At 43.1% G+C, this 1,153,433-nt stretch overlaps 3 protein-coding genes, 1 non-coding gene and 1 pseudogene across 8 annotated transcripts; 2 read left to right on the plus strand and 3 right to left on the minus strand.

The window, feature by feature from the left end:
* Positions 1-101,067: 101,067 nt before the first annotated feature.
* Positions 101,068-635,074, minus strand: SEMA5A (semaphorin 5A). Of its 5 annotated transcripts, XM_065905242.1 has the most exons (23): positions 634,570-635,073; positions 511,578-511,672; positions 446,741-446,935; positions 394,402-394,501; positions 377,223-377,268; positions 301,473-301,535; positions 292,634-292,732; positions 290,592-290,805; positions 268,331-268,616; positions 262,870-263,005; positions 253,847-254,051; positions 218,501-218,708; positions 198,552-198,669; positions 188,409-188,590; positions 181,800-181,943; positions 171,737-171,884; positions 127,613-127,838; positions 124,235-124,453; positions 119,768-119,938; positions 117,264-117,419; positions 115,438-115,485; positions 108,026-108,237; positions 101,068-105,512 (listed from the first exon to the last, which is right to left on the minus strand). In XM_065905242.1, the coding sequence occupies exons 3-23, from the start codon at positions 446,859-446,861 to the stop codon at positions 105,393-105,395; spliced, it is 3,222 nt and encodes a 1,073-aa protein (XP_065761314.1). In that variant the 5' UTR covers positions 446,862-446,935; positions 511,578-511,672; positions 634,570-635,073; the 3' UTR covers positions 101,068-105,392. The 5 variants fall into 5 exon arrangements, with proteins under 5 accessions (XP_065761314.1, XP_065761316.1, XP_065761315.1 ...); XM_065905244.1 differs by lacking the exon at positions 511,578-511,672 and having other exon boundaries at positions 634,570-635,074; XM_065905243.1 differs by lacking the exons at positions 511,578-511,672; positions 634,570-635,073 and adding an exon at positions 511,524-511,541.
* A 2,905-nt stretch (positions 635,075-637,979) lies between these two features.
* Positions 637,980-638,049, plus strand: LOC136146791 (small nucleolar RNA SNORD123). The gene has a single exon (XR_010659077.1). It is a non-coding gene; the product is annotated as a small nucleolar RNA SNORD123 (small nucleolar RNA).
* An 88,853-nt stretch (positions 638,050-726,902) lies between these two features.
* TAS2R1 (taste 2 receptor member 1) lies at positions 726,903-727,802 on the minus strand. The gene has a single exon (XM_065905691.1). The coding sequence runs from the start codon at positions 727,800-727,802 to the stop codon at positions 726,903-726,905; it is 900 nt and encodes a 299-aa protein (XP_065761763.1).
* A 64,561-nt stretch (positions 727,803-792,363) lies between these two features.
* LOC136146743 (non-histone chromosomal protein HMG-14 pseudogene) lies at positions 792,364-792,783 on the minus strand (annotated as a pseudogene).
* Positions 792,784-895,887: 103,104 nt separating this feature from the next.
* LOC136146395 (FACT complex subunit SSRP1-like) lies at positions 895,888-898,852 on the plus strand. Its single transcript, XM_065905295.1, has 3 exons — positions 895,888-897,142; positions 897,561-897,699; positions 898,626-898,852. The coding sequence occupies exons 1-3, from the start codon at positions 896,012-896,014 to the stop codon at positions 898,850-898,852; spliced, it is 1,497 nt and encodes a 498-aa protein (XP_065761367.1). The 5' UTR covers positions 895,888-896,011.
* The last annotated feature ends 254,581 nt before the right edge of the window (positions 898,853-1,153,433 follow it).

The following is a 1,153,433-nucleotide window of genomic DNA, read 5'->3' on the forward strand; positions in this document are numbered from 1 at the left end:
AACTATATATCCCTGATGATCATGCCAGGTGGGGACTGGGTCTCAGGCAACATTGTTCTAAAGATTCTTTTTCTCTTCTGAGTCTTGGTCTGAAGGCTGATTAAAAAAATAATAATAGTAAGGCAACTCTGTTCACAGATACTGTCCAGGCTTCCAATTAGCTATCAATAAGCACAAAGTTGTCTGGGCTTGATGGGATGTTAAATATAGAGTCCTAAGGCCCTTCCTGTTTCCAGGAGGTACCTTACTTTATGTTACAGACCCAAGAATGAATGACTTCACCAGGAACCTTGAGGCCAGCTGAGGGCTGACACCTAAAGTCAGCCTCCACCAATCATGGTTCTTCAACTTGTGAACTGAAGGGGTTAAACTGTGTTACCAAGATGTTCCCTCTCAACCTGCATCTCTACCAGAAGTTTAACTGTCTCTCAGGCATTAGAGATGTTTACAAACAGGTGTCTTTTCCACCTTCTTTTGCACATGTCAAGCCTGAACTTCACTTCTCTGTTTAAAAGTGAGCTGGCATTTGAGTTGTCTTGGCCATTGAAGAGTGAATGGAAACAAAATATATGACTGCAGAGTAAAAACTTTAACAACCAAGGCATGATTTATCAAGCTCCCACTCATGATGGCAACTCGAGCAGAGAGGAAGCTTTGTTAGTGTGACTATGGAATAATGATCCTGGGGCAAAGCATCTTTTCCAGTCCACAATGCAAAAACCAGAGACAGACCTTAACTACTTAGACCACTGATATGTTTGAGATATTTGTTACTGCAGCGCATTTATTTTTTTCTAACTGATACAATATATCTCAACTTCTGAAAGCTTCATGAGGACTTTTTAAATTCTTGCTGCCCGCTGAGAATGACTTAGTCAAATGGGTAATGATCACGTTGATCCTGATAGAGTAACCTCTCTAACTAACCAAAAAAGAGACCATTTTCATGCATGGTAACTAGGTGTGTGCTAAGTCTCTTGGGTCATGTCTAATTCTGTGACCGTATGGACTGTAGCCTGCCAGGCTCTTCTATCCGTGGGATTATCCAGGCAAGAATACTGGAAAGGGTTGCTGTGCCCTCCTCCAGGAGATTTTCCCGACCCAGGGATCAAACCCGAGTATCTTATGACTCCTGCAGTGGCAGGAGGATTCTTTACCACTAGTACCACCTGGGAAGCCCTATAAAACATGTTTATTACTTCATTTGTCAATTTCTTGGACTTGGCCAGGGTAACTTGGAGAGGTTAGTGTGATCCAGAGATTTCTGATTCTGAAACTGAAAATTTAAGAATTTTGACTCTAAGTGACAGCCACCAGTGAAGCAGCAGGAGCTTCTTTGCAATTTAATACTTGATGATTTGGACATCAAATGCTACAGAATTTCTAAGAGAAGCTTCAGAGGAAGTAAATTTCCCTTATTGAGATAAAATCTGAATGTGTTTAATATTTCATACCTGAAATATTATTAGCTTACACTTGTGGCAATGAACTGGGTAGATGGCATTCAGCTGAGATCATATGCACAAAATTACATGAAAAATTGAAATATCAAGGTTCATTTAGCACAGCTGCTTGCTAATGAAGACATATTACTAATGAAGAAGTTTGTTCTCTGAAAGGAACTTGCACCTGAGGCTGTGAAAATACAAAAGAGATGAGTAAACTAAGATGGAGAAAGAAGGAATTATTCCTAATTAAATATCAGTGAATTATTTGCCAAATCTCAGATATTGCCAAGAATAAATCACTAGTCGTGAAGGTGAAATTCAGGCTCTCCTCCTGACTGATACTGTGATGAACTCACTTGAGTTTGAAGTCTCCAGTGTACTTTGCCCTGTGCTCCTGTCCCTATAAAACATATTTCCTTGTATCTTTGTTCTCGATTCCTGCATTCCAACATAGGGCAATGAAATAGAAAACAGCTCTTGAATTTTAGAATAACAACAGCAGCACAAAACTGTACAGGAAAACTGTTCTCCTTCTTGAGCTGAAGATGCTAAAATACTGTTACCTGCCGGAGTCAAAGCAGGGCCATAACTTGTCTGATAGTTGGAAGCGCATCTCTCTTTTTTCAACACACTCAGCAGTGTGTACTTGCTCTGTGGAAATACATGGCATAGCTTAAGAAAAAGCCATCTATGTTGGATATTCCCAAAGCTTCCAGGAATGAGTACAACATAAAATAACAGAATGGCAAGCACTGAGGCTATTAAGTTTGAGGCAATAATGTGCAATACAGAGGGGCTGGTGGAGCCAACGAGGGGATACTGGCCAGACATGGAAGGCTGAAGTGCCAAGGCTAGATCTCACCTCAAGAATGGCTGATTGTGGCGTCTCACCTCTGTGGTGGATGACCTGATGACCCCATCCACTGAGTGGTTATTCAGACGGGAATGTGTTGGAACATTCTGATGAAAGCTTATGTCAGAGATTTCTTGCAGACCTCAAATGACAGCTCATGTGCTGTTTTGTATGCAGAGATCTCTTCTCCAGAGAATGTAGCAGCAGAATGTAATGACTTTCATACCCACCAGTTCATCATGGTATTTATTGTGTGCATCAGTGCTGGAATTGAGGATATAAAAATGAACAAGATCAACACTTGGCTTTCAAGGTGGCAAATCTGGGTGGCCCTTGAGGTTTATGTTCTCATTTCTTTGGGGGCCTGGGTAAAGAGTAAAGAATCTGCCTGCAGTGCAATGCAATGCAATGCAATGCAGGAGACTTGTGTTCCATCCCTGGGTTGGGAAGATCCCTTGGAGAAGGGAATGGCTACCCACTCCAGTATTCTTGCCTGGAGAATTCCATGGACAGAGGAGCCTGGGGCGGCTACAGTCCTTGGGGTCACAAAGAGTTGGACACAACTGAGAAAGTAACACTTTCACTTCTTTGGGGGTTCAGCAGAGAGGAAACTCACCAGGTCAGTGTTATTTCAACAGATAAGTAGGCTGATACCAGCCACTGCTCACCCTTCCTAGAAAGGAAGTTCTCAAACGAGAGACTGTCCATTGGTGACCATCACACAGGTGTTCCTTTCTCCCAGACGCTAAAGGTGGATCAACGGAAGACAGGGACGCTCTACCCTGGCAGTCTGGTCACAGGTTGGGGCAGACAAGGTATGAAATAGTGAGAATTCGGGGGTCCATGTGCTCTTCTACTTCTCAGCTCTTAAGTTTTCCTAGGAAATCCAACTTTCTACCTGTACCAAGAACTAGTGGGATTGAAACCATGTCCGATAGAGTTATCAGAAGCTGATAACTAGTTGAAACTTTTTAAACCTGTCTTAACAACAGAAGTGTGAACAGCTTGTTAAAAATCCTTTGCTCGTATACTACCTTCATTGATTAAGCTTCTTTTTTCTTTTTTTCTCTTTAATTGCATACCTTCCCAGCTTCATGCAGTCCAATTGTTCTACAGGAATTGGAGTCAGCTTCTGCCCCGCGTCAGATGGCTAGGTCTGGTTGGGACCACCAACCCTAAAACACGGCCTGTGCAGGTGTCTGATGAATGGCTTCTTGATATCAGAGGACTCGAAAACTCTACCCTCAGGTCATGCTATGCATTTCCATTTTGAACATGCATACGCATGTAACTGACATGCACCTGTGCAAAACTCTGGTTACCTCCCCTTTTCCCCACCTCCAATAACCTTAAGACCAACCTGCTTACCCCATAAGCGTCCCAGCCCCTTCACCTCTGGGGAGGCAGATCTGAGACTTGTCCCTCCCGTGTCCTCACTTCGTGGCCTTGTAAATAAGCTCTTCCTTAGCTGTGAACCTCTGTGTTCTCTGTCTTGCTGCACATCGGGCAGAGAGACTTGGTTCATTAGCAGAATCTGAAAGCAAACCCTTGGCACAGTTCAGGACGAGCACAAACAAGTCAACCACCAACTAAAATGCTGCTAAACTGACTTAAAAGTATCCTTGTGATACAGAGAAAAGAGTGTTGATTCCCTGAGTCTACTGGAAGGTTTCACAGAGGATGAGGACTTTAGGTTGAGCCCTAAAGACTGAGTAGGTTTTAGATAAAGGCAGGGAGAAGGCCTAGGGGTGAAGGCAGGAGTTCAAGGTGAAGATTCCTGAATGGCGAGAAGCCCTGTAGGACTGGGATGTCTGGGCACTCAGTGAATTGCATCTGTCCAGAGAGCATAGCCTGCAGTCAGTTTCCTTCCAGGTCAGTCTCAGCCTATGAAAATGACACTTTCTACTAGGAATGACTGAGCACCCACTTGGGTACATTCTATCTGTGGCTGTCTCCACAATGTCATGGCTGGACCAGCCCTTGTGCATCTTGCTATTACTGTAAGTTGCTCCTCAGCAACAAGCACCAGGAAACCTTCAAATAGCAAACTTATTACTCACAAGTCCTGCAGGGTACACAGCACACCCACGGCCACACAGTGAGGTGGGGATGGGGAGACCTTGGCTTCTGCCTTTGTTGGAGTCAAGGATGGGGTGACTTAAGATTTTACAGGTTCAGTCTTCATTGGTGGATTTTAAACCTAAGAGTAGAAATTAAAGCACAGAGAAGGTAAATAAAACAAGCAAGCGGGTCACACAGGGCTTCCTAAAAGGAGAACATCATAGGTGGAACATCATAGTTGGCTCCTCATTTAGTTGAATAGCAGGGAAATCAGTCCTAAATATTCATTGGAAGGACTGATGCTGAAGCTGAAACTCCAATACTTTGGCCACCCTATGCGAAGAGCTGACTCATTGGAAAAGACTCTGATGCTGGGAAAGATTGAGGGCAGGAGGAGAAGGGGACGACAGAGGATGAGATGGTTGGATGGCATCACCGACTCAATGGACATGGGTTTGGGTGGTCTCCAGGAGTTGGTGATGGACAGGGAGGCCTGTCATGCTGCAATCCACAGGGTTGCAAAGTGTTAGACTGAGCAACTGAACTGAGGTAATGTCTTTATTCAACATGAGTGCCTTGAAGTGGATGCCTCAGCAATCAAAAGTTTAATGTGGAGACTTCCCTGGCACTTCAGTGCTTAAGACTCTATTCTTCCAATGCAGGGGGCTCAGGTTCAATCCTTGGTCAGGAAAATAAGACCCCACTAAGAAAGAAAGAAAAAAAAGAAGTTTAACATCAGGCATTTACATTACAAGCAATAATTGATTTGTACCAAAGCACTCCTAGGAATACTCATGCCAGTAGAAGATAGTCATTACCGGGAAGTCACGGAACAGACAACAGAAATGGAGCTGAGATCTGTTAGAAAATTTTTCTATTGATACTGATGTTCCACCTCTCCTTCAAAGTGTTGCTTCCTCTAATAGTAGTGTTGCAGGAAGGGGGACCCCTTCCAGGGCCTGAAACCAGACTCTTGTCTAACACTCAGAACTGACTTGTCCAAGGAGACACATGTGCTGACAAAGCAAGAGATTTTATTTGGAAAGGGCACCAGGGTGGAGAGCAGGAGGGGAAGGGAAACCAGGAGAACTGCTCTGCCATGTGGCTTGCAGTCTCGGGATTTATGGTGATGGGATTGGTTTCCGGGTTGTCTTTAGCTAATCATTCTGACTCAGAGTCCTTCCTGTGGTGCACGCCTTGTTCAGCCAAGATGGACACTAGAGTGAAGGATTCTGGGAGGTGGTCAGACAGGTGGTGTCTCCTTTTGACCTTTCCCGAACTCTTCTGGTTGGCGGTGGCTTATTAGTTCCCTGTTCCTTACCAGGACCTCCTGTCATAAAACAACTCATGCAAATGGTTACTAGGGTGCCTGGCCAGGGTGGGCGGTTTCAATCAGCATGCTTCCACTAACAGTAGAGTCTTAAGCTCCTACATACAGTGCATGTATAAATTTTATTATTTTAAATTTTTTTTTTTAAAGGCTTTTATTCATTGTTCCTCAAAATCTGGGACTGGTATTTGATCATAATCGACTGGTGCCATTCCTTCTCTTCTGACACATGGATTTGTGCTTTTTTTCTTCTGAACGTTCTGGAGTTTGCATTGAATAGGGCCAAAGTTGTAAGTATCAAAGGAGAAAAGATCAGTCTCTTTTAAAGTTTTAAAGAAAATACCTGTGTTCAAATGCCAACTATATAATAATAATGTGACATTCTGTAAAGAGCTGTCATTTTCTAGGAAGGCTTTCTGATATCACTTTAGCAGAAAAAGTGCTGAGGATGGTGGAGGGGGGTGACTGGAAAGGTCATCCAACTGCTTCTTTATGTTTTTCTCAAAAACGTATGATACCATTGACCAAAGGTAAAAATTTTAATTCAACTGAAAAATACCTTTGAATTTTTGAGCAAAGATTTTAAAGATTTGAGGTTAGATGAAAATTATAAACTTCGTAATGCAACTCAATATGAAATAATTTAGCTTTTCATGATGGAACATGAATGGGTAAAAAGGGCAGTTTTAACACTGAATTAAATGCAGAATTAATACTTTTGTCAATCTTCTTATTCTAACTGCCTTATTTTCTTAACTTGCAATTCATTTTAACCCTCTCAAGTAACCTTTCCTTGCAGTTTGAAGAGAACTAGGGGAGCATGACACAATGAATACCATGAATTATTAGAGGTGAGATGACCGTCTACAAACATACCTAGCTAAATTTTCCTCCTAAAAGCAAAATGAAGCTTTGCTTAATCAAACAAAAATAGATACAACATTTTTTGTTTTTGTTTTTTTGCAAACAAACCTTGTCTATAAACTCTGTTAAAGAAATGTCTTCAACTTGAAATATAGTAATACTCCATGGAAACATGTATCTACGTTAAGTAATGAAGAGCACTGGAAATAATAAATACGTCAGCAAATAAGAGATTTTTAAATATTTATTTTAAAGGGAATCTGTGTTCCTGAACTCAGATTTGACTGCTCACCACTTGAAAGCCAGTACTTGAGAGAAGACTGTTCGTAGGAATGGAAAGATTGCTTTATTCAGGAGGCTGGAAACCTGGGGAGAAGGTGGACTCATGGGCAAGAACCAACTCCCAAAGGTTCTGCTGAACCATGAGAATTTTCAAAAGGGGAAATTAATTGTAGTTAATCATTTCAGGAGGCATCAGAGTCTTTGTTATTTTCCACTGTTTGCAGAGTTTCTTATGATTGGTTGGTGGTGAGGTTATAGGAAGTTGCTCCAGGACTCTTGTGCTCAGCCTGAAAAAGAACCTGCCTGCCAACACAGGTTAGACATGAGAGATGCAGGTTCAATCCGTGGATTTAGAAGATCTCCTGGAGGAGAGCGTGGCAATCCACTTCAGTATTCTTGCCTGGAGAATGCCATAGACAGATGAGCCTGGCAGGTGCTCTGTTGTGTCTAACTCTTTGTGATCCCATGGACTGTAGCCCACCAGGCTCCTCTGTCCATGGGGATTCTCCAGGCAAGAATACTGGAGTGGGTTGCATTCCCTGCTCCAGGAGATCTTTCCAACCCAGTTATCAAACCCAAGTCTCCTGCATTGCAAAAAGATTCTTTACCATCTGAGACACTGGGGGTCACCAGGGAAGCCCTTAGCTGCAGCTAAAAAAAAAAAAAAAACACCTCTAAGGTATTGTTATGTTTACTCCTTGAGGAGGAATCAAAACTCTGCATTATTGGTTTACCATTGCTTCTGCTTTGCATTCCCTAACTTTTCTAATCAGAAACTGTTTGAGTCTGCCCTTTGATATTCAGGGAAGTTCTAGGAGGCTGAAGCTTTTTTCCTAGAAACAAGAAATGAGGACATTAAAAGGATTTGTACTTTGAAGGCTGTGGAAAATTCTGAAAGAGATGGGAGTACCAGACCACCTGACCTGCCTCTTGAGAAACCTGTATGCAGGTCAGGAAGCAATAATTAGAACTGGACATGGGACAACAGACTGGTTCCCAATAGGAAAAGGAGTACGTCAAGGCTGTATATTGTCACCCTGCTTATTTAACTTATATGCAGAGGACATCATGAGAAACACTGGGCTGGAAGAAGCACAAGCTGGAATCAAGATTGCCAGGAGAAATAACCTCAGATATGCAGATGACACGACCCTTATGGCAGAAAGTGAAGAGGAACTAAAAAGCCTCTTGATGAAAGTGAAAGAGGAGAGTGAAAAAGTTGGCTTAAAGATCAACATTCAGAAAACTAAGATCATGGCACCTGGTCCCATCACCTCATGGGAACTAGATGGGGAGACAGTGGAAACAGTGTCAGACTTTATTTTTCTGGGCTCCAAAATCACTGCAGACGGTGATTGCAGCCATGAAATTAAAAGACACTTACTCCTTGAAAGGAAAATTATGACCAACCTAGATAGCACATTAAAAAGCAGAGACATTACTTTGCCAACAAAGGTCTGTCTGGTCAAGGCTATGGTTTTTCCAGTGGTCATGTATGGATGTGAGAGCTGGACTGGGAAGAAAGCTGAGCACCGAAAAATTAATGCTTTTGAACTATGGTGTTGGAAAAGACTCTTGAGGGTCCCTTGGACTGCAAGGAGATCCAACCAGTCCATCCTAAAGGAGATCAGTCCTGGGTGTTCATTGGAAGGACTGATGCTGAGGCTGAAACTCCAATACTTTGGCCACCTCATGTGAAGAGTTGACTCACTGGAAAAGACTCTGATGCTGGGATGAATTGGGGGCAGGAGGAGAAGGGGACGACAGAGGATGAGATGTTTGGATGGCATCACCGACTCAATGGACATGGATATGAATAAACTCTTGGAGTTGGTGATGGACAGGGAGGCCTGGGGTGCTGCAATTCATGGGGTCGCAAAGAGTCGGACACGACTGAGCGACTGAACTGAACTGAACTGAACCTTGGAGGCTCCCATAGGGCCCTTTTTAGTTTCAATAGTCAATTCTGAAAAGTTTTAAGGAACCAATTCTGAGATAAAATTTTTTATTTCAGATGAACTTTACAGTCTTAAAAATTATTGAGGACCACAGAGAATATTGTAATATCCACCAATACTTTGTCATGTAAGAAACTAAAATAAGAACATATCTTCATTAATAAATATTTTAAATATTTGTTTATAAACTTGCTTTAAAGAATTAATAATAAACCATGCAAAATACATGTTTATATATAACTGAATCACTGTGTTGTATACCTGAAACTAACACAGCATTGGTAATCAAATATGTTCGACTATAAAATAAGTTTTTTAATTTAAAAAATAAAGATTGAAGGCAGAAGGGGATGACAGAGGACGAGATGGTTGGATGGCATCACCAACTCAACAGACACAAGTTTGAGCAAGTTCCTGGAGATGGTGAAGGACAGGGAAGCATGGTGTGCTGCAGTTCATGGGGCTGCAAAGAGTCAGACAGGAGTGAGTGACTGAACAACAACAAATAAGAAAAAATAACTATATTTTCCAAAAGAGAAAACAATGAACAGGATGACATCATTTTTTATCTTTTCAAATCTCTTTTATACTTAAATAAAGACAGCTAAAGTGTAATGTCTGCTTTTTCATTCATTTTGTTGTAATATAACACGTAATACAGCAATTGGAAAATTCTTTTTTATGAAAGACTAAAAATTTAGAAAGCAAACACTGTTTCATCATCATGAAAATGATTTTAAACTCATGGGTGTTCTGAAAGGATCCTATGGACCACAGGAGACCTTAGGCTGTTCTTCGAAAACCACTTGTTTAAATGAAAAATAATAACAATATGTTTTGAAGTTAATAACATATGTAGAGGTAAAATGTGTAAAACCACTAGCATTTAGACTGGAATGAAAGAAATGAACATAAGTACTGTATAGCTTTCACACTCTACTTGAAATGGCATAATTTAGAAGTAGTCCATGACAATATATGTAAATTGTAAATCTTAGAGCAATTGTTAAAAAATGAACCAGATTCAGTAAATATTCCAAAATTGAAGACAAAAATCAAGTATTAAAAATCACTCAAAAAAGTAAGGAAAAGCAAAAAAATGAAACATTAATATGCAATAGGTCAAGTTCTAAAATACATGCAATGTGAGAGTTACAAGTAATGTTTTATTTGGGGCAAAATGAAGACTGTAGCCTGGGAGATTGCACCAAAGAGGCGGGGGGAAAGGTCAGTATACATGTGATTTCAGTGAAGGGAGAAAATATGCAAGCAAGCACATATTTTTCCAGAAGGTTTCTACTAGTCTCATGAACCTTGGCTAGTCACAAGGAACAGTTGTCACCATAAAGGATTTTAGTGCTTTTCTAGATATGGGGAAATACAAGAATCAGGGCTCATAAAATCAGCTCCTGAAAATATCTAAGTCTCTGAAAACACGTCCTGTCAAATACTCCCCAAGCACAGAGTGCCTCATTTCTGCTCTCCACCCTAAACTGCTTCCAGGGGGTTTTGAAGGCCAGCAGCTGCTGCAGCACATGATTTAATCCTTGTAGAGGTAGGTGGCAAGTGCCAATTTATAGTTGACAGATACAAATAGGAAGTACATTAATACACACAAGCCTAACAATATCAGAAGGTACATTAAAAGTAAAACGTTGACAATCAATGACACCTTCAATTATTAAGATTTCACCTTAAGAAGACAGAAAAAGAGCAAACTGAACCAAAATAAGTATGAAAAAAGTGAAAGTGGAAATCGCTCAGTATGTCTGACTCTTTGTGACCCCATGGATTGTATGGTTCATGGGATTCTCCAGGCCAGAATACTGGAGTGGGTAGCTATTCCCTGCTCCAGGGGATCTTCCCAACCTGGGGATCGAACCCAAGTCTCCCACATTGCAGGTGGATTCTTTACCAGCTGAGCCACAAGGGAAGCCCAGGAGTACTGGAGTGGGTAGCCTATCCCTTCTCCAGAAGATCTTCCTGACCCAGAAACTGAAGTGAGGTCTCCTGCATTGCAGGTGGATTCTTTACCAGCTGAGCTACCAGGGGAGCACAAAACACTGAAGCAAAAAATAAAGAGTGGAAACAATGAAACGGAAAACAGAACCAGTAGACAAAAACAGTAAAATCAAAAGCTAGATTTTAGAATTTAGTTAAATCAACTCTACTTAAAAATGAAACAAAAAAAAAAGGAAAGCAAAACCAAATATTACCACTGTGCTAATCTGCTCAGGCAGCCATAAAATACCACTGACTGCTTGGTTTGAATGGAAATGTGCTTCCTCACAGTTCTGGAGGCAACAAGTCCAAGATCAAGGTGACTCCCAAGGGGGTTTCTGGTGAGGCTTCTCCTCCTGACTTGCAGGCAGTCACCTTCTCACTGTGTCTTCACACGGTCCTTCCTCTGTGTGTGTGCGGGGACTGAGATCTCTGGTTTCTGTTTCTCTGCTAGTAAGGACACCAGTTCTTTGGGATTGGGATCCCACTCTTAAGACTTTACTTAACCCTAATTACCTGATCCCTGGGTTGGGAAGATCGCCTAGAGGAAGGCGTGGCAACCCACTCCAGTATTCTTGCCTGGAGGACTCCATGGACAGAGGAGCCTTGCAGGATGCAGTCCATAGGGTTGCACAGAGTCGGACACGACTAAGCAACTTAGCGTGCATGCAATACTCACGCAACTACATATAGGGCCCCATTTCCAAACACAGTTACATTGAGGATTAGGGCTCCAACATATGAATTTTGAAAGTCAAAGTGTTAGCTGCAATTGTGTCTGATTCTTTGAGACCCCGTGGACTGCAGCCCGCCAGGCTCCTCTGTCCATGGAATTCTTCAGGCAAGAATACTGGTGTGGGGAGCCAGTCCCCTCTCCAAAGGATTTTCCTGACCCAGGGATTGAAACCAAGTCTCCTACATTGCAGGCAGATTTTTTTTTTTTTTCTTTCTTTCCTTTCCCCCCAATTATTTTTATTATTTGGAGGCTAATTACTTTACAATATTGTAGTGGTTTTTGCCATACATTGACATGAATCAGCCACGGATTTACATGTATTCCCCATCCTGAACCCCCTTCCCACCTCCCTCCCCATCCCATCCCTCTGGGTCATCCCAGTGCACCAGGCCCGAGCATATGTCTCATGCATCCAACCTGGACTGGAGATCTGTTTCACGTTTGATAATACACATGTTTTGATGCTGTTCTCTCAGATCATCCCACCCTCGCCTTGTCCCATAGAGTCCAAAAGTCTGTTCTATACATCTGTGTCTCTTTTCCTGTCTTGCATATATATAGGGTTATCATTACTGTCTTTCTAAATTCCATATATATACGTTAGTATACTGTATTGGTGTTTTTCTTTCTGTCTTACTTCACTCTGTATAATGGGCTCCAGTTTCATCCATCTCATTAGAACTGATTCAAATGAATTCTTTTTAATGGCTGAGTAATATTCCATGGTGTATATGTACCACAGCCTCCTTTTCCATTCGTCTGCTGTTGGGCATCTAGGTTGCTTCCATGTCCTGGCTATTATAAACAGTGCTGCGATGAATATTGGGGTGCACGTGTCTCTTTCAGATCTGGTTTCTCGGTGTGTATGCCCAGGAGTGGGATTGCTGGGTCATATGGCAGTTCTATTTCCAGTTTTTAAAGGAATCTTCACACTGTTCTGCATAGCAACTGTACTAGTTTACATTCCCACCAACAGTGTAAGAGGGTTCCCTTTTCTTCACACCCTCTCCAGCATTTATTGCTTGTAGACTTTTGGATAGCAGCCATTCTGACTGGTGTGTAATGGTACCTCATTGAGGTTTTGATTTGCATTTCTCTGATAATGAGTGATGTTGAGCATCTTTTCATGTGTTTGTTAGCCATCTGTAGGTCTTCTTTGGAGAAATATCTGTTTAGATCTTTGTGCAGGCAGATTCTTTACTGTCTGAGCCCGAAAGCGTTTTGGGGAGATATAATTTAATCCATGGCAATCACCTTCAGAAATAAGAGAATGAACATCACTAGAGATCCTGTGGACATTAAAAGAATATGTGGTAATAGTATGAACAAATTTATTCCCCCAAAATAGACAACTTAAATAAGTAGGTAAATAAATGTTAGTCATGCTGTCGTGTCCAATTCTTTGAGACCCCATGGACTGTAGCCTGCCAGGCTTCTCTGTCCATGGAATTCTCCAGGCAAGAATATTGGAGTTGGCTGACGTTTCCTTCTCCAGGGGATATTTCCAACCCAAGGCTTGAACCTGATCTCCCGCATTGCAGGCAGATTCTTTACTGTCGGAGCCACCAGGGAAGCCAGAAAAAGAGATAAATTTCTCCAAAGACATAAATCAAACTGACCAAAAAAATAAGCAGAATATTTGAATAGTCTTATACCAACTAAAGAGACAGAATTTGAAACTAAAAGCCTTTATAAAATGACACAAGAATCCAGATAGACTTACTAGTGAATTCTATCAAATATTTAAGGGAAAAAATAATACCAGTATTACCCAATATATTTAATAAAAGGACAAAATATTTTTCAAATATTTTAATAAGGCCAGCATTGCTCTGATTCCAAAACCACACAAAGACAATGTAAGGTTAATCTTGGCTATCAAGAACATGTATTCAAAATCCATTTTAAAATATTGCTATTTATTTAAAAAAATGCCTAAATATATAAAAAAGCTTAATTCATTATGGCCAAATAAAGTTATTCCCAGGAATGAAGTTGATTTACAAGGCCCTGACTCGAGTCAGTAATAAACTTCCCCTTTTGCAAATTGCATTGTCTTAGAAGCCTTCTCTCTTCCCGCTCGGGGATTCAGACATCGGGCATAACATGCAAGTTTTATAGGCTCTTCAGGCTTGACAGGCCCAGAACTGAACCTGTTTCTCCTTCCCCACCCCAGATCTATTCCACTCACTCTGCTTCTTGTCCACCATCCACTTACATACCTGTAGGTCCCCCAGGAACCCCCATGACCCCAGAGTCATCAATTCCACCATAGTTGTGGCTTCCTCATTCTGAGCATCTCTCATCTCCATCCCCTCTTATTTATCAGCATCACTGCCTAGTTTGAATTTCTTTCATCTCTCACCTGAATCTCCCTGTTATGTCTGCTTTCTGACCACTCTCTTTATAAATCAGAGGTCTCCAGAGAAACAGAACAAACAGGAAATATAGATATGTAAGAGGAGATTTTTTATGAGAATTGGCTTATGTGATTGCAGAGGATGAGATGTGCCAAAATATGCCACAGACAACCTGAAAAACCAGGGGTATAATTCAGTCTGAGACCAAAGGCTTGAGAAGTGTGGGTGTGAGTTTGTGAGTGTGTGTGTGTGTGTGTGTGTGTGTGTGTGTGTGTGTGTGTAACCAAGAGTTCTGCTGACTCCAAGGGCAGGGCAAAATCTCATCCTAACTCAAGAGGAAAGAGAAGATTAATCCTTCCTCCACCATTTTTGTTTTCTATTCAGTTAGGTCTTTGTTGGTTATCTATTTTAATGCTGTTTGTTTGACTGCATCTAGTCTTAACTGCAGCACATCTGACCTTCCCTGTGTCACGGAGGATCTTTTTGATGCAGTGCCTGGACTGTCTACTTGCAGCGTATTGGCTCAGTAGTGCTCCGCAGACAGTCACTCCACGGTATGGATCCATGGGATCTTAGTTCCTTGACCAGGGATCTAACACACATCACTTGCTTTGCAAGGCAGATTCTTTACCACTGGACCACTAGAGGAAGTCCCTCCTCCACCTTTTTGTTCTATTTGAGTCCTTCAAGGGATTGGATGAGACCCACCCACTCTGTTGAGAACTGATCTCATTTATTCAGTCTATTAATTCGTCTCTTCCTCTTCTCTTCCAGCTCTCTGCGCATCCCTAAGCACTGTCAGGTTAACACACAAAATTCACTGTCACACTGTCAGAATATCCTTCTTATAATAAAAATCATAAAAAAAAAACTTCAAAGTCCCTCAATGGTCCTTACTTTTTCTAAAAGCCAAATATCGAAGGCATTTTAGGATCTATGATTACCGTCCAAGCTCATCGGACACTTTCTCCAGCCACTCCACTATGAATGCACCCAATGCCTGACCACAGGCCCTGTCCTGTGACCACCTGTGCTAAAGGACTTCCTCTGACATGTCAGAATAGGCATGGCCTGGAGGCTTTCCTTATTCTGTGTCCTCTGCCTGACACCCCCAGCACTCTTTTATGAATTCCTGGGGGATCTGTCTACTCAGATCTATCTATTACCATGATCTCCCTGGCTTAGAGGGGAGCCAGCGTTATTAAAATCGCCTGTTTCCTATATCAAAAGTAATTTTCTCTTGATCTCTCTCCACACTATTTTCCTTGGTCTGTCTACTTTTCTAAGCATTTCTGATCCTGGATTCCCATCCAGCTTCACATCCCTTTGCATTCACAGCCAAGCCATTTAAGCCACTGTTCCAAAGGGGAGGCTTCATCATCCTCCATGAACAACTCATCCCACAGCCACCTGGTTTCCATGTCTCCTCCATGCTCAGCTATTTCCTTTGATCTCTGAGAAAAGTGAAGTCACTCAGTCATGTCCGACTCTTTGAGACCCAATGGACTGTAGCCTACCAGACTCCTCTGTCTATGGAATTTTCGAGGCAAGAATACTGGAGTGGGCTGCCATTTCCTTCTCCAGGGGATCTTCCCGACCCAGGGATAGAACCCGGGTCTCCCACATTGCAGGCAGACACTTTACCATCTGAGCCACCTGGGAAGTTCTAACATAACTTAAAAAAAATTCTTTCAGTCCTCACGATTCCCCATGTCCTTCAGCCATGACATCAAAACCTTTAATTTCATCATGAACTCACTTCCCTCCTAGTTTGAGCCCTCTCTGGATTTGTTCGGGACTCTCGTTGAAGTTTCACTGTTGTGGCTGGCCCCTCACTCAAAGGCCCTCTCACAAACCCTGCCCCTGACTCTCCAGGTTCCTGGTTTAACACTTTCCTGGACATCCTCAGTCAGCTTCGGGTGGTGTCTATAGCACCTGGTGATAAGGATGGACAATTGGTACCCCAGTTCACATCTGGACTTTGAATTTCCTCCGGAATCTAAAGGTTATCATATACCAAAGACACCCACTTTCCTTACCTGCAAATATCCTCCCTTACTTACCACTCAGCTTTTCAACTCTGAAGTCTTCTTCAATCTTTCTTCCCGCCACCCTGCTGCCAATCCCCCTACCTCTGAAACCTCTCTTGTGTCTTTCCGTCATCACTCCTCCCCAGGTGAGCTTTGAACCTGATCACCTCTCTTCCATGCCACTGTGTATGCTTCCCTTCCACTTCCAAACAGCTGCCAGATATTTATCTCCAAAGCGAAGTTGGAGACTTTGTCATTCTGCCTAAAATGCTCACGTGGCTTTTTATCAAATGCAGAGTATAAAACGGGGAATCTTTAAATGATTTTGGAGCTTCCAACCAAGCAATATTACCAGTAGCTGAACCCTGTATTCATAGGCTTTCTTGCCCTGGTCTCCCCACGTGTCCTCTCCTGGATGCCCTCACAGTATCTTACCTTCATCTGAGCACAACACGCACGTCTGCATCCACCCTTCTGTCCAAGAAACCTTTAGGTAATATCCTCTGATGTTCCTTTAAATCTTTAGCTATTTTTAGAGACCCAACCCAAGTATCTCTGGTGAAGTCTTTTTATCCATCATTTCTCCATATATCCATTTTATCCACATATTTCTTTGTATAAATGCAGCACTTTATTAACATTCCTACTATACATTTTCTTAAAATTTTTGATGATGCTTATTTGCTAAGCCATGTCCAACTTCTTTGCAACCCCAAGGACTATAGCCGACCAGGCTCTTCTTGCCATGGGATTTCCCAGGTAAGAATACTAGAGTGGGTAGCCGTTTCCTTCTCCAAGCAACCTTCCCGACCCAAAGATTGAATCTGAGTCTCCTGCATTGGCAGGCAGATTCTTGATCAGTGAGCCACCAGGGAAACCCTTTTTTATCATAAGTGAATGCAAAATACATATGCATTTTTCCTTCTAGAATATGATCTCTTCAAAATCAAGGTCAGGATGATATTCATCATTGCATTTCCAAGACCTAGCAAAATGCCTAGAATATGATAAATGATTGGAAACATTTGTTTTTTGTCCCTATTGAAACCGAGCAGGAGCTTGCAGGGCTACTGGTCAGAGAAGCATTTCTGTGTCCCCCATTTCTTGCTTGTAGGGCACAAACTCTAGCCTCCATGACCTTCCTTAAGTTCCAAAGGGTAGATCTGAGCAGCTGTTAATCAGAGAAGGGAGAGGATGCAGACAAGGGAGGAGGAGCCGGGAAGCAACAGCTCCATCTCAAGGGAACACATGGCAATATCTCTGAGCTCGTTACAGAAACAAAACCCCAACAAATGGAGTTAAAACTCTTCATTCCAGAGAAGACAACCTGAGGCCAGATTAAAGGGACCAGAGAGGTTCATCAAGAGAATACCTGAGATCAGATTAAAAGAGTGCAGGTCTTGCAATCACCCTATATATTTTCAGCAAACTTGACCTTGAACTGTCGTTATAAAACCTGGCAAAGTAACAAAGCTACTCTTTTCTACTTTACCCAAAACTCTTTCTCCAAGATTTGATTCAGCACCTGTGCACAGAGGTCAAGTTTTTGACATCATTATCAGGCACTTATATTCTATTTCATGTTACACATCCATGTTGGAATCTGAGATACTACTAAAACAAAGCCAGGAAAATTTGCATGATGTCATTATTAACTTGGAGAAAATGTTAATTTTATTTGCATTATTATTTTTTTCAGGACCTTCTTTTTTTCACAGAAGCTTTTAAAGGTTACATTCAGCACAGCATGCCTAACTACTGTGAACTTTGAGCTAATGGACTCTGAATGATATTTTAGGACATAAAGTGCTTTCTGTCCTAGAACAACATGATTGACATATTAATAGCATACACACAGCTTTTGAAGTTGAGGACTTAAGAAAAGTCAGTTGTGTTAAATACCCAGTTACTTTAACTTATAAACAAGCAATGACATTGGTAATAGGGATCCTAAATACAATTTCTTGTACTTTAAATCCTTAGATATTGTCTTTAACAAGCTGAGGGGAACACATAACAAATACATTGGTAGGGAAGACTGAAAAAAGTGAAAAAGTGAAAGTGAAGCCACTTAGCCGTGTCCAACTCTTTGTGACCCCATGGACTGTAGCCCACCAGGCTCCTCTGTCCATGGGATTCACTCTCCAGTCAAGAATACTGGAGTGGGTTGCCATTTCCTTCTCCAGGGGATCTTCCCAACCCAGGGATTGAACCCAGGTCTCCCACATTGCAGGCAGATGCTTTAACCACTGAGCCACCAGAGAAGTAAGCCAAACTTCCTGTGAAGTCTTTAGGGAAGACTAAATAGCAATAAAATGGAACAAAAACATGGATGGCTAGTTATATCAGACTAATGAGAAAACCAAGGACTTCCCTTATGGCTCAGACCATAAAGCGTCGGCCTACAATGCGGGAGACCTGGGTTCGATTCCAGGGTTGGGAAGATCCTATGGAGAAGGAAATGGCAACTCACTCCAGTACTCTTGCCTGGAAAATCCCATGGATGGAGGAGCGTGGTAGGCTACAGTTCATGGGGTCGTAAAGAGTTGGACACGACTGAGTGACTTCACTCCACTTCAATGAGAAAACCAGCTGGATAGTATTTCCATGACTTAAAAATCTGGAGATAATGTAATGTATATAAGAGTAAGCAATATTTACATGCATCTCAGGCCATTTACAAAAACAGAAACTCTTAACCGTAGGAGAACTCAGATGCAGTTCCTATACCAGCCACAAGAAGAGCAAGGAAACCAAAATGGGGTCACAAGATGTAATCCTTGAAAAGCTATCAAGGGAGGATCTGAATGTCACTTCCCTGGAAGACTTCAGCACTTATTCTGCACTATGTACACAGAAAACTGGGATTCTTCCAAGTACTTCCTGCACTGGAGATATCAAACATTCAGCTTCTGGACTTGCTATTCTTGTTGCTCAGTCTCTAAGTCAAGTCCAACTCTTTGCAACTTCATAGACTGCATCATGACAGGCTCCTGCATCCTCCACTGTCTCTCAGAGTTTTCTCAGACTCATGTCCATTGAGCCTGTGATGCTATCTAATTATCTCATTCTCTGCCACTCCCTTCTCCTTTTGCCTTCAATCTTTCCCATCATGAAGGTCTTTTCCAATGAGTCAGCTCTTTGTATCAGGCAGCCAAAGTATTGGAGCTTCAGTTTCAGCATCAGTCCTTCCAATGAATATTTAGGACTGACTTCCTTTAGAATAGACTGGTTTGATTTCCTTGCAGTCCAAGGGACTCTCAAGAGTCTTCTCTAGCACCACAGTTTGAAGGCATCAGTTCTTCAGTGCTCAGGTTTCTTTGTGGTCCAACTGTCACATCTCTACATGACTACTGGAAAAATCACAGCTTTGACTATACAGACCTTTGTCAGTAAAGTGATGCCTCTGGGTTTTAATATGCTGTCTAGGTTTTTCACAGCTTTCCTTCCAAGGAGTAAGCGTCTTTTAATTTCATGGCTGCAGTCACCATCTGCAGTGATTTTGGAGCCCAAGAAAATAAAATCTGTTTCTGTTTCTACTTTTCCCCCTTCTGTTTGCCATGAAGTGATGTGGCCAGATGCCATAACTAGTTTTTCGAATGTTGAATTTCAAGCCAGCTTTTTCACTCTCCTCCTTCACCTTCACTAAGAGAGTCTTGACTTCCTCTTCTTGATAGCCTGCATTACAAAGGACAGAACTCAACTACATCACTTCTCCAATAAAATCATAACCCTTTGAAAAGAAGAAAGAATAGAAATTCTCTATGTTGAGTTTCTCTACGCTGAGTTTCTCTACATTTTTTCTTTGTCTCCCTGTATATTTTTCCAAGTTTAGTCTTTGTAAAATCATATTTGTTTCCTAGCCTGGTGCTTGGGTTTGACCAGGATAATTGTTGATGGTGTTGTGATGCTGCTGATTCTCTGAATTAGGAGGATATTGAGATGAAGCTTTTCTACCTTCTGTGATCTGGTGATGAAGGGCAGGTTCTGCCTGAGAAGCCTATGCAAGGAGATGAGCATTTCATGCTTAATTGCACTGCAGTCCTCTGATCCATAACAGTCCTTCTCCCCTGAAGGAGAACCAACCCTCTCTGTAAGTGTCCCCAGGTTACACGAGTTGCCAGCACCAGTGACAACACAGAAGGAAAGAACCAGTTCTGCATCCTGAAGGGAGTATAGCTTTCCTTCCCTCCGTTCACAAATATACTGTTTTTATCTTAATAGTTGAATTTATTTGAATAATTAGCTTTCAAAGAAGATTTACTTTATCTCACTTTTTCATTGATGTGGAGATTTTTGGTTTCTTTCTTTTCAAGACTGCAGAGTATTCTACATCATTTTCATTAATGAGTTGCTATGATTTTCTGCAACAAATGTTCACAACAGTTTTGTTCCAGGAGCAGGTGGCTCAGAATCTTTATCATTCTGTTGCATTGCTTCCTTTTCTTCAGTTCATTCCTACAGCTTCTTAGGGGAATTCCTGATGACTGATTGACTGAGAATGTAAAGTTTCAACCCTGGTTTACAAATGAATCTGTGCAGTAAATTAGTAGCAATTGAAAAACTGATAGCTAGAGTATTACTGTCCCACTTGGAGAACTTTCTCTCTCCACTGTCCCTCAAGGTCCCCTCTGGGTGCTAGGGCAAATCCTCCCCCCTCTTAGCCTCTGTCCAGCACAACCTGCCTAGATGTCTGGATGCTCGGAGACCTGCTGTGGGTGTTCAGTGTTCTCATGAAGCTGGGGCAGCAAGAAGGTCCTCCAGGGGCTTTGCTGTCAGAACTCGTGAACCCGTGAGAACTTCCCTAGAGAGGAGGACAGAGGGGCAGCCTTGTGTGTTTGTGGGGACATGTAGGGCAGCCTCTAAGAATTTCCAGAAATAACTGGAGGACTCAAGGGGTTAAGATCAGTACTTCATCACCAACACAGAAAGAATTTATCAGTGCAATTGCCACAGACCACATCATCATTTCTCATAGCCGTGTCACTGTTCCCAGGAACAGTTCCCATGATCTCTTGGCTGATGTGGTTTATACCATTTACACAGCAGGCTTCACTTTCTTTAAGTACATTAAATGAATTAAATACATTCATGTTCTTAGCACTCCTCATAATTCCAGAAGGATTCCACCCCCAAAACTGACTAAAATTGGGGGGAAGAAATGATTCCCCTAGCACTAGTGAAGGTACCTGAAAATAAGGTGGAAATATGTATCAGGATAACCTTTCCAGACAGCAATTTAACAATCAAATAAAAATCCTCAGATAAATGCCTAACTTCAGTCTAGTAACTTCTTTTATAGGAAATGTCTTGAGAAATTAACTGTTTCCTGGCATATCAGTAAACAAAGATTGTCACAGTCATCAGGGGTTGCAGTCACCTCTTGCTGAGCTGATGAACTCTGGGGGAACGCAGGAAGGAAAGAATACCTGCGATCTAGCAGCCGTCAGACTGTGGCCCCTTCCCGCTGTGAACCCCGAGGAAACTCAGGATGAGAAACGACTGGCCCCAAACAGCCGAGGTGCATTTGGAAAGGATAGTTTCAGTGATCCCAGACTCTTGCATCTTCCCATACATAGAAAAAGAAAAGAGAGCTAAATTTCTTAACTTGAGATACCTGTTTGTTTGTTTTTCAATTATCAAGGATCTTTTGATGTCCAGACCACCTGTCCTTTATTGCAAAACTCTTATGTATCCTGGCTCCCTCCACCCCTGCTCATCAAACCAGTTTTCTCAGGATTACTTGACATGCTACCTGTCTAAAAATTTGAAGACCTCAAAGTTGCCCCTAATAAAACATAACTCTCAACTTTTAGGTTGGGCTTTTTTTTTTTTCAGTCAGTAGTCTTAAGGCATACTTGTGAAAATTGTCGCCTCAGTCTTGTTTGTAATAGTGACTCTTGGAAAGGACCTAACTTCATACAAATAGGGACTTTACATTCATGACATGGAAGCTGTGGAGTCACTTAGCATGATGGAGAGGAATACCTAGCAGATTGTTCCACGGAAGATATTCATGAGCAATGTTAAGGGGGAAAATAGGTTGAAGAGTATTTATCTCTATATTTATAAAAATTATGTTTAAATGGCTAGTTTAAACATCTCACTGGAATAGACACGTTCTGGATGTGAATTTGCCTTGCCTGCACCACCATCCGTATGCTCCTAATATCTATTACCATGGTTTCCACACAGCAATGCTTTTGACCAAGAACTCCCTTCATGGCAGCAAGCACTGCAAGGAGCTTCTCTCCAAGGGAAGGACAGTCATTATCACATTTCCCCCCACCGGAAGCAGTGGTCAGACCAAAGGGTAGAAGCGCTTACTGAGAACTCAGTTATAGCAGTAGTAAAACAATACCCAGATGCAGACTGGTGTTCTGTATTATAGGTACCCTTTCACTCTTTGAGTCAGAGATCACTGTATGCTGCTTTCTCCCCCAGAGCTAGAAAGCATGAGCCTGAGGATCAAGGGCTAAAAGTTGGCCCATCTCCTCTTAATATTATCCCTAACAAGCAACTCGGGAGAAGGAAATGACAATCCACTCCAGTATTCTTGCCTAGAGGATCCCGTGGACAGAGGAGCTTGGTGGGCTGCTGTCCATGGAGTCGCACAGAGTCAGACACGACTGAAGCGACTTAGCATGCATGCATGCCTTGGAGAAGGAAATGACAACCCAGTCCAGTATTCTTGCCTGGAGAATCCCAGGGACAGAGGAGCCTGGTGGGCTGCTGTCCATGGAGTCGCACAGAGTCGGACACAACTGAAGCGACTTAGCATGCATGCATGCCTTGGAGAAGGAAATGGCAACCCACTCCAGTATTCTTGCCTGGAGAATCCCAGGGACAGAGGAGCCTGGTGGGCTGCCATCTGTGGGGTTGCATAGAGCCAGACCCGACTGAAGTGACTTAGCTGCAGCAGCAGCAACAACAAGCAACTCACAAAAGTTCTGCTTTCTGTTCCAGACGCACTGAGCTCTCCTGGTTGTGGGTCTTATTTCCCAAAGGGTGATGTCTGCATGAAGGGACACAGCAGTAGATCACTAAAATGGAAAATGCGATACCCAACCCAGAACGTTTGGCCTTCTTATGCCACTGAGCCAACAGAAAGAAAAGGGGTTGCTCCCCTGAGCAGAATGACTGATCTTTACTATCATCAGGATAATCATTTGATATCATCAAGATAGCATCTTGAGCCCTGCACAAGGAAGGGCACAACAGGGAAGACTCTCTCTAGAACCCATAGGGATGCTCTGGGCTGACGCTTAACAGTCCATGCCCCAGAGTAAAACTTAATGGAAAAGTACAGAAATCAAAATAACAGAACTCCTAAGTATCAATGCTACACAGGAACGAAAGCTTGAATCACTCTACCAGCTGAGGAGTCCTGGCCTGTTTGTGTGAAAGTGAAAGTCACTCAGTCGTGTCCAACTCTTTTTTTTTTTTTTTCCATGTCCAACTCTTTGTGACCCCATGGACTATACAGTCCATGGAATTTTCCAGGCCAGAATACTGGAGTGGGTAGCCTTTCCCTTCTCCAGGGGATGGCTGAGGAGAAATGTGAAATGTTTGTGGAAGGAAAAAGGCAGAGATGATCAACTACAGTCCTGTGACCAATTTTTTAAATGAGGATTATTATATATTTGCATATTTCCCATTTTGTTCAGTCCCTGAGTTGTGTCTGACTCTTTGCAACCCCGTGGATGGCAGCACACCAGGCTTCCCTGTCCTCCACTATCTCCTGGAGTTTGCTCAGATTCATGCGTATTGAGTCCATGGTGCTATCTAACCCTCACATCCTCTGACGCCACCTTCCCCTTTTGCCTTCAATCTTTCCCAGCCTTAGGGAAATATTTCCTCACATTTGATATATATCTATACTATTTGTAGATATTAGTTTGGCTTTTCCCTTCTTTCCATTTTTATTTTATGGGCAAGTTATTGGCAAAAGGGGAGAGTGGGTGATGGACGCATCCTTTCCAACAAGGTCTGAGTCTCGGCCCTGGATGTTGGGTAGGTGGGTTCTTCCAACTAAATGAGTCCCTTAGATACTTTCCTTAGTCCTAGATTTAGTGGTTACTATTTACATCTCTCATTCTTGTGTTCCTTAAAATTCTCTTTACCCCTTTTACTAGTTAGTTCAACTTCACTATTCCTTTTGGATGGATACAAGAGCATGGCATGTGTGAAGAAACAGAGGCACAAAATTAGAGGCGGTCATGTCTGCAAAAGTGGCAGGGTGGAAGACTTCCTAACACCTGCCTCTCCATAAAAGCAATGAGAAAACTGGCAACTGTTGTCAAAATCAGCTTCTTCAGATCTCTGAAACTCAACTAATAGCTGGCAGCAAACTGGCGTGCATTTAGTCAAGAAAAAGAGCTAAAGAACAGCGAGCTTTGCAGCATTTCAACTCATCTAGTCACATCTCCTGCTGCCCAGCTCCACAGCAACCTTGGAAAATAACAGCCCAACTTCCCCGAGCAGAGGGAGTCAAGCAGGACCGGAAACCGCTCACAGCCTCATTCCCAAATAGGCATCATTATCAGATTTGATTGGTATTCCTTGGAAGAACCAGAGGTCTTAGGCAATTAGAGAAATCTCTTTACAATCTCTGGCTGATCACTAACTAATCAAGTAGATATATCAAAGATACAGACTTTACAGAAATACAGACTTTACAGACTTTACAGAAATCGATTTTAAAAAATCACTAAACAAACTGCTACATACATAGCAACAAAAAAACCTTGGAGTGGGGTGAGAAATGGATTTCTAGAGTGGCAAAATATTTTAAATGTCTTACTTTTAACTAAAAAAAAGTTATAGAATATTGCCCATACACACAGAGAAGCAGCAGTCAATAGAAGCCATCCTTTGGGAAACTCAGATATTGAAAAACATTTTAAATCAACTATTATGCATATTTTGAAAATCTAAGGAAATCAAGCTTAAAGAAATAAAACAAAGTGTGAAAATATTTCTCACTAAATACAGCTCCTTCCATTGCCCTGATTTTGTTCCAGATATCTAAAAAATATTAATTCAATCTCTCACCCCCACTTGCAGATGCAATCCTGAATAATCCATGTCAATCAATCCATTGCAGTCAATCCATCTTTATCACCAATATTTGGATTGGGAGTGGAAAGCTGGCACCCTCTGGACCAATGAAGTACAAACAGGTTTGCCACCAGTTTCAGAAGACACTCCTGTCAGTCTTCTGGGGGAATGCCCAGGAGAAGCCTTTTCCATCTCCAGATATAAATGAGGAAATCTTGGAGCCCAGGTCCTAGAGATCCCACTGTCAGGAAACGGGTCCTGGTGGAAGCTGTGCCATGTAGCAGAGTCCGGTGGGGCAGAAATCCAGGGGCCCCGAAGCTCTACTGAGTCAGGGCGCCATCAGCACCACGGCCAGCGACACCCCAGCCTTCCAGGGAGGGATTCCCCAGAGCTTTCCCACTTCCTTACTAAGCAGTTAGGACAGGGTTTCTCCTTCAGAGCATCCAAGCCCAGAGACTCAGGTTGTATCTGAGTATGTGTACAATGATAAAGAGAACGGTCCAGCGGTTTAAGTCTGGGAAGTTTAAGTTAGAGAACTTTTCCCAGAGACCAGCTTGCCTTGTAATTATCCATGTCTCTGTCCTTCCTGTCTTCACACTCAAGCAGGTAAGAAAAATTATTCCATGGGACTTGACGAATATGAGAATGAATGGCAATGCTCACACAAAGTCAATTATAGCTAAATTTATCATGCTTTCATCTTGATCTGATTCATTACAAGAAGGTAAGTTTTCAGTCAATTTTGGATTAATTCTAGAATAAAATTTTGGTCTCCAGTTCCTTCCCTTGAATCACTATTAACAGTCAGCCAGTAGCTGTGATTTAAATGCATTCCATTTGGAAACTGGCCAGAAGAACTCCCCTAGAGAAGTAAGAGGAAATGAAATAACTTGGCATTTATATAGGCCTGTTTCAGATTGCATACCAGCAAAATTCACTGGAAAATGTGTTTAAAATTCTGCTTCCCGATCTGTCGATTCTCATTTGGTCAAATTTCTAATGAAGTTATTGAACTAATACACAACTTCACAAAGTCACAGATGAAATCTCTAAACTTCCAGCAGTGCAGGGAGTCAAACAACAAAGCGGCTCAAAATACACCACATTCCTAGCCTCGGTTTTCTGTTCTGTAAAGTGGAGATCAACTTACCAATGTTAAGATTTATGGGATTTAAATGAGATATTAGGATACCTAGTACCATGGCCATCTCACAGCAGGTACGCAATTTCTATGTGTGTTCACCTATTTCTCTACTCACAAACTTCAAAAACTAACAACTGCTCGGTCTAGGGCTCCAATGTATTTTCTATTTGCCTTCAGTTTGACTTCTACCTTGCCTTCAGTTTTTCACCTATCAATCATCTGCTGTTTCCAGCGGAGAAGCCTATATCACCCCACTCCAGTACTCTTGCGGAAAATCCCATGGACGGAGGAGCCTGGCAGGCTGCGGTCCTTGGGGTCGCTAAGAGTCGGACACGACTGAGCGACTTCACTTTCACTTTTCACTTTCATGCATTGGAGAAGGAAATGGCACCCCACTCCAGTGTTCTTGCCTGGAGAATCCCAGGGACGGGGGAGCCTGGTGGGCTGCCGTCTATGGGGTCGCACAGAGTCGGACAGGGCTGAAGCGACTTAGCAGCAGCAGCAGCTTCTTCCAGAATCAGCTCTGTCACCTTCCAATCACTGTGGGTTACCGCCTGCAGCCTAGATTCTGTCCTGGCCACTCTCCCTCGGTCGCACGCTCTCGGCTCGCTTGTCCTCGCCGCATCTCAGCAAGCCCAGTTTTCCGCCTGCTCTCTCCCGAGGTCCTCTCCCGCCCACTGCAGCCACCCTCTGGGTCCGCCTCCAGCGCCTAGTGTCCATCCCATTGTGAAGGCAAGTCCAGGTGGCACTAAAATTAAAAGGCTGGCTGGGGTCTGGAACACTTGATTTAAAACTGCTTCCCTTACTACTCTTGCGACGTGTAAGTTCCGCAGTTAATCTTTAGGAGTCTCATAGCCCTGTCTCGAAAAATGAAATGACAGAATCCTTGGGTCACGGGTGTGTGGTGAGAAGCAAGGATGAGCACCCCTCAAGCACTTCGGACCGACTCCTGCAGGGGGCGTGTGTGCTCACCACCTCGTGCAATGACAAGGACTGTCCACTAGGGGCGCGCGCCGTCAGATGACTCGTTCCAAGGCTCTCGGGGAAGCAGGAGGCAGAGCCCAGAGTTTTTGGCACAAGCGAAATCCCTTAGCTGTCCGCCGCCGACAGCAAATAGGCTTCCAAAAACAATGGAAGCTGGAAAACGCTGCATTATCCTTTCTATAGTCCATGAACTTGGTTTCTTTTGGTTTATATTTGAATTAGTGACATGATTCCTCTAGGGAACTAAGAAACATAATAATTAAAAAGCAAACAGCTTGCTCTTAATTTTAATTACGTTACCTAGTCTATACATCATACTTTAGTAGAGAAAAAAAAAATTAACCGGTACTTTAAATCCAGCTTGAAAAATTATTGGCCGCATGACCCTAGAAAAAGACATTTCCTTTCAAGAGCCTTATTGTCTTTTCTTAATGCAACACAAATGAAACAGCTGCCCTTGCAATCTAGTGTATTTACTGAGAGTTCAGATTGAATAATTTACATGAAAAATGCGTGAGAGCTTTGACCTACTGCAGAAGCACAAAGGTCTATCAGGAAGCTGAACTTCCCACAATGTTTTTAAATTAAAAATTGCCTGGGAGGGGTAGCATTTCAGGGTGTCAACTGCGCAAAGTTGCACAGAGCAAGGGGTTGTTACGTTAGTCCAGTTATGGCTTTTTGGAATTCACATTTAAATCAAACGGGATAGTGGGATGAAGTGTGGCTTTTTCTTTTCCAGCCTCCTTAAATCAATCATTAACGAATCAAGTGTGATCTGTGTGGTTTGGGGTAGGAATAAGGCACAGAGCCATATACATTAATATCTAGACTCTCAGGGAAACTGTTGAGAAATGACAGAGGCTTCCAGAACAGAGTGATTCAACGGTTGTTTACAACTAAAAAGAACACACATGATTCCAGATTTTTAACTCTTCTTACTGGGTCCAGCTCCCTGTGTTCAGCCTTCCCTCCGCGCCCTGCTAGAATGACAGGAGTGCCATAATTATGCGCTTCTGTTGGTTTACCTGCTTTGACAGTGGTCATGAGGCAGGAGATGGGAGGACCACGGAGAAGCAGCGCTGCTCGTGTTTCTCTGCTGCTCAGATGCCGTCTGTCTTCCCTGAAGTAGAGTGAAGTTACTGCAGAGATTGAGAGCCATTTAACTCCCCACACTTATGTGGCTTCATCTATGGCATAGGGATCACAGTACCATTCTTCATAGCATGCCTGTTGTTCAGTCCCTCAGTCGTGTCTGACTCTCTGTGACCCCATGGACTGCAGCACGCCAGGCTTCCCTGTCCTTTACCTTCTCCCAGAGTTTACTCAAACTCATGTCCATTGAGTCGGTGATGCCATTCAACCATCTCATCCCCTGTTGTCCCCTTCTCCTCCTGCCCTCAATCTTTCCCAGCATCAGGGTCTTTTCCAATGAGCTGGCTCTTCACATCAGGTGGCCAACGTACTGAAGCTTCAGCTTCAGCATCAGTCCTTCCGATGAATATTCAGGATGGAGTTCCTTTAGGATGGACTGGTTTTGATCTCCTTGCAGTCATAGCATGGTCGTAAGGATTAAATGAGAGTTCACTGGCAGTGTCTTGCGGATCCTAGATCTGGGTTTTCTTTCCTCTGTGCCTTCCTCTCCCTGAACTGCAGGCAGCTGTGCTGCACAGAATCCTCTATCCTAGCAGAGAAGGCATCAAAAGGTGAAGGAAAGTAAAGTGAAGTCACTCAGTCACATCCGACTCTTAGCAACCCCATGGACTGTAGCCTGCCAGGCTGAATCTGCCATGAAAAAGCTTCCAATTCCCATGTTTTGGCTGAATGCCGCTTTCTTCTGAGTAGGACACAGTACATGGAGCCCCATTAGAGATGCCCTTCCCTGGGTTTGCTGAGAGTGTGAAAGACAGGAGGCTTCCACCGCTCCCGAAGGAGGCAGCAGAAAAATGCGGCAGAGGATCAAGGAAGGAAATGGAAAGAGCTGAAATCACCAGGCATTCCCATGCTCTCGTTAAACCTTCCCAACAAGACTGAGTGAGCTGATCCTTCCTCCCAAGACGAAGTTAGTCATCACAGAGCCCCGAGCTGGGCTCCCTGTGCTACAAGGCAGTTTCTCACTAGTGATCTGTTGCTCAAACAGTGGGGTATATGTCAGCCTACACTCCCAGTTCATCCCACCCTCCCCAGGTTCCCCTGTGTCTGTGTGTCTGTCCTCTATGTCTGTGTCTCTATTCTCGCCCTGAAAATAGGTTCACCTCTACCATATTTTTTTCTAGACTCCACATATATGCATTAATGTACAGAATTTGTTATTCCGTCTCTGACCCCCTTCAATTTGTGTGATACACTCCAGGTCCATCCACATCACTACACATGGGAGGGAGGCCCAAGAGGGAGGGTATATATATATATTCTTAGAGCTGATGGCACCCCACTCCCGTGCTCTTGCCTGGAAAATCCCATGGACGGAGGAGCCTGGCAGGCTGCAGTTTATGGGGTTGCTAAGAGTCGGACACGACTGAGCGACTTCACTTTCACGCATTGGAGAAGGAAATGGCAACCCACTCCAGTGTTCTTGCCTGGAGAATCCCAGGGACGGGGGAGCCTGGTGGGCTGCCATCTATGGGGTCGCACAGAGTCGGACACGACTTAGCAGCAGCAGCAGTAGAGTTGATATACTTTGTTGAACAGAAAAACTAATGCAGCATTGTAAACCATTTACGGTCCAATAAAAAAATAATGTTTTTTTAAGCCTAAAAAAAAAAAGAAGAAGTCGGGAGGGGTAAGTAACACGCACTTAGAGGCACACAGACAGTGCACGCTGTTTCTGGTTGCCTAGAAACAAACTAGATCTTTTGGAAGACCTTGTATCTCCCTGGCTAAGGAGGGGACCCATCCACTTCCAGGCACCCAGTCCTTTGGATGTGAGATGCAGGAGGGCAGGGGAGGCAGGAAAATTGCTCTGTAGATTCACAAAGCCTGTGCTTGGAGATAATATCTCTTTTGTAGATTTAAAAAAAAAAAAAATCTTCCTTTCTTCCTGTCAAGGAATCTATCATTTTTCTCCTCAGTAACTTGGAGCCAACCACGGGTTCAGAACCACCTGGGGAATATCCCTCCCCTGAGACTCAGAATGAACTGACAGGTGGCCCATTGGAGGGGAAGGTTTGATGAAATGCCTCTCAATCAAACCACTCACCTAGTAAAATGCTGCCTCCTCCACATATGGCTGTCTTAGCCTTTGCCAAAACATCTCTTGGCCAGTATGAGGGTAGATCTTTACTGCACACATTCTTATGCATTGTTGGAAAGAAACAAAAGAAATACTCATTTAGTGAATCTGAAACTACAGAAAATGGAACAGAAAATTGGTCAATTTAATGATATTCATTTCAACATGCTTCATAAAACCCCTAAATATATTTTGGGTGTTACAAAAGAGGATACTATTAGAGGAAAATTATTTTCAAGTTGAAATTTTCTTCTACAGAGCATGCATTTGTTAGCAGCAATGAAAGTCTTTTAGACCAAGAATATAATGATTTGTAACTTAGCCAATTCCGAAGTCCTGGTTTAGTAAGATGCAATCAGAATCTGGACTGAGGTTGATACTCTGCCTCAGAATGGTTTACAGATCAAAATTGGCAAGTAATTATCTCATCCATATATTATTATTAAACATTTATAATTGAATTCTTAATTTAAATGCATTTCAATTGCTTTCTTTGGGAACATTTCTCATAAATGTATAAAAAAGAACTAGACAATGTGGATAATATGACAAATGTTTTAAAAATATCCTTTGAGTGAGTTCATACTGTGATTTTGGAGATGTAACACTTACTTCTAACTTAGTATAAACTTAGAACACAGTGTAGTAAGATGTGTGACGTTTAAGTTGATATACTTAAGTAGTGTTAATAATCTAAGGTGTCTGATACCAGGTAACAAAGATCAGATACAGGTAATTCAGGGCAGCAGACATAACACACAACCAATGAAGTGTCTTCTGTAGGAAACATGAAGACATTGTGCTGACTCCCTGGCAATATGAGGGCAGTAAACTTTGCATTAGCAGAAAAAAGAGGTCATAATTGTGCATTAAAAGTGCATTTCTGTCATGTTCCAGGTATCGTGCTGAGGCTTTTATATGAATGTTTCATTTAATCTTCAGGATTTACCAATGAAAGAATAGCAAGACTCAGCAACAAGGAAGAGCAGTGAGCTTGAGATTTGACTTAATAAAAAGGGATCAAAAATCACAGTGATGATTGGCAGGACATCCCCTGCCAGCTAGGAAGAATTTTCTGCAAAGTGAGCATTTCTTGGTAGACACTGTATGCATGTTAAAGAGTCTCAGTTATTCCAAGCAACCTGTAAAGTGATATAGTGTAAATTTAATGAATAAATAGAGAAAATGCACTCAGGAGGAGAAGAAATTAAATGGGACTAGATCTTCAAACTAAGTTGAGGGCTTCCTCAGCCGCACCCCACCAGATCGCAGAGTCAGACCAACATGCGATGCCCTCGGCTCAGCTTAGCAAACTTAGTCACTCAGTTGTGTCCAACTCTTAACGACCCCATGGACTGTGGCCTGCCAGTCACAAGATGCCCTGTCTTACTCATATTGCATCATACTTTCAGCAGGGTCAATGGTTATTGAAGCAGAAGCTTGTAAATTTTTTTTAGTGTAGGTCATGCAGTGCTCCTGTGTGAGGCAGATGAGTATTGAATGGGAAGGTAAATTAAATGCAGTTACAAATTAAACATAGTCCTTGTATATGTACAATAATACATGACAGGTTTGAATCATGAATGTTATTTTCAAACATTCTTTTAGTACCATAAATCATAAAACCTGGACAAAAAATGAAACTGAGTCATCCATCTCACTTCCTGACCCATCTAGCTATGACTTTGGGATGCTCAGTTTTGGGGGGGTTCTCATTATCCTTATCTGTAAAATGTTGGCAATTGATTCCTTTGTCCCTTTAAGGAAGAAGATTCCATGGTTCTGAAGCATGTATGCCTTGCCAGGGAGTTTAATAATAGTGCCACACAGAAAAGTCAAAACATCCAATTTTCCTGCCCAAGAGATGAATTTTCTTTTCATTTTGGAAACCAAAGTTCCCATAAAAAAGAAGGGAAGGGAGCTTCCCTAGTTCCCATAAAAAGAAGACTGAGGGATTCCCTGGTGATCCAGTGGCTAAGACTCCAAATTCACAATGCAGGGGGGCCCAGGTTCTATCCTTGGTCAGGGAACTAGCTCCTGCATGCAACAGCTAAGAGTTCGCAGACTGCAACAAGGATCCCACATGATACAATGAAGATGGAAGATCCAGCATGCTGCAACTAAGACCTGTCACAGTCAAATAAATAAATATTTTTAAAAATTGTTAAGCTTATTTTTAAAAGGAGGTTGACACATTTACCCCGAAATAGAAGCAGTCAGGAATAGTAGTAAATGATAGGTTCTCCAAATGTGGCCTGAGGACCCTAGTGAGCATTTGAGTCCCCATTTGGCAAAATACTATGACATGATTTGCCTTTTTTACTGTCATTCTCTCATTCAGGTAGAGTTTGAGTTATCTAGTAGCTACATGCATGATGTCATTAGTTGTCATTCTGATAACTAATAGAATGTATGTTTATATATTCTTATATTTTCTAGAGTTTTCTAACATGATCTATTTAGTACAGCCTTCCTTGGTGGCTCAGTGGTAAAGAATATGCCTGCAATGCAGGAGACCCAGGTTCAATCCTTGGGTCAGGAAGATCCCCTGGAGAAGGGAATGGCAATCCACTTCAGTATTCTTGCCTGGGAAATCTCATGGACAGGTCCTGGCTGGCTGCAGTCTATGGAGTCACAAAGAGTCAGACACAACTGAGTGACTAACATTTTTTTTTTTGTATTTAGTATACAAATATAAATATGTGCATTTGCAAAAATTAACTCACTTGTTCTCAATACTCTTACATCCAGTTATATCTCCTGCTAAATTTTCAAGCTCAGTATTAATCAATAGATAATCATTTTATAGTTGAAAATTTCCCTTAATCGTAAGCAGAAACACTAATAAGAGGCAAATGCAATATTTTGCTTCTTTTGCAATACATTTTCATATTTTATAGGAAATATTTCTAAATTTAAAATTTTTATTTATATTGTTTATTTTAGAATTTGACAATGTACAATTTTAAAATATGAGATTATTTATATTACATACTTCTTATTTTGAGCTTTTATCATTGGCCTATGAATGTATTATAATACTTTTTCAAACTATAATGGCACTGTCTATATTTTAAAAGGCTTCAGAAATCAGACTGCCATGTCAGAGTTCTCTGATTCATGAGAGAAAAGACTCTACTCCAAAGAAACTGGGTAAAACTATATATGAAAATTGAAATATGATGAGGACAATTTTTCCTGTCTTCATCGATGTTAACAATTAACTATGTTGAATCTTACATAATAGGACATTTTGAAAAACATTAGGGTGACAGGCATCATTTTGAGACTAATCATTCAAAGATTAAAGAAAAAGGAACTGACTATATAAAGCATAGCTCTTTAAGACAAGCTGTTAGAGAGTTTCACACCGGAAATGAGGCGCTCAGGAAGCATCCTCCACGGCAAGTCGCTGCCTTGTGTTGTCTGGGGGCCGCAGAGCAGCTGAGACTCCCCCGGCTGAATGCCTGCTGGGTGCAAATGCAGCTTATGAACCCGTGTTGCTTTCCCAGGATTCAGTAACTTGATTCACAAGTTTTCCTACAAACACAAAGACTGAGTCAATATCTCAGGCACAGAACTGCACTTTGCCTTACACAGGGCTAAATTTCTAGATGTGAGAGGACTTGCTATTTTGCTCACATTGGTCCAATAGGAACACCAAATAGTTGCATTAAAAAAGATTTCCCAGGACCTGGATTTTTTTCTCAAAATTTTATTTTTGAAGTTTTAAAAAATTATTTCTTATCACTGTGGACAGTGACTGAAACCATGAAATTGAAAGACACTTGCTCCTTGAAAGAAAAACTATGAAAAACCTAGACAATGTATTAACAAGCAGAGACACTACTTTGCTGACAAAGGTCCATCTAGTCCAAGCTGTGGTATTTCCAGTAGTCGAATACGGAAGTGAGAGTTGGACCATAAAGAAGGCTGAGCGCCAAAGAATTGATGCTTTCATATTGCGGTGCTGGAGAAGACTCTTGAGAGTCCCTTGGATAGCAAGGAGATCAAACCAGTCCATCCTAAAGGAAATCAGTCCTGAATATTCATTAGAAGGACTGATGCTGAAGCTGAAGCTCCAATCCTTTGGCCACCTGATGTGAAGAGCTGACTCACTGGAAAAGACCCTGATGCTGGGAAAGATTGAAGGCAGGAGGAGAAGGAGATGACAGAGGATGAGATGGTTGGATGACATCACGAACTCATTGGACATGAATCTGAGCAAACCTGGGAAATAGTGAAGAACAGGGAAGCCTGGAGTGCTGCAGTCCATGGGATCACAAAGAGTCAGACACGACTGAGCAACTGAACGATGACAACATAGTTGCTTTACCCAAAAGGGAGGGAATATATGTATTTATATGGGTGATCCATTTTGCTGTAGAGTAGAAGCCTGTGCATGAATATTTAACACAAACTTTAAGTGGTATTGAAATATTTGAACTATTGAATAACTTTTTTAAACTCTTGTTTTATTTCAGAAAAGAAGTGTTGATATTTTCGCTATTGATGCAGAAGCAGTGGTGGTTAAAACTTCTGGCATGTGAATCAAATTCATGGCAGGAAACTGTACTAGCAGGCATTGTGGTCCTCCCTACTACACACTCCCATAAAACAAAACCAATGCATTTTATTTCAGAAAGGGTTATACTTAAGAATGTCCTAGATGAAGCAGTAAAAATTATTATTATTAAATCTCAACCCTTTAGTATACATCCTTTTAAAAAATATTTTGGGTGTTAAAGTGGGATGTAATGGTTATCTCAAGAAAAATTGATTGTGTGATTATTTCAGTTACAAACAGCACTAGCTATTTTCCCACAGAACACCTTTTATATTTGAAAAAATAACTGACAGACCAACCATGGCTTTTCAAACATAGATATTTGGCAGATACTCTCTTAAATAAAGTGAGGCATTTTCTTCAAAGAAAACAGCTGACAAAACCTGTTTCCAATGACAAAATTTGAGCTTTCAAGTGAAAATTAGAATTTTGGAAAACTTATGTCAGCTACTGAGAACTAGACAGCTTCCTGATACTTTAAAAACATTTATCTTATGATTTTGGTAGTCATATTAAAAACTCTGATTTGTGTTCTATACCAACAGATGGAAAACTCATAAACAAACACTCCTTTGGAACACTCCTTAATTCTTTGAGAGTAAAAAGTGGTTCTGGAACAACAATAAGAAGGGAAAATAATTGGAAATCTAAGTAATGAACTGTTTCAGGCAAACAGAAGAGGATCAGTGGGAAATGAATCGTGATCAGACCTACCAGAATAGAAACAATTTTCCTACTTCAATCCAGTGCTTTAGTGAGGAGGTAAAAACAGTACTTTTATCGGTAATATGGAGCCCCTTCAACACAAATGTGGCTGAAGCAGTGCAGTGTACACTCTGGCTGAAGAAAACCAGTTCTCACCGAATCATGTGGGGTCTCAGTGAGACACAGGCATCGCGGCAGATGAAAGCTCTGATGCTGTGATAACAGGTACCTACATCTGGGTCCTGGCTCTGCCCAAAGCCATTCTGTGACTCGAACACGTGGGGCCAACTGCCAGTTTCCTTGTTTTTAGTGTTAGAACGCACCAGTCCCTAACTTACAGGGCTGTTAGAGCAACGCACGTACATGCCGAGTCCTGACGAGAGTGCCCTGGATGGAGTGAAGCTTAGGAAACAGCCTCCTGTGCCCTGGGATGAGAGGTGGGAAGGCTGGACCCGGGGAAGCAAAGGAGGTGGGTGGAGTCGGGCTGTATCTCGTGGTCAGGGTGGCCAGGTGGGTTTGCTTAGGTTTTAAGAGCCAGGCTGCCTTGTCATCTCCCATGTGGAGAAAGGCAGCGGTCTGAGTAGGAGGAGATAGCATGAATCTTCCAGAAAGATAGCTTTGTTTGACTCGTGGCCTTGGAAAATTATTTGCAAATATGATTTAAGATGTTACACAACTCATATTTTTCTCATAGAAAAAAAGGCGATATTCAAAAAGCCAGTAAAGTAGTGGGTGATGCTGAGTGATACTTGGCAATTATTTTAGTCATATCCTTGTTTCATCTATTCCAAAACTGAATGTTTACTATCATAATTCTATAGTAATGATTTTTACCATTATAAGTTTCCATGTGATTATACTTCAGAAGCATTGCCATACATGTTCATTGGCCACTTCCATTTTTTTCTCAAGTTTCCCAACTTATATTTTTATAGAGACATAGTTCCGTTAAGTTTTTCAATATATTAAGCATTCAGTAACTAGATTACTCACACTTCTATTTGTATTTTTATCTTATTGTCTTTTTTAAAAATTTGCTTTTATGGCAAGAGCATTACAGGATATGGCAGGTTTTCCTAACCATTTTAAAAATAGATATACTTAGGGTGCTATTTCTATGTAATTTTGATACAATAATAACAGCATTATGACTAGTTTGCCAAGGAATGGAGTGAGGAAAAGGAACGTTTCACTATAGATACATAAATCACACTCATAAATCACATGCAATTTTACAATCATCTGGCCAGCCAGCTAGCATCGGAGATAAACGTCTTCAGGTTTTAGTCATCACCACATTTAAGCTTATGATCTCTGCGTTATTCACGAGGACTCAGTGGTCCCCCTCCGGCTCTGTCTGCACCCTTGGCTCTGCCTTCTGGGGAGCGGGTCAGCGCAGGAAGAGGCAAGTTCTTTCACACGAGGTGCTTAAGCTGTCTGAAACTCTTCACCCTTTTGGCGATTTTCTCAGAGCAAATGTTTCAATATATTCCTTCCTTTTTCATCGTATCTAGTGATTGATTCTTTCTGTAATGCATCTTTCATTCAGCCAGGCACTCATAAAAGTAATGCACAGTTTGCTCTTCAGCATCAATAACAGGAGAACAACACCTGCTATTTGCCACCACTGAAGATGCTGCCTATCCGCCAGTTCATATGAAATACTGATATGTCGATGGTAGCAGCAACAGGGGTCAAGTTTTACACCAGCTTCATAAGTCATGAGATTTTGCGTTGGGCCCAAGGCAGTAAATAATTAAGGATCAGTCAACTTCATGGAGACTGCTGGGTTTTGACACAGCAGGAATCTCAGGAAGCCCCCCGATGGCAAAGTGAGGACAATTTCTAAATTCCCAAGAGCTTCGGTTCATGACTTGGTTGCGACACCTAGCCCTCCAGGAGCTGCAATTTTGGCAAAGAAAGAACTGGAGAATGAATTATCTTTGCTTCTCTTAGATGTTTCAGTTTAGTCATGCATGCGTGTGTCCTAAATGTCTTCAGTCATGTCCAGCCCTTTGCAATTCCCGGACCGTAGTCTGCCAGGCTCCTCTGTCCATGGGATTTTCCAGGCAAGAGCACTGGAGTGGGCGCCATGCCCTCCTCCGGGGAACCTTCTTTGCCCAGAGAGAGAATCCGTGTCCCTTACCAGCCTCCTGCATCGGCAAATGGGTCCTTTATCACGAGCACCACCTGGGAAGCACTACCAGTGAACTTTAAGCCACCTGTTTAGAATCGGTGATGCCAAAAACATTTATGTTCCCTCTGAGCCCTTACATTCCATGCAATTTCAAATACTAGGGCATGCTGAGTTGGCTTGGTTCCATAGATAATATTAAATTACCCAGGAAATAAATCTAATTTTGTTTCTCTTCAGAGTTCTGCCCTCTCTGTGGAACAACATTATTATAAAGAGACAGTATGTGTAGTTTGTCTTCTCCTAAAGAGAAAAATCTGTTAAAAATACAAATGAAAGTTACAAACCCTCTTTGCATAGTTCTAGAAAGTTGATATAGACTTCTGCAAAGACAGACTGGTTTTTGGCTCTATTTCACAGATGAAAAATAACAGACAGGAACGTTGTGCAATTTCCCAAAGACCTTGAAGCTTGAACATGGTGAAGAGAGATTCAAGCCAAGATGGTCTAGCCTGTCTAGAAACCTGACTCTCATTGCTGCTCCTTACTGTCCATTGGCTCACAGTGCTTTGGGACAGGGGGTTTATGTAAATTTTATTGGTTTAAGGATAAAGGTACATGAAAATCAAAAATTTATCTGAGTAATATTATTAGTGCCTAATTTCATTATATTACTTTGTGTTGGCTTAGCTAGATTTCTAACAAGTTATCAGTGGATTTGCATTCTTCTGATATTTGTAGATTAATTTGTTGCACTCCAAGCCTCCCACCAAGAACTGCTAGGAACCTTGAAACAATAAAAGGGAATTATCTGTTTGAAGGCTTTGAAGAACTACCAAGAGAGGAGAAGCCAGGATCCCAGAGATAAAAGAAGTGCAGAGAAGCATATTCACCATGAAACACAATTTTTTTCCCTGGAACTATTTGTAAATTAGAAGGGTAATTCCCACTGGTTCAGAAACCAATTGGACAGAGCTGAGAGGTGAAGAAGCTGAGCAGAATTTCCAGAAATCTCATTGCATTTGAGAAACCGAAAAGGGAGTTCAGGTCTCAGCAAGAAGAGAATGCCTGGTGTTTAACCCAGGAAATCCTGAAGGTCTACATGCTATGAGTAAGAACAAAGTGAAATGCACCAACTCTTTGAGAATAATAATAAAGGTATTTAAGAATAATAAAGTTGAGCCTCTTATTAGTTAATCTCTGATCAGTTTCAATTTATGATTTGCTCTGAGCTACTGGTTCTGAACTTTTAGCTCACAAAACCTCAAGGGGAATCTGGTGCTTAGTGTTGAACAATCGGCTTGTCAGAGTGAAAATAAAGCTCTAAGGATGATAACAAACTTTATCATTTGTTGTAACAAATGATCATTACAAATTTTGAAGCATACATTTTGACATTAAATTTGAAAATCACTCAACATACCAGGAGATAAGACCAAGTGATAGGGAAAAAAAAAAAAAAAAGACCCATGGGGAATTCAGATATTTTAGTTAATGTTATCAGACATACAAACTTTTTTTTTTTTTTTAGTTGGAGACTAATTACTTTACAATATTGTAGTGGTTTTTGCCATACATTGACATGAATCAGCCATGGATTTACATGTATTCCCCATCCCGATCCCCACTCCCACCTCCTTCTCTACCCAATCCCTCTGGGTCTTCCCAGTGCACCAGGCCCGAGCACTTGTCTCACAGACATAAAAACTTTTAAGTACAAAGTTTGTACTTTAAAGTACAAACTTTAAATTGTACACACACGTACAAATATGATCGCAAAATTAGATGATGAATGGAGATCGTCAATAAGGAAATTGAAGCAATAAAAGTAAATCTAATGGAAAATATAAAATTAAGTATGATATAAGTGTAGTTAAGATTGTTTGATAACAGGATATTGAGAGCTGAAGAAAGGATAATTAAGCTGAAAGACAAGTCAAAAGCAAATAGACTAAAATTGAAGGAAAATATGATTAAGGCCATCTCATCCTCTGCCGCCGCCTTCCCCTCCTGCCCTCAATCTTTCCTAGCATTAGGATCTTCTCCAATGAGTCAGCTCTTCGCATCAGGTGGCCAAAGCATATAAAGTTAACTTTTCTTTATTCTTTTGAATATCTTTCTCTCCTCTACTTTCTAGTATGGAATGATGTGGAATAACCCATTATACAGAGTGAAGTAAGCCAGAAAGATAAAGAACATTACAGCATACTAACACATATATACGGAATTTAGAAAGATGGTAACGATGGCCCCATATGCAGGGCAGAAGAAGAGACGCAGAAGTACAGAACAGACTTTTGGACTCTGTGGGAGAAGGGGAGGGTGGGATGTTTCGAAAGAACAGCATGTATATTATCTGTGGTGAAACAGATCACCAGCCCAGGTGGGAAGCATGAGTCAAGTGTTCGGGCCTGGTGGGCTGGGAAGACCCAGAGGAATCGGGTGGAGAGGGAGGTGGGATGGGAGACCGGGATGGGGAATTCGTGTAACTCTATGGCTGATTCACATCAATGTATGACAAAACCCACTGAAAAATTAAAAAAAAAAAAAATGGCTGAAAAGCTTTTCCTTCAAATCAAAATTAGGCCCTGAATAATATGACTGTGCATCTCTGTCATCTGTTCATTTTGTGATCTCCTTCCAATTTGTCTTATGAAATCCCTGGCTTTATGAGTCAGGATAGAAATCAGACTCTACCAGATCCTTACAGAAATAGTATGTGGGAAAAGGCATAATCAATAGACACAGAAGCTATATCACATTCTGAGCAGATTTGCTTTCTATCTTCAAAGTCATTACTCAAACTCTGTGAACTTAAATAAATAGTTTGTTTTACAGTGTAGATGGCAAATGTATTGAAGAAGGTATCTTTAGATTAAAATAAACATCACAGAATGGAATAAGAATTTATTTTTATCCAAACCACTTGAGTCTTTAAACTTTAACTAATTCAGTTTCCCATTCTCTGTGGTTTATTTCTAATCTTTTCCCTTCTTCTGAATCTCACTTATACAAGAACTCTTCTTTCTAACATCTTTGGGATTTAAACCATTGCCTGGTCTATGTCAGATTTTTAGCACTAATCCCACACAATTGCTTTCACTTGTGTTCAACATTTCTTTCTCCCCTTGTGTCCTCAGGAGAAGGTGCTCCTGGATTTAGCCTGCTCTTGCACCAGATACCTTATGGACTCATCCACACAGCCCTGTCCTCAATTCTCAGCAGCCCCAATCTAGCAGTTATCTTCTTTCTGCTCTTTATTCAACCTCTCCTTTTAATCTCCTCATCAGTATTTTGAAATGCTCAAGAACACAGCGTTATAAATCAACTATATTCCAGTTTTAAAGAAGTAATGATGTCTCAACCAGGGATTGAAACTTTCCCTGGTTGCAACAGCATTACTGATGATTAAGTTATAAATAACTGTTAACTTTTACTTCGTATCTGCTATATTCTCAAGACACATAGTGTGTTAAATACAGTACAGTCATGGAGAAGGAGGTTAGGACTGGCTGATGTCAGCTATTAAAATACAGCAAGGACAAAGAGCAAGATCCTACTGTTTAGCGCAGAAGACTATACTCAATATCCCACGTTAAACAACATGATGAAAAAGAGTATTTCAAAAGAGTATATACACACATGTCCAACTGAATCACAACTGAATAACTTTGCTGAACAGCGGAAATTGGCACCATATTGCAAATCAACTATCCTTCAATATAAATAAATAAAATGATCAAGAACCTCCTATCTTTAAAAAATGCCCTTGGCCCTATATGTTCCTCCAGTTACCCCCATAGCCCTCATTGTCCACCAAAAACTTCTTGAAGATTTGCCTTATCCATTCTCTCCCCTTCTTCACCACTACCCTCCAGCTCCCTCAGAGCTCTTATTTCTCCCAGTATGGAGCTCAGGCTGCTGTATATAAAGGCCCTAGTGGCTGTGTGGCTGGACCAGTGAATGCTTCCTCCCTCCCCCTGCCCCACACTTGGTTCTCCTTTCCCCGTGACCCCATGTTCTACACAGTTGTTGGAGCCAGCAGCCTAGCAAGGAACACCACTGGGATGGGAAGACACACCGCCTTTCCGGTTCACCAGCTACTCCCCATGGAATCCTGCCGTGTTTCACAGATGAAACAAATGCCAAGCACGTTTCTAAGGCTTTTGAAATACTTTGGCGATTATTTCTGAGAATGTTGCATCCGTTTATAATTCTACCGGAAGTGCATGAGAAAGCTGGATTTGACAACATTGGAATATTTTCTTTCTTTTTGTCTTGGCCAATGTGGTGAGTGAGAAGTGGTATTTCATGTTTTTGAGTTTCAATAAGACTAGAATCTTTATTCGCATAGCTCTTGACTCTTGTATATTGACCCTTTGAGAGGTTTGCATTTTATCTGATTTCCTTTTACTATCTATTTCTTATTGGTTTGCAAACACCCTAAAACTTGATATAATTCTTTTGAATATGTTTTTCACCTATAGGATATACCCAAACTATACTTTGTCTGCTATATTATATATATATATATACATGTGTGTGTATATATATGTATATTTAATACAATCAGATTAAGTTAGCTCCTGATCTGGTAGAAAATCGCAAATCACAAACTGTCATTAATAAAATATCAGGACCATGGTAGACCCAACTTTGGGGCTGAGTAGACAGTAATAGGGCCAATGAATTATGTCTTTCTCAGATTGAAGAAGAACCTTGAGTGTATTACTAGTTCATTCTAGAACAAACACTATATTGCTTTTTAATGAAGCACAGAGTTATTGATTTTAGCGAGTCTTCAAGCCAAGAAGATTGTAGTCTGACTGTATAGTGAACTGAGAGGAGCTTCTAATCTTGCCCCTTGGGTGTATCTGTCACTTTGATGAATGTCTCTCAGCTCTTGCTCCTGGGCTGAGTCGTGGGCAATAATAGACGGTGGGGGCTGGGGTGCACTCTTCTCCAGTAGCAGACTGGGCACCTAACCACCCGGGGAGTTCATCTTTCAGTGTCCTGTCCTATTTTTTTTTTTTTTTTTTTTTTTTTTGCCTTTTCATACTGCTCTTAGGGTTCTCAGTGCAAGAATACTGAAGTGGTCTGCCATTCCCTTCTGCAGCGGACCACATGTTGTCAGAATTCTCCATCCGTCTTGGGTGGCCCTACACAGCATGGCTCATGGTTTCACTGATTTAGACAAGGCTATAGTATGTGATCAGTTTGATTAGCTTTCTATGATTGTGGTTTTCATTCTGTCTACCCTTTGATAGATAAGGGTAAGAGGCTGATGGAAGTTTCCTGATGGTAGAGACTGACTGTGGGGGAAACTGGGTCTTGTTCTGGTGGGCGGGCCCATGCTCAGTAAATCTTTAATCCAATTTTCTGTTGATGGGCAGGGCTGTGTTCCCTCCTGGTGTTTTACCTGACTGCAGACTATGGTGGAGGTGATGAAGGTAATTGTGCCCTCCTTCAAAAGGTCCCATACATGCAAACACTGCCACACTCGGGGCCCCCGACCCTGCAGCAGGCTACCGCTGACCCACGCCTCTGCTGGAGACTCCTGGACACTCGCAGGCAAGTCTGGCTCTGTCTCTTGTGAGGTCACGGCTCCTTTCTCCTGGGTCCTGGTGCACAAGGTTTTGTTTGAGCCCTCCGAGTGTCTGGTGGGTATGGGATTTGATTCTAATTGTGATTTTGCCCCTCCTACCATTTCACTAGGGCTTCCTCTTTGTCCTTGGACGTGGGGTATCTTTTTTGCTTGCATCCAAAAAAGGGGGCTTCCCTAATAGCTCAGTTGGTAAAGAATCTACCTGCAGTGCAGGAGACCCCAATTCAATTCCTGGGTTGGGAAGATCCCCTGGAGAAGGAATAGGCTACCTACACCAGTGTTCTTGGCTTCCCTGCTGGCTCAGCTGGGAAAGAATCCGCCTGCAGTGTGGGAGACCTGGGTTTGATCCCTGGGTTGGGAGGATCCCCTGGAGAAGGGAAAGGCCACCCACTTCTGTATTCTGGCCTGGAGAATTCTAACCATGGACTTTAGTCCATGGGTTCACAAAGAGTCAGATAAGCCTGAGCAATTTTCACTCTTTCTTTACAAGTATATAATCTAAGTCCTAAAAAAACAATAATATGCAGAAATGTGGATTAAGCGAGAGATGGTTTTTGGCTCTTCTCAGGTTGATACCATGCGGTTCCCTGGGCTGCTCTTATCTCAGCTCTCTCCACCCTTTGCTGGAAGATGCATCTGACCTTCCCAGACTTGGTACCTGCAGATTCCCCCAACCCCAGTTACACAGAGTGAGCAGGTAAGTCTCCCCAGACCTTGACTTTGGCACTATCATTCTATATAGACTCAAAAGAATAAGAGTAGGTTTAGGATACCTAGCTCAATATCTGGAAGTTATTCCATGTAGGAAGTATTCATTCCTTTCCAAACTTTGAAAGATGATAATAATTCTTTTTTTGTTTGTTTTATTCACTAGTTTGTTATTTTATTTTTTTAGATTCCATATATAAGTGAAACCACAGAGTATGTCTTTGCCTGATTTATTTCACTTAGCATAGTGCCCTCCAAGTCCATCCATACTGCAGCAAGTGACAAAACTTCATTCTTTTTTAAGGCTGAGTGGTATTCCAATATATATGTATATATACCACGCTGTTATCCATTCATCTGTTGATGGACACTTAGGTTGCCACCAGACTCACAGATTTAGAAAGCAATTTGGGTGGCTCAGACAGTAAAGAATCTGCCTGCAATGTGGGAGACCTGGGTTTGATCCCTGAGTTGGGAAGAACCTTTCAGAGAAGGGACTGGCAACCCACTCCAGTATTCTTGCCTGGAGAATTCCATGGACAGAGGCAGGCTATAGTCCATGGGGTCACAAAGAATCAGACATGACAGCACATAGGCAGTCTTTAGTGTTTATCAATGGGGAGAAATAAGGGGAAGGAGCAATATAGAGGTAGGAAAAAGGCATTATTATGGGACTATATGAAATTGCGTGTATGAAAGTTTTGAAAATTGTAAAGCACTGTAGAATTTAAAGGATCTTTCATTATATATATAAAAAAAAATAAAGATACTAAAATTCAGTGACTCCACCCTGGAAAGATGGAATGTAAGCACCTCAGTACCTGGTTGAAATCCCTCCATCCCCAGATGGGTCTCTTTTCAAACAAGATCTTTTCCCCTCCTAGTCCTCCCCTAAAGGATCTACAGACCCAATTCACTCTGACTTGCCATCTGATTTTCCTAGAAGTCCTGGCTCCACCCCCACTCAACTCAGGCTGAGAAAACTCTGTCTTTCGTCTGACATTCCAGCCCAAATGTCCCAGAGGACATCATATTTCCATCATATTCCCATATTGAACTGAGCAACACAGCATCCCAGAGCCTCAGAAAATACTTCTGCTCCATGCACCTCTGATTCCAGGGTCAGAATTTTGATGATAGCTAAGAAGCCAGCCAGTGATCCTTAGAGTCTAAAAGCACCGATGTGACCACTTTCCACATATGACTGCCCACTGCACTCACTGCATGTTTTATTAGCAGGCTGGAGGCAGGCCTCAGCCTGGCCTTGCCTTTGTCCCAGGCTCTCCAGGCATTTGTGATCAGAAATCCACCAGGCCTAACCCCAGCCCCTCAGGCTCCTGGCTGACAGATCTCACCTGGAGCTCTGCTAAGGCAGGGTTGGACCTGCCTGCTGGTACCCGATTCCCTCACGTCCCACCTGGGGCCAAGGCTCCCCACCCCCACAGCCCGTGGCTCAGTCCCTGCTCACTGGCACGTGGCCCTGACCTGACATACACCAGGGCTCGCAGCTCTCCCGACGACAAGTAAATGCTCCCATCCTCCGGGTCTGCCCCTGATGCAGTGCCCATACACAGGGCTTCTGAGACTCCCCGAGAGGAAGGGATTTCCTTCCACTGATTGGGCACTGGGTGTTTGGAGGAAGAAAGCATCTTGGAGAATCAGAAATCATGTAAGTACCTGAGACTCCTTTCTGTACCAGGTGATGGAAAGAGAAAACCCAGTAGGAGCGATCAAGACATCTAAGCTTATGTTTGCAATTATGATCTGCCCAAGAGAGCTTGTTTTAGAGAGGCAAATGCCACCTGCAATTTGTGGGGAGGGGGATGAAATATTTGTTTCAAATCCCCAGAACATTGGTTTGCGATTGCAACTCCAAGAGTAAAACGGAGAGAAACAAATTCCGCCACTATTGCAGCTCTGCATTCTACCCTCTCAAGCCCCGCACGTAATTCTTAGAATTAAAAAGGAAAGGCCAAACTGGCAAAAGAGCATCCATGTCTGATTCGTGTTGTCTTTGGGATGGTAAAACCTGCTCAGCTCTTTCGCATACAGAAGCCACTCTGATTAGTTCCTAGGAGATTGTAGCACACAGAACAGTGATGAAGGATTTGGTTGACGAGTTAAGCTATTAAACATTTGTAACAGTGTATATTCATACAGATCAATTCATATTTCTTCTCATGAAGTCTGATTATCTAAGATCAAATCAGGAAGAAATTTTGTCATCATGAAGTGACTGTCAAAGATGATAATTGCCAAAATAGATAATTCAGGTAAAAATGGCCTTCATTTCATGCCTCAATTATGAATGTTCACTGATTCTTGCAATTTTCTGTTAAGAGGACAAAATAGAAAGTCATGCAGTCTAACCATGTGACAATAAAGATAATGACTAAGAATGCTCAGTCTTCCCAATTTTGGCACATCATTCCTTCTTAGATTTTGAAGAAAATTTTACTATTTTCCCCCAGCATCTCTTTCCTTTTTACCAATCTTGTAACCAAAATGCCCAATAAAACATGTTGAGACTATTTTGGAGATTTAAAATAAGATGACTATATGTATGAATATGTGTGTGAAATGTCAAAGTATGAAAAGTTAAATGCAATTGGGGTGAGTTAGAGGGTAAATGAGTAGGTAATGACTATATTTATCAAGTTCTGTGTTTCTTCCTGTTTTATCTTCTAATAAGTGCTTGTGGTCACATTTAGTTGTCGTTTTCCATGATGATTGTTAAGATGTCTGACATTCTACTTTTCCTCATCCTATGTAACTTATACAGACTTTCCTTCAACTGCAAGTAATATAAAATTGATTAATTCAGTTTTTTCATAGGCACCAGAAAGCTAGAGGTAAGCATTCTGAATGGAAAGAGCATCTCCAAACTGAACCTCTAAACCAAGTTCCTCCTCCCTTCTTGTTCTGAGACTCTTAATAAATGACTTTCATCCTCATGTTCACAAACTGGTTGCTGTGCCTCTAGGCATCACATTTTTATTCCAGGCAGCAAAAGAGAAGGGGGAAAAGGGCAAAAAGAATGTGCCAGCTGAGTCTGATACTTTTTATTAAGAAAAGAGCAGCTTCTCCAGAAGCCCCACCCACAATTTCTTATTGAGCAGAACTATGTCACATGGTCACCACTAGCTAGAAGGCAGCCTGGAAAATTGAGATTTTCAGCTGGACACATGGCTGCTCAACCAGCATAAAGGGTTTCCTTAGGGGGCTTCCCTGGTGGTCCAGTGGCTAAGACTGTGCTCCCAATGCAGGGAGCCTGGATTTGATCCCTGGTCTGGGAACTAGATCCCACATGATACAACTAAGACCCAGGGCAGCCAAATAAATCAATAAATATATTTAAAAAAAAACTATTTCCTTAGAAATGGAAGAAGAGTGGTAATAAGTGTGGGTGGACTAATTATAGAATCTTCTACAGTCCCTGCTATGGTTAGGGTATAACTATACAGTTATATTGTTATGACTTAGAGATACGTAGACTCATGATATTTGTGGTCTGAGAAGAGGGAGCTGTGATCCAGTAGGGAGTCATCAAACCCTGTCTGGCGGTGCTCACGGGATGGTCAGATGAGGCCCTGGAGGAGGCCTGCGGCTCCTAGTGTGTCTTCTCTGGGTGTCCTGGGAGGAGAGTGGGTGGGAGAAAGGCAGGGGGTGACCCTGGAGAGCAGGGTTTCTCTCCAGGAGAGGGAGAACGATGTACATAACCATAATGAAGGCCCACTCCTGCATGGGGCTTCAGATACCACATCACTATTCCCCTTGAAACCGTGTTCATCGGAACAGAGTGTACTTTCCTGAAGCTCTGAAGTCAGAACAGTGTCTAACTCTTCCACAGGACACTGACGACCCCAGGGATGCCAGTGATGGTTATATAAATGCAAGAATTTCTCTGAATGTGCTGGGAACTGAGTTAGATTTTTTTTTACTAATCCTGCAGCAGGTGCTGTGTTGGGGGTCTTCATCTGTAGGGTCTCACCTGAGCCTTGTGGAAACCCTGTAAAGCAGTAATTGCTAACCCCACTGCACACATATGTACCAAGGATGAGGCGGATCTCCTGTTGGTCCACACCCGCTTGTCTATAGCTCTCTATATATATTATTCACGGTTCTTCAGAGAAACAGAACCAATAGAATGCATAAAAATTCCTTTGTGTGTGGGGTGTGTGTGTGTGTGTGTGCACATGTGCACGCATATGTGTGTACATGTCCATCCAAAAGGCAGGGGAGAGAAGAAATGAAGAAATGGAGGTGCCTGCTGATCAAGTTGGAACCTCTTGATCCAGCCATGCCTGAACTGGATCTCTGCTCCGGAAGCCATTAAACTCTCAGTTTACATTAGGCTAGTGTGAGTTGGGTTTCTGTTGGGGTAGAGTCTTTTCATCTACACTTAGTAAGCATCTCTTCTTCCCCAGTTGCCAAATAGTAACCACTACACACATTTCCTTCTGAGCGCTTCTCCCTTCAGCATGCACGAGGCATACCCTGTCGGGAGTGGTGGTGGGGAGGACAGTTCAAGTGCAGCTATCACAAACACAAAAAAATGTGCAAATACACGGACACGCGGTTTCTGGTCATGAGAGGGCTGTTCCTGCAAGGGCCTGCATGTGTAATTTTGAAGTCATGGTTTAGAAAAATGGACTTGTACTCTTTTTATATAGAATATGAGTCTTCTCACTTTCTCTTCATACCCCTTCATTTTGGGGTTCTCTGCCAAAGCAAGAAAATTGAGGTTCTCAGTAGAGTAGTCGATGTGCTCAGATCACGTTAAGCTGTTTTGCATCAGGGGAATAAGGCAAGTTTCAATCTGTGATGATTCCCATCACCTTCCTCCCTATGGTGGTCCTCAGATGAGGGTCAGAGGTCATCTATGTTCTCTTCAACCACTACCATGACAACGGAATCCTGAAGGAAGCACGTTCCTTCTCACTCACCCCACCGCGAAACCCTCTGCCTCATTTCTATCCCTCTGTGAAAACAAACTCTCCTTTCTCAGTATGCTTTTTTCATGCAGTCACATTAAAATACAACCAGTTTATTCTCTCTTTAAAATACTCATTTTTAACTCTTTATAATTTCTGGAACTCATTGGCCATGTTTCATGCTGACAAGAAAACTATCTGATTATATGATATATATTGAGCATATTCCATATGCACAAAGCCAGATTTATTCTTCAGAAAGTAATTTAGTAGCATTAATTGGGGACAAGTGAATTTACACATCTAGAAATAAATGTGGAGTTCTTTATTCCTCAACTATTTTCCAAAATGATTGTCCTTGCATCCCAGAATTTTAAATCTGGCTAAATAAGGGAAAGTTTAAATTGTTCTTAATCATCTCAAATGTGTCACCATGTCCCATAACTTCTCTTTCTGAGCAGGGCATTTTCCCCCACTGACCAGCCTCTGTTAGCACTTAGCACCTCCCAAATCCAAAAGTAACAGCTAATTTACAGGCTGTTTTGCTTCCACTTCTGCCTTGTTCTGCAGCAGATTGTTAAGAACCATTTAAATTACTGGTGAAAATGATCAATTTTAAATTGACATTATTAGAACCAATTACCAATTATTAAAAGCATGTTTAATAATTTGTTTCATTATCTTTTGCTTTCCTTTGGGCTCCAAGAAGGAGAAAAGGTTTACGTACTAGACTACATGATAAGCACCTTGGTCTCTGACCTTCTTTCCCAAGGTGGGGAGTCACATGGCTAATCAGGGGTCACACAGATTGCTTTTGAGTTGGAAGATGGCTTTGATAAAGATGAAAATAGCCACATTCAGAATGGACAGAGTCACGTGTAGGCATCGTCTCAAGTGTGTGAATGGGGGTTTCCTTTACACATGACACTTGAGGAACCTCAGTGAGCCCCCAGTGAATTTTTATTTGTGAGTCTGTCAACAACTGTGGCTATAAAGACATCGTTGTAGAGTCTCCAGTGATTATCTTTGGAAAAGCACATAGGATCCGAGAGATTACTAAAGCATAAAAAAAGGATACTCTTTTTTTTTTTTTTTTTTTTCATGAAAAGAAAATTGGCTAAGAGGAAAACCAGCCAAAAACCTAGGCATAGACAGTAAAATTTAACACAAACAAGTACTGGAATGAATTGCACAAGAATCCATTTATACCCACTTTCACAATCAAAAGGGACTCAGTTCAGACATCTTCGTAGCTTTGTAAGGAATTTATTCAAGAAGATGGAACCAATTTACTCCAGCTATTATCGCAAGCCTGAAAGATCAGAGGGGAGGCGCAGATAGGGCCCGTCTGCTGCAAAAGTCAGTTTTCCCTCCTGCGGCCCCCTCTCAGACAGCAGCTTAGCAAGTCTGACCCTGAGGTCTTAGAAGAGAAACACAAATCCACTGGAAAGTTAGCCAGCACTGCAAGCCAGTAAGCTGAAGATGTAACCAGACCTAAGTCCCATCAACAATTGACTAAGACAATCATCTCTGGACCAAAAAAAAGAAAATAGTTTTGGAAGAGGCTTTCAGTACGATCATAATAAAATTAAGCAAAATAGAAAACATAAATTGCACTGTAGTAATATAACTCTATTTGGAACTTTGCTTTCTGGGACCTTAATTACTTAGTCATCTTAATTCTTCTTATATTTTATCTAATAAACCAGTAATATGGTTATTTTTACTATTATTGGTAATATCGAGGGAATACTACTATGTATAAGCAATTTCACCTGTGACTGAACCCAGTAATAATGCCATCACAATTTCTGATTTTGCAGAAAAAGGATCTGAGTTTTCAACAGTTCATGTAAAGAGTCCAAAATGCACAGAGTGAGTGGTGAGGGCAGTGATCAGAGTCAGGTTGAGTCCAGAGCCAAGATCTGCACTTCTGTGCACCCCTGCCTCCCAGATTTCTTAAATCCCTCCTGGGATTTAAACTAAGAAGAATCTTGAAACTAAGGTCACTAATTCTACCTCTGCTGGAGGCATGAGTTGTGTAGTTGCAGAAAATCCTCCCACTGAGTGGGGGTCTTTCCTCCAAGATGTTTCAATCTACTATTGTAGCAGGCGCTTAAACTCAATGTCCACAGGGCCAGGCAGGTAACCTGAATGTGTAATTTCTCTGAGTGTACGAGGACACACTTGCACACATCTTCACCCATCTGGTAGGCTGTCTTTTTGTTCTGCTGATGGTTTCCCTCACTGTGCAGAAGCTTTGTAGTTTGACGTAATCCCATTTGTTTAGTTTTTGTTTTTCTTTTCCTTGCCTGAGGAGACAGATCTAGAAAGATATTGCTAAGATTCACGTCAGCGTGCACTGCCTATGCTGTCTTCCAGGAGTTTTATGGCTTCTTATGTTCAAGTCAAATCCATTTTAAGTCAGTTTTGTTGTATCCTCTGAGATAATGATCTAGTTTTTTTTTTTTTGCATGTGGCTGTCCAGTTTTCCCAACGCCATTTGTTGATTGAAGAGGCTGGTGTTTCTCCATTGACTGTTCATTTGGCTCTTTTATCATAAATTATCTATATGTGCATGGATTTATTTCTGGGATAAAGAAGATGCAGAGTATATATAAAACAGGATGCTACTCAGCCAGGAACCATGAAATTTTGCTATTTGCAGCAACACGGGTGGGCCTCGAGTGCATTGTGCTAAGTGAAATAAGTCAGTGGGAGAGACAAAGGCCGTGTGATTTCACTCATGTATGGACTAGAAAAAAAACCAATAAACAAACACATGAAAACACAAAATAGATGAACAAACCAAACAAAAAAAAAGCACATAGATAGAATAGGGAGATGGAGGAGGAAAGGGGGAAAGAGTAAAGCTGGTCAGACATATGGTGACAGACGGAAAATGAAGTGGTGGTGGTGAGCACCCCGTAGGATGTGCAAAGTTAGAGATAAAATGTTGAATGTGTGGAGTTTGTGGTATAAATCAATGTGTTGCTGTTTAGTCACCAAGTCATGTCCAACTTTTGTGACCCCATGGACTGTAGCCCACCAGGCTCCTCTGTCCATGGGAATTCCCAGGCAAGAATACTGGAGTGGGTTGCCATTTTCTTCTCCAAGGATCTTCCTGAATCGGAGATTGAACCTGTGTCTCCTGCATTTCAGGTGGCTCCTTTACCACTGAGCCACTGAGGAAGCCCTAAGTCAATGCTACATCAAATAAACAAATAAAAATATGAGATGAAGAGGGCTGTATCTACACACACACACACACACACACACAGAGGCATTCAAATCCACTTTTGTGACTCAGCATAGGCTGACCTAAGGAAAGCACTCCGCAATCGAGATTGCCCTAGTGGACAAGGGTTTATGACCCTGTGTTTGAGGTCAGCAATAACATCAAGTGAGAGGAGTGCTTATTTAACACTTGGCTAAAAGCACAAACAGTGAAGAAGATTCAGACTTGGAGGTACAATTGTGAATGTACCGAATAAGTAGGTTGTAAATGGATATTCTTTCACAAGATTGAAAAGGCAAACTAGGAGAATGAAGTAATAACACTATACTTTTATACTGAGGACTATGACACTGAGCCGGAGAAGGCAATGGCAGCCCACTCCAGTGTTCTTGCCTGGAGAATCCCAGGGACGGGGGGCCTGGCGGGCTGCCGTCTATGGGGTCGCACAGGGTCGGACACGACTGAAGCGACTGGGCAGCAGCAGCGGCGGCATTACGCTGAGCAGTGTGAGTGTGTTCGTTGCTTAGTCATGTCCAACCCCACAGGCGGCAGCGCACCAGGCTCCTCCATCCATGGGATTCTCCAGTTGAGAACGCTGGAGTGGGCTGCCATTCCCGGCTCCAAAAGGAACTATAGAAGGAGACAAAGTGAAGCCGCTCAGTCCTGTCCGACTCCGTGCGACCCCGTGGACTGTAGCCCACCAGGCTCCTCCATCCATGGGATTTTCCAGGCAAGAGTACCGGAGTGGGGTGCTGTTTCCTTCTCCACACTGAGCAGTAGTGGAATAAAAATTGGGCCATATTAATACTCTAAATAGATGCGCTAGTGAATGCTGTTGTTCGTATAGACGTCTCAGTTTTCCAGAGATTAAAGCCTTTTGTTCTTAACTGATGTCAACAATCTGCAATCATTGTAAATGAAAAACTAGGGATGCCAAAATGAAAGGTCCACTCAGGCAAGCTACTTGACCATTTGAATCTATTCTGTAGCATGTTTACTGAGAAAGATAAGGTTCGGAGCTTCTGTAATTCATCTTTCTTTAAACTGTAAAATATCCTGGTAATGAATTAAAAATGACCAGGAAATGTATTTACCAGCGTTGGAGTCTATTAAGGTAAAATATAAATGTAAGCTGGCAATTAGGATTTATCATGATCACCGGGGCACTTTAATGATAATAAAGTGGCTACCTTTCAGAATCCTATTTTGAAAGGAGTAATTTTTAGTTTTTCATTTTTATTATTGTTGCTTTGACTTAGCAGTGTTAGACTTTATACTTTTCTGCTATGGAGATAGGGGTTTGGTTCTTAGACTTCCAGCATACATGATTCTTCTCCTCTCTCCTCGAATAACTTTTATGCCACAACTGTTGGTGACATCAGATTCTTGTATTATTATGAACAGTAACTATTGTTTTCTGCTTCGCTAAGTGGTGTCCTTTGATTAGGCTCCCTTTGCTTCTTTAACTACTTTTAAAAGTTTTTAATTAGAGGATAATTGCCTTACAATGCTGTATTGGCTTCTCCCATACAATCACATGAATCAGCCATAGTATACATGTGCCTCTCCCATGCAAACCTCACTCCCACCCCGACCCTGAGCCACACCTCCAGGTTGTTACAGCATGGGGCTGTTTGAACTCCCTATATTACACAGCAACTCCCCACTGGCTATTTTACATATGCGTAATGTGTCTGTTTCAATGCTCCTCTCTGTTCATCCCACCATCTCTGTCCCCCGCTGTGTACACTGTCTGTTCCCTACCTTTGCATCTTTATTCCTGCCCTGGAAACAGGTTCACCAGTACCATGTTTCTAGACTCCATATATATGCATTAATATATGATATTTCCTTTTCTCTTTTTGACATGTTTCACCCTGTATGACAGGCTCCAGGTTCATCTGCCTCACTAGAACTGATTAAAGTCTGTTCCTTTATCTGGCTGAGAAATATTGCATTGTATATATGTACCACAACTTCTTTATCCATTCATCCGATGGGCATCTAGGTTGCTTCCATGTCCTGACTATTGTAAATAGTGTTGCAATGAGTTCTGGGTATATGTGTCTAGTTCCCCTTGCTTTAAATATAAGTAACTATTTTTCCTATAATTAATAGCTGTTCTACCCTTTCATTTCCATAGATTTCTGTGTAACCCTCGCCAGTTCTTCCCACTCTCTTCAAATACTTCTCACTGGTGTTTTCCACCTGGTCCAGTGATCCCATGCTTCTGTTGGTTCCATCTTGTTTCCAACTGCATCTCTGCGGGTCCTGTCCTCTGGGGAGGGTACACTGCTCTCTGGGGTGAATGCCTAGTTGTCATCCTAAGAATGCTGGACTTTTACTTTAGCTGCATTTGGTTGTCTGTTCCTTACAGCAGCAAAACCTTATGTTGACATTGAATTTACATCAATTTTCTATTGTAAATGGAAAAAGGAGACATAAAAAGAGATAGGATTGTATCAGAAGGTGTCCATGTGAAGGCTGGGATGCAGGGACAATGTCCTGTGAAGCTGGAGGATTGGGTTGTGGCATTACAAGCCAAGGAGTGCCAGAATCCCAGAAAACCCCCAAATGTGGGAAGAGGCAAAGGAGGATCACCCTACACTTTTCAGAGAGAACGTGTCCCTGCCAGCACCTTAAATTCAGACTTCTAGCCTCCAAAACTTTAAGACAATAAATTTATGTTGTTTTCAAGCCACTCAGGTTGTGGTCTGCCCTTGGTTGCGGCAACTGTGGAAACTAATGCAGTGGAGAACTCGAAATAAGCCTCATCAATACAATTATCAAAGACGTTGCCATTTACATTGGTTATCTTTTAATAACTTTCCTTAATTCTCAGAAGTGACCCAGTGTGGATGAAAAACATCAGAGGCTCTTTCTATACCTTGTGTCTAGCCAGCTTCAACTCACCTTTAATTCCAAGTGTTCCTCTTGTTAAGCATGTGAGTGAGGGGTATAAAGAGTTACGAGATAAAGTGAACAGCATTCTAGTATGAGGTGCTAATTATTTAAAAAATCACTGAGATTGAAAAAGTGTAGGCAACGTGTACTTAGTTGACATACAGGAAAACTGGTTGCTTCAGTTTTCAGTTTAGCTAATTGGCTTGTGAATGGTCAAAAGACCCAGGGACCCTTAGTAGAAACATCAATAAGAGAATCTGCTGATGCTGCTAAGTCGCTTCAGTCACGTCTGACTCTGTGCGACCCCATAGACGGCAGCCCACCAGGCTCCCCTGTCCCTGGGATTCTCCAGGCAAGAACACTGGAGTGGGTTTCCATTTCCTTCTCCAATGCATGAAAGTGAAAAGTGAAAGTGAAGTCGTTCAGTCGTGTCCAACTCTTAGAGACCCCATGGACTGCAGCCTACCAGGATCCCCCGTCCATGGGATTTTCCAGGCAAGGGTACTGGAGTGAGGTGCCATTGCCTTCTCCATAATAAGAGAAGAGGACTCTATGAGTTCCCATTCTTCCAGCTTGTAGCTGAGCCAGGCTTCAAGCGGGGCCATGCTGGATGTCTAAGACCCAGATAGAAACACCAGGTCTTACTGGCTTGAGAAATGAAATGACAAGAGTTCAAAGTGAATATGGAAGCTAGAAAGAGAGAAAGGAAATCCCGATATTGGGGCTTCCCTGGTGGCTCAGATGGTAAAGAATCTGCCTGCCAAGTAAGAGACCAGGGTTTGATCCCTGGGTTGGGAAGATCCCCTGGAGAAAGAAATGGCAACCCACTCCAGTATTCTTGCCTGGAGAATCCCATGGACAGAGGAGCAAAGGTGGCTACCGTCCAGGGGGTCACAAAGAGTCAGACGTGATATCGACTAACACAACACAGGGCAAGACCCCAATCCTGTGTACCAGCCACCCATGTCTCTGACTGACGGTAGCCCCACGTGTAGTCCTACTACGTGTACGCAGTCCTACGTGTAAACTAAGCTAAGTTCATCGAAGGAGAAAGGAACGGCACTGAGATTTTAGCTACTGCCATTTCTATGGAGACAGGGTAGGGAATTCGAGTTTAATAAAACAAAGAAACTAAGTCAGGACTTTTGAGAGGAACATGTCAAGATTCTGAATTCTGAACATTCAGAACATCAGAATTTTATGATGTCTCGGCCACACCCAAGATACAATCCAAAATTACCAGACATACAAAGGGAAAGACAATGTGAATGCATACTCAAGAGAGAAAAGGCAATAAATGGAGACCTCCTTCTCTGCAAGTTCTGCCAAAAATATTAATAAATTAAAAGGAAAAATGAAAAGTAATGAAGCACACAGCTGTAACTACTGGGCTTTCTGGCACATAGCAACTAGGCAGAGCCTTCTGCCACGAAGTACTCCCAAAATGCTGTTTTCATTTTCACAGTTCCACTGTTCAATGGTCCATACTTCAAGCCCTCATCAGTTAACTTTATCCTTTATTATTAGAGGGATGGACAAGGATAGCCTGAGAGTGAAACAATAGGAAAGAGGAGGGGAAACAGTTTTGTTTTCCGAGTTCTGTGAGTTTGCTTTAACTTTGAGGTTACAAGACATCTAGGGAGGTGCTGATGGGTAATTTTTCCGAGCTTTGGTGACTCTGCTGCTCATTTGCCACGCTGTGTCAGAGTGGGCAGAGGCAGTAACCTATCCCTACCAAAGATTGTATCATGGCTCCATTTACCTCTAGGCCAGATTTTCTAGTTGCTTCATTAATTTTACTCCATAAAAGCTTAAAAGTGCCTGGGGATCATCTCTTCTCATCTATTGAGAACTAGTCCCAGAAAACTCAATAAGTTTACAAAGTTAAACATCATGTTAGTATCAGTTCAGTTCAATTCAGTTGCTGAGTTATGTCTGACTCTGCAACCCCATGGGCTGCAGCACGCCAGGCTTCCCTGTCCATCATCAACTCCCAGAGCTTGCTCAAACTCATGTTCATCGAGTTGGTGATGCCATCCAACCATTTCATCCTCTGCCGTCCCATTCTTCTACCCCCAATCCCTCCCAGCATCAGGGTCTTTTCCAATGAGTCAGCTCTTTGCATCAGGTGGCCAAAGTACTGGAGTTTCAGCTTCAGCATCAGTCCTTCCAATGAACACCCAGGACTGATCTCCTTTAGGGTGGACTGGTTGGATCTCCTTGCAGTCCAAGGGACTCTCAAGAGTCTTCTCCAACACCACAGTTCAAATGCGTCAATTCTTTGGCACTCAGCTTTCTTTATAGCCCAACTTTCACATCCATACATGACTACTGGAAAAACCATAACTTTAGCTAGATGGAACTTTGTTGGCAAAGTAACATCTCTTCTTTTGAATATGCTGTCTAGGTTTGTGGTAGCTTTTGTTCCAAGGTACTGATAGTACTTCCAAGGTACTGTTAGTATCAGTTTTGGGCTACAACATCACATCTTAATCCCCAGTGCCTGTGTTTTTGCATTTCAGCATCTTTCCACAAATCAATTGATTAGCACATTAAATGTAATTTCTTAACATGACTATTAGGTACCAAGAATCATCCTGGGAGATGGAAGTACATTAGTGAACATGATAGAGAAGTTCTCTGCCCTCAATCTATACTTACCAATTCTGTCTTGGAAGTTATTTATCACTTGGCTTGGAGTTTTAATCAACTGATAAATACATTATTATTATTATCACTTCTGATAAAAGAATTCCTTTGGTTGATTTTCCTGACATGTTATTCCTCTACCCCTCATTATAAGAAGTAAAGCAAAACTAAACATTGAAGAAAACAAAATGATACCTACTTAACTTTTGCAATAACTAGGCTGGCTTCTGGGCATTACTCCCCCTCATTCCTGCTGTATCTATTAATCATTCATTCAAGTGACGGCGAGGCAATTAAAGATCACTTGAAACTATAGAAGTTACACTCCATGGAATACACTCTATTCCAGAGTCGTTTAGACATTTTCCCTTGCTCTCCTCCTGCTGCTTTGTTCACTGCTGAGAACAAAGGAAACAACGGAACAGAATGGGTCATTACTTTTTACTTACTTCTTTTGGTAAAATTCATTGCGATCTAGTAGAAATTAATCTCCCCAAAATTAAAAACAAACACTTTGCCTATTAACATGAGATTCTTGCTGCTTCTCAGTTTGTCTTCTCTTTCTTGAAACTTGACCCATGATATTTCACCTTCACTCATTGGCTGTAACTATTAAAATGAAATTCAACTAGACTACAAATGCAGTGTAGACACTAAAATAACGTGGCTCTTCATTTGCTCTAAAGAGACTGAATATGTAACTGTGAGTGTCTGTATGTGTATGTGTGGCTATTTTATTAACCTATGCATCAAAATGAAAAGAACATAAATTTTTAGAATGAACATGTGGATTAATATTTATGATAGAGTGGACTATTATTACTCCTCATTTACGTGCTGCAAAGAAGCCCAGATCTTTAATCTGCACTGTTCTGCTATTAAATATCCAATATCCAAAACCTAAAAATCAACTGGGTGTGTGTGAGTTCAGTCTCTCAGCTGTGTCTCACTCTTTGTGACTCCCATGGACATAGCCCACAGGGCTCCTCTGTCCATGGACTATTTCAGGCAAGAATACTGGGGTGGGTTGCCATTTCCTACTCCAGGGGATCTTCCAAAAAAAGGAAACAAACACTTGTCTCTTGTGTTTCCTACATTAGCAGGCAGATTCTTTACCACTGTGCCACCTGAAAAGTCCCAAACATGAATTGGTCAGCACTTTAAAACATTAACTATGCCATTCTTCAATTTACTCAATAAAAGAGTTTTGCTAATAGAGTATTACTGAATCTTCTAGTTCTTTAATCTGTACATATATTCATATAACAAGAGGAGGAAGAAATTACCTTGATGATTTAATCAACCCTTGAGGATATTTTTTCAGGTTCTCTTCAAACTTTCCTTGCCTCTCCATTCCAAAAGTGAATCATTATTTCTAATAAGATTAGGTTTCTAGTCAAAAGAGCAGAATATGCCCAAAGAACTCTGCCCTCCACTAATAAAGAAAAAGAAAAAGTAGAAGCACACACACACACTCACTCCACTATAGGTTAAAATTTTTTTCAATTAAGGTAATGTATCATTGGATATATCTACACAGAGAAGCCAAATATTTAGACCTCTAAATATTCTAGAATTAGAAGCAAGCAGTGAAGACTCAAATATGCAGATTATACCACTCTAATGGCAGAAAGTGATGAGGAACTAAAGAATCTTTGGATGAGGATGAAAGAACAGAGTGAAAAAACTAGCTTAAAACTCAATATTCCAAAAACTAAGATCATGGCATCCACTCCCATCACCATGGTAAATAGATGGGGAAAAAGTGGAGGCAGTGACAGATTTTATTTCCTTGGGCTCCAAATTCACTGTGGGCTGTGACTGCAGCCATGAAATTAAAAGATACTTGTTCCTTGAAAGGAAAGCTATGGCAAACCTAGACAGTATACTGAAAAGCATATTAACTTTTCTGACAAAGGTTCATATAGTCAAAGCTATGGTTTTTCAAATAGTCATGTATAGATGTGAGAGTTGGACCATAAAGAAGCCTGAGTGCTAATTGATGCTTTTGAACTGTGGTGTTGGAGAAGGCTCTTGAGAGTCTCTTGGACTGCAAGGAGATCAAACCAGTCAATCCTAAAGAAAAACAATTCAGAATATTCATTGGAAGGACTGATGCTGAAGCTCTAATACTTTGGCCATGTGATGTGAAGACCCTGATGCTGGGAAAGATTGAAGGCAAAAAGAGAAGAGGGTGGCAGAGCATCAAATGGTTAGATAGTATCACCAACTCAATGGATATGAATCTGAGCGAAGTCTGGGAGATAGTGATGGACAGGGAAGCCTGGCGTGCTGCAACCCATGGGGTCGCAAAGAGCAGCACACGACTGAGTGACAACAAGTGGAGGCTCACATTTAATTTGCTCAGAGAATCAGCAGTTGAGCTCAGCCCCCTTGTTGCAGACTATAAAATGACTCCCTACATGAAGTGAGGTCTGAGGTTTTTTCTAATAAGCAGAAGTTGAAAATGCCCTGTGAACCCAACTGCCATATTGTAAGGAAGTCCAAGCTGTCTCACACAGAGAATCTTACCTCCAGTCAAATTCCAGGCCCCCGGCTCAAAGCCAGCATCATGCAGCCAACATTGAGAGAATGAATCCTCAGATGACTCTAACTTCTGGGAGTTCCACATGAGGACCTGGATGTTGTGGTGTAGAGACCATTGGTCTTTGAGGTTCCCTGTTTAAGTTGCAGACCCACAGAATCTCTGATCATAAAGAATGTTTGCTTTACCCTGCTCAGTTTTAGGGTATCTGTTATGTAGCTTTAGTAACCATTCATAATTAAGCTGTTTATATATAATTTCAGTTCAGTTCAGTCGCTCAGTCGTGTCTGACTCTTTGCAACCCCATGAACCGCAGCACGCCAGGCCTCCCTGTCCATCATCAACTACCGGAGTTCATCCAAATCCATGTCCAATGAGTGGGTGATGCCATCCAACCATCTCATCCTCTGCCGTCCCCTTCTCCTCCTGCCCTCAATCTTCCCCAGACTTCAGGACAAGATTATGATTTATTTTCTCCCAATATTTTCTTTTCATTAGAGAAAAATGCAAGTAGATATACACCATGCTGGCTCTGCTGATCTTTTTCTTTGCTTTTATCAATACTCATTTGCTATTTAAATTTATGTAGATAAATTGTGTCTACTTTTCACATCCAATTTTTCTCAGGATACTTTTTTCCTTAAGATTCATTATATCTGTGAGGTCAAGAGAGTGTTTCTCACACCTGTGCCCGTATTCTCTCTCCAAGCCCAAGGTTTAATTAGGTTCTATTTTCTACTAATTAGGTTCTACTTTCTGTATAAGTGCTTGATACAGCACTTATTTTCCACCTCCATCCACACATACAATTTTGTCTTCAAAATAAGTAGAGTTTTAAGACCAAGTCTAAATCATTTCCACGTGAACCAGAAATTAGAAGGTATGTGGAAAGTGAACTCAAGTCTGAATACAAAATCTTCTCTTTTTATTTATTTGAAAGTTAACTTTATATAAACTCTACAGTCCTGTAAAGACATTTGATAGACTGTTCTTTGTCTAGCTTTATTTCTCTGAATAAATGATTATTTTTGGAGTCATTTAGCAATTTTTCCCAAAGTCAATATTGTCAATGCAGTCATCTAAATAGCAACACAAACAGCGATTACTGTGATGACTTGTCAGCCGCTATTTATGGCTGGATCTTTTAGTATTTTCTTTAGATTTCTCTCAAATCCACTGACTTCACATATCATGAGGATGTGATGCTGTCACTCACACCAATTATGCCTTTCCATAGACTATAACATGAGACACAGACTCTTTCAGAGTAGACTTCAGTGCATAAATTCCAGTGCTGTGCTGAAATTACTGTTCACATGGGTTCTGCTGTAGACAATTGAATTTCACTGTGTCTTAATTTACTAGAGATGGTGATATAAAATAAGATCTGGCTGAGCACCTGGGGTGTATAATCAGGGTGATGAAGATGGAGTGAGAGTCAAGATGCCCTTGGTGTTAATGAAACCTGGACGTTTAATTCCCCCAAATAAGTTTTCTCTAATACCTAACAGTGTCCTTCCTACTGTGAATGATTATATTTTCCATGTGGACACAAGTGTTCTTCCCATCAGTTACCCAGTTCATAGTTATGAAGTTCTACCCTCCTGAGATGTGAACTCAACTTTTCTCCCACCTTTTATATTTTTAGATTTGTTTTCTGCTCTCCTTTTTCTTTTTATTCAACTATAGGAAAAATCTAGATGCTTAAACTATCATGATGACCTGCCACCTTATTTACAAAAAGGCAGGACAGTGTCCATTACTCAGCATATCATGGGCCATTCAGTTCCCCGTGCCTGCCATGAGCTGAGTTAGAGCAGTTGTAACGAATCCTTCACCTATGAGTTCAGTAAAGCTAAAATATGTGGAGTTAGGAATCCTTATAACAGGATTTCAACACATTGAGTGATCTATTATTAAAGTGGAAATAGATATTCTATTAACTGATTTAGTCACACACTTATTTTTTTTATCAATTTTAAATCTAGCTTTTAGAGAAGACCTGCTGTGTCTTACATTAGACACCTTAGATGAGAAGGACATGATAAGATGAAAATACTTGCATTCATAAAAATACAGAGTATAAAAGAGAAAAAACAGATACAAAAGAGAGAAAATAATCTGAAGGCTAAAGCGGCCTTGTGCCTGTACTTCAGTTAATCCTCCCATTTTCTAAATTCTCTAGCCATGTTAGTCTTTGCATCTAACACGATGGGCATCTATAATGCAAATGGGGTGGAAACGGGCAAAGCTCGGGGGAAAGATTGCTACAGTTAGTGATGAAAGAAGCCAAATTCAGGACGTTGTTTTTTTAAAATCCAGTATAAGCTTTAAAAATCTTAAAATCTCTTCAATCTATGAAACCATACTGCCTAATTTTAAGAATTCAGTATTTGCTTATTTCAAAGTATTCTAATTCACAGTCTCACACAAGATTTCTTTTGAGATTCTCATTTTCCGGTGAGGAGTGGCTACATTTGAGTGAAGCAATGGCTTTCTAGGCATGAGATGACCTCATGTTTGAAACTGGAATGCACAGTCGAAACTTTCTTCCCTCCTTGAGTTAAAGCACACGGTTAGCCCCTTCTAATAAGCTACTCATACTAAATACTTTGGCAAAGTCAAAAGACATGAAGAAATGATCTCTCTTCTTTCCTTCTACACATCCCAGTGGGAAGCTGGCTACCCCTCCTCTGAATTAAGCTATCACTTTTTAACCACTCTTTTGGAACTTATCGATGTCTCCCTGGTGTTATTACATAAAGAATAAAGTGTGAGCCTCTGGAGGGCAGAGTCTGCGATCACCTTGGATCCCAAATACCTCCCTGTCACTGCTTCCCCTGAGGTTGCTTCTCCACAGGGGCTTCTTGAATATGGAGGAATTAGTTCCAGGATCCTCACGGATGCTTTAATCCACATCTCCATCCTCAACTGGACAGTCGCAGCCTAGGAACAGCTCCGTTGTGTTTAAGATATATATATACTTTTTTTCCCCAGAACATGAAAAAAAATGCTGCTATTTTTACTTGTCACAATACACAATTGTGCTCCGCAGATTTGCTCTCTGCTTTTTTGATAAAATACACTTGGCTCAGTCTACTGGCCTTTATTAATGGCATCTCTGCTTCAGCACTCCTGGTTCTGTCTATTATCCCAAACCCACACGAAGTGCAGCAAATCTCCACGAATTTGCGCACAACCTAAGAAGACAGGTGTATTGATACATCTCTGCAATCCAGCTGGAAGATCAGTCTCGTCTGCAGGCAGCTAGATAGGAGTGAGGACCGTGCGGCGCACAGATCTGATAAACGGGGGTCTGCTGCTTCATGAGTCTCAGAGCGCTGCACGACCTCTGCCTGGCTGAACTCCCTCTGCCTGGCTGAACTGGGGTGCGGGGCTGAGGGGTCCTGATAGGAGGGAGGCAGTTTGCGTTAGACCCTCCCACACAGACTGCTGCAACGTGTGTTCGGACGGACGCACACGCAGGAGACACCATGAGGATACTGTATGTGAGATGAGCTGGGCCCAGCCCTGACTCTGCCCCCAGTGAAACCTGGGACCGGGAAAGTCACGGTTTCCTCCTGCCTCAGTTTCCTCGGGGGTGGGGTGATGGGGCTGTGGCCAGACTATCTCCAAATCCAGTGCAAGCTGCGGCACTTTGTTCGTTAAAAAGCTTAGACACAAGCTCAGGTCCTCTTGAGTCCTATCAGATGCCCGGGAGTCGTGTGACTGTAAAGGATGCGCCTCTGTCTAGGAAGAGCGTTAAAACAAGACGTGTGCAGCTGCGGTTTCCTGTGATGGAGAAGCTTGTGGATGGCCGTAAATGATCCCACGCCTGTGAGGAAACAAAGGCAAACAACACCAAGGACTTCTATTTTTCCCCAGGTAATTTACCGATGCCAAGGCCGTTAGATATATTCTTACATCATGCAAACGAGAGGACTGTGTCCCAAAGCAGCACAAGCTGAGGGATCAAGTCGTTTCTGGAATACACCTGTGAATGCATTTTTTGACAGTTTTGTGTGTGTGTGTGTGTGTGTGTGTGTGATATGAGGTGAAAGGTTTTTATTTCATTTAAATTAAATGTGAACAAGTTATCTATCTGTACATATCCATGCATGCATGCATCCATCTGTTCTTTCTGATGTCCTACCCATTGTGATAAATGGTAAAAAATAATTTTTATATACATTACTATGTGTAAAATAGCCAGCTAGTGGGAAGCTGCTTATAGCACAGGGAGCTTAGCTTGGTGCTCTGTGATGACCTAAGGGGTGGGATGGGACGGTGGGAAGGAGGGAGGCTCAACAGGGAGCGGATACACACACACACACACACACACACACACACACACACACACACACACACACGGCCGATTGACAATGTTGCAAAGTAGAAACTAACACATTGCATTTCAACAAAATACAATAAAAATGTTTAAATGGTAAATGTATGCCCTCACAGTCATATGCTTTTGGAATAGTTCTTGATTCCAGGATGCTATAGAAAAAAGAGTGTTCTTAAATTCCCGAGGCACCCCTGTGAACTTGGTCCAAAATATAAGAATGACTTGATATCTAGATACTATTCCCCAAACCTACCATCTTAAGGGTAGAGGCCCACGGTGAAAAGGAAAAAAAGTAAGCTAGAGGGGAAAATTTGGCAGACCTTCATACCAGGCTCTCTGTCCTGACTAAAGGACTTCTACAGAACAGAAAGATAAATTCATAGGGAAACTGTAAACACAGAACACTGATTAAATCATAATTTAAAAAGATCTTTTGAGCTTTTCCAAGTGGATGTTAGATAAGTGTCTTCTGCTATGGGCTGTGGATATGGACTAGTCACAATAAATTTATTTTCTTGAAGATGTTGAAATAATCCTCCCTTTTATTTTAAAGCCTTAGTACACACAGTGGATTTTAAAAAAAGTATTATTTTGTGTTTACTAGTTAGAGAGTTATAACATCCTACAATGATGAAAAAAATATTTTATTGGGAAACTGACTCGTGATTTAGTTAAGGCTTTCTCAACTGCAAAATCCTCTGTCCTCTGCCATCATAACCTGCAAGCCTCCATGCTCAATGGCGTCTGACTCTTTGACCCCGTGGACTGTAGCCCACTAGGCTCCTCTGTCCATGGAATTCTCCAGGCAGGAATATTGGAGTGGATAGCCATTCCTTTCTCCAAGGGATCTTCCCAACCCAGGGGTGGAACCCAGGTCTCAGGCATTGCAAGCAGATTCTTTACTGTCTGAGCCACCATGGAAGCCCTGGAAGTATAATAGAATATTGAAACTAAAATGATTTAAACTAGCAGACACCTTTGAAATCTCAGGGCCTAAGATCCTAACTTCAGTTTTCACAGCTCACAGGAATGCATATATTTTCCTTCTCTAGGGTGGTCACTGGCAGGCCTCAGTTACAGAAAAATACATCACCGATGCTCACTTCCTACACTTTACAGCTGATACAGTTCAATATTGCAAAAGAAGAACTCAGTATCCTCAGTCTGATCATGAAATTGCACAGGATGGTTTTCTTCACCAATCATCAGCCCCTAAGTGACGAAAACTAGATGGTTTGAGGTTATAAAACAGACACCAGAGAAAGCCTGTCTTCCCATATCACTGGAAATGACTGTACCCTATCTCATGATCACCGTGATAGCGATGAAATTGTAAGGAAACAATGTTTAAATGCTTCTTCACCCCTTTTCAAATGACTAAAAATGGAAAAAAATCACGGCAATTGGAAATCTCAAACTATCATTCTCCAAGGAATTCTGGAAGCAGATGGTCCACGGACGTGATGATATATGATTCTCATAGCAAGCAGACACTTTATGAAATCAGCAGCTTCTGCACAAGACCATCAGGGCAAGATTTCTGGACATCCTTGGAGCCACTGATCATCACATTTCCCTTTGTATGGTGTTGGTCGCTCAGTCATGCCCAACTCTTTGCAACCCCATGGACTGTAGTCTGCCAGGCTCCTCTGTCCATGGAACTCTCCAGGCAAGAATACTGGAGTGGGATGTCATTTCCTTCCCTTTTTGCATACTTTTGGTCATACTTTTGGTCATCCTTCTTTTGGCAATATTTTTACCAGTTCATAATTTAAATTTCTGACTTTAATAATAGTAAAAAATTGCCTAAGTCTATGCCGTATTATAGACAACCTCCACCCCACACTTTAAAATTCAGATTTCACAATCTATTGCTAACATAAACAATTTTAAAAATTGTCAGACATATTATCCCTTGCCAGTTCTTAGAAAAACTCAAAAATTGCCATAACTACAATTAATGCTGCTAAAATATATCTTTATCAAGGATATTCTAGTCATTAATTAACCTTAACAAGCGGTAGACTGATAAAGATCCAAGACAGTATGGTTATGATTTTACTTATATGAAAACCATAATTCACTATGATCATGTGATTTGATCTGTTCCTCAACATACTTTCTCTTTAATGATTGTTCACAATGTTTCTCTTGTAATAATACTACAAATCAAATCCTCAAAGAGACTCCAAGTTTTGAAATCATATATATTATTGTAAAATGACAGAAGATCAAAGCATTTAGGAATATAAAAATAGAGAATAAGAAATGCCATGTTACATCAAATTATCCAAAAAAGACTCAGACATATACAGAATGAAATATTGACTCACAACTATAAATCAGATCTCAGACTCTAAATCAGACACACAAACTATAAATCAAACTATATGTGAAAATTCAACATTGAAGACAGTCACCACTTTGAGCTGCAACTTTGGATAAAGGATGATCAAAAAAGCAGATTTTGAAAAAGAATCCCCTGACTTTCAGGAAAACGTGGGTGGTTCTGTGACCATGACAAGAAACAACTAAGAACCAACATTAATCATGTCTAACGGATAAAATAAAAATTATGCTCCATGACATCCCTTTTAAAACCAGCCAGTTAGTGACAGGTGAGCTTCCCAGGTGGCTCAGAGGTAAAGAATCCACCTGCCAATGAAGGAAATGTGGGTTTGATCCCTGGGTCAGGAAGATCCCTTGGAAGAGGAAATGGCTATCAATTCCCTTCTTGCCTGGGAAATCCAATGGACAAAGGTGTCTAATGGGCTGCAGTCTACAGAAACACAAAGAGTCTGACACAACTGAGTGATTGAGCACAACTACACACCAGGGACAGCCACACGCCTAAAAGGGCACCTGCTGGCAGCGTAAACGTGTTAGCGACCACTGGTTGGAAAGCGAGCCAGTCACCAGCACATGCAGGCTACACTAGCGTTTACATATGGATCACCCAGGTAATAAAGCAAATGCTTGCACATTTCCACCTGTCAAAGCCCACCAGTCTCTTAATTACCCACTTCTCAGAAACCTACATGAAATCAATTCCCTGACCTGCTCCTGCTTGGACAGATTGTTCCTACAAGCATAGCTTTCTTTGACTTTGGCATGTAAAACAGTTCAACTTCCTTGAGTGATAGTCTTCTTCTTTGAAAATCTGAAAAAAAAAATCACATTGATAATGGTAGCTTTTAATAGTAAAATAGTTGTTTTTTCAAATATGTAGAAAATTAATACAAGGAGTTATAATATACATAAGGAATTTGATTTAGGTTGTTCTTGAAAGGCCTAGTGGTTCTCCCTACCTTCTACCCTAACAGAAGCAAAAGGTCTTAAGAAGAGGTGGCAAGAATACACAGAAGAAATATACAAAAAATGTCTTAATGACCCAGATATCCATGATGGTGTTATCACTCACCTAGTGCCAGACATCCTAAAATCTGAAGTCAAGTGGGCCTTAGGAAGCATCACTATGAACAAAGCTAGCAGAGGTGATGGAATTCCAGTTGAGCTATTTCAAATCCTAAAAGATGATGCTGTGAAAGTGCTGCACTCAATATGCCTGCAAATTTGGAAAACTCAGCAGTGGCCACAGGACTGGAAAAGGTCAGTTTTCATTCCAATCCTAAAGAAAGGCAATGCTAAAGGATACGCAAGCTACTGCACAACTGCACTCATTGCACACACTAGCAAAGTGATGCTCAAAATTCTCTAATCCAGTCTTCAACAAAACGCGAACCACAAACTTCCAGATTTTCAAGCTGGATTTAGAAAAGGCAGAGGAACCAGAGATCAAATTGTCAACATCTATTGGATCATAGAAAAAGCAAGAGAGTTCCAGAAAAACATCTACTTCTGTTTCATTGACTAAGCTATAGCCTTTGTAGTGTGAGTCACAACAAAATGTGGAAAATTCTTAACGAGATGGGAATACCAGGCCACCTGAGCTGCCTGCCGAGAAATCTGTATTCAGGTCAAGAAGCAATAGTTTAGAATCAGACATGGAACAATGGACTAGTTCAAAATAGGGAAAGGAATATGTCCAGGCAGTATATTGTCACCCTACTTAACTTATATGCAGAGTACGTCATGCGAAATGCCAGGCTGATTGAAGATCAAGCTGGAATCAAGATTGCTGGGAGAAATATCAATAACCTCAGATATGCAGATATCACCACCTTAATGGGAGAAGGTGAAGAGGAACCAGAGAGCCTATTGATGAGGTGAAAGAGGAAAGTGAAAAAGTTGGCTTAAAACTCAACATTCAGAAAACTAAGATCATGGCACCTGGTCCCATCACTTTATGGCAAATAGATGGGGAAGCAATGGAAACAGTGGCAGACTTTATTTTTTTGGACTCCAAAATCACTGCAGACCGTGACTTCAGTCATGAAATTAAAAGACGATTGTTCCTTGGAAGAAAAGCTATGAAAAATCTAGATAGCATATTCAAAATCAGAGACATCACTTTGCCAAGAAAGGTCCATCTACTCAAAGCTATGGTTTTTCCAGTAATCATGTATGGATGTAAGAGTTGAACTAGAAAGAGAGCTGAGCACTAAAGAATTGATGCTTTTGAACTGTCGTGTTGGAGAAGACTCTTGAGAGTCCTTTAGACAATAAGGAGATCAAACCAGTTAGTCATAAAGGAAATCAACCATGAATATGCATTGGAATGACTGATGCTGAAGCTGAAACTCCAAAACTTTGGCCACCTGATGCAAAGAACTGACTCATTAGAAAAGACCTTGATGGTGGGAAAGACTGAGGGCAGAAGGAGAAGGGGACGACAGAGGATGAGATGGTTGGATGGCATCACCGACTTAGTAATCATGAGTTTGAGCAAACTCTGGGAGATAGTTTTGGACAGGGAAGCCTGGCGAGCTGCAGTCCATAGGGTCACAGTTGGACACATCTGAGCAATTGAACAGCCACATAAAGTACATATCTGCACACTGGTGGATGAAAGTGAAGTGTTAGTCACTCAGTCATGTCCGACTCTTTGTGACCCAATGGACTGTAACCTGTCAGGCTCCTCTGTCCATGGAATTCTCAAGGCATGGCCACTGGAGGGGTAGCCATTCCCTTCACCAGGGGATCTTCCCAATCCAGGGATAAAACCCAGCTTTTCCTGCATTTCAGACAGATTCTTTACCACCGTGCCACCAGGGAAGCCTGAACAAATGGAATGGTGGGTTCATTCCATCATTTGATGGTGGATACATTCCATCAAGGGCTTCCCAGGTAGCTCAGTTGGTAAAGAATCTGCCTGTGATACAGGAGACCCTGGTTCGCTTCCTGGGTGGGGAAGACTCCAGAAATTCACTCCAGTATTCTTGCCTGGAGAGTTCCATGGACAGAGGAGCCTGATGGGCTACAGTCTACGGGCTGGCCAAGAGTCAGATATGACAGAGCGACTAACACTACTGCTACTACATTCTATCAAATCTTTCAAACTTCTACAAAGGAAACGCCTTGGTTATTTAAAAGAAAAAATAAAAGATATCAATTTTATTACAGAAGTTCAGAAGCATTTGCCTGTTTCTCTTAAGAGAAATAGGAAAATAGATGTTCGTCAGAACAGTCCTACCTTCAGCAAATGTTCAGGTTAGTGGCCTGTCAACCCGCAGTCCCTTTTGACGTCTTGTCTTGCTCTGAAGTCTGCATCTTACTTTGTGAGTTCAGAACTTATCTAACCTCTACACTTGTGTAGACACCTTCGTCTGAATTTATATGAACGAGAGGAAACAATCAAACTTACATACAAGATAATGATTGCACATGGGGTTTCCCAGGTCACGCTGGTGGTAAAGAATCTGCCTGCCAATTTAGGAGACACGGGTTCAATCCCTGTGTCAGAAAGATCTTCTGAAGAAGGAAATGGCAACCCACTCCAGGGTTGTTGCAAGGAAATGTCAAAAAGAGTTTGACAGGACTGTCAAAACTACAAAAAATGTAATAGGTCCCAGACATTTTCCTAGAATAACTATCTCTCTTTTTGAATCTGATGAGAATATTCAACACCCAGACATTCCCTTCTTATTCTCCCAATACACGCAAATTATAGATGGATAACTTATTCAAAGAACTTCCCTGGTGACTGAGTGGTAAAGCATCCACCTGCCAAACAGGAGACCAGGGTTCGATCCCTGGGTCTGGAAGACGCCCTGGAGAAGGAAATGGCAACCCACTCCAGTATTCTTGCCTGGGAAATCCCATGGGCAGAGAAGCCTGGTGGGCTACAGTCCATGGGGTCACAAAAGAGTCAGATAAAACTTAGTGACTAAACAACAGCTTATTCAAACTTTTGCAGATCAGAAAACTATATTTTACAAAGAAAGGAAGCAAGAAGTCAAAGGAGAATCATCCAAAAATTTGGTTTAAGCACTCCTTGATTTTAACCCATGTACTGTTTCCAGAGTCATGGCTGCTTCCATAATATAAAAATGCAGAAGTCAAAAGAGATGATCTCACAATAGAAAGCACATAAAATTTGATTTCTCCCGTAGTGTGGAAGGATTAAGAATCATCCATATGGTGTACAAACTAAAACCTACTAATGTAGTATTTCTTGTCAGTAAAAGCAATATGATCATTAACGTAAAGCATTTCCTCAAATGTTACTCAAAGTTAATTTCAATTTTAATAATGATCACTTTCCCCTGATCTTTACATGATTCATAATAACTGATTATGTGATATAGGAACCACTGCATTGGCTCTTCTATATTGGCATAATTTAAGAGATAGTAAAATCACTTAATAATTTCAAATGTTCCTTTAATATCCTAGTTAACATTCTTGTAGCTAATGAGCTGTTTTTAAATTGCATTACTCCTTAGAGAATATGCTTAAATATAGTCTTCCTTCAAACTCTATCACAACAGTTTGGCTAATTAAAAAATGAGGATAAGTTATTCTTAAAGCTGTAGACAGAATAGAAAATGCAGAGTTTGAATAGAAATAAAAAGACGTTACATTAAAGAATCCCTAGTTTATTCCAGGTTTACTTTTTTCAGATCCAAATTATGCTTGATATCAAGTGCAAAAGTAAGCATGATTGGGACTTTATGATTAATGCCATCACAGGTCATGCCTTTCTGAGAAAACCAACAACCTCTACTATGTGTCAATTGTACATTTCAGTGACATGATATGTATTGGGTTGGTCAAAATGTTCATTCAGGTTTTTCCATAATATCTCATGGAAAAAAATTCGAACTAAAGAGTGAACTTTTTGGCCAACCCAATGCTTGCTGTATCTGTAGGTTTCCCAGGAAGAACAAAGGCACTCAAATAGGATGTTGTTAATGATGTGAACAAGGTTGTAGCAAACCAAAATGACTTTCTACCACCCCAAATTTAGAAACTGTAAGACTGTGACCAGGGACTTCCCAGATGGCTCAATGGTAAGGAATTCGCTTGCTAATGCAGGAGACTTGGGTTCGATCCCTGGGTCGGGAAGATCCCCTGGAGGAGGAAATGGCAACCCACTCCAATCTTCTTGCTTTAAAAATACCTTGGAGGAGCCTGGCGAGCCACAGCAGACTGTGAGGTTGCAAGAATCGGACAGGACTGAGTGACTGAACATGCACACGCACAAGGCTATGAGCAACCTTAGGTGCGTGTCAAGGGGAGAGAGCTGTTTCCAGAATCCAAAGAGAGCTGTAGCTACAGAAAAGGGTCACCCATAGGAAGCAGTGCCCTTCAGTGAAACACCACAGTTACTGACCACTCCTGGTCCAGTAGGCGGGGAGCCAGGGGTAAATATCCAAGCTTTCTTCTCCTCCCAAGCTGTGATCTGCTCCTAGGACCACTTATTGCACAAGTTCAGTTGGGAGCTGGAGGACAAAGGAACCAATTGAAGCAGGAAGCGAAAGCACAGAACAGTGGAGGTGGGAGGAGAACGGGTCTGCAGGAGTCAGCGGAGAGTATCCGGCATGCTAGTTGTGCCCCTCTTCACTTCTGGCAGAATCCGTCTCTCCTTCCAAGGGCAACACGAACATCACCTTTCCATGGAGGCTGTCCCCTGAGACGCCAGCTGCTCTCCAAGCCCTGCATACTGACCGCGTTGCATTGCTTCTCCCCGGCAGAGATGCTCAGTGCGACCTCAGGGTAAATAGAGGCTCTGTCAATTAATCAGGGTCTTCCCAGCACTTGACAGGATACCTGGCGTAAAGTGTGTGTAAGAGAGGTTTGGTGATTGAATAAATGTACAATCTATTGGCACAACAAAACTGTTTGATATTATTTAACATTAGGAAGAGATTTTTTGTTTGGTGGGGGAATTATAACTGCAGAGGAACCCGGTTCTTCCAGACGTGCAGCTAGGGTTGTGTTTCGTTCTGTAACAACCTTTTTTTTTCCTAAGGCTTATTTCACAGAGCTCTCAGAAGACTGCATCCATGACTCCCATGTGCGCTCAGTCAGAGACAGCATCCTAATGAAATCTATCTGTCACGGAGAAACCCAGGCTTCCTATTTTCCCCTAAATCCTGTCTCTACTCTCTTTGCCCTTTGATCCTGGGCTGGCAAAGGGCTCCGTTGACTCATCGCCAAACCCAAAACATTCACTGGTCACCAAATACATTTTGACCAGTGTCTCTGAATCAAACTAAGACTGAAGCAGTGGTTTTCTAGTAGATTCCTTGAACAGTTTAAGAATGCAAGTCCCTTCCCCTCACATTCAGCTCCAGAAGATTTTCCCAGCTGAGCTCTGCTCTCATCCACTGGTCTCAGGCTCCCCTCTCCCTTCCTGCATTTCTCCCAGAGAATTCCAAACCCCTCTCTCTGAGTGTGTCTCTGGAGTCCTTCTCACGCACGAGCTGAAGCGGCTTTCTTACCAAAACACTTCATCCAAACAAACACAGCACAGAACTCAGTCCATTGTAACCATCAGTGAGTGTTCATTTGCAGAAGAAGTAATAGCCAACATCTAGGAAAGCCAGGTCTCTTTTTAAATGAACTCATTTAATCCTCACTAGCAATCTTCTGTAATGGTTGTGATTATTAACCCCATTTTATGGGATGAGACACTGAATGTAGTCAATTAATTCCTCCCATTGCAATGGCCCACTTTGGCTTGGTCCAGCCTGAATAAATCACCAGCAAGAGGGGCGGATGACCACATGTGGCTTGTCCTAATCAAGACCATTCCAGGTGCCCAGTCAGAAATATCCAAGTTGCACTGGTGGAGGGCAATTCATGCTGAGGAATAAGCAGGAGCATCTCATCTGCAGGGATGACAGCACAGTGGCCAGGAGCGCTGACTGTGGGGCTCGCCTTCCTGGGTACCGGTCCTGGACTTCCCCCTCATTAACCATGTGACTGCAGAAAAGTGACTTAACCTCTTGGAGCTTCAGCTTTCTCATCTGACAGGTAGGGTAATGATGGGACCTATCTCAGAAGGCATGGTTTAAGGATGAAATTAGCTTAGGTGGGTTTGTGTGGCAAAACAACGTACAGGCTGTTCCACTGTTAGACCAGTTAGATTTTATGTCAACAACATTTACTGCCTCTGTGTTGTCTGTCTGTTTGTTTTTAATGAGAACCATTTTTTTAAAGGGCTTCCCAGGTGACTCAGTGATAAAGAATCTGCTTGCCAATTCAGGGGACGCAAGAGACTTGGATTCAACCTCTGGGTCGGGAAGATCCCCTGGAGTAGGCAATGGTAACGTACTTCAGTATTCTTGCCTGGAAAATTCCATGGACAGAGAAGCCTGATGGTCTATACAGTACATGGGGTTGCAGAGAGTCGGACATGACTGAGCACACACACATATATTTTTTAATCTTTATTGATTTGCTACAATATTGCTTCTCTTTTTTGTTTTGTTGTTGTTGTTGTTTGGCCATGTAGCTCCCCAAGCCGCATCCTCTGTATTGGAAGTGAAGTCTTAACCTCTGTACCACCCAAGAGGTCCCTGTCTCTGTTTGTTAAATGCCAAAGTTAAATGCTATAGCTTCAGACTAATAATACCATCTCTCAATGTTCATCTTTTAGGATTCTATAGTATTTATAATGGAGAGGAGAAAATTGGGGCTGGCTGGCAGGTATTGGAGGATACAAGGAGGTTATAAAGGAATGGTTTTAAGATCCATAATGGAGCATGTGAGGCCTGAGACAAATGGACCAGGAAGCAAGAGGAGTGAGAAAACTGGAAGTTTATTACTTTTTGTCATAGAAAGAGAGCAGACATAATAATTTCTAAAGGCAACAGAACATTCCTAGGAGCCAAACCATGTGCTTGGATATTTATAGGTATAAACCTCATGTAACCCTGCTAATGACAGTATGTTGGCTGGTTTCATCACCAAGGAGTGTTGGAATCTTTTGTGACCCAGTGGACTGTAACCCTCCAGGCTCCTCTCTCCATGGGATCCTCCAGACAAGAACACTGGATGGGTCGCCATTTCTTTTCTCCAGGGGATCTTCCCGACCTAGGATGGAACACGAGTCACCTGCATTGAAGGCAGAAAATGCTGTGCCCCCAGGGAAGTCCGTGCCATTATGACTCAAGCTATACTTTTATCCTCGTCTTCTAGGATAGGGAAACGGAGACTCACAGATGTTAAGTAAAATTAACAGATGTTAAGTAAAATTGTCAAAATCACAATGCTAGTAAAAAGAAGAAAAGAAGAAGGGGAAGGGGAGGGAACTCCATCTCTTAACCTTTCTGCTGCACTTCTCATCTCACCACTGCTCCTTGCTCCTCACTGGGATTTATCACACCTCCAGATAGCTCCAAAGTGAAATAGCAACCCCGGCCACCTCCCTTCTTTTATTTAAAATCAACTCCATCCATTGCAAGTTCACCATGTTTAACTTTGCATCTTTGCCAAGCAAACTCATTGGCCTGAGTCCTTGCCCAGGGCGTCTAAGGAGTTCATGGAGGCATAAAAGCCAATGCACCTGAAGTCAAGGCCCCTCTCAGCCCCTTGGTAGGGTTATTTCATTTTATTCACATCCAAAGTGGTTGATTTTGAAAATGGGAGGAGAGAGGGGACATTTTGAGGAGGAGAGACTAAAATGAGAAGAAGAAAAATTTCTAGGGTGAAGGGCACCAGCTCGCTGAAGTCCCTGGAGCAGGTTTAAGACTCCCAACCAGAGAGGATTCAGACGCTCCAGACCACTGATCAGCCTGAAGAACCTGGTCACTTGGGATGTTGAGATGCTGACCTTGTATCTAGAGCCACAAAGTAAAGCACCTATTTGCGGGAGACACTCCTTCCTCCCAGCCTCTGCCCCCCATCAGCCTGCAGCCTGAAGGCCCAGCAGCTTCAAGACCTGCCCGGAGTGTTTAGTGTCCTTGGAAGATTGAGACAACGGAGGGGCTTTTCGGGCAGAGTTTGTGGGACAGTGGGGGGCAGGGGTTGCCGAGAGAAGAGGAAGAGGGTATAGGATTATGTGTGAGGGTACGTGGGGAAACTGTGAACCCTTCAAGGTCTTCCAGAAATCACTAGGGGGGAAGGAGTGCTTGGGGCAAAAAACTTGATGCTCCATCACTAACATAGTAGGCAGTTGGCAACCTGAAAACTGCAAGCTACATAATTATTTTATGCAACACTCCACCGTCCCAGGTAGTTTCTGTCATCTTCCAGTTGAGATGGTTTGAAGCTCCAATCCTTTGGCCAGCCTGATGTGAAGAGCTGACTCATTGGAAAATCCCCTGGTGCTGGGAAAGATTGAAGGCAGGAGGAGAAGGGGATGACAGAGGACGAGATGGTTGGACAGCATCACCGACTCAATAGACATGGGTCTGAGCAAACTCCGGAAGATAGTGAAGGAGAGGGGAGCCTGGCGTGCTGCGGTCCATGGGGTCGCAAACTCGGACATAACTGAGCGACTGAGCAACAATATGCCTTTCATACAAACGGACCTCAGCTTCTCCTAATTAAGGTTCTGCCTCTTCTTAGCACCCCTCACAATTTCAACAAGATGTCACCAAAGACTATTTTAAAATATAACCCCCTTATACCTAACAAAAGTACTTGGAAACAAGGTAGAAATATAAATTGGGATAGCTTTTCTAAAGGGCAATTTCGTAATCAAATCAAAAGCCTCAAACACTTGCCTAACTTTGATTCAGTAATTTCATTTACAAGAAATATCTCAAGATAATAATTACAAAGATAGTCACCATAGCCTTGTTCATAGGACACTTGGAAACCACCTAACATCCCTCAAACAGAGGTTGTACATTCCTGACAGGGGGATGAATGAAGGAGCCATTGAATATGATTGAGAAGCAAACAGCTTGTTTCCTGGAATATATTAATGCACAATGTTAAGACAGGAAAAATTGGTTGAATAATATTTGTCTGTATGCATATAAATATTCATGTGCGTGCATGCTCAGTCATGCAGTCATGTCCAACTCTTTGTGACCCCACGGGCTCTGGCCCACCAGGCTTCTCTGCCCATGGGGTTTCCCAGGCAAGAAGACTGGAACGGGTCACCATGCTCTCCTCCAGGGGATCTTTCTGGAGTGGAACCCACATCTCTTGTATCTCCTGCATTCACAGGAGGATTCTTTCTCACTCTGCTTCTAATAAAAGGAACATTAAGTGATAGCAGTCATCTCTAGATGACAGGTGTATACGGTAGATACTGCTTTTTAACCCACACATTCACAATCCTGCCTTTCTTCTCAAGAGAATCTTTCCTTTGTTTAGAATTGCGGTGCGCCAGGTAAAGAAGGACATTTTCCAACCTCTCCTGCCCCTGATGGCTTAGCCGAATGAGATGGCACGGCCATCTGCCCGCAGTTCTTAGGGACGTTGTGCTGCTCCTCAGCAGGACCTCTCTCTTACTTCTTCCTGTCTGGGGTACAGATAACACTGGGAGTTCCTGGAAAGCAAAGACCCCTTGATAAGAAGAGTAGAAACACTTTGAATAGAGGTACTATAAACATTCCCACGCCAGTGGCACAGTGCTAAAGAAGCTGCCTGCCAATCCAGGAGACATGGGTTTGATCCCTAGGTTGGGAAGATCCCCTGGAGGGGGAAATGGTAACCCATTCCAGTATTCTTGCCTCAAAAATCCCGTGGACAGAGAAGTCTGGCGGGCTACAGTCCATGGGGTCGCAGAGTCAGACATGACTGAGCTTGCATGCAGTCCAAACATTCACGCACAAGTATTTGTGTGAATATACAGTTAACCTCTGGAGGAGTGCAATCTCTAGGTCATATATGTAACACACATACACACACACACACACACACACACACGCATATAAAAGTTATGAGACAATGATCAGTTTTTCTCCAGAGAAGCTATACTGTTTGGCATGCATATATCACAATAATTGATCAAGGAATGAGGATGAATCGGATTGCAAGTATGAAGATCTTTCTTCAAAATTTGCTGTTGTCATTGTTCAGTTGCTCAGTCATGTCTGACTCTGAGACCCCATGGACTGCAGCATGCCCGTTTCCCCTGTCCTTCACTATCTCTCAGAGTTTGTGCAAATTGAAATCCACTGAGTTGGTGGTGCTTTTTAACTAACTCATCATCTGTTGTCCTCTTCTCCTGCCTTCAATCTTTCCCAGCAACAGGGTCTTTTCTAAATAGTCAGTTCTTTGCATCAAATGACCAAAGTAGTGGAGCTTTAGCTTCAGCATCAGTCCTTCCAAAGAACATTGACTTGATTTCCTTTATGACTGACTGGTTTGATTTCCTTGCAGTCCAGCCCTCTGTCAAATGTACTTCTCAATATGTTCCTATTTATTCAGGCGCATTTTAGTATGTCTGCTGAATGAATGTCATAAATGTTGCTATTATTGCCTTAACATTGTTATTTTAGTATGCTTCTATTATGCATATTGGTGTCAGCACCTTATCCTCCCTTAGATCTGTGACTTAGAATCATTTGTATCTTTCTAGGTTGAAGCGCAATGAGATATACAAATAGGTGCCATGATGCCTTCATAGGCAATTGCAAGTGGCGATATGATGAGATGTATTAGCCTCTGTTAAGGTTGGTGATTAAAGTTTCTGAAACCTCAAATCATGGCTCCCATCTTCAGAAGATTTTTCTCCTTCAAAGTACCTAATGTATCTTATCTTCTTAGAGAATACTTGGACCTTATGCTTTCCATTTATCATCAATGCATACTTTCCATGAACCCAACAGTGGCTTTTCAAAGAGGCTTGACATTAAATGTACTGAAATTCTTTCTAGGCTCTATGACCTTGAGTATTTCAAAAACATAACACACAGTCTCTGTCTTTTTAAGAAATAATATGTATTTTCTAGTGAATTTTTTGGTTATTTTGGGAAAATGCAGGAAAAACATACAAGGTATTAGTTTAAGATTTTCTTGGGAAAAAGAGCCATTTTTACATCATTTATCTCTAATGATACAGTAGAAGGAACAGATTGAACAAAAAGTCTTGAGACATATTACAATTATCTCTGTAAAATATCAAAGAGATGAAATGCCTGAAAGAAAAAGCTTATTTGTATAGAATGATAGAAACCTGTTACATGATGTTAAAGAGGAAAAGTTAAAATTTTACATAACCTCCTGCTTGTCCTGCCTCTGTAACTCAGCTTGCTCCTTGCAAAGTCTGGATCACGTAGGTCCGGTAGTCTCAGAAAGTGGGGACTTGCAATACTAGGGTCTGGAGTTTGTCTCACTCACCCTTGTCCTGATCTTTGCAATCGCTCGGCTCCTGCAAGCCTGCTTAATCATGCCTGTCCGTGTTAAGGTCGGGCGTCCCCCTCCCCGTCTTGACCATTGTTCCCGCATGCCTGCGAAACCCCTTAGTTTAAACCAGCCTATTAGCAACTAGTGTTGCCCACTATAGTTGGTCTATAAAAACTGCAACCCTATTGTTTGGGGCTCAGAGCTTAACTCCTCTGGGCCCGCCGGCGCAATAAACCTGAGTTCTTCAACTCTCCGAGCATGGCGCTTGGTTTCTCGAGTACTGGTTCCTGCAACAGTGTCTTGGTGACATTTAGTGTAAGCTAACAGATCAAAGGGAAAGATTTCAAATGGGAAAATGGCTCAGACACTGTAAGAGCTTGGTTCTTGTGCAGATGGTCACCATGTCAGGTCTTGTGACCATGTGCACGTTGTACACCTTGTCTCCACGTCATGAGGCTGAGAGGGAGGTGGTGGTGGGGTGGGGCGGGGGTCGGGTGTTGGCAAGGAATGAATATTGATATAGCAGCAATATGAAAGAATCTCAATTAGCCTGACTCTTTTGGGGGTCCCCAGCGGCAGTGCCAGTGCATTATCCAGCACACAGCTTCCAAGGCCTGGGGGCACCTCCAGTCAGAACAGAGTCCGGAAATCATGGGTACCCTTTTCTTGGACTCACAGCCCATTGGCCAGAATCCTCACCTGATCACCTAAAGACCCCGGGATGGGGAAACACATCCCCGCTGTGCATGGCCACCTCCAAGGACCAGCTCTAACCTACAATGAGGGAACACTGATCTTTTGTGGACAGTAAGCCCTCTGACCAGCTGTTGTCCCAGAATATGTCATTTGTTTTGTTGATTTATAGAACGCTGGGACATTGAGATGTGTCTTGGATATTTTCCCTGGAATCTTTTCCTCTTTTCTTTCCCTGAGTGGCTAGTACTTTTACTTCAGTCCACTGCACTAAGTCTAAGCCAGATTCCCAACAGTGCTTCCTACTGTGTTTTTTGGGGCTTCCCAGGTGGTGCTAGTGGTAAAGAACCCACCTGCCAATGCAGAGACATAAGAGACCTGGGTTCAATCCCTGGGTCAGGAAGATCCCCTGGAGGAGGGCATGGCAACCCACTCCAGTATTCTTTCCTGGCGAATCCCCTGGACAGAGGAGCCTGGTGGGCTACAGTCCACGGGGTCACAAAGAGCCAGACACAACTGACGCACCTTACCACGTACATACTTCTCTCTTCTCTATTTCAGTTTTAGGTGAAATCTAAAGCTTGTTTTAAATTAAATCTTCTCATTGTTTTTGTCTTGACTTTTAACTTCTATTTTGTACTTCATATCTGTGGATCATTTTGTCTTAATTCTTGAGTTTTATCTTCCAATTACGGTCTTTCCATCTGTAACATCTAATTCACCATTTATCCTTCTTCTGAGATATTTTTCAATGGTTATAGGTTGTTTTTTTTTTTTCAGGATTTTGATGGATTTTCTAAATCTCCATTTTCTTTGTGAATCATGCCTGATTCTTGCCTCACAAATCCTACTCTTTCTCTTATTTTTTCCAACATCTTAAGCATATTTGTTTTCAAAACCTTTTTTAAGATTTAAAGTAGCCCCAAACTAGAAATACCCTGAATGGTCATCATCTGATGGCAGTGTCTGAATCTCTCTCAGGGATCTGCTCCTATGTGGTCATGTTCTTTCCTTACCTAATGTGGGATATATTTTAGGGAAACACATTGCTCCCAGATGTGGAGAATTCACAATGAGACTTCACATTTAGGTTCACAAAACTTTATCATTTTCTAGACTAATTTTTTTTCAGCAGCATTACTAAAATATATAAAATACACAAGATAAAAGTTAGGGGTAAACTTTGATCATTGTTGACAAATATATACATTCTTCTAGCCATGTTGTTGCTGTTTAGTTGCTAAGTTGTATCTTTAAGACTCCTGGGCTGTAGCCTGCCAGGCTCCTCTGTCCATGGGATTTTCCAGGGAAGAATGTTGGAGTAGGTTGCCATTTCCCCCTCCAGGGGATCTTCCCGACCCAGGGACTGAAGCCCCAGTCTCCTGCATTGGCAGGCAGATTCTTTGCCATCTGAGTCCCCTGTGAAGCTCTTCCAGCCATAATGGTCATTTTTATCACCCCTAAAACGTCCTTCAGGCTCCCTGGCAGAGAACGTACTCCTTTCCCACTCCTGCCCCAGACAACCCCAAATCTGTTTTCTGAAGCAACAGGGATACATTGTACCGCACAGGAAATTATAGCCATGATTTTGTCATAACTTTTAATGGAGCATGATCTGTAAAAATATTGAATCATTATGCTATACACCTGGAACAAATATAATATTGTAAATCAACTATACTTCAATAAAAGTAAAATCTGTTTTCTGTTACTATGATCTTTGCCTTTACTAGAATTTCACATCAATGGACTCATAGCTCACGTAATGTTTTTGTGCGTATGGCTTGTTCCACTTAATATCATGCTTTTGAGGTTCACTTATGTTGGTGTGTATCAGCAGCTTATTCCATTTCATTACTAAGCAGAATTCCATTTTATGAATATACCACAATTTATCATTCACCAGTTGCTGGACACTTGGGCTGTTTTTACCATTTTGCAGCCGTGAACAAAGCTGCTATGGATTTTGCGCACAAATATTTGTGTCATATTTTCTTCTTTGCATGCTTGGTATTTGGTTAATGGATGCTGAAAATTGCAAATTTGTGTATATTAATGTTGAACTTTATTTTATTTCTGTATAGTGTTGGGACGTGTTCTGGTGATCAATTATATTATTTTGATTGCCTTGGCCTTTTCAAGATTTGCTTCTAAGTTTGTTAGAGTGTGGATGAGCAGAAATTTTATCATTATAGGCTACTTTTCAACATTTATTTCTATAGAAGATTTTTGCACATCACACAGGCTGTGGTTTTTTCATAGTCATGGGCTACTCTTTCCCAATAATAGCTCAGAATCCCAGTTCGACATAGACCTGGGATTTCTCAGTAGTGAGCACAGGGTATTCATCCTTAACCTCCTGGATGGAACTGACTTCCCAGTTTCTGACCCCATGATTCTTTTTCAGTCTTTGTGAGCCCATGGATTGCAGCACACCAGGCTTCCCTGTCCTTCACTATTATCTCCTAGAATTTGCTCACACTCATGACTGATGCCATCCAACCATCTCAACCTCTGTTATCCCCTTCTCCTCCTGCCCTCAGTCTTTCCCAGTATCAGGGTCTTTGCCAGTGAGTCTGCTCTTAACATCTGGTAGCCAAAGTATTGGAGCTTCACGACTTAGCACTCATGCATGCGTGTATGTGTGTGTGTGTGTGTGTGTAAATGACAGAAGAAGCAAGTAGTTACTTGCTTCGCTGAGGTTTGTGTGGGGAGGTGGAGGGATTAGGGACTGAACAGTTTGTAGAGAGGAGTATAAGGGAATTTTTCACTAGTCTTTCTTAAATTTTTAATTTTTTCAAACGCTGTGATTGTGAATTTATTTCTGATTTAAACAACAAACATTTGAAACAGCAAAAAAGAAAAAAAAATGAAAAACTATTGGAGCTTCAGGTTCAACATCAGTCCTTCCAAAGAATATTCAGGGTTGATTTTCTTTAGGATTGACTGGTTTGATCTCCTTGCTGTCAAGAAACTCTCAAGAGTCTTCTTCAATAGTGATGATTTATAACAGTGTGAAGGCATCAATTCTTTGGTGCTCAGCCTTCTCGCATCTGTACATAACTACTGGAAAAACCATACTTTTGACTATAGAGATATTTGTAGGCAGAGAGATATCTTTGCTTTTAAACACACTGTCCAGGTTTCTCATAGCTATTCTTCCAAGAAGCAAGTATCTTTTAATTCCATGGCTGCAGTCACTGTCTGCAGTGATTTTGGAGCCCAAGAAAATAAAATGTCACTGTTTCCATTTTTTTCTCATCTGTTTGCCGTGAACTGATGGGACTGGATGCCCTTTAACATGACTTGGTTCCATTGTGGCCCTGCGTCTCTTACAAGCAGGCCTATCACCTCCAGCCTACTTTGCACAGTCTTCTGTTTTACCAAAACGTTTACTTTAAGGGATGCTAGGCATTTATGATCGAGTTTTTCTGGATGGGAAACCCTTAAGTATCGCTGCTGTTTCTGTAAATGTGTTTTATTTCCTTAGAACACACTCTTTGAATATGTGCAGAGCAGGCAGCTTAGAAATAGGGGACTTGGTGAACACTGGTCACAGTCATTTACAAGTGATACAAGAGCAGTACAGACCAGACCAACTTTTCTAGGAGAAATTACTTCCCTCTTCAAAACATATAGAATCATTAAAGAGAGGATCCTATGTAATGGAGCAAATACAATGACCGTCTTCTCAAAATGAGGCCGACATTGGACATATTCTCTCTAGTGAATCCATTTGTGATTTACATGTGTTAACTCACTTTTGTTTCAGGCTGTGAACATTTTGTAAATAACAATGCCCAATTTTGGCAGTAGAGATGTAGGATTGAGACATGCCCAGATATTTTCTCTAATCCCTTCCTGCCCCTTATTTCTGAGCATCTAATCCTTTTCTTTCCATTAGCCACATTAAACTGGGCAAAGTGAAGGAGATGCCACCCCTCAGGTACTAGAGACAGATTCAAAGGGCATTTTCACCTGGGCTAGCTAACATCTTATTGTCTCACAAAGGGTCCAAACTTAGACTGCTCAACAATAGGATCGGTTGTTACCTAGGCCCCAGTTTAATTTTATTACACTGTTGAAACTTGTTTTCTGAAAAGCTTCCAGAAAAGAACCTGACTACACTGTCAAGTTCACAGCGGTGCATTTTCAGATAAAGAGGACAGTTGGCTATTTTCTAAGCACGGAGCACTCACCCTGCATCCTGGTCTCAGGTCTGGCAATGTGACCTTTGGTGACTGCCAAGGACAGAGGGCCTCTTCTCAACAAAAGCCCAGTCTCTGCCCTACGGGCCTTTCCTGATGCCAACACACCCATCATTTCTCCTTCTTTCTCTTAATCTAGATAATATAACTCTTTTCATCTTGCTGTGCTGCATTTATTTCCTCGGGGTCTATGGAAGGACCATCTTCCCAGTGATGACTTCTGGGAAGTCATGACTTCTGCTCTTTCCAGAGCAGCCTTGTGATTGGGGGTTTGGATGGTACCAGCTGCCCCGGGCATGGGGAATAGCCTGGGAGTAGCAAGTGTCTCCAGGCCTCAGCCATGCCAGCTCCACTGTTAACTGTTCTATGCAATTGTGTTTTGCACACATTTTATTTTAAAAATAAAGAACTTAAATAGAAAAGAAATTAAGGCCACTCCTCCAAGGGAGTAAGAGCCGCTTGTCTTTGATGGTTTCCAGAGCCCTCTGTGGGGGCTCCTCCAAATCTAGCTTCTTCCCCCTCCTTTCACCTTGCTCCACAGAAACGCTCCGTCCTGTCCAACTCTTCTTCTTCCTCCAGGCCTCACTGCACCCTGCCCCGAGCGTCCTCACCTCCCTTCACGACCAGGATTCTGTGCTCTGCAGGTCATCACACCTGCCCATCCTATGCTCCGTCCCCGCCTTTGGGGAAAGTGCCACGTGGCCAGGCTCTGAGGAGTCTCCCTCCCTCCTTCCTGGTCCAGACAACTTCCCCGCAGAGCCCGAGGCCTCTCCCCCTTCCAGGCCCCCCGGGTGGTGCACGGCAGACTCATCTCCTCCACTCCCGACAGCTCCTCACCTGGTGCTGCCCCAAGAACACCCGCAGAGTGAGCTGGCTAACCAGGAACCGACAGAGTTGTCTCAGCTTCACAGACTCCCATTTTCTGTAATTTTAGACAACGATTTGCCTTTTCAAGAAGGCAGCTTCCTATGAGATTGCATCTATGAAGGAGTAGGTTTGTGTTTAGATTCAGCTGCTATAAGTGACATTTGCTTGGACAGCAAAGAGATCAAACCAGTCAATCCTGAAGGAAATCAACCCTGAATACTCACTGGAAGGACAGCTGCTGAAACTGAAGCTCCAGTACTTTGGCCACCTGATGCAGAGAGCCTGTAAGGTATAGTTCGGGCCGAGACAGAAAAGGAGAGACGACCTCAGTGGAGGTAGGTGACATTTATTCAGGCAAGGAGGGGCGACAGTCAGCCTAAGGCCAAGCTAAGCACCAAGGGGATCAGGGAGGCTTCATATTTAAAGGGAGGTTGGTGGGAGCAATAAGGGAAATGTTAGTCAGGTGGGACATTTTGGGTAATCTTTAGTTGAGATGGCATTTGTAGTTGAACAGTGGGTGGGAGGTTTTGGGCAGGGGGTGATAAGTCCCAGGTAGATGCAACTGGCCCGGAGCATCAAGGTGGGGCTTAAAGTTCGGTTTTGTCTTCCTTGAAGTCAGATGATTCAGCAAGGGCCTTTGAGGCTGTTGTTTTCTTTTCTAGGTCCAAAGACTCCATCAGAGCTGACTCATTGGAAAAGACCCCGATGCTGGGAAAGATTGAAGGCAGGAGGGGAAGGGGACAACAGAGGATGAGATGGTTGGATGGCATCACCGACTCAATGGACATGAGTTTGAGAAAACTCAGGGAGATGGTGAAGGACAGGGAGGCCTGGCGTGCTGCAGTCCGTGGGGTCGCAAAGAGAAGGACACGACTGAGCGACTGAACAACATTTCTCACCACAGCAGGTCCGGGTCCCTCAGTTCTCCATCTACATCAGGAGAGAGTGCAGGGACTTCTGTGTCCCCGGTCACAGTGGGCGTAAGGAGGACTTGACTGCTTCTGGTCACTTGCTGCTCATTCACACCTTGGCTGGAACAGCAGGAACCGTGGCCCAGCCTCAGTTCGAAAGGCACAGGAGACTAGGAAAAGAAACCAACAGGGTGACTGGGAGAAGAATGCAAATTAAGACATTTCAAAAAGGCTATTCTGTTCCAATCAATGCAACCGCTCAGCCCTGTATTTCACACAGGATTAGGATTTTACCCTTTTTCCTACACTGATCTCCTGCAACCAGCTGTGGTGGGTTCTCCTTTCAAAGAATCTCAGGTCCTGGTCCTCACATAACAAGGCCCTTCCATCAGATGCCTTGGCCGGATTGGACAAGGGCTCTGTCACTCAAAGCTGGTGCTGCACTAGGTCATCAAACCAGGTCTGAATCTGGCTCTGTCCTTGGGGACGAGGTGGTCAGGGCAGTGAGCGGCCACGTGCTCACACATGTCTGGACTTTCAGTTCCTTTGTAGGTGTCCCTACTGTTGGACTGAATCACCACAGCTAAAAAGACATGTTCACATTTGCTTTCTACAAACTTTTCTTTTTCCACTGCTCTCAAACACCAGAATTTGCCCAAGGCTACTTGATTATTTATGTGAGTGTGTGCAAGTAAGACCCAGCAAATAGCTTCAGAATCCTGCTGTGGATGCAACTTGCAAGGTTCCATTCCAGACAACTTTCTTGTTGTTTAGTCACCAAGTTGTGTCTGACTCTTGGCAACCCCATAGACTATACCCCAACAGGCTCCTCTGTCCATAGGGTTTCCCAGGCAAGAATATTGGAGTGGGTTGCCACCCCCTTCTCCCGGGGATCTTCCTGACCCAGGAATCAAATCCGTGTTCTACTATTTTGCAGGCAGATTATTTACCACTGAGCCACCTGGCAAGCCCCCCCAGCTGACTTGCCTTGCTCATATATTTCTTCTCACCTGCAGCCCCCTGCACCCAGGGAAATGCTTCGGGGAAATTTCAGGACCCACGCTGTCTGAATTTTGGCATGTTTTACAACTTTTCCAAATCCCAATTTCCACAAAACTTTTGAAAAATATGGAGCAGTGAAAAATCAAACCCAAAGATCAGAAGAGAGAACGTTAAATATCCAGGTCATAAAACATGTTTCCACCAGCAGGTTTCTCTCCACTTCTCAAGCGGGCCCTTGTGGAGTCATGATGACACTGGTCTCCATTTTCGGAAGGAAAGTTCAGAGGTTGGATTTTTCTTGTGTTCACCCCTCAGGGTTTCCCAATCATCCTCCCTCTCGACAAAAATAAAAATAGGTTAAAAACAATGAAAACAGGCACAACCACCTACCTTTTAAAAACTCGTTGCTTTCTCTGGTTATCTCAAGGTCAAGGAGCTGAAGGTACCTAGCAACCTCGACTACCAACCACAGAAAATCTATCTTTTCCATAACTTTTTTTATAGTTTTATTTGCTCATTGACTATGCTGGGTTTTTGTCTGTGCGGGCTTTTCTCTAGTTGCAGTGCGCAGGCTTCTCGTAGTTGTGGCCTCTCACTGTGGAGCACAGGCTCCAGGGTGCTCAGACTTCAGTACTTGCAGCATGTGGACTCAGCAGTTGCAGCTCTCGGGCTCTGGAACACAGACACCATAGGCGTGGTGCACGGGCTTAACCGCTCCACAGCATGTGGGATCTTCCTGGACCAGGGATCGAACTCGTGTTTCCTGCACTGGCAGAAGGATTCTTCCCCACAGAGCCACCAGGGAAGCCCAATCTTTGCCATATAACTCTTGAACAAACTCAAGTACCTCACACTCTCTGTTTACATGATCCATACTAATTATGAGAATGTTGCCATAAACGCACAGAAAGCCTTCATTCCTGAGAGCTGTGAGAATATCGCGTGTCTGAGCCAGTCCTTCCATCAGAAGGTAAGGAGAGATCCAGGCTGCTCTACAGAACAGAGCCATCAAGGATCTGAGTGTTCCTCCCCATCAGCACCTCTGTCGTGGAGAATCATAACTTGCCTCTGTTGCAGGCCCTGGAATAATCCCCGAAATACACATCTGACCAGCTTGACTCGGTTTCCCTGCGATGGACGCATAGCTGTCTTCTTGGTTTTTAAATTTTTATGGGCGTATAGTTACTTTACAGTGTTGTGTTGGTTCCTACTTACAGCAGTGTGAATCAGCTACATGTGTACATAGATCCCCTCTTTTTTGGATTTCCCTCCTGTTTAGGTCAACACAGAGCAGAGCAGAGCTCTCCAGGCTATACACTAGGTTCTCATTAGTTATCCATTTTATGCATAGTATCAATGACATATATATATATATATACATGCCAGTCCCACTCTCCCAATTCCTCCCGCCATTCCTTTTTTCCTCTTGGTGTTCATATGTTTGTCTACTACATATGTGTCTGCATTTCTAAAGAAGATGAAATACATGTATTATGCAGCCATAAAAAGGAATGAAATTGGGTCATTTTGAGAGAGGTAGATGGACCCAGAGGCTGTCATACAGAGTGAAGTGAGTCACAAAGAGAAAAACAAATATTGTATATTAAGTGGAACCTGGAAAAACTTGGTTTATACATATCTGTTCTGATAATCACTTGGCCTGAAAGCACATTTCCTCTCTTAAAATGTTGTGGAGTTTTTTTTTTTTTTCTTTTTAATTGAATAACATCCCAGTTTTCACAAGGAGTGTTCAAGAAAGGATCACTCATTTAAATATCACTCACATTGCTCTTCCATTCACAATAGAAGGAATAATAGCAAAGGCATACTTATTCTGCACTTTGTATGGGGCCAGGCCCTTTGCTATGAGTTAAGTTAACTGGATGAATCATATAAAGGACCCTTCAGTATAGGCAGACCTTGGAGATATTGTGGATTCGATTCCAGACCACTGGATTAAGGTGACTATTGAAATAAAGCCAGTCATGTAATTTTTTTTTTCTGATTTCTCAGTGCATGTAAAAGTTATGTGTCTACTACACCACAGTCTATTAAGTGTGTGAGAGCATTATGTCTAAAAAAATATCTACCTTAATTAAAAAAACAGTTCAGCTCAGTCACTCAGGTGTGTCTGACTCTTTGCCACCCCATAGACTGCAGCACGTCAGGCCTTCCTGCCTATCACCAACTCCTGGAGCTTACTCAAACTCATGTTCATTGCTTCAGTGATGCCATCCAACCATCTTATCCTCTGTTGTCCCCTTCTCCTGCCTTCAATCTTTTCCACTATCAGGGCCTTTTCTAATGAGTCAGTTCTTTGCATCAGATGGCCAAAGTATTGGAGTTTCATCCTCAGCATCAGTCCTTCCAAAGAACATTCAGGACTGATTTCTTTAGGATTGACTGGTTCAAAATCTTTGCATTCCAAGGGACTCTCAAGGCTCTTCTCCAGCACCAGTTTGAAAGCACCAATTCTTTGGCACCCAGCTTTCTTCATGGTTCAACTCTTACATCCATACACAACTAGTGGAAAAATCATAGCTTTGACTGGATGGACCTTTGACAGCAAAGTAATATCTCTGCTTTTTAATATGCTGCCTAGGTTTGTCATAGCTTTTCTTCCAAGGAGCAAGCGTCTTTTAATTTCATGGCTGCAGTCACCATCCGCAGTGATTTTGGAGTCCAATAAAACAAAATTTTTCACTGTTTCCCCATCTATTTGGCCATGAAGTGATGGGACCAGGTGCTATGATCTTTGTTTTTTGAATATTCAGTTTTAAGCCAGCTTTTTCACTTTCCTCTTTCACTTTCATCAAGAGGCACTTTAGTTGCTCTTCACTTTTTGCCATAAGGATGATATCATCTGCATGTCTAAGGTTATTGATATTTCTCCTGGAAGTATTGATTCCAGCTTGTGCTTCATCCAGCCCATCATTTCACATGACGTACTCTGTATATAAGTTAAATAAACAGGGTGACAGTATACAACATTGACATACCCCTTTCCCAATTTGGAACCAGTCTATTGTTCCATGTCCAGTTCTAAATTGTTGCTTCTTGACCTGCATACAGATTTCTCAGGAGGCAGGAAAGGTGGTCTGCTATTCCCATCTCTTTAAGATTTCTCCACAATTTGTTGTGATCCACACAGTCAAAGATTTTGGCATATTCAATAAAGCAAAGTAGATGTTTTTCTGGAAATCTCTTGCTTTTTCTATGATCCAGCAGATGTTGGCAACTTGATCTCTGGTTCCTTTGCCTTTTCTAAATCCAGCTTGAACATCTGGAAGTTCTCGGTTCAGATACTGTTGAAGCTTAGCTTGGAGAATTTTGAGCATTATTTTGCTAGCGTGTGAGATGAGTACAATCATGTGGTAGTTTGCACAATCTTTGGCATTGCCTTTCTTTGGGACTGGAAGGAAAACTGACCTTTTCCAGTCCTGCAGACACTGCCGAGTTTCCCAAATTAGCTGGTATATTGAGTGCAGCATTTTCACAGCATCATATTTTAGGATTTGAAGTAACTCAGCTGGAATTCCATCACCTCCACTAGCTTTGTTCATAGTGATTCTTCCTAAGGTCCACTTGACTTCAAACTCCAGGATGTCTGGCTCTAGGTGAGTGATCACACCATAGTGGTTATTTGGTTCACGAAGATCTTTTTTGTACAGTTCTTCTGTGTATTCTTGCCACCTCTTCTTAATATCTTCTGCTTCTGTTAGGTCCATACCATTTCTGTTCTTTATTGTGCCCATCTTTGCATGAAATGTTCCCTTGGTATCTCTAATTTTCTTGAAGAGATCTCTAGTCTTTCCCATTCTGTTGTTTTCCTCTATTTTCTTTGCACTGATCACTTAGGAAGGCTCTCTTGTCTCTCCTTGCTATTCTTTGGAACTCTGCGTTCAGAAGGATATATCTTTCCTTTTCTCCTTCGCTTTTTGCTTCTCTTCTTTTCACAGCTATTTGTAAGGCCTCCTCAGACAGCCATTTTGCTTTTCTGCATTTCTTTTTCTTAGGGATGGTTTTGATCAGCCTCCTGTACAATGTCATGAACCTCTGTCTATGGTTCTTCAGGTACTCTATCAGATTTAATCCCTTGAATCTATTTGTCTCTTCCACTCTATGATCATAAAGGATTTGATTTAGGTCATACCTGAATAGTTTAGTGATTTTCCCTACTTTCTTCAATTTAAGTCTGAATTTGGCAATAAGGGGTTCATGATCTGAGCCACAGTCAGCTCCCAGTCTTGTTTTTGCTGACTGTGCAGAATTTCTCCCTCTTTGGCTGCAAAGAAAATAATCCATCTGATTTCGATGTTGAGCATCCAGTAATGTCCATGTATAGAGTCTTCTCTTGTGCTGTTGGAAGAGGATGTTTGCTATGACCAGTGCATTCTCTTGGCAAAACTCTGTTAGCCTTTGCCCTGCTTCATTTTGTACTCCAAGGTCAAACTTACCTGTTACTCCAGGTATCTCTTGACTTCCTACTTTTGCATTCCAGTCCCTTATAATGAAAAGGACATCATTTTTGGTGTTAGTTCTAGACGGTCTTGTAGGTCATCATAGAACCATTCAACTTCAGCTTCTTTGGAATAAGTGGTTGGGGCATAGAGTTGGATTACCATGATATTGAATCAAAAAATACTTTATAGCTAAAACATATTAACCATCACCCATGCTTTCAGTGAATTGTAATCTTTTTGCTGGTGGTGTGATTTAGTTGCTCAGTTGTGTCCGACTCTTCGCGACCCCATGGACTGTAACTGTGGACTGTAGACTCCTCCATCCATAGAATTTTCCAGGCAAGAATATTGGAGTGAGTTGCCACTTCCTTCTCCAGGGGATCTTCCTGACCCAGGAATTGAATCCAGGTCTCCTGCATTACAAGCAGACTCTTTACTGTTTGAGACACCAAGGAAGCCTTTGAAATGTTGTTGAGAAATGCCAAACGTGACACAGAGGCGCCAAGTGAACACATGCTTGGAAATGTGACACCAACAGACTTGCTGCATGCAGGGCTGCTGCACACCTGCAGTTTGCAATAAAACGCGATATCTGTGAAATGTGATAAGACGAGGTATATTTAGTTGGATGCTCTTGTTATCTCCATTTACAGATGAGAAACTGAGACACAGACCAGTGATCAGCCCCAAGGTCACAGTCATAAGCGTAGAGTCTCTGTTGGAACCCAGCCCAGCACCAGCTCCCTGTCATCAGAGAGCCAAAGACACAGCCGTGTGAGTCAACACCTTTTGCCGTCTTCCCACCCAGACTGGTGTTCAGTGGCCTAGAGACGGAGTCCCGTGGAGGTGCTGGAGCGCACGCTTCAGCCCCTACCTGTGTGTGTCACGTGATTCTTCAAAATCTGAGTGATGTTCTCAACTGTGATCGGGGAGAATTCAACCACAGGTCAGATTCCTTTCAATTTTTTATTTTTTTAAAATTTATTTATTTATTTATTTTTACTTTTAAAAATATATTTTTTCGTTTATTTTTATTAACCTTCCAATTTTTTAATGTTTTTTAAAAAGTCCTTATTGAATTTGACACAATATTGCTTCTGTTTTATGTTTTCATTTTATAACAACCAGGCAAGTGGGATTCTTGGCTCCTCATTCAGGGATTGAACCTGAATCCTCTGCACTGGGAGGTGAAGTCCTAACCACTGGACCTCCAGGGAAGTCCCGGACTCTTTTCTATTTCCATTCTGATTCCCCTCCCCACGTATCACATTTCCCCTTCTACTGGGTAGGGTTGGAATGGCTGTAGGCAATTCTGGGAGGTTCCAGGGGAAACTGAGATGGGGGTACATTCAGCTGGGCTTCAGGAAGTGTGGGTAAGGGGTGTGTGGTCATGTGTGCATAAAGTGACGTTACTGTAGGCATCTTCTCAGTACAGCAGCACTGAACCTGTCTGTCACATCACCCAAGTGTTGACACAGAGATGCGGCATCAGAGGTTCTGTCCTGCAGCGCACACGTCTGGGAACGGTGGAGGGGAAAGAAGTTTTGGAAATACAAGGCCATCAGCTGCTCTGCATAGGCGATCATCCTTGTCTCTTAGCTTATATGAGAAGAAATGTTGAAAGAAGTGTTCCAAATTTTGACAAAAACTCTAAAATTTTACATGAGGCTACACACAACACAGTGCTATTGATAAAGATAAATCAGCCTGGTTTAATAATTATTTTCTATTTTTGCAATACCATAGTTTTTGACTGGTAGTTAACACACACATTCTGTTATTTTTTAAATTATTACATATATCGTTCCTCCCATAATTTAAGAAAATTTTTAGTTTGTAGAGATTTATTTTATAAGTCTGAATGAACATTGATTTTTATACTTCACAGTGTGAATCACGTATTCCTCTCCTCTCAGACACCCAGATTACATGAGCTTCAGGTGCTTTAGTGTGGGGTATGTGCTACAAAATGCATGTCTCACAAAGGGTTAGGTTAGGATGACTGCGAGCCGATGGGAAGTGTTTCTCCAAGTCCAGAAGGGACCCGCTGCAGCCGTCACGTGCACTTGTGTCAGGAAATGCGAGCGCCTCCTGATTCGGGACGGGGACTTGCCAGCAGCCCTGCGGATCTGGGAGTGAATGCACCCCCTGGCAGCTCCCCGCCTCTCCTCCCTGATGCGCGTGTCCTGGCGCCTTGCTGCAGCCCACCAGGCTCCTCTCGGGGACCGCGGGGCCTGGCTACCGGGGGCGCCAGCCTCAGAAGGGGCACGGGTGTAACTCCTGTGACAGGCACCTGCTATCAGGAAACAGGGCTCCCCTGGTGGCGCAGATGGTGAAGAATCTGCCTGCGATGCAGGAGACCTGGGCCCCATCCCCGGGTCGGGAAGACCCCCTGGAGAAGGAAATGGCAACCCACTCCAGTGTTCTTGCCTGGAGAATCCCGCGGACAGAGGAGCTTCGTGGGGTCGCAAAGAGTTGGACACGACTGAGCAACTAACACTTTCACAGCGGGAAACAGGAAGTGACCGCAGGGCTGAGGCTGCAGAGGGGAGGACCTGCGCGGCACCCGAGTGTGGGGGTGGCTGGCTTCAGGAAAGAAGACCCATGAACCTGTAACCGAACCCAGGTCAGTCACCGGCTGAACCCTGCTCGCTGCTCACTGGCCAACCATTTGAGAGGTCAGTGTCATTAGAAAGGAAAGGTGCTTTCATCAGGATCGCCAGTCCAGGTTTGATGCATCAGACAGGGTGCTCAGGGCTGGTGCACTGGGATGACCCAGAGGGATGGGATGGGGAGGGAGGTGGGAGGGGGGTTCAGGATGGGGAACACACCTACACCCACGGCTGATTCAAGTCAGTGTATGGCAAAAACCACCACAATATTGTAAAGTAATTAGCCTCCAATTAAAATAAATTTTAAAAATAATAAAAGGAAAACAAAAAGAAAGTTACAGGTAGCAAGTAGCTATGATACAATAAATAAGAAATACAAAAAAAAAAAAAAGAAAGAAAAGAAAAGAAAAGCAGGCAATCTGGGGGGAAGGTGAACTTGTATCCAGAGACCGGCTCCAAAGATTCTGCTTGGCCATGACAGTTTTCAAAGGAAAAAAATGGGAGAAGAGGGGCAGAACTCCGTGAGTCACTGAGGAAGGATGGTAGGATCTGTTTCTATTGTGGGGAGACCAACTGACTTTCTCTACAGATATTATCCTGTCCATGTGATCTGCCTGCAGGATTGCTCAGAGGGGCTATGGGAAAGAGAGCTAGTCTTTTTAATTTAGGAAAAGGATCAGCAGGTTAGATAAGGCATGGTGTGCATGCAGGAGAGCATAAACCAGGAGTTAGTTTTAATTGCTTAGTGATCTCATTCCCATGGTTAGATTCTTTTAAGATTAGAGGGGAGCAAAAGGGCAAACAGGGAAGGGAAGAAACAACTGCTTTCAGAACCACCCCTGGGATGAACAGTTGACCCTTTGGCAAAGGTCATGGCAGGGACCTGGCAGATATCACGGAGCTCACAGACGTGACGAGTGGAAAGTCTGAGTTCAGCAAAGTTTTCTCTGTATTCTATGGTGAGACTCATTTTCAAAACATTAATGGTGGTTTTCCACACCAAAAATGAACTTTTGCAGTTTTGGTGTGTTATACGAGGGATCACTTCACCAAGGGTTACCTTTTGAGTTTGTTTCCTCTGTTATTTTTTCAGTAGCTGGTCTTCAGAGCTCTGCACTACCCAGCACTACCAGATGTTTATCAAATGTATTCTTGTTGCTTTCAGCTCTGTTTCTGACTGTGATTGCAGGGATGAGGTGAGAGTTTTGGATACTCTGAAGAAAAATGTATGCCAAGTCGATTAATGAGAGAAAAGCCATTTCTGACATTCCTGTTTGATTTTATAAGCAAACTCCTTTAAAGCAGTAAACCAAGTATAAACAAGTATAATTCCAGAAAATAATATAGTTTCAGATGTTATTTTAAGGACAGTTTCTTCTTACATTAATTTCCTACAGTTGTGCAGTCAATACATTCAATCATTCCTGTCATTTTTCATAAGCTGGGCTCAAGGATACACTTTAAATTGAAATTTACATTGTGTATTTCAAATACATCCAAAGAAGGATTTTAAATCATATGTTAATTTATTTTTTAGGAATAAATGAAGTAGGTTCAAAAAAGAGGAAGTGGATACATCAGCATTAGATGAGAATGCTTAAACATTAGAATGAGTGTGTGTGCGTAGAATGAGTGTGTGTGCGTGTGTGTGTTCGGTTGTGTTTGACTCTGCAACCCCATGGACTGTAGCCCGCCAGGCTCCTCTGTCCATGGGATTCTCCAAGCAAGAATATTGGAGTGGTTTGCCATTTCCTTCTCCAGAGCATCTTCCTGACACAGGGATTTAACCCGCATCTCTTGTGTCTCCTGTATTGGCAGGCAGGTTCTTTATTATAAGCTGAGCCACCAGAGAAACCCCCTATTATAATACATCACTGTAAATACAAAGATTCAGAAAAAAATTCTCAAAGAAGAAAATTGGTGCCACATTTATTCCACTCATTTTCTAACAGTGTAGGTTCTTTTGCAGTGTTTTAAGATTTTGTTTCATATAATACAGATACATAGGAAGTATCCAAACTCAAATGGTTTAGGATGGGGTCTGGGTAATGTTTAAAAAACAGCTCCCCAGATAATATCAATATGCAGCCAGAGTTGATAATCTCTTGGACTGTCAACCTGCTCAATCATGGAAGAACAAATCTCCCCAAGAAGCTGCAGGAAATTCTTCTGTGCTTTTAGCATTAAAAGATCCCCAACTTTCGAATAGGAGAGAAGTCTTTCCACAGTGCAAGTCAGCCTGGACCCTCTGGGTAAAGACAGATTTATATTTCATTAGTTGGAGTTAAAGTTAGTTTAATCATTATAGCATGCTTCATTAGTTTATTTTTTTGTATATTTTGTTATTTTTTGGCTTCCATATTAAATGAGCTTTCTGGTAAATTGAAAATTATATATGGGGAATTATACATATATATGTTTATATATATGAGTGTGCATCAGTTCAATTCAGTCACTCAGTTGTGTCCAATTCTTTGCGACCCCATCACTGCAGCACGCCAGGCTTCCTTGTCCATCCCGGAACTTGCTCAAACTCACGTTCATCGAATCGGTGATGCCATCTAACCGTTTCATCCTCTGTCGTCCCCTTCTCCTCCTGCCTTCAACCTTTCCCAGCATCAGGGTCTTTTCCAGTGAGTCAGTACTTCCCATCAGGGGGCCAAAGTATTGGAGCTTCAGCTCTAGCACCAGTCCTTCCAATGAACACCCAGGACTGATCTCCTTTTGGATGGACTGGTTGGATCTCCTTGCAGTCCAAGGGACTCTCAAGAGTCTTCTCCAATACCACAGTTCAAGGGCATCAGTTCTTCAGTGCTCAGTTTTCTTTATAGTCCAACTCACATCCATACATGGCTACTGGAAAGACCATAGCTTTGACTAACTGAACCTTTGTTGCCAAAGTAATGTCTCTGCTTTTTAGTATGCTTTGTAGTTTGGTCATAGCTTTGCTTCAAAGGAGCAAGCGTCTTTTAATTTCAAGGCTTCAGTCACCATCTGCAGTGATTTTGAAGCTCCCCAAAATAAAGTCTCTCACTGCTTCCATTGTTTCCCCATCTATTTGCCATGAAGTGATGGGACTGGATGCCATGATCTTAGTTTTCTGAATGTTGAATAGGTTTTCTGATCTTAGTTTTCTTAGTTGAATGAGTTTCCGATCTTAGTTTTCTGAATGTCAAATGAATGAGTGTGCATATTCTCTCTCTCTCTCTCTCTCTCTCTCTCTCTCTCTCTCTCTCTCTCTCTATATATATATATATATATATATATATATATATATATCTCAGTCAGGACAAAATCTGCCTGTGATCCAAGAGACTTGGATTCCATCCCTGGGTCAGGAAGATCCCTTGGAGAAGGGAATGGTAACCCACTCCAGTACTATTGGTGGGGAAATCCCATGGACAGAGGAGCCTAGAAGGCTATAGTCCATGGGGTTGCAAAGAGTCTGACATGACTTAGTAACTAAACCAACCGACAACATATATATGTGTGTATATATATATACACAGAGAGCTGTTCAGTCGCCAACTCCTGTCTGACTCTGCAACCCCATGGACTGCATCATCCCAGGCTTCCCCGTCCCTCGCAATCTCGGGGAGTTTGCCCAATTTCATGTTCCTTGAATCAGTGATCCTATCCAACCATCTCATCCTATGGAGAGAGAGAGAGAGATTTAATGGGATCATGAATACTGAAATATGGGTTCTAGCACCTGACAATTTGCCAGGAGCAGTAGTGAGCAGGACACTTGCACTTCTGGGGTACCAGCTCATTTTACCTTGTAGATATGCTTGTTTTCCTCGATGTTGAGGCTGGGAGCTGGCGGGAGTTGGTTTCTGCTGACTGGCTGTGTGACCCCTGTCCGCCTCGCTCATGAACATCCATCACTAATCCAGGGCAGCGGGCAATGGGCTCCCTGCCTGTGCTGCACAACCGGTATTTTAAGCTGATTTTGAAAACAGTGTATCTATCTGGTGTCATTAGACAACTTTCTTAGATTTAGACCTGAACAGCTCTCCAGCCGGCAGTTAAGACCAGTGAATCATGTGCATGTGTTAAGTTGCCTCAGTCATGTCTGACTCTTTGCGACCCTATGGACGGTAGCCCACCAGGTTCCTCTGACTCCCAAGGTGAGAATACTGGGGTGGTTTGCCATTTCCTTTTCCTAACATTGTATGCATGCTGAGTCACTTCAGTCATGCTGGACTCTTTTAAGACCAGTGAACCGATGAACAGAAGATGAAAGTGAAGATCACTGGAAATCTGGATTGCACATTTCTAGCAACCAGGTTTCCAACAGAACCTTGAAAGTTAAATGTGAGGAATGAAAAGCAGTGTGTTATGTAGACCCAATGGTCGTGAGGGGGAATACCCAGAAATCCACAAGCATTCCATAAGACAACTGAAGTTCCATTTTTCTCACTCCAGTGAAGGGCAGACAATGCTACCTCATTCTAAAAAAGTTCCATTATGATGAATATATACTGTCTCTGACACGTTAATTTCAAGATCGGTAGCTTTCTGTAAGTTTATCAAAGGCTCAAGATGACTTCCAAGAAATTTCAATTAAAAAAAAAAGAGAGAAACAATCCCAAATAAGTTTATTTTGTATCACAAAAACGGCAACAGCAAATTAACAAGGAATGAGGCATTTAACATTTCATAACATATTCAAAAGTTGCGAGTGGCATAACACAATTTCAATTACATACTTTTGAAGAATCTTACATTGGACCAAGCTTGTGCACTTTCTTTGCAAACAATGTAGAATTTTGGTGGTGAATGTCGGGGCTTGTGTTGAAGATTCCTACTGTGCTTTCTTTCAAAGTGCCGAAGTTCAAGTTTGATTTTGGTCAACAGTCACAGTATGGGTTGAGGGGAGAGAAGGAATCAAATTTAACAGAGAAAAAACACTGTAAGTTTTCTTGATTCAAATTAAGGAAGAAAACTTTGTGAATCTATGAAGCAATTTTGACATTGACTTCAAACCAACAGTAGGCAATATTCTATGTGGTTGTCACTCCACTCACTATATCTGCCAGGCATCATGAGCCTCCATCTGATTTTCCATCTGATCTATAGAGACTTGCCTGAAGAGGGACAGTGACAAGATCCTTTAATTTCTACAGGCATCCCATTGATACTCCTTCTACAGAACAAGCTCTCAAGTGTTCTTGGAAGATGTAAAATTAAAGTGATGTCAGTTTCTGGATGGCTGGGTTCACCTCAATTCTGAACACACCGTGGTACCCCACTCTGACACCACAGCCCCAGTGGGGGCAGAAATCACACCTGACAATGCTGTGCTTCTTGCTCTTTTCCTGAGATCAAAGAGGCATAGGATGATTTTCTTTAAAGTACAACCCATCAGTCCTCTGCTTTGAACAAATATCCAGATAAAATGATAAATCATCATCTGAAATAAGGCACTGGCAACACTCTACAGGAAATTAAACTCCCTGCACTTACTAACAAGGCTCGTTCTTCCTGATGATAGTTTGGATCTTCTGGAATCCAGATTTTGCTTTCCAGCTTGTTTTTATATAACGTGGGGACCATTTTAAACAGCTAACATTTGGGCCATTTTTGGCATTCAGTTGCCAAAAAGCTGAGAAAGAACAGGATCATCTTTGAATGGCTGGCCTCAGATTTCTGACTGATATGGGTGGACTGAATTTTGTTGCCCGTCCAACATGTTTGTTTAAGAAATGCCATAGAGTGATTTTCTATTTCAATTTTTCTCCTTTCAGGTGTTATGATGTCTTTGACTAGCTACTGTTGCCATGTCAGCAAAGTGAAACAAGTTTGGTTGAATGAGAAGTGGTATTGGGTAACGGGTAACAAGGGGCTTCCCAGGTGGCGCAGCGGGAAAGAATCCGCCGGCTAATGCAGGAGATGAGACACAAGAGATATAGGTTCGACCCCTGTGTCGGGAAGATCCGCTGGAGAAGGAAATGGCAACCCACTCCAATATTCTCGCCTAGGAAATTCCAAGGACAGAGGAACCTGGTGGGCTACAGTCCATGGAGTCATGAAGAGTCAGACACGGCTAAGCAACGAAGTGTGCACACACACACGATGGGTAATAAGCTTGAATGTTTTGTTTCTCTATGGCAGGACTAATAAAATCTTTTAAAAATACTATATGAGACAGGTTTCATTGGGAATAGTACATTCATGTCAGGCTCTGATTTTGGTTTTGATAATGCTATTAGACATTTTGCAATGTGAACATATATTTTCAAAAGAGAAAAGGTCTCCATTCCTAATGCTTCTGAAACATGTGCTAAATTTTTGATGATGCAATATATGACCATTAAAAAACTCCCACTTTGATCCATCTGCTCCAAAAATATCTATAATGCAACTTTAGCATAAATCCATAAAAAAGAGAATGGAGTAGTCATTTTGATAAAAATCTCTGCCAATAGTCCAATTTTATATCTTGCTCATTACTTTTCAATTTCCAAAGAAAAAATAAGCAAGAATGAAAGCAATATATTATTCTGTGTTTTATCAGGTTATCAAAATATAGAAAGAGAATGCATTGGTTCTGTATTTGTAGAGTTATGGAAATATATTTAAATCAATTACTATTAATGACTTCAATAGGAGAGAATAACAGAAATAAATTCCACTATGGCCACTGGTCTCCATATATTTATCTTACACAGCAATTTACTGCGGAATATTTGGCATTCCCCTTTGTACATTTATCAGGCCAAAATGAATGTTACCGTGTTCTCCCATTTCACACCCATTGATCAGAGAAGCAGGGGGCTCAAAACGGCTTTCTAGTGTCTGACAATAGTTAAAAAGATAGGTAATCAGAGGTGCTCAATCTTGGTAAAGTCATGTCAACATGCATCACCATGCCAACATAAATTACCATGAAATAAGAGATGTTAGAAGAAATGAATACGCTGGGCATAGCCAATGAAATCTGTATCATTTCAAAAATAAGAGCAGAGAAACAGTCTGCATATGAATAGATTTAATATTTTTTTTAAATAAGGTTGTTCTTTAATTCCCTCCTTCACAATGATTATTGGAGTTGTGGGATTTAAGTGCAGCCCTGCCACGTGGAGAACAGATCCCTAGAGGCAGACTTGGTGCGTGGCACTCACCAGTGATACCTGTTGCCTCTGAATAGACGCCCCAGAGTCACCTTTTGAAAACAGAAAGACTGAATTCAGTGTAGTTGTCACCAAATGCCACACACAAGAAAATTCCACTGAAATATAAAAGACATCCTGGGGCTAAAGAAAGTTGATGACCTTGGGGCAAAGTCAATGCTGAGAGTGGTTTGACAGTGTTGGGGAAATATTCATGATTGATTCTGAAAGTGAGGAATATGTCAAAAAGGAACATCAGGATATTTGCAAATGCAAACACCATCGCAGCTGCACCTCCAGTGTGCATTAAGGGAGTGTTTACACAAAATGACTAGCTGCGCGCAGACTTCGTGCACGAAAAAAAAAAAACCCTTTGATCTGCAGTTACACTAACACATCCTTTCAGGAAGCCCCTGGGCTGAAAACTTGTCCATAACTCTGAAGACATCTCACTCACTAACTCTGCCAAGGACTCCTGCGTGAACTCTGACCACACAGGCGTTGATGCCCATGAACTTCACCCTTTTGCAGATAAATGAGGAAAGAGAGGCACCTTGGCCTGCTCTCTGGGCAGTTGATCCCGGAAAATCCAGGGATCAGACACAGGACTGTGTGAGATGATCACAGTCTCCACCTGGGATCGTCCACAGCCCTGGGCTGGGAGGCACCAGAGTCCCTTCTTTACAAGGCCACTTTCTCCCGAATTCACCTCCTTTCTCTTTGACATCACTCGTGAGTCAGGGGGCCAGAGCCCCGATTCTTCTTGACCCCGCAGGCTGACCGTTCCTGGGCACAGAGGCTTCTCCACGTCGCAGCCCTCACATTCGCTCACCGCTTACCCCTCTCAGTTCCTTTAGACTCTCTGTCCACCCTCCACACACACACGGAGCCATCTTTCTTCCCAGGATTACTGCCAGTTCTAGTCGGAATTGACAGGCTTAGTGACAAGTTCCTGAAAGAGCAGGAAGGTTCAGATCCCCCGTAAGTTCCAGGGGCACCAACACAGAAGCAGGCAATCGGGGCAGAAAACACCCGAGTCTGGGGACCCTGGGTCTTCATGCAGCACAGCCTGATTCTGCGTCCCCAGAATCCACAGAGTCGAGGTCGTCCAGGGAGACAAATCCCTCAGTGTCATCAGAGCCGTCACCTGCAGAGCTGCTCTGAGAGGCCGCCTGCTATGCCGAGAGCAGGGACCCCGGGGCAGTGCGGGTTGGTGTTAGGCAGTGACTGGTCTGGTCTACAGAAAGCACCCAACACTGGGAATCAGATTCCAAAGAATTTCAGTGTGAGACTGAAGCCCGTTTCCTAATGAGAACCAGTCAAACTTCAACTGTATCTAGAAGCAACCCTAGAAATTAAACTGTGATTAATGTCATTTGATATTAGACTCAGAGAAATACAATTTAAAAATATTAGATTTTATTTGTGCTGCCTGAACCAGAAAGAGAAAAAAAACACACACACACAAAAGGAAGAATGAAAAAAAGAGAGAAAGGAAGGAAGGAAAAGGTTGGATAATGAAGTTACACAGAAATTTAAAATGTGACAAGTGCTGGCAGGAATCTCTACCACCCACCTTACGAAGAGCGGCTGTTTGAAGAATCCAGCAGAAGTGGGAGGCTTTACCACGAAAGCCCACCTCACGGGGGCTTAACGAAGGATGCAGAGGGGAGGCAGACACATGAGCAATAGCCCTTCGGTGACGGGAAAACGAAAGCTACTCCATGGCTGGTTAAAATTCTTAGATTATAGCTAAAACTATTCTAAAGCCAATTCATATTCTGTTAAGAGGAAGGGATGGGAGGGAAGGGGAGAGAGAGAGCACGAGAGAGCAGAACAATTTTATTTCTAATAGAATGCCAGGGAACAAAAACGCATGAATTTCTTTGCGGTGATAATCATAAAGGTGTATGGAATCAACAACATGAAAAGTCTGTTGTGGGGGAGGGTGCTCTCCCTAGTCAGTGGGTAAGAATGACTGATGACCAACTTTGAAGTCATTTAGAACACATTTCCCATCAAGTCCAGTGATACTTTTTTTGAAATGTCAGTATCGTCTGTTCTGCGGGAAAGAGAATGATCTTTTAAGCTTAGAAAACATTGTGGGGGTTGGAATTCATAAAACCGCTAAATGTGCTACGCAATGTGGACACCTGTCTTACAGGACAGTGATGAGACAGGGTGAAGCAATCAAGGAAAACACAACCCAAGGACAATCAGAAAACTATCTGGGTAAACTTCCCTTCCCAAGTGTGGACTTTAGACAGAGCAATCTCACGCAGCATTCAAGGGAATACGGGAGATACAGCAAGAACTCCCCACTGGAAAGACCCCAAACATCATTCATTTGAAATCTATCAGACCTCCCAGAGTCCGACTGCAATTTAGATTTTATTTTAGTAGAGCCATTTCAGAAAATTTGGGTACATGAGAATGTTTTGAACTCAACAACATTCAGTAATGAATAGTAATGCTTAGTAATAAGCATAAAAATTTCCAATTTCTTTAGATAGGACAGAGTGAAAACATGTATGCTAAAACATACATGTGTCCCTTGATGCCCATACTGTAGATTTTCACAGGTCTGAAGGTTCATTTATCAATAAGAACATGTTTTAATATCCACCAGGCCTTTATCATGACACCCAGAGGCATCCAATGAAGAGTTTCAATCTTCTTGTTACTTTCAAAAATTATTCAACCAACTGCCATATATTATGTATCAGTTTTTTGTGAGTAATTTATTCTGTTTTTTTTTTTTCTGGGGACCACACTGAACAGTATCATAACTCAGAAATGCTTGTGAATGATTGAAGCTCAGAACCACAGGGATCACTGAAGGCTTTAACATCCAAATACCCTGATTTCTCAGGGTACTTCTTTCGAAATGTTTTTGCCCCTATGCAGGGAGAAATGGGACTAGGTGGGTGGGAAGGCAGCACTGAGATAAAAAACAAAAGGCACCCAAGCTAAACATCACCTCCTGACCTGACCTGAAGGCAGCAAATGACAGCTTGGAACTTGGGGAGCACTTCAATATGCACAGCAGCAAGCTGCAGAAAACCAGCTTCACACATCATTAATGCTCTTAGTAGGGGCTGATGGCCTCACGTTAGTTCTATCAGGGAGATGGAAAATAGAAAGTTGCTTTTCAGTAAATGTCAGTTCATCCAATACCTTCTGTAGCATGGAAAATTTTTAAAAAAGTTGTTTTCAATTATATTTCAGTTCTTCCAATACTTTCTTCATTGGCATCACGAATGTTCGAAATTTTTCTTTGCAGAGAGAGGGCAGGTGCAGTATCTATTATACAAATGCTAAACAAGTGGTTATTTTACAGAGTGGTTCTTCAGAATGTTACTACGGCCCAGACAGGCAGGCTCCCTTGACCCCACGTGGCAAAGAGCTCCCTGAACTGCCATGAAAACCACAAGTCAGAATAAGGCGAGCTTCACGGCGAGTTGCAGGGTACATTCCCCCTTCATCCCGTCTGTCCCTCTGTTCTTTACACTCAGTTCCCCCGGGAACAACACAGCTAGCACAGCAAGGCTGAGGGTGGAGACCTCCCATCGCAACCCGCACCTCCGCAGATGCAAGCCAGGCTGAATCCCCGGGCGTCCTCAGGCGAGAAGCGTTCCAAGTCCAAACACACACAGGACCATCCAGAATGAGAAGATGGCGATCACCACAATGGGGAGTCCTTGTATGGCCACATTCATAGTCTCCATTTTATCAACACTCTAAAGCATGTGGAGGTGGGGAGGCTCTCATATGAAGTGCCTGCTTTCCTGAATTAAATCACCATTAAGATTTATGCGCAGGGTCAAGAAGATGTTCATATTTCTAAAGACTCCTTCCAATGTGGGTGGTACAGTTATGAAAAAAGCTCCAAAAAAAGCAACCAACTTATTCGAAAAATTGACTGAACATTAAAAAAAAAAAAAAAGCTGCACACCAAGGCTCATTAAACACGATCATCAAGAATTGCAGACCAGATTTTCACGGTCATGTTTAGATTTTTGTTGCTTTTGAAAACGTTTCTCTTCGGCAACAATGGGACACTAGTGGCTTAAAATGCACTTGAGATGTATCCTCACTCCATCTCTGAAGGCTTGGAGACATGGGCAGTCATGGGGCACAGGCCTTAAGGAACTGGGGGAATTACAAGAAGCCAAAAATAGAAGAGCTCTTAGTACTCATCATAGTTATTGAGATCTGTAAAGTAGGCGTTAGAATAGGTCTTCCCAGTGAGATGTGGGTTGAAGTATTTGTTTCTTTCCTCCAGGATCAAGTTGTTTTTGTTAAATGCCTGTAGAATAGAAGATAGAAGATTTACGAGCACTCAGTAAGCAGTGTTTCAGAAAGAGAATATAATAGGAGACAATTATAGTTGACCCTTGAACAACATGGGTGTCAGGGGCACTGACCCTCCTCGAAGCTGAAAATCTGAATTTAACTTATAGTCAGCCCTCCATACACGTGGGTCTTCCGTATCTGAGGTCTGCCTGGACCCACAGTGCTGCACCCTGGATTCAGCCAACCTCCTATCGTGGAGTTTGGTAGTATTGAAAAAACTCTGCAATAAGTGGACCCGTGCAATGCAGTATTGTTCAAAAACCTGCTGTATGTGGAATTTGAGCTCTCCCCTAGGTCTTCATTATTTTAAAATGTCTTTTCTCACTTACATGCTTCCGCACATCATTTTCCTTGTTGAGGACTTGCCTCATAAGTAGAATGAGGTTGGTAGGTTTTCAATCCAGATTATTTTTGAGCTTTACTCAGAAAGTCTACTTTTGAACTTTAGCCTGAAAACTTCCAAGAGTTAGAAGACCTAAATGGAAACCTCCAGGAAACCTAAGACTCTAGTGATTTCAAATTCATGAGCGCTTTGAGTATTACCACTTATAACTGAGCAGCTTTTGGATCGTCACGGTACATTGATAAAAGAGTTTGAAGGAACACATTTACATAAATGCATGAGATTCTTAATTTCTCATTTTCTACACTTGTGGGAAGGTGACTGTGGTGGTGGTGGTCTGTATTGCAGCCACTTCTGACACAAAAGTGCTTTCTCACTAAGAGAATAGTTACCCATACTTTGGGGCTTCCCTGGTGGTTCAGATGGTAAAGAATCTGCCTGCAATGCAGGAGACCCAGGTTCGATCCCTGGGACAGGAATATGCCCTGGAGAAGGGAAAGGCAATCCACTCTAGTATTCTTTCCTGGAAAATCCCATGGACAGAGGGGCCTGGTGGGCTGCAGTCCATGGAGTTGCAAAGAGTCAGACATGACTGAGCAATTTTCACTTCACTTCACATACCCGTACTTTTAAAGAGCTGAACTACCCCAGGTAGAGGGTAAATTATGAGAGGACCAAAGTAAAGATGTTAGGTAGGTGGCACAGCCCAAATGTTCGGAATTTATCTGGCCAAGGGTCAGAAGAAAGTTCTAGAAAGACTCATTAGAGACTTGACAGCAGTACTTTGCCTTCAGAGCAGCAAGATTTCAGACTAAGTGGCTCCTGGATCTTCAGTGAGAACAGGAGACCAGCTAAGTGATCCTGAGATGCTCGAAGCAAGTGATCACAGGTGAGCTGATGGGCTGGGATCACACTGAGAAGGGCCCCCTTCTTGGGGACTGGAGGTTTCTCCTTGAAGACTCTTGCTCATGGGAACTCACGTTCCTCCTCATTCTCTGGGGGCCTGGTTCTGAGAAGGTGTGTGGGGTGTGTTATTAATTCTTGGGGCTTCATTTCCTGCCTCTAGCACGGATCAGTATAACATGCTGATGGCTGGGGACCCGGCTCTGTCTCTATGCACGTGGGGGCCCCATGGTGGTGAGAGGAACCAGCGAGGACCCTGCGGATCCTGGCATAAGAGCTTCCAAATAGCTGAAGCTGTCAGGGCTGAAGACGCTGCATTTCCCACGTGGGAAGGAAACTGGATTTTGAAAGAAGCCATCATAGCAGGAATATTAGGAGGGACCATGGACTTAACAGGAATATCAAAATTCAGAAGACTGAATGAAATGATGGCATTTGCAGCAAGACGGATGGACCTAGACATGATCATACGGAGTGAGGTAAGCCCAGCAAAGACAAACATCATATGGTATCAATTATATGTGGAATCTAAAAAATAATACAAATGAACTTATTTACAAAACAGAAACATAGAAAATAAACTTACAGTAACCACAGGGGAAAGGTGGGCATGGGATAAATTAGGAGTATGGGATTAATAGATATACACCATTATATACAAACTAAACAACAAGGATTTACTGTGTAGCACAGGGAAATATATTCAATATCTTGTGAAAGCAAAGTGAAAAGCGAAAGCAAAGTCTCTTAGTCGTGTCTGTCTCTTTGCAACCCCATGGACTGTAGCCTATGAGGTTCTTCCATCCATGGAATTTTCCAGGCAAGGGTACTGGAGTGGGCTGCTGTTTCCTTCTCCAGGGGATCTTCCCGACCCAGGGATTGAACCCAGGTCTCCAGCATTGCAAGCAGACGATTTTACCATCTGAGCCACCAGGGAAGCAGCCCAGTGGAAACATATCCAATATCGTGTAATAACCTATCGTGGGAAAGAGTCAGAAACCTTATATACATATAACAGAATCACTCTGCCGTACACCTGGAATTAACACAACATTGTTAATCAACTGTCTTTCAGTATATAAAGGAAACACTGATAGGAAAAATAAGAGACGTCATTCACCTTGCCCCCACCCCGTGACCTGCATCACCACCACTGGGCTTTGCCGGCAGCCCCCAGGACAACACCTGCCTCCTTGGCACACCTGGCTGCCGGCCCCTACCTTGATGGCCTCCACCGAGTCGTACTTGTCCAGTTTGTTAATGTGGTTGGTTATGCTGGTGTTGAGAGGGGCGGGCGCGACGGGGTGGATGACGGTGGCGTCGTGGGATTGTTGCTGGTACCGCTGGCAGTACGTGTAGACGAGCAGTGTGAGCAGGCAGCCTAGGATGGAGCTGCTGAGCCCCACGGCAATCATGTGGAACAGGTTGAACTCTGCGGAGACAAGATCCACAGTCAGGTCACCGGGAAAGGGACACGCTCCTCCCCAGCGCAGTGAGCTCAGAGGAAAAGAGAAGGACGCCAGGGGAAAGCACCAGATGCCTTCCAAAACTCAGGAAATCACCGGGCCCTCCTTAAAGGGTCCCAGGGACGTCCTCGGTGGTTCAGCAGTTGAGACTCTGCCTTCTAAGGGAGGCGGCGTGGGTTTGATCCCTGGTCAGGGAGCTAAGATCCTACATGCCTTGTTGCCAAAAAAAAAAACCAGAAACAAGAAAGAAATAGTATCATAACAAATTCAATAAAGTCTTTTTTCATGTGGACCATGAAAAAAAATCTTTAAAAGTATAAAATGTCACTGCCGCCAAAACGCTTCTCTGCGCTGAGCACACGGTAGTTTATGTCAGTGCTTTTATGCATTATAACCAGCCTTTTGGACGCCCCCACGTACACTAGCAGAGACATTTTTTTTTTCTTTAAAGGCTTGAATGAGACAGTCCTGTCTCAAGTGCAGCATGATCTGTGCTCTCTGGGGTTCCTAGGGATCATGTTTTCCATGTTCCTGAAGGGACTGAGGGCCCCTGCACGCAGGTTGTCTGTGTCCTGGGAACAGAGCGAGGATGCATCTCACTGCTTCCCACTCCCGCTCACCTGCAAGCCTGACTACTTCCCCTATCCTTTATCACTTCATATTATTTAACAATGTGCTCTGATTGCATCATTGCTATGTTTCCATTACATTTTTGGGATATGAATATGCCCGTATTGTATAACATTAGAAAGTGCAAAAGGGTATACAAGAATAAATCTTTTTATTATTATTATTATTTACAAGAGGAAACGACTGTCACCATCTTCTGTACTGTGTTTTGCAGACACGAGGCACACTCACATGCTGTGTGTGCATGTTGTAAATGTCACCCGGGGTACCATTTTTTTTCACTCACATTGTATCTCAGAGACCTTATAAGTAAAATGCTTCACTCTAAAGAAACAAATGATTGGTGTCAAAGAAATATGATTTTTTAATGGTCATGAAATGACCCTCTTTTATACAGTGCTTTTTTCTACTTAATAGCATCTTTAAGTTATTTTGAGTTTTAAATACAAAATATTGAAAAAAAGAACTGATAGAGCCTTATGTCTCTAATATAGGATTGGTTTGAGTGGTATCAAAGTGGCATAGCAAGACCTGCTTAATGTCTGAGAAAGAATGACCAAAGAAAAAATAAGATATTCATTGTGTGTTGGCAAAGCATCTGACAATCAAAATTTTAAGCCTTCCAGGAAATAAAGACAACATCTGAGCTGTGCCCGGGAAGCTGAAATTACTGAAATTCAGGTAAAGCAAAGAGTAACCTCAATGCTTTTCCGCTGTCTTGGCAATGTATAGCTAACCACGGCCTGAGAGTGACTGGCCTTATGTCTCCACTGCACAGGGCACATCTGAGGATCTGGCTTTTCTCCCAGGTGTCCCCTCCACGCACCACCAGATGCCAAGCGCCACCCTTGCTCTCTCTCACTCAGATGGGACCTGTTGTCCATTCTGCACTCAAATGGGACCCCTGAAGCTGCCTGCTGGGTACCACTGTGGATGCCGGACGAGAAGGCTGGGCCACATGGGGAGGTCCCCGGGGAGAGAGGATCTGTGAGTCTGTTTCCTGCACCCAGCAGGTCCTGGCATATATGTTCCTTAGTCACCTGGGCTCCTTCCAGGGACTCCGAGAGCTGCCTTTGCCTCACCTGGAACCCAGAGCACAGGCGGAGCATCCCTCACCCACCTCTAAGCCCTCTCAGCTTCTCCCTCTAAGCTGCGCCCCTTTGCTGCTCCTGGACACCAGGTCCGGGGCTCTGCAGCCCTGGGAGTCGGATTTGCACCCCGAGGTGGATGAAGATGGTGTAGAGGGGCAGCCTCCTCCTCTGTCCTCCGTGAGCCATGACCAGTGTACTCCCACTCCCACTGAAACGCTAAACTGATGACTCTGAACACAGGCCTCCGGTGTCCTCAGCATCTGGGAGTGGATAATCCAGGAGGATGTTACTAGCATACTCCACAGTACCACCCATTCCCTGACATCTACCTCAACTTTTCACTTCTTGATTATTTGGTCACTGGTTTAACAATGAGAAAGGAACCAATAAGCCTGTGGCTTTTCCTGAGTTTTGTCTAAAGCCTCTAAGGCTGAATCTGGGACAGTTGGATAAACATGCAAGGGCCATTCTACTAGCAACCACTAGAAGCTTCTACTCTAACCCTTAAGCCGCCCTCAAGGTAAGCAAGCGTGTATTTCACACTTGTTGTCATTTCTCAATGCTTTAGCCATTTGGACCCTCCAGGGTCAAGGCCACGTGGGGATAAAAGTACTTCTGCCGCCTATATTTTCCTCTAATAGCTTTATAGTGTCCAGTCTTACACTTAGGTCTTCAATCCATTTTGAGTTCGTTTTTGTGCAGGTGTTAGGGAGTGTTCTAATTTCATTCTTTTATGCGTGGCTGTCCAGTTTTCCCAGCACCACTCATTGAAGAGACTGTCTTTTCTCCATTGTATATCCTTGTCTCCTCTGTCACAGATTAGGTTACCGTAGGAGCATGTGTTTCTCTCTGGGTTTTCTATCCTAATCCATTCATCCATAGTTTTGTTTTTGTGCCAGTACCATACTGTACTGATTACTATAGCTTTGTAATATAGCCTGAAGTCAGGGCGCCTGATTCCCCCAGCTCTGTTTTTCTTTCTCAAACTTGCTTTGGCTATTTGGGGTCTTTTGTGTTTCTCTACAAATTGTAAAAGAATTTGGTAATAATTCTGTGAAAAATGCCATTAGTAATTTGATAGGGATTTCACTGAATCCATAGTTTCCTTTAGGTAACAACAATCATTTTCACAATATTGATTCTTCCAATTCAAGAACACGGGACATCTCTCCATCTGGTCGTGTCGTCTTTGTGTCTTTCACCAGTGTCATACAGTTTTCTGAGTACAGATCTTTTGCCTCCTTATATACATTTATTCCCAGGTATTTTATTCTTTATATCGAGCAAAACTGACTTTCAAGTATAAGGAGAATAAGCTGTTGTCTCATTGTCTCAACTCAAGAGAACATTGTTCACAAGAGCCCTTCCTGTGTTGGAATAATCAGAGAACAAGACCAAAACAACAGGCAAGACTTGGACAACGGGCTGGCGGTGAACCTTAAATATGTAGCTACTTGCAAACAAAGATGAATGAGGGTGAAAGGGGAGCATGCACGGTTCTGATGGTGCAGACAGAGCACAGTGGCAGATACTGCACTTTTCACACATGGAAGGTTGGTGGGGACCCTCTGTCTGTCTGGCAAGTCCATTGGCACCATTTTTCCAGCAGCATTTGCTCACTACATGTCTCTGTGTCACATTTTACCAATTCTTGCAATAGTTCAAACTTTTTTACTGTTATAATCTGCTACAGTAATCTGTGATCAGTGATCTTTGATGTCACTACTGCAAAAAAATTATGACTTGCCGAAGGCTCAGATGATGGTTAGCTTTTTTTTTTTTTTTTTGGCAATAAAGTACTTTTAAATTTATAAAAGTACTTCTGCTGTAGTAGTAACATATTATATTATAACACAGGGAAGATGTATGACTCTCTCCATATGCAGATACTTTGTCATTAGTCAAGTGAATCATTCCTGCAGGTGCCTGGGGAAGGCTAGGGCAGCTGACATCTCTGGGATGATTGTATAGTCTCTGTGTCTCATGCAACTAAAAATAGCTCTCAAAGTCAGAACCTTTCTAGAAGCATACATTTTTTTCTGCATAAGTGAAAAATCGTTCCTATTAAATCTCTCGACTCTGCTTAGTGTGGCACTTTGCTTTGAATATGCTTTTTGCTGTTGTTTTTATTCAGTAAATCTAGAATAGAGGCCAACTACCCAGTGGGTCCAACTAGCCAATTTTCTGTGTAAAGTTTGACTGATTTTTCAATGAGCTGAAAAAAGTTATCTGTGAAGTCCCCTCAATGTCCTCAAACCTCCTTACTAGGTAATCCTTTTTACTTGTCACCCGACAATAAGCCCAATCTGACCTCATACCCAGGGCTTCTCTGGGGGCTCAGACCGTAAAGAATTGGCCTGCAATGCAGTAAACAGATTCAATCCCTGGGTCAGGAAGATCCCTTGGAGAAGGGAATGGTAACCTCCCCCAGTGTTCTTGCCTGGGAAACCCCATGGATGGAGGAGCCTGGAGGACTACAGTCCACAGAGTCTCAAAGAGTCAGACAGGACTAGTGACTGAGCACCCCCGCACACATGACCACCTACCCACCTGCTCTGCTGTGGCAGCAGCTTCAGACGAAAACGATGAGTTCCGAAGCCTGTGATTAAAGTTTCTATGACTGAATCAATAGCACCCCGAGGCTTGATTTGGTGCAGCATATGGCAGAACTGGCTCAAACACACAAAAACGCTGAATCTTATGGAATGAAGTGGAAGGACGGAAGTGGGCTTTCTGTCCCTCATAGCTCATATGGTAAAGAATCTGCCTGCAATGCAGGAGACCTGGGTTCGATTCCTGGGTTGGGAAGATCTCCTGGAGAAGGAAATGGCAACCCAGTCCAATATTCTTGCCTGGAGAATCCCATGGACACAGGAGCCTGGCAGGCTACAGTCTATGGGGTCGCAAGAGTCAGACACGACTTAGTGACTAAAGAGAGAGACAGAGAGAGAAAAGGGCCTTCTGTATCATGTCCTCCTGGATGGTCAAGGTCCTGGCAGGACTCCTGTATCTTACCCTGTGAAGGTCAGCTGAGGAAAGTGGTTTGTGAATTTGTGTTACACCTGGAGGGTCAGTCACGCTGCAGAAGCATCAGCTGGCTGCCCCCAGGTTCTGCCTTGAAATCCCTCTGGATGGGGACACTCTCTATAAACTCTGCGGCTCTGTGGACCCTGGGTGTTATCTAAGACTGCTGCCTGGATAGGGCTGCTGTGGCTGCAGACACCCTCCACTGGGACACTCAGCACCCGGACTCTTTTCTCGTTGTGATTGCTGTTTAGTTGCTAAGTCGTGTCCGACTCTGTGACCCCATAGACTGTAGCCCACCAAGCTCCTCTGCTCATGAGATTTCTCAGGCAAGGATATTGGAGTGGGTTGCCAATTCCTTCTCTAGGGGATCTTCTTGACCCAGGGACTGGACTTACATCTCCCGCATTGGCAGGCAGATTCTCTACCACTGAGCCATCTCGGAAACCCATGGTGCTTCGGGCTTAACACTCACACTGGGATCCCACTGCCTGGATCCAAACCCAGCTCCACATCGACTTCCCGTGAACCTCTTCTCTCTGACCTTCTCTCTGTTTATAAAATGCAGATAAAGGCTGTGGCTGCTATCCCTTCTCCACATTCCCAAAACCACAGTGTCTGAACACTGATTTTTCACCACGCATCTGGCAGCGAAGCCCGACCTGACCTGACCGTTTGTTGCAGACCGGTCAGAAATGCCAGGAGGAGCATTCCTTAGCTGCTTTTCTTCACCCACATTCCACGGCAAGGTCTTTAAAGAGACCAGTCACTATGAAGCGTGGTCCCCATATCCTCAGCGGTGTGATACTGTATATGCCCAGTATCACCCGTCTACACCCTGAAAAATGCTGACTTCCGAATCCTTCTCTACCGCCAAGGGTTTTACAAAAAGAACTGTGGGCTGCGGCACCCACAGGAACAAACTTTGTGGAGATGAAATAGGGTACCTCCTGTCATCTGATACAGTGTTGAGCACATAGTGACTGATGCAAAAACACAAAACCGCCAGTTGTTTCTCTGTGAACCAACCCACATTCATCTTGCAGGTGGATCCCAGGTGTGTGCCTGCTCAGTAGCTTCAGCCATGTTTGACTCTTTGCAACTCTATGGATCATAGCCCGCCAGGCTCCTCTCTCCATGGGATTCTCCTGGCCAGAGTATGGGGGTGGGTTGCCATGCCCTCCTCCAGGGGATCTTCCCCACCCAGAGACTGAACCCCGACCTCCTGTGTCTTCTGCGTTACAAGAGGATGTTTTACCGCTGAGCCACCGGGGAAGCCTAGATCCTGAGGCAGTGGTCGCTAGCCTGTGAACTCAGTGAATTGACCCATGTCAGAAACCTGACATCACCCGTCTCAGGCCCAGAGCTCTCCTGGGACATGTCATTTCTTTCCAGACAAGTTGGAGCTATTAGAGTCCCCACTGTACGCACCCCTCACAAAACTGGAATGGTGTGGGTGCTCAGTAAACACGACTGAACAAATGCATTAACAGATGGCTGAGTAAGCAGAGTGTAGCTCTTTAGAGACAGTGAACTCTTTATCAGTGTAGTTAATAACTAAGTACATCCCCAAACACACCTCTGAAAATCCAGCGTCTTTCTGAGTGTGAGAGACCAGAGACCTTTGACCTGAGCTGTCTGGGACTCCCAGCTGGATCAAATTATGCTAGGAATGGTCAACACCTACACACAGGAAGACACTGGTCTTGTGTCTGGATACTGGCCCCTCACAAGCTGGACAGCGGCTGGGCTCTGATCGATGGTCAGCCAGCCCCTCCCGTCCAGACAGGATAGAACTAGACAGGAAAGTCCAAAAGCATCATGAATTTGACCCGGGGAATGCGATTTCTCTCATTCAGGGTTGCCGGAAGTCTGAAAAATATCTCTAGAGATATAAGTCTAACCTTTTGCCCAAAATAAAACTGTATCATTTTATTGCTTCAGCCCTTTGGAGATTTGAGACTGGCTGCCATGGATTTACACTATAAATATAAACAAAATGGTTGAATTCTGTTTTACTCATTTGAAATCTAACTGTAGCTAATACCAAGATCACTGGATCATAAAGCTTACATCCACCAGAAACACCTGAGGGGCTGATTGAACCACAGAGCCAGACCCCTCTCAGTGAGGTTCTGATTCTGTAGATTGAGGGGGGCCTGAGGACCTGCATTTCTATCAAGTTCCCACATGATACTGATGCTGCTGATCTAAGGAGCCAGTGTAAGAATCACTGATGCAGACATCAAATACGGACTCCTTTGCATTTTTATTGCCAAAATAAAATGTGCTTAGATCGAGGAGTTTCTCTAATCTGTTCTTCTTGGCCAATAACAGAAACATCACATGAAACATATGAGATTAGAAACAACTGGAAAATACCAGAAATGCACTAGGAATTAATTAAAGAGCAGAACTCACCCCCACACCTTTTCTCTTCTATGCTGCTGGATCTGGCCACAGACACTTCTGGAAAAAAAAAGATTCAATCACAATGTTTGAAGGGAAGGAAGATCACATTAATGATTCATTTACAAAGTGTCTCATGATTTTGAGTTTTATGTGAGTCAATGTTTCCAAAAGCGTAATCAATTGTTTTTTAAAAACACATTTATTTGTTTGTTTTAGCCAACCTGAGATGCATCTGGTCAGGGTCATCTTGATTGGAAAGGGGTGAGATTCATTACAGCAATGAGAAAATACTATGGTCTCCCAGACGGAATCCAGGGCACTTGTTTCAAAAAAACAAGGGTGGAGTTTGTGCAGATTTTCTGTTACAATGTATTCTGCTCGCTGTGGAACGCAGCAGTGTTTGCCTTCAGGGTTTCTGCCTCAGACTTTTTGTCTTATCAAAACCAGTGTTGTCACATTCCCTGGGGAGGGAGACCATTCCACTAGACCTCAAAGGAAACTGACTCAACAAATACTTTTCCTACTCAGAGCTCATCCAGGCTGTTTTCCATGATTATGTGAAACCCACAGGTAGGATGCCAATAAAAGGAGATCCACCTAAATGTTTAACTCCCAAGGATACACACCATTTCAGGAATCCAGAAATGCTCCTAATTTTTCATTCAATAGCAAGAATTAAAAATATGTCTATGGTTGAAAATGAAATAATAATAAACATTCCTGCAGGTCTAGACAACAGAAGATTGAGGCGTCTTAGGAGGCCTAAACTAACTTTCTCTAAAATATGACTATCTTTTCCTTTAGTGGAGGAGAACAAGGTATTCTCTATTGCAACCTTTTAAGAGGTTAATCTCTGCTTTTGGTCCATGTCAGAGTCCTAAGCCACATGGTAGGAATATGTGAAATATTTTGTAAGTATCTAGCGCATGCCTTTTGGTTGGATGTTTAGATGGCATCACGGACTCAATGGACATGAACTTGGGTGGACTCTGGGAGATGGTGGAGGATAGGGGGCCCGGTGTACTGCAGTCCATGGGGTCACAAAGAATCAGACACAATTTATCGACTGAACAATAGCAGGTGCCTGTCTGAGCATGTGATGGGTGATAAGTTATCACTATTAACCAAACATTGACTTCACAAGGAAAGGACTGCAGCCGAAGGGCCAGCCAACCTCTTCTCTAAGACGAGAACAAGGATGGGTTTCCATTTTCCCAAATATACTAAGGTTACATGAAAAGAATGGTCCTCTTTTCTTTGTGCAAACCAATAAGCACAGCACTGCCAACACATTTAATCTAATATTTAAAGAAAACAATCTATGTTTTGAACAAACTATCTGACTGTGAATATAGTCAATAAATTGTAGAAGATATTGTGCTTAAAAAAATCTTAAAACTCATAGCCTAAATTCAAGTCTCCACCCACATACCTACAAATCCATGCATGTGTGCATGCCTGCTAAGCTGCTTCAGTTTTGTCTCTTTTCGACCCTAAGGACTGTAGCCCATCATGCGTCTCTGTCCATGAGATTCTCCAGGCGAGAATAGTGGAGTGGGTTGCCATGCCCTCCTCCAGGGGATCTTCTTGACCCAGGGATGGAACCTGCGTCTCTTATATCTCTTGCATTGCCAGGTGGGCTCTTTACCACTAGCACCAGCTGGGAACTCCCACAAATTCATAACCACCTTGAAACCTTAAGAACTGATTGAATGACCTCTTGTTTTACCAAACAGAACCTCAAAGAGCAGTTAAAACTCCCACCCATGAATCACTTCCTCTTGAAACATTAGAAGTGATTTTGTTCACACTAACAAGCATCTCTGCCCCCTTACCTGGAATGAAGTTGGAATCAAAAACGCAGGGCCGGCTCTCCGTGGTGTTTCCCGAACACTGGCTGCCCACGGGGAACAGAAGGACGCACTGGCGGACACGGACCTGGACTCCAGCCACGTCACACTCAGACCAGTCTGACCACTCCGACCAGCTCTCTGCAGGGGCCCAAGGAGACGAGATGCGGCAACAAGAGCATTAAAATCTACCAACCTGGAAGACTGGCAACTTACCGACATTGAGTTTGCATGTGATATTTACAGTTTATAAATAAGATAGACTCATATCTCATGACCAAGTCCAGTAAATAAAACACACAGGAGCATGAATCACAGAACTCGCATACCTTTGATTAGAAATAATGTGCTTAAAATACACCTTCTAAAACGCACATTATTTTAACGCTCTAAAGTAATGGTGTTAGATACCTTTATATAGGATCATTCATGCTCACATACTTCCCTGGAAAATTTCTACAGTTCTCAGCACCCAGGCAAGAGAAATGACAATGAGAAAGCCTTGGCTGCTGAAGGGGGGTTCAAGCTACTACACATATTAATACTTTCTCTCCTGTTAGGAAAACAGCCCTGCAGAGTCAGTATGCCACAGGCAGGCTGTACTTGATGTAGAATTCATCCCATGTTTACTGTGCCTGAAGCACCAAAGATCCACGAAGAAGTCTGGGTCAAGGTCAAAAGATGAGCCAGCTAAGGTCACGTTAGCCCAGAGGAGGAGATTCACTAGGATTTGTTAAATTCACCTGGGTACACAGATGTGTGAAAAGATAAGATTAATACACATTTTAAGTGAGGAGTTTATCCGTGGGAGAAGGTGAGGGTGGGATGTTTCAAAAGAACAGCATGTATATTATCTATGGTGAATCAGATCACTAGCCCAGGTGGGATGCATGAGACGAGTGCTCGGGCCTGGTGCACTGGGAGGACCCAGAGGAGTCGGGTGGAGAGGGAGGTGGGAGGGGGGATTGGGATGGGGAATACGTGTAACTCAATGGCTGATTCGTGTCAATGTATGACAAAACCCACTGAAATGTTGTGAAGTAATTGGCCTCCAACTAATAAAATAAAATTAAAAAAAAAAATAAAATAAAATAAAAAAATAAAAATTAAAAAAAAAAAAGTGAGGAGTTTAAAAAAATGAACTCTCGATAATATTTCTGAAATATTAATGATACAAAAATAGTGTTAGTACACACTTTGTTTTTTTCTTCCTTTTTTCCACACACTTTGCTTTTATCTTCCTTTTTAGAAGTAAGCATCCTCTTTGCAGTTCAGGGAAAATTTGGAAACCAAACTTGTGTTTTGATCGATTGTAAAGGGTACAGTATTTCCTGAGAAATGTGTTAAGGTAGCAGTTTTTGGAGTGACTGAGAATATGGTTTCTAAACACTTCTCAATATACAAGAAACCTGCAAGGAAAATCTTCAGGAGCTAGTTAAAACACACACACACACACGTTAGTGTGTTTCAAAGTTTAAACCAGATTCAGAAGAGAGTGTCTCATTTGCACTCCAAGTGGTCCCTATACATCGGAAAACTAAACTATTCTTGGATGGCGAAGGCTGCTACAGGGTATCCACTGGGCCTGGGGCCACCCAGCCGTGGAGCCTGGAACCCCACGCCCACGGTCCTGGGGGATTTCTGTGAAGCCAGTCCATAAAGGCTCTCTGATTCCCACCCTGATTCTCAGCAACAAAACGTCAGCTCCCATTCCCTGCCTGCCTGCTCATCACTTAGTCATGTACGACTCTTTGTGACCTTAGGGGCTGTAGCCTGCCAGGCTCCTCTGTCCATGGGATTCTCCAGGCAAGAATATTTGAGTGGGTTGCCATTTCCTTCTCTAGGGGATCTTCCCAACCCAGGGATTGAACCCACATCGCCTGCATTGGCAGGTGGATTCTTTACCACTGAGCCAGAGGGGAAGCCCCTCAGTCCCCATTTCTAGCTTAAATATTACAAGAATGCTTGGTCATCACCAGTTTCTGTTGCTGGTTCTGCAACAGTGGCATGGTGGGAATGACTCCATTGTATTAACAGAACAGCGTGTTATGAAGTCACTTCACCGGCAACACAGGTGCTGTGTTCCCCTTCTAGTCTCACTGAGATATGCTTTTGTCAATTTCCTCCGTCAAAGCGAAAAGTGAAAGTGAAAGTCGCTCAGTCGTGTCCGACTCTTTGTGACCCCAGGGACTGTATAGTCCATGGAATTCTCCAGGCCAGAATCCTGGAGTGGGTAGCCTTTCCCTTCTCCAGGGGATCTTCCCAACCTAGGGATCGAACCCAGGTCTCCCACATTGCAAGCAGATTCTTTACCAGCTGAGTCACAAGGGAGGCCCAAGAATACTGGAGTGGAGAGCCTATCCCTTCTCCAGGGGATCTTCCCAACCCAGGAATTGAACCGGGATCTCCTGCATTGCAGGCCTATTCTTTACCAAGGGGAAGGCCGAAACCGCCCTGTCCTCGGCGCTGGGCCGGGAAGGGCCGCTTACCCGGGCAGGGCTGCGTGTTGCAGAGCGCCTCCTCCGTGTGCAGTCCCAGGCAGATGTCACCTCCGTAGGCGGGGGCTGGGTTTGTGCACGAGCGGGTCCTCATGTAGTGTCCGCCTCCGCACGTCGCCGAGCACGTGGACCAGGAGGACCAGCAAGACCACATGCCGTCCACTGGGAAGGGGCACAAGATCACAGCAGCTCTGAAACCCACATCTGACCGAGCCGGTGGGGCTACCAGGGTCTGCACCGCAGGCGCGCGCCGGGCACACCACGGGCCATCACAGGAGGGCAGGCGGGTCTTCCACACTCCTCCCCATGTTTCCTCAGCTCCTCTCAGTTTTTCCAGGAAATATTGCTAAGCGTGTAACATGCAAGCATGAGGGTGGCCGAGGAACGCAGGTGTGTCTGTGGAGCAAAATCCAGCCCCCGGGGCTGACCGTGAACCTGGTTCTGTAGCTGTTCAGGTGAAGCTCCAGCTACTGTCCCTTGCTGCCAACCACACAGGACGGAACCGGAGTCTCAGGCTCCCTCTGTGTTCCGTGCACTTTACTGAACAAAGTGTGGACTTCAGGACAGGGACGCAATGTGTTCTTAGCACGCCACAGGTGCCTAATAGATCTATATATAGAACACTGTCGTTATTTAGTCCTTAAGTCATGTCTGACTCCATAGACTGTAGCCCGCCAGGCTCCTCTGTCCATGGGATTTCCCAGGCAAGAATACTGGAGTGGGTTGTCATTTCTTTCTCCGGGGGATCTTCTCAACCCAGGGGTCAAAGCCACATCTGCACTAGCAGATGGATTACCACTGAGCCACCAGGGAAGCCCATAATGAGAAAACTCACTTTAAAATAAAGTATAGTGCCCCTTTGTGGACCCATGAGGATGAAGGAGTAAATTCAAACAGAGGGAAGAGCCCTGGATGAGGCAAAAATAGTCCATCACTGGCTGAGCAGCTCAGCATGCAAAGCTCCGAGCTCTTCCAATCCCTCCGTGTTGCGTTAGGACTTTTCTCGGATGTGGGAGAGAAAATTAGCATTTGCCCACTCAGCCCCTGGACTTGTACCCTCCCAAGTGGAAAGTGAAGAGGGCCACTCTGAATGTTTTCACAGCCCTCTAGGGAATCTCAGCTTTCAAAACAGCTATTGAAATACAATAAGGTTATGTACACATGGTGCTGGCTCGACCAGCAGATCCACAAAAATAAAAGCAGCCACTAGGTCACGCTGATGAGATGTGTCTGGGATGGACCCCAGTCTAGCACCCGAGGGCCAGGGCAGCACCCAAGAATCTGTAGGAGTCTGCACATTCTGCCCGCGGCAGCGAGGGCTCCTGTCTGGAGCCTGGGGAGGCGGCGTGGGCGAGGGGTCCTGACTTTCTCATGTTGCCTCCCAGCCCCTCTTTACAGCACAGATGCTAATCTAATCATGTGGCCCCATGGGTTCCCTCTTGGCCCCCTGGGGGAGGAAGAGTCCTTCCACTCTCCACACTGGGGCTGTGGGAAAGACATGACCTTTCCCAGCCCCTCAGCATGGCTCAGTCAAGAAAGCTGGGTAGTTTGGAGGGAAGAGTCTCCGGAGGCTGGAGAAATTTAGGCAGAGATGGTCTAGGAAGCGCAGAGTAGCGGGAGGAGCGGGAACATGACTGGGAGTCCCCGCTACAAAGCTGAGGACTGTATATTAAGTTTAATGTACATGTTTATTCACCCACCCAACTATCCACCCACCATCCTCTCATCATCCATCCATCATCCGCCCACAATTCGCTCATCATCCATCCATCTGTCCACCTAACACAGGCTCTCTAAGTACTGCTGCAAGCCAGTTCCTTGCTTAAGGAATTCAGAAAATTGTTTTTTTTTTTAACCAACTGAAAAAGATGCTACAGATGCAAGCTTCTGGGCCTTTAAAAACCCTGTGCACCGTACTTAGGATGACCCCTTATTCCCCACCCCTGCTTGTCTACACGGCCAGCTCGCATCTGGCCCTGAGGACAGCCCAGGGGCAGCCTGCTCGGTACAGCCGCCCTGATCCCAGCTCAGTGGGTCCCCAGCTGATATCGCCACTGCATCTTGTCATCAACCAAACAGCTGGTGACCCTAAGAGGTTGCCCTTGTTCACAGGACGCCTCCTCACGAAATTCTTAGTTCCTTTCCAACCTGGAGCAGGTCACTGAGTCTTTCTCTATGTTGTTCTGGACTTAGTCACACAGTCGTGTCTGACTCTTTGGGACTCCACGGGCTGTAGTCCGCCAGGCTCCTCTGTCCATGGGCATTTTCCAGGCAAGAATACTGGACCGGGTTGCCATGCCCTCCTCCAGGGGATCTTCCCAACCCAGGGATGGAACTGATGTCTCCTGCATTGCAGATGGATTCTTTCCTGTCTGAGCACCCAGGGAAGCCCAAGAAGACTGGAGTGGGCAGCCTACCCCTCCTCCAAGGGATCTTCCTGACGCAGGGTTTGAACCCAGGTCTCCTCATTGCAGGCAGATTCTTTACCAGCTGAGCTATCAGGGAAGCCCAAGTCTCTTTATAGTCAGTAAATAATGCACAGTGGGTCATCAAAAATGTTTGCTGAAGAACTGAATGAACTTAAAAATAAAAAGGCAGATCAGCTAACAAACTGCTTATTTTCTCATCCTTCACCAACCATCACTGGAGCTATTTGGAGCGTGTGCCAGGCTCACTGGGAGCTGAGGGCGTGGTCAGTAGTGAGAGGGTCCTGGCCTCCTTGGGTGGTCACTGTGACGAAGTCAAAGGCAGGATCCAACACCAGAGCTTAGCTCGCAGGATGGCCACGCAGCGTGGGGTTAAATGAAAGCTGCTCTGACGTGGGAAGGTCAGAGGGAGCGATCAAGGTGACAGAGCTGCACTCAGAGCCGGGGCAGGAAGAAGGCAGAGGTGGTCAGAGCGTCAAGGACCACAGAGGAGCCTTCTGAGCTGCGTCAGTACTCACCACCCTGCAGGGGGGCCCCTGAGGCTCACCTATGGACCCTGCGCTTGTGCGGGAATTCGTGCAATACAAAGCCAGGGTTCAGGAAGGAGACTGACAGCGCAGCTCCGCTGGGCCTGCAGGAAGGCGCTGCGCGTTTAGAGGACTGAACTCAGGAGGAAGGGGACGCCTGTCAGCTGAGGGCACCTGGGACAGGCTTGATCGGCCCTTCGGGGCCAGCCCTGTTAACTGTCACTCCAGTGAAGGCTCTGGGGTATAAAGGGAGGCCAGTCCTGGGGGGCTGGAGCCATCACGGGCTGGGAGGGGCCAGCCTCCCGCGTCAAGGACAGGACACATCTTTCCAGATGACAAAGCCCAGCCCGCTTCTCCTGAGGGGCGGTGCCTGGGCCCACCATCCCTCAGAGGGGCTCTGAGTATGATCCGGTTTCTTTTACAGCAGCAGAAACAGATGAACATAATCTGGTCTAGATTATATTTGTCTTTATAGCAAGGCAGTTGGAAGATTATCTTTATATCTATATATCTAAACCTATATCTATAGCTACATCTCTGCCTATGTCTACATCTACATCGTCTACACCTACATCTATATATCTAAACCTGTATCTATGCTGTGCTAAGCCACCTCAGTCCTGTCTGACTCTTTGCATCTCCGTGGACTGCAGCAGGCCTCGCTCCTCTGTCCATGGGATTCTCAGGCAAGAATACTAGAGTGGGTTGCCATGCCCTCCTCCAGGGAAACCTGTATTTATATCTACACCTATATCTCTACCTACATCTGTATCTGTGTCTACATCTGTGTTTACATCTGCATCTCTGTCTATATATCTATGCCATGTCCTCCTCCAGAGGATCTTCCAGACCAAGGGATTAATCAGTATCTCTTATGTCTCCTGCTTTGGCAGGAAGGTTCTTTACCACCAGCACCACCTGGGAAGTCCCATCTATGTCTACACCCTATATCTATACATACATCTGTATCTTACATCCTACTCTCACATCTATATCTATGTCTACATCTATATCTATGTGTACCTCTAAATCTATGTCTACTCCATATGTATGTCTATATCTGCATCTACACCTGTATCCACATCTACATCTACACCTTCATCTATATCTACACCTATATCTATGTGTGTGGGCAGGCTATGTCACTAAGATTGTGTCCTACTCTTTGCAACCCTACGGACTGTAGCCAGCAGACCCCTCTGTCTACAGGGTTCTCCAGGCAGGAATACTGGAGGGGGTTGCCATGCCCTCCTCCAGGGGATCTTGCTGGCCCAGGGATTAATCAGCAGTCTCCTGCATTGGCAGGCGGGTTCTTTACCACTAGAGCTACCTGGGAGGTCCACATATATCTGTGTATATGTATGTATCTACAGCTCCATGCACACCTGTCTGTATCTACCTATCTATCCCAAGTTATACCTCAAACATAAAGCCCCGGAAGCTGGGTGAGAAGCTCTCCCAAGCCCTTGATGTTTCAGTTTTTCCCGACTTCGGGGCCTGCTCACCTGGGCAGGGCAAGATGTTGCATTCCTGGTATTCCAGGGACGGGCCCAGGCAAGGCATGCCCCCGAACTTGGGCTCCGGGTTGTTGCAGACCCGCTTCCGGTTCCGGATGCCCCGGCTGCAGTCTCGGCTGCACTGCGACCACGACGTCCAGGCCGACCACGCCCCGTTGACGGTGTGGGCGGAGTATCTCCCCGCCCGCAGGAAATCGCCAGACAGGCCTGCCGAGGAAATGCCCACGTGTGATATTGTCAGCAGCTCTTAGAGTAACCACAGTCCAAGCTAGCCCTCATTCTGCAGCCCCTGTCTGCAACTACATTCTCAAATATCCGTGGAACAATGTTTACACAGCAGAAGCGAAAAACGAAATAAAAATAACATTGCACTTTGCCTGATAATCTCCTATAATTCAAGTCTTCTATCTCCACAGTTGCTATTAAATAATGGGGCAACTAAGACCTCAATTTGTGAATGTGGCAAAGTCCTTGTACAAGGAACAGAGGTTTTTTTTTGTTTGGTTTTGTTTTTTCCCTTTGGTAATAGATCACTTACTGTTCTGAGAAATTTCTTTCAAAGAAAATACACCCTTCTCACTTGCATTGGGAATTCTGCAACAAATTGCCCTTGTGCAATTTGTGATTATTTTGATGAACATGTCTACTGCCTTAAAATATTAAGAAGTACTCAGTCATTTTCTCAAATGGAAGCAGGGTGGCATGGGTTTTAACAAAAAACTCTCAAAGTATGCCATGAGGTTCTGGGTGTGAGGAGGCAGGCGTATGGATGGTTCTAGGCTCCTTGTTTGCTTACTTAAAACTTGTGGCTCAGAAACCTATGCGGGGTGCTCTTCAGAGAAAATAGATGAGAAACCTATTTCTCTGATGAGACAGTCCTTTGTGGTTAATCAATATAGAACACACAATTTAGCCTTGTTTTGTGTGATAGGAGCCAAACAAGTCCAATTCTGTATTCTCAGGATATCAATACCAAGATGGGTGGCTGGTCATTAGAACTTGAAGCCATTAAGATACAAGAAGGATGAAGTATTTTTCAAACCATGCCCACAATATACTTTCAGAGGAAATATAAGATGTCTTTTATAAACGTGTATCAATTTTTCTTTAGCTTATATTACTGTCATTAAAAATGAATGTTAATGTTGGTTTCATATATGTCTGAGAAAGGAAGGATTAAAAAAAATATATGTTCAGAAAAGAGAATAAAGTTAAAGAAACAATGTCATTCATTTTCTCTTTCTTATCTTTGATGTCATAAGAAGTAAGTTCATAACCTGCTCTGAAATACGGGAAAAAGTGACTGAATTGAAGACAGGGTTGCCAGATTTAGCGAATAAAATACAGGAAACCAAGTTAAATTTTAGTTTCAGAAAAATAACAAATAATACTTTAGTATAAATATGTACATAAGTGCATGGGATATACCTATCCTAAAAAAAGACACAAGGAACATGTGTGTGTTAGTCCCGCAGTTGTGTCCAACTCTTTGCAATCCCATGGACTGCAGCTCACCAGGCTCCTCGTCCATGGACTTCTCCAGGCAAGAATACTAGAGTGGGTTGTCATTCCTTTCTCCAGGGGATCTTCCCAACCCACGGATCAAACCCAGGTCTTCTGCATGGCAGGCAGATTCTTTACCATCTGAGCCACCAGGGAAGCACATGAAACATATTTATACTAAAATAATTTTTGAAAAATATCGGAAATTCATATTAAACTGCGCACTTTGTATTTTATCTCAGAACCCTAACTTGAGATCAAAGGCCATCCCTTGTGGTACGTAGATCTTTAAAACGGGTCTTCAGTTACCTATTTCTTGGTATTCCATCACCTGTCTTTCTTTCTCTCTAAAGCAGGATTTTATAATGAGTCAGAATGAATATCATGTTGCTTTATTTCCTAGGTAGGTAGTGTTTATTCCTTTGATTTAAAGTGTATACTTATTCAAATAAAATACTTCACTCTAGTAGACTTCCTGCTCCCTTCCCCACCAAGAAACAATGAACAACTTGTATAGTTGCTGAACTACAGGGAACAAAATGGTTTGAGATCAGGAGACAGTTAATGTCAATGGGAATATGACTGGGAGTGGCTCTTGAGGGCAACTGTTGAGCTGCTGAGCATCCAGGCTGGCAGCTCCAGGAGGAGGAATGGAGATCTGAGTCCTACGTGGAGCTGGCGACCCTCACTCAGAGCCACTCCTTGTGAGTGAAGCCCTGCGACAAAGCAGGAGCAGACTCACGGCGCCTCCATAAGCTTATCCCACCCACAGCAAGCCCAACGTGGCGACTCATCAGCTCTGCGATCCATCAAAGCCAATCACTCTGAACCTAAAATGATGCTGATGGTGACTGTGTACTCTCTATCACAGTCACACTGGGAGAACAACAGAGAATCATAAACCCAAAAGTGTAGGACACGTTCAAGCTGGTCCCGTGTAAGATATCACTACTACTGTTCTCATCATCTTGCTCCAAGTGCCATTTTATTTTCTTTCTAGGATTGCACTGGTTTTCTTAAAACAGATGAGCGTTATAGGAGAGATAAAGACAGAAGCAGAAATGAGTCTCTTTGGGATGGCCAACCTCATTCCCTTTTCTGTAGCTGAGACACCTGAGCCCCAGAGGGAGCTAGTGAGTTGCCTGGTGGGTGCAGATGGGAGAGGCGTTAGTGGAGGAAGGTGACCATTCAGTGGCAAGACCAGGCAGAGAGTGGATCATCCCATCTACCTTAGTGCTCTCCCTACATAAGTCAAATGGCATTGAAGGGATTTATACAATTATAAGGGGCAAAGCAGTTTCAAAGAGTATTAAAGGATTCTCACATACTGCCTTTTTTAGCAGAAAGATTCTTTCACAGATATAAACACAGCTATGCACTTCCTTTGTCTTTGTCCCATTTGGGGAGTAAAAAAAGGAAAAGCTTATTTGCAGGTTACGTTTCAGTACCAGCTGCAAAGGGATCTGTATAGTCTCTGACATCAACAATGATAAATATATATAATTGTATGTGAGTAACAGTGGTGACGGAAGAATGCAGAGGTTTCCTCAGTATATATCCTGATACTAAATAAATCTCCCACAAACTTTTCTGGACCCATTATAAATATGGTGCCATTTTGAGGGATGGAGTCAGGGAACCACCCCAACATGTAACTGAATATTTATAGTAAGGGTCTTCCCCACCAGTTTGCTATAAAGCCAGTTCTGATATAGAGAGATCATCGTTATAAACATGGCTAAGCCGTAACGAACAGGAAAAATTCCCCCCGCCCCCACCGCCCCAGCTATTCTGTGAACTTGGAGCTGAGACGGAATGCCTGGCCCTGGAAGCAGGTCAGTCCCTACGGAGTTGCTGACTCACCGTCGGTGGAGCAGCCACTGGTCCCATCACTAGAGCAGTACCGCATCTCAATTCTCTGTCTTCCCACCTCCAGCAAGTTTGGATCAGGCAGGCGGGCTTTGCAGGTGTACCGAAATCGCTGCTCGTAGTGACCCCCATTGTCAGAGATGTTGACGGGTGTCCAGGGAGTCCAGGGCGTGGTCTTTTTCAGCTCAGGGCACGGGTTGGTGTTACAAGGCTGGTACTCCTGGGAGAGAAAATGCATGACATGTGCTTATCATACTGCAGAAGCAGTGTCTGGTGCATCCTTCCCGGGGTGAAAAAACGCATGACGTGTGCTTGTCATGGGCAGAAGCAGAGCCTGGTGCCTCGTTCCTGGGGTGAAAGACAGCATTCTTTCAAACTTCAGGTCCTGACACCCACCAGCCACTGTACAAGGTTAAAAGCACAGTTTTTGGTCAAATTAGGCATTTAAGAGGAAGTTAGGGTTCAAGTTAACTGCAAAGGAGTATGCAGTTTCTGCATCAACAATGAGAATGAGACAATAAGTGTGATTGTATGTGAATAAAACTGGTGCATGTAATTACATTTATTGAATGTGAATAAAGATGGTGAAAGGGCTTCCCAGGCAGGGCTCATTATAGAGAACTTGCCTGCCAATGCATGAGACATAAGAGGTGTGCGTTCGATCCCTGGGTCAGGAAGATCCTCTGCAGAAGGAAACAGCAACCCACTCCAGTCTTCTTGCCTGGAGAATGCCATGGACAGAGAGGTCTGGCAGGCTACAGTCCACGGGGTCGCACTGGGTCAGACAGGGCTGAGGCGACTGAGCATGCAACAAAAAGGTGATCCCCCGAATGGTCTTCCTTTCACTTAATAATGCCTGAAAATGCTGTTTATTCTGATAGGGTTAGCTGTTTTTTTTTCTCTAAGATTATAGTTATTTAAAATGATGGAACCAATATTTGTTTTTAGGATGATAATGTGTTTGATTTGAGATTTACGAATAGCTTAAGCTCTGGATCAGATTCAGAGTGTTAGGAAGGGAGCTGTCCAGTTGATAACACAACGGGTGATAACTTTTAGTCTATAAGGAATTTCCGCAAGATAACGCGATGGTTTTTCTCAGTCTCAGCGCCCTTTCCTCACTGCCGGGTGCCTCCCCAACAAGCAAAGGTGGGAGGATCCAGGCAAGTGGGCCATGCAGTTGTGGGTGATGCACTTTAGGACCATACACCTGGGTCTAACTACTTGACAAGGATTTTAAGCAGTGTCTCCAGAAACAAGACCAAACCTAAGGGGTGCAGAGTTTGACCTTGGATCCCAGGTCCTCCTTTTGACAGCAAAGGATGCTTCATTAGAGGGAAAACCCACAAAACGTAATACAAACAATGATGGCCATACTTCTAAAACAATTTTATTAATGTTAAATATACATATCAAATAAGAGTTAAGAGTTTTCTAACATTTATTATGAGAAACAGTAAGTTTTTCATAATAAATCATAGATCATGGCATCCAGTCCCATCATGTCATAGCAAATAGATAGGGAAACAATGGAAACAGTGACAAATTTAATTTTCTTAGGCTCCAAAATCACTGCAGATGGTGACTGCAGCCATGAAATTAAAAGACATTTGATCCTTGGAAGAAAAGCTATGACCAACCTAGACAGTGTATTAAAAAGCAAAGACATTACTTTGCCAACAAAGATCCATCTAGTCAAAGCTGTGGTTTTTCCAGTAGTCATATGTGGATGTGAGAGTTGAACTATAAAGAAAGCTGAGCGCTGAAGAATTGATGCTTTTAAACTGTGGTGTTGGAGAAGACTCTTCAGAGTCCCTTGGACTGCAAGGAGATCCAACTAGTCCATCCTAAAGGAAATCAGTCCTGAATATTTACTGGAAGGACTGATGCTGAAGTTGAATTTCCAATACTTTGTGAAGAGCTGACTCATTGGAAAAGACCCTGATGTGGGAAAGATTGAAGGCAGAAGGAGAAGGGGATGATAGAGGATGATAGGGTTGGATGGCATCACTGACTCAATGGATATGAGTTTGAGCAAGCTCTGGGAGATAGTAAAGAACAGTAAAGAACAGGGAGGCCTGGCGTGCTGCAGTCCATGGGGTCACAAAAAGTCAGACACAACTTAGCGACTGAAGAACAACAAAAATTCTGTCCTTCCACCCCCCGCCCCCGCCCCGTCTCTTTCAGTTGAATATCTAGATATTTATCCCTTAGAGCTAACAATGAGAATTTTCCAGTAACAGGCATCATCTATTAACTGTGTACCATAGGAAAAGGATTTCAATTTTTATTCTTTGCCCTCACTCTGCATTGGAGAAGAAAATGGCAACCCACTCTAGTACTCTCCCCTGGAAAATCCCGTGGATGCAAGAGGAGCCTGGTAGGCTACAGTCCATGGCGTCTCAAAGACTCAGACATGACTGAGCGCCTTCAGTTTCTTTCTTTCTCACTCTGTGTCCCCAGCATTGACACAGCGTCCCAACATCCTGTCATCTTAATGCAGTCATGCTGCACTTTTGGTTAGATCAAAACCCAGTGTTTGCACTCACTGCTAGATGACCACTATCCATAGGTGACCGCCATGGAAAACTGATTAATGTCTCTCTTGTGTCCAGTTCTTTCCCGGCCCGAGTCAAGGGCTCTCCTGTTTTGTGGGGATGGTTTTCTAGTCTCTGTGAACTTGTCATGCATTTGTACCCCCTCCTCATCAGATATTTGGACACAGTAAGAACCGCATTGTCTGGTGTATGCTTTGAAAATAAAGTATTGGTAATACTGGATAAATGAATTCTGGTAGGAGAGAAGGTAGCCACGTGCATCCACACCAGAAGCCTTAATTGGAGGCCTATTTAAATATTTGTTTTGCCACAATTCTAATTATTTAATAGCTTTCTCTACTCAGGGTCCCTTTTAAAAATTTTTTTACAAGGAACCATAATCAAAGGTTCTTCATCTTTGGGACTTCATAGGCTTTTAACAGAAAATATGCAATCACTGCTTTCCTACTTTAATATTGCATCCCTTCCCCATCCCACGTGGATGACCCCCATCTCCACAGCAACACACACTGGCAGAGAGGTGATTTCATTTCCTTTGTTTATAGGATCTTTTATTATGGCATCTTTCAGATGCTGCTTTTTAAATGAAAGAAAAAAAAAAAGCCCTAATGGGTGCCATAAACCTAATCGTGTGAAGCACTAGACAGAACACACGTGCGCTTTTTTCACTTGAAATGGAGACCACGTGATAGGAATGCCTTCGACCTTGTGTCTCCGACCATCCAGGCTCATGGTGTGGAACACTGCCAGCCCCAGACTGAAATTCCACGCGCGTTCCCTTCCTCACTCTGTGCCAGCCTGGCTGGGCAAGCGCCCAGGGGCTCCTTGCCAAAATGGACTTAAAGCACATGCTGCTTATGGACCCGTGCTCTTAGCATTATAACATGGTTGGTATCACCTGCAAATGAGTAAGATCCCATGTCTCAAGGAAAAAAACGTAAAAAGTCCAATAATTCTGAGTTTCCTTGCACCAGAAATCTTACCTCTTCTATGGAGTTGAAGTTTTCTTTTTGAAGCAGATGAGTAGAGAACACATTTTAAAACCGGAGTTTGCCTCCGTGTATTGCTAACAGGCTCAGCAGGGAGTGGGGGGTGAAATCGTCCCAGAGGTGGGCACAACTCAAAGGTGAAGAAGAACAGTTCAGAGCCATTAGACCTAAACCTCTGAAAACAAACTCTGTCTCCTTGTGTCCCATTAACTCATCACTGTTCAAAATCCAACAGGAGTTTCAGGACTTCTTTTTTCAACTGCTTTTTAAGATTTGATGATGATGCATTCATTTAAAATATCAATTTTATTAAATCCTCAGAAATGGTATGATTGCCCTATTTTATATTAATAACCAAAATTATAAAGTGACTCAATTCAATGGTGAGTAGTTGTATGGCTTCACTGAGCCTGTGAGCTCCAATTTTCTGAGGAATTGATGCTATAAGTGAAATAGAGAGACCGTGACAATCCAAGCAAGTCCAAATTTGAATGGGCCTGGAACAGCATTACATTTAATGTTAGAGAAAGAATTTGTTTTAAAAGTGATTTCAGGGAACTAATTGTTATTACCTGCCACATAGGGTTCTTAATATTCTCGTGGAAAAACTAAGATAATAATTGCGACTAAATCAATCTCACCGCTGCTATATATCCAGAGGAATTAAAGTCAGGATCTCATAGAGATACCTACACTCCCGTGTTCACTGCAGCATTATTCACATTAGCCAAGATATGGAAATGTAGGTGTTTAATAACAAATTAATGGATAAAGAAGATGTCACACACACACACATGAATATTATTCAGTCATGAGAAAGAAGGAAATCCTCCCATTTGAATAACTTGATTGGACCTTGAGGGCATTATGCTAAGTGAAATAAGACAGGTAGAGAAAGACATTCTGTATGATCTCACTTATATGTGGAATCTAAAAATGACAAACACAATGTAGAGTGGAAGTTAACCAGGGAACTTCCTGGTTGGGGGAAATGGGGACATACTGGTCAAAGGGTACAAACTTCCAGTTATAAGATTAACACGTTTGGGGATCTAACATTATAGCTTAGTGATTATAGCTAATAATACTGTATCAGGCACTTGAATGATGCTATAGAGTAGACCTTCAGTGCTCTCAGCGTAGCAAAGAAAATAGTGATTACATGGCAGGATGGAGGTGCAGACTAACTAATGCTATGCTGGTCATTATTTTGCAATTTATAAATGTATCAAATCAACACACTGTGCACTTTAAATATATACACATACACCTCACACAAAGTTATGTGTCAGTTAAGTCTCAATAAAGCTGGATAAAATAAAAATAAAGACAAAAAGAACAAAGGGAAAAGCCGCATGATTACTACAGCACTTTTCAGCAGTTCTTCCAGCATGTTGCCCATGTTCTCTCTGTCCCAGGCAACAGAAACACAACAACCAGGCATTTAAAGTTTGATCCAGAAACCTGGGAGGTACTTCCTGTTCTCCCTCACCTCTAGGCCAAGTCCTACATATATATACAGACACACACACATATATAGCCTCTCGGGTTCATTCTCTCTTAATCCTCTTTTTTTCTAATTTAGACCATGTTACCTCAGGCCTGTCTCATGGAATTAAAGCATGTATTTCACTGACATTTAATTGTGTATTTATAATTCAGCCTCCATTAACAGACTGAAAACTTGTCAAGACCAAGAACTTTGTCATATTTATTTTATACTATCAATCTTAAGGCCAACAATATTATTTTTGGTGAATGGACAAATCATACTGATCAATTCACAAGTAAGTCCGTTCTGGTGGAATTTGCATAAATTTGGGAAAAAATGAGATGGTCAAGTGGGGCGCTCTATTTTGTTATTAACTTTTCCACTGAGAAAATGAAGATATCTTATATTCCACAGGTTGAAAGTAAAATAGAGAGATGGTGACAGTCTAAGAAAAAAATCTGATACCATATGTTTGGCACAAAATAAAATTACCTTTAAAGTGATTTCATCAATAGCTGAATATATAAATATATTCTCATCATGGAACACTCATGCTTTCTATATGCATTTATCAAGTTTTCTTTCAGCAACTTAGCAAGTCACACGCGGAAATAGAAAGCCCTTCTGCAGAAGAGAAACAAGAAAGGAATGAGCTTGTGCTTTCAAAGGTCCAGAGCACCAAAGCACGTGCACAGAAGCATACCTGTGACCCCAGGAGCTTGTGGAAACAGAGCCAGGAGTGACAGGGAACCCTGGAAATTAGTTTAGAGGTCCCAGCAAGGAAGAGAAGAAAAGGGAGACAGTTCAGTCAAAATTTTAATGCTGCAGAAAGACGTCTGTGTCCAACCAAGATGAGGTAACAGAAATGGGATTAACTCTTTCACCAAAAATAACTTAAAATACATAAAACAACAGGTCTTAAGACATTGGACATCAAGCAAAGAAGAATACTGACTGCCAAGTTTGGGAAACACGAAGTGAGTCCCACAGCTGACCAAGCCTACAACCCTGAGAAGGTTTCCAGGTGGTGGTGGAGGAAGGAAAAACCCAGGCCAGGCACAGGCCAGTGATTAGGGAGACAGAGCTGGAAACTGGAGGAAGCGAAAGACGCTGGAGTTCTCCGAAGGAGAGGGCTACAAGGCAAGAAAATCCCAGTAATGCACAGCTTCTATGCACAGCTTCTGCTCAAGTATTTAGAATAGTGGCAACCCATGAACATGTATGAAGAAACCACACATTGCTGGGGAAAGACCCATCTGAAAAGATGAGAGAGAGCAGTACTTGTCGCTGACATGAGGTTGGGAATAGGGCTTGGTCCTAAGAGCCAGACTGAAAAACTCCTTAACTCTCCTAGCATCACTTAGGGTACCAAGAAGGGTCTTATCTCCACACTGCGGAAAAAATCACCCCAGAATGAACTCTGCTCTGATCTCAACTAACAAAGCTTACAAGCAAAATCCAAAAAGATGAAACTAATTTCATATAACTTGAACTTGTCCCAAAGGAGAGCTCTAGCATATTTGGGGGATTCAGTATTATCCAATGAACAAGGAAAAGGTCACAATATCTTACATCTAATCTAAAACTACCAGATATGCAAGGAAGCTTCTGAAAAAATAAAAAAAAGCAAATAACAGAACCTATTATGAGAAGGAACGTAAGTCAACTGAAATTGGCACAGAAATGACATCCATGACAGAATTTGTGGTTGATATTTAAAACTGTTATTATAACTGTATTGCATATGTTCTAGGAGCTAGAAGAAACTAAGATATTAAGTAGAAACATGGAAGATATACAGAAGAGATATAAAGTCAACTGTATACAACATCAACTCTAATTAGATATAAAAACCAGATAAAGACATTAGAGGGAAAGAAATTTACATGTGAATGTTCCCCATTAACTGAGATACAGACGTGCTTAACAGGCTTTAGTAAACAAAATCCCCAAGTAGACACAAAGGCTAGTATTTCATAGGTAGGGATTATGTCAGGGGTGTAAGGTTGCACCAACATTTAAAATTGGAGCAATGTAATTCACCATATCAGCAGTCTAAAAATTAAATCGAAGCTGTGGGAAGCTGTTGTCTCGCACAGGGAGCTCAGGTGTGCGCTCTGTGCTGACCTAGAGGGGTGGGATAGGAGGTGGAAGGGAGGTCCCAGTGGGAGCAGACACACGTATACATATAGCTAATTCACACTGTTGGACAGCAGAAGCTAACACAACATTGCGAGTCAACTGCACTCTAACGAAAAAAAGCAAATCTATATGAACATCACAGAAATATCTTTTGATCCAAAAATCCATTCCTAACAGAAACTATCAATCAACTGGGAATAGAAATAAATTTCCTAAATCTGACGAAGGACATTTATTTTAAAACATATAAGCAAGAGCTTAAAGGTTAAAGCCTGCATGCTTAAGAATATAAGATATATATAAATAATAATTTTGTTCCTATGTACTATCAAAGATAATGAAATACTTAGAAATGAGTCTCAAAATATGTGCATGACTTACACAATTAAAAGAAACTGAAATCTTCTAAATGATCTATAGAATCAAAGCAATTTTAGTCACAATTCCAGAGGTCTTTTAAAAATATAAATTTGACAAGTTAATTCTAAAATTCATATAGAGATACAGAGTTTCTAGGACAGCAAACACATTCTGAAAAAAAAAGGACATCATTGGAGGAGTTACACAATCTGACTTCAGGATTCATTATAAAACTACAATAATGAATTCATTAAGATTGAAAGATTGAGCAAAGGAACAAAATGAAAAGCCCAGAAATAGATCCACAAACATAGGATCTACTGATTCTTTGAAAAGGTACAAAGACAATTTAGTGGAGAAAGTAGTCTTTTCAACAAATGGCGCTGGAACAATTAGATATCCAAATGCAAATATATGAACTTTGATTAATATCTATCTCTACCTGTGATAATAAACTTAAATGAATCATTGAGCAATATCTAAAACCATAAAACTTCTAGAAGAAAACCTAGGAGAATATTTTCAGGACCTTAGGTAAAGCAAAGATTTCCTAGATACTATGCCAAAAGCATCGCTCAAAAAAGAAGTAAAAATAAGTTGTATGAATCAAATCAGAAAACTCTGCTCTTGAGAGACACTTACTGTTAAGAGAATGAAAGACTAGTTACACACCGGAGAAAATATCTTCACATCAGATACCTGATAAGAAGACTCATACCCACCGCAAATTTAAAAAATTAAAATTCAACAACAAAAAACATGGAGAATGCACACATGTATGTGCATGTCTTAGTCCCTTTGCAGATCACCTGAAACACAGATGGCAAAAAGCATATGTAGGGATACTCAGCATCGTTTTTTAGAAACAAACAAGCAAATTAAACCCACAAGAAACCACCACATATCCTTCAGAAGGGTTAGCATGTAACCAACAGGAGAAACCCCGAACCTGACAATCTCAAATGCTGGTGAGCCTGCAGAGCAACAGGAACGCTCTCTCCCTCACACCCTGCTGGTAGGAATGCAAAATGACACAGTTGATTTCAGAGCTTTTTGACACTTGGCTAAAAATGTAAACATATACTTACTGCATAACCTAGACTTTTCCCTGCTAGATACTTACCCAAGAGAAAAGGAAGGACACAAATATTTGGACATGAATGCTCACAACAGCTTCATTTGAATTAGCCAAAAAAAAAAAAAGGAAACAATGCATATATCCACCAGCAGGTAGATATCTTAGCAAATCATCTTATATTCAAATGAGACTACTCAATAATGAAAAAAATGAACTGCTATTATGTTCAACATAGAAGAATCTGTAAAGAACTGTGTTGAGTGAAAGAAGCTTCTAAAAAATGAGTGATGAAGTATGATGCTGTTCACATAAAATCATGAAACATGGAGCTAATGTAGAACCAAAAAGCCGAGCAGTTATCTGGGATTAGAGAGGGCAGGGATGTGTATGAGGGAGGGTCACACAAGGAAACAAGGAACCTTTGGAGTTGATGAACACAGTTATCCTCTTGCATTGATGGTTGCATGGATGTACATATTTGTTAATTTATTACATGTTAAGCATGTGCAGTATATTGTATAACAATTACACCCAATGAAAATGTTAAATCATATGCTCACAGAAAATGTCTTCTTAAAGAATGATGGTCAGTTTGCTAATTTAGAAATGATATCCAAAACAGTAGTTTGCACATACCTGCACACAAACTAAATTTACAGTTCTTTTATGGCAGGCATTCATGTTGGAATATTTGCATCTGGATGCAAACTACTAAGAATTTGTAGATAAGTGTTTCATAAATACAAAATGTGCATCATCAAGCCCAATTTTACCTGTCATCACTTATGCCTGAAAAACATTATTTTCTATCATACAATCAGCCAGGGTAGCAACGGCTTGTTACAGCCACTATGTACACATGAATGAACTGCACTCTTTTACAGTCTTATTTCTCTTACAATCAGTTTCCTTAGCTGCAGTGCATTCCATGCTGATGGGGGTCTTTGAACACGAAGGAGTTATTATCTTCCTTGGGGTCTGGAGAAGTTTGTGTGCCGCAGGGTTGGTCGGAGGAGAACTGAGCCCAAAGGCCACTTTCTAACTTCCGTGTGTGCTCACGCTCAGTCGTGTCTGACTCTTTGCAGCCCCATGGACTGTGGCCCGCCAGGCTCCTCTGTCCATGGAATTTCCCAGGCAAGAATACTGGCGTGGGTTGCCATTTCCTTCTCCAGGGGATCTTCCTGATTCAGGGATTCAGGGTTCGAACCCACGTCTCCTGCATCTCCTGCATTGGCAGGCAGTTTCTTTACCACCAGCGCCACCTGGGATGCCCACCTTTTAACTTACTGCTAGGATAATCTTACGATAGGACAATCCTCTGCAAATCCTAGAACATGTCTTGATCCGTTCAGGGTGCTATAACAAAATGCCACAGACTGGGTGGTTTGTAAACCACAGGAATTTATTTCCCACCATTCTGGAAGCTAGAAGTCCAAGACCAGGGTGCCTTTCTGCATGGCCAGGTGAGGGTCCTATTCTGAGTTACAGATATCCCTGTGTATCCTCGCATGGTGAAAGAGGCCAGCTAACTCTTTGGGGCCTCTTTCATACGGACACAAATCCCACTCATGGGGGCTCCAACCGCATAGTCTAATCATGCCCTGAAGGCTCCATCTCCTAACATCATCATCTTTAGCATTAGGTCTTCAATACATGGACTGGGGGTGGGGGAGGGCAGAGGCAGAGCACCAGCATTCAGCCAATAGCGGAACACATCCAAAAATGCCAAGTGAGAGGCCATACAAGATGATCTCAAAGCACTTAACAAACACATTTTGGAAATCCACCGTCTTGCTTTTGATTTAGCCTACTGACCCAAAATAAATACTCAGTACATACACTTGAGGGCTTCCCAGGTGGCTCAGTGGTGTCCACCTGCCAATGCAGGAGAGGCAGGAGATTCAGATTTGATCCCTGGGTTGGGAGGTCCCCTGGAGAAGGAAATAGAAACCCACCCCAGTATTCTTGCCTGGGAAATCCCATGGACAGAGGAGCTGGGAGGGCTACAGTCCATAGCACTGCAAAAGAGTGGGACACGACTTGCCAGCTAAACAACAACACACATTTGAATCTGGTTCATAGAAAGGAAAAGACATGATATTGAACACGACTGAGTGAACAGCAGCAACGTGACAGCTGGTCTGAAGAGAGGATGATGATTTAGAGACTTTGAAGAATATTCCTGATTCATTTCCATTACTATTATCAGTCATTAATGGCCCCCTGACATAACATAGAAATGTTCTTCCAATGTAAAAGCAATATGGGAACAAAAAGAGTGACTATTTTAAAGTATAAAACTCCTTGATAGAGCCACTATGGAGAAGAGTTTGGAGGTCCCTTAAAAAACTAAAGATAGAACTACCATATGACCAGCAAGCGGCAAATCATAATGAAAATAGACAACATGGGTGCCCCAATGTTCATTGCCAGGACATGTTTTTCTATTTACAGTTTATTATAGTAAAATTATTTACAATAGCCAGGACATGTAAGCAACATAGATGTCCACTGACAGATAAATAGGTAAAGAAGATGTGGTATATATACAAAATGGAAAACTGCTCAGCCATAAAAAGAGATGAAATTAGGTCCTTTGTAGTTGTGACTGGACCTAGAGACTGCCATACAGAGTGAAGTAAGTCAGAAAGGGGGAAAAAAAAACCCAAAAGTGTATTATTAATGCATAGTATATATTATGCATTAATATATAAAAGTATATATTAATGCATAGATGTGGAATCTAGAAAAATGGTACTCGTGAACCTATTTACAGGGCAGGAATAGAGATGAAGAGGCAGAGAATGGACTTGTAGGCACAGAGGAGAAGGGGAGGGCTGGAAGAACTGGAAGAGCAGGTTCAACATATAGACACTTCACACATGTGTAAAGTAGATCGCTAGTGAGAACCTGCTCTGTCGCACAAGGACCTCAGCTTGGTACTCACTGATGACAGAGAGGCGTGGGATGGTGAGGGGAGGGAGGCATGAGAGGAAGGGGATATATGGATGCCTGCAGCTGATTTACTTTGTTGTATAGCAGAAACTAGCACGACACTGCAAAGCAATTATACTCCATTAAAAAAGTATCATTAAAATGTTAAAAAAAAAATCCCCACCCCAGAGGAGGGAGGTGGGAAGGGGGTTGAGGATGGGGGACACGAGTACACCTGTGGCTGATTCGCGTCGATGTATGGTGAAAGCCACTACAATATTGGAATGTAATTAGCCTCCAATTAAAATAAATAAATAAATTTTAAAAAGATCCCGCTGATCTATTGCAACAACTGCCTGCATTTCACCAGACCTCCTCTGAGCAGCCACACTCCCCTCTTACGCCACGTTCATAAGTCTTTACTGATCATTTGTTTACCTAGGGGTCCCCCATGCCTGCAAGCTTTTTGAGGGTAAAACCTGGGGTTGAAGCAGCTTCCTCCCATTTGAGTGAAGCACTGGCAGTACCGCTGGCTCCAAAGAGGGAACACATTGAGATAAACATCTCAGGGGCTTTCAAATGGGTGCATTTACTTTCAGCAAGCAGTCAACCTGCATGCTTCCAGGTGCAGAAAAGCAGCGAAATATTCCTGTGCGTTTGCACCAAAAAAGAGATGTGAGTGCCTGTGTGTTTTGTTAGATTATATACGTGTATATATCTATAAAAAGGTAGCTGGCTTTCTTCCTCACACATAATTTTAGGCATTCCTTTTTATAACACTGTAGAAAGCCCAAGAAAATAAGAAAATCAGTGCTGTTGCTGGAAATCTTTTTTATTATGAAGGCTGTGATTTGTGGTCCACTATAAACTTACATCTCAAATGAGAAGATCCATTTATTTGCTTTATTCTTTCACTATCAAGCCCTTAAATTCTTAGTCTCTGAGAGTGAACATCAAGAATTCAGACATCTCTCTTTTTTTTGGCGAATGCTTTGCAATGAGAGGAGAAACTACTTTTAGTTAGGAGTGAAAGCCTGTCATTAGGAAAAATGTTTCCTTCTCAGATGAATGATGGGAATGGGTGACCTTGAGCAAAATTTCCCACCCATTACTGCCATTCCTCCATTTTAAAAGGAAAAAAAAATGCTTCACTGTAATATAGTTGCTTTAGAATATTTGTACATATTTTAAGAGTTCTTAGAGGAATTTTGGAAGAACCAGAGTAAATAACACAAACCAAAATGAGGCTCTGTTATTTAAGTTTATGGTGAACTCATGGGGCCTTGCTTTTACAGTAATGCATGATGGTAGTTGCCCTGGATTCTTTTAAGTAAGAAAAGCAAATCATCTGCTTTCTTACTAGAATATGACCGTGTGTGTGTGTGTGTGAATCTCATCATACATATACAATAGAAAAACATGATTAAAGGAAAGAAATCGCCCCTATAAACATAAGATATGGATGTTACAGATATATTCATAGAGTCACAGTTGTGTGCACTGAAGTGGCTCCACTTCTTGGCAAGAAAATGCAGAAAAAACAAAAAATGGAGTAAGGGGATGGTTATGTCATGAAAGTGAAAGTTGCTTAGTCGTGTCTGACTCTCTACGAGCCCATGTACTATACCGTCCACGGAATTCTTCAGGCAAGAATACTGGACTGGGTAGCCTTTTCCTTCTCCAAGGGATCTTCTCAAACCCAGGGATCGAACCCAGGTCTCCTGCATTGCAGGCAAATTCTTTACCAACTGAGCTATCAGGGAAGCCCGTAAGTCATGAAGACACAGGTTAAAACCATACTCATGGTTTGGGTAAACCCTAGTTTAAAACAATAAGTGTATTGTATTAATATTAAAAGCTGTTACTTAGCAGCCTAGGCAACCGTTAGTATTTTACCAACATGTGGTTATTATTCTTGTTGTAAGTAAACACTATATATATATATATATATATATATATATATACACACACACACATATAAATCCCTAAAACAAATTGTTCTGAGCTTTTGAAAAATGTACTAAAAGTAAATGGGAGTCAGATGCTGCTGATAAATATATGCAACTGTTTTCTCCCTGCCCATTGACTGCAAAATAATTTAATACCATTGTCTCCTTTTAGATAATTTGGATACTTTTGTTTTTTTCTTTATTCTGCTTTTGCAGCTAAAGGAACTTAGATCCAATCAGAGTTGTAATATCCTCTATGTGTTTATTCAGTTGGCAAAATTCCGAAAGACATCTTAAAAAGATAGGTTCTTCTGCCTTTCGTCAGGCGTGGAGGGCTGAGCAGTCCTGTTTGGAGTCCGGGCAGCAGCTGGTCTCTTTGCCATCAGTCACCTGTCCCCTAATTCCCTGCTTACGGCACAGCTGTGATCTTAAGGGAGCTCTGACATTAAGGCCTCGCTCGCAGACTGTGGTGCGCAGAATTCTCAGACCCTCTCAAAAGCCCACCACCCGGATATCACCCTGTGCATGGGGGTGGGCTCCTGAAGCTGACAGCACAGTGAGGCTCCCCCTTATCTGAGACCTCCCCGCAGTGGACAGAGGAGAGTGTCTCCTGTTGGTTTTGCGAAGGTTAGCTGCCCTGCTGTGAGTGGACCACGTGGCCTGGACCACGTGGCCTGGACCTGGGGGCGGCCCACGGGAACGGACGGCATCCTCCTACCCACAGTCAGAAGAAAACGAGACCCTCAGTCCCCAGACTTCAAGGACCTGAGTTCTGCCAACAGCCACAGGGTTGGAAAGAGGATCATGAGCCTCAGAGAAGTTTGCAGCTCTGCTCAACACCTTGATGCCAGCTTGTGAAACACTGATCAGAAGAACTGCTTCCACTGGGTCTAGACGTCTGAATCATGCATCTGGGAAACCATAAATGCACGATGCTTTAAGCCACTAAGTTTGTACTAATTATGGTTTTCCCAGTGGTCATGGATGGATGTGAGAGTTGGACTATAAAGAAAGCTGAACGCCAAAGAATTGATGCTTCTGAACTGTGGTGTTCGAGAAGACTCTTGAGAGTCCCTTGGACTGAAAGGAGATCCAATCAGTCCATCCTAAAGGAAATCCTGAATATTCATTGGAAGGACTGATGCTGAAGCTGAAACTTCAATAATTTGGCCACCTGATGTGAACTGACTCATTGGAAAAGACCCTGATGCTGGGAAAGACTGAAGGCGGGAGGAGAAGGGGACGACAGAGGATGAGATGGTTGGATGGCATCACCGACGCGATGGACATGAGTTTGAATAAACTCCAGGATTGGTGATGGACAGAGAAGCCTGGCATGCTGCAGCCATGGGGCTGCAAAGAGTCGGGGACGACTGAACAACTGAACTGAATGACTGATTACACAGCAATAGAAACTAATATGTGTGCTCAGACACTCAGTTGTGTCCGACTCTTTGTGACCCCATGGACTGTAGCCTGCCAGGCTCCTCTATCCATGGTATCTTCCAGGCAAGAATATTGGAGTGGGTTACCATTTCCTACTCAAGGTAATCGTTTCAACCCAAAGATCAAATGTACATCTCTTGGCTCTCCTGTATTGGCAGACAGATTCTTTGTCACTGAGCCACCCAGGAAGCCCAAGAAAATGAATATATTCCTATGTAAATATTTATTTATTTGGTATTTATATACAAAAAGGAATCTATTCTGATCCTGATTTCCTTTCAATAGTCCAGGGGTTCAATTGAGTAGATGATTCAAATTAAGCTGAATTGTCTCATCTGCTGCCTTCTTTACCTCTTATTCTGGTTGCCCAGTAGCAATGAATTTTCCTTTATGGAAACCTCACTGTCCCTGCTACAATAGTCCTCCAATATTCTCTTATAAGAAAGTTTTAGTTAAAAGTTAAAAAAAAATCAGTAAAATCACTCCTCTGTCAATGGATATTTAGGTTGTTTCTGTGCCTTGGTTATTGTAAATAGAGCTGTTAATACAAGGGTGCGTGTATCTTTTCAAATAGATTTTTCTCCAGATATATGCTCAGGAAGGGATTGCTAGATCATATGGCATGAATGATATAGATGAATGGATAAAGAGTGTGGTATGTATATATGCATGTATATACACACACATACACATCAATATTCATACACATCAATATGCATACATACAGTGGAATACTACTTAGCAATAAAAAGTATAATGCCATTTGTAGCAACCTAGAGTTTATCATATAAGTTGGACCTAGGGATTATCATATAAGTGAAGTAAATTGGAAAGAGAAAGACAAATAGCACACGGTATTACTTGCACATGGACATATCACTTGCATGATACAAATTAACTCACTTACAAAACAGAAACAGACTCACATACATAGAAAACCAATTTATGGTTACCAAACGGGAAAGGGGTGAGGGGAGGGATAAATTAGGAATTTCAAAGAAAATAAATGACTATCACTTGTCATTAACATTACCTAGGAAATTCAAGGTGTTAATGAGAATCTGCATTTTATCTATCAAGTTGAGGTTGTTTGTTATAATTTGTTTTATTAAAAGTGCCTGATACCATCCAGAGTTAATTTTTTTGAATTCAGTTTCATAGAATAATGACAGAATAGACATGTGCTGGTCATCAAATTATATTTCAACCTCATCAGTTCCATTAAAGCTGTAGATTTCAGTTCACTGTGTTCACATAAACATGATAGGTAAATGCCTTTGCTTTTAAGGGCTTGAACAGAATTTAAGATGAAGCTCCATTCGGTCCATGAGAGAGCTTTTCCTAAAATGCGTCTCTGTGGGATTACCGGGAAAAGCATCTGCTGTTAGTTGGTCTGAAAAGCCCCAGGTTCAGCAAAGCTAAATGGGCTTCATTAAGCCAGGACTGATCAGAGCTGGACGGGAAGCTTTTTCTCTCAGAAGTATTCGGGAAGCAGAACTGGGTAGAGGGCGTCTGAGCACATGCGGTCAGAGAGGATGCTACCTGCAACCAAAGGAGATCTCGAAAGGTGAGGGCAGACTTCTCCTTGAATGACTGATTCTATAATCAACTTCACTGATTCAAAACTGGAGGGAGCGGTGCATCTCCAGAGTTTTGAAGTTATGTAGAAGTCACCTGTCTTCCGCCAAAATTAACCAGGATTTAAAAGACTGAAGATAGTCTTTTTTTTTTTTTAAAGTATAGTTGGTTTACAACATGCTGTTAGTTTCTGATATAGAGCAAGGGAAATTCACACACACACACACACACACACACACACACACACACACACACACACACACACATGGCTTCCCCAGTTGGTCAGTGGTAAAGAATCCGCCTGCCATGCAGGAGCGTCTTCATTCACTTCCAAGTTCGTGGCCCCATACAATAACCAGGTATTCCCACATGGTCTTAACCTTAACCTAGTGCCTCAGACTTCTCATCTGTAAAACGGGCATATAAAGGAATACATCATAATGACTGAGGAGTGTTAACAAGATAAGCTGTTCACAGAGATGAGCAAAGCTCCTGGTACATGGAGCATCTCTGGTCTGCAAAGAAGCCTGGAAATGAAGATGGGATGCAGAACACAAAAATATTAGGGTTTCTTCAAAGTTGGTCACTAGCAATCTCGAGAAATCACCCTCTGTCCAAGAAACTGCTGATGGTCACAACAACCCATAAAGATCCCAGCAGAGTTACATACAGGGGAATGGATTTACCTAACTGGCAAAATATGTTTGAATTTAACTTGCATCCAAGTTTACACATATTATTTCATTCCTTCCGTAATGTGATCATTCAGTAGATAATTATCTCTGAAATTTGTTATCTGAGTTTATATGAAACTAGTTTTTAATAAGTTCACATTCCTTAAACAGTTAGTTAAGATGTCATGTCCTAAAAGATAGTAGTAGGAACATTTATTTAACCGAAAATTCCTACAACATGAATGATGCATTTGGAACTTTCACTACTAAGGTCCAAGTTCTTCAGTCATTTCCTTTCACCAATGTGGAAATATTTTGAACTTTGGGTAATTTTTTTTTGGTTCTCTAAGCTCAGATTCTATCATTTAACAGGTCTGGGAAATGAAAAACATGTATATTTTATCAATACCTTTGCTTATAATTTAAAGCACAAGGAACCAACATTTTTTGCTCTTTTTTTGGTCAATTTATTTTCAGAAATTATGGTCCTCAAGTAAGGTTCTTTAAATGACTTTCTTCTTATAATTCAGATTAACTAGGTCCCTATTACCTCATGAGTATTTCCTGTCAGACATTATGAATAATGTCCTAAATACCTAAATTTAAACAACCGTATTTTTGAAATTAAATGTCAAAGTAATATTGTCCAAATGGCATTTTCAATGATAAACATAGTCATGGAAATAGAAGTATCACGTTACCTATCAACCCATCTGCTCCTCCATTCATACTTATCCCAGTAGTCATAACTATTTGTTATGCAAGATGCATAACATGAAAGAGTTAATTCTTAGGTAGATTGATAAGGAGACCAGGGACCTCGAGGAGAAAAGGACAAACTTTTTTTCCCCTACATTCCTGCATCTTAGTCACATAAAACACTTTTTTCTTTAAGCCCAGAGCTAATGATTACACGACAAAAAAACTCATCTTGCTAAGGATATGTTTTTCCTTAGGCTCTGCACCAGTGATTATACTGTTGTACAAAGTCACTGCTAATACAAAGCAAAAGAAAACCCCAGTGCACTCTTACCCACCTTAAAAAAGTTTAATTACAGAAAATAAATGGCCAACAGGTTAAAATGCTGCTGTTTTGCTGTGAAGTCATGTCTGACTCTCTGAGACTCCATGGACTGTAGCCTGCCAGGCTTCTCTGTCCATGGGATTTGCCAGGAAAGAATACTGAAGTGGGTTGCCATCCCCTTCTCAGGGGGTCTTCCCAACGCAGGGATCAAAGTCGGATCTCCTGCTTTGCAGGTGGACTCTACCACTGAGCCACCGGGGAAGCCCGCAGGTTAAAATATAAGCTGCCAAAAGTGCTGGGTGTGTGTTCCTATTTTTTCTTAAAGATAAAATTCTTTGTGCCCCAGTTTTATAAATGTATGCACAGGGTCCCAGCAGTAGGTCTGGTGAAAAGAGGAAAAGTGAGAGAGTAGCTTGCCCAGAACTATGGTCACAACTGACGGCCAAGGGTCATTCCAAGACCTGGGTGGTACCCTGGGAACATCATTATTCTACTTACTTTCCTCTCAAAGCCGGGAGCTACAGCAACAAGAGACCACCAATCTCGCAGCAAAGGAGACGCATTTCAACTCTAGGAAAAATGCATTGCTCTTTCCTGGTAGAATCACAATCTCAGCACAGTAATATAAGCAAATAATGGTTTCCCTATTATTTTTCTCAAATAAACGATCACAATAGTCAATATTCATTTTGTCTAAATGAATTGACAAACATCATAACACAATCATTTAAGACTGCTCTTGATGGATTTATTCCTAAGATTTATAACTGTCTCTACCAGAAAGGTTTAATGGTTTATTGATGTCTTGGGTTATAATTAAATTTACTTATTGCTGACAATACTATTCATGTTGTGGTGGTTGTTTTGTCATAGCCTAAACATATTTCTCACATCTGCTTATATTTTTCTCTATAAACTGAGTTTTTGGCCACAGCAGGGGCTTCCCAGGTGTCTCGGCAGTAAAGAATCCATCTGCCAATGCCGGAGACACAGGAGACTTGGGTTTGATCCCTGGGTGGGGAGGATCCCCTGGCATAGAAAATGACAACCCAGTCCACCATTCTTGCCTGGGAACGCCTATGGATGGAGGAGCCTGGTAAGTCATCGTCCAGGAGGGGCCAAAAGTCAGACACAGCTGAGCAACGGCACGTGTGCACACACTGCTGTGTGTGGTACGTGCGGCAGGTCCTACACACCCACTTCTCACGGTCCTCGTTCTCCCCTCCTCAGCGTGATATTCTGGACAATGGATCACTCAACTGTTTGGAGCACATACCAAAGAGAACAGCCCGACCTTGTGAGGACCTGGAGTTTGTGCCACAAGGCTGGACAGAAAAACCTTTGAACTGAACTGCTTCCTAAACCCAGCCTGACACCGGCCCTCAGCATTGACGTGGTTCTTTTCCTATCAGGGAGGACTGTGGCAGGATTAGGATAGTCAAGAGGTTAACCTCAAACCTGTAAGCTAAACAATTCTGGCCTTTAATATACTTAACATATGACTGTAGAAGTTTGTGATAATAAATAATTGTCCAAATGAACTTTTGAAGACTGAACAACATTATGGATTTTCACCTAGTGAAATATAATTTGAAAATCTATACATCTTTAATATACAATATGGTGATTAAATTATTAAGTTGATAAACTTGCACCAAATCTATATTTTTGTCAAAGATATTTATTTATCACGACATGACTGAGCGTCTGAACTAATGCTATGTATGGGCTTCCCAGGTTTCACTAGTGGTAAAGAACCTGCCTGCCAACACAGGAGACATAAGGAATGAGGGTTTGATACCTGGGTCAGGAAGATCCCCGGGTCAGGAAGATCCCCTGGAGAAGGGAATGGCAACCCACTCCAGCATTCTTGCCTGGAGAATCCCATGGACAGAGGAGCCTGGCAGGCTACAGTTCATAGGGTTGAAAGAGTCAGACAGGACTGAAGCGACTTAGCACATGTGCTACACATTCCTTAGGTTTTGTAAAACTGTTAGTCACTCAGTCCTGTCTGACTCTTTGTGACCCATGGACTGCCTGCAAGGCTACTTTGTCCATGGAATTCTCCAGGCAGAAATACTGGAGTGGGTAGCCTTTCCCTTCTCCAGGGCATCTTCCCAACTCCAGTATTGGCAAGGGATTCTTTACCACTGAGCCACCTGGGAAACCCCCATATGAAGATTACTGAACTAACAAATGTGGCTACAAATCTCTTGTTCCAGAATGTTCCTTTAATAAAGGAGGAGTGTTTCTTGTGTTCCTCATGGAAAGCTATCTTTTAGGACAATAGAAAATGTTCCATTAAAATATTTAGAATTCTGTACTAAATTTTGTAGAAGTCACAGTTGCTCTGTGAATGATTTTGAAATTCATTTTTTTTTCTTTTCTAGGAAATGTAAAATTTAAGCAAGACTATTAGCTGCTTCCTGCTTCAATTTCTACTAATTTGAGCAAAAAAAGAAAAAAATCATAAGGTGGCTGAATTAAAAGGCCTGCCCTACCAAAATACAACTGAAGTAGCTCTAAATTGCTTAATTTTCCTACAAATATAAGTATATGCAATAAGAAAAATAAAGGATGAAGCGACTTAGTGCACACGCACATAGCAACTAAACAACCTCAACAACATGGGGTCACGGAAATGCAATTAACACTAATTAGCCGAGGTTTTTAGAGGCTGCCATCCCACCATTCAAACTCTCTTCCTGTGGAGCTGCCTTGAAAATGACTTTTACAATAATTTTGTGAAATTATATGTATATATTTATATGTAATTGTATATTGTATATATTAATATATAATTAGGCTTCTAGCTGCTGGTATCATTCCTGCCTGCCTGTGTAAACTCTTTTTTGAAAAATAACCTCACATCTCACTCTCCTGACTGCTATATTCTGTCTGAATATGTGTTGGGACCTTTCGTGGTATAATAAAGACAAACACCCTCTAACACCAAGGAATAATCTAGAAGAAGAAAACTAAATTTTCTTCTGCCACGTTATAAGGGAAAATCTGGATGTCTGCAGCATCCCGCGTGCATATGTGCTAAAACGCTTCAGGGGTGTCTGACTCTTTGTGACCTCTATGGACTGTGGCCCACCAGGCTCCTCTGTCCGTGGGATTTCCCAGGCAAGAATACTGGAGTGGGTTGCCATGCTGTCCTCCAGATGATCTGCCTGACCCAGGAATCGAACCCACGTGTCCTGTATTGGCAGGTGCATTCTTTACCACTGAGCGATCAGGGAAGCTGGGGTGCCCAGTAGGACAAAATCCAAAGTGCTCAACTTTCCAGATTCAGAAAATGAGACCCGCTGCACTGGCTCCACCCCTCCCATCCCGCGCCCTGTGTTCAAACCACGTGACACTGTCTTAGGGACCCGTGAAGGCATGCCATGGCTGCAGGCCTCTCTTGTCTTTTTTGCCACTGCCTTTCCTGTAATATGGGATTCTCCTGCATTTACCTGCAAATACCCCTCCCTCCTTCACGCCACCATAGCACCCAGAAGACAACAGACAAAGGATGCGTTGCGAAAGGACCTGTCTGCACGGGAGTGTCTCCTTTGATTTTGAAGACACTGCTACCTGGTTTTCGTGCTCCGTTTCCAGCTCGGCACTGGACACTTGCTCCTGTCACAGAACAGAAGAATCTTCAGCCCCTCACTGGACACTTGCTACCTGTCAAAGAGCAGAAGACCTCCCAGTCCTTCTTCTGATAAACATGTCACTAACGCGGTCCATGCATCAGAAAACCAGCCTACGCACCTGTGTTTTCACAGCTTTTCCACAATGGTCCTCAAAATCTTTTAAAGCACTGAATAGCCTTTCAGTCGGTAAAGAATACACAAAGACCAAGTGGCCACAGTTCAAGTGGGTTGGGGCCAGAAGTGGTCCAGCTGGGTACCTGCTATGACCCCAATGCCACCTGCCCAGGCTCAACATGGGGCCATCAGCCAAAGACACAATAAATGAATGCTACCTTACAGCCATTGACTGGTTACTAACTAGTAAGGCATGGTAAGTGAGCTGACAGCGATTCTTGGGAAAAATCACTCCCATTCTTGACCCAACAACTATTATTTCTTTGCCGTGTTGTGTTGAATTGACCATGGGGTCCAGAACAATACTGAACATTAGCAGTGCTGGCAGGAATCCATGGCTTGCCTTTGAATTCAATTGAAAAGCATCTAACCTTTCACTACTACGTATGATGGTGTTTGCTGTATCATTTTAGAAGGTATCCTCATAAGGTTAAAACGGCTCCCATCTATGCTTTGTTTGTTGACTTTTTAAAAAACTATTACGAATGTTAAATTTTATCAAACATTTGTTCTGCATTGGGATAACTCTAACATTGTTTTCCTTTTCAAATCTTACTAATGTCAAATTTATTATTTACAAGGTTCTCTACTTGATCATTATAAATGTCATAAATATGAACATATAAGTGAAATGCAATTATTTATCTATGTATAATTTATATTTATACATAAAAGCCTGATGAATTAACATTGTATAAGGTTGCACAATATGTACACTGCACAGAAGACCCTGGCGGAGGCAATTGTGACAGCTGAGATTCAGCCTCCCTATTTTCCTAAACCATGAGTGCTGGTAGAAGGGCTGTCTGTCCTCGGAGGAGAGGGCATAAAAACATGCTGGCTGCCTGCCGAGCCCCGAGCCTTGGTGTTGGGACCCTCAGGAGGGGAAACAGGTACTACTTCACAAAAGGTGCCTTACAGGTGAGCGGTGATTCTGGGGCTCACCCATTCCTAACCCTCAAGGCCAAAGGCATTTACCAAGCAACTCAATGGTTAGGGGTAACACGCTGACTGAAATCGCCCACCCTGTCCAGTCCAGGCACCACAGTAACATTTGTGTGAGTTGTTTTATGACAGGAGGTCCTGGGGAGGAACACGGGATTAATAAGCCACCACCAACCAGAAGTCTGAAAAACATCTAAAGGAGATGCTACGTGTTGGACCACGTCCCAGAATCCTCCTCGCTGGCATCCATCTTGGCCGAGTGATGCGTGCGCCACCAGGAAGGATCCTGAGTCAGAATGCTTGGCCAGAGACAACCCGGAAACTAGTCCCATCACCATAAAACCCGAGACTGTGAGCCCCGTGGCAGAGCAGTCCCCCTGGGTTCCCTCACCCTCCTGCTCTCCGCCCGGGCGCCCCTTCCCAGTGAAGTTCTTTCCTTTGACAGCACATGTGTCTCCTTGGACAGTTCATTCCCAAATGTTAGACAAGAGCCCACTCTCAGGCCCTGGAAGGGGTTCCCCCTTCTTGCAACTCAACCGCTGGATACCTTATCTTGGGAGAACTTGCTGGAAGAGCTTCTCACTTTGAACAAAGGGTCCCAATTTGTCAACTGCCCAGAATCCCTGCTGCCATCTCTACGAGCTAGCAACACTAGCTCTGATTTCTCATACGCTCCCCTTCTCAGTGATGCTGCCACGAGAAAAGGCATGCAGATATTTAAGTAAGGGAGAAAGATATAAATGCAACTTAAAATGGTGAAGACCCAACTCTCCTTGAAAAATAAGGATTGTTTGGGGACTTCATGAGAGAATGTGTGATCTCTGCTGCTGGTTTAAATTTGTGATGATTCTTGCTTCATTTGAGTTTTGTCAGGAACTTTCACACAGTTCACTGAGCAGCTACTTTGCTCCAGATATCCAGAAGGGGCTGAGGATATAGGGCTGAGCCCCAGAGACAGGGCATCGGCACTTGGGGGCTTGGAATCTCATGGTGTTCACAGCAAGGTGTCCCCAAGCCTCCTGGGACACCTCCCCTCTCTAGCAGAGTGCACCATAAAAAAAGCATCACTCAGCTTTCTGGAAATTCAGGTTCACCCATGATTTCAGCCTGGTACAGTTACAAGGACATGATTGACAACCTAAAACCCAGACAAGCACAGTTCTGTCTTCCACTGATATGTAAATAAAACACCTGCAAAGTGCCAACTTGTAAACGTGTCTTTTATAACACTAGTCCTTCATCTTTTTTTAACTCGGGGACGAATGCTGAAAGTTAATTCAGCTTCATTTTAAATGAGTCAAAACCCGATAAATCTGTAATAAACTCACAGCTGCTTCTACTCATAGCTGCTTCTACTTGGAGGCCTCCCCTACACAAATATCAACCTAAAATCAACAAAGGGAAACTGCAACTTTTGTTAAAGAATAAGAAGCAATGACTTCTGGGGAAAAAGTTACAATTTCCATTGAATATTTTTTGACAAGATTCAGGTAAAAGTACAGTCGTAATTCTAATAATTGACAGTTTGTATCAGGATGAAGTAGGATGTCCTCGGCGCAGGTTCCTCTTCTGCTGTGAGTCCTGGGTCTCCTCTAAGACTATTACTATCTGTGAGGGCCAAGGGTGACAGGCAAGACAGAGAGCACGAGAGATACGAGATCATTTAAGGCACGTGCTCCCAAGAAAAAGGGTGTCAAACCCTCACGAAAAACATGCACATGGAATGACACCTCAACAGTACAAGGAATGGGATTTTACAAAATATAAAATCAGTTCCAATGGGCCAGAAGTATTTGTGTTTCCAGTTTAATGACCGTGCAGGCTAAATGACCCATTTGTTTCAGTGAGATTTGCAGTGCACGGAAAAACATGATAAATGCACTGGAAGTGCACAGGCCAATCTCTGTTCATCGGGATAATTAGCAGGAGTTCTTCAGAAAGCCCCGGGAGGGTGCTAGAGGCAAGCCACCCCACCCCACACACGCCCAGGGAAACGTCAGCACCTCAGTCAACCTCTGACAGTGGTTTGTTAGAGAAAAGAACCGGGGGACACCATCTGTATGTTTTATTGGAGGATGACTGCTTTACACTGTTGCATTCCTTTCTGCTGTGCAACAGTGCGAGTCAGCTATGTGTACACGTGTCCCCACCTTCTTGGATCTCCCTCCCTCCCCCCCGGCCATCCCATCCCTCTAGGTCATCACAGAGCCCCCAGCTGAGGCCCCTGTGCTGGCCAGCAGCTTCCCACTAGCCGTCTGTTTCACGTTTGAAGTCTCACTGAGCACTGGTCTTCCTAACTCTCAGTAACTCTAAAACAAAAGGAGTACGTCAAGGCTATATATTGTCATCCTGCTTATTCAACTTATATGCAGAGTACATCATGAGAAATGCTGGGCTGGATGAAGCACAAGCTGGAATCAAGATTGCCGGGAGAAATATCAATAACCTCAGATATGCAGATGACACCACCCTTATGGCAGAAAGTGAAGAAGAACTAAAGAGCCTCTTGATGAAAGTGAAAGAGGAGAGTGAAAAAGTTGGCTTAAAGCTCAACACTCAGAAAACTAAGATCATGGCATCTGGTCCCATCACTTCATGGCAAATAGATGGGGAAACAGTGGAAGCAGTGGCTGACTACTTTTGGGGGCTCCAAAATCACTGCAGATGGTGACTGCAGCCATGAAATTAAAAGATACTTGCTCCTTGGAAGGAAAGTTATGATCAACCTAGACAGCATATTAAAAAGCAGAGACATTACTTTACCAAAAAAGGTCTATCTCATCAAGGCTATAGTTTTTCCAGTGGTCATTATGGATGTGAGAGTTGGACTATAAAGAAAAATGTGTGCCAGAGAATTGATGCTTTTGAACTGTGGTATTGGAGAAGACTCTTGAGAGTCCCTTGGACTGCAAGGAGATCCAACCAGTCCATCCGAAAGGAAATCAGTTCTGGGTGTTCATTATAAGGACTGACATTGAAGCTGAAACTCCAATACTTTGGCCACCTGATGCAAAGAGCTGACTCATTTGAAAAGATCCTGATGCTGGGCAAGATTGAAGGCAGGAGGAGAAGGGGACGACAAAGGGTGAGAAGGGTGGATGGCATCACCGATTCAATGGAGATGAGTTTGAGTAGACTCTGGGAGTTGGTGATGGACAGGGAGGCCTGGCATGCTGTGGTCCATGGGGTCACGAAGAGTCAGACACAACTGAGCAACTGAGCTAAACTGATTTCTGCTAAAATAGTGAGGTGGGGCTTGTCCAGAAAAACTCATCCCATATAGAGGGGGCTTAAAACTAACAGCCTGAATCCTCCCAACTTCTGGACACACGTAGCTTATCTCCAATATAGCACTATCTACCTGAAGCTGATGTTATGGGGTCATTAGTATTAGTATCTCTCCTCCTAGGATGAGAGCTCTTCAAGGTTAAGGACAGCCACCTACCCAGACTCACATTGCACCCAACCCGCAGCCCTGACTGTGGTTCATACTCATGGCTCTTCAAGACTCACTGTTGAGGGAACACAGCTAGACTCCACATTGGCTGTGCTCATGAAATGCACCAAGGGAGATAAGACAATGTTTGACTAACAGGCAGGCTGATGGTCTGCAAAGGGCTCAGGGCCATTACATTTCTTATTTACAAAGGAGAGCTCAAATACTGGAATCCATGCAGCTTTAAAATATTAAATTCACATCTTCTTTTCTAATTGGGAGCTCTGCATTAGTTATATGTACTCAAGTCTTGCCTATGGGGGTCTGATAAGGCCTTGGAAGGTCACTGCCAAGTATAATCTAATATCAAAACAAATTTTAATGAACTCTATATGCTACTACTGCAGGCACGCTGGTTTTCAGTGCTGAATTTGATTCGTTTGGAGCAGCCTTATGAAGTCAATTAGAAAGAATTTGAAATACTTTAAGAATATGAACAAGAAATGAAAAGTTCAGAAGCTAATACCATGGAAAGAAAAATTAAATGTGAACAAAAACCAGCTCTATTGGGGTATGAAGAGTCTGGGTGAAGGAGAATGATTACAAAATACGTTCCTTTATAAGAAACTGTAAGAAAGAACCAAAGACTAGACAAAACCAATATAATGCACAAGTATAATCACTTCATTTGCAAAGATGTCGATAACATTTCCCCAAACTGCCATCATCTTTTACAAGTTAACACATAAAATTAGTAACTAGTTTCATTTATTCACTGCTATGCATTCTGCTAGGTACAGAGGATACAATCCCAAATAAAACAGATATTGTCCTAGACTTTGTGCTAAGTTACTTTAGTCGTGTCTCACTCTGTGACCCTATGGACTGTAGCTTGCAAGGCTCCTCTGTCCATGGGATTCTCCAGGCAATTGGAGAGGGTTGCCATTTCCTAAAAATCTTAAAATATCATCTTTTTTGGGTATTAATAAGTTTAAAAGAAACTTCCCTGGTGGTTCAGTGGTTAATAATCCACGTTGCAATGCAAGGGACAGGGCTTCGACCTTGGTTGAAGAACTAAGACCCCACATGTCTCAGAGTAACTAAGCCCATGTATTGTACCTACTGAGCTCAAGAGCCACAATGAGAATCCATTTGGCACAAAAAAATATTCTGCATGATGGAACGAAGATCCCGCATGCCACAACTAAGGCCTGATGAAGAAAATTAAATACATAGAAATAGAAATAAAAACATCACCTAAGGGGATTTAAACCATGTTTAAAAAGAAATTAATTTTATCTCATATTAATGTGATGGAACTTTCCCCTTTCAAATAGGACTAAACTCAAGTTTACATGACATATTTGGGGGCAACATGGACTTTATGTTTCTTTTTTTTTTTTTTTTTGGTTTAGAAACACCTATGAAAGTTGAAATAATGATGGTGGGGAAATAGCAAATTTTAGAATAAGGACTCTGCATCTATACAGATCTGCTTTCACAATGTCATGTATGTGTTGACAATTCGTTTCTTTTAGGTAGTACAATCAGGATGATTTTGGCTGGGAGTGGGGTGGTCTATCAAGAAAAATAACTGAAACCAGGATGTAGCTTATATGTTTGAAATCACTCATGGAGGTATAGTGTGGAAGTATTAACACAAGAAAATTATCCTAGGGCTGTGAGGTGTGGCCACAAAGTTTTTTACAAAAAGTTATAGTAGCCCCAGTTATATAGCTGCAATAGTGAGTGAGAGTCAGACGGCTACATCCCATCTCAGTCTGATATTCCAGACCTTTCAGGAATGAAACATCTTGCTTTCCATATTGCATCTTGCCATATTCCTTGACGACTTCCCTGGTGGCTCAGATAGTAAAGCGTCTGCCTACAATGTGGGAGACCTGGGTTTGATCCCTGGGTCAGGAAGATTCCCCGAAGGAGGAAATGGCAACCCACTCCAGTATTCTTGCCTGGAGAATCCCATGGATGAAGGAGCCTGGTACAGTTACAAGGACTGGTACAGTTACAAGGCTCCAGCCCACAGGATCGCAGAGCCGGACAGGACTGAGCGGCTTCACTTCACTCTCCTTGACGACAGCCTCGGGCTACACAGACGACACTGCGGGACAGGGAGGCCTGGCAGGCTGCCGTCCGTGGGTGGCAGGGAGTCGGACACGACTTGGTGAAATGAACAACAACGGCTCCCAGGGCGTTCCCTGCCCCTGCGACCCACAGCCTTCCTTTATGCTACTTCTACAGGGAAGTTCTCATTCCCACTTCAACTTGGCCAAATCCTGGCCACACCTCTGGGGCCACGGACCCATCCAGCCCGAGGCAACCGTGCCCTCCTCTGACCTCACTGCTTTCTGGCACATCTGACTTCTCCCTGGTATTCTGCCCATTAGATTGATATGTTTTCTCCCATGGTTAGTTTTCTTGCATGCACTGCGTATCTTCATCGTACATAGTACCTCCTACTGTTCTTTCCACACAACACATGTCTGACACTTTTGGTTGACTAGATATACAGATGAAAAGATCTGAAAAGTCTACGGAGGATAGAATGGAAGGCATGGATCCATAACTCAAGTCACTGAGAGCCTTCTTCTCTTTTGCATGTGAAACTGTTTAGAAATTAACAATTACACGTGAGATCACACCAGGCGTTAGAGAAATTAATTATCAAAGATGACTCATGTAACAGGCCGAGCTCCCCTCCACCCTCTGCTTTCGGATGTCAGAGCTTATCCCTAAAAGCTATTAGCCATGACAAGAAGATAAGAGAAGGAAATCAATTGCATCAGCTTCGTAACCGCCGGGCTAACATCAGAGGGCTCCTCCTAAGATCTGGATTCCATCTGTTTGCCCCTGCTATTTTCGTCTCTCTCTTTGAGAGGCGGCGGCTCATATGCTTTGAGGGAGCCTGAATGATTTTATAAGGTAGATTCCACAGCTTCCTTTTCTTCAGCCACTGCCATTTCTTTCTCCCAGCACAATGACACTTGGGTTCTTTGGCAGACTGCTTTTTTAATAGCTGCAAACTGGGCAATTTCACGGGACTAGGACAGACTGGAACAGATGTGGAAAACCTTCCCCATCATGACAGAAGCAAGATGCCAAATACTAGTGTGCAGGACGCCGCTTTCTCACGCAGCTTGGCTAACATAATAACGCAAGAATGTGACACGGTACGAGCCAACTCCATCTTCAACACTCTTTCCTGCAACTACTTCTTTCAAACCAGAACCTTGTGAGATTCTGCAAGTCAAACAGATCTTGAAAAAAAACATTCCGAGTAGTAAAATGAACAGACAATTGTTCTGAGAATGCGTGCGATTTTGCACATCCTCAGACCACGGAGCAAAACAGTTCAGCTTTAAAAAAATTTTTTTCTGCCCAACGTTAAAGGCTTCTATATGGAATCCTGTATTTCTACTTAGAAATATTAACCAAAAAAATCAAAACGTAGCAGCAGCCTCTTTCTTGTATTCACACTGAAGAGTTCTGAGCTAGGCTCTTGTTCTTTGAAAATTCAAGGATTAATAAAGGGATAACACTTGGGAAGAAAGAAACCATGGCATCTGTGAAAAATATTCAATGTTTTAAAACCTTTTTTTTTCATGTTCCAACATCTGTTAGTTCCTTCTTTACTTAATTACAAGTTGCTTTGAAAATTATTATGTATGCACATTGTTTTAACAACTGAAATTATACATGTTCAATAATTCCACTGGAGGCACTCAGATGAAATAATAATAAAAAAATGGAAAATGAAAATCTTAGGCAAAACACCAATTAAAACATACTGTTGATATAATTAAACACTTATGTTACTTCCCCCAAAAGGAAAAACTGTCTTCCACCAGTAAAGCCAAATGATAAGTATCAATATAACATGACCAAAAGTTGTTAACACTCTTTGGTTGCCCTAGTATACATGTGAACTATTTCTATAACACACCGCTCGTGCTAAATCAACACTGGTACTAAAGTACATTGTGAACACAGAGAGAGGGAAGTACCCAAACGCAGTAGTGCATCCTTGAAGTGCTCTGTATGAGATCCTCTCCAAATGAGAGCATCATTTAAAGGCCAATTTGATGGGACAGCTAAATTGCCTTTTAAAAACTAGGAACAAGCAAAGCCTGTTCAGACTCCAAGAGACCATTCTCTTTAATTGCAGTGGCAAGTGCCTGGTGCAACTACAAGGAAACAAGGTGAGCTACAGTAATTGACTAAAAATAACTGCCCAGTCTGGCAGAGACATCAAGTCGAATAAACGACCCCACGAGCAACCTCTATGGATAATCCACGATTAACGCAAAGTGTCAGCAGGGCAATGATCAAAGACTGAAGATGCATTTGGAAAAGAATATTCCCTGACTGTTGTTACAGGAACTTCTACTAAGGCTTTAAATTTAAAAAGTCACATTTCATTACTCATTTTGCAGCAGTTAAAACTCTAGCATCATTTGAAACAGAAGCCTGGGGGACGTGCTTGGTGGTCCAGTGGTTTAGACTCCACGATTCCATTGCTGGGGCAGGGGTTCGATTCATCCAGTTGAGTATTTATTAACATCTTTAGAAAATCTGTTTATCTGTGTACTATGTATTTGCATAGGTCTACAAAAGCTTTTTAAACTCATGGTCATTGAGTGGCAATTGTTATGGCTAAGAATACTGTTTCTGTGTTTCCATAAGTTAATTTTAGGTAATTTAAAACCAGGTATTAGAAAATCTTTATCATGGAATGGATTAGTAATCTTTAAAAAAAGAGTCTGTGTGTGTGTGTGTGTGTGTGTGTGTGTCATAAAGCCACTTTTACAACAGAAAATCCTCTTCATGAAAGTGTCTCTTTTTAATTAACATTGCAATCACTCTATTTGAATTGTTACAGGCAGAAACAACCCCAGTTTTCTGTAAAGCCAAAGAAATCTGGGCAATAGCTTCTTCCGACACTGTAACGAAAACATTTTTGTGAACTAGTCCAGATCTCCATACCAATTACAATTTGCAGAGATCGTAGCATAATTCATATGTTCTAGAGGCAGGCTTTTGATGGATTAACTCCTGATATCCATCATTTTCTTTTATTTCCATCTTTATCATACATCATTCTTAGACTTGATGGCCAAACTTCCAGTTCTAAATTTCAGAATGCTTACATATTTTCAGCTATCCACTGTACCACTTGATTGTGTGTACTGATAATAACTTTTTAACAATATTCAAGCCTCTTTTAACAAATTGTGGCATTCTTAAGCTGAGAATCTTTCATATATACCAGCTTTTCACTGAGACCTCAAATAACAAAACAAAGCCAATTTTGCATTCCCAAGCTTAGGAAGGTGTAGTATCTAGTTTCAACTAGGGAGACCCATCATTCCCCTCACAGAATAATATGTGGAAGAACAAGTGAAAGAATTTTATAAGCACAGTGCAATGGGTGAATGATGGTGATGAAATATACACAAATTATTTTTATTTATAAAAAATTTTCATTGTTTCCATTGAGTAAGAATCAACTACTTGATTTTTATTTAATTTTATTTATTAAATTCTATTTCAGAGAACAGCCTTTTTAGAATTATGAAGTGGTATTTTTATAAACAATGTTAAAGCTAGCTGTATTTAACCCAGCAGGGCCACTGACTGACTTATTAAAGTAAGTAGAGCTTTTAGGCTTCCCTGGCGGCTCAGCGGTAAAGAATCTGCCTGACAGTGCAGGAGACTCGGGTTCGATCCCTGGGTTGGGAAGATCTCCTGGAGGAGGACATGGCAACCCACTCCAGCATTCTTGCCTGGGAAATCCAGTGGACAGAAGAGCCTGGAGGACTACAGTCCACAGGGTCGCAGATGAATCAGACAAGGCTGGGAGACTCAACAGGAGCTTCCTGCAGCTCAGTGAGAAGCCCAAGGAAGGAGCCCAGATGGGGGGCCAGTGTTCGTGACCGAGCCTTCAAGGTATTGCTGGGGAAACAGAAAAACGTGCAGAAGTGGATTTGGGTAGAAGTGAAATAATAGCCCTTTGAACAACACAGCTTAGTGTGAACTGGCAATGTGCAAGTGCCTCTGTCTAGCATATGCTGGGGGTACACCGTCCAAACATTCACAAAAGCAAACAAAAATAACAGGACCAAGAGAAAACGTGCTGGCCCCTCCATAGAGAAGAGTCTGGTTCTCCATGGCAGGTCCACGGAGCCCCAGAATTTCACCTTTCAAAGTGAGGAAATGTGAAACAGGGGTGGAAGGGAAACTAGCCCACACACACCAGGAGGCAGACTACTTTGCAGGTTTAGAAACTTCAGTCTCTCCCAGCTAAGGTTTCCTTTCTATTTTCTGCAGAAAGGTACCAGCTGCCCCACCTGAGGAGAAGTAGGTGCCCCTGCAAGGAGGTTGTTATTCCTTTGAAGGCATGTGTAGTAGGATGTGTGTGTGTGATCAGTCGTGTCTGACTCCTTTTGACCCCATGCACTGTAGCCCGCCAGGCTCCTCTGTCCGTGGGATTCTCCAGGCAAGAATACTGGAGTGAGTTGCCATTTCCTTCTCCAGAGGATCTTCCCAACCCAGGAACTGAACCCGTGTCTCTTGCATCTCCTGCAATGGGAGGCAAATTCTTTATCACTAGCGCCATCTCTTAAAGATATTTTGAAAGCAGTACAAGTTGCTCAGTCTCAGTCATGTCTGACTCTTTGCGACCCCTGAACTGTAGCCCGCCAGGCTGCTCTGTCCATGGAATTCTCCAGGCCAGGATAATGGAGTGGGTAGCCTTTCCCTTCTCCAGGGGATCTTCCCAACCCAGGGAAGGAACCCAGGTCTCCAACACTGCAAGTAGATTCTTTATCTTCTGAGCCACCAGGAAAGGTATTTTAGTACTAAAAAAATGGTGGTGGGGGGGCACTAAAAATAACTTTATCAATATAGAAGGAAAGGAAACTAATCCAGCTTTGTGGGCAGGGTTATTACTTTGTGGATGGAGTTATTAACTTGTGGGCATGGTTGTTAATTTGTGGGTGGGGTTACTACCTCCTGTAGAATGATTGATTCTTACCCTAGTATCTTCTGAGGAGGCCACAGCATCCTGGACTTTCCAGCATTTTAAGGCCAGAAGACCTGGACCCAGGGTCTTGCTCTGTCAACTTCAGGGTTTTGCATACACAAATGATTTTCCCTGAGCCATGATTTTCTTATTTGGAAAATCAGGAACATATGAGATAACCTTTCCCAAAGTATTTTGTGAAATCCAAAGTGCTACACAAGACCCAGCTATTTTGTAATATTGTTATTATTTTCATACATTGCAATCTATTTAAACTGCCAATTTCTGGTCTTACTCGTTTCTAAATGTATCCATGATGACATCTGTCGTTATTCGGTCACTAAGTTGGTCCGACTCTGTGTGACTCCATGTACTACAGAACACCAAGCGTCTCTGTCTTTCATCATCCTGAAGTTTGTTTAGACTAATGTCCACTGGATCAGTGATACTATCTAACCATCTCATCCTCTGTCACCCACTTCTATTCTTGCCCTCAATCTTCCCCAGCATCAGGGTCTTTCTCAATGAGCCAGATCTTTGCATCAGACAGCCAAAGTATTGAAGCTTCACTTTCAGTATCAGTCTGCCCAGTGAATATTCAGGATTGATCTCCTTTAGGGTTGGTTTGACCTCCTTGCAGTCCAAGGGACTTGCAAGCGTCTTCTCCACCACTGCTATTCGAAAGGACTGATTCTTCAGCGCTCAGTCTTCTTTGTGGTCCGACTCACACTCGTGCACGACTAGTGGTGGCATTCTTGAGTCAAACAATTTCCAATGTGTTATATCAACTCTGATTAAGCTGATATAAAGGCTTCCCAGAAGCCCTGTTGACAGCTTGTATTGATTCTGATTGATTTTGATGTCTTTATTCCTGACCTTTCAGGGCCTTCTGTGGTCCAGTTCTTTTGTATCTAGGAAATAGATCTCTCTCTTCTGCTCCCTGCTGATATCTGAAATCATGGCTTTTGTCAACTGCCTTACAGCGGGTGTGATATTTCAGTAATAAATGTAGTGCTGGCAGGACTAAGACTGTTTTTGCTTTTGAATTATCTAGCCCTATGTGACACTGTCTTTAGCTTTATTCTTCTGCTAAACCTTTGAGGGAATTCAGAATTACACTAATTTAAGAAGCAAGTCCATATACACTGTAACATTTTATATCTTCCTTCCTTTTTAAAAAAAACTACATATTGATTGTTGCCTCTGCTGGGTCCCTGCGGCTGCCCTCAGGCTTTCTTGAGTTGCAAGGAGTAGAGGCTACTTTTTGTTGCAATGTGTGGGCTCCCCATTGCAGTAGCTTCTCTTGTTGCAGAGCACAGGTCCAAGGTGCTTGGGCTTCGGTAGTTGCAGCTGGTGGGTTCTAGAGCTCAGGTTCTGTAGTGATGCCACACGAACTTAGGTGTTTCCCAACAGGTGGGATGATCCTGGACCAGGGATCAAACCTATGTCTCCTGCATTGGTAGGCAGATTCTTATTCACTGTACCACCAAGGAAGTCCTGTCTTTCTTCCTTTTGTGTATTGCATTTGTCAGCCAAAACAAGATTTGGGTTATGAGTTCACCTTCAATTCATTTCCATGCTCATGAGAATCTCTAAGTGGAACTCTCATGGTGGGGGCTCGCAAAAGGATATGACTGCAATATTATGGACATCAAGGAAGTTAATGAACTAGGGGAGGGTTATGGAAAGACAGAAAAAAAAAAGCTTTTCTTTCTTTTAAGATACAATTTATACTTCATAAGAGTAAAGAAAAATAAGGTCTTATCATTTATTATTGAACATTAAGCAAAAAAAGGTGCAAATGCAGTTGCGTGAGTGTATTCTATTTGCACCCAAAGAACCAGCTCTCAAATGCTGGCCCAGTTACCCACTACAACAGGGTACTGGCCAAGGTCATTAATCTTTCTCAAGTTGAGTTTCCCCATCTCCACATGGAGGTACTAAAGAAAACTGCCTAGAAGTGACACAATGAGAATAGAATGATGCATGGCACACAGTAGGAGCTCAATAAAACTGAATTATTTGATTAGGAAACACAGAATTTCAGTCTATCATAACACACCTAAATAATAATACCAGGTTACTTGGTTATAGTTTCAACATTTCATTTGATATTAGGCAGTAACTTATGATTTGTAAAACTTAATATAATGATTACCATCATGGTTATTGGTGTGATCACTCACCTAGAGCCAAATACCTTGGAGCGCAAAGTCAAGTGGGCCTTAGGAAGCATCACTATAAACAAAGCTAGAGGAAGTGATGGAATTCTAATTGAGCTATTTCAAATTCTAAAAGATGATGCTGTGAAAGTGCTGCACTCAATATGCCAGCAAATCTGGAAAACTCAGCAGTGGCCACAGGACTGGAAAAGGTCAGTTTTCATTCCAATCCCAAAGAAAGGCAATGCCAAAGAATGTGCAAACTGCAGCACAATCGCACTCATCTCACACGCTAGCACAGTGACGCTCAAAATTCTCCAAGTTATGCTTCAACAGTACGTGAACTGAGAACTTCCAGATGTTCAAGCTGGATTTAGGAAAGGCAAAGGATCCAGACATCAAGGTGTCAACATCTGCTGGATCATAGAAAAAGCAAGAAAATTCTAGAAAAAACATATACTTCTGCTTCACTGACTACACTAAAGACTTTGACTTTGTGGATCGCAACAAACAGTGGAAAGTTCTGAAAGAGATGGGAATACCAGAGCACCTGACCTGCCTCCTGAGAAACCTGTATGCAGGTCAATAAGCAAGTTAGAACCGAACATGGAGAAGAGACTGGTTCCAAATTGGGGAAGGAGTACGACAAGGCTGTATATTGTCACCCTGCTTAAGTAACTTCTATGCAGAGTTCAGTTCAGTTCAGTTGCTCAGTCGTGTCCAACTCTTTGCGACCCCATGAATTGCAGCAAGCCAGGCCTCCCTGTCCATCACAAACTCCCGGAGTTTACTCAACCTCATGCCCATTGAGTCGGTGATGCCATCCAGCCATCTCATCCTCTGTCATTCCCTTCTCCTCCTGCCCCCAATCCCTCCTAGCATCAGGGTCTTTTCCAATGAGTCAACTCTTCGCATGAGGTGGCCAGAGTACTGGAGTTTCAGCTTCAGCATCAGTCCTTCCAATGAACACCCAAGACTTATCTCCTTTAGGATGGACTGGTTTGATCTCCTTGCAGTCCAAGGGACTCTCAAGAGTCTTCTCCAACACTACACTTCAAAAATATCAACTTTTCGGTGCTCAGCTTTCTTCACAGTCCAACTCTCACATCCATATATGACCACTGGAAAAACCATAGCCTTGACCAGACAGACCTTTGTTAGCAAAGTAATGTCTCTGCTTTTTAACATGCTATCTAGGTTGGTCATAACTTTCCTTTCAAGGAGTAAGCGTCTTTTAATTTCATGGCTGCAGTCACCATCTGCAGTGATTTTGGAGCCCCCCAAAATAAAGTCCGACACTGTTTCCACTGTCTCCCCATCTATTTCCCATGAGGTGATGGGACCAGATGCCATGATCTTAGTTTTCTGAATGTTGAGCTTTAAGCCAACTTTTTAACTCTCCTCTTTCACTTTCATCAATAGGCTCTTTAGCAGACTACAGCATGTGAAATGATGGGTTGGCTGAAGCATAAGCTGGAATCAAGATTGCTGGGAGACATATCAATAACCTCAGATATGCAGATAATACCACCCTTATGGCAGAAAGTGAAGAACTAAAGAGCCTCTTGATGAAAGTGAAAGAGGAGAGTGAAATAGCTGGCTTATAACTCAACATTCAAAAAATGAAGATTATGGCATCATTTCATGGCAAATAAATGGGGAAACAATGGAAACAGTGACAGGCTTTATTTTCTAGGTCTCCAAAATCACTGCTGATGATGACTGCAGCCATGAAATTAAAAGATGCTTGCTCCTTGGAAGAAAAGCTATAACCAAACCAGACAGCATATTAAAAAGCAGAGGCATTACTCTGCCAAAGGTCCATATAATCAAAGCTATGGTTTTTCCAGTAGTCATGTATGGATGTGAGAGTTGGATCATAAAGAAGGTTGAGTGCTGCAGAACTGATGCTTTTGAACTGTGGTGTTGGAGAAGACTCTTGAGAGTCCCTTGGACTGCAAGGAGATCAAACCAGTCAATCCTAAAGGAAATCAGTCTTTAATATTCATTGGAATGACTGATGCTGAAGCTGAAGCTCCAATACTTTGATCACCTATTGTGAAGAGATGACTTGTTAGAAAATACCGTGATGCTAGGAAAGACCGAAGGCAGGAGAAGAAGGGGATGACAGAAGACAGGATGGTTGGCTGGCATCACTGACTCAATGGACATGAGTTTGAGCAAGTTCTGGGCAATGGTGAAGCACAGGGAAGCCTGGCGAGCTGCAGTCCATTGTGTCTCAAAGAGAGGACATGACTGAGCGGCTGAGCAACAAAAACAAAGTTATAAATGATGTAAAAATATGCAAATATAATTGAGCTCAAAGGGCCTATTCTAAAATGATCTAATTATTTTAAGTAAAATAAGTATATCCTCACAGTTCCAAATCACTGCTGTGAAGTAGGCTTAAATCCTAGCAGGAGACCTGGAACAGACACTGACTCTCTCAGCCCATCTTCCCACAAGTAGAAGAGGAGTAGACACTTCTGGAAAGGAGACTCTTCTGTCTTCCTCCTCTAGGGACAGGCACAGACCCTCGGGCAGTTTACCCCTGTGCTGTCTCATTAGGCTTCATCCATAAGTACCTGTGCAGTTGAGTCATATTTGCAGAGGGTTGCATAGAACAAGAGGCCGAGAGACAGCATCCAGCTCTCAGCAGGTGCTCAGTAGAGCATCATTTCCCCTGGTTTCTACTGCTCTCTCCTGGGGGCTTCCCCTGTGGCTCAGCTGCTAAAGAATCTGCCTGCAACTCAGGAGACCTGGGTTCAATCCCTGGCTTGGGAAGATCCTCTGGAGAAGGGAAAGGCTACCCACTCCAGTATTCTGGCCTGGAGAATTCATGGACTGTATAGTCTTTGGGGTAACAAAGAGTTAGACACAACTGAGCGATTTTCACTTTTACTACTGCTATCCAGGTCCACTATGAGCGCTTTGCTATATGACACGGGATTTCCACCTTTCATAACCTGATTAAGTAACAACTCAAGTGTGTCTAATCATCACCTCATTTCAATAATTTGTGTGACATTATGCAGTAAGTTAGGATTTGTAAGACTTGATCTAACAAGCATCATTATGGTTATCAGCTATTATTAAAAGAGGTTAAAAGTGAAACACGTATGCCAACCCCAGGCTCCCCTGGTAGCTCGGTTGGTAAACAATCCACCTGCAATGCAGGAGACCAGGATTCAATTCAGTTGGGAAGATCTCCTGGAGAAGGAAATGGCAACCCACTCCAGTACTCTTGCCTAGAAAATACTATGGATAGAGGAGTCTGGTGGGCTACAGTCCCTGTGGTCACAAAGAGTCGGACATGACTGAGTAACTGAACACATGTGCCAACCTCAGGTAACATTAAACAACTTACATTTAATATAAATTTATATAATTACATAAATACAAATTATAAATTATACAAATATGAACATAAAGGTAATTTTAAATAGAAAAACATAAAATGCAAGTTGTTAATGGTTTATTATTTAAGAATAGAAGATTTTTCCCCAAGACTATGACTTGATGCCAATAATGATGGTGGTGGGTGGATGCTCAGTCATGTTTGACTCTGCGGCCCAATGGACTGTAGCCCACCAGGCTCCACTGTCCATGGAATTCTCCAGGCAAGAATACTGGAGTGGGTTGCCATTTCCTCCTCCAGTGATTGACCCAGGGATTGAACCATGGTCTCCTGCATTGTAGGTAGATTCTTTACCACTAGAGTCACTTGCGAAGCTCCAATAATGATGGTAACATTTCCTATTTCTATTTGCCTTGTTGGGTTTGCCACTGAGCAATGATATACAAACATATGTCTCATACATTCTGTGCATCCTCCCAGACAGCCAGGGATTGCATTCAAGGATGCTGACTGGAGACGTGGAACAGGGCCCCAAGCATCCTGGGGACTCAGAGCCAGAGCTGGGGTGTGACACCAGCTTCTCACCTGTCACCCATGCTTTCCCCACACGCTCTTGGAGGCCACAGGTGTGAAGGGAGCTGGGGAGAAGCAGCTGGGACCAGAGAAACCCAGCACTCATACCGGTTCTAGAGCAGCTTACTCAGAAGTGGGACCCAGTGCTCATATGGGTTCTAGAGCAGCTACTCAGTAGTGGGACCCAGGACTCATATGGATTCTAGAGCAGATTACTCAGAAGTGGGACCCAGCACTCATACAGGTTCTAGAGCAGCTTACTCAGAAGCAGGACCCATGGCTCATATGGGTTCTAGAGTAGCTTACTTAGAAGTGGGACCCAGGGCTCATATGGGTTCTAGAGCAGCTACTCAGAAGTGGGACCCAATGCTCATATGGATTCTAGAGCAGATTACTCAGAAGTGGGATCCAGTGCTCATACAGGTTCTAGAGCAGCTTACTCAGAAGCGGGACCCAGGGCTCATATGGGTTCTAGAGTAGCTTTATTAGAAGTGGGACCCAGGGCTCATATGGGTTCTACAGCAGCTTACTTAGAAGTGGGAGGAGTTTGTCCATTAAGTGTCCTATTGTATCTCATTCCAAACTCATCAGAGGACTCAGCCACCAGAGAAGGACACATGGGTCCCCAGGGTCCAGGAAAGGGGTAGCAGGATCAGAGCACCAGTGATTTCGGGGCCAGGGAATGTGGCCTCAAGCTGGCTTTGAGACAGAGGCCCAGAGGACAGTGGGTAGACCTCAGGGTCACACAATTAACAATTGGCTGCAAAAGATCCAGGCCTTCCCTCTGTGTGTGTCAGTGAGCTCCCCAAACAACCCAAGGCACGGGGCCCCCAAGCCTTTGACATCTGGAACTTACTTTTGTTTAGCTTTGTTTTTTATTACTTTGTTTTATCATGGTAAACATGATAAACATTTAACATGAGATCGACCCTCTTAAATTTTTAAGTGTTCAGTACTGTATTGTTGACCATAGGCAGTGTTGTAGCATACCTCTAGAACTTGTCCATCTTCTGAACTAAAACTTTATCTCTCCATCTCCCTCTCCACCCAGCCCCTGGCAAACACCGCTGCAGTCTTTGATCCTAAGTATCTGACTATTTTCAGATACCTCCTTATAAGTGGAATCACATGCTATTTGTCTTCCTGTGAATGGCTAATTTTACTTAGCATAATATCCTCAAGGTCCACGTTGTTAAATATGGCGGAATTTCCTCCTTTTTCAAGGCTAAGTGGCATTCCATTTTATGTATATACTGCCTGTTCTTTATCCTTTCATTTGTAGATGGACATTTAGGTTGCTTCCATATCCTACCTACCGTGATTAGTGCTTCAGTGAACATGGGCATATGAGAACATTTCAAGATTTTGGTTTCAATTCTTTTGGATATAGAGAAATTGAAACCCTTGCATCTTATAGATGGGGATGCAAAATGGTGCAACCACTATAGGAAACAGCACAGAGATTGCTCAAACAGTAAAAAATAAAACTACCACACGATCCCAGCAAGCCCACTTCTACATATTTAACAACAACAATAAACATCTAAAATCAGGACTGTGAAGAGATACCAACATTTGGAACTTTTAAGAGCAGAGATTCACAGAAAAAAATCTAATGGCTCTCAATGAGGATCCTTGACTGACCAACTCTTACTGAGACTTAAATAAAAGTCTGGAGATTTATTCAAAGACAAGGGTATATGAACATCATAGGTGAAACATGGGAAAGATTTTTTGGGAAATTTCAAGTTAAAAATAGCAGAGCAAGAAAAGATTCTCAAGTTTTTTATATCCTATTCATTCTTGAACTTGAATTCAACACTTTTTCTATTAGCTGCTGTTGTGCTTATGAAATTTAAGTTCTTATACTTTTCACGGGTCTGTCCTTTACTGTGTGAATAACATTTCATTAGTATAAATCATTTTTAACAAGATTGAACTCAAAGGAGCAGCTGAAGACCAGGAATAACAAAGAAGTGAAAGTGGGGAAGAGAATTCACCAGGAAGCTGAGACTTTCTGGCAGGAGGTCACGGGCATCACCACACTTGATACTCACCGTGGCTCTGGGAGGGGTGAAAGATCGCCCTCTTCTCAGAAGAGGAGCCAGAGATTCAGAAATATTACCTGAGGTCATCCAGACAGACACGGGCATGCAGATAACGAAATGCGTGATGCCAAAATCAACAAATTACCTATACTTACAGCCACATCTTTTTTTTTTTTTTTTTTTTACCAATTTAAATTGTCCTTTTAAAATTGTCCTTATTAAAAATTCTGTTTTAATATTTAAACTTTTATTTTATATTAGAGTATAGTCAATTTACAATGCTGTGTGTCACCATCTTGATAAAAGAATAAACATCAAAAGCAAATGTACATTGTGGCCAAAAATGTCTAAACTGCAGCTAGAATATGATCAACACATCACTTTACCTAAATAGCTATTATTTTTAAATAAGCATCTTAGGAATTGAACTGATAGGATACGTTTTCTAAGCAAGCCAGATAAATCAAGCCTCTCCTTCATTCCGCTTATGTTCTTCAGTTGGCATTCCTGCCTTGGAAGAGACAGAAATTGGAATAAACAGAAGAAAAAAGAATTGTGGGAAAAAAATAAAAGCTGTGCTTCTACTATAAAAGAACAGAATGCTCCAGTGTGCCGTAAAAACAGCTTTCTGGAATTACATGGCCAGTAGTTTAACTATGGAGGGGAAGAAAAAGAAAACTAAGCTAAAATACCTAAAAATTTATACTAAACTCCTTAGAGATGCTCCTGATATTCCTCTGAATTTGAAAACTGATGTTACAGTTTTCATAAACCAAACAAAACAAACATATTAACATTTTAGGAAGACATTCAATTTTTACATTTATAATCATCTGTATCGCACACACACACACACACACACACACACACACACGAGTCCAGCAACTGCACAGGAGATAGGCTACACTTTTCTCTCATTAAACTTTTTGTATGTAATAATTGAAGTAAGTTTGCAAAAAGAAAATAAATGACTTGAAATGTTTTCTGAGTTGTTTGTAGTGTAAAGTTTACAAATTAAAGTGCAATTCCACACAGGTCATCCATCCCTATGAAACGTTTACCAGCAGAGGAGACAAATTTTGACATGGGAGTGGAGATCCCAGTGCTAGATGCCAGACCAGCTGGAACAAGACTGATATATTTTAGAAAGAACAAACTTACCACATTTGAATGGTTCCCTAGACCTTCTAAATGATCACAGATTTACCTATCACATTTTCATAAATAATTTTAGATCTCAGCATCTGAATTATAAATAATTACATCATCCTAAACTGGACGCTAAGATATTCCATGGTTGAAAGTTAGTTCAGGCTGACCTGCAAAGAAGTGCCTCTATAATCAGTAATAGATTCTGCTAAAGCTACTGCAATATCTTTTGCCAGTGCAAAGGGGAACAAATCTAATTGCAAATCCCAATAACAAAATCTCCTTGGGTTGGGTGTAATATCTGACAAAGCGTCTCATAACCCTCTTCCTCTCTGCAAATTTCCCAAGACTATCTGAACTGTGTGGTTTTGGGGTCTCACAAAAACAAACTTTACAGCAGCACAAAAACCTTCTAAGCCTCATGAGCCAAGGTTACAAAATTACTGCAAAGACCAACTGGAAGATCAGCAAGGAAGCATGCCCAACCAGACCTTCTCATGCTGAACCTCCCCACCAAAGCATCCCTACTGTCTCATCCCTACTGTCTCTGCAGTCACTCGGCAATGTTTGCAGTGGGGGCAAGCAAATGAAGCCAAAGTCCCGCAGACTTAAATGCTCAATCATTCTGACAGATGGCAGAGGAAGAGTAACATCAGGCCTTCACACAAGTGGAATTTGGACAGACCAAAGTGTTAGGAGAAACAGGACCCACTAAGGCAAAAGAGAAAGAAAACCATAAGTTGTCTTTGACACCCTTAAAATTGGCACCAAATGTGTTCTAATAATGGCCCCATAAAGTTGGTGAATCTTCCGTGTCTAAGGTTTGTCCACATGTTACATTAATAACTTAGTGTGGGCTCAGTTTAATGACCTTATCCCATTTCCCAAACCAAATATAGCACCCAGAGTTAAGCAGGCTGAAGTTTCTGTACTAGCTCAGAGACAAGAACTGGAAAACTCCTGGGGCAACTTATCCCATATCGGAAGATTTCCTCCAATCAGTCTTCAGGATACACTTACGTCTAATATTTCCTCCAGACATGCTCATTAGCCAGAGAGACTTGTGGTTCACAGCATCTAGTACCTGAATAGGCACTAGATTCATAGTATCAAGTTTCCAGTGCATCAAGTTTCCAGAGCATTTTAGGTTTGCAAAACATCTTGTGTCTGCTGAGAAGCTCCTGTTTGCAGTGTATCTAGTCGGCGAGCGCACCTAGTCTCTGCAGAGCATCTGTGTTTGCAAAATATCTGTTGTGGGTGCAGCATTCAGGGTTTGCAGAGCACCTAACGTTTGCAGAGCACCCAGTGTTTGATGACTCTGGTCTCTCAGCTCGAGACTGCGGGCTGGGGATGAGGAATTACTCACCACGTTACAGCCAGCACAGTCAGGGCCATTCTCGCAGGTTCTGCGGCGAGCTTGAATGCCACCCCCGCACTGGGCGGTGCACCGTTCCCAGGGCCCCCATCCTGTCCAGAACACGTGTGGCGGGCACAGCAGGTGCTCGTTGCAGTATCTGTAACGGGGAAACCAAGAGGGGGGAAGGCAACCGTTCAGTGCAACGTGAGGCCGCAGGGCTGTCCGCTCTGCGTCCCTGCACCGGATGTCGAGCCCATGCGCATGCTCCGCGTGGAGGGGCGCTCCGGGTTCCCAGCGGTCGCACGGGGGAGGAGGCGGATGCGGCGCTGGCCATGCTGCGTGTGCACGAACAGTGGGATGCGCGGGAGACAACGCAAGATGCTAGACTCACAATGCAGGGTGGAGCTTCCTGCGCAGCCAGTTAGAGGAGAAACAAACAAACAGAGCCCTTCAAACAGACGCTCGGGAAAATGAGAACACACACAAAATACCTAAGTAGGGCATTTATCTTCGAAACATAAACACTGAAAGATAAAGTAGGTTATGAATATAAAGTCAGCGAATTGCATTTGGGATTCATTTCTCATCCTTGAATCAAGGAAGGCCTGTAATCCTAGTAACATACCTTAGAGAAAATTAGTCTAATTTTGGTATGAAGCTTCCAGCCACACACTGCCTAGGTTATTTTATTTTTAAATTTATTTGTGGACTCCCAGAATGATGCCCAACAACCTTAATTTTGATGAGCACCTGTTATTCAAAAAGAGGTGAGTTACTGTTGACGACTAGTCCTATTTGTTTTAGTCACTGACTATATGTCTATGTATATGTTCATATTACCAATTCTTAGCCAAATATACAAAGGCATCCTTAGCCTTAGATATATCAAGTATCTCCTCAGTCTTTCAAACTACAAGTGAGGTAAAATGAAGTGAGAGAACAATAAGAAGGAAACAACCTGGCAATGCACGGGTTTATGCTCACAGGTAAGAAGATGCTATTCTTCTTCATCAAGGGAGCTTCCCTATCTCAGGAGTGCCCAACCTGAGTTGCACTCAGGGAAACAGACACAATCCCAGGGTGTGCAGGACAGAACGCACTTTTTTTAAAACTGAAATACAGTTAATTTACAATGTTATGTTAGTTTCTGGTGTATAGCAGTGTTTCAGTTTATATATATTCTTTTAAGATTCTTTCCCATTATACTTTATTACAAAGTATTGCATTTAATTCTCTGTGCTATATGATAGGTCCTTGCTGTTTACCTATTTTTAAGGGACCTCCATACTAATCTCCATAGTAAGAAATACACTATCTTAATGAGCAAAAAACAGAGGTAAGGAGCTGTTGCTAGAAAGTAAGAAAGGTAGTTTGGGCAGCATAGTTTCCTGACAGCAAATGCTGATATGGCTCAACTGTTTTCCCATCAAATGAAGGACATTCAATGAATATGGTAGATGCAGGAATATATGCAACCACGAAAAGCAAAAAGTCAGGCGAAGCTGAAGGGAGTCAACAGGATGAAGCACAGAGAGCATCACTGGGCATTCTGGGAAAGAATGAAAAGCAGGAGTGGGTCTTCCCAGTAGTCATGTAAGTATATGAGAGCTGGACCATAAAGAAGGATGAGCGCTGAAGAATTGAGGTTCTTGAATTGTGGTGCTGGAGAAGACTGTTAAGAGTCCCTTGGACAACAAGGAGATCAAACCAGTCCATCCTAAAGGAAATTGACCCTGGGTATTCATTGGAAGGACTGATGCTGTAGCTGAAGCTCTAATACTTTTGGTCACCTGATGCAAAGAGCTGACTCATTGGATAAGATCCTGATGTTGGGAAAGACTGAAGGCAAAAGGAGAAGGAGGCTAGAGAGGATGAGATGGTTAGATAGCAGCACCGACTCAATGGACATGAATCTGAGCAAACTTCGGGAGATAGTGAAGGACAGGCGAACCAGGCATGGTGCCCTCCGTGGGGTCACAAAGAGTTGGATACAACCTAGCAACTGAACAACAGGAATGGGAAGATTGTGGTTAAATAGTGCTTAAAGAGAAGTGAATAGAAAAAGTCAACAAGAGTGGAATGACTTGTCATTATACAGACAGAGCAGAGGAACTTGAGCTTTATTTACAAGGACCCAAGGGAATCTCAAGCTCCGGAGAAAAAACGAGTACTGTCAGAGTTGGAGTGAAGACTTGGCTGCGGCAGTTGGTGTCTCATCCTGCTGGTACTGGAGCCCTTGAGAGGACCAGAGTTCTCCATGCTTGCATGGAGGTGGTGCTGAGTTCCCAAAGGTGGATTAGGAGCTGATGGAGCGGATGCCAGCGAAGAAGGCGTGTTTGCAACAATCCGAGGCAGAGACAGCCCAAGTTGCACAAATACAATGGTGATGGCAAGAGACAGGAAGGGACATCCATGGGACATCCATGGTAGAGGGGGAATAAGATGGCAGCTGGTTGACATCAAGTTGAGTAAATAAATAAACTGTGGAGTCTAATGTCAGCCTCTCCAGTGAAAGTGGGTGGCATGCTTACTTCTAGGGAAAGAGGGCTGATATTTGACAGCAGAGGGAGAGTCAGGGACTAATTGGGAAAATGGTTTCACCTCTCAATCTTTGCATGAAAGAGTAGCCAGTGAAACTAAAGAGTTCTCACTCTTCTTCATAAGACAGTTTTCCAGGGTCATGAGTCTCACAGCTTGGGACTCTATAGACAGTCTTACATGTGGGAGGGAAGGGGAAGGAAGCTTCTAATTCAGAGAGTATGACCTTGAAACAAAAACAAAACTGATGATATAATAGACGAAAAGCACTAGACCTTTGCAAATGTGCAGAGTTATAAGACGAAAAGCAAAGCATCCTGACTCCTCAGTGACTATTAACATCCATATTGGTGTGATGATTGTTCTACGAGGAAACTGCCATTTGTTTTAAGAAGGCATTTGGAAGAAGTCAGTCAAGAAAACTCAAAACATCAGAATTCTTAGCAGTTAATTAAAAATATCCACGAGGAGCCTTTCTCAATGTGAACAGAAGACCATCTCCAGTTTCCAAAGTGATGTTGCCGACATTTAAAGGGTCTGGAATTCCTCGACTCCTTCATGCTAACTTTGGCTTTCTAAATTAAAAACAAATCCACATTAAGAGTAGAGTGGACAAGGGAAAATCTTATTCATAGTACTCACAAAACCCTTGACTTTTTAATAAAAAGTATAGCAATGGAGCTACCACTCACCAAAAGGAAAGTAAATCATAATGCACATATCCTTTCTCATCTCTGGCTACATCATGCTCCCCTCTGAACACACTCAGTGTATTATTACAGTTGAAAATCTGCCACAGGAGAACCTGATACTGGGTGTAGCCTAGAACTTTCTATCCATGTTATAAATTATGTCCCTGGCTGCATTTTAAGGTGGTCAACAATGTGCTTCTCTTTCTCCTCTTTCTTCTTCTATAGTAGTTCCATGACAAAAGGCACACCAGATATTTTCACTGGTGTCCTCTGCAAGGGAGGTCAGAGAGAACTAGAAATTTCCAGGCTAGTCTGTCATTTATGTCTAGGTTTCACTCAAAAATTCACCCTGGGGGACTCTGCTCAGAGGCTGAGCCCTTACAAGCTCCTAGCTCTGGATTCTCTGCAATGTCAAGAGAGCACTGGCCCCCTGTCCTTCTTAATCTGTCACCCAACAAACACGTGCCAGAGAGATGTACCTCTTGTTAAATTACAGACTGGGCCTCTGATATCTTTCTTGGTCACAAACAACAATGGGCATCTAACCCACTCCAGTACTCTTGCCTGGACAATCCCATGGACAGAGGAGCCTGGTGGCTTGCAGTCGCGGGGTCGCAAAGAGTCAGATACGAGTGAGCGACTGAGCACACACCAAATTAGTTACCTTGGTGACTCTGGGTGTGCAAGGGTTTTTACTAATTTACGGATAAAATAGATACACAATATATCAGTCATTTGCTCTTCATTACTGAGCCCTTTATACATGGCTGGCTGTTACCAAAGGACAAGCTAAATAGTTTTGAAATCTTATTGGCTCTCCCAGACTGCCAGCCTCTTAGAGCACTGATGGTCACAGATGCATTTCACGATGCATTAAAAATTAAGATTTTCATTTTGCCCATGACTGCTCATTCTCATTTTGCATTTCAAAATGAATTAATAGCCTGGTGCTATTTCTCCATAAATTATCCATTTTTCCACAGACCTAGTCCCTGTGAAGAGAATTGTCTATCATAATCTTGCATGGACCAGATTTTCAATACCATATCATGTTCCCTTGTCCTATTTCTTCACGCTACAAATTGTGTTCTGTTCTGGTTCCACTCATGTTGGTTTCTCATGAAACCTGTTAGCCTGAACCAATCAGAGTCCTGTGAGAACTGTTTTCTCCTTGATTTACTTTTAAGTGATTGTTGCTTTTCTGGGCCACACTGGGAGAATGGAATCTTCTGTGGCACCAGAGAAACTCTACAAGTATTGAGTTCTTCACAATATTATTTTTTTCCCCAAGAAGAAACTAAGGGAACCATTAGGAAAGAGTAGTGATAATGCCTTGCAAAGAGCATCACTTTGGCTCATCACGGGATTAAGCAAACTTGCCTGTGCAGACAGAAAAATCGTATCATAAACCCCAATTAGTGGCTGGGTCTCTACTTTGATAATACAACTGAAAGACTCTAGCATGGTCTTCATGAGCCTCACTTCTTGGAATTGACATCTTGTGTAATTCCTTCCCACTCAGTGTGGGGGGACCTGTGACTTGCCTCTAAATCAACAGAACATGGCAAAGACGACAGATTGTCATTTCCATGATATGTTACCTAACCCTGTAACGTCCTTCTTTTAAGAAGTTCATTTTCTTGCTGGCTCTGAAGAAGTAAGCAGTCAGATGGGAAAGTCCCAGAGGAAATGAACTGAGAGCAGTTTCTGGAAAACAGCTTCAGTCCAACAACACAGGAGGAGTCTAGGAAGCAGACCCCTCCCCTCGCCAAAGGACTCTCAATGAGACCAAGGCCACAGTCTATACCTTGGTGCACCCTTGAGTGACGCTGAAGCAAAGGGTCCAGCTAAGCTCGGTCCAGGCCACGACCCCAGAGACACTGTGAGTCAATAAAGCGTGTGGTGTTTTAGGCAGCTAAGTCTGAGGCAATATTTTTATGAATGACAACTAGAACAGATCTTGATACTTAGACACATGGTGCTACTTTAAGAAATATCTAAAAAATATCAAACAGGCTTCAGGACTAGAAACTGAGTAGAAGCAAGTAGAATTTTGAGAATCATGGTAGAGAAAATTAATTCCTTTGAATAAACTGTTAGTATAATATTACAGAAGAATATTACTCAGCCTGAAAAGCAATGAAGTTCTGATACATGCTACAAGATGAACTTTGTAAATGATATGCTAAGTGAAATAAGTGAGGTACAAACTAGAAAAGATTATATGATTCTACTTACTCAGTACTTACTTAAATCTTCTAATAGGCAGATTTATCAACTATTGGTTCCAGAGTTCTTGTTTCGGGGAATGCAGAAGTTTTGGAAATGGTGTTATGGTTGCACAATACTTAAATGTAATAATGCTACTAAGTCAAACTCTTAAAAATGGTTAAATGGCAATTTTATGTCATTGACTTCCCTGGTGGCTCTGACAGTAAAGCGTCTGCCTGCAATGTGGGAGACCCAAGTTTGATCCCTGGGTAGGGAAGATCCCCTGAAGATGGAGGAAATGGCAACCCACTCCAGTATTCTTGCCTGGAAAATTCTATGGATGGAGGAGCCTGGTAGGCTACAGCCCATGTGGTTGCAAAGAGTCAGACATGACTGGGTGACTTCCCTTCCCTTTATGTTATATATGTTTGTGTGTGTACATATACATGTGCATGCATGTTCAGTCTCTTTATGACCCCACAGACTGTAGCTGCCAGGCTCCTCTGTCCATGGGATTCTCCAGACAAGAATACTGGAGTGGGTTGTCGATTCCCTCTCCAGGAATTCTTTCTGACTCAGGGATCAAACCCGCATCTTCTATGTCTCCTGCACTGCAAGTGGATTCTTTACTACTGAGCCACTGGGGCAGAAGAAAAAAGAAAAACTGAGGGAAATAATATTAAACAGAAAGGAAATTCTTGGCCTCTCCTGATGGCAAAAGAAACTAACATGAAGAGTCAGCTTCTGAGCACCACCAGGAAAGGCTGGCAAAGAGTAAAAAACTGAAGTCGTGACTGAACAACCTTTTGTTAAAACCTCAGGAGTGTCAAAAGATCAGAGCAGTGTTCAGTCCCATAAGGAGTCCTTTTAGAAGTTCAAGAGCAAGAGTCGCAGATCCTCTCAATCACAAGAAAGCTGGAGGGTGTTGTCCCTCAGCTGTCTTAGCGGGAGCCCCAGGTAGAGAAGGGCTGTCTCAGAAAGATCTGTGGGTGTAGACTGTTTAGTGGAGCAAAGCCCAAGGAAATTCATGGCAGACTTCTGAAGTTGACTTCAGCAAAATGATCACCAGCTGAGACTGAATATATGGAGAAAGTACAAATGAAATGAGGCTGTTGGAAACCCAAACTTCCACTGGCAGGAAGCAGGCTCATTAAACTAACCAGCTGCAGGCACATGCTACCTTTCATGGAAAAGGAAGGATCAAGCAGGAAACAGGCATGAGAGCAGAGCTAAGAACCGTGGAGAATTACACTCAAGCTTTGCAACTTCATCAAGCAACTCCGTGCACTTGTCTGCGTAGATCTCAGAATTTTTATGGAAATTTCTTTGTACCATCCATTTCCCCCTTTTTGAACAGAAGTAACTGTAGCTGTTATCTTCTGCTGCCCCTCCATGTGTCCACCGAGCATGTTGGTGTTCAGATAACTTGTCTCACACTTTAAGATGGGCAGGCTCAAATGAACTACACCCAAGGAGACTCATTCACTTTGGGTCTGGTTTGAATAAGGTTCCAGATTTGGCGAGATGACTGAATGGTATAAAACTGGGAGGAAACTGGAGATGGGGTGAATTGCATGTTGTATGTGATAGGGACAGTTCATCATTGAGGGCAGATAAACTCTACAGTGAGCCCAACGATTCCTGCCTCTTGATGTGTACATCCTGTGCAATGCATACGTTTATGTATGATGTACATATCTTTCCTCTTGATTGAGCACTAGGTCTGTGACTTTCTTCTAACCAATAAAATATGGCAAGGTGTAGATATATCACCTTTGTGATGACATTACATAAGACAGTAATGTTCATTTTGCAAAGAGATTCTCTTCCTTGCCGGATTTGAGGACGCAAGTGACCACGTTGGGAAGGCTTGTTTGTCAAAAAACTGGGGACAGTTTCAGACTGACAATGAGTGAGCAACCCAGGTCCCCAGTCTGATGGAAATGAATGCCAATAACAACCACATGAACTTGGAAGTAAATCCTTCCGCAGGTGAGCCTCAGATGAGACCACCGCTCTGGCCGAGCAGAGAACCCAGGTGGATCACACCAGAACTCCTGGTCCGCTGAGACTGGAGGTGATAAACGTATGTTGTTTTAAGTCAGTAAGTTTGTAGAACTGTTGTTACACAGCAGGAGAAAGTGAATACAGACAAGGATATTCACATTTCAGTAATATTTACAGAGGGGTCCATTGCTTCATCCTTGTGGGTAGCCTCCCTGGGAATCAATACTTCTATTCAGTTTCTGCTACTCAAGAAAATAATTTTCCAGGAAATTTTGGAACCGAGAAACAAATGCCCAGGCCTTTTAAAGTACATCTAGAATAGAAATTGGATATTTTCTTTATCCATTATTTAGACAAAAATCGATGTGAACGTTTTTGAGATTTCTGTTGCAATAATGTTCTCACTGAATTTTTCACATATTGGAAATTTTGTCACAAATAAAAACTCACTCACTAAAATCCTAGCATTAATTTAGGGACCTTACCGGGAGAGTCAGTTTATTCATTTGTGACCACTCAGGAGTTTTTTAGGTTTATTGTTTTTCAGTTACCAAGTTGGTGTCTGACTCTTTGTGACCCTATGGACTGCAGGATGCCAGGCTTCCCTGTTCCTCACCGTCTCCCAGAGCTTGCCCAAGTTCATGTCCATTGCATCGGTGATTCTATGCAACCATCTCATCTCATCGTATCTCATTTTTAGGTTTGATGGTGTTTAAATAAGCATGATGTGACTTTATTAATGAGTATGTATGTCTAGCCCTTGTTCTTTTGTACCTTACCATGAAGATCAGGGTCTCTAATCTTGAGTTTAGTTCTCAAATATCTCTTTTGTCAAAATCAGGATGGTATTTCTTTGTATTACTTAGGTAGAGAAACTTCCCACATAACATGACAAAGACCCTAAGAACTCTTTGCTAGTGAAGGCCAAGAAAGAGATGAAATGCATTTGTTTTTTCTAGCTTTCATTAACTTCTCAATTGCTCTGTAAGAAAGGCTGTTTCAAAGGGAGATTCCCTGGGGATACAGGCCCTGTTCTTATCATCCACATGTCTATTACTTAGTCCAAGTTCCCTCCTCAAATGACTATTCATCTAGTCCAAAAGTGTTTCTTCTGTAAAATAAGAACACTTTAAGTGAAAGTCCCCCAAATACATTAACCATCCTGATCTTTTTCTGAAAATGAAGCTTTAGGAACACTTGTAAATGGATCCAGAACATATATAGATGTTAACCACATAATTAACCAGCTTCTTCCTTCCTGTGTGTTCAGCTTGGGAAAGGTGATAACAGGTGTGAGGTTTGTGGAGGTGCTGTGATTCTAGGGGTGGATAGAGGTCACTTTACCTGAATGGGCTCTATTAGGTGATAATATACAGCATTTAAAACTTCTAGCTAATTTAAAACCTTCTAATGCTGGAAGACATCTTTCCCATAATCGACTTTCCCACTTATCAACTGGTGTCAGATTGGAAATGACAGGCTGAGTTAGACTGTCACAGGGTACTACTTCAAAAACAACCAACTTTGCCTTGTAAAAATCATCATTCATTTTTCTCTGAGTCAAAAGAATGCAGTCTTAACCGGTGATTTAGGAACACAGTGAAGAGAGAAAAAAATGATTCTCCCAAGTTAATTTCAGGTTGCAATAAATACCTGGTGGAGAATTACCTACCCACTAAGCCTGTTGGCTTTGTCTATATAAATATTAATCACATAAGCCAATAACTGCATAGGTATTTTCACGAGGCTCCCACTGAAGTCATTTCACAGGATACAAGTCTTACTACAATTTAATTAAAAAGTACTGAAAGCCAATTTGCTTCTCATGGACCAAGAACATAAACTGATGTGAGTATGGAGAGTTAAGACTCACAAAAGTGATGTGAAATTCACCTACCTGGATTTTCTCCCAATAACCATAAACGAGGATGTACTTTAAATATGGAAGGAAGAGCCAGTGATCACAACTGCAGATTTATAAGGCTGAAACCAAATGTTTGAGTCTACAAAGAGCAACAAGTCGTTAAACGAGAGACTGGACTGAAATGTCCCAGGGAGGTGCTAAAAGCTTAAAATGCACTTGGAAAGGAACCCCCACTCTGGGTTGTCTGCAGGTTCACTGAGAGGTCCTGTTAATAGACAGGGGTGTAGCTGTAATTATAATCAAAATGCTGACTATGGCTCTCACCTGGAGAACTTACCTCTTCTGATCAACACCATCTGGACCCAGGACCAGCTCAGGCCCTATTTGGAATTGGAGGTGTGAGACCAGTCTAGCGGAATTTTAATAAGAGCAGTCATTCCCCAGCAGACTCACTTGCCTCGTCTCTGGGGAGCCCAGCGCAGAGATGCCTGCTGTCCCTGGATCTCACATCCCTCAAGAGCCGCTGGGCTGAGCGAACCCTGCAGGCTCCACGACGCCCCCACCAGTGATGCTGTCCACCCCAAGCTTTGGTCGAAATTAAAGGATGAAAGAAAAGAGGAGGGTCATTCGGCTCAACAGAAAGGGATGCCACAGACAAGCTGAGCTGGATCCAGAAACTGAAACCGCGGGGAAACCGACCGCACCGGAATGACAGGAAGCGGGAGGGTGGCGACCGGAGGCACAGAGGGTAGGTACCCACCTCTCCTCGCGGTTCTGCCCCACGCACACCCGGCCCCCGTGCCGCGGGGTGGGGTTGCTGCAGGACCGCTGCCGCACCTGGAAGCCGATGCCGCACGTGGTGCTGCAGGGGGACCACGAGGTCCAGGGGGTCCAGCCTCCGTTCCTGGGGGAAGAAGCGACAGGGTCACTGGGGCCAACCCGCGCGAGGCCCAACCTCCACTGCACCCGCCCCCAAGTTCACCCGGGGTTCCCCCACGGGGACCGCTGACCGCGGGCTGCGAAGGCCACGGGAGCAAGGAGCCCTGGGAATCAACGAAGTGCGCTGTCTCGGAACCAGTTACCAGCAAGTCCGTCCCTGCCCCCCGAATCTGATTTCCGAGTCAAAAGAGAAAACCTGAGACTCAAGTTTTACATGTACTTGCAGATAACTTTAAAAACGGGCTAATTAGAACCAAGAAAGCTTAGTGGTGAAAATGTTAAGCTAATGAAAAATAATGCTATCTTTGTTTTTTGAAAAGCAATTAGAGATGCATCCCTGAACCTTTGGCCTTTATGATTTTATTTGATTTGTACTGTATCAGTTATAATCTATGAAAAGGGCACATTGAATCAAATAATCATCTAAATGTTTCCTTTAAAATCTATTAATATCAGTGAAAATCAGTAACTCTCTTGATGGCATTCGTATTGATAAAGGGTACCAAAATGTCCAAAGCCATAAAACAAGCTTTATTGAAAATGAAGAATATTTTAAATTCAGATTACTGGTTATTCTCTAATAATCTGACAAAGATATAGAGTATAAATAGGGATGGGGAATTTGTGTGGCTCTATGGCTGATTCATGTCAATGTATGACAAAACCCACTGAAAAATAAAAAAATAAATTAAAAAAAAAAAGTATAAATAGGAAGTGTCAATTGTGTATACCTTTATTTATGTTATTTTATACATGTATAAAATATGGCAGATATATTAAAATATAAAATAAAAAACTTTTATAAAAGTGGGTTGTACAATAAACTGCTACTAACAGCTAGAGAAAAATTTTTGTTTAATATTGTATTTTTTTCCTTAAAATGTCTGCTTGTAGAATATTTATAATTTAAATATCTCTTTAGCAGTTTGTCCCCACTATTTAAAAATAAACTATAGGAATTAAAAAAAAAATTTAAGTAGCATTAATAACATATATGTTAAAACCAGAGTCCAAACTCCCATATAGATGGTTAACTGCATGTAGAATTTTTTCTCTATTTCTCTATTCATATATGCATTTCTAAATAGCTGTTACTCTCATCTATAATATTTATATTTCCAGTGAAATAATTCTTATTTTACTTGATATATTCCTTTAAAAGCACGGAGGTGCACAGCTATACCACTGAAGCTCAAGGTATAAATAGCACACTGTATATGTAATTTCTAACACAATTTCAAGTGAAAGCTCCTCTGAGAAACTTCTTAGCATGTTTCATATTTCCCTACTTTATTTTCTGAAACTTAATCAAAATCAAAATAAAGTGATACTTCGAGGTATGATATAACAAAGCTGCTTCATAATAATTTAACCAAAATAACACAAAATAAGACAGATTTCTGAAGCTGTTTCTACAAGTAATTAGTACCTTACATATCATTCCTCACACTATTTTAAAAAGTATCCAAGTAATGTAATTTCAACATAAATAAAATGAAAATATAAATAAAACATATATAAATAGACATAAACATAAATAAAATAAATTTCAACATAAAAAGAAATTTTTAAAGTTTCTTTTATATGAAAAAAGTTTAGATAATGCAAGAGACACTGCTCCCAAAATCGCTTGGAAATTCCTAACTTCCTAAACCTTTTAAGAAATGTGACACCTTATGATGTAATCTACTTGCAATCTATGGAACCTGTTGTATACAGGGAAGTAGGTATTTTAAATATTAGGAGTATAGTACGTTAGGGGATTAATGAGTGCACTGTCCACGTATGTGACTCTTCTATGGAGCGGGGTTTGCACAGCTCAGAGCGCTGCTTAGAGGAGCTGTAGCAGCCGGCAACCAAAGCAGCAGCACCGAAAGTCAAAGTGAAGTCGCTCAGTCGTGTCTGACTCTGTGTGACCCCGTGGACTGTAGCCCACCAGGCTCCTCTGTCCATGGAATTCTCCAGGCAAGCATACTGGAGTGGGTTGCCATGCCCTTTGCCAGCGGATCTTCCTGACCCAGGGATTGAACCTGGGTCTCCTGCACTGCAGGGAGATTCTTTACCAACTGAGCCACAAGGAAGCCCAGAGTAGCATTAAGTCACCGTATATCAGCAGATGGATCATTTTCTTGATTAAGTTAGTTGAAAACAATCCACTTAGTGCATTTAAAACATCACTGAAACAGGTTTGTTTACTAATATTTGCTTTTTAGTCTTAAAATAACCACTAATTGTATCACAGCTCCTTTTAGTGAAAGGCATTCCAAAACTAGAGCCAGAGCTGAGCAGGCATCAATAAAGTCACAAGAAGGTCTGCGATAGTCCTTTTTTTCCTTTAAACAATATAAAATAGAGTACTACTCGTTGACTGTAGCCTTCCAACAATAACAGTTCTATAGCTTTTATGAAATCTTTGCCAGGCATCAGTGGAAACCATCTTAGTTTTATAGAAATGATGCAACACATAATGCAGTGTTGATATGCTCTTGTTTTCTGAAATAACACAAATAATCTGATGCCTGTAGCCTTAATGGGCTCCTTTTTGACTGTGTGGAGTGTCTGAGCTGGCCTACAGAGACGGTGAGCAGAGGGAAAAATCTGCCCTTGCACCCTGCCTCTCCTTATCTGACCGCCCTTCCCTTCTTGGGCAGGCAGGGTCCTCACGCCCTGGGGTGCCATAGAGTGTGGTCCCCCGACATGATTGTCAGTGTGAGTGATGTCACAGACAACTTGCCCAGAGGCCTCTGCATTCTAAATTGGCTCTTGGAAAGAGGACAACAAATCCTACAATAAGTGAGGAGGGTGAGTGTGGACACTGATTTGAGAAGCTTTCCTGCTACTTCTTTCTTTATAAATTTTTTACATGTTTGTATTGCAGTATGGCTGATTCACAATATTGTGTTAGTTTCAGGTGTCCTTGTGTTTGTTTTAAATGTGACATATTGATTGGGAGACTGGGATTGACGTGTGCACACTGCTGATCTTGTGTGTGTATGTGTGATGCCCAATCACGTCTGACTCTTTACCAACCCTGTGATTATAACCCACTAGGCTCTTCTGTCCAGGGGATTTTCCAGGCAAGCATACTTGAGTGGGTTGCCGTTTCCTACTCCAGGGGATATTCTTGACTCAGGGATCAAAGCCAGTGATACTATGTATAAAACAGATAACCAATGAGGACCTACTCTATAGCACAGGGGACTCGGTGCTGTGGCAACCTAGATGGGAAGGAAATCTGAAAAAGAGAAGACATCTGTATATGTGTAACTCATGCACTTTGCTGTGCAATAGAAACTAATATAACACTGGAAAGCAACTATACTCCAGTTAAAAAAAAAAAAGGAACATATTACTGTGGCCACAGCACTATACATGGTGCAGGGAAGGGAGGAGCATGGTTGTAAAAAAAAAATAATAATAAGCCAACAACAAAATAATACACAGACAGCAGAAAGCCTCCTCGTGGCTCACACTATGTCAGCCATCCTCCAGGTTATTCAGCAGCGGATATTAGCTGTGTCGGGGTGTTCTGAGCCCTCCTGCAAAGCTATTTCAGTCCTCTCTGACTCTTTGTGACCTCATAGACTGTAGCCCGCCAGGCTCTTCTGTCCACGGGATTCTCCAGGCAAGAACACTGGAGTGGGTTGCCGTGCCCTCCTCCAGGGCATGTTTCTGACCCAGGGATTCAACCTGTGTCTCTCCCGTCTCCAGTATTGGCAGGCGGGTTCTTTACCCCTGGCGCCATCTGGGAAGCCCGTTTGGAACGCAGCACAGAGCTTTTGGATTAAAGACTTGGCTTCTGTCTCCCGGCTACTGTCAGAGAGGACAGTTATAGATGCTGTGATCTGTCTGCCTTGGCAGTGATAACTCTCAGGTGAGCGAATCTAACACCATCGAGGGGTCCTGCAGCTACAGAGCTCCCCTTGTGACCAGCTGCAGTCTTTATGGGGCCTACAGTACAGCTCACCCAGCTTCCTGCCTTCTGCTCATCCCACCTGGAGATGCGCAGAACCCTCCCCATACGTCCTGCACACAACCTCGCTGTCAGAGTGGTCCTCCTGACCAACCAGGACGGACGCAGGTCTTGCTCCTAGAAAAAAGTCCCATAAAAGAAGGTATACATAGCCATCGTTGGAAGCTGCAGACTTATTTAGATGACAAAAGCTCTGGCAAAGCTCCAAGCCTTCCTTGACATTCTACCTTTCTATTGAGCTAGCTCGAGGTTTGTCTCCCTCCATTCCTTTCTCCTTCCCAAAGAATTAGAATTCAAAAGGGGTGTAGACATTCATGTGTTCACTTTAATTATAAAATTAAACCAGATTTTCTTGATTGATAGGGAGTCTGACTTGGCCCCAGTTTGATAATAGAGTCTGGCTTAGCTAATTACCTTATACTGTGGATTTATTTCCATAAATTGAATGCCCATAATCTGTAGCTCCAAGATAATGACAAATTTAAATGATGTGATATATGAGCATTTAATCAAAGATATTATATTTGCCAAATGTATTGAATTAGCAATATTTTGAATTCCCCAACACTTTCTGAGTATATTAAGTTAAACAATAACAATGAAAAATGAAGAATGGATTTAACTTAGAGTCATTAGATCAGTCTTTGTAAAGGCTTTCTGACATACTTTGCACAAATTGAGGAAGTACTTGACATTACTGACTGAGCCAAAAAAAAAAATCAGTTTGCAAGTTAGGTGGTTTCCACTTTTCTGTTTCCAACAAAACTGAGGCCAACAAAAACAAGTTATCAACTGATAAAGGGCACTAAAAACAATCTCTCATGTCAGATTACCATAGTTTTGGCAGATAACTTCAAAGGAATATGTAAACTAATAAGCCCTTGCTGCTACAAAAGCAAATATTAGCTGCGAACGGGCCTTGTTCACTTGGCTTCTCACGACTATCTCTTTCCTTTGACAGCACCAGGGGCTCCCAGTGGATAGAAGCAAGTGAGTGCTATGGTTCCTCCCTGCCGACCCTGCAGGGAGGTGGTTCATAAGGAAGAAAATCAAATCTGGTGACACCCATAAAACCACACATGGCCTGTTTTTGCCAGTGATGGAGTCCTAGCTTCCTATCCCTCAGGCATGCTGAGATGTGCACCCATGGGAGATTTCCATCAAGCAGATGGGATGCTCCTGGCAGCTGAGCATCCTCTTCGGTTACCATGACAGACATGATCCCTGAGTCAGGCAAGGACAGAGATGCAGGCAGTGTATCAACTCATGCGTTCTTAGATCCCCCTTAAGTTGTCAACCAAAAATTATCGCTAATAGCTTATATACCAGTAAGTGACACTCTCATGTGGATTTGGAAAGCCATATGCACTTTTAGAGGGGCTTCCCAGACGGCACAGTGGGGAAGAATCTGTCTGCCAAAGCAGGATATGTGGGTTTGATCCCTGAGTCAGGAAGATCCCCTGGAGAAGGAAATGGTTACCCACTCCATTATTCTTGCCTGGAAAATCCCATGGACAGAGGAGCCTGGTGGGCTACAGTCCATGAGGTCACAAAGAGTCAGACACGATAGAGTGTTAAGATATTGAAATATGCACTTTAAGAAGCAGGGTCCTCTGAGTGTAAGCACCGGTGTAGGATAGCTTTGGTGGTTTCAGAAGTGGGCCCCAGAGTTGATATTCCCGAATCTGTAAAGGACCAGTCTGGGGTGACAACTAAAGCTCCCATATCCACACAGGTCCCTGCACTTGGCCAGCTGTTGTCCACAATGTTTATACTTGGACAGTGTGGTTTCTGGACGCTGTGTCTCCACAGCAAGCTACTCACGTGCTTTCTAAAAGAATGATGATAAACTAGATACCCTTCATATACTTGTAAGTTGTCATTGAATTCTCTTTTCACCGAAAGCTTCAAATGTTGCAAAGACATTTCTGTTACATCACTATTTGAATGCATGAAGGGAATTTAAATACCACAGAGATTTGATAGTCACCTTCACATTTAAAAAATTGATGAGCAGAGTCTAATTTAACATTCAGAAACTGTATGCTTTTCCTTCTTCTAACATTTTGGATGCTCGAAACACTTTTCCCAATCTAACAATGAACACATGGATAGGTTTAGATTTACCTAAACATATAAAGAGGCTTACAATCCAATTTGTAATTTTTTAAATTGAGTTATAGTTGATTTACAATATTGTGTTAGTTTTAGTTATATAGCACAGCAATTCAGTTATACAAATATATGTATAGGATGCATACGCATATAAGTGTATTGCAAATTAGATTTTTAATTTAAAATCTCCTCCTATAGATCATGTCATTTTTAAGTGGTCAATGTCTCTTTTTGTGACCTTTCTCTTGAATAGGGGAGGCATGTATTGGAAGTGATTTCCCAAATGCCTGGACAAGCTGGGTTTACACCTGCGTTTAAGCCCAGTCATCAGGAGGAACGCACCTGGAGCAGTTCACGATCTCCATGTGGGGGCCCTGGCACTGCCAGCCGCCACACTGGGGGGCCGGGCTGTCGCAGGAGCGGGTGCGACAGAGGCAGGATCCCACGGCGCTGCCGTCCGTGTGCGTGCAGGTTGTCCACGGTGACCACGCGCCAAAGTGCCCGTCCACGGTGAGATTCCTTGTCTAGGAAGCAGATATACGCAAGGATGTCAGAAAGGGTTAAGGCTGCAAACATAATAAGAGAAAAAAATGAGGTCTCCCATGAGACCATCAGAGCTTCTTTGCAATATCTCATATTGCAATCAAAAGGAGGAAAGGGAAGTAGTTCGAAGGAAAGCAGCAGAGGCCACGGGTGGAGACAGGGATGGAGTGGAGGAGAGGAGGGGGAGGAAGGAGGCGGAGGGGAGGAGGAAACAGAGGAAAAGGAGTAGGGGGAGGGGAGGGTGCTAATGACCTGTCAATCAAACCATGGCAGGGTGGTCTACTCTAGTTTTTTTTTTTAATTTATTTAATTGGAGGCTAATTACTTTACAATGTTGTAGTGGTTTTTGCCATACATTGACATGAACCAGCAGTGGGTGCACATGTGTTCCCCATCCCACCCCTCAGCCCTGAGTACCCTGTCTCATGCATGGAACGTGAACTGGTGATCTATTTCACATATGATAACATATGTGTTTCAATGCTATTCTCTCAAATCATCCCACCCTCGCCTTCTCCCACAGAGTCCAAAAGTCTAGTTCTTCTTGTTGCTGTTGTTGTTTTTCATAACAAAACATCCTTTATTTGTGAGGAAGCCATATAAAACTTATTATGAGTAGGTATAAATTTAAGTATAATTTTAGGAATCAAATTTAGGACTTCCCTGGTGGCTCAGATGGTAAAGTGTCTGCCTACAATGTGGGAGACGCAGGTTCGATCCTTGGGTCAGGAAGATCCCCTGGAGAAGGAAATGGCAAACCATTCCAGTACTCTTGCCTGGAAAATCCTATGGACGGAGGAGCCTAGTAGGCTACAGTCCATGGGGTCACAAAGAGTCAGATTCGACTGAGTGACTTCACTTTCACTTTTAGGAATCAAGAATAAAGGACAGCCTCTCCTCTTCTAACATGCCAGAACAGAATGAAGCAGAATAAGCTGTAACTGTTGAAGCTAAAGCTAAATGGTAAAAGGAAAGATATACCCATCTGAATGCAGAGTTCCAAAAAATAGCAAGGAGAGATAAGAAAGCAATGCAAAGAAATAGAGGAAAACAATAGAATGGGAAAGACTAGAGATCTCTTCAAGAAAATTAGAGATACCAAGGGAACATTTCATGCAAAGATGAGCACAATAAAGGACAGAAATGGTATGGACCTAACAGAAGCAGAAGATATTAAAAAGAGGTGGCAAGAATACACAGAAGGACAGTACAAAAAAGATCTTCATGACCCAGATAATCATGATGGTGTGATCGCTCACCTAAAGCCAGACATCCTGGAATGTGAACTCAAGTGGTCCTTAGGAAGCATCACTACAAGCAAAGCTAGTGGAGGTGATGGAATTCCAGCTGAGCTATTTCAAATCCTAAAAGATGATGCTGTGAAAGTGCTGCACTCTATATGCCAGCAAATTTGGAAAACTCAGCAGTGACCACAGGACTGGAAAAGGTCAGTTTTCATTCCAACCCCAAGGAAAGGCAATCCCAAAGAATGCTCAAACTACCGCACAATTGCCCTCATCTCACGCGCTAGTAAAGTAATGCTCAAAATTCTGCAAGCCAGGCTTCACTGCAGGTTCACTGCAAGCCAGTGAACCATGAACTTCTAGATGTTCAAGCTGGTTTTAGGAAAGCAGAGGAACCAGAGATCAAATTGCCCACATCCACTGGATCATCAAAAAAGCAAGAGAGTTCCAGAAAAACATCTACTTCTGCTTTATTGACTATGCCAAAGCATTTGATTGAGGATCACAACAAACTGGAAAATTCTGAAAGAGATGACACTACTAGGGCACCTGACCTGCTTCCTGAGAAACCTGTATGCAGGTCAGGAAGCAACAGTTAGCACTGGACCTGGAAAAATAGACTGGTTCCAGATTGGGAAAGGGGTATGTCAAGGCTGCACATTGTCACCCTGTTTATTGAATTTATATGCAGAGTACATCACGTGAAACGCTGGGCTGGATGAAGCACAAGCTGGAATCAAGATTGCCAGGAGAAATATCAATAACCTCAGATACGCAGATGACACCACCCTTATGGCACAAAGCAAAGAAGAACTACAGAACCTCTTGATGAAAGAGGAGAGTGAAAAAGTTGCCTTAAAACTCAGCATTCAGAAAACTAAGATCATGGTATCTGGTCCCACCACTTCATGGCAAATAGGTGAGGAAACAATGGCAACAGTGGTAGACTTTTTATTTTTGGTGGCTCTAAAATCACTGCAGATGGTAACTGCAGCCATGAAATTAAAAGATGCTTGCTTCTTGGAAGAAAAGCTATGACCAACCTAGATAACATATTAAAAAGGAGAGACACTACTTTACCAACAAAAGCCCATCTAGTGAAAGCTGTGGTTTTTCCAGTCGTCATGTATGGATGTGAGAGTTGGACTATAAAGAAAGCTGAGCACCAAAGAATTGATGCCTTTGAACTGTGATGTTGGAGAAGACTATTGAAGAGTCCCCCGGACTGCAAGGAGATCCAACCAGTCAATCCTGAAGGAAATCAGTCCTGAATATTCATTGGAAGGACCGATGCTGAAGCTGAAACTCCAGTACTTTAGTCACCTGATGAGAAGAACTGACTCACTGGAAAAGACCCTGATGCTGGGAAAAATTGAAGGTGGGAGGACAAGGGGACAACAGAGGATGAGATGGTTGGATGGCATCACTGACTCTACAGACATGAGTTTGGGTAGGCTCCAGGAGTTGGTGATGGACAGGGAGGCCTGGCGTGCTGCAGTCCATGGGGTCGCAGAGTCGGACACGACTGAGCGACTGAACTGACTGACTGAATATCCAATTCTTCGTGTTCTCTGGCTTTCTCACGTGAGAGGAAGGTCTTGCCATCCCTTGACTGACATTAGCATTAGTACAGTCCCCTTTCCTTTCTTCTCCTCTTTCTTTTCTTCTGCCCCTTTCTTGTGATGTCACTTATATGTGGAATCTTTTTTAAAAAATGGCACATATGAACCTATTTATAAAACAGAAATAGAGTCACAGATGCAGGAAGCATACTTATGGTTAGAGGAGGAGGGGAACGTGTGGGGAGGGATAAATTGGGAGATTGGGCTTGACATATACACACTACCAATATAGAATCAATAACTGATAAGGACCTATTGTATAGCACATCGAATTCCACTCAATAGTCTGTAATGATCTATATGGGAAAAGAATCTAAAAAAGAGTGCATATATGTATATGCATAACTGATTCACTTCATTGTACACCTGAAACTAACACTATACTCCAATAAAAATTAATTGAGAAAAGAAAACATAAAATGAAAAAAAGAATTGAAGCTAAAACTCACAGATGTACAACTCTTGCATTTTTATGTTCCTTAAAAAGTTGAAAGATCGGTCAACTAGTTTTATCTAAGATCTGGCTTGGTCTAAAAAGTCGAACTGACTGAAAAAGTCATTTCAGACTGACATTTAGTTTCCGTATTAAAAGAGTGCCTGTTAAGCAGCCAGATGTCCTAGCTGTTAGGCACATCGCAGTCAAATCCATACTGTGTCCACCCTCCCAGAGTTTATGAGCTGGCACGGAGGAGCTGGACCCCTAATTATTACTGCAAATAAATCCAATGATGGAGCTCAGAGTAGGGGGTGTGGACGAGGAGATGGGGGGCTTCCAGCAAACTGGTGGGATCTGGGATCCGGAGGGATGGTGATGATGGAGGGTCCCGGGCGAAGGGGTCTGCTGGGGCTGTGGAGGCAGAGGGCAGCCTGAGTGATGACAAAGGGGAAGGATACTGCCACATGTGTGGGGGCACCAGGCTTCTGTTCCTGGGATGGAAGGCGGTGGCCCAGAGGAAGCCAAGCTGAGAGCTGAGCTGGAAGCATCAGCAGGGTCCGAGCCAGGGGTGGGAGGGGTGTGTGGATGCCCTGTGACGTGGACGCTGAGAGCCCTACGGGAGGGGCCTCGACACTCCCTTGACCCGTGGAGACTGGTCCAGGGCAGGTGGAACCACACCATGTCAGCTCAAATCTGACAAGCAGATCTTCCCAGGAGCTAGTGAGTCCCAAGATTCGAGACTTATGGGGCCCAGACTTCAGATCACCCAGCCCTCAGAAGGAATCTCTCCTCTGCAAATGGACAGAAGGCATAGAGTCCAAACCTCCTGAATTTAACATGGGGATCTATGCATTTCTTAGAAAATATGATAAACAAAGAGATGAAGTTACATGTAAATTACACGCTTCGCTTTACCCTCTGCTGCCTGCTGCTCCCACCATCTCACCCACAAGTTCCTGCCCTGGTTGATTCTGGGGGATTCAAGATTCCTCATCCACATGGGAGGGGACTCCATGGAGGAGAGAATTAATCCCTTTGGAGCAAACAAACTGTGACATGACCGAGCAAAGAGTCAGACACGACTCAGTGACTAACATTTGTAACTTGTAAAACAAACTGTACTTGCTTGTCACAGTTTCAGAACAAAGGTAAAACCATATTTCGTGAAAATCCAGGTGACTTCCCTGGTGGTCTGGTGGCTAAGAATCCGAGCTCCCAATGCAGGGGCCTGGGTTCCATCCCTGGTCAGAGAACTACATCCCACAACCTGCAACTAAGATCCAGCATAGCCAAATAAATAATAAATATTAAAAACATATAGATATCCAAGTGGGTTTTATCTCTGGACTGTCAAGTCTCCAAGTACAACAGGCATGAGTAACCACTGCTGGTGGTTTAGTTGCTCAGTCGTGTCCGACTCTTTGCGACCCCATGGACTGTAGCCCACCAGGCTCCTCTGTCCATGGGCTTCTCCAGGCAAGAACACTGGAGTGGGTTGCCATTTCCTTCTCCAGGGGATCTTCCCGACCCAGGGACTGAACCCAGGTCTGCTACATTGCTGGCAGATTCTTTACTGACTGAGCCACCAGGGAAGCTTAGCATTCACTGTGTCCATTTCCTCTGACCTGGCTGGTTGCTCATCTCCAGCTGCCACAATGATGACTCTGTCCTTCTTTCTTATCCACACTCCAAGGCTTTATACCCACTCGCCACACCTGGCTCTTTCCATAAGATGCGGTCAAAAGGGAGAGGAGAAACCTGCCTGATCTTCTGGATTCTGAGTGATTCATGGGATCCTACACAAATGAGTGAAGGTACAAAGGCAGTATTTCCTGAGAGGAAAACATCCCCATTTCTAAGGTCCCTGTAACCTACTGTCCCACCAGGATAAAAAAAAAACAAAATGCCGCTCCTATTCTGACAATGCTTCAAACTGTGGTGTTGGAGAAGACTCTTGAGCCTCCCTTGGACTGGAGGAGATCGAACCAGTACATCCTAAAGGAAATCAACCCTGAATATTCTTTGGAAGGACTGAGGACTGATGCTGAAGCTGAAGCTCCAAAACTTTGGCCACCTGATGCTGGGACAGACTGAGGGCAGGAGGGGAAGGGGGCGGCAGAGGGTGAGATGGTTGGACAGCATCACCAAGCCAATGAATATGAGTTTGAGCAAGCTCCGGGAGATAGTGAAGGACAGGGAAGTCTAGTGTGCTGAGGTCCCTGGGATCACAAAGAGTCGGACAACTTAGAGACTGAATAACAACAAACTCTGACCGTAAGGACACTTCAGCGTTTTCTTGGAAACAGAGTCCTGTGTAACCTTCATTCCCTCTTCCTTCTTTCACAGTGGATTTCGGTAATACCTCTCTGGCTATCTGAACATAACATATGCATGAGAAGTGGGTCACCAATCACTTATCCACCAGTCAGCCACTGCTTTGGGAGATGTTGCCGGGTGGGAATGGCACTGATCTGCAGACAAGCGAGAATCTCAGAAGTGCTGGAATTCAGTCCAGATATACTTCCCAATGTAGTTTCAGAATCTTGTGTAAAACCTTTAGTCTGCGGTCTATGGTACTGATGTCTAAATAAAGAACTCTAGGCTTAATCATTGCTAAAGTCTCATTTAACTCAAATACGATAATTACACAGTAGCTTGGGAATATCCAGTTATATTTTAACACATTTAGGTGCTCATTTGGTCTACTTATTTTGTTAATCACTGCAGCACGTATTTTGGAACAGAGACTCATTGTATGACATAGCGTGCTGATAACCATGTGTCCACACAGTATTGTTGCCTGGAGAACCCAATGGACAGAAGAGACTGGCAGGCTACAGTCCATAGGGTTGCAAAGAGTCAGATACAACTGAAGTGCATGCATGTACACACCACACAGAGTGTGGATGACATTCACACATAAATCAAGTCCAGGTGGATTTCCTTGGTAGCTCAGAGGGTAAAGAATCTGCCTGTCAATGCAGGAGACTCGAGTTTGATCCCTGGATCAGGACGATCCCCTGGAGAAGGGAATGGCTACCCACTCCAGTGTTCTTGCCTGGAGAATTCCATGGACAGAGGAACCTGGAAGGCTGCAATTCATGCAGTTCATAAAGATTCAGACACAACTGAGTGACTAACACTTTCACTTTCACGCTTGTTAGCAACATTGCAAGTCAAGACATATATATTATTTGAATCACTCTAGGTATATAAATTTAGATCTAACTTTAGTACTTGAAATCTCTTATAGTGGGTAAAATGCTTACATTACAATAATATAAGCAAAAAGAACATTAATCAGTATGTCAATTAACTAGTGTCTGTCTCCTGGATAAGAGAAATGCATAAACAATTTTAAATAGGGACCTTTTAGTGGAAAATAGGCCTCTGTCTTTACTCTGGTCCATAAAGTCAAGCCTCTTTTCCATTTTGGTCAAAAATTAAAAATAATAATATAAATTACATTTTAATTGCTTTAAAAAGTACTTCTCTATGCCTGTTCTATGTCAATGCTAATCATTTAATCTAGCTCATTTCTTTCTAAGAGATTTTTTGAAAGAGATGTATAATTAATTAAAACAAGAGTTGGGTAATATAGGATTTCCCACATTCTGCCTGGCAACTTACACAAATCAGAAAAATACACGTTTGGCTTTCCTTAGCTTTGCTCAAAGTGATACAATTTATTATTGTCTGTTGTTGGATGCTTTGCATATTCTTATCAAATGTGTATCTTGGCAAATAACCAATTACATTGGATGAGATGGTAGAGATGGTTGTGTGAATGAAATCACCTCAAATCAGGGGGAAAAAACAAAAAAAAAAACCCAAAAACCTTCAGTGAATCAGAGATCACATCTCAGCCACATTTTCCAAAAAGAGCTGGTGGAGGGGCAGCTCTGAAACCGGGGTAGGTCCACATCCTCCTCTGACCTTTCCTGAGTTTGTATCAGAAGTTGTCCTCTCAGCAGAAAGAAGCAACTTCAGTGATAACCCTCCGGTCACTTCTTAAATATCAGGTCACCTTCATTTTCCGACCATAGAAACATACAAGACGTACTTGTTACAGACCAAGCCGGTGAGTGTGTATTTCCCGCTTTGTAATTAAGCGTGTCCCAGATAGCCACTGAAACGCCCTTGAGCCCTGGACCAATAACTTTATTGCTTAAGAAGAACCGCTGTTATCTTCTGCCCCTTTTTAACCATTAAAACAGTAAGGTCAAACTTTTGCAAGAAGATGTGCTGATTCTTCTAAAGTGCATGCCTGAGCTTTTAAAGCTACATGTCACAGAGCGCTCTTTGTGTTTTTAGCTGCGAAGAGTTTAAAGGGAACACCTCTGTGCTTGTACAATGTGGTTCAGACAGAAGAAAGGACTTCACACAGACAGTGGCATGTGTGAACCAGTTTCACAAGACACCGCAGATGAGTTGGCTCCTAAATTCAGAGATCCGGAGCTAAAGAACAAAAAGGACTGGCAGCCCAGCCCACCCCCTCCAAGGCTTTGCTGAGAGCCTGGGTGCAGCGATGCACCCTCCTTTAGAGGGAAAAGTCTGCTCTTTGTGCCAACAACTGGGGACTGACACCGATTTAATCGCCTTAGCCTTCCTCCGGTCACTCTGCCTGCTTGTCTCACTTACAAACTGAAGGACAGCCTTTGTGACATGAGGCTTAGATGATGCAAAGAGCAGGTTCCTTGATAGGAAACAGGCAGACTGTTCCAATGCCTCAGGCTGTTTGGAACAGAAGGACCAACACGGATTTAACATAAGGGACGGTGTCCCTGCTTTCTCACCTCTGTCATGCAGGGTGAGGCCAGGGCTGATAAGGATGCCAAGGGACTTAGCTAAATTCTAAATGTGTTGAAGTTAATACTTGTTGCTCATATTCTCCAACAGAAAAATAGAACTTAGGATGACTTGACTGACGGCTCTGAAGACAAAGGAGAAGAAAGGCCGGATTGTGCAAGTGAGGACCCAGTTAAATATACCGGCAAAGGCAAGAGTGGAATCTGGGTTCTTGGGTTCAGAGTCTGACTGTAAACAGCGGAGTTTCTCCACATTGCACAGGGTTCCCCGGGGGAATGTACTTTAGGCTGTTTCTCCCAGGAATCCTCTGACCCTGAGCGGTAGTGAAGACACATGGGGTTCCATCATACTATCCTTTAGTTTGTTTAAAAGCTCTGTTTCCCTGCTTCTGGAATTACAGCTCCCAGGAGATATAGATGGGTGTGGAAGTTGCTATTTTATTATTATTAATGCTACAAAGGGCAAAATCATCCACACCAAACTCTGGAGACAAAAACCCAAGAATTAACAGAGATGTTACATCCCACTTGCAAACCAGCACTATTTCCTGCTAAGATCCTGCATGTGTCTGTGTGTGCTCAGTCATGTCTGACTCTGCAAATCATGGACTGTAGCCTACCAGGTCCTCTGTCGGTGGGATTTTCCAGGCAAGAATACTGGAGTGGGTTGCCATTTCCTGCTCCAGGGATTCTTCCCCACCCAGGGATCAAACTCTCATCTCCTATGTCTCCTGCATTAGCAGGGGATTCTTTTCTCCGTTTTTTCTAAAATATATGTATTTTTAATTGGAGGATCATTGCTTTACAATGTTGTGTTGGTTTCTGCACACATCCCCGTGAATCAGCCACAGGTACACATATGTCCCGTCCCTCTTGAGCCTCCCTCCCACTTCCCAGCCCATCTCACCCCTCTAGGTGGTCCAAGAGCACCGCGTTTGAGCTCCCCGAGCCGTACAGCAGATTCCCACTGGGTAACTATTTTCCATGTGGAAATGTATGTGTCCATGCTACTCTGTCAATTCGCCGCACCCTCCCCTTCCCCTGACTATGTCCACAACTCTGTTCCCTATGACTGCATCTTCACTGCTTCCCTGCAAATAGGTTTATCAGTGCCATCTTTCTAGATTTCATAATAGTACTGCTATTCACTCAGTCTTGTCTGACTCTTCGCGACCCCATAGACTGTAGCCCACCAGGCTCCTCTGTCTGTGGACTTCTCCAGGCAAGAATACGGGAGAGGATTGCCGTTCCCTTCTCTAGAGGATCTTCCCGACGCAGAGATTGAACCCGGGTCTCTGGCGTTGCAGACATATTCTTTACTGTTTGAGCTACAGGGAAGTCCTCTAGATTTCTTATGTATGTGTTAATATATGATATTTGTTTTTCTCGTTTTGACTTACTTCACTCTGTATAATAAGCTCTAAGTTCATTCACCTCATTAGAACTGACTCAAATGCATTCCTTTTTAAGGCTGAGTAATATTCCATGATATATATGTACCACAGCTTCTTTATCCATTCATCTGTCGATGGACATCTAGATTGCTTCCACAACCTAGCTATTGTAAATAGTGCTGGCAGGCGGATTCTTGAGCCACCAGCAAAGCCCCTTCTCTTAAGATATTTCTTTTTAAAATGGACAGCAAGCGATGGCAGCATCCTGTGTGGCTTGGTGCAGGAAGAGCTGAATGAGTTAAGAAGCACAGACCAGCTTTATGAGGAAGGTTCTCATAGGAAAATGAATGGCGGCCACAGAAGGGTGGATTAGGGCTGCGGGTTAGGACCGCTGGGGTCCCAGGGATGGTGCTTCCAGAGCCGAGGACTGACACTCACAGGACAGGAGGCGATGCTCTGCTCCCACTGCGTCATGCTCAGACTCTCCTCCAGGGTCGTGCATTTCTTCATCACCACGTCCCAGCCACAGTACGGGTCCTGGGCCCCAATGCAGGCACTGAAAATACACACCAAAGGGTCAACAGAAAGGCAGGTGAATCTAGAACAAAAGAGGTAAGCTAAGAGTGGACCCTCAGGACTTGATGTAGGAACTAGTTATGTGAAACAAAAGCCTCGGTCTGCACATTAGAGAACACAGCTAACTGCATACACCACTAAGTATCCAATTAAAATTAAATAAATTAATTTTAGCTGGAATGTCTATTTTTTCTAAGATACAGAAAATGATTATCGGTGCTAACATGGTGACTTTGGTGTTATGAATGATCTAAAGTCACACTTTTGCTCAAGAATACTAGCTATTACCTCCACCACCACCACAACCAATATCATCCCATGAATAATAGGCATTATTTGTGACAAATAAAATGATTACATCATTGATACATTAACAGCTTTTAAGGAAGGTATTAATATTTTCACTTTGTTTATCATCATAATCATTATCACTACCACCACCATCATCATTACTACATCATCCTCACCCACTTAATAATAGGTATTATTGGTTAAACAGACTGTGATATATAAGATTATTGCATCATTTGACCATTTAAACAACTGTAATGAGGGAGGTATTATTATTTCAACTTTACTGATGAGAAAAAGGAGACACTGAAAATTTCTAAAATTTGCCCAAGGAAAAACAAATGCACCCCCAAACGTGTAACATGACTGGTTCAAATATAATATGAGAAGTCTTCCTTTTGAGTAGCAGACGTTAAAAATGTATTAAAAATTTCCATATACTACTGGTTTAGTATAGACTTGTCTACAATATTCAATATGTTATATCATAAATACTATAGATGGTAGATACTTTATTCTAGCTGTGTCTAAATGAGAGTTCATATACAACATGGGCATGATTAGATGAAGATTTCTGGCCAACGACAACAGCAACAGATACAATAGAAGGCTGGGAATTCCCTGGCAGCCCTGTGGTTAGGGTTCTGTGCTTCCAGAGCAGGAGGCACAGGATTGATCCTGGCAGAGGAACTAAGATCCTACAAGGCATGGAGTGTGGCCAAAAATAAAAAATCCAGTAGATGTGTGGATGGAGGAAGCAGAGAGGACAGTGACAGGGCCAGAATGGTACAGAAGATGCTCCCACAGACCAGCAGGCCCATTGGACACTTTCTCTTAAGAGTCAGGAGGTCAAGGATGCAGGGCATGGCAGTGGGCAAAGGCAGTGAATCCAACCTGGGAGTGACAAAGTCTACCAAGTTAGGATGGAGCTTACAAGAGACTGTGGCCACCTCCAACATTTCAGCCACCTGATGTGAAGAGCTGACTCATTAGAGAAGACCCTGATGCTGGGACAGATTGAAGGCAGGAGGAGAAGGGGATGACAGAGGATGAGATGGATGGATGGCGTCACCGACTTAATGGACATGAGTTTGAGCAGGCTCCAGGAGACAGTGAAGGACCGGGAAGCCTGGCGTGCTGCGGTCCCTGGGGTCACAAAGAGTCAGACACGACTGAGTGGCTGAAGGGCAACAACAATAAGAGACTGAAGATGCTATAGAGTTACCAGTCCTCTGAGAGTAGGGCTACAGGTTCTAGCCTAATCATCAAGCATGGGCCAGGGAGGTAGTCTAAACAATAATATCATTAATATTAGTGATATTAAAAACCCCTTATTAACAAATCAAATAGCCTAACCTTGTATAGAGTGCTGTTCTAAGAACTTGACCTCTATCTCCTCATTTAAACCTCATAAAAGCTTTAAATACAGTACCCCCATTAGACTCCATTTAGTCTCATTTTAAAAGGAAAAAAAAGAATCAAAGAATAGAATGGAGACAAAGGAGAAGTCCAAGTTCCACAGTTGGGGATGATAATACAATGATAATAAATCAAGCAACAGAGAAAACTATGGCTGATTAAGTTACTATGCAATTACTGTTTACTAACCAGCCAAAGTTCGAAGGGTTAAAACTGGTGCTTCTCACTGCAGGACCAGGCTGGGGTGGAAAGGAGTGTCAAACAGTTACCTTCACCATAACCTCACTGGAACTTTTTGATAAGGACCCCGAACCTGTTAAAAGGTAAACTGAGGCCTATTAAACTGTTCAGTGGGACTTCCCTGGTGGCTCAAGTGATAAACAACATGCCTGCCTATGCAGGAGACACAGGTTCAATCTCCGTGTTGGGAAGATTCCCTAGAATAGGAAATGGCAACCCGCTCCAGTATTCTTGCCTGGGAGACCCCATGGACAGAAGAGCCTGGCGGGCTACAGTCCGTGGGTTGCAAGCAGTAGGACACAACTGAGTGACAACAGCAGAGACACAATTAAACCATTCAAGAGTTTATTTGAGCAAAGGAGCTAAGAAGGGGTTTTATAGGGAAGATTCCCTGGTGGCTCAGAGGAAAAGAGTCTGCCCATAATTCGGGAGACCTGGGTTTGCTCCCTGAGTCAGAAGATCCCCTGGAGAAGGGAATGGCTACCCACTCCAGTGTCCTTGCCTGGAGAATCCCATGGACAGAGGAGCCTGGCGGGCTACAGTTCATGGGGTCGCAAAGAGTCAGACACAACTGAACGACTAACACTTTCACTTGAGAAGCAAAGCAAGAAAGTTATTTGATTGCCTGCAGCTTAAAAGGTACCTTACTTGGGAAAGCCTGGTTGGCTGCTGCCCTCTTGTTCTTAAGTTCCACCTTCTCTGATCCCAGTGCACTGACTGGGTCAGGCAGGACCGATGCCCATTCCTACTGAGACATCCCTGCCGGATGCTCAGTGTACATCACACAGTGGGATCCACTACGTGTTTGATCCTGCTTTCTTGTCGGTGGGCAAATAGGGCTTCGAGAATTATTCAAGAAGTCTGGATTCGATTTCATGTTTATTTTTAAATTAAGGCAAAATGACCATGAGACACACTTCACCTTCCAAAAAAGAAGGAAATTTCACCAAGCCCCTAATTTTGCCTGAGACTTCCCCTTGCAAAGTTGCCTATAGAGCTGAAGCAATGTCACAGGGTTACAGGGAATAGTTAGGCTGCTTTATATGAAAAGTGGCTTGCAATAACATCTCTTTCTTCTGATACTACTGATGGTTCTGCAGTTTCTTAAAATTACACTTAAAACACTAAAACTTCTCTATAATCATAAGAGCCCATTCATTAAAAATACCATTTATATATAAACATGTTTACCTCACTGTAAGCATTTCATACCACAAGGAACATTCCAATAATCTCTACCTATATTCTAAATTACACCTTAAGGAAAATTAGCAATAACTTCTTAGTTTTGGAAAGTGGGTCTCTGAAGGAAGTCGTGTCAAAAGTCACAGACTCCCTATTAATGCAGCCATTGTGAAAGTGGCTTTTCTTTATTCCACCATGAAAATGTTTTTCTTTCTCTGATGAGTCTTTTCAATAATATTTTTTTCTTATTTTGTTAAGAACTTTATATTATTTTCAGCTGACATATTGCTATGGCATCTGAAAGTATCTGAATTCAGAAAAAAATGCTGGTCAGAATCAGAGGTTCAATTTGAAAACACATTTATTGAGAAGAGTATTTTAGAACAAACATATATTGAGAGGTAGGCCTTAATTCTGGAAGGATAAACTACTTTCCTTTTTACAGGAAATTTATCTGATGACATTAAAATTTATATAAACTCTTCCTTTACTTTGTAAAGTTTGCAGTTATGCTACTTGTTAAATTGAGTAACAGAAAAAAGAAATGCATATTCATCAAAATCTTTCCACTGTATCTCTGGAAAGTTGGAGCTAATTACTGAATATCATCCTCTTGAGTATTAGACTAAGTATCGATGACTTCATCTGGCTTGTTTCTATCACACTAACTGCCACTATGTCAACTTATTTTTGATATTAAGAATTTTTGCTGTGTCAACGAAATTTATTCATGAAACATGGAACATCAAAAGTGTTCCCATCATTCATTTCTTCATCACATGCTTAGCACCAGCTGTGAACTGACCTTGAAAGTGATGGGTGGACCAGGCAAACAAAAGAGACACAGTCAGTGTACCAAAGAACTCACCTCTTAGTGAAGGAAATAAGCATAAAACAACTACAACAGCCAGTTGCAAAGGAAAAAGAAAAGAAATGAAAAAGGGATGAGGAAGTATGCAGAGAGAGGCATTTAAGCTGCGACCAATAAGATGACTAGAGTGATCGACATGATACTTTTCAGGGAAAATAGAACATTTTAGCAGGAAGATCAGAATGAGGCATCAAGACCAGGTGGGAGAGAACTTGAGAGTCTAAAGAAACACCCAGTAAATGGAGGTGGGGTTTTGGAAGAAGCTTGGTGTGTAGAATCTGCTGAGCACTCCAGCATCCCTCCCTAAGGACTTAGGATTCCTTGTAAATGCTGCATGCACCTTTAAAGTGTTTCCCAAATTCTGTGCAAGAATAATCACATGTCAAACATCAGTATTTACTTGTATTATGATGATGACAGCGAGAGAGAGAATAATTTATCTGTTCATGAATGATAGTGCCTTAATTTCTAAGACAATCTCGGGTGCCTTATTCTTAACCATTAAGTCACTATATACTTCAGAATCTGCTTTTACTTTGAGCTTCTAAAAGCATTATACTACTAAAAATAAGATGGAGACTTCCAACTAGACAGGAACCTTCCTGAAGAAGGGCTTCCCTAGTGGCTCAGATGGTAAAGAAAGTGCCTGCAATGCAGGAGAGCCAGGTTCCATCCCTGGGTTGGGAAGACCACGTGGAGAAGGAAGTGGCACCCACTCCAGTATTCTTGCCTGAATCCCATGGACAGAGGAGCCTAGTGGCTTATAATCTATAGGGTCCTAAAGAGGTGGACACAACTGAGCAATTAACACTTTCACTTCCTGAAAAATGCTTCCTAAGACACCCACAAACCCCTCAACTGGTAAATCTACTGGAACATATTTTTTCCCCAGTTTCCTCTTCTATAAAACTGGAATGATAATGCTCACCTCACTGGGCTGTTCTGAAGATTAAATTACATCATGTAGTTAAGAAAAAAAAGCAGCCAAACAGAACAAGCGTTTTGAGATGGGATGTACATAGCTGTTCTACTTAAAACACGCATGTGTCCTCAGCCGTGTCCAGCACTTTGCAACCCCATGGACCATAGAGCCCGGCAGGCTCCTCTGTCCGTAGCATTTTCCAGGCAAGAATAGAGGAGTGGATTGCCATTGCCTATTCCAGGGGATCATCCTGACCCAGGGATCAAAATTGTGTCTCCTGCATTGGCAGGAGGATTCTTTACCACTGGAGTCACCTGGGAAGCCCTTTATCCTTAACCTCTAAACATAATTACAAATTAATATATGCAGTTGATTTTTGAGAGTGTCTGAAAACACTGTATTCCAAAAATACTAACTCTGTGAATACCTTGGGGTCTTTATTTAATAAGGGGATGTATCACACCAGGATGTGTTCCTTTAGGTATTTCAGCTACACGTTTGGGTTGATTTATAATGATTTTTTAACTACTTGCATATGCGTGCACAGTGCCGTGGTTTGAAGGCACAAGAACCAGGAATGAACTTGCAGCCCAGTGAGGGAGGAAGACCTTGGTCATGATCATTGCTCGACAACACCAGAGTTGATGACTGTTAAGTAAGAAGCCCAGACAACCGGTGCTACAGAAGTCAGAGGAGAGAGCCGTGGCCCAGACGAGTTCCAGGAAGTTGGCCTTTGAATGAAGCTGGGGATTAGTTGAGTAAGAAGAACATCCCTGGTCATTATGGCTCTGGGAAGGACAACACGAAGTCACCTGCCCATGGCATGATCAGGGAGGTAAACCAAGCAGCTTGTCTGGGCTGAAGTTTCCTCAAGATTCCAGAGAAGTGTAGCGATGCAAATAAAATGGTGCTTTGCTTAAGCATGGAGAATTTGTCTGCGGTGTATAGGATGTATATGACATCTACTAGAAGATTAATTCATAATTCCCAAGAAGAACTGAGATACAAGTACATTTGAAACAGGATTTTTTAAAGTTAGGACACATTCCAAGTAAACAAAAGACATAATTACCAATAAAAATATGTGTCCACACTCATGATGCACAGCATTTTAAAGGCACTTAATAATCATTCATGTTACAGGCTATGATTTGTAGAGAAAGTTAACGAACTAGAATTTAAATTAGTCACTAGCATTCAATATATTACTATTCATTATTGGCTTATCATTAAATTACATTGATTAAATAAAATGAGGATTTTTCACATTTCAATTTGCTTTTATCATCAAGTTCAAATAACTGATTTGCACTGCTGGTAATATTAAGCAAGTGGTTTTTAGTTAAAGTCTTAGTAGGGAGATAGAACACTCAGGTTTTCCTGAAAAATCTGTTTTAAAACTGAACTAAATTGATATAAGTTTTGCAGTGAGTCATTATGGGAAAATTGATAGTTTAAGCAAATAGTGAAAGAAGTGATGGTGTTTGAAACAAGCAAAACAAAAATGCTTCCTGGAAATTGAGCATTTGCAATCAATTTTGGTTTCTGATGTGACAGAGAGCCCCACTTTACCCGGTTTTCCCACAGAGACTACTGAGCTGTTTATCTTGGCCTCTGGGTGGACCTCAGTCATTGGGGACTTTTCTCTTGTCCAAACACAAAGATTTTCCGGAAAGGCCATTCTGCCCTTTGAAAGTGAAGCTCTCCAGGGAAGGCAGGCTGTCCAGTTTGGTACTTAGGGACAAAGGGGGCCCAGAGGGCAAACACGAGTCTTTCCCAGCTCAGGGCTGTTGAAGGAATTCCCAAGTGACTGGAAAATGCTGCACCCTGCGCCAGGAGAAAATGAAGAGCATCACTGGAGTCTTCATTCAGGGAAAAGTCTACACTTCGGTATCCGCTCTTCTCTACTTTGTGCAAGAGAGGTAACTACAGGTTCCAGTCCCTTCTCCTCCCTGGCCAATCAAGGAAAACAATGAAGACACAATTACTTCTTGTCCCCCTCATGTTTAATCAAGAGAAACCCTTCTGTGCATGAGGGTTTAGTGGGCAGAGTCAGAGGACACAGGAGAGGTCAAAGGGTCAACAGTCACACCTGAAGAATGGACAAGGTGTCAAGGAACACATTTTAATTTTTACACAAACTCCTATAGGAAAGTAAGTCCAGAGGGAAGGAAAAATATTACGATGTTGTCTTCCTACAATTCACTCAACAGTTTGCCCATGACTGAATGAGGCTTGAGCCACGGTGTTAGCATAGTCCATCCCAGGAAGGACATCCACCAATCTCAGCAGGACAGAGGAGGCAAGTGTGGTGCCTGCTTTGCCTCTGGATTCTCTGTTGCCCTCCCCAGCCACTGGGAAGGGCCTGGTGAAAGCAGCAAGGATAAGCGCTTGGCTTTCCTCACACCTGGCACTGGTCAGCCTCCACTGGGGTCTGAACCTCAGCCCCTCTTGTAAGGATAGGTACCCGCTCACGTGAGACAGGGATTGCTGAATTTCCAGGTGACAGATGCACCTGCTTGTTGGCTGGGACCACGCTGACATCACTCACCTACACACAGAGCATGGTCATGGTAGGAAATCTCCTTGCCCAAACAGACTAGAGCTAGGTAAATAACTCAATGCAAGGAGCAGAATCGAGTCTGATGGGTCTCATACATCTCAGACAATGTGAAGCTGTTTAAAGGCAGAAGAGCAAATTCTTGATGGGTCCGTGTGCCCTCTGGTCCAAAGGCAAGTGAAGCATATCTGGACAAAGAAGGCAAAGCACGTGTGTAACAGCAGCCCTGACTCTGGAGGACCTATGTGAGCTGAATATAGTTCTCAGGCAGGAAAGGAGAGGAGCATCTCATAGTGAATCTTTTTACTTCTCAGACCCATTATATGGTCTCTGTCTTTTCGTTTACCTGGTGGCTCAGATGGTAAAGAATCTGCCTGCAATGCAAGAGACCTGAGTTTGATCCCTGGATCGGGAAGATTCCCTGCAGAGGGGAAGAGCACCCACTCCTGTAGTCTTGCCTGGAGAATTCCATGGACAGAGGCAGCTGGTGGGTTACAGTCCACGGGGTCGCAAGAGTCAGACACGACTCAGTGACTAACAACACAGTGAGTCACTTGTTTACAGCCACACACCAAGCTAAAGGCTTATCCAGATCCACCTGAATCCAGAGCTCATAATCTTTCCATATGCAAGCTGTTTTGTGTTGCCAGAGGAATGATGACTTCCTTAAGAATCACTAATTCATTGGACCAGGCTGCAAATACAATCTTAGGGGGACTCAGGGAATAAAAGCCAAGGTGTTTCTGCTAAGAATAACTCAGATGCAAAAATCTGGTGCTGCACATTAGCTACCTGCAGCCCGAACTTTCCCGTAGAGTTCACTGTTGTTCAGTCACCCGGTCATGTCCGACTCTTTGTGACCCCATAGACTGCAGCATGCCAGGCCTCCCTGCCCCTTACCCTCTCCCGAAGTTTGCCCAAGTTCATGCCCATTGCATCAGTGATGCCATCCAGCCTTCTCATCCTCTGATGCCCTCTTCTCCTTCTTCCCTCAATCTTTCCCAGCAACAGGGACTTTTCCAATGAGTCAGCTCTTCGCACCAGACGACCAAAATACTGGAGCTTCAGCTTCAGCATCAGTCCTTCCAATGAATATTCAGGGTTTATTTCCCTTAAGATTGACTGGTTTGATCTCCCTGCTGTCCAAGGGACTTTCAGGAGTCTTCTCCAGCACCCCAGTTTGAAGGAGTGGTGGAATAGAGTTCATTACATAGTTTTCAATCTGGAAGTTCAAAAACAGGAGGCAGTAGAGTAGACCTTAAATAATGAAACCTTGCAGTGTGAATCTTTTGGTTGTGCCTCTCAATACAAATGAGGTATAAAAGGTTGGTAATTACACTGATTTTAAAACTCTATCCAAGATGACTATTTGGAATTCAGAATGCCATTTAGAAGACAGTAACATGCTCGTTTAGGAAACCAACCAGAGGGTAAAACCCAAAAACTATTGGGTGACTAAGGGAAGTTAAGAACCTATACTAGTGGATTTGACCTGTGGAAAATTCTTTGCATAGTTTCTTGTTCTTAGAAACTTATTTTCTATTGTAATAACAATATGGTTACATTAACACATTTGGCAAAAGAAGAGAAGGAAAAAAGTGTACTCATAATTCTAAGGTTGTGGGGGCAGCCCACAGCATCTCTACAAGATGACACTCATATGTTTTCTTTGCTTTCATTTTCTACCTGGATCAAATATATGTCTACGTCATTGTCAAAGGTGGATTTACCATGATCCTAATGTAGCCTGAACTTCCTCACTTCATGAGACCTTCTAAGATTCTGTGATTAACTCGAGAATATTTTTTTGTTAGTATTTTATTTTCTTTTCCTTAGAATAGAGAATTACTTTTAGAATAGAGAATTCCTCCCAAATTGTAAGCATCCTACTTCACATAATCCACACTTTCCCCGAATATTACTGAAGAGTAATATGACATATTTCTTAATTTACTAGTCTACTTCATGCACGTTCATGTTCTATGCATCACATTTTGTCTGTTCTTTATCCACCCTACCCAGGACTTGGATGGGTGACTTGACTCTGCTGGAAGACATTGTGTTCCAGTTCAAGCCCACCTCTAACCCACTCTTACAGGGTTGTAATCAGCGTGTTGGCATGTATTTTACAGTTGTAAATATCATGTGGGCATGTATACTTTTCCTTTTATTTTCTAAACAGTGTTAATGACGGCAAACACATAATGTCAGGTTTTTTTTTCAGTTAAGATCGTATCATATATATGTCTTCATTGTCATCATTTAATGATTTAAGAATAATCCACTGAGGGAATGCTCCATTGAGTCAGTATACTATAACTTCGTAATTAATTCCCTTACCATTGGAAATTTAAGATTAGAGTACTGGTTGTGATTCAGACATAGCTTAAAAAATAACTGGAAAGGAACAGCAGGCTTGGAGATTAGGTCCTAGTGGAGTCTAGGATCAGACTTCAATGATAAATCAATTTGGGGATAAAGTTTAAAGTAACTCCAAGGCTCTCTGCTTGAACCCACAAGAGATATTTGGGAGATCTTATTTACGTCAGAATTTCTCATTGGATTCTGAGCCCAAGAAGACAGGGTAGGGATGTGTCATCCGTCATCATACACTCAGAACCTGGCTTGCTGCTTGGTACCTCGAGGTTCAACAAATATACTACGAGTGAATTAACTAAGGAAAGCCCACAGTGTTTAAAGGCTACACCAAAGTCAGTGCAAACAAAAGCTCAAGACACTGAGATTTAGAAGACTCTTGAGAGTCCCTTGGACAGGAAGGAGATCAAACCAGTCAATCCTAAAGGAAATCAGTCCTGAATATTCATTGGAAGGATTGATGCTGAAGCTGAAGCTCCAATCCTTTAGCCACCTGATGCAAAGAGCCAATTCATTGGAAAAGACCCTGATGTTGGGAAAGATGGAAGGCAGGAGGAGAAGGGGATGACAGAGGACGAGGTGGTTGGATGGCATCATCGACTCGATGGACATGAGCTTGAGCAAGCTCCAGGAGACAGTGAAGGACAGGGAAGCCTGGCGTGCTGCAGTCCACGGGGTCACAAAAAGTCGGACATGACTTAGCAGCTGAACAACAGCAAATTCGTTTTGAATGGAGAATATTTACTTTGTAAAATGGGTACATGTCTAAACATCCTTTTGATGTTTATATGATTCATAACTGAGTGGTTAAGGTTGTCTTGCTGGGGGACATTTTGGGGATTCTGCAATTTCTCTCTATGCACTGTGTTTGCCTTATCAGGCAAATGCTTTTTTTTTAGAGAATATTTCATTAATAAAGGTGCCAATTATTAACTCCACCTCTTAAAACTTTGTTCTTTCAAATAATATACATCCTACAGTAACCTAATTTTGATATTAATTGTCTTCATGAGGTATTAATTTTTTTTAATTACAGGCTAACTAGAATTTGAATTCTAGTTATTTGAATGGAATAACTAGACATCCATTCAAAAAGGGAGTTAAAGTTTTTTTCTTAATGGTTTCCTCTTTCCCTCCAGTTATATAAACAAAATTTAAAAGATATGTCTCTTAGGTTATATATAGGCTGAGGTTCTTCCAGTTCTCAGCTTTTCTTCTCTCTCCAAATATTTTTTTATAACGAAGCAAAAATAAAACAAATATCTAAGGACTAGGGGCTTCCAATCCTTTGGGTAATGTTTTATATCACTACTACACTTTTCTGTGGGCTTTCCAGGTGGTGCTAGTGGTAAAGAACCTGTCTGACAATGCAGGAGATGGAAGATGTGGATTTGATCCCACGGGTCAGGATAATCCCATGGATAGCAAGTCCATAGGGTGGCACAGAGTCAGACATGACTGAAGCAACTTATCACTCATGCATGCATACTTTTCTTTAAAGATAACTTTACAGTTTCTCAAGAATTGAGGTTTTTTTTTGTTGTTGTTGTTGTTTGTTTTTTAGGTCATGAAGAAAAAATAGTAGAAAGCAGAGAAGCATAGTATCCATTTGTTAATTTGATAAGTATTTACCGAGCCTGTCTCTGGCCAGGCACATGCTGAAGGCTACAGGGAGCCTAGAAGGACAACACCCAGCCTTTGGAGTTCATGTACTCAAGGGCAGAAGGAAGCCTGCCCTGGCAGCCCACACTCAGAATTCTAGTTTCTGCTCTGTGACTAATGAGTCTTTGTATAATCTCTCTCTGATTCTGATCCAATTCCTCATCTGTGAAATGTTGACTCTACAACCTAACAGGTTTATCTTAGCTCATAATTGTGGTGGGTGTCAAGTAAAAAATAAAAACTTGATGAGTGTCTGAAGAGTAGAAAACTATTAATTTAACTGGGTTTAGAGTTAAATTATGTAATTTAATACTTAATGGATGTGATTTAACACCCAATTTTAAATGTTAGTGTATATAATGATGCAAAGCACGCTTGTTCATTCAATAGGCATATAAGACAATAATCTAATTCAGGAATCAGCAAATGACAGCCCGTGGTCCTAATCCAGCCTACTCCCTGAAGTTTCACTGAAACACAGGGTAGGCAGCTTCTTGGCTCCGGTATCCTGGTGACTGTCATGTCTCCGTGTAGGGCAAAGCTTATCCAAAGCTGCCCTAAGCTTTGGTGGAGGGCCCTGGGACCCTTCTGATCATGCACACGGGAGGGTTATGAGCACCTGCTAGAAAGCTGCTTTCCTTCCACCTCCTTCCAGGGAGGGTTTCATGAGAGTTTCTCATTGCCTCCTGAATTCTAATGAGGTATAAGGCTTTCTGCCCCCTACTCTCGCCCCTACTAGGGTACAGCTGGAGGCATAGAACTGCAGCACATAATCAGCTCCTCAGCCACGTGGGCCCTGAGTCTGTCTGTGGGTTGTCATCTGTGAGATGAGGAGCCTAGGTGGTTTTGTTGTGGTGTCACCTGTGGGATTAGGGACCTGGATTGTTGCTGCCCAGCTGCTCAGTTGCTAAGTTGTGTCCGACTCTGTGACCCCATGGACTATAGCCCACCAGGCTCCTCTGTCCATGGGATTTCCCAGGCAAAATACTAGAGTGGGTTGCCATTTCCTTCTTCACGGAATCTTCCTGACCCAGGGATTGGACCCGTGTCTCTATGTCTCTTGCACTGGCAGGTGGCTTTTTTTACCTGCTGAGACACCAGGGAAGCCCAAGGAACTTGGGTAGCTGATACATTTTCTGTTCTCACTTTCATTGTCTATGTAAGTAATGAACTGTCTGACTCTAAAAGTAAACTGTTTCTTTTCCTGATGAATCTGTATGCCTTGCTGACAAACAACCACACCCACTCATTATGGTCTGAGGCTGCTTCCATGCTGCAAGGCTGGAGTAGAGAAGTTGCAAGAGACCATACAGCCTGGGAAGCCTGAAGCATCTTCTGTCTGGTTCTTTACAGAGGACTTTTGCCAACCCACTGATCTAATGAATGCACAATCCTTAAAATGACTTTAAAGTCTAAATCAAAAGCCCTACCACCCCACTTCCCCAGGGTTTCCTTTCCTTAGACCTTGGGAATTTCAATCAGCTGAATTAACTGGAAGGTCACATAATTTCCTTGGAGGTGGGAGGCGGGGATAACAGCTTGATTCCTGGATGTGATGGTTATAATCTGAGTCCTGTGGTCATTCCTTTCTTCCTAAAGCAGGAAGATAAGAACTCTATCAATCCTTGGCCAGTGTTTACTTTTCCAAGTGGCTGGTTATGACTTTACATTGGTATTTATATCAGCAGGTATTAAGTTAATGGCTATTCTTGGCTGCTTCATCCTGTGCATCCGTATGAAGACCCTGTACAACTTTCCTGCTGGGAGCTCCTGACTGTGCACCAGTCTCATGTAAAGATGACATCAGCTTACCTACACTCCATTTCACAGGCTGTGCGTATGCACTAAGCTGCTTCAGTCCTGTCTGACTCTTTGAGACCCTATGGGCCATAGCTCACCAGGCTCCTCTGTTCATGGCATTCTTGAGGCAAGAACACTGGAGTGGGTTGCCGTGCCCTCCTCCAGGGGGTCTTCCTGACTCACAGGTTGAACCCTCATCTCTTAAGTTTCCTGCATTGGCAGGCAGGCTGTTTACCACTAGCACCACTGGGGAAGCCCTTCACAGGCTGTACCCCAATCCAGCTCTTCCTAAACACCCATGTTCCTTAGAATTCAGCAAATACTAATTCATCTCATGAAACTAACACATGTGTGTGGTAAATAAGTCTTGGAGTACAAAGGGCACACAGGAAAAGTAAGCTTTCTCTCCTAGTCTACATCCTCAGAAGTCACCACCCATTCTGATCAGCTGCTTTATTATTTGCATCATTTTTCCATGCTATTTCTTAAATGGGTTGTGCAAAAAAAAAAAAAAAAAAAAAAAAAAGACTAAAATTAAAACAAGATCTCTGCTCATTTTTTTGAGGTCAAACTCGACCGAAATATATTTTTAAGATATTGTTCTTTCAAAATAGCTTTTCGAGGAAAACAGCTACGGGAAGTTAAAAACATCATGCTGTTGGCCCCAAGTTACAATGTGTGCACAGCATGGATGGCACTGGCGTGCACATCTTTCTGGCCTCCCCTGGGTTCAGGGTCACCTCTAGAACAGCTGGAGGATAAAGACTCATTTTATAGTAGCCCAGAGGTATAAAACCTCCTTTTGGTCTCCCTAACCCAGCCTGGTGGCAGTCATAATAAAGAAAGGACTAATGGGAGGAAGCTGGGGGTACTTGTCAATAGACTGAGCTCAGCCTGTCCTGGTACTAATTCTAGTTCTCAGCAACTCCATGGAAAATGCCATTAAATGCTTCATCCCTGCTGAAATCGGATGACTGAGCTTGACATATTCTTTGTACCAGGGGGAGCAGAGAGAACCAAAAATAAAGTCTGGGCCTTGGAGGCAAGAGAGTTCAGCTCCGAACCTGGGTTTCAAATGCAAGAGCTATGTGACCTTGGGCAGGACACCAGAAATCACAGCTACCATTTCTTCATCTGAAAATTGGAGATGTTGTTTGACTTTACTGTCAGGGTGCTATGATTAAAGAAAGTAGGGATAAGATCCAGCATAGTGGCAGATATAGAAGAATCTTGGAAAATTGTATCAGGTGCTATCATTTCTAAGCATTCTATCAGATATCAAACTGCCTTGTCTCTGAAAAACAGATATTAACAAAATGAACAATGTGAGTATGATTCTGAAGGAGGTAAGTAATTTAGTTAAGCTCAATTTCTGTTCTTAAACACTTCAAAATTTATTCATAAAATTGATTTTCTGATAACAAAATTACTTACATTCTATTATAAAAAGCATAATTAATATTGTTAGTGTATAGAAAAATGCAACATATTTCTGTTTATTAAGTTTGTATCCTGCAACGAAAGATCGGAAAGACAAAGAAATCCCATTTACCTTAACATCAAAAAGGATAAAAGACCTAGCCTAGGAATAAAACTACCAAAGGAGACAAAAACCTCCAAAAGCCATAAGACAAGATGAAAGAAATGGAACATGACACAAACAGATGGAAAGATATACCATATTCTTAGATTGGAAGAGTCAATATTGTCAAATTACCCAAGGCAATCTACAGATTCAACGTGTGCTAAGTCACTGCAGTCTTGTATGTCTCTTTGCACCGCTAGAGACTGTAGCTTCCCAGGATCCTCTGTCCATGGGATTCTCCTGGCAAGGATACTGGAGAGGGTTGCCATGTCCTCCTCCAGGGGATCTTCTTGACCCAGGGACTGAGACCCATGTCTCCTATGTCCTGCATTGGCAGGCTGGTTCTCCACCACTAGCACCACCTGGGAAACTGCTGCTGCTAAGTTGCTTCAGTCGTGTCTGACTCTGTGCTACCCCATAGACTGCAGCCTACCAGACTCCTCCATCCATGGGATTTTCCTGGCAAGAGTACTGGAGTGGGTTGCCATTGCCTTCACCTGGGAAGCAATCCCTATCAAATTACCAATGGCATTTGTTACAGAACTAGAACAAACTATTTAAAAATTTGTACAGAGACAAATAATCAAAGCAATATTGAGGAAGAGAAACAGAGCTGCAGGAATCAGGCTCCCTGACATCAGGCTATAATACAAAGTTATGGTCATCAAAAGAGTATGGCACTGGTGCAAACAATGTTTAAATATAGATCAGTGGAACAAGTCAGAAAGCCCAGAAATGAGCCCACACACCTGTGGACAATTAATCTATAACAAAGGAGGCAAGACTATACAATGGAGAAAAGACAGTCTCTTCAATAAGCGGGGCTGGGAAAACTGGACAGCTACATGTAAAAGAATGAAATTAGAACATTCTCTAACACAGGAGTCCCCAACCTCCAGGATCTAATACCTGATGACCTGAGGTATAGTTGATGTAATAATAATAGAAATAAAGTGCAACATAAATGTAATGTGCTTGAATTATCCTGAAATCATCTGCATTCTCATCTGTGGAAAAATCGTCTCCCACCAAACCGGTCTCTGGTGCCAAAAAAGTTGGGGACACCTGTTCTAATGTTATACACAAGTATGAACTCAAAATAGATGAAAGACCCAAATGTAAGACTAAACTATAAAACTCTTAGAGGAAAACATAGGCAGAACATTCTGATATAAATTGCAGCACTATTTTTTTTTGATCCACCTCCTAGAAAAATGGATATAAAAAAGAAAAATAAACAAATGGGACCTAATTAAACTCAAAACCTTTTGCACAGCCAAGGAAACCACAAACAAAATGAAAAGACAACCCTCAGAATGGGAGAGAATGTTTGGCAAACAAAATAACCCACAGAGGAATAATCTCCACAATTTACAAACAGTTCATGAAACTCAATATAAAGAAAACACAAACAACCCAATCAAAAAATGGGCAAAAGACCTAAATATATATTTACCCAAAGAAGACATACAGATGGCCAAGAGGCACATGAAAAATGCTCAACACTGCTAACTATTAGAGAAATAAAAATAAAAACTAAAATATCACCTCACAATAGTCAGAAAGATCATCATCAAAAAGTCTATAAACAATAAACGCTGGAGAGGGTGTGGAGGAAAGGGAATTCTCCTATACTGGTTGTGGGAATGTAAATTGGTACAGCCACTGTGGAAAACAGTATGGAGCTTCCTTAAAACTAAAAATAGAGCTCCATATGATCCAGCAATACCAGTCCTGGGCATATTTCCAGAGAAAATCATGCCTCAAAAATATGCATGCATCCCAATGTTCACTGCAGTGCTGTTTACAACAGCCATGTCAGAGAAGCAATCTAAATGTCCATTGACAGAAAAATAGACAAGGAACATGTGGAACATATATACAATGGAATATTACTCAACCATTAAAACAAATGAAACTGTGGCTCAGATGGTAAAGAATCTGCCTGCAATGCGGGCGACCTGGGTTTGATCTCCTAGGAAGATCCTCTGGAGAAGGAAATGGCTATCCACTCCAGTATACTTGCCAGGAGAATCCCATGGACAGAGGAGCCTGGTGGGCTACAGTTCATGGGGTCACAAAGGATTCGACGTGACTGCGTGACTTTTACTTTCACATTAACACAAATGAAATGACACTTGCAACAAGATGGATGAAGAGATTACCATACTAAGTGAAATGTCAGACAGAGAAAGACAAATGTCATTATAAAATTGCTTATATTGTGGAATTCAAAAAATTATACAAATGAACTTATTTACAAAACAGAAACAGACTTACAGACTTAGAAAGCAAACTATGGCTACCAAAGGGGAAGGTGGTTGAGGGGATAAATCGGGAGTTTGGGACTGACGTATACACACTATTATCTTTAAAATAGGTAACCAACAAGGACAAACTATATAGCACAGGGAGCTCTGCTCAATATTCTGTAATAACCTAAAGAGGAAAAAACTTGAAAAAAAAACATGCATAGCTGAATTGCTTTGTTGTACACCTGAAGCTAACATAAAGTTGTCAAAAAATTATAGTCCAATGTAAAATAAAAATTGAAAAAAGAAAAAATAAGAGGGAGGGGACATAGATATAACTATGACTAATTCATCTGATGTTTGGCCGTAACCAACACAAGATTGCAAAGCAATTATTCTTCATTAAAAATAAATACTTTTATTTAAAAATTATATATTTAACAACTATTAACAATGTGCTTCTTTAGGCATATTTCTTGAAAATTAAAATTGCTTTTGTCTAGGAAAAAACACACTGTTTCTCCATAAATTATAAAAATCTGGTCATGTAGATATCAGTTTCTTAAAAATTGATTCTCTTTTTTTTCTCCAGGGAATGTTAAGAGAGGTTTTCTTGTCTTTCTACGAGAGGAAGATGACAGAAAAACATTGGAAGAAATTCAGAGAAACTCTTGGGTTGAAATCTTTAGATTCTCTGTCCTCAAATGGAGCATTTCAGGGTCAAATACAAACTAACCCAGTCTGGGTGAGCAGACAGAGGATCACAGTCTATCAGTTTACAATAAATATCATCTCTCACTGCTTTTCCCTGAGCAAGTGGACAAGAAAACAGCAGGCAGATTCAGCTCTGGGTAGAACTGTAAAATCCTGTCCTCCCAGAAGCCTGATACAGACAGACAAGGGGCTTATTCTCCTGAAAGGAACAGGGGAGACTGTTAGCGCCTCCTGGGCAGCTGTGCCTGGAGGCCACTGGTGCCTGTGGTTCATGACTGAGCTGCAAGTGTGGTTGCCTGGGGGATGAGAGGCGGGCAGATGATGCCTGCCGTGTTTGACCTGATTCAGGATCTAGTTGTGTAAGTTGCAGCTACAAGTTGCTGAGCTAGCAGAGTGCCTGGAAAAGGGAAATTGCCTCCTGCTCTGCCTGCAATGCAGGAGACCTGGGTTCGATCCCTGGGTTGGGAAGATCCCCTGCAGAAGGAAATGGCAACTCACTCCAGTATTCTTGCCTGAAGAATTCTATGGACAGAGGAGCCTGGAGGGCTACAGTCCGTTGGTCACAAAGAGTCAGACACAACTGAACAGCTAAAACCTTTTGCAAGACACTAACATCCATCCTGGCACCAGAAACACCTGTGTATGGCTCAGGTCTGACTTCTTGCGTGATGTCCTATGTCACATCCTCAGCACTTGCTGGCCTGGAACCGGAAGATTGGTGACCGACCTTTCAGGTTCATTGAACTTGTGACACTCCCACTGAGAAGACCCCAGCCTTCCCTGTCAACCACTGAGCCATGAAGACCTGGGCCAGAATAATTTCTGTCCTGGGCTAGTGCTGCAGGAAACATAAAGCAGAACAAACTACAAGCAGCCATTGGTTACATTTAGGGAAAAGCAGTTACATACAAGATAGTCCTTAATTAATATCACTATTTGTTATCAGCAATCACAAGAGCATTATTAGTTGGGAAGGCCCTAATGTTATTTGTTTCTCAAAACTCTGATACCAAAAGAGGAATTTTATTATATACTGTGCTGTCTAAAACCATCTAGAAAGGAATACGGTAATGATTTTTATTAAATACAAGAACCTTCTTCTGCATAAGAATACCTACTTTGCAGAGTGCCTTAAATCTTGCATAATACATATTATTCCATTAGGTTAGTATGATTAGTATGTGTTAGATAAGAAAGTGGGGCTTGCTAGGTGGTTCAGTGATAAAGAATCCACCTGAGCCACGGGAGATGTGGGTTTTGATCCCTGGGTTGGGAAGATCCCTTGTAGGAGGGAATGGCAACCCATTCCAAGTGTTCTTGCTGAAATAATCCCATGGACAGAGGAACCTGGTGCGCTACAGTCCATGGGGTGGCAAAGAGTCGGAGACAAGGGGGCAACTGGACATACAATACACACAGATAAGAAAGAGAGCTTTAAAATACTTTAGTGACCAGGTCAATATATACATATAATTTGTGCCAGATTAATCCAGGAACACCAAATATCAGCATTATCACTCAATGCTGAGTGCGTGCTCAGTCACTGCAGTTGTGTCTGACTCTGTGACCCTTTGGACTGCAGCCCTCCAGGCTCCTCTGTTCATGGGATTCTCCAGGCAAGAATATTGGAGTGGGTTGCCATGTCCTTCTCCAAACTCACTGAACAATTCACTTCAATCCTGACACACTGCTTACAGATGTCATAAGCAGTTCTTCCTCCAGGGAGACTGATGTATTATTGTCGTCATAGCAAGCTGGTGTGTATCAGAAGCCTCTGCATCCAGGGATGCAGGACACACAAGGATGCTCTGGTTCCCAGCCCTCTCAGACACAGGAAATCTGAACATCCTCGGGGCTCCTGAACCTTCTCCCTGGGTGGGGTGTCTACAAGGAGCGCCAGCACGTGGGACGGACCACCCTTGGGGCTGCCCTACCTGCGCGAGCGGTAGAACTGGCACCTCTTCAGCGGGATCTTGGCCACATGCTCCCGCAGGCCCACAAACAGGACGCTCTGGCTGTGGAGGATCCGCAGGCTTCTAACAGGCTCAGGGCGCCTCTCGGTGAAGAGTTCCATCTCTTCCAGCACACATCCACCCGAGGTCTGGGTCAGGGGCGCCCGCACCTTCTTAATGGTGCCGTAATCTGCGAAGGCAACAGGGAACATAGAAAAGTAAGGTCTGCGGTCTCACCGTCACTCACCAGCTAAACCACCAGGCTTCTCCAGGCAGGCTGCACATAGGGCCATCTGAGGAGCTTGGACAAATGCCGGAGACCCACTCTGGACGTGTTTGGTCAGCCATGCTGGATGTAAGGCCAGGCACCAGTATTTTGACAGTTCTCAGCACAGCCGACATAGAACTGGGATGAGGGCCACTTGGCTACCAGCTGCCTGGTCCCCACACAGGTCCCGAGACCCAGAGCACAGAAGAGCTTGAAAGAAAAAAAGAAAGTGAAGTCACTCAGTCGTGTCGGACTCTGCGACCCAGTGAACTGTAGCCCACCAGGCTCCTCCATCCGTGGGATTTTCCAGGCAAGAGTACTGGAGTGGGTTGTCATTCCCTTCTCCAGGGGATATTCCAAACCCAGAGATTGAACCAGGGTCTCCTGCATTGTAGACAGACGCTTTACCATCTGAGCCACCAGGAAAGCCCACAGCGGAGCTTACCATGGTCCAAAGCAGCCGGCTTTGCACCATCCCATGGAGAACATCAGGTGAGAGGGGCTGGATTCTCGGTGTCAGACAGAGGAGCTGACCCTGCTGCCCAACACAGCGGACCCCACCTGACAGATGGCCGCAGATACGCAGGCGGCAAAGGAGGCTCCTGCATCCTTCCTGCCCGGAAAGTATATCCGTCTGTGTGTCTGCATCTAGACATCCTCTCTCTCTCTCTCTCTCTCTCTCTCTCTGTCTGTCTGGTTTTCTGGAATGCTTTCCTGGGTCTCAGCTCCATGGATTCTTCTTACCCATCCTACTGAACATCCATTTTGACCCAAACTCCCTCCTTCCTCCACATTTTCTGCTCATCACGTGTTTACACTCATTTTGGCCTTAAGTGCTGCCCCAGGACAAGAGGGCCAGGGTCACCTGAACCACACAGATTCCCCCAGAGTGGCTGTGATGGACATGAAGGAGGGTCCTTACAGCCAATAAGGGGCACGGCACAGTCAACCCCTCAGGGTTGGGACACAGACTTGAAACATAGGATGTTGTATGTGGTGCATGGAAGTGAAACCCCACCCCCTCCAGCCAATCTGCCAATCCAGGGCATGGATCCTACCCTCTAGAAGCACCTCTGAGAGCTGCTGGCAAGCTCCTCAGATCACCCTGGCTGAATAAATCCCACGGGAACCTGAGTTTCAAAACATCATAATTCTCACTCTATCAACACAGACAGTGGGGCTAGGAAGTCTTCTCAAAGGGGAAGTGGAATCCAGAACCTTTGGCTTCAAGGCCTCTGATTGATCTGCTAATCTCTGAAGGTCTGGACAGAAGTTACCTTTCCAGTTTTCCATTCCTAGGGGAGGCTTTAGAGATAGAGGATGTTTACCGAAGTGGATATATGGTATCCTGAGTTCATTAAGGAATATGTATCTGAAACATCTCCAGTGATTATTCATTGATTATGCTGCTGCTGCTGCTGCTGCTAAGTTGCTTCAGTCGTGTCCGACTCTGTGAGACCCCATAGACGGCAGCCTACCAGGCTCCTCTGTCCATGGGATTTTCCAGGCAAGAGTACTGGAGTGGGTTGCCATTGCCTTCTACACATTGATTATGAACTGACTGTTAATTTTGCATATAATGATATATTCAATATCACTAAATCATTGCTCAATTTTATTTTAGGCTAGTTGGTTAAACATGTCACTTTTTTTTTCATTTATTTTTATTAGTTGGAGGCTAATTACTTCACAGCATTGCAGTGGGTTTTGTCATACATTGACATGAATCAGCCATGGAGTTACATGTGTTCCCCATCCCTATCCCCCCTCCCACCTCCCTCTCCACCCGATTCCTCTGGTTAAACATGTAACTTTTAAGAAAGTTCAAGCACAAACAAAATTGCAATGGATGCTGGGAAGATTAAAAATAAGGAGAATCCCACGGACAGAGGAGCCTGGTGGGCTACAGGCCATAGGGTTGCAAAGAGTCAGACACGACTGAAGTGACTTAGCACGCATACACGCACCTGTCTTTAAGAATGTGTTTGTGAACACACATCAAAGTAGGGGGATGGACAGAACAGGGGGGCAGACTGTGCAGCAAGGCAACATTTTAGTAAATAATCACACTTCAGTGTGCAAGAAAATTTGTATGTATTTATTATATGAGTCAATCTAATTTTGACTTGGAGACCTCAGTTCCTAGCTGGTGGGAAGTTCAACCCAGTGATGTTCAGGTCTTCCTGCCTGTATGATGCAAAGGAACAAAGATGAGCAGGGCATCAAGAGAGTGGTGCAAACCAAGTGGGAACTTCACGGAAGGTGACTTCAGCATCCACCGGCAGACAGAACGGCCAGGCTTCCTGGGGGCCAGTGAAAGGCAGGGAGCCCCTGTGGCCCTTTGGGAAATCCTGACAATCAAACAAGGTCTGAGACTGAAGTTAGGAGCCAGGCCTGCCACTATCCAGTGAGGACCAAGGCTCTGATGAGGCTTAAGGAAGACTCTTGGGAATACAGAGTGCCCATGTGCGTGCATGCATGTGTGAGTGCTAGGTTGCTTTAGTTGCGTCCAACTCTTTAGGACTCTATGGACTGTAGCCCACTGGGCTTCTCTGTTCATGGGATTCTCCAGGCAAGAATAATAGAATGGGTTGCCATGTCCTTCTTCAGGGGATCTTCCTGACTCAGAGATTGAACCTGCATTTCTTACATCTCCTGCATTGGCAGACGGGTTCTTTATCCCTAGCACCACCTGGGAATATACACACTACTATGGATAAAATAGATAACTAATAAGAATCTGCTATTTAGCACAGGGAACTCTCCTCAATACTCTGTAATGGTCCACATAGGGAAAGAATCTGAGAAAGAGTGGATACATGCGTATGTACAACTGATTCACTTTGCTGTATAGCTGAAGCTAACGCAACACTGCAAATCAACTATACTCCAATAAACATTAAAAAAAAAGACTCTTTGGATAAAATAGAACATTTTAGAGCAATGCAGGAGTCTAGGTGTGGAGCAGCAGAATAGGCGGGAGTCCAACTGAATAACTGTCATGTTTTGACTGTTACCAGCACTGAAGAATTGATGCTTTCAAACTGTGGTGCTGGAGAAGACTCTTCAGAGTCCCTTGGACAGCAAGGAGATCAACCCAGTAAATCCTAAAGGAAATCAGCCATGCATATTCATTGGAAGAACTGATGCTGAAGCTCCAATACTTTGCCCACCTGATGTGAGGAGCCGATTCATTGGAAAAGACCCTGATGCTGAGAAAGACTAAAGACAGGAGAAGAAGGGGACGAGAGAGGATGAGATAGTTGAAAGACATCAGTGACTCAATGGACATAAGTTTGAGCAAACTCTGGGAGACAGTGAAGGACAGGGAAGCCTGGCGTGCTGCGGGTCCACGGGGTCACAAAGAGTCGGACGTGACTTAGTGACTGAACAGCAACACACTGTCTTCACAGGAACCATGGGTGAGAGAACTAAATCCTATCCAACAGGTGAACAAAGACAACTGCCTGATGATTATTTCTTTTGCTCATGGATTATTACTCTGTGAAACCAAATCAATAACGATGCAAACATCCATATGCTCATATATGCACTTTGGATTCTTAAGCAACTGTGTGGGAAAAACAAATTTTAAAAGATCTTTAAAAATTTGATTTAAAAGTACTGACCATCATTGACCAAAATTTCTCGGTGTATATTTCTGCACACCTTGTATCTACTTTCCAGCTGACTAAAAAATCCAGGGATTTGTTCGATCCAGGGATCTAGCAAAACTGTAGGACTTAGCACTTCAGAGAATGGTGCGGTAGTGTCAATTTAGGTGCTTGTCCATTGAGACATGGAATATTTCTTGCCGTATCAGTAAACAAGGATGTCACGGTCATCAGTGATTGCAGCCCTGAGGGAACTCCAGAAGCAGAAGAAAACCCGCCGTCTAGACTGCAGCCACTCCCCACGGTGAGCTGGGAGGAAAGGAAGCTGAGGAAGTGAAAACGCTGGACACTGGTCCCAGACAGCTGAGGTGCATGTCAAAGGGATGATTTCAGTGAGCCCAGACTCTGACTTCCCATACATAGAAAAGTGCTAAATTCCTTAATGTGGGATACCTGGTTTTCTTTAATTTACAAAAAAAATACATTTGACATTCAGACTATCTGCCTTTGTTTGCAAAACTTGTATATAACATGGCTCACCCCCTCACCTCCTCTGAGCAGTTCTCTCAGGGTTATTTGAGATGCTGGCTCCCAGGCCTGAAGTCCAAAAAATTCCCACTGAATAAGACATAACTCTCAATTTTTATGTAGTGAGTATTTTTTTTAACACTCACCACCCTCTGTGCCTCTGCTGGGTCGTCTTCACCATGAAGCATCAGTCACAAGAGGCGATTCATAAAGCTCCCTGTTCTTTTGGCACTAGGGTGACTGTGGGAGGGCCTTCAGAGTGTTTTTATTTTTGTGTGTGTGTGTGTTATATTTGTGTTATAATATTTTCCAGGGTTTAATTACTGATTTACTTGTTTTGCAGCTTCTACACTTGACATGATGAAGCTCCAAGAGGGCAGACGCTGTCAGCATCATTCTCTGATGTCCACAGAGTGGCCATCTCTGTGGCCTGTGGAGGTTACTGAATACGTGCCAGATGAGAGGTTGAAGAGATGAGTGAGGGAAGGAAGGAAAGTAGAAAGACAGAAAGGCAGGGAAAGAAGGCAAATGTTACAGGAATGTCTTGTCACTTGCACATTTGCCAAAAAGACTCCTGATTAATGCTTTTGAATTGCAACTTTTAGTAAGAAATATGATATCAGTCAATGTGAAGGTGAAACAAGAAATAATCCTCCACCAATTCCAAAATATTTCCTCTAAAAGCATCATAAACTAAACAGGAGTGAAGAAAACCATTTTAATTGGTTTCAGCTGAGAAAATATCAGCTCTAAAAATTTGCTGCAGAAAAATAAAACCATACACACCTTCCATACTCCTGAAATTCAATACTCTAACTGAAGTCAGTTGAAGTTAAAAAAATGCTAGAAATACAGAAAAGCTTCTCAATCAGTCTTTACCATTTTGAGATTAGAAAGAAAGGAGAAAGTTGGCACTTCCTGTCAATCACAGATCACTTCCCCAGAGAGACAAGGAGGAGAAAGTGGTTTAGGAAGTGAAGAATCGGTGCTGAGAGCAGGACAATAGGGCGACACTGTTTTGGCCCAAATTCTCATAATATTCACCTTTTTGTGAAAATACGAACTGCTAATTATGTTATGGAAACAAATTTCAGAGTCATATATTTAAAGTTTCACGCTCAAATTGAAAAACCACAGCTACTCATTATGAAAGAGATAGAGCTGCTGCAAGATTTTTAAGACTGATGAAAGCTAATTGTATGGTTGTTATTTGAAAGACATGAATAGCTGTAATTACACAAAAATGTACATAATGTATTGCAGAACTTATATTTGCCTAATTTCAGCAGAACAGGAAGCATGCTTATGTTCTCAGGAGTGGGCAGATTAAAGAAAGGGTACCCACTTAAATTTGAATTTTAGCTAAACCATTAACATTTTTTTAGTATTAGTATGTCCAATTCAATATAATTCATGGTTTATCTGAAGTTCAAATTAAAGTATGCATCTTGTATTTTATTATATAAATAAAAACTCATTATATCCACATCTCATTTGATTATCTCAGCAAGCTGGTGAGAATGTAACAAATATGTGAATGAGTATTTCCACTTGATAGATGAGAAAACTGAGTTTCCAGGAATAGAAGATCTGATATATATTTCCTATGAACTGGTCTTTCAAAGCCCCATAAAGAAGTCAGACATAAAATGGAGGTTCAAGTCAATGCTAATGAACAAGATAAATCCAACAAAGGGCCCCAAAGTAGCATTAAATAAAAAGCCAGTGGGAGTGACACCTAAGGAACGGCAGTTTCGTCAAGATTGTTTGCAAAACTCCTTATTCCATGAAGTCTCCCACAAGTTGCGAAACATAACCAGCTGGGAGGCAGCAAGAAGGCAGGCAACCTCCTGATCCACCGGAAGCTGCCCACGTGGATGACACGCAGAGGCAGCATCTGCTTCAGAAAGCTCCGGACTCTCCTGGCCATCAGGACGACATCCCTTCTCTGGGTACCACGACCCAGGCATAGACAGGCAAACACAGTGACTGACAGCCCAGCCATGCGCCCTTATACCATCTATTTAAAGAGGGAGGCACACTGAGCCAGAATAAACACCAGTCTGTGGATGAACAGAAGCTGCAGGCACATTGAAAGGGCAGTAATTCTGGGCATAAGAGAAAATGACCACTGCTCCCCCCCCAAACAAGCACCATGCAAGGAAGGTACCCGCACCAGACCAGACCTTGGACAAATGAAGGGCTTCACTGAAGTGCTTGCCGGTGACATGAGAACTCTCCCGGGCACTCAGCATCAGACTGCAGGTCCCAATAATTCCTAATATTGATTTTTACTGGTGACTAACAAAGTCATGGAAGACCAGAGGCACTGCTGATGGCAGGTGGAAAACACAGGCAAAATTGGATTATCGCAATAAGAGAGGCATGCGTTTCAACCTCAATATTCTGAGCCATTAGGAAAATGACCGAAGGAAAAAGCAAAAATCGTAAATAAGATGGTTTTCTAAGTTAAAGTTGGAACCCTGACACGTGACATAGCAAGAAATCCGTTTTAAAAATGACTGCTGGGGAATATTTACATAATACTTATCAGAAGACTGGAGTGCTCCTTGAAAACGACGAGAAATCCTTGCCCATCCCCACCCCTCGCCCAATTCCAACCACAAGAAATGATCCACGAGACACAGAAGCTTGGTCCACAACCTCCAACCCACAGGAAAATCTGTGCAGGTCCTACAGCTAATGAGCTGCCAAATAACCTTAGAGGAATAATATGAGAAATGAGAACAAAACCAAGTAAACAAAAATGCATGTGTTTCTCTGCAGAAAAAAATAAAAAATAAAAAACTGATTTCAGTGAGAGCAGAATGTGGTAGTCACGAAAGCTGCCAGGACACATTCCTCACACATTTCATGGGAACAAAGTGACTGGCATGTGGGACCTGAGGAATAAATGATGACTAGAATCCTCAAGAAACTATCGAGCATGGATGCCTGGAGGCGGGAGCTCACAGAGTGAGTCTAAACCAGCATCATCCAATGGAAATATACAGCAATCCATGTAATCAATATTTTTTTTAGTAGCCACATTTAAAAAAGATTAACAGGTGAATTGAATTGATTTACTAATTTTTATTTACTCCAATGTATACTTTGGCCATCTGATGCGAAGAGCTGACTCATTTGAAAAGACCCTGATGCTGGGAAAGATTGAGGGCAGGAGGAGAAGGGGATGGCAGAGGATGAGATGGTTGGATGGCATTACTGACTTGATGGACATGAGCTTGAGTAAGCTCTGGGAGTTGGTGATGGACAGGGAGACCTGGCATGCTGCAGTCCATGGGATCACAAAGAGTTGGACACGATAGTGACTGAACTGAACTGAAAGAGGATTGACTCTGTTTTGGCTTGTGTGTTTTATAGAGTTTTCCTTCAGTTAGAGGTTAGTCTTATGCCTGGGCTTCCTCAGTAGCTCAGCAATAAAGAATCCACCTGCAATGCAGGAACTGCAGGAGACATGAGTTGGATCCCTGGGTCGGGAAGATCCCCTGGAGGAGGGCATGGCAACCCACTCCAGTATTCTTGCCTGGAGAATCCCATGGACAGAGGAGCCTGGTGGGCTACAGTCCACAGGGTTGCAGAGAGTCAGACACGACTTAAGTAATTTAGCACACACCCACAAGCTTGCCCCCACTCTTGTGGAGTGAATCTTTTGTATCATCTTTCTGAGAAAACCAGTGACCCTTACAGCACTCCCAAATAGAAATGGTGACAGCGATATGACTTTTCATCACCCACAGCCTGAGTAATCAACATATTAAAGCTAGTGTAAACAAGAAAAAGCCACTGATATATTTATACCAAAATATATGCTAACAAAGAAAGAAGTGCAGATGTAAAACTTGATGGACAAACAGAAAACTATAGAACCCCTTGTTTCCTTATTCAGTCAGTTTTGTAAATCCAAGGGAAGTCCTTGAGGGAGAATAAAAGAGATCCCGTTGGTGTGGGCACCCTAAAGGCAAATCATCTACCATCACTATGTTTTCTAAACTAAAATTTCAGATAGTCATAGGGTATTAGAGTTGGAAAGAACCTACAACAATAGTTTGAATTTTGTAGGTAAGAAAAGCAAAACCCAGAAAAACTGAGTCCCTCAGGTCAGATTCTGGAATCTAAATGTAGGTCCTCTGTGTATCAATCAAGTGCTTGTTTTTAAATTTCTGATGGTCTTTTCATTTTGAAAGTATGGAGACTATAATATGCAATCCTTACAATGGTGCATCCAGAATAGTATAGCTGACAACTTTCTCAAAAGGTTCGGTTCAGTTCAGCTCAGTCCCTCAGTTGTGTCTGACTATGTGTGACCCCAAGAACTGCGGCACGCCAGGCCTCCCTGTTAAAAGATCAGGCAGTCTGATACTAAGGGTATTAAGCAGCAGTTATTATTCAAGACAATGATTAAGCTGTGATTCGTGGACATGCTTATCACAGAATTCCCTACACAAACAACCAATGTATAAATGGTGCCAAGCCCAGGATAGGTCTAACTTCTCTACCAGCCTAGGGACTCTCATTTCCACGAGCTCAGGAAGCAAACAAGAGAATAAACTGACGGAAAAATTGCCTAAGGACTTCCCTGGTGGCTCAGAGGTTAAGACTCAGTGCTTCCACAGCAGGGGGTATGGGTTTAATTCCTGGTCGGGGAACTAAGACCCTGCATGCAGTGTGGCTAAAGGGAAAAAAAAAAAAGAAAAATAACTAGCGTATTCTATTTCAGTTATTTTTTTGAAGAAGGTTTAAGGTGATAAAAGATTGGTTTAAACAAAAAATTTTATAATAAAAATATGATTTTTAAACCACTAATTTCTTTATGTAATGTAACCTCTGTGTAATATAAACTTTAATACACATAATTCAGTTATAAGTGGTTGAAAATTAACTATATTTTTTACCTCAGGAGAAAATAGCAGGTCTTTTTCTAAATTTCAAAGTTCAGCTTGCTAATTAACATCAATTCAATAGTTTAAACAATATCTTATTCTGCGTCTTGATAGGGATGGTCAAATACAGAAATCTCTCATTTGCTGTGAAGTATACCATATAATATGCAGATGACAATACCCTAATGGCAGAAAGCAAAGAGGAACTAAAGAGATTCTTGATGAAAGTGAAAGAGGAGAGTGAAAAAGCTGGCTTAAAACTCAACATTCAAAAAACGAAGATTGTGGCATCCGGTCCCATCACTTTATGGCAAATAGAGGAGGAAACAATAGAAAAATAGAAACAGTGACAGACTTTATTTCCTGGGCCCCAAAATCACTGCAGCTATTAAATTACAGGACACTTGGTCCTTGGAAGAAAAGTTATGACAAACCCAGTGCAAGTCGCTCAGTCATGTTGAACGCTTTGCAACCCCAAGGACTATACAGTCCATGGAATTCTCCAGGCCAGAATACTGGCGTGAGAAATGTTTCCCTTCCCCAGGGGATCTTCCCAACCCAGGGACTGAACCCAGGTCTCCCACATTGTAGGCGGATTCTTTACCAGCTGAGTCACAACCCAAGCAGCATATTAAAAAGCAGAGACATTACTTTGCCAACAAAAGTCCATCTAGTCATGGCTATGATTTTCCCAGTAATCATGTATGGATGTGAGAGTTGGACTATAAACAAAGCTGAGCACCGAAGAATTGACGCTTTTGAACTGTGCTGTTGGAGAAGACTCTTGAGAGTCCGTTGGACTGCAAGGAGATACAACCAGTTCAGCCTAAAGGAAATCAGTCCTGAACATTCATTGGAAGGACTGATGCTGAAGCTGAAGCTCCAACACTTTGGCCACCTGATGCGAAGAACTGACTCATTGGAAAAGACCCTGATGCTGGGAAAGATTGAAGGCAGGAGGAGGAGACAACAGAGGATGAGATGGTTGGATGGCATGATCGACTCAATGGACATGAGTTTGAGCAAGCTGCAGGAGTTGGTGATGGGCAAGGAAACCTGGCTTGCTGCAGTCCATGGGGTTGCAAAGAGTTGGACATGAAGTGAGTGATTGAACTGATACCATATAATAAAATATGGATTATTTTGGGCTGGATTGTACTCCTTGAATATTCTTATGTTTGTCTTAATTCCTAATACTTCAGAATATTTGGAAAAACGGCTTTTGTTTAAAAAAAAAAAGTATGTATTTCACTGTATCGGGTCTTAGTTGCCTCATGTAGGATCTTTGTTGTATCCTGTGGGATCTTTCATTGTTACACACAAACTCTCTAGTTGTGGTATGAGGGCTTAGCTACGTCAAGAATGTAGGATCTTAGTTCCCCAACCAGGGATCAAACTGTGACCCCTGCCTTGCAAGGCAGATTCTTAACCATCAGACCACCAGTTGAAGTCCTAAGAAAGGGCTCTTAAAGAGGTTATTAACGTAAAATGAATCATATGGGTGATTCCTAAATCTAAAGTGCGTGCTGCGTGCGTGCTAATTCGCTCAGTCGTGTCCGATTCTTTGTGACCCCATGGACTATAGCCCGCCAGGCTCCTCTGTCCATGGGATTCTTCATGCAAGAATACTGGAGTGGGTGGCCATGTCCTCCTCCAGATGGAACCAGCTTTTCTTACGTCTCCTGCATTGGCAAGTGGGTTCTTAACCACTAGAGATACCTGGAAGCCCAATCTCAGGGGCCTGGTGTTCTTTAAGAAGAGGAATTAAGATGCAGACTTCTGCGTCCACATGGGAGGATACATCTGGAAGATACTTGACTATAAGCCAAGGGGAGAGGTCTCAGAAGAAATAAACCCTGCCAACACCTTGATCTCGAACTTCTAGCCTCCAGAGCCATGAGAACAGACTTCTGTGGTTATATCCACCCAATCTGCAGTACTCCATTTCTTTGCTAAGGTAGCTTGAGAAGATTAGCAGATGGACTGCATGCCAAGAGCAGGAAGAGTTTGTCACCCAAACAATTTGCTGAAAGCAAATTCAAAACTAGACTGCAAATTATTTTTCCATATTTCTCTAAGCTATTATGACTCAAATTCTAATTCAAAGGCATTACAAACTACGTTAGACAATTTTCTTTTTACCTTGTGTGGTTTATAACATGACTCATATTAGTAATAGTATGGTGTTATCAAATATTGTCATATATTTCATTTAATCCCCTTTACATATGATCCTGGGCTAGAAAAGCAGCAGGAAATGACACAGAACATGTAGCATTGTGAAAAACTGATGCACTTTGATAAACATTATAAAATAATTCAAATAGCTGAAGCCATGTGCTCAACCTTTATGCTAATGACCCTGGTGATCTTTGGGGGACAATTAGAACTAAATGAATCCTCAGGAAAAAGCTTTGCCATTATTTAAGGAAAAGGTCATTGACTATAATGAATTTTTTTTCAGAGGATTATCACCAAAATTTCAAAAGTTCATGAATTTTTTTTTTTTTTAAAGAGGGAAGGCAGAAAGGAAGGAGGGAGAAATAGGAAAGGAAAATAAACATGATCAGCTGAGTATAACATTTACTACTGCTATAAATAAAAAATATTTGTTTATTTCTTATAGTTATATGTGATCAGACAGCCTCCTGCAATTCATTAAAGCTTCAACAATGAAACAATACTTAAAGGGAAAGTCATGTCTTATGTTTTGGGCTTACCAGGAGGCTCAATGGTAAAGAATCTGCCTGTCAATGCAGGAGACACAGGAAATGTAGGTTCATTTCCTGGGTCAGGCACAACCCCTGGAGAAAGAAATGGCAACCCACTCCAGTATTCTTGCCTGGAAAATCCCACGGACAGAAGAGCCTGGTGGGCTACAGTCCATTGCGTCACAGAGTCGGACATGACTTAATAACTAAACAACTGTTTATAGCAGCTTCAAGTCTAATGAACTTGAAAACCCTAAACAATGAAGAAAGGTTCAGAGAAATTAAAAATTCTTTTTGAGTATAGCAGCCAGAAGCGCTTGCAAAAAACAGGAAAAATATGTATCTCCTCTAAGTTTCAATAAAACACTTAGGAGGGTGGAGCTGTAACATACTCTACACATATAAAATTTTTGTTTTAAGAAAGCAAAGAAGTCCCACCACGAAACAAAGAGACAAATATTCCAGGGAAATGTGTTATAAAAATGCAGCATGATTGCAAAGCCTTGGACGATGAAATCTTTTAAATCTTGATTCCATTCTCCTTTAACTACTTTTCTCAGTTCTGCTGTATTTTAAAGGGACATTCAACTTGCCATGTGCTGAAGCCAGTACAGAAATTCAACCTGTGAACCAGACAGGTGGCCATGCTGATGATGGCTGGCTGTGATGGGGCTGGAGAGTCAGTGCAAACACCAAGGCCACTAATCAGGGAAGCGAAATTGCTTTATTTCCAATTGTGCATTTGACTCTGATTCTCCGCTGCTGTATCCAAGAGACATTTTTAGTGTTTATCTCATCGACCCAGAGGGACTGCAGACTAAAAGGAAGCCCTTTGTACTTGCATCTGTTGCTGTTCGAAGCTCTATCTGTGAGGTAATGACAAAGTGCCCTCTTCCACTCACTGGGCAGCATGTTGCCATAGCAACAGATCATTATACAAAGTTCATCAATTCAGCTGGTTGTTAGTCCCAAGTAGCAGGCAGCTAATATGTTTCCAAAGTTCTTTCTTTTAACCCATAATTGAGCAAATGAATTAAATTGGTCTTGGCACTGGGAACTCAGTATCACATTTATATAGTGAAGGGGAATTAAGAGAAAAAAAACAGGCTTTCTTGGCTGGTGTATGCCTGAAAAGGAGATTTTAATTAACTCAGTTTATCAGATTCAACTAATGGCTTATTTATTTCTCAAAAAAAAAAAAAAAAAAAAAAAAAACGGACATGTAAGTCAGCTTAGACATCCCAGTCATAAGTTATATGTAACATTCTCTTATCGCAAAGTATTATTTTAAACCGTATTGAGGGAGTTTCCTGGCCATCCAGTGGTTAGGACTTGGCACTTTTGCTGCTGTGGTCTGAGTTTCATCCCTCGTCACGGAACTAAAATCCTGCAAGCCACATGGTCTGGCAAAATATATATATATATATATATTTTTTTTTTTTAAATATTGTCACCCTCAGCATGTAAATTCGAGGGAGTCAGTGTTGGCGACACAGTCTGTCTCATTCATTGGGGTCTCACCAGTGTCTGTGCCTGACACACAGTAGGTGCTCAAGCAGAGCATGTGGTCCAGCGTGCGGACCCTGGAGCCTGAGGGCCTGGGTTAGACTCCTGTCTCCAGCTCACTCACCTCTGTGTCTCCTACACCCTGGGACCCCGCTCACAGACCAGGGGCCAGGCAGGGAGCTTATCCACACAGAAGTCTTGGACAGTGCCTGGCAGGCAGGCTACGTTACGTAAGAATTCACTGTTATTACTTTATTGCTATTTTTAGCTTACAGAATATAAGCCCTCCTCAAGTTTTGTCTAAAATGAGCAAGCTCCCTACATCTGTCACTACTGGCCGCACATAAAAGAGAGGAGTAGATGATGGCTTTATTTCAACAACCTCTACTGTCTTTCTGGAAACCAAAATGAAACAAAACACTCCTCTAAGTACTCTACATCATAAGCTGATGGCTTACATGCTTACAGGAAATTTAGCACTGGAGCATCCTGTAAACAAAAACCATATTCCATTGGAAATGAAAGTGCAATTAATGGAGTCCTCTGGGTATCTTTTCTAAGCTCCCATCTAACCCCACAGCTTCATTCTCCCATCATTCTGCTAAGGTGGCGATTCAAGTTTCTAGAAGGTAATTACTTGCCTTAGATTTATTGTATCTAAATTACCAAACAGCGACCCAGTTGGCCAGGTTGGCAGCTCTTCATTGACAGGCACCAGGCAGGAACGCGGGGTCTAAACGACCCTCTCACCCCCAGTGGTAAAATTTGTACTGCCTCTAATTCCATTAGGTATGAACTGAGATGGCTGAAAAGATCTATGCAAAGCACTCTTGTACTTGTGCAACATTAATTTAGAGGGGGAAAAAAAAGAGCTGTCTATTCAACGGAGTAAGAAAATTATTTTGTCGTTTTTCTGAATCACTGCATTGCACTAATTACGAACTAGTGGCTGATAGTCCCAGCTGTTGGGTAGCTGGACTTTTCAAATGCTTTTTTCAGGCATGATCTCACCCATTCCTATGGCATCAAAACCGATCTGAGCCCTCCGTTACTGACCCAAACCTTTCTCTTTAAAAAAGGGTTTCTAACTGACCATCAGATCTACCCCCAGGAAACTGGAACTCAGCGTATCCCCAAACTGCACTGTTATCTCCCCTTTGGTGTAAATCTGCTCATGCATCTAAATCTCTTTCCATTCATTAGGATAAATTTTTCAATTATTCTATGTTTTCGTTTGATCTTTTCTCTCAGGTCTTTCCTGGTGGCTTGGACGATAAAGAATCTGTCTGCAAGGCAGGAGACCCAGGTTTGATCCCTGGGTCAGAAAGATCCCTTGGAGGAGGGCATGGCAATCCACTCCAGTAACCTTGCCTGGAGAACCCCAAGAATGGAGGAGTCTGGCGGGCTACAGTCCATGGGGTCGCAAAGAGTCAGACACAACTGAGCAACTAATATTTTCTATCACTTTTCTGTCTCTCTACCTAAAACGCCAGCTAAGGCAACTTTTTTCACCTTCACAACACTCCATGCCTTTCTACATCTGCAGGTTTTCTATATCCGGTGTCTTCTTCCAGGAAGATTTTTCCAAACCTTCTTCACTAGAAAAGCATCCCCCTGTCTTTCAAGAGCCAGCTTCCACCCTCTTTCTGACCCTCCCAAGCCAGACCATTTTTCCCAAGTCTCTGTGCCTCTGGACCTACAGGAAGAAATCCTTAACCAGTCTTTGAGGGGAGGGTGGAGAAGAGGAAGCCTACATTCTTCAGCTGGACCTTGAAAGATGAGCGAGCATTCACCAGGCAGAGAAGGATAGGAGGGCAAGTTGGGGAGGGGTGTCCAAGCAAAGTGGGGAGGAGTGGGGACCCTGGCTCATAGGCATGTAGAATGAACTGTTCCTTACAAGGGTGACACTTTGGAAAAACCCAAACAAACCTTTTGGCCAAACGAAGAGCAGCGCCATTTACAACAGCAGAAGACTGGAAGTCACCTGAATATCAATCCCCAAGATTACCTTAAGTTTAGGCAAACAGTGGAAGACTGCAGAGTGGCAAAGACGAAGGGATTTTAGTTATGTGCACGGGCATGAATGAATCATTAATTTAAAAAATGTTGAACAAAATTTTAAAAAAATAGTCCCAGGAGAAAACACATAAACCCACTTACTGAAAGTTCTAGCCATATAAAACTAAGCAATGCCATCTCGGGAATAAAATATAGTGAACTTATTAAAGAAAGGAAGGGAATAATAAAAACAAAATTCAGGACAGTGGATACTGAGGGAAAAGGGCATGGGTTTGAAGTGGGGTAAAGAGGGAGGCCCCCAGAATACCAGTGCAGCTCGCTGTGTGACTTGGCTGGTGGGTAAACTGATTTGAAAGTGAAAGTCAAAGAAAGTGAAAGTGAAAGTTGCTCAATCGAGTCCAACTCTTTGTGACCCCATGGACTATACCATCTGTGGAATTCTCCAGGCCAGAACACTGGAGTGGATAGCCTTTCCCTTCTCCAGGGGATCTTCCCAACCCAGGGATTGAACCCAGATCTCCCACATTGTGGGTGGATTCTTTACCAGCTGAGCCACAAAGGAAGCCCAAGAATACTGAAGTGGGTAGCCTATCCCTTCTCCAGCAGATCTTCCCGACCCAGGCATCAAACTGGGATCTCCTGGATTGCAGGCATATTCTTTACCAACTGAGCCACCAGAGACATTGATTTGACCATGTTATTATTCTTTACACCTAAAATATCTATCTAAAATAGTAGTCTACAATTTGCCCTTCCCCCAAAAAAACTTCTTAAAAATGGAAAACTACTATATAGAATGCAATTCTTGACCTTGGTAAATTTACCACTTTAGGCAGATGGGCAGACCTATCTCTTATACCACATGTGTGTGTGCGTGCTGAGTTGCTTCAGCTCTGTCTGACTCTTTGTGACCCCATGAACTGTAGCCTGCCAGGCTCCTCTGTCCATGGGATTCTCCAGGTTAGAGTACTGGAGTGGGTTGCCATGCCCTCCTCCAGGGGATCTTCCCGACCCAGGGATCGAACTGGTGTCTCTTATGTTTCTCACATTGGCAGCTGGGTTCTTTACCACTTGTGCCGCCAGGAAACACCACCTGCACCCCAACCCAATACACACATGCACTTGCACAATAGGAAGCTGATTTAGATGCAAATATATTACATTAGAAGTGAGTATTAAGAACAAAAGGCATCATAAATATGTAGTAAGTAATAATCATGTAGTAATAAGTATGTAGTAAGTAAGTCATTAATACATGTACTTCTATTCCCTAAACGTTCCTCTGGGACAGAACCGGTTATTCTTGTTGGAGATTGTCTTGGACTGAGCTTGAGATGGGAGCTTACACACTTTCCTGTTACCCACCCTCTAGACCTGGATGTGGGTTGGGGGCAGGGGGGCAGTCAAGGGAAAAATGTTCCACAGGAGGTAAGGGCTGGACTTCTGTAGACCTTGTAGAGGAAGAGTGAAAGATAAAGGGTGGGAGAGAGAAGGCTGGGGGATGGCCAGAAACTGCCAATAGAACTTCTCCATGACCATCAAACCTTTCTCAGTGTCATCTAAGCCCACACAAGGCTTGCTGGGCCTTGTTCTTTTTAAACACAATCTGGCGAGGGAGCTGAGTGTGTGTCTGACAGTGTGAGAAACACAGTCTGCCTGAGAGTACACAGGACTTCACGAGCATAAACTCAGAATTCATTAACAGAAATTGTGGAGAGAGCTGAGGACTTCCAAGGCCATGAAATTGCGAGTCTGAAATCAGAACCAAAGGCTCAAGGGGCAGGAAAGCCCCAACCGGTTTCCACTGTGCAGGTGTGATACGTGTTATTAAATGTCTGTGTGCACAAAACACGTCTACATCATGACTCGTTACTGAGATGAAGAGCTGGGATGTTCAGCCACTAAACAGGCCCCACACTAAGGATGCAGAATCCAGGGCCCTTGACCTGCTGGCCTCAATGCTCATTTCCTGTGTGTCCCTAGAACTTTTTATGGATGCCAGTGAATCCTAACAAAATTCACTGTTTTTCCCTAACTAGGATTTAAATGGCTAAGGGGCAGCCGGGTCTCAATACTAGCTGTACATCTTCCAACCATGAAGGCCAAAGTGAGGGTCCCCATCAGACAGCAGGAGATTGAACGGAGGAGGCAAGAGGAGGGTGTCTAGAGATGGCCAGGAGGGAGTGGGCACCAACCACAGGGCTCAGGATTGGCCCTGATTCCCGGGATAGGGATATGCCAGAGAGGACGGGACACAACCCGGACCCTGGAGAGAAGACTGGGTCACAAGTCACGGGGCAAGATGCCAAGTCACGAACTGGGTGATAAGTCAGAGCCGAGCCAGGGAAAGATGAGCTTCACTGGGCCAGTGGCCTCCGGTTCCTGGCACACCTGGAGCTCAAGGCAGGGAGGCTCCAGAACCTGAGGAACCCAGAGGTGCAGGTTAAGGAACCCTAACCTTGAAAGTCAGAAGGTCCTGAAGACAAGTTGCAGGTGACTCATCCCAAGTCAGCAAGTCAGTAAAGACTAAGGCAACTGACCCTTATCCCGTCTGTGCGGCAAGAAATTAATGCTGCCCACAATTTAAACAGAAAATGCCTGATTTAAACAGATTTTGTAAGCAATATTATATATATGTATATATATATATATAAATTACAAATTATATACATATAGTTTAACTGAGAGCAATAGTGTGTTGTGAAGACAGCCTTTGAAATAGCCAGTTTACCAAGGACAAGTCAACATCTCTGCAGATAGGGCTTTCACTTGAACCAGTGGTCTTTTGCTATGGTCAAGGTCAGATTTTTCAAATTAATTGAGTATATCAATGAGGATCTACATGAAATGCCTGCATTGATAATTAGACTTTAATATCACTCTAAATACTATAAGTGAGGATCTCTTTTTTTTACATTTTGAATAGTTAGACAATTACTGATATTTTTTATCATTAATACCGTCGACAAAAATCGTCACAATCTAAAAGTTGAGAGTTATGCTTTATTTGGTGGGAATTTTTAGGACTTCAAGCCTGGGAGACAGCATCTCAATAACACTGAGAGAACTGCTCCAAGAATGCTGGGGATGGAGGGGAGGAGTCAGGTTATATAGAAATTTGCAACAAAGGGCAGGCAGTCTGAACATCAAAAGCATTTTGTGAATTAAAGAAAACCGCAAGGACATGGAAGCAACCTAGATGCCCATCAGCAGACGAATGGATAAGGAAGCTGTGGTACATACACACCATGGAATATTACTCAGCCGTTAAAAAGAATCCATTTGAATCAGTTTTAATGAGATGGATGAAACTGGAGCCCATTATACAGAGTGAAGTAAGCCAGAAAGATAAAGAACATTACAGCATACTAACACATATATATGGAATTTAGAAAGATGGTAACGATAACCCTATATGCAAAACAGAAAAAGAGACACAGATGTACAGAACAGACTTTTAGACTCTGTGGGAGAAGGCAAGGGTGGGATGTTTCGAGAGAACAGTATGTATATTATCTATAGTGAAACAGATCACCAGCCCAGGTTGGATGCATGAGACAAGTGCTCGGGCCTGGTGGGCTGGGGAGACCCAGAGGAATCAGGTGGAGAGGAAGGTGGGAGGGGGGATCGGGATGGGGAATACGTGTAACTCCATGGCTGATTCTTGTCAATGTATGACAAAACCCACTACAATACTGTAAAATAGTTAGCCTCCAACTAATAAAACTAAATGAAAAAAAAATAAAGAAAACCGGAGATTTCAAGGTAAGGAATTTAGTTCTTTGCTACATGTGGGAAGATGCAAGAGTCTGAGCTCACTGAATCATTGCTTTCATGTGCATCTCAGCTATCGGGACCAGCATCCTGAGTTTTCCGCATCCTGAGTTCCTCAGTGCTCACTGTAGGGCGTGCCTGCAGCCTGACGGCTCCTGGGTGGGGAGTATTCCTCTCCTCCCTGGGCGTCCTCACAGCTCAGAACTTCACACAAGGCTGAATCATTGATGATTGTGACATCCTTGTTTACTGACGTGGCAGGAAATGTGATAGCTCAGCTGGTGAATAGTCCACCTGCAATGCAGGAGAACCTGGTTCAATTCCTGGGTCGGGAAGATCCGCTGGAGGAGGAATAGGCTACCCACTCCAGTATTCTTGGGCTTCCCTTGTGGCTCACCTGGTAAAGAATCTGCCTGCAATGTGGGAGACCTGGGTTCGATCCCTGGGTTGGGAAGATCCCCTGGAGAAAGGAATGGCTACCCACTCCAGTATTCTGGCCTGGAGAATTCCATGAACTCTATAGGCTGTGGGGGTCGCAAAGATTCGGACAGGACTGAGTGACTTTCACATTCCATTCCTCAACTCAAATACATGGAAATTAAGGGTCATAAAACCTCATATTATTCTCAGTGTAAAAACCAACTTCTACTGTTCTTGACTCAAGATCATAGTAAGGAACTTGTAGTAATTTTAGATAATTCTTAATATTTTAGCCTCACATGATAACAATGCTTAACACATATTTTCTTGTTAAAGAAATAAATCATCTATCTTGAGCAAATTTTCTTGTCCTTTCTCTCTACTCAAGTTTAATTCTTCAAATAAAAAATTACATATTTAATCAGCTTCATTGTACTCAGTTGGAGTGCAAGATTAGACTAAAAATAGATAACAAGAACTGCCCTCTGAACATTGTTTTAATCTCAAAATGCTTTAATAGCTTCATACAGAGTTAAGCTTTTGTAGCCTTCAGAAATCCAAAAAGTGATGATAATTATTCACTTGGTCAAAAAGTGAATTAATTTGCATTGAATGCTCTTAAATGGTGAAAAAACTCAGAGATTTTTTTCTTCTTTCTTTCACATTTGGGTTTAGTTAACATAATGACAATGGGTTGGATGACTGCAAGGATGGCTGGCTGGACAGATAGACAGATGGCTCCTTGGTTTCATCTATCCATTTATTCAGCACTGGTTTTGCTTTTACTATCAGTCAATGCACAACTGGGATCAACTTCACTGTTCATTTCTTTTTCATCTATGGGAGCAACTTCGTACATATATAATTATAATTTCAGATATTCTTGACTTTAGAAGGTAAGTTTGGGCTGCCTTGATTCTTCATATACTACAAAATCTCATCAGCAAAAGTCATGTCTTCAGCTTCTCGGAGGTAATACTTATTTATCCAACATGTAAGTCAGATAGGACGAAGAAGGAACAGCATTTGCTCTGAGGGGCATTGTCTTAAAACATTATCTTATTCTTAATACTATGAGAATAGTATGGTTCCTAAATAAGAACCTCTGCAGCATCTTTTTGGAAAGAGAATTCTGTTTAAAGACCATAAAATATTCTGTTTAGGAAACATCGATTTGACTATTTCAATATTTCAGTAAGGAGAGGTAGGTGAAAATATCATAAACCAATAAATAATTGGATTGGGTTTTTAATCACACTGCAGGATTAGGCAATTTTTTTGCAAGATGTAAGTTAAAAGAAATTTTGATGTTGACATTTCTGCAAAAGACAAATACGGTTTCCCACACCCACGCAGGTTTGTAGATGTGCCCTGTCGATAATCACACTACCATCAAGCTGTTTACACCAATTACAACTTTCTGCAGGCATCCTGGCAGAAGGATTAATTCCTCCCACCTGGGTTAATTCACCACGTCCTCTAATGGGCTCCAGGTGGGAACTACAGTATTAATAGGTGCACGTCACCCACTACACCTTGGCACTCTCTTATCAGGTCTGTCAAACTTCTTCCTTTTGTGCTAAGGGATTTCTCTACCCTCATCTCCTTTGCAAAGGTTTATTTGCAAAGAAATGATAGGTTTTTTTTTTTTTCCTCCAGTCACTCTGCTGTGTAACGACTTCTGGAAGAAAAGGCCGCATGTAATGTCATTGCTAATGATATTCCATCATGCAGTGAAGACTGCACTTCTACCTTCCCGGTCCTTCTGCGTGCACTGCTGTCAACTTTAGAATTTAATTACCGGGAGGTCATGGCCTAAATCGGCTCAGTCACGGCTGGTCATTATTGTTAGGCAAGGATCATATATACAAGCCAGCAAGGATGGTAGAAGGTGCTTAGACAAGGAGTGAAAAAGGCAGATGGTCAAAGCCAAGATGTAAACAATCCTACAAGTCATTTGCTGCTGGACATCAGATGCGGGTCCACTGTGGCCCAAGCAACCCGACACTTTGCAAAGCCCCTGTTACCACGTCCTGTGTTGAGATGAAATCATTTTAGAAACATTTGCTCCAGGGACAACATTCCTTTCACAGGGCAAGGGTGAAATCTGAGTTTTTCTAGTGCAAAGATTCAATTTGTTAACACATCATAAACAGAATCAAATTATTCCAGATTTTATGGTGCTAAGAAGAATCTTGCTTTCTGATTTAATGGGTTATAGCATGATGACGGTGGGCTCGTTGACAGCAATTTCACAATTATTTTAATGCCCATCAGCAGTGTGGAGGGTGAGGGAGTCCTGGGTCTCTCCCTTGCACTCCCTTGCTGTTGTTTAGTCAGTAAGTCGTGTCTGACTCTTTGCAACCCCGTGGACCGTAGCCCACCAGGCTCCTTTGTCCCTGGGATTTCCCAGTCAAGAATACTGGAGTGGGTTGCCATGTCCTTCTTCAGGGGATCTTTCTGACCCAGGGATGGAACCTGGATGGAACCATTGGCAGGCAGATTCTTGCATTCCCTAATGAATGACAAAACCTCATTCTGATTCTGTGTGTTCACGGAGGTCAATGCCAACTGAGTATCAGACAAGTTCTTACTGTGGGAATCCAGACAGTTCCCCAGTGGTCCTGGAATACCTGGGTGTCAGAGGAAGTACCCCTGGGAGATTTGTGCAGTTCCCTCCATGCCTGTAGGGTGATGTCAGAAAAATGTTCCTGACAGGTTATGTGTTCATGCCCATAGTCAGGAAAGTACCACACCTCAAGGTCACAGTCCAAAGAAAGGAAGGAGAGAAAGCAGACATGGGGACGGCCCTTACATTTTTAATGTCGTAAGATATTTATTTGTTTTTGGCTTGTGAGGGAATTATCTGTGAAATGCCATAAATACAAGGCATTTTCCCCCAGCCTTCCACTTCTACATTATTGATTTTTTTTCCCAGTGCAGACATTAGCTCATGGAGCATCGGAGCCAATGAAAAATGACTTCATTCTGCCATGAGCACTCCAGTCTGGGCTAGATAACCAGGTGGAGAACAAATAATCGATGCAACCGGGCAGCCCAGACTAGAGCAACAGGTTTTTGCCCTTTAAATATGAATGGCCCTAATAATTGCAGGGCTGGAAACATTTGGTACTTAGTTTTAAACTTTCAAAATTGAAACTTACTTTGAGAGGGTTTTTTGTCTGTTTGTTTGGTAGGAGTGGGTAGCAGGTGTGGGTGGAGGCTTCAAGAGGCTTTCTAGGGTGGAAAATCTTTAAGTGCTTGTCACTTAGTCGTGTCCGACTCTTTGTGACCCCACGGACTGTAGCCCACCAGGTTCTTCTGCCCATGGGGATTCTCCAGGCAGGAATACTGGAGTGGGTAGCCTATCCCTTCTCCAGGGGATCTTTCTGACCAGGAATCGAACTGGGGTCTCCTGCCCTGCAGATGGATTCCTTACCAGCTGAGCCATCAGGGAAGTCCCAAAATTTCCAAGGTGGCCCCACAATTACACATATTATATATATGTACCTCTTCTTGAGTGGCCCAAACTTTGATGATGATGTATCACTCCTGTGATTACCTGACCTTCTATGGCAACAGCAAAAGGATTCTGCAGATGTGATTAAGATCCCAACTAAGTTGATTTTGGGTTAGAATGGGATTATCTTTTGTGGGCCTGATCTGATCAGGTGAAAACCCTTAAAAGACAGACAGGACCTTTCCTGAGAAGAATGGCTCTTTGCAGGTGTATGGAGAAGACTGGATGGGAAGCAGCTGCAGGCCGCCTGTAGGACATGAAATGGCCTCTGCTAAGAGCCATCAAAACCTGGGAACCCCAGTCACACAGCCACAAGGATGTGACTCTGCCAACAAACTGAATGAATCCACATGTGGATTCTTCACCAGTCCAGCCTTCAGAGGAGACGACAGCCCTACCTGACATCTTGCCACAGCCTGGTGATCCAGGACAATCGCCAGACAATCCAGCCAAGCCCAGTCTCCTGACCCACGGAAGCTATAGGATAATACATGTGTTTCGTATTAAACTGCTAAGGTTATATGTATGTATATATAGAATATATTAATATGCATATATAAGATATTCTATATGTATGTGATTGCACAGTTGCTTTAGTCGTGTCCAACTCTTTGCAACCCTGTAGACTGTAGCTGGCCAGGCTCCTCTGTCCATGGGATTCTCCAAGCAAGAATACTGGGCTGGGTTGGTGCCGTCCTCCAAGGGATCTTCCCGACCCAGGGATGGAACCCATGTCCCCTGCACTGCAGGCAGATTCTTCACTGCTGAACCACCAGGGAAGCCCCATATCCATTTGTTGTTGTCCAGTCGTTAAGTAGTGTCTGACTCTTCGTGATTCCATGTATAGGATTTAGACAAAACCCCTTGTCACAATATATATCTCGAACAAATTCCTTTTGACCAAGTTTCTGTAAAGAGGAGCCATTAACAAGTGTTGGTAATAACTGTACAATGTATTTAATGTATTTTGCCCCAGGTGAAAAAATCAATGAGGATGGAGTGGCCATTTAATTGCCAAGTCTTGTTACCTATGGGAGTGTTTGTTTTTAAGATCAACTACAGAAATCCTTTTATTTAAAACTTGTAGGTTCATGATCAAATTAGCAGAGGAGTGGGTCTTCTCATAATGGAATTTCCAGGATAAAAGTATCTACAAAAATCATACCTTAAATTATGCATTCCAATAACTGGTGATCTACATTAGACTTGCCTTATGAAGTTTGGCTAGCAAGTGGTTTGAATGTTTCTCTGCCAAAGTGGAGCTCTCCGATTCACAGAACAAGGAAACCTGGGATATTTGGTGGCTATTACTAAAATCTCTTTGGAGTCATGATGTCATTTCACACAGAAACAATAATAGGCTTCAAGAGTTTTGTATAAATAGGAGAACAGCAAGACAGGGAATGGGAGAACTATCATTGTTAACCTCCAGTATCTGTCATGATTTCTAAAGGAGTTACACCAAAAATGTGCACCAAAGAGGATCTATATGAAAAGATGAGGTAAAGAGAAACAGTTTGTCTTGTCCACAGACTGTAACATTTTACCCCCTGGGGCAACTTTCAATCAAAACTGAGCTGGTGAAATATGAAAAAGAAAGAATGAAAGAATTACATGGGTCGGAAACAAAGAAAGACAGGAGAGAGAAAGCAGAGAAGAAAACTAAAATTGGGTCTTCCATAAAGACAGAAGTGGATTGCATCAATTTGGACTAAATTGTGATATTTACTAATTAGCATATAATTCAGATTATTCTGTGGCTGGGGAACTAGGCCTAAAGTACAAAAATTATTCAGAAAACATGTTTAAAAACAAAACACATTAAAAAGCAAGTAGTAATGTTCCTATAATTAGTAAAGTTGTTCTTATACCATTTTAAGTGGTTTGGCATACATTAAATTGTATTCAAAAGTAGACTTTTCATTTTAATTGGGCCCGACATAAAGTAATACTAAAACACTAATTTTGTTCGTTGTGTTCAGGACATTTGAGGAATATCAGGGGAGCAGGCTAGCACTTTAAATTAGGCTGCAACATCACGTGCAAAGAGGAAAAGTATACCCAGATGAATTAGTGTCCTGGGGCAGCTACAATAGAGTATCACATTCTAAATTCTTAAAGCAGCAGAAATCTCCCATCCCACTGCTCTGGAGCCCAGAAGTCTGAAATCGAGGTATTGGCAGGACCACGCTCCCTGGAGACTGGGAATAAACTCCTTCCTGGTATCTCCCCAGCCTCTGGTGCTGGCTGTCCATCACTGGTGTTCCCTGGCTCAGCCGCATCCCTCCGATCTCTGCTGAGGTGTCACACGCCATTCTCCTGTGTGTGTCTTTCTCTTCTTCTTATAATAATGCCAGTCACGTTGGATTAAGAGTCCACCCTACTCCCGCATATGACTTCCCAGGTGGCTCAGTGGTAGGATCTGCCTGCAGTGCAGGAGACCCAGGTTGGATCCCTGGGTGGGGAAGATCCCCTGGAGAAGGGAATGGCAACCCACCCCAGCATTCTTGCCTGGAGAATCCCATGGACAGAGGAGCCAGGTGGGCACAGACTATGGGGCTGCAAAGAGTTGGACACAACTGAGCGCAGCACGCAGGACAGCGCCATGACATCTGCAAAGACTCTCTCCAGGTAAGCTCCCGTTCCGAGCCAGCTTTGCAGGGAACACAGCGGAACCCGTGACACCAGGACACTGGCATTTTCCTACACTGTTGCTATTCACTACAGGTATTTTATCATTAAACCGAAATTCATTAAATTTTATCAAACATTCAAAGGCCATAACGCTCCCTTTCAGCCTAGGGAAACCCCTTACATAAATGGGCACATACAGAGCAAACCAGGATGAGGTTTGGATTTCCAGCTTCCACCAAGAGGGAGAGAATTTGGAGTGACTGTAAAAAATTTTTTCAACATAGGATTTTCACAGAATGATGCTTGCCTCTATCTCTTCAGTTCAGTTCAATTCAGTCGCTCAGTTGTGTCCGACTTTGCGACCCCATGAACCGCATCACGCCAGGCCTCCCTGTCCATCACCAACTCCCAGAGTTCACCCAAACCCATGTCCATCGAGTCGGTGATGCCATCCAACCATCTCATCCTCTGTTGTCCCCTTCTCCTCCTGCCCTCAATCTTTCCCAGCATCAGGGTCTTTTCAAATGAGTCAGCTCTTCACAATCAGGTGGCCAAAGTATTGGAGTTTCAGCTGTGACACTTAAGTAGTTGCAAATTCCTTATAAATATTAAGGGAGATAATTGTTAGTAATGGCAACATTAAATGTATTACTTAAATATTGGTGCTTGAAAAGATCTGCCTGGGGTCTTAAGTCCTGTGTACTTTAGTCCCAGAGCATATTGAGGCCCCTCCTTCACTAGCAGTCTTGTCTTCCTTTCTTTAGAAAGGGAGCTGAAAAACTGGATAATTAGGTCCTGGAAGAAACTATACTCAGGGAAATAAGTCGAGTGGGGTTGAACTAGGTGATGATAGTTACTCTTACAGAAGTTTCTGGAACATTTTTTATTTCTTTGTTTTTTCTCCGTGAACTCATTTTGGAAATAATGCTGATTTCTGGATTTTAGGCATTATTAATAGCAACTGACAATTAAAAAAAAAATGCCTGTTCTGTATTAAAAATCTCTTTGGAAAAGAAAAGAGGGAAAACAGGATAGAATCATTGGTGGTATTTTCTCCGTGGTCCTTGTGGAAAAGCCACATGGAATCATGAGTCTGGCTTCCCATCTGCACTGAGGAATCTCCTTTCTCTTCCCTGGTTAGCTTGACTCTAACCCCACGTGAGCATCAGAATGTCACCCATTTAGTGACTCCTTCTGTAGCTCAATTTTCCTTCTCAGTGAGATGATTCCCAGCAGGTTATCAACTTTATAAGAGCCGGATTCAAGGGGTCTAGTCTCTACTGAAAATATTCAAAGTCATTTATTTCCCCAAACTGGAGTTCTAGAAAGTAGAATTCCAGTTTTTTTTTTCCTCTTGGAAATCATTATACACGATGGATCTCACACATTACCCTTAGAAGGGACACTGAAACCTTCCCCTCCTCCATTCCTTCTTCTTGCTTTATTTTTTTCCCCATCTAACACTTAATGTAACTATTTATTTTATTGTTTGTATATCTTTCTGAAAGATAAGCTTCTTGAGGACAGGAAGTCCCTTTTGTTTACCCAGGGAGTTTGACACCAAAACTTCAGTTTTTTCCCTTCTCGGAAAACGCTGTCAAAAGATTGTCAGCTTTAACTGCCCCCTCGCGAGAAAATTAAGACACTCTTTGATATGACCGCTTACCTCACCCACACATACCTCCAGAACATAACATACACTGAATCTATTTACTTCTGTTCTCTCCATGAAAATACTCAACAGCAATGTGTCTCAAACTTTTTAAAATTATCACTCTGATAAGGAGACTGTCATTTCTTTTTCTGTAACTGTCCTCAGGCCCATGAAAGTTTAAAACTAAAGATAGCATATTTGTTTATGTAGTGCATGTATCATCAGTTTAGTTCAGTCACTCAGTCACGTCTGACTCTTTGTGACCCCATGGACCACAGCACGCCAGGCCTCCCTGTCCATCACCAACTCCCGGAGCTTATTCAAACTCATGCCCATCAAGTCAGTGATGCCCTCCAACCATCTCATCCTCTGTCGTCCCCTTCTCCTCTTATCTGTTCCTTACACATCAAAATAAGTGGTTTTTCTCTTAAGAACTGATTTTTGCCTCCTTGGGGGCTGTATAGCCTGGCTGAGAGCATGTACTTCAGTCTACACCACCACTGCCTGTCTGCCAGCCTAGGCCACCACACCCATCCCCTCCTGGATCTTGTTTATGATTGAAACAGCCTTGACCACAGACTAGTCTTCATTACATAGTTTCATTGAATGGCATGTCACTACACTGCCTGTTTATTTTTATATAACCGGCAGGTCGTGCAGCAAAATCATACTGATGTTGTAAAAAATAAGTTTTATCCTGTTTCTGCCCTTGCTGCTACTCTCCAAAACATTCTTCAGGTACTATGGACACTAGTCTGTTTCTTTTTTTTTTTTTTTTCCAACTTACTCAATGATTTTGAAAACATCTATGATGCATATAATTTCCTCTTTTTACAAAGTTTTGTTGTATTATTATCGTTGTACTCAGATTAAAGTCTTAATCTGGTCTACAGAGCCTATATCATCTATCCCTGCCTTTGTTTACAGTCAGGCAACTCTACATGGTTGGGTGAATTCTTCCTCAGTGTGATTGCCTAGAAAGTCGAACATGAAGCAAGAATTAGGAGCTGATGCATTATTAGGGGTACACCCCCAGGACGTGTGAGTGAGGGACAAGTTTGAGCAGGAAAGGTGGCCGGTAATGCCAAGTGAGGGGTCACTGAGGGCCACCCCTGTATGCTGAGACATCTGCTTGGTTATGTGAAGAACCCACTGGGTTCCTGAACAGCCACTGGAGGAAAAAAAGAGAAAGGAAATTTATTAGGTGGTTCCTTCCCATATCTTGCCTCTTCTCCGTCAACCTTTTCCTTACTAGAAGTTCATTCCCCTGAACTTCCAGGTTGTGTCTCCCAGATCATTTAGCATCTGCTTGAGAATCCATATTCCAGGCAAGCAGTGTGATGTCTCATCTATATCCAGAAGTGGTGGGAGGGCCTGGCCACTAGCTGATCAGCATCAGTGGGAACAAAACACATCGTCTTGCCCAGGCATCGATCAGCCCCGGTGGTACCTGGGATGGAGTGAATGACTGAGGGTCCAGGGAAAGGAAGCCCAGGAAAATCTGAGGAGGGGCTCAGTTCAGGTCAGTTGCTCAGTCGTGTCCAACTCTTTGTGACCCCATGGAATGCAGCATGCCAGGCTTCCCTGTCTATCACCAACTCCCAGAGTTTACTCAAACTCATGTCCATTGAGTCAGTGATGCCATCCAACCATCTCATCCTCTGTTGTCCCCTTCTCCTCCCACCTTCAATCTTTCCCAGCATCAGGGTCTTTTCCAAGCAGTCAGCTCTTCACATCATGTGGCCAAAGTATTGGAGTTTCAGCTTCAGCATCAGTCCTTCCAATGAACACCCAGGACTGATCTCCTTTAGGATGGACTGGTGGGATCTCCTTGTAGTCCAAGGGACTCTAAAGAGTCGTCTCCAACACCACAGTTCAAAAGCATCAATTCTTTGGTGCTCGGCTTTCGTTATAGTCCAACTCTCACATCCATACATGACCACTGGAACAACCATAGCCTTGACTAGATGGACCTTTGTCAGCAAAGTAATGTCTCTGCTTTTTAATATGCTGTCTAGGTTGGTCATAGCTTCTCGTCCAAGGAGCAAGCGTTTTTTAATTTCATGGCTGCAATCACCACCTGCAGTGATGGACCCTCACGGACCTTCTCTAAGTTTTCTGTACACAGGGTGTTCCATCAACGCTCAGAGTCCTTCATGTTCTGTTGTTGTTCAGTTGTTAAATGGTGTCTGACTCTGTGACCCCATGGACTGTAGCCCACCAGGCTTCTCTGTTTATGGGATTTCCCAGGCAACAGTACTGGAGTGAGTTCCCCAATGGTTGGGATGATCCTCCCACTCATTAGCATATGAATTCACTCCCAAAACCTATCCAGACCACATTCCATGGCCTGAGCCCTTGCCCTCGGCAATAGCCCACACCCTGAAGCACGGCTTCTCTCTGAATCCTAGCAAATCCACCTCTTACTTTTTGGTGGGGCTCGAGTCCTGGGATAGAGCTGAAGGACAGGAGGAAAGAGCAGTGGGAAAAACGTGCCAAGGAATCCCCTTCATAGCCTGCCGGAAAATTTGCTAAATATCTGACCAGTGCTCACAGTTTCCATTGGCCTGATCCTTGGCACAGAGAAGAGCAAGGACAGAAGCACCCCCACCGGCTTGGGTAACAGCTACTGGGGCCCAGCAGATAGCGCCTTGGGGACATACTGAAGAGTAACCTCTCCAGAGACCCTCAATTGCACCCACTGCCGCCCGCCTGTTCGCGTGAGGTTCAAGGAAACAAGAAATGAGAGACTGTAAAGGAGTTAAGATTTCGTTAGGCATATGTCCCTCCAGCCATAGCAGCGAGGACCTCCTACCTTAACCGGAGGTCTTCTGGAATCTGAGGCTGAGCCGCGTGGGCTTTCTGCTGAGTTCGTTTTTCTCTGCCCCAGTTTCCAGCACGACGGGCCTTCCCCTGCGCTGGGTTTTCTTCGCCCTGCTTCTACCGCGGGAGCTTCGCCGAGTTGGGTGGGCTCCTGCTGCTCTTGGCCTCTTCCATGCAGAGGTTGTTTCAGCCAGGTTAAATCCGAGTAACGGCACCACAGATGTCAGGCGAGTGTATGCTCCTCGGTTCTTGACTCGTCACAACAACATGTTCTATAGGACACCTTAATTTTTCTTTCATCCACAATGAAAATGCATCCTTAGTTCACCAACCATCCTTTTTCTTCTTTCCTGACATTTCTGTTCTAATTTTCTTCTTTGACTACAAAACACAGTTTTCTGTTTCAAATGTAAGAAACCATAGATACTATATTCCTAAATTTTCCATGTACCTTTATCTTTGAAGGAAAAATTAGCCTATAATGAAAACTCTTGAGTCACATTCAACTTTCTTCCAGTTTTTACATATATAGCTTTACTTGCAATCTGGTCTTAAGTGCTCCATTATTTTGTTTTATTTTTCTTTTCAAAACTTCTCCATCATTTGTTTGGCTGAATCTAGCCAGTAATTGGTCTTGTTTTGTGCTTGTAGAAGACACTCCTGGTGTTTATTCTATTGCCTGAGATTTTCATTTTGAGGAATGTCTCCCTGTTTTCTTCATTTCTGGTTGAATATAATACTCTTGATTCATATTTTCTTTTTCTCAGAATATTTCAGACTACATTTCACAGATTTATGCAGTCAGAGAGTACTCTAGAACCACCTTTATTTTTCCACTTGTAGATATTTTTTTTCTCTTGAGCACCTGAATATTTCTTTATTATTGTAATTTAAAATCTTAACCTGACTACATTCAGTGTTCATTTATTCTGAGTTAATATTGCTCAAGAATGGTGTGATTTGAAATGTGCAGACTCTATTCTTCTTTTATTTCAGGGAAATCATTCCTCTATCTTTGCCCGTCCAGCCCAGACCACCAAGTCCTATCAATATGATTTCTGACTAGTCTTTGGCCTGGTATATTTTAATCATTCTGTATTAGCTTGCCTCATCTTAAAACATCTTCTTTCAAGTCAAGTCACATCTGTTTTGTTAAAAGTGAAAGTCGCTCAGTCGTGTCCCCGTGGGACACGATGTGACCCCATGGACTATACAGTCCATGGAATTCTCCAGGCCAGAATACTGGAATAGGCAGCCTTTCCCTTCTCCAGGGGATCTTCCCAACCCAGGATCGAACCTAGGTCTCCTGCATTGCAGGCAGATTCTTTACCAGCTGAGTCACAAGGGAAGCCAAGAATACTGGAGTGGGTAGCCTGTCCCTTCTCCAGCAGATCTTCCTGACCCGGGAACCAAACTGGGGTCTCCTGCACTGCAGGCAGATTCTTTACCAACTGAGCTATAAGGGAAGCCCTGGTAGCTCCCCTGATTAGCAAATAATACCAGCAAGTGAGATGAGCTGGGAACATGTCTGTAATGTTTACATCAAGTAACAGATTTTATATCTGCATCATGAACAATTAGAAATCAATCTCAATGACATCAGAGCCCAAGCACAGAGATAAGCAAGGTGCATTCATTACAGAGAAGTGAGTCTAAGTCAGTAATCATCACTATTTCCTCTAGAAGGGCACTTCTTAAATATGGACCAGAAATGCCCGGTATTGAGTTGACCTGGGAACCTAGTAAAAACACCCCCATCTCTGTACTGAATCAAGGTCTCATGTGGTTGGCCTCAGGAACCTGATTTCACCTGTCCTCCAGGTGAGTCTTATCCACGCCCTCACTGAACAAACAGTATTCTAAAACAGCACCCCATAAATAAGAAGGGCTTGAATTAAGGGAATAAACAGTCATGGAAAAAAATAAAGTAAATGGTTAGCAGAGGTGGCAGAGGGCTCAACATGACAGAATAGGTACCTGAACAAGAGGCTTCCCAGGCGGCTCAGTGGTAAATGAGCCTGCTAAGGCAGGAGACCCAAGTTCGATTCCTGAGTCAGGAAGATTCCCCTGGAGGAGGAAATGGCAACCCACTCCAGTATTCTTGCCTGGAAAGTCCCATGGACAGAGGAGCCTGCTGGGCTACAGAGGAGCCTAGTAGGCTACAGTCCAGGGGGTCACAAAGAGTCAGACCCGACTGAGCGCCTAAGCACACACACACATTTGAACAAGAGTGACTGCATATGGGAGGAGCAAATCTGTAGACACTGGAATTGAGGCCAAATGAGAGAAAGTAATACATTTCACCCTAGAGAGGACAGAAGAAGCTCTGAAACTGAATGGTATTTCCAGGGTTGGAACCTAGAATGAGAACAACCATAGCTAAGAGCAAGAGAAATAGCCTCACATGAGGGGCAGGAAAATATACAGAGCTGGCAAAGGCATGTCACAGTGGGAGAACATAGGCCTGAAAAGACAAGGATTCCCCAAGTCAAGATGCTCGGAATCCATGGATGGTCAACACGGTGCTCATTCTGTCCTTGGAGAGAGGAACTCAGCAGCTCTTTGGATGTAAGACTCAGTCATTCATAAAGCAGCACTCTTAAATATTCTAAAGGAGTGACCATGCCATGTTGCCTCCTGCTATGAGAAGACCTGCAGAGGACTAGCCTGCCAAATATCCGCACAGTCATGACCCAGAGGATGTGCCCCACCCTGGCTAGATTTGGGGCAAGACAGAGATGGGAGTAGCAGAGATTCAGCCCCAGAAGGTGTCCCGGAAAGGCTGTTGGTCTCAGCACGGTGCTGGCCAGCAGGGCCAGTGTCATTCGAGCCGCACGAAGCACCATGAGCTGCACAATTAACGGAGGCCTATTTCACCTTGATTTTTAGATAGCACTGAGAAATAAAAGTGACCGGCTTTCCAATGACCACGGGCAGGCTTTCTCCAGTTTGTGCTTCTTCAAGTAAACCCCAGGTAAAAGAAGCAAAATTATTATCAAATCTGATTCCTAAACCCAAGATACCAAACTGACCCTGCTAGCGAGTTAGGAAGTAGTCCAGCTTCACACTCACTGGCTGTGAATGGTAAGTACACCAATGCTGTATCAGCTGTGCTATGCTCAGTCGCTCAGTCATGTCCGACTCTTGGTGACTCCATGGACTGTAGCCTCTGTCCTCTGTGGGATTCTCGAGGCAAGGATACTGGAGTGGGTTGCCATGCCCTTCTCTAGGGGATCTTCCCCACCCAGGGATCAAACCTTACATTTCGTATTCCTCTGCATTGGCAGGAGAGTTCTTTACCACTAGTGCCACCTGAGAAGCCTATCCAAGCTATAAATAAACATCAGCCTTCTGAATTGTAAAAGTCCAATTCTGCAATCTTTGACATCCCTACTTGTCAGGAATGGTTCAACTCTCAGCAGGTTTAGTTAAAACAAACTGGCATTTTTGGGTATTCTTTCTAATATTCCATTTGTACATTTCAATGCCTTGAAAATGAAGAAAGCTATCTGCTAGATCATTTCAAATGACATCCTTTTAAAGCTAAATTGTATTCTGAATTAAAACCTGCAAAAAAAGATATCACCTTCAAAATGTATTCAGCAGTGCTAGACGAGATAAATGAAAAGACTCAGAACTTGGTTGAGACATGAAATTTATAACTTAAGAGGCCTTAAAGTTAGAATCACCCAGCAGTCTAAACAAACTTAAATATTATCTATGTATACATATGGTAGGAGAACTCTGCATGTCTGCCTTGAGTTCCTGCCTTAGGTCGGGACCAGGGCTCTTCTTGGGACTCTGGGGATTTATGGTCATTTCCCTGCTGGAAGGGGCCTTCATCCACTGCAAGTGCCACTTCCCCTTGAGTTTAACAAACAACCTGACTAGCATGTCATGGAAAGTACAGAAGAGTTCTAAGTATGGCATCTTCTCCCAGAGCCCATCCTGTGATTGGCATTAGTAACATCTTGCTATACTATGAATGAATTTATCAATAAGCAGTAGATTATATCAAAAGCAAAAAAAAAATAAGGTCCGTAGAAAAGAAAAGTGAGTCTCTGTAGGACCTATTTGCTGAATGGCTTGTCATCTATTATTATCAGAATCAGAACCCCGAACCAGGATGGACCTAGAGATTATCATACTAAGTGAAGTAGGTCATACAGAGAAAGACAAGTACCATGTGATGTCACTTATAGATCTTCCCTTATAGCGCAGATGTTAAAGAATATGCCTGCAATGCAGGCGACTGGGGTTTGATCCCTGGGTCATGAAAATCCCCGGAAGAAGGAAATGGCAACCCACTCCAGTATTCTTGGCTGGAGAATCCCTTGGACAGAGGAGCCTGATGAGTTACAGCCCATGGGGTTACAAAGAGTTGGACACGACTGAGCAACTAACACAGACACAGACAGACAGTTAGGTGGAGTCTAAAACATGACACAAATGAAATGGAACAGAATTTACAAAGCAGAAGCAGACTCACATAGAAAACAGACATAGTTACATGGAGAATGGGGGAAGGAAGGACTAGGAGTTTGGTATTAACAGATGCAAACTAGTATAAACAGGATGGATAAACAAGGTCCTACTGTAGAGCACCAGGAGCTGCATTCAATATCCTGTCATAAACCATAATGGGAAAGAATACAAAAAAGAATAATATATAGATGTACGCATAGGTGAATCACTTTGCTGTACAGCTAAAATGGATGTTATACTTCAATAAAATTTAAAAAAAAAGAAATTAGGCATTGCTTTTCCAATAAAAGTTATAACAAATAGAGTGAAAACAGATGATTAAATTACTTCAGAAAGGGTGATGAAGATAAGAAAGCACTCCTGGGTTTGATGCTTGGAGGAAAGAAGGCAGGCCCAAAGCGGGGCACCGAGGTGGCACAGGAAATCCGAAACCGGTAGAACACTCCCCAGAGGAGGGCGGGCTCCCACCTGTGGCCAGGTAGATGATGTGGACGAGGGCGTCCCGGGCCTGCACCACGTCCACGGCCACGTGGGAGAAGCGGCTGTTGTCCTCCATGAAGGCAGGCACGGGGCTCACCGGCTGCACCACCTCGTGCATCAGGATGAACTTCTGCGCGTCCTGCAGGTTCCTCTCCGTGAGGTTCACGTACAGGCCCTGGTCCACGGTGCCGCACTGCAGGGGGAGAGAGGCTGTGAGCGGACCCGGCCACCTGCGCCCCCACGGCCGCTCCAGCCAGCCGGGCTGGAGGGCGACTGGCAATCCGAACACCTGCTGGTGCCAATGTGCCTCCTTCTCCAGTCCCCCCACAGCCCTCATTCTTGGTGTCTCTCCCAGTTTAGATCTGAGCTCATCATATCTGGGGAGTCTTCTCAACTCTCATCCTAAATGAACGATCAGAACAAAATGAAGTGACATCGACAAAGCAGAAACAGACCCACAGTCTTAGAGAAGGAACTTACGGTAACCAGTGGGTAACTATGGTTACCACAGGAACGGTGAGGGGGGGATAGCTTGGGAGTCTGGAATCGACATGTATACCCTGCTATACTTAGAATGGATCCCCAACAAGGACTGTAGAGCAGAGGGAAATCTGCTCAGTATTACCTAACAACCTAAATGGGAGAAGAATTTGAAAAAGAATAGATATATGTGTAAGAATAACTGAGCAGGCTTCCCTGGTATCTCAGTGGTTCTGCCTCGGGCTCGGTCCCTGGGTCAGGAAGATCCCCTACAGACAGAAATGGCAGCCCATTCCAGTATTGTGGCCTGGGAAATCCCATGGACAGAGGCGCCGCACAGGGTCACAGAGTTGGCTATGACTGAGCATGCACACACATTGCATTGTGTTGTATAGCTGAATCACTTTGCTGTATAACCGAAACTATCACAACACTGTAAATCAACTATACTCCAGTATAAAATAAAAAGTAAAAAAAAAAAAAAAAAATCAACAATCAGGAGTTTAAAAAAACGTGAAGGAGGAGTCATTGCTAATTTGAATGGCATATGCATAAAATCTCCTCATCACCTCTAGAGTCCCCTAGGGATTTGTCTGGCTAAATGCACACTGTTCAATCTGCCAGACACATCAGATTCCCAGGTGGAAAATGCAGCCATCAAATGCATCATACAGATTTACTAGCTTTCTTTGGGATGGCGGGTCTATAAGCAAGACATGGATTCTACAGAGTTAGATTTAGGTCATTTTAATCTGTAAACTATGCAATCCTGTTCTGCTGTCTTTCACATAAGCTACAAAACGCTATGTTAGCCTCATTATCATGCCCTTATTATCTGGGCTTCCCTGGTGGCTCAGACGGTAAAGAATCCGCCTGCAATGTGGGAGACGTAGGTTCGATCCCTAGGTCAGGAAGATCCCCTGGAGGCGGGAATGGCTACCCACTCCAGTATTCCTGCCTGGAGAATTCCACGAACGAAACACTATGTTCACTTTATTATCATGCCCTTATTGTCTAACCCAAGCCAAAAGAAACAAAGCTCTGTTTAGAGTCAAGCATCTAATAAAAAACACGGTGCTGGGGAGCAAAACTTGCCGCCCCAAAATGTCTCTCTGGCATGTGAATGATTTCTGGAGTGGAAAACCATGAAGGCCCCAAAAGACTCAAGAAACTTTGACCTTCCCCTAAACGCTTACAACTGGAATAGAGCTATCTCCAGAGATACCTGCAAAGAATAAGGGCAGATTGCAGTGGGAAAACTCAGCAGGGCCCAGAGACCAGAGCCCACTCTGTGTCCAACAGTCTCTGCAGGCCCAGCAAACTCTTGTTTACCAGACGTTTGCTTTTCCATCTGCAGGTCAGTTGCCTTCCTCCCCTTTGAAGTCTCAAACCACTACCAGCAACATGCTCTTTTATCTTTAGTTGAAGACGGTATTTAAGGTGAGGGTTTCTGCCATTAGGGGGAGTTACTCAGTTTTCCTGGGTCCCTCTCATGTGTATGTGATATTAAACTTGTGCTGGATTTTCTCCTGTTAACATGTCTCATGCCAATTTAATTCTTAGACTGGTCGGAAGAAGCTAGAAGGGCAGAGGAGACTTTCTTCTGCCCTGACAATGAAGAATTTTCAAGAACAGGGGGCATAAGGAGATAAAGGAAGTGAGAGAGGAAGGAGATGAAGAGAGAGAAAAGGAAGAAACCAGAAGGAAATAGGAAGGAAAGAAGTGGACTTTTCAGGTAGAAATCCCAGGCAGAGGAATCTGGGACTAAAGTAGGGCAAAAAAAAAAACAACAAAAAACCAAGCCTGGAAATTGCTGAGAATTAAATTCAGAGCTGCGCTGTGCAAAGGCTGGCAGGTATCGTGGAGGATGGTTTTGGGCAGGGACAAGGTTAAAAGAGGGGCAGGAAAGCAAGCCACGCTTTCCCGGGGCAGCGCACAGAATCAGAAAATTATCACCACGATTTCTCATTTCTTTCATAAACTTTAAATCCTAGTACCAATAAAGGCTGATCCCCGGCAGAACTTCATACTGGTAGAGTTGATGGAAATGAATTTCCCTGTCCATTCCATCTGAAAAACGACCTTTATAACATGCCGTTTCTAATACGTGGTTCTATAATAGGTTAGAGGTGCAAAAGTTGACGATGGAAATGGCTTGTGAAAAATAGAGGATATTTTTGTAGTGCCTGATAAAATAGCCTACATGCCCCCAAAGGATAGGCTGATGGTATGTTTAAAGAACCCTGGAGCAAAATGGATGCCAAGACTGGTCCAAAGCTTAGTTTAAATGCTACACATTGCAGGGGTGCCCCAGGTACCAGGTGGCGGGAGGGTCGGGTGAAGGTGCAGGGTCAGCTCTGTGACCCAGGAGCGATGTGGTCTCAGGTGAGGCCCTGCCTGTCAGTCTTTGTGTCCATCTATAAAGTGGCTAGAAAAACACTTCCTCTGCTCCCTTCAGAGGGCTGCTCTGAGGCCAACTGAGGCCATCAGTGGACAGCATTTGTAAAGTAATTGAAAGCCCTTGTAAACGCCAGGGAGCCAGGCCGTGTGCCTGGCATGGAGAAGCCATTCAAACAATGGTATAAATGGTCCGTGGGTCCGCCGAGTAGCAGGGCAGCAATCCTATGGTCCATTGAGCTGCAGGGGCCAGAGGGAAGGAACGAATAAGTGCAGGAAGGAAGGAATCAATGAGTGAACACACAGCAGTGGTACTGGGGCAGGGGGGCAGTGCCAGGGGATTTTATATAATTACCGTATTTAACAATGACACGTGGAGGGCAGAGACACCGCCTGCTAACAACAGTGTCACAAAATGGTCTGAAGTCTGTCCGGATGAGTTCTAGTTCTGAGAGTGGTCACATCTGGCTGTTTTCTCTTCTTGAAAATCAGCAGCAATTCTTATGTCACAGGAGGCATGGAGCAGTCTGCCCGGGGGATGGAGTTTTCCATCCAGGTTTTGTTTTCTCTGCACAGTGTTTTTAAAATTGGCATCATAAAACCTGGGAGACATAATGCAACACTGAGGACCTCTGGCTGCTCTTGAGGAGTCTGGGGACCTGGGAGACTCCAAGACTTGGGGAGGGGGGTTGCTGGGGCTGCAGAGTGGAACCCCCAACTGCCGTCTGTCTTTTTTATGACTGCTAACCTAATCCTAGGCTGCAACCTGAATTGTCACTGTGATACTGCGATTTGTAGTAAGAAATATACAGTTAGTTTTCATCTCTGTTCTGTCACAGAGCTCCTAAAACCCATGACACTTCCTAAGTGAAGAGAGCAATAAAGGCGTCTTTTGTTAAGTTACGGAGCTGACCTCTGGACCTCACTGAAGGGCGGGAATGCTGACTGCCAGAGCTGCCATCCCTGTGGTCAGAGGGTCGGAACTTTTGGTCCCACTGCCCTGACCTCCAGGAAGGAGAAAGGTGCTGGAGGTTGAATGCATCACCAATGGCCAAATGATTTAATCAGCCTGCTTAAGTGAAAGACGTCCATAAGGCTCCAAAGGATGGAGCGTTCAGACCTTCTGGGCTGGTGACCACATGGAGGTTCAGGGAGCATGCTCAATGCAGAAGGAGCTCCATGCTCTTCAGCCAAACCTTCCCCTGCTTTCCCTTGCGCCTCCTCCATCTGACTCTTCCTGAGCCACGTCGTTTACAGCAAAGCTTGCTTTTTTGGACTCCCAGATCACTGCAGTGATTGGCTGAAATCAAAAGCCATGAAAAGATGCCTGCTTCTTGGAGGGAAAGCTATGACAAATCTAGACAGTATATTAACAAGCAGAGCTATCACTTGCTGATAAAAGTCCATATGGTCAAAGCTATGGTTTTTCCAGTCGTCATGTGTAGATGTGAGAGTTGGACCACAAAGAAGGCTAAGCACTGAAGAATCAATGCTTTCAAACTGTGGTGTTGAACAAGACTCTTGAGAGTCCCTTGTACAGCAAAGAGATCAAACCAGTCAATCCTAAAGGAAATCAACCCTGAATATTCATTGGAAGGACTGATACTGAAGCTCCAAAGTTTTGGCTACCTGATGGGAAGAGCCGACTCATTGGAAAAGACCCTGATGCTGCGAAAGATTGAAGGTAGAAGAAGGGGGCGGCAGAGGGTGAAATGGCTGGATGGCATCATTGACTTAATGGACATGAATTTGAGCAAACTCCAGGAGATGGAGAAGGACAGGTGAGCCTGGTGTGCTGCAGTCCATGGAGTCACAAAGAGTTGGACACGACTTAGCGACTGAACAGCAACGACGTCATAAGTAAAATGTTTGCATTCTGTGAGCCTCTCTAGCTGATTGACAAACCTAAGGAGGGGGTCCATGTATAGCCCACAGGTCGGAAGCATGGGTAGCAACTTGGACTGGAGACAGGCATTGGAAATGAGGGTCAAGGGGAGAGTCTTGTAGGACTGGGTCTATCAACCATGAGATCTGATACTATCTCTGGGTAAACAGTGTCAGAATTGAGTTGAATTGTTAGACATCTGGCTTGGTGTTGGAGGAAAAGCAGCTGCTTTGTGGTGTGGGGGGGATAAAAGGCACAGGTTGGAATCGATCAACAGTATCATTAGCCAAGAACAGGTTGAAACTATACAGTGTCTTGGTTTTTTAGCCAACTTATAATGAATATCTCACCCGAGGATCCTTTTTCAAATATTTTGAATGGTATTTAAATTTATACCATATATTTATTGGATCATAAGTAATCCACCTAGCTCTCTAATGGGCTGCAAATTCTCTCACCATGCCTTACACATGGGACTCCCACAGTGTTGGCATGACACCCCAGGGACTCTGAGCAAGAGGAAAACATTAAAAATAGTAAAAACACAGCCATCATCCTCCTGTGGCTTACAATCCATAATCAATGTCTTGCTAACACCTCTGAGATTAATAGAGCAATACTTCTACTAATTCTTATAACAATAATATTTGCATTCTTGTTTATTTTTTCCGAGGATGACAGATCCATCCTCGCCCTAGCCTGCCAGGCTACGTGGGTACGTCCACGATCACTGAGGCTCGTGTGGAGAGTGCTTGATGTCGATGGTACCCTTCCTCCTCTTTTGCTGCAGATGCCTATGGTGTACTGAAGGATGCTGATGACTTGGCCAGGTCCCATTATCTGGTCCTCCAGCAATGGCCTGCTCATCTGCTGGACCACTTTTGAGGGTCTGTCTTCCATTTCAGCTCCATCAATTTGATTGCTGGTAATCAAAACTGCACAGAAATTTCTAGAGTCTGTCCCAGTGCAGCTGTACCACTGAGTCCAGATAATGTTTTCTGTAATTGACTGAAGCTTTTCTCAGTGAGGCCCAGAGTCTAGACGGCTTTGGGGACTCCAGCTCTAACAGGGACGATTTTCACAGCATGACCTGTGATGGTTTCTAAATTGCAACTGATAAAAATTAATAGTAGTATATTTTGTTATTATTTTCAATAGAGAATTTTGTATCGAATCTTGCAAAATTACTCAGTGTTAATCCTAACCCATTCTTCCTCCTGAATCTGAGTCATGTATCTGATCTTCTAATTAATTAGCCATTTCTAGTACATAGGTGCTAGTTGCTCAGTCGTGTCAGACTGCGACCCCAAGGACTGCAGCCGGTCCGGCTTCTCTGTCCATGGGGTTCTCCAGACAATAATACTGGAGTGGGTTGCCATGCCCTTCTCCGGGGGATCTTCCCAACCCAGGGATCAGACCCCAGTCTCCTGCAATGCAAGTGGATTCTTTACCGTCTGAGCTATCAAGGAAGCCTTCTAGTTCATAAGCACTGCATAAAATTCCAAATCTCAGTAGGCAAACAATAATTAAAAAAAAACTAACTACATCTAAGTATTGGTTTTTGCAAACATAAGGCCCTTTATACACAGTTAGCAGATGGACCCTTAATTCACAACATATCCCACTCCCCACGCCAGTGTGTGTGGTTCCATAAAAGTCAGTCAGGTTGCCTTAAGTTAGCATGGTTATCAAACATGGTAAACCAAAAGAAAATATTTATTACTCATGAATATCAGGACTTACGCAAAGAATCACCATAATCTAAACTTTAGTTCCACGCAAATCTTAAGTACTACCCAAAGACAAGCTCACTGGAACAGGCTCCCTGCCTGAAATGCACGCCACATTCTGCAGGCTTCATTCATTACACCGCATGGCACGACTCCCATCTCATAAACGTGAGTAAGCCCTTCAGCGGGACACTGGCATTATAAAACCAGATGCCTGTGGCCTCAGGAAATGAGGGGCTTTGCTTTGTGCTACAGATGTATTCAGACAGAGGGGCTAAAAGTTATCCACTGCCCAGAGGTGGTAAGGCATCAGAGTTTATTAAGTCACTGTTCACTGTGAAGACGTTTGCAAATGAAACATCAACTACATTAAAAGAACCCTAAAATACTGTGAGTTTCTTTGATCATCTTTTTTTCAAACTTCAGGATTTTACAATGGACTTTCTGGAAGGAAATGATATATTTCACCTTCCTGGTTTTCCAGAGGGCCTTCTTAAACAGCTACATCACCCCAGGATCCAGGGATATGGGTGGGATTTAAATGCAGAGACTCAACAATGAGGCACAGAGAGTCCGTGTTCAGTTACTAATCCCATGAACCACATATGTCATCAGGAAAAGTGACGACTTCATGTCTGGTTCCCACTAAGCTGTTTGCTTGCCTGGATTTCTTCGTCTAGTACTGAACTTTCTTAGTAGGGGAGACTTGAATGATAACTATAAACTTGATCACTCAGTTTCCTGACTTACAAGTGGGGCTAATGACACCCACTTTACAGAGCTGCTGAGATGAGAAAATATGACAAAGTAGCTACAAACAAATAATCCTTAAATAGTTCCCCTTGTTATGGGATGCTAAATCATTTTCCCAAATAAAGCAGTGAATGGTAAAGTGGACATGTAAGCCCATTTGTATTCTCAGCGTCATGATCTTTATAAAAAAATTTCAAAACAATTAGAACTGAATGATTCCTGTCAAAGTACAAGTAAAATGTAAAATAATTGAACTTTTCCATATTCCTAGTTTTCTCAAAAGCTAGAGGTTTTATGTGTTGGATTGTCAAACCAACCAGAATTTGGAGGCCTGAATATATGACTCGGGTCTAACAGTGACTGGCTATGAAAACTAAAGTTCCTCTGGTTGGAAGAGGTTGAGGCTCTGCATGTGAGGACCGGGCCTGGGAGCCCAGCTCAGCCACTGAGGAGCCTGTATCCTTGTCCCGATGACGTGCTCTGAGGCTCAACACCCTTCTCTGTCAGTGGGAGCTGTTACCAATCACCACAGGCGCCAGAAGGCGGCAAGACACACAGAGGCATTGAGCCCAGTGTCTGGAACTTAGCATTTCTAAGAATTACGCCCACGATGATGATGGTGAAGACCCTAGGACAGTTCTTCTCAGAAGACAGGTGCTCCAGGGAAGTCTGCTGGTATGCATGAATGTCAGAAAAGTGAAAGTGAAGTCGCTCAGTCATGTCCAACTCTTTGCGACCCCATGGACTGTAGCCCACCAGGCTTCTCCATCCATGGAAATTTCCAGGCATGAGTACTGGAGTGGGTTGCCATTTCCCCTAAAATTCATATGTTGAAATCCTACCCCTCAAAGTGACTGTATTAGGAGCCGGAGCCTCTAAGGACGTGACTGAGGTTAAACAAGGGTGGGGCCCTGATCTCATAGGGTTAGTGTCATTTCATGCTCACCTAGGGAATGCCACATGAGGACACAGTGAGGGAGCTGGCTATCTACAAACTGGGAAGGGAGCACTCCCCAGAAACTGAATTGGCCAGAACCTTGGTCACGGACTTCTAGCCTCCAGAATTGTGAGAAAAGAAATTTCCAGTCTGTGGTATTTTGTTACAGTAGCTGGAGCTGAGTAATACACCTGCTGACTGACCAGACAGTAGAGGGCTTCGTCTCTTTTGGTTTCAGCCCCCTCTGAACATGGGCAGATGAGAGCAGATGATGTCAGGGCCCCTGACGGCCTGAACACACGGCATTTGGTGGCTTACACACAAATGGCCTCCATCTGCTCCTGTTTTCTCCACAGCCGCCCCATCACCCCGACAGGAAATCTCACCGCGTACCCAATTAGAGCTCAGTTCTGTTTGTGCATCCCCACTGCTCTGTGTCCTGGACCACATTCATTACGGCGTCATTCATTAGGAGCCAGAGCTCCTGGGGACACAGAGCCCACCATCATTAGTACTAATTGAAGCTGGATTCCCAACCTGCTGCATCGTGCTGGCCTTTTGCAGTCCCAGCTCAGGCATCCCAGCTGACAAAAGACCCTTTGAAGGCCAGGCGCCTCAGTACACAAAAGGCGGTGGTCTATTTACAAGAGACAAGCTGAGTGAGGGACTGTCGCAAGGGGCTGGGGGTGGGGAGCTCACAGCTGCACTGGGCGAGTTCCAGGGTTTCAGTGGTCCCAGCCTGTCTGTCTGCACAAGGGTTCTGCCTGTTATCTGGGGTGGGGGCGTGGGGGGAATGACCGAAGGAGAGGCCCTTTGTCCCCGGAATTACCTGGAAGTTGGGGTTGGGGTTTGGGTACGGCAGCCAGGCGGACCGAGAGTTCTCCTGGTACTTGAAGGGCCCATTAAAGGCCTGGGAGATGGCACTGAGGTTGAAGACGCACACGGCCGAGGCGGCAATGCTGTTCCTGGGGAGGTGAGGAAGAAAAAGGAGAAGGCAGGTCAGAGAGCACCCTCGGAGGCGACCTCTGCTCCCCATGACAGATTCTGGGTGCCCAGGAAGCGTCTTTGAGGGGAACACTCAAGATCAGCAGGACTAAACACCCCATGGATGAGGTGGAAGCAGTGAATGGTGTTCCTCTGGGGTTTTTGTTCCTCCAACATTTCAGTCTAGAAACAACAGTATTTAGCAGTTATGATGCTTATAATCCCGCCAACAGGATGGATTCACCCAGCTGAGGTGGGAGTGATAGAAGCTTTTGAAGGGAAGAGCTGTATGTTATGCCTTTAAAATTCGTGGAGGAAACAGAGTTCCTCCTCTAGGGCATGGGCCACCCATCAGCCTGGCAAGGCTCTCTCCCACACTCTAATCTGGGCACTTTAGCTGGCAGTGGGGCAAGCTGCTGCTTGTTCTGTCTATAAAAGCCCCAAATAGTTGTGAGTATTTGTTATCTTTAAAAAATAAGCAACTGAAAGCATTTTGCAACAATTGCCTGTCAAGATCCTTCACATATATGTACATGCATATGTGAAATGTATTTTAAATTCAAAGGGTCAAAGACAAACATTTGACAGAGCACTGACATAGGACCTCTTGAAGCCTTAATTCAGAATTCAACCTTTGCAAGACCGCAGGCTATCAATGTGAGGCTCTCAGAGTCCAGGGCCCTTTTACTAAGTGGAAACTGCAATATTTTTTTTTGGTTAAGTAAATCTGCATTGTGAGTTCAGTTATGGCTTTAAAATTTCATGTTTATGCTATTAGCCAATAGTATGTCTACTTATCAATTATATTTTCTGAGGCAAAGAAAAAACAAGAAACTCTAAAATGTGAATGTCTACCTTATCCTTGGTTCATCTGAAAAACACAAATAGGTGGTAAATATTTACAAACTCCAATTCATCTATTAAGGGAGGGGACATTCACTGACCAAAGGAGGTTGAGACACTTGCCCCAAATCACCCAGCCACTAAATGGGGGAGTTGGACTGAACCCCCAGGTGGGTTGGCACCAAAATGGAAATTTTTAATTCTTGGTGACAGCTCTGTGCGGACAATTACAAAAGACACCCCGTGGAAAGTCAGAACCTTGAGAGCAGGTATGCTTGTTCCCTCTGGAATCCCCAGAGAAGAGAGTCTGGCGGGAAGACTCACCACCGCTGCTGGCGGATAAAATGATACAAATGTGAACTCATTGCTAATTTTACTCTTAGTGCATTACCCTCGGAAAACAAGAAGATAAGTCAGAAATGTCTAAAGGTAGAATTAGCCTTTGGATGCCTGACTAGACTTCAGCAAGAACCAGAAGACAAGTCTGTTAGGATGAGGACGGCCGGCCAGACCCCCAGGAGGGATGCCACCCGGGGACCAGGTGACCACGCCTCGGGCCTGGCACAGTGACAGCGAGGGGCTCACCTCTCCGAGCCCTCTGCTAAGTGGCCAACAGGGACCTTCTTGTTGAGCACAGAGAACCTCTAGCTCCTGAAACTAGCCTGACTTCACAGATGTATGGACCAAGGTGCAGGGAGGTTCCTGAGTCCACGTCACAGGCTGAGGGGAAAGAAAGCAGGATTTATACCTGCTTTGCAGGAGGCCCTGGGGTTCCTGCCTTTGACCCCATTGCTATGGCTCTTTCTCAGGAAGGGAAGACACTTATCCTCCACCTGTCTGCATCCATCTCTAGTTCACTGCACTCACTCACTCTGAAGGACACTGGGTGGGATCTCTGATGTCAACCTGGATGCCCCAGGGGCTGTCATTCTGAGTATCCCTGACACGTGTTGGTAGACATGTCTTCCCACCTCCTAGAGAGCAGAGCTCCATTGGTACAGGTTATGTGTTCTGTGCACACAACACACACACACACATACACACTTTTCTGCCTTTCCTCTACCCTTTAACTTGCTGCAAACTGAGACGGGTGAGGAGGAAGGACATGAGTGAACACCCCCTAGCACCCACTCTTCCTGGGATGGGTCTGCCCATCAGAATTGCACATTCACCTTATTCTGTTGGTCCCTGCAAGTAGTGGTGGTCAGCACAGGTCTGGTCTACCATGACCTTGCGGACAAGTCTGCTGAATGCTGGGGTCTGTGGTGATAAATCCATTTGGCTAACAGACCTTCAACCACGTGTTGCAAGCTGGCCTCTATCATGGAGATAATACTGCTTTATCTAATGTTCTATTTTATTTCTTTCCCTATTCAGAGTCTAGGCATGTAAAAATGGAGGTAGCCCCTCCCTCCCGCTAGGTGAGCCCAACAATATGGGAACCTAGAATCTGCTGGAAGCTACTGGTAGAAAATTAGAGAAGTTTCTCTCAGCTCCTTGCCTCTTAACAAAGGAAGAAAACTAAAAACTTTAACCCTTCCCTACTCCCACAACAGTATTATCTTAAAGTCAGCATTTTTAGATTTCAGGAGAAGAAAAAAAAAAACAAACAAGCAGGCAAATCCTTCAGATTCTGTTGCAGGAATGTACTATTTCCTGCAGCCCCTTCCATGCCCCAGGGTTGGGAAAACCACTGAGCTCCAGCTGGAGAAGACTCTTGAGAGCTTCTAGGACTTGCAAGGAGATCCAACCAGTCCATCTTATAGGGAATCAACCCTGAATATTCATTGGAAGGACTGGTGCTGAAGCTGAAGCTCCAATACTTTGGCTACCAGATACAAAGAGCTGACTCATTGGAAAAGACCCAGATGCTGGGAAAGATTAAAGGCAGAATGAGAAGGGGGCAACAGAGGATGAGACGGTTGGATGATGTCGCCAACCCAACAGACATGAGTTTGAGCAAACTCCAGGAGATGGTGAAGGACAGGGAAGCCTGGTGCGTTGCAGTCTATGGGGTCACAGAGAGTCAGACATGACTTAGCAGCTGAACAACTAGGGACAGAATGAGCTGGAACACTGAACTTTATCCCTAGTCCCCTGTGCTGGAGACCAACCAAACCTGTGAGCCTAAGCACTGGGAAGCTCAGCTAGGGCAGTTTTAGCCATCAGTTCAGAGACAAGACACAACCGGTACCTCAAACTGGCATTTTCTTTCAATTTCGAGCAAGTCTTGCCAAGAATGCACATCATTTCCTGAGAGAGTAAGAGCAAGGCTGAGACAGGAGAGGGAGCAGAGGTGAGACATATGCCGGGATTTGCAATGGATAGATCAGAAAGCAGTTCCCAAGACCTACTGAGAGTAAGTGCTAGAGAGAGACATGGAAGGACTAGTGATTCTCTTTCTGTTAGTATAAGGTCTCTGTATCAGGTGATTTCCAACACGATGAGCATCTTCAGCACTAAGCAAATATTCTGGATAGCCTGAAACTTATCTTTGCAGGTATCTAAATAGACCACTCACCCTCCTGGAATGGCCCAGGCACAGAACTTCCTCAACTTTTTAAATTGTTCGCGTTTGCCCGCAGCCAGGGCAATGAACAGCTCAGTAAGCCAAGCTCCCATTGTGTGTAAAATTGATGTCAACAGAGCCAGTGAACATTCATCTTGTGCAGCTTACACTATTTCTTAAATAAGGTTTTGGAAAGCAAATCAACTTCAGAAGCTATACATTGATTTTTTTTTCCCCCCAAAGAAACTTATCAAGGAGAGAAAATAACCTCTGGGTTTGAAAACCAGATTTATAACAAAGATGGTCCTGGTGGGGTGGGGGTGAGTAGGGAGTCATCCATTTTAGTCTTGTTTTTCTAACTTTGCATCAGAAAGAAGACTCCTCACGGAACAAACTTGTTAGAAAGCAAATGTTAACACTTAAGCTCAGCAGTAGGAAAAATGGGAGGGAAGAGTAAGAAGGAAGTAAGATGCAGATGAAGTGATTCTTCAGAAATGCAATTTGTGGACAGCCTTCCCAAGTGGTTCAGTGATAAAGAATCCCGCTGCCAATGCAGGAGACACAGGAGACATGGGTTCGATCCCTGGGTCAGGAAAACACCCTGGCGGAAGAAGGGGCAAGTAACTCCAGTGTTCTTGCCTGGAAAATCCCAGGGATAGAGGAGCCTGCATTCTTGGTTACAGTCCAAGGGGTCGCAAAAAGTCGGACACTACTGAGTGACTGAGCATGCACCATTTGGATGCAGAGGGGATGAAAACAGAAGTTGGCAAGACTCAGGAAGCTGAGGAGACATGGTAGAGTGACCAACTGTCCTGGTTTGCCCAAGACCAAGAGGCTTCCCAGCACTGAGCAGGCCTTGGTGCTAAAAGCTGTGATCCAGGACAGACCCGGACACTTGGCCATCACACCTCCATGATTGGTACTTCAACTCATCCTGACTCAGATCCTTTACCCTGGACACAGATATCTGGCTGTTGTCCAAACCATTAGGTCACCAGATGAGAGATTTCAAAGGTGCTGCAAAGCAGAAATCACCCTGCAGAACCATCATGCCCACTGCGAAGGCGGAAAAAAGTAGAGCTCGAGTCTCTGTGATTCCTGGTGGTGGGTGCCATCTCATGGAGTCTGAGCACGTCAGCTAAGGAAGGGAATTAAGTGCAGAGTCCTGGCACACTCCACCAGGCAGAATGCGAGGCAGGAAACTGTATATCCTATACTTAGTCCAAATAGTGTCAGTTCTGAAGGAAGAGTATCTCTCGAAAGAAATAAAACACTGTATTTTTTTTCAAAAATACTTTAAAAGTAGAATCATTCCTTTAGAAATGTCTAAGTTAGTCATCAAATATAATAGGGTAAGCCTACTTATGTGCTTTTCCTACATGTACATCTCAGTTAAAAGTTATGTTATCGCAAAGATCAGGCTCTCCAGACAACACTGGTTTCATTATGCAAAGATGCATGACTTATGTATAGGGTAAAAGAAAGAGACCTAGAGGGGTAAGATGGGGAGAGAGGGGATACATATATAACTCTGGCTGATGCATGTTGATGTACAGACAGGAACACAACAATGAAAAGCAATTAACCACTTAAAAATAAATTTTTAAAAAAAGACATCTAATATGTTCTAGCAGTTCAGAATGGGCCTGTGCCCAAAACACACTAGTAAATCAGAAGGAAAAATGTACAGAGAATAATTTGAGACTACCATAACAGAAGGATAGATCAAAACTTTCTGAGTAGCTTTATTTTCCTAACACCCGTCTCAGAAATCACATCCCTTTTGGTAGCACTGAATTCACACTCACATTTTTTTTTTTTTTTTTTGGCTGTTAGCCCAGGAAAAGAAGAAACATTCCTGTTAAAGCAACTTGTAAAGCTCAAAGGGCAGAGAACAGTAGAGTCATTCACCAGGAGCAGAAGAGCAAGGCAAGAGTGGTTTGCAGTTACGTACACGTTGGTGGTGAAGATGCCGTAGATCAGGTCCAGCTCGGGCAGGAAGAAGGTGCCCTGGAGCTCGTGGTAGTAGAAAGGGACCTCACCCGGGCGGGAGCAGTTGAGGCGGGCCTTCATGAACGTGGTCCACGTGTCCTCCAGCAGGAAGCGGCCCCCGATGTCGTTCTTACACACCCGGGCAGCTCGGGAGAACACGGTCTTCCCACAGTCGTGCTCCACGGCATTTTCTCGGAAGAAGAAGTAGGTGAAATTTCCGATGTCGTAAGAGGACACGAAGTTTGGTTCTAGAAACATACAGGAAAGAAGAAAGGGCTCAGCTTCCTGGACAGCACAGCAAACTCTGCTCAACATTACCTAACAACCTAAATGGGGGAGGAATGTGAAAAAGAAAGAGACACGTGTTTCACCGAATCACTCTGCTGTAGGCCTGAAACTAACACAATATTGGAAATCGACTGTGGTGGCGGTGGTTTGGTTGCTCAGTTGTGTCCGATTCTTTGTGACCCCCATGAACTATCACCCACCAAGCTCCTCTGTCCAAGGGATTTCCCAGATAAGAATACTGGAGTGGGTTGCCATATACTCCTCGAGAGGATCGTCTGGACCCAGGGATTGAATCAGAGTCCCCTGCATTGCAGGCGGTCCATTGCAGTTGGAATTTTTTGCCTACTGAGCCACCAGGGAATCCCCAAAACTATGCTCCAATGTAAAATAGAAAGTTGATAAAAAAGCAGGAGAGAAGAAAAGCCTAAACATCCATAAGCTACTGCTCTGTGTCTTGCCTGCTCAGTATTTATTCCAGAGAGACTTGATTTTGTGTGGATAACACTGTGCTCTTATAGATGGAACACAGGCCCCAAGAGCACCCTAATGATCTACACCACGAGGTGGAACCTGGTGCCTGAGTTCTATCATTTAGCCGTTCAGTCATGTCTGACTCTTTGCGACCCCATGGGCTGTAGCCCACCAGGCACCTCTGTCCTTGGGACATTCCAGGCAAGAATACTGGAGTGGGTTGTCATTTCCTTCTTGAGGGGATCTTCCCAGCCTAGGGGTCAGACTCAAGTCTCCTGCATTGGCAAGTGGACTCTTTACTGTCTGAGCAACCGGAGCCCACGTGAGTTCTAAGTGACAGGAAATAGCCAGTGTGATTCCACACACAAGCATCCTGAGTTATATAGCACTTAGGTACATAGCGAGGCTTCCCTGATGGCTCAGATGGTAGAGAATCTGCCTGTAATGTAGGAAACCTGGGTTCGATTCCTGGGTTGGGAAGATCTCTTGGAGTAGGAAATGGCAACCCACTCCAGTGTTCTTTCCTGGGAAAACCCATGGACAGAGGAGCCTGGCGGGCTACAGTCCATGGGGTCGCAAAGAGTTGGACACGAATGAACAATTAACACACACACAACTTTTCGATAGGTATATAACATTGATACCACCAAAAATGGGCAGCAAAAATTTGCAATACACTTTAAAGCCATAGACAGTACTTTATTTGTATATTCTTAATAACCTTCAGAAACAGTGGGAGATGAACTTATTTACGGAACAGAAACAGACTCACAGACTTAGAGAATGAACTTATGGTCACCGGAAGAGAAGGGTAAGGGGAGGGATTGATTGGGTGTTTGGGACTGACTGTATTTTAAATAGATGGCCAAGAAGGACCTACTGTAAAAAAATGAAAGGTAAAAAAATTTAAAAAAGAAAAAAATTAGACAGAGATTCTCAGCAATAATAATAAAATAGAACAATCATTATACCATAATAAAAGCTACATGAATTTGGGAAAAAACAGTGTGAGAAAAATATTAAAAACATGAAATGTGACTCAGAATATAGAGGTATAGCATTAATATCATGTTTGTGTAGAAGACAACAAAATTCTTTGATTTTACTTATATACTCGAGTATGACTTTGGCATAAATTATGTGCTTTTAGTAAGGACTTTAAAAATGTTTTTCATTTGTGAAAATTAAACTATAGGGTTAGTGTCCTGAATCAGCTTTAGACATTCTTGCTACTATGGTGACCATGAAATGTGATAATCAATTCTTAATTTCTTATTTCTTCATTTCTGGGGAATTCATTTAGAGGAGGGGAGGGTATTGAAATGGAGTCATTGCCTTTCTGATCTCATGATTAGATCAAAATTATGGACTTAGAAATGACAAATTATGGCAAACCTTTACTTAATCACCATGCTCATCAGGCATTTAGGAATTTATTATAGATTGTCAACAGAACTTCGTATACAGCACCGAAAGCATTATCTTCATAACTTGCTGTTTGAGCCTGCTGATAATAAAGATGATACCCTTTCAGACAGCGTGCCATGCGTGCTAAGTCACCTCAGTCGTGTCTGACTCTGTGTGACCCCACGGACTGCAGCATGCCAGGCTTCTCAGTCCAAAGATTTCCCAGGCGAGAGTCCTGGAGAAGGTTGCCGTTTTCTTCTGCAGAGGATCTTTCCAACCCAGGAATCGAACCAACATCTCTTAAGTCTCCTGCATTGGGAGGCGGGTTCTTTACCACTAACACTACGTGGGAAGCCCCTGTCAGACACAGGTGTGCCCTAATACTTATCTTTTAAAAACTCTAATAACCAGGTTTGATTCTTATGCTTTTCTCTATTGCTAAGAGTTTTCTACTCAATCAGCAAGTGTCTTAATTTATGGTGCAATTAAGATAATAGGAAAATATCCTTGAAAATTAATGGAAAAATACACACAACTGTATCCACAGGACATATTTCAGGGACAATTGGTTTTGGAGGACAATTCAATGGCCTTGTACTTTGTCAGATCCAATCATACTGTACCAACAGACATGTTATCAGCAGGACAACTAAAAATAGGTTTGGCTACAAGATGATCCATTTAAATTAAGTGTTAGGCCTGTTTTAGGCTCACCTAAGATCTGAAACGCAGACACAGATCCCGAGACCGGCATGAAGAGGACAGCAAGTACTGTTCTGTCCTGAAAGGTTGCTGCCAGCTTTCAGCCAAATTTGACTGAATTTCAATCAACAGTTGATGTCATCACAAAATGTTTCAAATTCATTCAACTTCACAGCTTCCTGGGGGCTAGATGGTAAAGAATCAGCCTGCAATGCAGGAGACCAGGGTTGGATCCTGGGTCGGGGAGATCCCCTGGAGAAGGGAATGGCTACCCGCTCCAGTGTTCTTGCCTGCAGAATTCCACAGACAGAGGAGCCTGTTGGGCTACAGTCCATGGGTCGCAGAGTCGGACACGACTGAACGACTAACAATTTCACTTTCACTTTCTCACGTTCCAAAAATGTAAAAATATTCTACTATACGTTGTATGTGTCATGTGCTTCTCTCTTTAGCTCATGATATTGTTAACTAGTTTTACATACACAAAGTATTAATCATAGAGATTTCAATAAGAACTGATTTTATCAACTGTTAAATATAGTATCTGATCACTTGCTTTAACTTGAAACAGATATTTTAAAAAAACACCCTGGCTTGCATTAAAATATATGAGATAGAAGTTAGACATATTTACTGTACAGTCTGCTTTAATATCCTGGAAAGATGCTCACAAAAACAGGCAGAGACACCTCTCGGACTTGTGTTTTTGGAAAGAAAAGCATAATATTGGGGGAGTTTTGAATCCATGTTCACTGTGTGTCTCCCAAAGGGAATTACTCACTGAAGCAGACCCCCAAAAGCAAATATATGAAACAATTACAAGACTCTATTGAGTTTCTAAAGCTAATATTAACCTGGATGCCTAATTCTGAAGAGAAGGCTAAATCTCTGCAGAGCAGGTTCTGCACCCAGGCTCATATAACCAAACTGCAGTTTGCTCAGTGAAATGGAGACAAACAAAAACCACCGTCATCACCAACAGACTTTATGGAAAATGAAGAAATGGAAGAAAGATGTAGGTGTGTCTAGCTATAGCTCCCAGCACGGGTGGATATGGTGTGAGACAGAATCCACAAGCTTTATCAAGCGCCCTCATGACTACCTACTTCTGCCAGTAACTTGGGGCCACACAGCATGAAAACCACATAGGAAATTTCTGTAGGATCCAGGAAGCCTTGAGCAGGAAATCAAGGAGCTGAAAACATTAAAAAAGATCTGCCTTGGTATCTTCCAGCTCAAGACTGGTCTATAATTTAAAAATCTCTGAAGTGAAGGGAAAGTCGCTCATTCGTGTTTGACTCTTTGCGACCCCATGGACTCTACTGGAATTCTCCAGGCCAGAATACTGGAGTGGGTAGCCGTTTCCTTCTCCGCGGATCCTTCCAACCCAGGGATTGAACTGAGGTCTCCCACATTGCAGGTGGATTCTTAACCATCTGAGCCACCAGGGAAGCCCAGACGAGATTAAAAACTCTACAATCTCTATTGAGTGCTAAACTCTGGTGTAAGTCTCCAGGCTGGGTGCTTCTCTTTCAGAAGCTCAGGAAACTTACAGGAATCATAGAAGGAGATGCTTGTGTTACTCCTCCAGTTTCACAGATGAAGACACTACAGCCCAGAGGAACCTGACCAAGTTCACATGACCAGCATCCAGGTGGGGGTTATGTCCTGAGTCTAGGCGGTCTGACCACAGACCCTGTACACGGACCATTACACTACACTGAAAAAATAACGGGCTACAAGAGGACCATCAGTTACTTCAACAACATGGAAGAACAGGTCTCGGAATTTCAGGCAAAGTTTCAGAAACCACAGTGGTGGCTGGGTTTTACTCAAGACCAAGATGAGGAGGGTCTGAGAACAGACCAGAGAGGAAGAGGGATGCTCAGATAAATCTTTACTCTGCAGCTATCAGAGACATCAAACATGCCACAGAAAGAAGAGTGGGAGGAAGGAGTCAACAATCCCAGGGCTCATTAAGCAAGAATAGTGTGGGAAGCGTTTGCCCCGATACTAGAGAAGATGCTTCCCATGGCATCCACCAGAGCAAGGGCGCATCCACCAGTGACCGTGAGAGCCTCTATCCATGTTCATCATCCACTTCGCTGAACAATCTCACCCAGATTTCTCATAAAGGAGGAGTACTGAGTCATGCCTAGCAGACTCGCCCATGGGTTCCTCTTTCCTGGAACCTCCAATATCTCTGCACACCACTCTAACCCATTTTATGATAGGGTGATATAGAGCTTTTTAGATAAAAATGTGCAAATAGATTTCTTTCCTATTGCAAAAACAAGGGAAGAATTTGTGCCTGGAAGGCAGTACTGGACATGAATTTGAGCAAACTTGGGGAGATAGTGGAGGACAGAGGAGCCTGGTGGGCTACAGTTTGTGGGGCCGCAGAGATCAGACATGACTTAGCGACTGAATGACAAAGAATGTTGTACATGTGTTTCTCCAACCCAGCGCATCTGACAGATGTTTTAGTCAAGGAGCCAAGCTACGGTTGGAAACACATCCTGCAGCCTCACAGTGGTCCTTCAGGGGGATGATGGGTTCCGATGGGTGACCTGCTGTCTTATCAGGAAGTTCCAGAGCCTTTTAAAACTCAGCCAGCATTCTGTTCCTTTGCCAAAGAGAGTGGAAAAGCAGTGCTCGCTGTTAAATAGACAGCCAAGGAACTCTTGCCTTTACAGATAGAAATCTGGAGGTAGGCGATGCTTAATTTTCACCTGGTGGGACAATAAGATGCATATTATTTCCCTCCCATTATTTAAGTCCTGTCTCTTGTTGAAATGTGATTCACCATAAGCTAGTATCTGTCACTCCTGAGTGAGCTGAACAAGCCAGAAATCAGTCAGTGACCTTCCTGTCTACAGTGAGTGTGGGGGCATGAAAGAGAGGTTTTTTATTCATCATCATTATCAAGCTACAAATGAATAGAAGTTCTGCTAATTCAGAATAAAAACAGACACAAGTATTTGTCAGCTTATTATCAAATATATGCATGGAGAAGCTGGTTTCTTTCCTAGTGTTTGTAAAACATATTGAGTAACAGATTACAGAGTATTCTACCAAATATGTTACAAGAGGAATTATGATTCATGATATAAGCACTTTTATTTTGCACACTTACTGACATAATAGTGCCCATGAAAATGGGAACACTGATAAACTTGAGTTGTATGAAGGGCAAAAGAATCGATATTTCTGAGGAGTTTCTGACCATGTACAGCCCAACTCTAAACAGCGAGATGCAGCCTTCCCATAGGTCTTCTCTCTGTTCCATAGCCTACTGCAGCAGTCTGGAGGGGCGCCAGGTTCAGTGGCCCAATCTAATGACTGACTGGACCACTGAGAGGCTCTTAATATAGAAATATTTGTCTAAACCAATGAGAATGGACATTAAAGACAGAAAGGAATTCAGATTTTCCAACTCTACAAAAATCTTACTAGAATCAAAATCTATCAAAGTTTTTTTTTTTTTTTTTTTTTTTTTTGCAATCAAAGAGAAAGGTAGACTAGAAAATGTCTAGCAGGCTTAAAACTCTGGGCTGAATAACTGACATCCAGAATGTTCCTTCATCCTGAACAAACAATTCAGCCTAGGGAAGAAAGAGACTGATACAAAATACCGTCCCATTAAACGATGGCTATAAATTTTATTTCATGATTTCCTTTTGCTTTCCTTTTGAATAATTTGTATGTAGTAGACCTTCTGAAGAACTGATGCTTTTGAATTGTGATGCTGGAGAAGACTCTTGAGAGTCCCTTGGACACCAGGAGATCAAACCACTCAACTCTAAGGAAATCAATTCTGCATATTCATTGGAAAGACTGATGCTGAGGCTAAAGCTCCAATACTTTGGCCACTTGATGCAAAGAGTCAGCTCATTGGAAAAGACCCTGATGCTGGGAAAGATTGAGAGCAAGAGGAGAAGGAGACAATAGAGGGAGATGGTTAGATAGCATCACTGATTCAATGGACATGAATTTAAGCAAATTCCCAGAGATAGTGAAAGACAGAGGAGACAGGCATGCTGAAGGCCATGGGGTCACAAAGAGTCGGACACAATTTAGTGACAGAACAACAAGTAGAACTTCACATAATGATAATGAATAATCAAAGATGCATATATTAAAGGTGATCAGAACTTGAGAAACATAAATAAAGCCAGGCTGAGTTTTTAAAATAGGTGGCCATTCCACAAGAATAAAGGAGCTAATGGAAACAATATTTAGACATGACATTCCGTGAGACATTCTATAATTTTTTGATGTCAGTTACCATCTAAACCATTTCTGTGCATATTCCTAGATTTTCAGGTCCTCTCTTTCTTTGGAAGATTATTTCCCTATCACAGCTACATGGAAATGTGCAGCAGAGAGTTCCAAAGTAAAGCTAATTTCATCTATGTGTTTATCAAGATTGGATAATTAAACTAAAATTTAATTAAGTAAAAAGTGGTTTAAAAGACATTGACATACTAAAATTCTTTCCTTAAGATTTCTAGGAAAAGACTAGATAGATCGATCGATAGATCAATAGGTACAGATAGATGGATAGATATACATGTTTGTGTGTGTATGTTTTGAGTGCGTGACATACATATGTATAGGATTGAGGTGTATGTATATATGGCTCAATACTTCCACCTACTGGCAGTAAGATCGTGGCCGGATTACGTAACAGCACAAGCTCTCAGTTTCCCCCTTTTAGAAGGCATGCTCAGTCGCTTCAGTCGTGTCTGATTCTTTGTGACCCTCTGGACTGTAGCCCACCAGGCTCCTCTGTCCACGGGATTTTCCCGGCAAGAATACTGGAGTGGGTTGCCATGCCCTCCTCCAGGGGATCTTCCCAACCTGGGGATCAAACTCTCATCTGCCTTCATGTCCTGCATTGCAGGAAGATTCTTTACCCACTGAGCCACCTGGGAAGCCCCTTAGAATGGTGATAAAAATACCCAATGCTTAGTATCATCGTGTTGGACATGACTTAGCGCCTGAACAACAGTATCTATCATTGTGAAAAGTCAAAGGTGATGCCTGCCGCGTGCCTATCACTTGGTTGCTAATTATCAAAATATAGATCACCATTTATATATGTGTATAAATATTATATAATAATAAATATATAGATAAATAAATATATACAAAAATATAAATTGATACCAATGGACATGTTGGTAAACGTATCATCAGTATTTACTTGGGTGTGCTCACGCTCACTCCTGTCTGACTCTTTGTGACTCCATGGACTGTAACCCACCAGGTTTCTCTGCCCATGGGATTCTCCAGGCACGGATACTTGAGTGGGTAGACATTTCCTACTCCAGGGGATCTTCCTGACCCAGGGATTGAATCCACGACTCTCGCATCTCCTGCATCGGCAGATGGATTCTTTACCACTAGCGTCACCCTGGGAAGTCCTTATTTATTTAAACAGGTTATCATACTTCATAATATTTGTATTCTGTATATCAAATGAGGGTGTGTGTTCCTTTCAGCAGATCTGGAACCAAACACGGTGGAGGGTCTGTGCTAGAGATGGAGCCTTGAGCTCCAACTAAAGGGCCTCCATCCTCACTCACTTCCTTACCACCTGCTGTGGGGCGGTCCCACTGTCCTGGGCCCTGGGCATCCCACAGCCCACACCTTCAAGGCCACTGTGAACCAACCAACAAGACATAGACCAATGAGCCAGGACAATGAGGAGGAGGACACTGGGGGCCAAGGGCATCAAGGTGAATTCAAGAATCAGAGGCGGGGGAGCAGGGAAAAGGCAGGTGCTTAGGGTGGGACTGGGCCCCAAGCCACACCCAGGATGGAAAGTAGCCCTGGAGAAGACCCTAAAGGTGACCAAGAATGGAAGGAAGCTAGTGTTGGTGCAGGAGGCCAGGCCAAGGCAGAGATCCACAGAGAGAAATCTGCAATTCAGCTGCCACTGGGGAGACACTGAGGAGCTGCAGAGAAAGCTGATGACCCAAATTCCTCTGTGTGCGGTGGTCATCAGGCAAAGGTGAGATGTGGTCCCAGTATGTCCTTAGTGATCACTGACATCATAACATGAGCCTCAGATCTCCAGGTCCTTCACTCACTGGGAACCCGGCAGAAAGAAAGTCATTGCTAAAACATCGCAGAAGAACTAGAATTGTGGTTCCACCAAACTTGATTCCTTCTTCATGGGGAATGCGACCTGTGTAAAGTGTGTTATTTACATAGATTTTCTGGTCCGAGCAGGAGCAACGTGCACAGAGACACGAACTGTCTCTTCCCGAATGAGAACTGCCACCTGCTCACCAGCACGTACTCTAGGAAACCAAACTCTCACCAGCATTCTTCTCTCCACCACCTGGCCAGCTCCACCAACTGGCTATTGTCTACCTGTTCTAGCTCACAGGCCCAGAGACATCCTGCTCTATCCTGCTTGCTCACTCTATTTGAAGCACAAAGCCCCTGACAGCCTTTCCAGTCCCCTGAACGATCTGACTAAATCACACAGCCTTGGGCTCAACTAGGCATTAGTAATTTCATGATTACGTATTTCTCACATTTTCAAAGCTGCAAGCTTCTATTGACCATGTTCATTTTTTCTTGATTATATTAATATTTTGAATATGCAGGTTACTTTTTTTAGGAATCAGTCATTTAACCTGCAGGATTGTAACACCTAAGGAGTTTTTAAATTGGAGCATTAACTTTAATTCAAAGATCTTAGGGATATTTTAGTGCCTATAAAATATTTCCTAAAGACTAAGAAGAAAACATGCAAAAGTTAATTGGAAGAGATGCTAGGCTCCAACGTTATTTAGTTAGAATACAAAAACTTGTAAGATGGTTTAGCCTTTGTCTCTTGAGTTGATTTGGACCAGGGCAAGAAAGAATATAAAACATGGAGATTATCCAGTGTACATCAGGGAATGAAAAAATGTGAGAGGTCATTGACTGAGGGAAAACAAGAAGTTTAGCAGAGCATTATGGAGGCAAATTTACTGAAACACAGACAATTGAGTATATGATAACAGGATGACAGCATGATTAATGATCTGAACTGGAGCTCTTTTGAGAGAGAGAAAAACAATGTTAATAATCACGCCAGGAGTCAGGAGTGACCCAGGACTGTCAACAGGAGACTGCTATGACTTCTGGACAATGAACATCAAAGCATTGTCCTGAGCGGTTACATAAGTACTAGCAAATTTCTAAATAGTATATGTGTTCTCTATAATGGAACATATCTTCTTTGTGCAGATTTTTTTTAAATGCAGGTCTCTATATATCTTAGCGTATACAGTTGGTGCCTCTGGCCTCATAATATTTTGGTGGGGAGAGAAAGGGTGGGATTCAACTATACTTTCTGGAAATATGTGAACTGAAGTCCAAAATGTAACTGAGCAGGATCCTATGGGACCTTCCAGAACAGGGCCTCACTCAAATGTGCTCTGCCTACCCCTTGTCTGTAAAATAAATAAATAAATAAATAAATAAGCCAAAGAATAAGCTTAATCAGAGAAATGAGAAAATGCAGAAGCAAAGCAAAACAGTTAAACAGACAAAAATAACAGTTTAGCCATCAGGTAAAGTCAAAGACCTTTAGTTCCTCCTTCAGGGCTATAGGTAATATTCTCAGATGCATCCTCTGAGCTGTTTTGCAGATACTGAAACCCCTGCCAAGTGGGAGATGATAACTGTATGCTGCCCACAAGCACAGAGACCCCAGACCGGTTGGAACCAGAAGGTCAATGATGTTGAGTCCAGATTACTTCACCACCCACCAGTCAGCAGAAGGTCCATGAACTGACCACATACAAGGCAACCCTCTCCTCAACCCTCTTCCTCTTTTTCCTATAAAATCTCCAAGCAAAACATGGGGAGTGGGGAGTTGGTCCTTTGGGACATGAGTCCACCTTCTCCCCAGGACTGCTGGCTTCCTCGATAAAGCTATCTTTCCTTTTACCCAACACTTACCTCTCTCAGGATCGGATTCTTGAGGGGCAAGTGGTCAAACTTGAGCTTGGTGACAAAATTCCTTATTGCAAGTAAGGACCCTGCAACACTCGCCTGAAGGGACGCTGTGATTGCCCCACTTTCAGGAACTCAGTGCTCAAGGACCAGGACAGAATACACTGCTATTTTCAGGGAGGACCATAAGAACTGGTTCCTTCCTCACCTACCAGACTTCTGTACGCATAAAGGGCTGTGCTAAATAATCCCACAGACATTTCTGCCTTGGGTTTAATAACCCCAGCTCATTCCACCCCTTTCTCAAGCTTCCACCAATCCAGAAAACACCAGCCACCATGTCGGGTCTCCATATCCCTCTACCATGGCAGCCTGTGGATAAAAATGTGGACCCCAGGAGAGAGACGGGGGCAGCTTAGGATGATGGTGTTTCCTCCCAAAGGGGAGGCTGGGCGCCTACAGAGAGGGGAGGGTCTGTCTTCAAGGACTAGCTCACACATGCATCAGCCGTGTGACCCTGGTTCCGGAGGCTGATTCCACTGACCCAGCTTGCTCATCTGTAAATGGGGACAGTGCTATCTCCCTTGGGGTGGGGGGGTTGTGCAGGGAATTCCAGAAGACACATAAATGGAGTCTCCCATCTACCTGGCAAGTTATAAATAGTCATTGTCACCACTCCTTGTGCCTGGAATAATAATTGGATGTACCAGAGATTCCAGTAGGTGCAGACAGGCAGATGATATGCAGGGAGGCCATTTATTTAAACTCCTTTCTGACTTTATAAAGATCATCAGAATCGGTTTACAACAGTATTTCCAAGATACATCCATCCCCCTCAAGGTAGACCATCTGCCCACAATGCCTTCTGATAGGCTTGATCAAGCCTGAAAACCAGAAAATGGCATTTGGTCATGCTGTGTCTCATGACTTTGCTCCCAAGCTCTAAGTCCACATACCATCATCCTAACAAGTTGAAACTTCACGAATCAGTGGTCAGGGTTTAGCCTTTCAGCTGCACTGCTGAACAGAGTCCATTGTTCACAAGGACACCCCTTTTAAGCATCTCCCTAGATGCTATCTGATAAAAATCACAAAACTAGGCTGCAGACTATACATCCATGTCTTTTGTTCTGGGTTTTACCGAGCTTCTTTTCCTTGATAAACACTACAGATCTCCTAAAACAAACAGACTTCATTTTCAGGCCTGACTTGTCTTTGCTTTTCTTGTTCTGTGAACTTTGCTTCCACTCATGAATTTCCTGCTTTAGCAAATCTCATCTGTCTTAGGCTCAGGGAGAGCCTAAGTCACACGATTTATACCTTTGGGGACTGCACTGTATAGATTGTGCCAAAAGTGATCTCACTGTCCCCAGGATGGAACCCAACAGCGTCACCCTATCCCAGTCATATCTGCATCCCCAAGAAGTGGTGTCTGCTCCCAGGAAGAAGTGCCAAGCTCCACAAAGCACCTGTCTTCACGATAAGCAGAAACATTTCCTCCTTAGAGTTAAGCACAGAAGGGATTTTTCTCTCTCCAAGTAAATTATCTTTAATCACTAGGAAGTTAATCATTGTATTTTAAAGACCTCAAAGAGTCTATTTAATATGTGGGTAACATCAATAAAGTATTTCAAGCTAGGAGAGCTTGAGATGGTTACAGAAAGAGTTTTCTAAACTAGAAAAACAATAGCTCATCAAAAACAATACTGTGGATTTCAAGTGTGTTTCCTTTATAGTGAGGTCAAGGCTGGACTCTTAGAGAATGGGGGAGCTGGAGAAAGCATGGGAGAACCCAGGAGAGAGACAGATGCTATCTCCAAGAAGGAAAAGAAACAGGATGCCGCATCCCAGTGAGATTAAGCCCTGGGAGATGTCCATGCTGAGTTCATAAAGCTCACTGATAGATTCTTTTTTCCACCTTTTCACCAAGGTTTCAGTCCATGTGCAAGTAAGCAGTTCCCTGAGAGCCCACAAACTCAATTTGTACAACATTAATTTGGATATGTTATTTTCCCCCCTTTTCATGGGTTGACTATTTCCCTGATTTGATTACCAGTTTCTTGAAGGCAAGTTTTATAGCTTCTCTATTTTAAGCATCGACTATGAAACATTTATTATCCTGCTTTACAGTAATCATTTAATAAGGGTTATTAAAGATTAGTATTTTAATGCACTAAGGCTGTTAAGGTATTTCTCTAAACACATAAATTTGCTTTAAGAGTGATTTTGGCACAGAGGAAAAAAAAATCTGATTTTGAAACTTATACGACCAAACATATAACTCAACGTTTCAAATTCCACCAGAACATTATCCAATCGATCATGCTGCCTTTGATAACTGATGAAATACATAATAGCTAAAAGTGGGAGTTGAAATGAGATGGCAAAGCAAGATTCTTTAAATGTCTGGACCTGCATCCATTTCAAACATACAAATCTCTATGTTTTAAATTCTGGGTTACAACTAATGGCGACATGTTCCCTTTGTTAATAACAAAGTTCATATTTCTGCTGCTTATGAAGTGTGCTTATCTCCAACTCATTCAACAAATATGGATGGAGCCTCAGCTGTATTTTGGGCACTACATGAAATGCTGAGCACACAATAATTGATCTCATCTAAAGGCTGCCCTCAAGGCATTCATACACTCATGGATGGGGAAAACAAAGGTGCAAACTACTCATCTATTAACTCATTTATTCAAAAATGATGTCTTGGGTGCTTCCTATGAGCCCATTAATGCTGAAAGCATCTTGGATACATCAATGGTCAAAGAAAATAAGCATGGCCACTGGAGAAGCTTCATTCCAATGGAGGAAAGGAGGCAAGAACTAAAGGAGGATAAAAGTTGAACACAGTGAAGGGAATCAAGAGGGTTAGATGGAGGAGGGAAGTTGAAAGTGTTAGTCGCTCGGTCATGTCTGACACCTTATGACCCCTGGACCATAGTCCACCAGGCTCCTCTCTCCATGGGATTCTCCAGGCAAGAACACTGGAGTGAGTAGCCATTCCTCTGTCCAGGGGATCTTCCCGACCCAGGGATGAAACTCACATCTCCTGCAGTGCAGGCTGATTCTTTACCATCTGAGTCACCAGGGAAGCCCCGGATGGAGCAGGGGGGTCATGTCAAATAAGATGGTCAGGGCCGAGGTCCCACTTAGAAGCCACATCAGAGCAAAGACAAGACAGAACTAAAGGCATTGGCCACATGGACTGTCTGGGGCTAAGAGTTCTCCGGATAGTACAGGGGCCAGCCTCCTATAGACTTCAGGCTATAGGCCTACCCACTGGTTATAAATAAAGGTTTATGAGCACACAGCATTCAGTTCAGGTCAGTCGCTCAGTCATGTATGACTCTTTGCAACCCCATGAAACACAGCAAGCCAGGCCTCCCTGTCCATCACCAACTGCCAGAGTCCACTCAAACCCATGTCCATTGAGTCGGTGATGCCATCCAACCTTCTCATCCTCTGTCATCCCCTTCTCCTCTTGCCCTCAATCTTTCCCAGCATCAGGGTCTTTATCAATGGGTCAGCTCTTCTCATCAGATGGCCAAAGAATTGGAGTTTCAGCTTCAACATCAGTCCTTCCAATGAACACCCAGGACTGATCTCCTTTAGGATGGACTGGTTGGATCTCCTTACAGTCCAAGGGATGCTCAAGAGTCTTCTCCAACACCACAGTTCAAAAGCATCAATTTTTCAACGCTCAGCTTTCTTTATAGTCCAACTCTCACATCCATACATGACCACTGGAAAAACCACAGCCTTGACTAGACAGACCTTTGTTGACAAAGTAATGTCTCTGCTTTTTAATAGGCTGTCTAGCTTGGTCGTAACTTTCCTTCCAAGGAGTAAGCGTCTTTTAACTTCATGGCTACAGTCACATAGCATAGGTGTATGCAATGGCCATGTCTCCTTTCATGCTACAATGGCAGCATTGAAAAGTTGCAACAAAGGCCATATGGATGCAAATGATAAAGTATTTCCTCTCTGGCCCTTTATTGATAATGCTGATCCCTGGCAGACAGGAAGGGCCAGGGCCAGTGTGCAGCATATAAGGGGTTAAAACTGAAGGGGCAGGGGGTGGGCAGCAGCGAGGACAGGGAGGCAGTGGAGGCCGGCCAGTGGCACCTCCACCTTCTCTGCAGGTGAAACGGGGACTCGAGAAGGTCTTGAGCTGGAGAAGGACCACGACGAGCTCCAGAGTTGTGGGGTGAACACAACCCTGCACATCGACCATGAGGAAGGAATGAATGGGACCCACTGATTCTCAAGGAAACTAAAACTGTGATTGGAACTACAGAATAATAGGAATTAGGGAGGAGGCACAACTCAGGGAGTGTCAGAACAGTGTAAACAGCGTTGGGGAGGAGTTCATTGAGGAGGGCAGAGTCGCACGCAGGGAGTTGCATGCTCCTCCTGAAAGGACACCTAGACAGCATGTGGGCAGAGGAGAGGACCCAGGGCTGAAGAACAGGAAAAGCCAGATGACACAGGGAGGAAAGAGGGAACTCGAGGAAGCTTCCACAGCCAGCCTGGCTCTCCTCTCCTCGTCAGCCCCTGCTGATAGCCGATGGCATGGTCACCACGCGGGTCTTGCACAGGTGCAGGTGAGACGCTACCCACTGGTGGACAGTCTTAGTGCTGGTGGTGTCATTAGACATCGTGCCTGGAACTCTGGTGTCAGACCCAGGGCACTTGGCTTGCTCAACGCAGTTGTTGGAACTATACCATGAAGGGATGCTGGGTCTGTGGGAGGGGCAGCAAGGAGATCCAACCAGTTCATCCTAAAGGAAATCAACCCTGAATATTCACTGGAAGGACTGATGCTGAAGCTGAAGCTCCAATCCTTTGATAAGAAGAGCCAACTGACTCTTGGCCAACTCACTCCCAGCATCAGGAAAAGACCCTGCTGCTGGGAAAGACTGAGGGCAGGAGGAGAAGGGGACGACAGAGGATGAGATGGTTGGATGGCATCACCGACTCAATGGACATGAGTTTGAACAAACTCTGGGAGATGGTGAAGGACCCAGAAGCCAGGTGTGCGGCAGCCCATGGGGTTGCAAAGAGTCAGACACGACTGAGTGACTGAACAATATCAACGGGGAAGATCAGAGGCTTCCTCAGGGCTCTCTGTATGCTGGCAGGACATCACCTGGACAGCTTGATGCACCTTCGCCTGAAGAGAAGCCCTGAAGCATAGGGGGGCCCAGAGACTGGGGTCGCTGAACAGTCATGGCTTGTTCTATCTACATGTTCCCACGTCCTGAAGAGTATCCTTTAGGCTTCTCTTGACCTGGAGGGTCAGAGTGCTCATTGTGGTCAGGGTTTCTCTACAGTCCATTGAGGGAGTAATTCAGAGAGAGAATGCGCGAGATGAAATCCACGTCAGAATGCTGCCTAGGAGAGAGGGACTCCTTCCCCAAAGACTGTGGGCTGGAGGACAGATGTACAGCGGATAAAGCAAAGGTTTAAGTGGAAGGACTGTCTGCACCAGTGCTCTGGACCATGGAAGGAGGAGAGAGGTGCAGGCCAGCTCGGCCCTGGGCAAAGAGGACCATCCCCTGAGCCCTCCTTGATGACTTCCGATGCCCATTTGGAACAAGAAGGCAATCCTGTTTGTCAAGAGTGAAGAGGACACTGCTGAGATGGGGGGATGGAATAGCCAGAGGATTTAGTGGCCATACAGAAAGAGAGCATCACTGGAAAACGGAACACCAAAGTTTAAGATTTCAACATTTGAGCATTTCCTGTTTAGGGCACTGTTATGGGTTGCATTGTATTCCCCCACCCCAAGATATGCTGGTATCTATAAATGTGACCTTATTTGGAAATAAGGTCATGACTGATATAATTAGTAAAGGTGAAGCCATACTGGAATAAGGTGGGTCCCTAATCCAGTTGGTAAAGAATCCACCTGCAATGCAGGAGACCCTGGTTTGATCCTTGGGTCGGGAAAATCTGCTGGAGAAGGGGAAGGCTACCCACTCCAGTATTCTTGGGTTTCCCTGGTGGCTCAGCTGGTAAAGAATCTGCCTGCAATATGCGAGACCTGGGTTTGATCCCTGGGTTGGGGAAGATCCCCTGGAGAAGGGAAGGCTACCCAATCCAGGATTCTGGCCTGGGGAATTCCATGGACCGTATGGTCCATGGGGTCACAAAGAGTCAGGCACAACTGAATGACTTTCACCCTCACTTTCTAGTCCAATACGATCGGTGTTCTCATATGACATGAAGACGGCCATGTGAGGACCTGGGGCCACAGGGAGAAGCCACATGAACAGAGGCAAAGACTGGGGTGATGCGGCCACAAGCCAAGGGATGCTGAGAACTAAAGAGTTGAGGAAGGGTCCTCCCCGGGAGTCTTCATAAAGAGCACGGGCTGCCAACAACTTGGCCTTGGACTTCTCACCCCCATAACTCTGAGAAGACACATTTCTGTTTTAAGCTACCCAGTTTGTGGTACTTTGTTCCAGCAATGCTAGGAAACAAATGAACACCACCACTGTCCAAACTGCCCCTGAAGGTGTGGCCTGAGGAGATGGAGTTGGCTGGTACCGGGCTGTTGCCTGGCTGGAGGCTGAGAAGGAAGACGCCTGGCACGGGACTGGCAGAGGCAAATGAAAAATGTATGTGACCGCTGAACTGGTCACACTATGAGTGTCCCCTCTACAAGCTAATTAACCCAATCATGGAAAGATATTCCCTCCGTGGACAGGCAAATTATCCTACACAGAACTTAATCACAACAGTGGATCTGAAATAAAAAATTCTGCTGACCGTGGTTCAGAGGTACCATCCTCCACACCTCCCCTGCTGATAGAATTCTCCTTCCTCAACAGAGACATGTTGGCAAAAAAAAAGGGGGGGGGGGAATGTCCAAAACAAAGATGGGAGCTCTGCTTATCATAATGTGTGAGCAGCTGTTGGCTGAGTGATGGCCTCTGGGGGTCCTTGGGTCTTGCTGACACCTGGGGGTACCACGGATTGGGCAGTGATAGGAATGTACCTGGGGGACTTGGATGTGGCCGCAGCAAGATAAGATGGCCAAGAGAGGCCAGCCCAGAGCGGGGTGGGGAAAGCTCAGAGGCAGACAGTCAGTGTCAGCAGAGACAGGAAACAGGAGGCCGGTAGGTGCCAGTAATCAGGAACCACAGCCCCAGGTGCACTCGGCCAACAAGTATTTACTCTCTGGCACTGAAGTCAGATATTGTATCAGGAATCAGGGAGTTCACAGTCATTACATCTATTCATAATCAGCTATTTGCTACTAATATTTATTATCTCTACATGGTCTCATTTTATTCTCAGAACTTCCAGGTCCAGTGACTAGTTATCTCCAGTTTGCAGATGAGGAAATTGAGAACTGAGACGATTCAGCTCCCTGAGGGGTGAGCACTGATTCACCGGCAGGTCTTTCCACCTTAAGTCTCCATCGCTTACCTTTTAAAATGATCACTGAGCCCAAGAAAAGGTAATGACCTCAGCCCAAAGGACCCTGTAAGTTCACACGTGCTTGCTACCCTGCTTTCTGTTTCCTGCTGGTGACCTGTGGTGGAGGGCTGCCTTCTCCCAGCTCCTGGTGCCCAGGTTCTGGAAACTGCATCTTCAATCAAAACCCCAGGTTTTTACATCCCCAGATGGGAGCTCGATGCTGAGGAAGCTGCCTGCCGACCCCACATGGAAGGCTGAGCCTCTTCATTCAGCAGCTTATAGTCTGCATCATGTTAAGGTACCAGCTCTGAGAGTTTCCAGTACATTCGCACAGTTCTATCACAAACAAATCCACCTCTCTGACTGTCATTGATTAACTCCTGTCCCTTGATCCTCCATCAGTTGAAAACTTAGAAGAACATAAGAGCAGCATTTAAGGGGTCCCTAATATCACACAATAGGGTTGCAAACGCAGCTGAAGCGACTGAGCACACACACAAGCAATATCACACGGGAACAGGCGTCTTCCTGGACACGCAGAGCTAAGGATGCTTTTAGTTTCATTGGGTTTCTTTGTTTTTGTCTCACTGACAAGGGAGGAGATGAGCATTTTTATAAGAGATGGTGGTTATCACCAGAGCGTGAGAAATTTAAGGATATAGCAAAAAAGAAGGGGCAACAGGTAAAGCAACAACTTCTAATAAAGGAAGAAAATTACTCCCGAGCTTGGCAGACAGAAAAAGGGAGAGGGCGTCGGGTCTAAGCGCAAGCAGATGCCAAGTGTGGACTCCAAGTAGGTCAGTGAGAATAAATGTCCCTGCATCCAGGCTCCGCGGGGGAATGGAAGCAGAGCTGAGTGGGGGTCAGAGACCAGAATCCATGCTGGAGGGAGGAGCGATCGGAGCAGATGACCGGGGCCAACGAGAGGGAGAAAGGACATCTCAGAGTTCAACAGAAAAAGTGCCCCCGAGAGAACACAGAGAGGGAACGAACACGGGACACACAAGAAGGCGGGACCCTCGGGGCTCTCTGCCCGGGAGTGGGGGCCTCCTGGTGCGGCGGGGCACCGCTCTCTGAGGAAGGCAGGCCATTCAGTGCCATGGGTGTTATGACGACACCGGGAGCCAGGTGGCGGCTTCAGTGTATTTACTTGGTCTTATTTGCAATGTCCACAGTTGGATAGCATCATATATGATTTAGGACACACATGCCTACAGTAACTGTCCTTACTTAGGTCCTCACCTGACTCTCAGATGGAAGAGATTCCACCCAGAGGGTTAACAGAATCTGAGTACCTGATCCACCTGGAAATACATAGAAACAAACAGCGCTTATAACTCATGCTATAATTTGAATGATTTTTCCAAGATATTCTTCAGGGTGTTACTTCTGGGAAAAGAAAGACACTGTGCTCCTAATTACTTTTTACTTTGCTTTCAGCAAAGTCTAAATGCAACGTTTGTGGTTGCAGAAGAACTCATTTTGATTTTTAACTGGAATTTTACTTGGATGGGGAAAATCAACAAATGAAAAGAAAGAACTTTAAGCTACACAGATGAATGTATCAGAGCAGAAAGAAGACCTTCTGTAGAGTCAGAAGGTTCAGCTGAAACCAGTTCAACAGAAATAGTGTTAATACAGGGAAGCTAGAAACTGCTTCAGTTTGGGAAAACAATTCACGCTGCCCTTTGGAAGCACATGGAGTCATTCAACTTGCTGAAGAAACTGGGTAACGTTACGCTTTTCTCTAATAGGAAGTATTTTAAAGGCAAACTGTGATGGCTGGTTTGACTATATTATTTTACAAAATGCTCATGTTATATAGGTTCCTGAGTTATGCTTAGTCTATCAGTCAAGTCCAACTCTTTGCAACTCTGTCCATTGGATTCTCCAGGCAAGAATACTGGAGTGGGTTGCCATTTCCTTCTTCAGGGGTCTTCCCGACCCAGGGATTGAACCCCAATCTCCTGCATTGCAGGCGGATTCTTTACCGACTGAACCACTGGGGAAACCCCATACACCTAAATATGTGTAAGTGATCATTCTCAACAAAAATTTCTCAATGAGAGGCAATATTTTTCCCAAGGAATATTGGCAAGTTTCTGAACAAATGTTCTGTTGTCACGATGCAGGGGGGAGGCATGCTAACACTTCTAAGGGGTATAAGCCAGGGATGTAGCTGACCATCCTACGATAACCAGCACAACCCCCTTCCCCAACAAAGAATCATCTGGCCCTGAACGCCAATAGTGCGGAGGTCTAGAAACTCTGATCTACATAATGAGCTTTTACTTGGTGAAAGCCAGCACAACTTTGTAGGACTTGACAGCTCAGAACAGTAAATATTATAAGGACAATTATAAGAGCTCATCTTTATGCAAACCACCAAACAAAGGCTTGAGGGAATGGATTACATACGGAGCATGTGTCTGTCCACGACACTGTGCTTGCTAGTGTGTGTGTGTGTGCACGCGCATGTGTGTATCACCATATTCACCCATGAATGTGCACACATACGGAGCTGGCACATCATAGTCTCAGTACATAGCCAACTTTAACTTCAGTGTGGGAGGCTGGAATCACTTCACCCTCATTTAGTGAGCAAGTAACCAAGTTCTAGGCCAGGACTGAAGGAAATCTTCTGGCAGTTTCTGATGTCTTTAAAAAAGGACATAAGGGATGTGGTTCTCCCCTGGATATCGTCATATCTGAGGGCAGTAGCTGGAACTGTAGCTGTGAATTTGCACCCATAAGCAGAGCCAGCCTGAGGACCAATCTGACAGACTGTGAGTGGCAGAGACAGTAGTGGCAGAATTGGGGGCTTATTAATTCCTGAGCCACTGAAGTGAGCATCTCCAATGACACCTACCCTGACCTCCTGCGTATAAGACTTGATACCTTTTAAAAAAATTTTGGTCAACTTACCTGTGGAATCAAAAAAAAAAAAAATGATACAAATGAACTTTTTCACAAAACAGAAACAGACTCGCAGACTTCAAAAACAAACTTATGATTATCAAAGGGGAAAGGTGGGAGGGGAGATAATCGGGAGTTTGGGATTAACATACAGACACCACGATCTATAAAATTCCCTGAAGGAGGAAAGGGCCACTCATTGCAGAATCTGCCTACAGTGCAGGAGACCAGGGTTCAATCCCTGGGATGGGAAGACCCCCCCTGGAGAAGGAAATAGCTACCCACTCCAGGATTCTTTCCTGGGAAATCCTACGGACAGAGAAGCCTGGAGGGCTACAGTCCATGGGGTAGCAAGGAGTCAGACAAGACTGAGCAACTGAACACACACACACACACACACACACCTGTAAACTAGATACTCAACGAGTCAGTACCCTGTAATAACCTATACAGGCAAAGAATCTGGAAAAAAAACGGATATATGTGTATGTGTAACTGAATTACCTTGTTCTATACCTGAAGCTAACACAACATTGTAAAGCAACTACACTCCAATATAAAACAAAAAATTAAATTAAAGATTTGTCAAGCTACTTGGGGCCCCCTATAGCCAAACACATTTTTTTACACAGTCATCTGAAAATTTCATGCAATGCTGGAAACTTCGCTTTTTAGGTATACAGTAAAGAAGTCAAGAAAGAATGCACATGACTCTACAGACAGTGACATGACATCAGACTTCCTGAACTTCAAACAATAATACAAGAAAGCAGCTTAAGCTTGATGAACCCTTGTATCAGCCTTAGCCCTATGTTACTATGTCCTACAGTGTTGAGAGAATTGTTTCTCTCCCTAATTGGAAATGAGCCATCGGATGCCTTTCTACATCGAAGAACAAAACAAGTTACATTTTGATTCCTTTAGAAAAGGAGGAAATCATTTTATTTTGAAAATTGTGACAGCTTGCTTCTGAGCACGAAGGACATCAAGGGCATCACAGACCAGCGAGATGGGAAGCCAGGTGGGAGGGTGAGACTCACCGTTGAGCCACTTGGAGTTGTATTGCGCAGTGCGGAGTGGGGGCAAGATGCCCAGGCTTCGGTAAATGGCCGGATCGCGCCCCGGGAAATCCATGGCCGTGGCAGCATAGAGCTCCCCGCCGGCCGTGAGCAGGGCTGTGGAGTTGTGCTGGGGGCTGTAGGGGCACCGTGCCATGCCGCTGACCTGATCATGGATCTCCGTCAGGTTACTCAACTAGGAGTGAGGGCAAGAGAGAAAAGTCAGCGATCCCCCATGAAACCCCTTTAATAGTGTTAATGGATCACATCCACCCAACTTGCAAATGAAGCATGTACAATGAACTCTCTGGGGCTGAGAGCACGGGCCAGACGTCCACACTCTGACTGTGATGAGAATAATATCCTGCGGTGACTGTCAGAGAATCTGGCAATCAATCTCTCGTCATCCCGTGAGAGTTACTGAACCCCAGGATGTTGCATACTCACCAAAGACAGAGTAAGACTACCATTTATGAAAAAAAAAACCAAAAAACTATTTTTTATGACTTCTTTTCATAACACAATGGGGCAATGCAGATTTGCCCACTTATATTACAAAACTCAATGTCAATGTTTATAGAAGTACAAACTGCAAGAGAAGTTAGCAACAGGTTCATCAATAAAAGTGGATTGATTAGCCCAAATTGTGTTCATGAGTAAGGATGCGTGGACATTTAGCAACCATGTAGCTCAAATTTCCAAGGCTTTAGATTTTAGTGTTCCAAGATGCAAATTAGTGTCTCGCAGTCCAGCAGTAGGACTCCTGCATTTGAGAAGCTGAACCACCATTGAATGGGAGAGGTTCTCTGGGTGGTTGGAGGAGGGGATCTTCACTCAGCTTTTCTCTCTTACCTGAGAGGTAGGAGAGCAGAGGGGTCAGGCAGCGGCTCAGATACCCTGCCTGCCTTATGACACGTGTGTGCTTAGTCGCTCAGTCATATCTAGCTCTTTGCGACCCCACCGAATGTACCCCGCCAGGCTCCTCTGTCCATGGGATTCTCCAAGAAAGAATACTGGAGTGGGTTGCCATTTCCTTCTCCAGCAGATCTTCCCAACCCAGGGATTGAACCTGGGTCTCCCCAACTGCAGGTAGATTCTTTACCATCTGAGCTACCAGGGAAACCCTTATTACATATGTAGACCCAGGTAAGCTACTTAAAGTCTTTAAGCCTTAGATTCTTCTTTTACAAAACGATGGCCCAAAGGATAACCACCAGGCCGGGTGGATGTGAGCATGAAGTGGTTGTAAGGCGCATTGGACAGGCCACGATACCTAGGGCTGTCTCTGTGAGCATCGCTTCTTATCATCATCATCATCCTCTCTTTATTTCCAGTAACTGAATGTTAACTTGAAAATAAAGAATAGTAAAAGAGGAAGATTAATTCAGCCTTTGACAGAAATTGTGTAACCAGGAAATTAATGATATTTCTTCATCATTTCTTATTCCCTGAGGAAGAGCAAATGAATATCCTAAATTAGGAAGATTACACATGTGCTTTGAGAACCCTGCAATTCTATAGGAATGAGACCTGGATATAGAAAAGTCCCCTGTTCATAATGATAGGTTAAAAGAAAAAGAAAGAGGGTAGGTAATAACTTTATATTTCCTTGGATTCCATTTGTTTGTTAGTTTGCTTTAATTTTTCAACACACTTCTTGTCCAATTTCTAAATTGCATTTTCTTTGTTTGGATTGTGATTTTAGGTCATTTTAATACTTAACACTATCTCTGCAATGAAGCAGGAGAAGAAAAAAGAATATGTTTAGGATTATCTTTAGGGTCACTGTTGAGAAAAAAGCTGATAGAAATAGCTTGCAAGAATATTTAAATTTAATTAAACAAGCTTATTATATAACGTGTAATAAAAAAATACATCAAGTCTTTATTCAGTTTGACAAAACATGCTTTGAATTAAAATGCAACTCCTTGGAGAATAGGAACACATTTTAAAAGTGGTGTTTTAATAGGCTGTTTGGGTTTTCCTGGCATTAAAATCTATCAAAACTCCACATGAAGCCATACCGTGCGGTTGGTGCAGACAGGCGTGAAAGCGTTGGTTCCACACGTGAACAGCCGGTCCCCACCCACCAACAGTACCCGAATGTAGTTCTGACATTCCTCCTGGAAAACAAAAACAAAAAATAAAACACAAGAAAAAGGATTAAGAGGCCTGAGCTCAAGAGGAAGGTGAACACAAAGATGTCTTATCTGTTCAATAAATTAAAAGTTAATTGACCACTACAAATCCAACAAACAACCTCCTCTCAGATACTGCCCAAAAATAACAACAAAAATCTTAAACAGTTTACCCTCGTCTGCACACTTGCTCAATAAAGGATATTTGTGAAGATTAATACACGTTCAGTTAAAATCTCAAAGCATGTGTCTTCTTTTGATGAATGTGGTCTCATTTTGTGTTGTATCTGATAACAGTGCAAACTCTAAATTGCCTTTGACGTATGGTAGGAAAATAAATAAAGGAAACTATTAGAGCGGCTCATGAAACAGCAGTTTAGGAAACTTGCCCAGGAACTTCAAAAACCATGGAGAATGCTTCTCCAAATACAAGGGTCACAAGTGAAGCTCTGATTACAACCAAAGCAAGTTTTAGATTAAGTTCTTAAACTGCTTTGTGTACAGAAAGAATCTATAAACAATTTTGATTTTTTGGTGAAAAAGTAAAATACAACTATAACAAGTAAACAATGAGGGATGAAAGCCCATGCTAAGGGAGTGAATATTTTTTATGGTTGCAAAACATACATATATATCTGGGGCATGGTCAGAGTAGTACAGGAACATTCAGCTACAAAGCTTTTCATTCACCCAGCAAGAATCTACTGATTAGACACTCGATGGTAGAGACTGTGGAAGAAGTCACAATTTAGGCCCTTGTGTGTGGAATTTGCTCAGTCATGTTCAACTCTTTGTGACCCCAGGTATTATAGTCCACCAGGCTCTTATAAAGTAATTATCCTCCAATTAAAATAAATAAATACATTAAAAATAAACTGCATAACAAAGGATGAGATGGTTGGATGGCATCACCAACTCAATGGACATGAGTTTGAGCAAACTCCAGGAGTTGGTGATGGACAGGGAGGCCTGGCGTGCTGTGGTTCATGGGGTCGCAAAGAGTCAGAGGCGACTGAGCAACTGGACTGAACTGAGAAAGATGCACCAGATGGGGAGGCTTGTTCTGTTCTGCTCTGCTTTGTTTTTATAGCTGGGGAAAGGGAAGAAGAGTTCTAAAGAGAAAGAACAACACCAGACTTCAAAAAGGCACGTCGGTCTCCTTTCCCAGGCTCTGAGAGCTCTGGTTCTAAGAACGCAGAGGAGAGCGTGCAGCTGCCAGAAGCATAGGGGCACAGAGACAGGATCACGGCTGTGGTGGAAACATCAGCCCTATTCGCATAAGGGAGGGGGCTCCAGAGAGAAATCTCGGGGAACACAGGGCTCAGAGCGCTCTGGATGGCCAGAGCGGACAGAACAGACACAGCAGCGATGCTGTAATAATGAATGAGAAAATTACAAACGGCGCAGAGACTTTTGGGGGCGGGAGTTTGTTTCTGTTGCTGCTTTTAGACCTCTTTTAAGAATTGGGTCAAAATGTAAGAGAAACATTTTGTTGGTTTTCCAGGAGACTGACGCAGGTAGAAATATGCTAGAGACAGTCACGTCACCATGAACTTGGGGGTAAGGGTGAGTTATTGGAAGAGAATCATTCCCATTGAAAGGTGGCTGAGTCCTACAGATGCGCTAAAGAAAAGCAAGGGTCTCTCATTGACTATAGGAAGAGAAACAATCAAGATACCACATGTGGCATTTATCTTCATCTCCCCAAAGAAAGACAAAGTGAAAAGAGGGCTGCAGGTCAATAACCGTCCTGAAGGCCCATCACAGACTTGATGGAGAACAAGAAAGATGGCGGGGGATGTGATAATTCAGATGCTGACACGTGTCAGAGTGGAGGGACAAGTCCAACCAGTTTTCAAAAAGAAAATCTTGGGAAAAATATATGAGGGAAGATACCAAATTATCTCAATTAGTAAAAAGTGTGTTCTGGGGGTCAGGCTCCTTGAGAATACCCTCTCCTCCTGGAAGGCCATGCTGTCTGGGAAGGGCTATGTGTGCCCATGTGTCCCCAATCAGCTCCTCCATTTATTATTATTATTTTTAATATTCTGTTTTTCTTGGATTTTCCCCAGTCTCTCATTAAAAAAAAAAAAAGAAAAAAAAGTTATTTTTGATGTATTTATAAACCAAAACTTGGTGTGTGTGACCCGCACAGGTTGTTAGCATCTAACCTGAAAGAATCTTCCATTTTGGGAACAATTAAGAATGAAGAATACAGAATAAAGGTGTTAAAGTACCGCCTTCACTGATTAACTCACAGGTTTCTAAATGTTGGCACTTCGAACGAAAATGTTGTTTACCCCCTACATCACCAGGTTCCCAGGCAGGATGGTGATTTGTTGTTCCTCTCTTGAGTTAACCTGGCCAGGAGCAGAATCTGACAACGGGGAAGCAGGATACAGCAGGGGGAACAATGGATTCTAAACAAGACTCTCCCACTGACCAGCAGAATCATTCTAGGAACTTGGTGTTTAAAATACTGAGATGAGATCACAAACAAGACGCTTTCGAAAATTATAAAGTATAATATGTGCATAAAGGAACTCTTTTATTCCCTTAATAATCGGCTGTGTTTCCTTTGTAAAGTTGTTAAAGGTCACGGTGGGAAGGATTTTGGTTTAGACATAATGACCCCAAGCAGACAAAGAGCTCTTGTTAGATCACAAGTGAACTGACTATTTATGTTTAAAATAATATTTGTGTCAAACACATTTAAATAGTTCTAGAAGCCAAATTCTACAATGGTGTTTCAAAAATAACGAACGACAACAGATTTTATTAGAAAACTGTTTGAATCCACAAACAACACAAGAGTTCGCCCTCCCTTTTTCGTAGATGGAATGTTTAAGATCCTTTCAGGCCAAGTCACCCCCTTTCTCCCAAGTGAGCTGGAAAAGTTTAAGTGGAACCGAATTCAAAGCTCACGAAGAACTGGCAGCCTCCACCCACCCTTCTCTGCTAAACAGGCCTGAATCAAAGATCTGGCTATGTTTTCTTGACCCCGAGTCCCTGAATGGTCACTTTAATGGACTGCACATGAAATGATGCTCGGGTTGGTCCCAACTGCACCGAGAAACTTGAGGAAAAGTGTCCTCTCTCTTCCCAACCCCTGCAGCCTGTGGAGGAATGTTCTCTCCAGGGAACAGAGTGGGCATGGATGGTACGACCCTGCAGACACAGCCCCCTCACCCACACTCCACATTCCTGTTGCTACAGTAAAATGCATTATGTGGAGACGCACAGACCACTTTTTTTTTTTCCTTAGGGCAGGAAAAAATGAGTTCACTCAAAATGGCTGGCATTTTTCTCATTTTTGAGATGTCACAGTTTGCCTTATTCTTTTTATTTCAGGGAGAGGGGAAACTGTCAATCTGTGTGTGAAATTTTCATATTACTATAGCACAGATGAAAAGATAATTGAATTCCTATTTCTAAGCTCCGGGCGACTAGGAAAATCCAAATTCCACTCCCCCAAATAGATGTTATATTTTAGTGAAAGGAACCTGAGCGAAGTGTTTTCTGATCTGGGCTCTGGAAGTGTCAGCACAGGGAAACCAGGGTTGTGTGACCTCTGAATTCAGGGACTAGCCCTAGGGAGTGGTTTAGTTCCTTTCCTTCTGGGTTCCAAGAGCGGGGCTCAGGTCTTTAAGAAAGCCAACGGGGATGCTAAATAAGAGAAAGGAACTAGTGAAAGAAAAGGAAGAACCTGGGAGGTCCCCCTGCTCTCCCTGCCCTTGGACCGGCCCAGCAGCACGGCCTAGGTTCTTCCCTTCCTAATCCTATCATATAATTTTGTGCCAGGGAACTTCACTGCACACACAGTTCTGCTACAAAACCGAATTCTGTTACAACCAAGCTCAGGTTGCTCAGAACTGTGAGTTTATCAGCGTGCTCCATGCAACCTGAAAGAACATGCACTTTCTCTTTCCCACAGTGTCGGCACTTTGAAATTCATCTTCATCTGTCTTATAGTCATCTTAAAAAAAAAAAAAAGTAACTCCATCCACAAACGCAGTTTGAATCAGTTTCTAATTACTGAGGTTTGCCATTGTTCTTAGCCTATTAAAACCAGACACATGTGGAACGTAAAGGTATGATTTCCTTTGAAAATGTTTGTTTTGCTCATTTTCTTTCTGTGTATCAGGAAGCCTCAATTACATATAATAATGATTCACTCCTTCTGTGAATCAAAAGTATATTCCTGATGAGCATGAAGCTAGCCTTTGCAGCATGTTCTATGGCTTTTACTTGCTTAATTTCTAACCACCAAACAACCAATGATCACAGCTTAAGGCAAAATATGGGCCAATTTTGACTCAGCAGAAGCAACTCTGAACCCCGAGGAGTAATAATCTACTAGTATAACGTTACCACAAGATTGTTTTAAAATTAAAGACTCATAGACTATTAGCAGGAGGAATCTTGGCTAGATTAAGTAATCGAATGTTCTCCTGTAACTTGTAGGAGATTGAAGTCCACAGAGACGAAGAGGATTAACTGTGATTTTTTGAAAGTCCATGAAATGATTATATAAGCAAGATTGAGATGAAACATGAAAGGACTCTTAGGGAGAGTAAAATCTAACACAGACAATGTAAAAGTTGTCAATATATTTCCCACCTTGGAGAATTACAGCCAAAATTTTCAACCGGGTCATAGTCTGGCAATGTCTGGAGACATTTTTGGCTATTTTTGGTTGTCCTGATGGGTGAGAGGAATTACCAGCACCCAGCACGTAGAGGCCAGGATCATGTCAAACATCCACCAATAACAGGACAGACTCCACAGCGGGGAGTGATCCGGCCCCAACATCAGGCGTGCTGAGAGCAGAACCCAGACGAAGGACCGTGCGTTTGCTCACGCCATAGTGGAGTGAAGTTGAACAGCCACCACAGGCTGGGATCAACATGAATCCACAGGCCCAGCTCCCAGCTGAGGAGTGAAGGGCTGGGTAATTAACACGCAGACTGACCAGGAAATACAAACAGCTACTGAGAAGTCATGCAGTGGGGTATGCAGGAGATGGAGGGTAGGGCGGGACAGGTGAAGCAGAAATGCCCACGGACAGGGGACACACGAGTCCAGGGAGACGGGTGAGTGAGGCAGGGTGGAATGATAGCAAGGTGGGCAGGGAAGGGTTAGGATGGAGCCCTAGAGGCAGAGGCGGGCACAGCCACTCCCAGACCCAGGGCTACCAACTACACATGTTCTCAGACAAGCCTTAGGACAGGCACGTGTCAACAGGATTTTTGGCTAGGTTTCCCAAAGCTGACTAGGGCTGCTCATGGGTGTATCATAGCCCTAGCAAGCAGGAAGAGGAGGAGAAAGATCCAAAGTCCTAGAGGGAGATGAAGACAGACAATAAAGGAGGAAAAAGGGGACAAGTAAAAGGTTTTCCCAGTAGTCATGTATGGATGTGAGAGGTGGACCATAAACAAAACTGAGCACCGAAGAATTGATGCTTTTGTAGAATTGTAGTGTTGGAGAAGACTGCAAGGAGATCCAACCAGTCCATCCTAAAGGAAATCAGTCATGAGTGTTCCTTGGAAGGACTGATGTTGAAGCTGAAGCTCTAATACTTTGGCCACCTGATGTGAAGAACTGACTCATTGGAAAAGACCCTGATGCTGGGAAAGATTGAAGGCAGGAGAAGTAGGGGATGACAGAGGATGAGATGGTTGGACGGCATCACCGACTCAATGGACATGAGTAAGCTCCGGGAGTTGGTGACGGACAGGGAGGCCTGGTGTGCTGCAGTCCATGGGGTCACAAAGAGTCGGACACGACTGAGTGACTGAACTGAACTGAAGAGGGAGAAGAAAGCCCAGGGGCCCTGGGGTCACCAGTGTCACCAGACAAGGGACAGCGCTGGTCTGAGAACCATGGCCAGAGCGGCCAGTGTTTCCCATCCGTGGATCTTGCCGGAAGAAAGAAAGTCACGTTTCCAGCCCTCACACCCAAGCTGATCTGTTTCACTGTTCAGTACAGAGAGTCTTCCTTGAAGCATTTCTTCTGTGCCAAGGAGTAAGGAACAAAAGTGCAGGAATCCACCCATCAGACGTGTAAGTGTTAGAGGGCGGAGAGGAAAGGCATATAGGAAGCCCCTTTTCAAAAGCTTTATATATAATATATACAAATTCCACTGAATTTATTACAGAGGTAAATAAATTTACTATGTTCTGATTCATTTATTTTGGGGGGAATTTTAAGAGACACTCTAGTGTGATTCTTTGGAACTTGGTGCTACCTTTAAATCATCTGTGTCTCTGATGACTTATCTCAGAGGAATTTTTGAGGTTAAATATAACTTTCAGTAAAGAGCCTTCAGCAACTTCAGCTTTTTATCAACGTCTCCAAGTGTTTCTCTAGCTATTGGCATTTTCTTTCTCCTCTTCCTTCTTTCTAGCTCTTTCCTCAGTTTTTGGGAAACTGAATGACTAAGTGTGCTGAGACCCGCCTCCGTGTATGTCAATCAGAACCGCTGATTTAAAAGACAAAGGAACAGGGGATGAAACTGGATAAAATAAAGTGCGCAGCAGTCTTGCACAAACACAGGTGGTGTGAGGATACTTCACCAGCGCCCTCTCCCCAATTGCTGTGTGTCTCCCAAGCTCTTGGCCTTGGGACCACACTTTGCACAGAGAGCCCTCTCTGCCGCTGTGTGTCTGCTTCTTCTGTAACCTTAAGTGTGATTCACATGGGAAAGGCCCACATTCCAGTAAATAAGACGATCACTAACAGAACGATCCCTGGTCGTTCAGACAGTAACGAGTCTGCCTGCAATGCTGGAGAGCCAGGTTCGATGCCTGGGTCGGGAAGATCCCCTGGAGAGGGGAATGGCAACCAACTCCAGTATTTTTGCCTGGGAAATCCCACGAACAGAGGAACCTGGCAGGGTACAGTCCATGGGGTTGCAAAGAGTTGGACACGACTAAGCGACTTCACTTTCTTTCAACACAATGAAACATCATGAGCTTAGGGATCAGCTGCAGAAGAATTCCTTCAGGATGAGCCAGTATGATTTTCTCAAAATATAAAATTCCTTGGAAAAAGGACTGAGGCCTCTTACTGAGCTGACCAGTTGTGTGAAGGTAGATTGAAGAATTAATGCTTTTGAACTGCGGTGCTGAAGAAGACTCTTGATAGTCCCTTGGACTGCAAGGAGATTAAACCGGTCAATCCTCAAGGAAATCAACCCTGTATATTCATTGGAAGGTCTGATGCTGAAGCTGAAACTCCAATACTTTGGCCACCTGAGGCAAAGAGCCAACTCTTTAGAAAAGACCCTGATGCTGGGAAAGATTGAGGGCAAGAGGAAAAGGGGATGATGGAGGATGAGATGGTTGGATGGCATCATCGACTCAATGGACATGAGTTTAAGCAAACTCTGGGAGATGGGGAAGGACAGGGAAGCCTGGCGTGCTGCAGTCCGTGGGGTCACGACTGAGTGAATGAACCGCAAGACCTGTGATGTGCACAGGAATTCAAGAGATGTATCTCCAACCTTAGCGATAATCTACCCTTGGGAACTTGAGGATGTAGATATTCATTCGGAGACAGAGAGAGAGAGAGAGAGCTCATTTTAAAGATGTGGATGTTAGTCGCTCAGTTGTGTCTGACTCTTTGTGACCCCGTGGACTGCAGCCCTCCAGGCTCCTCTGTGCCTGGGATTCTCCAGGCAAGAATACTGGAGTGGGTAGCCATTCCCTTCTCCAGGGGATCTTCCCGACCCAAGGATCAAACCCATGTCTCTTGCATTGCAGGCAGATGCTTTACTATCTGAGCCACTAGGGAAGGCCCTATATTTTATTTAACATATAAAGATATGTTAAGATACATTATTAAAAAATCTCAAATCATTTTTGATCCAGTAATTAGGTTTATTATACAATCACTTCCTGGAGAGAGCTGCAAGGTATGATCGCTGTGCTGTGCTCATTTGTTCAGTTGTGTCCAACTCTTTGTGTCTCCATGGACTGTAGCCTCCCAAACTCCACTGTCCATGGAATTTTTCAGGCAAGAATCATGGAATGGGTAGCCATTTGCTCCTCCAGGGAACCTTTCCAACCCAAAGATCAAACCTGTGTCTCTTGTATTGCAGGCAGATTCTTTTTTTTTTTTTTTTTTTAATGGTGATTCCTGCCTGGTTTTATTTTTTTTTTTTCTTTTTCAGTGGGTTTTGTCATACATTGATATGAATCAGCCATAGAGTTACACGTATTCCCCATCCCGGTCCCCCATCCCACCTCCCTCTCCACCCGATTCCTCTGGGTCTTCCCAGCCCACCAGGCCCGAGCACTTGACTCATGCCTCCCACCTGTGCTGGTGGTCTATTTCACCACAGATAATATACATGCTGTTCTTTGAACCACTGAGCCATCCAGGAAGCCCATCAGGAATGATTAGGGGGAATTAAAATAGCATTTTCAAAATTCAGGTCCATATTTTTCTAAATAACATCATAACCAATTAATTTCATGTCTCATTCTAATGATTGGGAGGGCAAATTAGATCTGCTATGTTCTGAATCCTAACAACTGACTATTGTTCATCTCACTTTTAAATGGCAGAACCTTGAGAATTTCCTGTGTGTATATTTTGAATCATTTTTCATTCATTTTTCAGTTTCCATGGCACCATAACCAGGAGTAACCTTCATATTAAAATATTCTACATACTGGCCTTCAAGTCAGTGATGACATGCCCGTGACAGCATCCTCCTTACCTGGGACTTGCCTTTGCTGTAACAGGCCTTCTTGGTTGCTTCATCACACTCCCACTCCACAGCCTGTAAGAAACGCCAGTGTGATATCAACTGTTAGGACTGTGACTTAATAAGAGGAAAGCAAACAATAAGGCACTGGTACCCAGAAGGGGTGATGCAGAGAGGCCACAGCACCCAGCATCTTCACACTCACAAAGTTTACACAAAATGCATGTCATCCGGTCATGTGGGTTTACACTGAGCTTTCAAAGGGAAGCATTTTAAAGATCTCATCCTCTAAGTATTTTCATTTATGCAGCAATAATGTGATATTTCAAACATCGCCATAAGACAGGCACACGCTATGAGTCAGTGACTCTGACACAGTGATGACAGAAACACTCACTTCAGTGCATCATGGAATAGATTCTTAAGATGCTGAAAACAGAAGCCGTGGAACAAACTGATCCAAATCCTCATGTAGACATGTATATCTTAATAGTCTGTCATTTATCAGTATTCATAGATAATGAAGCGAGGTTGACTGCGTGTATCCCTACTCCCCAAACACACATATAGATGATGAATAGTCAATAAAATAAGCAGCTCATGCAAAGCCCAGCTACTACTTCCTTCCAAAGCCACTAATTTCCATACTCTCATTAGCTCCCACTAAATACTGAGAGCTACAGCTTCTAAATTTCTTCCCTCACTTTCCAGATCTAACTCACGCTGATCAATTTGATATGCATCCTTTGACACCTGATGCTAACTCACAAGTGGACCTGTGCTTAGTCAAGATAACACACAGCACTCACTTCACAGGAAGAAAGGATGCTTGCAAGCTTTAATGGCTGGTATGTTGAGATTGGGAATCATATTTTGAACAGATTTAAGCATCTGCGGTATTTATATTTTCTACTATTTTATTGAATGTGCACTTTCATAGGGCCTAAATGTTTCCTTTATTCTATCCGTCTGTCATCACAATATTGTCGTATTTTCCTGTTACAGTTGGATTTCTGAAGAATTCAAGAGTTCTGAAGAACCAGATGAATCATTACCAGAAAAAAAAAAAAAAAAAAAAACATTGAAGTGAGGGACAATTTGTTGTTAGTTTGGATTACTGCTACATAATAAACTAAGTGAAAAAACACTAATGCTAGATATTATGCAAGAGAATAAAGGCTTCACTCTTACTTTTAAAAAGAATGTTTTTTTTTCTCTAACTCTTCTGAACTGAGGAAAATAACAAAAGTCATATCAACACCATTATCTAACATCTACTGTTCTCCAAAGAATGTTACATAAGAGATTAAAACATAAAACACCACATTTTCCAAATCTTATCTTGCTTATCAAATATGAATCCACAAGAAAAGTGTTCTAGAGAGAATCACTTAAGGGCCTTTCAAACAGAAACAATACTATAACTGTTTTCCCGTGTGCAGACTTAGAGATTTTTGTCCGTGTCAACATCTGATGAAAGAATTTGTTCTTTCTTCCTGTGATGTTTTCCTGTTCATAATGCTTAATGGCACCAAGAAGGTTAGAGCTAATTAGCATCTAATGCAAACAAATGACTTGAATTTCACACTAGAGAGACAGATCCTTTTATGAGAAGTGATGACACCTCAGAGAAGAGATAAGAGCTTCACATACAGTTGCATAATTATATATCCCCAGGAAGCACAGATAAACGAAGTGCATTGCTGTAGTTTCGAGTGGAGTGTTCCTTTAGCAGACCTCTGTATAAAAGCTCATCCTGTTGTTTTCATGGAAATAAAGATATCCATGTCTTCTCACTTTCTAAGGTGAGGGCATGTTTATGTGTTTAGTTGTTCAGTCATGTCTGAGTCTTTGCCATCCCATGGGCTGTGTCCATGGGATTCTCCAGCCAAGAATACTACAGTGGGTTGCCTTTCCCTTCTCCAGGGGATCTTCCTGGCCCAGGGATCAAACCTGGGTCTCCTGCATTGCAGGCAGATTCTTTACTATCTGAGCCATCAGGGAAGTCCCACCTTCACCCTTACTCAAACTCAAAAAAGAAATGATACAGTATGGCATTACAGTTGTTGCTTAGTCCCTAAGTTGTATCTGACTCCTTTGTGACTCCACAGACCACAGCCCTCCAGGCTCCTCTGTCCCTGATACTTCCCAGGCAAGTAGGTCACACTTCCTTCTCCAGGGGGTCTTCCCGACCCAGGGTCGGACTTGTGTCTCCTGCATTGGCCAGCGGGTTCTTCACCACTAGAGCCGCCAGGCAAGCCCACAATATGACACAGTCTTCAGCCAAGTAGACCCTGGTATAACCTGGATATTATATTATCAAGGGGACCTAGAGTTATAGATCACAAAGAGGATTTGTGCTGCATAATCGCTAGGCAAATTACTCAGTAAAATGCTTCAGATAATGGGGCATTCCTTGTGGCTCTCGCTTGTCTAGTGAATTTGTTGAAAGTTAAACAGTACTGCACTCATCAGTAAACTTAAGAGCTGAAAGAAGCAGTTAGTGCCAGAGCTACAGGAAGAATATTTATCAAATGCCATCAAAAGTCAAATCCTTCTGATGAAATGGCAAACAATCAGCTTCCCATGTTTTCCTAACATCCAAGTAGCCTTTGCATTCTCAAGATAAACACTGGCCAAGGATTGGAAGGGGATAGTAATAGAAAAAAAAAAATTGTGACAGTTCTTGAACATATGTCACTACTTTATCCAGTTTACCCAGAAAGAGCAACTGCTCACATAAGTTTATTAGACCAACAGAAAATGGAAAAAATCTTACAGATTTTCTAAAGACAGTTATTAAAAGTAGCAAAATTGCTTTCCTGTGGCATTTTTATTACAGTATATCAAGTTTCCAATAATATTCAAATCCAGAATTAATTAAAGACTATGATTATGTAGCTATTCTGTTGATTCACCTTCACCCTGACTAGAAGACAGGATAAAGGGAAATTATATTAAGAAGAGAAATGAACTATCTTTTGTAGAGTTGAACACATGTGATTGGATATCACAGAATTTGATAAAGAATGCAGTTAGAGAAATGTATCTTTTCCAGATTGGCCTAAAATTGGGTGTTCCAGATGAGCACCTTTATTTTTTTTTTCACTCTTGTATTCTATTTTTTTTTTTTTTCTATTTATTTTTATTAGTTGGAGGCTAACTACTTTACAATATTGTAGTGGTTTTTGTCATACATTGACATGAATCAGCCATGGATTTACATGTATTTCCCCATCCCGATCCCCCCTCCCACCTCCCTCTCCACTCGATTCCTCTGGGTCTTCCCAGTGCACCGAGCCCCTTATTTTTCGCTCATTCAGCAAACTAGACTTTACCTGTATGACCTGGTGGCAGCAACGGGTAAAGACGCTTTCACTGGAGAGAAATATGAATTTCAGTGGGACTCTCCAGGATCAGATTTCTCAAAGTTTCTCAGTTATTCTGCTTGAATTAGATTACATTTTAGCCTGGTCACAACTTTTCTTTATTCTGTAAGATTCATAAATTTTTAAAAATCAAGCCATCTTGCTCTAATCTCAATGGAGATTTATTGTGCAGAATGAAATTTTTTGATAATTTTGGAACAAATTCCGCTATGATTTACGAAGCCATCTTTCTGGTTGCCTTGCATTTTGAGACACTTTCTACCCATGCAAACCTGCCTTTATGGCAGTCACCACAAAGGCTAAGGCATTCTATGTCTACATTCTAGGTCTACATTCCACATACATTCTAGGTCTGTTGCACTCAGACCTCGATGCAACACTCGTGATCTTATTTTCTATCTCTGTTTCTTTCACGTCCTTAAATTTTTGTCATCTCTTTGTCTTTTTCTGTAGCAAAAGACCTGGTAGAGAAAACGTATCTAAATGTTTGACTCTATTCTGTATTTAGTCTTCGTTACATTTTTCAAAAGCAGACTTGTTGCAGTGATAATGTGGTTACTCGAATATCCAAAGGCAATGAGTTTGAAATATCTACATCTTAAAAGACACAAAGATTCCAGTTTGTGACTTTTTTTGTCTGTAAATAGTTAGAAATAATCTCTGTGCTATTCAACAACTTACAGAAGTGTTGCTTTATGCACACACATTTACCACTCTCTCATTTAATATTCATTAAATACCGACCAAGTGCAAGACACCAATAGATAATGAACGAAATAAGGAAAAACACACAGAGAGATAATATTCACACAAATCAGACATTAATTTACAATAAAATTTAAGTGACTTCTGTCAGCCTAGTCAGCATCAGGCTAAATCTGAGAATGCATCCAAGGTCATTGTTGTTGTTACAGAAGCATGTTCATCCAGAATCCAGTGGTACACTGAAACTTACAACACCTTTAACTTTCAGGAAGTGACAGAACTTTCAGAGAGAGCAGGTTTATCAAAAATCATGTTATACCTGCAGAAATCCTGGGTGTGTCAAAGCATTTATGGTTTCACGATACAGTATACTCTTCTCTGTCGTGCACACACACACATGTTCTAGTTATGATTAACAGAACTGTGATCTCAGAAGTAAATAGGATGGGAGAAAGAGAAAAAAAAGATTGGCTCCTTTTACGGAGGAGTTACATACATATAAATCCACAGTTCGCGGAAGTATATAAACAAAGCTGTGTATTATCACATTCTGCAGACAGAGAAGTTAATTAGACCGGGACCAGCAAAGGCAGATACTTTTCATAAAAATGAAGAGAACAACATTCTAGGCAGATGGGCCAACACTCTTTCAGCAGATGGCTTTGCTAATTAGATACTGGCAAAAGATAACATGAAAAAAAAAAAAACTAGTTTAATTACACAGTGCCAAAAATTAACAACCACCTGAGGGCTTTTTAAAAAAATATGTTTGCATTCATACTCTTATGTCATGGATTTCTGTGAAATGCTGGAGAATGTTAAATTGTCATGATGATTATAAACAAATTGCTAGGGACCATGAGACTGTATGTGTTCAAAAGAGAAGCAAAATGCAAACGAGTTGGAATTTGAAACAGTTGTGATTTTTATGCGACCTGAGTCAAGCGTCAATCTAGTTATCCTTGGGCAAAGGCAGCTTCGATAATTAGTTTAGGGGTCACACTTGATAGGTTCAAAACAAGTGCAATTGGGAATTCCCTGGGAGTTCAGTGGTTAGGGCTGTACACGTCCATTGCAGGGGGCCTGGGTTTGATCCCTGAACTAAGACACTGGGGGCACTTGAGATGGAAAGGTGTGCACTGCAAGACAAAGGGGTGAAGAGTTGAGTCAATTTGAAAGGATTTGTCCAGTCTGTCTCTGGGTCTTTACTTCTTAGTGGATATTAAGTGTATTCATTCACTTTTAACATCAATTCGCCGTACACGGACATTTACATCTATGGCAAATGTAGGCAAGCCCATTTTATTCTTACTGGCAGTTTCCAAGTCAGAGAATTGGAAGGGGACTTTTATCATATCTTCTAACTACTGTTTTCTGATTCTTACAAAACTGAAGTCATCCAGCATTAGAGAAACATCTGAACCTGAGAGTCCCATACAAATGTGCTATAATCATTGTTTAAATCCTTATATATCAAAGCCCAAGGTTTCCTTCCACAAAATAATGCCAAGTCAAACTTCCTTTGATCCTTGCCCAGTGGAACTCCTAATTTGTCAAACGCTCACTGCGGCTTTTGTTTTATAAGGGGCTTTTTAAATTCAGGACTATTCTTTTTGATTGAGCAGACAAGGTATGAGATTCCTACGGCTGATGTAACAGAGCACCTCAAACGGGGTGGCTTTAAAAAATATAAATTTATTTTCTCACAGTTCCCAAGGGGTAGGTCAGAAATCAGCCAGAGTTGCTTCTTTCTGGGCTCTCCTGCCTCTGGTGACTGCTGGCTATCCTTGACCTTCGTTGGCTCGTGGAAGCAACACTCTGGTCCTTGCAACTGTCATCATAGAGTCCTCCCCTTGTGTGTCTCTGTCCAAATGCACTTCTTAAGAAAACACTGGTGTTTGAATTAGGGCCCACTCAATCCATTATCTTAACTAATTACATCTGCAAAGATTCTGTTTGCTAAAAAGGTCACATGCTGAGAATTGAGTTGAAGATGAGTTTTGGAGGGACCCCATTCAACACAGCGCAGATAGCCAGACATCACGACATAAGAAACCCTGAAACCGACAACAGAGAGCACATTAATGAGGGACATTGTTCTGCTGCAAATGGGCCAGATCTTACCACAGCACGGATAGCAGTTTATAAAACTTCCAGTCAGTTCAGTTCAGTTCAGTTGCTCTGCCGTGTCTGACTCTCTGCGACCCCATTGACCGCAGCACGCTAGGCCTCCCTGTCCATCACCAACTCCCGGAGTTGATGCAAACTCATGTCCGTAGAGTCAGTGATGCCATCCAACTATTGCATCCTCTGTCGTCCCCTCTCCTCCCGCCTTCAATCTTTCCCAGCATCAAGATCTTTTCAAAAGACTTGGCTCTTTGCATCAGGTGGCCAAAGTACTGGAGTTTCAGCTTCAACATTGGTCCTTCCAATGAACACCCAGGACTGATCTCCTTTAGGATGGACTGGTTGGATCTCCTTGCAGGCCAAGAGACTCTGAAGAGTCTCCTCCAACACCACAGTTCAAAAACTTTGGTTACTCTCTCATCACAGTACTACATGCTTTCTATACATTTATCTCACATATATGCCTCTATAATTTTGTGTGGGAAATACCATTAAGGTTATGTTCAGGATGAGGACAGTGGCTAAGCCACTTTGCAAAACCACATAGAAGCTAGTGGGGCACCAGGATTGGAATTTGGTAGCTTGGGGGAAATCTGGGCTCTCATCCACTCTCCTTCACTTTGAAATTGTCAAAGGAACTGATCTTCATTGGAGAAGGAAATGGTAACCCACTCCAGTGTTCTTGCTTGGGAAATCCCAAGGACAGAGGAGCTTGGCAGGTAGGCTACAGTTCATGGGTTTGCAAAACGTTGGACACAATTTAGTCATTGAGCACAACTGACCTTCATTACTGCCTGTAACAGTTTTCTTTTTTCCCTTAATTTAGAAAGTGAAGTAATGTGAAAGTCACTCAGTTGTGTCTGACTCTTGGCAACCCTGTCAGGCTCCTCTGTCCATGGGATTCTCCAGGTAAGAATAGTAGAGTGGGTAGCCTTTCCCTTCTCCAGGGGATCTTCCCGACCAAGGGATCAAACCCAGGTCTCCCGAACTGCAGGTGGATTCTTTACTGTCTGAGCCACTTGGAAGCCCATAATTAAGGAAAAAAGACAAACAAACAACTGTATACTTAAAGCATAGAAATGTGTATACACCTAAATTCGGAGCTGTAGCCATTCAGCAAACATTAATTAATCATACAAGCCATCGATTGCCCTGTCATGGAATGCATTCATTTTTAAAGCCTCTGGGTTCACTCATGGTCCTAGCATTGATTTTAAAGGAGGCATGATTCATCTAACGAAACTCTAGAGTTACAACTGCATGGCCAGGGTATGATATAAAAACTGAGGTTGATTTCGTGACATTACACATCTTATTTTCTTGGGCTCCAAAATCACCACAGATGGTGACTGCAGCCATGAAATTAAAAGACACTTGCTCCTTGGGAGAAAAGCTACGATTAACCTAGCCAGGATATTAAAAAGCAGAGCAGTCACTTTGCCAACAAAGGTCTGTCTAGCCAAAGCTTTGGTTTTTCCAGTAGTCATGTATGGATATGAGAGTTGGACTATAAACAAGGCTGAGAACTGAAGAACTGATGCTTTCAAACTGTGGTGCTGGAGAAGACTCTTGAGCGTCCCTTGAATTGCAAGGAGATCAAACCAGTCAATCCTAAAGGAAATCAACAATGAATATTCATTGAAAGGACTGACACTGAAACTCCAATACTTTGACCACTTAATGCAAAGAACCAACTCACTGGAAAAAGACTCTGATCCTGGGAAAGATTGAGGGCAGGAGGAGAAGCGGATGACAGAGGATGAGATGATTGGTTGGCATCACCAACTCGGTGGGCATGAGTTTGAGTAAGCTCCGGAAGATGGTGAAGGACAGGGAAGCCTGGCATGCTGCAGTCCACGGGGTCTCAAAGAGTCACAACTGAGTGACTGAACAACAACAACAACACATCTCGAATATCTGAACAGTCTGCTCTTGAGACAGCAAGGATATTGTGCTATTAAAACAGATATTGATATCCCATCCCCCCTCTGCCACAGCCTTCCAGGGGGGTCCTTCATTTACCTGGAGGAAAAGTTAAAGCCATCTGCAAGGGTCTACCAGATCTATTCACTTGCCTTCTCTTGGCTTTCCCAGCCCCCATCACCCCCACACCCTGTGCTGATCCTCAGACAAGGCAGATGTGTTTCCTGTGGCCTGTGTACCAGCTCGTCCCACTTTCTGGGACACAAACCTGGCTAATGCCTACACCCCCGGCTCATCTCTGCTCAAGGGTTACCTCCTCACGGGGCCTGTGTGGTCTTGCATGGAAACAGCAACAGGCATTCTCAGCCCCCCTGGAAGGTGACTCCCACTTGGGTAGGCATCTCATCCCCTCGGTTCACTTCTGTGTCCCCAGTGCCTGGAACACTGCTTCACACACAAGAAGTTTGTTCGACAGCCCGCTTGCTGCATACTGGAATAGGCTGAGGAAGCTCTATGCCTACAACCTTGAAGTGGCTCCAGGCACCCTGATGGTGCCCCCCAAGTGGAAGGGACATGTGAGGCTTTGGTACCATACCCTATGAATCTATGGTCCACACACCTCAACAGTGCTTCTTCCAAACCCTCCCCTGACACTGGGAAGAGACACATCAAGGTGGGTGCAGAATCCACCAGAGCAGGGTCCCCAGGCTTTCAGGCAGCAGGGGCTGGTCATGGTAAATCATTTTTCCACAGTCTGGGATGGGGGGGCAGTTTCGAGATGATTCAAGCATGTCCATTTATTATGCTGCCACTGATCTGACAGGAAGCAGAGCTTAGGTGGTAACGTGAGTGAGGTGGGGAGCAGTCATAAATACAGATGGAGCTTTGCTTGCTCACCCACCTCTGGCTTACCATCTGCTGTGTGGTCCAGTTTCTAACAGACCAGGGACAGGTACTGGTCCTTGGCCCAAGAGTTGGGGACCCCTGCACTAGAGTACAGATTTCTACATTTTTTCTGCTTTGTGTGTGTGTGTGTGTGTGCGCGTGCGCTTTCACTTCCTTAAGTAAAATCTTATGTAGAATCTCATATGCTGTTGTTTAGTCACTAAGTCTCACCCAACTCTGTGGCCCCATGGACTATAGCTTGCTGTCAGGTTCCTCTGTCCATGGGATTCTCCAGGCAAGAATACTGAAGTGCGTTGTCGCTTCCTTCTCCAGGGGATCTTCTCGAGCTAGGGATCGAACCTGCATCTCCTGCATTGGCAGGCAGATTTTTTACCTCTGAGCCATCAGGAAAGCCCTATAATCTCATATCAGTTCAGTCGTTCACTCGTGTCCAATGTTTTGCGACCCCATGGACCACAGCACTGAGGGTTGCCAATGCCTTAAATTTTTATATGTGGTATGCATCAATGTAACTAATTTTTAATTAATAGAATTAACATATATGCAATACCTAAAATCCTTTAGCACCTCTAGAATTCTGGGACTCTAGGAGGCATATTTGGTTCTAAGGAACCAAGCATCTTTGATAAGCAACCTAAAGTGCTTGGAGGGACTTTCCTGGCGGTCAGTGGTTAAGACTTCGCCTTCCAATGCAGGAGGTGTGGGTTCGATCCCTGGTCGGGGAACTAAGATCCCACATGCCTCTTGGCCAAAAAAACCAAAACATAAAACAGAAGGAATGTTGTAACAAACTCAAAAGACTTTAAAAACAGTTCACAACCAAAAAACAAAACTTTAAATAAGCAAAATGCTTGGAATGAAACTGAATTTGGAGAAAATGTAACAGAAGGTGAGTTCTAATAATCCTACCCTACTTCTGAACATGAATGAGCCCTTCCTAGATGATTTTGTGAAAAAAAGTGGATTAGGAAGGAGGCCAATATCAAGGACATTATAAAATCTGGTAGAATATTTAGAATTATGACTGTCAGACACCGAGGCACCAAACAACTCTTATATTTTCAAAATGTTGCCATGAGTGAAAATGTTGCTGGAAGGTAAGCTAGCAAGCACAGCTGCTCTTGGTTTCAAAGAAGTTATCTTTATGGATCCAAGAGAGATTGGTTTAAAAAGTGGCATAATGTCCAATTCATCAGAATAAATGTAGGGGTAAAATTGTAATTATGGAGAAATGACTATTTTTATACATAAACTTGCTGAAGTGTTTGTATATAAAGAATCTAATACAAAGTAAATCAAGCATGGGATAAAAGTGTTGACTTCAGAGTGGATTGACTTCTCAAGGGCCAGCCCCTTAACTACATATTTCCCAAATGTCTGAAAAATATTGCTTCAAATGCCATATTTTTAAACATATGATCACATCTTCCATCACACGGAGCAATTCAAACATCATGATATTTGTAATATTTAACAAAAATTGTGACATTCATTAGAAATGAAACAGATATAACACAATCAAATTAAAAGTAGGCATTCTAGCTGATGTAACATTTATTCTACTCATGCAAAGTACCCTGAAAGGAATAAATTGATTAAGTAGTCATGAGAAATATCAGACCAAGGTGAGCTTTTTAACACTACTTGAAGACTTTACAGAACAATGACAAGAGGTCTTGCAAAAAAATAAAAATAAAAGAAGGCAGCAAATTGACATGGAATGCTCTGTTGGACCTCAGTCAACTGGAAGGATAAGCAACTTTGCATAATGAATGTTGTCTTGGAAATGTCTCCACAAGGCTAAATTTGTATGAGGGCTTTGACCAAAGCCTGCTTACACAGAACACTTGACTACTGACAATCACATTTCAGATCCACAGGGAAAAGGGAAGAGAAACAGTTCTGGCCCTACTACAGGAATGAGTTTCCCAGCCATAGAACAAGACCTCACTTAGGAGTGCAGTTAAAGAGTTTCGAAGAGACTGCCTCTCACAGTGAGGGAGTTTAGAAGGGACTGCATCTCACAGTGAAGGACCAAAATGAAGGGCCAAGGTGTTCATTTTGAGGCAACATGAGATGTAGAAAAACAGTCTAGCAACCATAGCATGAATGCAAAGAGATATAGATTCTTTGTTTGACTTAGTTTTATTCTGTTGAGATAAAAAAAAATATATTTTTTGTGTTTTCAAGATTCATTTGTGATCCCATATGTTAGGTTTCTCTTGCTTGAAGCATAAAGTCAACTTTATTGGGTTCATCAGTTTTGGCCCTATTACTGTATATTCTGGCTATATCCTAATGAATGCATCCTTCAGGGACTGTGACCATAACACTCAGCATAAACGTAAATACATGGATGTTTGTTTTTAGTTTTTCCATCAATATTTTCTATTTTTTTCTGAAACTAGCTTCACAAAAACAAATAATTCTTTGTACTCAATTTCTTTTCTTCATGGTTCTAAGAATGTGTGCACTAGAATTCACGGAAGTTCTTATAAAGTCCAGATTATGTATGCTTACTAGGGAATTATTCTATACTCACTGAACCACTTGGAATTTATTTATTGTTCACATTATACACTCTTCCTTCCTGAGATGCACCCTACCACTACAAAGATTGAATTTATTTCAACTTCAAAACGTATTGATCTATTTGTCAGATCACAAAATATATGGAAAATCCTTTATAGGAGTCTTATTCAGTCTTAGTTTCATAAATTCTAGTTTGCAGCTAAGAGAAACAAACATTAAAATTTGTTTTCTGGTATATATTGGGGCAGTTACATTTCTCTCCTATTTTACTTAAAATGTGTAACAGGATGTGTAATTTTTGTTCAAGAAATATTATTTATAATATCATCACAATGTTAAAAGAGAACTTAATGAGCACTATTGATATATTCATTTCCCAGTTAATACTGAAGCCTCATAATTTCATGAATACCTGCTTGAACTTATTCAAGCCAGTAAATAATTTAGTATTCAACAGGAATGTGTGTTTTCACCATTTATTTCATCAAAAATTTGCCTCTTTTCTATAGTATAATCAGTTTATTTATGTGCCAGGGAATTATTATAACTAGTACTAAAGTCTTTGATGAGAAAGAACTCTACCTTGTAAACAAGTCTGAAAGTGTTTCAAGTATGAGAATGAGAACTGGTGGTTTTTTGATATATGCAATGTCTAAGATATTTTGACTGAAAATGGATATTGTTGTTACAGTTTTACAACAGACTGAAATAAACATCACTGTTTCGCCTCACCCCTTTCCATCCATTCTTAGTTGGTCTTTACCTGTATGATAAGCCTGAATTGGCAACTAATTGCCAAGTGTTGCAACTTTCCCAGTTTTGTGTGAAGGAATTTGATTTCCATCTCTATGGCTCTGAGTAGCACCCAGAAACACAATTTTGTGTGTATGTAGGGGCGGGGCATGGTCGGTGGATTTGAATAATGGCCCCCCACAAAAGGTATTCACACACTATTCCCTGGAACCAATGAGTGCTACCTTGTAGGGCAAAAAAGAACTTTACAGATATGATTAAATTAAGGGTCTTGAGGTGAGGAAATTATCCTGCATTATTCAAGCGGGCCCTAAACACGATCAGATGCTTCCTTATGAGAGAGGTAGAGGGAACGGTGACAGAGACCCGGGAACAGCCAATGTGACCACAAGGATGAGATTGAAGGTGTGGCGCCGCCAGCATCTAGAAAAGGCAAAGAAGTGATTCTCCCCTGAACCTCCAGAGAGAGCACAGATGGGGAGATTTAATTTTAGCCCCGTAAAAACCATTTCAAACTCCTGACCTCTACAACTCTGAGAGAATACATTTCTATTGCTACAAGTCACCAAGTTGATGTTAATTTGTCACAACAACCATAGAAAAATGAATACAGGCATAATTACACGTGAATTAGTCACATGCAAACACACACACACACACATGATTTTCACATCATCAGGTCAACAAAGTCATCTTTGTGCTTGTGTTGGACATCTGAGTTGGTCCCTGCAAAGAGGAAACAGGCAGACCCTGCTTTGCAAACACTGCCGGGGGGATGCTTGCAGTGGTTTGGGGGCGCGGAAGGCATCTGGCTTAGGGATGAATCAAGGGAATTTCTCAGGGCAGCAAGGCGTGAGCTTGATGGTGAGGGAACTGACAGGGGAGCATGGGTAATCGTGAAAAGAGAAGGAATTGGCCACTACAAAGGCCTAGAACAGGAAGAAAGTGTGTCCATGTGAGGATCCGAGTCACTGGGGTGGGAACAGAGAGGAATGTGGCTTTCTGGGTTGACGTGTAGCTCAAGACAGGGCTCGCAAACTGTGCCAAGGAGCTCAGTTTTTTTCCTCTGAATTACAAAAAACCACAGATACGATGTTAACCCAGATGTTGGCATGGTGAGGTCAATAACTGAGAAAGTTCTCTCTGGGAGCCTGGAAAGGAGTGTAGCAGGTGAACCATACGTGTAGACAGACATAGAGGCCACTGCAGGCAGCTGGCGGATGCTGAGGGCCTGAAACACACAGGGTCAGTGGGATAAAGCAGAAGGGATGAGTGATCAGCCACCTCGGAGTGGGAAGAGCACCGCCGGCTTAAAAAGTAGATGCCCGGGAGGGAGGCACCCACTCGCCTGGCCAGACTACCGATCACCCATCAGCAGCTTAAGTCTGTCTAACCTTTTGATGAAACAAATTGCACCCACTCCTCTGGCTGGGTCCGAACTAAGCACTGGGCACATTCTGGACTGCCTCCTCTCACTCCATACGTAGCTTCAGAAAAATTAAGCTACCTTCACCATGTGGTTTGAAGGAAAATATAATAGACTGATCCATCTACTATCTTCTGCTAAAGAGCAGAAGAGTTGGCAAAGAGTTGGCAAAAAACCAAATTCATATGTTTTGATCATCACACTCTTGAAACAAAAGTATTTTGGTTCACTGGTAACAAAATTCTGGGTTTTCAAAACCAATTCAATAAGAAAGCACAGTAACCAAAGCAGCAAACCATATTCATCAGGTGAAAGATATCACTAACACTGAAGGAAGTTCCGTAAAAGAACTTCTTTTCCAAAGCCACACAGTAATGACTTCTGTGCTTGGAATTCTACGTCCTGAGACAAACAAATAGGATGATATAAAAGAAATGTGACCTAAATGGGAATCAAAAATGAGGAAAAACATAATCTAACAAGGCTCACGAAGTTGAAATTTGGAAGTGGAAAAAAACAGCGAAAATACAACAGAAAGAATGAAGCTTTTCACATCGGTTAGGCACATTCCTTTTACATTTTCACCTATGTGGAAACTTCTGAGAAAGAAAAATGCTATTAAAAATGAATATCTCTTCGCTTCTAAATAAGCCAAATTCAGAATTCAGGCTGGAGTTTCAGGTACATGGGTTCAATTACTGTCATTCTTAACATTAACAGAGGAAATTTAATGCCATTTTTAGGGAACACTTTGGGTCTGACTGTGACTTTTCAAGTTTTGACTCTGAATTCATTACTGTCTGCCTTTTGAATCAGCATAGTGAGTTCAACTAGACCCAACAGGCAAACATACATGCAGAAAGCTGTCAGTCAATCTGGAGTTGACACAGTGCTCCAGGCATAGCTGGCACAGAGGAGCAATAGAACAGCAGAAACCAGAAACCAGACAATATGTGGCAGGAAAACACCTCTAAAATAGGTGTCAGAAAGACACATCAGGGAAAATGTTCTAGAATCCCTGCTGGGGATGATGTCTGGTGTCCTTCCTCCCATCGCTACACATTCTGTCTTCACCAACAGCCACACGAAGCAGCTACTAGTATTAAATCCATCCTACACAGCAGCTAGAAAGGCAAATAACTTTCCCAAGGTCACCAAGCTGCTAAGCAGATGACCTGGGATTTGAACCCAGGCCACCTGGCTGCAGCCTCTCTGATGTCAGCCCGTGTGCTATGGCCCCTGCTTCCAGTCGGTGGGCTCGGGGACCTCCCAGATTCCTGGTTCCTTCTTGCCTCATCAGAGACCTACTCAAAGATGGAGTTCGCTTGCTTTGAACTTGTCAGAGGAAATAAAATGCGTCTGTTATGCCCGATGTCCGAATCCTCGAGCGGGAATAGAGAAGGCCTCCAAGACAATGCAACTCGCAGAAAGGGAAGTTTATTACTGACTTGAGCCAGGACTCTCTGCCGGAACCAACGCAGTGGTGCTCGGAGAGCCCCGAGCCCAAGCTGTTAGGCAAATTTATAGAGTGAGCGCACGCCGTTGGTTTAAGAGGATTGGTTACAAGTTTGCAAAGCAATTTCATTGGTCAAAAATTTCACACGAGCGGGACTTTCCTGGGGGTTTCCACCCCGTTCCTAATTTCCTAATTGGCAAACAGCGGTAAGCTAATTGGTCCTAATTGGCAAACAGTGGTCAGTGTTAAGCGAAAGCTAATTGGTTGTATCCAGGTGGCCTGATAATCTTACCAAGTAGGAAGGCCTACTCCTAATCAAAGTTGCGTTACTTCTGCTCACCTCACAGCGTCATGTTCTCTTTGTAATAAAAAAGCAAAAAGACTCTTGGGGGGAAAATGGAAAATAAAATGACTTGGTTGAATTACATTGGTTGATGCCAGGGCTTGCAGGATAGGTGGGTAGGGAGGGGGAAGGGGAGGTGGGGTTTCGTGGGGACCGAGTTTCAGTTCAGGTGAAAGGTGAGAAATCTGAGAGACCAATGATGGTGAGAGTTGCATAACAACTAAGTGGCTCTTGGTACCACTGAACTGTACCGTCACATATGGTTAAAATAATATGTTTCATATCATGCAACTTTTACAAGAGAAAAGAAAACGATTTGGTTGAAGAGGTGATGCCCGTTCACTTTGTCTTTACTGAAATTTTGATAAAACCAGTAATAGATTCAGTGCTAATTCCATACTGGGCATGCTCATTCATTTGAACGTGTTGGCAAGCACCCCCTAACCCTTCCCATTGGCGCTCTGAAAAGGCATGGAGAACACAAAAGTAAATCTAATTGAGAACAGTCCGTCGCTATGCAATTCTGCTGAATTACCAATCTCACTTGAAATAATAGCGAAGGCAAGGTGCAGCTCATACATGAGTGGATAAATGTGTAGATAATCCCATCTTCTGGCAGAACAGCTGGGGAAAGATGATTAAACTACATGTAGGTAACTCCCACCAGGTTATATCCCCAAAGTGAATTTATGTGTTGAATTTGAGGGAATAAAGTAAAAGCTCTCCCACAGAAATATCACGGAAGCTGATAAACACTCAGGTCAACAGACCCCTCAATGTCCTGAACAGGGTACGACAGACCCATCCATTACAGGGGCGCAGCCAAGAAGACACAGAATTCCAGGTTGAGATAGTAAGGTTCCAAGTTCTTCTCAGTGAAGCAAAAGATGGTCCCCACCTTCTCACATGGAATATGGAGGGCAACCTCTTCCTCCTCCAGCACAGAGCAGGGGAGCTCACAGGAGGTGTGAAGGACCACGGAAGAAGCCACGCCAAGCCTGAGAAGGAAAATGAGGCGGTACCATGGGGCCTGGGGCACTGCTGGGTTCTTACACTTGCTGGGAGCCAGCCTAACTGGTCTCGCCTAGAATGTGACTCTTCCTGGGGTCCAGAGTCACAAGATTCCACTTGATGTCCTCTTCCCAAAGGACCCAGCCCTTCAGTGCAGGTCAGGCACTCAGTCGCATCCAACTCTTTGTGACCCCACGGACTGCAGCACTGCAGGGAAGCCAGGCTTCCCTGTCCATCACCAACTCATGGAGCGTGCTCAAACTCATGTCCATTGAGGCAGTGATGCCATCCAACCATCTCATCCTCTTTCATCCCCGTCTCCTTCTGCCCTCAATCTTTCTCAGCAACAGGGTATTTTCTAAGGAGTCAGATCTTCGCAACAGGTGGCCAAAGTATTGGAGCTTCAGCTTCAACATCAGTCCTTCCAATGAATATTCAGGACTGATTTCCTTTAGGATGGACTGGCTGGATCTCCTTGCAGTCCAAGGGACTCTCAAGAGTCTTCTCCAGCACCACAGTTCAAAAGCATCAGTTGTTCAGTACTCAGCTTTCTTTATGATACAAGTCTCACATCCATACATGACTACTGGAAAAACCATAGCTTTGACTAGATGGACCTTTGTCAGCAAAGTAATGTCTCTGCTTTTTAATATGCTAAGTTTGTCATAGCTTTTCTTCCAAGGAGCAAGCATCTTTTAATTTCGTAGTTGCAGTCACCATCTGCAGTAATTTTGGAGCCCCAAAAGAAGAAGGTCTGTCACTGTTTCCATTGTTTCCCCATCTGTTTACTATGAAGTGATGAGACTGGATACCATGCTCTTCATTTTCTAAATGTTTAGCTTTAAGCTAATTTTCTTCACTTTCCTCTTTCACTTTCATCAAGAGGCCCTTTAGTTACTCTTCACTTTCTGCCATAAGGGTGGTGTCATCTGTGTATCTGAGGTTATTGATATTTTTCCTAACAATTTTGATTCCAGCTTGTGCTTCATCCAGCCCAGCATTTCACATGATGTACTCTGCATGTAAGTTAAATAAACAGGGTGACAATATACAGCCTTGACATACTTCTTTCCCAGTTTGAAACCAGTTTGTTGTTCTGTGTCTGGTTCTAACTGTTGCTTCTTGACTCACATACAGATTTTTCAGGAGGCAGGTAAGGTATTCCTATCTTTTGAAAAATTTTCCATTTTGTTATGATCCACGCAGTCAAAGGCTTTAGCATAGTCAATGAAGCAGATGCTTTCCTGGAATTCTCTTGCTTTTCCTACCATCCAACAGAGCCCTTCCGAGTCTTCCTAAATGGTCCCCAGGCTGCCAACAGTGCCACCATTACAGAGAGAAACCAACCATCCTCTGGAAGCAATTACACAGGCTGTAAAGAAGCACTGCCTTTCAACTTAGTATTTTCTGAGTATTCATTAAAAGGATTATTGCTGAAGCTGAAGCTTCAATACTTTGACCATGTGATGCAAACAGTCGACTCACTGGAAAAGCCCTTGATGCTGCGATTGAAGGCAAGAGAAGGGGGCAGCAGAGGATAAGATAGCATCACCGACTCAATAGACATGAATTTGAGCAAGCTCTGGGAGACAGTAAAGGACAGGGAAGCCTGGTGCACTGCAGTTCATGGGGTTGCAGAGTCGGACATGACTTAGCCACTGAGCAACAACCAACCCAATCATACCCTAAAAGAGCTCTAATGTCTCTGAAATAAGTGATGCTACTAGAGTTATCCTTCTCACTTCCTGAGGCCTACAGGTCTGATTAGGCTGAACAACTAAGAGAAGCTGTTTTTTCTCACCTTTTTCTTACTTGTTTTTCCAAATAGGATCACTTTTTCCCATACACGTCTATATGTGCTCTCACCCAAGGGCAACAGACTTAATGGATTGTGATGATGGATAATTAGGTCTCTTAATTATTTTCTTAGGATTATTGTAGCTGAGAAAATCAAGCCACATGCACATACATCCAAATAGTAATTATGAGACATTTAATTGCCTTTTAAATTAGAAATGATTTCTGGTTTTGAGAACTATCTGAAGCCAAGTGAGTTCATCATTTTTCTTTGCATATTCAAAGACATTCTCAGTCTATTTATAATCATTTTGATTGGTTTACCTTCTATGGTGGTTTGACAAATGTCATTTGTAATTGGTTAGATTTGTGTTCATGCTAATATACAATCTGGGTGATTTGACCAACATATAATGCTTAATTACCCAATTTTAATTGAATCTATTAAAAAAAATGGATGTGGCAAGTCCAAATGTGGCCTACAAAACCTCAGAACGTCAACTTTTCTAGACATCCAACCCTTGGCGTTTCTAGAAAATGTCCTCCCTAGGGAATATCTGCTAATTCTTACTTTTCCTTTAAACAATGATGAGTCTCAAGGACAGAAACTTTTAACTTCAGGAAAATAGCTTCTGCTGCTGCTGCTGCTAAGTTGCTTAAGTCATGTCAGACTCTGTGCGACCCCATAGACGGCAGCCCACCAGGCCCCCTGTCCCTGGGATTCTCCAGGCAAGAACACTGGAGTGGGTTGCCATTTCCTTCTCCAATGCATGAAAGTGAAAAGTGAAAGTGAAGTCGCTCAGTTGTATCCGACTCACAGTGAACCCATGGACTGCAGCCCACTAGGCGCCTCCATCCATGGGATTTTCCAGGCAAGAGTACTGGAGTGGGTTGCCATTGCCTTCTCCGAAAATAGCTTCTATGTTGCCATAATACTAGTGAGAATCAAAATCATCATTGAATAATAGTTCTAAAATGGCAAAGTCAACTTTCTCTCCTGATGCCGAACAACACAAAGGACAGTCACTGAGGCTTGGCCGTGTTAAATATTGATGAACTCACAAAACCAGAAATATGAGTAGAAACCCTATGTTACCCTTAATCCTTTGTAATTGGCTCTATGCCAAGAAAAAAACCAAAACAGACAATGCTAACTAACTAGTCACATTTCCAGGCAGCTCAGTTTGCAACTTGCCAACTTTATTTCATTTTCTGAGCATCTACTCTGTGACAGAATCTGAGATACAATTAGGCTCCTTTCCAAACCCTCCTGCACTTTAGGAATTCTGAGCCCAGCAGAGGTGACAGAAAAGGCATGATTGTAATACAATGCGGGAAGTAAAAGTACATACAGGCAAGCATGCAGAAAGGAACACCTTGGGTAGAGGTGATGATGAGTCACACTAAGACGCTTAGCCAAGCTTCCGTCTGATCAGGGCTGGAGCAAACATGGAGGTTCTTCTGGTAAATGAAAGGAGCACATGCTGCCTGGAAAGAGGCAACAGCATGTATAAAGTCCGTGAGAAGAGAAAAGGCATCTCCTGTCTAGGAAACTGCAAGAATGCTCTATGTGTGAAGGCCCTGAGTCGTGCTGAGGACCAGCAGGCTTTGATGATGGAAAGAGGAAAAAGGTCAGACCATGAAGCTTCTTATGTGATGTGGTTTGAAAACAGGAATGCTTATATTGAAGGGGTTTAGTAGAAAAATCATATACTAGTTTACCTATATTAAGACATGAATCACAGTATGAGGCAGGGGAAACTGAGGCACAAGTCATTACAAACGCCGGCCCAAGGTCAGGAAGCCAGGGAAGGAGCTAGCGTTCAAGTAGGATTGGATAAATAGTCCAGAAATTGACTGAGGGAAAAGGATTGAACAAATGAGAAAATAGAAAATAATTCATAAGAGAACATTACCTATTTTAAGCTCATAGAGGATAAAACAAAGAAGCCAAATTCAAGAAGTGTGAAACTCCAAGATTTTGGCCACCCGATGTGAGGAGCTGACTCATTTGAAAAGACCCTGATGCTGGGAAAGGGCAGGAAGAGAAGGGGATGACAGAGGATGAGATTGTTGGATATGGTATCACCGACTCAATGGACATGAGCCTGGGTAAATGCAGGGAGTTGGTGATGGACAGGAAGGCCTGGCGTGCTGCGGTTCATGGGGTCGCAAAGAGCTGGACACAACTGAGCGACTGAACTGAACTGAATAAGACAGAATCAGCGATAGAAATGGGTAGACTGTATTGGACTGGGGAAAAGTTCAATTTGATTTTCTCCTACCTTCATAGGGAACAACCCAAATGAACTGTTTGGGCAACCCAATATCAGTACAGGCTTTATTAATGGAGACAGAAACTTCCAAAAGCCTTAAGTGCTCTGGACAGAAAGTCTCAAGTCAGCTCGCTGAGGTCAGCTTGAAGTATATGTGTGCTAAGTTGCTTTATTCACGTCCGACTCTGTGACCCCATGGACTGTAGCCCACCAGGCTTCTCTGTCCATGGCATTTCCCAGGCAAGAATACCAGAGTGGGTTGCCATTTCTTTCTCCAGGGGATCTTTCAGACCCAGGGATCAAACCCATGCCTCTAATGTCTCCTGCACTGGTACGCTGGTTCTTAACCAAAAGGTGCTGGTGGTATGAAAAAGCATTCCATTGTTCCAGAAAGAAGCTAGACTGGAGGTAAAGAAAAACAAAACAAAACATTGTTTTATTTGAGACTTAAATTGTCTTTGCTTGGGAACTGAGGGGATACAGTGATTTAAGAGTGGCTCAGACATTTTGATTTGGCTTTTGTTCTTTTCTGGGAAGGGAATGGAATAAGAAGTCACAACAGCTCACACAATCATAAATCGACATTCTACACGCTGGTTAACATGCAGGGTCCATGCTCAGCTGCTGGTCGTATTATTGTTGTAAGTAAGGATAAATCAAAACCCTTGTGTGTTCAGAGTGTGAGGTGATTCAATGGAACACAAAGACTCACATCTACGGCACAGTGACATTAAGGTCAAGAGAACTCAGCACAGTTTGTTGTCCCAGACAACAGAGTGAAGCACCCAGCACAGCATCCGGTTGTCTAAGCGTTTTGCTAATGATTTCTCAAAAGCATTAGAAAGAACCACCTTCTCCCCATGTTCTACAACTCACATTCTCCAGGTTTTCTTCTCCACTCACTAGCTGCTCCTTCTCATCTACCTCTAGCAATTTTTCCTCCTCTGTGTTCCCTCCAAGTGGTGGCCTGCCTCTGCCATCTGTCTGGGTCTCTTGTCTTTCCTCTCAACCTTTCCTTCTTGGGAACTATGATCTGGTCCCATGATGATAAAAGCCATCAATACACAGTCCCTCCATTCTTGCTCATTGCCAGCAATGATTCATATTTTTAACTCTCTCTTGGATATATCCCCTGGGATAATCAAAAGGGGTCTCCAGCTGAATGCATCCAAATCACCATGCCTGGTCTCCTTCAGTGTATCTCAATTTGCTTCCCCTCTCCTCAGGGTTTCCCCATCACCACTCAGCCAGTTGCTTGGGTAAAAAGTATATGAAGCATCCTGGATTCCTCTCATTTCTTCATTACCAACTTCCAAGCTACCAGCAAATCCAATTGACCGTGAAAAGCAGAAAAAGATTTCAATCCACCCAACCCTGAATACTCTTTGGAAGTATTGCTGCTGAAGCTTAAGCTCCAATACTCTGGTCACCTGACCTGAAGAGCTGACTCACTGGAAAAGACCCTGATGCTGCAAAAGGTTGAAGGCAGAAGGAGAAAGGGTGGCAAAGGATGAGATGGTTGGATACCCATCGACACAATGGGCATGAGTTTGAGCAAACTCTGGGAGACAGTGAAGGACAGGGAAGCCTGGCGTGCTAGAGTCCATGGGATCACAAAGGGTCAGACATGACTTAGCAACTGAACAACAACAACCATTTATCTACACTTCCACAAAAAGTATGTTTTTCAATATGAAAATTAGACATTGAATATCTTCTGGTGGCTTAATATTGTCCTTAAAATAATACCCAGAGTCCTCAGGCTTGTTCAGAAAACCTTGTGAGATTTTATCACCATTTGTTTCTCTGATTACTTGATACCATCCTTCTGTCCCTTGACTATTAGGAACCAGTAACTTCTTTATATTCCTTTGGCTCACCAAGGTCTGTTCTGGTTCGTTGGATCTGTTGGTATCTCTTTCCAGAACCTCTTCCCCTCACCTGACTCCTCATCTTTCAGACATAAGTTCAAACATGACTTTCTAAGGGTGGGTTTTTTCCAACCACCTTATCTACAGGAGACCCAGAGACACTGCCCATTGTATCGCTGCGTTTCACTCTCTAATACTTCTCTTAAGTATGGAGTCCAACTATTATCCAACTTCTAAGAGAAGAAAGTCCTTCTTTCTGGCTTGCTCCTTTATTCCCCACACTTAGAAGTCTGCTTGCCACATAGGACATCCCTAAAATAAAATACTGAAAGAACAAATCTAGGATTATAAGAAGACAGAACGATTTTGCCTTTAGAAAATTTCTGAACAAAAGGTAACAATTTTAAGGCAAAAAAAAAACAACCCTCATTAGCATTTGTTATCAGGTGAACTTAGTTTTAAGACCATTGGTTTAAGATGAGTGTCAAGTCTGGGCAAAGCAAGCTGAATTTCTGTATAATGGGAAAGTAATCCCTGTTTTTCTTGTTTCACACGATTGTTGAAGGTATGAAGAGAGAAATATGGGAGCACTCTACAAACTCAAGGGCAAAGTACGTCAGTAGTAGCCTGGCCTGGGATCGCCTGTCTTCATCAGGCACTGGCAAGCTCATTCTCATCCTTACGGATACACTGCCCATTGAATGGTGTCACATAACTGGAGTGGTGGCTGTTACCACCTGGCCTCGAAGAGCTTTGCTGGCAACACTGCAGAACATAACTCCTGTGCAAGGTGAAAAACCAAAAGTACAAAACAAAACACAGAGAACATTTCTTAGCAGTCATCTCTATTACTTTTTCATAGCCGCCTGTCATGAGACATTCAGATTGTTCGATGGATAAAATTCAGCTCACCTTTTATTTCCAATAGGATTCTTGGTACACATACTACTACACAATTATATGGGAAAAAATAAAGCTCAGCATATCTGAGACACTATATATAATACATATATAATCTTTCTTCACGCCAAATCAAATTTCACTTGAAGGCAAACCAAATGAAATAAAAGCTTCTGTGTCACACCTAAAAATGTTCATCAAAAGAGACAATTCCAACTCAAAATGTGTGGTTTATATTAGGGACCCAGACTCTGTATGAATCTCAAAAAAAAAAACAAAAAACTGATTATAATTTCTCCTTGCAACACCTTGGAGTTCCTCTGCAGGCACTAAGACCCCCACCAGATGGAGGAAGGCAATTTCAGGCTGAGGACAAGATCCCCAGAGCACTGCCCTGTTACCTCACCACTGACCAATCTGAAGAAAGTCTGCACTCAGTGGAAGTTAACAAAGACTCTGACTCCTCCCCAGAGGATTCTTGCCTCAAAATCTTTCATGGTGGTGCAGAATCTTTGGAGTTGGTTTTTGCACATTTGGTTCCTCCTCGGGGGCTGCATATAACCATGTGATGCATACCTCGGACTCGTTCTGCAGAAACTGAGACCTTCATCCAGGTAGACGAGGGAGGCCACACACCGAGCACAAACACGTAGAGTCAAACTGGCTGCAGTCAGAGACGAATGACTAAGATCCCAGAAACAGCGCCCTGTATCTCACCAGTAACCAGCAAGAAGAAAGTCCAAGAGCTGCAACCCTCACCCCAGATGTGGCCTTTAAACACCCTCCCCAGAAAGCCATCAAGGAGTTCAGAGCTTTGGAGCATCAGCTGCCTATTCTTGCTGGACGCCCTGCAATAAACACTGTACTTTCCTTCACCACCACCTGGTGACAGTGATTGATCTTTTGATATTGATTTCTAACACAATTCCACAGTGACTAAGGGAACAGACTCTGTGTGCTTTCAATATGTTTAGACCATGAAATTTTTGCACCTTGTGTTATATCCCCTGGTAAGGTTCGTTGGCTCCTGGCTTATAGTCTATGGGAACTTGAACAGAATTTGTATCCTACTGTTGGGTGAAAATTGTAGAAGTCTTAATTATGTTGAATTGGTTCACAGTGCTTTTCAAACCTGCTAGATCCTTCCACTTCTCTGAATATTCATTTTATTAATTTTTAAGAGTTTGATATTGAAACTCCAACTAAAAACTTTATCTACTTAAAAATAATTGTAATAAACAATAAAACTATATATAACCTAGTTTTGTATTTTCCAAGTCTCCTGTAAAATACTTTCATAATTAAAAAAAAAGTTTTAAAAATAGACTGGGTTACTGTGAGTCAGGCTAGCAGACTCAAGTTCAATCAGTACTAACAAGAACTTATGAATGGCATTTAATACAGAGCCTTAATTAAACTAAGAGCATTTAATCATTTAAAGAAGCATCCATTTTAATCCACCTCTAATCCTTCAGGTATCTGTCTTTAACTTGGAATATAGCTATAGTGGAAGGTATACATGCACACAGTTACCAGGCAACAGCTCACTTTTCTTAAAAGGTTATAGTAACACATCTTTCCATGTGTGTTGACAAGAAATTGCTCTTTGCTTTGAGGGAGATTTGAAAATAAAATTTCAAGTAAATGCTTAAATAATTCCAAATGATTTGAAGATTTGAAAAGCTAAATCCATTCAGTCAGTAGAAAAAAAAAATACAGCTGTCTGCCAAAAAAATCTATTCAGAATATTAATACTTGCTTCTTGCAGCATTTGGAGAAAACTGAAACAAACAGTGCTATGCCTTGAGGCATTTATAGAAATTAGTTATCAGTGTGTGACACAAGGAGAAATGTACATTTGACCTTTGTCCTGTCCTTCTCACCCTTAGTTCCTGAGGCATTTCTAAAACCCTTGGAATTTCCTGCATGACAGGAATATCTTTTGCTATTCATTAAGAAGCTACTTTCAGTCACTCCTGAGTTTATGCTAATGAGGTGACTCTTGATGACCCCAATGGTGGCTTCAAGCAGATACACTACTTTGCCAACAGAGGTCCATTTAATCAAAGCTATGGTTTCTCCAGTAGTCATGTATGGATACCCTGGAGGAGAAAATGGAAACCCACTCCAGTATTCTTGCCTGGAAATCCCATGGGCAGAGGGGCCTCGTGGGCTACAATCCATGTGTCACAAAGGGCTGGACATGACTGAGCGACTAACACACCACATACACACACACACACACACACACACACACGGATGTGAGAGCTGGACCATAAAGAAAACTGAGCACGAAAGAACTGATGTTTTTGAACTGGTGTTGGAGAAGACACTTCAGAGTCCCTTGGACTGCAAGGAGATCCAACCAGTCCATCCTAAAGAAGATCAGTCCTGAGTGTTCATTGGAAGGACTGATGCTGAAGCTGAAACTCCCATAATTTGGCCACCTCATGGGAAAAGTTGACTCTTTTGAAAAGACCCTAATGCTGGGAAAGATCGAAGGCAGGAGGAAAAGGGGATGACAGAGGATGGGATGGATGGATGGCGTCACCGACTTGATGGACATGAGTTTGAACAAGCTCTAGGAGTTCGTGATGGACAGCAAAACCTGGGGTGAGGCAGTCCATGGGGTCACAAAGAGTCAGACATGACTGAGCGACTGAACTGAACTGGGGGCTTCAGGATGGGGGCTGATACCCAAGGGGCAGTAGCTCTATGATCACAGGACTGGAACTTACAGCCTTACCTGCTGGAAGGAGAGAAGGGCTGGAGACTGAGTTAAACCAACACCCAAAGATGTATTCATCCATCCATACTGATGTAATGAAACCTTCCCCAAATACCTAAGTGATGGGGTTCAGAAAGCTGCCTGGTTGAGGCTGGTGAATACTTTAAGATGCTGGGAGGAAGGTGAGTTGAGAAAGACCATGGACGCTCTTTCATGTGCATCCCCACCCCATTATTTCCTCGCTATGCACCTCTCCTCCATTTGGCTGTCTCAGTTTCATCCTTTGTAATAAACTGGTAAATGAGTAAAGATAAAGTGATTCCTTGAGTTTTGTGAGCTGCTCTAGCAAATTATTGAATCTGAGGAGGGGAAGGTGGGAAGCCCGATTTATAGCCAATTGGTCAGAATACAGATGGTAATCTGGACTTTCTGATACAAGAATCAGTCAATTGGCACCGAGTCCTTAACCTGTGGGGTCTACTGAATTCCGGGAAGTTAGTGTTAGAACTGAAATGAATTGTAGGACACCCTGTTGGTGTCAAGAGAGTAGCAGAATTGTTGGTCTTAAGGAAAACACCCCTCATTTGATGTCAGAAATGTTGTGAGTAGCCACAGGTCAGACAATAAAAGGAATAAAACTGCCCCTGCTTTTGCACTCTGTCCTCCAGGGTCAGTGAAGTCACTAGAACACGTGCATCCTGGCATTTAACCTTTATCTGTGACTAGAGTTTAGCTTCTTGTGAAACATACGAGAACACGGTCTTTAAGGCCTACGACTTGTCCTAGATTCTCATCATGATTACACGGGAAAAATCAAGTTATTCTTATTAATAACACTTGGGTTTTTAACCATGAGCTGCTCTAAAAGATGTCCCTCTTAGCCTGGGTTTTCCCCCATTCACTTGGGTCCTTTTTTTTTTTTTTAAATGTGCAGAAACACTGCAAAAACAACTTCAACTGCTGTGATCATTTCTCTTTCTCAAATACGCACTCACCTCATCTCTCCCCATCTCCCCTACAGAGACTGATAAGAGATGAATTTCACTTGTAAGTCTACTTTTGCTGTCTTTAAACTAATTTTAGGATTGGAAACTCTCAAACGGTGGCTGTGTGCCTACTTTCTTTTTAGGAAATATGGGCCAGTAATGAAAGATGTAAACAGATTTCAATTCAAGTCTATTTTGGGGAATTAGTTGTAAGTTTGGAAGAGAATAAAACATGCACTCAAAATAGATCACTTGTTTTAGTTTAGGTCTATTATTTCCTATTTGAGAACATTTCACATTTGCCCAACACACGTCTATAATCTAAGAGGAACAGGACTTGTGCATGAGGATAAAGATGATAGAAAGAACCAGGGACAAGGAAGGAGGGAAGAGAAGCCAGGAAGTAGACGGGAAAGGGGTGAATTAGAAGCTGACAGTGATAAAGAGGAAAAGGAAGCTGGAAAGCATTAAACCACCTAGCCTCCAAGAAAAAACACATAAAAAAAATAATGTTCAAAGCAAATCCAAGAGCAAGGTACTAGAATAAGCACCTGAAGTTAAAATGTGGCCACTGTTTTATAAGGAAATAAGCTAAATGCATGCACTGGAGAAGGGAATGGCAGCCCACTCCAGTATTCTTGCCTGGAGAATCCCAGGGACAGAGGAGCCTGGTGGACTGCCGTCTATGGGGTCACACAGAGTTGGACACGACTGAAGCGACTTAGCATGCATGCATGCCTGCATGCAAGTTAAAAACTGATGTCAAGTGAATGACTTGAGTAGAAACTCTGATCCTCAGTTTTGAGATTGCAGGTTGGTCAGGAGTGGGACACACTCATGTTTACACCCTCCCTCCGACCTCACCTGAGAGTAACGTTCAATGTTTCATCAGTGGACCCTGGAGACAGAGATGGAAACTCAAAGAAGAAACACATCTCCAGTTTTATGACTTTGTATAACCCGTGCTATGCTTTGCTTAGTCACTCAGTCATATCTGCCTCTTTGTGACCCCACGGACTGCAGTCCACCAGGTTCCTCTCTCCAGGGGGTTTACCAGGCAAGGATACTGGAGTGGGTTGCCATGCCCTCCTCCAGGGGATCTTCCCAACCCAGGGGCTGAACCCAGGTCTCCCACACCGCAGGCGGATTCTCTTCGTACAACCTACTTGAGGACAAACAAGCTACCTTCCTTTTCAATAACGACAACAGCTCTTTAACCAAGAACCTCCACGGCGGCCTAACCTGTGATGTTTCCAAGATTTGCTGCCTTGAGGATGGAAGGAAGTGAAGCGAGGGAGGGTGGCCTGTGGCCGAGAATCAAGTGTCTTTATCTACAAAGTCATTTATCCCTTACTTGGAGCCTCCCACAGGTGAATAAGAATGTCTTTGATCTAAAATTCCTTCTAATCTGACTCTTGGGACTCTCACTGTAATGTATACACACTTTAATATTTTGGAGTAGAAAAGCAGAGGAAGAGCAGTAATATATGAATTGAGTGAAACAATGAGTGAGTGGTCCACCGGGACTGCCAAGAAGTACCTTTTTTTTCCCTTTTTTTAGTTTCAAGCAAAGTAACAGAAATCCTAAAATGAAGGTCTACGGCTATATGCTGCCTCCAAATCTAGAGGAAACCTAAAGGCTCCTGAATGGTGTGACTGCAAGTTTCCTTCCTGCTCTGCTCCCATGAATAAGGTCCCTTAGCCAAGCGACTCTCTCGGTCACAGGACAAGGCTCTGCTCCTGCTAACCCCTGGGTCAGAGCTTCAGTTCCCTGCCATCCCATGTGGTTATTCAAACAACCACATGATGAGGACGTGTTCCCATCACATCCTCCTGCAGGAGCCGGGGCAGTCTGCCTCCCACAGCCCCTGGGTGTCCGCTCCGTTCCCCGGTGGCCCTGCCTGGCGGCCCGTGTCCTCCCACCCCGGCTGTGAGTACTGTGACTCACGCACTGTGATCACCTCCTCTGTCCAGTGTCGGCTGTCCTGTACTCAGCCATCCTCCTAACCCCGATGGCACGGGATCACCTTCCCCATCGGGGCAAAAGGCGGCAATGGAAATAGGCATCACCTCCAGGGCGAGGCTAAGCCAAGTTTGGGGGAGCGGTCCTCTCAGCGTCCTCTGACCTTCACAGGACTGGTTCCCATCCCCACTGAAAGTCTGGGCTCCTGACACAGGAGCAGGGAGCCCTGGGCTGCTCCCCACCACGCACTCCTGGGGAATGTGAGGCACTCTGCTGGCATGCAGTGATTTCATGCATCTCAAAAATGTGTGAAGGAGAAGGGCAGTGCTTTGTGGAGGAAGACCAAAGAGGAATTGCTAAGTTTTAACATTCCTGGCCCCGCAGCACCCCCTCCTTCCAAGCCTCTCCCACAGTTTCTCCCACCATCACCAAAAGAGCCACTTATCTTACATTCCCCAACCTGCTGGTAAACAAAGGGCATCAGTGCTCTGTCCCTCACTGTGTAAGCTCGGAATATTGCTGGCTTTACCTCTGCCCTGAGGGCATCTTAGGAAACAGCGGCTCCTTCGAGTCTCTGGACACAGGTCGATGCGTGCAAGTAGAGAACAGTCTGTTCCACATTTTTGTGTTGTGATGTTTCCGATAGCAGAATGTCAGAGCTCACAGGGGCATACTCCAAAGCAAGAGAGGGCTTCTGTACTTTCTAGGTATCTTATAAATAGAATCTATTGGCAAGCCTCTACTTTAAATACTGTTAATAAACAGGATGAACAGAAACATATAATTTGGGGGATACCTTGTTATTTGTGACAATCTCTAGAGGGCTAGGGCTCCATGAATGTCTATTACATGTTTACAAAGTCTCTGTCAATGTAGTGATGCAATGCCTGGTTGAATAAGCCCTTTTATTTAATGTAATTTTAGGCTACAGTGGAAACTTTCATCAGATCCCTTAAAACAGTACTAGGAAACAATATTTTATCTTTAAAGCAACCTCTTCCCACCCTGTGAGAAAACAAAAAATGTAGGAAGATGATAGCAGTGAAATTATTGCAACTACTCCCTTTCGACAGAAGGAAATAGGCATGGTTAAACTGAAAATGCCCTTCTTTCTCCGAGAGTGATGAAGAGGATTCTATCCATTGCAGAATGCCCACCACCTGTGTTCAGCCACCCTCGCAACCTCAGTGGGCAGGGAATCTCTTTCACCACTGGGGAAAAGAAGGCAATTTCTAGTTTCCCACTGAACGGACCCTGGGTAGCGTTCATTGTGTCCTCAGATCACATTGCTGAATGAATGAACACAATTCCCATCAAAAAATGGGCCAAAGAACTAAACAGGCATTTCTCCAAAGAAGACATACAGATGGCTAACAAACACATGAAAAGATGCTCAACATCACTCATCATCAGAGAAATGCAAATCAAAACCAAAATGAGGTACCATTACACGCCAGTCAGGATGGCTGCTATCCAAAAGTCTACAAGCAATAAATGCTGGAGAGGGTGTGGAGAAAGCGGAACCTTCTTACACTGTTGGTGGGAATGCAAACTAGTACAGCCACTATGGAAAACAGTGTGGAGATTTCTTAAAAAACTGGAAATAGAACTGCCATATGACCCAGCAATCCCACTCCTGGGCATACACACTGAGGAAACCAGATCTGAAAGAGACACGTGCACCCCAATGTTCATCACAGCACTGTTTATAATAGCCAGGACATGGAAACAACCTAGATGCCCATCAGCAGATGAATGGATAAGGAAGCTGTGGTACATATACACCATGGAATATTACTCAGCCGTTAAAAAGAATTCATTTGAATCAGTTCTAATGAAATGGATGAAACTGGAGCCCATTATACAGAGTGAAGTAAGCCAGAAAGATAAAGAACATTACAGCATACTAACACATATATATGGAATTTAGAAAGATGGTAGCGATAACCCTATATGCAAAACAGAAAAAGAGACACAGATGTACAGAACAGACTTTTGAACTCTGTGGGAGAAGGTGAGGGTGGGATGTTTCAAAAGAACAGCATGTATATTATCTATGGTGAAACAGATCACCAGCCCAGGTGGGATGCATGAGTCAAGTGCTCGGGCCTGGTGCTCTGGGAGGACCCAGAGGAGTCGGGTGGAGAGGGAGGTAGGATGGGGGACCGGGATGGGGAATACGTGTAACTCTATGGCTGATTCATATCAATGTATGACAAAACCCACTGAAAAAAACAAAAAACAATTCCCATTATATCAAAGCAATACTAACAGGGAAGATTTGGGAGGCTCTGAACATTTGAACAGTAAGTTTAAACACTAAATATCAAGCAACCAATTGAGTACAAAATAAAAGAAAGAGACTTAAATGATGGCCCCTTGTTAAATTCTCAGAAAACTCCTTACAAAGCCCACTTCATAAATTAGGAGGCTGAGGTTCAGGTTGAGGGTAAACATCTCATTAAGCCCAGCGAGAAACTGGCAGGATCAACGTGAGCTGCTAGTTTGCTGGCTCAAGGCACTAGGGTCTTTCCACCACCTTATGTGTCCATACTATGAACAGTAGAAAAAAGTTCTTCCCTGGCTTTCATGTTCAGAAAATACTAGATTCTGACTTCATAAGACTATAATAAAGACGAGCTGAGAATCCAACAATACTTCATAGGATCTTGTGTCTGGAGAGAGCTAGGTGACTTCAAATCTCATCTAAATCCCACCTACCTGCCCCTCTATATCATGCTGCTAAGCTGTTGCTCTGTCCACTTGATAAATCCTATTGGTTCAAAACATCAATTTCTTGTGACAGGCCATCGAATCTTCAGCCCACTTGGCTGTAGAAAGTTCTTTCTTTAACTGAGCTGACATCCATCACCCCATAGCTTTTACCCATTAGTTCTGGTTCTATGCCCTGGAGACACAAAGATAAATTCTTAACCTTCTTCCACATTATTTCCCCTTTCTTGTTTATGGACTCCTAAATCGTCCCCCTGAGTCTTCTACTCTCTAGACAACTATACCCAAGTTCTTCCAATTTCTCAGAAAACATGGTATCTGATTTCTCTCATTATTCTGGTCTCTTTCCTCTCTCTACTTTCTGACTGTAACTCCAAAACATAGAATTCAACTAAAAATGTTGGAAGATGATATGACATGTTGTCTGAGGTCTGCTTCAGAATAATTTGTGGCTCAGGGTGGATGTGGGATTCCCAGGTGGTTCAGAGGCAGTAGATACATGTTTGATCTCTGGATCGGGATGATCCCTTGGGAGAAAGAAATGGCAATCTGCTCCAGTGTTCTTGCCTGGGAAACCCCATGGGCAGAGGAGCCTAGTGGGCCACAGTCCATGGGGTCACAGAAGAGTCAGACATGATTTACCGACTAAACAACAACAGGGGTGGATGCGGGATAAGTGAGTGAGGAAATAGATGAAACAAGATTTGCAAAATATGTGGATAAATTGTTTAACTGACTGCTTAATACATGGTTTCATAATACTATCTTCTTTACTTTTGTCTAAGTTTAAAAGATTTTTAAATGGTATAGCATCCAGAAACATGCATGATACCTCATACATGATAGGATTTGTTTAGAAAAAGCTAAGATTACACATTCTATAACATAATACAGTACATTGATTACTGACAAACATGACTGCTTTTTTTTTTTTTTTAAGAGTCTTGTAAATTTGTGTTTCCTGAAAAACCTCTGGTATTTCCCATTCTTGATTAACATGGTTGGTTCTTGCTTTTTAATGGGTGGTGGGTTTAGCTTCAATTGTACAGTTTAATATTTGCCCTTGAAGATATTATTTTGGAATATTTCATCTGTTAAACACCCACAGACCCTAAAGCTGTCAATCAACTTATTTATTTGAGACTACACAAATATTTTTAGCACAGCCTTTAAATCCTAATCTGAGTCACTGATAAAATTACTGAGAAAGACAGAAGTTGGAAATCTAGAGAATGAACTTGCAAAACATTTTCTGTGTGTGGAGGATGTACACAACAATTTCTTCTGGAAAGCTGATTCAATAAAAATGATAAGACCACCCATTCATTGAGGAAAACACAGAAAATGAGGTTATGGAACTCTCAGGAAAAGAAATATAAAGCTTTTTACTTGTCATTTTTGCATTAAAGTTCAGAATTTGTGGATAAGTTGATGGCATCGACCTGGAATTTAAAAAACTGTAATTATGATGGAACTAAAAATGCCACCTTAGTAAATATTATTGCCCCTAACCAGTAAGAGTTCATGTAGAGGTAGGGCATACTGATGTTAGAAGTGAGGGAAAGAGATAACTGGATGTTAATAAGGAATTTATTTTCCTTCCACTGTGGCAAATTTCATTTACATCACACTTTATAAATAATCACCCTCAACACTTCAACAGATTGCTGCAATTCATCATGAAATTTTAAAATGCTACCTTGTATATAGATAATTAATCAGCACCAACTGATTTGTAATTGCTTAATAATTTGGGGATAAATTATATTTATCTCTGTTTTAAACATACTAAATTAGTTTTGAAGTAGGTATATTTCAATTTGTTTTAGAAACGATGACAATTTCATGATAAATAAGCTAGTAAGGTATACACTACATCATAGAATTATCTTCTGAGAAGCTAAGCAAAAATACATTTTCCCCCCTTCCAGACTGTAAGATTATTTTAGACTAAAGGAATTACCGAAAATGCATCTCTTGGACTCTTCACAGAAAGTCAGATGGGGAAGGAATTGTACTGAGAAAAAACCCATCAGGTGGAGAGTTGAGAACATGTCTCAAATCTGTTATGCTGTGGAACCACCTAAAGTCCTCACTGGCAGCAAACTGCCTAGAATAGAATCCGCATCCCCACGTAGAGACAGTTTGTTGGCACTTGGAGGAAAGGGGCTAGCCAGGGGGATGACATATTAGGGAAAGTTTAATACTAGCCCCGGTAGGCACGAAAACAATAAAAATAAATATTAATGCTAATAGCAACCTACTCTGTTGCGGGTGGGATTCTTATCTGAGTCAGTAACAAGACATTAGAGAAAGCTGCAATTTAAGCTTTTTGTTTTGTATTGGAGTATAGTCGATGAACAGTGTTAAGACAGTTTCAGTTGAACAGCGAAGGGACTCAGTCATACATATACATGTATTCATTATCCCCCGATCTCCCCTCCCATTCAGGCTATCACACAACATTGAATGGAGTTCTACCTTACAAGGACTTTTTTTTTTATTAGCTATACAAACTTTGAGCAAATTGTCTAACCTAAGTTAGTTTGTTCACCTAGAAATATGAGAAGAAAATGCCTTAGTTACCAAAATCAGTGATACAGAGTTCAAAGGAGGTAATATCCATGAAAATACCTTTGTATTTCCACTAAAAAGGAAAGCAAATATGCTATGTACAATTATTCATCTAATAGCAGCAAAAGAAGCATAAAATATAGAATGCAAGATTTTGTATGATGAAACATGATCTTAAGGTTTCTATAAATGTGTACAGAATTTCTCAACATGTATTTTCTACTTCTTTTACTTACACAGTATTAAAAAATAATAAATCTACACCAGCATAAAGTAAGGGGGTAGTCCTAATGGTCTTTTCTGGCTCAGGGATCCAGTGCTATTAAATCAAATTCCTCATGAAAATAATCTCCACTCCCCTTTGAATAACTGTACAGAAAGGAGTCTGTTTAGCAGACTTGGGACCATGATCCCTAGAAGGACCTGCTTGCAACAGTGGCCTTCAGCGGGTATCTGGGAGGCTGGATTTCAGAAGGGTTTCTATCCTTCTCTAAGAATGGTTGACTGGGCCTAAACTGTTTCTGTAACGAGATGGTTTATGTTGAAACACCCTTTCCTTCAAGGAGTCTGGAGGTTTAGTAGGTCCCAGGCAGAGGGCGCCTATGTGACCGGCGCTCATGTCTCTGAGGCACTGAGTCCAGTGAATTTCCCTGGTGGACAGCGCTTCACGGGTGTTGCTGTCACAAATATTTCTGGAATGAAGCCCATCCTATGTGGCTCCCCTGGAAGAGGACTGTTGAAGCTCACCCCTAGATTCCCCTGGACTTTCCCCTTGGGTCTTTTCCTTTCTTGGACTTGGCTGTGTATCCTTCACCGTAAGAAACCACAGCTGTGAACGTGACAGCCTGTGGAGTCCTATGAATTCTCCTGCAGAACCATGGAAGCTGGGGGACCCTACCCCCAAAAGCAGTAACTTTACTGAAGTATGCAGAAGGACATTCGCAGACACATGAGCCATAAGACTTCACAAGTCAACCTGGACAAGTGAAGACCATGTTTTGAAACTCTGGCCAGAGGAGACAGTGTGAGAGGACAGGAACAAGTCCTGGCTGGTCAGACATGCAACCTTCACTCTGAAACACCTCCTCAGGTCAGCCTGAGTTCTCCTGGCTTGGCCCTCAATGAACCACAGGAGACCATCAACCTGGACTCACTCTAGTCTGACACAGTGGAGATTTCTCCAAGACAAGGGGATGCGACTGTGTTTTATCTTCAATTTCTACTGAAGAAGAAGATACTAGGAATTATAGAGCTGTTATTAAAAATAAAGATATAATTATATGTGGGTGCTGTGTTTACATAATTTAAAGAATCTCTTCGTTAACCTGATTTCTTACTGATAATATTAGTTAACATGGATTGAGAGCTTCTAGGCAAAATGAAAGCCACTTTGTAAGCCTTATGTCATCCTCACAATAACCCTAGGAGGCAGGTGCCCTTGTCATCCCCATTTTATAGATGAGAACATCAAATATACTACTATTACTGAATAAAAATGGATTATCTTCACAATTTAATCTCTAATATTTAATGATCTTTGAATCTATCTTTATCATGTAGATCTAGTAAAACTAACAAAATAAAAAAGCCACAGACAATTACGATACTTTGATAATGGCCTATTTACTTCTATTAGAATAAAATTTTCATTTCCCCTCTAGCACAGAATGTTGCTCTACTGGAATTAAAATACCTCATTCAAACACCTAATTTAATCCAGCCAACAGCTCCTAGTCAAATATGTTTTCCCAATGGTCTCAACTGGGGATGAATTTGGCCCCTCCAGGGGACACTTGGCAATGGCTGGAGTTGTTTTTGGTTATTAAACTGGGCAGGGGTTGGGGCATGCTGCTGACATCAGTGGGTGGAGGTCAGGGATGTTGTTAAGCATCATAGAAAGAATGTTTAGGACAGAGTCATAACACAGAGTTATCCACCCAAAATATCTACTGCAGCAAAGTTGAGGAACCCTAGTTTATAGGAAAAGTAAGCTCCATACCCATGTTATTTATTGATTCTTTTTAAACTGATGAATTGATTGACAAGGCTATGGGGAGATATTGAGAAATACTGAATTCTTACAAATATTTCTCAACAGTAAGGTAAATAGAGTCAAGAAACCTGATTAAAAGAGATCAAGAAATTCTGCTGTCCCTGAGAGGGGCGAAGACAGCTGTTTGACATTTTTCAGGTCACCTAACCTCTCAGAATACTGGATTCTCTTAAGAAAAGTGAATGATGGGTCATGTCTCATTTTTTTTCCCACTCAACCACAAGAGCATCATCAGAATTCAGTTCAAACAAGGTTCATTTTTGGAGCAAATAGATTAATGTCAAACACACTTTAAAGAAATAATGAATACAAATAAAATAATGAAGACCCCACAAATAGAGGAAAGTACAAAAAGAGAAATGAAGCAAAGAGAAAATTCAGGTTGGAATGACAAGAGGCCAGAACAAACAGTAAGGCCTGTGGACACTGAATCTTGGATTTGTCCCTGGAGTTTTTAGTAAGTCAAATGAAGGGGACCCAAGGGGACCTGAAGGCAGTGACGGGAAATGGACTAATTGTAAGTTCCCACAACTTTTAACCAAAGGAACACACATGTGCAAAATGGCACATGCTCCTTCCCTGTGAAATGCACATTAATGAAAATCTATACTATACAACTTTTATTTATAATTCAGTTAAGTTCAGTTCAGTCGCTCAGTCATGTCTGACTCTTTGTGACCCCATGGACTACAGCATGTCAGGCCTCCCTGTCCATCACCAGCTCCCAGAGCTTACTCAAGCTCATGTCCATTGAGACGGTGATGCCATCCAACCATCTCATCCTGTTGTTCCCTTTTCTCCCTGCCTTCAACCTTTCCTAGTATCAGGGTCTTTTCCAATGAGTCAGTTCTTTCCATCAGGTGGCCAAAGTACTGGAGTTTCAGCTCCAATGCTTTATTTATGGTTAAGTCCACTTAATTAATTGACTACCATTTCTAGAACTAGTGTAATCTCAAGCACCATGGGTACACTGAGGCATTACTCACTTTCTGGTAGTCATAACCTGGCCAAAACAAACAAATTACCAACTGGCTTTGTCATGCCATCGGAATGGTCTTTCTGAAACACATATTCCACTCTGTCACACATGTGCCTTCCTATTCCACAACATAGAACTTCCCAATGGTAGGCAGAATAAAGATGTACATGTCCTAACCTTTGGAACCTGAGAATCACAGCAAAGGGGGCAGGGTTAGACTGTAGGCAGAATTAGGTTGCTAATCAGTTGACCCTGAAATGGAGAGATTATTCTGGATTATCTAGTGAGCCCAATATTATCACAACAGTCCTTATAAGTGAAAGAAGGATGCAAGAGCGTTGGAGACAGAAAAAGAGATATGATGGAGAAAGCAGAGGCCAGAGTGATAAAATCACTGCTTTTAAGTATGGAGGTGGCCAGGAGCCATGGAATGCAGGCATCCTCTAGAAGCTAGAAATGGGAAAGAAAAAGACCATCTCCTACAGCCTCCAGAAGGAACACAGCCATGTCAAGACCTTGGTTTTACCCATTTTGAACTTCTGACACTCAAGAAGGGTAAGATGAAAAATTTACATTGTTTTAAGCCACTAAGTTTATGACAACTTGTTATTAAATATGGAAAGCAATAGAAAATGCATTCACTCCTGTTTTAGTTTTCTATTACTTTCTAACAAGCTGTCATAAACTTGGAGGCTTAAAGCAATATCCACGTAACAGTTCATGGTTCTTGAGGGTTAGAAGTCCAGATGTGGCTTAGCTCTGCTTATGATCTCACCATCCTGTAGTTGAAGTGTCAGCTGGCACCGAGATCCTGTTTGAGGCTCAGGATCCTCTTCCAAATTCAATGACTGTGGCAAAGTTCAGTTCCTATGGTTGTAGGACTGAGACTTTCTGCTCCTATGAGCTGCTTATCAAACTTTGCTGAGTGGCTCTCTACATGACATGGAAGTTTGCTTCTTCACAGTCAACAGCAGAGCATCTGGCACCACTTTGGAGTCCCTCTTAAGGGCTCATATGGTTAGTTCAAGTCCACTAAGATAATATCTCTTTTTGACTAACTTACACTCCACTCATCAATGCTAATTACATCTGCAAAATCCTTTTACCACATGAGGCTACCTGATCATGGATGTGTGTTAGTTGTTCAGTTGTGTCTGACTCTTTGCAGTCCCATCTGACTCTTTGGGACCCCATGGACTATAGCCCACCTGGCTCCTCTGTCCATGGAATTTTCCAGGCAAGAATATTGGAGTGGGTTGCGATTTCCTACTCCAGGGGATGACCGAAGGATCAAACCTAGGTCTCCTACATTGCCGGCACATTCTTTACCATCTGAGCTGCCAAGGAATTCATGAAAGTGAATCCTGAGATACCAACAACGCTCCACTGTTCGCCAGGGGGCAGAACGATGGGTTGTTGTGGTTGCTCAGTGACCTAGTTGTGTCCAACTCTTTACAACCCATGAACTACATCATGCCAGGCCTCTCTGTCTCTCACCATCTCCCCAAGTGTGCCAAAGTTCATGTCCATTGCATCGGTGATGTCATCCAGCCATCCGCTTCAAGGATCACTGTCGAGTCATGGCGAAGGGCTTCCATAAATCAGTGAAGCTATGAGCCATGCCGTGTCGGGCCACCCAAGATGGATGGGTCATAGTGGAGAGTTCTGACAAAATGTGATCCACTGGAGGAGGGAATGGAAAACCACCCCAGTGTATTTGCTGTGAGAACCTCATGAACTGTATAAAGAGACAAAAAAGAATGCTGGGAGCCACCTGAAATTCTCTCTAGCATACTCCTTCACTGGGAAAACTGAATACATGGCCAGTTTACCCTTGCCAACTTATCTTTAACCAAATCCCCCAACACAGGCAAATTAGTAAGTTGTGGCTGCCCTGAATATGCTCATGGTTACAGAGAACATGTATAACCTTAGGTATACCCCTCTCTCTCCAGTGACGGTCCCCAGGTGGGTCCCCCAGCTCCTTACCATCTCAACGAGTGCCCACACTTCAGCTCGCTTTCATGGTCAAAGTGTCTAACACAGAACGCAGGTGCATGGAATTAATTATTATGCATCTTAATGTAAACGATCCATAGTTTTATTAAAAATATGTATGTGATGAATTTTGTCTGTATCAAAAGCGTTTTCCTGATTGAATACTCCAATTCCACATGAAAGCACACTGTAACGAACATCTAGCAAAGCAATCACTTTCCCTACACTATAAAACAGGAGCTAATACAGAATTCTGAAAGAAACTGATTGTGACAAGAAGAAAGCCAGAGACCTTCATTTTCATAATGCAAACTCAGACCTATATTTGCCTGCTTGAAAAGTATCAATGTAGACACATATTGAATGAATTATGTAGAGAAAGCAGCCCTATGGGAGTTAGCAATGAATGCTCAAATCAATGACTTCCATTCCTTTTTTTATGATGGATCGGATTCGTTCAAATTAGACACAATTTATCAATTATTACTAACAATGGCAAGCGATGGGATGGTTTTCCTTTATTTTCTAACTCAAGAACTCTTTCTTAGGGTCACATTTTGAGAAAATCACAAATGGAACAGACTCCCCATCACGGGCTAGTGTGAACCTAGGGGGCTTTTATGTGTAAGGAAGAACAGCCTCCTTCCTTGTGCTGGCAGTTTTCAGCTGGAAGCAGCCTACTGCTGCAGAATGGATATGCTTTAATAAATAGCTCTCCTTGTGCCAACGCATCACACATTGCTTCAATTATAGTTCTGCTCCAGCGCTGGGGGAGGGAGGGGTCACTCCTCACAGCCTAGCCTCAGGAAGAGGAAGAGAGCTCCCCCTTGGCCAGCTAGAGAGTCTTGTCAGTCTGGGGCAGCCAGCCCAGCAGGACAGCTCACATTCTCTAATAATTCTATTCTAATAATAACACCAAAGGAGAGGAAGGCAGGAAGAAACATCTACAGTTCTGCGCTAAATTCCTCATGCCCCCGACACTTCCCAAACCCCCTCCTTTTAATTAGAAGTACTAATGCATCATCACAAGTCTCCTTAGCCTTCCATCCACTGTCGAAGAAGCCTCCCACTCTAGTAAGAATTTTGAGCATCTCTCGTTAGGAAACTGCTATAGAGGCTTGACAGTAAATACTTTAGGCTTTGTGGGCCAAGAGGCAAAATCTCCTATATTACGCAGGTATTTACGTAACAAGGCGGAAGAACAGATGTACAGTTTTAAAAATCAACACAATTCAAACTATAGCAATAATAATTGAGTAAATTTTAAAGGGATAAGGCTACTAATTGAAATAGAACTCTAGTTTGGGGCTGGGGCATGGAGGATAAATATTTTCTTAATTGTGGCTCATAGCTAAGTTTGAGCAAATTCTGGGAGATGGTCCATGAGGTTGCAAAGCATTGGACAGGACTGAGTGACGGAACAACTAAAATTTGTTAGACAATGATCCTGCCCACTAAGGGCCTGCATTTCAGGATGCAGCTAATCTCCTTCCATCGTGTGGGGCTGGAGACTGCAACCCTTCTTGGAGGGGATCCCGAGTATCAGTCATTAAGCTGAAAGCCAGCCAAGCTAGCGGCCTCTGTGAGTTGGCGTGAAAGGCCAAAAATGCCTCGAGCTCTTCCTCTCCAAAGAAACAGGGGATTAACAAGGGACTTCTAAGTCTCTCAACAAACTAATGTCCAAATTAAACACATCGTTTAACTCAAACTGTGGTCGCCCCGTTAAAGCCGAGAGTCATGAGACTCATAAGCAGCCAGGCCTGGTTCTTCTCTAGGCCAACCTGAAACATCAGCTTGCAGGTTTCCAGAACAGCTGTTTCCGGGTGCCAGATCCATTTCTCTGCCAAACGGTGGTCCTGAGCGGGCAGGGGGTGCCCTCTGGGGCACGAAGGGCTCATCTCGGGAACACAGGGGAAGGGACACCCCCATGAGGATCTACCTTCTCCCCATGGAGGTGGTACCCTGGGGTGAATCGTGACCCTGATGCTCTGCTCATGGGAAGTGAAAGAAATACTATCAAAGCATATGGATGTGCCCATGAAAACTGAAGCAGGAGATATGAACTTGGAGGCCAAGCTTTTCTAGAGAGCTGCACCAAATGGTATTCGTCTCTTTGTATGAAGCTCCCAAGAATATACTAGAGATTTATTCCAGCTTCTTGATCAAATACAGATGCTAAATCAAGGCAATTCAATTCTATTTGTAACATTGTATTAAAGAGAAATTACAAAGCAGTGTCCCATGAAGCTACATTTGAAAATGTACCTGTGTGTTAACATGTAGGTGGCTTACCCTTACCTGATTGGATCAGCATGAAGTCAAATTTTCAGATAGTTACAACTATTAAAGAGCTATTTAAATTATATATACAAATAATGTACAATTAGACATATATAATTATAATATACACACACACATATATAAATGATTAGTTTTTTTCCTACCATTCGATTGATAGCTTTATTTTTTATATACTCTGGAGCCTGCTTCCAACTTCCTCTCTACCTCCCAGTCCTGTATGTTAAAAAGGGTCAGCAGTCCTTCCTTGCAGTCTGAGTTGAAATTCTCACATACTGCCTTGGGCAGCCAGACAGACACTGATGGTCTTTCCCTCAGCTCACCAGGTCCAGTGCCAGGGAAATACCCCTTCAAGGAGTGAGCCCAAAAGACAGGGGCAATCTGCTTCCTGGTCACAGCCGACTGGACCAGGCATGGGCAGTTAACCCATTCCACTCCAAATAAGATAATCCTTAATCCTCCGCCTTCAATCACCATTTATTGAACAATCATTTACTCAAATGCTCATATTCAACCTCTTCTCTCTCTCTCTTCTCTCTCTTTCTCACACACACACACACAATTAATATTGATGCCTGCCAATATCTGAAGTAAAGCCAATCAGCAGAGATGGAAACAATTTGTGATGAGATACATGTGAGTCTCTTGTGATCTGTCTGGGCCCAGGGCCCTCCCGCACCCCAGCAATGCATTGACTTCAATCTTTGCACACATTCCCCTTCTTTTTTATTGTTGTTTCATCACTAAGTCATGCCTGCCTGTTTTGTGACCTCATGGACTGTAGCCAGGCTCTTCTGTCCATGGGATTTCTCAGGCAAGAATACTGGAGTGGGTTGCCATTTCCTTCTCCATTTTCTTACTTTAGCTGCAGTCAAAACATGCACAACCCATTTCAGCCCACTGCTTTTGTTCTGCGTGCACCCTATGCAATGGAGGGGACAGCACACACTTCAGAATGATCAGCGGTGTTGACGACCAGCAACTAATATATCAGTGCATGTATGCACAAACACACACGCACCCACGTAGAAAATGAATCAGGACATTCATTCATTTTTATATTTAACTCAAATATCAGCATGGTCTGAACAATATCATCTGTATCCACACTTGCTATGGTTAATCAAATATCTGTTAAGTGGTTTCAGAGTCAGCAAAAGTATCAAGGGCTATTTTTAGGTTTCACACAATGCGCTAAACATTATTTAATTCAAACAGACCAGACACTCAAGTTCTCTTCATATACATGTAGTTCTTACAGCCAAGAATATATACTTGGCTTCTTTATATACTGTAATTATTTTTAGACAGCTATAACTAGAAGTTATCCTTAAATAGAATTTAAATGATAATTTAAATGGCAAAAATTTTATAATTTCATCAATTGTGAAAATTTATAATGTATATAGCTTCAAAAATTCTTTGCTTTTGAAATAAATTATATCCATTTCCCAACACTGTGTTACTAATAGAGAAATGAGCAAACCATAGCAAGTAGGCCAATCTGGCTCACCACCTATTGTAATCAATAAAGTTTTATTTATACAACCATTTCTATTCATTTACATACTGCCTGTGCCTGGTTTTGCAACACAAATGGAAAAACTGATTAGTTGTAACAGAGATCACCTGGCCTGCAAAAGCGTCAAAACTCATTATCTGATCCTTTACAGAAAAAAAAATGAGCAAACTCTTGTTCTGGTCAAATATGGCACAGCGCTTTGAAATTCTTTTCTCCTCAACTCCTAACTTCAAAAACTGAAAAGCCATCATATTCAACCAAACTCAATTAAAAATGTAGATTCTTAAAATCTGTCTCTCTGCCAAACCATTGACGGACAGAGAGAACTAGCATCTGTCTCTCTGCCAAACCATTGACGGACAGAGAGAACTAGCAACTAATATAAGACAAATTTAAAACGAACAGTGGCGTATCTACTGTGTTACACATATGCTGTGTTTTAATACTTCAAAACTCTGGGAAAATCATAAAAATACTTTTACAGGATATTTTATAAATCAAAGGTCCTATAAGTAATATGTGACATCATCACATAAGATAATTTGAGGAAAGCTTAATGAAAGGACTATAAATTAAACTGCGAGCAGGTAGAAGGCAACGTAAGTGTCCACAGTGGCTACCGGGGGGTCAGACAGACAAACTCAGAGAAGACTGGGTACATCAAGGGAGGGCCAGGAGGTACCGAGCTCTGTGATCTGAGTCCTGGGAGAGCTGGCCTTTGGTCAAGAGCTACAGCTAGCCTGAGGCGACCTTATGCGGATGATAACCCTGGCCTCCCTGTCTTCTCCACTAAAGTTTTGTGTGACTTGTCCCCTGGGCCTATGTCCAGCCAATCAGGCACTTGAAGTCACAGGAGTACAGAGGTGGTCCAGGCAGCAGGGTCCCATGGAGAAGGGAAAAGTGTACTGGAGACACAAGAGAAGACGCATGTCCTTTCAAGGCTGATGAAACAGGAGAAAATAAATGTGAAGCCATTCTCATGGTGCTTGTATTTCTACCAAATATAGTATCACAAATGAAAGGCCTTTTCTAAAATCAAGGTAAGAATAAGGGTGATTCTTTTTACCAACATTAAACTTAGAAACAATTTTACCAAAAACTCACTTCATGATGAAAGGGCTGGAACCAAAAGGTAGCCTTGATAAGATTACAACTAACCTGGCAAGGGAATTTACAAGTTTTAAACTACATCTACTTTATATCATGTGACGTTTGAAAAAAGTACAAATGACTAAACAAATAAGAAAGCAGAGGACGTTTAATAATGTTCTTCAAACAAAGGTTCTGTCGTCTAGAACATAATTTTAAATTAAATAGCCTTTTGCTGGAGAAAGAATACTATATGCATTAATATTATAATCAATTGTTTAAGCTTACTAGAGGCCAGTATGTGGTATTCACAAAGCATCCTTTAATATGACTCTAACTATATTTCCTAAAATGTTTTGTTCATTCTTATCAGTAAGACTTTTTGCATTTCCTCTCTACCAGTGTGTATTTCATGGGGCTCCAAAATCACTGCAAATGGTGACTGCAACACTGATTTTTTTTTTTTTTTTTTTCAGTGGGTTTTGTCATACATTGATATGAATCAGCCATAGAGTTACACGTATTTCCCATCCCGATCCCCCCTCCCATCTCCCTCTCCACCCGATTCCTCTGGGTCCTCCCAGTGCACCAGGCCCGAGCACTTGCCTCATGCATCCCACCTGGGCTGGTGATCTGTTTCACCATAGATAATATACATGCTGTTCTTTCGAAACATCCCACCCTCACCTTCTCCCACAGAGTTCAAAAGTCTGTTCTGTACTTCTGTGTCTCTTTTTCTGTTTTGCATATAGGGCCATCGTTACCATCTTTCTAAATTCCATATATATGTGTTAGTATGCTGTAATGTTCTTTATCTTTCTGGCTGGCTTCACTCTGTATAATGGGCTCCAGTTTCAACCCTGAAATTAAAAGACACTTGCTCCTTGGAAGAAAAACTGTGACCAACCTCCTGGAAGAAAAGTCATGACCAACCTAGACAGCATATTAAAAAGCAGAGACATTACTTTGCCAAAAAGGTTCATCTAGCCAAAGCTATGGTTTTTCCAGTAGTCATGTATGGATGTGAGAGTTGGACCATAAAGAAAGCTGAGCACTGAAGAATTGATGCTTTTGAACTGTGGTGTTGGAGAAGACTCTTGAGAGTCCCTTGGACTGCAAGGAGATCTAACTAGATCCAACTAAAGGAAATCAGTCCTGAATATTCATTGAAAAGACTGATGCTAAAGCTGAAGCTCCAACTCTTCGGCCACCTGATGTGAAGAACTGACTCACTGGAAAAGACCCTGATGCTGGGAAAGATTGAAGGCAGGAGGAGCAGGGGACGACAGAGGATGCGGTGGTTGGATGGCATCACCAACATGATGGACATGAGTTTGAGCAAGTGCTGGGAGTTGGTGATGGACAGGGAAGCCTGACATGCTGCAGTTCATGGGGTCACAAAGAATGTGACACAACTGAGTGACTAAACTGAATATATATTTCATCATTTATATATCATACACATAGAACTATGCTTGCATATATGTATATTTCATTATATTTCAAAAAAAATTACTTAAATATACAAAGAAATATATTATAAAGTTATTTTATATTTTAATTGAACAAGTTTTTTTAAATCTTGAAATAAAGATTTATGATATAGCGATACAGTAATTTAAAATTTTGTTTAGAGTTTCTATTTTTACATTCAGTTTACTTTGACTTTCAGTTTAAAACTGTTAGAACCAAAGTACACATCTCAAACAGACATGTAATCCAACTGCCCCCTTGACCATTCTTACTAAATTTTGACTTCTCTCAAACCAGTCTTCTGATTAGTTGATTCTTTGTTGAAACTTTCCTAGAACATTTCCAGCTTCACTGATATCAAAATCTCTAGCTTGAAAACTCATAAGAAGTTTAAAATGAGCAAAAAACACACCGAAATCCTCCAGTGGGAAGTTTTGCAGCAAATTTAAAAGTGCAGGAAAGAATACTTAGAAAAGAATTTTATACATTTTCAAATCTCCAGTATGGATAAAGCCATTATTGTGGTGACATTTTCATTTTCAACCACAAATTCATGTAAGGATAGAATTAAAGCATTTGATTAAAAAATGACTTTTCCATTGTATTAGCTTTTTAAAAAATAGACTTTGTTTCACTCATTCATGAAATGAAGATCATATTTTTTTTTTCCAAAAGCACCTATTTATCACACTATTAAAAATCATGGGAAGTTCAGCAAATTTGGACCAGTTTTCTTAGAAAAGATGGATAGATAGATAGATGGGTAGATACATATATGAATGGATAGATATGTAGATGACAGATAGACACACTTCATTTTATTTATATATATATGCTAAGTTTAATTACTTTTTAACATATCATATTAATATGACAACTTTAAAAGTCTGTTGCCACTAAATACTAGTGAAACTTCTCTACAGAACACAAAGTAATGGTCCCTCCACGCTTCGTTACAAAACATTATGAAGATCCTACCTCATAGATAACATGATACAAAAATTCACTTTACCGGCACTTGTAAACTAAAATCCTTCCCCATTTGCCCACGATTTCCGCAGGGACCCCAGAAATTGACCCTGATTTCTGTCGCAACTTGACATGTTGAGAAAACAAGGGCAGAGCATCGACTTGTATATTAATATTAGTAAAGGTCACACTGTGGATTTTTCTATAAAAATAGTAGAAATAAATTTGAGTACTTTTCCCCATGATTGTTGACATCACTGCATTCGAGTCTAGACTCCCTACATCAGACTCAACTCAGGGCTTTGTTGAAAATGAAGACCCTTGGTCCCTGGGGTCAGAATCCACGGGAGGTGGAGTCCCAGGACCCAGGACTTAAAGGAACTCAGGAAGGGCAGAGTGTGAGCCCCTCGGATGGCTCCAGAGTGACCCTCTCCCAAAACAGGCCCTTCTGCAACGTGACCTGCAGACCCCCCACCCAGAACTGAGTCCAGTTCTTCACTTCTCAGCTTCCGGAGGCCTGTGACTGCTCGTCTAACAGTTCAGGACAGAAGGGCCCTGTCTCTCCGGCTCCCTGCTCAGCCCTAGTTGGTTCCATCCCTCAGCTTCCTGCCTCGCGAAGTCAGCGGCCAGGTGAGAAGCAGGACTGTCCTGAGAGCAGTGGGAGAGACCCCCAGGGATGAGATGATTGTGGGGGAGGAGTGAGATGGGAAGGGTGAGGAAGAAGAGGATGAAGAGGGAGGGAGAGAGGGGAGGGGAGGGAAGAAGAAGCTGAAGAAGAGGAAGAGGACGGTGGAGGAGGAGAAGAAGGGAAGGGGGAGAAGGAGAAGAGGAAGAAAGAAGAGGTGGGGAGGAGAGACAGAGGGGTGACCCAAGAAGCAATGAAGTGCAGACACAGTGGTTGATCAACCTGCTTGAGTAGGAACTTCTGGCTCCAGTTGCCTCCGTTTGAAGCTAAGTTGGTCACACATCAACTCCCCAACTAAGGTTTTCGGAATTGCCTGATTCACAAAACTGTGAGCAAAATGAAACAGATGTTTTGAAACACTAAGTTGTGGCGTTGGCTCAGGCAGCAACCAATAGCCAGTGGAAGCCAGGAGTAACCGCTCTGCCACAACTTCAGCTCTAGAAGGGACACTGTTCTGCTCCCACAGGTGGGCATGTCCAGCCCACCCTCCCCTGGGGTCAGCACTCTCATCCCCATCCCAGCCACCCCAGCTCCCCTTGCCCAGCTGCGCAGAACCAGAACTGGGGCAGGGACGGTAGTGGCACTTCAGTTCAGTTCAGTTCAGTTCAGTTCAGTCGCTCAGTCATGTCCGACTCGTTGTGACCCCATGGACTGCAGCACGCCAGGCCTCCCTGTCCATCACCAACTCCTGGAGCTTACTCAAACTCATGTCCATTGAGTCGGTGATGCCATCCAACCATCTCATCCTCTGTCGTCCCCTTCTCCTCCTGCCTTCAATTTTTCCCAGCACTTAGAAGATGTCAAACATTAGAAGCAAGATGATTTGAAACATATGCAAATATGTAAGACCCCTTCTGTCTTAGCAAATGCCCATGGCCCCAAAGTGACAAATAAATTCTGTGTCTCTCAGCCCACTTATGCTCTTGATCTTAAAATACAGCTGTTACTAGAACACACTTGATTTGTGAAGTTCGTGATTAAAACGGGAAAATAACAATGACGCCCATTCAGGGCTTCTGACAAGTCAGGCAGCTTCCACAGTGTTAGCCACACTCACTCACCATAAAAGTCTGCAGAAAGGCATGAGGATCAGTCCCAAAAGTTGCACAGTGAGTTTAAGCAACTTGTCCACACGCAGAGACAGGGAAAACTCAGATAGCATTTTCCAAAACTCCTATTTACTGCCTTCTAGTTATTAACGCAGAAGTTGTAGATGAAATGGCAGCTAACTAAACTTTGCTGAATTTATGGGAAGATGAACTACTCTAGAATTCCTGGTATGTTTAAATAATTTTTATGTACTTTGTTAAACAAAAACTAGCATGAAAACCGTATTTATTTCAGTGTCCTAAGTAATATAATATTCAACTGCTCAAATGTAGGAGTTTAAAACCCAAACAACTGCTGTTAGTATCGACCCGTGTCTCTCAATCAGGGGGCTTATTGTGACCCCCTTGGCTCCGTGGAAGTGTCTGGGGACATTTTGGTTGTTACGGTTTTGGAGGAAGGGCACTAGTGTGCTTAGATAGCCTCCCACCCTACACCCCTGCCATGAAAAAGGATTATCCAGCCCAAGACACCAATAGGCAAGAAGCCTGGTAGGGAACGTGATTGGAGCTGTGCCCTGAGATGGCCTTCTCTGACCTCCTGGTCCGTGATCAGAGATCCTGTCTTCCTGCTCCAAGTTCCCCTGGCCTGTCTGATGTCACACGCCAGCGTTTAATCACAAAGGGCCTGGGAGAGCGCTGCCACTATTACTATGAATTCTTCAGAAGCATAAATCTTATCTTGTTAAATAGAACAGAAGCTTCTGCTGAGTTGTCCTTGTCCTTTTCTCCCCTGACAGAACGCAGCGCAAACAGTCAGCACCTTGTATCCATTTGTCAACCCTATTGACCTCGTAATTTCTGTTCTTGGAGGATTTGAAACGAGAGATTCAAAGCAGTCCAGATAACTACTTCCCTCTAAGAAAATGTCTTCATTCAAGGTCTTTGACTTCTTAAGGGTTTGTGAAGTCTCCTGTCCATCCCCTCACCCAGAGGCATTTGGAAAACAAACTTTCTCAACTTTTAAACTGCAAGAGAAAGTTATTACGAGAGAAACACAGACTCGAATTTTTGAATGTGCAGTGTTGACAGCCAGCTGTCTTATACTCACTATATGGGCAACTGCTACTTTTCTGCATCAACAACAATAAATCTAATACATGTCATTAAATTCTACACTGTTCTTGACCTCAGTTTATCACAGTTTACACCTATAGAATTTTTCTTCTATGTCTTCCTCTCCTGTACCATTTGCTCATCTAACTTCTTTATTTTCAGTTTTCTCTTGCCTTCTCCTCCAAATTTAGATTATTTAGATCAACTCTTTATCTGCCATATTCCTATGTCAGCCATGTGATACCCAGGATTCAGAATTAAGAAACTGTTAACCCAAATTAGTAATTGATATTAAGGTACAAGTGGAAGGGATGTTGATATTTATTGCAAAAATCAATAAATAAGTCTATAAAAAGATGAATGCTATTAGTGCCTATGTTAGCTCTGTATCAATTAATGTATTATCTCTATACTTTTCTCTGAAAAGAAATGAAATGTAAGTGGTTCCTTTTACTGCAAATCAGTCTATATATTTTACCCTCTCTGACTCTCCACCTGATATCACTTATCACCTGCCAACAGAGGTGTAAGTGGTTGGGGGAAAAAAGAAATGTTGGCTTTTAACTAATAATATAATTGAAGGGAGAAGAGAGACAAGAAAATGAAGTGGGGAGTAGAAACTCAGATCAGACAGAGCAGTGGATAATTCTAAATCTTGTCTTCAAAAGATGGCACGTGGGCTGGTCACCACGCATCTCTGATGCAGGGACCACCTCACCATCTGAACAGAGGTTCAGCTCCACTGTCCCTGCTCAGCCTTTGAGAGCCGGGAGAGGCATGACTCTTTGGAGGCACAACACCTGGGATAAGCCTCAGCACGTGCAATCGCATCCCCTTGGGGAACCAGACACGCCCATGAGACATTCTCCATCACATCGGCAAGTTGTCCCCAAACTGGGCAGTGATCCTTGCCTTGGGCTCAGAAAGTCACAGGCCTGCCAGATACTGTGAGATGGACGCTGAAACTCATCCCTCCATTCTCTCCTGGATTCCTCCTGCTGCTACTCACGCAAGGACTGACATCATGCCTCCTTCCGGTTATTAAGTGCTAAACTCCCTGCCTGGCATATCTCAATATTCGGTGCGCTCTAGACACCTTGGCAAAGCGCTCTTCACAGATCCACAGACCAGCCTACCTGCTTCACCACTTAGAGAGCCAAACCCTGCACCTGTTATCTGCTTCGTCCAAGGATACTGGAGTCCTAACCTCATCCACAGAGTAGACCACGGCCTCTTCCTCTACACTGAGGACACCAGGTGGAACCGGCTTCCTCGTGAGTCAACCGTCTAGTCCCACTCCAAGATCCACCTGGTTCATCATTCATTCATTCATTCGCTCATTCATTTTCTCTCTCGCTCTTTCACTTTCACTTGCTCTGTTATCCTCCTCCATCTTTATACCCACTAAGACTTTAAACTGCCTTATCAAAGACCCACTGGACAGTCAGGGAGGTCAAGTTCACTAATGTCAAAGCAGAACTTCCCACCCTGCATTTCCTCAACCCAGCCAACATCCAGCCTCTGCAGTTCCACCCTCCTGACAGATCTCCAGCACTTCTAGGCTTAGAGGGACTATTTTCAGAGTCCATGCCTGGATCTACTCCCACAGAGCATGACTGACACCAGGGCTGTCCTTTCCCAAAGTTCACGTTCAAGGCAGGAATTCCAATGACTCTGCATGCTTATTCACTAGACATGGGAGGGATTTGGGGATTTCCACCTTTAAAAGTCCAGCTAAGGGAATCTGATGATCTAACAGATTCGAGAAGCACTGTGTTAAAAATCAGTGAGCCTCTTGTCCCAACTCGCATTTGAAACACTCATTCTAGTGGAAAAGGCATTGTACAGAGATAAACGAACCTTTGTGAGCTAGAATTAAGTGAACAAAGAGAGAGATGAGAGACCAAATAATTTCACAGTAAGAGCTTGGATGGTAGACTTGATAGAATTTTCCAGTGGTTCGTGAAGGTGGCATGTGGAAGTTAAAAGGGAAAGGAGTCAACAGTGGGGAGGGGAGGAGGAGGGGTCACTGTCTCACCCATCTTGCTCTTCAGAATTTACGTTAGAAGGTTTAAAGCAGCTGCTGCAGCCGGCAGGTCTGAGATCGAATCTGGAGCCCACCAAGGTTACAGGTGTGACATGGACATATTTTCCTTGAATGCAAAGTCACAGTAAAGATGGGGCCTCTCAGATTCAACACATGCTGAGTTCTTAGCACACAGATGGATATATACAGACATATATATGTATGTATATATAGGCTAAGATCACCATTATATAAGTAAGATTCAGGAAAACTTAACTTCCTTCTATTGTTAAATATCTTCAGAAAATAACATTGCACATCCCGATGCTGGAAAAGATTGAGAGCAGGAGAAGGGGGCGACAGAGGATGAGATGGTTGGATGGCATCATCAACTCAATGGACATGAGTTTGGGCAAGCTCTGGGAAAGAGTGAAGGTCAGGGAAGCCTGGTGTGCCGCAGTTCGTGGGGTCACAAAGAATCAGACACAACTTCGTGACTGAACAACAGCATATCTCAGAAAATCTGACTGAAAACGACTGTCCTCATCCAAATAGCACTCAACAGTCCTAGGTAGAGTGACCAGAAAATGCAGTTTCTATTTGTCAAATAAATCTGTGATTAACCAGTGGAGCAAACAGACTATTACTTATCAGCTAAAGGGTATTTTAATGTGGTGAATGATAATTAAGGACTTAAAAGTTCAAATGCTGCCATGTTAATTTAAAAGGGGGTGTGTAATGGGGACAAGGAAATACAGAATTGAATCCCACATGGGGAAAGGAATACGGTATTAAAAAAAATCATTTGAGAAGGTCAGGAAAAGATTATTAGTGAATGAAACGTGTAATTAATATACTATCTATACCTCCATTTATAAGCTTATCATGTCTTAGAGGCTGACCTATGAATCTTCATATATATTGGCTATATTTAAACTGCTATGATAAACTTTAATCTGTCAGAAACTGGTAAAACAGTTTTCTTTCTACAAAAGCTTAAACATGATATATTTATACAGGGCTCTCCAAGCATCAGGCTGCATATAGATGATGTGACATTTTCTATAACTATGAAATACACATTTTCAGTGAAAATAGAGAACTAGGTGTTCTATGTGAAAAATGGCAACTTTCCACAAATGTACTTATTAACAAAAAAATCTGCCTTTTCTGGCAGAGTTCACTCCCACTTCCAATGCTGTCGGAAAAAATAATAAATTAGGGCTTGAAATCTGACTTATGAGCTAATTTTAAAAAAACCTGAAATTTATAAGGAGACAAAAATATTACAGTAAGACATTAAATAATTTCATCAGCAATTTACTCACTGCATACATGCATGTACACTCAAAAGTTTTGTTTGAATCACCCTATTCTCCTCATTTTCAATTTAGCTCAAGCATATATTAGCTACTCAAGTTTACTGCTCCTGGTTCATTCATTTTCTTTTTTTATAAAAAGCAAACTCATGAGAATGAGTTTAAGATCACATATATTTGCTTTAATCATGCTTCAAATGAAAAAGGCTATTATAATTACGATTCCCTGGTTGTGGGGGGGGAGTCACCTATTATTAAGACTATACTTTTACTCACACATTCAAGGCTAATAAAAAACCATCAATGTAAAATCTCTATTTACCAAGGTAAATATATTACACATTCTTTTCTGACTCAGGGAACACATTTACATTTATGGTTATGTGTAATTCCATTTTATACTCAGTTGCCAAAAGGCATCAGATTATTATGTGCTTGGTCAGATCTTTATAAGGCCTGAAGTTTTTTATTTTTACAGTTTATAGCTTTAGTGCTCAAGGTTAATTTGGCAACTTGTTTTTTCTAATTAGAAAAGGAAATCAGCATTTTAGAAAGTCTCCAATCAAATATAAATGTAAAATATCATACAGAAAGTAACCTGGTCCAGACGGAATACTTGATGACTTTTAAATTTCAGAACTAACTTAGGAAATACCTTTGCAATATCTTATAATTTTTAAATTTCAGGATTAGCAGGGACAGCACCAGTACTGGGCAGAGAAAAGAGGAAAGGGGAGGGGAGAACAGAGTACATTCGGTGTGTCAGTCACCATGCTCTAAACTGTATGGGCTAAAAAAAGGCGTACAGGCACTCTCCTCTTCCCGAGGAGCTTTCACTGACTTACAACAGAAGCTTCAGGGTCTCCCTCTGGAAGATAAGACAAAGGAGGTGATTCATGATGCAGAGAACAACAGTTAAATTTCAGAGAAGACAACCAGCATCCCTGCATGATCCATTTTGGTGTTTAGTCTCTTTGTCCAACTCCTTTGCAGCCCCGCGGACTATAGCCCGCCAGGGTCCTCTGTCCACAGGATTTCCCAGGAAAGAATATGAGAGTGGGTTGCCATGCCCTCCTCGAGGGGATCTTCCCCACCCAGGGCTCAAACCCACCTCCTCCATCTCCTGTATTGGCAGGCGGGTTCTTTACCACTGCACCACCAGGGAAACCAGATATTTCATTAGGAGGAAACACAAAAGGGTTGAGGAAAAAGATGGAAAACGAGGTGGCATAACCGAGTCACTTTTCTGTACAGCAGAAATTAGCACAACATTGTAAATCAACTATACTTCTATTTAAAAAAAAAAACTTAAAAAGGCGGCATGGTGGTTACCTAAAAAAAATTTAATTATCAGCCAAATGTTGAAAAGTGACAAATTCAACTTAACAAAAATACTTTTTTTTTTTCCCCTAAATTTCATACCATCGACTAAACTATTCCACAGAGGGTGGAAGAGGGGGGGGGTTGTTGATTACTTGCTCACACATGTATGCAGAATTAAATACATAGACATGAACTTAGGTGATCAAAATGTTCTTCTATTATTAAAAATGATATTGAGCGTGTTAAAGTTTGAATTGCGTCCCTCCCATAAATGATAGGTTGAAATCCTAATTCCTAGTACCTCAGAATGTGATGTCAATAGGAAATAACATTTTTCTAGAAGCAACTAAGTTAGATGAGGAGAGAGCCAGGTTCTGTCCCTGGATTGTAGAGCTCCCCTGGAGAAGGGAAAGGCAACCCACTCTAGGGTTCTTGCCTGAAGAATCCCATGGACAGAGGAGCCTGGTGGGCTACAGTCCATGGGGTCACAGAGCACTGGACATGACTGAGCAACTTTCACTCTTCACTTTCATTAGGATGGGCTCTAATGCAATATGACTGGTGTCCTTTAGAAAAGGAGAAATTTGGACACTGAGGCAGATAAACGCAGAGTGAAGCTGATGTGAAGACAAATAGGGAGAAGGTGGTCACAAGACCAGAGTCTGCATTTACAAGTGAGTATGCCAAAGACTGGTGGAAAACACCTGAAGCTGAAAGAGGCAGAAAAGGACCCTCCCCTAGAGCCTTCAGAGAGAGCGCGGCCCTGCTGACACCTTGATTTCAGAGTTTCGGCCTCAGGACCTGTGAGGGAATAAATTTCTGCTGCTTTAAGCCCCTTAGTTTGTGTTACTCTGTAATAGCACTCCTAGGAAATTAACACAGATGGTTAGAATGAGAGCATCATGATCCAATCTTTTTCTGAAAAGTTTTTTACCAGTTCTCTGAAACAACCAAGAATATATAAATAATAACCAATATTTACATAGTTTAATTCTATATTGCTGTAATGATTTCATTTTAAAGTATATTAAATACGAATTTTGTTCTCTGTTTGGCATAGAATTTTGAACCAGGTTATTAAAGGAAGATATCTGTGATTAAGCTTCTTTTTTAATACTGTGGTGGTAGCTGATCCTTTTGCAACTTTAAAAATATAAGGGCTTCCCAGTTGGCTCAGTGGTAAAGAATCCACCTGCCACTGCAGGAGACGTAGGAGAACTGGGTTTGATCCCTGGTTTGGGAAGATGCCCTGGAGAAAGGAATGGTTACCCACTCTAATATTCTTGCCTGAAAAATTCCATAGAGAGAGGAGCCTGGAGAACTACAGCCCATGGAGTCGCAAAGAGTTGGATAGAACTCAACAGGCACACGCAGGCAAATATACAGAGTGACAGCCTTTAGTGAGAAATCATGGGAAGATTCGAACACTTTAAAATGGCCCCATTGTTGTAAGATTTCCAAACCATTATTATAACATTTTAGCAGTGAACTCTCCAAGTCTTTGGCTCTGCCCACTGTTGAATGGAGTCCATTAGCCTAAGTAAATACTTGCCTGATGGAGCTGTTAGGAGCTTGGGATCTCTTCAGTTAGCCATTTGGACAGGCTTGATAAACCAAGCCCACAGTCAACTGGCCATTAAAGGCACAGAGTGAGCTGTATTTGCTGCACCCTCAATATTAATTAAACATTGATGGTGAGCTTAACTCTTCTGAAGGAGGAGCCAAAGCAACTGACACAGGCAACAGTCGAAATCTTGGAGCTGAATGGGCCCTTGGAGATCACCCACCCACCTAGTCTTGTTCTGATGGGCTGGAGGAACGCAAATGAGAACAGCAACAGGAGCGTTATGAAGAAACAGCTGGCCTGGAAGGGACAATTAAAATAATAGCTGCCCAGGTGAAGCAGTGGTAAAGAATCCACCCGCTAATGTAGGAGATCCAAGAGATGCTGGTTCCATCCCCGGGCCGGGAAGATCCCCTGGAGGAGGAAATGGCAACCCGTTCCAGTATCCTTGCCTGGGAAATTCCATGCACAGAGCAGCCTGGTGGGCTACAGTCCAAAGGGTCGCAAAGCGTCAGACACAACTGAGTGATTGAGCACACACAGACATATAGGGTCTGAACAGAACAGCGCCTGGAGACACAGGTGGGAGGTCTGAATTCAGCTGGAGATCAGGTCAGTGTGCAGGAAGCTGGAAAGTTGGGAGTGATTCACTGATGTACATATTGTCCTGGGGACTTTCTCAGAGCTGACCTTGCATTTTTATCAGCTCCCTATCTCAGAGAGGGAGGGCAGTGCAGGGGGACCTGGGCAGAAGTGTGTCCCCAGCAACCCAAGTCCGCCCTGGCAGAGTGGGGCTGAGGTGCCAACTTTAAGTATCCCCGTAGGCACAGCCTTAGGCAGGATTTCATCATTTATCAACACCTGTCATTTGAACAGGTTTTGGGAAGGCGGCCACCGATGCATAACACCTTTCTCTGCCCTCCTATCTGAACTTTAAAAAGTCAAACAATATTTACAAGAAAACCTGGACAGTGATTATTCCAAACAGCAGGCAAGAGCTATGCCTCACATTTCCTTTTTCCCTTATGTGGCTGGACCATGATGTCCTAATGCAGCTGAAATACAGCAGGAGGCGTGCTCCTGAAACCCTTCAGGACCCCAGCTCAAGAACTGTAAGCCCCCAAGGCTTTAACCCTGCTATATAGTGGTACTGAAACAGAAGATAAACAGAAAGAAAGCTGCAATCCCATCCTCTTGATTCCCCGCTACTGTACCCAAAGGCATTTGAGGATGCTGTGCTTCCATAGCTGCCTCGGGGATGTGGGGAGACCGTCTAGCCCCTGGTGGGGTTGCAGAGCAAGTCCAGCTGTAACCATCTTCAGAGCCGTCCTCCAGGATATCACTGGGATGGGCATTAGGAAAAACATTGTCTCTGCCACCATCGACCTCCTTGTACCTCTAAGGTATGACCGCACCAGAAAAGGGTCAGGAGGGCAGGCTTCCACTGTCCGTGTTTCGCCAGAGAAGATCCATTCCCTCCAAGCACAGGAAAGGTGGAATTTATATTTGCCTCTGAGCCCTCCAATTTCCTGTTCTCTTATCTCTTCACCTTTCTGTTGAAATCTTTTATCATCATCATCCAGGGATTTGGAGACAGAGTATGCTTCTCAAGTAGGGAGGACTTTGCCCCCCCAGAGGGTATTTGACAACATCTGGGGACAGTTTTGGTGTTGCAACTGGGAGGCAAGGTGCTGCTAATATCTAGGGCACAAAACTCAGAGCTGCCGCCTCCACCCCACGTCCTACTGGGCATAGGACAGCCACCCCCACCCCAAACAAAGAATTATCTGATCTAAATGTCAAGAATGCTGAGGTTAAGAAATCCTGAGATAGGGGAAAAAAGGATGAGTCATTTTAAAAAATTTCTTGCAACTATAGCCCGAGGAGAAGCCTCAGAGAACCATGGGTGGGTAGGATCTCTTTGAAACAAAGAGGCATAAGCTCAGAAAGATGTCTTTTGAAGACCCCTTGAACACCATCCACATGGGGTTGAATGGTAGCCTTGCAAAAGAGATATGTCTACCTAGAAGTTGTGAATATTACCTTATTTGGAGAAATGGTTTTGCTAATCCAGTTAAGGGACCTCAAAATGAGATCACTCGAGATTATCTGATGGGTCCTTAATCCAATGACATGTATCCTTATACAGGAAAGGTGAGTGAGTTTTGTCACTCTGACTCATGGAGAGGACCTTATGAAGATGAGGGAAAGACTGGAGTGATGTGCCAACAAGCCTAGGAACACCTGGAGCCGCCAGAGGCGAGAAGAGGCAGGAAGGATCATCCCCCAGAACTCTGGGGGGTATGGTCCTGCTGGCATCTGGATTTCAGGCTACTGGCCTCCAGGACTGTGAGGGGACAGATATCTCTTGTTTTAATCCACTAAGTCTGTGGTAATTTGTTACAGCAGCCCTAGGAAATAAATAAGCCAAACAAAGGATCAGTCAGTCTGTTTAGTCACTCAGTCATATCTGACTCTTTGCGACCCCATGAATTGCAGCACACCAGGCCTCCCTGTCCATCACCAACTCCCAGAGCTTGCTCAAACTCAAGTCCATTGAGTCGGTGATGCCATCCAACCATCTCATCCTCTGTTGTCCCCTTCTCCTTCCGCCTTCACTCTTTGCCAGCATCAGGGTCTTTTCCAATGAGTCAGTTCTTGGCATCAAGTGGCCAAAGTACTGGAGCTTTAGCATCAGTGTCAGTCCTTCGAATGAATATTCAGGACTGATTTCCTTTAGGATGGACTGGTTGGATCTCCTTGCAGTCCAAGGGACTCTCAAGAGTCTTCTCCAGCACCACAGTTCAAAAGCATCAGTTCTTTGGCACTCAGCTTTCCTTATTATTGGTTTACATTTAACTTGCATTCTTTCTAAAGGACAGAACTACCTGGTTTAAGGGCTTCTCTGATAGCTCAGATGGTAAAGAATCTGCATGCAATGAAGGAGACCTGGGTTCGATCCCTGGGTCAGGAAGATCCCCTGGAGAAGAAATAGCTTCCCACTCCAGTATTCTTGCCTGGAGAATTCCATGGACAGAGGAGCCTGGCGGTCTATAGTTTATGGGATCGCAAAGAGTCGGACACGACTGAGCAACTAACACACACACACATATACCTGGTTTAAATGTGACTTTCAAATAAGGTAAGATCTGCATTTATAAGCCAAGTGTGTTTATCAGAGCTAATTCATCCCCTCAACCAATGATAATGCTTTTTGTAAACAGAGAAAATCACACTTGGGGACCCAAATCACACTTTAGATACAGTGCTCTAAAGAGAATCTCTTTTCTCAAAGCATAGACAAATTATAGGCAGTAAATTCATAAGCCTCAGGAGTCTCGATTAAGTATACACTGGCATTACAATCTACCTTGAGAAGTTTTAACATTAACATCAGATAAAATTAAAATCATTTTAACCAAGCCCTTAGAATTTGTCACTATCATTGCGACAAGTGATAAAATCTCACCAACTAGTTTAAGTCAAAAGATTGGCTGCATCAGTCTTCAAGGTCAACCTCTTCCAGTCCCCCTCTGCTCCACCTATATATGAATTTCTTCTCTGCAGGTGTGTGTCAAATATCCCATCACCTCACTCTTCAAAGGACAGTTATGATACATTTAAGGTTTTGTTGTTGTTGTTGTTCAGTCACTAAATCATGTTTGACTCTGTGACCCCAGGGACTGCATCACACCAGGCCCCTCTGTCCTCCACTATCTCCCGGAGTTTGCTCAAATTCATGTCCATTCATTCAGTGATGCTAGCTAAACATCTCATCCTCTGCTGCCCACTTCTCCTTTTGCATCTAAATCTTTCCCAGCATCAGGGTCTTTTCCAATGAGTCTGCTCTTCACATCATGTGTCCAAAGTATTGCAGCTTCAGCAATCATCCTTCCAATGAACATCCAGGATTGATTTATTATTTATGGCTTATCCATATCATTCAAGATAACTTCCCCATCTCAAGATTTCTAACTTCACTACATTTTTGTCACAATAAGTTAACATTCACAGGTTTCAAAGATTAGGCCATGGGGATCTTCTGAGGGGGCAGTTTTTCAACCTGCCACACCATGTCACTGGCAATACTGCTAGAATCACAGAGTAGGTTCTGATAATCCCAGAAGAAAAATCAACAAGCAAGACAGTGACAGATGCCCCTTATGGGTGAAAATGTGAGCTCTTTAGTTAACCCTCCTGTTGTTAATTCTCAAGATACTAGGAAGTCATTAGAGTGAACCCTTCAACAATGTGAGGGGTGAGGTGCAGACCCCTGTGCAGTCAAAGATCATGAGATATCGTTACAGTTGACCCTCTGTATTCATGCTTCTGTGTCCTCAGATTCAACCATGGAGTACTGCTGCACATATTTACTGAGAAAAAAAAACCCACAAGTAAGTGAACCTATACATTTCAAACCCATGTGGTTCCAGGGTCAACTGCATGTATTTGAACCACCACAGAAGTCAAATGGAATCTCAAACCTGCTGTCTGGTCGAACTAACAAGCAGATAGTGGTAGAAACAACATTTGATTTCACTCTCACTTTTATGTCCTAGGCTGTTTCTCAGAGCAGATTTGCAATGCTCATCAAGGCACCATCCCGGACCACAGATATCCCCGCTGCTGTGACGGTGATATCAGCTACATCCAGGCAAAGACAGAGCTCTAGAAGTGAGGCAGAAGCAGCTGGTGGCCCGGTGAGAAATCTGGAGTCACACGCCGGTACTGGAGGGAAGCTTACTGAGGGTGGGAGAGAAGACACTTACCCAGCTATCAGCATTTCTTCTCTGACTCTCCTACTAGGTTCATGCTGAGAGGAAGAGATGTGCCGGGTGCTGTCAGACTCTTTGCGAGCCCTTGGACTATAGCCCATGAGGCTCCTCTGTCCGTGGGATGCTCCAGGTAAGGATTCTGGAGTGGGTAGCCATGCTCTCCACCAAGAAACTAACTGGCTCCGTAGTATAGAATCCACCTGTCAGTGCAGGAGACCCGGGTTCGATCCCTGGGTAGGGAAGATCCCCTGGAGAAGGAAATGGCAACCCCCTCCAGTTTTCTTGCCTGGGAAACCCCATAGAGAGAGGACCAGGGTGGGCTACAGCCTACAGGGTCACAAAAGAGTCAGATACAACTTAGCAACTAAACAGCAAACAGCAAGAAACTAACTACAATATGTCAGGAAGTGTTGAAATCAGATTTCTCTTCCTTCATGAGTCTGTTTAAATTTATTAGCCTTTGATGATACTAGAAATAATGTATATGCGTATATACATTGCATATATACATATATATATGGCATACAATTATGAAAATTATAATAAAAAAACAAACAGGAGAATCCAAATCACCCACCACATACAGATGGGTACTGGTTAATTTATTTCAGATACAAAATATAAATTAAATATAAAGAAGCAAAATAATTTGAAATCAAATTGAAGGAATGTCTAAATTTCATATTTCTTCACCATATTTGTAAACTGCTAAAATATTCCTAAAAGGAATATATTTTGAAAAAAATGTTGTCAACATGTTTATGATGAGGTCATCAAGGTTGCTGTTTGTTTTTTAACCACATAGTTCTTTACAGAACATGTTTATTTTTCCAAGAAGTAAAACTTGAATCAGTTATTTAAGAATCAGAAGAAACAAGTTTATAAAAAAAACTGTTCTTGACTATTAAAATTTTAACAAATCCTATAAGAAATATTTTGAAATGGATCCAACTTTAAAATCTAAGCTTGTTTTTAGCTTGATTCTCAAAGAAATACAGAAAACAGAAGATGAGCATTTATCAAGCAAGAATTCCATTCATAAAAGACAAATCACTTTTTGGGGAAAGATAAATATTGAAAATTGATTGTGTCATTAATTAAAATAAATCTTAGAAATTACACACAATTAAAGACTGCAGTCTTATGTACATCCATATTTGTTTCTTTCAGTTCTTCATACTAAAAATCATCTTATTTGGTTTTGTTTAGTATATACATATTCTTGTTTTTAGAAAAGTGTGTTTTATATTTTAAGTTTGTTTTATATTTGTTTGATGTTTATATTTGTTATATGTTATATTCATTTTTAAATTTTGCTTATATCCCACTTTTAAAAAATTTGTTTTATATTTGGAGTACATTCTTGTATATTCATTATATATCTTTGTTTTCCTATCAAATTTTTAATAGCATTTCTACTTTTCCTTTTGTTAAAAATAATCATCATATAATTAACTATTTTCCAACTGTTATTAATCTTGTGACTTAGACAAAAATACCTACTTTCTTCTTAAAGGCATTTTTATAGAACTCTTTTTGCATATTTTTGATGAACTGTCTATATGAGACATTATATTTTTAATTCTATGAATTCTTTCTTGAAAATGGTTTTCTCTTTTCCATGGCAGTCTTTTCATGCTTTATGGATAGAGTATCTTTCCTTGTGTTGTTTTTTTAAAACTAAAGTTAAACAAGTACTTAATTTATAAAGACAGCCACAAGGCTTAGCACAGAATACTGAAGAAAGCCCTCTGTTTTGTGGTTGATAAACTATTTGTTCTACAGAAGAACTTCCAGCTGTTTCACTGGTCTATTTTGGCATTTATCTCCAAATCTCAAAATAATATGGTTTCACTGCTGTTTCGATTGCTTCAGCTAAAAATATCATTTAGTGCCTTTTTTTTTCCCAACTTAGCCCTCTCCCCCAACTACACACACATCTTTCCATTCCCACTTTCTCATTATGAATTTACTATAATTCTGCTTTGATGCTCAATGTTTACATAGTCATGAATATGACAGTATCACAGACGTATACTCACACACACCCACAGATGTGCCCTGGAATAAGATATGCTTCTCAAAACGATGTTATTCTTCTTGGAGGTAACAATGGTTACCTCTTTTCTTAGTCTGTTTGGACTAGTATAACAAAATACCAATGACTGGGTGCTTATAAAGAACAGAAATTTATTTCTCACAGTTCTGCAAGCTGAGAAGTCCAAGATCAAGGTGCTGGCAGATTAGGTGTTCAGTGAAGGCAAGATTCCTGGTTCATAGATGGTGCTGTAACCTCACATGACGGAAGAGGAAAGGGATCTTTCTGGGGTCTCATTTATAAGGTTATTAACCCTATTCATGAGAGCTTTGGTCTCATAGCCTATTCTTCAGTGATCCATTGCTTGTTAAGTAGCATATTGTTTAGACTTCATGTTTGTATTGTTTGCAGTTTTTGGTTTTTGGGTTTGTGTGTGTGTGTGTGTGTGTGGTGGATTTCTATACTGTAGCGTTGTGGTCAAAAAGGAAGCTTGATGTGATTTCAATTTTCTTAAATTTACTGAGGCCCAGCATGTGATTTATCCTGGAGAATGTTCCAAAAGCACTTGAAAAGAATGAGTATTCTGCTGCTTTCAGATGGAATGCTCTATAAACATCAATTAAGTCCATCTGGTCTAATGTGTCATTTAAGGTCTATGATTTCTAGTGATCTTTGGTCTAGATGACCTGTCCATTGCTGTAAGTGGGATGGTAAAGTCCCCCACTATTATTGTGTTACTGTCAACTTCTCCTTTTATGTTTATTAACATTTGCTTTATATATCATGGTGCTCCTATATTGGGTGCATATATATTTGCAATTGTTATATCTTTTTCTTGAATTGATCCCTTGATCATTATGTAGTGTCCTTCTTTGTCCTTTGCAATAGTCTTTAAAGTCTATTTGGTCTGTTAGGTCTTTAATTTGTGACTACACTTCTCTTTCTGAGCAGTAGTCATTTACCAGAGGCTTGCCTCTTCCTAAAACTCTGATAGTTTTATCTTCTCTCTCATTTTACTAGTTCTTGCAGGCTTGTAACATTAAAAATATACTTCTTACATCCTCAAAGTCATATGTCAGAAAAGGACTGAAATGATCCTGAGTGTTCAGTCTTATTTCTCACTGAATACCTGCAATATTTTTTTGATTTTCATTGTTTATAATATTTGCAATTTCTTTAATATGTTATATACCTTGGACTATTACTGATTCATCTGAAGTGATTAGTTTTTAATCATGTTTTGTACTGCAGTTTTCTCTGTTCTTATATTTTACCAAATTTCCAAAATTTTGTTTCTCAAAAAAAGCTTACATTTCTAGAATTCTTTGAATTTTTCCTTTTATGCACTTTTACCTTCATTTAAATGTTAGGTTTTGAAGGATGGAAGATCAGTACATGGGTTCTCTCTACCTTCTTAAACCAGAAATGGGCAGCTATACTTTGAGACTACTTTTGAGCTCAATACTTCTTTATTAAAATGATAATTAAAATTTTTCAGCAAAAGACTTTACAAGATCTCTGCCCTGAAAATATTAACACACCCCATACATAGCTATACCTATTTTCTCATTAAACAGACGGCTTCTAATAGGAATGATAATAGGGCAACTTGCCTCTCTCCCTTCTGGAAAACATGTAATCAATGAGTGATGGCTTCCAAAACATGAATATAGGGTTGAACCTCAAGCATTAAACTATACAATCAGCCCACATAAAATCTTAACAGATATCATATTCCATACTTTGAAAGAAGATGAGTAGCCTCCAGGTTAGTAAGTAATGCTGCAAATAGATTAAATATTGTAACCTAATGAAGAAGTATTATATAGACTCTAAAATGTTACCTATGTGAGAACAGCAAAAGGAGCGTTTGATGGGCATATATTAAATCAAGGTAGAGCCCATTACAGTTCAATCCACAGCTACTCTCTCAACTTCATCCCAGTTACTGAACAAATTCAGGATGACAAATAGCTCACATATGAAAGAATCACCAAGAATTTGAGTCCATTCACTCTAGAGAATGGTAGGCCAAAGTGACACGTTTTTTCATCTATCATTCTCCCTTGCTATTTTCCTTTGGCTTCTAGGAAACTAAGAGACTTCAGCTTCTGGAATGTATAATCTCTCACCTAAACAAAAAAATGCATTACTTAAATTTAAAACAAAGGCTTTTCCTGGTACATTAGTTTATCTGTTTGGGTCAGTTTTTGGAAGAGACAGTCAAAATTGGGAAAAAGAAAGCAGATCAGAGAATTCTGAGCATGCTCATCATTCGATAGCTATGTCAGGTACTGGGGCCACTTCTGAAATAGAAATAGAAATGCGTTTTAGATAAATGAAATGGGCCCATCCATTTGTCTGCAGCCTGTGATTGTCAGACAGTGTTTGCTATGGACTTACAGAAATTTTCTGACCTCAATTCATAAAACTAAATGATCCACATGACTAAGAAAAATATTCATGCATCTTCAATTTAGTTTTTGAGGCTGCAAGTGAGGCATAAATTTGGAAATGGATATGAAAATTATTAAAAAGCATGACATGTACAACACAACAGAATGCATTCAATAATCAAGTATGTACTACATTTTTTCAGGGATATAAAAACATTTTGCTTCCTTGGTGATGGAGACCAGTGTCGGTATAGTCAGGGTTTAGAACATAAGAAGAAGCTAAAGTAAGATGCCTACGAATACCGAGTGATGCATTCTACACTGAGTGCCCTGGCACCCCACCCAGCTCTTCTCACAGGCCAATGCACCTTCCTCTGGCTTCTGGCAGTGTTGACAGCTTCTGACTCAGGCTACCCCCACCTCTGGAGAACTGCTCTTGGCTGATGAGAGTCACTCTGCCAGAAGATTCACCACCACTACACCCCCACCCAACTCAAAAACCTGTTGCTTAATGACAAGGTTGCAGTTGTATAAATCATCAAACCTTTGCTTCAAAGGGGACCCACTGAGATTCCATCCATACTTTGGAATTCCCCTGAAATCAGGCTGATGCTGGACCCCAGCTGAGAGCAAAGCTTTGTCTTGTTTTGTTATCTGCCATATGCCTCATCCCTCCATGTGCTGAGAACATAACCTCAATAAAGTACAAGCATATGGATCTTGTGTCAGACTTTCAGGGAACTCGGCTTAAATCCACGTAAAAACTGTAATTATAAATGAACAATTACCTACTGTAGGCCAGTGGTCAACCACAGGCGGTGCAACATTACTCACATTGCAATGAGTACAATAGTGTTTTCGTGATTGAGACACTGTCATCTGGGACCCAGTGTGCGTACACGCATGCTCAGTCACTTCCATCGTGTCCGACTCTATGACCCCACGGACTGTAGCCCACCAGGCTCCTCCGTCCATGGGATTCTCCTGGCAAAAATACTGGAGTGGGTTGCCACGCCCTCCTCCAGGGGATCTTCCCGACCCAGGGATCGAACCTGCATTCCCTACAACTCTTGAACTGCTAATGGGTTCTTCATCTACTGAGCTACCCTGGAAGCCTGGAGCCCAATATACCCAGATCTGAATTGTAGTTCTGGTATATACCAGCTGGGTGAGCCTAGCTAAATCACATAAACTCTCCAAGATTCAACTCTTCCTCTGCAAAATAATGAAAATAATACCTACTACACCTTAGTGCTACTGGGGAAACAAAACTGAGCTGATGCACGTGGAGAGCTGAGTATGGAGGAAGAGCGCAGTAAACCACTGTCCGCTATCACTGTTGCTGTTGTCGTCATCATTAACTCATGACATTAAGTCTTTAAAGTTACATCGAATAAGAACAGTGCCAGGTTTCCCATTACAGGGCAAGTTTTCCCTAAAGAAGGAGGAATCCAGGAGTCATTTAATCAGTGACAGAAGGAAGAATCAGCAGCAGGATGGCACACGTTAAGATTTTAATGCTGAAAGGGACTGCAGGAACGATCCAGCCTACTCTTCTCCCCAGCTCTCCTGTCCAAACGCACCGTCAAGAAAATTGAGGTCTGAAGAGGTTAAGTGGTTGGTTCAACATATCCCTGCTTTGTTACTTACAGAAATGTTGGAAGCATGGATAAATCTGTGTGTACAGTAGAAAATCAGAATGGCTGGAATGGCGGGGGGCAGAGACAGACAACAGTAACAGTGAAGTATAGCCCTAGGTGATAATCTTGTTTTCTAGCCCCTTCTGGGAGAAAATGCTAATACCTACCAATGTCTGAAGGTCTGAGTTTTTGACTTCTTTCTGGGTACATGGATAAATTATAACCCCAGCCTCCTTGCAGTTGGTTGAGGCTCTGTGACATCGTGGCCACTGGGCAGAAGGGGGCGTGCCACTTCCTGGCATGGGCCATGCAAATCTTCTCTGCTCCATCCTCCAGCCTTTCTTCCATGCTGCCCTGCAGGCACCACGGGCAGAAGCCCCCGGGCTCCTGGACGGCAGCAGAGAAAACAGTCCCCACAGCTGCTGCTCTGGACAGTCATCACGTAAGTGAGAAACTTCTGATGTGTGCTTATGCACCAGGAGTGAAGGGCTGTTTGCTAACAGAATGAACTCAATGTGACTCCTTTCTGTGAAACTAGTAAAATCTTAGTTCTCATTGACTGGTAAAGAATCCGCCTACAATGCGAGAGACCTGGGTTTGATCCCTGGGTTGGGAAGATTCCTGGAGAGGGTAAAGGCTACCCACTCCAGTATTCTGGCCTGGAGAATCCCACGGACTGTGGTCACAGAGAGTCAGACACGACTGAACAACTTTAATTTCACTTTATACAAAATATACACCAGAAACTATAAATCCTCCAGGAACTTATGAGAAAAGCAAAGTAAAGTGTTTGAATAAATGGGTCGATAAAACAGCTCTTGATGGGAAACGTTTACCAAGGGAGTGGAAGGAAGAGACCAGAATCTGGGGACAAATGACCACACTGTGGGTTGCCAACCTATGGGTCACAGTCTAGGGAGGACCATGAAAATTATTGGCCGAGGAGTCAAAATAAGCACACCAACCACACAATGTCTGGGGGAAAAAAAAGCAAAAACAAAGAACTATAGCACATCATACTGTGTTCACTCATCCATTCAGGAAACACTTAACAGAGTTCTTGATCTGTACCACCTGTTTGGTACCATAACAGATGACAAACTTCTTTAATGGGTCAGACAGTAAATACTTTAGCTTTGTAGCCTAGACGGTATCTGACACAACTGGTCAACCCAGTTGATCTAGCAGCCATAGAAAACATCCAAAGGAGTGGGTGTGTTTGTGTTTCAATAAGATTTATTAAGGATAATCATGAGCTGGAAAATGCAAATAAATGGGCATGGCCATATTCCCATAAAACCATAACCACTATCGGCAAGCCTTCATTTTCAGAGCCCTGAACATTTCTAATAAAGATCTCTAAGCTCTTTAATCTCTAAAATGTCAGTCACTTCTACAACAGTATGATTTCAAGAACATATTTGACAAAGGAAGGCAGAAAAGAAAGAAAATTTAGAATCATGATTTTAAGGACTACACAGGAGACCAGTCTTCCATTGCCCAATATAAACATAAGACAAGACTGCAAAAATTAATCAATGTGAATATCTTACTTGAATAGTTATTCTAAATTATTCATTAAAACATCATTCTTTAAATTATATAGAAGAATTCCAATAGAGGGTAGTTGTATCAAATTGTTATGACCCATCAGAGAGGGTTTTGCTATTATAAATTGACTCAATTTGTTTTTAAATTTAATTTCATATTAAATTTAAAGGAAGCAATTTAAACTCAAGAACCCCAGCAAGCTTCTTTAGAAATGACACTAAGGGTTCATGCATGTGTTTGGTTAAATATATGAAAGAATCTAAAGAGATGAACTCCCCAAGCATTGATCTTCTAGGTTTAATCCAATAATGTTAACATTGCAGACTTGAAAAGTGGCTTCCTCAAAACACACAGAAGCCAAGGCAGTGATTGCTTAACCTAGGGTTTCTCAACCTTGGTGCTGTTAGCAGCTAGAGCCAGAGAATTCTTGGTTGAGCAGCGAGGGGCTGTCCTGGGCATTGCAGAAAGTTTAGCAGCTTCTCCGGTCTTGCTCGACCCACTAGATGCCACTAGAACTTTCCCCTCCAGTGGTGACAACCTGATGTTCCCAGCAGGTAACGCTGCCCCTAATTGAGAAATACTGACTTGGAAACTGACTGGAGTTGAAACGCAATTCCCCAAACCCAAATATACAAGAAACAAAGTTAACATTTACCTTAACTTAGGAGCAGATTTTCTACCAATATTGACCAGGTCCTCAGAGACTTAACAGTTTTCAATTTAGAAACCAGAGTGAGGCAGGTGGCAAATTGGAACACAGATTTCAATTTTTTCTGCTTATTCCAGCAGTTGTGAGTGAGAAACAGGCTGTGAATTCCTTTCCCTCGGTAACAAAGCAATACAAAACTGGATTTTGAGCTATTTCCCCAAAGTACGTTAGGAAGACATCGAGGTTAAATGAGCTGCGGTCTCCCAGTGTTCATAGGAGGTTGCTCAAGGCACGTCTACCTCAGGCCATCCCAGGCACAACCCCAGATGGGCAAACGCTGTCAGTTCCTCATGAGGCCAGCTGCGTTTTTACATTTTCCAGAAAGCTTTGTTCTTAGAAAATAACTGCTGTGATCAAGGCAAGAAAAAAAAAAAAAAAAAGTGATGCTGAAGAGTTGGATCTGTTATTATGACAAGAAGTGGAGAGATGCTTGACGGGAAATTCCATGCCCTCCATCCTTGTGCCTGAAAATGACTGGTTTCCAAGATGCGGAGGCTACATTTCAGCACACGGTGAGCTGCAAGGAGATTTATCACAGACTCCTAGCAGAAAGACGCCTTATAAATGATGTCACATGAATATCTGATTCTCCGGTCATTGATGAAAAACAGGTTTTGTTTCCTCTGGGTCTTTCGCTTTGATACTTTAAGGTATGCATATTTGAAAATCACAACAAATATTCCAGATAGAGCCATTCTAGCTCATGGCATATTTATAGGTGAATATTTTTGCAGTGATGCTAAGAGATTTACCTCAAACAGATAATGTTCACTGGGAGTAATAGTAATCAAGTCCCAACCCAATCCTTGCTCAAATCTTGGCTGCTTTAGAAACTCCACTAGTGGTGTCTTGACTTTGTTAGGGAGAAAAGGGGAAAAAGAACTCTGATTCAAGGTTCTGCTGATGCCAGTTCTGGACTGTGGTCAGGATCAGGCTTATCAGGCAGCCTGACCTCACAGTTCAGCCTCTCATCCTAAAGCCACTTCACAAAAGTCCATTTTTCTCACTTGTGGATTTCCACGCATTTCCACAAGCTGAGCCACGAAGCCCAACCATGGTGGATGGATAATAGTCTCTGATTTCTGTGAATATACCAGCATTGCATCTTCCACCCATCCCTCACCCCTTGGGCAGAAACAAGAGCTGGAACCCTCATTAAACAATGAAAGTTTGGACCATCAAGTCACTGTGCTGGGACATCGAGTCACTGGGTGTGGACCAACGGGAGATGGGAGGATGCACTAAGGGTGTTCACGGTGCTCCTGTGGTGGGGGCGGGGGGGGGGGGGCTGGAAACTGCTGGCTGCAGAACACACATGAGCACATTGAATTCAGGGGTCAGGAAGTCAAGGGGAGGCTCTGGAATTCTGCGCAAATCACTAAATAGAAACTCAAGAAAGGAACCTTGTTCAACGTCTGCTTTCTCATTACTGATCCTAAGACAGTGTTTAATCAGAAGAATCTGGGGAAGAAGAGAAGTGCAGAGTAAGATGGAGCAGCCAGGTGGCTGGCATGTAAAAGGAAAGGAATGGGTCAGAGTCAGGAATTAATTATACTGCCCTAGAATTTTCCTGTAGGGTGGGTGTGCACATGAGTGTTTCAGCATGACTTTCAGCAGGCATTCTGCACTTCTCTAGTCCCTGGCTGTCGTTACTTTCCTTCTCTTGAATTTAAGGACAAAAATATGAAGTTCACCCATGCCCCGCTAATGATAAAGTTTTAAAAAGTTGCAGAGTGAATATATTATTAAGTATCAAGGGATGCAAACTTTCACAGACATTCTTCTCCACTCTATCACCTGCCAGATGACTACATATAATGATCAACTTTCATATAATCTTGAAGACACAAAGAAATCAAATGCTCCACAGAACACAGACAGAATTTCAACCTGAGACAAGAGGAAATCATCAAGGATAAAAGCTGGGGTTATGAAACACATTCCAGGAGCATCAGCCCAGACAGACTCAAGGTGGATTGCAAAGAGGTGACAAGTTAAAGTGAGACCCAAGGGTTGACATCTTCTAGATAGAGAAGAGAATGGGATTAAAATTGTTCATGAGAAAGAGGACCTGAGTAGATGCTGAGAGTTGGAAAGTGGCCCCCGGTCTGGGAAGTCTTGAGCAACTTGTCATTCCAAGAAGCAAGGAAGCATCCCAAGACACCTGCCAACTGGAAGTGGACCCTCCTGTTAGGCAGGGAGGGGCCAGATCAAATGAAGCTTTGTCTAGTGTTAAATAAGGAATGTCATTGATTCCCAGCCCTGATTCTCTCCACTGTTTTTGCAAATTGCTTTTCCTTTCTGGGCTCTGGTCCCTGATTTTCCCATGTTTAAGCAATTATTTTCTATCTGTGAAGAGAGAGGAAAGGAGAAAACCTATAGCCTAAAATATTCAATTAATCCAGATGGTCCCTGGAGGAAACACTATTTCTACAAATAACTGAAGGCGTGGAAGTCATAAATGCTACTGTTCCTCGTTATCTCAAAGGGCACAGTCCAACTGGTCAGAAAGAGATTTTCCACTCTTGAATGGTGGCTATTTCAAACCCATATGTTCTCTAGGAGTGAAATACATACTAGATTTTGAAGACTTAATACAATTAAAATCAAGAAATGTAGCTCATTATTTTTTTTTTTGTAATCTGCATGGTCAAATGTTAATATTTGGGATATAATGAGTTAAGTAAAATATATTATTAAAAATAATTTCCCCCCAAAGGGATTAAGAGGTACCAACTACTATGTTTAAAATAAAGAAGCTACAAAGATATATTGTACAACACAGTGAATATATTCAATATTTTATAATAACTATAAATGGAATATAGCCTTTAAAAATTGTGAATTGTGTATCAATATGGTGTTCACTTGACATATATTCTACAACTATACCTCAATTAAAAATAATGCTTCATATTACTTGTTTCAATGTGATCATCAGATAACCTTAAACTGTCCATGAGGATCACATTATGTCTCTACTGGGTACTATAACCCTATCTTCATCGGCGTGCCAACTCTTTTTTTTACCCTTGCTGTTTTCTAGTCGCTCAGCTGTCTACAACTCTTTGCAAGCCCATGAACTGTAACCCACCAGGCTCCTCTATCCATGAGGATTCTCCAGGCAAGAGTACTGGACTGAGTTGCCATTTCCTCCTCCTCGGGATCTTCTGACCCAGGGTTCTAACCCCACGTCTCCTGCATTGACAGATGGATTCTCTACCACTGAGCCAACCAAGGAAGCCCATTGTTACCCTTGGAAACAGTCATTTAAGTTGAAATAAAATAGTCATAGAAATCAAAAGGACAACTTAACTATTGACATATAAGAAAAAAAATTCGTATGAAGAGTTTCTAGAGGGAAGTCTCCAAGCTGCAGTAAGCCGAGCACCAGACACACCCACAAAACGTGACAGAGGGGGGTCGCACTGTGTGTAATGATCACAATGCCGCGTCTGACATCTGTGATGAGGGCTGTGTTGCAAAGCTTCCGCACAGAAAGTCCCTGCCTTCCTGCCTGGTCCTGTGTCAGCAGACCAGGCTCTCTCTTGCCAGGTGGAGATGCTAATGAATTCTCCAAACCTCAATAATAACACTTATTTCATCAAAAACCTCAACCTGATTTCCACCAAAAGTCAGACACGACAACGAGAAGCAACCGTGAGGAAAGTACAGCTAGTTCCCTTATCCCTAAAAGAACATCATACACACGGTAACGACAAACGCGTCTCCTTATTTTTGCATTATTTCTTCCGAAGAAATTACATGGATTTTTTTTTAAGAAATGCCCAATGGACTCTCATAAATCCTTCATTGAGATTTCTAGAGCTTACTCACTGATATTTTATCACATTTGTTTTATGATTCTTTTTCTCTACATGCATGCATGTGTGTGTGAACATATATATACATAAACACATATATGTATATACACTATATATGGGCGTCCGTGGTAGCTCAGTGGTAAAGAATCTGCCTGCCAATGCAGGAGACATGGGTTCAATCCCTGGTTCAGAAGATCCCCTGGAGGAGGAAATGGCAACCCACTCTAGTATTCTTGCCTGGAGAATCTCATGGGCAGAGGAACTTGGCTGGCTTCAGTCCACAGGGTCGCAGAGGAGCTGGACACAACTCAGTGATTAAGCAACAGCAGTGTAATATATATACATATATGGTAATTTTTTTAAATCAGAATACATTTCAGAAATGAAACTTCACCCTTACTTATCTCAGAAAGTTTGTCCAAATAACAAAGCCATTCTCCAAAGAACAAAGACATTTTGATAACATTACAGTTATCAAAGTCAGGACATTAATATTAATACATTCCTACCATCTTCTACCCAGACATTAAAATTTCACCAGTTGTCCCAGTACCATCTTTATAGCAAGAAAAAACTTATTTCTTGCTCCAAGATACAATTTTAATCAAGTATTTCATTTGCGTGACATATGTATTTTTTCTCTTTAGGATGGAATAGCTCTTCTTACTCTTTATGCCTTTTGTGAGGGTGATTTTTTAACAGTAGAGACCAGTTTTTTGTAGAATGGCCTTCATGTTTGGTTTGTGTGATGGTTCCTCATGATGAAACTGATCATAATTTTTGGCTGTAATATGGAAATCTTACTGTGACCTTTTCAGTGCATCTAACCAGGAAGCTTATACTAACTCTTTGTCCCATTATAGTGAAAGTACCTTAACTAGTTGGTTATCATAGTAGTGGCCAGACTTCTTCAGGATCAAGTCACAAGTTTTCCTCTTATAATTAATAAGCATTCTATAGGTAAAGACTTTGAGACTATATAGATACCTTGGTCATCACCAAACTCTCTCTCATAAATTTAGCATCCATTGATCACTTTTGCCTGAATCAGGTTTTTCAAATGATAATTTCCTAATTAAATCATTCATTCAATATTTCCTAGTTGGTATTTTAAAATTAGGAAAAGCAGTCCCTTTGTCTCATTTGTTTACTCATTCATGTATTTCTATGTTAGTATTTACTCATGGCTTCTTAGTTAATTCAATGTGTTTTAATCTGATTCTATCATTATTTTAATAATCAAATTGTCCCAGATTTCTTCAGTGAGTCCACACTGAGCTGGTTCTTAGATCCTTTTGACCTGCTCTCACCATTCTTTGAATAATCCTTTAATTTCTGAAACAAGAAAGTCTTCCAGGCTTATCTGGGACTTTCTTTGCTAAAACTCTACAATCAGCTACTTCTCTAAGAAGCCCTGTCTCTTCTTAATGGATAATTATATTTAGAAACCAAGTACTAGATATTGTTCAGTGTGTTCATTGCTGTTGGAATAGCAATACTTCTAGACCTTCTTAGCCAAGGGTGCTAGGGAACTAGGAAATCAACAAATATATATATGGAAACATATATATCTGTACACACACAGATCTACACATTTCACTTTTTCAACACATACAACATGCCAAATAATATATTATACCATGAGAATCAAAAGGAGAATAACCCTATTTATTGAATAATGTACATATTTTATAAAAGACTATTTAAAATCAAATGCTATTTTGGTTAAACTGCTGATCATTCTGATTTCTTATTAATACATTCATAATTTCATTAATGATCAACTCAAAGACTTTAGTTATACATCAAATTGCAGTAGCGAGATGATTCATTGTCCACTGTGATGAAATGATTTAAGAAGTTAGTATTTATTGCCATCACTTTCAAAAACCAATAACAATGAACATTTGTTACAAAACGACTATGCCTTACCCCTTATGCATACACTATTTAATTCCAGCAATGACAGTGGGTACTGTTTTGTGGCTGTTCTCCAGATGAGGAATCCCACAGTTGCTGGTAGTCACGAAACTAGATAACAAACCCAGCTCTATTGGTCTTTAAAGTGTTTGCCGACATTAGTTTTCTTGTGGAGGTTGGCTTATGTTAAGGTACTGGTAAATAAAACTTAAATTTCATATTAAATCCTAACTCTAAAGTTTCCTGAATGTTCACAAATACCAGCGTCACAAAGAGAAAAAAATAACATGAACTTCTTGCCAGTCACTTCTTAGAACTCTAGTGTGTGAGGGTGATTAAAGAATTTTTCCCATCTATATACGGCCCAAGGATTCTGTGCTTCATGGGGAGTTGCAGAATCTTGGTAGAGGAGATATTTATGCCACGACCCTGTCCTTCTCCATGACACTCTGCTAAAGACTGAAAGGGCCTTTGTGATTCAGGTCTGCCACTAAAATACACACCGTTCAGGCTTAAGCATCTCAGGTTCCTCCTCCAGACTACAAAAATAAGAAAAATCTAGGCAAATTGCATTTTTATCTATCATCGCTAATTCTTCATCATATGTGGTTTTTAAGCCATATAGTTATATTTTTTAATTGCAAATAATAAAGAAGAAACAGAGATGTTTTTCCTAAGGGAGCTGATTATGATAATATGATGGTTGGATAAATCAAACTGAATAATCAATGATTAACTAGGGTGGAAAGGTCACTCCCTAACATTGAGGAAATACCCATTGAATTAGCTCTCGTTTGATGTAGAGTAAGTCAGGATGATTCCATGAAAGGAAAAGAGGCTGCCCAGAAGGAAGAGGGCTAATTGAGAATTAAAGCAGGTGAGGACTCATGTCTAATAGGTCAGCCAAGAGTTCCGCGGCCTGACCTTCTGAGGAAAGGAACACCTCCTCTGACTTGATTTACACCTTCACGTACATCTGTCTTCATCCCCTTAAACACAGAGCTAATTAGGATGGAAAACAAAAGCTCGAGAAAAATAAATTGCACCTACCTGGATCAGAGACAAATCCTCCAGCTGTAACCTGAAGAGGTAGTTTCTACAAAATACAAAAAGAGAACAGTTTCATTTTTAATAGATCTAAAAAAAATTACAGTTCATAAAAAGATATGAGAACAAGAGAAAAAAAACAGCAACAATGATTTTTGGCTTCCAAAGCAATCTCCTGCTAAGCCTGTGTGTAACACAGTTTTCCTTGGAACTCAGATTTCACAGACATTCAGAAAGTTAACAAAAACACACATTTGAGATTGGCGAGAAAGCTAAGGAATAAGGGGGTGGGAACTAAGGTAAGTCTAAACTACTAACTAGCTCTGAATTCACGGAATTCCATTCAGACAAAAGGACGTGGGTATTCAATTCTGAAACTAAGTTTAATAAGTTCAGCAAGATGATACAAAATCACTCTTCGTGAGTCTTCATCCTGATAGGTCACCTGCATTCACCAAGTTTTATAATTAAAACACATCCAGGTTTTGAATTCACCAATGGTCTGACTATTATAGCTCTCTGCCTCGCTGGACGGATTCTGTGTGCGATAACTTCAGAAGCATGAGCTTGTCTACCTGCCATCAAGGGTTTGAAATGGTCAGCTCTGGCTGCCCAAGCATGAAACAGGGAATCAGAGAAAAGAAAATGATCAGCTTTCAACAATAAAGAGGAACAACAATGAAATATGCAAGAGAGATCAGCAGAGCATGAGGGAAGAATGTAGATATGGCCACATGAGACTTTGGATCACATTGCTGTAACTTTTAGAAACAATGGATTGGTCTACAACTTTAGTCATGAAAGAACATCTTAACATCATCCAGATGAGAAGCTGGGGCAGCAGAGGCAGCACCCAAGAGACGGATGAAAAGTCAGCCCAGAGGTGAACAGTGACGGCACGGAGAAATTGACAGAGTGGAGAGCAGACCTCAAGAACGCATGCATGCAGGGAGGGGTCTCCGAGAAGCTGAGGATACTGTTATAATAGGATGGTCCAAGATAAGAGAATACTAAGAGAACACCAATTCTCCCAATACCAGCAAGAAACAAATGCAAACGATTTTCACTCTCTTGTGGAGATGGGCAGATGTTGGAAGTGAGCACGCTGTCCCAGAGGAGGTGACAAGGGACAGCCACGATAGCCACGGCCACGGCCCTGAGAGAACCAAGAAACATCTCGATGGTGGGGATGCAGGCAGATGGCAGGCACAAACAACAGGGATGTTTCCGGCTCCAAAAACATGTAGGCGCACACTGCTGGAGGAAGAAAGGGATTTAGTTCACTTTCAGGGTGGTCTCAGGAGGACCAGCCCTTGCCCCCGGGGCACCCAGGTTTCTCACAATTATGTACCCCCTCCACGGGAACACAGCCAGCCTGCACGTTGAAAATCACTTCTCCAATCACTACAATGGCATGCTCACTATGCTCTTTCTGTGCCTTCAATTCAACCTCTGAAATATGGAAGTGGTCAAAAATTCATTCAGGTTTTTCCATTTTGACCAGCTCAATAAAGTGCATGATACATGGCACCTCCACCACAGAGCCATTGAGGGAACACTTCCCACCTCTTTTCTTACAGTCAAATCATAGACCTCTACAGAGGACTTCCCTGGTGGCTCAGCTGGTGAAGAATCTGCCTGCAATGCAGGAGACCTGAGTTTAATCCCTGGGTCGGGAAGATCCCCTGGAGAAGGGAATGGCAACCCACTCCAGTATTCTTGCCTGGAGAATTCCATGGACAAAGAAGCCTGGTGGACTACAGTTCATGGGATTGCAAAGAGTTGGATACAACTGAACGACTAACACTATTACTACACAGAACTGAGGATGCCTTTGAAGAGGGAATGTGGAAGCTGGACTACTGCTATTTAGCCCAGCACTATGGACAGGCAAGATTTCCAACAGAAAACATCTTCCTGCAGGGGAAGGAAGATGAATTCAGTGCAGAAACAGAGGAGTGTAGTCAGGCTGCCAAGGGAAGCCCCACTGAAGGCTGCCTAGAATACAAAGAGCTGCCAAGATCTCACCTGATGTGAAACAGACACCGGCAAAGTGCTTCTAGGAGAAATTAGAAATCTATGCCTACCCAGGGCTTCCCTGGTGTTTCAGACGGTAAAGTGTCTGCCTGCAATGCGGGAGACCCAGGTTTGATCCCTGGGTCAGGAAGATCACCTGGAGAAGGAAAGAGCAACCCACTCAAGTACTCTTGCCTGGAAAATCCCATGGATAGAAAAGCCTGGTGGGCTACAGTCTATGCGGTCCCAAAGAGTTGGACACGACTTACTGACTTTACTTTCACTTTCATACCTACCCAGAGATAAATCTTTCAGATGAGGGGCTCACAAGAGGCCCCAGAGGCAATTACTGGCAATGACACACTCGCAGCCTCTTAGGAGCACCATGGTTCCCTACCCCCAGGCTGGTTTCATCATGGGCTTTCTGGCTGCAGGAAGTTGCCAGAAGTCACTGCCCCTTTACCACAGAATGCAGTGTTGCCTAGGGTATTTGTGCAAAGGCCAAAGCTCTGTCACCAAACTACATGGGGAGGGAAGGTGGGCACACTATGCTTCCAACTTTTCATCTGTAAAATGGAGCTAATCGTCCCATCTACTCGCTGATGGTGCTTTGAAGTTTAAATCAAAGGAAACACAGAATGGTGTCTGACCAGCACTTAATTCCCAGTAACTACTTCTAGGTAGTTTATGGAGAATATTAACATTTCCAGACATGTTGAAATTCTCAGCATTTTCTCCATTGTACGGAGAAGGAAAGAGCATTTCCGCCTTCCAGCAAAGGCAGGTTTCAGGCATAAGCAGGTGCAATTATCTCTGTGTTCAGGTGATGGGGTTGTTGTGGTGGGGGGGGGGGAGGCGGTGGCACCACTAGGCTTTTGAAAAAGACAACATTGTTCATCTTGTCATCGTTCTGGCACCCAGTGGTCACACTCTTTCGAGCTCACTGGCTCTTTTAAGGAAAAAAAATATTGTTTTTCTGCAAATGTCCCCGGTAAAGAAGCCATTTGTATTTTTAATCAATGAATTACTTGAGAGCTTTGATGATATTGCAAGGCCACCTCTTTCTTTCTCTCTTTCTTTCTTCTTCCTCCGCTGTCACATACACATACACACCTACGAGGATGAACACACACACTACAGTATTGTCTCTGAGAACTTTCTAGAAACGCGGTTCTCATACACTAAGGCAGAGCTGGAAGGCTTCGTACCATTGAGGAAAGAGGGTGCTTGTGTCCATGATGCTCTGTAGAGCTATGAACAGGAAAACTGGACAGTAAAGTTCAAAGTCATCTTTCCCCTTGTGGTGAGGGTTGAAGGAGGTGTGAGGGTCCTCTCTGAAAACCCTGGGTGCCGTTTCAGGTGTTGTTCATGGGGGAAATGTTATGGTCTGAATGTTTGTGTCTTCCTAAAATTTATACACTGAACTCCAACCCTCAAAGTATTAAGAGGTGGGGCCTTTGGCAGGTGATTTGGTCATGAGGGTGGGGCCCTCATGAATGGGATTAGTGCCCTGAACAAAGAGGCTCCAGAGAGCTCCCTCTGCCTTCCACCATGTGAGGACACAGTGAAAAGTCCGCTGTCTGCAAACTAGAAGAGGATCCTTACAAGAACCCCACAGGGCTGGTATACAGATCTTGGACTGCCAACCCTCAGAATTGTGAGACATAAATCTCTGTTATTTATAAGCTTCCCAGTCTGTGGTGTTTTGTAATAGCAGCTCAAATGGACCAAGGTAGGAAGACATTGATTGATGATGACAAATATGGCACACTCATAGTCTACGTCTCTGCAGTCCACCCTAGCTCCACTGGCCACATCTGCTGCATGTCTCAACAGTCTGTAAAGGGCTTACCAGTGGATTTCAACCATTTACTCTTCCTTCCCGAGATAACTGAGACTATGGTACCCTCACAACCATCTCATCAGTAATCAATCACTATGGCATAGGTGAAAAGACAGGACAGAGAAGAGGGGCATGCCTACTAGGAAAGATAGCTCAGTAATTATGAGACACCATCACCATCACTAGTATCCCATGCCTCAAACCTTAATGAAGCAAAGCACCAAAAATCTGAACTTTTCCTTTGATATTTTATGGGTTATAAGATGCAAGGTAGTGATTTTTTTAACCTATTCTCAAGTTTTGACCTAAAAAATTCATAAAGTCCAAGAATTGTGGAGCTAGGTTGTCATTAGAGAATATATACCCCTTGATACTTGTTCTGGACATTTCTGCAAAGTAAGGGGCACGGTGTGATTTATCCAAGATTATCAGGATTCAGAGAAACACCTGTGATTAGAAACAGGACTCCTCACTTTGCTGTCCCTTATACTATTGTGCCAAATGGCCTCACCAATCAGTCATCCAATGTCCACTTTCCAATTTGACTGACAGCAAACACACACACACACATACAGAGGAATCATTTTTACAGTACAATTATTTCATGTCATCATTGTTCATCCACAGGTGCATTTACAAATGTTTCTGAGATAATTCAAGCCTTGGCACTACTCATGACAAGCTTTCAGTTGTAGGTAAATGAGTTTCACCTCTGGGACTGTGATCTGCCTGGGACATATGTCTCCCCATTAAGAGAAAATGTTAATCCCACAGGTCTGGCTCATTACATGGTGCCTCGTCTCCCTCTTAATTTCACATGAATTATTCCTGAAACTGCCTAACCAGAGTGCCCCAGTTCCATCCTTTGTGAAATGAGAGAGCAAAACTATACAATCTGTCAATTTGCTTAACACAGATTCCTAAAAGATTGTGACCATTTTTAGAGATACAAAATGAGCAACAGAGTTGGATAATCAAATGACCATCTAATGAAATAATTGTTATTATGACATAGTTCAATAAATTCCTAACACTTTTCAGGTGTATTTTTATTGCCTACAACTGAATACCATACTTAAATAATCTTAAATGAAATTTCAGCATACAAAAGAGGTAAGAAAATGTATTCAATAGTTTACTTATATGTAATACCTGCTAATCATAAAGTCAATTAATTAAGTTGATTTTAACATTTTGAATTTGGCATTATCAGAATTATCTATAATTTTGAGTAGCCTCAAAGTCTAATTATGGTCTCTTTTTGTGTTGGTTGGATGGTTACATTTTCGTTGCCTTTTTTTTTTTTAACTTGTTTGAATTTTGTGAGAAAGAGTTGGCAGATGTTTTCAAATATTTAATACATGAACATGTCTACACAAACCCATGGGCAATTTAATACCTTGCTAGACCTTTCCATATTAGAAATACATAGTATTATACATTTTAATAGTCACTTTATCTATCATGATTTTCAACAATTTTTTTTAAATTGAAAACATGAAAGATACATGAAAAATGTGTGGAATTCCCTAATCATCTCCTTGGAACCTAAGACTCTGTGGATTCTACCATTCTCAAAACACTTTCATCAAACTATTTGGTGAAAATAGTTTGGATTCTACCAAAAACATAGTGTGGATTCTACCATTCTCAAAACACTTTCATCAAACTATTTGGTTCCAAGTATAATTCCAAGTGTGTTTTTCTGCTGTTGGAAAAATTCCAGTACAGCTAGCAACATAAGGGACCGAAATCTCCTACGACAGCTTGATCCATCACAGTTCAGGTGAATGACCTATGAAGTTAAAGGTTACAAAAAGAAAGAAAATCTTCTAAAGGGAATATAAAAATGGATACTCCCAGATGTTGGGTCACTCAGGCACTAAAGTAAGATCTATGGTCCCCTGCAAGAGGCAGCTCTCCAGGGCTTTATGGAAGAGGCAATCACTTTATCTTGCAACTGAGAGCGCAGAGAAGGGAAAACAATGTATGTGAGGTTCAAGAGAAAGGCTACCAACCTTTCCAGCAAGAAGGAATAATGCTTCTGGCTCCCAGCCAACAGGGAATACTAACCAAATGTTTCACATAAGGTCAGATTCTCTATTCGGGCAGTGCTTTGAGCAACCCAAAGCATTTAAGTGGCCTCATTAATCTTCCTAACACCCCTCGATGTAAATAGGTAGTAATGAGGAATATCGTCATTCTGCAGGGAGAAGGCAGTGCTGCAGGAGGTTAAGAGATTAAATTCTAAGAGCATATTAGTTACATAGCTTAGGGGAGCTGGTCTCTATTGCCATGTCCCACCTCGCATTACAGAAGTAGAAAGCAAGGGTTTAACAAGGCTGTAAAGGTTCAATTTTATGGCCACAGTCAATAAAACTATGGGATTTTCCTCCCTTGGTTTGAACTTACTCTTTATCAAAGGTATAGAATAAAATTTGGCATGCACATTTAAATGTAATAACTGTATTACTTTTAAGAGTGATAGATGAGGAATACATAGATCCAGTAAACTGAATAATTCAAATCACAAAGCCATTGAATTTGACAGACACAAACTGACAGTTCTTAAGCTCCTCCATCCTTCTCCCACTAGACATCTGAGTGTATGGTCTCCCTCTTGACCAGAGTGTATTTCTTTCTGACTGACTATAGGAATGAATAACTCATTCCCACCTCCCATCACATCCCCCAGTGGCCTATTAGAAACAAATTGCTAAGCACAACAATATATTCTCTGAGGGAGCAGCGAGGGCCTTAATAGATGAACTTCATTTGTGTCTTCATGTAAAGTAATAAAATTCAGCCAGCATTAAAGAAAAGGTTGAGCCTTCATGAGCATATTAACTAAATGATTCATTTCATCTAGAGACACCATAAAACTTAACTCTGACCTCCATTAATTATGAAAGACACAGGTGTTTTAAAATGACATTCGCTTAGAATAATTCAATTGGTCTCCGATGAATATAGTTATAAAATCAAAGGAAATAATTTCATGTTCTTATTGAACATTTAAGTTAGAGGCTTGCTTATAACTGAGGAGCAGAAGACTGAATAATTAAGAAAGGTAGACTTGTACTTTGCACTAGGAAAATCGAGCAAATCTTGATTTACTTGCAGAAAAGCAAGGAAATGTATTTAAAAAAACGGTTTAAACAACAGTGATAGAAACATACATGTGTGTGTGCCAAGTCGATTCAGTCGTGTCCTACTCTGTGCGACCCCATGGACTGAAGCCCACCAGGCTCCTCTGTCCATGGGATTATCCAGGCAAGAATACTGGAGTGGGTTGCCATGCCCTCCTCCAGAAGATCTTCTCGACCCAGGGATCAAACCCGCATCTCTTACATCTTCTGCATTGGCTGGCGGGTTCTTCCCACTAGTGCCACCATGTTGGTTGTTTATTAAAGTTTAGACCACTATTGATGGTGAAACAATCTGAAAACAAAATACCCAGTGCGCATGAACTGGGGCCATTTGGGTAAATCTGAGAGTGAAGCTAGTCTCCCCTGTACCTGAGTCGGCTTCACCAGTTCTGCGATTTCCCATTAGTGCACGGTTCCATCCTGACTGTTGTCAATATTCCACTGGCAGAGAGGCTGATACTGTGACTTCTTACATGACACCCAAATTTATAGTTGCAGAGACAGACTTAAAGATTAAAATATAATAAATGTGTGACTTTGAAGCTAAATAAAAGCAGTATCTATATTTCTTATAGCACAAAATGTTTTTGTAAAAATTATTTTAATTATCTACATGTAAATATTTAATATTTCAATTACATCAAAATTTTAAGAATATTAAGATTAATTTCAGCATGTAACCAACTCACATAGCTCACCAACCTATCTATAATTGCTATTCCTAAGGCTTTCATTATGCTGATTGATTCTAAACAAATTTGAGGAGCTTTTATTTTCTGTTACCCTAACCACTCCAAAAATATCTTTTCAATGTACTTTTCTCATAAGTTTTTGGGAGTCTAATTCAGCTTTAATATTACCAACTTATAAATAGTGGGATCACATTTAGATCACAGTTTTTGAATACTGACTTTTTTTCACTTTGCTAATACATTTTGCCATATGGTGACAAATGTATAATATTGTCATATTATGAGCTACCTCTTCAGTCAGAATTTTTCCAATCCTCTTTGAAAAATAATAAATACATGTACTTTGGGTATTATTATATTATTATAATACCATATGTGTCTAGTACTCACTCTTCCAAAATTATACCAGTTTATCTCATTACCTATCCTAAAAAAATCCATTTCAAACCCATTGAAAGTCTTGATTACTATAAAAAAAAAGTTCCAAAGAATACATCAAAACCAAAATTAAACCACATTAATAGTACTCTTATACATTTAAGTACCAATATTCAAAGGCAGAGAAGTAGACGGAAACCTCTTACTATTTTGCAAGTAGAATCAAATAACAGAGATGGATTTTTAGTGGTTAGTAAATTCCAAAGATATGAAATCAGGAAAATCTTTTCCCATAAGCGTATTTAGGGACAAAGTTATTAATCAATACTGTCAACAATTATATCAGCAATTTAAATTTTGTTTCTGGTTGCTCAGTCATATCTTACTCTTTGCGACCCCATGGATCATAGCCCACCAGGCTTCTCTGTCCATGAGGATTCTCCAGGAAAGAATACTGGATTGGGCTCTCATGCCTTCCTCCAGGGGATCTTCCCAATCCAGGAATCAAGCCCAGTTCTCCCACATTGCTGGTGGATTCTTTACTGACCGAGCTACCAGGTAACCCCAATTTAAATTTTTTTATGTTCTAAACATTATGTTCAAATTTCTAAGTGCTTTTGAAGATTACAGATCATGATTTATTGCTCTAAATTTAACTCATGACTTCAGCTTTTCTGGTCCATTGGGTATTTGATTTGTTCCTTTCCATTTTTCAATTAATAGAGATCATTTTTCATTGAAAAACTACCTACTGTATTATTTTATGATTCCTTTAACCTGTGCTTTCCTAGGAATATTCACTCTTAAATTATCTCCATATATACTACTTTTCTGGGTTATCTTAGAGTTAGTAAAACCTGAGATCTTTTTCATGTATCTCACATAACAGAAGAACTCTAATTCATTTCTCAAATGCTCAATTCCAGCTGATGGCATTACAACAAGCCACAGTTTCAAACCACACTCCCAAATCCTATCTTTGATCCTTGTTCTCAACCACCTATCATGATTGGTCATCAGTCACCATCAACCCAAAGATATCTCAAATCTGACTTATCTCCATTTGCACTATCACTGCCTAAGTTTAAATTCTCTCTACTGTCACTTGACCCAGATCCCCCAATTGCTGTCCGTACCTCCAAACTCTAGTGCATTCTGCACACAGTATGGTGGAAGAATCTTTCTAGTACAAATATGAACTTATAAACATGCAGCCTTAGAAATATCCTGAGCGCCTACTGTCTTTAGCAGAGGTTTGCAAGTCTGCCAGGCCAGCAGATTATCAGAAGCTTGATTAATCAAAAACTCCAACATTACTTTTGAAAGTCTAATTCAAATGTTCTGAGGAGAGGCCTGGCTATCAGCATTCTTGAGAGATTTCTCAGACCATCCTACTGACTCCCGCATTGGAAACAGGTTTACAGGATGAAATCCCCACTCTACCATAATCTAAGGCCCCAGCCTCACCTACACCTACCCCTCCTCCCAGTCACTAACAGGTCCAGTTAAGGCGAGCTCCTGTCAGCCTCGTCGGCATCTGAGCTCCCTGTTCTGTGATCCTTCTGGAAGACCTCTAAGGCCAACTGAAAAAGCACATTCTCAGTACACCCATTTCACCCTTCTTTCCGCTTGGTGTTTTCAAGGCTCTTTATTCAGGCCTCCCTGGAGAACACAACCATTCATGTTCCCCATACCCATCAGGCCAGGAGTACAGAAAATATTTCATGGGCTAAATAGCAAACACTTCACCTTTGTGGCCCTGTGGGAACTACTCATCTCTGCAGTGAAAGCTGGAAAGCAGCCATAAGTGATGTGCAAATGAATGAGTGTGGCTGTGTGCCAATAAAACTTTATTTACAAAAGCAAGAGGCCAACCCAGCGACCTTAGCTTGCCAACCTATGCACTAGGATCTAAAGTCTTTACCAGGCAGACACTCTGCTGCATCTTCGTTTTCCCTTGCCTAAGATACTTCCTGGTACAAAGTAGGTTCTATAAATATTTGATGAAAGAAGAGCAACAATGTGAACTAATAAATTCTGATGGAACCCATGTGGGACTGACTAGGAGAAAACTCTCAACACTCCAGACTTGTAACACACATATGCACTCAAAGGCTGGTTAATTTTTATCATTCAGGGAATATGGGAAAAGGGAAGACTATATTAACTAAATAAGTAACTATTCTGCTGGGTTTATTCTCCTTTGCCGTACCTCCAGCAGAAAGAAAAATGCAGAGGTTTTTTTTTTTTTTTTTTTTTTTTTTTTTTTAATATAACAGCAAAAGGAACACAATGGTTGGATAGTCCTTCCCACAGGAGCGTCTGCAGAGCCTTTAACCTGTTTGTTAAAGGCTCACACTCTGGGACCACCCTCCAGGCCCCTACTCAGCAGAGCTGGGAGAAGGAGCAGAGGAAGCTTCATTTTGAATGACTGTCCCAGGTGATACTTAGGTACAGGGATGTTTGGTAAATACTGGACAAAATGTAACAAAGCAGGAAGACGAAGAACAGATTCTTTTTAAAGAAAAACACAGATTAGTTTAATTAATCAAAAGGTCTATTGGAAGACAGGCGAGAAGAAGGAAGATAGGCAAAGAGAATCTTAAGAGGAAAACACACCTACGTAGCAAGAACCAACAGGAAAAAGGAAATATTTAAATCCTAAAGTACAGTTTAAAAAAAAAATTCCCGCTGAGGTGGGATAAAAATGAAGAGCAGGAATGGAAGCTCCCTCCCTTCGTTCATCACCAGCTGTCTTCCTAAGTCATAATTAATATAAATACTATGCCAACATCATCATTACCAGGGATTTCTTTGCACAATGGGGGTTTACTGCTTTTTGGATTCACTCCTAATTGCTAATTTTACTCCACTCAGCATGAGTTACCTTTAATTGTATAAACTGGAAAATGGAAAGAAGTTGTGGCTACTGGAAGGAGAACTGTTGATCTCATAAAAATCTCCAGTTTTTCTTTTAATTATAGACTGCTTCCAACAGATTAACTCCAAGGTAAACTTCGAAAGAAAAATAGGAATTATAACCATCAAAAAAGGAGAGAATTATATCGGTCAAATTTCAAAGGTGACACGTGACTTCAAAATTTAGCTCCACTTGTTTCGAATCAACAGCAAAAGCATTTTGAAAGGAGGAATTTACACTGAGTAGAAGCCTGCCCATTCATTTAATGTGATCTTATGACACTATATACTTGGAACACTTAAGGCAAATTCAGTACCAGCATAACAAAAAGCAAGTTAATCTTTTTTTTTTCTTTTTATCTTTGTTTTCGTAGATTCAAATCATGGGCAAAACAATGGTCTAAAATAACACACTCAGATGATCCAAACCAGTTTTCTGTGACCTTACGAGAGACCAAGCTCTGCCTTGAAAGCAGGTAGATTTTAGCTTTTGTTTTTAGTAGAAAACATGCTGATTTGAAATCTGTACTAATTTTCACACAGATATATACAGAAATACCTTTCAGTATATGGAGATAGTTCACTGACCATAATGGTAAGTCAGAGGATCCTATACAGGGCACATTCACAGCTCTTGGCTGGTACCCACATTGAGTCAGGTATGCAAGGAGACCCATGCAACCCCATTACCCTTTCAATTAATATTTTTATGAAGTTCCCGTTGTGTGATGCCATTTAAAAATTTTAAATTTTGGAACCGAAATTAAAAGTTTCCCAAGTCAAACATAAATCTTATGCTTATCATCAATTATGATTTTTACCAGACCCAGTATGGGGTCTGTGGTCTTCAATCCTGTCCTCTCAATTACTGGAAGATGGGTGGGCTTCCTGGACTCACAAGTGCTTATATAAGAGCTCAGAGATGAGTGTTCTTACCAAAACATCATAGATTGTAAGACTGTGCTCTGAAGTGATAGGTTCCTATTACACTGAAGCTTGTTAGGGAAGAGGAAGATAATCAGAAAACAGGTTACGGCAAGAAAATGGATGAAAGGCCAAGAAACAAACAAAAGCTGAAAGAAGCTCATGTTCTCTCTGATGATGAAAAAACTGTTTTTCTTCTTACTATTTATTGTATGACTTTACACTTTACAAAATATGGCTAATTTGTAAGCACTCTAATTATTGTCAAACACCTTTTTGTGTGTAGATCAAGTTAGTTGCCACTTGGAATAACACTTGAATTCAACATAGAATCACTAGCTATCCATACACGAGCCCAAAACACTAAAGACAGATTCATCTGGAGAAGAAAATGTCGTTACTCTCACTTTGATCTACTCTTACAATCTTATACACAGTGAAACCGGAACCAAGTTTGTAAAATACTATTACTTTGTGAATCATTATCCTTTCATTTGAGATTTTCACACACACGTAAACACACATATACGTCTATGTATGTATATGTGCTTGTGTGCTAAGTCGCTGCAGTCACGTCCAACTCCTTGCGACCCCATTGACTGTAGCCTGCCAGGCTCCTCTCTGTTCATGGAATTCTCCAGGCAATACTGGAGTGGGTTGCCATGCCCTTCTCCAGGGGATCTTCCTGACCCAGGGTTCGAAACTGTATCCCTTAATTCTCCTGCAATGGCAGTGGGAAGCCCATGTATATGTATCCATAAATATATGAATGTGTGTACCTATAAAGATATATATATATGTATGTACATATCCAATACAAATATTTATAGGTACGTATATAATGTATGTACCTATAAATAAATATATATATGTGTGTGTGTATATATATACATATACATATATACACAGACACAAATTGGAAACTGTTTCTAGTAGGTTTTTTTAGCAAAAAAGTATACAAACCATCCATAAAATATTGTCCCAACATATAAACAAATAGAAATGAAATACTGTGGGGAAATAACTGAAAAGTTTAACTGTGATTATTTCTGAAATTGTGTTTTTTCTTTATGCTTTACAGTATTTTCTACTCTCTCTAAAATGAAAGTGCCTAAATCTCATCACTGAAAATACAAACATTGTTAACTTTTAAAGAGGCATGGGTAAAATAGGAGATGAGTATCAATGCTTTTAAAATAATAGGAAAGATAATGTGCATCTTGGAAATGACAAATTTAAGGATCCTTCCAGAAACTGTCTGAATTCAGATGCAACTACCTCTGGTACCACATAGCCACAAATCACCTAAAGAGAAGTGGGTTTTGGATTGATTTTGCTTGTTTTCCTTTTTGTTTTTATTTTGTAAACAGGAGAACTTTTTGCAAGGAATGTAAAGAATATTTAACTGAATTCAGTTTCAGGAACATAAAATACCACTGGTATAAAGTGAAACCACCCAATAATAATAATTAATAATAATAACCACCCAATAAACCACCAATGGCCTTACAATGCCTAGTATTAATTATGAAAAAATAAAAGACTATCATTGTACTTTTTCACCACTTATATATTTAAACAACTAAAGATTTCTGAAATATACACCTACTACCTAAACCATTTTTGCTAGGTCAAGCCCTCCCAAACAGGAATATGAGGGCTGGATTATTTTTAAAGTTTTATAACGGGTTCACATTCCCACTTAAACTTTCTGAGCCTAATCCCACCATGTATCTTAGGTAAAATTGCTCTTGTCCACAGCAGTGATATCTGCCCGAAACACAGATGCACACATATGCCGGAGCCCACATCTACCCACACAGCTTCCCCACCACTGTGGGCTTACAGGATGTCTGTTTCTGTGACAATCACTTTTCCTGGATCATTTCATCTAATCCTCACAACAGCTGAAAGGGATAGAAATAAATATATCAATTTTAAAGATAAGAAAATTAGACTCTCAAATGGGCTCAAGGTCACACAGTTAAGCAAGTCTACCTACTTCTTTCTTTATCGAGTGATCACGATGCATTATGTCCTGCTCTGAATAGAAAATACAGCCCCTGCTCCTAGGGTTGCTCATCTGACTTTTATGCGCTAAGTCTGGCAATCCCATTGCCCCTGGTCATTATGCCACAGTACACGCCAGGGTGACTCAGTGGGTAGGCCAATCCCTCCCATGTCTGGGCTGGGACTGGGTTAAGGGGAGATGGGTGGAGATCTTGAGAAACTCTGGACTGGAGACCTCCAGGGAGGTCAGAATGGAGATTTTCAAGGACACTGAATAAGAAACCTTCAGGCAGGCTCTCATGGAGAGCTCAAGGAATAATGGGGTCGATCCCTCCACCCATACTCGGATGGAGACGGTCAGGAACAGGAGTTCCCCGGGAACAATTCTCAGGTGTTGTCCAAAGCCAGGACAGAAGGATGGTGACGTCTCTTCCAAAGCTTAGTTTTTCAGTGGCTTCTCACATCCCCATTAGGAGAATCTGTGCTCTTGACCAAAAGCCTACCGCCTGCAGAGTGTCGGCAGGTGTGTGACACGGCCCTGCCCCTATAGCGAGAAGGACCTCCAGAAACAATGGAGTCTTTTGAGCCAAATTCACAGGAACACTATTTCCAAAGTTAGTTGGAGTGGAATGAGAGATGCAGGACTCGGCAACACTGGTTGGGGTCATATTTGCATCTGCTACCCCAGTCGGGAACCTCTTCCCCTTGGCAGAGGGTGAGAGTCCATTCGCCCTGAGGATTAACTTCGGGGTTTAGAGACTGCTGCTCGCTGTGGTCTTGCCCAAAGGCAGGCATCTGATAAATGCGCTACAAGCCCACTCCCTTTTCCGTAAGTGTCCTACCAAACACAGAGGGGCACATATACAAGTCAAATCCTGGGAATATAGGCAATGAATCAACAGAAATCTTCGAACTTCTAGCCAGGGAGAAATCGTGATACATCTTAGAGAAACAAAGGAAAGACAGATCAGGTCATGAGCACACTGCTATGTTTAAAATGGATAACCGACAAGGACCTTCTGTGAAGCACAGGGAGCCCTGCTCACCATCATGTGCCAGTCTGGATGCTAGAGGAGTGTGGGGGAGAAGGGATACCTGTATATGTATGGCCCAGTGCCTTCGCAGTTCACCTGGATCTATCACAACATTATTAACCAGCTATAATAATTAATTAATTAGTTCGCTCAGTTGTGTCCGACTCTTTGTGACCCCATGGACTGTAGCCTGCCAGGCTCCTCCGTCCATGGAATTTTCCAGGCTAGAATACTGGACTGGGGTGCCATTTGCTTCTCCAGGGGATCTTCCCGACCCAGAGATTGAACGTGGGTCTCCCGTATTGCAGGCAGACGCTTTACCATCTAAGCCACCAGGGAAGCTCTAACCAGCTATGCCCCAATATGAGAAGTTTAAAGCTTGGGGGAATAAAGACAGACACATCCTCTACCACGCAGTACTCACTGTCTGCCATCGGGGAAGGGGAGAGTTGAAACAAGAAGTAACACAGTAAGGGCAGTGATGAAGGCAGGTGGCGGGTGTGCTAACAGAACCAGGCAGGGCAGGGACACGGCAGCTCAGGCCCAAAGGGGGCCCTGAGCCAGATGCCTGCAAGGAGCAGGAGTTCACCCAATGGATGAGCTGGGATGGCGGTGGGGGGCAAATTAACATTCCAGGAAAGCACAAGAGGGCATCAAGTCCCAGAGGCGAGAGAAAGAACATTTTCCAGTTGTGGGCAACATAAATAATTCCACATGCCTGGACTATGTGAGGACGAAAATGATATGCGTCTCTCTGGAGTGCAGGACCATAAGCCAGAGTTTCCGTCAGGCCATACCAAAGAGCTAACAGAGGATGCCTGCATTGAACTGTATTTCTACAACATACGTGAAGGGAGACAAGTCGTAAGTCCCCCAGGAGGAGCCACTGAGGGGGATATTTGTAAAAGATGACTTTGGTCATGGAATGCAAAAGGAAGAGAAATTCCAGAGGCCTGTAATGCATGGCCAAGGCTCCCAATGATGGAATTTGATGAAAGTCAGATCAGAAACCCCCACTGCAGTCCCAGTGGCCTAAGGGCAGTAAAAACACCAAGTAAGCCCTCCCAAATTCACTGTCCACCCAATAAATACTGAAAGACATGCCAGTGACATGCTAAGTGCCAGTAACTGAGCCAACTCTGTCTATTCATTTAAGCGACGACATCTTGAGTCTTCAAGTGTTAATTGGATACACAAGGTCTTCTTAACATCTGAGAGGAAATGTAGTGATTTTAGAAGCTGTTCAGTGTCCATCCAGGGTGCTCAGAGACTAAGCCAGATTTAGCTTCACTCAGGTAGAAATTCCACAATCTCTCTTGCTATGAAAGGTATATTTAATCATCTAATAAAGTTGGCCAAAAAAGATAATGTGCACTAACTCCTCTGCCCAAAGTACCTTCCTTGACTGCCAGAAGAGTTCAAATCCACAAATCACCTCTTCACGTTATTACATCATTTCTCCTAAGAGATGAATAGAAAATTTTTTATCTCCATCAGTCTCAAAACATACTGGCAGGGTAGGTGATTGGAAGTCAGAGAGGATGCATGTTTTCTAAGGAAGTCATGGCGAATGTCAGGAACACAAGACTAGATCTGTTCTGATTGGGTTCCAGTGGCCACACTACCCAACTGGAAGGTCAGGCATTGACTTGGACATAGAATCCTGGACTCTTTAAGAGGAATAAACAATAGCAACTCCCTTGAAATCTCAATTGACTGGCAAACAACAGAACAGAGGTCACAAAAAAAGATAGCAACGGATGTGGGAGTGGACATCAAGGTCTCTTGTTCTCAAGAACTGTGCTGAATTGAGAAACAAGAACATGCTGTTTGTAGCAGACTGTCTGGGTCTAAAGTCTGGGACCATTTGTTATTAGACATAATAAATGTGTCCCCGGGGTAACATATTTCTCCAACTTCTGCCTCAATTTCCTCATCTCTAACACAGGGATGGTGACAATACCTACCTCTCAGGTGTCATAGGAGGAAAAAAAAACTGAATTAATTCATGTTAGAGCAGCTCCCAGCACATGGGTATAGAGAGCAGCAGTCGTCCTATTAGACGTAGCATGTTCATGACACTCTTACACAGAACTTCATTCTGAGATGAAATATTACTTAGCACTCATCAACTCCGGCAGGGATGCTCGCGTGTAACTGCAGAGACGTAAAATGAAGTTGAAAATATCTGCAAGGGCAAAATGTCAGATCTCTCACCTTGCTCCTACAACAAGCTCTTTCTGTCCTGGATCAAATGTTAACTGCGAGAAATCCACAGCATTCTTCGCTCTGAACTCCCGCAACCAGGGGCCAATTTCTAAACAGGAGAAATAAATAAATAAAAAGATAAAAATGAATGATTTTTTTTACCCCCTCCGGGGACCCACAGAGAATGCACATGAGGTAGCAAACATTACATTTCAGAGAGGATTTGAAGGTCCCCCGATGGATGGCTTGGGGGTCACTGGAGGTTTCCGTCAGGATGTCACAAAATCCACACTGAGAACGTGTAAAACACAGAGGGCAGCCACCCAATAAAAAGGGAGCAAGACGCCAACGCTGGGCTGTGATTTACAAGCCAGATGTGCGTGTTCCTGCTGGCTCTGGGCTGGGCAGACAATAACACAACATCCACAGGGCTCACCAGAGGAATACCGAATGCAAACAAGACCATTCCCTGTGCAGCTTGGTGGGTAGGGACCACAGAAGTGGAGAAATCACCACAGTCCCCATCTGGAACAAGGGCAAGCACAGGAGCACCATTTGCCTTCTTCCAGCGTGGACATGCCATTTCCCTGTGAGTTTCTATGTAGGCCCCGTGATTAGACTAGTTAAACACATTCAGTCCTTTCTGGATGAGAAACCCACAGTAACTCCTGACCTCATTTACATTTTTTCCTATGGAAAATCAGAAAATAGCCACTCTTTAGAAACTGTTTTTATTTTATTTTTTTACAAGCTCTGTTAACTCCTATGAAGCGACCTCCAGCCTAGAGTCCAATTATTATAACATGACAGTACTGGAAAAGGGCGAGAACTCGGCTTTATGAGCCGTTTTTGCAACTTTCATTAGCTGGTTTCTTTCACCAAAAAACTCTTCAGGGAGTTGCCTGCCAGTTGTGCGGAACCTGATCATTATCCTTGACAATTAGCCACTCAAGCTGATTGTCTTTTACCTTGGGTTTAATATTCTGAGTGGTATCACTGTGATGAAACAGGGGCATGAAAAAGGGCAAATCAACACAGCTATTGGTTTGAGGAAAAAACTGTGCAACACAGGAATAATCTCATTCCACAAAAACAGATGCTAGAAACAGATCTAATATGGAAATATGCCCCTGTCCTAAGACATGTCCTGTAGAAAGGCCTTTGTTGACATGATTGAGGCAGATTATTTTCAAGCGACTGTTTTGTGAAACAAATGTATCATTTCTCTAATATCAGTTGTTGGCAGGGGGGTGGCAGAAGGGGAATGAAATGAACTGAAATTCTAGACTACTTAAAGCAAACCAAGGTTGAGTTATACAGAGATCTGTATTTAGTTTTTGAAATTTTAATGTATACCGTATCTTGATTCTTTTTAGTACTTTATATAAAGTTTTTCATTTTATAGGCAAGTCAATTTTTAAAAAATACTTATTTGCAGCAAAATAAGTACAAGGTTCTAGAGCTATAAAAAGCTGTCAATAAACAGTCTGTTTTAGGAGTTTTTAATTTAGTTAGGGAACTGGCACTAGTATCTTCTTTAAACACAGTATCTATAGATACAGGGCTTCCTTGATGGTTCAGATGGTAAACAACCTGTCTGCAATGCGGGAGACCCAGGTTCTATCTCTGGGTTGGGAAGATCTCCTGGAGGAGGAAATGGTAATCCGCTTCAGTATTCTAGCCTGGAGAATTCCACGGATACAAGATCTTTACAGGTATTTTCAGGATTACAGGAAATATTCATACACAGGAGGGAGAGATGTTTGGGGCCTTAGGAAGCAGGAAAAGAAAGATCTGACTAGAAATTGACAGAACCGGTGTGTCCTAGAGGAAGCAAGAGTGCCACGTGGGAAATCTGATGCCCCCTGTGGCCATAATTGGTATTCTTCATCTTCACTTCTATGGACCCCTGTTCCGTTTCTCTATTTGCAGGAGAGGGATTCCTAAGGCTCTTGGGTCCCTATTGCTCACTGGGGTGCCTGCAACACTAAGGTACAATAACTTGAATGTGATGAGTGATACTGAATGTGTGGAATGAAAGAGTACGAATAGGCAAGTGAATTCAAGAGAATTAAACTGAAAGGAAAGAGAAAAAAGAGAAGAGAGAAAGGCAAATGAAATGGCAACTCAAGAAACTATGGAAAAGGTACACTGAAATATAACTGTAAAAAATTCACTTACAGGTTAAAAAGTCTAGACTTGACCTCATCTGTGGTAGCAAGGCTCTGAGAAGTTTACAAGCAAGCACTTAACACATAAAGCAAGTATCTTAGGAATACAAAAGGCAGAAAAGAAGACTGAATGGAGGCAAGGATATTAGCTTTACAAACTAAAAATGATACAATTTAGGTAGTGGCTATGAAAATGCAATGAGGATGTGATGCGAGAGTCTGGTTGGCCAGATACCTGATTGAAGAGGTCAAAGGAAATGAGTTAAAGAAAAGAAAAACAGGTCTGAGACTCAACGAAAAGGAGAATATGATGAGTGAGACATATAGATGTCGGAGGTAAGACTGGTTTTAGAGAAAGCTAATGGCTTCAGGGACAACCATGTAGAATGTCACTTATGAAAAATTTCCAGTGACACTGACTTCACAGTCAGTCATTGCTAAGAATCTCTAAGACCTAGAAATGTCCAAACAGTTGTTTTAGTTCCAGAGGCTCATCCTACAGATAGAAAACCCAGGACCAGGGAGTCCTGCCAGGACTACAGTCCTGAGAGCAGGTCTAAGGCTTCATCCTCCCAAACTCACAGCTGCCAAAGCCGGGCATACATGCCACATCCAAGGCACTGAGGGTGACTAGGTGGTGTGAGGGGAGAGCAGAAGCTCAAGAGCTGACGCTTCTGTCCCAGGAATGGAAACATGAGCAACATAAATGGAGAGAAGGCTATGAAAAGATGGGGGAAGAAAATCAGTCAACTGGTCTACCACATGTTCACCTTTCTTTTCACTGAGAAGAATCAGAAGACAGTAGCCAACGGAACAAGATGAAGAGACATAATTCAGGCTTCAGTACCTACGCTGAACAACAGGAAAGTGCTTACATTACTTCCTAAAGTAACTTCAAGTAAATAAAAAGGACCATGTCAAGAAGGGAAAATGAGTTCACATCATAGAGTTCTCTCAATATTGTTCAATTCTCCTTATTTAAATGTCTAATGAACTTACCCATTAAAACTGTATATTTTTAAGGTTAACACTGGATCAAATTTGGGTAATACACATATTCCCTTCTTTTCTGATTTCCTTGTGTGTTCTTCCATAAGGTCGGAATATCTTGAATTTGCATAACACATGGCCTTGTACTCTATTGGTGGCCATGAGGACCTTGATGGGAAGTTCCTGCACCAGTCCATCTCTCCAGCTGAAGAAATGCCTGCATCAATACCCACCCTTTCAACTTCCTCTATAAAGTCTGAATCACGGTGTCCCATCCTCCTTTTCAAAGACCAGTCCTTCCAACTTTATTTCAATACCATCTCTTCCTCTTCAATCCCTCCCCTGGTTTACCTCTTTTATCCTCTCTTATCGCCAATGTTGCCAAGTCCCTTCACCTCTCCCTATATGAATATGCATACTCCTTGCATTTTAAAAAATATTTTAAAACACATTTTCTTTACACTCTCTTGTGATTACAGTTTCAAACACCCAAATAATAAACTCCAAAGTACAGTATGTTAAAAAGAGCTTCAGGCTTGGTTTTATAAGCAAGTGTTGCCAACTGCTTAAGGAATCTATAAGACCAATTTCATACAAATTATTTCAGAGATTAAACAAAGAGATAAAGCTTCTCTTCTCTCTGCAGTTTGGACGCTATAATGATCTTGATAAACTTGATACTGAGGCTGAACAGGATATTACGAAGAAATAAAAAGCATGGGCAACTCTCATTTAAGAACTGGGTTGAACACATTCCTAAGCAAATACCTGGATTAGCATACAACACACAGAGATATGGACACACACACACACACACACACACACACACACAAATTCATATGGTATAGAGTTTATTCTGGAGACGAGATCAGAAAATCTACTAGCAGAGTCCACTACCACAATAATGGATTTCCACAGTAACATGAAAAATACATCAATGCTGCTTTCTGAGGACACAGAAAATGAACAGTTATGGATGCGTAAGAAGAAGTATGAGAGAAGAGAGTCAAGTCAGGCAGGAGAGGAGAGATCACCAGGGCAGGTGGTGGTGAACAAGCTCAATGGATACCAAAGAAAGGTCAGGGAGAGTGAGGTGACGAAGGTGGCGCATAGCACATGGGGACTGGGGGAAACATCATCCTCAGGAACACTGACTTTCTTAACACGTCTCACTTCCTCCAAATAATGAGCTTCCCTCCCCTGCACCATCCCTTTCTTCTGACCTTATTGAAAGACCCATATGATGAAATGGAATTTAAATATCACAGCCAATGTGACCACTGTTTGAAAGTCAAGTAGTGACATAAAAATCTATAAACTCAAACTGAATATTTTATATAGTTTTTTTAACATTTGATATTAGTCATCTTAGCTAATCCATTCATTACACAAACATGATTGTTGAAATATGGCCTCTGGCAATGACTTCTGCTGCAGAATTAGCTCTGATGATTCATTCATAGTTGCCTTCTTTAACACTATATAGGCACCCACATGATAGTTTAAAAGCAGTCTAGCGGAAGTGCACTGATTCAATTTTCTGAGTAGCCAGCTTCAAAAAACGATTCCTTTCATGAACATGCATCAGTATTACTAAATTTGGTCTAAACAACTGGCAGGCATGAATTTCCTACTTTAACTCTGCTCAAGTTTGTCTTTCCTCATTCCTCAGTTAGTCAGTTCAGCCGCTCAGTCGTGTCCAACTCCTTGCAACCCCATGGACTGCAGCACACCAGGCTTCCCTGTCCATCACCAACTCCCAGAGCTTGTCCCACCTTCAATCTTTCCCAGCATCAGGGTCTTTTGCAGGGAGTCGGTTCTTCACATCAGGTGGCCAAAGGATTGGAGTTTCAGCTTCAGCATCAGTCCTTCCAATGAATATTCAGAGCTGATTTCCTGTAGGATGGACTGGTTGGATCTCCTTGCTGTCCAAGAGACTCTCAAGAGTCTTCTCCAACACCACAGTTCAAATGCATTAATTCTTCGGTGCTCAGCTTTCTTTATGGTCCAACTCTCACACCCTTACATGACTACTGGAAAAACCATAGCTTTGACTAGATGGATCTTTGTTGGGATCCTCATCACCGCCCCCCACCCCCCAAAAAAAGGAAAAGAAAAAGGAGTAAAATTTACTATTTTTTTTTAAAGCAAAAACTGTAAAGTTGTCCAAGTTAGTGATGGTTGTATATTAAGAAAGGCTTTCAGAGCCTGATGAGTGAGAATCACAGGAGACTCTGCTGTTGAAGAGCAGCACTTGTCCAAAACCTGAGAGTCAGTCCGAATACCAGACTGCTGGCTCCTCCACGGGCCGAAGGCTTCAGAGCGGACTGTCTGCAGATCCAGCTGACTTGCAGGCAAGTGCTGAGAAGGACAGCAGCTTTGGCTAGCCTGAGTTTCAGTCTTCATCCCTCCAAACCTTAGTCAATTAGGCAACGAGGAACACAGGATGGTGAAACTTCTTTAGGAAACTTGAAACCCACACTGGAAACCAAGTCACAGGCTAAACTGGATGGGTTTGGGGGATGGTGGCTAAAGAGTGTTGAAAAGGCACAGGTAGCAACATACATATCCTGAAACGAAAAGAGCAAATCAAGGCCTACTGTTGCCAACTCTCATAAGTTATATGTTGGTGTTAATCTACATCTACTATTACACATAGAAATAATAATAATGATGACTGGTAAAGTAGCTAACAAAAGGGCTAACATTTAAATAGTATACACCACCTGCTAGATGCTAGTCTATGTACTTCACATGTACTAAGTCCTGTATTTCTCACACTCACCCTACTACAGGTGAGCACTTGAAATGTAGCTTCCTATGTGACACATTTGGAAAATAACAGGACGAAAGAAAAATCAAAGATCTCTGCTCTTTGAAAATGAGTTTATCACCATTACTTTGGGCTTCCTGGTGGCTCAGAAGGTAAAAAATTTGCCTGCATTGCAGGGGACCCTAGTTCCATGCTTGGGTCGGGAAGATCCACTCAAGATGGGATAGGTCACCCACTCCAGTATTCTTGGGTTTCCCTTGTGGCTCAGCTGGTAAAGACTCTCCCTGCAATGCGGGAGACCAGGGCTCAATCCCTGGGTTGGGAAGATCCCCTAGAGAAGGGAAAGGCTACCCACTCCAGTATTCTGGCCTGGAGAATTCAGTGGACTGTATAGTCCATGGGGTCGCAAAGAGTTGGACATGACTGAGCCACTTTCACTTCACTTCACACTTACTGTGTTTACTGTTGCTATTACTAATAATTATGATCTGTACGTTAAGATCTACAGGAAAAAGTCTTCACCATTTTCCCTGTGCTGTGTGCTCAGTCATGTCCTACTCGTTGCAGCCCCATGGATTCTAGCCTGCCAGGCTCCTCTGTCCATGGATTTTTCCAGACAAGAATACTGGAACTTGTTGCCATTTCCTTCTCCAGGGGATCTTCCGACCCAGGAATCGAATCCCTGTCTCTTCTGTCTCCTGCATTAGCAAGCAGACTATTTACTACTAGTGCCACCTCGAGGTGTTATGATTCAAGGGTCGTGATATAAGTAAGGCAGGGGGAGAGAAAATGTCACTATTTACTGCTTTACGGGATGAAGAACATTCTGGAATGAAAAGGCAGGGCAGATGCCATGGTTTCGATTTCTCAGCAGACTAAGCCACTTGACTCTGATCTGGGGATATAGAACACTGTCCCAAATGTGCAGGAGCAGGGTCCTCATCTCCTCCAGAGGGCACGTCCCTTGGCAGGGCCAGCGGGGCAAAGGGCAGGGCGGACTCTGAGCTTAGCATGTGGAAGCTCTTCCCACCTGACCTTCTCCCAGGCTATGAAAGGAGCCATCCTGCCTCAGAGGCACCTATTACTCTCTGAAGCTGGCACGCCTCGCCCTGCCACGGACTTCATTTTCAGCTTCAGTGCATTACATGAACCATTCTATCAAAAGCAATCTGAGCTCAAAATATGATTGGAAAACAGAGGAGTGGAATTTTAAAAAGCCCTAAGAAGAAGAATAGCATGGCAGGTCTGGGCTGTTTACTCCTCTGTCTCCATTTTTCTCCAACCTCTTTCTCATCTGCCTTTCCAGGCCTGTTTCACCAAACAATCATTCAGAAGAAGGCAACGCAGAACAATCACTTCAGGCAGCGGTTTGATGGCACAACCTGGTTCACCCCCCGAATGAGATACACTCAGGCTTTTGAGACCTGAGTCCTGTCTGAAATTCTTCAAGTGATTATCATAGATTTCAGCCCCCAAGTCTCATATGGTTGTTCAGCAGCAGATTAAAAAAAAAAGGAAACATGCAAATTCATGTCATCTGAGAGGAAACATGCAAATTCACAAGCATAAATGTTTGTGAATCAGAATAACTGATGTCTCTTATTTATACCTTTTTTTAAACTATCTATATTTTCTGTGTTTGAACTATCCTAGATGCCTTTACATGTTAAAAACTTTTTATTACATTTAGTGTTCATAATCCTATAAGGCTATGATCATTGTGGTAGAAATAATTTTTTAAATAAAAATGTCTGGGATTTTGACAAATAAAACATCTTGCCAAATGCAACACAGTGGGAAGGAGTTTAACTGGAGTTTAAACCTAAGACAGACTAAGGTAATATTTCCATAAGGTCCAAATTAAAAATCAATTTTCCAAAGAACATATATAAAGTACATTAATCCTTAGCACCGAGTAATCTCTCTGAGTGGATTAATTTAGTGGAAACAGTGGTCGCCACCCACCAAAAGAGAGAAAAGTTGGAAAGGAGGCAATTTGTGGTGATCTTCTGATGGGGGATGTGAAAGACCCAGTGCACGCTGCCTGGAAGGCAGGGGACAGCTTGATGGAAGATCCCAGAAGAAAGCAGAAAGAAGCCAGCGCCCCCACAGTAACCAGGCATCCAAAGGAAGAAGATCCCAACAGTGCAACATATATCTCCTTCATCATGGTATTTCCAAGGCAGGTGATGTCTACAGAAGCTAACTTACACGTGCAAACATGCTATGCTTTACTTAAGCTTTGTAGAAAGGCTGGAAAATGTCCAGTTAATTTTGTTTCTCCAAATGTATAGACCTCAATTATTTTAACAATAACTACGATCCAGGATCAAATTAATTTTAGTAGGACATGATATTGACTATCCTACAATTCACACTCCCCTTATTTTACAGTTCACAAAACTCAGGGCAAAGAAGTAGCGTGACTCCAGAGTAACAGCAAATGAGTAGCAAACTGGAAACACTAAGTCCTGTGTCTCCTTTACCAATATATATATATATATATACACACATATATTCTTCTCCATCACAGCAGAAGGACCTCCAAGTGAAAATTCATGCACTGGAAAACCATGGGCTTATCTGAGCACAGAATACTTTCCAAATCGTCACATTTTAAGGGACAAAAATATCAATGTCTAGTTTTAGGTATACATTTCTATATTCAAACATGTACTGACAGATTCATGTGTGTGTGTATTTCCATATGTCTATCATGCATATATACATACACAGATATATAATGTGTATATAATCAGTATCTATTTACATATATATCTAGGTACAGATATATATATTGCTATACATATTTATATCTAGATACAGGCATCCATAAGTTCATTCATATATACACATATGTGTGTACACATATGTATTTGCATAAGTATATATGGAGAGATATAAAAATATATACACATACACACATGTATATTATACACTGAAGACCACAATAAAGAGGAAAATAATGGTCTCAAGATCTTGCTATAGGAAACAACCAAAGTGTTCCATTGATACAAGCTTTTCTAAAAATATAAAACCAAAATATTCAATAATATCCTATTAGGTAAATTAAAATATTTTATATCAGTAAAAGAAAAATGATTCAATTTTTTAAAAAAAGATAAAGTATCTTTTATTTACACTTTTGTTTATAAACCTGACACAGAAAAGACAGCAATTTTTAAAATTTTATTTGTATTTATTTATTGGGGTTTCCCAGATGGCTCAGTGGTAAAGAATCTGCCTGCCAGCGCAAGAGTCATAGTAGATATGGGTTAGATCACTGGGTCTGGAGATCCCCTAGAGGACGAAATGGCAACCCACTGCAGTATTCGTGCCTGGAAAATCCTGTGGACAGAGGAGCCTGGAGAGCTACAGGCCAAAGAGTTGGACACATTGAGTATGCATTCAATGCAATTTATTAAACTTCTTAAAATGAATTTTTATTGGAGTATAGTTGCTTTACAGAGCTGTGTTTTTTCCACTGCACGGCAAAATGAATCCGCTGTCCATATATGTCTATCCCTTCTTTTCGGGTTTCCTTCCCGTCTAGGTCACCACAGAGCACGGAGCAGTTTCCTGCGCTATACAGTAGGCTCTCGTTAGTTACCTACTTTATACATAGTATCAATCGTGTATATATACCGATTATCTCATGCAACTCAAGATCAGAAAAACCAAACAACCCAATCAAAAGTGGGCAGAAGACCTAAACAGACATTTCTCCAAAGACATACAGATGGCCAACAAACACATGAAAAGATGCTCAGCATCACTAATTATTAGAGAAATGCAAACTGAACTACAATGACGTATCCTCTCAGATCAGTCATAATGGCCATCGTTAAAAAAATCTACAAACAGTAAATGCTGGAAAGGGTGTGGAGAAAAGGGAACCCTCTTGCATTTTGGTAGGAATATAAATTGATAAAACACAGCATTTTAAAATGCTAAGAGTGTTTTGCTAGATTCTTTTTGCTTTCAGCTGCATATCTGCTCACCTTGAGTCTGGTATTCTACCAAGTCTCTTCATATGCTTTTTTGCAATGACATAATAATCCATTTTTCACTGGTTCACGATAGAAAAAATCTACAAAGTGCAAGTCATGCAACATATCTGTGCTCTGGAATTGGTTTCTTCTAAAATCCACTCCTTCACTTTGCACAGCCTGCTTGGTAGATTTCTAAGAAACTAAAAATCTATGATAGTTCACTTTTCTTTAAGTGTTCTGATTTGGGTGTCCTTAACTCAAACACAATTCGAAAACCACAAGTCTCAAATTAGGATGTGTTTTATAGCCTGGAATCCATGTACAAGAGATATTCACAACATAAATAGACATTAAATAATAACCACAAATCAGTTAAATTGTAGGAAAGAATGCATTGCTCCAGGAAGGGCAGAAGCAGACCGCCAGCATCCGGCAGTGGCTGTTAGATAAGCGCTGGCCAGGGCTTGCTGAGGGCGTACGTCACCTCTAGAAGGTCTTCTGGTATGACTTACAGAGACAGAATTGCTCAGTTAGATAATCGCAGGGTATGCTGTTCTTGTTCAGTTGCTCAGTCATGTCTGACCCCATGGACTGTAGCACGCCAGGCTTCCCTGTCCTTCACCATCTCCCAGAGCTTGCTTAAACTCATGTCCATCAAGTTGGTGCTGCCATCCTACCATCTTATCCTCTGTTACCCACTTCTCCTCCTGCCTTCAATCTTTCCCAGCATCAGTCTTTTCCAATGAGTCAGCTCTTCACATCAGGGTATTGCAGGGTAAAAGGGAACTAATTAAATGCATTTGATATTTATCCTGAGTATCTATTTTAAGAAAAATCTTAGGAAACAAAATTTCAGTGGGATCAACTACCATTCCATAACCAAATGAAATGTACTTCCTTTTTGAATGAAGGGTAGGATTTCTGATATCCACCACGTCTCCTACTTTTCATTCATTTGCATGATTTTCTGGCCGAAACACTTATTCAGTCTCAGGATCTAATGTCAGTGTTAGGTGAAAGCCAGGCTTCTCTGGGTCCACAAATTCTTGACTCGTTCAAGGGTTCCCTGAGACACATCTGGCAAGGTATAAAGAGAAGCTTCTGGAAAGCTGTCAGTAAGCTAGGTTCATAATCTGCCTGGTGAGGGCATTGCCTTCTCTTTTATTTAGGACTTTTAAGATCTGGAAACCTCCTGTTTCACTGAACCATCTGAAGCAATAACTGTTGGTGAGTTCAGGATAAGAATCAAGCTAATCAGGGGCAGGTTTTTACTGCTGGATACCTCACACAAGAAGCAATTTCTATTCATCCATCCATCAAGACAGACTTTTTTTTTTAGCTAAAAGATTATGTAAATTTATATGTAAACTAAGCAAGACCCTCAAATTCTTGGACTGCGGCTGCCTTTGTCTTCCTGGCAGCGAAGTTTGTGCTGAGACCGTCCTGCCCTGAACTTGGCTTGGCTTATAAACACCCTGCCTCATCCATAGGAGGCTTTCCGGGTGCAGAAGGTCTTAATTTTGCCTTGTGACCTGCAACATATCACTGTAGGCTATAAAATCTAATTGCAAAATCTTAATGTTGCGCCAGAGGACATTGGAAAGTAATTTCCTTCAGATTTACAACTTTAGAGTTACAAATGATCTTAATATGATGAAAAGTATAACAATGAACGATTTCTATTCAACAGGCACGCTGCGAGTCAGCCATGTGCTTGCGTGTCAGCAGTCATGACCAGAAGTCTGACAGGTACAAATAAAGCCACTTGCCACTGGGTGAGTAGAGAGACTGCAGGGAACAGCCTCAGGGATTTATTAGAACCTTAGGCTGTTCGGTTTTAAAATGCTCTTACACTTTGTTCTGCCACATATTCAGGAATTGACAGACTCTGGCTTTAAGAAAACAAATCATTTCCTGAAGTTAATATCACTCTCTGACAATTCATGTTCAGTTTCTTCTCAGGCTCCTTGCTACTTGGAAAAAGCATGTGTTCTCACCTAAGCCTCTGCCTCCACAGACTGCAGGATTCAGGGGAAGAAGCCAAGTTCTAACAACTCAGGAGACAAGGCAGGCTTGGGACAGGAAGTCTCCTCACTTGAACATTTGAAAAAGTCCCAAGGTACTCTCTGAGCAAGTATTGGTCCTATCTGTACATTAGAGCTAGGCTGATGTCCAAGACAGACCCAGATTTTTCTAGGAACTTTACAGTTAAGGATTATGATGGCATGTGTAATAATAGTAAGGTGGGCTTCCCAGGTGGTATCAGTGGTAAAGGCCCACCTGCCAGTGCAGGAGACCTAGGAGACATGGGTTCAATCCCTGGGTTGGGAAGATCCCCTGGAGGAGGGCATGGCAACCCACTCTAGTACTCTTGCCTAGAGAATTCCATGGATAGAGAGTCTGGTGGGCTACAGTCCATGGGGTCACAAACAGTCAGATATGACTGAAGCGAGTTAGTACACACATATGATAATAAGAATTGCTATCGTTTAGTCACTAAGTCAGGTCCGACTTTTGCAACCCCATGGACTATAAGCTGCTAGGCTCTTCTGTCCAAGTGATTTCCCAGGCAAGAATACTGGAGAGGGTTGCCATTTTCTTCTCAACATAAGAATATTCTTGCATAGAATAATCTTCTAAAGAATATTTTGTATTTATATAGTCAACTAGTACTTCTTGAGTATCACCTACACTGAGGAACATGCTGTAGGTATATACCAGCTTAGACGCAGAGTTCTACAGGAGAGAGACCTCTGCCCTCAAGACATTTATGATTTAGTGTAAAATGTGAGATGTCTACCCAAGATAGTTATGCTGAAAAAGAGAAGTGCTTGCTGGTCCCACCGGAAGTGTGATAATAAATGCTCCAAGGCAGCACTGTCCAATGAAAATATATAGCAACCTACACATGTAATGTTAAATTTTCCAGTAGTGACATTAAAAAATGTTAGGAAGCAGATAAAACTAAGTTTAAACAATATGGTTCATTTAATCATATAGCCATGATATCATTTCAACATGTTACCAAAACAAAAATCTTTGAGATATTTTCATTTTATGTGTATGCTCTAAGTCTCTGAAAGTCAGTGTGTATCTTTTACCACCTACTGCTTGTCTCAGTTCAGACTAACCACATTTCAACTACTTGGTAGCCAAATGTGGCTAATGTTGGACAATACCTAAGCAAGGTATTAGAGAAACAGCCTCTGTGGTAAGGTAGAGTTATTTTTCTATTACCTCCATTACTGAAAAGGAAGTTCTGGATCTTCTCAGAATGAAATGCCATTAACACTGCAACTGCATCAGAGACTGGCTCTAGTCACCTAATCATTAACGAAAGTAACATGATTCTTGGACTTTGGTTGACTTGGGTTTGAAACTCAGATGCAAAAGTTTTTTATCAGTAGTACTGTGAGGCCACCACTAGTTGCTTTTTTTTCCCCTTAACAAACTATAAAACAGGGAAGTAACAGAACGATAGTTTGGTTTGAGAAGAATATGTAAATTAATTCCCAGGACACAGCCCGCAGAGTACCTAGAGCATGGTAGGATCTCAAGAAATGTCAGTTCCTACCATCACCATGCTAGGTAGTCAAGTGTTAAGTTGTTTGGTCGTGTCTGACTCCTCTCTACCCCAAGGACTGTAGACTGCTAGGCTCCTGAGTCCATGGAATTCTCCAGGCAGGAATACTGGAGTGGGCTGCCATTCCGCACTCCAGGGGATCATCCTGACCCAAGAATCCAACCCAGGTGTCCCACATTACAGGCAGATTCTTTACCATCTAAGCCGGGCTTTAACCCATCTCACAAGTTTACTATGAGGACGGCTCTATCAAATCTTTTGACAACACCCTGAGGATCAGGAAACATATCTGACACTAGCTTTGCTGCCACTGAGAACTATATTCACTTTCACGTAAATCACATTCTACCTGCTCAGGTGTAAGAGCTCTGCCAAATTTAAAAACACTCGAAGAACCGTTCAAAACCAAGTGAAAAAGTAACACTCTTTGCCAGAAATCTACTAATCCATTGAGAATCCATTCAGAGGCTTTTCAGTAAAGGGTTGACTCCGCAGGTCTGGGGCATTTGAAGCTTGCAATTTCCAAAGAATAGTCTGACCCTTGACCAGTTCCTGGGAGATCGTCTCTAAGACCTTGGCATGAGCTGCCTGATCAGGGTGACTCTGTATACCTGAGACCCTTGATTGACGGTGGAGACCTTTGACCATGGTGAATCAGTCTGACCTCCACAGGGACTGGCGACTAAATAACTAAGATCAGCCACATGGGTGTTCCATGCCTATTGACTGAGTCATAAAAAGTCCCCCGGACACCAAAGCTCAAGTGAGATTCTCTGGCTGGCACTGCTTCATGCATCTTGTCACACATCTTGCTAAGAGACAGAGTGAAGTCCAGATGATTCTACTGTGAAAGAACAAAAGATCTTGCACCTAGTTTCTCCTGAACGGTGTTCTATGTACCTTCTACCTTTGCTAATATTAAAATGTATCCCTTTTTTATTGTAATAAATCATATTGAGTTGGCCAAGAAGTTAATTCAGGATTTTCTGTAAGATGAGACAGAAAAACCCAAATGAACTTTTCGGCTAACCCAATAACTACAACAACTTTGCTGAACTCTGTGAATCTTCCTAGGGAAATCATTAAACCAAGGTTTATTTTGGGGACGCCTAGCTTAGAGGTTACCTCCTTGTGATGATACTCACAATACATAAAGTGATAAAACTCATATAAATATTCTTGAAAAGGTATTATTCGAATACACACATGTTGGTTTAGGTGAGTCGGAAATACACAGAAATCAGTCTCTCACTTTAGCAGAGGGTTATTTAACCTGCTCATCTAAAAAGAGATCTCAGGTTCCTTTAATAGGTAAAAGTCTTAGGTGGCCAATCTACAGCTTTTCCAGAGGGGCAATTCATTCTTAGGATCAAGCTCACCAAATTCTTTATCTGAGTTGTGATCACGCTATGGCTGAAAACAGGTACAGGTATAACCAGTACATTTCACTGTGACTTTCTTGATATATTTTACAGTTCCCTACTCTGGTTTTTTGTTTTGTTTTGTCTTATTTTTTGTTTCCCAACCCACTACAAAAAACTCTGTGCTTAGAGACTTCGATCTTGGATTTTTCCACAGAAACCAACAAGGTAACAGATTAAAAAAGTGAGCAGACATTCCACTAGAGTTTTCATTGTCCTATTCAATAATTAACATCAATATAAAATAAAGCCAAAATGCAACCGTTTTGCATTTGAAAGAGGGATCTTTCAGGAGGGATGAAAAGAAGAAAGAAAGTCAGATTCAGAGTCAGGAGTGGCCCAGTCCTCATGTGAAATTCACACACACATTTGGAGGACACATTCTTAGTTTATGACATCCCTGTGAACTTCCACCAACAGCCTTTGGAAGGCCATCCAGTGTCAAGGGGCAAGTCTGCCCTCTGCATGCACTGGCATTATCTGTCTGTAAGTTTCCATGGGCCACAGTGAACTGCCTTTGCTGGCGGTCAGCCCCTCTCAAACACACCTGCCTTTCACTTCTTTTCTGCTTTTCCCCAACAACCCCCCACTATCATGTAGATGCACCACAATCAGCTCTTCACTGAGCTCACTCTCACTTCCCCACTTTGCTAACATGACAACCTTCTCTGAATGACAGCTCGCATCCTAGTAAATATAACAGCCTGGAAGCCACTTACGAGCAGGGTACAAATTTACTAATATTTGTGTTCTAGTAAGTAGCACAACAGGCCTCATATGAATATGCATTTGAAAATGATAACCACACTGAATATAAGGTTGAGCCCAGTGCAACCCCAGAATCTACCTGAATTCTTCCTTAAAAACCCTCACTAGCCCTTCTCTGTTCCTTCTGGCCCACCAGATATCACCTGTATAATACTGCTTGGCTGGTGATAACATTTCAGAGGCACTAATGAATTATATTGTACCATTCTTTTACTTGTTTTATATGTGAATAAGTTCATATGCAAATAATGTTGTGTATTTATCTTAAAAAACCATTGTTACTGTTCATAGAGTAAAATCTGTTGGTTCCCAGGCTCTAGAATGGGCTTCCCGGGTGACTCAGACATTAAGAATTCGTCTGCAGTGATGCAGACCCAGATTCAAGCCCTGGGTCAGGAAGATTTCCTGGAGAAGAGAATGGCTACCCATTCCAGTATTCTTGCCTAGAGCATCCCGTGAACAGAGGAGGCTGGTGGATGACTGTCTAGGGGGTCGCAAAGAGTTGGACACGACTGAAGTGACTTAGCACTCCTGCAGGCACAGGCTCTAGAACAGGGATCAGCAGATGATGACTCATGCGCCACCCTGGGCCCATTGATTATTTGGCAAAGAAGGTTTTATGAACCACAGCATACATTTACATATATTCTAGGGCTGCATCGGGGCTACACTGGCCAAGCTGAATACAGACCGCCAAGGTCTAAGAAGATAATGGCGACCTCCTTCAAAACGTCCCGTGCACGCACTGCCACACTCAGGGCCCCCAACCCTGCAGCAGGCCACCGCCAGCCCACGCCTCCGCCAGAGACGCCTGGACACTCACAGGCACGTCTGGACACTCACAGGCACGTCTGGGTCAGCCTCCTGTGGGGTCACTGCTCCTTCCTCCTGGGTCCTGGTACGCACCAGGCTTTGTCTGTGCCCTCCAAGAGTCTGTTCCCCCTGTCCTGTGTGAGATCTGTAATGGCCCTGCGGCAGGCCACTGCTGACAAGGACCCCTGCAGGAGACACTCACACCCAGGCCCGGTTCAGCCTCTGTGGGGGCTCTGGGTCCTGGGGCACAAGGCTTTGTTTGAGTCCTCCAGGTGTCTCTGGCAGGTATGGGGTTTGACTCTAAACGTGACTTCACACCCCCTACACCATCTTGTTGGGGCTTCTCCTTTGCTCTTGTACATGCGGTATCTTTTTTGGTGGGATCCAACCTTCTTCTGCCGATGGTTGTTCAGCAGTGAGTTGCAATTTTGGAGTTCTCGCAGGAGAAGATAGATGCACATCCTTCCACTCTGCCATCTTTAACTTATAACTTATAAGAATTCATACAGGTTATTTAATTTATAACTTACATACAGAGTATATCATGTGAACTGCCGGGCTGGATGAAGCACAAGCTGGAATGAAGACTGCCGGGAGAAATATCAATAATCTCAGATATGCAAATGACACCATCCTTATGGCAGAAAGTGAAGAGGAACTAAAGAGCCTCTTGATGAAAGTGAAAGAGGAGAGTGAAAAAGCTGGCTTAAGACTCAACATTCAAAAAATGAAGATCATGGCATCTGGTCCCATCCCTTCATGGCAAATTGATGGGGAAACAATGGAAACAGTGAAAGACTATTTTCTTGGGCTCCAAAATCACTGCAGATGGTGACTGCAGCCATGAAATTAAAAACTTCTTGGAAGAAGAGCTATGACCAACCTAGACAGCATATTAAAAAGCAGAGACATCACTTTGCTGACAAAGGTCTGTCTAGTCAAGGCAATGGTTTTTCCAGTGATCATGTATGGATGTGAGAGTTGGACAATAAAGAAAGCTGAGCACCAAAAAATTGATGCTTTTGAACTGTGGTGTTGGAGAAGACTCTTCAAGCCCCTTGGACTGCAAGGAAATCAAACCAGTGAATCCTCAAGGAAATCAGTCCTGATTATTCATTGGAAGGACTGATGCTGAAGCTGAAACTCCAATACTTTGGCCACCTGATGTGAAGAACTGACTCATTGGAAAAGATTCTGATGCTGGGAAAGATTGAAGGCAGGAGGAGAAGGGGACAACAGAGGATTAGATGGTTGGGTGGCATCACTGACTCAATGGACTTGAGTTTAAGCAAGCTCCGGGAGTTGGTGATGAACAGGGAAGCCTGGCGTGCTGCAGTCCCTGGGGTCGTAAAGAATCGGACATGACTAAGCAACTGAACTGAACAGAACTGAAGGTCTAAAATATTTTCTGTGTGAATATCTTCTCACTCTCAGTCATGTGTGACTCTTTGCTACCCCTTAGACTATAGCCCACCAGGCCCCTCTGTCTGTGGGATTCTCCAGGCAAACATACTGGAGTGGATTGCCATTTCCTCCTCCACGGGATTTTTCTGAGTCAGAGATGAAACCTGCATCTCCTACATTAGCAAGTGAATTCTTTACCACTGAGCCACCAGGGAAGATATTTAGTACTTACTCTTTTATAGCAACATTCCAAGCTCTGCCCTGGAAGATCATAAGCTAATAAGCACTCCATAAATACGTACTACAGATAATTAAACACACCACGTATAATTCTTTAACAACAGACACAAAGATAATACACAAACTTTAAGTAAGAAAGAATCTCTAGACACCTCTACTCAAATGCCCCATTTTAATGATGAGAAATCTGGAGTAATCAACTACCCTACACCATTTGCTCTATAACAGTTAGTATCCATGAGTAATAGCATTTCCAGAATATTTTATTCCATTAGTTTCATTTATCCGTTAATATGTTTCAACTACACCAAAAATGGAACACAGAAAATCATTATTCTCCTTGTGGACAAAAGCTGAGTGTTCCATGCACAGTCACACAAAATCACTTCGAAACCCCAGCTAATTACTATACTTCCATTTCCTCCAAAAGATAAATAAACCTTTTGCAATTCCTAGCATGGCCTATTAGCTGATGTTATCTACGGTTCCAGAAAGCTTAACACGCCTCACTCTTAGGCTTACTTTGGGACCAGCAGCCTCAAGTGAAACACTCAAGATGTTAGACTAAAAATAAAAAATGTTTTAAATTCAAAACAAAAGCTGACATTTACTGGTTTTTATTTCCAGCAGAGGTGGATTTCAGCCTGGCCCCAGGGTCCCCCCGAGAACTCGGCAGTCTGCAGCCTCAAATAACCAACCTCCACAGAAATGAGTTCACAAGCCCTGCACAATCCGAGGACATCAGGGAGCATAAATGCTCTCTTCCCCTTTTTTTCGCCCGCGAGGTTTATTTTGGCGCTTCTGTGGTTGTTTCCACTTCTGCTACTAAACTGACAGGAACCATAAGCTTGTTTAACGGCAGTTCTCCTTTCCAGCAGGTAACCAAGCCACTGTGTGGGCAATGCTGGAGCGGGAGCCCCGAGTTCCTCGGAGAGAGCTGTGAATTCAGTGTCACAGCCACCTTTCCAAACTTGTCTTAATTTTTTATTGGACTGCAATCGTTTTAAAAAGTTGTATTAGTTTCTTCTGTACGACAAGGTAAGTCAGTTATACGTATGCATATGTGCCAGCCCTCCTGAGCTTCCCTTCCCCTCCCCTCACCTGACCCCTCTAGGTCATCGCAGGGCACGCAGCTGAGCTCCACGTGCTACAAAGCAGCTCCCCACCAGCTGTCTGTTTCACACATGGTAGTGTGTACATGTCTGTCCTAATCTCCCAGTTCATCCCACCTCCCCGTAAGTCAGAAAGAGAAAAAGGACAGAGATCATATATTAACACATGTGTGTGGGATCTAGAAAAAGGATGCAGATGAACCTCTTTCCAAGGCAGGATAGAGACACAGATTTTTTTTCTTGATAAGCTCACACACTTGTTTTCTGATGTATCTCAAATAATTTCAGAACCCCTTCCTCCCCACTCTTTGCCCGCTTTTCACAGTGTTCCTTGTGGTCAGTTCTGCTCCATCCTGTTCAACTTTCCTCCCTGGACCATCCATCACCAGGCACACAGCAGCTTCCATCTGGCAGACAGCACCACGGCGCCTGGCCCTGTTCTAGGAACTAGAGACACCGAAGGATAACAGAGAGAGAGGGTCTTTCTCTCATTAGGTTATATGCTAGAGTGGAGGACAGAATCAGAAACATCAATAATAAGCGCTAGGATCTAATTTAAAAGGATGACTTTTTAGGGTGCAGCTTGGAGCTACATTACGCAGAGTTTACAAGGAAGACCACTCTGCTGAGCTGACATCTAAGCTGAGACCCGACATGTACACACTGCTATATTTAAAATGGATGACGAACAAGGACCTACAGTACAGCAGAGGGAACTGTGCTCAATGTTACGTGGCAGTCTGGATGGAGGGGGTCTTGGGGGAGAATGGATACAGTAGACGTATGGCTGAGTCCCTTTGCTGGTCACCTGAAATGATAACAACATCGCTAGTCAGCCATGTTGTTGTGAAGTCACTAAGTCATGATCAGCTCTTTGTGACCCATGGGCAGCAGCACGCCAGGCTCCCCTGTCCTTCACCATCCCCCGGGGTTTGCCCAAGTTCATGTCTATTGAATTGGTGATGTCATTCAACCATCTCATCCTCTGTCACCTCCTTCTCCTCCTGCCCTCAATCTCTCCCAGCCTCAGGATCTTTTCCAATGAGTTAGCTGTTTGCAGCAGGTGGCCAAAGTATTGGAGCTTAGCCCAAAGCAAGATAAAATGTTAAAAAAACCAAAAACCCAGGCTGAGACCTCAGTGACAAAGAAGTCACAGAGGGCCGGCAGAAGAGGACTCCAGGAGAGGGAGCTGTCTTGGGAGAGGCCCCGAGGTGGGCGTGGGCCAGGGGTCAGTGGGCACCACAGCCGATGCAGAGGTGCCCTGAGAGCTGAGGCCAGGATAGACCAGAGGGAGGCAGGGCCAGTTCACCCAGAGACCTGCAGGGAAAGGTGACCAGTTCCCATCAGACCCTCCAGGAGTGATGGGAAAATTCTTGCTACAAAGGGCCAGAGAGTATTTAGGCTTTGCAGGCCACGTGGCCTCTGTCACAGCTGTGCAACTTGACTCTTATCAATAAAGACAAATACAAGTGAGTGAGTGCAGCTAGGTTCCAATACAAGGACATTCACATCACTGGAGGTGGACCAGATCTGGCCATGGCTTGTAGCTTGCCAATGCCTGTTCTATGGCCCAAGGAAGTCAAGGTATGAGGGAAGGGGGTGAGGATGCGGGGAGAAGCGGGGAGAAGCGGGGAGAAGCGGGGAGAAGCGGGGAGAAGCAGGAGCTACTTTGATTCCATCCCACCCCGTGGGGCACAGCATGTGAGATCTCCATTCCCCAACTGAGTTAGCTGGGGACTAAGTTAGTTAGAACTAACCTAGTTCCCCAACTTAGTTCGATCCCCAGGGATCAAACCCGCACCCCATGCAGTGGAGGCACTGGACATGCCAAGATATAACAGCTGGACCATCAGGGAAATCCCAACTTTGCATTTTTTAAAGGTGTCTATGGTTACAGTATGAAGAAGGACTCCAAGGGACTTAGAATGCAAGAAGTAGGCTGTGTCTCAACAGTCCAGAAGAGCCAGAGGGAAAGGGTGAATGTAGAAGGGCTCTAAGCTGACCGGAGAAAAAAGGAAATGTGAGGAATTAAGACTGACACCCAAGTTTTCCTGGAGAGCAACTCAATCGATGGGGAACATTTCTGAAATAGGAGAGACCAGAAATAAAATGGGTTTATTTTGGCATCTGGAAATCTAAGTAGAGATCTCCCCTAAAAATCCCTGTGTCCATACTAGTGGGTAGGCGCAGGGCTGTACTGAAGATCAAGAGTAGCTGAGAGAGAGAGAAATCAACAGAGATGGTATTTGATATGGCTCTCAACAGGGACATTCAAGGAAGCAAGTCAGAACAAGGAGCAAACCAAAGTCAGCAGAACAACTTGTAGAATGTCGATCAAAGGCACAGATGCAGGCAAGAATGAATGAAGGAATTCACAGGGTCCTGCTGGCCCTCCCCCGTCATCTCCAACTGCTGTCGTTCACTGCAGAATTTCACATCTCACCACCATGACGCTGTTGATTTTGCAATTCATTTGACTACTTAAACCCCCTCCCTGAAACCAGTAAGCCATTATCTACATACGTGCTTCTTCTTTTTCTGATGCTTTGTTTTTTTCTCACTAAATTATGAAAATATGCTAACACATTTACAGGAGACTTGGAGAATACAGAACAAAGTTAAACACATGTGCTTTTAAGTGCCTCTTAATTAGATGCTGTTTCTAGCACCATAAATATAAATTCCAACTTGCCTCCTTCCTTTTCTCCAGAAGTGAAGGCTTACAGGTCCAGGTAGGTGCCCAGCCTCCCTGAAGATGCAGTTGCCCTCCGTGGGCCCCCTTGAAAGGCAGAAACTGTTTTGGTGATAATGAGATGGGTAACTATCATTCTTTTTGAACCAGTTACTAGATATTTGTTCTGATTTATTTCTGCCTTCCAGTCAACCCATTGTGTGTCTTTGTGTGCGTGTGTGTGCACGTGCGTGTGTGTGAAGAAAGTTTAGTTCTGCCTGTCTTTGCCTCGGGTTATGGAATATAACAGATGCTATAGCAACTACAAATTTTTATGCTTTCAGAAGATGAAGGAGGTGGGGTGGGCTGACTTAAAGGCTCTTTGGATTCCAAATCAGACCAAATAAAAAGGCTTTGCACAGTTACAAGAAAGTGCAAGAGGAAAAGAACCCCCACAGAGTTCAAAGGGATCTAAGTTTAATCAGGCAAAAACAATTTTTATAGCCTCAGGAACCCACTTGGTGTGCGAGGAAGTTGAGCCTTGAGCATGGAAGCCAGCAAGCGTTTGCATTATTCTTTCTGTGTTTGCAACAAGCTTTCAAAGAAACTCACTGTGTAAAAGAGATACTGGAGTGGATCAGACTCACGAATTAACGTTGTCACGAAAGGCAGCTTCCCACTTTGAGTAAGATGGCAAGTGGCCCGTCAGTTACAGAAGCTCCTGTTCAGCCACCAAACTTCTTCCAGGGGCCCCATCGCCCGGCCCACTCTGTCTCTTCCAGGGATGCGCCATGCATTTGAAATGATCATCAACCTGCCTCCTGTCCTCACCAATGAGCCTGACTTCAAGGAAAAAAACACTCTGAAAGAAGGGGCATCAGAAACTGGCAAGACACACAGTCTTTTTCTATTGAAAAATTATCCTCTTTTCTGGGCCCATTCATGCCAGGCTTTGTCCATTTCCTACCTGAAGGTCACATGCATGGTCAAATCTGCATCTCATTAATTACAACTGCTGGCAAGTCATTAAAAATCTCATTTCATTTTCCTGTTCACCCTCCTTTTAACTGACTTTTCATAATTATAATTCTATCTTTGATATACTGGACCTATTAAATTTAATGCCATACAGAGATTTTTAGAACCCCTGAAGAAAAGACCAGTACTGGACTGTGTCCATTAAAAAAAAAAAAAAAAGTAGACTTTGCTTGGGAAAATGTAAGGAGGAAACTGTAGAGTAGTCTACTTTAATGGAGAGAGAAAGAAAAGTCAAGTTAATTGCATATGGTCAATATAATAACGCTGTCCTTCTGAAAGGGCTATAATTAGCCAGAATTGTTTTCACAAGCAGGACCGACCAAGCCGATGACTCCAGCCTGCATTAGTTCTTTTCTAAATTTCCCCACCAGTTATAAACATTTCTATTTTTATTCTTCCCAAAACATAAACACTACTGCATTAAAGATGCCCAAGCATAAAGGATTCTGACATTATCTCTATAAACGCTAGGAACAAATACGTCTCTTTTCACATGTTGAGTCATTAAAAAGATTAGGAGAGAGTGGTACTGTGACCCAAGGAGCCACCACTGAATTGGTGACGTGAAGACAAAAAGCCCCAGTGAAACCTCTTCTCTGACTGTGTCAGCACTTTTATTAAAGGAGACACAGAGAAGTCCTCTGAAGCCCAGCGTGAAGACGAGAGGGACATCCGAATCTGATTCATAAATCCATCATGACGCCATTTGCACCAACATGGACGGACACGCACCAACATGGATGGACACGCATCATCCTAAGTGAAGTCAGACAGAGAAGACAGACATCGTATGATATCATTTGTGTGGGGAATCTAAAAAAAAGTGATACAAATGAACTTATTTACAAAACAGCAATAGAGTTGCAGACACAGAAAACAAACACATGGTTACCGAGGGGGAAAGGGAAGGGGAGATGGACGGGGAGATGGGGACTGACAGACAGACTGCTGGCAGTTCAGATGGTAGGAACCCGCCTGCTAGTGCGGGAGACCCGTGTTCAGTCCCTGGGTCAGGAGGTTCTCCTGGAGAAGGACCTGGCAACCCACTCCAGTGTTCTTGCCTAGAGAATCCCATGGACGGAGGAGCCTGCTAGGCTACAGTCCATGGGGTCCCAAAAGGGTCAGATGCAAGTTAAGATACTAAAACAACAATAATAACAACAGCTAATATATAAAATAGGTGAGTAATAAGGACCTACTGAATAGCACAGAGAACTCTACTCAACACTGTGATGAACTATATGAAAGTGAAGTGAAGTCCCACAGTCCTGTCTGACCCCTTGTGACCCCATGGACTGTAACCCACCAGGCTCCTCTGTCCATGGGATTCTCCAGGCAAGAATACTGGAGTGGGTTGCTATTTCCTTCTCCAGGGGATCTTCCTGACCCGGGGATCAAACCCGGGTCTCCTGCACAACAGGCAGACTCTTAACCGTGTGAGCCACCAGGAGAGAATCTAAAAAAGAGTGGGAATATGTACACGTATATGATTCACTTTGCTATACAGCAGAAGCTAACACAACCTTGTAGATCAACTATACTTCAACAAAAATTAAAACAAATTTATAAGGCAAACATTCTTTATCTCCATGTGTCATAATATAATGTTAATATCAATGAATACAAACCCTCTAGGCCACATTTCAGACCAAAGTCATTTAACAAACGTTATGGAGACAAGAATTGCGAGAATGCCTTTTCCCGTGCTGACACTCAACTGAAAATGTAGGTTTTAGGTTTCAAAACCTAAATCGTCAGGTTTTAATTAAACTGAAGTGAAGGCAGTGAGTTACCCTGCAATACCTGCAGTGGTGTTCTCTCCACCCTCCCTGCACCCGCACCCCTGCACCAAATCCTATTGCTTCTGCCTCTTCAATGTGCATCCTCGTTCTCCCTGTCAAGGCCTTGGTTCCGGCCACGGCTCCCTTGGCTGTGCTGAGGTGCTCCCTCAGAGCTCTGGTCCTAGACTTTCCTCTGCTTGTGACCCCATCAACCACCTTAGGTGAAACTGGCCTGGGTCCTCTCCAAGCCATTCGCTCTGCCATCCAAGGTGCACCCTGGATCCAGCTGCATCAGAGACTTCTGGGGTCCCGGGTCTCTCCAGACCTCACCTCCCTTTCCTCACCTGGAGCTCTGTTAACCTCATTGCAGGTGCCAGGTGTGAGAGCAGCTCCTCGGGAAAGCCTCCCTGAGTCTTCCGAGACGAGAGGAGGGAGGCCTCCATGTGCACACACCACACAAACTTTGCCCCAGCAGAACCCGTGACCCCGTTTTCAGTTCACAACTGTCCCCCCGCTTCCTGTATTCCCAGAGCCTAACACAAAGCGGGCATCCACTGGAGGAAAATGTATGTCATGAATGAGTGGATGCTGGCCCAATGAGTAAGTGAGTGAATGAACATTGAACACACACATGAAGAAATGAACACGAGTCCTCAAGGAGCCTCTCTGTGATGCAAACAGTCAGTCTGGAATATAAGACAAAGCTGTGGATGTAGACAAGTTCTTTCAGCTCCATGTGCATGGGCTGTCCCTCTAAAGCATACTAAAGACCTCTGGGATATATCAAAGGAGTCCCTTATTTAGGCGCGAGATACATAATGAGATATTCTTGCCTTAAACTTTTTTAAAACCCTTTTGATTTTGTACCGGGGTTCAGCCGATGAAGAATGTGGTGATGGTCTCAGGTGAGCAGGAAAGGGGCAAAGCCACACACAGACTGTGTCCTTTCTCCCCCAAACCCCCGCCCATCCAGCCTGCCGCATCGAGCAGAGTTCTCTGTGCTAGGCAGCAGGTCCTTGTTGGTGATCCATTTTAAATGCAGCTGTGTGTACATGGCCATCCCAACTTCTTAGCTATCTCTTCCCCCCATTCTCCCCCTACCCCCGGCTTGCTGAAAAATTTTTCAGCAAAGCACAGGTTGGGAGCCCCTTGTAAATCTGGCCATCAGCAGGGTGATGAGAAACTTCTGTTAACCTGAGCAAGGGAAGCGTACACATGTCGACTAAGAGGGAGCATGGGTCCCCAGTCATCCAGGCCCCCAGGTCCTCAGGGGCACCCAAAACCGATCCCTCACTAGACACACACACGAACCAAAACAGGCACATGAGGCTGGAGCAGCATGGAACAAGCCCCTTCCCATCAAGGCTAAGGACTGCAGAATTTTAGAGCCTGACCTTTGCATCCCCACTGGCCAGGGTCCCTGCTCAGTTATATATGCACCAGGGGTTTGTGGGCAAGTTCCTTCACTTCTCTTAGCCTGCTTCCTGGGGCTAGATAAAAGGGTACAGACATCACCATGTTATAGAACTTAAGACTAAAAGCCATGTTGTACATAAAAGACTCAATAAATACTAGCTGTTGGGGTGCACGGCATTGTTAAGAATTCACGACTACTGTTCTCCGTTCTCTTCGTCACCTGCCATGATTATCAACAGTGCTTCCCTACAATAGACCCCCTCTGCACCATGCTTAAATAATGATGTGGCCAGAGAGGGAAGTTCCAAATATCAGTTTAGATCAAAGCTGAACTGATGACAAGTTGACATGCATGGAATCCAAAATGATTCCTTGCTTTCAGAGAGGACACGCCAGAACTTTCATGATCGTAATAATGATTTGTGTACACCAATTTTGCCCTTTGCTTTAAAGACTTCAAAAGTTCATCAATTCCAGCTTGTTCTATCTACATGTGACAACACATCATGTTGGCTTGTTGAACAGTGAAATACCCATGAGTTACCAAAGTAACTCAATTACAAGGGAAAAAAATAAAACCCATGGAAAAAGTTACACTTGGAGGGCAAAACATCCACCCAGTTTCAGATGAACCACTGGGGTGGAGGAGGCAGAATGATCTGGAATGCAAGACTGTGATAAGAAGGTTATTCCTTTGACAAGCTTTTGGGATTGACTGTCCTGAGGTCAATCACAGGACAGCAAAAGATTTTAGATTTTTTTTTTTTTCTGAACAGGACAATAACAGATAACAGATTTTAGAATTTTTGTTCTCTTCATATGATAGGCAACTAACAGGAGACTATTCTTGTTGAGTTTTCAAATTCAATATAAACAAGAATTTCAGTGTGACATCATCTCTCAGCAACGGCCTTTGCACGCTTCAGGCAGTTCAGTGACACGCTCCCCAAATGAGCCACTGCCCCCTCTGTGGGTGAGTGAGGAAGTGAAAGTCACTGAGCTGTGCCCAACTCTTTGTGACCCGGTGGACTGTAGCCCGTCAAGTTCCTCTGTCCATGGGATTCTCCAGGCAAGAATACGGGGGCGGGCTGCCATTTCCTCCTCCAGGGGATCTTCCTAATCGAGGGATCGAACCCAGGTTTCCCACATTGCAAGTGGATTCTTGACCATCTGAACCACTAGGGAAGCCCACCACCCCATTGTAGTGGGTATCATATCTCATCTGATCAGAAGTTAGCATCAAGCATGGGAACAAACACTTGAAGATAATGTCTAGGGTGATATCCAGAGGGATGGGGTTTTGATTCCGTTAGCAACCCTCAGAGAATACAGTGAGTGAGACCTTAAGAAATCTGACAGACTGAATATATTTCAAAAGAGACAAAACTCCCATTCTTGGCTGCGCAACTTGTAGGATCTTATTCCCCAGCCAAGGATGGAACCCTTCCCCCCTGTAGTGGAAACGTGGAGTCAACCACTAGACCGCCAGGGAATTCCCAAGATACATTTTAACAGTCTAAAGTAAATAAAGGTGTTTTTCAAAATACGTGTATTAAGAAAATAAAGCAAACTGTAATGAGAGGTTAGATTAAGAGATAGAGACCCAGGAAAGAATTATCGCAACAGTATTCCCCATATATATATATATATATATATATATATATAGATAGATAGATAGATACATATATATTTTTTTAATAAGCCCATACCTTGTTCTTTGGGGCTTCCCTGGTGGTTCAGTGGTAAAGAATCTGCATACCAATGCAGATGATATGGATTCAATCCCTGGAGAAGAAATGGCAAACCATTCCAGTATTCCTGCCTGGGAAATCCCATGGACAAAGGAGCCTGGCAAGCTACAGTCCATGGGGTCACAAAGAGTTGGATACCACTTGTCAACTAAACAAATACAATAAACTTGTTCTTTATAACAAGACAACAGCCACCAAAAGAAACGAAGCCTTAGAACACACTGTTGAGAAACTATTTCAGATGATGATAAATATAATAAAATTGCCATGAAAATAATAACAACCATAACAGTACGTACTGATTGCACAGTAAGCCAAGAAAAAGACAGCTATTTTACAATATACATTCATGAATCTTGAAAAATCCTGAAGCAGATATTATTATCCACATTATTTGTCTATGAAAACCAGAATCCTAAGAGCAAAAAGGCAAAGAAGCGCAAAAGACACAAACGAAGAATATTTTTTATTTTATCATTTTCTCAGCCTAAGATTTATGTTTTAAACATCTATTTTTTTATCTTCTTCATCCTATTGGAGAAATTGAGCTTTTTGAAAGCAAATAATTAAACATGAAGTCATTCTCTCCACCATCTGTGAAGTTTTTGTTTTGGGTACAATAATGAATAAAACAGAAATCTCACTCTCTAAAACCCAAGTCTGTGCAGAATCACATACTTTCCTTATTGAAAATACATGTATGGCTCTTTTTAAAGAGAAAGGAGGGAAAGGGATGAAAATTAGACTATAGAGACTTCTACTTTTTTTTTCTATAATGTAGTCTGGCGTGCTGCAGTCCATGGGGTCACAAAGAGTCGGACACAACTGAGCGACTGAACTGACTGGACTGAATCTCATATTTATTCTGTTATAATTTCTGGATAGATCCTTGAATGAATCCCCAACTCTGAATTCAAATATAGATTAATCTATCCTTCTCTACGTACTACATTTGCACAGATCTCCTCAGAGATTCTTTTTCCAATTCACAACACTCTTCTTTGCTACATCTGTTTTCTGTCTTATCTCTGCCCTGGCGTTATGCTCTGGACATCTTGATTCTACTTATGTATCTCTTACATACCTTAAAATCTGTCAGGAGTTGATTTATTATATGGGTCAAGGGGATGTTCCTCCTGCCCTGACTGTGTTTTCTGACTCTCTTGGAGTTATTTATGGTCTCAGTGGTCTGCATTGTCTAAGCTCATCTTCAGAGAGAGCGGGCTTCCCTGATAGCTCTGTTAGTAAAGAATCCACTTGCAATGCATGAGACCTCAGTTCGATTCCTGGGTCGGGAAGATCTGCTGGAGAAGGGATAGGCTAGCCACTCCAGTCTTCTTGGGCTTCCTTGGTGGCTCAGCCAGTGAAGAATCCTCCTGCAATGTTGGAGACCTGGGTTGTGAAGACCCCCTGGAGAAAGGAAAGAATACTCACTCCAGTATTCTGGCCTGGAGAATTCCATGGACCGTATAGTCCATGGGGTCACAAAGAGTTGGACACGACTGAGCAACTTTCACTTCCACCTCACTTCCACCCTCAGCAAGAGTGAGTCCTGCAAGAACCCAGGATCCAAGAGAGGCGAAGGCATGCCTAGAGAGCCGACCCCTAGGGGGCGCTCTCAGAGACTGAGACTTGGTCTCTTAACTGCCAGTGTCTCTGTTTGAGGCTCCTCCCTCCCAAGGACAGCGTTTAGGTTTGCATCTACAATACATGCTACATGCTAAGTCGCTTTAACCATGTCCAACTCTTGTGACCCTATGGGCTGTAGCCCACCAGGCTACTCTGTCCAAGGGATTTTTCCAGGCAAGAACACTGGAGTGGGTTGCCATGCCCTCCTCCAGGGGATCTTCCCGACCCAAGGATCGAATCCTCTCTCTTGACATGTCCTGCATTGCAGGTCCATTCTTTAGCAGGGGATCCCAGAAAGCAAGTGTGGTGCTTGAATTTCTCCTTCAAGAGCCTGTAACACCCACAGCCAGTGCCCCTCCCCTTGCATGCTAGGAGGTTACTTCTTTTGAACTTCCGCTTGTGGCTTGTATCTTCACAACTTTTTCTGCCCATCAGGAACCCCACCACACACATCCCTAAGCATGGTTTATTTATTTATTAATTTTTTTCCTAAGCATGGTTTAAAACCCCAGCCTCTAAGGCCTTTCAGCCTGGCTTCCTACTGAGGATTCCAGACCTGACTCTTATGTTTGATACCTGTTCCCCAAGACTTTCCCTTCTTTGCTTTTGGAGCAGCTCTGTATTTTTTAATGTCATTATGCTAAGCTGAGGGATCTCTCCCATCAACTCAGTTTATAGTTTTGCTGGAAATCTTAAATAAGACCTGTCTTCTTTATGTTTTCACATAATTCCTTAGGAACTAAGACTATTACCCCAAAATGAACAGAGATAATTATTTCTAACATTTTCATGTTGATAAATATTCACACTTTAAATCTGCAGGGAAGAGCTATGCAATTTTAAGTCCCTACTTGTTATTTAACATCTGTTTTTTAAAATAAAGTTTAAATTACTAAGGTAAATCTCATTTAACCATTAATTATATCCCCCTCCAAAACAGAACACAAAAACCCAAGGGAACACAAAATTAATCTCTGGGCCCCTTGCTTTGGGGCTCAGCCCACACACATTCTAAACTCTTTATTTGGTCCCCCATAAACACCAAATGTGAGATGAATTCACTGGTTAGGAGGTGACACTTAAAGTAGGAAAATTTCATCTCAAACTCAAATCTTAATCTTTTTTCAACAGTTTTATAAGTTCTTTTTATTTCAGCCACCAGTCTGGTCAAAATGATATGTGTGTATGAAACTGATATGTGCTAGAAAGTCATTCATTTTTTTAAAAGTTAACTTGCTGAGTATTTTTTAAATTAGGCAATGATCTTTGAGGTATTTTTTGTTGTTTATTTTACAAAATTCTGTTTTAGGGGTTTTTTTCTATTCTATTTTTTTTATTGACGTATAGTTGCTCAAATCTTAATTTTGATGTGTAAAACCACCTGTAAATGCTCAGAGAAGAAATTACGAGCTGGCCAGAAAACGTTTCAGCACCTCAGCTGAATGGGAGTACTCAAAAGGATCCCTCAGTGACTTCCTGGTCATGTAGGCACGTTATTTGTGAATGAATCTTATTTATTTTTCTTTGTTTTGCATTTTCATTTCTTTTAATACGGTTGGGAAACCCACTTATTAAAGATCTCAGAACTCCATAGTACATTTCCTTAGAGTAGGATTTTTCATGCAATCTTATAATCCAGTTAGTTCTTCACATTGTCTGTGTGGTTATCTGGCCAGAGGAATTGGGTCTCAGACTATGAAAGGCACAAGTGCCGATAGCATCATTTCTGTTTTATTCCATCTGAAGACAGTTGCTGTCCTCTAGGAGCTCACTGGTCCCTTAATGCTCTACAGATGATAAAAATTAACAGCAAGAGCCAGATCCAGTCCTGCACTGGATCTTCACCTAAGGATAGTCTGTCTGCTACCCTCCCTACTGCAGTAGAAGAGGGAGGTCACTATGATGATGCAGGGCAGGAACAGGTCAAAAGCAAATTGCTGGGATGAGAGTTCTCGAAGGTCACCTGGTGGGACTGGCTGGAAAGTGGCTCTAGCTCTGGCAAATATTTTTGCTTGGCTTGAAGTCATCGCAAGAGCTGTTGCTACATAACAGAATTACACATCCTTTGGGAGACATCTTTCTCTCACATGGAGTGTGAAATTCTTGGCGATATCAACGGAGGCTTCACATAGGTATAGAGGTAGAAGAAACCCAGAGCATTTGACAATTACAAAGCATGTCACAGATGGAATATTATCTAACCCTACTCCCACCTCCGCCTCCCTGCTAGGCAGCAGTTACATGGTCCTCGCCAAGAGCTACAGACCTGCAGTGGGTCGGCTGCTCAGTTGCAATGAAAACAATTTTTAATGCATGCAGTGGGAAGGCTGGATCAAAAAACAAAGTAAAATAAAATAAAAAGGCATCTCAAGGGACCAGAAAAAAATAAGTACAAGGAAATAGGCAGGGTGTGAAGCAGAATATAGCTGGGAAAAACACAGTATTTCATTGGTTGCTTAAAAAAACCAGGGGTGTTCAGGTTTGGCTCAGGAAGAAGGGGAAGTCTTAAACAAGAACAGTAATGGTAAACACATGCCATGTTTGCTATAATCTTCCTACTTTTTCTTTTGCTGCTGTATACTTTAAATTTTCTCATAGCAGGCATCTTTAACAACCAACTATGTAAATTTATTATTTCCATATGTTCTTCCCTCTTCTCCCCCTAAATTCCAAACATTGCCCTCAAGAGCTTTCAAAGCTGAATTAAATCAGAGAAGACATTGAGCAATTTTGTGCAGACACCTTTGAGATTGAAGAATTTATGTCTTATAAATGCTGTGAATAATACATTTGACCCTAAGACAAACTTATTTTATAGCCTTGCATGAAATTCCTACTACACATCTATATTAGACAGGCTTCACAGGTCTAGATGAAATATTCTCCTATGAAATTATCATCATAGGAGGGTTACTTGTATTCATAAGGAAAAACCTGATAGAATGTTAAAGCTTTCCCAATGAGAGATGGATGCCTTTCTTTTATCTTGCTCCTTGAGGGGGAAAAAAGCTTAGTGGATTTCAGATAAAGCTTATGCATATCACCTACAAGTTAATCAGACCAAAGATAGAGTGAGATTAATATTACGTGTGTGCCTACTCAGTGTCTAGGCTGTGCTGACTTTTTTGCGATCCCATGGACTGTATGTAGCCCGCTAGTCTCCACTGTCCATGGGATTCTCCAGGCAAAAATACTGGAGTGGGTTGCCATTTCCTCCTCCAAGGGATCCCCCCAATCCAGGGATCAAACCTGTGTCTCCCGCATCTCCTGAACTGGCAGGAGTATTCCCTGTCACTGAGCCACCTGGGAAGCAGAAAGGGTGAATTCTTTCGTACCAGCTTTCACACTGAATAATTATAATTGCCAAAATTTTGCAACATGAGTTCTTTGAAAACATGCTTAGTCACTCAAAGAGAGTCAGATTCCAACTGTCCACTTCAAGAGATGTGAAAAAGCACCAACACAGCTTTCTCTTCTCTCAACCTTTTCATGAATCATCCTTGAAGTCTCAAGTCGTTCAACAATATTTCTCTTGAAGTATGAGAAAATAAAAAAAGAGAGAGAGAGAAATTCTTGCTCTTCTTCACAGTATCTCAGATTTGGTTGGAAACAGTCTGCTGGGGGAATTTTTCTATAATCTATCAAGAGAAAGTCTAGTCCAGGCTTCAATCAGAAACAGCAGTGAGTACTGCTCTTCGTTCAGAAATAAATACAAGATAGAGTTCACACTTTGTTTATCAACCAGGGTTTTAGAATGTAAAATATTCCACGAAGCTTATATAAGGATTTACTGATGGGACAGATGCGTCAGAACCGATGACAAAGCTCTGGAGGCAAACGCTGTGAGTTGCCCATGTTCCTCCTTGCTAATGGAACCCAATATCACAGGGCAGCAAGAGGTGGGATAAGAGGTAAACAAGTGAGCTCCTCACCTAGAGTGTGAAATTTAAGAGGGTGCCAAAATACTCAGCAATCAAGATAATACTTTAGTGCAGTATTTTCAAAGGTGTGCATGCGTGCTAAGTCGCTTCAGCTATATCCACCTCTTTGTGACCCCTTGGACTGTAGCCCGCCAGTTTCCTCTGTCCATGGGATTCTCCAGGCAAGAATACTGGAGTGGGTTGCCATGTCCTTCTCTAGGGGATCTTCCCAACCCAGGGATCAAACCTGCATCTCTTATGTCTCCTGCATTGGCAGGCAGGTTCTTTACCACTAGCACCACCTGGGAAGCCCCTTTTAAAAGTGTAAATTAACACAAAAAAGCTCATGAAGAATAAACTTTCAATATTTTTTTCAATATTTTAAATAAAGAAGTTGGATCTCCACAGAGTCTGGAAGGAGACTGTACTGATCTTGACTAATTAAAATCTGAATAGTTAGCTCACGGATTTTTTTGGTCATACATATTGAGTTTTAAATACTGCATTAACTTGTTTCAATTTCTGAATTTTTTGGTGCCTCTTAAATATGCATCCAAGGTGACTTCCTCATCTCACCACACTCCTAGGCCTACTAGACTTGGGTTAATTCATGACTTGTCCCATTCCATTTTTCCAGACACTTCCTTTCTCTTTACAACTTAAGGCTGCCATATGACATGGCTCTAGCCACTTGTATATAAACAATTCTGCACATGGCTCCCATGAAAGATTTTGCATTGTTGTTGATTTCTGATACGAAACAGATGGGTCAAAAGGTTGGTTATCCCCCATTCTCCTGCTGTTGCCTGCCTCTGAACGCTGCCAAGAACCATCCAAACATGAAATAAAAACAAAAAGCAAAGGCCAATTCCGTGATAATGACTGAATAAAATGACCGAACTTTGGTCCCTGAGCTTGGATGCCTAATTCTTTAAGTTGAGTTAAAGAGCAATAAATATCCTTACAATTTAAACCACTATTAGGTCAGTTGTCTGTTACTTGAAGCCAAGATATTTTTAATTGATGTTGTAAGCTTAACAGCCAGTGAGCTTTAAGAGTAAGAGTTTTCAAATTTCACTTCATTAGTAACTTAAAATATACACTATTTCATCTCTGAGTTGTTTATTTCTAGGTAGAAAAAGTGCTTTGTCTAAAGTGAAATATGATTCCACTTCAATATGTTAATTAATTGAGGAAATGTGTGAAAAACTGAAAGGTCAAACCATTCTATATATATGAAATACATTCATTTTCCCTACTAAATATTTGTGATAAAAATGTCAGTATCAAGAATGGCAATAGAAATCTCAAATTCTAGTTTGCTCTTATAATATAGAATTTTACATTATTATTATTTGAAGAATAAGACTGGATAGCATTTTCTTAAAGAGATAAGGAACGGAGCTCTCCTAGTGGTTTAGTGGTAAAGAATCCGCATGCCAGTGAAGGTGACATGGGTTCGATCCGTGGTTGACGCGGATCCCACATGCCACTGGGCAGCTAAGCCCATGTGCCACAGCTACCGAGCCGATGCCCTAGAGCCCAGAAGCCACAGCTATTGAGCCCACGTGTCCTGAAGCCCGTGGTCCTCAACAAGAGAAGCCACCGGTATGGGAAGCCCACACACCATGGTCGCAGAGTGGCCCCCAGTCTCTGCTACCAGAGAAACGCCCTTGCAGCAACAAAGACCCAACACAGCCAAAAATAAATAAAAAATTTTACAAAAAGAGAGATAAGGAATGTCCCAGTATTCTCTGGGCTACCTCATTATCCTAGATTGAAGAGCAATCGAATCATCACTGCAGCAAGGCCTTTGATAGAATAATCCAATATACGCATTTTCCATTTACAGCAATTGAGATCAAAAGGAAAGGCAACAAGAGATTTCCTTTTCATCAGAGACACAGTTCATAGCAGAATTATAACAATTACACTGCTTTCTTTTCCTAGCCCAGTTTTCTTAAAACATGAACTAGGATGCTTTTCAAAAAACTGACTCAGAGAAGATGCCAGGATGTAAGGGTCTTTGTGTAGCCTCACAGGAATGGCAGCCTATACCAGTGTTTATTATGTAGTCCTAGAAGCCAAAGGTCCATACATGTGCTATCCAACATGGTAGTCACCAGGAGTAGATGACTATTTATACTTTAATCTTCGGGAATTAAAATTAAATAAATTTAAAAATTCATTCTTTCAGTTGCACAAGCAAAGAAGATTGAGCACAGAAGAATTGATGCTTTTGAATTGTGGTGCAGGAGAAGACTCTTGAGTGTCCCTGGGACAGAAAGGAGATCCAACCAATCAATCCTTTGTAATCAAAAAGTGGGCAAAAGAACTAAACAGACATTTCTCCAAAGAAGATATACAGATGGCTAATAATCACATGAAAAGATGCTCAATATCACTCACTATCAGAGAAACGCAAATCAAAATCACACTAAGGTATCATCTCAAGCCAGTCAGAATGGCTACCATCAAAAAGTCTACAAACAAATGCTGGAGAGGGTTTGGAGAAAAGGGCATCCTCTTACAGTGTTGGTGGGACTGCAAACTGGTACAGCCACTGTGGAGAACAGTGTGGAGATTCCTTAAAAAGCTGGAGATAGAACTGCCCTATGACCCAGTAATCCCACTGCTGGGCACACACACCGAGGAAATCAAACTGAAAGAGACACGAGTACCCCAATGTTCATCGAAGCACCGCATTAACACTGCTTCCATGGAAGCAGCCTAGATGCCCATCAGCAGAATATGGATGAGGAAGCTGTGGTTCATACACACAATGGAATATTACTCAAGTATAAAAAGGAATGCGTTGGAGTCAGTTCTAATGAGGTGGATGAAACTGGAGCCTATTACATAGAGTGTTGGTGGTTTAGTCGCTAAGTTGTGTCCGACTCTTTGTGACCCCATGGACTGTAGCCCGCCAGGCTCCTCTGTCCATGGGATTCTCCAGACAAGAATACTGGAACGGGTTGCCACTTCCTTCTCCAGAGGATCTTCCCAACTCAGGGATCAAACCCAGGTCTCCTGCATTGCAGGCAGATTCTTTACCAACTTAGTTATGAAGGAAGCCTATAAGAGTGAAGTAAGTCAGAAAGAGAAACACCAATACTGTATATTAACACACACATATATATATAGAATTTAGAAAGATGGTAATGACTATCCTATATGCAAGGCAGCAAGAGACATAGATGTAAAGAACAGACTTTTGGACTCTGTGGGAGAAGGTGAGGGTGGGATGATTTGAGAGAATAGCACTGAAACGTGTATATTACCATATGCAAAATAGATGACCAGTGCAAGTTCGATGCATGAAGCAGGGCACTCAAAGTCTGTGCTCTGAGACAACCCAGAAGGATGGGGTGGGGAAGGAGGCAGGTGGGGGGGTTCAGGGAATATATGTGCACCCATCACTGATTCATGTTGATGTATAGCAAAAACCATCACAATATTATAAAGTAATTATCCTCCAATTAAAATAAATTAATTAAAAATAATAAAAATTTAAACAATTGAAAAGTAAAATAAAATAAAGAGACAAACCAGTCAATCCTAAAGAAAATCAACCCTGAATATTTATTGGAAGGACTGATGCTGAAGCTGAAGCTCCCATACTTTGGCCACCTGATGCAAAGAAATGACTCACTGGAAAAGACACTGATGCTGGGAAAGATTGAGGGCAAGAGAAGAAGTGGGTGGCAGAGAATGAAATGGTTAGATAGCATCACTGATTCAATGGACATAAATTTGAGCAAACTCTTGGAGACAGTGAAGGACAGGGAGCCTGGCATAGTGTAGTCATGGGGATGCAAAGAGTCAGACATGACTTAATGACTGAACAACAATAAGATATAATTTAGGCATAGTAACATTTAGCATTTTACATTCAATGACGTTTAACAAATGTACAGACTCTGTCACCACCTCCTCAATTGTGACATAAAATATTTCTCACGAAATATCTGCTGTAAAGTCTTTCCCGTGCCCTCCAGTCCATTCCTTTAATGGAAACAGAATTTAGTTTATCTGACTTTTCTTAAGTGAACTTGAATAGACTGCTTATCTTCAAAGAATTTATCCATTTCATCTAAGCTGTCAAATTGTTTTCTATCACTGTCTTTTTAAACTGTAGGTTCAGTACTGATGTCTCCTCATTCATTCCTAATATTGATGACTATATCTCTTGTTCCTACCAATCTAGTTAGAGGCCTATTGACATTGTTGGTGTTGTTAAAGAACTAGGTTTTAATTTCATTGCTCTTCATTATTTTTTATTTTCACTTATAATGATTTATACTCATCTCCATTTTCTTCTTTCTTCTGTTTACTATAAGTTCTATTTTATTTTTTTCAGACTTTATCCATCCCTAATATAAGCAAATAATGATCTAAATTCCCCCTACCAAGTTCTGCTTTAATCATATACCATAAATTTGGATAAGTTGGGCTTTCATTGTCATTCAGATGAAAATATTTCAGAATTCCCCTTTGATTTTCTATTTGATCTATGAGTCATTTAGAAATGTATTGCTTAAAATTCCAACATAATTTTCTATATACCATTATGTTACTGATTTTTAGTTTGACTCTGATGTGCTCATTGATTACACAGCCATGATTTTAATCCTTTTTAATATATTGAGAATTACTTTATGCTGATCTGTGTTTGGATTCTCCATCACTGTGCTAAGTCTTGGAAACTACTTTCAGCAAGCTGAGGCAATCATAGGACTCATCTTGTTTACTTACTTTCCCTAAGGAATCATAGTCCTACTCCATCTTCTGCCTGTTGTCCACTGTCTGAAAAGTGTATTTGCTAACATTCTGTCTGCTTTTCTTGTTTAAATCATGAAGATAAATCAAACCCCTTTTTCCCATCATGACCGGATAGTAAAGTCCCCTATATCATTTTTCAACTTAAAAATCAGGTTTACCAAATCTTGGTCAAACAAGAAGCATATAAAACAGAAGATCTCCGCTAATTCACATACATTTTTCAAAATTAGTACTAGATATTATGGTTAAAAACTCTTATCATGAAATAATTCAAACATTCATATATTTTTCATTGGTTTGCATTTATAGTCCCAAAACTAATTATAATGAGTTAGATATTTATTCCTTGGATTAAGTGATTAATTAATCCTTGGATTTATCAGCTAAGATGTTTTTCCCCACTATGAAATGGGAAGTGTATGGTTTCCAGGCTGGAGCTTTTCTTTTGTAAATATGCTTTTTTAAAGTAGGGCTGACACTTCGGAATCAAGAAATAAAAGCATTCAGTTGAGTCCTAAATTTGAAAGAATTGTGCTTTATATTATTTTAGTCTATTATTTTAATTCAGAAAATGTTTGAATCTGGGTGGAACCATCCATGCAATGATTTGAAATTTCTCTTTAACTCCCAAATTATAACTTCTCAACATACTTTTGCATTATACCATGAGAAACATTAAAATCCAGACAAAATTCATAAAGACTAAATATTCAGATTTGTTGTCCCTTCCTCACTGCTAGTTCCCAAATTGCTATGCTTCGTGGAATCTTCAAAAATGCTGCCCATAACTCCAAACTTGTATATGCAACTGACTACTTGACATTTTCACTTGGATGCTAAAGAAGCATCTCATACTTCAAGTGTCCAAAATTGAGCCTCTGAAACTCCTTCCAAGTACAAGTCTCTTTTAATCTTTCCCAATGGCACCCCACTCTGGTACTCTTGCCTGGAAAATCTCATGGACAGAGGAGCCTGGTAGGCTACAGTCCATGGGATTGCTAAGAGTAGGACATGACTGAGCGACTTCACTTTCACTTTTCACTTTCATATATTGGAGAAGGAAATGGCAACCCACTCCAGTGCTCTTGCCTGGAGAATCCCAGGGACGGGGGAGCCTGGTGGGCTGCCATCAATGGGATCGCACAGAGTCGGACACGACTGAAGGGACTTAGCAGCAGCAGCAGCAGCATGTCAGTAAATACCAATTCCACCCTGCCCAACTGCCCAAGCCAAAAACTTTAGAGTTGCTCTTGCCTTTCTCTTTCTCTCATATATACAACTTAACAGGAAACACTTTGGGCATGACATCCAAACACACTATAACCAGAATGTGGCCACCGCTCCCTGGGGACTGCTGCTAACACTTTCATCCAAGCTACCACCATCCCCAGTCTAGATCACCCTCCAGCTCCCAAAACGCTCCCCCTGCCCTGCCCCACGCAGCCACTAGTGATTCAGTCTGTCCTCGGCACGGCAGCCAGGGTGATACTTTAAGTGATATTAGGTCCTCACTACATCATTCCTCTGCTCAAAACCTTCCAGTGGCTCCTCGGGAGTGCATGCGTGCTAAGTCACTTCAGTTGTGTCTGACTCTTTGCGACCCCATGGACTGTTGCCCACCAGGCTCCTCTGTCCACGGGATTCTCCAGGCAAGAATGCTTGTGTGGGTTGCCGTGCCCTCCCCTACGAGATCTTCCTGACCCAGGGATCTAACTGGAGTCTCTTACATCTCCGGCATTGGCAGGTGGGTTCTTTACCACTAGCACCACCTGGGAATCCCGACTTCTCACTTCACTCAAAGTAAAGATCAAAGTCTTAAAGGCCCTACGGGACCTTTTCCCCCTATTTTCCTTCTAATCTCATCTCCATCCCACCTTCCATTCTAGCACACTGGACTCCCTGCTTGTAGTCACGCACTCCCACCCCAGGGCCTGTGAATTTCTTCTCCCCTCTGCTGGAACAGCCTCCTCCACTATCCATGTCACTTGCGCCCTCACCTCCTTCAAGCCTTGACTCAACAGGTCATTCTATATGAGCCACAGTCAATAGGAAGACAGAAACCACCCTAGGTAGCTCAGACAACATATAATATAGAGAGTTGATTGTAAAGATATTGGAAGATAAGGTACGAGAATGAAGCATGCCTCCTGGGAGAGCCAAGAGGAAGAATGCAAGACACAGAGGTGAGCAGCTGCTAGCAAGCTGGGCTGGACCCACACGCCTGTTTCTGCTGCTGTGCCCTTCTCCGGCAGCTGTGACTCAAGCTGTGACCGCCTGCTCCCCGGCTGAGGACTCAGAATCACCCCAGCCCTCAGCCGCCCTGCGGAGGCATAAACATGATTCTCCATCTTCCTGCAGCAGCCTCCCCAGCAACAGCTGGTTCGTCCCCATCACACATTCTAACAGGAACCCGGCTGAGTCAGGAGCCTGAGGAATTTCACTGACTCCGTGGTCAGTTGTACAAGGGGAAATTTAAGGGGCAGGTATGGGGCTGGAGGCAACAGGTAAATGCCAGGCACACTTGGTTACCCTAGTGTAAATCGCAAGATCCCTCATCTACTTAACCCATTCCCTGCTTTATGTTTTTTCTCAGCCCATAGTACTAGAGAGACCAGTTTATATCGTGTGTGTGTGTGTGTGTGTGTGTGTGTGTGTGTGTGTGTGTTAGTCGTTGAGTCCTGTTTGACTGTTTGCAACCCCCACTGCAGCCCGCCAGGCTCCTCTGTCCATGGCATTCTCCAGGCAAGAATACTGGAGTGGGTTGCTATTCCCTTCTTCAGGGGATCTTCCCGACCCAGGGATCAAACTTGGGTCTCCCGAATTACAGACAGATTCTTTACCGTCTGAGCCAGCAGTTCTATATGGTATCATCTTATTATTGTCTGTCTCCCCTAACAGAATGTAAACTCTGAGATTTCCACCATTTAGTTTATTGGGGAAACCCTGTAATGGAAACATGTCTAGCACATCATATGCACTCAATAAAGACTGATTGCATAATTAACGAACTGGACCTCTGCTTTTATCTTCAAACAAGCAGAGGCTAAAGCACTTTGTGTGATGAGGCGAGGGGATCCGGGGCACAAAAATACAAATGAGGATGACAGTCGTTAATCACATTCTGAGAGCTGCCGGGACCGCTCCGCCAGCCCAGGCATTCAGGGCATCAGGGTCTCGTTTCACTGATTTTATTTACTAGGGTGTGCAGTCGGTCTAACACACAGCCCAGAGGGGCGTTCAAGGTGGGGATGGTCAGAGAGTATCATGACAACGTTGCCGTCATGCAGACTGGAGGGATCTACCCCTTCGGGCGTGTTAGCATAGCTGTCACCTGCTCTTGATTATGAACCATGTGACGCATGTGATGAGGCTTTCTGAAGTCCATCCCTGACTCACAGGATGGAAAAGGAAAAGGAAAAGAGAAATCAAAAAATAACACCCCACTGGCAGAAACAGAGACACAGACGCAGGGAACAGACACTTGGACATGGGACGGGGCGGGGGTGAAGGGAGGTGGGGATTGACCTCTGTGCACCGCTGTGTGTAAAATAGCTAGCTAGTGGGACCCGCTCTATGTATGCAAAAGGAGCGCAGCTTGGGGCTCTGTGGTGACCTAGAGGAGCAAGACGGGGTGGAGAGGAGGTCCAGGAGGGACGGGTTATATGTGCTCATATGGCTGACGCACTGCATTGAATGGCAGAGATAAACACAAGATTGTAAAGCAACTATACCGCAATTAAAAAAATCAAAAAACTCCTCTTTAAAAAGCTTCAGGAAAATAAAAGGTTAAGGTGCTGATTACATTAGTACAGAAACTAAATAAGATTTAGAAACCTTGGTGTAGGTTTTTCTTTATTATACGAATAACAAAAATTTCAGCACTGTTGTCTGCAGAAGCAGGCAGAACCTTGGTCTCCTCAAATGTGACCATGGATGCTTACTTTGCCTTGACACTGGAAGATGACAGGGAGTTATAAATCCAAGAAAAATATTGCTTAATTAAAAGCTTATCCACTGTACATTTAATTTCCAACTCTTTTTCATAGGTAAAATAAGGATAAGATTTTTATCTACATTCACTGTGAGAAATGGATAAATTCCCCATGTAAGGCTTAGAAAGCCTATAATATGCTTGAGCAAAAGTAAAGTACAATAACATACTCTTTGAAGCTAAACGAGATGACTATTTTAAATTAGAGTCCTGACAATAACTTCACAAAATCTTATCCCCAAATTTAATGTAATCCCACTGAACCACTTAACTTATAAAGTTTTACATTTACAATCTTAAAGTAATAAACACTATTTCCCCACCAAGAAAAATCAATCAAAAATTGGTTATCTCAAGATAAAATATAGATGTCTTACACATTATTTCATTAGTGGTCCTAGAACACAAAAGTAATACAAAAGTTATTGATCATTCTCAAAGCTCAAATTATTTTCATCAGAACTTAATCACTGTTTATAAAAAAACATATAACAGAGATCCTTGAAAGCTTTCATCAATCAAAGATCAATAACAATATGAAAGTACAAGGTAGGTATTGGAACAATTTCACCCAATGAATAATGCATAGTGGTTTTATAATGATTGCATTTTTTCTAACACCTCCATGCACTCATGAATGATCATTACATATAATCCAAATTATAGAGTTGAAAAGTGGCATTTTTTAATATTCCATTTTTTCAGATAGCAAACTAGCAACACACTTTAGAGTAAAAAATGTATTAGCAAATGCAATTCTTAAATGTGTAAAACCCTGAATAGTCATTGGAAGGACTGATGCTGAAGCTGGAGCTCCCATACTTTGGCCACCTGATGAGAAGAGTCAGCATCATGGAAAAGACCCTGATGCTGGGAAGGATTGAAGGCAGGAGGAGAAGGGGGCAGCAGAGGATGAGATGGTTGGATGACATCACCAACTCAGTGGACATGAATCTGAGCAAACTCCTGGAGACAGTGGACAGGGGAGCCTGGTGTACTGAGTCCATGGGGTCACAAAGAGTCAGACAGGACTTAGCGGCTGAACAACAGCAATGTACAAGACAGGCAGTGTGTGTATACCTTAGTTGCTTCACTTGCAAATACATTCAAATACTTTTTCCATGTGATTTTGAGATTACACTATGAGAAACATTCAGTCATTTGTATGATAACAAGTTAAATTATTGAAAGGTCAAAGGAGTTTTTATAATAGAGAATCTATAGGAAACATTTCTCCCTTCCCAAGTAAACTCAAAGGATGATAACTTACAACCTCTTATGAAACCAAAGTGAATCACACTTGATTTATATAAATTTTAGTTTTCACAAACAAAAGCACTGAGTTCAAGACAATTTTCAACAATAAGTGGTATCTTGCTATACTTTAATTAGATTCACATGAAAATATTAAAATGAATTTTATGCAATCTATTGTAATTAAAATAAATTTTCCCAATTCTTCCTTGGAGAAAGTAGGCCACTGTCATGCAATTATGCACAATTATAACTCATAAAGGTCAAATGGCAAATCTAAGACTAGAACAGGGAGAAATACTGGAAGCAATTTTAATCAAGGTTTACATGCTTAAAGACTCTGAAATCTGACAGGGACTCTGGAAATTACCTACAGCAGCCCCTCATGTGGTAATGAGCATCCTAGATCCTAAGAGAAGAGAGAAAATCCAGCCAGGATCATGAAACGACATGCCTGTCTGGGGCATTAGACACTGGACAGCCAAAACCCAGAGAGAAAATGAAGCATTGTGGGACATATATATGGCCCTGGGATGATCATGAGACCAAAAGATAGGTATGGAGTCCCAAGACAAGTATGGAGTCATGATACATGGCAAAAACACGGATGGACCTAGAGAGGATCAAACTAAGCAAAGTCAGTCAGAAAGAGAAAGACAAATGCCACATGACACCACTTATACGTAGAATCTAAAATACAACACAAACGAACCTTTATCGATGAAACAGAAAGAGCCTCACAGACATAGAGAACAAACACTGCAGTTCCCAGCGGGGAGGGGAGGGGAGGGACAGGATGGGTTGGGAACTGGGGGTTAGCAGATGTCAACTATTACATGTAAAATGGATAACAACAAGGTCTACTGCAGAGTACAGGGGATTATATTCAATAGCCTGTAATAAACCATAATGGAAAAGAATATGAAAAGGAATGTGTGTGTGTGTGTGTGTGTGTATGCATAACTGATACACTCTGCTGTATAGCTGAAATTAACACAACCTTGTAAATCAACTACCCTTCAAATAAAATTTATAAAAATACTAAGCGCTGTCAGCTAAGACACTGAAGATAGGCCTCCAAATTAGTCATAACATTAAAGTTGCAAGTCCAAGTAAGCCTGAGTCCAGCATGTCTCACTCCAGCAGTCATCTTCTCTATGCATCCTGTGAAATTGCTTTAATTCCTATAACTGGCTCAGGCTCTCTAAACAGCCAGCCTGCTGGGTAAACTTTAATCAATAAACAAACAAAAGCAGAATGTCCCTTAAGTGGACATTAAACATTTAAAACTCATTTGGAAGATGGTTATGAGAGTCGGTAAGCATGCTGAGAAACATGTTGTCTGGAAGGGTCAGTATTTTCCCCCTCTTTATTGGAACAGATATTTAAGCAATCGACAAGGACGTAAGTGTGAAGCATCTGTCATGGGTTAGGGTATTTTAGCAGCCTCTGAGTGATCAGGGATAAATATTCTAGACCATGCAGCCAAGGGAGCAACCATGCAAACACAGCAAGCTGTTGGGGCTTCTTGAGCAATGAACTCCACAAGACAAGAGGAGCCTGGAATGACAAATATTTCACCAAGATCCTGCCAGCATCTTCGGCCCAACTAGGCAAATCGAATCAAGACATCAATGAAACATGCTTAGCTGTGATGAAATGTTCCTGTAGACGCTTCTTGAGTAGAATCTCGTGCAGAGTGACACTGACATATAAAACTAAATCATGAAATTTGAAATATACCCCAAATATCAAGATCTTAAACATCAAGGTGATCCAGTCCGCCTTTATCGCTCTCTCATCCATGTTTCGTTTTACTTTCTCAAACTGTTTGTAGACAGCACAGAAAGTGTTTAGGGGGCGTAGCTGTGGCCACCTGCTCAGCTATAAAAGGAGACATTTCCAGGGCTGACTGGGCTCTGAAGAGTCATGGGGAATCTTTTATGTCTGTTTTTGGTCAACAGTCTTATCCTTTCTTAAGAACGGCACTTCCTTCCTAAAGCCCCATCCTCTTGGCCCACAGCCTGCCTGCTCCTTCTCAGCGAAGATGGAGTCCTGGGCACCCCCCTCCTCTGACTGCCCTGCATCCTGGGTCCCCGGCCTCCCTCCCTCTGGCTCCCTGGGGGTGGGGCCTGCTTCCTGGGAGCTAATCCCTCACCTGTGTCCCGCATCCTGTCGCCTCCTACAGCCCTGGGGGCTCTGTCTAGTCAAGTCCCTCCCCCTGTCTCTTCTCTCTTCACCATCGCCATTTAAAGAGGATTAAGTAATGCTCTCTTAAAAGCTATTCCCCATCCTTACATCCCTGCCTACTTGAAACAATAATTCTCTATTTTTATATCTATCTCTTCACATCACACACACCCCTCACTCATTGCCATCTAGTCTCATCCCCATCACTGCTCAAATCTGCACTGGTAAATGTCATTTGCTACAGGTTGAATATGTCCTGTAGATGACAACTCACATGACTCCACCCTTACGGCAGAAAGAAAAGAACTAAAGAGCCTCTTGATGAAAGTGAAAGAGGAGAGTGAAAAAGTTGGCTTAAAGCCTAACATTCAGAAAACTAAGATAATGGCATCTGGTCCCATCACTTTATCACAAATAGATGGGGAAACAGTGACAGACTTTATTTTGGAGGGGTCCAAAATCACTGCAGATGGTGACTGCAGCCATGAAATTAAAAGACATTTGATCCTTGGAAGAAAAGCTATGACCAACCTAGACAGCGTATTAAAAAGCAGAGACATTACTTTGCCAACAAAGGTCCATCTAGTCAAAGCTATGGTTTTTCCAGTGGTCATGTATGGATGTGAGAGTTGGACTATAACAAAAGCTGAGTGCCAAAGAATTGATGCTTTTGAACTGTGGTGTTGGAGAAGACTCTTGAGAGTCCCTTGGACTGCAAGGAGATCCAACCAGTCAATCCTAAAGGAAAACAGTCCTGAATATTTATAGGAAGGACTGATGCTGAAGCTGAAACTCCAAAACTTTGGTCACCTGATGCAAAGAACTGACTCACTTCTAAAGACCCTGATGGGGTAAAGATTGAAGGCAGAAGGAGAAGGGGACAGCAGAGGATGAGATGGTTGGATGGCATCATCAACTTGATGGATATGAGTTTGAGCAAGCTCTGGGAGTTGGTAATGGACAGGGAAGCCTCATGTGCGATAGTCCATGGGGTCAGAAAGAGTTGGACATGCCTGAGCAACTGAACTGAACTGAATATGTCCACCCAAAAGATATGCTGAAGTCCTAACCTCATGTACCTGTGATGACTATGATCTTACTTGGACATAGGGTCTTGATGTAATTAATTCAGATTTAGTCATGCTGGGTTAGGGTGGGCCCTAAATTCAATAGAGTTCCTATTCTTATAAAAAGAAAAGAAGGAAAAAACAGCCACACAGAGAATGTCATGTGACTACAGACTCAGAGATTGCAGTGATGGGTCCACAAGCCAAGGAACACAGGAGATTGCTGACAACCACCAGAAGCTAGGATGTGGAAAAGAAGAATTCTTCCCTGGAGCCTTCAAAGAGAGTACAGCTCTGCTGACATCTTGCTTTTGGACTTCCAGCCTCCAGAACTATAAGAGAGGATGTTGTTGTTGTTTTAAATCATCTAGCTTACAGTATCTGGTTGCAGCAACACTGGGAAATGAATACACCATTGCTGACAGTCTCTAGGAGGGTAACCATCTGTTCTAGTTTTCTGAAAATACAGTAGAGTTTTCAATGCATGTGCTAAGTCATTTCAGTCATGTCCAGCTCTTTCTGACCCTATGGACCGCAGCCTGCCAGGCTCCTCTGTCCATGGGATTCTCCAGTCAACCGTGGGTGGCCATGCCCTCCTCCAGAGGATCTTCCCGACGCAGGGATCAAATCTATGTCTCAGAGCTTTCAGCGCTACACCCCCAAAAAAGCCTGGGGAAAATCAGGGTGAGTCTGTCACCCTGCCTTCTGGCCCAGATATTCTGACGGTCACTTCCCTCTTGAAAAATCTCTGGTACCCATGATACCAGCTCTCAACTAGGTAACTACATCCGATGGCAGCTAGGAACTCAGATTTCTCAACCTCATCTCACCGTTTCAGATTTCCCTTCTTTTCTCCACCTGGAATCAACAGCCAAGAACTTGGGGCTGCTACTCCGTGCCTCCTGGTCCCTCCTTGAAAACATCAACACCCTCTTCCACAGATTTCCAGAATCCACCCAGCTCTTCCCATTCTGCGACCCCTCCCGCAGCTCAGGCCCTCCTGCCCTCATCACCGCTCCCTCTGGTCACTCAGCAGCCCCAGGGTCGGCTCTTTCCACCGCCAGTTCACCTTCCACGCTGAGCCTGTGCAGACAGAGCGGCCCTTCTAGAGATGCCTCTGACGCCCTGCATTATTGAATCTTCCCTCTAAGTCTCCATAATCTGAACTGAGATTTCATGGCTCACTGGTCTTGTCACTTGCCAAAACCTGCTGGACTCCCTCCGTGAGACTCGTAAACACCTTCTCACAGTCATCTGGGACTCAGCGCTGGTCTTGCAGCATCCTAAAAAGAGTCCTCAGCCACTCCTCTGCTCAAACACTCCTCTGCAGCCCAGGCTGTTGGTTCAGACACCTTTTCCCTGGGCTCCCACGCACCCAGCAAAGACACCTCTGTGAGGACCCTTAATAGAAGAGAACACAACAGCCCTTTCCATCCGTATCCCTTAAGACATTCTAAGTTCTTAAGAGGAACTATGTTTTTTACCTCTGTCTCCTCAATATTTAGCACAGACTCCTGTACATAATAGGCACCTATTAGATGTTAGTTGAATGTTCACTCCAAATTTTATTTTTTTATTTATTGGTTAATTGGAGGATAATTGCTTTACAGTATGATGGTGTCTGCAGTACAATAATGCAAATGAGTCATGCTGCTGCTAAGTCGCTTCAGTCGTGTCTGACTCTGTGCGATCCCATAGACAGCAGCCCACCAGACTCCCCCATCCCTGGGGTTCTCCAGGCAAGAACACTGGAGAGTGGGTTGCCATTTCCTTCTCCAATACATGAAAGTGAAAAGTGAAAGTGAAGTCGCTCAGTCATGTCCAACTCCTAGCGACCCCATGGACTGCAACCTACCAGGCTCCTCCATCCATAGGATTTTCCAGGCAAGAGTACTGGCATGGGTTGCCATTGCCTTCTCCGAATGAGTCATAACTACACATACACACACACACACACACATGTATCCCCCACTTTAGAGCCTCCCTCAGCCCTCCCGTCCCTCTCCTCCAGGTCATCACAAGACGCCAGGTTGGGCTCCCTGTGCTATATCAGAGCTTACCACTATTTATCTATTTTACACATGATAGAGTATATGGGGCTTCCCAGGTGGTGCTAGTGATAAAGGACCTGCCTCTCAATGCAGGAGATGCAGGTTCAATCCCTGGGTCAGGAAGATGCCCTGGAGGAGGGCATAGCAATGTATTCTTGGTATCCCATGGACAGAAGAGCCTGGGGTGGTGGGGGGATGCTATAGCATAAAGTAACTTAGCATGCATGAGGAGTGTATATGTCAATGCTGTTTCCTCAATTCTTCCTACCCTCTCCTTCCACCGCTGGGTCCACACGTCCTTATAAAAATGCAGTTTAAAAGTAAGTTGAGATGCCATTGATGCACTATGCATGCATGCGTTCTCAGTAGCTCAGTCACATCTGACTTATTGTGACTCCATGGACTGTAGTTCACTAGGCTCTTCTGTCCATGGAATTTTCCAGGCAAGAATGCTGGAGTGGATTGCCATTTCCTTCTCCAGGGGATCTTCCTGACCCAGGGACTGAAGCCGGATCTCTTGCGTCAGCAAGCGGCTTCTTTACCACTGAGCCACCTGGGAAGCCTCTGATGAACTATGGGGTTGTCCCAAATCCCAAAGCCTAACAGTGTGCTCTGCTGGAAAGGCTGGTAGGAAACACTCATATCCAAAGCAAGGAGAATGCAAAATGGCATGACCCTCATGAAAGGGAATCAGGCAAGATCTAACAAAACCAGAGGTGCATTCACACTTTGACCCAGCAATCCCAATTCCAGGAAGCTCTGCTAATAGCACACTTGTAAAAACATCAAAAGGTTGTTCCAGGAGGTACTGCACGTTGTAACACTATACATGATCACATCCCCCAGTAAGGAGCTGTTGAATAGACTGGAGCTCCTTCCACAGACGAGAGCCATGTGACTGTGAGTAGAAGGGACATAAATCCACATTACCAGGGCATATCATGATGTGAAAAAATGCTCAATGGAGAGAATTTTGTATACATGCTACTTTTTAGGAAAAGAGGGTATGAATATATCTGTACATGTAAATGTGTGTGTGTGGAATTTTGTTTATATTAAAAAAGAAACAAAAAACATAAACCATAAGTAAAAGGTGAGCTAAAAGCAGAAAGAAGGAACAAGGTAAGGAAAACAGTGAAGTCAGTCTCTCCAAACACTGGGCTCTCCAAACATTATTAATTGGGCTTTAAAATATGACAGAATTATGTAAATTTTGAAAAATCTCAAAAACCAAATGTGAAATTAACTATGTTTTGAGTTGATGGCCCAACCATACAAACGGAAATTCCTTCGATTTCAAAGCAGTAATTTTGCTTCAATTATCCAGTGCGATTCATACCCTGATGACTAAAAGGAAAATCACGCGAGAGGGTTTTCTGTAGTCAACAAGAACTAGAGTTGCACAAAACCATTATTCTGAAACAACTGAGTGTGTATTGCCAGAAAAGGCAAATGAACAATTACGTTGACCTGCAGAGACAGGAGTGTGTGTACAGCAGAGAAAGACAGAGACACAGAATGGAAGAGGTCCAGAAGAGATCCCTAGAGTCCTCGAGATGAACTGGAAGCATCCAGAACAATCATAGTGTGCTGTGGAGAACGCTTTCCTTAGTTCTGTACACTAACAAGACCTCACTTTAGTCACTCCTATGCTCCAATCAGATAAAAACGGCTGCTTCTTAGGTCAATGGAAGGAAATGGATAAGAGGAGTAAGGGGCATCTTGCTATCCTAGAGAATAATGAAGTCATTAAAGGCTACTTGAGGTGTCTCAGAAAAACTCAGGAGTGTTCCCTCCCCTAACCTTGAAATGTGATCATTGCACCATCTACAAGAATAAAAGCTGCAATTAATTGAAATATATCAAATACTGAAATCCATATATTAAAAATAACTCTAATAAACAACTTGTTTTAAAAAAAGCAGACATAACATTTTATTTGTCCCGTTTGGATAGAGAACTAACTGGACTGTTGAAAAAATGGCAAAGGAAAGAAAAGAAAAAATAAGCATTCACTCTGCCTTTCCTATGTCAGATGCATCCTTAGAAAATTCAAATAGTTAAGGAGGGAAATAATTTATGTTTTAATTATGTTTTAAATAATTATGTAGAAATAATTTAGCCATAAAATGAAGAAAGAGTAGGGAAATGTGAGACTCCTAGTTTTGAACCCATGAATGAATCAGTAGATTTAGATGAATGAATGAATGATCATCAGTGACTGATTATTTCATACCCCAGTGAAGGACAGGGCACCATCCGTGACACAGTGGAGACAAAAAGATGCACTCCTGAATCTGAGTGGCCTCTCAATATCACTCCTAGTTTGTAGAAACATTAGGGACAGAAGAACATCTCGATGACACCAATGCGAAGCAGTGTGGAAACTCTGCAGGACAATGAACTTAAGTTTCTTTAAAGATGAACTTGCAAGTGGAGCAACAAAAACAACAAAACACAGTGAAAGACGAGGAGACTCGAGAGATATACCGACCAACTGCAATATGTGAACTTCCCTCTGCTCCTGACTCAACACAACTGCTAGCAAAGCAAGGGGCAAGCATGCCTGAGGCCGTCAGGCGTCTCCCAGGACTCACACGATGGTTGCTGATTTTATGGCATTTTTTTATGTTTGGGCTTTTGACTGTTTTGGTGTGATTACGGAAGCATGAATTCCTCATCTTTGATATTCAAGAAATGAACTGTTACGACAAAATTATATGATTTCTTGAATTTGCTTCAAAATAATTTGGTGAATGTGGGTGGAGCATGAGTGGGGATTTAAAAGAAAAAAGGTGGGCCAAGAATGAATAAATCCAGGGGTTGAGTGTTCCTTAGACTTTAGAAAAGATTCTAATTTTGTATATATTTCAAAATTTTTGTGATACAAAAGTCCCAAAATAAAAAACTAGTGGATGAATTATTAAAATACAATGTCTGATTGTACTTGGCTTCATGATATAAGTGTGATTTCCTTGAAGATAGAGACAAGGACTAGTTTATCTTTCACCCTAAATGCCTTTAAGTGTTCAGGGGTAAAGAACCCTAAAAACTTTTGATGAATTAAATAATAAAAGAACGTGTACACATACTAATCAATTGATCCTACAGATCTGTGGAAATATTTGAGAGAACAAAAGAATCTGTCTGCCATGCAGTGCCAGATAAAGACAAAGGCATACACTGTGTGGTAGGACTCGGGCTTTGTTGAGAAATGCTGAAGTGAAGAATTTTTTGTTTTGCTTGGTGTGTTGTTATTTCTGTGGGTCACATTTTTCTCCCCTGGTTCGCATGCCTAGGGGGCTGACAGCACCTGTCAAGTAAACGTGGCCTCAACAATGGGATTGTCTATCTGTGATAATTCTGACCTTGAATTCTTCTCAGTTTCAAAATATGAAACACTCAGGATGGGGGATTGCGTATTTTCGCTCTGATTTTAAACAAAAGTCACAGAACAACAGAGGGATAACCGCTGCTATCCTGAGCATGAAACTTGCACTTAAATGGTGCCTTTGCAATGCGAGCGTGCCCGACTCTCACCTTTATAGGAAATGACTGGGTGTTCTGCTCTCTGGCACAGAGACGCGTCTGTCTCTGGCTGGGCGAGTCTCCACCACCCCAGGCTCGAGAACAGCCACGCGATGACGCAGGGTCCCTTCATGATGGGCAGGAGACCGTCAACTCTGGGCACTTGTCTAACCAGAAGCTCGTGGTCCCGTCATGTGTGGAAAGTGCCTAAAACACACAGAAGAGAACAAGTACATGAACATAGGCTCAGGATTTTAGTAGGTGGTCTTTTGGTAAAGTCTCAGCACTCTAGTTAAAAAGAGAGAGACTCAGAGTACTTAGGAAAACATCCCTTTTTCTAGAAAATATTTCAGAAATATGTATATGTATACATACAAGCTTCCCAGGTGGCGCTAGTGGTAAAGAACCCACCTGTCAATGCAGGAGACATGAGAAACACGGCTTCCATCCCTGGGTCAGGAAGATCCCCTGGAGAAGGAAATAGCAACCCACTCCAGTATTCTCGCCTGGAGAATCCCATGGACAGAGGTGCCTGGTGGGCTATGGTCCATGGGGTCACAGAGTTGGACACAACCGAAGTGACTTAGCATATATATATATATATATATATATATATATATCTGAATCCAGACCTCTGCTCCTCCCAATAACTTTATGAGATAACCCATCCATTATAAAAGGGGCAATATTCACGCTTAAGCTCTATCGAGTTGTCATCGTCACCCCTGAAGAACGCAGTTTAAGGCTTACGATCATGGATTGGTCTTTCCCTCAGAACACCATTCTTGCCTCCCCGTGCAGACACAGATCTATACGTGGAAGCCGTCAGAATTCCTCCCCTTCCCTTCTCAAAATACAAAAACTCGTATTAAATAAGGCCATGAGCATTGCTCTATCCTAATAACCTGATTAATATCATGCCCCCAACTCTTAAAAATCATCCACAGTGGGTGAGTTTATCCTTTGAAACTTACAGATGACCTGCCTGCAAACTTTTTGGCTAGCGATCAAGTGTGAATCAAATAAAACCTAAGCGGAGCACCTACTGGGTGAAATGAAATTACGACGCTGGGAGCTGAGAGACTTTAAAGAGCATGAATAATTTAAAAGATTAATAAGCTTTAAAATAAGATAGGCTTATAAAAATAACGATAATCCAAGCTGTTGGAAAACCATAAAAAGAAGCTGGAATGCTGTGGGAGTTAGGGGACAGAGCACGCTGCTATTTAGAGGAATCAAGGATGGGCCCAAGGAGGACTTCATATTTGAGTTTAATCGTGGAGGATAAAGAGGATTTCAACATACAGAGATTTCCGGAAGTAATCCAGAAGAGGATGAAAAGACTCACTGGACGGGGTAAGAGGAAGGATCAGGCTGCACGTGCTGGGAACAGTTTACTGTACTTGACCTGGACCCCAGAGGATGTAAAGGGGAGAAGTGAGAAGCAGCTGAGAGAGCAGGTTGGGTTAAGATTTGGAAGGTGAATGGTACTGAGGTCTGAGGTCTCTATTTTCATAACAATAAGCTACCACAGTATATTAACATTAGAAGAAATGTTAACAAGATCACTCTCACCAGAGTGCACACAGGAAATTGAGTAAAGAAGAGCATAAAGGTGGAGAAGTTAAAGTGAAGCTATGGCAACTGTCCAGAGAGGAATCAGTGGAGCTGCGATTTCGGGGGCTTCAGTGCCAACAGAAATTAAGGCAAACCCAGTAAACCCGTCATGTGATGGGTAAGGGGAAGTCCAGAAAATTAAAGATGTCATAGATTCTTCAACCTTCCTCCCACCAAAAGCTGGATCTGCATCCCTCCCCTGCAACCCTGAATCTGGGTTGGCTCTCTGATTGCTCTGCCTAGCCGAATATAATAGAAGTGATGACACCCCAGCTTCCAAGCTCTCACCCTTAGAGACCAGCAGTTTCCACTTCCTGTCTCTCTGATCACACCCTCTGGGGCACGGAGACACGGGGTCAGAAGTTAAGTGCCCCTGAAACCGCCAAGCCAGAGAGACCACATACAGGTCCTCTTAGCATCATCTCCCACATAGTCCAGGTTCCCAGCCAGCCCCACCAAGACGCCTGATACGTGAATAAAGCCGAAACCCACCGGGTGACTTCAGTAAGTATCCCAAGAGCACAGGCATCAATTAGTGGAGCCCAGCCCAACTTCCTCATAAATGGCTATTGTTCCAATCTGTTAAATTTGGAGGAACAGAAAGCAAAAAGCACAGATGGACTCAAAGAATGTAAGTCACTTGGAGGATAGTGAGGCCACATTTCCAAATATGAAAAACAACAGAAGAAGTTTTAGAGGAGGATATGATCATCTGGTTTGGTGTGTGTTGGGTGTAAGATGCTGAGGGAACATTTAAGGAAATGCAGCAGACTGTGGAAAATCCATGGCGGATGCTCAGAAAAGAAAAAAAAAAAAAAAGAATGCAAAGACAGCATATAATATTTAGAATGGTTAAAATCATGGGTGTGGTTCAGACTCATGAAACATGAGAGGGGAAAAATTGGCTAAAGAGAAGTGTTTATTTAGAAGTTGTTAAAGAAAAGTAACCACACAAAAATGAGAGAAGAAACACAGAGCATCTCGCAAATATAGCACCACGGGGGCCAAATTAAGTTGGAGGGAGGACAGAAACAACACACTTTAAAAAGAGACCTCATCAACTGTACCCTGATGAGGTAGAGCAAAGACCACTGGTCTTTAGTCAAAGAACAGTCAGTGGTCAATTTTGGAGTCAGTTTCAGAAAAATAGGAGACAGAATCCATGACCCAAGGAACCAAGAAGGCAACGGATGAAGCAAAAGAGGGACAGAATATTTGTGGTACCTTGAATGTTAGGTAACCCCAGAAAACTCAATGAAGTCAGATAAGCACTAAGGGATCAAAGTTCAGAAAATTTTAGGATACAGAAAACTGATCATTAAATGTGTCTCCTTTTCTGAGGAGTGGGGAATGGAGACGAGAATGCAGATTTTAGAGGGAGAGGTAGTATAAGATCCAGAAAAACAGGTGACAAAGGATTAAGGTTCCAGAAGAGAAGGTGGTCATGAAAAAGAAGAAAAGGGCTTCATCTTTTAAAAGGGAGTGTGTTCATGAATATATGGTAAGGGACTGTACAGTCCACAGAATTCTCCAGGCCAGGATACTGGAGTGAGTAGCTGTTCCCTTCTCCAGGGGATCTTCCCAACCCAGGGATCGAACCCAGGTCTCCCGCATTGTGGGTAAATTCTTTACCAGCTGAGCCACAAGGGAAGCCCAAGAATACTGGAGTGGGTAGCCTGTCCCTTCTCCAGGGGATCTTCCAAACCCAGGGATCGAACCCAGGTCTCCCACATTGCAGGCAGAGTCTTTACCAGCTGAGCCACCAGAGAGAGGCTGGTTATGAAAAGGAAGGAAGGGGCTTCATCTTTAAAAAGGAGGTGTGTTCATGAATATATGGTAAGATATCAAGATAGTGACGAGATAGAGATGATATCTCACTTTATGAGATATAAAGATGGAGAAAACATGAAGCGGCGGGTACATCATCTTTCACAGTCTCCACCTTCTGATTCCCGTTGACTCAATGTTCCCGGGGGTAGAAATGTGCGAATTACACAGAGAAACAGGTGAAGGGGCTGCAAATCATGTCGAGGCAAGAGAACGGTGTCTGTGGGAGGGAGAGAGTGTGAGCAAGAAAGGCGGAGGAAGGAATGCAGAGAAAAACTTGGATCCAGGGGCACTTCCGTCCAGCGGGGCCACGGCCCTGCCCAGAGACAGCACGCTGTCAGGGACAATGAGTCCCAGCCGCTGAGGAGTGGGGCGTAGAGATGAGAATGTAGATTTAAGAAGGAGAGGTGGTATAAGACCCAGAAAAACAGAGGTGCCAAAAGATTATGGTTCCAGTAGAGAGGGTGGCTATGAAAAGTATCAAAGGGATTACAAAATTAAAAGCATGGTTATAGTGGATTATAAAATTAAAAGTATGATTAATTTCACCCTTGGAAGTGGGGTCACAGTTTGCAAAACTGGAGACTGCCCTAGAATGCCAGCTTAGAGGTGAATACAGGGACCCAAAGGGACTACTGGGGTCCCTGTGACCTGAGGCCTGTGACGTTTCACCAAATGACTATCTTAATAGGATTTTGGGATTAACACAAAGACACTACTATGTATAAAACAGATAATCAAAAAGGACCTACTTAGCATACAGCACAGCAAACTCTACTCAATTTTCTGTAACAACTTACATGGGAAAAGAATCTGAAAAAGAATGAATGTATGTGTATCTGGAATTAAATCACTTTGTTATGCACCTGAAACTAACACAACATTATAAATCAATTCTTTGTTGTTGCTGTTTAGTCACTAAGTTGTGTCAAACTCTTTTGCAACCCCATGGACTAGTCCGCCAGATTCCTCTGTCCATGGTATTCTCCAGGCAAGAGTACTGGAGAGAGTTGCCATTTCTTTCTCCAGGGCATCTTTCCAACCAGGGATCAAACCCATGTTGCCTGCATTGGCAGGCAGATTCTTTAACCCCTGAGCCATGAGGGAAGCCCAACTCTACTCCAGTATAAAATAAGAGATTAAATTAAATAAAAAGACTAACAGCTGTCAGAGGTATTCGGGTGTAACTTTGTTCTGTTCAGAGCAAGGCGTAGAGCACCCTCACCAATCCACCCGGGAAAGGTTGCAGGTGGATTATCACTGCCCCACGTCACACACACAAAAAAAATTGGTGATGATTAAAAAAATATATAGGAAAGCTAATGAAAGTAACAGTGAGGGCTCAACAGGTGCTAGCTAGCTTTGTGACAGGCGCGCCCCGAGCACTGACACCCACGCCCAGCACCCACCAGGCGCCCGAAGCAGGATCTCCGACACTCCGACTCCCCCTGAGCAGCATCCGTCACGGAGATGGATGGGGACACGGCCACCTCGACCTCCGAGACCGAGCTCGTGTCACCTGAGGCTAAGAGCAAATTCTTTCTCTTGCAGATCGCTTTTCAATGTGTCAGATCCAAGGCAACCCAGAAACTTCTGTTAACTATGGAACAAGCCACACAGACAACGGCCAGTTGGGACTGTCTCACATTTACGACAGCCATGCCTCCCTACTCAGCCCTGACATCTTTGCCTCCTGAAGGAAAGGTGAAGGAAAATAACAAAATGCCCGACCTGTCCCCTCCCTGGGATTTTGGAAGTGATGATTAGAGAAGGAAACGCCGTGTCAAGGGAAAGAGCAGCTAAAAAGGGAGAGACCCGTGGTTTGATGGGGAGGAGATGAAATTATAGGTTTGCTGTGTTAAGCTAGGGGAAGCACATTTAATGAGAACAGGTGATTTTTAGAAGTTTATAATTTTCAGACTGTAACATGTTACCTTTTTTCCCTAAAATAAAGGCACTATAAACAGTCATCCTGGTAAGGTGCCAGGGAGGGGCATTCAGAGTCTTCATTTAGATCAGGGTTTTCTGAGCATCCTACCATCAAACTAACTCCTTGAATAGCCTTCTAGTCTAAGTGGGCTCAGATATAAACATCAGGCTCTCCCATCCTGGACTCTCACTTCTTAGTGGAATACCAGAGGGTGGGGAGAAGCATCTTTAAGTCAGCAAGTTCAGGGCTCAGTCTCAGACATATTGACCTTTAGATCCAGGCAGTTCTTTGTTCTGGGAGCTGTTCTGTGCATTTAGCACCATTACTGGCCTCTCTCTACCCACTCCCACCGAGTAACCAGTAGCACCCCACCATCTGTGCCATTGAAAATTGCCTCCAGATTTTATCAAATTGTCCTGGTTGATAATCTCTGATTTGAATGTGTCAAAATACCTCTCCCTCTTTAGAAATAAAAGAAGCTATCATCACTTGAAAGATTATTTTAAAATATGCTTATAAAAATTATCCAAGTGAATGTGTATGGAATCCTTTCAGGAGAATTTCAAGAAAAATGAAAGTCACATTAATTAAAACTATTTAGCTCCATCGGGGAAATACACGAGGAAGGAATTTTCAAAGGATCAATTTCAGGAAAAGTCATTCGAATTCCATCCTAGCATCCTTGGAAAATTAAAAGTATGTTTGGTGAGTTGATCCTAAGCGAGTGATTTTGTCAATAGGAAGATTTATTACAGAGAGCCTGGTTGGGCTGCACAATCAAATCATTTTCGTTGCAGCTACTTCAAAATGCCTCCAGCCTTCTTTTCAGTTTTCTGATGTGGGAGGGAGGAGCCCTCTATAAGCTGGATCTAAAGAAGCAAAACTCTGTATATGTGTGTTTGTGCAATAAATAACATTTCCCATTCACACCCACACTGCAAATGAATAGGCTTTGGGGAAGAGAAAATAACTGTTGCTTTTAGTTTAAAAAAAAATTACTGCTGTCAGAAGAAAAATCAAAAGAATGAAAGCTACACAAGAAGTTTTGCTTTGGAAACAAAGTCTCACTAGTTATTAATAAAAACAGATCCAAAATAAGCTTCATGTACCTCTTTTCAGGGGCGACTGGTTTTCTTCCAAGTCTTAGGTTAGAAGTGGCCACTGGAGTTGAGAGTCAGCGGAAACCTTGCCAGCCCAGCTCCTATCTGATGGCTTCAGGACCACCATCTCCGAGAGGGTGAGGTCAGCTAAGAGAACTGACCTATGAGCTGCTCGGAGAAGACCAGGAGGCTGAGCTCCAACCTCGCAGGAGCACACCGACCTTCGGGAAGATGCTCTGCATGTGCATCTTAATTGTAAAACGTTATGGTCTTTGGTACCATCAGAAACATGACAACATTTAGAAGATGGGGACGGACAGCTCTTCTAAAGGTCTGTGTTTACCCTCATCTTTCCAAGCATCTCGTGGCCCTCCTCCACGGGATCAGGTGAGCTGCTCCCCCGGGGACTGAAGCCCCAGCCCAAAGCAAAAGCAGCAGAAGCACTGAAGAAACCAGCCTACCTTTGGTACAGACCACGAGCCTTATGCCCGCACACCCTGGCACAGCCGAACGTGGCCTCCTGGAGTCTGTTGCACTATCAGCAGCTGCCAGGAAAATAGCCTGGCCCCACTGAAACCCTCCTGAGATCTTCCCGCTGCCTTCCCAAGACAAGCCCCTGCCCTTTCGCCAACGAACCACCTCCACCACTGCCAGCACCAAGGCTTCCCTTCAGCCCCTCCAGCCCAGCCATGGTCCTTCTGGTAAGCCTTGCACACGCATCTGCACATCTGCGGATGCCTCAGGCCCACGTGTGTCCTGAGGCTTCCCACTACCCAAGGTCAAGGCTGGCCTCCATCTTCTGCACACACAGCAGTTGCCTACTCTGGCCAAGGTGGCAAATCCCCTGCAGTAAATCCTGATGAATCATGAACAGTCTCTACTTCCTCATTAAGGGGTCCACGGAAAAGTCATAGCCTTCTAGGTTTCTAAATTTTGACTTCTCTCTTTTTTTACCATAAACAAGTTACCGGTTGAACATGTAGTGACAGCCCCAAGTTAGGCATTCCAACAAGCTGAACTGGCCATCTGAATGAATCAGAAACCACATAATTGATGTCCTATTTAGCATGGAGAGCTCACCCATCCCTCGCCATAGAGCAAGCACCCTTGTCAGGCGGTTTATTCAGACCCTTGGCACACAGGATACAGCAAGTGGCTCAAAAACTCATGAATTTGAGAGATGGAAGGGATATCTGAAGTCATCTCGTCACTTTGCAGCAGAGAAAGCAACAGCTCAGATGGACTGAATGGATCTTACAGGGTAAGGTAAGATCGAGTGAACAGTGGCAGGCCATGTTAAAACAGGAACAAAGCCCCCTGGCCCTTTGGCTGGCACACCTACCTTCCTGCTCACACTGGGAAGACCACACACTTAGGGCCACACGTTTAAATGACTCAAATCACACCCAGAAACACAGTTCTCTCTCTTAAGACTAAAGCATAACAGATGATGTTATGCTTTAGTTTAGATGTTTCCATGGCCTGGAAACAGGGGTCATCACTAATCCAGCCAGTCATTGGATGCCACCTGTGGGCAAGGGAGAGCGCTCTGACACAGGCGCCAAGTGAAGAGGGCACAGTCTGGGTACTTCCGGCTCACAGGTGTGAGTAACCAAGCGAGTCAAAACCTACCTTTTGATAAACACCCAGTTACCCTAGAAGTAAGAGCAAACCTTAAGAGCCACAGGAAAGGAGGAAAGGAGGAAGAAGATGTGACTTCTAAAGGGTTCAAGTTCAAGGAGGAGGAATAAAGGTCAGGGGCCATCCAAGCCCATGGGGTGTATTCAGGGCTGGAATGAACCTGTTAAATGGGTCTGGGCTGTTTCCTCATCATAACATTAGACATTCCAGGTACTGAGCAGGAAATGACATTAAGTGAAGAACCAATAAAACAATAAACTTAATGCAAAGTGTTCAAGTAAAGAGATTCCTCTATTCTTTTTCAAAAACAATAACCAAATATTGTACTCTTTGGGAAATATAGCAAAATTAAAGTTTTCTTGTTATGGTACTAAGTCTATAAAGGAGATCAGGATGTTCACCAGGCATATGGCATCTTCAATTTTTAGGTACACTTTTGTAAAAGTTGAATCCTCTTTATATTGTTTTAACCCATGTACTGTGACTGCCAAATTTCAGCCAAAAGAGGCTGCACACAAATGAATTAGTGCAGCATTTTTAGGGATGTCTTAATGAAAACCCTGACCGCCCTCAAATACGGAACCCCTTCTGCATGGCACCTCCAGGTAACTGAACGAGAAACCGACTTTCTTACTCACAGATTTTCATCATATCTGAACTGAGATGAGATGGAATTTTATGGCTATATAAAATGACCTCATGGTATAAAATGGGAAAAAGCAAACATTAAACTATTTTATACATTTCAATAATGGTTCGGCTCCAGTGACCTTATTTTATATCTCTCTTCAAAGGGAATTGTTATTACACTTTTGCCTTTTTCTCCTTGTTTAGTTCCAGATCGCCTGGAGGGATCATAAAAATAAATGAAGTCCATTAGATAAAATTATTATTTACACAAAGGCAATATTAATTTTATCTGTCAGCAGGTTTTAAAACTAAGTGAAAGTTCATTCAATGTACTTTTGTGCTAGCTAAACCAACAGGAGCTCTGTCTAAAAAAAAAAAACACCTTAAATAATGGTCCCACAAGACAAGATAACTATTAATATATTTACAATTACTAAGGGATTTATCCAGAGAAGTTCCCTCAAGGCAGGAAACTCATATGGGCAGAACAAAATAATCACGCTATAAATGACTCCCATAGTGTGACAATTACCATTCATAGCTCCTGTTCATTTCTAGGTAAGATAGGCAGGAGGTGGAGCGACACTTTGTCTCTTGTCAACCAGAAGGTGTGATGTCGATGGTGACATGTAAAAGCATCCAACAGTGGCAGGAAGAAAAGAACGCTCTCCAACATCTCTACTCTGGTCAGCATCACTGATCACCTTGTGATTGCCAAGTCTGATGAGCTTACGCAACTGGGCATCTATCACCATGGCAACTGTGCTTGTGACCTCTGCTCTTAAATGTCTCCCCAAACCCTCCCCTCCCTGGCTTCCTTAACCATGCCAGCCTCCCAGTGTTCCACTGCATTCAGAACCCTTATTTCTCACTCTTCCCTTGAAATGAACGTGCAGCTCAGCCTTTCCCAAACATTCATTTCTTCTCCGTCCACACACTCTCAGTGGCCCATCTCTTCAAACTCAATGACTTGATACAGTTCCTAAAGCGGGTGACATCCAAGTCTATAATGCTCTGTGAATCCTCTGTACATAATGCAGATCTATAAATCAAAATAGACCTCCTCCCAAAATAGACCTCTTCACATAAATCAAACAGAAGGACTCCATCTGAGGGTGACTTCCTTGTCTGCCTTATCAACTGTATCCTTTATGCCTACTTTCGCTCATTGCTGCTCCCCATTCATTCCAACATCCAAAGCATAATCCAAGGACTCACCCCATCTGCCCTCCTTCATCTTCCCAAAGCTCCTCTATCATTTTGTCACTGTGTTCTGAGAACTCTCCCCCAAGCCACTGGAAAAGACCCCAATGCTGGGAAAGATTGAGGGCAGGAGGAGTAGGGGACGACAGAGGATGAGATGGTTGGATGGCCTCACTGACTCGATGGACATGAGTTTAAGCAAACTCCGGGAGATGGTGATGGACAGGGAGGCCTGGCATGCTGCAGTCCCAAGGGTCACAAAGAGTCAGATACAACTGAGTGACTGAACAGCAACAATTCCTCCCTACCCCAAACACCCTCTCTATTTCTCACCTCTACAATATTGGCCATTTTTTGACAGATTTTCTTGCCTCCAGTTCCAGTTTTTAAGCTTCATCTCTGAGTAACAATCTTCTCTGATTCTTTCCCACTTTCCTCCACTCCCATGGGGCCCCGACACATCAACACTCATTTCTATTTGTCACCCTGAATTACAATGACCTGTGTACATGCTTCATTTGAAAATCAGGCTGTGACAATCTCAGCCTCTGGACAATACAGAAGGTACAGTGTATACGCAAAAAAAATTATCTCATGAGAAATGAGCCAGTAGAGAGAAACAAGGCACACTCGCACATACCTCTCTACCTTCTTATCAATATTGATGCTTCCATTAAAATGCAATTCTTGTTCCCTTTCCTTCCATAACTCTGGTAGTCACTGTCACAGATGTTTTATTCCTCTATTAAAATTCTCTTAACATCTGGTCCAAATACAAGGATTCCCACGGTTTTGAGAAATGTCCTTTCTAAATGTCATAATTTTCCAATTAATGGTCAAAGGGATGAAGGGATTACCATAGGCAGACCAGCTAAAAAGAGGAAGTCTCACTGGGCCTGGAAACATGAAAGCACATGGAAGATATAACTGAAGTTTGTGAACCCTGAGGGGTTTGGATAAGTTATTCTAGCACACCATAATTCGCTGCAACCGCTTGGAAAAAAAATCATAGGATGAAAAAGGAAGAAATTACAACTCACAGCAGAAGTAAATTCATCAAATTCATTGTTGTAGGGTGAAAATACAAATAACTTGAAATAGCATCAGATAAATCTGAGGCTTCCCCAGTGGCTCAGCAGTAAAGAATCTGCCTGCAATGTAGGAGACTTTCAGGAGATAAGCGTCCAATCTCTGGGTAGGGAAGATCCCCTGAAAGGGGGAATGGCAACCCACTCAAGATTCTTGCCTGGAAAATTCCATGGACAGAAGAGTCTGGTGGGCTACAGTCCATGGGGTCATAAAGAGTCAGACATGACTGAGCACACACACAGCAGGTGGTAACAGATAAATTTACAGATAATAGACTACTAACAATTTGGGAAAACTACGGTGTTTAGTGAGAAGGCTGCTGATTGGTGTCAGATTTCAGTTGGGAATGGCCCCGTGTGTGACATCTAATGATACCTATTAGGTCCACTGGGATTTCCCCAGTGGCTCAGATAGTAAAGAATCTGCCTGGAATGCAGGAGACCTGGGTTTGATCCTTGGGTTGGGAAGGGAAGATCCCCTGCAGAAGGGCAAGGCAACCCACTCCAGTATTCTTGCCTGGAAAATTCCATGGACAGAGGAGCCTGGTGGGCTATAGTCCATGAGGTCACAAAGAGTCAGACGCAACTTAGCATGCACGCACATTAAATCCAATGGACCAACATGTCAAAGCTTATTCATTGGAGTTCAAATCTGTTACACTCTTTGGTCTAAGAACAAAAAAGATAAACCTCACAAGCACTAATTATATTTGGGAGGCAGTTATTCAAAAACAAGAATAAGAAATCCTTACTAAAATAAATAATAATTGCAGTTAATATTGCATTGCATCTTTGCAATTTGCTAAAAGAGCGAATGAGACTTCCCAGGTGGCACTGTGGAAAAGTATCCGCCTACCAATGCAGGAGGCGCATGTTCGATCCCTAGTTTGGGAAGATCCCCTGGAGGAGGAAATGGCAACCCACTCCAGTATTCTTGCCTGAAAAATTCCATGGTCAGAGGAGCCGGGTAGGGTATAGTCCATGGGTTTGAAAAGAGTCAGGCATGACTGAGTGACTGAGCACACAAGAGGGCAGACTGTAAAAGTTCTCAACAAGAAAAAAATACTGAGACATATAATATCGAAATCAAAGATTCCACTATCAGAGAATGATAAAATATAAGAAACTGCAAAGAAGGTTATATGGTTACGTACAGCATCAATACACCTCTTGTTTTCCTGAAACAAGCTTGTAAAATAAGCATCAGTATTCTTTCGTATTCTACAGATGTGGAGACAAGACTCAAGGAGGTCCCACAGATAAATGGAACAGCTAACAATTTTAACAGGTACATCCCTGGTTCCAAATCCACAGTCATCTCACTACACTGAAGATCCTGCCTCTGTGTATACAATAATCATTTATTGGCTAGAGACTGGAGCCCTGCTAGACACATAGATCATCTGGTTGAAAAATAAGCAGGTGCTCTATTTCTATCAACTGACTTCATATTGGGCTTGAACATGTGTTTCCTTGCAGATAGAGATTTTGCTAAATAACTGGCACCATCATCCATAGACCCTGAAGTCAGAGATCTCATGGACCAGACTTTAATCCAGCCAGTGATGAACATACACCAGCCTAAGCAGAACTATGAGATGGCCTTGGAATCTTCTGTCATCCTCTTCCCGCCATCTATACATCCTACTGGGAGCCCAAGACGTGCAAGAGCAGCTATCAGGTGGGGAATATCAATGGACATCTCAGCTCCACGTTGACCCTGAAACTGCAACTTCCATCTCTTCACTTCTACTTGAGTGCAAAGAATTACCTCCAATCAAACAAGGACCTAACATGCCCCTAGCTGCCACTCTTCCCCAAATCTGCTTCCTCCCGGAGTCCCCCGCTATCATAACTAGAGTCATTTTGGTGTCTCTAATTTCCCCATGTGGTACTCTAAACCATCAATAAACCCTGTCCTTTGGATCACACTTCACACTGATGCTGAAGCTCCAGACTTTGGCCACCTGGTGCAAAGAGCCGACTCATTGGAAAAGACCTTGATGCTGCAAGAGACTAAAGGCAAAAGGAGAAGAGGGGCAGAGGATAAGATGGTTAGATGGCATCACCGACTCAATAGACATTAATTTGAGCAAACACCGGGAGATAGTGAAGGACAGGGGAACCTGGCGTGCTGCAAGGAGTCCATGCGGTCGCAGAAGAGTGGGACACGACTTAGTGACTGAACAATAACAACAACGGATCTCACACCTGGCCCTCTCTCCCCTCAAAGGGTGCGTCCCACCTGACGCTGTTTCCTCTCCCACCTGCACCCAGCAGAACCTGTCTCATCAGAGTCTGGGGCTTTTCTCTCTTGACTCCCCTCCACAGAAGTCTCTTATCTACATTGCAACCAGAGTAATCTTTATAAAGAGACTGAAAATGCCAAACTCTTAGAAGCAGAGCGTAGAACTGGCTGCCAGCAGTTGGGGACTGGGAGAAGCCGGAAGGAGGACAAAGGTTCAGTTACACGGGATGAAAATGTTCTAGACATTTAATGGGCAGCACGGCGACCATCGTCAGAAATACACACTGTGTGCTTGCCATGTGCTAACAGGCTAGGTCTTAAACGTCCTCACTAAATTCTGTGCCCAGAATTTAATCCATCCAGTGATGAACATACACCAGCCTGAGCAGAACCATGAGATGGCCTTGGCATCTTCTGTCATCCTCTTCCCACCATCTATACATCCTACTGGGAGCCCAAGACGTGCAAGAGCAGCTATCGGGTGGGGAATATGTTAAGGTCAGCGGGCACACACGGGCACACACGGGCAACAGACGAAGGGGTGGATGTGTTCAGTAGCTTGAGTGTGACAATCATTTCACAAAGTGTATATACAACAAAACATCCCATCGCACAGTCCTAACCATATGGTATGTTTATATGAATTCCTAATATCGGAGGGCCTTTGCATTACAAGCCCATACATAACAAAATCATGGCAGGTTGTCATTTTTTAATTTTTATTGGAGTAGAGTTGCTTTACATGGTTGTTTCTACTGTACAGCAAAGTGAGGCAGCTCTGGGTATGTATATATATATTCCCACTTTTGTTGATTTCCTTCCCACTTAGCTCATTTTCATATAACTGATTCACTTGCTTTATTAAGATCTTACGTCACTTGTAATTTTTGATCCTATTCTGGTGAGTGCAGCCATGAAATTAAAAGATGCTTGCTCCTTGGAAGGAAAGTTATGACCAACCTAGACAGCATATTAAAAAGCAGAGACATTACTTTGCCAACAAAGATCCGTCTAGTCAAGGCTATGGTTTTTCCAGTGGTCATGTATGGATGTGAGAGTTGGGCTATAAAGAAAGCTGAGAGAATAAGAATTGATGCTTTTGAACTGTGGTGTTGGAGAAGACTCTTGAGAGTCCCTTGGACTGCAAGGAGATCCAACCAGTCCATCCTAAAGGAGATCAGTCCTGCGTGTTCATTGGAAGGACTGATGCTGAAGCTGAAACTCCAATACTTTGGCCACCTGATGTGAAGAGCTGATTCATTTGAAAAGACCCTGATGCTGGGAAAGATCAAGGGCAGGAGGAGAAGGGGATGACAGAGGATGAGATGGTTGGATGGCATCACCGACACAATGGACATGGGTTTGGGTGGACTCCAGGAGTTGGTGACGGACAGGGAGGCCTGTCGTGCTGCAGTTCATGGGGTCGCAAAGAGTCAGACACGACTGAGCAACTGAACTGAACTGAACTGTAAGTAAAATTGCGTATTACCTTTTTTAGGCTTTTAGGTGTTGTTATCAAAGTTACAAAGTTTCATAAAATTGTTGAGATAATCACCCAATAAAATTTCCATCCTATTTGCTCTTTAAGAAAACAAAAACAAAAAGCACATTGTACACCGTTATGTGCTGCGCTAAGCTGCTCCAGTCAAGTCCGACTCTCATCAACCCTATAGCCTGTAGCTACCAGCAACCCTGTAGCCTACCAGGTTCCTCTGTCCATGGGATTTTTCCAACAAGAATCCTGGAGTGGGTTGCCATGCCCTCCTCCAGGGGATCTTTCCAACCCAAGGATCGAACCTGTGTCTCTTAAGCCTCCTGCCCTGGAAGGTGGGTTCTTTACTACCAGTGCCACCTGGGAGGCCCCGTTGTATACTGTAAATACATGCAATTTTTATTTGTCAACTGTACCTCAATAAAGCTGGACAAAAGAATCCATTATAATAAAATATCTGCATGTTTTTAAAGGATGGACCCCACCCACTTCTGCACCTTTCCCCCCAGCACTTCTATGCACCATTCTGGGACCACACACACACCCATGCATACACACACCCAGGTACACACAGGCACACACTCATCTCTCTGGTATTTTTGCCCACTGAGCTCATCAGCTTTCATATGCCACTTGCCACTCCTTAGGTCCAGAGGTCATTTCTCCAGGTTGTTTCAAAGCCTCCTTCTCATTCCTCAGGTTTCTCCCAACGTCATCTCCTCAGAAATGACTCCCAACCTGGCAGGCTGACACGGCCTCTCACTGTCTAGTAGATTCTGTTCTGTTCTCTTCTTAAGTGAAATTGAATGTGAAGTCGTTCAGTCGTATCCGACTCTTTGCAACCCCGTGGACTGTAGCCCACCAGGCTCCTCTGTCCATGGGATTCTCCAGGCAAGAATACTGGAGTGGGTTGCCATTTCCTTCTCCAGGGAATCTTCCCGACCTAGGGATCAAACCCAGGTCTCCCGCATTGCAGACAGGTGCTTTAACTTCTGAGCCACCAGGGAAGCCCTTAAAATTACATGAAATCACTCCACTGATGTATCTTGCTTATGGCCTGTTTAATCCACAAGAATATCGGAGCTGGAGGACTGAGCCTCGGTCACGCTCAGTGGATGTTCCCAGAGTCCAGAAGAAAGTATGATATTAAATATTATCGCCTGACTGACAAGGTCCTAGAAAGGAAAGAAACCAAGACAGCCTTCAGCTAAGTGATGGAAAAAATTGCTCTAAAGGCTTGAATGCTTTCTGCCAATGCCTCTGAGTGGTGCTTACCAGAAGCTTCAGGAGCATTTCTACAGAAAACTACAAGTTTCCTCACAAGCAATCAGTCTATTAGGTGAGATTTCAGGAGAAGAAGTCAGCAAAGCCCATGAATGAGATGGCACAAAAGCATGGAACAAATAGCGTGTAATACAACGCTGGGACCTGCAGATGTGCTGTGAACATATGGTGTTTTATTCTTCACTTCATTAGCCTGAAATGTGGAAAGGTCACTGAGGACATTACAATAAAGGTCTCTGTGGTTTAAAGTAATCCCCAAGTGTTTTAAGTTCTACATTTTCTAAATATTAAAAAAGAGGTGACAGTGGATGTGTTAATGGAAACACAATAAGAATTCCTAAATTCGAGTCCAGGAAAAGCAGGGACAGATTGCATCAATTTGGCAAGCTGTTCCCAGGTGGTGCTAGTGGTAAAAACTTTGTTTGCCAATGCAGGAGGCTCAGGAGACATCAGTTCAATCCCTGGTCTAGGAAGATTTCCTGGAGATGGAAATGGCAACCCACTCCAGTATTTTTGCCTGGGAAACTCCATGGACAGAGGAACCTGGTGGTCTACAGTCCACAGGGTCACAAAGAGCCAGGCACAACTGAGCCACTGAGCACACACACACAACACAATGAACACTCTTCAACTGTGAGGCTTCAACAGAATTGCAGGAGGTCTGCTTGCTTCCCGTGCCATGAGAAAAGAAAAAGTACCTACCGTCCCCCAATCCCAGTGACCCACCTGCCCACCACTGCTGGCGTGGGAGAGGTAGCCATTCAGAGAAGCGTAGGCACACAGACTTTGGACCTAGACTGCCTGGGTTTCACTTAGCTCCAACACTAGCCTTATGCCCGAGGGTCCATTATCTGTCAAATGGGGATAAAAGCCATGGCTTAAGATCACATGCGTTAATTTGAAAGAACATAGATAACTCCCTAGCAATTAGGAAGCACCAGAAAAGTTTTAATAAACAAATAAGGGTTATATTTTAAATGCTTCTTAAAATTTGCAGGGGGAAAAGAAAAAAAAAAACCACCAGCTACCAAATTAGTGTCTTCCTACAAAGGGATGATAAAATCAGTTCATGGTTTAAAAAGAGCTGTGATGGTGGGCGGCCTCGGCCTTAGGAAAATTCTACATCTCCCCAGGAAGCATGTAAAAGAACATTCAGAGCAGCATTTTTCATAATAGCCAAAAGCTAGAAATAACAGAGGTGTCCACTGAGAGAATGGGAAAGTTTATGGTTTTTCATATCACGGGGAAAATGGATGGGTACCAGCTGCATGCAATGTAAACAAACATTAGAAACATCACGGTGAGAGAAAAAGTCAAGAATAATATAAAATACAGTAAATCAATATTTGGGATTCCCAGATGGCACCAGTGGTAAAGAACCATCTTGCCAATGCAGGTCCGATCCCTGAGTCAGGAAGATCCCCTGGAAAGGGGAATGACTACCCACTCCAGTATTCTGGTCTGGAGAGTCCCATGGACAGAGGAGCCTGGCGGGCTACAATCGTAGGGTTGCAAAAAGTTGGACACAACTGAAGAGACTTAGCATGCACGTGTGCAAATTGATACCTATTGAAAATATACAAAATTAAAGGATAATTTGAATTTGTTAAAACAATATTTAAATACAATATTGTAAATCAACTATACAGTTACGAAAAGATAATAAGAATTGTAGAAACATGCTGCAAGACAGCTTAAAAATGTGAATAAGACATAAAAAATGTATTTAAAAAACAAGGAAGGAACTGTAAACGAAACTTCACAGTGGTGTTAACGTGCAAGTTACTAAAGGTTGAAAGAACGTGTAACTCTATGGCTGATTCATATCAATGTATGACAAAAACCACTGAAAAATTAAAAAAAAAATAAAAGAACAATGGAGGAATTTCACTACTTCATCACCTCCCCATGATCAAGCCACTTGGATCAGTTAGACCCACTAATCCTCTTGAGCCCCATCCACTCCCCTGGTTTTTCACTTCCACCCTCTGCCTAGACCACACCCTCTTTTCTGTGTCTCTCTTAGAACCCCATGCCTCCTCTGAGGTCCATATCATCACCAGCTCCCCTCTGTCTATTACCATTTCCCCTGCAAGAAGCAAGGGCCCTCTACCAGGCCTCCTTGGGAAGCAACTGTCTACAAGGCCATCAGCTCACCTCATCTTACAATCTGGCTTCTTCTGCTGTGTGATGGGGCCACCCAGGAGACCCTGCGCCACACACATTACTACAGGTCCTCAAAGGGAAAGTGAAAGTCGCTCAGTCATGTTTGACTGTTTAGAAACGCCATGGGCTGTACAGTCCATGGAATTCTCCAGGTCAGAATACTGGGGTGGGTAGACATTCCCTTTTCCGTGGGATCTTCCCAACTCAGGCATCGAACCCAGGTCTCCTGCATTGCAGGCAGATTCTTTACCAGCTGAGTCACCAGGGAAGCCCATATAGCCCCTCAAAGCTCACCACATTTTTTTTTTTTTTTGCACTTAGAGATGACCTAATATTTGTTGAAGGAAAAGAACAACCAATCACTTACAAACAGCAGAAAGAATATCCAGCTAATATAGGAGGAGGCTGAGGAACAGATGAGTTTTGGAAGCTAGGGAATTGTATAAACGAGCTAGAATGATCACATTTTGGCAGAGAAATAGAAGAAAAATCTCAGGGTAGAATTTTCTGAGAATGGGAGTAGTAAACACATTTATCTGCTAGAAGTGAAAAGACCAAAGTTACTTTTATAATGAAATCAAATAAATCATGGCACATTCATACTATTAAATAGTACACAGCCTGTAAAACCAATGTAGCAAAACTGTACACACAGACACAAAAATCCAATAATGATGCTGAAAATATAAAGTGTAGACGTTTACTTATCTATACAGAGAGAAAAAGGAGTAGGATTCCATTTTTGACTGAAATAAGCCAGATGATTTTCATGCTTGTATGTTTGTGGGTGAAAGAAAACTTTGATTACTCCTAGGAAGTGGAGGGTAATTTATATATGTCTGTATTTTGTAATTTATTTCTTTTTAATTGGAGGATAATTGATTTACAAGATTGTGTTGGTTTCTGACACACATAAATTTTAATTAGCCATAGGTATACACATATCCGTTGGAGAAGACTTTGAGAGTCCCTTGGACTGCAAGGAGATCCAACCAGTCCATCCTAAAGGAGATCAGTCCTGGGTGTTCATTGGAAGGACTAAGGCTGAGGCTGAAACTCCAATACTTTGACCACCTCATGAGTTGACTCATTGGAAAAGACCCTGATGCTGGGAGGGACTGGGAGCAGGAGGAGAAGGGGACGACAGAGGATGAGATGACTGGATGGCATCACTGACTCGATGGGCATGAGTTTGAGTAAACTCCGGGAGTTATTAATGGACAGGGAGGCCTGGCGTGCTGCGATTCATGGGGTCGCAAAGAGTCGGACACGACTGAGTGACTGAACTGAACTGAACTGACACACATATCCTCTCCCTCTTAAACCTTGTCCCCACCTCCTACTCCATTCCACCCGCGAGGTTATCACAGAGTTCCAGGTTGGCGTTCCCTGTGTCATAGAGCAAATTCCCGCTGGTTATCTCTTAGACATGGTCATGGGTAGGTTTCCAAGTTACTCTCTCCGTTCGCCCCTCTCTCTTTCCCCCATTGTGTCCACAGGTCTGTCCTCTATGTCCGCATCTCCACTGTTGTCCTGTAAGTCAGTTCTAATGAGATGGATGACCCTAGAGCCTATTATACAGAGTGAAGTCAGAAAGAACAAAACAAATACCATATATTAATGCATACATACGGACTCTAAAGAGATTAGACGATTCTTCTGTATTGTTTGAATTTTCAACAAGTATTGACTTCGTTTGTAACTTAGAGTAAGCAAAAAATATTAGTATTTAGGTTTAAGATAAGTGAACAGGGTGAGATTCATTTTCTGGATTAGTTAATGAGACTGGGGCTAAGTTCCATCTGTAGATTCAGTTCAGGCTGACTCACTGGATAGAAGGGATACAAAATGATGGGAGAACAGGAGCTGGGGGCAGGACAGAAAGCAAAGCAAGTTTAAAGAGGGGATGACGAGAAGGTAAAAATATTGACAGAGCAGACGCTAACTTTCCATAAGAATTTTCCAAACCCAACAGGAAACCCCTACTATTCTCATTTAAAATCAGGTGAACATTTAAAATCATTTAAAATCAGGTGAAAATAGAGGATACGCAGGTGTAAACTGTGAGTCAGTGAGAGACATTTCTGCAACCGGGATCTCCAAGGCCTTTCCTCACTATACTCATTTTACCTGGGGAAGAAAGGAAACCTTCACTCTAACCTAAGCAAATGGGATTGGTCTTATCAGCCTAGAAAATAAAGCGTAATATGCAAAGCCCTCTGCTTAGACAGAGAAGAAATGATCAGGCACACAGGCGTTGACAAATGTTTTCCAAACTTGACATGACATTCCTGCGTTTTGTCCTCAAAGTGCCCCTTTAGCTTGGGAAATAGCACCCGCTGTGAAATCACTTAGGAAAGTTAGCGCACATGTTTGTTTTGTCGATAAGCAGTAGACTGTGTTTCTGGGTGAGCGCCTACACGAAAGTGATGTGCTTTCTGTAACACCATACGTAAGCGTTGCAAAATGTCATGGCTAATCTTGCTATTCCGGAAAATTCGAACAGTTCCCTCTGATTACAGCTGCAGGACCGCAGACAGCAGCTCACTGCCCGCAGAGATAACACTGGAGGGGATGAGGCAAGCTATGGAAGAAAGCTTGGCTTGCCAGGTGGTCAAGAACCCCCCTGCCAATGCAGGAGACATTGAGATGTGGGCTCGATCCCTAGGTCGGGAAGATTTCCCGGAGGAGGGCAAGGCAACCCACTCTAGTATTCTTGCCTGGAGAATCCCATGGACAGAGGAGCCTGGTGGGCTACAGTCCACAGGGTCACAAAGAGTGGGACACAACGGAAGTGACTTAGCATGCAGGCACAGAAGAAAGTTACCTATTTAAGAAGTCTGAAAGAAAAGTTTGTTTCCACCTTGTACTATCCAGTATTGCTTAATGACTGTCTTTTTGCAAAACAAATAATGAGGCACTTGGCAGTAGCTATGACCACTTGAAAAAAAAAAAAAAAAACTGTTTTCTTTGATACACCAGCACACATCCACACAGAGAAAAAAATTTTTTAAGACATATTTTATTTATTTCTTGGCCGTGCCATGTGGGTTATAGGTTCTTATTAATAATAGGTCCCCCACCAGGGATTGAACCCGAGCCCTCAGCAGGGAAAGGGTCAAGTCCTAACCACTGGAACACAGAGGAATTCCCCCAGAAAAATTTTAAGAGACTTAAAAGAATTCATACACTTTGTCTTGGTGCTTTCATCTGAAGGACCTTCCCTGAAGAAATTGATCAGATAAGTCAATACATATTCACATCGAGATATAGTCCTTCTAGTCTGATTATCATACATTAATTACAACCATGATATGGAAACTTCAGTTTAGAGAAATGGAAATGGTTCTATATAGATATAATACAGAATATCAGAAAGAGAGACTATTGTTTTTAAGAGAAATTTTAAGGACATGAGAAATACTCAAGATACAATATAAAGTATACAGCCAGTAAGCTAACCTCTGTGCCTGGCCCATAAGCAAGTGCACACACACAGCACACCCACAAATGCACACACACAGATGGTCTCATACTGACGTGCAAACATAAAAACACTGGGAGCCTCGGGTCTGAGGTTGACAGTAAATTGGATGCAAATTTCAGTTATGTCTCTTGCTCGTTGTATGGAGTCTATTTCCATCTTCAAGTGGGGATAACCTTTGAGGACTTAATGTTTTAATCAATATGAAATGCTGAGAACAAAACTAGCCCCACTGTAAGTGCTCAATTATTGTTAGACACAGCCTCGTGGATCTGAATGGTTACAAATAACATCTGGAGGGAAATTTATCCAATCATTAGTACCGTCTGAGATGTGTGGTTCAGCATAATTTTTTAATACTTTTGGGGGTTGTTTTTGCTAGTTTCCTGCAGACAGACATGTGAGGTTATTATCATCAGAAATGTTTCCGTATTCTTTGAGAAAATACTGCAGAGAATAATCAAGATGAATGGGGGATGTCATGTGGCAGCCTGGATGGGAGGGGAGTTTGGGGGAGAATGGATGCATGTATACCTATGCCTGAGTCTACTAGATGATCATCTGAAACTACCACAACATTGTTAACTGGCTCTACGCCAAAACAAAATTAAAAGTTTAAAAAATATTTAAAAAAACAAACAAACCATGAACTGGAGATGTAAATTCCCTCTCTGACTCAGTCTATTCAGCAGAGGACAGAAGCAACTCTCATCAGTCCAGTTTCTGCATATCTGTAACACATGTCATGCTTGAAGATGCTAGCAAGAATAGGGAAGATGGTTTTGAAAACAGCCTTTAATTATTTTTAAAAGGGCCAGATTCTTGTATCTCGTCAGAGCTAGGTTGCCATCTAAAAAGCATTTCTAAACTCATAAGCACCTACTGCATCTGAGTGGTCCCCTTCAATGAGAAGAGCAGGTCAGTGCAATTAATTTCACAGAGAAACACAACACAACGAGATGACATACCCACTCTCTGGAGGAAATTCCACATGGCCAAAGATTTTGCTCACAGCAGGAGAGTAGAATTTAATTTAGATACCTTACCTAAGCAGCAGGTCCCTGGTGACTCCGCAGTAAAGAATCCGCCAGCTAATTCGGAAGATGCAGGAGACACGGGTTCAATCCTCAGGTCGGGAAGATCCCCTGGAATGGGAAGTGGCAACCCACTCCAGTATTCTTGCCTAGGAAACCCCATGGAAAGAGGAGACGGGCATGGTGCAGTCCATGGGGTCACAAAGAGTCAGACATAACTTAGCGACCGAACAACCACCACCTAAGCAGCATATTGACCCAAGATCAGCTGAAGCCAGCTTGAAAGTGAAAGTGTTAGTCACTCAGTTGTGTCCGACTCTTTGTGACTCCATGGATTGTAGCCCGCCAGGCTCCTCTGTCCATGGGACTCTTCAGGCAAGAACACTGGAGCAGGTAGCCTTTCCCTTCTGCGCGGTATCTTCCCAACTCAGGGATCAAACCCAGGTCTCCCGCATTGCAAGCGGATTCTTTACTATCTGAGCCACCAGGGAAGCCCATTTCTCTACATGTGTGTGTGTGTGTTAGTCGCTCAGTCTTGTTCGACCCTTTGCAACCCCACGGATTGTAGCTCGTCAGATTCCTCTGTCTGTGGAATTCTCCAGGCAAGAATACTGGAGTGGGTAGCTGTTCCCTTCTGCAGGGGATCTTCCCAACTCAGGGATCAAACCCAGGTCTCCCGCATTGCTGGCAGATTCTTTACCATCTGAGCCGAAGTCAGCAGAGAAAAATCAAGGAAGACAGGATGACGTCCCGAAGTCCAGGAAAGCTATGACAATAGTGTGGCATCAAACGGGAGATCATATGAAGGGTGTCCGCGGTGCTCGTCCATAAATTTCTAAATGGAATTCAGAGCTAGAGTGCGAGACCACATCGCTGGAGTCTTCATTCATCTTCCGAGTCTCTCCCACATGCCATACTGAAAATAAAATACAGCAAGACCATAACCCTTCAAAAGCTCGTTGTCCAATATTTTTCCCTCGTGGTTAACGGTGATTCTCAAAGATTAGAACAGAAGAGGTTATAGGAAAAGGCAAGAGTGCAGACACATTGAAAAAACAATTTCTTAGCAGCTGAGAGGCACAGCCAAGCAGCCCAGTTTGACTTAAGATACTGCTGCTGCTGCTGCTAAGTCGCTTCAGTCATGTCCGACTCTGTGCGACCCCATAGACGGCAGCCCACCAGGCTCCTCCATTCATGGGATTTTACAGGCAAGAGTACTGGAGTGGGGTGCCATTGCCTTCTCCAGACCTAAGATACTAAAGAGCTGCAATCCAGGTGTGCCAGGGACCAACCCCTTCAGCCTCCAGGTGAAAAGTCGCCACTCTAAGAGTCAGACACAACTTGGAGACTGAAAAGCTACCAAAACTACCCACAAAATGTCACCATTTTCTGCATGCAATGACAAGAAAATCTTCAGAGAAAGCTATGAGAGCTTGCAGATCACAGACCTGAGTTTAATCCAGTCAAGATACGCTGACTCAGAGAACTCAGTCTTTTGGCTGCAGGTTACCAGCAGTCTAGAAAGGACTGGAGCCAGAACCTGAAATCATATGGGTTTGATTGAAAATACCTGGTACAATCCTGTGTCGCCAATGGTCCTCTGATTTACTGCTTTAGGTAGGCTGATCATTTTGTAGCCACAGTAATAACAGACCCCACTGGAGAAAGCCCCACATTTAAAAATGTATAAAGTGTATGCTACATTTCAAATACATTATGGTACTAAACTATTTTTCCAGCAGTCATGTATGGAGGTGAAAGCTGGACCATAAAGAAGGCTAAGCATCTAAGAATCGATGCTTTTCAATCATGGTACTGGAGAAGACTCTTGAGAAGTCTCTTGGACAGCAAGAAGATCAAACCGGTCAATCCTAAAGGAAATAAACCCTGAAGGAATGATGCTGAAGCTGAAGCTCCAATACTTCGGCCACCGGATGCAAAGAGCTGACTCATTGGAAAAGACCCCGATGCTTCGAGAGATTGAGGGCAGGAGAAGAGGACAACAGGGGATGAGATGACGGGATGGGATCCCCAACTCAATGGACATGAGTTTGAGCAAGCTCCGGGAGGTGGTAAAGAACAGGGAATCCTGGTGTGCTGCAGTCCGTGGGGTCACAAAGAGTCAGACACTACTTAGAGACTGAACAATGAGCAACAACAACTAAATTATTTGTCTCTCTGTAAGAATGAATGCCAATGATCCAACAGTTCCACTGCTAGATATGTGCCTAAGGAAAATTAAATCATATATCTACACCAAAACTTGTACCTGAATGGTGATAGCAGAACGATTCATAACAGTCCCAAACGAGGAGACAACGTGAAGGTCTATCACATGGTCGATTTGAAAAAGAAAACGTGGAATGTCCGACATGTTGGGTGCTCAGTCATGTCGAACTCTTTGCAACCCCATGGACTGTAGCTTGCCAGGTTCTTCTGTGCATGGAATTTTTCAGGCAAGAATACTGGAGTGGGTTACCATTTTCCATCCCAGGGGATCTTCCCGATCCAGGGATCGAACTCGCATCTCCTGCATTGGCAGGGAGATGCTTTACCATAGAGTCATCTGGGACAGACACCCTGGCAGTGATGGTGGGGACCCCAAAAGAAACAAGAGAGCTCTTTGTATATGAAGCTTTTCATATGCTAGGTTCCCCTTCTGCTGACATAAATGTGAAGCATTGGTAGATGAGTTACTGGTAAATAAAAAAGCAAAAGAGCTATACAAACCTAATCTGAACTTGACATTGTTGTTCAACAGTTTGAACCCAAAGCACAATTTTAGGTTGAAATGCACTGATTATCCAGATAGCTTGCTGCTACCTACATATTCACAAAACAACTAACTGCAATAAATTTAAATATCTTTCACTATTTATAATGAAAAATAACTGTATAATTTATATTATCCATCATCAGAAATTACCTCCTCATTTATATTACTTATACTCTATTACTTACTAATAGTATTAGTGGAAGCCTGGCTCCAAGCTGACGTCCCCAGTGTGTTGTCCACACCCTTGGACAATCCCCAGAGACCATGCCCATGCTTCCTTCACCCAAACATATTCTCATAGAACTTCCTATTCTTTTCCCAGTGTGTTTCCAAAGTGAAAGCAATTCAGTCAGAGGGCTAAGGAGGGCTTTTCCAGGATTGCTCTTTCTCCAAAGAGGAGAATAAATGGAAGAAGCAATGGGCATAAATGTGGCTGGTGGCATCTGCAAATATTGGGTCCATGTACCTGGACACGTCACTTAAACCGTGTATACATAATGCTTAGAGGACTAAGAATCTAGTGATCCATGTCAGCCAAAAAGAATATTTTCTGCCATATCCACCCTTGATTCTGAAACATGCTCCTCTGGGGTCTGAGAACTCCCCCCAAGGCCCACAGTTCGGTGAAGCCTCCGTCACCCAACACCTGCGCGATGGCTCGAATGAGCAGTCCCTGGTCCCCTTCTCAGCCTTTAAATATCAATATCAGTCTCACTGGCCGCTCCACTGTCCCCACAGCAGGAGGTAACTGGGTGCTGTGATGGTCAAATGAGCATTTCAGACCATAAAGGAGCTTTGTTTCCCTCGAATCACAATCCTCTATAAATCTCTAGCCAGCATATCTTTACAAATCAATTCCTGGACCACCAAGCAAGATTCTTAACCCATGGGGGGATTTTCAGGACAGGATCCACCCTGCACAAGAGTTTTTTGAAGAAATTCCAAGGACGAGGAGCCCAGGGTTGTTTTACAGCTGCTTCTTTTCCTGTAACCATTCCCTCTAGAACTCTGCCTCTGAGCAGGCCAGCACTGCCTTCAGCAGCCCTGATGAATTAAAGGCAGGCCTGCTCCAGTCCAAGTGAGCCCCACATGTGGACTGCCAGACAGTCCTCTGCATTGGTCTACAGTGAGAAAAATCGTATCTTTATTTGCTGTAACCCACGTGCTTAAAACGTGGGCATCCTTGGTGGTTCACATGCAAACAATCTGCCTGCAACGTGAGAGACTTGGATTCAGTCCCTAGGTTGGGAAGATCCCCTGGAGAAGGAAATGACAATCCACTCCAGTATTCTTGCCTGGAGAATACCATGGACAGAGGAGCCTGGTGAGCTACAGTCCATGGGGTGGCAGAGAGTCCAACATGACTGAGCAACTAACATACACACACACACACACACACATGAACTCAGATGTCTCAATCCATTTCTTTTGGCCCACTCTTCACTGAACGTCAAGACTCATAAAGAAGGAGCCACAGAACACCCCCATATCTTACAATTAATAAATAAAGTGACTTTGCTCACAGTCAAGGACTAATTAGTTCCATGTAAACATACAGTCACAGAGCAACGAAGGACTTTTATATCTCATCCGTTGACACTTCTCTGGAATTTTTAGAAGTGGCATATTTCAACCTCACCCTCAGTTTCAGAAGAGATGGTACAACTTTATCTCCAATTCCACCATGAAAATTGAATTATTCCACAGGTCTTTCCAACAACTTCTGGAATCAGACAGCTGTGAGTTTGAATTCATGCTAACTTCTAGCTCGAGATCTCTGGAAGCTTCCTAACCTTGGCCAGCTTTCTTTTCTCATCTAAAACACTAGGGCCATTGAATTGTCGTGGTTTGTGTGGGGAACAGATAAGCTCATACTTTCAATGTTCCCAGAACATCAGGCATGTATTGATGGTCCACGTTAAATACCCCTCTCTCCCTGCCCCAGTCACTGTTCTGGTTGAATCATTATTGGTTTTTCTCTTTTTCTTGCATCCATAAAGAAGGCTGAGCGCCAAAGAACTGATGCTTCCCAACTGTGCTGCTGAAGAAGAGTCTTGAGAGTCTGCTGGACTGCAGGGAGATCAAACCGGTCAATCCGAAAGGAAGCCAACCTTAAATATTCATTGGAAGGACTGATGCTGAAGCTGAAGCTCCAACAGTCTGGCCACCTGATGCAAAAAACGGACTCCTTAGAAAAAGACCCTGATGCTGGGAAAGATTGAAGGCAAAATCAGAAGGGGGCAGCAGCAGATGAGATGGTTGGATGGCATCACTGACTCAATGGACATGAATTAGAGCAAACTCCGGAAATGGTGAAGGACAGGGAAGTCTGGCAGGCTGCAGTCAACGGGGTCACAAAGAGTCGGACACAACTTAGTGACTGAACAACAACATTCTCAACATGGCTTAAACATCTCTGTCCCGACCCTCTGCACTTGATCCTGTGGACAGTCCCTGAGTATGGCTGGCAAGACACAACACTATCTTAGTCCAAACGACTGCCTCACCTTCCATCAGGCATCACACGTGATTTAGCATTCTTAGACACCAGCATGTTCATACCTACACATCCCTTTCCCTCTTCATGCTTAGAACACTTTCCTCCAGCCACAACTTTCCATCTACAACTCCTCCTATCCTGTGAAGACCGACCGCAGATGTATCTGCAAAAGTGTGGTGATTCACCCACTCTCATCTCCCACGAGACTGAGCTTCAACCTTGCACTCAAAAGCCACTGCATATACCCTTTATCATTCCACTTGCAAAGGGATATAATTCTTCATGGATACCTCTTTTTTTTTTTTAATCACAATAGAGAACTTAGGTACTAAACACTATGGAGATGCAGTCAATGTTAATGAGATAAATGAAGAGGTGCAGGCATGGCTGATAAGCCCAGCTTCTGGATCAGGCTTCCAGAGTTTCTGCCCTGTGCTGGCTGAGTGACTCTGGGCCAGTTACTCAACCTCTCTAAAGCTGAACTGCCTCATTATGAAATGTGGATATTAACTGTACTTTCCCCATGGGTTGCTGTGAAGATTATAATATTGAATTCTTTACATGCATCATCTCACACTGACTAGCATGCAATGATTAACACACATCTGCTGTCACATTGTAATGAAAACTGGAACACCTCATTTCAAGCCATATCATACTCTGTTGAAAAATGGGTCAATCTTTTTCACTGAGTGTTCCCTATCAGTGCTCAGAGGTTTAAGCCCTTGAAACAATAAAACAGAAAAGAGGATGAGAGAAAAGAGTAACAGAAACTTTACACACACAGCTCTCCTCTCTGCTATTGGAAACACAGTAAAAGTGGTACAAGGCATTTACATTCAAGTTGTAAGACAGGTTTTGTCTTACTGTGAATCCTCCTTAGAAGACATATATATGGCCTTTATGTTAATTTCCTCAACCATGAAACCCAGGGTGGTCATATTTCCCTTAACCATGGTGATACATATTTTCATTTAGCTGCCTGTCATGAGGTTAAACTAGGCAGGAACAGCAAAGATTTTTTTTTTCTTCTAATCAAAGTCATAAATATAAAGAAAGCTGAGCACTGAAGAATTGATGCTTTTGAACAGTGATTTAGGAGAAGATTCTTGGGAGTCCCTTGGACTGCAAGGAGATCAAAACAGTCAATCCTAAAGGAAATCAGATCTGTCTAAAATATTTGATAGAGAGAGGAGAGTGAAAACTCAACATTCAAAAACGAAGATCATGGCATCTGGTCCCATCACTTCATGGCAAATAGATGGGGAAACAATGGAAACAGTGACACACTTTATTTTCTTGGGCTCCAATATCACTGAGGATGGTGACTGCAGCCCTGAAATTAAAAGATGCTTGCTCCTTGGAAGAAAAGCTATGACCAACCTAGACAGCATGTTTAAAAGCAGTGTGATTACTCTGTCAACAAAGGTCTGTACAGTCAAAGCTATGGTTTTTCCAGCAGCCATGTATGGACGTGAGAGTTGGACCATAAAGAAGGCTCAGTGCCAAAGGACTGATGCTTTTGAACTGTAGTATTGGACAAGACTCTTGAGAGTCCCTTGGATTACAAGGAGATCAAACCAGTTAATCCTAAAGGAAATCAACCCTGAATATTCATTGGAAAGACTGATGCTGAAGCTCCAATATTTTGGCCACCTGATGTGAAGTGCTGACTCATTGGAAAAGACCCTGATGCCGGGAAAGACTGAAGGCAGGAGGAGAAGGGAACGACGGAGGATGAGATGGTTGGATGGCATCAGTGACTCAGTGAACATGAGTTTGAGCCAGCTCTGGGAGATGGTGAAGGACAGGAAATCCTGGCGTGTTGCAGTCCATGAGGTGAATAACAGTCAGACACAACTGAACTACTGAAAAATAACAACATATATATATATGAAAGGAAAGTGTTAGTTGCTCAGTAGTGTCTGATTCTTTGTGACCCCATGGACTATAGCCCACCAGGCTCCTCTGTCCATGGGGTTCTCCATGTAAAGCAGTGTTTGTGTGTATATACTGTTTGTGTATATACTCTGTGTGTGTGTGTCTGTGTGTGTGTGTGTGTGTATACTTGTGAGACTCTGCACACATCAGGAAACAAAGCAGGTTCTCAATGCCCTGCTTGTTACGGCATTTTGGTCCCTTCAGAGAATTTGAGTAACACTTAGAAATAGCTTCACAGAGAAACAGTCTCACAAAAGATCCAAGATTCTACAGGAATCCCACATTGCAGGCCATCCTGGGTGCTCTCACAAAAATCTTCCCTATCATCCAGGGGCCATATGTATTTACACACACACACACACACACACACACACACATGAGAAAAACAGGATTAAAATTATAGGTTAGGTACCCATAACTTTCTAAAGTGAGTGACAAATCTCTAACCCAAAGGTAAACCATTTATAAGGTTTAGTAATAGCTCGAAATCTCTAACACTATATTGCTAGATTCCATATTTAATCAAATCATCTTGAAATGTGTATTTACAATGATGAGTGATTAGAAGTCTCCTCTGATAAAGGATCATTTCAGTGTCCCACTGGCACAAAATTTCAAGACAAATAATTTCCCCTTATTAGGAAGAACTCATGATTGGACTAACCTCTCATAGCTGGTTCTTGAGATCACAGAATGAAAATAACGACAAATGAATGAACAAACACCAAGGCCTTCCAGGTGGACCATCTCAGGTGACCTCTGACGGTTAACTCAGATAAGGGGGATTCTGGCATCCCAACCGTAAACCAACACGCGATGAGCTTGCTTCACCGTCTCCCTCTTTCCAACAGGTATAAGATTCCAGAAGGGGTTATTCAGCCACCCAAAGAAAGGGTGAAAAGAAAGGAACTAGCTCTCGGGCATGCTTTTTCTCCCTGATTTAATAAGGAGCCGTGTGTTTCGGATGCAACTTCTAGGGTTACAGAAGGCTAATCAAGATGCTCATTGTTTTATCCCACCCTGAGAAAACAGGCCCAGGCAGCCAACTCAGGAACGTCCTTGGAGGCTCTGTTTGCACACGTCAGGAAGCAAAGCAGGTGTTCTCAATGCCCTGCTTGTTATGGCATTTCGGTCCCTTCAGAGAATTTGAGTGACACTTTAAAATGGCTTCATAGATAAACAGTACTGCCAGAGACCCAAGATTCTGCAGGAATCCCACACTGTGGACCATCCCGTGTGCTCTCACAAAAACCTTCCCTATTGTCCACGGGCCATGATGTCTCTCACTCATTTATACGTCTGCCTCATTTATTTGACAGCACCTTTCTTAATTTTAAGCCATGGTGGTGGTGGTTTAGTCACTAACTCGGGTCCAACTCTTGCAACCCCATGGACGTTGGAAGCCATATTAAAGGTGAGTTTCTGAAGGCCTAGGAAAGCATTCCTTCCAAACCTGGTCACCTTCCTTTTCTCTCGTTGAACAGAATAATTGATAATGTAGAAACGCCAATGAGGTTCTAGTGGACAGACACAGTGAGAAGAATACAGCACTTGGAGCTGGGCAGACCTGAACCACACACAGAACTCCAGTGCTCTGTAAGCTTGTAAGGTGAAATAAGGATGCCCAGGCCCACCTCACTGTGCAACTGCAAGGACAGAATGAGCTAATATGTGTAAGAGGCCGCCAGGGTGCCTGGTGCTAAGGGCCAGTAATCATGAATTCGTTTGCATGGCCTTTTACAAGGGGGGCTCTGAATATTCTAGATTCTCTTCCCTATCGCCCATCACTCCTTGCTGCTGAACAGACCACCTGGGGGGGCATGCAGACAGACAGTGTCTGTAAGAGGGGCCCCAATTCAGCACCAGTAATCACACACTGCCTGCAACATACACGCTCACATGACAAGCCAGCAGGAGACAGGAACCCATGCATGCTCAGTCGTGTCTGATTCTTTGAGACTCCATGGACCATAGCCCACCAGGTTCCTCTGTCCATGGAATCCACCAGGCAAGAATACTGGAGTGGCATGCCCTTCTCCAGGGGCTCTTCCTAACCCAGGGATTGAACCCCGGTCTCCTGCACTGCAGGCAGATTCATTATCATCTGAATGACCAGAGGGGCCCACAGGAGCCAACAGGCCAGCTGAAATGACCGAAAATGGTGAGCTTCTGGGGTCTTTCTTTTACTCATCAGGAGAAAAATAAGACTGAGTTTCTAATTCCCCATCAAGGAGCTAAGACATGTCTCTGGTTTAACTAGTCAGAGAAATGGATATGGGAAAAAGAATTTGCTAGAAATCAAACCAACAGAACACAGTTAAAATGACTGTCAAATCACCGCGGTCTCAAAGGGCATCACATGCCCAGCAGCAGGAGTTGTCCATATAGATGCGTCTTTCTGATAGCAATTGCTTCCTCAGCATTGAGTTTAGCAAAGTCATGGATGTCTACTTATAACATCAAAAAGAGAGTACAACACGGGCTTTTAAAAGGTTGTCCAGTGAGAATAGTCTCATAAAGACTCTACCCTAGATTTATCAAAAATAAATATAATAATGAAGCCTCTAAAAGTAAGAAGCTACAAATATTTCCTCAGATAAGAAAAAAATTACCCTCAGTTGATATTCAAATCCAGTGAGACTTTAAAGTACTTCTCCTTTGGGGGTAAAAGGAGAAACACTTAGTTTTTTTTCTAAGGAATTATAGATATAAAAAATAATATTTTGATTTATACAGATGCTTAAGGTATCAAATATAAACATTAAATATGTGTTGGATATGTAGAGACTGTATAGCAGTAAGCTATATTTTGCAAACAATTCAAAGAACTTTACACAGTTTTAAGGAGCTTAAAATCAAATTGGGGAGAATAACCATATCCATAATTTGGCTACTAAGAATTGATTAAAGAAAATCATTTGAAAAAGCATAAAGAAAATATTTATAGGGTTAACACTTAAACTGGAATTGTTCATATCTAGAGGACAGACAGACAAGATATAAAGAAATTAGCCAAATGGAAGAACATTTTTTGTGGTACACAGATTCCAAACAGGTCTTTAAGTAAAGATTAGGTATTCATTGTCGTGAAACTTAGAAAGTGGAAAAGAAGATATTCTAGAACGAGAAACATGGGTACTATCAGAGTTTTCATAGAATAAACATTGCATACCAGAGTTTCTTAATCTCAGTATTACTGGCATTTGGATGGGGGGTGGGGTTTTGGAGGTGCTGTCTGAGCCCTGGAGGGTGTTTAGCAGTACTCCTGGCCTCTCTCTACCTAGGAGATGCCAGGAGCTCAAGAAAATAAAAGTAAGAGTAAGAAAAGACATTACTTTGCTGACAAAGATCTGTCTAGTTAAAGCTATGGCTTTCCCAGCAGTCATGTATGGATGTGAGAGTTGGAACATAACGAAGGCTGAATGCCAAAGAAATGATGCTTTTGAACTGTGGTGTTGGAGAAGACTCTTCAGAGTCCCTTGGACTTCAAGGAGATCAAACCAGTCAATCCTAAAAGAAATCAACCCTGAATATTCATTCAAAAGACTGATGCTGAAACTGAAGCTCCCTTACATTGACCACCTGATGGGAAGAGCTGACTCATTAGGAAAGACCCTGATGCTGGGAGAGATTTGAAGGCAGGAGAAGGGGACGACAGGATGAGATGGTTGGGTGGCATCAATGACTCAGTGGACATGAGTTTGAGCAAGCTCCGGGAGATAGTGAAGGGCAAGGAAGCCTGGGGTGCTGCAGTCCAAGGGGTCACAGAGAGTCAGACATGACTGAGCAACTGAACAGCAAAAACAAGATAATGATCTTGACAATCAAAATGTCTCTTACTATTGTTGTTGTTTAGTTGCTCAGTTGTGTCCAACTCTTTTGTGACCCCAAGGACTCTAGCCTAACAGTCTCCTCTGTCCGTGGAACTTTCTAGGCAAGAATACTGGAGTGGTTTGCCATTTCCTTTTCAGGGGATCTTCCCAACCCAGGGATGGAACCTGCATCTCCTGCATTGGCAGGCAGATTCTTTATCACTGAGCCACCAGGGAAGCCCCAAATAGCCCTAGATACTGACAAATACCCCTGTTTGGGCAGGTGGGTGGGGGTGCAATTCACCCTCCCTCCCCCTGAGAATCACTGCTACATACAAAGTTACAATCTCAAAGAAGTTTCTGAGTTATGATAGAACAAAAGAACTAAACATAAAAAGGGAACATTTCAATCTTTTCTTCATACCTCAATTTTCTTGTCTACTTACTATGCCAATAGGATGCTGTAAATAGAATGCGCTACGCGTATTAATCAAAACTGTTTCCTGAGCCCCTACAACACACAATTTCACCACAATGAAATGTGGGTTTCACAAAATAGTTACATAATGGAAGCCAGATAAATGTGCTTGTTACCACAGTAACAGGGATAGAACAGTTTGGTAAATGAAATGAATACTGTCAAAATTTGTAAGCAAAGCTGACATCTATCCCACTTCAAAAACATGAACAGAACCTCTCAGTGTCCAGAGGAAGTGTACTTTGATCCCTCAGCTACCTGACTGCTTTGGTTTTGCTCTGCAAATGGTAACAGAATTACAAATCAAGTGTGTACCTGGAGAAGAGGCTCCAAGACCTCCACAGGGGTCAGCCAGGAAGAAAAAGAATAAAGACAGTTTACTGACTCTCCCCCACTTTCTTTCTCTTCTCTCTGTGCAGCTAAGCTGTGCTTTTGCCATCCACAAGAGTCAACTGAGCCTTTCCTTAGCAGTTGGCATGGAACCTCCAGATGCTTTTAAGCTCTGGGTAGGGACAGCACCATGGTTACTTAAGATAAAGAGGAAATGAGTCTTCTCTCCTATCCCACTACCATCACTACCACCTCCACCATCACCACTACCACACTGCCACCACTACCACCACCACCTCCACACCACCACTGCCACCACCACCAACACCTCCACCACATCATCACCAGCACTGTCCCCATCACAACCACCACCTCCATCACCACCACCACTGCCATCAGCACCACCACCACCACCATCACTACCACCACTAACATTACCAGCACCATCACCACCACCACTAACATTACCAGCACCATCACCACCACCAGTAACATCACCATCAACACCACCTCCACCACCACCAACACCTCCTGCTCACCATCACCACCACCACTGTCATCACCACCACCAGTAACATCACCATCAACACCTCCATCACCACCACCATCACCACCACCAGTAACATCACCATCAACAACAGCTCCACCACCACCAACACCTCCTGCTCACCATCACCACCACCACTGTCATCACCACCACCAGTAACATCACCATCAACACCTCCATCACCACCACCATCACCACCACCAGTAACATCACCATCAACAACAGCTCCACCACCAATAATACCTCCACCTCACCATCACCACCACCACCTCCACATCATCACTGCCACCAACACCAACACCTCCACCACATCATCACCAGCACTGTCCCCATCACCAACAACCACACCTCCATCACCACCACCACTGCCATCAGCACCACCACCACCACCACCAATAACATCACCACCACCAATACCTCCATCACCAATAACACCTCCACCTCACCACCACCACCACCACCACCACCACCTCCACACCATCACTGCCACCAACACCAACACCTCCACCACATCATCACCAGCACTGTCCCCATCACCACCAACACCTCCATCACCACCACCACTAACACCACCACCACCATCACTACCACCACCACCACCACCACCAGTAACATCACCACCACCATCACCACCACCACCATCACTACCACCACCACCACCATCACCACCACTAACATCACCACCACCATCACCACCACCATCACTACCACCACCACCACCATCACCACCACCAGTAACATCACCATCAACAACACCTCCACCACCAATAACACCTCCACCTCACCATCACCACCACTGCCATCACCACCACTGCCATCACCACCACCACTAACATCACCACCACCATCACCACCACCACCACCATCAACACCACCACCACCACCAGTAACATCACCATCAACAACACCTCCACCACCAATAACACCTCCACCTCACCATCACCACCACCAGCACCAGTACTACCACCACCATCACTGCTACCACCATGACCACCACTCCCATTAGCTGGAAGGTATAATTTCTAGAGCAAGGAATCCTATGACCCTGCATTGGGCTCCAGCACAAGCAACCCTCTTCTTGGACAGAAGTCCACTCAGTTTTCCCAGCTTCCCACATTTCTTAGCTATACTAGACTTTTCCACATCTAGAACCTCTACATTTCCAAACCCGGCTCAAGTTGTCCTCTTGACGTACAACATCCACCCTACACAAACGGTTAGCTTACCAACCTATGAAGCCAAGGTGAAAAGACACTGGACACAGAGAAAAGACTAAAAACTGTTCCACGAATTGCAGAAAATCCCCCCATGTTACAAAGCAAGTTTTCTAGTGGATAAGCATTCACTTATTTAACTCTTACAAAGTGCTTAATAGATGTCAGGCACTGTTCTTAATATTTTACAGTTATCATGATCTTGCCCCATGACAACTCAATGAAACCATGACTATCAGCATTATCTTCTTTTTAAATTAATAAACTTTACATTAATTCTACATATACTAATTATAACTAATATATTAACTCACATCCTTAAAACAGCTTTAGTTTCACAGCAAAAATGAGAAAATGACACAAGAATTTCCCTTACGCTCCCCGAGCTCATACAGGCCCGTGCACAGCCTTGCCTACCATCAACATCCCCCACCAGAGTGAATTCACATCGACACTGTTATCACCAAAAGTTACTGTCATCTTTTCACAGGTGAGGAAATTGAGGCATTAAAAACATGCCTAAGGTCACAGTAAATGGCAGAGCTGAGATGCAAACCCAGGAAGGAGTCTCTCTAGGGATTCTAAACCACTCCACTTTGGAGCCGCTCTAAATGAAGACAGTTCCAAGGCTAATTTTATGTCATACTTTTTGTCATGTGTATATTTTTCATCAATGTGTGAGTTATGCTTCCTACATAAACGTCACAGGTCCATGCAGAGCTGTAGAAACCTTTGGTCTGCTGATTTTCCATTTTTTCCCCTACCAACAGAACCCTATTTTCAAGAGATTTGACCCCACACCATAGAACATTCTGGAGAAAATCTGGGGTCAATCTAAACAATTTAGAAACCACTGATTTTGCCTCAACCTTCTCTTTTCACAGATATGAAAACTGAGGCCCCTACAGGGAAAGTCTTTGGCCAGAGAACCACAGAGCTAGTCGATAGCAGAGCTGAAACTAGAACATAGGTGTCCTGGTGCCAGCCAGTCGCCTTTCAATTATCCCCGGGTACCCTGGCTAATCAACAGATCCATAAAAGTGCACTTTGTCATCAATCAGTTTGGAGACGTGACTACAGACACGTGAAAACAATTCAGCAGAAAGGGCAAAAGATAACCACTCACCCAAACATGTCTTCTTCTCTAAATCTTCAGGGTCAAATATCCTAGTGAGAAATCTAAGCTGACACTCTCATCTGTTGGTGTCCAAAGCCCTTTGCAGGCAAAGCTGGGCCACCAAGTCACCAGCAGAGTTAGCCAGGCAGAAACTGTAACAAAGACTTTGGGGATCCGAGTTTATGGCTGAGCAACAATTAAAACCTAGGTCCTCTGTCCATCTGTCCATCCATCGATATCCAGCGCACACTCCCAGCCCAAAGTTCTCCCACCCACTCCACACCTGGAAGGGTCCCTTACCTGAGTGTGGAGGAGACAGAAGCTCCTGGGCAACAGCCCGTAATTGATTTAAGGGTTGACCTTGAGACCTTCACATCTTAAACCCTTCCATGACTAAGTTCCTCCCCTGCAGAAAACTACTCCTCCCTGCTGCCCCGGAGGAGGTGTTGAGAAATGATCCAACACACCTGGCCACAGAGCAAAAGTGCCTCAGACAGAGGCCTGAGATGGCCTCGAATCCACGATGGCACCCACCCATCATTCATGCAGCTGCTCAATCCAAAGTCTTCAGGTGGAAAAAAAAGACTTCCAGAAACACCATGGTTTTAACAAATGAGTAAGACCTTCCCACTGCTCTGGGGTTTCATCCTGAGATGAAGTGTGATCCTACATGCTTTACTTAGGGGTTTTCTTTCCTATATGAGGCATGATGCAATCTTAATAAAAAAAAAAATGTTGTGTATCTTCCTATAAAAATAATGATTCAATAGAAGAAAAAAACCTTTTAGCTCTTATTTTACAATGAAAATTTTTCATTTTTAGAAACTCTTCATTAAAAGTTAGTGCTAGAGGTTTTATTTTCCAGCCTCTTTCATTTGTTTTAATTAAAGAAAGGAAAGTGTGTAAATAAGAGATAAGCATCTACCTATACCTATAAGAGGACAAAAGAAATCATATGGTGCCGTCAGTCTATTTTTTAAGAAAGTAAAAAATAATAATAAAGAATTCCAGTAAGATATTAAGTTCTTACTAGAAATAGCCTATGTGCAACTAATAAATATTTTTCTGATGTTACATGGGCTCCAGAGTGGGAGGGCCTTTCTTTATTCACCTTTTCAAAGCATTTTGTTCCATTTCCCTGCAGCTGTTTTAACGTCTGGTTTCCTAGGAAAGTCAGCTGCCAATCACCCCAGGACGAGGATTTCCATTTCATTGGTCTTTAATCTTGCAAAGGATCCAGGCTACTCTTTTCACAGATTATAAATAAGTAAATAAAACAATCTGAAAGTAATGAAAAAAATAAAAAAGCATACAAGCTGCTTACATTTCCACAACAGAGTGTTCTGCACCTACTCACTATGTTTATTCCGGAGTATAGCAAATGACAATTTCCATCTGGACTTCTTTTTTTTTTCTTTTTCCTTCATAAAAGGCATTTCTTGTTTCATCCTGTGATAATTTGAAAACAGTGTATACTGGGTAACCATAAATAAAATAGCTCACAGCACCTCTCCAAAATTTATTCTCAAACTTCATGCATACTAAAGCTAGATATTCCAGCCCAGCCAAAGAAACAGTGTCAGAGGGCCGCACACTGGACGGGAAGGGATAAAGTGGCGTGGTGTCTCTGGCATGCCCTCTGCCATGCTGCTGATTATCCTGTGGGGCTCTGGAGTTTAATCAATCTTCTTAATTGGACACTTGGTTCAGCCGCTGGGTTAGAGCAGTCAAGTAAGAGACGAATCTCCGGCACCCATTTGTACTCTGTGCCTGGTCTATGCCATAGTTAGTAAGTTGGTCACTCAGTCGTATCCAGCTCTTAGTGACCCCAGGGACTGGGGCGTCTCCGGCTCCTGTGTCCATGGAATTCTCAAGGCAAGAATACTGGAGTGGGTAGCCATCCCCTTCTCCATGGGATCTTCCACACCCAGGGATCGAACCTGGGTTTCCGGCATTGCAGATGGGTTCTTTACCATCTGAGCTGCCTGGGAGGCCCAGGTATCCTCTGATATCATCCATGGCAGGGGCCAAGCATCTCCATCCCGTATCCAACCAATATCAAGTAAAGCAAAACATGCAACCCTAGCAGCACCCTGATAAAAGTTCCCTGTCTCATGTTTCAGTTCAGTCACTCAGTCATATCAAAATCTTTGCGACCCCATGGACTGCAGCACGCCAGGCCTCCCTGCCCATCACCAACTCCCGGAGTTTACTCAAACTCCAGTCCATTGAATCGGTGATGCCATCCAACCATCTAATCCTCTGTTGTCCCCTTTTCCTCCTGCCTTCAATCTTTCCCAGCATCAGGGTCTTTTCAAATGAGTCAGTCCTTTACATCAGGTGGCCACGTACTAGAGTTTCAGCTTCAGCATCAGTCCTCCCAATATTCAAGACTGATTTCCTTTAGAATGGATTTGTTGTATCTCCTTGCAGTCCAAGGGACTCTCAAGAGTCTTCTCCAACACCACAGTTCAAAAGCATCAGTTCTTTGGGGCTCAGCTTTCTTTATAGTCCAACTCTCACATCCATACGTGACTACTGGAAAAACCATAGCTTTGACTAGACAGAACTCTGTTGACAAAGTAATGTCTCTGCTTTTTAATATGCTGTCTAGGTTGGTGATAACTTTTCTTCCAAGGAGCAAGCGTCTTTTAATTTCATGGTTGCAGTCACCATCTGCAGTGATTTTGGAGACCCCCAAAAATAAAGTCTCATGCTTACTAATCCCCAACTACAATAAACTGGGCACTTCCCTTAAGTCACCCACAGACTGACAGGCAAGTCACATCATTGCCACACTCCACCCACTGCCAGAAGGATGGCTCATCCCCAACTCAAAGAACTAAACTGTGCCTCCAACCATCAGAAGAAAGGGACAGAGGAAGAATGAAATGAAATAATCTGGCACCCAGCAAATAGAAAGACTTACACTAAATATGCAACTATGATTAGAAAATGCTACAAACTATAACTTAAAGGGGAAAAGCTCAAATAATATTGCATGTGCCTGTTCAGTTGCTCAATCATGTCTGATTGTTTGAGATCCCATGGACTGTAGCCCACCAGGCTCCTCTCTGTTATGGGATTTCCCAGGGAAGAATACTGGAGTGGGTTGCCACTTCCTACTCCAAGGGATCTTCCCAACCCCGGGATCGAACCAGAGTCTTCTGCATCTCTTATATTAGTAGGCAGATTCTTTCCCTGGGAAGCCCTGTGACTAGAACTTTATTTAGGATGAGACACAGGGTCTTAGTTAACCCCCTGCAAGGCGGTCCCTGAAATTAAAAGACTGTCTCCTTCAAGAAGGAAGTGTTTTATCCCAGGAAATATGGGGTGGAAATTCAATCTTGTCATGGATTGCTTTGTCCTTCTTTATTTCTGTTGCCTATTCCAATTAAGCTAGAGAACTATGTCTATGAAAATGTAATACAATCAGTCACTCCCCAGATTATCCTATATGGGAATGACTTATCTTTGGAATGGCTATCTTGACAAAGAACATTCTTTAAACTTTCACATTAAGTGTCATATAAAGCGAGGAATTATGACCTGATTTTATTGATTCCTCTACCATGCTACTATTCCTCTAAAATGTTACTATCATTTTCAAAACTTAACAGTCCCCATTGTTAATATGTTTTCTGTATAAGGACATTTCATGACCAAAGCGCAGTATTCATATACCCACCCATCCTTCCATCAGCAATCTCTGGTGTTTCATCCACAGTGTCTACCATCCCATATAACCCACCACGTGAAATATAGTGGAATTATTTGTGGCAGGAGGTAAAGCAAAATCTGCATCCCCAGCTAAGAGTCATGAGGTCAGGCAGCCAGGTGTTGGGCAACTCGGAGTCAGAATCAAGAAAACTTTGAGAATGACAGGCAACGCCCCCAGGAGAATGGTAAATAAAATAATCCAATGACAGGAGAGTGGGGAAAAAAAAAAAAAACTCTTTTAAATCACTAACACAGTCCTCCAGGGAAGGAGAAGGGCATCATTTAAACATATACCACCTAAGAGAGCAAACGTAAAAGTACAGATGAGACTATAGAGATGATTGGCTACATGTGTGCGTGCTGAGCCGCTTCCGTCACGTCTGACTCTTTGACCTTAGGGACTGTAGCCCGCCAGGCTCCTTTGTCCCTGGGATTTCCCAGGCAAAAATACTGGAGTGGGTTGCCATTTCCTGCTCAGGGGATCTTCCTGACCCAGGGATTGAACCTGCGTCTCCTGCACTGGCAGGCAGATTCTTTACCACTGAGCCACCTGGGAAGCCCTACACATTATTACTTCCCCTTTAAATGAATTAAGTAAAACTCATCTAAGACATTAAGAGACAGCATCCCTAACTTTTTTTTCCTATCTAGTAGCATCTGATACAAAATTATCATTTACTGTATTTTTTGTTTAACTAAAAGGATACCCAATTCTCTTGTCACTGTGAAATGAAAATTTATTACATAATTATTTTAGGAAAACACATATTATATGCACAAATAGACTTTATTAAAGCATATTTCATTGCAATAATATCTGAGACTTTAAAGAATACCACCAAACAGCATTAATTTAATTTACAGTAAATGAAGCATAAGATATGGAAAACTCTCCTCAGTTGTGTTCAAGATCTCACAGCTCCCTGTGAGTAAGGAAAAATTACTTTCATCTAAAATGAGAGCTTTTCTCCAGTTTTTGCTGCTTCCTAGAAAATATATTCTCTTCAAATGAGCATAAAATAAAAAAGTCCCTCTGATTAGATTTGATAGTGTAAATTTACATTCAGTGCTCTAAGTATCATGAATTCTGCATAAATATTAAGATGGAAATATGTCCATTTTCAAAGGTTTATATGGCATTTGCTTGAATGACGCTTTTACAGTCTACTAATCATAGCACAAAAACATTGGCCACATTCTTTTCTAGAAACTTTCATACAAATGATACAAAGAAGTCACACAGAAACCTTAGCAAAACCTTCCAATATACTGATGAGAAGAAAACACCCACCACAGGTACATTCACAAGTGAAAGGAGAATATTTCCCAAAATCAGATCAAGGGTTTTTAAGTTAGAAGATCTCAGAATGAATCTACCTTCATGATTCTACACTAGGGAAATTAAAAACTCCATGCCTCAGTTTTATCTATTAAATGGGAATAAAACCCTCTACCATTCAGGCTTTTATGACTGACATTTATCATGACTGACAAAACATACAGAAAACTTCTACTACCATGCCTAACACATTGCAGGTTTTCTGTAAATACGAGATTTCATATAAAACTGTGTAATGAATGTTATACCATTTCAGATCACTAGAAATCACATGGCGTGTGGAGAAGCCTTCTGACAGATTTTCCAAGCATGTAACTACTCTGTTTAAATAAATTCAACAATTTGTTTGTACATAAAAACATAAACATCCAAGAACTGCTTACAACCAGTATTTACTTTTAAGATGCAGTTTTCAGAAAACTGTTTTCTTTAAGCAAAATTTCATTAAAGAAGGAAAAAAAAAAAACAAAAACAAAAACAGGTCTTTGGCCAGTATAGAAGCAGCTGCAAGGATCAGAAGCACTTGATCACTTAGTGTCTAGGATTCCTCGATTGTAAGATGGCGTTCTCCCGCCTAGTAACGTAAAAATGATCACTGAACACAAACACCTGCAAGAAATACTGGGCCCTGGAGATGTAAAATGTCAGCCAGAGAAAGGAAGAGGAATCTAAACACTCTCACACACATCAGAGGAGGAATACCAAAGAGAACTTAAAGGAGCTTACTTTAACTTAGTTCGTGTGTTAGAAGATGAAAAATTAGCATTTCTTTTAACATTTCTTTAAAATCAGTATTTTTATAATTTTTTCATCCTCTTGTTTTATTTTTTCAGTTGGCAAGGTGTCAAAAGGCAATACAGAGGAAAAAGTGCTTCCAGATGCTGGGTCTAAGCAAATTGGGTGGAATTTTCCTTTAAATAAAATGGAAAATGCATGTCACAGAGGCCATGCTGAATACCTATCAAATCACAATGACCACTGCCTGCATCGTTATAATACACTCACTGCTTTATGGCTTCACTCTATCACAAGGCGTTTCCAAAATTTGCATGATTTTGTTCTCAAAATCTGTGGCACTGGGATCAGCATCGGGTCTATGATTTAGTGCAAAGACACAGACTGACATTTTCCATGACTAGACAACGTTCTTGGTAATACAGTTGAAAAAATTGAGCAACAACAAAACAATAATAAATTTTTTTAAAATTTGCATCCTTCCAAGACAGCTTTACTCTGTCCCCACTCAATAAAATCCATGGGTCTTAGGTGCTGTTCAGTCACTCAGTCGTGTCCAACTCTGCGACCCCATGAACTGCATAGGCTTCCCTGTCCCCCACCATCTCCCGGAGCTTGCTCAAACCCATGTCCATTGAGTCAATAATGCCTTCCAACCATCTCATCCTCTGTTGTCCCCTTCTCCTACCCTCAATCTTTCCCGGCATCAGGGTCTTTTCCAATGATTTGACTCTTCACATCAGGTGGCCAAAGTACTGGAGCTTCAGCTTCAGCATCAGTCCATGGGTCTTAGCAGGGAAGTTGCTCAGTCATGTCCAATTCTTTGTGACCCCATGGACTGTAGCCTACCAGGCTCCCCCACCCATGGAATTTTCCAGGCAAGAGTACTGGAGTGGGTTGCCATTTCCTTCTCCAATGGGTCTTAGAGGTACCATGGAAAAATCTCACTTGATCTTTCCAGTTTTACATTTAACTCTGATCATTGTGTTATTTTGGAGAGTTGTCAGTTAAGACAAGGGAGGCAAATGACACGATGGTAAGGGGTCACCAGATCATAGATTAACTCTCAAGACGCTTAGGAAAAAACTCACAGGAAAAAACTCACTCTGAAGTAGTTCAAACTTCAGCCAGGGGTTGAATTTTATTTGTTCTACCTTTTCACTCTAAAATCCATAAATGAGGGGAGAGAGTGTTGAGATTTGTAGATGAGAGCAGTCAGGGAAGGTAGGGGTTAACTGTGGCCGACTTGGTCCACTCTAGCCCATTTGTGATCACTTGTAATTACAGGATAAGCCCCCAAGTCATTATTCATCGTAAGACTTGGCCCCGCACTGCCCAGCAGTGAGATCCAGGCAGGCCCCCCCAGAGTCCCCAGGGAGGGGAGAGCAGACCCTGAAACCATGGGTCCTGCCTGCCTCCCTCCCACCGCAGGGCTGCCTCACCCATGCAGTGGATGGAAGCTGTGGGCACGAGGTCAGGAAGCCTGTCAAAGGCAACATGAAAATCGCGGCGTATCGAGTCCAAGCCCTGGCCTTCACAGACGTACGGCTACACGAAGACACAGTGTTTTCAAGACTCATACTTGTCCTGTTTTTAATTTGAGAGAGTGCGTTCAGACCAATAGCGCCAAACCAAGGGCGATTTTAGTCCCTCTGCCTGGGAAGAGTGGGCCATGTCTGGAGACAATTTGGGCTGTCACATTCGGGGATGCTCCTGGCATATAGTGAACTGAAGCTGGGGACGCTGACGTATTTCCCATAATGTAAGAGAAAGGCCCCCAAGAAAGAAACTATCCACCCCCAAATAGTGCCAAGATTGAGAAACTGCTCCCAGACTGGGGGAAAAAAAATAACTGCAATTTAGAAAGCATTATGCCCTGTAGGGAGAAAAGACCAGTACCAGACGTAATGATCAACACCCCCCACCCCGCCTTCAATGATGGTGATGAAAGCATTACCATTTGCTCACAGTTCCTAAACCAAGAGGAAAGTCCCTCATCCCCTGCATAGAACCACTATTCTCCACAGCTTACAAGCTGCCAGTTACAGGCCTGGGAACTCAACACCACAAGAACTTTTCTCAGCTGCTAAAATCGGAAGACTTTTCCAGTCATTGGACAACTTTCTAATTATCTTTTATATCCTATACAGGTCCTCTCTTTATTTTGCCATGTAAAAATCAAGAGGCAATTTATAGAAAGATTTCAACTCTCTGCTGTATTAAAACGCTGGTGCTTTTACAATTTTACCCCAAAGAAGTTACACTAGAATAATAAAAAACCAGCTGGACACAATTCATGAGCAATTGCTTTTCAAAGAATACTTTGTTAACATCATAAACTTCAGCTTCTAATCAAATATTCGATTCTATTGGACTGCATATGCAGATTGTATTTATCGTTTCTACTCCTGTACATCATCTGCTTTGTCAAAATATTTTTTCACCTCTCACATAAATCTACATTTATTTAAGTCCTGGATGGGATCTCAGTTTGTGCATTTTTCTTCTCAAGTACCCATATCATTTGACCTCAATTATTCCTTGGCACTACCTATAATCTGCTAAATTGGAACTGACAAATACTTTTCAAAGTTAAGGGGAACAAGGAGAATTGTAAAGGTTCAACCCATCTGACTCCATAACTGCATTCCTGTCTCTGGAGACATTTTTCTTCACTTCTGTGCTGTTATTATCTCCACAGACCCTCAGATCCATACATCCTTTGCCTATCACTCATTCTGTTAGATAACTTCATTTTAGCATTTATTAAATCCCTCCCATGTCAATGGGCCAGGACTGCTATAAGAACAGGTAGGTTTGTTATTTTGTTTTGTTTTGTTTTAAAGACTGGGTGGCTTTAGGAGTAAAGATCTATTTTCACAGTTTTGGAGGCTAGGAAGTTCAAAACCAGGGTGCTAGCAGATTTGGTGTCTGGCCAGAAGCCTCTTCCTGGTTCAGAGGCCAGTCTCCTGCCACACTGTCACATTCACAGTAGGAGAGGCAGATGGGGAAAGAAGCGGGAGGGGGAAGCAATCTCCTGAGGGCCCACCCTCACGATCCAATCACTTCTCAAGTGCCCCACTCCTGACATCATCACACTGGGGGTCAGACATTTAACATTTGCCCTTCAGAGGGATACCGCCACTCAGTCCATAACACCTCTTACATGAAAGATGCAGCAAATAAGCACAGACTCCACCTCCAGGTTCTGTCTCAGTATGCAGGAGGAAATGGCAACCCACTCCAGTGTTCTTGCCTGGAGGATTCCATGGATAGAGCGGCCTGGCAGGCTACAGTCCACGGGGTCACAAAGAGTCGGACACAACTGAGCCAGTTTCACTTTGCCTCAGTAAGAGCAGCATTTGGCTTCAACCCACGATGATCAGACACCCTCTCGTGACTCCAATCAAAGCACTGCTGTTTGCTCAAAATCCCTGGCACCCAAGAGCACTCTACAGTCTGCCCATGACACCTGCCCTCCCTGGATGAGAAATACTGAGAGCACATTAAATGGAAAGATCCTTAAGATAGGGAAGTCTGATATCCATGTCTTCATCCACAGAAAGCAATAAACTTGTCCTAACTATGCTCCTGATGTTGAAAAGGATGAGTGATGGGGTTTATTCTACTTGACCCTTCCTGTTGCAGAGAGGAGTTCAGGTGGTCAAGGAGCATCTCAACCATTTACGACAAAAGAAAGGAAAAATGGGTTCCCTAGAGGCTCAGTGGTAAAGAATCCCCCTGCAATGGGGAGACACAGATTTGATCCCTGGGTTGAGCAGATTCTCTGGAGAAGGAAATGGCAGCTCACTCCAGTATTCTTGCCTGGAGAATCCCAAGGATAGAGGAGCCTGGCAGGCTACATTCATGCAGTTGCAAAAAGTTGGAGACAACATAGCAACTAAACAACAACAAATGGAAAAATAGAACATGTCTTGGCCAGATTATGTGCCTCATTGAGGAACCAGAGGAAGGTGGTGTCAAATCATGATCACAAGATAAACCTGCACCTCTGAGCTGAGGACCATCAGGGACCAGGTGATGACGGACTCAGGATCTGTCTCCATGTTCACGTATCACTCACAAACACAAGTACACAGACTTGGGGGATGAGGGTCTTTCTGCTTTATGAAATGACATCTACCTTTCTCACTGATTATGTAAACCTCTCTGAGTTAACCAGGAGTGATTTAAATTAGTCTTTATAAATGGCTGCATCATACCTGAGGCATTCTTATAATCTGATACATAATCTAAAATCTACCCATATATATTCAACATTTGGGGTAGTATTTATAGTTTGTCAAGGGGAGGAGAGCACTGAAAACAATGCTACTATAAACGCCTAATACACATACCCTTATATATGTATGCTTTTGCTTTTACTCTTTCAAACATTCTATTTTATATTGGAGTATAGCCAATTGATGTTTCCAACATCTGTTGGATCATAGAAAAAGCAAGAGAATTCCAGAAAAAAAATTTACTTTGGCTTCATTGACTACGATAAAGCCTTTGACTGTGTAGATCACAACAAACTGGAAAATTCTTAAGAGATCAGAAAAACAGACCACCTTACCTGCCTCCTGTGAATCTTGCATGCAACTCAAAAAGCAACAGTTAGAACTAGACATGGAACAGTGGACTGGTTCTAAATTAGGAAAGGAGTAGTTTTAAGTACCTTCAAGGAATACGTCAAGGCTGTATATTATCACCCTGCTTATTTAACTTCTGTGCAGAGTACTTCATGTGAAATGCTGGTCTGGATGAAGCACAAGCTGGAATCAAGATTGCCAGGAGAAATATCAATAATGTCAGATATGCAGATAACACCACTCTTATAGCAGAAAGAGAAGAGGAACTAAAGAGCCTCTTAATGAAGGTGAAAGAGGAGAGTGAAAAAGTTGGCTTAAAACTCAGCATTCAAAAAATGAAGATCATGGCATCTGATCTCATCACGTTCTGGCAAATGGAGAAACAATGGAAACAGTGACAGACTTTATTTTCTTGGGCTCCAAAATCACTACAGATGGTGGCTACAGCCACAAAATTAAAAGACACCTGCTCCTTGGAAGAAAAGCTATGACAAACCTAGACAGTGTATTAAAAACTAGAGACAGTACTTAGCCAGCAAAGTTCCGTTTCATCAAAGCAATGGTTTTTCCAGTGGTCAGGTATGGATGTGAGAGTTGGACCAAACAGAAGGCTGAACGCCGAACAGTTGATGCTTTTGAACTGTGGTGCTGGAGGAGACTCTTGAGAGTTCCTTGGACTGCAAGGAGATCCAGCCAGTCCATCCTAAAGGAGATCAGTCCTGAATATTCATTAGAAGGACTAATGCTGAGGCTCCAATACTTTGGCCACCTGATGCGAAGAACTGACTCATTTGAAAAGATCCTGATGCTGGGAAAGATTGAAGGCAGGAGGTGAAGGGGACAGCAGAGGATGAGATGGTTGGATGGCATCACTGACTTGATGGACATGAGTTTGAGTAAGCTCTGGGAGTTGGTGACAGACAGGGAGGCCTGGCGTGCTGTGATTCATGGGGTCGCAAAGAGTCGGACGTGACTGAGTGACTGAACAACCAAATAGCCAATTAACAATACTGTGATAAAGGTTTAGATGCACAGCAGAGTTCCAGGCGCACAGCAGAGTAACTCAGCCATACACATACATGCATCCATTCTCCCCCAAACTCCCCTCACATCCAGGCTGAAATCAGACAAAGAGAAATACTGTGTTTTTATTTTTATACTCTATATTCCCAGAAGTGGTAATGCTGGGTCAAAGAGTGCATATATTTTTAATAGGAAGTCAGACTGCTTTCCCCCAAAGACAAGCAATTCACATTTTTTTCCACCAGGAAGGGGTGAGAGTCCTCTTTCATTAGTGTCCTTACCATCAGCCGAGTCTTGTTTTCCTTTGAGAGTTGGAAGTGGTTGGAACATGATGTCATCTACTTACTGGACAGGAGAAGTTACTCATATGTGAACTGTCTACTCATATCTTTGCCCATTTCCTTGTGGGCGGCTTGAATTTTTCTTATCAATATACAGCTACTTGTATATAGAGATACTGAACATAGGTCCATCATATGCATTACAAATATTGTCTGTATCTGATACACAACTTGTTAGATTATCTACATTGTCTGTGGCACAGGTTATTTTTTAAATGGCAACCGAATTACATGCTAGTCCTTCCGCCGCCAAAAAACGAGAAGGAAATCAGCAGAAGATTCCCAGCCTGCCACTGCTAAAATTAAGATTCAAAAACCCACTGAAACATAAACTTGGAAAGGATCCAGTATAAATAAAACTACATGCCCAAAAATGTATTCTTCACCCTCAGCACAAACGTCATTTTCCCCTTCCCTGGCTGAGGAGAACGTGAGTACCCACACAGTTGACAGCGTGGCTGGTCCTTCCTGACCCCTGGGGTAGATGTTACTAAACACAGCTCTCTGTAACTCTTGAATCTGGGCGGATTGTTTGGGACTTTTCAGCTACAAATACTCTCTGTACTGTGCAAAGTGGATTTTTTTTTTTAACCAGAATATATACATGATATACTTAGCTGAGAGACTGTCTCTAGAATCAGGAAGCTCAAAATTGTTAGGTGGCAAAGAGTGAGAAAAATACATTTATCATTTTACCTGATTCTCGTGAGCATCTTTCAGTGTTGTTGGGGTTTGGAATCTTGTCCAATTTTTATCAGACCGACACTGGTATCAACATTAAAGATGCTATGGAGTTTTTCTCATCCCCCCAAAATGGTGCAATAAAACGAGTCTTGAAAAGGATAATGGGATCGCCTTTCACCTCAGTAACCTAATGTGACAGCCAAGATCCACTGCAAAGTGATAATATAATTCCAAGTGATGTGATCTCTGAGTCTCAGTCTTCCAGTGATCATTCAAAGCCCTGATCAGTCCAGGCAAATCCCAATTTCATATTATACTATCCTCAGCGAGCTTCATCCACATCATTCATTTAAGAAGAGACACTTGTAAGTCAGATCAAGACAAATACTGTCTAATATCACTCACATGTGGAACCTAAAAATCACAACCAACTAGTGAATAACGCAAAAAGCAGCAGACTCACAGACATGGAGAATAAACTGGTGGTTACTGGTGGGGAGTGGTGGGGGACGGGGCAATACGGGAGTAGGGGATTTAAACACGGGTTATTATGGGATCATATGCTATGATGTGTGCAAAGCTTTTGAAAACTGTGAAGCACTGTAGAGCTTTTTAAAATAAAAATAAATTGTAGAAAGGGAAGTCACATAACTTTAAAATTCAGACTAGTTGAAAACCTAAGGGTGCTCAAGGTTGACTAATAACTCCCAGACTGATTTGTTCAAACGGCATTCTTTAGAGATGAGCCTCAATCTCTAGAAGTAAAGGTGAATTTTTAAAATGAGATATATATTTACACCATGGAGTCTATTGATAATAACAAGACCATATTGTAAGTTTAAACTTGCTAAGAGGGTTGATCTTAGGTTAAGTGTTTTACCAAAATAATTGGGAAGGACATATACCCACTACTACAGATAAAACAGACAACTGATAAAGACCCACTGTATGGAAAGAAATTCTACTCAAGACTCTGCGATGACCTATAAGGGAAAGGAATCTAAAAACGAGTAGATAATATATGTATAACTGATTCACTTTGCTGCATACCTGAAACTAACACAACATTGTAACTCAACTATACTCCAATAAAAAATAATTTTAAAAAAATAAGAAGAAAAAAGTAGATAAGAGGAAACTTCAAGCGCTGACAGTCTTGATGGCAATGATGGTTTCACAGGTGTATTCTTATCCCCAAATTCATTGAGATCTGTGCACTAAGTATGTATAGCTTCTTACATACCTCAATAAATCTTACCTCAAAAAGTTTTTCCTTAAAAAAAATAAGATCTTCTGGATGATTTATAAACCACTTTCTATGTTGGCATTTTACCAATGAAATGACTCGCTAGGGAAAAAAGTGACATTCTTTAGTTCAGCTCATCAGTTTTAACAAGTGCTTTTAACAAGTGCCTTACAAATTATGTGTGTCCTTTTCACAAGTCTCTCTACGGATTCTAGATGCTCAAACTCATTACTTTCCAACATACAGCCCTGTATCCTGGCTTAAAGCAGAATGCAACTGTCTCAGGGAATCTTAATGGCTGGTGCTGAATCTTATTTTCAGTTACTAGGAGAAATGAGAGCCCTCAACTATACATTAATTGGCCAAATGCACTTCTGCTTGATAGAAATCAAGTTCTCGACCACTGATAAAATTCTGGTGACATCCTGAGCTTTATATCTCTGATCCTTTTACAAAAGCTGTTAACAATGCAAGTGGGGTTAACTAGAATCCTTGCAGGGACTCAAACACTGAATGGCTCTCTGGCCTGCATCATAGTCTGATACATTATTATTAATAGCGTGTCACAGAGTTTCTTACCCAGCACATTGCAAACATTCACAGAGATTCATTCAATCAACAAGTATGCAGCACTGACATTGAGAACGTGAAATGTATTGGCAGAAACATTCCCCAGGCCTCTTAAATACTGAACTTTCACTAGCTCAAGGTTCCTGGAAAAAATATGTAATTATAGTAATTAAAGGAACCCAGTGAGGGAAGAGGAAACAGCAGTGCAAAATTTTAATGCCAGAAAGTAGCATGTCGGTAACAAAGAAGACTGACTGACTCTTGTGACCCCATGGACAGTAGCCTGCCAGGTTCCTCTGTCCATAGGATTCTCCAGGCAAGCATACTGGAGTGGGTTGCCATTTCCTTCTTCAGGGCATCTTCCCAACCCAGGAATGGAATCCAGGTCTCCTGCATTGCAGGCAGATTCTTTGCCAACTGAGCTAGGGGGGAATCCCATATTGTCCATGGAATTCTCCAGACCAGAATCCTGGAGTGGGTAGCCATTCCCTTCTCCAGAGGATCTTTCCAACCCAAGGATTGAACCTAGGTCTCCTGCATTGCAAGCGGATTCTTTACCAGCTGAGCCACAAGGGAAGCCCAAAGAAAACTGGGTGGATTGTTAAAAATGCACTTCATACCTTGCCCAGTGCCTTTAAGACGCAACTGGGAAGAGGCTGCTTTTGAGAAACTGTGGGTTAACTGAAACAGTAGAACTGCTGATTGAAAGAAAAGAGCAAAATGAATGCTGAAAATAAATCATATTGCTTCACATACAGTCATCCCTCACGCCCCCAGTTTCTGCATCTGCAACTCAGTCAACCACAGATCAACCTGGAGAAACCAAGGACTGACTACTGTACTCCACCACTTAATATACAGTAAGTCCCCTACATATGAACAAATTCCATTCCAAGAGCGAGTTCATAAGTCCAATGTTTCCATAAGTCCAGCAAAGTTAGCCTAGGTACCCAACTAACATAACTGGCTATACAGTTCTGTACTGCAATAGGCTTATAATGCTTTTCACATGAATAACGCATTAAAAAACAAACACAAAAAAATAAAGAAAACATTTTTAATCATACAGTACAGTGCCTCGAAAATTACGCTAGACATATGAAATAACTTACATGATTGGCCAAGCAATGTATTTGAAAGTTCACAACTTAATGGTTTGCATGTCGGGGACTTACTGAAAAGAACCTGAGCATCCTTGGATTTTGGTCTCCAGGAGGTCCCAGAACCAACCCCTTGCAGACACGGAGGGAAGTACAGGAACACTGTACTTCCTCGTAAGAATATGACCCCATTTCCCATAACCAGAATGGCATCTTCTATCACAACAGTGGAAATTTTTCTGCTAAGATGTTGAATGAGGGATTCCCAGGTGGCTCAGTGGTAAAGAATCTGTTTGCCAATGTAGAAGACACAGGAGATGCAGGTTTGATTCCTGGGTGGAGAAGATCCCTTGGGGAAGGAAATAGAAACCCACTCCAGGATTCTTGCCTGGAAAATTTCACAGACAGAGGAGCCTGGCAGGCGAAAGTCCATGAGGTCGCAAAGAGAGGGATGTGGCTGAGCATGCATGCATACACAAACCATATGTTGAATGAAATCCCTCAAGGCAAGAATCACCTTTGGGACTTCTTATCACTTTTCCCATCACTTTTGAAATATCAAAGCACTACCATATCAAGCAGAATGTTATGAAGCACTCTCCAACAGATGCTCACACCCTCCGCAAACATGCCAGCACCCACAGTCATACCCAAGGGGCTCTTCTCCTCTCTCTGGTCTCTCCTAGGGGAGAGTCCTTGGACTTTAATATCAAATACAGAGGTGACTCTGAAACACTGATCTTTAGTCCCAGTCATTCCCAAACATCCAGACTCACATACATGTGTGCCTATTCTCTCCAACTGAGTGAGAAATCAAAGGCTTCAGCTCAAAATGTACATGGTCCTAGGAGACTTCTTGCTTTTTCTTCTAAAACCTGCACTTCTGCAGAATTTCTGTCTCACTAAGCAGTCTATCCACCAAGTCATTCAAGCCCAAAGCTAAATAGGACTCTTATTTTTTTTTCTCCCCCTCTCCCCTAGTGCCCAAGACATCAGAGACTATCACTCACCTTGCTTCTAAAAATATGCCAAATCCATCCAGTTTCCTCCACCTCCACCAACACCCTAGTCAGTACCACCATCATGCCTTGTCTGGTCACCTGTGATGACCTTCTAGCTGGTCTTCCTCCTTCCCCTCTTGCTATTTTATGATCCATTTCCCCAATGGCAACCATGAAAATTTAAATGACATTTTAAAAATACAAAGAAATCCTGTTTCAGCATTGTTTCACTGTTGAAACAGTCAAAGCACCGTTTCAGCAAAGGCTTTCCAATGCCCATTATAAATAACCAGGTTTCCTGACCTGTCTTACAGAGACCTACACACTCTAACTCTCGCCCGCCTCTTGATCTGAATTCACACCACTCTCCCCTTCCACACTATACACACACGAGTGCCCAAAGGTGCCCCGTCTTTACTGCCTACCACATGACCCTCTCTGGATGCTCTGCATAGTACTTACCACTATACGTTACTTTTGTCTGTTACATATATGTTACATATATGTTTACGTATATGTAACATATATGTACTATTGTCTGTTACCTCTGTCTGTTATTTGTTGTTGTTCAGTCACTAAGTCGTGTCCGACTCATTGAAACCCCGTGAACAGAAGCACGCCAGGCTTCCCTGTCCTTCACTATCTCCTGGAGTATGCTCAAGTCCAAGTCCCTTGAGTCAGTGATGCTATCCAACCATCTCATCCTCTGCCAGCCACTTCTCCAATTGCCTTCATTCTTTCTCAGCATCAGGATCTCTTCCAATGAGTTGGGCTCTTCGCATCAGGTGTGATGCAATAATTGTTCATAATCTAACTCTCTCCTAAAACATGAGATGAGAACGGAGAGCCTTCCTGTTTGTCAGTATATTTCTAATACATAAGAGACTCCTACTCTGTACGTACCCAGTAAATATCTGTTTAGAGAGGGGACACAGCCGGACACAGGTTATCTCTTCCCTGTCACTTTCCTCACAATTTCCAAGAAAAGTGGTTAGCCTGTTACAACGATAACAGAAACACAATTTCTAATCTGACATTAATCGGGATGCCCGCTAGTCCTTGATGACCCGCGTGTAGAGGAAGAGATGCTTCAGAGGCACCATGTGTTTATACAGATGTTCGTCCATGAGGGACTTTTGTTTGAGATTAACCACCAATCATGTGTTTTCTGCAAGGAAATTACACACAGAGCGGGTTCCAACCCTCAACATACTTGCTGACTCAGGGAAATAAAACCAAGACACTGTTTGCAGAAACCTATAGCTGCTTTATTTTGCAATAACATTTAGGATAGGGAATGTTCTGCGCTGAAGTCCCCTTGGTGATCTTTAGAAGATAAAGGGGGTGACACACATCCTGAATCTGAATTCAGAAGTGATATATCATCCGCTGAAGTTGGCATGCAGGTAACCTCTGAATTATGCTGGCAAATTTCTTAACTATCCATGCTTTGGTTTACTCATCACAAAACTGGGGATAATGCTAGAACCTGCTTTATATGGTTGCTAAGAAGATGAAATGATATAAATAAAGCAGTTATACCAGCGCCTGGGATGTAGGGTGTGCTCAAGTAACTTGAGCCACTGATATGAATTATTACTAACCTGTTATTATCAGTGGTTTATAAAATGTTCCAAAAGAAGAAATGTTGAACAACCTCTATCAAAAGTCTATTATCATTGCCATATTACAAGGGGCTGTTTAATGACTTCCACTGATGAACAGACCCAATTCCTTCAGGCCCAAACATACAAGAAGGTAGAGGTGACCCAGAATATTTACATTCTTCACTTTCAACATGCAGAGATCTGACCTGCACTCAGATAAAAAGAAGAACCTATTCTAAATCAAGAATATATTCACAAACCACATACCAGTGCTTAGAAATATTAGTTGTAGGTATACCTGACCAGCCAGAATTTGCTTAAGAAAACGAAAAAGTCAAGTGTGAGTCACTCAGTCATGTCTGACTCTTTGCAGTGACTCTGTAAATCCTCTTCAATAAAGACATAACTTGAACCAAAAAATAACTCAAGGTTAGAATATACATAACACCTAACATTATAACCACAGAACAAAAGTCAGACCACCACAATTCATTTTTCTTATTATTGCTATTATTATGACATCCCAGAAAAAAAATTTCTAAGAACTTGACAAAACCCTTATTACATCTGGATTATGGACTAATCTGAGAAGAGCATCAGTCAGTTCAGTTGCCCAGTTGTGTCTGACTCTTTGCAACCCCATGGACTGCACCATGCCAGTCCATCACCAACTCTTGGAGTTTGCTCAAACTCATGTCCAAGTTGGTGACACGGTAGCACAAAAAATAGAAAGTCGCAAGAAATGTGATCAGCTCCTAGAACTATGGCAGTGGAATGATCAAGCTAGCATACCACAGCTTATCCAATTTAGCAGGGGAAATAAAAACAAAAGAAAAAAGGCATAGTTAGTTGGGATTTAGATTTGCCTACTAAAAATATCTTTGCTCCACTGAAGATATTTCAGAATAAGCATTTATATGGGTAACATGTGGTCACTCATTACTTCACTGATGTTCCTTCATCTTTGGGTCCTACTGTGTGCCTGGCCTGGGGATGCATCCTACTGCTGCTCATAGCTAACTTGCATCTGTGTTCAGGGATGAGTGATAAAAATGGTGGCCAGCTGTCTGCACCTTCCAGTGAAAAGCATTTTTGTGTATATGTGTGTGTAGGGCTTCCCTGGTGCCTCAGTGGGAAATCCACCTGCAATTCAGGAGACGCAGGTTTGATTCCTGGGTCAGGAAGATCCTCTGGAGAAGGAAATGGCAACCCACTCCAGTATTATTGCCTGGGCACTCCCATGGACAGAGGAGCCTGGTGGGCTACAGTCCATGGGGTGGCAAAGAGTCAGACACGACTTAGTGACTAAACAATAGCAACAACAATGTATATGTACATATTTGTAGCCCCAAGTCAATGAAAGAGTATTTATCTAAAAGGCGTTTCATAATTGTGGATCATTCAGTAGCTATCAATCAATTTACCAGAAACTCATAATAAAGCCACAAAGCCGGGCTTTAGTACACGGTTTTCTTTTTTAATATTTATTTTTATTTACTTATTTGGCTGCACCAGGTCTTAGCTGAGGCATACGGTTTATGTTCCCTGATCAGGGATAGAACCCAGGCCCCCTACATTGGGAACATGGAGCCTTAAGGCCATGGACCACCAGGGAAGTCCATGTAGTACTCTGTTTTGGTGACACTTATTTCATTGACTACTCCTGCTTTAGTGACCTTCATGAGCTCAGTGGTAGTGCTATCTCTGTCTATATGTATATTTATGTTTATTTCATCTGTATCTACAAGCCTATATATCTATGAATGGTGGTGGTGGTGGTGATGTTTAGCCGATAAGTTGTGTCCAACTCTTTGTGATCCCATGGACTGCAGCCTGCCAGGCTCCTCTTTTCATGGGATTTTTCAGGCAAGAATACTGGATGGTGGCCATTTCCTCCTCTGGGGGATTTCCCAACCCAGGAATTGAACCCACACCTACTTCATGGGCAGGCAGATTCTTTACCACTGAGCCACCAGGGAAGCCCCCATATATCTATGAATATATCTATCTCTCTATCCATCTATCTATAGACAGACTACTGAACTGACTCAGAGGTTTATGCTCCCAGCATGGCAGGGACGCTGTGAGGCTCCCAGCCCCTCCATGAGGGACTCCGTGAGGGACACCGGGGCTGTTTTTGGAGCACGTGCACCCCTGGTAACTACTTCACAGGAAACACAACCTCAGGGTTCTGAGCTTGGCTCAGTCACGCGGCACAGTGCCATTTTTACATTTAATGACATGTACTCCTTGAAAATGAAACTGATGAGATTCCAATGTGACCTTGACAGTGGGTCCAAATACTCTGTGTTAGAAATGTTAAAGGCAGGAAGGAACTGTCTTCTGATCTTACAGTGTGGTCACAGACCATGTGCTAACGGACTACTGTCAACTCCCCTTTCGGGTAAGCTCACAGCTCATAGACCACCATGAGGGAGAAACGCACTTAGGGAGGACCGTGCATCCTTTCCTCTCTAAGAGGCACAGTGAATGAGGTGCCTTTATATAGAAACAGCAAAAATTATTTGGGGAAATGGTAAATGGCCACAGCTGGACAATATGGGGACAATCTATAATATGGCTATAGTAAATCTATTTAATTACTGTAAAATCATGAAATAAACATCTTAAATCAGAGGCCAGAGGAGCACTCCATTATCACACTCTTAAGGACTATTAAGTAAATCATGTTTTAAAAAATTTCAATCAGAATCACTTCACTAAATAACGTGCACATATTCAGTGCTCATTGTGTGTTAAGGATTGGGAAAATGAACACAATCGAGTTAAGGGCTTCCTGGTCTGAAAAGGAAAGGACTACATGTCTTCAGGGAACAGTTTAATGAGTCCAACTTTAAACTGCCACTGTGGGGACATGCCTAGGAATGTGGAGGTGCAGCACCATTTATCTGGCTATGAATAGGGATAATAAGACTCCATAAAAAGGGTGACATGTGAACTGAGACTTGATGAACATGTTCCCACCTACTGGACAATATGGGAAAAATTACACCAAATACACTAAACTTTGGTTGGGTACAGAGGTTGAATAAGCCCATTCCTTCCTCTTGCAGACAATCTCATATACTTGCAGTTCTGTGTCCAAACTAAAATTAGGTTTTTCTGAGCTAGTTTTCAAAATCATCCATCCATCCAACAAATAATTACTGACAGCTTTTATGTCTCAGGTCGTTCTCTGTGCCTGAAGATGAAGCAAAAATAGGCAAAAAATCCCTGACCTCGTGGAGCTTACATTTTGGGGAGAGCAGAAATGATACAAATGGTTGGGATGGTCAGGGGAGATGGGAAGGTCAGGCACTGCACCCTGCAAGACTCCAATGGCTGTAGGGCAGGGAGTCGAGCAGTTGAGGTAAATGGCCAGAGATATGGGAGTCACTCCAGAGAACAGCGGTGTCCTGAAACCAGATGGAGCAAGTGCTTCAAGGAGCTGAGAGGGATGGATTACACTGTAGGAATGCTGCTGACCTTGACTGGTAGCGGTGATGCTGACAACATCAACCCCTGGACTCGGCAACATGATAGTTGGAGGCTAATTATTTTACAATATTGTAGTGGTTTTTGCCATACATTGACAAGAATCAGCCATGGATTTACATGTGTTCCCCATCCTGAACCCCCCCTCCCACCTCCCTCCCCATCCCATCCCTCTAGGTCATCCCAGTGCACCAGCCCCGAGCATTTGTCTCATGCATCCAACCTGGACTGTGATCTGTTTCACACTTGATGATATAAAAGTTTCGATGCTGTTCTCTCAGATCATCCCACCCTCGCCTTCTCCCATTAAGACAGGTAATCTTAAAGAGGCAGGACTGATGAAAGGACTCAGCGGTCCAAGTGGGTTCAAAAGGAAGTGGAAACACAGGAATTTAGGATAATAAATACAAACAAATGCTTTCAAGCAATTTCTCTTTAAAGAGAAGAAAAGAATGAGCTCATGGTTAGAGAGGAAATTCAGATCAACAGGTCACTTTTTTTTTAATGGTAGATGTTTGCCTTCCTATTGGAAAGATCTAGCAGAGAGGGGGAAATAAAAACTGATGATGCAGGAAAGAAAGGGGAAAACTGTTTAAGTACTGTCTTAGAGTAGGAGAGAAGGAATGGGATATTCATGCCCAAGTTGGAGTCTTGGTCTCAAGAAGAATTGATCAGAGTGGTCAATGGGTGGGACATGTGATTGGCCAAGTTGGGGAGGTGCCTCACCTTCAAATCATCACTGTAGCAAGGAGGTTACTTTCTGGAGAAGCAGGAAGAACCGTTCTCAAAGGTATACATACGACCACTGAGCTGCGAGCAAGGCAGCTATATCCCGCCCTCTACCAAAAGAAAAAAAAAAATTCTGAACAAGGATAAACAGCTTGGACACACTCACCTAATTCCTCTGCACTGGAAATGGAAGATATGTTCACTATTTTTAGACACTATTATATGAAAACATGATGGTATTTACTTCCCAGAATCTACTGACCATCTTTCCAACCTTGGCTTTGGTTTAACCAAGAGTGGTTACTGCCCAAGTTTGAGGCAAAAGCAAATGAAACAAAATGACTCTGCTCCCTTTGTGGCCTGGGAGGCTAAAAGAGGCAGAAAGACACAGGCAAGCCACATGAAAGGCTCCAGCGGAGAAAACATGAGCTGACGAGCTTTGCGACCCTGCAGCTAGGGAAGCCTCTCCAGTGCTGTGATCTGCAGACCACAAGCAGGAAAACCTCAAGTCCGTGAAATCCAAAAATCCAAACACAGGGCCATTGTTATGCCCTTAGGAGAGTTCTGCCAGAGAAGATCTCACACACAGTTTAATCAAGGGGCAGTGTACTCACAGGCACATGTAAACCTTCAAACCCAAGCAACTGACCCCACACACAGATATCTGTCCCTCTAATGGGTACCTGGGAATAAACAGCACACATGGGCCATTCCCAGGGAGAAAAGGATTCTGAACTTCATCACACATCTGTGACTCACAAATATTTATAGTAGTCAAAGAGCCGGGACAATAACATATGTGCAGAAATTCACCCAAACAAACAAGTTTCAAAGGCCAAAACCCCAACAGGGGAGAGAGCAGGAGAGAAAGCAAGGTTTCCCCATTCTGCTGCCTTGGATTGTGAACAGTGGACGCACACAGCTCTGCTCTCTGTGAACCTGGCTCATGCGGACTGAGATACACATGGCAAAACAGATCAGAACTGCGTGGGGCCTTCCCAGATTGCTGCCTGGACAATGGGGCAAGAATAAAAAGAGGCGGAGACCACAGCTTTACTATTACAGACATTATTGAGACTGACAGGCTAAATCTTGATCCCCAAAGGCAACCACTCAGCATGTTTAAACAAGGGGTGTCCCTTGTGTCAATGACATACATAGAGATGCACTGCAAATATCATAAAATAGAATTCCTATCAGTACAGCAGCACCAACAGAAACCCTGACAGCAGAACAAAGAATTTACCAGCCAAGAAATGTAGAAAGCTAAGGAAACGTGGAGACTTGAACTGGGGTTCAATGTTTCCAGAGCCAGGTTCAACTCCATCTTCAAAACAGAAATCTAGCTAATTCTCTATTTTTGGGGACTTACAAAATTATGAAACCGTCCTCATAAGCCCGGGATAATTAACAATTAATTAATATTTTAGGTGAGTACTCTAAACTCAACAAGTGAAGACATAAACCAATATACACGAGATTCCACCAGTCCTGCCTTGGTATTTCAGACACACCACAGACTATTTTGGTGAAAATCAAAAGTTACGTACAAAAATGAAACAAGGGGAAAACACTACCATATGACTTAATAATGCTCAACATAATGAGTTAAATTCTACTGAATAAAAAGATATGAAATGCAGCTGTTAAAAAAAATAGGTAAAATGCCAAAGTTAACCTTCCCCTAGCTAAAAGACGAAAGTTAAAGAGTGAAAGAATTCCAGTTGTCTGGCTATAAACCTGATCTCTATTTGTAGGATGAAGCAATATTTCGTTGAAATCTCTCATTCCTACAAATATTTTCATTGTCTGAACATTCTCCTTAGATTAAATTTCTGGGATAATTTTTGTCAGGAAGTTAAAAAAGAGGCAGAATAAAATTATGAGAAGAATTGTAAAATAAGAGATAGTTATTCTTAAATAAGTGAAAACTTCCCTGAATGAAAGAGTTGAGTGTTTTTAATAATATCAGAAGAAAGTAAAGGAAAAAAATTTATTAATTTCTAAGCACAGATTGAAATAATCACGAAGGAGCTATCTGGTGACACTAAAATACACTTTGAATTTAAAAGGATAAAGTTAACAAGCTAGCATACTGGGGAGAATTACAACAAAGGGGTAATGTTCCTAAAAATAAATTCTGCAAATATCTGTTAAAAAGACATGGAACATCTGAACAGCTAAATGAGTATAAAATGAGAACTAACAATTCTTTAACACGTAAGTTCCCTTCCTCTCTTCTACTTTCCCTCTCTCCTGCTCTTCTCCCCTTCTCAAAAAAAATTATCACACAAAAATTTTAAAAACCTACCAAATAACATAATGAGTAAACAGTAGAGTATATAAAAGGAGGCAAAATTATCAAATTGATTAAAAAATTAATGATGATGATGATGATATTAAAGCTTTAGCAAAACAAATTCTATAACATATTTTTAGTGAAATAAAAATATCTAGAATACTTCGGCAAAGTCGACTGACAATCTTAGTAACGTGCATTGACTCTGAAAGAGTAAATCAACTATAGCTATTCTGACATAATGAGTTCATCTTCAATTAAAAACAAACCTTCATAATAACAGTTGCTATTGTTTATGAAGAGTCTACTTTATGCTCCAAATTTCTACTCTTCACAAAGTAGTGACAGCGTGGGCTGTAAAAGCAAACAACAGCAAGTAGCAGTGGAATTCAGGAGTCTGCTACACTCCCCTTCTCAAGATCCTTTCACACTGTCCGTGATTTTTGTTAACTGAAAGCAATATATATCTTCAGCTAAGAAGTCAGAAAGAGAAAAACAAATATCATATATTAACGCAAGTATGTGGAATCTAGAAAAATGGTACCAATGAACATATTTGGAGGGCAGTAAAAGAAACACAGACTTAGAGAATGAAGATGTGGACACAGTGGGGGAAGGTGGGTGGGATGAATTATGACCCTGGTACTGACATATACACTGCTGCTGCTGCTGCTAAGTCACTTCAGTCGTGTCCAACTCTGTGCGACCTCATAGACGGCTGCCCACCTGGCTCCCCGCCCCTGGGATTCTCCAGGCAAGAACACTGGAGTGGGCTGCCATTTCCTTCTCCAATGCGTGAAAGTGAAAAGTGAAGTGAAGTCGCTCAGTCGTGTCTGATGCTTCGTAACTCCATGGACTGCCCACGGACAGAGGAGCCTGGAGGGCTAGAATCCATGGGTTGCCAAGAGTCAGACAGGACTGAGCGTATGCATGTAAGCACACACACATTTGGTTCATAAAGGGCCAACACCTCAACCCCAGAGATGACCTGTTTAGAGTCTGGTATATACCAAGGTGTGATCTAACAGACTTTGTAACACACAGGCACTTGGATGCAGAGATAGTATGAGTGTGTTTTTAAGATGAATGCGATTATATTAAGTATATTATTCCACAATCTGCTTCTTCTGATTAATAAGGTACCACACCTAGCTTTCCAATACTTTTATAATCTAAACTTTACTTTTCATATCATAGCTATTAAAGTGAAGAACACTTTTCCATTACTTGTAGAAGAAGGGCAGAGACCAGTGGCCCTGGAAAAAGGTATATCCTCAAAGGTTATACAACATCAGGCTCACACCCTTGCTACAATTACTTCTGTAAATGAAGGAATGAACAACTAGGACAGGTCCCTGCTTAAACTCCTTCAAGAAATACAAATTAACTGGTTTTCCTTTATCCTTCTTGTTAGATGATAAGCAGTAATGTAGAGAGTCTAGCAGGGCTTGAAGTTGTCAGACGTATCTTTTTGCAAGAAAAAGTTTAAAAAACTCAAAACCCCACCTCATCTGATGTACGTAGCAAAGAGGGCTGCCATGTTATCCCATGATTTAAGTATGCCAATCTTGTTCCCACTTGTCTTGCAAACATCTCTTTTGTTCAGAATAAAAGATGAAGATTTGATACCGGAATGCTTCTGTACAACGTAATTATAAAACAGCCCCCAAGCTAATTGCATGATCGCCCTAATAAGAATAAGGTAACACATCTGGGGTGTGTATGGAGCAGCATGTATGCACAGTCATTCAGTCGTATCCGACTCTTTCCCACCCCAAGGACTGTGGCCCGCCAGGCTCCTCGGACCATGGAATTTTCCAGGCAAAGTGGGGTGCCAATTCTACTCCAGAGCATCTTCCCGACCAGGGACTGAACCCAAGTTTCCTGTGTCTCCTGCATTGGCAGGAGAATTACTTACCACTGAGCTACCTGGGAAGCCCAGCAGCAAGTATACGGCTACCAAATTAAAATGTCCCATTTAGAAATTATATGGAGACCAAAATAGGAAATGCTATCTGAACTTAATTGGTAAATAAGCTAGACATTCTAGATTACCAACATCATCTTGATCAGGCCCTGCTTTGAGCAAAGCTGTAGTCTAGGTTTGGACTCAGACTAACGCACTCGGGGCACACTCTCTGTGACACGCACTGAACACCAAATGCAGTCACGCCAAGGAGTAGGTTTTTGCAGTTATAGTAGACTTTGTTCAAAGCAGTTCATGATTAAATTCTGAGCATCCAAGATAAATTCTATTAAGGGACTCATACCTACTGACCACTAAAACACTTCCACTCTGAAAACTGGGATCTTGGAGCACTGCATGTCGATCAAGGTTCAATAAACTACAGTCATGTGGGACAAGACCAGCTCAGCTTGACACCTGTATTTGTAAATTTATATGTATCATCCATGACAGCTTTAGGCTACAACACAGAGCTGAGCTGGTACAAGATAATGATGATGATGACATGAGAGAGATGACATGGCCAACGAATCCTAAAATGTTTCCTATCTCACCCGTTTCAGAAAAAATTTACTATCTCCTGATATAGACTGCTGTTCAAAAAATTGATTTCTCATTATTTAACGTGAGCTTTGAGGATCTAACTATTTCGAGAACAGAATAAAACCATGTCTGTCCTTATTCTCAGGAGGCACACTTAGTGCTAAGAGTACTGATTAGGCTTAAGAAAATGGGTTCACATCCCAGCCCTGCCCCGATCACTTGTGAGATCTTGAGCCCATTACTTTACTTCTCCGTGCTTTCAGTTTCTCTCTGGAAGCTTGCTCATTCTTTCACTGCCTTTCTGGACAGCAGAGATAAGTGATACTCACAACCATCATGGTACCTCAATCTATGAAATTGTTGGCTTCTTCATTTCCCATTTGAGTGTCTGACTCACCAAGGAGGAAAGGGGTGGAGTGTGTCCTCGACCATGTATCACACGAAGGATCCACAGCCACTCGGGTGGTTCAGCCCAACTCTCACACACCAGTGCTTCAACAAAGAAAACAGGGGAAAAAAACAGAGATTATACTAACCCATTTGAAAAGAGGCCATGGTCACTGCTGATCGACTCTAGAAAGTTCCATGAATCCCCTGCACAACCAGCTACATCAACAATGTAAGGCTTTTCACAGAGCGACTTGGAAATCACTTCACAGCCCTAGCCTCCTATCACATACCAATGGACTCATTTCCTCAGAAAAGGAGAAACAAAAATTCAAATGTCATTAATACAGGAAAATAAATCTCATAAAACAACCAAAAGGATCATTGCACACCTATTTAAATTATTTTAAGCAGCTTGAGCATCAAATTCCAATTGTGTGAATTTACCCATTTTATGATGGGTCTTACATTCTGTTTTTGGAAATACGTAGTACCTTAAGTAATGCATTTCAAAAATAGGAGATGAAGTCAGAAGGTATACAATAAACTATACTAGACTCAGAACTTGTGTTTTTATTTATATATTAATTTGTTTGATGCAAAATATGAGGCTTTTTTTAAAGGAAACTGTAAACTATATAAACAATTCACATTACTAAAACAAATTTATCCAATCTGCTCATTCAATGTAACAAATAAATAAAACCCTGAAAGCTTAATACATAAAGTGATAAAAGATGACTGCAAAGCACAAGCTTCCCCAGAACCATGTACGACAGAAATTAAAGAAATGGGTTACTTTCCATTTCTAATTCAAAAAAGAAATTTCTCCACCACTATTTAAGGATGTCTGCTACTTCAACTACTACATTTTGGGGCTCATGCTTGTCCTGTTGTTCTAGTTGTGGTCGTTTCTTTCTATTCTCTGTAGTCCATTGCTTCTGGCTGCATAAACCTCAAACACACTGAGGTTGCCTATCCCAAGGCTTCCCAGGAGGTGAAGTGGTAAAGAATCCATCTGCCAATGCAGGAGACACAAGAGACACAGGTTCGATTCCTGGGTCAGGAAGATCCCCCGGAGTAGGAAATAGCAATAACCCATTCCAGTATTCTTGCCTGGAAAATCCCATGAACAGAGGAGGCTGGTGAGCTACAGTCCACGGGGTGACAAGGAGTCAGACATGCCTGAGTGACTGAGCATACCTATCCCAGCATGAACACTCGGGCAGCAGCTGAGAATGATGACAAGAAAAGGGGGAGAAGACGCTTCCAGAACATTCTGAAACATTCTGGCTGTCCACACCGTCTACTTAGTGATTATCTAAAGGCCATCTGCCTTCAGAAGGATAACTGGATTACAGCATCTGGAAACTTATATAACTCTCTATCTGTTGAAATGCCATCTTAAAGTCCTGAGGTTCAGAGGCCAGAAGACAATGGCTAGGTGACAGCGTCTCTCCATGAGGCTCTCTGCCTCCATTAGGCATCTTCATGGGAAGCGAGGGGGCACTCCAAAGTAAAATATTCAGAATTGCCCGGGAAGGCGCCCACAGCCCAGGTGCACTCCTGCACTGCGGCATCACTGATCCCTTGAGGTCCCAGCCGAGCCTTTGAAAGTCTGTGACTTCATCCTTTGGAAAGGAGGAGGAGCAGATGTAAATCTTCGAGGCCAAAAAAAGAGGAAGGGAGCTCTCCCCAAGGTAAGAAGTCATTCTCAGCCCAGGAAAAATTCCTAGGAGCGGCCAATTCCTTTCTCACAACACCAGTAATATCTCTTTTGGGTGTGGCAACAAATATGTTAGCTGGGACTTCTTGCTAAACAACTTGAATACAGTAACTTCCTCTCTTGATCTATTTTGCAATTAGTACTAAAATTTCTTTGCATTTGGTTATCTCTTAATCAAAATTTAACTGATAAAGTTGGATAGGCCCACTGGTTACTGCCATGAACGTCTAGCAATTCCTAAAGATTTCCATGTGTCAGAATTAAGTTAAAAATGAGAGGTGATAATTAGGTCTGAAGGCTGAGTTCTCCCATCCTCCCTCAGTGAGATGATAAATTAGCTGATGTAGCCTCTCAGCTAAGACATCCAAGAATCACACCTACAGAGAATGATGATCCTCTTAAAAGGCAAAAGTGATGGAGGCCAAATAGGACATTGAAAGAATCCAGAATTGTTGACACAGCCACACAACAAATACTGCAGGAGGTGAACTTTCCTGCTGAATCCAGGCGGGGACAGCCTGCATCCTGGACAAGCCAGACGTGAGGCCCTTCCTTATGAAAAGGCAACACTCAAGGGACAGAATGCCCAGAGTTCATACAGCCTTGGGGGACAATAGAACGCCCTCTAGAATCTGAAATCCAAACAAGAAACTAGTTCCAACAGCAGCATTCAGGATACACACCCTGAAAGGTTTTAACTATGTTTGCAGTTAAATCAACAGTGAAAAAGACATTTTACCACCCTAGACCATGATAGCCACGCAAACCCCATCAGGACCTCCTACTCTGGAGTGTCAACCCTTGCCTGGGTAGGCGTGCCACCCTCAAAAGCAGGAGTCCTCAACCCCTGTGCCATGGACGAGTTTTGGTCCATAACCTGTTAAGAACCAGGCTGCAGAGCAGGAGGCGAGTGGCAGGCGAGTAAGTGAGGCTTCCTCCATATTTACAGCAGCTCTCCATCGCTTGCATTACTGCCTGGGTCCCGCCTCCTGTCAGATCAGCAGTGGCATTAGATTCTCATAGGAGCACGAACTCGTCTGGGCTTGAGTCACCCCGAAACCATCCCCCTCCACCCCTGGTCCATGGAAAAACTGCCTTCCATGAAACCAGTCCTTGGTGACTAAAAGCTTGAGGACTGCTGCTCTAAAGGAATACACACCATTCCACAGGACACCCACGTGTGCCGAGCAGGGTAGGAAACCTCAGCACCAAAGCAGTATCCTTGACTAGGCTGAACTAAAGTCACAGATAATCAGCCCCTTTGGGTCTGGATGCTGGACTCTGTCATCCTCACTCCCTGCCATATTTTCTAGAAAACTGAGAAAAAATTCCAAAGTTAGAGAAGCTACAAAGGCTCAGAGGGTCATCTCAGGCTGAAGTTGGAGTATTTTTAAGTGGCTATTTATTATAACTACTCATTAAATAAGAAATTGCTTATGTTGTACTAAAATACGAATGTCTCCATTTGACTCAATTCCATATTCTCCTTTAGCTGAAAATCAACTATAGTAGAAACAGCTCCTAAGTGCTCTGTCTCATGGTTCTCAATTAGGGCCTTGCCTTGGAAAAAACTGCTACATGAACCCACGTGCAGGGAAACCCCTGTCACACTCCGTGATTCACAAACAAGAAACCTTTACTAGAAGTGGTACCTGTAGCCACCTTCACAAGTTCATAAAATCATCTCTAAATTAAGATACATGTGTAAAATTTAAACATCAATTAGCACTACGTATCCATCAGAAGCCTCCCAGGGGGCTCAGTGGTGAAGAATCCACTTGCCAACAGAGGAGATGCAGGAGATGCGGGCTCGATTCCTGGACCTGGAAGAGCCCCCCTAGAGAAATGTCAACCCACTCCAGTATTCTTGCCTGAAAAATTCCATGGACAGAGGATTCTGGCGGGGTACAGTCCATTGGGTTGCAAAGAGTCAGACACGACTGAGCAAGTGAGCATACAGGAGCATACCCTTGAGAACACGATTTTCTGCTAAAATTTGCAAACTTCCCCATGTGGCTTAGAGTGAGGAAAAAGGGTGGATTGAAATATTTTCCTAGAAACAAAAGGTCAGCCGAGCAGTGGTTTTGTACCCTAAAGATACAAGAGAGAAATTAAAATCTCAGGCCAATCTAAAGAGCTCCATTTAGAAATAGCACCACAGTAACCACAGTAAAATCACAGGAAATAAGGTGACAATGGGCAAGACCACCTGTCATCATAAGGATGTTTAGCATAGTCATGGAAAGAAAAACCATGAGGTGCAAGCTCAGAGAACCTGTAAGTGGTTGGGCTAGGGCTTCCCAAGTTCTGAGAATTTTACAGCTTCACTGAGAGACCTCCCATCATCAGTCAGCTGGGCAGTGAGTCACCACGCACAGATCCCCCTCTGGCCTTGCATGGAGGGTGGTCAGCAGATAAAGCAAGAACCGATTCTGTTCCCAAGAGCTCACACAAGATTTGTCTGCTACACAATTCACCAAATACTGTGAAATGGGAGGAAAGGGAGCTACTAGTACCGAATGAATGAGTCAAGGACTGGGAGCTGACAGCAGCTCTGCTAAGACTGGAAAGGAGGACCCGGGGGCAGCGAGGATCACAGACGGGAAGAGTTTGTGCAGGAAAGCAAGGAAGGAAACCAGAGAACGGGTGCCGGTGGGAGCCTGAGGAGCACGTGGATGTCCCGCCTTACTTTCCAAGTCACTCTCCACGGCCAGTCGGACACTTTGCTGCATCACAGTTCAGCACGGGATGTGCTGAAGAGAGACACGCACAACGCCCTCGTCGCGTGGCAGGGTCCTGTCCTCAAGGAATGCACCCTCTGGCTTCCCCCAACTCAGAAATGACTTCTTTAGTAAGCAGCTAATTCGTTTTCGTACAAATAATGCCACTTCTTGATCAAGACCATTTAGCAAAAAAATCTCTTTCATAATTATCTCACCTACATTTAGACAAGACAAGTACCAAATGTCACAATATCGCTTCTTTAAATCTCTGGCTGTCTTTGGGCCAGAGTAGGAACACCAAGAGACCTTCAGCCCTAGCAATGGCGCAATGGCTGAGGTTTCAAGGACAGTGGGTCCTCAGGTGGGAATGCAGGACCTCACATCTGGGTCGTTTCATGACACAATCATCTAGCCCTGAGACCAGCAGAGGTAAACCCTACCTCCTGGAACAGAGGAACAGGCACTTCTGAAAGTGACCTCCAAGGAGTAAGATGCACAAGAAAGAGACATAAGCTCCCTGTTGGAGCCTTCACACTCAGATCCACCACAAGGCTCCTCTCCCCATCAGATAGTTGTCACTGTGAAATGTGATGGTTTGCAAATATTAGACACAGCTGAGACCTACAGAAGACGGAAGGAGGAAATTGGATATTTCATTTCTCAAAGCATTGACTAATCCTAACAACATTTGGGAAAAAAGAAACCTGACTGTTTTTCATTTTGGCTTCCGGTAGATCATCCTTTGGTGAGGATTTAAAGCTAGTAGGAACTGCTGACCCTGGAATGAATACACTGCCTCAGTAACCGAAACGAAGCTGTGATAAAAAACACTTCCTACGCCTCTGTTTCTGCACCAGACGATGAGATGTGTCCTGAGCTTCCAGGAGGCATGGGAAGAGAGGGAAAGAGAGGGCAAAAATGACACCCTTATTCAAGCAAAAATGTTGCCCAGAACTAAGTGTCTGCTCAAAATGAGCAATTTCTAAGATCAGCTCTCCAAGGACGCCAATGTCCCTGAATAGGGACCACTTTCTTCTTTCTGCCGCCATGTGCTAAATTTTCAAAGGGCAGCCTCACTTTTCAGGCAGGCAATTTTGAAATGCTTGCACAAGTGGTTAATTTGCATGGACAGTTGGCCTCTCGGCTTTCATTTTGACAGCTAAATTGATCTGTCCTAAGTAGACTAGAATCTCAGGACCCAGAAAGAGAAAGATGTCTGAGGCTTTTTGAAAAATGTGGTCTCTCAGTTCCTATTTATTCAGGACAACACATTCAACAAGACTTGCCCTGTAAGCAGTAGCTTGCCCACACAAAAGGGATTCAAAATCCAACTCGAGATCGAAATTTGAGATTCAACTCTAAGATCAAGATTTAAGGCTAAAAAATTAACCCTTGCTGTTACTTCCCATTAAAGCAAACAGGGCAGGTTTGGGTTCTTAAACTAGCTCTTTGGTCATTACATAGGAAGAGGGCACCGTCTGTCACAGATTAAATTTACAACTGGCACCAAAACCTTCCCAGGATGAAGCTGAACTAAGGCAGACAAAGGTCTCAAGCATGTGCATGAAGGAGAAGACAGTATATGTCCCTGGAAAGATGGCAGACTGTGAAAATCACAGTGAATTGTTAATGAAATGGCAATGGGATAAATCATGCAGAAAACTATTTTCTGAAAAAAAGAACAGAAGTTTTTTAGAAGTCTCTAGCTATAAAGAATACTGTCTCAACAATTCAGTAGAGAAATGGAAAGATGTCCCAATCAGATTAGGACAAACCCACACAAGTCAATTCAATATGCATGCTGGGCTGTGTCAGTTCTAGCTTCTCAATACCTTCATTTATTTTATTAATATCTGTCCAGACTTTAATGCTGCTGTTTAACATGAGATAACAGCAATCTGGGCCAAATTGTGTTTTGAATTAAAAGTGAAACTACGCTCTTATTTTTTTGCCTTAAACCCAGCAAATGCAGTGAAATCATTTTATTTCTCCAAAGGCATGAAGAATAAATGGGCATTTAAAACCTGCTGAAATCAGTCCCAATGACCTATTGGGTCTTCCATTGTCAAAGGTGGGCTTCAAGACTAAGAAAATAAAATAACTTATCTCTTTGTTCCGGCAACAGGTCAAGATGCTCAGAGATGCATTTGTTTCTTGCTTTTGAGACAACAGCAGGCTTAACACCATATGAAACCCTGGGTGTGTTGTATAACCCAAAGCCTACTTCTGTTCTATTTGTCATCCTCTCAATATAAATCAGTGATAAAAATAAGAAATAGGCTACTACGCATTGAACCAGATGGTGTCTTACCTTCCTGTAAACTCGGCTGAGTTTAGAGTGTGTACACACGTGGGGGAATAAAAAGATTTTCTTTTCTTTACATTTGGCAATGAGTCATGTCACCCATTTCAGCACGAACTGTACTGAAACTTCCTCCCCAGGAAGAACCAACGCAGTTTCACTAACGTTTAAAAACAACCATGTCAGCTGCCTTCGATTAGTCATGAAGCCATTCTGCCCATCCTGCAGCCTCCAGCAAGTGCAAGATCTGATCAAATCGGACTTGCTAAACATAACCAGAAGGTCGGGCGTGTCCTGATGCAAACCTGCTGTAAAAAGACATCCTTTTGTATAAATCAAAGATGCTTCTTCCATTCCCTCTGCAACAGGCACCCTTCGAAATGTCAACCCAGGACCTTGATTTAAGGGCCCCCCTCTACCTGTATCCTTTTCCTCATCCTTGACCATCATGAACCAAACTATCAGACCTTGGAGAGGAGTGCTGAATAATCGGGAAATTTCTGAGCTTACTGATGATTAAAGAAGACACAATCCATCACTCCCCACTGCATTCAATACAAGCCCTGCTCCGCTGGACGAAGCATAAAGAAAACAAGGCCAGTTTAAAAGGCCGACGGTGTTTTACAAAATTGTGTTCCGTTATTTTCCACTGACAAGCTCTGCCAGCACAGGGAGCATGATCCAGGCCATGCCTGACACATGCAAACCACCTGTGACTGTTTCCCTGTCTCTTTTCTCTGTCCCCGCCATGGGCTGGGTTTGGGTTTCCTTTTCCTAAAATCTCAAGAAGACACACTCCTCCTCTATTGGATGGTAAGTATGAAACTGACCATGGTATTGGTTTGTTTGCTTTTCTTTTGGTTTTACTAGCTGCTGAGATAGTACCTCCCCTACTTGTGGTACCGATGAAGTATATTTACGAATCTGAATCCAGAACTCTGTATTTCTCACCCTTTCCGAGTCTCTCTAGTTGGCTTGACACTCAAACCAGCCATTCTAAGTGCTGTTGCAGCATCCCACCAGGCTCTCTGGAGTCCACATGTGTCCCCTGTGTCCCCATGGGATGTAGTCGCCTGTCCTCTGTGACCAGGACACCCAGTGCCCGCCTCCAGTTATCTCATATCACCCTCTGGTATTTGTCTGCTTTCTCCATCAAGGGCTATCATCCTACCCTATTCAACCCTGAGTCCCAGATCCCAGGCTTAGGTAAACAGGCAAAGAGTCCATGAGGTTTCCTTCACTTTACTTCCAAGTTTGTGTAAATGATAATGGACCCACGGACCCAGAGGACATAATCCTAAAGTCAGCTTCTAGAGACACTCTTCCCTCATGACATCACATTATCCAATCTGATATCAATCAAAATCATCCAGAAAAACAGAGCAAACCAAACCTTGGGGGGGTCGAGATGCTCTCCTCCAGGTATATTGCCGGGCTCCCAGCAGGTGCCCAGCTAGGAGTTGGTGGTGACTGTGCGGGAGAGACAGTCTCGTGGGAAGGGAGTCACGCCTTCCTGGACCAGAGGCTTGAGGAATGCCTTGATCCCATCTCTGGGATAAAACAAAAATAAGCCTTCCTTCCACCTTTCTTTAGAAGGATTTCACACCTCCAGAGACAGCTTTCTAACGCTACTGATACAGGTCTGAATCCCCCTTTTTTACATCCTGTTCATGCTATTGTAAAACCCAGACTTTATCCCAGACTTCTCAGGGCAAAGAAGCCAAAATCACTCTGTCCTTGTCTATTAAGCTGACTAAAACATACACAAGGGTCCTTCTGCAGACTCCCTGGAGGAGTTGCCTCCACACCCCCCAAAATCTCTCTAGATGCTCAGAGACCTCCCCCCTCCCCTGCAAAGGGACAGCTGCTCACAGGAACAGAGGCCAGACAAGAGAACAAGGTCGAACAAGGGACCATCAGTGACAGCCAGGAAAATGCCCTTCCTTAAATGATATAAACATTATCTTTGTACATGGAATGTTCATAGTGATAATTTCCTTAGTTAACCCATTTTCCACAGTGAACTGCCAAGCAAAAATTACTCCAAGTTCTGAACTAATGATGCTCATTTGAACTGGAATGTTTCCTATGTAGCAAGTCTTCAACAATTAATTAAAACAAGATCAAAGTTCTCGGACTTCAGTTCTATCATCAGAGCTTCCGGCTCCTTCACCCAGGCACTGTCCTGAATGTACTTGAACCTCAGCTGGTGGCCGCTCACACTTTGCCCCTTCTCTCCAGTTAATTGCAAAGTGGTGTTGTTGTTCAGCGGCTAAGCCGTGTCCAACTCTTTGAGACCCCATGAACTGCAACACAGCAGGCTCCCCTGGCCTCCACTGTCTCTTGGAGTCTGCCCAAACTCATGTCCAATGAGTCAGTGATTCCATCCAACCATCTCATCCTCTGTTGTCCCCTTCCCCCTGCCTTCAATCTTTCCCAGCATCAGGGTCTTTTCCAGTGAGTCGGCTCTTTGCATCAGGTGGCCAAAGTATTGGAGCTTCAGCGTCAGCATCAGACCTTCCAATGAATATTCAGCACTGATTTCCTTCAGGATTGACTGGTTTGATCTCCTTGCAGAGTAAGAAAGTTTTAAGCGGCTCTCTTTCACCCTCCAGTTTTCCATGTCAGTTCAGGTTCAGTTCAGGCACTCAGCCGTGTCCGACTCTTTGAGACCCCATGGACTGTAGCACGCCAGGCTTCACTGTCCATCACCAACTCCTGGAGCTTGCTCAAACTCATGTCCATCAAGTCGCAGATGCCTTTCAACCATCTCATCTTCTGTCGTCCCCTTCTCCTGCCTTCAATCTTTCCCAGCATGAGGGTCTTATTCTAATGAGTCAGTTCTTCGCATCAAGTGGCAAAAATATTGGAGTTTCAGTCTCAGTACCAATCCTTCCAATGAATATTAATGACCGATTTCCTTTAGGATTGACTGGTTTGATCTTTAGAAAACATGGACATGCTCTGGCCACCTTGAACATGAAATTATGACATGCTTTACCTAGTTGAAAACTTAAAAGCAAATTTGGCAATTTAGCACCAGAAAAATCAATCTGTTCTTAGGGACATTTTATGCTTGAATTTACAATGTGCATTTTAATCTCAATGCTATGTTTTTTGACTCCATTCATACTTACAATTCCCATCAATCACTTTTCAGGCTTATGGAAGTGATGCTATTCCATGAGAGTAATAAGCCCAACAACCAACCGAATCCAGCTTTAAGGAAAAGTCTGTATAACTCCAGTGAAGATGACAAAAGAGTGACACAGAAAATAAAATCAAGTGACAACAGGACACAGACCTGTCTTTACTTTGGGATTTTTTTCCCAAACTATATGCTCAAGTGTTAAAATAAAACATTCTTGTCATATCAGGTCCCTTCTCTTGGACCAGCAGACAGCCAGCATCTCAGCACAGTGCACAAGCAAAATCTCTCTCTCTTCTTACATGTTTCATCAGAGGAACTATGGTCTAATTAAGGACTGTCCTATCAATGCAGGCGTCACTGTGAACATCAGAGAAACTAAACCATAAACAGAACCCCTTAGTCACATGGAAAGCTGATAGCATTGTGGGGAGAGGTGATAAGACCCGTTATTATTCTTAGAACAAAACACCTTGCTCTGTTGGCCGTTTACTTTGTCATGTGTTTCAGATAGCACTGGGAAGACAGGGCAGGCTGTGCACTGCTGACAATTTATCAAGTCAAGCTCCCTTTCCAAATATTGTTAAAAAGTAGCTATAAATCAGAGCAGTGACCTGAAATGTTGGTGATAGCTGCTTGTCTCAAAGACTCCTAAGTAAACTGTCAAACCATAACTTGATGTAATAGCATGGTCTTTATCCACCTTATTCGATGAACTCCTCACCCTCTTCACATTAGGTCTCTCTTAGTTTCATATTCTGGGGGACATAGGGTGCTTCAACAGAAGCTAAACAAATGCAAATTGGTCATAACCATCCTGAGATGAGAAAGGTCCAGGTCTCATGATTTCCCTCCACTATGGACTTGGTGGAGGTCAACAATCCCCCATCATCATTGTCTTCACCTGGCCAAGGATGGCAGATGGGAACTCTGCTTCTCAGACAAGGCACCTGACAAGATGTGGACACCAAGTAATGAGGTTGGTTCTTTCTCAACTATATGGTGAAAAGAAAGTGAAAGTGATAGTCATTCAATTGTGTCCAACTCTTGGTGACCTCATGGACTGTAGCCCTCCAGCCTCCTCTGTCCATTGGATTCTCCAGGCAATAATACTGGGGTGGGTTGCTATGCCCTTCTCCAGGGGATCTTTCCGACCCAGAGATTGAGCCTGGATCTCCTGCATCCCAGGTGGATTCTTTACCCCTGAGCCACCAGGGAAGTTCTCATAGAAGGAAGAAAATAATCATAGCAGAAATCTGGATAACTGAATGGTTTCAGCCCTACACCTAGTCCATCTGTCATCAAAGGATCAACTCTCAACAGAAACAGACCCTTCCCCTGACGCCCTGCTTCACCTTTCCCACCACCACCTTTTCCATCTGTTGGCCCTTCAGCCCTTCAGGACCTACTGTGCTCCTTTTGGCGACAACAGACCTTTAAGGAAAGGACGGGCAGAGAAGCTGCAATGACGTGAGCATCCCTCCCTCAGGGACGTTCACCTGGGGAACTGGAGCTGCTCAGAAGATCATTCCTGCAGAGATCACGAGAGGGAGCCCCCTCCTCCTTGGTTTCAATTTGCCGTGATAGACACATAGCTAATGAAGGAGCCTCACACTTCCCAGAGCAAGATGCTGGGCGGGAATTCCAGAACCGTCCTTGGCGGTTCTTGGCGTCAGGGCTCAGGGAGAAACCTCTGTGGCATCTCAGCCAGCGATCCATCCCACGTGCCGATACACAATCCCACAAGCAGAAGAGCCTCGCCCCAGATTACTCCAGCCGGGACCTCGATGGCTCCCACCAGGGCATGGAGGTTGACTGCATTTCAGAAGGAAGCTTCAGAGTCCTGTTCGAAGAATCACAGTGAGCTCCCAGAAATCAGGCCACAGCCCTTAACCCAGACTAAAGGAAACTTCCTTTACCTTCCCGGCAACTCTCCCGAAGCCAAATTTACAAAGAGAAACTAGAGATGTAAACTAGCCCATGTCGTTACTTGCTAGGGAGACATACCCAGTGTGACCTCACCCAGCTTGTTAGTTCAGGGTGCTGTTGATCACAAAAGCTCTAAAACTACTGTCCTCCTTCAGGTCAAAGCAGAAGCACCATGTTCAGAAAAAACGTGGCCGTCAGGACAGGCAAGAAAGCTTCCAAAAAGGTCTAATTCCATCAGGAAGCAGGAATGTCTGAGAGCTGCTTCAGAGTCTGGGAAGTTTTCCGCCAGTGATGTTGCCACTGCCAAGGACATAGGGATGCACAGAAAATCCTGCTTCCTGAGAAAAGCTTAAACAGCTCCTTCGCACCTATAAGATTCAGGGTGCAAATGGAGTTGGACAAATGCAGGTATTACTTCTTTCCCATGGTAATGGATATGCATGAAAGAAGAAGAAAATGGAGTCAATGCTCTGCTCTTTCTTCATGGATTCCACATTTACAAATTCTGCATTTGCGAATTCTATGCCTACTGGCTAACATTTGTAACCACAAAATGTTCTGTTGGCTTTAAGTTCAAAGGTAAGGAGTCAATTCCATGTTAAATAAGGTGATTTCAAAGAAATATGCATAAAAGGAGGTTCTTTATTCAGAAGTTGATAAAGACTTCGTGACCAGAGGCTCACAGGAGCCTAACCCTGTGTGTCCCCTAGAAGCAAGGATTCAGGAACGACTAATTCAGGGTTCCCAATGAACTTACAGGTCGTGAGTACCATGAGCTGTGCTGTGTGCTTGTGTCCGGCTCTTTGCAGCCCCATGCACTGTAGCCTGTCAGGCTCCTCTGTCCATGGGGTTTTTCAGGCAAGAAGACTGGAGTGGGCTGCCATTACCTCCTCCAGGGGATCTCCTCGAGTCAGAGATCGAATCTGCGTCTCCTGCAATGTAGGTTGATTCTGTACCACTGAGTCATCAGGGAAACCCACGATCCATGAGGACGGACTAAATATTGAAAGTGATGAGCAACAGGCTGACCACCCTCACCATGTCCCAGCTATACGCAGGAATGTCAGGCGCTGGCTGACATGAAGGCAGGCAGCAGGACTGCATGAGTGGAGTGCATGTCACACAGAGGAGGGGCCCCCTCGATGGGAGATGAGTGGTCAGACAATAGGAACTCCAAAGACACAAGCTACCTGATTGTTCCTGAGAAGCCAACTACGGGCCCTCTGGCTTCCAAGGAGCCCAGAGCTCACGGCGCTGGCAGCAAACTGTGGGAGCCCCTGGTGCCTAGCAGTCTGGCACTAATCTTTCTGAAGTTATCCTGGAGAGACAATTAGACCCCTCAGAAACAGACATCTGGACAATTCAGGGCATCGGGGATGACGGGCCAGTGGCCAAGATCATTTGCTTGCCGCATGGTGGCTCTGGCTTTGGCTGGCAGGACCCCTCATAGCTCTCGGTGCCTAATGTGAACCAGATCCCCGTCTTCCACAGCAGATAATGATGCTTGCTCCCTTGATTTAAGGGATGATTACAGTCTAAAGAGTTGATTGTGCCTCATTACACTTGAGATAAGAGATTCCTGACAACTGAGGCTATTAACTTGAACCTCCAAACACTTCACACCGGCCTTCTGACATATTCTCATCCGTGGCACATCAAACAGGAAAGTGTTTTCTTGCTACTCAGCGTGTAAAGGAGAAAAAAGTTAAATTGGTACAGAACAGCGAGCACCGTTTCTGTTTTCTTCTCCTAGTCCGTGACCGTCTTAATTCAACTCTGTCACGACACTACAAAGTACATTGAGACCTTTAACATCAAAAAACAAAACAGGCAAGGCAATCTATAAAGGCCACAAAATAAAAAGGCCCAAAGCCATTACTTGCTTATTTCCTTATGGTTTTACAGGCTTTTTCCTCTAGACACTTCTCCCCTTTTATTACAATATTAAGAATTATAATTACCACCTTTTGGAATGATTGACTTCCTTTTATAATGAAGGAAAAAAAGAACACTGAGCGTCTTTCCCCACCTTCACCTCTACACTGGAAATTGTCAATAGAAAGAGACTAAAACGAACAGAAATGGCTCATAATAAAATGATGCATATACTGTTTCCCAAGTTCAGAAAGGGTACTTTCAACAATGAGCACAAAAATATAAGTCGGTTGGCTCCACAAATGCATGCATAGAGAACATCAGAATGACCTATAAATAACTCAATCCTAAGAATTATGGATATGAGTCAGACACCTGAATTTTTATTTCACCAGCCTCAGAGAGGGCTGTATCTCGCCCATACCTGAGGCTGTGATTACTGCAAACTAACCACACCTCTCAAGGAGTTCCCTGGTTAGTTAGCATATCATGGGCTTAGTCCTTGAGACTGGGAGGCAGGCAGTGTGCCAACATGAACGGGCCAGGACAGGAAACGGGCTTCAAATTGGGATCAAGCAATCTTGCAATAAGGAATTGTGAGAATTTTTTTAAATGACTATTCCATCTGGCTTTCCAGCCAAAGCTGGTTCTAAAAATTCCCTGATCTCTCGAAATACTAGATGCTAAAATAAGGACATGCGTATAGATGTTAACTGAGAGTTTTAAAAAGATCCAGTGGCAACATGAAAGGAAGGCTTGACCACCGCTAAAATTCAGAGCTGAAAAGCAGAGAAATGGTCAAATTGGACTAAAACTTTCAGAAGACCCTCCCAGAATGTGAGTGAGTCAGAAGGGTATGTATATATTATCTGGAGAAACTTAAACGCAAAAAGCACTGAGAGAAGAATGTGATCAAAAGAATCTGAGGACAACCAGAGAAGGTGCTTAGAAAGAACCAAGCCTTGGTCTGCCAATTTCAGCAGCAGTCAGCTTTTTGTTTCCAAGAAGCCGGCAGTTGCGGGCCTTAGACTAGGGCATAAATTCTAATTAAAGTAAATCTTTCTGGGTTCCCTGAAGAGTTTTCCACTCATCAGCTTCATCTTTCAGCAGGGTTTGAGCTCCTTGTTACCCAGTTCAACAAAGAGCTGCTCTGTCCCCGGCTGTGCCAGGGAGAGAAACACGTGTCCTGGCTGCACTAGGCCTTCCTGGGAAGTTTAATCTCTCTTCTACAACCCACTGCCAACAACTGCTTCTGTAAAGACAAGCACTGAGGATGTGGGTGAAGATGAGAATCGGGATTTGCCTAGGGAAGAGGAGGGAGTAATTGGAAGCAGAGACCAAAACATAACGAAAGGAGAAAATGAAACCCCACCCCCACCACCCGACTTTCAAGGCAATTTAAGGGGAACACAGAGAGGGGAGAAGAAAAGAGAGCCATTTCTGGTGAGAGAGCAGAGCCCAGTTAGGGGCACCTGTGACTTTGGGAGCTAACAGAAAGCAGATGTGGCCGTGGTCTTGGCCTCCTGAGCCCTCAGCCCCGTCCTAGCGCGGCCAAATGGGACCCCAAACCACAAACGGGCTGGAGGAGCCGGGCGAGGACTAAGTGGGTCCAGCTGCAATAACAAACCAGAAGGGTCGAACCACAAAAGGCTTTAAAAATAAACACTGTGATTCAAAGCCACGGGGAAAACCCAGCACTGGGGGAACTTCAAGGAGTGCTGGACCTCACCAGACCTCATTTTTAAAACCATTTAGAACTGCCTTTCAATGAGGTGTTTAAATGACAACAGAGAGGCCTGCCTCACCGAAGGAGAACAGGATCAAACAGAGAAACCCTCAGAAGAAGCCTGTTCAGTCTGTTCTACAAAGAGACCCAACTGGCCTTTCATCTCCCCATGGAAACTTCCTTCGTCTTGAACATGCCTCAAAGCCCCCAGGACGCTGAAGGCTTCCAGAGTCTTAATACTGTTACCCCTTAAATTTCCTGAATCAATCCTAACAAATTAGCCCAACTATGCCTCTATTTCAGAGCTTTGGGGAAATAATTGGTCTCCCTGTTTGTGCTAAAAACCTTCGGCTTCTAAGTTTAATTCCTAAAAGTACAAACTGTGGCCCAGAACTTTCCAAGCTGTTTAAAAAAAACACACAATAATAATAAAAACACATCACCCATGCATAATGGCTGAAGGGCTGTGCCTGAGCGAATCTACAACCCACCCCGTCATTTTTAAGAAAAGTTGGACAAAGGCTCCCCAATGGACCAGAAATGGCACCCGACCCAAGTTCGAAGGCTGACACTACTTTCTACCTGCTTAGCAGGAACGTGACTTTTTATTTTGCTTTTTAACTTTCCTGAGTGGTTTCCCATATGATAGCGTCAGGTTAAAGGAAGGGTATGAGCTTTCAAAACTATGCATGCCAGCTTCCTAGTTCAAAGCTGGTGCTCACTATTTCTATCATTACAACAAATGGAATGGTTCCTTAGACTGAAAAGGGGAAAAAGTCTAGAGGATTGGGTTCATCATTTTTCTTTTAATTTTTACAATATTGTGTTGGTTTTTGCCATACAACAACACAGATCAGCCATAATTATGTATACACCCCCTCCGTCCCCAGCTTCCCTCCTCCTGCCCCATGCCGTCCCTCCAGGTCATCACAGAGCACCAGACTGGACTCCCTGTGTCACACCGCAACTTCTCACCACTGACCCACCTTATACCCGATCAGGACATGTGCTCATGTTCCTTTCTCCATTCATCCCACCCTCTGCCTCCCCCACTGTGTCCACAGGTCCACTCTACCTCCGTGTCTCCTTTCCTTCCCTGCAAATAGGTTCATCACAAAAGACACATGCACCCAATGTTCATAGCAGCACTGTTTATAAAAGCCAGGGTTCATCTGTTCTATGAGGCTGTGTCTACCACTTTGCCTTTCTGGGCTTCACTGTCTCATCTATCAAATGAAGTGGATATGTTTACATTATTTTCTTTAAGGCCAGTTTCAGGTCTAGAAAATCTAGTTGTCTGGGCATTTGGTGTCTTCCTCTGTATTGTGCAACTGTGAAGACTCATTCTATGCCTACCATGACATTTTTTTCTTCCTGGCAACCTTTTCAGGAAAAAGTAAGAAACATCCATCAGATGCCCTCTTATATACTTGGTTGGCCAAAACCTTCTTTCAGATTTCTCCGTAACATTTTACAGAAAAACTTAAACTTTTTGGCCAATCCAATACAAGGACGACATGTTATGAAAGGGTCATAGGACAAGTTTTTGATATAAAGTACAAAAGAAGAAGGCAACATTAAAAATCGGTGTTTCTCCTTTCAAATAAGAATGGGAAGAGCATCCAGGCATCACCATGTGGAAAGGTCCAGATAGTTGATGACATACAGGTGCTGATTTTGTTTTTTTTTGGTTTTTTTTTTTCCCCTGGTGATGGTAGCTTTGTTCTAAATCTTCAAGTCCTTCTAAAATTGATCAGATCAGTCTTTTGACCTTTCGCAATGTTTCAGGATAATGTAGAAAGCATAAATCTGAGGTAACTGCCTGAAACTAAGGGGCACATTTGCCTACGATGCACTTTCCTCAGATGTTCAGCTGCTCTACTGTGTAGGCTGATCAGAAGCAAGCAGACTGCAGACACCCATCCACCTGTGGTCCAGCATGTAGAGTCAGGCAGCTAACATCACCCATTGGTCCCTAGAAGGCAGATGCAGACTGCTCTGGGGATGCACAATGACTCCATAAATTGAGACTGAAGGATACACTCCAGGGTGCACTAGGAGACTCCAGGATGTCCACAGGGTCCCCAAAGAGCTGGTTGTCCATGTTTGCTATGAAATATATCACAAGAAGCTTCGAACTGCCATGGACAGCAGTGCCAACTCCATGTACCATATCTGAGCATCAGTATTTAGGGAACGCTCCCTGGTGGCTAAGATGGGAAAGAATCCACCAGCAACGCGGGAGACCTGGGTTTGACCCCTGGGTTGGGAAGATGCCCTGGAAAAGGGAATGGCTACCCACTCCAGTCTTCTTGCCTGGAAGATTATATGGATAGAGAAGCCTGGCCAGGCTACACAGTCTATGGGGTCTCAAAGAGTCAGACAGGACTTTCACACGAGAGCTAACAGGCAGGTGTAAGAAGCGGAGAGGCTCAACCAGGGCGTTTCAAAGGGGTACACATTTTATAATCAGATTAGCATCAGTACTGACATCCTTCAAATCTGTCACAGGCTACCTTCAGCTTCATTTAGGAGAAGGCTTATGTTGGATGAAAACTGATTCAGGGAGTCTTAAAAGACTAAGCTCTTGAATTCATCTATTTTGAAAAACAAAATATGGACCAGAAAGATTTTTACTCAATTGTTGTTCAGTCTATACTGACTGATTCTTTGTGGCCCCATGAACTGCAGCATGCCAGGCTCCTCAAATCCTTCAGTATCTCCCAAAGTTTGTTTAAATTCACATCCATTGAGTCAGTGATGCCATCTAAGCATTTTATCCTCTGCTGCCCCTTTTTCCTTTTGCCTTCAATCTTTCCCAGAATCAGTCTTTGTCAATGAGTCAGCTCTTCGCATCAGGTGGCCAAAGGATTGAAGCTTCAGTTTCAGCAACAGTCCTTCCAATGAATATTCAAGGTTGTTTTCCTTTAGAATTGACTGGTTTGATCTCACTGCAGTCTAAGAGACTCTCAAGAGTTTTCTCCAGCACCACAATTTGAAAGCATCAATTCTTCAGCACTCAGCCCTCTTTATGGACCAACTCTGACATCCATACATGACTCCTGGAAAAACCACAGCCTAGACTATATGGACAAATCAATTTTAATCAATGCTGGAGGCAATGATTAAATACATAGTGCATTTTATATATTATAAGGTTAATATCTATTTTTTTTAATTTCTCATAATTATATTGCTTTCATTAAAAGTTGGAAATGTCTCCCAGAAAGCTACTGATGGATCGTGTTTCAGGAAGACTCTGAGACAGCTCCCAGGCTACCTGCCTTGCAAGATCCACCTGCTTGAAGGTGGCTGGGACGTGTGACTTGCTTCTGCCAACAGAACACAGGAAAGGGAAGAAGATACGAGTGATTACACGACTCTTACCTTAGCTTACAGCACCTACTTTGCTGGAGTTTCTGTCTCTATATCTGGCTTTGAGAAAGCAAACAGACGAGCTGGAGAAGCTCATATGGCAGGGAGTTCTGGGCAGCCGCCAGTGCTGAAGGAAGCCCCTGGTGCGAAGTGAACTACTAGGAAATGAACCAAGAAGCAGACCCTTCCTCAGGCAAGCTTTCAGATGATACCCCAACCCTGGTCATCTGCCCTTGATGGAAGCATTGCAGAGAAGCCAGCAAGGTGACAACCACACGCCAGAAAGAGTAAGATAATAGATGAGTTCTTTCAAGCTACTAAGAATTTGTTACATTATTTTAATATGCTAGTAGATAAATGATATAGACCATTAGAATGACACAAGCACTTTTATTTAAAATAAGCATGCATAGAACATTATTCAATTGAACTGCTCTGTCATAAACAACAAATATGTATTTTTAATTAACTGATTTTAATAAGATTATTTTTAACTACAGGACAAAATCAAGCACTGTGGATAGCTGACTCTCATTTTCCAATCACTACTCCACAGTCATTCTAAAGATAGCAAGACCATACTCTAATAAGACAAATAAAGTTGTATACAATCAAAACAGCAGCATTTGACCATTAGTTACCAACCATGGATCCCTGATAACCAAGTTCACTTTTAACTGACCTGGGAAAAAGTAACCATGTTCACCTTTAAATTGACCTGTGATCACCATAAAAATGCCACATCTACTACTTTCAAAGTTTATTTTCAAAATTCTGATAGTTTGTATAATGTGTTCCTGAAATGCACTCTAGGACATTGTGACTGATATTAACAGTAGCATAAGTGAAGGATCTGACTGAACAAGCATGAGGAAGGTATTGCTAACCTATGTCATGTAGGCTGTTTCATGTTTGGGAGGGATATTTAGTCTGCAGGATGTTTTGAAATAGATAGAACCAAAAACAAAAAATAGAATTACCATGTGATCCAGAAATCCCACTTCTGGCCATATATTCAGACAAAACTATAATTCACAAAGATACAGGCACTCCAATGTTCAGCTCTACTCACAATAGCCAAGACATGGAAACAACATAAATGTCCATTGACAGATGAATGAATAAAGATGTGGTACATAAATACAGTGGAATACTACTTGGCCATAAAAGCAATGAAATAATGCCATTTGCAGCAATACAGATGCAACTAGAGATTATCATACAAAAATGAAATCAAAAAGAAAAAGATAAATACCATATGATCTCACTTATATGTGGAATCTAAAATATGACACAAAGGAGGTTATCTATGAAACAGAAACAGAATCACAGACATAGAGAAGAACAGACAGGTGGGTTCCAAGGGGGAGAGAGATGAAATGAGAGGTTGAAGTTAGCAGATGTAAGCTTTTATATATAAGCCTTTTATATATAAGCCTTATATATATATAAGCTCATAAGCTTATATATATATAAGCTTATATATATAACCACAAGTTCCTTCTGTACATCACAGAGAACTATATTCAATACCCTATGATAAACCAGAATGAAAAAGAATTTTTAATATATATATATGTATGTATAACCGAGTTACTTTGCCGTACAGCAGTAATTAATACAACATTGTAAATTAGCTTTAATTTCAATAGGAAGTCTATAAATAAAATAAAATTTTAAAAAAAGATTATTTTCTTATAGTTATGGAAGATAGAAATCTGAAATCAACATGTCAGCCAATTCAGTTCCCTAGTGAGGGCCCTCTTTCCAACTTAAAGACAAACGGTCACCTTCGTGTTGTGGCCTCAGATGGTTTATAGAGAGAAGCAACTTGATGACGTCTTTTCTTACTAGGGTGCTAGTCCCCTCACGAGTGGCCACCCTTACAGCTTCATCTAATCCTAATTACTTCCCAGAGGCCCCATCTGTAAACACTATCACATTGGGAATAAGGACATCAATATACAATCTTGGCGGGTACATAATTGAGTCCACAGCAGTTATCCATGAAAATATTTTGCTAAGCATGTTTATGAGTTAATTTAACCTCATGATTGCTTTGCTTAAATACATTATTTCTGTCTATGTTCTGTTAAAAGAATATAAAATGCATGTAATAAAATATCAACTTTTAGCACATATAATAAAATATCATCTTTTAATGAAATTAAAGACCCTTGCTCCTTGGAAGAAGAGCTACGACCAACTGGACAGCCATTAAAAAGCAGAGACATTACTTTGCCAGCAAAGGTCCATCTAGTCCAAGCTATGGTTTTTCTAGTAGTCATGTGTGGATGTGAGAGTTGGACCATAAAGAAAACTGAGCACTGAAGAACCGAAGCTTTTGAATTGTGGTGTTGGAGAAGACTCTTGAGAGTTCCTTGGACTGCAAGGAGATCCAACCAGTCCATCCTAAAGGAAATCAGTCCTGAATGTTCATTGGAAGGGCTGATGATGAAGCTGAAACTCCAATACTTTGGCCACTTGATGCGAATAACTGACTCATTGGAGAAGACCCTGATGCTGGGAAAGATTGAGGGCAGGAGGAGAACGGGAAGACTGAGGATGAGGCGGTTGGATGGCATCACCGACTAGATGGACATGAGTTTGAGTAAGCCAGGAGTTGGTGATGGACAGGGAAGCCTGGCGTGCTGCAGTTCATGGGGTCACAAAGAGTCAGACATGACTGAGCGACTGAACTGAACAGAATGAAATATAGCATGCTATACAAGTAGGAAAATTTTGCTGCTTACTCAAAGTTAGATATTTTCACTCACATCTTCATTTGGGATAAAAAGTGGGAAATGTTTTCTTCATCTTGACATGTTTATCAATTTGAAACAGAACCAAATGTCCCATGTTTACATTTTCTAGCTCCCAGAAATTATGGAATTCTTTATTTCATAGAATTCATTCTTCTCTTGTCATTGAAAGTGTACAATACAATCAAATGAAAATAAATACTATAGTAAAGCCATGTACTCATCTACTTATAAACTGATAAGCCTTTGTTATTCTGTTTTGAAAAATTTTAAGTAATTTGTTGCCTTAAGACTTAAATTTGCTTGGCTATCTATTATCTATGCTGCTATTCTTATAAAGAGTAAGACTTCAAATATGAACTCTGTTTGCTGTCTTAGATGTCCCTAAGCCTTGCCGAACAAGTAGCACATGGCTTTTCTTTGGACCAAACCCCTAAGAGAGCCAAGTAAATCAAACACTGAATCTCACTGCAATTTACATCATTTGAGGAAATGCTTATTTTCTTAGTAATAGGCTTTAGCATGCATTTAGCATAGAGATTTCCGAACAAGAAATGACTTTAAAAACTCTGGGGCAGGGAATTCTCTGGCTGTCCAGTGGTTTGGACTCAGCGCTTTCATTGCCTTGGGCCTGAGTTCAATCCCTGGTCAGGGAACCAAGGTCCCAAAAACCATGCAGCATGACCAAAATGCAAAACAACCAACCAACCAAAAAGATCTGGGACAGAAGACCTCCACAGAAATGTTCCTAAAGAAGACATATAGATGAAGAGATGCTTCACATCACTAATTATTAGAGAAATAAAAATCATAACTCCAATGAAAATCATAACTACAAGTACAATTAACTCACACTAGTCCAAATGACCATCATTAAAAAGTCCACAAACATAAATACTGGAGAGGGTGTGAAGGAAAGAGCACCCTCCTACACAGTTGGTAGGAATTTGGTTTGGTAAAGCCACGACAGAGAACAGTCTGGAGGTTCCTTAAAAATCTAAAAATAGAGCTACCATATGATTCAGCAATCCTACTCTTGGGCATAAATTCAGAGCAAACTCTGAACCTAACATTCATAGTACCACTATTGACAACACCCAAAACATGTAAGCAACTTAAGTGTCCATTGTCTGATGAATGGATAAAGAGGACACCCTACATATATACAATGGAATGTTTCTCAGCCATAAGAAAAGAATGGAATAATGCCATGTACGGCAACATGGATGGATGCAGAGATTATCATCCTAAGTGAAGAAAGTCAAAGACAAATATCATATGACATCACTTATTTGTAGAATCGCAAAAAATGACATAAATGAACTTATTCACAGAACAGAAATAGATTCAAAGACATAGAGAAATTATGGTTACCCAAGGGGAAAGGCGGCAAGGAGGGAGGGATAAATTAGGAATTTGGGATTAACAGATACACATAACTATATGTAAAATAGATAAACCACAAGGTCCTACTTTATAGCACAGGAAACTAAATTTAATAACGTATAATAATCTATAAAGGGAAAGAATCCGAAAAAGAATATCCATCTCTCTATAATACACCTGAGAGACTGAACGACAACAAATATATAATATTGTGTACACATTATATATATATATAAAACTGTATCACTTTGCTGTATACCAGAAACTAATATAGCATTGTAAATCAACAATACCTCAATGAAAAATTTTTAACTAAAAAAAAAAAAGAAGTGGTCTCCCCCGCTTCTATGGCTGATTCATATCAAAGTATGACAAAACCCACTGGAAAAAAAAAAAAAAAAAAAGCTGAAAACGAAAAAAAAAAAAAAAAAAAAAAGAAAACACACACACAAACGTCTTTATCACTCCCCTATATATTTCCATCGTTATGATGGTTGCATTGTTGCATATGATCTTGGCTTAAAGACCAAACTTGACCCCCTCCCCACTCTAGGGCTAGGAGTATCTGTATCCCAAACGTGAACTAAATGTATAGCAAGTCTTCCAAAAAATAAGGATGCACCTAATATCTAAAGGTGCATATATATCTTAAAGATTTATATGCACCTTATATCTAAAGACTTCCCTGGTGGCCCAGAGTAAGGCATCTGCCTGCAATGCAGGAGACCCGAGTTCAATCCCTGGGTCGTGAAGATTCCCTGGAGAAGGAAATGGCAACCCACTCCAGTACTCTTGCCTGGAAAATCACATGGACGGAGGAGCCTGCTAGGCTACAGTCCATGGGGTCGCAAAGAGTCGGACACGACTGAGCGACTTCACTTTCATTTTTGACTTATATCTAAGCTCTCAAAAAGAATCATAATATGGAGAACACTCAATTTATTTTAAACAAGAAAGTCTTATTTGGGAAAGACATGATCTGAAACAAAACAGGAAAAGGATTTTCAAGTGCAAAGCAGACTTCTGATACAACCATCACTAAGTTTACTGCAACAATTAAAAGGAGGAGGGAGATTTGGTGCTAAAACTGCACTTGAAAGAGTTGCTTTAGGTCTGGAAGAAAATAAAGTCACACATAGATATAAAGTGTCACCTAAACAGTCAAAGGCATCAACAGCCTCTGAGAAGGACAAGAGGTTTGGACAATATTAGTAATTATTAAGCATGATTTTCCTAGCAAATTAGTTTCTTTTTTTTCCCTTAAGCTTAGTTGCAATAATTCTATAAAGAAAACATCCTTTCTCCTGAGTATGAAGTAAACACAGTGGAGCTTGGACAAAAATAACCCAGCCAGAATTTAAAGCATACAAAAATCTGGGGCTAAAAATGGATACTCTCATTTCGCCTGAGAAATTATAGGTTTGGCAGGTGCTGCAAGCCACCAAGGCCTCCGCTGCCAGCGCTACCTTCCTCTGTCGCCAAGCAGGGAGCTCTGCTTCAGCAGAGCCATGCAGTAGGAAATGGCAAAAGTTACATTTAACATTCACATAGTATGCGGTGACACCACCAGAGTCGTTCCCAACCAACAGATGCAACAGGCAAACCCAGACTGGAACACGTTCCCCACACAACCGTAGACCTCACCACCGGAAGTGTTTTCACTGGCTCTATTTTGTGACTTTGGGGAAATGTTATCTAAGCTGTCGTTACTGGTTGGTTAACTACACTCTGAAGGAAAATCCTGAGGAATCTTAAAATCAGTGATGCTAGAGCAGGTTTCGTCCACACTGGAAGTACAAGCATTTGCGTACGCATGTATGTGTGTGCTCAGTTGTGTCCAGCCGTTTTCAACCACATGGACTATAGTCCACCAGGCTCCTCTGTCTGTGTAATTTTCCAGGCAAGAATTCTGGAGTAGTTGCCATTTCCTCCTCCAGGGGATCTTCCCAACCCATGGATGGGACCCACATCTCCTGCCTCCCGTGCATCAGCAGGTGAATTCTTCACCACTAAGCCATCTGGGAAGCCCATAACGTAACAGATGTTCTGTGTTCATGCTCAGTCGTGTCCGACTCTTTAAGACCCCATCACTCCAGTCCTCTGTTTGTGGAATTCTCCAGGAAAGAAATACTGGAGTGGGTTGCCATTTTCCTACTCCAGAGGATCTCCCCGACCCAGGGATCAAACCCAAATCTTCTGTGTCTCCTGCACTGGCAGACCCTTTACCCCTGAGCCACCTGGGAAGCAGACAGCTAAAGCTAATTCATTGTCACAGTAGCTAACACATGTAGGCAGGGTGACCAAAAGCATCCCTGGTCTCTACTCTCTAAAGACCAGTGGCACTCGGCACTGCCCCCTGAGTTGTGAAAACAAAACTGTCCTTAGACACTGAAAGATGTTCCTATAGGAATTTCCCTGTAGCTCATATGATAAAGAATCTGCTTGCAATGCAGGAGACTGGCCTTCAGTCCCTGGGTTAGGAAGATCCTCTGGAGAAGGGCATGGCAACCCACTCCAGTATTCTTGCCTGGAGAATCCCAAGGACAGAGGAGCCTGGTGGGCTATAGTCCGTGGACTTGCACAGTTGCAGAGTTGGACGCAACTGAGCGAGTAAGCACAGGGAGCAAACTGCCCCTGGCGGAGAATCGCAGGGCTAGATCCACGGGATGCTGTCCCGTTCGACTGCAGGCACTGAAGAGGATGTGGGAAGTCTACTCGCTGCCGCCCTGGAATGACCTTTGTGTCAGAGTTACATGGAAAAAAGCAAAAGTCAGAACCACACCTCGGTTCCCATTTCAGAGTCTGCATATATTTCCATCTGCTTAGGAAACTTCTGGAGAAAAACGTGAGGCTTAATCATGCTGGTCTCTGGGGAGAGAGATCTTGTTTACATTTTCCTACCATTTAAATTGTTTGCTATACTCCTGTACTTCTTCTCAATCATCTAAAGGTAACTTTAACAACTTTTCATATTTTTCAAATTCTAGCATTCAACACATTTTTTTTAAAACTAGGTTTTTTTTTGTATGTGTGTTCTTTAAGTCAAATTCCAATTTATTGTTGAAGTATAGTTGATTTACAATGTTGTGTTAGTTTTAGGTGTACAGCCAATTGATTCAGTTTTTTATATACATATACGGATGGTTTTTCAGATTTTTTCTCTGGTATAAAATGAAAGTGTTAGTTGCTCAATCATGTCCGACTCTTTGTGACCCCATGGACTGTAGCCCACCCGGCTCCTCTGCCCACGGAATTTTCCAGGCAGGAATACCAGAGTCATTCCCTTCTCCAGGGGATCTTCCTGACCTATAGATTCAACCTCAGTCTCCTTCATTGCAGGCTAATCCTTTACCATCTGAGCCACTAGGGAAGATCCCTTATAGATGACAAAATAATAACTTCAGTTTCCTGTGCTATACAGTAGGTACTTGTTGGTTCAGTTCAGTCCCTCAGTCGTGTCTGACTCTTTGCGACCCCATGGACTACAGCACGCCAGGCTTCTCTGTCCATCACCATCTCCCAGAGCTTGCTCAAACTCATGTCCATAGAGTCGGTGATGCCATCCAACCATCTCATTCTCTGTTGTCACCTTCCCCTTGCCCTCAATCTTTCCCAGCATCAGGGTCTTTTCTAATGAGTCAGTTATTCGCATCAAGTGGTCAAAGTATTGGAGTTTCAGCTTCAGCATCAGTCCTTCCACACTCAGGACTGATTTCCTTTAGGATGGACTAGTTGGATCTCCTTGCAGTCCAAGGGACTCTCAAGAGTCTTCTCCAACACCACAGTTCAAAAGCATCAGTTCTTCACTGCTCAGTTTTCTTTATGGTTCAACTCTCATATCCATACATGACCACTGGAAAAACCATAGCTTTGACTAGATGGACCTTTGCTGGCAAAGTAATGCCTCTGCCTTTTAACATGCTCCCTAGGTTGATCACAGCTTTTCTTCCAAGGAGCTTCCAACAACCAACCTTGTTAGTTATCTGTTTTATATATAGTAGTGTGTGTATGGTAATCCCAATCTTCTAATTTATCCCTCCCTACCACCTTTCATGACCACAGCCACAAAACTAAAAGACACTTGTTCCTTGGAAGAAAATTTATGACCAACCTAGACAGCATATTAAAAAGCAGAGACATTAGTTTGCCAACAAAGGTCCATCTAGTGAAAGCTATGGTTTTTCCACTAGTTATATATGGATGTGAGAGTTGGACCATAAAGAAAGCTGAATGCCAAACAATTGATACTTCTGAGCTGTGGTGTTGGAGAAGACTCTTGAGAGTCCCTTGGACTGCAAGGAGATCAAACCAGTCAGTCCTAAAGAAAATCAGTCTTGAATATTCATTGGAAGGACTGATGCTGAAGCTGAAACTCCAATACTTTGACCACCTGATGCGAAGAACTGACTCATCGAAAAAGACCCTGATCCTGGGAAAGACTGAAGGCAGGAGAAGAAGGGGACAACAAAGGATGAGATGGTTGGATGGCATCCCTGACTCAATGGACTTGAATTTGAGCAAGCTCCAGGAGATGGTGAAGGACAGGGAAACCTGGCATGCTGCAGCCCAAGGGGTCTCAAAGAGCTGGACACGACTGAGTGACTGAACAATGACAACAACCATCTTTCCCCTTTGGTAAGCATAAGTCTGTTTTCTAAGTCTGTGAGTCTGTTTCTGTTTTGCATCAAACTGCAGTAGAGATGGGTTTGAACCTGGGAGTCTCACTGGGGAAGTCGGACCGAGGACAATATGCCACCACTGCCATCCTCTCTCAGGCCTGGCGCTGAAGCCTGCCGACCATCACCACCTACCCCAAGTGGAAATGGGGACAAAAGGCGTGGACGTTCCACAAGTGCCGACAAATGATTGCTCACTGTGTGGTAACCTCAACCCCAGACAAGATCATGATGTCTAACGGACTCAGGTCTCCATTCAAATGGATGCCGGCAGCAAGGCCCACTCCTGGTCTGCAACCACCCGTGACTCGAGGTTTGCTGCACCATGACTCCATGGAGTAGTTGGGGGGGGGGTGTCCATGTTCTACAAATCTTCCAGCATCACCCCAAATCTCTCATTGCATCATCAGTTTTAGGAGCCCCAATTCCATCATCCAGAATGCATTCAAAGCGTGGATGACATGCAGTCACTACTGGGCTCTAGTTTATCAGCAGCATCAGCAATGATGTGTCAGAATGAGGTGTCCCAGGCTCATCCCAGACCCACTCAATCAAAATGCAGGGTCCCAGACCCACCCCAGACCCACTCAATCAACTCTCTACAGGCGGGGCCTCAGAGTCTCCATCTTAACAGGTTACCCAGTGATTCCTAGCAAACTTTCTTCTTATTTGTGAATTTCCTTGATTTTCAGGTTAAAATCAGAATCTAACATCAAACACTAACTTTTCCAAGAGCTGAAATCTGATTTTCCCCAAAGCCTCTAGGTATCAATCTTGAAACAGGTGAGTGAAATGTATTCATCACTCATCAGGAAAGAAGTGTTTCAATCACCCACAAGGAGCTAAGTTAATATAATCAGTCTCAGTCCAGTGGGCTCACTGTGTGAAGATATTTAATTACCCTATTTTGAGTCCTAATCACTATCTGGTGTGCCAAGGTGACACCCGACAGGTTCTAGAAGCATGAAGAAGGGCAGTAACGTGGAGAGGCAAGAACAAAACTTCACTTAGAAGTTCCACGTGGCTTCCGTGCAGGGAAGGAAGGAGGCAAGGAAGTGCCTCCAAACTCCAGGCAGGAAGTTTGGAGAGGAGGTTACAGGGTGAAGCGATGCTCTGCTGTGGACCCAGAAGGCCTTCAAGCTCCCCTCTGCTTGGCTAAACTTCAGGCACATTTCTTCCTGACTCTGGGTCCCTGACTTACTCTTTTCTTAGGACATTTCCTTTAGAACACCTACAGGTGTCAAGTCTTTCTGCCCCTTTGAGATATAAATCTTCTCCCAGCCTCTTGCCAGTTTTACAACCCACGGTTGTTTATCTCAAGGACCCAGGAGCCATCCTTTTGAAATGTGATCAGTAGGGAAGATAGGGTGCCCCTAGTCTCTGGGGGAGGGCTGGAGCCTAACTACTGGGTGCCAATTAGCAAACACAGGTGGCCTCTTGGCGAAAGCCAGCCACCTGAAGCACCCTCCAGTATTTTTGCCTTGGCTCATCCCGATGCCTATAAATTTTTCCACTTTTCACATCAGTGAAATTGAGTTCAATCTCTCTCCTCTGATATAGCTGTCTTGACCCCTACTGTCATATCCTTGCATGAAATCCTCTGGACCTAAAGTCTAACTTCTTCAGTACAATTTTTTTTTTTTTTTGGCATTACTGAAGGACTTTTATATACGGGAAGTTTGTTTCTTATTTTATCTCAAGAGGTATGGGAATTCAGTGAGGTCTCTCAGAGCTGGAGGTACAGAGATCTGAGTGGCTGTATATAGAGGTAATTTGGTTACCACAGTAACCAAATTGTTGGTTTGTGAGACTGTGAGACAATTGTGAGATTGTCTGGAAACAAGGATTAAGCAACTCAAAGTATTTAATAAGAGGAGTCTTGAGGCCAGTAAGAGAATGAAGCCTCATCTATCAAAATGGAGGAAGAGAACAGAAAAGAAGGACTAGAATATTTGGGGGGCGGAGTTCTTTATGAGTTAGATTTTTCTGACAAGGGTCCATATAGTCAAGGCTATGGCCTTTTCGGTAGTCATGTATGGATGTGAGAGCTAGGCCATACAGGAGACAGAGCACCCAATAATTGATGCTTTTGAACTGTGGTGCTGGAGAAGACTCTTGAGAGTCCCTTGTACTGCAAGATCAAACCAGTCGATCCTGAAGGAAATCAGCTCTGAAGACTCACTGGAAGGACTGATGCTGAGGCTGATGCAGTCTGGCCACCTGAAGCAAACAACCCACTCACTGGAAAAGACCCTGATGCTGGGAAAGATTGAAAGCAGGAGGAGAGGGAGACAGAGGATGAGACGGTTGGATGGCGTCATCGACTCAATGGACATGAACTACTTGGGCAAAATACAGGAGATGGTGAAGGACAGGGAAGCCGGGCATGCTGCCGTCAATAGGGTCTCAAAGAGTCAGACATGACTTGGCAATGGAACAACAACAACAGAAAAGGGGGGTGAAAAAAAATTTAGAGTGATTCTGAGATTGCTTTAAAAACACTTAGTTTGGAGATTTCTGGTTTGGAAAACTAGGTAAACGTATTTATATACAAAGATAAGGAAATCCAATTACCAAAGAATTGTGAAGTGAATACAATCTGTCCTCATGTTACTCTAAAGTTATTATTTTCAATGTGTATCATAAATATTTCAGAGTTAATGATCTGGGATTGGTTTCACCTGAGTAACTGGCTGATTTTTCTCATTCTTCCTCTTCCCACGCAGAATTAAATACTTGGCATCCACTCCCGACAGACATTTCTAAAATACTCGTCAAAGGCAAGGCCATGAGGGAGCCTGGGTTTTCAGATCCGTGTGTTTCAGGTTTATCACAGGAGTGGGTAGAGGAGGCAAAAAAGGACAAAGGGGTTTGGCAATCCCCAGGCCGAGAGGAGTTCCACCGTTCAGAGTGACAACCAGCAGACAGAGGGCAAAGACACCCTCACAAAGCAATGTCCACGTCAGTTCTCTTCGCCAGACACAACCAGTCTACACTTTTCATCTCATGAGCCATATAAAGAAAAGGAAACCGAAGCCAGGAAGAGGGAGACGGCCTGCCTCAACTGTCCTGAGTCTAGCTGGACACTGACTTCATTCACAATTATGACTTCAAGGATCTTCCACTTCCACAGGTGGTAGCTTTGGGACACTCGCTGGAGAATTCCAAGGTTCCACTTGGCCAGGCTACCCTGCAGAACTCTGCAGCCGGTAAAATAGACTTGGTGGGAAAGCATCTTTGTTTTCTGGCACAGCCTAGAAGACTGTCTGCACTGGAGGTTTCTACCTCGACCGAATTTGGAAAATAAGCCCGAGAAGCCCTGTAGCCAGGGCAAGACGAGGCAGGTCCCAGCAGCTCTGTGCCTGGAGGTGGGGGCCAGGGTGGGTGGAACAGCCAAGGCAGGACCGAGCCCGTTCTGGCCCAGTGTGGGCCCGGCGCCATACCTGCAGGAGGCTGGTTCCTTGTGCAGAATTACTAAATGCTACTAATAGGGGAACACTGCAGATGAAAGTGTGACGGGTTTATTAGTAATCGCACCATTCAGGGCACTAAAACTTCAAAGTCCTCTTCCTAACAAAGTCCCGCTAATCCTTACAACACCCCCACTGAGCTGGGGAAGCAAACAGGATTCATTATTCCCATTTTAGGGAGAGCAGAGAGAGGTAAGGAGCTCTACGCAGGGTCACAGGAAGGTGAGCGTCACTGGAGACTGGGTGACCACCAAGCCCAGCTTCGGAACAACACGCTGCCCAGCCCCGTGACTCATGCTGGGAAGGTCAGCTAAGGAGTCTCTCATTACTCAGAATGGAACTGGTGATTAGATTTTATTTAAAATAAAGGAAGCAGACATTGTTTTTTGTTGTAGCTTTAATAACAGTAAATGACAGTAATTTTGCCAAATGAGAAATGTCTAACTTGAGAAGCTGGCAGACTTGCCCAGTATCAGGATGCAGAATGTATGACTTTGACGAATCTCGTCCGAAGTTGGACTTGCATCACCAGGCCTCTTCCCTGACGGTGGCCCCTACGTGCTGCTGCTTCCATTGGCAGCCTGAAAAGTTTAGGCATTAGCACTAAATAATGCTTGGGCTTCCCAGGTGGTTGCCTGCTAATGCAAGAGACATAAGAGACAGGGGTTCAATTCCTGGGTGGGGAAGATCCCCTGCAGGAGGGTACGGCAACTCACTCCAATGTTGTTGCCTGAAAAATCCCATGGACAGAGGAGCCTGGGGGGCTAGTTCACAGGGCCGCAAAGAATTGGACACGACTGAAGAGGTTTGGCATGCACATGCTAAACAATGTGTTTAGCACATTTAGTGTTTTCTTTTTCAACAATCTTCCTGTAAATAAATTATAGTATTTTTCTGAATAGTTATCTATATTGTGAGGATTTTTGGAAACTACAAGGAAGTAAAAAAAAAAAAAAATAAGAGAAATGAGGGATCTCTTATTGGTAGATTATGAATGATCTCTGGTAACACTTGGGGGCAAGTTCTACCTGTCAATTTTTTTTTACCTGTCAATTTTTATGCATGTAAATACATGTCTGTTAGGTAAAATCAGGGTTGCTTTACTTTTATCAAATCCTTGAATATTATTCAAAAATATGTATTAAATGGCTACATAACAGTCCATCAAATGGTATTATCCATTATTTAGCCAATCCCCAATACTGGCTATTTTGGTGGCTTCCAATTAGTGCTATCATGACATTAGATAAACATTTCTCATAAAAATTTCTGATCATCTCCTCAGCAGCAATTTGTAGAAGATGAATCACTGAATCAAAGGATTCACACTTATTCAAAGCTTTCCAAATATACCACCACGCTATTCTCCAGCATGTTGTATCCATTTCCACTTTCACCTGCTTTAAGAGGTGAACTTTTCTGACTTCTCCAAAATTCCTCTAGTGGTGGGACTTAAGAGTGGCAAAGGGTTGCAATCATGGCTAGAACATTTGGCATAAAGCCATATTTAAAGCAAATATCGGTTTTACAGACAGAATGCCTGTTTGGAATGGCTAATGAGGGCTGCCAGCCAAGGGGGGAGAAACAAACATCTCTTGATTCCCCCCAAAAGTCACCATCATTCAATAAGTGACTATGGAAAACAATTCATGTAAAAGACCGTTGCAAGGAAGGTGTCCCCATTTGACACTCGACAATGAGGCTCACAGAGATTCTCTATGATGTAGCATGGATGGTGCCATGGATTCTACTTGGATGTAGCATGATGGTGCCAAGACGCCAGGCCTGGCTGTCTGGTCCATCCCACCCACATCTAATTCAGAAGGTTAAGGGACCCTGAGTAGGGGGTGTAAGCACCCCTTTTGATCCTGGCTATTGTCCATTCTCTTCTGCAAGTACTGATGGCAGAAAAGTTTTCAATCCTAGATCCAAAGTACCCCTTATTCTGCAACGAACCCCCAGGAGGTTTGTATTGAAGGAGTAGTCTGTAAGAACCCTGGGTATGTGGAGTACTTTTTAAAAACTGTTATTTATTTAATTGGAGGATAACTACTTTACAACACTGTGATGGCCTCTGCCATACATGAACATGGATCAGTCACAGGCAGACATGTGTCCCCTCCCTGCGGGACCCCCCCCTCAGCCTCCCTCCCCACCCCATCCCCCCAGGTTATCACAGAGCACCAGCTTTGGGTTCCCTAATCATACATCCAACTCCCACTGGCTATCTATTTTACACACAGTAAAGTACACGTTTCAGTGCTATTTTCTCATGGAGTACTTTTAATTAAACCCTAAGGCACAAAGCCTTTCAAAGGCAAGCTTTGAGTCAGACTACTGTGGGTTTTAGTACCAACTCTGCAACATAAAACATGTGTGACTTTGGGCATGCCACCTACTCCTCACTTATTAAATGAATGAGTAAGAATTAAGGAGACAGAGCATGCAGAGGGATTATCCTAGTGCTGGAAGCATGGTAAATGCTCAAGAAATGGTCTCTAATGAGAATTCCTACTACTGCAAACGAGGTGATGAGGATGGAACACAGGTATCTGACTCAGAAGGCGATAGAAGTGACCTAGCTTCGACACACACCTAGCTCCTATCCTCAGAATGTGGTGGGATTTCCCTGGGCTGCATTACCCAGGCAGGCACAACTAGAGAAGCTCCAGGAATGGCAAGTTTCTTGTCCCTGCAGTGTTGGCCTCAAAAGTGGATTCTGGAAGATTCTGCAGCATCCTCAGGCCACGGCTGATGGCTGCAGGGTAACAGACCAGATTAGATTCCATTAATCAACTCCGTCTAACTCTGTCCATTGGGCAGACTTGGACACTTACACACCCTCTGTAAGCCTGTGTGTGAAATGAAGATCATCACAGCTCTGACCTGCTGTGAGAAGTAAATGAGATAATACTACACATGCAAAGGTTAGGGTGACGATGCGTGACACATAAAAAATGAAAAACACTAACTGCAGGGATTGCGGTAATCATGAAAGCTGTTCACCCGTCTTGTCACATTCTCCTCTCAGCACACAGTAGAATCCTACCTCTCCACCTCTTGGAACTGGTGATAGACATGTCACTTCTCTGGCTGATGTGAGTGAAAGGGACCAGAATTCCGCTAGGTAGAAGCCTTTAGGAGACAGTGGTCCACGGCTGTTGTTGCTATTCAGTTGTTAAGTTGTGTCTGACTCTTTGCAACCCTATGGACTGCAGCCCAACAGGCTACCCTGTCCTTCACTATCTCCTGGAGTCTGCTCAAACTCTCGTCCACTGAGTTTGTGATGCCATTCAACCATTTCATCCTCTGCCACCCCTTTCTCCTCCTGCCTTCAATCTTTCCTAGCACTGGGGTCTTTTCCATTGAGTCAGCTCTTCACATCAGGTGGCCAAAGTATTGCATCTTCAGCTTCAGCATCAGTCCTTCCAATGAATATTCCTTCCCGAATCACAATGATCACCAACAATCCTGGTTACAGCAGCCCTGGAAGTCAACCAGCCCCCCACCCCAGAGTGAGGACTCGGGGAGCAGACTCTGCCAACTCCAGAGGCACACAGAACACGAAGCAGACGTTAGCTAATGGAGATCCAGGAGTGCTTTGTTACTGTAACTTGACCCATCAAATTGATGCTGATATTATTCTGAGTAATTTGTCAGACTCGCTCAGAAGAGTTGGAAAAAATGATCCCAGCTTTTGATCAAAACATTAATAATAGTAATTCTGATTGAGGATTTTCTCAATTAGAGTAGGTAGCTGAGGTCAAAGGCTGTTTCAGAGCAGTGAAAAGCTGGAGGTGAGAAATTTGCCCAGGACTCAGTGGGAAAGGACTCTGCACAACCCCCTGGATGTCAGGAGCTAGGAGAACCCAATGCCCTCAACTCCAGCGATCATACCCCTAAGTCTACAGGAAGGGTGATGTAAGTCCCTTGAGGATGAATGGGTGATGGGGTCTAAAGCCAGTTGGGCTGATTGCTTAGGCTCCTGCAGGGCTGTGGGTCTCCAGGCAGCACCGCCCAGCCGAGAACCTTGGGATAGATCTGTTCAGGGGACACTGCACAGCAGTATACATACAACAGCGTTGCTGGAACCAGGCATGCACAGCCCACTTTCCAGAGGTTTCTGTATCAGGGAGAGAATGGTGTGGTTTCTGCCCTCCAGTCCATAACCACCAGGCAACATAGGAAAAGCTTCAGTTCCAGATTTAGAATTAACGATGACTTCAGCAAACTCAAAAAGATTGTTGTCAAAGCAACCGGTTTGCGGTTTGAATAGAAGCAAAAGAGATTTGGTAAAGTATCCAAATCATGGAGCATCACTCAGTTTTACAAGTCACATGTAGTACCTTGAATAACCGCTGCTACTAATAGTTTCATCAAACAGTAAGTCTGTGTGTATTCATTTTAACCCGATTCATTAACAAACTCACTGAATGATACAGTTACAAGGAAACTCATTTACTCAAAATTAAATGCCCTGTGGTACATTTTTATTTCCAATTTTGCTTGAAGGAAAAAATACAAAAAAGCAGAAAAAGTCACAACTTGTTACTCTTAGTAAAATAATGTAAAATATTCCTTATAGTATAAGATCTAATCTTAAATTATTAGGAATGGGGCTCTACAATTTTTTATTTTTTTTAAAAAGCTATAAAAACTCTTGTTTTGGTCTCTCAAAAACACACACAACCAGTCATGTTTCTAAAAGCATCTGTCTGGGGAAATTTCCCTTCTGCTTTCTCTCTAAATGTTTGGCAGTGTTTGGATTTGCTTTTGCTTTTGTTTTTCTTCTATCTGCTCTTGACATTTTCGAGCATAGAAAAGACATCATACAGTGCTCTGCAAGAGTTTTTTGTTTTGATTTTTGGTCTTTTATGGCACTTCCTAATAGCATCGTGTGACTGTGGGAATCAACTCTGCGCTTCACGAATAAGATATGAAATGGAAAGTTCCTGCTCTGTGCTCAAGAACAGAGTCAGCCCTCTTGAGGCCGTATTGTAGGTTTTCCTGTATTTTCCACAGGCACAGAGGTAATCCTTAACTCGGTCTGGGACAGCTGCCAAATGAGCAGTCTAAAACAGCAGAGGGGGATGGGAGGGTTGGGAGATGACGGGGGGGAGTAGAGGAAAAAAACTCTGTAATAATGATTTCTGTTCACTTCCAGATACATTCTTAATGTCTTCATAGGCCTTTTCTTCTTCACTGAGTGACCTGCATATATTCATTGCAGAACATTTATAAAAATATAAAAAAGAAAAAATCCTTCTTAAACTGACCACCAAGCAATAATCACTATTATCATTTTGCTGTATTTCTTTAGTCTTTTTTCTTAGAAATATATGTATTATATATATATAAATACACACATACATAGTGTATAATACATATATAATAATATACATAATATACTATATTATAATATAGTATATAATATGATAATAATATTATATTATATATATATATTATTATCGCTGACTCAGTGGACATGAGTTTGAGCAAGCTCAGGGAGATAGTGAAGGACAGGCGAGCCTGGCGTGCTGCAGTCCATGGGGTTGCAAAGACTCAGATAGAACTTAGCTAAGAATCTGAACAACAAATATTATATTATTATATGTTATAATAATATATGTAATATATATGTAATACATGCATTTATATAGGTTTTAGAGTTACTGAAAAGATATGCATAAAATATATTTCCAGGTATATGAAGTGAAACCTTTTAAGTGCAGGATTTTTAACAACTGCACAATATTCATATTATTAATGCAACATTATTCGTTTAACTGTTTCTTTGCTGCTGGCCATTTCTTTGATTCATATTTTAATTTCTATTTTTTTTCCGGTTTTCTTCCTGTCTGTTGCCATGGTTAACAAGAATGATAAACATCATCAGCAGTGAAGGACCTACCAGATCACCTGGTCAAGTGAATGATTTAAAACAACAATGAAAAAAAGAACTTAAACCATTTGTAAGCAGCAGTTTATAGTGAATAATACAGTTCTAATTAGTACAACCTATTGACAGAATATGGAAACAAGTAGTAAAAATAAGGACCACTAACAGACCAGTAACCCAGCAAAGCCCAGCACAGGTGCTGTGTGTGTTCTGACTCTCCAGGGGATCAGACCAGACACGAGTGGACTGGGCAGCCAAGACCAAGTGAACCCACCCAAAGCAAACAGCCAAGGAGGGCCAGGGGATCTGACCTTGAAATTTTGGCCAAAACTAGGGTGCAGTATGTTAAGGGGAGAGAGGAGAGAAGAAAGGGGAAAAAGACAAGAAGAGGAAAGATGGGGAAGATAGGAGGGAACAAGGAGCCTGTGGAAAGGAAGAAAGGAAGAGAGAACAAAACAAGTCAGGAGACGGGGATGGGATGGCCAGGGGTGAGTCTGCACAAGGATCCTGGCAAGCGGCCAGCTGGTGCAGATGAAACACATGAGAGTCTGCACACAGGTCCTCTGGAATCCACAGCCAAGGATGGGAGACCCCAGGTGCTCTCCTGGGCTGGGCTCAGATCAGTAGGGCAGGAGTCTAGATGCTGGACGCTGGAATAGCAGGGCCGGGGGTCAGGAATCAAGAGACAGGGTCAGCAGAGTGACACCATCAGTGACACCAAGGAGTCCAAAGATGCTGATGCGATTGCTTGTTATGGAGCATGCAAGACATTTACTGTAGCCAGCTGCCTCCAAACAATAATCTATACCTACATCTATCGATCTATCTACCTAGGACAAAGCGTTTACATACTAGGAAAATGGTGGACGATGTGATAAAGGGGGTGCTACTAGTAGCTGCAGATGTTGAGAATGAAGAGGCCCTCTAAAAGGTGAAGAGTTCAGTCCCTTAGGGCTGGATCTGATCTGACAATCAGATTTCTCCATGAGCAGAAATGACTTTCTACTGAGTCAGTCTCTCAAGTTGCACACCCGTTTGAATGTGGTGTGCAGAGGAAAGCTGAGCCTGAGGGCAGGCTTAAACCAAAGCATCTGCCGGTTAGTGGGGTTCAGGGGGAGCAGCCAGACACAAGGGGATACCAGCTGTGACGGACGCAAGTCAAAGGCGAGGACAGAACTTCCCAGCAGGAAACAGGAGTCTGGCTTGAAAAGGACCAAGGAATAAACAGGCACGTCTGAGAAGCACCTTCACTTTGTTTCAAGGACATCCTGAAATTTCATCTGGAAGAGTCTCTACAGGTTTTAGAGGTCTAGGCATTTACCGGGTAATTAGGAAAAGAATACCCACCCATGTGCAAGGCGCCGTGGAATTAATCTTCTACCTCAAAGGTAAATGGACTTTGCCTGTCATCTCAGAATCGTCTCCAACACAGGGTACAAAGGTCTACTCCACTCTGCACAGAGGTCATGCCACATTAGGGCCACCTGTCACCCACCACCTGGCCTCTCTGCCTGTCCTTCCTTCACCCTGGCCACACCAGTCCATCTTCTTCAACTCTCATGGGCCACTGCATGCTTTCACTTTAATTGAATAAGAGATTCTTTAAATTCTACAGTGCTTTATAACTTTCAAAGTTGCACCACATGATTTCATGTAATCTCATTATAACCCTTTCCCCTCCACACCCAAACTGCCGTTTCCTTCTTGCCACTGGCAACCACTGGCTTGTTCTTTGTATCCATGAATCTGCTTCCTTTTTGTTTCATTGAATAGTTTGTTGTAGCTTTTAGATTTGACTTTTAAGTGATATTATTTACATGACATATGATAGAATATCATAACAGCAATTCGTCTTTTTCTGACCTAATTCACTTAGCCTAATGCCTTCTAAGTCCATCCATGTTGCTGCTGATGGCAAAATTTCATTCCTTTTTATGGCTGAGTAGCATCCCATTGTGTATATACAGCACATCTTTATCCATCTATCTGTTGATGGACACTTAGGCTACTTCCATACCTTGGCAATTGCAAATAAGGCTGTTATGAACATTGGGTACATGCATGCTTTTGAACTCGTTTTCATTTTCTCAGATATATGCCCAGGAGTGGAATTGCTGGTCCACAAGAGATCTTTTTGTATTGCCATGATTTCACACATGGAAAGCTCCCCACTGCTTGTGCAGCTGATTTCTTTCTCATTCTTCTTGTCTACTTTCAAACGTCCTCTCCATGGGGAGGCTCTTGTGGACAGCCCCGTCAAAATCCAGTGTGCCCATTTCCCCCACATCCCTTATCTCAATGTTTATGAAGTATTCACCTCTTTGTTTCCTTATTTCCTCAACTAGACTTTAAAAGTCTAACATTAGACTTTAAAATTCAGCACTCAAAAAACTAAGATCATGGCATCTGGTCCCATCACTTCATGGCAGGTAGTTTGAGAAAAAGTGGAAGCAGTGACAGATTTTGTTTTCTTGGGCTTCTAAATCACTGTGGATGGTGACTGAAGTCATGAAATTAAAAAATGCTTGCTCCTTGGAAGAAAAGCTATTACAAACATTTGTTGCTTAGTCGCTCAGTCACATCCAACTCTTTTGTCACGCCATGGACTATAGCTTGCCAGGCTCGTCTATCCATGAGAACTCCCAGAAAGAATACTGGAGTGGGTTGCCATTCCCTTCTCCAGGGGGTCTTCCTAATCCAGGGTTCAAACCTGTGTCCCTACACTGTAAGCAGATTCTTTTCCACTGAGCTACCAAGGAAGTTAATGACAAACATAGACAGCGTATTAAAAAGCAAAGACAAAAAAATTTTTAAAATAAAAAGCAAAGACATCACTTTGCTAACAATGGTCTATATAGTCAAAGCTATGTTTTTTCTGGTAGTCATGTATGGATGTGAGAGTTAGACCATACAGAAGGCTGAGGGCCAAAGAATTGATGCCTTTGAATTGTGGCGCTGGAGAAAACTCCAAAGTCCCTTGGACTGCAAGGAGATCCAACCAGTCAATCCTAAAAGAAACAACCCCTAAATATTCTTTGGAAGGACTGGTGCTAAAGCTGAAGCTCCAGTAGTTTGACCACCTGATGGGAAGATCTGACTCAATGGAAAAGACCCTGATGCTGGGAAAGATTGAAGGCAGGAGAAGGGGATGACAGAGGATGAGATGGTTGGATGGTGTCGCCAACTCAGTGGACATAAATTTGAGCCAACTCTGGGAGGCAATGAAGGACAAGGGAGCCTAGCATGCTGCATTCCACAGGGTTGAAAAGCATCAGAGAGGACTTAGCAACTCAACAGCAACAACAGACTTTAAAAAGAAAGATATACATGCATCCTGCTCATCAATCCCCTTCACACTGCCCACCACATAATCAGCTTTCCAATGTGAGCATTTCTGACTGAGACACACATAGAATACGTTTTGATGAAAACGCAGCTTTTAAAATAACATTTATTTCCTATGTCATAATGATTCAAAAAAACCATTTCAGAAATAAGCAAAATATCACTGCTTGCACAGTACCAAATGACACTATTTCTATTTTGACTTAACTGTCCTGAGCAGCAAGTTACTAAGGGACCCAAAAATAGAAAATGGGTTTCATTTGGCCAAGAAGTATTTTGTAAAGATTGACCGGAAAGTACTCGATAGCAGGAAAAAAATTTCTCATTCACATGTGACCATCAGTGTTAAACAGAGTACCTGGCAGTGCTCAATAAGTGTGTTTTGGTTTAGAAGGTTTTCTAGTTTAGACTGACATATGGTGCGTGCTAAGTCACTTCAGTCACATCCAACTCTCTGAGACCCTATGGACTGTAGCCCGTGGGCTCCTCTGTCCAGGGGATTTCCTAGGCAAGAATACTGGAATGGGTTGCCCTGCCCTCCTTCAGGGGATCTTCCCAAGCCAGTGAGCAAACCTGCATCTCTTAGGTCTCCCGAATTGGCAGGTGGGTTTTTTACCCCGCTAGCAGTAGTCATTTGTAAAAGTATGCTGCTGCTGCTGCTGCTGCTGCTAAGTCGCTTCAGTCGTGTCTGACTCTGTGCGACCCCATAGACGGCAGCCCACCAGGCTCCCCCATCCCTGAGATTCTCCAGGCAAGAACACTGGAGTGGGTTGTCATTTCCTTCTCCAATGCATGAAAGTGAAAAGTGAAAGTGAAGTCGCTCAGTCGTGTCCAACTCTCAGCAACACCATGGACTGCAGCCTACCAGGCTCCTCCGTCCATGAGATTTTCCAGGCAACAGTAAAAGTATAAACTTATATAAAGTGGAAAAAGCCCCCCCCCCCAACTCAATCCAATTCATCCTACAGAGGTAGCCACTGAGAACAGGTTGCTGTATGTTCTTTCATTTGCCACGTATTTATGACCCAAAATGTGCACACAAAAAGATTTACACATGTGATTTTATAACTTACTTCTTTCACTCAATATATCATAGATACATTACTAGGTTTGCAAAAACAGATATGCCCCAATCTTCTTAAAGGCTAGGTATGAATCCATACTTTATAAACCACTTATAAATGTCCCTTCTTGTGGACACTTGGGTTTTTCTCCCATTAAAAGAAGAAATCAGTAACTATCCTCCACCACTGCACAATTAGTTGAGCATAAACACAGGATAAATTCCTAGATGTGTTAGTGCCTGGTCCATTAACATTGATAGATACGTTCTAAACTGCCTAGTGACTGTTAGGTTCACATCAGCCTTTGCTGGGATTTCTATTGTTTAAAAAGTTTTTGTCAACTTGATAGGTGAAAATCAGTTGATGCTTTAAATGCCCTTAATGATGACTAAGGCAAGTCAGCTTTTCATACTATTCGCTGTCTCTTACATTTCTTTTCTAACTAATAAAGATGATGCGACACCTCCTCGCCAAGAGGGAGACTAAGCAATGGAGGGGGATGTTGGGAGACTGACAGCCCGTGGGCAGGAGGCTGCGTGAGTCAGGACTGCAATCCTCCGAACCACCTACGCTCTGCCCCTTGAGCGGAGTTGGCTCAACTCATCCTTAACTCACCCAAGCTTCCAGACAACACGCCTGGCTCATTTTTAACTGCATGCGTGTCATTTCAGCTGATATATCCCCCATCATTCCTTATCATAACTTTGACTCAGACAAAAACACCTGCTGTCATTTGAAAATAACAGCATTTCTTTCCCCAAGGGATTGGAAGAGAAGACACAGCAGAGACACGAGATGGGCGTGAACCTGCCACTTTTCAGCCGCGAGCCGGGCACACGGCTCACCGTTCCTGGGCCTCAGCATCCTCATCTACGACATCAACCACGTAGAAATACCGTGTACAGTGTCTGACCTTTGACTGAATAAAGAAAACAAAGTGGCCACTGTTGGCTGTATGAGACAGGATTTTCTTGTTAAGCTATAAAATCCCTCCTGGGGCATTATTTCTCACTTCACACAGGAATACAGAACAAGAGAAATATCTGCTTTCCATCCCCATCGAGAATCTTGACTAAAATCTATCCATCTCTAGGTGAAGAGTCGTGCCAGGCATGGCCCAATCTCCCACTAGCCCACCTCCACGGATGGAGCTCCGACAGACCACGCAGAGCAACAATGTTTATGCCCACTCACATCGTTACCCTCCCCAAGCCTGGCACCTGAGTATATATAACTGCTGCTACCAAAATACCACAAGAATCTGTTTAGACCAACGAATCTCAACCACAGCACCGAAGCACCTGGATCTGGATAATTCTGCATCGTGAGGCGCTGTCCTGTGCCTTTCTCAGCATCCCTGACTTCCACCTGGACACGCCTGGTGCACATACCCCAAGTTGTGACAACTCCAACCGTCTCTAGATGTGGCCACTTAAATGTCCCTTGGGAGTCAAAATGAGCCCCCCAGTAAAGAACCACTGCTTTAAACAGAAGGAAAAGAACCAAATGTGTTGTTTTTTTTTTTAATGCAATGTTACAACTTGCTTAATTTTTCCTATGTTCCTGAACCCAGAGCAGTTTTGAGAGCCGAGCCAATAAGATAAGCTCTACATTAGCAAAATAAGTCATCAGGGCTATTTACAACTGATTGGAGAATATTAACTGCCTCGGGCAAATCAGTCATTAGCTACTGCTGATTTGGAGGGGGACACAGCATTAATAATTCAATAAAGCAAAAGACTGCAGGCTATGAAACCTCGAGGTTATTTATTTAGCCAATTAGATTCGTTTTTGGTGGCAACCCTGCTCTTGTGAATAGGAATAAGCCCTGTGTATTCTTCAATTAATCAGGAAAACTGTACGTTGCAAATCTGCTCTTATTGCATTTCAAGCTGGAAGATATGAGACGTAAGGTCCTCCAACCTGCAGAGGAGGGAAAAAAACCAGCGCAGGAGAGCCGCAGACTCATAACTTGCCCGCCTCACAGAGAACAGAGCCGTAGGAGAGGTGTGTAAATCAGAAGTCTGGACCACAGCCTTCCCGCACCAGCCCCTTCTCACTTTCCATCCTCAGCCCAGGGCAAGACAGGGAGGAAACCCACCAGGTAAAATGCAAATCAGATGACACGTGGACAGACACCGTTGATGACCATTCGTGATGAGCAATCCCATCTTAACCACTCAGAGACTGGAAAACGTGGTATAAACACATGTCTGGTGTCATAGATGCAAGACCATTCTCTTTACTCCTTGCCCTCAATTTAGGGAATGGGAACCATAGGATGTAGACTTCTTTGGGTGGGGAGGAGTTATTTTGGTCCAGGTCACAATGTGTCCTGTCAATCAGGAGTCATCTCTGAGCTCCACAGGCTGTGATGGCCAAATTGGGGGGGAAAGTGCCACCATTAAAAAGAGTATCTAAACTAACATAGTTCTGTTGACTGGGACAAACCATTGGAAGTTAGAGAGAGTTCTGCTTAAACTGTTAGAAATTTCGTCTTCCTTTTTTTGTAAGTTGCTTTGCCTCTATTTATAGTCTATACTTCAGTTTCTTTTCCCTTTCACTGTCTTTTCCCTCCCCCGCCTTCTTGTAGTCCACTCACTTGTTCAAAGGCCAGATTTAATTATAAGGAGAGGTCCCTGTAAGCTCAGTGGCACAAGGAAAGTTAGATGCTAAGACAGACAAGTTGTTCCCTGGAAGGCCACTGACAAGATTCCAATAAGGAGATGCCCTCCTCTCTAAACAAAGGCAATCACAGAAAACTAACCAAACTGATCACATGAACCACAGCCCTGTATAACTCAATGAAACTATGAGCCATGCCATGTACGGCCACCGAAGATGAATAGGTCATGGTGGAGAGTTCTGACAAAATGTGGTCCACTGGAGAAGGGAATGGCAAATCACTTCAGTGTTCTTGCCTTGAGAGTTGGACTATAAAGAAAGCTGAGCACCAAAAGAATTGGTGCTTTTGAACTGTGGTGTTGGAGAAGACTCTTGAGAGTCCCATGGACTGCAAGGAGACCAAACCAGTCAATCCTAAAGGAAATCAGTTCTGAATATTCATTGGAGGGATTGATGCTGAAGCTGAAACTCCAATACTTTGGCCACCTGATGAGAAGAACTGACTCATTGGAAAAGACTGAAGGCAGGAGGAGAAGGGGACAACAGAAGATGAGATGGCTGTATGGCATCACCTACTCGATGGACATGAGTCTGAGCAAGTTCCGGGAGCTGGTTAAGGACAGGGAAGCCTGGCGTGCTGCAGCCCATGGGGTCGCAAAGAGTCAGACACGACTGAGCAACTGAACAATGACAACAACCACCTTCCCCCTTTGGTAAGCATAAGTCTGTTTTCTAACTCTGCGAGTCTGTTTCTGTTCTGTATCAAACTGCAGTAGAGATGGGGTTGAAACTGGGAGCCTCACTGGGGGAGGCACGTGTCTCCTCCCTCACATTGCGGGAGACACAACTGAGCGACTGAGTTGACTGACTAAACAAACAGCATGGCCTTGCAAACCCTCTAGAGAAAGATTTGAAATGCACAGAGACATCTATTTCAGTCTTCATGGACATACTGGGGTCAGTCAAATGGACCTCACAAAAGCACAAAATGGAAACCATATCTCCAAACATTTCTGTTTCCCTGAAACTGAACCGATGGTTTGATAAACAAAATACAGGGTCTCAGCTTCTCATGAAATTGCACTGACCCCCAAATTATCTTGGTCCACACAAACATGGGGTTTCCTGGTGGCTCAGATGGTAAAGAGTCTGCCTGCAATGCAGGAGACCCCGGTTCAATCCCTGGGTCGGGAAGATCCCCTGGAGAAGGAAATTGCAACCCACTCCAGTATTCTTGCCTGGAAAATCCCATGGACAGAGGAACCTGTGGGCTACCGTCCATGGGGTTTCTTTTTTTTTTTTTTTTTTTAATCTTTTTATTTTTTATTTTTTTATTTTTCAGTGGGTTTTGTCATACATTGATATGAATCAGTCATAGAGTTACACGTATTCCCCATCCCGATCCCCCCTCCCACCTCCCTCTCCACCCGATTCCTCTGGGTCTTTCCAGCCCACCAGGCCCGAGCACTTGACTCATGCATCCATGGGGTTTCAAAGAGTCAGACACGACTGAGTGATGAACACTTTCAGTTTCACGCAAACATACTTATTTTCTGTACTTTAATATGCTTTTGGTTGTGCTGCCCAAGGTCAGGGGTACAGACAGGTAGATTCAGATGACACTGCTGTGTATCACTTTAAGCTACCCGCAGGAGGTCACTGGATACTGGGATGGGAAGAGACGCAGACAGTTGGTTCTCAGAGGGTGATAGGATAGACCAGACCAGCCCACCACCAGCAAAGGAAGTAAGAACTGAAGGGGAATTGGAAACTGGATAGGGACCCTGACACCTGTTTCCCACGGGTGGGGATTTGCCCTGTCAGGGCCTCAACATTGACAGAACTGGGCTTTCCTCATCATGTATTCTAGGACATTGAATGGAGCTTCCTTCTCTCAACTTGCATTTACGAAATTCTTAGAAATTTAAAAATTCATGAAGAGCGCAGACTAAATTAAATCCAAACCTCAAAGGACTGTTCATTTTCTTCCTGTTGTGACCCTACCCCATTAAATATGGCAGGAAATTATCAAGGCACTGATTTGGATACAGGTGCACTTTAGTCATGCCCAGACTTGCTGTTGGCGGCATCCACAGACCAAAGATTATCACCTCATCACTCTGAGACTGGCTGGTTGCCGTTCGCTCTCCCTCCATCACCTCTTTCTCTCTCCTTTCCTTCTCTCGCACTTTGTTCTCTCTTTGAGGGGCTCCCTACATCTCTTCCCCATTTTTCTTTCTCGGTCTCTGTCCACATGCCCCTCAATCTCTCCAACTCTCTCTTCCCTGCTTCTCCCCCTTTTGGCCCCCTTACCACTTACTTCCCTCATCTCGTCCTCCTCCCTCTCCCCATTCTCTCTCCTCTCTCAGTTTCTCAATAAGACAAGGATTTATATATTTATCCTCACAAGCTACCTGGAAACCCAGGCCCAGATTTCCAATTCTGTTTATTGAGTGAGTGACAAGTCAAACTGTAGGGGAAACAGAAAGAAGTCAATGAATCTGAGCACAACGAAAAATGTACCATCTATTATAAAATTCCAAAGAAAGCTCAGAGCACATTTAAAAATTGCGTGTTACCCATTCAGACTTAATATGATGTACCAAAAACAAATGTGGCAGAACAGAAAGAATGTATAGGCACAAGAGAGCAGATTACTAACCATTTAAATAAAGCTAGCTGAAAATGGTGCAACAAGAATTCTGAGTGGTATTTCTCTTTTATTTGCTGGCTTCCCCTTGCCCTGGTATGTACTAGCCAAGCTTTGAAATTCTTACATATCAGAAGATTCAGAGGAGAAAAGTAAATTAGACCCAAAGACTTAAAAGCGTAAGCCACAAAATGAGGGCAGTTTGTTTGTTTGTTTTTTTAATTTTTCAATAAGGGCTATTTTTAAAATCTTTATTGAATTTGTTACATTATTGCCTCTGTTTTAGGTTTCGGTTTTTTGCTCATGAGGCATGTGGAATATTAGCTCCCTCATCAAGGATGGAACCTGTACCCTCTGCACTTCAAGGCAAAGTCTCAAGTTCTAGACCAACAGGGAAGTCCCAATGAGTGCATTTTAAAAAAATAAACATTCTAAGATTTAGGGGATGGGGGGGAAAAGCAGCTGTGAGGGATGAGGCAAAGAATAGAAAACCTATTAAAGAAGTAGATAATCTCAAGGTCAAGTACTCCTTTCCACCTGACAGAGACAGTGCTGCCAACATATGCTGGACAGAGAAAATAATATGACTCTAAATGTGACAGTTCTTTGGGAGCTAATTCTTTATTCACAGAATCACATTCTTCAATGCAGGGGTCCCAGGGAAAATTAACTCAAAATGCTGTCCCCTGAGAATAGTAAAAAAGGTGAAACTGAACTGCTGATGCCCACAGATTGTGCAGAGGAAAAACAAATAGATTTCCAACCTGAAACCATTAAAATACAGGAAATTTTATAAAGAATTTTTTTCCAAAGATTAAGGCAAAGCATGTCCTCCATGTTCTTCTGATAAATGAAAATGAAAGCTGTGTTTATAGCTCTTAGAATCATATGAAAATTATGTCAATAATAATTAGCCACTAACATTACTTCATTGGTCTCCCACAGTCAGAAAAATGTTAAAATTTCTTATGTGATCTCTTTGTTTTAACACACTTGTTCTTATTTAGCATGTCATCAGGAGGCTGTAGGCAAACAGCTAGTTAGCTAGCTGTCACAGTCAACATTTAACATCTTTGAAGTTAATGATACTAAGTGGAAACTCTAAAAGAACTGTAATTAAAGAGTGAGTTTTAATAAAACAACAGAAGAAGTATTTTACATTTCAAGCAAAGTGCTAAATAACTCAGTAGACTACAGGGTCTCCCATTTGAAGTGCTATTTATCATTACACATCAGTATATTTACTGTTAGAAATTCATTTATTCACACCTAAATATTACCTGGAATATTCGTATACTTGATTATTGCTAGGGTCTGAAGATTTGTTGTTGCTGCTGCTACTGCTGTTCAGTCATTAAGTCGTGTCCGACTCTTTATGAACCCATGGACGGCAGCGCACCAGGCTTTCCTGTCCTTCTCTATCTCCTGGAGTTTGCTCAAACTCATGTCCATTGAGTTGGTGATGCATCCAATCATCTCATCTTCTGTCACCCCTTTCTTTTCCTCCCCTCAATCTTTCTCAGCATCAGGGTCTTTTAAAATAAGTCAGTTCTTCGAATTAGCTAGCCAAACTACTGGAGCTTCAGCTTCAGCCTCAGTCCTTCCAGTGAATATTCAGGGCTATTTCCTTTAGGATTGACTGATTTGATCTGCATGCTGTCCAAGGGACTCTCAAGAGTCTTCTCCAACACCACAGTTTAAAAGCATCAATTCTTCAGTGCTCAACTTTCTTTACAGTGCAACTCTCACATCCATACGTGACTACTGGAAAAACCATAGCTTTGACTAGATGGACCTTTGTCGGCAAAGTAATGTCTCTGCTTTTTAATATGCTGTCTAGGTTGGTCATAGCTTTTCTTCCAAGGAGCAAGTGTATTTTAATTTCCTGGTTGCAGTCACCATCCACAGTGATTTTGGAGCCCAAGAAAATAAAAGGTTTGTGTCTCTCCTGAATTCAAATGTGATGGGGTTAGGAGGTGAAATTGATTGGGTTATGAGGGTAGAACCCTCAGGAATGGGACTGAGAAAGTAAGGTAAGCCAGTCTTGGTTCAACTACCACTTCATTTGGTCCAGTTCTCAAAGTAAATGCATTTAAAGGGTCTGCACTGCCAGAGCTCTAGGGGGGCCTCTCCTTCTGGTCCCTAAAGTATGTGTCACTACCGCCTCCCCCTCCTGCTCTCCATCACACACGTTCCTCTAGAGTCAGTGTAGTTTGTGTTCACCAGACACCCGTGGGTAGGCTCAGCAGATTTAGCAAATAAAAATACAGTATGTGCAGCTGAATTGGAATTGAAAAGAAAATAAACAACACACAGATTTTTTTTTAGGTTAAATGTAAATTTCAGATAAACAGTGGATGCTTTTTTTAGGGTAAGTACAGGGCAGATTTATCCCAATACAATTACGCATTGTTTATCTAAAGCTCAAATTCAAATGGGCACCCTGTGTTTTATCTGGCAATCCTACCCAGGGAAAGCTGTGGGGAACCGTGCATAGTTCAGGGTCCTGATTCTGGCTACCTGCCTCTCCTTCCCACTCTGGGACTCTGGAAATGACAAAAGGGACATGTGCGCTTAAATGACAATGATCGGGAAAGTGCCAAAAGATGAAAAGAAAGCGCCACGCAGGCCTGAAATCTTGAGATAGAAAGGAAATCAGCTCACATGAACAGAGGAACTCCTAGTCTCCATAAAAACCTAAGAAGACTGCCAGGAAACACCATGGTACCTCTGGAGCTACTCCAAGATCAGAAGTACCGCATGCAATGATGAACAAGAGAACAAAGGCCTTGGGGATTAGTTGCGGGACCCCCTTCAGAACCGCTAAAAAGTGGTGCCCACCACCCTCACCCTGGCTTAAGCAGCAGAAGCATCTGCTCCTAGGATGGTCCACCAGCACTTGGACCAAAGAGAGAGGGAGGTACCCAGTGACTGCTGACACCCAGGAGGCAGAAAACAACAACACCTCTGCTGTATACCCAGCCCCGCTATCCTCGGTCAATGGACTCCAAGGCCAGAAAGCCAAACAGCAACCACAGATAGAAGATTCCAGGCTCACAGGATGACCTAGTGACCAAGAACCTCAGGAAAAGCAACATCAACAGCAGGAATCACCAAAGAGCTATGTGGGTCCTATACGTTCATTTAATTCTTATATATTCTGTAGTTGTGCTATCATGAATGGGATCACATTATGTTGCTATATATTCCTCATTTATTGCTGGGAAATAGAAAATCATTGATTGTTGCACATTTATTTCATAATTTGTAATGTGACTGAACTCTGATTTCCTCCAAAAATTTGTAGTTGATTATCTTGTGTTTTCAGGGCCAAAACACAACATAACGTAGAATAATTTTACATTTTCTGCTTCAACATTCATATTTTCTTACCTCCTTTTCTATCTAACTTGCATTCCTTGTGCTCAGTACTCAGTTGTGTCCAACTCTTTGCAATCCCATGGACTGTAGCCCACCAGCCTCTTCTGTCCATGGGATTCTCCAGGCAGGAATACTGGAGCGCGTTGCCGTTTCCTACTCCAGAATTGCACTGCTTAAAATTCCATCAAAATACAGCATTAAATCACACTAGGAAAGCCAGTATCCTTTTCCCACCTCAATGGGCAAAGAAGAGTTACTTCCCCCCCACATTTCTCTCGATGGTTGTGTTCTGCCAGGGCTTCCCAGGTGGCACGAGTGGCAAAGAACCAGCCTGCCAATGCAGAAGACATAAGAGATGCTGATTTGATCCCTGGATCCTGAAGATCTGGAGGAGGGCACGGAAACCCACTCCAATATTTTCGCCTGGAGAATCCCATGGACAGAGGAGCCTGGGGGCTAGAGTCCATGGGATCGCAAAGAATAGGACACGACTGAAGTGACTTAGCACAACACACATAGCACAGGGAACACATGCTGTATCAGTGTTCACCTGTGAGGCTACTCCATCCCCACTGGGCTTGAATCACTCACTCTTTGTCCATGTTTGGAAACACACAATCTGTCTAGATAGGTATCTCCATCTGCAGGTGAACTGAGATGAAGCTGGAATACCCACACTTCTGGACGGCCCTGCTGAATATTTCACAACGTGTAAGTTCCACATTGTGAAGCTATGACCAACCTAGATAGCATACTAAAAACCAGAGACATTGCTTTGCCAACAAAGGTCCATCTAGTCAAAGCTATGGTTTTTCCAGTGGTGGTGTACGGATGTGAGAGTTGGACTATAAAGAAAACTGAGCGTCAAAGGATTGATGCTTTTGAACTGTGGTGTTGGAGAAGACTCTAGAGAGTCCCTTGGACTGCAAGAAGATCAAACCAGTCAGTCCTCAAGGAAATCAGTCCTGAATATTCATTGGAAGGACTGATGCTGAAGCTGAAACTCTGATACTTTGGCCACCTGATGCGAAGACTTGACTCATTGGAAAAGACCCTGATGCTGGGAAAGATTGAAGGCAGGAGGAGAAGGGGACTACAGAGGATGAAATGGTTGGATGGCATCACTGATTCAATGAATTTGAGTAAACTCCAGGAAGTGGTGATGGACAGGGAAGCCTGTTGTGCTGCAGTCCATGGGGTCGTAAAGAGTCAGACATGATTGAGCAATTGAACTGAACTCAAGTTCCACTTGAAAGTAATTCCAGATGCTAAATGCACCACCTTTTACAGGAAAGTCTGTTGTGAAAGTTCACTTTGACCTGCCACACTCTATCATCAGGGCTTCCCAGGAGGCTCAGTGGTAAAGGATCTGCCTGCCAAAGCACGAGGCGCAAGAGACAGGAGTTCAATCCCTGGATCAGGAAGATCTCTTGTAGAAGGAAATGGCAACCCACCATTCCAGTATTCTTGCCTGGGAAATCGCAAGGACTGAAGAGCCTTGTGGACAACAGTCCATGGGGCCACAAAGGGTCAGACACGACTGAGCGACTGAGCACACACATTCCAATGCCACTATTCCTACTATTTGTTTCATTACTGCTCTCAAGTCTGGAAAATCAGGGACTAGTCTCAACCCTGTGTCTGTTGATGCTAGCATCTGTATGTGGTATATGCCTGCCACACACCTGCAGAAGGTTGTGTCCTCGAGTTAATTCCTAAACTGACCCAGCCCGTGTTCTCCGACACACTGCTTGTATGTCCACAGATCTCAAACATTGACAGCAAATATTTTTTATATCCTCAAATAAAATATGCCCATTACAGAGTCTTTTCTGGAAACAGAAAGATATTTAAATCTATTCAAAATTCACCATCAGGTCAAAAATCAGGGAAGTGTTAGAAATCTATGAAGTTCCTTCTGAAGTGAGTAAATTTTAGTAAGAACTCTTCCTGTGTTCTGTTTGGTTTTAAGTCAACATAACTTTGTTCGCAAAAACACCTTCTGAAATGTTCGCTGCTGCTGCTAAGTTGCTTCAGTCGTGTCTGACTCTTTGTGACCCCATGGACTGTAGCCCAACAGGCCCCTCTGTCCATGGGACTCTCCAGACAAGAATACTGGAGTGGGTTGCCATGCCCTCCTCCAGGGCATCTTCCCGAAATCTTTGCTACTTGTTTGGTTTGATCAGTTTTCTTTCCGGTTATTACTTGTTTTGCTTTAGCTCCAGTGAAAAACTGCTTAACGGTTTTATGACTATCAGCATTCTTTGAACAACCCAAAATCCTTGGTGAGGCTCACACTCCATATTCTTACAGGCTTTCCCCAGGTCCAAACAGGAGGTGACACAGACAGGCATTGCATCCAAGGAGTGTCCTTCAGTGCTTTGCCCCAGGTGGAAAAAAGAAGCTAGATTTGAAAGCAGGATGAAATGAACAACAGTGGGAGCCCTTCATTCTAACGAAAATGATTCAAAAGAGAACAAAATGCTAACTTTTTCATAAAACCTATTTAAAGGTCTTTCCTAAACGGCAGGTGCTATGCTTGGTCCAAAATACAAGGGTTTCTCTAACTCTAACTTGTTGCTGCTGTTCAGTCGCTAAGTTGTGTCCGACTTTTTTCCACCCCATGGAGTGAAGTGAGCCAGGCTTGCCTGTCCTTTGCTATCTCCCGGAATTTGCTCAGATGCATGTCCATTGAGCCAGTGATGCTAACTAGAACTGTGCAAAAGAGAACTAAATCTCAGCCTTTCCATAAACACATCCCCGCAGGCCCTCCTAGAAGACAGGCCCTCTGTTGGGCTCAAGAAGCTGCCTTTCAGAAAGGAGCCAGTGGCCCGGTGGGGGTGGTGGTCAACATACTTCACCATGAGCAGATAGAATGCGCCAGACATCGTGGATTAAGTTACGAATGTCTGGTCCATCATATTCATTCTGAGTATGGGAAATTTTGAGATAAACCACTCTTCAGATCGTGTGGTCCAAATAATTCAAAGAGAATAAAGAAGTGAAGTAGGTATTCAACACTTAAGAAATGAAAGTGCCCTTGAAGCAGCGCTAAGAGGATGGTGAGAACAGATCCAAGCGGGAACAGCAATAACAACTGTGCACACGGGCGGACGTGGTTTTTCTAACATTATCATCCATTACGACTCATCACAAACTTCCATCTAAGAGGTTACCCAAGTGAGTATCTGCTCTCAATACACTGCCTTCAAGCACCACTCAAGACTTCCAATTTTTAGCTAAGTAATGCTGAATTTCAGTTGGCACCACTTTCCCCTCACCAAAGGCTCCACGCTGTCCTTGGCAGTTTTTTCCTTGCTACATGATCAAGGAAAAGATACACGAGTGAGCCAATCGGCACAGGCCATTTGAAATGAAATATATGAGAAAGCTACCATTAGAGACAGAAACAAGTCTCATCTGCTCCCCAGACAAATTGAATTCCTTGGTGAGAATACGTAGGTGAGATAATCAAACATATGTAAAGTGTCTGAGCTGATTTCTTCAAAACAAATGCGCCCAACAAATAGGACTGCCAACTTTCCTCTGCTCATTTGCTAAAAAAGAGCCACGTCTGCAATTTGAGAACATTAAAAAAGCCCAATTTGGATTCACCAAAGGCCTCATGCAGCAGGGAACAAAAGGCGAGCATAATACATCTTATTTAAATTGACACAACTTCTGTTTTAGCACAACCCCAGCCTGACACTGCAGTTTTTGGAAACTGTAAGTAAGATTCTGAGAAGTCAGTAAGATGGAAAAATAGAAGACCATCGTCTGTTTTCAAGTGATCTATCATTAATTTCTCTGTATCAGGAAAAAAAAACAACTGTGAAAATAACTGTACACTAAAATTATGCCTTGGCCATCAGCATTTTACTTCAAAAACACTACTAAAATGGATATATAATAAATAAAATAAATAAACATATTCCTTCTTCAGAGTGGCAATCACCCTGAGACTGGTGGCTCAGACAGTAAAGACTCTGCCTGCAATGCAGGAGACCTGGGTTCGATCCCTGGGTAGGGAAGATCCCCTGGAGAAGGAAATGGCAACCCACTCCAGGATTCTAGCCTGGAGAATTCCATGGATGGAGGAGCCTGGCGGATAGACTGTAGTATCGAAAAGAGTCAGACATGACCGAGCGACTTCACTTTATTTTTTTTCTTTCTTTTCAGTTATTGTACTCAGGCCCCGGTGTGGAGGATAACTGCATGCCAGTTGAACTGGTGCTAAAATAAGCAGCCTCGAAGCTCAGATGCTCTTGTCTATTCCCACATCTGGCAGGAGAAAGTGGCCACTCTCCCGCCACTTCATGGGGAGAGCCTGCCTAGGTGGACTTCCAAGGAGCAGGGGCGGGGTTGTGGCTGTTATCCCAGCGTCCTTGATGATAACCTTTTATCTCACACCAGCCTTGAACATGACTTCTTTTTTTCAACTTATCTCTCAGAACTGGCAAGTGTCAGCCCTTCTCACGCCAAAGCTCACACTGTCCCCACTGCCACACCCGCCTGCCCTTCCACGGAGTCCGCTCCTGGACCCACTAAGAGATCACGGCAGAAACCCTGTGTGTTCCTCTTCAGCCTCACGGAGTGGTGTGTAAGCCAGCACTGGCAGGCCAGCTGCCAGAGCCACAGAAGAAACCAGGAGTCTCCTGGCCCAAACTGGCCACAGGCAGCCCTCCTTAGGCGTCCACTGCCCGTGGCCTGCACATCACTCATGATGGACAGCCTTGGACAGAAGCTGCTCCTTCTTCACACACCCTTTTGCCTCAGTTTACCCAGCCTGAGAAATAGAACTATCTCACCTTGCTTGGGGCTCATCCCGACTCTGACCGTAGGAGCTACTCTACCTACATCTGGGGCTTTGAGGTTCTTTAATACTGATGTACCTAGGTTGTACAGGGCTTCCCAGGTGGCTCAGTGGTAAAGAAGCTGCCTGCCAATGCAGGAGATGTGGGTTCAATCCCTGGGTTGGGAAGATCCCCTGGAGAAGGAAATGGCAACCCACTTCAGTATTCTTGACTGGGAAATCCCATGGACGGAGGAGCCTGGTGGGCTATAGTTCGTGGAGTCTTGAAGAGTCAGACAAAACTTAGCGAATAAACAACAACCTAGATTGTCTATACAATTCAACGGCATGAATAGATGGAAATACGGGTAAAACATTTCAGGAAGGACAAGCCTCATGCCGGTGCTCAGTCGTGTCTGACTCTGAGACCCAACGGACTATATACAGCCTGCCAGGCTCATCTGTCCATGGAATTTTCCAGGCAAGAAATACTGGAGTGGGTTGCCATTCCCTACTCCAGGGCATCTCCCCAGCCCAGGGATCAAACCTGAGTCTCCTGCATTGGCAGACAGGTTCTTTACCACTGAGCCTGTAAAAGTTTATAAACAGGAAATAAGCAGAGGCAACTTCTCTTAATTAAAGCCAGGTTCAGATTTCTAACAACTTTCGTGTTTTATTTTAATCCAATAACCTTTAAGTTGCCACTGCCAAAAAAGTTACCTTAAACTAGAAGGAAAAAATGAAAAGAAACACACAAATTAATATAAAAGGGAGGAAAAAAATTTTATTGTCACTGACATGCTATCCAACAGAAAAGGACAAAAATACCCTAACTTCTTATAGATAGATAAATTTGTTAGTCCTACAGTCGTGAATTGAGATCTTTATCCAATATATTCATTAGAGAAGAAATCACATATACAATTAATTGACTTGCCAATAGCGGCCCTCAATTTATGGACATCTGCACTCTTTCTAGGTGAATCTGTGGTCAATCTTTCTGGAATATAGACAAAAGGCACAGCACAGCTTCGATAAAGCCCCATCAGTTCTTTTGGAAAGTTCTTTTAGTCATTCAACAGCTACTTATGAAGTGCATCAGATACTTTCCTAGGCACTGGAGCTCTATCAATACAAGTCAGAAAAACAGATCTACTGGTATGGTGTGCGAAAAAGACGATAAACAACATAAGAAGTAAATGTTACAATAAACAGGAAAGTGACAAGATCCATGGAGAACAGTAATCTCCCGCTGACCACTTCTTGTGCACCAGACTTTGTGTATACATCACTGAGAAGGCAGTACTGACATCTTTTCTAGAGGAGAAAACTCAGGCTCAGGAAAATGAAGAAACTTGCTAAAAATCATACAAATGAGAAGTTGATTCACAAGCCAAGATTCAAAGGCCCATCTCGATAATATAATGTGTTTGTTTAATCATTACACTGTTAGATTCTTGGGAAATCCTAAAGAGACCTCACCAATCATCTGAACAGGAAAACCAGGTGCCAGGCCTACTGCCGTCTGGGTGAGAGGTAAACACAAGGGAACCAGACACCAGATGACCCAAAAGTCCTCATATCCCGAATACCCAGGCTCCTCCTTGCCGTCTCCACGGTGTCTGCAACATCCAAATTCTACTTTTCACTTTTACAGAAAGCTTTACTTAAAAGAAAATAGCATAAAAGAGACTGCCTTTAAAAGCAGACTGTCTTATCCATCCTGACCAAAACAGACGAGAAACCATGATGCCCCTTAGTAGGCGACTGGATAAATAAACCAATGTCCATCCAGACAGGGAAATGTTATTCTGGGCTAAAAGGACATGAGATAACAATCCAAAAAGACTCAGAAGAACCTTAAAAACATATTTAAATGCATCGCCCATAAGTGAAAGAATCTACTTTGCAAAGGCTACATTTTGTATGAGCCTCACTATATGAAACTGTGGAAGTGGTAAAGAAGATCCACGGATGCCAGGTGTTAAGCAGGAGCGGAGGATGAACAATGGAGCACAGAGGATTTGTTAAGGCAGAGTAACTACTCCACATGGCATGTCAGTGATGGATACACACCATTACACATTTGCCCAAACCCATAGAAAGGACACTGAGAGTGAACCCTGACATAAACTATGGGCTTCAGGTGTCCATGATGCATTACAGTAGGTTCATCAGGTGTAACAAACGTACCCCTCTGGTGGGGGATGTTGATGGCAGGGGAGGTTGTAGGTGTATAGGGGGCCGAGGGAGTACATGAGAAATTGCTGTGCTTTCCACATAATTCTGCTGTTCACCCAAAACTGTTTGAAAATAAGGTCTATGTATAGATATATCTGGGCTTCCCTTGTGGCTCAGCTGGTAAAGAATCCGCCTACAATGTGGGAGACCTGCATTCGATCCCTGGGTTGGGAAGATCCCCTGGAGAAGGGAAAAGCTACCCACTCCAGTATTCTGGCCTGGAGAATTCCATGGACATATTGACCTTGGGGTCACAAAGAGTCAGACATGACCAGATGATTTTCACATAAATATAATCTATATATTATATATGCTTGCGTGCTAAGTCCCTTCAATGTCCTACTCTTTGTGACCCTCCGAACCACTCCTCTGTCCATGGGATTCTCCAGGGAAGAATACTGGAATGGGTTGCCACGCCCTCCTCCAGGGGATCTTCCCAACCCAAGGATCCAATCTGCATCTCTGGGGTCTCCTGCATTGGGAGGGGAGTTCTTTACCACTAGCACCCCCAGGGAGGCCCATAAATACAGGCTTCCCCGGTGCCTCAGCAGTAAAGAATCTGCCTGCTATGCAGGAGTCACAGGAGACACGGGTTTTGATTCCTGCATCAGGCAGATCCCCTGGACGAGGGCAAGGCAACCCACTCCAATATTCTTGCCTGGATGGAGAATTTCATGTACAGAGGAACCTGGTGGGCTACTGTCCATGGGGTAGCAAAGAGTTGGACACAACTGAAGGGACTTAGCTGTCACACACATGTGTATAAATATATCTGTATATAAAATATGTATATACATAGAGCAAATGTTAAGAAGCATACTGTCATCACCACTACTAACATTTATTCACAAAATTTACCATTTTTCAAAACAGCTTCCCTCTGTCTTACCTACATGTATGTGTCCCATTTGATTATTGCAAGATCCCTCTAGAAGGATGCCATGGTAACACTGATAATTAATTATGAACGTTGTTATTTCTGTGGGGAGAAGGTCAGTGCAGTCTGTTTATAAAACAGAACTGAAAGCCTCAGAACAAGGGAACAAGAAGAGAAAAATCTCATTAGGCCTGACAGTCCTTGATCGTGGGATTAACATCACTTTCCTCCCAACTACAAATGTGTCAAGTTAAATCCACATCGTTGTGTTTCTCTTCTCAGAAACATGCGCTAAGTCCTTGCAAGGCCTTTTTCCCAGGCCACCTTGGGAAACAAAGATGAAAAATGTAACCGGATGATGTCTTGGATGCAACATCAGCAAAAGGCCAGCACCTCGTGAAGTGACACGCGCCAGCAGCCGCTCGGCACTGACCTTTAGAGAAATGAACATTTTCTCAAAGACGTTTTCTAGCAGCAAATCAACAAATTCTCCGATCTTCTCTCTCAGTGCGCCAAGGTTCAGTGTGACAGATGTAGGGTCAACACACTTCTGCAAGGAGCACCTGTTTCTAGTGTGTGCTAAATATTCTGCCTATTTTTAGTTAAAGTTTAAAAATACATTTTTATAGAGACACAAACATGGAGAATAAATGTATGGATACCAAGAGGAGAGAGGGGCAGACTAGGAGATTGAGATTAATATATATACACTAATGATGTGTGCTCAGTCGCTAAGTCGTGTCCGATTCTTTGCAACCCCATTGACTGTAGCCCACCAGGCTCCTTGGTCCATGGAATTTTTCAGGCAAGAATACTGGAGTGGGTTGCCATTTCCTCCTCCAGGGGATCTCCCCCACCCAGGGATCGAACCTGTGTCTCCTGTGGGTTCTGCATTGGCAGGTGAATTCTTTACCACTGAGCCACCTGGGAAGCCCATACACTATGGATACTATGTATAAAATATTAATAGATAATGAACTGACTCATTTGAAAAGACCCTGATGCTGGAAAAGATTGAAGGCGGGAGGAGAAGGGGATGATAGAGGGTGAGATGGTTGGATGGCATCACTGACTCAATGAACCTGAGTTTGAAAAAGTTCTGGGAGTTGGTGATGGACAGGAAGGCCTGGCATGCTGGCCCCAGTCCATGGGGTCACAACGAGTCGGACATGACTGAGCGACTGAACTGAACTGAACTGAATGAGGACCTACTGTATAGCACAGGGAATTTTGCTCAATACTCTGTGGTGACCTAAATAGGAACGAAATCCAAAAAAAGAGGGGATATATGTATACATACAGCTGATTCAGTTTGCTGGACAGCCCAAACTAACACAACACTGTAAAACAATACGTCAATAAAAAAGAAAAACCATACATTTTTAAATGAGTGGATCATGTGCTTATTTGAATCTGTACTTACAAATGTCCTCCACAAAGACTGAATTTAACTATCCTCTTTTAATGAAACCAAATTAAATCAGCAACGATACACAGAGCTCCTTCCTTTTGCATCATCGCCCAAGTGTTATAGGAATAATAATATAAGAAATGTGAAGGATAGAACCTCACCTCAAAGTGCTTACTCATGGAGGCTGAGAAAGAGATGAAAGGATATCAAGACGTTAACCATCTAACTCTCAGACTCAAGACAACTATAGAAATAGAACTTCAAGGCAGTACAGATATATAATATTCACTCTAAAACTGGCAAGGTATATAACGAAAGCTGTGGACTTTTATGTACACTCTTCCTGCTTCCCAAGTAAGTTGCCAAAGCCTGGACCCTTGATCAGAACAGAATGGATGCGCCAGAAACACTGATTCAGTGCTTCCCCAACCAGCCTGCTCATCACGCTTCCCTGAGAAGCTTTCTAATCACCCTGCTCTATGCCTCAGGCCTCTGATTTTCTCTGATTACTAGGTCTCTCATGAGTCAGTTTCCGCCAATTCCCCTTCTCGCCTGGCCTCCACCAACCCAATATTTGCATAACACTTATAGAGTTTGCAAACTTTTCTTAAACCTCCGTATGCACTGTGCAAGATCTATTTCCTGAACAAGTATTTCGTCCTAGAGACTGGCGAATATGAGTTGCATCAGCTCATATACAAAAACTCATGCTTGCCAAGTATCTACTTAAAATATTCCCATTCTCCTCTCTAAGAAATAATAATAAAAGCTTTCTTGAGAACTGACTGTATATATAAAAATACTCATTCCGAAGTGAAAATTAGGAATTTCAGGAAAAGAACAATATTTGTACTTAGGTGCATATGAAAGTCCTTCAGTGCTGTCTGACTCTCTGAGACCTCAAGGACTATAGCCTGCCAGACTCCTCCGCCCATGGAATTTTCCAGGCCAGAATACTGGAGTGGGTAACTGTTCCCTTCTCCAGGGGATTTTCCCAACCCGGGGATCGAACACAGGTCTCCCATATTGCGGGCGGATTCTTTACCATCTGAGCCACCAGGGACGCATGAACCTACTTCAAAATCAAAACAGTTCTAAAATACTTCAAAGTGCTGAAATTCCTTTTCATTTCCTTTGAGATTGTCCTTATTTCAAAAACAAAAATCTGTGTTCCTTCTGAACCACAGGGCTGTGACACCTTTGGTCCTATCCAGTACACTGGGGTCGAGGTGAGATAATTAATTACCCAGAGGCAGTGATTAAACCGCCACCACGAGGAGTCAGCAGGCAGGCATGTTCAGGAGAGGGTCTCTCAATAACAGCCTCACCCAAGAGCAAACACAAGCGCTCCCCATGAAACCTTCTCACAAGACAGCAAGTCAATGAGTCAAAGTCAGACACATTCTAGGTGGGAGAAGTTGACACGGACTTCTCTACTGCCCCGACTGTCACGAGTTCCCAAAGCAAGAAGTCTCACTCTTCCTTCACCTGCAGTAAGGACCATGCCTAGAAATATCATCTGTGTGTCCACCACTCAATACACACTTTCTGATTCCCTACTAAGTGCCTAGCCCAGTAGCAAATGCTGGAATATAACGAGGGAACTCGACTGAGCTCACAGTGAAGGAGTTGACATGGTTGAGTAACAAGCTCATCAATGTCACTTCCAGGATGGGACAGCTAAAGAGGGAGCCTGTTTGGGCTGAGGAGAGGCCCAGTGGGCATCCCCAGCAAGGATAGTCAAAGGATATCCATCTATTTTTTTTTTTCTAGCAGTTGTTGGCAAACTAGTATTTTGACATTTAAAAATAGACAGTAAATGATAGTAAATACATCAGTCTCTCTGAGTTTTACTCTCCATTCTTCCAGTTTGGCAATCTATCTTTCTTCCCTAAACTCTACTTAGAAGAACCAGGGAGTAACCGTCAAAGGTAATTTTCTTTATATTTCTGAATATATCTCTCCTCTTCAATTTAATGCACAGAAGATATGTGATGTGTTACTTGAAGATTCAAATGGAATCATTATTTCTGATTTAAAAATTTCCAACATGTGAGTTCAAGAAATACAGTATAAATTCAGTATAAGTTCTTCTGAGGATTTATTGATGGTTTTACCTGCCTAAGACTCAGTTCTCAGGGTAGAAGTAGGACATGCGTGTACACTGTAAAGTGCAGAAGAAAAGTGTCACATTAGTTAAAGGAAAGCGTTCAGTCATCATTCTGCTCACATCACATCAGTGGAGGAGGGCATGGCAACCCACTCCAGTATTCTTGCCTGGAGGATCCCATGGTCAGAGGAGCCGGGGGGCTACAGTCCTCTGACTACAGAGAGTCAGAGGCAACTTATCAGCTCAACAACAAAGTAACTGCCCCCATCAGGACCACGGCTGTGTGCTCATCTGCAGAAGTTCCAGCAGGAACGGGGCGGAGGGGGTTGCCTTTCCCAGGGTGGTGTGAGCCTGCTGGTACCTCCTTCACACCCGACACCTCCTCCCTGTCACCACCAGGGTCAGAAGAAGACTAGTAGTCTTATTACTATTCTCCCTAGATAAGCAGGACCATCTGCTTACCTAGATAAGCAGGTCCCATTATGGGACCACTTTTAAGAATAGCAAACCCTAGCTATTGAAGTTTGAATATGCTCTGTCTAGTCAATACAACAACCTCCCCACCAGTTGCTGTTGTTGAGTTGTCCCACTCTTTGTGACCCCATGGACACCAGGTTCCTCTGTCGTGTCCTTCACTATCGTCCAGAGTATCCTCCTTGCCAAATCACTGTCCTCAGCCAATTGGTAACCAGCCTGAAGAAGGCTGAATCCTTTGAACGTCTTTGATTTTTCACTTTTTTTAAGTATATGCGTGCATGCATGCCTACTAAGTTGCTTCAGTTGTGTCTGACTCTTTGTGACCCTATGGATGGCATCCCACCAGGCTCCTCTGTCCATGGGATTCTCCAGGCAAGGATACTGGAGTGGGTTGCCATGCCCTCCTCCAAGGGATCTGCCCAACCCAGAGATTCAACCCCAGTCTGTCTCCTGCATTGCCAGGCAGGTTCTTTACCACGAGCACCACCAGAGGAGCCCCCTTTTAAAGTATTCATTTTCCTAATTTACAGATGAGTCCCGAGAATATTTTTTAAGCCAAAAAAGCCCATGCACCCTCTGCTACAAGTTACCAGGAAGGACAATATTCTGAGCAGTCTATCTGAGATAATCACTGCTCATTTACGTTTTAATATGCATGAATAAAAAGGCCCTAAAATAGCCTGGCGCATGAATCCAATATTTGTCTTTTAAATTAGTTAATCTGGTATGGGCTTCCAAATGCAACGCCTTATTAAAAAGAACATCGCATGGTACCATTTTTCTTTCTCCTTTTAGCTTCTTGTGTTAGGGACTCACGGGGACATGGCATTTCTCTCTGAAACACTTGGAACTGGTCAGTCAGGATATGGATACAATCAGCGTTCACACTTAATGGAAAATTATGAGTTCCTAATGGGAACCGACCGGTGGATGTAGGTGAGGAAATATTAATTCTTGTCCTCACTTCATCGAAGAATATGAGAAGTCAGGATTTCGATCCGAGCCCCACAGGAAGCAAGTGCTGACAACAGAAGCCTCTTTGTGAAGCCGCTGCCCTTCACCACCGGGTTGACTTGCCTTACGTGTGTGTCAATCATTCAGTGATGTCTGGTTCTTTTCGAGCCCATGGCCTGCAGCCCGCCAGGCTCCTCTGTCCATGGAATTCTCCCAGACAAGAATACTGGAGTGGGTTGCCATTTCCTCCTCCAGGGGATCGTCCCAACCCAGGGATGGAACCTGGGTCTCCTGTGTTGCAGGCAGACTCTACGGTCTGAGTCACCAGGGAAGCCCTTTAGCCTTCATTAATTTCTTGCTGAAACTGCCTGCTTCCCATGTCAGTCCCACTTTCCCATCTCATAGTAGCCTCTTGTTTGACTCCTGGCTGGTGTTCAGAAACAGAGACACCACTCCATTCTAAGGTGGTCAACTGTGTGTGAACCACTGGGGTGTGAGGCAGGCAGAGCTGGGTATGGGGATGGACACAAAGACACATCCCAAGTTAACTGCACGGAGGCCAAGGGAATCCACCCCTGCCCCCAACACAGTTCATCTAACCCTGTAAATCACTTGCAAGTTAATACAACTTAGACTTCAAATGAAGGTCGCCTGTAATATTCAATGAAAGAGTGAAGTGTTAGTCACTCAGTCATATCCAACTCTTCGTGACCCCATGGACACTCCATGGACTGTCCCTCTGTCCATGGGATTCTCCAAGCAAGAATACTGCAGTGGGTGACCATTCCCTTCTCTTGGACATTTTCCTGACCCAGGGATCGAACCTGGGTCTCCTGCATTGCAGGTAGATTCTCTACCATCTGAGCAACTAGGTACGCCAATGAACCATTCCTTCTTTCTCCTCAATATTCAATGAACCATCCCTTTATTCTTTTCAACTGAACAGTAGCAGCTGCCTTTAAATTACTGAGTAATTGAAGATTATTTCCACACCCTTCATATGTTTCCATTGCCTAAAAACATTTTTATATTGAAATTACCAGAAACTTGTGTAGCTAAGATAGCTTGTTACTGTTGTTGTTCAGTTACTAAGTCGTGTCCAACTCTTTGCGAGCCCCTGGACTGCAGCACACCAGGCTTTCCTGTCCTTTGCTATCTCCCAGAGTTTGCTCAAACTCATGTCCATTGAGTTGATGATGCCATCCAACCATCTCATCCTCTGTCACCCCCCTTCTCCTTTTGCCTTCAATCTTTCCCAACATCAGGGTCTTTTCCAATGAGTCAGTTCTTCGCATCAGGTGGTCAAAGTATTGGAGCTTCAGCTTCAGCATCAGTCCTTCCAGTGAATATTCAGGACTTATTTCCTTTAGGATTGACCAGTTTGATCTCCTTGCTGTCCAAGGGACTCTCAAGAGTCTTCTCCAACATCACAGTTCGAAAGCATCAATTCTTCAGTGCTCAGCCTAATTTATGGTCCAACTCTCACATCCATACATGACTACTGGGAAAGCTATATAGCTTTCACTATCCAGAACTGGGGAGAACCATTTATCACATTCTGCTCTCATCAGAGATTCATGGTCACCTTATATGTGTGATGGGCTATAATGGGTCCCTTGACTGACTCCCCAGTCGGGACAGGAAGAAAGCTGGACAAAGATGAAGGATGCTGTCCCAGGGTGCTCCTGGCTTCTCCCAGTCATCCTTCCTAATTGCTCAAGTTCAAATATGTTTTCAACAGGTGTGTTCCAGGGGACAGACATGTCACTGAGCTATAGCAAAGGGTTTCTTTTCCACTGGGTCAGAGAGATAAGGGGATGAGGGAGGCAGGAAGTGGCAGAAACAGCCACTCCAGAACTGGGCAGGACAGCAGCTCTCTCTGGTTCCATGTCTCAGGAGCTAAGGTGAACACTAGTAACTTCCCTGTTCTCATGGCAGTCTGAAAAGTCAGGCATCAGCCCTGAAGCCTGAGAATCCTGGACACTGGGGAGCTACAGGCTGGTTTGCCTCTGCGCTCCCATATTTGTTTGGTTTATATAGATAAGATAGATAGATAGATAGATATAGATATAGGTTGGGTGATCTTTCTCCCAGATTGACCTTTCTGCAACAGGGAAGGGGTCCAGATTGAGGCAGAAGTTTGCAGGGAAAAGGGTGAAGAAGGAAGCTTTGGCTGCTTGAGGATCAAGTTCCTAATCTAACAACAAATGTTTCCTTGCTTCGGATGGGAGTGAGGAGTTAGGAGAGGAAATGAGTGGGGGCGGTGGGGTGGGGGGACAGAAGATGGTAACTAAGCTGTTACTGGGCACAGGGGTGGGAAGCACTCCTGGACCTGGCCTTGGCCTTGGCCTTGGCCTTGGCTTCTGTCCTTTCATTTCCCTTTGAAACCTGTCAGATGGATTATGCTCAGAACGAGGTTTCAGGTGTTCCCAAGCTCCCTGCTGTCAACCAAGGTATCTTACAACGCTTAATGCAAAATTACCCCTGATGAAAAGTCTTATCCATTCATCCAGAACAGAGAATTCATTTCCTGAAATTGGGTTCAATCACTACCCACAGAGTAGAATTCAGAGCCCACACTCAAAGATGCATGTGTGTGTATGAGCATGTGTTAGTTATTCCGTCATGTCCAACTCTTTGTAGCCCCATGGACTGTGGTCTGCCAGGCTCCTCTGTGCATGGGATTTTCCAGGCAAGAATACTGGAGTGGGTTGCTATTTCCTTCTCCAGGGGATCTGCCTGACCCAGGGGTTGAACTCGGGTCTCCTGCACTGCAGACAAGTTCTTTACCATCTGAGCCACCAGGGAAGCCCTCAAAGATGCGTTTGTTACCTACATTCAAAAGAGAGTTTCTAGAATCACAGCACAGTTACAACAATCCAGCTGAGAGCATCATTATCATAAATAAACACACAAGATCTAAAATGTAGCAATGCCACCAGAAAAGAAAACGACTTTCAGCTCACCCTCCACCCAGCTCTTTCGAGAAAATTACACTGAACTCTGCTGTATTTTATGTCAGTTCAGAAATAAATTTTAGAAACTGTAAAACAAATTTTTGGAAGCTATGACAGTGTTTTAAGAAGCAGTGTCACAGTTATTCTTCAACCCGCTCAGACTCCTGGGTAGATTCTAACACAAAAGGCATTTTGTCACGGAGGCAGGGCCATTAGGAAGACGAGGGGTCCACAGTGTCTGTTTCTCAGCCCACAATATGGCCCCAGGGAGTAAAGTAGCATGTAAAGTAGACGAGCCTCAGATCACAAAATCTTCAACAGGCATTCTCGGTAGCTGCTCGATTCCCACGGCTACGGCATCCAAGTACGACAAGAACCAACTCTGACCCAAGAAACACATCACGCCCGGGGCCATTATGACTCAAGACGGGAAGGCTGGGGTTGAACTTGAACCATAACACAGAAGGCAATGTTTAGTATGGCTGGAGTTGGGCTGGGTGTAGTGTAGTTCAGGGATGTTTTCATTCTGTATTTATTTTGTGTATATGATTAACAGTTACAGAATTCGCTCTATCAAACAGAGATATTAGTTACTGCAAGCTAAAGGAACATAATAACAAGACATGTGTGCGGCAATTATGCTAATACCACAACCCAGTGAGCAAACACGAAGCAGCGGGTGTATAAGTACAAGCACAGAGTGGTCCCACTGGCTGCCAAGGGTGCAAGGATGCTGGCATTTCTGTGGCCCCACCTGGTGATGCCAGGAAGGTGGGAGCATTGATCATCACAAGGGATGGCTGCCCCCACCTGCACCCACCACCACCAGGAGACTTCACAGGAATGCCAAGCATCACTACTCCTAAAACTTCACAAACCTTTATAGAGCAATCGAAAAAAATGATTTTAAGGAAAAACCTCAACTAGTTTATGGTCGTTTCTTTATTCTCTTTCTATCCCCACCTGAGTTCATTTTCCCATATGTAAAAAAGCCAGCAAATGCCAAAAGGAACGGATAAAAAGAATGGATGTATTTGACAATGAACGTGCTGCAAAAACCACAGGAATTTCACCATTAGTAACGGCGCAAAGAAAGCTTGCCTATGGAACAGGAAGAATGCCTCATTGATCTAATTATCTGGATATATGTTTTCTTCTCCCCCCATTAAACTGCAAGCTATTGAAGTCAGAGAAACACCCGCTATGTCTCTGAATATTAGTTAATGCCCTACACACAGTTGTTGCTGTTGTTTACCCACTAAGTCGTGTCCAATCCTTTTGTGACTCCATGGACTGTAGCCTGCCAGGCTCCCCTGCCCAAGGCATTTTCCAAGCAAGAAATACTGGAGTGGGTTGCCCTTTCTTCCCCCAGGGGATCTTCATGACCCAGGGATCGAACCCCCATCTCCTTTGGCACCTGTATTGGCAGGCGGATTCTTTACCACTGAGCCACCTGAGAAACCCTTACATACATTAGACTCTCTAAATAATGGACTGACTTCTTTTCTCACAGGCCAGAAATGGACACTTTAGTTCTTCAGTATTTTAGTCTTCTGTTATCACTAAGGATAAGGGAACTATAGCCATGGCAGATAAATAACAAAACCACAGTCATCAATATATGAAAATCACTCAAGTATCTCAACCTGGTTATGTATCATCAACTTCCACCCACTAATAACAAAAACCGAACTCCAAAATCCAGGGTACAGAGGCTCTTCTATCCCACAGGAAGGTGAGAAGAAGAAACAGACCAGAAACTGTAGGAAAGTTAGAGGGGGAAAAGGGTGAAATCAGTGCTGTCCTGAAAAAGAAAAGCTCTGTTTTACAGGAATAGGAATATAAGTCAATAGAAAACAATCAGGAGAAAATATATGCGATGTGAAGCTCCATTAGCCAGCATCCATCTGTTACTCATATTTTAATATCTTGTGTATCACCCTACAGCACAACATACACAGTTAAGGAGGAATTCCAAAGCTATTGTTTTTGAGTAAGTTATTGTCAACAGGCCACCCACACAGAGCCGGATGCAAATCACCGAGTCAATTCAGCACCAGTTGACAAAGTTTTGATTAATCCTCCAGTCAGTCTTGTGTTATTATCATGCATTATTAAACGCAACACACGCTTCAGACTCCATCCTTCTTAAAGTCGCCACATACCCATCGTGATAGCAGATAGCTGTCATCCCCATGAGGCCTCAGAAGCGATCATCTTTCCCAGTGACAGGAAAACGTCTGTGCCTAAGACACAAGCGCAGAGCTACATGGCAAAACTCCAAAGCTTCCAAAGGTTTTAATCACGCCAGCATGGATGTGTGTGTGCATTCTAATCAAAGCTTGCCTTGTTACCCTACCCAGAACATTCATTTTCTCCCGACGGGTCCAGATATCATCCCTCCACCTCCGGGACTGCGTTGAACTCATCCAAGCCGATGGAAGAAAAACGCCACACAGAGATGCCCTGAGGATGGAGTGCCAGAGAAAATCCAGGACACCCAATTAAATTTGCCTTTCAGATAAATAGCAAACAACGTCCTGTTAGCATAACTATTGGGTTGGCCAAAAAGTTCATTCAGATTTCCAAACAGAAAACCACTCAAATGAATGCATGTCTATATTTGTGTGTGCGTGTGTGTATTCATTGGAAGGACTGATGCTGAAGCTGAAGCTCTTATACTTTGGCCACCTGATGCGAACAGTCAATTCAATGGAATAGACCCTGATGCTGGGAAAGATTGAAGGCAGGAGGAGAAAGAGATGACAGAGGATGAGATGGTTGGACGGCATCACCGACTCAATGGACATGAGTTTGAGTAAACTCCAGGAGATGGTGAAGGACAGGGAAGCCCGATGGGCTGCAGTTCATGGGGTCGCAAAGAGTCAGACATGACTGAGTGACTGAATAACAATGAATGTATATCTACTTAATTGAGTCTTTTATATACACTTACTCACATAGGCACATATGCATATTTCAATTATCTTTAGAGTAAAAGATAGGTGATCAGCAATCTAGGTTCCGACAGAAAAACCTGAACAAACATTTTGGTCAACCCAATAGATTCCATGCAACACTTAGGATATACTAACACTAAAATATTTGCTAACTCAGGCAGTCCTTCTTATGTAACTCCAGATTGTGGTCTGTGCCTGGCCCCATCCAAGCCATCTGTTTCCGAAGAGGGAAATCTTGGCAGATCTAGTTTCCCCCTTATGCATCTCTCCCTGACTTCTTGGAGCTTGCCAACACATCCCTTCTAAGTTGGGCCTTTACTCCATAAGACTCCTTCATCAATATCTTCATAAGCTAAACTGTTCATTAAAGATCAAACTAAATTAATCCCCTAGTGAAAGAATTAGCTATACTTATCTTTACCAAAAAAAACCTAAGACACTTATTTAATAGCCACTCTGTGAAGCTGAAATCTCTTACTATGATTTTCTTGATATTTTAATGCTGTCATACAAAGACCATGGAAAATAATCAGTGATGTTCTAAGACAGCTTTTCTCCAATTAAAATACACTTGACTCACAAATACATTAGTAGTTTCATATAACTGTGTCAAAAGGGTTGCTAACACAGTTTAATCTCTAACCTGCTGGAATCACAATACACCACATAAATGAAAATCCACATATGTTTACATAGTGGTTCTCAACTTGGGCTGTGCTTTGCAATCACCTAGGGAGATTTTTTTTTTTAATGCTGCTGCCAGGGCCCCCAGAGATTTGGATTTAATTGGTGTGGGTATGGCCCAGGCACCTATCTGTTTAAAGAGCTCCTCAGGGGATGGCAGGACTTCCCAGGTGGTGCAGCTGGTTAAAAAAAATCCACCTGCAAAAAAAAAAAAAAAAAATCCACCTGCAATGCAGGACACCTGGGTCTTATCCCTAGGTTGGGAAGATCCCCTGGAGAAGGGAAAGGCTACACACTTCAGTATTCTAGCCTGGAAAATTCCATGGACTGTATAGTCCCATGGGGTTGCAAAGAGTTGGACATGACTTAGCGACTTTCACTTTCATTTTCACTTTAGGTGGCCCATCTGCCCTAAGTCAGGTTTGCAGGAACACCAGGCTGAATATTTCCCAAACCGTTACAAAAGGGGAAACTTAAAAAGCTCTGGAATCTACATATAGAAAAGGCAACCTGTTCAATCTCTAGATGGTTTTGTAACAATTCCCATACATAAGATGGAACTCGGGTATGTGCATTTTTTCATGGCATAAGGACAATATCGAAAACAATCAAAGCTACCACAGATGCTAAAACAGACAACACCTGACTGAGAGCCTTTTGCACAAACTCACTCTCTACTCTTAGAAGAGGTATAAACTACTATGATAAGATATTGCATAACACAGGGAACAGATCCAATGTGTTACGTCTACAAATGAAAGGTAGCCTTTAAAAATATGAATCAATATATTATACATATATAACATAGTACATCAAGTATACTTCAATTAAAATTTTCTTACCACAGAGGCATCTAAGTCTGAGTTAAGAACTGAGGGGAAGAGCACGTCTCTGGGTGCAGCACAGATGGTTCTTTATTGCTCTGTAGCTGTTAACCTGGAGACCAAGAAACATTTCCATACCTAGCTGGAATTTCCATCAAAGTAGAAGTGACACCAGCAGTAAAGAATCTGCCTGCCAATGCAGGAGATGCACGAAACTGGGATTTGATCCCTGCGTCAGGAGGATCCCCTGGAGGAGGAACTGGCAACCCTCTCCAGTATTCTTGCCTGGGAAATCCCGTTGACAGAGGAGCCTGGAGGGTTAGAGTCAGTGGAGTTGCAAAGAGGCAGACACGACTGAATGAGGACTCATGCAAATAAAAGCAGATGCACACAGCCCTCTGCAACACGGACCAACCAGCGCTCACCTGACGATTCATTCTCATCCACACACGTGCATGTTAGAGGCACCAGCCGGCCCAGGGTAAGAACGCCTGCTCTGCCCGCACATTCCAGAGCTCACATGATTGAAGGACCTGAGACAGCCACGTGACGTCCAGGCCGACAGGAGGGACAGCAAACCTCAAGCCAGAAATAGCAGAGAGCTGGCCTGGACTCCCTCCCAGCGGTTCACGACACATCCTGCGTCTCAGGCTTACAGAGTTTCCGCGGGCTTCCTCGAGGGTCAGCCAGGAAGCACGTGCTGAGCTTGTCACCTGGCACGCTCCCAGCGACACCAGAGCCCCAGATCCTGGCGGGAGGCCCCCCGGCACCGTGGCCCCCAGCTTCAAGGAAAGGAAAAAGCTCAGTCTCACAGCCATCAGGGATGAGCTGCCTGGGACAACAGAGGCAACTCTGTCATGAAATACAGAGGGAATGTGGAGGAGAGAGAAGGGAAGACAGGGAGGCAAGCCTGGGGAGTGGATAGAGCTTGCTTCATTCTCTGATTTCCTGGACATTTTCCCAAAGGGACGCTGGAATCTTAAGCCCTGATTCAGCCAGGATCGCAAAGTAGTTTTCCTCCAGAGAAGACATCTCCTTGATCATCTTGCACCGTGCTCTGCATACTGTATGTGTCCAAATAATGACAGTACAGAGAATGCGTGCATCCCTGGAACAGAGCTGACAGCACAGGAAACAGAGACTCTGACCTCTCCAGGGTTGAAACAAACAAAAAGAGATGAGGAAGAAAGAGAGTATTCAAAACATTTTTATAATCCCTTCCACCTGCAGGACTGTGCATGTGCGTTCAGTTGTGTCCGACTCTTTGCGACCCCGCGGACTGTAGCCCGCCAGGCTCCTCTGTCCATGGGATTCTCCAGGCAAGAATACTGGAGTGGGCTGCCATGCCCTCCTCGAGGGGATCTTCCCAACCCAGGATGGAACCCGTGTCTCTTATGTATCCTGCACTGGCAGACGGTTCTTTACCACCTGCTGCATAGAGAAGCCTGGCAGCTACAGTCCATGGGGTCATAAAGAGTCGAACATGACTGAATGAGCCAGAGTGTGTGCGCACACACCTGACTCTTAAAGGATGTTAACCGGTTACAGATTATGAATTACAAATCTTCTCTACATTAATATTATTAATTCAAGAAAACACAAATGCTTATTTTTATAGTTTCCATTAAAAAAATTAATTCTTTCAAATAGAGTCCTCATTTTACAAATGTTGGCGCATCTACATCTACTGTTTTCCAGAAATGTCTTCCAGCCCCAGAGATGCACAGGGAACAGGACAAAGTCCCCATTCTCACAGAAGATGGATGCACAGGAGGGGACAGAGCATAAACAAATGCATCCATAGATACATGATGCAATGGCAGGTGATGAGAAGTGCTGGAAAGGACAGGGTCTGAGGAGGGACAGACAGTGGAGCTGGAGAGAACCACAGATGGAGTGGTCAGTGGAGCTGCCCCAGAGCAGCCAATACTGGGGCAGAACCCTTCCTGAAGAAAGGCAGGAGCCAGTATACCACCGGGCAGCTCAGGACAAGGGTGTGCACATGAATGATCACGGGTGCCAGAGAGAAAGCAGCCAATGAGGATAAAAACAGGTCAAGGGCCAGGCCACAGGAAGCTCTGTCATTGATGAGTCCTGAGCAGAGACGCCATGTTGCTACCAATGACATCAGGGGATTACGCCATGGTGCCAAGTGAAGGCTGAGACTTTGGCTTTCTTTTTCATCCTATCCTCATTTCTCAATCTGCCACCTCTTCCAAAGGCTTGGACATTGTCCTCTGTTTTCATAAGGCCCCTGTGCTTGGTCTAGCAAACAGCCTAATGCCCAACCATCTGCAGAATCCCAATAACTGCATTTTTGACAGAAATCAAAATTCATCACCCAGTCATTTCTCCTGACCAAATATCGCAACGAAATTCAGAATGCTTGAGAATTAAAAGCCTAATTTAACTTCATTATATATCTTCTATCTTGGCAGAAATATGAAATAACTTGGAGGAAAAGAGTTCTGGAAACATCAAGGATGACAAGGAAACATCATAATGACTGAGCAATTTCACATGGAGGGGACTAAGCATCGATGCGATGCCCAATTTCCTCCTCCTCTCCTGGATCCAACTCTCATCTTAATAGTTCACAGAAGGCAAAAGCATCTTGATTTCAACAGACAGCCCATTTGGGCTTAGTTTACCCAATGAAGAAATCCATTTAGTAGGATTTTTTAATTATATTTCACATGTCTGTGACTCAAATTTTCAAATTATGGCCTCACTTCATCAGTGATTTTCGCTAATTACTAGTGGGAGATCTCAGACACAGCTTCACTGTTGGGGGAACAAGAAGTGGTCTGTAAAAAAAAAAGGGTGACAGGCTCATCTTTCCCTTGGGGACAGGTCCACGGGTTGCCAGAACTTTCCAATGACACAGTGGAAGCAGTTAAGCCTACTCTTGTCTGTTTAACTCCCCTGAAGCATTGGAAGGACAGCTGGCTAATCTCCCTCTTCTAGAAGGTTAAAGGTGCCAGAAAGTCAGTGCCCACACCCAGCTGATCCCAGCCCTTGAGGCCTGAAGACCCAGGGAGGCAGAGCCTTGGCCCATGGCCCACGGCACCCAGCACATCTCCACTGGCGTCGTTCCCCGAGAAGACCAGGTTCCTAAAACTAAGACAGTGATCTCTTTTCTAACTGCAGCAAGAAGACACAGTGCAGGTTCATAAATGGGGAGCATGTTATTTCTCTATTGTTTTTGAGTTCCAAGTTTATAATTTCAGGGATCAGTGAAGAGAAGAGTCTCAAAGTGATCAGTGAGAAATGTATCCAGGTAGATTAACTGTCATGCAAGCAGCTCTTTTCCACATTCACCACGATCAGAGCCAGATGAAATTAACGCCCCCAACGGTACCTTGGGCTACGGAGGTGGGTCTCAACCTTATGGGAATCTTTCAGGTACAATTAATTAACACATCCACCCAGAATAATTTACATGACGGCTGCAGACAGATGAAAGCAGAGAAGGAACCAGATAATTCAGGCTTCCTTTTGGAATCATTTAAAGATTGATTCACCTTCAGACAGGGGCCAATTTAGTTGTAAAAGTTTAATTTTATATTAGCTGTAATGGGGACACTCTTAGCAGGTTACATGTATTAACTTCAAACCATTTGTTAGGAGCTGCTAAAATTATCTGACTTCTTGGTTTGTTCATGTCTCCGTTTAACTGCTACAAAATGTATTCACACATACTGAAAGTTCTAAGTTCATTAAATAGAACTGATGCTTAACTCTCAAATTATTTTTTAACCTAATGTCAATATAAAAGGCCTTTTTTTTTTTCAACTTTTGGTTTGGGCTGCAAAGAGCTATCATTAGACAATCTTATATAAGGTTCAGTTTTTGGAAACAAGACTGTGGAGGGTCCCATTTAGGGAAGAAGCCATAAGTGATGTACAGTGAAGTGCAGCCTCATGGCCAGGGTCAAGAGGACAGACCCTGGGTCTTCGGGGCATCAGAACAAGGGATAAGAAGCTGATGGGGGGGGGGGGTGGGCGGGGAATCCCTGTGCAGTTTTGTTGAGCCCCTTGTGAATTGAGAGCAAAGATGGTGAGTAGACATGGCAAGAAAGTGATGAAATCCACCACAACAAAGTGCTGAAAAGCCAAGGCCGACAGCCATCTGAAACTCAGATCCCAGCGGTGAGGTCCCAGAACACAACCAGCTTCAGCTCCCAAGAGTACCCTGTGGCCCCGAAGACCTGCCTCCCACCCACAGGCATCCCAAGACCGCCACGTTTCTCACAGGGAGCCCACCACCTCAACTTATCTGAAGCATGAGCTTGTGACAAAACAACCTTTAAAATCAACCAGTTACTGAGTATTTGTTAAAAGCTGGCTATAACCAATAACAGAAGGAAATGGGTGTCCATTCTTCATGGGAAAAACGTCCACTCTTGTTAGAAACAAGATGAAATTAGTGAGGTGGCAGAGGTATCATTTTACCAGAAATAAAATACTGATAGAAATTACATGGGTGTGCTCCATGACAATTAGATCTAATTATGTTTTATTGCCATAATAAAGGAACACGTGCTTTGGAGAGGTTGAGTTTTACCATGGCCCCAGACCTGCAGATCTTCGCCTTCATTATCTGCAAGTCACTTTCAGGTTAAATTCATCCCAGAATATCTGGGGCAGACTTACACATTAACTAGTTCCTTGGAGAGAAGGAATGTGAGCAGTCTTGGAAAGAAAATGCCCTGGCGCAGTAGGACTTCTCGCTAACGGTTTATCTGGATGCCATCGCCGTGTGTTTCCCACACAGGCCTTAATCACCTTCTTCAGAATAAATTGGCTCTCTTGTCAAACTTGCTTTCCCCCGCCTTCTACACAAGGTTACACGTGGTTACGGAGGCTTATTACTTTGTTCAGGATGCACGCCTGAGGTCTTTCCTTTTTTCCCAGCTTCCATATCTGATGCAATGTTAGTCACTCAGTCGTGTCCGACTCTTTGCAACCCCATGGACTGTAGCCCACCAGGCTCCTCTGTCCATGCAAATCTCCAGGCAAGAATACTGGAGTGGGTTGTCATTCCCTTCTCCAGGGGATCTTCCCAACCCAGAGATTGAACCTGGGTCTCCTGCATTGCAGGCAGATTCTTTATCATCTGAGCCACCAGAGAAGCCCATTTGATGCAATATGGTATCACAAAAGCCCATGACATAAATTCTCATTCAGGCTTGGGGGGAAAGAAACAGCCTGCGATAATTTCCATAGAGTGACCCAGGCAGGACCCAGCTTCCCCTCTAGACATGCCGACCATGGAAAACCATTCTTCCAGCACAAAGGAAAACTTCAGAAAGACAGCATGGGGAATCACTTCCAGAACATGGTCATAAGGCTATAATAGCAACTGGAGAGAGATGAATCACTGCAAGCGGGTGAGTCTCGAGAGTCAAACATTTGAATTCTTCCCCCCACACTCCCCCACATGCCACACCAACAGCAACAGCTGATACACCTTCTCTAGTCGCTCACCTTGGGACAGAGCAGCCCTTCTCAGGATCAAGCAGGAAACCAGCGTCATCTCCCATCATGAAGTTCCCTCCTCGTACCACGTCCACCAGTCACCTAATCCTGCCCGTTGAGCCTCCTGTATCCCTGCTAAATGGACCGCTTCCCTCTCATGCACTGTAACTTCTCTAATAAACACCATCATTTTACTGGACATGAGCTAGTAAAGAGGCTCCAGAACTAGTCTCCCTGCTTCCAGTCTTCTCCTCCTCCAATCCGTCCTCCACGCTGCAGAACAGATGGCTTAGAGAATCTCACAGATGCACGCCGCTGACTGTGGGCCACATGCTGGCCAGACTCAACCATTTCCAGGTCTTCAGCTGCTCCAAGCTTTCTCGCACCCCAAAGCTTTAACAGGTGGCTCCCTCTGTCTCCCACTGCCCCATCTAGGTTCTCTCCCTCCCGCAGGTATCCACACAACGGCCTCCTATTTCAGGCCTTCGCTGCCACCCCTCCACTGCTAAACACTCTGGAAGCTTCTCTATGTTCCCTTCAGTAATCCATCTTCCATTTCAATGCAGCTACTTGGCAACTGCCCATCCTCTTTGGCACAATGGCAGTTCTGTGAGATTCTACAGCCCTGTCTGTTTTGTCCATTACTACGCCCTTGATATCTTTTAAAAATGCAAGAGTCTAAAGGTAAGGAAAAATGTAAAGTGAATTATAATGAAGGACATTATAGAGGTTCATGACAGAGTCTCACTGGCAACCCTAGAGGATGCTTATCAGAACCTTTATGGGTCCAGCAGAGAAAAACAGCACTTGACAATGAAATCCATGCCTCTGAAAGAGAAGAGAGGTCAAGGAAGCTGTAACATTGACCCGTTCTGATCAAGCACAAGGTATCGGAGTGGATGGGCTTTCCCAGGTGGCGCTAGTGGTAAAGAACCCACCTGCCAATGCAGGAGATGTAAAAGATGCTGGTTCGGTTCCTAGGTGGGGAAGATCCCTTGGAGGGGGGCATGGCAACCCCCTCCAGTATTCATGCTTAGAGAATCCCATGGAGAGAGGAGCCTGGCGGGCTACACTGCATGGGATCACAGAGTCGGACAGGACTGAAGCGGTTTAGCACATGCACACACACAGCAGAGTGCACACATGGGGAAGCCCATAGCGCGCTCCAGAGCCGTGTTACTAAAAGGAGAAGGCAGGTGATGACTGGGGCTGAGGACATGAGAAACAGAAGGAGGGGACAGGGCTTGGGGAGCCCACGTTCACCTTTCATCCAAGATCCACTAAGCAACCATTGCCTAGCACTTAGTAGGCATTCAACAACAACAACAAAAAGGCTAGATGAAAGAATATTGGCTCCAGAGCCCCAGGTACCCTGGAGGACTGTGGTCTCAGCCCATCCTCATGGGTGTTATCATTCTAATATTCTAAATTCTGCAGAAGTCTCAGAGTTTCATCTCAAAGCTCAGTTTCTGGGAAAAAAATATGTGCAAACCAGATCACCTCACTAGATAGTATCTCTCCAAATGATTTCTTCCTTCACTTACAAAATATTCATAGTGAGCTGTTGTTTGCACTGTTCAGCCCCTAAGTCATGTCCAAGTCTTTGTGACCCCATGGACTGCAGCACCCCAGGCTCCTCTGTCCTCCGCCATCTTCCAGAGCTTGCTCAAATTCATTCCATTGAGTCATGACATGACATGGTTGGATCATGATGCCATCCAACCATCTCATTCTCTGCTGTCCCTTCTCCTCCTGCCTTCAATCTCTCCCAGCATCAGGATCTTTTCCAGTGAGTCATTCCTTCGCATCAGGTGGCCAAAGTATTGGAGTTTCAGCTTCAGCATCAGTCCTTCCAATGAGTATTCAGGGTTGATTTCCTCTAGGATTGACTGGTTTGGTCTCCTTGCAGTCCAAGGGATTCTCAAGAGTCTTCTCCAGCACCACAATCTGAAAGCATCAATTCTTTGACTATCACCCTTCTTTATGATCTAACTCTCACATCTGTACATGACTACTGTAAAAATCATAGCTTTGACTAGATGAACCTTTGTCAGCAAAGTGATGTCTCTGCTTTTCAATACTGCTATCTATTTACTGAGTATCCATCACTTACCACTCACTCTTCTGGGAACTGGAGATATATTACTTAATAAGACCAGGCGCCTTCAATCATGGACCTTACTGGAAAGGACAGGATAAAACCAATATACAAGCTAAAGTATATGGTTTCAAATAGTGATATGAATAAGGAAGGGAAAATATGTAAAGAAGCAGTGGATCTCTCATGGGAATGGCCATGGGGTATTTCAGATAAGATGTCCACGGAAGGACCCTCTGTGACAGGCCAGCATGACAGGAAAAAGTAACTTCATGGCACCTGGAATTAAAAGCCAGAGATGAAAGAAAAAGTCCTAAGACTGGAAGACATGCCACTTTAGCCCCATGGTTCCTGGCCCAATGCTGAGTCCCAAACTCATACAGATTCACACCTTGTCTTCCATTCATTTACTATCTCATTTATTCCTTCAGCAAAGGGCTCACCAAGGAGTTACAGGCTGCCAGCGCTCTGGTGGGTGGTAATAACATAATAAATGTCTGTTACTTGGTTGGGAGAATTAAAGTGATCACATAAACTCTCTGATACTTGACAAATTTTGACCTACAAGACGGTAATTATGAATGATTCAAAGGTGATGTTTTATTCCTAAATTAGTAAGCACAAACTACTTGGAGGTAAATAACATGTTTCACAAACTGGATTTTTCAAGTTTTTTGTAAGGCTCATTTATACATCATCACAAAATAGTACTACTTTTAGTTAGCAAAGAAGTCTCTTCTCTGGGTGAAAGGATAATTTATAAGGAACTTTTGTTAACCCTGTTCTATTTACAGTTAATGGCTGAAATAAGTAAAACTGTAGGTTCTTTAAAAACCTTATATTTTGGACCCTTTTCCCAAGTTAATGCAAAGTTAACAATATTCTATATGTATTGGTATATAATAGAACTCTTTCCATCTACCTCCCAACAAGAATTTCAACCTAAGATTCTCTTTCTGTTCCTTCAGGGAAGAAATATTTTAAAGTATAATCTCAGCAATCCAAGGAACTGAGTTAAACAAGTTCGGAAAATATTTTTGGTGACAACCATTACACAAATGAAAAACAAACAAAAACTGGTACAATGAATAGAATCACGATCCATTCAGCCTAGAATGCCAATGCCAACAAACACATAATTAGAAGTTCTCGTTAAGTCATTCAAGTTTCCTTGCTCATTCTGTGGCCATGAGTATCAAGTCCTGCCTTTCTTGGTATCAATCTTCAGGGTTAGAAATATTCTGAAAGGAAAGATGATGAGAAAAAAAAAAAAGAAATATTCTGAATTCTCTCAGGAGCCATTACTGGCTCTTTAATTCATGAGTTCATCCAAGCCCTTAGGGAATTCATGTACAGTGAATTTTATGTACAGTGAGAAATTATAATAGATTACTCAACTCTTGGGGTGATGAACTTTACAGTTGCATTTCCCACTATGCAACACAGTCCTTCCATAGCTAGGCAAGAGTGCATCTCATCAAAGAGATGCCCTGAACGCAGTCATAGAACAAACTTCCTCTGATCTACACTATTGGTGGTGAGACGGAATTAGACCCTGTCCTATTCTCAGTTTACACTGAGTCAAAGAGATACCTCCTTTTTACAACAGAGTCTAATGTTTTTATCTGGATAATTCAGGAGGCAACCACAAGGATGAAAACTCTCCAACGTTGAAAACTCTCTGTGGATTTCATTCCAGAGTCTGAGAATACAAAAAAAGGTACCTCTGATACACTAGAGATAATCACCCTGATAGAAGAAAGCAAGGGCACCAACTCTCTCAAAAGACCCTCCAACCTGCAAATGCTCCAGCCTGAGTTGTCTGGAACCTAGGCCCCAAATACAGCCTAAAAACAAAGCTGAATTACTGCGTAGTGACCAGGAAAAAATTACATAAAGGAAAATTAAGATAAATAAGAACACAAATGCAAATAGTACCATCCTCAAAGCGTGACATCTCACCCCTCTGTTCTTACACAAACATCTCGCTCTCTCTTAGCCAGGGATGAATGATGGAGAATCGGTAAGCATCCTTTATATGAGCATGGACATGAATGAAGGCAGGGGAGCATTCATCAGTATTAGGCTCCTGACAACAAATGTTAGAAGACGTCACAACTGTCAGTCCCAGAAGATGGCAGAACCAAAATAGCCGAGGTCCACTTCTGTTGCTTCCCGGCGTGGGAGCAGATTCGGTTCTTAACACTTTCACCCCAAGTGTACACGCAGAGTTTACCTGCCTTCTATTTCAGCCATGTTCCAAACACCGTCATCATGACATTTCTTTTTATTAATACATAAAATTACATTTCACAAAGGTTTGGGGTTTACATCTTACATCTTGACTTTCTCGGGAACCTGGAGTGGGAAGCAAGGAGCATATTGCTGTGGTTCAGTGGCCAAGTTGTGCCCGACGCTGCGACCCCCTGACTGAAGCCCGCCAGGCTGCCCTGTCCTTCCCTGTCTCCCAGACCATGCATACCGCTATTTTGCAAATGAAGAAACAGAAGTTCATGCCTTGAAGGGACTCCTAGAGACATGTGGATAGGCAGTGATGAAGACCAGTAGAAATCCTGGTCTGCGCATTCACAATCAAGACTTATTTTCTCTCACTTTCAAAATTAAGTGTTCATAGTAACTGAACAATCTCCATGCACACAGAGTGGATTTAGACCTCGACCCTCAGGTTCAGTTCTGCTGCTGTGGACAGTATTCTGGCACCAGGAACAGACCTCAAGAAGAACCTGGTCTGCTGCCAGCAGGACCAGCGCAATGCATCTTGCTTCTCCTTTTAAGGTATTTTAAATTAATGCCTTAGATCCCATCTCTCTCCGCTCTGCTCACAACCAAATGCTTTCAATGAAAGTGCCCATTTGGCTTGGCAGAATATTATTTCTTATCTATTTTTGAAAAATCACATAAACTTAACCTGAACAAATATGCTGCCCTGCATGTTCTTCCTGAATTGCAGTCAAAGTTTTTCAGTAATTAAGCATTTTTCCTAGAACGCCGTCAACCAAATAGTGTCATGTGCCAAGGCAAGAGAAGCATTAATGAAAACGGAAAGCAAAACGAAGCCAAGTTCAAGGAGGAAAAATTGTCTGCCTTATTTCATCAAAACAAGATGCAAAAGAAAAATATGCAAAGTGAGGAAGAAAGTGCGTTGTGGGTTGTCAATGTGAATTCTCCCACTAGAATATTTTAGGAGAATAAATTACCCATCTGAAAAACTTAAAAAAAAAAAACCACAGGCACATGGGTTTAAGGTGTGTTTTGGTAAAATTTAAGGACATAACTGATTCACTCCTATAACATGATTAAGCTGGAAAACTTTACTATCCTTATGGGGGGAAAAAATAATCCAGAGGGAACCCTCTCTCTGCATCTCATCCAAGAAGGTATCAAATCCTCTTCAGTTCAGTCACTCAGTCATGTCCGACTCTTTGCGACCCCATGAATCGCAGCACACCAGGCCTCCCTGTCCATCACAAACTCCTGGAGTCTACTCAAACTCATGCCCATCGAGTCAGTGATGCCATCCAGCCATCTCATCCTCTGTCGTACCCTTCTCTTCCTGCCCCTGATCCCTCCCAACATCAGGGTCTTTTCCAATGATTCAACTCTTCGCATGAGGTGGCCAAAGTATTGGAGTTTCAGCTTCAGCATCAGTCCTTCCAATGAACACCCAGGACTGATCTCCCTTAGGATGGACTGGTTGGATCCCCTTGCAGTCCAAGGGACTCTCAAGAGTCTTCTCCAACACCACAGTTCAAATGCATCAATTCTTTGGCGCTCAGCTTTCTTCACCATCCAACTTTCACATCCATACATGACCAATGGAAAAACCATAGCCTTGACCAGACGGACCTTTGTTGGTAAAGAAATGTCTCTGCTTTTTAATATGCTATCTAGGTTGGTCATAACTTTCCTTCCAAGGAGTAAGCATCTTTTAGTTTCATGGCTTCAGTCACCATCTGCAGTGATTTGGGAGCCCCAAAAAATAAAGTCTGACACTGTTTCCACTGTCTCAAATCCTCTTTCATCAAATTACTTTAAAATGTTTTTCTTCCTAAAATGTGTTAATCAATTAAAAAATATATACACCCTGGGGAGTAGTCTTCCAGGGAAATACTGGCCACTGGGAACACATGTGTTTGTGGGGAGCAGAGAGAGAAGAGGATGGGAAGACGGGAAGAAAGGGGCATCACGTGCTCAGCAAAATGCACCGTCTCTGACTGCACGAGTCCTGGCGGAGCAGCCCCTGCACAAGACGCAGCGCACAGCTGTGCCACCAAACGCCAAGAAACTGAGGAATCACCCATTCCGTCCGCATCCGACGCTCTCCCAGTCTAGACCCCAGAGTCACCTTCTGAATTTTTGCACTTTCATTCTCCCCTTATTCCAGTCACTGTACCTCCTACAGTTTCTCATAGGCTCAGTACACATTTGAATATCAATTTTATCTTTCAAAAACTCAGTGACCTTGGACGAAAGTGAAGTCGCTCAGTCATATCTGACTCTTTGCAACCCCATGAACTACAGCCTACCACGCTCCTCCGTCCATGGAATTTTCCAGGCAAGAGTACTGGAGTGGGTTGCCATTTCATTCTCCAGAGGAGCTTCCTGACCCAGGGACTGAACCCAGGTCTCCCTCATTGTAGGCAGACACTTTACCATCTGAGCCAGAAATGCTTCCTAATTAGATAGAGAAGTGGCATATTAGCTTCCTATGGAAAAAACTAGGATAAACTTGGTGGCTTAAAACAATGCAAATTTATTCCCTAGCATTTCTGGAAGTCAGAAATCTGAAATGGGTTTCCTTGGGGTGAAACCAAGACCTCAGCAGGGCCACACTCAAGGCTCTAGACAGCAGTTCTTTCTTGTCTTTTCCAGCTTCTAGAGTTGCACTCTTGCTTGGCTCCAGTCATCCCTTCCATCTTTAAAGCAACAAATAGCAAAACATCTTCAAATCTCTCTCTGCTGCAACTTCACATCCTCCTCTCCTCTCTCCCTGTAGCAAAGATCCATCCACTTCCCCTTTATGAAGACTCCTGGGGTTACATTCAGAACTCACAAATGAACACTCAGGATAACCTTTCATCTCAAGACCCTTAACTTAATCACATATCTCATGCTCATTTTGGGATTTCCAGGAGGTGCAGGGGTAAAGAATCCACCTACCAGTATAGGAGATGCAGGAGACACAGGTTCAATCCCTGGGTCAGGAAGATCCCCTGGAGGAGGAAACAGCAATCCACTCTAGTATAACTGCCTGGAGAATCCCACGGACAGAGTAGTCTGGCGGGCTACAGTCCATAGGGTCACAAAGAGTCGGACATGACTGAGCGCACACGCACGTTCCTTTTGCCAGGTCAGGTAACATTCAGAAAGTCTGGGGATTAGCAGGGGGACATCTTTGGGGTCCCCGTCCTGCCTACCACAGCACTATATATTCACCTCTCAGTATCATCACTCTAAATTATTTCCTAATCATCTTCCCAAATGAACACATGCCTTAAGATTCCTTCAGAACAATCAGCTTTTTGAAATCTTGATTAGTTTCATTTCTACTCCAACTTAAACCCTGTGTATTATGAAACTCTTGGAGAAAGACTACAGGATAGGATCTACACTTCCTTCATTCTGGCAGATGTTGGAAAGTTCAAGTCAGATTCCTCAAAATGTTTTGCTCCCATATGCAAATCATATTCTCATAATAAACCCAACTAGAAAATGGCCCTAGTCAGTAATTTCTATGCCTCATGTTAAAAAAATAAAGGTGTATTAATTTAACACTAGTGTGTGCTGTCAGATAATTGATAAATCCACTGTCCAAAAGCATTACTGTCATGGGATATGAGAAAAATATCTGAATATGATCATGGGATATTTGAGATCCAAAATAAATAACTAAATATTCAGACCTCACTCCATCAGAGGCAGAGGGGTGTCTCATAGACAAACGAGTGACAGGATACTGCTCTTTTATTAATTCACTTGCTCCTTTCTTAAGGAGTTGTTGGAGATTTGTGAATTCAATCTGCAAACAATCACTTTTTATTGCATCAGACAGTACTTATGCATTCAATTCAATTTAGCAAAAGAAATCTTCTGTACACCTACCGGGTATGAAGTATCATGCAAGCCACTGCAGAGGGGCCCCGCTGGACTTGACTCCAGCCCTGCCTGTGGGGAGGCACAGGTCCACACACAGACACACAGACACAGAGCACATACACATATACACACTACACACGACATACATATCACACACACACACCCCCACTCATACACACTACACACATATGCACACACTCATACGCACAGACATACATGCACCCCACTCACACGCCTGCACACATACATACCACACCACCCAGACACACACACTAATATACACACACAGACACACATAGATACCACACATATGTACACACATATACTCATAAATACACCACATATATACACAGATGCACACACCACACAAAAACACATACCGCATGCATGCATAAATAATTGTACATACCACATAAACATGCATGCACACACAAAGATTTACACACATACACCCACATCTGTAAACAGATACACAGATACACACATTGCATGAACATGCATACTCATGTAGCATAAATGGACTCATACACTCACATGTACATGCAAATTCACATATACATGCATATGCATACCATCCACACCGATACACACGTGCTCACATGCACACATCACACACTGCATGCCTAATAGGTCACTCATGAAGAGAAGAAATCATCTTGTTAACGGCCGGGAGACCCAAATGGCCTCCATGGGTAAGGATTCGGGAGCACCATGCTTGAGAGAGGGAGGACCCGCTTAGAATCTTTAGAGAAACAGATCCCTCCTGCCCACAGTGTCTAAAGGCTCTCACAGCGATCTTCCCACATACTCAGTTACACAGTTTATAGTCCACATTGCACACATTTCAAAAATTTAGAAAACTGCCTTCACTTTTGTGTGAACCAAAGAGTCTCCCCCCACCCAAAAAAAACCCAGCTGGAAAAGGCGGGATGCAGCATACCATCTTCAGTGTACTGAATGGTTGACTGGCCGATTCCAAAGATGCTGCCTCTTGGCACCATCAAAGCATCTTAAAGCCCAGAGCGGGGAAGCCCTCGACACTCCAGCTGCTGATGAGCAGGTCTGGCCGCCCTGGCCACTCAGCCAGAGAAGCAGGAGCAAGCGGTCTGGGGCCACGCTGGAATGGTACCTCATGGATAAAAGGGGACGCCCTGCAAGGCACCGTGGGGCTCGGATCCACAGACACCCTCGCTGAAAGAACACACCCCCCACTAGACTCTGAAATCTGCATGATATCCCCACAGGAACAACACGACCACCGACCTGAGAAGAATCCTGCAGTCTTAGCAAAGCCTGCTATTATTCCCACATCAGCTTCTTTATAAGGAAATAGAGAAAAAGGTCAGTCATCTCAGTTCCTGATTATTTCCTTACTTCTCAATAACATTAAAACAGGAATATCCACGACTTTGGGCTTTGGGGTCATAGTACAATAAAAAAAAAAAAATCAAATACAATAAGGAAAAACCTCCAAGATCTAGCTAGATGGATGGGGAGAAGAGTCCATCAGCGCTGTCACATTTCAAATAACCAAACACCAGTGGAAAAACAAATTGTGTGATGCCTGTGGATAATCACATTTTTTCCCTAAATAAAGAACATGAGATTCAGTGACAATTTTGCCTGGCCTGTTCACTAAATGTCGATGGCAGAGGAAAGGGAATTTACTGGGAGGTTTTTCTGGGTTCTGGAGCCTGATGTAGCATAATTATGGCTCCTCAGACTGAGGGCTCAATACCAGTGGCATCAGTATCATCCCGGAGCTTGTGAGAAATGCAGCATCCCAGGCCCATCCTGGAACCCTGGATCGGGGTCTGCATTTTTACATAATCTCCAGATGCTCTGTATTTACCTCCCAGAAGGTGAAGCAGTAGAATGAATACCAGGAGTGCAATCTAGACCAAAAAATGTCACTTGCAGTTCACTTTTGTAAACTTTTGTCTGTAATTAATTTCTCTAGTTAATGAAGCTAGCCTAGCAATGACTTGGAATTGCTTGGCTGAGAGGATGAGTTATATAATTAATAACATAATTAATCAGTGAAACGATCAGTTTTTGTGCATCACTAAAGTTTACCAAGGTTATCTCCCAGCTCATTATGAAGAAAATAGTATCACCAATAAATCGAGGGACTGCAGCTTACCAAGGAGTTGACTCACTGACTCCCTCCCATCTGATTGCTGTTAGCATGGCAACGCACATTTGCAGGCTCAGAACACACAAAAACCAAGAAAACTGACACAAAGGAGTTTTTCCCTTTCTGGTCAGGGTTTATGGTAACAACAGGTGAAAAAGGTCAAACCAAGCGATGATTTGCATCATCCCATGAAAGAGAAACACCAGCAGTAACTATGGCAACCTGACAAAAACTTCAAAAATGACTTGCAGTTTACAAAGGGCAGAGCAACTCTATTTCTTTCACAAAAAATTAACTGTGGGCAAATCCATGGATATTTCCCCCAATAGCCCAACATACAGAAGAAAGTCACACTAATGTTTTACTTAAGCACTTTCACAGGTTGTTTGATTTGCTGTGGAATTGTTAAATTGCATATTTTTACACTTGGGTTATTTAGGTGTGCATGCATGCAGGGCTAAGTCGCTCCAGTCCTGTTTGACTCTGTGTGACCCTATGGCCTGTAGCCTGCCAGGCTCCTCTGTCCATGGGATTTCCCACTAAGAATTTGGAGTGAGTTGACATGCCCTCCTCCAGGGGATCTTCCCAACCTAGGGAACGAATCTGGGTCTCCTGCATTACAGGCAGATTCTTTACTTTCTGAGCCACTGTGACTCAGTTTAAATCTAGGTTTCCATGGATTCTAAAGAATAAAATGGGCCCTTACCTGATTCGGCTCGCTCATTCTTTAGGTGAAAGGAATACTGTTTTGAAGGTGAGTTAACTGTTAAACATAAGTGGCAAGACATCTCACCAATTTTCAAGATTTAAGAAATTACGGTAACTTCTAAAGTGTCTAATTTACATCTGAGGAAGATAAATGATCACAAGGATCCAGCCCATTATATGTTTACTAAGTTGGTCCTCTATAGATTTCCTATGGAAGGACCAGTCTAAATTGACACATTATTTACACAGCAAGAATGAAGAAGGAACATTTCAATGTTAACATCAATTTACCTATCACCTGGAGATACCCATCCATCCAACTCCACGCCATAAGCGGGTCCCCTGTGGATTTCTATAGATCCTCCCATTTATCTGTTTGATGCTCTTTCTTCCTCACTTTCAGATCGGATATTACCTTCTCCCTTAGCAGATCAACGTGTGAACTGCCTGACGTCTGTTGGATCCTCCCCAGGAGAAAATGGCCACTCCACTAAGAAAACGAGGAAAGAATGAATCCCAACCGAAAGGAGTTTTAAAAAATTGTAAACATGGGTTTCAAGGATGCATTTATACCAGAATGACATACTTATCTTTCACTTACTTTTTTCATTCCACATCAGAGCAGAAACTATTTTGGGGGCTGGATAAATGAAGGCAGACTTTGGGCACCTACTCTCTGAATTCCCACTGTCTGGGCTCAATGAATTAACTGTGGCATATTATAAAGACGTAAATATGATATTGAGTTCCATCCTCCTGAGTATATTTATGTGAGTTTGTGCCTCCTTTTGTGTGTTTGTGTTTGATCTTCCTCCTTTCTCTGCAAAACGCACCTTTGCTAATCACCACTGTGTTATTACCTACAGGCAGAGTGTACAAATAAACACTAACAAGGTTTGCAAAGCCTGCTTGGCTGTGATTTTTTAAGTGAGTGCCCCATTTTCAACTGAAATCTAAAAAGAGCTCTAAAACATTTCAAAATTAAATATTTGATTCTACTATGTGCCTAGAATGCTTTTGATGGATTGTGCCAAAAAAACTTTAAAGCTGTTTTTACGTGGCATTAAAATATAACAATACCCTGAACTTTCCATTGTTCAACTCAGGATTCAACTCACAAAGTGAGAAAAAGGTTTCCACCACCAAAAACGGGAAAACAACCTGACTAGCTGCTGTGACCATTCCAGCATCCTTTTAATTTGGTGCTAATTCTCTAATTTGCTCATTTATTTTCTCTAACTACATAATTAACGCTGAAAGAAGCCTTTGAGAGGCTGGTCCCTGAGTGCTCTATGCCTTAGTAGAAGGAAAAATGCCTCAGATAGGTTTCCAGTCACCGTGCATGTACGGAAGCCAAAGCCAGCAAACTATCACAGAATCCACAAATATAAGTGCTGAAACCAGCAGAGCCCTAAGACAGCTAACACCATGATGAGACCGGCATGGTCTGGTTTTTCTGGCCTGCAAACGGGGCTGTGGGCTTCCCAGGTGGCGCAGTGGTAAAGAATCTGCCTGTCAATGCAGGAGACCGATCCCTGGGTCAGGAAGATCCCCTGGAGTAGGAAATGGCAACCCACTCCAGTACCCTTGCCTGGAAAATTCCACGGACAGAGGAACCTGGCGGGCTACAGTGAATGGGGTCCCAAAGAGAAGGACGTGACTGAGCACATGCAAATGTAAATAGGATTGCACTTCAGTGCCTCCTATCATGTGATCATTACGTGATAACACATCACTTACTCCAGGATCTACCACGCTAATTACATTACCCTCTTCCTTCTGCGTGAGTGTGTGTTTCTGGTTGATTCTGATGCATTTCCTTGATTGAAACCCATTTCAGTACTCCTAGACTGTGTGCTTCTGCAAATATCGCCACAGCACTTGTGGTAGCCAAAAGCTCAGACCTACATGGAGAAAAAGAGTATCACTGAATCCCATACTGCTCAGAATACACATTTGTGGGAAAAGTTGGCAGCAAAAAGCCAAGTGATCCCTACCAGTGGTATCTGAGAAGGGCCATCACCATGGCCACGTTTGAGGCTTTATTCACCCCCAAATTGTAACCTTAGGTGTAGAGGAGTGTGAGCTAAAGGCTATGACCGTTCTTTTGACAAATCACTCATTCATTTGCTTATTTACTCTTTCCATATTTTTTGAGCACCTACTATGTGCCAGACACTGTCACAGGGACCGAGGATACAGTGGATGAAGCAAACCCTCCCCACTCTGGGGCCTGCCCTCTAGGCAAGGAGACAGCCGCCAGTCAGGCATACAGCCACACAGGATGCCGGTGGCGATGAGCCTCGGGGAGAGAACAGGGCAGGAAAAAGGGTAACAGGAGCGTGGTGGGGAGCAGGTGGCTGAGAAGGGATGCTGAGATGGCCTCTGACACGAAAAGACAGGACAAGCACAAACAGAAGGACAGTCACAAGGGTCCAGGACATGAGGGCAGGAAGTGGATCACAGGACAGAGCTCACTCAGGGCCCTGGGCCCCTCCAGATACTCCGGATTTCAACATTATCCCATATTTTATACCATCTCCGCAAGGTCCTCAAGGCCAATACCACGAGTGACAAGTCATGTTGATGGTCAGACCCTTGATATCCACAAGGATGACATTTCACCACTGTAGTCCTCCCCCCAAAACCCAAACTACAGTGTAGCCCAGAAAAAAAAAAAATTAGACAAACCGAAACTGAGAGAGAGTTTACAAACTATCTGACCAGCACTGCTCAAAGCTGTCAAGGTCATCACAGACACAGACAAGTCTGGGACGCTGCCACAGCCACAAGGAACCTAAGAAGACGTGACAAATAACTAGAAAATGCGGGGTCCTGGATGGGATTCTGGAACATGACTCCACGAGAGAGCAACTGAGGGGAAAACTGAGGAAGTTCGAGTAGAGTACAGACTTTAGGTAACAATAATCCAGTAACGAGTCAGAGCTGGTTTTTCCTGGTGACCAATGTAGACTCTAAGGAAAGACAGTACGGGAAACTATGCTATCTTGTCACTCCTCTGTAAATCTAAAAAATTTATTTCAAAGTTTATTTTGTTAAAAAATACACAAAGGCTCTCTGTCTAGAAATCATGACTCTGGAATACGAACTGAAACAAAAACGATGGATCTGTAACAACTTTGGGTCAGATTGCTCTGGACTTCACACCCCTCTGCATGTTTTTGCTGAGTGTTTTATCAAATCTGTTTGAACCCTCCAAGCCAGCCCGTTCCAAATATTCCTTTATGATTCTAAACTATTGAGTTATTTTTCCTCCATTGGCCCTACTTCTATCCTCTGGGGCACAAATGACAAGGAAAACCTCTCTTCCTCTTAAGAGTCCTTCAGGTCTTTTGAGAACACTCTTCAGCTCAAGTACTTTCTTGCCTTCACTGGGCTGCGTGCTCCCGGCAGCAGCAATGTGCGCCAGTCAGCGCCCCCCTTACATGTCCACAGGGGGGCTCTGATGTCTCCATGGTTGTCCTGACTCCAGGGAAGGGCTCTGGCCTCTCTGAGGGAGAAGGTCAGGAGTAGGAAGGTCTGCTTGATGCTCACGGAGGTCAGAGGTAGAGTCCAGGTAGTGCTGCTGCCATGGCTGTCCCCAGGTCCCGCCTGCACCCTCTCTAGGGTCCAGCGCATGGGCTCAGGGCAGCTCGTATGTATCAGAGGCCCCCATCTGCCTGGTCTACACCTTCTCAGAGACCTCACCTCGTCCTCCTCTGTGACCTTCACTGCCACACACAGCGCCTGCTTCCACCGATCGTTCAATCAAGGATGCGGGCGACATCCAAGGAGCACAGCAAGATCAAGCCAACGTGCTAAAGGATCCCATGGCTCAGCAGCAGCCAGGTGCTGTGTATGAGAGAAAATGAGGAAAGGACAGGGGCGAAGGCAGAATAAAGGGGTGACGCTTCACTCTCCTGAATGGTTTTCATTTCTGGGCTTCCAAAACGAGCAATTTTAACCTGAAAAGCTAAGCCTTTGAGGATTATCATGACTATGAAGTTAATATTTAGCAGAAAGTGAAATCTCTTAAACTTGGTCTCCAACAGCCAGCCTTAACATAATTTAGTCTCTCTCTTGTATGTTTTAGTTGTGGAACCTCATCACAGTTGTTGATCAAATTGGCTTTCCACTGAAATTGAATTCACACAGCCTTTTATGTAGTCAGGACCATACAGCAACTTTCAACACTATTTAAAAAATGGATTGAAAGTAATATTTTCCTTTTTCAAACTACTATGCACATGCATATTTTGAGTTTAAGTAAGACAAAGATGTAAGCAGATTTACAAAATAAAGCAATTAGTAAATGACAAGGTGGTTTGGTTTACTTAGCTCATAAAAAGAGTATTTACAACCTATTAGAAGCTAATCTAAAGAAGATCCATTCTTCCAACATTTTGGGGATCATACAGAAAGCAAGGAAATTAAAAAAAAACACACATCTATTTCTGTTTCATTGACTAGACGAAAGCTTTGATTGTGTGGACCACAACAAACTAGAAAGTTCTTGAAGAGATGGGAATACCAAACCACCATACCTGCCTTCTGAGAAACCTGTATTCGGGTCAAGAAGCAACAGTTAGAACCTTACTGACTGGCTTGAAAAACTGAATGGTACAAAATTGGGAAAGGAATATGACAAGGGTGTATACTGTCACTCTGTTTGTTTAACTTATATGCAGAGTACATCATGTGAAATGCCAGGCTGGATGAATTACAACCTGGAATCAAGATTGCCAGGAGAAATATCAACAACCTCAGATACGCAGATGATACCACCTTTATGGCAGAAAGTGAAGAGGAGCTAAAGAACCTCTTGATGAAGTTGAAAGAGCAGAGTGAAAAAGCTGGCTTAAAACTCAACATTCAAAAAACTAAGATCATGGCAACCAGTCCCATCACTTCATGACAAATAGAAGGGGAAAATGTAGAAGCAGTGACAGATTTTATTTTCTTGGGCTCCAAAATCACCTCAGATGGTGACTGCAGCCATGAAATTAAAAACCACTTGCTCCTTGGAAGGAAAACTATGATGAACCTAGACAGTATATTAAAAAGCAAAGACATCACCTTGCCAATGAAGGTCCATATAGTCAAAGCTATCATTTTTCCAGTAGTCATGTACAGATGAGAGAGTTGGACCATAAAGGAGGCTGAATGCCAAGAATTGATGTTTTCAAATTGTGGTGCTGGAGAAGACTTTTGAGAGTCCCTTGGATTGCAAGGAGATCAAACCAATCAATCCTAAAGGATATCAACCCTGAATATTTATTAGAAGGACTGATGCTGAAGCTGAAGCTCCAATACGTTGGCCACCTGATGCGAAGAGTCAACTCACTACAATAGTCCCTGATGCTGAGGAAGACTGAGGGTAGGAGAAGGGGACTCCAGAGGATGAGATGGTTGGATGGCATCACTGACTCAATGGACATGATTTGAGCAAACTCTGGGAGAGAGTGAAGGACAGGGAAGACTGGTATAGTGCAGTCCATGAGATCACAAAGAGTCAGACACGACTTAGCAACTAAATAACAAGAAGAAGAAGCTGAAGAAATCTGTCCTTTTTTTTTTTAATATAAAACAGGAATTAACTCTTCCAGTCAAGAGAAAAATAAAAGCAAAGCTGAAACATACATAAGAGAACTATATAACTGTCAAACTGAGCCCCCACAAAGGACAATGAGATTTGAGTAGAAGAACTAAATATAGCACATTGGCAATGGTGGGCTGTTCTAAATGTGTAAATGTTGTCTCTATTTCCTGAGTCCTGTCTTATCATGGTACCATTAGAGAGGTGAGCTTCCATATCATCACCTCCCTTAGTAGAAGGTGGTTTAAATTTCTATAATGAGAAACCTAATCATGCTGATGAATCCCATAGAAATTCAGGAACTATAAACATTTATAACGTGAGAACATTTCAGAGCATACTTTTCAAATCTTAGCTGTAACTGCAACCACTCTATATAGTACACAATTGTTTATAAAAGCTCAGAAATCAAAACCATTAGTATCTCCATATTATCACATAAATACATAAAAAGATATAAAGAGGGACTAAAGGGAAGGTGATGTGAGTCAGTGTCTCAGCAGCGAATTATCAATTATCAGTCATCATTTTGGCACCACAATTGTCTCCTGCATGCTTTCTCTCTTTTGTAAGCAGTTGGTCTGAAAGAAGTGGCTCTCAGGCAAATTAAAATTAGTAAACATTCTTTTTGTGTATGGTGTTAGAAAGTGTTCTAGTTTCATTCTTTTACAAGGGGTTGACCAATTTTCCCAGCACCACTTGTTAAAGAGGTTGTCTTTTTTCCATTGTATATCCTTGCCTCCTTTGTCCAAGATAAGGTGTCCATAGGTTCGTGGATTTATCTCTGCGCTTTCTATTCTGTTCCATTGATCTATATTTCTGTCTTTGTGCCAGTACCATACTGTCTTGATGACTGTGGCTTTGTAGTAGAGTCTGAAGTCAGGCAGGTTGATTCCTCCAGTTCCATTTTTCTTTCTCAAGATTACTTTGGCTATTCGAGGTTTTTTTGTATTTCCATACAAATTGTGAAATTATTTGTTCTAGTTCTGTGAAAAATACCATTGGTAGTTTGATAGGGTTTGAATTGAATCTATAGATTGCTTTGGGTAGAATAGCCATTTTGACAATCAATATTGATTTTTCCAATCCATGAACACGGTATGTTTCTCCATCTGTTTGTGTCCTCTTTGATTTCTTTCATCAATGTTTTATAGTTTTCTATGTATAGGTCTTTTGTTTCTTTAGGTAGATATACTCCTAAGGGAGGGGGGAGATTGGGGTGGGGAATATGTGTAACTCTATGGCTGATTCATGTCAATGTATGACAAAACCCACTGAAATGTTGTGAAGTAATTAGCCTCCAACTAATAAAAAAATTAAAAATAAAATAAAATTAAAAAATAAAATTAGTAAACGTTCATTAAGTGCTCAGAAACATAACTCTCCATTTTAGGTTCAAAGCAAGTAACTCAGGACCATCCCAAGAGCCAGGAAAGTCTCTGTGAACCTGAGGCAGTGCCAACATCAGGATGCCATCCAGCTGCCATCTCTACCACCAGGCACCTATATCACTCCCTCACAGGTGCCTCCTGGGGTGAAGAGTGGAATAGTGGCCCCCCAGGTTCATGTCTGCGAAGAGCTGCCAAATGGCACGCAATACGGAAATAAGGTTTCTGCAGATGTAGACAGTTACACTAAGATGAGGTCTTTCTGGAGAAAAACAAGTATCCTATATTAATGCATATAATGTGGAATCTGGAAAAAATTGATATAGATGATCTTAGCTGCCAAGCAGAAATAGAGATACAGATGAAGAGAACAAACATATGGATACCAAGTAGGAAAGGGAAGGTGGGGTGAACTGGGAGATTGGGATTGACATATATACACTATTGATATCACGTATAAAATACATCGGGGCTTTCCAGGTGGCTCTAGTGGTAAAGAACTTGCCTGCCAATGCAGGAGACATAAGAGTTGCATGTTTGATCCCTGGGTCAGGAAGACCGCCCTGCAAGAGGGCATGGCAACCCACTCTGGTATTCTTGCTTAGAGAATCCCGTGGACAGAGGAGCCTGATGGGCTACAGTCCATAGGATCGCAAAGAGTTGGACATGACGGAAGCAACTTAGCATGCAGAAACACATAAAATAGATAAATAATGAGAACTCACTGTATAGTACAAGGACCTCTACTCACTGCTCTTTGGCAACCTACGTGGGAAGGAAATCTAGAAAAAAAGAGGATGTATATATATATAAACATACAGCCGATTCACTTTGCTATACAGCAAAAACTAACACAACATTGTAAAGCAACTATACTCCAAAAAAAATAAATTTTTAAAAAGGGTGAGATCTTTCTGTAGGAGGGTGGGCCCTAGTTCAGTGACTGGTGTCCTCATAAGAAGAGACAGAGGAATACACACAAGGTGAATGCCATGTGATGACTGAGGAAGGGCTTAGGGAAATGGGTCTACCCGCTGAGACACAGCAAGGACTGCAAGGAACCAGGGCCGGGAAGCTAGGAAGGATGCGTGAGCCAGACTCTCCACTGAAGCCTCAGAAGGAACCAAGCCTGGTGATATCTGATCTCAGACATCCAGCCCCAAATCTGTGAGAGAATGGAGTTCTCGTGTTGTAAGCCATCAAGTGTGGTGTGGTCACACTAGAAAATAAACAGACAGTAACAATGATTGTGAAAATCCCTTTGGTCGTAGCATAAAGACTTAACAAATCTCAACCACTACTAAAGCAATTATAAACATAAAAAATTTGAGGGTAGCCAAAAGAATATCTAATAAGTTATCGATTTTCTTCCAGGGAAGGCATTTTGAATTTAGGCTTTGGCATTTCAGTCATGAACTAAATATGTACTTGTTGCATGACCAAAATAGTTCAGGCTTTGACTTGGACACTAGGGAGCCTGAAAAAAAAAAAAAAAAAAACCCAGGAGACTGAAAGAGAATCAGATGTATCAGGAGACTGAGAGAGAATCAGATGTATTTGGAGTAGAAATGACACATTCAAACGACAAGGAAATTTATAACAAAGTATATGATATATTAGCTTGAATCCTACAAAATTGCCAGCAGTCGACCTTTTCTGAACTACAAAAATTGCTACTTCATATGGTTTAAGTGTTAGTCGCTAAGTTGTATCCAACTATTTTCAACCCCGTGGATTGTAGCCCACCAGGCTCCTCTGTCCATGGGATTTCCCAGGCAAGAATACCAGAGTGGCTTGCCATTTCCTTCTCCAGGAGATCTTCCCGACCCAGGGATCAAACCCAAGTCTCCCACACTGCAGGCAGATTCTTTACCGTCTGAGCCACCAGGGAAGATAGTGGCTCAAACTCATTTAAAAAAGTGATTTAAGCCGGGAATCAAAATTGTAGCCCTTGGATCAAACGTGAACCACAGCCTATTTGTATGGTTTTATTGAAATGCAGTCTGTTTGCATAAAGTTTTATTGAAACCCAGCCAGGCCCACTCCTTTGCTGCTGCAAAATGGCTGCTTTTATGCTTCAACAGCACAGCCAAGCAGTCATGACAGAGATCATGTGGTCCCCAAAACCTAAAGCATTTGCCAACTGACCCTTTAGGAGAAAAGTCTGGAAGGCTTGCTTAACCTAACAGATGAAACGACCGGCACAGACAGCAAGGATGACAGAAGTTCAGGAACGGTAAGATGAATGTAGCGTGTTCCCTGAGAGCCCAGCCTCGAGCTGGGTCTTGAGAAAGACCTGGATTCTGAACCGGAAGGGGAAAGGACTCTTCAAGGGACACCATCACTGTGCTGACTCTAGGAGCCCCAACACCCGGGGCACCCAGGGTCACTGGACAACCACAGATACCCCTCCACTGGCTTCCAGGTACTGTCTCAGCCGAGCCCTCCCTGGGGCGAAGTGCAAACAGAACGAGGCAGGTTTGGTAAGGTTTTCAGAGATGCCAACATTCCCTGAACATCAGACAGAGAAACTGTGTCTGTTTTCTTTAAGCAGGAATCCAGAGAGACAGGACAATCGTATGATACATTACGTTAGGGAAATAACATAACATAACGTAAAATAACGTAACATCTCATATAGATGTGAAATAATTGAATCTAGAGCAAACATTATCTTATTTGGAGTAACTAGCCTTTGGCCCTTTATAGGGTTATAGCATGAAGAATAATTATTCCAATGTTTGCAGTAATTAAATTTTCAAGAATTATGGGGCATTTTAAACAACTGGGAACCTCTTTGGGTTATCAAATCGAAAAGTAATGAAAAGGAGCAATTTCTTCCTCATTAATAAGCCACACATTTCATCCAAAATATGACCTGTTAAAATATGACCTGTTATCCTCTCATACTATGCCGCCCTCTTCTCCTTTTGCCTTCAATAGTTACCAGCATCAGGGCAGCAGCGGATGAGACGGTTAGACAGCATCACCGACTCAATGGATATGAAGTTAAACTCTGGGGGATAGTGAAGGACAGAGAAACCTGGTGTGCTGCAGTCCATGAGGTTGCAAAGAGTCAGGCACAACTGAGCAACCAAGCAACAACAGCGACCTGCTACAAAGCCTGTATTTCTCCTGGACGTTGAATTGCAAAGCTCTTGCTACCAAAAGCTCCCCAAAGATAGAAAAATGATGAAAGGAAGAGGGAAATCGGTCTGAGTCAGAAGAGCCCTCTCTTTCCCAAAAGCGCATTAAACCCTGGTAGTAACAGACACTGAAGTTGAGGATTCAGTCAGAAAGTCAAGTAGGATGTGTGTGTGTATGAGCCGGAAAGTAAACAGCTATTGCATGTTTATATGTCCTAAATTAAATGTATCTTAGACCCCATTTGTGAGGACTGTCCAGGGTAAAACTGTTTACTGATTTTATCAAAACTAATTCACAGCACACAGGGGTGCCATTCATTACACAAACCAGCTGTCTGGTACCCAGTGAAGACTTCAGTTTGGAAAATAAGAGTCGTCCAGCTTTGAGAGCTGGATGTGTAACACAACTGCTCCTGATTTCTAAGGGAACTGTTGCGAATCCTTAACGGCAATGATTTCTTCCTCAAGAGCCATCAGGGGCTGAAGGACACTGGGCTTCGGGCTGCCAGTCCAGGCTTTTGGTTCCAGACCCAACAGCGAAGGTCAAGTGGGGTGATTAAACGGCCAGGAGTCAGGGCTGTTTCAGCACACAATCATATTTCTGGTTACATAATCTGCTTTACCCCGAGTGTTTCACGTGACTTCACATGAGCTTCATGTGATGACAGATAATGGATGACTACCCACATACAGGCTTCGCTGGCAGCCCAGTGGTAAAGAATCTGCCTGCAATGCAGGAGACCCAGGTTCGATCCCTGGGTCAGGAAGATTCCCTGGAGAATGAAACGGGAACCCACTTCGGTACTCTTGCCTGGAGAATCCCATGGACAGAGGAGACTGGTGAGCTACAGGCTCTGGGGTCGCAAAAGAGTCAGATGTGACTTAACGACTAAACCACCACCACCTAGGGTACTGGGGTAGCAGTGACACCCACCCGAGAAGCTGGGGAGGGAAGGCATAGTTCAGAGTCAGGCCAGTCACAGCCGGCTCAGCTACCATCCCCAGGCCTACTGTCCTGGCAGGAGGGAGCATTTCCCAGTCCTAAGACCCACCCCACCAGAGGGATTATGGGGGGGTCCTGATGGGCGCTGAGGCCTTAGGGGGAAGGAAAGTTGCAACCGGCTCATGGAGACCTCTCAGGGTACAAGCCCCCTTTCCCCCACTTCCCCAGGGCTCCCATCAGGGGAGGCCAGGCACAAGCAGGGAGCTGGTCAGCCTTCGTGATGCAGTCCACACAGATGAACCTTCCAGAGCCTGAACGAGGCTCAGATAGGATCTGCAGCGGCCAGCAGAAGATACTGGAGCAAATGGCTAAGACATCACCAACCTTTCCTCCGTTTTTTTCCTTAAGGTCCAGAGATACCTGCTCTGATGGCGAGTACAGCAACAATTTCCACTCCAACCATCTTTATTTTCGTACTGGCCATTTCCGCATTTTTCCTCCCACCTCCCTTCCTTCCTTCCTCCGCTCTGTGTGGGCACTCCCGGCGCAGCTGACCTAACAGAGGGGCTGAACCAAGTGCAGGGCGCGACACGCTGCTGACCAGAGGAAAGTGCTAATCCACCTCATGGCCTGTCGAGAGAATTTCTATTCATCCAATCATCACAAGAGTAATACCTGCTAAGATTAAGAGTGCTCACTATGGAGCAGGCAATTTACCTGTATCAACAGTCACGAATGTTCACAAAGGTTCCCTAGGAGGTAAGAACTACTCTTATCATTTTGCTGTTGTTCAGCTGCTAAGTCGTGTCCGACTCTTTGCAACCCCATAGACTGCAGCACACCAGGCTTCTCTGTCCTTCACTATCTCCCAGAGCTTTCCCAAACTCATGTCCATCGAGTCAGTGATGCCATCCAACCATCTCACCCTCTGCTGCCCCCTTCTCCTCCTGCCTTCAGTCTTCCCCAGCATCAGGGTCTTTTCCAGTGAGTTGGCTCTTCATGTCAGGTGGCCAAAGTACTGGAGCTTCAGCTTTAGCGTCAGTCCTTCCAATGAATATTCAGAGTTGATTTCCTTTAGGACTGACTGGTTTGATCTCCCTGCTGTCTAAGGGACTCTCAAGAGTCTTCTCCAGCACCACAATTTGAAAGCATCAATACTTGGGTGCTCAGCCTTCTTAATGCTCTAAATCTCACACCCAAACATGACTTGAGGAAACTGAGGCACAGAGCAGTTAAGTATATCCCTTGAGTTCTCTTGGCTCCTTAGCAGCGGAACTGAGTTACAAACCCAGCCATCTTCACCCAAAACCCACTCTCATAATCACTGCATCTCATGACAGTGAAGAGTTTTAGAAGACCTTGATTCTTGAAGGAATTCTGTAACTGATCTTCCTCATGGAATAAAAAAAAAAAAAAAAAAATCCATTTTGGTGAAAAGGATTACCCATTTTGTAAGTTTCAAGTTGGACACTGCATATCATATTTGCTGAAGGACTGCCTGCTGGCTTCCCAATCCTGTCTTTACAGAAACGAATTTGGGGATGACTGACTTAAGCAAATGATTGCACATGTACTTTGTCAGTTCTCATACACTGAACATGATGAGGAATGGAGTGGCAGATGGTACTTCTCCACAGATGGTCTTGGCACACCCTCCCTCACACACACCATCTTCTGCAAAAACCTCGGCACCTTCCCATCAGTAAGCATTCTATGCCTCCAACCCCCTTAATCTGGGCAAGCTCTAGGACTTGCCCTGAGCACTAGAATACAGTGAGAATATTCAATACTTGGTTCTGGGCACAGCCTCTAACTGCCCTGGAAACTTGGGTTTTCTGTCTCTTGAAAGCCATGCCGTCCTGTAAGATGAGGGAGGCCATGTGTCCAGGTGAAGCCGTCTGGAGCATCCCGCTCTGTGAAGTCTCTGATGAGGGTGGACCACTCGCCCCAGTGGCCACATGACCACAACTGCAGTAGAGACCCAGGAGAAACACCCAGCCCACCCAAAGGACTGGGAAAGAGAATAAGCAGGTATTGTCTCCAGCCACTAAATGGTCAGACTGTTTGCTACACAGCAAATAGGTCACAGGGCTTCCCTGAGAGCTCAGTTGGTAAAGAATCTGCCTGCAATGCGGGAGACCCCGGTTCGATTCCTGGGTTGGGAAGATCTGCTGGAGAAGGAACAGGCTACGCTTCTTGGGCTTCCCTTGTGGCTCAGCTGTTAAAGAATCTGCCTGCAGTGAGGGAGACCTGGGTTCTATCCCTGGGTTGGGAAGAGCCCCTGGAGAAGGGAAAGGTTACCCACTTCAGTATTCTGGCCTAGAGAATTCTAGAATTCTCTAGAGTAGGTGATGCCATCCAGCCATTTCATCCTCTGTCGTCCCCTTCTCCTTCTGCGCTCAATCTTTCCCAGCATCAGGGTCTTCTCCAGTGAGTCAGCTCTTCACATCAGGTGGCCAACGTATTGGAGTTTCAGCTTCAACATCAGTCCTTCCAATGAACACCCAGGACTGATCTGTTTTAACTGATCAGTTCTAAGAAACTGATCTGTTTTAAGAATCCACATATAAGTGAATCATTTGATATATATCTTTATCTGAATTATTTCACTTAGCATAATGTCCTCAAGGTCCATCCATGTAGTCATGAATGGCAGGATTTCCTTTTCTGTGGCTGAAAAATATGTGTGTGTGTGTGTGTGTGTGTGTACACCATATTCTCTCTACACATTCAGCCATCAATGAACATTTAGGTTGTTTCCAGGTCCTGGCTATTGTAAACACTGCTGCTATAAATGTGGGGCTGCAGGTATCTATTCAAATTAGGGCTTTGCTTTCCCTCAGATAAATTCCCAGAAATGGGATACCTAGATCAAATGATGTTCTAGTTTTAATTTTTTGAGGACTCTTCATACTATTTCTCATAATGGCCACACTAATTTACACACCCTACACAGAGTTCCCTTTTCTCCACATCCTCACCAACACTTGTTATTTCTTGTCATTTTGCTACTAGTTATTTTAACGGATATGAGGTATGATCTCATTTTTATTTATATTTGTATCTCCCTGATGGTTAGTGATCTTGAGCATCTTTTTACGTGGGCCATCTGTATGTCTTCCTTAGAAAGACATCTATTTGGATCCATTTTTTAAGTTGGATTACTTGTCTTTTTGCTATTGAGTTGCATGTGTTCTTTATATATTTTGGATACTATCCCCTCATCAGATACAGGATTTGCAAATATATTTCCTCCCAGACCACAGGTTTCATGTCGCTGATGGTTTCCTTTGCTGTGCAGAAGCCTTTGATGGAATCCCACGGGTTTATTTTTGCTGTTGTTGCCATTAGGTTATTTGTAAGATACGGCAATTATATTTGCAGGTCTTGGTGTTTCCAGAAAATCCAGGAAGGGGCAGAAGGGCGGCCTGTTTGGAGCACTGAGGCTTGTTGTAGGGCTCTATACAGATGGTTCTGGCTCTCACTATCAGACTGCCTTCCAGTTCTGAAAGCACAACCAGCTGTCGGCTACATCACGGTCTGAGGAGCCATCCAGGGATGGCAGCCAGGCCTTGGGTGTGAAGCTGCCTGAGTCGGGGTGCCAGCCTTCCCTCACATCGCCTCCACCGTATCACTGCAGTAAACATCCCCACGTGTCCTCCCCAGTGGCCAGGCTTGTCAGCGCCTCGTTGAGAGGTCAGGAAGCCACTTGGCCGGCCCCGGGGGGCCGCTGAGAGGGCCTACTACCTCGGCCTGCTCCCCCACCAGCAACAGGGTTTCGTCGCAAGGGCTTCAGGACTGAGGTCTTCATTTCATGGTGAAGCTATGGAACCAAAGCTACCACTGATAAACTTCAATCAAAACAAAATAAAACATGCAAGCTCTTTATGCCAGGAACGTTTCAGACTTTGACATACAGGCCTCTGCCAACGTGATTAAGGTATCTACTGACTTGGAGCCAGAACTGGTTTTTCACATTAAATTGCTAACTCGTGTTCAAACCCCGGGCTCCTCTTGGTATTCACATCCTTATAAAATTCCATGGGTACCTTTGCAAGTAACTCTGAACCTGACTTTCAGTTATTCGTTCATTCTGTTGAAAGTTCTTCAGCAAGCAGGACAGGGGGATTGTGAAATCAAATTTCTCTGGGGGGTCTTCCTTTGCAGTTCAGGGGTGAAGATGCCACACTTCCAATGCAAAGGATGCAAGTTCAATCTCTGCTTGTGGAGCTAAGATCCCACATGCTACTCGGTGAGGTCCAAAAAAACCTATTTTTTTAATTGTTTTAAAGTTCTGTAACTCTATGGCTGATTCATGTCAATGTATGACAAAACCCACTGAAATGTTGTGAAGTAATTAGCCTCCAACTAATAAAATAAAATTTAAAAAATAAATAAATAAATAAAGTTCTTTCGGGGCAACCTGATGTGTGGCTAACTTCTCTTTCTGATACTTCACTAACCAGACTTTCAGTGTTTTATATTTTCCCTGGGATCATGTGGAAGGGTGGCCTTCAGAGTAGTTATCTGAAACTAAACCACCGTAAAATCCAAAAGGTATCATGTTCAAACAGACTCCACAAAGTTTCCAAAAGGCTCAGTGGCTAGGGTGACCTCTAAGAAGAAGGCAAAGTCAAAAGATTAGTGGGGTAGACAGAGAGACGTGCTGGGGGCTCTTGCTCAGAGCCCCACTTGCTGTTCCAGAGCCCCATATTCTCTAGCTCTCTTCAGTTCAGTTCAGTCGCTCAGTCATGTCCAACTCTTTGCCACCCCACGGACTGCAACACGCCAGGCCTCCTTGTCCATCACCAACTCTGGGAGTTGACTCAAACTCATGTCCATTGAGTTGGTGATGCCATCCAACCATCTCATCCTCTGTTGTCCCCTTCTCCTCCTGCCCCCAATCCCTCCCAGCATCAGGGTCTTTTCAAATGAGTCAGCTCTTCACATCAGATGGCCAGACTATTGGAGTTTCAGAGTCAGCATCAGTCCTTCAGTCCTGAATATTCATCAGTCCAATGAATATTCAGGACTGATTTCCTTGAGCGCTGACTGGTTGGATCTCCTTGTAGTACAAGGGACTCTCAAGAGTCTTCTCCAACACCATAGTTCAAAAGCATCAATTCTTCAGTGCTCAGCTTTCTTTATAGTCCAACTCTCACATGCATACATGACTACTGGAGAAACCATAGCTTTGACTAGACGGACATTTGTCAGCAAACTACTGTCTCTGTTTTTTAAAATGCTGTCTAGGTTTGCTGTGGCTTTTCTTCCAAGGAGCAAGTGTCTTTTAATTTCATGGCTGCAGTCAACCATCTGCAGTGATTTTGAAGCCCAAGAAAATAAAGTCTGTCACTGTTTCCACTGTTTCCCCATCTATCCGCCATGAAGTGATGAGACTGGATGCCATGATCTTAGTTTCTTGAATGTTGAGTTTTAAGCCAGCTTTTTCACTCTCCTCTTTCACTTTCACCAAGAGACTCTTTAGTTCCTCTTCACTTTCTGCCATAAGGGTGGTGTCATCTATGTATCTGAGGTTACTGATATTTCTCCTGGCAATCTTGATTACAGTTTGTGCTTCTCTTAAATGAGACTGTTTCTGGAGATTATATCCAAAGCAAGTTGGTGATCCTTTGCTGTGTTGGGCTACACCATGAAAGACAGACTGCGTGATTTTTTTTAGTTTATTATTTTTGGCTGCTCTGCGTCTTGCTTGCTGCCCTCTGGCTTTGTCTAGATGTGGTGTGCAGCTTCTCACTGCGGTGGCTTCTCCTGTTGCAGAGCACAGGCTCTAGGGGACAGGCTCAGTAGTTGCTCTGCGGCCTGTGGGATCTTCCCAGGCCAGGGATCGAACCTGTGTCCCCTGAACAGGCAGACAAATTCTTAACCACTGGAACATCACGGAAGTCCCCACCACATGTGTAAATAAAAAGTCATGCTCACACAGTGTCAGAGGTGACCCAAAGAGAGCTCAGATACTCCCATTTAGACGAACAGCCACATTTTACTACTTCTGGAGGCTTTCACAGCTGCATATAATTTGATGGATAATTATAACATCAACACCTTTATCCAAATGAAATATCCAAAAGGAAACAACACACATCACTGATAAACTCTTTAAGTCTCAAACAACATCCTGAGGCTGGAGGGAATGGGCTTCTTTATAATAGTCTCTTTTTTAATTTCTGAGATATTGGCCCACATTTATCCCCAAACAAGGTGCTTCTCCTTCAGGTTTCCGTAAAAGGACAAAAGGAAGAAAACAGAAGTGAGTGAGTTCACTCTCCTGGGTCACAAACACCTCTGCAATGAGAACTGGTGGATGGAGCACGCTGACACACAGCCTGAATGATTTAAATAGTCACTGGCATTCTGACGTCAGAGAACCACTGATGATGGTTCGACTCTGAGGAAGGGGGCACCTGGGATACAAGGAGGAAGGCTCGTGGAAAAGAAAAATGAATTTCTCCTGCAACCACACTCTGGCTAGGGATCTTGACCACCAGGCTGGGATCCCTCTTCGAAGGAGTTTGCATAAACTGAGATGCTCTGCTAAGGGGCTAGGAAATCAGAGAGAGAGACAGGCAGAGGGTGCGAGCATCCCCGGGAAGGCTGGGCAGGACTGGGTCTCAGGCAGCTTAGTTATCTAACTCTGCTCCAGGGCCAACTGCCCTCTCCACATCCCGAGGCTCTTCTATTTCAGGAAAGGTCAGGTTCCTTTCTTATCCCGACTGCAGAGCGCACTAGACACTGGAAATGACAGTCCTGCAACAAAGGTGGATTATGTGATTTCTGTCTCTAAGAAAACCACCAAGAAATCTGTCCCATGTTTGAAGCCAGTGACATAAACCCCTTTAGCCAAATCATACACAGAGCTAATCATTCAACCTCCAGCCCTGATGAGGAAGATCTCTGAGCCATCCCACAGAGATACCTGCAGACTTCTCTAAGGTCCTAAAGGTAAGACCGTGGGCAGTTCCATCTTTCCCTTAATCTTCCTGAAGGCATTTCTGGGTGTCAGGCCCTCTCTGCTCCCAGAGAACATCAGAAGGCATGTGCCCGGGCTACATGTACACTTATGGGTGCAGCTCTGCACCCCGGGTTGGGGGGGGCGGGTCCTCCCAGGGCCCAGGATGAGCACCAACCAGGTGTTACTGTTAGTGGGGCATCCTCCAAACCCCCTCAGGTCCCTCCAGCCCCAGTAAGGAAGGAAGCTCTGCCAGGGCGTGGAGACCAGAGCACGCTGTTCCAAATGTTCCCACGCCCAAGTCTTCCACCCACAGTCACCCCATCCTGGCTAGAGGTTCAAGGCAATCCTCAAAGTTTAATGGCATTTGAAGCATCCTGGATCAAATTATATCCAGGATCATCGAAAAAACAAGAGAGTTCCAGAAAAATATTTATTTTGGCTTTATTGACTACGCCAAAGCCTTAGACTGTGTGGATCACAATAAACTGTGGAAAATTCTGAAAGAGACTGGAATACCAGACCACCTGACCTGCCTCTTGAGAAACCTGTATGCAGGTCAGGAAGCAACAGTTAGAACTGGACATGGAACAACAGACTGGTTCCAAATAGGAAAAGGAGTACGTCAAGGCTGTATATTGTCACCCTGCTTATTTAACTTACATGCAGAGTACATCATGAGAAACGCTGGGCTGGAAGAAGCACAAGCTGGAATCAAGATAGCCAGGAGAAATATAAATAACCTTAGATATGCAGATGACACCGCCCTTATGGCAGAAAGTGAAGAGGAACTAAAAAGCCTCTTGATGAAAGTGAAAGAGGAGAGTGAAAAAGTTGGCTTAAAGCTCAACATTCAGAAAACTAAGATCATGGCATCCGGTCCCATCACTTCATGGCAAATAGATGGGGAAACAGAGGAAACAGTGTCAGACTTTATTTTGGGGGGCTCCAAAACCACTGCAAATGGTGATTGCAGCCATGAAATTAAAAGATGCTTACTCCTTGGAAGGAAAGTTTTGACCAACCTAGATAGTACATTAAAAAGCAGAGACATTACTTTGCCAACAAAGGTCCATCTAGTCAAGGCTATGGTTTTTCCAGTGGTCATGTATGGATGTGAGAGTTCGACTGTGAAGAAAGCTGAGCACCGAAAAATTGATGCGTTTGAACTGTGGTGTTGGAGAAGATTCTTGAGAGTCCCTTGGACTGCAAGGAGATCCAACCAGTCCATCCTAAAGGAAATCAGTCCTGGGTGTTCTTTGGAAGGACTGATGCTGAAGCTGAAACTCCAATAGTTTGGCCACCTGATGTGAAGAGATGACTCATTGGAAAAGACCCTGATGCCGAGAGGGATCAGGGGCAGGAGGAGAAGGGGACTACAGAGGATGAGATGGCTGGATGGCATCACCGACTCGACGGGCATGAGTTTGAGTCAACTCCAGGAGTTGGTGATGGACAGGGAGGCCTGGCGTGCTGTGATTCACGGGGTTGCAAGGAGTCGGACACGACTGAGTGACTGAACTGAACTGAACTGAAGCATCCTGCAAGTTTTCTTGAAGAACACTGGAGAAAAATGGTAGCCTTGCCAGGGCAAGGAATACCCAACTGGAAAAACAGGACCAAGAGAACAGAAAGCCTCTATGTCCTACATTCACTGTATTCCCAGAGCAGGCCTGGTGTTGGACAGAGAGGAAGTTTCTAGTAAACACTTGCTGGATGATCAAATGTCACCCTTCACCCAGTGCTCCTCTGGAGCTGGACCACAGTGAAAACCAGTGGACCAAGTTACAACAGAAGCCGCAAGGTACTTTCCTCTTTAAGAACATAACAGACCATGATTTGTCCACGAGGGTTCAGAACAGGCCCTGCACGCAGACAAAGAGATGCAGAGGACGGTTTCAACTGTGTCCCCTAAATTCTGGAATCCTATGGAACGCTTGTATCAATTAGAAGGCAGTCAATAGTCAACACATAAGAGACTATGCTCCAGCCAAGTGCATTTCCCTTCCTTCGAATCAAATTCACCTCCCATTTGCCATGTCAATTTAAAGTAAGACAACAGAAAGGATTTGTCAGAATAAAGCTATTAAAAATTAGCCCATCCTCTGTCAACTATGGATTACTTTACAAGCAAACAGAAAAACCTTTGGGAAAAAAAGTAATCAATGAACACAGCAAAGGATAATTGTATGCTGGGTGTGTATTTAACAAGGAAGCATTTCTCTAGGCACGGGGAAACGTAAAACTATTTCTTTCAAGGTGAATAGGTCATCTGTCTCTAGAATGATTGGGGGCACCATGTGTAAGAAGACACCTTTCTCAGAAGGTAACTGTATCCCCCCTTTTTTCTACAGATGAAAGACCAAGCTTTTTCTGCCTTGAGGGTCCCCATCAACCTTCTCCTTTGACCTTCTTTTTATGTAAACAAAGCAGAAGAGGGAAAAAAAATCTCAGCTGTTCTTTTTCATGCCCCCACCAATAGAATAAAGTAAAAATGTCCCTCTTAGGTATTTCACTGTCTTCATCACCAAGAGACTGTCATCTTCCAAAAGCCTGAACGTGTTCCCAATTTTATTCACCACCCATCTTGCTAGCCCGTAATTCCAAGGCTTCTGATATTTTAGCTCACAAGAAGAGGTAATCCTTTTGTTTTCTGCAAAGAATGATGTATTGTTTGACCAAAGCAATCAATCCTACTGGTAGATTTAGGCTGACAATTCAAAGATGTTGAGCATGCTGATCGGCTGAGTCCCAGACATTGTGGTGGCCAAGATCCCATGACTAATTTTGGATCATTGGACATCAGCCACCACAGGATACGTTGGAACTCGCTAAAAATAGTCCAGCTACCCCTCGGCACATTTCAACCTACTGTGGTAGCCACAGAAGCGTGCTTCTCTTTTTAAAACTAGCTTCTTCCTCTGGAATGCAGTAAAGGAGTATTTCATGACAGGGAATTTTTCAGGAGGTCCAGAGGATGTTTTAAATAGATTTTTCACTTTAGAACTAACAGTTAAATAATTTGAAAAAGATTATTAATATAAAACTGAATGCCTTTTCTCTCGGGATAAGCAAGCCATACTGCATATTGTAGATCAATAGAAAACAATTGATACTATTTTCAGAACACTCCCTGGGCCTCTACTCCACGTAAATGTGGAACATTTAATTAAACAAATCCCATTAATCATTCGAAAGTTTAAGTGGGAAAAGGAAACAGCTAACAACCTCCTGATTGCTCAGAAAAGTCAAGCATTTCAAACACGTTTCATATGTACCTCTAGTTATGTCTTTATATGAATGCCTTTTGCTTTCAACCAATTCTTTAAAGTTTATGCCTAACTCTTTGACAGAAATACGGCTACAAATCGTTTTCTTCCTACATAGAGGAAAGATACAGGAATGAACCCAGTACTGATGGTCTACTTCATGGGGGGCTTTTTAAAAATCTCATGCTCAGTGACATCCAAGTCTTTGCCAGCCCATGGACTATAGCCCACCAGGCTCCTCCGTCCATGGGATTCTCCATGCAAGAAAACTAGAGTGGATTGTCACTCCCTTCTCCAGAGAATCTTCCTGACTCAGGAATGGAAACCAGGTCTCCCACATTGCAGGCAGATTCTTTACCATCCTAGTCCCCAGGGAAGCCCTATGGCACAGAGAACCCGGCTCAGTATTCTGTAATGACCTAAATGAGAAAAGAAGAATTTATAAAAGAAGAGATACATGCATATGTTTACCTGTACTTTGCTATACACCTGAAACTAACACATTGTTAATCAACTATACTCCAATATAAAAAAGAAAAGAAAATAGAAAGGGTAGCATGCCCTTGAAGAGTAACAGAGATAAACACGAGGGTTCCCACACTCCTTCAAGCAAGCATTCTTCCCTAACCTGCTTTTGACTAGTTTTCATGACTTAATTAGACTGGTTGTTCACTCAAAAGTGCAATTAAAGAACCACAAGGGGCACTTGGCCCTCAGGGCCACCCACATCAGTGCCCAGCCTCAGCCATGAACTAATTGTGCCCTTTGTCTGGGTCTCTTCATGATGATTTTTGCCAAGCCTCCAATCATGATTTTTATTCTTCCCACTTAGCCCCATCTCCAACAACCTCCAGGCAGAAAATCTGGGCCCCAAAGCCAGTTCTTTTGGGAACATACACTTTTCATTTAAAAACAAAAATCAAAAACCCACTGAAAGGCACTTGGTGGCAGATCCAAAAGTTGGTTTAAAGTTCACACACTACCACCAGTAGTTAAAGAGACCCTAAGGGAAAGACCACTGGGGGTGAACTCATAGCCCCGTTTTATGGGCAAAACCTCAGCAGACCCACTGCAAGGGACAGACTGGGCAACCTTCCCCACTCTGGGTCACTTCGTCATGTAGACCCCAAACCAAGGCACCAACGGAGCTGAGAGTTTTGGTAGAAGACAAAGATCTGGGTGAAACTCTGGAAAAGCATGACATGAGACACGCACCTGGCTGAGTCTCCCCTCTAATCCACTCACTAGCTGAGAGGTCGCGATACTCTCTTCCCTCTTAACATAAAAGAGCAAAGTCATTGACCACAAGAAGAAAAACTGAGATTTTTCTGAAAGATTACCAAAGAACTCAGGATGCCAGAGATCAAATGAAGCATATTTATCTGGCCTATTCTTTCCCAAAGTCACTCCAAAGCTCATACTACTCCCATCTACAAACCCAAACAAAGAAATCTAATGTAGTTCATTTCTATAGGAGAATAATTCCTTTACAATATTGTGTTAGATTCTGCCATACAACAAACAACGTGAATCAGCTATAGGTAAACATACATCCCCTCCCTCCTGGAGTTCCCTCCCACTCCTTGATCTTACCATTCTAGGTCATCGCCAAACACCAAGCTGAGTTCCCTGTGCTGTAGAGAAGCTTCCCACTAGCTATCTACTTCACACGTGGTAGTGCATATATTGTCTTCCCTGATGGCTCAGACAGTAAAGCATCTGCCTGCAATGTGGGAGAACCAGGTTCAATTCCTAGGTCGGGAAGATCCCCTGGAGAAAGAAACAGCAACCCACTCCAGTACTCCCACCTGTAAAATCCCATGGATGGAGGAACCTGGTAGGCTGCAGTCCATGGGGTCACAAAGAATCAGACACGACTGAGTGACTTCACTTTCACTTTTCAGTGCCCATATGAGGGATCACCTCGCACTGGTCAGCATGACCATCATCAAAAAGTCTACAAACAATAAATGCTGGAGAAGGTCTAGAGAAAAGGGAACCCTCCTACACTCTTGATGGGAATGTAGGTTGGTATAGCCACTACGGACAGCAGTACAGAGGTTCCTTACAAAACTAGAAATAGAGCTGCCATATGATGCAGCAATCCCATGACTGGGCATGTACCCTGAGAAAAATCATAATTCAAAAAGACACACATACCCCAATGTTCACTGCAGCACTGTTCACAACAGACAGGACAAAGAAGCAAACTAAATGTCCATCACCAGATGGATAAAGAAGATGTGGCATCTATATACAACGGAATATTCACCACAAAAACAAGTGAAACTGGGTCATTTGTAAAGATATGGGTGGACCCAGAAACTGTCATACAGAGTAAAGTAAGTCAGAAAGAGAAAAACGAATATCATAAATCAACTATACCAATAAATTGTATCTGGAGTGCTTGACCTTCTGTTATTATTTTCATTATATGAGAAAGAGAAGTCTTTCTGAAATACTCTGTAGACACTGGAAAGTACTCTTCCTCCTAATCAAAGATGCAAGGTTACTCCTCCCCGGCTTAGCAAGTCAGTCTCCCCTGTAGCCACGGCCCAAGTGGAAAGCACTGACCTTGAGCCTCCTTCCAAAAACAATTAATGCACTGACACACACTCTTTTTCAAAGTGTCTTCAAGGTATTCAAATTGACAGGGCGTCTAACCACTGTGAAACCTGACTCTACAGTCCTAACTGGGTTTTCGAGTTTTAGCAGCTGAAGTCCAAGCACTGTTATTTACTCCATGGAGTTTGAAAGAAATGGACCTTACTGAACAACGCTTGGGTCAGGGATGAGTGAGGTGGAGACATCCAGAAAGTCCTTCTGCCAGGACCATCTCTGGGACCTGTCTGCTAAGATGCCCACCATGAGCCCTTCCCCATGACCTCTCCTCTGCACCAACACAAATCTCAGGGAGATGGAACCCCAGCAGCTGGGCCCAGAGAAATTGTTCAAAGTTAAATAACATTTGCAGGCGTCAGCTTTTGAGTGAATGAACCTTTGCAATTCTTACTTGCCAGCTTGCAGTTCCCTGAATGATTTCTTTTCACAAGCTGGCGATAGGACCTAGGAATTCCATCACAGCTGACAGACGGAAAGTAAATTTGGCTCCAGGCCTGACTTGGGAGTCGGCTTGGAAAGCCTTGACAGCCAATAAGCCCCTGCCTGGATGTTCAGGGCTCCTGGGCCCTCCCGTCTCCACCCAGCCAGGCCCACCCCCAACCACCGCACAATTTCCGTTCACAGAAGGCATTTACACTGGTTTCAGATGTGCATTGTAAAGGATGCAGGGGTAGACAGGCAGAGTGGGAAAGACTGTCGCCTCAAACACCTCGGTTCAGGTATCCCCACTTTTCCTGGCACCAACTTTGTGACCAGGGGCCAAGGAAGTGAGAGTTCCATGTGGAAAAGAGGCAGGACCTTGAGAGGCATAACTCCAAGGCTCCCGACCTCCACCATCAAGAGGAAAGGCTGAGGGGTGGAGAAGTCCCCACTGCCTTCTCTCAAGGGCTTCTCTCACCTAATAAGCCGATGCCTGCTTTTCCCAACTCGAGAGCACCATCAGACATGAAACTAAAGAAGGGAGGGAACTAAATCACCACCATATTCCCATCATACCTATAACTGACCTAGAGAAGGACTGACCTCATAAGCCAACATGAACCAGCCCAGGAACACAGCTGAGCAAAAGAGCGTGTCCATCGATGGTTGTGGTGGTAATGGTTTACTCGCTAAGCTGTGTCCGACTCTTGTGACCCCATGGACTGCAACCCACCAGGCTCCTCTGTCCATGGCAAGAATACTGGAGTGGGCTGCCATTTCCTTCTCTAGGGGATCTTCCTGACCCAGGGATCGAACCCAGGTCTCCTGCATGGCAGGCAGATTCTTTACAGACTGAGCTACAAGGGAAGTCCATCGACGACACCTCTGATATTACATCATCCAGCCGTGGCTCGGTACCCCCAGAGCTTAGAGTCAAGTACTGAAGATGCCATTGAAGAGCCTGGCCAGACCCTTTCCCATGGGGGCGGGAGCTGAAACAGAGGAGGGGAGGGCCAGAGAGTGAGCCGGGCCTTGTTGCAAACTAAGGGCCGATCAGAAGTTTCGAGCTCGGCTCAGAACTTTGTGGTGAAGGAGAAATGCATTACTAAAAAGGCAGCTGGATTAGCAGAGAAATTGACCAGAGAAAGATCACAATAAGGAGGACCGCAGAAGAATCCCTCTGAGTGGGGGGGTGGGGGGGTGGGGGTGGAGGGGGGTGGATAAAAAGAACATCGGAGGATACTGGAGGAGCAGCAGTTCTTTCTTTCATTAGAAAGAACAAGAAACCACAGTTCAGCAAGCTCCTTTCCACATGGGACATCTGGTCACCTTACCTCGGGCAAAGTTTCAACATCTGCAGGCTGGACCCCAGCTCCATCAAACATGATCTTTCTTCTCCACTTACAGCCCAGAAATATTAAACTTAATAAATAAAATGCCCAACTTTCTAGCTCAAACATTAAAGATTTCTTTCCCTGACACATTGTCAAAGACCCTTCAAGTTTAAACTTCAGAACAAGGGCAGCGGGAGGAGGTGTCAGCAGATATAAGGGATTGCAATAGTAACGTTCCAGGCTGTGAAGTGAACATTCCAGGCTCTTCCCTGTGATCCAACCACCCAATAAAGGTAGGATCCGGTACACGCTAGACTGTCTGAAATCAGTATTTGATCTCAGCATCTGGATACTTTTCAGAAAAAGAAATGATTAGGAAAAAATTTTTTAAAAATCATCAAAACTAATGGTCTAATACATTTTTCCCACTTAGGGCAATGTCTTCACAGAATTCTGTATCTAACATTACATCTTCCTTTAATTACGATCAACTCCAGCTCTCAGATCCAATACAAATCAACAATGATTCTAAAAGGAGGTCTTAAGAGAAAAATGGCATCATTTTCTTATTCCTTGTATTTCCAAATCAAGTCTCTGTCCTGGCAACATGGAAACTTCTCTCATCATGTAACCAGTCAATCTCTTTAATTGAATACTTAAATAGTTACCCTTAAAATATGGAGAGCATTCGCTCATTGCAAATGAAGCAAAACAACTACCAAAAGTACCCACCTAAACAGTACTTTATTGACCAATTAAAGCCATCAAAAGTGACATCCAAATATAAATGTCACCCACTCCTTTGCCACCTAATAAGCAGAAGGAAATATTAATGCAATCTCATAAAGAACTCCTTACTACTCACCAAGGGTGAGTAATAATTTAGGGGTGGTAACAGAAAAACATGGTCATTTTAAAAATTTTACTCTTAATTTGTGTGTAGGTTAGGCTGCCAGTTTGGGAGGAGGCAAACTCAGAATGAACGAGTCAGAAATTACGCTGGTAAGAGGTCAATAAAACTATTGCCCTAGAATTTTAAACTCTTGTCCATCTCAATTTTTGCATATGACCAATACAAGGGCTGAAGACATTAGACGCTCTTTACAAATGCTTGCCCGAACCATCCCAGGACCGGAGAGCAATACGTCACCACTAATGGAAAGAGGCATACGAGCTCTGAAAGCCGGCCATCTCATGCCCAGTCTATCTGGAGCCGGGATCGTCTTTGCCAAAGTAAACACTCCCACGGAAAGTCACCATGTGGAAACCAACTGGTGTGGGGAGGGTAAGGTGCCCAAGAGAGAGCCAAGCAAGGCCCGAGGCAGGAGGCAGAGAGGATTCTCAGGCACTAAACAGATGGAAGTTGCCGTAAACAAGGGGAAAGAGCTAAAGACACTCCCACCCAGGGACAATCGTCGGAGAACAAGGAAATCACAGGCAATTCATGTGAACCTCGGCCCAAAACCGAATCTCAGCTTGCGCTTTAACTGCAGAATGTGACAAAGCAGAAGGGAAAGGGCCAGAAACGATTCTAAGGACTCTTCTAATGGGGGAAAAGGGCCCTCTCCAGTTGAACTGTCTGGGCTCTGGGCATTCAAAACCCTGCATCCTACCACCAGCTCTGGCCAACAGAAGTCACCTCACCAGCCGAAGCAGATGCTCTGCTAGGTGAACAAGGATATAGAAGCAGGTACCACGCACTCTGCCCCATCCCAGGAGAGCAGCATTCTTTGGCGAGGAGAGCCACGCTCCAGAGTTCCAGACCCTGCAGCTGTAATAAAAGCAGGAGATGGTGTGTTTTCCAAGATTCTCCACCCCCCCCCCAACTCCCACCCAGAGTGATGCCCATGTACCAATAATACTAGCAGAAGAGGATTTCCCTGGTGGCACTGTGGAAAGGAATCCACCTGCCAAAGCAGGGGACACGGGTTGGATCTCCAGCCCGGGAGGATTCCACATGTCACGGAGCAGCTAAGCCCCTGAGCCCCAAATACTGAGCCCATGCTCTAGGGCCCATGAGTCACAGCTACTAAAGCCCTTTTTATACTGTTCATGGGGTTCTCAAGGCAAGAATACTGAAGCGGTTTGCCACTCCAGTGGACCACGTTTTGTCAGAACTCTCCACCATGACCCATCCGTCTTGGGCAGCCCTACCCAGCAGGGCTCATAGTTTCACTGAGTTAGACAAGGCTGTGGTCCATGTGATCACTTTGATTAGTTTGCTGTGATTGTGGCCAATCCTTTGGCCCCCTGATGTGAAACACTGACTCATTGGAAAAGACCCTGATGCTGGGAAAGATTGAAGGAGGAAAAGGGGACAACAGAGGATGAGATGGTTAGAGGGCATCACTGACTCAATGGGCATGAGTTTGAGTAAACTCCAGGAGTTGGTGATGGACAGGGAAGCCTGGTGTGCTGCGGTCCATGGGGTCACAAAGAGTCGGACACAACTGAGCGACTGAACTGAACTGAAGCCCAAGTGCCTAGAGCCTGTGCACCCCAACAAGAGAAGCCGCCTCAATGAGAAGCCTGTGCAGTACAGTGAAGACCCAGTGCAGCCAAAAAGAATAATAATAATAAACAACACCAAAAAGATTTTAAAAACTGGCAAAACGAAAGTATCCTCAATAGACAACTGGAAACTGGTGGGCAGCAAACACGGAGTAGCCCAGGGGTCAGACGAGTTTAATTGATTTGATTTGGTTCCGGGTCTCATCTGGAAACAACCTGGGTTTGCTTGTTTTCAGGACAGAGATCACAGCTCTGATACACTTCCCAGGAAGTGCCTGGGGATCAAAGAAATGCTGCTCACCCAGCATCCGGTGGCGTCAGCGCTGGGCTTTGTGAAAATCCTGGAAACACAGACACAATTCCCAGGAAACACACCAGGATTTGTTTAGGCCATGGGTGGTTCAAAGAACTCTTTAGAGAGTATGCCCCAGAGTATGCCTTTTTTCTTTTAAGTGGGTAAAATGTTTTGGTACATTATAACCACTCAGAACATTATAAATTATTGTCATTATCTTATGTACCTCTTGCATTTTGAGGTTTTGGATTTCTTTGGTGCTAAGTTGGAACTATACAACTTCACTGAGGCATAGATTACATACCATTTGTGTACAATTTGATGATTTTTAGTAAATGCACATGTTGTGTGCCTGTCCCCATTATCCACTTCTAGAATTTTTCCATCTCCCTGAAAAACCCCAGCTGCCCATCAGCAGTTTCTTCCAATCCCCAGCCCCAATCTCAGATAACTTCAAATCTGCTTTCTGTCTTCACAGGTCTACCTGTTCTAGACATTTCACATAAAAGGAATCATATAACACACGGTCTTTTGGGACTGGCTTCTTTCACAAAGCATAATGTTTTAAAGTTCACACTCAGTATGGCCCATATCAAGAGTTCATTCATTTGATTGCTGAATAGTAGCCCATTGTATGGCTGGACCACACTCTGTTTATCCACTCATCTGTTTCAGCTTATTAAATCTATAAATCCAACTAAGCGACAGGGCTCATGGGCCTCATCTCAGCAATACAAGAAGAAAGGCTTCCACAGTTCTAAACTTTTTCTGGAATTTCGAAAAGTCTCTGTAATGTGTGAAAATGTCATGAGGATACAATACAGTGCCTGGAATTTTTGTGCCTGTGGGTGGCAGAGGGAAGGGCAGCTGTTCTCAGTAAATAAACAACACCCCTGAATTTCACTTTTTATGTTTTAATATACATAAACTATTAGAATACACACAAAGTGTTTTATGCTAATCTCCCAATCCAGCAAGGTCCCGGATTCATTGAACAAGCATTTACAACTGGGCAAATAGCCCTGTATAGGAAATATGAAGCTCACAGTCCTTGGCTCACAAGGACATCTGTATTTCAAGACAATGTCAATAAATCAGTTTGGGAGTATCTGAAACACTTTTCTCCACCTAAATAGTTTTTAGCTTCCACGGTTGGCCCCCAAAGTTTTAAGCCATAGCTTTTGTCCAGGACACTGTATCGCAGTCTGCACTATTTATATACCACATAAAGGCATTTTCCCATTCATTCACTCACCACATACCTGAACCCAAAGCAGCCTGTGTGCCAGGCGCCCTGCTAAACACAGATTCACTAGAGGCAGTATCACCCGGCTCCTAAGCTTCCATTCTCTGTTGGTTAAAGACTTTAAGCCAATACAGTTGCTGGGTTAGAGTGAAAAGCTAAGAAGAGAAAAAGAGGAGGCTGAGGAAGAGAGGAAAGAGGGACGGGATGGGGTCCTAGCTAGCGTGATGCGGAGATGCCTTTCTGAAGATGGGACACTTGAGTGAAAGTCCTCTGAGAGACCAGATCTGAAAGCCATGAGCTGCCCAGGCAAGTGGGGGGGCGAGGGAAAGCTTTCCGAGCAGAAGGAAGAGAACACGCAGAGGCCAAAGGGGCTGGGGTCAGGAGGAGGAGACAATGTGGGACTGAGCCACGTCGGGGGGCCGGGATCATACAGGATGCTCGGATGAGCTCAGGCGCTCATGCCCCAGACCGGGAATGGATTCCAGCCCGCTGCAGGGCCCACGCCCCTGGCTCTTCCCGCACGTTAGCAGCAGCCATCTGCCAGCATGGTACCCACACGTGGCGGGCAGCCAGTCCAGCTGGCTTGCTTCTCCCACTGCATCGAGATTGTCCCCTCGACCTGTCCTCCACGTCCAGTTTGGACATCACCCTAGCTGTGGTTTGTGCTGCCCTGCCTCCAGCCCTCCCTGGGTCAGCCTCCCCCTCTCCTAGAGACATCCTGCTTCCCGCCACATCCCCTTCTCCCTTCTGGAGTACCTCCCTGCGAGGAGCCCTGGGGCGAGGCAGGCCTGGCACCCTGGCCCATCACTGCCGCCTGGTCCTCCCCCAGTCCACCCACACGCTCTGCCGCATCCGTCATGCGGGGAGTCCCTACCCGGCACCCCGCCGTTGAGCAGGGACAGGGACGCTTGCCCTCACCACCCCTCACCAGCTGCCCTGGAAGCCGGCCACCACCGCCTACACCGCTCCAGCCCCGCAGGCGGGCTGTCCCCTGGGGACCTCTGTGCTGCCATCCTAAGTGCCCTGCCTAGTTAGGCAAGCAGTCTTATCAGAGCCCAGGCTCCTGGTAATGATTCCACCCAGCTTTCCCAGAACTAAGTCTCCCAAAGTTCACAGCTAGCACACGCTGAGGAACTGACTTGATGGGTGTCTCAGAAGCAACTTCTCCTCCTGTTCCGACTGGCACGAACGATGGCCTTCACGGCAACGTCCGTTGAACAAAGGGAAGTTTGCATCCCAAGGGATTATTTTTGTTTTATGCTGCACCAGGTACAAACAATGTTCTCAGCTTTACAATCGGTAAAGTTTTACGGCAGATCTAAATCTGGGCCCTGTAACGAACGGCAAAAGGAAATCACAGCAGCCCGCTGTGATGCTAAAGCCCATTTGGCTGCAGCCTGTCCAGCTATAAACGTCCCTGGCCTCCATCCGGGGCGCTCACTTGGCACCGGGTCCCGGCGAAGTCCTGGCAGCAGGCAGCTGCATCCTTGGTGGCTGACTGAGTTCAGCTCCCCGAGACACGTCACATCTCCAGTTTTCTTTACAGAAAGGGAAGCTCTTTGTAAGGAATTGTATTGGGGGTCAGTCGGTAAGGAATGCGTCTGTTCCGGGAAGTTAACAGCCAGGCACTAACCATCGTATGTTGCTGCAGACAATTCACAGGACACAGCTTAGCAGAATTTTTCTTATTGCTTTATTTGTTTTTCTTTGACTCTGCTTTTTCCTTGCATAGGCATATCATATATCGCTGCCAAATGTTGGGTGAATTTGGACTGACTGAAAGGGGCTCTTTTTCCTGTGAACAATTTGGCCATTCTCAATCCTGACTGTCACTTGCCTAGAACTTATTTAATTTCACATCTCAGCAAATACAGTATTATTTTCTCCAGAATTGCCTTCTGATAGCATCCATCTCCTGGTTATTTATCATACATATCTGTAATTGAATTACCTATTGCAGTAATGTGATCTACTTGCAAATGGACATAAAAATGCAACATAAAATAAAATCGTTCCAATATGTACCTCCTCACCATTCTATATGAACCCTAGGGTAGCCGATTTCCCAGAGAGATGGTGACAAGTAAAGAATGACGGATGGGAAGATAAAGATTAGTGAGTTCATGGCCTTCCAGAAAGCAAAGAAATTACCCTCTAAAAATTTATTCTCATTTAAAAATTTAGTGTTCTTCAATCTTAACCAGGAAACCAATTCGAGTGTATGTAGGGGGGGAAAAAAAAGAGTAAAGAACGGAATGATTTAATTTTTTCCAAATGCAACAGTACCACACTAAGACATTTTAAAACTTAGGAAAGAGAAGTGAAGTGCTCAACTTCGCTCTTGTCAAACAGCCATTAATCTTGGACAATAAAAGAAGGTAAAGAAAAAGACAAGAGCAATTCCTTTGAGAAAGTTTTCTGTTTCCGTGAGCCCACCATCGGGTTAATCCTATTTTAAATGTCATGCCCCAGGGACCTATAGCTTGTCTTTGAAGTTGCTTCAGAATACTCTGAAATTCAGAGCCAAATTTCCCTAGATCTAGAACCTTTAGATAAAAAAGATTAATTGTGTCAATACCAGTACATAACAATAACTTGTTATACTGGACCTTCTCTGGCATCAAGTTTTCATTTGCTTTGTTCTGTTTGGTATAAATTCTGAATCAAAACAAGCTTGTCTATTTATATTCCAGCTTGCTTTAATTTTTCTCCTCTTTTCTTGCCGTTGGAAATTGATTCTGTGTAATCTGGATAACCAGTACCTGATAAATTCATCACAGAAGTCAGTGACATCTTTATCAAGCACACAAAAAGCTGCTTCTTCAAACAGCTTCCCAATGAGCTAGCCACTCCTCACCTGTTGAATTTAATCTTTAAGATGCTACCAATATGTGCAGGAATCAGAAACCACAGATTGCCCCCTATCTACAACTGATCATTTCTACAAGGCAGCAAACAGAGTGATAAAAATCAGCAATTTTCAACCAAACTTCTGCATCTCAATCTTAAAAGGCTGCCAGAGACCTATGTGAAAATATCTACGTTAACAACAGTACACAAAGACAAGTATAAACAACTTCAAAGTGCTTACTTGTTCTCATCTTAAGACTCAAGAAAAGAGTTGACTTTCTCTGTATAAATGTACAAAGATGCATGTGGGCAGAAATGGCCAAGGTTCCACACACACGCTTTGCACTTGGCTGTAACTCAAATTTGTTAGACATCGCAACTTACCTTTTAAAAATTATTTCACTCTAAACGTAAAAATGTGTCACCTTGGTGTTATAATTATACCCTCAGCAACTTGTCTGTGTAACTATAGCAACAAGTTCAGAAGCATTTTAAAACACAAATATAGTACAATTTTAGAATCAAGAATTATGGAGGATTTATTGCAGGATGTGGGACTTTGCTCAAACACTTGTACACAGAATACTCCAAAAATGGATTCCTTGACTCTGACATAGTATAAACTAATTAACTTGTTCTGTCTCACAAACTGTAGGATTTGTGATCCAAACCTCTTCTTATGGATTAGGTCCTAATCTTAGTTAACTCTGGAGTTGTTGATTACTTGTTTATATAATGGGATGCCTTTAGACCTCTGCTGGACATTTAATGAAGGAGGGGAATTTCCCCTCCCCCACTTCCCGGTATGTGTATCAGAAGGAACGCCTCCATTTCAGTGACTTTATAACAACAAAAACAGACATTTGGAATCATTAAAAATAATCACCAAGTTAATAAAAAACAATGTAATGATTCAACTAAGCAGTTCTCTCTAGTATCAGGAGCAAAAGACAGAGTCCCAAGGAGCTGGCATCTCTTATTTTGAGCAATTAGCATACAACACATAGAAAAGTCTGTGGGTTTTAACATCTTCAATCAAGAGTCTAATGTGAACAAGATTTTTTGCTGCAAAACTACGGGTGGGGATTCGGAAGGTCTACAAATTCTAAAACTTAAGCAAAAGTTTATGGGAACATGCACATATTCATCATGCCCCACCGGCCAACATCTTTTAACAGCCACTACACTACACATTTCTATGCTTCATCCTACCCAGACAGGGAGAAGAATCATTTTAAAAGGAGACTGGCAGTGAAAAGCACAGGTTTATCTTTATCAAGTTTTGAACATCCCCAAAACTTCTTTTGGACAAAAACAAGCTTTACCACCCAGGAGACCAAAGGCTTTGCTCGCAGCAGGAATCTCACAGCTGCTTGCCATTAAAACAACCGATTAAGTTAGTGCAATTTGTAAAGGACATAAAATGATTAGCATCATCCATCTTCTCCCTGTTAAGCAAAGTATGTAAAAGCGTGTAAAAGCAGGTACCAACTCCTCACCCCAAGGGTTCCATGAGTATGCAAAGAACTAGCACAACCAGTGTAGCATCATGGATGAGCTGCTCTATCGTGGCAAAGTTTCTGCAAGAAAGAAACTGAAGAAAAAAGAAATCTGTTTCAAGTGGCCCAAGCAGTTGTACTTCAGACCACTATTTTCATTTAAGACAAACAAGAAAAAAAAAAATCTTTGGGGGTACAAAATCCCTGTTTCCTCTGGGGTAAACACAGACATAGAGGGAAAGTTATTTAAATGGTACACAAGTTAAGCTATTATCAGCTAGAACTGAAAGTGTGAACTGGTCATTCAAAACAGTACAGGATAAACTCTGCACTCTCTTCAATAATGGAAGTGGCACTAATCAGCAATTAATTTAGCAATCCTAATTAGGTGTTAAAATCTTCCCTGGTAAAGTCTGATTTTGTCTTTCTGGGTCTCCTTAGGAAAGACTAACTCTGTATTTAATAACATATCTGTTGATTGCAAACTTGGCCGTCATGACAGGGCTCTTGCAGATAAGCTGATTGTGACATACAATTGGCTTTTCTTAAAAAAACAAGATTCAACATAAACCTTAATTTAAAAAAAAAAAAAAGATGCAACAGTCATTTGTAACTCCTGGCGTTTTCACTAATCTGCTCCTGGAGGAGAACTTCATGTCAATATTAAACATAACTCACATTCTCTTCACCCGATTCCCATTTCTTTCTGGGTAAATACAAAGGTCAGGGGGGAGGAAGGCAGACGCACAAACAGGAAGATTTTACAGGGATGCGTCTGTCTCTGGAAGGAGTCTTTCTATTTAAAGGGCCTGAGTTTGTTGACCACCTTTCCTGTCCCTTCTAACAAGGCTGACGACTCCCTCCCTAGTCGACAGATCACCTACCCCGCCACCCTCCGCCTCTAGGAAATGATGGCAAGATCCGCCTGGTCCTGCTCTTTACTCACCGGGACCCCCACCCACTCACCGGGCACAGAGGAAGCCATCCTAGCCAGCCAGCATCCTCAGGCCCTCTTCCAGCGCTCGCTCTCGGCGCCCCCTACCGGGAGTCCCCGGGACACCGCAAGTGCAGGAAAAGTTCAACCCCAACTCTCAACAGCCAGCCGCATCCAGGTACAAAGCGAGGGGAGGGCGAGGAGGTAAAGGCGCTTCCCACCAAAGCCCAGGGACCCGGGATCTGACCGCGCTAGGCCTGGCACCGGGCGCCGGGGCGGAGAGCGACCCGGGGAGACCCCTCCTCGGCCGCGGCTCCTCCGCGCATCCTCCCTCAGGCGCCCAGATCCGCCTCCCAAGCCCGAAATCCTAAGCCAGGAGGGGATGCGAAGTGGTGGGGCGGCGGGAGAGATGCCCGCGGAAGGGACTAGCCTGGCTGCAGCCAGGCCATCGGGTCGGCGGTTCCCGGGGCCTGTATACATCCCCGGCCGCGGCGATTGGGGCGGCCGCCTGCCTCGGTCTCCCTCCCTGCTTATCCACAGCGTTCGGAGGAGTTGAGCCCGGGTCCCACCGCCTCCTGGTTTCTCGCGGGCGCCGCAGAGCCCAGTCACTCGACCAGAAAACCTTGCCCCAGGCAGGCACTGCGAAGTGACGGCCACCGGGACCCTGCCCTCAGCTCCCTACCGCGCGAGCCCGGACACGCGCCCGGTGCGTGCAGCGAGCTCCGCCGTGCACCTTAAGGTGGCGTTAGGAGGGTGCCCTCGCTCCCCACGCCCGGGGGCCCACCGGGTCGCTCCCGCTTTTTCCCTTTGCACGCTCAGACCTCGGCAAAGGCGGAGACTCAAACTTCCAGCCCGCAAACCTGCTCAACTGTGGGTGACCTCCCCCCCGCATTGGGAAGTCCGGATCCCGCAAGCGCAACCGCGGGACTGTGTTCCCCGCGCCTGCAGAGCGACCCTGCCGAGACCCACACGACCCACGCACCAACTGCCGCCCCCGAGTGCTGGCCCCCAACGCGGCTCGCTCGCGGCTGCAGCTTACGACCACGCGGGGACGGGTCAGAGTGCGGGGTGGGGTGGAGGGGTCGCTCACCAGGTGCAAGGCGCGTTCACCGTGCCAGTCATCCGGCGCCCGGGGGTCAAGAGCGGCTGCGAGGGTTTTCTTCAGCGCCCGCGAAGGAAGTCCAGGCAGCAGCCGCCGCCGCCCCCCGCCACTTCCCTAGAGTTACCCCAACTCGGTGCTCTCCGGGCTGGAGAGGGGATGCGCCGGCTCGAGCCCCAGGCGCACGGTCCCCGGGCGCACTGCCGGACCGGAGGTGAGCAGGTTCGCGCCCAGAGGGAGCGACGGGAGAGGAGGCAAAGTTGGGTGCTCCAGCCAGCTCCGCAGGGAAGCCGCCGGTTGGAGGAGGTAAAGGGGAGCCCCTGGGATGAGCCACAAGAGCCGGGGCGCCCCCACGCCGAAAGGAGGTGGAGAGTGGTGGCGGGTCGCCGCTGGGCCCGGGGCCGCGGACGGCAGGGGGCTGCGGAGCCCACCCGCGGCGGGAAGCACAGCGCGCGGGAGCCACCGCAGGGAGAGCAGCAGCCGCTGGCGCTGCCTTCCCGGCGAGAAGAGCGGCGCGGGGAGCCAGGGCAGGGAGCGCGGGGCCGCTTCGCCCCGCCCCAGGCCCCGCCCCGGCCCAGTTAGCTCTGCCCCTAACCCCGCCCCGGCCCCGCCTACGCTCGTTAGCCCCGCCCCGGCCCCGCCCACCTCCGCCCCGCCTCCTGCCCCTCCCGGCCCGGGCGAAACCCGAGCGCCCCGCCCCGCGCCTGACCTCCCGGGCCCCTCCCCAGACACCGCCCCTTCCCGGGACTGGACCCCCTCCTCCGCTCCCGGGGCGCCCCCCTGGACTCCGGGGAGGCCCCCACTCCTGCCCGCTCAGGGCGAGGGCGTCCGAGCGTTGACTTTCAGGGAGCCCCCCTCCCCCGCCGCGCAACTTTCGGTCGCTCCCCCGCCCCCTGTCCCCTGTCCGGCCGCTCCGACGTGGCTGCTGGGGTTGGGGTTGGGGTGGGGGGTATAAAGGGCCGCAGGCGGCGCGGGCCGAGCCTCGGGACGTGGCGCGTCCACTGCAGCGACCTCAGCTCCAGGTACGTGCGCGCCCCCCACCCCGGCTAACCCGGCCGGGGGGTGGGGGCTGGGGGTGGGCAGGGGCCGCGGGGATCCTTTGGTCTCCGAGTGTGTGATTTCGTTCCTCTTGTGTGCTCAGCGCTGAAAACTTCACAAAAGACCGAGGGAAGTTGCTGCGGATTCTTGGAGGAGCGTGTTGGGGGCGGGGGGGGGGGGGTTGCGCCTCCCGGCTAGATGGGGTCAATTTTTGCAGCGTTGAACTAGAGAAGCGAACAAATTCGGCGAACCAGGGAGGCAAGTCAAGGGATCCCCGAGTGGCCGGGCTGCGTGTTAAGAGAGGATAATGTCCCAGATGGACAGTGGTCTCGTCCAGTTATGGGGCAAATGTTACTTGTTGCACTTCGGCCGGTTCTTTCGCCTTGATTGAGCGAGTACTCAGGCGAAAAAGATTCGTAGTTGAAAAGCAGAGTACCTTTCAAGACTCCTGGAATTCGTTGGGGGAAAAAAAAAAGGTATGTTGGTACTTTGTTGCAAAACTTTGGGAGGGAACGCTGAAGGGCTGCGCCTGACCTTGCTGGATGGGGGTTGGGGACAGTCTCTCTGGGCCCTTTTCTCTCCTACTGGGCTTCAGAGCGTGACTTTCAAGCTTCCCTGGGGGGAGGAAACTCATGAACGCCCCACCGAGGCCCTTGTACTGCAGTGACAATAGCCAGGTGGCCCCATGGGCCCAGAACTGTGTCCCTGCGTTCATCTATGAAGACAACCCATCGCTGGCTGGAAGTGTCAGGGCTCCCGGGGGAGCCACATAGATCTAGGAGAAAGACAACAGAAAAACAAACTGACATTGATTTATCTTTATTTTCTAGAAATTTTTTTTAAAAAATAAAAGAATTAAATGAAAGTAATCCCGCGGGTTTCCGTGGAAGCCCAGCCCAGCCTGAAATCTCCAGTCGCTCTGTAGGGCTGGTGATGGAGCGGTTGGAGGTACAACTCTGGGCCTCACTCGGATTTCCTTAAGATGTCCGGAGGAAATATCAGTAGCTGGGCGGGCGTCTGAGATGCTTTCTTCCCGGGGTTGTGCTGGGGGCACTCAGCCAGGTGCCTAGCAGCTGCTGGACTCCTGGGGCCTTCAGGAAAAGCTTTAACAGGTCTCCTTCTGTGCGGGGCACGTGGGGCACCAGCTCCATTCCCGACATTCCGATTCTCCTGCCAACGTGGCAGGGAGACCCAGGAGTGCTTCCTGGGGAGGGCGGAGGCTGGCCAAGGTCTCGCCAGGCTGCTCTGCTCCTGGGCGGAAGGAGAAGCCAGCCTCACACTTGACACCATTCAAGGGTGACTCTGTGGACCTTGGATCTTCCAGCTGCCAGGGCAGAGGGAGACAGAAGCTAGAATCCAACGTGTTTTACTGCTCCTCGTCCTTTGCCCCTCAACACTACAGTTAAAGGCATTAAAAAAAAATAATAAAGAATTTTTTTTAAAGGCATATAGAGGGCTGAGCGGGGAGAAGAAGTATCACCCAAAGAGGGCTGATAACATTTAACTCAATAAATTATGTAACTTTATGTGTCTGTGGAAGGAGTGAAAGTGTTAGTCACGCAGTCGTTTCCAACTCTTTGAGACCCCATGGACTGTAGCCCACCAGGCAATCCATGGGATTCTCCAAGCAAGAATACTGGGGTGGGTAGCCATTCTCCGGGGGATCTGCCCAAACCAGGAATTGAACTCAGGTCTCCTGCATTGCAGGCAGATTCTTTACTGACTGAGCAACTAGGGGAGTCCGTGTGTGTGTGTGTGTGGTGACTTAGAGTGCGGGGCAATTTGATAGGTACTTACAGACTATACCAAAGCGTTGTTAAAATATGTATTTTTAGTGATAATGAATTATAAGTAAATGAATAATAAAAATGAGGAACGGGAGAAACCAAATAATCATTTAGGATGCGCCTTTACAGCTAAATGGAACTAAACTGAAGTCATGATTTACCTTGCAACCTGGAGAAAGTTCCTGAACTTTTCTGAGCTATAGTCTTGTCAGGAGCTTAAACAAACCTGCTGGCACATACATCCTTTGTAAACATTCACAGAAAAAGAAACTGGTACAAGTGAAATAGTCACCCGAGGCCCTGCACGGAAGTAGGCTCTCTACAACAAAACTCATTTAAAAGAATCCACAAGTGTGTTCTTTTCCCAAATGCAATTTCTGAGTTTTTTTTTTCCTTTGATAAGTCTTAGCTGAAGCCCATGTGACATTAAGCTGCTTCTCATCACAGCCAAAACTAGAGGGAATCATTTCAAAACGAAAGTGTTTAGTTATCTTCTTTTAAACATGAAATCGGAGCTCTCCCTAAACTGTATTTGGTGAGCCATAATATAAAGGAATGAAAACCAGCCAAGCACTTGGTGAAAATGATGAATTCTGGGGCGCTGATTCATGTGATTTGAAAAACGCCATCCATTTCCTGATTCACCTCAGTTTCTAGGTGGGAATGTGAGGGGTCTCATATCTCGGAAACAAATAACTGATTTTGTCTTGTCTTTACCTCCCTCCCTTCTGTTTGAATTTCAGCCTCATGGTTAAACTGCCACCTCAGCTGAAAGGAGCCGGGAGAGGGTGGCAGAGAACATCCCCCAGAGGAGACTGCCATGCTGCTCTGGGTCAGAAGTGACCTTAGCAGGAAACCTTGCTGTCTGTGATCCTTACAATGCAATGAGATTGCATCCATATCATGGAAAACCTCAGCATAGAAATTGTGGCTCTACACGTTTCCATCATAACTGGATTTTCTTACCGATCAACAGGGAACACGTTACAGTCACCAACCACAAATGTTCTCTTTTCACCCCGTTTTGCTTCTTTTAGATCCATGGCATTGAGAAACTGAAAAAAATGACTAGATCATCTCATCAACCCCATCAGTTTTTTTTTTCTTAAAATGGCCAAACATTGAGAAAAAGATAGGAAGTTTTATGCATCACTAAAGTTACCTGGTGCTGTTTTTGTTCAGCAATTTTAAATATTTGGAAGACTCACAGTTACAATCGCAGGTGACTGAATCACCGAGGAAGGAGAGCTTGGAGCCATCAGCTCCTAATCATATCCCCTGAGCTTCACCAGAATCGCTCGTTGTTTTTTGTTTTTTGTTTTTTTTTTTTGCTTTCTTTTTTTTAAACCCAAGAAATGCTCACTCCCCTTTTCGTGCAGCAGCCAACTCCCCTGGCAGAGGTAAGCATAGCAGCTCTATTCTAAAAAGCAGCTCCAAAACTAGGACAGAATAGAAAGAATAGTTATGGCACATCTGAGAATGAGCATGGGGCAAAGGGCAGGTCCCTTGGGCCTTAAATGGAAGGACCTGGTCCTCCAGGTGGGCAGCAGGCCTCTGCCAGGCTGTGCATTGCACATCACCATGGCCTCTTCCCTTGCGTCTCGGTTTCCACCCTGCTGCATCCAGGGGCTGCTCTGAGCTTCCCGCGTCTGGTCAAGGGAACATGCTTCACCACTGCCGCTGGTTCAGTGCAGGTCAGCACAGAGCAACGTGGCCCTTGCTCCATCCAGGTGAGCTCGACTCGCCTGTGATCTCTCTTAAGCTCACTTCACAGGTGAAAACCACCTTCCCACCGCTCACAGCCACACTTGAAGGAGCAGCCTGCCTAAATCCTACCCACCAAGAACCTTAACAAGAACTCAAGGGTACAGCAACCCGAGCGCATATTCAGTAAGAAATGCTCCTTATTTTTTACTTAGGAAAATTAATCTCACATAATCTTAGCAATTAATCTCACTTTTAATAAGGGCCTATTAATAAAAGATGTGTTTTTACTTCAACTGTGTATCCAGGAGAACAAAGTATTCTAGAAATCTGAAAGTATTTTTTCTGGTGTTGATGGTTAAATGTCTAGATGTATGTATTTTTCTAGCATCCCAGTTCCCTTAAAATAAAATCGGTGTGCTCAAAATACCTCAAGTCGTCTTTTTATAAGTATCATATGGGGAGAGGGAAAAAAATGCAAAATTTAGAAGATTTTGGGAATACCTAGAGGAAATGCAAATGGTTTGCAACATGGAGATAAAGCACTCCTGAGTGTCATTTTCTGACATTGAACCTTATATTTATCTTGAGTATCTATACACAGAGAATGACTGTACTTTTTTAAAAAAATTATATTTGTACTTATTAATCATTGTCCTCTGTATTCATCTGTCTTTGGAAATAGAGCTTTGAGAGGAAATAAGTACATTTGGAAAAACATCTTTGAAGAGAGTACTCATCCTGCATGTATTTAGAAACACAAATAAGTATTCGTTTATTCCAGCATTTACCAGGGAGATCAACTCATAATGACCTTGAGTTCAGTGAAAAGCCTCTCTACTAAGTGAAATTAAACCAATAGGCAAAGTGTCTCCTGGAGCAACGCAGTGAGAAGATGAGCTGTTAAGAACCCCGTCGCAGCGTCTGTCAAATCTCATTTCAGACCCTCCTTTCCATTCCCATGTTGCCTTAATTCAGAATGTCAACTTCTCTCGCCCAAAATACCAACCCCTCCTCTTACTGGTCTCCCTGTCACCCCTAGTGTGCATCACTGTACCGCAGTGATCACCTACAAACACCACCCCCACTCCATCAGCCTTAATAACACCGGACCCCCCCCCCCCCAGTTATATTTAAATTGCAATCATCCTGGCTTTGAAAAAAAATGTTTTTCTTGCATCTAAATTTGACCATGGAACTTAGCCATGATGAATAAGATATAAAGTCCATGAAATCCCAAGAAAGTCTTCCTAAAAGGGGCAACAACTGACTGGGCATGCTCTTTCTTGCCCTTCCCTCCCACTTCCACATTCCTGCCTCGAACTTGATTGTAATGGTTGGTATACCAGCTACCATCTTGGACTCGTAATTTCAGGATCTAAGCCATGAACCAAGGATAGTAAGGGCCTCCCTGGTGGCTCAGTGGTAAAGAATCCACCTGCAGTGCAGGAGACCTAAGAGATGCAGGTTTGATCCCTGGGTCAGGAAGACCCCCTGGAGAAGGGAATGGCAGCCCACTCCAGTACTCTTGCCTGGAGAATCCCATGGACAGAGGAGCCTGGCAGGATGTAGTCCATAGGGTCACAAAGAATAAAAAATGACTGAAGCAACTTAGCATACAGCCGGCAAGGATAATAGAGCTGGGGGAGAAAAAAATGTCTGAGTCCCTCTTGACTTTATGGAGCCCCCTTATTAAGCCAGGATTTCTGCCTCCAGACTTCATAACATGAAAACGAAATGAACCTCCCTTTTGGTCCATCATTGTCTCTGTTCTGGTTTTTGCAGGAGGATGTGATTCCTAACTGGCAAAAGTGTGAGACTCTCCCAGGGTCAGCGTCCTTGCAGGTTCATCTCTCAGCATCACCACCCGTGCCCTCTTCCTCTCTCCTCCCACCATTGCCTTCCTGCCTTCAACGTCGTTCGTTGCCTGGCACGTTCTGGCACTGGGCTGCGCCTTAAGAGGAGAATAGAGAGCGGCACAGCCAAAGCCTACCCTTTCAGGCATTACAGCCCTTACAGGAATTAAGGAAGGCAGGGGTCGATGACTGATTTCACAAGCATGTTGGCGTACGCCCTGCTAAGTGCTATGAAAGACAAGTTTAATGGTGTCTGGTGGGGAGTCAGAACAGGCATCGTTGAGGAGGTGGCCTTTGGGCTAACTTTGGAAGGATGAGTAGTGAGTAATAAAAAAAATGTGGGAAGAGCGATTGCAGGAAAAAAGAAGACACATTTAACTTTAGAAGTTAACACTTGTTAAAATATCAAAGATAGTAATAGCAAAAGAATAGCCACAGACACAATCTTCTGAAACAGTAGAGAGGAGAAAAGATGAAATAAAGACAGATTGGTCAATCCAGTAGAGGACTGGAAATGGAAAGAAAAAAATTGTGCAAGAGAAAAACTAGAAGGAATTAAGTAAATACGTAAAATCTAATTATATCATAAAGCACACAGCAACAAAGGGAAAAAATATACACCAGGCAAACATCAGTCCCAATAAAGCTAGTTTACAAATACTGATATTAGAAACAAATTTTTAGATTAAAATCTTTTTTGGTAAAAATATTCACCATCTTAAAAAAGTTCAGTTCATTAGGAAATAGAAATACATATACAACTAACAAAAGAGTTTCAAAATATAAAAAGTAAAAATCAGAATTGTGAGGAAAATTGACAAATCCCCAGTCATTGATAGTGCACATTTCTCTCACTAATTGATGAATTCACAAGGGGAAAAATAGGATGATTTAGATATTCTGAGAAAAGCAGTTATCAAGGTTATTCTGATATGGTATGGATATATCAAACACTCATGCAAGAATTACAGAAATTAATCAAGTCTAGGGTCACAAAGCAAGCTTCAATTAATTCTGAATAATTAGTACCATAACTGGGTTACAAATTAATAATTTAAAAAATAATTTAGAAAACTTCACATTTGTTGGCTTTAAGCCATATTTTTAATAATGTGACAAAGAAGGAATAATGGAAATCAGAGAAACATGTTGTATAAAGATTCAACATATAAAATGTGATTTAGTTAAAGTTATATTTACAGGGAAATTTAGCCTTAAGTACTTATATTAAGAAGGAAGTAGTAAAACTTTTTTCTACCAACTTTATTGAGATGTAATTGACCTGCAGCACTATATAAGTTTAAGGTGTACAGCATAATGATTTGACTTGTATCATAAAAAGATTTTCCCAATAAGTTTAATGAACATACATCATTTCATACAGATACAAAATTAAAGAAATAGAAAAAAGTACCGCTTTGTGATGAGAACTCTAAGGAAGACTGAAATTAACAAGGTAGATGTCTAACTCAAAAGCCCAGAAAAAGAACAAAGTAAGGGAAATAATGTAGTTAATATCACATTTTAATGAAATATGCTATAAAGATACAGTGGAAAGAATGGGAAATACCAAAGCTGTTTAAAAAAAAAAATCATGAAAGGTTAACAAAACAGGCAAACCTCTGAAAACATATGTAACTCACTAGGGAAATTTGGCTTTAGAAAACTAAAGAAGAAGTGAAAATCCAATAACAATTACGACCATTAAAGAAACTGAATTAGTCCACACTTGGACAAGAAGAGCAAACAGGTCTGCATGGTTTTCTAAGAGAACGCTACTGAATATTCAGGCACAATTTACCCCATTCTGTGAAAGTCATCCTGGTGAACAAGAAAATTGTAGCCCAAAACCCCCAAAATTCGAGAATGTTTTATCATTGGAAAATATACTAATATAAATCACCTCCGCAACTAAATAAAAAAGAAAAACCATATGATCATTTTATTGCAGGGAAAAGCCAATTCTGATTCCATGCTGGAACTATTTCTTTGATTTGCTTTCCATTGCTTTTGTTACTATAATCATACCTAAATAGCCTGCCTCAGAGAATCCTGCCCCTCTGCCTAACTGTTAAGCCAAAGTGCCTTTTATCAGAATCCTGTCCACCTGTGGATGGCAGGAAAGAAGATAGTCGAGTGAGCTTGGATGGGGTAACAATTTCAGTAACCACATAATATGCTTTGATAAAATCCAACATGTATTTTTATTTTAAAAAAGCACAAAACCTGTTAGCTATTAGATTAGTAACGAAAAGGAATTTACCTAACAGACTGTCTACAAAGAAAATTAACAAAATACTTGACACTTCATTGTGAAAAGTTAGAACTATTTACTTGAAAGAGAAGATCAAGACAAGTGTGCACATATCAACACTTCTATTCAACACAGGAACAATTGTTGAAAAGGGAGGAAGAAACTTTAAATTGCAGATTGTCAAGTGTCTCCAGTAAAACCACTTAGGAACATCTGCAGATAAAGAAGTAGAATGAAAAGAAAGTTCTGCAAGGTTGCTAGATAGAATCTCAACACACAAATCAACTGTGTTCCCATAAGCCAGCAGCAAATATGAGAAAATATGATTTTTAAGATAACAATAATAAAAAGCATTGATTTGTTACCTAAGAATAATGTCAGCAAACAATAAGTTGGACCTTTGTGGAAAACTTATAAAACTAAATTTAAAGGTCCTAAAGAAGTCCTATGGAGAAGGGAATGGCAACCCACTCCAGTATTCTTGTCTGGAGAATCCCGTGGACAGAGGAACCTGGAGGACTGCAATCTCTGGGATCGCAGAGTCAGACACGGCTGAAGCGATTTAGCACCCAAAAAAGTCCTAAATAAAGTAATTCTCTATCACATTTATAAGTAGACTGATTGAGTATATATCTTGAACATGATATATTTGTTTTGAAATGTCCATGCTCCCCAAATTTATCCTTAAATACAATGCAGCTCCAATGAGGCTGGCTGTATGAAACTTGGGTAGATCTTACAATGGATCTTGCAAGACAAGAGCAAACGTTTAGGAGGAGTGGTTAAAAAATTTCTGTAGAAAATGAACAAAAAAGGTGGGATTATAAACTACCAATCCTGTTCATAAAGTTGTAACAATTATGGCATTTATGCGTTGTCAGGGGAGAGACAAAAAGAACAACGAACAGAGGGCCCATAAACAGCCAACATACACCGTCCTGGACGTGTGACCAAGGGGCTCCCTGGGCAGAGGTGGGGCCCACGTGTGTTTAAGACAATTGACTGCTGCCGCTGCTGCCAAGTCGCTTCACTCGTGTCCGACTCTGTGCGACCCCATAGACGGCAGCCCACCAGGCTCCCCGGTCCCTGGATTCTCCAGGCAAGAACACTGGAGTGGGCTGCCATTGCCTTCTCCAATGTGTGAAAGTGAAAAGTGAAAGTGAAATCACTCAGTCGTGTCCGACTCTTCAGGACTCCATGGACTGCAGCCGACCAGGCTCCTCCATCCATGGGATTTTCCAGGCGAGAGTACTGAAGTGGGGTGCCATTGCCTTTTCCAAAGACAATAGAGTACTTGATGCAATAAACACTGAATCAGATACTTCCCTCAAGACATTCATACCAATAACTTCAAAGTAGATTAAAGCTAAACTGAGGAACAAAACATTAAAACGTTTAGAAAACATGTATCTATCTATATGACCTCTGGATAAGGAAGGCAGTTCTCAAAATAAGATACAAAGACTAATCTTAAAAAAAAAAAAAAAAAAGTCAATACTGCAAACACCCTTAAAGTTTGGAACTTCCAAATAACAAAATACAACTTAAAAACAAGCCACAGCCTGGGAGGATTTTCAGTTCCTACAAATGACAAAAGATGGTAGACAGAAAATACATATTCTCTAACTCCCAACCATCCAATGGAGAAAGAAGCAGCAAAGGAAACGTGCAAATGAAACAGGAAGCTCAAAAAAAAAAAAAAAAAAAAAAAGAAAGGGGAATAGAGATATTCCAAAGATGTATAAAGGGAAAAAAAAAAGAAACAGGAAGCTCACTGACCAATAAACCTAAGAGTAGACTAATAACCTCCTTAATGATCATGGAAATTTATTTATGGCACCATGGAAAACGGATCAGATTGGCAATAATGAAAAAGTCTGGCAATACCAACTGTTATCACATATTGACAAGTGGAACTTTAGAGGTGTAAATTGGTGCAATCACTTGGGAAAGCATCTTGGCCACTCTTATAAAGCTGAAAATGTACATTCCGTACAGCCCAGTTGTCAAAGTTGCAGAGAACATGCCACATACTGCCAGGTTACATAAAGTATTCAAACCCCACATATCTGTATAGTGTGTGGATACATACGCAGTGTGTGTAATAGCAACAGAAATGCCAAACACTACATTTATGATGAAATTCATGATGGTGGAAAGACAAACACAGGACACTGTGTTTATCTGTGAATCTGCTTTCCCTTTAGAAAATAAGATACAAGGTAAATACTGAGAAAGGTTAAGATTGTATAAAGCTGGTTTGGTGGGTGTTCATTAGATTACTATCTTTTTCTGTATGCTCAGAAGATTTCATCATTCATTAAAGAAGGTTAACGGGAAGTAAGGAAGTGCAGAAAGTAGGCAAAGAGAGCTCATTAGAGCAGTTTTGTCCTGGAGAGGAACAAAAGGGCTGGTAGCAGCTGGAGAGAGATGAGCACAGAGGGCTATTTTTTTAAAGTGGGTCATTCGAAGCGTGTTAATATATTGATTGAAATACCTTCATGGCCAGAGAGAAATTGCCTATTCAGTAGAGGAAACAAGATAATCGCAGGAACGAAGGTCTTGGAAAGATAAGAGACAATAGAATTTGTTTGGAGAGACTGGAGTTTGTCTCCGCGTTGTCATAGCAGAGACGTGCAGGGGGAGAGTGGACACAGCAGGAGCGGAAGTTTTGTTGGTACAGATGCAGGCCTGACCTTCTGATAAATTTTGTTTTCCTAATGAAGTATGATGGCAGGTTCGGGTTGCAGGGAGAAAGAAGGTATGAAGTTTAGAAAAGAGAAGCTGTGAAATCGACATCTTGAAAATCAGGAAGACAAACTTGCTGGGATCTCCATGCTGCCTTGAAAGACAACCGAAGCTGGTGGTCGTCATCCTAACGCGAACCCCATCCCCAGGCCAGTGGGATTTTCTCCTGCAAAGTTCAGCAGCTCAGGCACTGGTATGAGGAAAGCTGATGATTAGATCCAACCAGGAAACAGTTTCCCCAAGCAATAGAAAAAGGGAAAAGCATGAAAACTGAAGATGTTTACAAGGATGTGGCTTTAAGCGTGGTACTGCAATGGAAACCGACTAAGGAGGACGTGCGGACAGAAATCACAGTATCCGTGCACTGGAGGACAAGATACAGTCAAGGAATCATTGCAAGGGGTCCCCTTGAAAGGGAAGCAGAAATTGTTGTGGGGGAAAGGTAGGATGAGGACATGCATTGCATCATGGTGTTCCCATGGCAATGGGGAGCCCAGGTGGAAAAATTAGTGGTTGTTGAAGGTGGGGGGGGTGGGGACAGATGGGTCATGGAACAGAAGGTCAGCATCTTAGATGTGTGATCAGTGTAGATGCTGAATCCCCCAGAGGAGTCTTCAGGGAAGGAGGCAGGGTCACACAGGCAGGTCGGCAGACAACAGCCGTGAGGAAAGGGCAGCATCTTCTTCATTTTACAGGGTTTGAAAATGTGGTTCAGCGAGTGTCTAAGAAGACACTCACAGACTAATAGCCAGAGGAACCCAGAATGGCTGGCCCCCAAACGCCATCCTTTTTCCACTAAACTTCTTAAGCAAGTTTCAACAGAGTAAACCTGAATAGCCGTATACAATGGAATTTGATGCTAATCTCCAGTACCTCTTCTAGAAAGAACTGGTCATCACCACCCTTAACCCGTGTGACTAATGAGAAATAACCGGGAAATCTGTAAACAAGCACAAGCCCAGGCTGACCATCAACCCAGTGAATAAGTCTCTAGGGGCTGAGTCCAGACCTGTGATTTTTAAAAAATCTCCCCGGGTGAGTCTGAAACACAATCTGTACTGACTTGGTTTATTGTCAGTACAAAAGCTCACCTATCTCTAAAGCATGAGTGGTTCTGATTGTCCCAAGGAAGAAATGTTCCAGTAGAACAAAGGCTGGAGTGCCCCTATTGGGAGTGTTTTTCTATCCATTCCTAAGCTTCTAGAATTCTCGCACTGAGCAGCCTGTATAGCAACTCCTTCCATCCTAAACTGCGTCAAGAACATGTTTTTCTGTTTAAAATCTTATGTAATCAGAACAGATTCTTAATATTTGCTCGTCTTGCCCAAAAGAGTCATTAAAATACCAACTATAAAATATTTTGGCTCGTCAATAATATATCCTGCAAGATTATTACTTTAGAGACTGCTTATATTATGGGAGCCTCTGTCTTATCTCTTTCTGTCTCTGTCTGTCTCTCACACACAGACATATACATACTTTTCTCTTCCACAAGGATCAGATTTTGCAGTTTTGTGCATGAGTGAAAGCAACTTCTTAGAGACATGAAATGAGACAGGATTCCCCGCTGAGTAGCACCAAGATCTCTCTGACCCTTGTTTACCCTCCCTCTAGCCTAACTTCTCAGCTCAACCAGCACAGACATGATTCTTTAATCACATAAGCACAGGAGCTGCAATAATATTCATTTCACCTTTCCCTGCCCCCCAGGAGATGATATCATGCCTGCTCACCACAGGGAGACATGTCAGGCTCTAGGGTGGGTGAGGAAATGGCCTGCAGGTACCTTGCTCCCGGAAAAATGATACCACCCCTGCCAGCCTCCATCAAGCTCATGCTGCTCCCCTCTCTGAGTAGGCAGGATGGCCTTCTCTTCTGTGCCCCACAGCCTCGTGCACGGCACGCGATTCACCCATCCATGCTGTCTGCACAGGTGAAGTCACAGACATCGGAGGCTCAAGAAGTCTCCAGGCAAGTGTATTATTAATGCAACGCATCTTTCATGTATCAATAGCTGACATGTGTAGAGTTTTTCCTACTTACCACACTCTGGCCTAAAAGGTTTAAATGATTAATCTGTTGTTTTTGTTGTTTAGCTGCTAAGTCACGTATGACTGTTTTCTACCTGGTATAGTCTGCCAGGTTCCTCTGTTCATAGGATTTCCCAGGCAAGAATACTGGAGTGAGTTGCCATTTCCTTCTCCAGGGGATCTTCCCAACCCAGGGATGAAACTCTTGTTTCCTGCATCGGCAAGCAGGTTCTTAATCCCTGAGCCCCGAGAGAAGCACACTGACCTGTTGAGCCCTCACAAAAACACTTATTGTTAGAAACTATTATTACAACTGTTATTACAACCACTTTATGGATGAGAACACTGAGCCACAGAGAGGTGATTTTATGGGGTTCAGATGGCTGTCCTCAGAGGCCGGCTCCTCTCCCCAGTTCTGCTAGGTACCAGACCAGAGGTTTGTGAGTTTTTCCTGTAAAGGCCCAGTAGTAAATATTTAGGCTTTGTGAGCCATGGGGTCTCTGTTGTAACTCTAGACAATAGATAAATGAATTGCGTTCCAGTAACACTTATTGAAAAGCAGAGACTTCTCTTTGCCAAAGAAGGTCCATATAGTCAAAGCTATGGTTTTTTCAGTAGTCATGTACTGACGTGAGAAGTGGACCATAAAGAAGGCTGAGCACCAAAGAATTGATGCTTTCAAACTGTGGTGCTGGAGAAGACTCTTGAGAGTCCCTTGAACAGCAAGGAGATCAAATCAGGCAGTCCTAAAGAAAGTCAACCCTGAATATTCATTGGAAGGACTGATGCTGAAGCTGAAGCTCCGATACCTTCAGCCACCTGATGCGAAGAGTCGACTTGTTGGAAAGGACCCTGATGCTGGGAAATTGGAGGGCAAGAGGAGAAGGGGGAAATAAAAGATGAGATGGTTGGATGGCATCACCAACTCAGTGGACATTGAGTTTGAGCAAACTCCAGGAGGTAGAGAAGGACAAGGAAGCCTGGTGTGCCGCAGTTCTTCAGGTTGCAGAGAGTGGAACACAATTTAGCAACTGAATAACAGCACATCATCTACAAAAGCAGATGGAGATGCATCTTTGGCTCCCAGGTGGTTGATCTCAGTGGCGCTCAAGTTTGAACATGCCTCAGAATCATTGGGAGAATTTGTTAAAAATCAAACTACTCAAACTACTCAACACCCTCCCAAGTGTCTTACTCAGTAGGTCCTGGGTCAGGTCCAAGGTGGCATCTTTAACCTGCCTCCAGGTGATACTGATCCTGTGGGTCTGGGTACCACCCCTTGAGAATGATAGCCTACAGAAATCTTAGCATCACACAGCCTACATCTTATCTTCTGTGGGTAAATCAGATTTGCTGTAAAATCTTACCATTCTTATGACTAAACCCCTATCAGCTCCTTCCCCTGGCAGTCTTTATTCTCAGGAATTTTGTTTTCAGGAACATCAGCTCTTCAAACCTGAACCAGATTTTATCTTCTTGGTATTCACAGTGCCCAGCATAGTGGCTTATGTTACAAGAAGTTCAAAACTATTTTCTTGTAGAATGAAAGCAAAATGAATGAGTCTAGTGCTGCGTTAGATTATTGCCAACAATTTTTGAATGTGACAAAAATACTAAGGATTTGCTCAAATTCAGAGTGTAACATGGCCTAGTGTGGGGAAATCATGTGTATGGTATAGGAGCTCATTTTGCCCACTTTGCAAATTTAAGGAAAATCTGCATTTTAAGACAAGTCCTAAGTTTTGTCCAAGTCACAAAAGATGTAGCTTGCTCTGAGTTGTGATTCTCCATAAGAAGCCCTTGCCTGTCAAGGTATTCCTTAGAGATTGGAGACCAAAGAGTTGTAGGTTACTTATTTCACAAAAGGCATTAGCAATCTAGGCAGCAACAGATCTTATAGCTCCAAGACTGGGACGAGGCTGACTGGACCTGTCTAGAAATAACTCGAGCACAACATACCTGCCCAGGGGACTCCCCCTCGGGGTAAGTAGCCAGATTAGTATGACAAAGAGCAAGCCACTTACAAATCTCAGTGCCCTGGCCAAACCTTGAGGGCATCAGGGCCTCCTGGTTCCCTTTATCTAGAAAAACAGGCGGGAAATCTAGATGTTCTCTGAAGTAGTGTGTTGGCCACAAAGGAGTGTGTTCGTTCCAATTTTTCCTAACAGCTTAAGCACCAACCCGAACAAACTTTTTGGTCACGCCAATATTTTAATTAAAAGGAAAAAGCATCTTCTTTGGTTTCAAAGCATGACTTTTCTTTCTCCCTCTCCACCCCCCAGCAATTCTTGCGGGGTGGGGGGGGGGGGGAGGGGAAAGCAACTGAACACAGCAGCAGAGTGAAGAGATTGCTCCCAGTCTTTGGCACACAAGCATCACGGTCCTCCTGCATCCAAATGTTAATTTGAACTGACAGAACACTCTCAGCACTTTCATTTTATTTCATAACAAAAGCGGCAAACTTCACTTCTAAGCATTTTTGTTCCCCATTTAATGGCTGCCATTCCCGAGGTCGGCAAACAGATGGAGTTGAAGGCAAGAATGTATAATTGCAGATTAGGCAACTGCAAAATTAATATGACTTTGTTAATGTCAAGATAAGATTTGAGAGCCAAAAGGGATTTTCAAGATCGTTGATCTTGAACTTCATCCCACAGACGAAGACGCTGAGGGCTGGAGTGATTATGTGTCCCTCTCGGATTCACAGAGCCAGCTGGGGACACAGCGACATCTGATGCTCAGCCTCCTGGCCCATAAACCAGTCCCCTCCACCCCGCCCCTGTGCTCCACTCTTCCCATTAATTCCTTACAGGAAAGCGGCTGTAGTTCGCCCCTCGCGGCTTCACCTTCCAATGGCCGTGTATATGCACAGGTGCACACATGTCCATAATAATTGTTTGGCTACCCACTTGAACTCAGTCCTCTATTTTCAGATATTTCATAGTTTTACTTGGATCTCTTAACAACAGATTGTACAAACACCAGGAAAAAATTATTCAAGAAAGACTTAACCTAGCCATGTGTGGCAATAAGGATTTCATTGAGCTTCAGATGACAGAGACCCAAAATAACAGGGGCTTAAGCACTGGAAGCAAAGGAAAAATCAGGGCAATGATGAGACGGTGCTTTCCTCTTGGGGCCTGGCTCCTCTCCAGGGCCACCCCTGGTGGGCTTCTTATGTCTTCATGAACCGGCATTGTTAACCATCACCCCAAAAACGCAGCCATGAAAGAGAGGAGGGGAAGGGAAAGGGAAAGTATGCTCTTTCCCATAGGGACGTGCTCTGGAGCCCACATACACATGACCTCGGCTGGAACTTCCTAACAAGGTCAGATCTTGATTCTGGGGATCCATGTGCCAAGTTAAATACAGTATATGGAATTATACACTGTTGATGAAACAACGGCTATTGCTTTTTGCCTTAGTTTCGCCTTGCTTGGCCTTTCTGGCCATCCAAACATCTATGTCTAATCAACTTCTCGGGCTTCCCAGGCGGAGCTAGTGGTACAAAAACCCACCTGCCAGTGTAGGAGATGCAAAAGACGTGGGTTTGATCCCTGTGTTGGGAAGATCCCCTGGAGGAGGGCAAGGCAACCCACTCCAGTATTCTTGCCTGGAGAACCTCCATGAACAGAGGAGCCTGGCGGGCTACAGTCCATGGGATGGGGAATAGTCAAACACGACTGAAGCGATTTAGCACACACACGCAATCTTCTCATGGAGGACATACCCAACCCCTACCCCAGGTGGGTGATCCCATATTGTCACTGTGTTCACCTCCAAATATTCTTGGGCTTCCCTTGTGGCTCAGTTGCTAAGGAATCTGCCTGCAATGTGGGAGACCTAGGTTCGATCCCTGGGTTGGGGGAAAGGCTACTCACTCCAGTATTCTTGCCGGGAGAATTCCATGGACTGTATTGTCCATGGGGTTCAAAGAGTTTGACATGACTGAGCAACTTTCACGTTCATTTCACTTTCGCCTCCAAACATGTGCTGCCTCCACCAGGTCCAGGTGTGGGCCCCTCAGTCTAGCAAGTATAAATAAAAAGATGAATTTCTGCCCATCCATTGTATTCAGTATGCAATGGTAAAGTAGAAACAGAAAACTTCAGTGAGGGAACAAATCTCTCAATGGAAGTCAAGCAGCAGCTACTGGTTCTTTGTTGTTGCTGTTCAGTTGCTCAGCTGTGTCTGCCTCTTCTTGACCCCATGGACTGAAGCACACCAGGCTTCCCTGTCCTTCACTGTCTCCCGGAGCTTGCTCAAGCTCATGTCCATGGAGGCGGTGATGCCATGCAACCATCTCATCCTCTGTCATCCCCTTCTCCTCCTGTCTTCAGTCTTTCCCAGCATCAGGGTCTTTTCCAGTGAGTCGGCTCTTCACATCAGGAGGCCAAAATATTGGAGCTTCAGCATCAGTTCTTCCAGTGAGTATTCAGCATTGATTTCCTTTAGGAATGACTGGTTTGATATTTTTGCACTCCAAAGGACTCTCAAGAATCGCCAACACCACAGTTCAAAAGCATCAATTCTTTGGCACTCAGCCTTCGTATGTTCCAATTCTCACATCCGTACTTGACTACTGGAAAAAGCATAGCTTTGATTATGTGGACCTTTGTCAGTAAAGTAATGTGTCTACTTTTTAATATGCTGTCCAGGTTTGTCATAGTTTTTCTTCCAAGGAGCAAGCATCTTTTCATTTCATGGCTGCAGTCACCATCTGCAGTGATTTTGGAGCCCAAGAAAATAAAATCTGTCACTGTTTCCACTGTTTCTGCATCTATTTGCCATGAAATGATGGAACCGGATACCATTATTTTAGATTTTTGAATGTTGAGTTTTAAGCCAGCTTTTTCACTCTCGTCTTTCACCTTCATTGAGACTCTTTAGTTTCTGTTCACTTTCTGCCATAAGGGAGGAAAGCTGTTTGTGACTAGTAAGCAAATCCCTCTGAAGAGTCCCTGGCCAGGTAGCGGAGTCAGCGTCTTGGTCCCTTTTTCTGGCCATACCGGGCAGAGGCCTCTGGAAGGAGATCCTGATCCGTTTCTTCCGTGGCTTTGTCTCCTGGGAGAGCCTTGCTGATCTCTTAGCCTGTGCCGTCCAGCTGGGGTGAGCCCAGCCCCCAGCAGGTTGACAGTGGGTCGCCGATCACTTACGGACGTAGGCTCCTTTTGTGGCTGCCTTGACAATATCCTTTTCAACCTTAAAATTCAGCATTTTTATTTCCTTACCTCTGTGCTCTGCCAAAATTCTTTTCAAATAAACGGTGACTACTTTGAGGGTGTCTTAAAGAAAGAAGCTTCCAAGATGGCACAGTTGGTTAAGAATCTGCCTGCTAATGCAGGAGACACAGGTTTGATCCCTGGGTCAGGAAGATCCCCTGGAGGAGGAAATGGCAACCCACTTCTGTATTCCAGCCTGGAGAATCCCATGGACAGAGGAGCCTTGTGGACTACAGACCATAGGGTCTCAAAGAGTCAGACACAGCTAAGTGACTAAAGAACATAAGGAAATTTCCTTGTTCTGCTCTCCCATTGTCTGACATGCGTGCTGCATGCTAAGTTGCTTCAGTCATGTTTGACTCTTTGCAATCCTATGGGCTCTAGCCCTCCAGGCTCCTCTGCCCACAGGATTCTACAGGAAAGAATACTGGAGTTGGTTGGCATTTCCTCCTCCAGGGATCTTCCCGACCCAGGGATCGAACCCATATCTGTTAGGTCTTCTGCATCGGTAGGGAGGTTCTTTACCTTGAGTGGTACCTAACAGGAAACGCCTTATTTAAGGAGCATGAGAACAACCTATGATCTTTTGCCCTTTCAGCCTTCCCTGAGCTGCCTCTGGTCACTGTCTCAGTTTGGGGTAGAGGCTGAATTTATCAGCCTTACAATGTCTCAGGAGAACCCTTAGTCAACTCAGTTGTCTGCAAATAAGTGAGTGTCTTCTTCAAGACAGAATGTGGCGTGGCAGAGCTGAGGTCCTTCCAGTTTTGGTTAACGTCTGGTGGCTCTAGTCTTAATTGGTCTCTCTTCATCTCAAGCAGCTGCTGGAACACACCATCATCCTGGATTTTCTGATCATTTCCCTGAGTGGTGGTGATGGCAGTGATGGCATGTGTTCTGCCGCCAGGATCCTGCAGCAGACAGCATCCCTGGATGTCTTGTCGGTGCAGGACAAGCTTCACTAGCTTTCCAGCCACCTGCGTCTTTGCCACCTGCTAGCAGTATCTTTCCTCTAAGACAATGACATCAATTTTAGGTTCTAACAAAGGCAACCTTGCACTTCCAGGAATAGAATTCTGCTCTATGGATTCATCCAAACGTGGGACAGTTTAGAAGTCGACTTCTTTCTCGCATAAAATCTGACCTGCTGTGTCTGTTCCACAAGATTACCATGCACCAGGCCCCTTTCTCCTGGTCCCCGAGTCACGGCTTGTTAATTCTCTGGTCTTCAGGACCCAACATTTCTTACCACCCGTGAGGAGGCAGAAGGAGGATGCTACATCCCTGGAGATTTCACACATCATTTCTGTGCAATCCTATTATTCAGAATTATATCTCAAGAATAAACTCATTCTTCAGCATGGCTTAGTGCCCAGACAAAAGTCAAGGATTTTATTGCTTGAGAAGGAAAGGAAGCTGTTACTGTGGAACTTGAGTGGCCTCTGCCGCACTATGGAATCTTTTTAATGTGCTACATAAATATTTATAAAAACAACCTGCAATTAGTTTATAGCTATAATTGCAGGACAACTATTTGGTTTTTTTTTTAACCTCTAAGTCTCTCTCCTCTAGAGTATTAGCAATACTGCCAGTGAGGGAATTGTAGGAAACTCCTGTGAAGTGTTAGGGTCATCTCATCCTCCACTGTGATTTGAGCTTCTTCTGTTCCCAGACAGGGGGCATCCTCCTTGGGTGATGCTGGGACAGGTGCTTCTTCTGTGGAAAATGATATTAAATCAAGTGAACCTGTCTTTAGTAACTACTCGAAGTTCTCATTTTGGATACATCTGGCTTAACTCCTTATTTTAACTTGCCCCTGAAGCTTTTATTTCCAACAGACATGGTTTTCATTATTAGAATGTACATGGTCTTTTTGTAACAATATTGAGCTTACTTTCTGCTTTCTCTTGTGGCATTAGTCATCCCAAGTATGCTAATTTTGTCCCCAGTATCCTATTTTTCTAGGTTCTGAGTCTATATTTTCTGCTGACTTGTGCACACGGTATTATAGATTGTTCTTTTGTGATTTTTAAAATTTAGATTGTGAGTTTGTGCTCAGTGGGTCTTTAGCGATGAAAACCCTGAGTGTCCTGAATTAAAATATGTCCCTTGCAGAAAGTTTTAGAAATCCCAGGAGTGATATCAGACTGGGGCTGTTTCTGTTGTTGCTAATTTTCTCCTTTGGGGATCTCATGCATAATAAAATCAAACTCCAAACCTTCATGAAATAAATCTCAGGGTTATTATTTTTAAGAGAAGAGTTTTTCTCACCATGAGCCCATGAGAAATCACTGATTATCTCTTTGCTGATGAGTGAATGTTTCACATTCCCTTTCACATTTCCCTTTCCTACAATTTCCCTTGATATAGCCAATCAAGGGCTTTTGGGAGGGAGGAAGGGGAAGAAATGTCATCACATCCTTCTGCATGCCCTAAGGCCTTATTTCCTGTGACCTTGAAATCTAACCCCCCTGGCTATTGCTCATCAAGATAGGTGTGCCTCACCTGCTTCCTGCCCGGTTCCTGTAAAGCAACCAGGTGAATTTCTATTCTTTCTTTATTTTTAACCCTTGGGAGTTTCCTTACTTTGTTGTGAGCACAACTCTGCATTTCAAAGCAGTTGGATTTATTTTTATACAGCCTTTCCTGGTTTCTGCAGTGGGAGGGGTTTCCAAATACCTAGTGGACCATGCCTCCATAAAAAGAAATCAGCTCCTCATTTCAGTTCATGCAGAAGTTAGGTGCTTCAACCCAATAAACTGCAACGGAAATTTAAAATAAAGAAAAATAAGTTAAAACAGAACTAAGAGAAAATGTGTGCAACATTTGTCACAGACAAAGGCTTAGTGCACTCGTTAGAAGGACTGTTGCTGAAGCCAAAGCTCCAATACTTTGGCAGCCTGATGCAAAGAGCCAACCCATTGGAAAAGACCCTGATGCTGGGAAAGATTGAAGGCAAAAGGAGAAGGCAGTGGCAGAGGACGAGATGGTTAGATAACATCATCAACTCAATAGACATGAATTTGAGTTTGCTCCTTGCTCCTTGAAAGGAAAGCTATGACAAACCCAGACGGTGTGTTAAAATGCAAAGACATCACTTTGCTGACAAAGGTCCATATAGCCAAAGCTGTGGTTTTTCCAGTAGTCATGTATGAATATGAGATTTCGACCATAAAGAAGGCTGAGCACTGAAAAACTGATGCCTTGGAATTCTGGTGCTGGAAAAGGCTCTTGAGAGTCTCTTGGACTGCAAGGAGATCCAACCAGTCAATCCTAAAGGAAATCAACCCTGAATGTTCATTGGAAGGACTGATACTGAAGGTGAAGCTCCAATACTTTGGCCACATGATGCGAAGATCTGACTCATTGGAAAAGACCCTGATACTGGGAAAGATTGAGGGCAGGGGGAGAGGAGGTGACAGAGGATGAGATGGTTGCATGGCATCACCGACTTAGTGGACATGAATCTGAACAAACTCCAGGAGACGATGAAGGACAGGGAAGCCTGGCTTGCTGCAGTCATGGGGTTGCAAAGAGTTGGAGACAACTTAGTGACTGGAAAACAACAAGACAAAGGAAAATATCTGCAACATGTATCACAGACAAAGGCTCAGTGCGTTTGTGTATCAGGGCACAGCTGGCTCTCTGAGCAGGATCCCAGATGCTCCTGGATGTGGACAGTGGCTCTAGCTCTCCTTCCCAGGCTCCTCATCCCCTCACCGAAGGCTGGCCAGCTCTTGCATCCCAAGGACTGCCATCCACAGGGGTTGGCACTACTGTTTTCTCACCCTAGGGAGCACAGGTTTTCTCTTTACTCCTAAGAGTATTCCTGATTACTGATGGCAGCTGTATGGCTTTCTGATATGGCATTTCGATGGTACACGTAGACATGTGGCAGCCATCTCAAGGCGGACAGAGGCGGTCAGAGAGTAGGAGGGGATGGCAAGTCGCTAGCAATTAGTCTATCACGGGCTTATTAGCATGTGGTGGATTCCCACTGGGGTGTCCCAGAAGCAATAGCGAGTGAATGCTTTGCAGTGAGCTGATTCCTGGCAATCAGCTTGGGGGCAACTAAGCTCCTGTATTTGATTGGGTCCCTAAAGCAAAGAGGATTTTACACTGCCAAGATTTGAACCATCTAACTAGATGATGTTAAATATATAGAGTGCTTAAAAAAGAAAATCCCAAATAAAATATGAGTGAAGGATAATTCAGAAAAGGAGCAAGAAAATAGTGGGTTGGCCAAAATTCTATGACCAACCTAGACAGCATTTTAAAAAGCAGAGACATTACTTTGCCAACAAAGTTCCGTCTAGTCAAAGCTATGGTTTTTCCAGTAGTCATGTATGGATGTGAGAGTTGGACCATAAAGAAAGCCGAGAGCCAAAGAATTGATGCTTTTGAACTGAGGTGTTGGAGAAGACTCTTGAGAGTCACTTAGACTGCAAGGAGATCCAACCAGTCCATCCTAAAGGAAATCAGTCCTGAACATTCATTGGAAGGACTGATGTTGAAGCTGAAACTCCAATACTTTGGCCACATGATGCAAAAAACTGACTCTTTGGCAAAGACCCTGATGCTGGGAAAGAGTGAAAGCAGGAGGAGAAGAGGACGACAGAGGATGAGATGGTTGGATGGCATCACCGACTCGATGGTCATGAGTTTGAACAAGCTCCCAGAGTTGGTGATGGACAGGGAAGCCTGGCATGCTGCAGTCCATGGGGTCGCAAAGAATCAGACACGACTGAGTGACTGAACTGAACTGAAAATGTTCATTCGGGTTTTTCCATGAGATGTTATGGAAAAACACAAATGAATGTTTGGGCCAACCCAATAGATATTAAACATATATATTAATTTTGCTGATAAATCAAACAACAATGAGGTATCATTTTCATCTACCAAATTGACATAGATTATCAAATATGTGTTTTACCCTCTTATTTTCTGACTAATGACTAAATGTATATAAATGTTATGAAGGGAAATATTTAGCTAGAGTTTTTAAAATGAACACTCCAGTTTCCTCCAAATATTTAAAGAAATAATAAGAGGTTTATCAAAGTTAGGGACAAAAGTTGCTTATATTACCATATGTAATGTAGATAGACAATGGGAATTTGCTGTGTGGCTCAGGAAATTCAAACAGGGGCTCTGGATCAACCTGGAGGGGTGGGATGGGAAGGTGGATGTGAGGGAGGGTCAAAAGGGAGGGGATATATGTATACCTATGGCTGATTGGCATCACCAACTCAATGGACGTGAGTTTGAGTAAACTCCAGGAGTTGGTGATGGACAGGGAGGCCTGGTGTGCTTCAATTCATGGTGTCGCAAAGAGTCGGACATGACTGAGTGACTAAACTGAACTGAACTGAACTGATAACTGATTCATGTTGAGGTCTGATGGAAAGCAACCAAATTCTGTAAAGCAATTATCCTTCTATTAATAAATTAAAGCATAGTGAAAAAAATAAAAGAAGCAGAAGGCCAAAAAAGTTGGGGACAGAGATTGCTACTGTGGCACTAGTATACACAATAAAAAGAAACAAATAGATCACAAGGGAAGTATAATCAAATGCATGTTTTTCATCCATTACATGGCTTTGAATCTCACTTTCTTCTCAAAGCCTATTTCAGCTCATGCAGAAAAGCTTATGACATTCTTATGAAAATTATTTACAACCTAATTATGTGATGACATAGAGAAATACACAGGTTGTAAAGCAATATGTAAAATATATAGTCCTAATTTTGTATTTGTACAAGTATTGGTGACACCTAGAAGTAGGTAGACACATGAGTGATTGTGGCTTTCCCCATCATGAATTTCTCCATTTTCTCAAGTTTTCACAGCGAACATGGGTTATGTTCATTGTCAGTGGAAAGGACAGTAAAAGCTATCATTATGATTATGTAGTCGCGATCAGTGGGGTTTCCGTGCCTCTAGAGATTTCACTCCCATTTCCCGCGCTGCACGTGTCTGGAGAGGCGCTCACAGGGGGGCCGGCTCCGTGTTCCTCTGACCAGGGCTGGCCCTTCCTGGTCACGGCCTCCTGCAAGGACCATCCTTGGGGATCACGTGGGCTCTGGCCTTGGACGGGCCCCACTCAGTCGGGGCTCCCTGAGTTGCTCCTCGTTACTGAAGACTCTGGTTTCACATTTCTTTTTTCTTTTTCACTAGTTTTTTTTTTTAGATTTATTTTTAACTGAAGGATGATTGCTTTACAGTACTGGTGTGATCTCTGCACACATCGACGTGAATCAGTCACAGGTGCACTGCGTCCCCTCCCTCCTGTAGCCCGTCCCACCCCTCCGCGCCCCTCTAGGCTGTTACAGAGCCCAGCGCGAGGTCCTTGAGTCAGTTTCCACTGGCTCCCTGTTTCAGGGTCATGTATAGGCTTCCATGCTGCTCTCTCCATTCGCCTCCCCCTGCCCACCCCTCGCCCCGTCCATAAGCCTGTTCTCTATGTCTGTGTCTCCATTGCTGGTTCGTTTTCTTTCATTTGTTCTGAATCATCTCTTTCTCAGTTGCTCTGCTAGTTAGCAGTTTCATCACTCTTCCTACTGAGGTGCCCGCACGCGTGAAGTTCAACCAGATGAAAGTGCCAGTATTTAACAGTTTTTTGCTTTCACAGAAAGCACTTTCAACTGGCTTAACCTACTTCAATTGTATCTGTTCCTCATTTACTGGAAAAATCTTTCTCCTGATTGATTAGACGTTCTCGTTAGCTGGCTGCCCCACATAAGCAGTGATGCTGGGCAGAGCTACATGGGGTCTGAGCGGCACTTTCACAGGAGCACAGTTTGGTTGATTTTTAATTAGTATTTTTAGAATAATGCTTTTCCACTAATCAACACCATCAGCTTAGAGGGTCAGGTTGGAGTATTGACACTGAAATCGGCTTTCATATATATATATACACACATATATATATACACATACATATATATAAAAGAACAGTTTCCACCTGCCTTCAGTTTAAAGGAATAAGCCTGAGAAGAAAAAAAAGAAAAAAAAAACTTTTACAACGTTTTATACATTGAATAGACTTGCTAGGTATTTCAAAATAAATGTTAATTCAAATGTTAAAGGCTACAGATGACTGTAAATAATGTAAAAACACAGAAAATCCAATGTTAAAATACATAGTTCATGTCAAGTAAAAGAAATATGCATCTCAAATTTTTCCTGAATTTTTTCAAAGAAGGATAAAATAAAATGTAACCTAGAAACAAAAGCAGAGAGATGTCACCAATTCTTGGGCAACAATTAGCAAACGAGTCAAGCAATCACTCCTTAAAATAATCTATATCCTCTTTCTAATATTGTATTGCTTTTAATCTTGGTGCAAAGTGATGATACAAAGTATTCTTGGGCAGGCAGTGGGGATGTCAAGTCTGAAATCCAAAAAAAGAGTTTTGGGAGTCTTCAGTTCATACGTGGCTAGACAGGCTAAGAACAGGTTTGCAGGGATGGATGGAAAAGCTAAAGTGCAAGGAGTGAGCCCCAGAGCCCAGAATTCAGAGGTAGGGGAGGTGGAACCAGCAATGGACTCAGGAATGCCTGATGAGGTTGGAGGAAACCCGGATGGCTCAGCGTCCTGGAAGCCAGGTCCAGGAAAAGACAGAAATCAAGTCCATATATGCTGCTATATGAGCAGTCCATCAGTCGTGTCCAACTCTTTGGACCCCATGGACTGCAGCACACCAGGCTCCTCAGTCCTTGGAATTTTCCAGGCAAAATACTGGAAGGGATTACCATTTCCTGCTCCATCGATGCTGCTGAGAGGCCAGTTAAACAGAGAAACAAGCGCCCACTGGATTTAACCATGTGAATCAATAAAAGCAGTTACTGAGAATAGAGGGACAGAAATCTGAGAAATGGTGAGAGAAGTGGAGGACTGCAGACCACTTTTCAAAGTTTTCTTGCAACTAACTCCTAATATTATAGACAGTAGGAAGAGGAAAAACAGGCTCACTTTACTAAATATTTAACAATATCATTATAACCAACAAGCTGTTACAGAAAAGATGCTCAATCCTTACACTGGAAAAAAAAAAAGATACTTTTAATGCAAGATGTTACCAGTTAGGAAATAACACCAAATAAAGCATGTCTGGTATCTTTTTGAAGATTTTCTTATAACTGCATGTGAATCTACAGTTTTCTCAAAATGTATCTCAAAAGTTAACATTACAAGGATCTCAAAAAAGTTAAAAAGTGACACTTTTGATAAGAAAAGGCCAAGTTTGAATCTAATATTAGAACTCCTTCAAGCTCTGATTCAGATGGGGGAGAAAGGACTACCAACATCATTTGCAGGGAGAAGTGCAAATGAAAATTTAGGGCCTCGGGTTCAAGAATGATTAAGAATCTCAAGATGTGCCCGGCAGAGCATTAACGCAAGGGTGACTGTGTGACTGCCTGCTTGTACAGCCCCTTCCAGCAGGATCGGGGCTGTGTGGCTGGGTTTCCCAGGGCGCCAACGCTTTGCCCACATATGGGCAGTGGTGGGCTTGCCAGCTGTCAGCGGCCCCACGTCAAAAATAGGGTCAGACTTTTTCTTCCATGCTCTCACCTCCTCCAAGCATTTGTCCACAGGTTAACTTCTTAGTGATGCCCCACCTGATGGGTCCATTTAAAATGTCACACCCTCATACACCGTGGGCTCACTTCCCAGGTGGCTCAGTAGTAAAGAACCTGCCTGCCAATGTAGGAGACCCGGGTTCAACCCCTGGGTCATGAAGATGCCCTGGAGTAGGAAATGGCGACCCACTCCAGTATTCTTGCCTGGAGAATCCCCTGGACAGAGGAGCCTGGTGGGTTACAGTCCATGGGGTCACAGAGGGTCAGACACGACTGAGCAACTGAGCACGCAGACACATAACCTAGTTCCTCCTCCCTCACCCCACCCCCAGGGCACGTATCACTGTATAACAAACTGTACTTTCCATTTTTATTAACAAAATAATATTTTCACTAGAAGATAAGCTCCATAAGGACATTTTCAACTGTTTTGTCCTGAAAACAGCGCCAAGCTGATATTTGTTGCTCAGTAGTATTGTTTTTGAATGAATGGATGGATGGATAAATATCAGTTCAGTTCAATCACTCAGTCGTGTCTGACTCTTTGCGACCCCATGAATTGCAGCATGCCAGGCCTCCCTGTCCATCACAAACTCCCGGAGTTTACTCAAACTCATGCCCATCGAGTCGGTGATGCCATCCAACCATCTCACCCTCTCTCATCCCCTTCTCCTCCTGCCCTCAATTTTTCCCAGCATTAGGGTCTTTTCCAACGAGTCAACTCTTTGCATGAGGTAGCCAAAGTATTGGAGTTTCAGCTTCAGCATCAGTCCTTCCAGTGAACACTCAGGACTGATTTCCTTTAGGATGAACTGGTTGGATCTCCTTGCAGTCCAAGGGACTCTCAAGAGTCTTCTCCAACACCACCAATTCAGAAGCATCAATTTTTCGGTGCTCAGCTTTCTTCACAGTCCAACTCTCACATCCATACATGACCACTGGAAAAACCATAACCTTGACCAGGGGAACCTTGGTTGGCAAACTAATGTCTCTGCTTTTTAATTTGCTATCTAGGTTGGTCATAACTTTCCTTCCAAGGAGTAAGTGTCTTTTAATTTCATGTCCGCAATCACCATGTGCAGTGATTTTGGAGCCCCAAAAAATAAAGTCTGAACAAATCGGTCTTAATAAAGTGTTAGTCGGTAAGTCATGTCCGACTCTTTGCTACCCCATGGACTGGGGCCCACCAGGCTCCCCTGTCCATGGGATTCTCCAGGCAAGATTTCTGGAGTGGGTTGCCATTCCCTTCTCCAGGGAATCTGACCCAGGGATCGAACCCAGGTCCTCTGCGTTGCAGGCAGATTGTTTAGTGTCTGAGCCACAAGTGAAGCCCCACAAAAGCCCCTGACCCAGAACAGCTAGTCTCCCCTTGAGCACGAGTCGTAAGAGTCTTAAATTACACTAGTGGGGCCTGGCTCCTGCCTCTCTCTGTGGCCCTCTTTAAAATGTAAACATTGCAAGAGTTGAACAGTATTTAGCATTAACGTTATGTCAGCGTTACTGTTTTTGGTCCCAGATGGTAGAAAGACTCACAAAGCCAGGAAGGGTGGAAATGTCGTCTTTAAAGTTGAAAACGGAAAACAGCAGAAGTTGGGGTGTTACTGGGCAGAGGAGGAGGCAATACTGTGAGAGCTGATTTCACAAAAGCAGTCATCAGGCACCATGGCGTGATTTTAGCGCAAGATGCTCAAGCAGCTCTCACTCTGATTGTTAAAGTGGGAGAATGATTGGCTGTAAGAGAATTTATTCCTCCAGGGAACCTGAGACTCCTGGATGGTCTGGAGGGACCAGGGTACTTAGTGAATAATGGAGGAGGGTGTGGGAAAGAGGAGGGTTATTAAAGGGAAAACATCTTTTCCCCAGGTTCCAGCAGCAGCAGCCCTGATCACCTGAGCCTAATTGGAAAAGCACAGACTTTGGATCTCATTTCAGGTGAATGGATGAAATGTCTTGTGTTGATCCATCTTTCTTCTCATGTCCATGTCTATTGAGCTTCAGAAATGGAAAGAAAGTGAAAGTGAAGTCGCTCAGTCATGTCTCCAACTCTTTGCGACCCCATGGACTGTAGCCTACCAGTCTCCTCCATCCATGGAATTTTCCAGGGAAGAGTACTGGAGTGGGTGGCCACTTCCTTCTCCAGGGGTTTTCCCGACCCAGGGATCAAACCCAGGTCTCCCATGTTGCACCAGATGCTTTACTGTCTGAGCCACCAGGGGGAAGAGCTAAATGAAGTGTTCCTTCCCGGGGACTTTTCTGGTGGTCCCGTGGTTTAGAATCCGCCTGTTAAAACAGGGGACACAGGTTTGACCCCTGGTCTGAGAAGATTCCACGTGCAGTGGGGCAACCAAGCCTGTATGCAGTGACTTACTGAGCTCTCGCACCCTGGGGCCCAGCCGCCGAGTCAAGAGAAGTCACTGCAGTGAGAAGTCTGAGCCCCACAGCCAGACGGTAGTCCTCCCACAGCAATGACCCAGCACTGCCAAAAGTAACTAAACAAAAGCTCCTTCCAGGATACCCACATGCTACTGTGTCTCTGCCCACGTGATCCACCAGGGTAAGTGCAGCTCACACTTCCATGGGACTGAACCCCTGCGTTTCTTTAGTCTTTAGGTTCTGATTCGCGATTAAGCCTGATGTATGGACCTTCTCGCGGTTGCTTACTGGAGCAAGCGAAGAGAGTAAAATGAAGGTGGATAAAGCAGAAGAGGAAATGAAGTGAGTTCATCTGGCCCGACCCGGTACTTGCCTGTATATGTCAGTCTCTCCAGTGGATGGTCCCGATTCTGGAATTTGGATTTGCTCCAGCCCTGAGGAAAGCCTGCAGTCTTTCACCCCCTGCCCTGGGTCACCTCCTCCATTTTGCCAGTCATCTCTGTGGGTTAGGGAGAAGGCTGTACCTCAGTCTTCATACAGAACGAAAAAGGAGACACACTGAGGAATTACCATGCCTACCGTTGAGACATAAACATGTTAAAACAAAAAGCAAAAATTCGTTAATCACTGTCTGGAAATGAGCATGAGTTTTAGCCCAGACATATATGGTTGCATGTTTAGATAAAGGGCGCCACACATGATACATGAGTCTTCAGGCTTGTGAATCAGTCATAACTTAGCAAGAGAAGGCTTCCCTGGTGGCTCAGATGGTAAAGAACCTGCCTACAATGCAGGAGGCCACAGTTCGATCCCTGGGTCAGGAAGATCTCCTGGAAGAGGGAATGGCAACTCACTCCAGTGTTCTTGTTTGGGGAATCCCACGGACAGAGGAGCCTGGTGGACTACTGTCCATGGGGTCGCAAAGAGTCAGACACAACTGAGCGACTAACACTTCACTTTAGTTAGCAAGAGAAGAAAATCTTCTGTACACCCTACTCAGCAGAGCTGGGGAAGCATCCCACAGTCATACTCAGGGGTTTTCTTAGATGGTTAGGACACTTGCTAAGGAACCTTGTGTATTTCAGTAGCATTGAGAGGAATGGTGGTAAAATTCCAACATGGCAACTCTATCAGTAACTCTCGGCACGCGACCCTACCCCGGGGGGAGGAGACGTGGCAGACTTTGCCTGGCCTACTTGACCCACCTGTGCCCCTCCTTCCTCGCAAATGGAGTGATTACTGCATCCTTTTCCTTCTAAGGTAACTTCTTGGCTATTTGTTCATTTTTGTTGCTGTTCTTGTTCATGCGTCTCCAGGTGAGACCTGATGGAGAATCTCAGATTGAAAGGGGCCTAGGGGATATTTTCCTCTGCAACAGGGTGACATGTGTTGTGTGCTGCGGTGCGTGATTGAGGGAGTGCACTGGGATAGCTCGTGTTGTTAGCTATCGGGCCCTTCTTACTGTAGAGGAATGTCTTCCTCTGCACCTACTGGCAAGTCTTCCGTGTGACTTGTTGTGGCTGACAGGCGTGAGCTGACACCATGTAGGCTACACCTGAGCAAGGCCTCCAAGAGCCTCTGGATGTCTGTCCCATCTCGCTGGTTCCTCTCCTCTCCTCTCGCCCATGGCACATCCCCATCAGGGGCCATTCCTCCAGCTCTGGGGTAAGAAAGAAGATACCTGAAACTCACCCACCAAGGACATCAAGGGTACATGAAATATAAGCCAGAGTTTCAGGCATGGTTCCTACAGCAAATTTTGAAAATGGTTGGATGGATTCTGGAACAACTGAGCTCTTTGTTTAGCTGATTATTCCCATAAGGAGTGGAAAGCAATGCTCTCTGCCTATGAAGCATCATGTGCAGTGGCCAAAAGGTTTTGTCAATGAAAGTTTAAAGAATCTGAAGATGGAGGGCTGGCAGCATATAAACAGCACATGTGGACCACAAACTGCAAACTGGATTGAAGTGAAGATGCTCCCTGCTCAGCTATTGTTTGCCTATAATCATCATGCTGACTTGAAACACAGTCACGGCCTAAAAGTTGAGGACTATGTTTCATTTGGCAAGAATGTTTAGGGCTTCAAGCCCAGGAGGGGCTTCCCAGGTGGCTCAGTGGTAAAGAATCTGCCTGCCAATGCAGGAGACCCAGGTTCGATGCCTGGGTTGAAAAGATCTCCTGGAGAATGAAACGGCCACCTGCTACAGTATTCTTGCCTGGGAAATCCCATGGACAGAGCAGCCTAGAGGGGTCACAAAAGAGATGGATATGACTTAGCGACTAAACAACAATAGCAACAAGCCTAGGAAATAGCATCTAAAGTAATACTGAGACAAATGCTCCAAGGACACAAGGGAAGGGGAGCCAGGTTATGTAAAAATTTTGTAACGAAGAACAGGTAGTCTGAACGTCAAAAGATTCTTGTTGATTAAAGAAAACCAGATATCTCGAGTTAAGGAATTTAGGGCTTTTTTATGTGTGGGAGGACGCAAGAGTTGGGACACACTGGAGTTTTTCCTCTGATAGACACCTCGGCTATCTGCGGCCAGTATCCTGGGTTTTCACATCCTTCGCTTCCTTAGTGCTCACCATGGGGAGTGGCTGCAGCCTGATGGCTGGTAGATGGCAGGTGTTCTTTTCCTTCCTGAGTTTCCTCGGGGCTCACTGGTTCACACTGGAGGGCTGCAGTCAATGACAACTGTGAGATCTTTTGTTTACTAATATGGCAGGAAATATTCATGTCTAAGCCACATTATTAGAAATCTTCATGCTTTTGAATTTAGGAGTACCCTAGCAATTAGATGGAGCAGGAAATGGCAACCCATTCTTGTACTCTTGGAAAATCGCATGGACAGAGGAATCTGGTAGGCTACCATTCATGGGGTTGCAAAGAGTCAGACGTGACTGAACGACTTTACTTCCTTACTTAGCAATTAGAACTTGCTCTCTGTGTAACTGTAATGTGTGCCGTATGTGATTTTCTCAGGAATGATCAAAACTGACTTCTTCAAAGATGAATCAAAATTCAGAAGTTCTTTTAGCTGGATGTTTGTAAGTTTAGAAGGAGATGTCCACCCATAACAGATTCAAATGTGACTTATTTTTTCTCCTGTTTTGTATAAGTTAATTTTACGGCAGAGTTGACACTCTGGTATTTTGTCCTTTTCCTCTCTTTTTGACCCCAGATAAAAATATGAAGACTCAACAGATTCCTTTTTCTAAAAAAAAAAAAAAAAATCAGTATTCAAACTCACATATTCAACGTCATTTGTATAAATTGCCAGCAAATGTGTTGCCCTCCTGTGATCACTGGGCTCTAAACAGAAGTTTGATAAAGCCTGTCAGTGCGCTTGTTAGAGCATCAGTAACCTTGGCCTTTAGGAGGGAGGCTGAATGAAGACGGATGGGTGGCGGCGACGGCCCGGCAGGCTCTTCCTCTGCCAACTGTGGATGCCAACACACTGCCAGCAGCAATGCTACCCAAGTGCAATTAACAGATGCCACGGCCAGAACAACTGTTCGTCTCACTCTCTGCCATCACTGACTTTGCTGCTAACTCTGAATCACTTTAATAATGCGACCTGCTGCTATTTGCGTTTGTTTGACACATCTTGGAGTGACAATATTTCCCAAAGAATTATCCATAATGTGATTTTTTTTTAAATCCATAGTTTACTTGTGCAAGTTTACAGTATTTTTAATTGCAGAAAAATGCACATGGTTGAGTGGAGTTTTGGCAATAGAAGAGGAACTTTGGACTCTCCCAGTCAATAGGAAAATATAACCACACGTCTACCTTTTTCTTCTTAAATATAGTGTTGGTTGTTCAATTGTGCCTGACTCTTTGTGACCTCATGGACTGTAGTCCACCAGGCTCCCCTTTCCATGAAATTCTTTTAAATAGCCATTCCCTTCTCCAGGGGATCTTCCTGACCCAGGGATTGAACCAGGATTTCCAGCATTGCAGGTGGATTCTTAACCATCTGAGCCACCAAAGAAGTTCTTAATTTTAAACACTTTGCATTTTCTTAAATATAAAATGTCACCCTACCGTTCATTAATTTACGTAAGTAGTTTTTGACTTATATATATTTTCAATCTGGGTCTGTTTTATTAGGGCAGTACTATAACAAACCTTCCAATTTGGTTAAGACCATTTTTTTTCTTGTTCACGTTACTGTCCAATGAGTAATTCCTGGTGAGTAGGCAGTTTTCTTCTACCTTGTGATTCAAAGGCCCTACCGCTTTCCATCTTGTGGCTCCACCTTTCCTGGTGCTGTGGTGGACCCCTGAAACATTGCTTTCAACCAGCTGTTGTTGCTGTTTAGATGCTAAGTCATATTTGACTCTTTGTGGCCCTGGGGACTGTAGCCCACCACATTCCTCTGTCCATGGAATTCTCCAGGCAAGAATACTGGAGTGGGATGCCATGCCCTCCTCCAGGTGATCTTTCTGACCCAGGAGCTGAACTCATGTCTCTTGTGTTTCCTACATTGGCAGGTGGATTCTTTACTGCAAACCACCTGGAAAGCCCTTTCAACCAGTAGAAAGGCAAAAAGACAGTGGACAGGGCTCCTTTGCTTCCTAATTACCCCAGTGCCAACGTGATACACCTCACTTCTGCTCATTGGAGAGAAATGGTTCATGGCCACACCTGGATAGAAGGCTGAGCTGAAAAATGTCCTAAGTTGGGCAACCACCTACCAAACATGCATCCATATTGTGGAAGAAAGAACACAGTTTGGGGTTTATAGCTAGTTTTTCCGCCACAATCACCTGGAGGTGTAATATATTTTATGTTTTTCTTCCATACATTTATAAACACAGATTTATAATATAAATTCTTATGTCAATGTTACTTCAACTCTATTTTGAAATTCAAGCAATAACGTCTGCACATGGCACTGAATTATTCATAGTCTGATTCCATCTTTCCATACAAATAGTTTGTATTCTAGTTCTCAAAGCCTGTTGTATAAACACTTGCCAATTAAGGCTCATCTAATAATATAACTGGGCCCATTTGGAGAGTTTCAGTCTATATTCATGATTTGGACTTGAGGGCAAACATAATGCCATGGAAATCACACACTCCTTTTCTCAGATACTATAACATTACTAAATCTGCTGATGCCAGCAACTTATTCCCTCAGAAGGAATTTGGAATCCATCATTCTTCTGCCAGTGTAAAATATTTACTTATCTATAATTGTTAATGTAAATTTGTTAAGGATTTTCCAAAGGGAAATAAATTATGTTAACTGATACTCCACCCTTCTCTCTAATGTGTTGACTTTGTTGTTCATTTTCTCAAAATGCTCTGGTTTATTGGTCAATCGGGGAGCCTTTCTCCAAGCAGTGCCCTGTCTGTGAAAGTGGAAAAACTGAGCTGGCTTTTCTGGTGGGGCGCCCTGACTCACAGCCCCAAAGACCACACTCCCCCCTTCCCAACTCCCAACTACTTCTGGTGCTCAGGGGACCCAGCAGTTCTTCAGTTTTCTAAGGAGCAAATAGTCAATTTATTGAACAAAAGCACTCCCTTCCTGTTCCTTTATCTTCCCAAAGTAGCTGTCTCAGAGATACACACCTCAAGAAAAGGGGAAATTTTTCCATACTAATGACTTGATAGTAAGTCAGATTGGTTTCCAATTTTTTTCAACCAAATTAAAGGAGAGTTTAATTGAATTATCAGCCCATAGAACATTAAAAGTAATTTTTGATGATAAATTGTAATATGATTTCTGCAGTGTAGCTTGGAAGAGTTCAAAGAATTGTGCAACATTGTTATAACAATTTTCTTCTACTTCCATCTATTTATATGGATGAATTTTCTAAGTACTTAAATTTATAAAAGTGCAAAACAGGAATAGAATTGACACTGAATCATTTTTCATTTTAGCAATAGGTAATATTCACCCAGAGACATATGAACTAAAAGAGGAAAAGAACAAAAAAGAAAAGAAAAAGAAGGGAAAAAAAATCAGCCATTTTGCTAATGATGCATTTTTTCAATAAAATCTTATGTTCTTTCTTACAATTATCAAAGTTTGTGAGACATTTTCATTTTTGTCCCATTATGCAATAGTAATTACTGGAATGCTAACTAAATCCAGAAGTAATTATTCAAAATGTAGAGCAGGGTATTTAAAGTATCACATGATATTTTAGAAAATTAAATTTAAATATAGGCCCATATTTATATTGTGGAGAAGTAAAATGGAAATGCAAATTTAATGAGAAAAAGAAATAAAGTAAAACTTCTCCTGTAAGAGTTTGTTCACATAGTATTAAAAACAGTTGGTGGTAGATGTCAAATCACTTTGTGATTGAGATTCCATAGAATATATTTAAAGGAGAAAATATTAGGATTTAATCTAAGTTTCCAGTGTGGACAGCAACATTTGAAATGATAACCTTGCAAGTATTTACATTTATGATAAGGCATTTTGGATATTAACTCAAACATGTGTAAAGAGAAACATTCACAGATTCAGCATTCTATTGGGGAAAATATTTGAACATGCCAGTCCTGGTGTTGGTACACTTCTGTATCAGCATGCAACAGGTTGGACCAAGAGCACAAAGGTGGAGCTTGTGCAAATCTTCTCATCTCTACCCAAAGTCCCAGGGCTGGAGCTGTGTCTTTACAAAGGTATAGGGTACCTGTATCATAGAGTACCTAACATCCTGTGGTGGGCTAAGGGTGATTACCAATTCTCTTTTTTTAAATCAATGTTTATTGGAGTATAGTTGTGCTAGTTTCTGCTGTAGACCAAGTGAGTGAATTACACATATACCCACTCTTTTTTAAGGTTCTTTTCTCACAGCAGTCATTACAGAGCAGAGTTCCCTGTGCTAGAGAGTAGCTTGTTATTAGTTATCCATTTTATAAGTGTGTATATGGTGCAACTCTCACATCCATACATGACCATTGAAAAAACCCTAAGGATGTGAGAGTTCAATCATAAAGAAGGCTGAGCGCCGAAGAATTGATGCTTTCGAATTGTGGTGCTAGAGAAGACTCTGGATCGTCCCTTGGACGGCAAGAAGATCAGACCAGTCCATCCTAAAAGAAATCAACCCTCAGTGTTCATTGGAAGGACTGATGTTGAAGCTGAAGCTCCAGTACTCTGGTCTCCTGATGCAAAGTGCTGACTCATTGAAAAAGACCCTGATGCTAGGAAAATTTGGGGGCAGGAGGAGAAGGGGACAACAGAGATGGTTAGATAGCATCACTGACTTGTTGGACATGAATTTGAGCAAGCTGCAGGAGGTAGTGGAGGACAGAGGAGCCTGGCGTGCTGCAGTTCATGGGATCACCAAAAGTCTGACATGACTTAGCAACTGAACAGCAAAAGTGGGTATATGTCCATCCCAGTCTCCCAATGTGTTCATGTCCCTTGAAAGGTAGAGTCCATTGCCCTTGTCCTTGAATCTGGGCTGGAGTGTAATTGGTTTTGGCCACTAGAAGGCAGTGTAAGTGACACCCCAAACTTTGAGCTTGTGCCTTGAGCAAAAGCTGCAGCTTTTCTTCAATAGTCTTGGGATTCACCCTCTCAAAATTCACCTGCCTTGCTGAGAAAGCCCAGATGAGTCACAGGGAGAAGGTCATGGAGGGTACCTGAACCATCTCAGCTCAAGGCCCCAGCTGACACCAAATGGAGTAGAAGAACCACCCTGATGAACCCATCAACCCACAGAACCATGAGACATTTCACTTGACACTGGTCAGAATCGCCATTATAGAAAACTCTACAAAGATAAATGCTGGAGAGAGTGTGGAGAAAAGAGATTCCAGTGGGAAAGCAAACGGATACAGCCACTATGGAAGACAGTGTGGGGATTTCTTAAAAAATCCCACTACTGGGCATTTACCCTGAGAAAGCCTTAATTGAAAAAGACACATGTACCCAAATGCTCATTGCAGCACTATTTACAATAGCTAGGACATGGATGCAACCTAGATGCCCATCAACAGATGAATGGATAAAGAAGTAGTATCTATGATGGATGATTACTCAGCTGTAAAAGCAAACATTTGATTCGGTGCTAATGAGGTAGATGAACCTAGAGCCTTATACAGAGTGAAGTAAGTCAGAAAGAGAAACACAAGTATCGTATTTTAACACACATATATGGAATCTAGAAAGATGGTTCTCATGAACCTGTTTGCAGGACAGCAGTGGAGATGTGGACACAGAGAACAGACATACGGCCGCGGAGAACGAGGGGAGGAGAAGGTGGGATGAGTGGAGAGAGTAGCATGGAAACATGCCCACTACCATGTGTAAAATAGCTGTGGGCATTTGCTATATGACTCAGGGAACTCGAACCAGGGCTCTGTGACCACCTAGAGGGGTGGGATGGGGTGGGAGGTGGGAGCGGGGTTTAAGAGGGAGGGGACATATGTATACCTGTGTCTGATTCATGCTGATGGATGGCAGAAACGCATACAACATTGCAAAGCAATTATCCTTCAATTAAAAATAAAGATTTTTATAAAAGAAAAATATATAAATGGCAACTGTTGCTTTAAGCCATAAGTTTTGGGGTCCCTCCTTGCATAGCACTAAGATAATATATACATCAGTATAGAGAAATCCAGAAATAGTACAATGTGGGTAATCATGATCATAAATAGTCCCACATCAATTCAGGTCAAGTTGTCACTAAAAAGTTCACTAGGCCATTTCTTGTAACCACATGAGTTATGAATAACATGGTTCCTGAAGAATTTTGAATTTTAGAATTGGGGATACAGGATTGAGATTGTGGATATGTAGTTTAAAACCCAGCTGAAATCCTCTATAGTGAGTGAAGTGAAGTTGCTCAGTCGTCCGACTCTTTGAGACCCTGTGGACTATAGCCTAGCAGGCTCCTCTTTCCATGGAATTTTCCAGGCAAGAACACTGGAGTGGGTTGCCATTTCCTTCTCCAGGGGATCTTCCCAACCCAGGGATCGAACCCAGGTCTCCCGCATTGTAGGCAGACACTTTACCGTCTGAGCCACCAGGAAAGTCCCTTAAAGCCTCTATAGTTTTTGTCTAAGAAACTGTAACTAATAATACCTATCACAGTTTCCCTATAACCTGATAGACGTCACTGTACATGCAGAGATACCATTCCTCATAATTTTGTATCTTTTCTTGCTGCCATACTAAGTTGTATGCTCCCATGAGGTGAGGGAATAGCCTTCTGTTCCCTATGTTTCTGGTAATTTTGAGCATTTTGTGGGTAGAAACTTGCCATTTTCACTGTTCCAATGTCTCACCTTTATTATGTATGTGTAGAATTAGCCCCATTTTGTAGATGAAGAAACTGAGGCCCAGAGAGTTTAAGTAAGCTTCCCAAGTCACACAGCTAATAATAGACCACGATGAACTTGGGCAGGTGAGATTAGGAACACTACAAATATAGCCTGCATTTTAGAGAACCACCACCTGAGCCGGCCAACCCAAAGGGTATAGGCATTTCTCAAATGCTGCTGCTGCTGCTAAGTCGCTTCAGTCGTGTCTGACTCTTAGTGACCCCATGGACTGCAGCCTACCAGGCTCCTCCGTCCATGGGATTTTCCAGGCAAGAGTACTGGAATGGCTTGCCATTGCCTTCTCCATTTCTCGAATGAGAGGGGGGTTATATATGAACCTGTGCTTTTTTCCCTACAAAAACTTGATACAGTTCACAGATCTTTATAAAGCAACCAAATACTGTACTAGTTACCCAAGGCTATGCAAAGATGATTGACTATTGATGGAAATCACTCACAAGTAAATATATGGATATAAAAATGCATATTGCTCAATTAATTTTGTTGAATCACTGAATGAAGAAACTCCCAGTTTGATTTCCCCGGTCATCTGTCAAGGAGCTCACAATCCCCTTCATTAAAAAGATAAAACGTGGATCCCTCAAAGTCAACACTCTCGTTAAAAACAGCACAGTCCAACAAGAGCACATATTTAAAAGAAATAAAAGCTTTAATAACAACCAAAGTGTGCCTGAATAATGAATAATGCTTACCAGACAGAAGCTTGACCAAAGTATTTTTTTCTTTACACTTTGCTATTATCCTTCCTCCTTTCCAAGACATCACAGACCTTCTCAACGCTCCCATTACTTCCAATGCCAAGTCCATTTCACTCCAAGGTTCCTCTCTGTCCCTTCTAATTTTTTCTGCTCTTCTTATTTTGCGGCACCAAAATTCTTCAGCCTGGACTGGCAATTGACCCTTTCTCCTCTTCTTTGAAACTGATTCAGAAACCTCCCCATCCTGGTTAGTTATCCATTTTATAACTGTCTTCTGCAGAAGCCAGACTCTTTCTTCGGAACATTTATAAGTCAGCAGAAACAACCAAATACATTTAAAACGATGTGTGAGTGGATTCCCTAGAGGTGTAGCTGAATGAGGGTATCTGATTTGCAACGTGCTGAGATTATGATGTAGCACATGGGAAGAATGCACGACCTGGCAACTTTTCCAAACTTGGTAGATTTGGAACCAGCAAATAATTGGCCTCCTTATTTTGGGAGCAGACGCTGTTGGAGAGAACCAGCACTCCACTTGCTAATCATGTAAAACAAGGTGGAAGAGAAGAAGATTCAATTAAATCATCATTTGGGGATTTCAAGAAAAAGAGATAGTAAATTTTTCTCGTAAAACCCTTAAGCCACAATGAAGATGAAGTGGAGAGATTAGTAGTAATCTTTCAGATTTAAAAATTGAAGAACCTGATCACGGAATTAGAATAGCAGTCTCTCACTATTTGAATCAAAGTTGTTAGAGACTGCACTTTAAGTTGAGGACTTAATGCTAATAAAATGAAAATAAACAAACAAGGTTAATATTTGCATTTGTAATATACATAAAAGCACATTTTGCCACTTCAATTGTTGACATTTAGAGTATTGGGTATAAATGCATATTGAGGTTCATGCAGAGATCACATACTTAGGTAGAATTGTTGATAAAGGATTTTTTTGTCCTAAAAGACTTTCTGAAATAAGAGAAGTTTTCACATTTCGAAAGAAATGCAAATATTTGCCTATTTGCTGCTTACTCGTGTTGTTCCAAAAACCGCCTGGAAGGCTGCTTGCCTTTAGACTTCCTCCTCTTAAACTGTGTTGACAGTGAAAATCAGCCTTGCTGCGGATCTGAACTTTCAGCGTGGGGAGGATGGCATGTCTGTGCCCAGCGGCCCACATCGTGCATGTGAGATCCTGACACAAAGAGTACCTGGGAGATTAGTAACAACTGTCCGCAGCTGGGCCACCACCGCCTCCTCTGCTCCAGGTCAGGTCACAGCCGGGCCTCAACTCACAAGATAAAGCATGTGTGAGAGATGCAGTATTAAGTTACTCCAAAAATTCAGGACCTTTTGTAACTAGTCATCTGATCAAGACAGCTGCCTGCATTTCTGCAAACAGTTAACTGTTGAAGGGCTGGTTAAGATAACTAGTTACCCAGCACTGGGCTTCCCCCAGCCCCACTCTGGGAGTGTACACTGGGCACACATCCCTGAGGAAGCAGACAAGGGCACCAGGCCTGTGTTCACAGCAAGTCGCCTGCTCCCATTAGGCGGCTGTTCTGTGGTTGTTCTAAACCCCAGGTCAGTAATGATCATAAATTAATTGTACCAAGGTGCCTTCCTCAGGGCACTTCACAGACTGGAGATTGCACCTTGATGAAGTAGCTGGCCGTCCCCACACTTCCTGGACAACCAGCTTATTAGGAATACATCCTTGTCATCAAAGGCTGTTTGCTGTCTACAAAGAGAGGACTGCAAATTCCTCTTACCCACGCCAAGAGGAAATGTCCCCGACAGAGGCTGGTGTGAATGTCAGGCATAGTACAGGGAAATCTGTCACTGTCTATGATCTGGGTGGGGGGAATCAGAGGTAGAAAAGACCAAATGGGTTGTTTCCCTCTGTTGATCCTAGAAGGTTAAATTTTGATAGAACAATCCAAATAATAATAATACCATTTTGCATCATTTATCTCAGCTGGGACTAAGTTCTGCTATGTGGGACAGAAAGCCCAATTAGATATGTTACTTTTCTTGCCTTGCAAAAGCAGTCCAGAGGCAACAGCAAGAACATCTATGTACCTGCTCCCCTAAGTCTACAGGACACAGAATTTGTCCAGCCAATACCTCTGCTATCTCCAGCATATGTCTTAGGAGCTCAGGGTCCCAACTGGATGCCAGAGCTCCAGCCATCACCACCATGGTCCAGGGAGAAAGAAAGTGGTCCTCATCCCTTTAGAGACACTTCCTGTGACTTGCACAAAACACTCTGACTTACATTTCCTTGACCAAAACAAATGGTTATATTTAGCTTTGATGCATGTGAGTAAGCAGTCATTTGGCTTAGTGGCAAAAGATTAAAAAAAAAAATAGGTAAAAGAGGAAGCTGAACTGAGGAGCAACTGGGGTTTCTGCTGCATATAATTATAACCTCTTAACACATAAAGCATTTTCATTAGGGTCTACTTTTGGAGAATAATTTGATTTCTTTAAATCAGTCATGTAACCCTAGAAACAAAAAAAGTGAAGAACATTTGCCTATTCATTATGATGATATTTAGAATTAGTTCCCAACTGGAAGTTCTTTTCATGCGTGTGTGCTCAGTTGCTCAGTCATGTCTGACTCTTTTCCATTCTATAGACTGTAACCTGCCAGGCTCCTCTGTCCATGGGATTCTCCAGGCAAGAATACTGGAGTGGTTACCATTTCCTCCTCCAGGGGATCTTCCTGACCCAGGGATTGAACCTGCATCTCCTGTGTCTCTTGCATTGGCAGGCGAATTCTTTACCACTGAGCTATTTAGGAAGCCCCAGAAATTATTTGAAATCCTATAAAATATACTAATTATATATTGACTCATCAAGTATTCTAAAGAATTTTGAATGCTATAAAGATAACTATAGAATGAAAATAGGATTCTAGTTTTGTTAAGAAAAACAGCAAAAAAAAAAAAAAAACCTATGAGAAAAAACCTCTATTTCCTCACCTGGAAGTTCTAAAGCTCCAAAGACTAAAGCTTTCTATATCCACATTTGGATCCAAGTCATAGAAAAATTAAACTTTATTTATTTATTTGGAGAGAGGTTTCTTACCACAATCTCCCCAGTGTCCTCCCAAAATGTAAAACCAAAGTTTAGATTTTGAACTCTAAATCTGGTTGCTATGACAATTACAGTAACAACGCTCATTTCCACTGGGTCACCCTGGTTTCATTTGTTTCTAAAGGGAAGGGTGTATTTTGGTCTCAGGGAGACAGGAATGATGGATAGAATCTCAGACAAGAGGTCGGAAGGCTGGCTTCTATTTTCAGCTCCCAGCATTGATTTGTGTGGCCACAGGCTGGTTACTTAAAGTCTTTGGTTTTATAGCTACTTTCTCCAAAGCTTAGCTACTTCCATGTGATAGCTGCCCCTTAAAGATGGGAAGTATTAATTGTGGAATCTACCAAGAAAACCCTTAGGGCCTCACCTTCTGAGTACTGCTTCTCCTAATTTCCCTACGTAGGTAACGCCTCTCACCCAGCCAAGCATAGTTCATGTAGCCGATGTATTTGGAATGCTTTCTTGGCATGTCTTCCTCACTCTGGACATCTGAGGAGCTGCAGACGCAGCAGCTTCAAAACTCGAGGAATTGTGTGGATTTAGATAGACTCAAATGATATGAAACCCATTTACAACCACTTGCAGCCAAGGCATGAGGAAGCAAGTTTCTCTGGATGAAGAGAGTTCAACCAAAGCTCTGGGAAGTTCAATACCAAGTCTTTGATCTAGAGGGAGCTCTGAATGAGGAACACCCGGGATTATCCATTTCTGGAACAAGACAGGCATTCTTGTCTGCCACACAAATGTGCCCAAGGAGTTGTTTCTTTTCCTTCTGGATGGTTTCCAGTCACACTGAAGCATACAGTGAGATGGTCAGTTGCTCTTTTACTATGGAATTCAGAGATAAAACTACTCATGTCAAAATAAACAAGTCCACTAAGAAGGTTTTGGTTCACTAAAAACTTTGACTACATGTCCAGAATTGGAAAACCAATGCTTTAAAAGGCTTGTGAAAAATAAGTGAAGGAGTGTGATAAGTACCACTTGCAGAATCATACTACTGCTTGTGAAAGAAGTCATAAAATGTTAATAAAAATACATGTGCTCAGTCCCTCAGTTGTGTCTGGTTCTTTTGCGACCCCATTGACTGTAGCCCGCCAGGTCCTCTGTCCATGGAATTTTCCAGACAAGAATAATGGAGTGACTTGCCATTTCCTAATTCAGGGAATCTTCCTGACCCATCTCTTGTACCTCCTTCATTGGCAGGTGGATTCTTTACTGCTGAGCCATGACAGGGTCAATTCAATAAAAATACAAGAGAGTTGACAAAAATTATGTCCTGAGGACCATTATGATATTTGAGACCAAAATTAATATCACCTTAGATCATTGACTTTAGAGCTGGACAGACCTGGAGCAAATTTTGCCTTCACTGTCTACTATTTTTTTCTTTTTTTTGCAATCATCAGTAAATACTCCCTCTGAGCCTCAGTTTCCTCATCTGCAAAATGGAAACAATATCTGCCTTTCAGGGTTATGAAGGTTAAAGAACTTAACACATGAGACTGCAACAAGGCTTCAGCGACATCAAACATCCAAAAGGTTATTTCTTTTTGTTTAGAAGTTGCCTCAGTGGAAGCAGGAGGCATGTCCCAGGCAGGAGGCAGGATTTTATGTTCTTGCCTAAGCAATGTTGACTCCTTCCTTCCAATTTCTGTAAAACCAATAAGTAATAACATCAAAACTGGAGTCCCATAATTAGCTCAAAGTTTCATCAAGCCCAGATGGAGCCTGTGTCTCTCTGTGTTTTCTCTTCCAGCTTGTTTGGAGGAGCATCTTTATCCTGTGGACATTTAAAGAAAATGTAAAGACAGAAGTAACACACACACACCACTCTGTACAAAGTAGATATCCAACAAGGGCCAACTCTATAGCACAGGGAACTCTACTCAATATTCTGTAGTAGCATATGAAATTCTCTAGGCAAGAATCCTGGATTGGGTTGCCATGCCCTCCTCCAGGAGACCTTCCCAACCCAGGCATGTTTAAAATCTGATTAAATTGCAGTTGACAATGTAGCCTGGTCATTGCTATGACTTGTAACCCTTTAACATGATAACTAGAATTATAATTGACCACATTTTATCAGGGAATATCAGATCTATATGAATTCTACATAATTTGAGGATATCTATATTAGTAACATCAACCATACAGTATAATCTGAGATTTATATATATATACAAGATTTATATATATATAAGATTTATATATATCTATATATACATATGTGTATATATATATATATATATATATACACACATGTACTGAACTGAACTGAACTTAAAAAAGCAGCTGGTGAGAGAGGGCACGACACCTCTGCAAATCTCCTTCCACCCATTCCATCCTTTCCCCTCCTCCCCCAGCTCAACTCGGAACAAGGCACATGGTCAGGGGCCACAGAAGGAGCTGGAGCCTTCTTTTGCCAAAATTCCCTCTAGCATATTGGCAAAGATCTGAGCTGTCAGTGTGTAGGGGAGCAGTGTGTAGGGAGAGATTTGTGGGTGCACGTGTGTGAGAGAAAGAGATACACGTGTGTCAGATGAAGAGTCTGGTCCGCGTGTTGGTTTGGAGCCTGTTTCTAAGGTGAGCAACCCACACATCACCTCCCAGCTCATTCTGCTGGCCGCCTCCTTCAAATGCTGTCTGTTGAGAATTCCCTCCAAGGTCAACCAGCACGGGCCTCAAGGTCACTTCTCCTAGAGGTCTTTGCAGCTCCCATCCTCTTGATGTGTTCTGTTTCCCCTGAAAATCGGCCGCCCACACATCTTTCTCTCTCACCTACACATGAGGAGTGGCAATATAATCACTAATACATTTTCTGAAACTGCATAACTAGTTCTCGTAGACCACTGGCCCCTGTGGAAGGGGCATTCATGCAAAGAACATCATTCCAGTCTTTCTTTCGGGTGAAAGATCAAATATGCATGGTTCCCCAGCCAGGAAGAAGCCTTGTCAATTGTCATTCCTTCTGAGAAGGGTATAAGGATTAAAGACATCAGAAAGGGGGAATGGGACACCTCTGCCCACAAAGAGAAAGCAATTCCACCTACGTTGTTGTGAAAGATTTGCAAGTTAAGGTACTAGCAGAGTGAGGGAAGGAAGGACTCTGCTCTGCAGAGAGGGGGTTAGAGACTGGACTTGCAGCTCTGGCACTTGCTGCCCTGACTTGCAAGAGTCAGGTGACCTTCCAGAGCCTCGGGCTCCTAACAGGGGAAATGGGAAGCATATACCCAATCCTGCAGGTCTTTTGAGACACAAGTTAGCGCAGCACCTGGAGGGCAAGGACGTAAGTGGTGGTTGTCAATAGCACAGGTGTTTCGGGCCTGTGGTGCAATCTTTTTTAATGCAAGAACTAAAAGTTGACGAAATTGAGGCCAAAGAATTAAAATAATAATTATGTACACTATCTGAAGATGTGACACCTTTGGAAGGCATTCGACTGTATAAGCCAAGAGCTTCCAAAATATGATCCATATCATTTGAACCATTGCTTCTTTTCTTATGAATTTGTGTTAAGAAGATAAAAGTGCAATATGAGGGCTTCCCTGGTGGTCCAGTGGTTAAAGATCTGCCTTCCGATGCAGGTGACGTGGGTTCAGTCTCTGGTCAGGGAACTGAGATCCCACGTGCAGCAGGGCAAGAAGTCTGCGAGCTGAAGGTGCTGAGCTGGAGCACTCTGGAGCCCGTGATCTGCAACAAGAGAAGCCTGTGTGCTGCAACTAGAGAAACGCCCCCATGCACCGCAGTGAAGACCCAGTTCAGCTCAATCACTCAATCATGTCCGATTCTTTGCGACCCTGAGGACTGCAGCATGCCTGGCTTCTCTGTCCATCACCAACTCCCGGAGCTTACTCAAACTCATGTCCATCGAGTCGGTGATGCCATCCAACCATCTCATCCTCTGTCATCCTCTTCTCCTTCTGCCTTCAATCTTCCCCAGCATCAGGGTTTTTTCCAAGGAGTTAGTTCTTCACATCAGGTGGCCAAAGTATTGGAGTTTCAGCTTCAGCATCAGTCCTTCCAAAGAATATTCAGGACTGCAGTGCAGCCAAATAATAATAACATTCTTTTTTAAAAATGCAGTATGTTTATAGTTGTAAAATTATGGCAGTTAATGCAGTGCGTGGTTAGATGAGTACATCAAGGCATCAGAATGAAAAGTCTAAACTAGACCCACCCTTTGGCAGTCACCCTGTATGTGACCAAAAGTGACACTGCTAGTCAAGAGAAAAGGTAGCTTTTTGACTGATGGTGCTATGCCAGTTGGATATCCATTTGGAAAAAAATGATTTTTAATCCTTACATCACACCAAACCCAGAAGTCAATTACAGATGGAGTACAGATATAAATGCATGCAGTAAAATAATAAATCTTTCAAAAGAAAATATGGGAGAACATATTCATGACTGTGGAGTAGGTAGTGATTATAATGTGGTAATCATGAAAGAAAAAAAAAGACAAATTGAAAGCATATTAAATTAAGAACGTTTGTACATAAAGACATCGTTAACAGATTGAAAGGGAATCCCGTGGGTTGGGAGAAAGTTTTGCAAAATACATATCTGAAAAAGGATTTGTATCCAGAACATATAAAGAACATCTATAAATCATTAAGAAAAGAGAGACAAGACAACTCAATGGACAAATGGTCAAAAGCTTTGAGCAAACACTTAGAGGATGCTCCAAATGATAAGTAAACACAAAAAAATGTTCAAGAGGCAACAGGGTAATGTGAATTACAGTCATGATAAGATATCACCATAAATCCACTAGTGGCTAAAATGAGGACAAAAACCACCAACGGTAGGAAAGTTGTGGAGCAAACCAGACCCTCTCTGCTGAGGGTGGGAGTGTGACTGCTTTGGAAACTTGCTTGGTAGTAATATTAAAACAGAGCATACTACCTATCCTGTGACTCAACAAACAGAATGGGCTTGTACTTGCATGTTCATCAGAAGATATGTATACAAATATTCCTAGCAGCACTGTTTTAATGGCCCCAAACTGGAGACTACTCAAGTGCCCATCAGTGACAGTTGGGATGAAAAAATTTAAGTATGTATCTGCACATAGAATGCCATGCAGCTATGAAAATGAACAAACTACAGTGACACCTGGATGGATGCCACAGATGCAATACTGAGAAGAACAGACCAGACACCAGGTTAAGATCATCTGTTTTGCTTTGTTTTGTTGGAGTCCAGTTGATTTTCAATGCTGTGCTAGTTTCTGCTCTACAACAAAGGGTACTAATTCTTTGTTGTTCAGTCACTCAGTTTTGTCCGAACTCAACCCCATAGACTGCAGCACGCCAGGCTTCATTGTCCTTCACCATATTTCAGAGCTTGCTCAAACTCATGTCCATTGAGTCAGTGATGCCATCCAACCATCTCATCGTCTGTTACTCCCTTCTCCTCCTGCCTTCAATCTTTCCCAGCATCAGAGTCTTTTTGACTGTTTACATCAGGTGGCCAAAGTGTTGGATCTTCAGTTTCAGCATCAGTCCTTCCAATGAATATTCAGGATTGATTTCAATATTAGGATTGACTGGTTGGATCTCCTTGCAGTCCAAGGGACTCTCAAGAGTCTTCTCTAACATCACAGTTCGAAAGCACTGATTCTTCAGCACTCAGACTTCTTTATAAATCTCACATCCATATATGACTACTGGAAAAACCATAGTTTTGACTAGATGAACCTCTGTCAGCAAATTAATGTCTCTGCTTTTTAATATACTGTCTAGGTTGGTCATAGCTTTTCTTCCAAAGAGCAAGCATCTTTTAATTTCATGGCTACAGTCACCATCTGCAGTGATCTTGGACCCCAAGAAAGCAAAATCTGTCACTGTTTCCATTGTTTCCCCATCTATTTGCCATGAACTGATGGAACCAGATGCCGTGATCTTTGTTTTTTGAATGTTGAGTTTTAAGCCAACTTTTCCACTCTCCTCTTTCACCTTCATCAAGAAGCTCTTTAGTTCCTCTTTGCTTTCTGCCATAAGAGTGGTGCCATCTGTATATCTGAGGTTACTGATATTTCTGTCAGCAATCTTGTTCCAGCTTGTGCTTCATCCGGCCCAGCATTTTGCATGATGTACTCTACATATAGGTTAAATAAGCAGTGTGACAATATACAGCCTTGATGGACTCCTTTCCCAATTTGGAATCAGTTCATTGTTTCATGTCTGGTTCTAACTGTTGCTTCTTGACCTGCATGCAGGTTTCTCAGGAGGCAGGTAAGGTGGTCTGGTATTCCCATCAGTTGAAGAATTTTCCAGTTTTGAGAAGGTCACAGGCAGGAAGGCCAGAGGTCCCCAAGTGGCCAGAGGAAATAAACTGCAAGTGGCAGACATCCTGCCTTGAGCTAACCAATGTATTTTTCTTAGGGAAATGTTTTTCTTAGGCTAAGTAATAAAACTATGCATTTGTTTTAGAATTTGCCTTTCTTCAAAATGCTTCCACCTAAGACTAATTTTTTTTTTTTTCTTTTCTCAAACCTTGGACTGATAATGGCTCAGCAAACCAATATTCAAGTCAACTATTTTATGGCTGGAGGATGACACGTCTCCTGACATCTATCTGTTGTGGGAGGGGGGCCTGGTGAGACCCCATCAGCCTTGGGGTGCCTCTCTTATTTCATTAATAGTTTTCTAACGGGGGAGCCTGGTGGGCTGCCGTCTATGGGGTCACACAGAGTCAGACACGACTGAAGCGACTTAGCAGCAGCAGCAGCAACAGACATGGAATGCCTGGCTGAAAAACTAGCAAGGGGGCACTCTTTCTGTCCCCGTCTGATGTCTGCATCAGAACCTTTCCCTATCTCTGTTATACTTTAGTAAAATTTTGCTACACAAAATGCTCCAAGTAGTCAAGGCTCGTCTTCGACACAGCTTGCACTAACAAGCTTTTAGTGATCCACACAGTCAAAAAGATGGGAGGCACTTAAAGAGATGGGAATACCAGACCACCTCATCTGCCTCCTGAGAAATCTTTACACCAGTCTAGAAGCAACAGTTAGAACTGGATGTGGAATGACAGACTGGTTCCAAATCAGAAAAGGAGTATGTCGAGGCTGTATATTGTCACCCTGCTTATTTAACTTATATGCAGCGTACATCATGCAAAATGCTGGGCTTGGATGAAGCACAAGCTGGAATCAAGATTGCCAGGAGAAACCGCAATAACCTCAGATATGCAAGATGACACCACCCTTATGGCAGACAGTGAAGAAGAACTAAAGAGCCTCTTGATGAAAGTGAAAGAGGAGAGTTTAAAAGCTGGCTTAAAACTCAACCTTCAAAAAACGAAGATCATGGCATCTGGTCCCATCAGTTCGTGGCAAATAGGGAAACAATGGAAATAGTGAGAGATTTTATTTGGGGGGCTCTAAATTCACTGCAGTTGGTGACTGTAGCCATGAAATTAAAAGATGCTTGCTCCTTGGAAGAAAAGCTATGACCAACCTAAGCAGCATTTTAAAAAGCAGCGACATTATTTTGCTGACAAAAGTCCATCTAGTCAGAACTATGGTTTTTCCAGTAGTCATGTATGGATTTGAGAGTTGGACCATAAAGATAGTTGAGTGCTGCAGAATTGATGTTTTTGAACTATGGTGTTGGGGAAGACTCTTGAGAGTCCCATAGACTGGAAGGAGACCAAACCAGTCAATCCTAAAGGATATTCATTGGAAGTCCTGAATATTCTTTGGAAGGACTGATGTTGAAGCTGGAACTCCAATACTTTGGCCATCTGATGCAAATAACTGACTCATTGGAAAAGACCCTGATTCTGGGCAATATTGAAGGCAGGGGGAGAAGGGGACAACAGAGGATGAGACAGATAGACAGCATTACCTACTTGATGGACATGAGTTTGAGCAAGCTCTGGGAGTCAGTGATGGACAGGGAAGCCTGGCGTGCTGCAGTCCATGGGGTTGCAGAGTCAGACATGACTGAGCGACTGAACTGAACTGAACTGACACAGTCAAAGGCTTTAGTGTGGTCAGTGAAGCAAAAGTAGATGTTCTTCTGGAATTCTCTTTTTTTCCCTATGATCCAGACAATTTAATCTCTGGTTCCTCCACCTTTTCTAAATACAGCTTGAACATCTGGAAGTTCTTGGTTCATGTATTGTTGAAACCTAGCTTGGAGAATTTTGAGCACTAGTTTACTAGGATGTAAAATGAGTGCAATTGTATGGTAGGTTTGAACATCCTTTGGCATTGCCCTTCTTTGGGATTGAAATGAAGATGTTTTCCAGTCCTGTGGCCACTGCTGAGATTTCCAAATTATTAGAGAAATGCAAATCAAAACTTCAATGAGATGTCACTGCTCAGAATTGTCATCATCAAAAAATCTACAATTAATTAATGCTGGAGAGGGTGTGAAGAAAAGGAACCCTCTTGCACTGTTGATGGGAAAGTAAATTGGTACAGCCACTATGGAGTACAGTATGGAGATTCTTTAAAAACTAAAAATAGAGCTACCTTATGGCTCAGTAATCCCATTACGGGGCATATACTCTGAGAAAAGCATAATTCAAAAAGACACAGGTACCCCAATGTTCAATGAAGCACTGTTTGCAATAGCCAGGACGTGGAAGCAATCTAAATGTCCAATGATAGGTGAATGAATAGAGAAGACACGGTACATATATAAAATGAAATATTACTTAACCATAAAAAAATCTGTTTTTGAAGTCTGGAAAGTAATTACTCTTGAATAGGGGGAAGGAGACATGAGAGGAATTTTTACGTTACATGGTATATTAGTTACATGGTGTGTTCATTTTGCGAAAACTCACCGATCTGTATCCTTATGATTTGTGTGTATTTCTTGATTGGATGTATGTATGTATACAAATTCTATGATTTGGATGTATATTGCGCCTCAGTAAATAGTTTACCCTCTGAATTGCAACATGCATGAAGACATGCATGCGCACGTGCACACCCAATTTCATTAACACCAGACCCAAGGTCCCTGTGATGAGTTCACTTTACATGCCAGCTTGTCTGGGTCATGGGATGTTCAGGCTTTTAGCCTAACATTATTTCTGAGTTTGTTTGTATTTCTGGAAGAGATTAGATTTTGAATAGTACACTGAATTGTGCAGACTGCCCTTGCTGGCGAGAATGGGCCTCATCTCATCTGTTGAGGGCCTGGATGGAACAGAAAGGCAGAGGACGGGAGAATGCTCTGCTTCATGGTTTGAGCTGGGACATTGGTCTTCTCCTGCCCCCAAACTTGGACTTACACCATCAGTTCTCTTAGTTCTCAGGCCTTTGGATTCAGACTGGAACTACACAACCAGCTTTCACGCAGATAGCAGATCGTGGATTTGTCAGCCTTCATAATCACACGAGCTAGTTCTTTATGAATGTCCACGGACAGTTAAGTGGGTAAAGAAGATGTGGTACATATATAGAATGAAATGTTACTCAGCTATCAAAAGGAATGAAACTGGGTCCTTTGCAGAGACATGGATGGACCTAGAGAGAAGTCAGAAAGGGAGACAAATGTTGTCTATTAACACATGTATGTGGAGTCTAGTAAAATGGTACATGTGAACACATTTACAAGGCAGGAATAGAGACACAGGTCTAGAGACTGGACATGCAGACACGGTAGGTGGGTGGAGAAGGAGAGGGTGGCATGAACTGAGGGCTCCAGATAGACTGTATACACCACCCTGTGTTAGCTAAATAGCTAGGGGGAGCCTGCTGCGTAGCAGAGGGAGCTCAGCCCAGTGCTCTGTGACGGCCTAGAGGCGTGGGATGGGAGAGTGGAAGGGAGACTCAAGCGACACAGGGTAGGTGCATACGTAAGGCTGTGTCTCTTCTTTGCACAGCAGAAACTAACATGACTCTGTAAAGCAATGTTATGTGTTCCTCCAATTATTGGAGCAATTATACTCCAATAAAAAATCTCTACTTGCATCCTCTTGGTTCCGTTTTCTGTTTCTCTGGAGAACCTTGGCTAACACGGTTCCACATTACATTTTCGTGAGTTCAGAATAGCACTTCTGCTCTAGAACTTCTTGCAGCATTGTGGCTGTGTCCCACACAAGACTTCATTTTGGATGCCCTCTGTCCCACTCTGCTTTGCAATTCTTTATCGCCCCCTAAAGTGAGATATCTATTAAACCTCCTCATCGCTGTTTGTTTCCCACAAATCCACTGCTCTGTACCTGTAGGCGTTGTCAACTCCGGGGATCCCAGCTACTCCAACTCTTCATTCTACTGAAACGATAGGTCTCAAAGAGCTACTCGGTTCCGTTCAGTTCAGTCGTTCAGTCATGTCTGATTCTTTGTGATCCCATGGACTGCAGCATGCCAGGCTTTCCTGCCCATCACCAGCTCCCAGACCTTGCTAAAACTCATGTCCATCAGTTCGGCAATGCCATCCAACCATCTCATCCTCTGTCGTCCCCTTCTCCTCCTGCCTTCAATTTTTCCCAGCATCAGGGTCTTTTTCCCTGCATCAGGTGTCAAAGAGCTGTTGATACCAACTGAACTTGAACATGACTGATGATCATTACTGTTCCACTGGCAATTTGAAGAGACAAACTCATCAACATTTTTTCAGTTGTTCAAAGACAGATACCATATGATATCACTTACATGTGGAATCTTAAAAAAATGATACAAATGTATTTATCAAACAGAAACAGACTCTTGGACTTTGAAAACACACTTAATGGTTACCAAAGTGTAGTCGCTCTGTCACAGCTGATTCTTTTTGACACTTTGGACTGTAACCGTAGCCCACCAAGCTTCTCTGTTCATGGGATTTTTTCAGGCAAGAGTGGGTTGCCATTTTCCTCCTTCAGGGGATCTTGCTGATTCAGGGATCGAACCTGCATCTGCTATGTCTTCTGCACTGCAGGCAGATTCTTTACCTGTTGAGCCACTGGGGAAGTGGTTACCAAAGGGAGGAGGGATAAACTAGGAGTATAGCATTAACATATGCACACTACTGTATATAAAATAGATAATCAACAAGCACAGCAAAATCCACTCAATGTTCCATAATAACCTATATGGAAAAAGATTCTGAAAAAGAATGGATATGTGTGTAACTGAATCACTTTTGCTGTATACCTGAAAACTAATACAACATTATAAGTCAACTAAACTTTAACATAAAATAAAAATTAAATTAAAAAATATTTTAGCTGTGATTGGTGAGGTATCAGGCAGGATGGAGTGGGTAATGGTGTAGAAACATCTCAGTGGCTAGATAACAAAGTCTATTTCTCGTTCACACTCTGTGTTTTAGGCTCTTCTGATCTTAAATCACTCAGGGACCCAGGCTTGCAGGGGCTCCCTGCTTTCATCATCTCACGGGAGGAAAAAGGGAGCAGGGGCTAGCTCGTAAAGCATCCATCCAAGCACACTCATATTTCATTGGCAAAGGCAAGTCATGTGGTACCTACCCCCTTCAAGGATGCTCTGTCTTCCCCAGAGACGGGCACTGAATAGGTGTGGGTGCTGACCCATTCTCCCACAGGGGAATCTTTGGAGGAACCAAGGACCAGAGATGCTGGTAGTCATTACCTATTTTTCTTTCCAGGTGTAATTTTGAAAGAGAAACACTTTCTGTAATGAGGGGCAGGGCCCACCTGAGTCAGCCAGGTCATCGGAATCAACCCTGGTCCTCAGTGGGCGATTGTAGTCATATTGACTAACATTCCATCCAGACAATGCTATATGTATTAACTCTGCATGATCAACGGGGCTCCTGCATGATCAGCAATAACTTAGTGCCATTTTGTTCTGTTTGTTCAATGGATTACCCTAATGAACGCCTAAAGAAAAAGTATCACGTCATCAAAATGTTGGGAGATAATCTCTTTATGGGGATCTGAAAGGTTCTGTATTTATTAGTTTACTGATAAGGAACAGGGGCACACAGTCATCAGATCCTAAGTAGATGAACTGATAATGTGTAGATACATTTACTCATTCTTCCTAGAGAGGAGACAAAAAGAAATTGTTTCTTTAATAGCAGAGTCACCTTAGATTAAACATTAGCAAGGACTGACTCTGTGTTTCAGTGTCTAAGGAGGGTATGAGGTGTTCAGAGCCTGGTAAATATAAATATCGTTGTATTAAATTCCAGATCCACCCCTTCCCCAAGATCAAATTTGGAAATGTACTAAGGCTTTGATCCTTAAATAAGAAGTCAACCTCTTCTTTACCGGAAAAGTTGACTGAGCATATGCATGGTCTCTGCAGTTCCATAAAGTTTAAAAGAAAATGAAATAAAAATGAGTTGTATACTGCAGAAAGGTAGGGGCTCGGGATAAGCTGTTAATTTAATCGGGTGAATTATTTTGCCATAAAGGTAAGTTTTTTGCACTTTCTAGAAACCCTCTTTCTGCCTGGGGATCTGATAGAGCTACTTTTCAATACTCACACGGCTCAGCTTGAAAAGGAAAAAAAATGATTGTAAACAGCTTCGCTTCTCCTCACACGGAGTCCTTTCAGGCTTTGAAGCTCAGCCCCTAATGAAGGGAAAAGATGCTGGCTCCAAACTCCAGGTGCAGAGCTGTTTCTGATAAGATTAAAAAGATGCTTTTCTTACCAGATATCATTCCCTCTGAATGCAGTATTTCCTAAACAAAGTGATTATACACCAAATGGTGTGATTTATCTCATAGGAACCTGGTTACTTGCTTCTTAGTTCCTGATAAAATGACAAGCTCTGGATTTTTTTGGTCACTTTTGTTTCTTTGTTTTAATATTCCCACATCTAAAGACAAACTCGAAAACTATGGATAGAAAAAATTTATGTCCACTCTGAACTTTCCTTATTATCAAATCATACTAAATTATGAGCCTATAAGAACATTTTTCCAAATTTCGTGAATGTCATTTCATTCCTCCCATTGATTTATTATATTGATGCCAAATTATTTCCTGCAACTTGTTTTATAGTAAACTCATCCAACTAATTTTTTACCATGATAAGGTATAGGTAACAGAATTGTGGAGAAGGAAATGGCAACGCACTCCAGTATTCCTTGTCTGGGAAATCCCACAGACAGAGGAGCTTGGTGGGCTACATACAGCTCATGGGGTCACGAAAGAGATGGACTTGACTTAGAGACTTAACAACAAGAGCAGCACAGAATTGACAATTTTATTTATTTCCTTAATTTAATTTTTATTGGCATATAATTGATTTACAATGATGCATCAGTTTCAGGTGTAAAGCAAAGTGAGTCAGTTATTCATATACATATATTCACTCTTTTTTAAGACTCTTTTCCCATAAAGACCATTACAGAATATTGAGTAGAGTTTCCTGTGCTATATAGCAGGTCCTTATTAATTACCTATTTTATATTTAAAAGCAGAGACTTTACTTTGCCAACAAAGGTCAGTCTAGTCAAGGCTATGGTTTTTCCAGTGATCATGTATGGATGTGAGAGTTGGACTGTGAAGAAAGCTGAGCACTGAAGAATTGATGCTTTTGAACTGTGGTGTTGGAGAAGACTCTTGAGAGTCCCTTGGACTGCAAGGCAATCCAACCAGTCCATCCTGAAGGAGATCAGTCCTTGGTGTTCATTGGAAGGGCTGATGCTGAAGCTGAAACTCCAGTACTTTGGCCACCTCATGTGAAGAATTGACTCATTGGAAAAGACCCTGATGCTGGGAGGGGTTGGGGGCAGGAGAAGAAGGGGATGACAGAGGATGAGATGGTTGGATGGCATCACCGACTCAATGGACATGGGTTTGGGTAGATTCTGGGTGTCGGTGAGGGACAGGGAGGCCTGGCATGCTGCGATTCATGGGGTTGCAAAGAGTTGGACATGACTGAGCGACTGAACTGAACTGAGCATATGTATTGAAAAGACCCTGATGCTGGAAAAGACTGAAGGCAGAAGGAGAAGGGTGTAACAGAGGATGAGATGGTTGGATGGCATCACCGACTCAATGGACATGAGTTTGAGTAAACTCTGGGAGTTGGTGATGGACAGGGAGGCCTGGAGTGCTGCAGTCCACAGGGTTATAAAGAGTAGGGCGCGACTTAGTGACTGAACAAGTGTGTGTATGTGTCAATTCCATAGACTTGACCATTTTAAGTCTACAATTCAGTGGTATTGTGCTCATTCACAATGTTGTACCAACCATCACCTCGATCCAGTTCCAGAATTTCACTGACTAAAATTAAATATGCCTAATGGTTCAAAGCAATCTCTGTTCCCATGGAAAATGAATATCTGCTGCCAAATGGTTTTATCAAACAGTACTTTTTACCGAAATAATTTCTTGAACATGACGACAGGTAGTCATAAGGGCTTTTCCTTTGGAAGTTCCACTCTCCCAAGTTTTACTCCATCTAGGGGTCTCTGGGATGACTCCATCCTCCCCATAGAACCGTCACCCTGGCCCTACACCAGCCCCACAGAGATGGCCTCAGAGTGACCTGCCACAGACACAGTTAAATCCGAAAAACAGTCTGCGTTGATGAACTGTGCAATGAATCCTTGTGTAACAACTCATTTGCAATCTCATCCGTTACAAGTAGGGGGGTATGCCAAGGCTGATGGCTTTCAGAATCGAGAAGCTTGACATTTTGATAAGAGCAGTTGCAAAAGTAAGAATTGAGTTTCATTCCTTTATTTAACCTGAAGGTTCTCTTAATTTCCTGCATAACAGTGCCAAGAACTTGGCTTTCTGAGACTCGATTGGACTAAGAAGGCATGTGGATTTGATTTCAGAGGCAAAAAAAAAAGAGCCAAGACAATGAAACGAGCGCCTTCTCAAAGGTAACCTTTAGGTTCATGAAATAATTTCATCCTATTCCTCAGCCCCCTCTCCCCACCCCTCCCCATGCAAACTCCTCATCAAATCCTAAACACATCTGGCTGCTTTCAAATATGAAACAGGCTTTTAATTCATACCAAAAATGCAGACTTTTCGAAAGTTCTAAACTACAGCTTTAAACCCTTGCATTCCTATGAATGCAAAGACTCTAGTAATCTCGGGTAAAATAATCCTTCTTTAAAACATAAACTGTAGAATTTTATAATGAAAACAAAGCATGCTTTTCAGTAGGGTAACCTCACAAAGGATGGGTAAAAGCGTGCTTTGCAGCGGGGTAACCTCACAAAGGGCAGAGGATGAGACGGTTGGATGGCATCACCGACTCGATGGACACAAGTCTGAGTAAACTCCGGGAGTTGGTGATGGACTGGCCTGCTGCAGTCCACAGGGTCTCAAAGAGTCAGACATGACTAAGCGACTAAACTGAACTTAACGGAACCTCACAAATATATGAACCTCACTGATGTATTCCAGCTCCTAGAACACAGCCTGACCAGGAGGAGTCACTGTGAATATTCGCTGGATAAATAACTCTGGAAATCAGCGCTGTAGTGCCTGTGACAGCCTGGTATAAGTTCCTCCGAGGACAGCTATTGGGGCTGGGGGTGGGTGCAGGGAGGGCAGGGTCCCTCGCAGGACAGTTCCCACTGCCTCCGTCTCTTCTTACGCTCCTCCCTCCCTGCTCCGGCTCCTCTCCACTTCGTCTCTGCTGTCTTCTCCTCCTTCCCACCACTGCCTTTGTGTCTTGCTCCAGACTGAATGCTTGTATCACTCCAGAGTTTGTACGTTGAAAGTTCATCCTCGGTGGGATAATGTTTAGTGTGGAGTCTTTAGGAAGTGATTAGGTCGTAAGAGTGGGGCCCTGATGAGAAGACTTAGAGCCCTGATAAAAGAGGACCCAGAACTCCTCTCACGTGAGGATGCAGTGCAAAGTTGGCTGGCTACGCATCCTGAGAGCTCAGAACCTCACCAGACACCAGATCTGCCTGGGCCTCGAGGTTGGACTTCTTAGCCTCCAGAACTGTGTTGTTAGAGGACTTTTTTTGCAGCTTGAGTGGCCTGACACCTGCTTCTCTCCTCCTATTTAATTCCCACTTTTAATTTCGGGGATTTCTCTTTCTTCTCTCATTTTCCATTTTGCTTCCTCTCTCCTGTCCATCTTCTCCCTCTTCAGTACATACTTGGTACTAAGCTCTACTACTAATGCCAAATGCACACTTGGCATTCTGATTTATTAAATTTGTCTCACAATTCTTCACTTTTTTTCAGGAACGTTTTGTAGGCATTTACATTGCAACAAGGACCTTCCCTGGTGGTTCAGATGGTAAAGAATCCACCTGCAATGAGGGTGATCTGGGTTCGATCTCTAGGTCAGTAAGATTCCCTGGGGAAGGGACAGGCTACCCACTCCAGTATTCTTGCCTGGAGAATCCCATGGACAGAGGAGCCGGGTGCATTTTGTAAAGAGTTTGGACACAACGTAGCGACTGAGCACACACACACATTGCAACAAAGAGCAAGCTATTTTGTACTTGTTTTTGGCAAAAAAAAAAAAAAAAAAAAAAAGGCTGTCTCCATGAAGGCAAGTACAGCAGTGTTCCGGAAAGTTGCCTGATTCCCATATGATAGAAATAAGTTATCCTATTGCCCATAATGCCCATATTATGAAGAAAACAGAGCACATTCTTAGGGGGGAAAAGGGATGCTTTGGAGTTAAAGAATGATGGTGCTATTTAAATTGGGATGCCTCAGGTGGCCTGTCACCTTATTAGGGGACGAGATAGATGCCTTGTAAGGAATGAGTATCATTCTCCACAGTGTCCCCTTCCGTTTCCAGCTTCCGGTTAATGTTGGTATGGCATATGTTAAATTGAGGAGTATCCATGCATTCAGCAGAGTGCAATTCCTAAATTCCTGGAAGAAGTGAAGCCTATGGTTTATTTCTTTAGTTAACAAAAATAAGCATGAGACTTGCTTCTAGTATTTTTTGTAGGAAAATCAATACTTACTTCTCATCTATCTATCTTCTTAGTTTAAAGGAATAACAGAGAAAAGTTAATCATCAGTGTCATCATAACACATCACACTGTTCTGATCTGATTTCGTTTTTAAAAATTATATAAAATTGGAGGATTGGCAGAGAAAAGAAGATGGTTCATCCTTCCCAGTTTCAGACACCTGAGTCTTCAAGATCTCCAGATATGTTAAATGAAATGGATTCTCTCACATTATATAAGAAAATCTTCTCCTGCTCACATCATATCCATGAACTCTTTTTGCAAACATGTAGAAGCAGCAATTGCTGGCTTGTTATCTTAGTCAGTGGATTAATTTGCCTCCACTGTGGGTCTATGCAGTTTTCCTGCTCATTCAGTTTATGTCTGCCTTGGCACAGTGCTTCCCCTGCTTATGGATGCAAAGTCAAGAAATATGATTTGATGATTAGCCTACCTGTGATTTCCAGATGCCTTTGTTCCCCTCCTGTTGATTCCTAAGCTCTTGCCAGGGGAGGTAAGCTAGCCTGTCAGTAGGCAAAAGTCTCTTCTCCAGTAAGTGTGGGTGGGTGAAGGAAGGTTGAATAGCAAGAGAACAAAACGGGAAGAAAATAGCACACTTTGCCATTTCTATAATCTTTGCTAAAATTTTTCTTCCGAGGCTATAAATTTGCTTCTTTCACGTAAGAAGCTTTGTTGAATAAAATTATTCTTAAAATTGCCATTAAGGGCACCACTTTTTTCAAGATGAACCCATTAAACATTTTCTTTTGTATAATTAAGTGTGACACTCAGCAATCGGAAACATTTGTCCAAGTGCTGAAAGACTAGCTATCAGCTTAGTGAGAGCTGGGAAGCCAAAGAATAGATGCGTATTTACTAAGCCCTGAAGAGCTTGTTTTGTTTTGACTTGAAGGAAGGAGAGGCAGGTGGCTGAAACCCAGGACACTCGCTTTGTCTCCTCAGGATAAGCCTATTCACCTCAGCTTTGTTCACGTCCACAAATGCAGTTGTTCCTGGGCTAGGAACCAAGGGGAGTCCTAAACCAGACACAGGACCTGCAGAGGAGAGCAGACAACTAGAGAAAGGTCAAGGGCAGGCCGAGTGGGACGCCCAGATGGGAATAAACCTGGTTAATGGGCTGTTATATAAGGAAAGCTGGTCACCCAGCCTCCCATGGCTGGCCGTTGGAACCTGGACTGTTTTCAATTACATTGCATGCTGTCTAGATGTTTATCTGCAGTGCTATCTGTGACTTTTTAAGGCACAGAAGGACAGACGAATAATGATGTTCACATAGAATGAAAACAACCTAGGGTTTACTGAGCCATCCACTTAAGTCTGCACATATATCCAACGGATGATAAATAATATGAAGCGCAGGATAACTCGATGGAGAATGTTAATATTTTTCCTGTGGTTGTGAAAGGAAAAGAAGCTTTTTTCCGTTTCTTTTCTCAAACGAAAAAAGGGGTCTGGGAGGAAAAGAGCTGGATCCTTGCAGAAGAGATGTGGAAATGCGCAGGGAGAGGAGAGTGGGCCAGCCCTCACGTCAGAAGTCAGTGGGGCTCAGGATACTGATCGGAAGTCCTGCTGGGGACACCTGGCCTCAAGGGATCATCTCAGCTGAAGGACTCCTATTCAGGTATCTTGTGACGGCTTGGAATTGTTGCTGTTGTTTAGTAGCTAAGCCGTGTCTGACTCTTTTACAACCCTATAGACTGTAACCCGCCAGGCCATGGGATTTTCCAGACAAGAAGACTGGAGTGGGTTGCCATTTCCTCCTCCAGAGGATCTTCCCAACCCAGGGATCGAACCCGCGTCTCCTGCGTTGGCAGGTGGATTCTTTATGACTGAGCCTCCTGGGAAGCCTGATGGATTGAAGATGGACCCCTAAGAGCTGTGCCCTTTGAGGGTGCATGGAAGATCCAAGTCACCAGATTTGTCACAAGGGAGTGGAGGCTTGCCGACCTTTGAGTAGCCCAAGGAAAAGTCTGCAAACTGTGACTACATCCAGGCCGCAGCCTGTTTCGGTAAACAGGATTTCGTTGGTGTGTAACCGTGTCCCTTTTGTTTCTGTTTGATGTACGGCAGCTTTCACACTACCAGAGCGGAGCTGAGTAGTTGTGTCAGAGACCACACAGTCTAGAGTACTCACTATCTGGCTTTTTACCAAATAACACAATGACCCCTGAACTGTTAGCTTGGAATGTGGGCTTAAACAATGGCCATCTCAGCTGTTCTTGTCAAAGTCTGACATCAGGAGATCCCTTATACATTTTCTGCATCACTCACATACTCAAGGATACTGGTGAGATCCTGAGAAGGATGGGTACCATTCTCTATCATCCCAGTTCTAGCCAGTTCAGTTCTAGATTTAATGATGAGATGCTAGTCTGTATTTCTAGGAAGACAAAAACTCACATGAGTTTCCTGGAGTAAAGCACATGCATTCGGGTTCTTTATATATTGCATGAGCTTCTCGCGGCTGCTGCAACAAACGACCACAGTGACTCAAAACCACACAAGTGGATTCTCTCACAGTGTGAGCTAAGAATCCCTGAATCAGCCTCACTGGGCTAAAATCAAGGGGCTGGCAGGGCTGTGTTCCATCAGGGGCTCAGAGGGGAGATTGGCCCCTTTCCTTCTAGAGAGCCCTGCAGACCTTGGCTTGTGGCCCCTTCTTCTGTCTTCAAAGCCAGCAGGACAGCATCGTCCCTGCTCTCTGATCTCTGCTTCTATTGTCACATCTTCTTTGACTCTCCTCGCCCCAATTTTCCCCTTGTAAGAATCCTATGATTACATTGGGCCCATTAGGTAATCCAAGATAATCTCACCAGTAAAATCCTTAACTTAACCACATCTGCAAAGTCCTTTTTGTCAGGTGAAATAACATAATCACAGGTACCAGAAGTTAGGACATGGCATGTTTGGGAGTCATATTCAGCCTAACAAGTCTGTGATGCTATCTTCAACATGTAAGGAGTTGCTGAACAGCCATGGAAGGCTATAGGAGAGGGGTTTCTTCTGGTCCAGTCCAGAGTCTCTACTTTTTATTCATCTACAGCTCTCATTCACTGCAAGGACTGATGCTGAAGCTCCAATACTTTGGCCACCTGATGTGAAGAGCCAACTCATTGGAAAAGACCCTGATGCTGGGAAAGATTGAAGGCAGGAGGAGAAGGGGATGACAGAGGACGAGATGGTATCACTGACTCAATGGACATGAGTTTGAGCAAACTCCAGGAGAGAGTGAAGGACAGGGAAGCCTGGTGAGCTGCCGTCCAAGGGGTCACAAAGAATTGGACACAACTTAGAGACTGAACAGCAATGGCTCTCATTCAGGAAAGAGATGAGTGGTAATAACACAGGTGGTCCCTTCTTGGTGGCGTGTATCATCACCCCTTGCAGGATGGGAACAGGGGGATGGAAAGAGCTCTTGGACTTGCTGGCTCTGCAGCCTCGAGGGGCTCCCTCATCCTCCCCTCCCTGACTTCTGCCCTTTTCCAAGGGTGGAGCAGGGGGCCCTTCACTGTCTGTGTCGCATTCCTCCTTGGCCACATCTCAGGTGGACTTTGGGAAGGATGCTCCTTTCTGGGGAAAGTGGTCAGAGTATTATTAGAACAGTTCTTGCAGCTGCAGGTATAGGTACCAGGAATCTATCTAGGGAGGTCAAATACTCAGAGGCTATTAATGACCAGACTCCAAATAGCTTTATAAAGAATCTTCTTGAAAGAAAGAGAGAAAGGAAGAAGCAAAGAAAGAAAAGAGAAAGAGAAAAGGCGGGAAAGAAAGGAAAGGCTTCCATGGGCTGAACTGTGTTTTCTACAAATTCACGTGTTAAAATACTAACTCCTAGGACCTCAGAACATGATTGCATTTGGAGACAGGGCCTTTGAAGAGGCAATTAAGGTCAAATGAGGTCAGATGCACCAGTCTTAATTCAATTTGACTGGTGTCCCTATAAGAAGGAGAGATTAGGACGTGGGAAAAACCATGTGAAGACATAGGGAGAAGGCAGCCGTCTGCAAGTCATGGAGAGAGGCCTCAGAAGAAACCAATGCTGTCAGCACCATGACCTTGGATTTCCAGCCTTCAGAACCATGAGAAATAAATTTCTGCTGTTTAAGTTACCCAGTCTCTGATATTCTGCTGGGGCTTCTTTAAAAACCAATACAGACTCCAGGTATGGAAGCTCTGAAAAGTGGGAAAATCAGTGAATCTTTAGTAGCAAACGCTCCCAGGAGCTGGGAGTGCTGGCCCTGGATGGGCTTCCAGGTTGACCACAAAAAAACAGCATCCACCGCAGCAGGCAAAATCCGGGCATAAGAAGAGAGGGCAGATGCTGGAGAACCCCAAAGGAAGAGCTGCTCTGAGCTCTGAGCTCAAAATTATCACCATCGGGAACTTCTAACTGTGGCAGACTAGAAATTAGAGTTTGAAGTCTCTTTCAAGACAGAGTATCCTTGCCTCAATCACAACAAACTGTGAAAAATTCTTAAAGAGATAGGAATACCAGACCACCTTACCTATCTCCTGAGAAATCTATGTGAAGGTCAAGGATCAACAGTTAGAACCAGATATGGAACAACAAACTGGTTCAAAATTGGGAAAGGAGTACATCAAGGCTGTATATTGTCACCATGCTTTTTAAACTTCTATGCAGAGTACATCATGTGAAATCCTGGGCTGGATGAATCACAAGCTGGAATCAAGATTACCAGGAAAAATAACAACCTCAGAGAGGTAGATGATACCACTTTTATGACAGAAAGCAAAGAGGAGAGCTAAAAAGCCTCTTAATGAGGATGTAAGGGGAGAGTGAAAAAAAAAAAATTACATACAAAAAATGTTGGCTTAAAACTCAACATTCAAAAAACCAAGATCATGGCTTTTGGTCCCATCACTTCATGCAAATAGAAGGGGAAAAAGGGAAAGCAGTGACAGATTTTGTTTTTCTGAGCTCCAAAATCACTGTGAATGATGACTGCAACCATGAAATTAAAAGACGCTTGCTTCTTGGAAGGAAAGTTATGACAAACCTAGACAGCATATTAAAAAACAGACATCACTTTGCCTACAAAGATCCATATAGTCAAAGCTATGGTTTTTCCAGTAGTCATGTACAGATGTTAGAGCTGAACCGTAAAGAAGGCTGAGTATCAAAGAATTGATTCTTTCCAACTGTGGTGCTGGAGAAGACTCCTGAGAGTCCCTTGGACTGCAAGGAGATCAAACAGGAAGTCCAAAAAGAAATCAACCCTGAATATCATTGAATGACTGATGCTGAAGCTGAAGCTCCAATACTTTGGCCACCTGATATGAAGAGCTGACTCATTGGAAAAGACCCCGATGCTGGGAAAGATTGAAGGAAAAAGGAGATGGGGGCAACAGAGAAGGAAGTGGTTAGATAACATCACCAACTCAATGGACGTGAGTTTGAGCAAACTCTGGGAGATAGTGAAGGACAGAGGAACCTGGCATGTGGCAGTCCATGGGGTTGCAAAGAGTTGAACATGACTTGGAGAGTGACCAGTAACAACAATAAAAACAAATAGCACTCAAAGATAAGGCTAAACAGCATCTAAATCTGCCTTGCTTTGTCCTTATGGGCTACTGCTCCCCTCTGCATTGACATCGATTTCACGCACCCCTTTGCCCAGTGTATGGCCTGGAAAAGTTGTTGAATTCCTAAAGGAGAAAGGAGAGGTAGGTCATCTTTTCCTTCCCCTCTACCTAGATGCTTGTCAGAGTAGAAGCCATCCACTTACAAGATATCCCATTTTCTTTGTCCCTTCATCTTCTGATCCTATTATTCACTCCACAGCAAATGGATGGGTTTTTCCTGGTTTCATATTTTCCACCTTGGTGCTCCTGTTGCTGGCAGGGAAAACAGAGCACCATCCTTCTCTTTCTTTTTTAAAGTTCTGTCCTGCAGAAATGCTTCTCCTTGATGCTCTGGTATAAACCATGTCATCCACCTCTACTCTTGATCCCCGTGACCACAGATTCTTTGTGGCATAGATTCTTGTTTCTCATTTCTCCTGCAGTGTTCTACCCTGTGTCTAGTGCAGTATGAATAATGGAAACAAAGTTCACCTTTATTTTTCATGCTTGATAGAACTGCAGAGGCTTGTAGCAGATGGCATCAAAAGGTGAAGGTACAATAAGACATTCGATTTTGTAATCAAAGAGGTCACTTTAAACAAGATGGAATGCCAGCCTGTGGGCTAATATTGACACAGTGGTATAATCCAAGAGTGACTCAGGATATGTTTTTTTAAGCAGCCTACACATTTTCTGTTACATAGGACACCAGACAAAGAAATACAAATATTTGGGGATTTTTGTTGCAATCAAAACTGGAAAAGTTTAGGGTGTTTTCTTAACCAGAAGTCTTGGTGTGGTCAGGAAGAGGTCTGTGAGCCCACGAGCAATTTCCCTGTAAGAAAACTATGACTACACTTTCTGTTGAACTTATTAATAGTTTTCAGATACTGAAATGCATATAAATTGAATGGACCTTCATAAAAAGGATTCAGTTGGGAGGAAATAAAACAGATGAAGTCTGGATCTTTCTTTGTTTTGGATCTGAGGACTGGTGCATTCAGGAGTGAATTGCAATGAGAAGTGTAGCTCAAACAGCAGAATCATTGGGAACTATTAGGGGTATTGGTAATGTCAGTGGACAAGCTGATCCCAAGTAGGCAGATAAAAAGATTTGGAACCACCAACAACTCTGTGCGAAGATGCTCAGAGCACGTAGGATGAGGTTCAGGGCTGGTTGTCCTCAGTGGATTCGTGAGTGGGGTGAGGACATGGGGACGGGGAGCTCAATGGAAGAGGCAGGTGTGACCAAGAGAGTCTGCCATTCACTGGTACTGAAGTCAGCCCTCTGTGTTTTTGGTTGACAGTAACTCAACAGGAAGTGGATTCCAGGAGAAAGAAGCCTGCAAAAGAACTCCAAAGGAAGAAAGTCTATTCAATACTTCAAGTCAGCTGCCTGCCTGTCGCCTTAACCAATGCCACAGGTCACCCCTTCAATCACTGTTTACTGATGCTCTGTGACGTGTAGCAGCTCGGTCGATACTGGGAGTGAACTGGGCAGTCTCCAGGCTGCTGTCACAAAACACCACAGACCAGGTGCCTTATAAACACAAAAAGATTATTTCTCACAGTTCCGGAGGCTGGGGTGGCCACAATCAGAGCACCAGCATGGACAAGTTCTGATGAGAGCCCTCCTCCTGGTTCATAGCCGGCTGCTACTTACTGTCCTCACATGGTATTAATCGATGGGGCTGGGGATCTCTATGGAGGTTCTTTTAAAAGGAAGGGCACTAATCCCATTGCTGAGGACTTCACCCTCATGACCTAAGCACCTCCCAAAGGTCCCACTTCCTACCATCATCTCAGAGGGTTAGGATTTCAACATGACTAATTTGATAGAGACACAAAACTCAGACCATAGCCATCGCCTCCTGCATGGAGCTAACATTCCAGCAGAGAATAGGTGACCCTGCTGAAATGCAGGTGAGGGCTGGAGAATGGGGGGTAGGGAATAGGGTTTTCTAGCCTGTGTTTATATAAGCCTCCCTGAGCAGGAGGTCTTTCAGCAATAGTGGAATGGAATGAAGAAGTGGATCACTGTGGAGATACTGGGGTCAGGGAAGGAGGGAACATTCCAGGGAAAGAGACTGTGTGCAAAGAGCTTCTGGTGACAATGTGGTTGGCAAGCTCCAGAAACTAGAGGTCCGTGGGGCTGGGGCAGGGATGACGAGGAAGATGACAGACTCAGACAGTCTGTGGCCAGGTGTGTGGGGCCCTTTAAGGAATCAGAATTCCATCCTTCATGGGATAAGAAGCCACTGGGGATTTTCATAATTAGAAAAAATTAGGAAGAGATGAGGTCCCACCATTGTTCTCACAGGCCATCACCATAGTACACTGGAATAGAAAGAAATAGAAATAGGAAAATAGAAAAAGAAATAGAAAAAGCATGAAATCCCAGAATGGGTTCTGTCTTGTGTCCGGTCATTGGACAATGCAAACCATTTAAATCCATCAGGGACCTGGTGTTTTGCAAAGACAGTTGCTGAACTTGAAGACTCCCAGTTATATTTTGCTTACAGTGATCTGAATAATGTATAAGTGAAACATAGTGATATTAAAAGCTTTAATACTCAATTTTATCATGCTTTAAGCATGATTTTTATTTTAGTATCAAAAGTTATAGTATTCAAAGGGCGCTTTGTTGTTGCTGCTCACTTGCTAAGTCATGTCCAACTCTTTGACACCATGGATTGCAGCACACCAGGCTCCTCTGCCCTCCACTATCTCTGGGAGTTTGCTCACATTCCCGTTCACTGGGGTGGTATTGTTACCTACCCATATTATCCTCACTACCCCTTCTCCTTTTGCCTTCCATCTTTCCCAGCATCAGGGTATTTTCCAGTGAGTTGGCTCTCCACATCAGGTGGCCAAAGTATTAGAGTTTCAGCCTCAGCATCAGTCCTTCCAATCAATATTCAGGGTTGATTTCCTTTAGGATTGACAGGTTTGATCTCAAATAGCTTATTTAATCTATTTTTAGCTTTGAATATTAAAAAAATGAAAATACAAATAATTTAAAATAACTCCATTGCATATATATATATATATATATATATATATATATATATATATATATATTTCACACACACACACACACACACACACACACACACACACACTCACACACACATTCTTCCACCCAGAAGAAGTGTTTCCATGTTGTAAGTTCCAGCCCAATGTGATTGACATCCCTGGAATCCTGTCAGAGTTCCAGCTATAGCCACCCTCTGATTCTACCCTCCAGAGATGACCACTGTCTAGATTAATTTGGATCCTTTCTCTATCAAACTTGTTGTATTTTCTGGCTTCACAGCAAATTTGAACACCCTTGGGATGTCTGGGAAACTCTAGCCGTGTGAGTCCCACATACCTAAGGCAGAACCCAGAGGACTTGGGGTCCCAGCTCTTAGAAACTGGGCCCCACATGTTTCCAAGTCCCACCACGCTGATCCTCACATACAAGCCCTGCTCTGGGAAGGAGCAGCCTGAGAAACGAGGCTTCAGTGGAATCCACTTTTGGTGGAGGCATTTGGCTCCTGGAGGGCCGTGCGCTTGCCTACCTCGTGCCTGGAGCGAAAGGGGCCTGGGACCTGGGGCAGCAGCCTCTGTGGTCAAGCCAGGAGGCAGTGCTCATCCCGGTATCCCAGGCTTAGTGACAGCGGAGGTCCCACGGTCACTGTCACGTCCGTGGTTGGGGACCCTGTTCCTGGACGTGGGAAGCTTATTTCTCAGATGTTCGGAGAATATCACCGGGTCCTTGGTCCACTCTTTTCTGCTGAATCCACCATAGTTAGTTACTGTTACTGGTAACTGCTAACTTAGCCTGATCCTGGCTGTCCTTGCCTTGTGAAAACACCTCCCCAGAATCTATATGCATGTAAGCAACAGCATGCTTTCATTGGAAAGTGGGAGTCTACTGTACTCACTGGGCTTCTCAGGGGGTACCTGCCGATGCGGAGATGCAGGAGACGTGGACTCAACCTCATTCTCTGGAATAGGAAGTGGCAACCCACTCCAGTATTCTTGCCTGGAAAATCCCATGGACAGAGGAGTCTGGTGGACTGCAGTTCACGTGGTCACAAAGAGTCAGACATGACTGAATAACTAAGTACACACTCGCTAGCTTAGACCCCTCCTTTCTGGTCAACAGCCTTCAGATCCGCTGGTCCTGACTCCTACACCATAATTTGTTTATGGAGTTCCCTATCAATTGACATTGGAGAGATTTTCCTATTTTTAATTGTCATATACAATATAGCAGTGAAAACAGACATAGTTATGTTTACCAACTCACCCAGTAGAGTTTTTGCATAGATTCCTAGCAGTAAGATTGCTGGATTATCATAGATACATATTAAAATATTTACTATATGAATTATATTTTCAAAGATTATGCTAATTTGTACTCCCACTACAGATGCATGATGCTGGGAGGGATTGGGGGCAGGAGGAGAAGGGGACGACAGAGGATGAGATGGCTGGATGGCATCACCGACTCGATGGGCATGGGTTTGGGTAGACTTCGGGAGTTGGTGATGGACAGGGAAGCCTGGCGTGCTGCAATTCAAGGGGTCTCAAAGAGTCAGACACGACTGAGCGACTGAAATGAACTGAACAGATGCATGAAGAAATCTAGAAGAAATCTAAACCTTTGGTCTAACACTTGATGCTGTTAGTCTTTTTAAATGTTTTTAAATGATGCCATTTTGAAAGGTAAAACTGCATCTCATTTCAATATACATTTTAAAAATCATTAGTGAGATTAAGTATATTTTCATATATTTATTGAATATTTTTACATTTTGTATTTTTTAATCTTTGTTTTGTCTATTTATACCCTTTGTCTATTTTCCATTTTTTATTATTAGAGATAACATCAGATTATGTATTCTAAATATATAAAATATACAATGTATATGTTATCTATGTATTGTAAATACATAACATTTATGTTATATAGCATGCAATTTGTATGCATTTCATTGAAAATGATTTCTCTAAGCCTCCCACTCATCTTTAATTTTATTTATGGCATCTTCTTCTATATCCATTATACAAAAGTTTTATTCCAAACTTGCTGAAATGGTTCAATTTTAAGGAATCTAGAAATACTATTAATTATATTAATACAAATTTGAGTAAAAATTTATGTCATCATATCCTGAGAAAAGAATAATCAAGAAGAAAATTTTGTGATTAAAGAGTTTAAATAAAACATTTCCTCAGATATAACAAAAACTTTAAAAATGATTTTTAAAATGATACCAGAAATTATTATCAAGCATTAATATTAAATAGTAAAATCTTATATGCTTTCCTACTGCACTTGGAAATAGGTCAGGGAATTGCTGACTAAAATTCAATCTCATTTAAGAGAATTAGTTAATGCAATGGGCCTCCCTAGTGGCTCAGCAGTAAAGAATCTGCCTGCAAATTCCTGGGTTTGATCCCTGGGTGGAGACGATCCTCTGGAGGAGGGCATGGCAAGCCAATCCGGTATTTTTGCCTGGAAAATCCCATGGACAGAGGAGCCTGGCAGGCTGCAGTCCATGGGGCCGCACAGAGTCGGACACAACGGAAGTGATGAAGCAGCAGCAGCGGCTAATGCAATGAGACAGACCCAAGGACATGGTGTAAGTAGCAGGGGAGAGGTGAAAACTGTCGCTTTTTGCAGCTAATGCGATTCTATATCCAGAAAATTCAGGAGTCTTAACTAAGAGAAAACATCTTAGAGCCAACTTTTTAAAACACCAACATATGAAGATATCACCATATGCGACATAAATATTTGAAAAACCCAATAGTCTTTCTCTGTACTAGTAATAACCATTCAGAAATTGAAATGGGAAAAGATTCCATTCGTGACAGCTACTAAAACTTCAAAACGACTAAAGTAAATTTTCAAGGCAGCTATAAGATTTAGAATATGTATTTTAGCATTAATATTTTACAGAGGACACGAAACAAAACTTCAGTAAATGCAGACATGACATATCCCTAAATGGGAACATTATAAGTGTGTTTCCAATTAGTGTGTAAAGTTAACCCAGCTCCGATCAACATCTTAATAGTTGTTTTGTATTCTGATCCAGCTTCTTAAACTAGACGAATTGATTTTCCATTTCATATAAACAATAAACTTGATCATTTCTGAGAATAGTTCAGAACAGAAATTATAAGGGACTTATTTTCCAGATATTTGAATGTATGTTAAAACTACTCTAATCAAAACAATATAGTTTGGGAATACTGGCATAGGAATAGACAGATTGATGAGCAAAACAGAACACAGTCCAGAAACCAAACTGGAAGCACCTGGGTTTTTAATATATGATAAATCATGTGAGGACAAATAGCCGATACTTTAAAAAAGAAAAAAAATTATATATGCATCTATACAAAATTTTAAAATTATTTTTAGATTGAATAAAGACCTGAATGAAAGGTACAATCCATTTAATAATATAATACAATATAGAAGTTATGCTGTTTAAAAAAATTATTATTAAGAAAAGAAGGTACTTCTAGGCAAGACTGGGAATTCAGATAACATATAAAAACCAAAACAAAATTGACTCCTCATCTCTTTGTTTGTATGTTAACTCCATCATTTTATAGGTTTGGATCTAAAGCCTATAGATGAAAATAAGTAACTCATCTAACGTAAGACAATTCAGTGAAGGTGGGGGAGTAAATGACTACTCAGGTGATTAGAATATTTAACTGGTGTAAAATATTTAGCTTTTCTCTTTTCCAGTGGTTCTTAAACTTTAATAAACAGTAAAACACTACTTGTTAAAAGTTACCTGGACTCCACCCCCAGTTTATGATTTAATAGATCAGATTGAGACCTGAGAATTTGCATCGAACCAGCTCACAGGTGATGTTCACTTAACTGGTTGTGACCTTATTTCAAGTAATAATATTGAAGTAATATTTCACTACATAACTTCCTTATACAAATATTAATGGTGCTATTATACACACTAGTTTGAATACCATCAATAAATACACATTTTAAGGGGGTACCCATGTTACAGGACAGTGAAAACAGGCGTAGAGGGACAAATGAGTACCAAGAATTAGTCAAATTCCTTCACGAACGGATCTCTCAGGTCAGGCCGGGGTTATACAAAAACAGCATGATTAAGATATTTCATATATCAAAAGAAAGTTGAATGACATCAATGAAAAAGGCAGAAAATTCTTTTCTCCGAACCAAAAACTCTCCATAAGAGCAATGAGACAACTGGTAAATGTCATCAGACTCGATATTTTCAGAACTCTGGAAAATTAACCAAAGGCGTGGTGTAATCTGAGGGGCATTTGTTAGAGAATAACTAGCTATGTCTCAGTAAGACCAATGAGCTTCATTACATTTGTTGGGGGAGGAGGGCATGTGGAATCTTAGTTCCCTGACCAGTGATGGAACTTGCACCCCCACAGTTAAAATATGGAGTCCTAACCACTGGACCACCAGTGAAGTCCTCGCATTCAACTTGCCCTAGTCCCACCCCCTGGTCTCCAGATCTATAAGAACCTCGTAAAGTGAAAGCCTGTTTTTCTGTTGCAACCTGGCAGCCACTAGAGGTAACAGAACAGAGCTGGAACTCTTTGCAAAGACCCAATACCAGATATCTGTCATTGCTTGAACTATCTCAGGGTTCCCTGGAAGATCTCACTTGCAGGGTTATCTGCATTTGACTTGACTTAGAGCTTGTACAGTGCATAAAGGTTTCTCCCCAAGGGGTGCTTGTTGAAAACAATAATAGAGACATGTTTAACTTTGTAGCTGCCCGAGGTGATGGATAACAGTTTTGACAAACACCAGGCTAAGCAACAAGCTTAAAAGGAAAAGCTGGAGAAAGAGAAATCTGAAGGGGATTAGAAAAACTCTGACATATTCCTGGGAATCTAGAAAAACTGCCCATATATCCTAGGCTGTGAGCTTACTCGGGAAAGCTTTGTGAAGGTTCTAAGCTGTCAGCTTTAGCTGACTCTGAAGCTCTGTGCAGCAGGAAAGGAAGGCAAAGGTAACATTGAGTTGAAGGAGCACCTCAAAACACATACACAGCCCCTTTGCAAAAACTGGGCGACACTGATGCCCAGGCATTTAAGGAAACCTCTGTCTAATCACTAGCTGACCACCAAGCTAACTGAGTAGAGATGGCAGTGGCCACACAAGGAGATACAGACTTTGTAGAACTAGTTCAGAGAAGTCACCAGATGAACAATGATAACAATAACCCAGGGTGGAACAGAGGCCGGGGCAGAGGGAAATCTAATTTTCAGAATTACTGTGCTGTTCTGTGCCAAGATTAGTTACTCGGTCATGTCTGACTCTTTGTGACCCCTTGGACTATAGCCATCCAAGTTCCTCTGTCCATGGGGATTCTCCAGGCAAGGATACTAGAGTGGGATGCCATGTCCTCCTCCAGGGGATCGCCCCAACTCAGGGATTAAACCCAGGTCTCCCACATTGTGGGCGGGCTTTTTTTTTTTTTTTTATTTTTACCATCTGAGCCACCAGGGAAGCCCAAGAATACTGAAGTGGGAAGCCTATCCCTTCTCCAGGAGAACTTCCTGACCCAGGAATTGAACCAGAGTCTCCTGCATTGCAGGCAGATTCTTTATCAGCTGAGCCACCCTGGAAGCCCTCAGAATTACTACATTATATTATTTTAAAATTCTGATTTCCTACAGACAATTATGGGACATTCAAATAAACGGGAAAGCATGGTCTATATACAGCAAGTGGACAGTGTGTAAGCAATCAATAGAGACTGTCTCTGAGGAAGATCAAACATTTGATTTACTGGACAAAAACTTTAAATAAGGCATGCAAATATAACCAAAGTGGTAAATAAAAGGACGTGTCCAAAGAACTAAAGAAAAATAAGAGATTTCATCAAATATAGAATACCTATAAAGAAATGGAAATAATTAAAAATCATATAGAAACCCTGAAGTTGAAAAGTACAATAACTAATAGGAAAAATCCATGGCCAGTCTCAACGATAGACTTGAAAAGGCAGAAGAAACACTAAGTGAACTTGAAAACAGTCCATTGAGATTATCAATTTTGAGGAAAAAAAGAAAGAAAAGTGAACACAGCCTCAGAGACCTTTAAAACACAAGCAAAATTCTCAACATATGAATAACGGGAATCTCAGAAGGAGTGGAGGGAAAGGAAGAGACAGAAAGAATATTTGAAGAAATAATGGCTGAGAACCTCTCAAGTTTGATGAAAAACAATCTGTTCCTCCAATTAGCTTAATGAATTCCAAATAAATAAACTTAAGAGACCCACATATACACATCATCATCAAACTGTCAAAAGTCAAAGACTCAAGGAGAATCTTGAAAGCAGCAAGAGAGAAGGGACAGATTCCGTACAATGGATGACTCGTCAGAAACCATGGAGACCAGATATCTAGGGCATGACATATTCAAAGCACTGAAAGAAAAAACTATCAACCATAAATTCTATATCTGCAAAACTATCCTTCAGAAATGAAGGAGAAATGAATATCATCTTATATTTTTTAAAATTGAGATAATTTGTCTCTTAACAGAACTACCCTACAAGAAATAGTGAAGGGGATGTTTCAGGCTAAAATGAAGGGACACAGGAAATCAAAAGCATCAATAAAGACAAGAACATAGGTTAGTATAAAAGACAGTATAAACAACTGTTTCATTTGTAACTTTTTTTCCTCCTTTCTAATTTAAAAGACAACAGCTTCAGGAAGTAATTATAAATCTGTGTCAATGGGCATACAGTGTACAAAGATGTAATTTGTGACAACAAAAAAAGCACCAGAGTGGGAGGAAATTGAGTCATATAAGGACAGTCTTCACACAATACTGAAATTAAACTGATGTGATCTGATGCAGATTGTTACACGATAAGACATTAATTATCATCCCCAGGGCAATCACTATGAAAATAACCCCAAATATATATAGTAAAAGAAATGAAAAGATAATTGTAATGGTACACTGGAATATATGTATCTGACATTAAAAAAAAAGCAGAAGTAATAGAGAAACAGAGGAATAAAAAAGACATAAAACATATAGAAAACAAATAATGAAATGTCAGCTATAAAAGCAAGGTGAGAATTCTTGTCTAGGAGACAAGGAGTGGGAGGGAATTGATGGCCAGTATGAGGACGTGGCAGGAATGAGGAAGGACCAGGATAGGAACTTGAGATAAAGTAGGAGAATGCTGGGAAGCATAACCATGGCAGTAAGTCCTCTGCCTTCACCGCAGCAGTTCCTCTGCCCCTCCTCAGGCTTTCGAGACATTCCCACCTCCTCCCAGGTTGGCTCCTGCTCTGCAGTGGGCTTGCCATGAAGGGAGTGAAGCTTACGCCAGCTCTGCTCTCCTCCAGAGGCGCAGGCTCAGCAGCTGCTGGCCGGATGCATGGAGCACCGCCCCAGGCTAGGGTCACCTTTGTGCTCTACTCATGGAGGCTACGGGAAAGGCCAGAAAATTGCCACTGTGTTCTATCCTGTGATCCCAGTCCTTTGTGGGTTCATAGAGCATCCTGACTCTACCCTTGATCTCAAGGAGAGGGAACTGAAGGTGCTGCTCTGTCCTCTGCTTGGCGTGCAGCTGGCCATAGCCAGAAGACTCAGAAGGAAAACAGACCAGGGCATGGGAGGCTAGACCTGCCACTGAGGCAGGAGCTGCAGGAGTCCTGATCCAGAGAGCCTGGTGGATGAAGGATGTGGACCTCTGAGGACCTGACCTGATCCTGCATCTACCCCATGCCCCCAGGGAAAATCCAGGGTCCCCCCAAAGCTTCCTTTGACTCTGCATCCCTCCCTATCTCCACTGGGAGGACCCGCTGAGCAAGAGACTGCACAGACAGTCACCACTGAGGCATTGCCAATTACAAGACGTGGTGCTGAGGGTGGCTTTTTCAAACTATCAATAATAAAAAACAAATTTCTGTCAGCCTTGCTGGAGGAAAGATAGAATTAGCTTTCTGTTCTCTCTACAGAAAATGATATTGCTAAATTATTATCCTAGGAGGAAGCAATAAATGTGTGCAGGGAAAAACCAGAGAAGTGAGCCTTGCAGATATGTGGCAGAAAGTCAGTTACTGCAAGGACTAATAATAACGATGCCATCTGATTTTTCTGGATGTTATGACGCTTGTGATATTTGTCAGCTTTTTAGTACATAAATTTGTGTGATTTTTCTCAAGCATCATCATCACATTCTATGTAAGTTTCAACCCCATGGCACCTGGGCTGTTCCTGTCCCCACTGTATGCGGGTGGCCTTCAAGGGGCTTCAAGTGAGCAGGACCCTCACTTCAGTGCAATTTTCCATTTATTGTCATGAAGTCCACCAGGGGAGTCTCTCACAATTTTTAAAACTTTTCATCTGTTTTGCTTCCTTTGTCATCACTAATATAATTTCTTTGTGTCTTCCTCTTTCTGGAAGTTTAATCTGCTTTGTCAGTTTATTTTTCTATTTTCTAAAAACAGCTTTTGCTTTTGTGATTTTGTTTCTTTGTCTTCTAGCTCATTAATTTCTACCATTGTTCCCTGTCTTTCTTTCCACCAATAAATATGAACTAGTCATTTTTTTTCTTTTCAGAAATTGCGGATACAGCAAAGAACAAGCCAAAATCTCCCCCTCCTGCAGCTTTTGTTGTAGGCAGAAGGGGAATAAACAAAGAAGGGACAACTGAAGGCATATTTTGTCATCAGAGGGTGTCTGAGGAGCTTTGAGGAAAAATAAAGATAAGTCAGGGAAACAAGGCGATGGAGAAGGTTCTTCGTGAGATTATGTTGACTAAACAACATGCACAACTTGAGAGTTGTGAGTTAAGTTTTATTTGGGGCAAAATGAGGACTGCGGCCTGAGAGGGGGCACGTCAGTTCTGAGAGACTGCTTCAAGGAGGAAGTAGAGAGAGTCAGGCTATACGCAATGTTGCAACAAAGGGAGAAGGCAGTATGAACATCAAAGATCAAGTATCGAGTTAAGGAATCTAGCATTCTATGTATGGGAAGATGCAAGCCTCTGGGCTCACTGAATTCATCCCTTTCATATGCATCTCAGCTATCTGGGGTCAAATCCTGTTTCCTTGCTCACCTTAAGGGGTGGCAGATGGCTGCTTCTTGCATTCCCCCAGCTCCTCAGCAATCACTGTAGGGCCTGGCAGCATTGAAATTTTGGGAGCCCTCATTCACATCTGGAGGCCAGAAATCGTTGATGGCTGTGACATTCCTTGTTTATTGATATGGCAGGAGATATTTTCATTTCACAGTTAGATGGTCAGGAAAGGCTTCTTCACAAAGGTGACACTCTAGCAGAGACCTGAATAAGTGAGGAAGAGAGGCACAGACTGTGCATTTGTCTGGGCTGAGTGAAGGAAGTGCAAAGGCCCTGGGGTGGAAACAGACTTGACTCATTAACTAGAATGGCATGGAGGCCATTGGGTCCCATGCAGAGCAGGTAAGGTAAAGAGAGAGAGAAAAATCAGAGAGATGCTAGGGCTCAGAGTTCATGAGCTCTTATAAATAAATGACAGGGAAAATATGGTTTTAATTCTGAACATGGAGGCAGGACAATGGAGGGGTTTGAGTAGCAGAGAGATAAACCAGATTTACATATTTTAAAGCAGCCGCAGGTGTCCACAGGCCTCCTTTGCTTTCAATTCTGCTTCTGGGAACTTGTTCCTGGTGTGATACCAAAAGCCTGAAGGATCTGGATCCCACGGGTAACAGCTGGGCAGGAGTAAGCAGGCCCGATAAAAATGACAGAGAAAGAGCTGCAGGGGAGTCCAGAGGATTCAGATGAAGGCCCAGGTTTGATGCAAGGCAGAGAGTGAGAAGTCAGAAAGAAATATCCACCTGGGACAAATGCCAAGAATCAGAACAGGTAGTGAAAATGCTGATCAATTGTCAGAGGGCCCGTTTTCATTTTTATTATTTTGCTTTTATTATTAGTTGGTTATGCAAGCATTACTTGTGAAAATCTTAGGAGCTACAGATAAGAGAAGAAGAAATAAAATCATCCTAATGTGTAAATCTAGAGATGAGTTAGTGAAAGTTGCTCAGTCATGTCCGACTCTTTGCAATCTCATGGACTGTAAAGTCCATGGAATTCTCCAGGCCAGAATACTGGTGTGGGTAGCCTTTCCCTTCTCCAGGGGACCTTCCCAACCCAGGGATCGAACCCAGGTCTCCCACATTGCAGGCGGATTCTTTACCAGCTGAGCCACCAGGGAAGCCCAAGAATATTGGAGTGGGTAGCCTATCCTTTCCCCGGCTGATCTTCCCGACCCAGGAATCGAACCAGGGTCTCCTGCATTGCAGGCGAATTCTTTACCAACTGAGCTATTAGGGAAGCCCAAATCTAGAGATAGCTACTGAATAATTATTGTTCTTCAGTCACTAAGTCATGTCTGACTTTGCAACCCCTTGGACTGCAGCATGTCGGACTTGCCTGTCCTTCACTATCTTCCACAGTTTGCTCAAACTCATGTACATTGAATCAGGGATGCCATCCAACCATCTAATCCTCCATTGCCCTCTTCTCTGGCCCTCAAATTTTCCAGCATCAGAGTCTTTTCCAACGAGTTGACCCTTTGCATCAGGTAGCTGAAGTATTGGAGTTTCAGCTTCAGCATCAGTCCTTCCAATGAATATTCAGGGTTAATTTCCTTTGAGATTGATTGGTTTGATCTCCTTGCTGTCCAAGTAGAATAATATTGAATAATATTTTGATTTATATCATTCTAATATTTCTTTATATTTATGTATAAGTTTTTATAGGCGTACTTAACATATTTCACATAAAATCATATACATTGTCTTATAATCTATTTTTTGCATTTACTGTTCTATAAACCTCCTCATGTCTATAAGTGTAGGTCAACATAAGTATTTGTAATACATCCAAGAATATTTCATTGTATAGCTCAACTGGGGTTTAAATTCTTGTCTGATCATTTAGAGTTTCCACATTTTTGCTTTCATAGAAAACCATGTCATGAAGCTTTCTAAGTTTTTGTTTGCAGTATTTATTGCTTCTTGATACTAAGTATTTAGATGTGGAATTGCCAGGTCACAATATTCAAAGTTTCCAGTATCAAGGTACACTGACCAAGGGCTCTCAAAAAGCTCTATGCTGGTTCCAAACCTGCCTGCACACTACACCCTCCACCCTCAGGATCACCAGGTCTGGTCACTGCATTCTTTTCCATCTTTGTCCATCTGCCAGCTATACTGTGGTTCTACCTAACCGCTGGTCCAGTTTGCATTTTGGTTGCAAATTTCTCCTGTATTTCCAGCCTTTGTTGAATCACCCACTTCTAATCTTTTGCAGATTCTGTTGGGCACACTTAATCTTTTCTTGTTGCTTTTGAGAGTTTTTGCTGTGTTTATATTAATTCTGTTGTATAAGCTGTGATGGTTTCCCAATGTTCTCCTGATTATCTTTGAGGTTTTTTTTTTCTGTACAGTTATTTGAAACATTTCTGTTATCAGATTTGTGATTTTTTTGGCTTTAAGTTTCTGCTCCAAAAGACCTCTCCCACCCCCAGTTCTATCAGAATGCAGCTTCTCTGTCTGATGGTAAAGACTTACATTCAGATGTTAACCTAGCTGACTGTCTTGGTCCCACTAGCATTCTGGTGAGAAAAACACGAAACTGAAACAAAGTCAGCCTGTTACACTGCGGCTCCACACGGTTACACCAACGAGCGTTCCCTCCTGCTTGCCTGAGTCTGCAGAGAGCAATCACTGGGTCACTGTTTGCAGGGCAGTCTCCCCGAGCTCCCATCTGATAAGGCACTGTCCCTCCTCGGGGAGCAAGGCTGTCCCAGCTCTGAGAGGGACCACACATGGCTTCTCAGGAAGGAGGTGAAGGGCAGTAACACTGCTGGCTGGATAGCCTGCCTGCTTGACTTGACCCCTTCCTCCAGGCATCTAAAGAAGCAATGAATGACGATGCAGACACACTTGAACTCTCTGCAGACGCGTGTCTGCACCCCCAGTGACCCTGGAAGCAGACAGCTGATGCCGTGGAAGAGGGGCATCTGGCCTTGTTGCCCCCATTTGGACTCTGCTCCCTAAAACCCACTCAGAGCATCAGATGACCTAACATGAACTTTAAGGACAGCGTCCTCCTTAAGAGGAACTCCAAACAGAAGGATGAGGCTGTTGACAGCGCAGATGTCTGAATCCTTACAGAGTTTTGGTCTTGAGACTTCTGTCCCAATGTCACTGAATCCTGCACCCATTAGTTGATGAAGCCCCTACCTACACCACGGCGATGTCCTCACTCTGGGCCACAACAGCTGTTTCTCGGAGGCCATAAACAGTGGTATGAAACTGGAAACAAGGGAGAAACCCTGTCCAGAGGAAACAAAAACAAAAACAGACAGAGTTTGAATCTGGTTCAAATGACACAGTTCTGAGTTTTCTCTGGAAGCTGATGTTCACAGAGAGTTCAGTGCTCTATTATTTAATTTCATAAGTAGCACCATAATCACGTGTTACTTTTCAATTATAAAAATGTTCACTGACATATGGCCCACTGCCCCTCCGCCTACCCCCCATCTCCTGTGAAGCAAGGTTTTCCCCTGAGCCCAAGTACCAGCATCTTTGCTGACCTCCAGCGCCATCTTCTTGCACTTGTGGCTTCCGCTTGCTGCCTCCTCCATCCGTCTCCTCCAGCGTCCATAGTTGTGTGCGCCACACCCTCTGCTGAGCATCCTGCCCTCGGCTCTCTCAGGGCCAATGTTACTATCCTGTCCCTCGGGCAGATGAGTCAGGGGACACCATGGGAGTTCTTCCTTGTAGCTCAGACGGTGAAGAATCTGCTTGTAATGCAGGAGACCTGGGTTCGATCCCTGGGTTGGGAAGATCCCCTGGAGAAGGGAATGGCAATCTACTCTAGTCTTCTTGCCTGGAGAATCCCATGGACAGAGGAGCCTGGCGGGCTACAGTCTGTGAAATCGCAAAGAGTGGGACACAGCTGAGCAACTAACATTATTACTACTACTGCTGCTATGGGAGTCCTGGCTGCACCAGCCACTCCATCTCTGAGGCTCAGTCCCTTCATTTGTAGCGGGGTCAATAACAGGTTTTAAAAATACTAAATCAGGAGCATTGGTGCCCATCATTATCACCATCATTGTCACTTCATGTTGAAAGTGATTATTATTATTGATTACAATCATTGATTGATTCAATTTTAATTATTGATTTGACTCAATATTAATTTGATTGATTGAGTCAATATTATTGATTCAATATTATTGATTGATCTGTGGAATCAGATCACCCAAGCCTGGGTCCTCATGGCCGAACCATCCTGGGAAAACAACATCCCTGAGGGCCCTGTTCCTGAGTCTGGAAAGTGAGGGTGAAATTGAAACCGCCGTCCACATCACGGTGAAGTGAGTAGTGTCACTTACTCCGTCGTGTCTGACTCTTTGTGACCCCATAGACTGTAGACCGCCAGGCTCCAATGTTCATGGAATTTTCTGGGCAAGAATACTGGAGTGGGTTGCCATTTCCTTCTCCAGGGGATCTTACCAACCCAGGGTTCGAACTCACATCTCCAGTGTCTCCTGCATTTGGCAGGTGAATTCTTAACCACTACCACAATATTTGTGACCATGTAGAGACAGCCCAGCTCACGGGAAGCCCTAGGTGGTTGCCAACCCCATGAGGACTTTGGGAAGCACTGTCAGTAAGGACCTCACGGGCTTCCGTACACAGCTTGCCTGAAAGGATTCCCTGCCAGCCAGGAGCCGTCCGGAGCCTTCAGCCTCTGCCTTGGAAGAGTTACACAGTGACAGCCACCGCGGGCCACGCTCTGGGCTGAGGGTGGTTAGACACCATCCAGTGACTCAAACCTGTCCTCTTTGCTGGACAGATCTGCTGCAGGACGTTCACTTTGAACATCTCCAGCTCACTGGAAACAAGGTTTCCTGAGAAACCTTCAAAGTTGATCAGTTCTGTGTCAGACCATAAGACAAGGCTTCTAAAATGAAGAGGAAGCCCAAAAGCTGTTCAGTAATTATTTTTAAAAAAAGATTTGCAAATGGAAATCTCTCTCTGCACCTAGGAAATTGGCAAATTATAAACAACCTAGCAATCTTGTGCATTGATGGTTGACAGTCCAACGAATCTATACAATCTCCTTAAAAAGGAATTTATTGGTGCGTTTAATAATCACTGACATAGGAACCCTATTTCTAAGAACTTTTCCTGACAAAATTGCACAAAAAATAGGAAAATGAAGGGCCATTAGACATTATTTATAGTCATAAAAATGGAAGCACACTCAATGCCTCCAAATAAGGATATTTAGTTCAGTTTAGTTCAGTTGCTCAGTCACGTCCAACTCTTTGCGACCCCATGGATTGCAGCACGTCAGGCCTCCCTGTCCATCACCAACTCCCAGAGTTTATTCAAACTCATGTCCATTGAGTCAGTGATGCCATCCAACCATCTCATGCTCTGTCATCCCCTTCTCCTCCTGCCCTCAATCTTTCCCAGCATTAGGGTCTTTTCCAATGAGTCAGTTCTTCGCATGAGGTGGCCAAAGTATTGGAGTTTCAGCTTCAGCATCAGTCCTTCCAATGAATATTCAGGAATGATTTCCTTTAGGATGGAATGGTTGAATCCCCTTGCAGTCCAAGAGACTCTCAAGAATCTTCTCCAACACCACAAATCAAAAGCATCAATTCTTTGGTGCTCAGCTTTCTTTATAGGCCAACTCTCACATCCATACATGAGTACTGGAAAAACCATAGCTTTGACTAGATGGACCTTTGATGTAGATAAGTTAAATAGATTTATTCATGTTTTTAACAAATATATATTGATTACCTCCATTTTCAAGCACTGTGTTATATGCCAGCCCAAGAGAATATTCTGTTGTCGTTAAAGTGATCAGCAAGAAGATACTTAAAAAGAGAAATGAAATTTATAAAAGCATATCTTTGCCATGATGATAATAAGAGTCCCAGCATTTAATGGGAACATGGGCAGATCCAAATGGCTGGTTTATTAGGATGCAAATTCAGGATGATTTTCTTCTTTACTATTTGTTAGTCATTATTACATTATTTTCAATAATCATGTATGGACATGTGAGTTGGACCATAGAGAAGGCTGAGTGCCAAAGAATTGACACCTTCAAACTGTCGTGCTGGAGGACTCTTGACAGTCTCTTGGACTGCAAGGAGACCAGACCAGTCCATCCTAAAGGAAATCAACCCTGAATATTCATTGGAACGAATGATGCTGAAGCTGAAGCTCCAATCTGTGACCATCTGATGTGAAGGGCCGACTTATTGGAAAAGCCCCTGATGCTGGGGAAGGTTGAGGGCCAAAGCAGATGGGGGTGGCAGAGGATGAGATGGTTAGATAGCACCACTGACTTAATGGACATGAGCATCTCCCAAATTCTGGGAGACGGTGGAGGACAGAGGAGCTGGCGTGCTACAGCCCACGGGGTAAAGGAGTCAGACACGACTCGGCGTCTGAACAGCAACAAAGGGCTCAGTCCCCGGGCCCGAGGCGCCTTTCTCAGTTAGTCTTTGCCGGCTTGTCTGCCCTGCTCTGCTTTATTTTATTTTTGTTCTCTCCAGCATGATTTAAAGCCTCGAAGAGAACACATTGGAGAGTTATTTCACAAGAGGTCCGTTCATTCTCTTCCTGTAAAAACAGGGAGACCGAGAGCTATTCATACTTGGGATCCCTCGGGGAATGCTTTAGGAGCGGCACTCCGCCTGTAACTGATAAGCGCATTCCAGCAGATCTGGGTGGAAGGGATGATGAAGCAGCTGCGATCCGCAGGGGCAGCAAGCTGGAGGGTCACAGAGCACAAAGCAGGAAAGAAGGACGAGGGCTACATTTTCAAACTGGAATCAGCCAGCTGAGCTGGCTGAACTAAACTCTGGTCACACTCATAACTGGACAAGGTCAACGATCCCCAAGATGTACTTCCAGCTTACTCCCGTCAGGGCTCACGTTGATCAACACTGGTTCTCTCCAGGGAAGTGTTTTTATTTTGCAGGTTCTGGAAACATGTCATCTGTATGTCTGTTCAGAGAGAAGAATCAGTTTGTTCTCTCTGAATTAGCTACCAGTGGCTGAAGCAGCCTTTAAAATTCTCTACTCCAGGCAGTGAAATACAACCTCAACGTCCTGAGTGGTAAGAATTTCCATCCCCTGACAACTGGCCTCAAGCATTTTCTGCCCATTAAAAGAAAGAAAGAAAGGAAAAATAGAAAGAAATTTATAAGGTTTATCTGGGTTTGATCCCTGAGATGAGCTTTTTAAAGATGATATCAGAAGACTTGCTTCTTCTCTCCTTATTCTAAACAGCCACTGCACATTCTTAGGGTCAATGGCGTGTAAAAGCCTGTGTACTTGGAGGAGGGGAAGCTTGTGTTTGAATGGTAATTATCTATTTAGATTCTAAAAGTATCAGGGTTTGCAATATTTATTCACTGAAACGCAAGCTGATTCTAATGGGGAAGGCTGATTTAGGATTTAACAGTGAGTTAATTCACCAACACATCACCGACTCAATGGACATGAATTTGAGCAAACTCTGGAGACAGTGAAAGACAGGGTAGCTTGGCATACCGCCGTCCATGGGGTCGCAAAGAGCTGGACTCGACTTTGCTACTGAACAACAACGGCAGTGAATTAATTCACTATGGAATACTACCTGTCCCTTGTTTTGCCCATGAACCATATACAACAACACATTGGGAGTTCAGGATATACATACATACACTACTATATATAAAATAATCAGTGAGGACCTACTGTGTAGCCCAGGGAGATCTACTCAATGTTCTGTAATAACCTATAGGGGAAAAGGATCTGAAAAAGAGGGATATACATATAATTGAATCACTTTGTTGTACACTTGAAAGGCTTCCCTCATAGCTCAGTTGGTAAAGAATCCACCTGCAATGCAGGAGACCCTGGTTCGATGCCTGGGTTGGGAAGATCCACTGGAGAAGGGATAGGCTACCCACTCTGGTATTCTTGGGCTTCCCTTCTGCCTGCAATGCGGGAGACCTGGGTTTCATCCCTGGGTTGGGAAGATCCTCTGGAGAAGGGAAAGGCTACCCACTCCAGTATTCTAGCCTGGAGAATTCCATGAACTCTACAGTCCATGGGGTCGCAAAGAGTCAGACATGACTGAGCAACTTTCACTTTCACACTTGAAAGTAATGCAACTTTGTAAATCAGCTATATTCCGACATGAAATAAAAATTAAATTAAAAAACCATCCCCCCAGCCCCTGCCTCTTTCCTTTTCTCATAGAATCTGTTTATTGTGTTAACACATACATAACATAAAATTTGCCAACCCAAACAGGTGCTGCTCCTTTGGGACTTGGAGTAGCAACAAGACTTGTAAATTCACAGACCTCAGGCAACGTGTATGAGAATGAACTCAAGACTCGAGGACTGAGTTGTCGGCCCCATCCCTAGTGGCTCTGCAGTAAAAGAATCCGCCTGCAATGAAGGAGGCTGCCTAAAGTACAGGAGTTGCAGTTTGAGTCTCTGGATCGGGAAGATCCCCTGGAGAAGGAAATGGCAACTCACCCTAGTATTCTTGCCTGGAAAGTTCCATGGACAGAGGAGCCTGGTGGACCACAGTACATGGGGTAGGAAAGGGTTTGACACGACTTAGCCACTAAACCACCACCATGATCCTGTATAAAAGCGGTCTGATACACCCTTCATTCCTCCTTTCACTCTTTTACTTTTCTGTGTCTTTATTTCTTTTCTCTGCCAGGTCCCTCTACACATGCTCTTTACTTTGTCTAGAATGTGCCCTCCTACAAACTCTATGATTGTTTGGTTGGTTATTCGAGGCTAAGCTTACCAAACTGACATCTTGGCAGGTCAAAAATGATTCCATTTAAGGAGTTTCATATGATTTAACAACAACAGGAAAACAACACTGGCAGCAGCCTTGTGTGGATTCCACTGCCTCATCAACATAGCTCATTAGACCCGGAATGAACCATGCGCCCATTTCAAAGATGGAGAAATGTGAGGTTCAGGCTCGTCAAGTCACCCAGCTCATAGATTGCAGATCAGACTGTAATATGACCCTCTGTTATTCAGAGTGGTCCTTCCCAATGCCCTTGTCCCCACGGTGCTGTTGGAGACTCCCGGTAAACATATTTATATCAGTACCTTTACTTGGGCTGGGGGGGTGAGGGTTCTCAGCTGGTAAAGAATCCACTTGCAATGCAGGAGACCCTGGGTTTATTCCTGGGTCGGGAAGACCCGCTGGAGAAGGGATCAGCTACCCACTCCGGTATTCTGGCCCAGACTGTACAGTCCATGGGGTTTGCAAAGAGTCGGATACCACTGAGCAGCTTACACTTCCTTTACTCGGGAGATGCTTTTATTAGTGCGTACAGTTATGTACCTGGAACTCTGTTAAGCACATGGCATCTATCATTATCATCCCCATTTTATAGATCAAGGAACAGAGGCTCAGCTCATTGCTGTGCTTACAGCATTGCACAGATGTGGCTTAAAAGACCCAGGTAAGCAGGTACAGTTCTAGCAAGAACTGAGGAGATCAGGAGACTGGCTTTGGAGGGCAGTGTATGGACTGGTTTCTGATCTCTATAAGCTACAGCACTAATCTGTTGAGCCTCCCTGTCTAGAATATTATGCTCAAGGCTTCCTCTCTCCTCCCACAGAGCTTGTTCACCACATCCATCTCCAACCAGAGTTAAAAAGGACATCATGCCTCCGTGACCAAAGGCACAAGTCCTTGTCTCAAGAGTTTCAAGTATTACAGCAGACGTGCAATGATGCATATGCTAGAGAATATTTATCATGAAACCAAGCTTTTTGACTATATCTGGTAGCTCTTTCTGGAAGACAGTTTCTTGGGTTTCAAGAGAAGTGCATGCTAAGTCTCTTCAGTCATGTCCAACTCTGTGACACCATGGACTGTAGCCCACTAGGCTTCTCAGGCCCTGAGATTCTCCAGGCTAGAATACTGGAGTGGGTTGCCATTTCCTTCTCCAGGGGCTCTTCCAGACCCAGGGATCGAACCATGTCTCTTATGTCTCCTGTGTTGGCAGGTGGGTTCTTTACCACTAGCGCCACCTCAAGTGAAGTTAAGTTCACAGTCTTCAATCACAAGCATATCATTTGCTGTCCAAATGAGTGAACTTGTGGCCAGAGGACCTTCAATCTATTTAGTAATACAATATCCTAGCTCACTTACATTTTATCCCATCCTTTTCCACCTGCTTGTCTTCAGAAAAACCCGAAGTGTTCCCAGTGGTTCTGGAATCTAGGTCATTCAGAGCTGCTTTCCAAGCGCTGAGCGCAGTCTAGCTATGGGGACTTAGATACTCCTAAATTCAAATTTTGCCCAGGTACACATTAGCCTGTGCTCATATTATATTACTTAAGCACATCTGTAGGGAGGAGAGTTTGTTTAATAAAAACTCAAGGTTTCACTTAAGAACATTCATACCACCCTCAACAATTGAGAAAGAGTTGAACTGTGTTGTTTCCCCCAGGAATGTTGAGATTGAAACAAAATGAACCCTCAGGCATAATTTTTATTTTTTATTTCTTTTTACTGGAATTTTTATCCGTCTGTAGTTGCTTTACAAGACTGTGTTAGTTTCGACTGTATAACAGGATGAATAAGCCGTAAGTGACGTCGCTCAGTCGTGTCCGAGTCTTTGCGACCCCATGGACTGTGGCCTACCAGGCTCCTCCATCCATGGGATTTTTCAGGCAAGAGTACTGGAGTGGGTTGCCATTTCCTTCTCTAGGGGATCTTCCCGACCCAGGGATCAAACCTGGGTCTCAGATTGAACCCGGGTCTCCCGCGTTGCAGGCAGACGCTTTACCCTCTGAGCCACCAGGGAAGCCCCAGCGAATACACGCGTGCCCTCCCGTTTGGACCTCCTTCCCGTCCTGGTTCCCGCAGTGCCGTAAGCAGAGAGCTCTGCGTACAGTAAGTTCTCCATGGTTACCGATTTTATACATGGTATCAACAGTGCATATGTATCAGTCCTAATCTCCCAGTTTCTCCCACCCCTAAGTCTTCACTTTTAAAGCAGACATATTTTCAGAAGTTTCAGAAGATAATTTTATTCTAAACTGAGTTAGAGATGATCTTGTGGACAAACATTTAAAACAGAAACAAACAGAGCACCAGAGAGGAAAACGGAAACCCACGACGTGTTGATCTGAATCTTTTAAACTCCAGGATACAGTCACCAACCTGACCCCCAAGCAGAACGATTAAGTAGACGCAGATGTCACAAATATGAAGCCAAACGTCAAAAACAAGCACTGTTTCTTCTCGCGAAGGTATGGAGTGGTGCATCGAGTGGTCTAACATACAAGGAGACAGAGAAAGATGCTCACTTTATGTAAGAGGGCAGTGAAGCAAAGGCCCACACGCAGTCTGTATTTATGTTGACTCTTTCTCAAAAGCTTAATGTTCTCAGCTCTTTGGGACTGATTTTCTCAGCCCCTACCCTTTCTCCTGGCATAAAGCTTTCACATGACAGTTGATAATGAATAGGTGGCAAAAGAATAATTCTTTTAAAAGGAATATACCACTGACACAGGACTTCCCCAGTGGCTCAGAGGGTAAGGAATCCACCTGCAATGCAGGAGACACAGGAGATGTGAGTTTGATCTCTGGGTTGGGAAGATCCCCTGGAGAAGGGTATGGTAACCCACTCCAGTATTCTTCCCTGAAAAATCCCACGGACAGAGGAGCCTGGCAGGTTACAGTCCAAAGGGTCACAAAGAGTCGGACGTGACTGAGTGACTAAGCGCATGCATGCTGGTGCTAAGTTTGTACGAATACAATCACTAGCTTGATTCCAAATTCTTACTGTAGCAAGACCCTTTGGAAACAGGTGGGTCTCCTGCCCCCGCCATTTGGATTTTTCTCCAATATGGGCTCCATCTGTCTACAGCATCTGTTATCCCACTGATTGCCAGTGCTGGTTTGGATGATCTGTTTGGTTTCTTTCTTTCTTGGATGTGTCTGACCATCTATCCCTCCTCTCACCCCAAGAGATGTAGGTCCACATGCCCTAAAGCTGCAGAAATCATGTTTCCCAAGCCTAAAATTAGAGCACAGTTTGACAAGAATGATTGTACTTAAGCATACAATGGGGCAAAATGTTCAAACTTTCTAAAGCGTCTAGAATGGGTGGTCCTTAGCCTAAAGAAGATGTGTGTGTCAGTCTGTCACTTGTGTCTGACTCTTTGAGACCCTGTGGACTGCAGCCTGCCAGGCTCCTCTGTTCGTGGGATTTTCCAGGCAAGAATATTAGAGTGGGTTGTTATTTATTTCTTTCTCTAGGGGTTCTTCCCAACCTAGGGATCGAACCCGCATCTCTTGCATCTCCTTATTAACAGGCAGATTCTTTACGACTAGCGGCACCTGGAAAGCCCTAAAGAAGATGAGCAGACATTAAATTTCATGTCTTCCTTCCACTTCTGGGTCTGGATTATTCTAACTACAAGCAGTTACTACATTTGAATTCGTGACTGAGGATTAAAAAGGCATTCTTACTTTGGGAGAGTTTTAGAATTGTTGCATTTCTTTCCTCATATCCAAATTGTTACAGCATTTGTATTTTGAGAAAACTGTCGATGTATGCACACAGATTTAGTCTTCTTGGTTGGAGTCACTGTCTTGCGGTCACTGAAACCACGGAGAATCCCTGAAGCTTGGGCACCGAACGGGTCAACCTCAGAATGGAGAATGGGCGGCCACGTGGCGACGTGTGTCTCCTAGTTTGAGGGTGCTCGTCCGACCTCTCTCTGAAATGGAATGGGATGCTCTTGCTGCCCCTGGCCTCATTGTAAGAGCCCATCTTCCTGCCCATCTCCTCTGCTATTGACTCAGCAGGGGAGTCACAGGACGTGAAGGAAGAGTGCACAGCGCCTTGTCCTGTGGTCAGCAGTCCTCTGGCCTGACCCACGGGCATGCGATCCCACAGCAAGGTGCTGGGGTGACTGTGTCCAGCCCCATCTCGGGGATTGGGTAGAGGACGATGCCGTACCACGACAGAGGCTAATCCCATGCAAAGTGAGCGGGACTAGAACAATTTGTCCACATAAAAGCAGCTCCAAACAGTCAGAAGACTGAGTCTGTTTTGCTTCAACCGGTGTTGGGGCAATTAGTGTCCAATCCAATCTCCATCAATGTGAGAGTTAGGCAACATTTGAAAGTAGACTGAGAAAGTGTTTCTGGAAGAGTTTGCATTAGCATGCATTATCTGTTTTTTTTTATATAACTCTTGGTAACTTTTAAGCATACAAACAATCATACCTTCATATTCATCTCATTAACCAGCATTGTTAAAGCAAGATTTGCATGAAATTGAATGAGAACTTGGCATCTGAGTAAAACAATCACATGAGACTTGTATACTTTCAGGTTTCCCATCCCCCCAAATATTTGAAATCTCTTCTGCTTTTCTCACCTTATTTCAAGGAGAAGGCATCTGAACTTGACATGTCCAGAAAATGTGATTCCTCACTGTCCCCTCCAAAGGAAGGAATGATCGTCATCTCCAGGGCACAACTGTTCTTTCCAAAGCTGGCCACCTGAGTATACAGTTAGCTACAAACCTTCCCACCCACTGGGACTGGGGGAAGGAAATTCCAAGAAAACAAAGTTTGTTGCTTTGCTCCTTCCTCCATAGGAAGAGCAAGAGTAACCTCAGAGCTCTCCCACATCCAAGGATCTTCTGAAGCAAAGACCTCAGTTTAGTACAATGAGATCTGTATATCTCAGGTTTATAAACCAACATTTGAATCCATGTTGTTGATGACTGGCAAATCCAAACCCAACACATTTTCTATCATTATACATAAGCTGCAAACTGGCCAAAATAAGGAACATCTTTTGCTTTCACTGAAAACAAAAGAATTCTCAAGGTGTTTTAGGAATATACACATGTATCTTAGCATCTGACATCATTAGCTAGTTAGAAACTGCATCTGTGACTTTAAGCAGATGGAGAAGCCCCCAGCCCACCCACCTGATGTTGCCTCATCAGGAAGACACGCAGTGTGGTAGGAGTTCCACATTGCCACCATCAGTTGAAAGGGCTCCAAAGCAGAGCACACAAGTAAAAATGAAATATCTTTGCAAGCTATTGTCTGTTCAGTGTGTCCGATTAGGTGAAATGGAAAGTGAGAGTTCAGCCCTTGTTTCCTCTTCCTCTTCCACCTGTCTGCCTTTTTATCATGCCACCATGGCACCTAGGCTCTTGGCAGCTTGGAGTAGGTGAACCTACTTACAGGGACAGAGAAATCCAGCCTGTCCTTGGCTTACTCTCTGATATGATGAAGAAAAATGGTTCTGTTGTCTGTGAGTCTAAAAAACAGTGCAGAAATAATATCCAGGTAGATAAGAAATGAGCAATCAATGCTTTAAGTCAGGATAAATCATCTAAAACCAGCATTAGACACACAGAGTCCCCAGGACATTCATGCGTCCTTCTGCCAACACAAGTTCCAACAGGTGCTTCCCTTTTTCTTTAAGCTTTTTATTTTGAGATAACTGCAGATTTGTAAACAGTCATAAGAAATAATAAAAGGGTCTCCCAGATGGCACTAAGTGGTAAAGAACCCGCCTGCCAATACAGGAGACATAAGAGATGTGAGTTCGATCTCTGGGTGGGGAAGATCCCCTGACGGAGGGCATGGCAACCCACTCCAGTGTTCTTGCCTGGAGAATCCCATGGACAGAGGAGCCTGGTGGGCTGCAGTCCATAGGGTGGCAAAGAGTCTGATACAACTGAGCAACTTAGCTTGCATGCGTGTAAGAAATAATACAGAAAGATCCCTGTGCCACTTACCCAGGCTTCTCCAATGACGTAAGACCTGGCAGGGATACTGACATTGACATAATCCAACCACACATTTTACACTTTGATAATCAATGCAACCCTTTGAAAAAGGAGAGCATCCACAGAAGTGTCTCAAGTTGAACAAATAGTCTTTTATATGATGCTTCGTAAATTTGTGAACAGACTTCATTTGGCTGAGGGAGGCCGAGTGGCTTGCGCTAATGCTAATTCACTGAGCTGCCGATGCTTTGACTGGATCAAAGTTCTCTCTCACTGACGGCACTTTCCGAGGAGGAGCAACGCCTTTGCGTTTTGTTTCATTTTCGGATTTCCTAAAATTAAAGTCATAGAGTGGACGGAGTGGTATGAACCAACCACGAAGGTGCAGAACAGAAATAGGAAGCTTCTAAGTTTAAAAATCTGAAAAAAGATCAAAGCCACGATCAGGTAGTGGCAGAGATAAAGGGCCAGAAAGGACAGGATGGAGAGAAAGGCCCTGACGTGTACGTGTGTGCTAGGGTTTCTGGGGCCTGTCCATGTGTTTCTCACCTGCCAGGCATGTCTCCCCAAGGAAAATATCAAGAGCACAGAAGAAATGAGGAAGATGAACAATGGCAATGCAAACTCAGCAAACAGAAAGGCAAGCTGTAAAGTAGGGGTTACTTCGATGGGAGCTGTTATGTTGGGGAAGAAAAGGTCCAGGAAGTCTTCTCCATAAAACACCCACTTATATTTGACGTGCACAGCAGAAGTACCACATGCATACAGCAGGGACGCAAGAATCAGCCAAGGAACCAACTTGGAGATCTTCGTCTTCAACCAGAACAAAAGAGGGTGAGCGACGGTAGCGATCTTGGTGCAGTAGTAGGCACTAAGCCAGGTGGCCAACCAAAGTCCCAAATCGTTCACAAAAGTGAAAACTACCAGCTTCTCAGTAAACTGGGGGGGTGTGATCAAGGAAAGAAGAGCCAGGTTAATGTAGAACAAGGCCAGCTGAATTCCCATCCTGCAAATCGCCAGGCAGGAAACAAGGAGATCCAGCGGGATCAACTTTCTCTGCTTGATCAAGTCAGTACCATTCACAATCACGATGATGCCATTTATGAAAACCCCAAAGAGAATTTGTATCACAGTTAAAACAAGGTGGCTAACTAGCTGAGATGCCAGCATTCTCAGAAGAAAATTTAAAAAATCACTTACTTTAAAAAATGATGTAGCTAGGGATTTTCGGGCTGTTTGGATTCTCTGAGTTTTCTTTTTTCTTCAGCGAGAATCCCTTTAGAGAACACAGCTCTGAACAACAAAAGCAATGAGGTAAGAATGTGGTGGACATCTGTTGCTATCATTGTTTCCTCAATTTAGTCCCAAGGCAGTCAAATAAGAAAGAGATACTTGAGGAATGATTTGCCTTCTAGTGATGGCATTTGCATTTCCTTGGTCTATTTGGCTTTCAGCTTCATCACAAGTGAATGGTCCAGACACCTCCAGGGCTAGAGGAGATCTCCTCCAGTACCTGAGCAGTGGAAGCTTCTCAATCCTCATCTCTACCATGAATTGTTTAATTATGCCTATAGGTGTGATTCTATTTAACACTTGCAAGGCATTCTTTACAGAAAATTCTTTAAAAAAAAACAACAAACATCATTTGTGCTATAATGACATAATATAATCAGCAACGTGAGACTCCTAAGTAGTAGTTCTTCATACTGCAATTATTGAACAACTTAATGCCACCTAAAATGTAAAACAGTTATGCGATAAATCATATGTGATAAACCGCAGAGCATGACAAACTATAACGGCAAAGTAAGTAGGCTTACACGTCCATGTACACAGTAGGTCAAGAGCTGAAAGGAAGGTAATAGAGAACCCTTCAGCACCATTCTCATCGGTAACCAACCATCTTCAGGATCATACAGGGCTCGAAATTTTTTCCCTGTTAGTGTTCCAAGACTGTGAGGATTTTATGACATGAGCTGATTGTTCCAGGGCAAATGTAATGATAAAAGAGCACATGATTTGATTTGTTGTTTTAACTCTCGAATGGATTATTTTTGGAAAAAGTAAATGAGCGGTTATTAAAATGCATTCTGCGTGAGCGGTTGCGCTCAACCTTGACACTGCTGACATTTGGGGCTGGATATTTGAGGGGTGGTGATAGTGCAGTCCTGGGTAGTGTAGCAAGTCTCCCAGCTTCTAAGCATCGGATGCTGGCAGGGCACGCCCTGCCCAAGGTGCTACAACAAAAAATGATTCTGGGCTTTGCTGAGTGTTCCCTGAGTGGCAAAAACACCCCTCCACTGAACATCACTGTCTTACCACTGTGGGGACAAAGGTGGATACAATAGTTTCTGTCCTCAAGGCGCTTGAAAACTAAGGGCAGAGCAAGCCACATTGTAGAATGTGACTTAAAACTAAATTCATTATTTGGAAAAATCTTCACCGGAGCACAAAGTGGGGAGTGATCTATTATGCCTTTGTGGAATGAAGCTTTTCCAACCTAGCAGTTAATCACAGTGGACCCAGCAGAGCCTACCTTGAAGCTTATGTCCCTATGGACATGTGTTGTACTTTGTCTGAAGGTGTCCTAAAGGGCTCTTGGGGTGAAGCTCACTTTTGGAAAGGTGGAAGGAAATCCATATGAAATCCTTCATGTTGAGAGTAGGGACCTAGGTTATCTTATGATTCTTCTCTGAATATGCAGCATCTGTTTCCAAATTTGGAAAATTCAGCAGTGGCCACAGGACTGGAAAAGGTCAGTTTTCATTCCAATCCCAAAGGCAGGCAATGACAAAGAATGTTCAAACTACCGCACAATTGCACCGATCTCGCATGCTAGCAAAATAATGTTCAAAATTCTCCAAGTCAGGCTTCAACAGTACGTGAACCATGAACTTCAAGCTGGATTTATTAAATAAATAAATCCAGAAAAGGCAGAAGAACCAGAGATCAAATTGCCAACATCCATTGAATCATCAAAAAAGCAAGAAAGTTCCAGAAAAACATCTACTTCTGCTTTATTGACTATGCCAAAGCCTTTGACTGTCTGGATCACAGCAAACTGTGGACAATTCTGAAAGAGATGGGAATACCAGACCACCTGACCTGCCTCTTGAGAAATCTGTATGCAGGTCAAGAAGCAACACTTAGAACTGGACATAGAACAAGAGACTGGTTCCAAATTGGGAAAGGAGTACATCAAGGCTGTATATTGTCACCCTGCTTATTTAACTTATATGCAGAGTACATTATGAGAAACTCTGGGCTGGATGAAGCACAAGCTGGAATCAAGATTGCCAGGAGAAATATCAATAACTTCAGATACGCAGATGACACCACCCTTATGACAGAAAGTGAAGAAGCCCTAAAGAGCCTCTTGATGAAAGTGAAAGAGGAGACTGAAAAAGTTGGCTTAAAACTCAACATTCAGAAAACTAAGATCATGGCATCCGGTCCCATCACTTATTGCAAATAGATGGGGAAACAATGGAAACCTTGAGAGACTTTATTTTCTTGGGCTCCAAAATCATGGTAGATGGTGATTGCAGCCATGAAATTAAAAGACGCTTACTCCTTGGAAGGAAAGTTATGACCAACCTAGATAGCATATTACAAAGCAGAGACATTACTTTGCCAGCAAAAGTCTGTCTAATCAAAGCTATGGTTTTCCAATAGTCATATATGGATGTGAGAGTTGAACTATAAAGAAAACTGAGTGCCAAAGAATTGATGCTTTTGAACTTTGGTGCTGGAGAGGATTCTTGAGAGTCCCTTGGACTGCAAGGAGAACCAACCAGTCCATCCTAAAGGAAATCAGTCCTGAATATTCATTGGAAGGACTGATGCTGAAATTGAAGCTCTAAAACTTTAGCCACCTGATGTGAAGAACTAACTCACTGGAAAACCCCTGATGCTGGGAAAGATTGAAGGCAGGAGGAGAAGGGGATGACAGAGGATGAGATGGTTGGATGGCATCACCCACTCAATGGACATGAGTTTGAGTAAACTCTGGGAGTTGGTGATGGACAGGGAAGCCACGGAAGACTGAGCGACTGAACTGAACTGTGTCATGTAGATACACAGTATCTTTACTTTGCTCTTTGTGTCACAAGCTCAGTGCAATGTAGGAAACAGCCGGGAGCATCTTCCATGAGGTGTCAAGGGAGGTAGCTCATGAGTGAAGTGAAAAAAAGTGAAAGTTGCTCAGTCATGTCTGAGTCTCTGCAACCCTATGGACTGTAGCCCACCAGACTCCTCTGTCCATGGAATTCTCCAGGCAAGAATATTGGAATGGGTAGCCATTCCCTTCTCCAGGGGATCATCCCCACAGAGGACTCAAATGTGTGTTTCCTACACTGCAGGCAGATTCATTATCATCTGAGCCACCAAGGAAGTTCATGAGTGGCCCTCACAAAACTGATCCAGATTCAAGCATGACGATGAGAATAAGCCTTCTTCTATCCCATGTGGAAAGAGAAAAATAATTTTTAAAAACTTCCCGATTTCACATTCTACAGGCTGGAAAAGTGAAAACGGCAGGGCATCCACCTATGAAACAAGAGACTACTGCTGCCACGGTTTCTCCATCAAAACTCCATCATTGTGCCTGTCACTGCCTGCAAACGTTGGGTCCTTGCCTGGATCCTGCAGACTCTGCTCTAGGGAGGGCACATCTGGATTTTCTTCTCATCCCCAGAATGCATTTGCCTTTTCCGTGTTTGGCAGATGGTACTTTCCCCTGGAGGAGGAAATGGCTACCCACTCCAGTATTCTTGCCTGGAAAATCCCATGAACATAAGAGTCTGGTGGGGTACAGTCCATGGGGTTGCAAAGAGTCAGACATGACTGAGCATGCAAACACCAAAGTAAACTCTTTTTAGGTAGTTGTTGTTCAATTGCTAAGTTGTATCTGACTTTTTGGGACCCCATGGACTGTAGCACGCCAGACTTCCTCGTCCTTCATTATCTCCCCGAGTTTGCTCAAACTCATGTCCGTTGACTCAGTGATATTATCCAACCATCTCATCCTCTGCTGTGCCCTTCTGCTCTTGCTCTCAATCTTTCCCAGTATCAGGGTTTTCTCCAATGAGTTGACTCCTTGCATCAACAACCAAACTCTGTTACAGAAGGGTTTTCATGGCAAAGGAAAGAGGAAAAAATATTACAAAAATCACAGAAAGAGAGCTTTTGTTTTCCAGCTCTCAATTCTTAAAGACATCAGGTCAGAGGAACAGCTAGCTCATGCCTCTTCCCTGTTGCCCCAATTTAGCCATGACATTGACCTCCTGAGCCCTTCAGCATGGTCTGCACATTTCAGTATCACAAAAAAGTCATGGTAACATTAAAGAGAAAAAAAATTCTGTTCTGAGTCTAGAATCACAATATAGTTTTTCCACACTTGAATTAGCAGAGATAATGCCTGGAACACCAAAGCCTTTAAGGAAATAACTTTGCCCTATTCTACTTATTAACATACTGTTTGTCTTTTGAATTCAAGCATCTGGAGTGGGTATTTGGGTCTCAAATATTCTATGATGACTTTTGTGAGAACTAGCTTGGGGAGCAACAGTAATTCTTCATAGAAAACTTTATTTCATGTAGAACAGGTCTTCTGGTGCTGGAATCCCATGGAGTAAAAAATAAAAATTCATGAGGCTTAAGCTACATTATTTTTTCATTCAATAATTCCCACCACCAGTCTCTTCAGTGAGCACACACAAAACTGCTGAAGGCATATCAACTCGCCTGGGATGTGAACTGGATTCCATCAAAGGATGGCAGAACAAGAGATGCCTGCCCTGGGCACCCAGCCTTCCTGTGGACAACCTGATACCCATTCAGCCCCGGAGGTGACTGCATCTCAGTACTGATGGGACGACCTCCAGGGTCGCCTGCTCCAGTGTCTCCCCCCACCTTAGATTCCACCACATCCATCAAGATAACCATGGATGTTGACTGCACTCTTGGGCTAAGTGAGGGTGAGCTAAGTGTTTTAATGAGCCACGCAACAAACCAAATAGAGGAAAATGTTTCTGAATACAGAACCGCTTTGTGTCTCTGAAGCCATTTGTTTTAGTGAGAAGGACACATAGGAGAATTTCTGACTATGAGATGAGAAATGAACAAGCCTGGCCTCACCTGTCAGTCATCAGCTCGGAATGGTGACAGTTTTACATGGACAAATGGCTCGGAACAGATGGAACAAATCCTGATGTGGAGAAATTCACATAGTGATTGCCCCACATTACCCTGATTAAATCTGCTCACTGGCACTCATTGGTAATGAGCAGTCATTAAAAGAGACAATACTAAATATTCTTGAGGTAACTGACAGGCGGAAAGGATTGCTTATTTATATTCAAATCATTCAGTCCCTCCAAAGAAAGTGCGATTTTTTTTTTTCACATGCTATTAGATTGGCATTGGCAAGCTTCTCACCAGGTAGGCGCCTGTGATGAGCATCTTTCTGCTTTTCAGCAGAACACGGACATTTACTTTGGGATTAGAGCCATTGTGAAAGGGAGCCATAGTTTTAATACCTTTCCCAACTGGGTCTTCCCACTTCATTACCAAGGGAACAATTCTTGGGAAATAATCCCTGCTTTAAAGAAGGTGCATCTGTAGTAACATTATTGCATATTTAATAAGATTGTTCAAATAAGAAAAATACAGATTCTGGGAAAACCAAGGCAGATATTCTTTCTGAATCTTTCCTGTGGAATAACTCAGCCCTTGGAATTTATTCCAAGCCCAGATGGAATTTATTCCATCTAAAATTCACATTTTGGTTGAAAACCTCCAAACCCTTTCAGACTAATAATTCTTTCAGTCCATTCATTTGCTTCTTTCCACTTGAATTTGCAGTTAATCTTTTCAACTAAAATTTTCGTCTTTAATATTCAGGTCACTCCCCAGTGCTTGTCCCTTCTCTGTTCTATTTATCCTGGTAATATATTTCTGTGCTTTTCCTCCCTCCTCTCAGTGTTGTGAAATTTACTCTCATTGTACCAAATAGAATAATGGAGTCATGTAATGCATTGAATTTAAGTCTTACATGTAAAAACTCAGAGTGCTTTACAAGCAAAGAATCCCTTGTTAGTTACGAGGAGAAAAGGGAGGCGCTTACATCACTTGAGTTGGTTCTCACAGTTTTGTCTTCAGCTCTGAACTGAGCTGGGGAATTTCCAATCCTTTCTTGCCTCTCATCCCCTTTCTCCCTTCCTCTCTCCTTCTTTCTCTCTCTGTGGGTCCACACGTATTGTGTGTCATGGACTAGGTGCTACTCTAAGCATGGAGTGTGTTGCAATAAGCAAGACAGGCAAAGTCTCTGCCATCTTAGACGTTGCATCTTAGTGGGGAAGATGAGAATTGAGCAATTAAAGAAATAAGTACTTCCTGGTAACATAGGTGCACTTTTAGAGAGAGTGGTCAGGAAAGGTAGACTCCTCCAGGAGGAGGTGATAACTGCAAAGAGAACTGAAGGAGACGGAATCTATGGATACTGAGGGGATGAGCATCCTAGGGGAGAGGGCAGGAGAAGGCAGTGCCTCCTTGAATCAAAGAAAGAGCTTGAAGTATTTCAGGAAAACAAAGACCTAAACTTTGTGGTGCCTGGAGCAGCATGAACAAAGCGAAGGACCAAGGAGTCGAGAACAGAGGAGCAGATGTGGCCCAGCCAGAGAGAGCTTCAGGTCATGGTAAGGACTAGGTTACATCCTCACTGTAATGGGAAACCAGTTTAAAGTTTGTGTGAGTTTATGTGTTTGTGGGCGTTTCCTTGGGGGCTCAGCAGTAAAGAATCCACCTGCCAATGCAGGAGATGTAGTTTTGATCCCTGAGTCGGGAAGATCCCCTGGAGAAGGAAATGGCAACCCACTCCAGTATTGTTGCCTGGGAAATCCCATGGGCAGAGGATAACTGATGCTTTTGAATTTTGGTTCTGGAGAAGACTCTTGAGAGTCCTTTGGACTGCAAGGAGATGAATCAGTCGATCCTAAAGGAATCAACACTGAATATTCATTGGAAGGACTGGTGCTGAAGCACCAATACTTTGGCCACCTGCTGCGAAGAGCCTACTCATTGGAAAGGATTCTGATGCAAGCACAAACTGAAGGTAAAAGGAGAAGGAGAAAGCAGAAGATGAGATATTTAGATAGCATGACCAAATTTGAGCAAACTCTGCAAGATAGAGAAGGACAGGGAAGCCTGGCGTGCTGCAGTCCATGGGGTCACAAAGAGTGAGACATGACTGAGCAACTGAACAATAATAGCAACAAAATGTGTTTGTGGCAGGGAGGGAAGGGGTTTTTCATAATCAGATATACATTCGAAAATATTTACGCTGACTGCTTGAAAAAAAAGGAAAAGAAGAGATTTTACTCTGGAAGACAGCCTTGTGGGTCAGGAAAGAGCTAGAGTAGGAGCCCAAAGACCAGTCTGAAGGCTGACAAAGAATGTGTGCGTGAGTGCTAAGTCACTTCAGTCTTGTCTGACTCTTTGCAACCCTGAGGACTACAACCTTCTCTGTCCATGGGATTCTCCAGACAAGAACGCTGGATTTGCCATGTATCGCCATGTATCACCATGTGAGTTGCCGTGCCCTCCTCCAGGGGATCGTCCTGATCCAGGGATGAAACCTTTGTCTCTTACACCTCCTGCATTGGCAGGCAGGTTCTTATCCACTAGTGCCATCTGGGAAGCTCTGGTCAAGGGATGCTGTTCCCCAAATCAGCTTGGTGGAAGAGCATGGAAAGAAATGTCTGTTGACATTTCTTTGTTGATTTGAAACCTCAGCAGGAATGCCAGATGGCTTTGGCAGGGAGAGTAAGGGAAAGAGAGAAATTAAGAACACTTTCAGAGTGGTTGACACGCCCTGCTGGTGAGCGATGGTGCCATTTTTCAACAAGACAAGATTGGAGGAAAGCTAAAAGAACTCTATTTTTGGTCGGAGGTGCCTACTCCAGGAAGAAATGTTACTAAACAGTTGGTGAAAAATTTGGGGTTTGAGGGGAACCACAAGGGCTAGAAATATGCACTTGGAATTTGCTTGTGTGTCCATGAGGTTGGACAAGATTATGTAGTGAGGAGGTTGCCAAGTGGAGTGTCTGAGCACTGTAGATAAGAAATTATTTTGGGTACTCACATCACCCCAACTGTCCTTTCCGATGCCATCTCTCTGGGGAAATAAACATGATGGGCAGAAGTACATGAGTTAACACTTGCATCTTTGAAATTGACCCTGCCAGTCACGGGAAGGCTTAATCTCATTATACATGGCTGATTCTATGTGTTGTTTAAATTAGAAATATCACTCTTTTATTCACAAAGAAGATTGGTCTGGAGATTTTTCTAATGCTATATTTGATCAATTTGATTATCCATGTTATGCTAGATTTATCAAAAGATTGTTAAGCTTTTCTTATTTTCTATGCACCGGAGCAATATAAATTACATGGGAGTTACGTGTTTCTTGGGGAATGGAAAGAATTCACAATGAAAGAATCTAAGGCCAGAGGCTTTTGGGAAAGGGCACAGTCCTTACCAGTTATTTAGCACTTAAAATGCTTAACAATTGACAGACATGGTATCAATTTGCTTTCTTGACAACTGTGTGAAATCAATATTATCTCCACTTTACAGAGTATTAATTTGAGGTACACCATAGGATTGGAAATTGCCTAAAGACATGTAGTGAATAAATAGTATTCCTAAGATATGGACTAAGACCTGATACTAACTACTACCTGTATCTGTCTTTAAACATTCACCATCACTACCTCTCATGTTAAAGCTTAGTCACAGTGAAAATGTCTTTGAATGGTTTAGGCTTGAAGGTTGAACAACTACTATTTCTGGCCTTTCTGGTATTATTCCCTCTTCTTTACCCTGACTTTCTTTGGAAGAATCACACCCCCCTCCCACCCACACATACTCCACGCTTGTTTGTATCTCTTGTTTGGGGCTGTCCTCATTTCTGAACCCAGGAAGAAACATTTGACCAAGTGTAACAGTTAACACAGTCACACACCTAAACAGTGGAGATCTGATCAGGGATGAGTATGAAGTCCAAATTCATCAAATCAGAAATAATCCCAGAATTTTTTGTATAGCAGGCTGGGCAAAATGAACTTTCCCATCAGAGATGGGATGCATGTCAGAAGATGCTGGCAGCCACATTGCCACCATGAGGAGGGACCTGAACCTGCCTGAAAATGGATTCTATGCGACAACATCAGCGCTCAGAGAAGAGAGAGCAAGACCAGTGCTCAGAACTTGTCAGCAACCAGAGTCAGCCCTTATATACTGTTGGCCTTGATATTTAAATGAACCTTTAAATTTCCAGATTTTACTGAAGCAAGCTTGAGCTAGGTTTTTCGCACACTGGGTGTACTATTATATAATAGCTGTGGGCTATATAGAAAAGCAGAAATGCGCTTTTCATTTTTCACATTTAGGAATTGGTGCCAGAGAAGTAACTTTCCTATAGCTAGTCATTCAGTGATACTCCTAGAGCCCAAACCTGTGATCTCTAAATTAGAGTTGAGGGCTGTGTTCAACTAAATTCACAGTTTCTTCAAATATATTCATAGGAAATTTGTTTTAAAAATTATGGAATTCTTTTCTGGGGTTTCCCTATACATTTAATGGTTTCTTTCCCATCACGAACTCACTTAAACAGCTCAGAGTTTTACTGTGTTATAGGAAGAGTTTCTAGTGGCTCAGTGGTAAAGAATTTACCTGCCAATGCAGGAGACACAGGTTTGATCCCTGGAAAATCCTCTGAAGTAGGAAATGGCAACCTGCCCCAGTATTCTTGCCTGGGAAATCCCACGGACAGAGGAGCTTGGCAGGCTACAGTCCACGGGGTCACAAAGAGACAGACACTACTGAGTAGACACACACATAACACATGGAGGAAGAGTTTGCAAAGCTTGAGGTTAGCATATGGACATCAGAAGTTTTATTCACTCCATGCTGTATAGGCTGCCAGTGGCACTGTATGCCAAAAGGCTATACTTTGTCTAAAGGATGTTCAGTGGACTTTATAATATGCATTGACATATATGTCAGTTGCAATCATCAAATTGGACACAAGGATGAAGATAGTGGATGTTTGGTCTCGAAAGCCGTAGCACCATTTCTGCCCTGGTACCATCTTTAATGGTTCTCTTTTAACCTCGTACCTGAGACTCTTTTTCCTGCCCCACAAGAAAGGATATTACTTAGGAATTACAATGAAATGGAAAGAGCATTCCGGGTTTTCATGCATAAAAGCTTATTTCTCCTTCTCCCCCTCCAAACAGGCTTCTGCAGATATAATTTTGTCAACTTATAGAAGACCAAGATGGTTGTTTCTTGCTTTATTTCCCCAGTAGCTGGGAGCAGGTTTCATGGTCTCCCACCTCATATGGTTTGGGGACTCTTATCGAAACCCAGCATCCAAAAAGAGACATATATATGTGGATATATGCAGTGATACTCTAGAAACATCTGCCGAGAAAACAACAATGGAAAAAAAATGAATGGACTTTCTCAGCTTTAGAAAGGTGTTGCTAGTCAGACTTTAGTACTATGTCATCCTTGTAATGTTTTTCCTCTGGCAGAGTGTTATTCTATCTACCTACCATTGTCCAGCATCCATCTTTTGTGAATATTTGTGGGACAAATGAGGGATGAAGGATGAGATCTGTGACACGGAGGGAGTGAGAAAAACATTAACTTGACTGTCTGGATTCAATACAGTAAACTTAATACAGAACCACATCACATCAGATCTACAAAGGATATTAGTGTTATTTTGTGCCAACTTCTTATTTTATCAAGAAGGAGAAAGCAGAATCCCAGAAGAGAGATGCAATTCCCTGTGACATGTTCAGGGAAATGGTCAGATGTATTCTAGAAGAGTGGATATTGTGGATGTATTTTACCTAGTTATGAAACCTTCATGGGATGGAATAATGGTGGGACATTTGTAGATATTCCCTCATAGCTCAGTCAGTAAAGAATCTGCCTGCAACGCAGGAGACCCAGGCTTGATTCCTGAGTTGGGAAGATCCTTTGGAGAAGGAAGTGGCAACCTACTCCAGTATTCTTGCTTGGAGAATCCATGGAGAGAAGAACCTGGCGGGCTACAGTCCATGGGGGTCACAAGAGTCTGACGTGATTGAGCAACTAAACCACAACCACCGCTGATGGGTGGAACACTGGCTGACAGGATATGGTAACTATGATCTCCCAAGGCATGCCTACTGACCATGTTTCTGGGGAGAGATGCGAAAACCCCACATATATGTGCCTGTAGCCCACTAATGTGGACTGCAAAGTATAGACACAGGGATTTGCAGTCCTTACTCAAAATGTGGGGAAAAAAGAACAACATTCAACAATGGTACTCAGGGCTCCTCAGCCATTCATAGAGTACAATTGGTCCAATATAAATTGCAAAGATAATGCATTAGCAATGGAAACCCAAAGCCAACATTTCATTATAATCTTCTGTAGTCATTAATACTTATCCTTGTACATCTGAGACTCCCTACATACATAATAAATGATAGAGAATTTTCATTTTATGAAATACTATCCTTCCTCAATTACCCACCAGCCTGAATATTGTCTTATTAAAGTTAAATTGATAATACCAATTTTAAAAATCTCCTCTTCCTGCCTGACATGAAACACATTTTAGATAATCATAGATTCTACTATTATAGAAGATTTGGGTAATGCTCACAATTATGCAATCAGGAGCCAGGCTTTTGTTAGGGGTGTCCCATTTTTTCTTTTTTCTAGTTATGACAACACTGTGATTTACAAGATTTACTTCCTCCTAAGAATTTATACAATAATAAATAAAGCAATTTTGGTTATAAAAACAGGATAAGATCAGACATACTCCAAAAGTAATTGCCATCAGAGATATTCAGAATGCATCATGCTTTGCTCTTAAATGGAGAAAGAGAGTGTAAATAAGATCCTGGATACACAGTGGCAAGGCATAGGGGAGGAGCAGAGAATAACACAACACATGAGAGAAGAACATGATCTTAATGATACGAGTGGTTAACTTATGCAGTTCAGATCTCATTTGCTGACCCAGTTTGCCGGGAACAGACATTCAGATCTCACTTTAGTTTCTGTGCTGTGCTGCAATTAGTCACTCAGTCTTGTCAGACTCTGCGGCCCCATGGAGCCCGCCAGGCTGTTCTGCCCGTGGGATTCTCCAGGCAGGAATACTGGAGTGGGTTGCCATGCCCTCCTCCAGGGGATCTTCCCAACTCAGGGATCGAACCCAGGTGTTCCACACTGCAGGTGGATTCTTTACTGTCTGGGCCACCAGGGGAGCCCCAGAAACCTGGAGTAGGTAGGCTATCCCTTCTCCAGGGGGAACTTCCTGACCCAGGAATGGAACTGGGGTCTCCTGCATTGTAGGTGGTTTCTTTACCAGCTGAGCTACCAGGGGAGCCCATGTTAGTTTCCAACCACTTTTAAAACTGATTTATGAAGCTTATTTTGCTGCCTTCCCAACCCAAATAATCTATCAGATCTACCAGAGGTGACCTGCTTTGTTCCTCATCATTTCAAGGGGGTCCCGTGTGATGGGAAGAGGTCAGAACCACGTAATCTGTAAGCATAGATGGAGGTCCTGTGCACTGGGCCTCGGGGGACACGATGGGTCACCCCAAGCAGAAACAGAGGCCACCTACGTTCTCTAGGTCTCCATAATCGCTACTACTGAAGACTCAGAAGTGAGGAATGACACCTTCTGTGCAGAGTAGGGTCCTGCCAAGATGAAGACCTCAATTTCTTTTGACCCCTCTGCCCTTTTTTGTCTAGGGACTTGCAGCATCATGTAGGAAGAATCTATACTAACGATCTGTGCCCAGTGACATCTATGTAGACATTCGGACCTCAAAACCAATTCAGTCCTAGCAAGGTCGTCCACTCACATAGAGGGAGGGAGCAGCAACAGAAGTAACACATCCTCGAAGGCCCTCCTCTCCAGCCTTTCCCCTCTGGGAACCCCTTCTCCAACAGCTCACTCTGGACTCTGATTTAAAGCACTTTTATCTTGTGGTTCAGATAGTGAGCTTGCTGTGAGGTCCACAATTTCTCATTGCTAAAAGAGAACTAGAATCACCTCTTTAATTCTGAGGGTTATCATCAAAAATGGACTTGACCAAAGCAGTGTCAACTGAAAGCTTACTTAAATCCACGACTTGATTTAACAGATGTACCAAGCACAGTGACAGATTTTATTTTCTTGGGCTCCAGAATCACTTTGGATGGTGACTGTGGCTATGAAATTTAAAAGATGCTTGGTGCTTGGAAGAAAAGCTCTGACAAGTCTAGACAGCACAGTAAAAAGCAGAGATATCACTTTGCCAACAAAGGTCCATATAGTCAAAGCTGTGGTTTTTCCAGTAGTCAGGTACTGATATCAGAGTTGGCCCATAATGAAGGCTGAGCACCAAAGAATTGATGCTTCTGAATTGTGATGCTGGAGAAGACTCTTAAGAGTCCCTTGGATTACAAGGAGATTAAATTGTCAATTCTAAAGGAAATCAACCCTGAATATTCATTGGAAGGATGATGCTAAAGTTGAAGCTTCAATACTTTGGCCACCTGGTGTGAAGAGCTGACTTATTGGAAAAGACCCTGATACTGGGAAAGATTGAAGGCAAAAGGAGAAGGAGGTGACAGAAGATGAGATAATTGGATAGCATCACCAACTCAATGAACATGAACTTGAGCAAACTCCAGGAGATAGTGTAGAACAGAGGATTCTGGTGTGTTGCAGTCCACAAGGTCAGGAGTCAGAAATGACTTAGCGACTGACGAACAAAGGAAAACCAAGCATCTTGCACATTCAGATCTTTGACATTGTACTGATTGGTTTGTCCATTGAACAAATACTTCCTGGGCCCCTACTGTGTGATGCATTTATTCATGTACATCATTAGCAATGTCTGAAAACAGCAGTTAATATATCTACTCAAAAAACTGTTCGTAGAAAAACAGACTGTGGACATAGAAAACAGACTTATAGTTGTCAAGGGAGGGTACAGGGCAATAGACTGGGTGTTTGGGATTAACAGATGCAAATTGTTACCTATAGAATGGATAACTGCTACCTATTGTTGCTGTTGTTCAGTCACTAATTCCTATCTGACTCTTTGTGACCCCATGCACTGCAGCACACCAGGCTTCCCTGTCCTTCACCATCTCCCAGAGTTTGCTCAAACTCAAGTCCATCAAGTCGCTAATGCCATCCATCTCCTCCTCTGTTGCCTCCTGCCCTCAGTCTTTCCCAGCATCAGGGTTCTTGGTCAATGAGTCGGCTCTTTGCATTTGGGGGCCATAGTATTGGAGCTTCAGCTTCAGCATCAGTCCTTGTAATGAACATTCACTGTTACCTCTAGGATGGACAAAGTCTGACTGATTAGCCCAGGGAACCATATTCAATATTCTGTGATAAACCATAATGGAAAAAAATATGAAAAAGAATTTATATGTGTATAACTGTATCATTCTGCTGTATAGCAATAATTAACACATTTTAAATCAACTATAGTTCAATAAAATGAATTTAAAAGCAACAAACAAACAAAAACTGTTTATAATGCATTTGAAATAAGTTACTTGCCAATATTTTCTTTTAGAGGCCATCATATGACAAATGTTAAGTAGAGAAGTATAAGAGATAACAAGAGTTGGAAGTATTTGCAAAACATCTGTGCACAAGCTCACTGACTCCAAGACTGTGGCATCTCAAGGAAAATCAAGTTACATCACATCTTTCCAAAATACTATCTGATACTTCTCTGAAATGTAACTTTTTCAACTCCCATTTTCCCAATTTCCTATAATTCAATCAAAAGTCAGTGGTCACACATCCTAAGCAAGCTCTATCTCAAATACAGAGTTTTAATGAAACACAAACACACACATGCATGCTCAAGCAAGCTATTCTGAATTATGCAAAAGCGTGTTAAAAGTGGAGCCACATTTACATTTGTTTTGTATTTGTGATTGAAGAGGTCAAAATATGCAAACTGCATCCACTCACGTTGATACCTCCAAGCAAAAGGAAGTCTTTTTAAAGGTAGATCCATGACCAATAGAACAGCCAACATCCCTCATTTTGGAGAAAAGTGAAAGTTAGTCACTTAGCCGTGTCCAGCTCTTTGTGACGCTATGGGCTGTAGCCCACCAGGCTCGTCCATGGAATTCTCCAAGCAAGAATACTGGAGTGGAGAAAACTTTGCATTAAAAAAAAAAAAAGAAAGAAATCGGCATCATTTTTTTTTACCTAAAACTGAGAATACTTAATAAATATGCCTGTTTTAAACCAGTCTGCATATAAATATGCAACTAAAAAGCAAACTTAATTATAAGCAGTTTACAGCCAAAATGGACAAGGGTTGTACAGTCAGAGATTGGCACTGGAAATTTTCATATGAAAAATAAAATTAGTGATAGAGGGATAAAAGACATTTAGCAATTTCCAAGAATGAGTTTTAGACAGAGGCAATTCTTACCCAAGATCTACAAGTAAAGAATACATCTGTAAGAAATTTTGTATTTTCTAAGTTGAAAGGGAAAAAAAACTGCCCTAATATAGCTAAAGAATTATCATCTTATTATGTACATGCTGGACTGTATTTATGACTGCTTCATCATAGGAACCGTTTTTTCAATGAAAGAAATTGGATTTAAAGAAAAAAAAAATCAACAACAGTGTTTGTTCCTGAAAACATCAGACATGAAGTGCGGGGGAAGAGCAAGACAATGGTATGTGTGCTGTGCACTTCCCCTGAACTCTTGGCCGTGTAGGTGGATGGAGCCAAGCTGGCGTTTCTACAGCATCGCCTGATTCCTCTATGAAGCTCTACCGTGTTGGGGATAAGGCAACTTTATACCTCTGGTTTTGCATGGGTTTTTGTTGAGTTTCATACATACATCTCTGAATTGATCCTCAACATAGCTATTCAATTTAATTAACAGAAATCTGTGCAGTGTCTTCTGTTTTAAATAATTATTCATACAGGTACAAGTATGAAAGAGAATAAGGTCTTGGTTTGGAGAAAGAAAGCCAATTCTGAAACAGGAAGTGAAAATTTCGGGAAGAAAAATGTGAAGTGATTCTATAACATATTGTTCAAAATCCCCCAAGATGCTAAATTCTGAACTGATAAACAAGATAAATTGGGAAGTGATTCACATTTGTGAAGACTTTTCATCTTAATGAGGCATATTTAATGGAGAAACCCATAACAGGTACAAAGATTTTCAGTTTTTAAAGTTTATGGCACAAACCCAAAATTCTGTGAATATGTGTATAACATAAGTACAGGTGAATTTACAGCTCCTTCCATCTGAGTGAGTATAACTCAACTCTGTGCAGACATGATCTCGGGTGGCTTCAGCCTGCAATAGCTTGGAGCAGGACTTGGGTTCCCAGCCAGAGACGTGTCAAGGCCGTGAAAACACCAGATCCTAGCCTCTAGACCAGTGGACAGTGACAAGGGCCCTGGGACTCAGGTTTTGCAGTAAAGATTTTCAACAAAGATAGAAAGTAGTGAAGCCAAAAAAGTATTTATTAAGAGGAAAAAGAGTACAGGATGTGTGGATAGGCTCCCAAGGCAGATGCAGAGGGTCAGGCCCTGAGTTGTGCCTGCAAGTCAGGTTGAATTATTTTTATTGGGCATTCTTTCTGGGTTTCCTTTGGCCAATCATTTCAATTTGCCTGATTCACAGTCCATATTTGGTATATCTCAGGATCCTCATGTGTGCACTGGTATGTCTGAGCCAAGATGGATTTTACCAAAAATACACATGGGTAGAGCACTCCTTGATATTGCTCCCCCTTGGACTTAGACGGAGCTTTTCTGCGAATGTGTGGTGGGGAAGTCTTCTGAGAACGAGAAATAGGAGGTCTAGGCAGGGCACAGTCTCCTCCCTTAATTGCTCTGCTATTCTCTTCTTGGAGTTTCCATCGACAGAAAATGAATCTCCAATTGCTTTATTCTTGGGAGGGGGCAGTATCTACCTCCTGTCTTGAACACAGGTCTTTCTTAAGCAGCCCTGGTGAGCGTTCAGGAATTAAGAACACTCCAGAGGCCAGGAGACAACTTAGGCTCCACTGAAGCTATGGCTGGAGCTTGGCAATCCCCCACACCCTCCATCCACTCCCCTCTACCTCAGCTTCATCTAGGATGGTGATGCAGCTAGCCTCGGCTTATTGATGACCAGCGCTGGGTAGGACCAGCCCTTGTGGTTCTTAAGACATCCTTCAGCAACAACCATCAGGAAACTGTGAAAAAATAGAGACTTTGTTACTTACAAGCTGAAGCTCCAGTCCTTTGGCCACCTGATGCAGACAGCTCACTCACTGGAAAAGACCCTGATGGTGGGAAAGATTGAAGGCAGAAGGAGAAGAGGGTGACAGAGGATGAGATGTTTGGATGGCATCACCGACTCAATGGACATGAACTTGCGCAAACTCTGGGAGAGGGTAAGGGACAGGGAGGCCTGATGTGCTGCAGTCCCTAGGGTTGCAAAGAGTCAAACACGACTTGGTGACTGAACAACAACAAATTACTTACAAGACCTGGAAATTACACTACATACCTGGGACCACAGAGTAGGGTCAAAGGAGACAGAGATAAAGCACATGAGCTTGAGGTTCTGCTTTTATTGGGGTTGAGGGTAGGGGTCTAGGGTTTCAAGGGCTCATTATTTATTAGGGAATTTAAAAGATAAGGGAGGGAGTTTAAAGAACAGAAAGGGGGGGGGTGGGAAATTAGCCCCAATAGCCAGTTATCTAGATCAACAAGTCTCTCAAAAACTTAGGAGCCTCAGAATGAGGAAGTGGTCTGATTTCCATCTAGTCCTGCAGCTGCGATTGTGTTTATTCCATTCAGCCTTCTTTGAAGGGGTTGCCTCACCACCAAAGTTTAAGTCAGGCACTTGCGTTATGAAAAAGGAAAAGACCACAGTCAGAGCTTACTCTACAGGTGGGAGATTTGAGTAGAACATGGCAGCGGAGGTCTCCAGTCACTGAGTTTCCATACTCCCATCTGTACCCACGGTGTCGATCAAGTTTCTGGACCATCCTTTCTATGGACCTGCTCTGACCCTAGTAATGACTAGCAGAATAGAGTCACTCCACTTGACTGTCAGGAGAGAGTTTTGAAGTCAGTTGCTGAAGCAACTGATCTTCATATCAAAATGTGTCTTAACTGAAACAACTATCTGTAGAATCAACACTCAGAAAACTAAGATCATGGCATCCGGTCCCATCACTTCATGGCAAATAGATGGGGAAACAGTGGAAACAGTGGCTGACTTTATTTTGGGGGGGCTCCAAAATCACTGCAGATGGTGACTGCAGCCATGAAATTAAAAGATGCTTACTCCTTCGAAGGAAAGTTTTGACCAACCTAGACAGCATATTCAAAAGCAGAGACATTACTTTGCCAACAAAGGTCCGTCTAGTCAAGGCTATGATTTTTCCAGTGGTCATGTATGGATGTGAGAGTTGGACAGTGAAGAAAGTTGAGTGTCAAAGAACTGATGCTTTTAAACTGTGGTGTTGGAGAAGACTTTTGAGAGTCCCTTGGACTGCAAGGAGACCCAACCAGTCCATCCTAAAGAAGATCAGTCCTGAGTGTTCATTGGAAGGACTGATGCTGAAGCTGAAACTCCCATAATTTGGCCACCTCATGGGAAGAGTTGACTCATTGGAAAAGACCCTGATGTTGGGAGGGATTGGGGGCAGAAGGAGAAGGGGACGACAGAGGATGAGATGGCTGGATGGAATCACCGACTCAATGGATATGAGTTTGAGTAAACTCCGGGAGTTGGTGATGGACAGGGAGGCCTGGTGTGCTGCGGTTCATGGGGTCACAAAGAGTCGGACATGACTGAGCGGCTGAACTGACCTGAACTGAGAGTCACATGACTGTATTATCATGCTAAGGCAGTGAGGTGGGACAGATCATGTTGACACAGTATCTCACTGTTCCCCATAAGAAATATCTTTCCAACAAAATTCTGACAGCTAGGTTTGTTCCTGATCTTCTTATCATACTGCTGTGCCCTGCACAATGTCTGTAGCAGAGACCTGCAGTTCCCATGAATGCCTGAGACCCCTTCCTGCCACCCTTCTCCAGCTTCCTCTGACACACAATTGGACTACATTTCCCAGTGTCCCTCGGGGGCGTGTCTCCCTGGACTACATTTCCCAGTGACCCTTGGATGAGGGGGGCTCCCTGTGGGGCAGTTCAGGCCAGTGGAATATGACCAGGATGGGTGTGGGCCCCTCTGAGGTCTGGCCTGTAAAAACTGCCCAAGACTATCCTCACCCTCCTTTCCCTGGCTGAACACAGAGAACTCCAAAAGGCCAAAGAAAGGTGCGGTAACATGAAGCCAGGATGGGCTTCCCTGAATGACTGTGTGGAACGATTACCCCCCTGATGTCTGCCCCCTTCAGAACCACAATGGGTGGAAATACGAGTGAGAAATACGCTTTTATTGCATTGAGCCATGCAAATGTGGGGGGCTGTTTGTTTGCCAGTTAGCATAACTAATACAATGACCCTGAAAGGTTTTTAGAATCTGGAATTCCTTGGATCTTTCTATGTTTTATTGACTTTTTAAAAAAGATTTATTTAAATTGTGCTAAAATATAGGTAGTGTACAAGTTACCATCTTAATCTATTTTAAGCATACAGTTCGGTGGTTCTAAGGATGTTCATATTTTGGGGCAGCCATCACCACCATCCATCTTCACATCTCTTTTTGTCTTGCAAAACTGAAATTTTGCACCCATTAAACTTCCCATTCCTGGCTCAGCCCCTAGCAACCACTTTCTGTCTCTATGTACCTCATCTGAGTGGAATCATGTAGTATTTGTCCAGTTTAAGTAGCATATTTTCACAAAGCAGAATGTCTTCTTCCAGGCTTATTGTAACATGTGTCAGAGTCTCCTTCCTGTTTAAGGCTGGACGATGCTCTGCTGTGTGTATAGACCACATTTCTCTTCCTCTGCTGCTTCCATCATTTAGCCATTGTGAATAATACTGCTGTACACTTGAATGTACAGATATATTTCCTTGTCCTCACTTTCCATTCTTTGGGGGCATATACCCAGAAATGGAATTGCTGGATCATATGGCTGTTCTATTTTTCAGTTTTTGAAGAATTGCCAGAGTGTTCTCCATGGCAGCTGCACCCAATTCCCCCCAGCACAAGGGTTTTGATTTCTTGACATCCTCACTAACTCTTTTTTTCTATTTGGATTTCCTAGGATCTTAACATCCACCACATATGAAGAAAAGAAACAACATGTGACTGCAAAAATTACTGTCTGAAATGTCAATATCTGTGAAAATCAGTCCCCAAATTAGAACTATTCCTAAATATTCAAAGTCCACTGTTCTTTGCTTGATGTGAAACACAACCACTCTTTCACCCCAAACTAAGCATCACGGTCGTATGGTGACTTCTGAGCATGAAATAAGGTTGCAGTTAGCTTTCTGGTTAGCCAATGATCTCCAGATAACAACTTGCTTCATCAGTGGGCGATGTTCAGCGAGGTGTGGATCCGACAGCTCAGTTAGACAGTTTTGTTTGTACAAGAGCATTGTAAGCTTGTTGTTGTTGTTCGGTCACTAAGTCGTGTCTGACTTTTTGCAACCCTATGGACTGCAGCACGCCAGGCTTCACTGTCTTTGCCTTTACCTGGAGCAAATTAACAAGAAATGTAAATTCCCCTCCAAAAATAGACTCCAGGAAATCGAGAACTTTTAAAATTAGTTTCCATAGGAATTTCCATAGTGCTTGAAGCTATAGTTAAAAGGACTCTTGAAGTTCAATTTGGTGTGAAATTTAAAACAAAACCAAAAATCCTTCCTACATTTGCTGTGTAGAAACAACACCTAAAGTTTCTTTAAAAAATAGTATTTTATCATACTGATATACACACTGCTATATACAACAGATAATCAACAGGAACCTACTGTAGAAGACAGGGATTCTATTCAATACTCTGTAATAGTTTACATGGGAAAAGAATCTGAAAAAGAATAGATATATGTTTAGTGAAGTAAAAGTCACTCAGTTGTGTCTGACTCTTTGTGACCCCACAGACTGTAGCCCACCAGGCCCCTCTGTCCATGGAATTCTCCAGGCAAGAATACTGGAGTGGGTTGCCATGCCTTCCTCCAGGGGATCTTTCCAACCCAGGGATCGAACTCAGGTCTCCCGCATTGCAGGCATATTCTTTACCATCTGAGCTACCAGGGAAACCCAGATATATGTATAAGTGTACGTAAACCACTTTGCTGTGTACCTGAAACTAATACCACATTGTAAATCAACTGAATGCCAACATAAAATGAAAATTAAAAGAAAAGATGGCCAACCTCTATCTTACAGGAGTTCCAGAAAGAAGAATTGGAAAACCAAAGCAAAGGCAATTATCAGGGAAATTACATAAAGTATCCCATTGTCAAAATGGCCAAAACTGAAACAGCCTGTTGCATCGTAACTGGGATGAATGGGAAAAGACCCTGCAATGTGATGCATCACCATGAAATTTGGAACTGAATAAATAGAAACTCCAAGAGAATTCTCCAAGTTAGGGGAAGGGACTGCTGAAAACTAGACTGGCACCATTAACACCAGGTGCTGGAAGTCAGAGGCACACAGGAGAAATCTTTAGAAATGGAATTGTCATTAAAAATGTGTGAACTTTAAACAATTTTATTGTTGTCGCCAAAGTATTCTCCCAAAATGCTTACTTCATTTACATTCCAAACGTCAATGTGTAAAAATATTCCTTTCCATTCATCCTCATCTCTACTGGACAAATATTGGTCTTTTTTTCTTTTGATTTAACCTCAGTCTGACAGATGATAATGTTGGCTTTATTTTGCATTTAGATGACTGCTAGTGAGACTGAGCATTAAAAAAAAATTGAGTGCTAAAATCATAATAATATTTTGAGTTATTCCCTTGGGCAAAAATTTACAGAAGACTGGAAAAATCTCCTAATTTTACTTTCTATCCTTCCATTGCTCCTTTACTTATAAAAATCACACTTTTAGGGAAATAGTTCAAAACTTCAAGGAAGTTAAAATGTGTGTATATATATATATATATATATATATATATATATATATATATATAAAGCAAGAAACCTTTTGGAAGAATGAGGATAGAGAGGACTAAAGATGAATGACTTTCACTCTCAGATATTAAAATGTATTACAAAGTGACAGTGACGATAATGAGGCAACACTGGCCTCAGAAAACCAGAGAATAAATAGGTAGTCCAGAAAAAGAAACATGTATTTACAACCATTTTGGTATTTAAAGCAATGTAGAGATTACAGATTATTTGATGAGTGTTGCTGAGATAAGTGGCTAAGCCCCCTGGGAGACACAAAGTTAGATTCCTGTTGTCTCAGAATTTTCATAGAAATTGGAATTAATTAAACATGGAACAAATGGTGAAAATGTGGAACAACATATCTTGTTGAAAATGATATGACTACCCTGGAAGACAGTTTGCCAGCTTATTATAAAGTTAGACAGGCACGTTGTCAGTGATCCGGCAATTTCACTCCTATGTTCCAAAAGAAGCAGAGCATATGCCCCAGAAAGACTTGTACAAAGAATGCCGATAGCAGCTCTTTCATAGCAGCTGAAAACATGAATGAAACCAATGTCCACCAATAAAGATTTGGATAAGTGAAAAACTACAGTGAGATATATAGAAATAAATGGTCATTCAATGATTACCGTTTAGAATTAAAAGGAACAAATTCCTGCCCATGCAACCACATGGATGAGTATCAAAAACATTATGTTGGGTGGAAAGAGTCCACACTGTGGCTGTATTTACTTGAAGTTCTAGAATAAGCAAAATGAGTCTCTGGTGCTAGAAATCAGAGCTGTGGTGGTCTGATGTCAGGGCATGGTGCATGGAGAAAATGCCTAGTACAGAACAGGAAGGCACTTTCTGGAATAAGAAAAATATTCCACATTCATGCCATAGTGGTGGTTAAGTGCTACATAGGTTTGTCAAAACTCATCAAACTGCAAACCTCAACATATGACAATTATGTCTTAAAACAATTATTAAGTAGAGAAGGGTTTAATATCGAAAGGAGAGGTTGACAAGTACAACTGCTTAATTTAAACTTCTGTAGAATCAAAAAACACACACAGTATTAAAATATGTTCGGTTCAGTTCAGTCGCTCAATCGTGTCTGACTCTTTGCGACCCCATGAACTGCAGCATGCCAGGCCTCCCTATTCATCGCCAGCTCCCAGAGTTTACTCAAACTCATATCCATTGAGTCGGTGAAGCCATCCAACCATCTCATCCTCTGTCATCCCCTTCTCCTCCTGCCCTCAATCTTTCCCAGCATCAGGGTCTTTTCAAATGAGTCAGCTCTTCACATCAGGTGGCCAAAGTATTGGAGTTTCAGCTTCAGCATCAGTCCTTCCAATGAACACCCAGGACTGATTTCCTTTAGGATGGACTGGTTGGATCTCCTTGCAGTCCAAGGGACTCTCAAGAGTCTTCTCCAACACCACAGTTCAAAAGTATCAATTCTTCGGTGCTCAACTTTCTTTATAATCCAACTCTCACATCCATACATGGCTACTGGAAAAATCATAGCCTTGACTAGACGGCCCTTTGTTGGCAAAGTAATGTCTCTGCTTTTTAATATGCTGTCTAAGTTGGTCATAACTTTCCTTCCAAAGATTAAGTGTCTTTTAATTTCTTGGCTGCAATCAACATCTGCAGTGATTTTGGAGCTCCTCAAAATAAAGTCAGCCACTATTTCCACTGTTTCCCCATCCATTTCCCATGAAGTGATGGGACCAGATGCCATGATCTTACTTTTCTGAATGTTGAGCTTTAAGCCAACATTTTCACTCTCCTCTTTCATTTTCATCAAGAGGCTCTTTAGTTCTTCTTCACTTTCTGCCATAAGGGTGGTGTCATCTGCATATCTGAGGTTATTGATATTTCTCCCTGCAATCTTGAGTCCAGCAAGTGCTTCTTCCAGCCCAGTGTTTCTCATGATGTACTCTGCATGTAAGTTAAATAAGCAGGGTGACAATATACAGCCTTGACATGCTCCTTTTCCTATTTGGAACCAGTCTGTTGTTCCATGTCCAGTTCTAACTGTTGCTTTCTGACCTGCATACAGATTTCTTAAGAGGCAGGTCAGGTATGTAACAACCAGAAAAAGAAATCATTATGTATAAGAGATTGAGTCAATACTTTATTTTAGAAGGGAATCTCAAAGCTAGATACACACACACAAAACCTACTGAATGAGGAATAAAAATTATAGACAATTTATTAAAGAAGTAATGTATATTTACTACTTTAAATGTGTAACTGACCAAAGGTTAAAGTACTTCTATAAAGGTTCTTAGAGAAACAAAATTCACCCAACACTTGGATATTTAAGCAAAAGATATGAATAAACAGTTCATGAGAAAGTTCATATATATATACACATATATAACCAGTAAGTATTAAAACGTTTGACTGTCTAGAAATCAAGAAAATGCATGCCTTGCCCTGACTTTTCCCGGCTTCCTTCTGCCACTGGGCTTCCATTATTTCTCCAGGACCAACATTTCCAAATTCAATGTCTGTGTGCTCAGTCGCCCAGTCAAGTCCGACTCTTTGTGACCCTTTGGACTGTAGCCTACCAGGCTCCTCTGTCCGTGGAATTCTCCAGGCTAGAATAATGGAGTGGGTTGCCATTTCTTTCTCCAGGGGATCTTCCTGACCGAGGGATCAAACTCCTATCTTCTGCATCTCCCGTATGACTCCTATTGGGTCTCAAGGCCTCAGTTCAGATGTCACTTCTTTGATAGTTGCTCCTGATTCCCAGTTCTGATGCAGGCCCCGCTCTGCAATGCTGGGCCATACATGCCCCCGTGCAGAGCATCCATCCCACTGTACTCACTTTCTTATGACAATCGCCATGAAAAGTTCTATAAGGACAATACTAGAGCCTGAGTGCCTCAGACATACTGGTTTTTAATCAATATTTCTTGAATGCTTCATTGAGTGTGGGTGGCTTTTTAAATTAGGAAGGGTTAAAATGAAGCAAAATATACAGTATTGGCAAAATTTTAAATTATGGCGCTTTACTGACTACTGGTGAAAGTATAAACAGGTATAATTTTGGGGGAAGAGGGGTAATTTGGCACCATTTAATACAAGCCCTTAAAATGCTTTGCATGTTAAAGGCTGAATCCAGGAATTCAGCATTTAAAAATGTGTTCCAAGGAAATTATCAGATAATTTCCTTGAATATTGGGACATGAGATTTCATTGCTTATTGGTTATAACATGAAAAAATTTAAACACCTAAAGGGAGTAATTAAATAACTTATGAGTTATAATAAAATATTATTCAATAATTAACAGTGCTTATATGATAACCTACAATTATTGATGTTAAAAACTCATTCACAGTATGTTAAGTTTTAAAAGCCAGTTAAAAAGAGAATTATAATATAATCCAATTTCAATTTAAAATATGTATACAGATAAACCTGTGGAACTGTGCATCTAAAAAATTAATCGGTATTTTCTCCAGACGATGGAATCATGGGTGAATTTTTTCCTTTTGCTGATTTGGTGATTTCTAATTTTTATTTCAACTAACATGACTTATTTCTGTAATTTTAAGGAACAAAAACATTAACCATGTGTTTTTGAAGCTCTGTTATCTTTACAGAGATGGGCTTTACCTTGAAGTTCAGTCTCTCAGGATTGAAATCAAAAGCAGATGACTGAGAGCCACGCTCTTCTTAAAAGTTTCATTTCTTCTCCTGCAAACATCCCTGCTCTGATCAGTTTGAACACTGGCCTATGCTGTGTATGATGTGGCCCCAGGAGGAAAAGAGACTGGGAGGATGTTTAGGAATGAAATTTCAAAGACAAAAGTGGACCTTAAAAAGCAACAGGCCTGGGGTGGTGAGGAGATCAGAGTCAGATACATTAAACGATGTGGTCCAGGCCTTGGTGATGCCAGAGCATTCTTCCTGGTGTGCATCCCGGGCGCCTGGCCTTCAGTCCCCACCAATCAGATGCTGAGCTCTCAGCAAGTGGGAGCCAGTGAAACACGTGCTTCTATTTGCCTGCACGCTAAGTCACTTCAGCCATGTCCCACTCTTTGTGGCCCTGTGGACCTTAGCTCGCCAGGCTCCTCTGTCCATGGGGATTCTCCAGGCAAGAAAACTGGAGTGGGTTGCCATGCCCTCCCTCCTCCAGGGGATCTTCCCGATCCAGGGATTGAACCCGAGTCTCTGATGTCTCCTGCGTTTGTAGGCAGGGTCTTTACCACTAGCACCACCTGGGAAGCCCATCCGGCTGGGAAGGAAAGCGATAGTAATAGCAAACACTTAGTGTGTGCTCCCTATTTGCCAGGTGTTATTCAGAATGCACTCTACCTGTGCTGACTCAGTTAATCCCCACAGCAGCCCTGGGAGGTAAGAACCATTGAGTGTGCCCATTTCACAGATGAGAAACCTGAGTCTCAGAGAGGTTTATTTCCCAAGGATACCAGCCTGCAGTACAGTAGCAAAACATAAACCCAGTCAGTCTGACCCTAGCATCCATGCTGTTAACTATTTAATGCACAGAAGAATGATTTGAAAAGTTCATGAAAACCATTTCCTGGACTCCGTCCTTAGAGAGCTGGATTTAGTAGGTGGTGAACGCGCAGGTCCGTCAAGCTCCCCAGCAGCGCCAACGCTGCTGGTCTGAGAGTCACACACTGCACAGCTCTGCAGACCCAAAGGGTTGCAACAAAGTGCACCAGCTAGGTTCTGGAATTAAATCTAGTAAACAATCAATAATGGATGAGTTACCCGTGGATCAAATTAATTTACGCCAAATGACTTCCTATTGATATAGCAGGAATTGGTAGCAAAGTTGGTTGATAATCCAATTTAAAAACTCACTTTTTCCACTTCACAGCAGCAAGTAATGAGGCGATGCACCCTCATGACAAGCCTGCTGGGGGCTACGGCGATGCGAAACCGAGGGGGTATCATTTGCGGTAAAACCGCCGTAACAGCACCACACGGTCTTCTGGCCACTAGAGCCCCGTTTTCAGAAGTCCCGGAAGATCCTCTATGGCCACAGACAGCCTCCCACAAGCCTTCATGCTCCCTCTGCCCTCTGTCTAATCTGTTTTTTCCGGGACAGGTTGCCTTGGCTACATCCTCATGCCTGCAAAGTCTGTCCCCTGTGGCAAACTCGGATTGAATAAATCTGCTTGTTATTAATTTTCCTTCATGGCTCAAACTGCCCAAGTTTGATGATCTCCATGAAAACCAACAAAACCAGTCCCTGGGCTCTCCAACTGGACGGCTGAATCCAGGCCAGTGGTCACCGCAGGGGCACACAGGGGTGTCCCCGAACCCACCCTGGAGGAAAGAGAGCACCCCTCTCACTATAGACACGGGGCGTGCAGCAGGTGCGATTGGCAGCCCAGGGCCCAGCTGGACTTCCACAGCTGCGTCTAATACTTGGACCTCGAGAAGCTGCCCTCTGCGACGGAGGACCATCCTGCCCTAAATAACGGTCACAGGCTTAACCTTCCGCTGCCTAGAACAATCAGCCAGCAGCATGCCCCTGCTTTCCTCCTGCCCCAGGTCTGCCATTTCTCCCTGGAGAGCTACCAGGCTGGTGGCCAGTGGACAGAACCACAGGGCATCATTTGACCCGTCCCCCACCCCGTCAGGCCTATCTGACCTCTAAGAGCTGGGTGAGGGGGCACATCCCTAGTGATGGCTCCACGGCGCAGCCGTCCAAAGCTACTGGACGACAAGACACACGACGTGACCATTTTTGTAAGGGGTCAGGCCCAATAAAAGGTTTTCATTTTACTGCTGGATTCCCTCCTGTATCATCCTGCCTGGGAATGAAATTCAAACAACGGGCTCCAAATGAACTGGTTCACACTCTCCAATCACCTGTGCTTACCGGGTCAGAATCAGTTCCCGCAGTGTCAGGAGAGGAGGTTGCGGGACGTTGTTGGTTGGTTTCACTCTGCAGTGAAGACTCAGATCCACCCTGAGCCCCCAAGCTCACTGGCAAGTCTCTCAAAACTGGGGACTGAAAACACTAAGCGTTCATCCATGAAGGAGTCCCTGAAGAGGAAAGTGAAAGGGTTAGTTGATCAGTCGTGTCTGACTCTTTGCAACCCCATGGGTTATAACCCGCCAGTCTCCTCTGTCCGTGGGATTCTCCAAGCAGGAATACTGGAGTGGGTTGCCATTCCCTTCTCCAAGAGATTCTTTCTGATCTGGGGATTGAACCCAGGTATCTTGCATTGCAGGCAGATTCTTTACTGTCTGAGCCATGAGGTAGTTAAACATGCTTTTTAATAATAGATAAAAGGCACTGTGGAAAAGTCAGAAATACTTCTAAACCAATGGACAAAAACCAAGGCCTCCACATGACTTCATTGTTCCTTACACAGAGCACATCCTGGTGTTCACTGAGGTCCCCAGATCCCCTAACCCATTCCCCAAACTGCCCAGCCTGGGAAGTGAGACCCAGTGGTCATGAGGTCCTTTAGACCCACTCCTCTAATCCCTCTGTGTCTCTCTGTACGCTGTGGAGGGCAGCATGATGTCCCACCCTTGGCAACAGTGCCCACGTCCTGATCCCTGGAACCCCCGAATATGTCTCCTTACACAGCAAAATGGACTTTACAGATGTGGTTATGGGGCATACCTGGAGATGGGAAAATCACCCTGATTATCTGAATGAGCTTCATCTAATTACATGAGTTCCTGAAAGTAGAAGAGGACAGGAGCGGTGTGAATCAGAGAGATGGGAGCTTGAGAAGGGTCCAGAGGTACGGGCAGCGTGCAAAGATCTGAGAGAAACCTCTAGGAGGTACAGATGGCTCCCTGCTGACAGCCAGTAAGGAAACCGGACCTTCGTCCTACAACCTCCAGGAATTGAGTTATGGCAGTGCCTGAACGGGCAAGGGAACAGTTCTTCCCTAGAGCCTCCAGAATGGAGCTCAACTGGCTAACACTGGGGTTGTAGCTCCGAGAGACCCACACTGGACTTCTGACCTCCAGAACTGGAAGATCATAGATGTGTGTAATTTTAATATGCATTGTTTCTGTTTATCATTAATAGTTATGGCAGCAATAGAAAAGGAATACATAGTTTTCATGTCAGTCTCCTTCTTAATTAAAACCTTTCCACTTTAACCAATCATATTCCTTCCAGCTGAAGACTCTAAGCAGCATGAACTCTGGTTCAGTCTCATAAAGCAAGCCTCTTCCTCAGATGAGATAATTTAGAAAGGTCTTTATAATTTTTCTACTAATTTTTTATATTAAAAGCATCAGTGGATTTCCATGCTGCGTTTTGGCCCAAATGACTCGACTAATCCCAGCAGTATCAGTTAGGACTGATGTAATACTAAACTCCAAAAGGAGAATGGATGCTATCTTTCCTGACCCTGAAGGTGGTCTCAATCATGTCTGGCAATGACTGCATAGTGTATTCTGGAATGCATCAGTGTGAAGAGGGAAAAGCAAAGACACTGATCTTCTGACCTCACAATCTGGTTTTAATATCATTTGTCTGCAGAAGAATCCACTATTAGAGGATGATTTCCTCAAGTCCAAATTTTAAGACTCCTGTAATCTAGCCATCTGCTGAGATTATCTTGATAGGAATACGGGAAATTTCAGTGAACATATGAATTTCTTAGTTAATAAAATAAAAACTGAATCACCTTCTTGACCAAGTCTGCTGCTAAAAATTATTTTGACATATACACATCAGTACATGTATGTATATGTATATATGTAATGCATACACAGATTTATACTATACACACGCAACTATATACATGCATTGATACTATATGTATATATGATATATACACATTTATATTACATGCATACACTTAATTATCTCCCCAGGTGGCTCAGTGGTAAAGAATCTGCCTGCCAATGCAGGAGACACAGAAAACATGAGTTTGATCTCTGGGTGAGGAAGATCCCCTGAAGGAGAAAAAGGCAACCCACTCTAGTATTCTTGCCTGGAGTAGTACATGGACAGAGGAGCCTGTTGGGCTTCAGCCCATGGGGCTGCAAGGTCAAGCACACTTGCACCCACACATACAGAGCTGCATGCACACACACATGTATTCATCAGGATAAGCTGTTCAAGCTGCATCTGCTATCCATCGCTACATACAAATCACACAGACTTAGTGACCCAAGACAACAAAACTGTATTTATGTGCAGTCCCGTGGGCCAGTGGTTTGGACTGGGTTCAGTTGGCAGTTCTCTGAGTTTTGCCTGGGGTCCCCCACGTAGTTCATAGTTCAGTCTTCTGAGGCCCATCCTGGGCTGAATGGTCCAAGACAAGCCCATTCTCATGCATGGAGGCGGATGCCAGCTGTCTGCCAGGTCTCTCCCTGAACACGGTCCCTCCCTATGGCTGCTGGCTACGCAGGGTGGTCTGAAGGAAGCAGGGAGTTCGAGCAGAAGTTAAGAGAGGCCTTTGCTGGGAAACCTTTCAAGGTTACTTCTCAGTCTGTTGATCAAAGCAAGTCACAAGCTCAGCCCAGTCTTTTAGGGCATAGGGAAAGAAGATGTACCCCCTTGTGAGAAGAACAACAATTCACATTGCAAACGCGATGGAGGGCTTTACAGCTGTATTCATAATCTATCGTTACCCTCAAACCTGAAAGGTTTATTTTAACTAATGCTGCATGTCTTCTGTGGTCTGCTTGGGGTTCTTCTCCACATTATTCCTCATGAGGAAATGTGGGGTGATGGACTTCTTCCCCCACCCAGAGCACCCTGGGTTGGTTTTCCTTGCCGAGGGAAAGATAGCAGTGAAAAGTCTTGTAGGAAATGAGGTGCTTCTGTCCAAGAGTGACATGAGTCACTCAACCAGTCACCATCCAAGGTAAGTGATAAGGTCACAGCTGACCTCAGAGGAGTGGGAGGCAACGACTTGTTGGCGTCTTTCTCCTCCTAGAAAGAGGAGAGCTCAAATATGAGCAAACATATATGCTAGTAAACATCACAACATATATGAGCACACATACACACATGCACACGCACACACACACACACACCATCGATCTGTTAGTCACACACAGATGTCTCAAATATTTGGAAGTACCCAGAATGCTGTCAGTGTTCTGGAAATTATACCCTGTAACTATATATCAGTTAAGAAAGAAAAATAGCACGATTGGTAGTATTTTTGTCATTTTTGTAAGAAATTTTGATAGGAAGACTAATTATCTCTTGTTTCTTCCAGAAATAATGATGTAAATGGAATTAACTTGTTAAGACCCAACTGCCTTTGATCAGACATGGAAGGATTTTCTCCCCAGTCTGACTAAAAAGATGTTTTGCCATTTCGTAATGTCTTTGGACATAGAGGTTGGGATTCCAGGCTGTGATAGTTCAGGTGTTCACAGATGTTCAGGCTCTTTCTCTTTCTGAGGGCTGGTCGGTCCCCCATCCACTTAAAGTTAAATGTTGTCATGTGACTTGATTTGGCTAATGAAATTCCACTACTCATGTTTGCATACAATTCTACATTGCAAAGCATTATGGCAAATATTAAATCATAACAAAGCTATTAGGTTCTCTAATGTACACTTCACTAAATAAAGATGATTCTACAAACAACATATGCGCTATTAACAAAAGGCAAAACAAATAATATTGAATCACCACGACTACCAGTTGGAATTGTTGGACTCGGCTAATGGTTATTATTTTTAAAAATTGAAACAAAGGTAGAAAATAGTTTATATGTTTTTAATTTTATATTTTCTTAATAATTTTAAAATTATTTTTCATGTTGGAATATTTACAGGTCTGTGATGAAGTAGGAAGAGAGGTTTATGAATTTTGGTTGCCTTTACTGGCTCAACTTTTTTTAGGCACCTAATCTTTTTTCTTCTTTTTCTAAGAATGGATTTTTCTTTTCATGTAGAAGATTATACTAATATTTACCTGAAATCCAAATTAGAGATTTTTTTTAACTTAAATTGGACATAAATTAGCCATGTGGGTTTTGCTTTCTTTATTTCTCGTATAATTCCACATTTATTTAAGAAGGTGTTTGCATAAAGAGGTGTCACTAGTGATAAGGACCCTATCTACCAATGCAGGAGACATAGATGGAGGTTCAATCCCTGGGTCAGGAAGATCCCCTGGAGGAGGGTATGGCAACCCAATCCAGTATTCTTGCCTGGAGAATCCCATGGACAGAGGAGCCTGGAGGGCTACAGTCAATGGCGTTGTGAAGAGTCTGACATGATTGAAGCGACTTAGCATGCATGCATGCATGAAGAAAGCTGAGCACCGAAGAATTGATGCTTTCAAATTGTGGTGCTGGAGAAGACTCTTGAGAGTCCCTTGGACAGCTAGGAGATCAAGCTAGTCAATCCTAAAGGAAATCAGTTCCGAATATCCATTGGAAGGACTGATGCTGAAGTTGAAACTCTAATACTTTGGCCACCTAATGCGAAGAACTGACTCAATGGAAAAGATCCTGATGCTGGGAAAGATTGAAGGCAGGAGGAGAAGGGGGTGGCCAAGGATGAGATGGTTGGATGGCATCACTGACTCAATGGACATAGTATGAGCAAACTCCAGAAGATGGTGAAGGACAAAGAAGCCTGGAGTACTTCAGTCCAGGGGATTGCAAAGAGTCGAACATGGCTTAGCAACTGAACAAGAGCAACAAATGATATTTCTCAGTAAGTTTTAGCTAATGGTGGTTTAGTTGCTAAGTCCTGTCTGGCTCTTGCGACCCCATGGACTGTAGCTCGGCAGGCTCCTCTGTCCATGGAACTCTCCGGGCAAGTGGGTTGCCATTTCCTCCTCCAGGGGATCTTCCCGATCCAGGAATCAAACCTGGGTCTCCTGCATTGCAGACAGATTCTTTGCTGACTGAACTACAAGGGAAGCCCCTCATAGACTCTCTAGCTAATATTCCCCTTAATGATTTGAATGACCAGCCCCAAAAAACATATGTCCAAGTCCTACCCTCTGGGACTTGTGAATCTGAGTATTTGGATCAAGAGTCTTTGCAAGTGTAATTAAGTTGAGGATTTTGAGATGAGATCACTTCTGCATTGCTCAACTGAGTCCCAAGTCCAATGACTAGTGTCCTGATAAGAGACGGAAGGGAAGAAGAGAGGTCAGATGAAGCTGGAGGCAGAGACTGAGGCGATATATCTACAAGGATTGCCGGCTGCACCAGAAGCCAGGAGAAGGGTGAAGAAATATTTTCCCTTGGAGCCCCCAGGAGACCAATATTGCCAACACTTTGATTTCAGACATCTTACCTTCAGAACCACAGGAGAATAAATTTCCAGGGTTGTAAGCCACCCAGTTTAGGCGATTTGTTAGGGAAGTCCTGGGCACCTAGTAAGACACTCCATGTCGCTCATAATTTGCTTCTCTCCTCCATCTTTTTCTTTTTTAAAAATTTTTGGCATTTCCCAACAAGGCAGCAGAACCATAATCTCTGAATTGCCACCGTTTAAAATCTCAGTGATTTCACTTCACAAGACTTCCTTCAGGTTCCATAGAAAAGTGACTGTTGTCACACCCCACACACCAGGTGTCAATCACAGATGTGAACATGCGTCTTGTGCTTTGCACGGAAACATTTTTGCTTTTGTTTGCACATACAAAGCAAATGGTACAGAGTTGAAATAAAAATGAGCCCAGTTTTGGTCCTTCCCCTGACAGTCGGCTGTATGAACATATGGGCTATAAACCACTGTATATATTCTATATGAATTCCCATTTGTTTTGTTTCTATTTTATCCTTCAGGATTGAAAGTTCCCTTCAAAAGATGCCATGGTTTGAGTTCAGTTAATGTTCTTCTCTCCATTAAAATGCAAATTCATGCTTCTGTACAATGAGTGGTAGACTTGGGTAAACTGTAGCGTTTTCTCCTCTCAATTCTTTACTGGTTTAATTTCAGTCTGAATTGTCTATCAAAACTCAGCCTATTTCTCAAAGTTCAATTAAAGTGCCACTTTCTTCATTCAGTTTCTCTCTTTCACTCTTAGAATTTTGTTTTAATACCTGTGAAATGTAGTCATATTTTTTGAACTCTTACTAAATTTCAGGTGCTATGCCAGACGGTCATGAAGTGATTTCATTTATTCTTCAAAAAACACAGCTACCGAACTTATCTGAGTTCGTTGTATCAGTATGCTGTTGCTGTGTAACAAAGTTCCACAAACTAAGTAGCTTGAAACACTGATTTATTATTCTACTGCACTTTGATCAGAAGTTCAGCACAGCAGGGCTGGTTACCCTGCTCAGAATCCTACAAGGTTAAAGTCAAGGTGTTGGCTGTGTTTCTTTCTGGAGGCTCTTTGGAAGAATCTGCTCCCAAGCTTATGCCCATTGTTGGCATAATTCAGTTCCTTGTTGTTGTGGGACTGAGGCTCCTCTTTCCTTGACTCCCAGCCTCCTCCATCTTCATGCAGCAGCAGTACATTGAATATTTCATAATTTGAATCACTTCAGTTTTCTCTCCTGCCTCTGCTTTTAAGGCCTCCTGAAATTACATTGGGCCCTCCTAGATAATCCAGGATAATCTATTTTAAGATCAACTGATAAGTAATCTTAATTACATTTCAAAGTCCTCTTGCTGTGTATGGTAACACATACAAAGTTGTGGTATCTCATCATTTTCTGTCCTGGGGATTAGAACTGGAATGTTTATAGGCCCATAATTCTGCCTTCCTGTATTTTTCACAGGTTGTAAGGAATAGACCAGGGCTATGAACCTAAATCTGTTTTTATTCTTTTTGACTTATGTCCTTCTGCCTCCTCAGACTCACTGTAACCTAAACCTGAGCTGTGGAAGCACAAACAGTAAAATCTGAGGATGCTGGTGAGATGGTAGAGTGTCATGTCTAAAATCACAGACTGTAGGCAGTCCTGTCTGGAATAAATCCTCAGTCCCCTCATCTGTAGAATGGGTGAAATATCAATATCCACCTTTAGGGTTGTAAGAATTAAGTGACTTAATATTGGCAAAAGCTGAGAACATTGCCTGGCATTTGGCAGTCATGGTAGAAGTGATTTTAAATAAATACAAAGAAATGATCATAATGTACAAGACAGAAAGAGGCAAGAGAGGACAGCAGTTGAGAAGTGATTTTTCTTATTTTATTACACCATGAGAGTTTACAACTTGTTAAAAGTTGAAGTATTTGCTAATCTAATCCTGTCCTACTTTTCAGCTAATACTGTAAGGTGTATCTGTACCAAAACCTACTTTTGGGGTAGAGAATATGATTTGTATGCATTAGATAGGTGCTCACCAATCAATTGAGGAATTGAAGTGGATTCAGGAAAATTACATAAATGGGACGTCATGATTTTTTTTTTTTTTTGATGTTGCTTATTTCCAGACAGGTTATTAAGTGGGAAAATAATTGCAAAAGATAATTTTCTGTTCTTAAAAAAGTTTCATTTTAAGAAGGATTTAGAGAGAGTTTTGTTTATTGAAACAGCTGTTCTGACTGAGAGGAAAATGACAACATAACGAATCTGTGTGACTGAAAAACCCTTGTTATGACTACGGTGATACAGCTGAATTTGCAACTTGCCTGGTGGTTCAGACAGCAGAGAATCTGTCTGCAGTGCAGGAGACTCGGATTCGATCCCTGGGTCAGGAAGATCCCCTGGAGAAGGGAATGGCAGCCCACTCCAGGATTCTTGCCTGGAAAATTCCATGGCAAAGGAGCCTGCGGTGCTACAGTCCATGGGGTCGCAAAAGGCTGAGCACAACCTACTACTATACTTTCACTTTTTCAACTGCCGTTGCGTCAGATGTCCTCCATGGTCAACTGTGATGTATAATATGAAGGTATCTACAAAGCTTGCATCTGCCCTAAAATGCCATGTCCCCGGCTGACCACAGCTCTGGAAACTGCTCTTAATGTCGAACATAATATCCTCGTTAATACTCATGATATCTGAGAGGGATAAGATTCTTCATCAGTGAAACAGCACCTGCCATTTTTCAGATGATGGAGAGAAAAAAAAAAACAACAACTATTCTTTTCTTGGCACTGATGCTTAGGGTAAAAAAGCAGATTTTTTTCCCAGTGAAATTATACATTATATTTGCATATTGATATATTTACAGTATATACTGGTAAAATCTTAACACTAAATAATAGTAGAATAAAAATGTATTGCATGTCTTCAACTCACTAAAATGTGAAAAAATGTAAGCAATATCTAGATCAGCAGATGAGAGAGAACAACAACAAAAACTAACAGAAAGCAAAAATACAGAAAGCAGACGTTAAAAACTGACGTATCAGTTACGAAAATAAACGTGAGTTGATAAATGTGTTGTTATAAAAATGTGAGTTATAAAACAAAAGGTTCACAAAATCACAAAGCAAATTCTACTAAATGCTATTCAAAAAGAGACATGCTTTAATATTTTTTGACTTAAAAAATAAAATGATGGAAATAAGTAAGGCAAATGAAATTAAACAAAGTGGCAATGTGGCAATAGCTATTATCAATAATTAAGAAGTCAACTTCAAGGCAAAACTTTTTTTAAAAATGCTTAAAATTGGTCATTATATGTAGTTAATTGATATGTTCCAAAATAAAAATCTGTGAGACATGAAACATTTATGTTGATTTCTGGAACCCATTTTTTTTTTTCTATATATCTATTTAATGCATGTCTATCATGTGCCTGGCATTATGTTAGAAACTGGAAACACACATTTTAACAGATGCGAGTATAGTCTCTCTTTTAAAAGTTTAAGCTTAATAAAAGTAAATTAATGTACTAATAATTTACATACATGTGTAGGAAAAAGAGATTGGAAGGAGATACAGAAAATTTTAAGTGTGTAGGCATTATGAGTTCTTTTTTTACTTATGTGTTTGTTTATGCTTTTGTCTAATTTACAATTTTTCTACACTAACAGGCAGTGTAAGACCATCACTTGAAAGTTGTGCTCCCAGCAACTGCTCACAGCTTGCCCTTGCCTCCAGCCCCTCTGCCCAGCACATTCCCAGTCAAAATCCCGGAAAGCTATTTAGCAGATATCAGCCAATTGATTTCAAAGTTTATAGAAAAGGCTAAAGTCCAGAACAATCAGTGCAATACTGAAGAAGAAAAAAGCTGGAGAGCTGACCCTACCTGCCTTCAGCACTCACTGTGAAGCCATAGGAATCAAGATAGAGCAGAGAAAGAAAGGATACGCAGACAACAGAACAGTATGGAGGACCCAGAAATAGGACCATACACATATCACTAACTGGTTTTTTACAAAGGAGCAAAGGCAACTTACCAGGGAAAGAATAGCATTTTCTACAAAGGCTGCTGGTACAATTGGGGATTCTAGAAGGAAACATGGGAGAAAATACGCAACTGAGTCTAGCAGTGAAGTTTCAGATATAATGTCAACAGTATAATGCATGATAGAAAAAAGTTAGACTTTACTGCAATTAAAATTTGGGGTTTATGAAGGACACGGTTAAGAGCATTAACAGACAAGTCTGACTGGAAAGAAAATATTTACAGAAGACCTATTTGATAAAGAACTGTTATCTGAAATATATGAAGAACTCTTAAAACTCAACTGTAAACAGAAGGAACAACACAATTAAAAAATGAGTAAAGATATGAACAGACACCTCATCAAAGAGGATATATGGATGGAAAATAAGCTTTTGTAAAGATGCTCAATATCATTTCTCATTAGGGGAGTGGAAATTAAACCAAGCAGATATCACTATGCATTTATTATAACACCCAAAATCCAAAAACTAACAATACTGAGTTCTGGCAAGTGTGCAGAACAATAGGAACTCTCCTTTATCGCTGGTGGGAATGCAAAGTCACATTGCCGCTTTGGAAACGAGATTGGCAGTTTTTCACAAAGTTAAATGTTAATCATCATCTTGCCATGTGATCCAGCAACTGTGCTCTGAGGCACTTACCCAACTGACTTGAAAACTTAAGCCCACCCAAAAACCTGTATATGAATATTTAGAGTAACTTTATTGATAATCACCAAAAGTTGGAAGCAACCAAGATTCCTTCAACAGGTGAATGGTTAAGTAAACTGTGGTATGTCCACACAGGGGAATGTTATTCAGCAATAAAAATAAAGGCGCTATCAAATTGAGAAAGAACAAGCAGTGATTTAAAATGCATGTTGATAGATGAAAGAAGCCAATTTGAAAAGAGATCATTTTGTATTATTCCAACTATGACATTCTGTCAAATGCATAATTCTAAAGACTATAAAATAAACAATGGTTGCCAGGTGCTCAGAGAAGGGGAGGGAAGTAAATAAGTGCATGAAATACAGGAGGTTTTTAGGACAATAAAAGTATTCTTTATGATAATATAATGGTGAATATATGATGCTATGCCTTTGTCAAAATCCATAGAATTTTACAGGAGAAAGGATGAACTTTAGTGTATGAATATTAAAAACATAATTTGGAATGTTGAGGTATCCAATAACCTCATTAAAAGGGGTAAGGAGAAAAGCTGCTGACCTAAGTGACTTTGGAAATGAGCAGTCTCTAAGACTAAAGGCCAAAGACACTACCCACAGACATTGTACTCTAGTGGATAAAGTTATTTCCCATGGGATGTGGGCTAACAATGTTGATATTACTGGAATTGAAAAAATAAGTGAATGAATGGCAAGTGGTGGGAGGCAGGCCTCTCACGTGCATGTGTGCATGCTAAGTCGCTTCAGTTGTGTCTGACTCTGCGAACCTATGGACTGTAGCCACCAGGCTTCTCCCCTGGAGGAGGGCATGGAAAGCCACTGAGAATTTACAGGCAAGCCCAGGAGGAGGCTAGAATGATGTATGTGGTACTGGGTTAGAGATGGAGACACAAGTATGAGCTTCTGATTAGCCAAATACAGATGTCAGTTATTACATACAGAAGTGTATGTATAGGTGTATGTATACTTGAAGATTAGTATCTACCCATTTATTTCCTTGTTGTATCAGCAGAGAGAGCCAGAAAGAAACAACACCACAGGAGCAATGATAACCCCAGCAACTTGGTATCTGATATCATCTTCCAATAGAAGGAATCGGGGATCCTTGGAAAAACAGTTGGTTCTAGAAGTGGGGCAGTGAAAATACAGATAAGCCTGGAGCATCTTTTAGTCCCAAATAATAATAAAATGAAAACCCTATGTGATGGGTTATGTCAATATGACAGGTGCCTCTTGAAGAGTTCCCAAAAAACAAATCTGGACAATGTGAACAACAAAGTAATAAGATAGCATTAGATATAATCTGAAGCATAAAATAAATGTCATGCGTGCATCCTGATATAAATGATTGAATAAATTTGTAAGCGGGAAGAAGAGACCAATCTTTCATGCAGAGTATTTCCAAGTAGCTATGTAGGTACTATGCCCCCAAGGAGGAGGAGCATAACTCATACTCCTTACACATGAATAGTGCATAGTAACTCCCTTCCAAAGAGCACAGTATGAAAAGGTTGGTGGGGGAAGAGTGACATTACCGCAGAGACACTTGGCAGATACTGCCTCAGCCAGAGGATCAAGGTCAACAACAACAGTTCTAAGTCATGTTCATGGTTTCTACCCTTCATATGATGAGATGAAAATGGCACTTTCCCCTGTATGGTCTTTCTCCCACAATCCATAACCCCAGTTTTATCAGGATAAAAATTTCGAATAAGTCCCAATATAGAGACATCCTACAAAATATCTGACCAATAGTCCTCAAAACTGTCAAGATCATCAGGAAAGGTGGCACAGTGGTGAAGAATCTGCCTGCCAATGCAGATGTGGGTTCGATCTCTGGGTTGGGAAGATCCCTTGGAGGTGGAAACAGCAACCCATTCCAGTATTCTTGCTTTGAAAATTCCATGGACAGAGGGGCCTGGTGGGGCTACCATCCATGGGGTGGCCAAGAGTTGAACACAACTGAGCACGCATGCACACACACACACAGAAACAGCCAGAGCCAAGAGAAATCCAGGAATACATGCCAACTAAATCTAATGTGATGTCCTGGATAGGATCTTGGAACAACACCACCAAAACATTAGGTACAAATGAAGGAAATATGAATAAAGTATGAATTTTAATAAATAATAATACATCAATGGTTAATTAATTGCAAACAATGTACTATACTAACGTGAGAGTTTAATAACGGGAAGGTTGAGATAAGGCAATCCTCTGTAATATGTTCTCAATATTTCTGTAAAACTAAAATTGTTCTAAAAAAGTATACTAAAATTTTAAATAGATCATGAAAATTCCATTTAGGTTCTTTAATATCCCTAATTATACTTGCAGGATTAAATCCAAACTCCAGCCTTAGCAGTGAATTCCAAGCCTTATTTTCTCCCCTTTCCAACTCACACTCCAATTCACAGGTGTGGGAGCTTCTCATGGGTTCTCAAACAATAGCAACAAAAAACTATCACTCCTTTCCACAATTCCTCATCTCTGGAAAGATGTCATGCATCCATTGGGCTTCCCAGGTGGCTCAGTGGTAAAGAATTCACAGGCCAATGCAGGAGACTCAGGTTCATTTCCTGGACTGGGAAAATCCCCTGGAGCCGACAATGGTGACTCACTCCAGTATTCTTGCCTGGAAAACCCCGCGGACAGAGGAGCCTGGAGGGCTACAGTTCATGGGGTTGCAGAGAGTCAGACATGACTTAGTGACCAAACAACAACAGCAAAGCATCCACCACTCCAGATTTTTCCTAACAAATGGCTCATCTTTGATGATTCACTGTAGCTGTCCCCTCCTCAGAGAAGTCTTCCCTGGCCTTTCCAAAATGAATTGATTGGGTGTACTTTGTCTATGCCATCTGGCTCCAAAGGAGTGCAATAAATTCTATCAGACTGCTACTCGCTACTCAGTGTGGTTCATGGGCCAGCTTTGGCCACCTGATGCAAAGAACTCACTCATTAGCCTGACGCTGGGAAAGATTGGAGGCAGGAGGAGAAGGGGATGACAGAGGATGAGATGGTTGGGTGGCATCACTGACTCGATGGACATGAGTTTGAGCAAACTCCAGGAGTTGGTGACGGACAGGGAAGCCTGGGGTGCTGCAGTCCATGGAGTGGCAAAGAGTTGGACACGACTGAGCGACTGAACTGAACTGAACTCAGTGTGGTTCATGGATCAATAGCATAGGCATCACATGGGAGCTCATTGAAATGCAGAATCTCACCTCATCCTGTGCCTACAAAATCAGAATCTACATTTGAACAAGATCTTTAGATGATTTGTAGCCATATTATAGTTGGAAATGCTTTGAGCATCCAGAATTTAGTTCTCCCCAAGCCCTTTGCATGTGGTTCTTTGAATTTTTTTAATTGTCTGTATCTTTGCCAAGTTATGAACTCATTGAGGACAGGAGTCATGTTTCATTTGTTTTTTTTTTTTTTTTTTCCTTTATCTCCCATATTATCACTGCATCTGGGACATTCATGGGAACAGAACCAAATTAATGACTGGCTCAAGGACACATTAAATGAGAGGCTGTATTGGAAAGTTATAGAAGTTTTATAGGTAATACCTAACACTCCATCTATCCTTGCCAAAATTTAGAAACAACTGACAGAGAGGCTAAGGGTCAGGCAGATGATGTACAAAGCATCAAGTTTATTTTTGCTGATGAAGCTGTTGTGGAAGATCATGGCTTTGCTCCACAGCTGGGCAGTTTCTTTATGCCTTACCCAGAATTAAGCAGACATAAAGCTTATCCCAGCTTCCCCATGGGGAATGGGGATCTGCTCTTATAAGACATAAGGCATGGAGGTTCAGACCTGTGTTGCTCTCTCTCCAGTCAGAGTCCTAAGAGCAGAAACAGAAGTGCTTGTTCAAGGTCTTCTCTCTAATTCTCAGCAAAACCGCTCCCTCCCTCTTGTAGTGGATAATTAGTAGGTGACTCTGATGAAGTGAACACTGCTACCCACAGTGGGAAGTTCAGAGGGAAAAAGGAATGAACAGTGATTAAGAAAGAGGAAATAGAAATATAATGCATGAGCTATTATCTCAGGGCAGGGCTTCCCCGCTCGCTCAGTGGTAAAGAATGAAGGAGACACAGGTTCAATTCCTGATCCGGGAAGATCCCTTTTCCCACAAAGCAATGGAGCCCATGTGCCACAGCTACTGAGCCTGTGATCTAGAGCCCAGGAGCTGCAACTGCGGAGCCTGCAGGCCTAGAGCCCACACTCTGCAATGAGAGAAGCCACCGCAACGAGAAACTCACACACCACAACCAGAGAGTAGCCAGCGCTCGCTGCAACTGGAGAAAACCCCCTGCAGTAATGAGTACTCAGCACAGTCAAAAAGAAATAAAATTATTCAAAAGGTGAAGAATATTATTAAAAGAATATCTCAGGGCGAAGATCATCCAGCTGACAGAGGTCTGAAGGGCATGACTTGGTTGAATCTTGCCTCCTTTAGGATGAGACCTCAGGCCGGCTCTGTTGTGAACCAGACTAGACCTGAACTGTCTCCTCTGGTCTCCAGATGAGCCAAGGGTGCTCTGAAAGGCCTGGCTCACGGTCCAGCCCCCACTGGCCACATCAGGCTGAAGGGTCTGGGACCTGCCATTGGGTTCTACTCTTCCAGGGACTACCTTCCAGCTCTATTGACCAGAAAATTACCTAATATGACATAAAATGTCATCTTTAATCCATTCAAAATAAGGATGCACTCTAACCAACCAACAGTAATAAACTGAGTTTTGAGAAGACCAGGAATGCTCAAAGATCCTTGAATGTAGTCTACTGCAAAACCACAAGGGCTCATAGCTGTGTTGTTTAAAATATCATTCATTGCCTTTTATACCATTGAACTCAGAAAATCTGAGTTTTTCCCTAAACTCTTTGAGTAATAGGTATTATGGTATACATGTTGTGTCTGACTCTTTGTGATCCTATGGACTATATAGCCCTCCAGCTTCCTTTGTCCATGGAATTCTCCAAGTGAGGTTACTGGAGTGAGTAGCCTTTTGCTTCTCCAGGGGATCTTACCGACCCAGGGATTGAACCCAGGCCTCTTGCATTGCAAGTGGATTTTTTACTATCTGAGCCACTAGGGAAGTCCATGATAAGGATTATAAAAATGCAGCATTATAATATCATATTATGATCATCCTCAGTCAGGCAGAATACCATAGTCTGTAAGCCTCCAAGCCTTTTTGGAAAGCCTTTTACACAATGATATAAGACCCATGTGTATGGTATCCTAAAAAAAAAAAAACATTAAAACAATGATACTCACTAGTCATGTACATTTAAAAATATACAGCACAGTTTGACAGTCACAATTTTTGGAAGGTTTAGTACTGATATAATCTCCCTGGGAGAGCCGAGTCCTCCTGAAGCACAAGGGGCTTTAAACACAACTCAACAAACCATTCTGATGCTCAGGCAAATATCCAGGGGGTGGTTTCCCATGGTTCTTGCAGAAAGAAACTGATGTTAGGAATATAGGATGCAAATGCTTAGAATTCATGGCCATGCACCACCAGCTGCTGCCCCTGGCAGACATTACTAATTGATCACAGCAGTCTTCTGCTTCAACCTAGATGGAGCCTTCTCAACCCAGAGCTCAAGGCAGTCACAATTAATTGATTGGAGATTGCTTGTAAAGTGAAAGCTCTCTGATATTGCAGAGCTGGGACCTTCCTGTCTCATCCCTTCTCCCCGCTAAACACAGATCTGCATGTCCTTGCCTCAGCAGCCTCCACTTCTGCTGTGATCTTTGCAGAATGTCAACTCAAGGTCTGTGTGCTTTACTATCATATTGGCAGCATCTAGCCAAGTGTGTGGCACATTTTTGTTACGAGATTATAAGAAGGGGTGATGGGTGGTGGCCCAAACTGAAACGGGGACTAGAAGAGAAGAGCAGGTCTGAGCAAAACCCCGAACAAGTTCAGTTTGAACTGGGTGAGTCTGAGGTTTTGGTAGGACATCCCCAGCCACCTTCCTCTGCTGCAATCCAGACCTCAGACGACAGAGACTTGGGAGGGTTCAGAACCGGCTCTGCAGCTCAGACATGCCCAGGTCGTACTTGCTGAGTGGAGGGTGAATTCACAGGGCACATCCACGAGGCCTCTGCCTGTGTCTGGAGAGCAAAGGCATGCTGGATCTGCACCAGGGTATGAGAGACCTCAAGGTCAAGTTCACAGGCAGATCTATGAGGTGTGGGGCTGATAACACAAGCTGGTAATGTTTCTTCTCTCCCGATGAAAGCCCTAGTGGGCACTTGTCCATTTAAGCAATCAGAGGGGAGATTATAAGAAAAAAGTGGACTTTTGCTCTTTGAAATGGATTAGACACACAAAAGACAATCTTATAGAAGCATAGAAAGTGCCTCATCTCAACTAAAATATGCCAAGAAAAAACACTTTTGAAGTGCTAGATATATAAAAATTAATAATTGTACATGATTTTTATGGTACATTTATGTATTCATAGTAATCTCTTTTATAGTATCACATTATATACTATTGTATAATGAAAGTGAAAGCGAAGTCCCTCAGTCACGTCCGACTCTTCGTGACCCCATAGACTGCAGCCCTCTAGGCTCCTCTGTCCATGGGATTTTCCAGGCAAGGATACTGGAGTGGGTTGCCATTTCCTTCTCCAGGGGATCTTCCCAACCCAGGGATTGAACCTGTGTCTCCTGCATTGCGGGCAGACGCTTTACTGTCTGAGTCACCAGGGAAGCTTCCCTCACAGCTCAGTTGATTGTATTATGTTATACCATAAATATATTTATAAAAATCAAACTGGACAAAATGTCCCTTGGAAATCAAGTAAATGGGAAACACAAGCCCATTGGGACAAGTCATATATTTAACAACTGGGAGGCAGTCTGGGCATATTACAGATGTTGTTATATATTAGCATCAGATTTTGCAGAACTGTGTCAGTATCCATGAAAACCACCCAGCCAGAGCTGATGACTGTCAATAAATGACATGTTCCAGTATACTTCACCCTACATAGTGCCAAGGAAGAAGCCTAATTACTTCTACAAATTATTTTTAAAGAAAAGCATAGTGTGTTGTACTAGATACAGAATTAAGTATTGTGCAGTAATGTAGGCAAACTTTACACAGATAATGCCATTTTGCTTGTATCTTTTAAACTGTAATTGGATGCCTCTCTTTCTTAAAATCTTCAATCCCCAGATTTTATTTATTAGCACCTCAAAAACAGATAACTGTCCTGAATGCCAGAGTGTCATCAGGAAGACAAAGCTGTTGCCACTGGGAAAAATCTTAAAAACAAACAAACCAACAACTCACTCTTGGAAAGAAAACGCTGATCCAGCAGTCCCGACTTATCTCTAGGCATTTCCCAGAGACTAGAGCACCAGATGGGGAACTCCCTCCTGGGGGCTGTTCATCCTGACAAATTCCTTGGGACTTTGCTTCCTCATCTGATTAATCACACAGAAGACCTGCAGGGTGATGTTCAGTGTAACTTTATTTAGAAGAGTAGCAGGAAAGAAGGGAGGAGGAGGGGAGGGAGGGAGGAAGGAAGGAAAGAAAGAGGAAAGGAAGAGAGGGAAGGATGGAGGGAGGAGGGAGCCAGGGAGGCAGGGAGGAAACAGGAGCGAAGGAGTTACCCAAAGGTCCAACCTGTGGTGAAATGGACAAGCAAACAGCTTTGCTTTCATGCGCTAGAAACTGTAGGCCTGGGAAAATTTGCTTTTTATGGAGAATTCCTCATAACAAAATGTTACATTTTTAAAAGTAGAATTTAAAGTAGCACAATACCAAAAAGTTCCAATTTCATTTAAAAATATGTGCTATTATGACAGTAAAACTTTATATTAATAATAATTATATCTTGGCAGCAGTTTATTGGATTATTTTTATTTTCTTCCATGTGTTTTTCTGTATTTGATAGTATTCTGTATTAATCTTGGGACTAACATACTTTAAAAAATAAAGTGATAAATGGTATGTTTTTAAAAGTATCTAGTTACCTTTTGCCTGTTTTAAATATGTAAAATATTCAACAAAATTTTCAAATTGTAATGTTTCCTGGATAGATAACAGAAAGATAACAAGTTATTAATATATAATTCAAATATATGTACTAATACATGATGGACTCTATTGACTAAGTCATTGACTTAGGATCTCTTTTAAATAAAAAGCACAGAAAAAAGGGAACTTGCTTTGGTGTGTCTGTTTACAGAGCCCAGAGTATCTAATGATCTTTCAGAAGTCAGTGTGTTATGACATAACAGTACATCACTGGAAATGAGTCTTAAAAGCGTAAATATTCAGAGGCCCCAGAGAATTCTCTCCATGGTTTTGTTGCTTATACTAAACTATTACCAGATGTAATACGAGCCACCAGCAAAAGGGGAAACATGGAAGCTTTCACCTACTTGGGATAGATTTGACGTTTAGGTGACAATGGCATCTCGATGCAGTTCTTTTTTTAAAGTTAATTTTTATTAAAGCATAGTTGTTTTACAAAGTTGAGTTTGTTTCCACTCAACAGCAAAATGAATCAACCCTTGTTGTTGCTGTGTAATTGCTAAGCTGTGTTCCACTCTTTGTAACCTCATGGACGGCAGCACGCCAGGCTTCTCTGTCCTTGACGGTCTCCCGCAATTTGCTGAAATTCACGTCCATTGGGTTGGTGATGCTCTCTAACCACGTCACTCTCTGCCTCCCCCTCCTCCTCTAGCCTTTAGCCTTTCCCAGAAGCAGCCATACATATACACAGACACATACATATACGCTCTCCCTTCTCGGCTTCCTTCCCATACAGCTCACCACAGGGCATTAAGTAGAGCTCTCTGTGCTGTATAGTAAATTTTCATTAGTTTATACATCATAGCAATGGTGCAAACACGTCAATCCTGATTTCTCAATTTCTTTCACTCCATTCCCCCTTGGTATCCATACATTTTTTTTCTATGTCTGTTTCTTTATTTCTACTTTGCAGATTAGATCACCTATACCATTTTTCTAATTTCCTCATATATGCGTTAATATATGACATTTGTTTTTCTCTTTCTGACTCACTTCACTCTGTATGACAGACCCTAGGTCCATCCACATCTCAAATGACCCAATTCTGTTCCTATTTATGGCTGAGAAATATTCTATTGTATCATTTATAAGTAACACATCTTTATCCATTCACCTATTGATGGACATTTATGTTGTTTCCATATCCTGACTATGATAAACAATGCTGCTCTGAACACTGAGGTGCATGTATCCTTTTGAATTATGGTTTCCTCTGGGTATATGCCGAGGACTGTATGCAGTTCTATCTTGTGATCCTCCTGCCAGTGCGAATCCCATGAGAATTGCTTAATGAAACTGACAGGCTGTGGTGGGGAATAGAAGCGCCAGGCAAAGCATGCTCTGGGCTCAGTTAAAGATTTAAGGACGCCAACATGGAGCTTCTGTTTCTACTCTGTACTGACTACCCCCTTTAGCTGACAAAGAGTCATCTCTGCCCCCAGTGTACCGCTCAGCATCTCCAAGAACCAGGCCCAGAGCAGGGCAGAAACTGTTGTCCAATGACAATAGATTGCCATGTTGCCAGCTCCATCCATGCTTTCTCTAAAGCTTCAAGAGGCAGAGAGGGTGTCTCATCTTCCTTTATGGATCTCTGAAGGGCCTGCAGAGATGGCTTACCTGCAGTAGCTCTTCACTGAGCATTTGCTCTGTTTATTCTCATTGAATGAGAGCCCATCTATCAATGAGAATTGTGTGTAGCTTGGCGCTGGGTATATCAGTTCAGTTCAGATCAGTTCAGTTGCTCAGTCGTGTCCGACTCTTTGCGACCCCATGAATCGCAGCACGCCAGGCCTCCCTGTCCATCACAAACTCCCGGAGTTTACTCAAACTCATGCCCATCAAGTCAGTGATGCCATCCAGCCATCTCATCCTCTGTCATCCCCTTCTCCTCCTGCCCCCAATCCCTCCCAGCATCAGGGACTTTTTCCAAAAAGTCAACTCTTCGCATGAGGTGGCCAAAGTATTGGAGTTTCAGCTTCAACATCAATCCTTCCATTGAACACCCAGGACTGATCTCCTTTAGGATGGACTGGTTGGATCTCTTTGCAGTTCAAGGGACTCTCAAGAGTCTTCTCCAACACCACATCTCAAAAGCATCAACTCTTCAATGCTCAGCTCTCTTCACAGTCCAACTCTCACATCCATACATGACTACTGGAAAAACCATAACCTTGACTAGACGGACCTTTGTTAGCAAAGTAATGTCTCTGCTTTTTAATATGCTATCTAGGTTGGTCATCACTTTCCTTCCAAGGAGTAAGCATCTTTTCATTTCATGGCTGCAATTCCCATCTGCAGTGATTTTGAAGCCCAAAAAAATAAAGTCAGCCACTGTTTCCACTGTCTCAGCATCTATTTCCCATGAAGTGATGGGACCAGATGCCATGATCTTACTTTTCTGAATGTTGAGCTTTAAGCCAACTTTTTCACTCTCCTCTTTCACTGTCATCAAGAGGCTTTTTAGTTCCTCTTCACTTTCTGGCATAAGGGTGGTGTCATCTGCATATCTGAGGTTACTGATATTTCTCCTGGCAATCTTGATTCCAGCTTGTGCTTCCTCCCGCCCAGCGTTTCTCATGATGTACTCTGCATATAAGTTAAACAAGCAGGGTGACAATATACAGCCTTGACGTACTCCTTTTCCTATTTGGAACCAGTCTGTTGTTCCATGTCCCGTTCTAACTGTTGCTTCCTGACCTGCACACAGGTTTCTCAAGAGGCAGGTCAGGTGGTCTGGTATTCCCATCGCTTTCAGAATTTTCCACAGTTTATTCAGATCCACACAAGGTCCTGTCAAAAGAGGCCCTGGAAGAAATTCACAGAGTCGCTGCCATAGGAGAGCAGACTCCTGCACAGAGAAGAAAATAACCAAAGACTTATTTCAAAATACAGCGGCATGTTAAGCCTTGCCCCATGCCTGGGAGATGTGAGTAACCAAAACCTCAGAACAAGAATACAGTTTTTCATCCTATGCTTAGATAACTGTGCTAAGTGATATTAATTAGCTATCAACAGAAATCTGGGACCCCTTGAAACCATTAATGGAGTGACCTTTAGAAAGCTTCAATATTCTTCCATGGACAGAGGGTTGATTTATCACTTGGGCAGGTTAAATGAAGTCTCATATGGTTACATGAAAATGTGTCTTTTTCAGAAATAGAGGAATTCTGGAAGTCTACATAATAGAGAGCAGTATGGTGTTCAAAAATAGAGATTCTCAAATATCCCTCAGAGATTCTGACTAAATAAATATGAGACGAGCCTGGGGTTTAGGTGTGTCAAATGCAGGTATTTCTTTTTGAATTGATTTCTATTGGAGTAGAGTTGTTTTGCAATGTGGGGCTAGTTTCTGTTGTACAGCAAAGTGGATCAGCTACACACATACATGCATCCACTTGTTTTTAGTTTCTTTTCCCTTATAAGTCATTACAGAGAATTGAGTCAAGTTCCCTGTGCCAAAGAGTAGGTTCTTACTGATTATGTTTTATAAATAGTAATGTGTATGTGTCAATCCTAATCTCCCAAATTATTCCTTCCCCCCTTTCCTCCCTGGTAGTAAGAAGCTTGTTATTTTCTATATCTGTGCCTCTGTTTTGCAAACAAGTTCATCAGGAACATTTTTTTAAGATTACATGTCATATGGTATTGCTTATACTTGGATGCAGGTATTTCTGATGTACGCTAAACAGTGCAGACAGAAGAAAGAGAAGGCAGACTTTGGTGTCAGGTAGGTGCCCCACTCCCCACACTTGGGGGGCAGGGGTGAGAGCCCTGGGTTCTGGAAGGCTCATTATCTGCATATTTATGATGGGAATCACATCAACCACCATGAAATGCTGAAAATGTGAAGACCCTTGCCCAGTGGATGCTCTGTAGGTTGTCACTGCCCCCAGTTCCAGAAGCCCACTGTGTAACCACTTTGTAAAAACCATGGCTTCAGGAAGGCAAACCAGGGCAAAAAATAGAGAAGTTAAGGGCTTCTCCCATGTTATAAGCTTCATGCTTGGGGACTGGCTGCTTTGGTACTGGTCACCAATCATTTAGAACTGGGTGCTGGGAGCAAGTGCTCAGCAAAGATGGCTCTGACCATCATTACATGGGCCCCACCAGCATCTGCTAATACAGCATCTGTAAAAGCTTGAATGAACTAAGGTTCGTGCAAGCTGTTCCCAGACCATTCTCAACAGAGGACTCTGATTTCTGCCCATTTACTTACTTTTATCAACTCCGTTGCTCTGTTCTGGCCTGACTAGGGCTCTGTCTATCATCTATCTGGCCTGGCTAGGGCTCTGTCTATCATCTATCTATCTATCTATCCTGTGACCTTTAATATTTTTGCCCATGTACTCAATTAAACTCTCTCGTGAAAATATACAATTAGCCGATGTACTCCAAGTACTTAAAGTGTTAGTCGCTCAGTCCCCGTCTGACTCTTCGCAAACCTATGGACTGTAGCCCAGCAGGCTCCTCTGTCCATGGGATTCTCCAGGCAAGAACACTGGAATGGGTTGCCATTTATTTCTCCAGGGGATCTTTCCGACCCAGGGATCAAACTTGGGTCTCCCACATTCCAGGCAGACTCTTCACTGTCTGAACCACCAGGGAAGCCCCAAGATACTTAGGGGTGGTCCTTCTCAAAGTGTATGCCTGGACCAGCAGTATCAGAATTACCTGGGAACATATTAGAAATGCAATTTTGCAAGTTCCATCCCAGACCTACTGAATTTGAAACTCTAGGAGTGCTTAATAAACCATCCAGATGATTCTGACAAGTTTTCAAGTTTGAAAATTATTGCCATAGGGAGTTAACACCTACCATCATCCATTTAAATATATATATATATAATAATAAGCTCTTTTTTAACAGTTGGAAAATTTCTTTCATTCTTTTTGCTCCTTGGGCTCTTTCCCCATAGATTTTTATTGTAGTTTAATACACTTTTTAGGCTAGAGAGTCTTTTATAGGTTACTCTATCATACTTCTCTGGAACAAATATAGATAGATAAAACTATATATATATAAAATCATTAAAAATTTCCTCAGTCTAGAGTTTCCAAATATTAAAAATTTCTTTTGTTATTATCATTTCATATTACAATAAATAATTGATTTAAACTACATTATATCAACATTGATGTTTTTCACAATAAACAGTATTTTTACAAATTCATCTCCTAAAGTGGTGAGTGAGGGTCTTTTTAAATTCTTACATAGAGAATGAGTTAGGAATCCTCATAAATTCTATTCTTATCTAATGACAAACATTGAAAACTATGTCTGTAAGTAGATGGGAATAGAGAAGTTATGTTAAAACGTTTTCACTCAATTCATTGAAATTTGTCTAAGTTATGGGATCAAAATGGTATAGCAATATGTCATCAAAAATTATCTTTAATAACAGGACCAGGACCTTTTTTATGTAGACAGAAAAGAATTAGGTCCCTTCTAACTGGTAAAAAAAAGTTTGCTATTCTGTTATTACTCTTTTTGTAATTTTTGGAATACATGTTCCCCCTAAATTCTGCCAATATTTATCAAATAACTAGCCCCAAAATTCTGCCAATATTTATCAAATAACTTTCCTGAAGAAGTGTTTTAATTTGACATATTTTATAAACATTTGGGAAAATAAAATTCTGTAAACTATATGATTGCATAATAATTTTAAAATAAAACGTCCAGGTCTGGGAGTCTGACCATGTAGCTTGTGCACCGTCCAGCTTAAAGGGTGGTATTCGCAAAAGCTCTAGCACAAGCGGCGGCCCTGGATGCACACCAAGTGGTGGCCCTCCAGTGCTTTTATCTCATCAGATGCTTTAAATCTATTCTCGTTAAAATTAAGGACATAACTCTTTGGAAAATAGCCTTCATATTATCTAATTAGTCAGATGAGTCATTGTCAACCCAATCAAGTCAACCTTAATTTCTATCAGAGAGAAAAAGCAAGTCTGACTTCATTTTCAGTTAAAAGCGTTGATACCTCTCTTGACCAACTGTCTTACTTCTGAATTCTAAAGTAAAGGTGGAGAAAGAGATGAATAAGGCAGAGCTGCACACTGGAGTTGCTGAGGGCATGAAAGAAGAGGCAACTGCCTTCAGTTCCAACACCTTTGCCTCCTCATCCTGGGATTTTTCGCCATGAGCAAGCCATTCTCTGCCAGTACTCAAGGAATGAAAGGGAAGTCATGAAAATACGAACAAGCAATACTCATCATTACCCACACTACCACATAGCTGAACTCATATCCTTCAAAGCCAGGACAAAGCCCCTCCCTGTAATACCACGCTTCACCCTTCCCAGGAAAGTGTGTAACCCAGGAGATAATCCAGTCCTGTGGAGGGGAGGATACTGTGCATGGCAGTGGGTTGAAAGGTGGCCCCCAAAGAGATATGCCCACTTCCCAAACTCTGGAGTCCCGGAACAGGACCTTATTTGTAATGATGTTATGGATCTCAAGATGAGCTCATCCTGGAAGATGCTGGTGGCCCCTAGATTCTCGTGTGTCTTTGGAAGAGACATGCAGAAGGAGACAGACACACAGGAAGCAGAGGAGATTCCACGTGATGTTGGTGGAGGCAGAGACAGGAGTGATGCAGCCGCAAGCCAAGGAATGCCTGGAGCCAACAGGACCTGGAAGAGGCAGGAAGGATTCGCCCTAGAGGAGCCTTCAGGGGGAGTGGGGCCTTGCTGAGTCTTGATTTCTCACTCCAGGTGTCTAGAACTGTGACAGAATAATTTCCATGGCTGTAAGAACCCCAGTGTTGTAGCTTGTTCCAACCGCCTCGGGAAACGTACACACACGCACTTTAATTGAATGAGGCTTGTCAATGCTCTCTGTGTGCAGAGCTTGCTGCCCTCAACATTCTTGGAAGATTCCAGAAGGCTGAACAAGGTGCCTTTCGTCTGTTTTACAGGAGACTACAGAAAGGGAATGGAAAGCAATGCTGGCATGACTACGGAAGATGGGAAGCAAAAGCACATTCTAGAGTCAGCAGGCATGGGAAAATGTTCCAATCAGGGAACAGAATGGAGAGATGGAGCTGTTGGTGATGATTACTTGGTGAAAAAAAATGGGGTATCTAGTACTCTATTTCTTATCTCTCTTTGCTATTCTTTGGAACTCTGCATTCAAATGGGAATATCTTTCCTTTTCTCCTTTGCTTTTTGCTTCTCTTCTTTTCACAGCTATTTGTAAGTCCTCTTCAGACAACCATTTTGCCTTTTGGCATTTCTTTTCCATGGGGATGGTCTTGATCATTGTCTCCTGTACAATGTCACGAACCTCCATTCATAGTTCATCAGGCACTCTGTCTATCATATCTAGTCCCTTAAATCCCATTTGAATGCAGAGTTTCAAAGAATAGCAAGGAGAGATAAGAAAGCCTTCCTCATCGATCAATGCAAAGAAATATAGGAAAACAACAGAATGGGAAAGACTAGAGATCTCTTCAAGATAGTTAGAGATACCAAGGGAACATTTCATGCAAAGATGGGTTCAATAAAGGACAGAAATGGTATAGACCTAACAGAAGCAGAAGATATTAAGACGAGGTGGCAAGAATACACAGAAGAACTGTACCAAAAAAGATCTTCATGACCCAGATAATCACGATGGTGTGATCACTCACCTAGAGCCAGACATTCTGGAATATGAAGTCAAGTGGGCCTTAGAAAGAAGCATCACTATGAACAAAGCTAGTGGATGTGGTGGAATTCCAGTTGAGCTATTTCAAATCCTGAAAGATGATGCTGTGAAAGTGCTGCACTCAATATGCCAGCAAATTTGGAAAACTCAGCAGTGGCCACAGATCTGGAAAATATCAGTTTTCATTCCAATCCCAAAGAAAGACAATGCCAAAGAATGCTCCAACTACCTCACGATTGCACTCATCTCACAAACTAGTAAAGTAATGCTCAAAATTCTCCAAGTCAGGCTTCAGCAATACGTGAACCCTGAACTTCCAGATGTTCAAGTTGGTTTAAGAAAAGGCAGAGGAACCAGAGATCAAATTGCCAACATCTGCTGGATCATAGAAAAGCAAGAGAGTTCCAGAAAACATTTATTTCTGCTTTATTGACTATGCCAAAGCCTTTGACTGTGTGAATCACAATAAACTGTGGAATATTCTGAAGGATATGGGAATACCAGACCACCTGACCCGCCTCTTGAGAAACCCATATGCAGGTCAGGAAGCAACAGTTAGAACTGGACATGGAACAACAGACTGGTTCCAATTAGGAAAAGGAGGTCGTCAAGGCTGTATATTGTCACCTTGCTTGTTTAACTTATATGCAGAGTACATCATGAGAAACACTGGGCGGGAGGAAGCACAAGTTGGAATCAAGATTGCCAGGAGAAATATCAGTAACCTCAGATATGCAGATGACACCACCCTTATGCCAGAAAGTGAAGAGGAACTAAAAAGCCTCTTGATGAAAGTGAAAGAGAGTGAAAAAGTTGGCTTAAAGCTCAACATTCAGAAAAGTAAGATCATGGCATCTGGTCCCATCACTTCATGGGAAATAGATGGCGAGACAGTGGAAACAGTGGCTGACTTTATTTTTTTGGGCTCCAAAATCACTGCAGATGGTGACAGCAGCCATGAAACGAAAAGACGCTTACTCCTTGGAAGGAAAGTGATGACCAACCTAGATAGCATATTAAAAAGCAGAGACATTACTTTGCCAACAAAGGTCCGCCTAGTCAAGGCTATGGTTTTTCCAGTGGTCATGTATGGATGTGAGAGTTGGACTGTGAAGAAAGCTGAGCACTGAAGAATTGATGCCTTTGATCTGTGGTGTTGGAGAAGACTCTTGAGAGTCCCCTTGGACTGCAAGGAGATCCAACCAGTCCATCCTGAAGGAGATCAGTCCTGGGTGTTCTTTGGAAGGACTGATGCTGAAGCTGAAACTCCAATACTTTGGTCACCTCATGCGAAGAGTTGACTCATTGGAAAAGACCCAGATGCTGGGAGGGATTGGGGACAGGAGGAGGAGGGGACAACAGAGGATGAGATGGCTGGATGGCATCACTGACTTGATGGACATGAGTTTGAGTAAACTCCAGGAGTTTGTGATGGACAGGGAGGCCTGGCGTGCTGTGATTCTTGGGGTTGCAAAGAGTCGGACACAACTGAGCGACTGAACTGAACTGAACTGAACTCTATTTGGGGCTCTATTTGGGGCTTCCTTTGTGGCTCAGCTCGTAAAGAATCCGCCTGCAATGTGGGAGATCTAGGTTCAATCCCTGGGTTGGGATGATCCCCTGGAGAAGGGAAAGGCTACCCACTCCTGTATTCTGGCCTGAAGACTTCCATAGACTGTATAGTCCGTGGGGTCATAAAGAGTCAGACACGACTGACTTTCACTTTAACTTTCAGTGCTCGAGTTGAGGTCTTTTCTTAGTTTCTGATTCTGCTAATGGGACTTACTTGATTTATATATTTTTAGAAAAATGTTTACTCCAGTATTCTTGCCTGGAAAATCCCATGGACGGAGGAGTCTGGTAGGCTGTAGTCCATGGGGTCGCTAAGAGGCTGACACGACTGAGCCACTTCACTTTCACTTTTCACTTTCATGCATTGGAGACGGAAATGGCAACCCACTCCAGTGTTCTTGCCTGGAGAATCCCAGGGATCGGGGAGCCTGGTGGGCTGCCGTCTATGGGGTTGCACAGAGTCGGACACAACTGAAGCGACTTAGCAGCAGCAGCACACAGTATCTCTACCATAAAAACTAAGCTGAGATTTAGGTATGGAGAGATCAGATGATACATTCCAGGATAATTAAACAGGGGTGAAGAGCAGCCCGAATGGTCCCTTCACCTGGAGCTTGAATGCCTCAGTGCCATAGCCAGAGAGGATGCCTATGGGCCATCCTTCCTCCATGGTTTGGAGCAGGTGGAGTCTAGAATATGACACAAATGAGCCTATCTGAGAAATAGGAACAGAATCTTGAACACAGAGAACAGACTGGTGGCTGCCAATGGGAGGGGGCGGGGGAGGGGTGGAGTGGGAGTTTGGGGTTAGCAGATGCAAATTAGTACCTGTAGAATGGATGAAAACTCCAGCCCTACTCTATAATACTGACAACTATAATCAATATCTTATGACAAACTGTAGCTCAGTCAGTAAAGAATCTGCCTACAAGGCAGGAGACCAGGGCTCGATTCCTGGGTTTGGGAAGATCCCCTGGAGAAAGGAATGGCAACCCACTCCGGTATTCTTGCCTGGAGAATCCCATGGACACAGGAGCCTGGAGAGCTACAATCTGTGGGGTCACAAGAGTCAGACACGACTTAGTGACTGAAACCACCAGCCACCAACCCTGAGCAAAGCTCCTGCAGTGTCCATTGTCTGCTCACGCTACACCTGACCAGAGCCACTGCCGTTCCTAAATGGCCCCTCCTGGAAGACGGGCCCCTCAGCCACCTGGTGGATGCTCGGTGTCAGAAATGAATGAGACTCATTACTGCTAATTAATTACTCATTACTGCTAATTCCCTGGTGACTCAGAGGGTAAAGCACTGCCTGCAGTGCTGGAGACCCAGGTTCGATCCCTGGGTCAGGGAGATCCCCTGGAGAAGGAAATGGCAACCCACTGCAGTATTCTTGCCTGGAGAATCCCATGGATGGAGGAGCCTGGTAGGCTACAGTCCATGGGGTCGCAAAGAGTCGGATATGACTGAGCGACTTCACTTTCACTTTCACTGCTAATTAAAGATTTCACATCACATGTTCCACCAAACTGCACCCTGAAAGCACTGCATGCCCATCCTTCCTGCTGATAAACTAGAACAGAAAAGAATATAAAAAAGAATGGATTACATATATGTGTGTGTGTGCAACTGAATCACTTTGTGTACAACGGTAATTCACACAGCATTGTCAATCAACTAATACTTCAATTGCAAAAAATAAAAGCAGTCTGGGCTCTGTCCTCAGCTATCCTCTCAGCCTCATGAAGAGGAGCAGTGGCCTTGAACCTGGGCTCATGTCTTGATTCTTCCACGTCACGCTGAGCCCAGCTTCAGTAGTTCTCATGCTTGGGTTTCTTCTTTGGTTGGTGTCAAGGATACTTGTATTCTAGGTACCAGCCAGAGCATACTTGGACCCCGCCTCCTGCCAAGGGTTACCAGCACACCTCGAGTCAGAGGAAAAATAAACCTAAGAGTGCATGAGAGTCACAGACCACCCTCCCTCCTGATTGGTGATTCTTGAAAAAGAGCAGGGGGCGGGTGGGTCGGGGGAGGTCACTGGGCCAGAACCTGCTGAAGTTAAGGACTTTTTTTGGCTACACACTCAATTATGGGGGCTACATAGTCCATGTAAAACTCAGTGAGTCTAAATATTAAGCTTTTATTCTTGAATTGCCCCAGACTATCAAAGAACCTGGTCACATATGGTTACTGGCTCAGACGCTCACACTGAACAGCAGCTGGAGTTGCTGCCATCTGCTTCCAGAAGAGATACCAAACCAAAGTGCATTTTTACCTAATTCGTGGCCCACCTATAGTGGGCCCGTAGCTTATGACATCACAGGGCGTTGTCTCCACGAAACTACGAGGGGACTGAAAACAGCTTGTGCCTCCCTCGTAAACAAGCGTTCATATTGTATGGACACCAAGAATTACTTGGCAAAGTGTGTTCTGCTCTGGGAGACACAGAGCTGGTTTTGCAGCTCTCCTTTTTCTCCATAAGCCTCCTTCTGGCCACATCTTATTTTTTTTCCTTCACTCTGATTTTCTCACTTGTTTTTAAAAACTAATTACCAAGAAAGGTGATATTCATTGAGGATGTGTGAAACCTATGCTAAAGGAAGAGTAATCATTTCTCTTGTCCATAGGGACTTGAATTCAAAAGCGGTTTTTCTCCCTACGCCAACACTCCCCACCCAAATATCTCCAAAAGAAAAGCTTTTAAAGGCTGCTCCCCATCAGAGGATGAGCCCCTGGGCTTGAACAAAACACTCATAAGTTGGTGATAAATTGGAGATGGCTGTCTGCCTTCAGTTCACAAAATAAAAATTAAATATGTATATACACACAGAGAGAGAAAAGTACAGATAGATACGTTGCACATTGACTATTTAAACCACTTGGCTTCTTTAGGCATTTTACAAAGCTTCCTCAAATATTTTTCAATAGATAAACACAATAAAGGAGACAAATTCTTTTCTTAAATTTTATCTTACCTGTATCCCTTGCTCAGTTATAGCACGATCTCTGTTCCAATGCTTTTTGTTCCCAAACTGAGTTTGCCTACTACACTGCCTTTAATTTTTTTCCCCCAAAAAAGGAGTTAACCAACCCCTGAGTCCATTTGGATTTTCTGTGTGTATAGGGTTAGCTGTCACACAGCAGTTTAAATAACATGGCCTGTTCTTCTGTTCTAGAACAATTTAAAATGTAATACATTTTGATAGAATTAAACCAGCTCTGATAACTCAATAACCCTCACTTCCAAGATTCAACCCTTGTCTACCATCAAAGAAATTACTAGCTTTTAATGTTTTCTCCTGTGAGGCATCCACTTTAAAAAAGCTATTCCAGTCCTAGTTTTACCACACAGGGAAATGGCTTCATAATTCACAAGGGAAGATTTACAACTAATTAGGTCCCCTTTGCCAAAATTAAGACACAAATGAATCATAAAATCAACCCTTTTAAGTGTAGCATCTAAGATGTTTGCAGCTGTTGACAACAACAAAGCAGATGACAAATTGTAACAAGTGGAATAAACAAAATCAAACAAGTTTTTAATTCACAAAAATATGGAAGAAATTAAGTTGAGATCAAAGGAAATCTAAGTAGTTGCAAATCAAACAAGAGATGAACTCAGAGTGACTTCTTTAGTTTCAGGACCACCAAACTGAGACCTTGAAACTAATATTTTCTTCCAAAATAAAGGTAAAAAGAATAAGAAAAGGGGATTGTATTACCTACTTATAAAATAAAAATTTTATTAATTTTGTATTTCAACATTTTTATAGGTGTCATTTAGTGTTTGAAGTATATCACCTCTTCTTGCCACTTTGAAATCTATAAAAGGAAAATGTTAAAAGAGCCAGTTTCTTCCTAATGGGTTTACGTTGCTTGATCTTAATTTTACATCTTTTTCTGTTATCTCATTTTAAATCCAGTTTTTTAAGTGATGAGGTTTTGGTAGAAAGTTATGTTAGTTACAGCATAAGCACTGGAGAGGTTGGTGTGTAAAAACTTGATAATCAGTAAAACAATTGCTCTTTCTCACATATTGATTAGTTAGGTTAATTTTGATCATTAATACCCTATAGGAGTCATTCCAGAAATTTGCCTGTTTTTAGGGTCTGTCTCTAGAATTCACAGAATTTTCAGTTTTCCATTGTGACTTCATTAGTTCACCATTAAAGGACTTTTCTCAATTTCATGACATTGTAGAGTTTTAATCTTGTGCTCCATGGGTAGACGAAGTAATAAGATCTTTTCTAGTTCCAGTGCATGGTCAGTAGGGTTGATTCTAGAGTTAATTTGTCTGGATGTGATTACCGGCTTACTGCACTGTTTGCCTGCTATGTAGCTTGAGGGGGAGGGTCTATTCACCTCCCCATGACCCTTTCCTCATCTGTAAAGAAGAGGGAATAATATTATCTATTACACATGCTGTGTGCATGCTAAGTCCCTTCAGTCCTGCCCAACTCCTTTCAACGCTATGAACTGTAGCCCTCCAGGCTCTTCTGTCCATGGGATTCTCCAGGCAAGAATACTGGAGTGGGTTGCCATGCCCTCCTCCAGGGGATCTTCCCGACCCAGGGATCAAACCTACATCTCTTACATTTTCTGCATTGACAGGAGGGTTCTTTACCATCAGTGCAACCTGGGAAGCCCTATTACACAGCATGTGTTAAACAAAGCAACTGAACAATTCATGTTGCTGCTTAAACAAGCTCTTAACAAGATCGATTCTGTCATTGCTGCTGTTACTGTAACTTGTAATGACATCCTCTTTGTTGTGTCAGTTTGCCATCTCACAATAGCCCTGAGAAAGCCTCGATTCCTTTCTTGATAAAACATCTTTGAAGATACAGGGGAACTTGAAAACTCATAAACCATCCACCATCTGACAGAGTGACTCGCCTCTTTCCAGCATTTGGAGAAAGTTTGCATCGACTCTAAGGCATGTGGAACTGGTTTGAGATAAATCCAGGCCGAGGGAAAGTTTGGATTGTATCTCATATTCCCTGCAGAATGATCTAAGAAGGGTGGGGCAAGATCAGCCTATATGCTAGATATTGAAGCTGTAAAGATTGGCAGAACCCTCCTACTACCTAAAAAGCTGTGAGAGTGCCCAAAGGGGATGGAGAATAAGGCCATGTGGAAACCAGAGACTAAACTAAGAGCAATTGTGGGTCTCCATGGCTGCACCTGACAATGACCACAGGAAGAGAAGACTCTGACACCCAAACAGCACCTGTGAGAAAGCCCCTCAGGATGAGCAGGGGGATTGTCATCTTGAAGACGCAGCAGGGACCCTGGCTCAGTCAAATATTTACCATAGCAGCTGAAGCCTGATTCAGGAAATGGGGGCTTCCCAGGTGGCTCAGATAGTAAAGAATCTGCCTGCAATGCAAGAGACACAGGTTCAGTCACTGGGTTAGGGAGATCCCCTGGAGAAGGGAATGGCAACCCACTCCAGTATTCTTGCCTGGAGAATTCCATGGACAGAGGACCCTGACAGGCTGCAGTCAATCCATAGGGTTGCAAAAAGTTGGACATGACTGAGTGACTTAAAACTTTGAGGAAATAGAGCGTGAAGAGACCAAACAGATAGAAAGCCAGGAGACGTCACCTCTGAGAGGCAGCAAGGAGAGAATAATGAAGAGAAAAGCTTTGGTGAAAAATACACTGGATGAAGTAAGAAGAGATTACCTGAAAAGCTTTTAAGTGGACTAAATAAAATATACACTAAAGATAAGTCATGAGCCATAATAATGGGGTAGAAAGGAAAGTAATTATATAATGGATGGATTTTAAGTGGGCTGCTGACAGTGCAGAAGAAAGCAAATGTAAGACCAAAAATAATAATTTAATGACTAATTTATTCTAAAAGCCTCAGGATATATTACTAAAGGCAAGGGAAGAGTAGAACTTTTGCAATTTTTTTTCTATTACCTGGCAAAGTCAAGGTAAAGGAGAGATTTTTGTCTTACCTTTGAAAATAGGAGGTTAAACAACTTTGGAAACACATCAAAATTTTAAAATAGCCTATGTAGCTATTGGCTTCACCTTCATGAATCACAAGCCTTGTATTGGCAAAGGGGCTTGCCTAACTCAATGAAGCTATGAGCCATGCTGTGTAAGGCCACTCAAGACAGACAAGTTTTCTGACAAAACATGGTCCACTGGAGAAGGAAACAGCAAACCACTTCAGTATTCTTGCCTGGAGAACCCCATGGACAGTATGAAAAGGCAAGAAGAATTTACATCCAAAATGAGCCCCCTCCCCCTCCCCAGGTTGGAAGGTGTCCAGTATGCTACTGGGGAAGAGCAGGGGGCAATTACTAATAGCTCCAGCAAGAATGAAGTGGCTGGGCCAAAGTAGAAATGACAGTTGTGTCTGGTGGTGGAAGTAAAGTCCCATGCTGTAAAGAACAGTATTGCATAGGAATCTGGAATGTGAGGTCCATGAATCAAGGTGAGTCGGACGTGGTCAAGCAGGAGATGGCAAGATTGAACAGCAACACCTTAGGAATCAGTGAACTAAAATGGATAAGAATGGGCGATTTTAATTTGGATGACCATTATATCTACTACCATAGGTAGTAAAACTTAAGAAAAAAGGGAATCCTGTCATTTGTGATACCATGGATGGTCTTGAGGGCATTGAACTAAGTCAGACAGAGAAAGACAACATGCTATATGACATCACTTACATGTGGAGTCTAAAAAAGACAAACTCACAGAAACAGAAGGTAGAATGTTGGTTCCATAGAATGAGGGTGGGGGAAATGCGGAGATTTTCCTCAGAGGTATAAACTGCCCGTTACCAGGTAAATAAGCTCCAGGGATCTAAAACACAACATGGTGGTTAGAGTTAACAACACTGTATCATATACTTGAAAGCTGCTAAGAGAATAGGTTTTAAATGTTATCACCACAAAGTGAAATAATATTTATGTGACATGATTATTATATGTTGGCAATTGATAATGCTGCTTACATATAAATGTATCAAACCAACATGATTTATACCATGTTATATGTCAATTACTTCTCAATAAAGCTGAACAAAGAATCCTACAATGGAGTCTGATTGTTTTGTAATAAATAGATTATTTCCAAGAAAATATTGTGTATATGTGCATGTATTTTATAAAACAAAACACTACCATAAAATCACTAGGTCTATTTTATACTTGAGTGCTTCAAAATTTCAGAGAAAGAAGTAGTACATGTAATATGTAAATTATTTAGAGAATAGAAAAATAGACAAAGCTATTCAGTTCATTTTATTAAGCTCAGTCAGTCAGTCAGTTCAGTCGCTCAGTCGTGTCCGACTCTTTCCAACCCCATGAACCAGAGCACGCCAGGCCTCCGTGTCATCACCAACTCCAGAGTTTACTCAAACTCATGTCCATTGAGTAGGTGATGCCATCCAACCATCTCATCTTCTGTCACCCCCTTCTCCTCCTGTCTTCAATCTTCCCCAGCATCAGGGTATTTTCAAATGAGTCAGCTCTTTGCATCAGGTGGCCAAAGTGTTGGAGTTTCAGCTTCAACATCAGTCCTTCCAATGAACACCCAGGACTGATCTCCATTAGGATGGACTGGTTGGATCTCCTTGCAGTCCAAGGGACTCTCAAGAGTCTTCTCCAACACCACAGTTCAAAAGTATCAATTCTTCAGCGCTCAGCTTTCTTTATAGTCCAACTCTCACATCCATTCATGACTACTGGAAAAACTATAGCCTTGAGTAGACGGACCTTTGTTGACAGACCTTTGCTTTTTAATATGCTGTCTAGGTTGGTCATACCTTTCCTAGGAGAAGAATATTAGACTATGTGTAACAAATATACCACAAAATAAATGAAAATTCAAATCTAATTCCACTTGGAAATATGGATGCTAAATACAATTCAATTATACATGAAAAAAAAAAGTATCCACCACAGAAAAGAAAATTGATCCCACTTACACAAACTGGTTTAATATTAGGAAATCTGTTAACATGATTTTATACATTGAGAACCAATATGAAAAATAAAGAATCCTGCTTTTGCAAAAAAGAAAAAAAAAATCATGGAATTTTAAAACTATCAGCTATTTAAAAAGAAAAGCTCAGGTACCTACAAATAATACTGTCATAATATGACAAGTCTCAAACCAACAGCTATCACCATGTTAGTTGTTCAGTCATGTCTGACCCTTTGCAGCCCCATGGACTATAACCCATCAGGCTCCTCCATCCACGGAATTCTCCAGGCAAGAATACTGGAGTGGGTAGAAGTTTCCTTCTCCAGGGAATCTTGCTGACCCAGGAATCAAACCCAGTTTTCCTGGATTGCAGGCAAATTCTGTACCGTTCAAGCCACCAGGGAAAACCTGAACAACTACCACATTTAATACTAAAATACTTTACACATTTTGATTAAAATTAAGAATAAGATAATCGTTGCTGTTATTATTCTATATAATTCTGAAAGCCTTATTTATGTAATAAGATATAGAACAAACATTAGAATATAACCATTAGGAAGAATAAGGATTTTTTTTTTTTCTTTTATAACTGAGATTTTATTGGTTGTTTTGAGGATCACTACAACTACACAGACATTTCAATTTCTACACAATTCTTCACATACGTACCAGAAATCTAAAATATCATGTAGTTGTGATTCTTAACAGTTATTCCAGTGACTTTCCAGCTTAAAATTTGGAGCAAACTTTCCTTAACAGGATATCAAGTACCAATATCTTCAAATATTGATATGTTGTTACATCATAAGTCCCACTGATTCACAATTTAATATCATATACACTACATACCCAAACTGTCAATCGTTCACAGTGCATTAACCAAGTTACTAGGAAAACTGGACTACCACGACCAAAGATGTTATAGCATAGTGCACAAAATTCTGACCAGGAGAGCCAAGATCAAAAAGTAGTTTGCTGTAGGAAATAATTCTACCAAAACAATATGGGAAGAGAAGTAATTTAAAGTGTTCAAGACATTAAATGCACACTGACTCCAAACTGCCATTTAGTATGCTTTTGTATTATAGGATATAAAAGCTACCCCCCATGTATGGAATGTTGAGCTGATGCCCAAGACAATCAAAGCCTCCCGTATCCAATATCCCACTATTTTCTGGTTGTACCAAAAAATAAATAACCAGCAAATGATTTCACCTCTTAAAAAAAAGCATTTACACTTAAAAAATGGGATGAGGTGGGATTCCCTACTTTTTAAAAACGTTTCTAGAGCTACTAAAAAAACTTGCATTTACAAAGTAGTTGATAAAAATATTCCTCTGGATTGTACAAGAAGGGAGCCGGGCCACTGACAGGACTGAGTGTGTGGTTATTAATCAGACTTGGCTTCTTTCTCTTCTGCTGCATCAGAGGCTGGGCTCTCCTCGTTTCTAGTCTCCCCACTTTCTGCAGGCGAGTCTTCTTTAGTCTCTTGGTTGGCCACTTCGCCTGATTTCCCTTCGCTCCTCTTTTCCCTTTTGTTTGCACTTTTTTGTCTGAAGATTTCTCCTTTCCCGCCGCCTTTTTTGGCTTCGTTTCCACGTTTGCAGGAGCCGGTTTAGCTGACAACCTCGCCGATCTCCTGTTGCGCTCCTCCTTCGCCGCCCCCTCGGCGGAGCTGACCTTCCCCTTGGGCATCGTGGCGGCGGGGCGGGCGAGAGCCGGGTGCCCGAGGGCCCGGCGCGCCGAGAGCCTTCGCGAAGCTGAGTAGCCGGACCGCTGCCGCTCCTCCCGCCGCCCGCGGCGGGGGTGGTGGGAGAACCGGAAGAAGAATTTTAAACAGCTCGACTGGAAGTCCATCACCTGCACCAGCTTTGTTCTGGTGTTGCTTCCAAAGGCCCACTTGACTTCACTTTCCAGGATGTCTGGCTCTGGGTGAATGATCACACCATCATGGTTGTCTGGGTCATGAACATCTCTTTTGTACAGTTCTTCTGTGTAATCTTGCCACCTCTTCTTAATATCTTCTGCTTCTGTTAGGTCCATACCACTTCTGTCCTTTATTGAGCCCATTTTTCCATGAAATATTTCCTTGGTATCTCTAATTTTCTTGAAGAAATCTCTAGCATTTCCCATTCTATTGTTTTCCTCTATTTCTTTGTATTGATCACTGAGGAAGTCTTTCTTATCACTCCTTGCTATTCTTTGGAATGCTGCATTCAAATAGGTGTATCTTTCCTTTTCTTCTTTGCCTTTAGCTTCTCTTCTTTTCTCAGCTTATTGTAAGGCCTTCTCAGACAACCATTTCAACTTTCTGCATTTCTTTTTCTTGGGGATGGTCTTGATCACTGCCTCCTGTACAATGTCATGAACCTCTGTCCATAGTTCTTCAGGCACTCTGTCTATCAGATCTAATCCCTTGAATCTATCATGCAAAATGCCAGACTGGATGAAGTACAAGCTTGAATCAAGACTACCGGAACAAATATCAATAACCTCAAATATGCAGATGACACCACCCTTATGGCAGAAAGTGAAGAAGAACTAAAGAACCTCTTGATGAAAGTGAAAGAAGAAAGTGAAAAACCTGACTTAAAACTCAACACTCAAAAAACTAAGATCATGGCATCTGGTCCCTTCATTCATGACAAATAGATGGGGAAACTATGGAAACAGTGACAGACTTTGTTTTCTTGGGCTCCAAAATCACTGCAGATGGTGAGTGCAGTCATGAAGTTAAAAGACACTTGTTCTTTGGAAGAAAAGTTATGACCAACCTAGAGAGCATATTGCAAAGCAGAGACATTACTTTGCCAACAAAGATCTGTCTGGTCAAAGCTATGGTTTTTCCAGTAGTCATATATGGATGTGAAAGTTGGACTATAAAGAAAGCTGAGTGAAGAAGAATTGATGCTTTTGAACTGTGGTGTTGGAGAAGACTTTGAGGGTCCCTTGGACTGCAAGGAGATCAAACCAGTCATTCCTAAAGGAAATCAATCCTGACTATTCATTGGAAGGACTGATGCTGAAGCTGAAACTCCAATACTTTGGCCACCTGAGGCAAAGAACTGTCTCATTTGAAAAGATCCTGATACTGGGAAAGATTGAAGGCAGGAGGAGAAGGGGACGACAGAAAATGAGATGGTTGGATGGCATCACTAACTCAATGGACATGAGTCTGAGCATGCTCCAGGAGTTGGTGATGGACAGGGAAGCCTGGCGTGCTGCAATCCACGGGATCACAAATAGTCAGATATGACTGAGTGACTGAACTGAACTGAACTGACTGAGGAAGAATAAGGCAAAATTATCATCAAGCAGGTCACAAAGAGTCGGCCACAACTGAGCGAGTAAGCACAGCACATATGAGTTTCAGCAAACTTAGGGCGATAGTGAAGGACAAGGAAGCCTGGCATGCTGCAGTTCATGGGGTTGGAAAGAGTCACTAAAGAGTTTTAGTGACTGAAAAACAACAATTATCAAGTGCGAAAGACGAGATTTAAAAATCCAAGAAAAATCAATGAAAAAAACCTCTGAGAATTAGGAAAAAACTCAATAAAGTTGGCAAAAATTAGTCTTAGCCTTTGCCCCAGAAATATGTCTTAGTATGCTGACAGCTTGTTCTTAGCACTTTCCAACATAAAACATCAAGAAATAACCTCATAAGGAAAGATAGTGTTACTTTATAAAATTTAAAAAAAAACTAAAGGAGCAACATGTTATCAGATAAAAGCATGATGAATATTTTAATATATCCATTTTCCTTAGTTGATGGTTCCAATGGAATTCTAGTCAAAATCCCAGTAGAATTTTTTTGGAAACTTGAAACACATGATTCAAAATATCTTGAAAGAATTTTAAGATTATACAAATAGCTTAGATAGTCTGTGCCAATCATTTTTAAATGAATCATTAACATTTATATATGATTGCTACAGAAATATCATAAAATAAGATGTATACCACCCTTAAATGTTGTCAACATACATCAAAATTGAAATCCTAAAGTCCTGATTAATCTATTTAATTGATGGTTAAAAATTGTTTCTTTTTCTGTAAAGTTGTAGTATTTTGATTTGTTTTTAATAAACTTGAGACAATTTTTTCCATTGACTTTCTTTTTTTTTTCCATTAATTTTTATTAGTTGGAGGCTAGTTACTTTACAATATTGTAGTGGTTTTTGTCATACATTGACATGAATCAGCCATGGATTTACATGTATTCCCCATCCCGATCCCCCCTCCCACCTCCCTCTCTACCTGATCCCTCTGGGTCTTCCCAGTGCACCAGGCCCGAGCACTTGTCTCATGCATCCAACCTGGGCTGGTGATCTGTTTCATCCTAGATAATATACATATTTCGATGCTGTTCTCTCGAAACATCCCACCCTCGCCTTCTCCCACAGACTTTCAAAGTTTAAAAATGTTCAGGAAAGCATAAAAGGAAGGAGGTAGATATTCTCACAAATACAAACATAGCTGAGAATAAAATCAGCAGACTTTTAACTACAACTAATTTTTAATAATTACACCTATGAAGACATAGAATATTCTGGAAACTCCATCCTCTGTAGTTAGTATAATTCGTGTGAACACCAGAGTTAAGTGACTAAACCTATGCAAATACTGCCAGACATCACAGATTTCTTGAAAGAATTTTTAAAGTTTTTTTTTAAGTTTTCAAAGAAAATGACTTTGTATACGTCCTTTCTTGGTGTTTGTATTCCAAATTGTCCTATTCCTCCATATATTATTGTGTGTGTGGGTGTTCAGTCATGTCTGACTCTTTACAACCTCACTGACCGTAGCCTGCCAGGCTCCTATGTTCACAGAATTTTCCAGGCAAGAATACTGGAGTGGGCTGCCATTTCCTACTCCAGGTCATCTTCCAGACTCAAGGATGGAACTTGGCTCTGCTGTGTCTCTTGCATTGGCAATTGGATTCTTTACCACTGAGCCACCTGGGAAGCTGCCCATATTTTAGAAGATAAAGTGAAAAATAAATGGAGTGACATCTTGTTATTCTCTTTACAAGAAACAAGCTCTATAATAAAGGAGACTTTCCTATTTAAAAACTAAGCTTGCCTCATGTGTGAAACACCCAACTGGACAGATCTCAAGAGGCGTGTCAGGCAGCACAATACAAAAGAATAGATTGTGCTCAGGCAGCATTATTCACAACAGCCAAGATATAGAAGCAACGCAAGTGTCCATCAGGAATGCATAGATACAGAGAATGGATGGAGAATATATGCTTACAATGGCATATTATTCAGTATTTAAATACGAGCGAATCCCGTCATAGCAGACCACATGGGTAAACCCGGAGGAGGTTGTGCTAAGTGAAATGATTCAGACACAGAAAGAAAATTACTGCATGAAGTCACTTATAGGTAGTAACTAAAATAATTCAGTTCAGAGCAGCAGCAAGTAAAATGGTGACTGCCAGGGACTGGGGGGAGAGGAAAACAGGAAGTTTTTGCTCCTGGGTATAAGCTTTCAGGTATGCAAGATGAGCAATTTCTAGAGGCCTAATGCAATGGCACCCCACTCCAGTACTCTTGCCTGGAAAATCCCATGGACGGAGGAGCCTGGTGGGCTGCAGTCCATGGGGTCGCTAAGAGTCAGACACGACTGAGTGACTTCACTTTCACTTTTCACTTTCATGCACTGGAGAAGGAAATGGCAACCCACTCCAGTGTTCTTGCCTGGAGAATCCCAGGGATGGGGGAGCCTGGCGGGCTGCCGTCTATGGGGTCACACAGAGTCAGACACGGCTGAAGCGACTTAGCAGCGGTAGTAGCAGCAGCAATGTATAACATAATGCCTACAGTTAACAAAACTGCATTTTAGACTTTAAAAGTTTGTTGAGGGTGATTTCATGTTAAGTATTCTTATCACACACACACAAAAACAGCAGGTGTAGGGTCACTTGCTCAGTCATGTCCAACTCTTTGTGATCCCACAGACACAGCCTGTCAGGTTCCTTTGTCCATGGGATTCAAGATGGTCAAGAATCAAGAATACTGGAGTGGGTTGCCAGTTCCTTCAAGGGATCTTCCTGCCCCAGGGATTAAACCCTGGCCTCCTGCATTGCAGGCAGATTCTTTATTGTCTGAACCACCAGGGAAGTGGAATTAAAAAAAAATTGGGGAGAAGAAACTCTTGAAGGTGATGGATATGTTTATTACCTTGATTGTGGTGATGGTGTCACGGCTATACACATATGTCTAAACTCATCAAACTGTATACATTAAATATATGCAGCTTTTGCATATCAACTATATCTCAACAAGCTATTTAAAAGAAAATGATATAGGCAAACCATGAAGTCAGTGAGAATAGATCAAGACACATAAAAATAAACGTGTTCTCACAGTTAGCCTCTAACTATAGAATAAACATAATGATTAGAAGCAGCTAGTTCATGTAAACATACTAAATGATCTGCGATGTAAATCCAATCAGAGGTGTAATTAACTCCACGAACCAAAGTCAAAGTGATGAAGCTGAATATCCATGAAACAATTCAGTTCCCTCCAAAGCTTTCATGCTCCTATTAGTATGTAGCTCATGCAGCTTTCTGACTTCTAAGGATGGTTTGTTCCTTTGGGGAAGATTTATATGAGTTGAAATGATACAATCCTGTTTCCTTACTTGTACCAAATGCCTTGAGCTACTACCAAATATTATAACAGAGATTTACATCAAAAGCCACAGATTCTAAATATCACCAAAGCTCACACTGTCTCAGGGATTCTGGGACTGTCTTTTCTAGCATCTACAAGTCCGTCGCTAAACATATTACCGCAGTGGACCTATACGATTCATGGGAAAACCAAGTGCTCTGGTGTTTGGCCATATTTGTGGGCAGTGTGATGGAACCCTGATGCTCCTAGCCACCTCCCCTGTCTTCTGTCTACAAGCCTCTATTCCTTTAATTGTGACATGCTGTTTCTGATTCTTGGCTACTCTATCCTCGACAAAGACTTTGTTAAAGACCTATAATATTTTTGAACTGATAATTCACTTTTTCTTTTATCAGCATAAAGTTAGCGGGGTCTCTGTGCTACCGCCAACCCAAGGGAGAACTGCAACCATGTATCTTTGATAGAAAAGAATTGAGACTATTTCTTCAACATTCTTCCGAGAAAGATAGCCTATCATTTCTCTGATAACTTATTTTAGCATCTTTTAAACCACAAAGAAATTCTGTAGTTTAATCTAATCCCATGTGTGAAAAGCAGAGCTTTACTCTGCCTTAAACAAAGAAAGTTTAGTCTCTCGGTCGTATCTGACTCTTAGTGACCCTTTGGACTGTAGCCCGCCAGGCTCCTCTGTCCATGGAATTCTCCAGGCATGAATACTGGAGTAGGTTGCCATTTCCTTCTCCAAGGGATCTCCCTGACCCAGTGATTGAATCGGGTCTCCTGCATTGGAGGCAGATTCTTTACCGCCTGAGCCACCAGGGAAGTGAAACTAATTCATAAAATTCTCAACTTAATGAGATATTTTCCCCCATCTTTTTCATCACTGTCTTCTCATCAAGATTCTGAGTGAGTGGATTTTAAAAATGACCCTGATTCAGAATCCAGATTATGTTTCCTAACATTGAAATTAAATCATTTATCAAGTTCACAATTTTTGAAAAAATGAGGTTTCTGGACCAGAAATTCATTATATGTGTCTATGTCTAGGGCCAGTGTAACAGATAATGAAAGTTGTGATCTTAGGCTATGCAGAATTCAGTTACAGATTAGCTGTAGATGTAAGGAGATATATATATGTGTGTATACACACACACACACACACACACACACACACATTTCCATGGAGATGATCTTCTTGATCTTTGCCCTTATTTAAACAAGAATGGTTGATCAGGAAGCAGTGAAAAAGACAAACTGGGTTGGGAGGGAGTCACTCTAAGGAATACAAGGAATCTCTATTACATAACTGCACAAGAGACTTGGAATATAGTGCATGAGTTTTCTAAGGCTACCATACAGAGTACAACAGACTGTGTATCTTCACCAACATAAACTTATATTCTCACAATTTTGGAGGCTAGAAGTTTAGGATGAAGATGTCAACTGAGTTGGTTTCTCCTGGGGCCTCCTCCTTGGCTTGTAGACGGCTGTCTTCTCTGTAAGTTTTCACATGGCTGTCCCTCTGTGCATGTCTGTATCCTGATTTCTTCTTATAAGGACACCAGTCTGTTGGATTAGAGCACACCCCTGTGACCTCATTTTAACTTAATTATCTCTTTAAAGACCCCATTTCCAAATACAGTCACATTCTGCAATACTGGAGATTAGGACATCAACATGTGGATTCTGGGTGAGTGAGGGGGCATAATTCAGTCCATAACATACAGAAAACACCAACATTACAACACATTCCTCAAAGGACTTATGGGACCATTCAACATTTCTGACACAGGAGAACAACACTGGCCAACAAATTTCTCAAAAGTAGAAGTGGTAAAAACAAATGACATTTCCACACATGTAATCCTTGTTGAAAGAGGTTACTCTTTCATTTGCAATATGTATCACCTAGATAGTCTTGTAACAATATTCATCTCTTTTTTCCCTGATCTCTTCTTTCACTGAAATTCCTTCTCTTTATATGTCTGGAAAGATGAACATCAAGCTTTCTGGGATGAGGTTGAATAACTGAGTTATTGCATAGAGCAAACTACTTTTCTAACAAGAAAAATAAATGTGATGGGGTGACACCAGGTGTTTCAGAAGTCCTCCTCAATATCTTATTAATATTGCATATGATTATAACCTGGTAGAATGACAAAAGGAAAAGATGCCTGTTTCTCTGAGAAGCAAGAAACCAATGCTTAGTAGACTGACATAAACAGATGGAAATCTAAACACTGAAAATTAGAACCAATGACAATTTGACAAATACTAATTTTGGAGCATATCTGTATGTGGATTAACTCCAAATACTTTTGTAAAGTTGTTTCTTCATATATTGGAAAAATTTTTTCCAACTCTTATTACAACAGGCTTTCACATGTTCCAAATGTCTTGAAAGATTATTAAACATTTCCCAGATCAAATTTACACAAATAGCTCTTCTTTCTTGCAGTCACATTGCTACCATTCAGAATAAAACATTTCTAAAAAATTAAAGAGAGTCTTTTTAAGAGCAGACTGATTTAAAATTTAATATAACTAAAGTCTCTGTTAGAATGAAATGAATATGACTTGCAGGGGACAAAACTTGCTTAAAGGTCACTTCATGTAGAACAAAATGAAATTTAGGTGTCCCATCTCAAGAAAACTTTCTCCAAGTCAGCCAGCTAGTTGCAAGACTACTTCCTTTCTCTTTCCTTTAAGCCTTGACGTACTCTTCCTGGTAAGGACCTATCAAAAGTCTTTGCAAATACTTCTAGCAGCTTTCTGTCTGTGGGAATAAAAAGCTGCATTTCCTTATTAAATATACACCAATTTCTTGGTGTATATTTTTGCTCTCACTCTTCCATGTATTGTGATAGGTCAGTGCTTCTCAACCAAGGGCAAATTCCCCATCCCAACCCCAAGGGACATTTGCAAACTCTGGAGAGATTAGGGGTTGTCACCCTGAGGAGGGAGTCTGCCACCAGCATCTAACAGGTAGAGAACAGAGATGTTACTGTACATTCTACAATGCAGAACAAAGAGTTATCTGGCCAAATGCCAATAGTGCCTAGGGTTAAAAACCATGTGGTGGGTTTTTGGAAACAAAAAGAAACTCACAAACTAGAAACCGTTAAGCACACAGAAGCTCACCCAGCTGAGCCCAGCTTACATTGCCGATCAGAAGAACCATGAAGTAAATAATTATTGCTTCAGGCCACTATGTTTGGGAGTGACTTGTTACATAGAAATAGAGAATTGACCTAAACTGGTCATTTAAAAACTTGACCTAGATGAGAGCCCCCACAATGATCTGGTCAAACTAGAAGAGATGAGAGAAAGATGAAGTACTGGAGAAAGGCAGATTTTTAAGGGATGGTGGAGTGAGGAAGAGAGACAACAAAGGTGAGGGAGGCGTCAGAGAGGGGAAAAATAAACAAGACAGAAAAGCCAAAGGAGCCAGGAGTGACATAAAAAAGGAAAAGGAAAGGAAAGTTTCAAGAAAGGAGGGGGAAATGAAATCAGATGAAAAGGCGGGGGCGTAAGAGAAGCACTGAAGAGGGCTAGTTAAGCAATATCTTCTTCAATATCATCGCCTTAAAGTAAAAACAAAGCTAAGCCCCAGTAGATGGTCTCCAGTCTTATATACACAATAGGCTTGCAGGCCAGATTGGTCTCCTTAGAAGAAAGTTAAATAGAGACTTGGACTCTAATGCCAGAATACTCATAAACCAGAATTAAGGGTACCCCCTGTCTGTCAGCAACTAGAAGACAGTTTTTATTGGGTGGAGAAAATGTCAAGAAGAGGAGGAGGAGAAGGAGGGGAAGAGGGAGAGGAGGGAGGGAGGAGGGGAGGCGGGAGAAGAGGGTGAGAGGAGGAGAACACAGAAGAGGGTGAGGGGAGGATGAGAGAGAAGAGGGTGAGGGGAGGAGGAGGACTGGGAGGAGGAGGGGGAGGGGAGAGAAGGAGGGGGAGAGGAGGGGAGGAGGGAGAGAGGAGGGGAAGAAGGGAGAGAGGAGGAGAGGAGGGAGAGAGGAGAGGAGGAGGGAGAGAGGAGGGGAGGAGGGAGAGAGGAGGGGAGGAGGGAGAGAGGAGGGGAGGAGGGAGAGAGGAGGAGGACTGGGAGGGGAGGAAGGAGAAGAGGGGGAGGGGAGGAAGAAGGAGAAGAGGGGAGGAAGAAGAAGAAGAGGGGGCGGGAAGGAGGAGGACTGAGAGGGGAGGAAAGGAGGAGAGGGAGGAGACATCGGCTTCCCATCAGAGACCATGTCTGCTCTGTGTCTGGGGTGCTTTACGTGTGATACTGTTCAGTAGAGGCATAGACTCTAACAATTTTCAGACCGACATCCTCCAAAGAGTTGACTGGGGGGGGGGGGGGAATGAATAAATAAATCTACAGCAGTGATTGGTTCTTTAGACAAGGAGCTCATCAGACCGGTCAACGGGGCATCCAATAGAAGGGCCGTCACTCCAGGCAACCCTCAAGCTGTAGAACAGGTATGAGAGCATCCATTTGCAGGAAGCAATAAGGGTCACATGGAAACAGGAGGGCACACACCCAGGCAGAAGGGATCCAACCGTAAATACACAAGTTCGTCCTGCTCGGTAGAAGCGCCTGTGAGGAATGAGGTGGATCAGTCCTTGGTGAGCTAGGATGGCCAGTCACTGGGTGAACTTAAATGCTAAGTTGCTTCAGTTGTGTCCCATTCTTTGCTATTTCATGGACTGTAGCTTTCCAGGCTCCCCTATATGGAATTCTCCAGGCAAGAATACTGGAGTGGATTGCCATGCCTTCCTCCAGGGGATCTTCCAAACCCAAGGATCAAACCCAAGTCTGTTAGTTCTCTTGCATTGGCAGGTGGGTTCTTTACCATTAGCGCCACCTGAGAAGCCCCAAAGAAAGTCACTTCTGTGGCCCAAGTGGCGACCAAGAAACCATGCAACTGTCCTCAGAACATCAAAGCCAAAAGATTTAGGGAAACTCGGCATTTCCATCATTTTCCCGGTAAGGACTCAGAGCCTGGCTGACACAGCATCTGTGCCCACAGCTGCTCAATTAAGCGGGTGATGAGGCATGACTGACTATTAGAAAGAAAATTTGTTCATATTCTTATAAGGTGAAGTGTCTTAGCCACTAGATCAAATTCATGCTCCGAGAACATGATCCCACGTTTTAGGGCTGAGAGATTCAACTTGGCAATAATGGAAACTGATTCCAGAGTGGCCAAAGTTGTAAAGCTGATTTGTGGTAAAATCATATAAATTGTCATTTACCCTGAATTCCTAGTTTAGAACATTTTCGAGTGTACTGCGTTCTATTTAGGGCTTCCCAGGTGGTGCTAGTGGTAAAGAACTCACCTGCCAACTTCCTGCAGGAGACATAAGAGATATGGGTTTGATCCCTGGGTCAGGGAAGATCCCCTGGAGGAGGGCGTGGCAACCCACTTCAGTATTCTTGTCTGGAGAATCCCATGGAGAGAAGAGCCTGGTGGGTTACAGTCCATGGGGTCGCAAAGAGTCAGACATGACTGAAGTGACTTAGCATGCACATTCTATTTCAATTAAACAGGAAATATTAATTGACACTCTAATGGACAGATGAAGAAATGAAGGGACAAAACCAACTGTAGCAATCTCCCTACAACTAGAAAACTTAGGATGAAATTTGAATTCACATCCTAATGTTGGACCCCATGAGCTTAAGAATTCCTTAGCTTTTTGTTTTATGTTACGTTCATCTCAATTTTCTGTATGACCATTTCTTCCCTCAAAAAGCTACCCCTTCCTAGAGTATCTTTTTTTTTTTTTTTATTGACCCATGTTCTTTATTTACTTCCTGCAGCAACAGTTCCACTGAGAACAAAACTCAGATAATATAAATCTAATTTGGTAAGTGAAATAGATCCCACGAGCTTTAGGCTGACTCTTCATGAGCTGCAGTGAGATTTAAGTATTCAAACATAAATAGTTAATACCCTCAAAGAACAACAAAAGGCAATTCATGTTGAAGAAATCCAATAAAATCATCCTGAAACTATAGATCTTTATAAGAGGCAGAAACATATAGATGAGGGGAGAAATGGATGAAAAATTAATCCACACACACCCATACATGCGTGCTAAGTCGCTCAGTCATGTCCAACTCTTTGTGACCCTATGGACTGCTGCCCTCCAGGCTCCTCTGTCCAGGGGATTCTCCAGGCAAGAATAATGGAGTGGGTTGCCATGACCTCCTCCAGAGGATCTTCCCAACTGAGGGGTTGAACCCTGGTCTCTTATGTCTCCTGGATTGGCAGGCAGGCTCTTTACCACTAGTGCCACCTGGAAAGTCCTCCATACACAAATCAAGCAAGTGGCCAGTTAGTGATCAGTTTATTCAGGTCAATATGTGAACTGATATTCAGCCTATTTATGACTAAAATAATGCAAATATAATTGTAGATTATTTTTCTCTATCAGACTGCCAGAGATAAAGAAGTTTGATAATACCCAGAGATGATAAGAGAGGTTGAACAGTCTCATGCTTTGTTAACAGGAAAGTAAATTGGTGCAGTGTATCTGTGCCTGCTTCTAAACTGTCAGAATGTAAAATGGACATATCTGCTGGTATTGCCAATTCTCTTCCAGTAGTTTTTCCGCGAGATCCATGTGCACAAATGTGCTTACAAATTTATTCATTGCAGATTGTTCATAATAGCAGAAGACAAAGCACAGGCTAAATATCTACAAGTGGCCAGTTTGACATTGCTTTATGGTGGGGAAAACTATAGGAAAATTTTTTCCTTAATTCAAAGAAATGTGTATGTGTTCTTGGGCTGCTTAGTCATAAAGAATTCATCTGCCAATGCAGGAGACACAGAAGATGTGGGTTTGATCCCTGGGTCTGGGAGATCTCCTGGAGGAGGAAATGGCAACCCACTCCAGTATTCTTGCCTGGAGAATCGCATGGACAGAGGAGCTGGCGGGTTACAGTCCATGGGGTCACAAAAAGTCAGACGAGACTTAGTGACAGAGCAGGCAGGCACAGACTGAGTGTTCTTTGGGATGGAACTTCAAAATAGTGTTACCCAAGGAAAACAGGAGGAAATTGTTTGTAATGCATATATACCTCTGTATAAAGAGGTTTGTGCATGCACTGAATGTTAATAGACTAACATCAAGAAACTTAGGAGCGCCCTGGGGGTCTAACGGCTAGAAGATCAAGAGGATGGGGGATGGGAATGGAGAATGACTTCTGATTTTCACACTGTGCTCTTTTGCTTAGTTTGAATTATTTCCTGTGCGTATGCTTACATTGCTTTTCTAATTACTATTTAGTGAAAAGAAGGCATACTACTTCAGAGAAGTAAACTAAAATTGAAATTCTGTTCCTACTGATTTTATCTAAACATATATAACTGTAATCATAATCATCACTTTGGTCAACCTAGTCCTGAGTCCAGGAGAGCCTAGGTCTCTTGGGTGACTAACTACCCTAGCGCGTCTGACTCCTTGTGACCCTGTGGACTGTAGCCCTCCAGGCTTCTTGGTCCATGGGATTCTCCAGGCAAGTACACTGGAGTGGGTTGCCATGCCCTCCTCCAGGGGATCTTCCCAACCCAGGGCTTGAACCCACGTCTCTTATGTCTCCTGCATTGGCAAGTTGGTTCTTTACCACTAGTGCCCCTTCTGGAAACCAAAACAGAAGTTGGGTTGTACAGCTCTGCAGACCCAGGGACATTTGAGCAGCTGAGGAGGGCAGGCAGAAAAACAGAGCTCAGAGGATATTTATGTGCTCAAAACTCACCAGGCTACTGTTGTAGCCACGTTTTCCAGGAAACAAACTCACTCAGAAGGACAATGCGGACAGTGGAGTGCAGTTTATTACACCAGCGGGCCCAAGGCAGAGTCTCCTCTTAGCCAAGGACCCCGACCAGTTTTTGTGAAAACCTTATATACCCTAAGTGTATGTGCTCAAACTCACCTCCCCAAATTCTCTGAAACTAGTCTGAACAAAGGAAAGGAAAGATACAATCAAAGTTAACCCATGATTCATATGCCTTAAGCCAGTGATTCATATGCCTTAAGCCTAGGTAGTTAACAGTGGACAATTATCAATAAGCCTGTGGTCATACTCCAATAAGCATAACAGAATTTCTGATTCTATTTGGTTACATAGATAATTAGGGTATTCTTTTAGGTGAAGAAGAGTCTAGATATGAGCCCTGGGGCTCTTCCATTTGGGCGGCCTGGTTTTCCAGTTGGTGTGTCGTTTCCATAGATACCTGGCACATAGCTCAAAGTCCATAGTCCGGCCCAGGATGGAGTCCTGCTTTCAAGATAGAGGCTGTTCTGTCTGTTTCCTCCTTCACTACTGATGAAAAGCAGAGAGCATCAAGGCTAGTCCTACATGTTGGCTTCTGGTGGGGAGGGGGCTTCAGGCTTGGTGAGGCCTGGTTTATGAATAAGGTAGTGAACTTTTGAACCTTCCTTGAACAGGACTGGTGAAGGCAGACCCTGATATTAAAGGGATATTTTGAGACAATAAATGATGCTGTTTTTCTCATGTGTGAGTGTTTTCCTTCACTTTAATTTCCCTCTTTCCCCAAGTCTTCCCATGCAGGGTCCTTATGAGTTACTTGGCTGATTTATTGCCTCCGGGGTGGGGTGTGACAGGGTGAAGGACAGAAGGCTGCCAAGACCTTTACAGCTGCTCTGAAACCGAGAGAGAGTTCCAAAGAATTCTCTTTGCCTGTCTCCAAGAGAGACAAAATATTCAAATCCTTGAGGGAAGGATTTCCTCAAGACTAGGGAAGGGGACACTTCCTTGGTGGCCTGGTTGATCTCAGGTGGCTTCGGTCTGCAGAGACTTGAAGCAGGGCTTCAGTTCCTGGCCAGAGACCGAAGTCGAGTCCCGGCGGTGAGGATACCAGATCCTAGTCACTAGACCAGTGGTCATAGACAAGGCTCTGGCTCCTCAGTTTTGCAGAAAAGAATTCCCACAAAGATGGAAAGTAGTGAAACAAGTCAAGTGTTTATTAGGAGGGAAAAGAGTCCAGTGTGTGGGGCAGACAATACAGGCAGACTCAGAGTCACTGAGTCGCGCCTACATGGCAGCTTGAATTACTTTTATCGAGCGTTTCTTCCAGGAGTCCTTTGACCAATCATTTTGATTAGCTGAATCTGAGTCCGTATTTGGTTTATTTCAGAATCCTCTCACGTGTGCATTCTCCTTTCTTAGCCAAGAAAGATTCTAGCGGAGAGGCTTATGGGTAGTTGAGATCACTTACTATGTGGTGACGCCTCCTCCCTTTTTGAGCTCCAAAGAGCCTTTCTGCACATGTGTAGTCAGGGAGGTCTCTTTAACTTTGAGAATGAAGAATATGTGATCTTTTACCTCTTATCTGACAGGGCCTAGCTTCTTCCATCATCCTGCTTATGGAGTTTCTGTCCTCAGCAGGATACTCTTCAGCCCAGGGCCCATCTATCTCCGGCCTCACAGTGGTTAAGAATCCACCTTCTAATTTAGGGGACTTGGGCTTGTTCCTTGGTCAGGGTACTAAGGTTCCACTTGACACAGAGCAACTAAGTCTGCCTGCCACAGCTAGAGAGAGTCCATGCACCACAACAAAAGATCCTTGTTGCTGCAACTAAGACCCAATGAAGCCAAATAAATAGATAGTAAATAGTTAAAAAAGGAAAAAAGACTAGGGAAGGATTCCCCTGCCTGGTGGTAGAGTTGGGGAGAGGAGGAAGCAGGAGTTCGAGAAGAATAGCAAGAGCTCCTAATTGCACCCCAAACCCCAGGTTGAGCTACCAGAACCCCCTAGGGTGGGGCATGTCTGGCCCTCCTCCCTCAGGACCCTGGACAGCTTCATCAATATTTCCACACCCCAAACAGGCTGAGAAGACCAGAGAGCCCACCCATCTGAAGTGAACACTTACAAGGGCTAAGTGATGCTCCAACAACCACCTCGGAACTCTCAGCCCAGCTCTCCCTGGGTTTTGGAACCGTGCAATGTTCTAGAACCAGGGCACTGATTGTTGGGGGGCAGTGATGCAAAATCACTCAGGTTAGCTATTGTACCAGAACTGTGAAGACCTCGCCGAGACCCCCCATGGCACTCATTGGTCCAAGCCGCACTATTTACTCCCCGCTTCTCATTGCAGACACGTGACTCTCTGCCTGGGGCTGCTTCCACCCAGAGCTGCTGGCTGAGCTCAGTCAGATGGCCTCCATCTGACTCTTATCTCTACATCTACAGAAAGTGAGGGAACAGAAAGGATTCAGCCATAAATATTCTGTCTTTATAGTGCAAGCTCCTATTAGGATATGTCATCAGTTGAGGGTAGTCTAGAAAATGGAAATAAACTTCAAAGTCAAAAGGGGGGAAAAGATGATCCCATAGAATATTCTTCAAATGAAATTAACTGACCAACAGGCGCTTTGAGGCTTTCAGACTACTCAACTCAAATGAGAGCAAGCATGTAATATGGATGACAGACTCTGCCTGAGTGCAGACTGTCACTTCCTTTTGGTTCTCAAATAAGAATCCTTGAGCAGCTGTGCCACATGGCAGATTCAATTTTGTTCACTTAATTTTCATTTCTCCAACATAGTTTTCTTCTGCAAAAAAAAAAAAAAAAAAAAAAAAGAAGAAGAAGAAGAAGACGCTGCTTTCTTCAAAGGCAACTTACCATTCAAAGAAATACACACAAAGAGGGAACAGAAAATGCGGATCCTCCTAAAACAATGTATTTTCATACACAGCGCTATCTCTCTTTTTGTGCAGTCTAACTTTCACACACATTGATTAAAAGCTTCACTAGAATCTGTCACAAACCATCTACACTGAAGTTTTGTTGCAAAGCAGTCTTTGTCATTTAGTCCCATGTCTGCTTCTCAGTTTTAAACTTTCAGCATCCCTCCCTTCATTCAGTTTTTTACTTCCTCAGAATGTGTTAAGCATCATGATGGTCACGGGAATATGAAGATGGTCCACTCCTTTAACCATTGCCTGCTAGTCTTTGTCATGTGCATATCCCACAACCAGGTCAATTTCAATAGACTGGACCCTGCTCCCTCTTATCTTTTTCATTTTATCTAGCATCACCATCATCTACACTATTTATAAAGCAAAGCTTTGCATAGTTTTTATTTCATCTAACCTTAAACCAATCAATTAATTAAAACAAAAAGACTGGAAATGCCTTTTTCTCTCCCCCTTGTATGTCAGGAATGCTTTTAGCAACACAGAACAGAATGGCCAACTCATGGTGACTTAAGTTCTTCTTAAGATATTTATTGTTAACACAACAAGATCTATGATTGACTAATGACTCAGCATATCATTCAAGATCTGCCCATATTCCCACTCAACCACATCAAACATAATGATTTTCCCCCTCACTGTCATAAAACGGCTGCAACCGTTCCATGCATCATGTTCCCACACAGTTATATTCAAAGGCAGAAAATTCATGGAGAAGCCAGAGAAATGGGAGCATCTTCATTCTTCAATTTTTTTTTTATCAGGACAGAAAAATTTTCCTGGAAGTTCCCATCATCAGACTTGCTTTTTGATTAGAAATGAATTATTGACTCAGTCACAGGGTTTCAATGATTTTCTCTTTCTTTTTTCTAATTGCAATATCCCCTCCCCTCATCAGCATTCTACTGATTCAATATTCTCCTAAAAGGTCCCCATCTCAAATCTATCTTCTACATAGGTGCTAGCCCAGTATTTAAGGTGGTACCTGTACTTAAAGATGGCCACCAATGACTCACACAGTCTGCTACTGACAGCCTGTGTAGTCCCTCCCACATGTTCCAGGGGTAGTCTGGGTGGCCAATAGGAGATGGCAGACTTGATGGGATTTCACTTCTGAGGTCAGATTACAAAAGGTGCTGTGACTTCAGCTTCAGCTCTCTCATCCCTTCCTCTGGGGAAGGCAACATCCGTGTCCTGATGATGCTCAGCAGCTCTATGGAGCAGTCCACACAGGCTGAGGCTTCCTGCCAAAAGCTCATGGTGGGTTTGGAAGTGGATTCCGTCCCCAGCCAGGCGCTCAGCTGACATCTTGACTAACAATTCATGACAAGCCCTGGGCCAGGAGCATCCAAGAAAGCTGTTCCCCTATTCCTGACCCACAGAGACTGAGACAACAGCGCTCGCTGTTTTGAGCCACTGATTTGAGGAACTGTTTGTTGTGCAGTGATAGGTAATGAATTGACTTAGTGGGAAATTGTCCTGCCTAAAACCTGTAAGTAGCCCCCATGCCTCAGAACAGATGACTTAGACTTCCCAGCAGATGAATTTGGATTCACAGACTTAAAGATTTGGAACTGATATTTCAAACTGGGAGATGTCATAACAGTAGAACATCTGGCCACACTAGAGCCACATGTCCATAGAACACCATGAGGTATTCCATAAGATCAGCTGCTTCCTTTAAAAACTCAATTCAGTTCCAATTAATTGAGTGCCCTCCACTATTATTACTTCAACAATAGCAGGGACATTGCTATTTTTCTATCCCTGCATATGGGCTTCCCAGGTGGCGCTAGTGGTAAAGAACCCGCCTGACAAGGCAAGAGACATAAGAGATGCGGGTTCGATCCCTGGGTCGGGAAGATCATCTGGAGGAGTGCATAGCAACCCACTCCAGTATTCTTGCCTGGAGAATCCCATGGACAGAGGAACCTGGGGGTCTATGGTCCATGGGGTTGCACAGAGTCAGACACAACTGAAACAATTTAGCATACACACACACAATCCCTGCTTGTACCATTATTTGGAGCATAGTGGAGACGTACTCTTGTGTACCCATGTCCCTATCCAAAATGGGGAAAAAATAGATCAGAAGGGCTCTGCTGATAAAGCAGCTGGGAGAACACCTTCATAAAAAAGAATGTTCTCATGTGTTTAATATGTAAACAAAGCGTAAGAACATAAGTGGGTCTCAAGTCACCTGTACGTCTTCCCTGCCTGGTCCCCTTAGACATCTGTGTTTATGAGCCCAGATTTGCAGGTAGTTCATTAGCACAGTCCAGGTTTATTGGAATCCAGCCCAAGACCACTGGTTCATCATATTCACTTCTCCTTGATACATCACTCACTGTGAGGGTTTTATGCGTCAACTTGGCTAGGCCATGGGACCCAGTTGTTTGGTCAAACACTAGTCTAAATGTTGCCATGGAGGTTTTTTTAGATGTGCTTAACATTTCCATTGGTGGACTTTGAGTAATGAAGCTTGTTCTCCATAACATGTTTGGGCTTTATACAATCAGTTGAAGGACTTAAGGGTGGAGACTGATGCTTTCGGAAAGAGAAGGAAATTGGAATGAGAAGGAATTTGGCCTCAAGACAACAGTACAGAAACCCTGCCCCGGTATCCAGCTTACCTGGCCTGCCGTGTGGAATTCAGGCTCAAGACTGTAACATCAACACTTATCTGAGTTTCCTGCCTGCTGGATTGTCCGACAGATTTTTGGACTTGCCAGCCCTCGCACTGTGAGCCTGTCCTATTTCTTCCCTTTCACACATATAGAGTTCTGCTTCTTGGGAATATCTTAACTAACATACCCACTAATTTTGACTGAACCGTGTCCCCCAAAATGCATATTGTTGAAGTACTAACACCCCTAGTGTGATGGCTTTTGAGATGGAACTTTCGTGATGCAATTAGAATGACATTAGGTCATGAGGGTGAGACCCTTGTGAAGGGATGAGTGTCCTTATAAGAGGAGGAAGAGTCATTTCTGTCTCTGTCTCCCTGTCCCTCAACAGGAACACAGAGGGGCGGCCTTGTGAGAGGCAGGAAGAAGGCGACTATCTGCAACACAAGGTGAGCGCCCTCACCGGATGCCAGTCCTGATGGTACCTTGGTCATGAACACCCAGCATCCACAACCATGGACAAATACGTTTATGTTGTTTGAGCCACCTAGTATGTGATATTCTATTATGACAGCCTGAGCAGAGGAAGACACATACCTTCCTCATCCTTCTTGATTCTGCCTTTCACATCCTTGCTCACACCACCGCTTCCACCCAGGATATCCTGTCTCTGCCCCTCCATCACCGTGTCCTCCTCTAAAGCTCAACTGAGTCATAACCTTGCCCAGGAAGCTTCCCATGGCCAAGCCACCTGGGACATGTGTTCCTCCCTGATGATGCTCACTTTGCAGTACCCCCTTCATCCACATGTCAAATCGGACTCTAACGACCTCTTTTACATGGCCACCAGAACAGAAACTAGCTCTTATGCTGTCCAGAGAATGAAGATATAAATGGATGAATCCTAACACATTATCACCAAAAAGGACAAACAGAATGATTTTAGACAAAAGTAGTTTTATGGAATTAGCATGTAAATCACTGTAGAATAGAATGAAGCTTCATAATTTAGGGGGAAACAGAAGGATTTTCTGGGCTTCGGGCAGAGCCTTTTTTCCTAACTAAATCATTTCATGAGCAGCTTTTGCAAATGCGTCTTCTGCTGGTCATAATTATGCGTCCCCCCTGCCCCACACTGTTTTGAATTACTTTGTGCTAACACCAAAATTGTTCCACAGAGAGTCAGATTTATTTGCTGAAATGTGATGAGGAGTAGGGGGTTCAGAGGCATACTTCACACGCGGCGCCCGTTGCGAGCACAGCTGTATTTCTGAGAAATGTATTTCAGTCCTTTTGCTCCATTTCTTTTGTAATTTAATAACTGAAGTACAAAGCTCATGAAAGCTGGGAATGTGCTGGAAGGTCAGTGAGGAGAGGTACAGTTAGGAGAGAGGGAGTTAAAATAACAGGGGAAATGGATCTTTTTGAACAATGGTTTTTAGTTAAATGTCTATTTCAGCAAAAGACCAAACATTGGCTTATGCCCACAAAGGGGTAGAACAATTAACAAATTCAGAGTCAGAATTCCTTTTGCTCCCCCACTGTAAGTATAACTGTTTGTTTAAAAACGATGTCACTTAAGGCCAGTAGAGCAGCATCTTCATGTCAACATATAGAAGCAATTGTGGGGCTGGCTCTGCTCTTTGAACGTCACACACATTCACTTTTTCTCACTTTTTCTCACAGAGCCTTGCACGCAGATCATGCCACATGCACAAGTGGCTTTCCATCAAAAATCAGCATTCACTGAGAAGCCAGAAATTTGAACCGGTCCCTAATGACGAGTTGGCTGACTTTCCTCCCTGAGGGGTAGTTGCCTGCAGTCTTTACTTGGTATTTCATCTGTAAATGGGACGTAGATAATATCTTCACGGTTTCCAGGGAACCTGGTGTTATCCACACCAGTGTTCATGATAACAAACATAATGTCCCAACTGAACTTTTTAATCAGCACTTTCAGGAGAATGAAGTCTGTTTCTGTTTAGCAGATCCATTTGATGCTATCGAACCATCTGATGTTGTGATGAAGTACAGAACCCAGGCTCTGTAATCAGATGGAGCTCCAGGTTTGGCCTCACCAGATGCATGATCCTGGGCAAGATGTTTGGCTTCTCTGAATCCCAGTACCCTACGCTAAAAGGAGATAAATAAAAACCACCTTACAGGAACAATATGATAATTAGTTCAAGCTTTTGGAATAGGGATTGGCACTTAAGAGTTGATCAAAAATGGTAGAAAGTGTTTGTAACAGAATATGGTTGACACCGTTCCCTTTGGTTCAGGATTCTGGCTGAAGCTTCAAACAAAGAGTGAGAAAGCCCCTTGTGTTCCAAAGTCAAGTGCTTAACACATTCCTTCTGGACTTATTAAAAAACTGAAGAGCCAGTCTAGGGATGAAACTGAGTATCTAGCATGATATATGCAATCTGTGTGCAATATGCAACTTATATGTATGTTATATGTCTATATACCATACATACATTCAAAGAATATCTGCATACACACATACATATATGTGAATAAATGAGCTCATTGAATGGGATGAGCCAAACAAGATTTGCCAACCAGGGAGGAGATTGCTGTGGATTGTTCTTCCAGGAGAGAGGGAAGCACTCATGAAAGAGTGGAAAAGGAAGCTCCAGGAAGAGGTATCAGAAAAAATCATATACATTTTAGGAGGGAGAGACCAACATCTTACTACCCATCAGACCCAATGCCCTGCATGCGGAGTGAAACAAGAAGAGTGGCTCCTGGGAGGGCTGGGTGTGTGTTTCTTAGCATTGCGTGGGTTTATGTAGGAAGTCATAGGCAACAACAGACACGTTACTGTTTCTCTCCTGGAGAACTTGGAAGATTTGAGACTGGCTGGAGCGGTGCAGTGTAGGAGCTAGGGAGAGAGGAACCCCTTGGGGCCTGATGTGACCACCATCATTCATGACCACCCTGAATGACAAGGATACTACCCACGCTGGCCAAGACAAGTGCTTTGGAAGCACCATCCGACAGGGCAGCCTACTGAGTCATCACCAGGAGGCTGTGGGAATAGCATCAGAACAAAAGCAGAGAATTTCAAAAGGCTCCCCATGGAACTCACTCATATTTTTGCAGAGACCTCTTTGGGGCTTCTAGGCCACCACTGAGCCACCTCCCAAAGAAGTCCCAGTTCTGGGGAACCAATCACAGAGAGGGGGCAGGTGGATTACAGCATCAGGCACTTTCTTCAACTCAGTTTTCCCCTTCCACTTCCTGGAGAGAGGAGGAGAAGGAAAGGGCAGGAGAGGAGGGATGGAGCAGAGCGTGTCTCCCTTTCCCACTGCAGGGCCCTGAGCTGTGGGTGGGGAGGAGCTTTGCAGTGAAGGTAAGAATAAAGCTTTTCATGTACCTAGATCTGTAATCATCTAACAGTGAATCTTCGCTAAAAATGAGCCAAAGCATCAATAAAACTATATGAATCTGCCTAAGGTGTCTTCAGTGGGCAGGGAGGGACACTCCAACATAGCAAAGATTGAAACACAAGAGAGAAAGCAATGAAGCTGTTCCCTGTGTGTATACCTCACAGCTGAGGTCACAGTGAACCATAGGATCATATCATTGTTGGTGTCCTCCACAAGTAGGTGCCCACTCGCTTTCACAGGTCATATGCTTTTTCAGTGCCAAATATCAGGAAATGATGCAGGGAGGGTGGGGAATCTATTTGTGGTGCCATTGATCTACGAATCATTCTAGACACAATCTAGCTTCTTGTTGTTCAGTCACTTAGTCGTGTCTGACTCTTTGGCGACCTGACGGGCTGTAGCCCCCGAGGTGCCTCTGTCCATGGGATTTCCCAGGCAAGAATACTGAAGTGGATTGCATTTCCTTCTCCAGGGGATCTTCCCGACCCAGGGATCAAACCTCCATCTCCTGTCTTAGCAGGTGGGTTCTTTATCACTGGGCCCCCAGGGAAGCCCCACAACCTGATTTAGAGTGCCTGAGTTACTATAGTGGGGAAAAGCCCCAGGGATGGCAATCACGTTAACTCAAATCCAGATTCACTTCAAGTCTATGATTTATAGTTTCACCTACACTTACTCCTGAAACTCTTTCTTAATTATCAACCAAACATGAACTATCTGGATTCCCTAATTTTGACTTCAAAAGTTTCCCTGAACAAGCCCCGTTTGTGTAGAGGTGCAAAACTTCATCAGTTGAAATTGCACCCTATCTTAACTCCACAGTCTGTGAACATAAGTCCTCAAGTCCTTCTCTGGGATTGGTGGGGGAGACAATTTTGATTTGAAATTTACCACTTGTTTTGCTTTGATATCAAGCCTGCTAAAATAGTGTTCAGGGTTGGGAGAACAACGATGGGAGGGTTCTGAACCTTGGCCTCCCTCCCCAAACAACCCTGAAACCTAGAAGGCAAACCAAGGAGACAAAAAAGAACTCAAGCCTTCCGCACTGCCAGAAGACACAGAAAGCCGCACCATTTAAATTATCTCAGAATGAGATGACTCGCTCCGCCATGTCTGACTCTTTACGACCCCATGGACTGTAGACCGCCAGGCTCCTCTGTCCTTGGGATTCTCCAGGCAAGAATACTGGAGTGGGTTGCCATGCCCTCCTCCAGGGGATCTTCCCAACCCAGGGATCGAACCCAGGTCTCCTGCACTGCAGGTGGGCTCTTTACCATCTGAACCACTAGGGAAGCCCGTAAATTACCTGAGGGTAGAGAAAGACAGCAACAAGTTCCAGTGATGAGGACTTCTCCGGTGGTCCAGTGGTGAAGAATCCACCTTCCAATGTAGGGAACACAAGCTCCATCTCTGGTCAGGGAAGTAAGATCGCACATCCCTTGTGCCGCAACTACAGAAGCAATGCAGAACACTTGTGTTACAACCCAGCACAACCAAATAAATTCCAGTGGGGCTCCTCTGCTCACACTGTATTTCTAGGAGCTTGTGAATGGAGAGGGGAGACTGGAAAGAGGTGTGGAAAAGAGTAGGAGGGATAGAGGGCTTACAAGAAGTATAGATGAAATGGTCCCCAGAAAGAGGAGGTGAAATTAGAAGTACAAAATTACTCAACCCCAGTCAGGAGCTGGAGAGTCACAGCTTTGCTATGGAACATGAGCTTGGAAGTGGGCGGGGCCAGAAAGGACAGCCTCAAAGAAGCATTATTTGTGGGAGACACTGCTATGTAGAAAGGCAGTACCTCTGAGAGATGTGTCTATGAAGGAAAAGAAGGAAGGAACGGAGCAATGTGTCCTGCAGAATAACTGAACAGAAAGAACAACATCCCTTGTTCTCGGTTCAGATGTCTCAATGTTATCCAGATGTCAGTCCTCCCTAAGTTAGTTTATAAGTGTAATGCCATCCCAATAAAATCCTAAGGAGCTTCTTAATGGAGCTAGATGAGTTAGGAAAATCAACACGAAAGAATAGCTAGGAAAACACTGACAAGGAAGAACTGAGTGGGTGGAGGAGGTTAGGGGAGGAATAAACCTATCAGATATTAAAATGTAACACAATTCCTACACAATTAAAATAGTGTGGTAAGGCTCAAGAATAGAAAAAATAGTGGAGTGGCATACATAGTTAAAAACATGCAGACAGATATCTCAGATCACAGGTGTAACAATAATCTCTTTAACAAATGATGCTGAGAGAATTGGTTAGTCATTTGGAAAAAGATAAAAGTAGATCTATTTCTCAAACCACACATAAAAATTAATTCCCAGTAGATACAATACCTAAGTGCTAAAAAAACAAACCTATATACATACCAGAAAGAAACAGAGGTAAACTCTCCTATAAACTGAGTGTAGTAAAAGGCTTGCTGTGTCTGTGTGCTCAGCCATGTCTGACTCCTTGTCTGACCCCAATGACTGTAGCCCATTAGGCTTTTCTGTCCATGGAATTTTCCAGGCAAGAATACTGGACTGGCTTGCCATTTTGTACTCCAGGGTATCTTCAGACTCAGGGATCAAACCTGCATCTCTTGTGCCTCTTGCACTGGCAGGTAAATTCTTATATCTAGTGAAGTTTTAATATCCAAAATATCTAAGAAACCCCTATGACTCAATAGCAACAAAACAAACAAAAACCCACAACCCCCCATAACTCATTTAAAAACAGGTAAAGAAAATAAATATAATTCTCCAAAGAAGACGTACAAATGGCCAACAGGTATACAATAAAGTACTCAGCATCACTAATCAACAGAGAAATGCAAATCAAAACCACAGCAAGGTATTAAGTAACAACTGTTAGAATGGTTAATATCAGAAAGACAGAAGAAAACAACTCCGGACAAGAATGTGGAGAAAAGGGAACCCTTGTACACTGTTGATGTAAACTTGTGCAGTACTATGGAAAACAGGGCTTCCCTGGTAGCTCAGCTGGTAAAGAATCCGCCTGCAAGGTGGGAAACCTGGGTTCAATCCCTGGGTTGGGAAGATCTCCGGGAGGAGGAAATGGCAACTCAGTCCAATATTCTTGCCCAGAGAATCCCATGGACAGAGGAGCCTGGAGGACCACAGTCCATGGGGTTGCAAAGAGTCGGACACAGGTGAGTGACTGAGAACGGCAGGGCACATAGAAAACAACGTGGGATTTTCTCAGAGTACTAAAACTAGAACTTAAATATGATGCTGCAATCCCATTTCTGGGTACATATCCAAGGCAATCAGCATCTCTAAGAGACATCTGCACCCCCATATTCATGGCAGTGTTACAACAGTCAACACATGGACGCAATCAAATGTTCACTGATAGATGAATAAAGAAAATTTATTCTATACTTATGATGATATATTACTCAGCCTTAAAAAAAGGAAGGAGATTCTATCATTGTGACAACAGGAATAAATATAGACAACATGATGCTAAGTTAAATAAGTCAAATATAAAACATTAGGTTTATTTACCATAGTGATATGGACAAAGCAATTCTGACACTATTTTAGATGTGTTACAGGACTGAGCAATTTAGTGATATGTTAATATTTTTGGAAGCAGGGTTCTCACTATGGAAGAAAGGACTTGTATATATGGGGAAACGAGAAGGCAAGAAAGAACCTTATGGGAATGGACTGGAGCTGAAAGTATTACTGTGACTGTGAACCCATGTTTTCAAAAATGTGTTTATTTATGTGTATATGCATGCTTATGTGCACATAAATATATGAATGCATGTGTCTGTGTATATGCGGATTTATATGTATACATACATATGTACATTTATTTATTGGTTTTATCCTCTGAAAGAGTCAAGAAGTAAAGACACCCCAGTATCAAAGGGCACACCTAATGCCCAGAGCTTGGTCTCTAACACTGTTTCCCACTAAAACAACCAGGTCACCTTAAAGAAATGGGTAGTTTCAGGTCTGTGGCAGGGTAGGTACAAAATGAACTTGAAACATTTTGCTTTGTTTCTCCAGAAAGAACACAAGATTAAAAAAAAAAAAAAAGTTGGGGAAATGCTTTCAATTTTTCACCATTGAGGGTAATGCTTGCTGTGGGTTTGTCATATATAGCTTTTATTATGTTGAGGTATGTTCCTTCTATTTCTGCTTTCTGGAGAGTTTTTATCATAAATGGATGTTGAATTTTCTCAAAGGCTTTCTTTGCATCTATTGAGATAATCATGTGGTTTTTATCTTTCAATTTGTTAATATGGTGAATTACATTGATTGATTTGCAGATATTAAAGAATCCTTGCATTCCTGGGATAAAGACCACTTGGTCATGATGTATGATTTTTTTAATATGTTGTTGGATTCTGTTTGCTAGAATTTTGTTAAGGATTTTTGCATCTATGTTCATCAGTGATATTGGCCTGTAATTTTCTTTTTTTGTGGCATCTTTGTCTGGTTTTGGAATTAGGGTGATGGTGGCCTCATAGAATGAGTTTGGAAGTTTACCTTCTTCTGCAATATTCTGGAAGAGTTTGAGTAAGATAGGTGTTAGCTCTTCTCTAAATTTTTGGTAGAATTCAGCTGTGAAGCCATCTGGTCCTGGGCTTTTGTTTGCTGGAAGATTTTTGATTACAGTTTCGATTTCCTTGCTTGTGATAGGTCTGTTAAGATCTTCTATTTCTTCCTGGTTCATTTTGGAAAGTTATACTTTTCTAAGAATTTGTCCATTTCTTCCAAGTTGTCCATTTTATTGGCATAGAGCTGCTGATAGTAGTCTCTTATGATCCTTTGTATTTCAGTGTTGTCTGTCATGATCTCCATTTTCATTTCTAATTTTGTTAATTTGGTTCTTCTCCCTTTGTTTCTTAATGAGTCTTGCTAACGGTTTGTCAATTTTGTGTATTTTTTCAAAATACCAGCTTTTAGCTTTGTTGATTTTTGCTATGGTCTCTTTAGTTTCTTTTGCATTTATTTCTGCCCTAATTTTTAAGATTTCTTTCCTTCTACTAACCATGGGGTTCTACATTTCTTCCTTCTCTAGTTGCTTTAGGTGTAGAGTTAGGTTATTTATTTGACTTTTTTCTTATTTTTTGAGGTAAGCCTGTAATGTTATGAACCTTCCCCTTAGCACTGCTTTTAGAGTGTCCCATAGGTTTTGGGTTGTTGTGTTTTCATTTTCATTTGTTTCTATGCATATTTTTATTTCTTTTTTGATTTCTTCTATGATTTATTGGTTATTCAGAAGTGTGTTATTTAACTTCCATATGTTTGAATTTTTAATAATTTTTTTCCTGTAATTGAGATATAATCTTACTGCACTGTGGTCAGAAAAGATGACTGGAATAATTTTAATTTTTTTGAACTTCCCAAGGCTAGATTTATGGCCCAGGATGTGACCTATTCTGGAGAAGATTCTGTGTGCACTTGAGAAAAATAAAAGGAATCCAGATAGGAAAAGAAGAAGTGAAATTCTCACTGTTTGCAGATGGCATGATCCTCCACATAGAAAACCCTAAAGACTCTACCAGAAAATTACTAGAGCTAATCAATGAATATAGTAAAGTTGCAGGATATTCCGATACACTAACAATGAGAAAACAAAAAGAGAAATTAAGGAAACAATACCACTCACCATTGCAACAAAAAGAATAAAATACTTAGGAGTATATCTACCTAAAGAAACAAAAGACTTGTACATAGAAAACTATAAAACACTGATGAAAGAAATCAAAGAGGACACAAACAGATGGAGAAACATGCTGTGTTCATGGATTGGAAGAATCAATATTGTCAAAATGACTATACTACCCAAAGCAATCTATAGATTCAATGCAATCCCTATCAAGCTACCAACGGTATTTTTCACAGAACTAGCACAAATAATTTCACAATTTGTATGGAAATACAAAAAACCTCGAATAGCCAAAGCAATCTTGAGAAAGAAGAATGGAACTGGAGGAATCAACCTGCCTGACTTCAGGCTCTACTACAAAGCCATAGTCATCAAGACAGTATGGTACTGGCACAGAGACAGAAATATAGATGAATAGAACAGAATAGAAAGCCCAGAGATAAATCCACGTACCTATGGACACCTTATCTTCGGCAAAGGAGGCAAGGATATACAATGTAAAAAAGACAACATCTTTAACAAGTAGCGCTGGGAAAACTGGTCAACCACTTGTAAAAGAATGAAATAGAACACTTTCTAACACCATACACAAAAATAAACTCAAAATGGATTAAAGATCTAAATGTAAGGCCAGAAACTATAAAACTCCTAGAGGAGAACATAGGCAAAACACTCTCTGACATAAATCACAGCACGATCCTCTATGACCCACCTCCCAGAATATTGGAAACAAAAGCAAAAATAAACAAATGGGCCCTATGAAACTTAAAAGCTTTTGCACAACAAAGGAAACTATAAGCAAGGTGAAAAGACAGCCCTCAGATTGGGAGAAAATAGAAGCAATAGACAAAGGATTAATCTCAAAAATATACAAGCAACTCCTGCAGCTCAATTCAAGAAAAATAAATGACCCAATCAAAAAATGGGCCAAAGAACTAAACAGACATTTCTCCAAAGAAGATATACAGATGGCTAACAAACACATGAAAAGATGCCCAACATCACTCATTATCAGAGAAATGCAAATCAAAACCACAATGAGGTACCATTACACGCCAGTCAGGATGGCTGTTATCCAAAAGTCTACAAAAAATAAATGCTGGAGAGGGTGTGGAGAAAAGGGAACCCTCTTACACTGTTGGTGGGAATGCAAACTAGTACAGTCGCTATGGAGAACAGTGTGGAGATTTCTTAAAAAACTGGAAATAGAACTGCCATTTGACCCAGAAATCCCACTTCTGGGCATACACACTGAGGAAACCAGATCTGAAAGAGACACGTGCACCCCAATGTTCATCGCAGCACTGTTTATAATAGCCAGGACATGGAAGCAACCTAGATGCCCATCAGCAGACGAATGGATAAGGAAGTTGTGGTACATACACACCATGGAATATTACTCACCCATTAAAAAGAATTCATTTGAATTGGTTCTAATAAGATGGATGAAACTGGAGCCCATTATACCGAGTGAAGAAAGCCAGAAAGATAAAGACCAATACAGTATACTAACACATATATATGGGATTTAGAAAGATGGTAACGATAACCCTGTATGCAAAACAGAAAAAGAGACACAGATGTACAGAACAGACTTTTGGACTTTGTGGGAGAAGGCAAGGGTGGGATGTTTCGAGAGAACAGCATCAAAACATGTATATTATCAAGAGTGAAACAGATCACCAGCCCAGGCTGGATGCATGAGACAAGTGCTCGGGGCTGGTGCACCGGGAAGACCCAGAGGGATAGGGTGGGGAGGGAGGTGGGAGAGGGCATCGGGATGGGGAATACATGTAAATCCATGGCTGATTCATGTCAATGTATGGCAAAAAACACTACAATATTGTAAAGTGATTAGCCTCCAACTAATAAAAATAAGTGGAAAAAAAAAAGGAAAATTATTTAAAAAAAATAAGTTGGGGTCTGTCCTAGGACACAGGGCCCAATTGAAGGAGTGCTAATTGTCCTAATACAGACTATGTGTATATGCTTAGTTGATCAGTCTTGTCTGACTCTTTGTGACCCTTTGGACTGTAATGCACCGGACTCCCCTGTCCATGGGATTTTCCAGGCAGGAATACTGGAGTCCCTTCCTACAGGGAATCTTTCCAACCCAGGGGTCGAATCTGCATCCCCTATGTCTGCTGCACTGCAGGCAGGTTCATATAGAGCACCAAAGTAATTAAGTACATTAATGAGTTATAACCTATTTTGAAAAAAAAAAAAAAACAGAAAATCATGAGCCTAATACTTGAAGGTATTAAAAGTTGCTTTCTCCTTGAAAGGAAAGCTATGACAAACATAGACAGCATATTAAAAAAGCAGAGACATTACTTTACTGACAAAGTTTCATATAGTCAAAGCTATGGTTTTTCCAGTAGTCATTATGGATGTGAGAGTTGGACCATCAAGAAAGCTGAGCGCCAAAGAATTGATGCTTTTGAATTGTGGTGTTGGAGAAGACTCTTAAGCGTCCCAAGGAGATCAAACCAGTCAATCCTCAAGGAAATCAGTTCTGAATACTCATTGAAAGGACTGATTCTGAAGCTGAAGCTCCAGTACTTTTGCAACCTGATGCAGGAACTGACTCATTAAAAAAGACCCTGATGCTGGGAAAGACTGAGGGCAGGAGGAGAAGGGGACGACAGAGGATGAGATGGTTGGATGGCATCACTAACTCAATGGACATGAGTTTGAGCAGTCCATGGGGTCACAAAGAGTAGGACACAACTGAGCAAGTGAACTGAATACCTGAAGCACAGAAAGAAAGATGAAGAAAGAAAGAAAGAAAAAGAAAAGAATGAGGGCAAGGGGAAGTCTTGTTTACAGCAGGATGCTGAAGGCTGGCTTATAAAGGACTGGTGGAGTAGGAAAATTATTTTTGCAACAACAAGGTTAAGATTCAGTCTGACAGTATCTACCAGTGGATGGTCTCATCACCAATGGGAAAATTTCACTGAGGAGCAGGCTTTCCGGAGAGTCTTAAAGCGTCTCCTGCAGACTGATTGTTTCTTACAAGAAAGAAAATAGTAAATGGTCTCTGGAAAAATTAGGCAACACCTTGACCAGGTGGTCAGAGTTAACATCACCCACGTGGAACAGATAGATAGACCATGTGCCTTGAGATGTGATTCCTGAGAAAGATACATCATCTTGGTAACAGCCTGGCTGAGAAGGTACCTCAGTCTAATCACAAGGAGAGGGCATAGAAACAGGAGCATTCTGTTAATATTTAAAAGTGAAGGGGGTGCTGTATTCTTCAAGCACTTCAGTGCCATAAAAGATAAAGAAAAGCTCTGGAACTGTTCAAGGCTGAAGAATGTTAAAGAGACATGACTACGGAGGGCAATACCTTTGACCCTGTACTGGGGAAGAAAACATCATAAAAGACATTATTACCGGGGTAACCAACAAAATTAGAAGATGGACGTTAGATTAGTTAATAAGTTTGGCATCAACATAAATATAAATCGATAATGTAGAATCAATAGTTTTATGGAGGGATAAAATAAATCTCCCTGTTCTTAGAAAATGGGCATTGAAGTGTTTATTAGTAGTAGAGGACCAGGTTATATGTAACTTCTCCGATGGTTCAGAAAAAAAATTATGCATGCATGCATGTGTGTGTGTGTGTGTGTATATACATACACACATGCAGAAGGTGATAAAGCAAATGGGGTAAAATAAAATGAGTTTGGGTCAAGGATATATGGATGCTTTGTACTATTCGTATTTTTGCAACTTTTAAAAAATTTATTTATTTTTAATTGGAGGATAATTGCTTTACAATACTGTGTCGGTTTCAGCCATATATCAACATGAGCCAGCCATAGGTAAATGTATATGCACTCCCTCTTGAATCTCTCTTCCACCTCCCACCCTTTTCCACCCCTGTAGCTTGTCACAGAACACTGGGTTTGAGCCCCCTGCATCATACAGCCAATTTCCACTGTATTTTTGCAATTTTTATGAATTTGAAATTATTTGCAAAGAAAACTTTAGAAGCAATGATGGTCTCATGCTTCCACATCTCTACTCCTTCATTGTTCATCTCCCCCCTGAATCACTACTCCCCATCTCCTCCACAGACACCCGCTCCTGGTAAAGTCCTCCATGTATTCCAGAGCAGGAAATCCAAGGGGAATCCTTCACTTCCTTATCTTGCTGGGGTTAGGGGTAGCATTAGGCTCTTTCAGCCCCTTACTTCCTAAAAATCACTACTTCCATGATCTTCTTCTATTTATTCCCTCTCACCTTTATGATAACCCCATTCCAGCCTTATTCTCTTTCCTTTTCCCCCTCAACCTTTAAATGTGACAGTTTCCCAAGATTCTTTGTTCAGATCTGTTTTAACACAGCATGTTCTCTCTGCTTTCATTTTCAGGATTCCAAACACCACAAATTGGATAATCAAAAAATGGCTGATCATTAAAAGCTGGTTAACCTACTATGGAGTTGAGAGTTGGACTGTGAAGAAAGCTGACCGCCGAAAAATTGATGCTTTTGAACTGTGGTGTTGGAGAAAACTCTTGAGAGTCCTTTGGACTGCAAGAAGATCCAACCAGTCCATCCTAAAGGAGATCAGTCCTGGGTGTTCATTGGAAGGACTGATGCTGAAGCTGAAACTCCAATACTTTGGCCATCTCATGTGAAGGGCTGACTCATTGGAAAAGACCCTGATGCTGGGAAGGATTGGGGGCAGGAGGAGAAGGGGACGACAGAGGATGAGATGGCTGGATGACATCACCAACTCTATGGACATGAGTTTGAATCAACTCTGGGAGTTGGTGATAGACAGGGAGGCCTGGCGTGCTATGATTCATGGGGTCACAAAGAGTCAGACACATCTGAGTGACTGAGCTGAGCTGAGCTGAACCTACTATATCATTTAAGTCTTGCTGTGTAACAAACAACTACACGATCACTGTTGTTCAGTTGCTTAGTCGTGTCCAACTCTTTGGAACCCACAGACTGCAGCACACCATGCTTCCCTGTCCTTTACCCTCTCCCGGAGTTTGCTCAAACTCATCCATTAAGTCAGTGATGCCATCCACCCATCTCATCTTCTGTTGCCCACTTATCCTCTCGCCCTCATGATTTCCCAGCATCCGGGTCTTTTTCAATGAGTTGGGTCTTTGCATCAGGTGACCAAAGTATTGGAGCTTCAGCATCAGTCCTCCCAGTGAATATTCAGGGTTGATTTTCTTTAGGATTGAATGATTGGATCTCCTTGCTGTCCAAGGGACTCTCCAGAGTCTTCTCCAGCACCACAGTTTGAAAGAAGCATCAGTTCTTCGGCCCTCAGCTTTCTTTATGGTCCAATTGTAGCATTCAACAAAAAGCATTTACTCTTATGGGTCTGCGACTTGGCAGGGTTTGGCTGATCTTGGTGGAGATTTTCTTTCTTTTTTGTTGTTGAGTCTCCTTATTCGACATAAAGTTTTAGGACTTCAAGCCTGAGAGGCAGCATCTCAGGACTTGGTGGAGGTTTTCTGACTGTGCTCTAAGCTGCAGGCTACTCTGCCTCTGCTCCACGTGTTTCTCATCTGCCATGGAGCTGTGGGTTGACTGGATCACGCTCTTACATCAATCGCAGGAGGCAAGGAAGCAAATGGATATATGTAATGTCTCTGGAGTCCTGGGCCCCCAAACCAGCTCACTGTCCTTCCTACTCACATCCCATTTGTTAAAGAAAATCAGAGCGTCAAACTCAGTCAAGGGACTGAGAAGGATGCTCTGCCATTAGAGGTTAGAACGGCCAGAGCTCACTAGTGGCAGCCACAGCCACAGGGAAGGGTGCACCTGGAAGTCTCTGGAAGTAAAAGGATGAAACCATTTGTCTCAACTGGCTCTTGGTGAGGGTTGCTGCAACTGAGACCATGGCAACAGAAGCATCCAGGTATCCCAGGGAGGAGCCACCTGGGGACCGACCTGTGTTCTTGGTGGGGACATAGGTAAGCACAGGTGTCAGGAGTGGGCAGGCAGAAACAGTTCACCTGAAATGTCCATTATGTGGGGTTTTTGTTTGTTTGTTTGTTTGTTTGTTTGTTTTTTTTTTGGCTAGACTGGAATTTGGTTGCTTCATGCAGGCTTTCTCTAGTTGTGGTGAGCAGGGGCTGCTCTCTAGATGCAAATGCTCGGGCTTCTCATTGCTATGGCTTCTCTTGTAGATCACAGGCTCAACAGTTGTGCTGCTTGGGCTTAAGTTGACCCTTGGCATGTGTAATCTTCCCTGACTAGAGATCAAACCTGCATTGGTAGGCCAATACTTAACCACTGGACCACCGGAGAAATCCAGCATGGGGGTTTTAAAGGCCTTCCTTCTTTGGGATGGAAAGCCAGATCTTCTATTCTCTAAGATTTTTGCATTTCTGGGGAGCTGCAGGGGTGGGTCACACTGAACTTGAGGGGGTGCTGTCCCCCTTCTCCTGCCGCCATCATTTGCAGTGCCCTTGGGTATGTGCAGCCCTCGACCCTACACGTGATGGGTTGGCTCCACTGGGACCTCTGTGTGTTACCCCCCACAACCTTTTCCCCCGTTCCCCCTGCTCCCCCTGCCCCTGACTGCCTGGCGGTCCTAAGCAAGAACCCAGAGTGTGAGGTTTTCCCTACCAATGTGTAATCTGCTCATATCGATAGCTAATAAAACAAGCTTTGGCAAAAATTCTCCGACAATCTAGGAGCAATATACACCAGCAAAGAACAAGGCAGCTTTCCGTAATATGGAATCCCACGTGGCTCCCTGGGGGTCCTCCTGAGAATAGTATGTTTGATACAAAGGCTACATACATTTTCAAATGCATTTTTAAAAATGATCCAGAATAAAATTGCCTATCAGAGCATGTTCTAAAACCAGAAGTATGGAGAAGCTGTGAAGCCTAGGGGCTAAAACCAGATGCTCTGGAGTTAGGCTGGGTTACAACCTTGATGCTGCTAATTAGCTTTGTCATCTTAATGCCTCCAAGACTATACTTCATCCATAAAATACAGCCAATCCTAGACTCACAGGGTTCTGTAAGAGTGAAACAAAGGACTCTTTTAAAAGCTCTTAGTGTCCTAACTAACCCACAGTAGGCACTGAATAAATAACACCTTAAGAAAATGTTCAACAAAAAGCATTATCATCATCATAGTTTGGGTGTTACTATTTTTTTTCCTCTTTTTTCCTCATTTAGTACAGATGTGTTCCTCAATTTTGACAGATCAAATTTTGACAATTTTTAGCCTCTTTGTGTAACCTCCTCCCCTTGTGTGTGAGCTGGACATCACTTGCTTCTAAAGAGCAGCGTCCAGCAAGAATGGCAATATGGCACTGAGACTGCTGAACAAAACCGCTTTCCCCCTGTTTTCACTTTCTCTCTCTTTGGCTCTTCTAGTTTGTTTGCTCTGCTGAAACAGCTGCCCTTTCGTGAGCTGAAGGGCCAAGGAAATGATGATTGCCTCCAGCCAACCGCCAGAGAGGAACCAAGACCCCCAAACCCACAGCCAAGGGGTAGAGTCAGCAAAATTTTTTATATGTACACTACATCTCTGTGTCTTACTTATTTTACTTATTTGGATGCATCAGGTCTTAGTTGAGGCATTCAGGAATCTTTGGATGTGGAGCTCGGGCTTCTCCAGGGCTCCTCTAGTGGTGAGGTGCAGGCTGCAGAGAGTCAAGGGCAGTAGTCCCAGTGTGTAGTCTAGGTTGCCCCCCAACTTGTCAGATCTTAATTCCCCAGCCAGGGACTGAACCTATATACCCTGCATTGGCAGGCAGATTCTCAACCACTGGACCACCAGGGAAGTCCCGGTGTAATTTTTTTCTGCAACAAATTGCTAACTTATACATCTTCATTGTACCAAACACTATAATAAAGTTTGGGTTTAATCTCCAAGAGGTGCAAAGATTGAAACTGCAGCTCTCAGCAGGAGACCTGGGTTCGATCCCTAGGTTGGGAAGATCCCCTGGAGAAGGGAAAGGCTACCCACTCCAGTATTCTGCCCAGGAGAATTCCATGAACTGTATAGTCCATGGGGTCACAAAGAGTCAGACAGAACTGAGCGATTTTCACTTTCATGGAGAAACCCAATGGATGGCTTTCTTGCCAAAACACTGCACTTGCCTTTTAAGCTGTGGCTATTGTGCAGGATTCTATTGAAAAAAATAAAAGTGCTAAGCCTCATCGTTGTGGGTTGGCCTCAGATTTGCAAAGCAAACCTTTAAGTTCCCACCTTCTTTCCCTGGGTACCCAATACCTGTGGTCCTGTCTTCTTTCTTTGTATTGCCTATGTTATCTTCTGCTGAACTGAATCCCCCACACAACCGCCTATGCTTACTATAGAGAGATACCACCTAGTACTCCAAATATCGAAAGCACATTGTGAGTGAGCAAGCATATTCACAGCCCACAGTGATGTCAAGGCTGGAGAATGGATGCTTGGAGTATGGCTGCCCTTATCATTCCAGATGAGACCCTAGCCAGTTGCCACTGACTCGGCCATGCCTACACCGTTGGCTCAGAGACGGTCATTCAGGCTCTGAGATAGCCCCATGCAGCCCTCTACCACGGTGTGCCTCTGCAGCACAATAAAGATTTGCCCAGTTCTCAGATGGGCAACAGGCCTCCCAAGCAGATGGAGGTGAGGGAGAGCAGGGTGGAAATCAGAGTGTGCACAGAAATATTTCAGTCTGGGGTCAAATTGGCATTTGGGAGCTTGCCACCAACTGCCGTCCTGGGGTTCCACATTTGCCAGTTCAGCTTGCAGATGGAGTGACAGTTTTAAATCTGGGGGGTAGTTTCAGTGATTCTCTGCCGTTGCCATGAAGACTGTGCCTCTTCTCTGTCAAAAGATGATGAGATCGATAGCTCCAAGGCACCAGTATTTTAGCATCTAATTACTATGGGCCTGTGATCTTTTCCCAAAGGGAGAGTCTGCTGTCATTGTGGACTCTGAGGGACAAAATTGCATTACTCATCTTCCCATTGCATTACAGAGGCCCAACAAAACACTTCTTAGGAACAGAAGACAATCAAATTAAAGAGGTGAGCCCAATCTCAACTCTAATCACTCTTATCACTCTTATTATCACTCCTGCCATGGACAGTTCCTTACTGACCATCACAACCACCACCAACACCATGATCAGCAACAGCAAAATCTCCAGCAGCAGCACCACCACCAAAAACTATGCAAACACCAGCGACAACAAAACCAGCAATGATAAGTCTACCATGACTACCGCCACCACCAAAAATAGCAAAACCACCCCGAAAATATCTCTCAGCAACAACAAGACCACCACGGCATCCACTGACCACAACAAAATTGACACCAACATCCCCACCAACAACAACCGCCAGCAACAACAAAATTATCATCACCCCAAATCACCACCAAACCTTCACCCCACATTTATCAGGTGTCATTTGTCAGGTACTATGCTTAGTGTCTAAGTGTCATTGTTGTTTATCGATCAGTTGTGTCTGACTCTTTCCAACCCCATGGACCACGCCAGGCTTCCCTGTCCATCACCAACTCCCAGAGCTTGCTCAAACTCATGCCCACTGAGTCGGTGATGCCATCCAACCATCTCATCCTCTGTCTTCTCTTCTCCTCCTGCCTTCAATATTTCCCCAGCATCAGGGCCTTTTCTAATGAGTTATCTCTTCGCATCGGGTGACCAAAGTATTGTGGAGGTATTGTACGTGGATTGTTTTACTAAATCCCTTCTCAGTGGGGTCCTTTGAATAGCTCGTCCTCTCTCTAGCATTAGAACTCTTGCGAATGTCCTGCTTAAAGTCTAATATCTCTATCCTTTCACTCACCACACCACCACTTCTGATTTTTTGGCAAACTCTGCTCATCCTTTAAAACTTGACTTAAGCATTTTGGGGAGAATCTTGTCTATTCTCTGTGAACACCTCTCTCTCAGAAGTTATCCTGTGGTAAGGGAGTTGCTGATTTTCACATGTTTCCTCCAACTGTGATTAAACTTCATGAAGGAGAGAGATTGCATCTTTACCACACTTGTGTCTTCACTGTAAAGTGCAATCGCCCACTATTCACTGCAGTGAGTAGCAAAGCTCTACTGGAAGGGTGCAGACAGGGAAGGCAGAGTGTGTCTGAACTAATTCTGCGTCTATCCCAATAGAAAGTCAATAGATAAAGGGTTTCCCTTGTGACTCAGCTGGTAAAGAATCTGCCTGCCATGCAGGAAACCTGGGCTTGATCCCGGGGTTGGGAAGATCCCTTGGAGAAGGGAAAATCTACCCATTCCAGTATTCTGGCCTGGAGAATTCTATGGACTGCATTGTCCTGCTGCTGCCACTGCTAAGTCGCTTCGGTCGTGTCTGACTCTGTGCAACCCCACAGACAGCAGCCCACCAGGCTTCCCCGTCCCTGGGATTCTCCAGGCAAGAACACTGGAGAGGGTTGCCATTTCCTTCTCCAATGCATGAAAGTGACAAGTGAAAGTGAAGTTGCTCAGTCGTGTCTGACTCTTTGCGATCCCATGGACTGCAGCCTACCAGACTCCTCTGCCCATGGCATTTTCCAGGCAAGAGTGCTGGAGTAGGGTGCCATTGCCTTCTCCACTGCATTATCCATGGGGTCACAGAGTCAGACAAGACTGAATGACTTTCTCTTTCACGTTCAGATAAACTTTAATGCTTACATATCATTGCGAGCTATACAGACATTATAAATAACGTGTGATTTCAACTAAATTGAGAAACATTCTAGGCTTTGAACTTTGAGTAATTCCATGTGCTCTTCTAAGAGGCAACTTACTTCTGATAAGAAACGGCAGCATCTGAAATCACTTGGAGGAGAGTCTGCCATTGCCAAGTCTCTGATTCGGTCACTTTCTCCTGACTATCACCGGGGATCTGCTGAGCTTCAATATTTTTTATTTTTAAATTTTTATTGGAGTACATCTGCTCTACAATGTTGTATTAGTTTTTTTATGTACAGCAAAGTGAATTAGCTAAAGGTATACATGTATCTCCTCTTTTTTGGAGAAAAAGTGATCTGCTCCTATATGTTTAATACAATTCAAAAGAGACATATAAGGCTCCTAAGAGATCAGGTTAGGTGTGACATACAGTTTAAAATACACAAATCAAATACTTCTCCTTGCTTTGATTGTATGAGAGAAGTAGCTCATGGTAAATAAGTATGGCACAGGAGAAGATGCAATTGTGTGAAAAGCAACTCCATTACTACACATGGAAGATTTACTGATTGTATTGAAATGATAGAAAAAATAGACATGCTGTAAATTATAGACTTCAACTGGAACATAGTAAGTAGTTTTGACATAAAAATGCCAGTCATCACAGATATTATATATAAGTGACTCTGGCAGTTGTACAAAGATGTAGAAAACATTGTTCCTTATATATATTTATAAATATATATATATATGCAAAAATTTACATATCAATATGCGGCATCACTGGCAAAGAACTTGTTTGCCGACGCAGGAGACATAAGAGATGCAGGTTTGATCCCTGGGTCGGGAAGGTCCCCTGGAGGAGGGCATGGCAACCCACTCCAGTATTCTTGCCTGGAGACTCCCCAGGGAGAGAGGAGCCTGGCGGGCTCCAACCCATGGGGTCACAAGGAGCTGGACACGACTGAGTGACTAACAGTCTCACTCACCATTGGGTCATATGTGCCTGGTACCAGCTTCTCTGATGGCTGATTCCTTTGCTGTTCATCTGAAACTGCCACAACATTGTTTGTTAGTCGGCTATATCCCAATACAAAATAAAAAGGTTTTTTAAAAAGAACTTTGGCATTTGGGGCCCTCCTGCTCCCGTGACTTGCTCATTGTCCTCTGTGTGTCTCTGCACTAAATGCCCCACTTAGTGGCCCAGTTTTCTCTCTGCTTCCTCTGGAGCCATTTCTGATCTTCTGTGCTGCCAGCATTGTGAGCTGGATAATTCTTGTCTGTGGGGCTGCCCTGTGCTTTGTGGGATGCTGAGCAACACCCCTGGCCAGTACATGCCAGTAGGATGCTCGAGGTCATGGTCACGAAAACTCTCTGCTGACAGAAGTCCCTTGGGCAGCAAGATTAGCCCCAGTTGGGAGACGCTGTTTTGGAGCTGGGCTTTGGCCCAGAGTTTGTGACAATACTCAGCCCCTTTCCTTCTCCTGGCCTAGGTTTCTCAACCCCTAAGAATGCCCCACCAAATTCTGCTGCCTCACTAGGAACAATGGGGAGACCTCCGCCTGCTCTCACAGCTGCCGGACCCCCTATCAGGGATGACCCCACTTGGCAGGTATGACCCCACCCATCAGCTATGATGGTCCTGGGGTGGAGCCTGACCAACCTGCCTGGGGTCCTCCAGCAAGAGGGCCATGCCCAGGAAAATCCTTGGGGTTTATGTCATTAAAAAGAAAGACAATTTATAAAGAAAAGAAACACAGGCATCTGCAGGGCAGAGACTCCCCCTCCCTGTCTCGGGGTGAAGAGACATCCATGTGTGAGTGGGATGCCCTGAACCGCCACACGGAACACATGCTGATTCCAGCCCACAATGCGGTCAGTGTCAGGCGCCTTCAGGACAACTGAAGGAGACCAGGGGTCAGAAATCGGCCACTCCCTTCATCCTCTGCATGCGCCTGGGCCTCAGGTAAGTCAGGGCTGGATCTCCACGGAGACATCTGCAAATCAGTGCCCTGGGGTCCTCTCTTCACCTAACTTTTTCGGAGGGAGGTGTAGGAAACATAATGAGATGTGGATTTGATCTCTGGGTGGGGAAGATCTTCTGGAGGAGGGCATTCAGTATTCTTGCCTGGAGAATCCCGTGGACAGAGGATCCATAGGATGGCAAAGAGTCAGACGCAACTGAAGCAACTTAGCATGCATACATAGTTGCTTTCCAATGTTCGTGTCTGCTATACAGCAAAGTAAATCGGCTGTAAGTCTTCATGTATGCCCTCCCTCCTGGGCCACCCTCCCAACCCCCATCCCACCCGTCTAGGTCATCACGGAGCCCCGAGCTGAGCTCCCTGTGCTACACAGCTGCTTCCCACTAGCTACCTGTTTTACGTACATGCAGTGCACATAATTGGACCATAAAGAAGGCTGAGCGCCAAAGAATTGATGCTTTCAAACTGTAGTGCTGGAGAAGACTCTTGAGAGTCCCTTGGACAGCATGGAGATCAAACCATTCAATCTTAAAGGAAATCGACCTGAATATTCATTGGAAGGACTGGTCTTGACGCTGAAGCTCCGATACTTTGACCACCTGATGCAAAGAGCCAACTCATTGAAAATGACCCTGATGCAGGGAAAGACTGAGGGCAGGAAGAGAAGTGGGCAATAGAGGATGAGATGACTGGATGGCATCGTCGATTCACTGGACATGAATTTGAGCAAACTCTGGGAGATAGTGAAGGACAGGGAAGCCTGGAGTGCTGCAATCCACGGAGCCGCAAAGAGTCGTACACGACTTAGCCATTGAACAACAAGTGCACATAGATTACTTGACTCTTTTTAACAGAACATCTGAGAAAGACAGAATTTCACACTCCCTGCTTATATACAAACTTATCACTTGCAATTGTATTTGAAAAATAAAACACATTTTGGGGTAAAAGTAGTGCTCTGAGAGGAAGATTTTATATTGGATTCAGAGATAAAGAAAGACAGTGTAGAGACCCAAGAGAGTAACCCTGAGAAGAGCGTCAATGAAATAAGGCAGAGCATCCACGTCTTTTTTCCTTCGTCCCTTTGGGATGACCTCTGACCTGTGGACTTAGGGCATATCTCAGACTCTCTGGCAGGCTCGTGATTGAGAATCACATTCATCCTTTTGCAGAAAGCCTTCCCTGTGAAGACTTAAGGGAGAATAGCTTTTCCCTGAGTGTCAGGAGAGCAGATACTCTCCTGACCAGTCTATGCCTTTTTGAAACTCAACTCTGAGTCTGATTTCATTTGAGTCTTCTTTTAACCCACATTGGGGCCAGAACTAAACTTGCAGCTCACCCCCTACTATGGCTAAGGCTGTCTGACCTGCTAGGAGACCCTCCCTCTGGCTCTATTTTAGCTTCAGAAGCTTCTCCTTTATTTGGCTTTTGAAAAATGCTTCTTTTAGATATTCCTAAATTTTTTATTATGTTGAAATATTGTATCTTCTTAAGCCATTTTCTATCTTCCTTGGCAAAAAGATAGAATATAAATAAACTATATGCAAAAAGAAATTTTTTCCCCAATTTTATTTCTAAAGGAAAAAAAAATGATTTAAATTCTGCCACACCATGGATGGACTATAAATGTAGTCTTTCTGTTGTTCTTAGACAGCTCTCCTGACAAGACTCAGCAAGTTCAGGTGAACCATGGACTCAAATTATATCCTTGTGGAGAACACAGGTTGTACCTGGCAAGTTCCTGATACCATGAAGTCAGGCGGAGTATGAGAAGGACCGTATTTCTCCAGAACTTCCTTGAGGGAGTTTTACAAGTAAGCGTCCACGGATGTGCCAACCACATCCTCAGTGCGTACCACGTGTGGCCACCTGGTTAGTCACTGGGCAAAGAATTGTACATGGTTTGGAGAAACTCCTCTCGGAAGACTTAAAAATTTTGGGAAAAAATTACCGTCTGCAATGTAATTCTTCCAGAGCAGTGATAAGATCAATAAATTCAGACTTACAGAATCCCCAGAAGATATGCCTTAAGCCCTGGAGTCAGGGAGACATTTTGTGGGGGTGATCCATTTGGACATGCTAGTGTGATTTAGTATTGATAAGATTTAGGATTGTATTTCTGTGAAAAGTGCCTCTGGAATTTTGATAGGAATTGCATTGAATCTGTTGATGACATTGGGTAGTGCGAACATCTTAACAGTATTCATTTTTCCAATCCAGGAGCCAATGGGCTCCTGGTTCACTGAGTCACCTGAACATGTGGTGTTCATAGCAGTGGAGAGAGGACTCTTGAGAGAATGGGGTGAACCTGTTAAAGGAATCCTAGAGCCCCCCAGGGGGCAACCTCTCTTGTACATTTTCCAAATTTAAAAGTGGAACTTCTAAACAGAGGGGCTAAGCAGGAAGGCATCTTACTTAATTGCTGAGCCAAAAATTCAGTGATTTTTCTTTTGATAAGAGAGCATTCATCAGTGGGATGCCTTCCCCATAGAAGACCTGTCTCCACACTGGTGTACTACCTACAGATGAAGCTTTTCTTCTCAACCATGAGCAGCTGACGGACAGATTTTCAATGTTTAAAATAGGACCTACCAATTGTCTTGCTCCATCACTTTGGAAAGGATGACCCAATTGCTTCACATCAGTGGTGAAGCAGTCATTTTACATTCTGGACACAGCGATTCCTGAGCTCCAAATGATACCCGAGAAACAAGGCAGGTGCTCCAGTAGCCTCTGGTGACCTCACCAGCGCTATCAAAGTGCTTTATCTACACCCTATTATCAAGCTTCTCACCCCGAGGCAGCTCATTTTTTTCCATCACCTTTCTGAATCATTAGGCCTTAAAGAGATAGGTACTGTGTTATATTCACTTACGCCTTCTAAGACCTAAGTACATTTCTATCAGAAAGCAGATGTTCAAGAAATGGTCATTTAATGAATAGAGTTGATGAAAAAGAGAAAGTCTTGGTCTCAAATAAAACATTTCAGTATTAACTGACATGACTCTTCCATATTTGCTTGGACTTTTTACACTTTCACTCTCAGGGAAACAAAAAAAAAGCAGAATTCAGGAGTTCAGGGAAGTTAGGTCATAGCAGAAATCCTGTAACGACTTTAGGATTTACAAGTTTAGGTTCCAAATAAAAAAGCTTGCCCACCCTTGCTGCCTGGGAACAATAAACATCCCCAGGCTGGAGCGAGAACAATCATCATAAAACCAACAAGACCTAAGATGCTGGGAAGGCTTTGAGCAAAGGAGGTCACCTCTTCTTCCCCTGATCTGACCCTCAGGCCTGAGGACAAGGATTCCAGAGTGACTGAGGGTTTGCATCTGGCTCCACGTGGAGGATAAGCAAGCAGCCCAGTGGTTCAGTGGTTAAGACTCTGCCTGCCAATGCAGGAGACCCAGGTTTGATCCAGGTTCGCTCCCTGGGTCAGGAAGATCCTCTGGAGAAGGAAATGGCAACCCACTTCAGTATTCTTGCCTGGGAAACCCCATGGACAGAGGAGCCTGGCAGACTACAGTCTGTGGGGTGGCCAAGAGTTGGACGAGACTGAGTGACTGAATAGCAACACCCACAAGGACCCAGAGTAGAAGTGCCCATTCAGGGTGTCGTGCTGGGAGAACTAAAGCAGCCCTGCAGGGCTCGTGGGAGACCAGTGAGATGCAGGACAGCAGAGCACTGTGTGCAGTCAAGTGGCATGGAAGTCACCCACTGAGCCTCATGGGGTTGCTCTGGTCCAATGTGTGTGGAAGAGGCAGAACCAATCCTGGGTACAGATGTAACACAGTCATCAGATGTACAGAGATAGGGGATGATGCAGTGCTATTAGAAGAGATGCTGAGGACTCTAGACATTCAAGCACTGGGTGTTACAAACTCTCTCTTATCTTCTCTTACAATCCTCCTAGAACTTAACTACAACCCCAGAAATGTTGAGATAAGCCAAGCTGGCAAGCATTTCCACCACTCCAATGCAATGGAGTCACAAATGTAAATTATAGAAGAACAAAAAAATATCATCTTTGCACACCGGGACAGTGCAGACTGAAATCCACCCCCATGCTACGAGCAGCTGTGTCACCTGAAATATAGACAGGAAGGTACATCAAATCAGATTTTGGCACAGCTTTCCTCGATATCATAAATGAAACATCTAAAAATTAAGGAAGATTCCCCCTATGCCCACTTTCTGGAGAGTTTTTAATCATAAATGGATGTTGAATTTTGTCAAAAGCTTTCTATGCATCTCTTGAGATGACCATATGGTTTTTATTCTTCAGTTTGTTAAAATGGTGCATCACATTGATTGATTTGTATAAAACAAATGTATTGGATATCAAGGGGAAAAGGGAGGGGTGAGAAGAATTGGGATATTGGGGTTGACGTATATACACTCTTATATGTAAACAGATAACTAATGAGAACCTACTGCATAGCACAGGGAACTCTATTCAATGCCCTGTGAGACCTAAACGGGAAGGAAATCCAAGGAAGCAGGGGTATGTGTGCACAACAGAAACTATCAACATTGTAAAGAAACTCTATTCTAATAAAAATTAAAATATTTTTTAAATGTAGAAAATGAACAAAATTCCAATACAACTTTCTGTTTACATGGGATTTTCACTACCTGAAATCCAAGTTCTCATAGACAAAATAGGCCATCTTTCCCGACACCGTTGCTGCTGAAAAATGCCATGGAGTGCTGTGCTTCTAAATATTCAAGGGAGAAAGTAGAGCAGGACTCTAAGGAGTCTTGTGAAGAACAGACCCTGATGCTAGGAAAGATTGAAGGCAGGAGGAGAAGGGGGTGACAGAGGATGGGATGGTTGGATGGCATCACTCAATGGATGTGAATTTGAGCAAACTTGGGGAGGTAGTGAGGGACAGGGAAAGCGGGCGTGCTGCTGTCCATGGGGCCCCAAAGAGGCGGACACAACTGAGCGACTGAGCAACAACCTAGGAGTCTGGTTTGCAAAAAGCCGATTTATTCCACATTTTGGTAGCTCGCCCTACTAGTGTGACCCTTTCTGTGTGGCAGTAAGTAGTGAACACAGACTGGGAGCTGCCAGCACCCAGGAACCCAAGGAACAGAGACGTCCATTCCCGGGTGAGCCCAGGCCAGGAAGAGTGGAAGAGGAGGGGAGCTGGCACATCTGAAGGTAGAACTTAGGCCATCTTCCACCCTTTCCCAGGCCTGAGTGGCAAGATCTGGGGGCTAGGAGTTTAAAAGACTCAACACACTTGCTTCTTGAAGGAAACCAGAAGCTTCCTGAGACCAGGAGAAGGAAGATGCTTGAAGAGAAACTGAGGCCCAGTGGGGGGTTGTAACCTGTTCTCTTGTTAAGGATAAGGACCCTTCACCCAGGCAGGAGGCAGGGCACAGACCAGGCCAGGCTCCCCTTGGTTCAGGGAGAAGGATAGCTGAGCATCACCTGTGCTGCACAGGTACTACCACCCCCCCTTACCCCCCAGGCCTGGCCTTCACACCCTGTCTTATATGGCTAGGTGGTGTCTGGTTCTTTGTGACCCCATGGACTGTAGCCTGCCAGGCTCCTCTGTCCATTGGGATTTCCCAGACAAGAATGCTGGAGCAAGTTGTCATTTCCCTCTCCAGGGGATCTTCCAGGGATTGAACCCAGGTCTCCTGCTTTGGAGGCAGATGCTCTACCCATAAGCCACCAAGGAAGCCCTTAATAACCCACACTCTGAGTTAAAGCCGGGGGGCAGGGGCAGGTGTTTGGTGGGTGACTGTCAGACTGCAGGAAAGGAGGTCTAATAAAGGAGGACTCACCCCCCTGCACAAGGGGTAGAGCTCTCAGGAAGAGATCCCCATCTCTGACATCACAAGGTGATGGTTGAAGAGTAAGGGTCTGTCCCAATGGGCTGGCCTCCTGGTCCTGCCATGAGCTGGAGAAGGTGATGTTCCACCAGCCTTAATTTTCACCTTCCTGACCAGCTATGATGTCACTTTTCTCGTAACTAGGGCGTCTCTTTACTCTCAGGCACATTCCCTACTGACGCACCGTCACCCTCCTCTCCCAGTCAAGAATGTGTGGGAAGTTATGAAGAAGTTTCCAGAAACCAAAAGCCCATGAAAGACCCGCCTGAACCAGATTGGAGACAACTAGAGTCAAGTGAGTGAGTTTAACCAGAGTACTGAGCAAGTAGGTACACACATTTCTTGGAATATTATTTTAAAATCTACCTTTAAAAGTTCTTTTAAAGAAATTATTTTACAAGGTTAGTGATTAATGATCAGTTCCTTATTATCTTCAGGGAGGACAACATTACCATCCTCCGCAAGTCGCTTGAAAGAACAAGGTTATCTGCCAATATGTGAGTTGATCTATGACCCCTCTACTGAAAGAGTAGGGGGATAATTTTTTTTCTCTTTTTCTCACTTTTCATGGTGATACCCATGGACATTTTTATTCAATTTTGTGCAATGTAACTGTGCCGAATACATATCAGTGGTGGACGGGTAGATAAAGGAGGCAAGAATTCAGAAGAGGAAGTTCTAGGAGAGAAAATTTAGAGCTCCTAAACATAAATGGGCTTCCCCGATGGATCAGTGGGTAAAGAATTGGTCTGCCAATGAAGGAGATGCAGGTTCGATCCTTGGGTCGGGAAGACCCCCTGGAAAAGGAAAGGCAACCCATTCAGGTTTTCTTGCCTGGAGAATCCCTTGAACAGAGGAGCCTGGTGGGCTACAGTCCAAAGGGCTGTAAAGAGTCAGACACGACTGAGCGCATGCACATACACGCACACAAACATACAAATACCAACTCGTTTTTATTTTTAAAAGCATTCTGTATAATATATGAATATAAAATCATAGGGTACAGTGGTAATGATTGCTATTCTTCTTTATCTTTAGATATGAGCTTTTTCAAAAGACAAAAACATGATTTTGGTTCACATGGGTTTCAAATCTCACTGTGACATGAAAAGCAGGTTCAGACAGAACCAGGAGAAAAATTATACTTTGGACTTTTTCGTACAAGGTTGGGTTCTCCACCACTGCTGTCTCTTTGAGTCTCACAGTGAGTTTGGCAGGGAGGCTGAGGGAAGGAACTTTGTCTTGACTGTGTAAAGAGGAAATTGAGGCAGTGTCTCATCTTCACCAGATTACCTTTTGGAACTAAAGTAAGCAAAGTAAGCAAGGTACTGAATGGAAGAGACTGGCCCAACACTGCAAATCAGTCATGGTTCAACTCAAAAAAGTAAATAAGGCACATAAAATCAGTAAAGGCTTGCTATCTAACATATTTCATGCACAGGCGTGCTGCACCTGAGCAGGTAAACTGATGAGGTGCAGACCACAGAGGGGGCTCGGAGTAGGACGGAGCCTGAAATTAAGGTGGATGATGGGAAGGAAATATGTTTCAGAAGCAAAAACAGGAGGCTGGCCTGCCTTCAAGGATTCTGGTTTTAATAGCTGTGGACTGGCTTACCATGATGGACGAGATTGTTGGAAGAATGGACAGGCGAACAGGTGGATGGATAGGTAGGTGGACGGATGGGTAGATAGTTGAGTAAACCAATGAATATGTAAAGAAAATAACACAGTAAAGGAGATCAAATCTTCAGGGTGGGAAAAAAATGTTTAGAAATTTAGGTAGAGATTGGTATCGCAGTGTTGAGGCAAAATTATTTCTTCCTAGGGGAACCTTCAGGGTTTGGTTTTTCCCTTTTAAAGCTTTCAACGGATGGGATGAAGCCCACCCACGTTACTGAGATAATCTCCTTTCCTTACAGGCAGTGGACTATAGATGCCATGTCATATCAAACATACCAAATACCTTTCACAGCAGCACTTAGATTAATGTGTGATTAAATAACCGGGTACTCTAGCCCAGCCAGGTTGATAGAAATAACCATCACAGATCCAAAGAATGGCTCGATAGAAGCACCTAGAATTCACGAATGGTATAGCTGAAAGGTCAGCACGCTACAGGCAGGAGACCAAATCCTGCCCATCGCCAGTGTGGTTGAGTAATGCTTTTTGGAACTCGATCACACCCATTCGTTTGGGCTTTGTCTTCTGCTGCTTTTGTATGACAACTGCAGAGTTGATTATTTGTGACAGAGACCAAATGACCCACAGAGCAAAAACATCTACTATCTGGCCCTTTAGAGAAAACATTTGTGAAGTTACTCACGCAAGGCAACGGTTCTGTTCAACGGAAAAGATTCAGGATTCAGTTTAGGTCGTCCAATCTGAACCCACAGAAGGGCTGGGGAAATCTTTCAAGAATAGTCAAACATGACTTTGAAGAAAGAAACCCAAAGTATTTTCTTTTACTTTCACCGCAGCTCGTAATCTGTCAGAGGGCAGCTCTTATCTCACCATTCACAAATGGAGACTTGGGGCTTGTGGATGGAAGGCTGACCCAGAAGGAATTTCACATCACACGGGAAAGAGCACCTGTGGGGCAAACCCCGGCCAACTTGCCTGATTTTGCGAGTAGCAATTGGCTCAGGGTTTCACCTGAAGTTTAAGCAGCTTATCAACACCTTGAAAAGGGAGAAAAATAACCTTCAAAAACTTGTAATGCTTTCTTCTTTCCTGTTAAAAGCATATTATGACATTTTAAATTTTAATGAAATCATTTTCTCACAAAATTATTCCAAGTTTCGTCTACCACTTGATATCTTAACATATTTTATCTCAGCAGTGGACGCTCCCCCCACCCACCACCCTTCATTGCTTTGTTGGGAATAAATTTTGCTGAAACAAACTGATTCTATTATCTCGAGTCATTACCCTGTGTCTGAACCAAAATAATGCTTGCTGAGATTATTAACTGAACAGAAAAATTTTAGATTTTTTTATTGTCAAGGTGTGAGAAAAATACATAGCAATATAGACATATGATAAAATAAAATTAATTTTTACAAAAGACAAAAAAATCCCACAATGCTTGAACAAATAAAATTAATGCTGATACTTTATTTTACCATGTACTGTAGGTACAGCACATGTTACTCTTTACTTAGTGCCATACTATGTGTTTTGTATGTAAAATCCCCTGTAATTCCTAGAGTTATACTAGGAGATGTATATATTTTTATCTTGTGTTTAGAGATGAGACACCAACCTGAGCTGAAAGCCCAGCTCTCCTCTTCCACAACACACACCCCAACCACGGCAGAAGGGCTTCCCTAATCTAACTCTTTACTGGTCAGCAGATTTTTGCAGAAACTGAGTCCTTTCCTGATTTTTATTTTGGCCAGCCAAAAATTAACTCTGTTATTTCACTAACACTTCGCAGGTCATTACATTCAGCAGTTACACCTGTCACCCATGTAAAGTCTAATTCTCATGAAATGTTGCCTTGAATCCACTCTTCCGTAGAAGCAAAGGAGCTTTCTCCAGTCCCAAGAGTTTCATTTTCACATTCACTTTCCATGTCAGAGTCAGTCACTAAGGATTTTTGTCTTTTTGTTGGCCTAATATTCACTTCAGTTTAAATCTGAATTTGACAATAAGGAGTTCGTGATCTGAGCCACAGTCAGCTCCCGATCTTGTTTTTGCTGACTGTATAGAGTTTCTCCATCTTTAGCTGCAAAGAATATAATCAACCTGATTTCGGTGTTGACCATCTGGTGATGTCCATGTGTAGAGTCTTCTCTTGTGTTGTTGGAAGAGAGTGTTTGCTATGACTAGTGTGTTCCCTTGGCAAAACTCTATTAGCCTTTGCCCTGCTTCATTCCGTATTCCAAGGCCAAATTTGCCTGTTACTCCAGGTGTTTCTTGACTTCCTACTTTTGCATTCCGGTCCCCTATAATGAAAAGGACATCTTTTGGGGGTGTTAGTTCTAAAAGATCTTGTAGGTATTCATAGAACTGTTCAACTTCAGCTTCTTCAGCGTTACTGGTTGAGGCATAGGCTTGGATTACCATGATGCTGAATGGTTTGCCTTGAAAATGAACAATGATCATTCTGTCATTTTTGAGATTGCATCCAAGTGCTGCATTTCGGACTCTTATGTTGACTATGAGGGCTACTCCATTTCTTCTAAGGGATTCCTGCCCACAGTAGTAGATATAATGGTCATCTGAGTTAAATTCACCCATTCCAGTCCATTTTAGTTCGCTGATTCCTAGAATGTTGACATTCACTCTTGCCATCTCCTGTTTGACCACTTCCAATTTGCCTTTATTCATGGACCTAACATTCCAGGTTCCTATGCAATATTGCTCTTTACAGCATCGGACCTTGCTTCTATCACCAGTCCCATCCACAACTAGGTATTGTTTTCGCTTTGGCTCCTTCCCTTCATTCATTCTGGAGTTATTTCTCCACTGATCTCCAGTAGCATATTGGGCACCTATCGACCTGGGGAGTTCCTCTTTCAGTATCCTATCATTTTGCCTTTTCATACTGTTCATGGGGTTCTCAAGGCAAGAATACTAAAGTGGTTTGCCATTCCCTTCTCCAGTGGACCACATTCTGTCAGACCTCTCCACCATGACCCGACCGTCGAGGGATAACCACTAGACCATCCAGGTATGACCTAAATCAAATCCCTTATGACTATATAGTGGAAGTGAGAAATAGATTTAACGGACTAGATCTGATAGACAGGGAGCCTGATGAACTATGGACAGAGGTTCATGACATAGTATAGGAGACAGGGATCAAGACCATCCCCATGGAAAAGAAATGCAAAAAGGCAAAATGGTTGTCTGAGGAGGCCAAACAAATAGCTGTGAAATGAAGAAAAGCGAAAAGCAAAGGAAAAAAGGAAAGATATTCCCATTTGAATGTAGAGTTCCAAAGAATAACCAGGAGAGATAAGAAAGCCTTCCTCAGTGATCAGTGCAAAGAATAGGGGAAAACAACACAATGGGAAAGACTAGAGATCTCTTCAAGAAAATTAGAGATACCAAGGGAATATTTCATGCAAAAATGGGCTCAATAAAGGACAGAAATTGTATGGACCTAACAGAAGCAGAAAATATTAAGAAGAGGTGGCAAAAATACATGAAGAACTGTACAAAAAAGATCTTCATGACCCAGATAATCACAATGGTGTGATCACTCACCGAGAGCCAGACATCCTGGAATGTGAAGTCAAGTGGGCCTCAGAAAGCATCACTATGAACAAAGCTAGTGGATGTAATGGAATTCCAGTTGAGCTATTTCAAATTCTGAAAGATGATGCTGTGAAAGTGCTGTACTCAATATACCAGCAAATTTGGAAAACTCAGCAGTGGCCATAGTATTGGAAAAGGTCAGTTTTCATTCCAATCCCTAAGAAAGGCAATCCCAAAGAATGTTCAAACTACCACACAATTGCACTCATCTCACACGCTATGCTCAAATTTTGAGCATAAGGTAATGCTCAAGTAAGGTAATGCTCAAAATTCTCAAAGGCAGACTTCAGTAATACACAAACTATGAATTTCCAGATGTTCAAGATGGTTTAAGAAAAGGCAGAGGAACCAGAGATCAAATTGCCTACATCCGCTGGATCATCAAAAAGCAAGAGAGTTCCAGAAAAACATCTATTTCTGCTTTACTGACTGTGCCAAAGCCTTTGACTGTGTGGATCACAATAAACTGTGGAAAATTCTGAAGGAGATGGGAATACCAGACCACCTGACCTGCTTCTTGAGAAACCTGTATGCAGGTCAAGAAACAACGGTTAGAACTGGACATGGACCAACAGACTGGTTCCCAATAGGAAAAGGAGTACGTCAAGGCTGTATATTATCACCCTGCTTATTTAACTTATATGCAGAGTACATCATGAGAAATGCTGGGCTGGAAGAAGCACAAGCTGGAATCAAGATTGCTGGGAGAAATATCAATAACCTCAGCTATGCAGATGATACCACCCTTATGGCAGAAAGTGAAGAGGAACTAAAAAGCCTCTTGATGAAAGTGAAAGAGGAGAGTGGAAAAAGTTGGCTTAAAGCTTAACATTCAGAAAACTAAGATCATGGCATCTGGTCCCATCACCTCATGGGAAATAGATGGGGAGACAGTGGAAACAGTGTCAGACTTTAATTTTGGGGGCTCCCAAATCACTGCAGATGGTGACTGCAGTCATGAAATTAAAAGACACTTACTCCTTGGAAGGAAAGTGATGACCAACCTAGATAGCATATTAAAAAGCAGAGACATTACTTTGCCAACAAAGGTCCGTCTGGTCAAGGCTATGGTTTTTCCAGTGGTCATGTATGGATGTGAGAGTTGGTCTGTGTAGAAAGCTAAGCACCGAAAAATTGATGCTTTTGAACTGTGGTGTTGGAGAAGACTCTTGAGAGTCCCTTGGACTGTAAGGAGATCCAACCAGTCCATCCTGAAGGAGATAAGTCCTGGGTGTTCATTGGAAGGACTGATGCTGAAGCTGAAACTCAAATACTTTGGCTACCTCATGCGAAGAGTTGACTCGTTGGAAAAGACCCTGATGCTGGGAGGGATTGGGAGCAGGAGGAGAAGGGGACAACAGAGGATGAGATGGCTGGATGGCATCACCAACTTGATGGGCATGAGTTTGAGTAAACTCCGAGAGTTTGTGATGGACAGGGAGGCCTGGTGTGTTGTGATTCATGGGGTTGCAGAGTCGGACACGACTGAGCGACTGAATTGAATAATCACTTCTTCTGAATCAGAACTATACCCTGAAGAACTATCATCCTCTGAGACATGAACATATATGTTGATCAGAAAATCAGGGAAAGCATCTGCATGAAAATCACCAAAAATTCTTCACTCAAAATTTTGCAATGCTTCATTTTTAAAAACTTTATGCTTATAATATATACAAAGCTGGGACAAAAATCTAGCAGAGCAAAATGTGAACGATAACAATAATCAGAAGTTGCATAATGAACCCTTGATCATTTTTAAGCTCTACCAACTTGGCTCTGTGAGGTTAATTGTATCCCTCTCTAAAAACATATTGATACATCTTTGGTCAATAACACTCAGGTAACAAAAGACTTATTAATATGTCTCTGGGCAATAATCTGTTAACAGAAGTAGATAATTCCAAAATAATCAATTATGTAACTCTATACCTCTTGACTGACCTGAGTAGTCTTTGCTTTTATTCAGAAATGTAACTGTCTAAGGGATTCCCCACGTGGCTAAGTGTAAAGCATCTGCCTGCCAATGCAGGAGACCCGGTTCAATCCTTGGATTGGGAAGATCCCCTGGAGAAGGAAATGGCAACCCATTCCAGCATTTTTGTCTGGGAAATCCCAAGGACAGGGGAGCCTGGCAGGCTACAGTCCATGGGTTGCAAAAGTGTCAGACACAACATAGTGACTAAACAACAAATTTTCTAAAGAGTGCGTGATTTCATTTAAAAACCAGCACAGTTATCACATAACCAAAACATGCCTGCCATTACCTTCTAGATGGAGAGCCCTCATACAGTCAACTTTCCCTCCAATGTTTGTTCCAAGATCTCCAGTGGGTGACAGAGAGGACATAAGAACTTAGCATCTGAGCATTGGGTTGAGGCCCCATTCATTCAATTTGCAGACCTTATCCTTGTTCCCTTATATGGGGAATGCCTCATAAACCCTCTGGTGTTGTTTGCATCTTAACTAGCTTCACCTTATTCTCAATACACAGTTCCATATTAAAGCATCGCTGAATGGTCCAGCCCTTGTCCCAAGGAGTCATACAGATACCTTTGATATGGATACCCCTGTCTATCATCCCTCTTTCTCCTCCTCACCTCACAGCAAAGTCAGAATTCATCCTTGAGAGGCCCCAATCTTCTTTTTAATTTAAATTTACTTTATTTTATTAATTTCTAATGTTTTTATTGTGGTAAAAGTCAATAATATAAAAACATCCTATTTTCACCATCTTTAACTGTTCAGTCCAAAAGCACTAAGTGCATTCACATTGTCGTGCACTCTCACCACCATGCACCTCCCAAACTTTTCACTTCTTAAGTTGAAACTCTGTCCCCACTGAGTGCCAACCCTCTATGCCCCATCTCCACTCTCCACTCCCTGACCCCTGGCATCTGCAGCCTACCTTCTGACTGTATGAATTTGACTATTCTGGGTACCTCGTATAAGTGGAATCAAATCTTGGAAAGACTTGCCTGTAGCGTCCCTGGCTGAAGCCACAGAAAGACACAATTGCACATGTGTCAATACCCATGTCAATACCATGTCAATACCCACCTGTGCTCATACTGTGGTCCAGGGTCAACCAGAAGCCCCATCTGCTTCTTGTGGGGCAGTCCCAGAGTGTCCAGGATTTGGCGTCCCTTGGGTCGAGAGTGGTGGGTAAACACCCCAGCACCCTTGGTCCTCTTGGGGGAAACTTTAAGGTGCACCCTCTAAACCATCTCCCAGTGGGCTTGTCCTCCACGTGGCTACAGTGGGAACTTGCTTGGAGATGCACCCTTTCTCCCCTGTGTGCCTAGCAAAACCCACTTCTCACATGCTGTTACTTGGAGTAGCTGTCAAAGTACTTGTGTGGAAACCCTTGTCTCAGGATCTCCTGGGAATTCAAATTAAGTCAGCCTGATCCGTAACTAAACCCACAAGTACACTTCTCTTGAACACTCTCTTATTTCAGCCTTGAGTTCTCTCCTGTCAAACCTTGTGAGTCCCCAAGAGGGCCTGGATGGAACAGGAGCTCTCTCTGCATTTCATGTTTTCAGACCTTGGTTGATTTCAGCAACTCTACCCTTTTTCACTGACCTAAAGTTTTGATTGGGTCGTACAAATGGTTGACAAATGGACAAATGGTTGAACCAGAGATGCCACTATCCCTGTGAATTTTGAGAGCTAGCAGAGGCCCTGGTCTTTTGTCCCCTATTGTAGTCTCTGAACCCACAAATCTCAGCTCCTGTTAGGATGCAAACTCTTCCTTCTTCATTCGCAACAAGGGGTGTCAAGTCACATGATGAGTCAGTGTAACTGTGAAGGATTCTGGAATCTGACCAACGTGTTTCTAACACAACCTGAGAGACCTTGAGGGCAGGTCATTTAGTTATGTAACTGCTCTCAGCCTCAATCTTCTCATCTGGATATTGGGAACAATAGTGATAACTATGTCATTAAGTCTTCATGAAATGAGATGAAATAATGCTTGACAAGTGTTTTGACAGCACCTGGTGCATCAAAAGCTTCTGACGGATATCAGCTGAGGCTGATGCCCTGTCCTACCCCAGGCATCCCAGCCTCTGGAGGTGATGGTGAGGGTCGGGGGGAGAGCTGGTCCTCGGCCCAAGATGATAGGCACAGGGAAGCTGAGGAGCTGCCATTCCCCTTCCTGGTTCCATCCAGACGGCAGTGTGGACAAACCAAACAGATGGGCCACTGTGGACAGGAAGCTGAATGGTTAGTTATTCGTGTTGACTTAGCCGGGGTAAGTCGGCAAGGAGTCAGACACAGCTGAGCATAGCGCAGCAACACCAAACTTACGGACAGAGGCTCAATTAACCTTTGTCGCTTGGGTCCAATTCTGCCCCTTCCTGACTTCATTCTTGATGAGCCAAAGTCTCCCAAACCCCTCTCAGACCATCGGCAAGGTGGAGAAGACCCTCAGCAGCGGGGCTGCCTCCTCATGACTGAGCCCTTCGCTGTTTTGTCCCGATGTTTGCACGCCGGGATGACCCACACAAGAACGTGCACATGGCCGTCTTCCTCGTCTGGATCTTCTCACCTGGTGGGAGACCCGCAACCCTCCAGCTGCCCTCCTGCTTTTTAAGAGAAGATAAGTCTTTTCAATATTCTGCCTTCTCTCTCTGTCTCTGTCTTCCCCGCCTTCTAGCAAGATTAGATTTTTTTTTTCTCTTTAGAGTCCGACTTAGTAGAACATTATTTTTCTTCCCAGAAACTTACTATTTTTGGGGAGGTTTAGTTATTACCATTCCATTCTCAGAGTTGCTAAGCCCATGGCTGACACATGATCCAACCAGAGCTAGAGCTTCTGTTGGAAATGAGAAGCCAGTCTCTGGGAACCCTGTGCTGGGGGAGGTGACACTCGGGTAAGTGGTCCTGTTTTCTAATAAATGAACCAGAGAAGTGGGGCAAGCAGACAGGGAGAGAGGAGACCAGAGAAGAGGGTGTCTCCTAGGGCTCAAGTTCCTGACTCTAAACTTTTCTGAGGCCCAAGCACATTCCTTACTTTGGGTTCCCAGATGCCACCCAGTGTTATTCTAACAGCATCACTTTCGTTTAGTCTAAGTCGTGGATGGTTTCTGTCACTAGCCAGTCCAGCAATGATTGTTATGTTATTTAAAGTGACCCCATTTCTGTTTCTTCAGGGCACTAATGGATGGCCAGGGCTTCCCGGGTGGCATTAGCGGTAAAGAACTTGCCTGTCAATGAAGACAAGACATAAGAGATACAGGTTCAGTCCCTGGATCGGGAAGATCCCCTGGAGGAGGGCTTGGCAACCCACTCCAGTATTCTTGCCTGGAGAATCCCATGGACAGAGGAGCCTGGTGGGCTACAGTCTGCGGGGTCATAAAGAGTAAGGCAGAAGCAACTTAGCAGGTAGACACCCCAGTGATGACCAGCCCCCTGGCTGATGAGCCAATTTATGCTACGGGGGTGACAGGGAATAACAGGCATGCCTTTTCTGATACTTTGCCTTGAAATCTAATGTTTACTGTCTTGTGTCAAAGTGCGTGTGCGCTCATGCCCAGCCATGCCCGACTCTTCGTGACCCTATAGACTGTAGTCTGCCAGGATCCTCTCTCCATGGAATTCTCCAGGCAAAAATGCTGGAGTGGGTTGCCATGCCCTCTTCCAGACTCGAGGTAATGACTAATAAGCCAAATGTCAGCTGCAGGAGAACCTCAGAGGATGAGCTTCAGTGCAGATGGGCCTTCAGACAGCCCTCAAATATTCCACTGGGTGTCTCTCTCCCTGGGTGCACATATTCTAAGGTTTGAGTTTAATTTTTTTCTTTTTACACTAGAGAGATAAGCCCTGCCAGTAATTCCCATGACAAGCTGCTGGAAAAGCCAGTCTCACATCATCATATTTTTCTGCTTTAACTCAGTTTTGAAAAAACCCACAAATTTTCTTCAGTGCCTGCCTGGTTCTAGAAAAAGTTTACTGGAAATTAGAAACACAGAAGACTTTACCTTTACGTTTACCTTTCTCAGTAATGGAACCTGGTCCCTTTGCTTCCATGCGCTTCCTCTTCCGAGACACTAGTCAGTATCTGCTTATTTATAGAGTAGGTGGCACAGGTGGTGAAGAACCCACCTGCCAATGCAGGAGACACAGGCAGGAGATGTGGGTTTAGTCCCTGGGTCGGGAAGATCCCCTGGAGGAGGAAAGAGCAACCCAGTCCAGTGTTCTTGCCTGGAAGATTCCACGTGCAGAGGAGCCAGGTGGGCTACAGTCCATGAGGTCACAAAGAGTCAGGTGTGACTGAGCGTGTGTGCGCGTGCACACACACACACACACACACACATACACACGTGGGCACACACACAGCACAAGCCCCTCACTCCTATGCATTCAAGTCCAGTTGTCCTTCCCCTCTGTCCCTTTGTCTGGTGAAGTGGATGCTCTCACAGTGAACAGAGGTCAGACCTAGCCCCTGGTCCAGTCCACTCCTCAAGCTCTCCTCTGCCCCCTGCAGGTTGGGTGCGTCCACTGTCCTCAGAAGAGCCGAGGCTTTGCCTCACCAAACCCGGTTCAGCTCAGTTCAGTCGCTCAGTCGTGTCCGACTCTTTGCGACCCCATGAATCGCAGCACGCCAGGCCTCCCTGTCCATCACAAACTCCTGGAGTTTACTCAAACTCATGCCCATCGAGTCGGTGATGCCATCCAGCCGTCTCATCCTCTGTCGTCCCCTTCTCCTCCTTGCCCCCAATCCCTCCCAGCATCAGGGTCTTTTCCAATGAGTCAACTCTTCACATGAGGTGGCCAAAGTATTGGAGTTTCCGCCTCAGCATCTGTCCTTCCAGTGAACACCCAGGGCCGATCTCCTTTAGGATGGACTGGTTGGATCTCCTTGCAGTCCAAGGGACTCTCAAGAGTCTTCTCCAACACCACAGTTCAAAAGCATCAATTTTTCGGCGCTCAGCTTTCTTCACAGTCCAACTCTCACACCCATACATGACCACTGGAAAAACCATAGCCTTGACTAGATGGACCTTTGTTGGCGAAGTAATGACTCTACTTTTTAATATGCTATCTAGGTTGGTCATAACTTTCCTTTCAAGGAGTAAGCGTCTTTTAATTTCATGGCTGCAATCACCATCTGCAGTGATTTGGGAGCCCCCCAAAATAAAGTCTGACACTGTTTCCACTGTTTCCCCATCTATTTCCCTTGAGGTGATGGGACCAGATGCCATGATCTTACTTTTCTGAATGTTGAGCTTTAAGCCAACTTTTTCACTCTCCTCTTTCACTTTCATCAAGAGGCTTTTTAGTTCCTCTTCACTTTCTGCCATAAGGGTGGTATCATCTGCATAGCTGAGTTTATTGATATTTCTCCCGGCAATTTTGATTCCAGCTTGTGCTTCTTCCAGTCCAACGTTTCTCATGATGTACTGTGCATAGAAGTTAAACAAGTAAGGTGACAAGTATAGCCTTGACATACTCCTTTTCCGATTTGGAACCAGTTAGTCCATGTCCAGTTCTAACTGTTGCTTCCTGACCTGCATATAGGTTTCTCAAGAGGTGGGTCAGGTGGTCTGGTATTCCCATCTCCTTCAGAGTTTTCCACAGTTTATTGTGATCCACACAGTCAAAGGCTTTGGTATAGTCAATAAAGCAGAAATAGAGGTTTTTCTGGAACTCTCTTGCTTTTTCAATGATCCAGCGGATGTTGGCAATTTGATCTCTGGTTCCTCTGCCTTTTCACCAACCCCAGAAGGGTCTATTTATTGGGCAGGGGAAGCCCGAACTAGATTCCAGATTCACTCACTTGAAAATGGAATTAGTAAAACCACGGATTAATAAATAATGATGTTCTTGAAGTAGTCACAATAAAAAGGTGAGTCATGTAAACCTGTACTGTTAATAGCATCCAGAAAAAAGTGCTGGGATTCATGCTCTCATCCTTGGTGACAACCAGTCTTGTTACATCTTAGCTATTATAAGTCGGTAAAAGGCAAGTATGCTTCCCAACAATTCCTTAGAGTTATGGTAAAAGTAATTCATGCAAAAATTATATTTGAGAGATTCAAGCATAAAGATCTTTTAATGCTTAAAATCTCTTTCTAATGCCCTTCTCATTCTCCTCCTTTCAAGGCCTAGTAGCCAAAGCATTCCTAATTCTAAATACATGAATACTACTTGAATTTAGGGAATTTAAGATATCTCTAAATCAGGATGAGTCTTATAACCGAAGTCATGTCATAGTTTAACTAGCAGCATTTTTTTCCTTAGAAGTACATAAAATAATGGTGCATTTTATAACCAGTGGCATTTTAGATTCTATGAAATACAGCAACTAAATGAGTCCTTCTAGAATTCAAGGTCTTTTTTAAAGCAGGTTAACTTTGTTATTGGATTTAATTCATATGTCAGTAACTTTTCTCAAAATTTGCAGAAATTGCAGCTTACATACCTCCTCATGGAGTGGGGAAGAATTATAGAGGTCATCAACATGGTCGCATGTTCCTCAGGGACATTTGTTAGTAATAGACTTTAACCCAAAAATGTTCTGTTGTTTAGTAAGTCCAGGAAATGTCGTGTCAAACTTCCTCAGGTTCTTTGCTACACTTAACTAAATTATGAGTGTTTCAGTTTGCAAGATTTTCCTTACTGATCTGATGAATTTGAGAGTCCGTTTACAGCAAGGAGATCAAAGCAGTCAACCCTAAAGGAAATCAACCCTGAATATTCATTGGAAAAACTGATGCTGAAGTTGTAGCTCCAATACTTTGGCCACCTCATGCGAAGAGCCACTCATTGGAAAAGACTCTGATGCCAGGAAAGATTGAGCGCAGGAGGAGAAGGGGACGACAGAGGATGAGATGGTTGGATGGCATCACTGACTCAGCGGGCATGAGTTTGAGCAAACTGTGGGGGACAGTGAAGGACAGGGAAGCCTGGCGTCTTGCAGTCCACGGGGTCTCCGTGGGGTCGCAAAGGGTCAGACACAACTTAGCAACTGAATGACAGCGACACACTTTTTTCTCAGGACTGATTTGTAGGTGAATAGAAATGGTGGGAAAATGAAGCCCCAAGAGACTATGCAGGTTGTGCTAAGGACCCAGTCAGTAAATAATAAAGGCAGGAGTAGTCCGGAGCTTCCAATTCTCATTTCAGGGCTTTACTACACGGCACTATTTCATGCATCATTTTTCAGTGAATCTAGTAAGGCACCATGGCAGAGTTGTTTGGTTGCTAACTTGTGTCCAAGTCTTTGCCACCCCATGAACTGTAGCCGGCCAGACTCCTCTGTCCCTGGGATTCTCCAGGCAAGAATACTGGAGTGAGTTGCCATTTCCTTCTCCAGGGGATCTTCCTGACCCAGCGATCAAACCCAGGTCTCCTGCCTTAGCAGGTGGATTCTCTAGCATTGAGTCACCAGGAAAGCCCCATGGTACAATTATCTCTTGCCTAAAGTATTACCCTAAGAATTTCAGAACTATTAAGTTAATGGGATATAGTTAAAGACAAATTTACACTGGAGAACCGCAGCCACCTCAGTTGTGGAATTTCTTAGCATACTGTGATGTCCATTGGAATTTGTCGCCCAGTTGCCTTCCAAGACCCAAGAGCAGCTTTTGGAGTATCATTTCAGGGCAGGTACAGGTTAAGAGCCATGGGCTTCTCAGGTGGCTCAGTGGTAAAGAATCCTCATGCCAATGCAGGAGACACAGGTCTGATCCCTGGGTCAGGAAGATCCCCTGGAGAAGGAAATGGCAACCCACTCCAGTATTCTTGCCTGGAAAATTCTGTGGACAGAGGAGCTTGGTGGGCTATAGTTCATGGGGTCACAAAGAGTTGGACACAACTTGGAGACTGAGCACCCACACACACACACAGATTAAGAGACAGAAGCTAAGAAACAAGCAAAGATACCTCCATTACCACAGGTCCCCAGTCCTTGAACCTGTCAGAACTCTTGAGCAGGTAACACTCACTAGCATGTCCATGCTCTTGGCTTTGTGACTCCTTCATTTCTGATTATGAAAATATCTTTATTATGCTACACTGCACCATAATCATTTGCATTTTTATTGTTTTCAGTCAAAAGCTCCTAAGTTATTTAGATAAGCACCGCTGAACAAGAATCTGAGTAATTAGTTCTTTTGATGCTTCCTGGTGGCAGCCGAGAAACTCAAAGATGTTTATTAACAATACGATCTGTCTCAGGTGGGCCTTATTATAAACAGAGCTTAGCCCCAAAGCAACCTCTCATTAAATCCTGAACGGAAATTAGGTGTTTTTCCTCTTCCATGCCATTCTTCATCAACCAGCCTCTGCCACTTGAGTAGGATCATTATATCATTCCCTCCACTAAAATTCTACAAACCACTGCTAACATGGTGTCCCAGAGGATGCCGAGAATACAATCACCCTGTCCCTCAGCATCCACAGACGCAGGCAACTTCACCATCAGAAGGGAATTACAGAGATCACCTACCTTACACAGGGCTTCCCCGGTGGCTCAGATGGTAAAGACTCTGCCTGCAATGCAGGAGACCCAGGTTTGATCCCTGCATTGGGAAGGTCCCTTGGAGGAGGAAATGGCAACCCACTCCACTATTCTTGACTGGAGAATCCCATGGACAGAGGGATCTGGCAGGCTGCAGTCCATAAGGTCACAAAGAGTCAGATACGACAGAGTGACTTAACACTTTCACTTTCACTCTACCTTACACCCCTCTTTTGACCCGTCGGAGATAGAGATCCGGGTAAACTGAGATTCCCCAAAGGCCCATGGGAAGCTGGCAATGCGACCCATCCTCTATCTCCTGTTCCAATGAATTTCCAGCCCACGACACTCCAAAGCATCCCAAGGAGGCCAGTGCCTGAAAGTCACCAGCAGATTCCTACTGATCTAAGTTTCTGATCTGTAGCAAAACACCACGTTCTCCCCAGAATGATGAGTGTTATTCATGTTGGACGTTGACAGGAAATGCATTAAAATTACCAAAGGAAAGATTTACATGAAGAAAAGAGGGACTCTATTTTGTGTACATTGGAAAGCAGAACTGTGAGTCAGGTGGCAGGTGTAGCAGATGGGGGACCTGCCCTGTCTCATCTGCTCTTAACCAGCTCAGAGATATCCAGCAAACGTTGGATCTGGCAGGTCTACGCCCCACATCCAGGCAACAGGCTGCCCGAACTGGACTTGAACGCAGTTGGGGAGGGAGGGAAAGGAGCCAGCTGACCCTTGAAGGCACCTTCTGGCTCCAGGAACTCCTCTTCTTTTCAGACGTCTTCCCAGCTGTAGGTGAGGCTGCCCTACAGTGCAAATGTCACTATTAAGGAGGCCTTCACTCTCGTGTCATGTAACAGACAACAGCACAAACAAGCTTTCAAATCAGAGATCTCCTGTTAATCTCTCAGTGTTTGTTAACACATGAGCTCCAAGGAATAGGCATAGAAACAGAACATCCACCTGTCTCCCTCATTTTCTGGGTATTACCCTCCTGAAAACATTAGCCGGCTGCCATAGAGATAAACTTCCGTCTGCATACCTGCTCCTGAAGCAGCATGAAAAACCCATACCGAGTTTTTAGCAAAACAACTGGACTCCCCACAAAATGTTCAGACACCCTATCTCTCTAACATAACATTTTCTACATGCAAATACAGGAATATCCAAGTTTAGCGGGGCAAATATTTCAGGTGGGAAAAAAATATCTTTGAATTTGTCCCTAACTTCTTAGTTCTCCTCACTTCTACAGCTAAGATCTGTGAAAAATGATGCAATGTTTACTACTGGTTTTCTTAACAAAAAGAAAATTCTTAACCAAGAAATGAAAAAAAAGGAAATGGGGAAAAAAAAAAAGATTTCTTTTTTCCCATTTGTTACTCAGCTGCTAAGTCATGTCTGACTCTTTGCAACCCCATGGACTGCACCACGCCAGACTTCCCTGTTCTTCACTATCTCCCAGGATTTGCTCAAACTCATGTCCATTGAGTCAGTGATGTCATCCGACCATCTCATCCTCTGCTGCCCCCTTCTCCTCCTGCCCTCAATCTTTCTCAGCATCAGGGGCTTTTCCAATGAGTTGACTCTTTGTATCATGTGGTCAAAGTATTGGAGCTTCAGCTTTAGCATCAGTCCTTCCAATGAATACTCAGGGTTGATTTCCTTTAGGATGGACTGGTTTGATCTCCTTGCCATCCAAGGGACTCTCAAGCATCTTCTCCAGCACCACAGTTTGAAAGCATCAGTTCTTAGGCACTCAGCCTTCTTCAGGGTCCAACTCTTACATCTGCACATGACTACTTGAAAAACTGTAGCTTTGACTACAGGGACCCTTTTTTTCCATACCTGGAACTTAACTTTAGCTCAATTTCCTGCTGTCATCATGTACCACATTAACAACCTCTCGTGCTGAGAAGATTTGAGTTGGGAAGTGTCATCAGTTTGGTGAGGCTCAGCCGAACCTAATTTAGTGTCATTCACAAGAGAGGCCGAAAATCTTTACCAGCCTGAAGCCCTAGATGGCAGGGGAGGAGAAAACCCAGAAGATGATAAAAGATGCACGTGTAGGTTAGAACTGAAAATGGTAGTTGGTGACACAGAGAAGCAGGGTGGAGAGTGGTAAATTCAAATGTGGGGAGGGACTAAGCAGCATTATTAGCATAAACAAGAATTGATGCTTACAAATTGTGGTGCTGGAGAAGACTCTTGAGAGTCCCTTGGATAGCAAGGAGATTAAACCAGCCACTCCTAAAAGAAATCAACCCTGAACATTCACTGGAAGGACTCGTGCTAGATCCAATACTTTGGCCACCTGGTGCGAAGAGCCGACTCATTTGGAAGAGACCCCACTGCTGGGAAAGACTGAGGGCAGGAGGAGAAGGGGATGACAGAGGATGAGATGGGTAGATGGCATCACCAACTCAGTGGACATGAACCTGAGCAAACTCTGGGTGATGCGGAGGGACAGGGAAGCCTTTTGTGCTCCAGTCCATGGGGTCAGCAAGAGTCATATACGACTTAGGGACTAAACAACAACAACAAAAATGATTCAGTCTGGAACAAATCAGAAGGGCAAACTCGAATCTGCTGACATGTGGAAAGCAATAAGTGATGCAGAGAAACGCCAGTGCTCATTTCTTCTCCATTTGCTCCAACCAGACAGCTCGTAAAAGAGACTGTACTTGCAAAAAGTTCCAGATTATCTTTACTAACTATGATGCTTGTCTTTCTTGTTAATTAGTGCCAGAAGCAACTTCCTTTGGCTCTTCTCTCTCCAGGACTCCCTTCTGGATGCTAATAAAGTTGGGAGAGTTCTAAGTTTCACAGTCTGAGTCAAGCAGTGCTATTCTTTTCTGCTGGCAATATGGAAAAAATAAATTAACTTGGAGGATTTTGCGATGGAAACAGTTTACAATCAAACACCCTACTGTTGACAAAATCGTCATAACTGTCACTTCACTCCTGTCTGCCAACTGCATAATTAGTGCCATTACCAGTAAGTCGTGGAAATATAAATGAATGTGGGTTATACAACCCAAGATTGCATAAATATGAATCTCTTATGGAACCTAACCAAAGTCACAAATTGTACACGACATGCAGTTGGCATTGTTTCCAGAGGATCTTAAGTTCTCTCCCCTAGACTAAGTAAACCCTCTCATGACAGAACTTTAGAAAGATGTTTCCGGGCGAATTATTCCTGAGGGCAAGAGATGAGAAGGAGAGGAGGGGAAAATATTCTGTTTGGAACTGATCTAAACATACATAAATTTCTTAGCACATTTTTATGTTTAGGACACGTGCTTTCATTTTTATATTTTTCTAAATGGAATATAATTTCCCCAAACAATTTTTAAATAACAGAGTTTAAAGCCAAATGCGTCTAATCTGGTATCACCTACTATTCTGGATCATTCTTGTTTGGATATTTTGGCAAGAATGTTAGACCAGACCATTCTGCACCCAAATTGCCTGTAAATTCCTACTCCTGGGATGTCTTCTTCCCATCCCCTCTGCCCAAGACCAGCTCATGACATGCTTTCTTTTTCCCAGCTTTGAACTTATTAAGCCTGGATCCTTGAAAAATACATCCTTTGACTTTTCTTAGATTCTTTAAGATATGACTGTCAAATTTTTTGGTTTGTGTTAATTACATCTTTGGAATCTCCATACTTTTGCAGAGTCCTCCCTTCACTGTCCAATACTGGGCTCAGAAGTCATTAACATTCCCTAAATATGTATGAGTTATGAAATTAAAAGGCATATTCTTTCATTTCTATAGCAAATGAGATGGGAATTGGAAACAAGAGAGGAAGACTGACTACTCTTTTTAGTTGAATGAGAGCACAACTTTGGGAACCATAAATTCATAAACAAAATGTAGTGTGTTCATTAAACCTTGCTAATGAACCTTCTTAATCAAGATTACTTATTATAAGCGTGAATGCATATGAAGAAATTGCTGAGTCTCTCATGGTGTCACTGGGTTATGAGCTCCATGAGGAAAGAAAGTTTTGTCTATGGGAGGCAGAATAATGCACTTTCCTGGTGGCTCAGATGGTAAACAGCCTGTCTGCAATGCAGGAGACCCGGGTTGGATTTCCGGGTCCAGAAGATCCCCTGGAGAGGGGAATCGCAACCCATTCTAGTATTCTTGCCTGGAGAACCCCATGGACAGAGGAGCCTGGTGGGCCCAGTTCATGGAACAGCAAAGAGCTGGACATGACTGAGAGGCTAACACTTTGACACTTTCAGGTAGAATAATGGCCTTTGCAGAGTACATTATACAAAACATCAGGCCGGATGAAGCACAAGCTAGAATCAAGATTGCCAGGAGAAATAGGAATAACCTCAGATATTCAGATGACCACCTTATGGCAGAAAGCAAAGAGGAACTGGAGAGCCTCTTGATGAAGGTGAAAGAGGAGAGTGAAAAAGCTGGCTTAAAACTCAACATTCAAAAAACTAAGATCATGGCATCTGGCCCCATCACTTCATGGGAAATAGATGGGGAAACAATGGAAAAAATGGCAGACGTTATTTTCTTGGGGTCCAAAATCACTGCAGGTGGTGACTGCAGCCTTGAAATTAAAAGACACTTGCTCCTTGGAAGAAAAGCTATAACAAACCTAGACTGCATATTAAAAAGCAAAGACATTTCTTTGCCGACAAAGGTCCCTCTAGTCAAAGCTATGGTTTTTCCAGTAGTCATGTATGGATGTGAGAGGGACCATAGAGAAGGCTGAGCACCAAAGAACTGATGCTTTTGAACTGTGGTGTTGGAGAAGACTCTTGAGAGTCTCTTGGACTGCAAGGAGATCAGTCTATCCTAAAGGAAATCAACCCTGAATATTCATTGGGAAGACTGATGCTAAAGCTGAATCTTCAATACTTTGGCCACCTGATTCGAAGAGCCAACTCATTATAACAGACTCTGATGCTGGGAAAGATGGAAGGCAGGAGGAGAAGTGGACGACAGAGGACGACAGAGGATGAGATGGTTGGATGGCATTACCGACTCAATGGACATGAATTTGAGCAAACTCCAGGAGATAGTGAAGGACAGGAAAGCTTGGTGTGCTGCAGTTCATGGGATTGCAAAGAGTCAGACAGGACTGAGAACTGAACAGCAAGGAATGGCCCTTGAAGATTTCCACAATCTAATCTCTGGCATTTTCCTTGGAAGACTGGGATGGCAATGTTTTTTTTTTAAAGGAACAGGAGAATGAATTCACACATTAGTAAGTTGAGACAGCCATCTCAACACAACAAGAGAGGCTTTTGTAGAATGTGTTGTCAACATTGAGGAATGATTCTGCATGACCATCACCTTGGAGTATAGACCCAAGCACTGAAGGCTACTTCCAAAAAGCGACAGGGGTTAAGTGGATAAAAGGGTGACTGATTACTCTGAAAAACTGACCCTGGCACAGTGCTGTGGCTGACCCGGGAAAAAAGTTGAATTATTGATCATGTATGACATGTACATATTTTAAGCACAATAGTCCAGATACTGAAAGGACCAAAAGTAATGACCAGGAATATTAAACCACATGATTCATGGGAGACTTGAGGTTAGCTTGAGCCAGTAACAAAATCCCCTTCTGGGATCTTCAATAGGATAAGGAAGTTTACTGAGTCCACAGGGAAACAAGGAGATGCATTTCACTCCTCCATCCAGGCTTTGAATATATTATTATCTTTGCACACGAACGAGAAGAAAATCCAATCTCCTCCCCTGCAAAGGGCCTATTCAGAACAGTTGTCTTCATCAAGTACAACAAGGAAATCTCAGTGGCTTAACACAAGATCATTTGTTGCTCATGCAAAGCTACTGGTGGAGCCAGAAACCCTCCAGGACTGCTGTCCTCTACCTACAGGGCTTAGCCTTTCAGGCTGCTCTGAACCTGTGTCTCCTCCATTGTGTCCACTGCAGGGATGGGAGCGAGTGAGCGGTTCTGCGCTGGACAGCTCCCTTTGCCCTTCCAGAACCCCCGCCAGCATTCTCCAGCTGTTCAGTCACAAGAGTCTGATCTGTGTGATCTTGCCCTCTGGTTCTCATTGCATCGGAACAATGGGGTGGACCACAGAAGCAGAAGCTAAGTGAGTTTGAGGTGTTATTCCTCCACTCATATTCTGTGGGATCGTGCTGGCCTGGCTGCAGCCCTCTACTGAGGACCAGAACTTTTCTATCTGTCTGTCTCTGTCTCTCTGCATTCTAATATCTGCCCTCTTCTCTTTCCAAACCCAGGTAATGCTGCCTTGCTGTTAATAGACCAGGCCGTATCACCATTCCTTGCTGTTTTCTTAAAACCTAGCCCACCCCCTTTGAAAACACTTATGTAAACTTGAGAAATCCAACTCACTCCTTTAGTAAACTTTCTTCAATTACTCAGATTTTGCATGGTTTGATCTGAAAATGGCCCACATCACTTCCACTTGTAATCATTGACCAGAATTAGCTATATGCCCTGCTTAAATATACTCCTCAATTATTCCAGAGAAAGAACCCAAATCCAGAAGTCTCTATCACAGAGGCCCAGCAATCGATACAATGTGATTTATGTGATAATTAGAGAAAAAATGGTCCCTTTGCCACTTTCATCATTAGAAACAGCACAATGTCATCATAATTCCTTTTGGGTGTGATTGCAGGCAGTTGGAGCACTTTCAAAAGCAGTGATCAAATAAGAAATCACCAAATTAACCCTCAGTTGGCAATCAAATGGAGATAGCTGTGTCCTCCTGGGTTAGAGAAGATTAACCATTAGCTCTTTAGAACAAGCAAGGCAAATCACAGGACTTTTCAGGATCAATTGGATGTGCCCTCAGATACAAAACGTCGTGGAGTAACTTTCAAAGAGCTATTATACAGCTGTCATAGAAGGTGCAGAAATACAATGCTATATTTGAAATCCTTTGCCTGCTGATTGATTAAAACTATCAGACAGAGGTAAGCATAGTACCCAATCCTGAACAGTTGTGCCCACGGCACGCTGGATGACAAGAGAAGTGTGAAGAGTCAGGGGGCCCCAGACCCTGCCCTCCTAGTAACTGGTTGGATGTCCTTAAGCACTTCTAGTCTGGTTTTTTATATAAAAACCAGAGGCAACTGCTGGTAAATGGAAGCAACTGCATCAAGAGCCTTTTAACCTGGGGTAGATGGATATATTGGGCTTCCCAGATGGTGTTAGTGGTCAAGAACCCACCTGCCAATGCAAGAGGCATGAAAGACTTGGGTTCGATCCCTGGATCAGGAAGATCCCCTGGAGAAGGACATGGCAACCCATAGCAGTATTCTTTTGTTGTTGTTGTTGTTATTTTTATTTATTTATTTTTCATTTATTTTTATTAGTTGGAGGCTAATTACTTTACAATATTGTAGTGGTTTTTGTCATACAGTGACATGAATCAGCCATGGATTTACATGTGTTCCCCATCCTGATCCCCCCTCCCACCTCCCTCTCCACCCCATCCCTCTGGGTCTTCCCAGTGCACCAGCCCCAAGCACTTGTCTCATGCATCCAACCTGGGCTGGTGATCTGTTTCGCCCTTGATAATATACATGTTTCGATGCTGTTCTCTCTAAACATCCTACCCTCGCCTTCTCCCACAGAATCCAAAAGTCTGTTCTATATATCTGTGTCTCTTTTTCTGTTTTGCATATAGGGTTATTGTTACCCTCTTTCTAAATTCCATATATATGCATTAGTACACTGTATTGGTCTTTATCTTTCTGGCTTTCTTCACTCTGTATAATGGGCTCCACTTTCATCCATCTCATTAGAACTGATTCAAATGAATTCTTTTTAACGACTGAGTAATATTCCATGGTGTATATGTACCACAGCTTCCTTATCCATTCGTCTGCTGATGGGCATCTAGGTTGCTTCCATGTCCTGGCTATTATAGACAGTGCTGCGATGAACATTGGGGTGCACGTGTCTCTTTCAGATCTGGTATCCTCGGTGTGTATGCCCAGAAGTGGGATTGCTGGGTCATATGACAGTTCTATTTCCAGTTTTTTAAGAAATCTCCACACTGAAAACACTCTCTGACATAACTTACAGCAGGATACTCTATGACCCACATCCCAGAATGTTGGAAATAAAAGCAAAAACAAACAAATGGGACCTAATGAAACTTAAAAGCTTTTGCACAACAAAGGAAACTATAAGCAAGGTGAAAAGATAGCCCTCAGATTGGGAGAAAATAATAGCAAATGAAGCAACAGACAAAGGATTAATCTCAAAAATATACAAGCAACTCCTGCAGCTCAACTCCAGAAAAATAAATGACGCAATCAAAAAGTGGGCCAAAGAACTAAACAGACATTTCTCCAAAGAAGACATACAGATGGCTAACAAACACATGAAAAGATGCTCAACATCACTCATTATCAGAGAAATGCAAATCAAAACCTCAATGAGGTACCATTACACGCCAGTCAGGATGGCTGCTATCCAAAAGTCTACAAGCAATAAATGCTGGAGAGGGTGTGGAGAAAAGGGAACCCTCTTACACTGTTGGTGGGAATGCAAACTAGTACAGCCGCTATGGAGAACAGCACGGCAGTATTCTTGCCTGGAGAATCCCATGGACAGAGGAGCCTGGCGGGCTACAGTCCATAGGGTCACAAAGAGTTGGACATGACTGAAGCGACTTAACATGCATGCATGCAGATGGATATATCATGAGAGCTGCTAAAACTGTGCAGATTTTGAAATATATTTGAGGTGTGATTTTACTTTTATAGAATGGATTCACAGGTTCCATAAGACACCAAAACATCCTTTACCCTCCCCCTCCTCAAGAAAAAGTTTAGGAGCAGCTCCAAACAATAGTAAGGAGAGATAAGAAAGTCTTCCTAAGTGATCAATGCAAAGAAAAAGAGGAAAACGGTAGATTAGGAAAGAGTAGAGATCTCCTCAAGAAAATTAGAGACACCAAGGGAACATTTCATGCAAGTTAGTTCAGTCAGTTCAGTCGCACAGTCGTGTCCAACTATTTGCAACCCCATGGACTGCAGCACACCAGGCTTCCCTGTCCAACATCAACTCCCAGAACTTGCTCAAACTCATATGCTTTGAGTCGGTGATGCCATTCAACCATCTCATCCTCTGTCATCCCCTTCTCCTCCTGCCATCAATCTTTCTCAACATCAGGGACTTTTCCAAGGAGTCAGTTCCTTGCATCAGGCGGCCAAAGTATTGGAATTTCAGCTTCAGCATCAGTCCTTCCAATGAATATTCAAGGCTGATTTCCTTTACAATTGACTGGTTTGATCTCCTTGCAGCCCAACGGACTCTCGAGTTTTCTCCAACACCATAGTTCATGCAAAAATGGGCACAATAAAGGACAGAAATAGTATGGACATAACAAAAGCAGAAGAAATTAAGAAACGGTGGCAAGAACACAGAGAAGAACTATACAAAAAAGATCTTAATGACCCAGACAACCGCAATGGTGTGATCACTCACCTAGAGCCAGACATCCTGGAATGTGAAGTCAAGTGGACCTTAGGAAGCATCACTACTAACAAAGCTAGTGGAGGTGATGGAATTTCAGTTGAGCTATTTCAAATCCTAGAAGATGATGCTATGAAAGTGCTGCACTCAACATGCCAGCAAAGTTGGAAAGCTCAGCAGTGGCCTTAGGACTGGAAAAGGTCAACTTTTGTTCCAATCCCAAAGAAGGCAATACCAAAGAATGTTTACACTGCTGCACAATTGCACTCATCTCACACACTAGCAAAGTAATGCTCAAAATTATCCAAGCCAGGCTTCAACAGTACATGAACAAAGAACTTTCAGATGTTCAAGTTGAATTTAGAAAATGCAGAGGAACAAAAAATCAAATTGCCAAAATCTGTTGGAGAATAAAAGAAGTAAAAGAATTCCAGAAAAACATCTACTTCTGCTTCACTGACTACACTAAAGCCTTTGACTGTGGATCACAACAAACTGTGGAAAATTCTTCAAGAGATGTGAATACCAGACCACCTTACCTGCTTCCTGAGAAATCTGTAAGCAGGTCAAGGAGCAACAGTTAGAACTGGACATGAAACAGTGGACTGGTTACAAATTGGGAAAGGAGTACATCAAGGCTACATTGTCACCCTGCTTATTTAACTTATATGCAGAGTATATCATGTGAAATGCCAGGCTGGATGAAGCACAAGCTGGAATTAAGACAGCCAGGAGAAATATCAGTAACCTCAGATATGCAGATAACACCACCCTCATGGCAAAAAGTGAAGAGGAACTTAAGAGCTTCTTGATGAAGGTGAAAGAGGAGAGTGAAAAAGCTGGCTTAGATCTCAACATTGAAAACACTAAGATCATGACATCCAGTCCCATCACTTCATGACAAACAGGTGGGGAAACAACAAAAACAGTGACAGGCTTTATTTTGGGGGGCTCCAAAATCACTACAGATGATGACTGAAGCCATGAAATTAAAAGATGCTTGCTCCTTGGAAGAAAAGCTATGACCAATCTATACAGCATATCAAAAAGCTGAGACATTACTTTGCCAACAAAGTTCTGTCTAGTTAAAGCTATGGTTTTTCCAGGAGTCATGTATGCATACGAGAGTTGGACTATAAAGAAAGCTGAGCACCAAAGAATCGATGCTTTTGAACTGTGGTGTTGGAGAAGACTCTTGAGAGTCCCTTGGACTGCAAGGAGATCCAACCAGTCCATTCTAAAGGAGATTAGTGTTCATTGGAAGGACTGATGCTGAAGCTGAAACTGCAATACTTTGGCCACCTCATGTGAAGAGCTGACTCATTGGTAAAGACCCTGATGCTGGAAAAGGTTGAAGGCAGGAGAAGAAGGGGACGACAGAGGATGTGATGGTTGGATGGCATCACCGACTCAACGGACATGAGTTTCAGTAAACTCCGGGAGTTGGTGATGGACAGGGAGGCCTGGCGTGCTGTGATTCTTGGGGTCACAAAGAGTCAGACGTGACTGAGCGGCTGAACTGAACTGAACTGAAGTGTTCTGCACAAACTCTTATCCAAAGAACAAACTTTGAAATGATTATGAGCCATTCTTAATGGACCAAGTTTTCTAACTTAATGTCCTAAGGTACCTAAACCACCAGCTCTCAGCTTCACTGTCCAGTTACTTTAATTAACCATAGGCTCAGTTTTACTAATTGGGTCCTTGACTAATTGTGCATTAAACACTTGGCAGTACGTTACAGGTAATCTTACAAAGTCTTCATTTCTCCCAACTTTAATTTGCACATAGAAACCAATCTGGGAAATTCTAGGATGTCAGAGTATTACGGTTGATAGTTTCCCAAGGAAACAAATGAAACCAGAAAAGATTTAATATGACTCAAAAGCATGATCAGTACCCAAGGCATACAGCAAAAACTGGCAATCTTTTTAAAAAAACAAAGCTTTGCATTCAGTGAGGAACACTTTCCATCCTGGCATTTTCAGAGTGTATTCAGGGTTAGGCTTAATATATCTTCAGTCATGAGATAGGGATCGTGTCTCACTAGAACAGGTGAGCTTGTGTCCTTATATTCAGTGTCCTGACAGCCAAGGTTAACTTTTGGCAATGGCAGGAAACAGTCTGAGGGCCTCTGTCAGTATTACAGCCTCTGTGAAGTGAAAGTCGCTCAGTCGTGTCCAGCTCTTTGCAACCCCATGGACTGACCATGGGATTCTCCAGGCCAGAATGCTGGAGTGGGCAGCCTCTCCCTTCTCCGGGGGATCTTCCCAACCCAGGGATTGAACCCAGGTCTGCCGCATTGCAGGCAGATTCTTTACCAGCTGAGCCACAAGGGAGGCCCTCTAGCCCCCCATTTAACACACACAGTTTTAGTGCTTGAAGACACAACTTTCATTTAGAGATTCTTAGCTAAGATGTCAGTGTTAAATTCTTGTCCAGTGTTATCTTCCTATAATTTCCACTTTAGGTTTTGAAATTTTGTTGATGAGACATAGGATTGGTCAGGTGGTTTAATTCCAAAGTCTGTGGTACAGTGCTTAGTCGCTTAGTCATGACCATCTCTTTGCGATCTTATAGACTCTACACCAGGCTCCTCTGTCCATTGGAGCTTCCAGGCAAGAATAGTGGAGTGGGTTACCATTCCCTTCTCCAGGAGATCTTCCTTACCCAGGGATCAAACCCTAGTCTCCCGCATTGCAGGCAGATTCTTCACCACCTGAGCTACCAGGGAAGCCCCAGGTTTGCATAAAATCTACATAAATAACTATAATGCCATGGAAAGACTCATTAAGAATTGGGGACTTCTGAGGGATGAGTGAGAATCAGATATCATTTCAAAATATTTTATTTCACTTTACAAAAGCAGAGTTTACTGAACAGTTATTGATGACTCAGAAAGAAAAAGGACTTCTAAATATAAACATGAAAAAATGGAATATGAACAAAGTATTTGAAAAATTCCAAGGAACTAATCACAACAAAATTTCTGTCCTCTGTTTATTTGGTCTCTTCTGCTGATGAAGCCATCTGCTTCCAGACTAAGGAGAGTCCTGGGCTCCTACCTCAGGTCAGTGGTAAAATTTGACAACCTGTAAGTGATGTCAGTTCAGAAACCTGTACCCAAGAGCCTTGACTTGAAAGAGTCAATAGATCAAAGTAGCTGCTATTATTCTTTCCATCAGGATTTAAGCCTAAAGGCAAAAATGACTACCTGTACCTTATAGCAGAGCCTTCAGGCCCAGAATAAGACAATGATTACGTGTAGAAGACAAACGCTTAGTGATTAGTATCATCGTGCTCAGTCGTTCATTCATGTCTGACTCTTTGCGACCCCATAGACTGTCCATGGGATTCTCCAGGCAAGAATACTGGAGTGGGTTGACATTTCCTCCTCCAGGGGATCTTCCTGATCCAGGGATCAAACCCGGGTCTCTTGTGTCTCCTGCATTGGCAGGTGGATTCTTTGCCACGACACCACCTGGCAAGCCCCAGTTACTATCAATAATATCCTTATGCAAGAGGATAAGCTCCCTGCTGGAGGACAGTACCTAATTGTTTCATAAGGATTGTATCAACGTGTCCCTTGAGAGTAAGACAAACCTCCAGAGTCTTCTCGGAAGGCACATGCTGTCTGGAATATTTATATTAATTGAATTGTCCTCAACAAACTCAAGAGAAGGCTAAATGTCTTATCTAATTTGATGACTTTTCCCACGTAACTCTTGCAATAGCACTGAGCTAATTTAAGAGATATATAGCATGTTAAACTAACTTAATTATTTCTAGTGTTTCTCATTTTACAAGGTAAAAAATAAACCTTGGAGATTGCTCTGGGGCCTTTGTGAAATCTCAAACATCATTTTAGGTATTAAAGACACCCTAAAGTTTTTATTTTGTTTTTTTCTAAATAGAGGATCCAATCTTGGTAAGGTAAAAAATCAAACCAGCTGTCAGAGGAGATTTGGGGCACTTGATCTTGATTGGATATTAGGTGCCTGAGAACCAACTGCACGGTGACCTATTTAATCAAATTGACAACAAAGTGTTTTGAATTACACATAAAGGGTAATAAACTCATAAAGAACCTGAACTCTTTCACAAGTGAGAAAACTTTGTTCTTTGGGTTTTTTCTTTTTAACAATCAAGGACATAGTAAAGTCAACATGAAGCACACAAAAAAACTTGTTCTGGCAGATGCAGGTTCTCCGCTACGTAGACAGATTTTGCAAAAGGTAAAAAACTATTCTTTCATCTTGTAAACCAAAACATTAGTCAGTGAACCAATGAAACCAACCAACCCGTCAAAAATGAGCAAACTTAGCTAAAATTTTACCTTACGCCTTCTTTTCAGATTCAGTTATGATAAACCAAACTGAATAAAATTTACTTTTCAGGTATTGTCTTTTTCAACCTGTTCCATATTCTGGAAGGAACTTACTCATATGAGAACAAAACTACCTTTTTCCTCAGAAAATAAAGGCACACACCCCCTTCATTTCTGCATTCTCATTGCTTGTAGCATAATCTCAACCACTAATGTTTATTATAAATTCTAACCAAGGTGAAAGTTTTCTATTTCAGAGAAAACTAGAGAATATATTATTGAGAACAGCCTGTCATTCTGCAGCTTTTTAGCAGGATGACATAGCTTGTGAATATATTTAACACAGCTTTCTACAGCCACACTCACTGCTTTTGTACCTTAAGCGGCAAAAACACATTCAGTGACATGACTCAAAGATATAGACCTTAGTGGCATAGGAATATAAGCCTCAAATTACACTTGGACATTAATATTTCAGTATTCCATATCACTTACAAAATATCTAGCCACCCAAGAATTATACATTAATTAGCGCAATTTAATAGTAGTTTAAGGTTTTAAATTACCTAAAGAGTTAGGAAATTATGTTTAAGCTGCTGCTGCTGCTGAGAAGCCACTTCAGTCGTGTCCGACTCTGTGCGATCCCATAGATGGCAGCCCACGAGGTTCCTCCGTCCCTGGCATTCTCCAGGCAAGAACACTGGAGTGGGTTGCCTTTTCCTTCTTCAAGGCATGCATGCATGCTAAGTCGCTTCAATTGTGTCCAACTCTGTGCGACCCTATGGACAGCGGCCCACTAGGCTCCTCTGTCCACAGGATTCTCTTGATAAGAATCCTGGAGTGGGTTGCTATTTCCTTCTGCAGTTTAAGCTGATGCACTACAAAACATTATTACTACAGATATAAAAAGTTTGCTGGAGTAATGATTCAATTTAGTTGAGCGCAAATTACTTTTCATAATCTTTAATATTGTGTGGGAATATTATTAGCTTACTTGATCTTGAGGCTGGCATAATTTTAGGAAATTCAGTCTATTCTTTTCATGAAAGAGAAAATCAATCAACTAAAAAATAACATATATGCTTATATATAGTTAATACTGATAAATCAGACAAAGACATAAATTTCTTTTGAAAACTGTAATCATTACTCCAGTCTAATTTGCCAAAACTCTATCATAGTTATGTAATCTTGAATCCTTAAAATGTTTCTCATCCAGCAACATATTTTTAAGGGCAACTGTTAAATTATTAGAAATACAATTTCATTACTCTGGGGAAACTTTAGGAATATTTTATTTATATAAGTGTATATTTACCTCTATAAACAATCAAAAGAGAGCTTTTCTAAGTGACATAACAACTTAATTCACTAATATCCTCTGGTGATAGGGGAAAATCCTGAGAAATGCCTTTCTCAATGATATACAGACACACTCTCATGAAGACATATAGAGAACCTACAGCTTCAGTTCTACAATATCAGCCTCAGGTCAAAAGGAAACACAGGCACACAAAAACTCTGTGGCCTACATCTCAAAGAGCTTTTTCCTGTCCCAGAAATTCTAAATTGATTAGAGTTCAAAATAGGCAAACAAAAAGGATTGAAAATATGAATTCTCCATTGTCTGTCATCCAAGAGAGAGCAGATCACTGTCTTCCATCTGTAGGAATTAATAAGCCATCAGGGATAGAACCACATTTTGAATCATTGCTGACCCCAGTGAGAAGTAAATTAGCTTCTATATGAACCACCTCTGTGAACCAGAAACAAAGACAAAACACAAAATCAGGGGAAAAGAAGAAAATAAAATAGAGCATCAACAATATTAAAGTTCTACAGTCATTTGGAACTCAGACTGGAAACCAAGAAAAACAAATAGCACACAGGCTGAGCCCAAGAGGTAAGCTGCTCTAGCAAGACAACCTGTCAGATGAGTCCTAACATCTCAGCGGGACCTCCAAGATAGTAAGGAATAGTTTTCAAATATAAGACCACACCTCTCCTAAAAACATAAACACATGTGAAAGATTGTATTTTCCTCTATTGACTATGCCAAAGTCTTGGACTGTGTGGATCATAACAAACTGTAGAAAATTCTTAAAGAGAATTTTAAGGGAATACCAGACCACCTGGCCTGCCTCATGAAAAATCTGTATGCAGGTCAAGAAGCAACAGTTAGAATCGGACATGAAACAATGGACTGATTCCAAATCAGGATAGGAGTACATCAAGGTTGTATATTGTCACCCTGCTTATTTAATTCCTATGCAGAGTACATCATGTTAAATGTTGGTTTGGATGAAGCACAAGCTGGAATCAAGATTGCCGGGAGAAGTATCAATAACCTCAGGTAAGAAGATGACACCACTGTTATGGCAGAAAGTGAAGAGGAACTGAAGAGCCTCTTGATGAAAGTAAAAGAGGAGAGTGAAAAAGTTGGCTTAAAACTCAGTATTCAAAAAACAAAGATCATGGTATCCAGTCCCATTACTTCATGGCAAATAGGTGGGGAAACAATGAAAATAGTGACAGGCTTTATTTTCTTGGGCTCCAAAATCACTGCAGATGGTGACAGCAGCCATGAAACTAAAAGAAGCTTGCTCCTTGGAAGAAAAGCTATGACCAACCTAGGACAGCATATTAAAAAGCAGAGACAGTACTTTGCTGACAAAGGTCTGTCTAGTCAAAGCTATGGTTTTTCCAATAGTCATGTATGGATATAAGAGTTGGACCATGAAGAAAGCTGAATGCCAAAGAACTGATGCTTTTGAACTGTGGTGTTGGAGAAGACTCTTGAGAGTCCCTTGGACTGCAAAGAGATCCAACCAGTCCATCCTGAAGGAGATCAGTCCTGAGTGTTCACTGGAAGGACTGATGCTGAAGCTGAAGCTACAATATTTTGACCACGTAATGCGAAGAACTGACTCATTGGAAAAGATCCTGAAGCTCTGAAATATTGAAGGGAGAAGAAGAAGAGGATGACAGAGGATGAGATGGTTGGATGACATCACTGACTGAATGGACATGAATTTGAGCACACTTCAGGAGTTGGTGATGGACAGGGAGGTCTGGTGTGTTGCAATCCATGGGGTCGCAAAGAGTTGTACAGGACTGAGCAATTGCTCTGAATTTCAATTAATGAGTGAAGTCTGATATGTAAGCATCTGTGTCTAGAATATTCAGCTGGCTTGATGGACCACATCATTTTGCACTGCTTCCCCAAGTAGGTACTGACTTTGTAGACATCAAAGCAGACAGTGGTGACACTATTATCTATTCTTGTGGATGAAATGTATCTATCGCATGCTCTTTTTAATTTCTAAAGTAAATATATTTCTATTCATTACTTGTGATTGTTAAAATACATTCAAAGTTTAGTTGAATAATCAAGCTGGACATTCATCACCAGCATCCAGAGTAGCACAATTTTGTATAATACAAGGAAGCTGAAATCGTGGGCCATTTCCTGACTGACTGCACTGCCCCCTCTAGAGGTCTGGGATCTCATTCATTAAATGAAGGGTCAAGAAGAAAGCCCTCTGAAGGCCTTTCCAGTACAAGGTCAATGGTAGTGTTCTCAGTAAAAGGTCAGCAGGATACTGCATTATACTCACTGGGGTGCTTGCACAACTAATATTCTTCTGATGTGTTATTTTTACCAATAAGTAACTTGGTCTAAAATGCCTTTTCTGTATACTTAGGATAATTTTTTCAATATCTGCAAGTCCAAAGTATTGCTGTCATAATGTAAACAAACCGATTTTAAATATATTGAAATATTCTTGAGTACATTTTGTATGGGCTTCCCAGGCAGCACTAGTGGTAAAGAACCTGCCTGCCAATGCAGGAGACATAAGAGATGTGGATTTGATCCCTGGGTTGGGAAGATCGCCTAGAGGAGGGCATGGCAACCCACTCAAGTATTCTTGCCTGGAGAATCCCCATGAACAGAGGAGCCTGGTGGGCAAGAGTCAGACACAGCTTAGCACGCATGCATACATGCACTCACTTTTTGCATATTCTACAAGTCCTTAAAATCTGAAGGCTAATCTAAATAGCATGTATTAGAATATTCAAGAAGAAAATTAACTACTTTTAAACCCACTTTTTATTTTTTATGAAGATTTTGATGAGGAATAATACTATATAAGCATTAACAAAACTTTGAAAGTTTCTTTCTATAAATATAAAATGTTACTTCGTCGCTAAGTTGTGTTTGACCCTTTGCAACCCCAGTCTCCTCTGTCCATGGGATTCTGCAGGCAAGAATACTGAAGTGGGTTGCCATTTTTATGTCTAAGAGTGTTCTGCCTCTGTTGTCCTTGAAGGGTTTTAGTTAGATGCTTTCCTCATAAGCTGGAGAAAGATATCTTCTTTCACCAGTCCTGTTAGACACCATACTAGAAATTCTAACTAGTACAATAAGAAAAATAAATAAACATTATACAGGCTGGAAAAGAAGGGGAAAAAAAACACCTTTATTCGTAGATAACATGAGTATCTATGCAAAAGATTCCATAGAATCTATAGAATAACTTCTGGAGCTAATAAAAGAGTACAGCAAACTCAAAGGGTAGAAACTTAACATACAAAAGGCAGTTGCTTCTTTATAGATGCTTTACATTTCATTATGGAAAAGTGTTAGTCCAAATAAATTAACTTTGCCACTCTGAGAAGGTTGTGGCCAAATTAAGGAGAAAATAGACCTTCACCTGAGGAATTAATTATCTTCTGGTTGAGTAGGATAACATATTCTTTTTTAAAATTACTTTATATTCATTTTAAATTTTCCTTGGAGTTTGATGAGAATAAGGATTCTAGTTAAGAGTCAGGTATTAACAAGTAAGTGACCTAAATCAAGAAGATGGTCTTGATGGCTGTAATTTAGTAACGGAGAGAAAAAAACTCTATGCTTGATGAAGGAAAGTGGGGACTTATCCTTCCTTTATACAAATGATAAAATGGAAGATTTAAACTTTATGCTACTTCAAAGGTTCAAAAGGATAGAGGCAATTGTGCTAATACCTTCGCAAAATAATTTTGATAATTTTCTTCTTTCTTATGCATTCAGTTTAAACAAGAGCTATTTATCATTTTCTCTAAATTCCATCTGCCTTTTGAAATGTTTCTGTATAGATGTTTGGTGCCTTGGCTCAGTTATTCAGTGAGTTATGAGTGTCTGTGCCTGCTCTCTGATGATGCGTGTATGTCATCAAACACAAGAATTGTAATAGTAATTATTACCCTGTTACTAAACAGTTCAGTAATCACTGCAATAAAATGAGGCATAAATGTTCAAATCACATCTGGACATTTAGTTTGGCTCCAGATAGCTTTTGTTCATGAAGCCTACTTTACCCAGCTTTTTATGGAGCTCCACTGAACAGTTTTCCAGAATCCTGAAATCTAACAAAATTTCCACATCCCGAAGCTACCTCCTCTGGAGAGGAGGTGCTAGAAGGAGCAGTAGGAGCCTGGAGGACTGTCTTTAGACTGGTGCATATAGGTCCTCATGAGCCTTGCACAATCCACCATCATTTTCCTGAATGTTCGGAGTCCTCGAAGAGCCAGAGGGTTTCTCCAAAGCACCACACCCTCCTCTTCCATGATGAAAATGTGGGTACCCTTTCTTAAGCCTCACACTGCTAATTGTAAAATAGCCTGTCTAAATTCCTGCCACCTGAGAAATGGAATATTTCCTACCACATCAGTAAACAAGGATGTCACACTCATCAATGATTACAGCTCTCTAGCATAAGCCAGTGAGCCCTGAGGAAGCTCAGGAAAGGACAGAATACCTACCACCTAGCAGTCATCTGCGACCAGCTGCCCTGAGGAAACTCAGGAGGAGAATACAGGATACTGGTCCAGGACCGCTGAGATGCATATCAAAAGAATGATTTCAGTGAGCCCAGACTCATGCCTCTTTCCATACACATAAAAGCACTAAATTCTTTAACTTGGAATATCAAGTTTTCTTTAATTAACAATTATCTTTTGATGTTTAGACTACCTGCCCTTTGTTGCAAATCTTTTTGTATAACTTGTCTCCTCCCCCTCATCTCTTCGGAGTCTGGAGGAGACTATTTTATGTAAGAGAGAAAACAGTTCTCTTAGGATTACTTGAGATGCTGCCTACCTAGCTTGAAGTCCTAAAAATTTCTGTCAAATAAAGCATCACTCTCAGCTTTCAGGTTTCATGTACTTTTTTCAGTCGACACATCCTTACTGAGCAAGCTGAAGATGCCAAGGTTGGGTCTCTAGCCGATACAGCACTCTTTCACTGCTCCCACGCCCACCTACATAGCCCACAAAATAAAAGAACCCTAAGAAGGAAAATATCTATTCCAAGGAATTTCTACACATAAAGGCACAAGACGAGATATCTTTTATATCTTTCAGGAAGGCCAAAGGACCCCAATCTTGGATTATCATGGTAACTAACACCTAGTTTACATCATCAGTTTCACAGAGGATAAAAAAACATAATAGGTTTCACAGCATTTCAAACTAAATTATATAATTAGGAATGCATCTTTGTCCACGCACAACAAAGCCCTTTTGTGTTACTACACACATAAGTGTGTAAATATGTCACCACAAAGAGCTGGTACATTGTCCGGAGAACTTCCCTTTTTCCAAATCAGGTTTCTGTGTGAAAGTTTGTAATGATCTGAATCTTTTCCTTTCATTCCCCATTTTTAACAGATAGCACAAAAGCTGCTAACAAATTTAGACTTGACACCTACTTGCTAGAGTTCATAAAGGAAAGGTGACAAACTTTGCCTCACTTGGGGAGAGTATTTCTTTCAAAAACACCCTTCTGGCAATGGAGAATGATTTGCAATTTGTCAGAGTTCCTTGTCTCTAACCTTATGCCGGAAATAATTCCTCTGAGATGAGAAACTTCGCCTAAATTGGAAACAGCAAGAATTCTCTTTGGGGAATTCCTATCAAAAAGATAGAAAAAACATGTCCATTGCCATTTCTCAGTGGAATTCTCTTCTACAAACACACGCCAAGATAACAAAAGTTAATATTCCAGAAAGCCTCTTTATACATGGCCACTCCAGAGAAAAATATATGTGGATTTGTGATAATAGAAGGTAGCTGCTGAGGTACGAGTATAAATTCATTTTTGCTCTTCCTCAAAGAGGCCCATATCAACACCTTGTTTAAGCTGAACCTTTTGGAGAATTAGTTTTGTAGGATTTGAAATAAACTGAAGAAGCAGAATTGAGAAAGTCGCAAAAAAGGGGTGTTAGAAATATTATGTATGAGAGAAAACAGCAATGCCAGCATTCATTCTATGACTCCATGAATCCCAATGAAAATCTAGAAAAGGAAACAATCAGAAGTGATTGTCTATAAATGCACCAGCTGTGCAACAACATCTGAAACCCTGCTCTGCCAGGGGGCAGAGCAGGGAGGAAAGAGAATCAGAAGAACAAAGGGAAGCACAGGAAGAGAGATAGTACCAGGAGCCCCGGGTACAACAAACAATTAAAGCCATCAAACCGACAGTCATGGTGCATTGGACTCCGCCAGGAACAAAGGAGTAGGAAATAAACATGAAACAGACGATTTTCAAATGAATTGAGTGGGGCTCACCAATCCAGAAATGCATTGTTTAGTTAGTAAAACAATACGGAAAATAAAAGTGAATGTTCATAGGAAGTTCAAAAAGGAAAATAATGCAAGAATCTAATTACTTGACAATTTAGGGAGGATAAAAGAGAAGATACAAAAGATTGGAAGGAAAATCGAAATGACCTCCTAGCCTTTATCCTCCCTAGATTTCCACAGGGATGCTACTCAAAAATAAATTAAAAGGTCATGTCTTTAACAGTCAGACTGCAGAAGGATAACAAGGGGCCCTGGGAGCAGAGGGGTGATGGACAGTCTATGGGAGACCAGGCTAGGTTTTGGAAAGTTAAGTGTAAAATTCATCATTTTTTTAACTTTAATTCTGGAAAGGTTTATAAATCCTTTGTGCATCTGAAATCTTCCTAAAAGTATGGCAATTATTTTTCCTCCCCTGATAGGACTTCTCATATTTGTCCCAACATTTTTTGTTGCTTTTCAGGAAAACACTTAGTACTATAGAAATATCAAAACTCACTTAGGAAAATTTCCTTCAGATTAAAGTGTCCTAGTAGGATTGGGGTTTTTAAGATTCAAATAATTTCTGATTAGCCTTTTTGAGCTGCTCCCAGCATCTTATTAAATATGGGTGTTAGATACAGATATTTTAATAAAATATATATTACCTATAAAGACAAACATTCACACGTTCAACAAAACTAAGACTCAGAGTCAATTAGCTTATCACTTGGGACCAGAAAGAATTTTTTTTTATAGGGAAAAGGCAAATTTAAGAAGAATTAGACTTCCCTGGTGTTTCAGTCAGTAAAGAATCCTCCTGCAATGCAGGAGACCCTGGTTCGATTCCTGGGTCTGGAAGATCCACTGGAGAAGGGATGGGCAACTCACTCCAGTATTTATTCTTGGGCTTCCCTTGTGGCTTAGTTGGTAAAGAATCCGCCTGCAGTGTGGGAGGCCTGGGTTTGATCCCTGGGTTGGGAAGATCCCCTGGAGAATCGAGACGCTACCCACTCCAGTATTCTGGCCTGGAGAATTCCATGCACTGGCCATGGGGTCACAAAGAGTTGGAGATGACTGAGAGCGACTTTCACTTTCACTCTTTTCCTCCAGGTCATTCACACCCTTTACATCCTAACTTGAGAAGGTCCTGCTGGGAAATAGTTTCTCCCAATGTATCAGACAAGAGCAGATGGCACAAGACCCAGTGATCTCAGTTTTAGAAGCCAGTCTTAAAAAAAAAAAAAAAGTCAGAGATTTCAACCAAGATGTATGCATAAAATTGTTTATGGCACCTTTTAAAAATCCAGTTAAGAAATGGGCAACCCCCTGAACAGCCACTAGCAAGGAAAGAATAAATAAATCATGATATAGCCATGAGATGGGGAAAAATTAGTAATAGGGGAACACACTCTCAATATAAGATCAGGTGATGGAAAGTAGAATATAAAGTTTATTTCTAGTCTGAAAATATATATGTTAAAATAACACGCATACACAAGTATACATCTAGAAACAAACCTAAAAGTTACCATGTAAATGGAATTGCTGTTTCTGGATGGGAGAAAAAGCAATATTAATTTTGTCCTTCTTACCACTGAATTTTCTCTATAATGAGCATGTGCTCAGTTGTGTCTGGCTCTTTGTAGCCCCACGGACTGTAGCCCACTAGGCTCCTCTGCCCATGGAATTTTCCAGGCAAGAACCCGAGACTGGATTGCCATTTCCTACTCCTGGGCATCTTCTTGATCCAGGGATTGAACCCACAACTCTTGTGTCTCCTGCATTGGCAGGCAGATTCTTTACCACTAGCACTAATTTGGGAATAGTGAGCCTATGTAGATTTATACTAATAAAAAGTTATTAGTTATTAACTGAAATAAAAGTAAGTGAAGTACTGATTTCAAGGTTTAAAACAGCATTGAACTTTGACTATCACTTATTCTTATATTAACACAGACAAATTAGTTGTTTTTTATGAATCTCAGATAACAATATATGTCCCAAGTTGAGATGGAGTTAACTGGAATGATTTAACTAAAATAATATATGTTAAGAGCTAGATACAACTCTAATACCAAATAAGTATGAATAAATGCCAGCCAAACCTTCACACATACAATACATATAGTCAATGAAATTTTTTTTTTAAAAAAAGGCCATTCCAGATGAGTATTTCAGTTGCCACTTCTCCACAAGCATGGGAATATCACACTCTCATTGTTGATTTTTAGAGACCATGGCATCACTGACTCAATGAACATGAATTTGAGCAAACTCCAGGAGATAGTTAAGGACAGGGAAGCCTGGCGTGCTGAAGTCCATGGAGCTGCAAAGAGTCAGACATGACTTAGTGACTGAACAACAACCATTTGGGAGATACTTCCAAGTGTAGAGAGCTTCCCTGGGGGCTTAGTGGTAAAGAATCCACCTGCAATGCAGGAGATACAGGGTACTCGGGTTTGATTCCTGGGCCAGGAAGATCCCCTGGAGAAGGAAATGGCAACCCACTCCAGTAATCTTCCCTGGAGAATCTCATGGACAGCGAGCCTGGTAGGAAACAACCCTTCCTTCACTGGATGCCAGATGGTCTGGAAAGCTTTGAAGAGCCCCTTCATGATGACGGCAGGAAACCCGACAGCCAGACATATGGAGATGAAAATAATGGAACACCTAATACAAGAGTAAACGAGCCAGTACCTAATTCTTCAGCAAGTTCTCACAAAGTGCCCCTGGAATAAATTGAGAGCACATCATTAAAATTGTGTTTTTATGTCCCAGAAGGACATAGACTAGATTACCCTAAGACAAAAGCATCAATGTGTCAAATGCACCAGAAAGGTGGCCTAAGACAATGAGAAACGCTTTTCCATTTCATTCTATAAATATTTTATCTGAGCTGCATTTCTTGTTGTCTGGTGCTCTGTGATCACACATGGCTGAGTTATTCAGAGCCAGAGTGCTACTTGGCCTTTCAGATTTATTCTTCATCATCTCCAAATAACATAGTCAAGCTTTACAAAGGAAGAAAGCAAAAGTCACAGATCTTATAATGCATTTCTTAGAGCAAATCATTATCGTTCATCTAGAAAAGTGACCTAATGGAATATTTCTATTTTGCTGGTGGAAAACCTTCAACAAACCTACATAATCCTATGTAAGTGTTTAAAATTTTAATGAAAGTGTTACTCAGGCGTGTCTGACTCTTTGTGATCCCGTGGACTGTAGCCCACCAGGCTCCTCTGTCCATGGAATTCTTCAGGCAAGAATACTGGAGTGAGTTGCTATTTCCTTCTCCAGGGGATCCTCCCAACTCAGGGATCGAACTAGGGTTTCCTGCATTGCAGGCAGATTCTTTACCATTTGATCCACCAGGCAATGTTAAATAAATACTTACACATGCTTACTTTAATTTAAAATCAGTTTCTGTGTAAACTGTAGAAGAGTCATAAAAATGTTCTACTCTTTAATTTTACTATTTTTATTTTACATGTGAAGCTGGCTGATGGTCAAGACTAAGCCAGACTTCAGGCCTCCTTCTTGGGAATTCCCTTAGGAAACAAAGCAGAGATGTTGGAAGAACATCTTTGACTTCTTTCATTAGCATCTTATAGTTTTCAGAGTACAGGTCTTTTGTTCCTTAGGTAGGTTTATTCCTAAGATATTTTATTCCTTTTGATGCAGTGGTAAGTGGAATTCTTTCTTGAATCTCTTGCTAATATTTTGGTGTTAATGTATAGAAATGCAAAAGATTTCTGTGTATTAATTTTGAAGCCTGTGACTTTACCAGATTCATTGATGAGCTCTAGTAGTTTTCTGGTAGTGTCTTTAGGATTTTCTATTTATGGGATCATGTCATCTGCAAGCAGTGACAGCTTAACTTCTTTTCCAATTTGGATTCCTTTTATTTCTTTTTCTTCTCTGATTTCCGTAGCTAGGACTTCCAAAACCATGTTGAATAAAAGTGGGGAGAGTGGACACCCTTGTCTCATTCTGGCCTTAGAGAAAATGCTTTCAGCTTTTCACCATTGAGTATAATGTTAGCTGAAGGCTTCTCGAATATGGCCTTTATTATGTTGAGGTGTGTCCCCTCTATATCCACTTTCTGAAGAGTTGTTATTTTTTATCATAAGTGGGTACCGAATTTTGTCAGAAACTTTTCCTGCATCTATTGATCATTGAGCTTCCCTGGTGGCTCAGATGGTGAAGAATCTGCCTGCAATGCAGGAGACACAGATTTTATCCCCAGATTTTATCTCCAGATCCCCTGGAGAAGGGAATTACAATCCACTCCAGTATTCTTGCCTGGAAAATCCCATGGACAGAGGAGCTTGGCAGGCTACAGTCCACGGGGTCTCAAAGAGTTGGACACAACTGAGCAACTTCCACCAGGGGGTAAAACAATTAATGGGAAACAGTCCACGATGTAGGATTTCCCACGCTGCAGATCTACCCGGGCTGATTCTGAATCCTTTAAAGGATCCCGGGAACCACCTTGGTTGGATGAGTCTCATAACCCCTGATAAGACTGTAGTCACAGATCCAGATCCATCCTTCAGCCTGTCATGTCCCCGTACACAACAGTCAACCAAACACAAAATCAGACTGGTGTTCCCAGGGTAGGGCAAGCCTGGGTTTCTCTTCTGTCCCAGAAAACCCTATCCTGGAGGGCTGACTCAGATCAAGGGTCTCTCCTTGTCTCTTCCCAAATTCAGGCAATAGCCAGAGGACCAGTTGAGCTGAGCTGAACAAGCATACAATATCAACAGAGGTTAAAGTGCACGGGGTGGTGGGGGGGGAGGTTAGCAAGTCCCTGGGGTGGGTGATTAGCTACCATAAGGTCAGCCAGGAGCTCATAGAATCCTCACTTGGTTTCCTCCCACCTCCCTGGCTGCTGGTCCTTAGTCTCTTACTGAAATTTCCTCCGTTGACATTAATGTTCAGTTCAGTTCAGTCACTCAGTCGTGTCTGACTCTTTGTGACCCCATGAATCGCAGCACGCCAGGCCTCTCTGTCCATCACCAACTCCCAGAGTTTACTCAAACTCATGTCCATTGAGTCAGTGATGCCATCCAACCATCTCATCCTCTGTTGTCCCCTTCTCCTCCTGCCTTCAATCTTTCCCAGTATCAGGATCTTTTCAAATGAGACAGTTCTTTGCATTAGGTGGCCAAAGTATTGGAGTTTCAGCTCAGCATCAGTCCTTCCAATGAATATTCAGGACTGACTTCCTTTAGGATTGATTGGTTTGATCTCCTTACAGTCCAAGGGACTCTCAAGAGTCTTCTCCAATACCACAGTTCAAAAGCATCAATTCTTCAATGCTCAGCTTTCTTGATAGTCCAACTCTCACATCCATACATGACTACTGGAGAAACAACAGCTTTGACTAGATGGACCTTTTTTAGCCAATGTCTCTTCTTTTTAAAATGCTGTCTACGTTGGTTATAGCTTTTCTTCTAGGCAACAAGTGCCTTTTAATTTAAGTGCTGCAGTCACCATTTGTAGTAATTTTGGAGCTCAAAAAAATAAAGTCTCTCACTGTTTTCATTGTTTCCCCATCTACTCGCCATGAAGTGATGGGACCAGATGCCTTGATCTTAGTTTTCTGAATGCTGAGTTTTAAGCCAACTTTTTCACTCTCCTCTTTCACCTTCACTAGGAGGCCTTTTAGTTCTTCACTTTCTGCCATAAGGGTGGTGTCATCTGCGTATCTGAGGTTATTGATATTTCTCCTGCAATCTTGATTCCAGCTTGTGCTTCATCCAGCCTGGCATTTCGCATGATGTACTCTGTGTATAAGTTGAATAAGCAGGGTGTCAACATACGGCCTTGATGTACTCCTTTACCAATTTGGAACCAATCTGTTGTTCCATGTCCTGTTCTAACTGTTGCTTCTTGACCTGCTTACAGATTTCTCAGGAGTCAGGTCAGGTGGTCTGGTATTCCCTTCTCTTGAAGAATTTTCCACAGTTTGTGGTGATCCACACCCACAGTTTGTTGTGATCCTCCAGTGACACTAAGGTTGGTGAGCCTCAAACTCAGTCCTCACCTTCCTTCTCTTCTGCCTGCAGTCTCTTCCTTTCCATGGGTCTCAACACCACCCACACATGGGTGGCACCTGCACCCATCTCTCTATCCCCAACCTCTCCACAGCTTCAATGAGTGTATCCACCTCCCTACTCCACAGATCCATAAAAGTTCCTATAAGGCGTCCATCCCTTATCGTATTCAAAACTTGCTATTTAATCCAAACCTGCTCCGTTCATATGTCTTCCCATCTTGGCCAGTGGAAGCACTTACCTACACATAGTCACCTGGACCTCGAATCCAGAGCCATTCTGCATTTCTTTCTTTACCCTGAAGTTCAAGTATAATTCATACCTGCCTGTTCCATCTCAAAAATATATCCTGACCCTGTCTCTCCTCACCAGCTCTCCTACTTCATCTTACATCTGAGTCATCAGATCTCTTGCCCAAGAGATGTAGCATTGCACCTGCCTCTGAATCTCAGGTATAGACCCGGACTGCCAGGGTTAGAATCTGTCCTCTGCCCCTCATTAGCTGGGTTAAGTCTGTGCCTCCGATTCCACAGTTGTAAAATGGGAGAAGTAATGTTTTCCACCTCCTGGGCTTATTGAGGGGCCCATAGAAGCACCATCTTCCAGAGGCCTGGTTGTCCTGACTGGACTCTCTTCTTTCTTTCTCAAACCCTCACAGTCCATCTCCTTGGCAGCAACCAGGGTAAACCACATAAACCGACGGCGTCCCTCCCCTGCTCCCACATCACCCTGCACTGGTTTCCACGTTTTATTAGAATCAAGTCCACATCCTTCCTGGGGCCCACAAGCATGGTCTCTCTCCTGCACCATCTCCGACTGCATCTGCTGCCAGACCGGGACCCTCCTGGTTCAGTCCCATCTAACATGCCATCTATTCATCCTTGCGTTTCCTGCACATTCTGATTACATTCTTCCTAGAAGCCTGTGCACTCTCTCTGTCTGGAATGCTCTACCTGCAGCCCACAGAGCTGTCATCTACAAGACCCACCCCGGATGTTCCCTGCTCAGAGGGACCTGCCTTGACTGTCCTATTCTGCCCTTGTCCTGGTCACTCCCCACCATGCCATTGCTACGTTGTGTTGTATTCATGGCACTCACCGTCCTTCTCTCTTCTCCCTAAAGCTCCCAGCTTTGAATCTCATGTCCCCAGATTATATGACCTCCTGAGAAGGCTACCAACTCTGCCTCTTGTTTCTAGCAGATTCGATTTCCTAAGTCAATATCACTCTACCAACACCACTTCCATTTTATTCTTGGCAGTTTCAGTAGAGGATGAGATGGTTAGATGGCATCATTGGCTCAATAGACATGAGTTTGAGCAAACTCTGGGAGATGGTGTAGGACAGGAAAGCCTGGCGTGCTGCAGTCCATGAGGTCACAAAGAGTTGGACACGACTGAGTGACTGAACAACCTGGATAACACATCCAGCCTGTGGACTCTTGCTTAGTTCCTTGAATTCTTCTTCTCCATGTGGCCTCAGCCTGTCCACTTTTCCTCCTTCCCTCCCCTCCTGTCTCAGCTCCCATTCCTTGGATCATTGAAGTTTTTCTTTGCCCACATCTTCGACTCTCTGGCTCTCATGCATTTTCATCATTGTTTGGCAAAGCCACTACCCTGAAATCCTTTTCTGTCAATTGGATGTAGCTGGAAAAAAGCACATGCTGACTGATCTCACTTGAAATTCATGATGAAATAACTAAGGCAGACCCTTAGTGATGTCAAGCATATGATCTATCAACCCTGCTTTACTCACTTTCCCTTTTCTCCTGAATGACCATTTCACCAGTTTTTCTACAAACCTTCTCTCCACTCCTCACTTTCAGCTAGTATCTTGGCCTTCTACTTCACTAGGAAATTGAAAGTGCTCCTAGGAGGATGTTCAGACCCTCTCCACCAGTCTCTCTTATTCCAAGCATCTGTGTTCACATATTCTGCCTGCATCTGCTCACCAAAGTCTGTGATTCTCAGAGCATGGTCCCAGACCAGTAGCATTGGGGGCTCTGGGAACTTGTGAGAAATGCAGATTCACAGGTCACATTACAGAACTCTGCATTTGAACCAGCCCTCAGGGAATTCCATTGCAGGTGCAGGTTAGACAAACACTACTCAAGAGAAACCCTTGATTCCAACCAAGGTCAACCTCTTGTGTATCCCCTTCCCTCTGTCCTACACAAAGACATTGCTCTAGCAAGGCCCCCTTCTCTCCTGTGTTATCAATATCCCCTTCTTTCTATGAGGTCACCCCCATCACCATAGAAACCTGCTATCAATCATCTCATCTTACCAAAAAATAAATAAATAAATTACTTGACCCTCGTACAGAAGCTGATGCTGCAGTTTTGAGGGAGAATATCTTTTTCTGTAGAAAACTTCAGTTTTTGCCCTTAAGGCCTCCAGTACTATTGAACATAATCTCCACAAGGTTAATAGATTTGACCAAATCCACATCTAACCTCGTCTATAAAATACCTCCATAATTATACCTACATTAGTGTTTGACTAAAAAACTGGGTACTATAGCCTAACCAAGTGAATACATAAAACTAACCATCCATGTGCCATGGTACCCCAAATCCATATTTTTAGGCCAGGCCATTTTTCTGAACCCCAGGCTTGTATATCTGTTTGCTGGCTCAATATCTCCACTTGGAGACCCAACACAGTCTGGGCATTCAAAGTTGAGCATTAATGCCAAAATCTCCATCTCCGTTGGTGGTAACTTCATCCTATCAGCCCCTCATTCTTAAACTGCTGAGTCATCCTCCCGTTCAGACCCCTAAAGCCAAGCAAATCTTGTTGGCTCTCCCTTCTTACCGCCTCCTCTGTGACCACCATGGCCCCCAGCACTGTCACCTCTGACCTGGATGCTGTAATCACCTCTGAAATGCTTCTGCCCTTGTTCCCTAATCTCAACAGCAACCCGAGTGAGCCTCCTCCTGTGAAAGCTGGAACACTGCATTTCTTTGCTCTGGACCACGCTGCACCTCCACCTTGCACTCAGCATAAAAGCCAAGTTCTCATCACGGTCCACCAGCCCTACAGGATCTGCCCCTGTCACTCACCGACCAGACCCTTTGCTCTGCCCTTCGTGTGGGCACTCTGACCACAGAGCCCCTGAAAGTGAAAGTCGTTCAGTTATGTCTGACTCTTTGCGACCCCATGGACTATAAACTGCATGGAATTCTCCAGAACAGTCCATGGAATTCTCCAGACCAGGATACTGGAGTGGGTAACTTTTCCCTTCTCCAGGGGATCTTTCCAACCCAAGGATCAATCCCAGGCCTCCAGCATTGTGGATCGATTCTTTACCAGCTGAGTCACAAGGGAAGCCCAAGAATACTACAGTGGGTAGCCTATCCCTTCTCCAGCAGATCTTCCCAACCCAGGAATTGAACCGAGGTCTCCTGCATTGCAGGCAGATTCTTTACCAACTGAGCTAGCAGGGAATCCCTTAAATATAGCAGGTGTATGCCAGGGCGCAGCTAGAACTGGACATGGAACAACAGACTGGTTCCAAATTGGAAAAGGAGCACGTCAAGGCTGTATATTGTCACCCTGCTTATTTAACTTATATGCAGAGTACATCATGAGAAATGCTGGGCTGGAAGAAGCACAAGCTGGAATCAAGATTGCCAGGAGAAATATCAATAACCTCAGATAGGCAGATGACACCACTCTTATGGCAGAAAGTGAAGAAGAGCTAAAGAGCCTCTTGATGAAAGTGAAAGAGGAGAGTGAAAAAAGTTGACTTAAAGCTCAACATTCAGAAAACTAAGATCATGGCATCTGGTCCTATCACTTCATGGCAAATAGATGGGGAGACAGTGGAAACAGTGTCAGACTTTATTTTTTGGGGCTCCAAAATCACTGCAGGTGGTGATTGCAGCCATAAAATTAAAAGATGCTTACTCCTTGGAAGGAAAGTTATTACCAACCTAGACAGCATTTTGAAAAGCAGAGACATTACTTTGTCAACAAAGATCCGTTTAGTCAAGGCTATGGTTTTTCCAGTGGTCATGTATGGATGTGAGAGTTGGACTATAAAGATAGTTGAGTGCTGAAGACTTGATGATTTTGAACTGTGGTGTTGGAGAAGACTCCTGAGAGTCCCTTGAACTGCAAGGAGATCCAACCAGTCCATCCTAAAGGAGATCAGTCCTGGGTGTTCATTGGAAGGAGTAATGGTGAAGTTGAAACTCCAGTACTTTGGCCACCTGATGGGAAGAGCTGACACATTGGAAAAGACCTTGATGCTGGGAAAGATTGCAGGCAGGAGGAGAAGGGGATGACAGAGGATGAGATGGTTGGATGGCATCACCGACTCAATGGACATAGGTTTGGGTGGACTCTAGGAGTTGGTGGTGGACAGGGAGGCTTGGCATGCTACAGTTCATGGGGTTGCAAAGAGTTTTATATGACTGAGCGACTGAACTGAACTGAACTGATGCCAGGGCCTGGACTCCAGAACATTCTCTCTGCCTGGAACTCTCTTCCTCAGATACCCACATGCTTGCTCCCATCTCCTTCAAGTCTTTACTTATATCTCACTTCTCATCAAAGCTTCCTGAGCCCATTATTCCAACCTGCACGCCTGTCCACCCCAGGGCTCTGACTGTCCTCATCCTGCTCTGACCCTCCCTTGGGTTCACAGCCTCCTTACTATGTTTGACTTACTCCTCACCTGTATGGTCTAGCTTTTCCCCTAGAATGTAGCCTATCTATTCCTTGCACAAAGCCTCCCACATGAACACAGGAAGCCTGGCATGTGCAGAAGGAACTTAGTGTGATCATGCCTCATCACTCTCCTGCTTTAGAGTAAGAGCTCTGTGAGGACCAGGACTTGCCTCTCATTCAAACACCTTGAACAGTCCTCAAGACAGAGTAGATGTGGATTTTTAGAGGGCACTGTGAGCTTGTCTTAGTCCTTGAGGCTGGTAAAGCAAAATATACTACCAACCATACTATAAACAAGAGGAGAAGGGGGCGACGGAGGATGAGATAGTTGGATAGTATCACCGACTCAATGGACATGAATTTGAGCAAACTCCAAAGAGAGTTAAGGACAGGGAAGCCTGATGCGCTGCAGTCCCATGGGGTCGCAGAGAGTTGTACATGATTGAGAGACTGAACAACAAACAACAAATACTCTAAGTCTCAAAATCTACTTCTCACAGTTCTGGAGGTCAGATGTCTGAGAGGAGGGCACCAGTGTGGTTGGGTCGGGGCGGGGGGGTTCTTCTTTCAGGTTGAGGACTTTTCTTTGTGTCTTCATGTGGTAGAAAGGGTGTCCCTCTTTTAGGAGGCATTAATTCCATTCCTATAGGCTCCAATCTCATGATGTAAGCACCTCCCAAAGTCCCCACTGCCTAATATAATCACTTGGGGGTGGGGGGTAGGATATCAACATATGAATTTGAGGGGGAGACAAACAGACCATAGCAGAGCTCCTCCGTCTAATGAGGGTCTTCAGAGATGAAAGGGAGGCTAGTGAGGTACATGAACTCATTATCTTCTTGCCAAGGTGCAGCAGGCCTGGATTTGCTTGTTTCTGGAAGGTCTGGAAATGAGCATTGCTTTTACAACACAGTACCATTTCCAGGTGCCCCCACTCTGCTCTTTTCCCTTTAGAACCAGATGTTCAACATCATATATTGCATACTGCATGTGTGCTCAGTCATGTCCAACTCTTCGAAACCCCATGGACTGTAGCCTACCAGGCTCCTCTGTCCATGGCAAGAAGCCTGGAGTGGGTTGCCATGCCCTCCTCCAGGGGATCTTCCCAAGCCAGGGATCAAACTTGCGTGTCCTGTGGCTCCTACATTAGCAGGCGGGTTCTTTACCTACTGAGCCATCTGCACAGAGGAACTTTTTTGCAAAGCAGAAATAGAATCTCAGATGTGAAAGAGCAAACTTTATGGTTACCAAGGGAAGAAGGAGGGTGGGATGAATTGGGAGGTTGGGATTGGCATGTATAGATTACCATGTATAAAATAGATAACTAATGAGAATCAACTATACAGCACAGGGAAATGTCCTCAGTGCTCTGTGGTGACCGATAAATGGGTTGGAAATCCAAAGAAGAAGGGATATCGGCACACATATGGGTGATTCACTCCACTGTACAGCAGGAACTAACACAACATTATAAAGCAACTATATTCCAATTAAAAAAAAAAAAAAAAACGAACAGATGTTCATACTAAGCTGATTTCTCCCAGGCTGGCATGTTGAGGGTGAGGTCTCACCCGCACAGTAAGTCCTAATCTTGCTGAAACTGATCTGAAAATTTGAAGCTCAAAGCAGGTCAAACAGAGGCCTCCCGAACCCAGCCAGGCACGCCTTAAGATCCCTGAGTTCCACTAGCTGCTCCCCCTCCAGCCATGGGGACCTATCTTCCATCAATCACGAGCACATTAACCAGAGACTAAAAAGTGTGCATGTTAGAATTCACATCTACCTCACCAGTGACTTCAAAACACTTTTAAAAGCAATAGCATTTCCTTTGCTTTCTAATGCTGGCACTAAATGCTGTGCTGTCAAGGAAAAGGATTCCTACTTATGAAAAAACATCTTTTGGGGATGGGGGAGTGGTTCTTCTCTGGAAACAGATGGGGCAAAAACGCTAACATTTGACAGTGTGCTACGTCGCGTCAGTCGTGTCCGGCTCTTTGTGACCCTATGGACTGTAGCCCGCCAAGCTTCTTTGTCCATGGGATACTCCAGGCAAGAATACGTATAAAACAAACAGCCGGTGCTGTTTGCAGATGCATGGTTTGCAGACAGCCCTCTGCTCCTGATGACAGTGTAAGGGGGCCTGCCTCCCGCCTCCATCAGATTGCAGCAGCCCCACTGCCTTCCCTCGGCTGGCTTCTGAGAACTTCATTAACTTTCAAATCTGGCCATGTGAATGCCTGCCTAGCTTGGCTCCCCTTCACCTAAAATAATCTAATGATTAAGAGCTGTTGTCTCTCCTCTTACACTTGAATCTTCTCACCCAGGCATCTGGAAAGATCATCTCAATGATTCTACTTTAGCTCCTTCTATGTGTTAATCCCTCAGTTGTGTTTGACTCTTTGGGATCCTATGTGAGGCTGTAGCCCCCCAGGCTCCTCTGTCCGTGGGATTCTCCAGGCAAGGATACTGGAGTGGCTTGCCATTCCCTTCTCCAGGAGATCTTTCCAACCCAGGGGTGGAACCCGGGTCTCCTGCGTTGTAGGTGGATTCTCTACCGCTAAGCCACCAGGGAAGCCTATAACTCCTTAACTGTTAATAAAGGAAATAATGTTAGCAGGCTCAACTGACCCTGGAAACAGGAGCTACTCCTAGAGCATTTGGTCAGCTTGGCTGATGCCAAGGTCTGTCCTGGCGAATGCCCCAACCAGAGCCATCCTCAGAGAACCAGATGACTTTGAGACTGTGTCCATCTGAACTCCACTGGGCCTGGGGGTCGGGTGCTACTTAATCACCCTTGGGCTTGCGAGCTGAACCCCTCAATCCTCTTATTTGAGTGACCACACTTCAAACTGCTGAATAATTTTCTGGGTCTGATTCCCTCCAGAATAAAAGTATTTTATACCTTTTTAAAGAAATAAGACTATTTTATTTTGGTTTTTCCCCCTCTTTGGTTATTTCTAGAGCTTTAAAATATGGACACCAAAATGATATATTATCTTCTGAGAAAGGCCAGAATGTTCTGAAATATACAGTAGCCAAGATGCGTCTCTGTTCGCAAGCCTGTATGTCAGAAGCAACCGTGCGCAGTTAAGGAGTTGATGAACATGACACCTTTAGAAAGGGCATGTGCTGAGCACTGGAGGTTCTGGGGGCCTCCAGGGGTATCGTCTAGTGGGCTCAATCCAGTCCCTGGGAGCCGAGCCGTCTGCCTTCAAATCCCAGCACTTCCTCGTGTTAGCTCTGTAACCTCCGGCTGGTGGCCTTACCTCTCTTGCTTCAGTTTTACATCAGTAAAACGAGGATGACAACAATCTCGAGGGCATTAGGAGGGGGTGAGGTTTAAATAAGTTAATAAACATAAACGATGATACCGAACATTCTGTAGTCAAAGTGAAGTGAAGTGGTAGTCGCTCAGTCATGTCCAGCTCTTTGCAAACCCATGGACTGGAGCCCATCAGGCTCCTCTGTCAGTGGAATTCTCCAGGCAAGGGTACTGGAGTGGGTTGCCATTTCCTCCTCCAGGGGATCTTCCCGACCCAGGGATTGAGCCCAGGTCTCCTGAGTTGCAGGCAGACTCCACTGTTTGAGCCACCTGGGAAGCTTTGTAGTCAAAGCTGTGGTTTTTCCAATAGTCATGTACAGATGTGGGAATTGGACCATAAAAAAGGCTGAGTGCCCAAGAACTGATGCTTTCAAACTGTGGTGCTGGAGAAGACTCTTGAGAGTCCCTTGGGCAGCAAGGAGACCAAACTAGTTGACCCTAAAGGAAATCAACCCTGAATATCCGTTGGAAAGACTGATGCTGAAGCTGAAGCTCCAATCCTTTGGCTACCTGATGCAAAGAGCCAACTCATTGGAAAAGACCTTGATGCTGGGAAAGATTGAGGGCAAAAGGGTAACCGAAGATGAGATGGTGGGATGGCATCACCAACTCCATGGGCATGGGTTTGACCAAACTCCAGGCGATAGTGAAGGGCAGGGAAGCCTGACGTGCTGCAGTCCATGGGGTCGCAAAGAATAGGACACGACTGAGCAACTGAACAATAACACTAAAGATTTGTACCATGGAAAAGTCTACTATGATCATTCACTCTTAATTTTCTATGTATGTGTGTGTGCTTAGTTGTATCTGACTCTTTGTGACCCCATAGACTGTAACCTCCCAGGCTCCTCTGTTCATGGGATTCTCAGGCAAGAATACTAGAGTAGGTTGCCATTTCCTCCTCCAGGGGATCTTCCCGATCCAGAGTTCGAATCTTCATCTCCTATGTCTCCTGCATTGGCAAGGCAGATTCTTTACCACCAAGCCACCTGGGAAGCCCTAATTTTCTATAAACAAATACAATTTTTATTCTGAGCATCTATCTAACCAGACCAGTGAGAAACTTACTTCTGGTGTTCAGGGGTTCCTCCGGGAAAGGGACAGACCCCGAGTCCGGGGATATGAGTAGGCCCAGGTCTGTCCACGCAGACCCCTGCCAGGCCCTGAGATCTCCAGCAGGTCTGGCACTCCCAAGTATTCCCAGGTATTCCCAGCACCTGGCACAAGGCCTAGCGTGTGCCCTGCACACAGCACAGGTGAAGACGGAATTAGAGCAGCCAGGCAGCAGGAACAGGACAGGGTCCCTGGCTGCCATGTAAGCATCAGTGGAAAGGCCCCCCACCCCCCACCCCAACCTGCCCTTGAGAGTCCAACTGGAGTAGAAAGGCCCACAGTTCACTTTATGAGGTCAATTCACACGACACAAAATGCAGCCATACCTCCAGAGCAGAAATAAAATTTCATCTTGGATATTGTAGCAGAAACTTTAATGACATGGAAAGATGTTCACCGTATTTTGTTAAATGAAAAAGGTCAGGTTATAAAACAGAATCAAGAATGGTGCCTCTATGAATTTTCCAGGGCTGCTCTAACAAAGTGCCACAAACTCTGTGACTAAAAACAAGAGAAATCTATTCTCTCACAGTTCTGGAGAGCAGAAGTCCAAAATCAAGGTGTGGGCAGAGCTGTTCACGCTCCAGAGTCTCTAACGGGGCAGGGGGAACCCCTCTTCACCTCCTCCAGCTTCTGACGGTTGTTGGTCCTTGGTGTCCTTCTGTCCTGCCAGCATCATTCATGTGGTGCTCTCCCTGTGGGTCTGCCTTCACATAGCCATCTTCAGAGAAAGACAAAGGTCACACTGGATTAGGGACCCACTCTACTCCAGATGCATGCATGTGGGTGTGCATTCGTAGTCACTTCAGTCGTGTCCGACTCTTTGTGACCCCATGGACTATAGCCCACCAAGCTCCTCCATCCATGGGATTCAGGCAAGAATACTGGAATCAGTTGCCATGCCCTCCACCAGGGAATCTTCCCAACCCAGGGACCAAACCTATATCTCCTAACATCTCCTGCATTGACAGATGGGCTCTTTATCACCAGCACCACCTGGGAAGCTCTCTACTCCAGATGACATCATCTCAATTTAATTGATTATATCTGCAATGACCCTATTTCCAAATAAGGTCATAATCTGATGCATATTTTTTTTTTTCTGGGAGACACAGTTCAGCCCATAACAGTCTCCCATGTTAAAGAACCTCCATCTTTTTGAACAACAACAAAAATGGATGCATCCCATTTTGAAGCCTTGCTCACATATCAGTACCTGAATGAGATCTTATCACAGCCACCCTCTCCTTCCCAGCTCCCCCAGTCACCCCACTCCCCTACCAGGAGAGCTATGTTGACACCTGGATCTTTCCATATGTGTCTATTTACCACTAGGTTTCTACTCATACCTTTAAAGACATGTACTCATGATTTAAATTTGCATCTTCAGGAGAGGGTCTTGTTTATGAAAAAAATAGAAAATTTAATGTGCCTTTTCTGATTCTTGGGCTTCCCTGGTGGCTCAGACAGTAAATCTGCCTGCAATGCAGGATACCTAAGTTTGATCTCTGAGTCAGGAAGCTCTCACTTGCTCAGAAAAATCCAGATTTGGTTGTTCCCAAACCCACCTTCCAAAGTTTTGTGACCATTGAAAGTATACAAAGCAACAAAGCAGGCCAAAAAGTCTTGAAAGTTTTGGAAATCCAAGACACAGCCACTCTGCAGAGAACTGTTTCAATTCTCCTTTGCTTGTTTAAAATCAATGACTTGACTTTGGAGCCAGATGTGTTTACACTTCAAGGGTCTAGTTTCAAAGGCAGAACAGAAACATTAGCTCATGCACCATGGGCCAGTAGGTCATTAGAAAGTGGTACAAGAGGCATAAACGTGGGATTTCAGGCACTGAATTGAGGGAGGAGAATGGTGACCTGTGAAACTTTACCAGATCTAAAGCTGCTGTGTACGTCCGCCATTTCTGTGAGTGTATTTCCTAAGAAGATGTTTGAGAGCTTTTGACGAAGACACCATTGAAATTTCCATTCCTTTAATTATTTTCTGTAAGTTTATCTGTGACTTTGACAGATGCTGTAAACCTTGAAGCTCAAAATGATCAAAGACCGTTGCCATTAGGAAGGGATGTGAATTTCAAAGGTGAGTAAGTGTTGCTTAGAATTTGCCTTTCTGACCTTCCTTGAATAGATGATAGTAATGTGGTTCTCAACTCAAGCTGAACACTGCAACCACCTAGAAGCCTTTAAAAGTACCGATGCCTGCATTCCACTTAATTGATATTGGAAGCAGCTAAGCATTGAGTTTCTAGAAAGGCTCTTCAAGTGACTTTAATGTGCAGCAGAAGTTGACACCCGCCTCCCTAGAAGATTAAGGGATTAAATCTTTAGTTTAAGAAATGGAAAGGATTAAAATTGCTAAAAACTAGAAGGGCTGTTTGTGAAATAAGATAACATGAAGAATTAGAAATAACCTTCTTCACGTGGCAATGTAACCTTCTATGATCTTACCCACACTTTGCTCTTTAGCCTCACCGATTACTTCCTGCACTTTCTTGCTGCAGCTGAACTTTCTCCACACAAATCGCATCATTTCTCTCCTCTGTGCTTCACAAGTGCTCACAGTCTTCCAGGAACCTTTCCTTAAATGGCTTAACGATCAGTGCTGACAATTCAACCCCTGGTCTATCTCAGTGTAACTTCCCTATGGTTCCACAAGGTATGAACACACTGTGTTGCATTTAATGATCTGCATTTAATGATCATTTAGGATGAACATCCCAAAAGCAGAGATTCTCCTTTAGGTTCCCATCACCTAGGTCAGTAAACGGCCCAACAAGGAATGATTGTGAGATGAAGTCAGGAAACAGGAGGGCATTAGGAAGCATGTATCCTGTACTCATCAAGTATAATACTGGGAAATGTACAGTCTTGACAGGTATACACATTTAAAAGAACACTTGCTTTGTAGATGTTCGCACCCAAAAGGCTTAAAAGAGAGCATTATGCAAAAGGAGGGTAATATAGAGGAATTAGTTGTGTCATATTTTATATGGTGTTTATAAATGAGTCTTTATTTCCCCCTTTGCTGTTATTATAAAAAGCCAAGTAACATTATAGGGCAGAATCTTTTCACAATATATATATTTATGTATCAAATCATGATGTACATGCTAAATACTTAAATACAATTTTATATGTCAATTATACCTCAATAAAACTGAAATTTTAAAAAGCCAAGAGACATAAAGGCATCCTAGTAGCCAGGATATTTTTTTCAGCCTGATGGAAATATAAGATACTCAATTTCTACAAGTGGTTCTGCAGATGAAAGGCCTTCCCCTGGGGAGACTGCAATGCCCTGAAACACGGCTGCAAACATTTGCTGACCTGCCAATCATCTGTCCCAAGTGAAGTAGCCAAATGGCAGTGACACTTCAGAAGTACCAGAATCAGGTAATTTATTCCTTGACTGTCTTCCCAGACAATTAAGAACCGAACATCTCCTGTGTGCTAAGCAACCCCGGGGCTACTCCTTCCTAGCAACTTCGCAAGAGACACTGTCAGAAATCCTTACCAGCCATCAAGTCTGAAAGAGAGGTCCCTGGAGATTGTGTGCACTTGAGCAAAGGCTGCTGGAGCTGAAGCAAGGGCAAACATCTCCTGCCAAGTGCAGCGTGTGTTGTTAAAGATGAAGTTCTTGCCCAGGGTTTCTCGCAGTCATGAGGCACTCTGGATTAGACTTTGCAGAATGACAGCAATTGGACCAGCAGCACTTGGCTAGCAGATACTTTAGGCATATCAAACTTAACAAGGCAGGCTCCAGGCCATTCTGCAGAGCTGGGCACGAGGCGAGCTTGCTAAGAGCTGTCAACAGCCTCACAGGGTGAGGATGGAGCAGAACCATGGGGTGGTCAGCATTCACTGGGGGTCAAGAGATCATCTCTATCAGCCCCTTCGTATTGCTGATACACTGGAAGAGACTAGAGACTTCCTGGTTTCTTGCTGAAGCATCACACAGATAAGTAGGTGTACATGTGCCCGATGCAAATGTGCAGGCTTAACCCAGAGTCCTCTGCCTGAATGCTCTAAACTGTCTGTTTGCAGCGTCCAAATGCAGCAGGGGGTTTCAGAGCTTCAACTGACGCCTCACCCTGTAGGCAGCTTAAGGATGACGGACTGTATCACCTTGGGCAAGTCAAGTTGGGGCTGTGCAAATGGACTATATCCCATCCCTTCTGCTGCGCATCCCTAATACGGCTCAACTAATCCCCACTGCCATTCAGTTATTTTGCTGTCAGTCACCAAGTGTGGCTGACCCTCATCTCTGACCTGAAATTCCTCAAAAGTTATTTCTTGGATTTTAAAGAGTTTCCAACAGGTAGATGAGAGTAGAAGCACTTCTATTAAAATCTTGGTCTCTATTTAAAAAAAAAAAAAGGAATAAACGAAGAGATAGGAAGCCAAAAGGAAATATAATTATAGTTCTCCTCACCTTTCGTTTATCTCAAAGAGAAATGTGATCTTATGTAGCCTGTGGGTTGATTTCAGCTGAACCACAATTCAATTCATTAGAAGCTATTAGGGTATTTTGGAAAAGAATACAGAGTGGAGATTGTGAGTGAAAAGTAAAAATGTTTTGTGCTCTAGAACAAGAAATATATTTTCTTCAAAATATAGAGACAGAATTAAGAGAAAAAAAATAGAAGTGTGCTCTCAGATTAGTTATTTCCCTCCAGTTCATAAGTAAGGGCTATGCATGAACAACCCATGAGCTTATACTGATGCATGCGCCTGTGTACCCCGAGTATCTATTTTCTTATATGTATCATGATTGCATATGATAAATGTTCCTTCCTGTTCAGAAACAAAAGCAACAAAAATGACCTGATAGACATTACCCTCTGGTCCGATTCCTCCCTTACCCTAGACAACTTATCCATTGTTTTAAGAAGAACTTTAATCGAAATAAGAAAAAGGAGTATCAACCACATGGTGAGTGGGGAGGGCTTCCTCTAGGGCATTGGATACAAAGTACTAACTTCAAAAGCAAGACAACCAGGATAGGCCTTAGATCTTCCCTCTAGGAACAGCTTGACATTTGCTGCTTTCCTTCGACATTGGCGACCAGCCGGTCTTTGAGATCCCTCTCAGCAACGTGTCCCAGTGTACCACGGGTAAGAACGAGGTGACGCTGGAGTTCCACCAGAACGACGACGCAGAGGTCTCCCTCATGGAGGTGCGCTTCTATGTGCCACCCACCCAGGAGGACGGCGTGGACCCCGTGGAGGCCTTCGCCCAGAACGTGCTGTCGAAGGCGGACGTGATCCAGGCCACTGGAGACGCCATCTGCATCTTCCGGGAGCTGCAGTGTCTGACGCCCCGAGGCCGCTACGACATCCGCATCTACCCCACCTTCCTGCATCTGCACGGCAAGACCTTTGACTACAAGATCCCCTACACCACAGTGCTGCGGCTCTTCCTGCTGCCCCACAAGGACCAGCGCCAGATGTTCTTTGTGATCAGCCTGGACCCCCCCATCAAGCAGGGCCAGACCCGCTACCACTTCCTCATCCTCCTCTTCTCGAAGGACGAGGACATCTCTCTGACACTCAACATGAATGAGGAGGAGGTGGAGAAGCGCTTCGAGGGGCGGCTCACCAAGAATATGTCAGGATCCCTCTACGAGATGGTCAGCCGGGTCATGAAAGCGCTGGTGAACCGCAAGATCACGGTTCCCGGCAACTTCCAAGGGCACTCGGGGGCCCAGTGCATCACCTGCTCCTACAAGGCCAGCTCGGGGCTGCTGTACCCCCTGGAGCGGGGCTTCATCTACGTCCACAAGCCGCCCGTGCACATCCGCTTCGACGAGATCTCCTTTGTCAACTTCGCCCGTGGGACCACCACCACGCGTTCCTTTGACTTTGAAATTGAGACCAAGCAGGGCACGCAGTATACCTTCAGCAGCATTGAGAGGGAGGAGTACGGCAAGCTCTTCGACTTCGTCAACGCCAAGAAGCTCAACATCAAAAACCGAGGGCTGAAAGAGGGCATGAACCCCAGCTACGACGAGTACGCCGACTCGGACGAGGACCAGCACGACGCCTACCTGGAGCGGATGAAGGAGGAGGGCAAGATCCGCGAGGAGCACGCCAATGACAGCAGCGACGACTCGGGCGAGGAGACTGATGAATCATTCAACCCGGGTGAAGAGGAGGAGGACGTGGCAGAGGAGTTTGACAGCAACGCCTCCGCCAGCTCCTCCAGTAATGATGGCGACAGCGACCGGGAAGAGAAGAAACGAAAGCAGCTTAAAAAGGCGAAGATGGCCAAGGACCGCAAGAGCCGAAAGAAGCCCCTCGAGGTGCAGACTCTGCTGGGCAGTGGGGGGAGGCTGTCCTCTTTCCATCCTCCTGCAGCCCCCCATAGGGCCTGCGGACTGGTGCTGCTGGGCCGAGTTTTGTAACCACCGGCGCTGGCCTTGAGGAGGAGCCTGGAGAATTTTCAGTCTGGCCCCTGAGACAATTAGCTTCTGGGAGATCCAGATTGGGAGCAGGCTTCTGTCCCCAGAGCCCAAGGAGGGGGTTCTTCGTGAGCTCAGGCTGGGGTGCAGAGCGGCGGAGGACATGGTCTCCGTCCCTGGGGGGCTCTCTGTCTAGCCTGTCTCTGCCCAGTCTTTTCTCCATTGTGTCCCTCTAAGAAGGAGGTCCAAGTCATCCCTTGGGGAGAACGTGGAGCTTTGTGGGCAGTAGGTGGCCGACGGCCTCTGGGTTCCCACGCAGGTAAAGAAGGGCAAGGACCCCAATGCCCCCAAGAGGCCCATGTCTGCCTACATGCTGTGGCTGAATGCCAGCCGGGAGAAGATCAAGTCTGACCATCCAAAAAAAAAAAAAAAAGAAAAAAAAAAAAAAATGGCACCAGGTATTCCTTATTTGAGGGATATACATACACACAGTCCTTTACTTCTTTAAACTGCCTTGATATGAACAAACCCTTTCACAGATTTCGACTCAAAATGCTTGAGAAATGGGCACAAGTGATTCAGCATGCGAATGGGATGAGATTTCCAAACAAAATATAGTGCCTCAGCATAGTGACTGTAAGACACACTTTTAATTTTGAAATGATTAAGAAATACAAACTGTAAATTAAGCTACAGAAGGATGCCTAAATGACAGTCTGTGAATAAGATGCGTGAATTGATCACACCATTCTCTCCTTACCTGAAATGCCTATGTTCCATTCTTGGGGATCTGGTAATTTCTCCTGCATTCAGTTGCTTTGGGTGCCCTGCACAATGCAATCCTTCTGCATAGATTTAGTAGCAATTGATTTTCATTTACTTCTAGAATTGATGCTTTCAAATTGTGGCTATGGAGAAGATTCTTTAGAGCCCCTTGGACAGCAAGAAGATCAAACCAGTCCATCCTAAAGGAAATCAGTCCCAAATACTCTTTGGAAGGACTGATGCTGAAGATGAAGCTCCAATACTTTGGCCATCTAAAGTGAAGACCTAACTCACTGGAAAAGACCCTAATGCTGGGAAAGATTGAAGGCAAAAGGGGAAGTGGGTAGCAGAGGATGAAATGGTTAGATTGCAACACCAACTCAATGGACGTGCATAACAAAGTCCAGGGGATAGTGGAGGACTGGTGAGCCTGACGTTCTACAGTCCACGGGGCCACAAAAAGTTGGACGTGACTTAGCAAGTGAACAGCAACAAAAACTTCTTCTCTTAGCCCTATTAGTCAGCTTTGGATAAGTACCGTTGTGGTTAACAACCACCACCAAAATCCCGGGGGCTTACAATGAAAGCTCAGTTCTCACTGGGTTCACTATGCTTTCAGGCTGGCTGTGCCTCGGCTCCACAGGTCCTCAGGCTGAGGGAATGACCCCCCCAGGGAGGTGCCATTCTCATGGCAGAGCGAAAGAGGAGCAGAAGAATGGTGTTACGGCTCCTGCGTCTTCTTTTCAGGAATATACCCACGAGTCTGCTCACACACCACTGACCAAAAGTAGTCACATGGTCAAGTGTGACATGACTGGGTATGAAGTCAGCTCCTCCCACCAGTAGATGCAGGAAGGAGGGATGGATGAGGGGCAGTGAACATCTTGACCCAATATTATAATCTGCCATTAAGCTTTTGGCAGTCACTTTGCAAGAAATAAGAGACTGGCCATTCTACTATAAAGCCATATTTGCTCTGCAAATATATTTATACTCTGCTACTCTGTTTTCATGCCTTTTTATGTCTTTGATACATTCTCCTTTGAACGTCAAATAATAGGTAATTTTCAGAGATATTTTAATCATCAGATAAACTCAGCTATGTAGTTATTAGCCACACTCATGACTCACTGAAGCTCCATCATTGTGTCAGCTAGGACCAAGCCAGGACTCACACAAGGCAATGTCAGCTGTGGTTTCCTGGTCCACAGCAAGCACAAGACATCATCGTTTGGAAGATTCATTTCTGTTGCGCCTTTATTGAACTGTGGGAAAAATTGAAATCTCATGATCAGTGAAATATAGTATTTGTGTGTGTGTAAAATAAGATTTGCTGATCAGTCTTAGAATACTCTGCAGCATTGCTCCTCAAAGTACAGCTGTGGCTCAGAGCAATGGATGTCCCCTGGGAGCTGGTTGTTAATAGAAATGCAAAACTGCTGGATCCCAACCTAGACCCATTGCCTCAGAACATTAACAGGATCTTCAAATGATCCCATGCTCAACAAAGTGTGATAAGTAGCATTATAAGTGGCAGTGGCCTCATAGCTGTGAAGTGTATTATGCAAGAGTGAACACACCCACACACACACACACACACATATGTGCATGGATCATGGGGTCAATAAGACTGCTCTCCCCATTCCTCTCTGCATCCTGGGGCCCCAACACATGGGATAAGAGGAAGAAACATCCCAGAGTTATTTCATTAATCAGAGGAAGTGTGATAACAAGGGCAGATTGGGTATCTCAACCCCATCTCAACCCTGGCTACACATTAAGATCACCTAGAGATGTTTTTAAAAAAAAAATACTGATGCCTAGCCTCCACCCTCAGAGGTTCACTTGGTTTGGGGCATCCGAGGTTTTAAACACCTCCTAGGTGACTACGGGTCAGGGTTTCTGATGCAGAGGGGAACGGAGGGTCTACTTGTGTAGGGAGCTGTTTGTGAACTAGGAGCAGAGCCGTCTAGCTCTCCTGTGAGCATGGTGAATCCTCACCGTCACTCTCAGGACCGCTGCATAAATATGTTCTAGTTTAGGGGGCAGGAAGGAGAAAGATGTTGTATGGTGCTGAGAGCCACCAGGAGTCAGGATCTGAGTAGCACATCCAGAACCCCAGGGCTGATTTGCTGACTCCTGGAGCCTCAGCGTTCTGCTGTTAAATGGACTTAAAAATGACACCGCCACTTGCCAGCCTCTGTCCACATTTCCTGGGTTCTGAGTTTACAAAGATGCTCTTTATGGGATGAAACTTATTAAAGGGCTGCTTCCCTGGTGGCTCAGGCGGTAAAGAATCTGCCTGCAATCCAGGAGACCCAGGTTTGATTCCTGGGTTGGGAAGATCCCCTGGAGAAGAGAATGGCAACCCACTCCAGTATTCTTGGCCAGAGAGTCCCATGGACAGAGGAGCCTGGTGGGCTACAGTCCACGGGGTCTTAAAAAGTCAGACATGACTGAATAACTAACACTTTCACAGATACAAAAGTGTGTTATTTTTGTACACATTTTTAGACTTATTCATGGAGTATTTTACCTCTCTAAAGAGTTACTTATTATTTATAGTTAAGAGAGATTGCCTCCTACCTTATATCATTTGAATCTGGGTAAACAACCTAAAATCAACAGTTTTCAAACTGACTTCCTTAAAGGCACTGGGATTTTATTTCAAGTACAACTAGGACTTTTTAGTGATTTTTATCTCCACACTTTACTTTTGTGAGAGGATATTTTGTCTGAATTTAGTTTCTTTTCTTCTATTTCCAAATTATGTTTCCATATTATGATGGCATCATGTGGTTCTGTGTAAATGAAACCTAAAATTACATCAGAAAATAAACACTAGTGGGAAGAATATTTGGAATAACATTTAACTGTTTTGGTGTTATGATATTTTCTGAGTTAATCTAAGTTTGTTTTTTACTATATGTGTGAGTGCATACATATTAAATTGATAGTATTTGCTTTTACATGTGATTAAAGCAGTGTAATATAAGAAAACTTTGTACATGTCTATGTATGCACATATATATGTATATACCTGCATGAACATTCATAATACCATAATTTTGAAGAGATGGTGAACTTCCAATATTTTAAAATCTCTTAGGTTGTCAAGGTCATAGATACATAATGAACCCGTCTGTTACAGCTGGAAGCCCCTAAATATAAAGACCTGGGGCGGATGACATTATTACTGGAACAAAAAGACTTTCTTCATATATCCTAACTTTGAAATGTCTAACCATCTTGAATTGGGTTACAACTGTTGCCAACAACCAAGCAGACTTTTGAAGAGGAAAAGTTATTTGCACCTAAGCTTTCAACAACAGACTTTTTATTCCAAAAGGATAAAAAATTCAAAAGTAAGTATGAAGGTTGGCAATCCCATAATTCTTTGCTCAAGTGTCAATACTACATCTTTGGAAAGCTCCCAAATGACTACTCCCGCTTGACAACTTAGGAGGAAATGTGGCAGTGATCATTAATCTCGTGGGGAAAGTGGTGTGTGTAACAAGAAAAAGATCTATATACAAATCTTTACTTGGGGAGATAAAAGTAGGGCTCCTTGGGAGGAAGAAGATGAAGGCCCCTATATAATCTTTTCTACTTTTCATCTTTAAATTGGTGAAATTCTCATCAAAATGTTCATTTTTACCTCAAATTCAAGTGCATGCTCTTGAAGGTGAAGACAATCTCATGGTTAAAAGCAAGAAGCCCAGGGAGTTTCCATGACTGTCCAGCAGTTAAGACACCGTGCTTCCAGTGCAGGGGGCAGAGGTTCCATGGATCCTCTGGTTCCTGGACAGGAAATTAAGATCTGAGCTCCTGGTCAGAGAACTAAAATCTCAGATGCTGCGCTGCATAGCCAAAAATAAATAAAATAAAATCCAAAGTCTAATTGTTAAGAAAAAAATATTAAGAGCAAGAAGCTTAGATCTCTTCCCTATGCTGGTAGGGATAACACATTAAAGATAGCACTTTTATCAAAGAGAATGTCCTTGGGCTCATCTACCAATAGAGCATGAAGGCAAATAAGAGACTGCAAAGGACCACATTCAACCAGCTGAAGTCCCCAAAAGAAGCACTAATCAGAATAATGGAGGCGCTTTTTTTTTCCTTTGTGGATTTTATGGAGGCATGGTAGGGGATCAAGGGAAATAGGGTATGTGTTGAGGTAATATTCTAGAAATTAAGAGTTACATAAAGTAAGTGAAGATAAAAGGGAAAAAAAACACTCACATTGGGAAATTTTTGTTTTCATAACAACTCCATGCTACCTGTGGTGTTAAGGGATAATCAGTAAATAGGTAGTTCTTTCAACTCAAGTAACAAAGAGAAAACTAAGCTTTGATCACTTCAAAGGAAACCAAATACCACAAAGAGGGAAACCTTAAGGACAGATGGAAAAGGGGAGTGTTAGCTTGAGAGGGCGTAAGAAGAAAGCAGCCCTTGGGAGACATTATAAAATGAGCCCCAATACCCTACCTGCCTCCATGGGGTAGACATTAGCTGCAGCTCTTTGTTAAGAATGGCACCAAGCCCTCAGTCTGGAGGTGATGAACCCTTTGGCTTTGGATGCAGAATGTGGTCCAAACAGAAGAGAAACTGGAGGCAGGACTTCTCCGGTGGTTGGGAACATGCCTATCAATGCAGGGGACACAGGTTCAACCCCTGGTCAGGGAAGACTCCACATGCTGCAGGGCAGCTTACGGCTATGTGCAAGAGCTGAAGACCACTCGCCCTAGCATGCGTGCTCTGCAACAAGAGAAGCCACTGCAGTGAGACCCTACACGCCGCAGCTAGAGAGCAGCCCTGCTCCCTGCAACTGAAGAAATCCCGTGCAGCAACAAGGAGCCAGTGGAGTCAAAAGTAAATAAATAAATGGGAACAAAATTAAGTATATTATTTCAAAAAAAAAGAAAAGAAAGAAACCAGATGCAACCCTTAAAGGGTACAGAGTCTTATCCATTTAACTCAAGGCATTGTGAGTTGTGAATTATTAGGTTGCTAAGTTTTCAAAAGTGGGGAGAGAGACAGCACAAACCATCTCAGAGGCAGGAAAAGTGATGCTTGAGGATTCCTATCACCTACGAGCCCATAGTTCTGGACACAGTGCCAGAGCCTCTGTTTGGCTCAAGACTCCACAAACATAAACGGGATCCTGAACCACTTTCCAGAACTGAGCCTTAGTGATAAGTAAGCTCCCTTGGGACAGTTAAGCAACTTTGTAAACAGAAAGGTGAAGAAAAAAAATTAAAATTTCATGAGGTTAATCTAACCCACAATATTAGTTCTTCTATATGATAAAGAACTCTCCTGCCAATAGAGAAGACATAAGAAACGTGGATTTGATCCTTGGGTTGGGAAGACCTGCTGGAGAAAGAAATAGCAACCCACTAAAGTGTTCTTGCCTGAAGAATCCCATGGACTGAGGAGCCTGGTGGGCTATAGTCCATAGGGTCACAAAGAGTCGGACACAACTGAAGTGACTTTGCATGCAAGCATGTATGCATATTGAATTTAGGAATGAATTATGTTATCATCATTTTTGAAAAATCTATGTCATTTAAATTAGTTGAAAAAAATCTCTGGGATTTCAGCATATTAGAGTATTTGACATATAGGCCCAGAGGGTTGATTTGAAATTTTTAGTTGATTATAGAGTTGTGGTTTTAGTGTGAAAGGAAGAGAATTTGATTATGTTTGTAAAGAGTGCTTGATAGTTTAATAGAACTTCATTTATTCACTTGTTATATTAACATGAGATAAGTGCTTAGAAGGAATTTACTTGTTGGGTTGTAAGTCTGTCTTGTGGAATATATGAAATATTTCAGATATATTAAGTTTCAAGAACAGAATTTTAAAATGTTTAAAGAAATTAAACTAATTAAGTTTCTAAGTTTGATTGGTTGTTTAGGTGAATCCTATTTGTTTAATCCCATTTGTTTAAACAAATATTCATAAGCATAAGGAGTCATCTTTATTTTATACCAAAATTATTAAATTTATTAGTTTGAAACATTGTCATTTTAACATAGGAGCTTGAGAAAAAAATTAATTTTCAACTTCAAAAAATGAGCACTGATTTAAACAAAGTTATTCTAAGTAGTCTTTTCTGAGACAAAATCTTTACAAAAATGCCCTTTAAAAAAATCTAAACTATTGTATACTTCAAATAGACTCAGAAATGGGTCACAGTGTGCTTTGAAATATCAGTAGGGTTGTTGTGGTTTTTTTTTTTAAATAGTAATTTGAAGAGTGATCCTAACATTCAGCAAATGTTAAAGCCTCTATTGTATCGAAGATGATATATGTTGCCACCTTTCACCTTCCACTCAATAATAACGTAATAATGATATTTCTAGCATCTTGGTTCTCAAAGCATGCCCATTGGCTGTTTAGTCAGTGTTTTCTACTCAGCAACCAGAAGTAATTTATAATCTGGCTCTTATTTATGTCCACTTGAGAACCGGAGGAACATATACTCCATACCAGCATCATTGGCAAGTGTCCTTGAACTTTACAGCTAAAACTATTTTGTCCACCTTGGGGCTGGAGAGAAAAGTAATGTCTTCCAAAACTAAAAGCACTTTAACACGAAGGGCTCAGCACCTCATCCGGTGGGTAGTAGGTGGTCAGCATGCTGGGGTCCCCCTATTCTCAGCTCCCTGACATCAAGCCTTCATTGCCTTATCCCTTACAGTGTTTCAGAAAGTGTCTCCAGGACTCAGTCGATATCCACTTTAAGCCACGCTTAACCAGTCACCCTCAGCCTCCAGAGGACGCACACTGGGATGAGCAGAAGCACTTTCTTGCAGCATAGTGCGTCTCTTCAAATTTCTCCTGTCTGGTTTTTCCCATGCTCTTGGGGGTCCCTCATGTGGGGACACTTCCCAGCCCACAGAGAAGCCAGGCTCTGGATCAGGCTCTGCTTATCCTGACCCTTGAGCCCAGGGGGCCACGGCTGGGTATCAGGGGGGTCCTTGAACCTGTGCGCACAAGTGGTGTGCCTGCGTGTTACTCGCTCAGTCCTGTCCGACTCTTTGCGACCCCGTGGACCACAGCCCACCAGCTCCTCCATCCGTGGAATTCTCCAGGCAAGAATACTGGAGAAGGTTGCCATTCCCTTCTCCAGGGTATGTATATGTGAATTCTTACACGGAGAGGATCCATAGCGTCCATCCTGCTCTCTAAGGGCCCCTCAGTCAGAAAGGTGAAGGTCACCACTTCAGACACGTCCCAGCTCCAACCCACTGCCAAACACCTTGCCCTCCGTCCAGCTCCTGGGACCCCAGTGAGCTGGCTCTGCAGAGAGGTGGATAAATCAGCCCCAACAGAGATGTCAGGGGTTCCAAGGACCTCAAGATTGCTCTTCAAGACTCAGCATCAACTTGACAGCAAGAGAGTCAACTGTGGGGTGTGTCTGATGGAGACATCAAAGATGGTTTAAGAGGAGGGGTTAAGCATCCAAACACAGTAGGATAATTTGTAAAGAATCTGCCTGCCAATGCAGGAGACGCAAGAGGCACAGGTTCCATGCGAGTGTTGGGAAGATCCCCCTGGAGCAGGACATGGCAGCCCACTCCAGTATTCTTGCCTGGAGAATCCCCTGGACAGAGGAGCCTGGCATGCAGAGTCGCACACATCTAAGCGACTGAGCATGCAAGATAACTTGACTTGGACAAGACCACGCAGTAGGTGCCTGGATGCCAGCCGTCCATTGCCCTCCACTCTGGACGAAACCCTTCACACTGACTCACTGCTCAGAGCCGCCACCCGTCCGCCCAGGGCTCCAGCAAGAACACAAGAGTCACACCCACATTCCGTGAGAAGAATCTGCAGCTTCAGGGTGCGGAGGGCTCTTTAAAGTGACAGGGCCAACCAGGGTCTCCCGCTTCTTCCAAGCAAGGTGACCAACTGTCCTGGCGTCAACCCTGAAAGTCCCATGTCCTGGGAAACCTCTCAGTTCCTGAAAATTGGGGTGATGTCTTGTCCTACAAGTGAAAACCCTAAATCCCCCTCTTCTAAGGAAGTATTCACAGCTCCACTCTAAGTCAAAACAAGGGAGTGACCCAGAAGTCTTTTAAAAGTCTGTCATTTGAAAGTGAAAGTCACTCAGTCACGTCCCACTCTTCGAGACCCCATGGATCAAACAGTTCATGGAGTTCTCCAGGCCAGAATACTGGATTGGGTAGCCTTTCCCTTCTCCAGGGTATCTTCCCACCCCAGGGATCAAACCCAGGTCTACCCACATTGCAGGCGGATTCTTTACCAGCTGAGCCACAAGGGAAGCCCAAGAATACAGGAGTGGATATCCTATCCCTTCTCCAGTGAATCTTCCCAACCCAGGAATTGAACCAGGGTCTCCTGCATCGCGGGCAGATTCTTTACCAACTGAGCTATCAGGGAAGTCCTAAAAGCTAACCTCGTAGTCAGCAGGATCATTTGAAAGTGCACAGGCAAACCTTTCATGTGGAAAACTGCTCCTTTTTTTTTTTTTTTCCTGCAAAAGATCAAAGTGTCCCTCTGCCCTTTCGGCAGAGACACAGAGCACCAGTTCCTCACTAAGAGACAGACGTGGCCATCTGGTGGGCGGCCGCTTTGACTCAAGCAGCACTTGACTTCACTTCAGAGTCAAAGGAAACGCTGTTTCCCCTCCAGGCTGACATGTTCTCATCTACTTGCTTCCCATAACATCCTCCTCCCAGCCCAAACACGTTTCACTTCACAATGAAGCTAGTGTTGTTCCAGTCCTGGGGTAACAGGGATCCAGTTACAGACCGCCTTGTCTTGGAGCCGTCAGCGCCTCCCTGGGGTCCTCCGGGGGCTGGGAGAGGCTTGGCTGGCTCCCCCACCCTCAGCCTTTCCAGAGAAAGAGTAGGAGGTGGTCTCGACCCTTCCCCTAACCTCCCCTTCCAGTGGAATCATTGTGCCCCACCCCCCGGCGGATGTTGCAGGCTTTGCTGTCACTGCTAGGAGGTTTACTTCTGGCATGCCATGGGTCACGGGCTGAAATGCTGCTAATACACCCGCCAAGACACAGGACACCCCCTCACCACAAAGAATTCAATGTCAGTACCGCCAAGGGCAGAGGAGGGTGTGCGTCTCAGATGCTAGTCCTATGACATTTAGGGGATTTTGAAGAGAACACAGCCCAAAGCTTGCACATTGATCACCTTCTCTGATGAAGATTATCACTGTTTCTAGGAAGGAGGGAAATATTTTAGAGGGGGGAAAAAAAAAGTATGAATTAATGGCAAAAAAGTTCTACTTTATAGAAAAAAAAATGTATCTCTAACCCATTCCAAGTGTTAGGAAGAGTTAGAGCCTATTAGGCTGTTGGCAATGATCTAATGATGCTGGTGATGTCACTGATGGTTTTCTGGCTCTTCCCCCTGTTACAGTCATGTTAATACCCTGTGACTAGGAGCAGGAGTGGGAGGGGAGAGATGCTGTTAGGCTGCTGTTTTCAGCATTAATTAAAATGAACTCTCTTTGAAATACTGAAAATTTACTTTAAAAATGTGCTGATACCTCCACACAAAGAGTTGTACATGAATATTCATAGCAGCAGCGTGAATAATAGGCAAAAGTGAAAACAATCCAAATGTTCGTCACCTGGTAAATGGTGTGGGGATAATTGTGCAAGTTTGTAAATTTACTAAAAGTCATTGAATTGCACACTTAAAGCAGGTGAATTTTATGGTGTATAAATGATACCTCAATGAAGTGAAAGCTCCTTAGATGTGTTTGACTCTTTGCAACCCCACAGACTGTAGTCCACCAACCTCCTCTGTCCATGGGATTCTTCAGGCAAGAATACTGGAGTGGGTTGCCATTCCCTTCTCCAGGGGATCTTCCTGACCCGGGGATCAAACCCAGGTCTCCTGCATTGCAGCAGATTCTTTACCATCTGAGCCACCAGGGAAGAAGCTATCTCAATAAAACTCTTACAAAAAAAGTCCATCAAACTTGGAAGGATTTTTTTTCTCTAACCTTGGTAAAGAAAGTTATAGAAAGAACACTTAATGGGGCGGGAGGCGGCGGGGGGGGGGGGGGGGGGGGGAAGACATCTATGTCCTAGTCTCGATTCTATCCACAATTAGCTGCGTTACTGGAAGGCAAGGCATCGATTTGCTCCAGAAATCAGTTTCCCAAACTGCAAAGTGGCCAGTAGCCCATGAGGTACTGACGGCTTCTCAGGTTGTAAGATCTGATTAACCAATGACTCACATCCAACAGCAAGAGCAGCCTCTACAGCTCACGAGCCTCAGTCCTTACGTCATAATAATCAGCTCACGTCTGCAGCCCGCTCCACATCATACAGTAGGGGACTGCAGGTATAAGTCAAGCCCAGGACCGCATGAACGGCTGAGGGAAACTCTCCTCCAGTTTCACCCTGTTAGCAGTCAGGAGAGACCCTCCTTCCCATCAGTGTCCCACAGACGAGGATGAAAAAGTACGTGTCAGTCACTCAGTCGTGTCTGACTCTTTGCGACCCCATGGACGGTAGCCCACCAGGTTTCTCTGTCCATGGGACTTCCCAGGCAAGAACGCTGGAGTGGGTTGCCATATCCTCCTCCAGGGGATCTTCCCGACCCAGGGATCAAACTCATGTCTCCTGCATTGCAGGCAGATTCTTTACCTGCTGAGCCACCAGGGAAGCCCACAGATGAGGATGTCTGCTGTCAAACCAAAGGGCCAGCATGGGGTCTTCTTAGGCAGGTACACTCATACCCAAGGGGGTTCCTCTTCCTCTCCCAAGTTGGGCCACATTGCCACATCACCCACCTTGGACAACAGCCTGGGGCACACAGCACAAACTCAGACCTCATTGACTGAGGCAAAACAGCTGCCTCACCTTCCCCAGGTACACCCTGCCTAGGGGATGGAGGAAGGTGTGCAAGCAGGACCATCCTTGAGACAGCTCTTGCCTCTTCAAATGGTCAGGGACTGCAAGCGCCTCACCATTGTCCTGTGCCCATATACCCAATGAGGAACTAGGAAACTCTGCCCCACCTACTGGGGAGAAACCTTGGGTAGAACTGTAGCCCCACCAAGTGGCCTAGGACTTTAGAAACTCCATGTGCAGTTGCACAGCTGGTTGACTGCACAAGGAGAGCCAGTAAAGTGGTCAGGGATAAGAAGAAGTAAAAACCCATTCATACTCTGCACACTAAGCTCAGTGCCCCATGTAGGATGATAGCTACTCAGAGGAGGAGCACCTTCTCCTAATCTGAACCAAGGCATCTAAGTTGAACAAAAACACTGTATGGGTCAAAGGCAACCCTGCACATCACTGTGCCATGCCCACAGGGCATCAGATCCCCCCTGCTCAGTATCTCCTGGACTCTCAGGAAGGGCTGCTCCGGCCCTCTGCCCACAGTTTCCTCTCTGACTAAGACACAGTGTTGGCCGAGCAGGACCCAGATGCCTCCTGGCTGTTCCAGTTCCCGTCCTAATCTCCATCCCTCTCACCCCTCCATACCCTAACTACCCTCCTTCTCCTTCAGTCAAATAGAAAAACCCTCATGTAAATGTTTGCAAATAAATACTGCATCTAAGTTGCGACTGAGAGCTCCTCAGGGCACAGAGGTGACCTAAGACAAGGGCCCTTGTGATTTCACAGAGGGACTAGCTGGGCACAAGAGCTGTGCCAGGATCTCAAGGATCTCACAGGGCATCTCCCATTTCACAGATGAGAAAACTGAGTGTGCAAAAGTCAAACAACTCTCTAAAACCACAGAACCCAGGGCCGTGGCAGGTCTAGCCAACTCCACGTCTCCAGGTCTCTTTGATTCCCTAATAGACTCTCGAGAATTAGCTTTCCTCTCCTGTTTGGCTTTCAAAACCCACCAAAACACCATTCCTGCTGAGCGCTGCTCAGATGATGGCTTACCTGTGATGACTTTTGCAACAAAATCATGTAAAGAGGGTCTCTCATATTAAGCTGCTTTTGCACTGCCCTTTCATCATATATCTCATCCCTGTTAGAGACTGTACTCTGATTACTTTTCAATATGAATCTTTTAAATATAAAAAATTAAAACAATAACAGCAACAACAACAAAAAACACTTATTGTTACCAGAGGGGAAAGGTGAGGAGAGGGAGGATGCATTAGCGGTTTGGGATTAACATACACACACTACTGTATGTAAAACAGAAAATCGACAAGTACCTATTATATAACACAGGGAACTACTCAATATTCTGTAATAATCTATATGGGAAAAGAATCTGAAAAAGAATAGATAAATGTACATGTATGACTGAATCACTTCTCTATACACCTGAACTAACTCAACATTGTCAATTAACTATACTCTAGTATAAAATAAAAATTAAATAAAAAAATGAAATGACTTTAAATGCCAAAAATGAAGTCCCTTCATGAGACATATTGGGAAATCCAATTTTATTTTCCTGGCCCCTAAGTATAAGGAGACTAGAAAGTTATGTAATGGTGAATTTTGCAAAAACAGAAAAATACCTTCTCACTATAAAGGTGGAAAAGCATTGGTCTTACCTCGTAGTTTTTTCAGGTCCTTGAAAAAAATGGGAGGCCACTGTAACTCAAAATATTTTCCAAAATGCAGTCGCTTCCCTTCCTGAACTCCCATTCATGCCATACATAGTGATGATAACCACATCTGCCCTGTTATCTGATGTGATAATTTTCCAAGGAGAGTTCACTTAGCAAGTAGAGGAGACTCAGTCAGGCATTCATGGAATCAGAAAGATTTGCTAAGAAGGCCCAAAACTGAAGGCATCATCAGACATTGGATCCACCCTTTATACCAGCTGGTGGCTGACAGCACAGAGCATCTTGTTTCAATGAGACCAACAAGGAGAGATGTACGTCAGTCTGGAAAGAACTAATTATTTCTTTTACTAGAACAATCCAGCTGTGTCTTCTTACACCATGTTAACTTTACAAATCCTCTGAAATAATTTGCAACTCTGTCAATGTATTACTAAATTAGGGGGCACAATTCTCCCAATTAAGCATTTAAATCAAAAACGAAGAGGAGAAAGAGAGAAACATCTCGCGGCATTTTGTGCTCAACTTTAAAGAAGCTGAAGACTTGTTCTTGCCAAAGAGTGAGTGCTAAATCCTGAGGGCTGTCACAGCTTCAAACGAGCTAACAGATGTTTGTTCTCAAGTGCATTTTCCTCTCAATGGCATTTTGGCGGAAACTTTTTTAAAAGAATTATTTTGTTATTAAAAATAAACAAGCACTTTTGAATACACATTGGCCAATGCAAAACCGCCAGCGAGATTTAGCAACTTAGGGAAAAGATAGGGCTTCCCAGTTGACTCTAGTGGTAAAGAACCCACCTGCCAAAAACAAGAGACGCAGGAGACATCGGTTAGACCCTGGGTTGGGAAGATCCCCTGGAGGAGGGCATGGCAACCCACTCCAGTATTCTTGCCTGGAGAATCCCATGGACAGAGGGGCCTGCCAGGATACAGCCCATAGGGTCTCACAGCGTTGGACACAACTGAAGCAGCTTAGCACACGCAGAGACTGCAAAGATGATGCCTTCACACACAAACTTGGTTACAGCACCTTAACCTATATTCTAAGTGATACATCTTGCGTTTGGGCCATGGCTAGCTGTAAATGGATTCACATGTGACTTCCAATGAATTACACTTGGCATCTCATCATTGTTATACAGTGTCCATTATACTTATAGAATTTAAAGTACATCATATCATCCTTGGGCTTTCCTCATAGCTCAGTTGGTATATCATCTGCCTGCAATGCAGGAGACCCAGGTTCGATTCCTGGGTTGGAAAGATCCCCTAGAGAAGTAAATGGCAACCCACTCCAGTATTCTTGCCTGGAGAATCCCATGGACAGAGGAGTCTGGCAGGCTACAGTCCACGGGATCGCAAGAGTCGGACAGGCCTTAGAGACAACCACCGCTACCATATAATCCTTGCCTCCTAAACTTCCGATCTCATTGATGTCTTCAACAAACTTGGTTTTCATTGCCAACCTCTCTTCTCTTTCCATTTGCAATTCACTCAAAACATCTCTCCCAAGATTTTATCTTTTTATATCCTCAACCACAATACTCCATTTATTTCACTCTGATCTGGTTTTCAAGCATAAAGTGCTTTCTGGGATACAAGTTTGCCTCTGGGTGCTGCACCTTTTCTTTTTTAACCCAGGTACAATTGAATGTGACTCAGCCACCATCATTACAGGTACAGCACTTTCCCAAAATAGTCACCCACCTTTTCTCTCCTATTTTGCTTAGAAGTAAAATCACCTTTGAAATTCAAGGGACTTCTCTCAATAGAATCCAGTGACATTGGGATTTGGCTAGACACTTTTGGCGTTTTGAAAATGTCGACTTTAAAATGCAGATTTGCTGTTAATTGATACCTAGATAGGTGCCTGATTTTTCTTAATCAGTAGACGTAAAAGGGAAAAGGCAAAAAAAAAAAATATTAGCATAAGATGCTAATTTAACTCTGTCTTACTTTGAGGAAACTCCATAGCAAGAATGTTCTTTTATCTAAGCTGGAATATCTGGAGTAACAATTTTGAACATCAAACACAGGTTGTTTCAGAGTTTTCCCTACAATGCATTCCATTGTTCCTGAGACTTTTTTTCATGCAGACATCCTATTAAAGTTCTGTCGACTTTGGAAAAAACTTCACAACAGGAGAGTTGCGAGTTGGGTTTTATTTGGGGCAAAATGAGGACTGCGGTCCAGGAGACAAAACCTCAGAGAGCTCTGAGAAACAGAGAACCAGCTGAGAACCAGCTCCAGAGAGCCAGAGGGGAAGATCAGTACATGTGTGATTTTGGTGAAGGAGGACTATATGCAATCAAGCACAGATTTTTCCAGAGGTTTCCTGCAGTCTTATGAAGCTTTCTGCTAGTCTCAAGGAGCAGATAAAGGACCATAAAGGGCTTTAGTGCTTTTCTAGATATGATGAGATACAAGTATTGGGTTCATAAAACTGGCCTCTGAAAATACTTAGCTACGGTCCTGCCAGTTTTTCCCAGAGCACAGAGTGCTTCATTTCTGCTCCCAATCCTGTATCCCTTTCAGGGCTGTTGAAAATCACCAGCTACAACAGCACATGATTTAATCCTTGTAGAAGTAAGATGGCAAGTGCCCACGGCAAGTGCCAATTTGAAGCTGACAGTTCAAATAAGAAATCCATTTTATATTCCAGATAAAAATTAAAAATCACTGAAGCATTTGTCTACAAATGCAAACTAATGACTCAGTCCTACACTCATTTTTACTCTAGAATGAAGGGCAGCATGGATACATTTGAATTATCCAACAGTGACATCACTTACCTTCTCTATGATCCATTGCTTCTTACAGAATTTCAGTGGCTCCATGGCCTAAGCAGGAGATAAAATATGGAAAAATTCTTTCCTTGGCTCTCACTGTGTGACCTTGGGAAAAGAAAATACCCTTTCTCTGACTTTGCTTCCTCATTTGCAAAACAGAGAAAGTAAAGTTCCACTAATTTACTAATAAATTATCTCATTACTGAGCGTAAACACTGCTATTGTTTAGCATTTATTTCTACAATCTGTCAGGCCGTTTTGAAATTTCTGCATGAAATACACAGCTTAATGCAGTTGCTCCTCCTTCTCCCTCTCGCTTGGCGTGTCAGCAGAATGGTGAACACATGGGCGATGTAAGTAAAATGTTATTTATCTTGAGACGGATAAAAGGAAGTGTAATTAAGCCTCCTAAAAGCCTTCCAGATAAACTTCCCTTAAAGAAGGAATGGAAAAGAAGTTCGTAACTGATCAAAGTCATGCATCAGATTCCTTGGCATGAGAGACAGAAGGCAGATTGGGGTGACCACCAGAGATTCTATGCAGTGTACCCCAAAGACTTTACGGGACGTAGGGGAAGTATCAGAAGTTCCCAGGTGGCACAGTGGGTAAAGAACTGGCCTGCCAATGCAGGAGATGTAAGAGACGTGGGTTAGACCCCTGGGTCGAAAAGATCCCCTGCAGGAGGGCATGGCAGCCCACTCAAGTATTCTTGCCTGCAGAATCCCCTGGACACAGGAGCCTGGCGGGCCGCAGTCCACAGGATTGCAAAGAGCCGGACACGACTGAAGCTTCTTAGCACCCAGGCACCCGAAGTCTGGATCAGAGACGCGTCAGCAGGGAGAAACAACCTCCGTGTCTGAAATCTGGAGCTCCAACTGGCAACGGATGTAAGTGCGTGCGCTCTCTCTCTTTCTCTTTCTCTTTTCCCTTCTCTCTTCTCTCTTTCTTGTGTGTGTGCTAAGTTGCCTCAGTCGGGTCTGACTTTGTGGGACCCCATGGACTGTAGCCTGCCAGGCACCTCTGTCCATGAGATTCTCCAGGCAAGAATACTGGAGTGGGTTGCCATGCCCTCCTCCAATCTTTCTTTCTCATTCATGTACAATTAAATTATATATATATAGATATATAGATATAGATATAGATATAGATATAGATATATACAACCTATGTTTTTTAATTCATGGTGAAAAGCCAAGATGTCTCACAAAAAGGAAAAGAAAGCTCTACAGATCTGCAGATCCTTAGGGAGAGGTTTCCTTTTGTACACATGCAAGTTACCAAAAATAACTACTCAAGAGGTCCATGTTGTTCATTGATTGAATTCTGGTCCCTGTCAAAAACAGAACTTTAGCAAAAACAAGTATAAGTATACATATACTCAACAGCCCACATATATTTTTAGCTTCTCTTCAGGTTACATTTGCAAACTAGCTAGTAAACTCTACAAAACGAATGCAGTTTATATTTGTTCCAAAATTGTTCAGCCTTCAGGAAAGTCAAGCTGAAGCAAAGCTATATACTTTTTTCCCCTCAAGGCTCTGTAATTCTTCTTCCTTTGAAATTACGCATATGAGAAGTGGTCACCCTCTTCAAGGCCATTAATTTTCCTGAAATGTAGCCATCACAGAAATGGGCATTTTAATCCTTTCTAAAATATATGTGCGTGCTTCAACTTATCAACAGCCTGAACACATATAGGGACCCACTTTGAAGTGATTATGGAATTAACTGTTATGTGCCAAAACAGATAAATTTATCAAGATGTAAGTTTCCTCTCTCAAGGATTATGTCTTTATTGTAAAACAAAATTATGAGTTTACATTAAAGAGTGATTACTTTGTGATCTATCATTTATCAACAGTCACATACACTCTGTTTTGATTATTTCCCCTTTTCAACAAGATCAATTATGGCTATGTTATTAAGACTGAATCCATCTGGAACATTATTTTTTAAAAAATAATATTCAATGTGAATCTGCCCATAAAATAGCATACTGCTATGCTGGATAATCAATTACAATTGATTTTTTGACTCATCTTTCAAACAAAGACAATGACAATCTGAAACATTCTCTGGTTAAAATACGGTTTTAAAAACTGGAATAAATATGAAACAATGATCAGAAATGAAGTAAAATTAAAGCACAATATGAAATCCCTGTAATAACAGCAGTCTTTGAATCATGGATGAGCATAAATTGAAAAATCTATTGTTTTTTTTCTGTAGACATTCTTCTGGGTACTGCTATGCTACCATTCATCAGAGATACTTATCAGAAATAATTTATCTCAGGGAGAAACATTTCATTATTAGGTGTGATAAAAAGCAATATTATAGAAGCATTCTAATCAAGTTCTCTCAGCCTGTTCAAGCTTTTGGTAAGAGGTGCATTCACACATAAGCATGAGAACCATGAAACATCAAAGCAGTTCCTGACTTTAATAATAATATAGTTGATAATTTATATATTTTAAATATAGTTTTATACCAAACTTATCATGATTCTTAAAGTTTAAATTAAAATGTGCAGAATAAATGTTTAAATGAAATACTCCAAGTTGATGAAGGGTTTCCCTGGTGGCTCAACAGTAGAGAAATTGCCTGCAACATAGGAGATGCAGGATCACTCCCTGGATTGGGAAGATGCCCTGGAGGAGGGCATGGCCACCCACTCCAGTATTCTTGCCTAGAGAATCCCATGGACAGAGGAGTCTGGCAGGCTGCAGTTCATGGGGTTGCAAAGAGTCAGACACAGCTGAAGGGACTGAACACACATGCAATTTAGGGTGAAACTGATTAAAAGTCATTTTATTTTATTTACCGTAATTTCTAAATTTTCTGCAATGTACAGTTAATATTTTATAATACAACATTTCAATATTATATTTAATTTTTCCAAAGCTACTAATGATGTCATTACTTACAAAATATCTCCCTATATATGGCACTTCATATGAGTCAAAGTCTTTAATAAGATTTTGAGGTCTACAAAATTAAGCCGAATATGATGAGAATTATTTTCAAAGTCACATGTCACAAGTTGAGGGATGTGTGGATGAACACTAATATCTGTAAAAACATCCTCTTCTCCTAGAAAACTATACCCTAAACTGAAAATAGCAGTTGTCTCCACGGAGATGGAAGTGAGAGTAGATTTTACTTTCTATTTCACATTTGCCTATTTTGAATTTTTGTGTTGCTTTTATTTTTACACTTCTTCTATTTAAAAAAGAAAACAGCTACTTTTCTTGAAAAAGTTTGACTTTTTTTGAAAGCCCTACATGACTCACAAACGTAGATATTTTCTGATTGCACAATAGGAATAAATGTAGAAAAAAAAATAATCTTGGAAATTCTGCAAACTGAAAAGTTTAAGAAGTCACTGAAATAATGAGCATGGGGTTCTTTTGAGAATGATGGGAATGCCATAGACTTAGATAGCTGCACAGCCTTGTGACAAACCCAGACAGAGCCTTAAAAAGTAAAGACATCACTTTGCTGACAGAGATCCATGTAGTCAAAGCTATGGTTTTGCCAGCATTCATGTGTGGATGTGAGATAGGCTGATATGGATAAAGAAGGCTGGGTGCCAAAAAATTGGTGCTTTTGAACTGTGGTGCTGGACTTGAGACTCTTGAGAGTCCCTTGGACAGAGGAGATCAAACCAGTCCATCCTAAAGGAAATCAACCCTGAATATTCATTGGAAGGACTGATGCTGAAGCTGAAGCTCCAATCCTTTGGCCACCTGATGTGAAGAACTGACTTGTTGGAAAAGACCCTGATCCTGGGAAAGATTGAAGGCAGGAGGAAGAGGGGGTTACAGAGGATGAGATGGTTGGATGGCATCACCAACTCGATGAACACGAGTTTGAGCAAGCTCTGGGATATAGTGAAGGACAGGAAAGCCTGGTGTGCTGCAGTCCATGGGGTTGCAAAGTGTCAGGATTAATTGTATCTGCTCCATCATGTTTCAATGAATGAACCAATAGGTATGAATGTATGAGGCATGCTGACTGAGGTGCATTTAAGCAGATCTTATAAGTCAGGCTAATCATAGAGTGGAAAGCATCTGATATAAAGCTGATATTGGGTATATCCCTACCTTACTTTCCAGGATTTCTACATTCTCCTGATAGCTACTGATCACTCATTAAAACCTAGTACCTAGTACCTTCATGTTACCCCAGGTATACTATAGGACTGCATGTAAGATATAAGATTTCACCCCAAAATACTTAAGATAGAAGTGTATTTGTTGTCAGTGAGGAGCGCAGCACTGACATGAAACCATAAGAGACCCCACTTTCCCATTTTACCATGTTGCCATTATACAGTCCATGGTGTAGGGTGGAATTGGGTCTCTAGTCATCACATCTCAGAGAGAACACGTGTAAGAAGGAGAAATAAGAAACAGATAAATCTTTCCTTTAAAGAAGCTTTTTGGAGTTTGCGTATTTCACTTCCACTCATATCCCATTCATTAAGACTTAATTGCATGGCAAGGATATCACTAGAAAGACTGGAAGATAGAATCTCTGTTTTAGACTGAAAGATGGGGGCTGAAATCTGATAGAAGATGGAGAAACAGAAACCATAGAACAAGAAGAAATCCCTGCTTTATCAGAAACATCTATGTTCACAGCCTATCAAAAGTTTTGTGCATAAAGGTGCTCGTTGTAGGACTATTCATAATAATAGCAAATATTGGGAAAGACATTACATGATCAACAGCAGGAAATCGTTCAGTCAACTATAGTGCATCAGCTTAATAAAGTAAAAAGGAACCACCAGAAATGCTGGTTACCAAGATCACGTATCATTTGCAGCTTGAAACAGTGTCTGCCTTCTTCCAGCTACTCTCTTAAATATCCTTGAAGCACAAAAACTCACAGCCCTGAAAACTAGGAAAGAACCAGAGGTAGCACAACGAATTTGATTAAGATAATTTCAGTTCATGGTAACCTCAAGTTCAACTTTATAAAACAAATTCATCCTAAAAATGAAAATAAAAGGACTAAAAAAAGAAGACTTTTTTCATCCCCTAACCAGTGTTCAAGACACCAATATCTGTTCCCTAAATCTGTGAGAATGAACTTATGGTTGCTGAGGGAAAGTATGGGGGGGGAAGGGATAGTTAGGAAGTTTGGATAGACATGTACACACGGCTGTATTTAAAATGAATAACCAGGAAGGACCTCTTACATAGCACAGGAACTCTGCTCAGTGTTATGTGGCAGCCTGGATTAGAGGGGAGTTTGAGAGAGAATGGATATATGTATGTGTATGGCTGAGTCCCTTCACCATCCCCCTGAAACCATCACAACCTTGGTAATCGGCTATATGCCAATACAAAATTACAAAGTAAAAAATATAAGTAAAATGCAAAAATAAGACACTGATGATTTAGCCCATAATCCCAGGAAAAGCTTGAAGCACTAGCAAATCAGTGAGCTTTACTTCCCATAAACATTATTGTGCTCTCCTGCCACTGTGAACCTATATCTACACATTAATACAAATCCCAGGGGACAACTTGGCAGGAAGTAAGGAGGAAGATGCTAGCAGAATCTTGGTGCTTTCTGGTTGGTGACATCTCAAGGGTAAAGCTTTACAGACGAGGTCAGATATAGAGAGAGTCTTCACAGCAGTGCAAGTCAAGCATTATAGCTTTCTGTATACTTCATTGACTCTGAATATAAGAAACGACATAGATAGGGTCTCTCTAGGGAGAACAGATATACATGAGGAAAGACGCAGAGACTGGGAATCCTGTCAGAAACTCAGCACATCAACAGCACACCCACCCCCTTCCAACAGTAGATTCAAGGAGCGATCCATTCATCAGACAAGTGGGCAGAAAGAAGATTCAAGAACACCCTCATTTGCCTTCTTTCTTCACAAGCACTCTATTGGAACAGATATTTTGTTGTGTGATGATGAGTAACAATGGAAACACCACTTCAACCTGAAAGATCAATGGAGGCACAGATCTCGGATGAACCTTTTGCATTGGACAGATGAATTTTGAAGTCATTACTTGGCAACTTTAAAGGAATGAAAGGTCAAGTTATTTGGAAACATCTGTAGAATATCCACAAGGCAAAAATGATCTGGGATGAGAAAACAAGAGCAGGACAATACATGGGAGATAGTTGAGTAGGGTTGTAAAGAGATTCAAGATACCATGACAACATCACAATTGCAAGGAGGGATAAATGCTTTTGCTGCTGTAGGAAGTAGACAGAGATGAGTAGGCTAAAACTGAACTTCTCTCTCAAAATGAAAGCATCTTTTCCACCCCCAAAACATATCTGAACTTGGAAAAATAGAACAAGAAAGATATGGAACTTACATTTTTCAAAAAATAACTGCAAAACACCACTACAAAAAGAAAAAAAAGACTTGAACAAAGACGGATTTCCCAGTTTTTGGTTTTCGGTGTTTTTATTTTTGGGGGCTTGTTTTCTTATTTTTTTTTTTTTTTTAATTAGAGGACTTAAAAATAGAAAGGAAACAAGTCTCCCTCTGTTGGTAGGAATATAAAACACTTTGACATTTCTTGAGAGGAGGTACGTTGGAAGTATATTATAGTGCTTCCAACTTTTTTTCATTTATCATCATCATTCTCTCTTTAGACAAATTAGAAATTTTCCCAAATTGCCCCAACCTGAAATTTGAGCACTGTAAGTTTTCTGAATATCTGTTTATGTACTATATGTGTAACTGTGCTCTTTACATAGAAGAAGCAAATTTTTTTGACCCTTTCCAAAAAATTATTGTTATAAACCCACACAGTTTCACATACAAACTATGGAAATCAACCGAATTCACTTTCATGCTCAAATTGTTATGACCAGTCAATGGGAGCACTTCCTAGCTTAATCCTATGTCTTTTTGTCAATTAATCTGAGAAATCTTCCATGCTTTCTGGCATAAGAAGCTGTTTCAGTCTTAATATGTGCCTTTCCCAACCTGAAATAAGTCATTTATCTGAGATATCATGATTCCCTCTGGGGCAAATAGTATTAAAGGCCAAGATCTGATTTTAGGGGTGCTCCTCACAAATGAGGTGGTATTGTTTCTAGGTCATATAAGTGGTCAGAAATAGAAAAGGTAACTTTAAATTTATGAATATATAACATATTTTCAATTTAATTTTACCATTACAATGTTCTCAGCTTTATCTTATAATGTGTATAAAATAAATTTTATTTAAAAAAATTTTTATTGGAGTATAGTTGATTTACAGTGCTGCATTACCTCCTGTTGTATGGCACAGTAAATCAGTTATACATATACACACAGCCACTCTTCTTTAGACTCCTCTCCCGTATAGATCATTAAGGAGTATCGAATAGAATGCCCTGTACTGCACAGCAGGTTCTTATTAGTTATTTATTTTATATATAATAATGTGTGTATGGCAATCCCAGTCTCCCAGTTTATCCCTCTTGCCGCTACCCCTGGTACCCATAAGATTGTTTTCTACGTCTGTAACTCTATTCATGTTATGAAACAATTTTTAAATGATGATACTAATATTATCACTGGTAGCTCAGTTGGTAAAAAAAATCTGCCCACAATGCAGGAGACCCCAGTTCAATTCCTGGGTAGGGAAGATCTGCTGGAGAAGGGATAGGCCACCCACTCCAGTATTCTTGGGCTTCGCTGGTGACTCAGACAGCGAAAAACCCACCTATGATGTGGGAGACCTGGGCTCGATCCCTGGTTGGGAAGATCCCCTGGAGAAGGGAAAGGCTCCCCACTTCAGTATGCTGGCCTGGAGAATTCCATGGACTACAGGGTCACAAAGAGTCAGACACAACTGAGCAATAACCACTGAGTGAAGTTTGCAATTCTTATAACTCTCTTATCTTTAGATTCATGATATTAAGATTTTACATTTAGTACCATATATGAAGTCATTTGAAATAAATTATTTCTGTTAGGTTACCAATTTGATATACAAGTATATAGGTTTCAATTTGCTTTAAAATTTACTAATACTTGTACGATACAAAAGTTCATACAAGAAGGAAGACACTGAAATGTCTCAGCAGGTAACTACTTCGTTGGTTTCTTATTCATTCCTCTACTGTTTTTACAAATGTGTACGTAAGTACATCTCCGGGAGATGGCGACGGACAGGGAAGCCTGCCGTGCTGCATGAGTGACTGAACAACAACATAAGAAATAAAAATATCTCTTACTCTTGTGAAATTAGCTTTACTAATTAGCAGAGCTTCCATTTAATATACATAATACATAAGTTAGCACCTTTTAAAAACCTGCACAAGATTTTTTTATAGCTGCACGTCATTTTTTTTTCAGTGACCATGTACTACTTTTGACCTTAAAGCTCAGTTTGAATTTTTTTAAAATTAATAAACACATTTCAGCCTTAACTTTGCTTGTCCTCTCGGCAGCATTTGGCTTCACCCTCCTTTGGAAACGTTCTCCTTTTCATTTCCTTGGAACACACCCCTTGATTTTCCCGCCACCAAGTTCTCAGGCCTTTGAAGATTCCTCTTCTCATGATCCCTTAAATGTTAGTGTTCTTTGGGAACTTTCTGATTTGATTCATATCCTCATTCTGTGCTTGAAGCTAAAAAAAAAAAAGTGTGAGTGTCTAACTTGTAGAGTCATGTAGAGATGGTTGGGAGATAAGTCATTCTAAATGATAACAGTTGGATTCCAGACCATTGTAAATAGCTGTCCATTATTAATTAAATGCAGTAAATTATGCTTTATCATATATTCATATTCCCAAACTGCTGTAAATCAGAAAGATGATATATTAACCTTGAAACATCACACTTAATTACAACACTCCAAAAATAAGACATAGCCTCTAGCATTATTTCAGGTTAGTAGAGCATAGTTTTATTACATCTGTTTTGTATGTGGGCCCTTCTCTGTAGGAACATTCACTGTGAGGCTAAGATTACAGAAGTGCTATGTCACGAAAACAGAGAAAATATGTTTCTGCATAGTGGGAATGATAATTAGCCATTGAGAAAGAATCTCAAGTGTGTTGAGAACTTGAAATACATAGATTTATGTCAAAAGAGAAGCCAGCAAATGTAGTTACAAACTGCTAGGGAGACAAAATTACTGCAAAGCAATGATTGCTTAATTAGAGGCCAAAATTTCTGGAAAAGCTCTGAAATAAAAATTTTGAATAACCAAAGACATTAATGGCTCTCATTGTATTAAGCTACAGGTCTGACAATTCTTACTAAAAACAAACCAAAAAATGCCATGCCATCACAAGTGGGTAACATAAAAAGACAAGAATGGAGGAATCCAGACACACTACCAAGTCGTTCCTCTGAGAATGTCTCAGGATATTGAGGCTTTATCTTATCTCTAAACATTTCTCATCCTCCAAAATGATTTGTGACTCAAAATAAAAATCTCTTCCTGGTGACCAATTAACTGTAATTGTTGAAATTAGAATCCAGGTATATCTCCTTTTCAGCTTTCGGGTGCAAGAAAGAGCAGTGACCCCCAAATAATTTTTGTCTAGGCTCCCTGTTGTCAAGGCAGAAACCTGGGCTGCTAACCCCTAGCCAAGGCACCAGATGCTTGGGGTGGCAGGAGCTGTCTCTTCCCTCCAGAAAGACCCAGATCAGAAGACCCTTCAGAGATCATAACAGAGAGCTGTAGTTGTAGTGTAAATCAAACCAGCTGCAGCACACCAGCAGAAGCAGGGTCCGAAGAGAAGGTGACAGAGATGTTGAGGCCACGAGAGCTGGAGTAGGACATCTACCGCTTTGTCTGTGGGGGGAGCTGTGGGTGTTTAGAGGACAAGCCTTGCTCAAAGAGTCCTGAGTAAAGAGAGAGAAACAATAGGCAAAAAGATGGATAGATGATAGATAGGTAGATAGATAAAAACAGACATCTGGGTATCAAATTATCGAATCTTTCTTGAAAGATTCCTTTGCTGAAATTTTGTTGGAAAGGATCTTGAGCTGTCTATGTGATGCTAAAGAGCTCTTGCACTGGTATTTCCAACCAACAGGGCACCAACTCAGAGGTCTCTTTGCTCCATCTCCCCCAAGAGTATATATTAGGGGTCACTGAGATGATCTCATTTGCTGCCTCTTCTACAGAGCTGAATACAGAAATAGAAGCTGAGTGACTTGCTTAAGCTGTGGCATTTTTCCTGAGGCTGTATTCACTCAAAGGTTTTAGTCTTTTCAATAAATTCCCATGCATGTGGGTGGATGTTTAAAAATCATCTCATGCTTGCATGTCCCTGGGAAAATCTAAGTTTCTAGTGATTGGTCCAAAGCACTAAGACATCAACAAGTAAATGGACAGAGGTCATAAAGAGACATTTACAAAAAGAAGAAATGAACCTTGTTAATAAGCATATGGAAAAGTATTCGTGTGTGTATGTATGTGTGTGGGAGAGAAAAAGAGAAAATTGAAGCAAGTAATAGTTTTCTCTATCAAATTAACCTCTAATCATAACATAATTATATAATTAAAATATGATATAAAATTACATAATTTTATATCATTTTACTGCTGGAGAGTACATTGGTGAGATGGAAAACCTGTAGCTTTGGGGAATGCAGCTTGATAGAAGTTTTCTGGAAGTCAGTTTAACAATATTCTTCACAACCTCAAACTTGTTCATTTCTGTTGATCCAGGAAGCTCAGGAGTATATCCTGTTATGGAGAAATACTGAGAACCTAGAATTAAATGTTAAGCAAGATGTTTTCTACAGGGTTATCACAAGAAACAAAAAATCATATGACTATAAAAATAGTGGCATAATCTCACAAAAGAATAATATGAAGCCATGGAAATATTTACAAAAAATAATGTTTAGAAAAGGTCATTTTAATATAAATATAAAATTAAAAGATACTACTGAATTGAATACATGCAACATTATTTAGATGTTTTTAACCAGAGAAAAATACTAAAAGAAAATCCAATGAAAGATTAAAGGTGAGTTTGAAGAATGAAATTATGTTTTTGCTTTTGTGTATGTGAATTCTTTGGTGAGTTTATAATTCTCTCTAATGAGCACACTGCATTTTTTTCAAATCATAACATACTAGGTTCAAAAACAAGCCAGTCTTCTTTCTTCTAAGATTACTGTGTTATCTTAAAATTATTATCAACCTCTTGTCTTCTCTCTGCCAAGGCAAAATAATTTTTACCTTTTAAACATTTTAGTCACAGGTCTTACCTACCAACTCTTTAATTATACTTATTACTCTTTCCTTTAAAGGTCTCAAGGTCCTTCTTCAAGAACTTTACAAAGAAAATTCTGACATATTAGAAAGCTCATAGGATCACTAAGTTGTTAAGAGACTGTTAGAGTTATTTTAGTTTAACTCTGATGTATTTTTAATGGAAAAAAGAGACTGAGAGAAATGACATGCCCTTCATGGTTTCACAGAGCCAGTCAGCACCACGACCAGCTTTTTTATTTATTCTTTTATGTACATGATAATAATAGCTTGACATGTTAGCAAGTCTAGTTCATCTTCAAGCTGGGTTCTCATCCTCTGATCTACAACCTACTCTGGGTCTCATTCTCATAGCCCTGTTGTTGATTAAACATAAGGATAAATGAAAGTGAAAGTTGCTCGGTCTGACTCTTTGCGACCCCATGGGCTATCCAGGCCAGAATACTGGAGTGGATAGCCTTTCCCTTCTCCAGGGGACCTTCCCAACCCAGGGATTGAACCCAGGTCTCCTGCATTATGAACCGATTCATTACCAGCTGAACCACAAGTGAAGCCCAAGAATACTGGAGTGGGTAGCCTATCCCTTCTCCAGTGGCTCGTCCCAACCCAAAAATTGAACTGGGGTCTCCTGCATTGCAGGCAGATTCTTTACCAACTGAGTCATCAGGGAAGCCCTGAATTATGCATATATTGACCTCTTTGCATTGTACCAGTTCTCAATAAGATAAATGGACATCATTTCCCTTCCTTTACTTCCAGACTTTCTCATGTTGTACTTATGCACATACTGGAAAGGAGTAGAGATGAATTTGAGCCCAATCTAGGAAGTGACTCATTTAAAAGACAACTGTGCTTGTCCTGAAATACCATCTAAGACTCATGATTGAAAATAGATAGAGACTAATGTTTGGAAACTTTATTAAAAGGGGCTTAGTTAAAGCAAGACGCGAGACTTTTGAGAAAACAGTTCGGTGACCATTCTGCCAACATCTGCTCCTGACCAAGGCTCTCCCTACAGCTGTTTCACTCTGGATGAGTAGTTTTTCTCTCACCCTAATATGTATGATGATTATGCATTCCTTGAAGCAAAAGAGAAAGTTAACCATTAAAATTCAAAGGTTTTTGCTCTGGGACACATCACTTACATGAGAAGAGAGTAAAGTGAGCCAACAAGATCATCACATGTCAACAAAGCAAGTGACTCTACGCAAGCTGGCAAATTTGAAATAAGATGAATTGAAATAACCTGGAGTGACTTGAAGAGATAACCCCACATCCAAGGGCAAAGGAGAAGCCCCAGCAAAATGGTAGGAGGGGCGAAATCACCTTTAGAATCAAACCCCATACATTCCAGAGACACTCTGTGGACTCAAACAAACCTTGTCTGCACCAGGACCCAGAGACCCCATGGAGACTGAGCCAGAACTGTGTCTGAGTGTCTCACGAGGAGGTGCGGGTCAGCAGTGGTCTGCTGCAGGGGCAGACTTTGGGTGCAGCAGACTTGGGTATGGCATAAGCCCTCTTTAAGGAGGTCTCCATTAACCCCACCATAGGCTGCCAAAACTTACACAGGACTGGGAAATAGACTCTTGGAGGGCACAAACAGAACCTTATGTGCACCAGGACCCAGGAGAAAGGAGCAGTGACCTCACAAGGGACTGACCCAGACTTGCCTGTGAGTATCCAGGAGTCTCTGGCAGAGGCGTGGGTCGGTGATGGCCTGCTGCAGGGTTGGGGGCACTTGAGTGCGGCAGTGCCTGCCTGGGACCGGATGAAGGAGGTCGCCATTATCTTCATCACCTCCACCATAGTTTGGTCCCAGGTAAATAACAGGGAGGGAACACGGCTCCACCCATCAACAGGAAATTGGATTAAAGATTTTCTAAGCATGGCCCCGCCCATCAGAACAAGACCCAGTTTTGCCCTCAGTCAATCTCTCCTATCAAGAAGCTTCCATAAGCTTCTTATCCTTCTCCATCAGAAGGCAAACAGACTGAAAACCACAATCACAGAAAACTAACCAGTCTGATCACATGGACCACAGCCTTGTCTAATTCAATGAAACTATAAGCCATGTCGGGTAGGGCCACCCAAGACGGACGGGTCATGATGGAGAGTTCTGACAAAACATTGTCCACTGGAGAAGGGAATGGCAGATCACTTCAGTATTCTTGCCTTGAGAACCCCATGAACAGTATGAGAAGGCAAAAAGATAGGACACTGAAAGATGAACTCCCTAGGTTGGTAGGTGCCCAATATGTTACTGGAGATCAGTGGAGAAATAACTCCAGAATAAATCAAGAGACAGAGCCAAAGCAAAAACAACACCCAGCTGTGGATGTAACTGGTGATAGAAGCAAAGTCCAATGCTGTAAAGAGCAATATTGCATAGAAACCGGGAATGTTAGGTCCATGAATCAAAGCAAATTGGAAGAGGTCAAACAGGAGATGGCAAGAGTGAATGTTGACATTTTAGGAATCAGCGAACTAAAATGGACTGGAATGGGTGAATTTAACTCAGATGACCATTATATCTACTACTGTGGGGAAGAATCCCTTAGAAGAAATGGAGTAGCCATCATAGTCAACAAGAGAGTCTGAAATGCAGTACTTGGAAGCAATCTCAAAAATGACAGAATGACTGTTTCCAAGGCAAACCATTCAATATCACAGTAATTCAAGACTATGCCCTGACCAGCAATGCTGAAGAAGTTGAAGTTGAACAGTTCTATGAAGACCTACAAGACCTTCTAGAACTAACATCCAAAAAAGGTGTCCCTTTCAATACAAGGGCCTGGAATGCAAAAGTAGTAAGTCAGGAAACACCTGGAGCAGTAGGCAAATTTGGCCTTGGAGTACGGAATGAAGCAGGGCAAAGGCTAATACAATTTTGCCAAGAGAACACACTGGTCATAGCAAACACCCTCTTCCAAAAACACAAGAGAAGTCTCTACACATGGCCATCACCAAATGGTCAATACCAAAATCAGATTGATTATATTCTTTGCAGCCAAAGGTGGAGAAACTCTATACAGTCAGCAAAAAAAAGACTGGGAGCTGACTGTGGCTCAGATCATGAACCACATATTGCCAAATTCAGACTTAAATTGAAGAAAGTAGGGAAAACCACTAGACCATTCAAGTATGACTGAAATCAAATCCGTAATGATTATAGAGTGGAAGTGAGAAATAGATTCAAGGGATCAGATCTGATAGAGTTCCTGAAGAACTATGGGCAGAGGTTCATGACATTGTACAGGAGACAGGGATCAAGACCATCCCCATGGAAAAGAAATGCAAAAAGGCAAAAGGGTTGTCTGAGGAGGCCTTACAAATAGCTGTGAAAAGAAGAGAAGCAAAACGCAAAGGAGAAAAGGAGAGAAATACCCATCTGAATGCAGAGTTCCAAAGAATAGCAAGGAGAGATAAGAAAGCCTTCCTCAGTGATCAATGCAAAGAAAGAGAGGAAAACAATAGAATGGGAAAGACTAGAGATCTCTTAAAGAAAATTAGAGATACCAAGAGAACATTTCATGCAAAGATGGGCTCAATAAAGGACAGAAATCGTACGGACCTAACAGAAGCAGAAGTTATTAAGAAGAGGGGGCAAGAATATACAGAAGAACAATACAGACAAGATTTTCATGACCCAGATAATCATGATGGTGTGATCATTCACCTAGAGTCAGAAATCCTGGAATGTGAAGTCAAGTGGGCCTTAGGAAGCATCACTATGAACAAAGCTAGTGGAGGTGATGGAATTCCAGTTGAGCTACTTCAAATCCTGAAAGATGATGCTGTGAAAGTGCTGCACTCAATATGCCAGCAAATTTGGACAACTCAGCAGTGACCACAGGACTGGAAAAGGTCAGTTTTCAACCAATCCCTAAGAAAGGCAATGCCAAATGAATGCTCAAACTACCACACATTTGCAGTCATCTCACAGTCTGGTAAAGTAATGCTCAAAATTCTCCAAGCCAGACTTCAACAGTATGTGAACCGTGAACTTTCAGATGCTCAAACTGGACTTTGGAAAGGCAGACGAACCAGAGATCAAATTGCCAATATCCATTGGATCACCGAAAAAGCAAGAGAGTTCCAGAAAAATATCTACTTCTGCTTTATTGACTATGCCAAAGCCTTTGACTGTGTGGATCACTACAAACTGTGGAAAATTCTTCAAGAGGTGAAAATGCCAGATCACCTGACCTGCCTCTTGAGAAACCTGTATGCAGGTCAGGAAGCAACAGTTAGAACTGGATATGGAACAACAGACTGGTTCCAAATTGGGAAAGGAGTACATCAAGGCTGTTTATTGCCACCCTGTTTAACTTATATGTAGAGTACATCATGAGAAACACTGGGCTGGATGAAGCACAAGCTGGAATCAATATTGATGGGAGAAATATCAATACCCTCAGATATGCAGATGATACCACCCTTATGGTAGAAAGCAAAGAAGAACTAAAGAGCCTCTTGATGAAAGTGAAAGAGGAGAGTGAAAAAGTTGGTTTAAAGCTCAACATTCAGAAAACTAAGATCATGGCATCCGGTCCTATCACTTCATGGAAAATAGATGGGGAAACAGTGGCTAACTTTATTTGGGGGGGGGGGCTCCAAAATCATTGCAGATGGTGACTGCAACCATGAAATTAAAATTGAGTTGCTTGCTCCTTGGAAGAAAAGCTACGACCAACCTAGACAGCATATTAAAAAGCAGAGACATTACTTTGCCAATAAAGTTCCGTCTAGTCAAAGCTATGGTTTTCCAGTAGTCATATAAGGATGTGAGAGTTGGACCGTAAAGAAAGCTGAACACCAAAGAATTGATGCTTTTGAACTGTGGTGTTTGAGAAGACTCTTGAGAGTCCCTTGGACTGCAAGGAGATCCAACCAGTCCATCCTAAAGGAGATCAGTTCTGAATATTCATTGGAAGGACAGATGCCGAAGCTGAAACTGCAATACTTTGGCAACCTGATGTGAAGAACTGACTCATTTGAAAAGACCCTGATTCTAGGAAAGATTGAAGGTGGGAGGATAAGAGGATGACAGAGGATAACATGGTTGGATGGCATCACCGACTTACTAGTCGTGAGTTTGGGTAAACTCTGGGAGTTGGTGATGGACAGGGAGGTCTGGTGTGCTGCAGTCCATGGGGTCTTAAAGAGTCGGACATGACTGAGCAACTGAACTGAACTGAAAATAAATGAAAAGATACAATAAGCCAAAATGTTGGTAATAGAATAATTAAAGGATTCTAAAAATATTTCCCTCTGTTATGTAACTTCTTTCTAAATTTTCAACACTATTGCTAAGAGTATCCTCTACTATAAAAGACTATTCTTGGTAAGTTGTGAAAAAGGCTAACTTAAGGTAAAATGACAAAGAAGGATTAAAAATAAAAGGATGACCTAACATCCATGGATAAGTGCACATAGAAAAGACCTAGGTGCGCTGGGACAATGAGCATCAGCTAAAAAGGAATATCATTATCCCAAAAGAGGGGAAGAGGACTAAGAATAAATATCTGTAAAAGAAGAAAAATATCTGGATGTCACAAAGGAAAAATCACTGTACTAAATCACCAAATGTGATTAAAGAGTGTTTCCTTTGTATTTACACTCACAAATTTGTAAATATAAAGATAAGCATACATAGGTTTGTTGTGATGCGCTGTGGTAAGTCACTTCAGTCATGTCTGACTGTGTGTAACACCATGGACTGTAGCCCGCCAGGCTCCTTTGTCCATGGGGCTTCTCCAGGCAAGAATACTGAAGTGGGTTGCCATGCCGTCCTCCAGGAAATCTTCCCAACTCAGGGACTGAACCCTCATCTCTCATGTCTACTGTTTTCACAGGTGGGTTCTTTGCCACTAGCACCACCTGGGAAGCCCCATCTATAGGGTTGCTTCATATGAAATTGCTATTTTGACAAGTCAGGAAAAGTTTAATATACAGTTTGAAATGGCTTAAGCAAATGAATTAGCATATAAGATGCATATGCCTCTGCGGTAATTGAGTGGTAATTGAGTTCCTTCAAACCAATCCTGTTCTTAAAGCTCTAGACTCCTTTTAAAGAAGACTTTGAAGCATCAGGCAAGACATTTACTCCCCAAACAAGTAAACCAGGAGAGGAGAACATCTTAAAGTGAGTGATTCTGGGGGTGGGACACTGGTTGGAGAGTCCTTTGCTTAGTACGGAGGTTAGTTGGCTCCCTACTTCTACCCTAATCTCCACTTTCACTTTTTGGGCCCCATGCCCTGAAGCTCACAATTTCATAGCAGCCCAATGTTCCTTCAGATGTGCACAAAGAAGCAAGAGAAGCAGCTTATGACCTAGTTTCAGGCGCTCGGAGTGTAGACTCAGGAGTCAGACTCCCCTGGAATCAAGTTCCAACTTTGCAGCACATCCTCAACTCCCTTTTTTCCACCTTCTTCTTGGAAAACAGAGGCACAGAATGCCCACCTTGGAGGAATAATACCCCTGAGTTAGCACAGTGTTCAGACACAAACTTCAGTAAATATTAGCTAATGTTGTGCTTCCCAACTTTAGATGTGTGTGCTGTCATTCACTGTGTCCACCTCTTTGGGACCCTAGGGACTGCGGCCCACCAGGCTCCCCTGTCCATGGTATTTCCCAGGCAAGACTACTGGAGTGGGTTGCCATGCCCTTCTCCAGGTGAACTTCCCAACCCAGGGATTGAACTCATGTCTCCTGCATTGGCAGGTGGATTCGTTACCACTGAGCCACCAGGGAAGCCCCACCTTTGGGCAGACAGGTGCAATTCCAGAAAAGAAATCTGCACATACACACAAACAGACTCCAAGACATGCCCAGAGTACAGAATTCTTTATGCTAAAGAATGTGCTAGTTCTTTATATTAACTAACACTTATGGATAAAATTTCATAGTGTGAAAAAATAAAAGATCAAACACAGTGAATACAACCACTGCAAATATTAGCATTGGTCTAGTTTCATCTCTTTGGACACCCCCCAGGGACAAGGGTGATCCCTCTCCCCTGTACCATAAAGATGACTGTCAAAATTAATCTGCAGTGTTAAGGGCAGTGTTGACAGCCTCATCTCTATAAATGTTATTACTGGATTTTTTTTTAAACCCACAAACCTCTGGCCATCTTTCTCCATCCAGGCACTTGGAGGGCTCTTCTGGGGTAGAAGCTCTTCTTGTCGATAGAAATTCAATTTGCCACACAAGTTAAGATGCAGTAAAAGTCTCTCCCTCTTGCTTTACTGCTGCTTTCACAATCATAAAACGAGCTTAATGTTTTAATGTTAGAAAGCTCTTAATGTTTAATCGGTAGAGATTAAGTCTCTCTCATGATGCCTGAGCTGCCCTGCAATAGGTTAGAAATGCATTGCCCGCCTGCTACAGGGATGCTCCCGCGGCTCAGAGAAACACCTACCCCAGGTTTGCAAGGCTCTTAAATGCCAAAGGAAATGAAATGTTACCTTTTCCAGGGCAGTTGCAGGTTTCGAGGAACCAGCACAGGGCCGCAGTGGGCAGTATTTGGGCCAGTGAAGGGGAAGCATGTGCACAAGGAATTTGTGATGTTCTGGGGCCCAAGACTCTGCACCCCATGCCCGGGGCCTCCCAGAGCCTTGTTCCACTGTGGCCAGGAGGAGCCCCGTGGTCACCACACTCATAAATTGAAACGAGCAGGCGCGGCCGCTTGTGAGAAACACCTGAACGCGCTCTGCTCAGCATTTGCTCCAAGTCACATGGCTCAAACCCATTCACAGCCATCCGCTGGCACTTATGCCTAGAGAAACCCTGTTCTTTTGTGTCTCTGGGTAAGACCAGAGAACACAGGCAAAAGACGGAAAGGAATAATTGCTTGCTGTCACCCATTCATTCTCCAACAGAGCCAATTTTGAAAGGAAACAATTCAGCACCACTTGTCAGCAGGCTGTTGATGCCGTGAATGACATCACCCAGCCAGACCTCAAGTGACCAACGGGCTGTGTGAAAGAGGAGCCCTGCCAAGTAAAGACCCCATGATGCCACCGTGACAGCCGTTTCCTGCTGAGTCGGTCCTCTGAAGCAGAGATCTGGAGTTCAAATGTCCGCTTTGCCACTCAGGGATGCTCTGACATCGGGCAAGAACTTCTCAGAGCCTGTTTCCTCCTTATTTAAAAAAAAAAAAAAAAAAAAAAAAAAAGGCTTGTGATGCCTAGAGCCCAAAGCATCTGGGATAATTGCATAGGAAGTCAACCAGGAGAAACCCAGTAAATGTTAGTTGACATTGAATCTAATAATTTCATCATCAGAGCCACGGTAAAATCAGGTTTTTCCATGTTATTTGAAGTTTCAGCATTAAATAAACTCTATCACCTTTCAATCCATTTATATTTGGGTTTTCCAACCTTAGCACTATTGCCATTTGTTGTTGTTGTTGTTCAGTCGATAAGTCCTGTCCGACTCTTTGTGACCCCATGGACTGCAGCCTGCCAGGCTCCCCTGTACTTCATTATCTCCCAAAGTTTGCTCAAATTCATATCCATTGAGTTGGTGATGCTATCTAACCATCTCATCCTCTGCCACCCCATTCTCCTTTTACCTTCAATATTTCCTAGCATCAGGGTCTTTCCCAATGAGTCGACTCTTTGCACCAGGTGGCAAAAGTATTGGAGCTTCAGCTTCAGCATCAGTCCTTCCAATAAATACTGTCATGATCTCAGGATAACTTATTGTTTTTATTCAGTCACTAAGTTGTGTCCAACTCTGTGACCCTATGGACTGCAGCACGCCAGGCTTTCCTGTCTTTCACTCTCTCCTGGAATTTGCTCAAACTCCTATCCATTGAGTCACTGATGCTATCTAACCATCTCATCTTCTGTCGTCCCCTTCTCCTCTTGCACAATCTTTCCCAGCATGATGGTCTTTTCCAATGAGTCAACTCTTTGCATCAGGTAGACAAAGTATTGGAGCTTCAGCATCAGTCCTTCCAATAAATATTCAGGGTTGACTTCCTTTAGGATTGACTGGCTTGACCTGGGTAATTCTGTGTTGTGAAGGGTGGTTGTGTCCATTGTAGGGTGCTGAGCAGTATCCCTGTCTTCTACCTGCTAGATGCCAATAGTATCTCCCCACTCAGTTGGAACAACCAAAAAAATCTCCAGGCATTGCCCTATGTGCATCTCCCCCAGTGAGGGGAGGGACTTCCAGCTTCCAGTTGAGAATCCCTTGTATATTACCATCAATGCTAGGGCCTCTAACTGCAAAAACAGTTCTTTGCTGCCCTTTGGCTGCATATTGAACATACGTAGGTAACAGTGAGTAGTTGAATCAGGAAACTGCCTTTTCTTGACAGTCAGTGATAACCTTTCCATAAAATAAACTGAAGAGTTACCCCTTGTGCCCTTGGACCCATAGCTAGGGTTAGACCACAGCATGCTCCAAAGGCATGAAGTCTGAGGAGGAAATGACTTGTACTCATGAAGAATTTCAAAATGTTGCCCCTTTATATTGGCAGAAACCTGGAGAATATACATGAGAATAGATTCTAATGGTGCTAGACTATGCAGCATAAAGTTCGATGCTGAGTTGGTCCTAATTTATCAATCAGAGTGTATGGATGAATATTTCTAGATTTGCTATTCTATGTGATAAAAGTGTCCCTAACAGTTTACTTGGTTGGTTGGTTGATTAGTTGATTGGCTACTTGTAAGATCCTTAAGAGAAGGGATTTTGTCTGTCTTATCCACTGCAATGTCCCCAGCGTCAAGAAATGTACCCAACACCTAGTAGGCACACAATAAATAGGCATTGAAGGAATGACTAGACCATCTGCTTACTGTTGAGCAAAACAGGGTTTGTCTCTCTAACGGTTTCTGCTTTTCTCTAATATCTTCAAGTCTCAGGCTTGCTTCCTCCTTCTGATTACATCAGAGAGCATCTCCATCAAGTCCATCAGTGACATGCAGGACATCTGTCCTAGGAAAGGAGCTTAAAGTCAGGATGAGGCTCAGGATCAGTTTAGGGAGCTTTCAAAGAGCACAGACACTTGGGCACAGTGTCAAAAATTCTGGTTCTCTACTTTGGGGCTGGGGTCCGGGAATCTGTAAAAGTGTCCAGACAGTTTGGGGGGCTCTGCTTGGTCCCACTCACATTCTGCATCCTTGCTCCATCCTTGCATTTCTTCAGAAATCTTGATGGGCTCCTGCTTCTTCCTCAGAAACCAAACCTGAGAATTCAGTGTAAGAACAAGCATCCCCAAGAGAGTGTGAGAGCATGGGAGAATAGAGAGGGGGACTGGAATAGTCCTCTTGAATGCAGATGCCTCATCTAAACACTGTATTTATGGGTGAGTGAAAGATATTCACCCATTGTGACAGCCAAGACATCTCCCAGCCATATTTTTTAGCCCCAAGTAAGCAAAGAAAAAACTGCAAAGAGAACTTGTGGTATGCCAGTTATGCATAAATAATATGAAGTGACACATTGAGAAGCAGAGATTTCTGTTCTTCAGCAACTTGGGGTCATCATTGACATTTGCCTCTGATTTTAATGTCCTCAGTCCTCAAGATGAAATCAATCAGAAGTTCTGAAAGCATTAAATACTGAACAACAAGTTTGTTCTGAAAGAGCAGCTCTTCCCATCATCACACCAGAGCAAGCCCAGGGAAAAGAATTCTTTGATATGAATGTTTTAGGAAGGGAGTAAGGTGCGATGATCTCATTGTGAAGGAAGCTCAGACCCTTAAGTTCATCTTCAGAGCTGGAAACAATCCGTGTTGAGAAAACTGACCTTCAGCATCTTCTCTACTAGGTATTTAAACAGCAACAGTGGACTAAACCAGCAATCTGAAATACTATGAGAGTGGGGAGGTTGGAAGACTTGGGTTTCAGGTTAACTGGATATGTACATTCAAGTTGGAGTGCTTATCACAGAAGCCTGTGAAAAGACACGCCTGCTGAAAAAGAAATGCAAAATATGAGAGTCGTGAGTTAAGTTTTATTTGCAGGCAAAATGAGGACTTTAGTCTGGGAGACAGTATCTTAGATAGCTCTGAGAAACTGCTCCAAAGAGGTTGGGAGGTGGGGGATGGGGAGGGGAGGGGATGTTCAGTATATATGTGACTTTAGTGAAGGGGGAATACATGCAATCAGGCACATATTTTTTGCAGAAGCTTGCTGCTAATCTCATGGGGGTTACTGCTAATCACAAAGAGCAGACATCACCGTGAAAAATTTTAGTGCTTTCTAGATATGAGGAGATTCAAGAATTGGGCTCATACCATCTTTTCCTGAAAATATGTGAAATATTTTTTTCCTGAAAATATGAGCTTCCTTCCTGTCTGAAGTCCTGTCCTGCCAGTTTTTCCTGCCAAGCACAGAGTGCCCCATTCCTGATCTCCATCCTGAACTCTTTTCAGGAGGTGTTGAAACTACAGCAGCCCATGATTTAATTCTTGCAGCAGTAGATGGCAAGTGCCAATTTGTTGTTGGCAGACATAATGCTTTAAAATTCAAATTCTTAAACTCAGGACCATGATGTAGTCAGCATCAGACAGGCCTCTGTCATCACTGCTGTGATGGAACCTGAGTTGTACAGGCACCAGGGGAATCAGGGCACCTTACTTGCCTATGGGAATCAAAGGAGACAGACATGCCAAGTAATCAGGTCTTGTTATAGCAGCAGGGGGGAGGGAATTGAGGTGAGAGAGGACGATGGGAACTCAGTGCTCACATGCAAAAAGGAAAGAAATTTAGGCTGAACTCCCCAGATTTCTGACACTCAATCTGCCCGGTGAAAAGCAAGAGGTAAGAATTTATACATAGTATCAGCTATAAAACAAATCCTGTTTTAGAAAACAATGAAGTACACTTAAGACAAGCCTTAATCTTTTATAAAAGCAAGTATATCTCATAGATGAATAAAAATCCAGTCCATTACTCTTTTTGTTTCCTTAAGACAAAATAGAGATGCTTTCAGTGAAATGATGAAGCTCCTTGAAATTATAACCATAACACCCTAGATAGTTTCAACATGGGTAAGATGTTTTTCTATACTGATACATGAGAAATTGTGTTTGAAGAACCCCGTAAGTGCAAACTGACTCAAATCTCGATGGCACTGTCAATAAAGAATGAATGAACAAAATTCTTCACAAGCTTCACACCAGAGGCACTGAGAGTTTCACAAGATTCAAAAGCAGATGGTTTTATGGACAGTTTTGTCAGAGGTTGTAAAGATAAACACATTTATGTAAAAAAAAAGTCCATTATAAGAATCATATACCTAAAATTATAGGCATTATTCTTGCTTTCCAATATTTAACAATTAAGTGCTTATGTATTGGCTATTTTAATATAGGATATTTAGTATGATATACTAATTGTTGCAACATTTCTAGGGAAAAGGAACTTTCACCCCCTTATCATACCAGAACCAATTCTTCTCACCATTTCAGAGCTTCTGTCCTCCAAAAGAGTTCTGAATCCAATCATTTAGGATGATGACTATGGATGAATGCTGATTACCAGCAAATGAGATGACTAGGCAGATTACCAGGAGAAATATCAACTTCAGATATGCAGATGATACCACCCTAATGGCAGAAAGCAAGGAGGAACTAAAGAACCTCTTGATGAAGGTGAAATAGGAGAGTGAAAAAGCTGGCTTAAAACTCAGAATTCCGAAAACTAAGATCATGGCACCTGGTCCCATCACACCATGGCAAACAGATGGGGGGAAAATGGAAACAGTGGCAGATTTAATTTTCTTGGGCTCCAAAATTACTGTGGTCTATGACTGCAGCCATGAAATTAAGACGTTTGCTCCTTGGAAGCTATGACCAATCTAGACATCTTACTAAAAAGCAGAAGCATCACTTTGCTGACATAGATCCATGTAGTCAAAAGCTATGTTTTTTCCAGCAGTCATGTACAGATGTGAGAGTTGGACCATAAAGAAGGCTGAGTGCTAAAGAATTGATGCTTTTGAACTGTGCTGTGGAAGAAGGCTCTTGCAAGTCCCTTGGACTGCAAGGAGATCAAACTAGTCAATCCTAAAGAAATTCAACCCTGAATATTCATTTGAAGGACTGATGCTGAAGCTGAAGGCCAATACTTTGCCCACTGATGCCAAAGAGCTGATTCATTGGAAAAAATCCTGATGCTGGGCGAGATTGAGGGCAGGAGGAGGAAGGGGTGACAGAGGATAAGATGGTTGGATAGCATCACTTACTCAATGGACATGAGTTTAAAAAATACTCAGGGAGATGGTGAAGAACAGAGAAGCCTGATGTGCTGCAGTCCGTGGAGTCACAAAGAGTCGGACACGACCAAGTGACTAACATTTTCACTTTCTTTCACTTTCCAATCCCAATAATTCATATAGTGAAGCCTTAATTTTCCAATGGGATAGCATTTGGAGGTGGGGTCTTTGGAAGGCAATTAATTTTAAATTAAGTCATAAGGCTTGGGCCCCTGTGATAGAACTAATCCCTTACAATGCCCTTGTAAGAAGAGGAAGGGAGATCTGTCTCTCTGCGCACGCCCATGCACCAAGGAAAGGCCTTGTGGGGACTCTGTAAGGAGGCGGCTGTCTGCAAACCAGGAGGAGGGCCCTCATCGGGACCTGAATCTGCTGGCACCTTGACCTTGGCCTACCCAGTGTCCAGAAGTGCAAGAAATACATTTCTGCTGTTCAAAATACCCAATCTATGATATTCTGTTATAGCAGCCCCAGCTGACTAAGACATATGCCTCTGAATCCCAAGCTCTCCTGGGTTCTTTGCTGTTCCTCACACACAGACTGGACTTTATAGTCAGCTTGTCTCTATATCTGAGACTCTTTATCATTATTAAACTTATACAGACCTACATCGATCCTTAAAAACTGAAGTATGTGAGGATGCTTGGAAATGTAAAAGTGAAGTCACAGCAACTGAAGAAATATGAGCACATAAATATTATATTCTCCATGAATGCCATCACATTAAAGTATACGATACAGAAATAAAAGTCAAAATAAACTGCCATTAGATATTCATAGTACAGCTTTTACATTTTACATGAAACCCTGGTTTGTTTCCACTGTTAAACATATAGTAAAATGTTTAGAATTCACCATAATAAATTATACTCATTTTTAGCGGCCAATTGTAGCTCAGTTGGTAAAGAATCTGCCTGCAGTGCAGAGGACCCAGGTTTGATCCCTGGGTCCAGAAGATCCCCTGCAGAAGGAAATGGCCACCCACTCCAGTATTCTTGTCTGGGAATCCCCATGGACAGAGGAGCCTGGTGGGCTACAGTTCATGGGGTTGCAAGAATCAGACACGGCTTAGCGACTAAACCACCACCATCTAATATTATGCAGGGAACAATTAACCCTAGTGCCCACTCCCGCCATCAGCAATTACAGTATTGAATCAATTTTCCTGGAGGCCCAAGGCCCCCATAGTAAGTCGACTGGCCTCATTCTTCTCCCCATTTCCACCCAGGATACTTCCCTGGTGGTTTGGATGGTAAAGAATCTGCCTGCAATGCAGGACACCCTAGTTCAGTCCCTGGGTCTGGAAGATTCCCTGGAGAAGGGAATGGCTACCCACTCTAGTGCTCTAATCTGGAGAATCCCATGAACAGAGGAGCCTCACAGGCTACAGTTCATGGGGTTGCAAAGAGTTGGACACGACTGAGCGACTAAGCACACATATTTCTCAGGATGTAAAGTGATAAATCAAATATAGTAGAAATAAGTCTTTCCTCATGGCTCTGATTCATAAAAAACATGAAATTCTTGTTCTTTTTTCAACTATTTACTACTGTTCCTTTCAGGGAACAAATGGTGAATTTAGGAAGTTTTTGTTGTCGTTGTTCAGTCCCTAAGTCATGTCCGATTCTTTGGGACCCCATGAACCAGAGCACACCAGGCTTCTCTGTTCTTCACTGTCCCCAAGAGTTTGCTCAAACTCATGTCGATTGAGTCGGTGATTCTCTCCAACCATCTCCTCCTCTGCTGCCCTCTTCTCCTTTTGTCTTCAATCTTTCCCAACATCAGGGTCTTTTCCAATGAGTCGACTCTTATTGGAAAGTTTTAAGACAACTCAAAATATTCTATTAGCAATTATTTCTGGGCTACAGTCTGGTGCAGTAGAACCAGTTCATAATGCCTCAGGAGAGTCAGCTCTGTGCATGCTTTTCCAGCTTCACATCCAGTAACTTCAGGTTGATAGCTTAAAATCAGTTATATTGGAAGTATTTACACCATGTATATACACAACAGGCACAATGACGTCTCCCCCACCCCAGAGAACTCACTGATAGACATTTACCAGCTTATCACTGTCAGTATTGAAATGAAAGTGCGTCTGGCTCAACTGACTTGAGTGATCAGCAGAATAACTTCCTCCTCCATCAATTGCTAAAAAGTAATTACCTTCAATGAATTTCATCAATTTCTTTTTCTCAGCACTCCATTGTCATTGAGTTTGTACCTTTCGTAAAGTCTTGATCCCATATTTGCCTTGTACTGGATATTATGGGGCTAGGGTTTGTTGACAGATTCATATGTGCTAATAAATAAAAAGCTCAGTTCATTCTGCTTTATCTCCACCATAGAACCTGGCCTTGTGCTTTGCATGTAGTACAGATTTAATAATATTTGTTGAATAAATGAGTTGCAAGAGCAATCAGTTTTTGCATAAGCTCCTAATTGAAGGCAGAAGCAATGTTAGAGCTCTCCAAGGATAAGATAGCATGGCTCAGTTGTCAAGTTTGAAAAAGATGCAAGGCACCAAGTATGGTGTATTAATTCAAATGAAATTGAGCCTTAAGTACTTCAGAAATGTGGCAGACAAGAGTGAGGCATTATATAAGGAGAGTAAAAGAAGAAGGGGGAGGCATAGAAGCTGAAATCAAAGTAAAATTGTGAGATCAGATGCTTGTGCTCAGTCATGTCTGACTCTTGCAAGCCCATGGAATAACCCGCCAGGCTCCTGTATCCATGGAATTTTCCAGGCAGGATACTGGAGTTGGGTGCCATTTCCTTCTCTAAGGGATCTTCCTGACCCAAGAACCAGGCCCCAGGTCCCTGTGTATCCTACACTGGCAGGTGGATTCTTTAGCACTAGCGCCATCGGGAAGCCCAGGTAAAATAAGCCTGTTTGCAAAAGCAGCTTAAACTAAAGACAAAATTAAGTGATGAAATGAGGAGACACTTGTAAAGTGCCCTCCAAGAGCTATGGGTTATTACTGTAATGTCTTCACAAACATCCCCAAAACACACAGTAATCTCTAATGCTTTTTAATTTGGTTTACTGACAGAGTTAATGACTGTTGATAACATAGTCATAAATAACCTAGAAACAAAAGAGGCATAGTCTGGGAAAACAATCAAAAACAAGAACAAGAACAAAAACAAAAATACCCCAAACAAAAGCAAGAGAGGCAATGTCAAATGCTAAATAAAATCTGAAAGAAGAAGTGAAAAAATGTTATTCATATATTAGCATGAGCTTAAAGGTAATGTTTCACTCTGGGACCAATTACTGCAAGGAAGGAGCTAGCAAATGGGAGCAATAAACTATATTTTAAAAGAGCAAAAAAAAAAAGGAGGAGAGACATAAATACAATTAAATGAAATTTATGTGAGCCAAGAAGATTTCCAGTGAAGAGAACAAAAAAGTCTTTGAATGAAGAAAATGGGAACTTAGAGAGGAAAGTAACAGTATGCAAAAGTTCACAAGGTTCTGAAACTTTGAGCACCTATTGATAAATACCTGTACATTATTTCCATAAATAGGACCCTGTCTCTTGGAGGACAAGAAAACAAATCTGGAAGGCACACACAATGCATGTCAGATAAACTTGAGTCTTGTTGCTGAGTCACAGAGTCGGATACCAGAGAGCCGTGGAGCCTCTCTGACACTGGAGTGTCAGTGGATTGCTTCTATGGATTTGCCTTGGCACACACCACTCCCCACACTTGAAATAAGATAAAATGGGCAGAATAAAGACCATTAGAAATAACCTTCCCCCAGCTGCCCATCATTGCATGCCTATCTTCTGTCAAATGTTCAATGTTCACTTTCTCTGAATATGTTTATTTAGGATTCTGAGAAACTGCATGGAGGTGAAAATGTTTGCTCATGTCTAAACCAATCACTGGGGCTTCCCAGGTGGCGCTAGTAGTAAAGAACCCGCCTGCCAACGCAGGAGACGCAGGTTCAATCCCTGGGTTGGGAAGATCCCCTGGAGGAGGGCATGGCAACCCACTCCAGTATTCTTGCCTGGAGAACCCCATGGACAGAGGAGCCTGGTGGGCTACAGTCCACAGGGTCACAAAGAGTCAGACATGACTTAACACTGTCTGACTTAGAAGTGACTTAGCACTCATGCAAACCAATCACTAAACACACACACACACACACACACAAAGACAGAAATGAACACTAGGGCTCAGAAATTCATAATATCAATATTACAACATATGTCAAATAAAGTTAACCAATTGAAAACAAAATTGAGCTCCCATTTTCCAGCCCCACTGAGCCTTTCTATAATTCCATCAAGATTCTCTCCCTGCACTTTCTTTGAAGTCTGCTTCTCCCGTGGGTATAACCGTGGGCAGCCTCGAAATTTCTGCCCCAGGCCATCTGTTCTTTGCCGCTCAAAGTCTCAGTGACCTCATTAACTTCCATGGTCTACTACAAAGTATGAAAATGATTCCCAGAGCTGTAGCCTAGTCTGAGAGCTCACCCTCTTTCCTGCAGGTGTCTGCAGGAAATCCTTCACAGACATCCCCAGAACACACAGAAATCTCAACCTGAAATCCAAGTTGATCTTATCTCACAGCAACCTTCTCAAATTGTCCATTATTACCAAGAGCTTTGTCATATTCAGACTTTCAATTTCAACTGTCAGGAAACATCTGTACCTCTCCTTTGTTGTTTTAATCGTTAAGTCATGCTCTTTTGCAACCCCGTGGGCTGTAGCCCACCAGGCTCCTCTGTCCATGGGATTTCCCAGGCAAGAATACTGGAGTGGGTGGCCATTTCCTTCTCTAGGGGGTCTTCCTGACCCAGGGATCGAATCCATGTCTCATGCATTGGAAGGCGTATTCTTTACCCTTCACCTACCACTGAAGCCCCTGTATATCTCCCTTGTCCAGCCTCTAATCTTATATAAAATGTTACACATGGCAAGTATATCTATGTTAGCTCCTCTTTTTTAACAAAAATTCTTTGGATTGTCTACTTTTGTTCCCATAAAACTGTGTCTTCAACCCCTAATGTCTAAATCCCTAAACAAGATACAAACAGATTTCCTTATTTGGGGCCCTCCAGCTCTGGACCATCAGACTTAAGTCAGTTTCACTAGAAGCAGAGCTGAGATACAATTTCTTGACCCTGTGATTGACCAAGGGGGTGATTTCAGGAGAAAGGGAGTGGGGACAGTGGGGGACAGCAAGGAAAAAATGCTAACAATTATGTGCTCTCAGTCAAAAGTGAGCTTGAGTCAATGTCTCAGGAAAGTTTTTGGAGAATCGGTGACAAGAAAGAGTTGTCTCCATCTTGAGACAGGAAGATCAGCAATTTGTAAGCTTTTGGTGGTCAGGGGTTCCTGTTGGATGGGGTAATTTACCTCCCAGAGGGTTCAGTTAGCCAAGGGCAGCTCCCTAGAGATGGGATGGCTGTGTGGTATGACTCTGCTCAGAGCACATGGGGATGGGTGGAGGGCATCTGGGCAGGGCACCAGCAACATCCTCCACACCAGTGGCTCTGCTTGTGTGACTCCTGGACCAGAAACAGCAGCATCACCCAGGGACCTGTTTGATGTTCCACTTCCCTAAGCGCCACTCAAGGCCTACGCAATCAGAAGCTCTGGGGCAGGACAAAACAATCTATGTTTTAACCAGCCCTCCAGGTGATTCCAGAACACAATAAATTTTGCATCATTCACCAAAGAGCTTATGAACATTTCTAAGTCCCTTACGAATGTGTGCATGCTCAGTCGTTAAGTCATGTCTGACTCTTTGCAACCCCATGGACTGTAGCCAGCTGAGCTCCTCCATCCATGGGATTCTCCATGCAAGAATGCTGGAGTGGGTAGCCATTACCTTTTCCAGAGGATCTGCCCAGCCCAGGGATCAAATTTGTATCCCTTGCATTTGCAGGTGGACTCTGCAACTAAGCCACCTGGGAAACCCCCCATATGAATATTCCTCCACTAATTAAAAGCTTATAGTAACTTTTAGTCAAATATGAACTCCCAAAGTTAGCAATATATTTTTTGTTGTGCAGTCGCTCTGTCGTGTCTGACTCTGCGACCCCGTGGACTGTAGCACGCCAGGCTTCCCTGTCCTTCACCAGCTCCCAGAGTTTGCTCAAACTCATGTCCATTGAGTCAGTGAAGCCATCCAACCATCTCATCCTCTGCCATCCCCTTCTCCTCCTGCCTTCAGTCTTTCCCAGCATCAGGGTCTTTTCCAATGAGTCAGCTCTTCGCATCAGGTAGTCAAAGTATTGGCGTTTCACCTTCAGCATCAGTGCTTCTAATGAATATTCAGGACTGATTTCCTTTAGGATTAATTGGTTTGATCTCCTTGCAGCCCAAGGGACTCTCAAGAATCTTCTCCAACATCACAGTTCAAAAGCATAATTTTTTGGCATTCAGCCTTCTTTATGGCCCAACTTTCACATCCATACATGACTACTGGATAAACCATAGTTTGACTAGACTGACCTTTGTTGGCCAAGTAATGTCTCTGCTTTTTAATACACTGTCTGGATTTGTCATGGCTTCTCTTCAAAGAAGCAAGCATCTTGTTATTTCATGGCTTCAGTCACCATCTGCACTGATTTTGGAGCCAAAAAGAAAAATAAAGTCTCTCACTCTTTCCATTGTTTCCCCATCTATTTGGTATGAAGTGATGGGATCAGATGCCATGATCTTAGTTTTTTGAGTGTTGAGTTTTAAGCCAGCTTTTTCACTCTCCTATTTCACCTTGATCAAGAGGCTCTTTAGCTTCTCTTCACTTTCTGCCATAAGGGTGGTGTCCTCTGCATATCTGAGGTTATTGATATTTCTCCTAGCAATCTTGATTCCAGTTTGTATTTCATCCAGCCCAGCATTTCACATGATGTACTCTGCATAGAAGTTAAATAAGCAGGGTGACAATATACAGCCTTGACGTACTCAACATAATAAATAATTTCCTCCAAATTAGACATCTTCTATTCCTTAAAATGGCATCTCAGAGGTAAAGAATCTGCTTGCAATGCAGTAGACCCAGGTTTGATCCCTGGGTCAGGAAGATGCCCTGGAGAAGAAAATTACCTCCCACTTCAATATTCTTGCCTGAAGAATTCCATGGACAGAGGAGCATTGTAAGCTACAGTCCATGAGGGTGCAAAGAGTCGTACACAACTGAGCAACAGACGATGCACGCACACAGATATGCACATACCTCTTTACCTCCATGGAAAGAATAGCTTTCCCTCCCCCAATGAGGTTACTCTTGGCTGTGGAATGTGAGGGGGTGTGATGTACATTGCTTGGCCTGGCCCCCAGGGTTCCTGCTCTCTGCAGTGATGTCTCAGATGGGAGGTGCTCTGGGGTGCTCCTCAGAAACACAGGGATCAGACTTAAGCCAGACCCTCAGTCCGAGTCAAGCAAGTCAATCCCAGCAGAACAACCCCCAGCCCTCAGACCTAAGAGAAAGAAATGAGTACTTAGTGAAACACCATCCTGTTTGCATGCTGTATCTCTGCCCCAACCATCACAACAACACAATGACAATAACACAATGACAACAACCACTCGCTGGTCAGAACCTGGAGGACAATCGCATTTCCATGCCCTGTACATACACTAGCTCAATTATTTTTTATGACAACCATATGAAAGAGGAGCTATTTTACAAATGAGGATTCTTGGGCTTCAAAATCACAGCAAATGATGATTGCTGCCATGAAATTAGGACACTTGCTCCTCGGAAGAAAAGCTATGAGAAACCTAGACAATGTATTTACAAGCAGAGACATCACTTGGCTGACAAAATACCATGCAGTAAAAGCTATGGTCTTGCCAGTAGTCATGTATGGGTGTGAGAGTTGGACCATAAAGAAGGCTGAGTTCTAAAGAATTGATGCTTTTGAACTGTGCTGTTGGAGAAGACGCATGAGAGTCCCTTGAACTGCAAGGAAACAAAACCAATCAATCCTAAAGGAAATCAACCTAGGGATTCATCGGAAAGACTGAAGCTGGTGCTGAAGCTGAAGCTCCAATTCTTTGGCCACCTGATGTGAAGAGCCGACTCAGTGGAAAAAACTGTGATTATGAGAAATACTGAGGTAAAGAGGACTGAAGCGCGTGACAGAGAATGAGATGGTTGCATAGCACCACCTACTCAATGAACATGGTGGTGGTGGTTTAGTCACTAAGTCATGTCCGACTCTTGCGACCCAATGGACTGAAACCCGCCAAACTCCTCTGTCCATGGAATTCTCCAGGCAAGAATACTAGAGTGGGTTGCCATTTCCTTCTCCAGGGGATCTTTCTGACCCAGGGATGGAACCCAAGTCTCCTGCACTGCAGGCAGATTATGAGTTTGAGCAAAATCCGTCCTTGAGATAGTGAAGGACAGAGGAGCCTGGCGTGCTGCAGTCCATGGGGTCCCAAGGAGTCAGATAGGACTGGGAGACTGAACAACAACAACAAATGAAAAAGCAGAGGCGAAACGGCGATGCAATTTGCCCAAAGTCACACTGCTGGGACACACCCGAGATACGAGACGCTGAAGGTCATGCTGTCTCCTGCTTCGTGGTTGACATTTTAGGCATGTGGCTGCTTCTGTGTACCCCGTCTCTGGATTCCCAGGTTTTCACACGAATTCCTATAGCTTTGCCCTTATTTCATTGAACTGAGCTGCAAATGTCTCTTGATTTATCTCCCCACCTATGTGGAGAGGCCAAATATGATGTGGTCCATATAAGGATCTTGTAGCAGGAAGTGTTGGCTGAGTAATAAGTGATGGAGCCCGACCATGGGTCTCATCACTGAGGGACTGAGGATCCGCACCCGTGCTGTGGTCTCTCTTTTTCTTCGTTTACTTATTTTTAGTTGAAGGATAGTTGCTTCACAATATTGTGTTGGTTTCTGCCACACATCAGCATGAATCAGCCATCGGTATGCATACGTTCCCTCCCTCCTGAACCTCCCTCCTACCTCCCACCCCATTCCTACCCCTGAAGGTTGTCACAGAGCCCAGTTTGAGCTCCCCGAGTCATATTTGTTGTGGTCTCTTAAGTAACCAAGCTCCCACCTCGCCTGACCCCTCTCACTGCACTCACAGGCAGTATAGTCTGTCTTCACCAGCTTTTCAAGGCCAGACTCTCAAGCTGGGGTCTTGGTCTCCCGTGGCTTGTCCTCAGCATATCTTTCCACCTCCTCTTTCATGTCTCTTCTTTTCACTCCAAACCCCAGTTGGGCGCTACACTCCCTCACTCCTGCCTGAACTTAAGTTCCCTCCACCTCGAGAGGTCTTTCCTACTCCAGTCACAGACACAAATCCTCTGCCACCCCATGTCCCAGTCCACACACCAGTGTCCCAGCCCCGTAGCTAAGCATCCTCTTCCCCTCTCTGGACTCTAATGGCGTATCTCTGAGATTTTGGTACACATACTTCTGTGTTTATAGCATTCTTCTTAAGTCAACCAGCTCTTGACATGTGTGTCTGCCTCTGAAAGCTGGGGTCCATGTCAAATTCACCTATGTCACCCATGAGCAAACAGTAGGCATTTAATTGGAGAAGGAAATGGCAACCCACTGCACTATTCTTGTCTGGAGAATCCCATGGACAGAGGAGCTTGGCGAGCTACAGTCCATGTGGTCGCAAGACTCAGCCACCACCAGGCATTTAATACCTATTTCCGCAATGAATGGGCTTCCCTGGTGGCTGAGATGCTAAAGTGTCTGCCTGCAATGCAGGAGACCTGGGTCCAATCCCTGGGTGGGGAAGATCCCCTGGAGAAGGAAATGGCAACCCACTCCAGTACTTTTGCCTGGAAAATTCCATGGGCGGAGGAACCTGGTAGGCTACAGTCCATGGGGTTGCAAAGAGTCAGACATGACTGAGCGACTTCACTTTCACTTCCATAATGAATAAGTGATGTTCGAACGGGCTTGCTTGCATGAGGTTTTCACTGCGAGCTTGTTCTGGAGGGGGCCGAGTGCCAGGGTGCAGCAGGGTCGATCATTCCTGGGCACACCCCCGTCCCCCAGCTTCCCATCGGCAGATGTTCGCCCATTGCAGAGCAGCACGCTTCCCTGTTCGGGTGGTGTTGCCAAACAGAAGGTACTCTTGGCAGAAGCGTTGGTGCACACTGCGTTCTGCAGGCTGAGCGCCTGAACCAGCTCCTCCATTGGCAAACGAGCCTTCTCGGAACCAGCTTATGCCACCCTCCACAGGCCTCCTGCCTCCCAAACAGATGGGCACAAACAAGTGTGCCGGGAAACAAGCATGCACATCGGCTTGGAGCTCCCGATACAAGATTTGTCTCTCCTACGCAGTGTCGCCCCATCCAAACAGCAAACGCCCACTGCTGGGTTGTGTGAGATGCTGCAAAGGAATTACCCTCATATTCTAATTTGAGAAACCATTAATTCAAGGGGCCCAGACCTGGAGGAGGGAGTGAGGGTGAGAAAGAGATGAGAGGAAACATTCTGTCTCCTTTTGACTGGTGGCATCCGCAGGGTGGGAGAGAGTCGCTCCTTCCAGGTGGAGTTCAGATTCAAGACATGTTTTAGGCAGCAGCGAAATCCATGAGCAATCTTCTAGGGCTTCCAGCAAGGCAGCAGTATGACAGACACCCCTCCAGGGCTTGCTGTGCTTCCACACACAGGGGTGAATAAAAGTTTAAACCCTTCCCATCGGAGCCAACATCTGTAAACCATGTTCCAACAGCATAGGTTCCAAGCAAAGAATAAAACACTCAACATCCGCCTTATTGATAACCTAGTGGCAGTTATGTCCCAACCCGGGCTGAAAACCTTTATTGACTCAGGGGTTATCTTAATTGTCTGATGGCCTGAACTGGCTAGACAACACAGTCAGGGGCAGGAGCAGCCAATGTGGCCTTTGGCGTACATTATCATTTTAAAAGCCTGCAAGGGACAAATAATACCATGTGCAACTCTGAAGCACTTTAATTCTGATCTCGTTTTTTGAGACGCTGAAGAAAAATAGGAACAGCATTGATCTCGCACGGTAGATCTCACAAGTAATTTCTTCCACCGGGATTTGTGGTTTTGCTCTTACTTTCCAAACTCTAATGTACCTATGACTCATTTGGATACAAGACGCACAGCTTGAACTTCGCAGTCAGTCATTGGCAAAATGTGCCAAACAGCTAGAGGACCACAGGGAAGTCACATAATGGAGAACAGATCATCTGGCAAAACTGTCCAACGGCCAGCAGGTGACCCGGTTGCTGGACCCCGATGCTGTCCAAGTCCTGGACGATTCCCAGTCTCAAAAATGGGTTATAAATGTTCATTCAGTGCTGTGACATTTGGAAGCTGGGAGCCTTAAAGATCCCAAGCTTTGCTGGTCACACTAGGGGTATCAGGTGCTTCTCTGTAGATACAATCCATCCAGTCTGCTTATTGTCTGCCTTTTAAGTCATTCCTTGTTTCCAGACAGCTCCGGACAGAGACTTGACTAGTGATTAAGCCTCCATCGTGAACGTGGCTCAGAGAGACATTGAAAAAGAATATGAGTGAGAAGAAGTTTAAATATCTGGTGTGGAAGGGTTATCTCACTGTGACAGCTTGGAATGCTGTGTTTATTAAACAATGGAGGGTAGCATAGAGCTCTACTGCACATCACAGTTGTGCTCAAAATATTTTTTCTGCAAGGAAAAAGCAAGTTCATTTTTAATACTGAGCCCAGTCCTGGACTCTGGAACAGTTCACAAGTTTTGAAGAAATTAACCTCTAATTTGATTGACTTGCATTTTTAAATCTTCAAAAATATTCAGAACCCACAGGTTTCTCAGATGAAATTAGTCCGGGAGTTTGACTTTAGCATCTCTGGATGACTTAATTTTAGATCATAAGTGTGTCCAAACTCATCTTCTCTGCCCACAGTCTTTTTTTTTTTTTTTTTTTTTTCTTTTTTCATTCTCTACTCTTTCTGGCAGTACAATGTTCATTTGTCTGGTAGCAGGATGAATGGCCAACTCCTGGCATGTACAAGTTGAGGAAGCTGTAATTTGCTCCCTGTTTCCCTTGAAGGTCACTGAATTTAATACTGTGATTGAAACCCAGTGCCTTCTATAAATCTCCAAAGAACTGTGATTCCTAAGAAGGCAGATAATTTGGAGGTGGGATAAGTTGACCTGTGCACACATGTTAAACAATTATAAATTGTTTCCTTTCATCTGCCTCAGAAGTAATCTATAGCAAGACTCCAAAATATAAATCCTCTTTAAAACGAGACAGCTAGGAAATAGCCCATGAGGATTGGTAGGTTCATCCACAACCCTGATACCCCTGTACAGCCTCAGATGGTGACAGATGATGCCAATTTTCAGCTTTGGCTTGACTTGAACTGGTCACTTCTATCTCTGGCTTCCCTCTTATGGGAAAAAGAAATATCTCATTCATCCCCTTGGCATCATTCCCAGTCAATGAATGAGGGTGACTCTTCTCCCAGGTAACCATGTCAAAGTTTTTTTAGCTGAGCTAGTTAATGTAGAAATGTTTGGTTATTGGAACATATGGGATAAAAATCATTCTTTCACTTTGCACCTGGGAAGGTAAGGCAGTTAGGACAAAGTAGTTCTGTCTTTAGGACAAAGTAGTTCTGTCTTTGCCTCTCCCAATTAATGTATTCCTTGTTGTCCCAGAATGGAAACTTTGTTTTATCCCTGAATACACACAAAATCATTAGAGATTCCTAGGTCCTCTAACAAGAGGTGCCTCTGTAGGAATGCAACTTTGTTTGGATAACAGAGGTTCCTGGTAAAGTGGGAATGGGCATGTAAGTGTATCTGAGGCAGAAGAACTGAGGCAGGGTGATCCAGGATGGAGGATCTCAATAGGAAAAAGCATGTATGAGAGTGATGACAAGGTCTAAGGTCCTAACAACTTCAAATCCGGGTCCCTTTGATTCCTAAGGACTTCCCTGGTAACTCAGCTGGTAAAGAATCTGCCTGCACAACAGGAGACCTGGATTCAATTCCTGGGTTGGGAAGATCCCCTGGAGGAGGGCAGGGCATGATTCCTATTGATCTAAATTGAAAGGATGCTCCCTATTTTTAATCATCCTTCATTTTGATCTAACTCATAACCTCCCATTTTAGTCTCCTTCAGCTTTTGTAACCAAGTAACATAGACTGGGTGACTTAAACAACAGAACTTTGTTGTCTCACAGCTCTGGAGGCCAGAAGTTGACGATCAAGGGATCGGCAGGGTTGGTTCCTTCTGAGTCTGTGGAGTAGGGTCTGACCAAGCCACTCTTCTGGCTTTTGGAAATCTACTGGCAGGAATCTCTTGTGTTCTTTAGCCAAAGAAACATCACCCTGATTGCTGTCTTCATGTTCACGTGTCATTCTTCACTTATGCCCATCTTTGTGTATGCCCCCTTTGAGCAAGCATAGCACTCATTTTGGCTTAGTGACCCACCCTGCTTCAGTATGACCTCATTTTAAGTAATTACATCAACAACAACCCTATTTCCAAATAACATCACCTTCTGAGATACTGGGAGGGAGGCCTTCAACATATAAATGTGACGAGGGCATTATCCAACTTATAACATCTGCTAAACAATATTCCTATTACAGTCTGTATCCTCCTGTTCAAGCAGAGAGATCAGGGGCTCACCAACCAGGATTATAATAAGGGATAGAGGCTGTCTGAGGTAGGGACACAGAATTAGGGACACACTTGAACTGCAAAGAGTCAGACATGACTGAGCGACTGAACTGAACTGAACTGCAGAAGTAAAAAGAAAATCAGAAACCAGTTATCTAAAAAAAAAGTCTGATGAATTGCCAAACTAAAAGGACCAAAAGGAAGCATCAAAGTTTAAGATACAAATAGGGAAAGTTGTAAATTTGGATTCAACATAAAAATACAAAAAGCAGGAAAGGGTAAGTAAATAAGGTTCAATTTCAATGCTCAAAACTCAAGTTTTAGTAAGATCTTGTTACTCCAAAGAGCTATTCATGCCTTTATGGAAAAATATCCAGCCCAACTCAACCGAGGGTGAGAGTCCCATTTAAAACAAGTTGAGGGGCTTGTTTTCAAATCCTCAGACATTGTCTCTTCATAATGAGTCTGGCTGTACCACATGGAATGCATGAGACGGAAGTTATTACATTCCATCCAAAGGATGCTTTCAGATGTTAGGGCCTGATTCTTTCCCAGAACCCTGGCTAAGAAGTACTGAAAGGTCTTAATAGACCTATCTTCTAACTAGTATCAAGGCAACTTTTTCTTTTTTAAAAATAACTGTTCTTTGGTTTTCTGTGTGCTTATTTTTATAGAAAAAGTTGGATTTGTATGTTTTTAATTTTTATTTGTTTATTATGTTGGGCTGCTCTGACTCCTCTTGGTATGCTTGGGCCTTCTCTCATCTCAGTGAGTGGGGGCTACGCGTCACTGTGGTGTGCGGGCTTCTCACTGCAGTGGCTTCTCTTGTTGTTGAGCATAGGCTCTAGGAGCCAGAGCTTCTGTAGTTGCAGCACTGAGGCTCAGAAGTTGTAGCTTGCAGGCTTAGTTGCTCAGCAACATGTGGGATCTTCTTGGATCAGGGATCAAACGTGTGTCCCCTGCCTCAGCAGGCAGATTCTTAACCAGTGGACCACCAGGGACGTCCCTATATCTTATCATTAACAAAGAAAGCAATGACTTTCATTTCCAACACTGGTTTATTAGAAATAAACCTTCAGATGAAAGCCTAAAAATTCTGGATAAAATAGTAAGTATAATTATTGTTTAGCGGTGCATTTGTAAGAGACAAAAGTACTTTTAAAAAGCAAAGATATTATTATCGAAAATACCAGGACAAAGTTTAGCCTCTGGAAGAAAAATAGATTTGAGAAGGAAATTTAGAGCCTGGTACGATTCTATGTCTTTGACGATGTAGCCGTTCTAGGGTTATTACCTTTATAAGCGTTCATCGAACAGCAGTTCATATAAATTGAAAGCACTTTCTGTGGGTGTTGTATTTCACAATAAAACAAAGAAACATAACTGATGAAAGAGAATGTCTCTAGGAAGTCTCAGATTTCAAAAATGAAAGCCAGAATCAGTAGGCAGCGGGCAAGCCACAGAAAATCTCTCACAGTTGGTTTACAAAGTGATGTCAGCTGCTAGTCTTCCTGGCCCAGTCATCAGGAAGGAGGCAGGTTTAATAGCTGCATTTAAAGTGTCAGATGCAAGAACAATAGCAGTCTCTTCTTAAATGATTTGTTTTTTTTTTTTTACTTATTCCCTACCAGTTCAAGAAACTTTTCATTATAATGGTCTTTTCCTATCTGTCAGGGACTATTAAACTCCCACTTAGCAGCACCCTGAATCTTAGGGAAGCCACTCCCATTGGCCCCCAAAACATATCTCCAATCTTCTCTAACCTGAGCCGGATTCACCACCTAGTCAAGGTAGACAAGAAAGAAAGTTGTGACAGATCAAATAAAAGCAAAGATACAGAATGGTGGGAGATGTTAGTCTGTAGAAAGAAAAAGCTTAAGGCATTAAAAAGGCCACAAGAGAGGGATGTGGGAGGGTGGTTCAGGATGGGAAACACATGTAAAAAAATAAATAAATAAAACAAAATGAAAAGGCCACAAGAACTTTCTGCCCGCCAGTGGATGTATTTCATTTACAAACCACATTTTGTTTCTTATAGAATGGGTTCATCCCCATTTAAGAACTGAAAATTCAGCACTCTTTCTAAGGTACATTTTTTTCAAATTGATATAAGAGCCCCAGATGGTTTTGCTCAGAGTGTCCCATTGATTACTGCATTCTGCTCCCTGCAAGTCACAGATCAGTTAGAAACTAACTAACTAGGGAGAGTCCACTGTTTTGGTTTCAAAGCAATTCTGTCCTGAGTCACATACTTACAGGCAAAGCCGTGCTGAGAGACTGGATGCAAGTTGCCTATTAGAAACCTCAGTGACTGGTTATTCCTTCCACAGAATTGAATATATATTCCTCCAGTTACTGTCAACAAACATGCATCAACAACAGTCTTTGTACCGTCTAGACAACGGCCCCTGAGTACAAGAGTGAATGGATTCAAGTCTGAGTCATGATTCTGCAAGAACAATGATACTTACCTCTCACAGGATTTAGTGAAAAACAGAACAAATAGAGATGGATTGGAAACATCAATATAAGGAGCTAAAAGTACCATATGCATTGTTATAAAATATTCATTCAACAATCCCATTGTGTAACAGCCCCAGACAGGAAAGAAATCCAAGGAAGAAATGCAAAAAGAAGAAACCATGGTTTAAGTGCTTTTTTTTAATCTGGCTGGTGGTGTAGGGGCTGGGGTTTTATTCCTGGTTTAAGAACTAGATCCCACATGCTGCTATTTAACTAAATAAGCAAACACTCAGTTGAATTTTTGAGAAATCGAGCTCCAAAGATGGTTACTATGAAAGGCTTTTACCACCTTCTGCTAGAAAAGACAGCACCCATCGCCATGGCCTGCTGTCCAGACCTGCCTCCCTAACCTCTTCACCTGTGTTGCCTCCACCATCAGAACCTTACTGTTGGGTGTCCACTCTCCTCCCCGCCTACTGGAATTACAGCCAATCCCCTTGCCCTCAAGTTGACCTCCTCAGGCTCTTGGCACCTTTGAAACTGTCTGAGACGTCGAATGACAAGCCAGGAAAACATCCACAGGCAATAACAAGCTAAGAAACCAGGACTAGGTAGGATACTCTTATTCAATCAGAACCTCTGGTCCCTGTGTTACTTTGGATCTGCTGAAGGGTCAGTTTGCAAGGGATTTATTGGGAGAGGGAGCAGGAGAAGGCAGCAAGAGACTGAGGTCACAATGCAGGTCTGATACTCTGGAAGGAGAGAGGGAAGGAGAAATGACTGGGGGGGCATGAACCTCCGCTGCAGGAAGAGCTGCTTGGTCAAGCCCATGGGCAGCCCCGAGCCAGGGCCGCCCGCTGGAGGGGTCTGCCTCGCTCTGGCGCCCAGCCGTGCCCACTCATCTGCTGGCTACAGCCTGCAGACATGATGGCCTTGGCGTAACAACGAGTGAATAAGCGGAGTGAAGAGAGCAGGCCACTCCTACATCTCCGACAGCAGGAGGGGACCTGCACAGCTTCTCCTCAAGAACTGTGTTCCCTTATCTGTTAGTCACATGAAATTAAAAGTGAAGTGAAGTGAATTGAAAGGCGCTCAGTCGTGTCCCACTCTTCGTGACCTCATGGACTAAACAGCCCATGGAATTCTCCAGGCCAGAATACTGGAGTGGGTAGCCTTTCCCTTCTCCAGAGGATCTTTCCAACCCAGGGATCCAACCCAGGTCTCCCACATTGCAGGCAGATTCTTTACCAACTGAGCCACAAGGGAAGCCCACATTAATTGTTTAACCTTTGTGCAGAAGTCATGAACTGACAGTGATGGATAGAATCTGACAGAGAATTTTTTGTTGTTTGTTTGGCTTAGGATTTAGATTCGTGTTTTGAAAAATTTTGAGCTAGTTACCAATATTTAAGAAACTAGAGATTTTACAGGTTAACAGTTCTGATTTACAGCTTTTCTTGAGATGAGATGCAGAGGGTTGATACTCCCTCATGTTGGCAGAACAGCAGGAGATTTTTTCTTTTCCAGGTAGCCACATCCCACTCTTCCTTTAGACTTACACCAGCCCACACCCCCGATACTCCTCTGACTGTCTGCTCTGGTCATTTGAACTTTTGGTTTGCCTACATTCATGCCAGGGTCACTGTCAGAATACAAGCTCTAGGAAAAGTGTTAGTCAGTCATGTCTGACTCTTTGCCACCCCAGGGACTGTAGCCCACCAGGCTCCTCTGTCCCTGGGATTCTCCAGGCAAGAATACCAGAGTTGGTTGCCATTTCTTCCTCCAGGGGATCTTCCTGACCTGGGGATTGAACCTGGGTCTCCTGTATTGCAGGCAGATTCTTTACCATCTGAGCCACCAGGGAAGCCCCAGCTCTCTGAGGGCAGTGATTTTGTCCATTTGAATCACTGACATCAATCAGCGATCTGGAACACTATGGCTGATTCATGTCAATGTATGACAAAACCCACTGAAATGTTGTGAAGTAATTAGCCTCCTACTAATAAAATAAAATTTAAAAAAAATAAAATAAAATAAAATAAAAAAGAAGTATTTGCCAATGAAGTGTGTGCTATCCTCACAGAGGGCTAGAAGATATTGTTTGGGTTGGTGGTGGTGAAGAATGTGAACTTGTTCCAAAGTTTTGCCTGGGGCTAACCTAGTAGAGGAGAAGGCAATGGCACCCCACTCCAGGACTCTTGCCTGGAGAATCCCATGGACAGATGAGCCTGGTGGACTTCAGTCCCTGGTGTTGCTAAGAGTTAGACACGACTGAGGACTTCACTTTCACTTTTCACTTTCATGCATTGGAGAAGGAAATGGCAACCCACTCCAGTATTCTTGCCTGGAGAATCCCAAGGATGGGGGAGCCTGGTGGGCTGCCGTCTGTGGGGTTGCACAGAGTCGGACACGAGTGAAGTGACTTAGCAGCAGCAACCTAGTTGAAGGAAAGTTACAACCAACCTAAATAGCATATTAAAAAGCAGAGACATCATTTTGCCAACAAAGGTCTGTCTAGTCAAGGCTATGGTATTTTCAGTGGTCATATATGGATGTGAGAGTTGGACTGTGAAGAAAGCTGAGCACCGAAAAACTGATGATTTTGAACTGTGGTGTTGGACAAGACACTTGAGAGTCCCTTGGACTTCAAGGAAATCCAAGCAGTCCATCCTAAAGGAGATCAGTCCTGAATATTCATTGAAAGGACGGATGCTGAAGCTGAAACTCCAATACTTTGGCCACCTCATGCGAAGCGTTGACTCATTGGAAAAGACCCTGATGCTGGGAGGGATTGGGGGCAGGAGGAGAAGGGGACCACAGAGGATGAGATGGCTTGATGGCATCACTGACTCAATAGACATGAGTTTGAGTAAACTCCGGGTGTTGGTGATGGACAGGGAGGCCTGGTGCGCTGCGACTCATGGGGTTGCAAAGAGTCGGACATGACTCAGCGACTGAACTGAACTGAACTGAACTGAACGTAGTTCAACTCAGACAGAAGCAAGTTGGCACCAAACAAAGAAAATGAGACTGCAGATGCAGCAGTAGGAAGCTTTTGTTCTCAGGAATGGGCGGGACCAGTGTAGCTCCAGAACAGAGCAGAAAGGCTGTGCATCCAGCAAGAGACATGCTACTGCTGCCCGCCTTGCCCTCTCACCTAGGGGTTCTTTCTTCCCCTCTTGAACTTAAAGGGAGGGAGTGGGTTTGCACAGGGAAATACTGCTTATCTCAGCTCCTTCGCTGGCCCTCGTGCAGTCTGAAGCTTTGCTACAACATCCTTGCTGGGCCACGTTCCAGGGCAGCCAGGCATGAGGGGTCCTCACCCCAGAGCTAGCACACACTTAGGCATAATGGAAAGAATCAAGCTCAGTGATGATGTGATGTGCATTCCTCAAATGCATAAAAATGCACATGGACAAATGGTGCAAATCAAACGGAGAACTGCCTGCCAGAGGCAAGTCCCCCGTGGTGTCTCACTAGCTCCGAAAATGACTACCAGATGACAAAGGAGAGCAGGCGCCGTGCAATCTGATTACCAGGAGGGACTGGCAAATCCATTAGGAGCAAATAGGTCTCCTTCAAGTCCATTTTACTTGCTAAACACAAGTAACGTTAAGTTTAAAAAATGAGTCAATTTTTCATCTCATTTCTCACTGTCTTATATTTGCTGCATTCATCTCCAGTTAAAAGAGTAGAAAAAGTTTGCATTTTGAGACCAAACTTTGCTGCTATTAAAACTCTAAGTTGGATCCAGGCCTGACACAAGGCAGAGAGCTAGACCCTTCAGTCTGTGGGCAACTTGCTCTGTCAGCCTCATCTGTAGAAATACAGGGAGGAAGAGAACTAACTTACCGAGCACTTTCAAGGTATCAGACTGAAAAGTTCTTTGCATATATTTTGTCACTGAATTCCCTGTTCCAAGGGATAAGGAGGCTTATAAAAATTCCACTAAAAGCAAAATTGGGCAACCACTATGAAAAACAGTATTGAGGTTCCTCTAAAAAGTAAAAGTAGAATTACCAAATGAATAAACCAGGAATCCACTGCTGGACATTGACACAAATTAATTGAAATCAAGATCTCAAAAGAGGGCTTCCCTGGTGGCTCAGTGGTAAAGAATCTGCCTACCAATGCAGGAAACACGAGTTCAATCCCTGATCTAGGAAGATTCCACATACCTTGAAGCAACTAAGTCTATGTGCCACAACTATTGAGCCTGTGTTCTAGAATCCGTGAGCCACAACTGCTAAGCCCACGTGCCACAACTTCTGAAGCCCGCACACCCTAGGGCCTGTGCTCTGCAAGAAGAGAAGCCAAGCTACCGCAATAAGAAGCCTACACACTGCAACTAGAGAGTAGCCCTCTACTCCCTGCAACTAGAGAAAATAAATTAAAATTATATAAATAAATAAAAATTATAAAAAGATATCAAAAGAAACCTATTGAATGGGAGAAAATATCTGCAAACTTTATATTCAATAACTGGTAAATATCCAAAATTTGTAAAGAACTCATCTAGCTCAATGACAACAAAAGCCAATTAAAAATTGGGCAGAGCATCAGCAGATGAATGGATAAGGAAGCTGTGGTACATATACACCATGGAATACTACTCAGCCATTAAAAAGAATTCATTTGAATCAGTTTTAATGAGATGGGTGAACCTGGAGCCCATTATACAGAGTGAAGTAAGCCAGAAAGATAAAGATCATTACAGCATACTAACACATATATATGGAATTTAGAAAGATGGTAATGATAACCCTATATGCAAAACAGAAAAAGAGACACAGATGCACAGAACAGACTTTTGGACTCTGTGGGAGAAGGCGAGGGTGGGATGTTTCGAAAGAACAGGATCGAAACATGTATATTATCTGTGGTGAAACAGATCACCAGCCCAGGTTGGATGCATGAGACAAGTGCTCAGGCCTGGTGCACTGGGAAGACCCAGAGGGATCAGGTAGAGAGGGAGGTGGGAGGGGGGATCGGGATGGGGAATACATGTAAATCCATGGCTGATTCATGTCAATGTATGACAAAATCCACTACAATATTGTAAAGTGGTTAGCCTCCAACTAATAAAAATAAATGAAAAAAAAATTTTTTTTAATAAATAAAGTCAGTCCCGTCCATCATGGACCTAACTTAAAAAAAAAAAAAATTGGGCAGAGGATTTGAGTAGACATTTTTCTAAAGATGACATGCAGATGGCCAATAGGTACTAGAAAATATGCTCAGTGCAAATCAAAAACACAGTACCACCTCACACCTGTCAGAATGGCTATGACCAAAAAGACAAAAAATACAAAGTGTTGAGACAAGGGAACCCTCACACACTGTTGGTGAGAATGTAAATTGGTATAGCCACTGTAGAAAACAGTATAGAGCTTCTCCCCCACCTCACGAAAAGCTTCAGCAGAAATTCCCTTTCCTTCTCTGGAAGGTGGCGTTGCTTACCTTATAGCCTTCACATCTTCACCTACTTACCACACATTTAAAAGATTTAACCCATTAACATAATGGTAAATAAGAAAGGCATTCCTCGTTGAACCAGAAACCGAGTGATTCAGCAAAGTTGGGAGGTGATGGGGCACAGACTTCAGTCTCAGACCCACAGAAGGACCTGCTACATAAGAAGATAAGGATGACAAACTGCCCTGTGAGCAAGGAGCCAGTCTGGGCTGTGATCACAAGGGCACCAGCCAGGGAACGTGCCGTGACAGCTCAGCAGAGTCGTCGTTCAATCACCAAGTCATGTCTCTTTGGACCCCAGGGACTTCAGTACAACAGGCTTCCCTGTCCATCACCATCTCCCAGAGTTTGCTCAAGCTCATGTCCATGGAGGCGGTGATGCCATCCAACCATCTCATCCTCTGTCATCCCCTTCTCCTCCTGCCCTCAATCTTTCCCAGCATCAGGGTCTTTCCCAATGAGTCAGCTCTTCGCATCAGGTGGCCAAAGTATTGGAGCTTCAGCTTTAGCATCAGTTCTTCCAAAGAGTATTCAGGACTGATTTCCATTAAGACGGACTAGTTTGATCTCCCTCTGTCCAAGGGATTTTCAGGAGTCTTCTCTAGGACCACAGTTTGAAAGCATCAATTTTTCAGTGCTCCACCTTCTTTATTGTCCAGCTCTCACATCTGCATATGACTACCAGAAAGACCATATCCCTGACTGTATGGACCTTTGTCAGCAAAGTGAAGTCTTTGCTTGTTAACGCACTGTCTAGGTTTGTCATAGCTTTCCTGGCAAGAAGCAATCGTTTTCTAATTTTATGGCTTCAGTCACGATCCGCAGTGATTTTTGAGCGCAGGAAGAAGAAATCTGTCACTGCTTCCACCTGAGTATGCGTACCCTTCATCTCCATTTACCCAACTCCCAAAACTCGTGCTTTTGTTTTCATGGTTGTAATTAACACATATTGTTAAATATCTTGGTATATTATTTTTGTTGCTTTTATAGTCAACTCCATTTCCATTTTCTGATAGACTTCCTTTCAGTATTTTGTGTCTGCACTGGGGATCATTTTCCTCCTGATTACGGAACTCCTTTCATGTGCTTCTGGAATGTATTCTTAATTTTTGCTTCTCTGAAAGTGTTTTTATTACGCCTTCATTTTTAAAGGATATTTTGCTGAGTAAAGAATTCTAGGTTCACCAGGTTATTTTCTTTCACTTTGAGGAAATTGCTCAATTGTCTTGTGACTCTCATTGTTTCCCTTCAGAAGTCAGTTGTTGATTTTGCTGTTTCAAAGTCCTCTGCCTTTCAACACCTCTGAATGCTTTTAAGATTTCTCTTTGTCTTCAGTATCCAGAAATTGCAGTGATGTGTCTAAAGCTTGATTTTCTTTGCATCAATTCTGTTGGGACTCATAGACCCAGATTTTGAAGTGTTGTCCTTTCGAAGTTTGAAAAATTCTCAACCATTATTTCTTCAAATATTGCTTCTGTCCATTTTCTTTCTTCTCTTTTTCTGGAACTACAGTTACATCTTTACATTGTGTCTCATATGTCTCTTCTTTTCATCATCTTTCATCCCTCTGTGCTTTAGTCTGGATATTTTCTACAGATTATTTACAGTTCACTCAAATTTGATGTATGCTCCTCAATTGAGATTTCAATTTTACTTATTTTTAATTTTCCATTACAGGATTTCAATTTGAATCTTACAGTTTCTAACTCTCTTCTGAAATATTAATTATAGACATTTAGTGTTCATGTACAATAACTCCAATTTCTTATTGCTTTTAAGTATGCTTAAATTACCTGTTTTTTTCTCTAGTTTGGAGTCAAGTCTTTTCTTTTATGTATACCTGGCTTATTTTTAATTGGATACCAAATACTCTGTATGAAAAATTGTATAGCCAACTGAAAGATTTGAATAAGATTATCACCTCCCAAGTGTATTGAATGTTTCCCCTGGCAGATCATCTTATTCTTATCTAAGATTGAGCTTGTTGAGAGTTGGTTTTCAGTCTTTGTGAAAATGAGATGTTTTCACTTTAACCTTACTCTGAGGGTGTAGGCCTTTAGTATAATAACCAAAAACCTGTATAAAGCTTCTTCTTAAAAGGTCTTTCACTACAATTTTTGACTTTTCAGCCATGTGACACTACCAAAAACTTGTCTCAGAATATTAATTTCTCAGATGCCACACTTGTTTTCTGATTTTGCACTTTCTTTGTAAGCAAAAGCAACCTTAGATGCCAAACACCTCTCTTTATTTCTTTTTTTTTTTTTTCTGTATCTTAGACCCAGAAATTCTTCCTGTCTTTGTAGTTCTTTGAAGCCTTCAAGCATATATTTGTATATGTGTGCACATGTGTGTAACAGCTTTTCTCACTATTCCCCATGTATCCAAAACCACACGGTCAGCTAAAAGTTGTTGATGTTGAATAGCCTGCTTATCTCTCAGAAAGTGCCTTGGGAAATGCTAAAGTTTATGACTTGCTTAAGAGAATTGGTGATAATGTAATTCAACAAAACACGGGATTCTAGAAAAGGACTCTGTGCAGAAAATAGTTAACAAAGGAGGTCTGAGTTATCCAATGTTAGCCCTTGACTGGAGTCTGAGAACTTGATTTTCAGAGGGTTCCTTCCATTAAATGATAAGAATGTCTCACTGTGTCTAAACATTTTGTAATAAGTATTGGTTTATGCTGAACATCTGCTTTCTTTCTGGGAGTCTGGAATTTAAGTATGGGTCAGACAGGGGGTACCAATGTGATCAGCCCCAAACAAAAACCCAAGGTATTAAAGCTCTAATGATCTTCCTTGGTTCCCAACATTTCACATGTGTTGCCATAACCTGTTTCTAGGGGGATTAAGTACATCTTGTGTGAATGCATTGGGAGAGGACTCTTGAAATCTTGCACCTAATTTCTCTCTGATTTCACCACATATGACTTCTCCTTTTCTACTTGTAACCAGGATCCTTTTCCTCCATGATTAATCATAACCATGAGTATGACTATGTGCCTACATCCTTCTATGGAATCATCAAACCCTGACACTTGTCTTAAACCTCCTGACACAGACCAATTGAGTTAGGAACAAAAATCATTCCAGATTCAAATAGATTAAGCTTGAGGTACTCTTTATTTAACCCAATCTGTTATTTGTTCATTGTTCTACCAGATATTTCTTGGGTTCTCATGTGATATTTCAATAGCACTAACATCGTTGACCATCCATCTTTCTGGAAACATGACCGCACCTGTCTTGTACTCCTCATTTGTCACTGGACTTACTTCTTCCTATTTTCCTTTGACTAACTTGCAAACACATGTCTTTAGATCCCTGGACCTTCTTCTCTTCTCATGATATCTTCTCTAGCTGGACACTCTTATCCATACTTACAGCTTCAAATATCTCCTATGTACAGAGGCCTCACACATTTATAACTTTGGCTTTGATCTTCCTTTTGGGCTCTAAACCTGGGTGTTGAATAGCCTGCTTATCTCTCAGATAAATCAGTGCTATCACAAATGCTGGGTGATTCCAACATTTCCTAATAAAAACAAACCAAATGCTTTGCCTCACAGCACCTCCCCTTCACCTACACTTTTCACTTTTTCCCTGCCTCCCATGAACAGGTTTGCACCCTCAATCTTTTTAATCCTCACTTCAAATAGTGTGTCTCCTCTCTGTCCACAATCCTTTCAATTTCCAGATTCTGACAGCAAGTCTTTATTGAGCATCTACTATATACACTCTGCTAGATACTAGAGATGTGAAGATAGTTGACACATGGAACTAATCTTCAAGGGCTTTATAGGCTAGTAAAGTAGACAAATGGCAGGCAAAGAAATAAATAAGTATCGTAAAGAATGATAAATGTGAACACAGACCAAAGTCAAGACAAAGGGTGAGCCCTCAAAATGGGAAGTGATCAGGTCTCCAAGAAGATGGAGAGGGGGATGCTTAAGCTACATTTTGAAAGCTCAGTGGGTGTTCTCCATAAAGGCAGAATGGATGCATAAATGAAATGCACACTGCAGGGAGAGAGAGATGTGTCAAAGTCACTATGCCTATAGAATACCACAGCAGAAAATGTCACGGGAACTACGCTAAATTAAAATGCAGGGCACTAATTTTCTTAAAACAGAATTCATCTGAAAACCTAACTACCAGCAGAATCTAATGAAATAAAATAACTAGCATTCCTAGAGCTTTGCTGAATGATACAGGGTATGAATGATGAAAGCTCTGGACAAGTCTGTTGCTGTTAGCTTTCAGGAGAGATGCCGGTAGACAGCCTTCCTTTCATGAGAGCAAGTGACATGAGCCAGATTCAAGTTTCAGGAGATGTCAGGGGACTGAGAGCAAAAAGGATGATCAGAAGAAATTCTAAAAAGAAAGTAATTATGATCAGGAAAGCAATTAAAGGTGTCAATAGGGCAAAAGCTCCTCCCCAGATTAATTCTTCATGATTACAGTGTGGATAGAGGAGAGGCACTCTGGTAGCATCTGTTGACCATGTCCTTTCCAAGGTGGTCAAGAGAATTGTGAACCACTGCCATTTCAGAAGCTGACCGCACTCATATCAACCTCAAGTCTTCCTATCATCAATGTCACAGGTTGGGTGGAGAATGACTTCCTGGCACCTCTCAGATCACACCATGGTATCCACTCTGCCTGGTGCAATTGCATCCCTGGGCACAGACACAGGACCCCAGCCCAGCTCGCCATACAATTTCAGACAAGTCCTCCTTCACCTGCTCGGACGTGCCTCGGGAACCATGTTCACTGAGACCCACAGAGTCCACAGGAGAAGTTTTGCCCCCAGACTTCCCTCTGTTCATGTAAAAAGGTACCCCCTGAAATTCTTCCTCTGCCTCAAAAGGTACCCAAAGGAGGACGGTCCAAGGATAACCATTGTTCAGTTTAAAAACTTGTCAAACATTTTCTACTGATAAGAGGCTGCACGAGTTACCACTGAGCTTTTTAACATGCACAAGACATGCTCTTTGCCCACTGCAGAATAAATACGTCCTGGGAAATGGGAAATCCAAGCGAAGTCCTGTAATTTGTCTACTGTTAGCAAACACAATGATCAAAAAGTAAATCTCTAATACGGATAGATGCTCAGGGCAGAAATAGAAAATCAATAGGAATAAAGTGATTGCAAATAATCTCAACTCATTGCTGACTTCAAAAGTGTAGATTTTATTATATAATAAAGTTAATGTAAATGAATGCTAACTCCCTTCAGCTGTGTCTGACTCTTTGTGATCCCATGGACTGTACCTACCAGGCTCTGCTGTCCTTGGGATTCTCCAGGCAAGAATACTGGAGTGGGTTGCCATGCCTTCATCCTGGGGACCTTTCCAACCCAGGGTCAAATTCATGTCACTTATTGGCAGGTGGGTTCTTTATATCTAATGTAACCAAGGAAGCCAAATTAAGTTTTATATATATATATATGTATGTATGTACGTATATCAGTTCAGTTCAGTCACTCAGTCGTGTCCAGCTCTTTGCGACCCTGTGGACTGCAGAGCGCCAGGCCTCCCTGTCCATCAACAACTCCTGGAGCTTGCTCAAGCTCATGTCCACCAAGTTGGTGATGCCATCCAACCATCTCATCCTCTGTCATCCCTTTCTCCTCCTCTTCTCAATCTTTCCCAGCAATAGGGTATTTTCTAATGAGTCAGTTCTTCTCATCAGGTGGCCAAAGTATTGGAACTTCAGTTTTAGCATCAGTCCTTCCAATGAATACTTAGGACTGATTTCCTTTAGGATGGACTGGTTGGATCTCCTTGCAGTCCAAAGGACTCTCAAGAGTCCTCTCCAACACCACAGTTCAAAAGCATCAATTCTTTAGGACTCAGCCTTTTTTATGGTCCAACTCTCACATCTGTACATGACTACCGGAAAAACCAAAGCTTTGACTAGACAGAATGCTGTCGGCAAAGTAATGTCTATGCTTTTTAATACCTTGCCTAGGTTTATCATAGTGTTTCTTCTAAGGAGCAAGGATCTTTTAATTTTGTGACTGCATTCACCATCTGCAGTGATTTTGGAGCCCAAAAAAATAAAATCTGTCACTGTTTCCATTGTTTCCCCATCTATTTGCCATGAAGTGATGGGACCAGATGCCATAATCTTTGTTTCTTGAATGTTGAGTTTTAAGCCAGCTTTTTCACTCTCTTCTTTCACCTTCATCAAGAGGACCTTTAGTTTCTCTTCACTTTCTGCCATAAGGGTGGTGTCATCTGCATATCTGAGGTTATTGATATTTCTCCTGGCAATCTTGATTCCAGCTTGTGCTTCATCCAGTCTGTCATTTCTCATGATGTACTCTGCATATATGTTAAATAAGCAGAGTGACAATATACAGCCTTGATGTACACCTTTCCTAATTTTGAACCAGTCCACTGTTCCCTGTTCAGGTCTAATTGTTGCTTCTTGACCTGCATACAGATTTCTCAGGAGGCAGGTAAGGTGGTCTGGTATTCCCAGCTCTTTCAGAATTTCCTACAGTTGGTTGTGAGTCACACAAAGGCTTTGGTGTAGTCAATGAAGCAGAAGTAGATGTTTTTCTGGAACTCTCTTGCTTTTTCTATGCTCCAACTGATGTTGGCAACTTGGTCTCTGGTTCCTCTGCCTTTTCTAAATACAGCTTGAACATCTGGAAGTTTTTGGTTAACGTACTATCGAAGCCTAGCTTGGAGAATTTTGAGCATTACTCTCTTAAAGTGTGAGATGAGTGCAATTGTGTGGTAGTTTGAAGATTCTTTGGCATTGCCTTTCTTTGGAATTGGAATGAAAACTGACTTTATGCAGTCCTGTGGCCACTGCTGGGTTTTCCAAATTTGCTGGCATATTGAGTGCAGCACTTTCACAGCATTATATTTTAGGATTTGAAATTGCTCAACTGGAATTTCATCACCTCCACTAGCTTTGTTCATAGTGATGCTTCCTAAGGCCCACTTGACTTTGCGTTCCAGGATGTCTGGCTCTAGGTGAATGATCACACCATCATGGTTATCTGGGTCATTAAGATCTTTTTTGTACAGTTCTTCTATGTATTCTTGCCCCCTCTTTTTAATAATTTCTGCTTCTGTTAGGTTCATATCATTTCTGTCCTTTATTGTGTCCATCTTTGCATGAAATTTTCCCTTAGTATATCTAATTTTCTTGAAGAGATCTCTGCTGCTGCTGCTGCTAAGTCGCTTCAGTCATGTCCGACTCTGGCAACCCCATAAACGGCAGCCCCCCAGGCTCCCCCATCCCTAGGATTCTCCAGGCAAGAACACTAGAATGGGTTGCCATTTCCTTCTCTAATGCATGAAAGTGAAGTCAGTCAGTCGTGTCCGACTCTTAGAGGCCCCATGAACTGCAGCCTACCAGGCTCCTCCATCCATGGGGTTTTCCAGGCGAGAGTACTGGAGTGGGATCTCTAGTCTTTCCCATTCTATTGTTTTTCTCCATTCTTTGCATTAATCACTTAGGAAGTCTTTCATATCTCTCCTTGCTGTTCTTTGGAACTCTGCATTCAGATGGGTATATCTTTCCTTTCCTCCTTTACCTTCGCTTCTCTTCTTTGCTCAGCCATTTGTAAGACCTCCTTAGACAACCATTTTGCCTTTTTGCATTTCTTTTTGCTGGGGGGGGGGTGGCTTTGATCACAGCCTCCTGTACAATGTCATGAACCTCCGTCCATAGTTTTTCAGGCACTCTATCAGATCTAATCCCTTGAATCTATTTGTCACTTCCACTGTATAATTGTAAGAGATTTGATTTAGGTCACACCTGAGTGGTCTACTGGTTTTCCTTACTTTCTTCAATTTAAGCCTGAATTTTGCAATAAGGAGTTCATGATCTGAGCCACAGTCTGCTCCCAGTCTTTTTTTCTTTTTTTGCTGACTGTATAGAGCTTCTTCACCTTTGGTTTCAAAGAATATAATCAATCTGATTTGGGTATTGACCGTCTTGTGATATCTACGTGTAGAGCCATCTCTTGTGTTGTTGGAAGAGGGTGTTGCTATGACCAGTGCATTTTCTTGGCAAAACTCTGTTAGCCTTTGCCCCGCTTCATTTTTCATTCCAAGGCCAAATTTGCCTGTTATTTCAGGTATCTCTTGACCTCCTACTTTTGCATTCCAGTCCCATATGATGAAAAGGACATCTTTTTGTGGTGTTAGTTCTAGAAGGTCTTGTAGGTCATCATAGAATTATTCAACTTCAGCTTCTTCAGCGTTACTGGTTGAGACATAGACTTAGATTACTGTGATATTGAATGGTTTGCCTTGGAAGTGAACAGAGATCATTCTGTCATTTTTGAAACTGTACCCAAGTACTGCATTTCGGACTCTTTTGTTGACTATGAGGGCTACTCCATTTCTTCTAAAGAAGTCTTGCCCACAGTAGTAGATACAATGGTCATCTGAATTAAATTCACTCATTCCAGTCCATTTTAGTTCGCTGATTCCTAAAATGTCGATGTTCAATCTTGCCATCTCCTGTTTGACACTTCCAGTTTACCTTGATTCATGAACCTAACATTCCAGGTTTCTATGTGATACTGTTCTTCACAGCATTGTACTTTACTTCCACCACCAGTCACATCCACAACTGGGCGTTGTTTTCACTCTGGCTCAGCCTCTTCATTCTTTCTGGCATTATTTCTCCACTCTTCTCCAGTAGCACATTGGGCACCTACTGACCTGGGGAGTGCATCTTTCAATGTCACATCTTTTGCCTTTTCATACTCTTCATGGGGTCCTCAAGGCAAGAATACTGAAGTGGTCTGACATTCCCTTCTCCAGTGGATCACGTTTTGTCTGAACTCTCCACCATGACCCGTCCATCTTGGGTGGCCCTACCCAGTATGGCTCATAGCTTCATTGTTTTACAAGGTTGTGGACCACGTAATCAGTTTGGTTAGTTTTCTGTGATTGCAGTTTTCATTCTGTCTGCACTCTGATGGAGATGGATAAGAGGCTTGTTGAAGCTTCCTGATGGTAGGGACTGGTTGTGGGGGAATCTGGGTCTTGTTCTGATGGTCGGGGCCATACTCAATAAATCTTTAATCCAATTTTCTGTTGATGGGTGGTACTGTGTTCCCTCCTGTGGTTTGGCCTGAGGCCCAACTATGGTAGGGGTAATGGCATCCTCCTTCCAAAGGACTTCTGCCAGCACTTGTATTCAGTACCCCTGACCTTGTGGCAGGCCACTGTCTGCAGAGACACCTGGACACTCACAGGCAAGTCTGGCTCTGTCTCTTGTGGGGCCACTGCTCCATTGTCCTGGGTCCTGGTGCACACAAGGTTTTGTTTGTGCCCTCTGAGCATCTCTGGCAGGTATGGGGTTTGATTCTAAACACGATTTTGCCCCTCCTACTGTCTTATTGGGTCTGCTCCTTTGCTCTTGGACATGGGGTATCTTTTTTTGGTGGGATTCAACATTCTCCTATTGATGGTTATTCAGTAGCAAGTTGCAATTTTAGAATTCTTGCAAGAGAAGATGTGTGCACTTATTCTATTCAGCCATCTTACAGATGATATGTGTATATATATATACACACACACACACTAATTCACTCAGTCAAGTCTTACTCTTTGTGACCCCATGAACTATAGCCTGCTAAGACTCCTCTGTCCATGTAATTCTCCAAGCAAGAATACTGGAGTGGGTTGCCATTTCCTTCTCCAATATGCATGTATGTGCATACTTTTGAAGTATTGTGGCCTTAAAAAACAAGAAAGAAAATATTTCCTACAATTTTCCCCAAAGATTCTGTGTGATTCAGAGAGCTCAGTGATAGCGATAGGCAAATAGACATAGTGATGTAATTCACACCCAGAAGTTTAACACTTTATTTTCTAGATTGCCACCACTAGCTGGATTGGAGGATGACTTTCCAAAGTAGTTCACAGTAACAGAAAGAATCACATCTATGACAATTTCTGCTCATAATTTCCCCCTTTGAGAAAGCCTGTTGCTCAAGACAGCAGACAAATAATAATAATAACTCAAAAATCAAAAGCCTTATTATAATCTCTATCCACCCATCACTCTGGGTAGAAGAATGAGTAAGCTGTAATTAGATACTCAATTAAGTATTTCCAAATGGCTCTCACACTTTTTATTTTCCAAAGCCCTTATGACAACTTTGGAGTTTTCTACAGAAAATTGAAATATGATACATGAACGGAAATAAATATCAACATGTCCAGAAATTAAATTTAACCTGCAAATTTATCCCACCCACCACAGGCCACTCAGCAAAGATTATTGAGGTAGATTAATTAAGTAGTTAATTTTAGCACAAGAAGAAATTGTTTGTTAATTAAGCTGGGGGAAATAATATATGCAGGCAACAGATGATATTCACCCTGTCTGTCAGACACAGACATACTGAATTGAAGAAACAGCAAGCCTAGTCCTAAAATTCACTGGTGCCGTGTTATTCTTGACTGGGTGTTAGTTGCTCAGTCATACCTGACTCTTTGCAAACCTATGGACTGTAGCCTGCCAGACTCCTCTGTCCACGGAATTCTCCAGGCAAGATTACTGGTGTGGGTTGCCATTCCCTTCTCCAGGGGATCTTCCCAACCCAGGGATCCTGCATTGCTGGAGAGTCTTTACCATCTGACCCACCAGGGAAGCCTACTATTAAGAGATATTTCTAAGTATAAAGACAGGTCAACTTAAAAAGTATCAGCAGATCCATGCTTGACTTTATCTTATAATCTATAGACAATACATTATAATGTGTAATGAATCCATACACCTTTGCCAAAGGAATACCCAAGACAGAAGTAGCAATAAAGTTAAAAATGATAGTCATCAATCAGATGAAATAATTTAGATGAAGCTTTTCTCTCTCAAAGAGTTGGGGATTGGGCAAGTGTTAAGGAAGGAGATACAATGTGCTTTTAACTTTGTATGAAAAATAATGTTATCCTTACATCACCATTAATTCCATTAATCATGGATTTATGAGATAACATTCTGGTCTAGTAATAATTCCAGCCGTCTTTTGAGGGTTTATGGCATGTCAAGGGTGGTCCTGAGAACTTCGAAGACATCACAGCAGCCCCATAAGGGAGAACTATTCTGGTTTTCACTTTACATACAAGGAAATAAAGAATTCAAGAGGTTATGCAACCTGTCCTGATTTTGAAACTAACCAGTAGAGATCCTGGCATCAATCCAGTGCCCACATCTGAGCCCCCCAGGCCTCACCCACTGTACCAGACTTGTGCCACCCACTGACCATCCTTCCTGGGGTGCTGGGGTCCTTCTCTGGTATATTCTTTGTTTGTGATGGGTCCAGGGGACCGCAGACTGGCAATCCTAAAAGGCCTCCTTAGAGCCCACACAAACCTGAGCATCTGACCTGCTTCCTACCTGCACTGCACAGGGATAGTGAAAGAAGTCACTGGAAAAACAGACTGTTTTTATCTTCCTCTCAGATTGTACAAAATATTCCAAATGTGTGAAATGTTATCAAAACCCCATCCCAATCCAATTTTCAACATCAACTGTGATAAATACAATGCATCATATGGAACAAGGTGGATAATTAAAGGTCACCTTATTTCACAGCATTAAATATATCATCCTAAACTGACAAAATTTTTGTAAAGGCAAAATATACCACATAGAGTTGTATAAAGTTTCTCTGCATTTGGCATTTTAAACAATATCCTTTATTTTTCTTATCTTGTTAACATCAATTTGCCAACTATTTTTCTTTAGGGGAATTGCTCCCACTTTGAGTTATACCCATCCTACTTCTTTTGGCTTTAAAAGTGGCCTTTATTTTATAACATTATAGAGAGAGTAGTCACTAGTATTAGCTAGTATCTAGATATTATCACTATACTAGTAGATAGTAGGTACTGGTTTTATTTTGTTTCGCTTTCAATATCTTATATGGCAAAGTAAGATGTTGGCAACATAAGGCTGATCAGGAAAAACTGTCATGGGGGTTGTCTTTAAACAAATTTGTAAGATCTAAAAGTCCAGATAAAAGTGTAAAAAGTCTAGACTTCTTTCTCTTTGCTGACTCCCTAGCCTCCATCTCTCATGGGGAGACTCTGGGGTCCCATTTCAGGCTCTGGGTCAGAATCTCAAGGTCAGAGTGGAATCTCAGAGTCTTATGAGATCTCATCTCTGCTACCTTCTTCAAGCTGCAAGACATAACAGCAGTACCATTTTCTTTTCTTTTTTTAAATTATTTTCCTTCTTAGTCAAAAGTCTAGCTGGATTTTTCTAAAAACCCATACTAGAAAATTCTCTTTTTTTAATTGAAGTATATATTTTGATTTATAATATTATATTACTTTCAGGTTTACAACACAGTGATTCAGTAATTTTATAGCTTATATTCCATTTAAAGTTATTACTAAAAGTGAAAGTGAAAGTCTCTCAGTCGTGTCTGACTCTTTGTGACCCCATGGACTATATAGTCCATGGAATTCTCTAGGCCAGAATACTGGAGTGGGTAGCCTTTCCCTTCTCCAAGGGATCTTCCTGACCCAGGAATTGAGCCAGGGTCTCCCGCATTGCATGTGGATTCTTTACCAGCTGAGCCACAAGGGAAGCCCAAAAAGTGGGCTTTATTACCAAAAAGTGGCTATAGTTTGCTGTGCTGTACAATATTCCTGGTGGCTCAGATGGTAAAGAATCCCTGCAATGCGGGTGACCTAGGTTCGATCCCTGGATTGGGAAATCCCCTGGAGAAGGAAATGGCAACCCACTCCACTATTCTTGGCTGGAGAATTCCATGGACAGAGAAACCTGGTAGGCTACAGTCCATGGGGTCGCAAAGAGTCAGACTTGACTGAGCAACTTTCACTTCACTTCACAATATATTGTTGAAGTTATCTATTTTATACAGAGTAGTTTGTATTTCTTAATCCCATGCCCTTATCTTGCACCCCCTTAGGCTGTTCTCTATATCTGTGAGTCTGTTTTTGTACTATTATATACATTCATTTTTAAAATTTGTTTAGGTTCCACACATAAGTGATAGCATAGAGTATTTGTTTTTCCCTGTCTGACTTATTTCACTAGCATAATATTTTCTAGGTCTTTGCAATTTGCTTTCTTGTTTATGATTGAGTACTATTCCAATGTGTGTGTGTGTAGAGTTATAGATATATCCATTCACCTGTTAATAAACGTGGGTGGCTTTCATATCTTGGCAATTGTAAATAGCATTGCTGTGAACATTGGAGTGCATGTATCTCTTCTAATCAGTGTTTCTGTTTTCTTCAGATATATACCCATGAGTGGAATTACTGGATCATATGTTAGTTCTACTTTTAGTTTTTGAGGAATCCCCATACTCTTTTCCACAGAGGTTGTACACAAAATTACATTTCCACCAACATTCCTCCACATTCTTGGCAACATTTGCCACTTGTGGTCTTTTTGATGCTAGCCATTTTGACAAGTGTGAGGCAATATCTCATCATAGCAATATTTTTTAATCTCTTAAGGCAAAAGAATTAAAGCAAAAATGAATAAATGGAACCATCAACAAAATGAAAAGACAACCTACAGAATGGGAAAAAGTATTTGCAAATGATATGGCCAATAAGGGTTTAATAGTCAAAATACATAAACACTTACTACAGTTCAACATCAAAAATCAACAATCCAATTACAAAATGGGCAGAAGACCCAATGGGAATTTTTCCTAAAATGGCATACACAGGACCAACATGGCACATGAATATCCATAGCACATGGCTCAACATCACTAGAGGATTTTCTTGACACAGAAGTCAAAGTCCCAGACTTGGAGTCAAGAGACCTGGGCATAGATGCCATCTCCACTCTCCCGCAACTTCCTTTCTTCCATTTCTAAATCTCTGGTAGCTCAACTGGTAAAGAATCTGCCTGCAATGCAGGAGACCCCCATTCACTTCCTGGGTTGGGAAGATCCTCTGGAGAAGGGAGAGACTGCTCACTCCAGTATTCTTGCCTGGAGAATCGCCATGGACAGAGGAGCCCGGTGGGCCACAATCCGTGGGGTCACAGAGAGTCAGACATTGAGCAGCTAAGCACAAGTCAAGGGGTAGGATTTCTAAAGGTCACGCATTGATCTTACATTTGACATCATTTCATCAACTTCCCATCTTCAAGACAAATCAATCAGTCTCAAGCAGAAGAGCCTTGTGCTTCAGACCTGAGTTGATTGCCTTCTGTACAGTAATGATTGTGAAACGTCTCCTCCTGTGCTAAGGGAAGCACGACTAAGGGGAAAGCGGCTCTTCTCTGACGCAGTGAAGCCCAAAAGGCAAGGAGGCCTACTGTCTGCAGCAATGCCTTCACAGATTTCATGGAGGGGACACATTTTGGAATTTAGGCAGCAGTGAGGCACCTTTTCCTTCTCTGTTTAATTACAAAATTCAGATGACTTTAGGAGTCAGGCAGGTCAAATCAAGAGGCAGGGGCAGGAGCCAATGAGGAGCAGTGAAGACATGGTGACTCAGAAAGGAGATATCCTACTGACAGGAGATCAAGTTCAGATATTAATGTTTGCAATTCTGTGCCAGGCGCGCTGAGTAAGGCTGCCACCTGAACTCAGCCCCCGTGCTGCCAGCTTGCAACAGAAACTAACACAACATTGTAAATCAATTACAACCCAATTAAAAAGTAAAACAGAAATCATAAAAGCTAAAAAAAGAAAGGCTCCTTACCCCACCTCAGCTGTCTGCTGAGCCCTGTAGAGAAAGCAACTGCATCTCCAAGGATTGAGCATCCAGGGAAGAGCAAACACAAGAAGTGCGAAGGACCTGGGAGTCCTGGAGCCAGCTCCCTGCTGGAGAACGCGCACCTCTGAGGAGTGCAGGGGGGAGGGATGATGAACCCAAAGGTGTGCAAATGTCTCAAATACGCATTAAACGTCCTGAAAGGGTGTGCCGCTGGCGTTGCTGAGTTGAGAAGCAACGGCAAGGTATAGTTTAGAGTAATGAAATTATTCCTGCATTTGCATCTTTATATTATTGTTAAATGGAAGAGGAAATGGCAACCCATTCCGGTATCCTTGCCATGGAAAATTCCATGGACAGAAGAGCCTGGCGGGCTACAGACCATGGGGTCACAAGAGTCAGACATGACTCAGCAGCTAAACCAGCACCACCGCTGTTGTTGCAATGAGAACTCCAGATCTGTCCGTCTCCTTATCCTGCACTTACAACTGCTGAAGTCCATAGCTGCTGTCTTGCACATTTGGCTAGGAAATCCAGTCTTCACAGGAGCCACGTGGAACATTCCAGCTAGTCCTAAAGTGAAATCCATCACATCCCAGCACAATCTTTGTCCCATTCTATGTGTAATGAGCACTGCCTTTCCTGGTGGGTTTTTTAAAATACTATTAAATAAAACCTAGCCAAATTTGCTTTGCAGAAGTAGCTTTCATGGAAAGCAGATGGGAAAAGCTAACCTAAAAATGCAAATCATAACATCATAAAAACCTTTCTTAATTTTAAAGGTTATGGATCCAACTTCCCAGGAGGGACTGGGAGAGATGGTGACAATATCTGCAGAAGAAACACCAGGAGGAAGAGGTAAGGGGAAAACAGAGGGAGGGTGGAGCGTTGGAGAGATCATAAAGGATATTCCTTGTCCTGAGACGTGGCAGGCTGAGCACTCACACATGTTCAATCCCAGAGTGTTTATTCAGGTAAAGAAAAGAACAAAGAGACCACCGATCTTCAGGATGCAGATTACTCCCAAATGTGTCCACACGTGCCACAAAAAATAGAGAGTTTCAGAAACACACATTTAATGTCCTTCCTCCAACTTTCGGCTCAGCTCCTCAGACAGGAATATGAAATCACAGTTCACAAATGCCCCTGACTCTAATATATTTACTCAGATGTGAAACTCCACCTGAAACGAGTGTTGAACACAGAGGTTTCTTTATGTTTTCATAACTAGCCTCTCTTGAAACCCACTGTTCAAGAATGGTGGAACTCTGAAGCATATTCTTATTTTTATAGAAAGCAGTTGGGTTTCCTCCCCAAACTGTGTTCCCTACTGTAAATTGACCCCTTCCCTCCTCTCTTTCCTGATACTTTCCTGATATAGAAGAGATTTTAGAAGTAGTTTCAACTTACTGGAAAATCTTAATATTACCCTTGTGAAGAAAATTCAATATATATGCAAAATATGCCTCTTTCGCTTTTTCAATTCTTTGTACTTTTGTGGGTTTTTTTAGTTTTTATTTTATATTGGAATAAAATTGATTAACAATGTTGTGTTAGTTGCAGGTGTAGAGCAAAGTGGATTCAGTTATACATAATGTGTTATCTATTCTTCTTCAAATTCTTTTCCTGTTTTGGTTATTACAGAACGTTGAGCAGAGTTCCCTGTGCTGTACAGTAGGTCCTTGTTGGTTACTTATTTTACATACAGCAGTGTGTATGTGCCTGGGTCAGAAAGAATCCCCTGGAGAAGGAAATGGCAGCCCACTCTAGTATCCTTGCCTGGGAAATCCCATGGACAGAGAAGCCTGGCAGGCTACAGTTCATAAAGTTGCAAGAGAGTTAGACATGACTTAGCAATGAAACCATCACCACCAGCGTGTGTGGACTTCCCTGATGCCTCAGACGGTAAAGAATCTACCTATGATGCAGGAGACCCAGGTTCGATCCCTGGGTAGGGAAGATTCCCTGGAGAAGGAAATGGCAACCCACTCCAGTATTCTTGCCTGGAGAATCCCATGGGCAGAGGAGCCTGGTGGGCTACAGTTCATGGAGTTGCAAAGAGTCGGACAAAACTGAGTGACTTTCACTTCACCAGTGTGTATATGCCAATCTCAAACTCCCATGCTTTGTGGGTTTTGAATAGCAAGTCACCACAGGTATTAAAACACACACATGCACACACAAGCAGGCTCCCGATGAATGCATTGAGAAGTCCATCCAGAAACTGATCCTGTCATTGATGTCACCCCTCTGACACACCGCTCAGGGGTGTCTGGCCTGTGTCAGAGTATCAGCTGCTGTCCTCCTGGTGAAGGGCTGACATGCATTTGCTTTCTTGGTAGAGCTGCCTGAAATTAAACAGCTGGAAGTATTTTCAAATTTCTGTCTGGGGACCACTTAATGTATCGGAACTCAGCATGAATTTCCCACTGAGATAAAAGTATAGAAGTTGTTCTTTCTTTTTCTTCTTCCTCTTTTTTTTTTTCTGTAAGGTATCTCCTTCCTCCCACCAAACAGAACATCAATAGAATATCATGTCTTTCAAGTTCTTCTTGTCACAGGTTAGAGAAAAGAAACGGAATCTAAACTTAGCTGTCATTTGTCTCCTAATGGAAAAATGGATCCACATCTAGCTGGGGAAGAAACCAGAGGAGGAGGAAACATTGTAACTTTTGGCTGCTTTTTCCCTCCCCCAGAATGAGGCACAGTCCATGAAAACTGTGCCACCAGAAGCCAGTAAAGGGAATAATGTTGATGGCTACGTGTGGGGAACACGAGCCACTGGGGGGGCTCACAGCCAACTTGTAGGTTTGGAAAACAACACAGTCAGAGCAGCATCGTAACCATTCAGCAGAGAGTAGGATGCAATACAAAATGCTTTATCTTGAACTGCATCCAGGGCGTTAAGTCCAGGGTGTTAAGTTTACTCAATGCTTCTCCACTTTGGTGGAGGATTTCCTATCAGATATTCTACCCCACACCTAGCACCCCCTGCCCACGGGACCCTGCCATGGAGTGTGGTTCCAGAACTGACCATTCTCCTCAGAAGACTTTCGCTCATTAGAGCCTTGAGCTATTTAACGAGACTTGACATGCATGAGCATCAAACAGAGCCGGCCATCTAGATAGAATCTGACAGCATCTGGACATGAACCAAGAACGCTTGCAAAGAAGCTGTGCTGTCTGATCACTTGGACAATACAAGCCTTTCAAAGCTATCTGTCTGTCTTTAGTTTGGGATCACTTTTACTTCGGTCATGTGGCTACATCATCTTTCTTGGTTTATAGCCCTAAGAGTGTTAGTCACAACAGGTCCCAAAGGCAGTAACTGCGTTAGGGTAAGACACATAAAACCTCTGAGAATCCTGTGAATGCACTTCTAGAGAAACTTTCCGAACCTAGAGGCACTCATCAACACCCTTCACGAAGAAGAATAAAATCATACAACACGTTGGAATGTTCCAGCGCCTTTGCCCTGTGTCAGCTAAGCTAAGCTACAAGTGCGTTTCCCAGATTCCCGTCTCTGTGTGGTCCTGGGTTAGTGCTGGACACACGGAATGCTTTGCAAGAGATTTGGAATGCAGAAGGGAAGTAACAGCTATATCTTTTTACGCTCTGAAGTCCTCATGGGGCTCCAGGCATGACAGCAGCTTGCATACATTGTCCCTGACCCGCTGGCTCCCCTGGTGGTGTGCGGCAGCGCCCCGGTTTCCACCTCCAGGGAGAGACTTGGGCGAAGTGAGTGAGGCTCTGGCCCCGGGGCACACAGTTTAAAGGGCATCAAAAAAAAAAGAAAACACCTCAATAATCAAGATACATAATGTAATCTTATGATTTTTTTAATGAATGCAGAAAAACACAGAGTGAGCAAATTATCACAATGTTGAATAGACTGGAGGGTTCACAGTGTGGGAATGAGCCACACTGCAATCTGAAACGACAGGAAAAATCAGTAAGACTGAGCTCACAGGTCGTGAGGTCTCCAGCTTGTCCAAAGCCTGGGGCAGACACACGCGCAGCTCTGTAGCAGAGGGCATGTCCATCCGTGCGGTTGATGGAGACGACAAGCGACATCTGCAAGTTTCATTTTGGCTCTTGGGGTCCAGATCTTCACTCTAGGGAGCCCCAGTTTTCACTATGCCCTTCTACAGTCAGTTAGTCAGTTGAGTCGCTCAGTCGTGTCCGACTCTTTGCAACCCCATGGACTGCAGCACGCCAGGCCTCCCTGTCCATCACCAACTCCTGGAGTTTACTTAGACTCATGTCCATTGAGTCAGTGATGCCATCCAACCATCTCATCCTCTGCCCTTCTACAAGCAGTTGTTTTTCCAGCTGTCATTGGGGTGGACCTATAGCAACTTTGTGCTCAACCCTCAGAGCAGAAACCTGATACCGTCGCAACAAGCAACACGCAGGCTCCAGCAGCAGCCCCATCCTCCCCACCACCGCTGTGGTTCTACTGCTCTGATTGATCAGGGTGTGATTGCTGTATACAAACTAGATTGGGTCAACTAGGGACACAATACAAGCTCCAGGAGTGGTAAGCTCAAATGGAACAGAGAAATGTCTACAACTTTCTCCCTGTCTGTGTGAGTCATCTCTGTGATGTGGTCAAGATGTTGCCTGGTGCATTCTTTTGCTAAATGACCAGAGGCTCCATATCAGTGGAGCCTACTGTTTATGCCCAAGGGAAAACAGATAGCCAGGATATCCCTGAGTTTCTTCCAGGACAGACAGGGATACTCTTCTTCAGGTTTGGTTTCATTTTTTCTTTATCAGCAATAAAGACAAAGCCATAGTCCCCTGGAGAATGCATAGAGCATGCTGAATAAACTCAGATTCCACAAACCTGAATTCCATTGGAGGAAGCTACTATTGTGTTTGAAAGCCCAAGCTACAAAGTTTAGTTATACTTAAAATATAGTCAAAAAGGGAAACGCTGTTTATCTTCTTTAAAGGTTTTTATGAAGGTCCCAGGCTGCGAAATTATGGATTGGTCTCGAGTAATCATGGTATTGTTATACGTCCTAGAGCTGATTAAGGTGGAGAATGGAGTTGTGATCATGAAAAGACTCTCACATGATCTCTGAGGAAGACACCTGCTTTCTGAGGAATTTGGGATCAGTTGGATAAACTGTAGTTTATCAGAGAATGAGCACCTTTGTTATGGGATAACAGAGAGAGGTGGACACCCAAGGGCAGCTGTTGGAGGTTAGATACTTCGCTGCTGAGGGACCGATTCTCTGTGACAGAGGCAGACCAGGATTTTTTGATCTCAGCACCACTGTATCTTCATGAGCTAATCGTCTGTTGCAGGGGGCTCTCCCACATGCTGCAGAACGCTGAAGAGCACTCAGAGTGTCTGTCCACTAGATGTCAATAGCACCTCCTCCCCCAGTGGTGACAACCAAAAACATCTCCAGACGTCGTCAAACATCTGCTGGGTGACGACAGTGCCCGCGGGTAGGAACCACTGGTGTAGACGACGGCACAGTCTCCTTTTAGCCACCAGGATTGTTCCTGGGGTAAAAAAAGCCAGAAGTGGGTCGCAAAACAAGGTCAGATGCTGAGAGTTCAGAGGAAGAAAAGACTGAAGTCTGCCTACAAAGTAAAGGCAGATTGTAGACCCAGAGAGGCTAATACCTAGTCAATCACCAAAGACACCATGTGAGTGAGTGAAAGTCGCTCAGTCATGTCCGACTCTTTGCGACCCCATGGACTATACAGTTCATGGAATTCTTTAGGGCATAATACTGGAGTAAGTAGCCATTCCCTTCTCCGGGAGATCTTCCCAACCCAGGGACTGAACCCAGGCCTCCCGCATTGCAGGCAGTTTCTTTACCAGCTGAGCCACAGGAGATACCATACTCCAGATAAAATTCAAATGAGGCTCAAGTGAGGGACCAACTAGAAGACCGACCTGGGGAATCTGAAGACGTATTTTTATGGATGTGGTTGTTATCTTGCAGTTAGTAATGGAGACTGGAAAGACTTAGGGCCTTGGGAACCTATCCCTAATATTAAAGACAAAGTTTCTCAGCCTTTTTAGATAAAATCGATTGTGTCAGCCAGCTATTGCTTTGTAACAAGCTGCACTAAAAACTCATGGGCATAAATGGTACTTTTATTTCTCTTGAGTCTACGGCTCGGCTGGGTATTCTTCTAGTCCTGCCTGGCCTGTTTTGAGACACTTAGGCTTTCACACGTACTTAGAATAAACACAATGGAATATCTAATGTGACACCTTTTCATCTAAATTGCTGAAAGATAAATCACTGTTATTGATTACCGAGGTATCATTACATGGGAATCATAATGGTTAGTTCTGCCTGGCCTGTCACCCCAACCATTATTATGCTGTCAGCCTGGCAGTTAATAGCAGTCACTTTCGCCAACACTAATTTCTCTCTCTTAGCTAAAAACCCTTATTTAAACATTAGCTCCAAATAATTTGACCTTTTTCTAGGAAGTAGACGCATGTCAAAAAAAAAATTCATTTCTTTTTCTACATTCCCTATCACTCAAGTTGTATTTTCATTGTCACACAGACCCTTGCTATGTGCACACACACACACGAATGGCTTTACATTTTTTAAAAACTGGAGGGTAATCATGCTACAACGTTGTGGTAGTTTCTGCTGTGCAACAGAGGGAATCAGCTCTGTGGGTACATATCTCCCCTCCCCGTTAGACCTCCCCCGCAACAATCCCGCCCCTCAAGGTCATCACAGAGCCTGGAGCTGAGTTCCCTTTGCTGCAGAGCAACTTCTCATTGGTTACCTATTTTTCACATGATAGTGTGTGTATGTTAATACTTCTCTCTCAGTTTGCCCCACCCTCCTCCTCTCCCACCCCTGTGTCCACAAATTTGCTCTCTGTGTCTGCGTCTTTATTTTGCTTTGCAAATAAGTTCATCAGTACCATTTTTCTAGATTCCATATATTTGCATTAATTTTTAAACTGACAGTCTCTTTCAGTTTTAAATAATAGTTCCCCAGCTCCAACACAAATGTGACAATGGCAAGAAAACCAACAAAACAATTAGCATGCATTGAGTACCTACTGTGTGCCTGAAACAGAGGCTATACATGGATAACTCTTTATCTTCACAATGACATTTAAAAAAAAAAAAAAGAAACTAAGCTATCAAAAAGGGTAAGTGACTCCCCAATGGTTACTCAGTTGGTACAGGGGCCAGGATCCCAACCCCAGCAGTCTGACCCTGAGCCCCTGTTTCCATCTATATGTGCTACTGCCTCTATTGCAGCCTGCCAGGCCACTCTGTCCATGGGATTCTCCAGGCAAGAATACTGGAGTGGGTTGCCATGCCCTCCTCCAAGGAATCTTCCCAACACAGGGATTGAACCCAGATGTCCTGCATTAGAGGCAGACTCTTTCCCTGAGGCATCAGGGAAGCCCCTCTTATGTTGCCTCTCTTGTGTTGAATAAATTACAGATATTCAATGAAATTTTGATGTTTTGATCATCATTATGAAGTTGCAATTTCTTTTTTTGAAAGAAAATTCAATATAAGTGCAGCCATTTGGTTAAAATACAAGATTTGCGATCACTTTGAAATTCAAAGACTGCTGACTTGGCTAACGAGAGACCATATTAATTCCTCTCATTTGCTTTATGTAGATATCACTGTAGGCGAAACACAAATTATTTAGTGTAATAGGATCCAATCTCTTGCTAAATATACCATAACTTTATTTCTGCAACACTGCTCTAATTGACTCTGATCAAACATTTTTCAGTTATGTGGTGCTGTTAAGTTTGGATGTTTTAAGAAATTGAACCAGAAGTGGTATGTCAGGGGGAAGAGAAGCTCAAGTATGAGAAGGTACAATTTCATCAGTAGTTCTCTGAAGCCTCCAATTAAAATTTAAATTCATCCTTTAAGAGAAAAATACTGATTTGATCAACTGAAAATTTATGTGAGAGAACATATGTCCTTGAGTCAGAAAAGTTGGGGTGGGGGGAAGGATGACCTGGCACCAAATTAACCATAGAAAGAAGGGAAGCATTGAAATGATAAATATATATGAAATATGAAACATAGTTTAGAATTCTTTTTAACAAAACTAGCAAAGTGGTCATTTGAAAATCTGTTTGCAAATAAATAAGGAAAAGTACTTTGGGGGAAAAAAATCAATAAAATTATGAGCAGTATCAAAAGGCTGGTTTCTCATAGAGAAATGATTTTAAGAAAACTGAGGATGGCACATATCTTTTTACTAACTTAAAATATGTAGCATTATTTTTTGAAGCAAGTTCCTTATTTGCAGTTAAACACAGAGATGGAGGCATTCCAAAGCTTATGTGTACATTTCAATGAATTATCAAGAAGTAAAACATCCACATAGCCATCACTTGGGACTCCCCATGTGGTGCAGTGGTAAAGAATCCAGTTGCCAATGCAGGAGACCCAAGAGACTCAAGTTCAATCCCTGGGTGGGGAAGAACCCCTGGAGTAGGAAATGGCAACCCACTCCAGTTTTCCTGCCTAGGAGATTCCATGGACAGAAGAGCCTGGCAGGCTCCGTGGGGTCGAAAAGAGTCAGACACAACTGAGCACACACACACACACAGTCATTACTTAGGTCAAGAAACAGAATATTTCCACACCCAGAAGTTGCTTCAAGCCTTCATTAAATTCCTACCTCCCAATTTTCCCCCAAATGTAACAATTACCTGGCCTTAACACAACAGAAGTTTCCCTTTTTCTTAAGGCTTATAAAATGTTGAATCTCACAGTCTAATATCTTTTCTGTCTGCCTTATTTTTTTTTCCCTATTTTTGTGAAATTTATCCATGTCGCTTCATTCTGCAGTATGTCACTGATTTTCATGGCTATATAGAGTTTATTGTATTATTGAATTTTCCAAAGTCTATCCACTCTACCCTTAATGGACATTGAGGTTGCTTCTTGTCTGGAACCATTATGACTAATGACACTGGGAACATTCTCACACACAACTTTTGGTGCACACAGGTCTGCATGACTGTTGGGGAGTTAAATTGTTGAGGTATAAAGCGTATGTGTGTTCATTTGAGTAGGTCCTACCAAACTGTCGTCCAAAGTAAAGGGACCAAATTTATCAGTAGGACAAGGGAGTTTCTGTTGTCTATCCAGCCATCCCTTTTAACAGAAAGGTAACTGGATCACACCACATACTAATAATCACAGGCAGTGATTTAACTTCCAGCAAATTTCATCCTGTCTTTCCCAATTTCATCAGCAACCTGGTCACAGAGAGCTTCAAAGCCTTTTCATCCTGCTTCCCCAACCACATCCACTCCACTGACTTTGATTACCCACATGTTGCCTTTGTCATCCCCCAATATGCACACAAGGCTTGTCCACCACCTATATATCAAAGGTGGTGTCCCAGTCCCCCAAGCCACCCAGAACGCCTGTCATCATTTACTCACTGGTTCCAGACACAACCACTGCTGTAGCGCTGTGTGCTTGTCACGGAGCTTGTACTGGGTTAAAAGATGACCAGGACCTGACTCTGTCCTGAAGGGCTGCCAGTCCAAGGAAACGGGTATGAAAATGAACAAGCTTGATAAGTCATAATAGACATAACTAGGGAAATAGAAAAATGTGTGGGCATAACCCAGGCATCAAAAGAAGAATAAGGAGGAGAAAAAAAAGAAAGGAAGGAAGGGGTTTATTTGCCTGAAAAGACAATTAAACTTTGAGCAGGATCTCAAAGTCTAAGAGGTACAGAAAAGAGAGGAGGATTCAGCCAGTACAGCAAGGATACAGGAGAAGAGGCTGAGGGTAGAAACAGCCCACTTCCCTGGACCAATCCTAAGTAGATCAACATAGCTGGGGCTTAGGGACTTCCCTGTCTGTCCAGCAGTTAACACTCCATGCTTCCACTGCAGTGGGTAACTAAAATGCTGCATGCCACATGGTGTGGCCAAAATTTTTCTTAAAACTGGAGTTTATACAAAGCTGGAGAGGATCACAGATAGGACCCATAACCTCCAAGTCTCCCTCCATCCACTTCCACCATGAACCTCCCCACACCCAGACCACCCTTCTTACTCCAATGCCTTCTTCTTCCCTCCCTTCCCATTGGGGGCAGCTTCATGTCTGAGTTTCCAGAATGGTTACCTAACACTGAAACAAACACCCCGACATTCTTCTTTTCCCCCTCTTGCTCTAGAAATACAGACAAAGAGTTAACAGTCACAAAGAGTGAATCTCAAAAAAATGGAGTCAACATCACCTACATTTTCTCTGTTGAGTCACTTCCCCAAAGCCCAAAGACTCTTAATGCTCTGTCAATTCTAAAGCATCTAAGCCATTGGAACAGAATTCTGCTGTCCTGGACCCTCCACACTCCACTGGGTTGTTTTAAAAATTTATCAACCCCATAATGCACGTATGGGAAGCATGTAAATTGCTGAGCAAGCATTTCATGGGGTGGACCTGGAGTTATGCTCAGTGGCAAGAGAATGGTGCCCTGTCATCCCCCTGAAATGGTTCCAGACCTCACCAACCTAAGTCTGATGGAGGAAATAGACATGAAGCAGAGTTCCAGAAATGAACCACAAATTATTAATACAGTCCACATAAACGCACAAAGGAGATGTTCACGGGGCTCACGGTGTGTAACAGAGGAAGGACCTGGAGGGGCTAAGAGGGGAGTCTTTTGTGAGGAAACAGTGCCTGACTTCCCTTAAGGAAGGGAAGTGGAGCTTCAACTACGTGGAGCTGCAGAAAGTGCTCAGGTGATGAGGAGAGCAAGCAGGGGCAACGCCGAGATGGCGGAAGGAGGACGGCACGTTTGAGGAAGTGAAAACCGACGGGTGAGGCCAGAGGGAAGAGTGTTTGGGGGAGTGTTTCTGGGATGGAGAGAGAAACACATACATGACAAGCTTTACAGAAGCTTGGAGGCAGCTTGAGAATCTCAGATTTGATTTTGCATTGTGTGTTAGTCACTCAGTCATGTCCAACTCTTTGCAACCCCATGGACTGTAGCCCACCAGGCTCCTCTGTCGGTGGGATTCCCCAGGCAGGAATACTACAGTGCGTTGCCATTCTCTTCTTCAGGGGATCTTCCTGACCCAGAGATCAAACCCGGATCTCCTACATTGCTGGTAGATTCTTTACCATCTGAGCAATCAGGGAAGCCTAGATTTGAGTTTGCACATCTGATAATGGTTCAGTAACTCCTATGGGACCAAACTCCCCTCAAATTATAAAAAATACCTTTAAATTGTATTTAAAAAAAAAAAAAAACCCTACAAACGGAATACTTAATGTAATAATCAATTGCCTAAAGGAGTTGGAGAGTGGCTAAGGCAGGTAGGTACTACAGAGGCAGTGATATTTGTAAAGGGAACAGGAGTTGGGTGAATTTCTTGGTTGCATCATTTGCTCTGAGAACAGGCCCCAGTCAGCAGCATGCAGGAACAGATGATAATTTTCTGTCTTACTGGATTGAAGATGGGGAGACAGAGATGGAGCAACCCCAGAATCTGGAAGCCAAGGGAAATGGGGATCTGGAGGAGGAGGAGAGCCCCAAATGTTGTGCATGACCTCTGCACACACCTGTGGCTGACTCATGACCATGCAGGCCTAGCTAGACCTTGAAGAACCAAACTCAGGGCTTCATGTTCCACCAGAAAAGCAGGGTTTCCATTTCTGAGTTAAGCCCTTGAGCCTACAGTTTGCATTCAATCATCACAGAAGGTATTTTGGGTCACTGTTTTGTATTAGGAGGGTGGACTTCCTGAAAAGATTGGCATTTTTGCAGTTTCCAGTGGTGGTTCTGATTTTTTTATGCAGAGCAAATTGTGTTGGGGCAACTGGGGATGCAAAGAGGCCTTAGGAGACAGCTCCCAAAATCCCACGGGAGGCAATGGTGCCTCGGGGGACCTGGAAGAGGCGTGAAGTCTGAGAAGTGGACATGGGGTCACCAGAACCTGAGAAGGAATTAAACAAGGCTGGGAAAGAATGAAGGTCTCCAAGGTCTCTTCTAGAAACTGAGGGGTGACATTCACAGCAACACACAAGACAGGAAGAAGACCAGCCTTGGTGAGGAGCACGCATCTGCTTTCAGACAAGTGGAGTGTAGGAGGTATCTGTGATATCACAGGAGAAATGTCAATATAGGAGATTAATACAGGAGTGAAAGAAAAGTCAGAGTGTGAAGATATAAATTAGTGAGACAACAGGGTTTCAGGGTGATGAAGCTGTGGGCACAGGTGAGATTCCCCTAAGGATAGAATATGGGGCAGAAAGAAAAAAACGAACCAAGATCCAACCTTCAGAAATCCACAAATTAATGGCCAAGTTGAGTTGGATATGTCTGCAGAGGAATTAGAGAGGGCAAAGTCAAAAGAAACAGAAGTAGGCTTACCAAAGGCAGCTATAGTGATTTAGGGCAGAAAACTCCTAGCCTGCACGCATCACCTGTCCAGATACTTTATCATAAGTTTACCCACAAACTCACCCTGACCTGTTTTAAGATTTCACCCTAAAATTCATTCTGAAACCTAAACTTCCTTTATGGAACCCACTTCCTCCAACATCTAAAAACCAAGGACTTCAGTTCATCCTGCCGTGTTCTCACTTACACTCCATTCTGATCTGGTATCTCTTTAGCAGCGCATCCTTCTCCCCCCGACAGTGCCCAGGATGTCATCTCAAAATGATAAAGAATATCACAGAGTCACCTGAAAACATAATGTGAGAGTCTGATCCAATACCCTAAAATCGACCTAAAGAAAGAAAAAAAAAATTTTGGCACATGAGCAAGACTGAGAGTCTATAGAAAGTGACCTCTTAAACTTGTGTCCGCGTGAAAAAACCATTTTCAGTTGGCTTTGATTTGCTATTGTTTTTTCCTTTTAACAACTCAAAGTTTAAATGACTGACCTGGTGAAATTGCCTGGCTCGGTTTTGAGAGCCACTGTGACCTCCTTATAAACACACAGCAGTCTTAACACAGGATTCCCAAAACAAGGAACATCTGCACACGGAGCAGTCTCTAGCAGAGACTAGAGAAATCATGGCCGAAAGTTGATTATACGGGCTTTGCAAGGAGTCCTGCTCTTCCCTGTGGGTGTCCCTTCAAGGGCAGCAGCCTGGGGCATGCTTCTGCCCCATCAACAATCCTCAGCATGTCATCCAGGTATCTCTTGAGGACCCATGACCCTGTCAAGGGTGCAAAGTCAAAGCTATTTCTGTACTAACATGAAGTCAATACTTGGCTTTTTATATCCCATCCCCTCACGAGTCTTTAGTATTTTGATGCCATATCAAAGAAGAACACCCACAATTATCTGGGGTAAAATACCCCTGACATTAGTGATAAAGATTCCACCTGCCAATGCAGGAGACTCAAGAGATATGGGTTAAACCCCTGGGTCGGAAAGACCACCTGGAATAGGGAATGGCAGCTCACTCCAGTATTCTTGTGCCTGGAGAATTCCATGGACAGAGGAGCCTGGCAGGATACAGTTCATGGGGTCACGAAGTGTCAGACAAGGCTGAGCACCCACCCATCTCCAAACATATATCTGGAAAACAGCAAATTGCCGAGACACAGAAGCAAGTGTCCAAAGGCAGCTGTCATCAAAGGGATATGCAAAAAAGAATGTAAAACAATGCCAGTCTCCCACCAAATACTTTTTGTTTTGGAGAATAGTGTTATTTTCATAGAAATGCATTTATCTACATCACCATGTAACAGATTTATCATTATTGCCTTTAATGAATCATTAAATAAATATTTTTAAAAATTAATTTTGAATGTGGTACATTTTGATAGCTATAACCCATATAAATAAGCTCTCTCACCCTAGAGTCAGGTGAACTCTGGATACCATCCACAGGTATGGGCCCAAAAGGGACAGGAGAGGGTTCAGCCTTGGCCCCACCCCCACCGGCCCCGCTAACCCACCAAGTGTACTTCCTTCTGGGCAGCTGTGTTTTTCCAGGATCCCAGAAGCAAACTGGGCAAGAGCCCAGAGCGTATGGTGTCCCCATCAACTCATGTAGAATGCCAGCATGCACATCCTCCTCTGCAGATAGAAGCCCAGAGAACAGGTATTGGACCAAGGCTCACATTGGCCCATCCAATGGACTTGAACTCGGGCACACTCTGAGAGCTGGTGAGGGATGGGGAGGAGGCCTGGTGTGCTGCAGTCCATGGGATCACAAAAAGTTGGACATGACTTGGCGACTGAACAACAACAGTGTATTCAGCCCACACCCAGTCGTGCAGCCAGCCGGGCCACTTGTTAAAATAGTAAAGAATGTCTCACCCCATGTCTCCAAAGTGCTCCTCCCCCAGAACCCCACAGGCTGAGGCCCACCATCTGCCAGTGAAAAAGGCAGACCCTGGAGATCTGACCCCAGAGCACCCCAGCGCACCCTCCCTGGTTTCCCCAGGACCCCACGGGCTGCCTACCTTCATAGTCCACCCTGCATTCTGTACTGATTTTTATATCTGGAACGCCACCCCCACCACCAGAATCCACATGGTCCCAACACACACCCCTTCTCCATCCTCTCTCTCAATCCTTCTCTCCTCAGAACTCTGACCCAGGAGAGTCAGACTTCAGGATTTTTCTTCCGTCTATCTCATCTCATCTTCCTACTCCAGGGCAACCAGGCTCTTGGCCTAGATTTCCAAGCAGAAGGGCCGTCTTTATAGACCCGCTGCAGAAAGCATACTGATCGGAGTGCACCAGTCTGGGTCTTTGAAATGCTAAAGGAATTTCCAATGTGCCGAAGGCTCTAATTGACTCTTCTTCTCACACCACGTGCAGTAACCTCATTACTCGTTTCTCCAGCTTTGGAGAACTCTTTCCTGCAACAGTCCTCAGGCGTCGCCAAGTTTTTCTTCCCAGTCTTTCTTTTCCAATTACATCATTGATGAGCCAGCAGTTCTTAGAGTTCATTGCATATTAGGATCACAGGAGGAAAATGCTGGTGTCCAGGATGAGCCTCATACATACATGTCAACCTCAGGAAGAGACCCAGGAAGCGGGGTGTCCTCTAAACCATGTACCTTTAAGAATTGCTCAAAGATCAAGGATAAGACGTGTTTAGGGACTGTCCACCTGCAGGAGCTTAGGGAGCTTTGATCAAAAGCAATAGGATGACTCCTAACTGTGGGACATTCATCACACACGCTAAAGTAACTGTGGGCTGATTTGTATTCTATTGAAATTCGTATGTTAAAACTCTGACCTGTATGCCAAATGTAACTGTATTTGGTGTCAAGGTCTTTACAGAGGTAATTAAATGAAAATGACATCTCTTTTCTTCCTTTTTTTCTTTTATTGGAGGATAATCAGGAAGAATAGATGTTGACTCACATGGTAAAGAACCTGCCTGCAATGCAGGAGACCCAGGTTCCATTCTTGGGTCAGGAAGATCCCCTGGAGAAGGGAATGGCAACCCCTTTCAGGATTCTTGCCTGGGGAATTCCACGGACAGAGGAGGATAATTGCTTTACAATAGTGTGTTGGCCTCTGCCATCCATCAACATGAATCGGCCACAGGTATACATACGCCCCCCTCCCTCCTGAATACCTCTCCCATCTCCCACCCCACCCACCGCTCTAGGTTGTCACAGAGCTCTAGGTTTAGCTCCCTGTGTAACACAGCAAATTCCCACTTGCTATCTATTTTACATATGGTAATGTATATGTTTCCATGATGGTCTTTCAATTCATCCCACCCTCACCTTCCCTTGCTATGTCCACAAGTTTGTTCTCTGTGTCTGCATCTCCATTGCTGCCTTGCAAATAGGCTCATCGGTACCATCTTTCTAGATTCCACATATGTGCGTTAATATACAACATCGGCCTTTCTCTTTCTGACTTACTTCACTCTGTGTAATAGGCTCTAGGTCCATCCACCTCATTAGGGCTGACTTGAATGCGCTCTTCTTTCCCGTGAGCCCTACTGCAATCTGTTGGTGTCCTTATGTGAAGAGGAAATTTGGACATGCAAAAATACAGTGAGAAGGCAGCTATCTCAAGTCAATGAGAAAAGCCTCGGAATAAAACACTGGCACCTTGATCTTGGACTTCCAGCCTCCAGAATTGTCAGAAAATACATTTCTGCTATTTAAGTCACCCAATCTGTAATATTTTGTTATGGCAGCCTGAGCAGACTAATACAGGTTAAGTTAACTTAGTTCTATTCTGATCACCTACAGATAATAAGTCAGGCTAGAAACAGAGTTCCTGGCTGCTGCAGACTGCTACAACGATGTCAGCCTCGGGTCCAGGAGACATCCGTGTGGGCGAAGTCACTTCACAGTAGGTTTCTTTGTGTGGTTCGTTTAGTACATTTTTGGCCAAGATACAAAGCAAATTGTCCTTACACCAACTTCAGGACAAGAAAAAAGAAGAAGAATGAGGTTTTCGGGCTTGACGCATAAAATTCAACATTTTTCAAAAAGCGGTCCACATAAACAGCTAACATGAATCAACCCTATAAAGATAGGGATAGTTCTTGATGAGCAGAAGTGTGGCTGAAACTGATGAAGAATGCCCCGAGTAGTCTGTGACAACAAGTTCAGCTCGCTCTGCTTCTTCAAACTAAAGTCATTGCTTTCTCATTTATCAGGCCTGAGTGTGATTGACTGTGGGGAGGGGCGGGGTGCGAGGGGAGGCAGCTTGGTAAATGCACAATGGCTCACGCAGAAGAACTGGGACTGCAAGACCCGTGTCTTCTGCTGGAAAACTAACTCATAAGGAAGAGGCTCAAGGTTTCCTCTCTGCTTTGAAAGTGGACCTGGCTTTGATCAATAAGCCATTATAAATATGATGCACAGTTGCGAAAGAAAATAACTTTTGTTTCAGAGGAAATGGTACAGATGAAGGCGCCGCCATAGCCTTTGAAAGTCAATACCCCCCGCAGTGATGTAACGGCTACAGCCCAGGGGCAACCTTGAGGGTGAGCCCGGCAGCAGGCAGTCTGGCTGATTCCTGGAACAGCGCTGCCTGCAAAAGCTTGCAGAAGGTAAGGCTTTCTCTGGAATCAGTGCCATAGTTGACTTTCTTTTTTGGCCAAAACTCTTCGAGGTGAACCATAATTGTTACAGATCTGGTCTCTTGCAAATCCAATATATGCAGTCTGCCCTTCCGGGCACTCTCTAACAGGTCTGCCCCAGCCCACAATCCTTTTATTGCACTGTCTGGAAGGCTCCTAAAGATATTTCATCAAACTCAGTGTGATGTCCTGTGGGTGCCAGTTCATTTAAATTACAAGTCTAGAGGCCCTAATAAAAATTAGTCAATTGCCCTGATAAAAAAAAACAGCAAGTCCAGCAGTAGTCTCAGGGAGTTACAGTCAGGAAGCCGGAACTCCAGTAGAACTGTCTCTGGGGTGTCCGTTACCTGGATCTCAGGCCCCAAATTGCACTTCACGTACTAACATACTCAGTGTCAGAGATGGATCTTTTTTTTTTAATTGGAGGATAATTATTTCACAACACTCTGATGGTCTCTGCCAGACATCAACATGAATCAGCCATAGGTATCCATAGGTAGACGTATGTCCCCTCTATCCTTAAAACTCCCTCCCACCTCCCTCCCCACTCCACCCCTGTAGGTGGTCACAGAGCACCAGCTTTGGGTTCCCCGTGTCACACAACAACCGGCTATACATACATACATACACTGCTGTCTACTTTACATATAGTAATGTATATGCTTCATGCTACTCTCATTTCATCCAGCCTTCTCCCTTCCTGACGGTGTCTAAGTTTGTCCTCTATGTGTGTATCTCCATTGCTGCCCTGTAGGTAGGTTCATCAGCACCATCTTTCTAGATTCCAGAGATGGATCTTTAGTAAGTGAACATTTGATGCTGCTATTGTTCGGTCACTAAGTCATGTCCGACTCTTTGCAACTGCGTGGACACCATGCCAGGCTCCTCTGTCCTTCACCATCTCCCAGAGTTTGCTCAAATTCAGGTCCATTGAGTCCGTAAAGCTATCCAATCATCTCATCCTCTGCCACTCGCTTCTCCATTTGCCTTCAGTCTTTCCCAGCATCAGAGTCTTTTCCAATGAGTCAGCTCTTCTCATCAGGTGGCCAAAGGATTGGAACCTTGCTTCAGCATCAGTCCTTCCAGTGAATACCCAGGGCTGATTTCCTTTAGGATTGACTGGTTTGGTCTCCTAGCAGTCCAAGGAACCCTAAAGTCTTCTCCAATGCCACAATTCGAAAGCATCAACTCTTTGGTGCCCAGCCTTCTTTAAAGGTCCATATCTGTCCATGACTACTGGAAAAACCATAGCTTTGACTATATGGACCTCTGTCATGAACATGGTGACCTCTAAAATTTCTGTGATGAATGTCAAAAATAGATTCTCCTCAACACAATTAAAGTTATTCAAGATATGTGAACTTGCAAAAGTATTTCAGAGATATCTGCCCCCCACCTGCTCATACAGGGAAAGAGAATCTGGAGAAACCTGCTGTCCTCTGTTAGGAACAAGGCTAGGGCTGAGTCCCTCAACACTCTCTGTTCTGCCACCAGGGTTAGGCGCTTCTGGTTGTCGGAGAGTGATCACAAAGACAGGGCCAGCTCTGAGAGGTTGTCTCTCCCTGGTTATACCAGAACACCTAAGGCACAGAAAGCTGGGACTTCATGACCTCACAGAGCAGGTTAGATCTTGTATCTTTGGCTAATATGTGCTTTGTTTCATAGATGCCCAAATGGAATGCAGGAGCATCTGAGCTGATACTTGCCTTCATTAGAAACTGGCATTGATGTTGTGCTATGTCACTTCAATCATGTCCAACAGTTTGCAGTCCCATGAACTATAGCCCACCATGCTCCTCTGTCCATGGGATTCTCCAGGCAAGAATACTGGAGTGGATTGCCATACCCTCCTCCAGGGAATATTCACAATCCAGGGACTGAATCCACATTCCATATGTCTCCTGCATTGGCAGGCAATTTCTTTACCACTAGAGCCACCTGGGAACCCCAGGCATTGATGTTAGGGAATAGCTAATCTTTAGCCACCACTAAGGCAACATGCTGGGGCTACAGCATCTATAAAAAAGAACCACATTGCCTTAGGCCATCATTCTCCAAGCTGATTGGATCGCTCTAAGCCCCATTGGTGTTCCAAGTCCTTGCTTCTCTCACTACTGATTCAAATCTAGACTTCCCCTCCACCACTTCCTTCCCCAGAAATTCTTCCTCACTTAACATCTTACTTTGCACTCAGTAGACAAGAGTTAAAGAAATTCCCAGCCCATGCAGCCACAGCATCCCAGATGGGATGAGGTCTTCCCAGATGGCGCTAGTGGTAAAGAATCCACCTGCTGGTACAGGAGGCGTGGATTTGATCCCTGGGTTGGGAAGATCCCCTGGAGGAAGGCATGGCAACCCACCCCAGTGCTCTTGCCTGGAGAGTCCCATGGACAGAAGAACATGGTGGATAGTCCATAGGACAGCAAAGAGTCGGACACAACTGAAGCAACTTAGCAGGCATGCATGCAGAGAAATTATGCTAGGCTCTCATTGTTCTGCCATGACTTTTTTGGTAACATTTTCTAGGTCTAAGCATGTCAATATTCTAAGCTCTCATTTTCAACACTTGCGAATTATTTTGTACCTTCTTTAACAGTGAGACCAACCCCATGAACATGGAAATGCTTCCTAAGTGCATCCACTGTGTCTGGGCCTACTGAATACATGATAAACTTCAGAGTTAGGATGAGAGACCACAGTTCGGCTGTGATCCTCAAGCCATGATCCAGGAAAACAGCTTGGATACAATAGTTCAGAAGGACAGGTCTGTTAGTGAGCCTTCGCATGCATGCATTTTACATTGAGAACATCTGCATTATTGAATTTCTGAAATCCTAGGGAAGGTGGTTGCTTCCCCAGAAGGCTGAGAGGGGGAGTTTCAATTTTTCTTCAGTAGATGCTTTAAAGAAAGCTAGTGTGGCTTTTTTCTCAAGGAAATCCAGTTTCTCAAGAAAACTGGATTTGCAGTTTCTGGGTTTGAGTTAATAGTCCACCACACTACTGTGAACACAACATTAGGCAATGTATTTAATTTCTTTGAACTTCCAGACACTCATATGTAAAATGAAAATACTGTTTATCCAACAGGGTCATTGTGAGGACTGAATGAGTGTTCTTTGCATTCTAAAATGCTATACAAATGTAAGTCTTTGCTACTTTCAAACATTCACTTTTTTTTTGACACCATGACCATCTTGAAAGTAATATTTCAGTCTGAAAGGCCCATTGAACTCACGCAAATAACCTATTAGAACTTTAAACTAAAAAGAAAAATATTTTTATTAAAAAATTCCTTCTTGAATTAAAAATGCTACATTTGGGAAAGACTTTTTTAAAAAAAACATGTGGTGAACATGGAATTTCTCACAAACCTTCTATCTCAGATCTGGGACTTTTTCATTTCTTTTCAAAGTGCAGATAGAAGTAATAAATTAGGAGCAAGACAGTTTATTTCCGCTGTCAGTCCGGGTGATGCTGGAGGGCAGGGTGAAATTCTAGAGCAAGAGAGTTGACCTCAGGTCACTTTGAGAAGGTCTGCCTGTGCTCATTTTGCCTGTTAAGGTGCAAACAGCACTTCCATCCCCAGAGCCTGGAGAGACACTTGCTGTTTCCAACCGCAATAACTTTCTGGGAATGACAAAGTAGGCATGTATCTTTGCCTAAAGTCAAGTGTTATGAGATCATCCATTCCCATTCTTAGAAGGGTTCATTTGTTTACTGAATTAACATTAGGAAGAAGTCATTTGGCTTTATTAAGCATGTTTCTTTCACTTTAGTAGACAAAGCAGATCAAAATGTACCGGGAAGATGATGAAAGCAACGAAACCATTTATCTGAAGGGAAAGAAAGATAAAATTACTGGAAGCCTGCAGATGAAAGAACCCATTTTCTGTTTTAGATTGATATGTGAAACACAACAGTTGGAGACAAAACGTGGGCGAAGGACATATCTTCAATGTTCTCCCTCTAATTTTAACTTTAATTAATTCTCTGTATTTCATAACAATGCATTTTCTAATTACACAGGGGCTCACTTCAGAATCCTAAGTAGGACTGTTACTGTTTGTAAGTAATCCTTATGTTTCTAATGACTCAGTTTTAAACTATTAATACATATCTCATCTTAATTAAATAGGCTAATTTCCCTAGCCTAACAATTATTCATAATAATCTGATATTTTTTAAATTCAAAAATAACCCTCTGGAAAATATACATCTTCAGCTTAAGTTTGTACCTGTATTAGTGCTCTGCAGAGAAACAGAACCAGTAGGAGGGAGGCTGATATATATTTTATATATATATATATTCATATATGATTTTCATATATTCATATATGATTTTCCAGGCAAGAATACTGGAGTGGGTAGCCACTCCCTTCTCCAGGGGATCTTCTTCGGTCTCCTGTGTTGCAGGCAGATTCTTTACCTCCTGAACCACCAGGGCAAGCCCTCAGTCCAGTGCAGTTGACACATAAAATGAACCATCACAGTATCTTATTATTACCAGTACTCTTGGCTCTGGGATAAGAGAGAATTCTTCAAGTAAGAGGACCTAGGTCTAAACAGCATGCATGTATGGTTTTGACAACCCTCCTAAAGTAAGCTTGCCCTTGCCAGTAGATGTTGGTAGTGCCCAGAGATGATAAAAGGGCAAGAGAGCCCCTTCCACACAGACCTGCTACCACCAAAAGACACATCACCATGAAAAGCAGGTTTAGGACACAGTTCTGCCACACGCATGTTTGCTGGCAAGCGCACACAAGTTTCATGTTTCTTGGAAAGCTGGCAAGAAGCAGTTTGTGCCCATAAACTCATTGGAGCCCTAGCTGTCAGCCACTTTGGTGCTTCTGGAGTATCTTGAGTGATCTAGACACAGAATTCCCAATTAAGAGGCCAGAAGGAAAATGCAGCTGAGCCCTAGGTCAAGGGCAACGCTAAAGGAGCACACAGAGCCTGCTGGGGCTCCAGATCCTGCAACCTGTCCACAGGAGGGCAGAGGGGCCTGGACAGGGTTTAACCAACTCACACATGCCAATTATCATGTGCATCTCTCATCAGTCAGTTCAGTTGCTCAGTTGTGTCTAACTCTTTGCAACCCCATGGATTGCAGCATGTCATGCTTCCCTGTCCATCACCAACTCCCAGAGCTTGCTCAAACTCATGTCCATCAAGTCAGTGATGCCATCCAACCATCTCATCCTCTGTCATCCCCTTCTCCTCCTGCCTTCAATCTTTCCCAGCATCAGGATCTTTTCCAATGAGTCAGTTCTTCGCATCAGGTGGCCAAAGTATTGCAGTTTCAGCTTAGCACCAGTCCTTCCAATGAATATTCAGGACTGATTTTCTTTAGGATGGACTGGTTGGATCTCCTTGCTGTCCAAGGGGCTCTCAAGAGTCTTCTCCAACACCAGAGTTCAAAAGCATCTATTCTTCGGTACTCAGTTTTCTTTATGGCCCAAATCTCACATCCATACATGACTACAGGAAAAACCATAGCTTTGACTAGAGGGACCTTTGTTTACAAAGTAATGTCTCTGTTTTTTAATATGCTATCTAGTTTGGTCATAGCTTTTCTTCCAAGGAGCAAGTATCTTTTAATTTCATGGCTGCCGTCACCATCTGCAGTGAGTCTGGAGCCCAAGAAAATAACATCTGTCACTGTTTCTATTGTTTCCCTATCTATTTGCCATGAGGTGATGGGACCAGATGCTATGATCTTAGTTTTCTCAATTTTGAACTTTAAGCCAACTTCTCCACTCTCCTCTTTCACTTTCATCAAGAGGCTGTTGAGTTCTTTGCTTTCTGCCATAAGGGTGGTGTCATCAGCATATCTGAGGTTATTGATATTTCTCCCAGCAATCTTAAATCCAGTTTGTGCTTCATCCAGCCCGACATTTCTCACGATGTACCCTGCATATAAGTGAAAAAAGCAGGGTGACAATATACATCCTTGATGTACTCCTTTCCCAACTTGGAACCAATCTGTTTTTCCATGCCTAGTTCTAACTCTTGCTTCTTGACCTGCATACAGATTTCTCAGGAGGTAGGTCAGTGGTCTGGTATTCACACTTCTTGAAGAATTTTCCAGTTTTTTGTAATCCACACAGTCATAAAAATTATTTCCAAAAGTCCTTACATGAGTGAACCAATCTCCAGTGCAGAGATTTGTGGATGGGGCTGGTTGAGGATTTGGAGCAGAGGTAGCTGGACTGTACACTCATGTTCATCATCTTTAAAATGCTAAGCACGCCTATCAATGTAGTGAGTGCATTCCTCTTCAAGGCACTATAAAAGCTAACTAACCACCCCCAGGATAGAGAGCAAAATTAACTAGCCCACACATAGAGATACTTTATACTCTCTATGATAAACAACTTTATAGGAAAACCACTGTGATTAATGTCACTCAGAGTGATGACCAACAGAGGAATGCAGAGGGACCAGGATGACCAATCCCCTCCCAGTGTGAACACAAGACAAAAAAAAAAAATCTGGAGATGAAAATGTTAAATAAGTTCTCTCCTCACACAAAGTGAAAACTGGGGTCTAAGTAAATTGACATAGAAAGCAATACGCATTTTAAGTGTTTTCTTATGATACATATTCCAGAAAAGATCCATATAGTTGCCTTGTATTAATCTTACAGGACTTTTCTTCGGAGAGAAATCAAAGTTGTGATGTTCCTGGGGAGCCCAAGTGATCAGGACATCATGGGAAGATGATTCACAACCCAGAGCCAAGCTCCCAAATTGGTCAATGGATTTCATTCTGTTCAATTTCTTTTAAAATTTTTTATTTTGCATTGGAGTATAGCAGATTAACAAGGTTGTGATAGGTTCAGGTGAACAGTGAGATATTCAGCTATTCATATACATGGATCTCAATCCGTTCAATTTCAAATGCAACACCTCATCCAAGAATGCTTGAACACAGAGCCCACCTCACCCACCAGGCAGAGTACAGTTGACTTACACAAGACCAAGACATACGTTTCATTCCGTTTAAGTTGACACTCTATATTTTAAGATACACTTGTTCTAAGGGGTTGAGTTTATGTTGGAAAGAACAATGCTGGCTGTACTCAGTTGCAACAGAACAGTTTATCAGGGATAGACCCTGTTTGAGGAGCAAGTCTCTGAAACTCAGTTTTCTGTCTTGGAGGTCAGTGTAGCTGGACTCAGATTCACTGCCACTTTGCTTTGTACCGCTCACTCATTCATCAGATGTTTACTGAGAGCTTCCCCTGTTGAGCACTGGGGCAGACCCTGAGGAATCTACAAGGAAAGATAGGATGGACGTGATTCCGGCTCTCAAGAAGATTTGATTCTGAACCTGACCTACAAATTGCAACAAATGGCTATGAACAGTAGTGAGTGACTTAATACAAATGAAGATCACAGTCCAGAAATGATGCAGCACCAAAATAGGAGAGTATGTGAGGAAGAACTCCTGCGTTTCTCCTCTACTCCCACTTCTGACACCTGGTTCCACTTTCCACACATTGAGCAGCTCTCCAACACAAGCTGGGTACCCTACCGTTCAATTCAATTCTGATACTAACCGGAGTTGGCACAGACCACACAGATTAAAGGCTCAGACCCAAGAGACGGCTCTCCCCTGCAGATGCCAATGGCACGGAATGCCAACCAGGTTATCCACAACTTCTATCCAACTTGGCTACAAATCAGAATTCCCACAGCCCTCTCTTTGAATTAAATCATTTGCTAGGACACCTCACAAAACTCAAGGGAACATTTACATGTGTTTACGCTATATTATATAATAAAGGATATGATAAAAGACATAATTAAACAGATAGAGGAAGAGATACATGGGTCTGGGAGAGCCCCAAGTGCAGGACCGTCTGTCCCTATGGAGCTGAGGCACATCCAGTACATGGATATGTTCACCAATCTGGCGTAATTGGTTATTAACTCCATTTGCAGCCATTCTCCCTGCTTGGGGGATGGAGGGAGGAGCTGAAAGTTCTAAGCCTCTAATCATGGCTGGGTCTCCCTGGTGACTGGCCCTCATCCAGGAACCCACCAAGCATCACCTCATTAGACGAGAAGAGTTCCATCGTCCGGGACATTTCAAGAGATCTAGGAGCTCAGTGTCAGATACTCCTATCACTTAAGAATTCAGAAAAGACTTAGGAGTCCTGCACAAGAAACCAGGATGGATCAAAGACTAAATATTAGAACAAAAGATCCTCCTAGCACCTCTATTTACAAGGGTTTTAGGAACTCTATGTCAACCAGGGGCAGAGACCAATACATATTTATTTCTTATTATTTCACAGAGACAATGGCAATTGAAGTGTTCAAAAATAAAATAAGCTTCTTAGTGAAGCTAGTTCTAGCAGGGCGTAAGCAGGCACAGAATTTGTTTGGGCAGAGAAGAGAGTATCCACTTGAATAAAGAAAAGACAGAAAAAAGAGATAGTCATAGAAAAGCGTATTTGGTTTTCTGGAAAACAATGTGAAAAAAAAGTGAAGACAGGCACCAGTAAATAATGAAAAACTATTGCTGACCAGACTGTCATCTGAACACAGAATATCTAGAATGTTGTGTGAAGTTTACAGTTTGTCCCATGTGCAATGGGGATGCTATTTCGTGGATATTGATAAACTGATTCTAAAAGGGTATGTACTTGATAAATGGGATATTTTAGGGCACAAACCTTCCTGCAGTAAAAATGCTTTGGGACAGAGAAAGAAGGCAAGACGACCAGTGGGAAAACGGCTTCAATTATGCAGGCATGAAGTGATGTGAGTCTAGGCCAGAGTGGGGCAGTGAGAGTGACAGCAAATTGTTCTGTTCATTTTCCAAAGGAAAAAAAGGCACAACTGCCCTAAAAAAAATAGCTTTGGCAGGTGTCCCATATAATGGGATATATCCCATATAATGGATTGTCCTTCACTTATTTACCCCATGGTTTTTGTTTTGTTTTGTTTTTGCTTTAACTGACCACCAAAAAATCACTCCAGCACCAGACGACTTATCATCCTCCCAAGCCCAGCCCAGCAGACCTGAACAGCATGAAGGGATTTTAGAACTGGTGGGTTCATCAGACTGCAAGTTGACATTGCTATTGATCTTTATTACTATTCAATGTGACTGCTGTTTCCCAGACCTCACCAGCAAAGTATACCAACAGAACACAGCTGACACCTGAGCAAGCCAGGTTTTTATCCCCCAACATAGTTGGATAACTTTTAAACTTGATGGATCATTGAATACCATGGTCTACCATTTAGCCCCATCAAAGGTATATGAAGCTGTAAAATCTTCATTATAAATTTAAAACACATAACTGAATGCTACCTAGACTTTCAGTGAAAGAAGCAAAGCCTGGCCCCTCTCCTTGATTTGTCTTCAAGTTCCATTCTGACCTTCAGGTTCCATTCATATGGCCATTTGAACAGCTGTCTTCATGTTCACATGGCCTTCTCCTTGTATATCTCTGTGTCCAAATAAAACACACAGTCAAATTGGATTAGGGCCCATCTTAATGACCTCTTCTCAACCAATTACATCTTCAATGAACTTGTTTCCAAATAAGGTCACGTTTTAAGGTGCTAGACATTAAGACTTTAACAAATGAAATGTTCAGTTCGTTGACAATGATGACACAATTCAATCCTTAACAAAGGTATGAAGCATAAAATATGCTAGACTATTCCCCTGATTCATCTATTCAGTTTTGCAAATGTGTCTCACCTAACTTCTGTGTCTAAACACACAGCAATATAAAATGGTTTCTCAGAAGTGACAGCAGCTAACATTTACTGAAGCTAGCTATGTGTCCATCAATATTAAGTGAATTCACTCATAAAAGATATTTTCTCTTAGCATCTCCATTCTGCATATAAAAAGTAATAATAAGAGAGCTTATAAAAGATCTTCACCTGGAAGGAAGTGGGAATTATCTGCAAGACAAGTGAGATGTATACGGGAGCTTGTGGAGTCCCTTTTATCTGGTCAGTTTTCCGGAGGGTAAGCAGTGAACTCTAACATCTCTGACAGCACTTCTTAGAATTCCTATAGTTACACACAAGGGGATACATTGTATCAGACTTTATTCTTTCACGCTTTGAGCCTCAGGTGAGGGGACTTAGGAGGCAGGCTGGGAAGTTGTTGTTGTTGTTTAGTTGCTAAGTCATGTCTGACTTTTCGGTGACCCCTTGGACTGTAGCCCACCATGCTCCTCTGTCAGTGGGTTTTCCCAGGCAAAATACTGGAGTGGGTTGCCATATCATTCACCAGGGGATCTTCCTGACCCAGGGATCAAACCCTAGTCTCCTGCATTGGCAGGTGGATTCTTTACGACTGAGTTACCGGAGAAGCCTCATGCTGGGAAGACAAGGGGAAAGAAAGGTTGTTATGGTCTCCACATCATCAGGAACTGCTCCGTCCTGGTACATACTTGTCTTATTATGCTAAAGTGGCTCAGATCTTGGTTTGGATTCAGGAGCTGGGTGGGAGGTTTCCTGTGATGCTCTATGTACCTTTTCATCCCCCATTTAAAGACCAGGAATGTAGCACAGGATAAGAGCTAAAACATAAGGGCTTAGGAACTATAAGAAAGCCTAGACAAAGACCACTGATGAAGAGAAATGATGAGGAAGAGGTTTCAGGATCCCATGAAACCAAACTACAGGAGACTGATGCCCAGGATGGGAGAGGATCGTAATGTCCATCCATGACATCATCTTCTCTGGTTTTGAATTATAAAAATGTATCTTTTAGTTTTGATGACTTGGTCTGGGCTGAGATTGCATTGTGATTTCCATTTGCCAACATAATTCTGTTTCTTTATCTCAGTTGGAGGATCAAATGGCATATTAATATAATATATTACACTAGATTTCACCTAGAGCATGCAGTAAAAGCTATTTTCCAACCTCTTCAGCTTGAGCTCAAATAAAGTTAATCAAATTTAATATGTCATTAATAAAAGTTGGTCTATGGGCCAATAGTTATTTGAGGGTGAGGGTTAGGGGGGAAAGTTTGAAGGATAATTTAAAGGTCAGTTTCATTTAAGACAAGTTCAAGTTTAGCAATGCAATTTCACTGCATTTACTATACATCTCTGTGATAAATGCAAGGCAGGAAAACCAACTTTTATATTTTCTATCTATAATTAATGAGTGGCTTCTAGCAGGGTTGGGGAGAGAGAATTGTGATTACAGAAGATCAACTCAATTCAACAGTGTCAAACCTTCTAGAGGCCAATTTAAACCAGCTCAGGTGTCAACTTTCTCACTTTTGTATTATGAGGTTTTACAGTCTTTTTTTAAGATGTGATTGGATGAGACCTGATTAAAAAGGAGACAGAAGAGACTAATTATAAGACAGTGATGCTAAATTATTAAAGCCAATTACAGGATATGAATGCACTAGTCATAGTACTGTGGGGTGTCTGAGCAAATGGAGGGGAGTAGGAGGGTACTCAGCCATTCTCCCTCTCTCTCCAGAGTAAGACCTCCCCCAGTGGTCACTGTTCACAGACCAAGTCCACCCCAGTGGGGCAGCCATCATGGAAAATTCCAAGAAGAAGACTTAGCCTCAACAGGCATCCAGAATTTTATGTTTCCTCCCATCAGATGAAGCCCAAGATCAGGGAGTTTCTGACTCCCAGGCCTCTCTCTCCCTCCTCCCCATCACCTGATAGTGGGCTACTGGAGCGCCTAAGGGATCTGTGATTCCATCTATAGGAGGTGGGGAAATTGCTGCCTTATACAGGAAGTGGAAGGTCACCCATACTGCCTACTTCCCATCTTGACCACGACACTTCCTTCCTGAATCTAGTTCACTTAGATACCACGGCTAGTCTCTTGGCAAAAAGAATCCTGCTCCTGCACCCCACCCATGGACGAGGGTCTCACTTGGAGAGCACAGACCGGTGGAACTACCACCCAACCTGACCGAGCACCGTCCACCACATTGACTTTGCTAACTGGCCTACTGTGCCTCCCAGAATGGACACCAGTGCTCCCCGTGACCCACATTTCACGGCAAAGATGCATCTCTCTCATTCCTCATCTCCCCTTCACAGTGGATATCACTCAGTCTGCTTAATCCTATCCTTTAATAAGGGAATTCAAGCATAACACCACTTATTTCATTGACATGTTTTCAGCACCTTGGTCAGTGGCTGTCAGCCCTGTCTATACACCTGACATGTTTTTTTTTTTTTTCTTTGTAATACTGATGCCTGAAGATTATGAACTAGTTGATCTTCATGAGACTCAAACATTGGCATGTTTGCTGTGAAATGCAGCTAGGGCTAAGAACTTGAGTAGTGAGTTAATGAGTTCAACTTCAAACCCCTGGTCACCACACAGCTCCCATACTAGAAGGACCCCTTTAAGCACCCCCCTCATCTGTGTCCACTGGGTCTCTTGCCCCTAAATGATGAGTTTACATGTTAAAGGTGCTAAAGGAACACATCTGTTCCTCACACCAGCACCCCAAAAATGTGAAGCAACATGATTGTAAGGAGAAAAAAATATACAAAGAATGAAGCCATGACAGTGTTCCCTATGGAAACGTCTGATCAGATTACTGAAGCAATCAGAATAACCAGACTAATGTTTCAGGCCATGCCTTATGCCAGGAAAACTGCAGTAAGAAATTCATGAAGTTTGAAAGGGATCTTGTGAGGCTCTTTTGTCTGTGGCTATTCTGCACAGATGAAGCAAAACCGCTTTGCTGACTTCCAAAGACTCCACAAATAATTCATCTGACTGACTCCAGGGCAGAGGATTGCTTCTTCCTAGAATTTCCTTCACTTGAGTCCCTCTCCAGAGGTTACAGGGCTAGTATCCTGCTGAGAAAGAAAGGGGGGCCCTAGAGTCCAGTCACTCATAGCAAACACCAGTGCTCCTTCAACTAGATGGAATAGTGCTTCACTTCATTTTATCATACAAGTAAAGGGTTGACACATTAAAAACTTTGCCCCACTACGATACAGCACTTCAAGACTTTATGTCATGAAATGGCATCAGCCAATACAATATCTGATATTGCAAGTAATACCTAAAAACCACAGCAACAACAACAAAAGCATAATAAATAAAACAAGGAAAAAACAAAAAAATGAGTGCCCCAAAACTCCAGGCCTCTCAGATATTTTCCACTAGCATTATTCACTTCAAATCAATGACTTGCTTACAAGTCTTTGAGAGAATAAAGTGGCAAAAATGCAAAAAGGTGCCACCTATAACCAAAAATATTATGAATTTTGTGAGAATTAATCATGTAATCATCAAACAACCAGTAAATGTACACCTCTTCCTTGACTGAATTTATGTATGGACCATGGCGGAAATAAAATTTATAAACTTAGGGGGAAAATGATGCATTCTTAATTAAAATGGAAAGAATCTCCAATGTTGGTTTCCTGGTTTTGATATTGTGCCGGAGTTGCATGAGATGTTACCTTTGGGGTAAACTAGGACATCCCAGGACATTTTTGACACCTATAATTATTCCAAAACAAAAATTTAAAGAAAAGAAAAAAACAGTCAGCCCATAAAGGACGTGAAGTGGGACCTTGGAATGAAAGAAGCTTGACAAATCTTGTGGGTCATTTTCAGTGGTGTTAATACTGGCAATAGTCATCATGGTAGTACTGATAGTCGTGGTAGTATTGGTAGCAATTGGAGGAGGAGGAGTAACTGTAGTAGTTGCACTTAAAGCAGAAGCAATTGTAGCAGTGATTGTTTAGTGGTGGGACTTGTACTAGTGGCAGTAATTTTAGCAGTCGTGATAATAGCAGTAGTGATAGTGGTAGGAGGCAGAGATAGTAGATGACGGGAGCATTTGTATTCCACAACCACTGGGGCACAGTGAAGGAAGAGTCTTATTAAGGTAGAGGGGAAACATCTTATTTAAATTTAAATCTGTGTAAGACTTCTCTCTTGTTACATTTACTGAAAGAAAGCAAGAAACTTTCCCAAAATAATTCAATCCCAAACTGTATGTTTCTCACTTCACTTCCCAGGAATGCAATCTTTAATTTGAAAGCATGTGAAGGGCTCAAAGCAGGTACAGTAATGCATTGCCCATTAAATCTATGGGATATGTTTATTTAACACATGAATTAAGTTCTCAGCCTTGTACTGATTGCCCCACACTGCCGACGTCATGGGCTTGTCTAGTATTTAGGAAGCACCAGACCCGCTGGGATTTACTTGGCCTTCTCCTTACAGGCCAGCTCGAAAATAAGTAATTATTCCAGCAGGTTCAAGCCCAGACACAATTCAAACTTTGCTTCTCTATGAAGTGTCTCTCACTGTAAATCCAACTGGGAAATAAGGTGATGGGGCTGGAGAGAGAACATTTCAAAGATCCTGGGGGTGTTTACGATGTAGTGTACCTATAGTATGCAGGTGCCACTCTGGGCACAGAAGACTCCACAGTGAACAAGACAGTCATGGTCTTCCTTCTTCTCAAGGGAGGATAACCATTAGCACAAAATCCAACAAACAAAACTGGTTCAAATAGGATTAAAGACTATGAAGAAGATCAAACCCAGAGACATGGTAGACGACAGTGGTTTGCAGGCGTCCTGGGTCAGGGAAGGTCCCTCTACTGGGTGACATGTGAGGTGAGACCCAAAGGGAAGGGGAAGAAAAGAATTTCCTGAAACAGAGAAAGCAAAATCCCTAAAGGGAAAATCCACGTTATCTTTGTGGCAAACAGAAGTAGTCAGAAGGACAATAGTTGGTGAAATCAGAGAGGAAGCTTAGGGCCAGGCTATTCAATCTGGACTGTGAAATTTGGATGAACTGGGGATGGAGTGTGGGGAGGAGCATGGTGAGAAATGCTTCTAGATTTCTGTTTTTTGCACCACATGGAGAGAACATCTTCAGCTGGAACTGGGGGAGAAAGGCCGTGGAGGATGTGACCAGCACAGGGCACTGTGAGACTCCTTCCAGTCTCAGGGTCTGGCCTGGGGGCCAGGGTAGCCCAGGGTCCCAGCTGTCCAGAATCCTGCAGACACCACCCCCCCAAAGGGCCTCGCCCCTCCCCCAGGGCACTGCTAGAGGCAGCTGCAGCCTCCTCCGCTCTCAGGACCCAGAGACCCCGTCCAGCCTCTACCCTCCTCCCCTGAGCCCAGACAGATCTCTGCTCCCCGTGTGTGAGACCCCAGCTCATCTGTTTGTGCCTAGGCTCATTCCCATTGCTGTTCATTCCCATCCCCATTCCCATCAAAACAAACTGTCACAGACACAGCAGCCTAAGACAACACAAATCTGTTATCTTGCAGTTCTGGACGTCAGAAGCTCAAAATGCACCCTCCTGAGCTAAAATCAAGCTGACAGCAGGACTGCCTTCCCTCCACAGACTCTGAGGGAGACTGTCTTCTTGCCTTTTCTATCTCCTGGAAACTGCCTGTCTTCCTACTTGGGGTTGGCTCCCACTTAATGAAAGACCAGGAACTCAGCACCAAAGCCATGGCTCACCTGGAATCTGGGCCAGATTCCAGCACAGAAACCGTTTCTGAGAAAGGGATAAGGGTTATTCCTGAAGGACAAGAGTGGTGGAGAAAGGGGGATGCTTTCCAAAGCCTGAGATTGGGCTCTTGTCTAACTCTCGGAAATGAATTGTCCGAGGAGACACATGTGCCGACAAAGCAAGAGGCTTTCTTGGGAAGAGGTGTGTGGGAGGAGAGCAGCAAGTTAAGGGAACCCAGGAGGACCTCTCTGCCACATGGCTTGCAGTCTTGGGTTTTATGTTGATGAGATTAATTTCTGGGTTGTCTCCGACCAATCATTCTGACTCAAGGTCCTTCCTAGTGGTACATGCATTACTCAGCCAAGATGAATGTGTCGGGGGAGTTTGCAGTTTCCTTGGTTCTGTCTTGTTGCAACAAAAATTTGAAGCAATGGAACAGTGTTACAGCTCAGTTTTATTTAGAAAGTAAGGGAAAATACATCCTCGAGGCATGAGGGCATGCCAACCCAAAAGACGCGAAGAGAAGAGAGGCCCTGACCCAATTTTGGCTCCCCTTTTTATATGTTTTTTCTCCCCCCATCCCCACCCCGGGCCTGCCCTGTAAACTGGGCTAGCCAGGCGTGCTGTTTGTTCTAACTGAGGTTCTCACTTTGGTCCTTGGACCTTCCTTTGTTCTATATTCATGGACTTTTCCCTTCCTTATCTGTTAGCCACCGCCACTTTGGACTCCTTTCTCCTATTCTAACTACCTAGCAGATTCCAATAAGAAGTTATTCTGGATTGTGATTCTGAATCCAGAAGTGATTCTGGATGGATTCCAGTGATTCTGGGAGATAGTCGGACATGTGGCATCTCCTTTTGACCTTTCCCAAACTCTTCTTGGTGGTGGTGGCTTATTAGCTCTGTGTTCCTTGCCAGGACCTCTCACTGTAAAATAACTCACTCAAAGGAGGTTACTATGGTGCTGGCCAAGGTGGGTGGTTTCAGTCAACACATTTCCTCTAACAAGAATAGCCTAAAGGCCCACAGTGTGCCAAGTCAAGGTCATGAGATGGATCACAGGACCAAACTCCCCTTTCAAAGGGGGCTCCTCGGGGGTCTGGTAGCCAATGGTCACACGTCATTGATGGGTTGGTCAGGAACAGCAGGACAAACTGGACAAGCACCTAAGCCACAGTTTCCGAGAGGAGCCAGTAGAAAACCAGCTGCCACACAGTTCCTGAGACAGTAACCGCGGAGTGACTTTGACCCATCAAGGAAAGTTTGTTTGTGATCCCACTGAAGGTGAGGCACTTCTCTGAGAGTTAGTCTTTGCAAGTCTACCTGCCTTATCCCAAGGGAGGGCTGAGGGAGCCACACCAAGGAAACGCGTTGTCACTGGCCACCTGGGCTATCTGTATCATCACGTGGTACAATGGGCAAGTGCAATTTTTCATGTGGCTCCCAAGACTCCTGCCAAGAGCATATTTGTAAATGGTTCAAAGGTGATGGAAAATGACACTACACTGGAGTCTCTTTTTCCTGACAACCTGTCATAAAATCAGATGCAGTCCATGAGGGTGGTCTTCACAATCACTCCATGCTTAGGTCGATGGTGTCAACACCAGGGCATTCTGGGTTATACCAGTAAAGGAGGTAATTCCAAGGAGCTTGTTTTCATTGTAAGTATTCTGTGGTGAGTCCTCAGTAAACATTCACGGGGCTGCAGGCTTCCTCCCACTGGTGCCCACATCGGTGATAAAAAGCCTGCGTGAGAAGTCACCTCCAGTTCACCTTCCAAGGACACCCCTGATGTGCTCAGATCAGCCTGAGTGACAGGTATGAAACTGGCTACCCAGGCAGGCCTCATTACCCACAAAGTAGTGTCTGCTTAACACAAGCCGCTTTGTCAAAGTGGCCGTTATGGCCACCTGGAAGTCACTGTCCTTGGATGACCCACAAGCAGTATGATCACTCCTTTGCCTTTTCAACTATGCTGAAGGATAATAGCCGACTCCCCAAACACCCAACATTTGTAAAAGCAGAGTCCCAGTACCATCTTCAGGAGACCTAGATGTTTAGAGGTGTACATGCGTGTTCAATCAGGTCCGAATCTTTCTGACCCCATGGACTGTAGCCCACCAGGCTCCTCTGTCCATGGGGTTTTCCAGGCACGAATACTGGAGTGGGTTGCCATGCCCTCCTCCAGGGGATCCTCCTGACCGAGAATTGGAACCCAAGTCTCTCATCTCCTGCAATCGCAGGTGGGTTTTTCCCCACTAGCACCACTTGTTGTTTAGCTAGGAAACTACAAATCTTAGAGCTTCATAATGTCAGCCTTCGTGGGGTTTTTTTGCCGTTTCTCCCCTTTGTCCACATACACCGTACATGCTGAAAACAGCCTCTACCCACAACAGCCTCTTTAAAGACGTGGCTGGAGAAGAGGGTTAGAGATTGTTATCTCATTGTTCTGCCAGAATCCAGGTGAGAGGAGAAAATATTTTCCAGCCCTCATATTCCCTGAGATGCTAAAGCTTGATTTACCATCAGTTGGGTGCTGAATATGAGAGCCCAAAGGAATAGCATTTTAGCAAGAATGATGATGCCACCATAAGAAACCATTAATAGCCACCTGAAGACATTTGACTACAGAACAAAAGGTACCTCAGAAAGAAACCTCCTGGCTAAGGAAACCCCATTCCTGAGTAGCAAGGCCTGAACTGAATACAATGATGTGAAACATACACTTGAAGTATTTAAAGGCTTCAGAATGTACTTCTTCATTCTCTTTGTAATGGTTTGAGTTTGCATTGAATATTAATACAAGTTGTCAATGAAGGGGTGTACATGTGGTTTGTGTGTGTGTATTACAATAGCAAACCGCTTATTGTTGTTTTTGTCTAAGCAGTGTCCAACTTTTTGTGACCCCATGGACTGTAGCCACCAGGGTTCTCTGTCCATGGGATTTTCTAGGCAAGAATACTGGAGCAGGTAGCCGTTTCCATCTCTAGGGGATCTTCCTGACCTAGGGATTGAACTCGTGTTTCCTGCATTGGCAGGCAGATAATTTACTGCTGAGCCACCAAGAAAGCCTTTGACAATAGCAAATAACCCACACCAAAACACACAAGCCAGAAACTGCATTTTTCTAGAAAGGAACATCATTAAATTTCAGCATCCAATGTGCAGGATTTGGATACATGCTGTGTAGGCTGTTTTAGGGATCAGGACGGTCATGATTCTGTAATGATCACTCCTTTTCCACCATTGCCAGCCTTTGCATGCAGACTTATCTAATGCAGCTCCATGGAGAATAATCCGGAAGCTAGGCCGCCACAGGGACCTACAGCACACAAGCATTAAGACATAAAAACAAACTCGGTAAATGCAAAAAGAAAATTAAATTACCTTTAAAGGAGTTAATGAAGCCAGCTAGGAATGCTAAGGAAATTCATCCAAACCTATTTCTGGCTATCTTTGCTCATAGAATCTTAGTATCAAATCATATCAATGGATACTCATTCCCCTTAAAATTACATGGATTCCTGCCACATGGGGATGAGGGCTCAATAAGGAATCAATATCCAATTCTCATGTAATATGGAAGAAAACTTCAAGAAATAACACCGGTTAACAAGCTGAGAGAAATGACAGGTTAAATTTGAATTTGGAGAGCACCTTGTAAATTGTTTGCACAGACGTGACGTTATTTACATGATAATTTCATGCTTCTCAGCACACAGAGGAAAATAAAGCTTGTTAGATGACATAATGGGACCATTAATCCTATTAATGGATCAAGGGTTGTTTCTAGAACTTTTCTGTTGCTTCATCATCTTGATCTAATTGGCAATATTGTTACATCTGCATTTCATCACCTACTGGGAAAGGCAAGTCAGAAAGAAAATGAGTTTGCTAGCTTGCCCAGAAAAATAAGTTGTCAAAATGTTTGAAGCATTTAAGTTCATTTATTTGGAGTGACCCCTTCGCCAAAGTATGAAAAAATGTTTTAAGTCTAAGTAGCTATCCACTCACTGAAAGAACAGAATGAAGAGCTCTGTCTACAATACTTATTTCAGAAAGCACAGAAGAAATAAGCATGTATCAGCCACAAAACCACTAAGCTTCTTTCACTTGATATTGCTATTGTTTCCTCAAGCTCAGCTGAATCAGCTTCATTTAAGTGGCAGTGCTCTAGAAGCAAAAAAAAAAGAAAAAAATGATAGATTACCATGGCGGTGAGCTCCGTTTCAAAAGTACAGAAGAAATTCTCTTCCCAACACACTCACATTTCATCACTTACTTGCAATTTCAGGTAGAGTACTCTCCAGACAGGAAGGGATGAGGAGGAGGCCATGGGATAGATTCAGATTCAAGAGAGATTTGACACTCACCCTTCATCCTGAAAAATAGTCCATGTTGTCCATCTGTAAATAGAATTATAGCTCTACCAAGAACCAGCCCTGATGCAAAAGTGCCTGGGTGAACAAAACTTAAATGTCTATGAAAAATGGTTCTACACCCATTAGCATCTATCTGTTCCAGCCTTCTTTGCTTTTCCCGTTTGTCTCTATTTTTATTTAGAGCCGTGCCGGATGTTGCCTTTCACTACAGGCACATGCCCTTCCGGCTGCGGGTGTGTGTGAGTTGTCCTTCTCACCCATGGAGCTACATGGAGGAAAGAAATTACTTATTGATTTTCCTTCCTGTAGAATGGTGTCTTTGGAGCGATTGTTGTGAACCAGGTCAGGAATGCACATTGCTCCGGCGGTGGCAACACGACCCTGGCATGATGAGCATGTCCTGCTCACCCCTCAGCCCATCTCGGCAGTTGTCTGCCCCAGGATCACCAGCTCTGAGCTCTTCTGATAAGCCAAAGGCAAAAGTATGCACTTCGGAAGTTGAAAGCACAAACAAAAACTGGTATTTTCCCCACCTGAGCAGTTGAAGCAGCATGGTGTGAGCTTTGTTTTATTCTTTTATGCTAAGAGAGGTTTGGGATGGCTCACTCCGAAAGGAGGATACAGCTCAGACGTGCAGAGAAAACAGAAAAGGACATAAAGTTGGACCGGGATCAGGCACATGGAGTCAGCATGCCCTGCTGGTAGGATAGAAAACTGGGTCCTTCACAGCACACTTAGGAGTTTGTGTTTTTTCCAGGGACTAAGAAGCAGTGGGCTTCCCTGTTGGCTCAGATGGGAAAGAATCCACCTGCCATGCAACAGACCCAGGTTCAATCCCTGGATCAGGAAGATCCCCTGGAGAAGGAAATGGCAACCCATTCTAGTACTCTTCCCTGGAGAATCCCATGGACACAAGGACCTGGCAGGATACACTCCATGGGGTCGCAAAGAGTCAGACACATCTGAGTGACTAGCACTTTCACACTTTAGCAAACTGTGGCCCATGTGCCAAATCTGGTTTTGTTTTATTTTGTTTCGTTTTGAGGTCGCATTGGCTTAGAACATTCTGCATGTTTCACGTGTACATCATGTTCCTGCTTGTGTGTCCTCTATAGGTTGCTTGCCACCAAAAACGGCTTCCAAATAAAATTTGACTGGATCCAAGTTTTCCACCTGAGATCAAAGTGCCCCAGGCAGTGGCCCAGGTGGACCTGTGTCTGTCGGAATGAAGGCTGTGTGTCTGGTTGAAGCTGAGTCAGATGAGAGCTCACACCCGCCAGCCCTAGGACCCCATCTATACCCGAGGAGGACCCTATGGGGCCTTCCCAGGACAGACCCCCTCACCATGCCCTCCTCCTGCCTCTTGTCTGCAGAAAAACTTTAGTGAGAGGATAATTTTAACCAAAGAAGTAAGAAAATGCAGAAGCAAAGAGAAACTGTCAAACCAGGCAAAACATTAATAGATCAGCCATTAAGCAAAGTTGAAGGACATTTAGTTCATCCTCAAGGGCTATGGATAGTGTTCTGAGTCAAGTCCTCTGAGCTGTTTTACACATACTGAAACCCACACCAGGTGGAAGGAGTTAATTACATGGTGACCAGACTGTAGCTGTGACATAAACCTCTCCACCTTGCATGATTCCAAGAACTGGCCTCAAGGAAATGGAAACACATTGACCCTGAAACTGAAGGTTAACTGTACTTAAAACAATCAAGATGTCACTGATCAGATCATCACTGATGACCAGTTTCAAGATACTGTCAGAGCTGACTGTGCTGTTTCTGCACATAGCCCCCTCCCTCTGCCTATATACACCCCTGAAACTCCCCTTTAAAAGCTCTTGGCCCCTGATCAGCAGTTAGGAGTTGGCTTTTGGACATGAGTCCACCTTCTTCCAGGCTGCTGGCCTCCTAAATAAGGCCAGCTTTCCTTTCCTACTAACTCTTGTCACTCAAGTATCAGCTTTCCAGGGGCAACCAGCCAAACGTGAGTTAGGGAACACACCCCCAGCACTCTCTGACTTTGCTGCCCTTGGCCTTTTCCCTGTGTTGCTACCGTGATCCCACTCGCCCTGGAAAACGAGGCTCTCATCCTTATCATTCTAATAAATCCTTTTCTTCCAGCATGACTCTCCCCCAACCCCAACTTCCAGCCATCAGCTCAGAACACTGTAGAAGTTCCAGAATGTCAGCTGACGATACTGACTTTTTTTAAATGATTGAAATAAAATCCAGTTGAAACCTATTTCTCCGAACCATGCTTTAATTTTGTTCGAATGATCTGCTCTCTGTAAGAGATATAATAATCTTTGAAGAAGACAATTTTTAAAAGTAATCTGACTACCCTATGCTTATGTATTAAGCCCTTGCTGAAGCTCATTGGAGAAGCAGACGTGTATCTGACACAAATCAGGTTACGTTTAATTCTAGTTAAAGAATAAAAATATCTCACAGAAATGAGTCATGAACTCTTCTAAGAATAACTTATACAGATAGAGACATATGGGCTTCCCAGGCGGTGCTAGTGGTAAGGAATCTGCCTGCCAGTGCAGGAGACATAAGAGACATGGATTGATCCCTGGGTCAGGAAGATCCCCTGGAGGAGGACATGGCAACCCTATTCCAGTCTTCTTGCCAGGAGAATCCCATGGACAGAGGAGTCTGTCAGGCTACAGACCACAGTTGCAAAGAGTCAGTCACAACTGAAGGGACTTAGCATGCACAATAGAGATATATAGGTATATATATCCTATTGGTTCTGTTTCTCTAGAGAACACTGGCTGATTCAGCATGCATATAATAATTTTGTTAAATTATTACAAATAATGTAGATTTAGTTGTGGTGAGTTGATTACAGTATGTCCCCAAATTGTTTCTTTCTTTTGTTCCTTTTATCCCCCAGCTGCTCTGGGTCTTAGTTGCAGCTTGCAGGATCTAGTTCCCTGACCAGGGACCGAGCCTGGGCCACCTGCATTGGGAGTGCAGATTCTTAACCACTGCACCACCAGGGACGTCCCACCTATTTGTTTCTGCCTCCTTGTATCCATACCCTTTGAAGGTCCTTTTCACCCTGACTCTAGGCTCAGCCACTTAGGTTGATTTTTACCAGAGAAACAATAGCAAATATGATCGAAGCGAAGACTTGAAAAGTATGTGTGTGTCAAAGCACACCTTTCTGCTGCTCTTAAAACCTGAGGCCACCATGTGAACCAGCCCAGGTAGGTTGTTGGAGGCAGTGGAAGCCACTGAAGAAGTCCCAGAGGCCCCATCTGTGCTGGTCAAGGCTGATCCATCAGCTGACTGCAGACAAAGAAGCAAGCCCAGGTTAGGTTACCTGAGACTTTCTTGTGCCAGGACACCCAGCTGAACCCAGCCCAAATCGCCAACCTGAAGAAGCAAGAGCTAAACAATGGTTGGAATTTCAAGCTCAGGTTTAGGATAGTTTCTTATGAAAAAATAATAACTAATGCATTATAGTAGAACAAAAGTTCAGCAGTAGTCCAGCAATCTATATGCTAACTAGTCAATAGCAGTAATTTCTATGTAGAGATTATAGATAAAATTCCATTTATTCTTCTCAGAATCTTTTCCCACTGTTTAAAATAAGCGGCTTACCAGGTGGCACTAGCGGTAAAGAACCCACCTGCCAAAGCAGGAGACTCAACAGATTCAGGTTCCATCCCCTGGGCCCGGAAGATCCCCTGGAGAGGGGCATGGAAACCCACTCAGTATTCTTGCCTGGGAAATCCCATGGAGAGGGGAGCCTGCAGGGCTACAGTTCAGGGCTTGACAAAGATTAGGATATGACTGAAGCCACTCAGCACTCCCTGAAGAGCATGCATTACATCTGTGAGCATAAAAAAATAGCAAAAGCTTTTTCAAGTTAATTAATTAATGGAAAAATTAAGTTTTAAAGTGACCCCTCTCTTCTCAGATTTTCTTCTGTAATTACGTTTTGCACAAATAAATCTCTAATTAATCACGAAGTGTTTTGATATCTTGAACTGATATTTAAAGCCTTCTTTGCTACTTGACAGTGGGAGCAGAACAGGAAGTGTGTATATTTGTGTGTCTGTGTGTCTTCCATAGTTATTAACCTCCAACTGACATGCAGCATAGACTCATAAATGATTTGATATTAACAAGTAAGACAGGGTAAGGAAAGGAATATTTGGAAGAAAAGGAGAGTCCCTGGCTATGGGAATTAGTGAATTGCCTGAAAAATCCAATACCAATGCGTTTGGGGGCCATTTGTATCTGCCTTTGCCCTGTATAAACAGCTGGAGTTCCTTTGATAGCATCATGATTCTATGCTTTCATTTCCAATATCAGGTTTAACTCAAACTGATCTAAGCAATAAACATACATACAAACCAGTAAATTAAACAAATCGTGGAAATTTAGAACACACATCTAAAGTTCCATTAGAGAGCTAATTTGGAAAGAGGATAGCTTTTTAAAGACAAGTGAAACAAACAACACAGAAAAATTGCATAAACCAGGAATTCAAATGTGAGAGACCATTTTCAACTAACTTTCTGGAGTTTAATTTTCAAACAGTATAACAAAGGAGCCAAAAAATTCACTTTCAATTGAGTTAATAAAGAAACAAGCAAGCGGTGTTCAGCTTTGTTTGATTTTTCAAAAAGACGCCATGTAGACTTTTAAGAGGGAGATGACACAGAGCAAAATAGATGATAAGAGGAGACAAAAACTAGATGAGAAGTGAAATGAGACTGTCACTGCCTTCAACTTCAAGATGGTCACTGGTTTACCTCAGGGAGGGCTGTTATGCACCATAAAACCGATTGGCTCTGACAAGGATCTGAACCCAGAGGCTCTAAAATCTGCCAATAGCACTGAATCAGGAGACGGAAAGAATGAGGAGCAGTGTGACCAGGTTTAAGAGGATTTGAGTCATTTGGGTAATTGGGCCAGCAGATGGCAAACGCAGTTCATTCTGCAAAACTGGGAAATAATTCGTCCGGGGGAAGCTAATCCAGTCATAATGATCCTCCATTTATGTGGCATTGTTCTTTACAAAGCACCTTTCACCAGGAGTTTCCCACAATGCCTCTGTGATGACCATGTGTGGGACGCTAAGACATTAGCAGGGATGGAATGAGCCCTGTCAGGGGAGATGTATAATCCAGATGGCCGGGGTACCCAGAAGAGAAGGCGATGCTCAAAGGAGAAGCAGGAGAACCCAAGATGATGCACAAACAGAAATGTCTTTTGGACACTCACTGCAGAGAACTAAGCCAGCATAGTGTTTGCAGGATTCAGAATGACGATCCATGAGGGGTTACAGTGTTATCTCCCTGAGGTTAGATCAAATATATATGTGCAAAAGATTTTGAGGATTTCCTCTAAATAAAAGTTGAAGAGTTTAGCTTTATCTTTCTAAAGGAATCACACACACACACACACAAACACACACACACCCCTTTCAAATGGCCAAATGAAACTTTTCACAGTTTTGTAAATAATTCTGAAGATAGAACAAGCGATTCAGTGAGTGTTGGTTCCAGGAAGAATGAAAAGAACTTTGTTCTTGAACTGACTGCACTGGTTTCCTTCTTTCAAAAGCAAATTTCTCTTCTTTCTTTGTCCCATCCCACCCCAATCCCTCTCCTCCTAGTTCTTAGTGAGGCAGAGGGTGTGACGGGACACAGACAAAAGTTAGACTTTAATGCAATAAAGAACCAGCAGTCCAGTCCTACTGTTAACTCTTCCACCCAGCCACCTCATGTCAACAAACCTGAGCCTCTGGAACATTTTGAGAGCTTGAATTTTCTATCCACCTTATTGATATCACCTATAGATCACATATGGCTTCAGTTCAGTCTCTCAGTCATGTCTGACTCTATGCAACCCCATGGACTGCAGCACGTCAGTCTTCCCTGTCCATCACCAACTCCCGGAGCTTGCTCAAGCACATGTCCATGGAGTCGGTGATGCCATCCAACCATCTCATCCTCTGTCATTCCCTTCTCCTCCCACCTGCAATCCTTCCCAGCATCAGGGTCTTTTCCAGTGAGTCAGTTCTTCACATCAGGTGGCCAAAGGATTGGAGTTTCAGCTTCAGCACCAGTCCTTCCAATGAATATTCAGGACTGATGGACTGGTTGGGTCTCCTTGCTGTCCAAGGGACTCTCAAGAGTCTTCTCCAACACCACTGTTCAAAAGCATCAATTCTTCAGTGCTCAGCTTTCTTTATGGTCCAACTCTCACATCCATACATGACTACTGGAAAAACCGTAGCTTTGACTAGATGGACCTTTGTTGGCAAAGTAACATCTCCGCTTTTTAATAAACCATCTAGGTTGGGCATAACTTTCCTTCCAAGCAGCAAGCATGTTTTAATTTCACGGCTGAGTCAGGAGTGGAGAGCCAGCTTATGTGGATGGCTGAGCGACACAAAGCCCAGAAAACAGAGAGGGTGGAACTTGCCCTGCATGACTTTGGAAGCACTTGAATTCCAATTCCAAGTTCTCAAAGCTCAGCTGTTTAAAATACAGCTCCTCTTGTTAATATAACCAGGGCAATTATTTACATTAATCATCTCTCCCAAGGGGAGCAGGTGGGAGAGAATCCAACTGAGTCTACAAGTCAGATTGCTGTAAGAATGAGGAAGGACCTATGTCTGCAACACACAGAGGGCCAGGGGGATGGTCATTCTTGCTTTCATCTCCCTGAGGGTCTTGCTATTGCCAGAGGGTCAGAACCAAGTCAGACCTCAGCCCACCTCACAGCGAAGCTGCCCTGAAAGGTTGTGTACTGTTAGTGTTAGAAGGGCAGCAATCTCAGGCTATCCCATATAGATTCCAGAACCGGAGACTATTTCCCCTTGCAAGTCTTTTCTCAACTACTTTCAGACATCACAGCATTCAATCCTGGGCACCATAATTCAAGGGTGACGTTGACAAATGGAAGTTTGATCACCGGGGTGACATTCACTGGTGCTTAGTAAGCCCTCTGGAGCTAGAGCTTTTAAAGAGTAATTGCCAGAATTAGGGATGTTCATTTTTTAAATTGGGGAACTTAAAATGCTTTAAAGTGTGATCATGCACGAGAGAGATTCGACTTAATCTGTTTATATAACTCTGGAACAGCACTGTCCAGTAGAAAGATAATGTGAAGCACATGCTTAATCTTCAGTTTTCTAGGACTGATTTTAAAAGCAAAGGGAAATTGGTGAGATTAGTTTTTATTCACATTACCACCTCACTATTTTATTGAGGTATAATTGACATAAAACATTGTATGAGGTCCAGGTATGAAACATAATGATCTAATATTTGTGTATATTGTGAAATGATCAGCGCAATATATCTAGTTAATATCTGTCACCACACATAGCAACAAATTTGTTTTCTTGTGACCGGAACTTCTAAGATCTGCTCTCTTAGCAACATTCAAATATTTATTAGACTATTAACTGCAATCACCATGCTGTACATTATATCTCATGAGTTATGTATTTTGTAACTAAAAATTTATAGTGAAGTTAGTTTCAATAATGTACTTTGTTAACCCATATATCCTAAATAATCGTTACAACATGTAATCAATATTTTTTTTAAAATTTTGGGAATATTTGATTGTCTTTTTTCTTATCAGTTCTTTGAAACTTAACGTGCACTTGACACAACTCACAGCCTCATTTCAGGGACTCACCGGACACGTGTCACCCACGGCTGCCACATGGATCGGAGCAGCTCTAGAGCCGACAGTGGTCCATGATGCCCTAGAAAGAAATATCAGAGGGTCTGTCTTCAGTGTCCTGTGTGACCTGTGGTCCTTCTGTCTCTAAGTCATCATGATCCAGAAGTGTTTGTTGCTGATGGCAATTTCTCAATTGGAAGAAACATCACAGCTCCTGTCTCTTTTCGACGAATGCTAACAAAGAGCCACCTTTCCCACGGCCCCTTCCTCCCGGTCCTGATCCACAGCTTTGCACAGGTGCAAACCTGTGCCTTCTCCTCGGCCCTGGCGTCTTCCACACCCTCTCACGTTCTGAACAGGCACGCCACCTCCAGGAGCATCCCACACCTTCTCACTACAGCGCGCCTGTGGGCTGAACGCCGGCGGTGCATCACTGCAAACCGTAGGCAGCCTTACAACGCCATCGACGCTGCAAACACGGCGGCCCGAGCCCGCAGGAGCTCTCCCAGTGCGTCAGCGCTTTTGAGTTTCTCATCCTGCTTGCACCTGTTACTGCGGTTGTTTTAACAGACACAAGTGACAAAAACTATTCTGGAAAGTATGTCCTCCAACACCCACCTACCTTTATCTAGTTCCAGGGACCTAAAGTGCTTTCTTAGAAAACAATGTATTCTAGAAGAGTCTCAGAGTGTTTACCCCAGGGGTGCTCCATCAGGAGAAGTCCACAGCCTGATGGTATCTGGCGAAAGTCCGCACACGGCAGCCACGATCTTAGAGTGTCTTGGGAAATGCAGACGTTTGGCCTGGGGCCCCCTCCCCGGGTCCTTTTACATATGGCGGCTTTATAATACTTGATGCCAGGACAAGAAGCTAATAACTAAGGGCTCCTAGCTCCTTCTCTTCTGACTCTAGAAAGCAGCCTCTGATGGGGGTGGGGGGTGGGGGGATAATCAGAGAGTTTGGGATGGCCATGTACACACTGCTGTATTTAAAATGGGTAACCAATGAGAACCTTCTGGATAGCACAGGGAACTCTGCTCAATGTTATGTGGCAGCCTGGATGGGAGGGGAGTCTGGGGGAGAATGGATACATGGATATGTGTAGCTGAGTCCCTTCACTCTTCACCTGAAACTATCATAACATTGTTAATAGGCTATGAAAGTCTCTCGGTTGTGTCCAACTCTTTCTGACCCCATGGACTAGACAGTCCATGGAATTCTCCAGGCCAGAATACTGGAGTGGGTAGCCTTTCCCCTTCCCCAGGGGATCTTCCCAGCCCAGGGATCAAACCCAGATCTCCCGCAGTGCAGGCGGATTCTTTACCAGCTGAGCCACAGGGGAAGCCCGTTAATAGTCTATACGCCAATGTAAAATAAAAACTTTAAAAATTTTTAAATAATGAAAAAATTAAAAGTTTAAAAAATAAAATAAAATGTGGGCTTTCTATAAAATCTAAAAAAAAAAAGCCATAAAACAAAAAAGGAGAAGAAGAAAACATCCTCTGCTTCTCTCCAATTGCACCCTCTCACTTTTCTTGGCACCAGATGATGCCAGCAAGTAGAAGTTGCTAAGTGTTGCTTTTAGAAAAATAAATATATATAAGATGCACGTGTCATGTCACAGCATGACTTAAGTAAAGTGCCACGTTCAGGTATTTTTTAAAAATATCCTCTCCATAGGGACAGGAGGGGGAAAAGGTGTCAGAATCATCTGTGAATCCAAGATTTAATTGTGATATCGACTGTAGCTTTCTTCTGCTGGTTTAGCAAAACCTCCGCACGCCAATGAAGAACACGCATATTAGCAGGTATGACCCCTGCTAGGCATCTCCGCGGGCAATGGAAGCGGGGGCCTTCAGAGTGCGGATTCTTCTAAGACATTATTTAAGGTTCTCCTCAACTGTCCACACCACATATTGATTTTCCATCACAGCTCTATGTCTGGAGGGTTGGTAATCTCCATTGATCCACAGAGAGCTTTTTCAGTGCATCAAAGAGGTACAGAGGGTGAGACCCAGAGGGAAAGACGGAAGCCAGGCTTTTAGTGCTAGACACGGCTAGGAGTGTAAAAGTCACATCAAACACTAAGCTAAATTTGAGACTTTTTTTTTTGAGCGTTCTGAAATCTGCTGACATGTGAGTCTCAATGGGACACAAAGAAGGGGAAGGATTATTACCTCTTCTAATGGAAAAATTCCCCCTGGTAGAATGCAAGCAAGCTGTCTGCATGACACACAGAATTCTGCATTTATCTTTTTGTGGAAGACTTCAGGTTTGAATCACACACTTCTAAGTTGTGGAGTTCAATCAGTCCAGAAGTGATGCTAGTAGGTCAGGGTCATGAGTCAAACTGAGGACAAGCTGATTAGCTCTGCTTCCTCATCAAAGGCTGTCCCCAGGAGCCTTGGTGATGGAATCCACACCATGACCAGAGGCAGGGAGTGCCTGACGTCATGGAGTTTGTTACAGCAAAGGGCAACCCTGCTCTGGAATGGAGCTGCCCACCTCCCAGGCCAGAGGGCCAACTGGCCATGGAAAATCCTGTGTGCATCAAAATCTCAGACCCAGGTACTGATGAAATTATTTGCAGGGCAGCAATGGAGACATAGACACAGAGAACAGACTTAAGGACACGGTGAGGGTGGGTGGAGGAAGGAGAGGGTGGGATATGTGGAGAGAGTAACATGCAAACACTCATTACCATACATATAATAGACAGCCAATGAGAATTTGCTATATGACTCAGGGAACTCAAACTGGGGCTCTGTAACGACATAGATGGGTGGGATGGAGAGGGAGGTTCAGGAGAGAGGGGACATATGTATATGGCTGATTCATGCTGATGAAATCAACACAGTACTGTAAAGCAATTATCCTTCAATTAAAAATAAACAAATTTTTAATAAAATCTTGGACTTGGGATCACTGAATAAGTATCTCAGGCTGCCGTAAGAAAATACCACAGACTCTAAGTACCTTAAACAACAAAGTTTTATTTCTCACCAGTCTGGTGGTTGGAGGTCTGCATGGTCAGGTTCTGGTGGGAACTCTCTTCCTGGCTTGGAGATAGCCACCTTCTCACTATGTGTTCATTTGGTCTCCCCTTGGTTTGTGAACATGGAGAAAGAGAGAGATCTCTGCTGTCTCTTCCTCTTCTTATAAAACCACCAATCCTATCAGATTAAGACACCACCCTTTTACCACACATAGCTTTAGCTTCAGCTTCTAAAAGGCTTATCTTCAAGTACAGTTACATTAGAGGTTAGGATGCTGACATATTAATTAAGTGGGGGGCAGGGAAGGTACCCAATTCAGTCCATAACACTTACCTTCCTTACATAATATTATTTCATCTCCCTAAACAGACTTGGTTTTCACATTTTAAAAAAGATGAGAAAGGGTATCTTTTCTCCTTGAGTAAGACACTTCAGCTGCTCTGTGGCTCAATGGTAAGGAATCAGCCTGCCAATGCAGGAGACACAGGTTCAATCCCTGGTCCAGGAAGATCTCCTAGAGAAGGAAATGGCAACCCACTCCAGTCTCTTGCCTGGATAATTCCATGGACAGAGGAGTCTGGCAGGCTACAGTCTAAGGGGTCGCAAAGAGTTGGCCATGACTTAGTGACTGAGCAGCAACCACAAGATAGTTTAGAATTTAGACATTATTTACCTAAACTTTTTAAGATAACAGCACAATGAACAAGTAAATGAGCAATAAAAAAAATAATCAACTCATACCCAAGTGGGTAACTAACTCAAGTCCATGAAGTTTGTGAAGACAAAAGCAAGGTCAAAGACAGACAATTATGAAACTGCAAATTTGAGCTTCCAATATGATGACTTGCATAGTTCCTGATACCAAATAAACTCTGTGTTGAATGCATGAATGAATGAATATGTTCTAATAATGAGAAGAGACTAATATGAATTAAAATCAGTGCCAGAAATGACCCCATTTATCAATGCTTATTCAAGGCTAAAACTGACCTAAAATGACTTCCATTTGAAAATCAGGATTTCAAAATATAAAACTGTAACATTTCAAACACAGATAATTACATTTCTTATCAAATGCATTACTTCTTGTCAAATAATTCAGTTTAATATATATACAGTTTAATTAAAATTTATAAGTGGTTGTGGACCAAACCAAGTATATCTTAATTAAATCTGAACATGGCTCACAGATGTTAAGGTCAACCCTAATTTTAATAAGGGAGAAGCAAATACAGTCATTAAAGATTTGGGTGAGTAATTTTGGTCAGGTGGAAAGCAAGATGAATGGGAGGCAAGACAGGCCCATCTACTCAAGGCTGGAACGTAACTGACCCACTAACCAGAACATACAGAAGACAAGCTGACCTGTCCGGAAAATGGAAATAGGAGCTAATGAATGAACGCTCAAGTCAATCATCAAGTAAAAACTTACACCTGTTAAGAAAGGAGAAGACACATACTCTGATAGCTCACACATTTTGGAGGTTTCCAGTCAGTTCTGACACTGTTCAGATGACTCATAAATTGGAGACAGACAGTCTCAGCCGAGTCCATGCTCAAAGCTGTGGGTCTACATGAATCAGGTTACCAGATGAAATATAGCGCATCCAGTTAGATTAGAATTTCAGATGAACAACAAATCATTTTCTTGCTGTAAGTATATCCCATGCAATATACATCCTGTATTTTTTTTCCCTCAATTTGGCAACCCTCTACATGAACCACCTCCGGCTTACAACAAAAGGCTTGTCAAGAAGCTTCCTGTAATTCTGAAATAAACCATAACATCAGCTGAACAATTTTCATTAAAGGCTGAAGAAAATCTGAAATGGTAACTCTGCACCTCAATTATGCTGTTTCCAGTCCTTGAAGGGCGTTGCCGGGAGACAATCTGTGTTCTTACTAGAGTCATTCCTAACCCCCTGACTAAGAGTCCTTTTTAATGCACCTCCCTCCAAGCCGACCAGAGTCTGGAGAAAAGTGTCAGTCAGAGGGCACTGGCTGGTCAGATAGTCAACCTAGAAGCATTTATCTCAGGTCTATTCTGTTATCAGTCCTGAGCTGCAGATCACATGTGAAACAAGGCCCCCCAGTACCTCTGCCCTTCAGGAGCCAGCCCAGTGGAGTAGGAAACTGATGCCCTGGAAATGGACTTATCAAGGCTTAGCTGGGTCTCACTGGCAGAGCCAAGACAAGTGTTCTTCTATTACAAGTTATCCTTCCGTGAGCTTTTCAGTACATAATGTTTATAAGTGCCACTGACACTCAGGGGAAAAAAGTTAATCTTTTCCAATTTGCAAGCTCAGGAAAGATTTAGATAGGTTGCAATACATTTATTTATTCATTCATTCAACAGTCTTTATTCATTATTGACCTCATGTGCAACACTTCTGCAGGTTCTGGGCCCACGGATACAATGCCTGCCTGCAGAGAGGCTGACCAGATGTCCACCACACCCTTTCCTGCCTCTGCTAGGCACAATGGGACTACATTTCCCAGCATGCCTTGCAGCTCTGTGGCCATGTGACTGAGCACTAACCAATAGAATGCAGGCAAGAGTGACCCTGGGCGTTCCCAACCTTGGTCCATTGAAAACCTTCCATATGAAAGTCTCGATCTCTCTCCCTCCTCTATCTGCCAAGCAGAGGCAGAGGATGAGTCTCAGCAGAGAAAAGAGGAGACACAAAATGGGTTTCTAGAAGACTTGACCCCCAGCACTGACATGGAAGTGCCATCTGAAGAAAAAAAAATAGGTAATCTTTAGTGTGCAAAAATCACTGAGGTGTAGACATTATTTACTATAGGAGTTAGGCTACCCTGACCCACTGCCTTGGTGGAATTGACAAGGGAAGAAATTTAGAAGTGGGCACAAGCAAAGATGGATGTGATTACAGATTAATCACAATCTGTGACTGTTGTGTGGAAACAACCAGAGAGCAAGAGTAAAGAATGACAGAGGTGGAGGGGCCGCTTTGAAATGTCTGGATTGGGCTAAAAGGAGCCAGTGGGAATGCCAAGGAGAATAGCACATGCTCACGCAGCACTTTAGACATCTAAACTCATTTGCACTGACTACATTTCCATACACCCCTCCCCCTGCAAGGGGCCAGAACATATTCTGATTGGTCACAGCCTGCACAATACCAGTTGTTAAGTCTTTCCAATGTTGCCCGGGCTTCCTTCATGGCTCAGTCGGTAAAGAGTCTGCCTGCAGTGCAGGAGACCCAGGTTCCATCCCTGGGTCAGGCAGATCCCCTGGAGAAGGAAATGGCAACCCACTCCAGTATTCTTGCTTGGAGAATCCCATGGACAGAGGAGCCTGGCAGGAGTCGGACAGGACTGAGCTAAGCACAAACAATGTCCCCCTGTGTAAGAGAATGGGTGGTGGGGAGGATTTCAGACAGAGCAGTGGCTCTCAGTCAGGAGTGACTCTGCCACCCAGGAGACATTCAACCATGTCTGGAGACATTCTTAGTTGTCACAGCTTAGCAAGGGTAGTAGGACTTCCCTGATAGCTCAGTTGGTAAAGAATCTGCAATGCAGTAGACCCCGGGACAATCCGCTGGAGAAGGGATAAGTTACCCATCCCAGTATTCTTGGGCTTCCCTTGTGACTCAGCTGGTAAAGAATCCGCCTGCAATGTGGGAGACCTGGGTTCAGTCCCTGGGTTGGGAAGATCCCCTGGAGAAGGGAACAGCTACCCTCTCCAGTATTCTGCCCAATGGTGGATATTACTGATACCTACTTTGTAGAAATCAAGGACACTGCAAAATATTCCTTAGTGTATATGACGGCCCCTAACACAGAATTATCCAGCCCCAAGAGTCAATGGTACTGAGGTTAATAAATCCTAGGAAAGATTAACAAAGGGGATATGCAATGTCCCTAATGCCCAGCAAGACTGGCACTGAAGGTACATTAGGCAGAGACGAACAATTAGACCAGTGGGCAGGGCACACAGAGTGGCCTTGTAAGCTATGGTGCGGTCTTGACTCCATAGAATGGAAACGACGTCAAGAGTTACAAACCAGTGGCTGTGAACCAGGTGATATATCAGGAAGTTTACAACGGGGAGTGATGGTGGAGGAAGTGAAAAGTCAATGGATTGGAACCGCACCTCGGGGCCAGAAGTGGCAGGATTTCTTGGTAGGTGGCATAGGGTGGAGGGGGAGAGAAAGTGGGAGGAGTTGAGGATGATGCCAAAGGCTCTGACCTAGGTGGGTGGCTGGCTGGGTAGGGGTGTTGTGCTCTGATTGTGGAAAAGGAGGAGGAAGGTGGAAGGGGGACATGATGATATCTGTAAACCAAGAGATGGGTGTATCAAGTGAGTGGTTGGAGCCTTGGGTCTGGGACTTCCATGTGGGTGTCTTGAGGACAAATCATTGATCTCAAGAGCGGTGGGGGGCAGACAAATAGAGAGCCATAGGACCCTCAAATATTTGACAATTAGGGAAAAAATGTAGAACAAGCAATGGAAAAGGGGAAGAAAGGACCAAGTGGGAAGAAAACCTACAGTGTGATGCTCTGGAGGGTGGGATGTGTTCTGGAAGAAGGGGCATATTCAGTCCCAGTAGCAACAATGAACTGAATGAAATGGAGAATGGAGGCCAGAGATGATCCTGAAAAGGTAGCTCAAAACAAAAGTGGGTAAGAACGAGATTAGAAGGATCTGAGAATGTAAACAAATGGAGAACTGCAAGACAGTTCTGCAAAACAAATGGAGAAAGTACAAGTTGACACTTCTTAGGAGAATTGAGATTCTTTTGCTGTGAAATGGAGCAGAACCATAGGGCACTAACTGGAGCAGGAAGAAGTCAAGGAAGATTTAAAAGGGTTAGAAAAACCACTGTGTGTTCGCATGCTCTGAAAAAATGGTCCAACAGAGAGAAGGTGATGCTGCCGGGGGAAGGAGCAAGAGGGAGTTAAATCCTTGAGAAGACAGTAGGGTTGTGTCCTCCAGAGAGCACAGGACTGGCCTTGGAGGGAGAAAGGAGATGTTCTTTCAGTGCGGGTAGGTGTTTAGATTCAGTTCAGTTCAGTCACTCAGTTGTGTCTGACTCCTTGCAACCCCGTGGACTGCAGCATGCCAGGCCTCCCTGTCCATCACCAACTCCCGAAGTTTACTCAAACTCATGTCCATCGAGTTGGTGATGCCATCCAACCATCTCATCCTCTGCCGTCCCCTTCTCCTCCTGCCTTCAATCTTTCCTAGCATCAGGGTCTTTTCAAATGAGTCAGTTCTTCACATCAGGTGGCCAAATTATGGGAGCTTCAGCTTCAGCATCGGTCCTTCTAATGAATATTCAGGACTGACTTTAGGATGGACTGGTTGGATCTCCTTGCAGTCCAAGGGGCTCTCAAGAGTCTTCTCCAATACCACAGTTGAAAAGCATCAATTCTAGATTTGATGATGCTAAATTAACACATTTCCATCCAATTCCTTCTATTTTCACGGCAAACTAACACCTGTTTGATGACCTGCTTGTGGGAGGCACAGGCAGGAAGAGGGATTTTGAGATTTAAGGAGAAAAAGTGAAACATGAAGTAGTTATCCCAGAGAAGGGAAAGCAAATATCCCAGAGGAAAAAGTAGTGTTGAGAACTCACTGAATTTTGAGACCATGAATTTGAAGTAAATGTATCAGCCAAGTTGCCCCCAAATTCTCCAATGACACCTGACGACTCAGATACAGAACCGGACAGAGCAGAGGCCAGAGTGTGATGGGTGTGGTGGCCTCTCCTGGGCTGCTTATCTCAACAAAGAGAAGCACAAGGTCAGACTCCGCCTGTCAGTGTGAAGAGTCACGTTTTCCAGAGAAGGCAAACGAGGCACGTTGGCCAGTTTTTGATAGATTTTCTTTCTTAGAGCAGTTTTGGACTCACAGCAAAAATGAACAGAAAGTACAGGGAACACTTTTACCCCTTGCACTCCACTCCCCATCTCCCCACCAAAGACTCCTTCATTCTCAGTGTTCCCCACCAGAGGGAGATATTTGTAACCACCAGTGAATTTACATGGACACTATCACCCAAAGGCTACAGTTTCCATCAATGTTGCACAGTCTATGGTTTCTGACCAATGTATAAGGACATGTATCCACCGTTACAGTATCATGTAGACTAGGCTCACTGCCATAAAATTCATCCTTGAAGTCACCTTCTTTGAATGGGTTACTATGTCACTTTCTAGGGTGCCGTTAATACATGACTACAAACGGTGGCTTAAATCAACAGAAATGTATTCCCTCCAGTTCTTGAGGCCAGAAGTCCAACATCAAGGTGTTAGTAAGGCCATTCTCCGTGGAGGAAAACCCTACTTCTGCTTCTTCAAGTGTGTGGTGGCTCCTGGCGTTTCTTGGTTTTCCTTGACTTGAAGATGAAATCCCTGCCTAAATCTTCACTTCACCATCTTCTGTGTATCCCTGATAAGAATACTTGTCATTGGACTTAGGACACACCCAGATACCAAGATAAATAAACTCAAGATTCTTTACAGAGTCTTCCAATGGGTTACATCTGCAAAGACCCTTTTTCCAAAGAAGGTCACATTCACCAGATTCTAAGAGTTAGGACATGGACATTAGCTCTTCAGAAGCCACCATTCAACCCTCTACAGTTACCGAGAGGTTACTTCCTCTGAGCGGGGGCAGAGTTGGGTAGAAATGTCTCCAGTCACCTCCATCAACTGAAGAAGAGATGAAGCTAGTGGGCTCCCATAGGTGAGATTAGAGGCCACACTGGGAACCATTAACAGAATGGACTGGTGAAGAAGGCAGAAGTGGCTCAAAGGTGTCTAATTCTAACACCTTTAATGTGTGTGTTAGTAGCTCTGTCGTGTCCAACTCTTTGCAGCCCCTTGGATTGTAGCCCTCCAGGCTCCTCTATCCATGGAATTCTCCAGGCAAGAATACTGGCGTGTGTAGCCTTTCCCTTCTCCGGGAGATCTTCCTGGCCCAGGAATCAAACCTCAGTCTCCTGAATATACTCAAAAATTAAGATCAGCTCCCTCACAGACTTGTATTAAATCTAGTTGTCCAAAAGTAAGGGAAAGACAACCAAACCCTGGGTAAATGCAGCTGTTTCAGTAGCTATGTGTTCAGCAATGTAGCTGCACTAGAGCAGAGATGATGAAAGGAAAAAAGGGGTTTCTGGCTTTCATTGAGGTGTATGAACAGCCAACAGGACGAATTCCTGTCATGCAACAAGATGTTGGAAAATTTTAAAATAGTATATGCTGGTATCTACTCCCAGTTGGGGGGCGGGGGGCAGGCATAGTCAGATATGTTTTCCTTAACTTAATAAAAAGGTGGATTAATTTTCTCCTGAAAATTCTTCTTTAAAGCTTATTGCTTCTTAAAGCATGGAATTACCATTGGCTCCCACAAACCATTCATACAATTTTCAATCAGATTCTTCTCCAAAGCACTACTAGGAACAGATTGCTTGGCCCCAGAAAGATAGATAGATAGTGAAATCAACTCTGAATATTCATTGGAGGGACTGATGCTGAAGTTGAAGCTCCGATACTTTGGCCACCTGAGGCAAAGAACTGACTCATTTAGAAAAGACCCTGATGCTGGGAAAGATGGAGGGCAAGAGGAGAAAGGGGCAGCAGAGGATGAGATGGTTGGATGGCATCACTGACTCAATGGACATGAATTTGGGCGAACTCTGGGAGATAGTGAAGGACAGGCAAGCCTGGGGTGCTGCAGTCCATGGGGTCACAGAGTCGGACATGGCTGAGCGACTGAACAACAACAACGAAGCCAAGGAGAGACCCCTCCACCCCATGGCCCCCACCCTATGGATGACCATCACAAGGCTGCAGGCTGCCCCAGGACCTCGGCCCTGGTCGTTACAGCTACAGGTCAGCACGCGTGTCTGCAGGGACAGGATGAATGGAGAGGTCCAAGCAAGAAGCACAGACCCTGTCTGCCTTTTTATTTCATTTTCTTCTGGGGCAGGAATTTCAATGCTGAAATCCTATCATCATTATAAAGTAGTCAAGTGTAAGTTGTGTTGACAATTAGCAATTAGCAATTCATGCCTACCGTCTTCTCCATGAGAAGCAGCAGGCTGAAATTCAAAAGGCAACTGTGAAGAAAGTCTCTGAGGAAGCCAGGCTTGGATGTCATACGCTTGGGTTCCAGCCTTGTCTAATGACCTATCCAGTGTCCTGCAAGGCAATGTTTAAATAGTTTGCATTTCCAGCTTTTCGTCTGTTAAGATCAGTGTTAATTATGCCTTCTCTCCAGAGATGCTGTGAAAGCTGTTAAATTAAATCCAGATTAATTTTCCGACTGTCTGTAACTAGCCCGTAACTTGAACACAACCTGATAGGTGGAGGTTTCAAGCTGCTTGAGTCAGGTGACAGAAAGGTATCATTGTTTCTGAAAATGTTCAAAGTGCTGGTCACTCAGTCCTATCTGACTCTTTGCAATACCATAGACTGTAGCCCACCAGGCTCCTCCATCCATGGAATTCTACAGACCAGAATACTGGAGTGGGTTGCCATTCCCTTCTCCAGAGGATCTTCCTGACCCAGAGATCAAACCTGGGTCTCCTGCATTGCAGGCAGATTATGTACTGTCTGAACCACGAGGGAAGACCATCATTAGCAGTTGTTATACATTTCCTAAAACATGTGCATGTGACACATGGGGGGAGTAGGAGGATGGAGGGGAAGATAGGAAAGCAGGATTGTTCTGGAAAAGAGTCACTGCCTGGGGCTCGCTGGTGGCTCTGAGAGTAGAGAATCTGCCTGCAATGTGGGAGAACCGGGTTCAGTCCTTGGGTTGGGAAGATCCCCTGGAGAAATGAATGGCTACCCTCTCCAGTATTCTTGCCTGGGAAATCCCAAGAACAGAGGAGCCTGGCAGGTTACAGTTTATGGGGTCGCAAAGAGTCAGACACGACTGAGCGACTAATATTGCCTAAGTAACTTACCTCTCCAGGATGCTTTCAAAATGTTTAGCTAAAAGGAAATATTTTCAAAGCAAAATGTAGGGAGAAGCCCAACATGTAAAACAAACAAACATGGCATTATTTGGATTGATGAGGGGGCTTTCCTGGTGACGCCAGCGGTAAAGAGTCCACCTTCTAATGCAGGAGGTGCAAGAGACTCGGGTTCAATCCCTGGCTCGGGAATCTGGGGAAGGGCATGGCTACCCACTCCAGTATTCTTGCCTGGAGAATTACACAGGCGGAGGAACAGTCCATGGGGCCACAAAGAGTCTGACGTGATTGAGCATGCACACACATACACACACACACATACACACACACACGGCACAGATCTCTACACCCAGCCAGGTTCCCAAAGCTGCTCCAGACCCTCCAAAAAACCTCCGTGTGGCTCAGGGGACAGGCGGCTCCAAACCTCTGCACCAACCCGTCCTCACAGATGTTAGAGCCGGTGGTTCCATCGGCTCTAGGATGTTTTCATAAAAATGGAGACCTTTTCATATGAAAAAAACAGAGGCCCAGAATTATTGTCTCATCAGGCAAGTGTCAGGCTGGTGGCAGAGCGTGAATTATGGAGCCGCAGGGAACTCCAAGGAGCCTATAAATTGGATCCTTGTTTCCCATCAGCCCAGTCACCTGACTTTCAGCCCCAAGCGATTTATTTTAAACCACTCGGCTTCTCACACCTTCTCACACTATTTCATGTTCACCTCTCTTGGCTGTCCTGATTTTCCCCTTTAGATATTAACCCTTCTTGACCTTCTCTCTATTTTTCTTTCGGAATGGACTTCATATAGTTTACTCCTGGGAGAGCTTTCCGACCCAGGAATCGAACCCACATCTCTTGCCTTTCCTACATTGGCAGGCAGATTCTTTACCACTAGCGCCACCCGGGAAGCCCCTTCATACAGTCCTCTATACCCAAAGCATCTCTCTTACTCCTAGATGTGCTTTTGTGCCGGTTAGCCATCATCACAGGGTGATGTGGCGGTGGTGTGCTCAGCTCTGACGAAGTCTTTGTGACCCCATGGACGGTAGCCCGCTAGGCTCACCTGTCCGTTGACCTTTCCAAGCAAGAACACTGGAATGGGTTGCTGTTTCCTTCTCTGGGGATCCTCATGTCCCAGGGATCAGGCCCACATCTCCTGCACTGGCAAGTGGATACTTTACCACTGAGCCACCAGGGAAACCTAGGAGAAAATAAACGTTGGCTTATTCCAAATGCAATCCCATCTGTTAAGTGAGGAAAGGCCTATGAAATCTAACCCCAAACCCCTGGGCTGCACACGCGAGTGTCTTCTTAATGTGTGCAGATTTTAAGGGTAGAGTTTTCAGTGGTTTCTACGATGCGTCCTGACATGCCACCAAGTGTCCTATTGTTTCTACCTCCTGGAGGCCCTGGAACCACTCAGGCCTTTGCTCATCTCATCCTCCAGTCCTGCCCCCAATATCCGCTCAGGGCCACCATCAGGACGTGACCTCTCCTTACCAGCAGGTAGATACCACGCTGTGGAGAGGGATGTGAAAGGCAGAATAGTCCCCAGCTAAGAAGGTTTGCCTGATGCAGCCAGGAGAATGGCAAAGGCATTGGACCAAAGGAAGACCAACCAAGTGCATAGAACACAGGCTCAGAGCTTGCCCTAGCGAGGGAGTCGGTCATCGTAGAGACTTGGTCAGACAGAGGAGTGGGAAAGCTTCTCAGGGGAGAAAGGAAACGCTCAGTTATGCCCTGGTGGAGGCTGTGGGCTGGAGAAGCTGGAGGAGAGCTAAGGAGAAGTGGGACGTCCTATACCATTGGGCAGGGTGCTCATGTGACCTTCTCTTGTTGGTCCTAAGTTGGAAGTGGGAACAAAAATTAGAAAAGCTGCCAGTTATTAATCTGGAGCCAATTGTTACAAGACTCATGGCTTAGCTTCCTAGAAGTGTCACCAAGTCCAACCTCATACTGCTTGCTGCATGACAGGCTGATAAATCGAGAGATGAGGCTGTTTGGGGCAAGGAATAATGACTTTATTTGGAAACCCAGTAGACCAAGAAGATGGTGGACTCATGTCCCAAAGAACCATCTTTCCTGAGTTAGAATTCAGGCTCCTTTTATCCTCAAAGGGGAGGGAGTAAAGTCAAACACTTCCTGGTTCCCATCAGTCTCCAAAGAGGATGTGCTAATTTCCTCCTTCCTACTGTTATTCACAGGTCAGGACATTTCCTGTGAGCTAAACAAAGGTATTGGAGCTTAACGTTCATTACCTGGGAGGCAGGGTTCCCAGAGTTGAGCTATTACGTATAATTTAAGCTTATAGGCAACATTCCTTTAGTGATTAACTTGTAATAGAAACAGAGGTTCATCCGTATTACAGAAGGTCACTATACTTAGTGCTCTGACTTCCTACAAGTCAGACTTACAGACAGTGGACTGTCTTCCTCAGCTGGTTATGCAGCAAAAAGGTTGGTGTCCTGGGTGGGTGGCTGCAGGTTGTGGGCCAGAGTTCTAGTTTTATGTATATGGTCTGACCATCATCCACGTGTCCATTCAGTCTCCCAGGCAAGTAAAGCGAGCAGCCACTGTCTACCCTGTCCACATCACCCTCCAGCAGACAGGGGAGTGTAGGAGGCTGAACAGTGGCCCCCAGACAGGTATATCCATGCCCTACTTCCCATAACTCTGAACGGGACCACACTTGTCAAAGGGATCTTTACAGATGTGATTAAATTAAGAGTCTGAAAGTGAGATCACCCAGGATAACCTGGATGGGCTGTTCATTTAACCGAGTGTCCTTAATGACACAGAGAGGAGGAGAAGCCACGTGAAGACAGAGGCAGATAGGAGGGGTTTGGCCACAACCCAAGAAACTCCTGGAGCCACCAGAAGCTGGAAGAAGCAGGAAGGGCTTTCTGTAGAGCCTTCAGTGGGAGCTTGACCCTGCTGACACCTTGATGTCAGACTTCTGGCCTCCACAACTGTTAGAGAATAAATTTCTGTTGTTTCAAGCTTCCAAGTTTGTAATTTGTTATGTCAACCCTGGCACAGGGATTCCTGTAAGCATGGTCATTAAAACCGTTCTCCAGTCCTGCTTTGCCTAAAGAGGAGAGACATAGAAAAAAGATGTTTCCTACCCTTGGTTCAAATATGCAAAATATTTCCCCAAAAAATTGAAAATTTCAAAATTTGGATGTTTCAAAGTACCTTTATATTTCACAGCATGAAGATAAACATGTAGATTTGTTTTGATTTCCCAGATCATCAACCTTTCGTAGATATGTTTTGCCACGTGGTCAGCAATCTCTGAGGGTGTATCTGTGGCTATTTGCTCAAATATACACAACAGCCGGTGTCATATCAACATACATGTTAATGATTAATAGTAAATAGAGTAGAAGAGCTTGTTCACAGCACCAGGGTCATAGGCTTGACAGGCCATCCACAGACCTATTACCTGAGGAATTGTAATCAATTTTTAGCATATTTAGGGTTTTGCAACTTACCCTAAGGGAAGCTTAGGTAAAGAATCTGCCTGCCAGTGAAGGAGACCTGAGTTTGATCCCTGGGTTGGGAAGATCTCCTGGAAAAGGAAATGAAAACCCACTGCAGTATTCTCGCCTGAGAAATTCCACGGACAGAGGAGCCTAGTGGCCTACAGTCCATGGGGTCGCAAAGAGTCAGACACGACTTAGTGACTAAAATAACAACAAAACAACAACAATTGGCCCATCTTCACAAATCTCCTGCCTCCTGGAGTTTCTTTTTCCCTTCATCCCCATTTCCTGCCTATTTTCACTCGTGCGTGTGGTCACTTCGGAGTTAACCTTAGTATTTTAGAAATGAATGAATGTGTCTACAATGAATTTCTTTCTAAATTAAAACCTCCAGTTGTTCAAATTCTGGATTGATACCCACTTTTCCCAGGGCCATATCCTTGTCTTGTTAGTCCTTTGTCCCTGATTCACTCCAGCGGTGTCTTTATTTTCCACTAATAGAGATTAGTGATGTGTTTAATGTGTACAACAAACGCTCCTGTGATTTCACAGCGAGGGCGTTCTGCTGCCCTCACCGCATGCCCACAGAAGATGCTTAGCATTGCAGGTGCGCCAAGTCACATCCATGCAGAGGCAAACATTTTGGAGAATAAAGTGGTGCATGTCAGTTCAGGGGACTCAAGGGTTCAATTTCTGCTACCCCAGCTTTGTGGCAAGAGGTTGATCGCTGCCACTTAGGAGGCCTCCTGGCAAGAACATGTCCACTAGTTATGTAAATCAGGCTCCTCCCTGCACTGTTAGCATCCCCCTTTTCTCCTCTTTGTAGGCAGCAGAAGGAAGGAGAAAGGATGTCCTCTTTTAGCAGACCTAGCTTTATAAATGAAATGACAGACTGATACAGTCAACAACAAATTTCCATGGGACATCTCCGTATCTCAGAATCAAGTGTCCAGCGCGTGTCACAAGCGTTTAAAATATGCGTTTTCCAGAACTGCACTTCGAAAAATCGATCCTAAAGAAATATCAGGAAAGTGCAGAAGGATATATGTCAAGGATATTAATCAAAGTGGTGTTTACAATGGCAAGTAGAAAAAAATATGAATGTAACCTATACGTCCAGACATAGGAGATCAGTAAGTATAATATAGCTTTATCACAGAAAACCCCTTGGGGTCATAACAAATGAGGCTAAAGCAATGTCTCTATGCACATGGAAATATTTATTACATATCTTAAAGGCAAGCTTTAGTTTTCTATCCCTGCTGGAACAATTCACCACAAACTTTGTGGTTTAAAACAACAGGTGTATTATATGGCAACCCTGAGGGTCAGAAGTAAGCAGGGTCTCACTGGGCTGAAGTCCAGATGTCAACAAGGCTGGATTCTTCCGGTGGATGGCGGGGGGAATCTTTTTTCTCTTTGGCCCTGCCCAGTTTCTAGAAGCTGCCTGCATTCCTTGGCACGTGATCCCTTACTCCATCTCCAAGTCTCTCTCTGATTTTGAACCCAGCTTCTGTCATCATGTCGTCTTCTCTGACTCTGATCTCGCTGTTCCCTTCTAACAAGGAGACCTTTGTGATTCCATCAGGCTCACCTGGATAATCCAGATGATCTTGCATCTCGAAATCCTTAATCACATCTGAGAAGTTTCTGCAGAGTCCCTTTCACCATTTAAAGTGACATATTCATATCCAGGGATTAGAACAAGGTCATCTTTAGGGGGCAGGGACAGTATTCTGCCTGCTCTAAGAGTTCCAATTGCAAAATAATGACATACGTAGGTAAGTGTGATTCCATTTGGGGAGGTTTTCACGAAAATTATATAAACATTAGCCACTAAGAGATTTTAACAGAGAATGCTAGGAGACTTAGGGTTTACATGACCTTTACACATGAGCGCACAGCTCTTGGAGTCCACCCGCCCCTCCTAGTTCCTGAAACCCCTCCTGATCTGGCCAGCCCCCTTGCTGGCATGCTGGTGCTTATGCGGCTGCCTCTGCGCCCCTTCACAAGTCAGATTCAGTGACCAGCCGCTACCTGTGCTAAACCTGAGGAGTCTTACCAGGGCCCCAAGGGGCGATTGACTTTACTCTGGGGTCTCGCTGTCTAGGGGCTCAGGGCACCTCTGCTCTCATACCACGTAACCCCCTGAGGTTCCTGCCTTCAAGGCCACTTGTAGGAAGCAGGGCCCTAGGGCTTCCCTTTCAGGGGTCCACCAACTTCTGTGCCCCATTGCTTCCCCGTAGCAGTTGTTCATTGTGATATCACACTCAGCTTTCACAACTCACAAGCCAGAAAGAGACCCGCCTGCCTTTCTCTACCCGTTGGGGAAGGGTTGCAGAATGGCACAGAGGTACCAAAGGGGAGGATGGGTCGAGGAAGAGGGAGGAGAAGGAAGACACTGGGATGGTGTCCTCTGTCCTTATGCTGCCCTCCACCAGAAACTACATGCGTATATTCTCGGTTCCTGACGTTTCAGGCTCGCATGAGAACTCCCCCTGCACAGTGACCACGCATCTCAGGTTCTCGTCTGTTTTTCTATTCAACAAATACGTAGCGAGTCTCTGGAATATGGTGGGCAGAGCTCTGGTAGGGAGAAGACCCAGCCGTCATCGTGCTGGCCTCGCCAAGCTGACAGGTGAGCAGGTGGAAGAAGGCAAACACCAGTTAACTATCTCATCACCATGGTGCAGTGGTGGGGATAGTACTGGGTGCTGTGTGAGCAGTTGACGGGGAGACCTAACCCAGACTGGCCTGGGCATCTACAGTCATGTGACAGCCGGAGCTTGAGTAGACGGCAGTTGGGTAGAAGTTGCAGAGGTGGAAGCTGGAGGCAATGATCCAAGTAGAGGAGATGTCCAAGCGAGCTCTGAGGTGGAAAGAAGTGCAAGTTGCTCAGTCATGTCGAACTCTTTGTGACCCCAAGGGCTATACAGCCCATGGAAGTCTCCAGGCCAGAATACTGGAGTGGGTAGCCATTCCCTTCCCTAAGGGGATCTTTCCAACCCAGGGATCGAGCCCAGGTCTCCAGCATTGCAGGTGGATTCTTTACCAGCTGAGCCACAAAGAAAGCCCAGGAATACTGGAGTGGTGGCCTATCCCTTCTCCAGCGGATCTGCCCAACCCAGGAGTCAAACCGGGGTCTCCTGCATTGCAGGCAGATTCTTTACCAACTGAGCTATCAAGGAAGCCTTGGTCAAAGGAACTGAGTGAAGCGTTATGTGGAGCGCAGAGGATGAGAGAGGAAGGGGATAGCATGGTCAAGTTTGCTTAAAAAACGTAACTCAGATCAGGATGGGGAATACACGTAAATCCATGGCTGATTCATGTCAATGTATGACAAAAACCACTACAATATTGTAAAGTAATTAGCCTCCAACTAATAAAAATAAGTGAAAAAAAAAAACGTAACTTGGCTGGAGCGTACAGAACACACTGGAAGGAGCTAAGAGGAATTTGCAGAGGCAATTTTTTTTTCTTTTATTGACATATAGTTGATTTACAATGCTGTGTTAATTCCTCTGTACAGCAAAGTGATACAGTTATATATATTTATATGTACTACTTTTGATATCCTTTTCCGTTGTGGTTTATTTCATGACATTAACTATACTTCCCTGGGCTATACAGTGAATCCTTGAAGTTTATTCATTCTAACTTTAACAGTTTGCTTCTGCTAATCCCAAGTTCACAATCCAGCCTTCTCTTTCTCCCCTCCACCTTGGCAACCACAAGCCTGGTCTCTATGTCTATGAGTCTGCTCCTGTTTCATAGATAAGTTATATTGTGTCATATCTCAGATTTCACATAGAAGTGATATCATATGGTGTTTGTCTTTCTCTTTCTGACTTACTTCACCTAGTTTGATAATCTCTAGGTCCATCTAGGCTGCTGCAAATGGCCTTATTTCACCCTTTTTTATAGCTGAGCCGTACTCCCCTGTATTTTGTACCACATGTTCATTATTCATTCCTCTGTTGGTTGATATTTAAGTCGTTCCCATGTCTTGGCTCTTGCTGCTATGAACATAGATGTGCAAGTATCTTTTTGAATTGTGGTTTTCTCCAGATAGATGCCCAGGAGTGAAATACTAGATCAGATAGCAACTGTATTTTGAGTTTTTTGAGGACCCTCCCTGCTGTTTTTCGTAGTGACTGCACAAACTTTCATTCCCACCAACAGTGGAGGAGGGCTTGGGGAGGCAAATTTGACTCCTGTTTCTATAGTCCATGTGGACGTGATTGTGGTTTCACCCAAGGTAGTGTGGAGGTGCAGAGAATCTGATGTCTCTTAGGAAGAGCAATAGACTTAGTAGTTGGTTGGATCGAGGAACTCGGCAAGAGACAGGTTCAAGGGTGACTGCTGGCAAGTGCTTTAAACTAGTAAATAACCATGAGGGGTCCAATTAGGAGACAAGGGCATGTGGAGGAAGGATCAGGGAGAGCATGAGTTTGTTATTGTTGCTCAGTCACTAAGTCATGTCTGACTCTTTGTGACCCCAGGGACTGCAGCATGTCAGGTTCCTCTGTCTTCCACTATCCTGTACTTTGCTCAAATTCATGTCCATTAGGTCAGTGAGGCTATGAGTTTGGTTTCACTAATATAATCCCAATTTCACATAGTCTATCCTCTTCATAAACTTTCAACATCTCTCAGAAAATCTGCTATTTTGGCAACTAAGCCACATTTCCAGATTCCCTTCAGTATGAAAGTATCCCCAGGTTTTTATTTTATCAGACCAGGAGCCTCTGGATTCAAATATATGGTTCCCAAATCTGTAAGATATCCCTTTATGCTTACAAAGTTGGTTAATTAACCACTTTCCAAAAGCTTCTATCCATCGTAAATTTTAGCATGGTGACAATAATAACACAAGTAAGCTATTTTCTTTCCAGCAAAAAAAACATTTGGAAACCTCAACCTGGAGACATAATTCTATCCTGGCAAAGAACAGTTCCCTCTGAGATGATTATTACCACCTCTTCTGCACTCACTTCTCTATATTCAACCTTGATTCAATAATGGGAAACACTTGCACCTAATGAGTCACCCATGATTGTCAACAGCCAAAGAAATTTACCCCCAGGTCCCTCCTGCAACATGGCAGGTTGCCCTGCTCCACGGTGATTATTTCAGGGATACAGAGCAAATCTATAACCAAATTCCAACAGCCACATTTTAGGACTGCTTGTCATGAGCAGGAAAGGATGGTGCATACTGAAATGGTTACTAACCAATTTTCATAATCAAAAAGCATTGTACTATATTGGCCAAACCATTAATCATGGGATTAGAATTCATCCTCCCCTTGAAAAGCCTAATCCTCTTAAAATGGTTCAGAGTAATCAGGTTAGCATCACTGTAAATTTTAGCAAGCCCATCACTCTTACCAAGGAGTTTCAGCAAAGGAAAGATCAAACAGCTTCTTAAATCCTTGATGCCGATGAAACATTGGGCAAAATAAAGGTCCTCTGAAGCACTTATATAATTGATTTCAGCTAAAATATACAAATAGGGTTACATTTGCCATCATAAATGGATTTGTACTCTAAAGGCTTCCACTGTAGAAATGAATTCTGATTACTCGTTTTCTGAAAAAAAAAAAAAAAAAAAGTTACAGCGAGAAGAAAAGCGTGGGGAAGTAATTTCTCTGCACACCCTACCTTCTAGCCAGTATTATATGGAGACCCCCTTGAGCGATGCTGCTTAAGGAGGTGGTGATTAAATAGAGTGGCTGATTGTCTTGTGACTTCCTGGGAACAGAGCACTCTCTCCCAATCAGCCAAGTTGACAAGCAAACTAAACTGAAGCTTTTCTGTGCATCCCGTTGGCCTTGGCAAACTCATCAAATCCACGATCACCTCAAGTCTAAGTCTTTTTTTACACATACCTGTGCCTAAGCCGCAGCCCCATCTTCCTATGGTTTGCAGAAGAGCTTGAGAACCCAAGAATAGGATCACAATGTGCTCCTGTGTGTTACTACTTAGATTCAGTTCTTTATGTGGATGCCCCGTGTCTTACTTATCCACTGTCCAACCCAGATTCATAAAGCTGTAATAATCACACCTGGGCTTCCCTGCTGGTTCAGCAAGAAAGAATCTGCCTGCAATGCAGGAGACTTGGGTTCAATCCCTGGGTTGGGACAATCCCCTAGAGAAGGAAATGGCAACCCACTCCAGGATTCTTGCCTGGAGAATCCCATGGACAGAGGAGCCTGGTGGGCTACAGTCCATGGGGCGGCAAAAATTGTGAACATGACTTGGTGACCAAACAATCATCACCTCTTCCTGTTTTTATCCAGGCTACATAAAAAATGTTGAAGATTACAGATCCTAGAACCATGTCCTTTTGAAGCTCAAACTGGCATCAGATGGCATCATCACTCAACATTATTCTTTCCAGTAAGCGTCGTTTCAGCCAGGGCAAAGTATTCTACAGGCTCACCTGAAGCTGGACGCACACAAACGCAGCAGTGTAGGGCTCAGCAACTTACACTGAATGCAGTCTCTCAGACGGCTTCCAAGACTCACATTCCTCCACTGACCTCTCCCCACAACTCCACCCCACCTAAACAGGGGTCCCCGTGACTCCCCTTCTTTGCCATTTATGCAGTGGTCAAAAGTGAAAAAGCTGCTGCCAACATAATTTCAATCAAAATGCCTTCACACTTTTGGAGAAGAGAGTATTGGATGGTGGTGGTTTAGTCACTCAGTCGTGTCCAACGCTTGCAACACCATGCCTTCCAGGCTCCTCTGTCCATGGGGATACTCCAGGCAAGAATACTGGAATGGGTTGCCATTTCCTTCTCCAGGGGATCTTCTGACACAGAGATCGAACCTGGGTCTCCTGCACTGGCAGGCAGGCTCTTTACCACCGAGCCACCAGGAAAGCCTAGGAGAGTATTAATATGATGGTTAATTTTATCTGCCTGGGCCACGGGACCCAGATGCATGATCCAATATTATTCTGAATGTTTCTGTGGAGGTGTTTCTGGGGTAGGATTTACATTTAAGTTGATGGACGGATGATGAATAAAGCAGATTGTTCTCCATAGTGAGTTCATCTCAGTCAGCTGACAGCCTTAACTGGAGTGAAGGTCAGCCTCCTCAGAACAAGAGGGAACCCTGGGAATTCTGCAGTGGACACCCCTAGTCTAGCACTGCAGCATCAGCTCTTCCCCACCAGCAGGGTAGTCTTTGGACCTGAACTGCAACAGAGGATCTTCCCTGGGTCTCTAGCCTGATGACCTCCAGTTTTGAACTGCAGACTTTGGGTTTTCGACTCAACAGACATGAGTTTGAGCAAAGCCTGGGAGATAGTGAAGGACAGGGAGGTTTGGTGCTCCGCAGTCCATTGGGTCACAGAGTCAGACACGACTGCATAACTGAACAACAAATATTACATTATATGTCATATATTAGTATATTGTGTATTGTATATGATATATAACATACATACATACATCCTGGAGAACCGAGTAACATAATTGATGAGTATTTTATTTTTTTCATTTTCATTTTATTTATTTTTGGCTGTACTGGGTCTTCATTGCTGCCTTGGGGCTTTCTCTAGTTGTGGTGAGCAGGGCCTCCTCTCCAGCTGCAGTTCATGGGCTTCTCATTGCGGTGGCTTCTCTTGTTGTGGAACACAGGCTCTAGGGCAGGCAGGCTTCAGTACTAGCAGTACTCTGGCTCAGTACTTGTGGCACATGGGCTTAGTTGCTCCAAGGTATGTGGAATCTTCCCAGACCAGGGACTGAACCTATGTTGCCTGCATTGGCAAGCAGATTCCTATCCACTGTACCACCAGGGAAGTCCTTAAGTATTTTAATACCAAAAAAAAAACAAAATTAAATATATTAATACATTGCACAAAGACAATCTTATACATATAATCCTCCAAATTAATCATTAATGATATTTTAATAGCCTCTTTATTCTCCTTAAGTGACTTGTGTCCATTGTTCTTTGGACCTCTTTCAGGACATGTTCACCTTATTCATCCTTGAGATCTTGGCTGAAGGAAAGTATATAAATAGCATGTGTTTGCAAATTTTGTTTCCACTCTTGGGCAGATATCTACTGGATTGTAGGTCAAAGATATAGTCACTCTCTGGTGCCAAGGTCATAAGAATATTGATAACTCCTAGTGGATTTATGATTCAGGATTATTGAATGAAAAATTTACATTCAGTGCACAAGAAACCCTCTAGGCAAATTAGAAGGGAACTTTGATGGAGAGTGATAGGAACTGGGTTTGCTCAAGACCAAAGACTCCTGTGCTCCATATTTCTGGGGGAGCTGACACTTCTATAGGTGTAGATGCTGCCAGAAATAGCTACTCTTTACACATGCACACACATATACAGGCACACATATGCACACACACATATGAACACACAATGCAGCAACACAATGATTTTTAATGACAAGGCACTTCTCAGGAGAGCTCTTGGTTTCATGAGATGCCACCATAAAGTAACAAACCCACAGAAGACTAGAAACACAGGGTAGATAACGTTCCCTCACACTGCCAAGTTAACTGCCCATTTCAATCACTTGAAATAGCAGACAGACAGAATATAGGAAATAAAAAGCCAACCAAAACCCTTAGATCTAATTTTAGCAAATGGTTCAAAGTCTTCCCACGTGATCTCTCACAAAAAGGACTGACACGTGTTGCAGGGAAGAGGACTTCAGTTGTCTGAGAAGACCAGTTAGAGCCCAGTCTTCCAGGACTCAGGGCTGGGCAAAGGGGCTTGGTCCTTGGCCCTGCCCATGCCCAGAGGCTCCAGGGACCAGCTTCAGTTGTCCTTGAGAGGTGGATACACAAGTGAGAATGGTGGTTTCTTATTTCACAGCAAGAGCATCCCTTCCTTTTACCTCTTCAGGTCAATGCAGTCATTCCACTTGGAAAATTTCACCTTGTACGGTGAAATTATAAACAAACAAAAAAAACTGTATGAAGAGCATGTAGTAAGAACAAGGGTAAATTGTGAAATAATCTGATGGGTAGTGACATCAAGTCATAGGAATACAGACTAACTTTTCAGAGATACCAAAACATTTGTCTGCTACCCAGGGCACCCTGTCACACCAATAGTGAAGTTCCTGCCCCAGAAGTGTCCTACTCTTCGATTCTCATCTGCTGGCCCATGTTGATAATCTGTCTTCTGTTGACAGAGCCTTGCTCAGACTAGATGTTTCAGGATTGACTCAGCAACACTTGTGGTGCTAGTAGTACAGAACCCACTTACCAATGCAGGAGACACAAGAGAAGCAGTTTCCATCCCTGGGTGGGGAAGATCCCCTGGAGGAAATGGCAACCCACTCCGGTATTCTTACCTGGAGAATCCCATGGACAGAGGAGCCTGGTGGGCTACAGTCCATGGGGTCGGAAAGAGTTGGATGCAACTGAAACAAATTAGCATGCATGCATGCGGCCACACTTTGGGCATGCCAGTGCAGCATAATTTCCTGAGAGTACACACTGACATAGCAATGGAGTTCTAAGTGTTTCAAAATTCCCTCAAATATTTCCAGATGCTTCCAGAGAATGGTGTGATGAGCTGAGCTGTGTCCCCCAAGAATGTGTATGTTACTGTCCTAACACCCACTTTCTCAAAGTGTATTTGGAGATAGGGTCTTTGAAGAGATAATTAAGTTAAATTTTGCTAGTGCCACATTCTCAGTCATGTCCGACTCTGAGACTCCATGTACTGTAGCCCACTAGGCTCCTCTGTCCTTGAAATTTCCAAGACAAGAACGCTGGAGCAGTTGCCATTTCCTCCTCAGGAGATTTTCCCAACCAGGGGTTGAATCCACATCTCCTGTATCTCCTGAATTGCAGGCGGATTCTTCACCTGCTGAGCCATCCAGGAAGACCAAGTTAACACAAGCTTCTTGAAATGAGGCCCTCATCCCATATGACTGATGTTCTTATAGAAAGGGGAACTTAGACACAGACAGACAGACATAGAAGGAAGACACGGAGGATGGCCATCCATCAGCCAAGGAACAGATTCTCCCTCAAGCCCTCAGGAGCAACCAACCTTGCCAATACCTTGGTTTTAGGCTTTTGGCCTCAGATCTGTGAGAAGAATGCACTCCTGTTGTTTAAGACATCATCTGTAGAATTTTGTGATGGCAGCCCCAGCCAACTAATACAATAGGTTAACTTCAAAGCATATACACCAGGGCTTCCCTGATGGCTCAGATGGTAAAGAATCTGCCCTCAATGTGGGAGACCTGGGTTCAATCTCAGGGTTGGAAAGATCCCCTGGAGGAGGGCATGGCAACCCACTCCAGTATTCTTGCCTGGAGAATCCCATGGACAGAGGAGCCTGGCGGGCTACAGTCCAGGGAGTTGCAAAGAGTTGGACATGACTGGGCAATTAAGTACAACACAGCAGAGCACATGTGTGAATTTTTCACTCTGAAAGGATAGGGTTTTTCACAATCTTAAGAGATTTTTTCCCCTTCCACACCACCACCATCAAACACTAAAACCTACTATCTACGCCTTAGCTAATAAGCAGAGATCTGGCTATTGCCATAGACTAAAGGTAACTTTAGTTCAGTAAATGCTACTTTAAATGGAGGAACAGGAATATTTGTTTTGCCCAGATCACATAATTTGCTTGAGGTAATTGATGAGTAACCGATGCATATAGACATAAGAAGCCTTGCATGCATATTCATTCACACTATTAAATATTCATGAACAATTGTCTCCTTCTTTATTCTCAGCCCCTGTGATCCTCCCCTGCAAAATCATTCCACCTCAAAAGAAATGTCTTATGGCTCTTGATTGACAAATCCTTGTATGATTTTCTACTGTGTTCTGGACCTCTTCTACATCTGATCCCTGCCTTCTTGTTAAAACCCTCCACTGTCTTCCATTTTATCACATCCCTATTAACCGACTCTCTTCCTAAATCTCTATCCTTTTTTGATTTCTACCATGGACATGTGTTTGGGTAAACTCCAGGAGACAGTGAAGATCAGGGAAGCCTGGCATGTTGCAGTTCACGGCATTGCAAAGAGTCGCACAAGACTTAGCAACTGAATAACAACAGCAAAGGACTATTATTTCTCTAGTTGGCTCTTAACACTCGTATAACTTGAATTTCTGCCAATCCACTTTAAATACATTACCTATCTTTTAGATGCTGTTGTTTGCTCGCTTAGTTATGTCCAACTCTTTGTGACCCAATGGACTACAGCACACCAGGCTTTCCTGTCCTTCACCATCTCCCGGAGCTTGCTCAAACTCATGTCCATTGAGTCAGTGATGCCATCCAACCATCTTATCCTCTGTTGTCCCCTTCTCCTGCCTTCAGTATTTCCCAGCATCAGGGTCTTTTCTAATGAGTCGGCTCTTCGCATCAGGTGGCCAAAGTATAAGAACTTCAGCTTCAGCATCAGTCCTTCCAATGAATATTCAGGATTGATCTCCTTTAGGATGGACTGGTTTGATCTCCTTGCAGTCCAAAGGACTCTTAAGAGTCTTCTCCAGCACCACAGCTCAAAAGCATCAATTCTTTATTGTCCAACTCTCACACCCATACATGACTACTGGAAAAACAATAGCTTTGACTAGACAGACCTTTGTTGGCAATATAATATCTCTGCTTTTTCATATGCTGTCAAGGTTGGTCATAACTCTTCTTCCAAGGAGCAAGTGGCTTTTAATTTCATGGCTTCAGTCACCATCTGCAGTGATTTTGGAGCCCCCAAAAAATAAAGTTTGCCACTGTTTCCACTGTTTCCCCCTCTATTTGCCATGAAGTGATGGGACTGGATGCCACAATCTTAGTTTTTTGAATGTTGAGTTTTAAGTCAGCTTTTTCACTCCCCTCCTTCTCCTTCATCAAGAGGCTCTTTAGTTCCTCTTCACTTTCTGCCATTAAGTGGTGTCATCTGCATGTCTGAAGTTATTGATATTTCTGGCATATTGAGTGCAGCACTTTCACAGAATCATCTTTTAGGATTTCAAATAGCTCGGCTGGAATTCCATCACCTCTACTAGCTTAGTTGTAGTGAAGGTTTATATCTTGATGATTTCCAAATCTACATCACAAGCCAGTGCTCTACCCAACGCTTTCAGCCTAGCACAACTCATCCAGTTTTTGATAAGCAAACTCAATATTAGTTTCACTCATATTGCATCAGAGAGAATCACTACTCTGGTCCCTTCTGTGTCCCCTTCTCAGCCACATCTCTACCCTCTGCCCACTCCACTCCCAGAAGAGGAAGCACTGATTTTGCCAGCCCCTGATGGCTCAGAAGGTAAAGCATCTGCCTGCAATGCGGGAGACCTGGGTTCGATCCCTGGGTCAGGAAGATCCCCTGGAGAAGAAAATGGCAACCCACTGTAGTACTCTTGCCTGGAAAATTCCGTGGATGGAGGAGCCTGGTGGGCTACAATCCATTGGGTTGCAAAAAGTCAGACAAGACTGAGTGACTTCACTTTCTTTCACTTTCCTCTGCCATACCAGCTTATAAGTACTTGAGAATTTGCACTGCTTGTAGAATAAGCCCAAGGAGGCATTGTAAGGCCCCTTCTGAAGTAGCCTCAGTTTGTCTTTCCAGATTTACCCTCATTCTCTCTCTACCTCCCAATCTAGTTGTAGCAGACAATCTGTTCCTTCTCAGATAGTTCCAGGCCTTTGCTCATACTCTCTGTGTTTAGAAGAGCTTTCTCTGTTAATGTATCTTAGGAAGACTTAGTCATCTTCCTAATTAAAAAAAATCCACACTTGTCTTCAGCTTTCCCTGAGCCTCAGCCAAACAGAATTCCGCCATATGTGGTGTTTTCACCACATTTACAATTTCCACATTACACTGTTTATACTATGTCTTGGTCATTTGCTTGTGAACTTACTTCCCCATCATTCCATAATCCATCAGGAGCACCATGGCCCTCTTTTCTCTGAGAGGAGAAATAACCAAGGTATCACGAAGGGGTCAGCCACCTGCAGGGGGATGTTTGAAGTCACATCAATTTGAGATTAAAGAAACTGTGATTTCAGCTGGCGCTTGCAGGTAGGTAAGTGATGATGGGTATCTCCTTATCATTTCAAAGCAGTTCTTTTTTACGGAACTGCTTCATTGTACTTTTCCACTCATTAATTTGAGCTACAACAACCAGGTTGTAGAACATAATCATCGTTTCTTAGATCCAAGTCTTCCCGGTTGTGAAATACATCCTCATTCTCAGGAGAAGAGTCTGGGGCATGTGGTCCATACTGAACAAATGCCAACTGCGTAGACCACAACTCTTCTGCTGACTTTCCCCAATCTTGCGCATTTATGAACTAAAAGACGCTCTGTGTGTGGGTGTGTGTGTGCTAAAAGTTTACTTTGAAAGGTATTGTAGGGAAAATGTACTTGCAAGCTCTTTTGGCACACTTACATATGAAAAGTCACATCTTTAAGAATTTTTGTCTTAAAATTTATTGACAAAAATTAATGAACAAGTGAAAAAACAGGATAAACTCTCAGAATTATTACCCTAAGCACCTCGTACTTATCAATTTGTGCAGGAAGACCAACTCACTTAGAACAACTCATTAAAGTTGAGAATTGGACTTTCGGCCCACAATTATTTCTGGAAGACCAATCCTAGATGTCACTGACTAATTGGGCTAATTGGAAGAGAAAAATTGCACAAGATGTTCCTTCAACATATACATTCATTTGCTTTTATTTTCAGCTAAGACTTTTGTATCTAATTGTATTGATTTGTGGCTCCAAACAAATGAAAAAATGCTAAGGGAAAGCATTTACAAAGGGAAATTCTAAAAGAAAATAAAGATAAAGAAGAAGAAGGTCGAAAGTACTATAAAATCTAAAATATTATTCTTTTGACAACCCACTTTAAGATACTACAGTCACTTAAAACTCACTAAAAATATCATCTCAAACACTCTCAGGAACTGAGAACCACGTGTCCCAAATAATTGTCAAGATGACATAGAGCTTTTGCTCAGCTCTAAGGCAGTTCCCAGATGACAAATGGGTTGTGCTCAAAAAGTTCTTTTGAAGTTAATTGCTCAGATGTCAGACCACTCACCAAGGGGAAAAAAAAAATTAACCCTATATAGTCCTTGTTTTAGTTTCCTTGGGCTTCCACAAAAAGTACCACAAACTGGGTGGCTTAAAACCAGAAATGTATTGTCTGGCAGTTTGGGAGGCTGGAAATCCAAGATGGAGGAGTCAGCAGTGCTGGTTCTATGGAAGTCTGTGAAGGAGCATCTCTCCTAGCTTCTAGGAGCTTGCTGGCCGCCTTTAGCATTTCAACTCTGCCTCCGTCTTCACGTGGTGTTCTCTCTGGGTGTATGTCTGTGCCCAAATTCCCCTTTTCATAGGACAACAGTCATACTGAACGAGAGCCCCACCCTGTTCCAGTATGACTCCTCTTAACCAATTACACCTGCAATGATCTTCTCTCCAAATGAGGTCTCTGTCTAAGGCGATGACTGGAGGGGCCCAATGTAGCCCACAGCCCTCCCAAAGCACACTTGAGCAGTAGGGAGCACTGCTCCTCTGGGCTCACGGCATTTCCACACCCAGAACAGGGGGGTGGGGGCGGACAGAACTGAACCCTCTGCACCAGGAAGCCATGAGTCCACACAGGGCCCCGCAGCACTGTCCTGGAGCCCCCTCTGAAGACGCCTGGCTCCACAGCACAGGTCCTGCATCTTGAGGAGCACGGGGTACCCTACTGGAACACAGACTGCAGTGCCCCTTCTTGATCCAGCAGGTCTGCATTTCTAACAGGTGCCCAGGAGAGGCCCACACTGCTAGTCCCACAGTTTGAATAATTAAGGATGCGTTATTAAAAAGATGTGCTTTTTTTAAATCTTAATAGGCTGTTTACTTTACAATGTTGTGGTGGTTTTGCCATACATTCACATGAATCAGCCATGGGTATACACGTGTTCCCCATCCTGACCCTCCCTCCCACCTCTCTCCCCATCCCATCCCTCAGGGTCATCCCAGTGCACCAGCCCTGAGCACCCCGCCTCATGCATTGAACCTGGACTGACGATCTATTTCACATATGCTAATAAACATGTTTAAATGCTGTTCTCTCAAATCATCCCACTCTCACCTTCTCCCACAGAATCCAACAGTCTGTTCTTTACTTTTGAGTAAAAGAAAACACTTATAAAGCAGAACAAGTTCATCTCCTGGAGCAATACTTCTGCAGGAAGAGGGGCTACAGTAGGTTGAATGGTGGTCTCCACAAAAGTCATCTCATGGTGTGGTTTTGTGAGTCTCAATAAATCAATACCACTGTAACCAGGTAGGTAGATCATAAAAAATATAAATGACATACATGTATTATTAACATTATATTATGTCTATATTCATGCATAACATTAATATATTACACATTGCATATGTTATATATGCAATATATTAACACATATTACCTATATGTATTGCATATATGCACCTATTAATATATAATAGATATTACATATTATAATACTATGCTATCTCATAAAGTACTTATATATTTATAAGTATATCCCCTGGAGAAGGGAAAGGCTACCCACTCCACTACTCTGGCCTGGAGAATTCCATGGAATAGTCCATGGGGTCGTAAAGAGTCAGACACGACTGAGTGACTTTCACCTATCTATATCTATCTATCTCACTCCGGGATGCAGACTTAGCCATTCTCAACACATCCCTCGTCCACCTTCATAAAGTCTTGTGTGGGAGACCCTGCCCAACTACTGCAGGTGGAGTTTCCCATTGTGCCTGGCAGAAGCCACGTCATGAGACTTTCTTCAGCCTGGGTGTGTCATGGGATTCACAGCCCTATATCCCAAAATAGAGGAGAAGCCCCCATGGTTCCAGCAGCCATTTCTGAGCTGGCAGCTCCTCTGTTCCCTTCAGCAAGTGCCCAGAGAACTCTGCTGACTGCCAGTCACTGCCTGATTTCCAAATGGCTTTCCCTGACCCTTTGTCACCCCAGCCTTTTTCTCTTGCTCAGATGAGCTGAGTGCTCCCTCACTGCCTTGGTAAGACTCATCCACCCCATCCATCCCCTCCAGCAGTGCCCTCCAGCCCGCATGACCGGACTTTGGAAGACCCATTGCTGCTACTGGGTCTAAACTGATTTTCAATGAAATAGAGGAAAACAAGATCAAAGACCACTGTGTCGACACAAACTATGTCATGCCTAGGTCAGCACTCATGAAGACTTTTAACTACATAGCTCAGGGCCTGGGGAACTATATTCAATGTCTTGTAATAACCTACAATGGAAAGTGATCTGAAATATATATGCAGCTGAAAGTGTGTGTGTACACACACACACACACACATATATATATGAGCTTCCCTGGCAGCTCAGAGGGTAGAGAAACCCCCTGCAATGCAGGAAACCAGGTTGGACCCCTGGGTTGAGAAGGTCCCCTGGAGAAGAGAATGGCTACCCACTCCAGCATTCTTGCCTGGAGAATCCCATGGACAGAGGAGCCTGGCGGGTCGCAAAGAGTTGGACATGACTAAGTGACTAACACACACACACACGGACTCACACACCCATATACATATATAAATTTCAAGAGAATATTTTCTCTCCATCTCTGCGACTGAGTCCTAATAGTTCTTCTCTTGCACATCTTTTTTCCAAGTAATTAAAAATGATGTCATGGCATGTAAATGGCCTAAAGTCTCAGTGATAGAGAGGGTGTTTGTGTCTGTTGTCTAGTAAATGCTATCAGAGTTTTCTGGCAATGAGGAAACTCAATTTACTAAAGCTAGCAGAAAGCACTTATATGATAAACCTACTGCAACATTTTCCCAGGGAAACATGTGTAATCTGCTGTATCAGCGATGGAGAGTTTCTATTAAAAATATATCAACATCCTCATAAAGACCATTTTCCCCTTACAATTTTTTGGGTAATAATATCCCAGACATAGATGTGTTGCCAATCAGTGTTTGCTTCTCCATGCAATTCAGCTGAAGATAATCTGTTTCTTAATAACAGAAATGGCTCAAACACAAAATAACATTCAATTACCAGGTGTGATGACACCACAAACCCCACGATGCTTCCTCTTTTCTGGTGACATATCCACATATCAGCCATTGACCCTATGGGCTTGCTGTTCTATTTTCATTTCAGTTCCCAGATGGGCTTAATTGGCTCCAAACATGAGTAATATAAATATTGAACCTCAGCTAAATCATGAAAACTGTCTCCTGGGTATGGATATGTAAGAGTCACTTCAATGCTGATGAGGGCACTCTCTTGATCGTGTTTCTCACCAGAGAAAATATTAAAAGGCAGAAAACTGTGAGTCTTGTGGCTTGAGTCAGTAAAGACAGTGTCTCCTGCTTTTTCTGGAAGGTGGTCTGGGGTGGGCTGTTGTAGTTAGAATTTTTTATTTAGTTTTTTCATGCAATTGAAATTTTATCCTCCTACTTTCCTTCCCTACATTTCTTCTAGTCCTTGAGCCCCTCACGGGGAACTCCAACTGACGGATAAATTTAGAGCTGACTTCTTCCCCTGCTTGAGGAGAAGGAACATGACTCAAGCCTGTTTCCCCAGAGAAACCCAAGCTCTTGATCAGAGCATTGCCTGCAGGGACCAATGCTCACTGGAGCCAGGCAGGCAGCCCCTCTCCCTGCGGCAACACTAAAGGAATCATCAGAAAAGGGATCCTTTCTGTGGATTGCTAGCTTCATCACTGGGAAGGAAGATGCAGGCCCAGGTGTGTTGGCAGCCACTCTGCCACCATGTGGAGAACCGGCTTGAAAATGAAGCAGCTCAGGGGGCAGCAGGTTCAGAAGGTGGGGAAGCAGCTTCCTGATGTCCCCGTGTGACCTCAAGTCCAGGCACCCCTGTATGTTATGTGTGCTAAGTCATTTCAGTTGTGTCCAACTCTTTGCAACCCCATGGACTGTAGCCCACCAGGCTCCTCTGTCCATGGGATTCTCCTGGCAAGAATACTGGAGTGGGTTGCCATGCCTTCCTCCAGGGGAATCTTCCCAACTCAGGGGTTGAACCCATGTCTCCTATGTCTCCTGCATTGGCAGGTGGGTTCTTTACCACTAGCGACACCTGGGAAGTCCATAAGGCAACGCTGGTCTTCCCTGATATAAGAGACCTATGTTATATTCAGTGAAAAATATCCCACTGCAGACACTGAGGGAGGAAAAGCACCACCTACATCTTGGCTAAAAGAAAACCTGTTTGTCTTCTGTTCACAATACTTCTGACCAAACACATGCATTTTTCACATCAAGCAATTCTGATACTAAGTATTCAGAATCAGCACAGACCCCTCAGGTCAAGGGCTTGGGCCTGCAAGACTGCCCCCCACTGCAGACGCCAGTCCCAAGGCTGGGACTTTGGGGCTTTTGACCAGCTAGTTGCTGTGTTAGTCGCTCAGTCATGTCTGACTCTTTGCAAGCCCATGGACTGGAGCCCACCAGGCTCCTCTGTCCATGAAACTCTCCAGGCAAGAATACTGGAGTGGGTTGCCATGCCCTTCTTTAGGGAACCTTCCAGACCCAGGGATCGAACTCAGGTCTCCGGCATTGCAGGCAGATTCTTTACCCTTTGAGCTACACGGGAAACATGGAGGGTTTCCATGACCCACTTCTCAGGTTCAATAATTTGCTAGAACAGCTCACAGAACTCAGGAAAACCCTGTAGTCACCATTATTGGCTTTATTATAACAGATACAACTCAGGAACAGCTAAATGGGAGAGATGCATAAAGCAGAATACTGGGGAGGGTGGAAAAGAAACTTCTTACTCTCTTGGGCAAGCAGTCCTCCCAGCAACAAAAAGTGCCCACTGACCCAGAGGACTTCTTTACCCTGTAGTTAGAGATTTATAGAGGTTCCATTACATTGGCCTGCTTGATTAAATCATTCGCCCTTGGCAAATATCTCAATCTTCTGCTGCTGCTGCTAAGTCGCCTCAGTCGTGTCCCTGTGCGACCCCATAGACGGCAGCCCACCAGCTTCCCCCGTCCCTGGGATTCTCCAGGCAAGAACACTGGAGTAGGTTGCCATTTCCTTCTCCAATGCATGAAAGTGAAAAGTGAAAGTGAAGTCGCTCAGTCATCTCCGACTCTCAGTGACCCTATGGACTGCAGCCTACCAGGCTCCTCCGTCCATGGGATTTTCCAGGCAAGAGTACTGGAGTGGGGTGCCATTGCCTTCTCCATCTCAATCTTCAACCCCTTTCTATTTCCTGGAGGCCAATCATAGGTCAGTTCCCCTGACAACCAACTCCCATCTTCCTCCAAGAGTCCCCTTATTAGCACAAAGAAATACAGTTAAAAGGTTTTATTATGAATAACCAAAGACGCTCCTCTCCTCCTTATTGGGAAGTTCCAAGGGCTTAGGAACTCTGAGCCAAAAACCAGGGATAAAGACCAAATGAATATTTCTTAGCATGTCACAATATCGCATAAGCAAATCTTATTTTATTATTAAAGATGAAGTATTTTAGAATTTGAGTTGTCAGCTAAACTTTAATATATGTTATATGGAAAACAAAGGGTTGGGGTTTTTTTTCCCATTTTTTGTGTTTTATTTTTGTCTTGTTTTATTGGTGTCCTAGGAATGTTAAGATACAACAGGACAAGGGACATAAAGGGACATAATTGTCTTAAATGGCCTTTCTTTAATCAAGCATTAAGGAAGCAATAGTTTCCCAGGGTTGGTATTAATTAATAGAACTGTGACTTCCTGTCTGAATATTTCCATCCTTGGCCACACAATGGCCTTCTCAGCTGTTATCCCCAAAGGCCTGAAATCCATGGAGAATCTAGGTGTTGGCCTATTGTCAGAATCTGACCTGCTCAGATTAGAAAAGTTGGCCCCCATGGCCAACACGTGAACCATGGCTCCTGGGTTATCCGGAGGCTGGTTTCTCAAGACACTACTATTAATAAGATAATTGCTACTTTTTCCTCTCTGACATGAAAAATTTATTTGCAGCAACTCTCCCTGAACTCTCATAAGAAAGTGCAACTTTTTCCCTTTTAAGGAAGTTGGTTTTAGGGACTCTTGGGTTTTGAGGGGAGCAGCAAAAAATAAACCGAGAAATCAAATGTCATCAGGTATATCCATTCAACAAAGGTGGATACAGTGTCCCTTTCAAGAAAAACATGACTCTAGGAAGGGTGGGGAGGAGGAAGAGAGAGAGAAAAGTGAGCCATCACCCCATCCCCATATTTGCAGTCTAGTGGAGGTGAGGAGGGGCTTCCCTAGCAGCTCAGTGGTAAAGAATTCGCCTGCAATGCAGGAGACCCAGATTTGGTCCCTGGGTTGGGATGATCCCCTGGGGGAGGGCATGGCAACCCACTCCAGTAATCTTGCCTGAAGAATCCCATGGACAGAGGACCCTAAGGGTTTATAGTCCACAGGGTCACAAAGATTTGGACATGCCTGAAGTGACTGAGCATGCACCCATGCATGGAGGTGAGGAGACAGCAATGGAGGTAAGACAAACGCATCTAAAAAAAGAGCAAAAATACGCCATAAGAAAGACAAAATGACTTCAGAAATACCTACAGGGTAATAGTCAATGGACAGAAGGGAGAGATTTTTCCTAAAGGCTGATTTCTATTAGTAAGGTAACTGCTTAAGATGCATTTAGATAAGTGTTCCCCAAAGTCTGTCCTATAAAACACTACTCCTATGAGATGTACCTTGGAAAAAGCAGTTCTATAGGAAGTATTAATACATTTGGGAAATGATTTCCATTCTGTCACTGTTGTCTATTAATGTATATATAATACATGTGTACATATATGTGTATTATATATACATGTGTATGTATTATATATAATACATGTGTGTATAATAATATATACATCACGTGTGTATATAAAACACACGTGTGTATATATATAATAATATATACATCACATATGTGTGTAACACATACATACCCGTATGTGTATAATAATATATACATCACACACACGTGCGTGTGTGTGTGTGTGTAACACACACACGGTTGTGTGTATAAAACATATGTGATGTATATAATAATACATACATCACATGTGTGTGTATATAACACAAACTATTGGAGTTTCAGCTTCAGCATCAGTCCTTCCAATGAATATTCAGGAGTTATTTCCTTCAGGATGGACTGATTGGATCTCCTTGCAGTTCAGGGGACTCTCAGGAGTCTATTACTCAGAACAGTCAAGTGCAGATGCTGGTTCCTTGGGATCCTCAGCCAGTAAATGTAAAATTTGGACCCTGGGCTGGGTAGAGGTCCTAAGGTCCACTCCTCACCTGTAGGTTATAAGCAGACGGGTGGACTCAAAACAGTAAGGGGAAGGTGGAATGAATTGGGAGAATAGGTTATGAGCAGAGAGGGAAATGATGCAAAGGGCTGGTGATGGCCAAAAAGAATCAAGGGCCACCAGCCTCTTTCTTGGGCCAAAGCTTCCTCATCAAACAGGATGACAGAACACAGCTTGGGCTGAAGCTGCAGGGAAGCTCTTCCTTTTCTGCTTCCAGACCTTGAGACTTGTCTGGAACACTGCAGGAACCACAGGCTTATCCCAAACACCCATCACTGCCTGGAGAGGGTACAAATGTGGGTGAGAAAGCGCCTTCTCCTGGGAATCCCCAAACAGCAGGTTTACTGACCGAAAGTGAGGAACGGGAGAGCTGGTACCACCCGTTGCACTGGAGCCAGAGAACCTTCTAGACTTAAGTGGAGCCCTTGAACCCCGGCCCCACCCAATGGCATGGGCCAGGCAGTGGCTGTCCAGCTCTGATCCTGGACATGCAGCCACTCGGCTAGAGCCCATCAGCATGGAGAAGAAATCCACACGACTCTCTGGAACACCCACCCTCTGTGGGAGGGGACTAGAGCTTAGGAGACGGTCCCCTGATATGCACCATTAGTACAAGCAGAGTATAAACAGAGCATAGTCTGTACCCTGCAGAATTCTGTATTAAAAATGACCATTATGTGACACTTGCTTTTCTCTCTGACTTGCTTTACCCCCTATGACAGAGTCTAGGTCCATCCACATCTCTACAAATGACACAGTTTCATTCCCTTTATGGCTGAGTAGTATTCCATTGTATATATGTATCACATCTTCTTTATCCGTTCATTTGTCGATCAACATTTAGGTTGCTCCCATGTCCCGGCTATTGTAAATGGTGCTGCAATGAACACTGGGGTACACGTGCCTTTTTGAATTACGGTTCATTAACACATATAGGTGGAATCCAGGAAAAAGGTACAGATGAACAGACATGTGGATACAGGAGGGGAAGGGGAGGGTGGGATGAATTGAGAGAGTAGGACTGACATGTATAAAATACATGCCATGTGTAAAATAGATAGCTAGTGGGAATCTGCCAGGAAGCTCAGCTTAGTGCCCTGCTGGTGGTGACCCAGATGGGTGGGATGGGCAGGGAGGGAAGCCCAAGAAGGATATATACATACAGCTGATTCACTTCATTGTACAGCAGAAACTAACAAACCATTGGAAAGCAATTCTACATCAATTTTTAAAGGACTACTCTGGAGTGGGGATCGGGATGGGAAATACGTGTAACTCTATGGCTGATTCATATCAATGGAAGACAAAACCCCCTGAAAAAATTAAAAATAAAAAATTATAAAAATAAATAAAAATAAAGGACTACTCTAAGGGCTACAAGCAGACTCCATCATTGGGGCTTTATCTTAACTTACAGAACAGTAGGCCTTGCTCTTAGCGAGGCTTCCAGGGGTACGACAGATGAGCACTCTCCAAACCCTTCTGGTCTGCGACCCTGGGTCAGCCACCCCCATTCTGAGAGGAGCTGTGAGAAGCCACCATGTGCCATACACATCTCTATGTATCTGGTGGGAAAGAATTCTTTTGATAGCTTTCATGTGGAGGTGACCAGATGGAATGGATTGGGGTTGCCTCTCAAGAATTGTGTTTGTCTAGACTTGCCATTATTTTTCACCTAAGATAAGTATTAAGAGGATGGGTTTTTCAATAATCTCACTGCTTTCATATGCCCTGAGAAAATCATAACTGAAAAAGACACATTTACCCCAATGATCATTGCAGCACTGTTTATGATAGCTAGGACATGGAAGCAACCTAGATGTCCATCGACAGATGAACGGATAAAGAAGCTATGGTACATATATACAATGGAATATTACTCAGCCATAAAAAGGAAAGCATTTGAGTCAGTTCTAATGAGGTGGATGAACCTAGAGCTTCTTATACAGGGTGAAGTCAGAAAGGGAAAAACAAATATTGTATATTAATGAGGATATATGGAATCTAGAAACATGGCATTGATTAACCTACTAGAGGCAGCCGTGGAGACACAGAAATGGCGAACAGACTTCTGGACACAGTGAGGGAAGGAGGGGGGGATGAATTGAGAGGGTAGTGTAGAAACATACACGTTACCACGTGTAAAACAGAGAGCCAGTGAGAATTCACTGTATAATGCAGAGTGCTCGGACCGGTGCTCCATGATAACATAGAGGGTGGGATGCGGCGGGAGGTGGGAGGGAGGTTCACGACGGTGGGGACATATGTATCCCTGTGGTTGGTTCGTGTTAATGCATGGCAGAAACCAACACAATATTGTAAAGCAATTATCCTCCAATTAAAAATAAACACACTTTTAAAGAAGAAGATGGGTTTTATTGTAAGCATCCTTAAGGCAAGGCCTCTAGTCAGTTTTGTAGAACCCACAACTATATCTGCATAGGATGTTTAGTGAAACGTTTTGATAAGGTCTAGGAATTTTGCCAGAGTCTCTATAGTTAAGTGATCTGACTTACCTGATGCTCTTTACATTTTATCCCTTTTTAAATTAGTAGGTGCTCTTTTCCGTATCTGATTCTTTTATTCCACCCCAAATAATCCCTTTCCTTCCTGAATCATTTCAGATCACTTATTTGAGATCATATATTCCTCTCACTGTAAATAATTCAGCTTCATTCCTGGGCCTCATGGAATTCATATTGAGTATGTAAAAAAAACATGACGAGTAGGACTTAACTTTCCCTGGACAGCTTTAAAGGAAGATTTAATGAATGACAATTAACTAAAACTAAAACTTTATGATGATCTGAAGTGATTAGCAAGAATAATGTAGGAGCGGAGCCCAAAACCCCATGCCAAGGGGAACCTAAAGCTGTTGATAGAACAGACAGAAAGTCATAAATATTTTAAACAATATTGACTTCTGCATATGAATAAATGTTTGACTAATGCATCTTACCACTTATAACTCAGTTTTGAACTGACATAAGATGTCTTAAGACCATCTGAGAGGAAACTGGCAGCGGGGAACCCTAAGTCAGAAAAATCATCATCTTTATGGCATTTGTACTGGAATTATTTCTAGAATAATGCAGCTTCACAGCTATAATTCAAGCTAAGTTTTAGTCTATTGATTTAACTCTAGCATATCTAAAATTTAGAAGTTTTTATAACTCTCAGTCCCATATAATGATGGGTAAAAGCCTTAGAGAAAATACAATTATACTAGAAGAGAATTTTGGCCCTTTTTTTTTTAATTCTTAAAAATGGACTTCATTTGGAAATTTGCTAAATACATAGCAGTTTCTCAATTTCCAACCCAATGTCTATAAAAATGGAGTGGATTACTAATCCTGAAATGTTACAGAGGGACACCTAGACTGTTAAATATGGCATAGGAACATTAAAAGAGAATTTAATGGGAGACCGGGATGGGGAATTCGTGTAACTCTATGGCTGATTCACATCAATGTATAACAAAACCCACTGAAAAATAAAAAAATTAAAAAAAATAAAAAATAAAAAAATAAAACTAGCTTGAACATCTGGAAAAAAAAATAAATAAATAAAAGAGAATTTAATTCTTTAAGAAAGTAGCTCTTCTTTCTCAGGTAAAATGTTGTTCAGTCGCTAAATCATGTCCAACTTTTTGTGACCCCCATGGACTGCAGCGCACGAGGCTTCCCCATCCTTCACTATTTCGGGGAGTTTGCTCAAACTCAAGTCGGTGAAGCCATCCAGCCATCTCATCCTGTCATCCCCTTCTCCTCCTGCCCTCAGTCTTTCCCAGCATCAGGGTCTTTTCCAATGAGTCAGCTCTTCGCACCAGGTAGTCAAAGTATTGGAGCTTCAGCATCATTCCTTCCAATGAATACTCAGGATTGATTTCCTTTGGGATGGACGGGTTTGATCTCCTGCAAAGCTTTAAACAGGGCTTCCCTGATGGCTCAGACAGTAAAGAACCAGCCTAAAATGAAGGAGCCCTGGGTTTGGTCCCTGGATTGTGAAGATCCTCTGGAAAAGGAAATGGCAACACACTCCAGTTTTCTTGCCTGGAGAGTTCCATGAACAGAGGAGCCTGGTCGGGGGCTACAGTCCATGGGGTCACAAAGAGTCGGATAGGACTGAGCCACCAGCACTTTCACTTTCAAAGCTTTAAATACATCACATGACAAAATAATTACACAAATTTCTTTAGGCACGTGTGGCATCAGAAAGAACCCAGAAAGGGCTAGAGATCTCACCTTTTATCTTAAAGAAACTAGAAAAGGGAAGAAGCACTAAGCCTCCAGGGTGCTGGTCCATCACCTACCAAGGACAGCTCTGCTCCTGGGGGCCGGGTACCGGCCACTGTGCCCTGGAGAAGGGCAGCTGGCTGCATGCCGGCTTAGCCTCCTCTGGTCTTCCTCTCTACACCTGCCTACTTAGCTAGAGCCATTCTTCAAGTTCTAACTTTCTCTTGGCGAGGAGCAGGGTAGGACGTGGGGTGGGAGGTGAAGTAAAGGGTGTGGTTCTAAGGAAGGGATTACAGAATTACTTAGACTTCAGGACTATTCCTCTGATGGGTAGGGCCACATCACATGGTGTGCTTTGGGGTGGTTGTTAGAATCTGAAAAAAAATCATATAGACGATCTTATTTACAAGGCAGAAGTAGAGACACAGACAGAGAGAGCAAACATAGAGATACCAAAGCAGGAAACGGGAGTGGGAGGAACTAGGAGACAGGGATTGATATGTGCACACTACTGATACTGCATATGCATGTGTGTGTGCGTGTGTGTGTGTACGTGTGTGTGCATGTGTGTGCATGTGTGTGTGCGTGCGTGTGTGAGCGCACGCTCAGTTGTGCTCAAACCTTTTTGACACAATGAACTTTAGCCCACCAGCCTCCTCTGTCCATAGGATTTCCTAGGCAAGACTACTGGAGTAGATGGCTGGGCAGAAAATTGATGATGCCTCCTGAAAAGTGGCCCCACCACTAAAAAATCTCATCCCAGAAGGGAAGACAGACACTAGGCTCAGACATGGCTTGAACCTATGAACTTCGGTTTATGAGACCAATGCCTTACCACTATAACATGTATAAAATAGATAACTAATGAGAACCTAGTGTATAGCTCAGGGAACTCTACTCAATGGGCTATGGTGACCTAAACAGGAAGGAAATCCAAAAAAGAGGAGATGTAGGTATACATAGTCCACCTTCTTGGCGCCATGGACTGGTTTTGTGGAATTCGCATTTTCCATGGACTGGGGTGGGAGGTGGTTTCAGGATGATTCAAGTGCATTACATGTGTTGTGACTTTATTTCTATTATTATTACATCAGTTCCACCTCAGCTCATCAGGCCTTAGATCCCGGAGATTGGGGACCCCTGTGAAGCTGATTCACTTTGCTGGACAGCGGAAACTAGAACTGCTGTGAGTGAGCGAGTGAGTGAACGTCGCTCAGTTGTGTCCGACTGTTTGTGACCCCATGGACTATACAGTCTGGAATTCTCCACGCTAGAATACTGGAGTGGGTAGCCTTTCCCTTCTCCAGTGGATCTTTCCAACCCAGGGACTGAACCCAGGTCTCCCGCATTGCAGGCAGATTCTTTACCAGCTGAGCCACAAGGGAAGCCCAAGAATACTGGAATGGGTAGCCTATCCCTTCTCCAGCGGATCTTCCTGACCATGGAATGGAACTGTGGTCTCCTGCATTGGAGGCAGATTCTTTACCAAATGAGCTATGAGTATTGTAAAGCAACTATACTCCAATAAAATTTTTTAAAAGATTAGAGATTATTGATCCCAATCTCTCAACTTGGTTTGAGAAAACAAGGTCCAAAGAAATTATGACTTGCTCAAGATCAGAAGGCTAAGTGACAGTGGACCCACCTAAAACTCAGTCTACAGATTCTGAGTCTCTGGTAGTTTTTCCTACTTCACAGTCCAACACGCCCTGTTTTCCTGGAATGGGCATCCCCTGATTACCACCTTCTCTCCTCCAGGTAACAGATGTCTTTGACTGGTTGAACTGACAATAGTCACAAAAAGACCTGGTCATGATATCTTGGGCTCCATAAACCACTGTGGATGGTGATTACAGCCATGAAATTAAAAGACACTTGTTCTTTGGAAGGAAAGCTATGACAAACCTAGACAGCATATTAAAAAGCAGAGATATCACTTTCCTGACAAAGGTCCCTATAGTCAAAGCTATAGTTTACCCAGTAGTTATGTATGATGTAAGAGTTGGACCATAATGAAGGCTGAGTGCCAAAGAATTGATTCTTTCAAACTGTGATGTTGGAGAAGATCTTGTGAGGCCCTTGGAATGCAAGGAGATCAAACCAATCAGTCCTAAAAGAAATTAACCCTGAATATTCATTGGAAGGACTGATGTTAAAGTTGAAACTCCAGTCATTTGGCCACCTGATGGGAAGAGCTAATTCTTTGGATAAGACCCTGATGCTGGGAAAGACTGAAGGCAAAAGAAGGGGATGGAAGAGAATGAGACGGTCTGATGGCCTTGCCGACCCAATGGACATGAATCTGAGCAAACTTCAGCAGATAGTGAAGGACAGGAAAGCAGGCATGCTGCAGTCCATGGGGTCACTCAGAGTTGGACACTGCTTAATGACTGAACAACAATAAATGGTATCTAAAGGGTGACCATGGACTCTCAGGCTGGATTTGCACTCAGCTGTGGGATAAATCTTTATTTGTAGGATTCCACTGAAAGCAGGCTCAAGTGTATCACATTTATTAATGACTGCCTTGGGGCGCCTGCACACGGTGCTTTGCCAATACGCGTGCATTATGCATCAGGCCTGGTTGGCAAGCTGGCGTTCAGGGGAAAGCCGAGGCCTGCAGCAGGCCCGCAGGTGTTCAGCCTCTCTGAAGCCCCCAGGCAGTGACTGTAGCTTCCAACTACAGTTTTGTCATTCCTCCAACGGGACAACATTCCATGGATTTTTTTCCCCAAAACTAAATATTTAAGAAAGGCTATAGCAAATATGAAATATATAGTATATTTGTTCATCCCATTAACAAAGCCAACTTTTCCTTTTTTGGAGTTAGGATTATAGAGAAAAACTGCACATTTATGCATATTAATGTTGTTTCAAGAGCCTTGATTTATTCCAAAACCATGAAGATTCCATTATGCTAAGCAAATTTTAGAGATTATCTTTAAGAGAATCATCTGTTTGCTATTCTGTTGAATGATGCTTTATATCCTGTGTGTGTGTATGTTTCAGTCTTATAGCTTCTCATCCCCATTATTTATTTTTATTAGTTTATTTTCATATGTATTCAAAGAGACTTTCAGCGTGAGTCAAATCCATTTTCATTTTTAAGGGTGCTGTATTTTTTCAAAATTAAATAATGTATTTTAAATGAATTTTTAAAACATACACTAGAAATTGTATTAACAGTTTAGAGGGGAGAGTCATAATAACCGAATCTGCTTGCATTCCATTTAAATCATGTATGTGAAATGAACTATATCCTATCAACCATCTCCCGCAGGATACTGAAGGACGGAGCAGGTAGGAAGAACTCCCTGTGGTCCTGTGAGACTTCTACCAGCTCTCCCAGAGTCCCCAAACCAGAGTCAGTCTCCCTTAAATTCTGAAGACCCCCTGATGGATCAGTTGTGGTTATCAGCTGCCACCAGTAGCAGAGCTAGTTTTATCCCAGCTGTGTTCACTCACAACTACAAAATCTGGACCATTCTTTCTTTAATTGCAAGCAGCATTCTTTCTCCTTGGTCAGAAAATTTTGTCCACAGTGGGTCAGCATCTCAGGCCCTCCCCTTTTTATATCCTTGGATAGCAGTGATTCCAAGTTTTTTGAATCAGGGAACTGAGTAGTTAGCTTTATCAAATTACTGGTTATAACATGTATTGGAATCAGGCAGTAGCAGCTAGTCATCCCAGGAGTACAAAATTTCATTAAGGCACTAACAGGCATCTCACTTTGTCTTCTGTTTTGACTCCTAATCAGAGAAGGCTAAATTTTTGCTGCTGGACACAGTGCATGATGAACTGAATTAATAACTCAAATTACACATTTTTATTAAGCCTCTTGTGAATGCTATAGCTTCTCTGAAGGCCTGACCTGAAATTATTAGGAATAGTATGTGCTAGCATTAAGGCAGTATTGATGTCTGCTAAGTATTTGTTGAGAAGATTTCCAAAATATTCTGAATAGATTCTGTACTTTTTTTTTTTTAATAAAGTCTCTGTGCTTTTAGGAGTCTTTTCTAATAAAAACATTTCTTGGGTCTTAAGTGGCAGCCCCTTCCCTAGATCTTTCTTGCATCATCCCTGACAGAATATTCAGGAGATGAAATGAGATGCTTGTGTTCAGTCATGTTCAACTCTGTGGGCCCATGGACTGTAGCCTGCCGGCTCCTCTGTCCATGGGGTTCTCCAGGCAAGTATACTGGAGTGGGCTGCCATGCCCTCCTCCTTCCTGACTCAGGGATAGAACCCACATCTCTTATGTCTCCTGCATTGGCAGGTGGGTTCTTTACCACTAGCACCACCTTGGAAGCCCGGCCCACCACCACATCCTTGAGAAAAACAGTTCTGAGAATGAGTGGACTGGGACAGGTTGTAATTTCCTACCATTGCTGAGGAGTTGCTAAGCAAATGTTACAAAACAAACAGAAAGGGGGAAACATTCATTTCACTTCCAGCAAAGGAAAACAAAACGCTAGTTCCTTGGATACGAGGAATCAAGGCAAGAGGGGGAGTTATCCGTTGCATGTTTGTCTTCTAAATAAGGTTTGAGCCTCATTCGCCTTTCTTGGGTTGGTTTGATTTTGCTTTTGCTTCAGAGGAGAGAAGATGGGAGGTCTGGTCAAGAAGAAAGGCATGGAACACAGTAAGTCCTGGTCTTCCTCTGATAACTCTCAGGGTGGAGATGGAGGCTCACGGGGGCCTCTGAGAGGTGGGGAACAAAATCCACGATGGCCCGAATCTCACACAAAGCCAGGGCAAAGGACCCTCCCTGGTTCCATAGTGAGAAAAAGAAGTTAGGTTTCTCTCTGAACAGTAGGAGATGAAAAAGCACCCGCATGTCACTGAGACCCCACAGGTACTGTGAAAAACACAAACAAGTAACAGAACTGACCTCTCACTGAAGGAATTTATCATCTACTCTGGGGCACACATAAGTCATTCCCCACAAAGAAGCAAGGCCTGCATAAAGGTGGAGGAAGCCAAATCTGCCACGAGTGGTTCTGAACTCTGGTGGTGTAGGATGACTTTCTCATGTCCTCGGCTATAGTTCAAGTTTCCTAAATTGCTATCTCTCCCCCCTCAGCTTCTCCGCTGGACTCTTGATTTGGATATTTCACTGCTCAACACCTCTTGCGTGTGTACTCTGTCGTTTCAGTCCTGTATGGCTCTTTATGACCCACCGGACTGTAGCTTCTACTTGTATGTTAGTAAGAGTGTCGACCTTTTCTCCCTAGGCCTGTTCCTCCCCCAGTTCTCCCCATCTTAGCAGTGATTTTTCCCCTTACCTAGCATCTCGAGTCAAAAGCCTGAGAATCACTTCTAATATTTTTTCGTACCCCACATCAGCCCATCAGACCCTCCTGGCTCTGCTCCAAAGCTGAGCATGAATCCATCCGGCTCTCACCGTGGCAACACCACCACCACCTTTGGCCTTCACGACCACGATGGCCTCCTTGGCTCTCTCCCGTCCATCTGTGTTCTATTATCCAACACATAGCCAGAGGTCATTCCCCATCCCCTCTTGGGGCTTTGCAGGAACATTTCCCAACCAAGAATGCACTTCTCTCAGACCTAGGCCTGCTGGCATCATTCTCCTTCTTCAGGGCCCTCAGCTCACAGGAGTCCGTCCTGATCTCCCGCACTAAGGAACACTCGGTCATTCTCTGTCCTTCCACTCAGTTTTACGGAAGAACTTGATTACAAATGGTTATATTATTGTTTGTTGATTGCCTGGCTGCCCCTCAAGGATTCAACTCCGGGAAGGAGAGACTGGGTCCTTCTAGCTTCATGCTATGTGTCCAGGAACCAGAATAATGCCTGAGTAAGTGCTTAATAAAGGATGACTGAACAAGTAACCAGACAAATGAATGAACGCCCCCATCTTCTGTACTGAAGCCAGTACAGAAGTCAATAGCAACACCAAAGCAATGAGAAACTCCTTCTGCAGTGAAGGGCCTCCTTGCCCCTCCATGAACTCACATCTTACCTCTCATTTATGAACCTGCTCCTGACCTTGGGCTGGTGTTGTCACAAGACTCCACTAATTCCTGCCTCTGCTTATGCTAGGATATGTGGGGAGCCCACCCATGGGATGGCCCAGGGGTATCCTGCAGCAGGCAAGCCCCTCTGAGCCCACAGCCCACCCTCTGCCCCCCCACCAAGCCCCACACTTGAACTGATGTCTCTGCCCTCCCTCCGGGGGCTTCAGAGAAAGTCACAAGATGGCATCACAAATACCACCCCTTCTACAGTCATAGTACTGAGAATTCGTTGACTGGGACAGGCTATAAAGGAGGAAAGCTCCCAAGAGAAGTCTGTATGTGAACTGGCCCTTGAAACATGGTGAAGAAAATAACTTCACGTAACGTAGATCAGTGCTTCTCAACTTCTTTTTCATAATCATCCCTCCCCAACAAGGAGTCTTTTTAGACTTTTCCTAATCGCCCCAGAGGTGGGAGGGGGGATCAGGATGGGGAACACATGTAAATCCATGGCTGATTCATGTCAATGTATGGCAAAAACCACTACAATATTGTAAAGTAATTAGCCTCCAACTAATAAAAATAAATGAAATAAATTAAAAAAAGAAGAAAGAAAATAAATTGGAGTATAGTTGCTTTATAGTGTTGTGTGAGTTTCTGCTGTTAATCAGCTATATGTATACATATATCTCCTCTCTCTTGGACCCCCTTTTCTCTCTGCAGTGCCATCTTTCTAGGTCATCACAGAGCACCGAGCTGAGCATCCTGTTATACATGGTAGTGTATTTATGACAATCCTAATCTCCCAATTCATCCCACCTCCCTTCCCCTCAGTGTCCACATGTCTCTTTTCTACGTCTGGGTCTCTTCTGCTGCCCGGCAAGTGTAATAGGTTCATCAGTACCACTTTTCTAGCAATACACTGTATGTCTGTTTATGCACTGTGACACTTTAGAGGTCCACAGATGATTGGAATATCTAAGATTTTTCTCCTCCACACCCCACCCCGAAAACCAATTTTTGCCTCCATGTGGGAAACATCACTCTGCAAAGAATGCAGGTCAGATGTGTTTCTCTTGTGTAAATGATGATGTTCCTCTAATATCTTATTCTATGGTAAGTAGACAAATTTCTCCTCTAAGAAAGATCTTGTCCAGTGTGGGTTCCTTAAGAAAATGTTTAGATCCTCTTGGGGGAAAGGTTGAACTCCTCAAAATACGAGCTTGTGTTGGCAGAAAAGGAGACACTTCATCTCTCCCTTGGCTCGGCTTTTTGGCTCCAGACTTCAAGGAGTCCAGATGCTTTGGAAGGGTGAGAGGTGGCCTCAGAGTCATGGGGAGAAGCTGAACATTGGGAAGACTGCCTTTCTTGGAGTAGACATTCCCTAGAGATTAGAAAGAATGTCTGGTGAGCTAGATTTATTATTTCATGTTATTCTATGTTTATACACATATGCTATGTCTGAGAATCTGTGAGTCAGCAAAAGTAAGAAAGAAAGAAAGAAAGATGGGAAAGTGGATGAGCTATGGCACATTCAGTGGGACCAGTGAGGACCATGGACCCCTTTTCCTGAAGATATAAGGACAGCTTCATAAAAGAAATGAAAACAAACATTGCCTCTGCCTCAGCTTTGCGTAGAACTAGCAAGTGCTTATAACCTTAACTGCAACTGAACAAAGTTGAACTGTCTCCTTCCTCCCTTCATTCAGTCTTTCAACAAATATTTGAGTGTCAATTACTTGTGAATATTATAAAAATGCAGGGAATATCCTGATGGTCCCGTGGTCCGTACTCAGCACTCTCATTGGCAGGGCCCAGGTTCAATACTGCTTGGGGAACTAAGATCCTGTAAACCTCATGGTAACACACTCAAAAAGAAAAGAAAACATTGCTCACATAGACAAAACAGAAGCTGGAGCTTGTATCTTAGCATGTGAACAGGGTTATAAGCAATAGGACTTTTATTTAAGAAGTACAAAGGTCAAGATTGATTGACCTTCTCCCCCAAGGCACTTATAGCCCACGGGGAAATTACACATGTGAGAAATTCGTGGAGTGACCATGATGTTCCCCAGTGTGCTTGTTATAAGTTCCACTCTGGGACTCACCAAGGATATTCACTGTTTTTTGTGCTTCAAGGATGAACTCACCCTTTGGGAAATTTGGGAGGTTGTACTTCTGAATACGATGTTTCTGAAGAGCATACTCAAGTGGCATAATGTCAAGCTGCTACCTAAATTAAGGTCTCTTCTCTCATTTCCCTCTCCCCACAAAACCAGTGATTACAATCAAAGAAACAATTACCTTTGTGTAGAAAGATCTGCATTTAATTAACCTATGTTTGTTCCCCATTGAAAAATATCTGTACTAAGAGTACATCTAATGAGTCCTTCTGCTCTGGTGTCTGGAAGAAAAGATAGGCAATAAGCCAATGACCTGATGGCCCCACAGTCGCTTCATTCTTTAGATCTCAAATCTCAAGGAAATCAAATCTGTACATGGGATCCCAGGAGCTGGGGCTTGACAGCATTTGTGCAGAGAGAACAAGAGCCCCTAAAAGACAGAGACTGAGACCTTTTCTGTCTACTCTTTAATGGGATTACATCAGCCTCAGAAGGTGTTGTCATGACATTCTCCACAACTGTTGACCTCTTCACATCACTAGGACCAACCTAGCGATGTGAAAGTGTCCGTGGGTCCCCCGGACCACCAGCCAGCTCTCACAGTCAACCACAGGCAGGCTGCCATTGTGCAGGAGCCTGCTGAATCTGCTGGTCTGTTTAGAAGTTACCGAGAACAGTACAGCAGCTAGCTTGCTGAGTGATACCTCAAGAAACCCAATTCTGAAAGTGCACTTCTTACCCTATGTTAGGTCCCGGCAGAGGCTGCTACATAGTCCAACCCCTCCCGCCAGCCAGAGACCTGGGTCCCCGTATGCTGTGCTGAAGTTCCCACTTCATAGCTTCCTTGAAATGGCCATCACCACATTAATCCTCTGCTGTAGAATTCTTACTGAAATCCTCATCTTATCCACAGCAGAACCAAGGTGTGTAGGGCAGGGAATCTTTGGGTTGCAAGCATGGTTCTCAAGTCTGAGATTCTTGGCTTCCATATTGTAGGCAACTCTGGGGGGCTCCCCCAGAGGCTCAAATGGTAAAGAATCCGTCTGCAATGCAGGAGACACAGAACACAGGGGTTAAGTCCCTGGGTCAAGAAAATTCCCTGGAGAAGGAAATGGCAATCCACTCCATTACACTTGCCTAGGAAATCCTATGGACAGAAGAGCCTGGTGGACTACAGTCCATAGGGTCGCAAACAGTTGGACATGCCTGAGCATGTATGCCTGCATGCATACTTGGTGAGGAAAAGACCTTAAAGACTCACCATGAACTGTCCTTTATCCTGAGTGTGTCTAACACTCCTTTTCAAGCTGACCTTTAACACTGGAGAGCAAATGGATCTCCAAAAGGAAATTTAAGGTCTTAAGGATAAAGCAACTGTGGGGTCATCAGGCCATTGGCTTGTTGCTTGTCTATTCCACGTGGGTTTCCCAGGTGGCTCAGTGGTGAAGAATCTGCCTGCAACTCTTTGGCCTAGAGGAGATACAGGTTCGATCCCTGGGTTGGGGGTCAAATTCCTTATGAACGTTATGAACTCTTACCTTGGACCTCCAGGGCAGCTGCTAAGTTGCAGAAGAACTTGAGGACTTTGAGGCTGCTCCACACCTTCAAAGCCTTCCTGGTCACTGGTTTCTACCTTCTGGCCACTTGATGCGTTTCTCTGCTACACTTATAAACAGGCCACTGCCGTGGTATAGAAAATAGCTATCTAAAAGCATCTTTCACTGATCCCTTTAGGATAGTCTCAGAACCCCATTAGGCACCCAGATTTCATCAGTTCAGATTAACAAACAAACAAAAAAAAGCACATGTAAATGAATCACCTCAAGAGAAAATGACACATATAGTACATGCAACTTACTTACAAGCAGTTCAGATAAAACAACAACACACACACACACACTTGCATAAAGCAAATGGGGTGACATACTAATAATAGGTGAATCTGGGTAATAGATATACAGGTATTCTTTGCGCCATTTTCATTTATGAGACATTTCTGGACATCTGAAATTCTGTCCAATTAAATAGTTAAATCAAAAAAAATCCCAACATGATACAGATTGGCTGCTTTTCTTTGATAAATTTCCCCATCATCTTCTATTTTTCAAAGATGAGCAAAAAGCCTCTATTACATTTCTTCCCTTGCTTTTATGTAATTTGAGCTCAAATTTAAATGCAGTGGCTCCTTTAGAAGCTACTGCAGCCTGAGACTTTTACGGCCAGTTTTCAGCTACAAACTCAAGTTGATCTAGGAACATAAGTTTTAAAATAATATTGAAATAGAACTTAAAAACTGAGATGCTAGTGTTTTTTAAAGAGGACTTAAAGAGAACTGATTAGTAAAGAAATGAAAAAGGTAAGAAAATAAAGTTTGGTGTATGAAACAAAGTATGCTGTTTGATAAAATCCATACCTCTGAAATGTGTTATGTGAGAGGGTGAACATGCTGATGGCTTCTGAAATTGGCTGAGAATAAATTTGAAATCACATTTCTGTGGAAGTAATTGCCTAGCCCCCAGAGCAATAGTTAGTTCCTAACTTTTGCAAACATCCCTTTTGAGTACCAAGAAATTTAGTGAGAACTCTCTCATGGTTGAAAAAATGTAGAACACACGCAGAGAGAGACTCGCAAGTCTTTGCATTAATTTCACAGCCTCTCAGGAGATTGGGTCCCACCGGCTGGTTTCCACTGATCTGTGCCAGGAAAGCCATAAAATTATCCAGAAATGCTGGCCTCTATGCAGACATCCCCTATGCTGAAGCTGAAGCTCCAATACTTTGGCCACCTGATGTGAAGAACCAACTGAAAAGACCCTGATGCTGGGAAAGATTGAGGGCAGGAGGAGAAGGGGACGACAGAGGATGAGATGGTTGGATGGCATCACTGACTCAATGGACATGAATATGAGCAGACTCTGGGACATAGTGAAGGACAGGGAAGACTGGTGTGCTGCAGTTCATGGGGTCACAAAGGGTTGGACACGATTTAGCGACCGAACAAATAACAACATGCAGACATCCTATTGCACTAAAACCAGGTTCCTGTGTCTACACCAGATTTGCCAATGTCAGGAAACAAATATCCTCCATTTTTTCTTTTAGAGTCTTACTACATAGGCTACTATTGATGTGTTATACCCTCTCAATGTACCTCTCTAATACTCTAACTAAACCTAAAAACTCTTCACCTTCTTCTCAAGTACACCATTGAATTGTGAGAACCCAGAGAATTCATGAAAGACCTTTCTATATGCAAATAATAAATGTGAGAACTTATCATTCTCACCATCGGGGTGATTATCCACATAAATCTTAACTGTGCTATTGAGAGCTAGCATTAAATCATCCCACTGGTCCATTGCATTGTGGGTGATAAGCCAGCATTTTTACATATTTAACCCTAATGCACTTTCACAGGAAATTCACACCCCAGCCTGTCTGCAAGAATCTCTGAAAGAAAATCACTCCAAAAATGACCCACACCAAGCCTCGCCTACTTCATGTGCATAAGAACACAATGTCAAGCCTCTCAATCCTTTATACACAAAAGTTGCTTCTACACTGAATGTTTGGCCTTTTTGAGAGGAATTTTCTCATTTCCAACCTCTCTAGGAGACCTTCCTACAGACAGATCAAGAATCCTGTGTCTCTTTTGTTGAGAAATTCTTTTTTCCCAGCCTCTGGCGCACCTCCCAACCTGTATATCATTGTGCATCTGCCTTTGGGTCATAGAATCACAGACATTATTGGGGTGACATGAATTAGAGGATCTATAAACTTGGACTGGAAAAAAAATTACATCTTTATTTTCACTAACCTCTAACTGAAATTTAGCATTTCCTTCAAATGTGAATGCATGCAGCAAACCACAGTAGTCTCAAGGACTTTATCACCGAGAGAAATCACAGGTATTTTCACATCACATTAAGGTTGTGCAGATGTCTGAAAATATTTACTCTCATCACTATTTCACAATTTAGGTAGCTGTTAGACCTGCCATGAGAGCTGGAGCTTGCTATTTAATATGGTAATAAAGAAGCCCATAAATCATCTAATATATCACTAAATCACTAAATATATTTATGTGTGTGTGTGTGTGAGAGAGAGTGTGTGTGTGTATACACATACACGTATATCAACTATGTGTGTGTGTGCATGATCAGTTGTGTTCGACTTGTTGAGACCCCATGGATCATAGCCCGCCAGTCTCCTCTGTCCATGGGATTCTCCAGGCAAGAATACTGGAGTGGGTTGCCATTTACTACTCCAAAGCATCTTCCCAACCCAAGGATAGAACCCGGGGCTCCACATTGGCAGGTGCATTCTTTACCACTAGAGCCAAATTATACATATATATTCTACATATGTATTAGAGAAGAAAATGGCAACCCACTCCAGTGTTCTTGCCTGGAGAATCCCAGGGACAGAGGAGCCTGGTGGGCTGCCGTTCATGGGGTCACACAGAGTCGGACACGACTGCAGCGACTTAGCAGCAGCAGCAGCATTATACATACGCAATTATATATGCATATCTGGTAACTGCATTTGACCGTGATTATTTTCTTTGTAGTCCTACATGTTTCTTCTATTTAAAAACATTATTCAGAAAAGGCATGCATGGGCCTCATCAAACGGCCAAAGGGATCCAGAGCTTACAGAAAAGTAAGGACTCTTGCCTTGAAAATGTGTGTCTTTGAATCATCACTGCTGCCATGTCCTTGAAGATCCTGCGCTTGACTCCACTGCTCTCCATAGCCCACTCCAAGGAGCCCTAGTTTACAACCTGTGAACTTCAGGCTTTCTTGGATGGAGCTAGTCCTGTTTGGCCTCCACAAGTAAGAGACAAAATGACCTGCCTCCAAATCCCACAGCTGACTCCCGGGAAAGCCCCCATCTATAAACTACGTACGGACACAGAACAACCACCACTAATGTTTACATTGGGCTCGTTACACACCTTGCAAGTGTTTTTCATATGTGAGTTTCTTTAATTATCACAATGACCTTGTTGGATAAGTTCTGAGATTATCCTCATCTTACAGGTGGGGAAACTGAGGCCAAGAGTGGTTAAGATACTGAAACATTACACAACCTGTATATAACGGAGCCGAGATCTCAGGCAGGCAGTCAGATTCCTCTCAGACCTTTAACCATCCTCCTTACCCAGTCAGCTGCCACCAGGCAGTTGTAGAAGCTGATGCTGTGGTTCACTCGATCAGTCGTGTCCGACTCTTTGTGACCCCACAGACTGCAACACGCCAGGCTTCCCTGTGCTTCAGTATCTCCCAGAATTCATTCAGACTGATGTTCATCAAGTCAGTGATGCCATCCAGCCATCTCATCCTCTGTCATCCCCTTCTCCTCCTGCCTTCAAACTTTCCCAGCATCAGGGTCTTCTCCAGTGAGTCGGTTCTTCTTATCAGGTGGCCAAAGGATTGGCGCTTCAGCTTCAGCATCAGTCCTTCCAATCAATATTCAGGGTTGATTTCCTTCAGGATTGACTGGTTTGATCTCCTTGCTGTTCAAGGAACTCTCAGGAGTCTTCTCTAGCACCACAGTTCAAAAGCATCAATTCTTTGGCACTCAGCCTTCTTGATGGTCCAACTCTCACATCCATACATGATGACTGGAAAAACCACAGCTTTGACTAGACAGCCCTTTGTAGACAAAGTGGAAGCTGATGACAAAACCCCAAATCAAACTGAACAGTAATCCAACAAAGCTCCGGTTTTCTCACCTTGTAAAATATGGATAGATCTTCCTTGCAAGTCTGGTCTGAAAATTAAGTTAAATATATATTTGCAAAAGCTAAGTGTGCCTGGTACATAAGCTCCTGAAAAATTATAATTATTGTCATTTTTACTATTACTTTTACCAGGTGGGCACAAAGGATTGCAGACAAAAATGAAGCAGATAGTGAAAACTAAACCCATGAGAGCAAAAGCATGAGCAGAAAACCATGGCCCAAGTGGAACAGAGATCCAGCAATCCAGCCCACATTTGCATCGGCCATGAGATTCCTCCAAGCCCATAAGGTTTATTTTTTTTAATTTATTTATTTTAATTAGAGGCTAATTACTTTACAATATTGTAGTGGTTTTTGCCATACATTGACATGAATCAGCCATGGGTGTACATATGTTCCCCATCGTGAACCCCCCTCCCTCTTCCTTCCCCACCCCATCCCTCAGGCTTAAAACTCTACCCATGGTCTCTCTTTTCCCCAAAATGTGTTAATGGCAAAAGTTTCTATATTCAACTTCCTTCATTTTCTTTCTTTTTCAACTCCTCCCATCCCATGCACAAACCCTGCCAACTTGCCCCAGAAATATCTCCTCTTTCATAATATGATTCAAGCCCTGAATTTAATCCCTTCTCAAAATTAGCATCAGATGACAAACAAAAATCTACATCCGTGCTGCAAAAATTGGTAAGGTTGAAAAAAACACTTAAATGATATTGAAGGATCTTCCGCTCAATATAGAGAAGTGAGACCAGCCAGGGAACAAACTACTCTGGCCCATAGCTGCCAAGTGGAAGGAGAGACTCGATGGGAAGCAGAGGCAACAAGGGCAGGAAGTCCCAGCGAAGCCCCACCAGCAACTCCCGGCTTGGAAAGCATGAGAAATGAACGCTTGTTTCAACTACCTTAGCTTTTCCTTTGGAGGAGCTATCGACTCTCCTGTGTCTCCCAACTACAGGACCTGCCACACTCTATCCCCACAGTCTAGTGTGTGACCACGCTAGGTCAAAAAGAGTTTTCTTCCTGGGAGTTTGACTGTGAGGAAGACACACTGGAGAGAAGGCAGTTGGATTTCAGCCATCATGGGATAGACAGCCACCCTCTAGAGGGTGACCTAGCAGCTCAGGTTTCTAAGAGCTCAGAACTCCCACGTGTCCTCTTTTCCTGAGGCCCACTGGCTGAATCTTCCTTTGATTCTATAAAGTATCCAAGGGTCATTTACAATGAGTCAGCTCTTTGTATCAGGTGTCCAAAGATAGGAGCTTCAGCATCAGTCCTTCCAGTGAATACTCATGGTTGATTTCCTTCAGGATTGACTGGTTTGTTCTCCTTGCTGTCCAAGGGATTCTCAAGAGTCTTACCCGGCACCACAGTTCAAAAGCATCTTGGATCAATCTTTCATAATTAATGTTAAAGAAAAAACATAAAAAAAGGAATTTCTAAGAGATTGGTTTTAGGGCAGTGGGGTGAGACTCACTGTGGAGGCAAATGAGAGGAAGAACTTGTGTGCTAATTCTACTAAGGAAATCAGTATCAGTATCAGTTCAGTCGCTCAGTCATGTCTGACTCTTTGCGACCCCATGGACAGCAGCATACCAGGATTCCCTGTCCATCACCAACTCCTGGAGCTTGCTCAATTTCATGTCCATCAAGTCTGTGATGCCATCCAACCATCTCATCCTCTGTCATCCCCTTCTCCTCCTGCCTTCAATCTTTCCCAGCATCAGGGTCTTTTCCAGTGAGTCAGTCCTTTGCATCAGGTGGTCAAAGTATTGGAGTTTCAGCTTCAGCATCAGTCCTTCCAATGAATATTCAGGACTGATTTCCTTTAGGATAGACTGCTTGGATCTCCTTGCAGTCCAAGGGACTCTCAAGAGTCTTCTCCAACACCACAGATAAAAAACATCAATTCTTCAGTGCTCAGCTTTCTTTCTAGTCCAACTCTCACATCCATACATGACTACTGTAAAAACCATAACCTTGATCCAGACGAACCTTTGTTGCCAAACTAATGTCTCTGCTTTTTAATAAGCTGTCTAAGTTGGCCATAACTTTTCTTCCAATGAGCAAGCATCTTTTAATTTCATGGTTGTATGACATGGCAGCCAGGTAGTCATACATCTGCAGTGATTTTGGAGCCCCAAAAAACAAAATCTTTCACTGTTTCCATTGTTTCCCCATCTATTTGCCATGAAGTGATGGGACCAGATGCCATGATCTTAATTTTCTGAATGTTGAGTTTTAAGCCAACTTTTTCACTCTACTCTTTCACTTTTATCAAGCTCTGTAGTTCTTCTTCACTTTCTGCCATAAGGGTGGTGTCATCTGCATATCTGAAGTTATTGGTGTTTCTCCCAGAAATCTTGATTTCAGCTTGTGCTTCATCCAGCCTGGCATTTTGCATGATGTACTCTGAATATAAGTTATATAAGCAGGGTGACAATATATAGCCTTGACATACTCCTTTCCCAATTTGGAACTGGTCTGTTGTTCCATGTCCAATTCTAACTCTTGCTTCTTGACCTGCATGCAGATTTCTCAGGAGGCAGGTAATGTAGTCTGGTATTCCCATCTCTTTAAGAGTGTTCCACAGTTTGTTGTGATCCACACAGTCAAAAGCTTTTGCATAGTCAATAAAGCAAAAGTAGATGTTTTTCTGGAACTCTTATTTTTTTGATTATCTAACAGATGTTGGCAATTTGATCTCTGGTTCCTCTGCCTTTTCTAAATCCAGCTTGAACATCTGGAAGCTCGTGGTTCACTAAAGAAAATAGAAACCATTAAAACTACTTAAGAGAGCTAAAGAAGTGTAAACTCTAACCCAGTAGGAGAGGAAGCTGATGCACTTTTAGTGAGACTGAGGGCTTCACTCAACTCACTGTTAATTCAGTAACTGGTGAGAGGTAACTTGCACCCAGAGGACAAGGACTGCAAGGCCCTCCCATTTGAAGGGTGTGGTCTAGGAGTCCTTATAGTTCCTACTGATGATTATTAAAAGGTTCCATATGTCCATCTGAAGCACAGGAAGACCTTGGCTTCCAGGGCAAGGATCCCAGACAAAATTCCCTTAATGAGAAACATCTCCCTGCTCAGGATCAGAACCCCTACTCCTAGAGTGGTGCATCAGCTGACTCAGGCTCTCAGAGGGCTTTCCTGGTGGCTCGGTGGTAAAGAATCTGCCTGTCAGTGCGGGTGCTGTGGGTTCAGTCTCTGTTCAGGAAGATCCCCTGGAGAAGGGAATGGCTACCCACTCAGGTATTCTTGCCTGGAGAATCCCATGGACAGAGGGAGCCTGGCAGGTTATAGTGTCCATAGGGTCGCAGAAGAGTCAGACACAGCTTAGTGACTAAACAACAACAGGCTCTGAAAACAAAATGTCTCAGACTTAGTGACTTAAACCACAGAGACTTTTCTCACAGTTCTGGAGGATGGAAGTCCAAGATCTAGATGCCCACATGGTCAGGTACAGGTTACCATGCTGCTCTTAGCTTGCAGACCATGAGTTTGTCCTCACATGGAGGAGAAGGTAGGGGAGAGGAAGCTCTCTACTATCTCTTCCTCGGTTCAGTTCGGTTCAGTTCAATCACTCAGTCGTGTCCAGCTCTTTTCGACCCCATGAACCGCAGCACACCAGGCCTCCCTGTCCATCACCAAACTCCCGGAGTTCACCCAAACCCCTGTCCATCGAGTCGATGATGCCATCCAACCATCTCACCCTCTGTCATCCCCTTCCCCTCCTGCACTCAATTATCTCTTCTTATAAAGACACTAATCCTATCTGAGGTCCCTGCACCCAGGACCTCACCTAAACTGAGTTACCTCCCAAAGGCCTCACCTCCTAATGCCATTGCACTGGGGATTAGGGCTTCGATGTATCAGTTGGAGGGTGCAAAAGTGAAAGTGCTAGTCACTCAGTCGTGTCCAACTCTTTAGGACCCTAGGGACTGTAGTCCATCAGGCTCCTCTGTCCATGGAATTCTCCAAGCAAGAATACTGGAGTGGGTGGCCATTCCTTTCTCCAGGGTATCCTCCTGACCCAGGGATCAAACGCAAGTCTCCCACATTGCAAGCAGATTCTTTACTGTCTGAGCCACCTGGGAAGCCCAAAATTCAGTCCGTAACAAACTCCAAAATTTCTTTTTCAGTAGGTATCATTTATCCTTGGGAGTTCTTAAGATGTGTATAATCTATCTTCAAATACTTTTCATAGACAGTGCTACTCACACATGCGTGCTCAGTTGCTCAGTCATGTCTGACTCTTTGTGACCCCATAGACTATAGCCCACCAGGCTCCTCAGTCCATGGGATTCTCCAGGTAAGAATACTGGAGTGGGTTGCCACTTCCTCTCCAGGGGATCTTCCCAACTCAGGGATCAAACTCGCATCCCTTGTATCTCCTGCATTGGCAGGCATGTACCACTGTGCCACCTGGAAAGCCTCATACAGTGCTACCCATCAGTTGAAGTCATATCTTAGGTATAGTTGGAGACTTTATGGAGAACCTCTGCCTGTGGTCAACCTTCTCACCAATATGCCTACTATACACCAAGGAGGCTATACCCAGAACTTCAGCCACCCAAATCTCCATCAATACCCAAGCCTTTTCCAATTAATATAAAAGAATCTGAAAAGGGTTTTGCTTAGTGAAATTAGTGGTATGCAAGTTATGTGATTAAGTAAAGTGGTAGTTACAATCCCCATACTTCACGAATAGGATAGAAGAACCCAGTAAAAAATATCACCAATGTTTGATGACTTAAGATGCCCATGTCCAGTCATCGAGTTGGGAGAAATCTGGTCTGTGGATGATGTCACATCTTCCTCAGATGAATGTTCTTGCAACATGGTCAGACCACCCACAAGACAGAGAAGTGGGACTTCACTGAGCTCACACACTTGATAACAGCAGTTTATTTACTAAATATCCATGTGGGAGGCAGTGTTAAGTTTGAGATCTGCTCATCTCACCTGGTTAGGCCATCACCATCTGCCTAAAAAAACCTGAGAGTTTCTGACAATCAGAGAACTAGCCAGCTCCCAAGAGAAGGTTAGATTATAAAGGCTTGTATGTTAACAATATGTATGTTTGGTATTTAAAGTGTTTGGGGGTACTTTGCTCTATCAAAAGCAATGAATTCTCTCAGTGATTCCATTAAAATGTGCCTTTTTTTTTAGACTTGAGATTTTAAGCTGAAAGGTTTAAGAGAGTTTGGCTAGATTTGTGAACAGTGTTGGAATGCTTAAGAGAAGCTGAAATTTACTGCATCTATAAGTTTATTATATCAACTACAGAGAAGAGATTAAATATATTATATTTATAAATGCAGTAAAAATGTTTAAAGGAATTTAATTAACCAAGTTGTAAATGAGGCCGATTATTTAAAGTAGTTTTGTCTGTCCAACTGGAACACTAATAAAAGCATCCTTGAGTAGGACTGCTAAAATCCACTGGATTTATAAAAAGAGCAATAAGATTTACAGGTGGGACTGACAGGCTTAAGGAAAACAAAACTTGTTTATTTTTTATTTGAATCAATTGAAAGCTACTGTTGATGCCATCTAACCATCTCATCCTCTGTCGTCCCCTTCTCCTCTTGCCCTCAATCTCTCCCAGCATCAGGGTCTTTTGAAATGAGTCAGTTCTTCACATCAGGTGGCCAAATTATTAGAGCTTCACTAGCCAAGTTTAATATCGTTCTGATGTTAATACCTTCAGACTGGGAACAAAGGTGAGGAGACCAGAATTCTGGGGAACTTTAAAGCATGGATAACTGAGAGATTACTTGTTATATGGCCTGCCACAGGAAAGTCCTCACCACAGGCTACATAATACACTATATTGCATTCAAGACTTTTTTAACCTTTTCCCACCCCTGACTTGCCTCCATCGTTGCAATTGGCCTACACAGGAGCAAACATCAAAACTACTGATATCAAAACCTGCAGGGTGGACTTCTCCTTCCAAGAATGGAATAGATATGTTTTTCCCAACTCCTCCTAATAAGGACAATCGAAAACCTTGGACATTATATTTAAAACAAATAGGGACTTCCCTGGCGGTCCAGTGGTTAAGAATCCACCTTGCAATGCAGGGACACGAGTTCAATCCCTGGTCAGAGAACTAAGATCCCACAGACCTTGGAGCAACTAAGCCCAAGTACCACAGCTACTGAGTCCACACACTCTACAGCATGGGCATCACAACGAAGAACAACATCCAAATCAATAAAGAAGAAAAGGCAAGGACCTAACAGAAGCAGAAGAGATGAAGAAGGGTTGGCAAGAATACACAGAAGACCTATACAAAAAGGATTTTAATAATCCAGATAACCACGATGGTGTGATCACTCACCTAGAGACAGACATCGTGGAATGCAAAGTCAAATGGGCCTTAGAAGGCATCACTACGAGCAAAGCTAGTGGAGGTGATGGAATTACAGCTGAGTTATTCCAAATCCTAAAAGATGATGCTATGAAAGTGCTGCACTCAATATGCCAGCTAGTTTGGAAAACTCAGCAGTGGACATAAGACTGGAAAAGGCCAGTCTTCATTCCAATCCCAAAGAAAGGCAGTGACAAAGAGTGTTCAAACTACTGTACAATTGTGCTCTTCTCACACGCTAGCAAGGTAACGCTCAGCAATACGTGAGCCAAGAACTTCTGGATGATGTACAAGCTGGATTTAGAAAAGGAAGAGGAACCAGAGATCAAATTGCAAACATTTGTTGGATAAAATGGAAGGGAATTCCAGAAAAAAACACGTACTTCTGTTTCACTGACTATGAGAAAGCCTTTGATTATATGGATCACAAATCAATTTTCTTGATTCAATTCTTTCCACAAAAGAATTTTGTGGAAAATTCTTAGATATGGGAGTACCGGACCATCTTACCTGCCTCCTGAGAAATCTGTATGCAGGTCAAGAAGCAACAACTAGAACCAGACATGGAACAACGGACTGGTTCCAAATCGGGGAAGGAGGATGTTAAGGCCATGTATTGTCACCCTGCTTGTTTAACTTCTATGCAGAGCGCATCATATGAAATGCTGAGTTAGATGAATTACAAGCTGGAATCAAGATTGCCAGGAGAAACATCAACAACCTCAGATATGCTGATGACACCACCGTCATGTTGGAAAGGGAAGAGTAACTCTTTCATTAAGAGCCTCTTAATGAAAGTCAAAGAGGAGAATGAAAAAGCTGGCTTAAAACCTAGCAATCAAAAAAGTAGGATCATGACATCCAATCCCATCACTTCATGGCAAATAGAAGGGGAAAAAATTGAAACAGTGACAGATTTTATTTTCTTGGACTCCGAAATCACTGCAGATAGTGACTGTAGCCATGACATTAAAAGATGCTTGCTCTTTGGAAGAAAAGCAATGGCAAACCTAGACAGCATATTAAAAAGCAGAGACATCACTTTGCTGACAAAGGTCCATCTAGTCAAAGCTATGGTTTTTCTAGTAGTCAGGTACAGATGTGAGAGTTGAATCCTAAAGAAGGCTGAGCACCAAAGAATTGATGCTTTCAAACTGTGTTGTTGGAGAAGATTCTTGAGAGTCCCTTGGACAGCAAGGAGATCAAACCCATCAATCCTAAAAGAAATCAATCCCGAATATTCATTGGAAGGACTGATGCTGAAGCTGAAGCTCCAATCCTTTGGCCACCTAATGTGAAGAGCTGACTCATTGGAAAAGACCCTGGTGCTGGGAAAGATTGAGAGCAGGAAGAGGAGGTGACGACAGAGGATGAGATGGATGGCATCACCAACACAGTGGATATGAGTCTGAGCAAACTCCAGGAGATAATGAAGGTCAGGGAATCCTGGAGTGCTGCAACCCATGGGGCCACAAAGAGTCAGACATGACTTAGCAACTGAACAACAACAACAGCAAAGGTTATATGAGGTCATAAGGGTGGGAACCTGATTCAACAGGACTTGTATCCTTAGAAAAGGAATGCATGTGCTAAAAGAAAAGGCCACGTGAGGATGCAAGGAGAAGACGGGTCTACAAACCAAGGAGAGAGGCTGCAGGAGGAACCAAACTTGCCCATTGTCAGAAATGTACAGAGCCACAAGCTAGTCTAGGGACTTCCCTGGAGGCCCTGTGGCTAAGACTCCACGTTCCCAATGCAGGGCCCCTGGGTTGGAATGTTGGTGAGGGAACTAAGAGTTCGCATGCTGCAACAAAGATCCCACATGTCACAACTAAGACCCTGTGATGCCAAATCAATAAGTAAATATATTCTTAAAAGCTAGCCTGTGCAAATTTCTTCCAGTCATCAAAGGTGTAGCACTGTAAGCAGAGGGCTCAGTTATCATGTCTAAATCCACGTGGAAGTGCTCTTCTGTAGAGAAACTCGACAAAGACATATGTACCACTAGAAGCAAGGCTTGCCTTTCAATGAAAACCACACAACTTATTAGAGGTCTTCTGTTTTAAGAGGACACATGTGGAACAGTGCTTCAAACTGCAAGTACTGTAGACATCTCCATGGGTGAAGTTATACATTCCAATACGTGAGATGGCTTTTTAGTGTAACTATAGCATGTTGTCCTGATGGAATCTGGCAGTCTTATATGAAATTGCAGGGAAAACTGAACCAGAGCAACGAAATGGTCTGAAGAATCAATAGTCCCAGTGACAAAATCTGCTTCTCATACGGAAGTGAATTTGATTGATTGATTGTTATGTAGCTCAATATAACGGAGCAATCACTGGTATGCAGCCAAAAAAAATGTAAGTAAGAAAGCATTCTAAGGAGGATCAAGGGGTCAATTAATGTTTTTGTTTTTGTTTTTCACTGTTTGTGGTATTTGTCAGCTCTTGATCACAAAATCTGACTATGCAAAGTTGTAATTTTTTTTTCTTCTGAATAAGTAATCATGATCATTCTTCCCTGGTGACTCAGAAGGTAAAGAATCTGCCTATAATGCAGGAGAGCCGGGTTCCATCCCTGGGTCGAGAAGATCCCCTGGAGAAGGAAATGGCAACCCACTCCAGTATTCTTGCCTGGAGAATCCCATGGACAGAGGAGCCTGGCAGGCAACAGTCCATGGTGTTGCAGAGTCAGACACGGCTGAGCAACTAACACTCTCACTTCCACATACCTAATTTTGCATCTGTGATTTTTTTTGATGGAGGGGAAGCCTGCCTCCCCCAAGTTTATAAACTTCAGTTTCTACATCACCCAGATTCATCCCTACTGGGTCTATAAGACGACAGAGCCAGACAAGAGCTAGCACGCACGGCTTATTTGGTCTAAGAAAATTTGCAAGCATTGTCACTGTCCCGGACAGCACAAAGAATAGCACAGTTTTTTTTAAAAAGACTTTCACAGTATACTAATGCATATATATGAATTTAGAAAGATGGTAATGATAAGCCTATATGCGAGACAGCAAAATAGACACAGATGTACAGAACAGTCTTTTGGACTCTGTGGGAGAGGGCGAGGATGGGATGATTTGGGATTTCAATATACATTGAAACATGTATATTATCATATATGAAACTGATCACCCATCCAGGTTTGATGCGTGAGACAGGGTGCTCAGGACTGGTGCACTGGGATGACCCTGAGGGATGGGATGGGGAGGGAGGTGGGAGGGGGGTTCAGGATGGGGAACATGTGTACACCCATGGCTGATTCATGTCCATGTATGGCAAAACCACTACAATATTGTAAAGTAAATAGCCTCCAATTAAAATAAATATAATTATATTAAAAAATAATAATAATAAAAGACTTTCTTACTCAAGAAAGTGATTGAAAACAGTTAAATTTTGGATGTGGAAATTTTTTAAGGAAAACTACAAACAATTCTTCACCTATATTTTTCCTTCTTAATATACTATGAACATGCTCGACATGTGATAAACATCTAAGTCTAATCTAAGAGGCTATTTCAACAAATATAAAACAAAATGTTAAAGTGATTGAGAGGCATTGTATCTGTTTTATTTTCTTTGTGATAAAATAGTGGCGAGTCTTACAGGTGATGGCATCTTAGATTTGGTAAAATGCACAAGTGTGTGAGAAGCAGTTTTCATTGACAATCCAGGAGCATTCCATCAACATTGCAAACACCCCAATCAGGAATCTACGCTCCAGGGCCAGTTTCTTCATATCCGAAAGATCCTTTCAGAAGCCCGCAAGGCAGAGCCTTCGAGCATCCACCTGACTCTAGCAGAGGGTTTGTTAATTAGCACAGAGAGTGTCAGAAAATGAGTGATGCTCAAGGTCTGTGAATTGGGAGCTCAACATGTTTTCCAGGCACCCCTGCCCAGACATGAGCAGTGTGTGAGCATCTGACACACCTGCAACCCTGTTAAGTCTTGGATTCCATGAAATTGCTATGGATTCTGTTGTGTGGTTTGACCTTCAGAGAGGCTAAGGATACAGAGTGGAGCCTCCCCTGAGCCTCCAAGGACAGGCTTCATGTTCTTTGCCAAATGAAGCTTGTTTGGTGGCTGAATGGATTCTGAGATTATTTTCATGGTCAACCCTTAGTCATGAGATTATGGAGGACAAGAACTAGAACCTTCACCCATCTCTGCTTTCGGGAGGCAATCTGTATCCACAAAGAGCCCCAGACAAATGTGAAGACCCCATTGACCACCCGCAGCACAGAGTCCCCATGGCTCCTGACCGCCTTTCATCATCTTCACCCTCCCAAACCAGAGCCGCTTCTCCAAGCCACTGTGTGACTGATTCAAGAGCTACAACCCAAGTCATGAAATTCCATAATCATGAGAATCTCTCTCCTTGGCACAACTATGTGAATAAAATGACACTGGTGTGGGTTCAACTCTTGAAAATTTGTTTGATTTTGCCCCAGGTAATTAGCTTATTTGTTCTCTGAATGTGGCCCCAAACAGATCCATTTGGAGTCTCTGTTACTAACAGACATATAGTGGTTGCTTAGCAACATCATGCATTGTTATTGCTTCATCTAATTTCAAATTCTCAATCCGCAGTAAAGGTCTACAGAGAGAAGTTATTGTTCAGGGTGGACCAGATACCATTTTTCACTGTAGCCCATTCAATTTAGAAAAGAAATTACAGCGTACTGTTTAATCAACATAAAATGATTTGTGCAAAACATTTAGCATCTCCTTGAAATGTAGCTGTCTTCTTCCACTAATCAGATCTATTTAATTTATTCTAAAGTTTCCCAAGGAGATTTCCTTTCTCCTTCCATCCTTGTTCTGTCTTCCTGTCCAACTTCCAAGGCAATTTATAGATACACTTTTGATGGGAACTAGAAGATTTGGGAAGGAAGTTTGGAAATATAAAATACACTTTTAGTATCCTGTGATTAGCCATGGAAAGGTACTTCAAGTGTTGTTTTTCTAATGACTACTCCAAAGTCCAACTTCATTAGAAGACACATTTAACATCAAAGTTTTCTGATAAGAATGCTGCAAAATTAATCAATTGTTTGCTCTAATAACAGACTGGCTTTCCTTCAAGTATCTTCAGGAGTATTGTTGAGGTGCCCTCCCAAAGAATGGCACATCACATTTTTTCATTCACCAAAAAATATCCCTTGATGTTAAGATGAACTTCTTGTCAAAACTCATTGGAAAGCACTCATTTTCCAAAACTGGTGAGGGCATGTCTGCAATGACCCTTCCACTATGTGTTAAGAGTACTGAAACAGCAAGTGAATCAAAATGGATTAACAAAGACTCTTGATTATTGTGATGGCTTGGAATCTGGAACCATCTAGAATAAAAACTCACAAATTTAGGCTGATGGGGGGAAAGAACCATAAGAGTGAATAAATGGGCAAAAATAAATGGAATATTTTAAAGGAAATGTAATTTTGTTCCTATAACAGTATGGTGAAAATCTGATTTTCATAGCAGTAAAATCTCTCCTAGGACAGACAAGATTGATTTTTGTTGTCTTAAAACCTTATTACCCCTATTGGTTTGTGTGTGTGTTGTAGGAGGAGATTCCCTAGAGAGGATGCTTAAGTTACAATAAAATAGATGGTCAATAAGTCACTGGGGTGGGGGGATCAGTTTGTTCTTGGCTTTGGGATTTGTTTCCATAATGGACACTGTGATCTTAGGGGCTAAAAGGAGGAGCATCTAGGAAAGCTGGAAAAGAAACTCGGGAAGGAGTCCAGCCATTCAACTGAGGGGCTTTACCAAAGGCTTGCTGTAGGCGGTGGCACCCTCCTGCCTGAAGGGGCAGCCAAGGGAGCTGTTTGAGGGCTCACGCTGGACCCAAGGATGCATGCGTGCTAAGTCACTTCAGTCGTGTCCAGCTGTTTGTGATGCATGGAGTGTAGCCTGCCAGGCTCCTCTGTCTATGGGATTCTCCAGGCAAGAACACTGGAGTGGGTTGCCAGGCCCTCTTTAAGGGATCTTCCCTATGCAGGGATAGAACCCGCACCTCTTATGTCTCCTGCATTGGCAGGCCGGTTCTTTACCACTAGCACCACCTGGGAAACCTGGACCCAAGAATATCCGCATTCTAATATCAGCTGGGCTGCGTTTCCATCTGGACCTCAGCATCCCCATCTGTAAAATGGGGACAGTAATTCCTCAGAATGTTCTTATGAGTATCAAAGAATGCATACACAACAGGTGGGTTTAATGGGCTTGTGACCTGAGCAGACACCCTGGCCTCCCGTCACCATGCCCCCATGCATACAAGGGTCCACACTAGGTTTAAGATCTGCTGTCATCCTCTTGAAATTCCTAATTATTTTTTAAGAAGGGGCCCAGTATTTTCATTTTGACCTGAGTCACACAAATTCTATGTTGGTGCCCTAAATACATTAAGCATTTAGAACAAGTCTTGGCCCACAGTCAGTGCCAGCTGTTACTTTTATTCCCCTTCTCTTGCCACAAAATTTTTAGGAAAACTCCCAAGATGCAGACATCGCGGTGAAGCTAGAAAAGGGGGAAAAGGGAACAGGAAGCTGACAGAGGAGCCAGCCGGATTCGTAACACACTAATTCTTGCAATATTCTACCAACAGCTCAGGGTGAGAGCACAGGCTGCCTGAGTGGATCCAGTCTGTTTTATTTGGGACTATTTAACTTTTAAGTGGGGCTTCCCTGGTGGCTCAGTTATAATCTGCCTGTAATGCAGGATGGATCCCTGAGTCAGGAAGATCCCCTGGAGAAGGGAATGGTGACCCACTCTATTATTCTTGCCTGGAGAATCCAATGGACAGAGGAGCCTGGTGGGCTACAGCCCATGGTATCACAAGAGTCAGACACGACTTAGCAACTAAACCACCACCCACAACTTTCAAGACTGGATAGAAACTATAAAGCCTGATGAAACTTGTATTGACAAAGAGATCCCCAAGAATCAAATCTAGTGCCTAGCCAATTGTTTACAACAAACTGGAACTTAAAAAGCATGAAAAACTCATTTGAAGATCCTTTATCCTTTTAAGGGTCAGCACTGGAGGTCTAAGGGGCTGGTGTCTAAATGTGACAAGTTATTCATCAAGCCAACAAATTTTAAACAAGTTATTTTCTATACTATGTTATCAAATATACCTTCCAATGACCTGGAAGGCCAAGTTCCAGTTTAAAATTTCTTTCACTTCTTAAAGTTGTTCATAGGTATGGGGATACATACCCATGTGTATGTGGTATGTGGGCATGGACACACCTGCCCAAACAACCAAGCTCCAACCAGCCCTTGCTTCTGAAACCACTCAAATCTCAGTCACCTTTGGGACCAGTGGGTGGGCCACTCCCCAAAGGGCAAAGCTGAGGGGACACCAGGAGCCCAGGAGAGGCCTCAGCGCTGGCTGGACTGGGAATCCCAGGCCTCAGACACCAGCACAAGGTCAGAGACGCCGAGGAGGGGTGAAAGGTGGCCACCACTTTTTTCTCAAAGACTCTTCACCTACTGAGAAGGGACATGGCTGAAAGGGGGGCCATGCAGGGACCCGCCAACACACAGGTTGAGAATCACCCCTAAAATCTTGGTGACCCTTAAAGTCTGTGCTCCAAAAGGGCAACACAAACAAAACTGATTCCATCTTCCTCCACCACACATTCACAAATTTCAAATTATTACAGCTTTCTGTGCAGAGAAATCCAAATTTTCTGGAGCAGAATTCACATCCCCAGTGACCTCCTGATGGCTCCCGCCCAGCCCTCTCCAGTTCCTTCAAACCACCCCAGCCAGAAAGCTCTAATCCCCTCGGAGCCCTGCCCCCTCACCCGGCAGCTTGGTTTCCCTCAGGGAGCCCCAAAACATTTAGGATGAGCTGTGCATGATTCACTGCCTGTGATGAAATCCCAGCATCTTCTCCAGGAACACCTGGGTTAACTCATACTGTTATGCTACTCAGATAAGAATATTGGAAACATATCTATTATAAATATGAAAGTCACCATGAAAAGAGAGCAAGAGATGTGGTCCTAGCAGATTGGAGCCCGTGAGTGTTCTAATTAGACCCTTTGTCGGGGCGTGGGCTGATCATCCAGGGACCTTTAAGGAAATCATTTTTCTCATGTTGCCCTTTGTAGCTGACAAATATTGATTTGAATTGTGTTTTGAATAACAATGTAAAGAAGGCCTGAGATAGGAGTTTACTCAAGCTATTTAACACCTTCGAAAGTTGAAAGAACGCTGGGTTTACAATTCTGAGGATGGGGTCCTGCTTTTTAGTAGCTGTGTAAAGTCAGGCAAACTCCTCAACCTCTCTTTCTCTCTCTCTCCGTCTCTCTCCATTCCCCAGATTGTAAAAAATCAATAAAAGTTTAGAAGTAAGAGGCTTAGAATCCTCTTAGATAATCAAATCTAATCCCCAAATTTCACACTTGAGAAAACTGATAAACATGCCAACATCACATCGATCACTGCAGTAAAGTTCAACATGAACTCCTGGAAGTGGTGTGGCAAGGCCACCTCCAGGGGCCCTTCTCGGGCTAGAAGTTAATGCTGTTGAAGCCGATCAAAGAAATTCCATCAACCAGCCCCTCCATCAACACAGTCATAGTTCTCACTAATAGCTTCTTCCTATTTAAAAAAAAATCAGGTCTTTTCCATTAACTAGGAAACCAACATAATAATAAATGGAGGTGGGGGAAAACTAAGAGATGATCAAAGAAGGAGCATGGAGAATTGAGTCTGGAGCCCTGTTCCAGAACAGGTGGGCCTTGGTCAGGTATTACTAACTGGTCTCTGCAATTTGGCTGTTTATAATCATCAATGCATTTGAATGGGACCACTAGCAGTGACGAAAGTCCTTGACTGGCTGAGACTAAGACAAGGAAAGTTCTATTCCCTTGGAAGGAAAAATAGCATTTTGTCACAAGCAACAGAACAGAATTTGAAGGGAAAGAATATTTTTAATGAAGAATATTTGATCAATCACTAAAGGACCATAACCATAACAATATCTTAGCACATATTTCCAATATACATAAAGTGAAGGAATATGGCCATGATTGCTAAACTGACATTTTAACGTGGAAAAACAGCTTCAGTGTATTTCAAACAAAGTCCTTCTAAACCCCAGTCTTTCAGAAAAGAAATCTTCAGCAATTTCCTTCTAATGGTTTTTAAAATTTCTATTAATATGGCATCAGGTATTATCTGAATAACTTATTTAATTAAAAATGGTTCATAACATTTAGGACAGTTTAACTGTCCACACTGCCAGGATTCAGGGTAAAAACTGACCCTTGTTATATTAGCATGAATTGTAGGTAATAGAACAAAACCTCTCTTCCATTGAGACTATTAGCCTCAGAGCCCAAAATGCCCTTGTGTCTGGAACAATGCCCTTCTGTTTGGAGCACTCCATCCAGCACTTCCCCTCTGCCCCAGCTATTGCACTCCTATTCACCCTCAGGTTCCCATGAATATCTCACCCTCTATGGGAAGCCCGCCAAGATTGCACCCCTTCTGCTGATCTCTTCTCACGCTGGATTATATTACTCTCTTTGCCTGTGGGCATTTCTCATTAGACTGTGGTTCACCCACCTATGGCAAGGACTGTGTCTTATTAACCTTTTATCCCCAGAATGCAACAGAGGACACTGTACAGTGAGAGGCCAACAAACATTTGCTAAAAGAGCATACATTGTAGCAACAATTTTGGTTGCAAGAATGAAGAGGCATCACCCCCTCTTTCTTACTTCCAGCAAGAAACTAGACACCAAAACTACTTCATTCAAGGGTCTTTATAAATAGAAAGGAGATCAGTCCTAAGTGTTCATTGGAAGGACTGATGCCGAAGCTGAATCTCCAATACTTTGGCCACATAATGCAAAGAACTGACTCACTGGAAAAGACCCTGACGCGGGGAAAAATTGAAGGTGGGAGGAGAAGGGGACGACAGAGGATAAGATGGTTGGATGGCATCACCATCTCAATGGACATGAGTTTGAGTAAACTCCGGGAGTTGGGGGTGGACAGGGAGGCCTGGCATGCTGCAGTCCATGGGGTCGCAAAGAGTCTGACACAACTGAGCGACTGAACTGAACTAAACTGCAAGATTTTTCAGAAACCACGGCTTGGAAGGAGAAAGTGACTGAGGAGTCTAAGAGCTCTCTCTTGCTGTCTCCTTCTTTGTCCTCTCTCTCTCTGTGTGTGCTCCACCCTCCTGCCCCCCTTCTCTTCCTCCCAAGCCCAGCTCCATGTAACCTTCAGTTCTAACACAGTCCTTGAAAGTTCTGACGTAGAGTATGTAGGTACCCCGAGGCTGCCAACCCTAAAATCCAGCATGCAGTACAAGATATCTAGAATAGTCAAATCCACAGAGTCAGAAAGTACATTGGTGGATGCCGGGGTCAGGGCGGGGCAGGGTGGAGGTGGTGGAGTGTCTGGGTGCTTAGTCACTCTCTTCGACCCCAGGGACTATAGCCCACTGGCCTCTATTGACTGGTATTTTTCAGGCAAGACTACTGGAGTGGGTTGCCATTTCCTCCTCCAGGGGATCCTCCCACCTGGGGGCTGAACCTGCATCTCCTGTGTCTCCTGCATCGCAGGCAGGTTCCTTACCAGCTGAGTCATTGGGGAAGCCCATATTACGTTTTGGTGGTGGTGGTTTAGTCGCTAAGTCCTGTCCTACTCTTGCGACCCCATGGACTGTAGCCCACCAGGCTCCTCTGTCCATGGGATTTTCCAGGCAAGAATACTGGAGTGGATGGCCATTTCCTTCACCAAGGGATCTTCCTGACCCAGGAATCGAACCCAGGTCTCCTGCATTGCAGGCAGATTCTTTACCTCCTGAGCTATGAGGGAAGCCCATATTATGCTCTACTATAGTTTAAAAAACTTTTTTTGATTCAGTATGCAAGGCTGCAGAAGGTAAGTACAAGCCTTGGAGAAACAATCCTCTGGGTTGCCCAGCATTGGAGAATCTTTTACATAGTGCTAGAGACCGAATGTTTGTGTTCCCTCCCCCCAAATTTATATTTGGAAGCCCTACCTCCACCTCTGCTGTGATGGTATTTGGAGGTGGGGTCTTTAGGAAGTAATTGGGTTTAGATGTGACCATGAGGGTGGATCCCCTGTGTTGGGATTAGTGTCCTTATAAGGAGAGGAAGTGCCCAGAACTCTATCTTTCTCCACCAGGTGAGGACACAAGAAAGCAGACTCTGCAAAAGGAAAATAACTCTCACCAGAACCTGACCTTGCTGGCACTCTGATCTCAGCCTTTCCATCCTCCAGAACTGTGAGGAAAATTTTCTGCTGTTTCCTCCTGTCTGTGGCACTTTGTTATAGCAGCCTGAGCTACCTAAGACATGGCATCTGCCCCCAGTTGCCTTCCTTATCACAAATGACAGACCCCCAAATGGGGATCCCTCCCTGCTTCGGCCTTGACTCAGCCTTCAAAGAGCCACCCCTGGCCCTACCCTTGGTTCCAAGCACACTCCCACCCAAAGCCCAGAGAAGAGGGTGATGAAACTCCAGGTCTTCATCTGGGTGCTGTTTGATGTAGCAAGAGTGAGCCAGCAACATGACCAACATTTGGCAGTCAGGCCTCCCTCCAGCTCCCCTGCCAGGATAGGGGTCCAGGGACTGGGACTGGTGGAGGGTTCAGCCTCCTAGAAGTACTCAGACTTTCTGACAGGTGGTGTTGAGAAGCAGAATCTTGGATTCCCCCTTTACAGGTTTCCAGACCCAATCACAGCTTCTGTGACATCCAGTTACAGTGATGAAAAAGAGAGTCTGATTGGTCACTCCTCAGCCAATGGGGTTGCCACTCTTTGGACCAGTCAGCAATGTCCAAGGGTATAGGGACACTGAATGAAAATAAAATGGCTACCTAGGCACACCTACTGTGAAGGTGGCATGGATTCATTTGGTAATCTCAACAGGACTGTCAAACATTTACTCACATACCCAAAACTAGGTAGTCCCCTGAGCAGGATTCTCTGGCAAACCAGTGATGTTGTGGATAAGCCAGTCAGTATTCCACTCCAGAGAGACAGTTCTCTAAATACTAACTGATGCTGAAATTTGCAGGTCACTGACATTCTTTACATCCATTCCTGGTGGACATCACTCTGTGTGTGTGGGGTGGGGGGTGTGAGTATCCAACTCTTCATGACCCTATGGACTGTAACCCGCCAGGCTGCTCTGTCCATGGGATTTTCCAGGCAAGATTCCTGGAGTGGGTTGCCATGCCCTCCTCCAGGGGGACCTTCCCCACCCAGGATTGGGAGCCAGGTCTCCTGCATTGCAGATGGATTCTTTACTCACTGAGCCACCTGGGAAGTCTGGTGGACATCATTAGCCACTACCAGTATCCCATTCTTTCTCCACTTTGGCCAATGGAAGACTGCACATCTCAAGCTTTTGTATCTGGGAGCTGAGGGACCACAAGACTAGCTCCTGGCCAGTGGGTTGACTGAGGTAGCAAAGGGCATCTCTCTTCCTGCTGCTGCCATCTGGAGGTCCCTGTGATCCAGATGGCACAGCCAAAAGATGGCAGAGCCTGTAGCACCTGGGGCCCCTAACGAATTGGTAGCCAGCTGCCCACTGTGCTGGATGTGAAGTACGAGTGAGAACAAATGTATGTTATCCCAGTGAGCCATTGGGGGTGTTTCTTACTGCAGCAAAATCCAGCCTACTCCAACTAATACACTCAATCTGCCCAATTAAGACCCAGACAAAGCAAACTCAGACACAAAGCCAACAAAAAAGGGGGGGTAGCTTTAGATGGTCTTTGATATTGAACCATCCTTCATAATTAGGGCTTCCCTGGTGGCTCAGTTGGTAAAGAATCTGCCTGCAATGCGGGAAACCTGGGTTTAACCCCTGGGTTGGGAAGATCCCCTGGAGAAGGGAATGGCTACACACTCCAGTATCCTGACCCGGAAAATTCCACGGAGTCTATAGTCCATGGGGTCGCAGAGAGTCGTACATGATTGAGCAACTTTCACTTTTCATAATTAACATGATTTCTGGTTCTTTCAAAAGTGGGAAAGAGAAGGTACCATGAACTTGAAGAGCATGGGAACCAAGTTCAAAGGGAGTTGAACACACTAAAACACTTGAGATGCAACCAATCAATTGGGGACAGGATGAACCAACCACAGCTGATCAGCTAGTGTACACCAGACCACTGCCTTGAAACTTTGTGAGAAACATCCTCACAGTCAGAGCAGTGGTCCAGAAGCAGTAAGGGGAAATCAAATCCATTCAGAGTCTTGCCCTACCCAACTAAGGCAATTGCTTAAAATTCAAATGCTTCAGCTAGAATTCAGAGCATCTTACTCACGGCTGAGTCATGCCCAGTCATATCCATTGTGTTGCCCATTACTAACAATTGTCATCATAGAAACAAACTCACCACCTCTTCAGACAAGGCGGGAAAGCGGGCAGGGCTCTCTTTAATTCACAGACGTGATGATCTGGGTGCCTTAGGACTCAGTTGTCTTGGCCAGCCCCTTGACTATACCTGACATGGATGACTCTCCTGGAAACTCTCTATTGCCTTGTCCCAATAGCAGGACATGCTCCTGGCTTCCTCCTACCCCTGTGACCGCTCCTTGGTGGACTCTGACTCTTCTCCCTCCCCTTAATTGCTGTCATTCTTCAAAGATTCACTCTTAGTCATTGCTTTTCTTGTGGTTCATGCTCTCCTTTAAAGAGCTTGTGGTTTAGTCACTAAGTCATGTCCAACTCTTTGCAACCTAATGGACTGTAGCCTGCCAGGCTCCTCTGTCCATGGGATTCTTCAGGCAAGAATATTGGAGTCAGTAGACTTTCCCTCCTCCAGGGGATCTTCTCTACCCAGGGATCAAACCTGGGTCTCCTGCATTGCAGGCAGAATCTATATCAACTGAGCTACGAGGGAAGCTGAAACAGCTTACCTACTTTCATTTACCCAACATAGATAATGATATCCAAATCCCTGCCTGAGCTCCTACCTTCCACACACCTCCACCTGGACATCCCACAGACACTTCAACATGTTCCCAAACGAAAACTTGCCTCTATCAGCCCAGCTGCTTCCTCACTGGTGTCCTCTGTTTTGTTCAGATGATACAGTGGGTTGAATGGCATCCCCCTAGAGAGACATCCATTTTTTTTTTTTTTTTAGTTACATACTCTTTTATTTTCTTTTCTAGCATTTTTTTATCTATTTGGCTTCACTGGTCTTAGTTGTGGCTCATAGGATCTTCATTGCATCATGCAGGATCTTTTTGTTGAGGCACACGTTTTCTCTAGCTGTGGCACACAAGCTCCAGAACATATGGGCTAAGTAGCTGTGGCTTGCGGGCTTAGTGGTGCCACAGCATGTGGGATCTTAGTCACCTGACTAGTGATCGAACCCACATCCCCTCCATTGCAAGGTGGATTCTTAACCTCCTCCAGGAAAGTCCCGAGACATCCATCTTGAACATCAGTGAAAGTGAACGTGAAGTCGCTCAGTCGTGTCTGATTCTTTGCGACCCCATGGACTATAGCCTGCCAGGCTCCTCTGTCCATGGGATTTTCCAGGCAAGAATACTGGAGTGGGTTGCCATTTCCTTCTCCAGGAGATCATCCCAACCCAAGGATTGAACCTGGATCTCCCGCATCATAGGCAGACACATTACCATCTGAGCCACCAGAATGTAACCTTATTTGGAATAAGAGTCGTTGAAGATGTAATTAAGAGCCTCATGATGGGGACTTCCTGGATTCAAGCTGGACCCTAAATCCAGTGACAGATGTCCTTGTAAGAGAATGACAGGAGACACGCAATGGGAAGGCCACATGGAAGCCGAGGCTGAGGCTGGAGGGATGTCCCTACCCCCAGGAACACTAAAGAGGGCCAGCAACACCAGAAATGGGGAAAGAAAAACCGTGGAAAGGATTCTCTGTCAGAGCCTCCAGAAGAAGCCAATCCTGCTGACACTGCTGGTAGACCTTCTGGCCTCCTGAATTGTAACACAATGAATCTGTTGCTTTAAGCCACCAAATCTGGAGTCATTTGTGACCCAGCTCCACAACACGAATACAAATGGCAAGCCTCCTGCCATCTGAAACCTGGTCATGGCCCTGGACTCCCTCCTCCTCGCTCACTTCCCATTCCCAAATAGTCACCAAACCCTGCTGACTCCTCCTACAAAATATCCCCCGATCCACGCCAATCTTGTCTCTCTCAAATCCAAGTGTATGTCTAGACCACACTTTGTTTATCCATTTATCTGTCAATGCACATTTAGGTTGTTCCTACCTTTCAGCTATTATGAATAATGGATAATGGTGCTGTAAGCATCGGTGTACAAATACCTGTTCAAACTCCTTATTTCAATTCTTTTAAGGTTGTGTGTGTGTGTGAAATTGATGGCATTTAAGATTAGTGGTTGGGACACATGCAGGAAGGGGGCACAGGCATGAGAGGGCCAGCAGCCTGCATCGGAGGAGCAGACACTGGGTCCAGAACCCAGTGGACCCGTGGCTCTGACCTGAGCTGCTGCAAGAAGGCAGGTCCTGCTCCTCATGGCCCCAGTAAGAGCCTTAGCTGCAAGGCAGGACTTGCAGCCTGGGGAAAGGAAAACAGGACAATACATGCCTCCCTCCTGCTCACCTGCTCCAAACCCCCAGGGCCTCCCCATATTCACCCAGATTGGCTCAGGCCAGCTCACAACCAAGGGAGAAACTGGTATCAGCACAAGGCAGGTTAAATGAGATGGTGAGTGAATTACACACACAGCGCCTGGAACGTGCCAGGCTCTCAGCTGAGTGCTCGCCAAGGTGGGTGAGGATGAGCTAGCACAGTGGGAGTCACAGGTGAGATCTAGGCATGTGGTCAGAGTGGGGAGGTGCAGAAGAAGCTGGACCAAGGAGCGGGGCAGTGAGGAAAAGTGTATGAGGTTCCTGTTGCTGCTGTAACAAGTTACCATGAATGCAGGGGCTTAAAACAACACAGATTTACCATTGTAATTTACAAGTAACTTAATATAGTTGCAATTGACAAGTACCTATTTACTCACAATTCTGAAGGTCATAAATGAGTCTAGAGTGGGTCTCCCTGAATCATATCAAGATGTCAGCAGGGCTGCAGTCCTTTCTGGAGACTCTAAAGAGAAAGCTCATTCCTCCCCTCTTCCAGCTTCTGTAGGCCGCCTGCCGTCCTTGACCTGTGGCCCCTTCCTTCATCCTCAAAGGCAGACACCAACGGCAGGTCCAGCCCTCTCACATAGCATCCCTCTGACCTCCTCTTCTGCATCCCCTCCCACTTTCAAGGACACTTAGGATGTCATTGGGATCACCCAACCAATTCTGGATCAGCTCAGAGATCAGGTTAGCAAGCTTCATTCCATCTGCAACCAGAATTTCCCTTTTTCATGTGACCTGACATATTTACAATTTCCTAGGATTCAGACATGGACATCTCTGGGGGGGAACTGTCTTGTTCGCCACACTGTAAGTCAATCCAGAGGTGGAGGGGAATCTGCTAGAATCAGGGAAGAGAGGCACTCATTTCCCAACACCAAGGAGAAGTTTCAGAATCTAGAATGGATTCCAAGAGCAAAGCAGGGTGTCCGGCTCAGGAGAGCAGGGTTCACAAGTGTGCTTTCATAGTGAACATCAAGGCCTAGGGAACAAAGCTGGGGCTGGTGGGTGAGACTGAGGTGCACATGGGAACTTGGCTTCAAGAACAAGATGAGGGTACCTTCACAGCTGGTGGGCAGGATCCGCACAGTGTTGCCAACAAGGCTGATGGAATGTGGAGTCGTCTGGGAAACTCACCAGTTCCCAGGGCATCTGCATGTCCCCTGACTTTGTAGCAAGGCAGATCACATCCTGAAGTTAGGAGGCACGGGTTGGCAGGAAACAGCCAGGGCGTCCTGGTGCAAACCAGCAGGATGACGGGAGGAAGAGTTCTTCCACTGGGGACGTTCATCTCAGGCAAATGAGGAGATGGACGCGGACCCCCGGGGCAAGCTGAGAAGTCGGAACAGATGGCACCCCTCAGGTCCCCTGCGCCACCTCTTCCGAGTGAGCAGGCAAGCTGTCAGCCAAAGCCAGAACGGACCCAGAAGACAGAGGGGAACTTTTGAGGGGGCATTGGGATTGGAAGCAAAGAAGACGGTTGACAGCGATCAGAGCTGCCCATTGGGAACCGGATTCCATTTCAGCTCTGCCGCAGGGAGGTGAGTAATCTTCGCCATTTCTGCAGGAAATAGGAAGGCAAGCACAGCTTTCTCATTAATGCAGAGTCCAATCTGATGTGACTGGGGGATGCTTAGAAACACCAAGACCCGCCTGAAGGTGCCTTGGACATGAACACAGTTGCCCCAGTTATCCTGTGTCACCAAAGGAAGATAATTACAAAGAATACATCAGTTTTGCGACAGCATTCTCACATCAGACGTCAAAGAAGCACAGGGCATGAAAAGGACCTCTCCCCACGTTGATTTCTCCCTCTGCTCTTAGATTCCATTTGATTTCCTAGGAGACCTTAGGGCATTGCTTTGTTTAAGATGCTGAAAGCCCAGCGGTTCTGTGTTGTAATTAGTTTTCGCCATCAGCAGAAAGCACCTTTGTCTTATTTCTCAAAAGTCAAAGCCAATCAATACCAACTACACTTTAGACCTCCCCTGGCTAATCAGAAGGTCAACTGGCAAGAAACTCTCCACCCTGGGGATGGCAGAAATCCTTAGGACCACAAAAAGAGCAAAACTCCCACTGTCTCCCCCTGCCTTCCTTTGAGAAGTTATCAAAGGTGAATCCAAGGGTGCTGGCCAAGCAGAGCACTGAGGTGCCAGGTGAGGGCTTCCCTAGTGGCTCAGTGGTAAGGGACCCACTTGCCAAAGCAGGAGACAGGAGCTCGATCCCTAGGTAGGGAAGATCCCCTGGAGGAGGAAAGAGAAATCTACTGCAGTATTCTTGCCTGGAGAAGTTCATGGACAGAGGAGCCTGGTGAGCTGCAGTCCATGGGGTCACAAAGAATTGGACACAACTGAGCGATTAAACAACAACAAGGAGCCAGGTTAACCTCAAAATGAAGGCACTAGGACCCAGATAGAACTCACATGTGCCTTTCTGAGCTGGTGTCCTTTCCTAGCCTGGGGCCCCACTATTAAAAATGAATATATTAATTGGATCACAGCCAGCACTTTTAACCGAGTCTCTGATTTGCAATTTAATAAACTCCTGCCACAGTGACTAGTTAATGAAAACTAGAGCATTAAGACCCCATTCAAACACCTCCCCGCCAGCCTTGTCAGACAGGTTATCAATAGGATCCAATTTTCAATGTCAAGCCTTTCATTTTGGAAAGCCTCAAGATCACACCTGGTTTGCCATGCAAGTTATTATTACACAGTGATTTTAAGTCTGCTTTAAAGTTACAGCCCTGGTGAAGTCCAAAACGGAATAATATTTTCACATTACTGCTTCGAGGCAGGGGTGGGAGGATGTCTCAGCAGCTAAGCATTCCCATCAAATAAAACAATAGCCCAACCCAGGGTGGTTTAAACGTAGAGCAGGCCTTTGGGGGCTGTTAGAAATCTTGTGAGGAAACTTCTCTTTCTGTCATTTTATTGCAATCACTTGTCTTGTGAAAGTTGCTCAGTCGCGTCCGACTCTTTGCGACTCCATGGACTGTAGCTATGTCCATGGAATTCTCCAGCCAAGAATACTGGAGTAGGTAGCCTATCCCTTCTCCAGCGGATCTTCCCAACCCAGGAATCCAATCAGGGTTTCCTGCATTGCAGGGAGACTCTTTACCAGCTGAGCTACCAGGGAAGCCAAAAGCATAGTAGGGACTTCTCTGGCAGTCCAGCGGTTAAGACTTTGCCTTCCAATGCAGAGGAAGCAGGTTCAATCCCTGGTCAGGAAGCTAAGATTCCACACACCTCTGGGCCAAAAAACCCAAAACATAAATAGAAGCAACACTGTAACAAATTCAATAAAGACTTTAAAAATGGTCCACATCACAAAATCTTCTTTAAAAAACAGAACCGTAGATAAGGAAGCAGAAGTAGGTCATGCCCAGGCATTAATTTCACAGACTTGAGACTCCATTCTCAGATGGTAGAGAATTTGCCTGCAATGCGGGAGACCCAGGTTCAATCCCTGGGTCGGGAAGATTCCCTGGAGAAGGGAATGGCTATCCACTCTAGTGTTCTTCCCTAGAGAGGAATCCCGTGGACAGAGGAGCCTGGTGGGCCACAGTCCGTGGGACCGCAAAGAGTCGGACACAGCTGAGCAACAAACGTTCTCACTTTTCAGCTGCCACGCATCCCTGGTTGAAAGAGAAAGGTCAGGGTGCAAAATAAGCGAGTGCCCACAGCCTTCCCGCCCGGCCCCAAGGGCTGGGTTTGGTGGGCGGCAAATCCAGTTCTGTGGAATCTCTCCCCATGGTGACTGGGCAGTTCTGGTTCCTCCCCCCACTGTTACTCCAAAACAGGGATGAAGCAAGACAGACCCACGTCCCCAGTGCATATGCTTGAATCGAGTTAGTCAAGGCCTGCAGATTCAGCCGGCAAGAATTTGTGGTAATACTTCTCAAGTGACTGACAGTGGAAAGGCTAATACAACTTATTAGTGTTGATGAAGGACCGCCTCCATCTCGTCCAAAAATCCTTCACCTGATGTTCAAGATTCAGCATGGTCTGGCCCAGGCCTTCTTAGCAAGCTTTCCTTCTAGTAAACACTGACCTTCCAGCTATCCTCCACATGTTTGTAGGGGCCCATCCCTCACCGTCCGCACAAGGCATCACACATTTTCCTCCAGGGTCTGAGTCCAGGGCGTCCCAGGACTGAGTTCCTGAGGAAGCTGCATTTTTACAGACTCTTCACCAGGAGACACAAAGCAAGGCTCCCAACCCGACGCCCCTCCAAGCTTCTCCCTCCCTACCCATTCCAGCAGGTCCCAAACTGCGGGGTGTGGCCCCCAGTGCAGGGGCTGAAATCAATGTAGGGGTTCAGAGTGAGACAAGCACTTTTTAAAATTAATTTTTATTGGAGTATATTGCTTTACAGTGTTACATTATTTTCTACTGTAGAGCAAAATGAGTCAGCTGTACGTGTACATTTGTCCCCTTGCTTTTGGACTTCTTTCCCATGCAACAAGCATTTTTAGTGAATGAGAATAGAACTGCAAGCATCAGAAATCATTGCAGGGTCCTTGGTAAATACCATTTGCTCCAACTTTTCTCCCAGGTGTACACGTCCACCCACTTGCCTGCAGCATCACCATGTGACCCCCAACCCTTGTGGTGGGTTGTTTTTCCCCAAAATTGGGAAATGACACTCTAAATCAATAGCCACCAATGATTTTTTATCTCACAGTCTACCTTTTAAGATTTTTTGAAAATTGAACTCTCAATATATGTTGAATATGTTTATATACATTCAATTATATTTATACATTTACAAACTATGTACATGATATGTATATGATATACCTTATACCCAGAAAAATTTTTTTCCAAGAGAAATAAATAGAAATGTTACATTTAATGTTTTCCACATGTGATTATTTCTACACCCCTGGGTTCACAGAATTTGCTTCCTTGGCAGAAAATCCCAGATGCTCACCCATCCCGCACCTAGCCTCCACTATCTAAAATCCAGCACTTAGAAGATGAGATTCCTGCCCTAAAGTCCCTCCAAATCTCATGAGAAAATCAATATATAAAACATCCTGATAATATAGCACAGGCAACTATACTCAATACTTTGTAATAAGCTATAAAGGAAAAGAATCTGAAAAAGAATATATATATCCTGAATCAGAAAAAATTTTATATTCTATATCTATCTATCTATCTATCTATATAGATAGATATAGGGTTCTCTGATGGCTCAGATGGTAAAGAATCCACCTGCAATGCAGGAGATTCAGGTTTGACCCCAGGGTCAGGAAGATCCCCCAGAGAAGGGAATGACTACCCACTCAAGTGTTCTTGTCTGGAGAACTCCATGGCCAGAGGAGCCTGGCAGGCTAGAATCCACGGGGCTGCAAAGCAACTGAGTGACTAACACACACACATGGAATCACAATATAACTGAATCACTGTGCTGTGTGCCTGAAGTAATACAACATCATAAATCAACTCTACATCAATTAAAAGACTTTTTTTTAAAATGTCCCTATAATACAAAATGAAAAGTTCTGGAGCATCAAGGACGACAGGAGGGGGCTGCAGAGGAGAGAGGGCATCCGTGTTCCCATGAGAGGCAGGGAGGAGGGTGGAGGCTGGTGGTGGAGGCTGGGTGGGTGGTGCCAGGCTTTGAAGAGGAGGAATGACTCTCTGGACAATATGAGCCCACAGGACCCGCTCCTGCCGCCATTCCGGATCACCTGGTCAGTTGTTCAAAATTCCAGCAGCGCTATCCCCAGACCAACTATTGTAGTCAGCAACGTGAGTCACCAACCTTTGAATTTAGGTCAAAGTGCTTGTCCTTTAATAGATACAGCTGGGACCCATGCAGACCTCAAGGTCGGATGAGGGAGAAGAGTGACTTCCAACAAGAAAGCTGGCTGAGAAATGACCGTGAAAGATGACTGTAAGGTGGCAACTGCCCCATCTGTTTCTATCATTGTGATTGCTGTTCAGTTGCTAAGCCGTGTTCGACTCTGCCACCCCATGGACTTCCCTGTCCATCACCAACTCCCAGAGCCTGCTCAAACTCATGTCCATAGAGTCGGTGATGCCATCCAACCATTCTCTATCTATATTTCTATCATGCATATCTAATAATCTGTTTAGCTGATTCCTGGAATCATTCCAATCAAAGAAACTTACTTTGGAATTTTAATTCTCTCAACTCCCTAGAACGAATCTTATTCCATAATGATTTCAATTTGACAGATGCTATCCCACTGAACCAAAGAAGTTAATACACACCTTCAACCACTTCCATATCTAAGAAATCTAATTCCTTTCTTAGAAACTATTCTGCTAAGTACTACATTAATCACTTGCCGTGCCTTTAAACTCCTATCCTCTGTCAAAACACATCCTACAGTTTGATGTTAAACAGTCTGAAGCATTTATAACAATATAAAGTATGCGTGCTGTCACACTGCATATTTCACCTTCTGGCAATTTTCTGTTCTTGAGAACTTAGTTTTCCCTCCATGTGCTTTAGAATTGCTTGAATTCTTTAGCTCATTCTTTCAGGAAATGGAATTAATATTTAAAAGCAGTAACAGTGTAATTTCAAGAATGTCTCAGTAATAAGCAGAGTTCCCATAGCATAAATTATCCTCTTCTTTTAGTAGTCTTATTTCCTTTTCCGAGTCACACAATCAAAATAAGCTGGGGGTGGGGGGAAGATTTGAGTTATATTGCTTCTCTCAGAAAGACATAGGTTTGTGGAACCAAGATGCACAGTCAGTCAACAAATAGAAAAAGACACATTCTGGGTGGCCTTCAGCTGCTTGTGCTTTTAAGAAAACAGATTAAGTACCACTTGTACAAAATATTAATCAGTTCAGTTCAGTTCAGTCACTCAGTCGTGTCCAACTCTTTGCGACCCCATGAATCGCAGCACGCCAGGGCTCCCTGTCCATCACCAAATCCCGGAGTTTACTCAAACTCATGCCCATCAAGTCGGTGATGCCATCCAGCCATCTCATCCTCTGTGGTCCCCTTCTCCTCCTGCCCCAATCCCTCCCAGCATCAGGGTCTTTTCCAATGAGTCAACTTTTCACATGAGGTGGCCAAAGTATTGGAGTTTCAGCTTCAGCATTAGTCCTTCCAATGAACACCCAGGACTGATCTCCTTTAGGATGGACTGGTTGGATCTCCTTGCAGTCCAAGGGACTCTCAAGAGTCTTCTCCAACACCACAGTTCAGAAGCATCAATTTTTCAGCGCTACAAAATATTAATAGCAGTGTGTAAAGAACCATACTGGATTATGGAAACATAAAAGGCCATAACTGTCCCCAACAATTCCACTCTCAGAATTGCTTCTCACTGCCTCTGTCCTTTTGCCAATAGACTACATGAGTTTTCAGCTAGAAGGTGGTCCCTCTGGGACCTCGTATGGTCTCTAGGGACACCCTGACCTCTCCAGCAGGAAGGATCTCTTTTTTCCTTGATTCGTCTGGTTCACATCAGATATTTCTAAAAACAATATTTAATAGAGGTGATCCCTGATGGTCCAGTAGCTCAGTTGGTAAAGAATCCACCTGCGATGCAGGAGACCCCGGTTTGATTCCTGGGTTGAGAAGATCTTCTGGAGAAGGGAAAGGTTACCCACTCCAGTATTTCCAGTATTCTGGCCTGGAGAATTCCATGGACTGTATAGTCCATGGGGTCACAAAGAGTCAGACACAACTGAGCGACTTTCACTTTCACTTTCACTGGTGGTCCAGTGTTTAAGAATCCTTGCAATGCAGGGGATGAAGGTTCCATCCCTGGTCCGAGAAGACCCCACATGCTTCAGCACAACCAAGCCCGCAACTACAGAGGCCATGCACTGCAATGAAAGAGCCACATAATGCAATGAAGATCCACATGCCACAGCTAAGATCCTCTGCAGCTAAATAAATAAGGTTTTTTAAAAAGAATATCTAACAGAAAATTAAGGGCAAACAAAGCAGCAGAAAATACCAAAGGACTGGCGTGGATATGTTTGCAGAGCAAAAGTGCTTAGTTCTGTGGTTATTGAAACAGGACAGGCCTTGTTCTCTCCTAAGCAAAAGCAGGGACTCCTCATCCTCAGCTCTAGATGAGCTGGAAAGTGAACAGACTACTTGCATCCTAGTAGGAGATCCAAGTTCCAAGTGGTTCCCTAATCCCATCTCATCTCTCTATCAGCGTCTTTGTAAACATTGCACCATGTTAGATACAGAGGAAGCTGGAAGAGTCTCCAGGGTTGTCTCTCCATCCCTGGACAATGAACAGGATGGTTCAGAAGGAAGGGGACAGTGCTGCAAAGGAAAGAAAGCAGAGGCAAGTGCGCAAAGGAGAGTAGGACAAAGACATCTTAGGGAGCACATTGAAGAGGGGTCAGAAGGAACCCCCACAGCTGTGCAGAGGTGGAGCACCCCCTGAGTCCAGAATGGAGAGGTTCTGTCTCGTCTCACAGCTGCCCTCAACAGGGCTTAGCCCCCTTAACCCCAGTTGCTGCTGCTGCTGCTGCTAAGTTGCCTCAGTCGTGTCCGACTCTGTGCAACCCCATAGATGGCAGCCCACCAGGCTCCCCCATCCCTGGGATTAACCCCAGTTAAGGAACTGGAAAAAGATACCTTGAATCACAAAATATATCCCCTAGTTTTTAAATGACTACTTTTTCAGAACTCTTGAAATTGTACCCCCACCCCCCCAAAAAAAAAAATTGATAGCAATCTGAGACAAACGAATCTAAACAAAGAGAAAGGGTTTTCTCTCAAGTGAGTTTGCAGCACAGCACTTTTAATGGACATCTTCAAAGGTTTAATTCTAGGGACCAAAAAAATGACATATTAAATTTAAACTTCAGTCAGTACTTTTATAGTTTGCAATAATAAGTGCACAGATGCCTTACAGCTGCTCACTCGGCACTGCATGATCAAGTGATAAGTAACTATAGGAATGATTGCTATGGGTTGAATAATGGTCCTCCAAGAGAGAGCCACAACTTAATCCCTGGAACCTGAGACTAGCACTTAAAGGGGGAAAAAAATAACTTTGCAGAGGTGATCGAGTTAAGGGTCTTGAGAAGGGGAGACTAGGCTGTATCATGTGGGTGGCCGCTAAATGCAGTCACACGTGTCCTTACGAGATTGAGGCAAAAGGAGGTTTGATACCACACACAGAGGGCGATGCGACCACAGAAGCAGAGATTGGACTGGTCAGCCCTGAGCCAGGAAAGCTGCAGCCACCCCACACTGGAAGCCAGGAAAAGATGCTCCTTTACAACCCCCTGGGCGTGGGGGTCTCAGCTCTGCTGACACCTGGATTGCAGTCCAATCCAAGCCAGACCTCTGGCTTCCAGAGCTGTGAGAGAATGACTTTCTATTGTGTTATGTGCTACGAAGCATCACTACGAACAAAGCGAGTGGAGGTGATGAAATTCCAGTTGAGCTATTTCAAATCCTAAAAGATGATGATGCTATGAAAGTGCTGCGCTCAATATGCCAGCAAATTTGGAAAACTCAGGAGTGGCCACAGGACAGGAAAAGACCAATTTTCATTCCAATCCCAAAGAAAGGCAATGCCAAAGAATGTTCAAATTACCACACAATTTCACTTATCTAGCAAAGTAATGCTCAAAATTCTCCAAGTGAGGCTTCAACAGTACGTGAACTGTGAACTTCCAGATGTTCAAACTGGATTTATAAAGGCAGAGAAAACAGAGATCACATTGCCAACATCCCTTGGCTCATTGGAAAAAGCAGGAGAGTTTCAGAAAAATATCTACTTCTGCTTTATTGACTATGCCAAAGCGTTTGACTGTGTGGATCACAACAAACTGTGTAACATTCTTCAAGAGATGGGCATACCAGACCACCTGACCTGTCTCCTGAGAAAGCTGTATGCAGGTCAAGAAGCAACAGTTAGAACTGGACATGGAACAACAGACTGGTTCCAAATCAGGAAAGAAGTATGTCAAGGCTGTATATAGTCACTCTGCTTATTTAACTTATACGCAGAGTACATCATGAGAAACGCTGGGCTGGATGAAGCACAAGCTGGTATCAAGATTGCTGGGAGAAATATCAATAACCTCAGATATGCAGATGACACCACCCTTATGGCAGAAAGTGAAAAAGAACTAAAGAGCCTCTTGATGAAAGTGAAACAGAGTGATAAAGTTGGCTTAAAACTCAACATTCAGAAAACTAAGATCATGGCATCCAGTCCCATCACTACCTGGCACGTAGATGAGGAAACAATAGAAACAATGAGAGACTTTATCTTTTTGGCTCCAAAATCACTGCATGGTGACTGCGGCCATGAAATTAAAAGACCCTTGCTCCTTGGAAGAAAAGTTATGACCAACCTAGACAGCATATTAAAAAGCAGAGACATGACTTTGCCAACAGAGGTCCATCTAGTCAAGGGTATGGTTTTTCCACTGGTCATGTATGGATGTGAGAGTTGGACTGTGAAGAAAGCTGAATGTAGAAGAATGGATGCTTTTGAACTGTGGTGTTGGAGAAGACTCTTGAGAGTCACTTGGACTGCAAGGAGATCCAACCAGTCAGTCCTAAAGGAAATTAGTACTGAATCTCCATTGGAAGGACTAATGCTGAAGCTGAAGCTCCAATAGTTTGGCCACCTGATGCAAAGAACTGACTCATTTGAAAAGACCCTGATGCTGGGAATGATTGAAGGAGGAGAAAGGAATGACAGAGGATGAGATAGTTGGATGGCATCACCAACTCAATGGATGTGAGTTTGAGTAAGCTCTGGGAATTAGTGACGGACAAGGAAGCCTGGTGTACTGCAGTCCATGGGGTCATAACGAGTCAAACATGACTGAGTGACTGAACTGAACTGAACTGATATTGCCAAGTTGTGGTAATCTGTTACAGCAGCCAGGGGAAGCTCATACAATGATGTTAGGAATCTATATTTCTAGGGTCAGAGGAAAGACGTATTTATATAATTATGAAAATCAAAGAAACTGTTTCTTACTACTTACTATTATTGCTATAAGTTTAAACTATCAATATGAACATATGGGCTTTTTAACTAAGGAGTAATTGACATACAGCATTGTATCAGTTTCAGATATATAACATAATGATTCAATAGTTGCAAATATTGCAAAATGATCACCGCAATAGGTCTAGTTAACATCCATCATCATACATAAAAACAGATTTTTCTCTTATGATGAAATTTTCAAGATCTGCTTTCTTAGCAATTTTCAAATATTTAATTCAGTGTCGTTAACTCTTGAGAGTCCGTTGGACAGAAAGGAGGTCAAACCAATCAATCCTAGAGGAAATCAACCCTGAATATTCATTAGAAAGACTGATGCTGAAACTGAAGCTCGAATACTTTGGCCACCTGATGCCAGCAGCCAACTCATTGGAAAAGACCCTGATGCTGGGAAAGATTGAAGGCAGGAGGAGATGGGGCGACAGAAGATGAGATGTTTGGATGGCATTATGCACTCAATGGACATGAGTTTGAGCAAACACTGGGAGTTAGTGTAGGGCAGGGAAGCCTAGTGTGCTGCAGTCCATGGGGTCTCAAAGAATCAGACACGACTTAGTGACTGAATCACAATTATTAACTATAGTCACGATGCTATACATTTTAAAATAGGATGTTGCACTGAATCTAAGATTCACCTTTTAACATCTCTGAAATCAGGATTTATCTTATGATTAATGACAATTCATACTATTGGTTGTGATCTAATTTTTCAATGTTATATGAAATAATGCTGCAACATACAATGAATAAAGCCTTAGTTTTGATGAAACGTAGACTGTACTTCCTAGTTTTGAGCATTGACTAGACATAGGTATTCCTACTATCCAAATTTGTGACAATTTGAACAACGAAAAAAGAATCTCAATAACAGTGGATTGAAACACAGTGAATCAGTGAAAATAAGTGAGTACATAATGATAATTTAAAAAGAGAGATATCAAGAAAATTTTCTTATGTCACAATCTTCTGTAACTTATTATTTTGAAGTTGGTAATTAAAATAAGAGAATTCAGCATTTATCAAGTAAAAATAGCATTTCAGAGAAATCAATTATCTGGTTGATGAAAGAAAGCTCTGCTTTACAGAAGAATATCAGATAATAATGAGAAGGAATAATATAATTCAAAAATCAGCATTCTGCAAACTTTTATAAAGTCATTGGCCCAGGCAAGGATATTCAAATGATATGAAAACTATTGGGTAAGACTGATGGAAAATGGATGTTCATAAGGTGCCCAAGTATCAATAGTAACACAGAGATTATTTTCTCATGTCAAGGAGAAATAATTTTACCAGTAGTTATCAATAATTTTACCATGGGGGAAACAAGCCATTATCATTGTTATCTACTGGTCAAATTCACTAATGGTGTCATGAGACATCATGTATCCCAATGTAAAATGAGGTCACAACATCACCTATGATGATTTTTAATAAAAAATTTATGAATTGGATCTATTAATCCTATAAGACTAACTTCTAGTTTATAGGAAATAGAGGGAAGAGAGACCAAGTCCAAGGGCATCATGAGAGACAAACCTGACAAATCCAGCAAGTGGACAGCCTGCTGGAAAGAGGCTCAGCTGGCTCAGCAAATCAGGGCTGTAGAGTCAAAGCGGGAAGCTGTGTCTGAGTGGGGAAGACTCGAGGGTTCAGCAGTCAGACTTGGTGAGTGGTCCCGGGCTGGGGCTGAGACTGAACAAACCAACTGAACTGGACATTTGAGCACAAGTGGAAAAATCAGAACAGGGAGTGTGCATGACATAAAGTAAAAATGTACGGTCATGGAACGGCGATGTTGCTAACTGAAAAAGCACCTTACTCCTGACACTTGGCATGAGTAAGATGATCTTATTTGGGCTTTAAAGGGCATACAAAAATACACATCAGATCAAATACTCACACAGAGAACAATACAGTCTAAGGAATTAAAAGTGATCCTCTCTGAATGACAGGAATAAGTTGTTTTTATTTGCTTATTCTTATTTCTCTGTGTTTTCTAACTTCCTAGGCTATTCATTTGCAGCCTTTGCAATAATGAAAATTATATTTAAAATAGAAAATAAAACCCATCCAGAACATCCATTTTGGCCAATATAAAAGACTGGATACCCTGGTCAACTTTCTCACTGACATAACTACAAATTCTGAATGAACAGAAAAACAACTTTAAATGTACTAATGAAACAGCAAAAAAGTAAAGACTTCTCAAAAGCCAAAAAAAAAAAAAGGAAAAGAAGGAGCCAGAAAATTGACTTCAATGTGCAAATCAAAATTTCAAAGAAAGACAGTAAAAGAGTTGAGGAAGAGTGTAGAACTTCAAAACTATTCGTGAGGATATGGAAAAACAAGGCAGAGATAAGAAAAACCAATAACAAGAATAAAAACTCACAGTAAATATTAACCCAAATGTATGTTATGACAAAAATGTAAATGGGCTATATGTTCCAGTTTAAAGCCAAAGATGTTCAGATTGGACCAAAATACCCAACTGTGTATAGTTTACAAAAGGCATGGATGTAATGAAAGGACACATGGACGTTCAAAGAAAAAGGATATGAGAAGATAGGCCAGGGAAATAGTAACAAAAGAGACCTGGTATTACTCTGCTGGGTATTCTATAGATACGTAGACAGATAACAGATATGTAGAGAGATAGAAAGAATAGATGTAAAGAAACAAATAGATATTTGGATAGAAGGAATAGATATAAAGAAATAGATATTTAGGTAACTATCTAAAATGTCAGACATTTAGGTATTTATTTAGATAGACATAAGTAAATGCTTAGACGATGGGTATTCCTGGTCTAATTCTCTCCCCCCTGCCCAGCCTCCATCATCCCTGGCCTGGATTAGTGCAGCAGCCTCCTAACCTGGTCTCCCTGCCTTCTCACTCACTCCTTCTCTTCCCCAACAATTCATTTTTAGCACAAGAGACCAAGTCTTTCCTTTTCAAACCAGGCGAAATCACATCCCGCTTTCTCATGCTCCACTGATGCCCCATCTCACCCAGAGCAAAGGTCAACGTCCATCCAATGTCCAACAAGGCCTCCCATGGTCTGGTTCCCCGGGTACCACTCCAAGTGCATCCCTCACTCTTCCTCATCCCCTGCCTGTTCCCAGTCAGAGTTTGGGTACCTGTTGCTCCCTCTGTGTCAAACATTCACTCCCAAATACCCACGTGGCTGTCTCCCCATCTACCTCCGGCCGCATCTTCTCGTGGAGCTGTCCCTGACCCTTCCACACGGAGCCACAGCATTCCTCCCCACCCTGGCTCCAAGAGCCTCGCCTTCTCTGTAGCCCGGAGAACAGGGCCTAGGTGTGGCAGTCCCTCAGGAATAGTGACTGTACCAGAGAAGAAATGATGCTTCTCAATGCCCACGGCCTCCTGCTCAGACTTGAAGGAAGAGCTCTCCATCCATCCCGTGACACCGGCACAGTCTGACCCTGGGGGGTGGGGGCTGCCTGAGAGGTGGGAGATCTCGACCAGGAAGGAAGGAGAGCTGTGGCCTGGACCACCCTAACCTACTGATACTAAAGGCCAGGAGAGGATGATCCTCCTCCTCTGTGTGCGTGTGCTCAAGCAGTCACGCCTGACTCTTTGCAACCCCAGGAACTACAGCCCGCCAGGCTTCTCTGTCCATGGGATTCTCCAGGCAAGAACGCTGGAGTGGGTTGCCATGCCCTCCTCCACGGGATCTTCCCGACCCAGGGATCAACCCGAATCTCTTACATCTTCTGCAAGAGGAGGTACCTTACCACTAGTGCCACCTGAAATGGCCTGGCATGTGTGGTTTAATGGGCAATATCAGAGAGTCTGATAAGATAGCCAAACAAGAAGATAAGAGAGAGAATCACCCTTGAAACTACCTGTGACAAAGAGAAAAATAGGATCAGAGAAGAAAATCTATAAGGAGAAGGATAGGTTTGGATAGATGGGGTTCCTAGAGACACCAGGTTCATACAACATGTTTTGGACCCAGCATTTTTTTAAAGACCTTTCGCGACATCATTATAACTTTAAGAAAACATAATGTCTTTATCATTCATATGATTATTTCATTGTATTGAGGAAGAGAGAATGAACAGGGGAACTGCAAAATACATTGACAGATAATTCAAAATAGAAATGGGAGAAAGAGCAAAAAGCCAATAAACATGTGTTTACTGGAAAAGTCTGTTTAACTTCAGAAGTCATCAGAGAAACCCACATTAGAACAATCACAAAACAATTTTCCTATATACTGGGTGAAAGTGAAAGTTGCTCAGTCGTGTCTGACTCTTAGCGAGCCAATGGACTATATACTCCAAGGAATTCTCTAGGCCAGAATACTGGAGTGAGTAGCCTTTCCCTTCTCCAGGGCATCTTCCCAACCGAGGTATCAAACCCAGGTCTCCAGCATTGCAGGCAGATTCTTTACCAACTGAGCTATCAGGGAAGCCCATACTTTCCTGGGTTATACTGTGTAGGATTATTAAACAACAAATCTGATGAATTTCAGAACAAGCATGGTTGGAGTATAAAATTGGCATAACCGTGAAACTCCAATATTTTGGCCAACTGATGCAAGGAGCCAACTCACTGGAAAGACCCTGACGCTGGGAAAGATTGAGGGCAGGAGGAGAAGGGGACAACAGAAGATGGGATGGTTACATAGCATCACTGACTCAGTGGACACGAATCTAAGCAAACTCCAGGAGACAGTAAAGGACAGGGAAGCCTGACATGTTGCAGTCCACGGGGTCACAAAGAGTTAGACATGACTTAGCAACCGAGCAACAACTACAACCCTTCTAAAGGAAAAGTTGGTATTATATGTCAAAAGGTTTTTTTTTTTTTTTGAATTTTTTGTCAAAAGGTTTTTAAAATTCAGATTTTATGATTCAATGACAGCACATGTGATTTACTCCAATTCACCCACAATGCTTTCTGTACTTAAAAAACCATTGCTAGAGATGGGATTGCATTGAAGTCATCCAAGTACAAAACTCAGGAACCTACCAGGCTTTCAGTCTCCCATGAGAAGGAGTGAGTCTGCAGAACCAGAGAGAGAGAATATATAGGAAGAACTACTTTTGGTCTATTGGCAAATGGGATGGAAAACGCTTAAGTTGTTCTAAGTCACACTGTGACCTGCAGAACATCTGAACCCAGATGATTCCCAGCCAAAGGAGACAGTACACTGAGCATTTAAAAGCTCACGCACAGATGACTTCTGACTATAGGAACACATTACCAATTCACACCACAGTGATGTGCTTAGGAAGGTTATCTTAACCAGAAATTCCCTGACACCCACATGAATAAATGCATGTACGCATCTGAATCGATTTAAGATGCTCGCTTTAGAATGCTTTGCTAAAGAGAGGTTTAACTTGAGACACAAAGTGCCAATTACTTTGCAGGCTCAAGCTTAAGCAGTTTAGCCTGATTTTGAAAGCCCTTGTCATAAAAGCAAACGAAAGACAAGAGCAGCTTTGCGGGCGTCTCAACCTCTCCCTCCAGTCAGCCCACCAGCGTGCAATTTCACAAGGTGAGTTGCAAGTGTGAACGACACAACTCCAAGCAAGCTGTGCTCTCGGTATTAATACATTTCGAAGTTGAGAGCCAGGCAAGTGGCAATGCTAATCAAGCAACTGACAGCATTAATCTCCTTTGGCTCAGCTCAAAATAGGCTTTGCCACAGGTGACCCAGAGTCCTTCCCTCACCTTCTCAAGCCATTAGCCAAACATCATATTTCTTTCTGCTGCCAATGCTGGCGCCACCAGCAGCAGAATCCGAATGGGGAGAAAGAACACCCAGGAGGAGAACAGATTATTAACTCTGTCTGGGAATTTCTGCACTCAACCTACTGCTGGTTCAAAGGAATTCTCCTAATTTGCCAAAAGTAATGAGGGAATAGCTCACAGCCAATTACCTTCTCCACGGTACAGGAGGATGAACAATGAAGAACATTAGGATTTAAAATTTCAATTGAGTGTTGAAATGACCAAAGAGAGGCTTATGCCACGGGAAACTTCCAGAAGGGATTTCCATATGAATGAATCCTCAGCAAAACATAAGTATTCCTCTTGCATTGCAGGATCTCATCCACAACAAGGAGCACCTGAAGTATAACAAGATATCTGACCTGCCAAAATCAGGACTATATCTGCCCTGGAGGGGTGGTTTCAAATCGGATCTGAATGGATCAATCATTCTCCACAAACCAGGGCTCTATCGGGAACCTAGCAAACCAAAGTGAAGTCCTGTGATCATCTACATAAATGGATAAATACCCTCAAGTCTAATTTCCATCCCTCAAAGTTCCAAATGCCCCCTGAATCTAAATGCCAAGTGGCTGGCCATTTCTCCACTAAATGTCCTTCACTATTTTATGCATATGTCCCTGTGGTCTTCTCTCCAGGGCCTTAGGAATCCAGAATTCAGTCCCTGTGCACTTTCCTCTGATCGGTTTGCAGAGAACAGGATGCTGGCTCCGAAGGACGTTGGCTCTGCTGCCGTTGCCAGCGTTCAGCTCTTGTCAAGCAAAGAACCTGAATCTCCACTGCTGATTTCCAGACCTGAAATGTATCCTTATTTGTCTTCTCCCTGGAGCACGTGTTCTCCATGAGCTGATGCCCTTCCCTACTGAATTGCAGACTCTAGCAGAAGTGTCTGGATCTATTCCCTTTGGAGAAGGAAGTTAGGGAAGAAATTACCTTGAAAGTACCCTTCTGCATCCCCTCCGCAGTGATTAACTCCATCAGACCAGTGAGGACCTGGCCCAAGGGCAGCCAATCAGCAGGCTGGCAAGTGGCCTGAGACAGAAGCTCGGCGGCAGGGGACTTGGGGAGGATGTGTGGTTTGATAAAGGACTGTAGATGCAATTTAGAGTTGGAAATTTACAGCCAAAAAAGTTAATACCTGCTGTTTCCACACTGCTGCTCAGTCGTGTCGGACTCTTTGCGACCCTTTGGACTGTTGCCCACCAGGCTCCTCTGTCCGTGGGATTTTTCAGGCAGGAATACTTGGGTGGGTTGCCATTTCCTCCTCCAGGGGATCTTTCTGACCCAGGGATCAAACCCACATCTCCTGTGTCTCCTGCATTGCAAGCGGATTCTTCACCAGCTGAGTCATTGGGGACCACACACTATAAACATAATGCTTGACAAGATTTCTGGGTCTGTGGAGGAACACGGGAGCTAGTGATGTGAGATTTCAAAGGAGGAATATTGCACAAGCCCCAAAGAGAGTGAGGGGGGCCCAGTGGGTCAAAGAAAGAGGAAAGGAGTAGTGGGTTCATTGGCAGGGTGAAGGTGGCCTTTCTGAGGCCCCAGGGTACATGTGTCCTACAAGAAAACCTTAAGAGAATAGCACTGAAACAAGTTTACTATTAAGGGTGAAACAGATCACCAGCCCAGGTCGGATGCATGAGACGGGTGCTCAGGGCTGGTGCACTGGGAAGACCCAGAGGGATGGGATGGAGAGGGAGGTGGGAGGGGGGATCGGGATGGGGAACACATGTAAATCCATGGCTGATTCATGTCAATGTATGGCAAAAACCACTACAATATTGTAAAGTAAGTAGCCTCCGATGAATAAAAATAAATGGAAAAAAATAAAATAAAATGTAGCTTAAAAGTTTGTAATCCAAAAAAAAAAAAAAAAAGAAAACCTTAAATAAAGTAACACAACTGGGTCACTCTTTTAGTAAATGGCATTTAACACCTAAGAATTAAAGGATGTTAAAATTAACCTATGACAGAAATATCATCCCAAAATCATTTTTTCATTAGTAACTTACACTACTCTCCTTTAAAAAATTCCTTTTGTAAGAATGATGCCTACAGCTTGCATATAGTGATATCTATTCCTTTAACATGCAGTTTCAGGCAGGGATTCACTTCCACTGTTACATATTGTGTATGTAACATATATACTGTGTATGTAAACATTTCCACCAGTTTACATACTGTATGTGAATTTCTCTGGACTACATTTCACTGACAACAGATTGAAAATGGCCTGATGAAAAAAGGAAAGATAACGGGACTCAACAGCATTTTAATAAAGTTAACTGACACAACTAGTGCCAATGATTGCTTTCAAGAGACTGAGCATATAAATGGACAGTGGCCAGGTCATATATGAAAACAGAACTCTGACCTACAACCTGCAACTGCCAGCCTAGGAAGCCAGTCTGCTCTTTAAGTCAAGACTTCTGCTGTAGGAAGTTAAACCACATCTCTAGTGACTGATTCCAGAAGCCAACAAACAGCCCTATAACAATTAGCCAAAGATAGCCAGGACTTGGTTAATAATTGACAGCTTCCCTAATTTTTGTCCCCACTTTCAGTCTAGGATCAACCAGAGAAGATGAATACACCTCCCTAGTCAATCACATAAGAGACCCCCCCCTTCCTATGTAAGCCCACCTCCCCCTCCCCAGGTCAATAGCCTCGATCAGGGCCAACCTGAAGTCATCCTATGAAATTTCCCTCAACCCCCAGCCTGCCTTTGGGTGTCTGCCAAACTCAGTGAAGGTGGCTGCCTCCCTCGCTGGAGTAAGTAAGGAATAAATAGTCTGTGCTTGCTCTCATTTGGTAGATCTTCATCTACCAAATGCCACACTTCTATTGCCATTTCTAAAAAGAATTCCTATAAAAACAGGCAAGACAATAAAGCAAAGAAGGTAAAGCCGAGGTGAAAAAGTAAATGAAAGTTGCTCAATCGTATCTGACTCCTTGCAACCCCATGGACTGCTGCACACCAGGCTCTTCTGTCCTTCACCATCTCTTGGAGTTTGTTCAAACTCATGTCCATTGAGTTGGGGGTGCCATCCATTCATCTCATCCTCTGTCATCACCTTCTCCTCCTGCCTTCAATCTTTCTGAGCATCAGGGTCTTTTCCATTGAATCAGTTCTTCGCATCAGGTGGCCAAAGGATTGAAGCTTCAGCTTTAGCATCAGTCCTTCCAATGAATATTCAGGGTTGATTTCCTTTAGGATTGACTGGCTTGATGTCCTTGTAGTCCAGGGGATACCAGGAGTTAAAACCCAAGCACACTTCCCACCAACATTCTATGGGGTCTGGTCCTGCTGAGAACCATGCTTTCACAATAAGCCTCAAACCTGTCTGCAATAATTACCCAAGAAGCAGAAAGGTAGCATTTTAAATTTTAGTGACACATTAATGCACGAGGTAATACTCTTGACAGATACAGGGGACAATTCACCCCATGAAGCTAAGCAGCGGCTCCTCAGATCAAAACACAAGCTGAGTAACTGGCCTTGGCAGACCCGTCGTGCATCAGAGCTGCACCTCGGGTAACCGTGTCCCCTGCAGACGCTTGGCAGCCACTGACAGATTTACCGCTGTTATCGTCCCTGGCGGCCCCAAGCAGACATCTCGTCTCAGAAGATTCAAGCCTTTGTCTTGAAAGCTGAGGGTTAATAGAATCCCTTAATTGCAGTATCAGTTATAACAAGGTCCTGCCTTTTTAAAAGCAATGCTTCTTCCAGTCTCAGAATTGATCTTCCAGTCTGAGATGGTATCAGACAAAGGACAATGCTAGAACGTGAAAGGAATTAGGCTTCCCATGTACTAGGATATTTAGTCAAAAGCATGTCCCAGATACATACTGTGGCACTTTGGCCAACCACCAGAGCCAAGAGTGAGAGAAGTGTGAGTGGCACAGTTCCAAATTGGCCCCTGGCGGCTCCTCATGGCGGCCGGGTCTCGTGCACACAGTCTGAGCAGGAACTAAGCTCAAGGTCGCTGTTAGGGTTGGACTGTGCCCTTCCATGTGATGAGGCCCTGCCCCACCCCCAGCCCCTACGCCTCTGACTGTGACCTTATCTGTAAATATGGTCGTTGCTGATGTAACTAGCTAAGGTGAGGTCCTTAGGGTGGGCATTAATCCAAAAGGATTGGTATCCTTCTAAAAGGGGGAATTAGGACACAAAGATCCTCCCACGCAGCCTCAGATCTCAGACGTCTGGCCTCCAGAACTGTGAGACAATACATTTCTGTTGTTTAAACCACCCAGTTTGTAATGTTTTGTTGAGTAGCTCCAGGAAACAGTCACCGTAAACATCATCTCATCTTTCAATGACCAGTTGCATCACCATTGGTAGAAACACTTGATCTGGAGTAAAACCTGGGAACTTCTCCAAAATTTCCAGCACATTCTTCTTACAAGCTCTTCTTATATTCTGAAACTACCTGCTTCATATTCTAAAACATTAATTTACATTCTGACTAAGGTACTATGATCACTGAAATGTCAAGAATTGAGTATCCTGGACATTTTCTTGACTTGAGGTCATAGGTTTGTAAAGCCTCTCATTGAGGGATCAAAAGGAAGAACTACAAAGAACAAGACTACACAGTCCATAGGGTCACAAAGAGTCAGACACGTCTGAGTGACTGAGCACACACACAGAAAGAGAAGAAGGAAATGAGAGAAAATGTAAGGGAATTCTAAACAGTTACTCTCTTCACCCATCTAATCCTAATTAAAGTGGAAAATTGAGCTGCCATCTGTAGATGGTTGTTCTAAAATCTAAGATGTGTGCATGCATGCTAAGTTGCTTCAGTCCTGCCCAACTCTTTGCTACCCTATTGTACAGGAGGCAGTGATCAAGACCATCTCCAAGGAAAAGAAATGCAAAAAGGCAAAAGGGTTGTCTGAGATGGCCTTACAAATAGCTGAAAAAAGAAGAGAAGCCAAAGGCAAAGGCGAAAAGGAAAGATACACCCATTTGAATGCAGAGTTCCAAAAAAATAGCAAGGAGAGATGAGAAAGCCTTCCTCAGTGATCATTGCAAAGAAATAGAGGAAAATAATAGAATGGTAAAGACTAGAGATCTCTTCAAGAAAATTAGAGATACCAAGAGAGCATTTCACACAAAGATGGGCTGAATAAAGGACAGAAATTGTTTGGACCAGAAGCAGAAGATATTAAGAAGAGGTGCCAAGAATACACAGAAGAACTATACAAAAAGATCTTAATAACCCAGATAACCACGATGGTGTGATTACTCACCTAGAGACAGACATTGTGGAATGCAAAGTCAAGTGGGCCTTAGGAGGCATCACTATCAGCAAAGCTAGTGGAGGTGATGGAATTCCAGTTGAGCTATTCCAAATCCCAAAAGGTGATGCTGTGAAAGTGCTGCAGTCAATATGCCAGCAAATTTGGAGAAATCAGCAGTGGCTGCAGGACTGGAAAAGGTTGGTTTTCACTCCAATCCCAAAGAAAGGCAATGCCAAAGAATGCTCAAACTACTGAACAACTGCACTCATCTCACACGCTAGTAGTGTAATGCTCAAAATTCTCCAAGCCAGGCTTCAACAGTATGTAAACCGTGAACTTCCAGATGTTCAAACTGGATTTAGAAAAGGCAGAGGAATGAGAGATCAAATTGCCAACATATTCTCAATCATTGAAAAAGCAAGAGAGTTCCAGAAAAACATCTACTTTTGCTTTATTGACTGCACCAAAGCCTTTGACTGTGTGGATCACAGCAAACTGTGGAAAATTCTTCCAGAGATGGGAATACCAGACCACCTGACCTGCCTCCTGAGAAATCTGTATGCAGATCAGGAAGCAACAGTTAGAACTAGACATGGAACAACAGACTGGTTCCAAGTTGGGAAAAGAGTATGTCAAGGCTGCATATTGTCACCCTGCTTACTTAACCTACATGCAGAGTACATCATGAGAAATGCTGGGCTGAAAGAAGTACACGCTGGAAATCAAGATTCCCAGGAGAAATATCAATAACCTCAGATACACAGATGACACCACCCTTATGGCAGAAAGTGAAGAAAAACTAAAGGGCCTCTTGATGAAAGTCAAAGAGGAGAGTGAAAAAAGCTGGCTTAAAACTCAACATTCAAAAAACTAAGATCATGGCACCTGGTCCCATCACTTCATGGCAAACAGATGTGGAAACAATGCAAACAGTGAGAGACTTTATTTTTGGGGAGCTCCAAAATTACTGCAGATGGTGACTGCAGCCACGAAATTAAAAGATGCTTGCTCCTTGGAAAAAAGCTATGACCAACCTAGACAGCATATTACAAAGCAGAGACTTTACTTTGTCAACAAATGTCCATCTAGTCAAAGCTATGGTTTTTCCAGTAGTCGTGGATGGATGCGAGAGTTGGACTATAAAGAAAGCTAAGTGCCAAAGAATTCATGCTTTTGAACTATGGTGTTGGAGAAGACTCTTGAGAGTCCCTTGGGCTGCAAGGAGATCCAACCTGTCCATCCTAAATAAAATCAGTCCTGAATATTCATTGGAAGGACTGATGTTGAAGCTGAAACTCCAATACTTTGGCCACCTGATGTGAAGAAATGACTCATTGGAAAAGACCCTGATACTGGGAAAGATTGAAAGCGGGAGGAGAAGAGGAGGACAGAGGATGAGATGGTTGGATGGCATCACTGACTCGATGGACGTGAGTTTGAGCAAGCTCTGGGAGCTGGTGATGGACAGGGAAGCCTGGCATGCTGCTGTCCATGGGGTCACAAAGAGTCAGACACAACTGAGTGACTGAACTGAACTGGACTGGACTGTAGCCTGCAAGTGTCCTCTGTCTATGGGATTCTTTAGGCAAGGATACCATAGTTGGTTGCCATTTCTTACATCAGGGGATCTTCCCACCCAGGGATGGAACCTGCACCTCTAGCATCTCCCACATTGGCAAGTGGGTTCTTTACCACTAGCACCACCTGGGAAGCCCTAAAATCTAAGGTAGTTGGTCCTCAAAGTGTGTTCCCCCTCAACTAGCATCAATAGCAATCTTGGCCCTCCTCCCCAGACCTATTAAATCAGAGGGAGTGGAACCCAATTCCTATGTTGAAACACATCTTCCAGAGACTTGTGATGTCCACTAAAGTGAGAACCACTCTTGCATGCATGTGTATGCATGTGTGCTTGCTCAGTCATGTCCAGTTCTTTGTGACCCGTGGACTGTAGCCCACCAGGCTCCTCTGTTCTCGGAATTTTCCAGGCAAGAATACTGGACTGGATTGTGTCTCCTGCATTTGCAGGTGGATTCTTCACCACTAGTGTCACCTGGAAAACCCGAGAACCACTCTTACTAGAGTTAAAGGCAGGAAACAAGTTGGTTCCACCTAACTGCAAATTCACTTGGGCGTGACTGCCCAAGAGAACTGTGTTCAGAAGGATTCTGAAGCACACTCTGAGCTCTGATTTTAAAATGAGGAATTTCCTGGGAATAAGAATGGGATGGCAACTCATAAGTCACTTAAAAACCAGCCCATGAGTTTCAGGCTCATAGACCATCACCACCATATCTTTCTTCATATCAGTGCTTCCAAATAAAACAGGTTCCACATTTCTGGAATGAGTTGGACCCTTATACTGACATAAAAATGAAAATCTTTTTCTCGGTTCTGAGATGAAACTCAAAAGAAGTACTTGACAGCATTGTTCTTTCTCCTACTAAATATTTATTTCCCGCTTTTCTCTGCACACCATGTCTCTCTTTCAGGATGCCATTGCTTTAGTGATGGGATAAAAAAATGAAGTTGTACTTCACTTAGTTCAGGAAAGCGAGTGATACACAAAATTGAAACTTACAAGATAATTGAATTTGAAAGCTACTATTTTCACTGCATTTATATGATGAAATATTCTCTTCATTTTTAAAAGGATTTACAAAAGAGTTCTTTAGAAGATTGTTTTCCTCTGAGGTTTTTCATATCTGATTTGATTTATTTTAAAAATCACCTAGTGCTTCCTGTTGCCTTTGAGACTGAATTCCTGGAGATTCGGGGCTGCAGCCTGAATGCAGCCTGCCTAGCAAGCTTCTCTTCCCTCTCGATCCTCCACAGGATCCGATGGAACCACTCTCATTTCAGTCACTCAGTCGTGTCTGACTGTTTGCAACCCCGTGGACTGCAGCACGCCAGGCCTCCCTGTCTGTCACCAACTCTCGGAGCTTGCTCAAACTCATGTCCATTGAGTCGGTGATGCCATCCAACCATCTCATCCTCCGTCGTCCCCTTCTCCTCCCACCTTCACTCTTTCCCAGCATCAGGGTCTTTCCCAATGACTCAGTTGCTTGCATCAGGTGGCCCAAGTATTGTCTTTCAAAGTGTTCTCTTTTATCCTGCTGCCCCTCCTGTTGCCATGGATACCTTGCTCTCAAGGATACCAAACCCAGAGAACCTCCTCCCTTCCTTTGGACCCCTGACCTGGCCCCTTTGCCCTCTGCAGCCTTCGCTGTCCAACCCAGACTGGGTGCCTCTCCTCTCCCTAAGGGCTTCCCAGGTGGCTCAGTGATAGAGAATCCACCTTCAATCCCTGGGTCAGGAAGGTCCCCTAGAGGAGGAAATGGCAACCCACTCCAGTGTTCTTGCCTGGAAATGGGCCTGAGGACACGGCCAGGGGAGCCTGGTGGGCTACAGTCCGTGGGGTCACAAAGAGTCAGACACACCCGAGCGCGCGCGCGCACACACACACACACACACACACACACACACACACTCTCTCTCTCTCACCCTAAAGTCACATACTTTATCTGTGGTTCTTGCACATTCCACCCTTCACCAGCCATTCCCTGAGGAAAACCATCTCCATCATATCTCCCACAACAGCAATGCAATGATTGAATAGAATCCTTGCATGGATAGATTCCTTGCTGGGAGATTGCCTTTCACAGACTCCAAACGGAATGATTGGATTTCTTACCTGTCAAGTGTTGTTCCCGGCACCAGGGAAACATTCAGAGCAATGGCTACCAGATAATCGAGTGAACAGCTGGGGAGGTTGTGCAATGTTCATAGAATGGAAAGCCAGAATATCAGATTCTTTCACTCGGTGGGCCCTAATGAAATGTCTGGCCTGGGGCATTGTCTCTGGCCCATGCTTTGGCCAAAGGGTCTCTCTTGTCCATTCTTAAGAGTAATTCACTTGAGGATCAGCTAAAATTGCTTAAAGCATCAGCCGACCTCAGCATGACCTGAACAGTATTATTAATTCTTTGCCCTAACCTCCTAAGATATTCCTCTAATCCTTATATATATTTTTAGTACAAATGACAGGAGGCATCTTTATCTTATTTATAGCTCTAAATAAATTGGTATGAGCATCCACCAAACATATTTATTTTATTTCCCAAGAAATATACCCCCAGAAAATGTCAAGGAAATGATCTTTGAAAAATGCACATCCGAACACAGTATAAAATATTTAAGGGAATGACCATGCTCGTGGTTTCCATTTTCTGTTAGATTAGTCTACAGGCTCCTGTAAAAGTCAAGTCAGTGCTTTTAAAGGCAGAAAATGGCCACGAGTTAAGAAAAGTCTTCAGAGCCCTGGGGTTCTTCTTGATTTCGCTTTTACTTTCAGCAGTTTGCCTTGAATGAATGACCTCAAATAACTTCGATATTCAAAAATTGATGGACAGTACTTACCAAAGTGAAACTCAAATAAAGATGGTGAGAACTAAGCCAGTCAGCAATGGCTTAAAGATCCCCGATCGCATTTAGTGTTCCCTGATGAAGCATGTCTTCACGCCACTTTCAGTGGGTTCTCCCCATCCATCCACCTTCCCCCCAATCCTCTACCACTAAGGAACATTTCCCACATTCGCCAGCACTGTCCAAGTAGCAAACCATGTGGTCAAAAAGAAAAAAATTCTAGAAACAAAGATTGTTATTTAAACCTTAACATAAAGCCATTCAGTTGATCTAGCTGAGGAGCAAATCCTCTCATAGATTAACTCATTTAATCCTCCAACAGCCCTGTGAGGCATATACTGTTTTATCCCTACTCTAAGAGAAAGATCCCAAAGCACAGATACGGCAAATCAATTGCCTGACAATGGCCAAGCCAGAGTTTGACCCATCTGGCCCCAGAGATTGTGTCGCTCATCCACCACGCCCCAACCAAAACAGTCATTCCATGTATGCTGATACGAGTCTCCTAAATGATGAGTTAAATGAAAATGTTCAAGGAACTGAAGTTCATCAAATTCATTAATAAATTGCACTGAATCAAATGGCTGTTCCAGAGAAGAAAGGTGAAGCCCAGAAGAAAAAGACTTCCTCGGGATCCACAGAGTGGCCCCAAGAGGATGAGACCCCAAGGGGACATGCCAAGATCAACTCCCACGGCCCAGGCAGGCAAGGAAGACACCAGCACACACAGGCAGCACCCTGCCCACAGCTCCTGGGCGGCTGGTCCATGGTGGGGCTCCTCTGAGGGCGACAGCTGGAGGACCAGCTTGGGCCAGCGTTTTGGGCAGCTGTAAGATGACCTCAACCCAACCCTCATCTCCTCACCTGCACAGACTCTTTCAAGATACCTGGCACCTTTATCAACACATTTTGCACTGATCGCTTATCATTGGGTTGTTGCCATTGTTCAGTCGTCCAGGTGTGTTCAACTCCTTGTGACCCCATGGACTACAGCACTCCAGGCTTCCTTGTCCTTAACTATCTCCAGGAGTTTGCTCAGACTCAGGTCAGTGATACTATCCAACCACCTCATCCTGTGCCACCCCCTTCTCCTTATATGCCCTCACTCTTTCCCAGCCTCAGGGTCTCAAGGAGTCAGACCAGCAGTTTAATGAGGTCCAATCACCCTGAGGACACCCTCACCCAGTTCCTGAAATTTGCCAGGCTGGCCATAGGTCTCACCAGCTGATAGGTTATTCACTTTGGGTCTAATCCAGTGGGCAGCGGAGATGTTCTGAACTCAGGCGCTGGGATCAGTACCTGCACTTCCTATCTATTGACCTTGGGAAAGCATAGATGTTCTTGGAGCCTCAGTGTCCTTACCTGAAAGAGAGAGATAATAAGACAATTCTGCCAGGTTATTGTGAGAATTACATGAGATGATACACATAAGATATGGGGAATAGTGACAAAACCCTACACGTTAGCTGCTGCTCTTCATATTGGTGTCACCTGATACCATCTCCGTGTCTGGATTTCCCTTTAAAATACTCCAGATGCACCACATGAAGGAAGTGTGCTGCCAGCATCCTTGTCAAGAGCACAAGAACTCAGGGTGGACCACTGGTGATCTGCTCAGGAAATCCAGACTCCAGTGTGGCTACTGCAGGCACTTCTGTTGTCATCAAACAAGGCTTGACGGAATAGCAAAGATGTTCCTATAAGTGAAATTAATGACTTATAAATTATCATGTTGGCTGCTAGAAATGAGCTGTATATGGTGACCTTAAAGGTATTCAAGATAGGTGCAATGGTTGAAACATTTAAGAAAACGTCTCCACGCTTGCAGGAAGAGAATGCATGAATCACATGATGCCTGGACCCTGTCCATAGGAAGATATGTGGCAACTGCCCTAAATTCCCCCATGGAACCTGGAACTTGGAGGTCTTCGCTTGCCTGATGCTGGCAATCAGGGTGACAGCACTGGCCTCCACAATCGTCCATCAGCCTCAAGGCTCTTCCTGCCTAAGGGAAGTCAGAGCATCTAAGGGGCAGGGAGACGACCCTTCATTTAGTTCATAAAAAAGGTTGATGAGCACCAGGGGGCCTGCCAACCAATTAATGCTTCTTCAATAAATGTCTCGTGCAGCTGGTTTGAGAGTTGCTATCACAAGCACAGGGGGACAAAACGTTGAAAGACAAATCAGCCCCAAATGCCTCAAACTTGTGTGTATGTATTGTGTGTGTACACTCTCAGTCATGCCCAACTCTTTGTGACCCCATGAACTGTAGCCCACCAGGCTCCTCTGTCCATGGGATTCTCCAGGCAAGAATCCTGGAGCAGGTTGCCATTTAGTTCTCCAGGGGATCTTCCTAACCCAGGGATCGAACCTGAGTCTCTTGTGTCTCCTGCATTGACAGGAGGATTCTGTACCACTGAGCCATAGCTCTGCTCCCAAATGGACCAAAAAGAGCCCAAGAGATGTGTATGACCTAACTGCCTTCCATCTCTTTTCACGGTACCTGTGTCTGTAATCACTGCAAATGGTGACTACAGCCACGAAATTAAAAGATGCTTGCTCCTTGGAAGGAAAGTTACAACCAACATAGACAACATTTTAAAAAGCAGAGACATTACTTTGCCAACAAAAGTCCATCTAGTCAAAGCTATGGTTTTTCCGGTAGTCATGTATGGATGTGAGAGTTGGACCACAAAGAAAGTTGAGCACCAAGGAACTGATACTTCTGAAGGTCGGGAAGGTCCCCTGGAGGAGGGCATAGCAACCCACTCTAGTATCCTTGCCTAGAGAATCCCATGGACAGAGAAGACTGGCCGGCTGCAGTCCATAGGGTCGCACAGAGTTGGATATGACTGAGTGATTAAGCATCACCAGCATAGACAAGGCTGTGGTCTTCCCAGTGGTCACATATGGTTGTGAGAGCTGGATCATAAAGAAGAAGGGTTGAAGACTCCTGAGAGTCCCTTGGACTGCAAAGGGATCAAAACAGTCAATCTGAAAGGAAATCAACTCTGAATACTCATTGGAAGGACTGATGCTAAAGCTGAAGCTCCGATACTTTGCCCACTTGAAGCGAAGAGCTGACTCATTGGAAAAGACCCTGATGCTGGGAAAGACTGAGGGCAGAAGGAGAAGAGGGCATCAGAGGATGAGATGGTTGGATGGCACCACGGACTCAATGGACTTGAAATTGGCAAACTTTGGGAGCTGGTGAGGGACAGGGAGGCCTGGTGTATTGCAGTTCGTGTGGTTGCAAAGAATCAGACACAACTGGGCAATTGAACAACGAGAAGCCCCTCACTGTTAACTTCTGAATACAGGGAAATTATCCCGATGCCAAAATCATGGACTTCTTTCTCTCCTGTGCCATTTCATTCCAGGGCAGTGTAAATGCTATTTTACTTTTGTCATTTGCCAGTTGAAAAAGGAGTAGAAAAATCACTTTTACATTAGAGAATTGCATCATAGACATACTCAAAACTGTGAAATGTTGACTGTATCAGGAACCTTGGCCATCAGATGGAATCTGTTCCTCTCTCCATTTTCAACTTAAAAAAAATTTTTTTTTTAATTTTATTTTTTGGTCATACCATGTGGCATGTGGGATCCTAGTTCTCCAACCAGGGATAGGACCTATGCCCCCTGTGGTGGAAGCTTGGAGTCTTAACCAGTGGACCATCAAGGACTTTCCTTCCCCATTTTAAAATGAGTAAACTGAGGTCCAAAGAGATGTGCAAGGAAATGCTTCAAGCTCAGAGGATTACTGGACAGAACTTGGCTCAGAGCATGGGGCGATGACTTTAAGAAGAATTCTTCCCACCATGCCACATGGCTGCACTCATAGAAAAACATTGGGTTTGATGTGCCGATTTGTTATATCTGAGCATGAGCACATAATCAGGGATAGATGCAGGTTTTTTACTGTCTGTTTTTAGTACACATACATGCATTAACTGAGATGACTTCCTAAATAAAAGAAAGTTTTCTAACCTTAACAAATGGCATATGGGTGTTCTTTTTGAGCAGGACTGCTGCAATGCTAAAATCGTACGTAAACATTTGCTGAATATTTAATATAGATGGTTAACTTCTAGCCATTGATTTTGGCTGGTATTAATTATCATCATTATTTACTTAAAGAGCAATAGAGATATGGAGGATAGTTTAGGAGAAGTCAAATATCATTCTAGAAGGTCAAGGGCAAGCTGGCTCCATTCCTTCTGGTTGTGGTCCAAATGTGCCAGAAGGTACGTAGAACTGAGTTAACCAGAGAAAAATAATGTTCCAAGGGGAAGACCACTGAACCTATAGCAAGTTGCCCACAGTTCAGTGAACTTTGTGGAATTTTTAGAAAATGAGAGCTTAATGAATTCCAGATGGGGAGATTATTACTTCTACAGAGTTTTAAATCTTCTTTACAGAGCATGTAGAACAGCACTGTATTTGGGTTGGTTCTTTGAAGAAGCAAAATTAATAGGATGCGTGTATATACAGAAAGGGATTTCATATAAGCAGTTGGCTCACAGGATTTTGGAAGCTAACAAGTTCCAAGATCTGCAGTCGGCAAGCTGCAGACCAAGGAGAGTTGCTAGTGAGCGGCCAGGGCTGTTCTGATCTGGAGCTCATCGTTTAGAGTCAGATGGTTGATGAGCCTGTGTAGAGCGAGGCCAGAAGGAAAGAACTCTGAGAAATGGCAACGTTTAAGAATGAGTGGAGATGAAGAGCTAGCATGGGGTCAGAGTGGTAGAAGAAAAGTCAGAGGCATGTGGCACCAGAGAAAATAAGAAAGAAAATAAGAAAGAAGGAGAAAGGAGTAATGTGTGCTGTCCCGCTGCTAACTGTTGCTCAAACCATCCTTGCCTTTGGGAACACGGAGGTCCCTGGAGATCTTGAAAGAGCCATCCAAATGGAGCATCACAGAAGGAAGTCAGGCTGGAGGGGGTCAAGGAGAAGGGAGCAGAGGGCACCTACACAAATGGGTGACAGATGAGCAGGAACCCCGGGTCTATTCTAGCTTCTGAAGGATGGGTGCAGCACATGGCCGACCCATCAGAATGTTGCAGGCTGGTAGAGACCCAAAGCCTTCGGACTGATCTCAGGCCTGACTGTGGTTCTGACGGACACACTTTCCAAATAAAAAGGCAGGATGGACATCTAGGTTGCTTCCATGCCCTGGACATTGTAAACAGCGCTGGACAAATTGAGGGAAGGAGAGGGTGGGACAAGCAGAGAATGCAGCATCATCATATATACACTATCAGGTATAAGACGGACAGCTGGTGAGACATTGCTATGTAGCACCAGGAGCCCTGTCTGGTGCTCTGCGGTGACCTAGAGGGATAGGATGGGGGAGGAGAGGGAGGATAGGCAGGGAGGGGATTATGTATAATTATGGTTGAGTTTCACTGTGGATGGCAGAAACGGGACTTCTCAGGTGGCTCAATGGTAAAGAACCCATCTGCCAATGCAGGAGAAGCAGGAGCTATGAGTTCGATCCCTGGGTCGGGAAGATCCCCTGAAGGAGGAAATGGCAACCCATTCCAGTATTCTTGCCTGGAGAATTCCATGGACAGAGCAGCCTGGTGGGCTACAGTCCCTGGGGTCACAGAGAGTTGGACATGACTGAGCGCACATGCATGCATGGTAGACACAGCACTGTAAAAATTAAAAAAAAATTTTTTTTTAATTAAAAAAAATAGGGGAAAAAGGCAGGGTAGCTTGTTTGGACAATACAGTCTGGCAAAAACAGATGAAAATTCTGGAACATGTGGTTGCTGAGGAATGGCAGTTCACTGATTCACTTGGTACAGTGTATGATGGGATGAGAATCCAAGATAATGTCAAAGTCATTTGAAAGTGACCTCAAGTAAGGTTTCTTAACAGTCACACCTCTGAAATGCAGGTATTTTTATCTTTAACCTAATTTGCAGCACTTCTACAGAAAATTATTAGCTATAGAGAATAAAATGCACTGAAAAGATGAAGCTTTCTATGTATTTTAGATAAGGTGTAAGTTTCAGCCAGCAAGACACTTCCATTAACACAAAAAATAATGGCCTTTTTCAACAAGATGACTGTCAAAAAGAAAAAATGTAGACAGTCAAATGATTTATTTCCCCATCCATACTGAGTTTATTCATGGGGAGATTCACCTTGTGAACTAATAGTTTTCTGGGCTAAGAAAAGGCAGCAGGCATCTTTCTTTTGAGGAAATGCCCCCCTCCTTTTTTAATAGCGGGTTTCTTTTGGTCTAAAAAAATTATCTAAGTCTATGGCTTTGATATCAAGAAAAAGGCTTCTTTCAATTGCTTTAACCTTTTCCAAAAAGTGACCCATTGGGATAAATGTTCTCATGCTGAGAATCAAGGTTTTCTCTGATAGCAGAGTGAGAACAGGAAGCTGAACACTTTCTTAAAGTGGTTGAAGAAAAATTCGAAATCTTAGACTGAAGAAAGGAACTCTTTTGAAAGGTCAAGTTTAAGACCTGTACTTTAAGCAACTTAAAAAAATAAGGTAAACCTCAGTCTCGTGTCAGATGGGGAATGACACCAGAACAGGGGGTCAGGTCAGAGCTAGAGACCCAGGAGGCAGCTGAGAGGACAGGTGCTGGCTGATGATTTCTTTTCTTGGGGCAAGAAAGGACGGAATTCCTGGAGGTCAGTTTCAGGGAGGAGGTTTGGGCCGGCACAGAGGCAGGTCTCGTGGCAGGGTTCAGAGTGCTGGGGGTCGGAGTTCAGTTCAGTTCAGTTGCTCAGTCGTGTCTGACTCTTTGTGACCCCATGGACTGCAGCACACCAGGCTTCCCTGTCCATCACCAATTCCCGGAGTTTACTCAAACTCATGTCCATTGAGTTGGTGATGCCATCCAACCATCTCATCCGATGTCGTCTCCTTCTCCTCCCGGCTTCAATCTTTGCTAGCATCAGGGTCTTTTCCAATGAGTCAGTACTTCGCATCAGGTGGCCAATGTATTAGAGTTTCAGCTTCAGTATCAGTCCTTCCAACAAATATTCAGGATTGATTTCCTTTAGGATAGACTGCTTGGGGGGTTGGAGTAACCAGTAGCCATTTAAGCCAGATGAACTTACATCATCGAGATTCCTGGATTTCTGATTAGAGGTGCCAGTAATCCCCTCCTTCCCTGCCTTGGGTTCTTGACAGTGATGCTTAAATACCTCTGCTCAGGGACCAGGCGCCCCTGTCTTCCCCGCACTCCAGCTCCTTCCTTTGCTTCTTCACGGTCTCCTCCCTCCTGCCTCTCAGCCCCAGCCCTGGACTCACATGGTGCCTGGTCTCTTGCATGTGCTGTGGGTTTAGCAGCTCATATTCTGGACTACAAAGAAAGCTGAGCACTGAAAAATTTATGCTTTTGAACTGTGGTGTTGGAGAAAACTCTTGAGAGTCCCTTAGACTACAAGGAGATCAGTCCTGGGTGTTCATTGGAAGGACTGATGCTGAAACTGAAACTCCAATACTTAGGCCACCTCATGCGAAGAGTTGACTCATTGGAAAAGACCCTGATGCTGGGAGGGATTGGGGGCAGGAGGAGAAGGGGATGACAGAGGATGAGATGGCTGGATAGCATCACTGACTCAATGGACATGAGTTTGAGTAAACTCCGGGAGTTGGTGATGGACAGGGAAGCCTGGCATGCTGCTCTTCATGGGGTCGCAAAGAGTCGGACACGACTGAGTGACTGAACTGAACTGATTCTGTCGTGACTCTGACTTGGGCTCGTATTCATCTCCCAATCACATTCTCTCTCTTCTTGTTTGTTGTTACCTACCTGTACCTTCTGGACCCTGACCTAGACTAGGAATGATTTTTAAGATTTATATATATGTGCTTCTCATATGTCACTGCCTGAAAGGTCATTCATTATAAAATCATGTTTCACCCCTTGACTTCCCTCATAGGTCAGTTGGTAAAGAATCCGCCTGCGATGCAGGACACTCCAGTTCAATTCCTGGGTCGGGAAGATCCGCTTGAGAAGGGATAGGCTACCCACTCCAGTATTCTTGGGCTTTCCTTGTGGCTCTGCTGGTAAAGAATCTGCCTGCAATGTGGGAGACCTGGGTTCAATCCCTGGGTTGAGAAGATCCCTTGGAATGGAAAGGCTTCCCACTCCAGTATTCTGGCCTGAAGAATTCCACAGGCTGTATACTTCATGGGGTCGCAAAGAGTCAGACTCGACTCTCACTTTCACTTTCACTTTTCAGGTGGTATGTATAGTCTAGGAGTGTCATGAATTCCAAAGCGTCTGTAATCCTGCAAAGAAGGAATCTCTGGGAATTCAGGTGTATGAGTGGGGATGAGGGGAGGAAGGATTGGGGGCAGAGGCTATATGACATGTCCTATACACATATCACACCCAGAGCTCTTCCTTCCCAGGGCAGGGACTGACCCCGGTTACACAGGCTTTCCTCCAGGCAGATTGGCCGTGGGACTGGCAAGAAGCATGGGCAGAAGTGATGAAACCATCCCACGTGACTCTTTGGCCCCCTGTTCCCTGGCTGTGGCCGCCTTGCCGGATATGTGCTCTGAAGGCATACACAGTTGTGAGGGGTGGTAGCACCGGCAACTCACACTAGGCTCCATGAGCAGGAGCACCTTCATGACGTGACGCCACCCCAGTCTGGGTTTTCTTGAAAATGAAAGTGTTTATCACTCAGTCATATCTGTCTCTGCAACTCCACGGACTGTAGCCCACCAGGCTCCTCTGTCCATGGAATTCTCCAGGCAAGAATTCTGGGGTGGGTTGCCATTTCTTCCTCCAGGGGATCTTCCCAACCCAGGAATTGAACCGAGGTCTCCTGCATGGCAGGCAGATACTTTACCGTCTGAGCTTGTGTGGCATCATTTAGCTTGAACTCATCATTTAGCTTGAACATCATTAAGCTCTTCACTTTCAAGGTCTTTTTAGGAAATTTAAGCACAGCAAGGGCATTTCCCTGTCACTGACTGATTCGCACACTCAACCCCTTACTGCAGCTCACGATTTGGAATTTGGAAATCCTGAGCCGTGATATCCTTGCCCACATCCCCCATGACCCGGGCTCCAGCACCTGTGGCTATGATGGGCTCTATATAGAAGCTCAACAGAAAAGCAGCTTATGTCTTCTATGAGCCCTTGACTGACCTTCATTTGGTTATGCATGCCATTTGCCTTTTAAATGGAAATGCTGCGTTTATACACACATTTCTCAGCAGAGCGAAAGCAGGTCGGGATGGAGCTTAAGGCAGGTTCTTGATATGAATGATGTCCTTAAAGGACAGGAAGTCTGAGGTTGGGCTTGATGACCCCCCACCTGCTTCTCCCCAATTTGGGGACCCAGAATTCTGAGACTCCTGTTTGCCTCCATTGGCTTCTGGGTTCTATTCACCTTGTGGAGAGGAAAAGAGCTTTGGTTGGGGTTTCCCTTCTTCATGTATAGGAACCAACAGCGAGAAGCTGTTCCTGACTGTAATCATTTTCCCATCCAGCTCATCTCCTTAGGCATGACCTTGAATAATCTCCTGACTTCAGTGAGCTTCCCCTGTTGAGCCCATGAGGATGGCTACAGCTGTCCTTAGCTTGAGTGGCTTCTTTAGATTAAAGGTAACTCGTCCTGGACCCTTCTCTGCAAAGCTTACAGACACAGTTCAGCTCAGTTCAGTTGCTCAGTCATGTCCGACTCTTTGCGACTCCATGGACTGCAGCACACCAGGCCTCCCTGTCCATCACCAACTCCCAAAGTTTACTCAAACTCATGTCCATCAAGTTGGTGATGCCATCCAACCATCCCATCCTCTGTCGTCCCCTTCTTCTCCCACCTTCAATCTTTCCCAGCATCAGGGTCTTTTCCAATGAGCCAGTTCTTCGTATCAGGTGGCCAAAGTATTGGAGTTTCAGCTTCAGCATCAGTCCTTCCAATGATTATTCAGGACTGCCTGCACTGCAGGCAGATTCTTTACCACTGAGCCACCAGGGAAGCCCCAGTCTTGACTATATGAGGGGCTTATATATTAATAGAAATACTCACAGGGCAGAATGCTCCAAATAAACTGACTTAAAAGAATGCAGACCTTCAAGGATACAAAGGGAAACAGAGGGAACAGAAGATTTCAAGGCAGAGGAATCAACAACAATGAAAATTAGAGAAAACACTCCCAAGAAATGATCTAGCAAACTGTTATTCTCTCTGATATGGCTGTTTCATATTCCACTCACTTTGGTAAAAGTTCTCTTTATAGGCTTCCTCCCATTCCCAACTCTTCCAACGAGTGGTGCAAATGGCCACAGATAACTGTTAGCTGTATCTACAGCAAAAAACAGAAAATCCTCTAATGAGCCCACAGTCAGATCAACTTCTAATTTCTACAGTTCTTAAACCTGCCGCATTGGACACACTCATTTAAAAGAAACACAAACCACTATTTCAAGCAGAACACAGCTTATTATACGGAACCACATACATATAAAACTTGTCAGAAGGGTTGGATGATAGAGCCGGTCCTCCTGAAATAACTCCCAGAACAAGATGCCAACTGAATTCACTCTGCCGTACACCTGAAACTAACATGTTAACTATAGTAAATCAACTATACTTCAATTCAAAAATGTTCTAAGTCTTAAAAAAATTAGAAAACAAAATAAATAACAACAATGAGCAAACTAAACCATCTTAAAAATAGCTGCAAACCATTTGGTTACCAAAAGGGAAAGAAGGGAGAGAGGGATAAATTAGGAATTTGGGATTAAAATATATACACTATTATATACAAAATAGGTAACCAACAAGGACTTACTATACAGCATAATAGCTCATAATAAACCATACACAATATCTTGCAATAAACCATAAAGAAAAAATCTAACAAAGAATAGGTATATACATGTATATGAAAGTAAAAGTGTTAGTCGCTCAGTCACATCCGACTCTTTGCCACCCCTGTGGACTGTAGCCCACCAGGCCTCTGTCGACGAGATTTTCCAGGCAAGAATACTGGAATGAGTAGCCTTTCCCTTCTTCAGGGGCCTTCCTGACCTTCACTTTACACTTGAAGCTAACACAGTGTTGTAAATCAACTACATCTCAATAAAAATTTTTTAAATAAAATTTTTTTAAAGATGCCAATGGTCCTGGGGAAGCTGCTATAACTCTGCCACAGTTAGACATGTGGCACTGAAAATGTAGTCTGGACCTTCCGCTCACTACAGAGAAACCAACTCTTCTTGCTCCAAGCTATGGACACGCACGCTGCGATGCTCCTGCCCCCAGCCTCCAAACAAGTGATGCCTGAACACTGAGCCAAGGCCAGGGTGGCCGTGACGATCACCCACCCTGGGAGGCCCGTGGTCACACCTGAACCACTCCTGCAGCAGCGCCTCACACTCACCATGACCCTCCTGACAGCAGCAACAGCCGAAACGCAGACCCAGGGGTTCTCTCTTCCTGCCCTTCCCAATCTCAGCGAGCAGCCCTCCAAGGGTGGGAACCCAACTCACATTCACGATTAGAGTTGCAAGGGAGCTTCTAGGCTCTGCAGTATGGGAAGGCGCATTCCAGAAAGAAGGGAGAATGGCGGCTGAGTGTCAGTCCACCATGTCTAGCATAGGTGGGGTGGAAGACACCCTCTATAACCCCCTCTGATTCCTTATCACGTGTTTATCTAGATGAAGACACCACTTTTATGAGATCAAGATTTTACAGATCTGTGTATGGTACAAAGCCTCAGGCCGTATGGACTGCCTATAAAATTTTTAACTTACGTTCCACAGAAGGAAGAGGTGACCAAATAGAGGGACACCTTTGACTTCTTTCATTCACTTAAATATTTGCCAGGATCCTACCAGCCGTCAGCGCTGGATGAGCCATGAAGATGCCAAGACAAAAGGAAGGCTTTAGCGAAGCAAGCTTCAGGTTGAGTCGCCTCTCTGTTGCTTACTAGTTACGTGGCCTTGGGCAAGTTCCTCATGATTTCTGAGACTCACTTTATCCACCTGTCAAATGGAAATAATAATACTCACCTCAAGAGGCTGTCATGAGAGCTAAGTGAAATGATACGTGTCTTGGTCCTGAGTGCAGTACTTAATCCATGAGTTAGTCAGGGTCTCCAGAGAAAGAAAGATTAATTTCAAGGAAGTGGTTTACAGGGTTGTGGGGCTGGCAAATCCCAAATCTGCAGGCTGGGTTAGCAGGTTGGAGACCCAGGGGAGAGATGATCTTGCAACTTGAATCCAAAGGACATCTGGAGGCAGAATTCCTGCCTCCTTGGGAGAAGTCAGTCTTGACTGTGCCACATGGCTGGTGGGACCCTAGTCTCCTGATCAGGGATCAAACTGGCTCCCACTGCAGTGGAAGCATGGAACCTTAACCTCTGGACTCCCAGGGAAGTCTCATAAGTCAGTCCATTCATTCTTGAGGATTTAAGCTGATGGTATGAGGTCCACTCACATTATGGAGAGTAATCCTCTTTAGTCAATGTCTACTGATTTACATGTTATTCTTGTCTTAAAAATATTTTCACAGCAATGTCGATTCAGATGTGTTTGACCAAATATTTGGGTACCATGGTCCAGCACAGTTGGTGCATAAAATGAACCCTCACAGTACATGAAGGGAATTCAGTAAGTAACAGCTGGTGTTATTAAGCCACAATGGCTTACTTGAAGCAGCTGACATATAGTGGTTAAAAACACATAACTACAATACCAGGTGAGCATCTAGAATAGATGCTCAGGATCCCATGAGTGTAGATAATGGGGTATGTGTGCACAGCCAAGATGCAAAGAGGGTTCTGAGATGTAAGAAATGATGTTGTGGTAATAGGCTTCTGAACAAGAAAGATCAGAGATGTTCATCTGTCCCTCACTAGACCTGGGCACATTAGGTCTAGTGAGAATTCCTCCCTGCTTCAGGAGAGTCCCCAGGCTGATTGAGTGGGGATGGAAGTGCAAGGCAACCAATAGCAGAAGATATATGGATGGGAGGTCAGAGTCATTATGGGGAGGTGGGCAAGGCCATGGTCAGGAAAATGGGCAAAGCCTTAAGCCCAAGGGAAAGTATAGAAACAAGACAGAAAGCTCCCCTGCCAGGAGATGGGAAGGTCAGAAGCAGAATAAAGAATGGAGACAGGATAAGCAAAAGGTTCAGAAAGCAAGTTGCAAATGGCAAGCTTGTGCTATAACATGGTCCCACCTTCCATGAGATACATTCCTAAACACAGTGATTATTACCAGAGTAGGGGTGGCAACAAAGAGATAGACAAGGGGAATTATGGTCCCAAGAACTAAATGCTGGTGGCCATGGTTGGTACCAAAGGATTCTGACTAGTAAAAGAACCCATTCCTCGAATGCAACATGAAAGTGAAAAGTGAAAGTGAAAGTGAAATCACTCAGTCTTATCCGACCCTTTGCGACCCCATGGCCTATAGCCTACCAGGTTCCTCTGTCCATGGGATTTTCCAAGCAAGGGTACTGGACTGGGTTGTCATTTCCTTCTCCAGGGGATCTTCCTGACCCAGGGATCGAAGCCGGGTCTCCCACATTGCAGGCAGACGCTTTACCGTCTGAGCCACCAGGGAAGCCAATGTGGAGACCCCCAAGTCTGGAAGTCAAAAATGTGGCCATGGCTGCCCCAGGACTGCCCTAGGGAAAGAGCCACCCCATCCCAGGGCCTTCAGCCCAAAACCCGAGCGTCACATGATATATTCTTCCCATGAGTCATTTCCCCCAGCCTGGTCCACCTCCAAAAATTTAAGATTCACTCTTAAGTCAAAATTTCCAAATATTTTCCTAAGTCTATTAGCTATAACTGGAGTGGTTGCCCCCAGGTAAGACCCTGTGTACTAAGAATGCTTTGGTGTCAAACATTTGGCCCAAATCCCCGAAGATGTTCCTCTGAAGGGGCAATTCTGATAGGTCTCGAGTGAGCGAAAAACACTGGACAACACCCCAACATCTCCACCCCTGACGGCAAGGGGCACACAGAGAGACCAGGCGGGTTCCTCTTGAGTGGCACGTGGTGGCGATCGAGCACAGCTTCAAGTTTCTCCGAGAGTCACGTGCGCAGAAATTGTAAAGTGAAATGAACAGCAAGCAGCCAACGCCCTTTGAGATGGTTTCTCAAAATAAACAGATTTAAAAACCCAACGTGCTTGGATGTCAGAAAAGAATGAAGATAGTTAAACTTAAAAAAGAGCCTAACGCAGCCTATTTTACTTAAAGTCTCCTATATTTTTACCCTTCTGCAAAGTTTAGGGGGATACATGAACAGTTTAAAGTCATTTCTGTCTTTTCCAACTAAACTTCCAATTATACCACCCGCAAGACCAAATGGAGGGGGAATTGTAATCAATCTCAGAAATAAATTCATGTAAAATACATTTCGTCCCAAAGGATCCGAACAACAAAGCCATTTCGTTCAACCAGGAAATCAGATTGCGACAGCCAAGACTTTTATTTTTTTTAATTGAATTTATTTTTCAGAGAATTTATGCAAGGGCTCGCTGCCACCAGGCACTGTAATGGAACCACAGCCAACCCACTGTTCCCATGTGGGCTATTTAAGAACGCGTTAGATAGACAGGTGACGTGCTTTATCGAGGAGGTGTAGACTCTGAGGAAGTCACTTCCTCTCTTAGCCTGTGTTTCGCGTTTATAAAATGGGGCACAGTAGCTGATGCACCAGTGGCCCAATTCTTCACCCCTGTTGTATCTTCACCCTTGCCAAGTGCATTAGCAATACTCTCCCAGTCTGACTCTAGACTTGGCCGCTGACCTTGGTCAATAGGATACAACAGGAATAAGAGGGCACCAGTTCCAAGCCTAAGCCAAGAGGTCTTGTACATGGCAACCTGCTTTCTTCAACTGTTGCCATCACCATGGACGGACATGCCTGGACTCCAGCCGCTAAAGAAGGTGAGAGACGCGTGGACCAGGGCCACATGTGTCCTGCCACCCCTCTCCTGCCAAGGCAAGCTGACTCCTGTCCCACAGCAGCAGATGAGATGAACAACCATCCATGAGCATCAGTAACTCAGAGTGATGTTACACAGCAAAAGGGATAACACCTCCTGCCCCAACTACCTTTCGGGCATGTTGGAAAGATCAGTTGAAATCGTGGACATAAGAGCACTTGGAAGACTGCACAGCTGCCCCCCACCCATGGACCCATGGGTAAGACCACATGCTCTGTGCCCCATTATGTTCTATTCTGCATCTTGGGCAGACTCTCCAAGGGGACACTCCATTCTGAACTTGGTTTCCCTAGCCGGGTGTTGGTGGTGGAGTTTAGTCGCTAAGTTGTGTCTTGACTCTTGGGATTCTGGTGGACGACATGCTTACTCACTACTTTAATCCCCATCCTGCAGCCCCCAGAGAGAAAGCTTCCCCTAACATCTCCCTTGGCTCCATGTTCTGCAGAATCCAGGGCCAGACCCTCCCCCTTCTCTTGACCTACCCTCTTTCCCAAGCCCCTGTCTTATATCCCCAGTCATGACTTAATCTGAAAGGAGGCTCAAATAATATATCCTAGGATATATCATTACTACAAAGCATCATCGCAAGATTAACTCTGTCCAGAAGAACTGTTTATTTTACCCTACTAATGTCACTTGGAAGGTTTGTTGAATATTGGGTAAGTTGGCAGACTTTCCCAAGGCTACTGACATGTGTGTTTCTTTTTTTTTTTTTAACCTTTTATTTTATATTGGAGTATAGCTGTTTAATGGGCTTCTCTCATAGCTCAGTTGGTAGAGAATCCGCCAGCAATGCAGGAGACCCTGATTTGATTCCTGGGTCAGGAAGATTCACTGGAGAAGGGATAGGCTACCCACTCCAGTGTTTTTGGGCTTCCCTTGTGGCTCAGCTGGTAAAGAATCTGCCCTCAACGCAGGAGACCTGGATTTGACCCCTGGGTTGGGAAGATCCCCTGGAGAAGGGAAAGACTACCCACTCCAGTATCTGGCCTGGAGGATTCCATGGACTATATAGTCCATGGGGTCACAAAGAGTTGGACACATCTGAGCAACTTTCACTTTCTTTCATGGTTGTTTAACAATGTTGTGTTAGTTTCAAGTGCATAAAAAAGTGATTCAGTTATATATATACATGTATCTGGGCTTCACAGGCGGCTCAGGGGTAAAAGAAAAAAATTCCGCCTGCCAAAGCAGGAGACACAGAAGATGCAGGTTCGATCCCTGGGTCAGGAAGATCCCCTGGAGGAGGAAATGGCAACCCACTCCAGTATCCTTGCCTGGAGAAACCCACGGACAGAGGATCCTGGGGCGCAACAGTCCATGGCTTCTCTCAGGGCAGGCTAAGAACATTCTTAGAAGGCTACCTTCCCCACTCACAATTTGGAGACAGACAAGGGAAGTTCACTGGCCATCCCGGGACAAACTCTGTGGGTAAACTGTGGGAGTCCGTGCCAGCCTAGTGAGGACTGCCTGAAGAGACCTGTGCTCAGGAGCATGGCCACGAGGATAGGGCCGCCAAGGCTGTGACAGGATGAGGCGTGCAGAGGGCAGCAACTTTTATCCCAGTTAGTGACCACAGCCTCCCCCAGCCCCAGATGATGCGCAGTCGGAAGACAGTGTCCAAGCAGAACCACGCACAGCTCACCGCTGGACTGGGCCCACCACAGGTCTCCAGAGACGGACGGGGCTCTGGTCAGCGGGCAGCTAGAAGGAGAGGTGCTCTCTGCCCTAGCATCTCAGTCTTGGCCACTAGAACCAACTGATGGACACTCCAGAGGTGGGTGCTCAAGTCCACCTGAAAGAAGCCCAGGGACTTCCCTGGGGACACACTGGATAAGAATCTGCCTGCCAGTGCAGGGGACACGGGTTCAATCCCTGGTCCAGGAAGATCCCGCATGCCTGCCTTGGAGTCGGAAAGGCCCTGCACAGACAGCTATTGAGCCCAAGAGCTGCAACTAAGGAAGACCAAGCACCCTAAAGCCCGAGAACCTCAACAAGAGAAGCCCCCCAACGAGAAGCCCACACATCACCATCAAGAGTAGTCATCGCTCGCCACAACCAGAGAAAGCCCATGCAGCAGAGAAGACCCAGTGCAGCCAAAAGTAACAAATAAACTTGAAAAAGAAGAAGAAACCCAGTGATGCCTGTGAAAATCTGGGCACCATCAGATGATGAGATGGGGATATGGACTCAGAAATAGCAAAAATGGAATCTAAGGGAACAGCTGAGAACCTTATGACCAAAAAGGCTGTACCCCCAAGAAAGGCAGGGTTTCCTGGAACAAAGAAAAGAGCTTTCAGTTCACGAGTCTTGCCAGTTATCTGAGAGCATTTAGCCTTTGCTAAGACCCTTTCCAAGCCTGTTACAGGACCATGTGGGATAAATGGAAAATCAAGATGTACTACCTGCCCACAGAGGATTGTGAAACTGGTTTAGAATTCATTGCTAAAACATAAAAAACCAAAGACAAGAATAACACAACAAAACGTAATTAAGTGCTAACACCTGATACACCAGTTGTTCTCAAATTCCGGTGTACTTCAGGATCACCAGGAGATTTGTTCAAAAAGATAGGAGCCCAAGTTCACCCCCAATACATCTGGATCTACAGAAGAGGGAGCAGGTGATGCGTGCCTGGTTGGGGACACAGGGACACACATGAGAGCTCTGAGAGTCCAGAGGAGACAGGACCAGGGGCATGCATGACCAAAGGCAACAGCAGCTGCCCTGGACCGAGACAGGTGCTTTAAGTGTTGGCTGTTGAGTCGTGTCCAACTTTTTGCGACCCCATGGACTGTAGCCCACCAGGCTCCTCCATCCAAGGGATTCTCCAGGCAAGAATGTACAGTGGATAGCCATTTCCTCCTCCAGAGGACCTTCCCAACCCAGGGATTGAATCTAGGTCTCTTGCATTGCAGACAGATTCTTTATTGCCTGAACCACCAGGGTGGAGAGGAGCCTGACCCCCAAGTCAGGCAAAGAACTGCTGTATCATGGGCCTGGCACACCCAGGGTTATTTTTTAAGATAATACTTAATTCCTATTTTTTTTCGGATTGGACTTGAGCACTTCTGAATATAATGTTTACTCAATTCAACCATGACTTAAACTGCCAAGAAGGAGGTGATCTGAAAACTCCCTATCCTCTCTGAAAGAACTACATGCCCTAAAACTATCCAAGCATTTCAAACCATGGCTAAGACAGGCCAGTGGACTTTGCGTCATCAACTTCCCAAACACCTCAGGCAGAAAGCTTCCCCAAATCTATTTCTATTTCAGCAAATTATGATCAATAGGAGAGACCTGAGATCTTGATGTCTTTCTGCCTTGGTATAGTTTGATTTAGGGGCTTTTCAGATGACTCATTGGTAAAGAATTCACCTGTCAATGCAGGAGACACGGGTTCTATCCCTGAGTCAGGAAGATCCCCTGGAGGAGGAAATGGCAGCCCACTCCAGTATTTTTGCGTGAAGAGTTCTTTGGACAGAGGAGCCTGGTAGGCTACAGTTCTTGGGTCCGCAAAGAGTTGGACACAGCTTAGTGACTAAACAACAACAACATAGTTTGGTCTACCTTGGTGGTGAGGAAGCACAAATTCAACAGAGGAGGCAGATTTCTATGAGATGGCACCTTGGATCTTGTATCAGTCAGCTTGGGCTGACACGACAGAATACCGCAGACTGAGGGACTTATGCATTAGAAATTTATTTTCACACAGTTCTGGAGGCTGGAACTCCAAGAACAACGCGCGGTCAAGAACAGTGTCAGGTGAGGCTTCTCTTCTTGACTTCCAAATAGCCCCCTTCTTCCTGGTCTCTTCTCTGTGCATGTATGCAGAGAGAAAAGAGGGACCTCTGCATATCTCTTCCTCTTCATATGAAGACACCAGCCCTATCAGATCAGGACCCCACTCTTGTAGCCTCATGCGTGCTAAGTCGCTTCAGTTGTGTCCGACTCTTTGTGACCCTATGGACTGTAACCCACAGCCTCCTCTGTCCATGGGATTCTCCAGGCAAGAATACTGGCTTGGGTGGCCATTCCCTTCTCCAGGGGATCTTCCTGACCCAGGGATTGAATCCAGGTCTCCCATACTCATTTAATCTTAATTACTTCCCCAAAGGCCCCATCTCCAAACACAGTCACACTGAGAATCAGGACTTTAACATTTTAATCGAGAGAGAAAGAGGGAGGGACACAGTTCAGTTCAGTTCAAAACAGATCCCAAAGGTGTCCTCAGACAATGCCGGTACACCCTGGCGAGTCCATACTTTCCTGCCCTAGAGGAGGGAAGTCTCTAGGTATATGGAATTAAAAAAAAAGAAAACATGCTTTTATTTACCAAATACAGACAAAGTTTCCACCTCTGTGATGCTCTGTACAAGGTGCAGGGGAAGCAATGGTGAGAAAATCAGACACGGTCCCAGCCTCTGAGATCGTTTGATCTGATACAATGGCCTCTGCTTATCACCCAAGTACTGGATGAGGATGCAGGGGGGAAAGTGGGCAGCTGCTATGATAATAATCCCATAGAGCTAGAGCTTTCCAGGCACTGCCCTCTGTCTGTGCCCACTTCACTTATTCCTCCCAAATTAATTAACCCAATAGCTATTCCAGTCTATACACTCTCACCAGCAGGATTCAAAGGGTTCCCCTTGTTCAAGTCAATATTTGATATTTTCCAACTCTATAGCTTTCTACAGCTGGATGGATATCTCGACTTAATTTGCATTTCTTTGATGGCTAATGAGATTTCTTACAACCCATTAGCCTTCTCCTCCCTGAATTGCCTCTTTTTGCCCTTTGCCATATTTCTACTGGTTTCCTGCCCTTTTCTTGTTGATTTACAGGTGCTCCTTAAATATTCTAGAAACTAATCATTCATCAATTGTGTCTTTTACAAATGTATCCTCTCAGTCTGTTAACTCTGGCTATTATGTCGGAGTAGACACGTGTAGTCCCCCGGCAAGAGAGCATTACACATGCCTGTCCCATTGATAACAAACTTGGCCATATAACTTTTTTGGGCCAGTAAAATGTGAGCAGAGCTGATACGTGATCCTTTCAAGCAAAAGCTTCACAATCGGCATGAGGCTTCCCTGGTGACTCAGTGGTAAAGAGTCCACCTACCAATACAGGAGACAGGGGTTCAATCCCTGGTCCAGGAAGATCCCGCATGCCATGGAGCAATTAAGCTGGTGCGCTACAACCACCGAGTCTGTGCTCTAGAACCGGGGAACTGCACTGCTGAGCCCACGTGTCACCACTACTGAAGCCCAAGCACCCTAGAGTTCCGCAATGAAAGAAGCTACCACAGTGAGAAGCCCACAAACCACAGATAGAGAGTAGCCCCCGTTTGCCACAACTAGAGAGCAGCCTGCAAAGCAACGAACACCCAGCACGGCCAACAAATAAATAAATAAAATTTTTTTAAAAAACCAAGATTCATGGCATGAAACTGCCTTGCACTTTGCTCTCAGAGAGGAACTGCTGCTTTGGATCCTAGAAAGAAGCCGACTCATGGAGCAGATCCCCACCCACCCATCACCTCTGCACGCATCAAACTTTGCTATTAGAAGTCACAGTTTGGGTGGTTTGGTTTTGGTGTTGACGTTATGGCAAAAGAGCTGAACAAGTTGAAGACTGATACCCGGAAGTAAGGTGCCACTGTAATAAACCCAAGTTACGTGCGTGAGTCCTCAGGTGGAGCGGCAGGTGATCAAAAAGAAGGCTTTATAGTAAAGGCTTTTTACGCAGGGGTGAAGCATTTGATGAAACTGTCGCCTGAGATCATCTGGGAAGCACAGAGCGGCACTAATGAACTTGTGGGTTTAGTGGGAAAGGAGAATGTTGGTAACGCTAGTTATTTGCTATTGGCTGTTTTTGCCAAGGCACAGTAAGAAAGAAGCAAGTTCATAGAAGAAATGGCCATTTTGCAAGCAGAATCGAAAGAGAGTTTGGATAGGCCATAAATTTCACGATTTGCAGGTTAGAAAGTAGAACTGCTTCTCATCTCTAACCAGTAAAAAGATAAAACTGGAGAGGCCTTCAGCTACTAAACCCAGTTAAGACTCAACCTTGGGGCAATGATGAAATCACGTAGCCTGGGCTGTGCCCTGTTTAAGACTCTATCAGGGTAGAAATGCAGGGAGGAAATCAAGTCTTATGAGGGAGCTACTCTTCACCCATCAGGGAAAGAAGTGATACAGGAAACACCAACCGAATAGTTCCATAATGGAAACAAAAGCCATTGTGTTTAGAAATATGGAAGCATAATTGCTTCCTATTTCTGTGTAACAAGTACCACAAACGTGGTTGCTTAAAACGACACACACTATCTCACAATCTCCGTGGGTCAGGAGTCTTGGCATGTGGTAGCTAGGTCCTACACTGAGGTTCACATCAGACTGAACCAAGGCTGGGGCGCTTCTCACTGGTTGTTGTCAGAAGTCCATTAGCTGTGATTATATGACTAAGGCTCTCAGAGATTATCCACCATAGAGTTCGGGTGCAGATCATCACCAAAAAATAAAGGTAGAGGTAACTTTCATGAGGAGATGGCATGTTCCTTAACTTGATTGTAGTTTTGATTTCACTGTGTATGAAAGTGAAAGTGAAAGTGTTAGTCACTCCGTCGTGTCTGATTCTTTGTGACCCCATGGACTGTAGCTTGCCAGGCTCCTCTGTCCATGGGATTTCCCAGGCAAGAATGCTGGCATGGGGTACCATTCCCTTCTCCACGGGATCTTCCCAACCCAGGGATTGAACCTGGCTCTCCCTCCTTGCATGTAGATTTTTTACTGTCTGAGCCACCAGGGAAGCCCTAACCCCGTGTGTGTATTTATCAAATCATCATTTGTACACTTGCAGTTCAGTTCAGTTCAGTTCAGTCGCTCAGTCATGTCTGACTCTTTGCGACCCCATGAATCGCAGCATGCCAGGCCTCCCTGTCCATCACCAACTCCCGGAGTTTACTCAAACTCAAGTTCATCAAGTGGGTGATGCCATCCACTTTAGATATCCACAAAAATATGTAATTAAAAGGAAGCAAAACAAACAGTATGGTTAAAATAGAATACATGGGTAGATTTATCACTGAGAAAGAGAGTTATTATATATTAAAGGAAGACAAAAATCCCCAGAGGACATGTTAGTCTTTGCTATGGGGTCAACCATGCCAGAATATAGTGGCCTAAAACAGTGATTATTTGTTGAGCTCACCATTCTGAGTTGGTGATATGGGTTGGGCTCAACTGGTCAGTTCTTCTCATGGTTCCAGCTGGGCTCAGTCTGCATTTGTGATCAGCCGCCAGGGGCTGCAACTGGGGCTGGCTGACTGTGGGCAGGGCCACCAGCAGCAGTGGGGATGGGGGCCACGTGTGTCTCCTCACCCAGCAGGTTAGCCGGGGATGGTCACGTGGCCGTGGAAGTGGGAACCCCAGCAGGCTGGCGCTTTTCAGTCTCTGTTTCTGCCATGTTTGCACTCACGCATGTTCATAAACAACTTAGCATCAAAATAACTCAAACTAGAGGGCTTCCCAGGTGGCTCAGTGGTAAAGAATCACCCGCCAATACAGAAGACGCAAAAGACATGGGTTCGATCCCCGGGTCAGGAAGCTCCCCTGGAGAAGGAAATGGCAACCCACTCCAGTATTCTTGCCTGGAGAATCCCATGGACAGAGGAGCCTGGCGGGCTGCTGTCCATGGGGTCGCAAAGAGTAGGACACGACGGAGCACACATACACAAAAAGTCAAACTAGGGCTCTCAGAAATAGAAGCAAAACACCACATCCATAGCTTTATCTTGAGTTTTTAATCTTCACATGGGCAAGAGAATTAGGATTCATATAGCATAATGAATAAGGTCACCAAATGTCAAATTTTGTTTTCTACAGGGAATATGCATCTTTTTTCCATATCTTTGGAACATTTTCAAAACTTGATCATACGTCAAGGCTATAAAAGAAATCTCAGTAAATCTAAAATAAAGAAAAGGAAAAAGAAGTTGTATAGGCAATATTCTCTGGCCAAATGCAATAAATGTAGAAATTAGCAAAAGTATAAACAAGAGAATTCAAACCACATGAAAATTAAGACTCTTTCCTAGATGATATGTGGGGTCTATAATTACAGACTATTTAGAAAATAAAAATAATGACAAAATTATGTATCAACAACTACAGAGTGCTCTATATTATAGATAAACAAACTTTCTCTGTAAAGGACTACACAATAAATATTTTAGGTTTCATGGGCCATGGCTGTCTATCAAGTGTCAAGTAAAGTGTTAGTCACTTAGTCATGTCTAACTCTTTGCAACCCCATTGACTTTAGCCAGCCAGGCTCCTCTGTGCATGGAATTCTCCAGGCAAGAATACTGGAGTGGGGTGCCATTCCCTTCTCCAGAGGATCTTCCCAAGCCAGGGATTGAACCTGGGTCCCCTGCATTGCAGGCGGATTCCTTAATGTCTGAGCCACCAGGGAAGCCCATGGATGTCTGTGTGTGCTAAGTCACATACACAGACATGCAGCTACTCAATTTTGCCATGGTAGTGTGAGCAGTCATACACAACACACAAATGAACACATGTGGATGTGTCGAGAAGAACTTAATTTACAAAAACAGGCCACAGGCTGGATTTGGCCCATGACCTTGGTTTACCAGCCCCTGCTTTATATTAATTGTTAAGCACTTAGAGAGCAATTCCTAACTCTACCTGTTTTTATTACTAAACACAAAGGAATAGAAATCAATGAGGTAAGTAATGTACTCCAGAAACTAGAAAAATATCAAGAACAGCAAAACAGAGAAAGCAAGAATAAAAATATAACAGTAAAAATAGAAATTAATGAAATAGAAGACAGAAAAACAATACCATTGATAAATAAATCCAATATTTGAGAATACCAAAAAAATAAACAAACTCCAAACACAGCTAATCAAGAAAAATGAGGCAGAAAGCACAAATACACATTATTAAGCATTAGAAAGGAATCACAACCATGAATGTAGAAAATACTTTTGATAATCATAAGCAAATACTATAAATGAAAGTATGGTAATAAACATTTAACTCTCAATGAAATAGTTAATTGTCTAGAAATAGTCTATTTATTAAAGACTTTGCCCGTTAAAGGGGAGCAAATCTGAACAGATCAATAATAAGAACACAGCTAATGTTTATCCAGCATTTGCTAGTATCAGATACTCGTTGGCTGTCTCAATCAGTACTGTCTCAGCTAATCTGCCCACCAGCTTTATGATGTAGAGCCTGTTATTTTGCCTGTTTGTTCAGACGGAGACGGAGAAGTTAAGAAAAATTAGACACTTCACACCCTCCAATAACTGGAATTGGAGAACTTGACCCCAGCAGGTCAGTGACTGGCACCACTGTTCTTTTGCTGTGCAGAAGATATTGAATGTTATGTCAAAGAGCAGCCCCCAAGGACTCAGGGGGATACATGATTTCCCCAGCAGGCTACTGCAAACTCTTGAGCAACTCATAAAGTTTGTGGGATTAAACTGGTTCAGAAAATAGCAAAGGAAGAAGTGTTCCATTTTAAGAAGCCTGAGTCACCTTAAATCAAGACATGACAAAGATAACTGCAAACCAAATCTCACAAACATAGATGCATAAATTCTGTTATATAAAACCTAGAAATACATTAGAATAATAATATTTCCTGAACACATATAATTTACAATAGGAATGTATAAATGTTTCCTAGTGAGAACTAAATTCTGGACATAATACATTATATTATCATATCAAGAAAAGAAAATGATTCTTTCTCAATAGTGCTAAATTTAACCTCCTTTCTGAATTTTTTTTAATTTGGAAAACATAAGAGTAGACCAATACCTCTTTTAAAATGATTTCTTTTTAACCAACAGCCTGCATGATGCTTACTGTTAAAATATCAGAGTAGCATTTCTCAAACTATGATTTATATAATATTAGCTTCAAAAGAAAGAAATTCTTATTCTACTATTGAAAGAATTCCATATTTCAATGAATACAGAATATAATACATAGTGTATTCCCATTTTGGAGATTCAAAATATTCCTTACTTGAGTAAATCTAGAAGAATAGCAAAATAGCAAATAGATTCTGAAAAGTAGACACAAAAAAGTAGATCATAAATATTCAGTATTAAAATACTGTGGTAACAGTAACTGAAGAAATAGACATAATAACACATTCCACAAGGAGTAAATACAAGATTGTAGCCTATGATAAATATACCATTTCAAAACAAGGAACAAAGATCAGATTATTCAACAAAAAAAAGTTAGGACAACTAGAAAAGAAATATATCAGACCTCAAGTACACATACACCAAAAAAATGGATGATGGCTTAGTTGTATGTCAAAATGAAATCATAAAAATTTAAGAAAACATAGATGGACTTCAAGTGTAAGCATGATTAAGTCTGCAACTCTTTTTCCTCCTCAAAAATCATAAAACGGCAAGCAGCGTTACCAATACAATGCAGGAACTTCATTCTCAGTGAAATTTGGAGAACAGTATAATCAATGAACTTTAAAATATTTGTAAACCCTGGCAGATGGAGCTGAAACTGAGTGGAAGTTGCAGAGAAGGGGGAAAAGGAAAAGCGCGGGGAATGGAGAGGGGACAGGGTGCGGCCAGACCTCAGAAAGCGCCCCCAGAACACACCTTCTGAGCAGAAAGCATCCGTCCCTCATCATGACAGGCGTGTCCCTCATCTGCAGCAGCACTTGGGAAAGATGGGAGGTGGGTAGTCAATTCAGTTCAGTCGCTCAGTCGTATCTGACTCTTTGCGACCCCATAGACTGCAACATGCCAGGCCTCTCTGTCCATCAACAGAGTTTACCCAAACTCATGTCTGCTGAGTCAATGATGCCATCCAAACATCTCATCCTGTCATCCCCTTCTCCTCCCACCTGCAATCTTTCCCAGCATCGGGGTCTTTTCAAATGAGTCAGTTCTTCGCATCAGGTGGCCAAAGTATTGAAGTTTCAGCTTCAGCATCAGTCCTTCCAATGAATATTCAGGACTGATTTCCTTTAGGATGGACTGGTTGGATCTCCTTGCAGTCCAAGGGACTCTCAAGAGTCTCCTCCAACACCACAGTTCAAAAGCATCAATCCTTTGGCGCTCAGCTTTCTTTATGGTCCAACTCTCACATTTCTACACGACTACTGGAAAAACCATAACTTTGACTAGATGGACCTTTGTCAGTAAAGTAACGTCTCTTCTTTTTAAGATTCTGTCTAGGTTGGTCATAGCTCTTCTTCCAAAGAGCAAGCTTCTTTTAATTTCATGGCTGCAGTCACCATCTGCACTGATTTTGGAACCCAAAATCCAGGGGATCTTCCCAACCCAGAGATCGAACCCAGGACTCCTGCATTACAGGTAGATTCTTTAGCATCTGAACCACCAGGGAAGCCTGATTAATAGAGGTAAACAAGCTTAACTCATCTAAGATGAATGAAGGGAAGGGAGAGAGGCAAGGGGGTGGGAGTAGGGAAGGGAAAGGGAGGGGGGAAGGGAAGCAACCAGATACCAAAGTGAAAAGAAAGTGAAGTTGCCAGATCCCAAAAGCGAGACCCAATTCTAGGCTGTACACGAGAGCCATTCCAAAAATGAAATACTTTATAAAGACTGGGAAGTCTTTTGACTTTTAAATAAAAGTTTTCCAAAACTCGAGTACAAACAAACAAAAAAAAGCAAGAGTTGTGATCTTTATAGCACAAGACCACTATTTCGTATTTATAAAAAGATAGAAATGAGCACTTTATTAAATTAAATGACACAATTTCATAGTACAGGTGTAACAGCCTCAAGCACACCCATCTGTCCTTGATACATAAAAAGGACAAGTAAATAAATAAATTACAGAAGACCAAAATAGTATAAATAATAAAATAATTAAGTAAATAATTAATAAATAAGTTTGGTTTGAAAAGTGAAGGTCACTCAGTCGTGTACAACTCTTTGCAGTCCCATGGACTATACAATCCACGGAATTCTCCAGGCCAGAACACTGGAGTGGGTAGCCTTTCCCTTCTCCAGGGGATCTTTCCAATCCAGGGACTGAACCCAGGTCTTCCACATTGCAGGCAGATTCTTTACCAGCTGAGCCACAAGGGAAGTCCAAGAATACTGGAGTGGGTAGCCTATGCCTTCCTCAGGGGATCTTCCAGACCCAGGAATTGAACTGGGGTCTCCTGAATTACAGGCAGATTCTTTACCAACTGAGTTATAAGGGAAGGCCAGAAAGTGAAAGTCGCTCAGTCGTGTCTGACTCTTTGCGACCCCTTGGACTATACATATAGTCCATGGAATTCTCCAGGCCAGAACACTGGAGTGGGTAGCCTTTTCCTCCTCCAGGGGATCTTCCCAACCCAGGGATTAAACCCAGGTCTCCCACATTGCAGTCGGATTATTTACCAGCTAAGCCACCAGGGAAGCCCAAGAATACTGGAGTGGGTAGCCCTTCCCTTCTCCAGCGGATCTTTCTGACCCAGGAACTGAACCAGGGTCTCCTGCGTTACAGGCAGATTCCTTACCAACTGAGCCATCAGGGAAGCTTTTGTGTATACACAAATATATTCACACATATACTCTGAAAATAAATAAAATATTTTCTATTGAATTGCTCATGAAATTATCATAAAAACTGGACTCAAGTTGAAAACAAAATCTCCAGAAAGCAAAAACAGGACAGAAAACTTTCTATGATCACAACAAAAGAAAGCCAGAAACTGAAAATCAAATCAAAACACACAAAATCTCTCCACCCAGAAGGAAATAAAAAAAAAACACTTAAGTTCCCTTTGAGTCAAAGAAAGTGGACAAACTGAAATACATAACATCTGGAAGAAAAATAATGAAATGGTCAGAGGTTAAAAATCCATAGGAAAGAGCTAAGCAAACTTAGCAGAAAACACTTGCATTCTATCCATTAAAAGAGAAGAAAAACAAAGGGAAGGAAACTAATGGATTAAGTGCCCAATTCACAAAGGCAGAGGGACGCAAAGCAAGCTAAAGGAAAGTTAAATAAAGAATTATTTAAGGAAAAAGTAGAAAATAATAAGTTAGAAGACAGAAAAACAATAGAGAAAATAAATCTGCAAGCCAATTTTGCTCAGAGAAGAGCTTCTGGGAGCTGAGTCATTTTTTATAGTAGTGCCTGGACTTAAATGCCTGCACGATGTTAAATGACCCTGCAGTCCAGCAGGGAGGAGGAAGAATTTCCAATACAGGGACTTGACAAATCAGGAAAGTGAAGCGAAAACTTCCAGGGAGAAACCAGCGCAGGCCAGGGAGATAAAGAGAGGACTGGATTGCCTGGTATAATAAAGTGAGGGGGCCTTGTGGGGGCTTTGCTGGTGGCTCAGATGGTAAAGAGTCTGCCTGCAGTGTGGGAGACCCAGGTTCGATCCCTTGGTCAGGAAGATCCCCTGAAGGAAATGGCAACCCACTCCAGTACTCTTACCTGGAACATCCGATGGATAGAGGAGCCTGGCAAGCTCCATGAGGTCCCAGAGTCGGACACAACTGAGCGACTTCACACACTTTCACATGAGGGGCGAGGGTTCTAAAGAGGAGAGGAAACAGGAAATATGAGAAGCAGAGAGAGATGGAGAGACAGACAGAGCAATAACAATATAACGAGAGGGCTAAGGAACAATGCGGGTTTCCCCAATGGTTTAGTGGGTAAAGAATCAGCCTGCAATTCAGGAGACATAGTGGATGAGGGTTCAGCCCCTGGGTTGGGGAGATCCCTTGGAGAAGAGGATGGTTACCCACTCCAGGACTTCTTGCCTGAAAGGTTGGTCTGAGTTACGGCTTCAGCGTTTCTTACCTGAATTATCACACTGACTTCCTGGTTTCTCTGTCATTCACTATTCTGGGGCTTCCCAGGTGGTGCTAGTGGTAAAGAAACCCCTGCAATAACAGGAGACACAAGAGACTCAGGTTCGATCCCCGGGTCAGGAAGATCCCCTGGAGGAGGAAATGGCAACCCACTCCAGCATTCTTGCCTGTGGAGTCCCAAGGACAGAGGAGCCTGGCGGGCTACAGTCCAGGAGGTCAGACAGAACTTAGTGACTGAACAACGAGGAATATTACGCATCTGGGGGGCTCCACCTCCTCCCACTCTGTTGCTTGCTTGCTTCTTCCTCTTGGAGCGCACCCTTTGGTAACACTGGAAAGCACTCTGTGTTCTTGCACATCTGAAAATGCCTCCTTTTGGCGTAGAATTCCACTGCTACTCTAGTGCCAAGCCACTTTCCCCCAGGATTTTCAAGGTGCTGCCCTATTGGTCTTCATATCCTGAGTGGAGCAGTTAGAAAGAAAGCAACAAATCAGTAGGTACTAAAATGGATAGCGCTCCAAGGCACCACACTGAATGAACACTACAAGTCTCCGAGACATTTATAAACTGTGACACATTTTATATCGAAAGAATCTGGAAAGGGACCCACCACTGGCTCCAGGTGTCGCTGGCATTGTGAGAATCTAGTCAAAATGGGTGCTAGTCTTCGTATTGCCTACCTATTTCTCAATTTATCTTACAAATACAATTTCCTCACAAATCCAAAAAATAGTTTGAACAAAAGTAAGAAAATAATATTTTAGAGCTCTTAAAACCAACACTAATCCTAAAAATTTTCGACAAAAATTTCCTTCCACTAGGAGCAATACTATTTACTTCAGCTTGCTATTTTTATCACTTTTCATTTGATTTTTTTAATACAACCGGAATTTATTTAGTTGTGTGGTATGACTTGTCTTATGGTGATATTTTTCCTATTTCTTTACCACTTTTCCCCACAACATTTATTAAGTATTCTTTCTCTTCCCTACTGATCAAAAACATCTTGTCGTGGCATGTATCAAATTGAAAAAATATGTCATACAGAACCCAGGCTTCCGGATTCCCAACCTGGTGATCATTCCACTACTTCACCAAGTTGTTATTAAATTACTCTTGATTTTTTAATTTATATTGGAATATAGTTGATTAATAATTTTGTGTGACTTTGGATTTAAACACTATCTTTTTTTTCAAGTTTTAAAGTATTTCACATTTCTAATACTCACTTTTGTTCTTGGATTTGGAGCTATTTAGATGTTTAGCCTCTGCTTTAGGAGATTTTTTTTTAGGCTGTGGACAAGTGGTGGAGAGGAATGTTTGGGTTCATTTATTTATTCATTCAGCAAACATTCCTTGTGTCCTCAACAGACTCCAAGGACACTTCCCAACACTGAGGGACATTAGGAGATGAGAACAAGGAGCTGCCTTTTGCTTTGTTTTTTTACTTTGCCTTTTATTTCAAGGCACGTCAGTTCAGTTCAGTTGCTCAGTCGTGTCCGACTCTGCGACCCCATGGACTTGAGCATGCAGGCTTCCCTGTCCATCACCAACTCCCAAAGCTTGCTCAAACTTCTATGTTCATCGAGTCAGTCAAACTTATATGTCTTCGATGCCATCCAACCATCTCATCCTCTGTCGTCCCCTTTTCTTCCTGGCTTCAATCTTTCCCAGCATCAGGGTGTTTTCCAATGACTCAGTTCTTCACATCAGACGGTCAAAGTATTGGAGTTTCAGCTTCAACATCAGTCCTTCCAATGAATATTCAGGAAAGATTTCCTTTAGGATGGACTGGTTGGATCTCCTTGCAGTCCAAGTGACTCTTAAGAATCTTCTCCAACACCACAGTTCAAAAGCACCAATTATTTGGCACTCAGCTTTCTTTATAGTCCAACTCTCACATCTATACATGACTACTGGAAAAACCATAGCTTTAACTAGATGAATCGTTGTCAGCAAAGTAATGTCTCTGCTTTTTAATGTGTTGTCGAGGTTGGTCATAGCTTTTCTTCCAAGGAGCAAGTGTATTTTAATTTCGTGGCTGCAGTCACCATCCACAGGGATTTTGGAGCCCAAGAAAACAAAGTGTGTCACTGTTTCCTCTGTTTTCCCACCTATTTGTCATGAAGTGATGGGACCGGATGCCATGATCTTACTTGAATGCTGAGTTTTTGCCTTTTATTTTATTTCAAGGCATGTAGCCTTTCCCCAAGCCTTTGCTGTTTCATTACTCACTCCTTCTACCCTCCGGTCATGACCCTCCTAATGAGCCTCTGATGATTCTCGCTCCTTGGCTTGGGAAGATGGGTAGTTTTGACATTTATTGACTATTCCTTTGGTCCTCCCACTTCCCCTGTAAGCTAACTTTATCTAATACTTAGCAAGACCAAAACCTGCCCTGCTCCCAGGATGTATCTCATTTTGTAGAAGTGGGATCCATGGTGTCGTCACCTGACACTCCATCCTTTCCATCCTTTTCCACCCTTACCTCCACAAAAACAAAAGTGTTGCCAAGGAGATCTACTGTGCCCTTTCCGAAGAGGAAGCGTTCTCTGAAGCATAGATAACAGTCTGGGACCTTCTCCAGTTAGTTCTGATTAATCATACAAACCCCAGGCCTCCTGGATCACGTGGTTTCATGGAACTCTCTGTGGTAT

The sequence above is a fragment of the Muntiacus reevesi genome, chromosome 14 (genome assembly GCF_963930625.1).
Source record: "Muntiacus reevesi chromosome 14, mMunRee1.1, whole genome shotgun sequence".
NCBI classification, from domain to species: Eukaryota; Metazoa; Chordata; class Mammalia; order Artiodactyla; family Cervidae; genus Muntiacus; species Muntiacus reevesi.

What these genes read in the sequence shown, in the direction of transcription:
- SEMA5A (XM_065905244.1), bottom strand. Translation starts at nt 446,861, where the DNA reads ATGAAGGGACCCTGCGTCATCGCGTGGCTGTTCTCGAGCCTGGGGTGG. An exon ending in CAACTCCAAGTGGCTCAACG is followed by an intron (nt 268,617 to 290,591) that starts GTGAGTCTCACC and finishes GTATGTTTCTAG; the next exon opens with AACCAAACTTCGTGTCCTCT. An exon ending in AGAAGAGAAAAGGTGTGGGG is followed by an intron (nt 108,238 to 115,437) that starts GTGAGTTCTGCT and finishes TTGTCTCCGCAG; the next exon opens with AGTTCAACCTGTTCCACATG.
- TAS2R1 (XM_065905691.1), bottom strand. Translation starts at nt 727,802, where the DNA reads ATGCTGGCATCTCAGCTAGTTAGCCACCTTGTTTTAACTGTGATACAA.
- LOC136146395 (XM_065905295.1), top strand. Translation starts at nt 896,012, where the DNA reads ATGGAGGTGCGCTTCTATGTGCCACCCACCCAGGAGGACGGCGTGGAC. An exon ending in GCCGAAAGAAGCCCCTCGAG is followed by an intron (nt 897,143 to 897,560) that starts GTGCAGACTCTG and finishes GTTCCCACGCAG; the next exon opens with GTAAAGAAGGGCAAGGACCC. An exon ending in AAAAAAAAAAATGGCACCAG is followed by an intron (nt 897,700 to 898,625) that starts GTATTCCTTATT and finishes CTATGCTTTCAG; the next exon opens with GCTGGCTGTGCCTCGGCTCC.